The sequence below is a fragment of the Elephas maximus genome, chromosome 4, assembly GCF_024166365.1.
Source record: "Elephas maximus indicus isolate mEleMax1 chromosome 4, mEleMax1 primary haplotype, whole genome shotgun sequence".
Taxonomy (NCBI): Eukaryota; Metazoa; Chordata; class Mammalia; order Proboscidea; family Elephantidae; genus Elephas; species Elephas maximus.
This window is the reverse complement of record NC_064822.1, coordinates 33,825,184-34,978,616: the sequence shown is the minus strand read 5'-3', so window position 1 is coordinate 34,978,616 and position 1,153,433 is coordinate 33,825,184. Positions and strand designations below refer to the sequence as shown.

At 38.9% G+C, this 1,153,433-nt stretch overlaps 5 protein-coding genes, 1 non-coding gene and 1 pseudogene across 23 annotated transcripts in view; 3 read left to right on the top strand and 4 right to left on the bottom strand.

Annotated features, from left to right (window-relative positions):
- The window catches only part of NEBL (nebulette), a 430,048-nt gene extending 293,738 nt beyond the window's left edge, over positions 1–136,310 (bottom strand). For both annotated transcript variants that reach the window (XM_049881883.1, XM_049881880.1), the window contains exons 1-2: positions 136,146–136,310; positions 134,565–134,659 (exon numbers count right to left, since the gene is read on the bottom strand). In XM_049881883.1, the coding sequence (XP_049737840.1) occupies positions 134,565–134,659; positions 136,146–136,214 (164 nt within the window). In that variant the 5' untranslated portion in view covers positions 136,215–136,310. The remainder of the gene's footprint in view (positions 1–134,564; positions 134,660–136,145) is intronic.
- Positions 136,311–136,361: 51 nt separating this feature from the next.
- LOC126074840 (uncharacterized) lies at positions 136,362–137,304 on the top strand. The gene is made up of 3 exons (XM_049881628.1): positions 136,362–136,658; positions 136,706–136,789; positions 136,898–137,304. Exons 1-3 carry the CDS (start codon positions 136,362–136,364, stop codon positions 137,207–137,209), a joined length of 693 nt encoding a protein of 230 aa, XP_049737585.1. The 3' UTR covers positions 137,210–137,304.
- Positions 137,305–397,992: 260,688 nt separating this feature from the next.
- On the top strand, positions 397,993–398,183 carry LOC126076612 (U2 spliceosomal RNA). Its single transcript, XR_007517540.1, has one exon. It is a non-coding gene; the product is annotated as a U2 spliceosomal RNA (small nuclear RNA).
- A 25,208-nt stretch (positions 398,184–423,391) lies between these two features.
- On the bottom strand, positions 423,392–427,298 carry SKIDA1 (SKI/DACH domain containing 1). Of its 2 annotated transcripts, none has more exons than XM_049885224.1 (2): positions 427,217–427,298; positions 423,392–426,333 (listed from the first exon to the last, which is right to left on the bottom strand). In XM_049885224.1, the coding sequence occupies exon 2, from the start codon at positions 426,218–426,220 to the stop codon at positions 423,500–423,502; it is 2,721 nt and encodes a 906-aa protein (XP_049741181.1). In that variant the 5' UTR covers positions 426,221–426,333; positions 427,217–427,298; the 3' UTR covers positions 423,392–423,499. The 2 variants fall into 2 exon arrangements, with proteins under 2 accessions (XP_049741181.1, XP_049741182.1); XM_049885225.1 differs by lacking the exon at positions 427,217–427,298 and adding an exon at positions 426,431–426,445 and having other exon boundaries at positions 423,392–426,330.
- Positions 427,299–442,308: 15,010 nt separating this feature from the next.
- Positions 442,309–743,348, top strand: MLLT10 (MLLT10 histone lysine methyltransferase DOT1L cofactor). Of its 14 annotated transcripts, none has more exons than XM_049881865.1 (23): positions 442,309–442,407; positions 442,910–443,069; positions 445,639–445,718; positions 505,827–505,881; positions 583,060–583,169; positions 600,872–600,975; positions 602,186–602,279; positions 604,335–604,430; positions 642,281–642,376; positions 657,523–657,778; positions 660,894–661,463; positions 667,965–668,009; positions 668,855–668,887; positions 709,329–709,507; positions 719,649–719,766; positions 721,157–721,229; positions 724,328–724,482; positions 726,390–726,578; positions 726,979–727,067; positions 727,201–727,562; positions 728,801–728,897; positions 738,456–738,665; positions 741,040–743,348. In XM_049881865.1, the coding sequence occupies exons 2-23, from the start codon at positions 442,910–442,912 to the stop codon at positions 741,082–741,084; spliced, it is 3,216 nt and encodes a 1,071-aa protein (XP_049737822.1). In that variant the 5' UTR covers positions 442,309–442,407; the 3' UTR covers positions 741,085–743,348. The 14 variants fall into 14 exon arrangements, with proteins under 14 accessions (XP_049737822.1, XP_049737823.1, XP_049737824.1 ...); XM_049881866.1 differs by lacking the exon at positions 442,309–442,407 and adding an exon at positions 442,436–442,589; XM_049881867.1 differs by lacking the exon at positions 442,309–442,407 and adding an exon at positions 442,436–442,652 and having other exon boundaries at positions 738,456–738,659.
- LOC126074788 (protein FAM217A-like) lies at positions 464,569–465,917 on the bottom strand (annotated as a pseudogene).
- A 14,182-nt stretch (positions 743,349–757,530) lies between the features above and the next one.
- DNAJC1 (DnaJ heat shock protein family (Hsp40) member C1) lies at positions 757,531–1,080,960 on the bottom strand. Of its 3 annotated transcripts, none has more exons than XM_049881878.1 (12): positions 1,080,442–1,080,960; positions 982,652–982,753; positions 982,327–982,373; positions 975,419–975,584; positions 974,393–974,490; positions 973,264–973,357; positions 946,565–946,655; positions 918,773–918,936; positions 822,263–822,382; positions 765,056–765,104; positions 760,431–760,891; positions 757,531–757,744 (listed from the first exon to the last, which is right to left on the bottom strand). In XM_049881878.1, the coding sequence occupies exons 1-12, from the start codon at positions 1,080,652–1,080,654 to the stop codon at positions 757,676–757,678; spliced, it is 1,674 nt and encodes a 557-aa protein (XP_049737835.1). In that variant the 5' UTR covers positions 1,080,655–1,080,960; the 3' UTR covers positions 757,531–757,675. The 3 variants fall into 3 exon arrangements, with proteins under 3 accessions (XP_049737835.1, XP_049737836.1, XP_049737834.1); XM_049881879.1 differs by adding an exon at positions 1,006,067–1,006,170 and having other exon boundaries at positions 757,531–760,891; positions 1,080,442–1,080,460; XM_049881877.1 differs by having other exon boundaries at positions 757,531–760,891.
- Between the last annotated feature and the right edge of the window lie 72,473 nt (positions 1,080,961–1,153,433).

The window sequence follows — 1,153,433 nt, the reverse complement described above, 5'->3', positions numbered from 1 at the left end:
TTGGTGGATTCGAACTGCCAACCTTTTGATTGGCAGCCTGAGCTTTTAACTACTTCGCCACCAGGGCTCCAATTGCTACTACTACTTTCTCCTTGCTCTCCTACAAAGTGACAGCTTCTGTGTCTCATTACCCTTATCTAGATAACCTGTTGCCACATAGCTGACTGACTCATGATGACCCCATGTGTGTCATGGTAGAACTACGCTCCATACGGTTTTCGGCAAGTGATTTTTTTTGGAAGTAGATCACCAGGCCTTTCACTCAAGGTACCTCTAGGTGGACTCAAACTTCTAGCCCTTCGATTAGCAGCTGAGTGCATCAACTTTTTAGACCACCCAGGAACTCCGTCTATAAAATGGGTCTAAAATAATCCTAGCTCCCTCATCAGGGTACTACTAGAATCACATCAAAGAACTTTAAAAACCGAAAACTACTATATATGTGAGGTACTAGTAACCCACTAAGACACATACAAGGAGCCCTGGTGGCACACTGGTTAAGGGCTCAACTGCTAACCGAAAAGTAGGTGGCTCAAACCCACCAGCTGCTCCACAAGAGAAAAATGTGACAGTCTGCTTCCATAAAGATTACAGCCATGGAAATCCTATGGGGCAACTCTACTCTGTCCTATAGGGTCACTGAGTTGGAATCAACTAAACAGCAATGCATTTTTTTTTTTTTTAAAGACACATAAAGCTAAAATCTTAATGAATTTATTTATTGTAAAGCCTATGTTTTTAATACATTGGTTTCAACTACTGTCGCAGAAGGACATTTGGCAATGTCTGGAGACACTTGTGGTTGTCACAACTGGGAAGGTATGACTGGTGGGTAGAGGCCAGGTATGCTGATAAACATACAGCCTCCAAAAAAAACCAAGTATTATTCAGTCCAAAACATCAACAGTGCTGAGACTGAGAAACCCTATTTAATAAATATAAATCTCTAACATTATATGAGGCCCCTAACTTTAAGACTCTACTACCTGTCGGTCAGTTTGTCATACTGTGGTGGCTTGTGTGTTGCTATGGCATTGGGAAGCTGTCTTAGTTATCTAGTTAGGCTATAACAGAAATACCACAAGTGGATGGCTTTAACAAAGACAAATTTATTTTCTCACAGTCTAGTAGGATAGAAGTCCAAACTCAGGGCTTCACCTCCAGGGGAAATCTTTCTTTCTCTGCCAGCTCTGGAAGAATGTCCTTCTCATCAATCTTTCCCTGGACTAGAAGCTTCTCTGTGCAGGAACCCTGGGTCCAAAGGACACACTTTGCTTCCAGCACTGCTTTCTTGGTGGTATGAGGTCCCCGTGTCTCTCTGCTCACTTCTCTCTTTTATATATCAAAGAGACTGGCTTAGGACACTATCTAAGCTTGTAGATCTCATCGATGTAACTGCTGCTACTCCATCTCATTAACATCATAGTGATAGGATTTACAACACACAGGGAAATCACAACAGATGACAACATGGTAAGCAATCACACAATACTGGGAATCATGACTTAGCCAAATTGATACACATATTTTGGGGGGACACAATTCAATCCATGACAGAAGCTATGCTTCAGGTATTTCAAATACCAGCAGGGTCACCCATGATGGACAGGTTTCAACAGAACTTTCTAACTAAGACAGACTAGGAAGAAAGACTTGGAAATCTACTTCAGAAAATTAGCCAATTAAAACCTTATGGATCACAACAGGACACTGTCTAACTCACTTGCTTTAGACATGTCATCAAGAAAGATCAACTGCTAGAGGAGGACATCATGTGTGGTGAAGGAGAGGGCCAACGAGCAAAGGAGACTATCAGTGAGATGGCTTGTCACAGTAGCCACAACTATAAACTCCAACACTCAAATCCACCAGCCCCTCCTTGAAAGCCCTAAGGGCAGTTCTACTCTGTCCTATAGGGTCACTGCGAGTCAGAAAAAACTTGACAGCAGTGAGTTTGTTTTTTGTTTTTCATTTTTTTGGAGCTCTTTCTAAAGGAGCCCTGGTGGTACAGCGGTTAAGCCCCTGTCTGCTAACAGAAAGGTCAGTGGTTTGAATCCACCAGCCACTCTGCAGGAGAAATATGTGGCAGTCTGCTTCCATAAAGATCACAGCCTTAGGAACCCTATTGGGCAGTTTTACTCTGTCATAGTTTCGCTATGAGTCCAAATCGACTCGACAGCAATGGGTTTGGTTTTCTGATTTAGCTCTTTCTAAAAAAATCTCTAAATCTTTGTTTCCATTCTCATCTCTGGCAAACAGCCCACGTCTCCCCTTAATCTTTCTGTATCGTGGGTCAGTAAGTTCTGAGTGTTCTCCCCCTTGAGTGCCTAAGTCCACCCTCTCAAGCTTCCTGTTTACCTGGCCACCGTTACAGTTACATTCAAATGATAGGATCTAATTTAAAAAAAACTCAGGTGTGAAAAAAATGTGTTATTGTATCTTGATTTCCTTATGGGCCCCTTTGTGCCTAACAACATATCGCTACTGATTTAGGTGTATTAAGATTTTTAAATCTGTTATCTACTTTTTAAGAAAATGCCACTTTATGTCATGAACACTTGAGGCAAAAGTTCTGATTTCAAGTTATTACTCTTTGATTTCGGTCCCGCCTTTCTGATTAGATGAGGCCCCAATGACTTTGCTTTGCATCATCCTTTCACACTTTGGTTTTAAGCAACGAAGACATTTTATCCAGGGGCCAAGATCACAAATGCTTATGGACATTCACTTTAACTGTATTGGATGGTGGGGAGACAAAAACTTGAAACATAATTTTAAATATTTTTCTCAAATCTGAACAAACCCATATTGTAGCAATACTGATTGTTTCATATCCTTAAAAATTTTCTTTAAAGGAGAAATAAAGAAGTAAACCACTAAGACATGTAAAGCTAAAATCTTTATAAATTTATCTATTGTAAATCCTATGTTTTTAATATGGTGGTTTCAACCACTGTCCCAAAAACACTTGGCAATTTCTGGAGACACTTGGAGTTATCAAAACTGGGAACGTGCACATCAAGAAGAAGGAAAATGGGCCCAGGAGGACAAGCTAAAATGCAAAAAGGAATGGCAAGGAAATAAAACAGTAAAAACACACACAGAGAAAAATGTAACAGGAAAGGGAAAAACTGGTATAGCCATCAACATAGTAGGAGATTTCAACACCCCTCTCTCAATTACTGTTAGATCAAACACGCACAAAATGATATAAAAAATGTGAAATATGGAATTTTTGATGAGGATATCAGCAACATCTCCAAGTAGTGGTAATATTCAAACTACTCAGCAACCAGCACATCATGGGTACTCACCAATCAGAAAGGGTGTCTGAGCAATCAGAACAGGCCTGGCCACCAACCACTAGTAGGACTCAATAGTATGTACCCATGACCATCAGCCTGCTGCCAAGAGCTCCCATGTGGAGTAGAAAGCAAGAAGCCAATGTGTGCCACACATGGAAAGAGGGCGGAATAAGAAAAAGAAAGAAAAATTCTCTCTGTTGTAGTACTGACTCTTTATTCCTGGACTCCTAGTCCATCTGAGGTCTCATCACCAAGGGAGCTAAGATGTCTGCATTTAAGTCCCATGTAGCGAGGAAACCAAAAAACCAAACCCGCTGCTGTCAAGTCAATTCCAACTCATAGTGACCCTATAGACAGAGCAGAACTGCCCCCATAGGGTTTCCGAGGAAAGGCTGGTGGATTCAAACTACCAATCTTTTGGGTAGCAGCCGAGTTCTTAACCACTGCGCCACCAGGGCTCCGTAGTGAGGAAAGGAAATATAAAAAAAAAAAAAAAAAACAGCAGGAAACTGAGGTGAGAGCGGGGGGAAAGGAGATAGAGGGGGGAAAAACAATAAAGCAGGCTGGACTCAACTATCACGTGCCAAACATAATAAGCAACTCTGCTAACACTACAACTAATCAGGAATAAAAACGGTTGAGTTGGGGGGGGCCCCAAGGACCCTCACTCTCTGCACAGACAGGTTTCTAATGGCCAAAGGAGCAACAGGCACAAACACTGCATGCAAGGAAAGCACCGGCCAGGCGTAGCTATGGAGGCTGGACCAAAGCCATATCTACTCATGAAGGGTTGGCGGGCGAAAGGAACAGGTGATGCCGAGCAACTTCAGCACAGAAATGTGAAATGGCAATTTATATCTATGTTGCACGATGTTCTCCAAAAAACTAAAATGTTAACAGATTTGCTTAAGGAAAACTTCCTCCAATGCCTGGAAAATCTGAACGGAAGTCAGCTCCAAGCTGCCACTGCAAGAATGGAAAACATCTGTGCACTTTTCCTTTGTAAAGGCATTTACTGCCTGAGCACAATTAGAGAGGACCAGACACATTAGATAGCTTCTAAGATTTTCTCTCATCCGGCCTTCTGAAGCTGAAACAGCAGAGGGCCTGAACACCCAAAAGCCAAGCCCCAAACTGTCTTCACTTGGTTCTTCAAAGGCAGAGCATGTGCGTGCTCACAGTCCTTTTCTTTGTTTATGCTTCATTCCGCAAAATATTTTTAAATTCACATTCATCATATTTGAAAGACTTTGTTAGTTTAAGAGCTGTAGAAGAAAAAAGGCAGGTTATATGAGAGAATAAGAGAAACTGGAAGTTTTTTCCCCTTGAATAAAAGTTCTTAGGAAGTTTTATAGGCATTAATCATTTGTGAGAATCCTATTTGGGTTATCTTTTCAGGTGTGTAAAATTGAGTAAGTATGAAAACTCTCATATAAAATGTTTTAAGACTCAGCTGATAATATGAGTAAATCGACAATTCTACACATTTTCATTGTCATTCCGCTTTGAGTGCTGCCAGAGAAATCACCATGTAATAGGTGGAGACATTTTAAGATATTACCTTCTTTCACGTGTTAGGGTCAATCTGGGTATTCTCTATTCAAGAGAACCACTTAAGTAAAAATTTGTTAGTATGGCATTAACACTATTCAGCATCAGCCAAAGACATATGATCATTCTAATCCTGACGTTCTTCCAGGATTTTTGGGTAAACATGCTTCTTTCGCATATCTTGTTATGTCATTGATGTGATGTCTATTCGTGGATTTTCTTCCACAGCCATCTTGTTCTTAATTCTACACCTAATCTTCCCTGTATCACCTCCATAAACAACTCACATATAATGCCGCTGGTTGCCAAACATCAATTTTATGATTTAAAAAAAAAAAAAAAGATGGTGAATTAGAGCAAGTAAATGGGGAATTTCCTTCAGACAGGAGGCTTATAAGAGCTGCTGATAGATCACATAAAAGCGAAAAATGGATTATGATAATGTAGACATCTCAGACATGAAATACAAGCCCCAGCTGAAAGGAGTTACAGAATCCAAACCCCTGGCTCTCTAAAGGGCAGTCAATAACCTGTCTAACAATTTACCAAATTCTCTTTCTGGCTGTAAGGGTCAAACAACTTGCCACCTATTGATTTACTTCCTCAGCAGGGCTCCATTGTAACTTCTATCGTGTATTTATAAAAGAGGGCATTATCAAAGGGATTACAGGCTAAACCTGACCGACCACACTATGAAACACTTATTAGCTATTGGAACATGTCACTTAGATTATGAATTCCAGTGTAAAAGGCTAGAAATTAATACACACACACACTTTCACACACACATACAAATACATCTAGATGCTGTTTAAGAAAGATGTGAGCTGGTGGAGGAGAGTCTGTTCTCCGTGCGGCAGCTGATATTGATGACGTGAATGTACAAACAGGGAACCGTGTGACACTGAGCAGCTCTGTGACTTGTGACCAGGAATGCCAAACGGCACAGTTGATCACAGCCAAGAGGAGAACAGGCAGATTGGGAGACAAGCGTCTAAGACATTACTATAGTCTGAAAGATATTAAAATAAAGTTTATAAGTCAACAGCATCAGAAAGACAGAAAGGATCATAAAATATATATATATTTCCTAAAAATAACAATAAATATTGTAACTACAGTAAACCCTTGGTATCATTAAAGATAATTACTTAAAGCCTCAAGAGTGGGAGGAGTCCTGGTGGCGTAGTGGTTAAGAGTGACTGTTGCTAACCAAAAGGCTGGTGGTTCAAATCCACCAGCTGCTCCTTGGAAACCCTATGGGGCAGTTCTACTCTGTCTGATAGGGTTGACCATGAGTCAGAATCGACTTGCCGGCAACAGAAAGAGAGGGAAATGCATAAAGTAAATCTTTTTGAAGAAACAACATATGCAAAACTAAAATGTTGTATTATATTCAACTACATATTTTCCCTAAAAATTTTACAGTCACACAGATAAATTTATAGCCAAAAAAGCAAGTCAAATTAATTGTAGGAAACTAATAATTGATAATAATCATTAAAAAAAAAAAAAAAGACCCCTGGAGTAACGGTCTATACTTAGTCACGTGCCACCTCCTGTGCTCAAGGCAGACATCACTAATCACTCCACTCTTTCAGCAGGGTCCAGAAAAAAGCCCAACATTCTTCTCAACACAATCCTGCAGGCAACCACCACCATGCCATTCAGGCGCACAGGATAAATCTTCTTGCTATTCGCAGACTCGATTCTTTGACAACTTGCAAATTAAGTTTTTCCTCATTTTCAGGCTATAATAGCAATTTCCACAAACTAAAATCTATTTCACCATTTACTTCCATGATGGAATAAGAGAACTATTTTCAGAGGAGGGGGAATTCTCCAACACACTTTGATTTGTTAAGTTCCAAATTTTGTACATTAAATTCACTTAACATGGCTTTTCTGGATTGGCAGATGGAGAAAACAAAGGAACTTATTATACCACACCAGTATGTGTTAATGAAAATGAACTAAGTATCATGTACATCACCACCAACTAGTGCCATTCTGCCTGCTTGCCTTGCCTTCTTCCAAGCAACTCAGTTGACACATGGCTTTCTATGAACCTCAGAAGAGAGTCCAATCACAAGATATATCGACTCTTTTTTAAATGTACTCTTTTTTTCCAGTTATTGATTATGTAATTAAGCTAAAAACTCAATAGACCATCATATTTGCACTGTTCAGTGCCTTGAACCAGAAGAAAGATGTCTTTCCTATCACATGTTAACAGTGTAGGAAGAAATGGAGGACTTTGTGAAAGGTCTGTGGCTAGGTGTCATATTTTGAAAGTAAAATACTTATTAATTTCAAAATTTTATGTATTAGCTTCCAATTCAAAATGGCAAACCAAGCACCTCCCACCCAAAGCCCAACTGAAATATTTCAAATACATATATGAAAATGTATATATATACACATATAAAATACATATACCAAAAACTCAAACCTGTTGCCATCAAGTTAATTCCAACACATAGCAGCCCTAAAGGACGGAACAGAACTGCCCCATAGGGTTTCCAAGGAATGGCTGGTGGATTTGAACTGCCGACCTTTTGGTTAGCAGCCGAGCTCTTAGCCACTAAGCCACCAGGGCTCCCATAATACATATATACACACATACATAGAAAGGGAGAGAGACTGTTTAAAAGAATAAAAGGATCAAAGGTAGAGAGAAAAGACTGAAGACACCTTACTTGATATTCAGCACATAGGATCAAACTGACAGAAAAACAGAAAAGCCAAAAACACCAGATATAAAGGGGCTCTGGAAACGTCACCAAGGCCACAATCATCGAAGTATTTAAAGAGCTGCACTCAGACCAACTGGCTACCGAGGCCCCTTCAACCTCTCCATTTACCTCTGATACAGAGCATACTCCACTGGCAGGAGAGGCATTACCCCAGTTATATACCTAGGCCTGTCTCTAAAGAAAGTGAACAGAACAGTCTGCCTGCAGACAAACCTGTCTGGAGACCTGAGATGAGGAGGGCAGGCCTTGTACTAAGGGACTTAAAGGAAAAGACAGCATTGAGTCTACTCCAACTAATGGAGACCATGTCAAGTCTACTCCAACTACTCTGACCATGTGTGTCAGAGTAGAACTGTACTCCACAAGTTTGCAATGGCTGATTTTTCAAAAGTAGATCTCCAGGCCTTTCTTCCAAGGTGTCTGTGGGTGGACTCAAACCTCCAACCTTTTGGTTATTAGCCAAGTGCATTAATTGTTCGCACTGTGCCGGCAGTACTCCTCAAGAGTAAACTACTAATAATGCATTCCCCAGGCTAAACACAGCCCTCCTTGTTTCTGTTTGTTTGCTTTTATTTTGTTTGTTTGTTCCTGGAACTTGAGAGGTTCCCACCTTGGCTGGTTCCCTGCCATGTACTCTAGGAAAGCTGGTCTGTCAACACCCCTACCCACTTACAGCACTGGTGGAAGCCCACTGTCTGCATTCCCATTCAAAGGTTATACCTGTCAGGCAACTGGACCTTCACAATTCAGAGGAAACCTATTGCAGCTAGCTATATCAATAAGCTACATCAATAGGGGAAACCCTGGTGGCGTAGTGGTTAAGTGCTACAGCTGCTAACCAAGAGGTCGGCAGTTCAAATCCACCAGGCGCTCCTTGGAAATTCTATCAGGGCAGTTCTACTCTGTCCTGTAGGGTCGCTATGTGTTGGAATCGACTTGACAGCAGTGGGTTTGTATCAGTCTCCTCTTTGTTCATAAAATGAACAGACATCCAATGATCCCTGGTCATTTGAGAAAATCCAACAGCAAGAATGAGGACAAAAATGCAAAGAGAATACAGAGACAGAGAGAACACACAGCTAACTCTAGAAGACACGCTTCATACATGGAAATTTTGAAAAACATTCAAGAGAATATCACATCATATTATACTGAATATTACAACAAAACCAAGCTACATGAACAACGTAAACACAGATTGCTAAGGAAAAAGGTGTTGGAAAAAGGGGTAATCAAAAACACCAAGGAGCTGCTAGAAAATAAGAAATATGGTTGTTGAAATCAGCAGATGACAAGAGGAACAGGTTGACTGCAAAGGGGCAACAGGTGGGAACGTGGTGGGCGTGGTAACTATTCTGTAACTCAGTTATGGTGGTAGTTACTTGACTGTACTCATTTGTCAAAACTCATACAACTATACTACAAAAGAGTGAATTTTACTCTGTATATGGTTGTTGAAATAAAACAGTGAATGGATAGAGAGAATAATGGAATGAAAGACCAAACTAATTATCTTTAAGATAAACTGGAGAGAAGACAGCTCCCAGTATGAAAATCAAAAAAGACAACATGGCAGAAAAGTTTAAAAATCTATAGACAAAGCCATTTAATAGGAGGGTCAGAAACAAGAATGAAAGTAAATAATCAAAAACCACTTGCATCTTCAGTTCTAAGGGACAAACTAAGTGCCCAGCAAAATTTATATATATATATCTCACAGGCATACCCTAGTAAGGTTTCAGAATTCTAAAAACAAGGAAAATTTACAGAAAGCTTCCAGGGAGATAGAATAGAAAAAGTCTGCCTACAAAGTTATGTTATCATCAGTCCTCTCTCTCATCAGTAAAATTTTGTCTCTGAATTTTTGAGAGAAAGTAGTTTTATACCCTACCAAATTATGACAACAAAATCATGACAGTCAGGGACTCAAGGTTATAATCCATGTTCTCTGTAATTTTTAAAAAAATAATACAGGATGTTTTCCATAATAAGAAACTTCATAAGTGAACTAAATGATATATCAAATTCAGAGGAAGTTGAGAACGACTTAAAATTTTGTTTTTAAAACTTCTGACAACAGCCCACAGTAAGAAATGCATTTTACACCACAGTCCAGCACACACACAGATACACATAAAAAAAAGTTTCAAAATGATACCGAGACCTATTTTGTGTGATATCTAGTATTTTCTAACTTATTCTGTTCTCTCTCTCTCTCTCTTTTCCAATGCTGGCCTTGACCCAACAAATCAATGTCCTGACCTGGTCTGAAAACACTGACTTAAAAGAAAAAACAAGCATAAATAATGACACGAGGCCCCACGGGACACGTGGGGTACTCTTTTGACGGGCAAAGGTTTAATAAGATAGCGTTACATACTATTTTTGGAATGCCAACTGATTTTTCCCTCCCAGTATTTCCCCCTGGCCATCTTCCTAACCTAGCACTCAAGCAGACACTCCAGTCAGAGTTCACAGTCTCAGCGGAGAGATGAGAGGGCAGAAAGCAGAAATAGCCTGCTGGTCGCTGCTTTTGTATTTCTAAAAGCCTAAAACCACTAAGGAGATTATGCTGGGTGTCTCTGAGGCAAAACCATCATGGAAAGAGAGAGGGCCTCAAAAGAAAACCATTCTGATTAAGAGGGGAAGGGATTTCCCCTTGAAAGAACAAAAAAAGGAGTCCCCCTTTGTTCAGGGAACCAGGAATAAAGAGAATAGATGGGGGGACTGTGCACCCCAAGGCCTGGCTCAGTGCCCCAGGTTCACGCAAACAGCTCCACAGGCAGCCCAGAGTTACAGCAGATCAAGGAGCCCAGGAACCACAGGCTGTACAATGAGTGCCCTTGTGTGTACCTGAAGGCAGGCGACGGAACCACCAGACCCAGAAAGGCCACGGACACAGGAACAAGGGATGCCTCAGTGGGGACCCGTGTGGACCCGAGACTGAGAGCCAGACTACATACTCAAGATGGGGCCTCCGCCCCTGTTGTGGCACCATGCAAACCCCCGATCATTCCACTGTAATCCCAGGGACAGGAGATGGAGCCCACATTTATTTATATTTAAGTGTTTGTCACCTCACCAAGATGAGGTGTGAAATAGAAATTCAGCTGTTACAAAAAAATAAAGTTACATTTCTGGTACTCCTTAGTTCAGGAATGAGAATCAGAGTCACAATTTTTAAATGTCCTGCTTAGTAGGCCAAACCACAGGTCTGATTAGGCAATGAAGGTTATTTCTATAACCTATAAAACAAAAAATTTTTATTTTTTTTATACCTTCAATGGTGTTTTTATGAGATTTAATTTTGTAAGATCAATCTATAGACAAAGCACAGAAAACTGTAATTACCACATAAATGGAAAATAAACCATTTTCTAAAATGGTAAATTGCATTCATACACAAAAGTTTTCCAAAGTTTTTAATAATTAAGAGCTTAAGGAATCCTGGGACCAAAAGCACTGAAAACCACACATTTAAACCACTGTTAGTAAAAATTTCTGTTACTTTGTCTTAAACATTGCTAACCAACAAAATGATTTTCTAGACTGAAGAAAAAGTTATACTTAAAGAACAGTGGTTTTAGGCTAGATTTTGCTTACTCGTGAGACCCTGAAAGTTCAGACAAGGAAAACTGGAATGTTTTGCTCAATTAAAAGATTTTTAATGGCTTTTTGTCTGAATTAATATTCTAAGTTAGTAAGTTTCAACCCAATGAGGCAGTACTTTATTATTTGAAAAAACATTAATGTTTAATATTAAATAATTTGGATTTTAATCACCTTAGCGTACACTTAATTGCCAAGTAACTGAAACCCCCATCTCAGCCCTTATAGTCAAGTATCTTTTTCTGGACCCTGAATAACATGCCAGCTTTATTCTAGCGCTACAGATGCTCCTGTCAAAAGCTTACGGAGCTACTTCTGCACTGATACTGCAACAGCACTACAAGACTGAATAAAGACAATGCCGTCATTGCCAATAAAAACTCAGGGCAGATTCAGGTTGCATGGAAAAAAAAAAAAGGAATACAAGGAGAAATTTGACCTGAAAGAAATTGCTTCTCTCAAAACAAAAAATAAGATAAAAAAGGTTATGCTAATTTAGTTTACGGTCCCTACTTCCAACTTTCTGCCCATTCTTAAATTCACTTAAGGTTTAAAATAACTGGAGGGATATTTACACATGGAGCCCTGCTGCATTCTCTCTACTATTAACAAGCTAACACAACACATTAAAACCTGCGAAAGCTGGAACCTGTGCAAGGCAGAAGCCTATAAGAAAAGGAAAACTCAAATTTTTCCATTAAAACAAGCCATGGAAAAGCAGCAAGACTGTACCCCGTCAAAGGCGGAAAACTTGTGAGATCTGGAGAAAAAAGGCAGTCCTGTCGACTTCTGGCTCTCACAGGTTTTATTGTAATAGTTAACACTTATTGAGCACCCACTACGTGCCAGGCACTACTCTAAGGACCTGGTATTCAATATCTCATTTAATCCTTCCACCAATCTTATCAGGAAGATAATTTTATTACCTCGTGTTATGACAGAAGATATTGTTCCCTACTGACCACACAGCTAGTAAGTGTTGGATCCAGAAATTTAATATGGTTCTGTCCCATCAGTGGTGTGCTACAGCCAGCTCATAGTGACTTGTAAGATTATTAAATTTTCGGGAATTCTGTGAGCAACTTGCTAAGTACAGCCATTAAACCAAACCAAACGCATTGCCATCCAGTCGATTCTGACTCATAGCGACCCCAAAGGGTTTCCAAGGAGCAACTGGTGGATTCCAACTGCAGACCTTTTGGTTAGCAGTCAAGCGCTTAACCACTGAGCCACCAGGACTCCAAGTACAGCCATTATTGAAAATTAAATTATATAAGCTTATAATTAAATAAATTATAATACAAGCAAATGTGATAAACACTCAAATCTCATGTTTGAATAATTACACTACATTGTACTGTTATGTGGTGGTGGAAAGTCCAGTCCACCCAGATGTATACTGAAAGGCAGGTCTGCAGATCTACTTCCGAAAAATAACCCATTGAAAACTCTGTGGATCACAACTCTACTTTGACACACGTGGGTGGCCATGAGTCAGAGTCATCTCAATGGCAACTGTTTTTTGGTTTGTACTATTATCTATGCTCTCGGGCTAATTCACATCCATTGTTCTGGAAGGGATAATATTGTATAATGGTACGCTACCACACATCTCCTCCCAACTTCACATTCTGTAATGTCAGGTTGGTGGCTGGAATTGACTATGGTAGTAATATTTTCACCACAGAAAACTGCAAACTCTACAAATGCTCCCTCACCTCACCCCCAGAGAACGGGTTTTTTAACATTTACCGATAGAGTACACCCCTGATTCTTCCTGCAGATCACAAGCTCTTAAGGCTACACCTTTCTCTTTCACCTGATAAGAATTATACATTAATTTTGATTAACAAAAACAAATGACTTTCATAGAGGGTACTTGCTATTACTTAGAGTATTAAACCATAAGAAAACTAAAAATAGTTAACTCCATTGAACCATTTAATTGAGCTTTCAGAGGAAGACTTTCCCCTTCTAGTTTAAAAATAACATTCCCCCAGAAATAAAGGAGAAAAAAACAATAACTGCTCTGTAAACAAACAAGAACACTTAATTGTGCTCATGAGGAAACTTTACATAGATTAAGAGGCAGTTGTTCGGACAGAACAAGGGGATACTGAGTGGTTTAAAGTCAGGAAAGGTGTGTGTCAGGGTTGTACCCTTTCACCATACCTATTCAATCTGTATGCTGAGCAAATAATCCAAGAAGCTGGACTATACGAAGAAGAAAGGGGCATAAGGATTGGAGGGAGACTCATTAACACCCTGCATTATGTAGATGACACAACCTTGACTGCGAAAGTGAAAAGGACTTGAAGCACTTACTAATGAAGATCAAAGACCACAGCCTTCAGTATGGATCGCACTGTGACATAAAGAAAACAAAAATCCTCACAAATGGACCAATTAGCAACATCATGATAAACGGAGAAAAGATTGAAATTGTCAAGGATTTCATTTCACTTAGATCCACAACCAATACCCATGGAAGCAGCAGTTAAGAAATCAAACGACACATTGCATTGGGCAAATCTGCAACAAAGAACGTCTTTAAAGTACTGAAAAGTAAAGATGTCACCCTGAAGACTAAGGTGCGCCTGATCCAAGCCATGGTATTTTCAATCGCATTATATGCATGTGAAAGCTGGACAGTGAATAAGGAAGACTGAAGAATTGACGCCTTTGAATTGTGGTGTTGGCAAAGAATATTGAATATACGATGGACTGCCAAAAGAATGAACAAATCTGTCTTGGAAGAAGTACAACCAGAATGCTCCTTAGAAGCAAGGATGGCAAGACTGCATCTTACATATTTTGGACATGTTGTCAGGAAGGATCAGTCCCTGGAGAGGGACATCATGCTTGGCAAATTACAGGGTCAGCGGAAAAGAGGAAGACCCTCAACTAGGTGGATTGACACTGGCTGCAACAATGAGCTCAAGCATAACAATGATTGTGAGGATGGCACAGGACCGGGCAGTGTTTCGTTCCGTTGTGCACAGGAACTGGCTCGACGGCACCTAACAACAGCAGCAACAAAGAAGAAAGGAATATTTTTCCACCAGTACTTTCCTATAACCTACTTATCCAACTTGTACTGAATATTTAAATCTTTCCCTGATATAGTAGACTTTATACCTTAAAAAGAGTCTGAACTTATACCCCAGCAATACCCTTTCCTTACTACATACATCATCCTTCCCTGCAATACTTCACGTCCAACAGATGGTGGAGCCATTTTTGATGCTTTTCTTCTTTCGATAAAATGGAGCAACACCAACCAGTTGTCAACCTACAAGATGACAGCACTCAACATTGACTAATTTAGAAGCAGCCTTGTCAGAATTTTGAAAGCCTGCAATCTTATAAAAATCCAAGATCTTCAAGTCTGCTTTCTATGCACAGTGAACAAGGCAATTAGCTCCTTTCCTTGAATACGTCACTTTCCCGTTTAAGAGAGACAACTGCTCCATAGCATTCTTCAAAACTCAATATTCTCTTTAACAAAATAAGGTGTTGTGTGACTCACAGAAACACACATACATGATTAATGAAATTATCTTATGAATTTATTTATAAATTGAATTTTCTCTTTACGCAAGAAGAATTATAAATGGAAATATTCCCACACCATCACTTTTCCTAGTGAGAGGATTGCATGTATTCTAACAGTCACTCCCCAAAATATCTGCCAGACCAGAACTCTGAGACTCTCAAAGCTTCATCCTTTCTTTCAACAAGTAATTAGTAAGTACTCAATAATATTATTATATTTATTTAACATAGATACATCAGACTATTTAATCATGCATATCATCATGTATTTGTTTTATATCATCACCAATCAAATATTATAAAGTAAAAATAGCTGACAAAGTTAAAGGTGGGAGGAGGGAATGATAAAGCACGTTCTATACACGCTGCTCCACTAGTCAATATCCACAACGTGCCTATCGCTACCTAAGCTTATTTCTACCTATTTGTCTTGAAACAAGGTAGCACATTTCCTCATACAGAAAGTTGAGGCTGGATAATACGATTTCATACGAATGTTCCCTAAAACCCACAGATTTCGCCAGATGTTAGAAACCTGTTGCTTTAAAAAAAAAAAAAATTTTTTTTTAAACCTGTGCCATCATATATACCTGGGCAACGATGGATCAATAAAGGTGAACAGGATTTTTTCTGCAGGTCTTCTCAGATTTTGACCATTTTACCAGGAACATCTTACACCAATGGTGTTCCTGAGAAATGCTGATTTATGCAGCACGTTAGCCTAAATGTTTACATTGGAAAGGACAGTTCAAAAGAATAGACAATAAATTCATGTGACTGTTCACAGACCATTTCTTGCACTGAGATTTCCAACCCCATACTTTTCCTTTTGCTTTTTCTTGAATGTTTTTGTCCTGTGATCAATGCCTAACCACCCTTTAAATCCTATTCAAGTGCCTATGTTCCATGAGCCCTCCCTGGATCCCCCAACTACACACTCATGGCAGCATTTCTGCAACTTATTCATGACAATCCATTATATATGTACATACCCGTTGCCCCTAAGTGCCTGTATGCTCACTCACCAAGAAGACATCCAAACCTGTGTCTTTAAAAAAAAAGGTGGCTTGCAGTGACTTGCAAAAAAATTGAATAAATGAATGCCTAAAAGACAAATTAACTGAAAGAATGCTACAATAAACAGCTAATTAATCAGTAACCAGTTACCATCCAGGCAAATTCTGACTCATGGCGACCCCGTGTGTATCAGAGTAGAACTCACAGTTCTCCTAAGCTCATTCCATAATTTATCTCTTTGTATTTAATACCTTATTAAATAAAGCTTTAAAAAAAAAAAAAAAAGGTTTTTTTTGTGTTTTTGTTTTTAAGATAAACCATTTCGTCCCCCAAATAAAGGCAGAGACAAAGTTGTATAAAACAAATACTGGCTTAGTACATAGTAAGGGCTAAACAATGTGTCAAAGTTTTAGGAAAATCTAGCGCCTAAAGTAACCTAAACAACTATCATACGAATCAGAAGGGATGAATCCTAGTCCTTGTCCTACCACCAACCAGCTCTGTGACCTTGACCAAGTCACGTCATCTCAAGAAGCTATGTTTCCTCACACTGTAAAGAGAGATTATAATACCTTTTCCAAGTGCCTGAGTGATGTTGTCAAAGGCAGTCAGCTGAAATAAATCACGACGGGAGATAAAAATTTCAAGTATTATTCATTTTACCAAGAAGGCCACTTTCACTCCCACAACAATGTTGCCATATAGCTCACAAGCTTCCCTTCTTTGCAGGGCACACAAGCATCATAGGATATTTACACAACTGATAAACCCCAGAATTTCCTCGACAAAGGACTTGTGCATGTCACAATATCAACATATTTCAATGCAAAGTAAGCAGCTTTCCAAGACAAAAATTTCCGCTGTGGCAGCTTCACCAAGAGGAACAATCTGTGCTGAATTCTTACAGCATCCCTTGTCATTTGCATGGGCAATTTCGATCTTGTTGTTTTCTCCTCACACACTGTTCTGAAAGAGTTGGTATCCCATCAGTCATTGTGACAGCCCCACATTACAGATCAATGTAATTTGTTTATTGACTTCTGAATACCAAATTCCTCCAAGGAGCGGCACAGATCCACAATACGTTAGAAAAACATGGCCGAAAAACATGTAAATACAGATGCGTGCCCTGTCAGCTCTTGATGGCTGTCACTCAGAAAATCTCCCACAGTGCACTTCGGCATTCAAGAGCCATACTACTCTTAACATGATACATTTCCTTAAAAAAAAAAAAAAAAAACTAGATAGCAGAAGAGGGACAACGAATTTAGTGCTATGTGAGTTTTAAATACACAAAAGTAATAAAGATGTAAATTGTTGCTTCATTTTTCATTACAGGGGTAGAAGCTACTTCCTGGCATACTCACCTCACTCAGGATGTCAGTTCCTCCGCTAAGCATTTTCAGAGAAGACATTTTACCAGTTCATTGGGGGTTTGGGTTGGAACTTAGTAAAATTATTTATTCTAACTAAACTCATAAGAATATTGACTACAAATCAGAAACAAATACTACACCTTGTAGGATACCACACCACTCTATTGCCTGGAATGTCACCTGTGTGATCTTCACAGCTTTGCTTCGGCTACCCCTCTCCCTCCCATCTATCTACTGATATCTTTCTCATCCTTTAGGGCTCAAGTCAAATGCCACATCCTTTGAAGACCTTCCCCAGTCTACAAAGTAGGATTAAACTAGCCTCTCACTCTGCCTCTGTTCTAGCTCTTACACTTCATTCTACTTTCCTGTGTGGTAACCGTTCTCATTTCTCTCCCTACTGGAGGGGTATCATCTGGTGTTTTGCAGGGAAGGGCTGTGTCTACACATCTCTGTTCCCTAAAATAAAAGTGGGGAGAGTGAGACTGCTAGAGGCAAGATGAGCTATGTTATTATTTTATGTGAATTATATATAAATATATATATATAATTGGAAACCCTGATGGCATAATGGTTAAGTGCTACAGCTGCTAATCACAAGGTCCGCAGTTCGAGGTAACCAGGAGCTCCTTGGAAACTCTATGTAGCAGCTCTACTCTGTCCTATAGGGCTGCTATGAGTTGGAATCAACTCAACAGCAATGGGTTCTTCTAATATGTATAATTATGAATTTTATATATATATATATATAGTTTGGTTTTTTGTTTGTTTGTTTAAGTATTAGTGTCTATCAGTATAAAATCTCAACTGGCTAGAAAAACTGCCTCCCTAGAATGCCTCATCCCTGAAGAGTTAGGGCTTTAGCATTCCCAAGAAACCAAATAATAAGCACAGGAGTCAGAGGATCTTGAAAGATCAAGTGAATGGGTGGGACTAATTAATATCTAGGGCCCCCCCCTTTTTTTTTTCCTGCAACTCTAAGTTCTAAATAATTCAATCTAATAAATTCCTATCTCATAATAGAGTCTCTTTCTCCTTATAATCAATATTTGGGCTCAATGGAGTCTCTCTTTTCCATGGACATCACCACTAATAATTTCTTACCTTTCAGTTTTATTTTTTCGACATTCCCACTGGGACTACCTGCCTTCTGTTGGCAATTTTTTACACCTTTCCTCAACTCAGTAATCTTCCATAACATCACTGTCATAACAGTCACATTTAAAACTCATTAAGGTCAGTCCTCACAACCAACATGCAAGATGTCTGTATTATTTCCCTCCTTTTTACAGATGAGAACACTCAAAGATATTAAATATTCTGCCCAAAGTCATAAAGGTATCTGACTTTAGGCCCTGTGCTTTCTCAAGTACACAACATTGCGTCTCATGTTAATGCTTCAGAATTCCTCAGGTCTGCATCCCATTTTTCCTTGACTTCATTTGAGGTTGCCTGCTTCCTGATAACACGAGAAAAACATTTTAAACCTCTCTCCTTCTCCTTGCCTCTAAATCACATGCGAAAACTGGTTCTTAGAAGAGCTTTCCCGGTAGGGTAACCAGCTGTCTCCATCTTGCCCAGGATTGAAGGGTTTCCTAAGAAGCAGGACTTTCAATGCTGAAACCAGAACAGCCTCAGGCAGACCAGGGTGTGTGGTCACCCTATTTCCTTAGAACTCTGATTCCAGCTAAAACACAGGTTCCTGTTAGTTTTGGTCACATGGCATTCCAGGTCCCTAACCTTGATGACTCGTTTGTTTGCCTATTGACTTTGCCTCCATCTACTGTGGGGACTCCAGCCAACCCTGTATGGGATACAATGAGTTATCCTTCTTGTTTAGAAGAAATTACATACTCCAAAAACTGAACCTAGATTAAAAAGAAAAAGGGAAGAAAGCACCAACCCTAGTATCTGGAGACAGAAAAGTCAGCCTCAACCTGACCGTAATCCATCATTCTCTTTACAGGAGGAAAGCCCTTCAGAGCAAGGCAAGAGCTGGATTTGTTAAGACAGTTGAAAGTACAGGCAGAAATGAAGCACTGGGAAGTTAAAAATTCAAATGACCATGGAATGCAAAAGTCATACCTCCTATATGACCTACAAAACAAACTTGAATTTGAATAAGAAAGATAAGTAACCCTAAAGATCTAAAAGATCAAATATGACTATCAAAGATACTAAGAAGCAGGATACATTTTGCAAAAGCTTTAAAAGACACTATAAAAACACTGTCCCATTTATTTAAAAATTTTTTAAAGATTAGAGAATCATTTAAAGATTGATTTGAAGAATGACTCTATGCCTTTAGAGATCTGATCCAAAGATAACATATTTCCTTTAAATAGTTAATTGAAAAACTTCACGTATCAAGTGACAGCAAAAATGGCACCAAGAGTGCCATCAGAAAAGCGGTGTTTGACTTGTGTTTTGTTTTTTTTCAGAGAAGGAAATGTCGAGTTGCAGTGTCCTGTCATTATCTACAAGGAGCAGTCCTGAAGGTTTTCAGACTGTGGCTGGGGCCACTACATGAGCTAACGCAGAAGAAAGAGCAAATGAACTTAAAACGCTCACAGAAAACTATGCGACAGGTCAAGTCTACATTTTGCTAAAAGAAACCTAAGCTTTCCACCTCATTCTCCAACTACTTCCCAATCTTTTTGTAGTAAGAATAATGGTACCTAAAAATAAAGTAAAACCCAAGAGAATCTGGCAACAAAAAGGCACACGAAGGCCAAGTCAGTCTTGCTCAGGATCCACAAAGCTTTTAATAATTCAGGGTAAGTGGAAAAGAGGGCTCAACGCTTCACTACATGTTGACACTCAGTCACCAACTATTGGTCACTTGTATATAGAACTTCTTTGTACGTGAGACAAAGTCCATAGAAACACTAAAACCAAAATTAAGTTGCGCTGTCTTGAAAGACCATGGGTGATCCAATGAAATCACCAACATTAGGAAGAGCAATTTCACTCCAGGCCTCAGAGTGGGGTTTTACAGAATGGGTCCTCTCTAGCTGCCTGTCTGTGGAAATTCCCCTACCTTGAGACCTGTGAGGGCTGGAGCAATGGTAAACCTGGCAACACCTGCATTAACTGCAGAAAGTGCTCAGAACCCATCCAGTGCCCCTGATGATCCCACTAAAGGACCTGGATCAGCCTAAAGAATTCACTGACAGTGTTCTTCTCCCCCAACCACCTTAGCCATGTATGACACAAGATTTGTAGTTCGGTGATTTTTTTTTTTTTTTTGAGGAGAGAGGGGAAGATGGGGCTTTAAGCTGACTTCTTGGTTATCATCTCATTTCCCTTTTTTTTTTAATTGTAGGCATCCTTCTAGATGTTTTCCATGTTTTCATTTTCTCTCACACACATTCACAAAAGTCAGGAAGAAGATACACAAAAAATATTAACAATGATTGTTTCTGGATGACAGGAATTTCAGGGTTTTTTCTTCTTCCTTTGCTATACTTTTATGTTTTTTAAAAAATTTTGTAATGAGTACTTATAGTTAGGGAAAGTAAAACAGTAAAGCTGTTTTCATTTTTAGAACATAAAAACAAACTAATTCCTTAGAGTCTTCAAAATCTTATCCAATGGTCCCTCATTTTAATTCCCAATGAAGTACAAAAATCTAACATGTAGCATTTCATCTTTGAGGTTGATGTCTAGGACACAAAACCAAACACCAAACCCATTGCCATGAGTTGACTCTGACTCACAGTGACCCTACAGGAGCGAGTAAAACTGCCCCACAGCGTTTCCAAGGTTGTACTCTTTACAGAAGCAGACTACCACATCTTTCTCCCGCGGAGCTGCTGACGAGTTTGAACCAGCAACCTTTCGGTTAACAGCCAAGCACTTAACCCACTGCGCCACCAGGGCTCCTCTGAGGTCTAGGACTTGAGCTAAACAATCTGAAGAATTGTTTGTGAGCAACTGTTTGTGCGAATTGTTATTTCTTAACAAATATGCCTAAGCATTCAGGATATTAACACAAAATGGGCAAAACAGGAAAAAAAAAAAGGAAATTTTTGCTAAAGTATTTTTTTCAAACAAGCTTCCAACCAATTTTTGATAATACAGTGCTGTGACTGATGAGCTAGAAATAGTGTAAGAGTGGTTTGGGGTCCATTGTTACTTCTCTTGTTTATTCTACATTTTTTGTTTTTATTATTATCATCATTAACCAAAAAAAAAGTGCAAGTTAGGGCAGAGCTAGGTCGGGTATGTTTAATGACTATTTTCCAGGTTGGTTTAATGGTGTATGGATGATTTTTTGGCATTGTCCTGAATACGAGTCAACTACTTGCCTCAAGCATCACACAGGGCTGCTCTGCACGGCCCTGAAGCAGCTGCACTCTCTCTAGGGCAGTGGTCAGTGGCCAGGGCATTGTGACTTCCCTGGCTCAAGAACAAGCCTTTTCTGTTTCCTTTGAAATGCAAAAGAATCAAAAGAAGATATTTTTTGAAGTCCTTTTCCATTCGCATTTTATATTTAAATTATCTTGGATATAGATTAAAGGGAGGGAAAGTAACAAATGTATTTTTCCAAACATTCTAGGAATTTTGAAACACTAGGACTAGGCCAGGGTCTGCCTGAGATCCTTATTAATGTCATTCAAAGAAATTGTATTTTATTGAAACTTGGGATTAAAGGAAATGTATAGCTTGCACCATTTGGCATTTACTTCAAGGCATACATACAGTACAAAAATGATGTCCTAAAATTCCCAAATATTTCAGTCATGAAACTTGAAAGTTAATTGCCCAGACATTGCAAGATAAGTGCTATATAAACACAAAGATGTAGATGTTTTAGTGTTATGAAACAAAGTTGCTTTTAAACTCCTCCTTACTTCTGTGCTGAAAATACAAACTAGTGAAATTTTGTTCCTTTTGAGGAGATGAACTTCTTTGCTGAGGCGAAATATGTATCCTGTTAAGAATTTCAAAATCAACATTGTTCATTATATCTAGAGGAACCACTGGTACTGAGAATTTTTTTAAGCTTCTGTTACAAAGAGTTTTAAAAGCATATGCTTTCTTAATTGTAGCAAAAGCATTGTAACAAGTTATAATCCTGAGCGAAAACTAAGAAACTGGAAAAGAGCCCAGGCCAATCTTTGAAAATCCATAATCTCAGAAAAAATATTTATAACTGAGTAGCTTTATTTTGAGTACTGGCAAGAATTCTCTGAGACCTCAAGAGCCATTACAAAGAGGCAATATTCAGCTAGCAAAAATTTTTTAAATCAGTTCATTCCTGAACCAAAAGGAAGTGGGCCTAGGGATGGGGTGTCAACTTTGGTGTCAGAGTTACGGCTTTTTTAACTTCAGTGCCAAGGCTGTATCGACACACTGTGGTTAAGGCACAAAATGCCCATGTGACATATACGAAAATCCACAATCCTGCTTCACTAGTTTAAGGTAATGGTTATGCGTCTAACCGCATCCCAGCTCTACCACTTACTAGCTCTGTCAGCCTGGGCATGTTCCTTGGTGTCTCTGTGCCTCAGTTTCCTCATGGCTAAAAAGGCAATACTCACAGTACAGACCTCATGGGGTTGTTATGAGGATGATATGAACTCATATTTCTCAAGTGCTTTGAACAGGGTTGGTCATACCATAAGTCATCTGTGTTAAATAAACTGCAATTTATACAAGGGCTTCTGCCACAGGCCTCCACGACAAACCCGTAGTTCAGGAGATCTACTCATATTAACATCAAATGAAGCACTCTTCACAATAGCTGAAAGGTGGATCTTCTGTCCATCAGCTAATGAATGAATATGCAAAACGTGGTACATGCATCGATGGAATATTACTAAGCCATTCTGATAAATGCTACAACATGAATAAACCTTGAACACATTATGCTGAGCGAAATACGTCTGCCACAGAAGAGCAAATATCTGATCACACTTACATGAAATATCTAGAAGAGGCAAGTGTGTAGAAACCAATGTTTATTAGTGGTTACTGGTGCGGGGGGTTGGGGTGGGGTAAAGTGGTTAGAGAAAGGAGGAAAGGAGGACTCAATGCTTAGGAAACGTTGAGCTTCTGTTAAGGATGATGGAAAATACGGGAACAAACAAGGGTGATGGCTGAGCAACATGATAAACATAAGTTAATGTCACTGAACTACATGTGTGAAGAACGCTGAAATGGCAAATATATATTTACCACAATTAAAAAGAAAAGAGTTCAAAGGCACTATCAGAGAGTTTAGGGGCTCCTTTTTGTGAGAATGAAAAGAAAGTACCCAAAATGACTTGAAGTAGATGCACCAGGGGAAGCACAAATTAAAATCAGCCAGAGTACCTTGGCTATAGGCTGCCCTGGGGCTACACAGACAAATGCTTTGTTTGTCCCCAGGCTTAGTTGTCTCTGAGCTATTTGTCACAATGCTGACCAATAAACAATGTTCAAATCATCCTGCATTAAAACTAGAGCTGACTTAGAAGGGAAGCATGGTTGTCAGGTGCCATGGAGTCAGATCCAACTCATAGCAACCCTATGTACAACAGAACAAAACACTGCCTGGTTGTGCACCATCCTCACAATCGTTGCTATAATTAAGTCCATTGTTGCTGCCACTGTGTCAGTCATCACACTGAGGGTCTTCCTCTCTTTCGCTGACCCTCTACTTTACCAAGCGTGACGTCCTTCTCCAGGGACTGATTCCTCCCATTAACATGTCCAACGTATGTTAGACAAAGTCTTGCCATCCTCTCTTCTAAGGAGCATTCTGGCCATACTTCTTCCAAGACAGACTTATTCATTCTTCTGGCAGTCCAAGGGAAGCATGTTGTAGCATCTATCAGGACTTCATATGTACACCAAAAACCAAACAAAAGCTGGTGCCATCAACTCGATTCTGACTTAGAGTGACCCTATAGGACAGAGTAGAACTGTCCCCCACAGGGTTTCCAAGCAGCGGCTAGTGGATTCGAACTGCCGATCTCTTGGTTAGTCACCAAGTTCTTAACCACTCAGCCAGCAGGGCTCCAAAAAAAAAGAAACACAAATGGTTATATGGGGCTTCAGGGGAAAGAGAGATGACACCTGGTAGGGAGGATTATTTCCTGAAAAGTGTTGGTATTTGACTTTGTCGTAAGGCCGGGTAATGCATTTGAACAAGTAGCAAATGGGGAAACCAGGCATCTCAGGTAAAAAAAGCAATACCTGCAAAGAAGGCAGCGATGGAATACTGGGCACACTGAAGGAATATCAAGTGGTCCGATCTGGATTCTTGTCTTAACTCTATGTAGCCAGAGATAATGGTTACTGTGTCTTGTGAACCAGTTCCCAAATCTGAGATTGTTTAAGAGTCTGGATGACTTCAATAGCCTATAATGTCTCTAAGCCTGATGTAAGACTCTGAGAGTAGGATCTGTACTGTTAATTTATTCATAACTTAGCATGACATGAAAAGAATGTTTTAAAACCAGACTTATTTTGCATCTCTAAATTTCTTCAGTAAATCATATTGTCTTGAAATCAGCTGACTCCACCAAAGGGGAAAGTCCTAACTTTAAATTTATTGCTACTGGAAGATACATCAATTAACTGGAAGCAGGACAAACTTCAGGTTGTTTTTGCAGTCAACTGCAATAAGCTTTGAGTGCTTTCTCAGAAATATTGCTAAGAACAGCTACTATCAAAATGACTAACATTCACAGGGAGGTTATCGGACCTGGCTACCAGTGCCACAATCCATTAGCTCTATTTTGGTCAAGAGCCAGGATGAGTGCACACAAGTTAGACTTTTCTTTTCTCATTCTGCTTAGTCTCCTCTCGTTCAGCCTGTGACCTTGCTAGAACATTCTCCCTGTCCTGGCAGAGTGCACATATGATCCATTCTTGCTCTTTTGGGCTTTTGAAAGGTGTGTTAAGCTAAGCTTTGCATTAAACTATTAAAGTTTCACTGCAAGTTTCAAAGTAATCAAAATTCATCTCGAACACATACACAAAAAAAGCTTCAATTGCTTATTAACTGTGGGGTTTGGAAATGGAGGAGAGGTGGAAAAAAGTTGTCCATCATAAAATTCCATGCTTGAAAATTTACATGTCAACAACTTCTACTTTGGAAACAATGACAGTGTAGATAAAGTTTTATAGCACATATTAAAAATAACTTCTACGAGAGCCAATGTCATTTTATAGTACTCTTATCAAGTGCAACATTAAACACAAAATTATCTCAGTCATCAACCTCAAGCTAAACTTCCTTAAAACTTCACAAAGCTATTACAATATCAGAGTTGCATCAAAAGGTTTACAATTTCAAAGAAACTGAAAGATGAATTCATACATCCTGTCAGTGGTTGCAGAAGTGTGAGTTGTTCTAGATTTGGTGTATTTCAGAACCAAAGAGTTCCTTAACTGCAGATACAAGACATTTGGATCAGGACTCTGACACTCCAGGTTTTAAGCTTTGCTCCTATACTTGCTAATTGTGTGAAACTGGGCAGGTCAAACGTTCTAAGTCTTGGTTTCCTCTCTGGATCTGCTTACATATATATGGTGCTTATGAGGATAAAATATATGGATATAAAAGTAATTAAATACAACAACATGAGGTATTCTAATATAAAGTATTTAAAGGACCATATATTAGAAAAGGAGTCGTTGGGTGGTGACACAAACAGTTAACATGCTCACCTGGCTAGCTGAAAGGTTGGCAGTTCCCAGTCTACACAGAGGTGACTTGGAAGAAAGGCCTAACAACCTATTTCCAAAAAATCAGCCATTGAAAACCCTATGGAGCGCAGTTCTGCTCTGACACACATGGGGTCACCAGGAGTCGAAACTGACTCAATGGCAACTGGTTTATACTAGAAAAGCTCCACTGTCACTTCCCCCATTTACCTTGCTTACCACTGACCCCTCCGCAATCCTCTCATCTGTGCAGCCAGAGCACTCCATGCCTGCATCTGTCCTTGCTCTGAGCATACTGAGTTATAATGCTGTTTGCTGGACTGCAGACCCCTGAGACCAAGTGCTCCTCATGCTCTGTATCACCTGTGCCCAGCACTTCATCTGCGGGATGCTGAATGAACGCTCCAGCACAAAAATGTCAACATATGATACTAGCACAAGCAGAAGTAACAAAGCTCCAGCAAACTAAAAGGCAAGTCTCTTTCTAAGTTTCCTTAGACACATTCGGAGAAAATATGAACATAACTTTCTAGCTCCAAAAGGCAATTAAAATCCTTTCTGGCTCCTCTGAAAGGGGGGTAGTCTTTATAAATGGAAACCTCGGAGAGTGTGAGATACACAGCCTTAATAATGTCATATTTTCTGCCAAATAATGTGCAATCAATATTCTCAAATTAATTTTAACAGCTAGTAAAGCATAAGGCTCTCCTAGCCAAACATCTGTTCACACCAAGCTATTTTACTAAAACTGAAGTCAACTGCTTTGATGAAAACTCTTTCAGTGGTCTCAACTTTTTTTGATCCTCTAAGATGAGGAAAATTAAAGAACTTAAATTGACTTGAGAAAGTATGGTTAGTTCATCAGTAACTGTGTATTACAGAATAAAAAGGGGTCAAATGGACAATCACATTAAGGTGATAACACCAACCTATAGACACAACCTATAGTGAACAAAATAGAGTCGTACAACAGTCAGACAATCCAAATGGGGATTTTTCTTTGGAAGGGTTTCAGGGGAAATACTCGGCCATATTTCAAGTAAACTCACCACACAAAAATTAGGTGTAATAACATTTGACTATTAGGACATTAATTTGCTATCCAGCATTTGAATCTTGCCAAGTACAAATATTTCAAGTCCCCATGACACTCTCTTCATATTCTGCTGGGGTCTGATGCCGGGTCATCTAAAAATAGCAGTTGGAGATGTAGCCAGATCTCCCAGGCAATGCCAAGAGGCTCTTCTAGATGGCAGAAATTATAGTTTAAAGAGACACTGCAATGTATTAAACCTCTCAAAGTAATCAGTAATGGTTGAGCCACATAAATAAAGTGACTCTTCTGCATTGGTTTCTTCCGTGCAGTGGTTGGGGAAGAAACTGATGGCTCTTCATGGCTCTCAGCTCTGTGTACTCACAGCTACAGCACTGCTCTAGAAACGAAAATCTGTAAATTGTTGCACTTTGCATTAACATAAGCTATAAATGCAATCACGTGGCCATATAATTCAAATCTTTGCTTCTGCTGGGGTAGAATTAACATCCTGAAATTTATTTTCCTATTTCCAACATGCAAAATGCAAGACAGATGAAAAGAGCAAAGATGTAAAACTGGAATATCAAAGCAGTCGGCGATGAAAAGTCTACTACTACGTACAATATACACAGCAGCTGCATAGTTTGTGAAGTTTAATTTTACCAGGCTGACTTATATTTCCCGTGCCAAGTTTTCTCCTCTAGAATTGCAGCAGGTGCAATGTGACAAATCAATAAAGCAAATTTTTACCCACTGAGCTAAGAAAACTCCCAATCACAACTCGTCAGGGTGAGAGACAGAAGTGGGGGAAGGGGAAAGAAGGAAAAAGCAATAAGGAGAAATACAGGCGATTTTAAAAGCAACCTGCCATGCATGCCTAAGAGTGCCGCTAGAAATTCTGTGTCCTTTGCCATATCTGAAGGATTTAGGATGAGGCCAATCCCTCAAGTTCCTCCTGGTTTATCACTACTACAACACAACAGAATTGCTGCTTGAAATGGGGACTCTGGAAGGTAATGGTGCTGTGATGTTAGTAATTAAAAACTTATTAAACACTTCAGTCTGGAGAAGAGTGCCCCTTGAAAGGAACAGAAATGGAAAAGGGTGGCCACGCCGTGGGCAAGGAGATGAATCTGCAACCGTGGTGCGGCTGTAGCAGAGACTTAGAGGCAGAGCTTAAATATACAAAAGGTGAAGCAACAGAAATAAAGACGGTATAAGAAGGCCAGAGTGATGTCAGCCTGGAGAAGCATTACCATATATGCTCAATTGTTCTTGTTGTTGTTAGTTGCTGCCAAGTCAGCTCTGATTCATGACAACCTCATGTAAAACAGAACAAAACCTTACTCAGTCCTATATCATCTTCACAATCGTTGGTATGTTTAAGCCCATTGTTGTGAACACTGTGTATTTTGAGTACCTTCCAACCTAAGGGGCTCATATTCCAGCACTGTATCGGACAATGTTTTGTTGTGATCCATAGGGTTTTCTTTGGTTAATTTTCAGATGTACGTTTCCAGGCCTTTCATCCTAGTCTGTCTTAGTCTGGAAGTTGCACTGAAACCTATCCACCATGGGTGACCTGGTTGGTATTTAAAACACAGGTGGCGTATCTTCCAGCATCACAGCAACAGGTATGCCACCACAGTGCAGCAAACTAACAGACAGGTGGTCTGTCTGAAAGAAGACACAGCAAAACCCCTGGTATTTAAACAGGACTCTCAATCACATGCACACACACACACAATTATAATCTTGCTGCCCCGTTACTTTCAGCCTTACTTCGGACCTCCACAGATGCCCGTGAGCACACAGGCCATATTCTGGCAGTGCTCACAGATCAGTCCATACGTGTGCTCTGCATGATACCTAATGCTCTTAGGTCGCAATTAATATTAAATCACTAATAGTCATTCAAACCCAACCCCAAACTCACTGCCACTGAGTTGGTTCCAACTCATGGCGACCCTCTAAGACAGAGTAGAATGGCCCCACAGGGTTTCCAAGACTACGAATCTTCATGGAAGCAGGTCATCATATCGTTCACCTGCGGGGCGGCTGGTGAGTCTGAACCACTGATCCTCCACTTAGCAGCAGAGCACGTAACTACTGTGCCACCACGGCTCCCTTAGCAGTCATTAGATATCTAGTATTTCAGACTAACATTAGAATAGCAAACTGAATTAACTTTAATAAGCAAGTAATAATGAGTAATGTGGAGCTGAAAGGCCTCTTCAATGAAATTCCTGGAAACAAAACTGAGATCATCAAAGTTTTCTACTCAAAATAAGCAAATCAGTGTTATCCATACTTTACTTCTGATTCTCAGTGCAGGAACCAAAATGCTTTTAGGTCTCTCTGGAGTCTGGCTTAAGGTTTTGTTTCATTATGTTTGTTGTTTAAAAATTACAGCAACAATGGAGGCTTAAAACAGAAAACCGGAGTATACTTAAATATATAAAAACCAAACCCGTTGCCGTCGAGTTGATTCCGACTCATAGCAACCCTAAAGGACAGAGTAGAACTGGCCCATAGAGTTTCCAAGAAGCAGCTGGTGGATTTGAACTGAAGACCTCTCGGTTAAAAGTCAATTTGAATTCAAATGAATTTTCTAAAAATATACATATTTCCTTTCTGTGTTCACTCCTTAAAAACTTGTGTAATACTATTTTGGGATTTTACTGCGAAGCCAAGATAAGCACTGATTTTTATCTGGGAGGGTGTTTCCTTCTCAGAAAAACAATCCAGGTCAACAAACACAATAATAGTAAATACAATGGCCAAGGATATAGAAAAATGAAGTTCATGATTTCACATTCCGTATGTAGAGTTCTAATTCAACCTTAAGAAAAAACTAACAATACATGCGTTTCCCTTTGGAAGTCTAGCTTTATTAACCATTTAAAGCAACTAAAAGTTTTTATTAACTCTTCCTAATTAAACGTATTCTGCTTCTTTATTAAGCGTTAGATTTTTTTTTTAAGTAATGATTTTAGGAGATGCATTTCTAATTACTATTTCTAAATATATTGCAAGCCATGTTTTTACCATATCAAAATTAAGCAATTACCTATAAATGCCCATGATTGGAAATGCAATATAAATTCTGTCCTAACAAACCCACTTGTTGTGTTTTAAAGCTGGATAATTAGCACAGATACTATTAAACTGGGTGCTATGGTGATAGGTGCCAAAGCGATGTAAAGACAGATAATAAAAAGCAATCTGAAAAAGGAAATGAAGTGGTTTGTGCAAGTAGGAAAAAAAAAACTTTGAGAATGAGATAGGCAAAAGGAAGAAAGAAATAAGGGGGAGAGGGGAGCCCTTTAACTCTGGGATTAAACAGATTTAACTCTGTGTTGGAATAAAGGAGCCCTGGTGGCACAGTGAGTCTTGGTGGCGCAATGGTTAAGAGCTCAGCTGCTAACCAAAAGGTAGGCAGTTTGAATCTACCAGCTGCAATGTGGAAACCCTATGGGGCAGTTCTACTCTGTCCTATAGGGTCGCTATCAGTCAGAATTGACTCAACGGCAACGGGTTTGGTTATTATATGTGTTGTTGTTAGTTGCCATTGAGTCCCGTCTGACTCATGGCAATCTTACGTACAACAGAGCCTAATGCTACCCAGTCCTGCATCATCTTCATGACCATTGGTATACCTGATTCCATTGTAGTGACTACTGTGTCACAACGCGGGAGGCTTATCTCCCAACGCCGTATCAGACAATATTCTGTTGTAATTCATAAGGTATTCATTGGCTAATTATCAGAAGTAGACCACCAAGTCTTTCTTCCTAGTCTTAGTCTGGAAGCTCCACTGAAACCAGTCCACCATGAGTGACACTGCTGGTATTTGACACACGAGTGGCATAGCTCCCAGCATCACAGCAATACACAAGCTACCACAGTTCAACAAACTGAAAGACAGGCACTGGGCTACACAGGTCTCCCTGAGTATCTGAATCTGCCCAATCATGAGTCTTCAGGACTTTCTACGGAATTAAAAAAAAAATTTTTTTTTTTTTCCTTGATGACACCAGACAAAGATCTTTCCTAAGTACGGAAGTGGGTGTAAAAGAAACAGGGTGAGAACTCCCTTTGAGTGAAGAGAAAAGTCTGCCCCAGGGCACATGCTTTAGTTACAGAGGAGTACAGAATTCTTTCATTTGTTTTGTATTTAAATTGTGAGTTTGATTACAAACTTCTATATAATACACTTACAAATGAATAAAAGTGTAGTTTTGTTTTCTTCAAACCTTGCAATAACTTGGGGGGATTTGAGATGATTAAAGAAAGTATTAACCCAGAAGGCAAAAATTAGGTAAATGGCCTCAACTTCATAAAGAACAGGGAATATATGATTGTTTTCACACCCGCCGTGCCTAAAACAAATTGAACAGTTAGCAGGAAGTTAATATTTAAGAAGAAAGGTGAAAGGAAGCTGTCTGCTTCTGAAATATAGGTAGATGTGGTTGTAAAACATGTTGATGCCTTAATTCATGTGTCTTATTGCAGATCTGGCCCCATTCACCACTAGTGTCTTCACTCGAATCCAATGGCATTTACTGAGCACCTACTACATATGACGAGCTGTGATTGCCCTTTTGTGTCTGTCACCCTGGATTAGTCTTTAATCCTGCTGCTAAAAAGCCCCCGAGGCTGTGAGCAGGTAAGACTAGTAATAGCGTATCACCCCACCTAGTAACACTTCCACTCCACCTGACACATTATTCCTGGAACAGTCTCTGGAAAAGAAATTGCACCAGGTAAGGACATTGGCAAAGGCAGGGTGATGGGTCCCCACCAAAACTGCATATGACAAGTAGCCCTTCTAGTCTTACCATCAGCAGCTGCACCCCTATCGTACCTGCTTATATGTCACTTCTCTACTGTTTATCCTTCCACCTCCTCATCCGCAATTCACTGTCCTCTTAGACTAATAGCTCTGCTGGCTCGGGCTCCATCAGTCCTCCCACATTAGCGTTACGCTGTATGGAAGACAGGAGGGAGAGCGGAGCAGGGTCCTCCTAAGTCCTGGGTCCCTTCCCTCCATTTTCACAGGCTTGGATAACTGATTTAAATGTCCACTCGGCTTCTCCTTCCTATGGAGTAAGAAGTATATGCTTCTTAAAGATGTCATATTTCCCTTTCCAATTACTTCTACAGACTGGACATATTACGTGAATATTGGGGTTGTTTAAAAATGCTAATTGTTAGTGAACTTTTCATGAATACAGTAACTGCCACCTAAATGAGTGAATAAATTTGCTAATACCTCTTAAAAAGATGATAGTAATCCATCATTGAATATAAAATTTTATTCACACTAACGATTATAAGGAAACCCTGGTGGCATACTGGTTAAGAGTTCAGCTGCTAACCAAAAGGTCAGCAGTTCGAATCCACCAGGTGCTCCTTGGAAACTCTATGGGACAGTTCTATTCTGTCCTGTGTGATCGTTCTGAGTCAGAATCGACTTGACAGCAATGGGTTTTAATGATTATAAACTAAAAATTAAGAATTGTAACAAAATATAAAGGGCAAGACAGATCTGGTTTAAAATGGGAAAATCAGGGTACAGAACAATGCACCCCTTCTCTAAGAAAAATATGTCTAAGATTATCTTAACTAAGGGAAAATGATGCTAATTCAGATGTGTAAATGGTCAAACAAAGCAAACAAAGCAAAGAGTTATTAATAAAGCAGTTTTATTTTAAATCCCTGGACTGCCTTTAAAAAGCCAAGATTTTAATAGTCTTTGCACGGACTTACGTTGTTAAAAACACAACAACACAAAAGAGAACAATAAGAAGTCTTTTCCTAATAGTTCCTTTACTAGGTCAAACATGCACGAGAATCTTAATTCTCATCTACAAAATCATTGTTCTCTTAAGTTTCTTCTATTTATCTGAGTGTTTATGTTCTTGGACTATTTAAGGACACTTCAGAACCTGTCTTAGTTACCTAGTACTGTTACAACAGAAATGCCATAAGTAGATGGCTTTAACAAAGAGAAATGTATTCTCTCATAGTCTAGGAGGCTAGAAGTCCAAATTCAGGACGCCAGGTCCAGGTGAAGGCTCTCTCTCTGTTGGCTCTAGGGGAAGGTCCTCATCATCAATCTTTCCCTGCTCTACGAGTTTCTCAGCACAGGGACCCTGGGTTCAAAGGACTTGCGCTCCTGGCTCTATCTTGTTGATCTTATAAGGTTCCCCTGTCTCTCTGCTCACTTCTCTTTTTTCTATCTCTAAAGAGATGGGCTTAGGATACAACGTAATCTTGTAGATTGAGTCCTGCCTCATTAACATAACTGTCTCTAATCACACCTCATTAACATCACAGAGACAGGATTCAAAACACACTGGAAAACCACATCAGATGACAAAATGGTGGACAATCACGCAACACTGGGAATCATGGCTGAGTCAAGTTGACACATATTTTGGGGGGGACACGATTCAATCCATGACACAATCATTATCAGCATGCCCCATTTGCTTCATCTTATATAATATTTAGAACACACACAAAAAATATTTAAAGACCTTATGTTTTCTTATAATAATTTGACTTTACTTTTAAAATGGAATAGATAAATGTGTGAGTGGACGATTTTAAAAATTCAGTTTCAGGATAAAATTTTTATCTTAAGCCCCAAACTGCAATTCATTAAGAAACATGAGAAAAAAAATTTTTAATGAGCTACATTTCCAACAACTGAAATTGCAAAGATAGAATCTCTCTGTTAATGGGCACCTATAAGCTTTCTTTACATTGTAGAAAAGGAGAAGGAGGAAAGAGAAAGAGAATAAGAGAAATAGGCATGTGTAGCCAAGAGACAAAATGGACTTCGAAAGAGCTGAAGGATTATGGCTTGGAAAGATTACATTTATCCATATAAGTCCAGACGGCAAAAAAAGGGGCTGTCAGAACACAGTCGGGGCCGGGGGGGGAGATTTCAACTTAATATAAGAAGAACTTCCTATTAAAATGGAATATGCTGCCTTATGAAGTAATAAACACAATATCCCTAGAGGAATTCAAGGAGAAGCTGAAATACTACTTAGCAGGGACACTGAAATTGTGAATTTCAATGAGAAACAGGACTAGGGGCCAGCTCCATGAGACTATATTTTACATAGGTATAGTCAAACGATGGAGACCTGGTGGTGCAGTGGTTAAAGCACTTGGCTACTAACCATAAAGGTCAGCTGTTCAAACCCACCCACTGCTCTGCAGGAGAAAGATTTGGCAGTCTGCTTCCGTAAGGATTTTTCAGCCTTGGAAACCCTTTGGGGCAGTTCTACCCTGTCCCATTGGGTCACTATGAGTCAGAATCAATTCGACAGCTCTGGGTTTTGGATATGATCAAACATGTTAAATCCTTTTATAAAGTAAAAAACGTTCAGGTCAGTACTTTTAAATAAATTTTTATTGTTGTTAGTTGCTGTCCAGTGATTCTGACTCATGGTGACCCCCTGTGTACAGAGCAGAACTGCTCCATTGGGTTTTCAAGGCTGTGATTTTTTGGAAGCAGATGGCCAGGCCTGTTTTCCGAGGTGCCTCTAACCTTTTTGCGAGTACTCAAGCATTTAACCATTTGCACCACCCAAGGACTCCATTTTAAATAAACAGAATATCATTTATATGTCAGTTTCCAGCATCCAGGCTCCTCTTCCTGGTAGCATCAACTTGAGTTCCCCTTGGGGATCTATCCAGCCACTTCATGTGTGGCTGACCCAATCCCTTCCCCTTCAATTTGTGTCATCCTGCTGACCACAGACATGAGCATGCAACTAAAATCAGCCTCAGCTAAATAATCGTAGGGCTTTCATTCAAACTACTGGGGAAGAGAAGTTCTTTCTGCTAAGATGGCTAGGAGACTAGGATGCAAGCTGAAAGTCATCTCACCCCCACAAGGAAAGGGGCCAAGGCCTGATGATAATCCCTGAACCCATCAACACCGGTCTTTTCAGCTATGTGAGCCAGTACACCCCCTTTTTCGACTTTAGCTAGTTTGTGCTAGTTTCTGTCACTTGCCACTAAAAAGTCCTAATACAAAAGACCGCCACCTGTCTGTCAGCTTATCCTACTGTAGTGGCTTGAGTGTTATTGTGATGCTGGAAGCTATGCCACCAGTACCTCAAATACCCAGCAGGGTCACCCATGGTGGACAGGTTTCAGTGGAGCTTCCAGACTACGACAGACTAGGAAGAAAGGCCTGGAAATCCACTTCCAAAAATTAGCCAGGGAAAACCTTCTGGATCATAGCATAACACTGTCCAATCTGCTTGCTTTGGACACATCATCAGGAGGGAGCAATCACTAGAGGAAGACATTATGTTTGGTGACACAGGGGGCCGGCCACAACAAAGGCAACATTTCATTCTGTTGTACCTAAGGGTTGCCATAAGTAGGAGTCGACTCGATGGCAGCTATCCATCTATCTAATGTAAAAGGAAGACACAATGACAAGGGGAGCTTGAATATTTGCATACAAGCTGGTCATCTAGTGTACTGTTAAGTCTGAACCTTTAAAGCCAGAGATATTTACAGAATCCCCCAGAACTCTGTAACTTTTCTTCTAATCAACATGAGTATTTTCCAATTTGTACTGAATCCACTTTTCTACCATGGTTTCCCCTAATCTTCCAAGAAAGAAATGAAATGGGGCGCTTCCAGGCAGAATCAGCAGTCCTGTTCACGAAAAACAGGCAATTCTTCCTTGTGGCATCACACACACATGCACCATGTCACGTAGGCCACAGCTAGCAGATCAGCTGGAAATTTCCCCTCTCTAAGTGAACAGACTGTTTCAAAAAACAGGGATTCCAGAAATAGTTTGTCAAGCTGTCCAGGTTAGCTGTTATGAAACCACTGCCCAGGCCAAAACGAATGAATCCCTTCGCTCCCTGAATCGGGGTTTTTTCATTAAGCCTCAGGCCCATTCACCAGGGCATCCTAAATTTCCTCTCCCTCTACACTCCAGAGTTCAGCATTTTTGAGCGTTGTATATTTTTATTTACGTTTTCCCAATAAACGGAAAAAAAATAGTTCATTTTACAAGTTTTAATACAACCTGTCACAGAAATCTCCCTGGTAATCGCAATTGGTTCTAACCTTCTATACAACAAAATAAGGTACAAATATGTACATGTTTACATTCATATCTGATCATCTACATTTATCAAATTAATCACAACAGCGCTTTTTTATAAAAGATGAAAACAAGTTTTCCAAAAGAATAAATCTTCTGCAATTTCCTCCAACAGTGTAAGTCACGTAAATATCCCTTTATATGTACTTACGGAGGCTTAGAAGACCGCACCCCTGGAGGAAAACGCAGCCACTCATAATAGAAATGAAGCATCTGATTTGCTGCACACGGTGCCACCTCCACACAAAGCCTCCCACTTTGGGACAGGGAAGGAAGAACAATACTGTATCCATGGGCAGCTGCAGGGGGACTTTTCGGGAGGCAGAGTGGCATTACTTGAGTTGGAATTTGGCCAGGACACTGGGGCTAAATACTCGGACTCTTAGGAAAAGTGCCCTGGGATTGTTAATGCCCTTGAGTTGTCAGGACCTCAGTTTTGTGTCTTCTATGAAAAGAAAAGCTGATTAGATCATTTGAGTAAATCTCTCGGTGGGCTTCTTTAGGTTCTGATTATCTAGAAACATTTTAATCACCATCAGATTGCCCTGGTTAAAATTAATGATAGATTCACGTAAGACACTCCAAGATATCAAAGAACCAAAATACACACCTCAGTGATATCTCACGTATATATTTTTTCATTTGTTCCCCAGGGGATTAATTTACAGCCCCCATAATTCCTACTCGGACTAAATCATGCTGTTTTAAAGAGTACATAATATCCCAATTATCCTGTTGCCCTTATCTTTATGGGTCTCTCAAGGAGGGATAACATAAGAGAGGAGATTAGATTTAATACCACATCCCTGAGAGGAAGGTCCTGTTTCAATACTTTTTTTTTTTTTAACAATTACTCTGAACATTAAATCTTCTGTATTATTTACTAAAATACTTACTCATAATAAGACTTTAAACACAATCTTCTCCTTTGCCATACAGAAATTTAGGCTCTGTTCAGACTTCTTAAGGGAATAAGGAAACTGAAAATCTTTAGTGAACTGATAACAAAAATCATACTTAAAATTGGCAAACACGTCTAAAAGAAAAGAAAATGCATGAACAGTATTTGTCTCTTTGGAAAGCTGAGTGGGGCGGGAAGGGCGTCACTGAGAAACAGCAGCAGGGAAGTTCTTCCTCTCTCTCTTAGTCACTATCAGCCCACAAAGCTCAAAAATCAAACAAGTGAATGAGTTTGCCTTTTTGTTTTTTTCTAAAATGTTTAATTTAGAAACACTACTTTGTCCTCCCTGAGTTAAGTCATTTTTTCCCTTCCCAGGCCTCATAAAAGTAGTTTTAAATTTTTTTTTTGGACCACAAGGCAACTTTTCTGAGCCTTGGACATCTATAAAATGAGACAGTTGGACAAGATCTTGGTTCCGAACCTTGGTGGTTGGTTTAAAATCACCTAGGATGCTTTTAAAATACTAATACTTTGACCCAAACCCCAGAGGTTCTAGCTCAACTGCTCTGGGGTGGGGAGACGCCCTGAATCTATCCTTTTTCAAAGCATTCCCGGTGCTTCTAATGTACAGCCAGGGCTGAAAATAACTGAACTGGGTATCTCCAGGATTCTTCAGTCCTAAAGCTCTACACATTCGTGTATTCATTTCACAACCATCTACCTAACATGTCCAGCGAATGAGGTGTATTATATTAGCTTCCTGGGACTGCTGTAACAAATCACCATAACCTTGGTGGCTTAAAACAGAAATTTATTCTCTCACAGTGCTAGAGGCCAGAAGTCTGAAATCAAGATTTCAGCAGGGCTGGTTCCTTCTGGAGGCTCCAAGCGAGGATTGTTCCATGTTTCTTTTCTAGCTCCTGGTGGCTGCCAGCAATTCTTGGCATTCTTTGGCTTATAGAGGAGTCGATCAAATCTCTGCCTCCATCTTTACATCACCTTCTTCTCTATGTGGGTCTCTGTCTTCTCTTCAGTCTTTGGATTTAGGGCCTACCATTTCCTTTTACTTGGATCCACAGTCAATACCCACGGAAGGAGCAGTGAAGAAATCAAAGGACGAATTGCATTCAGCAACTCTGCTGTAAAAAACCTCTTTAAAGTGTTAAAAAGCAAAGATGTAACCTTAAGGACTAAGGTGCACCTGACCCAAGCCATGGTATTTTCAATCACCTCACATGCATTCAAAAGCTGGACAATGAATAAGGAAGACAGAAGAAGAATTGATGCATTTGAATTACAGTGTCAACAAAGAATATTAAGTATACCATGGACTCCAAAAGAATAAACAAATTTCTTGGAAGAAGTACAGCCATAATGTCCCTTAGAAGGGAGGATAGCAAGACTTGGTCTTATGTACTTTGGACATGTTAATCAGGAGGGACTAGTCCCTGGAGAAGGACATCATGCTTGGTAAAGTAGAGGGTCAGGGAGAAAGAGGAAGACCCTTAACCAGATGGACTGACACAGTGACTGCAACAATGGGCTCAAACATAGCAACGATTGTGAGGATGGTGCAAGACTGGACAGTTTCATTCTGTTGTGCATGGGGTCACTATGAGTTGGAACCAATTTGAAAGTACCTAACAACAACTAATCCAGGGTGACCTCATCTTGAGATCCTTACCTTAATTACATTTGCAAAGTCCTTTATTCAAAACAAGGTTGCATTCTGAGGTTCTGTGGACACATTTTGGGGAGGGCCACTACTTAACCCACTACAGTGGAGGTATCACTTTTATCAGAAGCCAGTAACAAAATCATCTGGGACAGGAGAGAGGACAACTAAAAGGCATGTGGCACAGAGGCAATGCAGGCCATGGAGCTGCTGGTTGCCGGAACAGGGAGGACAAGGACAGAAGGAAAGCACATGAAGGACATGCCAAGACGGCCCCAGGCTAACTGCCACAGGCAGCTCAGGGCTCAGCTGTCAGATCAACTCTATTAGTCAGATCAGACTGAGTCAAGACAGAAGCAACTACTACGATGCACAGCTACACCAAAACCTACTACATGCTAGAGGTTGGAATAAAGAAGTGTGTATTGTGCAGCCTCCATTAAGTCTGAAAAGGCCTACTATGGCCTCTCAAGAAGTAATGCATTCCCCAACCCTGGCAAAAGTTCTTCATTCATGATGTGCAATATTCTTACCACTTTTCCCCCCTAACACTCTCCAAAGGAAAACCCTCACATTTAATGGATTTCCATGAATCCTGTTAAGATGTACAACAAGGAGGAATGAGACAATAACACTATAAAATCATTGCTGCAGCTGTAATTTTGTTTTTATCCAAACCATGTTACTCCCATCTTAAAAATTCTGTTCAAAATCCCCTTCCTTTCATAATTCGTCCCCACCCCTAGGCCTAAGCACCATCCCAGTCCACATGCATTAGCATACACATTTGTGATTTTTAGCTGCACCTACTTGTACTTACTATGTTTACCCCCCACAGCCCTAAGTCTTTGTAGACCTAGGCCCAGTGAGACTGAAAGCTCATCACAGATAGAAATCCTGCCACTGGCTTCTATAGGCCTCCTCCTAGAAACTAATATTGTCCTCTTCACTGAGGATGTTGTTAACTAAGAAAAGGTTATATCAGTAAATCTCTAGTAAAACACTCTTTCTCATTTATTCCTTTAACTTGCTTTAGAACATAACAAAACAAAAAAACAGGATGAAAGAAATTTTTCTCTATTTTTAAATAAGAATGGCACACCCATTGCTGAAATACAATGATAACAGTTTGTATTACAAATCCACTTGCTAATTAATACTTATGTAAATGCTAAAAGAAAAAAAAGAAAAGAAAACTCTCAGACATCCACCAGTTTCGTCATTGCTTTAAAATGAAGACTGACTGGGATATGTTGCTTGCTGGTAACAGGAGAAGGTGTAAATGGAGGGTTATTTGCCCTGAAGTAACAAGGCCTAAAAAAAAAAAAAAAAAAAAACAGCTCCACCATTATTTGATAACTTGGATCTTACACAGTTACATTTGAGATCCATGATGCTACACCCAAGGGCAATGATTTCACACAGCCAATCCGTCACACTGAGAGTAAAGGGGGAACAGAACATGATTGACCCCAGCACACCCAATCCTTTCAGGAGCAGGATGTAGTTGCCCAAAAGTGAAAGATTCCACCCCTGCTCTTATCCTCATTTTCCTCAAGCCCTAGCTTCAGCAGCCATCTACCAAGTCACATGGCAGGTTGTTAGGTTTTCTCAGCCTAGGGATCATCTACTTAAATCGTCAATCTACTTAAACATAGCTACCAAAGTCCAAAAATCATCTACATTATAATATCAATTTCAAAACTCACTGCCATTGAGTCAATTCCAATTCATACCGACCCTATAGGACAGAGTAGAATTGCCCCATAGAGTTTCCAAGGAGCATCTGGTGGATTCGAACTGCTGACCTTTTGGTTAGCAGCTGAGTGCTTAACCATCATGCCACCAGAACTCCATTAATTCAAAAAATATTCAAAGCTAAGGTAAATTGTTGGGGATCTAGCTTGCTTCTTGCTATGAATGACGCAGACAAATCTAACAGAAAAAAATTACGCTTAATCCACCCTTCTTAAAAAGAAAAAAAGAACTAAAAGCTCTTCCTCTCACTCATCCTTCTCAAATTTGCTGCATATTAAGGTAAGTTTTATACAGCTTTCGATATTCAAACGAAAACCATTGCCATTTTTAGAAATAGAATTCAGTGGATGTTCTGCTGGTTCCCACGCACCTTTTTCCTCCTTCCTCATTTTCTTTGTCTCACTTCCATCTCATTCATAAATCCCCTAGGACTAGTCCCTCCCACCCCCACACCCAGAAAGTGGGAGGAAATCTCTCTCCTCTGGGGTGAGCACCTCTTAGGCATAAACAGAATTGATAGACCTTTCAGCAGTCCAACCTACAGGTCTCCCAACACCATTAATGACCACAATAAAGTGCTTTAGCTCTTAGAAAAGCCATACTACAAACAGCCAAAGTATCATTAAAACGTAAAATGGATACTGCAGAGTCAGGTTCCTAACAGGGGGGGCACAGATACCAGTTCTAGAGCATTGGTTCACAACATGGGAACTGTTCTAAAAACTAGGCTGTGGGGTGGGGTGGGAGAGGATCTGGGAAGGAGGAAGTGCATCCTATTAGAGAGAAAAAAAAGAAAAGCAATGGGGAAAGCAGCAAGCAAAGCTGGAAACTCACCTCACATTCTACATATAAAATTAGACCTAAAAATGATCACAGCGTAAGTGCAAAATATACCCCGTTCTTAACAATAAATGAACGGGCAAGGATGAAGTAGATTTTTGTGTATCCTAAATATCTTAATATTTTGCATTATTTATAAAGTGTTTAATAGCAAGTAAAATACATTGTTTTTAAAGTAATAAATATTCCAAATTTATTACAAAGCACACTTTTCTGATCAGAAAAACAAATGCTCTAAATAAAAAATTAAAAGATCACAGACTGTAATAATATAAATGTTTTCTTTCCCTAGTATGCTACTTACCATTGTCCATGGTATTTGCCACTCTGGATCTTCACACCTGGTCAGCGAACACCTTGAAATATATCTCGCTTGAGTCTCAACACACAGCCTTCATACTCCTGTTTTTATAAGGGACTCATATACACAAACGCAGTGTCATCTACTTCTACTGCATGCTTAGTTGGGCAGGCCTTCAAGGGTTTTGATTGTTTAATAAAGAAGAATTATCTATCCCAACCTTACAACATACCATAAGAAGTTCATTTCCAAGATCATTCTCTTTATATCTATCCAAAGAAAATATACTTGATCTTGTTTTTAGAGAGAGAAAGAGACAGTTGGACATCGCACAGGAAGAAGTTGCAGTCTTCTTGTTCCAACTTCTTTATTAGCTTGACACCACACGGTGGCACTGTTGATTCCAGTTTGCTCCCTGATCCAGGGGACGGGTAGATCAACTGGTCCAAACACTAAGCACGTGTGACTCTTGTTCCATGAGGAATCTCATAAGCATTGACAGCCTTTACAGAAACATCAGAGCATCTATATTCCTATCACCTCCAAATCTAAATGATAAATTCTATACTAACCTCCTTTTAGAGCCTCCCCTTGCTTTTTCTACAAATACAGATATCCGACTTTTCCTTCAAGGTCCCTACCTTGGCCTGCCTCTGTGAAACTTTCTCTATTAACTCTAGCGAGAGCCTCCAATAAGGCATTGCAATCTGGGGTATCATCTTGGGTGCCACCCTGGTAGAGGGAAAACTGGTCAGGGACTCGGAAAGAAAACAGATCGGTGAAAAGGAAGTAGTGTCACCATCTTAAGGAGCCCTGGTGGTGCAGTAGTTAAAGTGCTCAGCTCCTAACCCATCAGCCACCCTACAGGAGAAAGGTGTGGCAGTCTGTATCCCTAAAGATTTATAGCCTTGGAAACCTTGTGGGGCAGTTCAACCCTGTCCTATACGGTCCCTAGGAGTCAGATTTAATTCAGCGGTGATGGATTTACCACCATCTTGAGATTTTAAAAAATACAATATGAACCCCAGGGAAAATCATATTTTGATAAACTCTTTTATGTGACTTATTTGGTAGGGGCTTTCATTTAAACCTTCCAATGTACCTGTGTTAGTATCTTGTTTTGGAGCTGAGGACACTAAGGTTTATACCCAAAACCAAACGCATTGCTGTCGAGTCAATTCCGACTCTCAACAACCCTAAAGAACAGAGGAGAACTACCCCATAGTGCTTCCAAGTCTGTAAATCTTTATGGACACAGACTGTCACATCTTTCTCCTGCAGAGCGGCTGGAGGGTTCAAACTACTGACCATTTGGTTAGCAGATGAGTGTTTAACCACTGCACCACCAGGGCTCCTCTAAGGCTCACAGGGGTTAGATAACTTGATCAAGTTAGGAATTTGTGGGTACAGGACTGGAACTCAGTCTTCTTTTCCAATTCCCCATGCCGACATGACACCTCATTGTAAATACTACACACAGAGGTTCATCAACATAAACCCAAATATAAGGAATGAAGTAGGGCAGGCTACCTCATAAAAACGTCTAGGGTTCTTGTTCTCACCCCACTCCCACCTGCCCTGCCCCCTCACATAAACACATATTGGGATGCATCGTCCTTTATTTGTTCAATATGTTTTTCACCTTTGAGAATGCCAAATCTGACAATTTTTCAAAAATTTCAATTATGTAAAAATTTGGAGGAAGCGACACACATTGACACATGATAATCACTTTGTTTTCTGCACCCTGGAGGACAAAGCTGCCTCTGTTCTACACTGATCTCTCGTTGTAAGTATTGCTGTCATCTAGTTTATCTCACGTAAACTTCTTATTCTTTAATTATCTATATTTCATAATGAGTGACATGTCAAAAGCCTTGGACAATGACCAATATAGAATAATCAGAGGGAAGCAAAGTATGGATATTTTATAACAGTAATCATTGTTATTGCCTTGAACAACATGTATTATGATTCTTTAGTGGTGAGAATAGCATATAATATCTCAGTTAACTCAAAACATAAATTTTCAGTGAAGTATAAAACAAAGGGAGATTTTTTCTTTTTACAAATCAAGTCAGTCTCTCAGACAAAAATTTATATACACCTTGCTACATACTCCTAGTTGCTCTCCCCCCAATGAGACAGCACACTCCTTCTCTCCATCCTGTATTCCCAGTGTCCATTCAGCCAGCTTCTGTTCCCCTCTGCCTTCTCATTTCCCCTCTAGACAGGAGATGCCCATATAGTCTCATGTGTCTATGTGAGCCAAGAAGCTCACTCCTCACCAGTATCATTTTCTATCTTATAGTCCAGTCCAATCCCTCTCTGAAGAGTTGGCATTGGGAATGGTTCCAGTCTTAGGCTAACAGAAGGTCTGGGGACCATGACCCCCAGAGTCTTTCTAGTCTCAGTCAGACCATTAAGTCTAGTCTCTTTATGAGAATTTGAGGTTTGCATCCCACTGCTTTCCTACTTCATCAGGGATTCTCTGTTGTGTTCCCTGTCAGGGCAGTCAAGGGTTGTAGCCAGGCACCATCTAGTTCTTCTGGTCCCAGGCTGATGCAGTCTCTGGTTTTTGTGGCCCTTTCTGTCTCTTGGGCTCATAATTACCTTATGCCTTTGGTGTTCTTCATCTTCCTTTGCTCCAGGTGGGTTGATACCAACTGATGCATCTTAGATAGCCACTTGCTAGCATTTAAGACCCCAGATACCACTCACCAAAGTGGGGTGCAGAATGTTTTCTTAATAGATTTTTTATTAGGCCAACTGACCTAGATGTCCCCTGAAACCATGGTCCCCAGACCCCCACCCCTGTTACTCTGGCCTTTGAAGCATTCAGTTTACTCAGGAAACTTCCTTGCTTTTGGTTTAGTGCAGTTGTGCTGACCAAAGGGAGATATTTCTGGTGGCTATGATATTATCATCAGCATTTAGTTTGGGATGCTTATAAAATATGGCTGTAAAGTAATGACACTTGGTCTAACAAATGCCCAGAACTCATTTATACAACAAAAGAATGTCATCACCTTCTAAATAAACACTCTGAAATATTGTACATATTTCTGTGATCTTAAGAATGCTCAGAACGCTGTGAAAAATCCCTCTTCTGACATTGCGTTCAACGCCCGAGACATACTTTTGACTCTCCTCAATTGTGGTAAATATTCACACTTTGAGGGTGGATTTCATTTTTGGAAATGGCTGAGTCATTTAGAACTAAATTCTAGTATATAGTAAGCTGGAGAAAACTGAATCAAAAACAAAATTCATTCATTGAATTGTCCAACAAATACTGTATTGGACGCAATATGAAGTCAGCCACTGCCTTAAATGACCTCACAATCTACAGAGGAAAGACTAGCATGTAAATGAATAATTACAATAAAAACAATACAATTTTTTCCAAAGAGATTTAAGCAGCTCTGTTTGCTTTTAAATAGGGCTGTGATGAGAGAGTAACAAGGCTGGATTTCTTGACTGGCTTGTATATTGGTAATAAATGCAATTCCAAAAGGAGATGTCCAAAACTTCAATGGAATGAATATGCAACCTCTAATGGAGGATACTTGTTCAAATATTTGCATTCTCATATATGTAAATTTTGAACCACTATTTTTTTTTTTTTTTATACTTTTTTTTTACCTATGCCAACAGAAATGTGATCATGGGTTATGATACTGAATGATATGAAATCTTTCCACTTTGTTTCCTAAGCTAGCCTAAAATCTATGTGACCACCATTAAAGGTGAGAAGGGCTGCAGTGGCCTGGACAAGAAGTCACAGCTTCCACACAGAGGACAGTCAGCATCATGAGGGGAGATTTGTTACATACAGAATGATTGATCAAATAAAATACTGAAGAGAAGAGGAGCCAGGTTTCTCACTGTCAGAGAAAGGAGTTACAAACATGGAAAGGGAGAAAAGAGGAACTGCAGATACTGGTGTGAATTTTTATTTTCAATATACGTGTATACTTTGTTGTTAGGTGCCACAGAGTCAATTTAGATTCATAGCGACCCCACGTGACAAAGTGGAACTGCCCCATAGGGTTTTCTAGGCTGTGATCTTTATGAGAGCAGATAGCCAGGCCTTTCTCCCATGGAGCAGCTGGTGGGTTTGAATCTCTAACCTTTCAGTTAGCAGCTACATGCTTAACTGTTGCATCACCAGGGCTCCTTATACATAGATATAAAAATTAATACAGTTGTGGATGTGTGTATATCTATATGTGTGCACATTCTTCACTCAAAGGAATCAGGGATCCTTGGAGAAATGGTTAGCTCCAGGCATGGGACAGGGAAAGCCTAAGATAAGCCTAGAACATCTTATTGTGCCAGAAAGTCAATATGTGCCCACAGAATGAAGGGGTCATGTCAAAAAGGCATGGAAACTTGTTCCCACTGGATGAAAGTAGGACAATTTAAGCATCAAAATAATGACAGTGATGGGTTGTATAGCTCACTGAATAAAAAAGGAAACCTTAAGTCCATACTTATAAAAATAAATAAATGAACAAAGAGAAAGTTTGATGAGGAACAGGATACATATATAGTCTCAAAGTATTCCCAAAAAAATCCTTATTAATTACAAAGGGGAAGAAAACTAATTTCACAGAGGAGAAGCCTGGCAGACATGAGCATAATCAAGATCAAAGTTAATATCACCAGCAATGGCACAAATCAAAATTGCATGTCACCTGATAGGACGCAATGAGAAGAACATGGCATCACTTCCCTGAAATTCCTGCCAAAATGCATAACCCAAATCTAATCAGGAAGAAACATCAGACAAACACAAATTGAGTAATTTTATATCTGGCCTTCAAAAGTGTCATAAAAGTCAAAGAACAAGGAATTCTTCCCAGTTGGAGGAAGCTAAAGAAACATGACAATTAATAGCAGCACTTGACTCTAGACTGGATACTTTTGCTAGAAAGAATATCATTAGGCCAACTGGCAAAACTTGAATGGGGTCTGATTATTAAATGATAGTGATAAATCCATATTAGTGTCCTAATTTTGATGGTTGTATGCAGTTATGTAGGAGAATGCCCTTGTTTGTAAGAAATACACGTGAAAATATTGGTGGCGACGAGGCGTCATCCTGGCGACGTACTCTCGGGGGCTTGGGGAAAAACGTTCCTTATACTATATTTGAAATTTTTTCTGAGTTTTACATTTTTCAAAACACAAATTTTTTTTTCAAAACTGCATGTATAGAAAGAATGGAATAAATGCTTTGACTGCAACAGGCTATTTCCTAAACCCACTCCACTGCCCAGTTTGATCCTGTACCAATGAACTACCACAAGGAAGGAAGAAATTCTGCAACTATCACAAAGGATTCGAAAATACATTTATTTAAAAAGAAAAAAATTACAGGATATGTAGGGGAGATGTGTCCTTTTCTTGTTGATTGCTGCACGGTGCTGAAAAAGAACATTAACACTTAAAGAGGCAATCAGAGCCCCTTTGGGTACAAAATCTTTGAATATTCTTTAAGGCATAGGAATGCAAAGGGCGTTAGGAAGGCCTAGCAGAAAACACAAGGCAGTGCAGCACTGCCCCAGGGCCAACCCCTGCACCAACCAGCCAGACCAGTTGCCCCTGAGTTGTTTCCAACTCATGGTGATCCCACGTGTGTCAGAGTAGAACTGCGCTCCATAGGGTTTTCAGTGGCAGATTTTTCAGAAGAAGATCGCCAGACCCTTCTTCCAAGGTGCTTCTGGGTAGACTTGAACCACCAATCTTTTGCACCACCCAGGGACTCCTCATCAAGCAAGTCTATTTAAATGAGTCTCACAAATGGGCCACAGAAAGGAACTGTCGTAGCTACTGTGTTTGACTGTGCCACAAGTTTTCCCCTCCCCTTCTTCTGGGGATAGATCCTGCTCATCCCCAATCATAGAGCCCCATCTACCTGGTGGCAGGGATCTAAGGGTACACCGTGACTCCAAAGAGCCCATCTGAGCTCTTCCCTGAAATATATATAAGGTGCTAGAAGAAAGATGCTCTCTCTGTGCACTGTGTTACTTAGCTAAGGTCACCAGCAGATGTGTTCCTTTCTCTTCAGAGAAGGCCTGTGTGTAGTACAGAAAAGAAGGCCAAAGTGCAAAGGGAAGCAGAGACAAGCAAGGAAGACAGAATCCACTGATGCTGATTCCTACAGCTCTTCCCATGATTCCAACAGACACTCTGCTATCCTTCCGGAGCCAGAGTTCCCTTTTTCACTTCAGCTATGTGGACTGGAGAAGCATGGGTGGCACGAGCGGTTTGCAATCAGCAGCTAACCTAAAAGCTGGTGGTTCAAACCCACCCAGCGGCACCGTGGAACAAAGCCTTGGCCAACTGCTTCCATAAAGATCACAGCCAAGAAAACCCTATGGAGCGGTTCTACTCTATAACAGATGTGGTCACCATAAATTGGAATCAACGCAACAGGAACAGGCTTGGTTTTCTTGGTTTATATGGGCTGGGTTTCTCTCATTTGGCCCAAAGAGTCAAGACTAATACAACTGCCATCTTGGAAAAAGTTAATCCCCAGTGTAATTATTAACCTGATTTTCTGGCACCAGTTCTTATGTGTTTGGGTTGTTGTTGTTGTTGTTGTTAGGTGCCATTGAGTCGGTTCAACTCATAGTGACCCTATGCACAACAGAACGAAACACTGTCCAGTCCTGTGCCACCCTCACAATTGTTGCTATGCTTGAGCCCATTGTTGCAGCCACTGTGTCAACTCACCTCACCAAGGGTCTTCCTCTTTTTCGCTGACCCTCTACTTTACCAAACATGATGTCCTTCTCCAGGGACTGATCCTTCCTGACAACATGTCCAAATTATGTGAGACGCAGTCTCACCGTCTTTGCTCCTAAGGAGCATTTTGGTTGTACTTCTTCCAAGACAGGTCTGTTCATTCTTTGGGTGATGGTGGTGTCATTCTTTGGGTAGTCCATGGTATATTCAATACTCTTCACAAACACCACAATTCGAAGGCATCGATTCTTCCCTGGTCTTCCTTATTCATTGTCCAGCTTTCGCATGCATATGAGGTGATTGAAAACACCATGGCTTGGGTCAGGCGCACCTTAGTCCTCAAGGTGACCTCTTTGCTTTTCAACACTTTAAAGAGGTGTTTGGGTAGCATAAACTAATTTCCCAAGGACCTAACCACCTGCCAGATAAACTAACAGTGAGGTTCCAGATTGGTGGAGCTAGAAGATTAAAACCTGGAGTCCAGAGGTACTGGAGTCACCTTGAAAGTTCAAATTTTCTCTGCCCCCTTAATTTACCTATAAATGTTCAATTCTGCACAGTTTATCCATTTATGGTTTGGGTGTCGAATGCAGTTATGTGCATTGTTGCCTGGTTCATGAACTGCTTTATGCTTTGTCTGCCTTGTCTCCTCAGTTACACTATAACTGTTCTACCGGCGAGAACTTATACTTCCGTTTCTCTCATTACAAATAGCGGAGTAGACACTCAGTAAACAGGACTGAATGATTATAGCAAATAAAAAAAGCTAACTATTATGGATTGATTTGTGTCCCCAAAAAAATACGTGTTGTAAATCCTAACCTTTATGCCTGTGGTTATAATCCCATTTGGGAATGGGTTGTCTGTGTTATGTTAATGAGACTGGATTATTATAGGGTGTGTCTTAAATCAACCTCTTTTGAGATATAAAAGAGATCAAGCAAGCAAGCCAGGAAGCAGAGACAGGGGAAGAGAGATGCCAACCCACACAAATATTGCCTAGGAGCAGAAGCTAAGAGACAAGAACCTTTGTCCAGAACTGACAGAGAGAGAAAGCCTTCCCCTAGAGCTGGTACTCTGAATTTGGACTTCAAGCCTCCTAAAGTATGAGAAGATGAATTTGTTAAAGCCACCCTCTTGTGGTATTTCAGCACTAGATAACTAAGATACTAATGTTAAATGTTAAAGCTCAAGACTCTGAGTGAAAAATGAGACTAAAGACAACTGAAGAGTTTCACTAGCAATTCATAGCACCTTATTCAGGATAGACATTCAAGAAATACTGAATGAATGAATGAATGAAATAGTGTTGCCTTCTCCCTCCTGTTAAATCGCCAGCAATATTCAAGCCAAAACACAGGGGTCACACACACTAGCATGGAGCGAGCCTGCTTGCTGCCAAGAATTTGACATGACTTTACCACCTGGTCTGGTCATGGTTCTTGGTCAACTCATTAGGAAGCCTGGTGGGGAGTTTATGCATGGCTAGTCCTGTTGCACATGAATGCTTTTTAGAAAAGAGAACAGTGGGTTAGTGCAGAAAAATGTGAAAGGGTTATGCCAATCTGGTCCCCTCTATTCTATGGCAGTGTCACTGTGCTTGTCACACACCCTCAGTGCCTGAACTGCTTCTTCCTAGCTGCAGACCAATACCACTGGGAAGACAAACTGTCACAAATTTTGAAAGCATCACCTTCTAAAACTGTTTGATTTTAATGTTAGGACCCATTTATTCCTCATATGTATATGCTACTCTCAAAAAGCTATATTTCTTTCAAAAGTATAATGTATTTCAGATATTTTATTAAGGTGAGGTCAGCTTTCTTCTCATTGTTTGAGAGATGTTGAATCTTTATAACCGCGCATTTTCAGTTAATATATTTTAAAGCAATAAACCTATAAAGGCTCATTTAATGAATACATTAAAACCATTTGTCTCCATGAACATTAAAAAAGTTTACATTTCTTAAAGCAAAATTTTATCCTAATATGAATACACAATTATGAAATATATGTGTATATGTGTGTGTGTATATATATATATATACACATACATATATGTGTGTGTGTATATACATATACATACATATAGAGAGAGAGAGAGAGAGAACCTCCTGGTAACTAGGCAACGGGACAAAATAAAGCAAAAAGAGTTATTCTCATTTGCATCTTCCTCTGTAGCATAGACAAGTCACTCAATGTCATGAATAAACCCAAAAATATTTAAGGTATTTCGAGAGGATTTTTTTTTAATGGAAATCAGAATTTCCTTATTTTGGATTTTATTATTATAGGCTATGCCTTGACTTCACAATATTCCTTTAATAAAATGTATTTTTTTAATTCATAACTGTTTTAAACCGGCAGAATTTAGTATTCTAGTTGCCTACTGATACAGAGAAGAAGCAAAACAGACTCAAGCAGTATTGTTTGTTATACATAAACATAAGTTTTACAGAAAATTAAGGGTTCAGGTCTGTACCATTTAGCATTATGGCCAACATAAAATAGACCTGCTTTGTGTTTAGAAATATCCCATAATACTTACTAATTTATGCAAAACTGAACAATTTTTAAGCAAAAAATCAATAATATGATAGGTTTCTAATTTTCTATCAAACGCACCATGACCTGTAACTCAAAGAGGATGATGTTATTTCTATATGGTTATAAATGCTCCTTATCTATTTCTCCTCAAACATAAAAAAGTTATTCATGGCCGGGAGAATTTTGCATCTGAAGTTGTAAATTAGTAATCAGACGTCTGATGAAACTGAAAACTAAGGATAGACAGGAGTTTGCTAAAGAGGCCAGTCACACCTGACAAGCCAGGCCTCACCAGCCAGCCTCATCTCCCTCCACGCCCCATGTGCCCTCCTCACCACAGACACTCCCCATGCTTTCTCACACCATGACACTCACTCTTTTCTCTAGCCCCCAGCTTCAGCCATCTTGTTTTCCAGCTAAACTATCTATCTAGACTCAGCTGAACCATTACTCTTCTGAGGGATCTTTCTTAACACTCCCCTCTGCCCCAGCTTGTCTTTCTCTTTTCTGGTATCCCATCACACCTTGCATATAAAAAATAAAAAATAAATTTTTGTTTTCTTTTGCATATACCACCAGTAAAACACATGACACCATCACATTCATTTATTTTTCTATCTCTGTGAACTCCTGGAAGACAGAAGTTGCTACAACCCAAAAAGGTACCCCCATTGCAGGGCCTCATGAATTCTTGAACCCACTTTTTAAGTTTGTCTCTCCTGCTCTCAGGCTTTCTCTTACTTCTCCCAGTTTCCAGTAAAACTGTCTCCATCAGTATCTATAATCTACTTTCTAATCTGCCGCCTTGAATCTGTTAAGGGCAGAGGAATGTGATAACTAAGCTTACTAAATCTGTGCAACTAAAACCCAATAGTCTTTAAGTTGGTGCTTATAAAGTAATAATGTCTTGGGGCTCTGCTGTTTAGATTTTGTGACAATTATGCTTCAGACTGTTTGACATCTTAGAAATTACCTCGTGTCCTCCATCTGAGTTTGTAGTCCTGAAGCTACCAGACATCTGACCTCCACATAACTGAGATTTTATACTTATGAAGACCCTCAACAAGATGCATTGACACAGTGGCTTCAACAATGGGTTCAAGCATAACAACAATCGTGAGGATGGCATAAGACTGGACAGTGTTTCATTCTGTTGTACATAGATAGGTGGCTATGAGTCAGAACCAACTCAACAGCACCTAACAACGATGTGCCTTAGTCATGATTTATCATAATGCATTCATATAAGAAAAAGGTTCACATGAAACAAACAGAAACTGAACGTTTAAAATGAATTAAATGGCTCTTGATACATTCTGAAGTAGGTTAATCAATTTCTGCACCAAATCTGCCCATGCGCAAAACAGAAATACCTCCAAACTACTGTACCTATCAGTCAGGATAGGCTTGATCACGCTTTTGGAACAAACAACCCAAAATATCAGCTGCTTCCACAAACAGAGGTTTATTTCCCACTCATGCCACATGTCCATCATGTGCCACCTACAGCTCTACATCCTCGCCCTGGGACGCAATTCTCAGAGCAACACTATCAAGACTCCTGGCAGGGGAAAGAGATGTAGTGCACCACACACTGGCTCACACAACTTCTGCTCAAAGGTGACGCCCAGAGACCTCTACCCTCATTTCATTAATGAAATTAAGTCAAATGGCCACTCATGAGCTCAGCAAGGCAGAAATGTATAATCCTCCTGCAGGGAAGGAAACTGGAATATTTGGTCATCAGAAATGCAATCTACTACAGTAACTATAAAAGAAGGAACACAGATATCAGTCGTGTGTATTATCAACAAAGAATAACGGCAGCACTCATTACAAGAGTGAACCTGACCGCAGAATCCTTCTCACCTCAACATTCCCGACAGCCACTACCAACTGACTGAGGTTGGGAAGTCAGATAAAAAGCATTTGCCAATCTTTGCAGAACCAGTCAAATAATCCAAAGTTCAAAGTTAAAGGAAGACTATCTAGAAGAAGCCATATCTGAGGTGAGGACTGAAGGATGGGTAGAAATGAACCAAGTGAAGAAGGGGAAGGTTACTCGAAGCAGAAGTAAAAGCACATACAATGCTCTAGAGCTGAGATGGCGCAGCACAAAAGGAGGGTGATAGTACTCCCAATAAGGAAAGAGGGTGCCCCAAGCTAGTGCGGCAGCAGAGAGGAGTGATAAAAGGAGGCACAAGAGATGTTAAGGAGGTTAAACTGATTTGACTGGATCATGTAGGGGTTAAGGGAAAAGCTCTGGCTGGAGCAGATTCTGCATGAAGCTGCCATTCAGGAAAGTCATAAGGATGGAGAAACAGGCTGTGGGGGGCTATGAAGTCAGCCCTAGACATGTGAAGCTTCAGCTGCATGTGGGACCTGTAAGTGGTGTGTCCTGGGTGCAGGTGAAGGACAGACCTGGAGCCTGAGGTGAGAGATGAACTCCAAACACATATATGAGCATCATCAGCTTAGAGATCGTAATTGAAGTCGTGGGACCAATGAGACTGCTTGGGGAACAATTAGCCTGAGAAGTACAGAAGACTTGGGTCAGAGCCCAAAGGAGAACCGCTGATGAAAGGAAATGAGGATGGGAAACCAGAGAGCTGGGAAGCAATGCTGGCACACTTGTAAGAGGAATGGTGAGGCCACAAAGACCAAGAAAGAGAGAACTGCAGAGGATCCACCAAATTTACCCAAATAGTGGGGAGCTGGTGACTGTGAAGAGTAGGGTCTGTGTGAGAGTCCAGAGAGAACTAGGGCCTGCTGAGAGTTGATGAGAAGAGTGAACAGGTGCTAAGAAGGCAGACACGGCTCTTAACTGACCCGTGTTTCTCACTGAGGGCATATTCTTCCTCTCCCATTCTCCTTTCCCCACCCAGATACAAACCAAAAACTCCTCAAGATAAAAGTCCTCATTAGAATTAAAATAAGACAATGAAAGCAGATGTGTTTTTCTAAAAATTATTTTTATGGTTCTAATACTCACAATTAATCTTCTAAAGTGTTGCACTTTTTTATTTTTTTCTTATTGTACTTTAGGTGAAAGTTTACAGAACTAGTTTTTCATCAAAGAGTTAGTACACACATTGTTCTATGATACTGGTTAATAATCCCACGACACGTCAACACTCTCCCTTCTCAACCTGAGTTCTCTATTACCAGCTTTCCCATTCCCTCTGCCTTCCAGTCCCTGTCCCAGGGCTGGTGCAACCCTTTAGTCTTTTGTTCCATGAGCCTGTTCAACCTCTGGCTGAAGGCTGAACCTCAGGAGTGACCTCATTACTGAGCTGAAAGGGTGTCCAGGGGCCATACTCTCAAGGTTTCTACAGTCTCTGTCAGGCCAGCAAGTCTGGTCTTTCTTTTTGAGTTAGAATTTTGTTCTATATTTTTCTCCAGCTCTGTCCAGGACCCTCTACTGTGATCCCTGTCAGAGCAGTCAGTGGTGGTACCCAGGCTCCATCTTGTTGTACTGGACTCAGCCTGGTGAAGGCAGTGGTAGACGTGGTCCATTAGTCCTTTAGACTCATCTTTCCCTCTTATCTTTAGTTTTCTCCGTTCCTTGCTCCCAAAGGGGTGAGATTAGTGGAGTATCCTTAGATGGCCGCTCACAGGCTTTGAAGACCCCAGGTGCTACTCACCAAAGTAGAATGTAGAACATATTCTTTATAAATTACATTATGCCAATTGAGCTAGATAGTCCCCAAGATCATGGTCCCCACAGCCCTCAGCCCAGCAATTTGGTCCCTCGGGGAGTTTGGACATGTCTATAGAGCTACCATGAACTTGCCTTGTACATGTTGTGCTGGCTTTCCCAGTATCGTGTACTATCTTACCCTTCACCAAAGTTACCACTAATCTATTGTCTATTAAGTGTTTTGCCATCCCCACTCCTCCCCTCCCCTGTAACCATCAAAGACTTTCTTTTTTATGGAAACCTTTTCATGAGTATTTACAGCAGTGGTCTCATACAATATTTGTTCTTTTGTGATGGACTTATTTCACTCAGCATAATGCCCTCCAGATATATCCATGTTATAGATGCTTGACAGATTCCTCGTTGTTCTTTATCACTGCATAGTACTCCATTGTGTGTATGTACCACAGTTTGTTTACCCATTCATCTGTTGATGAGCATCTAGGTAGTTTCCATCTTTCTGCTATTGTGAACAATGCTGCAATGAACATGGGTGTGCATATGTCTATTGTTGTGATGGCTCTTATTTTTCTAGGATATATTCCTAGGAGTGGGATTGCTGGATCATATGGTATTTCTATTTCTGGCTTACTAAGGAATCACCATATCATTTTAGAAAATGGCTGTATCATTTTGCATTCCCACCAGTAGTACATAAGACTTTCGATCTCCCTGCAGCCTCTCCAACATTTATTTCCTGTTTTATTGATTCATGCCAGTAATGCCAAGGTGAGATGGTACCTCACTATGATTTTCATTTGCATTTCTCTAATGGCTAGAGATCATGAGCATTTATTTCCTCATGTGTCTGTTGGCTGCTTGAATGTCTTCTTTGGAGAAGTGTCTTGTTCATTTCCTTTGCCCATTTTTTAATTGGATTATTTGTCCTTTTGTTGTAGAGGTGTTGGGTTTTCTTATAGATTTTAGAGATTAGGCCTTTGTCTAATTTGTAACAGCCAAAAAATTTTTCCCAGTCTATAGGTTCTCTTTTTACTCTTGGTGAAGTCTTTTGATGACCATTAAGTGTTAATTTTTAGAAGATCCCAGTTATTTAGCTCAACCTCTGGAGATTATGTGTTGTTGGTTATGGTTTGTATCCCGTTAACACCGTGTATTAGGGCCTCTAGCATTGATCCCTATTTTTTATTCTATGAATTTCATAGGTTTTGGCTTTATAATTAGGTTGTACTTTCTTTTAAACTTGGACTTCATCAACTTTACAGTGTGAACACATCAACTTTATAGAGTGGTAAATATATAAAGCATACAAACGGCCTCTAGGTTGATGACTCCCAAATCCATATTCCCAATGATCTCTGCTCCAAGAGCCTGCTGTCCCATTGTATGTCCCACTCAAAACTCAAACCTAACATGGCCAAGGCTGATCTCCTCATCTTCTCTCAGGTGGACTTTGGACCCAGTCACACCAATATGGTGCTTAGGTTGTTCCAGTGCCACAGAGTCTCAGCAGTGAATTGCTTACAAAACAGTATTTATCACCACAAGAATCTCTGCCTAGTAAAACTGCAAACTCAGACTCTTGCTGTGAACAAAGATGTGTATCTTGTAAATTATAAGTACTTAAGTATCCTCCTCCTTTGTTTTCCCCCTTATTTACAAGAATATCTTTTTATAATCAACAAATTAGTCGCAACTAACATTTTTATTTTAATACTTACTGAACTCATTAACCTTTGTTCCACAAAGTCACCCGGGGCCAAAGGCCAGCTTTTTGGAATCAGGAAGGTGAACAGCCTCCTGGCCTCCTGCACCACTCAGTATCATTAGCCATTTCCTACCCTGGCTCAGAACTCACACACAGCTCACAGTTGCTGACCCCACTTCCTGCTGTTAAGTATAAATAAATTTTTTAATTTCTTTTTTGTTTTTATTGTGCTTTAAGTGAAGTTTACAAATCAAGTCAGTCTCTCATACAAAAATTTATACACACTTTGCTATATATTCCTAGTTTCTCTCCCCACAATGAGACAACACCCTCCTTCTCTCCATCCTGTATTCCCGTGTCCATTCATCCAGCTTCTGTCCCCCTCTGCTTCTCATCTCACCCCCAGACAGGAGATGCCAACATGGTCTCATGTGTCTACCTCAGCCAAGAAGCTTACTCCTCACCAGTATTATTTTCTATCTCGTAGGGCTGGGTTAGTCTAGACCAATCCCTGTCTGAAGAGTTGGCTTTGGGAATGGTTCCAGTCTTGGGCTAACAGAAGGTCTGGGGACCATGACCCCCAGAGTCCTTCCAGTCTCAGTCAGACCATTAAGTCTGGTCGTCTTATGAGAATTTGAGATCTGCATCCCACTGCTCTCCTGCTCCATCAGGGATTCTCTGTTGTGTTCCCTGTCAGAGCAGTCATCAGTTGTAGCCAGGCATCATCTAGTTCTTCTGGTCTCAGGCTGATGTAGTTTCTGGTTTATGTGGCCCTTTCTGTCTTTTGGGCTCATAATTACCTTGTGTCTTTGGTGTTAAGTATAAATAAGTTTATCTACTAAACTTTAGATGTACAGATCCAGCTGGCCAGTGGACATCTCCACTTGCATGTCCTGCAAAAACCTCACACTCAATGTGAACAAAGCCAAGTTTCATCATTTCCCCCCAAAAAATTATTTCCTCTTATTTTCTCTACACAGTCCCTTTCTCAGGTAGGGGCACCCACCATCCACTCTGTCGTCCCAATCAGAACCTAGACTTAATTTGGATGCCTCCCCCTCCTCTACACTACCTCCTGAATCTCTCTCAAATTTACCATGTATTTCCCCACCTATCACCACTGCCTGGTTTCAAGCCTCCATGTAGCTTTCCCTGATTACTAAAATAGATCCTAGCTGGAAGTAAGGAAACAAGTTAGTACTGTACAATTAGTTAAAGAGTCTCTAAATGTGTACAAGTGTAATTCTATTGTTGTTGAGTTTTTTTTTGTTTTTGTTTTTGAACTCCTTATTATGTCTCAGTTCTACCCTGTAACACATGGGATTGCCATGAGTACGAATCAACTTGACAGCAACAGGTAATGAGTATGTCTCAGCTATAAAATTTTCCTGCTTAATGCATTTGACCTTAGATTCTTATCTTCTTTCAAAAATCTTAAGATGACTGTAATATTGCAATAAATAACTGAAAAGGATCAAGGATCCTAGCTAGATTTTATGTTCTTTCTACCACAATGAAACAGAGTATGAGATTAATGGACAGCCTACAACATGTAAAGTGTTAATACAAGACAAAAACACTTCATCTCTTTAATTAGCACTCAGATATCTTAAAATGTTCCTCTGAAATTTCACCCAAATTCAATCATTATTCTCCATTTCTCCAGATGAAATTCTCATTACCTCATGCTTAGACTGCTACTAAGGATAGTTTTTCCTCATCTTATATTTGCTTCTGATATTTCTGTCCATAATTAATCCTATAGGATGTCACTTTTCCAATTTAAGGTCAACTTAAATTCTTTTATATTTTACAGCGTATCTGCAACTCTATGAAATCTGAAAATTTGGTGAGTTACATTCTTCAGTTCTAAATCAAGTTTCCCACAGGTATATTAAGCAGAACTGGTCTCTATGTGCTATCACTACTCATTTAAAAAAAAATAAAAATTGCCATCTCTTCAACAAATGGTGCTGACGAACTTGAAGGAAATTGAAACAGGACCCATACCTCACACCACACACAAAAACTAACTCAAAATGGATCATGGACCTAAATGTTGAAGCTAAAATCATAAGGTTCTTGGAAGAAGACATACAAGCAAAACTATGGGACCTAGCTTTGTAATGATAGATTATCAAACAAAACTACAAATGCAAGCACAGCAGAAAACAAAATAGATAACGAACCTCAAAAAAATTAAATATTTATGCTCATCGAAAGACTTTATCAAAAGAGTAAAAAGACAACCTATAGACTTGGAAAAAGTCTTCAGGAACAACACATCCAATAAGGGTCTAATCTCTAAAATATACTACAGAAAACTCCAACAACCCAACAATAAAAAGACAACCCAGTTAAAAAATAGGCAAAGGACATGAACAGACACCTCACCAAAGAGGACATTCAAGAGGCCAACAAACATGTGAAAAGATGCTTGCAATCATCTCACCGCTGCTAAATTGGCACTGATCGAAAAAACAGAAAATAACAAATGCTGGCAAGGATGTAGGGAGACTGGAACCCTTGTCTACTGCTGGTGGTGGCACTATGGAAAACAGTATGGCACTTCCTCAAAAAACTAGAAATAAAACTACCTTATTTTTTTTTATGATCCAGTGATCCCACTTTTGGTATATATCCTAGAGATCTAACAGTAAATTCACAAACAGACATATGACACCTATGTTCACTGCGGCACTATTCACAATAGCAAAAAGATGGAAACAACCTAAATGCCCATCAACGGATAAATGAATAAACAAAATGTGGTACATACATACACAGAACACTACGCAGCCATAAAAAAGTGATGATTTCTCAAAACATAACGTGGATGAATCTGGAGGACATTATGCTGAGTGAAATAAGTCAATCACAAAAGGACAAAAACTGTATGATCTCACTTTTATATGAAGACAAGAATAGATACACAGAGATCAATGATCATTAGTCATTACCAGTGTGGGTGAGGGAGAAGAAGAGGAATCACTCTCTAGACAGCAGATACCTGTTTTTGTTTTTGTGCTCCCACCAAATGTGGGTGAGGAGTACACAACTTGACCAAGGTAAATGATGTCGCTAAGAAGTACACAAGAGAAAAGGGCTATTTGTTTTATTGTACTTTAGATGAAGGTTTACAGAACTAATTTCTCATTAAACAGTACACATACTGTTTAATGACATTGGTTAACAAACCCATGACTTGTCAACACTCTCCCTTCTCGACCTTGGGTTCCCGATCACCAGCTTTCCTGTCCCCTCCTGCCTTGTAGTCCTTGCCACTGGGCCAGTGTGCCCCTTTAGTCTCATTTTGTTTTATGGGACTGTCTAATCTTTGGCTCAAGGGTAAACCTCAGGAGTGACCTCATTACTGAGCTCAATAGGTGCCCGGGGCCATACTCTCAGGGTGTCTTCAGTCTCTGTCAGGCCAGTAAGTCTGGTCTTTTTTTGTGAGTTATAATTTTCTTCTACATTTTTCTCTAGCTCTGTCCTGGACCCTCTGTTGTGATTCCTGTCACAGTAGTCAGTGGTGGTAGCCAGGCACCATCTAGTTGTAATCGACTGGGTCTGGTAGAGGCCATAGTAGTTGTGGTCCATTAGTCCTTTGGACTAATCTTTCCCTTGTATCTTCAGTTTTCATCATTCTCTCTTGCTCCCGAAGGGGTGAGACCAGTGGAATATCTTAGATGGCCGCTCACAGGCTTTTAAGAGCCCAGGCGCTACTCATCAAAGTAGAATGTAGAACATTTTCTTTATAAACTATGTTATGCCAGTTGAGCTGCATGTTCCTCGAGACCATGGTACCCACAGTGAAAAGGGTATTTTTGATAAATATCTTCGCTGAAAGCAAAGAAGACTTAAAGCACTTACTGATGAAGATCAAAGACCACAGCCTTCAGTATGGATTGCACCTCAACATGAAGAAAACAAAAATCTTCACAACTGGACCAATAAGCAACATCATGGTAAACAGAGAAAAGATTGAAGATGTCCAGGATTTCATTTTATTTGGATTCACAATCAACACCCAGGGAAGCAGAACAAGAAATCAAATGACATATTGCATTGTGCAAATTTGCTGCAAAAAAAAACTCTTCAAAGTGTTAAAAAGATGTTGCTTTGAGGACTAAGGTGTGCCTGACCCAAGCCATGATGTTTTCAATCACCTCATATGCATGAGAAAGCTGGACAATAAATAAGGAAGACCAAAAAAGAACTGACACCTTTGAAATATGGTGTTAGCGAAGAATATTGAGTATTCCATGGACTGCCAGAAGAAAGAACAAATCTGTCTTGAAGAAGTACAACCAGAATGCTCCTTAGAAGCAACGACGATGACAGCTCATCTCACATACTTTGGATAAGTTACCAGGAGGATCCAGTCCCTGGAGAAAGACATCATGCTTGGTAGAGAGAGACAGAGACTATTGCTGTCGAGTCAATTCCAACTCACAGCAACCCTACAGGACAGAGTAGAACTGCCCCATAGGGTTTGCGAGGAGCACCTGGTGGATTTGAACTGCCGACCTTTTGGTCAGCAGCCATAGCACTTAACCACTACGCCACCGGAGCTTCCAAGAGGGTCACGAAAAAGAGGAAGACCCTCAATGAAATGGACTGACACAGTGGCTGCAACATAGCAATGATTGTGAAGATGGCGTAGGACCAGGCAATGTTTCATTCTGTTGTACACAGGGTCCCTGTGAACCAGAATCAACTCGACAGCACCTAACAACAATAACATGACATATATAATGTTGCAATAATACCAACAATGAAAAAATGTGTGCTGTTATATACGTATGAAGATATGCACATATTATTACAAGTATGTATACGTGTGTGTACACGTGTGCTCATATAGACATCTATATGTAAGTGTATATACATGTATATGTGTACATGCAGAAAACTGTGGTGGTATAGTGGTTAAGTGCTAGGGCTGCTAACCAAAAGGTTGGCAGTTCAGATCCACCAGGCTGTCCTTGGAAACTATGGGACAGTTCTACTCTGTCCTATAGGGTCACTATGAGTCAGAATTGAATCGATGGCAATGGGTATGTGTACATGCATGTATATCTATATATATAATAAACCACATAGGGGGCCCAGTTCTTAGACATAACCAAATACTTCATGAGACTGGTTTTCTGGATTTGAAGGCTTAGGACCATCTGGGATCTTAAAAGCTTGCAAGCGGCCATCTAAGATACAACTATTGATCTCTACTCATCCTGAGTAAAAGAGAAAGTAGGAAACCAAAGACTCAGAAAAGAAACTAGTCTACAGGACTTACAGTCTACAAGAACCATGGCTTCATCTTCCCTGAGACCAGAACTAGATGGTGCCTGGCTACCACTAACTACTGTTCTGATTAGGGCCACGACAGAGGGATCCTGACAGAGTAGGAGAAAAATGTAGAGCAGAACCTCATAGTCTTAAAAAGTCTGGACTTTCTGGACTGGTTGAGATTAGAGGACTCCCTGAGACTATCACCCTGACATAGTCTTTACACCTTGAGCTGAAACTATCCCTTGAAGTCACCTTTTAGCTAAATAACAGACTGGTTCATAAAATAAAGAATATCAACTGTAAGTACTGCACACCTTTAAAAAAAATCATCTGTACGAGACCAAAAGGTCAACAATTACCCTAAAGCAAAGACAGAAGGGTAAGAGGACAGGGAAACTAGGTTACTAGAAACAGACCACCCAGGATGAAATTAATGAGAATGTTGACACATTGTGAAAAATGTCACTGGACAACTTGTGTAGTAATCGTTAAATGGGAACCCAATTTGCTGTGTAAACATTCACCAAAAACACAATTTTTTTTTTTTTTAATTCCATTGAGTTGATTCTGACTCACGGCAACCCTATGCATGTCAGAGTAGAATTGTGCCCCACAGGGTTTTCAACGGCTGATTTTTTTTAAGCTGATCACCAGGACTTTCTTCCAAGGTGCCTCTGGGTATACTGAAACTTCCAACTTTTGGTTAGCAACCAAGCACATTAATCATTTCCACCACCCATGGACTCATACCACTCCTTACACAGGTTTCACTGACTGGGGGAACAATGATAAATGTTCTATGGATATGACATTCATTTATTCAAATGCCATTACTACAATCAATGGAAAGCACCAGCTTACCAAAGTTAAGATGAACACATCCATTATTGTCCCATTGTCTACCTGCCCTTTTCTTCTAGATATAGAAGGCAGTTAAATTGGTCTAATGCCATTTAGTTTATGCAAAACCAGTTCATTACTATGCTCCTCTAGAGAAGAGTAAATTATTTGATGATTTGTTCTGATATCAACTCATGTATTTGATGTAAGTCTGATTTGTCTATGATTTTCATGGTCAATCAGTTTTGCTGTATATTTTTTAAGCTAGTCACAATACTATGTTTTAGTTCTCAAGGACTTCTCTTTATCTCCTTAATTAAAAATTAATAATAATGGCTTGCCACCACAGTAGCACCTGCCAGTTCCTTCAGTACTCAGAGTGCCTTACTAATGCAAATAGGTCCAGTTCTTCAAAGCACTTTTTAACTTTTTCTATTTTGACCCTTTTTACTTTCATCAAAACTGGGAACTGTTCCAGGCCCCTTCACATCTGATATCTCTTATGAAGAGTGAATTGAATAAGACATTAAAAGTCTCTGCCTTTTCACCAGCTTCTGTTATCAGTTTTCCCCGCCTGTCCATCAGGGATCCATGCCAAGCAACTGGTGAAATTATATTACAACAAAGTCTTTCTGAAACTTACATTAACTAGCCCATATGGACAGGGTCCAAAGTGGACTCACAGTATATGCTCTCTGATGTGGGGAACGCGTGTGACAAGAGAATAAGAGAAAACATAGACTGCTTCTTCCAATTTATTTTATTTTACTTTTGCTCTTGGTTTCTTGTGCACCTTCCAATAGGAAGGAAAATGAGGGGAAAATTTCTATTATTTAGGATCAAGTCAGTCTGGTTTTCCATTTAAGACAGGCAAGTGGATATTCCTCACAATTTGGTCTCTTCTACCTGGATGTTTATCTGCCTTGGTGACTCAGAGGATAAGTATTTGGCAAATAAATTCACAATGGTGCCAAGGTCTACTGGCGTTTTACCAGAAGATAAGTTGGACAAAATTTTATAGGTGGAATGGAAATAAACAGGCAGGGAAAAGTGGCTCCTAGTCTCTCTTAGCTTGCTTCTGTATCCTCCCTCCCTAAGGTACCTGGTGCCCAAAGCCAAGTTCATCAACCCCTCTACTCTATCACCACTGAAAAAAATTCCCTTGGAGTTTATGCAGTCTGCTAAGCCCATGTAAACCGAATATCCTTTCCAAATTGCCACTCTTGCCCACAAGCTGAAACAGGACAAAGAACGTACAGCTATATGTGATTTAAATGTCTGAAGTATTCTCAAAATTAAAGAGAGTTGGTAGAATAGACAAAAGGAAAAAAGATACTTATGAAGGCCTCTTCGGCTCCTGTATCCGTAAATCTATCTTGATCAAATATATCTAAGTTCACCCACTAAAAAGAGGAGAAAAGTATTTTTTCCTGAAAAATCTACTGCTTCATATACAAATCAACACACTTCTTATGAAGATCTTTTGTACAGAAAAAGAAAAATATCCTAGACTGGTTCCCTAGGCCTCAATCAACAGGTTACTCATGCTCCATGAATCACACCAAAGTTCTCACTGACCTTCTTTTGTAAAGAGATTTTTTTTTTCTTGGAACCAGGAAACATTTTGTCATTTTGTGAAAGACTATTTTCCATTCCAAGCTTTCCAGAGAAAATTATGTTTATCTGTGGTTTGACACTTTAAGCATCATTACTCAATTTAATTTGTCCTTATGAGATCTTAAAAGAGTCTAAAGGCCTGCAGTCAGCCATTGTTTAAAACCTGCTCCTTCTCAAATGTCACTCTTCGGTGGTAGCATGTGTTTTACAGATGCCTATTAACATCAAATGACAAAGCAAGGTCATATCTTGGCTTCCAATCCTTACATCGTTGAAGTAAATTTCACTGAACCGGATTAATCAATTGGAAGAATGACAATATTGTACAAAAGACTAGAATTCTTCCCCATCAATGTTTCCCAAGTAATGGTGAAGAAAAACCTAGGGCCACATAGACATATTCAGTGGCAAGGACCACCTGCATCAAAATCAATAGGAGTGTTTGTTTAAAACACACATCCTGATATCAAACCAACTGTATCTGAACCTAAGAGTACCCAAGTATCAGCTCCTTAGACCATTCTTAGACCCACTAAAGCTTCAGAACCCTTGCCCTGAAAGATGAGCCTCACAAATGTTCTATCCAGTAGAGTCATCCGAAAAAAAAAAAAAAAAAAACCCATTGCCATCAAGTCAATTCCGACTCATAGCACCCCTATAAGACACAGCAGAACTGCCCCATAGGGTTTCCAAGAGGCAACTGGTGGATTCGAACTGCTGACCTTTTGGTTAGTAGTCAAGGTTTTAATCACTGGGCCACCAGGGCTCTGTGATGTTGGTCATCTAATGGTAAAATCTCCGCATGGTCTAAGGTATTGAGTTGGGAAAAATCTAGCAAAGAAAAGCAGGTACAAGGAGAAAGAAGGGAAGCAAGGTTAGTCAGAGCGATATAAACTGATGAGGAAGGATGGCCAAAACCAACTCTAAATTCCCTTGAATGTAGGGAAAAAAAAGTTAATTCTAAGTCAATAAACTTTTAGAAAACACTGAATTAAGGATGTCAAACTATAATGTTAGCATAAATCTACCTTTTAAAGTCAAACCTCTAAACTGGTAATCAAACTGTTAAGCTTAAGGATTTTAAAGCCAATCAGATTATTTACGATGTGAATTTAAAGTAAGGTCCAAATAAGAATGGCAACTTTCTTTTAAATCTTGAACACTTTCTACATTAATTCACTTCGAATTGGAATGTGGAGCACTCCGAGCTCAAAGACAGAAGGATACTTCAAGGGTGTTCATCTAAGGGTGTTCATTTTCTAGTCACTAGTTAGCTTCATTCTGTCTCTGCCAAAAGTAGTCTATTCCTCTCAGCTTTTTGAGGAGATGACAAGACTTGGGTTTACCTTTCTCATGCCTCCTTCCCCCACCAGCCCTCACAGTACTATACAAAGGAGCACAGAACTAGAATGTAGAAAAACCTGGTTTTCAACTTCTACTAATCCACTCACTAGATTGAATAAGTCACTTAACCTTGCTAGGTTACAGCATCCTCAACAGGGAAAGAAAGAAGTTAGAACCCATTATCTTCAGGTTCAAACATTCTCAATGTCATGTTATACACAGCAGTGGTGCTGTGCTTTTGTTGTAAATAGGATAGAACCCAAAGGCATTCAATTTATTTTTCCTCAAGAGAAATGTAATATGTCAAAATGATCCTGTTGTTAATACTGTGACCTAGCTTGGGAAAACAAAAAAAGATTCTGTCTAAAAGGAAAGAATAAAATATACTTTGGGTTTCAGATACCACTGAAATTCTAAAATTCCTCCCTTCCTTTCCCTCCTCCCACCTTCCTTGACCTCTCTCCCCCCACCATCCTCATCTTCAATCAACTAATTCCTTTAGTTAGAGCTGGGTATTACATGAATTGCATACGAAACTTATTCCTAAATTAAAAAAAAAAAAAAAATTGCTGCAGGTAGTATCTTAGATTAGCCTGAAAATGTTGTTTAGAAATCCTTTTCTTCAAGCATCTGTAAAGACAAAATATTCACACAAGGTTTTAGAGCTGCTTGATTTTGAGTGTGTATTCTTTTTTTTTTATTCTTTTAACAGAGATATAAATTGGCTTCTTCACATCATTCGATCTTTCCTTATCCTTACTTTTCACCTTAGAATTGACTCAATAGCACCGAGTTTGGTTTTGTTTTTGGCTGAGACCAAGCACCCCACAGATTCCTCTACCCTCCTCAATCACAAAGAGGCTCAGTATAAATAAAATGGAAGGTGGCTTTCAAAAAAAGTAGTATCTCTCATTTATATTTACATTTAGGAAGCCCTGGTAGTACAGTGGTTAAACTCCTGACTGTTAACCAAAAGGCTGGTGGTTGGAACCCACCAGTTGCTCCATGGGAAAAAGATGAGGCAGTCTGCTTAGGTAAAGATTACAGCCCTTCAACTGGCATAACATAGTTTATAAAGAAAATGTTCAACATCCCACTTCTGTGAGTAGCATCTGTGGTCTTAAAAGCTTGCAAGTGGACATCTAAGATACATCTATTGGTTCCATCCTACCTGGAGCAAAAGAGGATGAGGAAAACCAAGGACACAAGGAATATACTAGCCCAAAGGACTGAAGGACCATATGAAGCAGAGATTCCACCAGCCTGACACCAGAAGACCTAGACAGTGCCTGGCTACCACCAATGACCACCCTGACAGGGAACACAATAGAGAGTCCTGGACAGAGCAGGAGAAAAATGTAGAACAAAATTCATATTCACATAATAAGAACAGTCTTAATGGTCTGACAGTCTGGAGGAAACCCCAAAATTATGGCCCCTGAATACTCTGCTAATCCAGAACTGAAACCATTCCTGAAGTCCACTTTTCAAACAAAGATTAGACAGGCCAATAAAACAAAAAATTAATACACGTGAGGGATGTGCTTCTTAGCTCCATCAAATACACAAGACCAAGTGGGCAGCTTCTATCCAAAAGCAAGACAAGAAGGCAGGAAGGGACAGGAACTGGATGAATGGACACAGGGAACCCCGGGTGGAAAGGGAGAGCATGCAGTCACATTGTGGGGATTTCAAACAATGTCAGAAAACAATATGTATATAAATTTTTGAATAAGAAATTAACTTGAGCTGTAAACTTTCACCTAAAGCACAATTAAAAAAAAAAAAATCTGTAAAAAAACAAAAGATTACTGCCTTGGAAACCCTATGGGGCAGTTCTACTCTGTCCTACAGGGCTGCTATGAGTATCGGAATCAACTCGATAGCAATAGATTGTTTTGTTTTCTTTTGAAATGGACTTGAAAGAGTTTTAAGGAGCCCTGATGATGTTCCTTCAGCGTTCAGCTTAACCAAAAGGTTAGCATTTCAAACCCCCCAGTTGGCTCCACAGGAGAAAGATGTGGCAGTCTGCTTCTGTAAAGATTTCAGCCATAGAAATCCTATGGGGCAGTTCTACTCTATCCTATACGGCGACAGGTTTTTTATTTTGTTTTGGGTTTTTTTGTAACAGTTTTAACATCTCAGATACCACTATTTTGGAAATGTTCGCCCACCCACTCCCATTTCATTGTTTTCAAATAAAATTTATAATAATTATTTGTTGCTTCTTAGCAAATAAAATGATCTCAGTAATACGCTATGTCCCTTCTGTTCCCTATAGCAATAGGCTTGCCTTCATTTCAGCCATGCTTTAAACTAGTCATTTTTATGTTTTGTCAGGCTTTGGGCTCTGCCTGTGCTGCTCCAGTTACATCAGGACCAACAAAAGATTTACAAACAGGTTTCCATGGCAAGCAACAAGAACAAATGAAGAAGTCCAAGAGAAATGTCAACAGAAAAGATAAGGCTAGGTCAATCTCGGTTGAAATGCCAACCCACCCAAAAGCTGCTACTTCAATCACAGCTGCAATTATTGGCATTTCCCTGAAACACGAGAGGAACTATGCAATAAATAAAGATACTGGACTTTTTTATTGACGTAACAGTCACAGCCCCATGCAAAAGAGTCTAATGACATAAGGGCAGTCCCTCCTGTGTACAAATTCTTTTCCTTGTTTAATGTGCTAGTCTTGCCATTTTTATTCACGGCCCTACACAAAATGAACATTTATAATAATCTCCTTGTGAACCTTTCTGTTTTTTGTAACCCTGGTAGCTTGAGAAAGGTGAATCAACAAGATTGGGCTAGCTTAAAAACAGGCAAAGGTGTGGCTGCGTGTGGAATTTCGACAGTGATAGATAGGGCTAAGATCCTTTTCAGGTAAAGAAAATAACCAAACACACCCATGCACAGAGAGCAGATACGAAAGGGGACATTTTCTTTCACTCATGTAAAAGACAGCAGAACTATGACTCTTCCTCTTCGTAGCACTGGCACACAGTAGGCAGTCAATAAATACTCAAGGAATATATAATGCCAAATTCAGAGTTAAGAAACCCATTCATATTTAATGACCACTAAGCAAATAAGACAATATTATTTCACTCAAAAGGTATGTGAATAGATTTTTATATTCATCTTGGCAATGAAAAACCATTCTGGACATCTCAATACTAGAACTGGAGTAATCTTTTATTTTTCTAATTTGTTATCTCTCAGTGACCCTTCCCTCTTCCTATCAATTCATGCAGATAAATTCAGGGCTTTTAGGGTCTACAAGGGTGTCCCTGGATGGTGCAAATGGTTACAGGGCCTGCTGCCAACTGAAAGGTTAAAGGTTCAAGTTCACCCAGAGACACCTTGGAAGAAAGTACTGGCAATCTACTTCCAAAAAGTCAGCTATTGAAAACACCATGGAGCACAGTTCTACTCTGACACACATGGAGTTGCCATGAGTCAGAGTCTACTCAGTGGCAACTGGATTTAAGGGTCTACGAGACTTATAATAGGAAAGCATAAATATTCCTCAATCTGTATTACCACCATTTGAATACACAGAGGTAAAACCAAAACAAAATGCTTAGCTCAGAGGAAAAACGTGCTGAGTCCCTCTCTGGCCCTCTTCTTCCATGGCCTCTCATTGATGATAACTTAGTCATTTTGCCTACAGCCATAGCCTTGCTGAAGAACCCAAAGTGAACCAAATCTACCTTTTTCATAAACGTATTATAAAAATTATCTATTATATGACATGAACCTAGTAAGTAAATTATTAAACTAAAAGAGAAGGGTATGAATTCAATGATTCCAATTTCTTCCTATGCATGGCTACTGCCCTGAGCCTACTTCTCCGTCCTCCTCCTCCTTTTCCCTCCCTTCTTCCCTGTCTGGTGCCAGCCTGCACTCTGTCCCTTCACACCAGCTTGCCACTGCTATTCCTGCCATCTGGAATCGTTTTCAGTATCTCTGTCTCATCAACTCGCCGTCTATTTTAAAATATCTTCTGAAAACATATGTTTCCCCCACCACCACCACCCCTTTCAATTTCCTCTCTGCTTTTATTTATTTCATCCTCTGACTTTCTTTAGCTCTGAAAAACTCATCTGATTCACTTCAGAAAACTGCTCTACAAAGAGCTGCAACTGCATTTGATATGAAAGATTATAATCTCTCAGATGTGAAACATCTCCTGTGAGTGGTCAGCACCTGCTCCTCCATTTTATCTCCGTGAAATGATGGAAAGAGCAAGAAAGGATATGAACCACGAAATGGGGGCATTTCTAGCATTAAAACAGCCTCGAAAGCTGCAGATTGCTTCCCAGTGTCAGGTGCCATACACCTTGACTGCGCAAGAACTGCAGATAAGCCAACCCAAGCTGACATAATTACACAAGTTTTGAAAGTCAGCTGTCTTGAACATCTTTGTAAAACACGTATTATTCAAGCTGTTTAACACATTTTTAAGATTGCAAAAAAGAGAGTTGGGGGGAAGGGGAAGTCTCCTTCAATCCCTTCTATTTCCCTTCCAAAAACTTGCTCAATGATCCCAGAGTAAAAGAGGAAAAAAAGAAAGAAAGAAAAACACAGTGAGGGTGAGTGTGCTCTGGACACCCAGTCACTCAGAAACTTCACTTTCCAGATTGCCCCACCATCTCGTTCTATTGACTCTTTACATTCTCTAATTAACCTCTGCTGCCGTGATTGCCCCCCTTTTAATTCTCTTGGCTAGCATTTATTAATCTTCTGTAGGCTGTGTTGTACTCCACCATTCTCCTTGAGGTCCTTTCTACCATTAGCCAATGCTTTTCTGCAAAGGGCTGTTGATTGCATTTCTTTCATCCCATTTGCCTTTTCTTTCTTTATTCTCCCTCACCACAGTGAAGAAGCTGAAAAGCGAGGATCTCACTCTCAAACTCCACTCCATTGTCAGTTCAGCAGGCTGCAGCAGTTGTTAGAGCTGCAAGAATCAATGTTGCTAAGCAACACTTTTGCACCCTGTGTAAAAGATGAAGAGCACCATCCATGGCTCTGAGGACAAGGCGGTCCAGTTTCCCGTGAACTCTGGGGGAGCCAGCCTCTCTACAAGCAGCAGAAAAATGTATATTCTATTAACACAGAGCTTAGGCAGGAAACATCTTACATTTTTGTTCTTTTCTTTAAATCATTTCTAATTTTCTCCAAAAGAAATATGATCTAACAGACCAAGGAACAGATAGCAAGCCCATAATTTGGGTTTCCAGGATTGACTCTGCCACAAATCTACTCACTGCTTCATCATACCCTTCCATGCCTTGATTTCTTCCTTGGGAAAAAGTGAAAATTAATACCACCTACTTTACAAAATTGTGAGAAATTAATTTTTTAAACAGCATTATGAAGTACTCTGCAACAACTAAACTACTACCTAAATTATTAACTGATTATAACAAATTTCCTACCGGTCTTCCTCAGATGCCCCTCGCTGTAGTTTTTGTTATCGGAGGTTGATTCTCATCTATCCACCTTACATGGGAACATTCCATGGGTTTGGGGAGAAATATTAACCACTAGAATGTAACTTTAGAGAAGGGAGGGTCAGCTCTTTCATTCACAAGCCTGAAGCAGAAGTGGGTGGGCCAGTGATGGGGAGGAGACTGCCTCTGCTCTCCAGTCTCCCCACCCCCCCCACCCACCAGGCTTTCCCTTCTTGGTCACTTCTTAAATTAAGGCAAGAAATGAAGGACTATGTGACATTCCAATATCATGAACCCCCTGAACTTCTGTCATCTGTAAGGCTGAAATTCCTGGGATGCTTAGGCCCTTCCCTGTGGCTGAGACTGCCAGTCACCTCTCTATTCTTACAAAAGACGACTTCGCTTGCTGCTAGGTGTGGCCAAATAACGAGTTCTGGCCAAAATCATCTGTGTATAAGTCATGTGCGAAACTTTCTGGAACCAGTGTCCATTTCTCCTCCTTCCTCTCTTTGTTGGAGGAAAGGTGGACGTGTTGGGGGCTACACTGACCACCTTGAACCATGTGGACTAGGGTAAGACCTAGGGATGGTAAGAAAACAAGAGCGAGTGAGCCTGGGTCCCTAATGGCTTCACAAAGCAGAGTCATGCCTATAGCTCAGAGTTACCAGTGACTGTCCAGTCAACTCTGACTCATAACGAGCCTGTAGGACAGAGTAGAACTACCCCCACAGGGTTTCCAAGGAGCACCTGGTGGATTCAAAGTACTTACCTTTTGGTTAGTAGCCAAGCTCTTCAACCTCTGTGCCACCAGGGCTCCAGGTCAGACTTAAGTGCCAGAAAAATACACTTATACCTTGTTTAAGCCACTATTATATGGCTTCTTTGTCACTTGCAGCCAAACTCATACCCTAAATAATATGCACCTCCATCACTTATGTTCTACCTCAGAGCCTTTCCCAGACCCAAGATGTGCCAAATATGCCAGTAAAACAACTTTAATAACTAAACTAACTTTAATAAGTAGAAACTGTAATAAGATCTACTACTTACTGAGTGCATCTTTCCACTATACCAAGAAAGTGCAGCAGTTCTCATCTATAATTCACTTTAGGAAACTAGCTAGCATATTTACTGAGGACCACTGTGCAGAAAACACTGTTCAAGCAGAATGGAAGCCCCAAACATGGATAGGACATGCTTGTCTCCCCACAACAACATTATGAGGTGGATGCATTGCATTGGGCAAATCTGCTGCAAAAGGCCTCTTTAAAGTGTTAAAAAGCAAAGATGTCACTTTGAGGACTAAGGTCCACCTCACGCAAGCCACAGTGTTTTCAATCGCCTCAAACATATGCAAAAGCTGGACAACGAATAAGGAAGACAGAAGAAGAACTGACGCCTGTGAATTACGGTGTTGGCAAAGGATATCAAATATCCCATGAACTGCCAGAAGAATGAACAAATCTGTCTTGAAGAAGTACAGCCGGAATGCCCCTTAGAAGCAAAGATGGCGAGACATCGTGTCACGAACTTTGGACATGTATCAGGAGGGATCAGTTCCTGGAGAAGGACATCATGTTTGGTAAAGGATCAGCGAAAAAGAGGAAAGACCCTGGATGAGATGGAGTGACACAGAGGCTGAAACAATGAGCTCAAACATAGCAACGACTGGGAGGACGGTGCAGGACTGGGCAGTGTTTCATCCTGCGGTAAATAGGGTCCCCATTAGTCAGAACCAACTTGACAGAACCTAACAACAAGGTCTCATCTCCTCTAAACATTTGGACTTCTATCCACAACTGTTAACATGCTCCCTCACTGTTTTGCCAGTGGCATAATTTAGGATTCTTGCCCAATGCAAGGTTTTAGTCTCAAAATTCTCTGTGTTTTGTTTTTTACAGTTCTAATGAGGTATAATTGCCATACAATGTAACATACATAAGTGTACAGTTTAATGAATTCTGACATATATATTCCCATGAAACATCATCAAATCAAGATAATGAACGTTTTCATCAACAGTTTCCTCATAAACCTTTGTAATCCACTTCTTCACCAACCCAAACCCAGGAAACTGCTAGCTGTTCTGTCACTACAGATTCTTGTATTTTCAAGAATTTTACTGAAATGGAATCGGTGTGTATTCTTTACTGTCTGACTCCTTTCACTCAGTACAATTATTTTGAAATTCATCCATGTGGGTGAGTGTATTTTGTTCATTTTAATTGCTGAGTAGTATTACACTGTATGGATATACCAAAATTTATCCATTTACCTGTTGATGGGCGTTTGGGTTGCTTCCCGTTTGGGTCTATTAGAAATAAAGTTGCTATGAACATTCACCATATGCATGAATCACTTCACATGCATGCAAAACCTGGACAATGAATAAGGAAGGGACCAAAGAAGAATCTATGCCTTTGAGTTATGGTGTTGGTGAAGAATATTGAATATACCATGCCAAAAGAACAAACAAATCTGTCTTGAAGAAGTACACAGCCAGAATGCTCTTTAGAAGCAAAGATGGCATGATTTTGTCTCACATACTCTGGATATGTTATCAGGAGGGATCAGTCCCTAGAGAAGGGGATCATGCTTGGTAAAGCAGAGGGTCAGCGAAAAAGAGGAAGACCCTCAACCAGATGGATTGACACAGTGGCTGCGATAATAGGCTCAAGCACAACAACAATTGTGAGGATGGCACAGGACCATGCAGCATTTCATTCTGTTGTACACGGGGTCGCTGTAAGTCGGAACCGACTCAACGGCACTTAATAACAACGTGAACATTCATGTATATCTCTGTAGGGGCATATGTTTTTATTTCCCTTGGGTAAATAACTCGGAGTGGAATCACTGAGTCATATAGTAGCTAATATTTAAGAAACTACCAAGTTGTTTTATAAAACGTTTGTACCATTTTATACACCCACCCACAGCATATGAGAGTTCCAGTTGCTCCACATCCTTGTCAACACTTGGTACGGTTAGTCTCTGTAATGTTAGGCATACTAACAGTAGTGTAGTGGTATCCTATTACAGTTTTATTTGGAATCTCCCTAATAACATTGAACACATTTTAATGTGTTTACTTCTCATCTGTATATCTTCTTTGGTGAAGTATTTGTTCAAATCTTTTGCCCGTTTTTAATTAAGTTTGTCATCTTCTAACTACTGAGTTATAAGAATTCTTTATATATTCTAAATTCAAGTCCTTCATGTGATATATATTTTGCAAATACTTTCTCCCAGTCTATGGCTTCCCTTTTTACTTTCTTATCAATATCTTCGAAAAGAAAGAGGTTTTAATTTTAGTGCAGTACAATTAATCCATTTGTTCATTTTATAGTCTGTGTTTTGCATGTTCTTTTTAAAATATCTTTGCCTAACTCATGGTCATTAAGATTTTCTTCTAGATGTTTAATAGCTTTAAGGCCTATGGTCCATTTCAAGTTAATTTTTGTATATGCTACGAAGTAAGGGCTGAGATTCTTTTTTGCCCACCTGCATATGGCTTCCAACTGCTCCAGTACCATTTGTTGCTTCCCAATTGGCATCTTTGTGGAAAATCAATTGGCCATACATATGTGGGTCTATTTTTGAACTCTCTTTTTTTATTGACTTAAATGTCCTTACCTTTATGCTACTACCATGTTGTCTTCATTGCTGTAGCTTTATAATAAGTCACTGTCTTAGTTATCTAGCGCTGCTATAACAGAAACACCACAAGCGGATGGCTTTAACAAAAAGAAATTTAGGTTCTCACTGTCTAGTAGCTAGAAGTCCAAATTCAGGGTGTCGGCTCCAGGTAAAGGCTTTCTTTCTCTGTCAGCTCTGGAGGAAGTTCCTTATCCTTAATCTTCCCCTGGTTGAGGAGCTTTGCAGGTGCAGGGACCCCGGGTCCATAGAACACACTCTGCTCCAGGCGCTGCTTTCTTGGTAGTATGAGGTCCACAACTCTCTGCTTCCTTCCCTTTCATTTTATCTCTTGAGAGATAAAAGGTGGTGCAGGTCACATGTCAGGGAAACTCCCTTTATATTTGATCAGGGAGGTAACCTGAGTAAGGGTGGTGTTACAATCCCACCCTAATCTCTTAACATAAAATTACAATCACAAAATGGAGGACAACCACAGAATACTGGGAATCATGGCCTAACCAAGTTGATACACACATTTTTGGGGGGACATAATTCACGACAGTCAGGTAGTGTAAACGGTCCAACTTTGATCTTCTCTTTCAAAATTGTTTTAAAATCAGCTAGTAAAGTTCTTCAAAAAAAAGAAAAAGCCTGCTGGGATTTCAATTGAGATAACATGGAATACACAAATCAACTCGGGAAGAACTGATTATTAAGTCTTCCAACCCATAAGTACGGTGTGTCTCCCCATTTACCTAGGTCATATTTTTTTCAGCAATGTTTTGTAGTTTTCAATGTAGAGGTCTTGCACATTTCCTGTTAAATTTATCCCTCAGAACTTCGTATTTTCTTATGCTATTGTAAACAGTACTGTTTTCCATTTTGAGTTCCAATTGCTCATTCCTAGTATGATTTTTGTACATTAATTTTATATCCTACGACCTTGCTAAACTCACTAGGTACAATAGCTTTTTTGTAGATTTCTTAGGATTATCTAAATAAAGAATCATGTTGCTTGTGAATGACAGTTTTACTCTTTTTCCCATTTAAGTGGTTTTTACTTCTTCTTCTTGTCTTATTGCACTGACAAAAACCTCCAGCACTATGTTGAGTAGAAATGATAAAAGTAGACAACCTTGCCTTATTACTCATCTTAGAGAAAGGCTCTGGTCTCTTCACCATTAAGAAAGAGGTTATATTTACATTTTTTCATCAATGCCCTGTATCAAGTTGAAGAAGTTCCCTTCTATTCCTAGTTTGCTGAGAGTTTTTAACAGGAATAAATGTTGGGTGTGACCAAATGCTTTTTCTGCATCTGTTGTTACTGTTGTTAGGTGCCACTGAGTCGGTTCCAACTCATAGCAACCCCATGTACAACAAAATGAAACACTGTCTGGTCTTGCGCCATCCTCACAATCTTTGCTGTGTTTGAGGTCACTGCTGCAGCCACTGTGTCAAGTCACCTTGTAGAGGTTCTTCCTCTTTTTCACTAATCTTCTACTTTAGCAAGCACCATGTCCTTCTCCAGGGACTGATCCCTCCTGATAACACATCCAAAGTATGTGAGACGAAGTCTCGCCATTCTCACTTCTAAGGTGCATTCTAGCTGTACTTCTTCAAGACAGATGTGTTCTTTCTACTGCAAGTCCATGGTATATTCTATATTCTCTGCCAACACCATAATTCAAAGGGGTCAATTCTTCTTCGGTCTTTCTTATTCATTGTCCAGCTTTCGCATGCATATGAGGCAAATGAAAAGACCATGGTTGTGGTCAGGCACACCTTAGACCTCAAAGTGACACCCTTGATTTTCAACACTGTCAAGAGGACTTCTGCAGCACATTTTCCAATGCAGTACATTGTCTGATTTCCTGATTGCTGCTTCCATGGGCCATGATTATGGATCCAAGTAAAATGAAATCCTTGACAACTTCAATCTTTTCTCCCTTTATCATGATCTTGCTTACTGGTCCAGCTGTGAGGATTTTGGTTTTCTTTACGTTGAAGTATAATCCATACTGAAGGATGCAGTCTTTGATCTTCCTCAGTAAGTGCTTCAAGTCCTCTTCATTTTCAGCAAGCAAGGCTGTGTCATCTGCACGTCACAGGTTGTTAACGCATCTTCCTTCAATCCTGATGTCCCAGCTTCTCAGATTTGCTAAGCATACAGATTGAATAAGTATGGGGAAAGGATACAACCCTGACACACACCTTTTCTGACTTTAAACCATGCAGTATCTCCTTGTTATGTTTGAACAACTGCCTCTTGGTCTATGTACAGGTCCCTCCTGAGCATAATTAAGTGTTCTGGAATTCTCATTCTTCACAATCTTATCCGTAACTTGTTAGTATCCACAAACTTGAATGTCTTTGCATAGCCAATAAAACACAGGTAAACATCTTTCTGGTATTCTCTGATTTCAGCCAAGATCCATCTGACATCAGCAATGATATCCCTCATTCCAAGTTCTCTTCTGAATCTAGCTCAAACTTCTGGCAGTTCCCTGTCAATGTACAACTGCAACCGCTTTTGAATTATCTTCAGAAAAAATTTACTTGTGTGCAATATTAATGATAATGTTCAATAATTTCCACGTTCTGTTGGATCACCTTTCTTTGGAATGACACAAATACGGATGTCTTCCAGTTGGTTGGCCAGGTAGCTGTCTTCCAAATTTCTTGGCATAGATGAGTGAGCACCTCAAGTGCTGCATCCGTTTACTGAAACATCTGAGTTGTATTCTATCAATTCCTGGAGGCTTCCTTTTCGCCATTCCCTTCAGTGGAGCTTGGACTTCTTCCTTCAGTACCGTTGGTTCTTGATCATATGCTACCTAACGAAATAGTTGGATGTCAGCCAATTCTTTTTGCTATAGTGACTCTGTGTATTCATTCCATATTCTTTTGATGCTTGCTGCTTCATTCAATACTATCCCCATAGAATCCTTGAATATTGCTACTCGAGGCTTGAATTTTTCCTTCAGTTCTTTCAGCTTGAGAAATGCCGAGCATGTTCTTTTCTTTTGGTTTTCTAACTCCAGGTCTTTGCACTTGTCATTATAATATTTCACTTTGTCTTCTTGAGCAGCCCTTTGAAATCTTCTGTTCAGTTCTTTTACTTCATCATTTCTTCCATTTGCATTATCTACTCTACATTCAAGAACAAGCTTCAGAGTCTCTTCTGACATCCATTTCAGTTTTCTCTTTCTATACTCTCTTCTTAATGACCTTTTGCTTTCTTCATGTATGATGTCCTTGATGTCATTCCACAACTCGTCTGGTCTTTAGTCATTAGTGTTCAATGCGGCGAATCTGTTCTTGAGATAGTCTCTAAATTCAGGTGTGATATACTCAGGATCGTACTTTGGCTCTCGTGGACTTGTTTTAATTTTCTTCAGCTTCAACTTTAACGTGCATATGAGTAAGTGATTGTCTGTTCCACAGTCAGCTCTGGCCTTGTTCTGACTGATGATACTGAGCTTCTCCATCATCTCTTTCCACAGATGTAATCAATTTGATTCCTATATAGTCCGTCTGGCAAGGTTCATGTCTGTCTTAGTTATCTAGTGCTGGTACAACAGAAATACCACAAGTGGATGGCTTTAACAAATTTATTCTCTCACAGTCTAGGAGGCTAGAAGTCTAAATTCAGGATGCCAGTTACAGGGGAAGGCTTTCTCTCTCCGTAGCTTTGAGGGAAGGTCCTTGCCATCAATCTTCCCCTGGCCTAGGAGTTTCTCAATTCAGGGACCCTAGGCCCAAAAGACAGGCTCCTGGCTCTGCTTTCTGAGTGGTAAGAGGTCCCCCTATCTCTCTGCTGGATTCTCTCTTTGATATCTCAAAAGAGATTGATTTAAAACACAACCAAATCTTGTAGATTGAGTCCTGCCTCATTAACATAACTGCCTCTAATCCTGCCTCGTTAACGTCTTAGAGGTCAGATATACAACACATAGGAAAATCACATCAAATTACAAAATGGTGGACAATCACACAATACTGGTAATCATGGCCTAGTCATTTTGGAGGGATACAATTCAATCCACAACAACATGTACAGTTGTCATTTATGTTGTTGAAAAAAAGTATTTGCAACGAAGAAGTCGTTGGTCTTGCAAAATTCTATCATGCAATCTCCAGCGTCGTTTCTATCACCAAGGCCATATTTTCCAACTACCTATCCTTATCGTTTCTAACTTTCACATTTCAATCACAGTTATCAATGCATCTTCACTGCACATTTCATCAATTTCAGGCTGCAGAAGTTGGTAAAAATCTTCAATTTCTTCATCTTTGGCCTTAGTGGTTGGTACGTAAACTTGAATAACAGTTGTATTAACTGGTCTTCCTTTAGGCGTATGAATATTATCCTATCACTGACAGCACTGTTCTTCAGGATAGATGTTGAAATGTTCTTTTTGGTGATGAATGGATGCCATTCCTCTTCAATTTGTCATTCTCAGCATAGTAGACCATATGATTTCCAATTCAAAATGGCCAATACGAGTCCATTTCAGCTCACTAAAGGCTAGGATTGATCTTTATATAGTACATTTCATTTTTGACAACTTCCAGTTTTCCTCGACTCATACTTTGTACATTCCCTGTTCCAATTATTAATGGATGTTTGCAGCTTTTTTTTTTTTTTTTTTTTTTTGACTCGTGCCACCTCAGCAAGCGAAGGTCCCAAAGGCTTGACTCCATCCACATCATTAAGGTTGACTCTACTTTGAGGAGGCAGCTCTTCCTCAATTGTATTTTGAGTGCCTTCCAACCTGAGGGGCTCATCTTCTGGCACCATACCAATGTTCTACTGCTATTCACAAGGTTTTCACTGGCCCATATTTTCAGAAGTAGACCAGCAGATCCTTCTTCTTAGGCTGTTTTAGTCTGGAAGCGCCATTGAGACCTGTCCACCATGGGTGACCCTGCTGGTATTTGAAACCCCAGTGGCATAGCTTCTAGCATCACAGCAACACAAAAGCCTCTGCATTACAACAAACCGACAGACACATGAGGTTTCTGCATCTATTGAGATAATAATATGATTTTTCTTTTTTAGTTTTTTGATGCAGTGAATTACATTGACTTTTTTTTTTTTTTTAAACATTATACCAATACTTCATTCCTGAGATAAAACATACTTGGCCATAATGTATTACCCATTTTATATGTCGGATTTGATTTGCTAATACTCTGTTAAGAAATTCTGCATCTGTGTTCATGAGGGATAATGGCCCATAATTTTCATTGCTCGTAATTTCTTTGTCTCATTTTGGAATTGGGATAATGCTGCCCTAGTGGCCTCTGATCTTTTTTTTTACGAAGTTGTGAAGAATTGCTAATTCTTCCTTAAATGTTTGGTAGTATTCACCAGTAAAGGCAAATGGGCCTGGAATTCTCTTTTTGTGAGTATTTTTAAATACAAATTCAAGTTCTTTTACAGAAATAGGACTATTCAGTTTTAGTTCTTCTGGAGTGAACTTTCATAGAATGTATGACATTCAAAAAATGCCTCCATTTGCTGTACGTTGTCACATTTATTGACATAGAGCTGTTCATAACAGTCCCTTACTATCTTTAAAGCAGTCAGTTAATTATCTGTGAAAGAATTTACAAAATCAGGAAGTTTTTAGTATTTACCATCATATTTACACTTTCTGGTGTTCTTCATTCCTTCAAAACCAAAAAAAACCCAAACCCATTGCCATCGAGTCAATTCCGACTCATAGTGACCCTATAGGACAGAGTTGAACTGCCCCATAGAGTTTCCAAAGAGCACCTGATGGATTCAAACTGCCAACCTTTTGGTTAGCAGCTGTAGCACTTAACCACTATGCCACCAGGGTTTCCCTTCATTCCTTCTGTAGATCCAAATTTCCATCTGATATAATTTTCTTCTGCCTGAAGGACTTCCTTTAATTATTTGTTGTAGTGGTGGTCACTTGCTAAGGATTTTTCTCAGCTCTTGTGCAATTTATTTCATCTTTCTTTTTTTTAAAGATATTTTGCTGGGTATAGAATTCTAAATTGGGATTTTTTTTTTTTTTTTTGTCTGCCGACTTGCATTGTTTCTAATAAGAAATCTGTTCATTCTTACTTTTCCTCTTCTGTACATGAGGTGTATCTTTTTCCTCTGGCTGCCTTTAAGATTTTTTTTTTTTTTCTATGCCACTGGTGTAAAGAAATTTGATTACGGTGTGCCTTGGTGTATTTTCCTTCATTTTTCTTCTAATTGTGGCTTGTTGAGCTTTTGTATCTGTGGAATTACAGTTTCCACTGAACTTGGATGTGTTTTGGGTGTTTTTTCTTAAAAATTTTTTTCTGCACCCAGCCCTCTTTCTGAGACTCCAATGTGACAGTCTACTTGATGTTATTCCACAACTCACTGATACTCTGGTTTTTTTGTCTTTTTTTTCTTGTTTTTTATTCTATGCTATTGCTTATGTCTTCAAGTTTATTGTGTAATCTGGAGTGTCTAATCTGCTGCTAGTCCCACCCAGTTTATTTTTTGTCTCATTGTATTTTTCAACTCTAGAAATTTAATTTGGAAATTAATTCTATATTTTCCATGTCTCTCTACCATACTGATGCTTTCCTCTACCGACTTGAGCATATGGAGTGTGCAGTGTAATGGATCATTTTTGTGTGTGGCCTTTCTAACCACCGTCTTGTAACTCCCACCAAAGAGATGGGGCAGGACTGTGCAGATATGGTAATTGTGGCCCACCAAAGGGACTGGTCAGTTTTGTCATCCTTCTGGGCTTGAAATGAGCCACCCCAGAAGCAGGAAAATGCCCACCACCACCAAGGAAGGAGAGACCCACAGGGCTTCCTGACCCACAAGGCAAGAAAGCTGAGTGCCTTGGCCAGAGGCCTAGGGCCAGAGGGAGGCATGCCTGGGAGCACAGCTGGGAAGAGGCTGTCCGGATGGAAGAACCGTATCCTTGAGTGTTCCTAAGCCTGAATTGTAACCTGTTACTTCTACTTCCCTAATAAACCCCATAATCGTGAGTATGGTCTGTGAGTTGTATGTGGCCTTTGCAGTGAATTACAGAACCCAGCAGATAAGTAGAGAGTGCTGTGAAAGGGACAGCTGGTGTCAGAGCTGGTAAAGATGGTGGAGAGAGGAGGCATGTCTGACCCCTGCCTCATAGGAATCAGCCTTAGGCTGCTGATCTTGATTCTTTTTCCCCCTTGTGAAGTTAGAGGAGGTCAGACATTGCCTCCACACCATTTTTACTGAGTGCATTTATGATAGCTGTTTTAATGTCCTTGTCTACTAGATCTATCCTCTGTGTCATCTCTGGGTCTGATGTTTTTCCTCATTATGGGTCACATTTTTCTGCTTCTCTGGATGTCTCGTAATTTTTTATTGGATACCATAAACCATACATTATGAATTTTATTTCGTTGAGAGCTGAAGTTTTCTGTATTCTTTTAAATATTTTTGGGCTTTGTGCTAAATGCAATTAAGTTACTTGGAAACAATATAATCCTTTCACAGCTTGCTCTTAAACCTTATTAATCCAGACCAGAATAGGGCTCATCTGGCCCCACAACTGAGGTGTCTTAGTTTCTTAGTGCTGCTTTAGTAGAAATACCACAAGTAGGTGGCCTTAATGAAGCGAAATTTATTTTGTCACAGTTTAGGAGGCTAGAAGTCCGAATTCAGGGTGCCGGCTCTAGAGGAAGGTGCTCTCTGCCCTAGAGGAAAATCCTTCTCTCCTTCAGCTTCTCTTCCTCAGTTCTTCCGTGATCTCCAAGTGACATCAAGCTTTTCCCCATTTGTGCTTGCTTGCTTCTGTGCCTAATTTGTTCTTTTTGTATCTTAAAGCGATTGGCTTAAAACACACCACACACTGATAAGAGCTCATCAACATAACAAAGAAAACCCTATTCCCAAATAGGATTACATCTACAAGTATAAAAATCAGTTGCCATCAAGTCAATTTCGACTCATAGCAATCCTATAGGACAGTGCAGAACTGCCCCACGGGGTTTCTAAGGAGCAGGGAGTGGCTGGTGGATTTGAACTGCTGACCTTTTGGTTAGCAGCCAAGTTCTTAACCACTGCGCCACCAGGGCTCCTTCAGATATATAAGGTTAAGATTTACAAGACATATTTGGTGGGGGACATAATTCAGTCCCTAACATGAGGCAATGGCCTTCTGAGAACTCCAATTCATAACCCATTTGTTACGGGGTCTTTCCACTCTGGACAGTGAGAAAAAGAACTACTAAATGAACTATTGAGCTGCAGGGATGACTGACCTGATTCTTTCTTGTGTTCTTTTCCTGACCTGGGTAGTTTCCTCCAAGCATGCACAGAATATTCAAAGAGAATCTTCTGAAGAGCTCCGGAGCTGTCTCTTGATGCAGCACTCTTCTACCAGGGACCTGGCCCTGTGAATTCTAGCTGCCTCAGCTTCTTCAAACTCTGAACTCTGTCTCCTCAACTTATGGTGACTGCCGGGCTCTGTTTGGGTTCCCCTTCCTCTGATGCAGCCTAGAACTCTTTCCAGGCAGTAAATAAACTAAAGCAATCTCATTTGTTTCCCTTCTCTGGAAGATCATTACCTTGAGCTACTTGCCTAATGTCTGAAAATATATCATTTGCCTAGTTTTTTTGTTGTTGTTGTTGTTGTTCTTTTAGTGGAGAGGGTACTTCCAGTCCCTTTTACTCAATCATGGCTAAAAACTGAAATCTTTCTATCTTCTTAGTCTATTCTCTAAAATATCAACTATAGAGATTTAGTTGAGTATAGCACAGTGGTTTTAAAATGGGCTCTGGAGTCTGACAGCCTGGGCTTAAGTAGCAGCTTTGTCACCATTATCTATGTGTGACCTTATACAAGTTATTTAACCTCCCTAAGTCCACATTCCTTACCTGTAAAATATGAATACTAGGGCCACGTATCTACTTCTTAGAGATGTGGTGAGGTTTAACTGAAATATAACAAACAGAAAGCATTTAACGTCGTGGCACACAGCAATTAAAACGAAACCCACTGCTGTCACACCGATCCCAACTCATAGCAATCCTATAGGACAGAGTAGAACTGCCCCACAGGGTTTCCAAGGCTGTAAATCTTTACCAAAGCAGACTGCCAAATCTTTCTCCCTCGGAGCAGCTGTAGGTTTGAACCATCAACCTTTTGGTTAGCAGCTGAGCACTTTAACCACATAACAATTACCCAATGATTGTTGCTAAACATATTCATCATCATAATTTCCTCAACTGACAAAGACACCAATCCAGTGTCACTCCAGCTAATAAGCATCCCCACAGCTATCATTAATAAAGCCTATGCCCACCACCAACGACATCCAAGTTGTCTACACTAGCTGAAGAACCTTTTCAAGCTTAATAACTGGCAGCAATGTCCCCTCTAGATAATGGGTTATGGTTGATCTTCTCTGACTCCTTTTTCATCATTCTTTCTATATGGTTTGCTTCCAATCAAGATCAAAATGTTACCACTTTATAGATATTCTGGCCTGCCTCCTTCAGCAGGGGCAAAATATTCATTGCTCATACTCATTCCAAGTACTCCACATACATTGACTTGATCTTATATTTAGTATAACAATAAAATTCTGAAAGCATACTTAGAAACCTAAATTGAAATTATAAGAGATAACAGCACAGCAAGCAACCCTGAGCTTTTCTCTACTTAATGTTCTATTGACTCATATTAAAGCTCTTGTTTGTTCTTTTCCCAACCTCTGGGGAAAGATATTCCATAAGTGCAACTGGTTAAAGTAACATAAAAGTAAGTGAAGTTTTCTTTCATTACTGAATAAGTTTACATTTGTTATCTGTATTGAGACACTGTTCTAGGTATGCCATAAGGCTTAAGAACTATTAATCTCATCTAAACGAATCCAGCTTTATTTTTCCAAATTACACATGAATGTGCGTGTCCTAATAAAGCCAATGAGTCAGCTCGTCTTCCTATGAATGCATATTTTGTATGCTGATAAAATACAACACTGGGTGTTATAATTCAGCACTAGTTACACCTGACCACAAAGAGGCTGGCAGGTTTATTTTCACAGCTTACAAAGCACTTTCACATACATTATCTCATTAATTCTTACAACAATCCCATGAGCTAAACGCTCACAATAGGAGAGAGTTAATATTGTGGAAACAAAAGACAAGAAAGACTAAGGTCTCCAAACCCAATCCTAGTTTCTATCCTCTAAAAAGACTTAATTCTAGACTACCTGAATCAATCTCTCTTAAGTTTGTTTTGAATACTTATTTTTAATGAGCTGTGGCATCTCACTTTTTTCATTCATACAGTAATAAAATGTCATTTTCTCATAAACATGAGTTCAAAAGCTCAACATTTTTATTCACTAATCCATCTCTAACACAAAGATTATTTTTTCCCACCTTTTTACTTTGAAAAATTTCATACCTTCAGAAAAGTTTCAAAAATAGTGCACTGAACACCCAAATGTTCTCTATCTAGACTCACCAATTGTGAACATTTTCCCATATTTGCTTTATACATACCCATACAAATGTATGCATGTATAAAGCAAATATACATATGTATTCAATATATTTAAACTAGTAAGTATATATTTGTATTTATTACACATAAATTACATATAAATAAATGTCATATATAACATATTGATACATAGTTCTCGTGTGTGTGCGTATGTGAGTAAATATATATATAGTTGGACCATTTGAGTTAGTAGCAAACCTCTTAACAATTGAGGCATAAATACTTCAATATGTTTCTCCTAAGAACAAAGAGATTCTCTTACATAAGCACAAATACTGCACTCAGGAAACTTGACATTGATACAATACTATTATCTAATATATAGTCCATTTCAAATTTCCCCAAATGACCCAATAAATGTCCTTTACAGCTGTTCCCCTGGTACAGGATGCAATCAGGGATCACAAATTGCATTTAGTCTCCTTTAATCTAAAAACCATTCCCCAGCTTTTTGGTCCATAATGACTGTCCTATTTTTAAGAGTACAAGTCAGCTGTTTTGTTGAATGTCTGTCATATTTTGATTTTTCTGATTGTTTCCTCATGATTAGATTCAGGTTAAATATTTCAAGCAGGCATACCTCCCAAGTGATGGGCCGGGAACAAACCGTTGCGTACCTGGTGTCAATTTGTCCCTTTATTGATGATGTTAAATCATTTACATTTGGTCACATGTCTAAGGTATTCTCCACTGTAAAGGTGCCTTCTTCCCTTTGTAATTAAGTAATCCAAGGGGTGACACTTTGAAAATATTCTGTTCCCTGACAATCTTCCACTCACTGATTTTAGCGTTCATTGACCATTCTTGCCTGAGTCACTCAGTAATTATTGTAAACCCAAAAACCAAACCTGTTGCCATCGAGTTGCTTCCAACTCATGGCATCCTCATGGGTTACAGAGTAGAAGTGAGCTTCAAGAATTTATTGGCTGTAATTTTTACAGGAACAGATTGCAAGGCCTTTCTTTCACGGTGCCACAGGGTGGGTTTGAACTACCAACCTTTCAGTTAATAGCTGAGGGCAAACTATTTGCATCATCACCCAGCAACCTCATTAATTACTATGGTTGTTGTAAAACGGTGATTTTCTTTCTACCATTCCTTTAACTGGCACTCTTCAAAAGTATCTCATGATAGCAAAAAAAAAAAAAAAAAAAAAACACCCAGGACCACCCAAGAGGGTGAGAGCAGGAATAAAGGTGGTCCCTGGACAGAACTAAGCTCTCTGGAGGAAGGACACACATGGAGCGAAGTCTGGTGTGAGTGCGAGATACACAGGGCTCTGCACTCACTGCTAGGAAGAACTTTTCTCTATGGTTCCTTTGTTCAAAGGAATTCTTCTATTGAGTAAGCTGGGGATGTTTACCATGTTCTTTGTTTCAAAATGATGATGGAATACTGGCAATGGATCTAAAGGAACTACATTTTTCAAGCTTCATACAATAACCTCTAACTTCCTGAAGTAGTTGGAGAACCTCTGAAAGCATCAGACCGAGAAAATTGAACACGGCTGAAAAGCCCGGGAGATCATTTCCAAAGTATGCTTGGCTCTGAAACTTTTTTTTTTACCCTATAGATCAAGCACCCTGAAATGATATCTTTTAATCCCTAGTCTCCCATGGTTTAGTTCAAAGAAGAAAGAGGAATTTCTTTCTATCCCTTTCTACCTCTCTTATGCCCTAAGCTATTATAATCATAAACTTTGTAAGGCCGATGGTCTGGGGGTCACCATGATAAAAAATAAAAAAATAAAAAAAAAAACAGTGCTTCCAAGGCCCAGCCTCTATCACTGAGCTCCATCCTACCAAAAATTCTGGCAAACAAAGTCAACAGAATATTTTACTTTAATTCAGCTATCACAGTATAATCCATGAGCACTTTGCCCATAGCACAACCCTCGAATGTCATTTTTAAGTGCACTGCTTTATGCCTTCCAAGACATCATAAAGCCAAAATTCATGCATGCACATTGTCACCATACTGCATAATAAAAGAAATTACTAAATAGCCCTCTTATGAATATCATAAAAGTATAGAATCTTAATCTTAGAAAGTATCATAGGCTATCCAATGTCATGCTCATGTTCTCAGTACCAGAAATAGTAATGTTAACATAGGTAACACAAACATGTGTTTGAATACCATCTGTGAAAGACAGCCTATGACACATGACAGTTCATCCCACCACTCAACAGCTACACATTAGACAGCCAAAAGATCATGAAGCTAGAAATCAGTATGTTTTGCTTATTGCTAATACTGAATTTTACTGGAATCCTGTGAGATACTGGAAAACAGCGATGATTAAAGAAATCCCCCTACTCTGGGGTTCAGGAGAACTGCTTACTGCAAATAATCATACCTTCCATATGACTTAGATAACACTCAAGGATGTCCCTCTCGTTTACCTATGACAAGGCCAGACACAGACCCTCCAAATTCTCCTTCCTTGCCTCATAAATGAGTAACTGAATTGCTAGTCTGCCACTGATCAATCAGAAACAAAACGTTTGTCAAACGAAGTTTGGTTAAGCTCCTCTCCTTCCCCCAGGTTCTTGAACTTTGGCCCACCTTCAGCCTGAGCCAACACACAACCCCTCTTCAAGGTCTCCTCCCGGGGAATAGGCTGACCTCAGCTTAAAACTTTCAGATTTACTATCAAATGACATCACCCTTTCATCCCACTTCCTCACACCTGGGTTTTTTATAGCCTGTTTACTCTCAGCCTCTATAAAAGAAAAGCTTTTTCCCTAACTTTCTGAGACGCTTGCAGAGCTTATGGTCGGAATAGTCTCCGTATTGTAGAAGCCCCCCACCCCCACCCCAACTGCTATGATAGTCCCTTCCCTCTCCCCCTTCTTTCTGAATAAAGCTTCTCACTATCTAAGTCGAGGAACCCTCGTGGCACAGTGGTTAAAGCACTCGGCTGCTAACCAAAAGATCAGTCAATGAATATAGTATAAACCCATCAGGATACCAGAAAAATACAGTAATAGAAAAATGTGAATTTAAAAGGCTTCCTTTAAATATGAACACTGAAAACCAAACCCACTGCCATCAAGTCGATTAGCAAACCTATAGGACAGAGTAGAACTGCCCCATAGGGTTGCCAAGGAGGGACTGGTGGATTGGAACTGCCAACCTGTTGGTTGGCAACAGAACACTTATAAAAACAAAGCTGTCCCCACCAGATTTCGGACCAGGGACCTTTCCCGTGTGAGTCGATCATGATAACCACTACAAAATATTTAAAGCAAAATCCTATTTATCAAAATTTAATGTATCAATAATAAAGTACATTAACAGTTAACAATTGTAAAAATATGTTCTCAGGCCACAGACTGTGGGATTTCTCTCGCTGTATTTCTTGCTCTAAAGGAGACCTACCTCAGAACCGTTAAGTCCAAACTCTAGCCGTTGTGTTTCCATCAAAGCATCCCAAGAGAATCACTTTATTTCTTTGTTTCCATCTCCCCATCACGCTTGTTCTGCACATCTGGGCTCACCTGGTTAAAAATCTATTCCCTTGATCTATTCACAATCCAGAACAGAATGGCAAGACAATCGATACATATAAAGAAACATGGATATACAGAAACAGTCGATTATTTTTGCCCGCCTGATTAGGGCAACAGTGCGGTAATGGACAGAAAAACGAAAAGGGACGTAATCTGGTTGAGATGGAGAGAGTCTGGATTTGGAAATCTTAACTATGAAATGATGGAAAAGCACTCAGTGTCTAGGTATGGAATCCAGAACAGATATCAATCTGAGTCATCAATAGAGATAGCAGTTGAAAACATGACACAAGATCACCTTCTTAAGAAAAAGCAAAATGCCCGGAGATCATGGTCCCCAGACCTTCTGTTAGCCCAAGACAGGAACCATTCGCAAAGTCAACTCTTCAGACAGGTATTGGACTGGACTATGGGATAGAAAATGATACCGGTGAAGAGTGAGCTCCTTGGATCAAGTAGACACATGAGACTATGTGGGCAGCTCCTGTCTGGAGGGGAGATAAGAGGGGAGAAGGGGTCAGAAGCTGGCCGAATGGACATGAAAATAGAGAGTAGAGGCAAGGAGTGTGCTGTCTCATTGAGGGGAGAGCAACTAGGAGTATATAGCAAGGTGCATATAAATTTTTGTATGAGAGACTGACTTGATTTGTAAACTTTCACTTAAAGCATAATAAAAATTTTAAATGAGAAAAAAGATCAGCAGTGAAGGTATTCACTTATATATACTTCCCTCAAGTATTTCTGCCTTGTATATTGTTTGTTTTTGTTTTTAATTTTCCCTAGTGAGTACTCTTTTATCTTTCTCATATAACACAGGTTCTTTAAGGAGCCCTGGTGGTACAATGGTTAGGCACTCAGCTGCTAACTAAAAGGAGTAAAGACCTGGTTATCAGCTTCCATAAAGATTAAAGCCTCAGAAACCCTAAAGGTAGTCCTACTCTATCACACAGGGTCACTATGAGTTGGAATCGACTCAATGGCACACAACAACAATAGGTTCCTCAGTGCCGAGAATCAAATCTCACCCATGTCTTCTCCTTGGTTACTGAGGTCACAGAAGGTTCTCGATAAAATAATTTCAACTGGTTCTAATAACCATCCAAAAATATAAATGAAACACCTAGTTCTAGTGAGGCTATACCAACGCTTAATATACTTCTTGGTAAATACTACCTTCTAAGGGTTCAGGGTACTCTAGAACATCATTGATAATACCACTATGTGCAATGCACTGTACTAAGAAGTTTTGGGAGACACAAAGCTAAATAAGATCCTCCCTCTTCTTGATCTGACAGTATCTAAAATTCTTAAGCTCCGGTGGCATGGTGGTTAAGAGCTCAGATTTTAACCAAAAGGTCAGCAGTTCTACTCTGTCCTACAGGGTCACTATGAGTCAGAATTGACTCAATGGTAATGCATTTGGCTTTTTTTTTTTTTTTTTTTGCAAAGCCAAGAAAAATTTATGTTTTGTATCATTTCTATTTGCTAATGCAAGTGCTTATAATCTTATAATTTTCTTTCAACTTTGGCAAACAATCTAAACTACTTAAACTAGCAATAATATGGTTCGAGGATAAGGGCATTTATTTCATGTTTGTTGGTAAATCTGTGTATTCTTCAAGTTCTTTATGATCAACTTTATTCATATGCTGAAACTACTAGTTTAAACTACTAGTTTAAACTACTAGTTTAAAACTACTAGTTTAAAACTACTAGTTTAAAACTACTAGTTTAAAACTACTAGTTTAAAACTACTAGTTTAAACTACTAGTTTAAACTACTAGTTTAAAACTACTAGTTTAAACTACTAGTTTAAACTACTAGTTTAAACTACTAGTTTAAACTACTAGTTTAAAACTACTAGTTTAAACTACTAGTTTAAACTACTAGTTTAAACTACTAGTTTAAAACTACTAGTTTAAACTACTAGTTTAAAACTACTAGTTTAAAACTACTAGTTTAAAACTACTAGTTTAAAACTACTAGTTTAAACTACTAGTTTAAAACTACTAGTTTAAACTACTAGTTTAAAACTACTAGTTTAAACTACTAGTTTAAAACTACTAGTTTAAACTACTAGTTTAAAACTACTAGTTTAAAAATCACTAAATCGTTTATGTCACATAAGCCCTGTGCTCAAGCCATCCTAGCCCTTTCCATTAACCCAAAAACCCATTGCCATTGAGTCAATTCCAACTCATAGTGACCCTACAGGACACAGTAGAACTGCCCCATAGGATTTCCAAGGAGCACCTGCTGGATTCCAACTGCCGACCTTTTGGTTAGCAGCCGAGCTCTTAACCACTGCACCACTGGCCCTTCCAGTGGCCCATAAATCCTCACCACTTATTCCCTCTCTGTGGACTTGCCAGTGCCATTTCCCATACCTGGAATTCCTCTACCCACCTCACACCTACCCAAGTTATACAAAGTTTTCCCTCCTTTTTATGTTGGCGTTTCCATCTCATCTAGTATACAGTCCTCATTCTCTGAATCATGATGGTATACAGCCAGCCTCAGTCAATTTAACATTTAGGTTTAAGTTTCCTTATGTTAATGTTTCATTTAAGTCCTTCCCCCCACCCCCACCCCTTTCTCTCTCTCTTTCTTTCTACTAAAACATACTAGTAAGCTCTCTGAAGAAATTTTCCTGGGGGGGGCGGGGTGTGCTCTAGCATCATTCTCTACAATCTGTACAATTTTATGCATATAGGTGGTAGACAGTATCTGCCAATGACTGAAATACTTCTTGATACTTAAAGAATTTCATATAATAACTCATGAAATGCTTTTAGATAATAATATTGAATACTAGCTAGGCCAGTAAAAATGCATTCGACCTAACCCTTCAGGGAAAGTTCTATTTTAATAGAGAACTACGGGTGGGGGAGTAAAGTTTTGCACATATTGATAGAATTGTTACTATTACTGTCCTTTATAATTTAAGGCAGTATCACTAACAAGATTAGGGAAAAGACCAATAAGTTATGAGTTATTAATGCAGGGATAAGAAAACTCTAATACCAAAGATATTGAAGCTAATAATCCTTTATCCTTCATTTGCTGACCTGGAATCATCACACTGGGCCTTCTTCTCCTAGCTGGGGTGATAAATTCACACTGAGTGGCAGTTTCTCCCTAGGCAGTCAAAAGACCCTAAAGGCAATAAAACCAACCATTTTAGGCTCATTAAAATGACTCTTGAACAACTTAACTGAGCCATCACCCAACCATATCAGGACTCAAGATTTCAAACAAGATAGGGAATACAGAGTTTGGAAAACAGTAATAAAACTGATGAGAAATCGGCAGAAAGAAATAAAAGCCCAAGTCAGTCCCCACTGAAGTGTGGGTGTGGAGAAGTGGCTGGGGGAAAGCCAGAGCAAAGACTGCCACAAAGGCCTTAATAACTGCATGGAAACTCACCATGAAAACATGACATAAGCAACAGCCTTATGCCAGTAAAGGACACACTGAGTCACTGAAAGCAACCTTTATGTCTCCAACTTCTATGATGAATGGAGTTCCAGGGTTTCTGGAAGTCTACACACACAGCCACTGTGCACTTGCATTCAGTTGGAGCTATACTCTCTCATCACCAAGGAGTCTCATCATATTGCAACAGAACTAGGAGCTCCTTTTTAACATCATAAGACTCCCATTAAGAGGGTGCTTCATGTTTTAAAGTCTCATAAGCAAGTGTTTTAAATTCTGAATACATTTATTACAAAAAAGAAAATAGGTGGTAGGGTCAGGGGTGGATTACTGAACTTGAACTCATTCAGTATCACCCTTGCCTCTTTTTCCTGCAAAACAAAGCATCAAAACAGGGAAACATACAGGTTGAAGAAGTGGAAACGGTCACTGTAGAAAGACAAAGGTCTACCTGCTAAATGCATGTGAATTTAGAGGGAACGTAAAGTTTGTCTCCTGGCCATCAAAAACAGTTTGGTGGATTTGTGCCAAGATTAGAAATAAAAGCATGCTCTTTCCTCCCGGCACCCTACAGAGATGCCTTTGAAGTCAACATGTGCTCCACAGGGCACAGACAAAAGCAAAACTCAGGCCCTTTTTAAAATTTATTATATATGTTTTGGTATAAGATGATGTCCTTCAAGAGTCTACAAAAAGTCATTTTCAGCTGCTCCTTCTTAGACACTCTGAGCTTTTGTCTTGTGCCCCAGGATTTAAATGCATGCTTCCCTCTAGTTGTACCTTCTGGTCTCAGAGAGCACCCCAGGGACTTGGCCCAACTGCCTGGATGGGATTCAAGCACTGCCTGGATGGACAGGATCCAGCTCCCTGCTTGCAGGAACTGAAGCAGGCCTCTCCGCAGCCACCTGGCAAGCCCTGGCCAGCTATGCGGCCTTCTGGGCTCCCCGACCAGCTCACTGGGACGCCTCAGACCCTCCTTAACCCACCATTCTGCCTTCCAGGCCTAAGTATAAAAGACCGCTGCCTGTTCTTCCTGCCTGGTACCCCACACAGAGGGTAAGAAAAATACCACATTTGGAATAATAACTACACAGCTGAGCTGAGTATATCTGAAAACCAATCTGTCTTCAAAATGAGGGATTTCCTTGGTAAATCTCTTTACAGCCTTAAGTATGGAAATGCTTGTATCGCTTCTGCTTTGTTTTTTTGTTTGTTTGTTTGTTTGTTTGTTTCTACCTAGAGACTGAGCTCAGAGTATGGAGCCGTCCTCAACCAGCGTCACATAACCAGAAGCTAAAAGATCATCCCAGAGGGAGAAACAAAAATATTCCATAGTTTCAAATGTATTAATTTTCCCACTATTTGTGCCTTAAAGAAAAAAAGTCAAAATAGTAGTTTCTAGTGTAAGAGATTTAATTGCAGAATAGTAGAATATTCTAATCATATTCCATTAGAATATAATCAGAGAAAAGGAAGGGAAGCTAAAACTAGAAGGAATCTGAAAGACCATATAACCCAATTACTTAAAGAGAAGGAAACTGTTACCCAGAAGCTAATGGCTCAGACTAATGGGGGTACAGAGCCCTGGTGGTTTATAGTTAAGAGCCTGGCTGCTAACCAAAAGCTGACAGTTCGAATCCCCCATCCACTCCTTGGAAACTGTATGGGACAGTTCTACTCTGTCCTATAGGGTCTCTATGAGTCAGAACCGACTTGATGGCACCTAACAACAACAACAGGGGTAAAGTCAAAAAGACACAGAAGCCAATTAGAAGGCACCTGCACTGGCCTAGGATGGGACAATCTGAATATCAGAAAGAATAAAGACTGTTACTGATTCAAACCCATATATAACCAAAAAAACCAAACCCAGTGGGGTCGAGTCGATTCCGACTCATAGGGATCCTATAGGACAGAGTAGAACTGCCCCATAGAGTTTCCAAGGAGCGCCTGGCGGATTTGAACTGCCGACCCTTTGGTCAGCAGCCGTAGCACTTAACCACTACGCCACCAGGGTTTCCAAACCCATATATAAAAAGTAATTTTTATATATTAATAATAAATTTGTAACTAGCTCCTAAGCTGTCCCCTCCACCCCACCCAAGCCCCCAAAACGTACAGAACAACCCACTGGTCAACCACCAATTCATTATTCTGAAAACTGCTAAATACTAAAGAATGTATCTATTTTTCCTATTCAAACTATATTTCAGGAAAACCAAAAGCTGATAGATAATTAGTTCATATAAAGGAACCCCAATTAATAAACGCAGAAACGAAGCCACCATTCACCACTTGCAAAATGGAATTAGAAAATGTCCATTTTGCAAGTTCATCAATGACTGCTAAAAGCATGAAGCGAAAGGCTGAGGGGAAGCTTTATGAGGAAGGATCAGGCTCTGCACTCAACCTTCTTTCAGTCTTAGCATCACTGACGCCAGGGCAACCAGACATCATGTCCCTCTCAGTGTGATGCAACAGGAAGTACAGGGCACCACCTAGGAAGCGTTTTTCTCAGAAAAGGAAAAGCGTAACCAGAATTTAACCAGGCCTCGTGAGAAATCAGGCTTTTTCCGTTTACAGGAAACATGAAGCTAGAGGCACAAGTCAAATGATATCGTGAGGAAGCAATCAGCCAATGTGGGACAGTCTATAGTGCAAACCATCTGGTTTCTCAAATAAATAAAGAGAATCACCAAATGGGGTGAGAAGAAAGGGGAATAGTATAGATTTTAAAATACTTAAGAGACAAAACAACTAAGTCAATGACTGTATCTTATTTACCTCCTAATTTGATCGACAATTTTAAAAAAAGAAAAAAAAAGCCTTATTTGAGATAAACAATGAAATGGGATTAGGGGCTGTATGTTAGATGATATTAAGGGATTATGATTAATTTTTGACATTTATGTTGTGGTCATATATACATAAAAGCACTTATTTATTAGCAATGCATACTAAAATATTTTGGGGTGAAATTGTCTTAAAAAGGATGTTAATGGCTCAGCACATTTAAGGAAATTCAAAGGAAAAATGGTAAACTTTTGTTTTTAAAAAGCCCTTGAAACAAGAAAAACATCAATCATCATTTCGGTCTTCTCTTCCCTCCACTAATCAGGGTCAATGTTTGTCTGAAGACCACAGAGAGGCCACACTTTCTCTCTGGAAGCAAGGAACCAAATATGTAAACAGGATTTCACAGTGATCTTGCAGGTGACAGTACTTACTTCGGGGTCCTGGGCATTAGGTTAGTTCACCTAACTGTGACATAAAGAGACTGAAGCTCCCTAGATCAAAGAGACCTCCTCCCCAACAGTGCTTTAAATTCCTATGCACACTTGTCATTTGGAAAGAAGAATGCACTGAGCCACGCACAACTTGATTACACCTTGATTACTTTAAACCAAGTCCTGGGGAGATGGAACACAGGGCAGCTAAGAATCAATGAAAGGCGGGGGGGAGGGGGGCACAGTAATTAATTAGTAAAGTTATAAAAGGAATGGGCATCTTGAAAAGAAAGTTCCGATTGGAAAGGGGGGAGCAAATACTCTGGGGAGGAGAATAGGGGGCAGAGCAAAAGAACACCATCAACACCTTTTCCAATTCTCAACTTTTAGGCCAGGACTGGGGAGGGGTTGAGGGGGAACGGTGTGACAAACGTGAGAATGTATACAAAGCACGAAAATGTAACATTTAAAGGAAAGAAAAGATTGGTCCTTGAACTCCCACCCATTTGTTCATATATATGGTTTGAACAAACTGAAAGGAGGGCAAGCTGGAATTAAGGTTGATGGTGGGCTAAAGAGCTGAATATCAGATGAGACACATGCATATTAACTAGAAGCAACAAAGTTTCAGAAGCAATGACTGCAATATCCTCCCTGGTTAGGTCTCAGTGGCTCCCACTTGGCTAACTGTGAGGATTTTCTCTGTCTAAATAAATAAGCAGAAGTAACAAAACCAAACAAAAAAATAACCTAGCCAGAAAAAGGCAAAGCACAGCATAAAACTAATAAAGTCTGTGTGGTGAGGGACATATTATTACCAAATGTTGTTATTTTGTAATACATTTGGAACCTCTGGTGTATCTGACAGGTCATGACACAGAAGACTGACCTCAAGATTGAAACGGAAGCACAATCTTTCTTTTCTCCCCACTAAACTAGTCATTTCTTTCAACCACAAGACTTGAGAAAAAAAAAAAAAATGAAGAGGAAACTCACTTGGTAAGGAGCTATGATCTAGATCCCCTTGGCTCCCGGACTCAAAATCAAGTTGGTAGAATTTCCTGCTGTTGTGAATATTTTTTCAGTGGTGAATGGTGGCTTCGTTTCCTGCTTTCCCAGGAGAGCAAACAAAGCTTTCTTTTTATCAAGTATTAATTATCTATTTATTTATTAAGATACAATTCTTATACCATAAAATGCACTCTTTTATAGAATATAATTCAGAAGTTTTTTAATATATTCACAAAGTTGTGCAACCATCATCGCTGTATAATTTCAGAACATTTTCATCACCCCAAAAAGAAACCCTGTAACCTATCGATAGTCACTCCCCATCCCCACTTCCCCTCAGACCATGATAACCACTAATCTACTTTCTGTCCCTGTGGATTTGTTTATTCTGGACATTTCAAAAATGAAATCATACAATACGTCGTCTTCTGTACCTGGCTTCTTTCACGTAGCGTAATATTTTCTAAGTTCACAATGTTGTAGCATGCATCAGTATTTCATTCCTTTTTGTGGCTAAATAATATTCCCCTATACATATATACCACTTTTGTTTATCCATCCATCAACTGATAGGCATTTGGGTTGTTTCCACTTTTTACATACCTAGCAGTAGAACTGCTGGGTCATACAGTAATTGGTTAGCTTTTTGAGGAATTCCCAAGCTGTTTTCCAAAGCAGATGCACCATTTTATATTCCTACCAGCAATGTATGAGGATTCCAATTTCTCCATATCCTTGCCAAGACTTCTTATTGTCCATCTTTTTTATTATATACATTCTACCCATATACCCATTGCCAGCGGGTCAACTCTGACTCATTAGCTACCCTATAAGACAGACTAGAACTGCCCCACAGGGTTTTCAAGGCTGCTTTTTTTTAATCTTTACACAGGAGACCTGCTGGCAAAGTGCTTAAGTGCTCGTCTGCTAACCAAAATGTCAGCGGTTAGAACCAAACAGCTGCTCCAAAGGAGAAAGATGTGGCTTTGACTTGCATTTCCCTAATGACAAATGACAAACAATATTGAGCATCTTTCTTTTCATGTGCTTATTAGCCATTTGTATATCTTCTTTAGAGAAAAGTCTATTCAAATCATTTGTCCCTTTTTAATTTTGTTGTCTTTTAGCTGTTGAGTTGTAAGAGTTCTTATATATTCTGGATACAAATTCCTTATCAGATACATGTTTTGCAAATATTTTCTCAAATTCTGTGGGTTATCTTTTTACTTTCTTGGCAGTGTCCTTTGAAGCACAGGAGTTTTTAATTTTGGTGAAGTCCAATTTATTTTTTCTTTTGTTGCTTGTGCTTTAGGTATCATATCTAAAACCGTTGCCTAATCCAAGGTCACAAAGATTTACACCTACATTTTCTTCTTAGCATTTTATACTTTTTCTCTCTTACAGGTCTAAATCAATTTTGACCCTATGATCCACTTTGGGGAAACCCTAGTGGCATAGTGGTTAAAAGATATGGCTGCTAACCAAAAGGCTGGCAGTTCGAATCTACCAGGCGCTCCTTGGAAACTCTACGGGACAGTTCTACTCTGTCCTATAGGGTCCCTATGAGTCAGTTTTTTGCCTTGATCCACTTAATTTCTGTATATAGTGTGAGATAGGAATTCAGCTTTAATCCTTTGCCAGCTGTCTTTCTGTGATGTTTTCAATCTGGTTCTGTGAGTGTATACCCCTCACATCATTTATCTCAGTACAAGTCACAGTTTCATGATAAAGGCAAGTACTATTTTTAACAAAATGAAATTACTAGTTAAATCATGGTGGGAAGAAAGTACTATACTTTGGGAGGCCAGACTGTGGGGGGGACTTACTTACAATGAGTGAAATGTAACCGGTTATAATTTCTCTACGATCCCCTATCAATGGGGAGTCAGTATGCAGGGTGGTGGCAAAGGGCATGAGTTCAGGAACTAGACTCTATTTCAGCTCTACTACTTACCTACTCTGTGACTTTGAGCCAAGTTATTCACTTCTCTGTGCATGAGACCCTCATCTTAAAATGAGGAGAGAAATATAGAGCCTCATCAGAGTGCTAATACGGGAAAAGCACTCAGAACAGTGCATGGTACGCTGGGAACACCAAATACATGTTAGCTATTATTATCAATAAAGATTCCATCATACCAATCCTAGGGGTATAGTTTCCAAAGAAATATATGTCTCAAAACAATACCAGAGTAGAGCTTGGATGGGTGATGTGGCTGTCAATGACAGTCATCTCCAGGTGGTGTCTTCACATTCAATAGAATCCTTTGGAAGACCCAGTTGGGCACCCCCTGAGACTGACAGTCATCTTTGTCTTGTGTGCAAGTCACTCTTTCTTTTATTTTCTACAGATCTGCAATTTCACCTAATACAAATTCTAAACAGCTGCCAAATTTTCCATATCAAAAAAAATACAGAGACTTAAATTTAATCAAGTAATGCTCCACTCTACCAGACTCAATGCTGCCTTTTTTAAGGGCAAAATATTCTTTCTGTACAGATATCTGTTTCCTGGTCATTTTAGTGAGTGTCACAAGTACTTTGCAACACTAAAGTCAGAAAGCTGGACTAATTTCTTAGTCTCGATTTTTTTTCTTCCAGAAATTTCCTATACAAGTTTCCTAAGTGTTAGGAGACACTACTGGATCCATTCAAATGAACAGCATAAGAAACTTTAAGTCTTTCTTCCAGTATGAAAAATAAAGGCTATCTTTCAAAAAAAAAAATTTTTTTTTTTTTTTTTATACTGTAGGAGCCCTGGCAGAAGAGCGGTTAAGAGTTCAGCTGCGAACCAAAAGGTCGGCAGTCTGAATTAACCAACTGCTCCTTGGAAACCCTATGAGGCAGTTCTACTCTGTCCTATAGGGTCACTATGAGGCAATAGGTTTGGTTTCTTGGTTTTATACTGTAAAGGAGTCCTAGGGGCACACTGGCTAACCATTAGGCTGCTAACCCAAAGGATGGCAGTTTGAACCCATCAGCCATTCCACAGAAGAAAGACGTGGCAGTCTGCTTCCATAAAGATTTACACAGCCTTGGAAACCCTATGGGGCAGTGCCACCTGTCCTATAAGGTTGCTATGAGTCAGAATCGACTTGACGGCAGTGGGTACCAGTTTATACTGCAGATCCCTGATTATCCACGTTTGGACAAATTTCCATTCAAAGGTGATTTCCTGCCATTCAGGAAGCTTCTATAACATTTTCCTTCCAACCTTTATAATATCCCATCAATTACTGCATGCTTAGCAAAAATACTATTAATATTAGCATATGCAAAATATAATTAGATGGGTAAATTTGCTGGGATCAAATCATGTACTGGGTAATTACTAACTCCTGACACTGTTTAAACAAATATCAACATTCTTTCATCCAAAAAAACACTGTTCCCTTTTCACCCAAAATGTATGCTACTCTTATTCTACGGTGCTGCTGTGGCTTAACACAGTCTTGAGAACTCCTCTTAAGAAAGCCTTTTGGACCCTGTTTATTCTCTACATACACACACATCTCACGTACTTTGGTATTTTTAACAACCAAAAATGGGATTACTCAGCTTGATCATTTGCCCAGTCAGTCCTTAACTGAGGACAACACTTGTCCTTGTTCAGGTTTGGTACACTCACTTCATTTCCTTCTTGGCCACCCCTTGGAAGTCATTTTAGTTCAAAGAGAGCTTTGTCTATAGGCCTATTTCATCCCAGATCCCAGGCTGAGAGTAAAGCAGCCTCAACTCTACCCTAGAGACATTCCTCACTGAAGAAAACACATTTTCCTCTTCCAAATATACTAGGGTCTCTCTAACCTAATAAGATAGTAAAACCAGGGGGTGAGGTGAGACTACTGGGCCTCTATCAACTGGACAGCCCTTCCCCCTTAACCGCTTTCCCTGATGCTTCCCAGTCCTCTTTCTCCCAAGGGGCTGTCTTAGTAGCTAAGCTCTCCAGTCTCAGTAAACCCACATCCCAGCTATATCCTCAGTGGAGATTTTAAAATAAATAAACAAACAGCTGATAATGATTCTTAGCATCATAATATCTGATCAAAAAAAGGTGCTGAGGAGTTACTTTTCAGACCAGGTGAGGCCACCTGCTTTCAGCCTCCTACAGCTGAAGGAAATGAGCCTGAAGAGCCAAAGGAACTAAACCACAAACAACTTTTCCACTAAAAAGAAAAGGAACAGTTCCACATGACATACTTGTTGAGCTATTCACCAAGCCTAAGGTTCCATTTGTGAGAATGGTGCAAGAGTGGGCAATGTTTCATTCTGCTGTACACAGGGTCGCTATGAGTCAGAACCGACTCAACCTGGCACCTAACAACAAGACGCCATGGCACACCTCTTCTGTATGCTGAGTAGAGTTAGCGCTCAGTCCACACAAAGAAGGCTTATGTGCTTATGTGTAAGAAGGGGGGCCAACCATCCTGGTTAGCCCACAACTGTCCTGGTTTTATCATTTAAAGTTCAGCATCCCAAGAAATGCAGTGGCCACCCTACGTGTAAGTCACCACTACTGGCTGTCTACAACTGGCCAGGAAACAGAGGAGGCCAGAAGCTGGTAACAGAAAAGAGGGCAGCCTACCCCTGAGACAGAACTTTCTGGGCCTTAAAGAGTTTAGTTGATTAGATTAAGCCTAGTTAAAAAAGAAAATCTCTTCTTTTATTCAAGCGCCTTCAACCAGGGAGTCCATGTCCTCACAGAAGCCAGCAGGCCATATTGTAGGATAGGTAGTAGACCTGCCTACTGGTCCAGTGGAAAAGAATCTAACACAAAGTTTCCAAAACTTTGTTCCTCAGGTTGTCTAAAATCTAATATAGATCTCATGGTGAGACTGACAAAAACCTAGGTTCTTAGGCCTGTCCTAGACCTACTAGATCAGGTTCTCTAGTAGTGGAACCCAGAAATCTCCATGTCTAAGGAAGCCCCAAATGCTTTGGGTGAATACTGAAGTCTGAGAACCACTGTCCCGGTTGCTGCTTCCCTCAAGCCCTCACCCTCAGTCACACACTGGGGCTTAATGGGGGTTCCGCCATCAGGAATCCTGAGGTTAACCAAAAGTAGGGGAGAGGTAGCCTTGTCTTTTGAGGCTTTATCTTTGTACATTAGGCATTAAAGTGTACAGACTGCTTAAGAATCTCACACCTTTGAGAACTTGCTAGATGATAACTGATTTTAGACTTGTGATTGAATTAAAGATAAAAAATGAGTGCTTTCAAACAGTATTGGAGAGTTTAGGTGAATGAGGAATCCACTGTATTTTCAAGTTCAATTTTTTTAATTTACAAGAATTATTTAAGTACTTAGAAAAGTATTCTTTGCTAAGGTTTAGGTTTGCTTTATCCCACACTGAAAGTGCTAGAAAGAAGACTGTATTAAATTACAAATGCATGCAACTTTAACTGTTTAAGTGATTGTGATTAAGTTAGAAATTAAATGGATTAGTGGGGATTTGGTCTAACTTGAATTTATTGACCACTATTTACAGCTGAGGCACCTCAAAAGAAAGGCCTGGCAACCTACTTCCAAAAAATCAGCTACTGAAAACCCTGTGGAGCACAGTTCTACTCGGACACACATGGGGTCGCCATGAGTCAGAATAGACTCAATAGCAACTGATAACTGGTTATTTACAGCAAGTCCTCCCCCCACCAAAAAAAATTAGCTGTTCTTATTTTGTGCGTTAATTACTAGATTTACATATGCAATAACAAGATATTTAAGGTAAATGAAGGTATAAATATAAAAATAAATCTAGTTTTCAACTTTAATAAATATTAATTTTAAATACTCACTTAAAACAATAATTTTAGTCCTGCCAAAAATTCATAACCTGAATCTATTCATGAGGAAACATCAAACAAATACAAAATAAAGGGCATTCTACAAAATAACTGGAGTCCTCAAAATATACTCCTCCAAAATGTCACTGTCACAAAAGAAAAGAATGAACTACTCCAGATTAAAGAAGACATGGCAACTCAGTATGTGTGGTCCAGAATTTTCTTTTGCTAAAAATGACATTACTGCTTTAGCTTGAGGCCTCTGCTGGGGTGGGTGGACCTTGTGGAGCTCTGGACACCTGTGGAGGGGCCAGCTGTGGACACTGGGCAGATGCAGCCCCAGGATGACTTGAAAATAGAGAAGCACTCCTGAAGACAGGGAACAGTGGCAGGCAGACAGGCTGCATGGTAGTTTTCAGGTGCCTTGACCTGAGGGGGAAACCTAGCAGTGCAGTGGTTAAGAGTTCGTCTGCTAATCAAAAAGGTTGGCAGTTCGAATCCACCAGGCGCTCCTTGAAAACCCTATAGGGCAGTTCTACTCTCTCCTATAGGGTTGCTATGACTCGATGGCAATGAGTTGACCTGAGTGAGAAACCTGCCTCCATCAGGACCTCAAATGTCTTGACAGCTGTGTGTGACACCAAGGTAAGTGTGGAAAACAGAGAAGGAGAGCAATGCACATGGGGAAGAGACTGTGTGAGGAGCCTTCTACAAGCCAAGGAATGCTGGGGGCTACTGACAAAGAAGGACTCCGCCCCTAGAGCTGATGCCCTGATCTGAATTCCAACAGCCAAAACTGAGACAAATTTGTTTTATAAAGCCAAAAAAAAAAAAAAGAAGACATTATTATTTCAATTAATGAAATCTGAATGAGGTCTATAGATTAGATAGTATTAAGGTATCAATGTTAATTTCCCATTTTGAAAACTTTATTTGTGTAAGAGAATTCCTTTGTTTTTAGGAAATGCACAATAAAGTATTTATGGGTAAAGGGACATCATATCAGCGCTTATCTCATCGGTACAGAAAAAATACATAGAGAAAGGAATAAGACAAATACATTAAAATGTCATCATTGGGGGAATCTCAGTGAGAGGTAAACAGATACTCTTTGTAATATTTGTGCAATTTTTCTATATGTCTAGTATTATCTTAAAATAAAAAATTAAAAGAAAACAACCGATATTTAAAGTAACAGTCAAAAATGAAAAAAGCTACTTGGACATCAAAAATCATGCATATATATAGATCATTGAAGCACAAAAAGATGATTAAAAGCAAACCTACAGGACAGAGCAGAACTGCCCCATAGGGTTTCCAAGGCTGTGATCTTTACTCAAGCAGACTGCCACATCTTTCTCCCAAGGAGTTGCTGAAGGGTTCAGACCACCAACCTTTGGTTAGCAGCTGAGCACTTAACCACTGTGACACCAGGGTTCATTCAGATTCCTAATGGAAGTCTGAGAATAAGAGAAAGAATTATTTAAAGCGTGTTAAGCTTTCCTCTACCTTCAACTCAAAGTCAATTTCATCCGTTTAGGTGAGGGCTCTAATAGCGAGTACTTGGGATGTCCACAGCTACCTGCCCCAAGGTTTAACCCAACAGGTACCTGAAACTCAGGATTATTATCCCACTCACCCCAGCACAACCATGAGAACCTTGTTCTGGAAAGTCTCCCTCTTGACCTAATATCAAAGGCTCCTAGGTAGAAGGCAAGCCCCACCCTGGTATCTACATTTCGGTCCTAGCCAGGCCAGGCCTAAGGGGCTTTGAATCACTCTTTGTAACAGAACAAAAGACCTTATTCAGTGAGGAAACTTGCAGGAAGGAAAATTCTCTTAGCATTCCCCTTGGTAATATAATCCATCATTCCTAAGCATTCCCTATTAGTGGTCTTCCCAATAAATAGATATCTAACTTCAAATGTGTCTGGCCCTTCTCTGAAGCCATGACCAGAAAGACCAACCAAATAGCCTAGAAATATTTACTGCTTCACCCAGAGTTGCACCACCCCCAGCTATTAGCACAACCTGAGCTAACCTCTGTTCTGTAGCCAAGCAGATTCTGACCTGACTTACTCTGACTGGGCTCTGTGTAACTACCAATGGCTGATTTTTCAGACGTAGATTGCCAGGCCTTTCTTCTGAGGACTCAAACCTTCAGTTAACAGATGAGCACCTTAACCATTTGTACCACCCAGGGACTCCACCTTACCCCATTGTAAAACTACCTGGCCATGGAGCAAAACAAAGAAGGACTGCTAGTTGGAAAACATGGCCTTGGTGACAGAAACAATGCCAGAGATTGAATGACAGAATTTTGCAAGACCAACGACTTCTTCATTTCAAATACCTTCTTTCACCAACATAATCGGCGACTATACACATGGACCTCGCCAGGTAGAATACACAGGAATCAAATTGACTACATCTGTGAAAAGAGACAGTGGAAAAGCTCAATATCATCAGTGAGAACAAGGCCAGGGGCCAACTGTGGAACAGACCATCAATTGCTCTATGCAAATTCAAGGTGAAACTGAAGAAAATCAGAGTAAGTCCACAAGAGCCAAAATATGACCTTGAGTATATCCCACCTGAACTTAGAGACCATCTGCAGAATAGATTTGATGCATTGAACCCTAGTGACTGAAGACCAGATGAGTTGTGGAATGACGTCAAGGACGTCATACATGAAGAAAGCAAGAGGTCACTGAAAAGACAAGAAAGAAAGAAAACACCAAGATGAATGTCAGAAGAGACTCTGAAACTTGCTCATGAACATCGAACAGCTAAAACAGAAGAAAGAAATGATGAAGTAAAACAACTGAACAGAAGATTTCAAAGGGTGGCTCGAGAAGACAAAGTAAAGTATTATAACAACATGTGCAAAGAGCTGGAGATAGAAAACCAGAGGGAAAGAACACGCTCCATTTTTCTCAAGCTGAAAGAACTGAAGAAAAAATTCAAGCCTCGAGTTGCAATAGGGAAGGATTCTATAGGGAAAATATTAAATGACACAGGAAGCATCAAAAGAAGATGGAAGGAATACACAGAGTCATTATACCAAAAAGGATTAGTCGATGTTCAACCATTTCAAGAGGCAGCATATGATCAGGAACCGATGGTACTGAAGGAAGAATTCCAAGCTGCTCTGAAGGCACTGGCAAAAAACAAGGCTCCAGGAATTGACAGAATATCAATTGAGATGTTTCAACAAACGGATGCAGCACTGGAGGTGCTCACTCTTCTATGCCAAGAAATATGGAAGACAGCTTCCTGGCCAACTGACTGGAAAAGATTCATATTTATGCCTATTCCCAAGAAAGGTGATCCAACCCAATGTGGAAATGATAGAACAATACCATTAGTATCACACGCAAGCAAAATTTTGCTGAAGATCATTCAAAAACAGCTACAGCAGTATATTGACAGGGAACTGGCAGAAATTCAGGCCGGTTTCAGAAGAGGACATGGAACCAGAGATATCATTGCTGATGTCAGATGGATCTTGGCTGAAAGCAGAGAATACCAGAAGGATGTTTACCTGTGTTTTACTGACTACGCAAAGGCATTCGACTGTGTGGACCATAACAAATTATGGATAAAATTGCGAAGAATGGGAATTCCAGAACACTTAATTATGCTCATGAGGAACCTTTACATACATCAAGAGGCAGTTGTTCAGACAGAACAAGGGGATACTGATTGGTTTAAAGTCAGGAAAGGTGTGCGTCAAGGTTGTATCTTTTCACCATATCTATTCAATCTGTATGCTGAGCAAATAATCCAAGAAGCTGAACTATATGCAGAAGAATGGGACATCAGCATTGGAGGAAGATTCATTAACAACCTGCGTTATACAGATGACACAACCTTGCTTGCTGAAAGTGAAAAGGACTTGAACCACTTACTAATGAAGATCAAAGACCACAGCCTTCAGTACGGCTTGCACCTCAACGTAAAGAAAACAAAAATCCTCACAAATGGAACAATGAGCAACATCATGATAAACAGAGAAAAGGCTGACGTTGTCAAGGATTTCATTTTACTTGGATCCACAATCAACAGCCATGGAAGCAGCAGTCAAGAAATCAGATGACGCATTGCACTGGGTAAATCTGCTGCAAAGGACCTCTTCAAAGTGTTGAAAAGCAAAGATGTCACCTTGAAGACTAAGATGTGCCTGACCCAAGCCATGGTATTTTCGATTGCATCATATGCATGTGAAAGCTGGACAATGAATAAGGAAGACTGAAGAAGAACTGATGCCTTTGAATTGTGATATTAGCAAAGAGTATTGAATACACCATGGACTGCCAAAAGAACAAACAAGTCTGTCACGGAAGAAGTACAACCAGAATGCTCCTTAGAAGCAAGGATGGCGAGACTGCATCTTACATACTTTGGACATGTTGTCAGGAGGGACCAGTCCCTGGAGAAGGACATCATGCTTGGCAGAGCATAGGGTCGGCAGAAAAGAGGAAGACCCTCAACGAGGTGGACTGACACAGCGGCTTCAACAAGAAGCTCAAGCATAACAATGATTTTAAGGATAGGGCTGGGCAGCGTTTTGTTCTGTTATGCATAGGGTTGCTATGAGTCGGAACCGACTCGACGGCACCTAACACGACGGCACCTAACAACAATGGAGCATAACAGAGAGCTCAGGGCAGAACAAGAAAAAACAGGCATCTACAGCAGCCTATGAAATACACAGTAAAGCAGACAAAGAAATTTTCTAACAGGATCAGTTATAAAAAACCAAAATGAACTTCTAAGGGAAGTTGTGGTATCTCCTTCTCTAAATTCTTCAAAATAATGAGACCATTTTATTTACTCTGAAAATTTCTAATATTGCCATGTCTGAAAACAGGAGACATGCTATTATAACCGTGAAGCAGTTATACAGCGGTAAATTTGATACTAATGTTGTGTGTATGCATGTGATTAAAACACAGACATGCATAACAATTAAAAGGAAGGCTGTTTTAATATTCAAAAACATGTAGGAATGTAGGTGAAAATTCAAATGTGAAAAATGCCTCTATATATATATATATACACATATAGTTGCTGTTGTTGTTAGATGCCATCAAGTCAACTCCAATTCATAGCAACCCTGTAGGACAGAGTAGAACTGCCCCATAGAGTTTCCAAGGAGTGCCTGGTGGATTCGAACTGCTGACTTTTTGGTGAGCAGCCGTAGCTCTTAAACACTATGCCACCAGGGTTTCATACATATCATTTGTTCATTTGTTCATTTGTTCTCTGTCTCTTGTGATTACCAAGAGTAGTAACATTCTGTAGTCTCTGCAATGCAGAGGCAACCAGAGCATTCCTTGTGCCCTTGGAAGTGGGGAGCTTGGGGCTGTTGCCCCTGCTCTCCTTTGCCTTTGTATTCACCACCTACAGAACATAAGGAACCTGGGTGGTACAAGCGGTTTGCAGTCGCCTGCTAACTAAAGGCTGGCAGTTCAAACCTACCCAGCCTGGCAAACTGGTTATGTAACAATTACAGTTAAGAAAACTCTACAGAGAATTTCTACTCTGTAACACGTGGGGCTGCCATTAGTCAGGGGCCAGCTCCACAGCAGCTAACAACAACAAGAAACATAGCCAGTCCTAGGCCCTCAGTCCTTCAGTGAATATCACTTTTTTCCAGAATTAGGTAACTCCTGCAGGTTGGACAGAAAATGCCCAGGCGCTTGGAGAAGGCTGTGTTCTAAATTACTCCCCTTCTGTGAGCCAGTGCCCTCCCTCATGCTGCTTTCTGACATCCAAATTGTCCCACAGAGGTAAGCCTGCTCAGTCTCCCAAATAACCCTCTCTACTCAAATAAAAAGGTTAGACTAGGAGGAGTCTGCGTCTAATTCGAGTCCCATCACTAACAGGCCATGTGACCTGTAACTAGCTATTTCATATCATGTGCCTCTTACGTCCTCTGTAAAATCATGGATGACATAGGACCTATCATCTCAATAAAAAAGTATGTAAAATCCAATGAAAAAGTATAAAAAATTGTTTTAAATATACATAAAGCCCCTTCAAATCAATAAGAAACGTACATACCTCTCAATACACAAATAAGTAGATTAAAATGCGAACAGAAGAGGTAAAAATGGCCAGAAAAAACATTATGAGATGTTCATTAATAAATCAAGAAAATTAAAAGAACATACAGAAATTAGATACTATTTTTTTTCCAACAGATTGGTAAAATTTAAAAGATTATACAGGCAGTCCCTGGATTATAAATGAGTTACGTTCCTAAATTTGTCTTTACGACGAATTTGTACATAAATCAGAAGTTAGATAAGGTTCACATCTAACGTCAGTCAAATGCTTGTCTTAGCATACAGTATATCATATACCTTTCTAGGTATAAAAGACATTAAAGAAGTGCTTTCAGATATACCAAAACATCTTTAACATAATAATACAGTAATAATAATGTTTTGATACTCGTTGCAAAGTAGCACCTGTTTGTTCTTATGAACCATTGTATGTACCTCAAATTTTTAATATAATACGCTTTACAGGGTGTTGGTCCATAACTACGGGATGTATGTAAGTCAAACGTTTGTCTTCTGGGGACTGCCCGTATTAGCAAGGGTATGGAAAGATGGTTATCCTGATACACTTTTGGTGATAATATAGGTTGCTACTGACTTTATGGAGGAGGGGAGGAATTTGATAATATCTAACAAAATTTTAAACATGCATGCCTTCTGACCTGGCGAAATCTCTTCACTAGTCCTCTAGAGAAATACTCTCACATATGCCAAAGATGTTCAATGCTGTTCTGTATACTTGTAAACAACTTAAATGTCCATTAATAGGGGGATGATTTAATAAGTTATGAAAGCTCATAAAATAAACAATATCACCCAGGAGGACTGTGCTCCTTTTATTTAAAAAAAAAAAAAAAAATCATCCATTTGAGACCAGTCAACATTTACCCTAAAGCAAAGATGAGAAAGATCGGGGCCAGGGTGGGGACGGGGCAGTGTGTAGGGAAGCAAGAATATTGGGAACAATCAGAATAGAAATTATGAGAATGCCGACACGATGAGAATGCTGACGCAATGTGGGAAACATAACCAATGTCACTGAACAATATAGAAATTGTTAATGGGAGCCTAATTTGCTATGAAAATTTTCACCAGAAACTCAATAAATTTTTTTTAATATAATAAAACTTAATTATGAAACATCTATACTATGGAACATTAAACCACCATGTATTTGTTCAGAAACCCTGGTGGCTTAGTGGTTAAGTGCTACAGCTGCTAACCAAAGGGTCGGCAGTTCAAATCTGCCAGGTGCTCCTCGGAAACTGTATGGGGCAGTTCTACTCTGTCCTATAGGGTCGCTATGAGTCGGAATCGACTCGACGACACTAGGGTTGGTTTTTTTTTTGGTTTATGTATTTGTTCTGACATGGACAATATTATCAAGCTAGAAGAGTGCCTGACACACAGGAGCCATTCAGTAAATATTTGTTGAATGAATAAATACATACACACCTTTTCATAATGCTTTGACGTATTCTGCCACTGAATTCTCACAACAGCCTATGATATGCACTGAGCAGATATTATCCCTGCATAAGGATGACAAAATTCAAGGCAGTTATAACTTACTGAAGATGACATACCTAAAGCATGGAGCCAAAACAGAACCAGACCCTCTGGTCAGTGCTCTTTGGTCACTTAAACCCACTCTGTCCGCAATAAGGTCAACCAACCTGCAAGCAAACCCTGTAGATAAGAGCCGAGTTTTTAAAAAGCTGGAAGGTTACTCAGTAATTGCTTGTTGACTTGAACTGACTGAATCCTCTTTCACCAGCAAAGCCCTCCATTAGGTGCAGCTCCACTCACCCGACCTCTTACAGGAGGTCATTCAACAACGCGTCGTCATGGAAACCCCAAACCCTCTCCCTGCCCCTACAACAAACAGAATGGAACAAGAAGAGACAGAGGAACATTTGTTAAGTGCCTGCTATGTGCCAGGCACAATGAAGAAGAAAAAATTCATCTGAGCCTTCCTTTACAAATCAGCAAAAGAAAAAGAAACTGAATTATCAACACAGTAGAGAACACACCTGCATCACTGCTTAACGTAGGTCGGTCATGACTGCAAAGGAAATTTTCACATGGCGGATACTCCCTCCATCTCTCTGACCACTGCAAGTGTCAGGACAATTCCCATCACGACCTGCTGTCCCATCTTAGCACAGCTGTGTAGCAACCTGCCTCCAACATGTACTCTATCTGCTCATGTCAGGCATATACATTTCAGACGCAGTAGAAAAAAATAACCAGCTGATTTGTAAAACACAAGCCCTGGATAAGCTAGAAGACACTCAACATATTCAGAAAACTCAGACACTGGACTCTCAATAAAATGGAGTCTCTTTTCACTGTTATTCATCCTACTCTCACATTATCAAAAAGTGGTGAAAATGGTACTGTGTTTGGCCATTGTTATCTTGGAATTTTCATCTTAATTACAGAAGCTCTTAGTAACCGTTGCTTAGTAACAAACACATTTGAACTAGATTTGTTGACTTATTATGAGACACTCCAAAAAGACCTGAGAGTGAAGTTCACTGACAGAAAATAGTAATAGTCTAGTAAAGTAAAAGAAAATTAAATTAAAAAGTATTCAGAAACTTAGGACATTACCAGATTCCAAAGATATTACTGAGTTTCTACAGTAATTTCATAACGTTTTACACTATTTTACTTGATGAAAAGGTTACCTAAACTCAGACAGGCCTTAGACTTTTAGTCAAAGCAGAACCCTACACAGAAAAGCGATGGCTTCGCTATTTCTACATGTCCAACATGGCCTTCACATCATAGTTCTGAATGCTTTTACTCAAGATTTCAGAAGAGCGCCTGAGGCTCCTGGGGCGTTTCCGAGTCAGAAAGAAAAAGCAAGGAAGCTTTACCTCAATCTTTCCAAGAATATTTCTTCAGCACCTGTTAATAAAATCTGTGACAAAAGTGGAAATGCAAATACATTTTAGAACTACCTTCTACATACATCCTCCCCGAAACAAAACCCCAGCCCCACACACTCTCCTCATCCAGCAGGAGATCTCTTCCTGCCTCCTGACAAGTTCTCCCCATAAGTGCCCCATTTCCACCTCAAAAACTGAGTTGCTCCACCTAGTCTGCTCTCATTACCTCGGAAGAAAGGATCCTCATTTGCAGAATAAATTCTTCCCTTCTCTTGTATCTTTCTGGTAGTTTCCTCTGACCTTGCCTCTCTTGCAGTCTCTTTTCTTCCTTGTTTTTGAAAAACTGCTGGAAAGAAGAGTCTCCATTCACTGGCTTCCCTTTCTCACATCCTACTCAATCTCCAACCCACTGCAGTCTGACTTCATCACACGATTTCCTCTTTTAGTCACCATTTCTGTTGATTCTAGAAAGACTTAGAGGAAGAGTAGTAACATTTTCTGAAATAGGTCTCTTTTGCATATACATGCTTATCTTCGTATTTGCAAAAATACTGCTGGGTATTAAATTACTGGTTCTACTGCCAACTTCTCTTGGTGCCCTGCTTCTTACAGCTCTGGGGTGGACTATTACTTTGGCCTCATAACCTATCAGTCTCCCAGTCTATTTGAGGACATCCAGCCCACAGTTGCCAAGATTTTCTTCCTAACACTTCATAACTTGATGATCTTTCTCCTCTGTTTAAACACCAACTATGGCACACCCTGTTCTGCTACAACTTTCTTCCTAGTCTTCTCTACCACACAAACCCACCCCACCCTAACTCAGCTGCCTAGAATCCTTGAGATTTTCCATAGTCCAAACCTACACCCCTACGGTGAGAAGAGTTTGCCTCTCCTGAAGGAGGCAAGGTCCCTGGGTGGTACAAATGGTTAACACACTTGGCTGATAACTAAGAGGTTGGAGGTTTGAGTCCACCTAGAGGTGCCTCAAAAGAAAGGCCTCGTAATATACTTCTGAACAATCAGCCACTGCAAACCCTATAGGGCCCAGTGCCACTTTGACACACGTGGGGTTGCCATGAGTCAGAATCAACTCAATGGCAACTGGTTGGAAGGAGGCAAGAGAGTGTTCACTAGATGACCACTTGTCCAGGACACTCTATCTGGCTGCCCCGCACATCTCAGGTTGCTTCACCAGTCTACTTTGGCTGCCTGCCCCTGTCTGCAGGCATATGAATTTGAGGCAGAAGACCTAAATATTTTACCAGCTTTCCTTTAGCCATCCAAACTCAATTCATTCACAAATTCCTTCATTAAACAAATTATTTATCAAGCATAAATATTTATCAAGGTGCCAGGCATTGTTTTTTGGCAGTGAAAATAATAAACCTAAATAATAATAAAACACTTTCTTTTGTGGAACCCATAACACAAAGAATTACTCAAATATGACACTACTGCTAAGAGAAGTGCTAAGAAAAACTATACAAGAAGAATTCTATTTTAAATGGCGAAAACTACCCAAGTCAGGAGAGGCATCCCTGAGAAAGATCAAGTTGAGAGCTAAAGGACAAAAAGTAATGAATGAGACAAAGTTATGGGGTGGGGGACATATCACAGGAAGAGGGTTGACATGCACAAAGGCCTTCTCAAATTCTTGACCCAGTATACTCACAATTAGGAAGCCTCAATACTAACTTATGTTTCTCCTTTAGCATCTCATTATTGAGTTCTAAACTAAATACTCTCATTACAAAATCAGAACAATAATTGTTTTGAAAGATTCGTACTGAAATGTGAAATAACAGAGCCTAGGTTTTAAAACATACTCACAGAAATATTTTTCTATATTTAAATATCCTAGCTTATTTTTACTGGGTTATTTGCAGCCTGCATCTTTTTTAGGATAAGGGGTTTATACCAGAGTATTGTAAGCATTCACTTCCCATCAACCTTCTGACAAATTCTGCTCAGAACAGCTGCTACAATAAAATTTAATTTGCCGCGTCCCAAAAAGTCACTTCGACATAAAATAATTTTGCCTTCCTGCTAATATTTTAAAAACCAATTGAAACTGAAAGGATGGACCACAAGTCTACACAGTTAGCTCCATCCCCAGGCCTGCACAATGCAGTATGTGAAAAAAATAAAATAAAAAGTTAGCAGTGCTGTAAGAGCACACAACATGTATTCAAACATTTGTACTGCCAAGAAAGGAAACTGGTAGGGATGTTTGGCAAAGATAAAAATGAGACGTGAGAACTTCAGAACAATCATCTGTGTAAATCAATTTCCAAGTTTCAGAAGTTCAAATGGCAGAGGCCTTACGTGCTGTTAATTAACCTACGCAGTAACATGTTTGTACACCTTCTGTACAAAAGTCATAACCAAAGTCGAGAGACTGGCAAACAACCACATGGCATTTATTTAGTACTGTAGCCCACAAAATGAAAACTTTCTTCAAATGTTTTCCTAAGTGTCTTAATCATACAAGAAAATTAATAGGAAGTGAAACTGTGCCAACCTCTCAGGGCTGGCTGCAGAACAAGGTTCTGTTGTCAAAACTCATTCACACCAAGGTGGTGCTTTATGTTCAAAAGAGGTGACGGGAGTGTTTCCTCAGCCAAGCCAAGGAAAATTTATGACCACCGCTCAAAGATATATGATCTGTGAGGACAATCCCCTCACCCACGGATCATACTGAAGGGCGGGAAAGGGGAAGATGGGAGGAGTGGAGCGGAAAGGGCAAGGAAAGGAACTGAGGTCGTCTTTCGGGAAATAATCAGGGCTTTGTCATTCTATGGGATTTTTCAAAGTTTCCTATAAAGCAATCTAGGTCTAAGTTGCAGCCAAGAAATAAAAGATATATTTTTACACACAAAAGAAATCCACCCTGAATAAGTCAAAAGTCAAAACTTAGTCACTGATGGTGACTGGAAGCCCCTTTCCTCAATCCCAACGTCCTAGCAACTTCCAGGGGATAAAACTCCCTCAAGGATAGCCTCATGACAACTCTGGAGTTCATTTCTATGAGAAAATTTACTCTTGCTTACACCTGAGGTCGTATCAATACACCAAACACGGGCTGTCCCTTTGGCATACACACACACATAAAAAGCCATTTTTTGGTCAATCAGAACTTCGTTGTCATAGCCGTCAGAGTGATCCTATTAAAAACCTAAATCACACAGCCTGTCATGCCTCTGCTCAACGCCCCCAGCTGCTCCCCCCTCACTCAGAGTTACAGTTCTTGTAATGGCTCAGGATCCCTCACAAGTCAGAATCAACTCGATGACAACAGGAACAGTATAGTATATTGATATATATTATATATTAAAATATATGGTAATACTATATTGATAAGATATATTAATAAAATATATTATCTATTTGTTTTGTGTTTTGATTGCTTCGTCTCACTAAAATGGAAGCTCCACGAGGGAAGGGATTTTCATCTGCTTTGCTCACTGCAGTAGTCCCAGTACTTAGGGCAGTGCCTGATTCACAGTGGGTACTCAATCAATGTTAATTTAGTGAATGAATGAATTCCCTCCATTGAATAAATAAGTGAAGGAGTGACTGAATTCCTACCATGAGAAAAATGGGACAGAGGAGGAGTCCTGCTGGGCTTGACAGGGAAGCAGGCAGAGTCAAGCCGCACCACGGCAGTCAGCTTCCGAGGTGCCTGTGGCTTCAGCAGAGTACAGCCAAGGTGGGTTCTTTCTCAGGCGCATCTATGTGGCCATCCCTCTGACAACAAAACCAAGCTCCTGGTTATGAACTGATCTAACAGTTCGGACCTCACCGGCGGTGTCCAGCGTAATGTTTAAAACCCATCCATCATTTCCAATTCCACGTCATTTCTAATGCCATGACATTTCCCAATGCCATACCAGGCCACTGGGCCACTCTTCATGTTACAGGCTACAAGGACACGAGTAGCCACCATTGACAAATATCCAACATCAATCCAGAGCAAAAAAAAAAAAAAAGGCCAAAAAGAAAAAATGAAGAGCGTATAATTTCAGCCTAATTTTTAACTAGCCTGCTCAACTGTAGATTACGTAACATTATACTTGGTTCCATGCACAAACTCCCTCTGAACTCGGTCCACGACCGCAGAACGTCATCTAGCTAACTGTTTGGAGAGAGGAGGTATAGACGCATCAAGCTCTACTCCAGGAATCCAATGACCACAAATCATCCCCTATTTACTGTTCTAAAGTGAAAAGTAACTTTGGAAAAAATAAACTCTGCATCAATGCCCTTTTTTGTAGTAATATGAATAAATAGAATAAACAAGCAGAAAAGTAACACCACCTTACATACATAGAACCAAAGTCTCAGTCTTAGTCTCAACCTCATTTTCAATTTTTGTGGTTTTTCTCTGGACTAAAATCCCAATCTCCAATCTGCTAGTCCCAAATTGTTTCTTCCATACCATGTTCCTCATAGCTCATAAACGCGCAATGATAATGGTGAAAGCTAATATTTACGGGCCAGGTACCTTACACACATCTTCTCATGTAAAGCTCTCAACAACTCCTACGTGGTAGGTACTACAATTATCCTCACTTTACAGATAAGGAAACTGAGGCTGGAGAGGTGAAGTGACTTTCCAAGTGAGTCCAGAGAACAAATCTAAGTAAGTCAGACTTCAAAGTCTATGCTATTAACAACTACACTATACGGCAAGGTTACAAAAGCTAATGTACTACAAATAGTTTAACTTCTTAAAATAAAAATTACAGGTAAATCTTTACGTCTTAAAAGATGGACTGCATTTACATCTGTTGTTGTTAGCTGCCATCAAGTCAGCTCCCACTCGTGGCGACCTTGTGTGTAACAGAGCGGAACACTGCCTAGTCCTGTGCCATCCTCATGGTAGGTGGTATGTTTGAGTCCACTGTTGTAGCCATTGCATCAATCCATTTCATTGACAGTTTCCCTCATTTCACTGACCCTCTGCTTTACCAAACATGAAATCCTTTTCTAATGTTTAGTCGTTTCTGATGACATGTCCGAAGTAAGTAAGCTGAAGTCTCGCCGTCCTCACTTCTAATGAGCATTCTGGCTGTTATTTCATCTAAGACTGATTGGTTTACTCTTCTGGCAGTCGACAGTATAGTTGATATCCTTTGCCGACACCATAATTCAAAGGCATCAATTCTTCTTCTGTCTTCCTTTGTCATTCTCCAGCTTTAGCATGCATATGAGGCGACTGGAGAGACCAGGGCTTGGGTCAGGTATACTTTAGTCATCAAAGCAACATCTTTGCTTTTTAGCACTTTAAAGATGTCTTTTGCAGCAGACTTGCCCAATGGAATATGTCATTATATTTTTAAATTGTGGAAAATGTACTAAAGCTACATAAACAAAACAGAATAGCTCTAGTTTACAATAAGCATATACATGACATATGTTCTACAGAAATATGTTTCATCTTCAGTGTTTTGAGAGGCTGTTTACCAAAAGTGGACTTAATCATAAAGAGAACAATTTTCCAGTTTAGAACAGAACTCCTTATATTATTAGTACCATACAAAGAATAAATATTCTTTAGACCAAACACAACTCAAATTTAGAAAGTACGCCTTCACAACAGAAACGCTCTATAACATTTAACTTCCCTCCATGCCTTCTGCATGCTGGGTCTTACCAGCAACTGTGTGTTTGGAAACCCACAATATGAAACACTATAAAAGTGGCACAACTTTCTACATCATTCAGAATGTTACAGAGACAATGTATGTGCCTTTTCCTCAATTAACATCACAAAATTAAATCTTCCTTTAATATACTCTCCATGAATCATTTTTTAAAAAAGAAACTGAAGTTTAGCCTTACATACAAAAAAAAAAATAAGTTCCCTCTTAAAACACTTACACAAAGTCTAAATTGATTTGAAAAGGCATTCCGGTTTGAAAAATACTGTTGTTGTTGTTATTAGCTCCAGTCAAGTCTGCCCCAACTCGCGGTGACCCACGCACAACGAAACAAAATGCTGCCCAGTCCTGTGCCATCCCCATGATTGCCTGTGGATCAGACCAATGTGATCCATAAAGCTTTCAGTGGCTGATTTTTGGAAGTAGATCACCAGGCCTTTGTTCCTAGTCTTAGTCTGGAAGCTCCACTGAAACCTATTTAGTATCATGGCGACGCTTCAACCTCCACTAACAAATAGGTGCTGGCTGTGCACGAGGTTACTTTACCAGGAATCGAACCAGGTCTCCTGCATGGAAAGTAAGAATTCTACCACTAAACCATGGATGCCTCCTTGAAAAATATACACAAATATTTTAAAATTCTTGAGTACTGTAACTACAAAAATTTAACACTTCAAATTTAAAATTCACACTTAAAGCCCAGGTAATCACTGCACTGCTAAGGCTCAAAACAACTGCCACATTTGGAAAAAAGTCTGTAACAGCTACAGAGGTGAAACACTGCTCTGTTCTAGAAAGAAGAAAATGGCCTGAAAAAGGGGAACACCTCGGCAGAGCAGATAGTCGGTAATGCTCCCGTTTATTGAGGGCGGTGTCACTTTCTCTATAAACATTCATTTTCTCTTTTCCTCCCCACCATCCCTCTACAGAGAGTAACCCTCACCGCACGATGAAGAGAGAGGCTGTGGGAGGTGGAGTCGGCCAAGGGACTGAAGCCTCAGGCCCCAGCCCACCTTCCTTAACTGCCTCTCAAAAGCCCTATGGGTAACACTGTGCTATAGTCTCAGGCGAGGCCCAGAAATCCTATTTTGGAACAAAAGTTTTCATAAGAATTAAAAATGTCCATCATACCACAAATGCTGTATTTCTGGGCAGTCAAGTCGGGGAAAAAATGGAAAAGACCAGTAAAAACTATAAGGAAAAGAAAGTTTAGAGGTATTCCTTTAGTTCAGGGGAAATGGGAATTACTTTGGTATAATTTGGAAGTGGCACAAATGGTTAAGTATTTGGTTCCTAAACAAAAGGTTGATGGTTCGAATCCACCCAGAGGTACCCTGGAAAAAAGGCTTGGCAATCTACTTCCAAAAAATAATAGCCACTGAAAACTCTATGGAGCACCGCGCTACTCTAAAATATCCAGGGTCGCCACAGTCACAATCGACTCAATGACAATTTGTTTTATTTTGTTGTTGTTATTTGATTTGGGAGTACAGGCAGCCCCTGGGTTACAAAAGCCTGATTTACGGACAGGACAACTCGTACTTGCCCTTTAATGTTATATAAATCGGCACTCACTTTGAAAACGACTGAACCAAACCCTAAACCAAACCCAAACCCATTGCCATGGAGTGATTCTGACTCATAGCAACCCTATGGGACAGAGTTCCACTCACAACAAATTCTTCCTCACAATCACCTTCACTTGCTGCAGGCGCAGCTTTTAAATCATTCAAGAGGCTTCCAGCCTTTTCTTGTGCTAAAGTAAGACTGAGTCAGAACCGTATGCACCTGTCCTGACTGACCTAAAAATTCCGCTTAAAGACTTAAAGGCACCGTTAGGGATGGATCTCATTCGTAACCCGGGGACCACCCGTGGAAGATCTGCCCTTTGTTAAAGACCCGAAGACTTTTCCATCTGGCATTTTCTCGGTGTGTTTGTAAGCACCAAGAAACAGCCACGTGCGGATGCGAAGAATTACCAAAAATTAATTCAAGATAGGCAAGTCAACAGTGTTTACAGGATGCACTGAAAGTTAAAATCTGATTATGAGGAGGAAAAGGGAGGAGTATATTAGGGTTTTGTTTTCAAAATCAGGGGGCAAGGGTGGAGCAGGAATGCTGTTTTTCAAAAATACACAGCAACTCAATTGGTGGATAAGATTTCTATCAGGTAATGAAGCTCGCCTGGGAGACTAGGCTAAACAAGGAGCCTGTCTACTGAAAACAAACCACCACCAACACCGGTCTTATCACAGAATACACTACAAAGCATTCATGTATACATTCCTCTTAGGAGCCCAGTATTTATACAAGATCTGCCAGTGTTACAAAAATACATCTACTTTAACTCTTGAAGCACAGATAAAATTCATAATTACTTAATAAAATAAAAGAAGTTTTAAGAAAGTGAAGGTATCTGGGAAGGTTTCATGATAAAACTGATAATTTTTTAAGTTGAAATACAGATACTCAAGTGTAGGAAAACTATAAATTCTCACACTAGAATATTTAAATTGAACTGGAGCCAAGGGCACCATCAGATTTTTTTCCCCCCTTTGTAAAATAAAGTAGTAAGAACTGTCATTTTCTATGAAATTTTAAACCATATTTCTTCTTGCTTTTTTCATTTGAAACTGAAATTCATTTTCCTATAAATATTTTAATACCATTCTCCTATGATAAGAATCAATCCATCAGAGAACAATGTCATAATTGTTTCAGAAGCTTACAATGAACATAATGTCCAGAGTAAAAATCCTGGGCAGAAGAAAAGAAGGTTATTATACCTTGAAAGCAATCCCTTTCAAGGTGCAAACGGCTAACACGTCTGGCTGATAACCAAAAGGTTGGAGGCTTGAGTCCACCCAGAGGTGCCTCAGAAGACAGACCTGGTGATCTACTTCTAAAAACTGAGCCACTGAAAACCCAATGGAGCACAGTTCTACTCTGACACACATGGGGTTACCATGAATTGGAATCAATTCAATGGCAACTGGTTTACACCTTGAAAATAAGAGTGAAGTCTTGTGAAGACCACAAATGAAGAAACATACACCAGCCAACTTGTAATTCTGAAGCAGACTAAAGCTGTTCATGGGGGGGGCGGGGGGGAAGGAATCACCATAAACATCCATTATAAAACTCGACAGCATTGAACACTTAAAAAAAATTAAGTTTACTTTGTGTATATTTCCCTTCTTCTATACCAGCAAATTACATGGCCCATTTTGCTTTGCTTGATCTTTTCTTTGGACTTATTTTTTAAATCTTCACAAATCTTTTTAATTATCTATAAGAGTTTTGCCAAAAACTAATGTCAAACTAATATCAGTTTGTAATTTCTACAATCTTTCTCCTTTCTAAAACAGAATTTTTCCCATGCCCAAATATCATCAAAGCTCTCTTTGCACATAATTTCTCAAATAGGCAATAATAATTATAGTTAACATGGTGTGCCTATTCTATTTTTCAACTCTTTACATGGATTATTTTATTTCTTACAGTAACCAGAAGAGGTAGTATTATTCATATCATCAACTGAGCCACAGGATTCCCATTTTACAGATGTGGTAACTGATACAACACCACCATTTTACAGATACAGTAACTGAGGCACAGGAAGTAAAATAACTTGCCCAAAGTCTCAAGAGTTAGTAACCGATAGAATCAGGATTTGAACCCAGACAGTTGAGCACCAGAGTCCATTCTCCTAACTCCCCACCCTATCATCTCTCCTGATTAAAGACCATGGTTTCATGTTTTCAGTTCCAGGACCACATCTACAGTCCTGGGTACTGCAAAGGGTTAGCACGCTTGGCTGCTAAGCAAAAGGTTAGTGGTTCAAGTCCACCTAAAGTTGCCTTAGAAGAAAGTCTCCACGAGTCAGAGTCAACTCAATGGTAACTGAGGAAAAAAAAAATACCATTCCTCTGAATCTAGAGATGTGAACTTGTTTTATTTTGATAAAGAGTGGCTCAATGATTTCTGACTATTGGTTCTTTTACTTTAGTCTCTTTTTAGACGTGTTTTAACGATATATTCTTGGCAGAAAACTAAATAGAAATTTAACTCTACTTTTTTCCTTGTTATTCTTTATCATCACACGATATCTTCCCCAAGTGACGGTTCATCTTTTTTCTCTGAACCTAAGTGTTTTCAAAACTCCTTTTCTTTGTCTTTAGGATTTTTCACAAGCTGTGGCTCACTCTGGCCTTTAGCTTTCCTGATGCTATTCTTGCTACTTGTGCCATTTTTTAATTCTCAGTTTTCCATCTTTTAAACTTTGTGTTGTGTTACTCTCAGCTCAGAAAGCTCCCAGGAGAGCTAGGCTGCCTTTTTTTTTTTTAAGATCCATTTCCTCTTTTCTCTCTCACTGGAATGATTAACACTTCATTATTCAGAACTTTATTTTCAAAGTTTTCTGTCTCACTTGAGCCACGTTTCTTTTTATTTCTTTTCTTATTTATCCAGTCAATATTTATTAAAGGCCTACTCTGTGCCAAAGACTGCGCTAGTCACCAGGCCTACTTTGCTATTGTTGCTAGCTGCCATCAAGTCAGCTCCAACTCATGGCGACCCCATGCACAGTGGAACGAAACACTGCCCAGTCCTATGCCACACTCATATGGGCTGGGGATCAACCATTTTGATCCACAGAGTGTTCATCGGCTGAGTTTTGGAAATAAATTGTCAGGCATTTCTTCCTAGTCCATCTTTGTCTGGAAGCTCTGCTGAAACCTGGTTCACATCATAGCAACACAGAAGCCTCCAGTGACAGACAGGTGGTGGCTGCCATGAGGTTCAGTGGCTAGGAATCAATTTCGGGTCGACACCCTGGAAGGTGAGAATTCTACCACCGCTCCCATATCAGGTATACAGAGGAGAATAAAACAGATATGGCTCCTCCCCACATTGAGGTCTTCTTGAATAGGTACCAGCCCCCTTTCTTCTCATACATTATTAATAGGCTTTCCTCAAGTCTGGGGTGTGGCGTGACCAGCATTCCTCCTTTCACTCTCATAAACTTCAAGATAACAGAGACCATTTGTTCCAAAGTCTTTACAACTACTACATCATCAACTAATTCTAACCTATTTTCCAAATTAAATCCAAAGCAACAATTCCCTCTCCCTGCTTTAAAGCTGGGAAACTGTAAATAAAAAGCAAAGTAAAAAAAAAAACTGATAATCCCTTTGAAATTTATAGCAGCTGTCTTGTTAACCTCCCTCTACCATTGTATCTTGCTTCAGTGCCAAAGTGTGAATATGTTGACAAAGCTCCACCTATCTCACCCACCTGCATGAATGACACACAGTGCCCTGCAGCGGTGCCATTTCTGTTTCTTCTTCGTTTCATTCTCCCTCACATGCTCACCATCATTTTTTCCCTTTCAAGTTTCTTTCTATACACGGAACCACCTATCAAATATGTTCCTTTTTTAGCACAGCAAGTCCTTCCACAGCCACAATTTAGTCATTAGCCTAACCCTACCACATGTCGGCAATACTTATGGATCTCATTTATCTCCTTTAGTGTCTCTGCCCTGATACAGGCAGGTGAAGTCGTAAACATTCCCTGGTAGTCTCTTTGGAAAATTACTTGATCCTTCCTCCATTCAGGCACTTCTTTTATGTTACCACCTGTTTTCTCCTTTTAGGGAACTAATTTTTAAATCCTGAGGAGCAATCTCTCCCAACCCATCAGTACCCATCAGAGAAAGATGCCAGGGTTAAGAGACTTGCTCTCAGATAAAGGACTGCTGTGCCCCACTCAGAAGAATGCACTCTTGAAATCAATCAACACATGTTTATTCAGTGTCTGTTATATACCCATCACTGTATAAAGGAAAACCAATATCCATGTCTTTCAACATCTGTCAAATTGCCATTATGCATGACACTTCCTGGGCAGCAGCCCCAGTGCACAAATTATAGGTACTTTTACTGACCACTCAGCCCCTCAAGTACATGACACAAGAGACACACAAATAAACCAGCTTCCTAACTCCCAGCCAATGAAACCTGATGTTACGTAACTACCATTTAAAAAAAAAAAAAAGAGCACAGAGGCAAACCCTTTAAACAGGATTTTCCTTCTTTAGCAGCCTCCAAGGAAGAATTTTAATATGGTGTTTCTATTCTCGACAGGAATAACCCTTAATTATTATGTGCCTTAAGCATCTAGAACTTCTTAAATAGAATTTCACTTAATGTTAAGAAATTCAGAGGACTACGTCACTGGAAACATAAAAGACTTTAAACAAAAACAGAGAGAGAGAGATTCTACCAAGCTGGTTCTGAAGCTCTGAAAATCTAGGAGAAATAACAAAGCACTGAAGAAAGTCACATGAGAAAATGTTTCCACAACAGAATGTAAAGACCTTTCATAATCAGGAACTGACACATTAATCCCCAACTAAACTTAGTTTTGAGAAATAAATACATATTTCTAGGGGAAAAAATATATATGCATATGCAAATGAATGTATATATGCCCTGATGTCTAAAGCATAGGATTCACTTAGAGGACGTTGAAAACCGTAATTGTAACAAAGTGATTTTATGAAGTACCTTTATGAACGACATCATTCTTGTCATCCTTTGTTTAGTTTAATGTCAAGTGACCAGTAATGCAGTTATAAAATTTAATATTTCACCTGAACAGAGGAAGTGTTAGCTATTGTTCATGTGCATTATCAGTCTAAGCCTGGCCAGCTCCAGGTAGGGTCGCCATATGAATCCTTATGGAAAGAAAGGTCTCTCTCCTCCTTCTCATTGAGTCGGCTCTCTTGGCTGGGGACGCCTAGAGTGAGGCTGAGCTGTATCACTCAGAGAGCCAAAGGGGCTCACCACTGCCCACTACAGAGTTAGCTGTACAGTCTGCTCTATCAAGGAGAATATTTACATGGTAGGTACTGGAGTACACAAAGCCAACTAGGACCATTCTTACCCTTGAAAATGTAACTTACTAATAAGAAAAACTTGCTTATTTATAGAAACTCAATCTAGAGAGTTATATCGAGGGTCCTTGCATGAATAGGTCCTCCCACCTACCTCCTGATTGGCAGCAAATTTTTTATATGTCCCACCCAACATCTACTGACAGATTAAACAAAGATGGTGGATTTTAGATCATCATTCTTGTCATAATGGGACAGGAAGGTTCATGATGTGAAAGAGCAACACTGGGGCAACAGTTCAAAACAAGCAACACTGTGTCAACAGTCTAAATAGCACGTTTGGTAAGGACAGAGTGAAGCACAAAAACCCAAAACCAAATCTGACGCCTCAAGCCAATTCTGACTCATGGTGACCCCATGTGTTATAAAGCAGAACTTCCCTATAGGGTTTTCCTGGCTGTAATCTTTAGGGGAGCAGATTTGCAGGCCTTTCTTCCATGGTGCCGCCAATTCCGACTCATAGCAACCCTATAAGACAGAGGAGAACTGCCCCACACAGTTTCCAAGCAACTGCTGGTGGATTCAAACTGCTGACCTTTTGGTTAGCAGCCGAGCTCTTTTAGGTTAGTAGTCAAACATAAATTGTTTGTGCCAACCAAGGATCTTGTAGCATGAAGCACACCGGTCTCAAACACTTGCCAGAAATAATCCCTTTAAGAACCAAAGCTCTTGCAGCTGACTTGACCTCCCCAACTCCTGACCCACCTCCATTCCAGGCTGAGAATTTCTGTGGTCGCATCTCAGCAGCAAACTGCCTCAAATCGATAGACAAACACAATTATAATACAAAGTGGGTTTTTTGGTAAGTGATATCACTGAAGTGTAAAAACTATAATGTGAGCACGAAGAGTCTAGTAACTGACTGAGCGATTCAGAATGGCTTCACAAAGGTGGTTACATCTGTGTGCCTTAAAGATGAAAATCACCTGAAAAGAGGAGGGCAGGTAGGCATAAGAACAGTATGAGTAAATCACTATGGTAAGTTTAACGATGATGAAAAATATAATTGTATATTTTATCAACTCCTTACTATGTGCCTAGCACTGTGATAAGTTCATTATCAGATATTCCAATTAATCCTATGTGGTAGAGCCTATTATTATACCCATTTTACAGTTGAGGATAGAGTAGCTTTGGTTAAAAAACATGCTGAAGGCTTCAGAGAAAGCAGTTCACTGCGGCTGCAGAGTAGGAGGGTTAATGGAAGAGGGCAGTGAAAAGCAGATTGTAAAAGACCCTGAGTATATTATTTTCTACAGTCAATGGGAAACCACCAAAGGTGTTTGTGCCAGGGATTAATATGAACAGATCCATGTTTTAGAAAGATAACTGAGGTGGCAGGAAAAGTATTCAAAAAGAGAGACTGGAACAGGGAGACCATTTGGGAGACAATGGTAAGATCACTGGCCAAATCTTGATAAGAGAGCCTGAGCCAGGGCAAAGGCCACTGAAACCAAACCTGTTGCCTTCAATTCCCACTCACGGTGATTCCATGTGTTACGGAATAGAACTGCTCCACAGGGGAAGGGCAGGAGAATGGATATGTACGGAGGGAGGCAAGGAAGATGACAGAGACATGTGAGGCTCAGGAGCCCGGGCGGATAGCAGAGAGAGTAGCCAGAAGGACATGGTACAGGTTATCCAAACAAACAGATCGTCAAAAACACAACCTTTTATACGTTACATACTTCTGTACTGATGTGTACAATAACCGCAGCATTCTTACTTCTCCTGGCATCGCTTACATTTGGTGGAATTCACGTTCTTGACCAATTAATGGACAATGAAGTCACATTTAAGGACCAAATTCAATACTAGCAGGCAGCCATCTACCTCTCCTCCACCTCCCAAATCTACAGGCCCTCAGCTGGGCACATCCATCCTCTCTCCAAGCTCTCTGTGCTCCACTCACATCTGCCTTGGATGAACACTGTGCACCAGGGGAGCTAATCACGGATTTTTGTCTAAATGGCTTTCTCAGAACTGTTGGGCTGAAAGAGAGGTACAACAGACCACTGGTCTAGTTATTATTGATCTAATGCTATTCAAGAACACACACATCTGACTAGTTTTCTCTTAGCTCCTCCTAGAACTCACTGAGAATGAGTCCACAGAGCTGGTAGGAAAGTAAACACAAGTACCAAGCAACTTCCTCACGGAATCCGGTAAGAAAAATGCACAGCTGACTAGAAATAAAATTAATTCTGGGCTTCCAGTGCTGAAGTAAATAATTGCCACCATTCAAACTTGGCCCTTCTCATAAATTCCTGTTTTCATGGTTCTGTTCATGTACTGTACCTAGGTTCAACCACAGAAGCCTTCAGAGCCGTTTTCTGTTCTGTTTTGTTTCATTAGCAGAACTTTGCTGAATTCAAACAGTCAACCTGAGCACGACAGAATCAATAATAATCCTTTTTTACTAAGTGCATGAAACACATGAAATATTCTGGACACTCAGCTCATAAATATCCCACTGCTCCAAGTAATGCTAACTATAGGAGAACAGAAACACAAAGGAAAAGGAAAGAAATTCAACTTGCCCTTCCCCCAAGAGACTGAGCTTTGAGGGGGCTGGAAGCTCTCATCAAGCACGAAGGTGTCATATGTGGGCAGATCTGTGTATCTCTTAACTTCTGACATTCCCAGGGACCACTCACCCTTTGTAAAGCACTCATCTGGAAATGTTTGAAGAAGACATGCCGAAACATATTCTTACACGGAGACTGGACACATAATCAATACACATTTAAGCACACACATCTATATCTTACATTAACCTTGCATTTCACCATGATTTAGAAGATATTTGCGGGGCTTCACCTCAAAACCTTTTCTAATTTGACATCATCCCATAATATATCATCATAAAGAAACAGAAGCCACATATCCAAGGTACCTTTTGGAAATATTTCCAAGTGTGACAGAATTCTGTGCATGGTTTTTAAAGACGGTGTTCTAAAATGATTTCAAAATATGCTAAAATATATTTTATATTGTTAATGGCTTAATAAGGTGAGAATCAGATCATTTTGCATACACAATGGAATCTTCATGTGGCTCAAGAAAGTGTCTACTTCCCAATCATTCAAATATAACAAAAAGACTATCATTCTCCCCTGTCAGGTCTATGTTAACTTTTCTATGACGTGTGTAACTAAAAAGTTAGGCAAGGCATATTATAATGGATGCTAACTAGAACTCCTACATACCACATTATCCTTCCATGGAAACTAAGTGTCACTTTTTAACAACGTCACTTTTAACAATGTGACATTTTCTCCTGTCTTTAAAAGAGATACATGAGAAAACAACTTTCAACTTATTATTATAAACAAGGGAGGCAGCTAATGTTTAGGCATCTAATTGGCGTCATTTGTTGTAATAAGGCTTACGAACATTTTCCCATTTAATCTCTATAAAATTCCCGTCAGGTAGGAATTATTCTCCCAATTTACAGATTATAATTAAACCCAGAAGGAAACAAACTGGCATCAGTAAGGAATACTTTTAGAAAGATGTCACATTTTGAAACCGAGCCTCTAAACAGGGAAAGTCAACTCCACCACATTCATTTTGCATTGGAAAATGTGAGCCTATCCCATCAGGTGGGATGTCTTACCCCTTGGCATTGGGACTTGGTGAAGCCTGGTCACCAGACCACCATTCGAGCTCCTCAAACGCTAATCCCAACTCAGTTCCTCTAAACTTCCCAGCCTCAGTCTACCTCCCCAGAAGCAGCAGTCCTGGGCCTCATCCCAGTTGGCGGACTACACTGAGATGTCAGCACTATCGTCACAGTCCCTGATACAGCCAATATGTACTGAGTGCCTTCTAAGCACCAGGCTCTAGGGGCAGTGGGTGAGCAAAGCGGACCCCCTCCCTGCCCTCACAGTGCTGCCCCAATCGAGTGGGCGTACCAACAGGTAAGCACGGGGTTACCAGCGCTCTGATTGCTGAGCTGAAGGATGCCTGGGTTGGGTTGGACTGGGGTAAGTGATGGGGTAGGTGATGGGATCTGGTGTGGTCCACACAGACAGAGCAGGGTGAAAGCCATGACAGTTTGAATTCATGAGCTTATTGCACAGTACTGTATTTACAAGCAACTTTCAATATTCTCTGATGTATGGGACATTAAGAAGATAGAGGTAAACCAGGGTTTCTCAAAAATTTTGACCACCACTTCCAGTAAAAAAAAGAATTTTTTTTACATCATGACCCAGTACACACACTTATGCATATGACTAAAAAAAAAAATGTATTGCCAAAATCATATTCTTTTTACTACTCAAATTCACTCTATTTCCTTTCTTTCTGAATTCTAATTACTGCTCTCAAATGGGTGGCAACCCACACTTTGAAAAATAATAGTATCAGCCTTTTAATAGGTGGGACTGCCTGTCATTTATTTGGTACATTTCCTATTCTCCCATCTAGCATTTGCTCCCCTTCACTCCTCGAAACAGTACCACTGAGGAAAGAAGAGCACACAGCATTCATTGAAGGTCGGCTATGAGCCAGGACCTGGGCTAGACCCCTTATGCGCATTATCTCGTTAATCCTCATACAGCCTAGGAGTTAACCATTGCTCTTCCCATTTTATAGCTGCAGTGACAGCAGCTTAGTGATCAAGAGAGATCCTCAGTAGGACATGACGCAGCCAGGATTCAAATTCAGTTCTGTCTCGCTCCAAAACTTCAATTATACCACGCTGCCTTTCATGAAACATTTTTAACTAATTACAGCTAACCTGATACTGAGAATTTCATAAAATTCCCATGAGATAACTCGAATCCTTGGCCTGTTATAGAACCAGACTTGGGAGGCCCAACAAGCGATAAGCGAAATATATGGTGGGAAAAACCTCAGGTTTAACTCTCATTTCCTTCTATGCCTTCTGATCACCCCTCAGTAGACCCTGGGTGGTGCAAACGTATCATGCATTAAGTACTGTTACATGTATTAACCAATTTAATCCTCATACTTACTCTTTGAGGTATGATTATTTTCCAGATGCCAGAGTTGAAGAGGAGTCCCTAGGTAACGTAAACAGTTCACGCACTTGCTGCTAACTAAAAGACTGGAGGCAAGAGTCTACCCAGAGTGCCTTGAAAGAAAAGCCTGGTAATCTACCTCTGAAAAATCAGTCATTGAAAACCCAATGGAGCACAGTCCTACTCTGACAAACATGGGGTTACCATGAGTCAAAATCAACTGGACAGCAACTGGCAGGTTCTGGTAAAGGCACTAACAAGGAGTGAAGTACAGAGAAACAGTAAATGAGAGACTGTGGGGCACTGGCCTAAGGCCCCTGGGTGGCGCAAGCAGTTTTCTATCAGCTATTAACCTAAAGATTGGGGGCTCAAACCTACCCAGTGGCACCACGGAAAAAAGACCTAGTCATCTGTTTCTGTAAAGATTACAGCCAAGAAAACCCTCTACTCCATTACACATAGGGTCACCATGAGTCGGAATCAAAGACAGCAACGGTTTTTTGTTTGGTTTGGTTTGGAGCATTGGCCTAGATAATCACACTCGAGACATGATGGCTGAAATGTGCTGACTGTTCTCGGTGGCTCATAATGAGTTGCCCCTAGCTCAGCATCTTCCAGGCTATAGAGAATCAATAAATATTCACGAAAAGGAAGGCTAACACAGGCAGAACGAAAGTAAACACAATACACAGCTCCTGCTGTGTTATTTTTAATGTCTTCTAAAATTATGTTCAGTGAAATTATTTGGTAGGAGGGAATTTTATTTGGAAGGATAACTAAATATACTTAGCACAAGTATTTGTTTTCTTTTAGCCCATAAGATATATTTGATATAGATACAAGATTTCTTAAATGTGGGCATGTCAGTACAAATTTTCAACCCACAAAAAAAAAAATTCTGCAAAGGTGATGATTTGGGAAAATTGTTGGCAAGGTCACGTTAAACTACTGCATCATTACCTGGTCCCTCCCCAGACCTAAAATAGCTTGACGTATGGTGACAGCGCATTTACTAGCCAGTCACTGGCATTGCTATTTCTCAGTAGTAATGTTGCTCTGAAAATTTAAAGAACTGATGTATTTTTTATAAATATATTATAAATGCAATTTTTACTTTTAAAAAACCATCAAGCCCATTGCCATCGAGTCAATTGCAACTCACAGCGACCCTACAGGACAGGGTAGAACTGCCCCATGAGGTTTCCAAGGCTGTGGGTCGATATTGGGTCACTATGCTAAGAATCCACTCGATAACAATGGGTTTAGTTTTGTTTTGTTTTGTTTTGTTTTGTTTAAATACTTACAGAAGGAGAATGCCACATCTTTCTCCCGCCGGGCAGCTGGTGGGTTCAAACCGCCAACCTTTCCGTTAGCAGCCAAGCACTTAACCACACTGCCACCAGGGCTCCTCAGGCTCCTGACTTTTCCCCACAGTAAATTCAATCATTTATTTGATAAATGGCCTTGGGGTTTATAGTCATTGTGTGGTTTGTTGGGTATCAAAATGTTTATAGTTTAACTTGGCATACAAATTCGCATGTAAGTATGAACTATGTTTTTTGTCTAATCATCTAGTGTTATTTTCTCAGCACCTCTAAGCAATAAAAATATTGCCTAGTCCTCTTTTCTTTGCAAGTTCTATGATGAAAAAAGCCCTGAATATGCTGAAGAACCCGTTGCCTGCTTATGAAAATATGGCACGTATTCAAGGAGACCAGGCTGTTTTTAAATATTTTAATAGTGCACACTGCTGCATTAGGACCTAAATGTGTGTTATGCCCAATTGTACATCTACTGTGTATTGTACTATACTTTGATCATTCTATCAAAAGATCAAAATTTAAATATTATGTAAATTTTATTTTATACATGTTCTCCTTTGCAGGAAATCAAACAGAAATCTTGTTTCTTCTCTAAACACATGAGAATACCAACAGGCAACATTTGTAAACTGAAGAAGCACTCACTACTTAATTCCATTAGAAAAATGCCCTCAGGTATCAATTAAAAATAAGAAGCCTTTATGTTTTCTTAAAATAATTCTAAATGTTTAGGTTCATCCTTTCAAATTTTTAAAGCGTATTCTTAATACTTATTTAAAGGTTCTTGGTTTAATTGTGTATGTTATTTTCACCAGAAATGCTACTTAAATCCTCTTCCTGAAAACAAGGAGGGATTATGTAAATCTACAGAAATGACACCAGAAATTGAAAAACGGATGTCCATCTCCAACAATCACAAAATGTAGTCATTTTCATAACAACTAAATGATAAGTATGAACCTTGATTGGGTCTTGATTTAAAAAAAAAAAAAGCTATAAAAGACATTCTTATGGCAATGGGGGAAATGCGAACACAGGATACTAGATGTTGTTACGAAATGTTTGCTCATTTTCTTGGGTGTGGTAATGGCTCTGTGCCCTTACTCTTAGTGGGTGCATGCTACTGCAGTTTTTAGGGATGAAGTGTCTTGGCGTATGAAAGTGACTTTCGAATGGTCCAAAAATAACAAAAAGATTTACACATAAAGTTAGAGGAAGATATAAAGCAAATATGGCCAATATAAAGCAAATATGGCCAACAGGTAACAACGTCTGAATCTCAGTGGAGGCTATAAAGGTGTTTATTGTATTATTCTTTGAGCCATTTTGTAAGTATGAAAATCTTTGCAATAAAAAGTTGCAGAAGGGAAGAATAATCATTTTCTCTTAAGCATACATGTATATTGACTCCTGTGCCAAACAGGGCACAGATAAAACAGTGCTTTACACAAAAAAAAAAAAAAAAAATTTTTTTTTTTTTTTTTTACATAGACATAGAATATTTCATTTTCCAGCATCAGTACTGTATTATGTTAGAGAATCAGTTTTCCACTACTGACCCAGAGAAATCATGGTAGCCCTTCTGCCAAGATCACAGTGCAGAGCTCAGTGACACGCACACCACCTGAATGAGAGCAGATGCATCAGGGTCCCCAGAGGGCAATCCATGCCGACCCTTGAGTTTATAGGGCAAACTGTGCCCTTAGAAAAATCAGGTTTGAGAACAGGAGGGATCTCCTGAGTCTGGAACCCTCATGGCTGACACAACCTTCAACACTGATGGACTGCACTTTCCGAAGCTAGCATACCTAGCTTATGACATGAACTTAAGGCTAAATGACACAATTTAAAAAAATCAGCTCGCTCTACTCATTAACCCACTAAGGATGGATCCCTGTCTTCCGTTTCCACATTGCTCAATAAAGTGAGCTATCAGGTTCAATATGAAATAAAAAATCTAAGGTGCTGACCCAAAAATTCAACTCAAAACTAATAAATAATAATGATTTATAACGCATAGAGGATCATACAGAAGTTTTTAGAAAAAAAATCTGTAAACACTCAATTGAGAGGTACTTAAAGTATTAAAAACAAGGCCTGGACCTAAGAAACAACACGGCTGGATGTTTCCTAGCTACAAGCAGAATCTTTTTATTTTGGGGTCCAAATGGAATCTCAGGGTTTCTGGGCACTAGTTCACTATTAAGTCAGAGCGCAAATTAGCCCTTCCTGAGTCATCCTCGACTTGCTGCATAATCTGGGAATGAGTTATGACAGGCAGTTCTTTAACTGGACTGAACTTAAACTAAGCAATGAGCAATGAATTTTCAAGTGGCACGATGCAATCAACAACTCCATTTCAGGTGCATCTTTCCCACCTTTTTTTAATCATTTCTTTTTCTCCTTCACTCAATTCTTTCATCTCTTTCCATACATATATACTTCTTTCTAAAGGAGCCCTGGTGACACAGTGGTTAAGTGCTCAGCTGCTAACTGAAAGCTCAGGGGTTCGAAACCACCAGGAGAAAGATGTGGCAGTATGTTTCCATGAAGATTACAGCTTTGGAAACCCTATGGGGCAGTTCTACTCTGTCCTATAGGGTTACTATGAGTCATTATCAACGGAATCAACTCGACAGCAATGGGTTTGGTTTACACTTCTTTCTTCTCTTTCTCTGTCTTTCCTTTTCCCCTCCTGATTCCTCCAGACCTTCCAGGGGCACCCAAAGGCATTGTTATCACTCGGGTGAAACTCCGGGCTGTGGAGCTACAAAGAATCCTACGCGGCCCATAAAGCCTGATCAAATCAGGCCACAGGCTGAAATCGTTACAGGAAGAATGGTTCACTTTCCATTAACCAAAGAACGATTATCCTGTTTATGGGCCATTCCGGCCCTGTCCCTTCTCACTGCTGCCGCCTGCCTTTTGATCTTTAACCAGTCATTTACACCTCTCTTGAAGGAAAGCAAGAAACCATGACACTGACATCTTCTCATTTTTGCTTCATGTTATCCCAGTAAGACATAAGCGGGCTGAAAAATTCAGCAAGTTTGTGAAATACCTGTGGACTTGACTTATCCACGAGAGTCCTAAATTCTGTCCAGCACCCTCATTTTCTGATTTCCTGCAAAGTTTCTGGTCTACCTACAATGCATAAAGCTTGACCTGAAGGAAACACAATGAGGTTTAAAAAACAGGAAAAAAAGTTCTTACCAGAGAGGTATCAGCACATTATATGTATTTGTTTACCAAAAAAAATCTACTGTCTATCATAATTCACTCTCAGTGCATGAAGAAGCATGAATTTAGCCACGGGCCCTCTATCTCCAGATCTGAATGAAACTGCTTCCAAATCTCCAGAGAGAATAAATCTCCAGCAGTATTCCAGCCAAAGGCCTGGGGTCCACGGAGCCCCCTCTGCTGCCTCCAGGCCGCAACAGGACTAAGAAGAAAAAGACCCAAGAATCAGGGCCAAGAGTCCACAGTAGAAAATAGTCTGGGGTGTGGAGACGCTCACAGGAGTGAAGAGACACAAGCCCCAGGGCAGCAATGTAGCCATCTGGAAACACTGGCCAATCTTTAACCGCCATTTGGAAGCACTGGCCAATTTTTAATCACTTGCAGCATCAAGGAGTAACCCCTTCCTGAGGCTTATTCTCTCAATGCCTCAACTTCTTCAGCTCTGTCAAACAGGGATAATAATAAAACCAGTTGCCAATGAGTTGATTCTGACACATGGCGGCCTCACGTGTGCAGAGTAGAACTACTCCATAGGGTTTTCAAGGCTGTGACTTTTCGGAAGCAGATTGCCAGGTCCTTCTTCTGAGGTGCCTCTGGGTGGGTTCGAACCTTTCAGTTTGTAGTAGAGTGCTTAATCGTTTGCATCACTCAGGGACTGAAGATATTGTTGTTGTTAGGTGCCACTGAGTTGATTTCGATTCCTAGCGACCCCATGTGACTGTGTAGCACTGCCCCATAGGGTTTTCTTGGCTGTAATCTTTACAGAAGCAGATCGCAAGGCCTTTCTCCTGCAGGGCTGCTGGGTAGGTTGGAACTGCCAACCTTTTAGTAAGCAACAGAGTGCTTAAATGTTGCACCACCAGAGCTCCCCCAATTCACAGAGTTGTGACAATTAAATGAATCAATACACAAAAAGCACTTAGAACAGGGCCTGGTACCTGGCAAATACTATATAAATGTTAGCTAGTTGCTATTCTCTCAAAAACAGGCTAGACACATGCCTACAAAGAAGGCTGCCAAAGAAAGTTTACCACCTTTAACCCCCATCCACAAGCCTACTACCAACCAGCTGAAATACCCAGGTCTCAGTTCTTTGGTTCCCTGTTTATGCTCCAGGATCTGTGGAGTGATCTCATCTGAGACCAAGTGAGCAACACTCCTTTCCTTAGTAACCAGGCTCAGATATAAAATTGCAGTTTAGCAACATCACACAATTAAATGGAAATTGAATCTACCTGCCATGCATTTCAGAGCCCACATGTTCTCAGTGTATAAGTTCTGCAGCTTCTAACAAATGTCTCTAACTCTGTAACACTAAAAATGAACCTGAAAAAGCAACCTTCTGATTGAAAGACATGCAAATAACCCTATGCATTGGAAAGACAAATGCAATGACCTTCAACAAAGTATAGGGCCCCAGAGTATGTGGCATAAACAAGTAGTTAGTTGGTCACTGCCACACCTGGGTGACACAGTGAATCAATTCTTCAGACCAGGGAGAAGCATTCACTTTTATGCTGATACTGTGCCACACCTGGCATGCCGGCGATGACAATACTTACGCATTACAATAGGGCTTCTTTTCATAGCCTTTGTAATTGTTCATGTTCAGAGCCATCTTGCAGACCTCACAATGGAAACATCCTTTATGCCAATACTGAAAGAAAATAAATATTTAAAATTTTAATACAATGCCAGTTCCTTTCAGGATAGGTACAGAAAGCTGGCATTTTTAGTTTACCACAATCGCAGTATTTGAAAATACTACAACAAAATGATTGTAGGTTAATCGAAACCAAAAAACCCATTGCCTTAGAGTCAATTGCAACTCATAGAGACCCTACAGGACAGAGTAGAACTGGCTCATAGGGTTGCCAAGGAGGGGATGGTGAATTCCAACTGCCCACCTTTTGGCTAGCAGCCAAGTGCTTAACCACTGCACCACCAAGGCTCAATAGGTTAACAGTGGATGTGTTTACCTATTTTTCCACAAGTAAATAAAACAGGCAGCTATTAAAATTGAGTTTAAAATTAATACCCACAACAACGCGCAGACTCACAATGGAAGAACTACCAAGACTCTGCCTTATTGGACTTAATTCCTATAAGCATATAGGAAGGAATATGAGCTCGGTAAATGGAGAACTGGAAACCACAGAGTGTGTTCAAAACAAGAAGGAATCAAGTTCAAAATGCCTAAACGCAGTGTTTGTAAGACTCGATAAATATATGTGTCCACCATAAAGTCAGGCAGCCTACGAAGCAGCAGGAGCTGGACTATGTAAGTACCCTTGGCCTCCCCCCTCCTCCTCCCGCCCAGGCCTGTCCAGCTTTCACTAAATTGCCGGAAACGCTGACTCTGTCCCAGATGATTGTCGGGATAACGGCTTGCTCTAATGAGGCATTTGTATCACCAAACGCAAATTTCAAGAGGAAAGCCTCCAGCTAGTTTCAATTGTCAGTCACTCAGGGTAGCTCCCCGATCTCTCCCAGGCTGCTCAACTCCATCCACGCCTGGGAAGGGCTGTGAGCTGGGCCGGAGGGACTGGACTAAAGCCACTTCCTCTGGAATTCCTCAGTCGGGTGGGTTAGACACCCGTGGGTCAACCTCCGGGCGGGCATTATTCTTAGTAATGCGGCAACGGCCGCCCCATCACATATTAATTACTATTTGCCTCTCCACCGTCATGGGAGGCGCCACAGTCCCGCGCTGGGGTGGGGTGAGGTGGAGATGCGGGGGAGACCAGAGGGATGGGGGGTGCGGGGGCAGGGAGGAGTAGGAGTGGGGGTGGGGCTGGGCGGAGGGTGGTGGAGGCAGGGGGCGCGGCTCGCGAGCGCCTGGCCTCGGCAACCGGGGTCCCAGGGCTCTCCCGGCCCCCTGCTGCGCGCCGCGGTGCGCTCTCCGCAGCAGCTCTGCGGCCGCCAGCGCAGCCCGCACCCTCGCCGCCCCCACCCTGACAAAAGCCTTTCCTGATTTCAACCCTACACTCGCAAGTCGCTGTCTGTGACATCCCGCGGGCATTTTCCTTTGCGTACCTCCCCCTGTACCAAGCCACACACAGGCACACTCATCTCTTTCCAACCCAGAAGCCAAAACTTCTCGGAGCAGGTGCAGCCCGGCGCACGGCAGGCCCCTCGCTCACCTTATCCAGGCAGTTGACTTTCTCCGTGGGATACACGACTTTTCCGCAGCGGGCGCACTGGGGGTTCATTTTCGCGGTTCCCGGGGGCGGAGGCGAGGCGGCGGGGGTGGTGGCTGCTGCGGCGGCTGCGGGGACGACGGCTGCGGCTGGGGGCTCCGAGGAGCCGCTGTGACATCCCCCGGCGGGCCCCGCACCGCCTCCTGGCAGGCGGGAGGGATGCGGGTGGCCGGGCGCTGGGGTCGGGAGCCGGCGCCGGGCCTTGGTCGAGCGGGCAGCGCCGGGCTGGGAGAGCAGGGAGGGCGGCGGGGCCTGGCGCCTGGGGGCTGGCCGCGTTCTCCGGCTCCGGCTCGGGCTCCGCGCCGCTCGCTCTGCGTCGCTCGCACTCCAGGTACCGGTGACTCACGCAGCTCTCGCTCCCGCCCCTCGCGCTCACTTGCTCCCCCGCCTCGCCGCCGCCGCCGCGCAGGCCAAACCCACCGGCGCGCCCCGACCAAAGTTGCAGTGAACGAGCACGTCGGGCACCGGGGAGGGAGGGCGAAGCGGGGGAAGGGGGAGGGTAGAGACCCGGAGAGCGTCGCAACAGCCGCGGGCTACCACTGTGCGGCCTGTGGAGCGAACCTCAAGCCGCAGCCTGGGGCAACCAGGTGGGCGGCCGCAGGCGGGCAACCAAGCGGGGGTATAGGAGGACCGGAGAAAGCGGAGCGTTCGAATCCGCCCACTCCCTGCCCTTCCTCCTTCCTCTTTTTCCCTAGCCGGGTGCACCCCCAACTCCCAGACTGACGTTCCTGGTACCCAAAGGTCACGGAGAGCACGGGGAGGGGTGCGCCAGCCCTCCTCCTCCAGCCGGGGAGATCGCCGGCAGTGGCGCACCTCCGCCTTGCGCAGCGCCCAGTCAGTCCCAGGGCGGAGGCGGTCAGGGCCGCACGCAGCGACTCGCTCTGGCCCTGGCGTCGGGAGACGCACGGGGAACCCGGAGACTCACGTACCCGCTGAGCCGAGGCATGTGCTGCGCCCGCTCCCACTGTCCTCTTCCGAGAGAAAGTGTCCCCAGCATGCCTGCGTGAAGCCCTTCGACCCTGGATGAGAAGAGCCTTCTGTCACTATTTCCCAACCCTTTCACTTTTTAGTATCTGTTCTTGGAGGACGGCTGATCATTTTAGGCTGGAATCAAGCCCTTCTTGGTTAATAAAAGGTCATCGCTTATTTTCAGTGTATATGCGTATGTGCTAACACTATATTGTTTTGCAATTAAACGCCACAGGAGCTGAGGGAAAAGTTCTTGCCTGCTTTTAAGAGAAGCAATTACAAACACTTGGCCCTGATCGGGAGTGCGAGAAAATCAAGCTAAAGGCTGAGAATACCAGGAAACCAAATGGAACACAAATTGTTAGTTTTTAAAAGATTCCTGATTATGGGATTCATTCCATTAAAAAAAAAAAAAAAAATGGGGTTAACAGTACCCAGTTCAAATCCCGACCCTGCCACTTACTAGTCATGTGACCTTGCGCAAATTACTTAACCTCTCAGTTTTCTAATCTTCAAAATAGAGATACTGTTAAGAGCTTCAAAACAGCCCCTACCCTCCTGTTGGGAGAATTAAATGAGTCAACAGTTTTGAAGTGCTTCAGTCTGCCTGGGTAAGACTCACCTAGGGCTTATTATAGGTTGGGTATAACAAATAAGCAAACATTCTGTTGCTAGCACACAGGTTAAGAGTAATGCCATCCAGCAAATCTGTGGTATTATTTCTGTCTTAAAAAAAAAAAAAAGTTCATAGCTTCAGCCTTTCATGAAAAGGGAAAACTATTGATTTCTTAGCTTCTTAGGAAGGCTGCACTGAAGAACACGTCACATAACAATGTTGTGGTGTTTGACTCTTCAGAAGAGATAACTTCCTAAAAAATATTCACCAAATGCAACAGCCTTTAAACCACTCATTACTGTGCTCACAGGTCCACGGAAAAACCAAGAAAACAATAGATAAGCTGACAATAGAGGGACCAATTGTCATTTGAAAATGCTCCAGAGCTCATTAGAAATGCCTGAGGAATAAAAGTATGTGATTATCAGGAAGGATATAATTTTTTTTAGCGTTCAAGTTTTCATAACTATAGATAATAAAATACAGTTTTTAGAAATCTTCTTCTCTTTTTAAGATGGTAAGCATAAGATTCCAAGGAAGAATGGTAACATATGACATTTATAGCTGATTATATCAGATCTTTTAACTGTAAATTGTATAATTTCTTAGCAAACCAACACTTACCACAATGTCTGACACATAGTAGGTACTAATTAAATGTTTATTGATAGAAACTATGAATAAAACAGTGAATAAATTAAAACTGGAATTAAATGTGATGTTTTGTTCTTTCAGGGAAACCCTGGTGCCTTAGTGGTTAAGTGTTACGGCTGCTAACCAAGAGGGCAGCAGTTCAAATCCGCCTGGCACTCCTTGGAGACTCTACGGAGGCAGTTCTAGTCTGTCCTATAGGGTCGCTATGAGTCGGAATCAACTCCACGGCAGTGGGTTTTGGTTTTGGTTTTGGTTTTGTTCTTTCAAGGATAAACAATGGTTGTTCAGTTATTTTTTTCTCTTAGACCGATTTCTCTTAATATTTTCATTTTCTGCATAGAGGCAGCTTTTAAGTTTTTTAATGCCATTTTTTGATGTAAGAAGAATTTTAATACCATCTGTCTTAAAAGGACTTCTTTATTTCCAAATTCAAAGAACTATAAACAGAGAATTGGCAGTAATGTGTCATCTGGTCTAGCCTTCCTCCTTCCAGCAGATAGATGATTTAATTATCCACCAGAGAGAACTTTTGCCCCTTCCTTGTATTTTTTGCTTGATAGGTCAAAAAATTATTCCTTATGGTAACTATACCTCAATATCTCTTATTTAAATTCTTTTCAGTTGGCTTAGACATCCACAGATATTAATAACAACTGACCATCATCATCCTAAGACCATTTATATGTTTATATAATTTAATTTTAGTTAAAATTCCCAAGTCTTTACTTTTTTATGTGGTATCTATTTATATATATATCCTACTGAGGACATTATAGCCACTTTACTACTCAAGCTGTATAAATTGAACTCCAAATAAAAAAGGTTTAAAGAGTAATTAATATTACAAAATGCCACATCACATACAGATTGTGTTGGATTCTATTACTTGTTCACAATTTTTTGTTCTCTCCAGTCCTGCCCATACTTTGCTGTAGGCAGAGTGTACTTCCCTACTACAGTGACTCTGGGCTTGGCCAGGTGACTCCCTTTGTCCAATGAAATGCGAATGGACATGACAGACGCCATATTGGAGCAGACACTTTAAGTGCACTTGCTCAGTCTGCTCCTGTTCCTCCAACCACGTGAGCTTAAACCCTTAGCCATGAGAAGAGTGTACTAGGGTAAAAAAAAAAAAAAAAAAAGTGGCTGCTTATTTGACTTTTGTCCAGGAATGACAGGTCCAGAAGACCTGTCTAACCAGTAGAGCCCAGTAAGTTCAGGAGAGCCCAGCCTTACCTAGCAGAGCCAAAGCAAGCTCACATCCCTCACAAAATGTGAGCAAGAAATAAACTGTTGTTGTAAGCCACTGAGATTTGGAGGTTGTTACTGGGGCAAAAGCTGACTAGTACACTAATGATGAGAATTGAAGAGAAATGCTTTCTCTTTGTTATGGATTGAATTGTGTCCCTGAAAAAGTTACACTGAAGTTCTAACCCCTGTACCTGTGAATATAACCCAGCTTGGGAATAGAGGTTTTATTTCATTATGTTAATTAGGTCATACGATAGGGTGGGTGATAAATCTTAACCCTTCTGAGTGGTGTCTTTTTATAAAAGGGAAAACAGGCATGTAGACACACCCAAACAGGTGGAAGACGCCATAAGAGGATTTGTCTACAAGCCAAGAAATGCCCAGGGCTGCCAAATGCTGAAAGAAACAAGGGATAATCTTTGCCTAAAGCAGACAGCATAGTCCTGCTGACACTCTGAATTCCGACTCCTAACCTCCAAAACTGTGAGACAATAAATTCACTTGTGGTGTTTTTTGTTACTGCAGCACTAGGTAACTAAGACATTGCTTCATCAACAGCAAGGAATTAATAAATTTACATACAAGATAGTTTCTATAAAGCCTGCTATTTAAAGTGTAGTGAGTAGCCTATAAAGCATAGCTCTTATTATTAATTAATTAACTAACTTATTCTCTTATTCTCCAAAGCTTTATTATGTGCCTTCTATTTGTCAGGCATGCTGTAAAATTGGGTTCGTTGTTACTAATTGCCTCAAATTCACAATGGAGGCAGGTTTTCCCAAATAGCAACTTTGACAGTTGGAACTAAAGGACAATGGTAAATTTTAGCTCACAGTTTCATGTGAGAGCTACATATGAGCCTTAGTCTAATGAAGCATTTCTCCAAAGATCTTAAGCACTTTAGAGAAATTATCTCATTTACCGTTATAGTATCCCTGCAAGTCAATGAGAAATATAAAATAAAAACATTAAGGGAAATTCAAGAATCAGAAGCTATTGTAGAAATAGAATTACCTTCATTTGTCTGTTCAAGATATAATTATTGGCAGGCAGGATGTTAGGCACAAGGGGATGCAATGGGGAATTAGGCATGATCTCTGCTTATAATGAAATTTACTGGGACAGATAAGTAAGCAAAGAATTGCAGTGCAACGTGATAAATATTCTGAAGTAAAGCTGTCCAAGATACCACGGAAGAACAGAGGAGGAATTTCTACATCAGCCTGAGAATTCTGGAAAAACTACCTAAAGGAAGTGGTCAATACATTTTTAACAGCCTTCAGGGAGGAGCAGGCACTACCTGGTGTCCTCCAACAATAAAAGGACCCTAACCTAAGGAGTTTAGGGTAATTATCCTAATTTTCCCTGTTTTAGGGATTATTCTGGTTTTATATACATGCTGAAATTTATTTACATTATTTCACTGTCCCCTCCCAACATGGCATAGCATGCATGATACAGCATCGAACTTGAAATAATGATGAAGTATATCTTGACTGATGACACATCTCATCAAAATAAGCCCCACCAAAAGCCCCTGAGTGGTCCAAATAGTTTGTACTCTGCTAGGAACCAAGAGATTGGCTGTTGGAACCCACCCAGCACCTAGGAAGAAGAGGGCTTGGTGCTCTGCTTCCATAAAGATCACAGCTAAGAAAACCCTGTGGAGCAGTTCTACTCTGTAACACATAGGGTCTCTTAAGTCACAAATGAACAACGAAAAACAAAATCAACAGCAAAATAAGCTCCAGCAAACTTCTGATTTACTGAAAGTTTTTGTAGACAATAATTCATAATTACGAGTTTGACTCAAAACCTCTGGGGATTTAAAAGAAGGCAAGGAGAGAAACGCCTTGCTTTGGCCCTTCAGGGACTGAGCCTCACCCTAGGATGAAGAACAAGACAGGCCCTTCCTGGTAAGCAAAAGATGTGTATGTCCTAATCCCCAGAATTTGTACATATGTTACCTTACAAGGCAAAAGTGACTTTGCAGAAGTGATTAAATTAAGGACCTTAAGATGGGGAGTTTATCCTGGATTATTCATGTGGATCCTTATAAGAAGGAAGCTGGAGGGTTGGTGTCAGAAAAGGAAATATGATGACAGAAGCAGAGGTCAGAGAGAGAGAGGGAGAGACAGAGAAAGATCTGAAGATTTTATATGGCTGGTCTTAAAGATGGAGGAAGGGACCACAAACAAGGAATACAGGCAATCTCTAGGAACTGGAAAAGGCAAGAAAGTTGATTTTCCCCTAGAGCTTCCAGAAGTAACACAGTACTGCTAACATCTTAATTTTAGGACTTCCAACATTCAGAACTGTAAGATAACAAATCTGTGTTGTTTTTAGCCATTAAGTTTGTGGTAATTTGTTACGGCAACAATAGAAAATGAATACACTCTCTCTCTGTGAATTCTCTTCTCTCTTTAGGACCACAGTGATTTTCGAGACTTCTGAATGAACCACTTGGAAGGCAACGTGACTGTGAATCTTTATCACTGTCACCTCCAAGGGAGAGACCTTAAAGCAAAGTGGTTAAGAAGGAGGATCCTCCTCTTTAGAGAAACTCAGTGAGTAACATTCACATCTACCTAGCCAGAACCCTAAAAATTGATCCAAACTCCTCCCTCTCTCTCTAACCAACCCTATCCAGTTACTCAATCCTGCCAATTTTATCTCCAAAAGCACTCTCAAATCCATCTTTCACCCTGCTGCTACTACCTTAGTTTAGCTACTTACCATGTCTTCCTTGGATTGTTATGCGGCAACCCTCTATAAGGGGTCCTCTCATCATCATAGAAGACATGGAAAGAGATAGGACCTTACTCTCCCACACAAGACTTAGAGATGTAGTAGACAGAACATCCCTATCTCTAGTCACAGGTCCCCTACACTATATTATTTTAAAAAATAAAAATTAATTTATGTAGGAAAAATTTGGAAGCAGAAAGTGGTGATCATTATACAACATGATGAACATAATGTCACTGAATTATACATATGAAAATGTTTAAATGGCAAATGTTTTATATACATAAAAAACCGAAAGCCAAACCTGTAGCCATCAAGTCAATTCTAACTCATAGCAACCATATAGGACTGCCCCATAGGGTTTCCAAGGAACAGCTGGTAGATTCGAACTGCAGACCTTTTGGCTAGCAGCTGAGCTCTTAACCACTGTTCCATATATATGTGTGTGTATATATATATATATATATATATATATATATATATACACACACATATATATGGAGCCCTGGTAGCACAAACAGTTAAGAACTCAGCTACAAACCAAAAGGTTGGTGGTTGGAACCCATCTAATAGCTCCACAGGAGAAAGACATGGCTATCTGCTTCCATAAAGGTTACAGCCTAGAAAACCCTATGGAGTCCTTCTACTCTGTAATACATATGGTTGCCATGAATTGAAATCGACTCGACAGCACCTAACAACAGTAATACACACACACACACACACACACACACACACACTCTCTGCTCTAACCAAAAGGCGGAGGCTCAAGTCTACCCAGAGGCACCTTGAAGAAAGGCCTAGCGATCTACTTCCAAAAAACAGTCAATGAAACCCCATTGAGAACAGTCCTACTCTGACACACGTGGGGTCACCATGAGTCAGAGTCGGCTTGACAACTGGTTTTTTATATACTTACAATAAAAAAGAATTAATTAATTCACGTAAAGCACTGAACACAGTGCGTAGCACCCAGTAAACCCGTTGTCACCGAGTCAATTCCGACTCAGAACTTAGTAAATATTTGTTTAACATTGAATGACTAGAATAGAATAGTTAAATAAAATTTTAATTATAAGTTTGATTATAAAATTGAACTCCTTGGTACGTTTTAGTACAAATCAGATGGAAGGTGACAAGGATGATGACAGTTATTATTACTCTTTTCATGTATTTCAAGACTGCTTTCTGAGTCATCTTCCAAGCTTGATAAATATCAAGCTATAAAAATAAAACTTCCATTAAAAAACACTTTGCTTAGTACATGCACGTGAGAAAATAAAATTGTATGTTATTCAGATTACATCCTGCCTTTATGATCTCAGCATAAGAATTAGATCAAGGAAAATGTCTTCTTGCCCAATAAAAATAGTGATAGAATTAAAGATAAGCCTTCTTTAATTCTTCGTAGTAAGTTCTTACAATTTTTATATCAAAGCTCTGACTCATTAAGTAACATCAATTTTGAACTTCAAAGGAAAGTCGATATCCAGCCTGCTTGGCAAGAATTGCAATTATATTCATTAACAAAGGGACTGTCCTTCTCTTCCTATACACAAAAGCAAACAGAAATTTAATCATTTTAGAGAGTAATATTAAACTATATGATTTAGGAGCAGTCAATGAAGGGCTGTTTCAGGTAATAAAAAAACTAGGGTTAGAGTAGGTTGATTAAAATTCTGTGCAGAAAGAAAGTGGGTAGGTGGGAGGAGAAAGGGACTGAAATGCACCTAAAACTCAGAAGTTATTTTAAGAGGGAGAAAAACATTAACTTTAAAAAGCATCCAAAATGAAGGGAGTGTTTCCTTTAGATGCTTCAGTTGCAATAAACAGAGCTCACTCAAGCATTTTCAGATAGAAAGAGAGTCATAGTAATGTTCCTTATACAAGGGAACCCAGGAAAGGATGAATAACCTAGCTTCAAAGAAAAAGAAATATTTGTAAAGCCAGGCCACCAAAAAAAATCAGATCCATAATGGAATCAATTCAAGGATCTTCACTTCAATAACCTGTCCTTAGCACAATGCAGCTGATCTCCACGTATCTGCTTCTCTCTGTCTCTACCAACTTGCTTATTCTCACCCTCATCTGCTTATCTTACATGCTTCTTCACAGATACATTTCCCTACTCTCAGACCCTACTTATAATTCTCTCCCAACTTTGTCTGACCATGGCCACCCATGGCCCCTACTACTTCTCTTAGCATCTCTTCGTCTTCACCTCTCACAGATAACGGCCTAATTATTTTTCTATTACAAGTTCAAATTCTAAAGAAAAATATGCTGATTGGCCCAGCTCGTCTTTTCAAATCTCTAGGTCATTAGCCAACTTCTTGGTTATCCTGGAGTCAGGTTTAAGCAGTTCCGGGGGAAGTAAGGAGGGGACCTGGATGGATCTTGTGGGACACAGAGAGCTGCCTTCACAAAGGCTGTGGCCTTGGTAGGCAATCAACAGCCTGACCCATCCAGAATATTAAGGGAAGTTCAAGAATAGAAATGGGGGAAGGGCTAGGCTCACTCAAAAATCTGGATATTATTATAGAACAAGTCTGATCATGGATAAGATATAGCTGCTGGATTGTTTCTTTTTAGTTAATTTTAGGATAAGTTAGTAAAAGTGTATGTATTCTTATCTTTAAGACATGCTAGTCCCACTTCTCAGGACCCAAAGTAGGTAAGAACAAGGAAATCCTGATGGTTTGAAAAGAAAACTCTGAGCACTTAGCAATTGGAAAAAAAACTGCAGGTTCTGAGCAACAAATCCAAAGATCCGCACCTGCGCCATCTAACAGAAATACTGTGAGGGCCACAAAGGGGAGCCAGGTGTGTTATTTTGAATTTTTTAGTAGCCAAGTTTAAAAAAGCAAAAAGAGGTGAAGGGTAAGACAGTACACAATACTGAGGAAGCCAGCACAATTTGACCAAGGCAAAGTTATAGAAGTTTCATAGGTATATCCAAACTCCCATAGGGATCAAGTTACTGGACTGAGGGCTGTGGGGACCATGGTCTTGGGGGACATCTAGCTCAAATGGCATAACATAACTTACAAAGAAAATGTCCTACATCCTACTTTGGTGAGTCATGTCTGAGGTCTTAAAAGCTTGTGAGCAGCCATCAAAGATACGATTACTCGTCCTACCCCATCTAGAGCAAGGGAGAATGAAGAAAATCAAAGACATAAGAGACAGATTAGTCCAAAGGACTAATGAAACACAACTACCACAGCCTCCGCTAGACTGAGTCCGGCACAACTAGATGGTACCCAGCTACCACCACTGACTGCTCTGACAGGGATCACAAAAGAGGGTCCCATACAGAGCTAGAGAAAAATATAGAACAAAATTCAAACTCACCAAAAAGACCAGACCTTAGCCAGAGATGTAAAAGACCCATACAAAGAAAACTACAAGACACTACTGCAAGAAACCAAAAGAGACCTACATAAGTGGAAAAACATACCTTGCTCATGGATAGGAAGACTCGACATTGTAAAAATGTCTATTCTACTCAAAGCGATCTATGGATACAATGCCATCCCAATCTGAATTCCAATGACATTTCTTAATGTGATGGAGAAACAAATCACCAACTTCATATAGAAAGAAAAGAGGCACTGGATAAGTAAAGCATTACTGAAAAAGAACAAAGTGGGAGGCCTCACTCTGCCTGATTTTAGAACCTATTATACCACCACAGTAGTCAAAACAGCCTGGTACTGGTACAGCAACAGATACATAGACCAATGGAACAGAATTGAGAATCTAGACTTAAATCCATCCACCTATGAGCAGCTGATATTTGACAAAGGCCCAAGTCTGTTAAATGGGAAAAAGACAGTCTCTTTAACAAATGGTGCTGGCATAACTGGATATCCATCTGCAAATAAGTGAAACAAGACCCACATCTCACACAATGCACAAAAACTAACTCAAAATGGATTGAAGACCTAAATATAAAATCTAAAATGATAAAGATCATGGAAGAAAAAATAGGGACAATTAGAGCCCTAATACATGGCATAAGTAGTATACAAAACACTACTAACAAAGCACAAACACTGGAAGAGAAACTAGATAACTGTGAACTCCTAAAAATCAAACACTTATGCTCATCCAAAGACTTTACCAAAAGAGTAAAAAGATTATATACAGGCTGGGAGAAAAATTTTGGCTATGAAAAATCTGAGCAGCGTCTGATCTCTAAAATCTACGTGATACTGCAAAAACTCAACTACAAAAGACAAATAACTCAATTAAAAAATGGGCAAAGGATATGAACAAGCTTTTCACCAAAGAAGACATTTGGGCAGCTAAGAGATACATGAGAAAATGCTCACAATCATTAGCCATTAGAGAAATGCAAATCAAAACTACAGTGAGATTCCATCTCACCCCAACAAGGCTGGCATTAATCCAAAAAACACAAAATAATAAATGTTGGAGAGGTTGTAGAGAGACTGGAACACTTACACACTGCTGGTGGGAATGTAAAATGGTACAACCACTTTGGAAATTGATTTGGCGCTTCCTTCAAAAGCTAGAAATAGAACTACCATATGATCCTGCAATCCCACTCCTTGGAATATATCCTAGAGAAGGAAGAGCCCTCACACAAACAGATATATACACACACATGTTCATTGCAGCACAGTTTACAATAGCAAAAAGATGGAAGCAGCCAAGGTGCCCATTAATGGATGAATGGATAAATAAATTATGGTATATCACATAATGGAATGCTACACAATGATTAAGAACAGAGATGAATCTGAAACATCTCACAACATGGAGGAACCTGGAAGGCGTTATGCTGAGTGAAATTAGTCAGTTGCAAAAAGGGAAATATTGTATGAGACCATTATAAGAACTCAAGAAAAAGTTTAAACAGAGAAGAAAATATTCTTTGACGGTTATGGGGTGGGAAGGGAGAGAGAGGGGTATTCACTAATTAGATAGTAGACAAGAACTATTTTAGGTGAAGAGAAAGACAACATACGGCGTGGGTCAGCACAATTAAGCTAAACCAAAAGCTAAGAAGTTTCCTGAATACAGCTAAACACTTCAAAAGCCAGAGTAGCAGGGATGAGGGTCTGGGGACCATGATTTCAGGCGATATCTAAGTCAACTGGCATAACAAAATGTACCAAGAAAATGTTGTGCATCCCACTTTGGTGGGTGGCATCTGGGGTCTTAAACACTAGAAAGCAGCCGTCTAAGATGCATCAATTGGTCTCAGCCCACCTGGAGTAAAGGAGAATGAAGAATGCCAAAGATACAAAGTAAATAAGAGCCCAGGAGACAGAAAGGGCCACATAAACCAGAGACTACATCAGCCTGAGACCAGAAGAACTAGATGGTGCCCAGCTACCACCAATGACTGCCCTGACAGGGAACACGACGGAGAATCCCGGATGGAGCAGGAGAACAGTGGGTTGCAGACCTCACATTCTCGTAAAAAGACCAAACTTAATGGTCTGACTGAGACTGGGGGGCCCTGGAGGTCATGGTCCCCAGACCCTCTGTTAGTCCAAGACTGGAACCATTCCCAAAGCCAACTCTTCAGAGAGGGATTGGACTGGACTATAAGACAGAAAATGATGCTAGTGAGGAGTAAGTTTCTTGGCTCAAGCAGACAAATAAGACTATGTGGGCAGCTCCTGTCTGGAGGTGAGATGAGAAGGCAGAGGGGGACAGGAGCTGGTTGAATGGTCACGGGGAATACAGGATGGAGAGGAAGAATATGCTGTCTCATTAGTGGGGGGAGCAGCTAGGAGTACACAGCAAGGTATGTTTAAGTTTTTATAGGAGAGACTGGGAAACCCTGGTGGCATAGTGGTTAAGTGCTACAGCTGCTAGCCAAAAGGCCGGCAGTTCAAATCCACCAGGCGTTCCTTGGAAGCTCTATGGGGCAGTTCTACTCTGTCCTATAGGGTCGCTATGAGTTGGACCTGACTCGACGGCAACAGGTTTGGTTTTTTTGGCTTTATGAGAGACTAACTTGATTTGTAAACTTTCACTTAAAGCTCAATTAAAAGAACAAAAAAAGACCAGACTTACTGGTCTGACACAGACTGGAGAAACCCCAAGAGTATGGCCCCCAGACACCCTTTAATTCAGTAATGAAGTCATTCCTAACGTTCACCCTTCAGCCAAAGACCAGACAAGCCCATAAAACAAACAATAATACACATAGTTCAACCATGCATATGAGACCAAATGGACACACCAGGCCAGGGGCAAGGACGAGAAGGCAAGAGGGGACAGGAAAGCTGGACCAATGAAAACAGGCAACCCAAGGTCGAGAAGGGAAGAACGTGGGCAAGGTTGGCAACAAATGTCCCAAAATAATATGTGTATTAATTGTTTAACAAAAAACTAATTTACTCTGTAAACCTTCACCTAAAGCATACTAAAAAAAGTTGTAAAAAGAAACAAGTAAAAAAAATTTATTAATATAGCTTATTCAATTTGATTTATCTAAAGATATTATTTCAACATGTGGTCAATATTATAAAAAATTAATGCAATAGTTTACTTTTTTTTCCCCAAATCAAATGTGTATTTACACTCTCAGCACCTCTCAATTTGAATGAGCCACATTTCAACTGCTTAATAGTCACAGGTGGCCCCTTGGACAACAGAGTACTCAATCAGCTGAAGACAGAAAGCTGGTAGCACAGACCGGGTCAAGGTCAAAGAATAAGGCAGGGGTTTAGCTACTATAAGACTCCAGGCAGGAGTGATTACACGGAGGCACCAGCAGGGACAGCACCACCTTCTGCTAAGATCAAAACTGATGATACTCACATCTCCACCACAGCTGTCAGAACATGGGGATTGGGAGGCATGGAAAAGAAAGTAGTGACAAGGGGAGGGGTCGCCACTCAGACTGGGAGGATGGGGCCGCCCAAAGCCAAGGAAACAGAGTTGCCATCCCAGTGGACCTGGAAGGCAGACCTGAAGCTCAGAGCCAAGGGGTCTCTGCCCAGAATTCAGAGAGCATGGACAACACCCAGAGTCTGGAGGGTAGGGCCATTGCCCAGATGGTCCAGCTAATATAATTTGTTCTGCTGGGCTTTTGGGTTCCCATTTATAATGGAAATGTCTACCTTGTCCCTGTTCTACCTGTACTTTGGAAGCAGATAGCTTATATTCTAGATTTCACAGGTTCACAGATAAGAGGAAGTTTGTAGAAGATACAGTTTTGGACTTGGAGTCAATTTAAGACTTTGGGGATGATATGATGGAGTGAATGTGTTTTACATGTGGTAGGGACATGAATTTTGGGGGGCCAAAGGGTGGAATGTTATGGATTGAATTGTGTCCCCAAAAATATGTATCAACTTGGCTAGCCCATGATTCCCAGTATTGAATGGTTGTCCTCCATCTTGTGATCTGATGTAATTATCCTCCATTTTGTGATGTGTTATAAATCCTAGCCTCCATGCCTATGGTTATGGTCCCATTTAAGAGTGAGTTATCCATTATGTTAATGAGGCAGGATTAGGGTAGGATGTACCCTAGTCACCGTTCTTACCACCCTTATTCAAGTCATGCCCTTACTTAAGTCACACCTTTCATCTTAGAAGAGTTAAAGGGAGAGAGAAGCGAGCAGAAACAGGGACCTCCTACCACCAAGAAAGGAGAGCTGGAAGTGGAGTGCATCCTTTGGACCCGTGGTCCCTATGCTGAGAAACTCCTAGACACAGGGGAAGATTGATGACAAGGATCTTTCCCCAGAGCTGACAGAGAAAGCCTTCCCCTGGCGCTGGCTTCCAGGCTCCTAAACTGTGAGAGAATAAATTTCTGTTTGTTAAAGCTATCCACTGTGGTATTCATGTTATAGCAGCACTAGATAACTAAGAATTTGGGAAGAAGAAGATAGAGAAGAAAAAAATGAAGAAGGGAAGGAAAAATAGGTGTGATGTAGAAAGGGATGGAAGAGGCGAGTGTAGCAACAACAGTGGGAGAGTTTAAACAGCACCAAAAGGTCAGAGTGAGGTGTGGGAGGGAGCTGGGGAGCAGGATCCTCCAAGCAGACCCAGCAAGGCAAATGGAGTAAAAAGGGAGGGAGGGGTGCACAAAGCTCAGGGAAGCCTCAGTATGAGCTGAGTCACAGTGCAGCCGAAGTCAGCTAGACCCAGAGATGAGTTTCATAAACACCAAGTGCCTAGAAAAAAACCAACAGAGCAGCATAAAGGACAAATGCCATCGAAGTAGTTAACAGAAATAAAATATGATTTGTTTTGCATTAACAAATTAATTCAGTTTACTAATACACTTGTGGTTAGCAAGCATGTGGTTAAAGTGCTTGGCTGCTAACGGAAAGGTCTGTGGTTCGAATTCACCAGGAGAAAGATGTGGCAGTCTGCTTCCGTAAAGATTTACAGCCTTGGAAACCCTATGGAGCAGTTCTACTCTGTCCTATAGGATCGCTTTGAGTCAGAATCGACTCGGTGGCAGTAGATTTGGTTTTTTGAGTGGGTCAGCTAACCCTACATGTGAGCTCAGTAAAATGAGCTTGTGGTAATGAGGCCCATGTGTGGGTCTTCAAGGTATGGGAGAAATTAGCCTCACATAAGGAGAAAATAATTGCTGGGGAAGTTTTTTACGAGTTAGGAAAGGAAGGCCAGCCCTAATGAAACCTAAGCTAGCAGTTCAAATTACCAACATTTTTTCGTATCTCTTGGATCACAATTTTCATTTTTCATTGGACTGTGTGGGTTCAAGCTTTCAAAAGATGTTTTCCCATTATGTATACTGCCACAGAAATTGCTTTGTGGCAAAGACTAAATCAGAGGCAGCCATGCAAATGTACTGCCTCGTTGCTCAGCAAAGGGGCTGACATCTCGCTGAAAGATCTGGAAGGTGGCTTTCCCCTCATTTACGGTGACTCATCAAACAAGGGAAGTGTGGAGCCTGCTCATTATCAACATTTTACAAACGTGTGCAGCACAAAATGTGCCCATTAGCAGTAGGTATCAGAGCAAGTAAGTGTTCTTCAGCATGAGTAACAGGAATTAAATGAAATGAATGGAACTGACAACATGGGGATGGATGGAGAAAAGGGCCTTTATTACATAGAAAAGAAACCTGAGCCCCTGCTGCTGCTACTGCAGCTTTGCCCAATAAAAAAAATAGGTATTAAAGCTTAAAATAAAATGAAACCGAGACATAATATTGTAACAGAGCACCCTTTAAAAATTAAAGTGAGAAGGTAAAAACATAATGTTAAAGAGCATTTAATGACATGAAAAGATGTTTCTGATATTTTTCTAAGTGAAGAAAGCAGGTTATGAAAACATGCTCGCTGTGATCACATTTTTGTTCATTTGACATAAGTAAATGGGCATGGAAAATGTTGGCACTAAAATGTTCGCAGAGGTTTGTATCTTCCTTTCTATCTATATTTTCTAGATTTTCTACAGTAAGTATTCTTTTAACAAGAAACTCTTCTAAAAAGTCTAAGACTGCCTTGTTTTTAAGGATGTTGACTAACATTATCCCAGCCCCACCTATGTAACTACAAATGGTTCAGCCACCACTAAAGATGGCGTTACTCAGGTGGTCTCTCATTCGCCCCATCAGAGAAAAAGGTGGAACCAAGAGGAAGTGAAGACCAATTCTCTTTAGGGTGTGGGCATTTGTTTTGTTCAAATTAGAAAGCCTGTGGCTGGTAACACCCAAGCTTTTCACCCTACAGCCCTTGTTCCGGCTGCAAATGAGAAACCGAGGGCATGGAGAGGTCACCTTTCCCAGAGACAGTGGCGGCTGCTGTGCAAAGGCTGAGAGAGAAACACAGACCCCACCCATCCTGGGCCTCCTGGCCATCAGAGAATGGAAAAGGTGGAGCTCCTCCAAGCCTGCCTCTCATCAAGCTGGAGTCCCTGAGTGGTTCAAACAACCACCTGGAAGACTGGAGATCCCGGTCCACCCAGAGACACCTTAGAAAAAAGGCCTGGTGATTGAGTTCTGGAAAAAGAAGCCACGAAAAACCCTACGGAGCACAGTTCTATCCCGGCGCCCATGGGTTCACCACGAGTAGGAGTCAACTGTATGGCAACTGGTTGTTTTTTAACCACCAGGCTATAAGTGCACAGAATTTCAACCACTCTTCCTACTCCATTTTCCTAGGACCCAATGACACATACGTGACCTTCATAAAATTCTAGCTGTATATGCAATAGATTTTGCTATTTGGAAAATACTCCTGTCTGACCTTTGTAGACCTGCCATTTTGTCTTTCTTTTACTTTTCAACATTTCTGCTGAAAATGGGAAATTCAATTATATTCCTGCTGCTGCTCGAATTCCCAGAGACACTGACTAAAGACAGCAGAGATTTGTTCTGTGGCGGCTTCGATTCCTGAGCGTACTGGTGTTTTGTTAACTGCCACTTGCATCGAAGTTCCCATCATTTAATAAAACAGTAAAGCAAAAAGTGACTTTTAAATTTTAAAACTTCAGATAAAATTAATACATACTTCTAAAGCTTTTTAGAATATGTCTTTATATATAGAAAGAAAAATGTTAGAGCTATATTGAGTATAAAAGCAGATAAAAACAGTACATGTAAAATGATTCCCTTTGGGGGGAAAAATCAGAGACAGGCATTAAAAGATCTGAAAGGGTGATTATCAAAGTATCAACAGTGGTTATTGCTGAATGGGGGGATCTTATTTTCTCTCTCTCTCTTTCATACACTTGTATTTGCTGTGTTTGCTAGCTTTTCCACATACCCATGTTGTGTAGTTTTTTACTTAATAATAGAAACACAATTCAAATTGTATTTGCACATCACCTATACCATGCCTAACACATAACACATTACTAAAGCAATTTGTAAATATTTTTCTTTTAATTCTGTCAGGAAAATAATAAGTAGCACTTATTGAATGCTTATTATGTGCCCAGCACTGTACTAAAAGTTTTTATATATTTTCTCATTTAAGCCCTACAACGACATTATGAGGTGGATATATTGCAGTAGGCAAATCTGCTGTAAAAGACCTTTCTAAAGTATTAAACAAAAAAGTTGTCACTTTGAGGACTAAGGTATACCTGACTCAACCCATGGTATTTTCATGCGCCTCATATGCATGCAAAAGCTGGACAATGCGTAAGGAAGAACAAAGAAGAGCTGACGCCTTTGAGTTATGGTGTTGGAGAAGAATACTGAATATACCAAGGACTACCAGAAGAATGAACAAACTTGTCTTGGAAGAAGTACAGCCAGAATGCTCCTTAGAAGCAAGGACGATGAGACTACATCTCACTTACTTTGGACATATTATCAGGAGGGACCAGCCCCTGGAGAAGGACATCATGCTTGGTAAAGTAGAGGGTCAGCGAAAAAGAAAAAGACCTTCAGAGAGATAGATTGACACAGTGGCTGCAACAATGGGCTCCAACATAGCATCGATGGTGAGGATGGCTCAGGGCCAGACAGTGTTCTGGTATACATAGGTTCGCTGTGAGTCGAAACTGACTAGATGGCACCTAACAACAACAGGTATTATTCTCCCCTTTTTATTAGGTGAGAAAATTAAGACACAGAGTTTAAGAAACAAGACATCACAAAAGCAGTAAGTGGCAGGACCAGAACCATGCACATGGCAGTCTGATTCCAGTTCTTGCTCTTAACCACCATCCACTAAGGAATTATTTTTATTATAAAATCAAGGAATGCTTTTTCTGGCTTATTGTCTCTTTCGCCATGTCCAGATAGCACGTACATGACCTGTAACTCTAAGAAAATCTCAGTGTCCCAGCATCATGTTCCCAGGTGTGATTTAAAAGTAATTCTCATTTCCAGCTAAGATTTGTCACCATTTGGGAATTTGTATTCCTTACTCCAGACATAAATCTATTTCTTCTCAATGCTGAACTCACATTAATACATGTTTAAAAAAACAAATTTCTGTCTTTCGATTCTAACTCATGGCAACCTCACGTGTAGCAGAATGGAACTGTGAACCACAGGGTTTCCAAAGGTTGATTCTTCAGAAGCGGATTGGCAGACCTTTCTTCTGAGGCACCTCTGGGTGGGTTCAAACCACCAACCTTTACAGTTAGTAGGTGAGGACTCAACTGTGTGTACCACCCAGGGACTCCACATTATATATGTTACATATTATATAAAATATGCTATATATACATGTAAATATAGCATCCACCAAAAAAAACTTTGCCATTGAGTCAATTCTGACTCGTATATATTATATATAGCAATCTATATCAATGTTGATGAAATTAGAACATGCAATTGGTGGAGCTGCAATAAATTTTTATTTATTCATGTTAGTGGAGTGGAGAATTAACAGAGCAGCTCAAAATTACTGTTGTTTTAGGGGTGATACTTTGGCACCTATATTTTAAAAGGGTACATAAGATTTTTCCGGAGAGTTATAACATTGTATAAAAATATTGAAATACACTGCAAAGACAACTCAGAAGTATTTTCTAAATTTCTCATTCTGCCCCCCTGCTCGGAATTCTTCCTTACATCACAGCATCTCTCCGTTAGTTGGTGCAAAGTAACAGCTTAAATCAACTTACTCTTTCAAAATTTTTCAAAATTTCAGACATCATCCAAGAATTGAAGCGTTTTGGATAAAACAGTCTTTGTATGAACTTCAGGGTGAAAAGACAAGCAGTCTCTCATACTAAATATAAACAAAATTATAAACCCTTTGAGTGCCGAGATTAGAAATAACCCATCTTAAGACCACAGCATAAAGCTCAACCCATTACAGGCACTCGATATTTGATTACTGACTGACTGAAAAAAGCAACAAAAGATCCGATATCTGCTACTCTCTTTCTGATTAGTTAATAAGAATTTGGAAGGCAGGATGATCCAAGGCTAATTTGAAGTACAGATAATCCATTTATTATTAGAAGTGAATTGTACAACGTAATTCATCTCTTAATGCAATTTGGTTGTCCTAATCTGCTCATACCAAACATTTAAAGATTAATTAAGAACAAAAGACCCAAACTGTTACTAACGCTAAAATGCACCATAGAACATGGAATGCCTACTGTGATGCTTGTAGAATAAAATAAAACGCTAATTTAATCAGCAAGTAAATCAAGCTATGTCACGGTTGTGTCCTTTCTATTACCCAGCTGTATTTTAGTGTGCCAGGAAAGTGACATCTGAACGCTTCCAAACTACCCTCTCAGAATTCAACTTCCCGTTCTCCCTGAGGACATTTCCAGAAAGGAACTCTGTTAATATTAGTTAATACTAATAAACTGCTGTCTATTGCTAATTGATAATGGCTTTAATTATTTTCTATTCATGGAAGAACCTTAAAAACTACCTGGAATAGAAGGCCTCAGTTTTAAATATGTTTGATGTTTGGTTCAGAAGTATTCACTGGTGTTCCTACCCAATTTGCCAATTTCTGACCCACGGACCTACTGCCAAACGTTCTTAAAACTGGTATAGTATTAGCTAACATTTCTAGGGTGCTTATGATCAGATTAACCAGTAAGCAAGGTATACACGGGCTTAACTGTGTTTACTTACTAATCGGTAGAGCACATTTCCACATGAGTTTCACCATGGTGAAAAACAGGTAAAACTGTGCACTACAGATTAGTGAATAAGCACAAGTAAGCCCGTATGTACCTTGCTTATTGGGTATTCCACACCTGTTCATGATATGCCAGGCACTAATCTAAGCACTGCACATACGTTGACTCACTTATTCTAGACAATAACCCTAGTAGAGGTAGTATTATGATTAAACCCATTTCACAGATGAAAACAATGAGGCACATGGAGGGTAACTGGCAAGATCACACAACTAATACATAGAAAAACCTGGACTTAAATCCAGGGCTTCTGGTTTAGAGTTTTGATGCTTACCCAATGTTCTATGTTGGAAACCCTGGTGGCATAGTGGTTAAGAGCTACCTCTGCTATCCAGAAGGTCAGCAGTTCCGATCCACCAGGCACTCCTTGGAAATTCTCTGGGGCAGTTCTACTCTGCCCTACTGTGAGTCAGAATAAAGTCAATAGCAATGGGTTTGGATGGTTTTGTTCTATACTGGGATGAGTTGAAACTTATTTATAGTACCTGAATACCACAAGGTCAGGAAGTCAGAACCTGGGCTTTTCCCAACAACATTGTGCCCTGTCCTATTGCTAGGGCATCACCTGAGTTTACTGATTGGAGTTTTTTTTTGTTATTGTTGATTTGGCACATGTAGGAGAGGCCTGTTCAGCAAGAAAATTATGAACCTGGCATCTATCATTGGCTTTTGTAATTCCATTATGTTATTATTTGACCATATGCCCAGAGCCTTTGAAGATAGGTACATTTTTTAAAATACTGTTGCTTTTAGCTGAAGGCATTCTACACAGTGAGTCATTCTTATCAAAAACTAAATCCCATGGACTTCAAAATCGTTTTCCCAGCCCCTCCCTTCGTAGGCTCAACATGCTTTCCCACAAAACACTTGATGATAGAAAGCTTGTCCAACTCATAAGACTGGAAGCTGCAAGGAGATCTGGAGGCTGTGGGAGGCCCTGAAAGAACGACAGTAAAAAGTCTTAAAGCCAAGTCTTCAGAATTTCTCTTTTACAAGCTTAAGGAGAGCATTATGGGCAAGAGGGTTATTGATTGCTCTTCTCAAAGGAGCCCCTAGGTTTTTGTTTCTTTAATGATTTACACAGTAGAGGGTGTCTTATGTGTAACTCATCATTCCCATCCTCTCAAGAAATCTTCTGTGGAATGGTTGGGTTCTTCCAGGGAATGCCGTTTCTAGGCATTCCATTCATTCATTCCTCCAATTTGACAAATGTGTATTTTTTTAAATGCCAGGCATCATGCTTAGCACAAGGAATAAAAGTAATAGGACAAAATTCCCGACCACAAGGCGCTCACAGTCTAAAACCAGTGAGACAGATAAAATACACAAGCATCTTCCATGTAAATGGTATGTTACGGAGAGGCCCCTAGAGGGACTGCCTCTGAAGGCACACCTTACTCCAGAGGTAGAAAATCTCCATGATTGACTCAGAGTTGAGTGTTCAGAGGATGAGGAGAAGTTTGTTAGGCAGCCAAGAGGGTAGAGGCTGTTCCAGTCAGAGGGAAGAGGATGTCCAAATGCCCAGCGCTTCCAGGAGGTGGGAGCAGGTCACGGAGATGGGAGATGGGGAGACGAGTTCCTGGGTGGTCTAACTGGTTAAAAGGCTTGGCTACTAACAGAAAGATTGGCAGTTTGACTCCACCCATCGGTGCCTCTGAAGAAAGGCCTGAAGACCTAATTCGAAAAAATCAGCCACTGAAAACCCTATGGAGCACAGTTCCACTCTGACACAAATATGGAAAACGGGATGGCAACCGGTGGTGGAGTGGGAAAAGAGGGAGGGCTGGGAAAGAGGGCCTGGGCCAGAAATATCAGGGGCAGGGGGTGTCAGTCAGCACCTAGAGACCTGGAATCTGAAGCAGTCTAAGGACTCGAGAAGTCAGAGATCTGAGCAAATGTAGCCAGTAGTGGGAACCAGACAGAAAGCTGAAAATACTGATGACTGTAAAGAATTCCAAGAGCCAGAGCCAAAAGTGTGAAATGGTGGTAGACCAGCAGGAGTGCACCAAGAGATGACTTAGGGAGGCTTTAGGACCCATCTCCACCCTAACTCCAATAGCCCTTCCCCTGGGCACCAGAACAACCTCCCAAGCTTAAAGAAAGAAGGGACAGGTTTGCTGTGCAAGCGCAGCTTCGTACCAAGTCCCACAAAGCCCCTTCCAACCAGATTGCTTCTCCAAAGCTCTTCTCAGTGGAAATTCTAGAGCAACCACTGAGAATCAGAAGGACAAAAGCAGAAAAAGAGGTGGATTCTGAACCTAAGACAGAGTACTCATTGATAATTATAGCCACTATTGATTGAGGACTCACTCAACCACAGTAACACGCCTTTTCCCTGCATTATGCCCTTAAATCTTCATAAGATCCTGCGAGGGACTCCATAATAGCCTGCCAATTAATTAATTATACTATAGCGATGTTTATTTGTTGTTGCAGAGATTTCTTCAGTGCAAAAATTAACTGTTGTTAAAATTTAGTGGACTTTACATCCATATTACTGTCAAATGTTACAAATTCAAAGATAAAATGCTAAGTTATTATCATATGTATCCCCACTGAAGAAAAGAATCTCTCAAAATTAAAATGTACTTTAAAATATTTAAATTCTACAAAGTTACAAGAAATACTGTCAAATCCAGCAAACTTTTTTTTAAAATTATGATAAATATACATGTAACAAAACAGTCACCATTTTAACACTCATTAAAAAAAAAAAATTACATGACATTAATTATGTTAATCACATTGTTCAACCGTCACCATTATCCATTTCTACATTTTTTCATCACCCTTAACAGAAGCTCAGAGTCCCTTAAGCAGTGAGTCGCCCTTTTTCCCTCCCTCCTACCAAGCCCTTACCAAAAACCAAACCCATTGCCGTCAGAGTAGATTCCAACTCCTAGAGACCCTATAGGACAAAGTAGAACTGCCCCACAGGGTATTCAAGGAGCCGCTGGTGGATGTAAACTGCCAACCTTTTGGTTAGCAGCCATAATTCTTAACCACTATGCCAACAGAATTTCCTCCCAGCCCCTAGGTAACCACTGATTAACTTTGGTCTCTATTCACTAGCAATCTTTCTTACATATATAAAAAACAAATTATTGAAGTACGAAAGCATCCATACTAAAAGCTAGGCCTGTGGTTATTTCACACCAAATTATTAAATCCTAGAGACTTTAATTTTCTAATTACTAATTTGGAACTAACTACTATTTTTTTTTTTTTATTTCGTGTTCAATAATTTGATTTGTGTAATTTTACACAATGATTTTGTAATCATTGTTCTGATTAGGAAAATAAATCATGTACTAACTTAAATGTTGTTTACTTAAGGGAGGAGCATCCTTTTCTAAGTCTCACAAAGCCGTTAGATGGACCAGCAGCAACCCTGGGAGTGGAACCAAGAATGGAGAGAGAAGTAAGTCCTGTTCCCATCCTTTGAGCCCATGTCAAGGCTCTCCTGAAGCTGGGCCTACCTCTTCACAATTCTGTTGTGTGAAGCAACGAATTCCTTTCTACATATGCTACTTTGGTTCCAATTCTCAATCATTTGCTACCAAAAGAATCCTATTACAGAGCAACATGGTCTGATCTGCACGGTTCACTTCCGGGAACTCAGATAGCAAGCTAATGGCATAGGCCAAGAGAAAGAATGGGGGCAGTCTGCGTAAGGCACCAGCAGTGGGGATGGATTCAAGAGGTGTTCAACAGGTAGACCTGACAGACAAAACCTGGAAATGAATGGAATGTAAGGGAGGAGGGTAAAGGAGTAATCTAAACTGACTCCCATTTCTATGCACCATTTCTAGAATTTCATAAATTATTAACTGATAAAATGAGCAAGTTCCTAGGCCTGGCCCAGTCTCTTTTTTTATTTGATTTGATTTGACAACTCAGATCAAGCCAAACAATCGCCCTGGAGGTATCAGGTAGATGCAGCTATGGTTGTGAAGGGAAGATCTTCAAAATTTCTGGAGGGACATCACTCAGCAAGATTCAACCATAAGGAAGAAAAGCAGACAATAATAAAAGAGAAAATACACCTGGATCAACTTGAGTGACAGCACAAAATTAACCCTACCTAGGATGTTTTCTAAAAACATAAATCTCCAAGTTGTCAGGGCGATGCTGAGCATAAAAAATCAAACATATCCAGCTACGCAACATATTCTAGTAATTAAATCAATTATCTGTCACCAGAAAGGACACTTATCCCCTCTGAATATATTCCTTCCATAAATCTGCCTGGCCACCTCAAACATGAGACAGGTGCTCCCAATGACTAGTTAAATACTGGATGTCAGCCAGTTAATTGCATAACTATAACTCCAAGAGTTGAAAAACAAACTCATCTTCACTGTTTTTATATTATGTAACCACATACCTCCCTCCCACTATCCCTAAAAAAATTTAAAAAAAAAAAATCCCTAGAGTTTAAAATATACAGCTTATTATTCTAATCCAAAACCAAAAACCAAACCCATTGCTGTCAGGTCAATTCTGACTCGTAGCGACTCTACAGGACAGAGTAGAACTGCTCCATAGAGTTTCCAAGGAGTGCCTGGTAGATTCAACTTTCAACGTTTTGGTCTCAGCAGCTGTAGCTCTTAACCACTACGCCACCAGATCTAAATAAATTCAAAGCTACCAAAATATCCTATAATTATATTAAAATTTTGGTGATATTTAATATCAATTATAAGGATTTTACAAAATATTCTTTTTATTTCACAAAGGCTATATCTGGCGGCGTAGTGGTTAAGTGCTAAAGCTGCTAACCGAAAGGTCAGCAGTTCGAATCCGCCAGGTGCTCCTTGGAAACGCTACGGGGCAGTTCTTCTCTGTCCTGTAGGGTCTCTATGGGTCGGAATCAACTTGACGGCAGTGGGTTTGGGTTTTTGGTTTATATCTACACACTACCACCCATCTTTCAGTTTTTCATACTGTGGTGACTTGAGTATTGTTACGATGCTGGTAGCTATGACACCAGTATTTCAAATAGCAACAGGGTCGCTCACAGTGGACAGGTTTCAGCAGAGCTTCCAGACTAAGACTAGGAAGAAAGCCCTAGTGATCTATTTCAGAAAACCAGCCAATGAAAACCCTATGGGTCAAAACAGAATATTGTCTGGTGTAGTTGTAAAGGAGCCCTGTGGCACAGTGGTTGAGCGTTTGACTGCTAACCAAAAGGTCAGCAGTTTAAATCCACCAGCCTCTCTTTGAAACCCAATGGGGCAGTTCTACTCTGTCCTACAGGGTTGCTATGAGATGGAATTTGACTCGACGGCGATGGGTTTGGTTTTTCGTTTTAGAGTTTTGAAAGATGAGCCCTTTAGGTTGGAAGGCACTACACAATAGCCGCAACAATGAACTCAAACATACCAATGATCATGAAGATGGCACAGGATCAGTCAATGTTTTGGACTGTTGTGTGTAAGGTCATCACGAGTCAGAGCCAACTCCGTGGCAGCTAACAACAACGATATCTACACACAGCCAAAATTAATGCAGTCAGTGGAGTTTACACCTGTGTAAGACCCTCCAGAGAGTTTTTCATTTGTTTGTATCATTGATTTTATTTCGACACTGTTGATGTTGGGTCAGCTCCTTGTTTTTGAAGCTCTCTACTTCTTGGACTTCAAGGACACTGCTCAGCCTCTCTGCTGTCTCAGGATTCTTCTTCACAACTGAGTCAGACAGAATTTTTTTAAAACCACTCGTTGATGTCACTTTGACCAGACTGTACCAACATAATTGAGCATTCTTTAAAAAGCTCCAAATCTTGCTCTAAATTTTTCTTTATAATTCTTTCCTTTAATACATGTTCAAGCTTTGCTGCTAAGAAAATGCATTGCAGCATTTTCCTTGAATTTCAATTTTCTGGGATATTCTTTCATTTTTGCACATTTCTAGTTAGCAGTTGTGATGGATCTCATACTTGTAAACTAAAAGCATGATAAGGATACACTGGCATAGATTCCTCTAAAAATAATGACTATATTTAATTTTGATCTTCAACTTGCGAAAAATGGTTACTTCTCTTCTGGTGAATTTTCTCAAATGATTTTCTACAGCCATGGCTCTCAGCCCTGGCTGTGTGTCAGAATCCCCTGTGAGGTTGTCTAAACATACAGATGCCCAAGGCCCTGCTGCCAGAAATTCTGAGTCTGCAGCTAGCATTTGTAGATTTAAAAGCTCCACAGGTAATTTTGATTGGCAGCCAGGGTGGAAAACTGCTGCTCTACAATATGTCTAAAACCTTTTCTTCTTAGGAAATGGAATCCAACAATGAATTAATTCCTAAGCTTTGAAAGCAGTAATTCAATATTGACTCATATTTTTATGTAATAATTCAAATGGAGAATGGCTGGAGTGCGACTATGGAGAACAAGGATCACAACCTTCTTCCACCGTAGGGTCATACATCCGGTGGTTATATAACCACTCACCAGCCTCCCCTAAACACCAGTTACTTCCATGTGTTACACAACTGTCTGCTGCCTGAATGTCCCCAAGTACTTTAGTCAGCTGGTGTCACCTGGTTCTCTGGGCCTAGATAAAATTAAGCCCTATACCATTGACAATGAAAAACTTAGAGACCTTTCGCATATCTTTGGGATTTATTGGGAGGAGAAATAGGAGCGGGGGATCTTTCATTTTTCCTAGACTCTCTGGTTTCCAAGTTCCTGCTTCCACTGTATTTCGCGTCTGTTCTCCTGGGTTTGCACTGGCGCATGCTGCCCCTTTTCTGTACTATGCTGCCCCACAGGACACAGCTGTCGTGTCCTTCTTCCCCAAAGTACCACCACCACAAACATGGATGATAGAAAAGTTGGAGTGAAGGTTTAAGGCAACAGAAGAGGGTTATAGAGAGCATAGCACAGCTAAAAAAAAACAATTTGAATATTAGGAATCTTTGTTCTTAAAAGTCCGTTGAGGTATATACCCCAAAAAATTAAAAACAAAGACTCAGATACTTGTATACCAATGTTCATTACAGTATTATTCACAATAGCCAAAAGGTGGAAACAACCCAAATATCCACCAGCAGATGAACGGATAAGCCAAATGTGATATATCCATATAATGGACTATAACTCAGTCATAAAAAGGAACAAAGTTTTAATACATGATACAACATGGATGAACCCTGAAGACATTATGCTATGTGAAATAAACCAGACACAAAAAGGCAAATACTGTATGTTTCCATTTATATGAGGTATCAAGGAAGGAAACCCTGGTGCCGTAGTGGCTAAGTGCTACAGCTGCTAACCAAGAGGTCGGCAGTTCAAATCGGACAGGCGCTCCTTGGAAACTCTATGGGGCAGTTCTACTCTGTCCTATAGGGTCGCTATGAGTCGGAATCAACTCGATGGCAGTGGGTTAGAAAAGTGAAATTCATACAGACAGAAAGTAGAATAGAGGCTACCAGGGACTGAGAGGAGGGAGGAATGGGAAGTTATTGCTATTAATGGGTGCTGAGTTTCTGTGTGGGGTAATGAAAAGGTTCTGGAAATGGATAGTGGGGTTGCTTGCACAACATTGTAAATGTAAATAATGTTGCTGAATTAAAGATGGTTGAAATGGTAAATTTTATTATGTGTATTTTTCCATTCACTACCAGTCAGTCAGTTTGTCATGCCATGGTGGCTTAGATGTTGATATGATGTCCGAAGCTATGCCACTGATATTTCAAATACCCATGATGGACAGGTTTCAGTGAGTTTCCAGGCAAAAACAGACTTAAAGTAAAGGCCTGGAAATCTACTTCCAACAATTAGCCAATAAAAACCCTATGGTTCACAACAGAACATTGTCCAAGATACTGCTGAAAGAAGAGCCCCATAGGTTGGAGAGCACTCAAAATATAGAGTGGCTGCAACAATGGACTCAAGCATACCAATGATCATGAAGATGGCACAGGACCAGGCAACGTTTTGTTGTGTTGTACATAAGATCACCATGAGTTGGAGCCAAGACAACAGCGACGAACAATAACATATTTTACCGTAATAAAAAAGTCCCTGGGTCATTCTTATCCCAGGAACTCCTCCATCTCTGGCCCTCCATGTAGAGTCCTGCCCATTGCCATATTGCTTACCAGGTCTCATCTACTCCCTTCCAGCTACCAGGCTCAAGCCCCCAGGGCCTGCTACTTTTCTTCACATGCAGAGTAATTTTACTCCTCCTCTGTCCCTCCAGCATGCAGAGTCTGCTCCATGAGGGGCCTTCCTCTATCATTACCAAAAAAAAAACTGTCAAGATATTTTATAATCCAGTGAGTGACCTTTTCTTTCTCTCAAGAACTTTACTGTTAATTATCAAACTTATTTTTTCTGTCCATTAAACTTCTCTGCAAATACTTTATAAAGATGGACCTGAATGGATGACTAAAATTAAAATAAAAATCTATAAGCTTTTTTGAACTCTTGAAAGATATAATAAATAAAAACTGAAGTTACATCACAAATTTCTTGAAAGCTACCCAAGCCTTTACCAACTGCATATTACAGTAAAACCTGTGAAAGCCAGAACCTGTGTAAGGCAGCAACCTGTCAGAGAAGGAAAACTCTAATATTTTCCACTACTACAGAGCAATAGAAAGGTGGGACTGCAGTATGCTAAAGGCAGAAAACTTGGGAGACCCAGAAAAACAAGGCAGGGCCGTCAGGTTCCCGCTCTCACACGTAGAATCTTTTAATCTAATTCCTTCCTATTCATGAAAAGAAGGGTTAAACGCATATGTCAGTCAACTGACCTAAACAAAGATGTTAAACAGTCAAATGTGTGCATATGGACACAGCTTAAGAGGGACTCAGAGAAAAAACTGATGGGACTGATCTGAGAAGGAAGTGAACTGTTGTGAGGTTATGCTTAGGTGGCCACCCAGATGGCCCTTTGGCAATCATTCCCCCAGTTGCTGGGAGTGTTGGCAGCTGCCAATCACAGTTGAGTCCCTCTCCAGAAGTTACCATCGGCCAAAGGAAGCTGCCTCTCCCAAGATTATGCCCCCTGCTTGGTGTACTGGTACATTTTTGACAACTGGCTGGGGGTGGCAAGGGAGAAGCTTTTTTTTTTTTGTCAATACTCCGCACCATGGCAGATTTCAAGCTACAACTTGACATCACTGGACATAAAGCTGGGAAGAGATGTACATAACTGGCTCTGTGAGGAGTGCGCTCCAGCACATGACTACCCACCCACTGCCGTGGAGTCGATTCCGACTCATAGCGACCCTACAGCACATGACCGTGATAGCCTAAATCTGTTGTTGTTAACTGCCGTCAAGTCAGCTCCGACTCATGCCAGCCTATGTATAATAGAACTATATTATACATAAGGTCTTATACAATCTTCAAGTTTATTCGCAGGTTTGAGTCCATTGTTGCGGCTATTGTCTAGTGCCTTCCAGGCCGGGGGCCCGTCTTCCAGCGCCATATCAACAATGTTCTGTCATGATTCATAATGTTTTCATTGGCTAATTTTTGGAAGTAGATCACCAGGATTTTCTTCCTAGTCTGTCTTAGTCTGAAAAAAAGCTCTGCTGAAATGTGTCCACCATGGGTGACATTGTTGGTGTTTGAAATACCGGTGGTGTAGCTTCCGGCATCATAGCAACATGCAAGCCACTGTTGTTGTTGTTAGGTGCTGTCAAGTCGGTTCTGACTTATAGTGATCCTACACACAACAGAACGAAACAGTGCCTGGTCCTATGCCATCCACACCATCATTGCTACGTTTGAGCTCATCGTTGTAGCCACTGTGTCAATCCATCTGGTTGAAGGTCTTCCTCTTTTTTGCTGTTTCTCTACTTTACCAAGCATGATATCCATTTCCAGGAACTGGTCCCTCCTGATAACATGTCCAAAGCACGAGAGATAAAGTCTCGCCATCCTTGCTTCTAAGGACCATTCTGGCTGTACTTCTTCCAAGACAGATTTGTTTGCTCTTTTGGCAGTCCATTCAATATTCTTTATCAACACCATAACTCAAAGGCATCAGTTCTTCCTTATTCATTGTCCAGCTTTCGCATGCATATGAGGCAATTGAAAATCATGGCTTGGATCAAGTCCACCTTAGTCCTCAAGGTGACAGCTTTGCTCTTTAATACTTTCAAGAGGTCTTTCACAGCAGATTTTCCCAATGCAATATGTCATTTGATTTTTTGACTGCTGTTTCCATGGGCACTGATTGTGGATCCAAGTAAAATGAAATTCTGGACAACTTCAACTTTTTCTCCTTTTATAATGATGTTGCTTATTGTGAAGATTTTTGTTTTCTTTATGTTGAGGTGCAATCTATACTACTGTAGTCTTTGATCCTCATCAGTAAGTGCTTCAAGGCCTCTTCACTTTCAGCAAGCAAGGTTGTCTCATCTGCATAACGCAGGTAGTTAATGAGTCTTCCTCCAATCCTGATGCCACATTCTTCTTAACATAGTCCAGCCTTCTTGGATTATTTGTTCGGCATATAGATTGAATAAGTATGGTGAAAGGATACAACCTTGACACACACCTTTCCTGATTTTAAACCACATAGTAGCCCCTTGTTCTATTCAAATAACTGCCTTTTGGTCTGTGTACAGTTTCCTCAATAAGCACAGCTGGAATTCCCGTTCTTCTCAATGTTATCTATGATTTGTTATGATCCACACAGTCAAATGCCTTTGCATAGTCAATAAAACATAGGTAAACATCTTTCTGATATTCTCTGCTTTCAGCCAAGATCCGTCTGACATCACCAATGATATCCCTCCTTTTATGTCCTTCCCTGAATCTGGCTTGAATTTCTGGCAGTTCCCTGTTGGTGTACTGCTGCAACTGTTTTTGAATGATCTTCAACAAATTTTACTTGCCTGTGATATAAATGGGAAACCCTGGTGAGTAGTGGTTAAGTGCTACGGGTCATTATGAGTCAGAATTGACTCGACGGCAACGGGTTTGGTTTTTGGTTTGGTGATACAAATAATATTAAATAATTTCCGCATTCTGTTGGATCACTTTTCTTTGGAATGGGCACAAATATGGACCTCTCCAGCCAGTTGACCAGTTGACTGTCTTCCAAATTTCTTGGCATAGACAAGTGAGCCCTTCCAGGGTTGCATCTATTTGTTAAAACACCTCAATTGGTATTCCGTCCATTCCTGGAGCCTTGTTTTTCACCAGTGTCTTTGATCAAAAACCAATGATATTGAAGGAAAAAGTCCAAGCATCACTGAAGGTATTGACGAAACACAAGGAGGTAGCATATGCAAGCCCACTACTATGCAACAAACTGATAAATGAGTGATGGAGCCCACATCTAATGATTGCTTAAGGCAAGGCAACAAAGGATGGGCCCTCTTTGCCTCAGTCAGAATAACTCTCTAAAGGGCCATTCCGGTGCCAGAACTCTCCTTGGATCAGCTGAGGTCTCTGCTGCAACTTCACTGAACTTTAATTTCTCCCTCTGCCCAGTCCTGGCTCCCTGGTTGCTTTACACGTTCTACTCTAGAAAATACTGCCCAATAAACTTTCTGCTCAAAAACTTAGTCTGTTTCCTAGGAAACCTGACCTAAGACAACTGGTGAAATTTATTGACGGCATTAGTCAAAATCAGTCATATACAGTGGCAGATCCAAGAGTAATTTCATAATGGCTACAACTCCAGAGATTTTTGCAAGACGCTATTCAGAATATTTAACACCTGGCCCTGGTGGCACAGTGGTTAAGTGTTCAGCTGCTAACCGAAAGGTCAGCAGTTTGAATCCACCAGCCGCTCCTTGAAAGCCCTATGGGGCAGTTCTACTCTGTCCTATAGGGTCGCTATGAGTCAGAATCAACTCCACAGCAATGAGTTTGGTTTATGGCATAGGCAAGGTCCCTGGATGGCGTAAATGGTTTGCTGTCATCTATTAACCTAAAGGTTGGTAGGTCAAACCCACTCAGTGGCACAGCAGAAGAAAGGCCTGGTGACCTATAAGGATTACAGCCAAGAAAACCCTATGGAGCAATTCTACTCTAACACATGGGGTCGCCGCGAGTCAGAATCTACAGCCACAGGATTTTGGGTTTTTTCTCTTTTTTTTTTATGCCCTGGGTATCACCTAATCAGAACAGATGCCAGCAGTGGTCAGCCAGCACACCAGGTCAATGTTGGTGTCCTTCTGGATTTTAGTGACCTGAGGCTATGGTTATCAAAATGGTACAGAAAGATTTTTTCACAGCAGGCCAATTTTCTCCTTCTGCAAAATTTTGTTTGCTGTATGAATAAGAACAAATGCTAAGACCAGAATTCCAAGACAGAAGTGATTATGACTGATCATAATAAAAGAATACAACTTCCACTTGCTCATAAAAATGAACCTACTCTCCTTGCATGTGTTGGGCTCTGTCTGTACTAAACACATTGTGAAAAAAAAAAGTAGTTCCGTGACATGGTCACCATATCAACAGAATGTGATCTTTACACTTTCAAAAGTGGAATTCCAAAGACCTCATCTAAAAAGAATCTCCTCTGGCTGTATCAGAATTTATCTTGGGGCATAACTAACACACTTACATTCATGAGTAGATATGAGAGGAAGATTCAGGCTTTGTTGGTCCAGAAGGTTATACAATTTTGAGCACTTCTTTAAGGAAAAGAATACAAAAGTAAGTGTGAATGTGAATATTTTTAATAAGAAAAAATTACAACAAACTACAAATTTCAAAAAATGACAAACATCGCAAAACCTAGAAATTATAATGGCATTTTTATTAATTAACTGTCTGACACACTTCTATGTTATCTTTTCCCTAGAGTGCTTGGTTGCATATTCTTTGCATCAATTTTATAATATTTTTGTAAAGAAACAATACAAAAATAATTCAGTCTTTCCTATAGCACAGTTGATCAAAATTTGTTTTTTTATTATTGATAGGTGAGAGATGTTTCTCTTAACTTCACAAATAGTTGTTGGAAACCTCATATAAATTTTTAGGACAATTGTCAAATATGGGGGAAAAACCCCTATCAGATTTTTTTAAATATAGACTTGAAAGAATATTCTACAGTCTAGTTTACGGCTCCATGTATTTCAAACGTTATTTTTCTTCCTCTGTCTACATCCTTCCAGTACCTAGCACTGGACTCCAGTTTCCTATTGTGATACAACATCTTTATTTCATGACACCAGATGATCAACAAGTCAGCAATAAAAGAAAGACTGTGAAGGTCACATTGAGATGATAAGACCTGCCCTCGGTACAAGACCTGCCCTCGGTACCTCACAAGGTTTTTTCAATGTAAGAATCAAACGTGAAGAGATATGAATAGCACTTTATAGATGGCAGAAGATTTTAAAAATTAGTAGTCATTCTTGTGTTTACATAAGTATCATATAAATGTAAGCTTTTATTATCATTGTTGGTATTTTTGTGGGGTAAAAGGATATCCTGGGAATTCCTGTTGCGTTATCTCTGCTTTCTTCTCAATCCATCAACATTATGTTGTTGGTGTTGGTTTCCTTCGAACCAATCCCAACTCCTGGTGACCTCATGTGTGCAGAGTAGAACTGTTCCATAGGGTTCTCGAGGGGGTGACTTTTCGGAAGCAGATCACCAGGCCTGTCTTCCTAGGTGCCCCTGGGTGGGTTCAAACCACCAACCTTTTGGCTAGTAGTAGAGTGCTACCAGTTTGCAGCACCCAGGAATTCCCATCTAATTTGGAGCCACACATATAACAGGACAATTTGTATAAGCTTGGGCAGGATAGGGTTGATTTACCTTCTAATTTTTCTTTTAATTTTGTAAAGTACGTATTAAAATATTGAAAACATTTTCTTCAGAGAGAAATGGCATCATTGGCAACTGTACACCTGGGGCAATTTTTCTAGCTTCCTGAGAACTTGTCCATAGGCCACAGGCAACTCCCTACAACAGTAGCTGTAGGTATGGCAATGCATTTATATGAAGCATATTTTCATATCCCATTTAAAAAAATAATGCTACAAGATTGGGAATAAAGTCCTTAGGAATAAAGTTCCTATGCTCTTAAACAGAAAAAAAAACAAACCCATTGAGTCAATTCCAACTCATAGCAACCCTATAGGACAGAGTAGAACTGCCCCATAGAGTTTCCAAGGAGCACCTGGTGGATTTGAACTGCCAACTTTTTTGGTTAGCAGCCGTAACACTTAACCACTACACCACCAGGGTTTCCCCTATGCTCTTAGAGGTTCCTATATCAACTCATTACTGTAGATACTCTTTAAAAATCTGCACTGATTAATATGCTGCTTCATCTCTAGTAACAAGGATTCTGATAAGGAAGAAAAATACTCCTGTGCTGTTCCTTTATTCCTCATCCTTCTCTCCCAAGACGTTCTCTATGCAGTCACTGTGTCTATGTGTGTCTAGCCAAGCCCAAATAGCCAGAAGCTCCCAAATCAGAACTTCAGAAATCCTGAGCTAAGGATTTTCCCTAGAGAATTCACAATCATCTATATAAGTTAGTGTAAAAAAGACTGAGAAATCGCCTTTATAAAAACGTTTTTCTACTTGTGGGCTGAAACCTCATGGGTGTTTATTTGGCCAGAGAATTTCTCACTTCATTTCTCTTTTTAGCCTAAGAGTGGTCAGCTGATCATTTTTTATTCTTGTGGAAATGGAGAAAATGCCTTATTACACCCTATGTCATTGAAACAAAGAATGAGACTGAATGATAAAGAAGAAGAATAGGGGAAAATAACACCAGCATTGTATATGCTAAATTGAACAATGGCTTTTACGATAGGTCTGAATGTTACCTGTTTCTGTATTTGAAAAATAGTGTAATGCAGCAAAAATACACAGATGACCCCTTATAGGGAATGTTTATTATTTTTGACTGCCCAGTGAGTGAACGTCTTTCCTGTGTTTGACCACCTCCTCACCTCGCGAGTCTGAAAACTCAGCTGAATATGCCAGTTGGAGCACTGGATTCTCAAGGCTCCCTTGCAAAGACGATGTAAGTAGGTCACACTGCCCACCAGAGCTACTGTCCCAAGTTGGCCCAGAGCTAATGTCACGGGAGGCAGGGACAGTGCAACATTGCTGTTTTCTGATGATGTCAGCAGTGGCTTTGTTTCAGGAATGAGCTCATAAGTCTATCTTAAGTGATTCTCCCGGAAGCAGACCCTGGGATAAGGATTTGAATACAAATAGTTTATTTGTGGGAGTCCCTGGATGGCACAAATGGTTAAGTGCTCAACTACTAGTCAAAAGGTCGGTGGTTTGAACTTACCCAGAGGTACCTCAGAAGACAGGTCTGGCAATCTGCTTCCAAAAGGTCACGTACTTAAAAACCCTATGGAGCAGTTCTACTCTGCACACATGGGGTCACCATGAGTCAGAATTTACTTGGTGGCAACTAACAAGTTTACTTGGGGGAGTCCCTAGATGATGCAAATGGTTAATGTGTTCAGCTGCTAACTGAAGGTGGGTGATTCGAGTCCACCCAGAGGCCCCTCAGAAGAAAGTCTTGGCAGTCTACTTCCAAAGAATCAGCCCCCTAAGACCCTGTGGAACACAGTTCTACTCTGATACACAGGGGATCACCATGAGTCAGAGCTGACTTGACGGCAGTTGGCTACTTTATTTGGGAGGTGATCTTAAAAGGCAGCACTCAGGAAGTTAGGGAACAGAAGAAAGTCAAACAGTGTGCCTTAATGAGAGGCTGCCACTGTAAGCACCTCAGGTTTGGTCCTGCTGAACATGCAGGACCCTCCGGGAGATGGATAGAACCAGCATCAGAGTTATCCCACCTGTGGGGTGAGAAATCTGGAGTATTTTATCCTCCAGCTCTCACTTATTGCCAGACCTACCAGAGGAAGCTGTGTGGAGGAGAATCACAGAAACTTCCAGATACCATGTTCAGGAATAGGACTGTCCCAAGGATTCAAAAGCTACCTTTTTAATCAATAACTTTTCTGCTCAGATCAGTCATTTAGTTTCTGTTGCTTGCAACTAAGCACCTCATTGTATACTCCAAGTTAAATTTAGACATGAAAACAAGAATTGATCAGTGTCATCTACGTCCTGCTATCCAGAATTATGAAAGCAAAGGTGTCTAATTCATGACTGAGACAAGGCAAATTAGGAGATGAGCCAAAACAGATACTGTCTTAGTTATCTAGTGCTTCCATAACAGAAATACCACAAAGTGGAGGGCTTTAACAAAGAGAAATTTATCTTCCCACAGTCTAGTAGGTTACAAGTCCAAATTCAGGGCGCTGGCTCCAGGGGAAGGCTTTCTCTGTCAGCTCTGGAGGAAGGTCCTTGTCCTCAATCTTCACCTGGTTGAGGAGCTTCTCGGCCACAGGGACCCTGTGTCCAAAGGATGTGCTCTGCTCCTGGTGCTGCTTTCTTGGTGGTATGAGGTCCCCAGCTCTCTGCTTGCTTCACTTTCCTTTTATCTTTTGAGAGAGAAAAGGCGGTGCAGGCCACACCCCAGGGAAACTCCCTTTACACTGGATCAGGGATGTGAGCTGGGTAAGGGTGGTGCTACAAACCCTTTTTAACATAAAATTACAATAACAAAATGGAGGACAACCACACAATACTGGGGAATCATGGCCTAACAAAGTTGATACACACATTTGGGGGCAGGGGGGACATAATTCAATCCATGACAGATACTATATTTGCAAAATAAGATTACAATATCTGTTGCAAATATACATACATTCTGTTTACAATGTGGCCCAATAATTCTATTTCTACTTCATTTGTCCTAAGGAAATTACTGGACAAGAGCTCAAGATGAATATGCAATAATTTTTTTTAAAGCACTGTGTATAATAGTAAAAAATTAGAAACAAGCCAGAAGTCCAAAATCAGTATTTTGTTCTTAAATTTAGATATATTTATGACGTTGTATATAAGCAGTGACTGCTTAACAGAATTTTAAATAGTAACACAATACCTGTTCCACCTAACTCACAGGGGTGACGTAGGCTAGGACAGTGTGATTGTCACTAAACAGTTCATAGCACATAGTTAAGGAAAGCTTCCAAGGGAGAAGATGTATGAGGATCTTTGCAACAATTTAACATACAATTTTACAATGCATTACTAGGGCTGCTATGATTAATATCAGCAGGCACAAAAATAAATGCCAAGATTATGCATGAACAATTAGCCTTCAAGTGTGAATCAATAGGAAAATTCATTCAGTATTAAAAGTACAAACCTAAGATTGTTTTCAGCATCAGTTGCCACAAGATGTCCTGGAATAAAACCCATTACAAGAGATCAGAAAGTCCTGGCCAATAAAACAGGCATTGCATTATGTGATAATATTATTAAAGCAGGGGACACTACTGATATTATGACTGCTGTTAGCAGGAACACTTTCAAATCCTAAAGCAACAGAATTAAATCAGTAGCTCTGGCAGAAGAATTCAAGCAAATGTGTAAACTGAGCGCCACTAAATTAAATTCTGTTGTCCTGGCAACTCTAATGCTTTGATAAATAAGTTATTAGAGATCTTACAGAACTTGGAAATTATCATGTTTTAGTGAAAATTCACAAGCCATTCTTACTATGTGCTTGCCATATGGCCAACAGATTTCTACCTCAAAAATAAGCTATAGTGAGGGGACACTGAGCTTCTGTTAAAGGTGATGGAAAAACTCAGGAATGGTAAATGGTGATGGTTGAACGCCGTGATGAACGTAATTAATGACCCTGAACTGTACATGTGAAAATTGTTGAAATGGTAAATGTTTTGTTACCTAGATATTCATCATGATAAAAAACTAAGAAACAATAATACTAGTATATTATAATCATTAATTTAACCCCCAATGCCTGAGATGTAGCCAGCAGGGTAGAAATTGTGAATTACTCCCCACTGTCCATTACCCCCTTCACTGTTCTAACAGAACTCATTTGGTTTTGCTATGGGTTCCTTGAACACACACACACTGTGCTGGCTGTCCCCTCTACATCATCTCTCCTCCTTTCTCCACCCTGCTTTGCCCTGGGAGCCTGACCTGTATGGACTCCATCATGCTCTCTTGACTTGGGCTTCAGGTTGGGTTTGGCCAATTGGGGGCCCCTGGAGCAGATCACATGTAGGGAGAAGTGTAAAGCCAGGGTAGTTATCCCTCCTGGCCTCCTCCTTCTGGCTGCATTCCTCAGCCTAAGATCCCCACAGCCTGTCTCTAGAGCCTAGAAACCACTGGACCACCCTACCTTCAGGCCTAGGTATGCTAATGCTCTGCTGTTACTAGCTACGGGGTAGTGCCCTCCTCTGTGGACTCCCTGCAGCCGGCCCACATTTTTGTAAGGAGTCACCGTGTTAGACTCTCCTCAAAAGTTTGAGTGTGCCATCTCCTTCCTGCTGGGACCCTGACTGATCCAGGGCCCACGTGCTTCAGGAAAAGCCAGCCCTTCTCCCAACTCCACGAATGCATCATGGTTTGTGTAAGCCGCTCTGCACATTCCATTCCATTGATTAAGGGAGCCAACAAGGGTGACTCTCAGGATTCTTGCCTGAAACTCTAAGCCTGAAGCAATCTCCTTTGTAACATACTGTGGACTAGGTGACCTCGTGCAATAGTCACAATAGGCTACCTTCCCTAATGAGTAACTCAAAATCTCCGTGGCCCAACCCAAGAAATTTCTATTTCTTGCTCACATTATAGTACAATGAGGGTCAGCAGGGGCTAGGGAGGGGTCTACTCCATGAAGTAATTCCAGGACCCAAGTTGCTTTCATCCACTATTCCCTTGGGCCCCCTTGCTCTTGCTGAAGACCTGGGGTCAGGAACAGAAATTACATATATTACTTCTACTCACATTCCATCGGCCAGAATTCAGTCAACCAGCCCCACCTAACTGCAGGGGTGGAGGGATTGGGAAATGTAGTCTAGCTGTGTGGTAAGGAAGAAAACAAGACAGTTTGGTGAACAATTAGCCAATCTACATCAATTAGAAATGCATTTGTCAGCATGGGAGCCCTGGTGGAACAACAGTTAAGTGCTTGGCTGCTAACCCAAAGGTTGGCAGTTTGAATCCCCCCAGTGGCTCCACAGGAAAAAGAACTGGCAATCTGCTTCTGTAAGGATGACAGCCTAGGAAACTCTATGGAACAGTTCTACTCTGTCACGTGGGGCCTCTATGAGTTGAAAATTGACTCAACAGCACTTAACAACAGCAGAAACTGAAGTACAGTGACTTAACCAAATAAGGGCTTTATTTGTTTGTTCATACAATTCAGAGCTTCTCAAGGAACCAGGCTTCTACTTCTTCTCTCTTCAATACTTAAAGTGTGATTTATATTCTCCTCACTTTAGATAAAAAAAAAAAAAAATTTTTTTTTACTTTAGATACTATGTCCAAATTTCAGGCAAGAGAAAAAGGAAAGGGCAAAGTGCAGTTGACAAAAGGAACGTGTCTGACGAGCTTTTCTGGAAGCTCCAGCTAGCAGACTGTCTCTCTCATAGGCATGTTATGTTCAGGGAAGCTTAGAGTAGGGTTGTCAGATAAAATAATTACTGGGTTTTCAACTAAATTTGAATTTCAGATAAATTTCAAATAATTTTTTAGTACATGCATGCTGCATGCTGGGCATTCTAGGTGTTAAATCTGGACAGTCTAGCCTAGAGAGATGTATATTTCTTTATTGAATACATTGTCTCTCTGAAAAAAAGTCAAAGTTCTGTTGGTAAGGAAGAAAGAAAATTGAATATCGTGTAGGCAGCTGGAAGTGTGTGCTACAAGAACCATACGACCCAATACTTGCCAATGGCGTGTAAGTAGAGTTTTCTGGGTGTAGCTTCCAGGAAAGTTTTATCTTTCTCCTGATACAGCTAGGCCGACTTGACTTTTCACTGAACCATAAACAAGAGTTCTGGAGGCCCAGCAGCCATCTTTGCACTGTGAGGTGATGAGCAGAAGAACAGAGGCCAACTTCTTAAGTACGGGTACATGACAAACTGCCGTTTCTATAAGCCATTGCTTTGTGGCTTGTTCGCTTTTTCTCACTTTCTTTCTCTTTCTTGCCTTCCTTTTTTTTTTCCCCCCCAAAGAACACATTCCCAACTGATACATATCACTTCCCTTATACTTCCTGATTATAGATGTGCAACCCAGGAGCTGCTGCTTTGCCTCTGTGTTAGGATAAAGGCAGGAGTATGAGAATTAAACCAACGCCCAAACGAGGGTACAGCTGAGGAATTTCTCCCAAAGCAAGGCCAAAACCACCAGCTTAAGCTGACCTTAAAGCCACCCCACCTCTGCTTACATGAGTCAACAAATGTCTTTACTGCTTAGGATAATTTGAGTTGGACTTTCTGTTCCTTGTAGGAAAACCATCCTAATGACTAAGACCAGGTTCTTCAACACAATACACATTCTGCTAATGGATTTGACAACATTTTATCTCATTATACCGAGATATGGGAATAAAATTAACACTAGGCACTGTGTAACATGGCAGGCATTTTTAAGTAGGAACATGGGCATTTCTAAAACCAAAAGTTCTAAGTGAAAACAGTAAAATTAAATGTTTTTGTCAAGTTTTTTTTCCCCTATTATTCAATGTGTTTTGTAAGGGCTGTAAATAGATTTAAAAATTTAGTATTAATTATTCCCACTGTAGTCATGGTTCTGTAGTCACGCTACATTTTAAAGTCTCAATAATTGGACTCCTGAGACTTGGAGAGAGGAAGAACATACGTTAAGATGTCATATTCTATTCTCAACATGTGACTGTCGTTATCTTCCAACTCAATAATGCTTATAAGTGTACACGTTATGTATGAGCTACTGTAAGTCTTTAAAATTCTGTAGCTTGACATTTATAGAAAAAAAAAAATTTTTTTTTTTCTGGTCAGTAGGAGTTAATTTTAGCTGGGTTGCACTTGTTTCAAGCATACCCTCTAGGTTCTTTGGAAACACTATAAAATATTGTAGGGGGAAAAAAAAACCACGATCCATATCCTCATCCAGGAACAGTGTGTCATAGATTCCTTGGGAATAAAGGACACGAGGGGAAAGTGGATAATACACTAAGTTTTAAGTCTACATCTGTAAAAAGTTATTTGATAATCCTTACCAATTCAATGTAGGAAGGAAGGGAAAGTACTGTAATAAAAAAGCAGTCAAAATGGTTATCTCACTACATTGACTAATGTGTGCAGTCAAACCCTTTATCTAGGCTGACCTGCACTGGACATTAGAAGTTCTGCTTTCCAGTGAGGAAATGCAGTACGAAGGATTGCCTTTATATGGCCTTTCTAGCCATGGTCTTGTAATTCCCACCAAATGATTGAGTGTGGCTATGCAATTAAGGTGCTTCTGGCCCACCAAGGGGATTGGACAGCTTACTAATAATGCAAATAAGGTGCATGGCACCCTTGTAGGGGTACGGCCATGCAAATAAGTTCTGTGGAACTCTAACAAGGGGATTGATCAGTTTTGCCATTATACTAGGCTTAAAATGAGCCATCCTAGAGGCAAAAAGCAGGGAGGTCACTATCATCAAGAAGAAGAGATGGGAGCAGAGCACATTCTTTGGACCTGGAGTCTCTGCACTAAGAATCTCCTAGACCCAGAAGACAGAAAGAGAGAGAGCTGTAAAATCAGAGATGGTGCAAGGTGGCAAGAAGCAGTGGCAGAGAAGCGGCAGCAGCAGAACCAGGGGACTGACATGAGACAGCACAGTGGCTTCCCGGCCCATGGAGCAAGGCAGTTACAGTGGGTGTGCTGACCCACCAAGTGAGAGAGCTGAGAGCCTTTGGGTAGGAGGCACCCTGACACAGTGGGATGCCTCCAGGCATTTGTTGGCAGAGCTAGGCTTGGCGATCCATGGAGCTAGAGAGCTTAGTGTCTTTGGGAGAGGCTTACTAACAGAGTAGGGTACCTCTGGGCACTTATCAGTGAAGCTAAAGAGCTTTGTAACACTTGCCCGGGAGGGCAGAGGCCAGGCAGGCCCAGGGGGCCCGAGGAACTGAGAGGGCAGAGGCCAGGCAGGCCCAGGGGGCCCGAGGAACTGAGAGGCCAAAGGCCAGGGAGAGGCCTGCCTGTGGGCACAGCCAAGAACTGCATCCTGAGTAGTTCTGCATCCTGAATTGTAACCTGTTGTTGTTAGGTACCGTCGAGTCGCTTCTGACTCATAGAGACACTATGTACAACAGAATGAAACATTGTCCGGTCCTGCACCATCATCGTGATCGTTATTATGCTTGAGCCCATTGTTGCAGCCACTGTGTCAACTCATCCCAGTGAGGGTCTTCCTCTTTTTCAGCTGACCCTCTGCTTTACCAAGCATGATGTCCTTCTCCAGGGACTGATCCCTCCTGATAACATGTCCAAAGTATGTGAGATAAAGTCTCGTCATCCTCACTTCTAAGGAGCATTCTGGCTGTACTTCTTCCAAGACAAATTTGTTTGTTCTTCTGGTATATTCAATATTCTCTGCCATCACCATAATTCAAAGGTCTCAGTTCTTCTTCAGTCTTCCTTATTCATTGCCCAGTTTTTACATGCATATGAGATGATTGAAAAATTGTAACCTGCTACTTCCCTAATAAATCCCATAATAATGAGTATTGTCTGTGAGTTCTGTGTGGCCATTGCAGTAAATTATTGAACACAACAGAGAAGTAGAGAGTGCCTTGAGGGGAATGGCTGGTGTCAGAACTGGTGAAAAGGTTGGAGGATGCAGGTATGTTTGACATCCACCTCACAGGAATCAGAATTGGGCTGTCTATCTTGATTCTCCCTCCTTCCCCTCATTAAATTAGAGAAGGCCAGACTCATGGCAACCCCATGCACAACGGGATCAGACCATTGTGATCCACAGGGTTTTCATTAGCTGATTTTTTAACATATGACACCAGCTCCTTCTTCCTAGTCTGTGTTAGTCTGGAAGCTCCATTGAAACCTGTTCAGCGTCGTAGCAACATGGCAAGCGTCCACTGACAGACGGGTGGTAGCTAGGCATTGGCTGGAAAGCTAACTTGGGTCTCTACATGGAAAGCGAGAATTCTACTGCCGAACTACGACTAAACCTTTATACATTATACATATATACAGTATTATGTATGCAGTATATATGGTATAATTTTTCTCATATAGATATATATACTGTATATACTAAAAAAGAAAAAAACAAACCCATTGCCATCGATTCAATTCCGACTCATAGCAACCCTATAGGACAGAGCAGAACTGCCCCATGGGGTTTCCAAGGAGCGTCTGGTCAATTTGAACTGCCAACATTTTGGTTAGCAGTCAAACCCTAAACTACCCTGCCACCAGAGCTCCTACTGTATATATTATTTATTATATATTGTATATAATATGTACATGTAACAACTTATAGATTTGTATATGTATAATTTAAAACAATTTTTTTTTAATCTTTAAGAACATTCATTGAAAATTAAATTGAAGAACAAATATTTCCCAATAAGTGCACGCCTTGCCCTAACTTTCCTTGCAAAGATCTCCAAAGTCCAGTACATTTTTGGCACCAAGCTGTGTAGCCTCCTACCCACCTACAGAGTGATCGGAGAAAGAGACTAAAGGCAGGCAGCAGCTGAAAGGACAGAATGAATAAACCACCACCCATCGTTTCTTAAGAGGTTATGAAACTTTCCATTTTCTACCGTGATTCCTTCAGCCTAAATAAGGGAAGCTTTCTTCGGAAAAGGGGTGAAATTGTGTGGGCTTTTAGGTTTGCTGCTTTCCTTGTTGGGTGACTCAGGAACCTCTTCAGGTTTTCATTTCCACATCTGCCTCCTAAGCCACGCCCTTTAGCAAATGCTTTCCAGGGGCGCTATGGCTACTCACAAAGAGCCCTGGTGGTGTAGTAGTTAAGCAATCGCCTGCTATCAGAAAGGTTGGTGGTTCGAACCCACTAGCTGCTCCATAGGAGAAAGATGTGACGGTCTGCTTTCATAAAGATTTAGCCTTGGAAATCATATAGGGCAGTCCTGTTCTGTCCTGTAGGGTCACTGTGAGTCAGAATCAACTCAATAGCAATGGGTTCGTTGGTTGGTTTTTATGGATACTCACAACTTTAACTGGCTTCTCACATTTCTATCCTAGTTTTGTTTTTTAAATACTTGCCATTTTTCATCATACCGAAGAGCTGGCTTGACTACATTTCTCACTCTTTAAGCTGCTGTGTCAATACTTCAAAACAGTCAGTTAACTCAATTCAGTTAAAAATTGTCACAATGTTTAGCATTGTGTTGACACAGCCCATGGCATTGGAGGGAATACAGCTCATTAAGTTTGTAGCAATTCTTTACGGAGCAGAGCTATTCGCTGTAACAGCTAAAAACTAAGCAGACCACCATGACAAAAGGAAAATAAATTAATTACTCTCCAACTGCCTACTATGTGCCACACACTATGTTAAAATTGATCCACATTTTATCTCATATAATTTTACAATATTCCAAGTCCTTAATACTAACCGTCACCTACAGTTGGATTTATTATGAAGTTCCTATGCCCTGGTGGCGTAGTGGTTAAGAGCTCGGCTGCTAACCTAAAGTTTGGCAGTTCGAATCCACCAGGTGTTCCTTGGAAACCCTATGAGGCAGTTCTACTCTGTCCCACAGGGTTGCTATGGGTCAAAATCGACTCGATGGCAGTGGGTTTGGTTTTGAGTTTTTGGTATTTACACAGTGAAAGTCAAAGAACCAAAAAAATAGGTGTCACAGTAAAGTTTCACTTAATGGTTTAATTTCCTTTAAATTGTATCTGGTTTTGCTGCAAACTGACATGGCTTCTTGAGGAAGTCAGGATGCAAAGTGCCCAGCTGCAATACATCATCCACCCAGGAAAGTGGACTTTAGAGAGAACTGGAAACAGATGGGCAGGGGTGCTGGTTCAGGGATGGGAGAGGGAGGAGAGTGGGAATGAGGAGACTGGGCAAAGTCAGGTTCTCCCAACCTAAAGGACGGTATCTGTGACTTGCATGTTTAAAAAACACACTGCCTGAATGCCTACTGTGTGCCAGTTACAATGCTAACCAAGAGATTTTCAGAAAACGGAGGAGATGCTTGCATTGGCAGCGAATAGCCAGGAAGTGTTAATGAGCCATTCAGTGGTGGCGCTGTTATGACCTAGCAGTGAGAATGTCCTGAGGCCCACAGCCAGGGCAGAAGAAGGCCTGGGGCAGCCTGAAGAGCGGAGAGTAAATAAGGAAAACCCGCACAACAGTTTTAGAGCAGCCTTTAACTGTAATATAAAGGGAGTTTATATTTTAAAAGAATTACTCTGTTTTCATTCTAAACATTTCTGTCTTTAAAAGAACAAGTGAATATCCATACATTATATACCTTCTTACCTTCAACGTTCTGTACTCAGAAGTCTAAGCCTGGGCTCCCACCACCCTACCCACCACCACCGCCCATTGCCCCAGAGACGATTTCGACTCAGAGCAACGCTATAGGCCAGAGTAGAACTACTCCATGGGGCTTCCAAGGCTGTAAATCTTTACGTAAGCAGGCTGCCACATCTTTTTCCTGTGGAGTGGCTGATGGGTTCGAACCACGGAACCTTGGGTTAGCAGATGAGCACTTTTACCACTGTGCCACCAGGGCTCTTTGCACCAGCCTAAGACCCACTAATCATTTGGTGCGGTAAAACAACAGTGCTCCTTAGAAGCAACTAAACCACCTACCCTGGACTTTCATAAAAATATCAACCCCTTACTGGTGAGGGAACTGTTGAAGAAGAAACAGATTTCCTCACAATTATAAAACTAGGCTGTTTCATGTCTTGAATGACAATAATACAGACAATAATTAGATCCTAAATTCTGCTTCAGCGTTCTTCAATTCTCAACAACTAATTGGTAATTTACTTATGAATTTCCCCCCTTGCATATATCTCATATCCACAGATGAAAAATTTCAAGTAAAAAAAAAAAAAATTATTTCCTCTCTTATGTGTTTTTCAAATTAAAAATGTATATATATCTTACACACATTTTTAAAAGGTATAAAATGAAGCATTCTTTGAGGTCTCTGTAGACTTAGTAAGACACCGATGAACCTTTATACATTTATTATAAGGAAAAAAGGGAGGAAGGAAGGGAAGAAGAAAAATGATCTCCCTGATATCATAAGGAGCCCTGGTGGCACAGTGGTTAAGTGCTTGGCTGCTAACCAAAAAGTCAGCGGTTTCAACCCATCAGCCACTCCATAGGAGAAAGATGTGGCAGTCTGCTTCCATAAAGATTTACAGCTTTGGAAACCCTATGGGGCAGGTCTACTCTGTCCTATAGGGTCGCTATGAGTTGGAATAGACTTGACAGCAATGCGTGGGCCAACATGATAGCCCTGCCCAACACACACACACACACACACACACACACACGATTGTTGGGGGCAGTGGGGGAAGTGATCAGAAACTGCATCAGCTGGTTCTTTTTTGTTATTATTATTGTTAATGCATGCTATTTGCAAAAAAAAAAAAATCAGAGATTATATATGTGAAAAAAAAAAAAAGGAAAAATCACTTCTAAGTTAACTTCCCAGAATTAGCCATAGTGAATATTTTATGTTTAAGCACTCAGCCACTAAAGGAAAGGTTGGTGGTTTGAGCCCACCCAGCAGCTCCGCAGGAAAAAAGACCTGGAGTTCTGCTCCCAAAAGAAAACCCTATGGGGCAGTTCTATTCCGTCATATAGGGATCGCTATGAGTCAGAATTGACTCCACAGCACCCAACAACAATATTTTCAGGTAGACCCTTAGCACTAGATTCTCTTTGAAGAGAACAGTCCGTGTTCTTAAAAAAGAGAAAAAGAGAATAGGAAATAAATTTAAGGAAAGACTCTGCTGCTTCTCCCTGTCACTTGTCTTAAGTCTTCCTCCTTCTATACTGAGTGGCAACAAAGTATCATACCCACACCCACAGCCCTGTACAGCCTCTCCCTACCAGACCCTGAGACTTTCAGCTCTACTTGGCCTCAGTGTCCTTTTGGCCAGAATCCTAATTCCTAAAACTTGAAGAGAACAGATCTAAATAATTAAGACACAGTTTCAGTTTCTCTGGCCTTACCTAACATAAAATTTGGTCAGGTTTGCATCAAATCAGGAGTGCGTGTTTATGATGGACTGGCTTCATCTAGGCGTCTCATGGTGTTCGTTAAATTCACTTTAGGGGATTCTCTGGAGCAGCTGTCTCTGGAGGAATTGTCACCAAATTTAAGAGACAGGGCTTAATCTTTATGGGAGCTGAAGCTTATGCAATTCGGGGGGGAAGGTTTTTAATGAAAAACAACGCAGTAATGAATGCAAAATATAGCACAGAAGTAAATGTTTATTCAGAATAAGAAAAGAATTCACAAGAAATAACAAAACTTTAAAAGCTGAGAAATACTACAAATATCACAAAATCCATAAATACCATCTGTTTATTAACTGGTTAACATTCCACTATAAATTTTTATGATAGGCTAGCTTCTGGCCCTACTCATTTCCCTTCCACTCCCCTCCTCCTTGCAGTGCCAGCACCATAGGGCAGGTTCATATCACAGTTCAGCCTCAGGCCTGACACTTCCATTTCACACTACCAAGCAAGCTGCCGCAGTGGACAGTAGACTCAGTGCCGTCGAGTCAGATTATGCCCTCGGAAACCCTATGGGACAGTTCTATTCTGTCCTATAGGGTTGCTGTAAGTCGGAATCAACTTGAAGACAATGAGTTTTAACTAAATGTATCCTCAACTCAACTTCCTCTTAGTCAGATCCCAAAATGACAAGGAAAAACAGGACGAGGAGAAGTCGTAAGGGAAAGAACAGTAGTCCTAACCAACTGTGATTAAAATATCTTACTTTTGCTAATTTTGCTAAAACTACCACCATACAAACACAATGCCCCTTGGCAGGAGTCGTACAATGGGGGCCCTGATACTAAGCCTCATTGGCTTCACAGCGAATCCACCTCTGGCAATGCGGTGTACATACAATTATTGAGGAAGACTTGGTGTAGTGCCTCGGAGAAACTGGCACCCCCCAACAAAGCTAACACTGCTGAAGGAACGGTCACCAAATTAGATGAAGTATACAAAATTTATCTGAGAGCTCCTAGAGGGTAGTCTCAAAAGTCCTCCTATATGGCTGAAAATGAGGGGTGAGAGTCTAGCCACAGCCATGGATAGAGAAAACAAACCCAAACATGAGCTCCAAATGAAGAGTCACAGGGGTATGGCATAGGTTTGGAAAGGAGCTGCTTCTCACAAGGGTAACTCTATATGGTTTGCTCTGGAGGGAGGAGCAGCAAGTATTTGTTTATTTAAGGGTGCTAAGCAACCCTCCCAAACATTGCCTGGAAGGCCAGTGAGTTCTAAACACAAACAGTCTTCCAATAATTTGAAACCCCTAAAGTTGATAGCACCCTGCTGTTGAAAAAAAATCCTGATTTTGGGTGTCACACAACTGTAGATTCAAATCCAGGTTCTGATAGTTACTAGATATATGACCCCAGATAAGGTCCTTAGCTGCTCAGAACCTTAGTTTCCTCACCTGTAAGATGGGGATAATAATACCTACTCTATAGGATTGTTGAGGATTCATGATCTTTGTGACAATTCTGCCACAAATGAAACTCTCAGCAAATAGTAGCCATTATTACAAAGCTGGCTTTCCAATTCAGCTTGCCACAAATTAGCAAATTAACATCTGGCACACAAAGAAGGCCCCTAAGTGTTTCGTAACTTTGCCTGTTACACAAGTAAGTAAATGCTCCCTTGTTAAGAGTTTAAAACCCCAACTGAAGTTTAGAAGTGCCTGGCGATGCAGGACACCGACTGGTATTTGCCTCAGCCTCTGATTTCTTTTCAGTGAAAACATCCCTGAGTTGGGTGTGTGCATGTTTGATGGGGGTGGGAGTGGGATGAGAGGAGAAGGTCTTAATTATAAATAATACGCATGTGATTACAGTAATTAAAAATGAATTAATATGTTAAATGTGAAATTTGTATTTTTTTTTTTTTTTATAACCGAGGGCTACATAAATTACAAAGTAGTCAGGACTGATTTAAAGAATTAGAAGACAATTTCATGAAACATGGCCTCGAAAGAGTGTATTTTATTAGAGCTTTCCTTCAGAGATAGGAGCCTTGGTGGCACAGTGCTTAAAGTATTCACCTGCTGACCAAAAGGTCGGCCATTGGAACACACCAGCCGCTCCGTGGGAGAAAGATGTAGCAGTCTGCTTCCATAAAAATTACAGCCTTGGAAATTCTATGAGGCTTTTCTACTCTGTCCTATAGGGTCACTATGAGTCAGAATAGACTCCATGGCAATGGGTCTGGGGTTTTTGTTTTGGGGGGCGGTTTTTTGGTTTTTTACTTCAGAGTTTACATAAGTTCAATTCAAATATTACTCAAAGTAAATACCAAAAACCAAGCCCACTGTCGTTGAGTTGATTTCAACTCATAGTGACCCCATAGAACAGAGTAGAACTGCCCCATAGAGTTTCCAAGGAACGCCAGGTAGATTTGAACTAAGGACCTCTTGATTTCCTCAAAGTAAATAAGAGAATTCAAGTCACTCCTTGATTTTGTATTATCATTCAATAAGCACTTTTCAATTCAGACTTAAAGTTTATGCAGACAAAAACTCAAGTGTCCATCAACAGATGAATGAATAAGCAAAATGTGGTATATGTGTGCAATGGAATATTATTTTACCATAAAAAGGAATAATATTCTAATACATGATGAACCATGAAAATGTTATGCTGAGTGAAATAAGCCAGACACATAAAGGCAAATATCGTATGATCCTATTTATATAAAATTTCTTTAATAAACAAATGTAATGAGACAGAAAGTAGATTAGCGGTTATCATGGGGCGGTCCGGAGAATGTGGAGTTATTTCCTGATGGGTGCAGAGTTTCTGTTTGGAGTAATGGAAAAGTTTTGGAAACCTAGTACAATGGTTGCAACCAGGCTTAACTTTCATTCCCACTGTTCTTAAACCACAGAGAATACAGGCAGTCCTCGGGTTACAAATGAGATCCGTTCCTAAGTGTGTCTTAAGAATTTGTAGGTAAGTCGGAACAAGTGCCTAAGGTTCTTATTTAGCCTTACTTCAGTGACAACAATGGTTTTGTTTTTTTTTTTACCGGCTTCCTGCAAGAAAAGGCTCCGGAGTCTTTTCAATGATTTAAAAGCTGCAGTGCAGCAAGCGAAGGTAATTGTGATGAAGAATTTTTTGGGAGTAGGGACTCCTTCAATAATTTCAAAGTGAGGATAAATTTACCTAACATTAAAGGACAAGTACGGGTTGTCCTTAAGTCAGACACTGGTAACCCAGAGACTTAGGGTAACTCATTCAAATTACAGATTCTGCTGTTTGTCTTGTTTCTTTGTCTTTTACTCTTCAGGTCTCATTTTCTCCTATAAAATCCACAGTTTGTTTTGTTGTTTTTGGTGGTGGTGAAGATTTTTTAAAATATTTGACATTTTAAAATATTCTTTAAAAAGTTTTTTTATGAATACCTTACTGTTGCTAAAGCTAAAATTTCTAAGCCTGCCAAATGACTAGTTTTCGTAAAATATTACCTATGCCCCCCAGATCTCACAGATAAGATTTCACCAAATTGAATCCTCCGTACTACATTTTCCTACAAAATAGCTGAATTTTTAAATCAGTAACAGTTTTTTTTTTTTTTTTTTTGCTATTCATTGAGTGGCCAGATAAAAGGTAAATTTTTGTTGTTGTTGTAAATTTTCTTATCTGGGAACAACTTAGGGAAGGATTTATTGATTTCATTTCCTCTTCCCTCAACTGGTGGCGTAGTGGTTAAGTGCTACGGCTGCTAACCAAAGGGTCGGCAGTTCGAATCCACCAGGTTCTCCTTGGAAACTCTATGGGGCCGTTCTACTCTGTCCTGTAGGGTCGCTATGAATCAGAATCGACTGGACAACACTGGGTTTGGTTTTTTTATTTTTTGGTTTCCCTCTCTCAGAGCAGGAGAGTTCTCCTCAGAGCCTCCTCCCCACCTCCATTCAGCTGATTCTACATTTTAGGGTTAGTGCTCGCCTATTGCAAGAACTCCCAAACTTTTAGATGTTTTAGCATTAGATCATTACTTATTTATATAAAGTAGGTAAAAGGGTCATTTTAGGGGACACATTTCTAATTTAGAGAAGATGAACATTAATTTTGTGTTGAAATTTTTGATACCCTTTGTGATCATCAGATGTGGCCTCCAAAAATGCAGAACAAAATTCAAACTCACAGAAAAAGACCAGACTTACCGGGCTGGCAGAGAATGGAAAAACCCCGAGATCATAGCCCCCAAACACCCTTTTAAGTCAGTACTGAAGTCACTCCTGAGGATGGCCCTTCAGCCACAGATTAGACATCCCCATAAAACAAACAATAATACACGTAGTTCAATCACGTATATGAGACTAAGTGGGCACACCAGCCCAGGGGCAAGGACAAGAGGCAGGAGGGGGCAAGAAAGCTGGAAGAATAGAAATGGGAAACCCAAGGTCGAGAAGGGAAGAGTATTGACACATCGCAGGGTTCACCACCAATGTTGCAAAACAATGTGTGTATTAATTGTTTAAAGAGAAGGTACTTTGTTCTGTAACCCTTCACCTAAAGCACAATTTCAAAAATTGAAAAAAAGAAGTGGTCTCCGTGTGAGTGGGAACTTTTCTCTTGGGGGTGTTTGAAACATTGCTCAGATATTAAGGCTCATCGAAAGCACTTGCTTTGTCAGGAAACTTGAAGAGAGCTGTGGTCAGAAAGCAGCTGATAAGGCTCACAATCTCATGATGGGCACTGATTTTAAAAATAGACATTCAAAATTTTTAAGGTAGTTCTAGAATTTTCAGAGTTTGAGAACTGGAATTAGAAAACCAGAGAATGATAGAGTTCTCATCTGGAGAGGATATTTTGTTTTACTAGGCTTGTCTGAAGTTAGAACTAGCACCTAAGGCTTTAATGGCCCAGATGTTTCTTTGAATCCACCCATTTTGCAGATTGGCAGACTTATCTTCCACGTGAAGGTTGTTGTTAGTAGCCACAGAGTCAGATCTAACTTACGGCAACTCCATGTCAAACAGAAAGATCCGAATCCGGCATCATCCTCACGACTGTTGGTATGCTCAAGTCCATTGTTGCAACCACTGTGTATTTTGAGTGCCTTCCCACCCAGGGGCGTTCATCTTCCAGCACTATGTCAGAAAATATTCTGTTGTGAGCAATAGGGTTTTCACTGGTTAATTTTGAGAAGTAGATTGCCAGGACTTTCTTCCTAGTCTGCCTTAATCTGGAAGCTCTACTGAAACCTATCCACCACATGTGATCCAGCCAGTATTTGAAATACGCATTAGCATAGCTTCCAGGATCACAGCAACACACAAGCCACCACAGTACAAAAAAATGACAGACGGGTAATGGACAGCAGGTACACTTCTCAAAATTAGAATTTTTTAATGAAAATCAAAATAAAAAATAATTTTTAAAAATAAAATCATCATGCAAGTAACCTAAATTTGATCATAAGTCATTTTTTATAAGAGCAATTTCTAAAATATAACCGTACTACTTATTTTTCTGGAGCCCTGGTGGCACAATGGTTAAGTGCTATGGCTGCTAACCAAAAGGTCGGCAGTTCAAATCCACCAGCCGCTCCTTGGAAACCCTATGGAGAAGTTCTACCCACCCTGTCTTATAACAAACTCTGTGGCTACAGGTTTAGTTTGGTGTTTTTGTTTTTGTTTTTAGGTATTTTTATATTCAAGAAACACAGTAATTCTGCTCTCACAATTTCTTTGCATGAGACCTCCAGACTTGTGACAATCACTAATTTTGTTCATGGAGTATTTTTAGCTCTCTATTTTTTATACTTCCTAATGCCCCTGTGTCTGGCTGGACCCATTGGTTGTGAAGTATGTCCTTTCTCACTGAGCATTTAGATTGCTAGTGCGAGACCCTCCAGAGCTCCCAAAATGCATCTGAGTGATGGTGATGATGATGATGGTGATGACGATGTGCCGCAGAGCTCCCCCACCAGCTGATGGAGGACGTATACTGTGAGTAAGAAAAAAAAATCCTGTGTTAGGCCACTGAGAGCTGGGACTGTTTGTTACTACCACATAACCTAACCTATCCTGACTGCTACAAGTATAGATAAGAAGACAGTAAAATTTCACCAATTTGGAATCACGTAAGGAAATAAACCAGTATAAATTAGTACTTTCTCTGAAGTACAGAATTTTCAAGGAAAAAAATGTTATTTCTGTCAACTGTCTACTATAGAATTAAACCTACCTGACTTTACCCTCTACCGGAACTCACTCAGCTCTCATACTATGAGAGAGCAAGTGGTGGCGCTTTAAATGGCAAGTTGCTCTACAAAAGGGATTGTTCGCAGTTGTTTCATTTCTATGCTGTCTTTCTCGAATGGGTAAGTAAACCAGTAAACTCGTGCCATCAAGTCGGTCTTAATTCATGGCAGCCCACGTGTGTCAGAGTAGAACTATGCTCCGTAGAGTTTCAGGGGCTGATTTTTCAGAAGTGGATCACTAGGCCTTTCTTCCAAGGTGCCTCTGGGTGGACTTGAACCTCCAACCTTTTAGTTAGCAGCTGAGCACTTTAACAGTTTGTACCACCCAGGGACTCCTCTCAAGTAGGTTAGTGTTGTTGTTAGGTGCTATCAAGGCAAATTCGACTCATAGCCACCCCATGTGACAGAGTAGAACTGCCCTGTAGGGTTTTCTAGGCTGTAATCTTTAAAGGAGCCGATCGCTAAGTCTTTTTCCCATGGAGCAGCTTTGTGGGTTTGAACTGTCAAACTTTTGGTTAGCAGCCAAATGCTTAACCATTGTGCCACCAGGGCCCTTTCTCAAGTAGGTAAAACCAAACCCACTGCCGTCGAGTCGATTCCAACTCATAGAAACCCTACAAGGCAGAGTAGAACCGCCCCACAGAGTTTCCAAGGAGCGCCTAGTGGATTCGAACAGCCGACCTCTTGGTTAGCAGCTGTAGCACTTAAGCACTATACCACCAGGGTTTCCCTTAAGTAGGTGGGTGGAGGTTTATTCAAATAGATAAAAGTATAGACAGAAGCAGGTGGACCTGGCTTTCAATCACACCCCCAAAGCACACCAGCTGGTAACCACGAACACATCACGCACTTTCCTGTGTAAAAGGGGGATAATATGTGCCAGCACAGAACCTAGCATGTAGTAAACCTAACGGGTCATAGTAAACCTAATAGGGTACCCTGGTATTATCAGAAATAATTCAGAGCAGGACCCCGCCTTTCGCATTTAACCTACAATGCACAACACTGTGCTCTGCCCAGGGTGGATACTCCATAAATATAGTTGGCAGACAATATTTTTCAAAATGAATCAACTCTTATTCTTTCTCCAGTTCATGGTTCATCAAATAATTCCATCTCTTGGGTTAGAGATCCCTGCTGTGGCATTTTTAGATGCAAACATTCAATTTCTTTTTTTAAATTGGAATTTTGATAGCTCATAAAAATAATTCAGATATACATATGAGATTCTCACTCTAGTTTTCCCCATGGGAGGCAGTGTAAGGTGATGTAAAGAATGTGAGCTTTGAAGGGAGTCAGGCCAGGGGTTGCATCCCAGCTCTCCCCTTTACCATGATCTATGGCGAGCACCTAAATCCCATACTTCTCAATTTCCTGATCTCTAAGAAAGGTAATCATATTCATCCTAGGAAGTTGCCATAAAGATAAACTGAGCATGCATGCAAAGGACATTGGCTGGGATACAGTACCTGCTCACTTAAAAAAAAAAAAAAAAAGGAAGAAAATGTTAGTTTTCTTTCCATTCTGTGCTTCTCAGTGTTCAAGATGATTTATTAAAATTTAAATTACTGTGAAAAGAGTGAAGATTTCAAGACTGAAGGTGTCAAAACAGGAGCAGGTAGCAACCTCATTTTCTTAGTGCCCCTCTATTCCCTTTTGTCTTGGGAGAAGTCAGTTCAACACCATTTGAATTTGACATCTGCAAACTGGAATCCAACAGAGTGAGTGTTAAGAAACAAAAGCAACCTCCATGTGAGCTGATTTCTTCTTACTCATTCAAATGAACTGAAAACTACCAAAGTTTTGCTTTATTTCAGGTACAAATAGAGCAGGATCCATTGCACAAAGGAAAATTAGTTGATGTACAGTAACACATTGTTAAAGGCGTAAGGACACAGGCTCATTTATTCAGGCCTTCATTGTTATTGAGTCCTCATGATGTGGCAGGCACTTCTAGGCTTGGCGGGTTCAGCGGTGATTAAGGAACAAATACCTGCATTCATGGAACTCACCTTTTAGTGGAGGAGACGAGTTGTTGTGAGTTGTCAAGTCACCTCTCACTCGTGGCAGCCTCACAAATACCAGTAGGAAACATTGCCAGGTCCTGTGCCATCCTCACAATCTTTGATATCTTTGAGCCTACCGTTGAAGCCTGAGGGGCTGAACTTGCAGCACTATATCATACAATATTCTGTTGTGATTCATAAGGTTAATTTTTGGCTTATTTTTGGAAGTAGGTTGCCAGACTTTTCTTCCTGATCTGTCTTAGTCTGGAAGGTCCTCTGAAACCTGTCTACCATGGGTGACCCAGCTGGTATCTGAAAAACTGGTGGCATAGTTTCAAGCATCACAGTAACACACAGGCCACCACAGTATGACCAACTGACAGACGGAACATATAAATAGTAAAATGGACTATTTACCATAAAGATATTTGCTGTAGAGAAAACTAGAAGAGGATAGGAGATAGATTGATGGAGGAGTGAGAGATTTTAGTGGAGAGTGGTCAGGAAAGAACATCTGAGGAGGAGTCGTGATCTCAGGGATGCAATGAGTCAGCTGGTAAGGCTCTGGAGAACAAGCTTTCATGAAAGAGGGGACAAGGCCCTGAGGCCAGAACAAATCACCATAGGCCTTGAGCCACTGGGCCTCAGTGCTCCTTCCAGCAGTAACAACACTCTTTCTTTCTAACTCAGGTATGACACCATTTCTAAACTTGCTCCAAACTCCTGACACACTTCTCAGAGTCTTGAGAATGTCCTTGGTCCTCTGCCCTTTATTCCATGCAATTTAAGAAGGACTATTCCATCCTAACATGCACCCAGCATAAACATCTCTTCAAGGAAGTTGATCTGGGAAGTACTAATTTTAGAGCTGGAAATACAAAGAAATAGCTACCTGCTGAAAGACAGGTGAGTGGATTTGACTTTCCTACGCCATGTGGATTTGAAGTCAGAGAAATTTGAACTTTCAGTTCAGTATCCCTGTGCTCTTATACCCCTTTTCTCTGCCCCTACCCACCTTGTCTTCCATCTCTAAGACAACAGCTAACGTGGATCATCAATCTAGCTTCCTAAACAGAGACCAAATCAGCTTTAATGAATCCAGAGACGCCAACTGAAACCACAGGTGCCACCTCCAGTGGACCATCACTCAGCAGCACTCTCCCCTGAAGTTTCAGAACACTTGGAAGTCATTGATTTGTCTGGAGGGATGTGACATTGAACAGCTGGCTTTCTCTGGAACAGGCCAAAACAAGACTTAGCTGTAAGATATAACCAGCATCGGAGGCCTTTTTGACAGTGGAGAGGTGAGGTCCTACAGAGATCAAAGAACAAGGATCATGAAGCAAGCAATCACAAAAACACACCCAGAGGAACTGGAAACATGAATGATTTTAGAACTCAACAATTCTCCAAAAACTGAATGTGAAGTGACATAAGCAATTCGGGGCAGCAGATTAACTGCATCTGTGAACTGAGAATGGCAAACAGAAACATTTTAGGCCCATAAAATTCTTGCAAATTGCTAGCTGTTAAAAAAATAGTAATTATATATATATATATATATATATATATATAATATATATACATGTATACCGTATTCTCACCTGTAATTAGGGATCAAGGCTATGCCAAGGCAGAAAAAGTGTTTCACTACATCAAGTATTGATTTATGACACACCTATCTCATCTGAGGTGTGGAGATCATTCATGCTTCCTGAAATATAGGTCATCAGTCAAATCTCCCAGAACATATTACAAAATGGAAAAGAAATGACTTTTTTAAAAATGATATATTACACAGTCTTATAGCCCCTTATGGTCGAGAAGGGTTCAAGGCCACCAGCTTTGACATTCATAGCCCCCATAGTTTTTATTTATATGATAAAATAGGCACTGTTCCTCTTGGAATCGATTTTCCCTTCACCTGTACAAGATTAGCATCCAGGAATTCTTTCTACAGGTGTTTCCCATCAAATCAGTTCACAATGCCTCACAGTCTCCATCATGGAAGGAGAAAGTTAACGTAATTAGCACTTTGGGGCTGTGGCTGAAAATATAGCAAAAAAGATGCCACCAAACAAGAATTTAACAACTGAATCTCATAATGTTGTTTCCTGATGTTTTATAGTTGCTGATACCTACCTATTTTAAAAAAAAAAAAGGAAGATTTCCCCATCGCCTATCAAGCTGAACATAAACTTAAATCTGATATACTTTAGGCCACAAAATGAACCCAAAACTCTTCCCAGTCTCGTAAGCACTACACCTCCTACTAAACTCCAGTAATAATAGTAGTAATAATAGCTGACACTTAAATCACTTACTACAAGTCAGGAACAGTTCCAAGAGTTTCACAAGGGTCTTAAATAATTTAATCCTCACAACTACCCAATGACATGGGTACTATTGTGTGCACCCCGCACCTCACTTTAGAGATAGAGGACTGAGGTTAACAACCTGCCCAAGGTCACACAGTAAGATATGGTAGAGCCGGGATTTAAACCCAGGCAGCCTGGCTCCTGAGTCTAAGCACTTGACCACTTACACTCCTTGAACCTATAGTGCTTGCTTGTTTCACGGGTCCTTCTCTACACTGCATCTTTAATAAAACCAAAACCAAACCCGTTGCCATCGAGTTGATTCCGGCTCATAGTGACCCCGTATGACAGAGTAGGACTACCCCATAGGGTTTCCAAGGAGTGGCTTGTGGATTCGAACTCCCAACCTTTTGGTTAACAGCCATAGCTCTTAACCACTGCGCGACCAGGGTATCTTGAATACTTTCCTGCCAAAAATTCATTGTTAAAATCCTATCAAGGCCCGTTTCAAATAAACCATTTTCCATGAAGCTTTCTTTGCTACTCCCATGTTATTGACGTCTCATTTTCCTTGAAGATTACACACCATTTTACTCATGTCTTCATATCTCCCATATGACCTTTATTTTACTCTACCTCTACTTTACATTCTATGCTTAATTTGGACATGTTATCAAGAGGGATCAACGCCTGGAGAAGGACATCATGCTTAGTAAAGTAAAGGGTCAGCTAAAAAGAGGAAAACCCTCAACAAGATGGATTGACACAGTGGCTATAACAATGGGTTCAAACACAGCAAGGATTATGAGGATGGCACAGAACCGGGCAATGTTTCGTTCTGTTGTACATAAGGTTGCTAAGAGTTGGAGCCGGCCCAAGGGTACCTATCAACAACAATCTTTACTTATTTTAGGGTTTCTTTTCTTAGTCCCCCCAGGAGTCCCTAAACCCTTGAGCACGGGGACTAAGTTATCTTCTCCCTGCACCCCAGGCAGCAGCTAGGGAGTCCCAGGAACATGGAGGGCTCTCAATAAATGTGTTCAGTTAATGAACTCTTTTTGTTTCAGTCTGAATTCTCCTGGAGTACAAAACAAAAATAGAGTCTCAATTTTCAGGTATGCTGTCATGTACCCTGGCCTTGCATTATGACAACCTCAACAACAGCTGGAAGAAGGCCAAGAAAGTGTTCCCACGTTTTCTGAAAAGTAAGTCATTTTGGGGGGGAAAGGGTAATTAACTATAAGAATTGGCAATTGCCGTGTAGCATAGGTGAATATCTGAAAGAGTTGTATTTTCCTAAGAGTTTAGAGACATAATCCAGCTTCAAAACTGCAGGAAAGTGAGTGTGGAGTTTCTCCTTTAAAATGAAGAAGATTAGTCCAGCAATCCCACTCCTACGAATATATCCTAGAGAAATAAGGGCTGTCACCCGAATAGATATATGCACACTCATGTTCGTGACAGCATTGTTCACAATAGCAAAAAGATGGAAACAACCTAGATGCCCATGAATAGATGAATGAGTAAACAATCTGTGCTACATACACACAATGGAGTACTACGCAACAATAAAGAACAATGATGAATCCGCAAAGCATCTCACAACATAGATGAATCTGGAGGGCACTATGCTGAGTGGAATAAGTCAGTCATAAAAGGACAAATATTGTATAAGACCATTACTATAAAAACTCATGAAAAGGTTTACACACAAAAAGAAACAATCTTTGATGGTTATGAGGGAGGGAAAGGGTGGGGATGGAAAAACACTAAGTAGACGATAGAGTATTGGTAACTTTGGTGACAGGTAAGACAGTACACAATACTGGGGAAGCCAGCACAACCATGTACAAGGCAAGGTCATGGAAGCTCCATAGACTCATCCAAACTTTCTAAGGGACCGAATTACTGGGCTGAGGGCTGTGGGGACCATGGTCTCGGGGAACATCTAGTTCAATTGGCATAACACAGTTTATAGCAAATATGTTCTACACTCTACTTTGGTGAGTAGCATCTGGGATCTTAAAAACCTGTGAGCCACCACCTAAGATACTCCACTGATCTCACCCCTTCGGGAGCAAGAGAGAATGAAGAAAATTAAAGACACAAGGGAAAGATTAGTCCGAAAGACTAATGGACAACAGCTATCATGGCCTCCACCAGACTGAGTTCAGTACAACTAGATGGTGCCCGGCTACCACCATTGGCTGCTATGACAGGGATCACAATAGAGGGTCCCGGACAGAGCTAGAGAAAAATGTAGAACAAAATTCTCACTCACAAAAAGAGACCAGACATACTGGCCTGTCAGAGGCTGGAGAAATCCCACGAGTATGACCCCCGGATACTCTTTTACCTCAGTAATGAAGTCACTCCTGAGGTTTACCCTTCGGCCAAAGATTAGACAGACCCATACAACGAAACGAGACTAAAGGGGCACACCAGCGCAGGTGCAAGGACTAGACAGCAGGAGAGGACAGGAAAGCTGGTAATAGGAGACCCAAGGTTGAGAAGGGGGAGTGTTGACATGCCATGGGGCTGGTAACCAAATGTCATAAAACTATATGTATAAAAAAGAAAAAAAAAACTGTTTAATGAGAAGCTAGTTTGTTCTGTAAATCTTCATCTAAAATACAATATTTTTTAAAATGCACAAAAACAGAAAAAGATGTTTAAAAAAAAAATGAAGAAGGCTGGGGTGAGGAGAAAGAGGAGAAACTGGACTTTTCTTTTAGGATACTCAGGCCAAAAAGCTGTATAACACAACAGCAGGTGGCTGACTAGCTAATGCACATGGTGTCTCTGATGCTGGTTTGGAAGGTTCAAGTTACCAAGAAAATGAAGGCTCTGGTTACCTTGACAACACAGAAACTGAGTGCTGCAGCATGTTTGACTCTAAATTTCCTTTCAGTGCCTTAGTAGATTTAGTACCATTTTATCAGAACTACATGCCTAAAACTCTTGTTTCTGTGAGAGATTAAAATCACATTAGAAATGGTTTTTCAGGATAAATATATCTTTTGTTTCATGGATAAAGTTACACAGCTTTAATAATTCTGATAAGCCAAGTCTCCTATCTTGAATTGCCTATGTTGGTTATCGCTATTACCCAAAGTCCCGGAATAATAGTCTCAATTCTGTTCCAATTTGTCCTGGCAAGACAGCAAACACTGTGTATTTTGCATTTTTTGACAAGCACGTTATAATTAGCTTTGGCCTAATGTTCAGATCCTGAATATTTTACTTACTTTCATTAAAAATAAAAATTCCCAGAAATAATCATTTGAAGAGGTCAAATTATTTTTTCAGGGATCCAGTCCGCTGTAGTTGATAGCAAGGGAAACAGGTACCTTTGAAACCTTTGCCCCCATGATGCACTCCCATGTCCCAGCCACGCTCACTCCTGCCTCAGTCTTTTCCAGCTCCTTGCAAGCTCATTGGAAGGACTTATTTGCAAGACCCTCAAACCCAGAATCTCTGCAGTACTACTGTCCTATACTCTTCGGGTGCTACCCTTTGGCCCCTCTAATAACCCGACTCCCAATGGCTCCAACAACCCTTCTCCTTTTGGACTGCTGGTAGAAACGTGACCTTGAGCATCCTAGTCAAAATTCGGAACAGACTTTCCCGTTTAAAAACATTATAACCAGTTTCCGCAGAGTTGATTCCAACTCATGGCGACCCCATGTGTGTCAGAGTAGAACTGTACCCCATAGGGTTTTCATTGGCTAATTTTTCAGCAGTAGATTGCCAAGAGTCTCTTCTGAGGCAACTCTGGGTGGACTCAAACTTCCAACTTTTCTGTTAGCAACTGAGCACATTAACCATTGGCGATACCCAGGGACTCCAGAATATGTTGTAAGTGGGAGTTAATATCTATATTTCTATTGGTACAATAAAATATGAGCTAAGTAGTCCATGCCTCATATCACTCTATCAGGAAAGTTTTCTGAGTTCAAACCAGCTAAGTTACTCCTAAACCAAACCAAAACCAAACTCTTTGCTGTCGAGTCGATTTTCACTCGTAGCCACCCTATAGGACAGAGTAGAACTGCCCCATAGGCTTTCCAAGGAGCGGCTGGTGGAGTCGAGTTGTCGACCTTTTGGTTAGCAGCCAAGCTCTTAACCACTGTGCCACCAAACAAACTCCTAAGACCTGACATAGTCACGAGTCGGTTTCACCTAAATTTATAGTTTTGCAATGCACTTAACACATTAGAAATCCTTTACTAGTTTACCATCATAAAAATTCATTGCATATAAGTGCATATAAATTCATCACCTGAAGAAAAGCAATTACTTGTTTTGTTTTAAAAAAGTCATTATGTTCACTGTATTAAATATAAAAGTAATACTTAATATCATTATAATACACTGGATTTATTCTTAAATGTTCTAAATTTATATTAAATGGAGTTACAAGCTCAAAATTTAAAATATCATCTAGTTTTTGCTGGTTTATGATAAATAAACAAAAACTTAAGGTTAGAAGGAAACATTTATAACAGTTAGATTTCCTGGATTTTGTGTCTTCTATGGTGTCACAAAAATAAAGAGGGCAGGGATACAGAGCAGACCCAGAAAAAGTATCAGAACATTTTCCAAACTGTCTACATCTTTTGGCACATGGAGCATTTTCTATCAAGCCCTTTTTCTGGGTTTTCACTATTCTATTTCCTGCTTTTTCCGTTGCTTTATTTTTATCAACTTCACAGATTTGTGAAAAGAGGAGGTCTTCCCAGATTGAAACATGTTTCTTATCCTTTCACATGTTTACGCCTTGGCGGAAATTCAAGCTGATGTCCCGATTTTAAGCTAGTATTTCTTGAGCCGGGAATGAGCTCCTCCATCACGGAGTTCGGAAGCTAGAAAATCCTGATGCCAGCACAACAGTCAAGAGGAGGCAGAGGCTGGGCGTGCCTGAGCTAGGCCCCCACGCTGCCAGGGGAACGAGCTTGGTCAGCTCCCAGGTTGCATTCCTGGACAGGCGGCACATCTGAAGCTGTTCTGCTTCCCGCAGCGTTTGGAAGCACCTCTCCTACGTGGAGCCGCCTGAGTGATGGATGTTTTGCAAGGCAGTCAACACAGCATTAACACAATCATGGCTGGCTTCTCTGACTTTAGTGCTGGAAAAATGTTCTTCGCGTTTGTGCTTCCAAAATGTATGGTTGTTGCTTAATTGTAGTGCTCACAAGAAGTCATTTGCTAGAGACTGGAAAAGAGAGAACGGCGTGCGAATTTTTCTCCACATCTGAAGAACGAAGTCTTAAGAGGTGAGGAGGCTCCTGTCTCTAGAGGGAAACCAGGCCACAGGGGCATTTGAGTCCAGTGTGGCCAGCAAAGTGGCGACCACCTGCCCAGTACTAAAGAAGAGTTAAAAAAAAACTAAGCCTGTGGTATTTTGTAAAATCAGCCAGTTTTTTATAGACCAGGACCTATCTCAGAACTCTTTAGATGACCCATGTCTCATCTAAGAACCTTTTGTTCTACTGGTTTAGGGGTGCACAACTTGCCTGGGTAAATAAAGGAGAGGGTATGTCGTACTAATAATCCTATAGGTCGTTCGTATTTACAAAGTATTTAGGGCATTCATTTCAACTTATCAAATAGCTAAAGGCACTGATATTTTTTCAGCCAGGACTGGAGAATGAACTAGCTTACCCCAACGCTTTTATCTAAGGGAGTTGTAAACCAAGTCACAGGCAGAGTGACATATGGAATGTTTGCAAGGGCAGGGGGAGGGAAGAACACAAAGAAAAAAGCAGCAATGAAGCCGGAGCATATTGCTGCCTTGGGAAATCAGGCAGGCTCCTTTTTGTGGCAGGGTTTGTGGGGATGTTACATTTCTAGTCTTATGAGGGTCTCAGAATCCTTTGACCCCAGCTCCAGCAGCCTTGCGCACCTGAGGGAATGGATGGTCAGGGGGCCTAATAAGAAGGGGACTGCCACACTCTGGTGGGCCTTCCATTGGAATCTGTTACAGCTGCCCCTGTCCCAAGAGTGGGAAGTGCCAATGAGCAAGATTAAAATCATTGCAGACATCCAATCAAGAGGCCCAGACCTCTGCAGAAATCACTAGTCTGTCAACCTGCAGGACCAAGCATAATCCAGTCCCTTTGTGGGCAGGCTTTCCTGGACAATTTATTATTAATATCAATATTCTTATTTGCTAACAATGTGTGCTGGATCTTTATAACGTGCCAAGCACCTTTAAATACATTATCTACTTGAAACAAGTCTCTTGATCCTTTCACAGATTTATTACCTGGCATAAGTCCAAGCTTATATCCTGACTTTATGTTAAAGTACTTCTCAAACCGGGAATAAAAACAAAATCAAACCCATTGCCATTGAGTTGATTCCGACTCATAATAACCCTTTAGGACAGGGTAGAACTGCCCCATAGGGTTTCCAAGGAGTGGCTCGTGGATTCGAACTGCTGACCTTTTGCTTAGCAGCCATAGCTCTTAACCATTACCCACCAGGGTTTCCACCAAGTGAAGTAAGTCAGACACAAAAGGACAAATGTAGTAAGATCCAGCTTATATGAAATATCTACAGGGTTGCTGTGAGTTGGAATTGACTTGATGGCAATGGATTCGGTTCGTTTGGGTTTTTTTTAATCTTTATGGGAGCAGACTGTGACATCTTTCTCCCACAGAGCTGCTGGTGGATTCAAACGGTCAATCTTTTGGTTAGCAGCCGAGTGCTTAACCACTGTGCCACCTGGGCTCCAGAATTGTGTGTATATATCACCTATTGTTGAACCATTTATCTTCTGATGAACAGTTGTGTTGTTTCCATCTTTTGGCTGTTATGAAAAGTGCTGAAATGCACATTGGTGTACAAGTATCTGTCTGAGTCCCTGCTTCCAATTCTTTCACATACATACCTAGAAGTAGAATTATATTTTTAATTTTTAACTAAAAGATTTATAATGAAAACCAGCAATACTCTTTCCCATCCTTCCCTAACACAAATCTTAAAAGTCACAACGTTCAGCTCCTTAAGCATAATTTAGAGCATTTCAACTTATCGAATAGCTAAAGGCGTTGACTGTTGTTTTTCCAGCCAGAACTAGAGAAAGAACTAGCATGCCCAAACACTTTTATCTGAGGGAGCTGTAAACCAAGTCATAGGCAGAGTGACATATGGAATGTTTGCAAGGGCGGGGTGGGGGTGGGGGAAGAACACAAAGAAAAAGGAACGATGAACCCAGAGCAACTCCTTATGCATTTATGCACATTTTATACTTACTCTGCTGTATATTGATTTATCAAGATTACATGTTTTCTATTGACTTCCTGTTATGGCAAATGAAGATTTAGCTCTCACACACCATCACCTCCACTTTCACATTCCCCTGTACTCCAAGTTAACTATATCATAATTTTTAGTTAAATCAACATTTTACATTTACACTGTTTTGAGTGTGAAAATACTGTTTCACTGCATGGCCAGGTAGTATACTATGGTTAAATTTATCTTCTTGAATAATTAATATTTACTGACTAAGATGATGTTTTCTTCCACCTAGTAGAATACGGCGTGAAGATAACAATAAAGATCAGTTACAGAAAAAGAGAGTTAATTTTTGGCACGCCTATGTTTGTGGTCTTTAATTTTAATACACTCTACCCATTTTAGAGATTAAAATTTTGAAGCTTAGGGAGAATAATTATCTTGCCTAAAGATTTACAGCCTTGGAAACCCTATGGGGCAGTTCTACTGTGTCACTGAGTTGGAATCTATTCCACGGCAGTGGGTTTAGTTTTTTGCTTTGAACTCTATTTTGCAGGATTGGTCTCTTGGCGAATTGTAGCCTGGGTATTGACATTATCTTCGGGGAAAAATAGTAGTTAAGAACATAGGTCCTCAAGGCAACAGACTTAAATTTTAATCCTACCTCTACCACTTAATGGGGCCCACAGTGGTTAAGAGGTTGGCTGCTAACCAAAAGTTGGCAGTTCGAATCTACCAGCCATTCCTTGGAAACCCTATGGGTCAGTTCTACTCTGTCCTATAGGGTCGCTATGAGTCAGAGACTGAGAAAAATCTGTTTCCAACACAGTACTTGAGTCTGAATAGCCGTATTAGCATTACAGAAAGCTATTAATTTCTACCACCCATCTGCCAGTTTGTCGTACCATACTGGCTTTCGTGTTGCTGTGATGCTGGAAGCTCTGCCCATTGGTATCTCAAGAACCAGCAGGGTCACCCATGATAGACAGGTTTCAGCAGAGCTTCCAGACTAAGATGGACTAGGAGGAAAGACCTGACAACCTGTTTCCAAAAATTAGCTAATTAAAACCCTACGGATCATAATAGAATATTGTCTGATCTAGTGCTGAGTGATGAGTCATCTAGGTCGGAAGGCACTCAAAATACACAGTGGCCGCAAAAATGGACTCGAGCATACCAACAATTATGAAAATGGCACAGAGCCAGACAATATTTTGTTCTGTTCTACATGGGATCGCCATGATTGAGTTGGAGCTGAATCGATGCAACTAACAACAAACAATATCTTGAAGAAAACTTTCAGTATAAAACTAGTGGTGAGGAATAAGCCTCCAGAAAGAAATTGAACATACTGCACCTACGGATAGCACGTATTGGAAATGGGCTACAACATAAGAGGTATCGTGCTGGTGACCATCAGTTTACAATAAGCCATCAATGGCCATTGTAAAGCCATCGGTTTACAAAGACCAAAGGAGCCAAGAGAGGAGCTAGCTCAATGTCCCCTCACATAAAGAAATCACTGAATTTAACCCTGTGGTGAGAGGAGGAAGAGGCCTACTGGCACAGTGGTTAAAGCACTCATCTGCTAACTGAAAGGTTGGCCGTTCAAACCCACAAGCAGCTCCATGGTAGAAAGATGTGGCAGTATGCTTACATAAAGATTACAGCCCTGGAAACAACAGTTCCACTCTGTCCTATAGGGTCACTATGAGTTAGAATCAACTCCACAGCAACAGGATTTTTGGTTTTATATCCTGAAAGAAAACATTTGAGAAGAATGAGAGAACATTAAACTCAAGGGAGCAGAAAGCTTAAACAATAGAACTTTGCGTGATGTTGGAAATTGGACTCTGTGCAGGCCAATACAGTAGCCTCTAGCCACATGTGGCTATTGAGCATTTGAAAGGTGGCTAGTGTAACTGAAGGTCTCTATGTCTGGAAATAGTTTGCGCCCCACTGCTAACTTAAAGGCTCATGGTTCAAAACCACCTACTCTACCTTAGAAGAAAAGGCCTGGCGATCTTCTTAAGATTGTTGTTGTTAAATCTACACATCAAAATAAAAAAGAAGAAAAGCCTAAATATTCAGCAAATACCAAATTAACAACAATGAAAAAGAAAAGAGAATACATAAAGAAAAGTGACTCGGCACAGAAAAGTAAGTGGAACAAAGAAACTGTCAACACTACAGTAAAAATACGGCAAAACGACAGCACTAAACTCATAAAAAAATACCTATCCAAAATTACGCAGAATGTAAATGGACTAATTGAACCAATAGAAAGACAGAGAGTGGCAGAACGGTAAAAAAAACATGATCCATTTACATGCTGCCTACAAGAGACACACATTAGATTCAAAGACACAAACTAAAACTCAAAGGATGGAAAAAAATATATCAAACAAGAATCAAAAAAAAAGCAGGAGTGGCAATATTAATCTCTGACAAATTAGACTTTAAACCAAAATCCACTGCAAAGGATAGGGAAGGACACTATATGATTAAGGGGTCTGTACACCAGGAGGACATAACCATAATAAATATTTATGCACCCAATGACCGGGCTCCAAAATACATAAAACAAACTTTGACAGCATTGAAAAGAGAAATAGACAGCTGCACAATAGTAGTAGGAGACTTCAACACGCCACTTTCGGTGTAAGACAGACCATCCAGAAAGAAGTTCAATATAGACACAGAAGATCTAAAGGCCACAATCAACCAACTTGACCTCACAGACATATACAGAACACTCCACCTAACAGCAGCCAAGTATACTTTCTTTTCCAATGCACATGGAACATTCTCCAGAAGGGGTCACATATTAGGTCATAAAGCAAGGCTTAACAGAATCCGAAACTTCAAAACATTACAAAGCATCTTTTCTGACCACAAAGCCATAAAAGTAGAAATCAATAACAGAAAAAGCAAGGAAAAAAATCAAACACATGGAAACTGAACAACACCTTGCATCAAAACTATTGGCTTATAGTTAATTAAGGATGGAATAAAGAAATTTATAGAATCAAACGAGAATGAAAACACATCCTACCAGTACCTTTGGGACACAGCAAAAGCAGGGCTCAGAGGTCAGTTTATAGCAATAAATGCATACATCCAAAAAGAAGAAAGGGCCAAAATCAAAACATTAACCCTACAACTGGAACAAATAGAAAGAGAGCAGCAAAAAGAAGCCCTCAGGCACCAAAAGAAAGGCGATACTAAAGAGTAGAGCAGAACTAAATGAAATAGAGAACAGAAAAACAATTGAAAGAGTCAATAAGACCTTTAAAAGCTGGTTCTTTGAAAAGATCAACAAAATCGATAAACCATTGGCCAAACTGACAAAAGAAAAACACAAGAAGAAAATAATCGGAATGAGAAATGAGATGGGTGATATCACAAAAGACCCAACTGAAATTAAAAGAATCATAACAAAATATTATGAGAAATTGTACTCAAACAAATTTGAAAACCTAGAGGAAATGGACAAATTTCTAGAAACATACTACCTACCTAAGCTAACACAAACTGAGGCAGAAAAACTAAATAAACCTACAGCAAAAGAAAAGATTGAAGAGGTAGTTTTAAAAAAACTCTCTCCCCCCCAAAAAAGCCCTGGCCCTGACAGCTTCACTAGAGAATTCCACCAAACTTTCCAGTACTACTAATGGTATTTCAGAGCATAGAAAAGGAAGGAATACTACCGAACTCATTCTATGAAGCCAGCATAACCCTGATACCAAAACCAGGTGATGACACTACAAAAAAAGAAAATTACAGACCAATATCCCTCATGAATATAGATGCAAAAATCCTCAACAAAATTCTAGCTGATAGAATTCAACAACATATCAAAAAAATAATTTACCATGATCAAGTGGGATGATTCATACCAGGTATGCAGGGATGGTTCAACATTAGAAAAACAATCAATGCATTTGATCACATAAATAAAACAAAAGACAAGAACCACATGATCTTATCAATTGATGCAGAAAAGGCATTTGACAAAGTTCAGCACTCATTCATAATAAAAACTCTCAGCAAAATAGGAATAGAGAGGAAATTCCTCAACATAATAAACAGCGCTTATGCAAAGCCAACAGCCAACATCATCGCAAACTGAGAGAGTCTGAAAGCATTCCATTTGAGAACAAGAATCAGACAAGGATGCGCTTTATCACCACCCTTACTCAATATTGTGCTAGAGGTCCTAGCCAGAGCAATAAGGCAAGAAAAAAAAAATAAAGGGCATCCAAATTGGTAAAGAAGAAGTAAAAGTATCTCTATTTGCAGATGACATGATCCTATACACAGAAAACCCTAAAGAATCCACAAGAAAACTACTGGAACTAATAGAAGAGTTCAGCAAAGTATCAAGGTACGAGATAAACTTACAAAAATCAGTTGGATTCCTCTACACCAACAAAGAGAACTTTGAAGAGGAAATCACCAAATCAATACCATTTACAATAGCCCCAAGAAGATAAAATACTTAGGAATAAATCTAACCAGAGACGTAAAAGACCTATACAAAGAAAACTACAAGACAATACTGCAAGAAACATAAGTGGAAAAATATAGCGTGTGAAAACGTCAATTCTACCCAAAGCAATCTACAAATACAATGCAATCCCTATCCAAACTTCAACAACATTTTTTAATGAGATGGAGAAACAAATCAACTTCGGATGGAAAAGAAAGAGGCCCAGAATAAGTAAAGCATTACTGAAGAACAAAGTGGGAGGCCTCATACTACCTGGTTTTAGAATCTATTATACCGCCACAGTAGTCAAAACAGCTTGGTACTGGTACAACAACAGCTACGTAGACCAATGGAAAAGAATTGAGAATCCAGCCATAAATTCATATACCTATGAGCAGCTGATTTTGACAAAGGCCTCAAGTCTGTTAAATGGGGAAAGGACAGTTTCTTTAACAAATGATGCTGGCATAACTGGATATCCAACTGCAAAAAAATGAAACAAGACCCATACCTCACACCATGCACAAAAACAAACTCAAAATGGATCAAAGACCTAAATATAAAATCTAAAATGATAAAGATCATGGAAGAAAAAATAGGGACAATGCTAGGATCCCTAAAACATGGCATAAACAGAGTATGAACCATAACTAACAATGCACAAACACCAGAAGAAACTAGATAACTGGGAGCTTCTAAAAATCAAACACTTACACTCATTGAAAGATTTCACCAAAAGAGTAAAAAGACTACCTACAGACAGGGAAAAAAATTTTGGCTACAACATATCCGACAAGAGTCTAATCTCTAAAATCTATAAGATACTGCAACACCTCAACAACAAAAATACAAATAACCCAATTAAAAAATGGGCAAAGGATATGAACAGACACTTCATCAAAGAAGACATTCAGGTGACTAACAGATACATGAGGAAATGCTCACTATCATTAGCCATTAGAGAAATGCAAAACAAAACTACAATGAGAAACCATCTCACCCCAACAAGGATGGCACTAATCCAAAAGACAAAATAATAAACATTGGAGAGGTTGTGGAGAGACTGGGACAGTCGTGCACTGCTGGTGGGAATGTAAAATGGTATAATCACTTTGGAAACCAATCTGGTCCTTCCTTAAAAAGCTAGAAATAGAAGTACCGTATGATCCAGCAATCCCACTTTCTGGAATACATTCTGGAGAAATAAGAGCTGTCACACGAATAGACATATGCACACCCATGTTCATTTCAGTACTGTTCACAATAGCAAAAAGATGGTGTCCATTAACAGATGAATGGATAAACAAATTATGGTACGTACATACAATGGAATACTACCCAATAATAAAAAACAAGAATCCTTGAAATATCTCACAATATGGATGAATCTGGAGGGCATTACGCTGAATGAAATTAGTCAGTCGCAAAAGACCACTATTACAAGAATTCAAGAAAAGGTTTAAACACAGAAGAAAACATTCTTTGATGGTTATGAGGGTTGGGAGGGAGGGAGAGAGGAATTCATTAACTACACAGTAGACAAGGATATCTTGGGTGAAGGGAAGGACAACACACAATACAGGGGAAGTCAGCACAACTGGGTTCAGCTAAGAAGTTTCCCGAACACAACCAAACACTTCAAGGGACAGAGTAGCTGGGGCTGGGATCTGGAGACCATGGTTTTGGGGGACATCTAGGTCAACTGACATAATAAGGTTTATTAAAAAAATGTTCTGCATCCCACTTTGGTGAGTAGCATCTGGGGTCTTAAAAGCTTGCAAGCAGCCATCTGAGATACATCAATTGGTCCCAACCCAACTGGAGCAAAGGAGAATGAGGAATACCAAAGACACAAGGAAAAGATAAGCCCAAGAGATAAAAGGGCCACATAAACCAGAGATTCCTTCAGTCTGAGACCAGAAGAACTAGATGGTCCCCTGCTAACACCAATGACGGCCCAGACAGGAAACACAACAGAGTTGCTGACTGAGTGGGAGAAAAGTGTGGAACAGAACTCAAACTCACATAAAAAGACCAGACTTAATGGTCTGAGACTGAAGGAACCTTCAGGGCCATGGCCCCTGGACGCTTTGTCAATCCAGAACTAAAATCATTCCTGAAGACCACTCTTCAGACAAAGATTAGACTGGACTATGAAACATAAAGTAACACTCGTGAAGAGTGTGCTTCTTAGTTCAAGTATATACAGGAGACCAAACGGGCAGTTCCTGTCTGGACGCAGGATGAGAAGGCAGGAATGGACAGGAACTAGTTAGATGGACATAGGAAACCCAGGGTAGCAAGGGGGAGTGTGCTGTCACATTGTAGGGATTGCAGCTAGAGTTGCATGACATATGTATATAAAAATTTTTTATAAGAGATTAACTTGAGCTGTAAACTTTCACCTAAATACAATAAAAAAAAGAAGTACAAATATTAAAAACAAAAACAAGTTCATGGCAAAAAAAAAAAAAAGATCATTTTTCTGTGCCGTCAAGTCAATTCCAACGCATAGCAACGCTTAGGAGAGAGAAGAACTGCCCCACAGAGTTTCCTAGACTGTAATCCTTATGGGAGCAGATCACAAGTCTTTTCTTCCAGAGAGCAGCTGGGTGGGCTTGAACCACCGACCTTTCTGTTGGAAGCCTAGTGCTTAACAATTGCACCACCAGGGTTCCTCCGTTAAGGTTACAGCCAAGAAAATCCTATGAAGCAGTTCAACTCTGTAAATACACGGGGTCGCCATGAGCAAGAATCCACTCAGTGGCAACTAACAACACAACAGTATAACTGAAAAACTGACTTTTTAATTGATTTAAATTTAAATAACCTTATGTGGCTGGTGGCTACCATATTGGACAGCGCGATATCTACATTGTCTAAGTTTTATCCCAGAAAATTATATGTCTGGACTGTATTATTCTAGATTGTTGAACAAAACCCTTTACAGAAACTCAGACTGATGTTGTTAAACCAAAAAACCAAACCCCATGCGGTCGAGTCGATTTCGACTCATAGCGACCCTATAGGACAGAGTAGAGCTGCCCCATAGAGTTTCCAAGGAGCACCAGGTGGATTTGACCTGCCAACCCTTTGGCTAGCAGCTGTAGCACTTAACCACTAAGCCACCAGAGTTCCCGATGTTGTTGTTAGGTGCCATCAAATTGGTTCCGAATCACAGCAACCCGTGTACAACAGAACAAAACACTGCCCGGTCCTGTGCCATCCTCATGATTGTTGTTATGCTTGAGCCCATTGTTGCAGCCACTGTGTCAACATACCTCAAAGAGGGTCTTCCTCTTTTTCACTGACCCTCTACTTTACCAACCATGATTTCCTTCTCCAGGGACTGGTCCCTCCTGATAACATGTTGAAAGTATATGAAATGAACTCTTGCCACCCTTGCTTCTAAGGAGCATTCTGGTTGTACTTCTTCCATGACAGGTTTGTTCATTCTTTTGGCAGTCCACGGTATATTCAGTATTCTTCACCACACCATAATTCAAAGGCATCAATTCTTCTTCAATCTTCCTTATTCATCGTCCAGCTTTTGCACGCACATGAGTCGACTGAAAACACCATGGCTTGGGTCAGGTGCACCTTAGTCCTTAAAGTGACATCTTTGCTTTTTAACACTTTAAAGTGTTAAACTTAAAAAGTGTCAAACTGATACTATATCCTTAATTTAAGGTTTGATACATTAAGGTTATATATAAGAAATCCTCATGAAAAATGTCCTTGAATTTCCTGCAGAATTCCTATTAAAGAGATCACATTTCATGATGGTCTCTGTTCCGTCTATAAACGCCCTTATGACAGAGCCCTCTCCTATTCAGAATTTAAAAACATTGTTGAATCGTTTGACAATATGGTATTGCTTCCTTTTACTAGAGAATAAAGTCCTTATAATCTTTTATCTTTCTATTCTTTTCTAGGCTGCCAAGAAACTCAGGGAAAAGAAGTGGTATTTCTTGATGAATTGTAATATCTCCTATTAAACTCAGTTTTTTAGTATAATCATTTTTTGCTCTTCCTCCCCCATTCTACCCTCCCCCAAACTCTACTACTTTTGCTTCTGATCTTTTACCTTGATTCTATTGATTTGATGTTATCTATTAGGAATACTAGCTAGCCAGATATGCAGTGAAGTGGCAACTTTAACTTTAGTGCTGTTGTTATTGACTGTAATTGAGTCTTCCCCCCCCACCACACCCCCAATTCTTGGTGATCCCACACAAAACACTGCCCGGTCCTGTGCCACCCCCATGACCTGTTGTGGATTGGACATTTGTGATCCATAGGGTTTTTCATTGGCTGATTTTCAGAAGTAGATCGCCAGGCCTTTTTTCCCAGTCTGTCTTAGTCTAGAAGCTCCACTGAAACCTGTTCTGACAAACGGGTGGTAGCTTCACACGAGGTGCATTCAGATACAAATAAACAATGTAACTGTTTATTTTTTATAACAGGTTAATCTTCCTCATGAACTCCCATCCCTCTTGGTGACAGTGGGCAGGTCAGGGGAGGGACATTTAGACTCGCAGTTAATGGTATCTCAGCTTCATCTCCTTGAAATAGTCCACATCAGTTAACTCAGTCTCTTTTTGGCAAATGTTCAGTATTATTATTTCTTCCCTGTTTTTCCCCACGATGACATCTGTGCCTCAGGGTGACAGGGAAAGGAGCATCAGGTGCAAGTGCACTGGTTCGTAGACTGTCTTCTCTGATCTCCACAGCAATGAACATGTCTGCCTGGTCTCTGGACACTCTGCAGGGCTCCACTGCTAGAGTCGGTGACTAGAAAACCAGGGCCTGTTCTCCCAGCCCAGGCAGGGCCTGGTGGACACAGCTTGCTGATTCAACACCCCCTGCCCTCACTATGGAGTCTCTAGATAATGCAAATGGTTAATGCACTTGGCTGCTAACTGAACAAATGGGAGTTCAAGTCCACACAGAGGCACTTTGGAAGAAAGGTCTGGAGATTTACTTCCAAAAACTCAGCCGTTGAAAATACCTATGGAGCACAGCTCTACTCTGACACACATGAGGAGCTAGTGTCACTCACTGGAAAGTAGACCCCTCTAAGTCTCAGCATGTCGTCCATATGACTATGATGGTCCACAGCCTAAGCTGCAGGGCTGCCTCACTTTGCCATGGACACTACCCTCTGGACATCTCCATTCCTTACAGGAGCTGAAGGAGAACTCCAACCGTTTCTTGCTATGCCACACCTGTTCTGGCCAACCCCTTATAAGGCAATCTTCTCCAAGAAACCTCAAAATGGGGAACCGGGCATAAGCCCCCTCAGCTTTCAGCTTTCCTTTCTCCCCATCTATAACTAGCCCTGCTTCCTGGGATGCTAGCCTAAGGACAGAAGATAGGACTCATGTGTCTGGCCACTGGCTTCCCCTTCCTCTGCCTCTCTTCAGTCAACATCCCTGGGACTGGAAAGTAATTGGTTCTCCTACTTCCCATGTATAGCAGAGGTGGCTTATAGAAAAGCCTAACATTCAAGTCCCCCAGCTTTCGATGCATTAAAGGGAATTTAAGAATTGTAGAAAACACTTCCTCTAGTTCAAAGTCTGATTTTCAATAGACTTGCTGTGGACTCAAACATCCTATTTTGGATATCAAATGCTTAACATTGATTCTTTCTCTTTGTATTTCTGTGTGATAATCCTAATCTTCTCCAAGGCAAGCAAATGCCCCTGGCAGAATAGGTGGAAAGTCATATGAGTACTGAAGGCAGACAAGAAAAGCAGATATATGTTTAGAGATAGATAGATAGATTTAAAAAATAGATGATTGATAGATAAATTGAATTTGTATTAGTGTCCTTATAGGAAGGCAGAAAGAAAACAAATTCTACTTCTTAATTCTAGGTGTATTAGTTTTGGATCTTGTGATTATTGTTGAGAGCTTTTAAGGGGCTAAATTATCCTAAGGTAGTAAATCCATAGATGCTGGATTTAAAGGAGACTGGGTGGAACATCTAGTTCAATTGGCATAACATAGTTTATAAAGTTCTACATTCTACTTTGGTGAGTAGCATCTGGGGTCTTAAAAGCTTATAAGTAGCCATCTAAGACACATCTACTGGTCCCACACTACCCAGAGCAAGGGAGAAGGAAGAAAACCAAAGACAAAAGGGAAAGATTAGTCCAAAGGACTAATGGAAAACAACTACCACCGCCTGAGTCCAGCACAACTAGACGGTGCCCGGCTACTACCACTGACCGCTCTGACAGGGATCACAATAGAGGGTCCAGGGCAGAGCTGGAGAAAAATGTCGAACAAAATTCTAACTCACAGAAAAAGACCAGACTTACTGGTCTGACAGAGACTGGAGAAACCCTGAGAGTATAGCCTCTGGGCACCCTTTTAGCTTAGTAATGAAGTCACTCCTGAGGTTCACCCTTCTCCAAAGATGCAACAGGCCCATGAAAGGGGCACCCAGTTCAGGGACAAGGAATAGAAGGCAGGAAGAGATCATCCTTAAAAAGTTTTCATTGACATAACTTGGTGCAAAAAAGTTATGTTCTTGGAAGTAAGTTCAAGTTTCTTACTAAAAAAAAAAATTAAAAAAGATTCCGTTTATTTTACATTTACATAAAATAAATATATTTTGTTGTATAAGTATAAATATTTTATATTTATTATACTTATACAACTTTAATACTTAATATGTACCCTAATAATTTGAACTTTCTTCTCCTTATTATAATTACATAAACTTAAAAAGTAATAATTTTTTTCCATTAAATGCTAAATTAATGGCCCCTTCCCTTAATCTCTTATAGTTTATCCCAATATGCCAAAAAAAAAAAAAAATTTTTCCCTGCGTGCCATGACTTGAAAAAGCTTGGGCAGCAGTGCCATAATTACCTTCCCTCCTTCCTCTCTGCCCCTGTAAGTCCTCCTCAACACGTGCTGCATGCCATACCCCACAGCCGGCAGTGTCTGGTTGTTGCCTTGCTTTTGTAGCAGAGAATGCTACTTGTATGTGCTTTTATGGGGTCTTAGCATGGCTCTCCTGTTCCCTACATCCATATCTTTTCTTTCCAATGAGCTTATACCAAAACCAAACCAAACCCACTGTTGCGCAGTTCATTCCTATGCATAGCAACACTGTAGGGCAGTGTAGAACTGCACTGTTGGGTTTCCAGGGCTATAAATCGTTACGGAGGCAGACTGCTACATCTTTCTCCTGTGGAGTAGCTGGTGGGTTTGAACCGCTGACCTTTTGGTTAGCAGCTGAGCGCTTAACGAGTGTGCTACCAGGCCTTCTTTATTTATTTATTTAAACTGCTGGGTCTTTATTTATTATTGTGCTTTAGATGAAGGTTTACAGAACAAAGTAGCTTCTCATTAAACAATTAGTACATATATTGTTTTGTAACATTGGTTACCAACCCCACGACATGTCAACACTCTCTCATAGAACACAGTGGAGTTTTGGATGTCACTGGAGCTCTCTGCCTAGGGGGCCTCAGGACAGCTTGTCAGACTTTGCTCCACCCAGGCCACCATCTGAAGGGCTCCAAACATCTGAGTATGATGATGAATTGTCCAGGTGTTTCGGCTACACCAAACCCTGCCAGGCCACCCCAAATGTTGAAGGGAGCAATAACTCATGGTCACACCTGTAACCCACATGTGGCACATGATTTAGGACACTCTAATCTGAGGTCAGAGCATCCTAAATCATGTGCCACATGTGGGCTGGGAATTTAAGTAAAAACATCATGTCCAAAAGCATCAATATGAGAGTTGAGTTGAGTATATATGTTAGAGATAGAAAAAAGACCAGTGGAACTGGATAGAGGAACCAAGTTGAGAGTTGTTACACACCTTCAAGTGGCTGATGGGTTCAAACTGCTGACCTTTCAGTTAGCAGTCAAGCACTTAACCACTGCACCACCAGGGCTCCTTCTGGTAAACATACAAAAACCAAACCCGTTGCCATCGAGTTGATTCCGAGCCCATTTCATTCTGTTGTACATAGGGTTGCCACGTTTTTGGAGGCAACGAGGGCAACTAATGACAACACGCTTTTAAAGTTATTTACATCAATTGTATTTCTAAGAGGAAATGCTATATGATGGTGTGCTGCTGCACGTCTCTTCCCAACTTCATGTCCAGTAATGTCACGTTGGTAGATTGATATCAGCCATGGTGGGAGTATGGACGTTACAGAAATTGGCAAGCACTAAAAATAGAGCTTTTTTCCAGAGTGCCAGCTGCTAAACATTTATCAGCATAGCACTGCGTTTTCTCGCAATTTTTTATCCTTCAAGTATTTTATGTTAAAATTATATGATATAGCTCCTGGGATAAAAACTACCAAGCAACAGATAAAGTATCAATTTGGTTACAGCCTACTATCAAGTATTGTTTTAAGTATCTTTATATGCCACTGAGAGTCAGACAAACCCAAATAAATATCCTCACTCTGCCACTTACCAGCTGTGTGTCCTGAGTAAACCTGGTAGGCTTACTAGTTGAGTGTGCTTGGTAAACTTGGTGAACTTAACCTTTCCCTTTCTGAGCTGAGCCAATGCCTCTTCAGAGCAAAATAGGGATAATGATAAGAGCCTCACAAAGCTCTTGTGAGGATTATGAGAAAATATTTGTAAAGTGCCTGGCACATAATAGCTAGTAAGTACACATTGGTCCTCTTTCTCCATTTTTGAAGAATTTAAAAAATACTAAAGAAGTTTAAATCATGGCCCTTTCCAAGAGAGGTAATAATCTGGTTGAAGTAAAAGGAGTAATAGATTAAACCAAAAAATAGTTTAGCTTAATTAGTGAATGTCTGCCTTCAGCATTGTTAAGATAGATAGCTCTTTTAAGAATTATCTATATGGGATCAAACTGACAACGGAAACTTGAAAAATTAGATAGGGAACGGGGGGCAGTGAGTTTATGTTAATGGAGGAGGAACAACTCAGAAAAGGATGGTGAGAATGGTTACACAACTGGAAGACTGTAATCAATGTCACAGAATTGGACCTGTGGGAATTGTTGAATTGGTGTATGTTTTGCTGTGTGTATTCTCAACAAAACCAACAAAAAATAAAATAAATTTTAAAAAAGAGTAATAGTAAGCACTCTGAATATATATGTATACATAATGTGTATAATATCTTTAAATCTAAATTGCTTATTGTCTTAGTTTGGGTTTCCTGAGGTAAGGATTTGTGCTGTAGGTGTTTTATTTGAAGGGTGATTCCAGGAAACAGGGGTGAGGATAAGAGTGAGATAAGAAAGGAGCTATAGATAATGGGTTGATTCCTCCAGAACCTCCCAGAAAAATACAGATTGCCCCACAGAATTGTCCATCTGAAGGATAGGAGACTGGCATGTATCCATCAGCTCCCAGCTCCCATTGTTGAAGGTGGCCCTCAGGTTTTAACGCCCCTAAACCTCCAGGCTGTGCTTACTGGGGCAGAAAACAGAGATGCAGGACATGCACCTGAGGTGGGATGCTGTTACCTTGAGTCAAAACTTGCACAGAGCTTACCTCTGAAGCTGATGTTGAAGTCGGAGGCAGGCCAGGTGTGACACAGGAAGTTCAGAAAAGAAAGGGATTGTTTTGGGCTGGGAAGGCTCATGGGAATAACTAGGCCTGGTCTGGGTCCTGCAAGATGGTAGACTTAAGATAGAAAGAGGAAGTCAGAGAATATTCTTAGTAAAAGGAATAGTGTGATCAAAAGCTACAATGTGGGCAAGAGCATGGCAGATGATAGTGAGGAGCAAGCAGGGCTTTGCCAAAGGGAGATGTGGGAAATAAGATGAACTGGGTAGGTAGGAGCTAGGTGCCAGGCTGCCTTCATGCCAGGCCAATTGGAATAGAGAAACCAAAAGTTGCCTGACTTATCCCACATAGCATTCAAGCTGTGCCAGCCTTACAGTTCAAACACACTTTGAAACTCTGGCCAATTTTAGAGTTTTCCAGACCACTGCTTATCACTCATTCAGTCAGAAAACACATTTTGAACCTCCTATTTGTAGGCACTGTGCTGGGAGTTGAGTATGCAAAGATGAATAAGTCAAAATGGCTGTCTTCATCTAATGCTAGAAATGACAAGGAAACAGATTTTTTACTGGACTAATAATAGCAACACCAGAAGGATGTTTACCTGTGTTTGCAAAGACATTCAGCTGTGTGGATCATAACAAATAATGTTGCGAAGAATGGGAATTCCAGAACACTTAATTGTGCTCATGAGGAACCTGTACATAGATAGATCAAGAGGCAGTCATTAGAACAGAACAAAAGGATACTGTGTGTTTTAAAATCAGGAAAGGTGTGCACCAGGGTTGTATCCTTTCACCATACCTATTCAATCTGTATGCTGAGCAAATCATCCAAGAAGCTGGACTACGTGAAGAACAGGGCATCAGGATTGGAGGAAGTCTTATTAACAAACTGCATTATGCAGATGATACGACCTTGCTTGGTGAAAGTGAAGAGGACTTAAAGCATTTACTGATGAAAATCAAAGACCACAGCCTTCAGTATGGATTACACCTCAACATAAAGAAAACAAAAATCCTCACAAATGGACCAATGAGCAACATCATGATAAACGAAGAAACGATTGAAGTTAAGGTTTTGGATCCACATTCAACCCTCATGGAAGCAGCAGCCAGGAAATAAAAGGACACATTGCATTGGGCAAATGTGCTGCAAAAGATCTCCTTAAAGTGCTGGAAACCAAAGATATCACCTTGAAGACTAAGGTGCGCCCGACCCAAGCCGGGGTGTTTTCAATTGCCTTATATGCATGTGAAAGCTGGACGATGGATAAGGAAGACCAAAGAAGAATTGATGCCTTTGAATTGTGGTGTTGGAGAAGAATATTGAATATACCATGGACTGCCAAAAGAATGAACAAATATGTCTTGGAAGAAGTGGGATAAGAATGCTCCTTGGAAGCAAGAATGGCGAGACTAGGCAACTAATTCAAGCAGGGTCCTAGTTCACCCCCAGCCTTACATTCTGCAGTTCAGGATGTTACACCAGGCCCTGTCCCTCACTCCACTCCTCCCTATAGCCTTTCCCTTTTAGAAGATATATGTTTATTGCTTAACCAGCATCTAACACCCTCTGCTTCCCTCTTGCTAACAGCTCTCAGATTCTCCTTTGAGAGGCAGCCAATCTTCCCTGCCAAAAAGCCCTGTGTTATGGATAAAAATGTGCCCCCAAAAATATGTGTTGTAAATCCTAATCCTTATACCTGTGTTTATAATCCCATTTGGGAACAGGTTTTCTTTGTTATATTAATGTGACAGTATTAGTGTAGGGTGTATATTAAGTCAATCTCTTTTGAGATATAAAAAAGAAAGCAACCAAGCAGAGATGGGGGAAGTTAGATGCCATACCTAGGAACAGAAGCTGAAGAGACAAAGACTTTCCCCTAGAGCCGAGATAGAAAGCCTTCCCCTATGATTAGTGCCCTGAATTCAGACTTCTAGCTTCCTAAACTGAGAAAATAAATTTGTCTGTTAAAGCCACTCATTTGTGGTATTTTTTTATAGCCGCACTAGATAACTAAGCAAGCAAGGTTGTGTCATCTGCATATTGCTGGCGGTTAAGGAGTCTTTCTCGAATCCTGATGCACGTTCTTCTTTATATAGTCTAGCTTCTTGGATTATTTGCTCAGCATATAGATTAAGTATGGTAAAAAGATGCAACCCTGACACACACCTTTTCCAGTTTTAAATCACACAGTATCCCCTGAGGAGCCATATTGGCACAGCGGTTAAGCGTTCAGCTGCTAACTGAAAGGTTGACAGTTTGAACCCACCAGGCACTCTGAAGGAGAAAGATGTGGCAGTCTGCTTCTGTAAAGATTTACAGCCTTGGAAATCCTATGGGGCAGTTCTACTCTGTCCTATAGGGTCACTGTGAGTTGGAATCAACTCAATGGCAACAGGTTTGGTTTGTTTTATGTCTTAGGCTGGATTCTCTAGAGAAGCAAAACCAGTCAAGTGTATAAATATAGAGAGAGAGAAATTTATACTAAGAAAATCACTCATGCAGTTGTAGGGGCTGGAAAGTCTCAAGTCCATGGGTCAGGTCGGAGGCTTCTCCTGATTCACGCAGCAGCAGGGGCTGGCGACCCCAAGATTGGCAAGTCAGACAGCAGGGCTCTGGCTCACAGGCTTTGATGACCTATGAATCCCAAGACTGGCAGGCAAGACGGCAGGTAAGCTGCAAACTGAAGTCCCAAGAACTGGAGGTCAGATGAACAGGAGTCAGCTGCAAGATCCAAAGTGAGCAAAAGCTCGCAAGCCCTGCCAGAAAGTCCACCTATATTGGATGCAGGCCACACCCCTAAGGAAACTCCCATTCAATTGATTGGCTGCTCATAGCAGATTCCATCATGGAGGTGGCTACGTTATATCAAATCTCATCATGGAGACAATCACATCATTATACAACTGCCAAACCACTGAGAATCATGGCCCAGCTGAGCTGACACACAACCTTACTTATCACAGTTTAGTATCCCCTTCTTCTGTTCCAGTGACCACTTCATGGTCTGTGTAGAGGTTCCACATGAGCACAATTAAGTGTTCTAGAATTCCCATTCTTCTCAGGTGTTATCCATGATTTGTTATGATCCACACAGTTGAATGCCTTTGCATAGTCACTAAAACACAGGTAAACATTCTTCTGTTATTCTCTGCTTTCAGCCAAGATCCACCTGGCATCAGCAATGAATCCCTCATCCCACATTTCCTTGTGAATCTGGCTTGAATTTCTGGTAGTTCCCTGTCAATGTATTGCTGCAACCATTTTTTAATTATCTTCAGCAAAATTTTACTTGCATGTGGTATTGATGGTATCATTCAATAATTTCTGTGTTCCATTGGATCATATTTCTTTGGAATGGGCACATATATGGATCTCTTCCAGTCCATTAGCCAAGTAGCTGTCTTCCATATTTCTTGGCATAGTCCAGTGAGTGCTTTCAGGGTTGCACCTTTTTGTTGAAGCATCTCAATCGGTATTTAGTCAATTTCTGGAGCCTTGTGTTTCACCAATGCCTTCAATACAGCTTGAACCTCTTCTTTCAGCACCATTGGTTCTTGATCACATGTTACCTCCTGAAATGGTTGAACGGCAACCAATTCTTTTTGGTACAGTGACTCCATCTTCTTTTGATGCTTCCTGTGTCTAATTTTTTGCACATGGAATTTTTTAATATTGCAACTCCAGGCTTGAAATTTTTCTTTGGTTCTTTCAGCTTGCAAAATGCCAAGCATATTCTTCTCTTTTGGTTTTCTAACTCAAGATCTTTGCACATTGCCTCATAATACTTTATTTTGTCTTCTCAAGCCATCCTTTAAAATTTTCTGCTCAACTCTTTTACTTCATCATTTCTTCCATTCTCTTTAGCTACTCTATGTTCAAGAGCAAGTTTCAGAGTCCCTTCTGATATCCATTTTGGTGTTTTCTTTCTTTCCTGTGTTTTTAATGCTTCAGTATGATTATACCTCAACATAAAGAAAACAAAAATCCTCACGACTGGAACAATAAGCAACATCATAATAAATGGAGAAAATATTGAAGTTGTCAAGGATTTCATCTTACTTGGATCCACAATCAGTGCTTACGGAAGCAGCAGTCAAGAAATCAAATGACATGTTACCTTGGGAAAATCTGCTGCAAAAGACCTCTTCAAAGGTTAAAAAGCAAAGATGTCACTTTGAGGACTAAGATCCACCTGACCCAAGCCAGGGTATTTTCAGTCACCTCAAATGCATTCCAAAACTGGACAATGAATAAGGAAAACCAAGGAAGAATTGATGCCTTTGAATTATGATATTGGTGAAGAATATTGAATATATCATGGACTGCCAAAAGAACAAACAAATCTGTCTTGGAAGAAGTACAACCAGAATGCTCCTTAGAAGTAATGATGGTGTGCTTTGGATACATTATCAGGGGGGACCATTTCCTGAAGAAGGACATCATGCTTGGTAAATTAGAGGGTCAGCAAAAAAGATGGATTGACACAGTGGCTGCAACAATGGGCACAAACATTGTGAAGATGGTGTAGGACCAGGCAATGTTTCATTCTGTTATATACAGGGTGGCTGTGACTCAGAACTGACTCCACCGCACCTAACAACAGCAACAAGATAACTAAGACAAGCTGTGTTTGTGGTTGGATTACCTCCACCCCTAGCTCCAGGGGAGGCCTGGGTTGGCCTAAGCTAGTCAGCGGAATCCCACCCCACTTGCCCCATTGATGTTTTCAAGAATATGTAGAAATCCAGGTCTAAACTAATCAGCCCATGGTCTTTCTCTGGCCACAATGATTGCGAGTGGACACCTGGTAGGGGGCAGAGGTGACCTAAGGTAGACCAGGAAGACACAAGTCTTTAGTTTGATGTTTGAAGGAAGACATATTCTCACTCACATTCTCTGAGCATGGCAAGGAAGCATGTCACCCTGAAAGCAGTTGGCAACCATCTTGCCACCAGGACAGAAGCCAGCCATAGAATAAATCTGATACCACAAAAGGCAGAGCGGGAAGACAGAAAAAAACCGAGTCCTTGGTGATATCACTGAACCACTGGATCAAACCAGCCTAGCCCTGCCTTACGTCTGGATTTTTCTGTTAGGTAAATGAATATATTTCGGTATTGCTTGAACCAGTTTGAATTGGGTTATGTTGAAACAGAAAGATGGCTGAATAATGGAGGTTCCCAGGAAGCCCTAGAACTGAACAACCAACCTAAGAATCCAGTACTGACTTTAGGCCTTTGAGGATGGCTTCAGACCGGTGTGTGTCATCCAACCCGATCTGCTTAAGACCTACTTTCCCAAAGGCCCAGAAGGCTCTGGAAAGAGCCCAGGGCCCACAGTGTGCCAAACCTGCTGACAGAGCCTGCTGACTCCAGGCACAGTCTGATGGGCTGCTTTATTCCATCGTTACGTTTTCCATTTTATTGTTTGCAATTAGAACATTGACTTTTAATTTAGATAATTTCCCTCTTCTTTTGCTTGCCTGTAAAATAGATCCGTGCTGTGGCATTGCTTTACAAACTACCCTTGATTTTTGTGCTCATTTGTTCAAGTACTTGGTGTATCTGCAGCCAAGAAGCCTCAGGCTTTGGATCATTATGTTCCTCTGTTTTCCCTTTTCAAGCATTCAGTTAAAACCCATGATGAAACCAGACAGGCAAGGGCTTTCAGGCATTCTTCTGAAGGTCAAGCCCTTCTTTTCTACGTCCCAGTCAGCTTGTACCCTTCACCTAGCATCTCCTGACAAGGAGAGTGGTGCCCTTCAGTATGCCCTCGCTAAAGCTGAAGCCACACACAAAACAGCAAGTTCATTCAGATCAGGGTAGTTTTCTTTAGAAATTCTTCCAGAAGCTCAGCAGCAACAAACAATAAAATCTTGCAGTATAACTTGCAAGACATAGGAAGAAACAGGCTCTCCTAACGCTTAAAGTGCTCACAAGGTACGGAGAAGCACTGCTGTGGATGCAAGACCCGAGCGTTTCGATTCAAGTCACTGAGACTGGGTGGTTGATGACAACCAGGGCTTTGATCTGCTGATCCTCTTATCGGATTTTTCTTTCGTTTTTCTGCTTGTGCCGATAGTCGTTCTTTTGAATCACTAATACTTTTCGCAGGCCTTGGCTTACACCTATTAGACTAAACCCCCCCTGGGGAATGGTAAAGAACTCCGGTCTGTACACGTACGAAGAGGCATCAGGGCCCTGGGAGTCCTTGAGCCTCCAGGCTTCTTGGCTTAAAGTCACTGACACAGGTTTGCAGAGGACTCTCCAAAAAGAAAGCAAAATTATATCTATTCCAGCCTCCGGTAATGGGGGCTGACCCTGAGATAAGCTTTAAACCTTAAACCAAAAATATCATCTGAAATCTTCTTTAAAACCAAACAATAGCTTAACTAGCAAAAAATGTCTGCCTTGAGCATTATGCTCTTTTAAGAACTATCTACACGGGATCAAATAGACAACAGAAACTCGAAAGATGAGATGGGAACCTTGGGGGGCAGTGAGTTTATGTTAATGGCGGAGGAACAACTCAGAAAAGGAGGGTGAGGATGGTTGCACAACTCGAAGAATGTAATCAGTGTTACTCAGTTGTACAAATAGAAACTGTTGAATTGGTATATGTTTTGCTATGTATATTCTCAACAACAACAAAATTTTTTTTTATATAAAATAAAAGGACGCTGAGCCACGCAATGGAAATAGTTTTCAACCTAATCACTCTACCTTTCAAACAAAGAGGCATGGGTTTCAGATTGAACACACACCCACATGCAGGAGAAAAAAAAAAAAGCAGCAGCAGCAGCCCCGAGTGCCCTGCTCAAAGGCGCACACTCCCAGCTGTTGCCATGGTTCGCTCAGACCAGCGGCCGCCTGGAGACAGTGCGGAAATGTAGTGCCCACTGGTTCAGTCCAAAATACCGCGTGGGATAATGAGCAGCGGCCAGAGGATTTTGAAAGCCAAAAGGCCCTCTCTTTTGTGAGGCTGCCCCCAACTGAAGGCAGACAAAAAAGGGAAGGAGAAAATGAAACAGACTTTGTCTGATTAACCTGGCACACACGCCTGGTGATCAGTGGCTTAGCTGGCAAATTGCAAGGACCTCGATGGGGGATTCAAAACTCAACAAGTGGCTGTCACTATGGAAACGACTCAAAGAACCCCAAGAATGAAGGCCCTAGGCCTGGGGAAAATGTCAGAGGAGGATGGATGGTACTCTGAATATGCCATCATCGAAAGGCTACACTGGGGGAAAGGTTAAAAAGGTTAGGTGGATTGAATAAAGGCCTTTGGGTCCTGAAGTCAACACTAAAGTTTGCCCCTGAGTCACAGGACTCACAAATAAGGGTGTTCTCTGTCCCACTGGCCTGGGGGGACCCAGGCTGCAGGAATCTCTCCAGCTCCAGAGCACTGTTGTCTGTGGGCTGGTTGCCCACGGAGCTCGGAAGTGTGTTGGGCTTTTCGATGTCCATGGTGCCAGGGCTTGAAAGCCGGGGTGAAATGAGGGGAAGAAAAATCCATCTAGGGTAGGAAATTGAACAGGGGCTTTAACTAATTCAAAGTTGTGGGCAATTAAGTATAGGGCTGGATTTTCTCTAAGGAAGTGATCAGATTCAAAGTTGTATTTTTAAAAAGAAATTTCCCCAGAAAAGCCTCATTTGCAAGATAAGGCCAGGTTTGTGTCTGAACACATTGGTGGAGCTCAGGGTCCTGCCCTGAGGCTGGGAGTGAGGGGGCTGAGGGCTAGACTTAATGACATCTGCTGTTTCTTACAGTCCTGTGATTCCGTGATAACTGGCTGGCAAGTCTAGTGATTTTCCAGTTCACCCATGATTACAAGACACTCTTTAAATGCACATTGTAGACTTTCTAAATAGCACGTTCGTAGACAATTACCCAGTAAGGAGATTATACAAATGCAACAACTAATACTCTAGTGAGGGCCTTCTCCAGCATCAGGGCCAAGGGGCAGGACAGGCCGTCTGAAAACAGGGCCCAGGATTCCCCCGGAGGGGTTTTTTAAAGAGATGCAAATGTGTTATCTACTTTGGGTCTTTATCGGATGCACGGGTTTATTTCTGCATGCGATGCTATTATAATAATAGTGAGGGTGGTAATAATAATAATAACAATGCTGATTGAACACTGACTATATTGCAGTCATTATTCTAAGTACTCCTATGTGTATTAACCCATTTAATCCTCATACTTACTCTTTGAGGTATGATTACGCTACAGTTGAAGAGGAGTCCCTGGGTGGTATAATTAACATGCTCGCTGCCAACTGAAAGGTTGGAGGTTCTAGTCTACCCAGAGGCACCTCAGAAGAAAGGCTGGGAGATCCACTTTGGAAAAATCAGCCACTGAAAACCCTCCAGAGAACAGTTCTACCCTGACACACATGAGGTCACCATGAGTTGAAGTCAACCAGAAAAAAAGAAAAAAGCATTTCTGATGGTGTTCGTTGGGGTTCCTACAAAAGCAGATTTTCTTTTTTTTAATTTTTTTTTATTGTACTTTAGTTGAAGGTTTGCAAAGCAAACTAGTTTCTCATTAAACAATTAATACACATATCGTTTTGGGGCATTGGTTGCCACCCCCACGACGTGTCAAAACCGTCTGCTTCTCAACCTAGGGTCCCATATTACAGCTTTCCTGTCTCCTTCTGTCTTCTCGTCCTTGCCCCTGGACTGGTGTGCGCATATAGTCTCCTTTTGTTTTATGGACCTGTCTAGAAGTGTGAGTCTCAGGAGTGACTTCAATACTCAGTTATAAGGGTGTCCAGGGGCCATACTCTCCGGGCTTCTCTAGTCTATGTCAGACCAGTAAATTTGGTCTTTTTTTTTTTAATATAATTTTTATTGTGCTTTAAGTGAAAGTTTACGAATCAAGTCAGTCTCTCACACAAAACCTTATATACACCTTGCTAAATACTCCCAATTACTCTTCCCCTAATGAGACAGCCCGCTCTCTCCCTGTACTCTCTCTTTTCATGTCCATTTCGCCAGCTTCTAGCCCCCTCTACCCTCTCATCTCCCTCCAGGCAGGAGATGCCAACACAGTCTCAAGTGTCCACCTGATCCAAGAAGCTCACTCCTCACCAGCATCCCTCTCCAACCCATTGTCCAGTCCAATCCATGTCTGAAGAGTTGGCTTCAGGAATGGTTCCTGTCCTGGGCTAACAGAGGGTCTGGTGGCCATGACCACCAGAGTCCTTCTAGTCTCAGTCAGACCATTAAGTATGGTCTTTTTATAAGAATTTGGGTCTGCATGCCACTGCTCTCCTGCCCCCTCAGGGGTTCTCTGTTGTGTTCCCTGTCAGGGCAGTCATCAATTGTAGACAGGCACCATCTAGTTCTTCTGGTCTCAGGATGATGTAGTCTCTGGTTCATGTGGCCCTTTCTGTCTCATGGGCTTGTAATTGCCTTGTGTCCTTGGTGTTAATTCATTCTCCTTTGATCCAGGTGGGTTGAGACCAATTGATGCATCCTAGATGGCCGCTTGCTAGCCTTTAAGACCCCAGACGCCACTCTTCAAAGTGGGATGCAGAATGTTTTCTTAATAGATTTTATTATGCCAATTGACTTAGATGTCCCCTGAAACCATGGTCCCCAGACCTCTGCCCCTGCTACGCTGGCCTTCTAAGCATTCAGTTTATTCAGGAAACTTCTTTGCTTTTGGTTTAGTCCAATTGTGCGGACCCCCCTGCACTGTGTGCTGTCTTTCCCTTCACCTGAAATAGTTCTTATGTGTGTTAAAGTAGTTCTTATCTACTATCTAATTAGTGAATACTCCTCTCCCACCCTCCCTCCCTCCCCCCTCTCATAACCACAAAAGAATGTTTTCGTCTCAGTTTAAACTGTTTCTCAAGTTCTTATAATAGTGGTCTTATACAATATTTGTCCTTTTGCAACTGGCTAATTTCAGTTAGAATAATGCCTTCCAGGTTCCTCCATGTTATGAAATGTTTCACAGATTCCTCACTGTTCTTTATCGATGTGTACTATTCCACTGTGTGAATACACCATAATTTATTTTTCCATTCATCCGTTGATGGGCACCTTGGTTGCTTCCATCTTTTTGCTATTGTAAACAGTGCTGCAGTAAACATGGGTGTGCATATATCTATTCGTGTAAAGGCTCTTATTTCTCTAGGATGTATTCCAAGGAGTGGGATTGCTGGATCGTATGGCAGTTCTATTTCTAGCTTTTTAAGGAAGTGCCAAATCGATTTCCAGAGTGGTTGTACCATTTGACATTCCCACCAGCAGTGTATAAGTGTTCCAATCTCTCCACAGCCTCTCCAACATTTATTATTTTGTGTTTTTTGGATTAATCCCAGCCTTGTTGGAGTGAGATGAAATCTCATTGTAGTTTTGATCAGCATTTCTCTAATGGCTAATGATCATGAACATTTCCTCATGTATCTGTTAGCTACCTGAATGTCTTCTTTGGTGAAGTGTCTATTCATATCTTTTGCCCATTTTTTAATTGGGTTATTTGTCTTTTTGTAGTTGAGTTTTTGCAGAATCATGGAGGTTTCAGAGATCAGGTACTGATTGGAAATGTCATAGCTAAAAACTTTTTCCCAGTCTGTAGGTAGTCTTTTTACTCTTTTGGTGAAGTCTTTGGATGAGCATACGTATTTGATTTTTAGGCGCTCATGGTTATCTAGTTTTTCATCTGCATTCTTAATAATGTTGTGTATACTGTTTACGCCATGTATTAGGGCTCCTAACATTGTCCCTATTTTTTCTTCCATGATCTTTATCATTTTAGATTTTATGTTTAGGTCTTTGATCCGTTTTGAGCTTGTTTTTGTGCATGGAGTGAGGTATACGCCTTGTTTCATTTTTTGCAGATGGATATCCAGTTATGCCAGCACCATTTGTTAAAAAGACTGTCTTTTCCTCATTTAACTGTTTTGGGGCCTTTGTCAAACACCAACTGCTCATAGGTGGATGGATTTATGTCTGGATTCTCAATTCTGTTCCATTGGTCTATGTATCTGTTGTTGTACCAGTACCAGGCTGTTTTGACTACTGTGGTGGTATAATAGGTTCTAAAATCAGGTAAAGTAAGCCTTCTCACTTTGTTCTTCTTTTTCATTAATGCCTTATTTATCCGGGGCCTCTTTCCCTTCCATATAAAGTTGGTGATTTGTTTTTCCATCTCATTAAAGAATGTCATTGGAGCCCAAGAGACAGAAAGGGCCACATGAACCAGAGACTTAAATCATCCTGCGACCAGAAGAACTAGATGGTGCCTGGCCACAACCGATGACTGCCCTGACAGGGAGCACAACAGAGAACCCCTGAGGGAGCAGGAGAATAGTGGGATGCAGACCCCAAATTCTCATAAAAAGACCAGACTTAATGGTCTGACTGAGACTAGAGGAATCCTGGCTGTCATGGTCCTCAAACCTTCTGTTGGCCCAGGACAGGAACCATTCCTGAAGACAACTCATCAGACATGGAAGGGACTGGACAATGGGTTGGAGAGAGATGCTGATGAAGAGTGAGCTACTTGTATCAGGTGGACACTTGAGACTGTGTTGGCATCTCTTGTCTGGAGGGGAGATAGGAGGGTAGAGAGGGTTAGAAACTGGCAAAATTGTCATGAAAGGAGAGACTGGAAGGGCTGACTTATTACGGGGAGAGTAAGTGGGAGTATGGAGTAAGGTGTATATAAGCTTATATGTGACAGACTGACTTGATTTGTAAACGTTCACTTAAAGCTCAATAAAAATTATTTAAAAAAAAAAGAATGTCGTTGGGATTTAGATCGGAATTGCATTAAATGCATAGATCACTTTTGGTAGAATAGATATTTTTATAATGTTAAGTCTTCCTATCCATGAGCAAGGAATGTTTTTCCACTTATGTAAGCCTCTTTTGGTTTCTTGCAGTTTTCTGTAGTTTCCTTTGTATAAGTCTTTTACATCTCTGGTAAGATTTATTCCTAAGTATTTTATCTTCTTGGGGGCTACTATATATGGCATTGATTTGGTGATTTCCTCTTCGATGTTCTTTTTGTTGGTGTAGAGGAATCTAACTGATATTTGTATGTCTATCTTGTATCCTGATACTCTGCTGAACTCTTCTATTAGTTTCAGTAGTTTTCTTGAGGATTCCTTAGGGTTTTCTGTGTATAGGATCATGTCATCTGCAAATAGAGATACCTTGACTTCTTCCTTGCCAATCTGGATGCTCTTTATTTCTTTATCTAGCCTAATTGCTCTGGCTTTTTACCTCCAACACAATGTTGAAAAAGAGCAGTGATAAAGGGTATCCTTCTCTGGTTTCCGATCTCAAGGAGAATGCTTTCAGGCTCTCTCCGTTTAGGGTGATGTTGGCTGTTGGCTTTGTATAAATGCCATTTATTATGTTGAGGAGTTTTCCTTCTATCCCTATTTTGCTGAGGGTTTTTATCATGAATGAGTGTTGAACTTTGTCAAATGCCTTTTCTGCATCAATCTATAAAATCACGTGATTCTTGTCTTTTATTTATGTGGTGGATTACATTAATTGTTTTTCTAATGTTGAACCATCCGTGCATACCTGGTATGAATCCCACTTGGTCACGGTGAATGATTTTTTTGATATGTTGTCGCATTCTATTGGATAGAATTTTGTTGAGGATTTTTGCATCTACATTCACGAGTGATATAGGTCTATAATTTTCTTTTCTTGTGGTGTCTGTTTTGGTATCAGGGATATGGTGGCTTCATAGAATGAGTTTGGGAGTATTCCGTCCTTTTCTATGCTCTAAAATACCTTTAGTAGTAGTGGTGTTAACTCTTCTCTGAAAGTTTGGTAGAACTCTGCAGTGAAGCCGTCTGAACCAGGGCTTTTTTTTGTTGGGAGTTTTTTGATTACCTTTTCAATCTCTCCTTTTGTTATGGGTCTATTTAGTTGTTCTACCTCTGTTTGCGTTAGTTTAGTTAGGTAGTGTGTTTCTAGGAATTCATTCATTTCTTCTAGATTTTCAGATTTGTTTGAGTGCAGTTTTTCATAGTAATCTGATATTATTCTTTTAATTTCAGTTGGGTCTGTTGTAATATCGCCCATGTCATTTCTTATTGAGTATTTGCTTCCTCTCCTGTTTTTCTTTTGCCAGTTTGGCCAGTGGTTTATCAATTTTGTTGAGTTTTTCAAAAAAACAGCTTTTGATCTGGTTAATTCTTTCAATTGTTTTCCTGTTTTCTATTTCATTTCGTTCAGCTCTAATTTTTATTATTTGTTTTCTTCTGGTGCCTGTGGGTTTCTTTCGTTGCTGTCTTTCTATCTGTTCAAGTTGTAAGGATAATTCTTTGATTTTGGCCCTTTCTTCTTTTTGGATATGTGCATTTATTGATATAAATTGGCCTCTGAGCACTGCTTTTGCTGTGTCCCAAAGGTTCTGATAGGAAGTGTTTTCATTCTCATTGGATTCTATGAACTTCTTTATTCCATCCTTAATGTCTTCTATAATCCAGTCTTTTTTGAGCAGGGTATTGTTCAGTTTCCAAGTGTTTGATTTCTTTTCCCTGCTTTTCCTGTTATTGATTTCCACTTTTATGGCCTTATGGTCAGAGAAGATGCTTTGTAATATTTCAATGTTTTAGATTCTGCTAAGGCTTGCTTTATGACCTAATGTGTGGTCTATTCTAGAGAATGTTCCATGTGCACTAGATAAGAAAGTATACTTGGTTGCTGTTGGGTGGAGTGTTCTGTATGTGTCTATGAGGTCAATTTGGTTGACTGTGGCATTTAGATCTTCCATGTCTTTTTTTATGTCTTTATTGAGCTTCTTTCTGGGTGTCCTGTCCTTTACCAAAAGTGGTGTGTTGAAATCTCCTACTATTATTGTGGAGCTGTCTAGCTCACTTTTCAATGCTGATAGAGTTTGTTTTATGTATCTTGCAGCCCTGTTATTGGGTGCATAAATATGTAATATGATTGTATCTTCTTGGTGTATTGTCCCTTTAATCATCATATAGTGTCCTTCCTTATCCTTTCTGATGGATTTAACTTTGAAGTCTATTTTGTCAGAAATTAAGACTGCCACTCCTGCTCTTTTTTGATTGCTGTTTGCTTGATACATTTTTTCCATCCTTTGAGTTTTAGTTTGTTTGTGTCTCTAAGTCTAAGGTGTGTCTCTTGTAGGCAGCATATAGATGGATCTTGTTTTTTAAACCATTCTGCCACTCTCTGTCTCTTTATTGGTGCATTTAGTCCATTTACATTCAGGGTAATTATGGATAGGTATGAATTTAGTGCTATCATTTTGATGTGTTTTGTTGACAGTTTCTTTTTCCCACTTAATTTTATGTGCTGAGCAGATTATCTTTATGTATTGTCCTTTCCCCATATTTGTTGTTGTTGATTTTGTTTCTGCTGAGTCTCTATTTTTTTCTTGTATTTTATTTTGATGAGTAGGATAGTTTGTCTCCTTTGTGGTTACCTTGTTATTTACGCCTATTTTTCTAAATTTAAACCTAACTTTTATTTCTTTGTATCACCGTATCTTCCTTTCCATATGGAAAGTATATGATTACATTTCTTAGGCCCTCTTTATTATTTTAATGTCGTCTTCTTTTAGAGCTTTTTTTTTTTTTTTTTTAATAATCTTGCTTTGTGTTTTTGGATTTCCTTGTCTGGGTTGACTTCTGGTTGCTCTGCCCAGTGTTCGAGTCTTGGGTTGATACCTGATATTATTGATTTTCCAACCAAAGAACTCCTTTTAGTATTTCTTGTAGTTTTGGTTTAGTTTTTACAAATTCCCTCAGCTTGTGTTTATCTGGAAATGTCGTAATTTCACCTTCATATTTAAGAGACAGTTTTGCTGCATATATGATTCTTGGCAGGCAATTTTTTCCTTCAGTTTTTTATATATGTCATCCCATTGCCTTCTTGCCTGCATGGTTTCTGCTGAGCAGTTCAAGCTTCTTATTGGCTCTCCTTTGTAGGTAACTTTTCGTTTATCCCTTGTTGCTCTTATAATTCTCTCTTTATCTTTGGTTTTGGCAAGTTTGATTATACTGTGTCTTGGTGACTTTCTTTTAATATCTACCTTATGTGGAGTTCGATGAGCATCTTGGATAGATATCTTCTCATCTTCTACGATATCAGGGAAGTTTTCTGCCAACAATTCTCTCTCTATTTTCTGTTACCCCTCCCTGTTCTTGTACTCCAATCACTCATAGGTTATTTCTCTTGATAGAGTCCCACGTGATTCTTAAGGTTTCTTCATTTTTTTTAATTCTTTTATCTGATTTTTCTTCAAATATATTAGTGCCAAGTGACTTATCTTCAAGTTCAGAAATTCTAACTTCCACTTGCTCAATTCTGCTCCTCTGACGTTCTATTGAGTTGTCCCATTCTGTAATTCTATTATTAATCTTCTGAATTTCTGATTGCTGTCTGTCTACGGATTTTTCCAGCTTACTGAACTTTTCATTATGTTCCTGAATAATCTTTCTAATTTCTTCAGTTGCTTTATCTGTGTTCCTTGGCTTGTTCTGCGTAGTGGCTCATTTCCTTCCTGATGTCTTGAAGGGTTCTGTATATTAAACTTTTGTATTCTGGCTCTGGCAATTCCAGGAAGGCACTTTCACCTAGAAGATCCCTGGATTCTTTGCTTTGAGAGCCTGTTGAGGTGATCATGGTTTGTTTCTTTACATGACTTAATATTGACTGTTGTCTCTGAGCCATCTATTAGTTATCGTGCTAGTTTATGCTTGCTTACTGTGTTGTAGCTTCTTGCTTTGTATTGTTTTGCTATACCCCTATGGGTTTCTTGAGTGAGCTAGCTTGATTATTTTTGCCTTTGGAGCTCTGACGTCCTTTCCCCAAATGGCTAGAGCTGTTATCAGTTATATCAGCCGAGAAGTCCATTCAGTTTTCTTGTATGAATTCAGCTCAGGTTTCCAGGTAGCTGATCATCAAGTGTGTGGTACAGGCTCTGTCCTACAGTCTTAGAGGGGCAGGGATGATTGGCATATATACTAGCATCTGATTGCAGCAGGGGTCATGCTCTGAACAAGGCAGGGGGCTGAGAACCAACCCCCGAGTGTCTCTGAGGAAAGCACATCCCTGTTCCCTGGAGCATGCTGGTGGGTAGGTTCTGCAGACAGACCATGGGCACCCAGAGTTTTTGGTTGTAAGGACTGGGAGTTACCAGTTATCTTTGGACCACTGTCACGGGTGGCTGGATGACCTGAGTGGAGCTACCAGTCCTTAGGTCCCTGATATGGGTAGGTGAGGACCCTGTTTAATAGGCAAAAAAATGTCAAACATCAAACACCCACCTCTGCACCGCACAGCTGAAATGGTTGGAGTTTGCCAACAAGGGCCCATTCTCCCGAAATAGGCCCACACAGGTCCGTGCAGAAAGGAAAGGTGCTCAAAATCCATGGACAGTTTATGTCTGGACAAGAGCCACTTCTGTCCTGAGCCCCTCTGGTTAGTGGAGCTAGCAAATTATCTTTTCCCCCATTTGCAATTTTTTCCTTCCCCAAGGCCAGGAGGATGGCTCTAGGTGCTCAGCAGGGCCTATCTCAGGCTCAGGGAATTCAGCTGCTGAAGCTGGCTTGGGGTGGCGGGGGGGAGGGGAGGGCGTGGTAAAATATATGCAAGTAACTTAGCTTTTGCCGAGAGTGCCGTTCTTCTCAGGTTCTGGAGGTGTGAGTAGGCTGTGTGGCTGGCTGCTTCTCCCTGACAAAACTGCAGCCGAACGCTAGTAGCCGAACGCTAGTACCCGCCCCCCGCCGCCACACGGGGATGGTGCCTGAGGGCTCCCCGCGATTCAGGTCTGGTAACTCCTCTCTGCTTCTCAATGGTCTCCTCCTTCCCCTGCCCCTCAGTTCATTTTCTAAGCTTGCCTTTGAAGCTCAGGGCTCCCAGCTTGTCACAAATATACTCGTTTCACTGGGGGGTCTTTGTTGTAAAGAGGGCTTGCCGGAAGCGTCTGTCTACTCTGCCGTCACATGTCCATTCCTAAACCAATCACTGGCAAGGGGAGCCAGGTCACTAGAATTGGCTTAACTTTAATCCGACTATAACTCAGTCCTGGTGTCAGAAATGCAAGCTTGCCATAGCACATGGCCACAGAAAAGAGCGTAGAAATCTGTACAAAATCAATAGTGTGCAAGCAAGGGGATGGAGTGGAGTTGGGGTTGGCTACAACTCAGACAGTTGTTGTAAGAGTTAGGTAAAATAATACACCTATAACCAGTTGCTGTCAAGCTGATTCCGACTAATGATGACCCCATAGGTGTCAGAGTAGAACTGTGCTCCACAGGGTTTTCAATTCCTGATATTCCTGATGCAGATCGCCAAGCTTTTCTTCCAGCGTGCCTCTGGGTGGACTCAAACTGCCAGTCTTTCAGTTCGCAGCCACATTAACCATTTGTACTACCCAGGGACTGCAATGCATCTATAAACTCATTTTCATCGAGTTGATTCTGACTCATAGAGATGCTGTAGGTCAGAGTAGAACTGCCCCATAGGGTTTCCAAGGAGCAGCTGGTGGATTGAAACTGTCGAACTTTGGTTAGCAGCCGCAGCTCTTAACCACTGCCCCACCAGGGCTCCTCCTAGAACATAGTACTTAATGGTCTCAACTTTCATAATTAGCATTGATTAATAATTTCATCTAAATTGTGTTTTGGCTACTGCCAGTGCTGAGCTTCTCTCAAGAGTGCAAAAAAGCACCATAAGGATTCCCCCACTCCTTCTGGGAACAACAGAGAAAGAGCAGGAACTTGTCACATCTCCTCCTCTGGCTTCCCATGAGGGCCCACCTAGCAGTGTCATAGCCCTCTGGTACCAAGTTCCTTCTGAACTCCCTGAGTGGGGCTGACTATGTGGAACAACAAGAACACACAAAATTCCAAGAACTGGGGGCAGGCAGGTCTGCTACCCACTGAATCAAGTAGGCCCTCCTCTTCCCAAATGAGAATGCAGATGAGCGTGCCTGTCACAGAGCCACCTCCAGAGAGAGAAGGCTCGGTTAATGGTGATGGGATCTCAAAGATAAAACCTTGCAAGAGCTTTGGGCTTCATGGAAAATACCCTCCGTGAACACAATAGACTTGATTGCTTTCATCTTCTTTACCCCCTAAAGACTGGGTGTTTAATATTCCAGAGCAGGCCAGTTTGTCAGATAAAATAATTGTTGTTCATGGTTAGAAACATCGAGCAACACCAGAACATTTTGACTTCAAAGGCTATATTCTCTTTCATTATCAAGTATTACTAAATATCAACACATTAGGATGGAACCCACAGCTCATTAATGCTGACTATAATTGCATCAGGCTGCCCATACTGGCTTTTCCACTGGGCTGAATCTGTTGTTTATCAACATTTGCTAAAGGGAATATATTTGCATATATAGTGAGAGCATATGGGTAATCATGTAAAAAGTTTACCTCCAAGGTGATGGCCCTCCCTCCCAGCCTTGGTCTCCCAGCAGACCTCTTTGCTACCTTCTATTAATCTCAGGGTCTCCTTGACTTGCACGGAGCAAATACTAAAAGGGGCTGAGGCCCAGCTTGGAAAATATATCAACGCACACAATTTACTTAAACCAAATTAGAGTAGTTCCCTGTTTGTTCTCATATTCTTTGTCGCTGATGGGTATGGAATCTGTGTCAAATTCCAGTAAGAAAAATCTTAATGTCTGAAGCAGGTTAAAGGATCTTTCTCGACATTATCTCAAACTTAACTACAGCTGTACTTGCATCCGAAAAGCCCAACTCTTGAGAATTGCACTGAATAGTGGCATCATCTGGTGGACATAAGCGATACTGCAGCTCACCTGCAGGTTTTTGTCATCCATCTGTGAAAAATATTAATTTCTTAATTGTGCTAAATTGCTCTGGAATAGTTGTAAGCTACTGGAATTTCCTCTATTAAACATCTTCAATTAACTTTTACCTCTCCAAATTAGGACAGCATTTATAGATTGTTATATAATCCGATAGAGTCTAAGAATGTTTTCCATCCTTTTCAAGTTGTTAGGAGTATAGATCTTATTTTCCCCAAAAGGTCATGAACCCCATGAGAGCAAGTCTTTTGCCTCTTTTTTATGCCTCATAGTTCCTACTGTCTTGGCAGCTTCTCCATAAGGAGTGTTGAGAACTGAATAATTTACACAACACACAAGTGTCTATACTAAGGAGGACAGAACTGTGTAGTGGAAGTGAATGGAATTTGGAGGCAGAACAGCAGCATCTTGTTCCATCTGATGGCTGTGTGGCATTGGATAATCTCTAAAGGTCAGTTTCTGAGTCTGTAAATTGGGTATATGAAGAGTCCTCTCACAGCATGCTTTTTGAAAAATAAATGAGAGGAGCCCTGTAAACTGTTGTGTCATTGTTAGCTGCTGTTGCTAGATGCCCTTCAGATTCATCCTCCCTGACACTTCAGCATGCTGTTTCACTCTAAGTTATTGTTATCATATCCGTTATGGTCATCCCACCATACAACTGCAAGATAAAGTCTCTCCTTAAGCCCAGGGTGACACTGGCCCCCTCTCTCCTTGGGAATGCAGAATGAACAAGTCTCCTTCTCACAACCCCCAACCAAAGAAAACAAAAACTCAAGTAGAGGAGAGAGAAAGTTTGACTCCACAGCTGCTCACTGAAAACAACTTAGGTTATTCATTTGATTAGAGGTTTCAAATGATGGAATCTGACACAGCCAGAGATACGGAGAGAGCCAGCGGGCTCTTGGGTAAGGTTAATAGAAGGATAGTTTCTGGGAAGGTGGGTGCTCCCTCACCCCTTCCATATCTGCTCTGTACAGACCACCTCCAGGACACACTATCTGCAGCTCAGAGCACCAAGCTTTACGACTTAAATGGGAGGAAGAATAGAAAGAAGCAGGTTTCTCCCGTTGAGGGTTGGTTATGTTAAAGAGGAAATAGACTTTCTCTAAAAGAGAATAAAGACCAAAAGAAGCTTTGGGAAAATAGATTTCAATTACGTGTAAGAATAAACTTCCTAATAGTCCCAGAGGGAGTAGAAGGGTGAGAATTCCCAGTTTTGGGGGTGGGGGGAGGGGGTAGGATGACAAACACTCCTTCCTACTGAGGCTGGGCGGAGAGGGGTTAAGTATCACAAGTAGAACTAGCCAGCCCTCAGTCTAGATCCAACTTGAAATGTTGGAATTCCATATCACAGCTCTATTGTTCAAGAGGAAAAGAACAAACCCTCCCTATGTCCCATAGCCTCTACCAAGTGTCACTCTGCGGGCCAGCAGCAACAGCTCCCCCAAGGAAACACAGAGCAACCATTAGGAGGCAGAAAGCAGAGCCCCCTCAGTATGGGAACTCCAGTCGTGTCCTTGGGGGCTGAGATCCAGGAACTAGGGTGCTGCTCTGTCCAGTCATTAGGTCAAAGACTCCTTGGGTGCTTGGCCTATTTCTCCTCACCCTTCCTCACCAACATCCCACTCTCTTTGCCAGAATTTGTTTATCCCTTAAGCAGATTCTATCAGCCCCTGCTCACATGTCCTCTGTCCACCTGGCTGTGGTAGTCAGCTTCTAAGATGGCTCCCAGTGATTCCCACCTCACGGAATTCACAGCTTGAGTAATCCCCTCCCCTTGAGTAACTTGCTTCTAACCAATTTTATTGTTGTTAGTTGCCATCAAGTCAGCTCTGACTCCTGGCAACCTTATGTAGGACAGACCGAAATGGAGCCCAGTCCTGTACCATCTTCGCTATTATTGGTATGTTTGAGTCCATCATTGTAGCCATTGTGTCATTCCATTTCATTGAGGGTTTTCCTCACCTTCACTGGTGCTCCATTTCACCAAACATGATGTCTTTTGGTAGCAATTTGTCCCTCCTGATGATAAGTCCAAAGTAAGCAAGTTGAAGTCTTGGATCATATTCTATGATACATAGGGTTTTCATTGGCTAATTTTCAGAAGTAGATCACCAGGCCTTTCTTCCTAGTCTGTCTCAGTGTGGAAGCTCTGAAACATGTCCACCATGGGTAATCCTGCTGGTATTTAAAATACCAGTTGCATAGCTTCCAACATCATGGCAACACTGCAGGCCCAACACCTGTTGGGATTGGATAAATTTCCCCAGCTTCCCAACCTTAAGTGGGACAATTCCAAATCTACTGTCTCTCAGAGGGTTCCCAACATGATTGAGCCCCAGTTTTTCAGAGAGGTAACCCACTTATTTGTTGGCTCCAACTCATGGTGACCTTATGTATAACAGAAGAAACATTGCCTGATCTTGTACCATCTTCCTGATGGTTGGTATGTTTGAGTCCATTGTTGCGGCTGTCATGTAGTGTCTTTCTAACTAGAGGGCTCATCTTCCAGCACTATATCGGACAATATTGTGTTGTGATCCATACGGTTTTCATTGGCTAGTTTTCAGAAGTAGATCACGAAGCCTTTCTTCCTAGTCTGTCTTAGTCTGGAAGCTCTACTGAAACCTGTCCAACATGGTGAACATGCTGGTATTTGAAATACCAGCAGCCTAACTTCCAGCACCATAGTAACACACAAGCCACCACAGTACAGTGAACTGACAGACAGGTGGTGGAACCCACTCATTAGTATACCCTTTATTGGCTTTCTTTCCTTCCCTTTCTCACTTCTCCTACTTCTTCATTGTGCTTCTGAGATCATCTCTCAAAAAACTACTTGCACTCAAATGCTTGTCTGCTTTTTAAGAACCTCAACTGACATATACCCATTTCCTTGCCACCTTCCTGGGCTTATGAAAACCTGGAATTGTTTCCCTAAGTGCAGCACTCTGATATTGTGAGGATGATCCACGCCCTTGGCAAAGAAGGTTGAACCGCTGTTACTGACCACAGTTCTCCATCCACTGTCCCCTGATGTGGCCCTGGGGCAGCTTTTCAAGTCCTTGCCACAAGACCATATCACTTCCTATAAATCCTTCACCCCTTCCTCAGGCAAGCCTCTTCTCACCAAACCTGAGCTACAAGGAGAGCTTGACAGTTTGTCGGTCAAATCTTACTGCCAATGGCCTACAGGTAAAAACCAACTCCACAAATGCAACCCTATTAATGGCTTCCATCTGGGGCCAATGCACCTAATATCTCAGACAAATCTTTGTTCAAAACATTCTGTCTGCGATACGCAGAAGAAGCCTTACCTTTTATTCATCTTCCTTCTGTTCTGTCTTCATTCATTCATTTATTAACTCAATTAATCCCCTGCTCCACAAACATTCATGTAGCACCTCAGCTCTGGGCACAAGACAACATCCCTGAGCTCCTTATCTAGGAGAACAAGCTATGGGCAAGTTACCTGAGGACTTCGGGTGGGTCCTTCTTTATATCTCACCATCCACCTATAGGAGGCCGGGGGAGGAGGGGCTTAGGGGGCGGATGCTATTGTCATTGACTGGCATATTTTAAAAAAACATTAAAACATCAGGCCCTGTCAGTTTCCTGGCCTCCTTGCTTATTTCTATAAGAGGGTTCCTGTGTTGAAAAATCAACCTCAGATACCCACTTATTCGGAGTGCTAACAAGTCCCACTGGGGTTTCCTGTGAGCGAGATTCCCAGCTACTCTCTCCCCACTGGGGCTTGTTACTATGATGATCTTTTCCTAGTGGCAAGTGGGAAGGCATTCTGGTTGTTACCAACTGTCTCATTCTCAGTAACCTCCCTCACAATTCAACCTCATTGGACTGGTTGGCACCTTTCTTCTGGAAAACTTAGACCCACCATCTCCACTCTGGGTTTGGTTCTAAAGGACACTCCTCCACCTTTCCATAGACTCTGCAGGGTTTGTGTATGGCCCTAGTTTCTCCAGGAAGGATCTCAAATGCAAATAAGATAGCCTCATGTCCTCTAAATATGCCAGGTAGGTTATCAAGCCCCCAACAGATGAAGCCCTATTACTGACTGGGCAATCAGTGAGGCTAGGAAAGCTCTTCTCCATTCAGTTCCCAGAAGAACCCACCTGAAGCCCCCAAGTAACTTGCTCATAGTGGGTTCCCTTAGACAAGGAACTCATTGATGTTGCCTTGTGCCCAGAGCTGAGGTGCTCCATGAATACTTACAAAATATGTGATTCATTGAATTAATAAATGAATGAATGAAGACCAGAACTAGAAGCAAGGTGAATAAAGGGTGGGGCTTATTCTGTGTACTGTGGACAGAACTGTTTTGAACAAAGGTTTGTCTGAAATATTAGCTGCATTAACCCCAGATGTAGGGAGTTAATGGCAGTGGGTTTGTGGAGTCAGTTTTTATCTATAGATCATAGGCAATAAGATGTGACCAACAAACACATTGCTTTGGTTTATTCTAGAGCTTTCCACCCAGCCAAAACTCAGTGATGAACTATTTGTTCTTGGGTGGGTCAAAATCCTAATGGGAACCTTTCAGCCCCATTCAAAGATGTGCTGCTAGAATTCAGAGATTTGAGGCCTGCCAGTTCCACGTTTCCCGGCAGGGCCAGGAAGTACTTCCCAACATTTCAGTTCCTTTGGCAGAGATATATGCGGTTCCCAACATGCTCATGGGACAACTGGGGAAGTTATCCAAATACTTCAACCTGGCCCTACCTGCGCTCCAGCTGCATCTCGTAGCTGGTTAAGAATATGGCACTGGTCCCCACTTGCCATTTCCTGGCTGGGAAGCCATGCACAAGTTAGCTGAGCTCTCTGAATTTCATTGTCTTCACTGATATAAGAGAAATAATAATGCTTCCCTCACGGGGCTTTTTTTTTTTTTTTTAATTTTTATTGTGCTTTAAGTGAAAGTTTACAAATCAAGTCAGTCTCTCACACAAAAACTTATATACACCTTGCTACATGCTCCCAACTACTCTCCCCCTAATGAGACAGCCCGCTCTCTCCCTCTACTCTCTCTTTTCATGTCCATTTTGCCAACTTCTAACCCCCTCTACCCTCTCATCTGCCCTCCAGGCAGGAGATGCCAACAGACTCTCAAGTGCCCACCTGATCCAAGAAGCTCACTCCTCACCAGCATCCCTCTCCAACCCATTGTCCAGTCCAATCCATGTCTGAAGAGTTGGCTTCAGGAATGGTTCCTGTCCTGGCCAACAGAGGGTCTGGGGGCCATGACCACCGGAGTCCTTCTAGTCTCAGTCAGACCATTAAGTATGGTCTTTTTATAAGAATTTGGGGTCTGCATCCCACTGCTCTCCTGCTCCCTAAGGGGTTCTCTCTTTTGTTCCCTGTCAGGGCAGTCATCGGTTATAGACAGGCACCATCTAGTTCTTCTGGTCTCAGGATGATGTAGTCTCTGGTTCATGTGGCCCTTTCTGTCTCATGGGCTCGTAATTACCTTGTGTCCTTGGTGTTCTTCATTCTCCTTTGATCCAGGTGGGCTGAGACTCATTGATGCATCTTAGATGGCCGCTTGCTAGCATTTAAGACCCCAGACGCCACTCTTCAAAGTGGGATGCAGAATGTTTTCTTAATAGATTTTATTATGCCAATTGACTTAGATGTCCCCTGAAACCATGGTCCCCAAACACCTGCCCCCTCACAGGGCTGTTTTTGAGGGTTAAATAAAATAATGTAAGTTAAGCACAGAATGAGCTCATTTCAATATATAGCTCCCACTAATTGCTCTAGACCTGTGCTGTCCAATATGGAAGCTACTAGTCCTAGGTAGCTATTTACATTTAAATTAATTAAAATTGAAATTCAGTTCCTTGTTTGAACTAGCCACATTTCAATTGCTCAATAGCCACATGGGACTAGTGGCTATAGTATTGGGCAGCACATCACATCAACTTCCATCATCACAGAAAGTTCTACTGGGAAATTTTCAAGATCCCAATGCCCAAGGTGCACCCCAGAGAAATTAAATCAGAATTGCTCAGAGTGGGATCCTCCCTGTCATTCTTTTTTTGTTTGGTTGGTTTGGCTTTTATGTGATTCCAATGTGTAGCCAAGGTTAAAAACCACTGCCCTAGACAAATCCTCTACAACTAAACTGTCTATTCCTGAACACTCCACCTGCACACTAATGTTTTTGACCCCTCCACCCTGGGATGCCTCAGAGATATGCCCCTTCCCTAAATGCTGTATTTGTTTATTGCCTCTAACCCTCATTTGACAACAAACCTCATTAGACACTAAATTTGACCCGTTGCCATTGAGTCAATTCCGACTCATGGTGACCCCTTGTGTGTCAGAGTAGAACTGTGCTCCATAAGATTTTCAGTGGCTGATTTTTTGGAAGTAGACTGCTAGTCCTTTCTTTTAAGGTGCCTCTGGGTGGACTCGAACCTCCAACCTTCTGGTTAGCAGCCAAGCACATTAACTGTTTGCACCACCCAGGGACTCATTGACCGCATAGAAAAAAAAAAAAAAAAACAGGAGCTTTTAACACCAAACCTTACTCCCTCCCTAAATTTATTTTTTGCTGTTGGCTCAATCATAAGCAGTGGTAGGACAGCAACCAGTCCACGCCTCTTCTCTGAACTTCTGGAGCACTGGCTTAAGGACCTGATCACATTCCACATATAGCTACAGTTAAAGAAATAATCTCTCACATCTTCTTCTAGATGTTCAGACTTGGAGAGTAAAACCAGTTGCCATTGAGTTGATCCCAACTCATGGAGGCCCCACGTGTGTCAGGATAGAAATGTGCTACATAAGGTTTCCATGGTTAATTTGTCAGAAAAGATCACCAAGCCTCCAGGAACCACTTTAGAGGTCTGACAGTCCCTTACTGATGAAACCCCCTGTACGGATGAGCACAAGCAGAGTGCAGCTGCCCTGGGATAGGCCCCACCTGGCTGGTTAGGAGGCTGCTAAAAACTTACACTGGCCCTGCCTTTTACAACATTAGCTATCTTGGTGCCAGGGGACTTTTCGGTGTGCCATCTCTGTTAATCCTCCCAGTAATTTTGCAAGGAAAGAATTATTGTTCCTGTTTTGCAGATAACGTAAATGAGGCTTGGCGAGTTTAGATAATGTGTCTAAGAACCCAGTGAGCCAAGAATTTAAAACTGGTCTTTCAAATTAAAAAGCTCTTGTTTTTTCTATGCAGTCAATGAGTCCCTGGGTGGTGCAAACAGTTAACACGCTGGGCTGCTAACCAGAAGGTTGGAGGTTCAAGTTCACCCAGAGGCACTTCAAAAGAAAGGCCTGGCGGTCTACTTCCAAAAAATCAGCCACTGAAAACGCTGTGGAGCACATTTCTACTTAGACACACGAGGGGTCGCCATGAGTAGGAACTGACTCGACAGCAGCTGGTATGCAGTCAATATCTGTCCCAGCACTGGGGCGGGTAATGGAGATAGAAAGGTAAGACATGCAGAGGGAACAATCAGTGAATATGAGGATATTGTAGATACAGGCCCAATAAACAGAGATGCTGCCTGTACCATCAGGACAAGTGAAAGGAGGTAGGCCCCCTGAGCAAAGCAGCCTTGAACTGGGTCTTAAAAAATGAATTCCACAAAATCAGTGGACAAGACGTTAAAGATGTTCCAGGAGGCTATGTGAACCTAGAGAGGGCAGAACCTCATGTGCAGAGGAATTGTTCAGTGGGGCTAGGAGAACAAAGCAAGAGGCAGTGTGTGAAGACTGGTGATAATCAGAGAAGGTAGCGGTTACTGAGCACTGAACAGTGCTAGGATACATGTCTTATCCCACCCATCCTCACAGCAGTATTATTGATTCTATTACTATTCCCACTTACCAATGAGGAAACTGAAGCTTTGAAAGCTTGAGCACCTTGCCCAAGTCACACAGCAAGTGAGTCATAAATAAACCACCATACTGTTGACCGAAAAGTAGCCTAAGGAAACTTAGACAGCCACACTACCACCAAAAGGACGGGCTTGACATCAAACTGCCTGGGTTGTATCCAGCCTCTACACCCTAATAGCAGTGTGTCCTTGCACAAGGCACTCTTTAAGACTCAGTTCTTGATTTTGTTTTTTTATTTGTAAAATGGGAGTGATTATAGCACCTACTTTATTGGGTAAGTGTCTGCATTAAATGAGAAAAGACACGTCAAGGACTTAGCCCAATGTCCGGCAAGTAGCAAGTGTTCAGTACACTTTAGCTGTTGTTATTATTAAGAGCATCTGGGTGTTGCTCAATTCCCTGAGGGGAAGAGCCAGCACTAGAGAAAAACCGGAGACGTGGTATGTGGCCTCAGTACGTGGGACTGTCAGTGGGCCCCAACAAGCTCTGGGACAAGAACCAGTCTAACCCAGCCTACAGGTTTAGGCTGTGCTCAGTGAGGAGAGCCTGGAGCCACAGAACCCTTGACTGGTAGGGCTGGGAAACCAAAAACAAACAAACAAACCCATTGCCATCAAGTTGATTCCGATTCATAACGACCTATAGGACAGAGTAGAACTGGCCCATTGGGTTTCCAAGGAGCAGCTGGTGGATTTGAACAGCTGACTTTTTGATTAGCAGCCGAGTTCTCAACTACTGCACCACCAGGGCTCTAGTAGAGCTGGGAGGAGTTTGCAAATTTTTTCTGTAGAGCCCTCAGGGTCCATTGGGGGAGCCTCGGGCTGGGAACCACTTCTAGCAGAGATGGTCCACTTTCAGCTGTTTAATTAAGGGTCTATGTGAAGAAGGAAAGAAGAAAGTTAGTTAGTTTGAGGATCTTTGAGAGTCCAAACACCTCCTTTTACAGATGTCAAGTCTGGGGCTCGGAGAAGTTAGGTAATCTGCCCCCAGCTGCCCAGCCATGGAGTTCTCAGCAGGGTCAAGACAAGAATCAGGCCTCCTCACTCAGCACAGGGCCTCTTCACCACACAGGGCTGCTTCAAATCCAGGGCCTCCTCCAGAGGCTCTATGCTCATTGTATTTTTTGTGGATGGTACCTTCCTGGGGTTATGCAACTCCAGGGCTCTGGCAATTAGAGATTGCAAAGGCCCAGTTCCATTCAGCGGGATCACAGGTAGAAATGACATGAACTTCTTAAGTATGCATCATGTCTCACTGTTCATATCAGAATTTGGCACACTTTTTCTGTCAAGGGCCAAATATGTTAATATTTAGCTTTGCAGACCATGTGGTCTCTGATGTGCCTACTCAACTTTGCTGTGGTAGCACGAAAGCCAGAGTCACAAGCAGTCATAGACAATAAGTAAACAAACCAGAGTAACTGTGTTGCAATAAAACTTCATTTATGGACACTGAAATTTGAATTTCATATAATTTTCATGTGCTATAAAAATAATCTTTTTATTTTTTTTTCAATTATATAAAAGTGGAAAAACCATTCTTAGCTCACAGGCCATACAAAGACAAGCAGCCGGCAATAATTTGCCTCCCCCTGGTTCATATGATTCACTTAGTTTCTTATCTTTCTGGAGCTTTGCATGAGTTATAAAAAGTTTGTGGGGCAAGTATAAAACCCCCTTCCTACACATATCAATGGACCAGAAGGAAACGAGGAGGTATTGTTTAAGGAGTACTGAGTTTCTGCTAAGGGGGATGAGAAAACTTGGAAACAGATAGTGGCGATGGTTTGCCCGTGGTGAACGTAATTAATGTCACTGAATTATACATGTAAAAATGATTGAAGTGGCAAATTTTGTTGTCTATTTCACCACAATACATTTATATCACATATGCATACATTAATGTGTATAAATATATACACATGCACACATACAGAAACCCTGGTGGTATAGTGGTTAAGAGCTACAACTGCTAACCAACAGGTCAGCAGTTTGAATCCGCTTGGCACTCCTTGGAAACTCTATGGGGCAGTTCTACTCTGTCCTACAGGATCACTATGAGTAGGAATCAACTTGATGGCAATGGCTTGTCTTTTTTTTAATATACGTACATACATACATAAATATAAATTTGTGCATATATATATATACACATATACACATACATACATATATACACAGTAAGTCCCGGGTTGTGAATGACCAACAGACAACTGGTACTTGCCCTTTAATGTTATGTAAATTTGTCCTCACTTTGAAACGATTGTACCAACCCCTACTTGCAATATATTCTTCATCAGTCACATTCACTTGCTGACGTGCAGATTTTAAATCATTGAAAAGGCTTTGAGACTTTTCTCACTCTAAAGTAAAGCTAAATAAAAACCGCATGAACACGTTCCAACTTACCTACAATTTCGACTTAAAGACACACTGAGGAACAGAACTTGTTTCTAACCTGGGGCCTGCCATATATAAATATATATATATACACACGTAAATATATATACACACACACATACATAAATGGACTGAGACTCAGAGAGGTTAATTTCATTTATACTATATTAGCCAACCTCTAAACCTCCTCTCTGGAGAAGCCACAAAGTCCCCTGGAAACAGCCAGTTCTGGAAAAGCGTTCTGTTTGAGGCTACGCAGAGCCAATCCTACAGGTTAGGGTCAGCCAAGTTAGTTTCAGGGTTTATTCCAGGCCAATCACAAGTCCACGCCATACCCCTTCAACCAACTGGAACCAGCCTGGGCTCCGGCCCACAGGGCAGGAGTCACATGACCGCATCTTCCAGGTGTACAGTTTTTGTGTCTACATGTAAATTGATTGCCCACAAACTCCCATTAAGACCAAACCAAAACAATCCAAGAGTTAAATGTTAAGTGTAGAGCACTCTCCTAGGCACTAAACCCATTGCCGTCGAGTCGATTCCAACTCACTGAGACCCTGTGGAGCGGAGTAGAACTGCCCCATAGGGTTTCCAAGGAGCAGCTGGTGGATTCAAACTGCTGACCTTTTGGTTAGCAGCCAAGCTCTTAACCAGTGTGTCACCAGGGTTCCTCCCTTCTAGGCACTACAAGCACAAAATAATCCTAAATCCCTGCAGGAGCTAGGACTCTGTTAGACTTTAAAGATGAGAAGATATGCAATGGAGAGCAAGGAGTAGGAAGGAAGACCCTAGGCACTCCAGCCTGGAGAGATGCACAAGGCAGCTAGGAGCCAGGTGGTTCGTATCGGGACACATACAAACAAAAGGGTAAGAAACACAGTTGGTAAGAAGGGATCAATGGAGAACTGGGGTCACTCAGAGTCAAGGAAGAGCAAAAACTTGATGCAAGAGACCTTGTGAGTTTTTGAAGGAGAGAAGTGACATGACAAAAGCAGGGAAGTGCATTTTATTCTGGCAATATTATATAGTATGATTTGAAAAAGAAGCTGAAACATCCAAATATCTAGGAGTGTGTTACAGTATTCCATGGATAAACTAAAGGGAGCCTGACCCAAAGAGGTGGCTAAACTTATGGCAGAAGGCCAAGCACAAATGCTATTGCAAGGAAAGGGAGGGAAGGCTTGAAATTCACTAGCTCTGAAGACTGAGCAGAGTTGACAGTCACTCCAGTGGGTCCAGCAGGGCGAGAGGATAGAAACTTTGGGATGTTGGTAGAAACAGATCACTTTTTCCTCTCATAAATAATCGATTTGTGTACACTAAGTACAATTAGTATGAATATAATAAGATTCCAATACACAATCCCAAGTACGCAAGCTTAGTACAAATCCTTTTTTTATTAAAAAATAAATTATCTTATTTTTTAAGTAATAAATGCAGGGGTACAACCTCCAAACCAGTTAGCCAGTTGCCATCAGGTCAGTTCTAACTCATGGCAACCACATGTAAGGTTTTCAATGGCTGGTTTTTCAGAGGTAGATCGTCAGACCTCTCTTATTATCATTATTCCTTTTTTTTTCTTTATTTTACAGCAGAACGTACACCCACTCCTCAATTTTTACATGTACAATTCAATAACATTGGTTACATTCTTCACATTGTGGCCCCATTCTCACTATCTCTACCCGTATCGTTTCACCACTTTTGACTTAGACTCACAACCACTTAAAACTTCTCATCTATGCTTTAGAGTTACTGGGTTTTTTTGTTTGCTTCATTTTGTTTTTTGAGTTTTTGGTGAAAGTTAGGTTCCCATTTGACGATTTCTGCACAAATTGTCAGTGGCATCAGCTACATTTATCACAACGTGCCAACATTCTCTTTAATTACGTTCTGTTTGTTCCATTTCCAGTACTCTAGTTTCCCTGTCTCCTTCTCATCTTTGCTTTTGAATAATTATTGGCCTTTTGGTCTCATTCTGGTGGTTTTTAAGGAAAGAGCCAGTCCAAAAGGGAACTCCACACCTTTGCCATCAGATCAAGGAGAATTCAGAAAAACAAAAATCTACAGAATCTGTCAAAAAAGAGACCTTTGTGAGTACACTTTCAGCTGAAGTCCAAGGGGAAAAAAATAGATATTGAATTAATAGGGGATGATTTTTTTTAGAATAGTGAGGCTAAGGAGAAAACATTTTACTACAGGTCATAATCCTTTACCCAAAATCTTTGGAGCCTGATGTACTTCCAAATCCAGACCTTGTTGGGTTTTAGAAAGGAAATACAGTGCATACACAACATTATACTAGATGCAACACACTTAACAGGGCCTGGAATAGCACCCCATCGTCAAACACAGTAATATTTCTGCAGTAAGTCATATGAATATTCACACCAAGTGGGATAAATAAAGACCATAAAGTTTTGGCTCCCTCTTAAGAAAATCTTTTCAAAGAGCAAAAGAAGCTCACAGCCACCAGAAGAAAGAAAATAAAGATCAGAGCAGAAATAAATGAAGTAAAGAATTGAAAAACAATAGAAAGAATCAACAAAACCAAAAGTTGGTTCTCTGAAAGGATCAACAAATTCAACAAACCACTGGCCAAACTGACAAAAGAAAAACAGGAAAGGAAGCAAATAACCCAAATAAGAAATGAGATGGGGGACATTATGACAGATCCCACTGAAATAAAAGGATAACAGAGTACTACGAAAAACAACTATGCTCCAACAAATTTGAAAACCTAGAGAAAATGGAAAATTTTCTGGAAACAGACCACCTACTTAAACTAACACAAATTGAGGTAGAAAGCCTGAACAGACCAATAACAAGAGAAGAGATTGAAAAGGTAATTTAAAGACTCCCAGAAAAGGAAAAAAAAAAAAGCCCTGGCCCACATGGCTTCACTGGAGAATTCTAACAAACATTCAGAGAAGATTTCACACCACTACTATTCAAAATGTTTCAGAACATAGAAAAGGAAGGGATACTTCCAAATTCATTCTATGAAGCTAGCATAACCCTGATACCAAAACCAGGCAAAGACATCACAAAAAAAAGAAAATTACAGACCAATATCTCTCATGAATATAGATGCAAAAATTCTCAACAGAATTCAGCATCATATCAAAAAAATAATACATGACAACCAATTGGGATTCATACCAGGTATGCAAGGATGGTTCAACATTAGAAAATCAGTCATCTTAATTCAGTACATAAATAAAACAAAAGAATAGAATCACAAGAGCATCTCGATAGATGCAGGAAAGGCATTCAATAAAGTCCAACACCCATTCCTGATTTTAAAAAAACTCTCAATAAAATAGGTAAAAAAAAATAGGTATAGAAGGGAAATTCCTCAACATGATAAATGGCATCTATAGAAAATCTACAACCAACATCATTCTCAATTCAAAAAGGCCAAAAACACCTGAGGAAAGGAACAAGACGAGGATGCCCTTTATCACCACTCCTCTTTAACATTGTGCTGTAAGTCCTAGCTACAGCAATAAGGCAAGAAAAAGAAATAAAGGGCATCCAAATTGGTAAGGAAGGGGTAAAACTATCGCTATTTGTGAATGATATGACACTATACATAGAGAACTCAAAAGAACCCACAAGAAAACTACTGGAACTAATAGATTCAGCAGAGTAGCAAGATACAAGATAAACATACAAAAATCAGTTGGATTCCTATACACCAATAAAGAGAACAATGAAAAGGAAAAGTAATAACATTTATAATAGCTCCTAAAAAAATAAAATACTTAAAAATAAATCTAACCAAGGACCTAAAAGACCTATACAAAGAAAACTACAAAACACTACTACAGGAAACCAAAAGAGACCTACATAGATGGGAAAACATACCATGTTCATGGATAAGTAGATTTAATACTGTGAAAATGGCAATTCTACCCAAAGCAATCTACAAATACAATGCAATTCTGACACAAATACCACCAGCATTGTTTAATGAGATGGAAAAACTAGTCATTAACTTTATATGGAAAGGAAAGAAGCCCCGAATACATAAAGTATTATTGAAGAAGAAGAACAAAGTACAAGATCTCACACTACCAGACCTTAGAACCTACTATAAAGCTATGGAAGTCAAAACAGCCTGGTACTGGTACAACGACAGTCACATTGACCAATGGAGCAGAATCGAGAACCCAGATGTAAATTCATCCACCTACTGTCACCTGATGTTTAACAAACACAAATCGGAAAAGACAGTCTTTTTAACAAAAGGTGCTGGCAAAACTGAATGTCCATCTGTAAAAAGATGAAATAGGACCCATACCTTATACCATACACAAAAACTAACTCAAAATGGATCAAAGGCTTACGTATATAAAACCAAAAACTATAAAGATCATGGAAGAAAAAATAGAGTCAATGCTAGGGGCCCTAAGGCATTGCATAAACAAGATACCAACCATAACCAACAATACCTAAACACTAGAAGATAAGCTAGATAACTGGAATCTTCTAAAAACTTAGAAGATTTACTTAGGCTCATCAAAAGACTTTACCAAAAGAGTAAAAAGAGAAACTACAGGCTGGGAAAAATTTTGGCTACGACATATCCAGCAAAGGTCTAATTTCTAAAATCTACAGGAAAATCCAATACCTCTACAATAAAAAGACAAATAATCCAATTTAAAAAAGGATATGAACAGACACTTTGCCAAAGAAGACATTCAGGTGGCTAATAGACATATTAGGAAATGTTCCCAATCAGTAGCCATTAGAGAAACACAAATCAAAACTACAATGAGATACCATCTCACCCTGACATTACTGGCACGAATCAAAAAAACAGAAAATAACAAATTTTGGAGAGACTGCAGAAAGACTGACACTCTTATACACTGTTGGTAGAAATGTAAAATGGTACCACCACTTTGGAAAACGATACAGCACTTCCTTAAAAAGCTAGAAATAGAAATACCATATGATCCAGCAATCCCACTCCTAGGAATATATCCTAGAGAAATAAGAGTCGTCACATGAATAGACATATGCACACCCGTGTTCACTGCAGCATTATCCACAATAACAAAAAGATGGAAACAACCTAAGTGCCCATCAACAGTTGAATGGATAAAAAAATTATGATACATACACACAATGGAATACTATGTAACAATAAAGAACAATGATGAATCCACAAAATATCCCACAACATGGATGAATCTGGAGGGCATTAGCTGAGTCAAATAAGTCAATCACAAAAGGACAAATACTGTGTGAGACCACTATTATAAAAACTCATGAAAAGGTTTACGCACAAAAAGAAACAATCTTCAATGGTTATGGGGGGGGAGGGGTGAGGAAGGAAAAACACTAATTAGACAATAGATAAGTGGTCACTTTGGTGAAGGGTAAGACAGTACACAATACTACGGAAGTCAGCACAACTTGGCCAAGGCAAAGTCATGGAAGCTTCATAGACACATCCTAACTCCCCGAGGGACCAAGTTACTGGGGCTGCGTGCTGTGGGGATCATGGTCTCAGGGAACGTCTAGCTCAATTGGCATAACATAGTTCATTTTAAAAAGTTCTACATTCTACATTGGTGAGTAGTGTCTGGGGTCTTAAAAGCTTGTGATCAGCCATCTAATACACATCTACTGGTCCCACCCCCTCTGGAACAAGAGAGAATGAAGAAAACCAAAGACACAAGGGAAAAATTAGTCCAAAGGACTAATGGACCACATCTACCACAGCCTCCACATGACTGAGTCCAGCAAAACTAGATGGTGCCTGGCTACCACCACAGGCTGCTCTGGCAGGGTTCACAATAGAGGGTCCCAGACAGAGCCGGGGAAAAAATGTAGAACAAAATTCTAACTCACAAAAAAAAAAACAGACTTACTGGTCTGACAGAAACTGGAGAAACCCCCAGAGTATGGCCGCCAGGATACCCTTTTAATTTAGTACTGAAGTCACACCTCAGGTTCACCCTTTAGTCAAAGATTAGATAGGCCCATAAAACAAAGGACTAAAGGGGCACACCAGCCCAGGGGCAAGGATGAGAAGGCAGGAAGAGACGGGAAAGTTGGTAATGGGGAACCCAAGGTCAAGAAGGCGACAGTGTTGACATGTCATTGGGTTGGCAACCAATGTTGCAAAACAATTTCTGCATTGTTTAATGAGAAACTAATTTGCTCTGTAAATCTTCACCTAAAGCAAAATTAAGAAAACAGAAAAATATCCAATGGGTATGAATAGCACATAGTAGAAAGGACTGATGAGCATAAAATAAGGTGGTATAATCTAATAAAAGAAAATTATCCTAAAATGTTCCGAGATAGTACTGTCAGCTTCAAGATATTTGCAGCGAATTCACCACACACACACACACACACACACACACAGAAACTAGAAGGCAAGGTTTAGAAAAGCAGTGTTCTATAGTGAAAAGAGTTAATCATCAAGGTTTTCTTTTGTTTGTAAATGCTAGAATTGACCTACAAGGCCAGACATTGGGCATCTAGGTTTAGTGGTACAAAATGACCAGATAAAACTAGATTAGGAGGACTCATTCAGATGAGGACTGACTGATTGAGAGCTGGCTTTATAGATGATTTGATTGAGAAACAAAGGCACAGCATGCTCTGGTGGAAGGAGGTCTCCTGATCAGGAGCCTTTGTTTTTTTTCGGACAAGCTCAATCAGAGGTACAACTTCGAATGAATCACTTTGTTTCCAGATGTCTGTCCCCCAAAATAAACAAATAAAATTTTACATTATGAAAAAAAGAAAGAACATCTTTTTGGTTTTCAGAGCGTTTTGGATTTCAGAAGAGCAGATAAGGGATCCGAGTTTAACTTCTTAATTTCTTTTCATTGGCTTTAGATACAGCAGCATGGGTTTTCTCTGATGCCTGGAATAAAGTCTTATACTGCTCCAAATAGTGAAGGTCCCTCAAGTCGTTTCACACAGGCTTTCCTCCTTTAAACTGGAATATAAGTGGCTTGAAGACAGGATTCAAGTCTGATTATCTTTGGATCCTCAGCATAGGGCACATACCTGGCATATGGTACGCGCCCACTAATTTTGGCTGCAATGAATTTTCACTGCTTCTGACGATTCCTCTGTACAAGCTGGTCACTGTCCAACTTGCCTCTTTGTAGCCCAACCTCCTAGCCCACGTCAGCCCAAGCTCCAGAATTACTCCTCTATTGATATGCAGCTACCACATCCTATTTCTCTTCTTAAATCCAAACTCAATAGCCATCTGTTTGTTCTGGCATTCTAGCACTAATTGCCATTCCTGATTTTGTTTGATATGTTTGACCTGGTATTTTAGAACTAACTCTTAATTGTGTTTTTATTTAATATGGATAGCACATATAAAGCAAGAGAATAAGGAGTGCTATATAAATGCAAATTTTATTGTATTTCACTCCAGACCTCAGAGATTTGCCAAACATTGCTCTGCTCTGAGGACTTTCCCCCAAAGGGCTTAGGGAGTTTCCTCACTCTCCCAAGCACAGCTCCCTCAGAGCTGATCTAATGGAGACAGAACACCCATCACATACAGGCCAACATTTCACCAACTGGTCCACCAGCACTATGGGCCTCAAAATTCTAGAGTTTTGCATAAAATTAATGAATCTCACACCAGGTTATAACATATTTTTATGCTGCTTTTGTGAATTGATTGAGCATTTTGCATTAAGAAGTGCCATCCAAAGTGGGTCACAATTACATTATTTAAATTTTAAGTTTGTCATGTGAAAAGGACTATTTTAATTTTCTGCTTTTGAAGAATAGAGACACTGTTACAAAAGTGTGCCATTAAGCAGTAGATAATTGGTACAACTTGTAAGGGTCCAGTTAAATTTTTCAAGATGAGCTGTTCCACTTCCAGGAAGTGCCTAAAGTTATTATTTTAATGAGATTTCAGATCCTGCAGAGTTGGAGTAAGGCACCAATCGACACAGCAGAAGAGTAACTCTTGTGCTTGTGAATTATCCTATTCAGGAGCCACTGAGTCACCAGCCATGCTTGGTCCCCATACTCTAAGCCAAACTGCCCCCCCATGCCATGTAAGAGCTTAGTGCTTCCACTGTCCAAAGCCTTAACTCTGAACTTCGTGCCTTGACCCATTCCTCAGGCCACATTCCACACAGCTTGCATGCCTCCTTCTTTTTCCATCGTTGCTCATTCTTCCGTTTCTGATTTCTCCCTTCTTTTAGACTTGGCCCTTAGATCATCTTCCTAGCTATGATCTCGGCTCTCTCTCAGTCTATCTATGACTAGATGAATGAATGGATGTTATTTTCTATTCTCTCTTAGTCACTGATTTCATCCTTTTGTGTTCTTGAAAGAGTCTAATAGGTTATACATGTTTGCAATGCAAACAGCATATTTGGTTTTCATCACCAGGAGCAAAAAATACTTACCATTTCAAGAATATTTATACTGCCAATGGTTTACTCAATAACATTCTTTGTAGTCCAGACCTGGTCATGGAAAACGATGAACATTCTCCATTTGTAGGGTATGGCCAGGCCAATGAAATGCTCCCTATATTATTATAAAGTCTCCATTGATATTATATCTGGAGAAAATTGCCATATTAAGAAAGATATTCTGTTATTACAAATGTTATCTTGCATGTGTCACCATGGGGTAGAGTATGCCTTTACTATTTGCTGGCCTTTAGCAAAACAGATGTATGTAGTAAAACCCGTTGCCATCAAGTACTCATTGCAACCCTATAGGACAGAGTAGAACTGCCCCATAGTTTTTGCAAGGCTGTAAATCTTTACAGGAGCAGACTGCCATATCTCTCTCCCTTGGAGCAGCTGGTGGGTTCAAACCACCGAACTTTCGGTTAGCAGTTGAGCGCTTAACTCACTGTGTCACCAGGACTCCTACAGATGTAGTAGTAGACCACAGCTATAAAGATTTGTAGGGATAAATTGTACATGAATTGAAGATTTTGTCTTTGTTCACACTAGAGTGGAAGTAGCAGCAATGACAAGTGTGACCAAGAAAGGGTGGCAGACATTGAGGACCAGGAGATCACTGGCGGTAAAAACCAGGTAAAGGGTCCAGATTCTAGTAATTAAGCCGAGAACCTGAGCATTATTCAATGCTGAGACACTATAAAGCTGAGTGAAGGTCCCAGAAGCTAAAAAGCCACAACCAGAAGTAACCTATAACACACAAGAGAATGCTTGTGTCCAGGGAATCATGAACAAGACCAGGAAGTCAGCAGAGGCAGGTCAAGGGCAGGAATCTAGGGTGTCATGAGAACTACTTTAAGAGAGACGGTGGCTAAGAGCTTCGGTTAAGAGAGTAGAATATACGTTCATATCCATTTACGACATGGGGGATATTGGGCAAGCTACTAATCTCTGAGTCTCCATTTTCTCATCTGAAAAACAGGAATAATAATAGTAGAATTTATCCCTATAGGGTTATGAGGATTAAATGAAATAATGCATATAGAAAGCTTAGTCAAGTACCTGGCACCTATAAACCATTAATTAAATGTTAATAAGACACCAGTAATCAAAGGGGGTGAAGAAATAACAAGACATGAAAATATCTGCCTTCTGACTTCTTTTTATGAGTTTCATGACAGGGCAGGAATCAGGGCCTAAGACCCTTTGGTTCTAAATCTGGAAGAACGAACAGGACTACAATTGCCCCTGGTTGAATGAGGGCCTTGTAGCTACAGGGGAATCCTGACACCTGCCCAAAGCTGGGTATGAGAAAAACAATGCAGTATTCTCTCACTCCTCAGTACAGGAGTGTCTGGAGGATAAGCATGAGCTCGCAGCTTCTGCTAAATGTTCTCCATTTTACATTGATTCAAGCCGAGACCACCAGCAATAAGACAGAAGTGTTTTATCCCCCCAAATTACTTTTTCTCAACTATGCTTTGGAATCATGCCCTTGGCTCACTTAGAGGGGGGTGCTTAAGAACAGCTATATTAAACTGGCTGTTGAAAATATGATGCTGTCGACTTTGTCCATTATACCATATGATACTCCCTTTATCAAGAGAAGATTATCACAGCCACAATGCCAAAACTCCAGAGCAACTAGTGTGTGTTAATCTCGTAGAAGGAGTGATTATTAAATTTAAGCCATTTTCCTCTTGCTTTGGCCTTTAGGAAACTCATATCTAAATCTGAACCCCTTTTAGCAAGTATATGGGCCCTTCAGTATAAGCAAGGAGTCCTGGTTGCACAGCGGTTAAGCACTTAGCTGCTAACCAAAAGGTCAGTGGTTTCAACCTACCAAGCTGCTCCACGGGAGGAAGATGTGGCAGTATGCTTCTATAAAGATTACAGCCTGGGAAACCCTATGGGGCAGTTGTACTCTGTGCTATAGGGTCACTATGAGTCAAAACTGACTTGATGACAACGGGTTTGGTTTTTTTGGTCAGTATGAAGCCTCTGCCAAGACTTGCCCGCCCTCCACGCCACGCTCCCCCCGCCCCACTCCACCATGGTTCCCCGCCCCCCCTCACAGCCTGCCAAGCCACACAGCTTCTAACTGTGTTTTGGCCAGACCACACTGTGGCCATAACCACCATTTGGATTTGTGCCAGAATCCTGCACGTGCGCAAATCAAGATTTTGGTGCATGCGCGGGACCTGAAGAGCTGTGTCCTCAGTCTGTCCTTGGGCCTAAACGTCACTGACATGATTCAACATCCAGACCTCCAAATGTAGACATGGGAGGGCTAAAGGTGGAGAGTTCTGGGCACCAAACCCAACCCCCAGACATTATTGGAAATAAAAAGCTCCCCAGCTCCCTTAGACAGGGAACACGTGGCCTTTGGTCTCTCGACCCCCTGCATTTCTCCTTGTTTGGCAGACAATAAATTTCCACTTTCTGTTTCCCTTGGAACTGTTGGTGTGGCATCCGTCTTATTTCAATCAGCTAATAGGACAGGACAAGAACCCTCATTCAGTTACAAGTACACAGGTAGTCCCCAACTTAAAACATATTTGAGTTACATTGAACGGGACATACAACCATTTGATTATTGGGTTTTTCTGTACATCTCCTGAAAAAAATAGATTTGATGCATTGAACACTAACGACTATAGACTAGTTGTGGAATGACATCAAGGACGTCATATATGAAGTAAGCAAGAGGTCATTAAAAAGACAGGAGAGAAAGAAAAGACCTAACTGGGTGTCTGAAGAGACTCTTAAACTTGCTCTGAACATCAAGCAGCTAAAGGAAAATGAAAAAATGATGAAGTAAAAGAGCTGAACAGAAGATTTCAAAGGGCAGCCAAGAAGACAAAGTAAAGTATTATGATGACATGGAGATAGAAAGCCAAAAGGGAAAAGCACATTCAGCATTTCTCAAGCTGAAAGAACTAAAGAAAAAATTCAAGCTTCCAGTTACAATACTGAAGAATTCTACAGGGAAAATATTAAACGACGCAGGAAGCATCAAAAGAAGATGGAAGCAATACAAAGAGTCACTAGACCAAAAACAACTTGTTGATGTTCATCCATTTCAGGAGGTAACATATGATCAGGAACTGATGGTACTGAAGGAAGAAGTCCAAGCTGCAATGAAGGCACTGGCGAAAAACAAGGCTCCAGGAATTGATGGAATACCAATTGAGAATGTTTCAACAAACAGATGCAGTGCTCACTCATCTACGCCAAGAAATTTGGAAGACAGCTATCTGGCCAACCAACTGGAAGAGATCCATATTTAAGTCTATTTCCAAGAAAGGTGATCCAAGCCAATGTGGAAATTATCAAACAATATCATTAATATCACATGCAAACAAAATTTTACTGAAGATCATTCAAAAGTGGCTGCAGCAGTATATCGACAGGGAACTGCCAGAAATTCAACCCAGATTTACAAGAGGACATGGAATCAGGGCTATTGTTGCTGATGTCAGACAGATCCTGGCTGAAAGCAAAGAATACCGGAAAGATGTTTACCTGTGTTTTGTTGACTATGCTAAGGCATTCAACCGTGTGGATCATAACAAATTATGGATAACATTGTGGAGAATAGGAATTCCGGAACACTTAATTATGTTCATGAGGAATCAGTATATGGATCAGGGGTATCATTCGAACAGAACAAGGGGATACTGCATGGTTTAAATTTAGGAAAGGTATGCATCAGGGTTGTATCCCTTCACCATATTTATTCAGTCTGTATGCTGAACAAATAATCTGAGAAGCTGGGCTATACGAAGAAGAACAGGGCACCAGGATTGGAGGAAGACTCATTAACAACCTGCATTATGCAGATGACACAACCTTGCTTGCTGTAAATGAAAAGGCCTTGAAGCACTTACTGATGAAGACCAAAGACCATAGCCTTCAGTATGGATTACACTTCAACATAAAGAAAACAAAAATCCTTACAACTGGACCAATAAGCAATATCATGATAAACAGAGAAAAGATTGAAGTTGTCAAGGATTTCATTTTACTTGGATCGACAATCAACACTCATGGAAGCAACAGTCAAGAAATCAAAAGACACATTGCATTGGACAAATCTGCTGCAAAAGACCATTTTAAAGTGTTGCAAAGCAAAGGTATCACCTTGAGGACTAAGGTGCTCCTGACCCAAGCCCTGGTGTTTTCAATCACCTCATATGCATCCAAAAGCTGGACAATGAATAAAGAAGACCAAAGAAGAACTGACATCTTTGAATTGTGGTGTTGGCAAAGAATATTGAATATACCATGGACTGCCAAAAGAATGAACAAATCTGTCTTGGAGGAAGTACAACCAGAATGCTCCTTAACAACCAAGGATGGAGAGACTACGTGCCACATACTTTGGTTACGTTGCCAGGGGAGATCAGTCCCTGGAGAAGGACATCATGCTTGGTAAAGTAGTGGATCAGTGAAAAAGAGGGAGACCTTCAAAAAGATGGATCGACTATGTGATACTGCAAAAACTCAACTACAAAAAGACGAATAACCCAATTTAAAAAAGGGCAAAGGATATGAACAGGCACTTCCCTAAAGAAGACATTCGGGTAACTAACAGATACATGAGGAAATACCATCATTAGACGTTAGAGAAATGCAAATCAAAACTACAATGAGATTCCATCTCACTCCAACAAGGCTGGCATTAATTCAAAAAACACAAAACAATAAATGTTGGAGAGGTTGTGGAGAGATTGGAACACTTCTACACTGCTGCTGGGAATGTAAAATGGTACAGCCACTTCGGAAATCGATTTGGTGCTTCCTTAAAAAGCTAGAAATAGAACTACCATACGATCCACTCCTTGGAATATATCCTAGAGAAAGAAGACCCTTTACACGAACAGATATATGCACGCCCATGTTCATTGCAGCAGTGTTTACAATAGCAAAAAGATGGAAGCAACCAAGGTGCCCATCAATGGATGAATGGATAAATAAATTATGGTATATTCACACCATGGAATACTACACATCGATAAAGAACAGTGAGGAATCCGTGAAACATTTCATTACATGGAAGGCATTAAGCTGAGTGAAATTAGTCAGTTGCAAAAGGACAAATATTGTATGAGACCACTATTATAAGAACTCGAAAAATACTTTAAACAGAGAAGAAAATATTCTTTGATGGTTACGAGAGCAGGGAGGGAGGGAGGAAGGGAGAGGGGTTTTCACTAATTAGATAGTAGATAAGAACCATTTTAGGTGAAGTGAAAGACAATGCATAATACAGGACAGGTCAGCACATCTGGACTAAACCAAAAGCAAAGAAGTTTCCTGAATAAACTTAACACTTCAAAGGCCAGCGTACCAGGGGCGAAGGTTTGGGGACCATGGTTTCAGGGGACATCTAGGTCAATTGGCATAATAAAATCTATTAAGAAATCATTCTGCATTCCACTTTGGAGACTGGAGTCTGGGGTCTTAAACACTAGCAAGTGGCCGTCTAAGATGCATCAATTGGTCTCAACCCACCTGGAGCAAAGGAGAATGAAGAACACCAAAGACGCAAGGTAATTATGAGCTCAAGAAACAGAAAGGGCCACATAAACCAGAGACTACATCAGCCTGAGACCAGAAGAACTAGTTGCTGCCCGTCTACAACCGATGACTGCCCTGACAGGGAACACAACAGAGAACCCCTGAGGGAGCAGGAGAGCAGTGGGACGCAGACCCTAAATTCTTGTAAAAAGACCAGACTTAATGGTCCAACTGAGACAAGAAGGACCCCAGAGGTCATGGTCCCCAGACCTTCTGTTAGCCCAAGACAGGAACCATTCTCAAAGCCAACTCTTCAGACAGGGATTGGACTGGACAATGGGATAGAAAATGATACTGGTGAAGAGTGAGCTCCTTGGATCAAGCAGACACATGAGAGTATGTGGGTAGCTCCTGTCTGGAGAAGAGATGAGAGGGCAGAGGGGGGCAGAAGCTGGCCTAATAGACACGAAAATAGAGAGTGGAGGGAAGGAGTGTGCTGTCTCATTAGAGGGAGAGCAACTAGGAATATATAGCAAGATGTATATAAGTTTTTGTATGAGAAACTGACTTGGTTTGTAAACTTTCACTTAAAGCACAGTAAAAAAAAATTTTCTTTAAGTGTAAAAAGAAAATGGAATGGGATTAAATTTCTCACTGTTAAAGGAAAAAAAAAGAAATGGATTGACACAGTGGCTGTAACAATGGGCTCAAGCATAGCAACAGTTGTGCAGATGGCACAGGACCAGGCAATGTTTCATTCTGTTGTGCATAGGGTCACTATGAGTCAGAACCGACTCAACTGCACCTAACAACTGTTAGCAATATGTACTACATAACAAAAAACCATACCCACTGCCATCGAGTTGATTCTGACACACAGCGACACCATAAGACAGAGGGTTTCCAACAGGGTTTCCAACAAGGTGCTGGTGGATTTGAACTGCCAACCTTTTGGTTAGCCGCCAAGCTCTTAACCACTATGCCACCAAAGCTTCATGTGCTTCATACAATGTTAAACTATATCTGTAAGTTTACACGTAATATTTCTAACCCTAAAGACAAATAAAGATTGGCTTTATAAAGATACTGATAATAAAAAGCAATAATAATAAAAACTAAAAAAAAAAATGAAGCATTCCACTTAACATGAGAACTGACTTAGGACGGAGTTGTCAGAACGGAATCCCGTCATAAAACGTCACTGTAATAGGTTTTCCTTAATTTTAATATTCTGAGTCAGTGAACTACGGCCCATAGGCTAAATCCAGCCTATTGCTAGTTTATTGTTTCAATAAACATACGCACTCTTGACGTATTCTCTGTGGCTGCTTCCTCGTCACAATAGCAGAGTTGACAGTTGGAACAGAAACACTATGTCCAGAAAATCTAAAAATATATTTATTTATTTATATTTTATATATAAAATACTATTTGGCACTTTACAGAAAAAGTTTGTCAACCTCTGCTAGAGACATATTTTCTTCTAAAATTATTCTCTTTATCTCTACCCTGTCAGGTGTATTTTCAGGAGTCCTGGTGGCACAGTATTAAGCACTCAGCTGTTAATCTAAAGGCTGGCAGTTCAAACCCACCAGCTGCTCCATGAGAGAAAGATGATGATCCAGTCGGCCTTCAAGATTTACAGCCTTGGAAACCCTATGGGGCAGTTCTACACTGTCCTGTAGGGTCGCTTTGAGTCAGAATCAACTTGACGGCAATGGGTTTTGGTTTCATGTGTGTTTTGAAAAGTCCTTGGGTGGTGCAAATCGTTAAGTTCCTGGCTTCCAACAAATGGTGGTTCAGATCTGCCCAGAGGGGCCTCAGAAGAAAGGCCTGGAGATCTATTTCTGAACAGTCACAGTCACTGAGAACCCTTTGGAGCACAATTCTACTCTGAAACACATAGGGTCGCCAAGAGTCAGGGTTGACTCCAACTCAACAGCAACTGGTTAAGCACTACTACCCCAAAGGTTGGCAGTTCAAAAGCACTCAGAGGAGCCTCTGAAGACAGGCCTGGAGATCTGCTTTCCAAAGGTCACAGCCTTGAAAACCCTATAAAACAGTTCTACTCTGCACACAAAATTGACTCTACCATGGCAACTAACAACAGACCTCGTTAAAGTTGATCTTCTCTTTAAGAGCTTTACTAAATTCCTCCAAATAATCCGTTTTCAGCAGGTCCCATTAGAAGTTGAAAGTAAAAATATTGGGAAAAGAGAAGAAAAAGGGCACCATGGGAGGCTAGGAAGGCTGGAAGCTGCAGTGATCCTTCCCACTCAGTGCCAAACTTAACATGGAAATTGGATCATGATGATGACAATTATGAAAAATAAAAACCTTTTTTTTTTAGTAATTAAACCCATATGCCGATGATAATTGCTGTTACAAATTTAATGCCCAGACCTGTTCTTCTTCCAAAAAAGCGAAAAATCAGTCAGGGTACAACTTAGTAATGCTCTTAAATCTGAGTTAATAAGGAGCAAAACATCTGATTTTCAAGGTATTTGGTTCTCTCTAGCTAGAAGTGGTTTTATTTTTCTCTCCAAATAGGATATTTCCAGGGAGTCTTTCACCTAAAACAAGTAAGTTAAGGGTTTGTGTTATTTTTTAAATAAAATCCACATATTTTCCAAGATCAAGAATGATATGTGCTGAGTTTTAATTAACAGAGCTTTTTTTATGGTCTTCTCTAGCAAAATCCTGAAAATGCAAGTTGGCCATCAAAGTGAACTAACTGTAAACCACCATATCATTGAAATTGCACGATGATCTTATTCGTCTCTCACACTACCTAGTGTCTACGCAAAAGACTGCATTTAGAAAGAAAACTTACGGTTCCAGTTAAGATAAATAGTAGGTCCCTGAGAAATTTACTGAGAAAGTAACTTTGGGTGCTTTTTTCCTGAAAACTGTTCAAGCCTTAAGCAACTGCAATTATACTTTTATCTTATGATAAATACTAGCTTCATAATTAACAAAAAACGTCCCATGTGTCTATCATTTTTAAAGGGAATTTCCCCCTCTATTTACTTAAAAAGGAAATCAATGTTTTACATTCCCTAATGAAATCATAAGAAAAACTATGAAGGTATCCATCTTGTGAAAGAGCAACTCATCAGCATCCAACATTAAATCTGTATATTGACAGATTATAGGGGATACATTGCTTTGTTTCTTTAGAACATCAGAGAATTTGAATCACTTACATTCTTGGCCGTTTTTTCCACCCACACAGGGAAACCAGGAGGAATGCTCGAATCAAAGAGGCCCACATTCCACTTCGCCACAAAGTGCTCATGCTTGGCAAATGGCAAAGATTTGGGTCATCATTTTTAAATGATTGCCAAGCAGTAAGGTGGAGCTCACGCCAAGAGCAAATAACATAGTCTCCAACTCCCTTCCACCGCTGAAAGTCTCCGATTCTAGATTCTGTGTGGCTTCGACAACAGAGCACATTGCCGGAAAAAGTCCAAATTTCTGTGTCCCAGGGGAGGCATCACTTAGCAGCACCGGCTTTGACATAGTAAGTAGGATGAGAACGTTTGCTCTGGTAGGACTTTGATGTGCCTTTAAATGGTTTCTGCATCTAGTCCAATAGAATGGATGTGGAATTATATTTATTACAACCACAAGGATGTGCAAATTTATTTATAGTATAAACGGTGCTTTCCACAAGTCCCAGCTGTCAACAACTCCTCTCCTTATTTCCCTGGAATGCCTTAGGAGCCAAGAATGTTTTGTTTCTTAAGCTTCCTACCTGGAGAGCTAAAATAACAATCTTGTTAATGAGAAGACAATGGGGCTAACTGTGCTGTTTTGCAGTGTTTCCACAGGCCATACCTTTTAATTGCCTAGTGCTGGCAACTTAACAGACAGTAATGAGTACATTGTTCCTCTTCTTTGCACACAGCTCCTTAAGCGCATTAGAAACTGAGTTTGTTTTGTGTACAGAGCAGAGAAGACTCTTATTAAAAGCTGACGGAAGCATCTGAGAATGAGGAGTTTATTTTGACTGGTAAGGTATGTCTTGATAGCTCGCATTCAGATGCAAGAGGAAAGAGAGATTAAAGTGGATTAGCCTCAATCATCTGGAAGATGACATTTCTGTCCGTGTTTGAAGTATTTTATGAATTAGAGAATGGGACTGATTCTGAAGCCTAAATTAATTTAATCTGCTTGCTTTTGTTTGATGCAGCGGCTGCAGTGACACACCCTACTTCTTTGAAAATCATCAGCGTCAAGGGTCTGGGCTCAGAAGCTAATGAGTGCAACAAAATAGTGGTGCCTTCCTTGGGCAGGGAAGGGAATCGGTTTTCAGTTTCCCCTTGCAGAGGCCTGGCATTCTCCAGCAGAGTTTTGTCTCAAACATCAAGGTAGATACTCTCACGCTGGGCCATCATGCTTTTTATAAAGGAGAGCTTGCCAGCCGAGGTGAACATGAGGAAAAGAAAGGAAATTCTTAACCCAACCCTTTCCCCCTTAGCACATTTTCGGGGGTTGGGGAGTGAGGTGGGGGGACCTCAGGGTAAAGATGAAAGAGGTAGAAAGGTTCGCATTGGTCACAGTCCATTAGTGGTGACTGACACCCAGTTTGCCTCACATTCGGCAGTTCCATAAAACTCCTCAGAGCTCCATATCCCATAGGTTCCCTACTTGTGTTCAGAGTTGGGCATTTCTTTGGTGGTGTAGGTGGGCCAACGCATTTAAAAAACTCAATAATAACCATTAGCACGTCTGCCACCCTCTTCACAACTCCACCTTGGAAGACAAGGACTGTACATTTCAAAGCAGGACAAAAAGACAGTATTTACAGGTCAGTTTTCAAAAACACTAATTAGGTTACTTCCTGGTTCATCTCAGTGTCAGTCACCAAATCAGGCTGACTTCACAGACTGAAGCTCTGATGAGTACTAGACCAGGGAGAGAATGGAGCGATTTGCCTATTGTAAGGCTTTCTTCTTCAGGATCTCAGCTACCGTAATTCACCCTGTGAGTAGGTCTGGAAGGAAAAAAGGCTGGCCTATCTGAGAGAAGGACATATTTATAGAAATCAAGACTACTGTCACTTCAGACTGAGCAGTTTCTGGTTGCAGAACTTTATTAAAAGTCCATATGGATTCATTACTATCAAGACCTTAGAAGCTGTAAAGAAAGAAAAAAAAAACTTGATGTATTTTCTGATAATTCATTTACCTGGGCATTTACCTTGTAAAACAAGTAGCAACAGGCCTGGGTTCTACAATCTCTGCTGACCTGATGGGGGCACGTGCACTGAATGCCCGATTCTCTCTTTCCAACCAGGAGCAGCTGTTACAGAGAGTAATGGCTTTGTCACTTCCAACTGAGCCCAGGGTAAGTCAGTGACTTCAAGTGAGGTTAAAGGTGGGGGCCTTTTCCACAGAGCAATTCAGCTCCTCCAGAGAAGCAGGGCTCTCTGCCCTGAATAATAAAACACACTCCCTCAGCTGCCTCCCTCTTAAAAATTTCACATTGTGGAATATTTTTCAACGCTGGTTTTTTCTTTTTATTAAATCACTACTTTGAAAGAAACTATCATCTTACTAAAAGCAAAGCCAACGTATTACATTTTCACAACAAAGCCAACGTGGTACATTTTCACAAGACCGTCCTCTCCAAGATACACATTCATTCTCTGTTCAGTCCAAATGGCACAGAACTTGGAGACAAAAATAGGTGAGCGAACTTTTCTCCATCAGAAAACTGGTTTGGTCAGAGCCATGGGCACAAACGCCTCCATCAACCAAAGTGATCGACAGTTTTATAATATTTCCAATATCAAATATTTCTATGCAGCGAGAAAGAAGAGTAAAAATAAGGGTGGCAAGAAGAAGGAAGGAGTTGCTGGTGCCGCCCAGGGTACCAGGAAGATAAAAAAAGAACCAGAAAGCCCGAGAAGTCTGGCTGCTGCTGCAGGGGAAGCTTCTGCCAGCGCCTTCCCCTCCCAGCCTTCCCCTTTGTTTCTGACCCTGCGTCCTTTCCCTCCCTCTCTCCCCTCCTCCCTGCACAGGATTGAAATTCTTCCAAGGGACTATTAGCGCAGGTTTTCACTTCAAATGGGAGCTGTGGCAAGTAACCAGTCAGACTGAAAGTCCGCAGTGTCCCCATTGTGCTTTGGACAAAGGTCTTGCCGCGCCATGCCACAATGGCGGCCGCGCGTTCGCAGCGGGCTCAACCCAAACGCCCCGCCAGGCCGGGCTGCGGCGCGGTGAAGCCACCCGCAGGCCCTTCCCGGTCGACCATTCACGGCCGCCGGGCTGGCCGCCGCATAAACACAGGCTTTGAACCCAGCTCCAGAGCTTTCAAGAGCAATTGGTTTTAAAGAGAGATCCCTACAGCTTGCAAGTCAGTTTGCCAAGCTTCTGGTCTGGAGCTGCTGTTTCCATAATGTCGAGCTCAGGATGCGCCTGCCCCTGCGTTCCTTCCCGTTCTAGCAGGTCGGCTCACTGCTCTGTTAAAACGGCGCTTTACTGTCTAAGAAGAAATGGCTTCATGGCCAAACAACTGGACATCGCGTTTCCACGATGAGGATATTCCTGACGTGCATGGTTCCAACCTGTATGTAAAGTATTTTGAATTATGATTTGGAAAGTTGTTCCTGCCACTTTGAGAGAATGAGGCCCCTCTGTCTTTTTGCCCAGGCACCTTGAATCTAGAAAGTTAGAAAACAATTACAGTAATACCTGCAAAAGCCGGAACCTGTGTAAGGCAGAAACCTGGCAAAGAAGGAAACACAAATATTTTCCACTAATAGAGTGATAGAAAAGTGGTAAGACTGGAACCTGTCAAAGGCAGAAAACTTGCCAGACCTGGAAAAACAAGGCAGCCCTGTCAAGTTCCAGCTCTCACAGGTTTCACTGTATAAATAACAGATCTCCTTAAGCCAATCTCCATATGAGACAGCAGAACAATCCCAAATCTACAGAGAGGGCCCTATGAGGTTAATTATCTTCCCCCAGGGAATACAGACAACTCTGAAGGGAGCCAGGGCAGAAAGTCTAGGCTATTCTCTTTCCAGTTTCCCCTTTCCAATTTTTGTTTAAAATCACCCCATCTCGCTAAACCAGTTTCCTCTTGTGTAAAATGGGAATGGTAATTCCTACATCCTGATTATTGTGAAGGTACAAGAGGATATATACATAAAGCATTTAAAACAGAGCTTTACATAGCTGTTACTGTTATTATTACAACCACCAGACTGCATCCACTCCTTAATATGAATTTTGGAATTCATCTTTGAGGTTATGTTTTCCTGTACACTTTAACCAGTATAAAATGAGAAACAATTCTTCTAAGAACTCATCTTCTGCCACCACTGGATTTTAATGTCAACACCACACAATAAAACACTCCTAATTAATACTCATCCAAGATTGAAGCTTTTGTCAAAAGAAATTTTTGTTTTGTGTCTGTGTCTGTGTGTGTGTATTAAGGATATAAAACCATCTCATTTTTTTGAGCGCCTACTCTGTAAAATGTCATACTAAATGTTGAGGAGGACATAGATAAATGTTAGAAAAAGCTATCTCTTAATTCAATCAATTTATGAGGCTACTGTCAAAATAATAGTCCCTGAACTATTCTGTCATTTGCTAGTGACAGAATCTCAACTGAGATTGGCTTAAGAATAATTTATTAGCTGTGTACCCCATGGAGGAGTTCGCTGAAGGAGAAAAGGTATTATCTAGAAAGAAAAGAGATGTCAGTGCTGGCTATTCCAGGCTACTACATCCCCCAAATGATCCACCATCATCATCATCATAAATAATATCAACCACACCAGAGGAAAAATGAAAGCAATTCACACACAAATAAGAAAAATTATTTTAATTGATAGAATGATGATACCTGAATCTTCAGGGAAGTAAGTCAAAGTAGACAAAATATTCATACAAAGTGATCTTCGAAAGGGAACAGTATTTAAATGCCTCCACTCAGCCTGATTCTGGAAACTTGGTAAATTTGAGCAGATGGAGAGGTGAGAGAACAAAGACGAACTCCTGCCCTGCCACAATCCAATGGGGCTGTGCATTGGACAAGGTTCCCCAAGCCCTTGCTCCAGGACAACAATGGCCACCTCCTGGTATTTATGCCACAGCATAGATATCCTCTGCCTACTCTGTTTCTTCCTCCAAACAGTAAGCTCTGTGAAGGGCAGGGACTGTTTGTCCTGTTCACAATTTATTGAGTGCCTACTATGTGCCAGGAAACCCTGGTGGCATAGTGGTTAAGTGCTACGGCTGCTAACCAAAGGGTTGGCAGTTCGAATCCACCAGGCACTCCTTGGAAACTGTATGGGGCAGTTCTACTCTGTCGTATAGGGTCGCCATGAGTCGGAATCGACTAGACGGCACTGGGTTTGGTTTTTGGTACTATGTGCCAAATGGGGACACAAAAGTAAACAAAACAAAGCTTTTCTAGTGGAACTTGCGTTCTAGAGTTCACATAAACAGGTAAATATACATCGGGGTAAAAGGGACTATGAAGAAAAATTAAGTCAATCACATGGAAAGACAAAACCCCAATTTCAAATCATGATGACCTCATCGTGTGTGTCAGAGTAGGACTGTGCTCCATGAGGTTTCAATGGCTGATTTTTTGGAAGTAGATTGCCAGGCCTTTCTTCTAAGGTGTGTGTGGGTTGACTTAAACTGCCAACCTTTTGGTTAGCACTGAGCTCCTTAACCCAGACCCAAAAAACTCACAGACACTGAGTCAATTCTGACTCGCAGCAACCCTAGAGGACAGAGTAGGACTGCCCCATATGATTTCCAAGACTGTAATCTTTACGGATGCAGACTGCCACATCTTTCTCCCTTGGAATGGCTAGTGGGTTTGAATCGTTGACCTTTTGGTTAGCAGCTGAGGACTTAACCACTGTGCCACCTGGACTCCTTTAACCCAGATAGTAATGGAACATTTAGATAGGGCATCATGAAGCAAACCTCAGAAATGGGTGAAGAGTGATCCTAGCAGCAGAGGAAACAGCAACTCCTAATGCCCTGAGGCAGGTGTGCATTTGGATGTTTGAGGAATAGAGAGGGAAGGGCTCAGGCTGGACTCCTGTGTGTGAAGGGGAAAGAGCTTTGGTAAAGATGGAATCCTATGCTGAGTAAGATGTGAAGCCCTTGGAGAGTTGTGAGCACAGTGTTGTTAGGATTAGGATTTGGCCACTGCCTCATTCTCTTTAGAACCATCTCTTTCACCCCAGGCCCATCAATATCCAGGCTAAATATATGAAAACTGGTTGGTTCTCAAAATTTGTGAAATGACACATTAAAGCATATAAACTCCCACCTAAAAACAACAAACATATAATAATAGTTTCATTCCTCAAAAATGTCTTAACTTTGGGACAACGCTAAGAGCCCTAATACATGGCATAAACAGAATACAAACCATAACTAACAATGCATAAACACCAGAAGGGAAACTAGATAACTGGGAGCTGCTTAAAATCAAACACTATGCTCATCAAAAGACTTCACCAAAAGAGTAAAAAGACAACCTACAGACTGGGAAAAAAAATTTGGCTATGATATATCCAATTAGGGTCTAGTCTCTAAAGTCTACAAGATATTGCAAACCTCAACAACAGAAAGACAAATAACCCAACAAAAAATGGGGAAAGGATATGAATAGGCACTTCACCAAAGAAGATATTCAGGTGGCTAACAGACACATGAGGAAATGCTCATGATCATTAGCCATTAAATAAATACAAATCAAAACTACAATGAGATACCATCTCACCCCAACAAGGCTAGCATTAATCCAAAGAAAACACGAAATAAATGTTGGAGAGGTTGCAGAGAGATTGGAACAATTTATACACTGCTGGTGGGAATGTACAATGGTATAACCACTTTGGAACTCAATTTGGCTCTTTCTTAAAAAGCTAGAAATAGAAGTACCATACAATCCAGCAATCCCACTCCCTGGAATATACCCTAGAGATATAAAAGTGGTCATACGAATAGATATATGTACACCCATGTTCATTGCAGCACCGTTCGCAATAGCAAAAAAGGTGGAAACAACCTAGGTGCCCATCAAGAGATGAATGGATAAACAAATTATGGTATATTAACACAATGGAATACTACACAATGATAAAGAACAATGATGAATCCATGAAACATCTCCTAACATGGATGAACTTGGAAGGCATTATGCTGAGTGAAATTAGTCAGTCACAAAAGGACAAATATTGTATAAGACAACTACCCTAAGAACTCAAGAAAAGGTTTAAACATAGAAGAAAACATTCTTTGATAGGAAGGCGAGGAGGGAGGCAGAGAGTAATTCACTAACTAGATAGTAGACAAAATTATCTTAGGTGAAGGGAAAGACAACACACAATACAGAGAAAGTCAGCACAATTGAACTTAACCAAAAGCTAAGAAGTTTCCTGAACACAACCAAACACTTCGAGGGACAGAGTAGCAGGGGCCAGGGTGTGGGGATCATGGTTTCAGGGGACATCTAGGTCAATTGACATAACACAGTTTATTAAGAAATGTGCTGCATCCCACTTTGGTGAGTGGCATCTGGGGCCTTAAAAGCTTGCAAGCAGCCGTCTAAGATGCATCTACTTGTCCCAACCCACATGGAGCAAAGGCGAATGAAGAACACCAAAGACACAAAAAAAAATATGAGCCCAAGAGACAAAAGGGCCACATAAACCAGAGACTCCATCAGCCTGAGACCAGAAGAACTAGATGGTGCCTGGCTACCACCAATGACCACCCTGACAGGGTATACAACAGAAAGCCCCTGATGGAGCAGGAGAAAAGTGGGGTGCAGAACACAAATTCACAAAAAAAAGACCAGACTTAATGGTCTGAGACTAGAGGAACCCCAGACATGATGGCCCCTGGACTCTCTGTTAACCCAGAACTAAAACCATTCCCAAAGCCAACTATTCAGACAAATATTAGACTGAACTATAAAACACAAAAGAATACTCATGAAGAGTGTGTTCTTAGTTCAAGTTGATGCACAAGACTAAATGGGCAGCTCCTGTCCAGAGGCAGAAAAGGATAGGAGCTGGCTGAATGTACACAGGAAATGCGGGGTAGAAAGGAGGAGTGTGCTGTCACCTTATAGGGATTGCAACTAGGGTCACATAACAACATGTGAATATATTTTTGTATGACAAATTAACTTGAGCTGTAAAGTTTCACCTAAAGCACAGTAAAAAAAAAAAAAAAAAAGTCTTAACAAACAGCATAGTTTTTAACACTTCAAATGTTTATTAAGAAGCCTTGTTGTTTTTGTTGTGTGCCGTCAAGTTGATTCGGACTTATAAGTACCCTATATGACAGAGTGGAACTGCCCCCATAGGGTTTTCTAGGCTATAATCTTTATGGGAGCAGATCACCAGGTTTTTTCTGAGGTCTTTTTCCCCCCACGAGCCACTGGTAGATTTGAATTGCCCACCCTTTGGCTAGCAGCCAAGCGCTCAACCTTTGTACCACCAGGGCTTCTTCTTAAGAGGCCTTAGTTCTCACAAATTTCTCTGGTGACCTTCTCAACTAGTCTTATAGATGGAGGCAGTTCTTCAATGTACCCATTGCAGTCAAGTTGATTCCAACCCATAGCAACCCTATAGGACAGAATAGATCTGCCCCATAGGGTTTCCAAGGCTGTAATCTTTACAGAAGCAGATCGCCAGCTCTTTTCTCTGAGGTCTTTTTCCCCCTGCAGAGCTGTTGGTGAGTTTGAAACGATGACCTTTCGCTTAACAACTGAGCACTTAACCACTATGCCAACAGAGCTCCTTTTAATGGATCTACCTGGATTCTAACCTCAGAACTGTTTAATTTTACCCTCTCGGTCTCTTTCTCTTCCCTCAAAGATAGAGGAACCAGATCTTTGCTGGCTATACCTGTGGGGGAAGAGATAGCCCAGAAATAAATGAACCAAGGCCAATGGGTAAGGTTGGAGTGACACCACTGTCAGATTTGGCATGGCCTAACATGGACTTTTCTTACCTCAGAATGAACAGCCACTTCATCCTCCAGCTCTGTATCAGCACATAACTTTTACTGTCACATTCCACATCGGGAATAATACCTGTAATAATACTTGCACTTTCTAAGGAGAGTATTAAACCACTTTTCCAGAGATGTACTTGCATTGTCTCATTTGTGAAAATAGGTGGGTAGAAACTCCAAGAAGTTAAATACTTGACTGAGATAACCAGGGTGTCAGCAGCTGACAGGGAAAGAGATAGATGGCAGTTCTGTGAGCCTGGCTCCCATCAGTTGCAGACATTTAATTTTGGTCTAAGTTATGTTGTATCTGTGTTACTTTGTCAAATTAAACTGCTCACTCTCTTGGTCATAGTCCTTATGCTATTCATTTATCTATTGGGCCCTTTGATGTTGTAATTGTACCTGACTTGCCTAGATTTTAAGCTCAGTGGCCAGAATCCAGGGCCAGGTCTTTCCATGTTCTGAGGTACCCAGTACTACGTGAACATTATGGGGCAAAAAAAAAGATAAATACCAGGAACAAAAAGCCTGAGTTTCCATAACCAACTAATAAATGGATGATTCCTCAGGACATTATGGGAACAAAGAAATATGATCTTTCTCCACTTCCACCCCACCTGCACCCCTTTGCTATCTAAGTCTTATTTCTCATTACCTTAATTAAGTTTCTGACATTGTCCTTGGTACAGGCTTTATATTCAGGCAGCCTTGCAGAAAACAGCCCAGAACTCAACAATGGCAGCAGTAAACCTGAGAACTCAGCCACCCACACAAGCCTCCCTTCTCCTCTGCCGGTGTTAACTTTAGACCATTAAAACATCAATGTTATTAAGTGCAACAATCAGAGAAACAAACCTTTACCGGAGCTGAAGGCATCTGCCTATATCCATGTCTTGCCTTTATGTTCATCCTTTTTTGCCCCATTTATTTGTCCCTCCACCCCATTCAAGGACTGACCTCTCTCAAAACTTGCGCTGCTTCTCTCTTTTTGCAGAAACAGTCTTCAGCTGTCCCTGTTGCCCAATGGCCCAGCCTCAGGGATCACCACCCAGTAAGTGGGGTGCTGAGCTCCACAGAATGGGCTGCTCTAACTGAACCATCCCACACCCTGCCCCCAGACAGTGCAGGGACAGAGGTGATTTCTGGAAGGCCCAGACTTTAAGCACACTCCATTTCGAGACACAACCACTATAGCTGGGGAATCGTGGCATTTTGCATATCTCTAATTTTGGTAAATTGTCATCTATTTCTGGCTCTCGCTTGTAAAAAATAGAGACATTAGCCCAAAGATCTCACAATAGACCCCAATTCTATTAAATGGGAAAAAGACAGTCTCTTTATCAAATGGTGCTGGCATAACTGGATGTCCATCTGTAAAATAATGAAACAGGACCTATAACTCACACCATACACAAAAACTAACTCAAAATGCATCAAAGACCTAAATATAAAATCTAAAACGATAAAAATCATGGAAGAGAAAATAGGGACAACACTAGGGGCCCTAATGCATGGCATAAATAGTATACAAACCATAACTAACAATTTATAAACACCAGAAGAAAAACTAGACAACTGGGAGCTCCTAAAAATCAAGCCCTTACGCTCATCAAAAGACTTCACCAAAAGAGTAAAAAGAGAACCCACAGACTGGAAAAATTTTTTTAGCTACGACATATCTAATAAGGGTATAAGCTCTAAAATCTACAAGATACTGCAATACCTCAAAAACAAAAAGACAAATAATCCAATTAAAAAAATGGGCAAAAGATATGAACAGACGCTTCACCAAAGAAGACATTCAGGTGGCTAACAGACACACGAGGAAATGCTCACGAGATCATTAGTCGTTAGAGAAATGCAAATCAAAACTACATTGAGATGTCATCTCACCCCAACAATGCTGGCACTAATCCAAAAAACACAAAATAACAAATGTTGAAGAAGTTGTGAGGAGATTGGAACTCTTATGTACAGCTGGTAGGAATGTAAAATGGTACAACCACTTTGGAAAATGATCCGGCGCTTCCTTAAAAAAACAGAAATAGAAATACCACACAATCCAGCAATCCCACTCCTAAGAACATACCTGAGAGAAATAAGAACCCTCACACAAATAGATATATGCACATCCATATTTGTTGCCACACTATTCACAATAGCAAAAAGACAGAAACAACCTAAATGCCCATCAACGAATGAATGGATGAACAAATTATGGTACACACACAATGGAATACAATGTGACAATATAGAACAATGATGAATCCACGAAACATCTCACAACATGGACGAATCTGTAGGGCATTATTCTGAGCGAAATTAGTCAGTCACAAAAGGACAAATATTGTACGAGACCACTATTATAAGAACTCAAGAAAAGGTTTATACGCAGAAAAAGCATTCTTCAGTGGTTACAAGGGTGGGAGGAAGGAAGAGGGAAATTCACTAACTAGATAGTAGACAAGTGTCAACTTCGGTGAAGGGAAGGACAACACACAATACAGGCGAAGCCAGCACAATGGGACCAGAGCAAAAGCATAGAAGTTTCTTAGACACATCCAAACACTTTGTAGGACCAAGTAGCTGGGGCTGGGGCCTGGGGACCATAGTCTTGGGGGACATCTAGGTCAACTGGCATAACACAGTTTATGAAGAAAATGTTCTACATCCCACTTTGGTGAATAGCATCTGGGGTCTTAAAAGATTGTGAGCGGCTATCTAAAGTATATCTATTGGTCCCACCCCACCAGGAACAAAGGAAAATGAAGAAAACCAAAGACAAGAAAAATATAAGTCCAAAGGACTAAAGGACCACATAAACCAGAGACTCCAACAGCCTAAGACCAGAGCTAGATGGTGCCCAGCTACCACCAATGACTGTCCTGATGGAGAATATAACAGATAGTCCCAGACAGAGCAGGAGAAAAACACAGAACAGAATTCAAATGCACCTAAAAAGACCAAACTTAATGGTCCGACAGAGTCTGGAGGAGCCCTTGAAGCTACGGCCCCAAGACACTCTGCTAACCCAGAACTGAAACCATTCCCAAGCCCACTTTTTAGACAAAGATTAGACAGACCTATAAAACAAAAAATTAACACATGTGAGGAATGTGCTTCTTGGTTCAATCAAATATACGAGACCAAATGTGCATCTCCTGTTCAAAGGCAGGACAAAAAGGCAGGAAGGGACAGAAACTGGACAAATGTATACAGGGAACCCAGGGTGGAAAGGGGGAGTGTGCTGTCACATTGTAGGAATTTTGACCAATGTCACAAAACAATGTGCATATAAACTTTTGAATGAGTTGTTAACTTGAGCTGTAAACTTTCACCTAAAAGCACAATTAGAAAAACAAAGATCTCACAATACTTTTCCACTCATTCAAGACAATATAGACTGTAACTTTCAATATAATCCATGAGAATATTTTCAAATCAGCTGGAGTTATTCAGTTTTTGAACCTGACCCATAATCGTATCTTGCATTTCATAAGAACAGTATAGTTCATAAAGTGCCTCATGTGCATTTTTCCATCAGGCCTTCAAAGTAGGTGAGACAGCTAGAGATATCCTGGTTTTAACAGGGTTTCTGGCTCCTGGTATAGCTCTCTTCACGCCACAGCACGTTGCTTTAGTATGAGAGTATGTCAAAAATACTCAGAATTTGCTAAATTGTATTCTAACAAAATTACATAAGATAATAGCTACTTCTAAGTACTTATACACTTTGTTCAATGAATATTTATATTTATTATATTTATGTTATAAGCCAGTCTCTGGCTGAGGAAATTTTAGAGAAAAAATAAATAAAGGACAGTCTCCTTAAATGCTAATGGACAAACAACAAACAAAAACACTTTGTTTGTTTGTTTGTAGGCACGCATTAATTTACAATCATGGAAAGTAAATGTGAAGTTGAAACTTCTAAGGATACATTCAGGGAGGCTTCCTTGAGGAAATGGCCCTTGAGCTGAGCTGAGATTTGAAGGACTGGGGCTATCAGGTGAGGAGAAAAGGGAGCAATATTACAAGGAGAGGGGCCCACCATGCAAATGTCCTGTGGTAGGCAGTGCCTGGTTGGTGAAAGGGTCCCTTGAAGGCCAGCAAGGTGTAGCACAGGGCACAGAAAAGCAAGGACTGGAACAGGATGAGACTGGAGAGTGAAGAAGCTATCAATCATTTAGGGAGTTGTATATGATGTGTTAAGAGCTGAGTCCTTAGTCATAGGGGGTAACAGGAAGTCATTGAACGGTATTTTAAAATATCATGCTGAGGTATTGTGAGAGGTAGACAGTCAAAATGGGAAAGGTAAAAGAGTTAAGATGTTATCAAAACAATTTATGTAAGAGATAATGATAGGCAAGGCTAGAGTGGTGATGACAGAGAGGGAGAGAAATGCGAGGATTCCAGAAATAGAAGGTGAACTCAATAGGACTTAATGATGGATTGGATATGGGGACTAAGAAAGAGGAGGGTATCAAGGAGTCACTTTTAAATGACTGTTTTATACTTTAATGATATTTCACTTAAAATAGTTAAACAGACGAATAAAACAGGTGTCTGGTTTCATGACTAACCCCTCCAAAATCACGGAATGTCAGGTCTTTCTGTACACCACAGCTATGTTCTCAGACTCGTAATCTGTGAAGTGCTCCAACAAGTTTTGACAGTTTATAAAAGATTCCTTAACCTCCAACAGCTTGCTTGTCTTGAAGAATAACTATATCACATATGATTGGTTCTTTAATGCTCTGGGCGTTTAAGTAACTGGCCCAAAGTGAAAGTGATGACGGAGCCGTGATTGGTTGTTAAAGACAGAAGTAAAAATTGAGACATCTTGGCTTAGGAAATTAGGGCATTTCTACTTCAAGAATCTGAGAGTATCATATTAGCTTACAGAGAAGTAAAACACCATTCGAACTAAAATTCAATGGCATCACAATGAATCACTGTTGAGGGAGAAAGATAAAGTATATTAGCCATTTCTGCCAGAAATATTTTTAAAGATTCATATTTAAAGCCTGAATGCATAAACTGACCCAACTGCAAGGTGAGGGATAAAAATTCTTCCCTAAGTTCTAGCCAACACCGTGAATTTAATGCTTTTTCTTTATTCATTTGACAACTATTTTTTAACTGAACTAGCTTGGGGAATGTTTCTTAACATTTTGGGTCTTAGCTTTCTCATTAACAAAATGGGGATAATAACAGTACCTGTTTTAAGAGGGTCCAGCACAGAGCTGGAGAAAAATGTAGAACAAAATTCTAGCTCAAAAAGAAAGACCAGACTTGCTGGCCTGACAGAGACTAGAAAACCCCTGAGAATATAGCCCCCAGACACCCTTTCAGCTCAGTAATGAGATCACTCCTAAGGTTCACCCTTCAGCCAAAGATCGAACAGGCCCATGGAACAAAACAATACTAAAGGGGCGTACCAGCCCTAGGCAGGGAATGGAAGGCAGGAGGGAACAAGAAAGCTGATAATAGGGAGCCCAGGCTTGAGAAGGGACAGTGTTGGCATGTCGTGCGGTTGTTAACCCAATGTCATACAACAATGTGTGTACTAACTTTTTGGTGAGAAACTAGTTTGTTCTATAAACCTTCGTGTAAAGCACAAAAAAAAAAAAAAAAAAAAAAGTACCTATTTTATAGGATTCCTGTAAGGATCAAACTGGTTAATTTAGTAAATTAGACTAGCTCTGGCACCTTCCTGCCTCTTCAGCATCATCTTGGGCTTTTCTCCGGGTTAGTGGGTAACTACAATCTATCCACATTCGGCCTTCTTTTCCCTTCCTCAAAACTTTCCCACATGCTTTTTCCTTCATGGAAAATACTCTTCCTGCCTCTGAATGGTTTATATTCATCCTTCACAAGTCAGTGCAAGAACAATAGAAAAATATATAGGTGCCAGAGCTGACCATGTACACACACAAATATATAGTATTTAAATTTGTATGTTTGCGTGTGCATATATACACATGCGTGTATTTACATGTATGTACATAGGTCAGCAGTATGGTGTTTTAGGGGTGGACGCAGTGTCTACATATCAGTATGTTTTCATAGGAGCATGAGACCCAAGCACAGGAAGTAGCTATATTATTTTCCTCTGTATTAACCTGTCTTTATAAAAGTATTTCGCCCTGTTGTGGTCCCCTAAGTATTGTTTTTTTAAATGCAATTGTGAAGGCATTAGGAATATTCCAAAAGAAAAGTCTACCACAATTATTAAAAACATAAAAAAATTGCTCCTGTGAAGAAAGTTATAATGATCGGAAGAAAGAAAAGACTAAGAGATGACCAAATGCTTCCCTCTGGAATTACAAGTAAGATGTCATTTTTAGAGAATGCTCTGTTTCTACAAGACATAGGATAGAACTTCCTAACGCAACAAGAGAGACCAATTTTACAACAAGACAGTGAACTGACAAATGGACCCTTGGTGTCTAAAATATGTAGATTGTCTTTTCTAGGATTTAGAACTTGACAGCCCTGAGTCAGAATCTCGGCTCCAGCACTAGCTAGCTGTGTGGCTTTGGACACGTGACTAACCTTTCTAAGCTTCTACCAAATAGGAATAATAACGCCTACTTCACAGGTTGTTGTGAAGTCTAAATGAGATGATTATTTATTCCTGGCTCCTAGGTACAATTCAACGAAGGTTAATTCCCTTATCCACTACCTACCTTACTCCCCTCAATGTTGGCCAGTCAGTATTAAGAAATTACGATCAAGAAATCTATTTTATTTATGCATAAAAGATATATAAGAATAACCTAGTGCAAAGGACATTATATTCTAAATGGAATTAGTCTGCAAATGATGAATTTGGAAATAAGATGGCATTCATCCCAGAAATAATCATTTTAAACAAAAACAAAAACCTTAAAAGCTAAGAAAGATGTCCTTGATGAATTAAGCAGTAGTTCATTTGCCCACAGAATCAATAAAAATGATTAAGCAGTCAGCAATTTGGCTGATTCACAGAGGTGACTGACTGGGAGAAGACAGGCTGAAGGGTTAAGTTTAGATAAAGAAACAGACTCTTCTTTAGAGAAAACTGAAGTGTGAAGATTGCACCACACATTTTTGAGTGATAGATAGAAAAAGCAAAGATGTATCTTCTGTCCTTATCTTTGATGGAAAGCTGAACAAATGGCACATTCTTGAGGAGTAGAGTAAGTGGTGATGAACCATGGTGTTTCCAAAATGACCTGGAAAACAAGTGTCAAGTGTCACAGTCTACAGTGAAGAGCTCTAAACCCTGGAAGGGTCCATAAAGTCCTCATATCAAATTCACAACCAAAGACAAGTTGATTTGTTTCTGTGACATCAACGGCACTGTTCATGCAGAATTCATTCCTCAAGGTCAAACAGTCAATCAAACTTATGTAGAAATTCCAAAGCATTTGATGGATTCTCAGCATTGTAAAAAGAGGAATTCAGCTTAAGGCTCCAACTCAAACTGTGCTTCCATATAGTACTTTTGATTAAAAAAAAAAAAACAAAAAACTGGTGTTTCTCAGCCAGATTACTCACCTCTTTCCCAATCTTGGTTCTCAATTACTTCTAACTGTTCCTCAAAATCAAATATACCTTTAGAAGATGAATAAAGATATATGAAGGTATATCTGTGCTGGAGGCTTGGAAAATAATAGCAAAAGAAAGGTTGTAGAAAATCTTTGCATTGTTTAAACAAATGATCTAAGATGACTGCTTTTAAGGGAAAAACTATTATTTGATGTTTAGTTTTGTAAAAATAAGATTACTGTACTTCACAGTCATAGTAATTTTACTCATTAGATAAGTCACAGATATATGGCATCTAATTACTTGAACTAACTTGACTGAGAGTCTTAATTTGACTTATCTCCAGTTTGACTCCCTAGCTCCATTTTTGCAGACTCTAAATAAATAAATAAAGCTCTCTTTAAATTCTTTGGTCTCAGGTAAACCAAAACCCTTTCTGCACGTGTTCTCCCATCCTTATCCTCACTTTCAGATCAAACCAACCATGTTCTAAGGAGTCTCCTAATATCCTCACCAGTTGAATCCACTGGTCTCCATTCTCAGACTCCTCCTTAAATTTAGACTAGTCTGTCTGCCCCAGTATCCCTTGAGCTGCTCAGTCCCTGTTCACACCCTCCTTTTTCCAAGCCTTTCCCTACAGCATCCATCAGCAGTTTGCACCAAAGTCTGGTGAATAGATTCCTCAGTTTATGTTTGAGTATCTGTTCCTCTAATGACTCCACATGACTTCACATTTCTCCATCCTCAGTTGCCCACCTGGAACCTCAATCTCACATCTCAATCTCACCCCGAGGCCACCTGACTCCTCTCTCCAGTCACTTCACTTCCACCACCCCACTACCCACCTAACAAGGTCAACTGCACAAGGTATCATTGTTCCTCAAGTCTAACATTAAACTTTTTTGCACTGCTTTTTTTTTCTCCTTCCCTTCTTAGGGATGATATTTCACCCTAAGCAATCAGGGCTTAGATTGCCCACTCTTTCCAAGAGAAGTCCAAATGAGGCAGCATATGGAAAAAAAAATTATTTAGTAGGTCATTAAGAATCTTACAACTGTTTGCATTCAGTTCAGCTGAACCAGGAGCCTCATGCTTTTCAGGGTCAAGTCAGTGAGCTCACAGGTCTCTTAATGGGCCACATACCCCTCAGACACAGACTAGCCCATAGGGAGTCAGGGACTCAGGAGCCACCCAACTAGTGGGAACAGTAAGATTTATGGTAAGGTGAGAGGGCTGCCGGCATTGAGTATACCTCAAGACCCTTCTGCTGTTTTCCTTCAAATATCTTCCAAAGGGGAATATCTTAGATAAATCTGAGAGCATTCAAAGAACAAAGATGTGAAAACTTAAAAAAAAGGGCTGGAAAAGAGGACCCATGAGGATGGAGAAAAGAAGCTATGACTCTTAGTCTGAAGAAGAGAAAGCCTAGAAGCTAGTTAACAATGGCCTGCAAGGTTTAAAGTGATATTCCACAGAGGATGGAGAGCAGCTGTTCGCTGTCTCCAATGAGAACAGAACAAAAGGAAATGAACTTCAGCTTCCACATGAGTGATTTAAGATAGAAAATAATCTCCGCCAATGAGGAATATCAGACCTTGGGATAAGTTGTCAAGGGAGATGGGGGCTCTCCTCCTCTGGAGTTCTTCAGAAAGTTCAGAGCTCCATTTTCCTGGGCTGGTCAGATGTGGTGCTGTCAGCAGGCAGAGGTGAGAAGAAGGCCAAAGAAGTCTCAAATGGTTCCCCAGCTGTATGAGTCTATGATTTTGTTTTACAAATAGCCAGAGCTTTTGTCCTCACAGTGTGTTCAGCAGCGTAGTAGTTTTTTGGACTCTGGCATTTGCAGAATTGAGTCAGGAGAGAGGTGAAAGAGAAGGCATGCAAGGAATCAGAAAAAGGAAGAAAAATTGACTGATTTTTCCATGGGAGAACAAGCGAGAAACTGAAAATAATTAAACTCAGACCCTTAGTAACTGCCAGTTTCTAAAGTAAGAATCTCTCCTGTTTTCATAAGAAAATTAGCTTCCAAGTAAATACACTAATTGGCCATTCTTTTCCTTTCTTTCTGGGCTTCCTGGCATCCCTTTGAGTCTTTTGTACATTCCCTTTACACCTTCAATATTAGCCTGCTTCAGTTTCCTGAACAATAAAAGCCAAAGACAGATTCCTGTTATTATATCCAACACCTTCAAATCCATATAACATTACCCGTCTATTAAACTCAAGCCCTCAGCACCTAATTTCTATATATTTTTCTTATTTTTTAAATTCCTTAAGACCTTTGGGTGTCTTGCCAGGCTTTGGTTTTCCTTATTAAGTCCAATTCTAAGGGCTGACTGCTAAGTTCACAGACTCAGTACCTCTCAAACAGATGGGCGTGCAGGGACAGCCACGCCACCCGAGCCAAAGTGCCCAAGACATGCTCCCTCATCTTCGCTGATGACAGGGCTACTCCAGGAGCAAGCCAGCGGTGGTTGCCTCGCAGCGTGGGGAGAGTGGTGGTGTTTGTCACTGGCATCTACTCCCAAATGGGTTTGGCTTACTCAGAGACAGGCCCTAAGCATGACAGGAAGAAGGAAGGGGATGTTTGTCTTTGAGTGTCTGCCACTGGAGTGGCACAACCTCAGGGCCACCTCCTAAGATAGCTAAAAATGACAAGTACTAGGGCTTTGTCTGTTTTTTTCGCTGTGTGTATCCCTGGTGCCTAGAACAGTGTCTGACACAGAGGGAAAAAAAAGAAAAAAACCTAAACCAATTGCCATCAACTTTGACTCATGGCGACCTCAGGCGTGTCAGAGGAGAATTGTGCTCTACAGTATTTCCCATGAATGATTTTTTGGAAGCAGACCACCAGGCTCTTCTTTCAAGGTGCCTCAGCGTGGACTCGAACCTCTAACCTTTCAGTTAGCAGCTGAGCCTGTTAACTCTTTTTGTACCACCCAGGGACAATAAATATTCATTGAATGAATGAACAAATACCAGAGCAGGAAAGGGTCTTGGAAATCATTCACTCCCACCTCTCATTCAAGAAAGGGAAGTTCAGTGCCAAGTCTTTCCTAGACTCTTTGTAACTCTTGAAGACCTATCTGCACTGTCTTATTTCTCACCGCTGAAAATAAATACCTAATTTGATCAATGAGTCCATGCTAAATGCAATGGGTACTAATAAGTTAATATGTTCTCTCTCTTTCTCCCCTCTCAATCTCTTAACCTTTCAGTATTTTTTATCAGAGCCTGGGTTAATGCCTTATTCCAGATGAAGGGCTCCACAGTAGGAACTGAGGTCACAGGGAGTGTGGGAGGGCTAGGGTAAGTGAGCTCTGGGCCTGAGGCTGACTTTCCCCAGACCCTCTTGTACCAGCCCCTCCCTCTGCTGGGCAATGGGCATTCATTCCCAGATGCAGAGAAGAAAGGAGCCTCCTCCACAACCCGTCTGAATTCTTGAGTTGATGCCAAGACCGAGCCAGCTGGAGCAGAACTGGATGAGATTAGAGTTTTACACATCTGCCAAGGACAGATTCTGCTAGCTGCCCCCAGGAACTCACACTTACTTAACCTTGCACAGTAGAGTGAACACAGACCAAGCCCTGCACGAGACATGCAGATCAAGATAGTTATCCTCAGGGGCCTCAAGGGCCCCTGTCATCACCCCCAACCTGGGACTGCCACTCACTACCAGCAAGTCATACCCCCAGGAGCCAGGATGGACTATCTGAGTCTGTACATGAGGTGAAAGACACAGGGTAAAAGTGGAAGTTCTAGCTTTCAAGTCTTGCTGTGTATGTCACAGAACCACCGGGCAGATTTTTTAAAAGTAGAGTTACACCCACTACGATGGCTATTATCAGAAAATAACAAGTGTTGTTAAGGATATGAAAAAATTGGAACCCTTGTCCATTGCTGATGGGAATGTAAAATGTCACGGTTGCTGTGGAAAACAGTTTGGAGTTTCCTCAAAAATTTAAGCATAGACAAGGCCCCCGCTCTCACCACTTCTATTCAACATTGTTTTAGAAGTCCTAACCAGAGCAATCAGACAAGAAAAAGAAATAAAAGGTATCTAGATTGGAAAAGAAGAAGTAAAATTATTTCCATTCTTGATGATATAATCCTATATACAGAAAATCCCAAAGTTGAATTTAGCAAAATTGCAGGGTACAATGTTAACAAACAAAAATCAGTTGGATTTCTATACACCAGAAAGGAGAAATCTGAAAGGGAAATTAAGGAAATAATTCCATTTCAGTAGCAGCAAAGAGAATAAAATACCTAGGAATAAATCTAACCAGGGATGTGAAGGACTTATAAAATAAAAGCTATAAAACACTGCTGAAAGAGATTAAAGAAGACTTAAATAAATGGAAAGATGTTCCGTATTCATGGATTGGTAGATGTCGATACCACAAAGCAATCCATAGATTTGTCTTAGTTATCTAGTTCTGCTGTTAACAGAAATACCACAAGTAGATGGCTTTAACAAAGAGAAATCTACTCTCTCACAGTCTAGTAGGTTAGGAGTCCGGATTCAGGGCAGCAGCTCCAGGGGAAGGCTTTCTCTCTCTGTTGGCTCGGGTTGAACATCCTTTTCATCAATCTTCTCCTGCTCTAGGAGCTTCTCAGTGCAGGGACCCTGGGTCCAAAGGACGTGCTCCACTCACGGTGCTTCTTTCTTGGCGGTATGAGGTTCCCATGTCTCTTTGTTTGCTCCTCTCTGTTATATCTCAAAAGAGGTTGATTTAAGACACAACCTAATCTTGTAGATTGAGTCCTGCCTCATTAACATAACTGCCACTAATCCCATCTAATTAACATCATAGAGGTAGGATATACAACACATAGGAAAATCACATCAGCTCACAAAAAGGTGGACAATCACAAGCCTGGGAATCATGGCCCAGCCAAGCTGACACACATTTTGGGGGGACATAATTCAATCCATGACAAGATTCAACACAATCCCGATCAAAATTCCAATAGCCTTCTTTACAGAAATAGAAAAGCCAATCCTCAACTTTATACAGAATGGCAAGAGGCCCTGAATAGCTAAAGTAATGTTGAAAGAAAAAAACAAAGTAGGAGGGCTCATACCTCCTGATTTTAAAACATACTATACTGCTTGTTGTTGTTAGGTTCTGTCGAGCCGGCTCCAACTCATAGCGACCCTATGTGAAATAGAACGAAATACTGCCCAGTCTGGTGCCATCCTCACAATCATTGCTCTGCTTGAATCCATTGTTGCATCCACTGTGTCAAATCATCCTCGTTGAGGGTCTTCATCTCTTTCTCTGACATTTTCCAGAATGATGTCCTTCTCCGGGAACTGGTCCCTCCTGATAACATGTCCAAAGTATGTGAGACAAAGTCTCGCCATCCTCGCTTCTAAGGAGCATTTTCCCAGTACTTCTTCCAAGACAGATTTGTTTGTTCTTCTGGAAGTCCATGGTATAGTCAATATTCTTTGCCAACACCATAATTCAAAGGTATCAATTCTTCAGTCTTCCTTATTCATTGTCCAGCTTTTGCATGCATATGAGGCAATTGAAAACATCCTGGCTTGGATCAGGCACACCTTAGTCCTCAAAGTGACATCTTTGTTTTTTAATACTTTAAAGAGGTCTTGTCCAGCAGATTTTCCCAATGCAATATGCCATTTGATTTCTTTACTGCTGCCTCCATGGGTGTTGATTATGGATCCAAATAAAATGAAATCCTTGACAACTTCTATCTTTTCTCCATTTATCATGATACTACTTATTGGTCCAGTTGTGAGGGTCTTTCTTTTCTTTATGTTGAGGTGTAATCTACACTGAAGGCGGCATTCATTGATCTTCATCAGTAAGTACTTCAAGTCCTCTTCACTTACTGCAAACAAGGTTGTGTCATCTACATATCACTTCCGGCATCACAGCAACACACAAGCCACCTCAGTGCAACAACCTCATTGTCAAGTGGTAGACTATACAGCTACAGTAATCAAAATAGACTGGTACTGGTATAACAGTAGACACATAGGCAAACGGATAGAATTGAGAGTCCAGATATAACCCCACACATCTATGGTCAACTGATTTTTGGCAAGAGTGCTAAGTCCATTCGATGGGAAAAGAAGAGTCTCTTCAATAAGTGGTGCTGGGAAAATTGAATTTCCACATGCAGAAAAATGAAACAGGTTCTATGCCTCACACCATACACAAAAACAAATTCAAAATGGATTAAGGACTTAAACGTGCAAACTAAAACCATAAAATTCTTAGAAGAAAAAGCAGGGGCAACGCCGTCAGGTCTAGATTTTAACAAGAGATTATCTAATATAATAACAAAAGCATGAACAGCAAAAGACAAAATAAATAAATGAAACCTCATAAAAATCAAAAACTTGAGCTCATCAAAAGACTTTACCAAAAAACTGAAAAGACAACCTATTGACTGGGAGTATATCTTTGGAAACCATATATTTGACAAGAATCTAATACCGAAAATGTATTTAAAACTTCAGCAACTTAACAACAAAAAGACAAGTAACCAAATCATAAAATGAGCAAAGGACTTGAATAGACATTTCACCAAAGAGGACATTCAAATAGCCACCAAACACATGAAAAGATGTACAGCATCATTAGCCATCAAAGGATGCAAATCAAAACCACAATGAGACACCATTTCACTCCCACTAGGATGGCTGTTATGGATTGAACTGTGTCCCCCCAAAATGTGTACCAATTTGGCTAGGCCATGATTCCCAGTATTGTGTGATTGTCCACATTTTGTCATCTGACGTGATTTTCCTATGTGTTGTAAATCCTAGCTCTATGCTGTTAAAGAAGCAGGATTAGAGCAGTTATGTTAATGAGGCAGGACTCAATCTACAAAATAAGGTTTTGTCTTAAGTCAATCTCTTTTGAGATACAAAAGAGAGAAGCAAGCGGAGAGGGAGGGGAACCTCATACCACCAAGAAAATAGAGCCAGGAGCGTGTGTCCTTTGGACCCAGGATCCCTGGGCTGAGAGACTCCTAGAGCAGGGTGAGGTTGATGACAAGGGCCTTCCCCCACAGCTGACAGAGAAAGCCTTCCCCTGGAGCTGGCACCCTGAATTCAGACTTCCAGCCGCCTAGTCTGTGAGAGAATGAATTTCTCTTTGTTAAAGCCATCTGCTTGTGGTATTTTTATTATAGCAGCACTAGATAACTAAGACAATAGCTAAGATTTAATAAATAAATAACAAATGTTGTTGAGAATGTGGGGAAACTGGAGCTCTTACCCATTGCTACTGGGAATGCAAAATGGTACAGCCATTGTAGAAAACAGTGCCATGATTCCTCAGAAAAATAAAAATAGAACTATAAAAACAAAAGCCAAACCCATTGCCTTCGAGTGGATTCTGACTCATAGTGACCCTATAGAACAGCGTAAAACTGCCCCATGGTGTTTCTAAGGTGCGCCTGGTGGATTTGAGCTGCAGACCTTCTGGTTAGCAGCCAAGCACTTAACCACTATACCACCAGGGATTCCAGAACTACTATATGACCCAGCAATTCCACTTCTAGCTATATACTTAAAAGACTTGAAAGTAGAGACTTAAACAGAGTCTTATACATCAATGTTCATTGTAGCACTATTTGCATTAGCCAAAAAGTTGAAACAACCTAAATGCCCATCAACAGGTGAATAAATAAACAAAATGTGGCACATGCATACAGTGGGATACTACTCAGCCAGTAGCAGAAATGAAGACTTGCATCCTACAACATGGATGGACCTGGAAGACGTGCTGAGTAAAATAAGTCAATCACAAAAAGACAAATATTGTTTGACCTTGCTTATATAAAAAGACAAGACAAGGCAAATGTATAGAGAACAAAGTTTATTGGTGACTACCAGAGTTGGGAGGAAGGGGGAAAAGGGGTACTAGAGGTGATGGAAATATCACATTGATTAAGGGTAGGGTTACATAGCCAATTATTGTAATTGTTGTCAAAGCTGTACATCTGTAAAAAGCTGAATTGGCAAAAGTTGTGTGATAGATATATTTACAACAATGACAAAAAAAAATCGTAGCTGCTGGAGCTGCTTATGTACAACTAAACACCTCATGGAATTTCGTTTCTTGGTTTGGAGGTTTAGGGTCATGGTTTCATGGGATATCCCAGGTAATTGGCCTAAGAACATGTTTAGTACTTCTGTTCTACCTCCTACTTGATGTGTAGTGCCTGGGGTGTTAAAAGCTTACAAGCAGTCATCCAAGGCACTACAATTGGTCTCTATTTGCCTGGAAAAACAGAGAAAGAAGGAGAGTCAGGAATAGGAGGAGGATGTGGAATGCGTGGCTAATTGTCCCCATGAACAATTGTTTCCTTTACTGTGCGACCAGAAGAACTGAATGGTGCCCAGCTACAATTACTGAACATTTTGATCAAAGATTCCATAGAAGAACACTCTTCAAAAGGGGGAAAATATAGAACAGAATTTCACATTCTAATGAACTTCAGACATCTTGGAGCCATGAAGGTTAGATGAACTTCTGAAAATATTGCCCTGAGATAATCTTTAAACCATAAATCAGAAATATCTCCTTAAGTCTTCTTAAAGCCAAACAACAGTTTAGCTTAACTAGTAAAAAATGTCTTCCTTGAGCATTATGCTCTTTTAAGGGCTATCTATATAGAATCAAACTGACAACAGCTACTCAAAAAATTAGATAGAAACCTTAGGGAGTAATGAATTTATGTTAATGGGGAAGAAACAACTTAAAAAAGGAGGGTAAGAATGGTTGGACAACTCCGAATGTAATCAATGTCACTGAATTGTACACATAGAAACTATCGAATTGTATGTTTTGCTGTGTATATTCTCAACAACAAAACAAAACAAAAAAAAAGTTAAGTAATCCTATGTTTAAAATTCTATATAAATTGGGATCCAACAATTTCACTCCTAAGTATATAGCCAAGAGACTTGAAAGCAGGGACTCAGATTTGTACACCAATGTTCACTGCAGCATTATTCACTATAGTCAAAAGGTGGAAACAACCCAAGTGTCCATCAACAGGTGAATGGGCAAACAAAACGTATATACACACAATGGAATATTACTCAGCCATAAAGAGAAACGAAGTTCTGATACATGCTACAACATGGATGAATCTCGAAAGCATGCTGAGTGAATTAAGTCAAACACAAAAGGGTAAATATTACGACTCCACTTGGGTCAAATATCTAGAACAGGCAAATGTGTAGAGATAAAAGTTTATTAGTGGTGACCAAGGGTGGGGGTGGGGAGCCATGAGGACGTATTGCTTAAGGGGTACTGTGTTTCTGTTAAGGGGGATGAAAAACTTTGGAAACGGTGATGGTTACACAACATGATGAATGTAAATAATGTCACTGAATTGTGCATGTCGAAATGGCCGAAATGGCAAATGTTTTGTTAGATAAATTTTACCACAATAAAACTTTAAAAAAAAATTTTTTTTTTTTTTAAAGAAGAATTGCTGTGCCCTGGCCCAGATTTACTACTAGCAGGAGGATCTCGGGGGCAGGTCTCAGAATCTGTTTTTAAAACTCTGGAATTCTAGTGTACAACCCAGTTTGGGAATAACTGCTCCACTGGCTAACTGACCTACATCCCCTCCCCTGTTCTACATTCTTTTTAGGGAATTTGGTTCATGAAGTTACAACAAATGGCTGTCAACGTAACAAGGCATTTTCTTTAGTTTCCAGAATGAGTTTAAGTCTGCACTCCTCTGACTCATACATGTTGATGGAGATCCAGGAGCCCAATCTCTGCTGACATGTTTGACTTCTCCTCTCCTATGAGTCAGAAGATGAAAGGCAAGTGCAAACATTTATCTATTCAGTTCTTCTTGGAGAAGGGTAGCAAAGGTGAGTAAGCCACATTCTTTATTCTCATGATTTCAGTGTCTCAGTGGGAAGCTGGATATGTAAACAGCTATTCAAGAAGAGAATTCTGGTGTAAGCAGCAGTTCCTGAGTGGAAGCAGTCTTTTTCGGGGCTGTGCTCAGAGAAGATTGCGCTCAATCAGAAGCTGAAAATGAAGGCTCCTTATACTACATCAGCAAGCTCTGGTCCCACGTATGTTCTGGGTGAGAGGGGATTTCAGGATTGCTGGGTTTAGCTTTCTTACCTTCACTGCTTGTATGGCCCTGCCCACTACAGTGCCTATTCACCCGGAGCTGGCCTCTTGACTAATAACACGTGATCAGACCTTTGTACTTGAGCTCCATCTAAGGGTCTGGGTCTCCATCTCTTTCTGTGACCAAGACATTATTTGGCACCTACCTTTTGCTCCAGTTCCTTCAGAATTGGAATCTTGGCTTCTCTTGCCCACTCTCCTGTCCCTGGACCGTAATCCCTGTGCTTCACAGGCTCCGAACACACTGCCAGACCTCTATGGCCTGATGCCAATGTCCTCTCACTATCCTCCCCACTTGCTGCAACCCCACCTGTTGCCCTTTGCTGGCTCTCCATGACCCTGGTCACCTGCCCCATGAAATGTAGCTTCCCCTGCCACCACATGTCCTGATACCACACTCTGCCTGCTTGTCTGGATTTCTTCCCATTCTCTACCGTCCCCTTCATCTGTCCTTCTTCATTCTCCTCATATTCAATTTGTAATGTGAGCATTTAATAATATGAATTATAAGTTGAAAAGACACATGTCTTAGTCATTTAGTGCTGCTATAACAGAAATACCACAAGTGGATGGCTTTAAGAAAGAGAAATTTATTTCCTCACAGTAACATAGGCTAAAAGTCCAAATTCAGGGTACCAGCTCCAGGTGAAGGCTTTCTCTCTCTGTTGGCCTTCTCATCAATCTTCCCCCAGACTAGGAGCTTCTCCGCACAGGGACCCTGGGTTCAAAGGACGCGCTCTGCTCCTGGCACTGCTTTCTTGGTGGTAGGAGGTCCCAGTACTCTCTGCTTGCTGTCCTTTCCTTTCATCTCTTGTAAGATAAAAGGTAGTGCAGGCCATACCCCAGGGAAACTCCCTTTACATTGGATCAGGGATGTGACCTTAGTAAGGGTGTTAACAGAAAGTAACCAAACGTATACTTGAACTTGGAATTCAAGTTCTCAGTTCTTTTTATGACCCATATCAAGCTCAAGCCAAGCATGAATCAAGAGAACACCATACCCTAAAACTAATGGTTCTATGAGCCTGCCTCACCAGGAGCAGAAAAGGGGCAGCACACCACAAAGACCCGTGAAAATCTGAGATTTTTTGTTGTTGTTGTTGTGCTTTGGATGAAAGTCTGAAGGGCACATTGGTTTCTCATTGAACAGTTGGTACACAAATTGTTTTGTGACATTAGCTGCCAGGCCAGTGATGTCTTGGCACTCACCCCTTTCTCCACCTCGGGTTCCTGTTTCCAGTCGCCCAGTTTTCCTGTCCCTTCCTGCCTTCTCCTCTTTGCTTCTGAGCTGGTGTACACATTTAGTCTAGTATACATGGAAAATCTGAGATTTTACCTTACTTGCAAGTTAAGAAGTAAGTCACGGAAGTAAGTTAAACAGTTTCATGGAAGGTAGCAGAAGACAGGAGACTTCTGGGTCAGAGTAAGGACTTTATTATTCACAGCAATAGCAGTATCCAGAGTATCAGCATTTTCTTGCAACAGTTTCCCAAGCCCAAATTCCCATAGTGATGCAGAGAGGGCCAGGTGACACTTGTACATGCTGTGGATTTCAATACAGGAAAGGAACCCAGAGCCTAGGGAACCTGAGTCTTCTGTATCGGGCAGCATTATAAAACTTACCTGCCCCCTGATCCAAAGGGAGACATCATCTTTAACATACTAGATGGTATTCATGCCTCCCTTTTCCAACCTCTATCTTCCAAGGCTGCTCTCTATACAAACATTCTTGAAATGATAGTTCAGAAAAAGGCAGTCCCAAGATATGCATAAATGTGAGAGACCATATGCTACCCACGAAAGGTGACAAACCAGGAGGAAAACAGTTAAGAAAAGAGAGGGATGGCTAAATAACCACATGCCAGTTAAAATGTAGGTATAAATGTTAAAAACAGATATATTTGATAGAAAGACCATTCAGAGTCAAAACCAGAAAATTAATGTGAACATAAATTTGAAAAAATAATAGTGCTATATAAAAGTGAGGAATAACTGCTACTAAAAAAAAAAAAGTTTACAGCCTACCAAAGCCTATGGGGCAGTTCTACTCTGTCCTATAGGGCCAATATGAGTTGGAATTGACTCAACGGCACACAACAACCACCATGCCCTATTTGAGCAAGGGGAAAGATTCAAAAGGCTGCTCTACCTGAAAGCAAAACAAACCTGTTGCCGATGAGTCAATACCAACTCATAGCAACGCTATAGGACAGAGCAGAACTTTCCCACAGGGTTTCCAAGAAGAAGCTGGTAGATCCTAGCCATTGAGCTTTTGGTTGGCAACTGAGCTCTTAAGCACTGTGCGACCAGGGCTCCTGCTCTACCCCACCCATTCCCAATTACCAGTAGAAAAAAAAAAAATCCTGTGACAAAGATTGAATAGCAACAAATAAGATAAACACATGATTTTATTTTCTAAAACAACGCTATATATACACTCCAAAGATAACCCAGTAATTTTATGACTTGCTAGTACTTTATAAGCTAATTAAAGAACACTAGTTATTTAAAGAACACAAATTCATAGGTAACATATCACCAGTGATCTGTCTCTGTGGAGGCAAATCTTAGGGGCATTATATAATCATCGGCTTCAGCAACAGGAATATGGATGAATAACATTTAAACTATATCACATCCATACACGGATTAAAGACTAGTTACTAAAAAATAATAGGCCAAAATATTATTTATGAAAATATGCAGCATGTGATATCACCAAACATCACTCAAACTAACGGGAATTTCCTATTTACAAGCATGACTGGCTGCCATTTGAAATCACAACCAAATGTAGACAATTGACCTAGAGCATCCTTTCCCCAGTTTGTAGGAACTCCTCTTGTGCCTATACAGGAGCTGCTTGGTAATGTTACCAAGCCTAGCATGGCAGCCAACATTTTAAAATACTAAAGTTCAGTAAAAAAAAAAAAAAAGTAGTTACCCCTTTTTCACGGGGGATACATTTCAAGATCCCCAGTGGATGCCTGAAATCATGGATCGTACCAACCCTGTATATAAACCCATTGCAGTTGATTGTTTTATATATATACCAACCCTATATATACAATATATAAATTATATATATATCGACTCGATGGCACTGGGTTATATATATATATATATATATATATATATATACACACACACATACATGGAAACCCTGTTGGGTAGTGGTTAAGTGTTAACCAAAAGATCTGTAATTTCAATCCACCAGGCGCTCTTTGGAAACTCTATGGGGCAGTTCTACTCTGTCCTATAGGGTCGTTATGAGTCGGAATCAACTCGATGGCAAAGGGTTTGGTTTGGGTTGTTTATATATACATATATATGTATGTGTGTGTATATATATATGTTTTGTCCTATACACTATGATAAACTTTAATTTATAAATTAGGCACCAAAACCAAAACCCAAACCAAACCCAGTGCCGTCAAGTCGATTCTGACTCATAGCGACCCTATAGGACAAGGTAGAACTGCCCCATAGAGTTTCCAACTAGCGCCTGGCGGATTCGAACTGCCGACCCTTTGGTTAGCAGCCTTAGCACTTAACCACTACGCCACCAGGGTTTCCAAATTAGGCACAGTAAGAGATTAATGACAATAACTAATAACAAAATAGACTGTAATAAAAAAAAAAAGCATAAAAGCTATGTGAATTTGGTCTGTCTCTCTCTCAAAATATCTTATTGTTCTGTACTCATCCTTCTTCTTGCGATGATGTTGAGAACTTTCACATTTTCACTTAAAGGAAGCTCTTTACGGCTTCTTTTTGGCATATTCAAATCGCCAGCATCACTACTCTTTCACCTTGGGGCCATTATTAAGTGAAATAAGGGTTACTTGAACACAAGCACTGCGGTACCTCCACAGTCCATTTGATAACCGAGACCGCTACTAAGTGACTAAGAGACAGGTGGCGTATACAGCATAGATAAGGTGGACAAAGGGATGATTCATGTCCCGGGTTGGACTGATTCGGACAGCGCAAGACTTCATCGCACTGCTCATTTAACATTTTCTGACCCCGGATGACCATGGGTAACTGAAACAGCAGAAAGAGAAACGGTGGATAAGGGGGCACTACTGTAGCATTGGGAGCCCTGGTGACGCAGTGGTTAAGAGCTTGGCAGCTAACCAAAAGTGTTACCGAGGGCTCCTACCTAGGTTGAACGCAACCGGATTCATGTCGCCCCGTAATACTCTTGAGGCAGCCTGGAGTCACATAAGCAAATTTATTTTGCCAGCAGCTAGCAAAAGGAGACAGTAAGGGCTAGAACCTTTAGAAAGACTGTCTCCCCGATTTGCCTAAGAGCCGGTATTTAAGGGTTTCCGCAAGGAGGGATCTGGATGCTTATTCCTGCGGTTCTTGGGGGGAAGGGCGGAGATTTCTGAGAAGGGGCTGGGTTATGTAAATACTAGTGCGCAGCAGGATTTCTTCAAGGTGGAAGTCCTTTGGTTCCCCCTGCCACGACTCATTATGGGATGTGACTCAGGCGCACTGGTTCCCTTCATCACATCACCCCCTTCAGCAGGCCAGGGAAGGTCAAACGAGGGTCGCGCTTACTTCTTTTGATAATGCTCTGCACCTGTGGAGACCTGCAAGCTCTACATCAGCAGTTTATTTGCAACATCCTAGAAAATTTCAGTTCCTCTCACCCCATGCCTGAACATTTTGCCCCACAGAGCCTATGCATCCTGTTATAATCTCCAGGAAGTGGGTTATAGTTGCACCACTGCCAATAGGTCAGGTGGTTTATTCTACTCTGTCCTGTTTGAGCCTTCCCCAGCCCATGAGCCAGGCACCCAACCGGCCCCGCTCCAGCCTAATCCTGTCTCAAAAGTTCTGTGGTTCAATCCACCAGCTGCTCCTTGGAAACCCTATGGGGCAGCCTACCCTGTCCTATAGAGTCGCTATGAGTCTGAATCAACTCCGTGGCAACGGATTTGGTCTTGGTTTGGTGACTGTAGTGTCATCAGTAAATGCTAGTAATGGAACAGATTTAGTTGTTTAATATTAAACGTGTCGTTGTTGTAGAACTGTCACTAAGTCTGCTCCGACTCATGGTGGCCCCATTCACAAAGGAAAGGCTGCCTGGTCCTGTCTCTTGATCGGGTGCAGATCTGACCGCTGTGCTCCACAGGATTTTCATTGGCTGATTTTCGGAAGTAGATCACTGGCCTTTCTTCCTAGTCCATCTCAGTCTAGAAGCTCCACTAAAACCTGTTTGGCATCTAGCTATACACAAGCCTCCACTGACAGAGGACCACTCACTTAGTAGTAGCTCCATCAGCTGAACATAAAAATGAAAGTTATAAAATTTTGCCTCATGTGCTCAGAAGAATGCACTCCAAAATCCCATGTATTTTGGAACCTGTTATGAGCCCATTAAGAGAACACTGGTCAAGGACCGTACTCTGAGATTCCTGGGTTGTTGAGGGATGTAATTTACTGCTTTTTGAGGAAAATGTGTTCCTTTTTTTTTTTTTAATGCACATTCAGGTGCAAATCTGACCTACCTGGTTGCAAATACCCCAGGAAGCAAACATTTTTTATTCTAATGAATGTATTCATTTACTCATCAGGTCATTCAGACAAAAAGTTGTGACTTTGATAACTGAAAAGGTATAATACACACCAATAGAAAAAAAAAAATATATCAACTCTGAATAGGAAGTTTTCCAAAGACAAATTTGGCATAGCATGAATGTCTTATCGAAGTCTTTGAGGGAAATAAACTTTTCAAAAATGACAGTTTCTGCAGATTAGAAAATAAAATTTAAAGTCAGCCTAAAAAATAAAAAGTAGAACCAGTATAAACTCAAATATCAAGATCATACAGGACCAGTGTGATCTGAATATTAAACAACTCAGAGTCTTAGAAAGCCTAGTCTTTGAGCCCCTTTGCAAGTTTGAGGCTTAGCTCAAATGAAAACTTAATTTTTGTTCATTCTCACTCACTTTGTTTCCAGAATTAAAAGAGCTACCAGTTCCTAGAACTTTCGGGGCTTACAACTTGTGCATAGTTTCTTTAATATGCATAAAGTATATCTTATAAATATAACATAAGACACTTTAACTTTGCAAGTTTAAGACTAAATTTCTGTTTGTAAGTTTCTTGAGAGCAGTAAATTCACGTGGTTTTTATCTCTGGACCCTCTGCTACCTAGCACAATACTTTTCATTTTACAGCTCTTACCATAAAAGACTGTTTCAACTGAGTGATGTGCCTTAGTTCTTGTGGAGCAGGGAGGGTCCTAAACCCAATTAACCCCTTCAAAGCGTCGTCTTCTGGAAGTCACAATAAGCGCAACAGCTAGGAAAGGAAGCTTCTGTTTTTCAAGGAGCAATTGCTATCAATTACCAGAGCCCTGCATTTATATTCAGCCACAGTGGTCAAGAGCTTGGCTGCTATTTAAAAGGTTGGCAGTTCGAATCCACCAATCAGTCTTGGAAACCCTATGGCGCAGTTCTACTCTGTCCTATAGAGTCACTATGAGTTGGAATCAACTTGACAGCAATGGGTTTACAACTAAACTCACTGGAAAAAGCAACCCCTCAGGTTTAGGGGATGCAGCCCAGCTGCTGCTTCCCAAAAGGGGCACTGTATGGCAGCAGTAGCACCCAAACGAAAAGAGAACAAACTTCCTTGTGTTTTTCAGGTTCTTGCTCCTTTTATACATCTTACCACTTCCCCTGTATGTCCCCAACTTTACTGATGGTTAAGAATCACTTAAAACATTTGTATAAAAGAAAGCAAAAACTGCTTCCTAGTGCCTGCCAGTGACTGTTCTGATTTCAGAAGCTTGAGGTTGTTGTTAGGTGCCATCGAGTTGATCCCAGCTCATAACAACCCTATAGGACAGAGTAGAGCTGCTCCGTAGGGTTTCTTAGGCTGTAATCTTTATGGGAGCAGACCACCAGGTCTTTTCTCCCTAGGAGCTGCTGGTGGGTTAGAACCACTGACCTTTCAGTTAGCATCCAAGCACTTAACCATTGTGCCACCAGGGCTCCGTAAGCTTGAGGTAGGGCCCTGAAATCACCCTTGGTGATTCTGAAGATCAAGCAAGTTTGGGAAACACTGCCCTGCTCTACAATGTCTGACGTTTGAGTTTTGGTTGTCTCTCTATCCTGAGTCTTCTTTCCTCAGCCTGCTTTTGTAAACAGGCAGGCTGGACTGTTTGGGCAAAGTCACACCTGGACTATAACATAGCTTGTAGCCAGGAACTAGTCTCACTCACGTATAGAGGACTGACCACAGAGTCCCTGCAAAAAGAGACGCGCCAAGACCACTGCCCGCTAGCTAGCAGCCTTCGTGCAACGCCCAAACTTCAGTTTTTCTGGATTAGCTGGTGGAGATGACAGGCTGAATTAGGTCCTCAAGGAGGGGTGACTGACATGGGCTTTGTGTTTCTGGCCAGCCTTAGCAATGTCCACTGCATATTAGTACAGGTGAGTTGCTGGCGAGGCTGCGTATTGTAAATTCACAATATAATAGCCTTTCTCTTAGGGAACAAGAAAGGGAAAATGTAGCGTCAAAGGTTTAGATTGGAAAAGCATCCCTGGAAATGTACAGAACCACAAAAGAGGTGAGAAAATGACATGAAAATTGTGATTCTACAAATGTTAATCTCCAAAACATTCCTTACAAATAAATGCAATATTATCTTAAAACAAAACAAAATCAGGATGGTACCCCTGCCCCCAAGGTATAGCAAGAATGGATTGCCAAGAATAAGCTTAAATCAAGAAATAGCTATGGCAACATTTCTGCAATACAAAGAAGAATCCATTTATTCATCTGCCATTTAAAAAATTTAGAGGATATTCATTCTACCATGAGATCACTTTTCACAGTGATGAATCAAATTGATAAAAATCTCCTCAAGGCCTGCTAGAAGACAGGAACAAAAATTCCTTGTGTCATTAAAAAAAAATTTAAACCTCATGCTTCCTCAGCCAGCATTCTTTGATGGAAAAAATCTACGGGTTTGGTGTTAGACAGAGCTCCCTAGGAGAGAGAAAGGATGAGGGATCGGCAATAGAAAATTTGGCATCAAGCAGGGAATATTCCAGAAAAAATCAGTGTTTGACTTCCTTCTCCATGTACGTACAAACGAATATACACCCATCCATAGTACAGCCATAAGCTTTCAGGATGCGGACCAGTTTAACCTAGCAGACACATAAACACGATTAAAATCTGCACTTGAAAACTCTAAACTCACTCTGAAGAGAATTGGTTCTGCAAATTTTGTACAAAATACAATATAAAAACAGTACATTTACTGCGACGTACACAAAAGCAGCATTGTTTTTGTTGTTTCTTTTATTTCTAAGATGCAGTCACCGTGCATTGTAACTCATAGTTTGGCCAGAAAGACAACTTTCATGGTTTCTCCTCCCTTCTCAAATCACATTATTTTCATAAAAGGCCAAAATAAAGCTTTCAGAATGCTCTGGGCAGGCATTCCATATGGATCATCGTTAGTGACTCAACTTGGTTTCAATCTCACGTGAATTCAAAGTTCTCTGGTTTGAAGAGGCTGTCCGCTGGTTGCCTCAGTCCCACCTGTGATGAATCTGGCGGAGTGCTGGGGCTGCAGCCGAAACTGCAGCCTTTTTCAGTAAAACAAGTGTAACCCCTTGAGTGCCCAGACCCAGTGGGTAATTACGTGGAGAAGTGATTATGGGAGGTTAGGGCCCTCCCAGTGCCGTAAACATGAAAAGCCCAGGAGGACCCAAGAACGCTTGCACTGAAGAAAAAGGAAATGGTCGCTCCTTTCTACGTGGGCATTAGAATTCATTTTGTCTTCATGAAAGCCTGCGTAGTATTTCCTGAGCCCAGATCCTGTTGCAGATTCCCTCCTTCTACCATCAAGATTTTTGTTGGGATAATCTTCCCATAGTATTTTTGTCAGAGCTCTTTGAATAGCACTTTCCTCATGCTCTACGTGGTCACTAATACTTAGTGGTAGGAAAACAAATAAGTAACACTACTGCTTATACTGCTATCTGAAATGCTAGTCATTAGTTTAAGAGCCTATGCCTTGAGTATAAGACTTTGTTAATAAACAATATTGACTGAGGATAAAACCAAAAAAACCAACCCGTTGCCATCACAATAGCGACCCTGTAGGACAGAGTAGAACTGCCCCATAGAGTTTCCAAGGCATGCCTGGTGGATCTGAACCGCCAATCTTTTGGTTACCAGCCATAGCTCTTAACCACTACACCACCAGGATTTCCAACTGAGGATAGGTACCAGACAAAAAGCAGCCTCGTTAAGATTAAGAGGGCACCAGATTCATGACAGTAGTAGTTAGATAAGCTTACTCTCTCAAGAATCTATTTTTTAATAAAACCCTATAGGGTTCTTTAACCTAAAAAATGTAGATAGCAAAAGTGTCCCCAGTACCGAGGATTCCCTAACCACTTGGGTACAAGATGGCCTGCTCTAAAGTCAACTCATAATCAATCACAGAGATAGGAAAGGTCTCCCTAAAGCAATGATTCTCAAACATTTTTTTTGTTACAGTCAACTGGTGTGTTGGTTTAAAATTCAGATTCTTGGGCCCCATCCCCAGAGACACTAGTACTGACCATCAGGAATGAGATCTAGGAATCTGCTTTTTTATCTCCACCCCTACACACACACATACACACACATATTTCTGATGCAAGTGTTCAGAGACTCACCCTCTGAGAAACACTGCCCTAAAGCAATGGGATGATTCCCAGACCCCCTAGCTTGAACTGTAATCTGACAGTCTGTATTAGTAAGCCTATGGTCAGCCACAGCTTCAAAAAAATAGAATGTCAGTGGCAAATACTGTCAGCAGCCCCCCAGCACTGGCCAAGGGAGAGAGAGTCATGATCTAACTAACACCTCACCTGTCTGGGCCTGATGACAGGTATCTTCCAGCTATGGAGATGGAGACACCAGATCGTCTTAGCCTGACCTCATTAAACATTTGAATTATAGAACTAACACCCCTCGTTCCCATTTCTGTGCTCACTAAGCAACTTCCTCTTTTAGAATTTTATTTCCCATGTAGCCTGCCTTCACTTTTGGCCGTAGGCTGCCAATATTCCATTTCCCTTGGCTATTTTAATAATAAATTGGCAGGCACTTTGGTTTATCCATCATTCTCTGAGCTTATTTAATGTGACTCCACCCCTGAGAAACTTTCACTCTCTACTCTTCTGGCTTGATAAATTAGGTTTCTGAGCTCTCAAGGCTAAGAACCACATTCTCCAAGGAAATGACAAATTCTCAAACCTCTTGGGGCACTCCTGAAAACACCAACCTCACCATTGACCATTCACTTCCTGTTGAAATCCTCTTCACAAAGAAATTGCTGAGTATGATTGAATCCACTCTTGGTAAAGTGCCTCTATGTCGTTTACCATAAACTATAATAAAGGGCCCAAAGTGGGTTCTGATATCAGTTTCCTGTTACTCTTCCCCAGAGCCAGTTTAAGGAGTAGGCCAGACAGGTGAGAGAGGGAAAAATGTCAAGCTCTTCCATCATGTTGAAGTGAAGGAGGACAGAGATGAATTTCTCAGGGGTAGAAATAAGATTCCATCCACTTGTCTCTGAGTAGCTCTGCTCCTTGTTCAGGAACAGACGGAACCCCCGAATCAGTGTGGCCAAGGGAAATGAGTGGTTGCTGTCAGGATTCTCCTGCTCCCCTTGTCTTCTGCTGCTTGTGCCCTCAAGGCTGGTTGGAGCCAGGAGGCTCTCCAACTCAGGCCTCTGACTCCTGGTTGTTCATTCTGAAAGTAGCTACATGATACTTCCATTTGGCTACCCTATTTCTGATGACTGTATTTACCTTATGGGATCAGCATCCTGCCACATTCTGAGATAAAGGGGGAGGAGGAGGTAATCCTGCTTAATTGGCAAAACTTCACTACCCCTATCTCCATAGGACCATAACACTCACTGAGTAAGATCATTGAACAATTCCCACTCCACATGTCCAATATTGTGGGGTAACTTGGGAAGTATAAACACGTGTGGAGAAATTAAAGAATATTAGCACTTACTGGAAATACTAATGACTTAGAGGCAAGTGTTGGAGCCCCTTCTCTCCTACATAATGCTTCACATTCCAGCCAGTTTGCCTCAGGACTCACCAGCTGGCACATGCAGGGCCTGGTCTGGCCCCATCTTTGGCACTGCTCCAGCAAGAGACTGAGAAGGAGCTTCCTGTTTGATTTATAACCTTTTGCTTTCTTTTGGCCTACAATCCCCACAGGTGGGAAGGTAGAGAGCATGGGGAGGAGAGGAGGGTGTTATTAGGGTTTCCAGAGAAACAGAAATAGATAGATAGGTAGGTAGAGATAGAGATTAATTGATTTATTTTAAGGAATTGGCTCATAAGATTGTAGAGTTGGCAAGTCCAAAATTCATACATCAACCAGCAGGCTGGCAATTCTGGCAGCTTGAGCCTGAAATCTATATGACAAGAAGTAGGCAGGAAACCCAGGTAGGATTTCTATGTTACAGACTAAGGCAGAATTCCGTCTTCTTCAGGAGACATGAGTTTTATCTTAAGGCCTTAAACTGATTGCACGAGGCCCATCCATATTACAAGGGTAATCGCCTTTACTTGGAGTCAACTGACTGTAAATGTTAATCACTCTACAAAGTACTGTCGCAGCAACATCTACACTAGTGGTTGACCAGATGAGGTTAATACATAAAAATTCACCGTCACAGGCGGTCTTCCCTGATTTCCTGCCAGCTCCCCATAGCTTCTGCCTTTGAGCTTCTTGTTGGCTTAAAGGCCCTCCTAGAGTTTGACCCTTCCCTTCAGTCCCCAATTTTGTTACCTCTCCTAGTCCTACTTTTCCTCCCATTCTCAAATCCACAAATACTTTCAATAATAGTCACAATAGCCAACATCATAATTACTTCTTATGAGTCTGACACGATTTTAAGCGCTTTACATGTATTCATTCATTGAATTCTCACAACAACCCCTTGAGAACACTTACTTTTATTTTCTCCATATTAAAGCACTGGTTTTTTTTTTATATTAAAGCTAAGGAAACTGAAGGACAGATATGTTAAAGATCTTGCCCAAGGTCACAAAACCACTTACTCTCAACAAGACAACAGAAGAGCTTCTTGTTCAAAGAAAACAATGACAGTTATTCATGGAAGTGAAAGCCAGACCTACCTATAACTTGTCATGGTTCTAGTCCGCTAGTCTGGGGTCAGACCCCTATTTGAATCAGTTCCTTTGAATTTTTCTTGGGATGCAGATAAAGTGAGAAGCACACATGGGCTTTGAAGTTAAAAATCACTGTGAAGTCACTTCCTAGCTATGTGACCTTGGGCAAGTTATTTAGCCACTTTGAGCCTCTATGTTCTCATCTGTGAAATGGAGATAATATGACAATACCCAGGTATTGTGACTTAAGAAGATACTGTACAGAAAGCACCTAGGCAATGCCTGGCACATGGAAGGTACTCAATAAATGATAAGGTTTATTTTTCCCTATGTTCCAAAACACGCTTATATAATTGCTTCATCCTTTTAAATAACATAGCACATTGTGGCTCACAAATGGAACTGATCATATACTCATATTTTTTTTAGGTCACTTATACTCCTGATTTATCTGCCCCTTGCCACACTCCCAGAGGGCGGGAAACACATTTATTCATCTCTGATCCTTCAAAGATCCCCAAGATATTTTCTTAAATGAAAAGTACAAACAGCAAGGTTAGAAAAATGTGTGAAGAGAGATACCATTTATTTGTATTCTTACAGATATGCATGTATATGCATTTTAAAAATTTGGAGGGATAACCAAGAGACTATTAGCAGAATTTCCTTCTTGGGAAGGAGAGGAGAGTTTTCTGTTTTGCTCTTTAACATGTTATATATTAATTTTATGATTAATTAAAAAGACACAAAGAGAAAGTTATATACATGATAATGTATAATATGTAAACGTTAAGATGAGTCATCTGAAAATGTATTCAGAAAGAGGAAATATGAGAATCTTCAAATCTATCCAAACTGATCAGGGCACAGGAAACACGACAGGACTGTGACTGTAACCAAGAACGACGTAGCCTAGATTAGTGTAATGAGTCCTATTTGAAGAAAGAATTTTTTATCAGAAGAAGGATACTCAGCACAGAGACCAGAAAAGTAGGAGCGTCAAAGAGCAAGAATTGTCTGTCTAACACTGTCAGAAGAGAGAGTCACTAGCTATGGGAACATAAGCACGCTAGTTTCTGTGAACTCTGTTGTGGGAAAGAAGCAGTTCACCAGATTTACCACTATCTGGATGGAACATTCTTCATGACTAGCTAAACCCCTTTGCCCTCAGTTCCTGTTCACCAAGGATATTATTTAGGGTAAGTTATGCTAGCTGCTATAGTGGATAACCCTAAAATTACATTGGCAGTTCAAATCTGCCAGGCACTCCTTGAAAACTCTATGGGGCAGTTCTACTCTGTCCTATAGGGTCACTATGAGTCGGAATCGACTCGACAGCACTGGGTTTGGGTAAAGTAATAAAAGTTCATATCTCTGTCTTGTCAGGATCCAATGAAGGTTGGGTCAGGGGTAGGCTCTGCTCCACACAGTCATTCAGGGACTCTAACCATTCTAACCACTAAGTGTCAGTCTCTGCCCATGGAAAAGTGTGATTGGGGTTTAGCTGGGCAGGGAAATAATTTTTCACACTTAAATTACTTGTTAGTTATTGACTTAACTACCTAGTGCTGCCATAACAGAAATACTACAAGTGGGTGCTTTAAAGAACAAATATTTATTTTCTCACAGTTCTGGAGGCTAAAAGTCCAAATCGGCGTCTCACCATAATAATTCCTTCCTTATTGGTAGCCCCAGGTGTTCCTTGGTTCCTTGGCGTTCCTTGACTTATAGACGACCCCCACATGGCGTCTGTGTTCTCCTTTTATCTATTCTGGTCTTTTTATAATTAAGAAGTGATTAGATTTAAGAACCATCCTACACTGGTATGACCTCATTAACAGCAAAAGAAAACCCGTATTTCCAAACAAGATCACATTCACAGGCACAAGGGTCAGGAATTCAACTCATATTCTGGGGTATGTAATTCAAACCATAATAGTGATTAAGGGGCAGGTTTTTTTTTAAGGGGTGAGGTCTACACACAGACCAAGTAAAAAGCTTCCTGCCCAGCATTATATCCCATTCAGATAAAAAAAAAAAAGTTTTGTTTTTTTTTTATACGTTCAGATAGGCCCTTAGCAAATGCTGAGTAACTCAGGGTTGCTAGCTTCGATGGTAGTAAGTGGTGGCTGATGCTACGAGGGGTAGATAAGGTTCACAAACTGCCCTGCCAGAACACAGGGCAAACTTCAAATCAGAACTGCTTTTTTAAGATTCTAAGACTTAAGTTATTTTTCAGTCTCTCGAACTTAAAAGGTGGCCCGATGCCAAATCTCAGTGAAGTACATGAAGACCAACCTTAAGTTTCCTTGCTTACTTAGGACCGGAAGATGCTGACAGTAAAGGCCTTGAGGGAACAAGAGAGGGATACCTGCGTCAAGGCCGTACTGAGGAATCGTGGTTTGTAAAGAGAACGGTGGGCTGGGCAGACTCGTGGCAGCAAGGACAGCAGGGCAGCATCAACGGACTGGATGGCAGCCCACAAGTTGAAATGTCAGGGTCTGTCAATGCAAGCCAAGAGATCTCCTGTTACCTACTCAAACATCATATAATCACTCTATGCAATGCGGTGTTCCACACCAGAATGTTCTTCCCCTCCTATCTGGCTGTTATCACACCAACAAGAGTAAAGAAACAGATTCGTACCTGGTACTCACAGTTATTGGAAGTAGTAATGAAGAAGACAAACAGAATAAGCTTAATGTGATGTGACACTTCTAATTGAATTGTATTGCTTTTTTTGCACCCTCCTTTACCATTTAGGTCTACATGCCTTGTTATACACGCAGAGAGGAAAAGAAAGATATTGATCTCTGTGTCCAACGAACTCAAGCGCTCTCTCCTCTGTCACTAAAACGTTTGTATTTTTAAATTCACCTTATCGCCTCCAGCCTAAGTAAACTATTTCTACCCATTCTTGTATAGTCCTGTCTTCCTAAGAACTGTAATGCTTAACTCATTTCATTCTCATGATGTCATAAAGAATCAAACTATTGTCATCTTTGTTTTTCATGAAAAAAAATTAAGACATGCACCAAGAAAAGGAAAATTACAAAGTATAGAGAACTTGAGTGACTTGTTCAAAGTAATATGGTCAATTAACAGAACCAGAACTCATAATTTGTTCTCTAGACTAGACTAAAGTGTATGTTAAAAGATCTAACACAAAAGAATAAGTTAAATGAGACTACAATAAAGAAAGCAGATAAACCCAGAGAGCTTTCTTTAATAGGACAAATGACCTGGTTTGATTAACAAATCAATGAAAGTAAGAAATTGGACGGGGGCGGGGGGGGGTGGCAGGCATTGTTACAGAATAAAAGACACTTAAGAGACGTAAAAATCAAATGTAATGTGTCAACCTTGTTCAGATACTAATTTGAAAAAAACAACTGTAAAGCTACGTTTTAGGAACAATCAGGAAAACCTGAATACAGACTGGCTACTAGATAATATTAAGGAATTCCTAATTTTGTTAGGTGCTACAGTGGTATTGTGGTTATTCAACAAAATGCCCTTTATTTTTGGAACATAATGCTATGATGCCTGGGATTTTCTGTAAAACATGTTCCTTACCTAGAAAGTCTTCAGTGGAAAAGAGTTAGCTAGCCTCAGGGGAAGGGGCAGAGAGCATCTTGCATGCCTACAGGCAGAGGAAAGGAGACAGTCTTTAGCCTGGAAGTGACCACGTCAGATGAACAGTGCGGGGAGCTCATTCAGCTGGCAAACTGAGAGTGGTTTTGAAGAGAAAAGTACCAGGGAAGCTGAGACCAGATAGAAGTCTATATGAAGAATCTAGATGGAAAAAATGAGACAGCCCCAACCTCAGGCAGTGATATTAGAAGGAATTGTATAGAAAAAGGGACTGAAAGGCAAAATATTTGGAAGGAAGAAAAAAAGAAGGGACTCTATGATTGATTAAATGTGTGGGGACTAAGACTTCAGGATGAGTACCAGGAATGGGACTAATTTATATCCCACTAGTTATTGTTTTTTTAGTTATTCAAGGGAGCCCTGGTGGCAAAGAGGTTAAGAACTTGGCTGCTAACCAAAAGGTCAGCAGTTTGAATTTACCAGCTGCTCTTTGGAAACCCTACGGGGCAGTACTTTGTCCTATAGGGTTGCTGTAAGTCAGAATCAACTCATTTGATGTTTTGGTTTTAGTTATGCAAGGAGTTTGGGTTGGAAGTTAACTATTATCATGTTTCTCTTTAGTTCTTATGATCATTTAGGATTCTTCATTAATTGATGCTCAGACAGTTGCTCTGCTACCCAGCCCCTTCATCCCATAATGGGCAGGGTGTAGGCCTTTAACAAAAGGAGGATGATCTCACCTTTGAGCCTGGAGAAAAGTCAGCTGGGTGACCGTGAATGTAAATGTGATTGTAGATGATGAGAATGGAACTCAAATGAAATTCACTCCTTGGTAATCTCAATTTTGTCTCTATGGAAGAGTGTGAGGTTATCTGCTGGGTGGAGGGAAATGGGAAAGCACAAAGGGAAAACTAAGAGGGAAGATAAGTTTGCAGATAGAAGAACGAAGTAACTGAGGTGATTAAAAATACATTCCTTATCATTGTGGTGTGACTCTATCCGCGCAAGCATGTCCATGTGGCCTACCATTGCTCAGGACTTTCTCTCCTGGGTAGCTGTTTAGACAGTGTGTATTAATGTCCCTGGGTGGAGAGGGCACAGGATCACAGTAGGGGTCTGTGTTTTTGTACCTTCTCTGAAGTGCAGCAGGGAGAAACCATTGGAACTTATTTGCACAGATTGCTACTTTTACCACCTTCTCAAAAATAGTTCTCTGGCCACTAGTGGGAGAAAAGTAAAGAAGTAGGGAGCCAGACAAGGCTGCAGGCATTTTCCCCAGTAAAAAAAAGATGAACATAGGTTTACAGAAGGATACCAAAGCCCACACTGGAAGGGCACTACCAAGGGCAAATCGGAGAAGGGAGGAGCATCTCGGCCACCTTTCAAGGCGCTGAAGTTTGCACGATTGTGTGCTACAGTCAGTGTTTTATGTGTTATGCTTTAGCTTCTGTATTAGCTAGATAATGACAGCTGCTGTAACAAAGACACCCAAAAATTCAATGGCTAGGACAAGACAGAAGTTTGTCTTGCTCATCTAACAGTCCAGTTTGGGAATACCAGTTGGTTTTGTCTTCATTCCAGGGGCCTGGTTAGTGGCACTTTCTCAACACATGGCTTCCAAGGATCCCTTGATCATGGCCAAGCCAGACTGCAAGAAAGGAGGAAAGACTTAGGGACCAGAGCCAGGGATTTCCTCTTACGCAAGAGAATTGGAAGTTGATCAAACCTCTGCTTGTGTTCCATTGAAAGCTCGGTCATGTGTCATACCTAGATGCAAAGTGAGAAGAGGGTTGGGAAATGCAGTCCCTGCGCAGAAACATCCCTGCTGCCCTTCTCACGCTGGCGAAGAACAGGAGAAGGGATTTTGGTGGACAGCCAGCAGCCTCCACCACAGTTTTCCTTCACTGGTGAGTGACTTTACCCCAGACTCCTTTTTTTGCTAAAAAGAGTTAGAATGAATGATAGCAGCACTAAAAAACTGAGTGTTTGTCTTAGTTTCTTAGTTCTGCTATAACAGAAATACTACAAGTGGGTGGCTTTAACAAACAGAAATTTATTATCTCACAGTTTAGGAAGCTAGAAGTCTGCATTCAGGGCTTTGGCTCTAGGCGAAGGCTCTCTCACTCTGTTAGCTATGGGGGAAGATGCTTGTTTCAGCTTCTGTAACTTCAGCATTCCTTGATTCCTTGGCAATCTCCATGTGGCTTGTATCTTTCCCTCATTTGTGCTTGCTTCTCTGTGCCTAACTGCTGTTTTTATATCTCAAAAGTGAGTAGGTTTAAGACAAACCCTATACTGATATGGTCTCGTGAGCATAGCAAAGAAAACCCAATCCCCAAATGGGATTATATCCACAGGTATAGGGGTTAGGTTTCCAACACATTCTTTGAGAGGACAGAATTCAATCCATAACAGTGTTTATTCCAAATTATGATCAAGATATAAAAATTGATTGAGCACTTACCCTATGTAATGAAAATTACTATTATCCTGTGAATGTAATCTGTTTTCTGAGTTTATGATACCATGTTAATATTGAAATAAATAGACATTAATAGGCAGTACACGCATTTGATGTACCTTTGTTTTTCCTCTGTTTTAGGATAGTATTCAATTCTTTAATAGGGTTACGTGAGTGTGGGAAACAAAATAATAATAAGCTAATATGATATATGAGAGAGGGGGGAAAGGATTACATTGCATTTACTAGATTCCTGCTATTTTCAGTGGTAGTGTCTGTAAAATAAATTTTTAAGTTACGAAAAACACCTTGATATTGACTCATTTGATTACACTGTAGAATTTTGTCTTAAGCAATTATGGTATTTTTACATTTTCTTATAATAATTCTATTCTTCCCTTCTTCTTGTTTTTTTTTAATGTTTTTCATAATATATTTTAGAACTATTGTCAAATGTAAGATTGCATTGTAAAAATACCTACACATGGTCTGAGATGATCATTATTTTTCCTCCACTACCTTCTCATCAAATAAAGAAAGCCGAGAGCGATGTTACAGCTGCCAAAGAAACAAAAGGCATCCCAGTTATTTCTGTGCTGGGATGGCTCACGGCTTAACGTTGCTGAAAGCAAATAAGGTGTATCCCAGAAATTGTGCTGTTGTTGTTTCATTGGAAGAAAGTTATAGGCACATATAAGGTTCCAGGTGACCTTTGTCTTAGTTATCTAGTGCTGCTATAACAAAAATACCAGAAGCAAATGGTTTTAACAAACAGAAATTTATTCTCGCACATTTTAGGGGGCTAGAAGTTTGAATTCAGGGTGCCAGTTCTAGGGGAAGGCTTTCTTTCTCTGTCAGCTCTGAAGCAAGGTCCTTATCTCTTTCAACATCTGTTCTTGGGCAGTCTTCATGTGGGTTGGCATGTCTTTTCCCCACCTCTGCTTCTTAGCTTGCTTGTTTAATCTCTTTTATATCTCAAAAGAGATTGATTCAAAACACACGCTACACTAATCCTGCCTCGTTCATTTAACAGCCCATTTCCAAATGGAATTATAACCACAGGCATAGAGGCTAGAGTTTACAACACATATTTTGGGGGGACATAATTCCATCCATAACACCTTCAAGGAGAACACAGCATCAGCCGCCTGCCAAGTCACACACAAGGGAATAAAATCTATAATGACAGTTAAAATCTTTCTCCCCCCAGTAATTTGCACCACCCCTGTCAAACAGAAACAATAGTCCAGGAAATATCTGGCCCTCTTGCCACTGGTTAAGAGTTATTGCTGGTTCCCACTTGGTTAATTGCTTGAGTTTCTGAAAAACAAGGCATATTTAAGAACCCTCAATATAAGAATAGATATTTGCAATTTACAGGTAAATGAAGCAATCATTGTACACGCCCAGATGTGACCAGGCCTCTCTTACGTGAATGCAGACGAGTTAAGCAGGCTGTGTCTTATCCCTTGAAGCAGCTAGGAGTGCCGCGGTCCACCGCAATGCTGGGGAGCTCCAGAGCTGACTCCTGGGAAAAGGTCTGTGAACAGAGATGAAGCCTGCTCCCTAACGTCCCGTGTTATCGTTGCAGTCGTTAACTAGAGAAAGTAATACTCTAAACCTAAACTCTCAGTGAACTTATTTCACAGCTTATTGAATTCCCTGACACATTCTGCTAGGTGCCTGGGATACAAGGATGAGCAAGGCACAGTTCAGTGAGTGAGGGAGACAGTTACAGAGAAGAGTAATGACAGTACCTGGCAACACTGCAGAGCCCTGGTGGTGTAGTGATTAAGAGCTTGGCTGCTAACCAAAAGGTCAGCAATCTGCTTGCCTAAAGATTACAGCCTTGGAAACCCTATGGGTCAGTTCTACTCTGTCCTACAGGGTCACTATGAGTTGGAATTGACTCCCTGGAAATGGATTTGGTTTGATTTGGGAACACTGTAGTTCACATTTCAGAGGAGGAGCAAAGATATCTGCCTTAAGATTAGGAACAACTCACAGCTGTATTATGAATTAAATGGTGTCCCCCAAAAAGATACTTTGGCGTCCAAATCCCTGGTACTTGTGAAATAAGGTTTGTGAAACAAGGTTTTTGAAGACGTTTTCAGTTAAGTGAAATCCTCAGGTGGAGCAAATGGTTTGCACATGACTGGAGCCTTGGTGGCACAGTGATTAAGAACTACAGCTGCTAACCAAAAGGTCGGGAGTTTGAATCCACCAGCTGCTCCTTAATGGTGCAGTTTTACTGTCTATAGCGTCACTGTGAATCAGAATGAACTTGGCGGCAATAGGTTAGATTTCAGGATTAGGCCTAACCTAAAGGTGGGTGGTTCGAACCCCCCCATCTGCACTGCAGAAGATAAGCCTAGAGATCTGCTTCCATTAAGATTATAGCCAAGAGAACCCTATATAGAGCAGTTCTACTCTGTAACACCCGGAGTAACCATGAGTCGGAATCAGCTGGACAGCAACTAAGGACAACACCAGTTAAGTTAGCATGAGTTCATACCAGAGCAGCAAGGTGGGCCCTAATCCAAACTGAGTGGTGTTCTTATGAAGGAGATGACACACAGAGACACAGAGGGAAGAGGGCCATGTGTCATTACAGTTATACTGCAGCTGCAAGCCAAGGAATGCTGAGAGAGACAAGAAGGGATCTTCCCCCAGGATCTTCAGGGGGAATGTGGTCCTTCCTGACATGCCCTGAGTTCAGATCCTAGCCTCCAGAACTGTGAGACGATGAACGTCTGTTCTCATAAGTTACTCAGTTTGTGGTATTTAGTTACGGCAGCCCTCGGAACACAACCAATGATGCCAGAGCTGAGGCAGAAGAGGGAGCAAGGGTATTCGTCCAGCTTCTGTTTAACCCGGAAAACAATTAAAAAATTGCACGTGACATTAGGGATAACTTTGATTTTTTTTTTTTTTTTCAGCTTGGAAAAGTTGAATAATAGTTACGATGGCTACCATTTATTGAGCTAGGCACTGTGCCAAGCTATATATATATACACACACACATACACATACACACATACATGTACATAAATATGTATGTAAACAAAAAAGGCTGAAGTATGTTCATCTTCAACAACTGTATAATGGTCCTGCTATTCCATTTTATAAACGAGGAACTGAAGCTCTGAAAAATACTGAAGTACTTCAAAAGGGAATCAACATATTTATTGGTTATAACTACAATTTCAAATATTTAAAAGTTTAGATTTGTAAATGGGACTAAATATTAGTCAAAGGCTACCTCGAAAGTATTGATGTTTTCTAGATTTATAATAACACAATTATTATATTTTTATACTTAGTATAAAATATAAAATTTATTTATTATAAATAATTATTATCTATTATAAATTATTTACTATAATAATATCTCTAAATTGACCTTAAAAGTTTAAGAAATAACTTGATTTTTGAATAAGTAACCTAAATGAGAGATAATTTTCAAAATCAAAGTAAACCCTTGAGTGGCCTTTTCTGTGGCCCAAACCACCCTCAGGAACACCAGAAATCTTGTATTTTAACCCCAGGCCGAGTACTAGGCACAAAGATTACAATGATGAGAGTGGAGTCCCTGCCCCCAAAATTCCTAGGGTCTTGTAGAAAAAAAGCACAATTACAACAAAACAGTGACTATAATGAAGGTATGTACAAAGTACAGTTGCAACACAATGAAAGGGGCATCTAAATTGTGAGTCAATGGAAAGCTTTACAGAGGAAGTAGCTGCTTTGGGAATTGAAGATGAATATGGGTTTGTCCAGCAGATAAATGGGGGAGAGGGTGTAACTCAACCAGAGGCAAAGAAATGTGAGGCAACACTACCAGTGCTTCAGCGTTCCTGAGTCAAAAACAGTAGAAAACGGGTACAGATGAGGTCAGATAAGTAGTCAGGGCCAGATCATGGAGGGACATGTGTCCTGGGTAGAGGCATTTCCGTTTTATCCTGTAGGCAATGGTGAGGCATTGAAGACTTTTTGTCAGATTTGACCCAATTTGCTTATTACAGAGCTCACACCATGAAAAACCAAGTGGAACAAGACTAAAGACAGGAAAATTATTAAAGCCCAGCTAAGAGATTTTGAGAGGCGGGAAGGAAAACAAAGTCAAAAAATAAATAAATAAATAAGACAAAGCTAAGGGCAAACTTAAGATGCCCTGGTGGTGAAATGGTTACGTGCTCAGCTGCTAACTGAAAGGTGGGAGGTTCTAATCCTTTCAGTGGGGAAAAGACCCAGTAGTCTACTCCTATAACGATTACAGCCTAGGAAACCCTGTGGGGCAGTTTTTTTTTTTTTTTTAGAGGGTAGCTATAAGTCAAAGTCTAATCGACGGCACACAACAACAAGAAAAGCAAAATTAGTACCTAAAGCACATTCCTTTGGGTGATGTACACTTGGCTAGTGGTGGTGTTTGTAGTTGTTAGCTGCCGCAAAGCTGGTCTGCGACTCATGGCAATCCCATGCACAACAGAGTAAAATGCTGAGCAAAAGCCTGTTCAGTCTTGCTCCATCCCCATGATCCAATGGGGATCCAAGGGTTTTCATTGGCTGATTTTTGGAAGTAAATCACCAGGCCTTTCTTCCTTGTCTGCCATAGAAGCTCCGCTGAAACCTGTTCAGCATCATAGCAACCCGCAAACCTCCACTGAAAGCTGGGTGGTGGCTGCGATGAGGTACATAGGCCAGGGATCTACCATGGATCTCCAACATGGAAGGCAGGAATTCTACCACTGAACCACCAGTGCCTCACTTGCTAGTGGTAGGTGCATAATTTATCTAACAGGAGTAAGGGAGAAAGGAAGGAAGGAAGGAAGAGAGGAAAGCTGAGTCGGAAGTTAAGGTGAGAGGCTTGGGCTAAAAGCGCGTTTTAGGCATCAGGAACAAGTAGATAACAAGTGAAGGAAGCCATGGATATAAATGAGATTTTCCAAAGAGTGTGTATTGTGGGAAGAGAAGAGGGTTAAAGATAAAATCAGGGAGAAAATCAACATTAAAGGTGCAAGAAGGAGAAAAATAATCAGAACAAAGAGATTGAGAAAGTTCAGCCCAAGAGGTAGGCGGTGTCCCGAGAGTGGGGTGCCATGGTATCAATAAGAAAAGGCTTTAAGAAGGCAAAAGAAAGTAAGCCCAGTTCTACAGACAAGACCCAGCAGACAAAAACTGGTATCGTGAGGATTCGTTCAGCTGGGTGTACGAAGCTCGTCCCACTTTGTGGCATTTTTGATAAGATAATAAAGAGGAAAGGGCTTTGATTCGCCTTCTTTTTTTTTTAGTCAGGAAAGCAATTAACTCCATTCCTTTACCAAAAACTGGTCTCTTGTCAGAGAACTCCTCTATAGCATTTGACCGCCAAGACCACGTCTGCCATTAAGAACCACTTCCCTCCTTTGACTTCTGTGATTCAGGTGCTTTCTTCCTCCTCCCTTCTCCCGCTCCTTTCTGCCTTTTTTTCTCTCTCTCATCCCCTTACTGCAGCATTTCTCAGGGCTCGGTGTTCAGCCCTCAGTAGGTCTCGCTCTACACTCCTGGAATAATTCTGCTGGACTGATTTAATTTCCTTCTTCAGTTATAATTTCTGGCTGGTATTTCCTAGAAGTCACAAAATGTCGCTATGGCAGTTGTTCAATACATCATTCCACAGAAGGAACTGCTAGATGTATATGTCCTACATTCACAATCACAGATACAAAGTGCCGCACACACCTCATCCATTATTCCCCTATTCTCTTTTTCTATTATTATTCTCAAGTAGCTCTAGGCAGCTTGGTGCTTCCCAGCTTCAGGAACCATTGGCAGGAATAATAACGACTTACTCAACTGCAGCAACAAATTCAAACACACAACCACTATTTCTGCAAGTAAGCTGAAGATTATGTATGGTCCTGCCGCCTGCTGGAGCTCACTTCTGAGAATGTACTAGACCTGCCAAATAGGAATACGACCAAGAATCCACATTGTCAGCACCGTCTTCCACACAAGTGGGTATATACAACATTAGCCTCTTATTGCTAAAAAAGTAGTTCTACAGTTTTATCACATTTCATCCAATCTAAGACTATTTTTCACATTTTAACATCTCAGAAATTGAGACACATGTTACAATCAATAACATTCCATAATTATAGACGGTAGCACTTTTCATTCTTACTATAATATAATGGTGTGTCTCACAATCAGTGGTGCCATAGATTTGATGAAATTAGGTATTTGGAGAATAAGAAGCAAAAGTAAATTTGTTTAGTTCTGGGACACAATAAGCACAGTAATTAAGAGGTGGGCTTAGAAGACAGATAGACCTGGGTTTAAATTCTAGCTCTGACACCTACTAACTCTAGTAACTTAGGAAAGTTGCTTAATGCTTCTGAGACTCCATTTTCTAAACTTGAAAAATGGGACTAAGGGACTAGCAATATCTTCCCTGTAGAGCTTAGTAAGGTTTAAATGTTATTGCATAGTGCACTTAAAACAGTGCCTAGCACCTGGTTAATCTCAGTCCATCAGCTAAACCCCAGGCCTCCTGCTTTTCCAAAAGGAAAAGCTGTAAGAAGTATTAGGAACAATACTGGATTCTTGTTTTGACTGAACTAGGCAAACAATTCTCTGAGCACTCTAATCAAAGAGAGAGGAAAAATAAATAGCCTGCAATTCAGAGTTGAATAGAGCCATAAAATAGGCTAAGCAAATTCTCATGCTGGTAAATCACTAAGCAAAGTTTCTAAAGATGATAGATTAATGCTGCTCCTTCTTCCCTACTTCATACCACTAAAAGATAAATGTGCTAAAAGAGCATATTTATTTACGTGTCTATTTACATAGAGAGAGAGAGTACAACATTATTTTAAGGAACTGGTTCACACGATTGCAGGGGCTGGCATGTCCAAAACCCATAGATCAGGCAGGCTGGAAACTCCAGCAAGATATCTATGGTACAGTCTGGAGGTAGAACCCTTCTCGGAAATCTTAGTTTTTACTCTTAAGGTCTTCAACTGATTGGATCAGGCCCACACACGTTACTGAGGCTACTCTCCTTAGAGTCTGCTGATTATAAATGTTAATCACACCAACAAAATACCTTCAGAACAGCATATAGATTTGTTTTTGACCGAACAACTAAGTACCATAAACTAATTGAGTTGACACAGTAAATTAACCATCAGAAATCCCAAAACGATGACTCAAACAATACAAAAATGGTTAAGAGCTATGGCTGCTAACCAAAAGTTCAGCAGTTCAAATCCATCAGCCTTTCTTTGAAAACCCTGTGGGGCAGTTCTACTCTATCCTGCAGGGTTGATATGAGTTGTAATCAACTTGACGGCCAAGGGTTCTTTTGTCATTACCAGATGTAAGTGGATCTATCCAGTTGTTCTAGCATCTGCTGGTGAAACTGGCCCACATCACATCACCTCTATCTCCCATCCAAAGTGAAGGGGAAAGGAGAGGAAGTAGGAGGCAAACAATTTCTCTTCAAAGAAGTCATGTGGAAGTTACCCTCATCACTTCCACTCACAACCCAGTAACAAGAAGTTAATCATTTAGCCCTACTGCAAACGAGGCTGGCACCATAGTCTCTACCTGATAAACCTCCAGGAGAGGGGGTATATAACTAAAAGGGGGAGGATAGCAGCTAGCAGACACACAGCTGCTACTACAAAGAGCAACTTTTTTAATGGCATATTTCTATCTGAAAATTTTACATTTTTTCCTGTCAACCCACTTTCAAAAAATGATTGATAAGTCTTCCAGGTGCACCAGCCAATTAACAGTGACATGATAGTCTGATTCCTTACACGACCTCAACTTTCAAATGTTTCATGAATACTACACCCAAATCGCTTCTGGTTTGGGTTGTGTAACATCCCGAAGGTGACTGCGGTAGGCTGGATAATGGTCCCCAAAGATATCAGGTCCTAATCTCTGTCACCTGAAAATGATAACTTATTTGGAACAGGGCTTTGAAGATGTGATAAAGTCAAAACTCCTCCTGGATTATCTGGATGAGCCTTAAACACCATCATAAGTGTCCCTATCAGAGAGGGGCAGAGGGAGAGCTGACACACACACAGAGGAGAAGGTGATGTGAAGACAAAGGCAGAAAGTGTGTGATGTAACTACAAGGCAAGGAGTGCCTGCAGCCACCAGAAGCTCAAAGAGGAAAGGAACAGATTCTCCCCTAGAGCCTCCGGAGGGAACACAGCCCAGCCAGCACCTTGATTTTGGCCCAGTGATACTGATCTTGGACCTCTGGCCTCCAGAACTGTGAGGGAACACACTTCTGCTGCTTTAAGCCATCCTGCAAACCCATTGCCATCAAGTTGATTCCAACTCATAGCGACCCTATAGGACAGAGTAGAACTGCCCGATAGGGTTTCCAAGGAGCAGCTGGTGGATTCGAACTGCCGACCTTTCGGTTAGCAGTCAAAGGCTTAACCACTTGGCCACCAGAGCTCCTTGAGCCACCCAATTTGTAGTAATTTGTTACAGCAGCCACAGGAAACTAATGCAGTGTCATTGTCTCTTACTTTGTCTCTTAGAAGTTCTTCATATCCATATCCCTTGGCCAAAATGTTCTAATCTGATTCTAAGACTGTATATTGGAGTCAGTGATTCGAATCTAACTGAGCATTCACTTAAGAAAAATAAGTCTCCCTCTAAATCTCTCTAGGCAAAAGAAGCAAGCTGTAATTGATATTCAGAATCTCATAAAAATCCATATCAACAAGGGGGGCCTATTTGGTGAATTTGGAGTTGGAAAGAGGGAAGAAAATTCCCAAAGTTCATTTTCACTCATTAACTCATTCAATAACTATTCATTGGCCACCTGCCACGGGCCAGGCCCCATGCTCGGGACTGGGGATATAACAATGTATGAAACAAAACCCCCAGAGGGGCTTTCAGTCTGGTTCAGCTGAAAGTGAAAGAGAGAGAAAAAGAATGAATAAGGCCCAAGGTGAAATATATGAATTTGAAAAACCCACTTTTTAAAAAGATGCAAAAAAAATGTGAAATATGTTTTATGAAATAACACCTTTCAAAGAAAATTATTACTACATATGAACAAAACAAATGTTTTATGGGAAAAAAAGGAGCTTTCCTGAATGTGGAAATGGAGCCAGGAGGAGGTCAGTACATCACCTGATACCAAACAGGCCCCCAGGGCAGACACAGAAATGAAACTCCTGAACCACCAGATACTACGAGGGGAAAATGAAGACAGAACAGAGGCAGTTACTTTCTAGTACCTCATGGTTCGGAAAAGATCTCAAAATCACATAAAAGACAAAAAACATGTTTGAGTTTCTTAATTTTTGGAGCTAAACTCTATCAACAGAATCAAATGAGTTAAAAACAATTTACCATGTTCATCGATCAGCATGAAACAATTTTCTTATACTTAAGGTCTACAACATAAAAAATAAAAATAAAGTCTACCATAATCCAAATTTCAAATTTTATAGCAATGCTTAAAATGAACACAATTACCTTTGTTATCTTAAAATGATGCACAAGTGTCTTCATATATGAAGGGGACGTAATAATCTATAATAATCTATTGGGCAAACCTGAATTACCCCAGGGGGCTGACTACATAATCAAATCATCCAGTTCAAAGGACAAGCTGTGTAATTCAAGACCATAAAGGAAAAGAAATACCTTCTTTTATTGCTCAATAACAAGTTCCCATTGCTTCATATTTTTGTGTCAAATTGCTTTGGCTCTCTACTCTATTTTGCATTTTTTAGACACAATCAGTGGAAATTTTTTCATTGGGAAGTGGCAAAGTGACAAGCATTCTTGCTAAAGAAATCTAATATCACACATACTGACAAATCTCTTTGGACTTTTCCTCACTTCATTCAAAGATTCAGCTGTGTCTCAAGACTGGTGGGACTGACCAGCAGGGACCTTATTTGCCTGAGGGCCTGAATAGCTTCCTGGGAAATTCTGCCACCCAAGGGAAGCTCTCAAAGGTCAGATACAAGCTTGGCCCAGTAACAATGCCTCCCTGGTCCCAGAGGAAGGGTGATTCTGAGTGCAGCCTTGTCTGTGAATTAGATTTTTCCACCAGCCCAGTCCCTGTGGACTCACGTCAGAATCCTAGATAGGAGCATAAAAAACTAAGAGTAGTTTTTACTAAAATTTGCTGATCAACCATATCAGTAAAAGCCAGATACTATGTGCTTAAGAAGTAAGTGCCTTGCTCCACCCATAAAGTATTCTGGGAAAGTGATAATAATAAGAACTGAGCCAGAAACTAATCAAGCCTCTAACCGGTTACTGTCAAGTTGACTCAACTCATGGCGACCCCATGTGTGTCACAGTAGAACTGCACTTCAAAGTGTTTTCAGTAGCTGTAATCTTTCAGAAGTAGATTGCCAAGCCTTTCTTCCGAAGAGCCCCTGGATTGACTCCAACCTCCAAACTTCGGTTAGCAGCTGAGCATGTTAACCGTTTGCACCACCCAGGGACTCCATCAAGCCATTAGACCTCGTTATTACCAGTTCACAGGGAAGAGAGGGACATTTTGAACTACACCACGATGGCACGATCAGTCAAATCCAGAAAGTGGGAAATTCCACAGGACAAGTGCCCAGGTTCCTTTAGCAAACAGATAATTTTAAAAAAGGGTGGTGGGAATTGCTATAGGTAACAAGAGACTTAGAAGATACGACGAAATACATGTATGGGCCTTGTTTAGATGCTGATTCAAACGAATCATCTATACGAAGATATTTTTGAGATAACTGGAGAAAATTGAACATGGAATGAAAATTTGACTTTTTTTTTTTTTAGGTGTGACGTTACTGGGCCTACATCAACTCTTAAACATAATATCAAAGTACTTAAAGGTGAAATGATAAGATGTCTGGGATTTGCCTTAAAATATTCCAGCAGGGGACCTTGAAGAGGGAAGCTGATGAAGAAGGGTAAGGTGGGTAGATAAATAAGAATGATCAAATATGTATAATTGTTGAATTTAGCTAATGTCTGCTGGCGACTCATTATACTATTCTATATTTAAGTATATTTAAAATTTCCATAATAGAATTTTCAAAAAGTTTGTTGAGCACCAATTTACCTTTCCATCCTAACCTCCCACTACCCTGCAACATAAACTCTGCACCCTAGATACACTTGCCATTTACAAAGCTCTATGCCCACTGCAATACTTTCTTAAAATCTCTCCAAAAACATTTTTCTGAACTGTCCTTCAATGCCCAGCTCAAATCCCTGCCTCCGCCTTAAAGGCTTCCCTGATTTCTCTCCAAATACCATGAGCCCTCTCTCCCTTTTCTGGACAGTCAGTGCATCCCAAGTCAGTTGGGATTTGTCATTGTGTGCTTTATTTTCTTGGTTAACATTTTAGTGTTTTGTTTTCCTGATTGGATTTGAAGCTCTCATAGGGTAGGACGTAAGTTTGTTTGTTATTCTCTTGGCACCACAACTTCATCTCAGAACCTGGCCTAAATATCTTGACTAATTAGTAAATCACTGGGATGTCTCTTGAAAAGCCCTGACCTAAAGGATAACACACTGACGCAGGAATCTGGAGAGCTGAGTTAGTCCTTGCATTAGACAAGTTTGCAAGTGACAGAAAATCAACTCATCCTAGCCGGAGCAGAAATGAGATTTACTGACTCAAATAACTGAGAAGTTGAAGTGTAGATCCAAAGACCTAATGGCATTGTCAGGTCTCTCTCCCCTCCCCTTCTCCCAAACTTCATCTTTGCTATTTATGGCAGACCCAGCTTTTATGAGCCCTGTTTAACAACTATGAAGGAAAGAGAAAGTAATTATTTCTCCCATCATGCATATATAAAAATCCCAGAAGATTCTGATTGGTCCAGATTGCATCACGTGCCCATCCTTAAGCCAATCATTGTGGTTAGGGGACAGGATACTGCGGTTGGCCAGATCTGGATGGTGTGTAATCTCTGTGGCCAGGGGATGGATGGGCAGACCCATGAGAACTGCCTGATTGGGGTAGTGACAGTTCCCCCATAGGAAGGGGAGGTACAGTTACCAAAACCCCCCACAAAAAAGACACAGCACTACTCCGATCTCTCACTTAACAAATGGTCCTGAGCTAAAAAAGCTACTTAGTAATAACATAATTGTCACAACTTGTTGCACTCTTACTATGTATCAAGTACTGTGCCAGTACTTTGTAATGTAATTGCAGTCACTTTTATAAAGTAATATACTATATATAGGTTATCTCAAACCCTCTGAACAATCCAACAAGGTAGATGTTATTAGGCTTGTTTTCAGATGACAAAAACCAGTTGCTGTCCAGTTAACTCCAACTCATGGCAACTCCATGTGTGTCAGGGTTTTCAATGGTTGATTTTTTTGAAAGTAGATCTCCAGGCCTTTCTTCCAAGGCACCTCTGGGTAGACTTGAACATCTAACTTTTCTGTTAGCAGTTGAGCTCTTTAACTATTTGCACTACTCAAGGACTCCACAGATGATAAAACTAAAACTTAAATAGGCCAATGGACATACTCAAGGACAACTGTGCTCTTGATCACAACTGCTTCTTTGTTCTTCCATTTCTTTGTACATAAAGTGAGGGTTCCTCATATCTCTCTACCTTGCTGAACTGTTTTAAACGTGAAAGGAAAAGAAGTATGTCAAGATTTTTGACTCATTCCTCCCAGCATGTCCTGTCCTGCATCTTTCAATGTGTGTAGCAGCCTTCCTAACCTTCAAAATCTCTCCAGAAACTTCCTCCACAGAGCTGGCCCTGATTCCCCCACTGGTATCAGTGATGTCTCCTAGCTGTCCATTCACAGGCACCTCACCCACAGTGCTTACTTGGCACATATCACCTTTTCTTCCATATCACAGGCACGTATCTAGATGTTAGCTCTCCCGCTAGACTGTAACAAAAGTTACTGGCAAATGAGTCCACAGCTAATTCAATTTCATATATGGCATGTGTTTAGCCCATACATGATAGTTTTTAAATAAACATTTGTTTAACTAATTACTATATTTGTTTAATTAAGCAATGTATGGATGAGGATTTCCCTTGTAAAATTCAAGGCCCCAGTATTTGGGCTTCAGATAAAAGCACAGAATGTTAAAATCAGGCAAGCCTTCAAAGGTCACCTAAATCAAGGGCCAGTAACTATCCACTATTGATACACAACAAAATAAGAAACTGAGAATAAATGTTTAGAAACTTCTGTAGCACTTTGGCAGGTTAAATTTATGTCTGTCGAATCTCTGCTTTTTAAATTCCCTTTTCTAATAGTTCATTTTTACTGCATTTTACAAAGTATCGATCCACAATGGATTGGAAAGTAAAATATGAATTTTTTGGCAGAGAGAGTTTCAGAAGCACTGATCTCACCTAAGCTCTCACCGAACACAGGTGCCCTTTCTCTATTTCTGGCCAACCAGACTCTCCTTAGCACTTCCCAGTGGGGCATTCACACCACTCAAGACAGTATGTTTTACTTGCAGATTGGTTCATAACTTAACAATTTCTATTCTGAACTTAGAAGGCTCTCCAACTCTATCAGAGAAGAAAGCAGGCTTCCCTAGCCTAGGGTGGAGTTGGGGGTTGGAGGGCTTCAACAAGGACAGATGGAAATGTCACTGGACTAAGGCAGGAGATTTATTTATTTCACAATTATTCATCAAAACAACACCTAGGTAGGTAATGTTTTTATACCTGTTTTACAGATGAGAAAACTAAGGTGTGGTTAGGTTAAGAAACTTGCCCAAGATACATGGCTAAAACTTAGTTGAGACAAGATTAGAAATGAGAACCCTGCTGCTGTGAACCCAGAGCCTGCAAATCACTGTGATACAAGAGGGGTCGTGAAGAGCATAAACAAACAAAACACAGTGAAGCATGCTGATTCCTCAAATGTAGGTGCTATTTCTTTAACATGTCAAATTCAATTCAGCTGTTTATTTAAAATAATAAAGCAACCTAGTATTCTTTAAGTATTTTTAAATTGAATAAAACTAAAACCTCTTATGCTTACTGTAATCAAACCAAACAATTTAGAAAAACAAAATCATTCCTCTGATATCTCAGTGAATTTTAAATACATATACAAATTAATTCCAGAATAATGGTACTTTTATAACCATTAAAAAAAAAAACTATAAATGAAAACAGGAAGTTTTAAATAAATGAAATGGAATAGGCATACGTAAAAAAAATTGAATGCAAAGCAAAAAAAAATTATTTGTACTTCAAAAATAATAATTATTTATTAAGCCCTATAAGGGAAAAAATGTCATAGCAACAAATGTACTCAAATGATTTCTAAAATATAGGGGAAATAAAAATTGCATAATGTTTGTAAATTAATTACATAAAATATCACAGATAGAACATAAATCAATTATATAAAACATCACCAGTATTACCACACTGAGAATAAATTTTAAATGTCAAAATAATTGATTTTACAAATCACATATAAAGTCATTTTTTAATTCTGAATGAAATGGGAATGTTAATACATTTCTATATATCCACAAACAAATTTGACCACGTGATTTCAGTAATATATTACTTAACATGGTAATTATCTATATACTTGTAATAAGATTCTGAAACCAAAGCTAAATAGGCGTCAGAAGGTATCCTACCAGATCTAAGCAGACTGTCCTAGGTTAAATAAAGACAAGTGTATCAAGTTCTGTGGTATATTAAGTCCTCAGATCGTGCAAATGTGCACCATCTGCTAACTGAAATGTTGGAGGTTTGAGTCCACCCAGATGCACCTTGGGAGAAAAGGCTGGTGATCTGCTTCTGCAAAATCAGCCACTGAAAACCCTATGGGGTACAGTTCTACTCTGACACTGGTGGGATGGCCATGAGTCAGAGTCAACTCGCCAGCAACTAGTATGTGATATATGCATATATGTATTTATTTATAATATGGGAATGTAATCATTATTAACATTTATTGAGTACTTTCCAAAGGCCATGCGTGGTGTTAAGAGCTTCACACAGATTAGCTCATTCCATCTTCACTAGAATGCTATTAGAAAAGTCCTTTCTTTGTTCTGTTTTTAGAGATGAGAAAGTAAGGTATAAAGAAGTTACTAACTTATCCAAAGTCACACAGATGTTAAAGGGGAAGCTGGCATTTGAACCCAGGCAGTATGACTACAGAGCTTACACTTTACCACTGCGTTACATGGAAAATAGTGAACATAAAATTATAGAAAGAGATTAATTATCTCTCCTACATTTTTAAGGGAAAGGGGTACAGAGAAAAAAATACACCCAAAAATTATCAGTGATTTTTTTCTGAGTAGGGAAATCATGAGTTTTGCCTTTCTACTTTCTGAGGTTTTTCAATAATATACGTGTCTATATGTGGCCATTCATTCAATTCAGCCTCCAGTCCTTACTTGTGCATGGTCTTTAGAGTTAAAAAGATCACCATCACCCAATCTGCTCTCCAAGCCCACACTTGGGAGGATTTACTGCATCAGTCATGTTGCAGAGACAAAATTTATAGTGAGACAACATTACAGTTTAGTCCTGGAGGCTGAAGGCTCATCCAGCGTGGCTGGGCATACCATTGCCCTCTCTTCCCGCCTTTCTACCACCCTCTCCATTCTTTCCTCCACATCCCTTTCTCAACTTGTGAATTCCTTTGAGGAAAACCACCTAATTTAGCTCATCTTTCTATCTTTTTTCCAGGCTATATTTCACATGTAGTAGCAATTCTAGAGAAAGAGAGAGACAGGTAGGTAGGAAGGTAGACAGACAGATAGACAGAAAGATACCATCAACCTAACTCTGACTCATGGCAATCTTAAGTACAACAGAATGAAACGTTGCCCAGTCCTGGATCAGCCGCATAATCACTGGCATGTTTGAGCCGATCATTGCATCTATTGTATCAATCTATCTCATTTGAAGATCTCTTTCACCCCCGCTGGCCTTCTCCTTCACCAAACATGAAGTTCTCCTCCAGTGATTGATACCTGTTGATGACATGGCCAAAGCAAGCAATTCAGACAATGTTCCATTGTGATCCATAGAGTTTCCACTGGCTGATTCTCAGTAGTAGGTCATCAGCTCCACTGAAACCTGTCCACCATGTGTGACCCTGCTGGTATTTGAAATACAGGCAGCATGATTTTCAGTATAACAGCATACACAAGCTACCACAGTATGACAGACAGGTGGTGGAGCAGTTCTATAAAAATGTATTAAATAAAATTTTAAAGCCAAGTTGCTGTCATCAGAAGAGAGAATTTCCCAGGACAAAAGAAGTGGAGGGTTTCTCTGACCAGTGGATTAGATTCAGCTCCAGGAAGGCATGTGGATAATGTTTTAGCCCCATGGTGCCTATTGTGGTGCACTGCCCACTTCCCTTGGGATGGTATTGGGGGAAGAAGGTGGAGAAGGCAGGAGAATGCAGGCATCACTCCTCCAGGTGCTGGGAGCATCGGCTGCGAAAGGTCACAGCTGAGATCCTCTCCTACCCCAAAGGGAGCTGCCTCACCCAAGGTCATGCCCCCTCACCAAGGGAACCCCACATCTAATGACTGGTCAATGTCCAGGTACAAAGGTTCAGACCCCATCCCTCAATTTGGGACAACTCTAAAGGGCCATCTGAGCCCCTGAGCTCCCGAGCTCCCTGTAGGATTGGCTGAGGCCTTTGTTGCTGCTGTGCTGCAGCTCAACTTCTCCATCTTCTCAGTCCTGTTTCCTTCGCTCCTCAAAGTTGCCTATACCAACAGCGCTAGCCAATAAAGCTTCTGCATGTAAATCTCCATCTCAGGATTTCTGTTTCCCACGGAGCCTGGCTAATAGAACCTCTGGAAAAGAATAGGTCCCACTGAGGCCTGGTTGCTAATAAGATAGAGATACCAGGAATAAGTTGAGACTAGGAGTTCAGCCCATTGGGGGGATTCCTGAGAACTTTCCAAGTCCTAGAAAGGCAAGGGTCAAGTCCAGGAGGATACCCATTGCCATCGAGTCAATTCCAACTCATAGTGATCCCATAGGACAGAGTAGAACTGCCCCATATGGTTTCCAAAGCTGTAAATCTTTACGGAAGCAGACTGTCACATCTTTCTCCTGCAGAGCCACTAGTGGATTTGAACAGCCAACCTTTCAGTTAGCAGACAAGGGCTTAACCACTGCGTGAGCAGGGTTCCTGGGAAGTAGGGTGGTAGAGTGCAAATACAGGAAGGAATGAGTAAGCACTGGTAAAAAAAAAAAAAAAACAGTTGCCATGGAGTCAAGTCCTACTCATAGCTAACCTATAGGACAGAGTAGAACTGCCCCATAGAGTTTCCAAGGAGCACCTGGTGGATTCAAATTGCCAACCTTTTAGTTACGAGCCATAGCACTTAACCCCTATGCCACCAGGGCTTCCAAAGCAATGGTAAAGGTGTAGGCAAATAGTCTGGTGGGTAAGATTTTGGGGAATTAGGGAACCAACTGAAAATGCCCTGCTAGGCTAGGTTGGTTAACTATGATCCTAAAGTGAAAGCAAATTTTATACTGTCTAGGAATTAGTATAGCAGTTCCATGGATGTAGATTATAGACACAAGGTCAAAGGCTCCAAGATAAATTTTGTCCCTGATTGAGACGAATAGAGTCTCTAAAAATACTTTATAAAGATTCCAGTCACATTTGAGCATTCAACAGAAGATAATGTCTTTCTGTCATTAAATCCTGGTGTTAGCCAGATTCTAGGATAATCCTTGAAATTGCTACTGACATCTACCAGATAAAACCAAACCCACTGCTGTCAAGTCGGTTCTGACTCATAGCAACCCCATAGGATGGAGTAGAACTACAAAGCTGTCATCTTTATGAAAGCAGACTGCCATATCTTTCTCCAGGAGAGTGGCTGGTGGGTTTGAACCACCGACCTTTCGGTTAGCAGCTGAGCATTTTAACCACTGCACCATCAGGGCCTGTCACCTCCCACTAGTGCTTCATAATTTCCCATACCACTCTACCAACATGGATGTGAGTCCCCACCGCTACCACCTCTGTCTGTGTTGTGAAACCATGTCCACGTAGTTAATTGCACCTCTAAAGTTTTCCAAAATGTAGTATCTTAGACACATGAATATTTATATCTTCTGTGGCCCACTCAGGTGTCTCCTCACACTCACAGGCTGGTCCAGTGAATAAACCAGAGTCTACATCACTAAGATTTATTTATCCGGCAGGGGCTATGGCCCTTCAAAGCCTCCAGATACCATTAAGGTAGCCGCAAGTTTCCAAGGCAAAAAAGCAGAACACTGAGGGAATGAGTAAAAGCAGGAAGCACACCAGGTGTGCAGGTAAGGCTACCAGATCCTGTCTATCAATTTGAAATCAGCCAGCCCTATAGCAATCAAAACATTAAAAATATATACCCCTTGACCCAGTCATTCCACTTCCATAAATTTACCATAGTTCATTTTGCACATATGTCCAAGAATATTAAACAAGAATGGTAATTGCTTGTGTCACTAAGATTTCAGACCAAGTCTTCCAGTCTCTTGAGATTCAAGTTAAGATAAGATAAAAGCCCCATAAAGGGCCAAAGCACCCCTACATCCACTCCTCAAGATTTCTTCAAACTCCCAGGAGGTCTCATATTCCTCTGGCCATTTCTAGTTTCAACTTCCTGCCTCTGCATTTTGCTGTTCCTTTATCTCTACTCTGATAACACCATAATATGGGTCACAGCCCCTTGTACTGGTCCTCTCTCCAAAGCAACCACTGGTACAATAAGCAAACTTTTTACTAATAGTTGGTGGGTCATAGAGAAGGATTAAATCATTCATAGCAAACAACTTAAGCTCACATTTTATTCACTCCTGCTCTTGGGTCACCGCATAGCAGGTATCTTAGTCTGGGTTCTCTAGAGGAGCAAAACCAGTGAAGCATATATAGATGTACGGAGAGAAATTTTTACCTCAGGAAAATGGCTCGCACAATTTGAGGAAATGGCTCATGAAATTGTGAGGAACTAGATCATACTTTATAAAGATTCCAGTTACGAAATTGTGGGAGCTAGCCAATTTCCAAATCTGTGGGTCAGCCAACAGGCTGAAGACTTCTGTTGGCTCACGTGGTCACAGGGGCTGACGAACCGAAAATTTGCAGGTCAGGTGGCAAGCCAGAGACTTCTGCAGGCTTACATCCCAAGAACCAGAGGTCAGGCAAAGAGAAGAGTTCAGGGTCAAGAAAGAGACTGAGCTTTGCTAGAACATCCGTTTATAACATATAGGCAGGCCACACCCCCAAGGAAGTGCACTTTTCAACTGATTGACTACTCACATCAGACCGTTAAATGGAGGGTAATTACATAGTGTCTGCCAAACCACTGAGCATCATAACCTAACCACATTGACACATAACATTAACCATCACAGCAAGTTTCTCACTGGCTGCCTCATTCCATGTAACAACCAGCCTTCAACCATGCCCTGCTTCAGTGAATATAACAATAATAGTACTAACAGCTAACATTTACTGAGTCTTTACTATGTGCCAAGAGCTGCACTAATCACTTTACATACATATATTATCTCATTTAATCCTCACAGAAATCTTATGAAGAAGGAAATATTTTTGCAATAAAGAACTGAGGTTTTTTCAGGCGGCTTTTTTTTTTTTTTTTAATAGACACAGGAGGAAATGCTTACGATGGCTAGCCATTAGAGAAATGCAAATCAAAACTACAATGAGATACCATCTCACCCCAACATTACTGGCACTAATCCAAAAAACACAAACTAACAAATGTTGGAAAGATTGTAGGGAAACTGGAACACTTATATACTGCTGGTGGGAATGTAGAATGGTACAACCGCTTTGGAAAATGATATGGTGCTTCCTTAAAAAGCTAGATATAGAAACACCATAAAAAAACCAAGAAACACCATAGGATCCAGCAATTCCACACCTATAAATATACCCTAGAGAAATAAGAGCCATTACACGAATAGACATATGTATACCCATGTTTGTTGCAGCACTATTCACAATAGCAAAAAGATGGAAACAACCTAAATACCCATCAACAAATGAATGGATAAACAAACTATGGTACGTACATACAATGGAATACCATACAACGATAAAGAACAATGAGGAACCCGAAAAACATCTCACGACATGGATGAATTTGAAGGGCATTATGCTGAGTGAAGTAAGTCACAAAAGAATAAATATTGCATGAGACCACTATTACAAGAACTCAAGAAAAGGGTTACACAGAGAAAAAAGTATTCGTTGATGTTTATGAGGGTGGGGAGGGAGGAGAAGGGGAAATCACTAACTAAATAACAGACAAGTTAATTTTGGTAAAGGGAAGGACAATACAAAATATAGGGGAAGTCAACACAACTAAACCAAAACAAAAGCATAGAAGTTTCCTAGATGTATCCAAACACTTTGTGGGACTGACCAAGTAGCTGGGCTGGAGCCTGGGGACCATAGTCTCAGGGGACATTTAGGTCAATTGGCGTAACAGAGTTTATAAAGAAAATGTTTTACATCCTACTTTGATGAGTAACATCTATGTTCTTCAAAGCTTGTGAGCAGCCATTTAAGATACGTCTATTGGTCCCATCCAACCTGGAGCAAAGGAGAATGAAGAAAACCAAAGGCACAAGGAAAATATTAGCCCAAAGGACTAAAGGACCACATGAACCAGAGACTCCACTAGCCTAAAACCAGAAGAACTAGATGGTGCCCAGCTACCACCAATGACCACTCTGACAGGGAACACAACAGAGAGTCCTGGACAGAGAGGGAAAAAAATGTAGAACAAATTCACCAGAAAAGACCAAGCTTACTGGTCTGACAGAGACTGGGGAAACTCCCAAAACTATGGCCCCCAAACATTCTGCTAACCCAGAACTGAAACCTTTCCCAAAGCCTACTCTCCAGACAAAGATTAGACAGGCCTATAAAGCAAAAATTAACACACGTGAGGAACATGCTTCTTAGTTCAATCAAATATATGAGACTATATGGGCAACTCCTGTCCAAAAACGGGATGAGAAAGCAGGAAGGGGCGGAAACTAGACAAATGGACACAGAGAACCCGAGGTGGAAAGGGGGAGCATACTGTCACATTGTGGGGATTGCAACCAATATCACAAAATAATATGTGTATAATTGTTTGAATGAGAAATTAACTTGAGCTATAAACTTCCACCTAAAGCACAAAAAAGAAGAAAGAAACTGAGGCTTAGCAAAATTATATAATGTATCCAACGTCTTACAATTAGTTAAGGGATTAGCTAAACTGGTATGAAAAAAAAAATGGTACGAATGAACATTAAATCCTACATGTAGTAATTTCTCAAGAAATGTGAGCCCAGTGATTAACGGAATAACTTTAATCTTATTTATAAGGCTTTAAACAATTTCTTAAGGACTGTTGTAGCTCAGTGGTAGAATTCTCACCTTCCATGCAGGAAATCTAGATTTCATGTCCAGGCATTGCATCTCATGCACAGCCCCCACTTGTCTGTAAGAGAGGCTTGAGTGTTGCTACGATACTGAACAGATTTCACAGTGGAGTGTCCAGACTACAACAGACTAGGAAGAAAGGCCTGGTGATCTACTTCTGAAAATCAGCCCAAAAAACCCTATGGATAACAACAGTTAATCTGTAAACCAACATGGGGATGGCACAGGACTGGATAGCATTTCGTTCTGTTATGTATGGGGTTACCATGAGTCAGGGGCTGACTCTATGGCAGCTAACAACAAATAGTTCCTTATGAAACCAGATTTTTTTAGGGAAAGCACTGTGCAGTACATACCATATGTCTTGGTCACCTAGTGCTGATATAACAGAAATGCCACAAGGGGATGGCTTTAACATAGAGAAGTTTATTCTCTCACAGTTCAGTAGGCTAGAAGTCCGAATTCAGGGTGCCGGCTCTAGGGGAAGTTGGCTCTGGAAGAAGGTCCTTGTGATGCATCAGCCTTCCTTTGGCCTGGGAGAACCTCAGCACAGGAGCTCAGGTTCAAAGGACACACTCTGCTCCCGGCACTGCTTTCTTGGTGATATGAGGTTCCCCGTGTCTCTCTGCCCGCTTCTCTCTTTTATATTGGCTTTAGACACTATCTAATCTTGTAGCTCTCGTCAACATAACACCGCTAATCCATCTAGGGAAATCACATCAGATGACAAAATGGTAGACAATCATACAACAGCGGGAATCAAGACCTAGCCAAGTTGACAGATATTTTGTGGGGAAACAATCAATTCATGACACCATATTTAGCTATGGTGTTTCTAGAATCTCAAATCTTCTTACACCTTTATGGGTTTTACTACATGCTGTTATTGCGACGTGTTCGCCAGATTTTTCACTCCCTCGTTGTGCATTGTGATTCTTTGAAATAGAGTATGATTAAAAAGTGCAGTTTGAGAACAGAGTTCATGGTAAACATTGCAGACAATTTCCTTTCAATATGATCTTAGAAGCGAGAAACACATTAAGCACATTCAAATAAGAAGTTTTTAAAGAAAAGGACATCAGATTCAACTTTCCAATCCAAAGCAAATGCTACCATATTTCATTAAATCTAAGATGCCACTGATTTTTAGATATAATATCACTAAAAAAAAAAAAGGTGCCAGCTAAGACACAAAGCTTTCATATCACTTAGAATTTTTTATATTTACAAGAAGACTTCTAGACTCATTTAGTCATAGATTTTCATCATATATCACACTGCCCTTTTTCCATACATTCTTGCAAATACGATAACTTTTTGTTTCAATGCCAAATTATATTGAGATCATTTTGAAGACATTTTAAACGCCAATTAAATGCACACAACTCAATTAATGTGACAACAATGTAAATAGCTATGACTGGGTTCCTACAACCACATCACAACTGCAACCTGGCCTATAGTAATTATAAATTGCCACCAACTAGAAAATGTATCTTGATTTCAGAGAAGTTAAATTGTGGGGGTAGGAGGCAGGGAGGATGCAAGCCTTGGAATAATTGAGATATGGGACTCAGCCCAGATTCAGGACCTAAATACCATATTTCATTGATTACTGGTGACTTAGAGTTAAATTTCCAGAAACTGTATCATTAATGAATCCAAAAGTGCTGTATTTCGAAGAATTTAGACAGAAATACAGACCATGTGTTCTGAAAACTGTGGCTGTAATGATGGTTGAAAAAAAACCAGATGGCAAAGATGTATGTAATAGTATGAATTAAAAATTTTCCATCCATATTTCTAATGTATTTTATATAAGACTTTAAATATTACATGCAAACATGAAATTACATTATTAATTAAATATTATGAGTAGACATTTGACCATTTCCTCTATAACCCTTAAAACTTTGTATATTCAAGTTGGTAAAAACAAAGCTTCTCATTGCAAAAAATGGAAATAACATTATATCCAATGGTGTCTTGTATTTGAATATGTGTGATTTTTGTCCTGAATTAAGCTGGATAATTTCCCCAAATTCTTTATTTCACTTGGTCTTGTTAAATGTTCCTGCTCCTTCAAAAAAACTATAGTAAATTCAATTAAAAAATGGGCAAGGGACATGAACAGACACTTCACCAAAGGAGACATTCAGACGGCTAACAGACACAGGACGAAATGCCCATGATCATCAGCCGTTAGAGAAATGCAAATCAAAACTACGATGAGATACCATCTCACCGCACATTACTGGCACTAATCCAAAAAGCACAAAATAACAAATGTTGGAAAGGCTGCAGTGAGACTGAAACTCTTATACACTGCTGGTGGGAGTGTAAAAAAGTACAATCATTTTGGAAAACAATGTGGCACTTCCTTAAAAAGTTAGAAATAGAAATACCATAGGATCCAGGAATCCCACTCCTAGGAATATATCCTAGAGAATTAAAAACCGTCACACGAATAGACATGTGCATACCCATGTTTATTGCTGCATTATTCACAATAGCAAAAAAGACAGAAACAACCTAAGTGCCCATCAACAGATGAGTGGATAAACCAACTACGGTACATACACACAATGGAATATTACGAAACAATAAAGAATGATGATGAAATCTTTGAAACATCTCACAACGTGGATGAATCTGGGGGGCATTATGTTGAAATAAGTCAATCACAAAAGGACAAATATTGTATGGGACCACTATTATAAAAACTCATGAAAAGATTTACGTACAAAAAGAAAAAATCTTTGATGGTTACGAGGGAGGGAAAAACACTAACTAGACAGTAGATAAATGGTAACTTTGATGAAAGGCAAGACAGTACACAATACTGGGGAGTCAGCACAACTTGACCAAGGCAAGGTCATGGAAGCTTCATAGACACATCCAAACTCCCTGAGGGATGGAATTATTGGGCTTAGGACTAGAGGTCGTGGTCTCTGGGAACATCTAGCTCAAATGGCATAGCATAGTTTATAAAGAAAATGTTTTACATTCTGTTTTGGTGAGTAGCATCCTGGGTCTTAAAAGCTTGTGAGCAGCCATCTAAGATACTCCACTGCTCCCACCCCACCTGGAACAAGGGAGAATGAAGAAAACCAAAGACACACAGGAAAGATTAGTCTAAAGGACTAATGGACCACAACTACCGCGACCTCCACCAGACTGGATCCTGTACGACTAAATGGTGCCTAGCTACCACCACCAACTGCTCTGACAGGGGTCACAACAGAGGGTCCCAGGCACAGTTGGAGAAAGATGTAGAACAAAATTCTAACTCACCAAAAAAGACTAGACTTACTGGTCTGACAGAGACTGGAGAAACCCCCAGAGTATGCGCCCTGGGCACCCTTTTAAATCAGTATTGAAGTCACTCCTGAGGTTCACCCTTCAGCCAAAGATTAGACAGGCCCACAAAACAAAACGAGACTAAATCGGCACACCAGCCAAGGGGCAAAGACAAGAAGGCAGGAGGGGACAGGAAAGCTGGTAATGGGGAACCCAAGGTCGAGAAGGGGGAAGTGTTGACATTTTGTGGGGTTGGCAGCCAATGCCACAAAACAATCCATGTATTAATTGTTTAATGAGAAACTAATTTGCTCTGCAAACTCCCTCTAAAGTACAATAAAGAAAAAGAAAAAAGAATTACCCTTTCTTGCTGACAGCATCCAATTCAGAGCAAGGCCCTGATTCCTTGAATCTTCCTCAAAAGTCAGCTAACACGAGCCCAAACCCTGTAAGTTCTAACATCCTCTTACTGAGATATCCCATAATTTCTCATGGTGTGCATAATCCCTTGTTGCAATGAACAATAAACCCAAATTTGCTTAACTATTTTTTAAAAAAAACTATAGTAAAGATTATAAAGACAATGAGCAAGAAATTATTAAACAGAAAAACTTGTAAATAGCTGCAATTAAAGCTACGTCAATATATCATAGCATTCATGAATCTGCCTAGTGGGAAATGCTTTCAAGTATGACTCAGCCTGGAAGTTTCTCTTTCCACCAAAATAAGCATTCGTATAGCTTCTTCCACAGGCCACAGTATGGAAAAAACATTCATTCAACAACCATTGATCAAATGCCCTCTGTGGGCAAGAGGCTGGTCTAGATGCTGCAGATGCAATAGTGAACAGTAGGAACTCGTCTCTGCATGGTAGGGAAAATAAGCATGGGGCGATTAGCATGGGAGACAATAAGTTAGCTGTTAAAAATAAAATTTCTCATCCAAGGCACAACAATTAGCCTCTATTCTCCTGAAACGAAAGAGGAAGAAGGAGAGTTAGGAATAAGAAGAGGAAATGATATGTGTGCTTAATTGTCTCCGTGAACAATCGCCTCCGTTGCCATGAGACCAGAAGAACTGGATGGTGTCTGTCTTAATGGTTTAGTGCTGCTAAAACAGAAATACCATAAGTGGATGGCTGTAACAAAGCAGGAGTTTATTCTCTCACAGTCTAGTAGGCTAGAAGTCAGAATTCAGGGCACCAGCTCTAAGGGAAGGGTTTCTCTCTCTGTCAGCTCTGGAGGAAAGTCCTTGTCATCAATCTTCCCTTGGTCTAGGAGCTTCTCCACCCAGGAACCCCAGGTCCAAAAATGCGCTCTCTTCCTGGCGCTGTTCTCTTGGTGGTATGAGATCCCCATGTCTCTCTCTTCACTTCTATCTTTTATATCTCAAAGGAGATTGGCTTAAGACACAATCTAATATTGTAGATTGAATCCTGCCTCATTCACATAACTGCCACTAATCCCATCCCATTAACATCATAGAGATAAGATTTACAACACGTAGGAAAATCACATCCGATGATAAATTGTGGACAATCACACAATACTGGGAATCATGGCCTAGCCTAATTGATAAACATATTTTCAGGAGACACAATTCAATCCGTGACACTGGGAATCATGGGCTAGCCAAGATGACAGATATTTTGGGGGGACACAGTTCAATCTATAATAGTGCCTGACTACCATTACTAAACATTTTGGTCAAAGATTCTATAGAAGAATCCTGGTCAAAAGGGGGAAAATATAGAACAGGATTTCAAATTCTCATAGACTCCAGACTTTCTGGAGCCACAGAGGCTAAATGAACCTCTGAAACTAAGCCATAAATATCCCCTGAAGTCTTCTTAAAACCAAACACTAGTTTCGGTTAACTAGTAAAGAATGTCTGCCTTGAGCATTATGCTCTCCTAAGAACTATCTGTATGGGATCAAGATGACAACAGCAACTTGAAAGATTAGACAGGAGCCTTAGGGGCAATGAGTTTATGTTAATGGTGGAGGAACAACTCAGAATAAGAGGGTCAGAATGATTGCACAACTCAAAGAATGTAATCAATGTCACTGAATTTTACATATAGAAACTGTTTAATAGGTGTGTGTTTTGCTGTGTATATTCTCAAAAACAACAACAAAATTAATTTAAAAATTTTTTAAAGTGGTAATGCACAGTAAAATATCAAGGAAACGCCTATAAATAATGGAAATATATTACAAATAAATTAGTTCTATTTACCATTTCAAATATTTTAAATTTTTAATCCATTTCTTCAACTCTCTTTACAAAAAGGTTATGTGAATCGTATGGAAGCATCAGCAAAAAAACACAACAAATACTTAATTTCTATGAATAAATAAATAAAACTTTCACAAGATTAAATTTGTGTACAAATGCGTAAGCTTTATTAGCAATGCAAAAATTGAAGGGCATCTGGACAAAGACCAATGAAAATCCAGACTTATATTCATCTGCCTATAAGCAGCTGGGAAACCCTGGCGGCATAGTGATTAAGTGCTACAGGTGCTAATCAAAAGGTTGGCAGTTCGAATCCACCAGGTGCTCCTTGGAAGCTCTATGTGGCAGTTCTGCTCTGTCCTGTAGGGTCACTATGAGTCTGAATCAACTCGACGGCAGTGGGTGTGGTTTGGTTGGTTTTGGATAGGCAGTTGATATTTGACAAAGGCCCAAAGTCCATTAAATGGGGAAAAGACAGTCTATTTAACAAATCATGCTGGCATAAAAGTGGATATATATCTGTGAAAAAATACAACAAGAACCATACCTCACACTATGCACAAAAACTAACTCAGAATGGAACAAAGACTTAACGATGGTTATGAGGGTAGGGAGGCAGAGGCGTATTCACCAACTAGATAGTAGACAAGAATTATCTTAGGTGAAGGGAAGGACAACACACCGTACAGAGGAAGTCAGTACAACTGGACTAAACCAAAAGCTAAGAAGTTTCCTGAATACAACCAAACACTTCGAGGAACAGAGTAGCAGGGGTGGGGTTCTGGGGACCATGGTTTCAGGGGACATCTACATCAATTTGCATAACACAGTTTATTAAGAAAATGTTTGGCGTCCCCCATTGGTGAGTGGCCTCTGGGGTCTTAAAATCTTGTGAGTGGCCCTCTAAGATGCATCAATTGGTCCCAATCTACCTGGAGCAGAGGAGAAGGAAGAACACCAAAGACACAGGAAAAGATTAGCCCAAGAGACAAAAAGGGCCACAGAAATCAGAGGCTCCATCAGCCTGAGACCAGAAGAACTAGACGGTGCCCAGCTATCCCCAGTGACCACCTTGACAGGGAAAGCAACAGAGAGTCCCTGATGGAGCAGGGGAAAAGTGGGGTGCAAAACTCAAATTCTAGTAAAAAGAACAGACTTAAGCTTTTGAGTGAGACTAGAGAAACCCCAGAAGACATGGTCCCCGGACTCTGTTAACCTAGAACTAAAACCATTCCTGAAGCTAACTCTTCAGACAAAGATTAGACTGTATTATAAGACATAAAATGATACTCATGAAGAGTGTGTTTCTTAGTTCAAGGAGATATATGAGACTATATGGGCAAGTCCTATCCAGAGGCAAGATGAGAAGGCGGAAAGGGACAGGAGCTGGTTGAATGGACACCGGAAATCCAGGGTAGAAAGGAGGAGTGTGCTGACACAGTATAGGAATAGCAACTAAGGTCACATAATGATGTGTGTACAAATTTTTGTATGAGACTCTATCTTGAGCTGTAAACTTTCACTTAGAGCACAATAAAAAAAATTGAGGGGCATCTGGTCTGGAAGTCAGACAAGAGGTCCTAAATACAAGTGGAAGACACTAAAGTTATAGGGGCAAAGCAGGGTAAGAACAAGGAAATAACACTGGGCAAAAAGTGATGGATTAATGCTAAGTTACTTTCCTTATATGGCATATTGGGAACTTTTGTCACCAGGTCATAGCTGAGGTGGCAAGCATAAATTGGTTGACTTAAGTTTTGACTACTGGGAAGATCAGGCATTTACAGGAAATAGAAACTAGCTTAGTTTCTATTTGCTGACACGGGGCTTAGTTTAAGTGACTCCATCTTGGGCCTAGGATAGTAAGGTTAATACAACCAACTTCAACTTGCTCTGTAGTTAAATACAGTAAAACCTGCAAAAGCCAGGACCTCTCTCTGTAAGGCAGAAACCTGTCAGAGAAGAAAAACCTAAATATTTTCCACCAAAACGAGCAATAGAAAAATGATAAGACCGCACCCATCAAAGGCGGAAAACTTGTGAGGCCCGGAAAAATAAGGAAGCCCTCTCGAGTTCTGGGTTTCACTGTGGTCACAATTACAACCAACCACTTGTAATTGTAACTATTTAATTACAGAACAGACTGAGATCATGGAACCTTTTGCAGTCCGGGAGCACAGGAGCAACCAGAAAACAAAACGAGGAGCAGATTCAAGGCTGGCAGAGAGGGTTGGAGACTGCTGCTACCTAGAGCTTAGAGCTCTCACCTCATTCTGAAAGTGAAAAGACACAGAGAAAAGCCTCCCCTGACATAAATAGACAATAGGCATTTAGCCACGCACACTGGACCAGGCCTAACAGCCTTTGTTGTTGTTGTTGTTAAGCGCCGTGGAGTCAATTCTGACTCATAGCGACTCTACCAGGACACACTAGAACAGCCCCATAGGGTTTCCAAGGAGCAGCTGATGGATTTGAACTGCCAACATTTTGGTTAGCAGCCAAGCTCTTAACCACTGGGCCACCAGGGCTCCAATCAGTTAATAAGGACTCTGTTATTTCAGCTCTAATCTGAGCACATTCCCAGTATGAGATGGTCAATTAGTAGTAAGAAAAAGAAAAGGCCCCTGATAAGACTAAACAACCATTCCGATGCAAACTGGTACAGGATAAGAGTGGCATGGGACATTCTGAAAAGGTCAGCAGACAAAACACAGAACCTGGCTGACAAAAGAGGAGAATACGCACACAGCGGAGACCCTTCCCTTAGGCACACATGGCTAAAGGTTTCGCCAAGTCCCCAGCAGTGAGGGATTATAAATTAATAGGAGAACCACACTGTAAGGTATTTGTAGCTGTTATATATAAAATGTTTCTTATGCTCAGCACAGAGTAAATTGGGTCTAGGTCTCCTTCCACGGTGTGGCTTTGGGCATTCTTAATTAATGCCTTTATTATCTCTGTAAAGCCACAAGTTAATGAACCCTCCAGGTATTGCTGCAGCCATATTCAGAGGAAAACCCTAACTGACAATGGTAGTCCCAATTCTAGTGCCCCAAAGGGGTGGACGGGGTAAGTCATATCACTTACCCTACAAAATGTTCCCTTAATAAGCTACAATCACTTAGAAATACTTTTCGACTATTACTCTAGAAGTAAAGGAGGTTGGATTAAATCAAAGGACTTCAGTGCTGCCAACTGTTAAGTTGGAATCTGTCATTTTCCGGATCAGAAAAAAAAAAAGGAAATAGTACTTTTACAATTATTTCGGTCTTCTCTTTGTGCTCCCTCTGCTTCTGCTTCACATAGTACTTGTCACACACCCCAGTGGCCTTTAGAGCACATACAAATTTCCCTGACATCACTCAACTCTCCAGTCCCCTATTCTCATGCAAATTCACCCTATAAGTCCTCTTTTTCATTCCATTCCTATTTTGAAACATAAAAAGAACAAAACCCTGGAAGCCCTGTGGTTGCAGCAGAAGGGGTAGAGGCTAGATAACCTTTTGTACCTTCTCCATCCCTAATTCCTGATCTGATCCCCACGCGTTCCCACTAACACTGCTGCCTGAAAGGGTCTACAGCTTGAGTGTTTTTTCACTGTCCGATCCAATGCTCTCAGCAATTCACATTCATGAAAGGTAAGAGTAAATGTTTATAACTGTTGGCCTAGACTCCAGAATTCCATTTCTGGCTCTACTAATGATTTCTTTCCAGGGGCAGATTTTTACCTCAGTAAAGATAGTGATGCCTTCCTAGCTCTCAGGAAGTAATTATTAAGCCAGTCCAGGCCTTTCCAACACAAAATAAATTATCTGGAGAGTTTAGCAAATTCAGGGCAAAGTACAGCAAGAGAATCATTTATTCCTTAAGTGAATGTTGACTCATTACCTACTTTATGACCTGTAGGAAACACACATATAGACAATCCTGCATGAAACTAGGACCTAGTAGAGAAGATAAAACAAAAATATTTTCAAAAATATGAGTGCCTTCAGGGGCCCAGGAGTACAGATGGGGGAAAGAATGAAAAGCTCCTTGTATTTGCTTTCCTAATTCTGTTTTGATTAGCATACACATCTAGGCCTATGCTAACCAACTTCAACCCAAACTAATTCTATAAATAGTCTTGAGGTCATAAAATATGAAAAGTTTGCTGAGAAGGCTACAAACATCAGGAAGAGCAACAGTGGCAAAAGCTAACATTTAATGACCACTCATTTGCTCCATGCCAGATGCTATGCTAAGCACTTTATGTACGTTACCTATTCAAACCCCAGAGCAACCCTGAAATATAGGTAAAGTCACTATGCCCATTTCACAGATGAAATAAAGAAGATTCAGGCACGTTGAGTAATTTGCCCAAACTCTGTGGGGGCCGTTCTACTCTGTCCTATAGGGTCGCTATGAGTCAGAATCGATTCGACGGCACTGGGTAAGTGGCAAGGCAGATATTTAAAAACACTCAGGTCCGTCTGTCCAAATCTTAACCACTTAACCCACTGCCTCCTCTTTCCCCAGAAAGAAAATTATAATCTATTAAAACACAAATAACAGTACACAGAGGATATATTGAGGGCCGTGAAAGTAGTATTAAACTGTGTCGAGGGTTCAGAAAAGAGAGAAATCACTATATTGATGAGGTGATCAGGAACGGCTGAATCAACACACAGAAGTGGGATTGATTTCAGGATATCAGCAGGCAGAAATGGCGAAGAGCATTCTAGTAGGTTGAAATGACATTTTTTCTAAATAGCACGATAAGCACTATCTTGCAAGAGCACGTTACACAATCCAGTTTGGCTGAAAAATAGGGAGTATTTCCAAAATTGCCTGTTATCCTTGCAAAGGGGCTCGGCCCCCCTCTTTGAAGCATTGCTAAAGGATAAGACTGAGCAATAGATATATTATTATTAAATCAAGAACTAGTTTTTGGCAAGACTAGAAATTGTTTTTGACCTTTGAAACAATAAACAGGCCATCCTTTGGTAGTATATAATTCCCTGTTAAATAGTAAAATTTCTACATCATAATAATTAATTGACCCATTTGCACTAGTCAGGAAGAAAAGCCCTCGACTGGAAGGCCCTGCTCCATGTATGTTGGCATTAATGGAGACTGTTACAGATTGTATTGTAAATCCTACCTCTGTCCTGGTGATGTACTGGTTAAGTAAGAGTTCAGCTACTAACTAAAAGGTCAGCAGTTGGAATCCACCAGGCGCTCCTCGGAAACCCTATGGGGCAGTTCAACTCAGTCCTATACAGTCGCTATGAGTTGTAATCAACTAGATGGCAACGGGTTTGGTTTTCTTTTTTTTAATATACTTGTGGAGGAGCTCTGATGGTGCAGTGGTTAAACTGCTCAGCTGCTAACCAAAAGGTCAGTGGTTTGAACCCATCAGCGGCTCCATGGGAGAAAGATGTGGCAGCATGCTTACAGCCTTAGAAATACTATGGGATAGTTCTACTGTGTCCTATAGGATCACTGTGAGTCGGAATCGACTTGACAGCAGTGGGTTTGGGGTTTTTTGGTTTTATACTTGTGGATATAATCCCATTTGGGAATCGGAGTTTCTTTGTTACGTTAATGAGGTCGTATCAGGATAGGGTGCGTGTTAAGCCAGTCACCTCTGAGGTATAAAACAAGCAGATTAGGCACAAAGAAGAAAGCAGAGATGGGGGAAGATAGACACCACACCACATAAAAATCGCTGAGGAACTGAGGGATAGAGGCTGAAAAGAGGCAAGGACCTTCCCCCAGAGCCAACAGAAAGAGAAAGACTTCCCCTAGAGCTGGTGCTCTGCACTTGTACTGCTAGGCTCCTAAACTGTGAGAAAATAAATACCTGTTTATTAAAGCCACCCACTTGTGGCATTTCTGTTATAGCAGCACCAGATAACTAAGAGAGAGGCACAACACAAGGAATGTCGGTTGTTGTTGTTAGGTGCCGTCAAGTCAGTTCCAACTCACAGCAACTCCTTGCACAACAGAATGGAACACTGTCCGGTCCTGCACCATCCCCTCAATTGCTGTTATGCCTGAACCCATTGTTGCAGCCACTGTGTCAAGGCATCTCAGTGAAGGTCTTCCTCTTCTTTGATAACCCTCTACTTTACTAAGCATTATGTCCTTCTCCAGGGACTGATCCCTCCTGATAACATGTCCAAGGTATATGAGACATAGTCTCACTATTCTTGCTTCTAAGGAGCACTCTGGTTGTACTTCTTCCAAGACAGATTTGTTTGCTCTTTTGGTAGCCCACGGTATATTCAATATTCTTCACCAACACCATAATTCAAAGGTGCCAATTCTTCTGCGGTCTTCCTTCTTCATTGTCCAGCTTCCCAAGCATATGAGATGACTGAAAAGAACATGGCTTGGGTCAGGCTCACCTTAGTTGTCAAAGTGATATCCTCACTTTTTAAAACCTTAACAAGGTTTTCTGCAAAAGGTTTGCCTAATGCAATACCTCGTTGGATTTCCTGACTGCTGTTTCCATGGATGTTGATTGTTGATCCAAGTGGAATGAAATCCTTGACAATTTCAATTTCCTTTTCATTTCCTTATCTTGTTGTTGTTTATCGGTCCAGTTGTGAGGATTTTTGCTTTCTTCACATTCAGGTGTAATTCATACTAAAGGCTGTAGTAGTCTTTGACCTTCATCAGTAAGTGCTTGAAGTGGCCTTCATTTTCAGCAAGCAAGGTTGTGTCATATGCATATCACAGATTGTTAAGGAATCTTCCTCTAATCCTGATGGTGCATTCTTCTTCATGTAATGCAGGTTCTCAGATTATTATTCAAAATCTGTATGATGAATTGTTATAATATGTAAGGTGAAAGGATGCAACTCTGCCACATACTTTTTTCAATTCTGAACCATGCTTAAAACCTTATGGATAGCAGTGGTTTTTTGGATAAATAGCAGTGGTTTTTTGGATAGCATGAGAATATTCCTGGCTAAGTAAAAGTGTAGTCGTAACTACTATTGTAAATCACACTGACTTTTCCCGGGTTGTTTAAGACAGGATGGAAAGTCCAGCCAGTTAAAGCACCAGGCTGGCTCTCCATTCCACACCTCGTAAAATAAGCCCAAGGTACCTTTGCAAGAAAGCAGCTTAGATTGTACAATGCCAGAGTCATTGGGGAAGAGGAAAAATGTGAAAAGCAAACTATAGACTTTAGAAAATGCAAATCCAACTTATGTTTGGATTCGACTGTTTTGAAATATGTCATCTCAGCCCACTAGCCACTCCACTTGGAAGGAAACCCTTAATTTATTTCTAAGGAGTAGCAGAATTCATTAGAATCACAGCCTCCTCATCAAGCCTCATGGTTTTAAAAATTGCCTCTGGGAACCTGCCTAAAATAACTTTTCGGGTCTGTACTACAATAAAGAGTCCTTTGCTGAAACTTGGATCAGATGTTCATTTACTACCCTCACCTCTTAATCAATTAAAAAACATATCATAAAAGCACATTCCTTATGAGAGGAAAAACATAGGCGTTATTCTCCTTGCTGTGCTCACAGCACAATTTTTCTAAAATGAAAGGAAACTACACATGTGTACGGAGTGGAGAAAATGTGCCTGCATCATGGGGTAGCTATATGAAATATTATTACATTATCAGAATCAGACGGAAACTGATGGGTAGGAGGTAATAACTTCCCCATGCAAGCATCAGCTCTGAATGGGGATGGGGAGTGGGAGTGCTTTGGGGGTTGGGCAACGGGCTAGGAAATCATGTTTTCATTCCGTTTGTAAAACTGAACATTCTCTAGGTAAAAGGAATCTCTCTTTGTTTAAGAACTGAAGTGATTACAAAGGTGTTGCAGAGATGGCTTATTCATAAATCTGCTCTTCTTGAAAAACCATGTATTTTAAAGACCAAAGACAGGGAGACCCTCACCAACTTTCCATTCTTCTTAGCTCATGCCTGCTGAGGGCCCAGTCAGCTCCCAAACACAATCATTGAGGCATATAATGTCACAGTCTGGATGCTCATACACCCCCCATATTCACACGCCCAGACTCATAAGGGATGGACGCATCTTTTAAAATCACGTACATGTGCGTGTTTTTGTAAGGTTATGTGGCTGCCTTCCCAGAGAGGGAAGAAAAGGAAAATCTGGACTGCAGAGAGAAAAAAAGATCCTATGGCAGAGGGGTTTATTCTCTCTAATCAGAATTTTCTGGTTTTTTTTTTTTTAAAAGCAATGAGCCAGCCACTGAACAATGAAAAGAAACCTCTTGACTACAGCTCAAAATTCTTTTACAAGAGTCTTTTTTTGAAGTATAAAATCTCTGGTCAGTCTCAAACAGCAACATTTGGGCATGTTAGACTTTCCACAACTTTGTCCCCCAGCTGGAACAAGTGATCATTGAGTATGTAACTTTGAGCGATCCCTTTGTGCCTCATGCTATAAGTGGGGTGGAGGACTGGCTGTTGGAGAAGTTAATGTTCCTACCCAGAGGACATCTGTAAGCTAGTTAGGAAGGCATACGTAATACACAAAATAATTAACACACTACACCAGATACTACATAATAAAGTGCCAAGCTGTGTGACAGCCATAGGCATTATGGATTCAACTGGGACATGTGAAGTTTGGTTCCTCAGGAAGCAGACTCTGAGATGGAGATTAGAGTGCAGGACGTTATTAAGGTGTGGTCTCAAGAGCAACACCTGTGGGGAAAGGGAAGGACTCAGGATTGGGCAGTGTTATGGATTGAATTGCCTCCTCCAAAAATACCTGTCAACTTGGCTAGGCCATGATTCTCAGTATTATGTAATTATCCTCCATTTTGTGATCCGAACTAATTATCCTATGTGTTGTAATCCTAACCTCTATGAAGTTAATGAGGCAGGATTAGAGGCAGTTATGTTAATGAAGGCAGGACAAAATCTGCAGGATTAGTCTGTATATTGAGTCAATCTCTTTGAGATATAAAAGAGATTAAAAAAGCAAGCAGAGATCAAGGGACCTCAGGTCCTCCAAGAAAGAAGAGCCAGGAGCAGACCATGTCCTTTGGACTCAGAGTCCCAGTGCTGAGGACCTCCTAGGCCTAGGGGAAGATTGATGCCAAGACACATGGAGATTTCCAAGGGACATCAAGCCCACAGATGTTGAAAGGAAACAAGGACCTTCCTCCAGGGCAAGAAAGGATTGATGGTGGTGTACTACATCCTGGGAGGTATAATCTCCACAAGTAAAATTGTGTAGATTGAGTCAGAGAAAGAATCCAAGTGGTAGTCCATCCTGGGGATTACAGTCCATCCTGGGAATTATAGTCCATCCTGGGGATTATAGTCCACCCTGGGGATTGAGGTCCATCCTGGGAATTGAGGTTCATCCTGGGGGTTGTGGTCTATCCTGGGGGTCATGGTCCATCCTAGGGATTGTGGTCTTTCATGGGGATTGCAGTCCTTCCCAAGGGCTAGAGTTTTTCCTGTGCTCCTTCGGTTCAAAGAATCAGAGGACAAATCAAGGACAATTAAGAAGACATCATACCTGAGTACTATAACAGCCCCACGAGGTGAATGAATTTTTATGAAATGAATAGGAAGCTAAGCACATCAATCTGCCCCCTAGCTGTAGATCTAAGAGGTGGAATGTACAGTGAGTAGAGCTAAAGACAATATTTCATTCTAATAGCTGTCATCAAGTGTGAATAGGCATTTGAAGTTAAAAAGAGAGAAAGAGAAAGGAAAAAAACCTTGAGGTCTGTGAAATCACACTCAGAATAAGGAAAAGGGGGAAATACTCAGAAAGTTCACAGAAAAAGCCTACGACTAAAAATGATCTAATGCACAAAAACCCATTGCCATCAACTCGATTCCAACTCATAGCAGGTCCCAGGAAAAAAAAAAAAATTAGGAAACTGGTCTTCTTAATACAATGAAGGCAAGAAGATGCCTATGGTCAATTTGTGAAAGTAATTAATTCCATAAAGATAAAACGGGTTGAATCGAAAGCAGAAGAGTTTATTACATTCGTAAACATTCTTTATTTGGGAAAAATGTAAAAACTGAAGCAAAAAAATGAAGAAAGGAGGGACTTACTGTGAAAATATGGAGTGATTTAGAGACCCAGAGGCAGGAATAGAGCTGGCCAAGTAAGGACAAGAGCGTAGCTAAAAGGCCTGCCTTCCGTGGGGAAGTGAGACAATGCTCTCAGACCTCTATTTGTTCCACTCCCTCACCAACAAGGGATGGATACTATTAACATCTTTCATTTCTGTCACAGGGATAGGAGAAAAGATACTAGCTCATTTTAATATGTGTTTCTCTGATTATTAGGGAAGTTGAGTGTGTTTTCATGTTTATCGATATTTCCCTTCTGCCTGAACAAGGCTGCAGTGAGGAATGAGATGAGAGAATTGAACATTTTTTAAAAAATAAATGGGGGCTGCTGTGTTACTCTACTTTTGTAAAAAATGAACAGCAGTTTTTATTGAATACATATTTCAAATAAATTTTGAAGTTCATCAGGTTTCTATTAAAGAAGAGCGATGTGTATATGTACAAAGATTATTTTAGGTGATGAAACTGCAACCAGGCAAATAAGCACTTTATGGTTAGATATGATGAAGACACGAAGATCTGTCATTTAGCCCCAAAACAAATCAAAAAGGGTTGGGGGGGGAATAAAAAGTGGTAAACCTCAAACAAATTTCATGCAATAGATTCTTTTCTAGACTGTTTTTGTTTGATTTTTGTGAAACTCTATTTTCTGCAGGGAAAGAATGCACGTGTTCATTTAGCCTTGTGTCATAGGCTCTTATTATAAGGTATTTCCTTCAAGTTCTTAACTCACAAAATCAAAATAACTAATAAGAAATACTTGTGCCTGTTTTGAGGGTTATTTTTCTCACATAGAGGGTTGGCATACAGAAAGGGACAGATGTCTTTTCAGGATCAGTTTCTCAACGGCATGATGAAAAATAAAGCTGAGTTATACTGACTCTTACTCTTACTGTAAAGATGACATACATACTATAAGTATCTTCAAAAAAGATGTTCTGCTAATTGGACGTTGTTTTTAGAGTATTCTTTTACATTTTTCTTAATTGAAATGATTTCTCGGCTATTAACACAACACTACATTGTAAGTCCTGAATGTGACAGAACAAGGAGCCTGGGTGGCATAAGCAGTTTGCAATCAGCAGCTAACCTAAAGGTTGGTGGTTCGAGCCCACCCAGCAGCTTCGTGACAGAAAGGCCTGGAGTTCTGCTTTCATTACAATTACAGCCAAGAAAACCCTGTGGAGCTCAGTTCTACTCTGTAACACGAGGTGGCCATTAGCCTGGGGCCTACTTGATGGCAGATAAACCCAACAACAACAGAAAAGAAAGAGAGATTCTACCCCAACAAAGGACCTCCCAGGGTTCAGAGGGTTCCACCAGCCTCCAGCACCTGGTGCTCTCCTGTTGGGAAAGTGCTCATTCCAACTGTGCAAAAGGATCTATCTTGACTGAGTAAGCCAAAACCATTAGCATTTCCAAATACTCTGCCAAATGGTTAATTATAATCAGAAAGAAATGTTCTTTACCTCTTAACATAGGATTGAGCACCATGCCTCCCACTGAGGGGTCTGTACGTATGCAAACGACCACACAGGAGAACTTCTATAAACCCTAAGGTCTGCCTTTATTTATTTTTATCCAGCTTCAGTTTTTTTTCAGTTTTCTAGCCCTCCACCTCAGAGGTATAAATAAAGCGACTCAACATGGTATTAGACTATTGACATCTAGTTTCTAGCAGACCATTTATTTGGTTCTCTTAAGGCTCTCCAAAACATGTAACAAAACTATGCCGACAAAGATAAGAAAAAAATAAAACTATTTTCCTGACCACAGAAGAAAGGAAAACAGAATATATTAATCTAGTTTCTGAATTTCTTTTCTATAGGAAATTTTTTCTTGCCATCTATAGCGCAATAAAGGAAGTAAAGTAGAACTCCTCTTCTCCCTCTTCGTATCTGGGGAGTTATACCATTGCCACATTAACGATCAGTTTCTGATTTAGAAGGCCCTAGTTTTTTTTTTTTAGTTAGCTCATGAGGCCAAGAATCCAAAAGCAACACTCAACAGCAAACATACCTAGAGTCACTTTCCAATTTCCCCTCAGAGTGTGAATACTTCAGTCATCTGTATAACATTTAAAGAAAAAAAAAAATGCCCATTAATGGGGAGAAGATAAGAATAAGCAAACCATTTTTTATATCTGAAAATCTTCCTGTTATAAAAACTAGGAACAGTTGAAAATTCAACTGGCCAGAAAGATCTGAGTTTACACTCACTTCAAAACAACTCAGCTAACACTGGCATTATTTCCTGAGGGCTCTCTATGCTCCTTCTGTAGCTCCTCTGTCAGAATACGAATCGCTCAGAGATTCCAAGTGCCGGTCTTTCAGACTACTCTTTCTGGATGGACAAAAAGATGGTGCTCCTCTCCTAAACAAGGTTATTTGTCTCCTCCTATGGAAACCTGGAAACCCTGGTGGTGTAGTGGTAAAGTGCTACAGCTGCTGGGTCCCTATGAGTCGGAATCGACTCGACGGCAACGGGTTTGGTTTTATGGAAACTCTGGTGTCCTAGTGGTTAAGAGCTATGGCTCTAACCAAAATGTTGGCAGTTCATATCCACCAGTTACTCCTTGGAAACCCTATGGGGCAGTTCTACTCTGTCCTCTAGGGTAGCTACGAGTCGGAATCGGCTGGAGGGCAACAGATTTGGATTTTTTTTTTTCTGTATACCCCTAATTCTAACACTGACCAGAACTTCCAAACCCATTGGCAACGAGTAGAGTAGATTCCAACTCAGCAACCCTAGAGGACAGAGTAGAACAGCCCCATGAGGTTTCCCAGGCTGTAAATCTTTAAGGAAGCAGACTGCCACATTTTTCTCCCTTGGAGCAGCTGGTGAGTTCAAACACCAGTCTATCAGTTAGCAGCGAAGCACTTAACCACTGCACCACCAGGGCTCTTTGACCACACCTTACAACATGATTGTTTGCTTATATCTGTTTGTTCCTCAAGGGAGAGACAGGTCCTGGATATCTTTTCTCCTTTGTCCATTCCCAGCACCTAGCATAATACTGGCACATGTTGTTAGGTGCTGTCCAATTGGTTCCAACTCATAGAGACCCCATGTACACAGAATGAAACACTGCCCAGGCCTGAGCCATCCTCACAATTGTTGTTATGCTTGAGCCCATTGTTGCAGGCACTGTGTCAATGCATCTTATTGAGGGCCTTCCTCTTTTTCATTGGTGCTCTACTTTACCAAGCTTGATGTCCTTCTCCTGGGACTGGTACCTCCTGAAAACACGTCCAAAATATGTGAGACATAGTCTCATTACCCTTGCTTCTAAGGAGCATTCTGGTTGTACTTCCTCCAAGACAGATTTGTTTATTCTTTTGGCAGTTCAGTATTCTTTGCCGACACCACAATTCAAAGGCATCAATTCTTCTTTAGTCTTCCTTATTCATCATCCAGCTTTCACATGCATACAAGGCAATTGAAAACATCGTGGCTTAGGTCAGGCACACCTTAGTCTTCAAGGTGACATCTTTGCTTTTCAACACTTTAAAGAGGTCTTTTGCAGCAGATTTGCCCAATGCAATGCATCTTTTGATCTCTTGACTGCTGCTTCCATGGGTGTTGATTGTGGATCCAAGTAAAATGAAATTCTTGAAAATTTCAGTCTTTTCTCTGTTTATCATGAGGTTGCTTATTGGTCAGTTGTGAGTATATTTTTTTTTCTTTATTTTGAGATGTAATCCATACTGAAGGCTGTGGTCTTTGATCTTCATCAGTAAGTGCTTCAAGTCCTCTTCATTTTCAGCAAGCAAGGTTGTGTCATCTGCGTTTCGTAGGTTATAAATGAGTCTCCCTACAATCCTGGCACTCTGTTCCTCTTCATATAGTCTAGCTTCTCAGATTATATGCTCAACATAAAGATTGAATAAGTATGGTGAAATCACGCAGTGTCCCCTTTTCTGTTTTAACGAGAGCCTCTTGATCTATGTACAGGTTCCTCATGAGCACAATTAAGTGTTCTGGGATTCCCATTCTTCACAATGTTATCCATAATTTGTTATGATTCACACAGTCAAATGCCTTTGCACAGTCAATAAAACACAGGTAAACATCTTTCTGGTATTCTCTGCTTTCAGCCAGGATCCACCTGACATCAGCAATGATATCCCTGGTTCCACGTTCTCTTCTGAATATAGTCCTCACCTGGCACATAGCCCTCACTCAAAAAATGCATTAGTTGAATGATGAGCAAATAAATGAATGTGTGAATGAGTGAAGGAACAAAGGAACTAATGAAGACACACATGAACCTTGAGCCTACCCCACTATCAGAGGGCTGTGGTAAAGAACACAGATGAAATGGCAGCCCTTAGGTTCTCCCTTCCTGCTATGGACTAATGCAGAATTGTTATCTTCTGTACAAATCTCACTGCCTCAACTCCCAATAGTAAGGAGATGAGAACCACAGTATGAGGGAGAGGTATCTGAGCTGACAACCTTGAGTGGTGAGAAGAAGAAAAGGGAAGGGGAGAAAGTGCAGCCAAGTAGACACCACCCAGAGGTTAATAAAAACCACCAGAAAGGTGGTGTGCTTCTGCACATTTATGTGTGTGTACGTGCGTGCGTGCATGTGTGTGTGTGCAGTTACAAATGCAAGTGCAGGGTTTGATGACTTGAGAGGAGGACCAAATATGTGTCTCAGGCATCAACCAGAGAAGCGGTGCCAATAAAGAAAGAAAACAATCTCAAAATAGGGGGTTGTCATGGATTGAATTATGTCCTCCCCAAAATATGTATCAACTTGGTTAGGCCTTGATTCCCAGTATTGTGTGCTTGTCCTCCATTTTTGTGATTGTAATTTTATGCTAAAGAGGATTAGGGCGGGACTGTAACACCACCTCCCTCATCCAATGTAAAGGGAGTTTCCCTGGGGTGGGGCCTGCACCACCTTTTATCTCTCAAGAGATAAAAGGAAAGGGAAGCAAGCAGAGGGTTGGAGACCTCATACCACCAAGAAAGCAGCATCAGGAGCAGAGCTCATCGTTTGAGCCTGGTGTCCCAGCACCTGAGAAGCTCCTCGACCAGGCGAAGATTGAGGACAAGGACCTTCCTCCAGAGCCCACAGGGAGAGAAAGCCTTCCCCTGGAACTGGTGCCCTGAGTTTGGACTTATAACCTACCAGACTGTGAGAATATAAATTTCTTTTTGTTACAGCCATCCACTTGTGGTATTTCTGTTATGGCAGCACTAGTTGACTAAGGCAGGGGTGCATTGTGAAAAGTAAATTATTGTTATTATATTGTTTGTCTTGTTTTTATATATGTAAGATGTCAACATCTCTGCAGGGTTGTGGTTAGTCGCCATTGAGTCAGCTTCACTTTATGGCAACTCCATGTACAACAGAACGAAACATTGCCTAGACCTGCACCATCTTCATGATCGTTGGTATGTTTGAGTCCATTATTGTGGCCACCGTGTATTTTGAATGTCTTCCAAACTAGGTGGCTCATCTTCCAGCACTGTATCAGACAATATTCTATTGTAATCCATAATTTTCACTGGCTAATTTTCAGAAGTAAGTGGCCTGGCCTTTCTTCCCAGTCTTAGTCTGAAAGCTCCACTGAAACTTGGCCACTATGGGTGAGTCTGCTGGTATTTGAAATACCAATGCCATAGCTGCCAGCATCATAGCAGCACAAAAGCCGTCACAGTAGGACAAACTGACGGACAGGTGGTCGGTGCAAGGTTAAAACCCATTGCCATAGAGTCAATTCCAACTCATAGCGACCCTATAGGACAGAGAAAACTGCCCCATAGGGTTTCTAAGGCTGTGATCTTTACAGAAACAAACTGCCACATCCCTTGGAGAGAGTAGTGGGTTCAAACCACTGACCTTTCAGTTTGCAGCCAAGTGCCTAACCACTGTGCCACCAGGGCTTCTTGGGTGCAAGTTTGTCAGGCCCAAGCCTGTAGTCATCGAGTCGATTTTGACTCATAGTAACCCTATAGGACAGAATAGAACTGCCCCATAGGGTTTCCAAGGAGCACCTGGTGGATTCAAACTGCTGACCTTTTGGTTTAACGCACCCTACTATTGTATTCCTTTGCAGATTCCCCTGGGAATCTCACTGAGGAGCATGCAGAGGTGCACTGAGATGTGACTATAAAGTAAAGGAAAGCGCTTTTATGAGCAGTTTATGAAAGCTGTCCAATGATTTCATCGTGGCACTCTAGTTGTTTGTGAGTAGTGTGATTAAAGGCCCGAGCCGAGTCCTCGGGTAATTAGCTCTGGGTGCATACATGACCATGTAAACGTTTGTAGAACCATGTGTACACAAGACGTGGGTAAGTAAAGGATCCAAAATGGGATCCTAATCTCAAAAATTTTGGCTCAGAAGTGAGACAGATTGAAACAATCTAAAAAAAGAATAAGAAACAAAGGAAATTGAGTCAGAAGAGGGAAAAGGCCAACATCTTATTGAAGAGGCACAAATGCTATAAATTGAAAATAGATGTGTATCACCAGTTATAACTGTTCACCAGACTGCTGCGATGTTTTAAAACATTACCAACCTTATAACAGGGAAACACTGTTTACCAGCCTTGGTTTAGGCATTCATCTTTCACATGTGAAGGACGTTTAAGTCAGGCTCGAGAATAAACTGACTGAAGAACATAAAGAGTTTCGAGTTCATAGGCATCATCTGTGATCTTTTAACGAACCCGAACTATTATAAAATAATATATTACATTACAGAAAGAAGCAAAATCTCAGAGAAATGATTACCAATTTATCATTTCTTGTTAATAAGAAATTCATTCTACTTCCTGAAGAGAAGTACCGAAAGCCTTTCATTTTGATTGACTTTGCAAATGTAAAAATGAGGAAATATAATGTGGTGTTTTAAATCTAATAGACAGGTTTAGTATAAAACATTATAGCAAACTGGAGGAAGTACGAAGGTCTTAGTAGATCTCCTCCTAGAAACTGTTTTTCCAAAGGTTTAGGTATTTTGCAAATCTCCTGCATTTTTCGAAGGGCTTTTACATTTCTGATCCTCATCGATCACCGTAATAACCTTGCACAGTGTTTGTGTATTAAATGTGAGGAAAGAGGTGGCATGGCTTATTGGAGGTATCACAGTTAGTGACTGTCTTAGTTATTTAGTGCTGCTATAATAGAAATACCACAAGAGGATGGTTTTAACAAAGAGAAATTTATTCTTGCGCAGTCTAGTAGGCTACAAGTCCAAATTCAGGGCATAAGCTCCAGGGGAAGGCTTTCTCTCTGTTGGCTCTGGAAGAAGGTCCTTGTCCTCAATCTTCCCCTGGTCAAGGAGCTTCTCAGGTGCAGGGACCTCAGGTCCAAAGGAAGTGCTCTGCTTCTGGTGCTGCTTTCTTAGTGTTATGAGGTCCCCATGTCTCTCTGCTCACTTCTTTCTTTTATATCTCAAAAGAGATTGGCTTAAGACACTATCTAGTCTTATAGACCTCATCAATACAACTGCTGCTAACCTATCTCATTAACACCATAGTGATAAGATTTACAACACACAGGGAAATCACATCAGATGACAAAATGGTAGACAATCATACAGCACTGGGAATCATGACCTAGCCAAGTTGACAGATATTTTGGGGGGACACAATTCAATCCATGACAGTGACAGACCCACAAGTAATTCTCATTCTCCTTCCACTAGTCATTAATATCCAAAAATCAAAATCCACTGCCACTGAGTCTATTCCAACTCATAGCAGCCCTACAGGACAGGGTAGAACTGCCTCATAGGATTTCCAAGGGTGTAAATCTTTAAGGAAGCAGATTGTCACATCTTTCTCCCGCAGAGCAGCTGGTGGGGTCAAACCGGCAACCTTTGGGTAGCAGCTAGGTGGTTTAACCACTGTACTACCAGGGCTCCTTAGTCATTAACACCTCCCTAAAATAATACAAGGAGTCCCGGGGTAGCACAAACAGTTAAGTGCTTGACTACTACCTGAAAGTTTGGTGGCTCGAACCCACCCAGAGGTGCCTGAGAATACGGGCCTGGTGATTTGCTACTGAAAGGTCATGCCTTAAAAACCCTAGGGAGCGGCTCGACTCTGCATACATGAGGTCACCATGAATCAGACTTGACAGTAACTAACAACAACAAAACAATACAGTGTTCCCACACCCCTTTTGAAGAACTATGGAAACATCCATATTATTTTGTTAAAAAGAGATACGTGCAGGGCCATTTTCTGCCAGTGCAGACATCTTGGTTGTTTGCGTTCATTCTGATTGGTTGGTGTTTGCTATGATAAATATGTGTTTGTTTGTTTGTTTGTTTTTTAATTGTGATAAATACATATGTAACAAGTTATTTGACATTCCAACACTCTTCGCTTAAACAGTTCAGTGACGTTAATTATGTTCATGTTGTTCAACCATCGCCCTCATTCATTCCCAAATTGTACCATCACCTTATCAGAGGCTCAGTGTCCCCTAAGCATCAAGACCTCCTTTTCCCCTCCCTCCCTTCTACCCTTGGTAACCACTGATAAAATTTTCTGTCTATATACTTGCCTATTCTACATATTTCATATAAGTGGGATTGTCTAATATTTGTCCTTTTGTGACCAATTCATTTTACTCAACATAATGTTTTCAAGGTTGAATATCATCCATGAGTACATGTGTAGAGAACATGAACCTGGAAAGGGCTGAGGAGAGTTGAGTTCTAGTCCTAGTTTTATTATTAAGATGAAGCGGTCATCATCACTATCATAGCTGACACTTACTGGGTGCTTACTCTGCATGAGGCATCTAATGAAGTCTGCCACATGGAGAATCTCATTTAACTTTCACAGCCACCCTATGCAGTAGAAAGCTTTTGTTTTTGGCCTTAGTCGCCATCCGGTCAATTCTGACCACGGCAACCGCATGTGTGCAGAGTAGAATTGCTCCATTGAGTTTTCAAGGCTACGGCCTTTTGGATGCAGATTACCAGGCCTGTCTTCCTAGGCACCTCTGAGAAATGAAATAAGCTGCCTAAGTACACACAGCTAATGGGGTGAGAAGCTAGGACTTGAACTTGGCAGTCAGACGCTAGAATCTGTGCTCTAACCATTGTATTAGCCTGCCATTCACTGGTTGAGAGATTTAGGTACTTTCTTAGTTTCTCTGTGTTCAGTTTCCATGATTATTTAGTAAGAAGGGTTTTATTCTGCCCCCTTCGATACTTTTTTTTTTTTGTAAATAAGAATTAGAGAAGAAATAGAGCTAAAGAACAATTTTCTTTTGTTAATCAGCATGTGAAAGGTACTCTGAACCCAAGACGAAAGCAAAGAGCTTCAGATGCCCACCAATCCCACATGTCTCCTCCATTTTAAACCTATAGGGTCACCATGAGTTGGAATCGACAGCAGCGGGTTTGGTTTTTTGTATCGCTAATTAGTTTATTTTACTCTACACTTTAGATATGTTCTCAGTATGTTACAGAGAAATCGAATTTCAAAATCTAAATGCTCTGTTAAAAACTACTGGATGATTAACTCTTCAAAAAAATTCTCCTGTGAATCATTTATAAAATGAAGAACTGTCCATTTAAAGTTACTTTTGGAAAACTCAGATTTCATTATGAAGTCTGTTTAATTAGAAGTGCTCCCATAATTCAGCAGGTCATTTCCATGGCTTTGTGCTTTTGTTCCACGATCCTAAAAACCACTCCAAAAAAGTAGTTCAATCTGATATTACAACAACCCCCTTTTTTCTTCTCAAATAAACTCTTCATTTGCCTAAATCTTTGGAGGAGAGGCTTCTGGCCTATCTGATGGTTTTCATTAATGCATCAGCAATTATTTTACTTCAGTGACATATTTTGTGGTGATAGTTCATCAAAAGATTAAGGAAACACTGCAATCTAACACATTACAGTAAATAATCAGGACAAGATTAATGGTTAAGTTTAATGAAAACCATCTGTTTGTTAAAGCAGCTTGCTTGCTTTCTTTATTTCATTTTAGACCCAATAAATTGTGAATGTCTTGAAGCATACATGAGCCAGGCTGAGTATAAGTAACTCTTTGGGAAAACATTCACCTCTTTCAGAACACTAACCAATACTCACGTGATCTATAGTTGGAAGGGAGCCCTGGTGGTGAAGTGGTTAAGAGCTCGGCTGCTAACCAAAAAGTAGACAGTTCAAATCCACCAGCTGCTTCTTAGAAACCCTATGGGGCAGTTCTGCTCTGTCCTATAGGGTTGCTATGAGTTGGAATCCACTCGACAGCAATGGGTTTTGTAGCTGGAAGAGGTAAAATGCAGTCAACTGACAGGCTATTTTCTTGACTTAATGGCATTCAACAGATCTGTCTTTTTATGCCTCCACTGGCTTAGATGAATTGACAAGTATTTTCTTGGTGTCCAGGCCCCATCACAGAGTGTTAGAGCTCAGACAGCTAAATTCGTTGGTCTTACGGATCATATTTTACTCTCTCCCTCAAAGCACAATGAATCAACCTGCCTTGGCGACCTTTTAACCAAATAATTGGAATAAAATATGAGTTGGAGGGTGGAAAAAGAATGCACTCCATCTTTCAAGGACCTTCTTTATAAGTAAGTGTGTGTACCTAAAAAATCTAGAAGGACATATAAAAAACCATTTACAACGGCCATCTCTTATTTTCTCCTGGGCTCATGGCCTGGGGAACATACGTTAATTCTAATAAGCTTTGTTTTACTGGCTTCCCAATCTACAATAGATTAAAAAGAGCAAGTAGAAGGGAAGCAAAAGGACTCCTGGTTCTTAGTAGTCTGACAAAAGCAAAAATGACTGGAGAAAGCCTAACAAAAAGGAGTGAGAAAAGCTATAAAAAGCAAACTCAATAATGGAACAAAACGTAACAGCCTGGGAGGACAGACTATCCTTGCGTCATATCCCGACTATATTTACAATAAGAATTCAGATCCCTAGAGACTGTTAATCACTTTTGGCGTGTTCAAGTACAGAAGACAGAAGACCATATAAAATAAAAACTTACAACAAAGCAAAATTGTGAATTTGTACATAACTGGTAACTGGCTCCTGTCCGGAGCCCTGGTGGCGAAGTGGTTAAGAACTATAGTGAGGTACGGCTGCTAACCATAAAGGTGGGCAGTATGAATCCACCAACCACTCCTTGGAAACCCTACGAGGGCAGTTCTACTCTGTCCTATAAGGTCACTATGAGTTGGAATACACTCAAGGGCAACAGGTTTGGTTTTTTGTTTGTTTGTTTGGTTTGGTTTGGCTCCTGTTATGAACTGAATTGTGTCCCTCAAAAATATATGTTGTAAATCTTCAAACCACTGCTGTTCTTGACTTCGTTGTTTCCAGCATCACTGAGGGCAACCTGTAGAAACCTATCCTGTTTGGAAGACTGAGATAAGACATTTGTATTACTGTACACATATACTCATGATTTATTTCAAGGATTTTTATTGCTACTTCTTAAATGAACAAACTGAGATAAAGATAATTTGCAGTGGTTGGCTTAAGGTGATGGACTGAATAAGTATCCAAAGTAAGAATAGAACCTGAGCCACCTAACTTGTGTTTCTTCCACTGCTTTAAACTAAAAAAAAGAGAAAGGTGGCTGTACTAGTTATGTATTCCTTTGACAAACATATATAAAACTTCTACAGTCAGCCACAGTGCCAGAGCATTTACAGATGTATATGGCGTGCTACCTGACCTCAAGAAGCTTACAGTTGAATTACGCTCAAATAAATATAAATGAGCTTACAATAGGTGCCATAAAAGGACAAAAATAAAATGCTGTGTGATGACAAGGAAAGGAAAGATTCTTGCCAGCTATGGGATCAGTTAAGAATTCAAGAAAACAATAACACCTGTGGGGAATGTGCTCCTTTAAACAATCAACTATATGAGACCAAATGGTCAACATTTACACAAAAGCAAAGACAAGAAGGCAAGGAGAGGCAGAGAAACTGGATGGATAGAAATGGAGCAGGCAGAGTGGAAACGGTGAGAATGCTGTCACACTAAGAGAATTATAACCAATGTCACGGAACAATGTGTGCATAAATTGTTGAGTGGGAATATAATTTGCTGTGTAAACTTTCACCTAAAACAATGAAATAGTAATAAAAAAAAAAAAGAAGAAGAAACAAAAAACTTCAAAGAGATAGGACCTTTGAGTTGGGCTTTGAATAAGATTTGCAAATGCAGAAATGGGAAGGAGAGAAAGACTATCCTAAGTAGAGGAAAATTTATAACTTGAGGCATAGTTGTAAGTATCCTAACTAACTGCTGGTAGATAGAAAAGAAAGGTAGACCCCAGGAATTGAAACAAGACTTGCCTATTTGAGTAGGAACACATTTGAGGGACAAAAAGCTTCAGGGGATAAACAGAACTTGATATTCCAAGCACTTATCAATACAGAGGATATAGTGGTCTTGGCAAGTAGCCAGCATTAGAAAGGTCTGACATGGGATCATGGGGAGACCCAACGGACAAGCCAAACATGGGGACCTAGAATCCAGGTCTAGGCACTGTAAAAGACCATAGAGGGTAGAGGAATCTAGACCTGGTCACCATGTAAGGGTTCAGTGTGGGATTCTAGGCTCTAGGAAGAGACTGGCAAGAGCAACAGACCGTTCTAGTCCCTGAAGCCCTAGGGTCTAAGCAAGTGACAAAGGCAGGAACTTGGGCACAAGAAGCAAAATATCTATGTAGTAGAGCTGGTCACTAAAACAAAGCCTGACTTTACTTACCAGAACAGGGGCACAGGGACTGTGTGCCTGGTGCTTAGACCCAGTTTGTTGGGCCAGCTTCCTTATATTCACTGGCTAAGACCAAAATTAAAGGGCTCTGGTTGCACAATTGTTAGGCTGCTAGTTGAAATGTTGGTGGTTCAAACCCAACCAGTAGTTCTGTGAGAGAAAGACCTGATGATCTACTTCCATATAGAAGACAGCCTAGAAAACCCTATGGGGAAGTTCTACTCTATCACATGGGGTCACTGTGAGTCAGAATTGACTAGACTACATGGCAAACAACAAGAAGACCAAAATTAAAGAGTTTTGTCCACAACGGGCATAATGGGAAAGGGTCAATTACATCATCTGTCAGAAGAGGAGGGATTCAGAACCTGGGAAACCAGAAACATCCTAATAGGAGCAGTGTGAACAAAGGCTCAAAGTGTCTTTTTATGTTTAAGTTTAAGTATATCAAACTCATAACATCCTACACAAGTGTGTTCAAATGACACAGTTACCAGAAATGTGGCTCCTAGGTATGTTTGTTCATACTCTACAAATCACGAGGTGCCGAGAAGCCGGACTTTACGGAAACGATGGCATGGTTCATGCCAAATTCCAAAGCAATCTCCCTGTTAAGGCCATTAGACACAGAATCCATGTGATGCTGTATCCCTCAAGAATTTAAACTTATTAAAATTAAATAAATAAATTTGTGGATTTGTTTAAAAAAAAAGAGAATCTGGGCTTACAAGTCATACAGACCAGGGCTTCTTCACGTACCAACTTTGTGACCTTGGACAAGTTACTTAACCCCTCTGAGACTCAAATTCTTTTTCTATTAAGTGAGCATGGTAATACTATAGTGGCCATCTGTCATTTTTATCTGGTTGGCATTCATTCCTTTGGGAATGCCCCAAATCATGTATAGGCTCATAGCAGTCACTCAGTAAGTGATGACATTTATTGATTATTATATGGCCCTCCGAGTTTATGCTGAACTACTAAAGGTTGGCTGCTGAAGAAAGCCCTGGCAATCTGCTTCCGTAAAGATAAAACAAACCAAACCCATTGCCACTGAGTCGATTTTAACTCATAGCCACCCTATAAAACAGAGTAGAACTCCCCCATAGGCAGTGGCTATGGGGGGTGCAGACCACACCGGGTGACACTGTCAGAGGGGGTGACACCAAAATGACTGTTCATAAAATTTTTGTGCAGTGTTTCAGCAGAAATTGATTATGTTTTTAAAAAATATCCCTGTAGTTAGTTACAACAACGAAAGCATTTTTCATAAGCCCAGTTTACATGTGTCAACATACCTGCAAGGCTAAAACTCTATGCTAATTTACTTTTTGAATCTTCTAATGTGCTCCAATCAGAGCTGTCATTGTTACCCAATTACAATAATGCTTAGAATCCCGTGGTTTCTTCTGCACACACTACAAGCACATGGTATTATTTTCGTTGCTGCTGGTGTTTTTATAGTCGCTGATTTTGTCAAATTTTCTAGTGTTTTAGCTCCAATATTGTGGTAATTAGTATTTGTGAGCCTATATCAATAACTTTTTTGAGAAAGAAGTAGTAATTAAAGGAGAAGAAGGCATGATGTATGAGAATTATGATTTACGAGTAACATAAGTCCAAAAAACCTTACTAAGCTTCTGTATGGTATGGTATTGGAGGGGGTCCATGTGGGGGGGTGTCATCATGAGTCACCACACTGGGTGACACCAACCAAAGTGACGCCACTACCCATAGGGTTTCCAAGGCTGCAATCTTTGCAGAAGCGGACTGCCACATCTTTCTCCCACGGAGCAGCTGGTGGGTTCAAACCACCAACCTTTTGGTTAGCAGTCGAGCTCTTTAACCACTGCGCCACCAGGGCTCTTTTCCATATTGACAACAGCCAAGAAAACCTTATGCATCGGTTGGACTCTGTAGGATATGGGGTCCCCTTGAGTCAGAATCAACTTGAAGGCAACAAGTATTGATTATTATTACACCCGTAGCTGTACAAGCAGTACCGAAGCCTTTGCAAAAGAAAGAAGCCTACAATATCATGGTAAATACAGTCACTGATGTGTATTCTCATAAAATGCTCTCTCCAACATATATCACATAGATCCTGGCCTGGAGGGGCTGTAGAAGGCAAGATTTCCAGACAGGCTTCAGGAAACACCCCTTACATGGTGTGACCAGAGGCCGGCAGCAAACCAATTCTAATTTTCCTTTCTGTGCATCAAGGTGTTCTTTTTGTCCTTTGTTTTCATCACGCATTTCAGGAACCATCTTGGAGCTCTCTCTAACTAGTAGCCCCTGTTGTGAGAGTGATCGTATCACACATAATGGCATGTCTGGCTTGGGAGATTAGGGGGATAGTGTGGGTGGTGGTCACAGTTTAGCCAAAGTCTATATAAATTTCAATTACTACCTGCAGCTATACCCTGTACATGCCTCTGTCTTGAGCTAGATTCCACTGCTTTCCTTTGCCATAAACTACATAGGCATAACCTATAATCTTCCTCCATCTTTCTCATTCCTTGTTTTTATTTTTATTCTTCTCTTTCTACAATTGCAATATTCACAATTCAAATGCTGGCTAGTGAAGACTATGACATTACTCATCTGTGAGGACATCTTTTGTCTTATACCAACAAGATAGGTTCTTAGTTTTTGTGTTTCATGCAAAAAAAAAAAAAAATGCAAGCACAGGATGCATAGCTGAGGCATTTTTAAGCCATTTACAGTGATGATTCCGATATATTAAGAAATCACTACTATTTCTACTTTTTGTCAAAACATCAATTGCTGCTTTTCTGAGTGAGAAAACCTTTGTTAACTATGGGCGCACCCATGGGCAGGAGGACAGAAAACTTCAGGATGACAGAAAACTCCTCTACAGGTTGCTTCTACCTTCCCAAATACATTTTACTTTCCAACAGCCTCGGTTGTCTTACCGTTGTTGCTATTGTTGTTGTTAGCTGCCATTGAGTCAGTCCCCTACTCATGGCAAACCATAACAACAAAACACTACCTGGTCCCACACCATCCTCATGAGTAATGGGTTGCTGATCAGATCCTTGTGATCCATAGGGTTTTCACTGGTTGATTTTCAGAAGTAGATCACCAGGCATTTCTCCCTAGTCCATTTTAGTCTGAAGGCTTCCCTGAAACCTGCTCAGCATCATACCAATATACAAGCTTCTACTAAGGACCTTGGGCAAGCTACTTAAATAGTACCTTGGTTTCCTGACATGTAAAGTGATGATATTAAACACAGCCTAGCTCAAAAGCTTGTTGGGATGATAAAAGTGAGATAAATCTAATGCCTAATATATCATACCAGTATCACTAAGACTTATTTATTATTTAAAAAAAAAAAACATAGTCTTCAAATCAATTCCAACTCATAGCGACCCTGTAGGACAGAGTAGGACTGCCTCATAGGGTTTCCAAGAAAAGGCTGATGGATTCAAACTGCCAATCTTTTGGTGAGGAGCCAAGCTCTTAACCACTGCACCATCAGGATTGTAAGTGCTAACTATTATTATTATCATTAATATTATTGTTCTCATTTTATTTCTACAAAATGTTAATGTGTTCGCCAGAGTTCCCTTCTCAAAATGAAATCAAACATCTGCGATTTTGTTTGCTATTTTGTCCAAAAATTCATATCCTTTTTTTATGCTTCTGAGTTTTCATTTATTGCACACACAATCAGATTTTTTCAGTAGTAGCAGCCATATTTAATTTGAAGAACTCCAAATATCATTTTAAACTTTTTATTAAGAAAGCTTGCGAATAGAGCATAATGTAACGAAACCAGTGTACTCCTAATATTTTCAAGTAAATCCTGTAGCTCATGGCTCTATGCACCTCTAAAAAAATGAAGATATTTTTGTATCTAACCACAATATCATTAGCTCTACTAATAAAGTTAGTATCATCTAATACCCAGTCCAAATTTAAATTTCCCTATTGGTTCAAAAATGGTTCGAACCGTTTGTTTAAACCAGTCTCCAAACAAGTTGCACACATTATTCTACTTAACTGTTACATTTTTTAAGACATAAAATGTATCTTAAGAGACATGATGTTGTCTTTCCAATCAGCAATATCACGTAATACAAGACCTTAAGTCTCCTTAAAGACCTCTTTAAAGTTTAAAATCAGGTGAGTTTTTCCTTTTTATGATTAAGCACAAAGAATGAATTTTTAATGGGTTATGCTCCTCAGCTACAAAAGAGAGAGAGAAATTTTCCTCTCTGTTTCTTAATAACTAGACAGCCAGCATTTTTCCCACTTGGCATATGAGTATATTTTCCTTTTACTGAGAAGACTTCAAAATACAAACACGTGAAGATAGAGTTTCTTACTACTCTTTCCCGCATGAGAGAGAGATAATATTACCTAAAGAGACAAAGACTTTCTCACTTCCTCATTGTTTTCTGCTTGTAGCTTTTCATTCTTCTACCCAAAAAAAAAACCATTTCCATCAAGTTGATTCCAACTCCTAACAACACTTTAGGACAGAGTAGAACTGCCCCATAAAGGAGTAGCTAGTGGATTAGAGCTACCAACTTTTTGGTTAGCAGCCAAGCTCTTAACCACTGTGCCACCAGGTTTCCCATTCTTCAGCAGGTACCTTCTATTAATTCTTCTTCCATCTTGTATACTGTTTCCTTCCCATTTACCAGGTTTAAACTATGAGTGGTCAAGTAGCATAAAATCAGGTTATCAAGAATAAAATTAAAAACACTACTACCCACTTAACTAAAAAAACAAAGAATTATTTTAGTAGACTACGTTTATTTCCTTTCCTGAGAAGTAAGTCAACAACATTATTATCTATCCTCAATCTTCACATTGCCACCTTAGATTATAGTGGGGGCAGTAAAGATACTGACTTCTGGGTAAAAAACGGAAATCCACATTTTGTATTTACTTCTACTCCCTCCTAAAATCATACTAAAACACCAGTAAAGGGTTTTTAATCGAGTAAAAGCAGTATTTTATTGGTATAAATTGGTGAACTAAAAAATAGTGTTTAAAATCTATTTTAAAATGAAATTCTAGCCAAACATATGCAGAACCCCAGCATCTCTATGGACCATGCTTTGAAAACCACAGGCTGAGCTCTGTGATAGGGCTTGCCTTCTTGTTTCCAGGAAGACAGGAGATATAGTAGCAAGAATGGTAACCTAGGAATCACAAGCTCCGGGCTCCCATCCCAGCTCGGTCCCTACGGAGCTGCTGTGTGATACTGAGCGGATCTTTCCCTCCTTAGGCCTCAACTTCACTGTGTGGGAAAGGCGGAGGCCGGACCATATATATATGATCTATCATATGCCTTCCAGTTTTCAGAGTATTTAGTTCTGATCCCAGTCCTAAAAATCTCCTGCAGAATCAAGTGAAATCCTGAACCCAGCCCATGCTGACGCCAAGAGAAGCTACACAGTCCATCCAAAGGGTTTCAATAAACAAACAAACAAATAAATAAATTCACCCATCAGGACAGGGCGAATGGGAAAGGAAACAAAGCACCAAAATTTGGAAAGTTAGAAAATAGATTATCATTGTTGTGTGCCCTCAAGTCGATTCACAGCAACCCTGCATGATAGGGTAGAACTCCCCCACAGGGTTTCCTAGGCTGTAATGTTTAAGGGAACACATTGCCAGGTCTTTGCTCCCAAGGTTGGTGGGAAGGTGGGTGATAATTGATTTAGCACCCTGAAAAAACTGAATCCTAAACCGGCAGTGAAGAAAGCCAAGAACCGATTAGGGTTACACCTGAAAACCTCCAAAAGGCACAGTAATTGTTGGCATCAGATACCTTTGGAAGTGCCATGGAAGTCAGGGTGGAGTATGGTAGTGGGGAATGAGGAAGGGGAATAAAAGACTAAAAGAAGAGCAATTGTTTAGAAGTCTGTTTAAGAAGTAATTAGGTTCTCATTTCCTTTCCCAGTCACACACAGACAAGCTACTGCCTCTTTTCCACAAAGGATTTCATTTCTGGAGAGTGGAACACAGAAGGTTTTGGGATTGAAGACACCAAGGAACAATTTACAAGGGACCCATACTGAAAAAAAAAATTTTTTTTTTTTCCAGGGGGATTAATCAACATATGCATATGCTTGTGAAACATTGACAACCAGTCCACCCCATTAAGCAGGGTTTGACGAAGTCTTTTCTACAAAATTTGACCAGCCCAAGAGCAAAGACCTACTTACTTAGAGGCTCCCCTCTAAACAGTCATCCCGCTGTGAAGGGCACAGTCAACAGCACCACACGCTTTTTTTTTTTTTATTATTAACTTTTATTGAGCTTCAAGTGAACTTTTACAAATCAAGTCAGACTGTCACATATAAGTTTATATACATCTTACTCCATACTCCCACTTGCTCTCCCCCTAATGAGTCAGCCCTTCCAGTCTCTCCTTGCGTGACAATTTTGCCAGCTTCCAACTATCTCTATCCTCCCATCCCCCCTCCAGACAGGAGATGCCAATACAGTCTCAAGTGTCCACCTGATATAATTAGCTCACTCTTCATCAGCATCTCTCTCCTACCCACTGTCCAGTCCCTTTCATGTCTGATGAGTTGTCTTCGGGGATGGTTCCTGTCCTGTGCCAACAGAAGGTTTGGGGACCATGACCGCCGGGATTCCTCTAGTCTCAGTCAGACCATTAAGTCCGGTCTTTTTATGAGAATTTGGGGTCTGCATCCCACTGATCTCCTGCTCCCTCAGGGGTTCTCTGATGTGCTCCCTGCCAGGGCAGTCATTGATTGTGGCCGGGCACCATCTAGTTCTTCTAGTCTTAGGATGATGTAGGTCTCTGGTTCATGTGGCCCTTTCTGTCTCTTGGGCTCTTAGTTGTCGTGTGACCTTGGTGTTCTTCATTCTCCTTTGATCCAGGTGGATTGAGACCAATTGATGCATCTTGGATGGCTGCTTGTTAGCATTTAAGACCCCTGACCCCACATTTCAAAGTGGGATGCAGAATGTTTTACCACACACTTTTTAATCCCCATGCCTAAATGGGAGCTGACACCCCAGGATCAATTGATACCTAAGGAAAGTCTCTAATATGAAAGGTAAACACCAAAACAACAACAACAAAATCTTTGAGGAAACAAACTATGCAGGGAGAAGAAAGCTTATGAAAAAAAAAATTTATGATAAGATATTGCATCACAAAACAAGTATAGAATATTACAAAAAGATGAAATCTCAAAAAAAAAAGTATTTTTTTGAAATTATAAATGTGTTACAAGACACTAAAAACTCAACAGAAGAACTGAAAAAATAACATTGAGGCAATTTCTCAGAAAGAAGAGTAAAACACAGAGAGGGGCAACAGAAGGGAAAGGGCCAATTCTCAAACAACTATCCAAGTCCTGAAAAGTATATTAAAGAAAATGTTACAATAAACATTTCCTTGAACATTTTAAAGTGGAAAAGAGGAAGAAGAAACTTAAGAGAACTAATGGAACCCACAAAGAGAAAAACAAACAAATGGGGGGAAAATCTAACTGTAAAGAATTGGCTAAATTGTGGAATATTATGTGACAATTAAAAATATGATATTGACAAATATTTAAAGACATGAAAATACATGATTTTTTTAAAACTTGGATTATAATACACTTAATATGATCCTACTGTTGTAAAATACATTTTATTTATGGCTGTGTACATTCAGCCATTTTTTTTTTAAAGACTGAAAGGATCCACAACAAAAAACTAACAACAGTGTTCATCTTCAGGTGGTAAGATAGAAAGCGATTTTTATTTTTCTCTTGTTTTCCAGTATTTTCCAAATTTCCTACAACAAACCTGTTGCTTTTGTAAATAGGACAGGAAAGTTTTCATTTAAAAGAGATAGTATGTGATGACTGCCCTGACAGGGAACGCAACAAAGAGTCCCTGATGGAGCAGGACAGCAGTGGGATTCAGACCTCAAATTCTCGTAAAAAGACCAGACTTAACGGTCTGACTGAGGCTGGAAGGACCACGGAGATCATGTCCCGGGACCCTCTGTTAGCCCAAGACTGGAATCATTCCCAAAGCCAACTCTTCGGACAGGGATTGGACTAGAGTATAAAATAGAAAATGATACTGGTGAGGAGTGAGCTTCTTGGCTCAAGCAAACACATGAGACTATGTGGGTAGCTCCTGCCTGGAGGAGAGATGGGAGGGCAGGGGGGTAAAGGGGCTGGCTGAATGGACACGGGAAATACAGGGTAGAGAGAGGGAGTGTGCTGTCTCGTTGAAGGGAGATCAGTTAGGAGTATATAGCAAGGTACGTATAAATTTTTGTATGAGAGACTGATTTGATTTGTAAACTTTCACTTAAAGCACAATAAAAATTTTTAAAAATTAAAAAAAAAAAGAGAGAGATGGTATGTGGGAGAGCTAGTTCCCTTCCTCTCCTCTCCTGGTATCTCCCAGAGCAAATGATCTGCCTTCTAGTTTTCAACCTCACTGCATCGCAGCTTTTCTATCCACCCTTCTTATACCTCCTAACTTCACCTCCTGTCAGTCTTTATCTCATCTCCTTCCACATCTGCTTTTCCTTCTTTAAGCCCACATATAAACAAAACAAAAAAATCTCACACATAAAGTATACAGTACAAGAAAAAGAAAACACAATACAAGTACGCAATGTGTGCTGTCTGGCTGAGGAACTTGTTAACAGAAGATTTTGACACATTCTCTCTTTTACCTATCAAGTTCTAAGCAGCCAATTCTTATTTATAGAACGTGTAATGTATAACACCACCACCCGTCTGTCAGTTGTACTGTGGTATCTTGTGTGTTGCTGTGATACTGGAGGCTATGCCACCAGTTTTTCAAATACCAGCAGGGTCAGCATGGTGGATGGGTTTCAGAGGAGCTTCCAGACTAAGACGGACTAGGAAGAAAGGACTGGCGATCTACTTCTGAAAATTAGTCAATGAAAACCTTATGGATCACAACAGAACATTGTCCACCTCACTTGGTTTGGACATGTCTTCAGGCAGGATCAATCACTAGAAGGAGACATTGCTTGGTAAATCAGAGAGACTGTGAGGGTGAGGGAGACCCTCAGTGAGATGGATTGGCACAATAGCCAAAATGATGGACTCAAATATGCCAACAATAGTGAGGATGGTGCAAAACGGGTAACATTTCATTTGTTGCACATAAGGTTGCCATGAGTCAGAGTCAACTGGACAGCAGCTATCTATCTAGTGCGCGTGAGTCAGAACCGACTCAACAGCACCTAACAACAGCAATCTTTACAGAAGCGGATTGCTGCATCTTTCTCCCATGGATCAGCTGGTGGGTTCAAACCACCGACCTTTCGATTAGAAGCTGAGTGCTTAACCAATGCACCACCGTGGCTTCTTTTTAAACCTTTCTTTTTACCTTCTACTTACTTTGTCCAAAATAAAGCCAGTTACTGTCAACTCTGATTCATGGCGACCCCATGTGTGTCAGAGTAAAACAGTGCTCCATAGTGTTTTGAATGGCTGATTTTTTTCAGTAGATGTCAGGTATTTCTTCTGAGGTGCCTCTGGATGGACTTAAACCTCCAACCTTTTGGTTAACAGCCGAACACATTAACCATTTCTACCACCCAAACCAAAAAACCCACTGCCGTCCAGTTGACTCTGACTCATGGCGACCCTATAGGACAGAACAGAATTGCCCCCACAGGCTTTCCAAGGCTGTAAATCTTTACTGCCACATCTTTCCCCTGCAGAGTGGCTGGCGGGTTTGAACCACCAACCTTTTGGTTAGCAGCCAAGCACTTAACCACTGCACCACTAGGGTTCACTTTCTAACACCCAAAATCTCTAAAATACATCTAGTTAATTTTTTTTTATACCACTTTACTACAAAACCTCATGTTTTCAAAAGACTTAATATTCTCTTCCAAAATAATATTTTCCTTCCTTTATTTTATTTTTATTTTCCTTAAAAACAAAAAAATATATATTTTATTTTATATTTTTATTTTCCTTAAGTGCAAGTCCATGTAACAGTCCCCAAGAAAGCCTCTTCTCTTCCAAGTTATTGGTAAACCTGTAATAAGTATAAATATATAGAGGGAAGGAAGGATACCAAACTTTCAGAAGACAAAAAAACTGTAAGGGATATATATGTAGATAAAAAAATTGAAACTAGTCCTGGACAGAACAAAATGCCAAGCACAAACTGAATTGAAATAAAAGTAAAATAATACTTTACTTTTTTTTTTTTTTAATCATTGGTACAACAATAAGATGCAGAACACTTAACAAGGCAGCACAGTTCATGTCACAAAGATGTAGAATTTAGGGGGGTTGTTGTTGTTTATATAATCCACATGAAATGAGAATGCCTTCTGTTTCCACTGAAATTAACAGCTCCCTGTAAAGGGGTCCTGACAAATTCCTTTTGTACCCACTCAATGCTTCACAAATAATAGGCACCAAATAAACACTTGTTGAAGATAGATATAAGTATGTACTCGAGAAAAGGGAGATGTAATAGTGGGATGGCTGAGAAGTATAGAAAGGCTTCATGGAAGTGGTGAGACCTGAGCTGGGCCCTGAAGGATCGCTAAAATTTGGTGGCTTAAAGGGAGAGCATCTAGGGATGCCAGGTAGAGGCAAGAGCATGAGAGAAGAGGAGGACCTAGCCACTAGACTGAGGACATAGCATACACTAGCCTGGTTAGAATGCAAGTTGAGGGTTGGAAAATGATTAAGAATAAGTAAGTTTGCGGAAGTTGAGGTTAAAAAGTGGGAATGGCAAGCTGAGTCTATAATTTATGGCCGTGGTTCTTAAACTTTGGCAGAAGGTTTGTTAAAACAGAGTTTACAGGGCCCCAGTCCCAAAGTTTCTGATTCAGTAGATCTAGGGTGGGAAGTTAGAATTTGCAGTTCTAACACATTCCCAGTGGTTAAGTGGTTAAGAGCTTGGGTGCTAACCAAAAGACCAGCAGTTCAAATCCACCAGCCACTCCTTGGGAACCCTATTGGGCAGTTCTACTCTGTCCTATAGGGTTGCCATGAGTCCAAATCAATTCAACGGCAATGGGTAAATACGTTCCTACATGATGCTGGTTGTACATTAAACCCGTTGCCCTCAAGTTGATTCTGACTCATAGTGACCCCGTAGGTCAGAGTAGACTCAAGGGCAGCTGGTGAATAGATTACTACAAGATGCTGTTTGTACATTAAACACACTGCCCTTGAGGGGATCCTGACTCAGTCATAGCGACCCTGTAGGTCAGAGTAGAACTGCCTCTTAGGGTTTCCAAGGCTATAATCTCTACAGAAGCTGGCTGCCACATCTTTCTCCCACGAAGCAGCTGGTGGGTTTGAGCTGCTGACCTTTCAGTTAGCAGCCGAGCACTTAACCACTACTCTACCAGGGCTCCTGCCTTACTTATGTTATTATTGTTAGGTGCCATCGAGTCAGTTCCAACTCATTGCAACCCTATGCGCCATAGAACAAAATACTGCCCAGTCCTGTGCCATCCTCACAATTGTTATGTTTGAGCCCACTGTTTTAGCTACTGTGTCAATCCACCTTGTTGAGGGTCTTCCTTTTTTTCTCTGACCCTCTCCTTTACCAAACATGGTGTCCTTCCCCAAGGAATGGTCCCTCCTGGTAGCATGTCTGAAGTACATGAGATGAATCTTACACCCTCGCTTTTAAGGGGTATTCTGGCTGTACTTCTTCCAAGGCAGATTTGTTTGTTTCTCTGGCAGTCCATAGTATGTATGCACATTACAATCACCTAAAAAGCTTTTCCAAAAAAAACCAAAGCCAAGGCCCCATCCCTCAGAGATTCTGACTTAATGGTCTGATGTAGGACCTGAGCACTGGTATGTATTTTTTTTTAACGATTCCAATTACTGGTTTAAGTGACAAGGAATCCTTGATGGTTTTTGAAGAAGAAAGAGATGTTAACATAGTATTTGTTAATTGCACAAATAACAAATCATCATGGTCAAAAAATGAGAAATTGCCAAGAAATAATCTAAATTACCTAAACTCCCACTGCTCAGAACAACTACTGTTAATGCTTTAGAGTAAAACCTTCAGATCTTTCCCCATACGAACATATACATAAAAATACATATTTACAAAAATGGGATCATAGTTTACCAATTACATTTTTCATTTGACAACACATTATATACAACCTTCCATGACAACAAGCATAAATGTAAATCATAACCTAATAATATTGCTACATAGTACTCCATGGTAAGGACATGCTATGGTTTATTTACCCAATCTGTAGCAAATATTTTAAGATTGTTGATGGTGGGCAAGTTCATATGGATCAGAGACACAGCATAAGGCTTTGATCCTATTCTTGGCTTTGCCACTTGCTTGAGTGAGCTTAGACAAATTAAAACTCACACATAAAGTTAAAAGGTCCTCAAGTAGAATATTCTCAGTAAGAAATTCAGTTGGCATGTAGAATTCGTAGGACTTGTTAACTGATTAAATACGGGCATTAAAGAAAAATATTTTGAAGGTATAAATTCATAGTAGACAAAGAAACAACTTTTTTTTTTTTTTGAAAGTTCAAAACAGGAATTAACATACAGTACTTTCAAAAGCAGAGAGGACCAAGATAGCAACGGCTATTCTCTTCCTCTCTAAATCATAATAATCCTTCCTTGAAGCTCTAGCTCAAGTTTTACCTAATCCATGAAGCCTGCTTTGATTTTTACCCTCCTGTTTTCGTCCTTACAGTCTCTAACACATGGCTTAGCCCTTAATCATAGAGTCTTCTATCCTTCTCCAATTATTGGTCTTGGCTTCCCAACTAGGTTGTACAGTCTTTGAGTACAGAGCTGGCCTCCTCCACCCCCACTTCCCATACTTACTTTACGTGGGCCACAGCTAACATAGTGCAGGATATATAGATATTTGTGGGTTTGCAATTTTGTAATTCAGTAACCTGGCCAGCCGACTACTCTATTACCATAGTTACTGATGTACGTTTTGTATCCCCCAAAACAAATCTCTAGGAACCCTTAAACTTAACAAATATGTCACAGAAAGCCACTTCAATTTAGACAGTCCCTAAATAATCTACCATTTGAGGTTTTCCCTCTTCCAACTAAGCTCCCCAAAGCCTCTTTTTTCCTGTTTTTCACCAAATGACAGCTGCAATGACTTCCAGAGTTCAAGTCAGTCCACAAATCATACTACCATGGAAATCTGCAGTTCAATGTATTTGGCTAGCTCATTACACAATAAAACTTGAGGTCAGAGATTAAATTCTGTTTCCCAGCAAACAAAAATTGGTTTGACAATATGCAACCAACAGCCTGTTCAGTACAATACTTACACATGGCAAATTTTGTTTCTGTAGTAGTCAAAACATTTTCATTTTATTAACGTTTGGTTATAATAGCAAGGAAAATAATAATTCTATTTTTCCCTAAAAATGGTAGAGAGAAGCAGCAAATGGTTTTGCTTTCTTAGTTGATATTAACTTGGAACTCCTAAATATCCTCTCAACTTGTCCAGACCATCTAAAATTCTCAATACTGAGAATTTTTCCAATATAATTCTTTATAGAGAGAAAAAAAGGAAGCCAATTTCAATCTTTCTTTCTTCCTTTCCTTCTCTCTCTTTATTTCTCTCTTTTAATAAATAGTTAGTATCTACTATGGTACAGTGGTTAGAACTAACAGAAAGGTTAATGGTTTGAAACTACCAGTGGCTTCTTGGGAGAAAGATGTGGCAGTCTACTTCAATAAAGATTTGGAAACCCTGTGGGGTTGCTAGGAGTCAGAATCAACTAGACAGCAATGGATATGTGTTCTTACTGTACCAGGCACTACACATACAATAGTGAACATAATGATGTCTAGTTATGGAGAGAAATATAAACCAGAAATAGTAACCTGGCAGCTTTCAGGACTATTGTTTGACCCACACAGTGTCTTTTTTTAATTGAATTATTACCCAGCATTTTAAAACCAGAACATTTCACATAAAAAGTCAGAGATATGGGTTAGCTTGAAAATCTAGAAAATCTAATAGCCCCTCGCTCTCTCAAAAAAATCATAACTGGAACTTCTGAGAAGGAACTATACTGTTTAGAAACATTTAGTTCTTCAAAGTCTTCATGCAACCTCTCTCACTTAGCACTGAGTTTGTAACTGCAGCGCTAAACAGTCACAGAAGTAAATAAATGCATGGTTACCAATAGCAATGAATGCTATAAAGGGAAAATACAAGCATTGTTAGAGAATATAAGAGGGGAACCTAATATAGATTTAGGATTAGGCAAGATCTCTTCGAGGACATGACATTTTAAACTTTGATGAAAATTGTCACTCACCTCTTGTGAGAGTTTATTGGTGCCTTACCTTATAAAAAAAAATAGATAAACCTGTTGCCTTCGAGTCAATTCCCACTCATAGCAACCCTATAGGACAAAGTAGAACTGACCCATAGGGCTTCCAAAGCTGTAATCTTCAAGAAAGCAGACTGCCACACCTTTCTCTCAAAGAGGAGGGTGGTAGGTTAGAACCACACCTTTCAGTTAGCAACCAGAGTGCTTAACCACTGCACTACCAAGAATTCTTCCTTGCTTATGTTGTTGGTGTCATTAGGTGCTGCTGAATTGCTTCTGACTCATAGCGACCCTATGCGCACCAGAAAAAAACACTGCCCAGTACTGTGCCAACCTCACAATCATTGCTATGTTTGAGCTCACTGTTGCAGCCACTGTGTCAATCCATCTTGTTGAGGGTCTTCTTCTTTTCTGCTGACCCTCTGCTTTATTTACCAAGCATGGTGTCCTTCTCCAGGATCTGGTCTCTCCTGATAACACGTCCAAAGTATGTGAGACTAAGTCTTGCCATCCTTGCTGTTAAGGAGCACTCTGGCTGTACTTCTTCCAAGAGAGGTTTGTTCGTTCTTCTGGCAGTCCATGGTATATTCAATATTCTTTGCCAACACCGTAATTCAGTAATTCGAATGCATCAGTTCTTCTTCAATCTTCCTTATTCATTGTCCAGCTTTCGCATGCATATGAAGCAATTAAAAATACACCTTAGTCCTCAAAGTGACATCTTTGCTTTTTAACACTTTAAAGAAGAAATTTGCAGCAGATTTGCCCAACACAATAGGTCGTTTGATTTCTTTCTTAACTGCTGCTTCCGTGGGTGTTGTTTGTGGACCCAAGTAAAATGAAATCCTTGACAACTTCAACATTTTCTCCGTTTATCATGCTGTTGTTTATTGGTCCAGTTGTGAGTATCTTTGCTTTCTTTATGTTGAGGCGTAATCCACACTGAAGGCTATGCTCTTTGATCTTCATCAGTAAGTGCTTCAAGTCCTCTTCATTTTCAGCAAGCAAGATTGTGTTATCTGCATATCAGAGATTATTAATGAGTCTTCCTCCAATCCTGATACCCTGTTCTTCTTAATACAGTCCAGCGTTTTGGATTCTTTGTTGACCATACAGATTGAATAAAGATGGTGAAAGGATACAGCTCTGACGCACATCTTTCCTGTCTTTAAATCACACAATATCCCCTTATTCTGTTCTAACCACTGCTTCTTGATCTATGTACAGGTTCCTCACGACCACAATTAAGTCTTCTGGAATTCCCATTCTTCAAAATGTTACCCATAATTTGTTATGATTCACACAATTGAATAACTTTGCAAAGTCAGTAAAACACAGGTAAACATCCCATGATTTCTAAGGCAGCAACTGTTTATCGAAAGAGACTTTTGCAGCTAATAAAAACCAAAGTAATGAAATTCTTCTTTAAAGTTGAATGTATGAGGCAGGGTAATGTTCGTAGGGACAGAGATTTTATTTTTTGATTTGTAATTTTCTGTACTGTTTAAAACTTTTACAAAGAACCTGTAAGACTTTTGATAATATAATTCAAATTTAACTTGAATTTAGTCCTAAAATACTAAACTAGTGAGTTTCAAATACTAAATTACTCTGTCCTAAAGTTGGAAGCCCTGATGGCATAGTGGCTAACAGCTCATCTGCTAACCAAAGGTCGGCAGTTGGAATCTACCAGCCGCTCCTTGGAAACCCCATAGGGCAGGTCTACTCTGTCCAAGAGGGTCATTATGAGCCTGAATCAACTCAGGGGTAACGGGTTTGGCTTTTGGTTAGTGATAAAATTTAGGGCATAACCTCTACATATAATAAAAGGTGTTTTGTGTTTGTAGTCTTATTTTTTTGTTTTGTCAAACACCTTGGTTGTTTTGAGGTTTTATAGCTAGGTTGCCCTTGGACTAGTCTAATGCCATTGGAGTCATTTGCAACTCAAAAGAAATACTCTGTAATCTCACTTTAGCCCTTTTGCCCTAAGATAAAATGATGACACAAGACTACCCTTCAGCAGCTCCACCTGGGGGAATGTTTAAATATGTTACAAAGAAAGGATGTTATGCAATGCAGAATGCTTTTTTTTTTTTTTTTTTAACTAAAGTAATGCTGGAATATTGTATAAGTCAGATTGTAAAAAAGAGCTCACGATGAAAACACAGGAATCCCCTGCCTCACTACTCTCCTCCCCAGGTCCCTATCCTCCTGTGCTGAATCTTTTACATTTTTGGTTAACAGCCAATCGTGTTAATCATTTGTCTCACCCAGGGACTCCAGCCTTAGTATGCTGTTGTTGTTGTTGTGTGCTGTTGAGTCAATTCCGACTCCTAGCAACCATATATAACAGAGTAGAACTGCGCCATAGGGTTTCCTAAGCTGTTCACAGGAGCGGATCACTAAGTCTTTTCTACCGCGGAGCTGTTGGGTGAATTTGAACAGCCAATCTTTCATTTAGCAGCCAAGCACTTAAGTGTTTCACTATGAGGGCCCTTTAGCCTTATACTATATTAGGTCGAGAAGGTCTTATCCCACAGTCTTCCAGAACCGATTGTTGCTCATGAGCAATCTTATGCCAATCTGATTTCCATTTCTTTAAGATGATCTATATTTTTCTCTCAAGAAGCTTTTAAACTACCTTTATCATTGGTGTTCTAAAATTTCACAAGGATATGTTTAGGTAAAGACTCTTTTTTTTTTTTTTTTAATAATTTTTATTGTGCTTTAAGTGAAAGTTTACAAATCGAGTCAGTCTCTCACATATAAACTTATATACACCTTACTACATACTCCCATTTACTCTCCCCCTAATGAGTCAGCCTGCTCCCTCTTTCTAGTCTCTCCTTTTGTGACTGTTTTGCCAGTTTCTAACCCTCTCTACCCTCCCATCTTCCCTCCAGACAGGAGATGTCAATACAGTCTCAAGTGTCCACCTGATACAAGTAGCTCACTCTTCGTCATCATCTCTCAACCTACCCATTGTCCAGTCCATTCCCTGTCTGATGAGTTGTCTTCAGGAATGGTTCCTATCCTGGGCCAACAGAAGGTTTGGGGACCCTGACCGCCGGGATTCTTCTAGTCTCAGTCAGACCATTAAGTCTGGTCTTTTTATGAGAATTTGGGGTCTGCATCCCACTGTTCTCCTGCTCCCTCACGGGTTCTCTGTTGTGTTCCCTGTCAGGGCAGTCATCGGTTGTGGCCGGGCACCATCTAGTTCTTCTGGTCTCAGGATGATGTAGTCTCTGGTTCTGTGGCCCTTTCTGTCTCTTGGGCTCATAATTATCTTGTGACCTTGGTGTTCTTCATTCTTCTTTGATCCAGGTGGGTTGAGACCAATTGATGAATCTTAGATGGCCACTTGTTAGCATTTAAGACCCCAGATGCCACCCTTCAAAGTGGGATGCAGAATGTTTTCTTAATAGAATTTATTTTGCCAATTTACTTAGATGTCCCCTTAAGCCATAGCCTCCAAGCCCCCGTCCCTGCTCAGCTGACCTTCAAAAAAAGCATTCAGTTTATCCAGGAAATTTCTTTGCTTTTGGTCCAGTCCAGTTGAGCTGACCTTCCCTGTATTGAGTATTGTCCTTCCCTTCACCTAAAGTAGTTCTTATCTACTACCTAATCAGTAAATAACCCTCTCCCACCCTCCCTCCCTCCCCCCCTCGTAACCACAAAAGAATGTGTTCTCCTCAGTTTAAACTATTTCTCAAGATCTCATAATAGTGGTCTTTTTATATATATATACAATATTTGTCCTTTCGCATCTGACTAATTTCACTCAGCATAATGCCTTCCAGGTTCCTCCATGTTATGAAATGTTTCACCGATTCATCACTGTTCTTTATTGATGCGTAGTATTCCATTGTGTGAATATACCATAATTTATTTATCCATTCATCCATTGATGGACACCTTGGTTGCTTCCAGCTTTTTGCTATTGTAAACAGTGCTGCAATGAACATGGGTGTGCATATATCTGTTCATGTAAGGGCTCTTATTTCTCTAGGATATATTCGGAGGAGTGGGATTTCTGGGTTGTATGGTAGTTCTATTTCTAACTTTTTAAGGAAACGCCAGTAGATTTCCAAAGTGACTGTGCCATTTTACATTCCCACCAGCAGTGTATAAGGGTTCCAATCTCTCCGCAGCCTCTCCAACATTTATTATTTTGTGTTTTTTGGATTAATTCCAGCCTTGTTGGAGCGAGATGGAATCTCATTGTAGTTTTAATTTGCATTTTCTCTAATGGCTGGTGATCGAGAGCATTTTCTCATGTATCTCTTAGCCGCCTGAATATCTTCTTTAGTGAAGCGCATGTTCATATCCTTTGCCCTATTTTTATTTGGGTTGTGTGTTTTTTTGTGTTTGAGTTTTAACAGAATCATATAGATTTTAGAGATCAGGGGTTGGTCGGAGATGTCGTAGCTGAAAATTTTTTCCCAAACTGTAGGCGGTCTTTTTACTCTTTCGGTGAAGTCTTTAGATGAGCATAGGTGTTTGATTTTTAGGAGCTCCCAGTTATCTGGTTTCTCTTCATCATTTTTAGTAATGTTTTGTATTCTGTTTATGCCTTGTATTAGGGCTCCTAACGTTGCCCCAATTTTTTCTTCCATGATCTTTATCATTTTAGTTAAAAACCCTTTTTTAGTCATCCTGCTGGGCACTTACTAGGCCCTTCCAACCAGACGACTAACATCGCTAGCTCTGTGTAATATTTTTTTCATTTTTTTTTTATTATTTCCTCCCAATGTCCTCTCTGGTCTCATTATCTGGAATTCTCATTATCAGATGCCGAGCTTCTTGGCTTAATCCTTCACATTTCTGACCCTTATTTGTGTTTGTTCAGGGGAAGTGGGATGCAGAAGTGTGGTTCCTACAGCTTCAAGAGTAAGACTGGAGGATTTATTAATTCTTTATTGGTCTTTCTTAATTACTGGGAGAATTTCGTTATTTCACTGAGTAGCCAAAAAGTGTCATGAGCTATGGAACATACTAATTTATATTCCCTCATATTAAGGAATATATTTTGTGAGGAAAGACAAGTAAAGAATTCTATACCCTCACTTATACTGACTAAGGTTTCATGTACAGATATCTTGACTCTCCATATGGATTGTAGATTCCTTAAGAGCAGGAATCTTGTGCTCACTTTGTTTTCCCATTCCTCAGATCACCTAATATAATTTTTATAACATAGCATTTGCTCACTAAACACTTGCTGCTTTACTATTTTAAATAATTATAGACAAGTTTTTTTATCAATAACCTATCACATTCTTAAAACAATTGGAAAAACAAATGTATCTAAAATAAAGTTCAAAAATATGGCAAAAGGAAGGAAATAGGGATCAAGAGAAAAGAAAGAAGAAAATGTGTTTCTAGGTACTGCGAATAGCATTTGGTTCTAAGCACCCTAGTAGCCAAGGCAAAGGTGGAAAACTGGAAGTTTATTGTTTACATTGTCACAAAAGAAAAAACAGACTACTCCTTAATGGAAAAATGTTTTATCTTTACTTATCAATTAAGTTGAGTCTCTTGGGGACAATGATATTTAAGTAATGAGAGAAAGGCAGTTTAATAGTGAATAGAATGAGATAAAAGAGATACTGTAAAGTTAAAAGAATGTGATAAAGCTCTTCAAGGTTCATGAAAAGTAAAACAAAATCTGATGTATTGTTTGATTTTTAAAGAAATTTTGAGAAGCATAAGAATTTTTTTGTGGTAGTTTAGTCATTTTATTCCCACTTACAGCTTATTACAGAAACTGTAGACTTCAAGACCAAATATATTTTTAAGGATAAATAACACCACTATTTGATAAATTCAATTTAAACATGGAAAAAAGACTTGAATAGATATTTTACCAAAGAATATATATAAATGTCCAATAAGTACATGAAAAGATGCTTAATATCATTAGTCTTTAGAGAAACGCAAATCAAAACCACAATGACATATCACTTCACACCCACTGGTATGGCTTTCATCAGAAAAATGGAAAACAACATGCATTGGCAAGGCTGTGTAGAAATCAGAACACTCATCCGTTGTTGGTGGGATTGTAAAATGATACAGCCTCTGTGGAAAACAGTTTGGCAGTTCCTCAAAAAGTTAAAGATAGAATTACCGTATGATCCAGCAATTCCACTCCTAGGTATATATTCAAAAGAATTCAAAGCAGGGACTCAGACAGATACTTGTAAACCAATGTTCATTGCAATATTATTCACAAAAGCCAAAAGGTGGAAACAACTCAACTGCCCATCAACTGATTAACAGACAAACAAAATGTGGGATATACATTTATAAAGAGAAACGTAGTGTGATACATGCTAAAACGACATGGATGAACCTGAAAAACATTATGCTGCGTGGAATAAGTCAGACATAAAAGGTCAAACATTGTATGATCCCACTTAACACAATATATCTAGAATAGGCAATGCATAGAAACCAAAGTTTAGTAGTAGTTACCGGGGCAGATGGGAGGGGGAAAAGGGAATGGATTGCTTACAGGGTAATGAGTTTCTGTTAAGAGTGATGACAAAATCTGGGAATGGATAGTGGTGATAGTTGCCCAGCATGGTAAACGTAATTAATGTCACTGAACTGAACATGTAAAAATGGTTGAAGTGGCAAATGTTTTGTTATATGTATTTCACTACAGTTAAAAAAAAAAAAAAACAGTTCTCCTATGATCACTTCGTAAGAAGAAAATGCCTATTTACTGAAGGAGATCTATCCAAGAATACCTTTCACTTCAATGACAAGAAAACAAAAATTAAGTTATATGCATGTGAATTTCAGGGAAAGCCTGTAGAAAATGAGACACCATTAATCAGCCTTAATAGTTTTCTTAAGTTACTTCCTACAGCTGGTTTGGATGCTAAGCTCTTCAGGAGGCGTATTGACTGCTGGGGGCCACAAGAATGGCTCAAATGCATTGTTACCACAATGAATCAATGAATAAATGGCACCTTTACGACCAGAAAGAGTTATTATAACTTCCCCTCCCCAAAAAAATATTTATTACTAAGGAAATCTTTGGAATATGATTTGACCCTGAAAAGAAAAGAGCCCATTTGTTCCCAAGATCTTTTACCCATAAAGCCCAGCAAAGACCCCCCTCTTCTTTCTGTCTTACCCCCACACCTACCTAACCTAAAAACCATATTTTGTAAACCAAATTTTCAAATTATAAGACTGGTTTTTCTCATGAGCCAAAGAAGAAACCTCTGTGATTAATGCTTTAGCTAAAAGCATAGAATGGAAAGATTATTTATGGTTCTTCTCTTTAGGAGCTAATAGAGTCAGATGCTAGCCTAAAAGGTTAGAAATCCTACAGTGGGATTTTTTTTTTTTTTCAACAGACAAAAGTGGCTTCTGGAAAGTAGTATAAATACAGTCTGAAGTAAGCCATAAGCACTAATAATTTTGCTATAAGTGGTCAGCCAAAGGGAGATGAACATGGGAAATGTTATTTTGAAATGGACAGCATACTATCTTGAAAGCCACAGTGAAATACTAACTTAATGACAAGTATTGCTTTCGGTGATATATTTTAAGATGGACAGTGGTTGGAGGGATTTACCAAGCTACTCTTCCGTATAGTCAAATCACTTTCAGTAGCTCAAAATGTAATATGGATTGAATTTTCAATTTCTAGTTTTATTTTCCACGAGGCTGTTAAATTTCTTTTTTCCTAAACTGTCCATTCTTCTTAGGTTAATTCTGTTTGAAAGACCTGCTTTGCTGATCATCCAAGATAGGCAAGTACATATGAAACTTGATGTCACTGTTCTTGACATTTTAAAAAGTTAACTTCGCAGAGAAAGGGTTTTTAAAAACAGGGCATTTCCAATTAAAAGCTTTTTGGATTTTTGTTCCCTGTTAAAAAACCAGGAACACCAAAAGTTTCCTCTTCTTTAGGTGGCATTCCAAAAAAATAAAAGATTTAATGAACTACTGGGAACAAGTAAAGAAATAGCAATTTGGAAATAAAAAGTCCTGAAATAAAATACTAAGACAAACATATTGCCCCTTTCTAATATGAGATTTCCACAGAACAGATGTGTTGGTTGTAAGTATGCCAACAATTGGTTACTAGTCTAATCTGGGGAGTGACTAAAGCATTCATATGCACAGAAACAACACTGTTCCAGAGCTATTCCATGGGTGACTTCGGTCAAAGTGACCAGTGAATCACAGCATCCTGGTGGGACAGACAGCTCTAAAGGAGTCCTACTTCCATGTGGGCAGAAATAGTGTAGGTGTGAGCTGGTGTTCAAAAAGTACTCCAGGTCAGATTTTTTAAATATATTTAGAGTGTTGTGCAAGAATATCTGCTGACTTGAAGTTCACGAATCTACAGTGATCAGTTTCTTAAGAGAAAAAAAATAATAATTCGAAGCAAGTAAGGTATAGATACTGCAGCTGTTAAGGGCTTGGCTGCCAACCAAAAGGTTGGTGGTTGGAACCCATAGCCACTTGAGGGGAGAAAGATGTGACAGTCTGCTCCCATAAAGATTACAGCCTTGGTGTGGGATGCAGACCCTAACTTCTCATAAAAAGATCAGACTTAATGGTCTGATTGAGACTAGAAGGATCCCTGTGGTCATGGCCCCCAGACCTTCTGTTGGCCCAGGACAGGAACCATTCCCAAAGCCAACTCTTCAGACAGGGATTAGACTGGACAACGGGTTGGAGAGGGATGCTGGTGAGGAGTGAGCTTCTTGGATCAGGTGGACGCTTTAGACTATGTTGGCGTCTCCTCCCTGGAGGGGAAATGAGAGGGTAGAAGGGGTTAGAAGCTGGCAAAATGGACATGAAAAGAGAGAGTGGAAGGAGGGAATGGGCTGTCTCATTAGAGGGAGAGCAATTGGGAGCATGTAGCAAGATGTATATAAGTTTTTGTGTGAGAGACTGACTTGATTTGTGAACTTTCACTTAAAGCACAATAAAAAAAATTTTTTTTTTAAGTCTCTAAAGAAAAAAAAAAAAAAGATTACAGCCCTGGAAGCCCTATGGGGCAGTTCTACTCTGTCCTACAGGGTGACTAGGAGTGGGAAAGACTCAAAGTCAGTGGGTTTGGGTTTTTCGGTTTTAGAATGATATACATCAGTCCAGTTACCACAGGAAAGAGATGTCACACACAAACTAATCAAATTTTGTTAAATGAAGGGATATTCAAAAGGCGTGGACAAGGTTTAGGGAGTCCTGGTGACGCAATGATTAAGTACTCAGCTGCTAATCAAAAGGTCGGCAGTTTGAACCCTCCAGCCGCTCTGGGAAAAAGATGTGACAGTCTGCTTCCACAGAGATTAAAAAGATGTGGCAGTCTGCTTCCATAGAGATTACAGCCTTGGAAACCATATGGGGCAGTTCTACTCTGTCCTTTAGGGTCGCTATGCATTGGAATCGACTGACGACATGGGTTTTGTTTCTTTTTTTTTTTTGGTGGGCAGGTTTTAGGGAAACCAGAAAGGGATAGTGCAGTAACCTAGGGCTAATCACGGCAGAGAACTATTTCCGCCCTAAGCCTGAAGAGGTTACCAGAACCCAAAGAAAGAGGAGACTAGCTGTGTGGGGACAGCTGCCAAATAGGAAGTATGGCTTTCAGTGAAAGATTCAGCCAGCAAGCTGCAACCCAGGAGGAATGGAGCTGGGGGTGAAAAAAAAAATACCCTGACCTCACTCGTCTCTCACCTGCTGGTTTCTCCCATGGGCCAAACCAACTGGAAACCAGAGTTCAAGGTGGTGAGAAGATTCAGGTTATACTACCAGCCTCCTGGGACACTCAGCAATGTGGAGAAGGATGAAGTGTGACTCTGGAGTGATAAGCAGAAGATATCCAGCTAGTGCATATGCAAGTGTTCATTATATTTTTCTCTGTATCTATAGATTTAAGATAATTTGCAGTAAAATTTTTTAAAAGAGACTTATAAATATTGTTCTGTTAAAGAAAAACCCAAACCAAAACCAAACTCATTGCTGTCGAGTTGATTCTGACTCATAGCAAACTCAAAGGACAGAGTAAAACTGTCCCATAGGGTTTCCAAGGAGCACCTGGTGGATTTGAACTGCCGACCTTTTTGTTAACAGCCAAGCTCTTAACCACTGTGCCTCCAGGGTTCCATGTTAAAGAAAGCGTATAGTATAATCATTACACATGTTCTGAACGATATACGAAAAAAAAGTAACAATGGTTATCTTCTGATTTGGCACTTGGGGGAGTTTTTATTTTATTATTTTGGTATTAAAAAGCTTTTTTACAGGGATGGAGACTACCAGGAAAATGACAATGCCAGCCAGCTGCATGGGATATAATAAGAATGAGCAGCATCTATTTGAGTAGGTAGAGAAGAGTTCTGGGAGAGGTTTAGAGTATAGGATGGTTTACTTACGATGGGAGAGATTCCAGGGATCAGAGTACAACAGTTGGAAGATGAATGGGAAGAAGGGAATGTAGAAGAACAATATGGAATTTAAACCATGGGAGAATATGATGGGAAGGGCTTGCATTTTGGGGGGTAGCCAAGCATTCAGGGGGTTGTGAAGCATTGAAGAATTAACTACCTTCACTGTTCTAAACAGAACTCTGATGAAAGTTATTTTTAAACCTCCGATGTCAGAAGCCTGACCACACTAGTAATCAGCAGTCTCTGCTTAGGGCTCTAACCAGAATGTAGGAGAAAATCTTTTATGGAGCCCTCCAAAATATCCTTTCCCAAGGGGTGCCAGAGCACTTGGGCCTCTTCGATGGAACCTGAACAGAGCTGAGATCATGTCTTTGGAGTTACCATCTTAGTATTTTCTATATGACTTCTGCATTGTTGTAGTAGGATCTTTGTTTTTACATTGCTTAACATATGTAAAGTTTTAACTTCAATGTAAAGGTTACGGCATAAATTCCATATGCCTGTGTAAGTTCTATGACACGGTAAATAAAGTAAAAAGCCAGCATCTACGTACACGCTATAAAAGTCTCGTATCAATTCTCATCAGCAAGCTATGAGTTATGTACTGAGCATGCGCAAACATGTAATATTAGAGCTTTCCAACTCAGAAAATACTAAGCTTTTTCTCAAACTAACAATGATTGTATTCCTTAGAGGGCTATGAATATGTAAAGTTTGAAGTTTTTATGTCCAACTATTCTTGAAGTTATTTGAGGGTAAAAAAAGGTCACCAGAATTTTTTTTTTTAAATCATTTTATACAAAAACAGCTGAACTGATTTACTTTAACATCCCCCAGCTATGAAAAGGAAAGAAACCTGCCTCACTTAAACCTGAACAGTATGACATTTCAGAAAGAGAGCAAGAATGTTTTTGCATTGGAATGCTTTCTCAGATTTGATCATTGACTTATTTATTAAAGCTGTTGTCACTCCGTAGAATGTGACTTCTAATGACAAGTAAAACTAATTAAGTAACTAATTAAGATAATTTTTTCCCTGAAATTTGTGTTATACCAGGTACGACAGAAACAGAAACTTAAAACATATCATGATTTAATTATTACACTTTTCCTATCAGCCTATATGTATATACATAAACTAGGAGGAAAATTTAAAGAAAGAAGCTAAAAGGCTATTTTCAAAACCCAATGAGATTTCAAACTATTCTCACACATTTAAAAATTAATCTTTCATTCCTCACCACAATAGTTATCTTGGCTCTGAGTTGTGTTCTCCTAAAATGCTCAAGCCTTTATAAAGCATTTTTGTGCATTGTCATAACAGCCTCATAAACGAAATGGTTCTGAAGCGTGGTATATGTGTTGCTTCTAAGTATTAAGCCTCTTGGAAAATTTGCTGATTTCCCCTGATTATAGGGAAAATCTATATATTGATATAGATAGATATTCAATGTATTACTGAACGCTTTAAGGGTTTGAGGGGAAACGTTAGAAGCTGTCCTTGAATTATCTGGCAATAAAATTCAAGAGGGAAAATACCAGAAAAGTACTAGAAAGACCTTCACATACATTGAAAGAGTTCTAGTACTGTCTTGAATAAATAATGAGATTGCATTGAGCTCTTTGATTATGGTATGACAGCTCTATACATCTCATGCTCAGCAGGACGGCAAACCTGAAGTGGACCGTCCATGTAAGAAAAGAAATCAGGCCACCCTCAGATTTCATATAATGAAGTGTAATTATAGTCACTTAAAAAGTGAAAGTAATAATCCTTAATCTTTAATTTCAAGAGTTGAGACATAGTTATCAACCTAGAATTATGAAATTTTAAGGCAGGAAGGGGTCGTTTTTAAAAATAAAGAACACTAAGCCCAGGTAAGAATAAGAGATTCGCCCCAAATTACACTGCTACTCTAGGCTGTGGGTCTCAAGCATTGATTCAACAAATTTGTATTGAGTGCCTAATACATGCCAGGCACTGTGTGAGTTATTGGGGCTGTAATGTCATGGAACTGCATGTCAACCAGGGTAACAGACCTAGTCAGATGGCTGCAATATAGCAAGATGAGTGCAATAATACAAGTGTGTACACACTATACTGGCGGTGCAGAGAGTAATTATCCCTGTCTCAAGGGTTCTCTGTGAGAAAGAGTAGAAAAGATGTCATAAAAGAGGTTACCCTTTAACCAAATCTTCATTACATAGGTGAACAAGGAAGGAGAAAGGAATTGTCAAGCAATAAGAAGTTCAGGACAGCTGAGCAGGAAGGAGGGGAAGTGGGAGTGGGGTGAGAAAGAAGAATGGCAAAAACATGCAGCTGGGAGGGAAGGCAGGATTCCAGATGTCTAGAGACCTTGTGCTAAATCTCTTAGATTTTGTTTTGGAGGCCACAAATGCAAGACATTAAAGCTGGGAGATACCAAAAAAACCAAACCCATTGCCATCGAGTTGATTCCAACTCATAGAGACTCTATAAGATAGAGTAGAACTGCCTCATAGAGTTTCCAAGGCTACTATAATCTTTACGGAAGCAGAGTGCCACATCTTTCTCCTGCTGAGCAGCTGGTGGTTTCGAATTGCCAACTTTTTGGTTTGCAGCACACCACTTAACCACTGTGCCGCCAGGACTCCTTAAAGTGGGGTAGGACTTGTGTTTTAGAAAGATAACACTCATGCACAGTGATTTGGAGGATGGGTTATAAAGAAAGAAACTAGGGTCTGGGAGGCCCATTACAAAGCTATGGCAATGGTCCAGTCATTTATTTTCTTTTTCCAGCTAAGGGCTTTGATATTATGATTTTTCACAGTTTAATACAAAACTTAAGATATCACACTGTGGCAACTACTGCTGTTGTTCAATCTTGGTCAGTTACTGACATCTGAAGTTTATACCACCACCCCATCCTCATGCTCTGATTACTTTCCCTCAAATACATCAAGATGTACTCGTCTATCTCCATCCTGGGCTTCCCTACAGTGGAGAAATGGAATTTTCTTTCCCATTTGTATGGGAAATGTGTCATTCCCATTTGTATACTTTCCAATAATATACCAGTGGGAACAAAGAGGATATGGGCCTGCAACTGAAGATATAGATCTGGAAGGCATCTGTGAAGCATGAAGCCATAAGAAAAAATCAAATCACACAGGAAACATACAAAAGCAAGAAGAAAAAAGACTTAAGGAGTGGAAAGAGGATATGGAACCAGCAAAAGAAACTAATAAAGAGCATTCTAAGATATCCAATACCCATTTGATCTGACTCACAAAGGTAGCCACAGCTGGGAAAGGTAGCCAAAGTTATACCAAACAGGCAGGCTATCTGTATGTGACCCAAAATTCAGCTCCCTGACTGACCCTAAGTCCTTTGGTCATCAAGGGTCAACCTATCTTTTAAGATTAAAATTAGCCCGTGGAAGTGCAAATTGGTTCAACCTGTATTTGACAATACCTGTTAAAATTTTAAGCATGTGCACATTTTGACCTAGCAATTTTACTCTTAGAATTTTATAAACATATTAGCACATCTGCAAAATTGTATAAGTATATGGATATTTATCACAGCTTTATTTATAATGGCAAAAAAAAATAGAACCCAAATATTCTGTAAACATTAAATTATCAGCAATATTTGGTTAATAGCGTGAGAGTCCTAGTGAGGATGTAGCCCTGGCTCCATGCTAGGGTAATGACTAAGTCCAAAGTGGATTTTTACTTAAGGGAACAACCGATAGGCAAACTGTAATTATTTAAATTTGGGTTCTTGGCACATTCTCTCAAACATAGGAGAGCCTATCACTTCAAGGAAAGCTATTGACAATATCGGTTGCTAGTGAGAAAATCTGAGACTTCAAGGTGAAGCTTGTGTCCGCCACTGTGAGCTTCACAACCTCCCAGTACTTAAAGACTTTCTGATGAGAGCAATGGTAATAATAGCAAAGGTGATTCTTCTAATATTGTATAATGAAAGGTGTCAACATTCGGAAGATCTGGATAATTAGATGAACCAATATCTTCCAAGTGAACAATGCATGATGATACAAAATTACATATAGGTAAAAGGGATTCATTCAGTGTGTAAAATAGATCAGTGGATTTTAATAGACAACACAAAGTTCATTGGTATGATTTCAGATTCTACATTGCAACTAAATTTTAAGAAACTGCCAATTGTGAAGTCTGGTGTGGTATGAAAGAGTAGTATCTATAATTACCCAGAAATGTTACTAAAATACTCTTCCATTTTCCAGCTACATGTCTATATGACACTGGATCTTCTTCAAGTACTTCAACCAAAACAACATATCACAACAGATTGAATGTAGAAGCAGATATGAGAATCCGGTGTCTTCTATTAGGTCAGATATTAAAGAGGTTTGCAAGAATGTAAAACACTACCACTCTTCTCACTAAATCCTTTTTGTTTTGGAGAACTTAGCTATTTTCATAAAATATTTGCTATTTGTGTTAACACGTATATGGCTTATTGTTATTTTTAAATGAATTAATAAATGTATTTTTAAAGTTTCTCAGTATTAAATTCTAACACAGTAAATATAGATATATAGTCAATAGAGATAAAACCCATTTTTAAGAGTGAAAAGGGATAATGAGACCAAAAAGTTTAAGAAATACTGGTCTAAATGAACAGAGTCACCTTAGAATGCATCTTCTTTCTGTTCAGAAAGAATCAATGAGTGCCCTTTCTTAGTTATGTAAATATATGGTGAACAGGCACCTGCTGCTCAGAGAAAAAGGGTAAGAGGATCTTTTGTGACCTGACAAAAGCTGTCCCTCAAAGCTTGGTATACAGAACTGGGTAATTGTGCATGGGAACCAAGAAGCATCCTGGAAGGAAAGGGATCAAACCCTGACCCCACCCCCACCCCCACCCTTTGAGATTCAGTGTCCTTGCAACCTCTCTGAAGACTTGAGAACTAACTAGTGGAAACAAAGGACATCAAAGGCTTCAAAGGGGACTCACCATGAGGCAGAATTCTGGACAGGTGACCCAGGCTCAGTACCAGGGCCTAGGTGGCTATAGAGGAGGAATAGCTCCTATGGAGTGTGTGAAATTGAGGATGGCAAACCTCTCTGGGACCAGCTACCTCGTCCCAGTGGCTAGGCCTTGGGAATAAGGACTGGACATGGGCGTAAATTAAAAGAGCTATTTCTTGGGAGACCAGTGTGGACCTCTGCAGGAATCTAAGCTAGCAGAGACCTCATTCCAGAAATGGGGCCAGAACTGGGCTGAACCACTCTTCAGCAATGGTACCATCTGGAAACTATATAAGCAATGGCAGCCCCAAACCAGAGCCACCTATGAACTGATTCAATGCTCTAATTCAATATCAGCTCGATGTTTGTGAACAAAACATAGCGCTTTGGATTGAATAAGCCCTGTTACTCTTGGATAACTGGGGAGAGACAGGCAGCTTCAAAAGAGAGAATCTAAACTTTCTGCAAATGTGAGGCCTCAGGTGGTTCAGTGTTGTTGGTGTTATGTGCCCTCAAGTCGATTCTGATTCACAGTGACCCTAAAGGTGATTCTTTTAATATAGGACACAGTAGAACTGCCCCATAGGGTTACCAAGGAGCTGCCAGTGGATTTGAACTGCAGCTAAGCTCTTAATCACTGTGCCACCAGGACTCCAAGCTGGCTCATAGAAAGGATAAAAAATTAGCATAGCAACTTGACAAACCAGTCTGTGCTGGGCAGCAATGACAAGATGCAATCCCTGGCCTCAAGGAGCTTACAGCTGCCAGAAAGACAAACAAGAAAATAGGCATTTATGTTATGTAGAGGTAAATCCTATGCCAGGAATAAGTACAGGGTACTAAGAAAACAGAGGGGTATCCAACCTAGTCTCCAAAGAGATATAAGTACAGATTCCCAAATTGCACTAATCAGGACATTTATCACTAACTGGTAAGACAAACAACCCCCAAACATCAGTGGTTTAACACAACGATCTTTGTTGTTTTTCTTGTTCAGTTCAGGCAGATTTCTTAGTAAACCAGCTAGTTGCCATCAAGTCGGTTCTGATTCATGGTGACCCCATGTCTTTCAGAGTAGAGCTGTGCACCATGAGGTTTTCAATGGCTAATTTTTCAGAAGTAATCACCAGGCATTGCTTCCAAGGCACCTCTGGGAGGACTGGAATTTCCAATCTTTCTGTTAGCAGCCTAGTGTATTAACCATTTGCACCACCCTCTCCTCCAAAGGTGACTCAAGGACCAAGGCTGCTTCCGCCCTATGACCATACCAGCTTAAAGCTTGACTGGTACCCTAGCATCATCCAGCTGGCATATAGAGCAGGGGTGAGGCAGGCTGGGAATGGTGAAGCACAAGGGAAAGGCACAACAGATAGTTAATAACTTGGGCCCAGAAGTAACACACATAACTTTCATTTACATTCCATTAGCCAAAGGTAGTCCCATCTAGGTGCAAAAGAGTAGTGTAGGTTTCCAGAGACCCAAAAAGAAAATAAAATGATTTGGCGAGTACAGTTTCTTGGCCACACAGAAGTAGAGATTTCTAAGTTAAAAGATGAGTAGGGTGAATGGACAGGGTGAGGGTGGATAGGTGGAGCATGTCAGATAGAGAGCACCGCACAATAAAAATCCCAGCAGTGAGCGATCTTGGTGTGAAGCAGTTGGTGTGAAAAATGCAAGGGGACATTATGATGAGCCATGAGTCTGTGTTAAGGACTGAATTGTGTTCCCCAAAATTGTGTGTCAACTTGGCTAGTCCATGATTCCCAGTATTGTGTGATTGTCCACCATTTTCTCATCTGATATAATTTTCCTATGTATTGTAAATCCTACCTCTATGATGTTAATGAGGTGGGATTATCGGCAGTTATGTTAATGAGGCAAGACTCAATCTACAACACTAAGTCATGCCTTAAACCAAACTCTTTTGAGATATAAAAGAGAGAAATGAGTAGAGAAACATGGGGAACTTATACCACCAAGAAACAAGAGCCAGGAGAATAGCGGGTCCTTTGGACCTGGAGTATCTGTGTCAAGAAGCTCCTTGACTGGAGAAGATTGATGACAAGGGCCTTTCCCCAGAGCTGATGGAGAAAGAAATCCTTCCCCTGCAGCTGGAACCCTGAATTTGGACTTCTAGCCTCCTAGACCGTGAGAGAATAAATTTCTCTTTGTTAAAGTCATCCACTTGTGGTATTTCTGTTACAGCGGCCCTAGATAATTAAGACAGGCAGGAAAGGTAAGCAAGGGCCCTATCATAAAGAGTCTTGTGCATCGTGTAAGTTATACTGGACTTTATCCCGAGAGCAATGGAGAGCCACTGAATGGTTTTCAACAAAGGAGTGACATGATCATATTTGTGCTTCTGAAAAATCATTCTGGCTGCAGCCTAGAGAACAGACTGGAAGGAGGTAAGATTGAAAGCAGAGAAGTGAGTTAGGAAGCTGTTGCAGTAATCTAGAAGAAAAAGTCTGATCCAGGGTTGTTGCAACGGGTAAGGGGAATAATAAGTATATTTTAGAAAGAATTGGAATAATAATTGAACATATCGAATGATTGCTTGAGGGAGAGGTAAAAGAGGAGAGAATGGTGCCACTCACCAAGACAGAATTCAAAAAAGAAGAGCAGCTTTACGGGGAAATATGTTATGTTTGTGGAACAGCCTAGTGAGGCCAGAAGGTATTTGCAAAACTAGGCCTAAAGAGCGATCTTAACTGGAGATGAAAGATGTGATAGTCACAGAGATGTTGCTTGAAATTCTAACTGTGGATTACCCAGGCAGAGAGTGAAGAGCAAGAACAGAAGCAGTGATATGTTGTTAAGTGTGTAACAATCATCTCTTTTGCTAAAAAAAAAAGCCCTCATTTGTAGCATTTGCTGCTTTCTGTGGTGTAAATACTCCCACTGTGGTCCATTTCAAACCACTAGCTTGTCATCACTGAACATGAAGTTGTGAAAAGATGTACCGGATGGGTTCTTGTGAGCTGGTACGGGCCAGCTCCAGCGCATCACTTAATAGAAGAGAACTTCACATGTAACTCTAACACCAGTATTTAAGAGATGGACAGAGCAAAAGAATCCCCAAAGAAGGAATTATGCAAAGAAAGGACATGAAGGAGGAAACGGTCGATTGTGTGAAATGCTTCCCCTCGCCCAAATAAAATAAAAACTGAAAAGAGTCCATTGGATTTAGCATCAAAGAAGTGATCAGTATCCTTGATAAGATCAGTTTTAATGGAGTATCAAGAATATAAAACAGATGACAGTGGTCCTGGAACTATATGTGAAATCAAGCGTTGAACACCACAAATTTAGATAATTCTTGGACACCAAGAATAGTTGGGCTGGATTCTATATTCCAGTAGAAAATAGAATTGGACCAATCATCCAAAACAATAATGGTATCATCCCTCACTTCCCTCCATTTCTAACCAACCACCTCCCACCCCCCACACACACACACAAAAATGTCTAGATTTCCATACTTTTCTGCATCTCACAATGGACCTCAGACACAGTGGCACCATTTCCCTAGGGGGCATGGAAAAATGTACAGGGGTGTGTGCTGGATTGCACTATTGTTAACTCGGTTAATTACAACTCCTAGAATCCCCTTCCGTATGTGTTCTGACTTAGAGTTGGCCAAAAGAGGAAAAAAAAAAAGAGGAAGGGGAGTCAAATTTCGAAAGCAGAAATGAAGCAGTAGCCATTAATTACCCTCAGGAAGTCTGCAGTCAGACATGGTGATAGACAGACTCAGAGGTGCTTGTCATCATTCTTCTTCGCTGTGTATCCAGCTCACCTTCCCAACTGTTGCCCCTAAAACCAACAGCAACCCCAGGTGAGGCACCAAATGTGTGAATGCAGATTCACAGAGGTAACCACTTCCTATAGACCTGTCCGTAAACTCGCCCTGTGGTCCCACTTCAGGGCCTGAATGTGCTTGCTTTTCAAATTTCTCTGCAGCTCCACCTTGTCTACCCACTCCAGGGCTTCAAGCACACTGAACAAGGACTCTTCTTTTGATCCTTAACTCCCCTATCAGGCTTTCACTTTCCCAGTTTCTCTCACACTTGTGTTATGTCTCTAATTCCTAAAATAGATCCTTTATTCCCATAATACTCCTGATGGCTCTGCTTCCCTGGCTGCACCCTGATTGGTACAATTACTGGTACTAGGATTAAAGTGAAGCCAGAAGAAAAACCTAAAAATATGTGGCTTTGGCTTTGGGAGTGGGCAATGGGTATAGGCTGGAAAAGCAACAAGGAAAGTATTAGCAAAGGCTGGAAAAATAGCAAACAAATCATTAGTAGAGGTTGAAAAGTGGTAAAAACCTGTTATTGCAGGCTGGAAATGGTGATTTGCATTATATAATAGTGAAACAATTGGCAAAACTATCACCCTTGTTAATTTGGAAAATAGAAGATGTACGTAATTAACTTTTGGATCTAGCTACTGTGATTTCCAGGCAGAATATTAAAAGCACCAGTTGGTAAGTCCTAGCTGCATATGATAAAGTACTGCAACAGAGAGGGTGACTAAAGCGGGGACTGTAGTTTACAAGCAGATTTTAGAGGAAACAGAAAATCCAGGACTTGCTTATGTTGGAAAACAAAACTGTTTCGTATCTCAAGCTGATCCAGCCAGCAAAAGAATCTCAAAGTAATAAACGCCCTCAAGGTAAAGACCAAATCAAGGGATTGGCTGCAAGATCTTTTTCTAAGACTTAAGAAACATAAAAGTTGGTGCCTCGTACACTCTCTCAGTCAGTCAAAAGAGCTTCAAGGAATCTTGAGGACATAGTCCCAAAGAGGCCTAATTTCAAAATAGCTATAAATAAATCTAAGGAGTGGGCCTGTGGATGTGACTTTCATCTAATGGAACAGAGTATAAATCTGATGCATAGGAAGCCCACAGAGTTGTTTTATTTTGTTTTTGTTTTTATGTTTTTTACTGTGCTTTAAGTGAAAGTTTACAAATCAAGTTAGTCTCTCATATAAAAACTTATACACACCTTGCTATGTACTCCTACCTGCTCTCTCCTAATGAGACAGCACAGTCCTCCTCTCCACCCTGTATTCCCCATGAATATTTAATCAGCTCCTGTCCCCATCTGCCTTCTCATTTCACCTCCAGATAGGAACTGCCTACATAGTCTCATGTGTCTACTTGAGGCAATAAACGCACTCCTCACCAGTATCATTTACTGTCTAACAGTCCAGTCCAATCCCTGTTTGAAGAGTTGGCTTCAGGAATGGTTCCAGTCTAGGGCTAACAGATGGGTCTGGGAACCATGACCTCTGGGAATCTTCAGTCTCAGTCAGACCATTAAGTCTGGTCTTTTAATGAGAATTTGAGGTCTGCATTCCACAGTTTTCCTGCTCCATCAAGGGTTCTCTCTTGTGCTCCCTGTCAGGGCAGTCATCGGTAGTAGCTGGGCACCATCTAGTTCTTCTGGTCTCAGGCTGATGTAGTCTCCCCACAGAGTTTTTGAAGGGACTTGTATCTGATTGGTCCAAGAGACTGAGATTGTTCAAACTGCAAGTAGAACTCTGGGTCCCCAAGTTTCTAAGGGTAGGAAGCAAGCTGAGGAAACTGCTCAGCTACAAACACAGGCCATTTCTTGTGGAAAAGAAAGAATATCTCAGAGAGTAGAGCCAAGAAATCCATGGGTAGAGCTGAGAGCCTCAAAGAACAATGGACTAGGGAGTCATTCCCATGGTGAAGAACCAGACCCTAGTCAAGAAACATTTTCTGCTCAGAGAGTAAAGGGATCTGCCAACGTATGTTCAGTCGAATTTCAAAATTGTTATGAACCAATGATTGCTGTGTACCTCTTATTTTTCCCCCTTTTTGAACAAGTGTCCGTTGTATGTTGGGTGGGCAGGGAGTAGACAACATGTCTTTTTAGTTGACAGATATTTGAATTAAGAATAGCCATACCCACACTGGATACTGGTTGATGGTTGCACAACATGATTAATGTAATTTTGGTGTCACTGAATTGCACATGTACAAAATGTTGAATTTGCAAATGCTGTGTTATATATATTGTTTACAAGAGCAACAACAAAAAGAGTAGCCATATCCAAAGACCTTAGCTACATTCAGATCTGATGCAAGTTAAAAGACAATGGACTTCAAGTCTGATGCAATAATTGGGATAAGAGGTTTGGAGGTCTTGGGATGTGGGTAAGCGTATTTTGCATATGGGAGGAATGTGAATAATTCGAAGCTATAGGGTAGACTGTGATAGGCTGCAAAAAAATGCCCTCAAGTTCTTCTCATTGCTGTATATATGCTCTTTTGCTATGTGACTCTCAGCTCTTCCCATCAAGAGTCAGAGTCCATTTTCCTTTCCCTTGAATCTGAGTTTGGCCATGTGACTTGCTTTGACCAACACGATGTTTGCACAGAAGATGTAAGCAAAGCACTGGCTTAAAAAATGCTGGTGCACTGGGGCCTCCCTCTCTTGCTGCTGGGAACCCTGCAACTACTACGTAAAGAAGCCCAGGTTAGCCTCCTAGAAGATGAGAGACCCCCATAGAGAGAGACCTAGCCATTCCAGCTGTCTCAGCTGAGGCTCCAGACATGTGAGAGGTCGTCCTAGAACATTCAACCCCAGTCATTCTGGCTCACACTAGACCCACAGCCCAATCCAGAGATCATGGGAAATAATAAATGGTTTTTGTTTTAAGCCACTAAGTTTTGGATATTTGTTACTCAATAAAAGCTGCCATAGGGTGGATTGTACAGTCGTCAAGTGACTGGAAATGCTACTAGAATTTAGTTAGTCGAGGGAAGGTTTGTCAAATGTTCAGCAATGCACACAGGCAGTCCTGCACACTGAAGAATTGTCCCAACCAATAGTGTCCCTGTTGAAAAACACTGGAAGCATGCTTGAGCTTGGAGTACCTTTTGGAAGACAGAAGAGCTAAATGGAATTAATATTTATTGAGTGCCTTATCTGTATCAGACATTTTAGGTATTCTACTTTAATGATTCCACACAACAACCTACTATGATTAGCCCCACTTACCAGATAAGAAAACTGAGACTCAAAGCAATGTGGTTGTCTCATGTCACATAGATAATAAAAAGCGGTAGCAACTTGAACCCATGTCTGCCAAACATCATCTCAGAGCGGCCTTCCCTGGCCACTTAATCTAAGGTGCGCTCCACACCCACTGCCATCACCCTTTATTAATGTTACTCTTTTATTTTCTTCATAGCACTTATCTCTATTTGAAATAGGCATGTTTGTTTGCTTGTCAGAAGCCCCCTACCAAAATGCAAATTCCATAGGAGCAGAGACTTTGTGGGGTTTATTCACTACTACATCTTCAATGCCTAAACAGTGGCTGGCACATAAAAAATAGTAAATTATTGTTGAATGAATGAATGGCTTTCCATTACACCCAGATGCGTGGTCCTCATGCAGGCTGGTCTCTCCTAGCTTCTGTTCCCTTGGTCTCAGCTCCCTCCTCTCTCCTACCAGCTCTGATTAATGTGGCACACAGCCTGAGACCCCTGACTTAGAACCAAGGAACTTCAGAAATCCTCTCATTCTCCAAGTAAGAAAGTTGAAACTCATTCACATCTTCTCGAGGATATCCCTTCTCATTGTTCTCAGTGTTGGTCTCAATACTTCTGTTGCTTTCCTAAATCTTTTTATTCCTCTTTAAAATGGGAATAACGACTCTGCCTGCTTGTTAAACTGTGGTGGCTTGTGTATTGCTGTGATACTGGAAGCTTTGCCACCAGTATTTCCAACACCAGCAGGGTCACCCTTGGTGAACAGGTTTCAGCAGAGCTTCCAGACTAAGAAAGACTAGAACAAAGGACCTGGCAGTCTACTTCCGAAAAAATTGGCCAGTGAAAACCTTATGAATAGCAGCAGAACATTGCCTGATATAGTGCCAGAAGATGAGCCCCTCAGGTTGGAAGGAGCTCAAAATATAACTGGGGAAGAGCTGCCTGCTCAAATTAGAGTCAACTTAATGACGTGGATGGAGTCAAGCTTTTGGGACCTTCTGAAGGGTGAACCTCAGGAGTGACTTCAGTACTAAGTTAAAAGGGTGCCCAGGGCCCATACTCTGGGGGTTTTGCCAGTCTCTGTCAGACCAGTAAGACTGGTCTTTTTTTGTAAGTTAGAATTTTGTCCTACATTTTTCTCCAGCTCTGTCCGGGACCCTCTATTGCAATCCCTGTCAGAGCAGTTGGTGGTGGTAGCTGGGCACTACCTTGTTGTCCTGGACTCAGTCATGTGGAGGCTGTGGTAGTTGTGTTCCATTAGTCATTTGGACTAATCTTTCCTGTGTGTCTTTGGTTTTCTTCATTCTTCCTTGCTCCAGACAGGGTGGGCATTGTTTGAATTCTTGACTGCTTCTTCCATGGGCATTGATTGTGGATTCAAACAAAATGAAATCCTTAACAACTTCAATATTTTCTCTGTTTATTGTGATGTTTATTGGTCCAGTTGTGAGGATTTTTGTTTTCTTTATGTTGAAGTGTAATCCATACTGAAGGCTGTAGTCTTTGATCCTCATCAGTAAGTGCTTCAAGTCCTCTTCACTTTCAGCAAGCACTGTTGTGTTACCTGCATAGCTCAGGTTGTTAATGAGTCTTCCTCAAATTCTGATGCCATGTTCTTCTTCATATAGTCCAACTTCTACAGGCCCATAAAACAAAACAAGACTAAATGGGCACACCAGCCCAGGGGCAAGGACGAGAAGGCAGTCAGGGACAGGAAAGCTGGAAATGGGAAACCCGAGGTCAAAAAGGGGAAAGTGTTAACAATCAGAACATGGAATGTGTGAAATATGAATCTAGGAAAATTGAAAGTTGTCAAAAATGAAATGGAACACATAAACATCAATATCCTAAACCTAACCAAACCAAACCCAGTGCCATCAAGTTGATTCCAACTCATAGCGACCCTATAGGACAGAGTAGAACTGCCCCATAGAGTTTCCAAGGAGCACCTGGTGGATTTGAACTGCCGACCCTTTGGTTAGCAGCTGTAGTGCTTAACCACTACACCACCAGGGTTTTCATCAATATCCTAGGCATTAGTAAACTGAAATGTCCTGGTATTGCCCATTTTGAATCAGACAATCATATGGTCTATTATGCCCGAAATGACAACTTGAAGAGCAATGGGGTTGCATTTATCGTCAAAAGAACACTTCAAGATCTACCCTGAAGTACAACACTGTCAGTGATGGGATAATATCCATAAGCCTACACGGAAAATCAGTTAATATGACTATTATTCAAATTTACCCACAACAACTAAGGCCAAAGATCAAGAAAGTGTTGACACGTCGTTGGGTTGGCAATCAATGTCGCAAAACAACGTGTGTATTGTTTAATGAGACACTAATTTGCTCTGTAAACCTTCATCTAAAGTACAATAAAATATACATCTATTAATATCATCACACTACCCTCAGTCATATTCTAGCCAGGGAAAAGAACTCATTACAGATATTATTTCAGTAGCCTGCTGCTTGATTCTAAGTAACTTAGGAAATAAAGTTCACCTAAACTAGTGGTTAAGAGCTCAGCTGCTAAAAAAACAAAAAAGAAAAGAAAATGTTTGGCCAACCAAAAAAAAGTTTATAATAAAAAAAATTCACAAACAATAAGGAAAAATTATTAACTGAAATATACAAAGCATGGCTGTAATTAAATATTATGTCCTTCACACCAGGAAATCCTGGTGGCGTAGTGGCTAAGTGCTATGGCTGCTAACCAAAGGGTCAGCAGTTCGAATCTGCCAGGCACTCCTTGGAAACTCTATGGGGCAGTTCTACTCTGTCCCATGGGGTCGCTATGAGTCAGAACTGATTTGACGGCAATGGGTTTTTGTCCTTCACACCCTCAAAAAAAAAAAAAAAAAGGAAGAAATCAACACATAGCACTGGGCAAATCTGTTGCAAAAGACTCCTTTAAAGTGTTAAAAAGCAAAGGTGTCACTTCGAGGACTAAAGTAGGCCTGTTCCAAGCCATAGTATTTTCAGTCGCCCATATGCATGTGAAAGCTGGACAATGAATAAGGAAGATAGAAATATTGAAGCCTTTGAATTACTGTGTTGGCAGAAAATATTGAATATACCACGGACTGCCAGAAGAAGGAGCAAATCTGTCTCGGAAGAAGTACAGCCAGAATGCTCCTTAGAAGCAAAGATGGCAAGACACTTCATCTCACGTACCTTGGACATGTTATCAGAAGGGACCTATCCCTGGAGAAGGACATCATGCTTGGTAAATAAAATAGAGGGTGAGAGGAAAAGAGGAAGACCCTCAATGAAATAGATTGACATCGTGGCTCCAACAATGGGCTGAAGCGTGACAACATTTGTGAGGGTGGTGCAAGGCTGGGCAGTGTTTCATCTGGTTGTACTTGGGGTCGCTATGAGTCAGAGCTCACTTGACTCACCTAACAACAACAGCTGAAGATTCTAAAAACTGAGAGTTTTTTAAATTTGATCATAATTCAGAGACTTGTTATATCAATAAATTCTCCTTTAACTTTAATAGTTGTGGATAACAAGACAAGTAAATGGTTACTGTTTCAGTTATCTACTGCTGTATAACCAGGGGCAGATTATCCAATAAGCAAGATAAGCATGATGCTACTTGTGCTTACTTACTAATCTGTAGTGAACAATTTCACATGAGTTTCATCACATCTTAGTAAGTAAGCCTGTGCTTACCTTGCTTATTGGATAACAAACCTGTGGGTAACAAACCTCCCCAAAACTAAGTGGCTTAGAACAACGATTTACTATTTTTCTTGATTCTGTTGGTTGTGTGTGTTCCACTGATTTTAGCTGTCCTCATTCATGTAGCTGCAATCAGCCAGAGGGTCTGCTGCGGGCTGGGCTCAGTGGAAACAGCTGAGATGGCTGGGCCTCTGTCTCCTCATGATCTTTCATCCCAGCCTTCTTCACGGCACAGCATTCCAAGAGGACAAAGGTGGAAGCTGTACAGCTTCTTGAGGCCTAAACTCCTGAACTTGTACAACATTTCTTTCACTACATTCAGTGAGTTAAAGACAGTCACAAGGTCAGCCCAGATTCAAGAGGATAGAGAAGAGACTCCACTCCTGGATGGCAGGAGTAGCAACGTCACATGGCGAAGGACGTGCATGGTGGAATGGGAGGAATTTGTGGCCATTAAAACAACCAACAACAATTGTGATTGCACATTATATTGTTTTTATAGTTCCAACAAATGTTAAGTACTACTAATGGTATAATTCTAATTTCTAAAGCACGAAGGAAAGCAACATTCACAGACTGATAAAAATCTACGAATGTTTATTCTTTTTCCTAAAAACACACACATACATACCAGGAGTCCTTCTCCCTCAGCAGTGGCCACTGATTTTCCAGTTCTTTTTGATGTTGAAACTTCCTTTCTGCTTTCTAGTTAGGTATAGCAATACTTCGATAAGTATTGTAGCTTGGCAGTTTTTCTTTCCTACTTATTTTGGCCAATTGCCACCTAGAATATTATTTCCCCTGAAACATGCTGTCAAAGGCAACACTCTTGGAACTGCCTGTTGCATTTTTTCCACGCTCGCTGGGGAGAGCAAGACTCCCACAGGGGAAAGCAATGTCCTTTGCATCTGGAAGGGAAAAAAAAATGAGATGAGCTAGACACTGACATGCAGCTTCTGGTAAAATCTAGAGAACTACTGTTAAATATCTGGGTGGACATTAATTTTTTAAAGGGACTTTTTTGTTGCTCAATGATTTTTAGAGCTAACTGGTACAAGAACTAAAAAATACCTAAATTTATTCTGAGGAATATTCCTCAAATATTTGTAATCAGCAAAAAGAAACACAAATGACTTCCTTTACCTACGTTTAACAATTTTTTAAAGAAAGCTGGATATTAGACAGACTCGGTTTAAGTCCTGAATTACAAAAATTGCTGAAGATGAAATTTGTTTTTACATGTCATAAAAATATCATTGTAGACAAAATGAGTTGACATCTAGTGACAGGAAAATGAATCCAGAATAAGAAAATAATTAACTAAAATAAGTAGGCTTTCTGAGTTATCCATAAATGTTTTTAAATTTGAATTACTCTCCATGCCAAAACATTACCTCTGAGATTTTATGAATAGTGTATGTGGTACTTTTGCCTTAGCCAACTACCTTTGTTCACAATAAAACAAAACATACATATGGAGAAGTTGGTGGCAAGATAAGGTTAGTAAATTTCCTACCCAAAAGGAAAAAAAAAACAAAACAGATTTCTATGTTAAATTTAGGAGGAATTAAATGTAATTTTTCTGTTGAGTCTAGTATTCTATTTCTCATTAGTAATTTTTTAATTTTTATAATGACCAATGAACTTTTTAATGAAAGCTATCAGATATTTTCATTGAAGGAATATACCAGGGTTTCCAATCAATTTATTTTATTTAATATATGAAAGATCATTATCTTCACGTACATAAATCCACATGTGTATTATGAATCAGATTTATTTCAAACCCTCCTTGGTCTTTTGGCTAAGATCAAGTGCAATATCTGTTCATATCAGTGTAATATCTCATAAATCTTGTATCTGAGGACAATATATTAAATGGATTTTTGGAGCATGGAAATGGAAAAGGGGCTTGCTTCATCCACTCGATGCATCGATCTGGTATTGCAGTACCTCCACGAATGGTGCACCCCCTTGGGGAATAATCTAGTTTTCAAGAGTAGAAATATTCCATTTTCTCTGGGCCCTGGTTGTTTATTTGCAGTCTCATTCACATGCTTCACCTAGCAATTGCCTTCCATTTTTTGCTTCCGGACCCTGCTTTGCTGGCCTTATAAGAAGTGCACCTTCCTTCTGAAGCTAAGGAAAACTCTGACTCCTTCACCATCAGACTTGAAGAACTAGATGATGCCCTACTATTGGTACTGAACATTTTGATCAAATGATTCTATAGAAGAATTCTGATCCAAAGGAGAAAGCACAGAATGGAATTTCAAATTCTCATGGAATCCAAACCTTCTCTAGCCATGGAAACTGATGAACCTCCAAACCTCTTACCCTGAGATCATCTTTAAGCCTTAAACCAAAAATATCTCCTGAAGTCTTTAAACCAGAGTTTCACTTAACTAGTAAAGAATGTCTGCCTTGAGCACTATCCTCCTTTTAAGAACTATCTATATGGGATCAAATGCACAACAACAACTAGAAACATTAGATAGTAAATTTAGGGGGCAGCGTGTTTATGTTAATGGAGGAGGAACAATTCATAAGAGGGTGAAAATGGTTGCACAATTTAAAGAGTGTAATCAATGCCACTGAATTATACATGTAGAAATTATCAAATGGGTGTATATTCTCAACAACAAAGAAAGTTAAATAATTTTCTTTAAAAAAAAAAAAAGAAGCTAGGAGAGGGTGAAATGGTTCCTATTCATTTACTAGAGGCACTGGGCTCAGGAAACAGCAGATTGGTGTGCATCCACACCTGATTTTCCGTGACACTGAACAGTCCTGTCTTCTACAAGGGCACTCAGGGAATAATGTCTTCTCTACTTGAGAAAATTAAGGGCCATAAGATATGGTCTGTATGCTGAGCAAATAACCTGAGAAGCTGGACTATATGAAGAGGAACATGGCATCAGGATGGGAGGAAGACACATTAACAACCTGTGATGTGCAAATGACACAACTTTGCTTGCTGAAAGCAAAGAGAATTTAAAGCACTTACTTTTTTTTACTGAAGAAGATCAAAGGCTGCAGCCTTCGGTATGGATTACACCTCAACATAAAGAAAACAGAAATCTTCACAACTGGACCAATGAGCAACATCATGATAAATGGAGAAAAGATTGAAGTTGTCAAGGATTTCATTTGACTTGGATGCACAATCAATGCCCATGGAAGCAGCAGTCAAGAAATCAAACGACATGGTGCACTGGGCAAATCTGCTGCAAAAGACTTCCTTAAAGGGTTAAAAAGCAAAGATGTCATTTTGAAGACTAAGGTGTGCCTGCCCCAAGCCATGGTATTTACAATCGCCTCATATGCATGCGAAACCTGGACAATGATTAAGGAAGACTAAAGAGAGAATTGATGCCTTTGAATTATGGTGTTGGCAAAGAATATTGAATATACCATGGACTTCCAGAAGAACAAACAAATCTGTCTCAGAAGAAGTACAGCCAGAATGCTCCTTAGAAGCAAGGAGGTAGAGACTTCATCTCACGTACATTAGATATGTTATCAGAAGGAACCAATCCCTGGAGAAGGACATCATGCTAGGTTGAGGGTAAGTGAAAAATAGGAAGACCCTCAATGAGGTGGATTCACACAGCGGCAAGCAACAATGGGCTCAAACATGGTAACAATTGTTAGGATGGCGCAGTTTTTCCTTCTGTTGCACATAAAAAAAGGGTCGCTATAAGTCGGAACCGACTTAACCACACCTAACAACAGTACCACATTCAATAAATTATGAACTTTTGGATGACATGTGTATTTTGTCCCATTCCTCTTATTATGTTAAGCATAGTTGTTCACCTAAGTTCGTTTTCTTTTTGTTGTTGTTAATTTTTATTTATGTAGCCAGACACTAACTTTTAAATAACTTTAGTATATTTGTCTAATATATCACTTCTTCCAGGGGTTTCTATAAATCTGCAGTGAGGAGGTATGGACAAGTAAAAAAAAAAAGTCCATGAAAAATCCTTTCTAAAGATTGCACACAATTGAATATTTCACATTTAAGTTTTTACTATGTTATCTCCAAAGGAGCATGCATTAATTAGGCTTTCACTCGCCCTGATGACCTTAATTAGACTTGTTTCAGATTTATGAGGACTGTAAAATTAGGGAACTTTCATTAAAAAAATAATAATACTAAAACCTCCCAGATGGCTTTCCAAAGCACACCCAGCATTATTTAAGATTATATTATTTCAGCTCGTTGGATGTATCGTATCTACAGCTGTAGCCAGGTCAGTAAGAGTTCTGTGACTGACGCCTAATAGAACCAATTTTCACTCTGGCAGAACAAATTCAACTTCTAACACTAACTTGAATTCCAGCTTCCATTGGATGCCAGAAATCAGATACTTTAAGAAGAAATTGTATCAGAACATCTGCCTACTAAACTATATTCCATTAATTTCTTCCAAATAGCTAGCAGGAACAATTCTTGACTGAAGTCAAATCTAAAATAGAAAACATTTTTTTTTTAATTACTAAATTTCTTTTTCTTTTTTTCTTTTAGCCTTCTTTCCTTTTTCTCCTCCATGGCTTCAATTTTCTACAAACTTCACCTATCTTGACTGTGGGCCACCAACCTTCCTTAAGCAGGAACAAATGCATCAGAGCAGACACTGACCTACAGTAACCATCATATTACACTCACAGTCCATTGGCTCTCATTCACATTTTTATTACTCTGCATCTGATGAATATGAATGCATATGGCCATCTTCCTCTGCATTAGAAAGTAAAATAATAATTTAGATAGAATTCTAAAAGTGTGTTTTGTTACTAGTGTCATTGTTCCTTATGTGCATTCATCACATCTCACCTGCTACTGAAATCTTTCCTTACTTTCTAACATTATTGAAGTTAAACATTATCGAAGTTAGTCATTATCAAAGTCATCTCAAAAAGAGCTATCTCTGCAACTTCTAAGATGTCAACTAGGAATCATATTTTCAATACTTCAAATTATATTGTATTTTCAAGCTTCTGAAACAAATATAACATTCTTGCATATTTCCTAAAATGGACTTTCATGTAGACAATGATGCAATAGGAAAGATGATGCTTATCTAATGATTTTGGAATTGTCCCTTGATAATTGTGATACGCTGAGAAAAGCAGCAACGGTTTTCCTACTATCAGAACAAGTTAAAGTGCATGTTCTGGAGTCCTACATGTCTTACATTTGAGAAATAAAAATTACTGAAAAAAAAACCTTGACAATAGTGATATTTGTATTCATCTAATTTCATCAAAATATCTTTTGGGTACACACTTTTTAAATAACAATTACATATGTTATGAGACCACTTAAGGCTAGAGATTTCTGTGTTGTTTTAGTTTTGTTTTTTACAAGAAAAACAGCTTTAATTAAAGCTTCATGAACAGACCAAAAACACACAGCTTATTCTATAGTTCCTAATTTTCCAATCCGTCCTTCAGTAGGCATTACTTAAATCATTTGAACCACATAGTTTAAGCTGTTGGTGATAAAGCTCAGTGAATACACTTCTCTATATGGAATGCATGCCCTGTTTTAGTCATTTCCAATTAAGATGAAAGTGTTCCCAAAATACGACTGCAAATGGAACGCCATAACTCTGAACATTCGCAGCAAATGTTCATTTTTCATCATTTGTTGATATTTTGACACAAAATACTATTAAACAGTTCATTGATGTTATTTCCCATTGGGTCACAAAGAAATAAATTCAGAGGAAAGATGATCATTTTTATTGGGTTTACCAAAGTTCCCTGATGAAGTGCACACACCATGAACAACAAAAGTTAAGTCCTCGATAGTAGTTGTCAACTCCAAGAAATTTAACACATGGCCATGGATTTACAGGCTATATATTACAGGCTGATTAGGGGAAAGTCTGTGCCTGACGTGCGTGCTGTGTATGTTCATGTGTGGGAAACAAAGCTGGAGAGAGAGAAGCCACAATCCCATAATGAGAGTTATCTCTCTAGATTTATTAACGGGGAGTGCACACAAAGACAACTTCGGACTCTCTGGTGAGGGTACAATACTAGAAGAAGAAAAAAAAAGCCATCATATATAATTAACTCTAGAATCTCTCGTCTCAGAAACAGACTAGAGGGAATACAAACCCTGTTGTATGTGTGTCCACGTACAAGTGCCTACACACACTTTCTCTTCTGAATTTTTTACCTCAAATTTGCTTTAAATCAAAATGAGTTTAGCTTTAAACAGGGACTGGGTGAGAAAAAACCTTCTAAAGACTTTGCTCAACCCAGCAAATGCTTGAAAAATGAAGCAAAGAGCAGTAGCTCTCAATTGCATAAACTTGATCGAAGAATGAGTGACTATTTTGGTTTTTAGGAAACAAAAGTACTTCGGCTTTTTAAGAACAAAGAAGGAAAGCCTTTTCTGTCCTTCCTTCCCTCCCTCTCTACAATTCCATAGAGCAATTTTTCTAATTTTCTTTTTTAGTGAAGGCTTCTTTCTCCCTTTTTTTTCTTGTGGTTTCCTTTTTCTCTATCCAAACAACCTCAAGTTTGACTAAAAAAATTTCTACGTGTAGACCGTTAATACTTCAACGTGGGAACCTGGGATCCTGCGATTCAGTCCACAACCCGGGCGGTACCCCAGCCCGCTCCTCTTTCCGCTTCTCTGGGGGTTCTTCGAGGGGCTGGGCAACCCCGGCAGGGACGCGCAGTTGAGAGTTTGCTCCAGTGGTGCATCTAGTAACTTCTGCTTTTCCCTAGAGAAAACTGAGACTAGAAACGCGTTTGCCAGTGCAGCTCCTGATCGGCCAGGAAGACTCCTAAACTCTGATCTAGCGTCCCAAATTCCTACCCTTCCCGCCCGGGATCCCAGGAAAGCTGGATCTGCCGCCAACCCAGTGTGCTCGCAGCCTCAGAACCCAAGCGTCCGTATCTGTTCCTAAACCGGAGCGAGAAAGCGCAGATGGTGCTTGTAAGGAGCGTGCGGCTCGGGGTGCGGGGTGGAGAAGCCAGACGCCGGTGGAGACGGACGCAGAGAGAAGCCCGCGGAAGAGCGTGGTGGAAGGGGCACAGTCGGGGCCGTCCCCCGCTCCCGGGGCGCAGCTGGGCCTCCTGCATGCCCCAGTCCCGGCTCCGAAGCCTTCCAGCGAGCAAACAAGCGCGGATCCTTTGGCCTCTTAAGCAGAGAGTGGGCTTTTTGTTGAGAACAAAAAAAAAAGTCAGCTCGCGCGTTTGTTTTGGTTTTTTGTCTGTTTGCCTCTCAATTAAAAAGTGGCCGGCTCGGCGACAGCCCTGCGGTTTTCACAGTGTAAAATGGATTAGAGAAAAAGCTCCAGCCACTCTCGACTTTCGCTTGTGGTTTGCAACCCCCGGGGCGGGTCTAACCCTACGGCACCTGCCCAGGCGAGCTTCCCCAGCTGCGGCCAGACCCCGCGACTCGGATTCCCCGGGGCGGGGCCCTCGCCAGGCCGCTCTGCTCAGGGCGCGCGGGGCGGAGCCGACGCCGCGCACCCGGGGGAGGGGGGTGGGGGAGGGGCGGGGAGGGGAGGGGTGGGGGAGGGGCGGGGAGGGAAGGGGCGGGGGAGGGGAGGTGGGGGAGGGGCGTGGGAGGGGGGAGGGGAGAGGGGGCGGGGGAGGAAGGTTCCCACGGTGCAGGTGAGCCGCGCCCCCCAGCCAGGCCTTCCTCCCCCTCGCCTCCCCGCGCCCTGGCGTCCGGGTCGGCGCTCTCCTCCACGGCCGCGGTCCTGCATGTGCACGGGCCCTGGGTCAGCGCCGAAGAACCCCCTCTCCAGCGCGCGGAGGTGGAAAGAGCAAAGGAAAAGAAATTACTGCGGCTGACACCGGAACCTAGGTTGGCTTTTTCGTTTCCTGCTCAGTGCTCGTAGGTTTTTCCCAAGAATCTTGAGTTCGCTGAGAAGCACATGTATTTCCAAGAGACGATGAGTTCACGCGAAAACACTATTGAGTTAAAGAAATAATTGAAAATTAAAAGAAACAACTGCTCCTCGGTCTTCCCGATGTCCTCGGTCTTCCCGATGTCCTCGATTCTCACCAAATAAAACATCCGGGTGAGAGTGGGCTGAAGCCGGGGACGCCGGTGCGCCGGGGGCGAACAAGGCGAAGTAACCCAGCGGGCCCGCCGCTTTTCCCCGGCGTCTTGCACCCGCATCTGCCCACGAGTTTGCAGAATGTGAGGACTGAACGAGATTCCCGGGCCCGGCCAGTCTCAGTCTTAATCCTCAGACCCGAAACACCCATGGAAATATCCGCCCTCGGCGACCCTTTCCTTGCAGGCTTTCTTTTAATAAACTTAAAAAAAAAAAAAAAAGTTTGCTTTCAGCTTAAAGAAACGTCGGTTTGGTCCTTCTGCCCTGACGCGTGACTTACACAACCTCTCATACACCAGCCCAGCGGGGAAGTACCAATTCTGATCGTCGAAATCGATGTCGAGCTATGTCCGCGGACCCGGTCCTGCTAGTAGTGAGACCAAGGGATCAAGGAAATAGCAACAGAGACCAACACACTCCGACTGTGCTGGTCAGGCCACCTTGGCAAGACAGAGTGGCAGCGAGTAGAACGAGAGCTGTGGGCTGAGAGCCTGGAAAGCCGAACGGCCGGTGGGGAACGAAGCCGGTTCCACCTTAAGAGTCAGGTCCACGCGGCGCTGCGGAGGCGCCCGGCACCTGCAGGGGGCGCTGCTGCCCTGTTGTTCCGTCCGCGCTGGTTCGCGGGCCTCGGCCCCTAGAGGGGGTGGGGACTTTGGGAGAGGAAGGGAGTCAGTGCGGCCGTTAAGTAAGGAACCGGAGCCCTCCCGGATTTTGAAGCGGCCTCAGTGAGGCGTTTGCTGGAGGGAGCTGACCGTCTTTCGGCTGCGAGAGGAAATGTGGGGAGGCGCCCTTCCCTGCCCCCGCCGCCTGCCTTCCTGCCTTCCTGCCTGCCTCCACCTCCGCTCCCCGACACGAACCGCGCTTCCCAGACCCTTTGTTCCTGTGGTTGGGAGCAGCCGGGTGGGGGTTCCCTGGGAAAGCGGTCTCCATTCGGAGGGGAAGGCACTCTCGCCTCCCCGCCACTGCCCCAGCGTCCCTAGCGTAGTTTTCCCCCTCGCCCCACGGTCCCTGCCTTCACTTGCTCGTGCTTCGCTTCCGACCCTGACTCCCCTAGCTCCGGATCTTCCACTCCCAAGCTTTTAAGGTCTGAATACCCGCCTCCCTTCCCGCTTCTCCGTCACCTCCGAGGTCTCAGGGAGGGTGGGGGGGAGAGGCAGATGTGAAGGGGAGGAGAAACCCCATTGCTTCCCCGGCGCGGAAACCCCCCAGGGACGTTTTAGGCCCCGACCCCAGGGACCTGCCGCAGAGGAAGGGGTTTCCCTGCGCCGCTGTAGTTGGGAGGGCCCGCGCCACCACCCGGTCGCCGCGGAGCCCATGGGAGCCTCGCGCAGCGCGGCCTCTCACCGTCGGAACTCGGGACCCCCAGCTGGAGAGAAGTGGACACCGTAGTTCGCGTCCTGGGGAAGCTAATTGCCAACGAGCGTCCCCACCTTCCGCCCCCACCCTCTGCGGCGCCACCCGCATCGCCTCTCGGCCGCGCGCGACCCCGAGGGCTCCAGCGATTGTGTCTTCTTGAGTGCAGTTACAATTGTGTTCAGCTTAATTTCTTACTCGGGTGAAGGCGTCGCGGGGTGAAGAGAGGAGACTGGGATGCGGAGGCGGGGGGATGGGCGGGAAAGTGAGCCCAGAGGCAGGGAGGACGTGGCCGAAGCGGCGGGACCGTGAAGGGCTGCACGAGTCCGGAGTCAGAGTTAACCAAGCAGGACGGCTCGGTCAGGCCCGCGCCCCAGCCCGGCAACTCCAGCCCGGCGGCGGAGCCCTCCACGTCCTCAGCGCTGTGGACGCGCCTCCGCAGTGTGCCATCCACGCACCCTGCATCCAGGCATGCTTGCCCGGGTGAAGGGGGCTCCGCACAGCCGGGTCACAGCGTATGTTCCCCCCTAGGAGAGGCGGACGCAGCCCGGGGCTGTCAGCTCGAGGCAGCTGCCCAGGAGCCCCCTCGGCCTCTCGGAGTGACCCAGGTCCTCACTGGCTCCTCGGGAGCCGTGCCCGAGGTTCTCTCGGCAGCGGATTCCCCGGGACACACCCCGTCCCCACCCCCGAGAGCTGGCGGCCAGCTCGGGATGCCAGGCGGCCAGGCGGGCGCCCTGCCAAATTCCGCGTTCCTCTCTAGGAGACGAGTTACGTCCCAGGCTCGGGAAAGCCCGCAGTTCGGGTGTGGGACTCTCTTGCAAAGCCCCCCGAGGCGCCAGGGACGCCTCTGCAGGTTGAATTCCTGCTCAGTATCACTTTAATTTTAATTAATCTTTTAAAACACCGCTGTCACGTCGCTTGCAGAAAATTAATCAAACCTGAATCCTTGTTGCATAGCAAGAATTTCGATCCGAGTCTTTTAAAAAGGACTTGACTTTGCAAAGTCACGTCTTTTACGGTTCTCTCATTCCCCCTTTAGCAAAGGAAATATTGCAAAAGTCAAGACATGTTTGTTTGGTGCTTTCTGTCTTCAAAATGAAACTTTGCTTATTTCTGATCCAGCCTGTCTTTGAACAAAAAATAACGAGATGAATCGCCTACCTCTGTTAATTCAAAATATAATTACTTTGAATGATCTTTGTTTAAGAGCCCAGATAAACTAAGATAATCTTAATTTTAATGTGACACGACCCCTATTTTTCCTTGTGAATAATGAGAATAAAGCAGTCATTAATTAATACTGAGATATCGCCATAGAAGATGGTATCTGGTTGAGCTGAGACACTGAAGCATCAGTTGTATTAGTAATTGATACTGTATAATTGAACATGAAGATAGTCGTCTATTTTTAACCTCAAAGCTCAGAGTTTATTTGGTGATTACTGAGCTCCTAATAATTAATTTTGTTCCTTCTTGCTGCATAAATAATTCCTATGGCTTCCAGTTCCCATGCAACACTGAGGGTTCTTATTAAAAGCCACCCCTCAAATATATGAGATTATGAAGCTGTATTGTGCAGGAACTCTATTTTGCTATTTATAACATATTTGGTCTATTTTTGTATCTTCCTGTTACATTCCGCCTTTGCCCCAATTTACCTACTAACAGTATGAGAATAAACTATAATATCTTTTACCACAGCTTTGTCTTTCTGTGGTCTATTGGTTGAGTTTAATACATAATACTTAAGACTGCCAATTTTTCATATTTCTAAGATTTGAATATAAATTCCTTTGAAAAAAATTCTCTAGAATGAATTGCCATAAACTATACTCCCACCTAACACACAGTCCACATTATCTCCCTTTTGTTAAAAATAGTTTGTTCAAACACATTCCATTTTGTCAATGTGAATAAATTGAAGATCAGCTCTCACAATTTCCTGCGTTATATTTACATTTTAACACAACTTTTGACATTTAAAAAAATCGCCTTCCTGAGAAATACAGAAGTCTTCCAACTAATAATGAAAATTTAGACCCTAGGTTTAAGGTATCTATTTCTCAGCATCCAATGCAAGGGCATTGTGATATTTTTCTTATACATGCAAAAAAAAAAAAAAAGAAAAGAAACTTCCTACATATTTCTCCAGTAATGTGTCTCCCCAAATACCTATGAACTGTGTTTATACCACACAAATATCCCTAGTACCTACCCTACCAAACCTATACATTTTATTTAATTGTCAGTGCTATTTCTAAAGTGATAAAAAGTATATCGGCTTTCCACTTTTATTTTTCCCCTTAGTACAATTAAAACTTTAGGTCAATATATGAAGCAGTAATTCTCTCCTCCTGAATTTTATATTTTCCCACTATAATTTAGACTGAAATGAGATTAAAACAGGATCTAGAGTTCTAATCTTGGTTGATGTTTTGGTGTATTCACGGTAATGAGTCCTATTCCCTGGGGTCATGAAGCTCCCAAATGTCAATCAAGCAAACTGATTCAGAAATGCCATTGTTCTACTCCCACGTCACTCGCCTTCCTCTCATTTTATTTAACAATACCGGAGTTCTCTGATCAGTCATTCGGAATATGAGGCATTATCTGGGGAAAATTCACGAAGTGTCTTGATCTTTCTTTGGGTGATACTGTTAAGGGGTTTCCGCAAAGCAAAAAGTGCTTGTTTATATTTCTGCCTTTGGACCGCACGACGTATCTAAAGAACCAATGAATACCGCTTGAAAGAAAATTGTACCGTAAATCCATCAAAAATTAACTCGTCCAGTTGAACGTTACATTTCTGTTTTCGTGTTGGAAGCATCCTGATTTGTCACCGCAGAAGTATGACAAAGTCTGGGTACAATTCACATGTCCCCACTTTCAACCCCCATCTGTTTTACCTCATTTAATACTAATGTGTTTAATCTACACCCGTTAACTAAGAATTTATCTGGAGGCGAGGAAGAGCCAAGCTTTGTCCTGGGAGCGCTAAAAAGCCTATTCCAACACATCCGGGAGTCTCCGCACCTCGCGTTTCCCACTCGCAGCCCTGGGTCATCTAAGATTGAGTTCCAGCTCCGGGGCGATTCTCAAAGCCTGGTGTGTTACTCACTCCGAACAGACCAAATTAATAATCAACTCGTGAGGGCTTTAAGCCTTCGTCTTGAATTCCCTGAAGACTATTTCCCAGTGTGGAGCCCGGCTCCTGCGAGGACTTCCTTGGAGGCAGGCAGGCGTGCAGGGACGGGTTTCCTGGGAAAAGCTGTCGCTTGCGCCTTTCACCTATAGGGGTGTGGAGAAGAATGCACAAACCAACCCTTCCATTACGGGCTCTCAACATCAGGATTCATCCAAAATCACGACAGCCACTCAAGCGCTAGCTAGCTCAGCGGGCATGACACGCATACACACACAAATGCCCGTGTTTACAGCACACATATCTCCAAGCGCAGGAACCCTTGCGCCCCGCGCCTTTTCCGCGCACACTTGTAACCGAGGTGACAGAGAAGGCGACGGGGGGTGTGGACAGGGGAGAGAGCTGCTTTCTGGTTGGAACATGATCGATCACTTTAAAGGTTCAAAAGTTCCAATCTCCCCTTTGGAGGGAAAAGGAAGAGCTTCCCGAGGCCTGCTTCTCTCAGCAGCCCCTGGGTTCCCAGCAGCCGCGTCACGCCGATTGCAGGAGCCATCTCCCCGGAACACCCTCTCCCGCCGGCTCAGCCGGACAAGGTTTACCGAAGTGCCAGCAGCAGTTTGGCTCGCTGGGAAGGAATCGTCTCTTCTTCGGCACAAACACGCCCCGAGCCCGCAAGGCCCGCCGCAGGCCGCGAGGGCGTACGTTTTTCCCTTTCTCAGCAAGCGGGAAAGGCCCGCACGGGAGGCCCGCGGAGCAACGGCGGCCCAGAGTCACCGGGCCTCGGTCGAAACCCGAGCTCCCTGCGACCTGCTCTGCAAGAAGAGGCGTGGAAGAGCACCAGTAAGCTGCCCCGGAGGCGGACAATGCAGATTCCTGAGGAAAATCCCTTTGGAAAATACTAAAACCTTCCAAAAGACCTAGCTCAGGGTCCTCCACAAGGAATTTAAGACTATCCCCATCCTGTGGCCTTTTTCTTCAGCCCGGGAGACCCCCTCTGCACCACCCCAGCCTACCCCTCACCTGCGACCTTGCAAAGGGTCTCTCCACCTTCTATTCTCACCCCCACCTCCCACCCCTCTGCTTTTTAAGCTCCATCCCGTTCCTGGCCTTTTTGGGACCTGGGCTGGGGTAGCCAGGGTGCTGCAGAGGAAATAAAATTGTTCTGGAGATTACAGTGGGGCTTTTGGCCAGAACAGGGTTTCTTTTTTTCCCCCTTTTTCTCATGCTTCCATGTTAAGTGCAAACTTGTATTTCTCTTCACAAGAATAGACAAATTTTCTCGCTTATTTGCCATTTTGCAAAGTTCTACACACAGATCAGTGAACCTTAAGTGCCCTTGTTCAGACCCACATTGTGGAAGTTTGTCAGGGTCCCTGGGCAGTGAGCGTAATGACAGGTGAATCCAGCAGCCCCAGGGAGAACCAGGCCTAACCTCCAGGACTTACAATAGGGAGGTCTTTCCAAGTAGCTTCAAGCAACAGGTACTCTATACCAGGGCAGGCTTTCAGGATCCAGAGATCAGGCCCTGGACTCAGAACCTGTTCCTCATGACCTGTGACCCCACCAGCATCTCTCCCCCTTTCCCCTAAGAGGTTCCTTCTCTCCAAATTACCCCTCAGACACACATGAACAGAAATCTCTGCACTCTGTACCTCCTGCCCGGATACAACCAGGCCTTATTTGACCTTCAGCAGGCCCTCATAGTAAAAGACTATCAGTGCTTTCAACCTGCTTATTCTTCCTGACATTATTTAAAATAATAATAAAAATAAAGGCAGGGAGATGCAAAATTTTTAAAAGGGGATCAAAGCAAAACAGAACAATTCCTTTCTTAGCCAAATTTCTCCTAACTCAGTCTTTTCAACACTCAAGAGAAATAACCTGTTTCAATAACTCTAGTGTCTCAAATAAATTTTTTGAGTAATATTTTGCTCCTGGGTCTGACTGGACCCAGCCTACCTCTCTTCCCAAGCTGAAGTTTTAAGTAGTTTTAAGGAGATAAACAGCTTTATGGGGCATAATAGCCTCCCTGTAGCCAGTCATCATTCCGTGAAAGCTTGGGAGTTTCAGGCTGCTGGAACATAAGTGCTCTACTGCACAACCAAGATCAGTCTCAAGCCAGCCATGGCCAGCCCAAATTAGATTTGAAAGAAATGAGGAGGTTCAGGGTTCCTTGCAGAGGTGTAAGGAAGGTATGGCAGGTAGGGCGCCTCTCCTGGGCACCGCTTGAGGGGGGGTGCTAATGAGGAGTTTCTATTGGCCATTCCAGTTTCCATCACCAGCTGTTAGAGATCATTCAGTAATTTAAGACTAATGGCCAGAGGCACTGTTTTCTGTAGAGAGGCCCCTGTTCTCCTGCCTTGACCATTCCCTGGTAAGGGGCTCCTCATACAGAAATATGACTAGTCCCTAGGACCAATCTCCAGGTGGGAGCTGGATAACTAGGGAAAGCTAGAGATGCAAGAAGACTGATGGTAGAGGAGGAAGGAGGGTGCTGAGGCAGGGATGTGTCGATAGGCGGATAGGGAGTGTTTACTTTTGCCTGACTTTTCAATTCCAGGCTGATTCAGACCTTCCGAATCCATTCTCATTCAGCCACCAGGGCAAAATAGGAATCAGCTGCTGGATTATCAGAGGGAATAGTCAGGGGTGCCCCTTCCAACCCCGGGCTAGTATATAAGGAAGGATACGATGCATAGGAAAAGATCTGGTAGCGGGTGAGAGAGGTCTGAGCAGTAGTCACAACCCACAGTCACTCTGAGGAACTCATCCTCATTAAAGAAATCCTTTGTATGATGCTGCATTTCTTTCCCAGATTTGTAGTGGCCACACCAAAGGAGATAGCTGGTGGTACTGCTGCTGCATGCCAGCATCCTGCAGTGTGTCCCTAGCAGCAGATTTGGTGTCCCCAGTGTGAAGAGCCCAGGCTTTGCCCATCAGCTGTAACTGAAAATACCTCCCCACTCCAGGCGGCCTCCACAGTGACTACCTCAAATCCCTAAGCAGATTCCTGTACTGAGAAAAACACAGTTCATAGCATGAATGCCTAAGAGCTAGATTTAGTAGGAAAAAAGAACAGAAAATCCCACCCAATTCTGAAATCACCATCAAAATTATGTGTGGTAGTGGGTATTTGTGTCTGTATATATGACAGTTTGATACTTTTGGCCCCAGAATGACATTTCAAAAATACTTCTCCCCTACATAGCACTAAAGGCTAGGCTGTTTTTATGTCCTGCTATTGTGAATCAACCTTCTGTAAACCATATTGTGCGTTCCTGGATTTTAATGAAAGAAGAATTGTGCAAAAGCGACTGCTTTGTCCCAGAGCTGAAACAAAGACTAACACACAGAAAAAGAACAGTGTCTCCAAAATGTACTCTTCTCTGATTTGGAAGAAGAACTCCTAGAGTGACCAGCCCATAATTGTGGTTGATATTTAATCCTCCTTGGTACAAAGGCCCATCTTTTCACTGTGCAGAAGCACCATTGAGATATGACTAACCTTTAGGGTTACATCTCAAACTTGGAGTCCAGGGCTTAGATGTGGATTGTCTATGCCTCTTCTAACCCAAACAGAAAGGATCTGAAGAAAATCACATTTTTTTCCTCGCAACAAAGCATCCCTAATCACTTCAGCTTGTTGGTGAATTTTTATTCCCGTGTCCACTTGGGGTATTGAAATCGATCGCTGCAATATTTAATATATTACACTCTCAGGGTCATTGCTCTCCTAAGACCGAATCCTCTCTCCCCCATGCCCTCAACTCAGCCTGGCTTCTACCCTCCCACTCCCATCTGTCTGGGCCCTCTGTTTATCTGTCCTTATAACGCCTTTAATTCTTAGCCGGGCAACTTCACATTTATTCTGTTTTCTTCTAGGATGGAAAATACTGAAAGCTCTAGGCAGTCCTACACTTAAAAGGGAAAATGAGGAGCTCAGTAGATTGGAGAAAATTAACCTGCCACAAACAACCTCATTAAAGAACTGCCTACCAAGAGTTAAGAATTAATAGCAAAATGGATGGGAAAAAAACCCTTGAGTGAAGAGACCTTAAACCTCATTCCCTGAAAGGTGCATAATTTACAAGGCAAGCCCAACATTCAGTTTTATATCCCTTTCCTAGTGACCTGTCCCATAACCTTGTAATCCACTGTGGGGGTGTTTTCTCTTTGGTCCCTTTCTTCTTTTTACACACCCAGAGGTTCGCAAGTCCAAATGCTTTCTGATATTTTCGGCTCAAAAATGCACTTAAATTGTTTGGGGCCTTTTAATTTAGAAAGATACTTTAAGAGACTCCTAGAATACCCTTTGGGAATTGTTAGATGATTTGAAGAGTGCCTTTAAAAGAATTGTGTTTGGATAGGTGGGGGGTGGGGGATCATGCAGAAAGAAGCATGAAAAACCAGAGTAAGGACATGTGGTAGATTTAGTGTTCTGATGGTGCTGTGGTTTATTTTGCACATGAAGTTCAAATTTAAATAAAGCCCATGTGTACAGGCTATAAGTTGGTTTTCTAATGTTTTATCGGGCATTGTATTCTATATTGGCATTTTATATGCATAATCTCATTTCAGTGCAGAGCTGCATACTAAATCCTGGAGCAAGCAGATGAGAATGCAGTATGTGTATTACACTCAGTTTCATTGGCTTCAATGAGACTTTGCACATCAAGATTTCCATTGTAATGGCTTATCTTTGCCTAGAATTTTACACGTTGACGTGCTATGCCTTTGGCCAAGATCTTGAATGAAGAAACCCTGTCAATGGAACAGCCCTAATGATTCCATTCAGTTAATACAGGTAACAAGGACCAATGATCTTAACAGTCTTTATTTTAAAATTCCCTGCTTTTCTTTTTCTTAATAATCATTTTTGCCTTGTTTTCTTGAAGGAGATCACATTTAAAATCGACCTTGGAGTATACACTAAAGCATTGGTTCAGAACAGGAAGAGCTAGGAAATTCACAGTCAGGATGCTTCCAATTCATCTAGAAATCCTTCTGTTATGTCAGGATATTATGTGTATCCCACGTGTTAGGTAGGACTGGATCCTATTCAGATGAACCAGCTAGAAATTGATACAAAGCGAAGATTTTAGAAGCTCTGGCAACCTCCTTAAGTCTACAAAATAAGTTATATTTCCCTCCCATCTAAATTCTACGAAATAAGTTTTGTTTTCCTCCCATTTAATAGTAACCTTAAATTACAAACCAGACTGAAATATATAAGATAATAGAAATGCTGATATTTTAGACAAAGTAGGTGTTTCAGGGGTAATTTTTCTAAAGATGTCAGAAGTGTATAGTTAATTTTCTGATTTATTTTTAAATTTAATGTACATAAAAATGTAAAAGGATTTTTAAAAATCTACAAAGATTAAAATTTTATCATTTTCTTAAAATTAGATGGATAGCAAAACAATTGAGCAATTCAAATTTTAATCGAACTCTTCTCCTTAAAAATTTTCCTTATTTAGGAAAAAAAAATACCACCTCTCTAAATTCAAATATGTAACACTCTGTTAGTAATCTACACCCTTTTAATTCTCCATCTTATATGCTAGAGATTGTTTTAAAAAAGTATTATTAACAGAAAAAATCAAAATTGGCTTTCTGAAGACCAATTTGCCTCATGATGTATAACACTTGGAGCAAAATTAAAAGCATCTCTTTGCATTTACATCTGTCAATGTACTCCATATTGGAACCATAGCCATGTGTTTATGGAGTTGAACTCTTCTGGTCTTGAGATACACTCTGTTTTTTATAGCCTGAAATAGCACAGCACATTGGGTACAAGAGGCTGGGAAGCCCTGGCCCCTCACCCCAGCAAGGAAGCTCAGGGTCACTGAAGGCTCCCAGGCTGCCTCTATCAGCATTGGTTTAAATCCAGATCTCACCCTCTTCCCACCTCTGGGTAAAGTATTACTAAATAATATTGGTGTTTCCCCACAAAGCCTTCACTTGGGTGCAAAGGTTAGACAGGGGAAGGGGAAAAAGGGGGAAGGCCGAGAAGGCGTGAGAAGAGATGATAAAAGAATAAAAAGGAGAAAGATAAATAAACATGTTCATGGCAATTCCTACTACATCCAGCAGGTTTTACTTTGAATGGATATACACATATAACTAGACATCTGAAAGCCGAACCATCTACTGGTCTGCATATTCTCTTGTATCCATAGGGGAAGAAAGCTAATCTTCATCTCAGAGATTTGCACCACTGACAATCAGGGCATTCATTTGAAAGGGAGGGGAAAAGAAAAAGAGAGAGACAGGAGGGAAAATGATTGTAAAATGTGCCTTTATTCTTAGGAAATCCAAGAACTGTAGGCCCTTGCCAGTCATTTCAGAGACTGAAACCCCTACCTTACTGACCAAGTTGTAGTCTTAACATCTCTTCCCTACTTGTGTCATATCTAACTTTCAGAGGAAAGGAGAGGTAGACTGCTGCCTAAACTTAATGAAATCTCTCTTCCACACTGTTTTTCCTCTCTGCTGCTCATCACTTATCACGAATATTGTGTTTTTCCTAGAGCTAAGTTAAACTGCTCTTAAAGAGGGCAAACACCAACAATGGAAATTTTACCCCAACGTTCCGGTGCCCTATGTGTGTTTCTCCAAAAGCCCAGTTTCCAGGAGAATTCTGAGTTTGTTTATTTGTTTGTTTTCTTGGTGACTTGGGGAAGAGGACAGGCAGCCACTCAGACGGTTTCCTTTCTGCTTCCCTTCCTTCCTTCCTGGCATCAGGACTGGGGAAGGCCTCTGCAGACCTGTGAGCTGTTGCTTTCCCCTAGACTGGTGGTAATATTTTAGGGTCTTTAATGTCTTGAAGTCTATCGACTGCTAAGCGTGTTTCACCCAAAAAGGGTCAACCACAAACATGTTGATGGCAGTGATAACATGAGCAACTGGATCTTACTGAAGGGGCTCTAGGGTGCCTGACACTATCTCTCTCCACCTCTTCCCATCTTGCTCCAGTCTTCTAACCTGAAGGAAGAAAGACCCAGGAAGCAGGAGCTAATAAATCAGGGATATCCTAGCATCCCAGGTACTTGGGCTGTCATTCTCCTCAAATACACATATGTTGGCAGCAGGCTCTCCAAATTCTCTTTCGGAGACCCTCCCCACCATGCCACTCTGCCTTAAACGTCTCTTGCAAGGGGACAACCAATGCCCTTCCCCCAGTAAGGCATCAGTTGGCCCTGCAGCCATGGCCACAGCCACTTAAGAATAGAGAGCTTGCTGTGCTGCAACCCAGGCAGCCCAGCTCTGGGCAAAAAAAAAAAAAAGGGGGGGGGTCATGGAAGCCTAGTACTAGTCACGAAAGGGCTACTTCCTGACCAACAAAACATTAATACAATTCTGCAAACGTTTTCCCAGCACCCACTATGGCACTTTGAGGTGCTGCTGTTAGGTCCTAAGAAAATAAAGGGGAACGGTAGTCAGAATGCAAGAGAAGAGATCCGCATGGAAGCCATTGACAGGGGTTTAACTCCACACGTTTTGGGGTCGTGTTTTTCCAAGCAGACTGGAGTGATCTTTAGGGAAAACCAAATACACATGATGAAAACATCCTGTTTTGAGAGGCAGAAACAGTGGAAGCACAATTATCGCCTGCGAGTGCGTTCATCAGTCAGGAAAGGAGCCTGGGAGCCGAAGGCTTGAATTTGGTGAATTCGTGCAATTTGGAGCATTTCGACTTAGTATTGATCCCTAAACTCAATTTTGAAAACAGCCTCCATCGCAGAAGTGTGGGTTGTGTTATCCCAGTATTTGCACTCATCGATTGGGCAAAAATAAAACGTATCATACTCTCGGTAAAGAAGGAAGAGGCAGGGATAGTCACAGGCGGAACAGTGGAAAGTGCATAGTTAATATGGGTACGCGAATCCTCGAAACAAGTGCTTTAAACCCAGGGGGATTTCACGTAATAGCTAATTTGGTGAGAGAGCAAGAGTGCGCAAGCAGAGGGCCATCTTGGAAGGAAGGGCGATAGCTGAATACAGGTTTTTCTGATTGGAATTATCATTGTCATTTGCATTTGCTAATGTCCAGTCCCTCACACACCGTTCACCTCACCCAGGTTTTCTTCCACCTATGCAGGCTCAAGAAGAAATTCTGTTGTCTTTTAGCTGGGCTGCCAGAGCTCAGAGGCTGCCGAGAAGCCGCTGCTGCTTTTCCCCGACTCACCGGTTCCTAGGTCCGGGTAAAGGCCGCGGGTCTGAGCCCAGGGAGGCGCTCTCCCCCTGTCCTCTCTCGGCCTGCAGGACCTGGCGAGGTCCTTTCCTCAAAGTTAATCAAATGAACCCAGCGCCTGCCTGGTTTTGCCCATACTCTTCCCAGGTCCTAAGTGGCTGAAAAGAGAAGAACTGAAGGAAATGGGAAAAGGAGATAGGAATACTAAAGGAGACCAAAGAAGAAATTATTTTCCTAGTTAAAACAAACAAAATCTTTTCTCCTCTTATTTCTCCTGTTTTCCGAGTCCATTTCAGGTTTCTAATGGAGTGTGAGAGTGTGATAAAGAGAGTGCAAGAGAGAGAGAGATGAAAAGCTTTAAACAAAAGACAAGGAGGCGCAGGCGGGGGTCTGGAGCTCTGCTTCGCAGCTTGCTTTGCCTGCAGCCCCCTCCGGTCCCCCGGCCTGGCATTTTTGAGTGTTCCGCAGGCTTGGTCGAACTGCCCTGAACACGCACTCCACGCGGCTGGAAAACTGCAGACAAAGCCCAAGAACCAATTCCACGCTAGCGCGGCTCGAGCTGGCATCCGGGGCTGGCCGGACTGCGGTCGAGGCGCGACCCCCTGCGGACTGTGATCCGCTAGCTGATCCCGGGCCCACTCGCCTCTCCCGCGGCCTCGCCGCCAGGTTCCTCCCGGCCTGCCCGCCGCGTTCCACCAGCTGCTCTCAGCAAGCCGTTTTTGGGGCCCGCGAGTTCAAAACCTGCCTTCTCATTAATTAAAACCGGGAAACCCTCGCGACTTTTTCCCAAGCTGAGGCCGCATCTCCAGAGGTCAACGCGGCACTCTCGGCCGGCGCCGGCTTCCGCGCTGGGCCTCGGAGACCCAGTGGCCATTTACTGCCCTCTGATTACGCCGAGGACCAGGTTAGCTCATAAAGCCTTTCACACTCAACAATGGGGATTTTCTCAACAATTAACAAGAAACAACATAATAAAGCCATTTACAAAGACCTTCCTATTTACTATAAATTAGGCAGTCTTTAAGAGACCAGTGCGTAATTTCACACACTTTACAACTGGGGCTGCATGTTAAACACCCGGGAAAACAAGCTTGTTGCACTTTCCTGTGACCTATCTGCAGTGCACCTCTGTTTCCCCCTCTTCCTCAAGTAGCAGCTTTGTTTGCAGTGCTGCACTCCAATCCCCCTACCAAGGATGGTTTTCCAGGTCACTGTCTCACGTTTCCCATTTCCAGGTCACCATTTGCAATTTCAGATGCACTGAGAGTTTCCAGGAGACGGGAACCATGGCGCCACAGAAAGCGAGCCGTGCAACATCGCATTGCTCCCACTTTGGGAGTTTCCCCAGCCCTCGCCTGCACTCCCACGCCCTCCCTGGACTCCACGCCTCTGGTCTTGGGCCAATTCCCAGAAGGCGTTCAGGACCGTGGTTGACCAACATGAAGCCCCATCTCTTTGCCACTGGGGTTCCACACATGCATTTTGGAGGCCTTGGCCGGCTCTCCGCCATTGCAAAAAACTGGGCCCATTTGCCTGGGGAAAAAGAGTAGATGAGGCCTGAGCTAGAAGGTGAGAAACGGCGAGGTGGTGTGAGCATGTGCGCGGGTGAGAGATTTCTTCAGAACACACAAAAGGAGCACAGAATGAGGGCAGACGTTCCAGTCACCGAGGGCTGGCCCGGGGTAGAGGGCCGAGGCCGGCCGCGCGCCCCGGCGCCCCCTCCTCCCGGCGGGCCTGGCCACGAGGGCGCTTTGATGTGAGGCTGCGCGAGACGAGCTGGGGGCCGCGCGCCGAGGGGTGCGAGCTCTTCCGCCCGGGGGAGCGAGTTCCTCACAAATTCACAGGAAAGCAAGAACTGGGCGGGAGGAGAAAGTCACAAAGAAATGTTTGCCACCATGCAAAATGGCGGCATTTAAACATCTCTCTGATGGTGGGGGTGGCCCAGGACAGAGAGCCAAGAGCTGTCCTGGGTCAGCGCGGCCCCCCAAAGCTCTGCAGCCGAGAGGGAAAGTGACTCTGAAACCCACAAGGTCCCTGGGCCGGCCCATCGCCCTCAACCCTTCGCTCGCTCGGCAGTCCCCAGCCTTCCCTCCGAGTCCGCCAGGCCCAAAGCGCCAACAGCCCCTGGACACTGACCCCTGTTTACAAACACAGCCTGGGGGCGGGGTGGAGCTGGCCAGGGCCCTGGCTGGCGGGGTTGGGGGAGGCTGCTCGCGCCGCACAACGCCACCAGCAGAGAGGAACCAGGAGTTGGTGCGAGAGAGCTGGCCCGGCAGCTGGAAAGGACTGAACGCCCTGTTTTTGAAACTGTCAATTCCCTCAACCCCTATTGTGAGGGCTTCATGCAAAACATCTCAGGCCTTTTAAAGTAGGAGCTTGTGAGGCCGCCACAGTTTGAAAAGGAGCGAGAGAGGAGCGGGGCCTAGGGCATGGGCAAAGAATGATAGTTGAGTCCCCTTCTTTTCTTTTTTTTTTTTTAAGCAAAAGAGGGCAATCAAACAGGTAAAATGCAGCCCTCCCCCACTTCCTAGATCTTCCCTACTTCCCCACCCTCTAGGCTAGTTTGCAAAATGCCCTTTGGCCCAGGGAGCAAACCAAAACCAAAGCTAGCATTAAAAATAGACCTTCCTTACAGAGAAGGGGAAAATCCTCAGGATAACTTGGGTGACCGGGTGGACTCCCTAAGGTGGACTCCCTATTCCTCCTTGCCAATTTCCTGAGGTTAGTTGATGAAGAGCCTTTTTTTTTTTCCCCCTCTAGTTTGGAGGTAGTGCCTTCTTGGCTCTGGGAACTCCCTCTTTTCACATCATTTTCAGCAGGAAGTTATTTTCAAAGTGAAGTAAAACTCACCACATTTTCTGTCTTTTATAGATGCTAATGCTTTATTAAAATAAATATATATTTTTCTTTTTACCATGGAGGAATTTTGTTTCTGTTTTCTTTGAAAGAAAAAAAAAATGCTTTTGAGGAATTAGTTTCTACAGCCCTTCCTGCATGCAAACAAAACTATCACTCTCATCTGCAGAAACTTCCAATTCTTGTTGACTAGAACTTTGAGGGATTTCTAGACCATTGAATGTCACCCACACAAGAATAAGATAAAAATCGACACACCAGCCCATCTAGTTTGTGTTATTGCTGTTTAGTGGTGGCTCCTTGTTGATTTTAAAATAAACAACCATTATTGAGATTACTCCACTGTAATCAAGCTAGCCAGTAGAAAAGAACACCCACTTTTAAAAGTAAAAAGAACAAACTACATTTTCTATGAAGACAGATAACCTGACTTTGGAAGAAAGAGTACAAACATCTCTTTAAAAAAAAAATTATATCTTCATTTCACATTGTTATCAGGAAATTTATTTTACAGGAGACCCAAAATTATGTTTGTTTCCCCCAAAAGTCAGAGAAAAAGCCCTTTCCTATATTTCCTTCATGTCTGTGAATGTTGAGCTTTAGACACAGGAGTCAGAGACCCTGGAGCTGTATAGTACAGAGTTTCTTAAAAACTCTATGCCCTGAAAATTTTTAGGTACAAAAATGCAATCTAGTAAAGGAGGTAACTTTTCTTTTTCCTTCAATAAGGCTTAACTTTTTGAACAAATGGGACTTGTATAGCAGCTAAGGAAAGCTACATATTGTCATTAATCATAAAACAACGAAAATAAAATAAACTATACTGAGAATAATTCTAACAGCAGAATGAGAAAACAGCAAAAGGGCTAACAGGAATTGAAAGAATACCTTGTATTTGCAAGTTACTGCATACTATTTGGTACACTTTCCTAACAGGAGCCCCAACTCAGGTTTTGCTGTGGTTGGCTGGCTTGTAGTAGTACTGTGGGGTGAAATTTGTGTTGACTATTTAATTTCTTTCCTTTTGATGGTATCACTCTGGAATGCCTCAGCCTCCATGCTGCTCATTCTCCAGCTCCTATAAACTGAAACTATTGATTCTCTGAGGGCTGGAGACCAAGTGTCAAAGCTGGAGGCCCATATTTTATGTCAGAAATTCCATAGGGTATATTTGTTTTAAATTGTGCTTATTCCCTCTCTCGGTCCTCCCACACCCATGATCTGTAGACTTCAAAAATATTCTCAATTTATAATTTAGGAACAATAATTCCATAGCCAACAAGTACTACTCTAAATGTAGTAGTAACTGTACTTTGAACTTTCTTGACTTAGCAGTAATTAAAGAGTAGAAATTACAGTCTTGCAGTGTGTATATGTCACACTTTTTACAGATTGATTTTTCAGGACAATGCACTGCAACCCAAATTCTATATTGTCTTCCAAATAAGAAAGAATTCAGACTGAGAAGCCAACTGTTCAGTTTTCTGTGGCTTTAACTGTAACATGTACTGGTCTTTGGAATTATATTATAAACATGAATTCAAGGATAACATCCCCAAATTTTTGCTGTGACTATACCTACCAATCCAATAAAAAAGGATTCAGTGAACCTACATCTGGCAACATTCAAGAAGGAAAGGAAGGGAGGTAGTTCAAAGCATCTGTTTACTCCATCCAAATGTATTTGGATGCAGGTATTCTCAGCCTCTGTCCTTTACAATAAGAGGAAAACCACAGAGCATATACAGCAATTAGGGCTGAGACCATCCAGATCTATCTGAAACATTTATAGACAAAAGAAAGTTTCAAAGGGAGTAGGAATTAAAAGGTTAAGGGGAGAAAAAAAAAAAAAAACAGACTGAATTTCTATGAGAAACAGTGACTTAAATTCACATAGTAAACATTTCATTGGTGTTTTGTTTTGTTTTGTGATTTATGATCTATAGATGCAACTTCTTAGGTTTAAGATGGCAAGGATCTGAGATGCATAATTTGTCAGACTAGGGAGGATGGAACAACAATTATTAGATTCAAGTTTCATTAAAATAACACTGATCTCTGCTTGAATTTCTTAAACCTGAAACTTTTTTGCCCTGATTCGTAACCAGTTTGTAAAGTTTTGTTGCTGTTGTTGTTGTTTAGGAAGAAATCCACCAGTGTTTTGCACAGAACCTGACTGACCTCATCACATAGTATTACAACAAAACACTACATCCCATAAATGCATTTCTTTCAAGCAAAAACATTACAAGTGAAAATGTCAACAAAACCATTCATTCCTGTTAGCCGTTCTTCAATCTGGAATAAGTAGAAATGTATGGAACCAGAAATTTTAAACAGTGTTTTTAATTGAAAATAAAGCTAAAGCATGCTTTTCAACAGTGCACATTTCCATAATTTTGATTTACTGCTCCCATCAACACGACATAGTACACCAGCATGGCCCTTACCAAGGGCTAGACCCTAGCCATCTGCATGTTGAACTAGTTTGATTTTAAGTGCAAATATAGATAGTCACCTCTGATTGTCACTTGCAGTAGAAACTCTCCTGCTCTGTACACAGGATGGTCTGAAAACAGAAGTTTAGAGAGATGCAGAAAAAGTAAAAGATAATAAAGTCCAAATGCCTGAGGTCTGGTACCAAAAAGCCCAGAAATAACGGTTATTTTTCATTTGGGGTATTCTTACTACTTTGACCTCTCATTTTATTTTTCTTGGTTGTATTTACTGCTTTGCCAGTGTGAAGAGTTAAATCATAAAATATTCTGCTATTAAGAGAAATATTTTAATTGTTTTTGCAAGATTGAGGAGTCATGTTCAGACCACAAGGTAAGCAGGACAATAGTGAATAAGAGTTACCTTATTTAAAGCCTTTGGGTGAGAACACAAAAAGGACTTTTCCAATTGCAAGGGGTGGCTGTAAAAGTAAAATGACTTTACAAAAAAAAAAAAAAAGCAATTCCATATTTTTTTACTCAGTATATATGAGGCAGCTTTTACCAGCATTCAAGGACTCACACCCCAATCTTTCGGCTCAAAAAAAAAAATCCCAAAAGTTAAGTGCAACTACTCTTGGAGAGAGGATAAGGGGAATAAAAAGGAAAAGATACCCCACAAACAAGAGCTCCAGAAAAGAAGATTTTGGGCTCAAGGAAACTTCTTGCTACTTCAGTGTGTAACCATGAAACTTAACAAACTTTCACTGAATTAACAGTTACACTTTCAGGTCTGAAATCTAGTGCATAAACTTAATGGCTCATTGTAATATTTATTATTCAACCTTTTGACATTTATTTGTAGCAGTTGAATTGAGGTACCCGGTGCATTATTAGCACTGAAACAGTAAAGTGTTCCAGCTCTACCGTAATAACTGAGTTTTACTTGAGTCTTTAGCCTGAAGTAGTCTGTGGAATGTAAACCAACCCTTCTCCCACCCCACCCCCACTCTACTAAAAAAAAAAAAAAAAAAAGAAAGAAAAAAAAACTCAATGGAAAAAAAAATTAATCCGATTTCTGTCTTCAAAATGTGATAAACCAGGACTCCAAAAGGGGTGTAACACATTAATGGGCTTGTACAAACCATCCTGTGCAGTTTACAACAAAAGGAAGGTAATATGGTTCAAGAAAATATCTTCCAAAACATTTTTATGAATTAAATTTCCTGAACTTGTGACTAGGTGGAAGAGGTATTGCAGAACCGCCCAGCTGCCATTTCCATATAGGATGGGCCTTGTGAGGAGGTTGGGAATCCTTAGTGGTGTTTAAGGAATACGCCGGCCACAAATCCCCATCCTTCCCAATAATGAGTGATGGTGGACAAGGAAAATTTGCCATGAAATTAAATGGCCTTTTCACTGCTGATGCTACATTGCTGGCTACCTTTTTGCGTCTGTTTATAACTGTAAAATCATCCAGTGTTCCTTCATGTGTCTCAGTTTTACCTGTAGGACGAGGGCTTCTAGCTGATTTCAAATTTGGTTTGACTGGAGGTGTCTGAAGTACAGGTCGCTTTCCCAGTACTAGTGTCCGGTAATTTTTTCTTACCCTGGCACCAAATTTATATTCCCCATCCTCAGGTTTTGGAGAACCTAAAGTGCATGAAAGGCCCTGACTCTGAGCCAGTTGATTTAAGGAAGGAGTTTCTTTTTCAGGGCATGCAAAACCTTCCTTGGCTGTGGTTAACAAGGTGTCCTCCTCTTTACTTTCAGTCACACTGTAAAACTCACCCTTTGTATCATTGCACTCGCACTTTAGCTTATTTGTGATAAGGTCAGGTTCATATTCTTCATTAGCACTACTATCTTCTACTTTGATTTTAATATTGTGCAGAAATGGCAATGTCTTGTCGTCTGTGTCAGTGCACAGATTCTCGGCTTTAGTTGCTGCTGCATCCACCTCCGGATCAGTTTGCAAAGAGGGCAAATCCGCAGCAAATTCAGCACAATGAGGGATTTTGGAATCTTTTTCTGAGTTTGCTGCTGCTCCTGAAGAATCATTATTTAAGAACCTAGCAGCTATTGTGTTGTTATCTGCACAGGGTGTAGTAGGAGTTGCTCGTAGGCATTTCCTAGCCTCTCCGAGTATTCTTTGTTGTGGAAATGCATTGTTTGTCTTTGGGCTAGGTGAAGAGGCTCCCTCCGTCAGGCAGTTAATTGTCAGGTCAGTTCTCTTTACAGTACTGGAAATTTCAGAGTGTGGGAATGTAATCTCAGATACCCTATCGTTCCTTATCTCTGCGAAACAACTCCCCATGCTGGCCGGGCAGTACACCGGAGACGCTTTGGAGGCCCAGCTCTGCATATTCCACTCCTCCGGCGACTCCGCTTTGACACTACTCTTGAGGTCGGGAGGTCTGCCTGCATCCTCGAAAGCAGCGGGTTTGGTTGCAGCGGCGGCAGAGGCCAGATGGTACAAGAAGTTGGCCTGCGCCTGCATGCTGGGAGGCTTGCAGAAGCTGGTGCGCCTGAAACGGATGCTCTGCACTGACACTTGGCTGGAGCCGGAGCTGGAGTCCGACTCCGAGGACGAGTCCTCCTCCTCCGAGCTGACTTCACTGGAGTCCGAGGCCCCACTGCCCCCCTCTTCCTCTTCCTCCTCCTCTTCCTCCTCCTCTTCCTCCTCCTCCTCTTCCTCTTCCTCCGAGGACACAGAGTTGCTAGAACTGGACAAACTGGAGCCAAAATCCGAGTCGTTGGCGGCATGGTCCGAGTAGGAGCTGGACTCAGAGTCGCTGCTACAGCTCTCGGGAAAGCTGCCCAGATGAGGCTGTGGCCGGTGGTGGTGAGGGGGGTGGTGATTCTGCTGCGACTGCTGGGCCCGATGGTGGTGGTGGTGGTGGTGGTGATGGTGGTGGTGGTGGTGATGGTGGGGAGGCGGGCAAAAGCCGTTGACCAGATGAAACCTCTCCAGGCAAGTGGCCCCGGCGGCCGCCGCCGCCGCCGCAGCAGCAGCCGCCTTGGCTTTGTAGGACCTGGGCAGCAGCAGCAGGCGCCGAGCGCCGGCGTGGGGCGCAAGCAGGCAGTCCTTGGCGCCCGCGCGCTTGCGCTTGCACGGGTAGGTCAGGCTCCCCGGCCCTCCAGCGCCCGCTGCGGTCTTGGGCTGGGGCCCGGCCGCAGACGCCTGGTAGTAGGCGGCTGCTGCTGCAGCGGCGGCGGCAGCGGCAGCTGCGGCTGCAGCGGCTGCGGCGGCGGCCGGGTGCTTGCTGCACAGCAGGCTCCGAAAGTACGCTGGCTCCGGGTGGAAAGCGACGTAGTTTCCCTGGAGCGGGGCAGTTTCATAGTTTAGAGGGGGTTTGCAAGGCGAGCGCACGATTTCCGGGTAGTGCGACCCCGGGTATTTGCTAAAAATCTGAGGTAGATGAGCGGCGGGGCGCGCGGCGGCGGCGCCGGGGCGCGGGGACTGCGCGCTGATTGGCAGGGGTCGCGCGGCTCCACTCAGGCCCCGCCAAAGTTGGTGCTTGTCCTTCCAAAAACTCGGGCGGGGGCTGGCGGCGGCGGCGGCGGCGCGCTCTGGCGGCGGCGCCTGTGTGGCCAGGGCCCGGCCGACCCTCCTGCGCTTGGTCTTGAGCACGCGCTCGGTTTTGCAGGAGGTGTAGAGCGCTTCCACGTCTTCCCGAGAGATGAGCGTGCATTTGGCGGCGTGGAAGGCGATGCTGTTGATCGCCTTCAGTTTCCTCAACTCCTCCAGATCGCAGTGGTGCTTTTTCACTTTCAGATGATCCATGCGCTTGTGCACGGTTGTCCTCGGGATGTTTTTCAGCAGATCCGTGAAGACTTGGGAGAGGGCAAACATTTGCTTTCCTTTAATGATGAGGTAGCCGAGCCTCACGCCATCCACCTCTTCAAAACCTGACTTCAGGTCTCCCATCTCGGGCACTAAATGATCCCCACCATGTGCAGTAAATATATACGTGACGCATACATACACATATATGTATGTTAATCCTCCGCCAGATGCTGCGTGTGTCTCAAGGCATCCTGCTAATAAAATAACAAAGACTGTTATTCCGGGAGAAGGGAGTGCCAAACTCTCGGCAAAATTATTGGGGGGGAAAAAAACCCATGAAATTACACTGACTTGATTCTTGCTTTTTTTTTGGTTTTCGTTTTTTTAAAAAAGAGGGAAAAAACCATCCGGCTTCTGATCTGCCAGTGTGTTGGTCTAAGTCCCCGATGCAGATCAGTACCTGGGCCCTTCTATTCCTTCCTTCTCCATTGGAGCACTATGATAATGGAATGTGAAAGGAGAAAGAGAAAAGAAATGCAGCTGCTATTCCCGCCGCTGCTTTAGCTACAAATAAAATGACAGAGTGAAGTGAGCTCGTCCGGAGACACCTTCATCAATTAATTCCCCTAAAGCCAGCGCTGATTGGACACTCCTGACAGGTGATGCAATAAAAATTGATATTCCACCCCTTCCCCCCAAAATCTCCCACTAATTAGCATACCCTTATACTGCCACCTCCCCTCCCAAAGTAAATAATACAGTCGGTATATAAATCTTTCCATTAAACTATCGGAGCTCAGAAGCAGCTTGACTCACAGACTTCATCAGAAGCAGTGTGTGTACGCTTAAAAAAAAAAACACGTATATTCGCCTTTAAAGGAATATTGCCTATTTTTTTTGCTTTATTTGCATTTTACCGACACAGCTATTATCATTTCAAAGGAAAGAGATTTTTAAAACATTTTCAAGCCTAAAAGATATACCCCACCCCCTTTTTCTTTGGAAAATGGAGCTTAAGCGAAAATGTGCAGAACAGCTAAATGTGCAGAAGAGCTTGGTATTTCCCTTATGGGAGTGGGGGAGACCGGCTGGGAGCTCCAAAGTTAAACCCGCGCGTTGAACCACCCCAACACTTACGTTTTGAATTTCTCTCGATTTTCCTTTTTTTCTCAAATGCCTTTTTACAATCAGACACAAAGTTATTTGGCCAAGGAAGCAGTTCAGGGCTCCAGCTCCGAAACACTGTACAATTCAACTGGATTTCGGTTCTCTGCTATGGGGGGAGGAGGTAGTTTCACGTCAGACTCATAACAAAGCATAGATAAGCCAGAAATGTGTACACTTTTCACAATTAACCGGGCTGGGTTGTAGGCAGAATCCTCCTAGAGTCCCCAGCACAGCCTTTGCCAGGGTCCTGTTCTAGACAGGTCAGAATTCCAGGCAGCAGATTGCTTCTGCAGGCAGCAAAGAAAAGAAAATGTAAAACACCCTAGGTGCTTCCAGAGGTTTTACGTAATAATGATGGAAAAAAAAAAGTGCTGATGTACGGTGCAGGCTATTTCAGTGGTCCATGATGCTTTTGGTTGGTAGTTTAAATGAATCTTCCACAACTCCCCCCCCCCCTTTTTTTTTCCATGAAAGCCAAGCATCTGCTTTAAAAAATCACTTGGGATGAATAGCAATACGGTTTAACCTCTTTTTAGTCAAATCAAGGCACATTTTGGTGTCATTTCCAGGGATATCCAGAATATTGCCAAATGAGAGCAAGGGTCTTCCCAGTCGCATTACCACGATCCCAAGGCGGTTTGTTGGCTGCTTTGCAAAATTCGGCAAAATCTTCTTAACTGTCCGACGTTTGCAACTACAGCATAAATGCAACCCAGGCATTTATATATTTCCTTGTTCCTCCAAAAATAGACACATCCGTGTGGCTAAAAGAATAAACGGATATTTCTGAGGCTGCAAGAAAAAAAATTGTACAATATTTTTTTTCCTTCTAATTCAAAAGTTCCAGCTTCTCCTGCTCTGGTCTGGCTAGCATGAGCAGGTATGGCTCAAAAAAAAAAAAAAAAAAAAAAAAAAAAGGCAAAAACTGAGGAATTAGACATACAGAAAGGTAGTTTGCTTGATAAGACGAAATCTCGGCCATAGTTCCCCACCCCCACCCCCTGCCTCTTGCATTTTCCCAGGAATTCTGAAGAGAATTGGGAATTTCAAGAAGTGCATCCGGAAATTAAGGAAGTCTATTTAAGAGTCTGTAACTCAGGAGGCTGGGATTTGAAGAGTCAGCCCTGGACTACTGTTGCACTCAGCACAGATGTAATCGCCGCTCTTCAACTTAATCAATGTGTGTACAAACCGCGATGTCTAGTTCTTGCCTTTGAAATCTAAGGCTAGCATTTCCATCCAAGAAATCAGAGCTACAGCAAATTACATTTTTGTCCCTTGAATGAGAGAAGGATCATTGAATGGATCTCGTGATATTTCAGGCTTTAAACGTAACCGAGAGGCAGCAATGAACAATGCCTCGTCACAGCTAATACCATCCACCGAGTTGGCTTTCTTTTGCATCTGGATCTATCACACCGCGTTTTTCTCTTTCACTTTCACAGGAGGCAAAATGCAAAACCTTTAAGCAGAAAGCAAAGTTTCGAGGAAAAGCAGATGCTGGTGTTTGTTTTTTAAAGTAGAATGACCAGAGTCTTTCTATTGCCAGCGACAATAATGTTTTAAAATTCCTCCTGATGCACTTATATACTGCCAGCCCTCCTTCCTCCCACCCTCACCCCCGCCCAGTTCCCCTCCCCCAGCTTTAAGATTTAGACCAAAGAGTCAAAGAGCCCAGAAACTGTAAACTCAGAAAAAGCCTTTGAGAAGACATTGCAAAAGGTTGGGTAGACCGTCCTTTTTTGCCAGGTAGTTTCAGTTGTCCTTGATTCCTATTTAGATTTACAGACACACACAAACTCACTCCCCTGCTCCCCCTGCACATGGCACCGTGATTTAGTAACCATTTCAAAATTACCTTCTTTTCCCCTCCCTTCCTCGTTCAACCGTTAAAATACCCAGAATATTGGTAGTTTTAAAAACTAGTAGAATATTATATTCTTTTTTTTTTAAAAAAAATTAAGATACAATCTGGTGGGTCAAGTAAAGAAAAATAAAGACCAGGAGACTTGGGAAATACGTCTACAAAACTACATATGTGAGTATCTCTGAACATGTACTCAGACACCTTTACACATAAACATTTTTAATACTCCTATTACTCATCTTTCTTCTTGTCTAATACGTTCTTTTGTTCCTTTAACTTCCTATGGGTGTGTGTGTGTGTGTGTGTGTGTGTGTGTGAGGGAGAGAGAGAAGGCGCGTTCTTGTGTGCGCGCGCGCACACACACATAACATGACAGACAGCTTTCTTGTAGCCATCAGCACACATTTCGTATCCGGGGTCTTCTCTAGGCACATTGGGGGTCGATCCCGATAAAAAGAGCTAGCAGAGGCCCCTGAGCGCTCACACATGAAAGGCAGGGGACTTTAAAGATGGATTTGCATGCACACAGGGGATTTCGATCAATAGCTACCAACATTTATGGCTTAGATTATTAATGTGAAAGCTAGCCAAAAGAATGGGGATGAAAAATTAAAGGTGTCTGTTATCAATTATGCTTAAAGTTATGCAATAATTTACTTACTCTCCCTGGATGGGCAGGTCCAGATGTATAAAATACTATTTCTCAAAAGCCAGGGGGTTTCTTTGAAAATTTTCTTGACCATGTCAGCCACCTCTACAACCAAAGATAAACGCAATTCAGATGATGGGCTCTATTCAAATTCTTTTTTAAGGAAAAAAATCTATTAACAGCTATATTTCTTAAATATGCATACCTATGTGAATGGATGTGCTCAAATCAACATTTGTGTGTATATCCATCTCTGTGGGTCCAGGAAATCACTTATTGTGAATTTAGGCAGATATATATGCACTGAGTTTGTTAATTAAATGTGATTATTTACTCAGTGAGGACTGCATAATCTACATGCTATAGTAAAAAGTATTTGAGCTTCGAAAACAAAGCTGCTTGCTAAAGGAAAATCCTTTCTAGCAAATACAGATAGAAATATATTCTTAATGTCCGCTCACTTCTCCATTTATTGTAAAAATTCAGCACTTTCAGTTTTTAAAGGGATGGGCTGTGAAGATATGAACATATTTGTCTTGACTTATCCCATATGAATAGGCTAAATTTACCTTTAGATGTTCTGTTTTGATTTATTTTCACTGTGTTTTATTTTTAAATACCATTCCAATTCAGTCTGACCTCTTTCCTCTGGAGCGAAGTAATGCACACGGCATTTACAGTCTTTTAAATGGTTAGCTGGGAAATGCAATAGCAATTTGCAGGAGTAGTTTACTAATGGGGGAAGTTCTTTTGAAAACCTGAAGGAAAACCTAAGAGTACTTTTGCATTTCTACACTACAACTGTCATATAATTAAAGTATTGAAGAGCATTAAAATAATCCTTTTCCTTCCAAGCTTTCAGCCATACATACATAATTTAACTGAGAATCAATCCCCACCATCACTACCTCCACCTAACTCTTCACCATATACATTTGTTTAGTGATCGCTCCGCACATTTCGTTCAAAGTGATTCCAAACAGAAAAGAGTAAGAAACATCACAAAGGCCTCAACAATGTAAGTATACTAGTAGGAAGAATAAAAGAAGCCCCTTGCACTGCTAACCAAAAGTAGCTATAATGCTTGTAACATAACAAAAATCTAAAATAATAATATAATTTAAAATGTCTTGTATGGCTAAATCCTTCTTGTATCCTGACTTGAGGATATTAGACTATAGAATCTTGTGTGACAGTCAAAAGTTCCTTAGCTAAAATTATCTAGTGTTACACTTTCTCTGCTTTTTAGAGGGGGAAATGGGAATGAAGGAGGAAGAGATGGCTAAATTAAGGAATAACTTAAATTATAATTTAGTATATTGTCCTTAATTTTTTTCTTTTTGTCTCGTCCAAACAAGTCAGGGTGAGTCTCCAAATGGGCCCATCCTTCTGTTCTTAGGCTTTGAAAAATCCTGTTTTTAACAGAAGTTGGAGACACAGAGTATATGCCATGTTGTTTACTGACCCATAATCAAAATGTGGTGACCTCCTACCCTTTTTTTGCCCCCTGACCCATCTAGAATTCAATGCAGCCTTTATAAATTTGCAAATCCTTGGAGGTAAAGGGGTTTTTGTAAGGCTTTGTTCTGAGAAAGTCCTAAGAGTGTGTTTTCTAAAGTAGACAAAGGTAAAGCAACAAACCTTAGTAGACAAGATTTTATACAGGTGAGCAATAGACAGCTCTTTAGATAGCACATATTGCAAGCTAAAAAGCACTTATAAATATAGGAGAAAAGAAGGTTATGGATTATATCAAATTAGAGTGTGGTACAAATCACTTTCATGATGTAAGAAACGGTTAGGTCACAATCCTCCTGCTTTCTTCATTTCCAGGGGCTGTGGGGGACCCTAGTGAGCAAGTAAGGAGAGGGGGTGGAAAAGACAGAGAGGAAGGAGGGAGGAAGGGAAAGAGAGAAAGAAGGGGATGAGACCTGATCTGAATCTACAGGCGCATTCTCTTATCTTTCCTGATATCAGCGAGTTTAAAGGACACCATAATTATGATGCTGATAAAACAATGCCTGCTTATGTGTGCTGAATAAATAATGTTTACAGCTCAAGAATCTTTTAATTCCAATTAAACGCTATCAAAGAAAAGCCACTTTTCCTACTGCAACCGCCTTTCCCCCCAATTATCTTGTTTTATTGAAGTATTTGCCTATGAGACACAAGGACCTTTCACAACTGATCCTGAACGTAAAAAATCTGAGAAAGTAGGGTTCAAAGTTGATATATTAAATAATACACAAATACCAAGAAACACAATTTATTTGGATTGCCTAAGTTTTTGTTTATTTTACACAAGGGCCAAATGTGTAGAAACTGAAGTGATGACACTAAGTGTTGAGGCCTACCTATGGGCTGCTGAAGCCATACTGAAACTCTGAGCACCCATGAGGGGAGAAAGAAAAGACAAAACATGAAGGGCCTGGCAGTCCCTGGAAAGGGAATCCTCTGGTTCTGTTCCCCTGGCCTCAGCCCAAATCCTTCTAGGAGCACTGGAGCCAATCGCTGTCTTCCAATGCTGCAGCTACTGGGAGCACACAAAAAAGCCGGGGATCAAAAAAATCCCAAGTTCGCCTTTATGGATACACAGTATCATTTCATATTCATGACTTCAGCAAATCACATCATAATCAGATTTAAACAAGCTTTGGGCAGTAATGCCCATCAGGCTGGGCACTAAACACTGACGGTATAACACACTAATCAGAAAATTCACTTTTTTATTTTTGATCCATAGTGTGAAAATTAAATCTTTTAACTTTGAAAAGCTCATTTTCCCTTCTGAGGCCAAATTTTACACTAGTAAATTTCAAATGAATGCCCCTCTTTACGTCGTTCCACAACATTATAATTCAAACTCTATTTCCTGCCTGTCTCTGTCCTGGTAGTGTTTTGTTCTTGTTTTTTAAAAAACACATGGCACAACAAACGCATGTAAAACGCGCTCATTCCGTTAAATGCCGATACAAACCTACCTTTCACTCCATCTGGCTAAGTAGCGCGTTGCTAAGTATAAACTTAAAAAAAATACTTTCTTGGAAGAAATATTTAATATTTCTTGGCAAATTTCATTCGGTGATGTGGTGCAAAAATACAGTGGTAAAATATTTCATGGTATTTGTTAAGTTTTCTGGATAGTTGTAGGCCCCTTTGCTTTTGAAAGTTTAGAGCTCCAATACCCTCAATTCTACTGGCAGAATTAGGATGGACTTAGAGGGTCCTAAACGTGACCGATTCACTAAGGCGGGGGGCTACAGCTTGCAGCAACGTGCTCGGCAACTTAATCCTACGCTAAAAGAGGGCAGAAAGCGAAAAAGAATGGAATACAAACTCTCCCGACATTCGTAGTTACTTTCAAGGTGGATTGTGTATTTTAAGGCTGATGGGAACGTCTGGTTTTTGGAGCAAAAAGAAGAGAAGGTAAGTGTTTGTCCTTCTATCCGCCAGTTCGTAGAGAAACAATGAAAGAACAAAGGGAACCACTTCTCCATCTGAACATTTTCTGACTCTCCCTCCGTTTCAAGCCAAAAAGATTGCGAGAGGATTCGCTTTACTTTACCTTGAGTAGTTGTCGCTAGGGTCGTTGAACTAAGAATGAGAAAAAAGTTCAGCGGCAGTGTAAATATGGACTAAATAATAATAAAAGCTTGCTGTGGCGAATCTCCACAGCGCCAACCGCAGCAACTTACAGCCGAAGTTGCTAAATGCATGAAGGCAAAGCCCAAGAAATAAGCTTTACATACCAGATTTCTAACTTAGTTATTTACATAGCCTTTCTTGCTGTTTGAAGGGGGTTTTTACTCGCACAACGTATAGGTAGTGTTTATAGGAAGAGAGGAGTGTACAATTTAGGTCGCAAAACGATCTCTATTGCTGCTTGGAAAATAATTTAAAAAAGGGAAAGGGGATTCAAGGATTGACGCTACCGTTTGCTAATAGAAGAAATGGCAGCTGTGGCTGCGAAAGGAGAGGAATTCGTATTTAAATGTATTCGCTTTCGGGTACGCTGGTTACCGGCAAAGTCTGCCTTTGTGGGTCTGTGTGGCTGAATGAGTGACTGAGTGCCGTCGGCATTTTATAAATGGATCCAGTGTGGGGGGGAGCCCCCCAAACCGTCGAGCACAGGAAACATGAGTTTTTACTGCCCCCCCCAGCAGCAACCAAGCCCTCCTCGACCCCACCCCAAAATCCGTATATTACCTGCCCTGTTACAGTGACACATGTTTATGTTTATAGTCCCGGTTTGTAGTAGTGTCAAGAGCCGCAGCAAAAGGAGGGGGAGGAGAGAGGAGAGAGGAGAGAGGAGAGGGAGGAGTAAATGCAACCACCCCCACTTGTTGTTAAAGCAAATTTACTGCGTTATTGCAAGCCGTGTAAGGGGGGCTGGGAGGAGAGTTGAGAGGAAGGGTAGAATTGGGATGAGTGTTGGTAATGGAAGGGGGTGGGGTTAGGAGATCCGAGATGGAACTACCCTCGCCAGCAGCTCGGGAAAGCAGCTCGGTCAATAGGGGACCGCGCTGGCTCGGTGGAAGAAAAAAGGTTCCTCCCGCTCTTTGCGTTCACATAGGGGGCTCGGCACGCCGGGCTCCAAAGCCCTGACCTCTGACCCCGGCTCCTCTCCGCGCTCTCCCGGTGCAGCGCGGCCACTTTTTACCCAGGATCCCTCGCGCGGGCCGCGCTCGTGCCGAGCTCGAGTCTTTCCTAATCCTCCATTCCCCGATTTCTATCCTCTCCTCCCCCACCGCCAGCCCCAGGGGAGGATTCTCCGGCAGGGAACCCCCGCCCCACCCCCACCCCGGGAGCGGGGCTGAGTGGCCCGAGTGAGGCCGGGTGGGGCGGGGAGTGCAGAGCAGGGCCTCCCCTGCCGTGCCGGGCCTTCGGGGGGAGCGAAGGGGAGCAGAAGGGAGGGGGCCCAGCTGCCCGGCCCCGCTGCCCAGCCCGAGGCCTGGACCTGTTGACTGCTATTGGTCCACTTCGTCCCGCGCCCTCTCCTCTCCCTGCCCACTACAGCCCCAGCTCTTTTGAGGAAACTTGGGGAAGAAATAAGGATGGCTCCTTTCTTCCGCCTTCCTCCAATTTAATTTTTTTTTTCCTTGGGGGATGAAAAAGCAAACTGATTTCATCCGTTCTCCCGTCTTTTTTAAAAAAAAAGTATCGTAATGCGCGTACCCACTGCCTTTCCAGTCCCGATTATTAAAAACCTTCTCGTTCAAATTTCCTCAGACCAGTTCCCCCTGCCCATAGCCTGAGGGCCCTCACTGCCCCCGCTCCGCCTCCCCCCGCCTGGCCCGCTTCGTCTCCAGCGAATTGTGTTGCTTTTCTTTCCTAGTAGCTCCCTCGTCCACGTTCCACTTCTTTTTTTTTTTTTTTCGTCTCGGGAGGCGTAAGATAAAACCTCTGATTTGCTGCGTGCTGCCGGACACATTTTGTGCCCCCTCGTCAATATGCTGTTGATGGAGAGTTTTAAAATAACAGGATTTAAAGGAGGAAGTAAAAAGAGAGGAGATAGTTTTCTCGGTTTTAGACGACATACATAGGTTGTAAAATCTTAAAATACTAGACCTATTTAGGGTTAAAGGTTTTTATTGAATTTCCTTCTAGATTTCGGGTTTCCTGGGGAATATCTTCCTGAAGGAAATAAATCAACTTAAAATGGAAGTGAGACTTCTCAGCCACTTAAAAAATTTAAAAATAGGTTAGCAAAATAGCGGGAAGGCTGCCACAGCGAAAGCTGGAGGAAGCGCCTCGCTGTCGCAGTCAAAGGAAGCGCGCGGGCGAGCGGCGGAGCAAGCGCTGCGCCAGGGCCGCGCCGCTCCGGAAGAAGGCGGGCGGCGGCCAGTGCGAGCGCGAAAACGCCGACGGGGAGGGCCACGGATGGGCGGGGGCTGGGCGCGCAGCCGGCTCAGCGGAGGAAGCTGGAGCAGGGCTCCGCTCGCCCAGTCGCCCCCATTGTTCGGGTCTCACGCTGCTGTTAGCCCAGCGCGTCCTTCCCGAGGGAGGGGTCCTCGGCCCAAATCGACCCCCGCCCCCATCTCCCCGAACTCAAAGGCTCGGGCCGGGTCGGCGCGGCAAGTTTTATTATCTGACTTGGCCAGCTAGAGGTTCCCAACCTTGCAGAACGGAGGCTTTAAAACGTGCTGCTAAATTGAAGGAAGCTGGGCACACATTAAAAGAAAAGGGAACGCGATATAAAGTTTTTTTAAAGTGATAACTATGTAGAGACAAATTGAACTTTTTTTTTCCGGATCCAGGGAAGTTAGGGTGTATTATATAATATTTTAAGTATCTTTAAATGTATGGAATCCAAAATGAATATCCGGGTTCAAAGGAGTTCGGAAAAGCACGTTTCGCTGTCCTACTCAGCTGTTGTATACAAGAAGTCTAAAAAAGAAGGGCTGAGCTAGCCCTAACAAAAACAGGCTTGATTTCTTAATAACAAATGCATTTTCAAAATTTTCAGAAGGGAAAAGCGTTTAATTTTCTTTTAAACCACATTTTGAAAACAAATAATTACAACCCACCTAACGAAACTCTGCTAGTTTTCCTTTGTGAGGCTTGTAGAAAAAACATTCTGCCAAACAGTTTTTAAAAATTAAGATTTCCAACAAGTGCTCGCGAGTCTTGTGCACAAGACCAAAGTCATCGTGCGTGAAAGTTCACGAAGAAATAATTTTAATCGTGTGGCCCAAAGCTTTCTAGGGCTAGAGAGTAATTTCGACTTGGATTTATAATTCAGTTTGTGGAAATTCTTCCTGAAATACCCATTTTAGTCTGTGTACTGTAATATGCAGCACTGTTTCCCAGGGTGGATTTTTAAAAACCGATTAGAATTGATCTCTAATGGAATATAATATTTACACGTCATCATGAAAACATCATTTGACAAGAGTTTTGAATTACAAGAAAGAGGTTAACAGATGATGTTCATAAATACCATTTCTTTGAAAAGACCCCTAAAGAGTCAGTTTAAGGTAGTGGTGCTTGTGATTTTACATTTGAAATGCTGTAGAAGTTGTCTGCATTTGTAACAACACTTTGATTTTGCCGGTCACCTTTTGAAACTTGCCTTTCCTCATAGAAATCATTCAGTTATTTCGAAGTAAAGGAGAAATTCTTATACAAGAAATCATTTGAGGCATAACTATGGATAGGTTTGAACAGAAAAAAAAATGGGCTTTGAAAATTAAGTATTCTCAATCTGTTCTTTTCCTTTCCACACTCATCCTCCTATAGTTCCCCTCCCCCAAAAAACTACTTGAATTCAATTTACATTTATTTATAAGCCTTTTAGTATTTCCAATAGCTTTACGAATTTATCTGCTATGTAGTTGATAGTAGAATGTGAGTCTTTTTACATCTTTTACTGTTTCAGGCTTCTTTTTTCATTTAAAGAAAAAAAAACATATTACAAATCATGATACACTGTGAGAAAAACAACAAGGGGGTGGTAAAGAGGGTATGAATGGGGGTGGAGACTGAGAGGGACATGTAGCATTCCTAGTCAGTCTTTACTACACCTTTTTTAATTTTTATGTCATTATATTTTCCACTTTTACTTGCACCAAGGAGCACTGCTTTTTTTAATTGGGGTGAAGTGCCACTATATTAAAATTACCTACATCCTCACTCCTAAGTGCCACAGTGAAGTAAAACTGACAAAAAATGATCTGGAGCTTGTGTGTTTAATTCGTCAGGAATGTTAAGCTTCATAAGATTCACCCTATGGGGTCATGTTGGTCCTTGGTATTGTTACTGTACAATTTCAAGGGGTAAATATACACATTATAAATTTTTAAAATCTCAGATGTACTAGACAGTTTATTAATGGAAGGAATTAAAAAACTGAATTTGTCAGTCTCATTCTGGGACACAATGCAGTTAATTAACATATTCTTGGGCTTGTTTCTGGATTTGCTAAGCAGTGGCCCCTTTCAGAAAGGAAAATATTTAAATTTAAAAAAATGACCTTTTTTGGTCAAAGTAGTCTTTAGCAACTACTTTAATTCCTTTTTTCCCCCCCTTAGTCCAAGATATGTTTCATTTCTTTCATGGTTCTCTTCCATTTCAAAACTTGATTTTCCTCTTTTCCATATCCAGAATCTTTTCCCTTAGATAGCCTTATTGTATCGATAAAGACACAGAAATATATCACTTTAATCACACTTTAAGAGAAATGCAAATCTTAAGTGTCAGTAGAAAACTGGGAACCTGGACTTCACAATCCCACTCTTCCATTATATGGATGGTTTCCTGAAAAGTCAAAGTGTAACACCTTTAAGTATTGTTACATCATGGAAAAAAAATAGCCCAACTCTGGAATGTTCCTGGGATTTATGTAACACCCAAAAGATCTGAAGGCAGCTTTTATATATTATTTTTCTATTGGTAATTACATGGTGTTTTACCCAAAAATGTAAATACAACCAAAAGATATCAATTTAATTGCAAAAGGAATGGCTCCGAAGACAAACACAAGATTAACCAAACCAAACCTCTAAAGTAAATATTAGGCCTTTATTCTTAAAAAGATTTATTTAGATTATATACAATTTAAATTTTAGAATTACCTAACTAAACTTTCCAAAAATTAACTGTATCTAACAATATTAATTATGATTGATTGTAAGTTACAGTCTGTTCTGTAATAAAATTATTACTTTTGCATGAAAGGTGGTTAACATTTGAGGACTATTTAAATACAGACAATTCTAAACTACCTGGTAAACAAAAAGTCTTTACATATATTAACTTCAACTACTGAAAATCTTTAAATTTATCTGAAAATTTGTTAATCATTACTTAGAAAATTTAATTCAATTATACATGCAAAGTAAAGTTTTGCTTTATTCTGAAGAATAAAGCTCAAACTGCAATTAGCTTGTAAACACTACTACTGCACATTAAATAAACATTTATTGAGGGCCTACTATGTGCAAGACACTTGCTAAGGGTTATGGTAAGTAAAAAAATCACCCAGTAAGGTTAACTCTGCATGAAATGAAAATTTCTAAAAACTATTAATAGTATCTCGATTTAAAACAAAATTAAAAACAAATACCTTTTTAGAAAATTTGTAATGTAGTACTCCATGATATAGGTGCCATGCGTGTGTTTGTATCTATAAAGATACAGTACTCATTTATGGTGAGATAAATAACAAAACTAGATGCAGAAATAGCTCAGTATTTTAATCATAGTAACTTAAATACATGGCTTATGATAAACTTTTCAGGTAAAAGATAAGAACCCTTGGCCACCAGATAAACAAATTTTTAACTAGAGATTCCTTTATGTAAAAGATGACAGATATGAAAGTTTGTACAGATCATAAAGAACGTGCCTTTTTGAGTTTTCCAATTAATTTATTTAGAAACAAGATTATTGTTTCAATAAGATTTAGTGGACACATTGATCCTAATAATTGCTTTTTGTTTAAAAAACTTAGGATCAGAGGCAAAATAGAATTTTAAACACTTTGTAGAAGTCAAGAAACTGAGTGAAGGAAAGTGTATCTGTTCTTTGCATTATACAAATTTACCTCAACAATGGGTATAACAGACTAAATATAATATGCATAAACAAAAGGGAAAGAAAACATTAAAAAAAGAAGATAAATATGAACAATACTAACTTATGAACCAAATGTAGTTGTAAGTATTTCTTTTAGGGTATCTACTTACGTAAATGATTATGAAAAAGCAAATACAAGTATTTGGTGCCTAGGTTAAGGAAAAAAGAAAATTATTAAAAGACATATTGCTTATAGTTTCCCACTAAGAGTTAGAGGTTACATCGTAAAATACTTGAGTTTTTTGTGATTTCCCTCAGAGAAATAGATGAGCTAGTACTGAGTTAGCTGCTGTTATGTGAAGAATATTAGATACAATGGACTTTTATTTTGTTCTACAGGTACTAGATGTACTTTTTAGAAGGATATTTTGAGATTGTGGAATCAGATTTAAAGGGAACATTATTTTATAAGATTGAAACAGTCTTTTTTTATGAAGTTACATGACAAATTCCATGGTAATTTCTTTTTACCTTATTATATATTTTAAAAAGGAATGTAAACTCTTAACAATTCTGGAAATTCAATAATAAGTTTTATCCATTTTGAGGTCTGAGAATTAGTATGTTACAGAAAAAATTGACCAATTGTGCGTGTACACATACACATGCATACATTTGTATATGCATATATACACATGTATAAATATAAGTTGCTTTCTTACAAATATAAGTTGCTCACTGCTTTTCCTGCATCCAAAACACACCCCAGCACACAGTAAATGGTCAATAAATATTTATCGAATGAATATATAAATAACAGATATCTGAACTATTTTATGTGTTATTGTCCGTTTTCACTGTATTTATAGAAATACACTAAATATTATACTTCTGTTACATAACTTAAAAGAAAAAGCTAAAATGAAAATGACTTATTTATACCTATTGTTTTTTCGTATAATTTTCATAACATATTTCAACATGTTAAAATCCATTTAAAATAATGAAAAATTTGACTATTGTTATCAACATTTATACGTACATCTTTAACCAAATTCCTGCCTGATTCCATTATTTATATACAGACTTGATATGAAATAGGATATTTTCTTTTTTTAACTTCAAAACTCTTACAGGTTGTGATTTTTCTAAAATAAGCGTTACAGAATAGGGTAAAGTACCCACCCTTCCTTACGTATAAATCAATTCCATCATAAGAACTAAGTTCTAATACATGAAAAATAAAACAAATGTATTTTTTAAATAATCTAGTGCATTAAGGCTTAACCAGAGTTTTTGGAAAGGAAAGTTTCACATTGATTTTAATTCAAAATTATTCTACCTTAGGAGTCTGAGCAGGAATTGGATGTTGAACTGGTTGGTAGTCTTTATATAAGCATAAAGATAAAATACACAGTTAAGATACACAAAACAGTATAGTTTTGCTTGAAGACAATTTTTAGTTTTGTCAAGTATCAATTACATCTTAAAAACATAATTATATGTTCACAAATTTATTAATTGTTGCCATCTCCTAAAGAAAGAATCTACATTTTATAAGTATAAACCTTTTTCTAAATGCGCTAATACAGCTAGAAGACTCATTTTTGTGTCTCTTTAATGTATATTGTCATCTTATGCTTTAGATTTCCATTATTGTAGATCTCTCATTTAGCTTTTAATACATTTGAATATATTTGCTTATATATACTTGCATTGTATTATATCTGTTATAATTCTTAAATAGATTTCTAGCAAATTATTTGGAATAGAAAAAAACAGCCATGCACCCATTTTTTAATCTTTATGAGAATATTTGGAATGTTTTTAAAAGCTTAAACCAATATATTATCTTTTGGTTACTGACTAGAACTTGGGTTCCTTCCTCCATCATCGTCATATAACTGCATTTTCCAAATCATCATGTTATATATTGCTAATTCCTGATAAACTTTCATTTTTATCTGCAAAATATTAACCAGAGCCATGGAGTCACCTTGTAATCATGCTGGTCATTTAAACAATCTACCCATACATTCCTATTTCATGCTAAACTTTTATAACTAGACACTGTTTTTGATTAAAATCAATATTGGGCTTACATGGATACATATGGGATTGGGGGAGGGGGAAGAAGATCTTACAACAGCTTGCTTAGTAGCCAGGTGTGCTAGTTAATGTATTCAGATAGGCCTAATCCATTTTGTATCTGAGGGACCTCTTTTTCTACTTCCTGCCACTAAATGACCTCAAATTTTCAACAGTAAATTTGGAGAACATAGCCAGATCTGAGAAATCCTCAATCAAAACTGACTCCAGCATCTCATGGTGTTTACATTTTCGTGACTGCCTAGGATAAATTGGATTCCTTCATCTTTTAGCGTCGCATAAGTGCATTTTCCAGATCTTCATATTATGGATTCCACGGCAACTGGTGGTTTTGTTTTTTTTTTTTAAATTCCTGATAAACAACTCTGTGTACTCCTACACACCAAGCTCAGGGTAGTCTTGATGTTATTAGTCCTCTCCCGGTATAACCCTAACACAGGCTTTTGACCTTCAGTCTGTGATGCACTTTCATTTGTCACTGGAGCCAATGTGGTGTGTAAATGGGCAGTGGATTTGGTGGCACTTACATTTGGTGAACTTTGGGTAGAGTCCAGGATGTGAATTTAATGGGTGGAGAGGCTGCGGCAGTACTGGGAAGTTAGCATGGCCAACTGCAGGAAGCCATGCTTCATTACACCGCTCATGGAAGGCTGGCATTCATGCCCAACCCGTTACTCACGGGCCAGTTCTTGAGGAATATGCCGTGAGGTAGGTTCCTGGTGCAGGAGGTTGGTCCCCCTCGCCCTCTTGAGAGTGCCCTTCAGCTACTCTAACAAAACCCACAACCGGCCCCTAGCATCATCCTTCCCCCTTCCCTTCCATCTAAAGCCTCTCCGCGGCGTGCACACGCAGCCCGCGCGACCGGCGCTGCAGGAGGCGGCCCCAACGTCCCCGCCCCCGCGTGCGCGTCCCCGTTGGCCCGTTCAGGCCTCGGCGTGCTGCTGGCTCCACTCGCTCCCACCCTCTGCAGCACACCTCCGCCGCTGGGACCGGCGCGGGGGAGGGAGAGGGGCCCGGGAGGTAGGCTGGAGCTGCAGGCCGGACGCGGCGGCGCGCACGCAGGCCCCGCCTCTCCTCGGCCTCCTTCCTCACGCCCGCCTCAGGGCTGGCGCGCACGCCGAGTGACGCTCGGAGGAGGAAGCGCAGCCCTGTTTCCCCTCCCTCGCTGCCCCGGGCCCAGCGGGAGCCCCCCCAGTGCGCCTGTGCGGAGGCCTACTTGATTATGTGTGCCCTCTCCAGGCTTCAGCGTTAGCGGCCGGGTGGAGGTGGGGAGGGAAGAAGACGAGGAGGAGGAGGCGGTGGAGGCGGTGGAGGGGAGGTGGGGGGAGTCAGCAAGGACATGGCTCCTGACTCCTGTGCGGAACGTGAGTGACTGAGCGGCAAAGCCCGAGTGAGCGAGCGGCCGAGCGGCGGGCGGGGGCCGGGACGCTGGGGAGGGAGCGGGGCCCTGGGTGGCTGTGCGGGGGGAAGCACTAATTGGTTTGCATGTGTTTTTTAATGGTCCTCCCCAACTCCCTCTTAGATGGTCTCTAGCGACCGGCCCGTGTCATTGGAGGACGAGGTCTCCCATAGTATGAAGGAGATGATTGGAGGCTGTTGCGTTTGCTCAGACGAGAGAGGCTGGGCCGAGAACCCGCTGGTTTATTGCGACGGGCACGGCTGCAGCGTCGCGGTGCATCAAGGTAAACACCCAACCGCCCGCCGGGCCGAACCCGGCCTGCTCCCAACCGTCACCGCTTCCCCCACCTTGGCATCAACTGCCGGTTCCCCTTCCGCCCCTCCCCCCACCCCACCCCCGCCTTATTCTGCGGTCCAGGATTTACTCGGAGGGTCTGCAAAGGGGTAGAGGGGGTGTGGGCTGTGCATGTGGGAGAAAGTGCGTGTGGCCTGGACTGTCATGTGATTCTGCTCTCACTCTCTCAAGTGTCATTTGGCCGCCGCCTGCGCCCGGAGCCGTGGGTCTGGAGACTTTCCGAGGCGGTGGTTGGAGGAGGGGGCGGTACGGGGCTGCGCCCTGCGCCCTGGGCTAGTGAAGGGGGGCGCTGAGCGTGCGCCCCTCCCTCCTGTCACCATGGTTGTGGGTTTGGGTTTGGGAACGTTGAGACCCCTCCCCCTTCACTGCCTTCTCCTGTTTGCCGCAGTGTGTCTGGAGACTTCCTGTGGTATGGAGACTGGCTCCGGAACGCGACTCCCTGCGATGGGGAGGGTGAGGGGAGAAGGGGGATTGCCTTGCCCCCTTAGTGAGGGAAGGCGGTTACTGCTGCACCCCAAGCTTTCTGGCGGAGGCACTGCTGCTGTGGACTGGGAGCTCCTGCGGAGAAGACGGCGAGAGGCCGCCACCCCCCACTCCTGCTGATGCTGGAGAGTCTTGGCTGAGCTGCCCTGGGCTGGTGGATAAGGCTGTTTTAAGTGGTTGCATCAGGCCTCTTCTTCGGTTTCTGTTACTGAAGACAAGAGGAGGTGGTGGTGTCACCAGTGACTTGGGAAACATCTTAGTTTATTTTTGGGTGTTTCCATTTGGTGAGTTTTTTGGATATTCAGAAAACCCGAGGAAACTAGTAGGATATTTTTTGGTCATTGAAGTTGTCACTGAAACAAGCTAGGTAATTTTTTGGTGGCTCTTAACCCTCTCCATGTTTATTCAGCATCCTGTGCCTTTTCCTATTTCTGAATCTGGCGTTGAGTGATGCACATGTTGTTTAGTAGTGTGTTGGAAAAGACTCCCAAATGAGGGGAAGGAAAATCTGAACGTAAGGTGCTAAAGTGCATTCTTAATAGAATGGAATGTGGGAACTGTGAAGGAGACTTACATGCAGTGGTGATGATTCTGAGACGGTGAATAAACGTCAGAATGCAGTTATTACCAGTTTCTTAAGGACAAGCAAAGTTGCACACTCTTTTTTAAGATGGCGTGTCAAACCTAGGTATTTTAAGGTCTTAGGGCTGATGCATAGTATTTCTATTAACAGTCTTCATTGGCACGTGTTTATGGGGTTATTTCTTACAAATTGGATGATAAATTAATCAAGTTTTGATGAGTAATTTCATCTCTCAATATAGAAAATGTTCATTTAAATCTTAAATTTTCCTTTCTAGAATTGTTTCCAAGATAAGATTTAACCATTTTTTGTAGGTAAGAAGAGAGAAGCAAAATTAGACTCTTGAGAGCAAAGTTTTTGAACACTACTGCTGTGTTTCTTGTCTTATAGAACACTTTTAACCTTGACATATTTACAGATGTTTTAAAGGGATTAGAAAATTAGCTTTTGGAGTTTTAGAAATTTCTGTCGATTTTATATTTTTTGTATTTAAGTTCCAACATTTGTTTTCAAATTTCTGTTGAGCAGGCTCATGTGAGAACTTTGGTTGGGTGTTAGTGTTTTTGGAAATATTTCCATTTTTCACTAATTATATATTACTATTAAACAAATTGTTAAGACCAGGCTGTCATTTAGGTACAGGATATATATTGAGATGAATTGTTGGGTCCATCACGTTATATACTTAGCAGTAGACATACATTTCACTTTTTTAAATAATAGCTTTATTGAGATATAATTCACATACCATACAATTTACTCGTTTAAGTGTACAGTTCAGTGATTTTTTAGTATATTCACAGCGTTGTGCAGCCATCACCACAATCTATTTTAGAACATTTTCATCACTTTAACAAGAAGTCTCATACCCATTAGCAGTCACTCCGCATATCACCCCAGCTTCTGCAGCCCTGGACAACCACTATGGATTTGTGTATTCCAGACTTTCCATATAAGTGGAAGCATTTCACTTTTAACTTTACATTTTGTTTTCTGCAGTATCAGTTGCTTTTTTGAAAGATGCTTTTGAAATATTTTCATTAATTTAACTATAAAATATAGGAATGACTGAATGAATTTCTAAGTTATTCCATGCAAAATATCTGTTAGATTTTACCTAATCTTGAAAAAATAAAAAAAGAAATTTTTTTGTAGAAGAAGAAATAATAAAAAATTGTAGCGTATTTTGAAACTTACTTGAATGAAGTAACAGAAGATTTGTATTTAAACTTTTCATTAAAATGTCATACAATATTACTTTTTAATTGTATGAGGTATGTATAAGTAGAGTATAAAATGTTTTAATTCTTTATGAAGCAGGTAGTTTACTTGAACATTTTGAGAGGTAGTTCAATAGCACTTTGAAAGGGTATCTGATTTTCCATGATTCTTTAAATCTTAACATATTTTCAAACGTTTTATTTTCCAACAGCTTGCTATGGCATTGTTCAAGTACCCACTGGACCATGGTTTTGCAGGAAATGTGAATCTCAGGAGAGAGCAGCCAGAGTGGTAAGGATTGTCAAAAATATTGAAATACTTTGAGTAGCTTAGGATGCTACACTTGTTGCTATTTGAGGAGATGTCAGTCTTTTGTTCAAATATTGTAATTTAAGAGAGAATTTGGGCCAAGTATTGACTTAAAGTTTTAAACAGATTTTGTAAAATCTGAAAAACAGATTGAACCAAATAAACATGTCGATGGATACTTTGAAAAGATAAAAATATAGAGTCAGGTTTGGACTTTACTAGCTGCTCCTACAGAATCAAGAAAGCCTTAAGTGGATGTGAATTGACTAATCATAGTTTATAATGGCAGTAGAGCATAAAGAAGTTATACTACTAATTCTACTAGTTTCTGTTTTAGTTTCTATTGTGTTCTTTTTTACTACATCTGTGCATGTGTAATTTAAAAATAACTTTGAACACCCAATATTTTCAGACATTTAGCCTCTTGAGCAAGTCTTTCTTTTTCACTTGGTTGGCTACCTTTTTTTGGGGGCTGTCTTTTTTTGAACACTTTTGTAAACTTGTTGTAGGAGTGAGGGAGGTATGTTTTTTCTTTTGTGGCCAAAAACAGTTTACCCGATTGAACTTCTGGGAATATCAGGGAGAAATAGGTTTAATCTTCATTACTGCTATGAAAGTTTTATCACTTGCAATGTGATATTTTCTTCCTTTCTATAGAAGGTAGGAAACATTTCAACTTCTTTATCTAGGTGTGTAGCAAAAGCAGAAGCTTTTATTTTTGATTGGGCAGTTTTTGATCAGCAGGAACAATGGATGTGTAACCTGTCTAGGATTGTGAGTCCCAAAGCAGTATTTTTGTAGTTCTGTTGATATGTTTTGTAAGTGAGAGTGCACTGTAGTGGAATTATAGCTATCGTTCTAGCATTCAAATAATGGGAATTAGCAAAGGTAGGAGGGAATCATAGATTTTAAGCCTTGATGAAGTATATGTAGGTCTACTCTTTGATATTCCCCCCTTTGTAGCATGTTATAATTATGGGTAGATGGATCACCAAGCAGAGGAAGTCATGCTTTCGTTTGTCAGTAAACACCAACAGTGAGGTGAACTGTTTCAGGGAGTATCATCAATAGATTGAAGGCCAGAAAGAAAAAATAAGATAGAGTGAGTATCAAGAGAGGGAAGATAAAGAGACCCTGAATGGGGAGTGGTAGTACGTCAGCATTATTTGACTCAAATGCCACTTGTTGCCTCGTTTTATTCCTATATCTATGGGTGTGGTCAAGATGTCAAGATAAATACTATAGTTATCTTAAAATGTATATTGGGGTACTCATTTCAGCTTTTGTCTGGTGGATATGGAGACCATTAAAGGTTTTCAAGACGATGCACAGCCTCCTCTAAATTCCTATACTGTACAATTATAAAAGGTAGGGCTTTCCTATGAAAGAAAAATTGACTACAAGCTTATGTAAGCAAAGAAAGGACATTTTACTTTCAGGATCTAGGAGCCAAGAACTCTGGAATAGAAATTTATCCGTGACTCAAAAAAGGAATTGAATTAGTCTTATTTCTGCTTTTCTCTGTATGCCTGCATCATTCTTTTTCTCTGCTACTCTTGTAATCAGTAGCTAACTTTTGTGAGAGCTTACTGTATGCCAGATAACTGTGCTAAGTGCTTTATGCCAGTTATCTCATTTAATCTTCCCATCAAACCTATGAGTAGATAGTCTATTCTCATTTTATGGATAAGATTATCATAGTTCTAAGAGAGATACTTGTCTACCTGGAGTCTGGGGTATCATTAAAAACCAGGTTTGCCTTGAATGCAGAGCCCAGGTTCTCAACTACCATGTTATATACTGCCTTCTGTGGTGAAAGATGCCCATAGCTCACCTGATATTTCCTGTTTCCTGTGTTTAGAGACTACCCTAGATTGAGGGCTGAAATTTAAGTATGAATATCATTTTCCTTTGGGGCGGGGGCGGAACTCTGGCTTGGCTTGAGTGAGGTGTCCCCCCCCTAGACCAGTTAACCATAGCCAGGCAATAGTGTTGAGTTGTTCAGATGCAGTTAGGGAGATACCTGTGGATTGAGGATAGGTCATTTCTCAGGGAAGGGGCAATCATGAGCTGATAGTACCTTAAAAGATAATGAACTGTAAAGATCCAAAACAATAGTATTTTCATAAAATTAGTTTGATAGTATATGGAATAGATTTGAAAGGGTAGGTTAGAAACTGAAAACTTATGATTCTCTTACTGTAAAGATGTGGGAGTGAAAAAGGAAGAATGAAAATAAAGAATGATTGTTGGGTAAAGGAAATGGAATAATTGAAGATGATTTTGAGATATCAAGATTGATCACTGTGAAATGGTGATGCCACTAATAGTAATAGAGGAAGGAAAGTATATATTGGAATACCAAAGAAAGATCTATTTGGGGCATATCAGATTCGATGTAGCTGGCATTTTTCACTTGGAAATTTAAGATTAAAGTTACGGAGTGAGGTTAGGGTTGGAGCTGCATAGAGATGGAAAACTGGAAATCAAATGACATTTTTAGAGAAAAAAGAAAACTGAAGACAAAGCTATGGTGAATATCCACATTTGGGAGAGTAAGAGAACAGGTTGCCAAGGACATAATGAACTATCAGGAAATAACCTTCACAGTATAGTAGCAACACAGACAATTGAGTTTTCAGGATAGAATGGTTGATGGTGATGCTGCCAAGGATGTGAAGGACCGAGAAAACTTCTTGATACAGCAGTTAGTTCACTGGTTTGCATAGAAGCCTGGTTATAGGGGATTGAAGAGAGTGGTGGAGGTTTTAGGGTTCGATTGTATATTGAAAAAATAAAAGGAAAGAGGAAAATGAAAGTAGGTAAATTCAGTTGAGGGACAGTTGGTTTCTAAGTGAAGCTCGTTATACATAGGTGTTCATTCAAAAAAAAAACAAACAGTACTGAACTAAAGTGAATTTGTATTGCTGCAATTTTTGATGTATAGTGATTAGGATTTAAAACTCTTATTGGTGAATACTTTTGTATTTAATGCGTATATTCTTAACTGCCACAGACTGAAGTGATTTACAGGCATACCTTGGAGATATTGTGGATTCAGTTCCAGACCACTGCAGTAAAGCGAATATCACAATAAAGCGAGTCACACAAATTTTTTGGTTTCTCAGTGCATATAAATGTTACGCTTACACTATACTGTAGTCTATTAAGTGTGCAGTAGCATTATGTCTTAAAAAAGTGTACATACCTTAACTAAAAAATGCTGCTAAAAAATGCTAACCGTCATCTGATCCTTCAGCAAGTGGTAATCTTTTTGCTGGTGGAGGGTTTTGCCTCAGTGTTGATGGCTGCTGACTGATTAGGGTGGTGGTTGCTGAAGGTTGGGGTGACTTGGCAGTATCTTAAAACAAGACAACAGTGAAGTCAGCTGCATCGATTACTCTTCCTTTCACAAAACATTTCTGTGTAGCATGCAATGCTATTTGATAGCATTTTACCTACAGTAGAACTTATTTTCAAAATTGGAGGCAATTCTCCCAAACCATCTTCCGCTTTATCAACTCAGTTTATAAAATACTCTAAATCCTAAGTTGTCATTTTAACAAATGTTCACAGCATCTTTACTAGGAGTAGATTCCATCTCAAGAAACCACTTTCTCTGCTCATGCATAAGAAGCAACTCCTCATCTGTTAAAGTTTTATCATGAGATTGCAGCAATTTAGTCACATCTTCAGGCTCTACTTCTAGTTCTCTTGCTTTTTCTAGCACATCTAAAGTTGCTTCCTTCACTGAAATCTTGAACCCTTCAAAGTCATCCCTGAGGGTTGGAATCAACTTCTTCCAAACGCCTGTTAATGTTGATATTTTGACCTCCCCCGAATCAGGAATGTTGTTAGTGGCATCTAGAATGGTGAATCCTTTCCAGAAGGTTTTCAATTTACTTTGCCCAGATCCGTCAGAGGAATCATTTTCTATGGCAGCTATTAAAAAAACAAAACCCAACCCTCTGCCATTGAGTTGATTCTGACTCGTAGCAACCCTATAGGGCAGAGTAGAACTGCCACATAGAATTTCCAAGGAGCCCCTGGTGGATTCCAACTGCTGACCTGTTGGTTAGCAGCCTAGCACTTAGTCACTGTGCCACAAGGGTTTCCATGGCAGCTATACCCTTACAAAATGTATTGAATAATAAGACTTGAAAGTCAAAATTACTCCTTGATCCTTGGGGTGCGGAATAGATGTTGTGTTTTTTAGGCATGAAAATGATGTTAATCTCCTTGTACATCTCCATCGGAGCTCTTGGGTGACCAGGTGCATTGTCAATGAGCAGTAATATTTTGAAAGGAATCTTTTTTCCTGAGTAGTAGGTCTCAACATTGGGCTTACAATATTTAGTAATAAACCATGTTGTAAACAGATGTGCTGTCATCCAGACTTTGTTGTTCCATTTCTAAAGCACAGGCAGAGTAGATTTAGCATATTTCTTAAGGGCCCTGGGATTTTCAGAATGGTAGATGAGCATTGGCTTCAACTTAAATGCAACAGCTGCGTTAGCCCCTAACAAGAGAGTCAGCCTGTTCTTTGAAGCTTTGAATTCAGGCCCTGACTTCTTTCTATCTATGAAAATCCTAGATGGTATCTACTTCCAATGTAAGGCTATTTTGTCTACGTGGAAAATCTGTGGTTGAGTGCAGCCACCTTCATCAGTTGTCTCAGCTGGGTCTTCGGCATAACTTGCTGCCGCTTCAACATCAGCAGTTGCCGCTTCACCTCGCACTTTTGGATTATGGAGATGGCTTCTTAAACCTCATGAACCAGTCTCTGCTCGCTTCAAACTTTTCTTCTGCAGCTTTTTCACCTCTCAACTCCCTCAGAATTGAAGAGAATTAGATCCTTGCTCTGGATTAGGTTTTGGCTTAAGGGAATGTTGTGGCTGGTTTGATCTTCTGTCCAGACTACTACAACTTTCTCCATATCAGCAATAAGGCTCTTCCGCCTTATCATTTGTGTGTTCACTGGAGTAACACTTTTAATTTTCTTCAAGAACTTTTCGTGTGCATTCACAACTTGGCTAACTGTTTGGCACAAGAGACTAGCTTTCGGCATGTCTTAGCTTTCGACGTGCCTTCCTCACTAAGCTTAATTTCTAGCTTTTGATTTAAAGTGAGAGACACGCAAGTCCATTTTACTGGAACACTTAGTGGCCATTATAGGGTTATTAATTGGCCTAATTTCAATATTGTTGCATTTTAGGGACTAGGGAGGCCCCAGGAGAGAGAGAGAGGTGGGGGAACGGCCGCTCGGTGGAGCAGTCAGAACACACATAGCGCTTACTGATTCTCTGTCTTGTATGGGTGATGTTTATGGTTCCCCCATACAATTACAGTAGTAACATCGAAGATGACTGATCACAGATCACCATAACAGCTGTAATGATAATGAAAAATCTTGAAATATTTTGAGAATTACCAAAATGTGACACAGAGGCACAAAGTGAGCACATGGTGTTGGAAAAATGATGCCAATAGAATTGCTTGACACAGGGTTGCCACACACCTTCAATTTGTAAAAAACATAATATCTGCAGTAAGGTGAAACACAATAAAATGAGGTATGCCTGTGTTAGAAATTTTATATACTTGTAAAATTTTGGAGCCATGGTGGCACAGTGGTTAAGAGCTTGTCTGCTAAGCAAAATGTCAGCAGTTTGAATCCACCAGCTACTCCTTGGAAACCATATGGGGCTGTTCTGTTCTGTTCTGTCCTGTAGTGTCTGTGGGTTCGAATCAACTTCATAGCAGTGGGTTTGGTATTTTCTATAGTTTTAGACAGATACAGAGAGGATATGTTAAGATTTTAAATATTGTACTTTGAAACCATGTTGAGAGTGGGTTCTGCAAAAATTAAATGGTCAGAAATCCCTTGAGAATTTGCATTATTAAGGCATTACTATTTTAGCTCAAAATGAAAGACTAATTCTTTCCTTCAGGAGGTAAGCTGCGACTTTTGCGTGTTGCTCAACCTTTTTTTTTTTTTTTTGTGAGTATGTGGGAGTTTTTTTAAGTCTACTCCTGTTATATTTATAAAATTTCACAATTTTAAGTATTTAAAGTAATCTAAGTAAAGTTCTTGTTTAAAAAAATGCCTGCCCTACTACTAGCACATTTTAGACAATCCTAGAACATGAGAATCCAAGCCCACTTCATTGGACAGCTTTGCAGTGACTTCCCCACATTTCTCCTCTTTACTTTCTACGTCACCCCCACCTTCACCCCCTAAATCACTACAACCGAGGGGTTTGAGCCCAGGTCTCCTAAACTTCAGAGCAGCGTACCTTCTTGTTATCTGGGCTGACAGCTTGTCCTAGGGTTGGCCACACGGCTGCTCCAGGTTTCTGTTGAGTCAGCTAGGTGGGTGGCCTGAGCTTCTGGTGCAGGGTCCATAAGGAGTCCTGGCTGGCTCCTGTAGGTCTGTGCTCCCAGGGTAGGCGCCAAGCACCTGGCAGTTGTCACCTTCCATCCCCACCTCCCACCTGGCTGTTTCCTGGTCACTCCCAGAAGTAGGCAGAGAGGGGCAGGTAGGGAACAACTGTTGGGTGGAATCAAAACCAAGGTTTTAGAAATTGATCTTGTTGTTTGGTGCCATCGAGAGTGTTCTGACTCATAGTGACCCTATGTATAACAGAACAAAATGCCTGGTGGTGCGCTATCCTCATGATTGTTGCTGTTGGAGTCAGTCGTTGTAGCCACCGTATCAAATCCATCTCACTGATGGTCTTTCTCTTTTGCGCTGACCCTCTACCAAGCATGATGTCTTTCTGCAGGAACTGGTCCCTTCTGTTAACGTGTCCAAAGTAAGTGAGATGGTCTTGCCATCCTTGCTTCTGAGGAGCATTCTGGTTGTACTTGTTCCAAGACAGATTTGTTCGTTCTTCTGGTAGTCTGTGGTATAGTCAGTATCCTTTGCCAACACCATAATTTGAAGGCATCAATTCTTCTTTGATTTTCCTTATTCGTTGTCCAGCTTTCGCATGCCTGTGAGGCAGTTGGAGATACCACGGTCTGATCTAGGGTTGCACGATTTTATTTTTGTTACCTTACCGAAGATACACACATATACGTGTATCATTCTAAATTTGTGAAATCATATTAACTACATGCTTAGTAATATTAATTATATATTTATATTTACATATTAATTATTATAAATATTTCTGAACAATATAGGACATATAATGAACACGTATGTTATTTCCCACCTAGAATGAACAAATGTTAATTCACATTTGCTTCACATATTCCTTTCTACTTAAAAAAGAATAATACATTTAAAAAATTCAGTTTAATTTGTTTTTGTACTCTGTCCAGTCTGAATCAACTGTTACCATTTTAGTGTCTGCTCCGCCCATCTGTGTTTTAATATTTACGCTACATGTATGTATCCATAAACACCATACAGTATTGTATTGTTTTACAGAAAAGGTATCATATTGTATGTGCGCTGTCTGAACTTGAGATCTAGCAACATCAGTCCCTAAAAATCTACTTCATTTGATTTGTTTTTTAGAATTCTGTCACGTGAATATACTACAATTTATTCAGTTCCCTTACTGATTATCATTTAGGTTGTTTTCAGTTTTTCACAGTTCCAAATTGCATGGTAACAAATATTCCTGTAAATATAATAAAGCTTGATTTTTTTTTAGTAAGTCTGAGAATCTGTCTTCATAGGCAAATTACTTTGCATTTATAGTAATGACTGAAACATTTAAAGTTTTTATTTTTATTCAAAAAAAATTTTTATTGTACGTTAAGTGAAAGTTTACAAATCAAATCAGTCTTTCATACAAAACCTTATATACACCTTACAATTACTCCTAGCTGCTCTCCCCCTAATGAGACTGCACACTCCTTCTCTCCACCCTGCATTTCCGTGTCCATTCAGCCAGCTTCTGTCCCCCTCGGCCTTCACATCTGCCCTCCAGACAGGAGCTGCATATGTAGTCTCAAGTGTCTGCTTGATCCAAGAAGCTCACTCCTCACCGGTATCATTTTCAGTCTTATAGTCCAGTCCAATCCCTGTCTGAAGGGTTGGCTTTCGGGATGGTTCTGAAGTAATTTTTAAAAGTCTTATCTTGTGTTATCTATTTACCATGCCTGTATGTACTTCTTCCTTTTTCTTTCTCCCTCCCTTTTTTCCTTCTGTTGTTGTGATTGAGGTTTTTTTTTTTCTATATTTTTTTATTGTGCTTTAGGTGGAAGTTTATGGAGCAGATTAGTTTCACATTAAACAATACACAGATTGTTTTGTAATGTTGGTTGCCAACCCCGCGATGTGTGAACACTCTCTCCCCTTCTCCACCCTGGGTTCCCTGTTGCGTTCCTCTAGTTTTCCTGTCCCTTCCTACCTTCCTGTCCCTTCCTTGCTTTTGGGCTGGCCATTTAGTCTTGTATGCATGATTGAACTACGAGGTATGTTCCTCACATGTGTTAATTGTTCTTTTTTAATTATCTGCTGATATGGAGGTTATATGTTGTATTTTTTTTCCTTCTAGTGATTGTCCTTAAATTTTTAATGTGCATGCTTTATATTTTTCTGCGCATCTAATACCTGCACTAAGTTCTGAACCAAGCCATGGACCTCAAGATGCCTTGTATTCCCCCTAAACTCTTTCTCTTGCAAAATCTCTGTTTATTATCTGTATTTTAGTTCCACTTTATTTTTAACCTCCCAAATTAGTTGTTGTGGTATCTTCTTTTTATAGTCATTTTTAGTTTAGACTTAAACATTACTGATGTTTTTGCTCACTGCCATTGTTTTTTGCCATTGCTGCTTTGTTGGTTCATTTTTCCTTCTTTTTGTGGTATAGTGGTTTTTTCCAGGATCTGTGAGTAGTGAACTGTATTATTCTTTTTATGTTTAAGAATGTTACTATTTTGTCCTCTTGTATGATATTTGGGCATAGAATTCTAATAGTTGTTTCCTGTAACTAAAGATTTTGTTTTAGCTTGTCTTCTGATAACTATTTTTGCTAATAGGAAGCGTTGGCCCCCTGTTTATCCTGCTTCAGGCTTGGACTGCTTTTTCATTCTGAGGGTTCTGTCTTCTATTTTTGAAAAATTTTTGTTCTGTGTCTTTAAGTATTGTCACTTACTGTGTTTCCTTCTCCTGGAACAGTTAACTAAGTATATGTTTTGGGGTTTACATTTTGTTTTTCATGTCTTTTAATTTCTCTTTCATGTTTTCTCTTTATCTTTGCATTATGGGTAATCTCTATAGCTCTGTCTTCAAATTTATGCTTATTGTTAGTATACTGGGTGAACTTTTAAGAGTGAACTACTTCTAGAATTTCTGTTTTTATTTTTCAATTTGCTTTAAAAAAAAGAAAAAAATTATAATGTCTTGCTGGAGCCCTAGTGGCTAAGTAGCTAAGAGCTCTGCTGCTAACCAAAAGGTTGGCAGTTTGAATCCACCAGCTGCTCCTTGGAAACCCTATGGGTCAGTTCTACTCTGTCCTGTCGGGTTGTTATGAGTCAGAATCGACTCTGCGGCAGCAGATCTTGCTGTTACTGCCTTAAGGATTATATTCTCTTTTTATCTATTTGAACATTTAGAACACACCTATTTTAAAGCAGATTTTGGAATTCTGTCATTTGCTTTTTGACTCTGGTAATAGATATCTTCATATGTTTTGTAAATTTTGACCATGATTTAATCTTCAGGAGGAGTTGTCTTCCTTGAGATTCCTGTTTCTCCATGTGAGTTGTGAAGACATTACTGTGAGGAGTTTTTGCATTTGCTCTGTGCCTGTTAAGAATTGAGTTTGGCTGTTTGTAACACAAACTGGGATATAGTGGCTTCTACAGATTAGGAGGTTATCTTTAGCTTAAAATGAGTTCAGAGAAGCATTTTAGAGCTTTTGTGACAACTCTGTGAAGTAATTAGGGATCATGTTTTTTCTGTCTTCTTTCTATATCATCCTTAACGTGTGGTTTCATTTTTAAGGTTGTCCCATGGTCACAGCACGATAGCTGGAACTGTAGTTATTTTAAGTTCCAGGTAGAAGGAAGGGGAAGGTTTAAAGGTGGTTCATCTTCCAGCTGAATTGTCCCCCTAAATGAGATCTCCTGGAAGGCCAACTCAACAACTTACGCTTAATTTTACTGGCTCTCAATTGTTAGGAAGAGTGCAAAATGTGACCTTAAAGTAGGGTCCTGATGAACTGAATAAAGCTGGAGTTCTAATTTTAGTAGGGAAGAAGGGGAAAATGGATTTGGGGTTGGCAACCAGCAGACTATGTTATAGTTTACTTAATAGAGTTCATTGCTCTTGACCGGTTTTTAAGTTTGTTTCTTGACTTGGATTCCTGCATCTTTTTGATAATGTATTTTGGGCCATGTACTCTCTCAGCACATGCTTGAGTTTCCTATTTTTTTTAGGGTAACTCTTTATTAATGCCTAAAGCTGGTATCTCACTTCTGTGCAGCTTCTCTAGTCTTAGTGGGCTGGGCCATGTTTTTCTAGATTCTTGCTCAGTAGGATGGAATAGGCCCTTGCCAGCTCCTGGCCTTACGTAGGGAACACAGGTAGAACTCTTCTGTATACTTAGGTGTATACTGGTGTCATAGTCAACCCCAGCCTGTAGAGTATATAGCTGATCTGATATCTTCATTGACTGCCTCAGCTTCAACTAATGCTCATTCTTCAAGCTTTTAGGTTCTTTTTTATTTCTGCCTCGTAGAGACTTACCTTTACCTACATAATTCAAAATTGTTTTAATATTTATTTTATCTTTGATTTTTTAAGTGCATGAAGCCAGGGTGAGGTATCTCAGGTCATGCTGTTTTGTCTTTTTTTTTTTTTTTTAGTGTGAGTGTATAACTTTTTCCTTTTATTTCTGTACAAGCATTTTTTTTTGTCTGCACACTTTAAGTAGAATGCATTCAAAGTTAAAACTTTGCTAACATTTTTTTCTGTTAGTGCTGATTCATCCCGAAACCAAAATCCACTGCTATCAAGGTGATTCCAACTCATAGTGACCCTGTAGGACAGTAGAACTGCTCCATATGGTTTCCAAGGAGCTCCTGGTGGATTTGAACAGCTGACCTTTTGGCTAGTAGTCGTAGCTCTTAACTACTACAGCACCAGAGTTTCCCTGCTGATTCATAACACCAAATACTCAATTATAAATTCAGTATAGGCATTAGCATCATAAGTTCCTATAGCTTTTAAAGAGGCGGTTTTCAAAAGTTAATAGATTTGGTGCTTGCCGCTATAGACAGGCAGCAAATAGCTAGCTTCCTTTGGTACTGGCCTTGAATTCCTTTTTGTTTTAATGGGAGAAAAAGCCTAACTTAGGGCAGACATGAAGTAGGTACTTTATACTTGTTTGTGTCCTTTTCCTTTTTTCATGGAAACCCTGGTGGCGTAGTGATTTAAGTGCTGGGGCTGCTAACCAAGAGGTCAGTTTCCAGGCACTACTTGGAAGCTCTCTGGGGCAGCTGTACTCTGTCCTGTAGGGTTGCCATGAGTCGGAATCGACTCGACGGCACTGGGTGGGTATCCTTTTCTGTGGAGTCTTTGGGTGGTGCAGAATGGCTGCTAACCTAAAGGTCGGAGGTTTGCGTCTACCCAGAGGCTCCTCAAAAGAAAGTCCTGGTGATTTACTTCTGAAAAATCAGTCATTGAAAACTCTATGGAGCTCGGTTCTACCCTGACCCACGTAGGGTCACCACGGGTTGGAATTAAGGCAGTGGCAACTGTTTATCCTTTTTTAACCTGCCTATAATTTTTTATACAACTAGTAAGAGAAATGAAAATGGAGATACACTGATATATTGCCCAGCATATACCAAAAACCAAACAAAACAAAACCAGACTCTTGACATGGAGTTGATTCAGACTCATAGCGACCCTATAGGACAGAGTAGAACTGCCCCATAGAGTTTCCAAGGAGTGGCTGGGGGATTCAAATTGCCGAACTTTTGGTTAGCAGCTGAGCTTTTTTTTAAATTGTACTTAGATGAAGGTTTACAGGGAAAATTAATTTCTCATTAAACAGTTAATACACATGTTGTTTTGTGACATTGGTTGGCAACCCTACGACATGTCAACGCTCTCCCCTTCTCGATCTTGGGTTCCCCGTTACCAGCTTTCCTGTCCCCTCCTGCCTTCTCGTCCGTGCCCTTAGGCTGGTGTGCCCATTTAATCTCTTTTTGTTTTATAGGCCTGTCTAATCTTTGGCTGAAGAATAACCTTCAGTGACTTCAGTACTGAGTTAAAAGGTTGTCTGGGGGCCATACTCTCGGGGTTTCTCCAGTCTCTGTCAGACCAGTAAAACAAAACAAAACAAAACCCAAAAAACCAAGCCCGCTGCTGTCGACTTGATTACAACTCATAGTGACCCTATACAACAGAGTAGAACTGACCCCCAGGGTTTCCAAGGAGCGCCTGGTGGATTTGAACTGCCGGCCTTTTGGTTAGCAGCCGTAGCTCTTAACCACTACCCACCAGGGTTTGTCAGACCAGTAAGTCTGGTCTTCTTTTGTGAGTTAAAATTTTGTTCTGCATTTTTCTCCAGCTCTGTCTGGGACCCTCTATTGTGATCCCTGTCAGAGCAGTTGGTGGTGGTAGCCGTAGCTCTTAACCACCGCACCACCAGAGCTCCCATGTAGTGTCTGTTTATTTTATTTTTAATTTTTATGTTTATCAAAGTGATAGATGCATATAATCAAAGTCAAATAGTATCAAAACTTTATCTCTTTCACACACGCAATGTAATACTTTGCTGTATGATTCCTGAACCGTCATGCCATTCTCAGAGGCAACCACTGTCAACTCTTTTGGCTGTTCCTTTTGGTATTAAGTATTTCCAAAAGAAAAGTATAAGCGACTACTCTTGATACATCAGTTTTAGATATTACCTATTGATTTTCTTCCCCTCTTCTCATCATTTGAGTATATCCCAGGTTTTAGTAAAGTCGGAGCCCTGGTGGTGCAGTGGTTAAGAGCTTGACAGCTCATCAGAAGGACTAACTAAAAGGTCAGCAGTTTGAATCTACCAACCACTTCTTGGAAACCCTATGGGGCAGTTCTGCTCCGTCCTGTTGGCTCGCTGTGAGTTGGAATCGACTTGATGGCAATGGGTTTTGGGTTAGTAAAATCAGTAGTATTAAACAGTAATATTTACATTATTGTCGAGATTTAAATCTTGCTCATTTCTGAGCCAAAAGTATGGATTGTTTTTCTTATGTTAATTTTTGTTTTTTTCTTGGCATTAATAATTGCCTTGTATTTTTGTTTTCCTCCTGTTTTTTAACTAAGGATAAACCTTTATATACCCTATAGACACTTCCTCATAAATAATTTTCCATGTGGTAAACCTATCAGGTAGTCTGTAGATGCACTTTTCCTCACCTTCTCATTTCCTCCCCTTCTCTTCTCTTTCCCTCCCTCCCCCCCTTTTCCTCCTCTGTGTCTGCTCTCCCCTTCCCTCCTCTTTGCCTCTTCCTCCTCTCTCCCCTTTTTCCTCTCTCCTCTTCTTAATTTTCCCCTCCTCTTCCTCCTCTCTTCCCTCCCTCTCCCTCCCCTCCTCCTCTGTCTCTTCCTCCTTCCCTTTATAAACTAGGAGACCTTCCTCTAGGTTACCATCTGCCTGCCTGCATCTGGGCTGATTGCTCTTTAGGCCTGTATTATAGGCCTGAATCTTCCCTTCACCAGTGTCTTGGGAGTGTCTTCTTGCTTTTGTTGGATTCCCTGTTTTCTACTCCTCTTCTCAACTTCTTCATCTTTAATGGTGTACAGGTAGTCCTCAACTTACGATGTATTCGAGTTATGATGAAATGCACTTAGGCCAGTGTTTTTTTTTTGGTACATCTTAATACATACTACATATAATGTTGAAATATATCTGTAGGTTTCTATGTATTGTTTCAAACCTCCAAAGACAAAGATATGATTTATAAAGGTACTGATAATAAAAGGCAACAATAATGAAAACTAAAAAACAAAAAAAATGAGGTATTTGACCTGTATCAGAATCAACTTAGGACTGAGTTATCTGAATGGAACTGTGTTGTGAGTCTAGGACTACCTGTGTTTTCTTGTTTTGCTGGGCAGATCTGCCAGCAATGTTACAGAAGAAAGTGTGTGAGAAGTAGATTTTCTGAGATTTTTGCATGTTTGATAAAATTGGTGGTTTTACCTTCTTACCTGGTTGATAGTTTGGCGCATATAGAATTTGTGGTTGGAAATCATCTTCCTTCAGAATTTTAAAAATATTTCTTGACTCTCTTCCAGCTCTCGGTGTTACTGTGAAGACAGTGCAGTTCTGATTTCTAATCCATTGTATGTGATTACTCTCTCTGGAAGCTTTTAGTTTTTTTTTCTTTAAACTATTTTTGCATTCTTTTTATGATGGTATGCTCAGTCATTGTACTGGGAACACAATGGTCCTTTTGATTTGGTTACTTGTGCTTTTCAGTTAGGGAAATTTTTTTTGAATCATTTTGATAATTTTCTCAGCTTTTTCATTGTTCACTTTTTTTGTGTCATTTTTATCTGGATGTTGGGCTTCTGAACCGATGGTGTAATTTTTTTATATTTTGTGTTTAAATTACATGTTTTTCTCTTTTTGTTCTACTTTCTGAGGTATTCTACTTTCTTTTTTTAAACCTTCACTTCATTTTTAAAATTTATACTTTCACCTTCTAAGGATTCTTATGCTCTCTGCATGCTCCTTGTCTTTTATTTTCTGTTCTTGATTCTTGGATGTTATCTCCTCTCTCTCTTTTTCTTTTTTAGTGTACAGTTTAATGAAGTTTGTAAGAATGTAAACACCACCACAGTAAAGGATTAGAACATTTCCATCTTCTGATAAAGTTTCCTTATACTGCTTGTAGTCAGTTCTCTCTTTGACCCTCAGCCCTAGGTAACCACTGACCTGTTTTCTGTCACTAAGGTTTTGCCTTATATAGATAGAATGTTTAGTTATACAGTATGTAGTCCTTTGTAGATAGTTTGATTTCTTTAACTTAACATTCTTTTTAGATTCATTCAAGTCGTTGCCTGTATTAATATTCCATACCTTTTTATTGCCGATTTGTATTCCATAGTATGGATGTACCATACTTTGTCCTTTTACCAGTTGATGAATATTTAGACTATTTCCAGTTTTTGGTTATTACAAATAAAGCTACTATGAACATTTTCATTCAAGTCTTTGCATGGACGTATATTTTTATTCATTTGAGTGAATAGCTAGCTAAGAATGGAATTGTGAGTATGTATAAATTGTATGCTTAACTTTGTAAGAAGAACTGTTTGCCAAAGTGGCTGTACCGTTTTGTATTTCTACTACTAATGTATGAAATTCTAGTTGACCTACATCCACCAACACTTGCTAGGTAATGTCAGTCTTTAATTTTACCCATTCTAGTGGGTGTGTAATGGTATTTTACTATGGTATTAATTTACAACTCTCTGACAAGTAGTGATGTTGAGCATCTTTTCATGTGCTTATTGGTCATTCCTATATATTCTCTGATAAAGTGTTTCTTCAGGTGTTTTGCCCATTTTGAAAGTTGTGTTGCTTGTTTCCTTTTTATTGAATTGAAAGAGTACTTTATATATTCTGGATATGAACTCTATATCAGATAGGTGTTTTACAGATATTTTCTTTCTGTCTGTAGCTTGCCTTTTCTTTTGAGTTAGAGATGGACGGTTTACTCTCTGGCAATTTTTTCTCTTAACCTTCTGAGGATACTAATGAGAAGTTTGTTTTTGTTTGGGTTTTCTGATGTTTTCTTCTGCTTTTGGGACCCTTTTCCTGAGAGTTCCTTTTTACTGTTTTGGCCTGCCTTTCTTGTTAGAGACTTTGCTTAAATATCTGGTGACTCTTAGCCATCTATTCAAATTTAAGAGATTCTGCTAGTGAGCTGATTGGAACTGTGTGGGGGCATGGTTTCTTGACTGATTGGCTTTATAATAGGTAATCTAGTTGGACTCTTTTATTTGTGGACCCACCAGCTTCTCAGTTGTATTTAGAGAGGAAATCCTCCAGTCATTTGTTAGGGATTGACAGACCTAATCACCAGTATTTTTTGCATCAAGTGGGGGCTAGAATTTCGCTATTTAGAATGAGACTTTTATATAATTCATCTTTTTCAGTATGGAGCCCCTTCAGTTGTGCCTCATGTCCCTGAGTCTAGATTTCCTCTGGTTTACCGTCTCTAGAAAATTAACCTCTGTACTTTTTTAGGGTGGGGTAGGGATGCCTGGTAGTGTGTGGTGGTGGTTGTTGTTAGGTGCTGCAGAGTAGGCTCTGATGGGATGAAACACTGCCCAGTCCTGTGTCATCCTTACAGTTGCGGCTGTGTTTGAGCCCATTATCGCAGCCACTGTGTCAGTCCGTCTTATTGAGGGCTGTCCTCTTTTTGCTGACCTTTTACCAAACATGATGTCCTTCTCCAGGGGCTGGTCCCTTATGATAACATATCCAAAGTACATAAGACGAAGTCTCACCATCCTCCATTCTAAGGAGTATTCTGGCTGTTCTACTTCCAAGTCAGATTTATTTGTTCTTTTGGCAGAAAAAATATAAAACCAAACCAAATCCGTTGCTGTCAAGTTGATTCTAACTCATAGTGACCCTATAGGACAGAGTAGAACTGTCCCGTAGGGTTTCCAAGGAACGGCTGGTGGATTTGAACTCTCGACCTTTCGGTTAGCAGTTGAGCGTTTAACACCAACATTCTTTGCCAGCACCGTAATTCAGATGCATCAGTTCTTTGATCTTCCTTACTCATTGTCCAGCTTCCACACGCAACTTGCAATTCAATTTCACAGGAAATTGAAGATACCATGGCTTTGGTCATGTGCACCTTAGTCCTTAAGGTGACATCTTTGCTTTTTAACACTTTTAAGAAGTCTTTTGCAGCAGATTTGCCCAATGCAATACATCTTTTGATTTCTTGACTGCTGTTTCCATGAGCTTTGATTGTGGATCCAAGTAAAATGAAATTCTTGACAACTTAAGTCTTTTTCCGTTTATCGTGATGTTGCTCAATAGTTCAATTATGAGGATTTTTGTTTTCTTTATGTTGAGGTGTAATCCATACTGAAGGCTGTGGTCTTTGATATTCCTCAGTAAGTGCTTCATGTATTCTTCGCTTTCAAGAAGTAAGGTTGTGTCATCAGCATATTGAAGGTTGTTAATTAGTTTTCTTCTAGTCCTGATGCCCTGCTGTTCTTCATATAGTCCAGCTTCTCATATTATTTGCTCAGCATACAGATTCAATAAATATGGTAAAAGGATACAACCCTGAAGCACACCTTTCTTGATTTTAAACAATGCAGTATCTCCTCGTGTTTGAACAACTGACTATTGGTCTATGCACAGGTTCTGCGTGAACACAATTAAGTCTTCTGGAATTCCCATACTTCTCAATGTTACCCATAATTTGTTACGATCCACACAGTCACATGCCTTTGCATAGTCCATAAAGCACAGGTAAACATCTCTCTGGTAGTCTCTGCTGTCAGCCAAGATCTACCTGACATCAGCAATGATATCCTTTGTTCTACATCCTCTTCTAAATCTGGCTTGAGTTTCTGATACATCCTTGTCAATATAGTGCTGCAACCGTTTTTGAATTATCTTCAGTAAGATTTTACTTGCGTATGATATTGTTCAATAATTTCTGCATTCTGTAGGATCACTTTTCTTTGGAATGTGCACAAATATGAATCTTTTCAGTCTTTCAGATTTCTTGGCATAGATAAGTGAGTGCTTCCAGTGTTGCATCCATTTGTTGAAGCATCTCAGTTGGTATTCCATCAACTCCTGGAGCCTTGTTTTTGTCCAGTGCCTTCAGTGCAGCTTGGGCTTCTTTCAGTACTATTGGTTCTTAATTATATGCTACGTCCTGAAATGGTTGAATGTCAACCAATTCTTTCTGGTACAGTGACTAAAGATGTATTCCTTCCATCTTCTTTTGATGCTTTCTGCATTGCTTAATGTTTACCCATAGAATCCTTCAATACTGCAACTTGAGGCACAGTTAAGTGTTCTGGAATTCTCATTCTTTGCAGTGTTAGTGGAGCAGGAGAATTGGTGGGGAGGAGTCTGATGGCTTCTCACATTTTGTCGAGTTCCTCCTGCTTTCAGCCTCACTTGAACCCACCTCTTCCAAATAATATATGCCTATGCCTCCCCCCCCGACCCCTGCACATATACATTAGTTATAGTTCCTCCAGTTTCCAGTTTGTGGTGCTACATAGTAAAAGATGCATTGCTTTTGTGCTTGTCTTACTGCAGAAGCATTCAAACATTCTCTGGTCTGTTAAGCCCTTTACAGCTTTTCTGTCTCCTTTGTAGCTTCCAAAATTTTATAGTTGTTGTCTTCCTTTATGTTCTTTTTTTTAAGTCAGTTATACTGTTTATTGATGATGGAACTATACCTCAGAAACAATCATAACAAAAGAACAAATGTTTTGAATAGAATGGTTTAGTTTTCTAAGTGAAACATTTGTTTGAAACATAACATACAAAAGATTGTCTAGTATGTCTTTACAGAAGCCATTGGAGTTATATATAATGACATCTCAGCAGTAATTTTCACAAGTTCCATTCCATATCATATCAAGCCGTTGTTTTCTTTTTTTTAAATTTAATACTTGTGATCCAGAAAAGTGAACCATATTTTAGTTGGACTTCTTGGAATAGGTTTGCTCACATGGAGATATATGGGAAAAAAGTTGTTTCTGGTCAATGGGTGAGCACTTATCCTTAGATATAAATGAAGGTGATAAATAGTAATATGTTTTTGGGTGAAGTTTCTTTTTTTGCCCTTGGTGGGCTAATTTCTTGCCTCAGATTCTTTGAAAAGACAAAAGTGTAGGTGAAACTGTTATGGTAGACCTTGTTGGCAGACATCTTATCAGACTGTGTTAAGCAGTGATTGAGTTGTTTGGGTGGTACTAGGCTTGTTTGACAGTTCTTGGCATGGATTTAAAATGGAGCTTTTGGTATTCCTGAAGTCATCATAAGTTGCAATTAGTTGTTTTGTGGTGGGTGAACTTTAATTTTGAGATGTTGGTCTAGAGTTCCATTTATATTTGCTAACATTGGTCCAATTTCATTTTGAAGCATTTTGTTCAAGCTCGCATGAACCAGAATTATTTTTTTTTCTTGACTTTTATCTACCCATGATGCCTGGGGACTCAATCAAAGTTTTGGCTGTCTGTCTTTGGGTGTAACTTTGGAGAAGAGGATCAGTTTGTTCAGTAACTGCTGAAGTATATAAATTAATTTACGATCTTGTTCTCTCTGTTTGTGTAGTCACATGTTGTATTCTTTGGATTTTCAGTAAAGGAGTTATCAAGTGTTCAGTAGAGTTTTCTGGTAGCTCCACTGTTGCTTTCTAATTTTTTACATTTTGAGATAGCTAATTTATGTAAGCCAAGAGTATTGAAGGGTGGAGGGAGAAAATCAGGATATGGAAATACTTCACTTGGTTTCTCTTTGAGATTCTTCAAAGTTTTCTCTTGTTTCCGGCTTTAAGTTCAAGACCACCATGTTTTTAAAATAACTGAGCAAAGTATCATTTGCTTTTTTGTTTTCTGGTAAATCACTTTGGTCTGTTAAATTTTCTTTCACCTTTGTGTTTCCATATTCCAAATTCAATTTGGCGCAGGTAAAGTTTGACTACTGTTGTTTCCTATAGCTGAACATAAATTAATTTCTATCCTTAAAAAGTCTCCGTCAGCATAGTGTCAGCAGAGACCTTAATGGCACGTGTTGTTGCAGTCCAGTGTAAGAACCAACTTTCTTATCAGTTGCAGCACTTGCTAGTGAGTGACTCAGAGTGAAGAGCTTTATGAGATTGTTGATTAACTAAAGCTACTTTTCATTGAAGATATTTTGAAATACCTGTTCTCCACGGTACTTCCTTCATTAACCATATAACCATAACTGAACTGTACCTTGTTTACTATTCTGTATTCTTTTGTGAGTATGCCCTGACAAATTAAGTTAAAGCCTCATTTGCTGTACTGGAATTTCCAAATGCTTCACTTGCTGCACTGTCCCTTCCAGGTCGGAGGTTTTTATTTTTAGGAACAGGTACATCTGAATTCAAATTTCAGTTAGATAAGTTCTTCTGAGAGATGTTTGGTATATGTAGGTTGGTGCCACAGTTCCCGCCATTTCTTCTACCCATTTTGTTGTAGCTGCTGCTCTGTTTCCTTAAAATCGCTGAGAGGAAGCACACCCACGTGTCCTCTCCTCCATCCTCTCTGAGGGTGCTGTCTTCTAGGCCTGGGCCCCTCAGCAAGCAGGGTGAACAGTTTGAGGGTTGCTGCCTCTGACTTGGCCTTCCTGAAGCAGGAGGAGAAGGGGAGCAGCAGGCAGCGGCCAGCCAAGTGCGCATGCCTCTTGGCTGTGGTGCTGGCTGGAGGAGGGCCAGGCCCAGAGCTCACACTGGGCCCAGTCAGGTCATTCTGCGGTGGGCAGGTGCTGCATGACTCCCTTTATGGTTTTTTTTTTTTTTTTGTATCTGTGGCTGAATCTCCCCTTTACATTCTTTTTGTATTTGAGGTTTTATGCCATTTTGTCTACCTACTGTTTAGTGGAGTTTCAGGAAGAAGAGGTAGAGACATGTGGTTCATCCCTTTTAGTTTTAAAGGGAAATAGTTAACTACCTGGAAACCCTGGTGGCGTAGTGGTTAAATGCTACGGCTGCTAACCAAGAGGTCGGCAGTTCGAATCCGCCAGGTGCTCCTTGGAAACTCTATTGGGCAGTTCTACTCTGTCCTGTAGGGTCGCTATGAGTCAGAATTGACTTGACGGCAGTGGGTTTTTTTTTTTTTTTTTGGTGTAGTTAACTACCTGTGCTCTTGATGTGGTTTTTTCCCATTTTTGCCCGAAGCTTGTTTTATCAGTTACCGGTAATCTCCTATCTTCCGTCTGTCCTTTTTACTTGATTTTTCCCACTCAGCTCACAAAAAATTTTTGAATCTTCCCATAGACTATACTTTTCCTTTCTGTGTTTTCATCTTTTTTCCTTTTTCTTTTTACTAACAAACTTCTTGGAAGAATAAAACCAGAGTTGATATTTCTGCTTCTTCAACTACCTATTGTAGTTTAGCCTCTTAGTTGTCCTTAATAATTGGGTTATAACTTAGTTGCTGGTATAAGCAATAGCCGTATGAAATCTGCATTTGCTATAAAACCGTCGTCATGGATAGTGTCCTTTTTGTCTTTCAGCTACACTTACACAGAGATCCATGAATGAGAAATACTTCTAATAATTTAGCATCAGGAAACTTTTCTCCCTTGAGGATCTGTTATAAATCCTTCTTTTTGATAGATCTGTGAAACACATTCCATTTTTCTTTTTGTCCTGGCTACCAGGAATTCCAGAACCAGATCTGGTCCTTAGTTACATCAACTATCTTAATCTCGTTACTTGTATATTTGTTTCTTCCTCCTCATTTGGGGTTTAGGACTTCACCTCATATCTCTGTTTCTCTGCGTGTTGATTTCATTCTCTCATACTACGGACTGTCTGCTTCAAGAGACTGGAACCATGACTGCTGGCTTTCATCTTCCCAGCCCCTTCTACCAGAAGAAGGGGCTTTCTTGAAGAATCCTGGGGAAGGACTCTGATTGGCCTGTCTTGGATTATGTGCCTATACCTGTGACTGGAGAATGGGGAGGGTACTGTGAATGGCAGCCCTCACTAGAACTGCACAGTTGGAGTCAGGGGTAAGAGCAGCTTCCCTAATGTCAGAGGGGGTGGCTGCTGTTTGCAGAAGGAGTAGGCTTATGAAGCAGACAAAAATAGATGTCTGCCATACTGGCTTTTAATGTTCATTTTTCAATTTTTTATTGTTATAATACCCAACCAAACCCGATGCCATCAAGTCGATTCCGACTCATAGCGACCCTATAGGACAGAGTAGGCCCTATAGGACAGAGTAGAACCCTATAGGACATAGCGGTCCTATAGGACAGACCCCACAGTTTCCAAGGAGTACCTGGTGGATTCAAACTGCCAGCCTTTTGGTTAGCAGCTGTAGCACTTAACAGCTACACCATCAGGGTTTCCACTGGTGTAATAAAGACCCTTTATCGTAGGCCGTCTCAGAACCTTTCCTGGCAAACTTTTAGGTATAGATAAATACATAAAATATAAGGCTCCTATTCATTTACCCTTGAAACCATTACATTTGTCTCTTGAATCTACAGCCTATGATTTTGCTGTTAACTTCAAATTGCCAAACCCCAAATTTTCTACAGTTTTCATTCTACTTGACCCACTTTCAGCATTTAAAACCGATTGCTCCATCTTTCTTACAATTCTTTCTTCTCATGATTTCTTAGACGCTTTCTTCTATCTCTTTCAACATTGCCTTTTTGGCATTTCTTTCTTACTCTTTTAAAATTTAAATTACACGATTGCTTTTCTAGCCTGTTTAGCTGATTACCTCACCCACCTTAGGTGAACTTTTGTGTGCTTTGGATACCTCTGGGCATTGATATCAGCTGAAGAATTTTTTCAGCTTTTAGATCCATAGCTGGTTTTTGGTTTTGCCTTCTGTATATTTCTACTTAGGTATCCTAGGCATCTTTTTTTAATTTTTTTAAATTTTTATAGTCGCTGTCCTAATCTAAGCCCCATTATTGCTGCAGCTAAAGTTATTTAAGTTTTATAAGGTGATATATTGACATGGTTAAAAAAAATATAAAAAGATGTACAGTGAAAATTCTCTCTCCTGACCTGTCTCTCAGTTACCCAGTTTTGCCTCCCAACTCCTCATTGTTATTAGTTTTTCATACATTTTTCTATAAGCTATGTATGTACCTGCTTACATAGACTTTTGTTTTTCTTCCCTTTCTACAAAAGGTAGCATATTATACATACTTCTAATGAATTTCTCTCTTGCCATCTTTTTACTACTTTCCTTTTCAGTACAGCTCTCCTCTGTTTCAAGATTGTCTCCTACAAACAAATGTGATCTTTTCATTTGTTTCCCAGTTTCCTATAGTGTTTCTCAACCTTTGCTGCAGAGAAAAAATTTTTTCTCGACTACAGTATTTTCACTAGAAGTATTGTTTTTCAAACTTAAACATTTAGTTTCTGTACCAGCTATGGCTGGGTTAAAAAAAAAAAAAGTACATACAACAATAAAAACTAGCTCTATAGCTATACAGTAGGTTCCAAAATTTATGGTGATATTGCCCTAGAACCAAATTGCAACTGCCCTATGAGGATGTGGAGCAACAGAAATGCTTAATTCATTGCTGGTGGGAGTGCAAATTGGTACAGACACTTTGGAAAATAGTCTGGCAGTTTCTTGCAAAGCAAAATACAAAAACCAAAAACCAAACCCATTGCTGTCGAGTTGATTCCAACTCATAGCGACTCTGTAGGACAGAGTAGAACTGCCCCATAGAGTTTCCAAGAGGCGCCTGGTGGATTCGAACTGCTGACCTTTTGGTTAGCAGCTGTAGCTCTTAACCACTGTGCCACCAGGGCTTCCAAGCAAAATATAGGCTACCGTTTTGATCTAGCCATCACACTCCTAGGTATTTACCCAAGTGAGATAAAAACATATGTTCACATAAAAACCTGTACACGAATATTCATAGCATCTTTATTCATAATTGCCCCAAATTGGAAGCAACCAAGATGTCCCTGAATAGATGAATGAGTAAACAAACTGTGGTACAGTCATACAATAGAGTATTACTAAGTGATAGAAAGGAATGAACTGTCAGCCCACAAAAAGACATGAAGAAACCTTAAATAGATACTGCTAAGTGAAAAAAGGCAATGTGAAAATGCTACATACCATATGATTGAAACCGTATGAAATTCTGGAAAAGGCAGAGTTACAGAGACAGTGAAAAAAGATCAGTGGTTTGCCAGGGATCAGGGGGAGGGAGAAGGAACGATGGTGGAGTACAGAGCATTTTTAGGGCATTGACACTATTCTGTGTGATACTGTAATGGTGAACACACGACATTAAGCATCTGTCAAAACACATAGACCTGTACAATACAAGGAGTGAACCCTAATGTGAACTGCGGACTTCGTTGTTGTTAATTGCCGTTGAGTTGCTTCTGAGTTACAGTGATCCCATGTGTGCAGAGTGGAACTGCTCCATAGGGTTTTTAAGGCTGTGACCCTTCAGAAGTAGATCACCAGGCTTGTTGGAGGCAGCTCTGAGTGTGTTCAAACTGCAAACGTTTACAACTAGTAGTCAGGCACTTAATCATTTGAGCCACTATGGACTTTAGTAAAAAGTAACGCGTCAATATTGGTTCATCAGTTGTAACAAATGGCCCATAGGAATCCAAGATGTTAATAGAAACAATATGTAGAGGGAAGGGATAAATGGAAACTGTCTACTTTCTGTACATTTTCTCTCTAAACCTAAAATTGCTAAAAAAAAAAAAAAAAGTCTGTTAAAAAAATTACAATTGTTCTATCACCATGTAAATTCTTTTTCCATCTATCTTATCACTACTTTCCTATTCTCACTTTCCCCAGTTCATATTTCACATAGCTACTAGTAGACAAACAAGCCTGAGAGATTACTTTCTCCATGTTATTTTCAAAAATCACCAGTGGTTTTTCTGTTCTCTAAGCCAAGTCCCAAAGTCTCAGGTTAAAATTTATTGTCTCCTATCTTAAAGTTTGTTGTGATTTCAATAGTAGTACATACATGCTCATTTTTGAAAATTGGGGGAAAGAAAGATAAGTAGAAAGGAAAAAAAATTTTTTTTCATAATCTCATCCAGTGATATCCAGGCAGTATAATTTAGTGTTAAGGTCATGGGTTTTAGAGTCAGATGAACTACCATAGATACATTATTGGGCAAGTTTCTTCTAAGCCTCAGTTTCCTCACTTAAAAAATGGCACGGAGCTCTTATTTTCCTAGGTACTGTCAGGTGCTTTACATGGAGGATTGTATTATTTTATCCTCTAACAATGAGATGATAATTATTTTCATTGTTGAGAATATACACAGTGGAACAATTTCTACACGTACAGTTAAGTGACATTCATTACATTCTTTGAGTTGTACAACCATTCTCACCTTTTCTGATTTGTTCCTCCCCATTAACATAAATTCACTGCCCTGTAAGTTTCCTATGTAATCTTGTGAGTTGCTGTTGTCAATTTGATCGCATATAGCTAGATCTTAAAAGAGCACAATGCTCAAGACAGACATTCTTTACTGAACTATTGTTTGGTTTTAAGAAGTCTTCAAGGGGTATTTCTGGTTTAAGGTTTAAAAATTAGGCCAGGGCAATACTTTCAGGAGTTTGTTCAGCCTCCATGGCTCCAGAAAGTCTGGAGTCCATGAGATTTGAAATTCTGTTCTGTATTTTCTCCCCTTTGACCATGATTATTCTGTAGCATCTTTGATTAAAATGCTTGTAGTGGTAGCCAGGTACCATCCAATTCTTCTGCTCTCATGGCAAAGAGAGTGTTGTTCACAGAGGCAATTAGCCATATATTCCATTTCCTCCTCCTATTCCTGATTCTCCTTCCTCTTTTGCTCCAGGTGAATAGAGACCATTTGTTGTACTTTGAATGGTAGCTTGTAAGCTTTTAAGACCCAGGCACTCTGCAAAGAACTAGGAGGTAGAGCAGAAGCACTAATTAACTGGGATGTCCTATGAAACCATGACTCTAAACCTCCAAATCAGGTACTTTTTTAACGATGAAGAAATTTGAGACATAGGTTTAGTCATTTAATTTGTACAGCATCACATTATTAGCACGTGGGCAAGCCAGGTTTTGAACTCTGGTATTCTGGAGTTGGTTCTGTTAAGTGCTATACTGTACTTCAGATTATAGTTAAGCAGATAACTTAAAGTGTTATCACATGTGTATATGTGAGTATCTTCATCTTGGTGTTATTTTAGAATAGGAGAGAATTGAAATAGCATAAATATGGTGAGGTTAGGAACCATATCATCAGTTATAAGAATACTGTTCCTCCATGGTTGACTCTTCGCTGAAGTTTATTAATTTCTGCCATTGTACGTATATGTTTTAACCCCCTCGTTCCTGATTTATTCCCTTTGCCCTAAAAGTTAGGATGATGAAATTTACATGAGCTGCTTTTTTTGTTTATGAAAGTTTTTTTTATCTATTTATACTTTCAGAAGTTATTTAATCATTTCTTTGGCAACAGATCATTAATACTTACGAACGTTTGACTGCTTTTAGTCACTGTTATTTCAGGAAATGTTGGGTTTTCTCCATGGGTTGCCATGAATCAGAGTTGCTTCAACAGCACCTGGATAACTGGATGAGTTTTCTCACATAAACACATTTCATCTCTGGTTCTCTTTGATCTGTGTATAACGTATATCAAAGTATGTTTCTTTTGTCATTTGTACAAATAGCCATATATCATAAGCTATAAAAGGATTTATATTTTGCTATTATTCAAAGACTAACTTTTATCTTTATTTTTTTTTATTGTGCTTTAGGTGAAGGTTTGCAGAGCAAATAAGTTTCTCATTAAAGAATTAATACACTTAGTGTTTTGTGACATTGGTTGTCATCCTCATGGTAGTCGACACTCTCCCCTTCTCTACCTTGGATTCCCCATTTCCATTTGTCCAGCTTTCCTGTCCCCTCCTGCCTTCTCATCCTTGGCCCTGGGCTGGTGTATGCATTTAGTCTCATAAACATGGTTGAGCTACATGTGTTCTTGTTTGTTTTATGGGCATGTCTAATCTTTAGCTGAGGGGGAATCCTCAGGAGTGACTTCAGTGCTGAGTTAAAAGAGTACCCCGGGGGCCATACTCTTGGGGTTTCTCCAGCCTTTGTCATACCAGTAAGTCTGGTCTTTTTTTGTGGCATTCAATTTTGTTCTACATTTTTCTGCAGCTCTGTCTGGGACCCTCTATTGTGATAGCTCTCAGAGCAGTCAGTGGTGCTCTGCTAGTTGTGCTGAACTCAGTCTGGTGGAGACTGTGGTAGTTGTGGTCCATTAGTCCTTTGGACTAATCTTTCCCTTGTGTTTTTGGTTTTCTTCATTCTCCCTTGCCCCAGATGGTGTGGGACCAGTGGATATCTTAGATGGCTGCTTACAAGCTTTTAAGATACCAGACACTACTCATCACAGTAGGATGTAGAACATTTTCTTTATGAACTGTAAAGTTTATTGAGTTAGGTGTTTTCTGAGACCATGGTCCCCAGCCCTCAGCCTAGTAATGTGGTCTCTCAGGAGTTTTGATGTGTCTGTGAAGCTTCTATGAGTGACTTTGCCTTGGTCCAGTTGTGCTGACTTCCCCAGTATTGTGTACGGTCTTACTCTTCACCAAAGTTACCACTTATCTATTGTCTTGTGTTTTTCCTTCCCCACCCCTCCCCTCCTTTGTAATCATCAAAGTTGGTTTCTGTGTGTAAACCTTTTCATGATAACTTTTATTTTTAGACTAACCCTATGGCTTTTAATTTACACATATTTGTATGTGTATATGAGTAGGTTTTTCTTAATTTATTTTTAATCATGAGATATAGAATTTAAACAAAGGGTATATACACTGTATACGGACATGAAAACAAAGTAATAATAAGAATATCCACATGTCTACCAACCAAGCTGAAGAAATAGAGCATTACCCATAGCTTTGAATCCCACATGTGCCTCTCTGATTGCATACCCCTCTTGCCCTGAAGCCTGAAGTAAGCACTACCTTGAATTATGTATTAATCATACTTGTTTCTCTTCAGTGTAAAACATTGTATTATTTAGTCATGGCTGTTTCCAGCTTTACGTAAATAAAATAAATAGTACTGTATTGATTTTATTTTTTGTTTCACAATATGTTTTTGAGATTTATTTATTTGATGCATGTGGCTATGGTTTATTCATTTTTATTATATATTTTAGCATGTAAATTATACCAGAGTTTGTTTATCCATTCTGCTCTTTGTGGACATTTAGGTTTCTGCCACTGTTTTGTAATTATGAACAGCTATTGCTGTTAATATTCTTGTCCCTATGCAGGAAGTTCTCTAGGTCACTACTCTTCAAATTGTTGGGCATGCACCAAAAAGGATCACACAATCAATTTAATCAGGAGAGGCCAGCATTAAAAAATGAAATAGGACTGAAAAAATTTCAGAGTGCGTTTTTAGTATCCTGTATGTGTGAACTGAGTTGCAGTATAAAACATATTTCTTATTTTGGCTCATGGTCAAAAAAATTTGACAAACACTGCTCTAGGATATATACTTAGAAGTGGAGTTGCTGGTTTGTTGGGAATGCCAGTCCATTTTTAAAAGTAGTTATTTCACTTTACTCTCCTACCAATATTATATGAATAGTCTCTTTGTACTACATCTTTACTCACTGTTTAATCTTGTCAGTCTTTTCAATTTTCTGGTCGAAAATTCTGGTAGGTATGTGGTGATACATCATTGTAGTTTTACTTGCAATTCCTGCTTATTAATGATGCTGAGCACCTTTCTTAGGCCGTTTGAGTTATTTTACTTGGGACTTGAAGATGCCTTCTCCCTGTAAGTGGTTTGTCTTTTCATTTCTTATAATGCTGTCTTTTGATGAAGAGAAGTTCTTAATGTCAATTTAGTCAAAATTTTCAGTTTTTTTCTTTTGTGGTTAGTGTTTTTTGTGACTTACTTACGACATATTTTTCTAGCCTGAGGTCATAAAATTATTTTTCTCTATCATATTAGAAGAGGATTTATTGTTTTGCCTTTTAGATCTATAATCTACCTGTATTTGGAGGAGAAAATTTGATTTTTTTTTTAATAAATAGTATATCCATTTTTTCTAACAACATCCTGACCTACTGTTCTACATTGCCACAGTGTCATAAATCAGCTGTTCGTGTACGTTTGGATCTGTTTTTAGAGTTTCTGTTCTGCTGTTTTGATGCATTTGTCTTCATGCCAGTACCACAGTTTTAAAATTACTATAGCCATTTAATAAGTCTGGAAATCAGATATCAGATAGGTACCATCTTGTCTTTTTCTTTTTTAATTCTTATTGTACTTTAAGTGAAAGTTTACAAATCAAGTCAGTCTCTCATACAAAAATGTATATACACCTTGCTATATACTCCTAGTTGCTCTCCCTCTAATGAGACAGCCCACTCCTTCTCTCCACTCTCTCTTTTCGTGTCCAATCTGCCAGCTTCTGACCCCCTCTGCCTTCTCATCTCCCTTCCAGATAGGAGATGCCAACATAGTCTCAAGTGTCTACTTGATCCAAGAAGCTCATTCTTCACCAGCATCTTTTTCTATCCCATTGTCCAGTCCAATCCCTGTCTGAAGAATTGGCTTTGGGAATGGTTCCTATCCTGGGCCAACAGAAGGTCTGGGGACCATGGCCTCCGGGGTCCTTCTAGTCTCAGACCATTAAGTCTGGTCTTTTTACAAGAATTTGGGGTCTGCATTACACTGCTCTCTTGCTCTCTTGGGGAGTTCTCTCTTGTGTTCCCTGTCAGGGCAATCATCCATTGTAGCCTCCGCACTCTAATAACCATCAAAAAATATTTTCTTCTCTTTTTAAAGTATTTTTCGAGTTCTTATACTAATGGTCTTATACAATATTTGTCCTTTTGCAACTGACTAATTTTGCTCAGCATAATGCTTCCAGATTCCTCCATGTTATAAAATGTCTCACGGATTCATCAGTTTTTATTGATGCGTGCGTAGTATTCCATTGTATGAATATACCATAATTTATTTATCCATTCATCCACTGATGGGCACCTTGGTTGCTTCTTTTTGCTGTTGTAAACAGTGCTGCGGTGAACATGGGTATATATATATCTGTTCGTGTAAAGGCTCTTATTTCTCTAGGATATATTCCAAGGAGTGGGATTGCTGGATCATGGTAGTTCTAGTTCTTTAGAAGTGCCAAATCGATTTCCAAAGTGGTTGTACCATTTTATATTCCCACCAGCAGTGTATAAAGTGTTTCAGTTTCTCCACAACTCTCCAACATTTATTATTTTGTGTTTTTTGGATTAATGCCAGCCTTGTTGGCATGAGATAAAATCTCATTGTAGTTTTGATTTGAATTTCTTTAATGGCTGGCTAATGATCCTGAGCATTTCCTCATGTATCTGTTAGCTACCTGAATGTCTTCTTTAGTGAAGTACCTGTTCATATCCTTTGCCCATTTTTTAATTGGGTTATTTGTCTTTTTGTACTTGAGGTTTTTACGGTATCATGCAGATTTTAGATCAGATGCTGATCGGATATGTCACAGCTAAAAACTTTTTCCCAATCTGTAGGTAAACTTTTTATTTTTACTCTTTTGGTGAAGTCTTTGGATGAGCATAGATGTTTGATTTTTAGGAGCTCCCAGTTTTCTAGTTTTTCTGTATCGTTAGTAATGTTTTGTATACTGTTTATGCCATGTATTAGGGCTCCTAACATTGTCCGTATTTTTTCTTCCATGATCTTTATCATTTTAGATTTTATATTTAGGTCTTTGATCCATTTTGAGTTTGTTTTTGTGTGTGGTGTGAGGTATGGGTCTTGTTTCATTTTTTTGCAGATGAAATTCCAGTTATGCCAGCACTATTTATTAAAAAGACTGTCTTTTCCCCATTTAACTGACTTTGGGCCTTTGTCAAATATCAGCTGCTCATATGTGGATGATTTTATGTCAGGATTCTAAACTCTGTTCCGTTGGTCTATGTATCTGTTGTTGTACCAGTACCAGGCTGTTTTGACTACTGTGGCGGTGTAATAGGTTCTAAAATCAGGTAGAGTGAGGCCTCCCACTATGTGCTTCCTTTTCAGTAATGCTTTACTTACCGGAGACCTCTTTCCCTTTCATGTGAAGTTGGTGATTTGTTTCTCCATCTCATTAAAAAAAGGTCATTGGAGTTTGGATCGGAATTGCATTGTATCTATAGATGGCTTTTGGTAGAATAGACATTTTTACAATGTTGAGTCTTCCTATCCATGAGCAAGGTATGTTCGTCCACTTACCTCGGTCTCTTTTCGGTTTCTTGCAGTAGTGTTGTGTAGCTTTCTTTGTATAGGTCTTTTATGTCTCTGGTAAGATTTAATCCTAAGTATTTGATCTCCTTGGGGACTACTGTAAATGGCATTGATTTGGTGATTTCCTCTTCGATGTTCTTTTTGTTGGTGTGAAAGAATCCGACTAATTTCTGTATGTTTATCTTGTATCCTGATACTCTGCTGAACTCTTCTATTAGTTTCAGTAGTTTTCTTGAGGGTTTTCTGTGTATAAGATCGTGTCATCTGCAAATAGAGATACTTTGACTTCTTCCTTGCCTATCTGGATGCCCTTTATTTCCTTATCTAGCCTAATTACTCTGGTTAGGACCTCCAGCACAATGTTGAATAAGAGTGATGATAAAGGGCATCCTTCTCTGCTTCCTGATTTCATGGGGAATGCTTTCAGACTCTCTCCATTTGGGATGATGTTGGCTGTTGGCTTTGTGTAAATGCCCTTTATTATGTTGAGGAATTTTCCTTCTATTCCTATTTTGCTGAGAGTTTTTTTTTATCATGAATAGGTGTTGAACTTTGTCAAATGCCTTTTCTGCATCAATTGATAAAATCATGTGATTCTTTTGTTTTATTTATATGATGGATTACATTAATTGATTTTCTCATGTTGAACCATCCCTGCATACCTGGTAGGATTCCCACTTGGTCATGGTGAATTGTTTTTTTGATATGTTGTTGAATTCTATTGGCTGGAATTTTGCTGAGGATTTTTGCATCTAAGTTCATGAGAGATACAGGTCTGTAAGTTTTTTTTATTTATTTTTTTTGTGGTGTCCTTACCTGGTTTTGGTATCAGGGATATGCTGGCTTTATAGAATAAGTTTGGGAGTATTCCTTTCTTTTCTATGCTCTGAAATACCTTTAGTAGTAGTGGTGTTAACTCGTCTCTGAAAGTTTAGTAGAACTCTGCAATGAAGCTGCCTGGGCCAGGGCTTTTTTGGTTGGGAGTTTTTTGATTACCTTTTCGATGTCTTCTTTTGTTATGGGTTTATTAGTTGTTCTACCTCTCTGTTAGTTTAGGTAGGTAGTGTGTTTCTAGGAATTCATCCATTTCTTCTAGGTTTACAAATTTGTTAGAGTACAATTTTTCGTAGTAATCTGATAAGACTTTTAATTTCAGTTGAGTCTGTTGTAACATCGCCCATCTCATTTCTTATTTGGGATATTTGCTTCTTCTCCAGTTTTTCTTTTGTCAGTTTGGCCAGTGGATTATCAATGTTGTTAATTTTTCCAAGGAACCAGCTTTTAGTCTTGTTAACTTTTTCAGTTGTTTTTCTGTTTTCTATTTCATTGAATTCTGCTCTAATTTTTATTATTTGCCTTCTTCTGGTACCTGAGGGTTTCTTCTGTTGATCTCTTCCTGTTTGTCCAGGTTGTAGGGATGATGCTTTGATTTTGGCCCTTTCTTCTTTTTTTATGTGTGCATTTATTGATATAAACTGATCTCTGAGCACTGCTTTCGTTGTGTCCGAAAGGTTCTGATAGGAAGTGTTTTCATTCTCATTGGATTCTATGAATTTGTTTATTCCATCCTTGATGTCTTCTAACCCAGTCTTTTTTGAGCAGGTTATTAGTCACTGTTTGATTTCTTTTCCCTGCTTTTTCTGTGATTGATTTCTACTTTTATGGTCTTAAGTGGTCAGAGAAGATGTTTTGTAATATTTCAGTGTTTTGGATTCTGCTAAGGCTTGCTTTATGACCTAATACATGGTCTATTCTGGAGAATGTTCCATGTGCAGTAGAAAAGAAAGTATACTTGACTGCTGTTGGGTGGAGTGTTCTCTATATGTCTGTGGGGTCAGGTTGGTTGATTGTAGCATTTAGATGTTCCGTGTCTTTATTGAGCTTCTTTATGGATGTTCTGTCCTTTACCGAAAGTGGTGTGTTGAAGTCTCATAGTATAATTGTGGAGCTGTCTATCTTACTTTTCATCGCCGTTAGAGTTTGTTTTATGTATCTTGCAGCCCTGTCATTGAGTGGGTAAATATTTAGTATATCTTCCTGGTATATCGTCCCTTTAATCGTTATATAGTGTCCTTCCTTATCTTTTGTGGTGGATTTAACTTTAAAGTCTATTTTGTCAGCAATTAATATTGCCACTCCTGCTCTTTTTTGATTGTCGTTTGCTTGATATATTTTTTTTTCCATCCTTTGAGTTTTAGTTTGCTTGTGTCTCTAAGTCTAAGGTGGGCCTCTTGAAGGCAGCATATAGACGGATCGTGTTTTTTTAATCCATTCTGCCACTCTCTGTCTCTTTATTGGTGCATTTAGTCCCTGTACATTCAGCGTAATTGTGGATAGGTATGAGTTTTTATGAGTTTAGTGCTGTCATTTTGACGGCTTTTTTTTGTGTGTGTGTTATTGACAGTTTCTTTTTCCTACTTAATTTTTTGTGCTGAGTAGTTTATATGTTGTCTTTTCCTCTTATTCGTTGTTGTTTATTTTGTTTCTCCTGAGTCTCTATTTTTTTTTTTTGTATTTTATTTTGATGAGTAGGACTGTTAGTCTCCCTTGTGTTTACCTTAATATTTACCCCTATTTTTCTAAGTTTAAACCTAACTTTTATTTCTTAATATCGCCTTGTCTTTCTCTCCATATGAAAGATCTATGACTACATTTCTTAAAAAAAAAAAAAAAAAATTTTTTTTTTTTTTAGTCCCTCTTTATTGTTTTAATGTTGTCTTCTTTTATATAACAACATTGCTGTTTCCCTGTTTTGGGCTTTTTTTAAATCTTGATTTATTTTTGTGATTTCCGTAGCTGGGTTGATAGCTGATTGTTCTGTCCAGTGTTCTAGTCTTGGGTTGATATCTTATGTTACTGATTTTCTAACTGACGAACTCCCTTTAGTATTTCTTTTAGTTTTTTTTTTTTTTAAGTATCTTGCCTGTTCTTGGCTCTTTGCATGTGATATACATTTACAGTCATTTTGTTCCATAGGAAGTCCTGTTACTGTTGTGTTTGGCTGTGTATTGATTCTGTAAATCAGTTTGGGAAAAATTGGCATGTTTACAGGTTTGATTCTTCAGATCCATAAATAAGGTAATCTCTCTATTTATGTGTGCTTTAATTTCTCTCATTTTTTCCTAAATTTTATTTATTTTGTTGTTGTTATTGAGATATACACAGCAAAACATACACCAATTCAACAGTTGTACATTTACAATTTAGTAACATTGATTACATTCTTCAAATTGTGCAACCATTCTCACCCTCCTTTTCTGAGTTGTTCCTCGGCCATTAACATAAACTTACTCCCTTCTAAGGTTTGTATCTAATCTTTTGAGTTGCTGTTGCCAATTTCATCTGTCTATCAGTCTATCTAGTCTGTCTGTCTATCTATCTAATCTAATCTAAAGTCTACCTGTTTCTTAAAAGAGCTTGATGTTCAAGGCAGACTTTTTTTTTTTTTACTAGTTAAGCTAATGTTTTGTTTAGTTTTAAGATGACTTTAGGAAATGTTTTTGTTTTAAGGTTTAAAGATTGCCTTAGGGGAACAGTTTCAGAAGTTCATCCAGCCACCATGGCTCCAGAAATTCTGGAGTCTGTGAGAATTTGAAATTCCGTTCCGCAATAGAATTTTGATCAAAATGGTAAGTAATAGTAACCAGGTCTCATGGCATGGGAGGCAGTTTTCATGGATGCAGTTAGCCACACATTCCATTTTCTCCCCCTATTCCTGACTTTCCTCCTTGCTCCAGGTGAGTAGAGACCAATCATTGTGCCTGGGATGGCCACTTGCAAGCTCTTAAGACCCGAGGCACTATGCAACAAAGTAGGAGGTAGAACAGAAGCTCTACCGTGTTATTAGGCCAATTAACTCGGATGTCCCATGAAACCATGACCTAAAACCTGCAAATGAAGGAACCAAATCCCATGAGCTAGTCTTTTTTTTGTTGTTGTTGTAAATGTATCTATCACAGAACTTTTGCCGATTCTTTTTTTACAGGTGTATGATTTATTGACGGCAGTTAACAATAATTGGCTGTGCAACCCTACCTTTAATCAATATGCTTCTTCCATCACTGTTAATCCTCCTTTTCTCCCTTCCTCCTGCCCCTGGTAACCAGTATTAAACTTTGTTGTCTGTACATTTGCCTTTCTTTGTCATTTGATATGATGCCATAAAATATTTGTCCTTTCGTAATGGCTTATTATGCTCAACATAATATCTTCAGACTCTGTCCGTACTGTAGCATGTATCAAGACTTCATTTCTCCTACTGGTTGAGTGGTATTCCATTGTGTGTATGAGCAGCATTTGTTTATCATTCATCTTTCAATGGACATTAAAGTTGTTTCCACCTTTTAACTATTGTGAACAGTGCTGCAGTGAACATTGGCGTACACGTCTCTTTTTGAGTCTCTGCTTTCTAGTCTTTTGGGTATATACCTAGGAGTGGAATTGCTGGGTCATATGGTAGTTTCTCGTATTAACCCTGTAGGACAGAGTAGAACTGCCTCATAAGGTTTCTAAAGAGGGACTGGTAGATTTGCACTGCTGACCTTTTGGTTAGCAGCCGAGCTCTTAAGCAGTGTGCCACCAGGGCTCCTATGTGTAGGAATTGACTCAGTGGCAACGGGTTTAGTTTTGGTTTGATGGTAATTCTATTTTTAGTTTTTTGAGGAACCGCCACACTGTTTTCCACAATGGCTGTACCATTTTGCATTCCCACCAGCAATGGATAAGTGTTCCAGTTTCCCCACATTCTTTCCAACGTTTGTTATTTTTATTTTTTTTTTAATCTTAGCTATTCTTGTGGGAGTGAAATGGTATCTCATTGTGGTTTTGATTTGCATCTCTCTGATGGCTAATGATGCTAACCATCTTTTATATGTTTTGTGGTCATTTGAATATCCTCTGGTGAAATGTTTATTTAAGTCCTTAATGATTGGTTAATTGTCTTTTTGTTGTTAAGTTGTCGAAATTTTGTTTATATTTTGGTTATTATAATCTTGTCTGACATATGGTTTCTGAAGATACTCTACCAGTTGGTAGCCTGTCTTTTCATTTTTTGTGTAAAGTCTTTTGATGAACAAAAGTCTTTAATTTTTATGAGGTGCCATTTATGTATTTTGTCATTTGCTGTTTGTGCTTTTGTTATCATACAGTCATGCATTGTTTAAGGTCCACGATACATTCTGTGAAATAGGATGTTATGCGATTTGGACGTTGTGTGAACACCTGAGTCCGTGGGACACGGGTCTCATGGGTGCACCAGCCTGGGGCTGTTGTTTGGCGCATGACCTGTGTAGCTCCTGCTGCAGATACCTTAAGTGAGTGCTTTGCCAAGTCCTGCCTGGCCTACGGTCCTGCAGCCCTGTGAAGGTCAGGCAGGGAGGCCTTGGGCGGGTGACGGGGCATCAAGCGAGTGGTCTCGGCATCCCCTGCGCCCCCACTCCAGCCAGGCCCCGTGATGCCTGCTGACCTTGGGTGCTCTGGAACAGGATCAGATGCCTACAGCTCTCAGCAGCAAGGTCAGCTATTTGTGTGGGTAGGGGGTGACAGGGTGGGCTTGTTGTGGAGTCAGGCTGTCGGTATTCTCTGGAGTGTGTGCGCCAGACCATGGGTGTATATGGTGTATACGCGGTTTGATGTTGCCCAAATGGATGTTATACGGCACATGACTATATTAGATGATCCATTGTTGAAAGCTAGGACTGACAGCATTGCCCCTGCTTTTTCTTCTAAGAATTTTATGGTTTTAGTTTGCACATTTAGGTCCTCAGTCCATTTTGAATTTGTTTTTGTGTATGGTGTGAGACATGGATCCTGTTTCATTTTTCTGTGTGTGGAAATCCAGTTTTCCCAGCACCATTTATTTAGGAGACTCTTCTTTCCCTATCGTATGGACTTATTAGCACTCTTGTAAAAAATTAGTTGAGCATAGATTTGTGGGTTTATATTTGGAGTCTCAATTCTGTTCCATCGGTTTATGTGTCTTCTATACCAGTACAAGGTTGTTTTGATTACTGTAGCTGTATATGGGTGTACCTTGCTTTATTGAGCCTTGGTTTATTGTGCTTCGCAGATACTGCGTTTAAAAATTTTTTTTTTTACAAATTGAGGTTCGTGGCAACTCTGCATTGAGCAGATCTATCAGCGTCATTTTTCCTACAGCATGTGCTCAGTTTGTATCTCTGGTCACATTTTGGTAATTCTCACAATATTTCAAACTTTTCCATTATTATGTCTGTTACGGCCATCTGCATCAGTAATCTTTGATGTTACTATTGTAATTGTTTTGGAGCATCACCGACAGCACCCTTATAAGAGGACAAACTTACTCGATAAATGTTGTGTGTGTTCTGACTGCCCCATCAACCAGCTGTTCCTCTATCTCTCTCCCTCTCCTCAGGCCTCCCTATTCCCTGAGACATGACAGTATTGAAATTCGGCCAGTTAATAAGCCTACAGTGACCTCTAAGTGTTCAAGTGAAAGGAAGAGCCGCATTTCTCTCACTTTAAATCAAAAGCTAGAAATGATTAAGCATAGCGAGGAAGGCACTTGGAAAGCCACAATGGGGTGAAAGCTAGGCCTTTTATGCCAAACACTTAGCCAGGTTGTGAATGCAAAGGAAAAATTCTTGAAGGAAATTTATAGTGCTATTCCAGTGAACACACAAATGATAAGAAAGTGAAACGGCCTTTTTGCTGATATGGAGAAAGTTGTAGTGGCCTGGACAGAAGATCCAGGCAGTCACAACATTCCCTTAAACCAAAGCCTAATACAGAGCAAGGACCTAACTCTTCAATTCTGAGAGTTGAGAGAGGTAAGGCAGCTGCAGAAGTTTGAAACTAGCAGAGGTTGGTTCATGAGGCTTGAGGAAAAAACCATTTCCGTAACCTAGAAGTGCAAGGTGAAGCAGCAGGTGTGATATAGAAACTGCAGCAAGTTATCCAGAAGATCTAACTAAGATAATCGATGAAAGTGGCTACTAAATGATGGATTTTCAGTGTAGACAGAACAGCCTTATACTGGAAGAAGATACCATCTAGGACTTTCTTAGCTAGAGAGGAGAAGTCAGTGCCTGGCTTTCAAGTTTCAGAGGACAGGCAGACTCTTGTTAGGGGCTAATGCAGCTAGTGACTTTAAGTTGAAGACCATGTTCATTTACCGTTCTGAAAATCTTATAGGTCTTAAGAATTATGGTAAATCTTACTCTGCCTGTGCTCTATAAATGGAACAACAAGGTCTGGATGACAGCACATCCGTTTACAACGTCGTTTACTGAGTGTTTTAAGTCCAATGTTGAGACCTACTCAGAATAAAAGATTCCTTTCAAAATATTACTGCTCATTGACAATGCACCTGGTCACCCAAGAGTTCTGATGGACATGTACAAGGAGTTTAATGTTGTTTTCATGCCTGATAACACAATATCCATTCTTCAGCCCATGGATCAAGGAGTAATTTTGACTTTGAAGTCTCATTATTTAAGAAATACATTTCGTGAGAGTATAGGTTTCATAGATGGTGATTCGTCTGATGGATTTGGGCAAAGTAAATTGAAAACCTTCTGGAAAGGATTCACCATTCTAGATGCCATTAGGAATATTCTTGATTCATGGGAGGAGGTCAAAATATCAACATTAATAGGAGTTTGGAAGAAATTGATTCCAACCCTCCCGAATGACTTTGAAGGGTTCAAGACTTCAGTAGTGGAAGTAACTGCAGATGTGGTAGAAATAGGAAGAGAAACTAGAATTAGAAGTGGAGCCTGAGGATGTGATAGAATTGCTGCAGTCTTCATGATAAAACATTAATGGATGAGAAATTGCTTCTTAGGGATGAGCAGAGAAAGTGGTATCTTGAGAGAGAATCTATTCCTGGTGAAGATGCTATGAACATTGTTGAAAAGACAACAGAGCATTTAGAATATTACATAAACTTAGTTGATAAAGCTGCAGAAGGATTTGAGAGGATTGACTCCAATTTTGAAAATAAGTTCTGCTGTGGGTAAGATGCTACCAAACAGCATGACATGCTACAGAGAAATCTCTCGTGAAAGAGAGAGTCAGTCGATGCGGCAGCCTTCATTGTTTCTTATTTTAAGAAATGACCTAGCCACCCTAACCTTCAGCAGCCATTGAGGCAAGACCTTCCACCAGCAAAAAGATTATGACTCGCTGAAGGCTTAGAAGATGATTAGTATTTTTGAGCAATATTTTTTAATTAAGGTACATACTAAGGTATTTACATGAGTTTTTATATATAATGCTGTTGCACACAATAGGTGGTGTAAACGTAACTGCTATTTGTACTTGGAAACCAAAAAATTCGTTTGACTCATTTTATTGCGATATTTGCTTTGTTGAGGTGGTCTGGAACCGCGCCACCAGTATCTCCAAGGTATTCCTGTAGTATAAAGTCAGGAAGCTGAGTCCTCCAACTTTGTTCTTCTCTGTGAACATCGTTTTAGCTATTTAGAGCCTCTTGCCATCCTGTATAATGTTAAGGATTGGTTTTTCTATTTCTATAAGGAAGGCTGTTGGAATTTTGATCAGGATTGTGTTGAATCTGTAGATCACTTTGGGTAGTGTTGACATGTTAACATTAAGTCTTCTAATCTATGACTGTGGAACATCTTTCCATTTATTTAAGCCTTCTTTAATTTCTTTCAGCAGTGTTACATAGTTTTCGTTGTATAAGTCCTTCACATTCCTGGTAAGATTTATTCCTAGTTATTTCATTTTGTCAGATGCTATTGTAAATAAAATTGTTTCCCTAGTTTCTCTTTCAGATTTCTCATCACTGGTGCACAGAAACCCACCTGGTTTTGTTTGTTGATCTTGGGCCCTGCAACTGTGTTAAATTCCTCTGTTAGCTTTAGAAGTTTTCTCGTGGACTCTTTGGGATTTTCTATGTTAGAGATAATTTTAATTCTTCTATTCCAATGTGGATACCTTTTTCTTTTCTTATTGGTCTGGCTAGGAGTTCTAATACAATATTGAAGATAAGTGGCGAGAACAGGCACCCTTGTCTTGTTCTCGATTTCAAGGGGGAAAGGTCTGTCTCCGTTAAGTATAACGTTGGCTTTTGGCTTTTCATATATGCCCTGGATCATACTGAGGAATTTTCCTTTTATTCTACTCTCTTTTAGTGTTTTCATCAAGAAAGATTGTTGGATTTTATCAAATGTTTTTTCTGCATCCTTGATCATGTGGTTCTTTTCTTTTATTCTGTTGATGTGGTGTATTATGCTGATTGATTTTCTGATGTTGAACCATCCCTGCATTAGTGGAATAAATCCCACTTGCTCATGGTGTATGACTCTTAATAAGGTGTTGGATTCCATTTGCTTGTATTTTGTTGAGAATTTTTGCATCCATATTCATAAAATATATTGGCCTGTCGTTTTCTTGTGGTGTGTTTGTCTGGTTTGGGTATCAGGGTTATGTTTACTGCATAGAATGAACAAGGGATTATGCCTGCCTTCTCTGTTGGAAGAGTTTAAATAGTGTTTGTGCCAGTTCTTCTCTGAATGTTTGGTAGAATGACCCAGTGAAGCCATTTTGACAAGGACTTTTTGTTGGGAGGTTTTTGATCACTGATTTGAGCTCTAGTAATGTTTTATCTTGGTGAGAGATTCTGCGATTTATTTTTCTTATTTTAATTCTTAGAACTTTGATTTTTTTAGGTAATGATTTTGTATGTTTTATTTTTAAATAATTTCAGACTTAGTGAAATGTTGCAAAAGAGAACTATTTAATACAACCATCATATTCATCAGTTTTTAACATTTTTGCCTCACATGCTTTATCATTTATTATTCTGCATATATGAACATGTTCCGCTGCTGTTCATAAGGTTTTCACTGGCTAATGCTTTTCAGAAGTAGGCTGCCGGGTCCTTCTTCCTAGTCTTAGTCTGGAAGCTCAGCTGAAACCTGTCCTCCATGGGTAACCCTGCTGGTATCTGAATACCGGTGGCATAGCTTCCAGCATTGCAGCAACACGCAAGCCCCCACAGTGCAATAGACTGACAGACACGTCGGGGATCAGTCCCTGGAGAAGGACATCATGCTTGACAGAGTACAGGGTCAGCAGAAAGAGGAAGACCCTCAACGAGGTGGATTGACACAGTGGCTGCAACAATGGCTAAAGCATAACAACGATTGTAAGGATGGCTCAGGACCAGGCAGTGTTTCATTCTGTTGTGCATAGAGTCGCTATGAGTCGGAACCGACTCGATGGCACCTAACAACAATAACAACAACAACATATGTGAACATGTTATTTCTTCTGAACCATTTGAGGATATGCTGGAGACATCCTGCTGCTTGGTCCTTAAGTACTTCAGAGTGTATTTCCTCATAGGGACACTCTCTTACATGATCAAAGTAAAGTAGTAAAATCAGAAACTTTAACACTGATACAATACTGTTGACTAATCTTACGCCCATATTCTGTTCTTCCCTATTGTCTCAAAAAAGCTCTTTATAGCATTTTTTTTTTTTTTTTTAACCAGTCTAGGATCCAGTCTAGCAGATCACATTGTGTTTATTTATCATATATTTCTAGGCTCCTTTACTTTGGAACATTTCCTTATTTCACTGACAATTTTCAGAACTAGAGGCCAGATATAGAATGTTCTTTATTTGAGGTTGTTGCATCCTCGTGACTAGATTAAAAAAAAAAAAAAAGATAATAGTTATGCCTTTTTTGGCGGATATATCAGTGTATCACATTAGGTGACGCATGATATCCATTTGTCCCATTATTGATAATGTAAACCTTGAGCACTCAGTTACGGTGGTGCCCTCTAGGCTACTCAGTTGTAAGGTTACTGTTTTTCCTGTTTGTTAAAATGGCTTGGCTGCATTGGTGTCTGCCCTGCTCTAACTTCACGGGGGTGTGTGTGGGGCGGGGAGGAGAATCAAGACCAACAGTCCTAGGCTCATTCCTGTGAGGCAGAGGTCAGTCATGCCTCTACCCTTCAACCCTTTTTTTTACCAGTTCTGGCACACTGTCCGTTTTACAGGGCTTTCTGCTTCACTGCTGGGTTCTATAATTTGTCGCAGTGGCCACAAAGAACTCATAGATACTCGCTATTACGGGGTTTATTAGGAAAGTAACAGGTTTCAAATTAGTTTCAGGAACACTCAGAATACAGTTCTTGGAGCAGGACAGTGGCTTCCCAGCCATGCCCACAGGCACACCTCTCTCTGTCCCTCTTGGCCTCTGCCTACTTGGGCAAGTGTTACAGAGCTCTTTCGTCTTTACAGGTAAGTGCCCTCAGGCACCTCACCTCAACAGTAAGCCTCAGGCTGAAGTCTCTCAGCTGTCTTCGTTTGTGGGATGGTGAGCCTAGTGATGGATAACAAATCCTACTTCATACGCCAGCTTCATCCTATAGAAATCTCAGCTTCCCTTCTCTATTCACTTCAGACCCCAGCTACCCATGTCAGCCTTTCTCTTTCTCCTAGCCACCTGGGGCTGGGTGAGCGGGTACTGGCTGCAAACTTGGGGTCCATGTGACTTTCTCCACTTGAGATCATGTCCCATAGAGTGACATACTACCATCTCCTGTGCATGATCATCAGCCAGAAAGCTCCCTGAACCTCCATCTTCCAAAGTTTTTTTTGGTCTCACCATGTGGCCATGATAGATTACATCACGTCTCGTGAGACATAGTCAGTATCAGGCTCCAAGCTGGTTCCTCTTTGGCTAGTCAGCCACCTACTCGTTAGCTTTAGGTGTCAGTCTGGCTCTCAGGAATCAAGACAAAAGGCCAAATGGCTTTCTGCAAGGTGAATCCACACCTTGTACTTTTTTCATCCTTTTTATTTCTTTTTCTTACTTGTTGAGAGGACCTTTTGTACAAAATTAAATATAAGTTAAAATAATGAAAGAAAATGATTTCAAATGTGTATAAAATGCAAAGAGCCAAGAATAGGCAAAGTAACCTGCTCTAATGATATCTCATTGTGGTTTTAATGAAGTATTTATTAAGTCCAGTAAAAATAAAATGCTAGACAACAAAGGAAATATAATCACAGTATATTCTTTAGCTATGCTGTGAAGCTTGTTCCTAATGTAAACATTTGAGAATTGACTTAATCAAAACTAATAGGATAATAGTACAGTAGAATGGGAACAGGAGTTACTGGCAAAGAGTGTGAGATCATAAATTGAAAATTATTTGAAAAAATCTGAAGTTTATACATTAGGAATTACTTAGGTAATAGAATAAACAGTTAAAATCCTAATTTTCTTTAAATGTCATAAGATTTTACTTGTTTTTTCATCATGATTAAGATAAAATCTATACTCTGATTTGTTGAACATCTTTTTACATTTCCTTTAATCTGTGATTTGTACTTCTCTCTCTGCAGTTTATTTGTTGGAGGAATCAGATTGTTCTGTAAAGTTTGCTTGGTTTTATCCATGTGGTGTAATTTAGCATATATGATCCTCTGTTCTTTTTATCGCTTGTAAATTGGTGGTTTGGAGAGCCTTTATCAAGTTGAAATTTTGTTTTTGGCAAGTCTGTTCCACAGGTGATTGTCTCTTTCTTATGTTATTAGTCATTACTTAATGTTTAGATCTATTATTTATTAACTGGAATGTTTCTATAAAAATAAAAGACCTACCATGTATCTATGCAGTGGTTCAGTCTTACAGAAAAGGTAGGAGTTAGTTTACTTGATGTTCCAATGGCGACAAATTCATTTTTTTTTAAATTATGAAAATTTTCTTTCATAAAGTTTAAAGAACTTTACAGCAAATACCTGTATTACCCACATCTTAGATCCTATAACATTTTACTGTGTGTTTGTTTATGTATCCATTCCTGTCTCCATGTATAAATTCGTCATACTTTTCTTGGCCAGCTTCAGAATAAAGTGTTGACATTTGTGTATTTCCCACTAAATACATAAATATGCATATTATTAATTGTTGTTCATGTTAGCTGCCATTGAGTTGGCTCCAATTCATGGCAACCCTATGTATAACAGAACAAAATGTTGCCTGGTCCTGCAATAGTGCAAAGAGTACTATTTGTGCTCTTTCTCTCTGCCGCCATTCCCTCACATAGTCACCTTTGTTATTAACATCTTGCATTGATACATTTGTCAATAAATCAATATTGAAACATTATTATTCACTGAAGTCCATGGTTTACCGTTAGGGTTCACTCTTTGTGTTGCGCAGCTCTGTGGCTTATGACAAATGCATAATGTCATGTATCAACCCTTGCAGCATCATACTGAGTAGTTTCACTGCACTCAAAGCCCTCTGTGCTTCACTTATTGATTTCTTCCTCCTACACGCAACCTGGTGTAACCAGTGACCTTTTTTTTTACTATCTCTAGTTTTTTTTTTTTTAATTGTTGTAAAAATAAAGATAACACAACATTTGCCATCTCAACATTTTTCACATGTACAATTCATTGAGGCCAATTACATCAGTAAATCATTTTGTGTCTGCCTCTCTAGTTTTGCCTTTTCCAGAATATCACATAATTGGCACATATAGTGTGTAGCCTTTTTGTACTTTTTTTTTTTTTTCCCTTAGCAATATGCTTTTAAGGTTTCTCCATGGCTTTTTGTGGCTTGATAGCTCATTCCTTATTATTGCTAAATAATATTCCATTGTTTGGAATATTTTGTCTACCTGTTAATCTATTAAAGGATATATTGGTTGCTTAGTTTCCTGCTATTTGTGTGTAGGATTTATGTCAACATAGTTTTCAACTCAATTGGGTAAATACCTCGGAGTGTGATTGTTAGATTGTATTTGTACAGGCAGTCATCGATTATAAATGAGTTCCGTTCCTAAGTGTGTGTCTTAAATTGAATTTGTATGTAAGTCAAACAGTTAGGAGTGGTGGATATCTAATGTCAGTTAATGAAACGTTTGTCTTAGTGTTTAGTGTGCCTTTCTATGCATTAAAAAAATTAAACAATTCCAGATACACTAAAACATCTTTTACCTAATAAGACAGTAATAACGTTTTGATGGGTGTTGCAAGGTAGCGCCTGTTTGTTATTACAAACCACTGTGTGTACCTCAGTTTTTTAATATAATAGGCTTTACACGGGTTCGTTTATAACTACTGGTTGTACTTAAGTCGGAAGTTTGTAACCCAGGAACTGCCTGTATTTTCTAGGGTAGGGCTGCTGAGACAGTATTCAGAAACAGAGAGGCTTCATAAGAACAGAAATTTATTGTCTCATAATTCTGGAGGTTGGGCGTCCAGGATCAGCGTGTTGGCCTTGTTGATTACTTCTGAGGCTTTGAGAAAGAGACTGTCCCATACCTCTATCCCATCTTCTGGTAGCTCTAGGAGTTCCTTAGCATGTAGCTGCAGTGTCACATTGCGTCTCTCCTATGTCTCTCTCTCTCTCTCTCTCATGACAATACTCTGATTACAACCCGCTGTACTCTGGTATGACCTCATGTTAAATCGAATGATCATGTTCATAGTTAGAGGGGTTATAAGGACTTGAATATGTCACTTTGGGGAACACAATTCAATCCATAACATATGGTAAGACTATGTTTAACTTTTAAGAGACTGCCAGACTGTCTTTCAAAGTGGCTGTACCATTTTACATTGATTCCAGCAATGAAGGAGCATTCCTGTTGCTCCTCGTAGTCCTCAACATCTTTGTTGAAGTATCTTCAGATCTTTTGCCTATTTTTAAATTGACTTTTTTGTTTTCATATTGTTGAGTTTAAAAACATTTTTGTGTGTTTTGGATACCAAGTCCTTTATCAGATTTGTGTTTTGAAAACATTTTTCTCGGTGTGTGACTTATCATTCTCTTGACAGTGTCTTACGTAGTGCAGAAGTTTTTAATTTTAATAAAGTCCAACTTACCAGTTGTTTTTTAAATTTATATTACGTGACTTAAATGTTTGGTGTTACACCTGAGAAGTCATTGTCAAACCCAAGGTTACCTAGATTTTCCGTTATGTCACCTTCTAGAAGTTGTAATTTTGCATTTTACATTTAGGCCTGTGATCCATTTTGAGCTAATATTTGTGAAGACTGTATGCTTTCTGTCTAGGTTCTTTTTTTTCTTTTTGCATATGATGTCATTGTTCATATATCATTTTTGGAAAGGACTGTCTTTTCTCCTGTACATTATCCTTGCTCCATTATTAAACATGAGTTGGCGGACTACATTTGTTTAGGCTCATTTCTGGGCTGTCTCTTGATTTAGTTTTCCTTTGTTACTCCAATATCACACTGTCCTGGTTATTGTGACTTTATAGTAAATTGTGAAATTGGGTGCTGTCCTCCAACTTTCTTATGTTCTTCAGTAGTGTGTTGGTTATTCTGGTATTTTTCCTTTCCATATAAACTTCAGAATCAAGTTCATCAATATCCACAAAATAAATTGCTGGAATTTTAATTGGGATTGAGCTGAATCTGTAGGTCAAGTTGAGAAGAACTGGCATCTTAACAATATTAAATCTTCCTATATATGAACATGGATTTTCTTTGTGCTTATTTATATCTTTGGTTTCTTTCATCAGAGTTTGTCATTTTCCTCATATAGATTCTATACATATTTTTTAGATTTATACCTAAGTTTTTTTTTTGGTGTTAATGTAAATGGGATTTAAATTCTGGTTGGTGATTGCCTGTATATAGAAAACTAGCAGACTTTTTTCTCTAATTAACCTTATGTCCTGCATCCTTGCTATAATTGGTTATTAGTTCCAGGATTTTTTATTTTTTTTTGATTCTTTGGAATTTTCTACATAGACGATTATGTCATCTGTAAAGACAGTTCTTATTTTTTCTTCCTAATCTGTATACCTTTTCTTTTCTTGTCTAATTGCTTTAGCTAGGACTAGTATTGACTAGATGTGGTGGGAGGGAGTATATAGACCTTGTTTTTGATCTCAGTGGGGAAACATCTAGTTTTGCACCATTAAGTTTGAAGTTGTAGCTGCACTTTTTTGGTAGATGTTCTTTTTATCAAATTGAGCAAGTTCCCCTCTAAATTTGCTGTATTTATCATGTATCGGTTTTGGATTTTGTCAAATGCTTTTTCTGCATCAGTTGATATGATAAGATTTTTCTTCTTTAGCCTTTTAATGCAGTAAACTAATTATTTTGAATGTTGAACTGGCCTAGCATTCCTGTGGTAAATCCCACTTGGTCGTGGTGTATAGTTCCTTTTATACATTGTTGGATTTGATTTGCTTGTAGTTTGCTGAAGAGTTTTGCATTTATATTCATGGGTGACGTTGGTGTCTGTAGTTTTCCTTTCTTACACTGTCTTTACCTCTGTGAGGGCAGTGGTGGTTCAGTGGTAGAAATCTTGGCTTCCATGTGAAGACCTGGGTTTGACTCCTGGCCAGCGTACCTCATTTGCAGACTCCACCCATCTATTAGTGGAGTGTTGCATGTTGCTATGATGCTAAAAGGCTTCAGTAGAGCTTCCAGACTAAGACAGATTAGGAAGAAAGGCATCCAGTTTTGGTTTTAGGGTAATGCTGACCTTAGGATGAGTTAGGAAGTGTTCCTTCTGCTTCTTTTTTTTCTGGAGATGATGAGAATTGGTGTCATTTCTACCCTGAAGTGTTAGAAAACACGGATGAAACCATCTGGCGTGTGTTCTGTTTTGGAAGGTATTAGTTGATGATTCAGTTACTTTAATAGCTGTGGATTGGTTATTTTTCTCCATGTGTGGGTGTTTGATAGTTTGTGTCTTTCAAATAATTGTCCATTTCATCTAAGTTATCAAATTTGTGGGCATAGTATTGTTTATAATATTCCTTTAATGTCCTCTCAATGTCTATGGGATACTGTTAAAAAAAATTATTCAACAGACTGAACTTTTATTTTTAAATTGATTATATTCAGACAATTGTGCCGCAGAGTTCAAAGCCCCAGCAACCTGAAATTCATAGATAATTCTCTACACTACAGGATCTATGTGGTTTGGGCATGTTTTAATTCACCTTGACTTCATTTGTAAATTTATTTATTTAATAATATTTTTGGAGAAAGTTTACCCAGCAAATTAGGTTACCTTTTAACAGTTTCTATACATATTGTTCAATGACATTGGTTAAATTTCTCACAATATGTCAGCATTCTCATTTCCATTTTAATTGTGTCTGTTTCCATTAATCTAGTGTCCCTGACCCTTTTTACCTGCTCATTTTTGCTTTAGGTTAACTGGTAACCGGTTGGTCTCACGGGGATGATTTCTTAAAGGAGCACAGCACTCACGGGTGGTACTGTTTATTTCATGAGCCAGTCGTTACTTAGCTGAAAGGTGACCTTTGGAGGAGTAGTTTTCAGTTCAGAGTTTAAGGGGCATCTCAGGGCAATAGTCTTGTGGGTTCCTCTAGTCTCAACTGCTCCGGTAAGCGCCTTTTTTAAGATTTTGAGTTTTGTTTTATATTTTTCTTCTATCTGGTACCATCTTTCATATCCCTGGTCAGAATAGTCGGTAGTGGTAGGCAGGGCCACCGTAGACTATTAGTCCTGTAGACTAGTTTCTTCTTTGAGCATTTGGCTTTCTTTCTGTTTTGCTCTGGACAAGTAGTCACCAATAGTTGTAATTTTAGATGGTCACTTGCAAGCTTTTAAGACCCCAGATGCTACTTACCAAGCTAGGATGTAGAACATAAAATTTTATGAACTATATTATGTGCACTGACTGAATTGCTCAACAAGTGTATGGTCCTAAGCCTTTGAACCCAGTAAACCAATCTCACAAGGTGTTTGGTTATGTCTAGGAAGTATCTGTAACTGTGCCTCCATGTTCTTTATTATATTTATGAATATGTATGCAGTGCACATTTACATGGATATACATAGGCCTACAGGTATACGCGTACACCTACTCTTACAAACTGTCTCATTATCTGACATTTCACATTTACAACAATAGTTAAATATCTACGATCTGACTATTTTGTGCATTAATGAGGGGGTCTCCAGGTGGCCTCTGGGTAGCTGGGCCTGGCTGCCCTGTGTTCTGTACTCCCTCTGTAGCTCAAAATTGCTGTGGGGTGGGAAGGGAGGAGAGAAGAAGTATGGGAGAGAGTGTTTGCAAGAAATGCATGCTGGTTTAATGACATCCCAAAGTGGGGTGAACTGGGCCTGAAACTAGTGCCTCAGGGGGCCGAGTGAACAGCCAGACTCCCAGCACCCTTGCAGGAAGCCCTGAGCCTTGGTGACTTCCCAGGCCTTGAGGGCAGAGCAGGCTCCAGAATCATGAATGCAGGACTTGCAGGGGTGGGAATGGAGCCCTGGAGGCAGCCTTTGAGGGAAGCTGTGACCTAGCACAAAAACCCTCAATTTTTGCATAATGTCAACTTTTGCATAAAGATTTGGTCTTTGTATCCCAACCATGTCAATAAGTGAGGAGTGGGTGTACATGCACATGTGTATACAAACATATACCTTCCTATACACATGTGCATGCATATTTACCTATGTAATCATGTACATATTTTTAGTTGTTTTTGCAAAATTGTAGGTTATAACCCATTGGCATCGAGTTAATTCTGATTCATAGTGACCCTATAGGACAGAGTAGAACTGCCCCACAGGGTTTCCAGGAAGTGGCTGATAGATTTGAACTGTGGGTTAGCAGCTGAGCTTTTAACCGCTGTGCCACCAGGGCTGTTACAGCATTTATCAAAAACGTATGGCATTATTTCTGATACCAGTAATTTACACCCTGTCATTTCAATTTTATTATTTCTATTCTAATTTTTATTATTCCTTTTCTTTGCTTGTATAGATTTTTATTGCTGCTCATTTTGGAGTTTCCTAAGGTAGAAACTTAAATTACTGATTTTAAATCTTTCTTTTTTGTGTGATAAGTCAGTGCTATAAATTTTCCTCCAAGCACTGTGTTGGCTACATTCCACAAATTTTGATAAGTTGTATAGTAATTTTCAGTTCTCTGGAGATATTTTCTTTCACCCATGTGTTATTTAGAAGTGTGTTATCTTTTGTGCTCAACTCTTAACCTAAATTAATAGGTTCAAACCCACCCAATAATACTGCAGAAGAAAGACTTGGTGATCTGCTTCTGTTAAGATTACAGCCAAGAAAAACCCATAGAGCAGTCCTGCTCTGTAACAGATGGAGTCACTGTGAGTCAGAATTGTCAGGACTGTTCCTTCTTCTCTTCCCTTTCTGGTATACCCATTGCATCTATGTTACAGCTTTCGTAATTGTCCCGCAGTTCTTCAAAATCCTGATTGGTTTTTCTTCTGGCTTTATCTCTCTACATTTTAGTCTGGAAAGTTTCTATTGACACTTCTTCAAGTTCTCTGATTTTTTTCCCTTGGCTGTGTCTGTTTGTTGACTAGTCTGTCAAAGGTATTTTTCATTTATATTGCAGTGTTTTTGATTTTTAGCATTTTTTTCTTTTTTTATTCTTGGAGTTTGCATCTCTGTGCTTCTATTATTCATCTGGTCTTGCATGCTATCTACTTTTCCACTAGAGCCCTTGACATATTTATCATATCAAAAAACCCCAAAAAACAACCACCCATTGCTGTCAAGTTGATTCTGACTCATAGTGACCCTATAGGGCATAGTAGAACTGCCCCATGGGGTTTCTAAGGAATGGCTGGTGGATTTGAACTGCCTACTTTTTGGTTAGCAGTTGAACTCTCAATCAGTGCACCACCTAGGCTCCCTCATAGTGATTTTATAATTCTTTATATGATAGTTCTCACACCTGTGTCAGAGCTGAGTCTTATGATGCTTGCTGTCTCCCTTCAGAATTTTTTTCCCTTTCGGCCATGTTTTGTAATTTTGTGTTGGAAACTAGACATGATGTAGCTTGTAATAGAAAGGGGGGCAGTAAGGCTTTTGGTGTGAGGTTTTATGTTAATTTGTGTAGTTGTAGAGCTTGAAGCATTTATTGATGAAGATGAAAGACTATAGTCTTCAGTATGGATAATACCTTAACATAAAGAAAACAAATCCTCACAGCCGAAATGATAAGCAACATCATGGTAAATGGAGAAAAGATTGATGTTGTCAAGGATTTCATTTTACTTGGATCCACAATCAGTGCCCATGGAAGCAGCAGTCAGGAAATCAAGACATATCACATTGGGCAAATCAGCTGCAAAAGACCTTTTTAAAGCATTAAAAAGCAAAAATGTCAGTTTCAGAACTAAGGTGTGCCTGACCCAAGCCATGGTATTTTCAGTTGCCTCAAATATATGCAAAAGGTGGACAGTGAATAAGGAAGACAAAGAAGAATTGATCTGTTTGAACTATTGTGTTGGTGAAGAATATTGACTATACCGTGGACTGCCAGAGGAATGAACAGATTTGTCTTGGAAGAGTACAGCCAGAGTGCTCCTTGTAAGCAAGGATGGCGAGACATCATCTCATGTACTTTGGACATGTTATCAGGAGGGACCAGTCCCTGGAGAAGGACATCATGGTTGGCAAGGTAGAGGGTCAGTGAAAAAGGGGAATATCCTCAACAAGATGGAGTGACAGACAGTGGCTGCAGCAGTGAGCTTAAACGTAGCAATGGCTATGAGGATGGTATGGGACTGGGCAGTGTTTCATTTTGTTGTAAATAGGATTGCTGTGTATTTGAACGAATTTGACAGTACCTAACAAAAAAAAAAAATTTTTTTTTATTTTTTCTTTTAACAACAATAAGAACATATTCCCAGGAATTAATGAAAGTGAATTGTAAAAAGCAAAACCTTTCTAAGTATCTTAAAGATAGATATTTTGTGAAATGTGTTTCATTTAAGGAAAAGGGAGGCATAGGACAAGCCTAAAGAAGAAAAAAATGGTTAGCCAAGAATTGATGGGTTTATTTACAGAGCTGCTGAAGAGCTTTGGTATTTACTGGGCAGATAAAAAATTGTGATAAATAAAAGACCAAAGTGCTTATCAAGAGAATAGTAAAAGGGAAAGAATGTGATTACGTTTTGTCTTTCAAAATACTTAGGCCAACTTAAACATATGTAAATGAATTGGAATGACTGATTCTTAGTCTTTGGGATGACTGATTCTTAGTCTTTGACCCCGAGACACAAGATAGCCAGGAAGGGGCAGGATCAGGCCTTCTTAACCCCAGCCTCTGAGACCATGCATCTGCAGAGAGACTTTTGAGGGACCCCTCCTAATTAGATAAGGACCTGTTAAGACAAAAGAAGATAAGAAAAATGCCTGTACTATAGCATCAGAAATTAGGTGGATCCCCATCATAAAAGAAAGACGATCTCTCTATTATGGAAGAGTTCTAGGAAGCTAAAAGGTGGAAATCATGATGGACACACTTAAAATGGGCCGGGGAAATGTTTTCACCCCATCTAGACACTTAAGGTTGTTATCTATATCAGTGAATTAGGCTCAGCAGAGACTTTGTGACTTCCTAAACTGGTTGATAAAATCTTAAAGGACTAAAAGTTAGATTGTGGAAAATATGGGAAATGGTAAAAGTTTGAATGAAAACAAGCTTTATTTCAACAGTAATTATGTTTTATGGTATATAGGCTTAAAATAATTTATAAGATCTTTAGGATATTAAATTGAGTTTGTAGATACTCATTGTCATTTAAAGTTTATATGTTTTTGCTTTTTATGCCAGAGAGAAAGGTTATATATATATGTATATATTCGGACCTGCTAATGAGTACGTTCATTTTTGCTTTTGAAGGGCTATACTATACAAGATACACCACAAAGGCAGTGTTTGAAAAGGAATTTATTTGACATGGTCAGAGTTTCATCTGGCTGGCTAAAGTGTGATGGGTTAATTTATGAGATTTTTAGGAGCGTTAATGTTAAATAGAATATAAAACAAAGAATAGGGTTTCTTGCTGTTAAAATAACAAAATTTTCTTTGATTGCTGGATTGAAAAGTTAATTTATTCTTTGTGTAATCTGCCTTGAATGCAAAGATTCTATGTCTCATTAGAATAAACTCCCATTGATAATCAAGCCTCATGGCTTTGAAAAACCTAAGGATTTTGCCTTTCAGATCTTTGGTAAAATAACTCAAGTATTATTTCTCGGTGGCCTGTGATAAACTGACAACTTTGAAACTTTGTAGAAAGCCACAAAGAATTTGTACCATGTTATAAAAGAAACAATGCTAAAAGAAAAAAGTTTATTTAATGTGTTATGGGTTACATGAAACCTGTTGTCAAATCAGAAGTGCCAGTTTTTTTTGGGGGGGGGGTTAAAAATTCATGTGTTCGTGTTTCTTGTGTTCTTTTGCCTGATTAAACAACAGGTGCATACTATTATGTCATAATTTTATTATTTTTTTAATTGCTAACTTGGTTGCAACTTTGTTTCTTTTTGAATCTGGCATCATCAAAGTCAATAGTTCTAACTAGGGAATTCACATCATTTACTCATGGAGTTTTTTTTTATTACTGTTCAGATGTTTAGAGACTTGATAATCTTAGTATATTCTTGATACATCCTGACTATATGGTGTTAATGTCTTAAGATTATTATGTATCTGAAGCTCTTTGAAAATAAGGTTAACCATTAGGTTTAGAAATATTTTTGTCTAAAGTTTCTTTTTAAATTGACTTTATTTGGCTTTGCATGACTTGTGTAGTTAATTTCCACCAGGTCTTTCATTTTTAAGAAATATTTTTATTATTATAAGTTAATCATGTCTGTATCAAGTTTTGTTGTCTGTAGATAAGTTTAATGATTCACTGACCAAAATATTTCAACAGAAATGGACAATTTCACACTCATGAACAGGATTCTACTGATCCAGAATTGCATGTAACCAAATTAACTACATAGGACTGCGTAAACTAAAAGTATCCTTGTAAGGTTTATGTTAGAATATTGCATATGTTCAGTGTTCTGTATTCTTGATCTAAGAAACTACTTTTTATTTTTCTTTTTTGATGTAAAAGTCAGCTATTTTAGTAACTAATAACACTATACTGACTATAGAATATCCCATGAGTTGTTTTCACAGGTTAAAGGAGCCTTTAATGACCAAAAGTTGGATTCCTAAAATCCAAGTTAGAAAGAGTCAAACCTTGGATTCATTTGTCACAGCTAAAAGGGGCCAAGATACCTCTGTGGACTAGTTAGTTCTGTGGAGATTTAAAAATCACTTTCAACTGCCCAAGTGGCCAGAAGCAGATGACATCTGAGGTAGACAGCTGATTCCGAGATCATGGAATAAGATTCCACATATCTTGCTGAATTTTGTGGACTTTGCTTCATTAGTATAGCTACTGTTATTAACTGTGCTTGTATGGCCTAAAATGTTTGTTTAATACTTCTGATAACATACGAGTTAGACTATGGCTTCCCCCTGGATTGCTGGCCTAGCCTAAGATACCACGTTCTAATCTAACCCTAATCAGAACAGAGAAACTGCCTGTGACCCTTTTGATCCCAATTGCCAAATTGATTTCCTAGTCTTTTGCCTGAAACCCCCTTGGTTTTGGACAAATGCTCACTTAGCCAAGATAACTAATTGCCAAAGTATATTTAGAAGCATCTCTTATGTTAACCCCTGGAGCCTGGGTGGGGCTGGTCCTTTCTTCAAGCATTTGTTCCTATTTATGGTAGACTATAATTAGAAAAACCTATTCACAGTCTATCTGCCACAATGGCTTAGATTGCTGATAATATTGCTGATGGGATGGCAGCTCAACAAAGTTCTTTAGAATCTGGTCTTTTTATTAGCCCTACAAGGAAAGGTTTGCACTGTTGCCAATATGTCTTGCTGCTCGTGGACTAATACATCTGGGGAAGTAGTCCTCTTGCTAGTTATGTAACGGTGTTGGTTCTTAGCTGTGTTTTATATTACAAACTAGACTGATTATTTTAATTGTTGGTGTAATCATTATATGTCCTGTTCAGTGTATTCAAAGAATTAGAAGAAACCAAATTTATAAGAGAAATATAGCAATTGATTTCACACCTGGAGTTAGCATTTTTGAATGCCAAGTTATTCTCTCAAATCCAGCACTGTTGGCAACACTGACCCTGACAGTAGTCAACTCACCCTGAAGCTGAAGCCTATTAATACGACAAGGTGAAGAAGAACATTAGCCCAATGACCTTAAGGTCTAGTACTTTTGATACTTGGGCCTGTGACATACCCAAGAAGTCATTGCAGAAGAAAGATAACTCCATTATGGGTGTTCAGTGCTTCCTACAGGAGGCTTGAACAAAGTGGGGGGGGGATATGTTAATGAACCTCTAAAACTGAGTCAGTTGGCATAATAAAATGAATGAAATGAGGTCTGAGTCACAACTCCATTTTGTTACAAGGTTTTGCTTCTGCATTTCTGAGAACATAACCCTGGCTTCTTCCTATTCATATGCACATGGCCTTGTGCTGCTGGCTGGGTGGGACTAGAAGACTCTGGCCTCCTATTAATCATCTTGTGTAACTGGCCTGACTCTTGCCCCAAGCCGAACAAACAAACAAAAAAAAACTAAACCTGTTACCCTCCAGCTGATTCCTCCTCATAGCACCCTATATCCGCTCTTATGTAAATAAGGGTAGGGGTCAGGAATGCAGTTTAGCAGCTCTTAATATGAAAGGGTAGGGGTCAGAAATGTGATTGTAGGAGATCAAGTTTACTCAAGATGTTCCAGGAAGAAGGTAGTTGAAAGTAGAGTCTTTACTATAAAAGCATGCTTCTCCCTCCATGCTTTAGAGAACTTGGTACATTTCCTCGCTGTCCTCTTTTTCCCCAATTTGTAAGTTGTATTACCATCACTAAGTCTCTTTGCTTTTACTTTAGCAGAAGTGAGTGTTCTTATTCTTAGGTATGTAGAGATACAAATATGTATATTTTTTATAGGTATATAGATTTTATTTTTTTTGATGAAAGTACAGCAGAACAAATCATTTCAATTTCAACATGTACAGTTACATTGATTACATTCTTGAAGTTGTGCAATCATTCTCACAATCTTTTTCCAAATATTCCACCACTGTTAGAGATACAAATATTTTTAATAAAACTTTTAATTTTGAGAAACATTTAGGTTCATACACAGATGTAAGAAATAATGCAGAGAGATAATTGTGTACCCTTTGCCCAGCTTCCCCCAGTGCTGACATCTTGCAGAAGTATAGTATAATATCACACCAAGATATTGATGTTGATACAGTCAAGATAAGAATAATTCATTTACCACATGGATCCCTCGTGTTGCCCTTTATAGCTACACCCACTTCCCTACTTCCCCCACCCTCTCTTCATCCCATGTTGTTGTTCATTAGCATCAAGGCTCCTGATTCATGATGACCCCATGCACAAGGAACAAAATGCTGCTGAGTCCTTTCCAATCCCCATGATAGTTGTGGATAGGGTAGTTGTGATCCATATGGTTTTCAATGGCTGTTTCTCAGAAGCAGGTTGTTAGGCCTTTCTTCCTAGTTCATCTTATTCTGGAAGTTCTGGTGATACTTGTTCAGCATTATACCAATACGCAAGCCTCCACTGACAGATGAGCAGTAGCTGCTCCTGACTTGTGTTGGCTGGGAAACAAACTTGGGTCTCTCACATGCAAGATGAGAAGTCTACACTGAACCACCATGCCTCATTTTTAGCCCTTGGCAACCACTAATATGTTTACCATTTCTATAATTTTGTCATTTGAAGATGTTATATAGGGATTTTTTTTTTTTTATGCTGTAGGTGAAGGTTTACAGAGCAAATTAGTTTCCCATTCAATAGTTTATACGTAGATTGTTCTGTGACATTGGTTGCGATCCCCACAATGTGCCAGCACCCTCCCCATTACCACCTGAGTTCCCCATTTCCATGCCTCCAGTTTTCCTGCCACTTCCTGCCTTGTCATCTTTGCTGTTGGGCAGACGTTGTCGTTTTGGTCTCATATAGGTGATTGTTCTAAGGATTACTTTCCTCATGAGTGTTAAATTGTTTATAAGCCTGTGTATTATTTGGCTGAAAGGTGTTCTCCAGGAATGGCTTTAGTTCCAAGTTAGAAGGGTGTCTAAGGGTCATAGTTCTGGGGGTTCCTCCAGTCTTGAACCAGTAAATCTGGTCTTTTTAATGAATTTTATTCTACATTTTTTCCCCCACTCTAACTGGGACCTTCTGTTGTGATCCTGGTCAGAGCAGTTGGTAGTAGTAGCTGGACGCCATCAAATTCTTCTAGTCTCAGGCTAGTGGAGGCTGTGGTTCCTGTGGTCCATTAGTCTCTTGGACTAATTGTTCCCTTGAGTCATTGGTTTTCTTCCTTCTCCTTTGCTCCACATGTGACAGGAGCAATAGGTGTATTTTAGATGGCCACTCGCAAGGTTTTGAGACCCCCAGACACTATTCACCAAAATAGGATGTAGAACATTGTCTTTATGAACAGACGATGTTATGCCAGTTGACCTAGGTGTCCCCTGAGACTATGATCCCTAGCCCTCAAGCCCAGTACCTCAGTTGCTCCAGCAGTTTGGTTATGTCTAGGATGTTTCCATGACTGTGCCCCCTGTGAAGGATTATTTTTAAAGAAAAACTCTACTAACTTAATGAGCAAAAGTGCCTATTTCTTTGTGATTTTTGTATTCATATTTGAATACAAGTAAGGCTAAATGCTTTCTTGTATATTTGTTGCATCTACTCTTGTTTTTTTAAATTAAAAAAGACTTTAAATATCTGCTTATTAATCCATTGTCTAGTCTAGTGTTTTCCTTTTATTGAAGTCTTTAATTCATTAAGTTTGACTATATTTGCCTTTAGTTCTTAGATTGAAATTGTTTTTCAAACATTTTGAAGTTGTATCATTGATTAGTTAAATTTAATTTTTTCTTCCCCAGTTGTCAGTTATTTTTACACCTAATCATCCCCAGGGAGAAATCTGTCTTTGGTCCTAGTCTTGATATTAGACTTAGTTATGCTTTTATGAGCACCTGTTTTCTGCCCACAAAATAAATCGTATAGGTAATAGTGTTTCCCTTTGTAGGGGAGGCTGTTGTATAACTTAGAAGCAAACTATTGCCTGCCTTTAACAAGTGTGCTTGTGTTCTCATTCCTTCCATTCATCCACTTACATTTTTTTTGTGTGGCTGTATCAGGAGACTTTCTATAGCCATGAGATAGAGCTTCTGTAGGGTAGCAGAGGTGATCAACATACCTGTGGAAGTAATTAATTGTGATTGTGATAAATGCCAAGAAAGAAAGTATAGGTAATTCATTATATGGCACCTAACCTCATTTCAGGATTTAGAGAACCCTTCATTGAGTAACTAAGTGACTTTAAGGAAAAACCTGAGGGCCGATAGAAGTAGGTCAGCTGAAAGAAGGGTGGGGTGAAGGACATTATTACAGTTAGACTATAAACAGCACATGTAAAGCCTGGGAAGCAGGAATGGGCTCTGGAGTGTTCAGGAACTGAAAGAAGAAAAGTCAGTATGGCTCAGAGAGATGGAGAAAGGAGAAGGTTTTAATGGTACATAGATTATGTAGGGAACGCATTGAAGGGTTTTAAATGGGCAGTGATATGTTGGGATGTGCATTTTTGAAATTCACTCTGTTGTGGAAAGTAGATTGGTTGTGGTTGGTTAAAAGTACATATAGAGAGACTATCTAGGAGAACATGGAAATGGTCCTGATTAAAGATGATGTTAGCTTGCACTAGGCTAATAGTGGAGATACAGAGAAGTAGACAAGTCTCAGCACTGTTTAGGAGGAAGAGTGGGCAATACATATTGACTGATTAAAATGAGGTGTAGGGTGAAGCTGTCACAGATTATGTCTGGGTGTTTTGTATTAGGAAATATGATTGTGAATGCCATTACTAAGACAGGTAAAACTGAAAGAAGAACAAATGTTATCATAAATTTTGGACAGAGTGTAAAATCTGTTTAATATAGGAAGTTTTATATCTGGGTCTGAAATTCTAAGCTAGCTCTAAATATGAGGTGAAATTTGTGAATCATTGACACATCCTTATAATTTAATTGGTAATGGGAAGTTTGGAATTGAATGAGATTGTCTGGCGTTTAACGTGAAAATAGAAGGCATCCTAGGCCAGAGCCCTGAGAAAGTACAGTATTTAAAGGTCAGGTAAGGTATTTGGAGTTCCTGGGAGGTACAAACAGTTAAAAGTGCTTGGCTGCCAAATGAAAGGTTGGAGGTTCAAGTCCACCCAGATATAAGGTGCTGTACCTTGAAAGAAAACCTAGAGATGTTCTTCTGAAAAATCAGACAATAAAAATCCTGTGAAGCACAATTCTACTTTGACACGTGTGGAGTTGCTGTGAGTCAGAATCTACTTGACTAGCAGCTGGTTTTTAAGGTGATTGGCAAGTGCTGCCAAAGAGGTAACACCAAAACCTAGAGAGTGAAATCCTGAAAGAAGAGAAATACAGGATCTCATGGCTTATATTTTATGTACTTATTTACTATTTCATCTTCCTTTGGATTTTTTTTATGTTACTGTATTTTTTGCTATAAAAATACCTATGGGAATGAGGTAGGTTATAAATAATAAATATTCAGATGTGACCTCCTGGAACATATTTTTTTATAGTTAAGACAATGCCATTGAATCTTACTTTATTACTTACATAATTATATATGCCCTTTTTTCCAGTAGCGAAAAGAAATGGCAGTACTTGATGCTATGTTTATTTCTAGTTTTAAATTGTGAGAGTGGTGGGGAGATTGGCTACAATAACTTTTGAGTGCCATTGTGTGTTAATGATGAGAGTAAGGTATTTAGATCAGTTCCTTAAGATCACGGTGCCTATCCATGTCAATCCAATTCTAAATGATTGATTTTGGCTTATTATTTTAGGAGAAACCAGGCCTAACTGACTGCAGTAATTCTGGCTGATCCTAGATAAAGGCAAATGTTGACTCTTAACGGTTTTTGTTAATATAACATTAAAAAGAAAAAGATTTCCAGTAAAATTTACCTTTTTAAAGTTGCTATCTGATGCTCTGAAAAGATCCCATGTCAAGGATAAGAATTACTTTGTGAGGAATATTTTAAAATATTTTTGGTGGCAACTAGTACGGATATTGCCCCATATTTTTAATGCTTTTGAAGTTGCAAGGGAAGAAGATGTTATATTTGTGGTAATCTGAAAAATCTCTTCATTTTCTGTTTCTGTTTTTTAATAGAGATGTGAACTATGTCCCCATAAAGATGGAGCTTTAAAAAGAACAGACAATGGGGGTAAGTGCAGTAACTTTTGAAAGTTTTTTTTTTATTGAAAATAGGTAGGGTAGTGAGTATTTAAAAATATCTGATAGTTCATATTATTTTACCAAATTAAATTGTGTTTACTACTGAAATATTTTTAACAGTAGTGGTATAATTTATGAAATCCTTTTGATATTGAAACATAATTTTTCTACCTTCTGGGCATATGTATGCATTGATTATTTTGTAAAGAATGATCTACGTACTTCTAATTAAATAATATGGATTTTTTTTTTTTTATGGACACAATTTGTTGCTAATACTAGAAATTATTTTTGGAAAAATAAGCCACTATTTTGTTAGAGCTAAAATCCGTTGTTTAGATTCTTTTTTCTTTTCCTGTGTATCTGTGGTGAGCCTTGGTGGTACAGTGGTTAAGGGCTTGGTTGTTAACAAGAAGGTTGGCAGTTAGATCTACCAGCAGCTCCTTGGAAGCTGTATGGAGCAGTTCTGCCCTGTCCTATGGGATTGCTATAAGTTGGAATCGACAGCAATGGGGTTTTTGGTTTTTTGTTTTGGGTTTATATATGTCTAAAGAGGTGAGGTGTCTAGTGACTGTTAATTTTAACATCCCGAGGACCTTGGTTGTTTGAATATAAGGAAATGCTGACTTCTGTCTCTAAATTTCATTGTGCTTACCTGAAGACCTTTGTGTGTTTCTCAGTTGCATCTCTGCTTTTACTTCCGTTAGTCAAAGAAGTTATATTTCTTTGCAACTCAGTAATATAGTTAAATATGTAGACACGAATTTCTGAAACTGCTGTGGTATACCATAATAATTAGGTTACTGGTGAGGAAACTAAAAGAGGTAAGGGTAAAACTGCTATTAGATTACTTTTTTCCATTTTGGGCAGCTAACTCTATAAAGTATTTCTGGCATAGAATAGAGTAATTGCATAAGTAAATAAATGGGAAAAATGCATTGTCTTTGGTTAGCTTTATATGTATTTTAAAATTTAATGTTTAGATTATGATGTACAGTTACATTGTCCGAATTAAAAACTAACTAAATTAAAACCCTCCCTCCCACTCCTGTTCCCCATTTGCTTAGTTTTTTGAAGACTTAATTGCCACCGTGGTAATTGCTGTTAATACTTTTCTTGTATAGCCTTGTGGATTTCTTTTGTACATACAGACAATATATCAGTGCACAAATACGTATTTTTCTCCCCAATTTTAAACAAATGGGTAAATATTAGACATTCTCTTCTGAATCTTAATGTTTTTCACTGAACAGTTTATCTTTCCTTTATCAGTATAGAGCTTTCTTTTTTACCATGTTAGTCATATGTTGCTGGATTTTAGTGTTGTTTGTAATCTTTTCTTTTATGACTCATACTTCAGTGGTTATAGTAAATAACCTTGTATATATATGTCATTTTGCTTGTTTTTTAGTATATCTGTAGAATTATTATCCTAAAAAGTGGAACTTTTGGGATAAAGGGATTGCTTAACTGTAATTTTGATAGATATTCCCAGATTATTCTCCCCAGTCGACTCGACAGCACTGGATTTTGGTTTGGGTCTCCCCAGTGGTTGTGCCTGTTTATGTTCACAGCAGCTGTAAACCAAAAAGCTATTTCTTCATAGTCTTGATAATCCAATAGGTGAAAATTGGTAACTTAGAACAGCTATTTTGCGTTTCCCTTATTGTGAGTGAAGTTGAGCATCTCTTCATATTTTTAAGAGGTATTTGTATTTTCTTTCTGTAAACTGTTCATATGCTTTTCTTTTTGGTTGCTGATCTTTTTCTTTTTGATTTGTCAGAGCCTTCCTAGGAGCCCCTCATATATTAGACTTTTGTGACGTGAGTTGTACTGTTTTTTGCTCAGTTGTTAGCCTTTGCTTATGGTGCTTTTTACCATGTAGAAGTTTTTGATTTTTATTTAGTTGAATTTATTAGTCTTATTTTTCATGGCGTTTGAATCACAGTTAAAAAGGCCTTCCCTACTCTAAAGTCATAAAGGAATGCTCTCACATTTTCCTCTAGTATTTTTATGGTTTCTTTTTCTTTTCTTTTCTTTTTTTTTTACAGTTTAATCTTTGATATATTTGGAATGTATCCAGGTAATACAGTGTGAGGTATGGACCCAACTTTATTTTCTTTTAGGTGCTAAAATGCTAGCTGCCATTTGTTTCATCACCATTTATTGACTAGTTCATATTTTCCTCACTGATTTGAAATGCTACCTTTGTTATATTCTAAATCTAATGTATATTTAAAAAAATTGTAGTTAAATTGTGTTCTAAACTGGATTTGTAAAGTTCTCTTGAAACCTAGAAGGCATTTTCCTGTGGAATTGCTAATTAACACGTCTAGGCTAGTTAACAAATCCCATGGTGTTCTTGATCTATAATATTGATAATATCATTCATTAATGCCTACATTTATCATGCTGGAAAATATGTTGTAAGTATTAGTTTAGGGCGTTTTTCTTTTTCTGGCGGTGAGAATTAGGAGATTCTGTTCAACTTTTTATTTCTGTTAATCTCATCTGTTTAATAGGCCTCAGTCTTTAAAGGTAAATAATTGTTTTGAAATAGCTTGGTTTGTGAAAAGTATGGTGTTACAGGCAAAAAAAAAAAAAAAGAGAGAAGCAAATGATAAAGACATGGGTATCTTAGGAATATAAAAATTATCTGGAATTAGACTCTAAAGTTTGAGACTAAGGCCCTGTGAGAGGTGAGGCTGACAACATAGGCATGTTTTCCTGCCCGCTTCTCCCCTCCTCTCTCCTTCTCTTTTGATCATACTAAGAACTTGATCCTGTTGATTGTAGGGAGCCCTTGAAGCTGGGAATAGCATGATATTTCTATTTTAGAAAAATCACTTTGACAATGTTGTGATAGATGGATTGGAAGGGCCTGAGATGAATGGAGCTGGATCACAGGTGTATTCAGTATACTTGAAATCAGCTATATAGTCTGGAAATAAGTGGGGGCAGAGAGAGTAGAGAAAGAATTTAAATTATAGAGATAATTCAGCCTGCCATTTTACTCACTGATCATACACTTTAGGCAAACCTATATAGAAATCCCTTGTGAATGATTTTAAGGATTTCTTGATTATCATTGACAAAGAAGGGAAAGGCATTATTGATGTGGCCAGTATAGTGAAGGAAAAAAAAAGTGTAGTGATAACCTTACTTATATTTGTGAATAAGAAATTTAAAAATGAATTCAGAAAAAACACATATTTGATAAAGGCCTTGTGTCTAAGATACACAAAGAACTTTTAAAATTCAACAATGAGAAAACAATTTAAGAAGATGCAAAAGATCTGAACAGACACCTCAACAAAGAAGACATACAGATGACAAGTAAACATGAAAAGTTGTTCATGTACAACACAGATAAACGTTGCTGGGTCCTGTGCCATCCTCACAGTCAATGGTGTGCTTGGAGTCCATGTTGTGGCCACTGTGTATTTGAGTGTCTTCTAACCTAGGAGGCTCATCTTCTGGCACTATGTTGTTGTTGTTGTTGGGTGCCTTTGAGTTGGTTCTGACTCATAGCAGCCTCATGTAACAGGGTTTTCTTGGCTGTAATCTTGGGAGCATATCGCCAGGCCTTTTCTTTGGCTAAACCACTGGGTGAGTTTGAACTGCTAACCTTTTGGTTAGCAGCCAAGCGCCTCACCATTGCACCACCAGGGGCTACTTTCTAGCAGTGTGTCAGGCAGTATTCTGTTGTGTTGCATAGAGTTTTCATTGCCTAATTTTCAGAAGTAGATTGCTACAGCTTTCTTTCTAGCCTGTCTTAGTCTGGAAGCTCTGCTGAAAACTATCCACCATGGGTACCCTTGCTGGTGTTAGAAATTTCTGTGGCATAGCTTCCAGCATCAGAGCAACATGCAAGCCACCACAGCACAACAAACTGATAGGTGGTGACACACCTTGTAAAATTAAAAATATAAAAATAAAACTTTTTTTTTTTTTTACAAATTAAAACATAAATGAGATGTCATTATGTGCCTATTAAAACTTGAACCAAATTAGACCTGTTGCTGTCAAGTTGATTCTGACTCAAAGCGACCCTATAGGATAGAGTAGAACTGTAGAACTGCCCCATAGGGTTTCTGAGGAGTGGCTGGTGGATTCAAACTGCCAAACTTTTGGTTACAGCCGAGCTCTTAACTGCTGTGCCACCAGGGCTCCACATACCAACTAGAATGGCTAAGATCCCAAACAGTGACACCACCAAATGCTGATGAGGATGTGGAGCAACAGGAACTCTCATTCATTGCTGGTGGAAATGCAAAGTAGAACAGCCACTTTGGAAGACAATCTGGCAGTTGCTTGCAAAGGTGAACATAGTCTTACTGTACAATCCAGCAATAGTGCTCCTAGATATTTACGTAAATAAATTGAAAACCTCTGTTCACACAAAAACCTGCACATGAATGTTTTCAACAGCTCTAGTCATAAATTGCCAAAAATTGGAAGGAACCAAGATGCCTTTCAACAGGTGAACGGATAAACAAACTATGGTACATTCGTACAGTTGAGTATTATTCAACAATAAAACAAAATACCAAGCTATAAAAAGATGTGAAGGAACCTTAAATGCCTGTTGTTAATTGAAAGAAGCTAGTCCAAAAAGACTCTATACTTCATGATTCCAACCATACGACAGTCTTGAAAATGGCAAAACTATAGAGATAGTGAAAAGATCAGTGGTCGCCACTGGTTCAGAGGGAGCGGGGGAGGGATGAACAGATGATGCACAGGTCATTTTTAGGGAAGTTAAACTATTCTATATGATGCTGTAATGGTGAGTCCGTGACATTACACATTTGTCAAAACCTACGACACAAAGAATGAACCCTGTTGTAAACTGTGGAGTTTAGTGAATAATAACCTATCAGCATTAGTCCACCACCTGTAACAGATGGAACCTCAGTAATGCAAAGATGTTAATAATAGTACAGCAGGGAGAGAGGGCAGTATATGGCAATTTTCTATACTTCCTGTGCAATTTTTCTATAAACATAGAAGTGTTCTAAAAATAAAGTATATTAAAGTTAAAGAAAATGATATGAGAGCCTTTCATAACACTTTCTGACAAAAAGGATAGAACTGATCTGATCCAACAGACTTGTATATTCAAAACCATGTGTGGCACAATATACTTTATCAGAATTTAAGGGCTTTTTCAAGGATAGTTTTGATTATACTCATCGTTAGGGATTGAATTGTGTTCCCAAAAATCTGTGTCAACGATCATTAGCCTTTAGAGAAATGCAAATCAAAACTACCATGAGATTCCATCTTACTTCATCAAGGCTGGCATCAATCCAAAAAACACAAAATACTAAATGTTGGAGAGGTTGTGGAGAGACTGGAACACTTTTACACTGCTGATGGGAATGTAAAATGGTAAACCACTTTGGAAATTGATTTGGTGCTTCCTTAAAAAAACAGAAATAGAACTACCATACGATCCTGCAACCCCACTCCTTGGAATATATCCTAGAGAAGTAAGAGCCGTCACACGAACAGATATATACACACCCATGTTCATTGCAGCAGTGTTTACAATAGCAAAAAGATGGAAGCAACGAGGGTGCCACTGAATGGATGAATGGATAAAGAAATTATGGTATATTCATACAATGGAATATTATGCATTGGTAAAGAACAATGATGAATCCCTGAAACATTTCATAACATGGAGGAATCTGGAAAGCATTATGCTGAATGAAATTAGTTGCAAAAGGACAAAGGTTGTATAAGATCGCTATTGTAAAAACTGGAGAAATAGTTTAAACAGAGAAGAAGATATTCTTTGATGGTTATGGGAGTGGGGAGGGAGGAAGGGAGAGGGTATTCACTAATTAGATAGTAGAGAAGAACTATTTTAGGTGAAGGGAAAGACAGCACGTAATACAGGAGAGGTCAGCACAACTGGACTAAACCAAAAGCAAAGCAGTTTCCCGAATAAACTGAACACTTCAAAGGCAAGCATAGCAGGGGCAGGGGTTTGGGGACCATGGTTTCAGGGAACATCTAAGTCAACTGGCATAATACAATCTATTAAGAAAACATTCTGCATCCCACTTTGAAGAGTGGCGTCTGGGGTTTTAAACACTAGCAAGCGCCCATCTAAGATGCATCAGTTGGTCTCAACCCACCTGGAGCAAAGGAGAATGAAGAACAGCAAAGTTAACAAGGTAATTATGAGGCCAAGAGACAGAAGGGGCCATATAAACCAGAGACTACATCAGCCTGAGACCAGAACTAGATGGTGCCTGGCTACAACCGATGACTGTCCTGACAGGGAACAGAACAGAGAATCCCTGAGGGAGCAGGAAGGCAGTGGGATGCAGGCCTCAAATTCTTGTGTAAAGAGACCAGACTTAATGGTCTGAGATTAGAAGGACCCCGGAGGTCATGGTCCCCAGACCTTCTGTTAGCCCAAGGCAGGAACCATTCTCAAAGCAAACTCTTTAGATAGGGATTGGACTGGAGTATGGGATAGAAAATGACACTGGTGAGAAGTGAGCTTCTTGGATCAAGAAGACACATGAGACTGTGGGCAGCTCCTCTCTGACGGGAGCTGAGAGGGCAGCGGGGGTCAAAAGCTGGTCAAAGGAACACAAACAGAGAGAGTGGAAAGGAGTGTGCTGTCTTATAAGGTGGAGAGCAACTAGGAGTATATAGCAGGATGTATATAAACTTTTGTATGAGAGAATGACTTGATTTGTAAACTTTCACTTAAAGCACAATAAAAATTAAAGAAAAAAAAGTGTCAACTTGGCTAGGGCATAGTTCCTAGTATTGTGATTGTCCACTCTTGTTGTCTGTTGTGATTTTCCTGTGTGTTATAAATCCTACCTCTGTGATGTTAGTGCGTCAGTTATGTTGAGGCAGGACTCAATTTACAAGATTAGGTTCTATCTTGAGTCAGTCTTTTTTGAGATATAAAAGAGAGAAGTGAGCAGAGAGGCAGAGAGATCTCCTACACCAAGAAAGAAGAGCTGGGAGCACGTCCATTAGACCCGGGTGTCCCTGCGTTGAGAAGCTACTAGACCAGGGGTTGATAGATGTCAAGGACCTTCCTCCAGAGGCGACAGAGAGAGAAGCCTTCTTCTGGAGGTGGCATCCTGAATTTGGACTTCTAGCCTCCTAGGCTATGAGAGAATAAACTTCTGTGTGTTAAAGCTATCCACTTGTGGTATTTCCGTTATAGCAGCACTAGATAACTAAGACACACTCATTTTTTCTTTTGTGCTTTAACTGTAGAACTTAAACCACACAAAGATGAGACTTCTTTATTGCTCTAAGTCCCATGCCGTGAAGATGTGGGACTGGACTAAGAAGCAAGGGGATGAAAAATGAAGGAATGGGTATCAGAGATACGAAGGTTGTACATTTTTACAGGTTGTTACTTTTTTAAGAAACATTTGCCAATTCAGCAGTTTTTACAACTCATTGACATTATATTCACCATGTTGTATATAGTAGTTGTTATGTGCTGTAGATTGTGACTCATAGCAACCTTATATGACGGAGTAAAACTGTGTCATAGGATTTGCTAGGCTGTAATCTTTATTATTATTTTTTTTTAATCTTTATGGGGGAGCTCTGGTGGCGCAGTGGTTAAGCATTTGGCTGCTAACCAAAAGGCTGGCAAATCAAATCCACCAGCCGCTTCTTGGAAACCCTGTGGGGCAGTGCCAGCTGTCCTGTAGGCTCACTATGAGTCAGAATGAGCTTGATGGCAATGAGTTTGGTTTGGTTTTAGTGTTAATCTTTACAGGAAAAGATTGCCAGGTCTTTTCTCCTGCGGAGTGGCTGGCAGCTTCAAACCTGGTGAAAAATGGTTAACTGTCGTGCTGCTAGGTTTCCTGTGCAGTTGTTACCACTATCCTTTTCCAAATTCTTACACCACCATTAATAGAAACTCAGGGCCCCTAAGGAATGAACCCCCCTTTATCCTTCCCCCCTCCTATTCTTGGGGACCACCAATAAACTGTGGTCTCGATACATTTGCTTATCTCCTATCAGTGGATTCATATAATATTTGTCCATTTGTATTTGACTTATTTCGCTCACCCTAATATTTTCAAGCTTCATCCATATTATAGCATGTATCAGGACTTCATTTCTCTTTATGGCTAATAATTCAGTTGTATATGTGTACCACATTTTGTTTATCTCTTCTTCTGTTGATGGACATGGTGATTCTCTGTTTAACTTTTTGAGGAAGTACAAACTGTTTTCCACAGTGGCTGCACCATTTACATTCTATGCAGAAATGTACAGGGGTTTCAGTTTCCCTATATCTTTGTCAGTATTTGTTATTTACTGTTTATTTTTTGGTTTTGTATTGTTTCTTAAAAGTAATTATTATCCCAGTGCATATGAAGTGGTAGCTTATTGTGGTATTGATTTGCATTTCCCTAATGACTACTGATGTTGGACATCTTTTCTTATGTTTCTTGGCCATTTGTATATCCTCTGTGGAGAAATGTCTATTCAAATCGTTCATCCATTTTTTAATTGGGCTGTTTGGTTTGTCTTTTTTTTTGGTTCTTTATATGTTCTGGATAGTAGACCCTTATCAGATACATGATTTGCAAATATTTTCTCCCATTTCCTGAGTTGTCTTTTCACATTCTTGATAATGCCTGTTAGTACACAGTTTTTAATTTGATGAAGTCCGATTTGTTTTATTTTTTATTGCTCTCGCTTTTGGTGTCATGTCTAAATAACTCATTGCCAAATCCAACGTCATGAAGATTTACTTCTGTCCTTTCTGCCACTTTTTTTTTTTTTGTGGCTACAGTAGGGTTTTGTGTATATCAAGCTCATGCTATCTGTGAGTAGAGAGAGTTGTATTTTGTCCTTTCCAGTTTGGATGCCTTTTATTTCTTTTTCTTTACTGATTGTTTTAGCTAGAATTTCTAGTATATGTTGAAAAGAATTGTTGAAAGTGGGCATCCTTGCCTTGTTACTGCTTTTGGAAGATTTTCAGTCTTTCATCATTGAGGAAAATGTTAGCTGCGATTTTTCGTAAATGCTGTTTATTATGTTGAGAAAGTTCTCCTCTATTTCTCGTCTTTTAAATGTTCTTCATCATTAAATGATGTTGAGTTTTTTTGTGCTTTTAAGTGAAAGTTTACAGTTCAGGTTAGTTTCTCATACAAAAATGTATGCACACATTGTTATGTCACCATAGTTACTCTCCCTATAATGTGACAGCACACTCCTCCATTCCACCCTGTATTTCCCATGTCCATTCAGCCAGCTCCTGTCCCTTTCTGCTATCTCATCTCTGGACAGGGGCTGCCCATTTAGTCTTATGTATCCACTTGAGCTAAGAAGCACACTCTTCACAAGTATCATTTTGTATCTTATAGTCCAGTCTATTCTTTGTCTGAAGAGTTGGCTTCAGGAATGGTTTTAGTTCAGGGCTAACAGAGAGTCCAGGGGCTATGTCTTCCCAGGTCCACTGCAGTATCAGTCAGACCATTTAGTCTGGTCTTTTCACTAGAATTTGAGTTCTGCACCCCGCTTTTCTGTCAAGGACTCTCTGTTGTGTTCCCTGTCAGCGCGGTCATTGGGGGTAGCTGGGCACCATTTAGTTCTTCTGGTCTCAGGCTGATGGAGTCTCTGGTTTATGTGGCCCTTTTTGTCTCTTGGGCTCATATTTTCCTTGTGTCTTTGTGTTCTTCATTCTCCTTTGCTCCAGGCGGGTTGAGACCAATTGATGGATCTTAGATGGCCGCTTGCTAGCTTTTAACCCAGACGCCAGTCAACCAAAGTGGGATGGAGAACATTTTCTTAATACACTTTGTTAATGCCGGTTGACCTAGATGTCCCCTGAAACTATGGTTCCCAGGCCCCTACCCCTGCTACTCTGTCCCTTGAAGAGTTTGGTTGTATTCAGGGAACTTCTTAGCTTTCGGTTTAGCCCCTGTATTCCCTGTATTGTGTGTTGTCCTTTCCTTCACCTAAGATAATTCTTGTCTACTATCTAGTTAGTGAATACCCCTCTCTCTCACTCCCCACCCTCACAACCATCAAAGAATGTTTTCTTCTGTGTTTAAACCTTTTCTTGAGTTCTTAGAATAGTGGTCTCATACAACATTTGTCCTTTTGCAACTGACTAACTTCACTCAGCGTAACATCTTCCAGATTCACCTGTGTTATGAGATGTTTTGCAGATTTCGTCATTGTTCTTTATTGTTTCATAGTATTCCATTGTGTGAATATACCATAATTTATCCATTCATCCGTTGATGGGCAGCTAGGTTGTTTCCATCTCTCTGCTTTTGTGAACAGTGCTGCAGTGAACGTGGGTGTGCATATATCTATTTGTGTGAGGGCTCCTATTTCTCTAGTATATATTCCAAGGTGTGTTATTGCTGGATCATATGGTAGTTCTATTTCTACCTTTTTTTTTTTTTAATTGTGCTTTAAGTGAAAGGTTACAAATCAAGTCAGTCTCTGATATAAAAATTTATATACACCTTGCTATATACTCCTCGTTGCTCTCCCTCTAATGACACAGCACACTCCTGTCTGTTTTTGTGTCTACTTGGCCAGCCTCTGACCCCCTCTGCCCTATCATCTCCTCTCCAGACAGGAGCTGCCCACATAGTCTCATGTGTCTACTTGATCCAAGAAGCTCATTCTTCACCAGTATGATTTTCTGTCCCATAGTCCAGTCCAATCCCTGTCTGAAGAGTCAACTTTGGGAATGATTCCTGTCTTGAGCTAACAGAAGGTCTGGGGACCATGGCCTCAGGGGTCCTTCTAGTCTCAGTTAGACCATTAAGTCTGGTCTTTTTACAAGAATTTGAGGTCTGCATTCCTTATTTCTAGCTTTTTAAGGAAGCGCCAAGTTGATTACCAAAGTGGTTATGCCATTTTATATTCCCACCAGCAGTGTGTAAGTGTTGCAGTCTCTCCACAACCTCTCCAACATTTATTATTTTGTGTTTTTTGGATTAATGCTAGCTTTGTTGGGAGGGTGTTGGATTTTGTGAGATTTTTTTCTGCATCAGTTGAAATGATCATGTGGGTTTTTTCCATCTGTTCAATTACTGTGGTTATTATTATTTTGCTGTTGTAAATGTTATTTATTATAAATGAGGTTTTCCATTATATTTGTATGTGTGTGTGCATATGAGGAGCCCTGGTGCTGGAGTGGTTAAGAGCTCGGCTCTTAATCGAAAGGTTGGCAGTTTGAATCCACCTTGGAAACATTATGTGGCAGTTCTACTCTGTCTGTAGGGTTGCTATGAGTCAGAATCGACTTGATGACAATGGGTTATTGCTATGGTGTAGTACGTTCGTTGATTTTTGTATATTGAACAACCCTTTAATTCTGGGATAAATCCTGCTTGGTCAAGGAGTATTATAATCCTTTTGATATGCTGCTGTATTTGGTTTGTTCATTGTAGTGGGTTGAATGGCGTCCATAGTGATATGGCCACCTGGAGCCTTGGAATGTATTTGTAGTAAGAGCCTTTGCAGATGTAATTAAGGTAAGGATCATAGCGGATTAGGGTGCGTCTTAAACCTAATGATGAGTGAGCGTCCTTGTAAGAGACAGAAAAGGAGAAAAGGTAAAGACACAGGGCCATGTGATGATAGTGATGATCCATATGAAGTTGTATTCAGAGATTTGAGTTATGTACTGGCAGTCTCTGGGTCAAGAACGAGATCTGTTCCTAAGTGTGCTTCTAAGTCAAGTTTGTAGGTAAGTCAGAACAGGTACATACGGTTCTTATTCAGTGCAAGAAAAGGCTCGAAGCCATTTCAATGATTTAAAAACTGTATGTGCAGCAAGTGGAGGTGAGGAAGAATCGTGAGGATTTTTGTTTTCTTTATGTTCAGATGTAATCCATACAAGAAGCTGAAGTCTTTGGTCTTCATCAGTAAGTGCTTCAAGTCCTCTTCACTTTGAGCAAGCAAGGTTGTGTCATCTGCATAATACAGGTTGTTAATGAGTCTTCCACTAATCCTGATGCCCTGTTCTTCATATACTCCAGCTTCTCGGATTATTTGCTCAGCATGATCGAATAAGTGTGGTGAAAGGATACAAGCCTGACACATTTTTCTTGCCTGTAAGCCACACAGTATCCCTTTGTTCTGTTCGAATGACTGCCTCTTGGTTTATGTACAGGTTCCTTGTGAGCACAGTTAAGTGTTTTGGAATTCTCATTCTTCATGATGTTTTCCATAATTTCTTAGGATCCACAGAGTCAAATGCCTTTGCATAGTCTGTAAAATACAGATAAACATCCTTCTGGTGTTCTTTGCTTTCAGCTAAGGGCCATTTTGTATCAGCAATAATATCTGTTGTTCCACATCCTCTTCTGAATCTGGCATGCCTTTCTGGCAGTTCCTCATTGGTGTACTGCTGCATATGTTTTTGAATTATCTTCAGCAGAATTTTGCTTGCTTGATATATTAATGGTACTGTTCGACAATTTCCACATTCTGTTGAATCACCTTTCTTTGGATGGGTGCAAATATGAATCTCTCCTTGTCGATTGGCCAGGTACCTGGCCAAATGTCTTGGCGTAGATGAGCGAGCACCTCCAGTGCTTTGTGTGTTGAAACATCTCAACTGGAGTTCCATCAATTCCTGGAGCCTCGTTTTTTGCAAGTGACTTCAGTGAAGCTTGGACCTTCTTCAGTACCGTCAGTTCCTTATCGTATGCTACCTCCTGAAATGTTTGAACGTTGACGAGTTTATTTTGGTACAGTGACCCTGTATTTCTCCCACCCGTTTTTTATGCTTCCTGCATCATTCAATATTTTGCCCATAGAATCCTTCAAAATTGCAATTCGAGGCTTGAATTTTTCCTTCAGTTCTTTCAGCTTGAGAAATACCGACTGTGTTCTTCCCTGTTGTTTTTCTAATTCCTGGTCTTTACACATTTCATTATAACACCTTGTCTTTTTGAGCTGCTCATTGCTATCCTTTGTTCCCCTCTTTTGCTTCATCGTTTCTCCTTTTGCTTTAGCTACTCTGTGTTCAAGAGCAAGTTTCAGAGTCTTTTCTGACATCCATTTTTGCCTTTTCTGTCTTTTATTCATTTTGTTTTCTTTCCTGCCTTTTAAATGACCTGTTGCTTTCTTCATGTATGATGTCCTTAATGTCATTCCACAACTCCTCTGGTCTTCGGTCATTAGTGTTGAATATGTCAAATCTATTCTTACATGGTCTCTGAATTCAGATGGGCTATACTCAAGGTTGTACTTTGGTGGACTTGTTTTACTTTTCTTAAGCTTCAACTTGAACTTGCATACAAGCAATTGATGACCTTTTCCCCAGTTGTCCCCTGCCCTTGTTGTGACTGATGATATTGAGCTTCTCCATCGTCTCTTTCCACAGGTGTAGTAGATTGATTCCTGTGTATTCCATTGGTGAGGTTCACATATATAGTTGCTGTTTAGGTTGTTTTAAAAGATATTTGCAATGAATAAGTCATTGATCTTGAAGAATTCTATCATGCAGTCTCCGGCATCATTTCTGTCACTAAGGCTATATTTTCCAACTATCGATCTTTGTTTCCAACTTTTGTATTCAAATCACCAGTGATTATCAATGCATCTTGATTGCATGTTAGATCAATTTCACACTGCTGAAGCTGGTAAAAATCTTCAGTTTCCTTGTCTTTGGCGTTATTGGTTGGTACATAAATTTGACTAATAGTTGAATTAACTGGTCTTCCTTGTAGGTGTGTGGATATTATCCTGTCACTGACAGCATTGTACTTCAGGACGGATCTTGAAATGTTCTTTTTGACGATGAATGTGACGCCATTCTTCTTCAATGTGTCATTCCCAGCATAGTAGACTGTATGACTGCCTGATTCAAAATGGCCAATTCCAGGCCATTTCAGCTCACTTTAGGATATCAATGTTTATACATTTCATTTTTGATGACTTCCAATTTTCCAGGATTCATACCTTATACTTTCCACATTGTGATTATGAATGGATGTTTGCAGCTATTTCTTCTCATTTTGAGTCATGCCACATCAGTAAATGAAGGTCCCAAAAGCTTTTCTCCGTCCATGTCATTAAGGTCACTTCCACTTTGAGGAGGCAGCTCTTCCCCAGTTGTATCTTGAGTGTCTTCCAACCTGAAGGACTCATCTCCCTTGCTTTATCAGACAGTTTTCTGCTGCTATTCACAAGGCTTTCACTGGCCAATTTTTTCAAAAGTAGACCGCCAAGTCCTTCCTAGTTTGTCTTAGTCTGAAAGGTCCACTGAAACCTGTTTACCATAGGTAACCCTGCTGTTATTTGGAACACCAGTGGCATAGCTTCCAGAATTATAGCAGTATGCAAGCCGGCACAGCAAGACAAAGTGACTGATGTGTGGTGACTAGTTCTACCTTCAATTTCCTTGAATTACTGCTTTGTATATTTTGTTGCTCTTTTTTAGATATGTTTGTAATTGTTGTATCTTCTTGCTTGACTGATCTTTTTTTATCCGTACATAAATCCTGGTGGCGTAGTGGTTAAAGAGCTATGGCTGCTAACCAAAAGATTGGCAGTTCGAATCCATGAGGCATTCCTTGGAAACTCTGTAGGGCAGTTCTACTCTGTCCTGTAGGGTCGCTATGAGTTGGAATCGACTCGACGGCAGTGGTTTTTTGTTTTTTAATATATAAGTATATAATGACTTTGTCTTTTTAAAAAAGTTTTTTGTTCTTAAAGCTTATTTTGTCTGGTATCAGTGTAGCTACCCAGGTGTCTTTTTGTTTAGTGTTTGCATGGAATATGTTTCTCCATCCTTTTTCTTTAAACATATTGTATGTTTAGTCTAAAGTAAGTCGTTTTAGACAGCAAGTAATTAGATTATTTATTTATTTATTTTTTTAAATGCATATGTCATGGATTGAATTGTGTCCTCCCAAAATACCTGTCAACTTGGGTAGGTCGTGATTCACGGTATTGTGTGATTGTCCACCATTTTGTCATCTGATGTGATTTTCCTAGGTGTTGTAAATTCTGTCTCTATGATGTGATGAAATGGGATTAGCAGCAGTTTCATTAATGAGGCAGGACTTGATTTACAAGACTAGATTCTGTCTTGTGCCAGTCTCTTTTGAGATATAAATGAGAGAAGAGAGCTAGGAGACACGGGCACCTCATATAGCCAAGAAAGCACTGGGGGCAGAGTGTGTCCTTTGGACCCGGGGTCCCTTTGCCTGAAAAGCTTCTTGACTAGGGGACTATTGATGACAAGGACTTTCTTCCAGAGCTGACACAGAGAAAACCTTCTCCTGGAGCCAGTCCCCTGAATTTGGACTTGTAGCCTACTAGACTGTGAGAGAATAAATTTCTCTTTGTTAAAGCCCTCCACTTGTGGTGTTTCTGTTATAGCAGCACTAGGTAACTAATACAACATCCTGCTAATCTCTTTTAAATGAATGGTTTAATCCATTTCCATTTAAAATAATTACTGGAAAATAAATAGCCGCTTTGATATTTGTTTTGTATACATCGTATTTTTTTCTTAATTTTTCCATTACTGCATTCTTTTCTGTTTAATTGATTTTTTTGTAGTGTATCATTTTAATTTTTTTTTTATTTCTGTATGTTTTTTATCTTATTTCCTTAATGGTTACCCTTTGGATTAAAATTTACTTCTTATTGTAGCACTGTGTTTGTATGAAGAGAACCTTACTTTCGGTAGTATATAAAACTGTGGTCCTATATAGCTCCACCCCTGTTCGTTTATGATGTTTTAGTCACAAATTAAATCTTTATACATTGTGTGCCCATTAACACAGATCTGTAATTTTTGTTTTAAATGATAGTTTTGCTGGCTATAGACGTTCTTCGTTGGCAGTTTCTTTTCTTTCATCCTGGTGCTTTTGGTCTTCAAAGTTTCTGTGTAGAAATCTGCTCATATCCTTATTTAAAAACAAAACAAACCAAACCCACTGCTGTCAAGTTGATTCTGACTCATAGTGACCCTATAGGACAGAGTAGAATTGCCCCATAGAGTTTCCAAGGAGCTACTGGTAGATTTGAACTGCTGACTTTTTGGTTAGCAACCATAGGTCTTAAATCACTGCACCACCAGGGCTCCCTCATATCTGTATTTAGGATGCCTTATCAATGAGGAAACATTTCTCTCTTACTGCTTTCAATATTCTGTCCTTGAATTTGGCTTGTATTTGATTGTTTGATTAGAATGTGTTTTGGTATTTATCTCTTTGCTTTGTTTCTTCTGTTGAGAATTTGTTTAGCTCTTAAATGTGGAAATTCATGTCTTTTTTCTCATTTGGGAAATTTCCAGTCGTTATTTCTTTAAATATTCTATCTGACCCTTTTTCTCCTAGTATATATTTGGTGGTGTCCATAACAATATCCCATGGGTTTCTTAGGCTCTGTTCATTTTTTTTTCTTTTTGGTCCTTAAAAAACAAAAAAAAAGTCCTTAGGCTTTATAATTTCAGTTGATTAATTGATCTTTCTTCTGCCTGCTCAGATATGCTATTGATCTCCTATAGTAAAATTTTCATTTCAGCTATTTTAACTTTTCTGTACCTTTTAGAGTTTTTGATTCTTTTTTTTTATATTCTGTATTTGTTGAGACATTGTCCTCCTGGTTTTCTTTAGCTCTTTGAGTGTATTTAAGACAGTTGATTTAATGTCTTTGTATAATAATTCCAATGTCTATGCTTCTTCAGAGACAATTTCTTTTAATTTCTTCTGTGAACTCCTGGTAATTTTTTTTGAAACCTGGACATTTTGAATATTGTAACGTGGAATTCTTGAAATCATATTCTTACTCCTCATTAGGGGTTGTTTTTATCACCTGCTGTGGTTAATAGTAGTTTTTTTAAGTGATTTTTCTAAGCTATTTTTATAGAGTCTGTGTTCTTTGTTATGTACAGTCTAAGGAGTTTCTGGTTTTTAGCTTGAGTTCAGCTATTGTTTTCAGATTTTCTTGAATACTTTTAGCCAAAAGAAAGGGAAAAAAGGTCTTTTATTGTTTGTAGATTGGCTCTTTGTGGGGACAGCCCTTCAGCACTTAGCCAGGTCATTTATAAGCCTACCTTAACCTTTAGTTCCTTCTTGTACTGAACCTAAACATCAGTGAGACCTTAGATCTTACGGTTTTTTCAGGTGTTTTCTGAGCATGCATCCTGCCATGGGCGTTGATGTAGCTTTCTAATTTCCTTTTGTACGTGGTAGCTTTTCAAAAGTGCTTTAATTCTCCAAAGAATCTCCCCAGCTTTTCTTCCTAGGCATTTGGCATGTCTCTGTTTAACCTCAACAGTTATTTTTGTCCTAGGCCAGAGCGAATAATTCATTTCATTTACCTTTCAATGTTCTTGAGGACTGCCACCTACTTACCTGCTTTTTTTGTTCTCTGATAGTTCCCAAGTAGGTGAAAGAAAGGCAAAGTGCCTTCTGTCATTACTGTAGGCAGCCCACAGGCAGGTCAAAACAGATGACGTTCTTTAAGAACAAGGCCTGTACTGCTCTTTCTGGAACCAGGGACCAGGATCCCATACTGCAGCGTTAGCTGCCATCTTTAAGACCGCTCCTGAGAGTTTATGACTGTTAAGCTGTATGCCTGTAATAAGTTAAATTGGCAAATGTATGATATATATTTCCACAACGATAACAGAAAGAAGAATAGTTGCTGATTTTAGTTATATACAACTAAACACCTCATGGGATTTGTTTTCTTGGTTTGGCAGTTTAAGGTCATGGTTTCATGGAACATCCTAGTTGATCTGCCAAGTATCATTTCTGGGGCTTGTCTTCTACCTCCTAGTTTGCTGCATAGTGCCTGGTGTCTTAAAAGTTGGCAAGGAGCCATTCAAGTTACAACAATTGGTCTCTACTTGACTGATGCAGAAGAGCAAGAAGGAGGGTCAGGAATGGGAAGAAGAAGAGGAAATGGGATGTGTGGCTAATTGCCTCCACGAGCAGCTGCCTCCTTTGCCATGAGCCTTGGAGAAATGATGGTGCTTGGCTACCATTAATGAATGTTTTGATTAAAGATTTTCTTACAGAATCCTGATCGAAAGGGGGAAAATTATGGAACAGAATTTCAAATTCTTGTGGAATCTTGACTTTCTGGAGCCATACAGGGTGGACGAACCCCTGAAACTATTGCCCTTAGGTAATCTTTAAACCTTAAACCTTCCTAGATTCATTCTTCATACATTCCAGGTTCTGATTATTAATGGGCGTTTGGAGTTGTTTCTTCTCATTTTGAGTCGTGCCGTAGAAAAATACCTCCTGAAGTCTTTAAACCAAATGGTAGTTTAACATAATAAAGAATGTCTGCCTCAGACATTGTGCTCTTTTAAAGAACTATCTATATGGGATCTAACTGGTAATAGCAACTCCAAATGTTTTATAGGAATCTTTTTGTTGTTGTTAGGTGCTGTTGAGTCGGTTCTGACTCATAGTGACCCTATGCACAACAGAAAAACACTGCCCAATCCTGACCCATCCTTACAATCGTTGTTATGCTTAAGCCCACTGTCTCAGCCACTGTGTCAATCCACCTCGCTGAGGGTCTTCCTCTTTTCCGCTGACCCTGTACTCTGCCAAGCATGATGTCCTTCTCCAGGGACTGATCCCTCCTGACAACATGTCCAAAGTATGTAAGACGCAGTCTCGCCATCCTTGCCTCTCAGGAGCATTCTGGCTGTACTACTTCTAAGACAGATTTGTTCGTTCTTTTGGCAGTCCATGGTATATTCAATATTATTTGCCATCGCCACAATTCAAAAGCGTCAACTCTACTTCGGTCTTCCTTATTCATTGTCCAGCTTTCACATGCGTATGATGCGATTGAAAATACCGTGGCTTAGGTCAGGCGCGTCTTAGTCTTCAAGGTGACATCTTTGCTCTTCAACACTTTGAAGAGGTCCTTTGCAGCAGATTTACCCAGTGCAGTGCGTGTTTTGATTTCTTGACTGCTGCTTCCATGGCTGTTGATTGTGGGTCCAGGTAAAATGAAATCCTTGACAACTTCAATCTTTCCTCCGTTTATCATGATGTTGCTTATTCGTCCAGTTATCAGGACTTTTGTTTTCTTTATGTTGAAGTGCAATCCATACTGAAAGCTGTGGTCTTTGATCTTCTTTAGTAAGTGCTTCAAGTCCTCCTCACTTTCAGCAAGCAAGGTTGTGTCATCTGCATAACTCAGGTTGTTAATCAGTCTTCCTCCAGTCATGATGCCTCCTTCTTCATATAGTCCAGCTTCTCGTATTATTTGCTCAGCATACAGATTAAATAGGTATGGTGAAAGAATACAACCCTGACCCACACCTTTCCTGACTTTAAACCAACCAGTATCCCCTTGTTCTGTCTGAACAACTGCCTCTTGATCTATGTAAAGGTTCCCATGAGCACAATTAAGTGTTCTGGAATTCCCATTCTTCGCAATGTTACCCGTAATTAGTTATGATCCACACAGTTGAATGCCTTTGCATAGTCAATAAAACACAGGTAAACATCCTTCTGGTATTCTCTGCGTTCAGCGAGGATCCATCTGACATCAGCAATAATATCCCTGGTTCCATGCCCTCTTCTGAAACCAGCCTGAATTTCTGGCAGTTCCCTGTTGATACACTGCTGCAGCCGTTTTTGAATGATCTTCAGCAAAATTTTGCTTGTGTGTGATACTAATGACATTGTTCTATAATTTCCACATGGGGTTGGATCACCTTTCTTGGGAATAGGCATAAATATGGATCTTTTCCAGTCAGTTGTCCAGGAAGCTGTCTTTCATATTTCTTGGCATAGATGAGTGAGCACCTCCAGCGCTGCATCTGTTTGTTGAAACATCTCAATTGATAGTCCATCAATTCCTGGAGCCTTGTTTCATCCCGTGCCTTCAGAGCAGCTTGGACTTCTTCCTTCACTACCATCGGTTCCTGATCATATGCCACCTCTTGAAATGGTTGAACATTGACTAATTCTTTTTGGTATAATGACTCTGTGTATTCCTTCCATTTTCTTCTATGCTTCCTGTGTTGTTTTAATATATTCCCTATAGAATCCTTCACTATTGCAACTGGGGGCTTGAATTTTTTCTTCAGTTCTTTCAGCTTGAGAAATGCCAAGCATGTTCTTCCCTTTTGGTTTTCCATCTCCAGCTCTTTGCACATGTCTTTATAATACTTTGTGTTTTCGGGATGCCCTTTGAAATCTTCTGTTCAGTTCTTTTACTTCATCAGTTCTTCCTTTCGCTTTAGCTGCTCAATGTTCGACAGCAAGTTTCACAGTCTCCTGCGACATCCATCTTGGTCTTTTCTTTCTTTCCTATCTTTTCAGTGACCTCTTGCTTTCTTCATGTATGATGTCCTTGATGTCCACAACTCGTCTGGTCTTCAGTCACTAGTGTTCAGTGCTTCAGATCTATTCTTCAGATGGTCTCTAAATTCAGGTGGGATATACTCGAGGTCATATTTTGGCTCTTGTGGACTTGCTCTGATTTTCTTTGGTTTCACTTTGAACTTGCATATGAGCAATTGATGGTCTGTTCCACAGTCAGGCTCTGGCCTTGTTCTGACTGATGATACTTAGTTTTTCCATTGCCTCTTTCCACAGATGTAGTCAATTTGATTTCCGTGCGTTCCATCTGGCGAGGTCCATGTGTATAGTTGCCGTTTATGTTGGTGAAAGAAGGTATTTGCAATGAAGAAGTCATTGGTCTTGCAAAATTCTATCATTTGATCTCCGGCATTGTTTCTGTCACCAAGGTCATATTTTCCAACTACTGATCCTTCTTCTTTGTTTCCAACTTTCGCATTCCAATTGCCAGTAATTATCAGTGCCTCTTGATTGCATGTTCAATCAATTTCAGACTGCAGCAGCTGGTAAAAATTTTCTATTTCTTCCTCTTTGGCCCTAGTGGTTGGTGTGTAAATGTGAATAATAGTCGTATTAACTGGTCTTCCTTGTAGGCATATGGATGTTATCCTATCACTGACATCATTGTACTTCAGGATAGATCTTGAAATGTTCTTTTTGACGATGAATGCAACACCATTCCTCTTCAAGTTGTCTTTCCCAGCATGGTAGACTATATGATTGTCCAACTCAAAATGGCCAGTACCAGTCCATTTCAGCTCACTAATGTGTAGGATATTGATGTTTATGTGTTCCATTTCTTTTTTGACGATTTCCAATTTTCCTAGATTCATTCTTCATACATTCCAGGTTCTGATTATTAATGGGCCTTTGGAGTTGTTTCTTCTCATTTTGAGTCGTGCCGTATCAGCAAGGGAAGGTCCGAAAGCTTTACTCCATCCATGTCATTAAGGTTGATGCTGCTTTGAGGAGGCAGCTCTTCCCCAGTCATCTTTTGAGTGCCTTCCAACCCGGGAGGCTCATCTTCCAGCACTATATCAGACAATGTTCCGCTGCTATTCATAAGGTTTTCACTGGCTAATGCTTTTCAGAAGTGGACTGCCGGGTCCTTTTTCCTAGTCTGTCTCAGTCTGGAAGGTCAGGTGAAACCTGTCCTCCATGGGTGACCCTGCTGGTATCTGAAATTAGTGGTGTAGATTCCAGCATCACAGCAACACGCAAGCCCCCACAGTACGACAAACTGACAGACACGTGAAGGATAGGAATCTTAGGGGCAGTGAATTTATGTTAGGGAGGAGCAGTCTGGAAAAGGAGATTGAGAATGGTTACACAACTTGAAGAATCAATGTCACTGAACTGTACCTGTAGAAATTGTTGTGTTGGTGCATGTTTTTCTGTATATATTTTCAACAACAATAAAAAAAAAGAAAGTTGCTGAGCTGAGGGATTTGGGGGGCAAAGGCAAAATAAAAATGTGTCTAAGATTTCTTACTGTTTTGTAAGTTGCCTCTTCCTTGGTTCAGGTTTATGTCTTTGCTGTAAGCCTTTGACTATTTTCCAGAGTTCTGACAAAGTTGACTCTGACAGTTTTGGTCTTTTCTTGGTGTTCAAGAGCCTTTGGGGCTACCTCTACTCCTGTTTTTACTGACATGACTCTAAAGGTTTTTTTCTTAACTTTTTTTTTTTTTTTTACGAGTTTTAAAAATACAGTTATACGGTTTAGTTGACAGTAACAGAAATAGATTCTGTGTGACTTTAAGTAAAAGGGAATATATGCGAATATTTGGCATAACTCATAGAATTTAAAGAAAATGTGAACAGCTAACACTTTTGAGTGAATGGACACTAGTAATCTCTTCACAGCTGGTGTTACAATGAGAAGACAGAATAATAAATGCTGGGCATATTAAAATTGCGGACTACAATAGGAATATATGACTTACTGGGTGTGGCCTGAGAGGAGGGAGTAGAGTTGCTCAGATTTCTGTCTGGACAGTCGAATGTGGGTGATCTTAACTGAATTAGAGAATATTGGAGGGATAGTAGTTTTGGGGTAAAAAACATTGAGATAAGCTTTAATGTGTTGAGTTTAGGATGCTGCTGTGATATCTGTATGTATTACTTAATTATCTGGGCTTCAGTGCTATAAATTTACCTGTAAGTGCTGTTTTTATCACATATCACATTTTGAAAAGTTGTGTTTTCATTTTAATTTAATTCACAATATGTTTTAGTTTCCCTTGAGATTTCTTTTTTGACTCAAGTGTTATTTAGAAGTTTGTTTTTTAATTTTCAAGTACTTGGGGATTTTCCGTTATCTCTCTGTTACTGACTTCTAGTTTATTTCCCATTGTAGTTGGAGGGCATAGTTTGTATGATTTCTATCCATTTAAATTTGATAAGATTTGTCTTATGGCTCAGCATGTGGGCTATCTTGGTGAATGTTCATATTGCCTTGAGAAGAGCATGTATCCTGCTGCTGTTTGATGAACTATTAATATCAATTACATTCAGTCAGTTGATGGTGCTTTAGCTCCAGTATACTATTGCTGTTATGCTTCCTGCTGACCTGTCAATTACTAATCCAAACCCACTACCGTAGAGTGGATTCTGACTCATAGCGACTCTATAGGACAGAGTAGAACTGCCCCATAGGGTTTCCAAGGCTGTAAATCCTTGTGAAGGAGACTGCTGTATCTTTCTCCTGCCAAATGGCTGGTGGATTTGAACCTCTGACCTCTCGTTTTGCAGCCGAGTACTTGAACCACTGTGCCACCAGGGGTCCTCAATTATTGATAGAGTGGTGTTAAAATCTCCAACTATAACAGTGGATTTCTCCTTGCAGTTTTATCAGTTTTTTAATTTTTTTTTCATGTCTTTTGACTCTCTGTTGTTATTTTATGTGTACGCGTTCAGGATTGTTATGACTTCTTGGAGAATTAACCCCTTTATCTTGTATTGACCCTCCTTATCCCTGATAATTTTTTTGTGCTCTGAAATCTGCTTTGTCTGAAATTAGTATGACTATTGTTAGGTTTTTCTTTTGATTAGTATTCACATAGTATATCTTTCTCCATCCCTTTACTTTTAATGCATCAGTTCTCCTTTGATCTTCCTTTTTCATTGTCCAGGTTTCCCATGCATATGAGATGTTTGAAAAGACCATGGCTTGGGTCAGGTGCACCTTAGTTACCTTTGCTTTTTAAAACTGTAACAAGGTCTTTTGCAGCCGATTTTTGCCAACGCAATCGGTCAGTTGATTTTTTGACTGCTTCTTCCATGGGCATTGGTTTGTTGGCCCAAGAAAAATGAAATCCTTGACAACTTTAATTTCTTTGCCATTTATCGTGATGTTGTTTATTGGTCCAGCTGTGAAGATTTTCATTTTCTTCGTGTTCAAGTGTAATCCATATTGAAGGGTGTAGTCTTCTGCTATTGTTGTTTTAAGCAAACTGTCATTTGTTAGATCAGTTAAGAAAAAGAAAAAAAGAATAAGAAAAAGTATTTTTAGCTTCATTAATTTTTTCCTCTGACTCTTTTCCTTTCTTTATGTAAATTCAGATTTCTGACCACAAGACTAAAATTTTTCATAAAACTGGTACTGACTTGGTAATGCTTGTTTTAGCAATTTAATGACTTCTTTGGTTGTACAGACTTTTAACCCAGGCTGCACAGGATTTTCTCAGATACAGCATCATTAAAAATGAGTACATGCATCAGGATTACAAAATACATAATTGAGAGTTGGCATGATTAGAGCCATAGGAACTGTAGATAATACAACTACTAGATACAATTACAGTTAAATAGGATTACTTCTTAAATCTTTTTCAGGTGGCTGAAAGCATAAAAAGAAATAGAAATTTCATCAGAGAAAAGAAAAAGACACTGTTACGTGTGACTAGGTGGTATCAAAAGGTGCCCACATAGAACATGTGTAAGGAAAAATAGTTATTTAAACTTAAAAAGTCAATAGGTTAAATATAGCAGCTCAGACAACAGAAGAATTAGTGAACCAGAAGATAGTTCTACAGAGACTACCCAGGATGTATAAATTAAGATATATAGGAGAATGAGAAAGTTCAACAAAAGTCTACTAAAGCTTCTAAAAGAAAGATTACAGATTTGGACAGGGGTTAGCGGGGGTAGGGCTTATATTTTAAATGTCAGGTGTCCAGAGTTGAGAAAAAGAATGAATCCTTAGATTCAGGAGACATAATATGTCCTAAACGGCAAAATAAAAACAAATCCACACCTTGAGTCAGTTCCGACTCATAGTGAGCCTATAGGACACGGTAGAACTGCCCTTTAGGGTTTCTAAGGCTGTAATCTTTGCGGTTGCTATGAGTTGGAATCGATTCGACGGCAGTGGGTAATCCTTGCCAAAGCACACTGCCATGTCTTTCTCCTGCAGAGTGGCTGGTAGATTCGAACCACCGACGTTTGGGTTAGCAGCTGAGCACCTAACCACTGTGCCACCAGAGCTCCTTTTGTAGCACTATATAGGGAACACCAGAGATCCCAAAAGCAGGCACATAGAGGGGAAAAACTGATGATGTACCAAGAAAGAGTTAAATGAACAAGCAGGTTTCTTGTCACGGAAACCTGAAGACAGTATGATAATTAACAGTGTAATACAGTAATATAAGGTAATGATCTTCAGAGTAATGAGAGAAAATAGCAGTCAACCTAGAATTGTTAGCCCAGGTGAACTATCTTGTAAGAGTGGAGGGATTCTAGACATTTTCATACAAGCAAAATCTTGAAAAATTTGAAGTTTAATACACTGGTACCATAAGAATGACTAAAAGATTAATTTTAGGGAGAAGGAATTTGAAACCAGAAAGAGAGATGCGAGAAGAACTAGTAAAAAGTGAAATTATCAAACATTTAGGTAAATAGAAATTTTGTATAAAATAATAATGGTGACTGACCTGGTTAAATGCAAAAATAACATAGAGGATGATGGGAGTGATTGGAATTAAAGCATTCTGAGATATACATATGCACACATATATACATATATATGCACCCAGACACCTACATACGTACATACATATATACGCACACACACATACACATACAAACGTGCATACATGCCTAATTTGTAAGTCTGTACAGGAACAGTGTTATGATATGTATTAACTATGGAATTTAAGTGTTGAAAATATGAGCAACTTAATGTATGTCTACACTAAAACAAGAGTGTGTAATTTCCAAATTAGTAAGTGTGGTAGAGTATGTATTTAGAGTATTACAGGAAACATCAGGAAAGGAGAAAAAGGCAGACTGTATTAGAATGTGGTACTTTTTATTGTGTATTTAGATAGTGTAATATTTTCTTTCTTTTTTTTTTTTCCCCTGACTACTTCATCTGCTAGATTCTGAAAGAGGTACATTAGGGTTTTCAGAAATACTCTGTGGTTTTACAAGTTTTTGTTTTATTTTAGAAAATCAGTGTTGTTAGTTATTATAATGAGGCACATAAGGAATCACCTGAATTCATGAGGGATAAGAATTGGGATCAGCACAAATTTGGTTCCTATAAGTTGGAGGTCAGACCTACCTCCACTCTCCAACTCCTTCACCATTTCTGACAACAGATGTTCCCTTTACAGCACCCTCTACTTCTCTGCTGGCTTTGATAAATTTGTTGCAGCGGTCACAGAACTCACAGATCGTACTCCACAGCATCTGTGCTTTTAATTTTTTTCAGTTATATACCCAGGAGTAAAATTGCTGGACCATGTGTTAATTTTATGTTTACTTTTTTTAGGAACTGCCAAACTCTTCTCCACATCAACTGTTCTGATTTGCATTTCTCTAATGGCTAATGATCATGAGCATTTCCTCGTGTATCTGTTAGCTGCCTGAATGTCGTCTTTGGCGAAGTGCCTGTTCATATCCTTTACCCATTTTTTAATTGGGTTATTTGTCTTTTTTTTTTGTTGAGTTTTGCAGTAACATGTAGATTTTAGGGATCACACGCTGATTGGATTTGTCATAGCCAAAAACTTTTTCCCAGTCTGTAGGTAGTCTTTCTATTCTTTTGGTGAAGTCTTTGGATGCGCTAAGTGTTTATTTTTTAGTTGCTGCCAGTTATCTAGTTTCTCTTCTGGTGTTTGTGCATTATTAGTAATGTTTTGTATACTGTAAATTTTATCAAGCAGTTTCTTTTATTTCTTTTGTAATGCTTTTCATTTTGAATCCCATTTTTTCTGTAACCCATACTTAAAATTTTATTGCAGTTGTGTGTGTATATATGTGTGTGTGTGTATATATATATATAAATAAGCTTGTTATTTTAAGTATTTTCAAGTGTGCAATTTGGTGGCAGTAATTACACTCACCATATTGTGTTCCCGTCACCACCATACATTTGCAAAATTTTTTTATCATCCTAAACAAACTCAGTATCCCTTCAGTGATAACTCCCATTTCCTCCTCCCTCTTGACACTGGTAACCACTAATAAATAAATATTCTTGCTTAATCTACATATTTTACATAATAAACCAAAAAACGCAGTGCTGTCGAATCGATTCCGACTCATAGTGACCCTATCGGACAGCATGGAAATGCCCCATAGAGTTTCCAAGGAGTGCCTGGTGGATTCAAACTGCCGACCCTTTGGTTAGCAGCTGTAGCACTTAACCATTACGCCACCAGGGTTTCCATTTTACATAATGCATTTGCTTAAATGGGATCATGCAATATTTGTTCTGTGGTTTCTGAGATAGTTCACTTAGCATAGCGTATTCAAGGTTTGTCACCTTTGCTTCTAAGGAATGTCCTGGCTGTACTTGTTATATATAAGTAACCCGTTGCTGTCTATATAAGTAGCATCATACAATATTTGTTCTTTTGTGACTGACTTATTTTACTCAGCATAATGCTTTCATCCACGTTGTAGCATATATCAGGACTTTGTTTTACATATGCACCACATTTTGTGTATTAATTCATCTGTTAATGGATATTTAGGCTGTTTCCACCTTTTGGCTGTTGTGAATAGTGCTGAAGTGAACATTGGTGTACAGATATCTGTGTTCCTGTTTTCAGTTCTTTCTTGTATATACCTAGGAGTGGCATTGCTGGATCATATGATAATTCTATGTTTAATTTTTTACGGAACTGCCAAACTGCCTTTCCCAGTGGCTGTTCCATTTTACAGTGCACCAGCAGTGGATAAGGATTCCAGTTTCTCCACATCCTTGACAATACCTATTGCTTTCTGTTTTCTTAATCACAGCCATCCTAGGGGATGTGAAGTGCTATCTTATTGTGGTTTTGATTTGCATTTTCCTAGTTACTAATGATGTTGAACATGTTTTCATGTGTTTGTTGGCCATTTGTATTTCTTCTGTGGTGAAATGTCTGTTCAGGTCTTTTTTTTCTTTGCCGCCTCCCCCCCCCCCCAATTGGATTGTTTGTCTTTGTGTTGTTTATGTATTCCAGATATTAAACCCTTATAGAATATATGGTATACTGTTTATGCCATGTATTAGGGCTCCTAGTGTTGTTCCCCTGGTTTTTCTTCTATGCTCTTTATCGTTTTAGATTTTATATTTAGGTCTTTGATCCATTTTCAATAAGTTTTTGTGCGTGGTGTGAGGTATGGGTCTCGTTTCTTTTTTTTTGCAGACAGATATCCACTTATGCCAGCACAATTTATTAAAGAGGCTGCTTTTTCCCCATTTAATGGACTTTGGGCCTTTGTCAAATATCACTGGCTCATGGGTGGATGAATTTATGTCTGGATTCTCAATTCTGTTCCATTAATATATGTAACTGTTGTTGTACCAGTAGCAGGCTGTTTTGACTACTGTGGTGGTATAATAGGTTCTAAAATCAGGTGGTGTGAGGCCTCCCGCTTTATTCTTCTTTTTCAGTTATGTTTTACTTATGTGAGACCTCTTCCCTTTCCATATGAAGTTGGTGATTTGTTTCTTCATCTCATTAAAATTGTTACTGGAATTTGGATCAGGATTGCATTTGTTTATCTGTAGATTGCATTTGGTAGAATAGACATTTTCACAATGTTGAGTCTTCCTATCCATGATCAAGGTATGCTTTCCCCTTATGTTGGTCTCTTTTGGTTTCTTACGGTAGCGTCTTGTAGTTTTCTTTGTCTAGGTCTTTTATATCTCTGGTTAGATTTATTTCTAAGTATTTTTATCTTTTGGGGGGTTATCGTAAATGGTATTGATTTGGTGATTTCTTCTTCAACGTTGTCTTTGTTGATATAGAGGAATCCAACTGATTTTTGTATGTTTATCTTGTATCTTGTACTTTACTGAAATCTTGTATCTTGCACTTTACTCAAATCTTCTATTAATTCCAGTAGTTTTCTTGTGGATTCGTTGGGGTTTTCTGCCTATAAGATCATATCATCTGCAAATAGAGACCTTTTACTCCTTCCTTGCCAATTCGGATGCCCTTTATTTCTTTTTCTAGCCTGATTACTCTGGCTAGGACCTCCAGCACAATATTGAATAAGAGTGGTGATAAAGGGCATCCTTGTCTGGTTCCCATTCTCAAGGAGAATGCTTTCAGACTCTCTCCATTTAGGATGATATTGGCTGTTGATTTTGTATAAATGCCTTATAGTATCTTGAGGAATTTTGCTTCTATTCATATTATATTGAGAGTTTTTTTAATCATGAATGGGTGTTAGACTTTGTCAAATGCCTTTTCTGCATCAGTTGATAAGATCATGTGATTCTTGTCTTTTGTTTCGTTTATGTGGTGGATTACATTGATTGTCTTTCTAATGTTGAACCATCCCTGCATACCTGGTATGAATCCCACTTGGTCATGGTGAATCATTTTTTTAATACGTTGTTGAATTCTATCGGCTAGAATTTTATTGAGGATTTTTGCTTCTAAGTTCATAAGGGATATTGGTCTGTAATTTTCTTTTTTATGTGATGCCTTTATCTGGTTTTGGTGCCAGGGTTATGCTGGCTTCCTAGAATGAGTTTGGGAGTATTCCATCCTTTTCTATGCTCTAAAACATCTTTAGTAGTGTTGGTGTTAACTCTTCTCTGAAAGTTCGGTGGAACTCTCCAGTGAAGCTGTCAGGGCTAGGGCTTTTTTTTGTTGGAGGTTTTCTAATTACCTTTTCAATCTTTTCTTTTGTTACAGGTTTATTTAGTTGTTCTACCTCTGTGTTAGTTTAGGTAGGTAGTCTGTTTTTAGAAATTTGTCCATTTCTTTTAGGTTTCCCAATTTGTTAAGAGTATATTTTTCCATAGTATTCTGTTATGATTCTTGTAATTTCAGTTGGGTCTGTTGTGATCTCACCCATCTCATTTTTTATTTGAGTTACTTGCTTCCTCTCCTGTTTTTCTTTTGTCAGTGTGGCCAATGGTTTGTCAATTTTATCGATCTTTTCAAAGAACCAGCTTTTGGTCTTGTCAACTGTTTCTGTTGTTTTTTTATTCTCTATTTCATTTAATTCTGCTTTGATTTTTATTATTTACTTTCTTCTGGTGCCCAAAGGTTTCTTTTGCTTTTTTCTCTTTCTATTTGTTTGAGTTGTAGGATTCATTCTTTGGTTTTGACCCTTCTTTTTTGGATATATGCATTTATTGCTATAAGTTGACCTCTGAGCACTGCTTTTGTGGTATCCCAAAGGTTCTGGTAGGATATGTTTTCATCTTATTTGATTCTATGAATTCCTGTATTCTGTCCTTAATTTCTTCTATAGCCCAGTAGTTTTTGAGCAAGGTGTTGTTCAGTTTCCATGTGTTTGATTTTTTTTTTTCCCCTTGCCTTTTCTGTTATTAATGTCTACCTCTATGGCTTTATGGTCAGAAGAGATGCTTTGTAATATTTTGACATTTTGGATTCTATTAAGGCTTCCTTTATGGTGTGATTATGTGGTCTGTTCTGGACAATGTTTCACGTGCGTTGGAAAAGAAAGTATACTTGGCTGCTGTTGGGTGGAGTGTTCTGTATATGTCTTTGAGGTCAAATTGGTTGATTGTGTCATTTAGATCTCCTCTGTCGTTATTGAGTTTCTTTGTGGATGTTCTGTCCTTCATTGAACGTGGTGTGTCGAAGTCTCCTGCTATTATTGTGGAGCTGTCCGTGTCTCTTTTTAATGCTGCTAGAGTTTGTTTTACGTATGTTGGAGCCCTGTTACTGGGTGCATAGATATTTATTATGGTTATGTCCTGCATTGGCTCTTTAATCATTATATATTTTCCTTCCTTGTCCTTTGTGGTGGATTTAACATTAAAGTCTATTTTGTCAGAAATTAACATTTCCACTCCTCCTCTTCTTTGATTGTTGTTTGCTTGATATATTTTTTCCATCCTTTGAATTTGAGTTTGTGTCTTTAAGTCTAAGGTGTGTTTGTTGTAGGCAGCATATAGATGGATCGTGTTTTTTTTTTAATCCATTCTGCAACTCTCTGTGTCTTTATTGGTGCATGTAGACCACTTACATTCAGTGTAATTATTGATAGGTATGAGTTTAGTGCTGTCATTTTGATTTTTGTTTTTTGCATTGTTGACAGTTTCATTTTTCCGCTGAAGTTTCTGTGCTGGGTCATTTTTCTTTATGTATTTTCATCTTTTTCACTGTTGTTGATTTTGTATTTGCTGAGTCTTATTATGTTTTTCTTGTTTTTTTATTTTGCTATGTAGGATTGTTAGTTCCTTTGTGGTTACCTTAATATTTACTCCTGTTTTTCTAAGTTTAAACGAATCTTTTATTTCTTTATATTGCCTTGACTTCGTCTCCAAATGAAAGATCTATGACTACATTTTTTAGTCCCTCTTTTTTGTTTTAATGTTGCCATCTTTCATATAATGACATCTCTATTTCCTTGTTTTGGGCGTTTTAGCTTTGGTTTATTTTTGTGATTTCCCTACGTGGGTTGATGTCTCGTTGCTCTGTCCTGTGTCCTAGTTTTGGGTTGTTATCTGATGTTATTGACTTTCTAACCGGAGGACTCCCTGTAGTATTTCTTGAAATTTTGGTTTAGTTTTTTGCAGATCTCCTGTAATTTTGTTTATCTGGAAATACCCTAATTTTGCCATTATATTTGAGAGGCACTTTTGCTGAATATGTAATTCTTGGCTGGCAGTTTTTTTCCTCCAGGGTCATCCCGTTGCCTTCTTGTCTGCATGGTTCTGTTGAGTAGTCCGAGCTTAGTCTTACAGATTCTATTTTGTAGATGGCTTTTCATTTATTCCTAGTGTGCTCTTAAAATTCTCTCTTTACCTTTGGTTTTGGGAAGTTTGATTATGTCTTGGTGACTTTCTTTTGGGATCTACCTTGTGTGGGGTTCGATGAGCATCTCGGATAGATATCTTCTCATCTTTCATGATATCAGGGACGTTTTCTGCCAACAAATCTTGAAAAATTCTCTCCCCCCCCCCCCCCCGTTTTGATACTCCGGTCACTTGTAGGTTATTTCTCTTGTTAGAGTCCCACATAATTCTTTGGGTTTCTTCATTTTTTAAAGTTATTTTAAGTGATTTTTCCTCAAATATGTTGTTGCCAAGTGCTTTATCTTCAATCTCACTAATTCTGCTCTTATGACTTTCTGTTGAATTGTCTGTTTCTGAAATTTTGTCATTAATCTTCTGAATTTCTGTTTGCTGTGTCTCTATGGATTCTTACAGCCTGTTAAATTTGTCATTATGCTTTTGTCTATTCTGCTTATGTTCCTTTAATGCTTTTTCTGGGTGTTTCTTGGCTTGTTTTGCCTTTTGTCTAATCTCCTTCCTGATCTCTTGAAGAGTTCTGTATGTTAATCTATTGTATTCTGCTTCCATTAATTCCAGGAAGTTCTCTTCATGCAGAAGATGTCTTGATTCTTTGTTTTGGGAGCTTGCTGAAGCTATCGTGGTCTGTCTCTTTATGTGATTCGATAGTGACTGTTGTCTCCCAGGCATTAATAAGTTACTGTATTTATTTTATGTTTGCTTACTATGTCCTATCTTCTTGTTTTGTTTTGATATGCCCAAATAGGCTGTTTGAGTGAGCCAGTTTGATTATGGGACTCCTTTGATGCTCTAACATCCTGTCACCACGTGGTTAGAGCTGTTACTAGATATGTGAGCCCAGGAGTCCCTTCAATTTTCTTATGTGGATTCAGCTCAGGTGTTCAGGTAGCCAGTCACCAAGTGTGTGGTGCTGGCTCTTACCTATATTCCTGGATGAACATGGAAGTGATTGGTGTAAGCACAGGTATCTGACAGCAGTAGGGAGTCACACACTGAGCAAGGCAGGGAGGCTGACAACTGCCCCTGAGTGTCTGTGAGGAAAGTGTGTCCCTGTTCCTTAGAGTGCGTAGGTGGGTGAGTTTTGCAGCTGGAATGTGGGTACTGAAAGCTGTTGTCTGCAAGGACTGGCAGGCACAATTATTTTTGGACCACTGTTGTGGGTGGAGCCACAGTCTTAAGGCCCATGATATGGGTAGTCGAGGACTCTGCTTAATAGGCAGAGTGGTGTCAAATGTCACGAACCTACCTCTCCACCATGTAGCTGAGAAAGTTGAACTTAGACCTCAGGTGTATACCCTGTTGTACTGTGCAGATGAGGGCCTCTGCTGTTGAAAAGGGCCCACACAGGCCTATGCAGGGGTGAAAGGCATTGAAAGTCTGTAGATCCCTTATGCCTGTGCCTAGCTAGGCAAAGGAACTGTTTCTGCCCTGAGTTCCCAGCTTAGGGGAGCAAGCAGATTATTTTTTCCATATTTGTTGTCACTCTCCAAGGCTGGGAGAATGGTTCAAGGTGAGTGCAGGGTCCTTCTACAGGCCCAGGGAATGTGGCTGGCTGGGACACTACAGAGCAGGAAGGGAACAGGTAGGTGGGAGAGAGGATTTTCCCGAAGAGGTGTTTTTAGATCTGTGAGATAGGTTAAGTGCAGGTACTTATCTTTTGCCAACTGCGGGCTGCTTCTTGCTTGTTCTGGAGGGTTGAGTAGATTCTCTGCCGATCATTCTCTCCTGATGTAGAAAACGCATCCTGAATGCCACTGCTTGTGTCATTGCGCTTGTGCCAGCGTAGTCGGCCTGCGGGGTGCCGGTTCCCACTGGGTCAGGTCTGGCAACTCTTCGCTGCTTTTGAACCATTTCTCGTCTCCCTGCTGCTCAGTCCGATTCCTTAAACTTTCCCGTTGGTGTTCAAGGCTTGTAGCTTGTCACATATAATCGATTTACTTGTTTTTTTGAGTCTTTGTTGTAAGAGGGACTACAGGAAGTGTCTGACTACTCCGCCATCTTGGTCCCACCTGATCAAAATTTTAAATTTTGATGAAGTCCAGTTTATTTTGTCTTTTGTTGCTTGTGCTTTTGATGTTCTATTTAAGAATCAGGTTCTGAAACGTTATCCATGTGCCTTATTTTAGAGTTTCATGGTTTCAGTTCTTCTCTTTAGGCCTTTGATGCATTTTGAGTTATTTTTCATGTATGATGTGAGGTATAGTACCAGGCTCATTATTTTGTTAATGAAAATCCATTTTCCCAGTACTATTTTTTAGAGACTGTTCTTTCCCCATTGGATGGTCTTAGTACCCTTGTCAAAAATCAGTTGATCATAGATGTATGGGTTTATCTGGACTCTGAATTCTATTTCGTTATCTGTATGTCTGTTTTTAAACTAGTACCCGATTGTTTTGATTACTGTAGGTTTATATGCTTTGAAGAAGTGTGGATCCTCCTACTGTGTTCTTTTTCAGGACTGCTTTGGCCATTTGGGGCCCCTTGCAGTTCACATAAATTTAAGGATTGTCTTTTTCATTTCTGCCAAGAGGCTATGGGAATTTTGATAGAGGTTGCTTTAGGTAATATTGACATCTTAACAATATTAAGCCTTTTGGACCGTAAGCATGAAATCTCTTTCCATTTATTTAGTTCTTTAATTACTTTCAGTAATGTTTTATTGTTTGTACACATCTTTCACTTCCTAGGTCAAGTTTATCATGGATACATAGGAAGCCAATAAAGCCAATAAAGGTGGGATTCAGTGAGATTCTTCTTTGGAGACAGTGAACACCTGCATGGGAGGGTATCCTGTCCTCTTTGGGACATGGAAGCTCTGCACTTGGACTCCTCATGGACCTCACCCTATGTGTTTCTTCACTTGTATTCTTTTTTGTTAATTATTAAAGCTGTTATTGTAGGTGTGGTATCTCCAAGGAGCAGGGGGAGCTGGCCAGCCTGACGTGGAGGTAGTCATGTGGAATTCCAGGCTTGCTGTTGGTACTGGTGGTGGCAGAGGAAAACCTCAAATTTAGGGCTGGCTGGTCTCAAGTGGTGGAAGTTATGTGGACCCCTGGGCTTGTGGCTGGTACCTGTTGACTTACCCTGAGTTATAGGGTATTAGAGAGAGAGAAGGGCTATGTGGAGCACCTGGAGTCCAAACTAAATGGGGAAGGGAAACAGATACTCAAATGGTGCAACTGGTGTGTGGAGTGAGATTTGTTATCCATCACACAATTTCATATCAGACGTGGGCAATCTTAGTTTTCCTGGACTGTTACTTAAAGTGGTGCTGTGAGCAAGGTTACCTAGAGAAAGGACCGTGACAGCTTACCTTCCAGCTTGCCACTTTGCTGAATTTATTTATTATCTCCAGTAGTTTCTTGTGGGTTCTTTGGGTTGTTCTATAAAGAAGATGCCTTTTACTTCTTTTTCTTGCCTAATTGCTCAGGGTAGAACTTCCAGTGCAATATTGAATAGCAGTGGTGAAAGCGAGCATCCTTGTCTTGTTCCTCATCTTAAGTGGAAATCTCTCAGTCTCTCTCCGTTGAGTATGTATATTAGCTGTGGGTTTTTCCTAAATGCCCTTTATTGTATTGAGGAATTTCCCTGTTGTCGTTCTTTTTTTAAATTAATTTATTATCGTACTTTAGATGAAGGTTTACAGAACAAACTAGCTTCTCATTAAACAATTAGTATACATTGCTTTGTGACATTGGCTGACAGCCCCATCACATGTCAACACTCCCTTCTCGACCTTGGGTTCCCTATTAACCAGGTTTCCTGTCCCCTCCTGCCTTCTGTTCCTTGCCCCTGGGTTAGTGTGCCCCCTTAGCTTCATTTTGTATTATGGGCTTGTCTAATCTTTGGCTGAAGGGTGAACCTTGGGAGTGACTTCATTACTGAGCTAAAAGGGTGCCTGGGGCCATACTCTCGGAGTTTCTTTAGTCTCTGTCAGGCCGGTAAGCCTGGTATTTTTTTGTGAATTAGAATTTTGTTCTGCATTTTTCTCCAACTCAGTAAGTGGTGGTAGCTGGGCACCATCTAATTGTGTTGGACTCACTCTGGTGGAAGCTGTGGTAGTTGTGGTCTTTTAGTCCTTTGGACTAATGTTTCCCTTTTATCTTTAGTTTTCTTCATTCTTCCTTGCTCCCGAAGGGGTGAGACCAGTGGAGTATCCTAGATGGCCGCTCACAGGCTTTTAAGACCCTAGACGCTACTCACCAAAGTAGAATGTAGAACATTTTCTTTATAAACTGTGTTATGCCAATTGAGCTAGATGTACCTTGAGACCAGATCCCCACAGTCCTCAGCCCAGTAATTCTGTCCTTCAGGGAGTTTGGATGCTTCTATGAAGCTTACATGACGTTGCCTTGGACAAGTTATGCTGGCTTCCACTGTCTTACCCCTCACCAAAGTTACCACTTATCTATTGTCTATTTAGTGTTTTTCCACCCCCACTCCTCCCTCCTCCTCTCTCTTAACCGTCAAAGATTGTTTCTTTTTGTGTCAGTCTTCTAATGATTTTTTTTAGTAGTGGTCTCATACAATATTTGTCCTTTCGTGATTGACTGATTTCACTCAGCGTAACGCCCTCCAGATCCATCCATGTTGTGAGATGCTTCACAGATTCATCATTGTTCTTAATCGTTGTGTAGTACTTCATTGTGTGTATGTACCATGGTTTGTTTACCCTTTCATCTGTTGATGGGCATCTAGGTTGTTTCCATTTTTTTGCTATTGTGAACAGTGCGGCAGCGAACATGGGTGTGCATACATCTGTTCATGTGATGGCTCTTATTTCTCTATGATGTATCCCTAGGAGTGGGATTGCTGGATCATATCATATTTCTATTTTTAGGGAGGCACCCTATCGTTTTCCAAAATGGTTGTTCCATTTTGCATTCCAACCAGCAGTTCATAAGGGCTTCAGTCTTCCCACAGCCTCTCCAATATTTGTTATTTTATGTTTTTTTGATTCTTGTTAGTATTGCTGGGGTGAGATGGTATCTTATTGTGGTTATTCTTAGCTTTTTGAGTTTTTTTTTCCCCTTCCTGTGAAAAGGCATTGAATTTTGTCAGGTACCTTCTGTGCATTGATTGAGATAGTCATGTGTTTACTTTTTTTTGCTTGTTTCATCAATGTGGTATATTACATTGATTTTTAAATGTTGAACCACGCTGGCTTTCATGGGATCAATCCCATTTGATCATGGTGTGTAATCTCTTTAATATGCTGTTTAGGTAATGTTTCCTAGTAATTTGTTGAGGGCTTTTTCATCTTTTTTTTTTTTTCATAAGGTATATTGATCTGTAGTTTTATTTTCTTATTAAGTCTTTGGCTTTGGTATCAGAGTAATATTAGCCTCATAGAATGAGTGAGGAACTGTTCCCTCTTTTTCTGTTTTTTTTTTTTTTTTTTTAAGATTAAGAAGGCTTAGGGTTGCTTCGATAAATGTTTGACAGAATTCCCCAATGAAGTCATCTGGTCTAGGACTTTCTGGGGGAGTAGGGAGGACGTTTTTGATTACTGATTCAGTCTCTTTACTTGTTTTGGGTGTGTCGAGATTTTGTATTTCTTTTTGTGTCAATGTGGGAAGATTATGTATTTCCCAAAATTTGTTCCTTTCATCCAGGTTGTCTAATTTGCTGATGTACAAGTTTCATAGAATTCTCTTATAGTTGTTTTATTTCTGTAGGGTCAGTTGTAATGCCCTCATTTTTGTTTCTGATTTTATACATTTGCATCTTCTTTATTTTTGTCTTTGTCACACTAGTTAACGGTTCGTTGATTTAAGGGAAAAAAAGTTGTGGTTTCATGTGCGTTGGGAAAGAAAGTATACTCGGCTGCTTTTGGGTAGAGTGTTCTATATATATCTATGGACTCAGATTGTTTGTAGCATTTAGATCTTTCATGTCTTTATTGAGTTTCTTTGTGGATGTTCTGTTCTTCACTGAAAGGGGTGTGTTGAAGTCTCGTACTATTATTGTGGAACTGTCTGTGTCTCTTTTCAATGTGCTTAGAGTTTTATGTATTTTGGAGCTCTGTCATTGGGTGAGTAAATATCTATTATGGTTATGTCCTCCTGGTGTATTGACCCTTTAATCATTGTGTAGCATCCTTCCTGATGCTTTGTGATAGATTTTGCTTTAAAGTCTATTTTGTTAGAGATTAATATTGCCACTCCTGCTCTTTTTGATTGTTGCTTGCTTGATATAATTTTCTCCATCCTTTGAGTTTGTTTGTGTCTTTGAATCTAAGATGTGTCTCTTGTAGGCAGCATATGAACGAGTCGTGGTTTGTTATCCATTCAGCCACTCTCTGTCTCATTATGGGTAGATGTAGGCCATTTACATTCAGCATAATTATTGATAGGTATGAGTTTAGTGCTTTCATTTTAATTTTTTTTTGCGTTGTTGACAGTCTCTTTGTTCTACTTAAGTTTCTGTTATGAGCTGTTTTTCTTTATGTATTTTCTTTTCACCTTTTTCACTGTTGTTGATTTTGTATTTGCTGAGTCTTATTTTTATTTTTTTTTATTTTGATGTCTAAGATTATTAGTTTTCTTTGTGGTTACCTTAATATTTACCTCTCTTTTCCTAAGTTGAAACCAGCCTTTTCTTTCTTTATCACTTTGTCTTCCTCTCAATATCAGAGTTCTATGACTACATTATTAGGTCCTCTTTTTTGTTTTAATGTTGCCATCTTTTACATATGGACGTCTGTTACCCTATTTTCAGTGTTTTAGGTTTGATTTATTTTTGCGACTACCGTATTTTTTTGATACCTGGTTGTTCTGTCCTGTGTTCCAGCCTTGGGATGTAATCTTATGTTACTGATTTTCTAACTGGAGGACTCCCCGTAGTATTTCTTGTAGTTTTGGTTTGGTTTTTTGCAAATTCCCTAAACTTCTGTTTGTCTGGAAATGCTGTAATTTTGCCGTTATATTTGAGAGAAAGTTTTGCTGGATATGTAACTCTTGGTTGGCAGTTTCTTTTCCTTCAAGGCTTTACGTATGTCATCTCATTGCCTTCTTGCCTGTGTGGTTTCTGCTGAGTAGTCAGAGCTTAGTATTATTAACTCTCCTTAGAGGACTTTTCGTTTATCTCTAGCCCCTTTTAAAATTCTCTCCTTATTGTTGGTTTTGGTAAATTTAATTATAACGTGTCTTGGTGACTTTATTTTGGTATCTTCCCTGGGTTGAGGTCTTGGGTAGATACCGTCTTGCTTTTCACAATATCAGGAAAGTTTTCTGCCAATAAATAATCTTCAATGAGTCTTTCTGTACTTTCTGCCCCCCCGTACTGTAATCACTGTTGATAGAGTCACACATAATTCCTATAGTTTTTTTCATTTTTAAAATTCTTTTATCTGATTTTTCCTGAAATAAGTTTGTGTCAAATGGTTTATCTTTAGACTCAGTAATTCTGTCTTCCATTTCCTCAGTTCTGCTCCTCTGGTTTTCTAATTGTGAAATTTTATTGTTAATCATTTGGATTTCTGTTTGCTGTCTGTGGATTTTTGCAGTTAAATTTGTCATTATGCTCCTTCATAACCTTGTTAAGTTCCTTTGTTGCTCTCTCTTTGTGTTCTTTGGCTTGATCTGTGTTTTGCCTGATGTCTTTCCTAGGAAAGCTCTGTGTATTAATCTTTTGAATTCTACCTCTGGCAATTTCAATAATTTCTCTTCTTTCGGGAGGTTTCTTCTTTATTTTTGTCATTTTCTGAAGCCATCATGGTCTGCCTCTTTATGTGATTTGATATTGACCGTTGTCTCCAAGCCATCAGTAGGTTATTACATTTATTTATTTTTTGTTTGCTTACTGTGTCCTTGAAGATCAAAGACCACAGCCTTCAGTATGGATTATACCTCAACATAAAGAAAACAAAAATCCTCACAACTGGACCAATGAGCAACATCATGATAAACGGAGAAAAGATTGAAGTTGTCAAGGATTTCATTTTACTTGGATCCACAATCAACAGCCGCGGAAGCAGCAGTCAAGAAATCAAAAGACGCGTTGCATTGGGCAAATATGCTGCAAAGGACCTCTTCAAAGTGTTGAAGAGCAAAGATGTCACCCTGAAGACTAAGGTGTGCCTGACCCAAGCCATGGTATTTTCAGTCACATCATATGCATGTGAAAGCTGGACAATGAATAAGGAAGACCGAAGAAGAGTTGACGCCTTGAATTGCATTGGTGAAGAATATTGAATATACCATGGACTGCCAAAAGAATGAACAAATCTGTCTTGAAAGAAGTGTGACCAGAATGCTCCTTAGAGGCAAGAATGGTGAGGCAGCGTCTTACACACTCGGACATGTTGTCAGGAGGGATCAGTCCCTGGAGAAGGACATCATGCTTGGCAGAGTACAGGGTCAGTGGAAAAGGATTGTGTCAGTGGATTGACACAGTGGCTGCAACAGTGAGCTCAAGCATAACAACGATTGTGAGGATGGCGCGGGACTGGGCAGTGTTTCGTTCTGTTGTGCGTAGAGTCGCTATGAGCTGGAACTGACTTGATGGCACCTAACAACAACAACAACAACAGCAATGTGTCCTAGCTTCTTGTTTTGATATGCTCAAATAGGCTGGTCATGTGTTCTACTTTGATTATTGGCGGCTTTGAAGGTTTCATGTCCTGTTACCAGGTAGCTAGAGCTCTTACTAGGTGTGTGAGCCCAGTAGCCCATTCACTTTTCTTGTATGAATTCAGCTCAGGTGTCTAGGTTGTCGGTCACTAAGTGTGTGGTACAGGCTCTCAGCTATAGTCCTAGATGGGCAGGGCTACACGGGGGTGATAGGAGTAGGCCCACATATCTGGCATCAGTAGGGGATTATGTGATGAACCAAGGTAGGGGGCTGATGGCTGTCCCTGAGTGCCTGGGTGGAAGGTGTGTCCCTTTTCCCTAGAGCGTGTAGGTGGGTGGGTTTTGCAGCCGGACTTTGGGCACCCTATACCGTTGGCTGTACAGACTGAGAGTTGCCACTTACTCTCGGATCCTGTCATGGGTGAAGCTACCAGTCCTCAGGCCCCTGATGTGGGTAGGTGAGGACCCTGCTTAATGGGCACAGCAGTTTTAAAGGTCAGGAATCTGCCACTCACCTTTAACTATTGCAGTTGAAAATATGCGTTAGGTGTATACCCTGTTTTACTGTGCTAATAAGGGCCCAAGCTGTTGAAATTGGCCCATACAGGTGTAGGTAGGGGTGAAAGGCATTCAAAGTCTGTGGACCTCTTATGCCTGTGCCTAGGCAAAGGCTTGTGCCTGCCCTGAGTTCCTGGCTTAGGGGAGTTGGCAGGTTTTTTCTTCCTGTTTGTTAATTTGTTCCTGGAGGTGTGCAGTGGGTCAAGCTTCCGGCCCAGGGGGCTTGACAGTAGCAGAAGCTGTACCAGGACTGAAGCAAAGCGGGGAGGGTGTGGGTAGATGGGAGAGAGGTACTTCCTGGGGGGGGGGGAGGGTTTTTTTTTGGTCCTGCGCGGTCTGTTAGACGCTTGTACTTAACTTCCGCAGATTCAGCGCCGCTTTCCCCTGGGTCCTCAGGCCTGCGCAGACTCTCCACCGCTGGGTCTCTCCTGGTGTAGAAAATGCATCCCGAGTGCTACTGTTTGCCCCAGCCTGTGCACGCCAGCTGATCGAGCCTGCAGGGCACCGGCCAGGTCAGGTTTGGCAAATCGTCACTGCTTCTGAACTGTCTTTCCCTCCCCATGCTGCTCAGTCCATCTCCTCAAGTTTGTTTTTGATGTTCGGAGTTCTTAGATTGTCATATATGATCTATCTATTCACTTGTGTTTTCGGGTTCTTGTTGTAAGAGGGACCAAAGAAAGCATCTGACTACTCTGCCATCTTGGCCCTGCCTCCTCTTCTTTTTTAATGTAAGCATTTACAGCTATAAAATTTACCTCTGAGAAGTGTTGGTATGTTGCGTTTGGATTTTCACTCAGTTTAAGTGGTTTATGATTTTTATGTTGATTTCTCTCTTGGCCTATATGTTGTTTAATAGTGTGTCATTTAATTTGCATATGTTTGTATTTTTTAGTTTTCTTTCTCTAATTAATTTCCACCTTCATTCCATTGTGGTTGGAGAAAATACATTTTATGATATCATTCTCTTTGAATGTATTGAAACTTGTGTTGTAACATGTGGTCTGTCTTGGAGAATAGTCCATGTGCCTTGGAGAAGGATGTATACAGTACTTCCCCCTTATCCCTGAGGGATACTTTTCAAGACGCCCCATGGATGCCTGAAATCACAGGTAGTACCGAGCCCCATATACATTATGTTTTGTCTTAATGCGTGCATATCTATGATAAAGATTAATTTATAAATTAGCCACAGTAAGAGATTAACAATAATAATAATAAAATAGAACAATTATAACAATGTACTGTAAAAAAAGTTACGTGAATGTGGTCCCCAGGTGGTATGGGGTGGGATGGTATGAGATTTCATCATGCTACTCATTTTAATATTTTCGGACCACGGTTATTCAAGGGTAACTGAAACCATGGGAAGCGAAACCACGGATAAGGGGAGACAACTGCATGGAGCTGTTGGTGAAGTGTTCTGGTAGGTCTAGTTGGTTTGTAGCATCTTTCAGGTCATCTGTTCCCTTATTGATCTTCCTTCTGAATAATGTGTCTGTTATTGAAAAGGGTGTTTTACAGTCTTTAACTGTTGTTGTAGAGCTGTGTATTTCTCCTTTCAATTCTGTTAACGTTTCCTTTATGTGTTTTGGGGATCTGATGTTAAGTGCATCCAAAAAAACCAAAACCAAACCCGTTGCCCTCGAGTCGATTCTGATTCATAGGGACCCTATAGGACAGAGTGAAACTGCCCTATAGAGTTCCCAAGGAGTGCCTGGTGGATTCAAACTGCCGACCTTCTGGTTAGCAGCCATAACACTTAACCACTATACCACCAGGGTTTCCGTTAGATGCGTATATGTTTATAATTGTTACAGCTGCTTGATAAAATTACCCTTTTGGCATTATATAGTGTCTTCTCTTTGTTTATTGTAACAGACCTTGACTTAAAGTCTGTTTTCTCTGCTATTAGAGTTCTCACTCCAGCTCTCTTTTGCTTAGTTCGATGGAATTTTTTTTGTCATCATTCTTATACTTCTAACGTGTACGTGTCCTTGGTTCTAAGATGTGTCTCCTATAGACAGCGTGTATTTGGATCTTTTTTTTTTTTTTAAATCTATTCTGGCACTGTTTTCCTTTTGATTTGACAATTTAGTCCATTTATGTTCTCTCTATTTTTTTTTTTTTTATACAGTTGTCCCTTGGTATCTGCGGCATTATAGGGCCCATGTGGATGCCAAAATCCATAGATGCTCAAGTCTCTTATATAAAACGGTGTTTTTGTTTATAAAGTTAGAGCTAGAGGTGGGGACTGTTAGGTGACCACTGTGCATGTGTGCCAGTTCTGGCAGGTTCTCATTTCCACCTGGGTGGGAAGGGTGAGGACAGTAGAGGGCTTGGTTTTTCCTGGCTACCCCCTTAAAGTGCAAGGAAGTGTTGGGACCCTGTGGGCACCCCAGCAGGCATGCTGCTCACCTAGGGACACCTGGGCCTGAAGGGGAGAGGCTGAGCTGCAGAGCAGAGTTTGCATTTCCAGGTGGTACCTGGGCTGCCCCTCCTTTAGGGCCCTCCCTTTGGGACTCAGACGAATGCCGTGGGCACTTGGGTCACCTGTCTTGGCACAAGAAGTCGGACAAGTCCTAATTTCAAGAGAAGATGATCTTTTAACAGTTTTGAGTAATCTAAAACTTTTGCACCTGAAGACATCGATAAAGATGAAGAATTTGTAGAAGAATTCAGTAGATTGCAAACTTTGCTAATTTTCCGAGTAACTTTCTGTAATTAATTCTTCCCTGCAATATTTTCGATTTGTGGTTGGTTGAATCCATGGATGTGCAACCCTTGGATATGGAGGGCAGACTGTTTACTGATAAGTAAGGGATTTTTTTCTGTATTTTTTTTTTTTTAATGTGTCTCAAACCTTCTATATTCCTTATATCCTCTAATACTGCCAATTATTGTTTTTTTTGTTGATTTTTCTCTCATGAACCATTTTGGTTTTCTTTCCTTTTGTGTGTAGTTTTAAGGTATTTTCTTCATAGTTAACCATGTTTATTACACTTAATGTTTTATCATTTATAACAGCTTGGATTCAGTTTATAACAATTTAACTTTAGTAACAGACTGAGTTATCTATTGCTGCAATAATAGAAATACCACAAGTGGATGGCTTTAACAAAGAGAAATTTATTCTCTCACAGTCTTTGGGGCTAGAAGTCCGAATTCAGGGTGCCAGCTCCAGGGGAAGACTTTCTTTCTCTGGCAGCTTTCATGGGAAGGTCCTTGTCATCAGTCTTCCCCTGTTCTAGGAGCTTCTCAACACAGGGACCCTGGGTCCAAAGAACGCATGCTCCTGGTTCCACTTTCTTGGTAGCATGAAGTCCCTGTGTCTCTGTTCACTGAGAGATTGACTTAAGACACAACCTAATGTTGTAGATTGAGTTTGACTCATTAACATGACTGCCTCTAATCCCACCTCATTAACATCGTAGAGGTAGGATTTGTAACACATAGGAAAATCACAACAGATGACAAAATGGTGGACAATCACACAATACTGGGAATCATGGACTATGCAAGTTGACACATGTATTTTTGGGGGACACAATTCATTCTATAACACATACAAAAACTGTACTTGTACTGTTCCTCATCCCACTTGTTTATGTTGTTGTTTTCATCAGTTATATCTTTACAAATCTTGTGCCCTCTATCATACATTTATACTTTTTTAGAATTGTATAACAGGCAATAAATGCAGAAAATACTGAAGTTGTCAAGGATTTCATTTTACTTGAATCCAAAATCAACGTCTGTGGAAGCAGCAGTCAAGATATCAGAAGACATATTGCTTTGGGCAAATTTGCTGCAAAAAACCTCTTTAAAGTGTTAAAAAAGCAAAGGTGTCACTTTGAGGACTAAGGTGTGCCTGACCCAAGCTATTGTATTTTCAGTCGCCTCATACATATGCAGAAACTGGGCAATGACTGAAGAAGAATTGACATCTTTGAATTATGGTTTTGGCAAAGAATGTTGAATATACTATGGACTGCCAGAAGAATGAAAAAATCTGTCTTGGAAGAAGTACAGCCAGAATGCTCCATAGAAGTGAGGATGGCAAGACTTCTTCTCACATACTTTGAACATGTTATCAAGAGGGACAGGGCTCTGGAGCAGGACATAATGCTTGGTAAAGTAGAAGGTCATTGAAAAGGAGGAAGACCCTCAACGAAATGGACTGACGTCACGGTTGCAACAGTGGACTCAAGCATAGTGATGATTGTGAGGATGGCGTGGGATTGGGCAGTTTTTTGTTCTGTTGTACACGGGGTCGTTATGAATTGGAATAGACTCAATGGCAACTAACAACACAACAGTGTTACTCTTAATTTTTATGAATTTGTCATAGTAAAGCATGAAGAATATAACCATTAGGGTTATCAAACAAAATTACCTTAAAACTTACTCCAACAGTTGCCTCTAATTATTTTTAATGAAGATCCTCCCTTTTTTTAATCTCTCCTTACTGCTTTGAGTCATAGTCTAGTGTTCTTTATTTGCTATTTGGAGAACCCCTTCAGCATTTCTTGTAAGGCAGATCTAGTGACTACCAACTCTCTGAGTTTTTGTTTATCTGGGAATGTCTTAATTTTTCGTTTATTCTTGAAGGATAGTTTTGGCAGATGTATTATTTTGAGTTGTCAATTCTTTCTTTTCAGTATGCCGTTCAATTGTCTTTTGGGCCTCCCAAGTTTCTGAGGAGAAGTTGGCATTTAATCTTACTGGGAATCTTTTGTTCTCAACACTTTGCTTTTCTCTTGCTGCTTTCGGGAATCTCTGTCTTTAGTTTTACAAGATTTGATTATAAAGATCCTTGGTGTGGATGTCTTTGGGTTTATTCCACTTGGAGTTTGTTGAGCTTTTTGGATTTGTAGATTTCATTTTGTTTATCAGATTTGGTAAGTTTTGTACCAGTATGTCTTCAAACATTCTTGTTGTTGTTCGTTGCCATTGAGCTGGTTCTGACTCACAGTGACTCTGTGTACAGCAGAATGAAACACTGCCCTGTCCAGTGCCATCCTCACAATCGTTACGCTTGAGCCCATTTTTGCAGCCACTGTGTCAGTCCATCTCGTTCAGGGTCTTCTTCTTTTTCCCAGATCTTCTACTTTACCAAGCATGATGTCCTTTGCCAGGGACTGATCTCTCCTGATAACATGTCCAAAGTAAGTGAGACAAAGTCTCACCATCCTCACTTCTAAGCAGCATTCTGGCTGTACTTCTTCCAAGGCAGATTTGTTCGTTCTTTTGGCGGTTCGTGGTATATTCATCATTCTTCGCCAACACCATAATTCAAAGGCGTCAATTTTTCTTTCATCTTCCTTATTCATTGTCCAGGTCTTGTATGCATATGAGGCGATTGAAAACACTGTGGCTTGAGTCAGGGGCACTTTAGTCCTTAAAGTGACATCTTTGGTTTTTAATACTTTAGAGATCTTTCTCAGCAGATTTGCTCAACGCGATGCGTCGTTTGATTTCTTGACTGCTGCTTCCATGAGCGTTGACTGTGGATCCAAGTAATATGAAATCCTTGACAACTTCAGTCCTTTCTCTGTTTATCATGATATTGCTTATTGGTCCAGTTGTGAGAATTTTTGTTTTCTTTATGTTGACATGTAATCCAGACTGAGGGCTATGGTCTTTGATCTTCATCAGTAACTGCTTCAAGTTCTGCTTGCTTTGAGCAAGCAAGGTTGTATCATCTGCATAATAAAAATAGAGGTTGTTAATGAGTCTTCCTCCAGTCGTAAGGCCCTGTTCTTTTTCATGTAGTCTTGTTTTTCTGATTATTTGTTCAACATGCAGATTGAATAAGTATGGTGAAAGGATACGACCCTGATGCACATTTTTCTTGCATTTAAATCACTCAGTATCCCCTTGTTCTGTTTGAATGACTGCTTCCTGATCTTTATACAGGTTCCTTATGAGCACAATTAATTCTTATGAGCACAGATATTCTTACTTACCCTTTTTCTTCTTCTCTTTTTTCTGGGATTCCCATGATGCATATGTTTGTTTGCTTGATGTTTGTTTGTTTTCATAATTCCATTATTCTGTGTTCTGTGTCGCCTTCTCCCTTGTTGCTCTTTAACATTCATTATTTCAGTTGCCTTATCCTTTGGTTCACTGATTCTTTCGTCTCTCTGGTCAAATCTGTTGTTAAATCCTTCCAGTGGATTTCTCATTACAGTTATTGTGTCTTTCAGCCCTATAATTTTTTTTCTAAATAGTGTCTGTCACTCTATTTAAAATCTTGTTTTGTTCATGCTTTGTTTTCTTGATTTCCTTTAGTTTTTTGTGTGTGTTTTCCTGTAGTTCTGTGAGCTCGTTTAATATTATTGTATTGTATTCTTCCAAGCTGTCAATTATTCAGGATCCCTGAAATGTTATTTCTCTTCCTTCATCTTCTTCATTTGGATGGGCCATCATTTCTCGTTTGTGTGTTTTATATTTGTTGTTGTTGAAGTTAGGACGTTGGAATTTTACAGGCTGTATAGCTTTTTCAATTCTGCCAAGTGGTCTCTTTTCAAAAGTGCTGCTTTCTTTAAGAAACTCTTAGGTGGCAGATTTTCCCTATTGCTTCCTTTCTGTGATAACTCTATTTCAATCCAGGTAAGATTTCTGACTGTCAGTGGCTCCCAGACAGAACAGAGGCCACATTATAATCAGCCTGTCCTCCAGGGGGCACAGCCTTCAGTCTTCGTTCATTACTTTCTTCCTTGCTCTTTGAGAGCTACATTTTAGTCCAGATCCGGTTTTCAGTTCTGTTTTCTTTTTCCCAAACTGTTCAGAATGCTGACACTGAATGAACTGTCCTCTGGTCACCACTCCCTCTCCTGCTCTGTGAGGGTCTATTTATTTCAGAACTGGAGATTGGGGCCCTCCTCCTCGCTCAGGAAGGTGTGGGTTGACTGAGGCTGCAGTAGTCATTTCTTCAGCACTTCAGTGGGAGGGGCGAGGAGTGGGTACACCAGGAGATCTGTCCTATTTATATTGGAGCCTGAGCTCAGGGCCCTTTCTTGTGAATAGCCAAGTTGTGCGTTGGCTGTGGGAGTGGGCTCAGCTGGAGCCATAAGTCTTCATGCTGCTGCAGCCGTCAGTGGCAGCCAAGTGTTCACTGCACCAGGAGGGGTAGGGGCAGTGGAGTAAGAGGTTCATTGTTGACTTTGTTCTGTCTGCAGCTCTTTGTAGCTATCTTCTGCCCACCTATTTAGAATCCCTTGGGGCTTAGTAGAATTTTTCTTGTTGTGTTTCTTGGTGTACAAGTTGGGAGGGTTGAGAACTTAGACCTGCTCATACCACCATTTTTCCAGATATCTCAGAACTCTGTTTTCCTGCGTCTTGTTTCTGTTTTCCTTTTTATGCCTGTTACCTTTATAAATTTAGTTTTTATTTATGTCGTGTAATACATAATTTTAAAAGTCAAATTGTTCTGTAACATTTTTAATGAGAATTGCTAATCTCTTTTTTCTGCCCTTTCCATCCTTGATTCATATACCCTATAAGCCACTACCTTCATTCTATTAGCCACTACTTCTGGTAGTATTGTCATATTTCTAAAGACTGTGTATTTTTTATGTATATATGTTTTATCTTTTTTTTAAATCTCATATTATTCATGAACTTTCTTCTGTCTAGAGTGGCTCTAACTTTCCATTCCTAGACTTCAATACACATGTGCTTGCACGCGTGCGCACGCACACAACACTCCTCTTCTTCCCGGTCTTATAACCCTTCCTCACCTAGTATGCCATGATTATATTTCTTCTGTTTTGCAACTTTTTTTCTGCAGTTAATAATTACCCCATTTTCTCCTTTGCTTAATTTTCTATGACTATATTATTGAATAATTCTTACTAAAATGCTGTAAAATTGTCAGTACATTAAAATGTATCAGATAAACTTGAGTTGCATTTTGCACTTATTAACATGCTTCTCAAGCCCTCCATCCTCCTCCAATTGGAGTGACTCTAGTCCGACTACATAGCTGTCATATGGAGATCTCCTTTCCTTAACAGCTTGTAAATTCCTTTTCTGTTCTAGGTGCCTTATTTCTTGGATTTTATGTCTTTTTTTGGTGAATAGGAGAAATTTTCTGAAAAAAATTTCTTGTATTTTCCTTTGATATTTCCTCCCTTCTTATTTCTAGTTCTCTTTCTAAACCTTTCATTAGTCAGACGTTGGACTCTCAAGGAGATCTTTCATTTATCTTAATTTTGTCATTTCCCCCTCATCATTTTGGTCTTTATGTTTTACGTTATGTGAGATTTCTTCAATTTTATCTCCTATCTATTCTGTTGAATTTATTTCTGCTGTCGTAGTTTTGGAAACCCTGGTGGCGTAGTGGTTAAGTGCTATGGCTGCTAGCCAAAAGGTCAGCGGTTTGAATCCACCAAGCACTCCTTGGAAACTCTGTGGGGTAGTTCTACCCTGTCCTGTAGGGTTGCTGTGAGTTGAATCGACTCTACGGCAATGAGTTTGGTTTTTTTTGGGTTTATCATAGTTTTAATTTGCAGCAGCTTTTGGAAGTAAAGACTCCTTTGTTTATAGCCTCCTGTTCTTATTTCAGAGCCCTGGTGGTGCAGTGGTTAAGAGCTCGGCTCCTAACCAAAAGGTCAGCTGTTATAATCTACCAGCCACTCCTTGGAAACCTTGTAGGGCAGTTCTGCTCTGTCCTATAGGGTCCCTGTGAGTCAGAATCAACTTGATGGCAATAGGTTTGGTTTGGTTTGGGTTCTTATTTCATGAATACAGTTATCTTATCTCTCAGGGTATTAATTACATGTTTTTTCCTTTGCTTTTTATTTTTTAAGCTAAAGTTTTCTCTTTCCCTTGAATTACTTTTTTTTTTTTTGTTTGTCTATAATGGTTCTTTCGTTTATGTAGACTGCCGATATTTAAAAGTAAATATTGCTGCCTGTATTTAAGAGTGAAATACTAAAAAGCTCATTAGAAACACCTTGTAAATGGATAGGGGTGATAGAACGTTGAGATTCACTGAGACATTTCTAGGTGTTTTTTTCTTTGGCTTATCATCTTGCCTAGACAGATATTCTCCAAGCTGCTGCTGAGGGGTTTATTAACTTGGTTGGTAGTGTTCTCAGAGCCAGGTTATCCTTGCAATTCAGCATGTAGATTTTTATTTAAACTCCTTGTTATATGAGTATTACATTTCTTTCAAGGCTGTTCCCATTGTCCCCGTCCATTGGATTCAGAAGGTTCAAAAGTGGTACGTGGTAATACATCTCTCTGACACTCCTGCCTCCCTGCCATGTAGTTTCTTTTCTGGGAGGCCACTACATTCTTGGTGTCTACTTTTCACATACATAAACAATTTTACACAAATGGGGAATATTGTGTTTTCTACCTTGCTTCTTCATTTAATAGTACTTCTTAGAGAGCGTTGCACATAAGTAATAAAGTGCTCATGTGTACTCTCTTCTCGCTCTCGTACACCTGCATGATTTTTAATGTATAAATGAACCGTAATTTATTTAACCTGATTCTTATTTTAGGACAGTGAGTTTATTAGCAGTCCCTTTTATCTTTATTTTTTTAGCAGAGTGCTGCAATTAATAACTTTGTACAATGTAATCATCAATATGTCAGTGATTACCCACAGACAAATTCCTAGAAGTGAAATTGCTGGGTTAGAGAGTCTGTGCATCTGTAATTTTGGTAGATTTCTCTCTGTTGAGGTTGTACTAATTTATACTTCCATCAAAACATATGAGAGGCTGTTTTCATCACCCTTTCTCCTGTAGTTTCATAACTACTGGAGTGGGTTTCAGTTTGGGGTTATTGATTAAACTCGCAAGACACAATTGACTTATCCAACATTAAATACTCTTAAGAAGGAAAAGCATACACAGCCTACACAGCTGCAGTACTAAGGAGGCTTCGGACACTCAGCTTTAGCTTCCATGTTTCCAGTTGTTGTACACCAGAAATGTTTGTTTTGGTTGTTAAGGTTGACAAGAAGCTAATGTGTGTGCGGGTCACATTAGCACGGGGAAGCCATCCAGCTTGGGGTCCCTCAGCTTTAAAATGCCTGCTAGCCATATAACCTCTGTATTCGTTAAGTGACTAGGTCCTATTTTTTAGTGTAGCTGTAGTCCGTAATTTATATGTCAAGCAGTGTGCAATCCTGACAGTCCAGTACAACAGGCTAAGGAGCATTCTTGGATAAGTTATTAGTACATGGCAGACCCTACAGGACCCTCATCTATCTTCAGGGTTGATGTTGCAAGAAGTTAAACTATCAGATAATTTTCCTCCAGAACCTGAAGGAGGGATTCAGAGACTAGCTCTTAACCCTGTCCTTCCTTTGTCTCTGGTATGAATTGCAGGATTTTTTCTTCCCAGATGGATTTTTATTTTGCCTTTGGCCATACAAAAGTTAATTTTTATGTAGTCATTTCCAGCATTCTTTTATTTCTTCTTGGATTTTATAGCATACTTAGACTATTTCTACTCCAGTATTATATTAAAATTCTTGTAAGATTTCTTCTAGAAGGTGGCTTTATTTTGATTGATCTGGAAGTTATTTTAGTGTAAGGTATGAAGTGTGAAACTTTTTTTTTTTTTTGATGATTTTCCATTAATTGTAAATACCTATTTTGAATAACCCATTTTCCCCTGATGATTTCAGATGGCAATTTTATTGTATAGTGAATATCCAGGAGACTTGGCCGTGTTTCTGGACTTTCTTTTTTATTCAGCGATACATCTTTTCATCGGCCAGTACTGTACCACACTGTTATAATTATTTTAATTTTATGGTATGTTGTAATATCTGGTAAGGATAGTCCTTTCTCATTATTCTGATGTTTTTCCTTCTTCTTCTGTCTTCTTTTCCTACTCCTTTCCTCCTCTCTGTTTTAAAAAAGTTAATAATAGTGTTCTCGGTTCTACTTGTTTAAATTTTATTTAAGAAACGTTAAAATCAGGTGGTTTAATTTGTTTTAATAAACATGTTTTGGAATAATTTCAGATTTACAGAAAAATGCAAGGAGAGTACAGAGAATCTGTTCCTATATATCCTTAACCCAGGTTCCTGCATTAACTTCTTACATTACTGTGCTACATTTGTTAAAACTAAGAAACTGATATTAATACATTACTGTTAACTAAATTCCAGACTTTTTTTGGGGGAAGGATTAGCCATTTTTTTCTTAAATGCCTTCTTTTTTTCCAGGATCCTGTCTAGGGTGTCCCACACTGCATTTAGTGGTTGTGTCTCTCCAGTCTTCTCTGATCGGTGACAATTTCTTGGTCTTTCCTTGTTTTTTATAACCTTGACAGTCTTGAGGAATATAGGCCAGGGATCTTGCAGAATGTCGCCTAATCTGGGCTTGTCTGATGTTATTCTCATGATTAGACTGGGTGAAGTCCACTTCTTGTTATATCAAGAGAGTACAGGAAATTCATATGAAGTCACTGATGATATCAGGCAGTGTAATTTGAAAAAATTTCTTTAATATTTCTATGTGATTATCTTAAATTTACAGATTAATTTAAGGGAAATTGATATTCTTTCAGTATATATTTATTGCATGCCTCCTACATGCAGGGAATGTTTTAGATATATTGCTAGTTCCTGTCAAGTTGATTCCAACTCATGGTGATCCCATATTTGCAGAGTAGAACTGCTCCATAGGGTTTTCCAGGCTGTGACCTTTCAGAAGCAGATGGCCAGGCCTGTTTTCCGAGGTGCCTCTGATTGGGCTCAAACTGCCAACCTTCCGGCTAGTACTTGAGTGCTTAACCATTTGCGCCACCCAGGGACTCCGTGTTCTAGATAATTAAAAAAAAAAAACAAAAACGCAAACCCACTGCCATTGACTCGATTTCAACTTATAGTGACCCTATAGGCTAGAGTAGAACTGCCGCATAGGGTTTCCAAGGCTGTAAATCTTTAAGGAAGCACACTGCCACATCTTTCTCCCGCACAGCAGCTGGTGGGTTTGAACCTCTGACCTTTTGATTAGCAGCCAAGTGCTTTAACCACTGCACCACCAAAGCTCTATATGTTCTAGATACAGCAGTGAAAAAACAGACCAAAAATCTCAGCTCTCATTGGGTTTAAATTGTATTGGAAACAGATGAACAGTAAATGAGAAGTTAGTAAAATATGTGATATGTCATGTATTAGGGAGGAGGAAATTTATAGGGAGCGTTGAGTAGTGTGAAATTTTAAGTAGAATGATTGGGGAAGAGTTCAGTGAAGATGTGACATTTGAAAAGAGACCTGAGGTTGGTCATTTGGGGTTGGGGTAGACACAGATCCTGTAGGGCTTGAGAAATCATTGTGGTAACCTTGACTTTTATGTAGGATGAGCTGTGAAACCATTGGGAGATTTTTGAGTATGGGGTGACATGATGACACTTAGGATTTAACATGATCACTGTGACTGTTGTGTTCAAAATCAACTTTAAAATAAGCCTTGAAGATTGGGAGGGTAAGATCTTCTTTGTTATCCTTCAGACACTATTTGACTTTTCTTGGGACATCGTTCTTCTATATAAATTTTAGAATTAACTTTTTCTGTGCTTCAGTTTCTTCATCTGTAAAATGGGTTTAGTAATAATATATACCACCTTTGATAAAATTTTTATTTTTGCTTTCAAATACACAACCAAACATGCATCCATTCATATTTCTACATGAACAGTTCAGTGATTTTGGTTACATACTTCACATTGTGTCACTTCTCACCGTCTCAACTCATATCATTTCATCACTGTTAATTTATGCTCTCTGCCCCTTAAAGTTCTCATCTATGCTTTGGATTAACTCTTATCATTGAAACGCATATAGATAATTCTTTTTATAAGAGTGCAGTGCTCAAGGTGAACATTATTAATTGGGCAAAACTGTTGTTTAATGATGACTTCATGGGATAGTTTTGGTTCATAGTTTAAAGACTATTTTCAGGCATTAGATTTGGGGAATCCTCTAGTCTCAATGAATCCGGTAAGTCTGGTTTCTATATGAATTTGAAGTTCTGTTCCATGCTTTTCCTCCTTTTGATCAGGATCCATCTGTTGGGTCCTTGATCAAAAAGTTCAGTAATGCTAGCCGAGCTCCATCTATTTCTTCTGGTCTCAGTAATGGAGGTAGTACTTTATGGAGGCAATTAAACCTGCTGTCCATTTCCTTCGCTGATTCCTGGGTCATCTTCTTCCTCTGTTCCAGGACCACATTAGGTATTTTGTAAGTTAAGTGAGTTAATATTTGTAAAGTATGTGGGCGAAGGCCTGTTGTTGTGTACTGTTGAATTGAATCAGACTCACAGTGACCCTATTTGATGGAACAGAACTGCACTATAGGATTTCCTAGGCTGTAATCTTTTTTTTTTTTTTTCCTTTCATTTCTTAAAAATTGTACTTTAGATGAAGGCTTATAGGACAAACTAGTTTCTCATTAAACAGTTACTACATATATTATTTTATGACATTGGTTAACAATCCCATGACATGTCAACACTCTCCCTTTTCAACCTTGGGTTCCATATTACCAGCTTTCCTATTCCCTCCTGCCTACTAGTCCCTGCCCCTGGGCTGGTGTGCCCCTCTAGTCTCATTTTGTTTTATGGGCTTGTCCAATCTTTGACTGAAGGGTGAACCTCAGGAGTGATTTCATTACTGAGCTGAAAGGGTGTCCGGGGGCCATACTTCCAGGGTTTCTCCAGTCTCTATCAGGCCAGCAAGTCTGGTTTTTCTTTGTGAGTTAGAATTTTGTTCTACATTTTTCTCCAGCTCTGTCCAGGACCCTCCGTCGTGATCCCTAGCAGAGCAGTCATTGGTGGTAGCCAGACAGCATCTATTTGTACTTGACTCAGTCTGGTGGAGGCCGTGGTAGATGTGGTCCATTAGTCTTTTGGACTAATCTTGCCCTTGTATCTTTAGTTTTCTTCATTCTTAGCTCCCAAAGGGATGAGACCAGTAGAGTATCCTAGATGGCCGCTCACAGTCTTTTAAGACCCCAGATCTAGGCTGTAATCTTTATGGGAGCAGATTGCCGGGTCTCTTCTTCTGTGTACCTGCTGAGGGTTCAAACCACCAATCTTTTGGTCAGCAGCCAAGTGCTTAACCATTGTGCCACCAGGCTCCTTACTTACATAGGTGAGTGCTATGAAAGCGTTAGTTAAAAAAACAAAAACAACTAACAATCGATCTTACTCTGTGGAAACCCTGTTAAAATTGGAATTGCATTAAATCCATGGACCAATTTGGGGATAATTGACTTTTTGTTTTTAACAATATTGAGCCATCCTATCTATGACCTATACCTGCATCAAGAAGCAGTCGTTTGAACAGAACAAGGGGATGCTGTGTGGTTCAAAATTGGAAAAGACATTTGTCAGGATTGTAGCCTTTAAATTTTCTTATTCAGTCTGTATGCTGAACAATAATCTGAGAAGCCAGATGAAGAAGAATATGGCATCAGGATTGGAAGCAGACTCATTAACAACCTGTGATGTGTAGATGATACAACTTTACCTGCCAAAAATGAAGATGACTTGAAGCACTTACTGATGAAGGTTGAAGACTATAGCCTTCTTTGTGGACTCCACCTGAATGTGAAGAAAATGAAAATGCCCACAATAGAACTGATAAACAATATCATGATAAATAGTGAAGAAATTGAAGTTGTCAGTGACTTTGTTTTACTTGAATCAACTGTGGATCAACCAAGGTCCATGGAAGCAGCAGTAAAGAAATCAAATGATGGGTGGTAGCGCATTGGGCAAAAATGTCACTTTGATGACTAAGGGGTGCCTGACCCAAGCAGCCAAGGTCTTTTCAATTGCCTCATATGCACGGGAAAGGTGAATAATGAAAAAGGAAGTCAGAAAAAGAATTGACACATTTGAACTCTGGTGTTGGTGAGGAATGTTGAATATATCGTGGACTGCCAGAAGAATGAACAAATTAGCCTTAGAATAAATACAACCAGAATGTTCTTTAGAAGCGAGGATGTCAAGACTTCAACTTTCTTCCTTAAGACATGTCATCAGGAAAGATCAAACTCAAGAAAAGGACATCGTGTTCGGTAAAGTATAGGATCACCGAAAATGAGGGAAACCCTCAGTGAGATGAATTGATACAATAGCCACGACAATGGACCCATGCATACCAAAGATCATGAAGATTGTGCAGGACCAGGCAGTGTTCTGTTGTTACACATAAGGTTGCAATGAATTGGAGCCAACTCAATGGCACTAACAATAATCAGTGACCATGGGGTATTTCTCCACTTATTCATGTTCTTTGGTGGCTTTGAGGAAAGTTTTCTAATTAACTACATGGAGAGCTTAGGCTTTGAACACTTCTTTTCAGGATGAGTTTATTCAGTATCATGGTTTTAAATAAATTTATGGTATATATTGATGTATCCCGAATATATATCTGCTCTCTGCAGAATTCCAGACTCATTTATATCCAGTTGTATATGCAGCATCACTTTGATTGGTACCTTGAATTGAACATGGACAACTGAACTCCACTTTCTCATCTCACTATCCTTACCCTGCCCATTTGAGTCAGTGGTATCTCCATCTTTCCACTTGTCTACAAATCTATGTGAACTTCCCTCCTGCTAACACTTAATTAATCTTTTAACATTTTCCACCTTTCAGTACAATTTGCTTTAGCCTCTGCTATTCCTTGAGTGTGACAAACATTCTTTAGCATTAGAGCCTTAAGACTTAGTATTCCATTTTCCTAACACAAATTCTTCTAAATATTCCCATGGCTCACATCCTTCAAGTCTCTTCTGAAATAGTACCTTACTAGAGGGGCCTTTCCGGACCAGTCTGTACCATTAGCAGCTTTATCCTATCCCATCTGTAGTACTTCCATTTTTATCATGCTTTATTTTTTTCATGGCACTCTAATAAGTACCTTATGTTTCTGTGTTTGTTCATTGTCTTGTCCTCCCTACATTTCCATTAGAGAACAAGGAATTTGATTTGTTTGTTGCTCTGTTCTCAGCCCCTAGAACCAAACCCAGAAAACCAAACCCACTGCCGTGGAGTCGATTCTGACTCATAGCGACACTATAGGACAGAGTAGAACTGCACCATAGAGTTTCCAAGGAGCTCCTGGCGGATTCAAACTGCTGACCTTTTGGTTAGCAGCTGTAGCACTTAACCACTATGCCACCAGGGTTTCCGTACCTAGAACAGTGACTGGGAAATAGGCACTTATGCAGTACATGCTCATGCCAGTGAAGACATATCAATAATTATACTTTTATGTCTTCTATTCCAGGCCTTACATTTTTCTTCCATTGTTTCTTGACTATGTTTCAATGACACTTTCTTCTACTTCACTCCACTGAAATAAGTTTTTATTAAAATTACCAGTGACTTGCATTTTGGCCATTTTGATGAGGCAGAAACCTAAATGTCATAATACACCCACTTTTGTGTATAAGAAACCTGTATGTGTGCAAATCCCATAGTGAACGCATCTGGGCCAAGAATGAAACATTTCTTAAATTTGAAAAATTATACAATTTTAGGACACAGATGAAAAAGTCAGAATATGTTAACGTAACCAGTACTGATGTCAAGAAATAAGACGCGTCAATACACACGTCTCCTATCTTTTCACTGCAAAGGTAACCACTATGCTGACTTAAAAAAAAAAAAAACTCCTTTTATTGTGATCACTTCCCTACTTTTGTTTATATACTTAACACCTTACTTATCTACTATCTTGTTATCTGTAATTTTACATTTATGCAATAGTAAACAGTCTACTCTCTGTTCTGCACATTAACAATGTCTAATAGTAACAAATGCCAGAGTGCAAGAAGAGAGTAACGCTAACTGTGATGGTTAAGGTTATGTATCAACTTGGCTAGGCCATGATTCTCAGTGGTTTGGCAGTTATGTAATGATGTAATTTGGCAGCTATGTAACGATGCAGTTCGGAAGTTATATAATGATGTGGTCATCCTCCGCTTTGTGATCCATTTTTGCATGATGCCGATTTTCACATAGTGTCCTGGTCTTTGGAACATAGTCGTGTTGATAAGTAAGGATTGGGTGTAGATTTATCATCTATGCATACATCCCTGAAATAATATTTTGGCTTTTTGATCTGTTTCATATTTTTTGTATAGATGAAATAATACACTAATTATTCTTTCATGTCTGGATTTTTTCATTCAGTAGTATTTGCAAAAGAGTCACTTGTGATATGTAAATTCCATTTTATAAAAATATTACAAATTTTCAGTTCTCCTCTTGATGGACATTTAAATTGTTCTTAGGTTTTGATTTTACAAACAATAATGTTGTGGACATTATTGTGCAGGTCTCTTCCCGTGTGCACACACTTGTGTTGCTTATGTACTAAAGAGTAGCATTGCTGGGTCATAGGGAATGTGTATCATCAACTTAAGTAGATAATACCAGACTGTTTTCCAAAGTTGTTGTACAATTTTATATCCATACCAGTAATGGAAGAGATTTTCCATTGCTCTGCATCCTTCCCAACACTTGATATTTTCAGTCTTTTTAATTTTGGGCATTTTGATTGGTTTGTTGGGAGAGCTCATTTTGGTTTTACTTTGCTTTTCCCTGAATATTAATGAGTTTTAATCCCCTTTCTTACACTTATTAACCATTTGGCTATCCTCTCTTTTGAAGGACACTTCTTACTGGATTTTTTTTTTTTATTGATTTGTAAATATTCTTTGTATACTCTGGAAGTAAGCCTTTTTGTCTTTTGCTGCGGTTTATCATTCCACTCAATGATGTATTTTGATGAGCACAGAAGTTTCAAATTTTAAGGCATTCCAAGTATTTTACTTTATGCATAATGTTTTCAAAACTTTTAAAGAAATCTTTTCCTACCCTCAGAGGTCATGAGCCTTTTTTGTTATTATTGGTAACTTCTACTTTGACACTTTGGTAATTTAGAACTTTATTTTTTAATTTTCAAATATTTGGAGGTTTTTATCTTTAAATTATTGACTACTAGGTTAATGTCATTGTGGTTTAGGGGCTAAAATATGGCCAGTTTCTAAAAAAAAGCTTTATATGTGCTTGGAAAAAAATCAATAGCCGTTGAATGTGATGTTCTTCTTTCAGGTAAAATTTGATAATTGCATTGTTAAAATCTTTTGCGTCCTTGCTAATTTGTTGATTGCTTATTGTGTCACTGAGAAACCTATGTTAAAATTTCACACTGTGATTGTATAGTTATCATTTTCTGCTTTGTATGTTTTGATATGTTATTAGGTACATGCACATTTAGAATTATTGTATGTCTTCCTATTGAATAGTTTATCATTATGGAGTTAACCCTTTTTCTCTGGTACTACTTTTTGTTGCAGAGTCTACTTTTGACTGATACTAACACAGCTACTCCAGTTTTATTTTGATTCTTGTTTTCAAATGGTATATCTTTTTTTTTTTCTTTTAGTTTTAGACTTTGTGTATTGTCTTGTTTTAGTTTTGACTGTTACATCAAATAGTTATTTTTTACCCAGGCTGACAGTTTTTGTCTTTTAATTGAAGTATTTATGCCATTGACATTTAGCATATGTATATGTCTGTCTGTCTCTGTATTTTGATCGCTGTCTGTTTTTCCTTCCTGTTCTACATCTTTTTTTCTCTTCATTCTTGTTATCTCTTGGTTTACTTTCTTATCAATCCATTTTGCCCCCTCTGTTAGCTTAACAGAGTTTAATGTTAATATGTCCTTTTATCATCTTTCTGAAACATATGAAACTCTTGGGATATTTTTAATTTATTTGTCTATTTCTGACATATACCTTATTGTTGTCATGTATTTTAGTAGTCTATTAAAAAAATTGTAATGTCTTAGCCAGGATTTGGTGTGAAGGTTATGCTGGTTCATTTTTTAAATTTTTATTGTGCTTTAAGTGAAAGTTTACAAATCAAGTCAGACTCTTATAAAAAATTTATAAATACCTTGCTATATACTCCTAATTGCTCTCCCGCACTGAGACAGCACACTCCTTCCCTCTACTCTCCCTTGTCCATTCAGCCAGCTTCTGACCCCTTTACCCTCTCATCTCCCCTTCAGATAGGGGATGCCAACATAGACTCATGTGTCTACTTGATCCAGAAAGTTTATTCTTCACCAGTATCATTGTCTATCCCATAGTCCAATCCGATCCCTGTCTGAAGAGCTGGCATTGAGAATGGTTCTTGTCTTGGGCTAACAGAATGTCTGGGGACCATGACATCCAGGGTTATTGTAGTCTTAGACCTTTAAATCTGGTCTTTTTATGAGGATTTGGGGTCTGCATCCCACTGCTCTTCTCCCATAGGGGTTCTTTGTTGTGTTCCCTGTCAGGACAGTCATCAGTTGTAGCCGGGCACCATCTAGTTCTTCTGGTTTCAGGCTGACGTTGTCTTTGGTTTATGTGGCCGTTTCTGCCTCTTGGACTCATAATTAGCTTGTGTCTTTGGTGTTCTTCATTCTCCTTTGCTCCAGGTGGGTTGAGACCAATTGATGCCTCTTAGATGGCTGCTTCCTAGTGTTTAAGACCTCAGATGCCACTCTCCAAAGTGGGATGCAGAATGTTTTCTTAATAGATTTTATTATGCCAGTGGACTTAGATGTCCCCTGAAACCATAGTCCCCAAACCCCTGCCCATGCTACACTTCCCTTCGGAGCATTCAGTTTATTCAGGAACCTTCTTTGCTTTTGGTTTAGTCCAGTTGTGCTGACCTCTGCTGTATTGTGTGTTGTCTTTCCCTAAAATAGTTCTTATCTACTATCTAATTAGTGAAAACGCTTCTCCCTCCCTCTCTCCCCCCTCCCCACCTTGTAACCATTAAAGAATATTTCCTTCTCTGTTTAAACTATTTCTCGAGTTCTTATAATAGTAGTGGTCTTATACAATATTTGTCCTTTTGCAGCTAATTTCACTCAGCATAATGCCTTCCAGACTCCTCCATGTAATGAAATGTTTCATAGATTCATCATGGTTCTTTATTGATGCATAATATTCCATTGTGTGAATATACCATAATTTATTCATTCATCTGTTGATGGGCACCTTGGTTGCTTCCATTGTGCTGCAGTGAGCGTGGGTGTGTATTTATCTGTTCGTGTAAAAGCTCTTATTTCTCTAGGATATATTCCAAGGAGTGGGATTGCAGGATCAGATGGTAGTTCTACTTCCAGTTTTTTAAGGAAGCTCCAAATCGATTTCCAAAGTGGTTGTACCATTTGATGTTCCCACCAGCAGTGTATAAGTGTTCCAGTCTCTCCACAACCTCTCCAGCATTTATTATTTTGTGTTTCTTGGGTTAATGCCAGCCTTGGTGAAGTGAGATGGAATCTCATTGTAGTTTGGATTTGCATTTCTATAATGGCTAATGGTGAGCATTTCCTCCTGTATCTGTTAGCTACCTGAATGTCTTCTTCAGTGAAGTGTCTGTTTGTATCCTTTGCCCAGTTTTTAATTGGGTTATTTGTCTTTTTGCAGTTGAGTTTTTGCAGTATCATGTAGATTTTAGAGATCAGGTGCTGATCGGAAATGTCATAGCTAAAAACTTTTTCCCAGTCTGTAGGTAATCTTTTTACTGTTTTGGTGAAGTCTTTGGATGAGCATAGATGTTCAATTTTTAGGAGCTCCCAAGTACCTGGTTTCTCTTCTGCATTGTTAGTAATGTTTTGTATACTGTTTATGTCATGTATTAGGGCTCCTAGCATTGTCCCAATTTTTCTTCCATGATCTTTATCGTTTTAGATTTTATATTTAGGTCTTTGATCCATTTTGAGTTAGTTTTTGTGCATGGAGTGAGGTATGGGTATTGTTTCATTTTTTTGCAGATGGATATCCAGTTATGTCAGCACCATTTGTTAAAGAGACTGACTTTTCCCCATTTAACTGACTTTGGGCCTTTGTCAAATATCAGCTGCTTATAGGTGGATGGATTTATATCTGGATTCTCAATTCTGTTCCATTGGTCTATGTATCTGTTATACCAGTACCAGGCTGTTTTGAGTACTGTGGCAGTATAATAGTTTCTAAAATCAGGTAGAGTGAGGCATCCTACTTTGTTCTTCTTTTTCAGTAATGCTTTACTTATCCGAGGCCTCTTTCCCTTACATATGAGGTTGATGTATGCTGGTTCTTTAAAGTGAAAACTGTGTAAAATTGGTGTTATTTTTACCCCTGAATGTTGGATAGAATTTACTAGTGAAACCCTCTGGTGTTAGTGTGAACCCTTTTTGGGAAGGTGTTTGATAACAGATTTATCTCTTGAAAACTAGATGTAGAATTACTCATATTATCTTCTGTTTCAATTTTGGTGAGCTCTGTTTTTCAAGAAATTTGACCATTTCATCTAGTTGTTGAATTTGTTGGAATAAAGTTGTCCATGGTGGCGATAACCCCATTTTTATTCTTGGTATTGGTGATTTGTGTTCTAACCTTTTTCGCCTCCCTTCAGTAGTCTACCTAGAAGTTTGTCATTTTGACCTGTTCAAAGAATTAGATTCTGGCTTTGTTAATTTATATCTTCCTGTTTTCAGTCTTGTTGATTTTTCCTCTTCATTATTTCGTTCATTCTACTTACTTTGTGTTCATTTTGTTCTTCTCTAGCTTCTTAAGGTGGAATCTTAGGCCTTTGATTTAGATACTCTTTTTTAGTAAAAGAATATAAAGGTGTGAGTTTGCTCTGAGCGCTGCTTTAGCAGCATCCCCAAAATTTTTGCATATTAGTTGTCATTCAGTTCAAAGTATTTTCTGATTGTCTTTGTGGTTTACCCTTTGACCCATAAATTGTTTAAAAGTGTAGTATTATCTGTATGTGTGAGGTTTTCCCAGATGTCTATTTGTGATTGGTTACTAACTTAAATCCATTGTGGTCAGTGAATACTCTGTGGATGGTTTTCATCTTCTTAAGTTTATTGAGACTTATTTTAGGGCCCAGTTTATCATTAGTTTTGGTGAATGCAACATATGCATTTGAAAAGTAGTATGTATTCTGCAGTTGGATGTAGTGTTCTTTAAATGTCAGTTAGATAAAAGGGGTTGATATTGGGGGCGGAGCCAAGATGTCGGAATAGACCGATGCTTCTCACGAGCCCTCTTTACAACAAAGACCTGAAAAAACAAGCGAAACGAGTATATTTGTGACAAGCTGGGAGCCCTGAGCTTCAACGGAAGCTTAGAAAACGAACTGAGAGGCAGGGGAAGGAAGAGACGGTTCAGAAGTGGAAAGAAGTTACCAGACCTGAATCACGGGGAGCCCCCAGGCACCATTCCCGGAGCCGCGGCAACAGGCTGGTACTAGCATTCGGCCACAGTTTCCTGAGGGAGAAGAGCCAGCCACACAGCCTGCTCACACCTCTGGAACCTGAGGAGAACGGCGCTCTCGACAAAAGCTAAGTACTTGCGTGTATTTTACTGCGCCCCCCCACCCCCAAGCCAGCTTACGCGGCTGAATCCCTGGGCCTGAGATACGCCCTGTTGAGCATCTAGAGCCATCCTCCTGGCCTTGGGGAAGGAAAAAATTTGCAACTGGGGGGGAAAAGATAATTTGCTAGCTCCATTAACCAGGGGAGCTCAGGACAGAAGCGGCTCCTGACCAGGCATAAACCGTCCATGGACCTTGAGCACCTTTCCCTTCTGCATAGACCCATGTGGGCCTATTTCGGGAGAATAGGCCCTTGTTGGCAAACTCCAACCATTTCAGCTGTGCGGTGGAGAGGTGGGTGTTTGACATTTGCCATTGCTTTGCCTATTAAACAAGGTCCTCACCTGCCCACATAGGGACCTACGGACTGGTTGCTCCATTCAGGTCATCCAGCCACCCACGACAGGGGTCCAAAGATAACTGGTACATCCCAGTCCTTACAACCAAAAACTTTGGGTGCCCATGGTCCGTCTGCAGAACCCACCCACCAGCACGCTCTAGGGAACAGGGAGATGCTTTCCTCAGAGACACCTTGGGGACGGTTTTCAGCTCCCTGCCTTGTTCAGAGCATGACCCCCTGCTGCAATCAGATACTGGTACATACGCCAATCACCCCTGCCCCTCTGAGACTGTACGACAGAGCCTGCACCACGCACTTGATGATCAGCTACCTGGAAACCTGAGCTGAATTCATACAAGAAAACTGAATGGACTCCTAGACTGATATGCCTGATAACAGCTCTAGGCATCTGGGGACAGGACATCAGAGCTCCAAAGGCGAAAATAATCATGCTAGCTCACTCAAGCAACCCATAGGGGTATACCAAAACAAAACAAAGCAAGCAGCTATGACACAGTAAGGAACCATAAACTAATACAATAACTTATAGATGGCATGGAGACAACAGTCAATATCAAGTCACATAAAGAAACAGACCATGATCACCTCAACAGGCTCTCAAAACAGAGGTTCCAGGGATCTTCTAGATGAAAGTGCCTTCCTGGAATTACCAGATGCAGAATACAAAAGTTTAATATACAGAACTCTTCAAGACATCAGGAAGGAAATGAGGCAATACGCAGAACAAGCCAAGGAACACACAGATAAAGCAACTGAAGAAATCAGAAAGATTATTCAGGAACATAATGAAAAGTTTAATAAGCTGGAAAAATCCATAGACAGGCAGCAATCTGAAATTCAGAAGATAAACAATAAAATTATAGAATTAGACAACTCAATAGAAAGTTAGAGGAGCAGAATTGAGCAACTAGAAGCTAGAATTCCTGAACTCGAAGATAAATCACTTGGCACTAATATATTTGAAGAAAAATCAGGTAAAAGAATTAAAAAAAAATGAAGAAACCTTAAGAATCATATGGGACTCTATCAACAGAAATAACCTACGAGCGATCGGAGTACCAGAACAGGGAAGGATAACAGAAAATACAGAGAGAATTGTTGAAGATTTGTTGGCAGAAAACTTCCCTGATATTGTGAAAGATGAGAAGATATCTATCCAGGGTGCTCATCGAACTCCACATAAGGTAGATCTTAAAAGAAAGTCACCAAAACATAATCAAACTTGCCAAAACCAAAGATAAAGAGAGACTCATGAGAGAGCGAGGCATAAATGAAAAGTCACCTACAAAGGAGATCCAGTAAGAATAAGCTCAGACTACTCGGCAGAAACCATGCAGGCAAGAAGGCAATGAGATGACATATTTAAAGAACTGCAGGAAAAAAATTGCCTACCAGGAATCATATATCCATCAGAACTATCTCTTAAATATGAAGGTGAAATTAAGACATTTCCAGACAAACGCAAGTTGAGGGAATTTGTAAAAACCAAACCAAAACTACAGCAAATATTAAAGGGAGTTCTTTGTTTAGAAAATCAATAATATCAGGTATCAACCCAAGACTAGAACACTGGGCAGAGCAACCAGAAGGCAACCCAGACAGGGGGAAACAAAACAAAACAAAACAAAAAACAAAAAGCTCAAAACAGGGTAACAGCGATGTTATTAAATAAAAGAAGACAACATTAAAATAATAAAGCGGGCCTAAGAAATGTAATCGTACACCTTCCATACGGAGAGGAAGATAAAGCGATACAAAGAAATAAAACTTAGTTTTAAGTTTAGAAAAATAGGGGTAAATAATAAGGTAACCACAAAAGAGACAAACTATCCTACTCATCAAAATAAAATACGAGAAAAAAATAGAGACTCAGCAGAAAACAAATCAACAACAACAAATATGGGGAAAGGACAATATATAATCTACTCAGCACATAAAATTAAGTGGGAAAAAGAAACTGTCAACAACACCCAAAAAAGACATCAGAACGATAGCACTAAATTCATACCTATTCATAATTACGCTGAATGTAAATGGACTAAATGCACCAATAAAGAGACAGAGAGTGGCAGAATGGTTTAAAAAACAAGATCTGTCTATATGCTGCCTACAAGAGACACACCTTAGACTTAGAGACAGAAACAAACTAAAACAAAAGTGGTTGATGTCGTTGTTGAGCTCTTATATAACTTTACTGACTTTTGTCTAGATGATGAATAAGTTGCTGAGAATGATGTGTTGGTTGGAGCACTGTTATTTCTTCCTTCAATTCTGTAAATTTTTGCTTTATGTCTTATTTGGTGTGGTCACATTTCTAATTGTCATGCCTTTCTGTTGAATTGTCCCCCTTTGTGGCAGTGAAATGTCCCCTTTTTTCCATGGTGCTATTCTGTCGTGTAACATATATCTGATGTCAAAATAACCATTCCACCTTATTATCTTTGCGTAATACATCTTTTTCCATCCATTTGCCTTCAGGCTATCTGTGTCTTCATATTTACCTAAGAATGTCTCTTATAGGCAGCATATAGTAGGATTTTTGTTTTATTAAATCTACTCTGTCCATCTCAATTTCTGCCCTTTAATTTGGGTGTATAAACCATTAACATTTAATATAATTAAAGATATGGTTGGCTTGAAATCTGTTATTTTTAAAATTTGTGTTCTGTTCTCTTTTAAAAAATTTAAAACAACTTTATTGAAATTTGATTGACATACAGTAAGCTGCACATATATAAATTGTACAGTTTGATATATGTGTATACAGATGAAACTATCATCACAAGATTATGAACATAATAATCACACCAAAAACTTTACTCGTAACTTTTGGAGCTTTATCCTTAGCACCCTTTGCAGTCCCCCTCCCTGTTTCAGGCACCCATTGATCTGCTTTCTGTCCCTATAGATGAGTGTGCTTTTTTTCAAGTTTTATGTAAATGAAATCTTGCAGCATATATTATTTTTGTCTGGCTTATTGCATTCGGAAAGCATATATGTATATACATATACACACATGTATATATTTTTTATTGTACTTTAGGTTGAAGGTTTACAGAACAAACTAGTTTCTCATTAAACAGTTAATACACATATTGTTTTATGACATTGGTTAACAATCCTATGATACGTCAACGTTCTCCCTTCTGGACCTTGGTTCCCTATTACCAGCTTTCCTGTGCCCTCTTCACTTCTAATCCTTGCTTCTGGGCTCTTGTGCCTCTTTAGTTGTATTTGGTTTTATGGACCTGTCTAATCTTTGGTTGAGGGGTCAGAAAACATATTTTGAGATTCATCCTTTTTGTTGCATGTGTCAATAGTTCATTGTTTTTATAATTGCTGACTAGTATTCTAGTAAACCAGAATGCTCCTTAGAAGCAAGGATGGTGAGACTACGTCTTACATACTTTGGATATGTTGTCAGGAGGGATCAGTCCCTGGAGAAGGGCATCGTGCTTGGTAAAGTACAGGGTCAGCAGAAAAGAGGAAGACCCTCAATGAAACGGATTGACGTATAGTGGCTGCAGCAATGGGCTCTCAGGTATAACAGTGATCGTAAGGATGGTGCAGGACCGGGCAGTGTTTCGTTCTGTTGTGCATAGGGTCGCTGTGAGTTGGAACCTACTCGATGGCACCTAACGACAAAAACAACAGTATTCCTTTAGAGCCCTGGTGGAGCAGTGGTTAAGAGCTATGGCTGTTAACCAGAAGGTCAGCAGTTCGAATCCACCCGCTATCCCATGGAAATCATAAGTGGCAGTTCTGCTTTGTCCTATAGGGTCGCTATGGATCAGAATTGACCAAATAGCAGTGAGTTTGGTTTTTTGTTTTGGTTAGTATTCCTTTGTTTGGTTATAACACAGTTTATCTGTTTACCTGTTGATTGTCAATTGCATTGTTTCAAATTTTTGATTTTCATAAATATAGCTACTGTTAACATTTGAATACATGTCTTTTATAACCACAGGCTTTAAATTCTCCTGGGTAATGCCTGGGAATGCAATGGGTAGGTAATGTGCCGACTGTATGTTTAGTTTTTTAATAACCTGCCAAACTATTTTCTAAAGTGATTGTAACATTTTTGGATCCTACAAGCAGCATACGAGAGTTCCACTTGTTCTATATCTTCTTCAACACTTGGTGTGATCAGTCTTTTTTGTTTTAGCCATTCTAATAGGTGTATAAGGAGCCCTGGTGGCTCAGTGGGTAAAGCAATTGACTGCTAACTGAAAGGTCAGCAGTTCGAAACCCAGCAGTTCCACTGGAGAAAGATGTGGCAGTCTGCACCTGTAGAGATTTACAGCCTTGGAAACCCTATGGGGTTGTTATGAGTCGAAATCAACTCCATGGCAGTAGGTTTGAGTTTGGTTAATAGGTGTATAGTGCCATCTCACTGTGGTTTTAATTTGCATTTCCTCAGTGACTAATGATTTTGAACATCTTTTCATGTATTATTTGCCACCCATGTATCTTCTTTGGTGAAGTATCTGTTCAAGTCTTTTGCCTATTTTAAGAACTAGGATTGTTTGTTTTCTTCTTGTTGAACCTTTAAATAACAGCTTTACTGATATACCATAAACTGACCTATTTAAGGCATAAAATTCAGTGGTTTTTAGCATGCAGAGTTGTGCAACCATCACAACAGTTAATTTTAGAACATTTTCATCACATCAGAAAGAAACTCTGTATTCATTAGCGGTCACTCCCCATCCCTTCTCAACTTTTCCAACACCATGGATGCACTAATCTATTCTGTTTTTATTGATTTGCCTATTCTGGACATTTCATGTAAATGGAATCATACAATATGTGATCTTTTGAGACTGACTTCTTTCACTAAGTGTACTGTTTTCAGGGTGCCTTCATGTCGTAGCATGTGTTGGTACGACATGTGCCGCTTAACGTCTGCAATACATTCTGTGAAATAGGACATTATGCAGTTTGGATGTTGCGTGAATGCTATATTATATATAGGCAGTCCCCAGTTATGACCTCAGTGCTGCTGGCTGTTCTACCCAGCTGAGGAGTAGGAGCAGCCCTGCTCAGGAGCTCCTGCCACCTGCCTGCCCACTGGACAAAGCCCTAGAGCTGTATCCACTAGATACAGCAGATCAGCTTTGCCGAGTGTGTGGCTGCAGGCCTGGCAGGGGCTGCACTGGCAGCTGGAATGGGATTTTGTGCACATTGGGCACAGGGTGGGGAGTGCATGGTGGGCATAGAGAGGTGGCTGTGGAAACTGGCAGGGAGCAGGTTTGCAGGTGCTGGGAGCGTAGCTGGCGGTGGCAACCCTGGCTGCTTCCCCTTGTTAGTGCGACTGCTTCTTGATCATGTACAGCCGCCACACTGCCCAGAGCTGGGAGCCCATGACCACCCCAGGCCCGTCTGGCGCCCCCATCAGCGAAGCCATGGCAGGTGGTGCCCTGTGCCAAGAGTGAACAGCTGCAGGGCTGCTGGGCAGGTGAATGAAGCCAGCAGGAGGGGAGGGAAGGGAAGGTGCTGTGAGGACTGAGATGCACCCTGGAGCCCTGCTGCTGTTAACTCTGGGGGTTGGGATCTTTAAAACCATTAGGGGGAAATAATAAACAAAAGGAGAGCTGCTTTCCCTTAAAAAAGAAAAAAACTGGTGGAACCACAGATACGTGCGGTTGGACGTTGCAGGAGTGGACATTGTGTAGCGCATTCCTACTTATTTATTTATGTTTTTTATTGCTGAACAGTATTCAATTGTATGGATATACTTTTTGTTTTTTTTAAATACAATATTTATCATTGAGGTCGATTTGCTTTTTGGTTATTATGAATAATTCTGCTGTGAACATTTGTATACCAGTTTTTGTGTGGGAATGTTTTTATTTCTCTTGATTTTATACTAGGAGTAGAGTTCCTAGGCCACTTGGTAACTCTCTCTTAACTTTTTGAGAAACTACCAGACTGTTTTTCAATGTGGTTGCACTTTGTATTTACATCGACAGGGTATAAAGGTTTCACACGTGTAGTTAAAAATCCTTACAGTAGTATACTTCCATTTCTCTTTTTGTGGTCTTTATGGCAATAGTTGTTATGCATTTATCTTTTATGTATGTTATAAACCCCACAATGAATTGTCATTATGTTTTGTAAACACTTGTTTAAATATTACCTGATAATGTGGGCATTTTTATATCTTCCATGTCTTAGAACTTTTGAACGTATGGAATGCAGCTATCATAACTGTTTTAATATCTTTCTTGGCTAATTCTAATATTTATACCAGTTTTGGGTTGCTTTTGATTGATTATTCTTATAATGGGTTGTGTTTTGTTGGCTCTTTTCATACATGTAATCTTTGATTGGATTTCAGGCATTGTGAATTTTGCCATTTTGGGTGCTAGAGATGTGTGTGTATAGATACATTTTTCAAAAATTTTGTACAAAATCGAGATGAAATTTACATAACATAAAAGTAACCATTTTTAAGTGAACAATTCAGTGTTATATAAAACATTTACAGTTTTGTTCAACTATCACCTCTGTTTAGTTCTAAAACATTTTCATCATCCATGAAGTAAACCTCATGCTCATTTAAATGATTGCTCCTCATTTGCCATACCCTCAGTCCCTGGTGCCATCTATTTGAGTTCTGTCTTTATGTATTTACCTGTTATTCTTTGTAAATAAAATCATACACATATGTTGAGGTGTAATCCATACTGAAGCCTGTATAGTCTTTGATATTCATCAGTCAATATATCAAGTCCTCTTCACTTTCAAGAAGCAAGGTTGTGTCATCTGCATATCAAAGGTTGTTAATGATTTTTCCTCCAATCCTGACGTCCTGTGCTGCTTCATATAGTCCATCTTCTTGGATTATTTGCTTAGCATACAGATGGTATGGTAAAAGGATACAACTCTAGCACATACCAGTCCTGATTTTAAACCACACAGTATTCCCTTGCTTTGTTTGAACGACTGTCTCTTAGTTTCGCTTGAGGACAATTAAGTGTTCTGGAATTCCCATCCTTCGCAATGCTGTCCTTAATTCGCTGTGATCCACACAGTCAAATGCTTTTGCATAGTCATTAAAATACAGGGTAACATCTTTCTGATATTCTCTGCTTTCAGCCAGGATCCATCTGATATCAGCAATGATATCCCTTGTTCCACTTCCTCTTCTGAATCTGGCTTGAATTTCTGGCAGTTACCTGTCGATGGAGGGCTGCAGTCACTTTTGAATTAATCTTCAGCATAATTTCACTTGCGTGTGATATTAATGATATTGTTCAATAATTTTTGCATTCCATTGGATCACCTTTCTTTGGAATAGACGTATGTATGAATCTCTTCCAGTCATTTGGCCAGGTAGCTATTGTCCAAGTTTCTTGGCATAGATGAGTGAATGTTTCCTGTGTTGCATCCGTTTATTGAAACATCTCAGTTGCTATTCCATCGGTTTCTGGAGCCTTGTTTTTTGCCAGTGCCTTCAGTACATCTTGGACTTCTCCAGTACCATCGGTTCTTGATCATATATATGCTACCTCCTGAAATGGTTGAACGTTGACCAGTTCTTTTTGGTACAGTTACTCTGTTTTCCTTCCATCTTCTTGTGATGTTTCCTGCATTGTTAAATATTTTGCCCATAGAATCCATCAATATTGCAACTTGAAGCTTGACTTTTTTCTTGAGTTCTTTCAGCTTAAGAAATGTCGAGCATGTTCTTCCCTTTTGGTTTTTTAACTCCAGGTCTTCGCACATTTCATTATAATACTTTACTTTGCCTTCTGGAGCCACCCTTTGAAATTTTCTATTCAGCTCTTTTACTTTTATCATTTCTTCCATTCGCTTTAGCTACTCTATGTTCAGGAGCAAGTTTCAGAGTCTTTTTTGACATCCATTTTGGTCTTTTTTTTTTTTTTTTTCTTTCTTTCTGTCTTTTGCTTCATGTATGATGTCCTTGATGTCATCTTACAACTTGTCTGGTCTTGGATTATTAGTGTTGAATGTGTCAAATCTGTTCTTGAGATGGTCTCTAAATTCAGGTGGGATATTCTCAAGATTGTGATTTGGTCTTGTGGAGTTTTAATTTTCTTCAGTTTCAACTTGAAGTTGCATATGAGCAATTGATGGTCTGTTCTGCAGTCGGCCCCCTGGCCTTGCTCTGAATGATGATATTAGCTTCTCCATCATCACTCTCCATAGATGTAGTTGATTTGATTCCTGTGTATTCCATCAGGTGAGGTCCACGTGTATAGTCACCATGTATGTTGTTGAAAAAAGGTATTTGCAATGAATATGTTGTTGGTCTTGCAAAATTCTGTCATGTGATCTCCTGCGCTGTATTTTCTAACTACTGAAGCGTTCACATTCCAATCACCAGTAATTATCAGTGCATCTTGGTTGCATATTTGATCAATTTCAGACTGCAGAAGTTGGAAAAAATCTTCAATTTTTTCTTCTTTGGTGCTAGTGGTTGGTGTGTAAATTGAATAATAGTCTTATTAAGTGGTCTTCCTTGTAGGTGCATGGATATTGCCCTATCACTGACAATGTTGTACTTGAGAATAAATCTTGAAATGTTCTTTTTGATGATGAATGCAACATCCATTCCTTTTCAGTTTGTCATTCCTGGCATAGCAGACCATATGATGCCTGATTGTCAAAATGGCCAGTAATGCTGTATATCGGTTCGGTAATGCCTAGGAGATCGACCTTCATGCATTCCATTTAATTTTTTTATCTGACTTTTTTTTTGTGCTTTAGTTGTATGTTTACAGAGCAAGTTTCTTATTAAACAATTAATACACATATTGTTTTGTGACATTAGTTGCCAACCCCACGACGTATCAGCATTCTCGCCTTCTCAACCTTGGGTTCCCCATAACCAGCTTTCCTGTCCCCTTCTGCCTTCTCATCTTTGCCCCTGGGCTGGTGTGCCCATTTATCCTTGTTTGTTTTATGGGCCTGTCTAATCTTTGGCTGAAGGGTAACCCTCAGGAGTTGACTTCAGTATTGAGTAAAAAGGGTGTCTGGGGGCCATATTCTTGGGGTTTCCCCAGTCTTTGTCAGACTAGTAAGTCTGGTCTTTTTTTTCTGAGTTAAAATTTTGCTCTGTATTTTTCTCCAGCTCTGTCTGGGACCCTCTAATTTGATCCCTATCAGAACAGTTGGTGGTAATATCCAGGCATCATCTAGTTGTGCTGAATTCAGCCTGGTAGAGGCTGTGGTACTTATGGTCCGTTAGTCCTTTGGACTAATCTTGCCCTTGTGTATTTAGTTTTCTTCATTCCCCCTTGCTCCAGATGTGGTGGAACCAGTGAAATAGATGGCCACTCACAAGCTTTTAAGACTCCAGACGCTACTCACCAAAGTAAAATTTAGAACATTTTCTTTATAAACTGTGTTATGCCAGTTGAGCTAGATGTCCCCTGAGACCATGGACCCCAGCCCTCAGCCCAATAAGTAATTCAGTCCCTCTGGAGTTTGGATGTGCGTATGAAACTCCCATGACCTTGGCTTGGTCATATTCTGCTAACATCCCCAGTATTGTATACTGTCTTATTCTTAAATTTATAATTCCCAGCGTGGTAGACCATATATATGGTTGTCTAATTCAAAATGGCCAATACTAGGATATCGATCTTTATGCATTCTGTATCATTTTTGACGACTTCCAATTTTCTTAGATTGATATTTTGTACATTCCACTTTCCGATTATTAATGAATATTTTCAGCTTTGCAGGCTTTCTTATTTTGAATTTTGCCATTTCAGCAAATGAAAGTCCTGAAACCTTTACTCCATCCATGTCATTGAGGTCGTCGATTCTACTTCATGAAGGCAGCTCTTCGCCATTCGTATTCTGAGTGCCTTCTAACCTTAGGGGCTCATCTTCTAGCACTATATCAGTGTTCTGCTGCTATTCATAAGGTTTGCACTGGCTAATTCTTAGAAGTAGATGGCTAGGTACTTTTTTCTAGTCTCTCTTAGTCTTGAAGCTTTGTGAAACCTGTCCACCATGGGTGACCTTGCTGGTATTTGAAATACTGTTGGCGTAGCTGCCAGCATCACAGCAAGACACAAGGCACCCCAGTACAACAAACTGATTTATAAATAGTGGAGTCCTGGGTGCGCAGTGATGAAATGCTCAGCTGCTAACTGAAAGTTTGGTGGTTCGAACCTACCAACTGCTCCCAGGGAGAAAGATGTGGCAGCCTGCGTCTGTAAAGATTACAGCCTCCGAAACCCATGGGCAAGTTCTACCCTGTCCGGTAGGGTCAGTAGGAGAATCTACTGGATGGCGAAAGGCAGTAAACATTATATATATCTCTATTCTGCACATCTCTGTCTTCTGATTGAAGAGTTTAATCTATTCACATTGAATGGAATTATTGATAAAGAAGTATTCACTTCTGCTACGTTAGTATTTGTTTTCTGTATTTTTTTGTTTATTGAGGATGTTAATTTTTGTTTATTTTTTCCTCCACTTCTTTCGAGTTTGATTTTTTTTGTAGAGTGCTGTCTTGATTCCCTTCTCATTTTCTTTCGTGTATATATTTAAGTATTTTCTTTGGGGTTTTAAGAATGATGTGGCGGTGGTTTCTGACCTCATCTAACTTCATAAGGTGGAAGGAGAATCACAATCAGCAGCCCAAGGCTGATTCTTATGAGGCAAAGGTCAGACTTGCCTTCTCTATCTGCCTTTTTTAGCAATTCTGATACCAGTCATCCCTCCCATGGCACTATGTACTCCTCTGCCGGGTTTGATAGTTCATTGCAGTGGTCACACAGAACTCACAGACAATACTCACATTTATGGGGTTTATTAGGGACGTTACAGGTTACAGTTCACGTTCAGGAACTCTGAGGATACGGTTCTTCCCTCAGGACAGCTTCTTCTCAGCTGTGCCCGCAGGCACACCACTCTGGCCCTCAGCTTCTACCCTGCTCGAGCAAGTGTTACAAACCTCTTTTAGCTCTGCGGGTAAGTGCCCAAAGGCACTCTGCTCCCTGTCTTCAGTGTTACAGTGCTCTTTCTCTCTTGGTCTCCTTGTTTCAGGAGTTTCTCAGCGCAGGGATCCCGGGTCCAAAGGACGTGCTCTGCTCTTGGCTTCTCTTCCTTGGTGGTGGTGAGATCATCTTCCCGCTTGTGGGATGACTCATTTTAAGCCTACTGGATGGCAAAACTGACTAAGCCCCTCGGTGAGCTACAATTTATTTATTTGCGCAGTCCCACCCTATCACTTGTGGGGAGTTACAAGACCATGGCAAGAAAAGCCACACAAAAGCTATCCATCGCACCATGATGATTTCCCTGGTGATGGTATTAACATCCTAAATTTATAACAGCCTACTATGAATGGATACCAACTAAGCTTCAATATTGGTAATATGGATACCAACTAAGCTTCAATATTATACAAAAAACTGTACTACTATACTGCTGTACCCCTGGATGGACTTGTTTACACCTTTTGGGTATTGTGAATAATACTGCTATGAACATTCACTTGTATGTCTTCTTGTGTCCTTGTTTTAATTTTTTTTTTTGTATAAACCTTGGGGTGGAATTGTGGGGTTAAATTGAACAGATATTGGCTGTATAAAAAGTTAAATTCCCTATTTAACTTTGATTTTATATAGCCAATATCTGTTACACACAATTATTGTTTTTCATTTTTTTTCTTCATCTTTGGTTTTATTCCTGGGATAATTTTTTTTTTTACCTGAGGGACATACTTTCGTGTACTCTTTAATAGGAACCTCATTAAGGATATTTCTTTCTTTTGTTTGCCCAGTTGTTCCTAGAGCTTGCCTTTGGATTATTTTAAAGATCTTAATCTATTTCCTTAGCTTTGTGTAGTCTACTAACATGTCTAGGTGTGGATTTATGTTTATTTCTCCTGGTGTTTATAGTATTTCTTTATTCTTCATTTTTTTGTCTTTCATCAGTTCTGGAAAGTTTTTAGGTATTATTAGTTCAAATATTTGTTTTGTGCCGTTTTCTCTCTCATATTCCTCTGGGACTCCAATTACGTGCATGTTAGACCTATTTACTGTATTCTTCATGTGTCCTGTCTCTTTTTTTAATTTTTCATTTCTTTGTCTTTTGTTTTACAGTCTGGGTATATTCTTCTGACCTGTTTTGCAGCTTGTTAGTTACCTTTTAGTTCATGCTAACCCATTGCTAATCTCACTCATTGATTTCTTAATTTCATTTTCTCAGTTCTGGAATTTTTGTTTGACTTATTAGTATAGTTTCCAGTTCTTTGCAGAAAATTTCAATTTTCTGTGTATTTGAATATAATTAGCATAGTAATTTTACTGTCTATATTTGTTATCTTCAAGGAATCCTGGTGGCTCAGTGGTTAAGCACTCAGTTGCTAACCAAAAGGTTGGTAGTTCAAACTCACTCAGTTGTTGTGCAGGAGAAAGACCCTAATCATCTCTGTTCCCATAAAGATTACAGCCTAGAAAACCCTATAGGGCAGTTCTACTGTGTCACATGGGGTTGCTATGAGTCAGAATCAACTTGATGGCATCCAGCAACATTTGATAACTCCAACATAGCAATATACAGAACTGTTTTGGTTTTCTTATTTTTGCTGGTTTTCATTCATGTTGTCTTGTTCCTCGTGTGCTTGATATTTTTTATTGTGCTGAAAGTTATTTCAAATTGTAGAAATGATTTGTAGCTCAAGGTAGTACTGTTACTCTCCAGAGAGGATGTGTATTTGCTTCTGACCGTTGCCTAAGGACACTTGTAGTTTAGGATCCCCTTAGTCACCTTTCAGATGAAACAGTCAAAGCCCAGGTGCCATCTCTTTTGAAACTGATGAGGGCCTGTGTATGTTTTTAGTTTACTCTGAATCTTAATCTTACAGCCTTTTGGTGTTACAGTTTAAAGGGGGCGGGAGAGGTGGATTGGATAGGGAGATGAGTTTTCCTTCTTCTTTGATTGCTTATGGATTCCCATATCTGTACCACTAGCCTTCTGAGGCTGTCAGAAGCACCTTTCACCCTCATAGCTGCATCCTCTAGAATGGGCAGATGTCCACTGTACAAAAGGGGCTGAAAACTGTACCTGCTTACCTGGACTTCCATCCTTTTCCAGTTTGGGCCCGGTAGTTCTTCATTACCACGTCCCCTCTTTGATACCTTCAGTCACATTTTACAAATTAAAAGAAGTAATAAAATTAATTTTAATTCTTAAATGATTTTAAGTAAAAAAATTCAAATTGTAATATAATATTAAAACTTGTTTAAAATGTTAACATAAAAGTAAAAATTAGAAATTTGGTATTGACTTTTAAGTGTGTTAAGAGTAAAGTATTCAAACCTAAGTATTAAACTATATTTTATAGGTTCTCAGAAGTAGTTGGTTTGAATTATTTAGTCTGGTATTAAATAAGAACAGTGAGTCCTGGCATTTGAATTTAAAAGTATTTCCCTTTATCTATGCTACTGTGTGTAATAATTGGAGAGATTATGAAGAAGTCTTTATCAGTAGTGGTTTGACTCTTCTGATGCAGTAGAAGTAAAAGTCAGTTATGGGAATTTGATACTTCCTTTGTTGTGCATTTACTTAAATAGGCATTTAAAGGATCTCCTGAGAAGGTTAATGATTGTATTTTTCTTTGAAAAAGCTTTATTGAAAAGTAAATGATATTATTCTTATTTATTTATTTTTAGGTTGGGCTCATGTGGTTTGTGCCCTGTATATTCCAGAGGTACAATTTGCCAATGTTTCTACAATGGAACCAATTGTTTTACAGTCTGTTCCACATGATCGTTATAATAAGGTAGAGTGAATATTATTTTATTACTGTTTGAATATACTTTTTTTTAAAACTGAGAAGTTCAAGGGAATTTTTAAAAAAATTATAGTCTACCATTGAATAATGAATTGAGATATTTGCAAAGCAATATTATTACTGTGGTAAACTACATTTATTAAAATGTTTTGATGAAGGTCACATGACTACAAAACAAAGAGTAAAACAGACGGACCTCTGTGATCTTTCATACCAATCCAAGAATTCAGTATTCTAACATTTACAGGATATTTTGATTCTTACTGGATTTATCCTTTAAGTATTCAGACCTTCTGTGCTCTTTTAAGGATCAAGGTTTTATTAAATTTTAATTATTATTTAGTATAGGGTTTGGCTTTTTGGTTTATAGTAGTTAAGATACTATACATTATTTCTTGAAAAATAACATACCAGAATGTTATTTACAAAAGAAATGTTATTTTCAACCCTAAGACATGATTTTTGTTGCCATTCTTTAAATTCATAGTTAATATTTGAGCTTTTTCCTTTCTATGTCTTTATTTAGTAAATTTATATTATGGTTTTATTTTCTTCAGCATATTACAATATTTTTGTATTATCCAGTGCGCTTTTTAGTATAAGCCGTTGCCATTGAGTCGATTCCGACTCACAGTGACCCAATAGGACAGAGTAGAGCTGCCCCATAGAGTTTCCAAGGAATGGCTGGTGGATTCGAACTGCTGAGCTTTTGGTTAGCAGCTGTAGCTTGCTGTAGCTCGTAACCACTGTACCACCAGGGCTCCCCTTTTTAATATAGTGTCACCATTTCATTTGAAGGTAACTTTTGATTTATTCCATGTGCAGAAGAAAGTGTTGTTGCAGCCAATTTTAAGGCTTCAGATATATTTGTGTTTAAAAAAAAAAAACTTTTTAGTATGTAGTTATTTATTTTTAAAAAGTTAAAAATATAGAAAAGTACATGACAAAAATCATCTTAAACCTTATCATTTAGCCTGTTTCAGATTTTTTCTGTGAATTTTTGCATATAGGTACATTTAAAAATAACACTGTGCCACCATGGCTCCATAATTTAATCAAGCAACCCCTTATTGTAGAAATGCTTAGCTTGGTATGCAGCATGTAGCACAAGCTGGTAAAATTTCTGTGCAAAAACTGAAGAACATTTTGAAAGCTCCAATGATACATTGAGTGAGATTGCTCATTAGCTTATGTCTCTTAAGTGAACTGTGTATTACTATTTAAAAAAATCCTTGATATTTTAGTGAAAAAATAGTAGTATCTGGTAAGGTTAAATATATTTGTTTTTTTCTCCCCTGAAGATTTTTTTTGACCTTGCATATCTTTTTGTTAATTTTAATATTGTAATGGTTTTTTCTTTTTCTTTTCTTTTTTTTAATATTATGGATATTATTGTTTTGTCCTGTATGTACTTGTTGTATATGTTTTTGCTCCATAATTTAACATTTGGTTTTTAAGTTTCATTGTGTCTCTGTGTTTTTTTTTGTTGGTATTCTGGCAGGTTAATTTTTTCTAGTGTAGAAGTTAAAAATTTTCTATGTAATTCACATGATTTTATCTTTATTGTTTCAGCCTTTGATGTCATGTATAAAAATTCTTTCTCTATCCTAATGTGTATACACTTCCTTAGTACTTTCAAAGTTCATTTTTGAAAAAATGCTTGTTTTTACTTTGAATTTTGAGACAATTACAAATTTACAGAAAGGTTTCAGAAATAGTACAAAGAGCTCTTCTGCCACTAAACCATTTGAGAGTAATTTGCCAATGTAACATCTTGTTACCTGTGAATGTTATAGGACATTCTCCTGTGTAATAACCAGACAGACACCAAAATCAGGAAATTAACATAAATAAATTATTTCCGTTTAATGTACAGACTTCATTTATGTTTCCCCAGTTTTCCCAGTAATGTCTTTCATAGCAGAAATATCACAAATTTCATTGCCTCTTTTAATCTCAAATGTTACTCTTCCCTTGATTTTTATATCTTTAATACTCGTGAAGATGATAGGTCATCTGTTTTGTAAAATGTCCCTCAGTTTTGATTTGTCTGATGTTTCCTCATGATTAAATTATATGTTTTTGGCAGGAATATCACGTAAGTGATGCTGTGTTCTTCTCACTGCATCCTAATAGCTGGTACATGATTTCAGTTTTTACCATTATTGGTGATGTTACCTACCTTGATCACTTGGTTTGGGTGGTGTCTGTCACGTTTCTTCACTGAGGTTAATCTTTTTCCCCTTTACAGTCTAATAAGCGTTTTTTGGGGAGGTACTTTGTATGTGAATATCCTGTCCCTCATTAGACTTTTATCCACTAATTTTAGTATCCATTGATGTTTCTTAGCTGAATTAATAGATCACCAAGTAATTTATTACTATGGTTGATGACAAGTGGTGCTTTTCTAATTCCATCATTTCTTTTTTATTCATCAGTTGACAGTCCACTGTGAGGAAAAGCTTTTTCTACTCTCCAGTTATTATATGTTAGTATGGACGTATGAATACTGTTATTTTAATGGATTGTACTCCATTACTGTCGTTTATTCTGATGCTGCAATTGTCTCATGTTGGGCTGGTAGAACTCCTTCAAACTGACTTCCGTGACTTTGACACGTTTCTATCATTCTGTGGGCACCCCTTGTTTCTGACACAACAGTATGTTTCAGGCTCATATTGTACCTTTCCTCCTCTAGCCCTGGAATCACCATTTCTCCAAAGATCCCTGGTTCCTTTTAGTGGAAAATGGTATTATCAGTTACTGCTACTCCCAGGCCCTCTGTGTGGGCATAGCTAGGTAAATATATATGTGTATATACATGCAGAGATACAAATGTATACACATTCACATCTATATTTTTTTCTATACTTCTGTATATAGTAAGCTGTGAGAAAACAATGATACCTGATTGGATGTACGTAGATACATATGCCCGCTGCCATTGAGTTGACTCCGACTCATAGCAACTCTAGAACAGAGTAGAATGGCCCCACAGGGTTTTGAAGGAGTGGCTGGTGGATCTAAACTGCCCACCTTTTGTTTAGCAGCCAAGCTTTTAACCACTGTGCCACCAGGGCTCCTACTATAGGTACGTATACACACATATTTATTTCTGTAGCTACTTGCATATTGAAAACCAGAAGTTCCTTATGATTTCTCTAAATCTATTCCAACAGCGCAAGGTTCGTTCTCATTTTTTCTTTTCTGTATTTATGACTCATTTCAGACAATGAGAAACCTGACTCCCATTATCCTCAATATATTTACTTCCTTGATCAATCCCTCCCGTATATAACAAATCTACTGCTATAAACCTCCCCCCCCACTCCCGCCCCATGCAGAGGTCATCCTTACCTCATTCAGATTCCACACCCCACTCTGTTACCGGTACTTTTTTGCGTGGGTGCCCTGTTGACCCTTCTAAGGATTTGACACTCAACTTCAGTCCACCACTACTCTTTCACACCTCAGTGGTTGATCTGCTTACCTTACTCTGACCCCACCCTTACCCACAACCTTTTCATGGGAGACAGGTCTACTTGGACTCTGACACTTGTATTGGACTCCCCCCGCCATCCCATCCCAGCATGAACTCTTACCTTGCTTGGCCCCACCTAATAGCTTTAAGACTAAAGTATTCAAAAAAGTAGGAAATGAGAGCAGGTGGAATGAAGAATGAATAAATTAGATACGAATCTTTTAAACCAAACCAAACCCGTTGCCATCGAGTTGATTCCAACTCATAGCAACCCTATAGGACAGAGTAGAACTGCCCCATAGGGTTTCCAAGGCTGTAATCTTTATGGAAGCAGATTGCCACATCTTTCTCCCATGGAGTGGCTGGTGGGTTCAAACTGTCCACCTTTCTTTTCGGTTAGCAGCTGAGTGCTTAACCATCACACCACATGGCTCCTTATAAATCTTTTGCCCATCTAGAATTAATTTTAGAATATGTAATATATAATGGCCTTTTCCTCTCCCACATGGTTAGTGAAATTTTTCAACACTACTACTGAATGATCTTTTTTTCTAGAATGACTTGAAATACTGTTTGAATCATTGCTAGATTCTTGGGTATATTTGAGTATGTTTTTGGATTTTTTCCTGCTTCTCTGATATGTTTGTTCTTTTAATAGTACCACACTATTTTAAATTAATATAGCTCTGGCACTTTTTAGTACATGGCAGAACAAACATCGTCATGTATTTATTTTTGCAGATGAACATTAGGACTAACAAAAATGGAATTTTGATTAGACTGGAGTTATAACTAAATGTTATTTTGGGGACAAATCGATCTTTTTACAATATTGAATCTTCCCCTTACAGAAACATGGTGTATCCTTCCATCAAGTTTTTTTTCTGTCCTTTTTGTCATTTCTTTCCTTTTTGCAGTTTGTCTTTTACATGGTTGCTGTATATGACTCCTGGATTTTTTTGGGTTATGATTTGTCATAGTTAACTTTAAAAAGTTAATGGTAATATTCTGTTCATTTACATTCAGTATGGCTAATACGGGCACTGTAACTGTAACAGTGGAATCGAACGTACCAACGATCGTGAAGATGGCGCAGGACTGAGCAACATTTCATTCTGTTATGCATTTGTCACCGTGTATCGGAGTAACTTGATAGCAACTAGCAACAGCAATAATATGGGCATGCATATCTGAAACAATTGGAACAACTGGAAAAGAAATTGTTGAGTTTTGGAAGATACCAATCTTTAATGGATGATAGTAAAGAATAATTCGAGAACATACTAATTTACTGGGCACTTCATGAAGGCCTAGTTTGTATCATGCATTGTGCTAAACCAAAACCAAACCAAACCCAGTGCCGTCGAATCAATTCTGACTCATAGTGACCCTGTAGGACAGAGTAGAACTGCCCCATAGAGCTTCCAAGGAGTGTCTGGTGGATTTGAGCTGCTGACCCTTTGGTTAGCAGCCGTAGCACTTAACCATAACCACTATGCTACCGGAGTTTCCTGCACTATGCTAGATAACAGGAATTAAAAGATGCATGAAATAAAGGGTTTCTTTCCATGTGAGACTGATTTTAATTAGAAAGATAGTTAAGCAAATAAATAATGGAAAAGTTGCAGGAAAAGACTAACTGTACTATGTAGACTTCATGGCAACTGGTTACTGATTAGTAATAATTCTGAATGGAGTGTTAAGAGAACATAATGGAAGGAGTGATTATTTTTGCCTAAGGAGTTTAGTAGGACATCACAAGGAGTTGATAAGTCTTTGCAAAATAAGTAGGAATAAAAGAACATTGTTTCATTCAATTGTAAAAGCTTTAAAGCTAGAGGAAATCTTAGAAATGGCTAGCCTAACCTCCCCTTATTTTTCTTTTCAAAAGGAATAGTGGTGGATAGCTATCAAGAAAATTTTATCTATTTTAGTATCTAGTTGAAAAAATGCTTAACCCATTAAATATTCTCTATGATGCTTAGAAATCCTGTTGCTGTCGTATGCTATCCAGTCTATTCTGACTTATAGTGACACTTTAGGACAGAGTAAAACTGCCCCATAGGGTTTTCTAGGCCATAACCTTTATGGGACTAGATCGCCAGATCTTTCTCCCATGGAACTGTGGGTGTTTTTTTTTTTAATAATTTTTATTGAGCTTTAAGTGAACGTTTACAAATCAAGTCAGACTGTCACATATAAGCTTATATACACCTTACTCCATATTTCCACTTACTCTCCCCCCTGATGAGTCAGCCCTTCCACTCTCTCCTTTCATGACGATTTTGCCAGTTTCTAACCCTCTCTACCCTCCCATCTCCCCTCCAGACAGGAGATGCCAACACAGTCTCAAGTGTCCACCTGATACAAGTAGCTCACTCTTCATCAGCATCTCTCTCCAACCCATTGTCCAGTCCCTTCCATGTCTGATGAGTTGTCTTCGGGAATGGTTCCTATCCTGGGCCAACAGAAGGTTTGGGGACCATGACCACCGAGATTCCTCTAGTCTCAGTCCGACCATTCAGTCTGGTCTCTTTATGAGAATTTGGGGTCTGCATCCCACTGATCTCCTGCTCCCTCAGGGGTTCTCTGTTGTGCTCCCTGTCAGGGCAGTCATCGGTTGTGGCCGGGCACCATCTAGTTCTTCTGGTCTCAGGATGATGTAAGTCTCTGGTTCCTCTGGCCCTTTCTGTCTCTTGGGCTCATAGTTATTGTGTGACCTTGGTGTTCTTCATTCTCCTTTGATCCAGGTGGGTTGGGACCAATTGATGCATCTTAGATGGCCGCTTGTTAGCATTTAAGACCCCAGACGCCACATATCAGAGTGGGATGCAGAATGTTTTCATGATAGAATTATTTTGCCAATTGACTTAGAAGTCCCCTTAAGCCATAGTCCCCAAACCCCCGCCCTTGCTCCGCTGACCTTTGAAGCATTCAGTTTATCCCAGAAACTTCTTTGCTTTTGGTCCAGTCCAGTTGAGCTGACCTTCCGTGTATTGAGTATTGTCCTTCCCTTCACCTAAAGCAGTTCTTATCTACTAACTAATCAGTAAATAACCCTCTCCCACCCTCCCTCCCTCCCTTGTAACCACAAAAGTATGTGTTCTTCTCAGTTTATACTATTTCTCAAGATCTTATAATAGTGGTCTTATACAATATTTGTCCTTTTGCCTCTGACTAATTTTGCTCAGCATAATGCCTTCCAGGTTCCTCCATGTTATGAAATGTTTCACAGATTCGTCACTGTTCTTTATTGATGCGTAGTATTCCATTGTGTGAATATACCACAATTTATTTAACCACTCATCCGTTGATGGACACCTTGGTTGCTTCCAGCTTTTTGCTGGTGTAAACAGAGCTGCAATAAACATGGGTGTGCATATATCCGTTCGTGTGAAGGCTCTTATTTCTCTAGGGTATATTCCGAGGAGTGGGATTTCTGGGTTGTATGGTAGTTCTATTTCTAACTTTTTAAGAAAACACCAGATAGATTTCCAGAGTGGTTGTACCATTTTACATTCCCACCAGCAGTGTATAAGAGTTCCAGTCTTTCCGCAGCCTCTCCAACATTTATTAGTTTGTGTTTTTTGGATTAATGCCAGCCTTGTTGGAGTGAGGTGGAATCTCATCATAGTTTTAATTTGCATTTGTCTAATGGCTAATGATCGAGAGCATTTTCTCATGTATCTGTTAGCTGCCTGAATATCTTCTTTAGTGAAGTGTGTGTTCATATCCTTTGCCCACTTCTTGATTGGGTTGTGTGTGTTTTTGTGGTTGAGTTTTGACAGAATCATATAGATTTTAGAGATCAGGTGCTGGTCGAAGATGTCATAGCTGAAAATTTTTTCCCAATCTGTAGGTGGCCTTTTTACTCTTTTGGTGAAGTCTTTAGATGAGCATAGGTGTTTGATTTTTAGGAGCTCCCAGTTATCTGGTTTCTCTTCGTCATTTTTTGTAATGTTTTGTATTCTGTTTATGCCTTGTACTAGGGCTCCTAACGTTGTCCCTATTTTTTCTTCCATGATCTTTATCGTTTTAGTCTTTATGTTTAGGTCTTTGATCCACTTGGAGTTAGTTTTTGTGCATGGTGTGAGGTATGGGTCCTGTTTCATTTTTTTGCAAATGGATATCCAGTTATGCCAGCACCATTTGTTAAAAAGACTATCTTTTCCCCAATAAACTGACACTGGGCCTTTGTCAAATATCAGCTGCTCATATATGGATGGATTTATATCTGGATTCTCAATTCTGTTCCATTGGTCTATGTGCCTCTTGTTGTAGCAGTACCAGGCTGTTTTGACTACTGTTGCTGTATAATAGGTTCTAAAATCAGGTAGAGTGAGGCCTCCCACTTTCTTCTTCTTTTTCAGTAATGCTTTACTTATCCGGGGCTTCTTTCCCTTCCGTATGAAGTTGGTGATTTGTTTCTCCATCACATTAAAAAATGTCATTGGAATTTGGATCAGAAGTGCATTGTATGTATAGATGGCTTTTGGTAGAATAGACATTTTTACTATGTTAAGTCTTCCTATCCATGAGCAAGGTATGTTTTTCCACTTAAGTAGGTCCTTTTTAGTTTTTTGTAGTAGTACTTTGTAGTTTTCTTTATATAGGCCTTTTACATCTGGAACTGTGGGTGTTTTTAAACCACTTACCATTCGTTTGGCGTCAAAGCGATCAAATGTTGTATTACCAGGGACTCTTAGAACTCCTGTTACTAAAAAAAAAAAAAAAAAAAAATTTTTTTTTTTTTTTTAGTAACAGGAGTTCTAAGAGTCCCTGGTACCATTTAAAAATGAGGTTCAGATAGATGGTGGAGCTAAACGTCTCACTCATTTATCCATCCATTCATCTAGTCAACATTTATGGAATGCCCTGTTATATGTACCAAGAACTAGTGAAAGCATTAGGAATATAGATCCCCCCAAAAAAAAAAATTTTTTTTTTTTTTATTACAAATCAGTGATTGTTGAACAGTGTCATATGTGCAAGTCTTCTAGAAGTACAGAGAAAATTCACTTAACCTAGTCTAATAGGGTTGAGGAAGAAGAGGAAAGGTGTCTTAGAAAAGGTTGCAGCCTTTCTGTATCTTAAAGAGTCAGAGGCCTCCAGGTGTTGGCTGCGATGGAGGAGAAGCAAGGGAGCACATGAGTGCTATTAATGTTACAGTCTCACAGAGCAAAAGCTTTGAAGTGGGAAAAAGCAGGTATGATGAGAGGAAGAGAAAGGAGGGATGGTGGTGAGGGAGAAGGAGAGTATTGCTAGGACCTTGAATGTGATATGTGGAATGCTGAGAGAGGTTGTCAAGGACCAGATTTTCTAGGGCCTCATATATCATGTTAAGGAGCTTGAACTTTATCCCTGTAGAAGGGCTTTTATACTTGGGAGGAATATGCTCAGATCCATCATTCTAATGGGTGGGTAGAAGGAAGATTGGGAGAGGGAGACAGAACAGACATAAATAGGTACGTAGACACTATTTAGGAGGTTGCCATGTTCCAAGAGATAATAACAAGGGTTTGAAGTAGTAGAGTATTACGAAGAAGAGGGGACAGAGACATTCAAGTAATATGTAAGAAGTTCCAGTGACAGGGCCTGGTGATACAGTTTTGTGTGGCAGAGAAGGTGAGGGAGGAAGAAAAGTCAGAGCGACTTTTTAGTTTCAAGAAGTACTAGGCACATCATCACCACCTGAGAGAGAGAGAGTGAGTGTGTGTGTGTGGTGAGTTATTTGAAGCATCTTTTAGAACAAAGACACTAAGTTTATAAATTCTTGGCTTATGTTGGTGGGACTTGTTAGTACCCTGTTTGTAAAAAAGTTTTCTGTCCACCAGTTGTTTGTTGGTGTGTATTAACAAAATGATAATGAGGACTCAAGATGTAATTCACTTTCCTACTGAAGCATTGGATATTTGCTTTCGTAGATACCTAATACATGTTTGGTTTTGCTTGGCGCTTGATACTAGTGCTAAGATGAGCACTTAAGTGCTTTTTTCTGGAGAATAGAGTCATTTGGAAAAGCAAAACCTATATATGTATATATATGGAAAGAAAAAATCAATGACCAGGATTTTTGAGCAAAAGTGTAAAAAAACCTGTCAGTATCAGTGTGCCAGACCAATTATGGTATAATATCGTGTAGCATCTAATAGTTGGTAGTTTGAAACAGTTTTACAGTTATCCCTGTAGAAAAAATCCCTTTATACTTTTGGTACCTCAGCTGAGTTTTATTTCCAGTTTCCCTATTTGGTGTCTGTTTTTGTCTTTGCCTATTTGTCCCTTCCCCCGCCCCCAACACATACACTCACACCTCTGTATTGTTTCTCAGGAAATAGTAACTTATTTTTCCTATGTGTGTTTTGTCCCTCTGTGTTCATCTTTACTTCTGGTTGCCGTCTTTCTCTCCACAGTTTCAAGGATTAGAAGCCTATGGTCTGTGGAAGATTGGCAATACAATTTCCCTCAAAGTGCCATGTCTTTGCTTCTTTTAGTTCCAAAGGCAGCAAGTATTCCAATCTAAATTTCTGAAAATGGAAATACGAAATAGTTAGCTTAAAATTGTTTGTGGGATTAAACTCTCTAATCTCTCTTAAAATTTACTAATTACATCAGTTTTTTTCTTGTTTTTTTGGTTTCTTGGGTACTCTTAGATTGATAGGTGTTTATATAATATAATCAGCTAAGTATAATTGGTCAGGAGATAAGACTTTATTAAAAACTCTTACTTAAAAAGGAAATTATGTTACTGGGAACATGATATCAAAACAAGACAAATTGAACAAATTTGGTTTCTTTATAGAAACAATATTGTAATAGGGTGTTGAATTTAAGGGTAAAGACGTTGTCTAGGCAGAAATGAAATTTACTAAAAGTAGCTAAAGTATAAATGGGGTTGACTGAAAGGCTACAAATAGGGAGGCTCACAACTATGTGGGGAGTTGGACTTCGGAGTAAAAAGTCAGAATCTTGATACTGTGAACCCATCTTTGATGAGGATTTTGGAGTCTGTTCTGTCTATAGTCTGTTTCTGCTCACTCATCTACCTACATGTAATCTCTAATTCTACTTGCCATTTTAGCTGCATTCCCCATAGGTCATTGACAAAGTTGTCCCAGTTCTAAATTTTCAAAATAGCAAACCTGGTCTAATCATCTGGCTTCAGAAGCCATGTTCACCTAGATAAACTGTTCATACCATCAAGAGGTTAATTTCTAGGAAGGGAGGGGAGGTATGGGTTGTCTAGGAACTTTAAAATGTGTAATCTTTAGTTTCATGTTCCATAAATGTAATATTTAAACAAATATAAAAAAGCCTATAAATTGTAAAGCTTTTTGATGTACATATGCCAAGTCACATACGCTGATTCAGATTGCCAGGGTGAGATACTCCGAAGACATGTCAGATTTTTCTGAACTAATAGTTTTTAACCTTTTTTGGGTCTTCAGGAGTCTGATAAAACATAAAGAATCTATCCCCAGAATAATACACACCCCGAATATCATATAACATGCAGCATTCTGCATATACTCTCTGGGGGATCATAGAATACACTCCCATAGACTCTCAAACTGTTTGACAGTAATGACGAGGATTACCAAATTTTGGATTGCATCAGTAAGTGATAAATTTAATTATACATTTAATAAAAAATGTAGTATAAAAACATGTTTAATATGTTGGTATGTTTTCTTCTAAACTTTTTTTGTCTGTTAATGGGAAAAGAGTTATATGTACAGGTTTAATCTCTGGCTCTGAATTTGGAATGACTGAAATTCTCTCTCATGTTTATGTTGTAGTTTGCTTAACCATTCCCGTATTATTGGATATTGGATATTGAAGATCAGTCAGCTATTTTATTTCATAACTAAAAGAGTGATAAAAATCTTGCCTTTTCTGTGTTTTGGAATATTTCTTTTGGCCAGAAATCTAGAATTAAAATTGTTGTGTCATAGCCTGTATTTATAAAGTTCTGATAATACTGCTTCATTGTTTGTCAGTTTTATATAACTGTCTGATAATATATGAAAATGATACTTTTATCACACCATTGGCTACACTGAGTTTTTCATCATTTTTAATGTTTACTGTTTAGATAATCAAACTATTTTTATTTTTATTTCTCAGGTAATCAGAGTAGTATTCTTGTGAATTGTCTGTGTGTTTAAACTGTTAAATTTTCTACGTTTATTAGCTCTTTAGATAGTAATACTAATGATGGCAAGGGGTTAACGGGTTTAATCATGAGGATGATGCACCCTCCCACTGTGTGTTGGGGTCACCATGAGTTGGGAGCTGACTCCCTGGCGGCGAACAACAGCAGCGTACCAGCGTGTTTTTCACTTTGCGTTTCACCTTTGCTTGTTTAAAGAAAACACATAGTACTCATAGACACACATTTTTGAGTTGATTCTGACTCATAGTGACCCTGTGTAAGGCCAGCTGGTACAAAGCTATGTGTTCGTAGTGCAGGAGCAGTCATAGACAATAAATAAACAAATTTCCGAATAACATCTTATTTACAAAGTCAGGTACTGAGATTGTGAGGCTATAGTTTCTCTGTCCCTGATCTAGAGGATTTCCAATTTAGCTTTCTCTTGCTGCTTCTTTGTTTTTGGTTTTCGCAACGCTGTTACGTAGATGGTGGTATGTACTTTGATCAGGAAGCATATGCTGTTTGATTATCCCTCTTTTTGTGATGTTAACTGTTTACTCAATGCCTGGTCCATTATTTCTTTAGGAGTTGGAAAATGCTATTTTACCATTCCCTCCTCATTTATTAGCCAAATACTTCTATATAGAGAATCTTTTTCTGATCTTCCATTCAGTTACCCAGTGGTACTGTTCTACAAGAAAGGCAGGATGCATGCTTGATTTTCTTCATTACCAGTTTTCAAAACAATAAGTTTACTAGGTCCTTCAGTGAAGACCAATTAGCTGATTTTAAAATACTGTTATGAACTCATGGGTTTAAACGTATTTGATGTGTTTCATTCTATGGAAATTATTCTCCTTATTGATGCTTAAATTGCCGACCTTTAGCCAGTGGCTACCTCTTCAAGTTGACCTGAGTTCTTTTACGTGTATGTTTCATCATTTGATATTTTCATGCTGTGTTTTTTTTTTTTTTTTTTTAGTTTTTGTGTTTTTTGGGGGGGGAGGGGTGTAACTTTTGTTGCCCTTTTTTTTTTTTTTAAATAATTGTGTTGGGAATATACACAGCAGAACATACAATAATTTAACAGTTTCTACATGTACAATTCAGTGATTACATTCTTCAAGTTGTGCACCCATTCTCACCTTCCTTTTCTGAGTTGTTCTTCTCTATTAACGTAAACTCATTGCCCTGTAAATTTCCTGTCTAATCCTTTGAGTTGCTGTTGTTAGTTAGATCCCAGATAGATAAACCTTAAAAGAGCACAGTGCTGAAGGCAGACATCTTTACTAGTTAAATCTATGGTTTTAAGAAGACTTCAGGGGATATTTTTGGTTAAGGTTTAAAGATTATCTCAGGGCAGTAGCTTTAGAGGTTCATCCAGCTTTCCAAAGCTCTAGAAATTCTGAATTCCATGAGAGTTTCTAATTCTTTTCAGCCTGTTTCCCCTTTTGATCAGGATTCTTCTATAGAATCTTTGATCAGAATGTTCAGTAATGGTAGCTGGGCACCATCCAGTTTTTCTGGTCTCGTGGCAAAACAGGCAGTTATTCATGGAGGCAATTAGCCACATGTTCCATTTCTTCCTCCTACTCTTGATTCTCTTTCTCCTGTAGTTCCAGGTGCATAGAGACCAATTGTGCCTTGGATGGCTGCTTGCAGGCTTTTAAAACCCCAGGCACTATGCGGTGAACTAGGAGGTGGAACGAAAGCATTAAGTAGGATATTAGGGCAGTTAACTAGGATGTCCCATGAAACCGTGAACCTAAATCTCCAGACCAAGGAATCGAATCCCATGAGATGCTTGGTTGTACATGAGCAGACTTAGCAGCTACTCTTGTTTTCGCTTTTGTAAATACATCTATCACAGAACTTTGGCCAAATCAACTTTTTACAGGTGTACAACTTATTGACAGCACTTAACATTAATTGGCTGTGCAACCCTATCTTTAATCCATGTAATTTTTCCATCACTGGAAATCAAAACTCAGTACTCTGTAAGCGATAACTCCCCCTTTTCCTCTTCTGTCCTCCCCTCGTAAGCTCAAGAAACCTTGGTCTCTATACATTTGCCTGTTTATGTAAGAAAAAAAATTTATATAAGTGAGGTCATAAAATATTTGGCCTTTTCTGATGGACTTATTTCACTCAGCATGTCTTCTAGCTCCATCCATATTGTAGCATGTATCAAGACTTCATTTCTCTTACTGGCTGAGTAGTATTCCATTGTATAAAAACCAAAAACCAAACCCAGTGCCGTTGAGTTGATGCCGACTCATAGCGACCCTGTAGGACAGAGTAGAACTGCCCCGTAGAGTTTCCAAGGAGCGTCTGGCAGATTCGAACTGCCAACCCTTTGGTTAGCAGCTGTAGCACTTAACCACTACGCCACCAGGGTTTCCATTCCATTATATATCTGTACCATATTTTGTTTATCCATTCAGCCATTGTCTGTTGACCTATATTTAAGTTTACGTATTCTTTCTTCTGCTATGTCAAAGTCTATTAATGAGCTAACAGAGAATTTTCTTATCTCTGATAATGTTTTTAGCATTTCTATTCAACTTTTTTTTTTTTTTTTTATCATTTCTTACTTTTTGCTGAAATTCCTGTCTGTTCATTCATGATATCTACGTTTTGCATTGGACCCTCTAACATATTAATCTTATTATTTTAAATTAAAGTAACTGTTTGATAGTTCCAACACGCGAATCTTTTCTGGGTCAGACTCTGACAAAGGAATTTTTTTTAGGGTGTACCTCCCGTATGTTTTGATTGAATGTCAGACATCTTAATGTAGAACAGGTGAGGCGAAGTAGGGTGACCAACCGTCCTGATTTGCCTTGGACTGAGGGATTTCCTAGAGCATGGACTTTTTAGTTTCAAAATCAGGACAGTCCTGGGATAACCAGGATGGTTGCTCACCCTACACTGAAGCACATAGTATTTATTCCTGGAAATGGCCATACCTCTTTCAGGCAGTTAAGTGTGGGGGAGTGAGTCAATCTAGTCAGGAGTTGAGCTGGCTTTGGGTTTTGTTGTTGTGCTGGATTGGCATAACAGGCACCTAGGAAGACAGGCCTGGTAGACTACTTCTGAAGGGTCACAGCCTTGAAAACCCTATGGAACAGTTCTACTGTGTGCACATGGGGTCGCCATGAGTTGAAATCAACTCTGTGGCAACTAACAACATGTACTGTTCTTACGTTAGGGGCTAGAGTGTTTGAGGGTCTTTCATAATGTTTGTGTTTAACCTCGGCTTTCAGTTATCCCTGTTCAACTTTTGCCCCTCCTCTAGTGTTAGGGTGTTATTGTTATCTGATTGTGGGGGCGTGGAAGTTTCTCTGTAATTTTGGTCCAGCCTCAGTAGTTGGTAGGCCCTGTGTTATATCTGTGGAAGATCTTGAGAAACAGAGGTTAGTGCCCCTCCCCCAGTGCTGGAATACCTTTTATAGTGTTACAAATCTTGGGCCATGAATTTTTCTTGCCCCGCCCCTCACACAGCACTCTCTCAGTTTCTCTCTTGGGTTCAGTAATTCATTGTAGTGGCCACACAGAACTAGAAGACCTTACTCACGATTATGGCGTTTATTATAAGGGAAGTAACTGTTAAAATTCAGACTCAGGAACACGCAGGTTACAGTTCTTTCTTCAGGACAGCCTCTTCCCAACCTTGCTCATACTCACAGGCATGCCACTTCCTGGCCCTAGGCCTCTCCCCAGAGGCACTCAGCTTTCTCTCTGTGTGGTCTCGGCTGGGAATCCTACCAGGCAGTCTCTTGTTGCCAGCACTCTCCTGCTACCACTTCACTGTCTTAAGGGTTTCAGCTTGCCTTCTCTCTCTCTTTCTCTGTCTTTATTTTGATCTTCTGCTTCTAGGAGCTTCTCAGCTCAGGGATCTCGGGTCCAAAGGACATACTTTCTACTCCTGGCTGTTCTTCCTTGGTAATGCTGGGATTCTCCACTCTGCTCTGGCATCGGCTCTCTTTTAAGGCAAAACTGACCAATCCTCTTGCTAGGCCACAGCCACCTTATTACACAGTCCCACCCAATCACCTGAGTAGGAGCCACAGACCATGGCTAGAAAGGCCACACAAATGTAATCAATCATACTACATGCCCCTTCCTCAAGACTGAAAAATTTTTTTCCTTGTCCTTCCCCAAACCACAGTGGATTTTTACCTATGCCTTGGATGTGTTTTTTTTTTTTTTTGGATGTGACAGGGTTTGCTGGCAATTCCTCAGAGTCTCAAGGCCTTTGAGAGAAAGGTCTTGGCATGTCTTTACCTCAGTGGTACATGATCCCCTCCTTCATGCCTGCACCATCAAGGGAAATTCTTTCTGGTTTGTCTCCACGCCTTCAATTTTCCCCATGAACCCCTTGTGAAAATCCACAGAAAAGAACTCCTGAGTAAAGGTTCCCAGTGGTTCTATATTATCACAGTAACCCACAACCAGACTTTAGCAATTAGTTAAAAATTTAGCTCATTTCTTCTTAATTGCTTACATGGGAGCCCTAGCTTCCTCTCACGCTCTGCCATTGGTGGATAGTCTGAGTTCTGAGTGGTGGATAGTCACTCCTTGGTGGAGGGGAGTGTGTCTCCCCTTGAGTTCAGTTACTTTAGAATGTTTTCCTGATTTTTGCTATGTAAAATGTTATTGTTTCAATCTGCTTTGTCTTTTTTTTTTTTTTAATTTACTTGATCATTTGTGGGCTAAAAGATGTATGTTAAGTTCTTCCATTATAATTTTTTTTATCCTTTCTTCTTTTAATTTGAACGTAGGTGTTCCTGTTCTGTGTATACGGGTTGGTTTTGTTGTAACTTGGGCTTGTGCTTTTTTGAAGGTATAAAATGATTTTTGTAATTTAATTCAGTTGGAGAGTCCCTGTTTTTCAACAAGGGAGCTGGAATCATTTACTCAACCAGATATTAAGCTTTTTAGAACCCAACTATACGCTTGTAAAATATTGCAAAATGGTGTTACCTGGTACCTCAGTGCAGAGTGCAATAAAATCTCTTAAGAATGCATGTAGTCCCATTGAAGTTGGCTTGGTTATACTATTTTGAAGTTGGTTTCTGCTTAGGAAGTTATCACCTGATTGTGTGCAGTCTAATAATTCATTTTTGTATATCCAACTTGCAGTCAACTGGTAATTTTTTTGTAGTGGTGAAAATATACGCAAGAAAACATTTGCTATTTTAAAATTTTCTAATGTGTAATTCAGTGATATTGCTTACATTCTTCATGTTGTGCAACTGATAAAATTATCAGCTGATAATTTTATTCATTTTACACTGATACTCATGGATGCCATTTATGTAACTCGGTCTTTTATCACATGAACAGCCATAGTTTTGAGTTATTAAAAGGTGGCACTGTCTATCAGCTATTTTCAGCTGGAAAATGAACCAGATCTCAATCGAAGCTGCTGGGAGTGTTCATTGATCTGTACCTCTTAGGGCACTCCTGACCTGTTTATTAGCTAAAATGTCTTCCTTTCTGGCCCAGCATGTCAGGTTGGCAGAGCTGAATGACAGCCCTTGTGGAATTCCTTGGGAATTTTTTGTAGATAGAGTGGCCTAAATCTTCCTTACTCATAAAGGGGTGCCCTTTGTTTCTTAGGGGCCAACTTCCTATATCAAATGCCCTTATATTCACTTATTCCAACAGAGAGGGAAGATAAACCTCTTTTTGACACCCTTGTTACAGGGATCAGTTCAGTATCGATGAGGAAGTTTTAAAGAATGAGATACGGTAGATCATGTATTGGCTCCCGGCCTCAGTGCCTGTGAACATTCTCCTTTTTTGAGTCTAAGTAAGACAGTGCCGTCGTGAATTGTTACTAGTACTGTGACCTGTATGTTTGTTGTTTATGTTTTCATGTTTATATTGTTTGCAAAAATTAGATTATTGTCAGAGAAAAGGAATTCATTGAAGCAAAGTAGGTTAAATAGTAAATCTGATCTTGACTTCTGAAGATAATTGTAAAATTCAGATTCATATTAAGCACTTGTATAGTTTTTATTTATTTATTTTTTGTTTCTCTACTGTAAGACTTGCTACATTTGTGATGAACAAGGAAGAGAAAGCAAAGCGGCTACTGGTGCTTGCATGACATGTAACAAACATGGATGTCGACAGGCTTTCCATGTAACATGGTAAGTACATTCCAGCATTATACAGAACTGAAATTGGAAAATACCTTACATAAAAGCATAAGATAAAGACTTAATTAGATACTCAAATATTATTTACAGTAAATTTTATTGGGAAAATTTTTATGTTCAGATTTACTTATTTGTAATAAAAACGGTTCTAATAATTGAGTGTTTATTTACCAGAGTGAATTTGCAATCTGTGTGCCCTAGTTCTAATTTCTTATTCTCTCTAAGCTTCAGTTTCATATCATGTGAAATACCGACATGGGTTACCTACCCTTTGTTTTGTTATTAGGATTAAATGAGCTGATGTGGGTAAACTTAGTGTATTGTAATTCTTTTTTTGGGTATGGGATATATACTATGTACTTTTGAAATGTTAAAAGTGAAAGGTCAAGCTCATAAGATGATGATTTTAAACTTTAGTGCTTTTTTTCTTTCAATATCAATATCATAACATTAGATTTCAGTTCTGTTTCTTCCAGTGTTTTTCACTGAAAAGCACAGCTTAAACATTTATCTTGCCTACTGTATTCTGACTTGAAGCATTTAGAGTTGGAAAATCAGTCCTGGGTGAATGAATTTTTCCTTTCACCGCTATGTAATCTGCATCCATAAGCTAAATATCATCATGTTGTATTATCTCTTTAGAGTCATGGCCTTTCTATCTTACCTGCGATGTAGATTGCAAAAGTAAAATTGTTAATTGTGGCGGGGGGAAGAATTTACCTTAAGCCATTGCCCGCCCAGTCAATTCTGACTCATAGTGACCCTGTAGGACAGAGTAGAACCTGGCCCATAGGGTTTCCAAGGCTGTAATCATTTTGGAAGCAGATCGCCACATCTTTCTTCCGCAGAGGGCTGGTGGATTTGAATTGCTGACCTTTTGGTTGGCAGCTGAGTGCTTAACCACTGCGCCAGCAGGGCTCCTCATCTAAAAGAAACTTAAGTCTTTTGGTGGCACAAAAGCATAGTAATTATTTATCCTTGATAAAAGAGGTTAAAGAGCTCTTTTAAACCATAAATATAACTTTAAAAAGTAACAGGTTGTAGGTTGGGGTGAAATGTATTTGATTAAAGCTTTTTATATTTCCTTTATGTCCTAGGAGATAAATTTTATTACGTATCTGACATGCTTGGGAGTAAATTTTATTTGTTTATATATACTGGGTTTTGAATTTTTATTGATATACTGGGCTTTTATTTTCAGTGCTCAGTTTGCTGGACTACTTTGTGAAGAAGAAGGTAATGGTGCAGATAACGTCCAGTACTGTGGCTATTGTAAATACCATTTTAGTAAACTGGTAAGAATTTGTCTTGAATTTAACATGAAAATAATAATAATTAATTTTGACAGTAGAGTGACCTTATTTTATAAAAATGGCAAAGTAGCAGTTCCTTTTCCCTTGATATATGCTTGAGATTAAGTTTGCTTAGTGAGCTCTTTATTAGAAATTAAAGGATCTAGTAACTTAAAAAGATGTTTTTTCCTTGGGTTCATTTGTAAACATGAATATTCTAATTTAAAATACATACTTAACAGTTTACAGTAAATAGTGTATATTGGGAAACCCTGGTGGCGTAGTGGCCAAGTGCTACGGCTGCTACCCAAGAGATCAACAGTTCGAATCCGCCAGGTGCTCCTTGGAAACTCTATGGGGCAGTTCTACTCCGTCCTATAGGGTCGCTATGAGTCGGAATCAACTTGAAGGCAGTGGGTTTTTGGGGGTGTGTATGGGTATACTTTTACTGAAAGAAAATGGATTTGGAAGAATTCTTTATACTTTAACGTATTTTCAGTTAATTTGATTTTTGACATCTGATTATACATTTTGTGATTGTTACTTGTTTATCTTAATTTTTTGCTTCATTATTATACATTTATTCTCGTTTTTATTTACTGTGAAATAGTGAAACAAGGGTGTTTTGTAACTTGGTTAAAGACATTGAGAAAAACATTTAAAAATTAACTTTGGGAATTTTTTTTTTCAATTTGGTCAATCTTTGCAGTCATACAGTACCATGAATGATTGAGTTAGTAACATTTGATTGACTGTTACATATTTGTGTCCCTGTTACTTTGAAGGAAGAATATTTTGATGTCCCAAGTGTCCGTTTCTCGGTCTTTAACCTTACGGTTTAAGACGTGTTTTTTTTTTTTTTTTGAAGGTCTTATTTTTTTTTAATTGTTACCTTTTTCTTATAAATGGGCCTGCCCGCCTGTCTCCCTCCCTCCCTCCTTTCCTCTCTCCCTTTTTTTTTTTTTGAGTAAATAATATCATTAGAGGCCCTTTTCTCATGAAATGAGCAGCTCATGCCTCCAACGTTCTGGTTCCTGCCTATGAAATACTTAAGAGTATGTGTTTTTGCTGAAGGCCTTGACTTACTTTAATGACTGACAAAGAATATGGAAGTGTTTTCAGAGAAGCTTTGAGATTTTAAAACTGAACATTTTGCTGCTTGGATGTTAAGAGCACACCGGAATGTTCATTTTATATATGAGAAGTAATGTAGATAAAATAGAGAATTATAAAAAGGATTTGCAAGTTTGTGCAGATAGAGCTTTCTCATTGCTAGTTATTGATGTGCTGTTCCCATTTGCTGGTTTGGGCAAAAAAATCTGATAATAGTATTGTATTAATTCTACATTTGCATGGTAATTTGAGCATCTTTTATAGTAATTTTTGTCTAGTTTAAATCAATTAGGTAGGTACCACCAAATTTTAAGCACTCCAAGTACTCTCATCTTCATACTTTTATTATTCAGTAATGTAAGGATTTTAAACACAAACGTGTAATGCTTTTAGTATGCTTTGTAAAATGCATGGGTCTATTACTGACACTTCCTTTAATTTTTTTCTTAATAAACTACATAGAGACCAGTTTTTAGAAAACTGTGTGCGTTTAATACTAAAAGTAAAAGATTAAAGGCTTCTTGCTTTTCTTAGTGGCATGAAGTAACTCTTCAAATATTTTTCTGTTCTTCTAGTCTTGGCATCCTTCTTCATGATGGCATTCTCTTTTGGTTGAAACTTACTATTATCTTTTTTAATTTAAAGCAGACGTTGAAACTATATAGTTGATTACTTGAAAATAGAAGATCTATTTTCACAAATGTACAAAAATGTGGCATTAATGTTAAATTTAGGCTTAGATTTTCCTTTATAATTGAATGCCTTAGATAAAAATATTTGAATGTTATCTAAACTAGATTATATAGATTGAAATAGTGAGACTTTTTTCCTTTAGTAAACATTTTTTAAATACTTCACACTTAAATTGGTTTAAGCCTAACAAAAAGATTCTTCAAAAAAATTTTATATACATATACACATATGTATATATATTTTCTTTTTTAGAAAAAGAGCAAACGGGGATCTAATAGGTCATATGATCAAAGTTTAAGTGATTCTTCCTCTCACTCTCAGGATAAACATCATGAGAAAGAGAAAAAAGTAAGTGGATTTGTTGTTGGTGAATATGTAGCTCATCTACTTAATAGATTTTTTTTTTTCTTTTTTTAGTGAAAATTTAGTTCTTGGTAGGTGAACGGAGACATTGAAATATAGAAAAAATTTACCTTTATATATATCATAAGAGTAATAAGTCAAGGAGTAGGTTTTTAAAAATGCCATATTTGTGAATATGGTTCTGTCCATTTCAACTGAAAATTTGAAATAACAGTTGGCTTGAAAGCATGAGAGAGATTTCTTGCATGTGTTACTATGGTCATCTTGGGAAATTTTAGGCGACTTTAGCAATAATAGTTTGTTGCTATATATCGTTAACCAGTTATTTCACATGTAAGTAAATATCAGTTTTTTTCCTTTATAATAGAACAGCTTTGAAGTTCTATTTATTCTTCATGGTTTTTTTCAGTGGTGCCAATGGTTAATTATTTTTATCTAATGGGAAAATGTTATTAGACCATTTGTTGAGAATATTTTGTCTTTTAATTAAAACATTAAAAGCTTGCCTATATACTAATCTGTCTTCTTCTGACTTAACCTGTTTTCTGCTTACATTTTTACTTACTTTAAGGAATATGATTAATTTTTAGTAAGCTAAAAATAAGTACTATTGACTCATTCATAGTTTATCATTCTTTAACAACGTATTGCCAGTGTAGGAGAAAGGATACTACTGTGAAGTGTTTTTGAAGAAGCGAGAATACAAAGAATATCTTCAAGTAAAGAAGAATGTTAAAACAGTTGTTATAAACTAGTTTGGAAAATATTTCTGCATATTGGATTAAAAAATGAGATCACCTAACATTTTTACTTTTGTGAATACTTGGGATTTGAAGTACAGTTTTTTTTTTTTTGCTGAAGTACAGTTATTCTAAGATACTTTCATTTTTAATGTATGTTTGTGCCTTTTTGTCAAGGTAAACATTTTAGAAACTTAGTTTTGAGAGTAAATGTCTGATTATGAGTAAAATAATAATTATAACTGTTCCACTTTAGGGCTCTTGTTAGGTTAATTTTATTTTTAACAGATCTTAGGCAGCAAGTATACATATTTGTCTTGATTTCTTTAATGAAGTGGTTCTGTGATAAAGCACCAATAGTAGAGTTATGTCTTGCTGTCTATTCTGTTTGTATTTATGGATGGAAAAATGGCAGATTAGCAAAAAGCACCGTGAGATTTAAACTTTTTGAACCATGAAGTAGAGATTCTTAGGACTCATAAATTGTAAAGAGGGAAGTCTAACCATTGATATTCTTCTGTTCTGCCATTTCATGAGCTTTATCTTTTTTAAAGAGGTGTGCACTGAATGATGATATTTATTTTTGATAACTTCTCTGGCATGTTATTTGAAGGCAAATTATTAAATGTAAGTACAGTTAGGTAAATATAGTGCTTATGACTCTATGAATAAAAACATATTTTTTGCCCTAGAAATGAATTAGGTTTTGTATTTTAAGAGTTTTTCTGGTTGTTAAATACTAAATTTAAAAATATTTACTTTGTCAAACTTGTTTAGCTTCAAATTTTAGAAGTTGATATTTTCATTAAGGTGTAAATAGTATTTAAATTTTACTTTTAGCATACATAAGTTTAGTAACTTTTTTTTTGTTGTCAAGCTTTAAATCCACTTGTGCATTTTATTTTTTAATAACTGAGATTTACTGATTATAAAGGATGTGAGGTAAACATCTATAAATTTATTATTTTGTTAGACTTGTTTGGTTGCTTTGGGAAGGGATGTTCTTATTATGGTATGATATTCAGTGATAATATAGCTGAAAAGAGTGGATGTTATAAGCCATCTTTCTCTTTTCTGCCTTTTTATTTCTCTTAAGATTTTAGCGTCCATAACTGTTGTCTTGAAAAATATGCTTAGCATGCTTATAAAATGTTGCATTTAAAGGAAGCATTCATAATCATGCAGACTTTAGTATTTTAAAATACTGTATATTATGAGCTGAATTTTGGTGATATCATTCATAAGAGATAGTTTAAACCACTCTTCTTTCTAAATTATCTGCCTTCGTTCTTTTTTATATATTTTTCACAAGTTAAAAAATATCATTTATTAAATTACAAATAAGTAATGCTTATATAAAGCATATTAAAGGCTAAAAACTGTGATGTCTAAATTATGTATTTAAAAATGAAATATACAATGTATAAGTTACCATTTTTTATACAACTGTAAAAAAAATTAAAAATATATAGTCTTTGCTTTTCACAGAATTTCTTTTTGTCCAAGGTGTGTTAACACTGGTTAAATGTTAAACGGGGCAGTTTTTCCAGAAAAATGAAAATTTGGGACCTATTCTAAGGAGGAATGACAGTATATATTTGAAATAAATTATAGCTATGTGTATGAATGTTTAATCCAGTCACTAAATGGTTTGGATTTTGTGAATTCTTGTTTAAGAAGAATTTCTTTTAAGTCTGTTAAATGTTGATTAATGTTCATTCTAAAGTAGAATTTTCTTGAAGTCACAAGTGTCATGTAGAATTACTTATTTGACTGTAGTTGAAATAACTGGGGATTAATTTATTGTGGTGGTTAATAAGGCAGTCATCTCTGTCTTTAAGAGTCTCTATTCATTTTTTTCTAATTCTTTTCATACCTGTTAAGAAGTTTTGAAAGCACAAGCTTTTCTACCCCACTACTATTTGAAGGCATCTATTTATTTATTTATTTTTAAAGAACCCTCTAAGGATTGTGAAGCTGTCTTTTCATAGAATGGTTGAATAACTTCTCCAAGGTTAATAGCTTACAGTAACTGCTAGTGAATTACATAAAAATAGAGTCATTTTGACTTTTAAGTCTCTAGTGTTCTTATGCTTAAGGAGCCCTGGTGGTGCAGTGGCTGAGCATTCAACTGCTAACCAAAAGGCCAGCAGTTCAAACCTACCAGTCCTTCTGCGGGAGAAAGATGTGGCAGCCTGCCTCCTTAAAGGTTACAGCCTTGTAATCCCTATGAGGGCAGCTCTACTCTATCCTACAGGGTCACTCTAAGTTGGAATCGACTTGAGTACAACAGATTTGGTTTGGCTTTTTGATTCTTACGTTTACAAATGCACTGCCACTCAGTGAGGTGTGTGGAAAGGTTAGGAAGTGAAGAAGCACATCAGACATAGCAACATGTGGGTGTATTGGGAGGCTCCTAGCTTCAGAAAGATTTTTTTTCTAAAGGCTAAATTGTAGGTCATTATTTGGAAAATAACAGACCCTCAATAAGACCCTTAACGAGATATATTGACACAATGACTACAACAGTGTGCTCAAACATACCTACTATTGTGAGGATGGCACAACACCAGGCAATGTTTAGTTCTGTTATATATGTAGGGTTAGTATAAATTGGAGCCCACTCAGTGGAACATAACAACAACAACAGATATTTATTCTGTTGGGATAATCTTGTACCAATTCATTTGAACCTCAGACCCTTCCCTTTCCCACTCATCAATGCTAACTAATCCATAATGGACCAGAAACACAGTATTAAGATTTATTACAACCAGGTCACCTTTGGTGACAGTGTATTACAGGTAGTCCTCCACTTAAGATGGGCTTCTGTTCTGATGACTCACTTATAAGTTCTGATGTAAGTTGAATACCTGTGTTTTTTTTTCTTTTGGTGCTCTTTTAAGTTTTCATTATTATTGCCTTTTATTATCAGGATCTTTATAAATCCAATTTTTCTCTTTGGGGGTTGGAAACTTTATGTATAAACTTTGATATATTTTGGAAACCCTGGTGGTGTAGTGGTTAAGTGCTACAGCTGCTAACCAAGGGTTGGCAGTTCGAATCTGCCAGGCGCTCCTTGGCAACTCTGCGGGGCACTTCTACTTTGTCCTGTAGGGTCACTATGAGTCGGAATCGACTTGACGACACTGGCTTTTGATATATTTTAATACATACATAAATAAAAAAATACACAAATCAAAAAATTTACTCAGACTATGAAGAAGAATTAGATGACATTGGCATTTTGTCAGTTGTGGAAATAACTCCACTTGTGGAAGGTTCTGGATCATTGAATCATCCCTGGGAATGGGGATGGAGTTTCTAGTCAGAAAATTAGTAAGAGTTGTTGGTATGATCCTTTTCTTTTTTTCTTCATATATTTTGTGGTAACTTCTTACTGCTTCTCAGATGTGCCTGTCAGCTTTAGCAAAGTGATCGTGATCAGCATTTGGGTCCGCGTTTTCAAGCAACTGAAGCCCCTGATTTAGTTTAAAAAAACTCCAGTTAAACTTTTCAGTGTAAAATTTTTTGACTTCTGTCCTTCCTTTTCCTCATTATTTCTTTCTTCTTCAGCATTTCTTTCCTATTCAAAAGCCATCGAGTCCTGATCTGTCAATTCCCCTGCATGATCTATGAGCTTTTCCACGTCAGCAAGATCAAGTTCTAATGTCAGCGCTGTTGCCATATGGACAGTTTTTCCACTGACCTCTTCCATCATCTTATCCTGAACAAATGCTTGAAGCGTGCCCACATAACTTAGCAATTTTTTCCATATCCCCTGCATGCATTTTCCTGTAACTTCCTCCAAGGAAGATGCAATTTTTCAGGTACACCGATGGTTGAAGTGCAGTTTGTCATAACTCGAATACATTGTAAGTCAGTAACACACTCTGTTCCAAGTAGGTATGCCAGAAATCTATCTGTCCCCTACTACAGTGAGATAGGGATTTACCCTCACCCTTACTTGCCTTTGGCGCCTTGGTGGCACAGTGGTTAAGAGCTCAGTTGCTAATCGAAAGATCAGCAGTTGAATCCACCAGCTGCTGCTTGGAAGAAACCCTATGAGATATCTCTACTCTGTCTTATAGGGGTTGCTATGAGTTGGAATCGACTTGACGGCAGTGGGGTGGTTTTTGGTTACTTTAAGGAGCCCTGGGGTGCAGTGGTTAAGCACTTGGCTGCTAACCAAAAGGCCAGCAGCTGTTCAAACCCACCACCTTCTCCATGGAAGAAAGCTATGCTTTTCTGCTTTTGTAAAGATTGCACATACGAAATGCAACGGTACAGTTCTTCACTGTCCTTTAAGATCACTATAAGTTGGAACTGACTCAATGGCGGTGGGTTTTTTTTTTTTTTTTGGATACTTGTGCTTGGTTTTTAATAGCTTACAACAGATACAGTAGCTATTGCCAGTATAGACACTGTTAGGGTAGGGTGTGGGTTTTTTGGAGACAGACTTTTTGGCTTGCATTTTGTGACCCCAGGGATTGACTGGACTTCCCTTTTGTTTAGGTCTACTCATTTTTTTCAATTGGATTGGACTACATTTTTCTGTGGAATGCGTAGGAATAAAACATTCAATCAAAGATTTGTCATTGCTTTCCTTTTGGAAATCTTTGTCTGAAGTTGAAGCTTTAAGCTTCTACATGTGCAAAGATTTAAGAGAGGATAGGGTTTTTAGGAGCAGCAGTTTAGAGTGGCTTTTGTGTGTTTGGTGGGGCTGAAGAGTGACATAAGATGAGACTATTTAATTAAGAAGCGGCCAGTTCATAAAGGGTCTTGTAAGCAATTCCAGTTTCTTACTTCGTTCTAGGGCAGTGGGCAGCCAGAAAGATTTTTTTTTTAAACTTTTGATTTTCTGATAATTTCAGACTTTAAGAAAGAATGGTAAATATAGGAATAAATCCTCTACACCGTTCACCCGAATTCTGAAAATACTAACATTTTACCACATTAGCTTTATCATGCCCCTCTTACTCTCTTCTTCCCTGTCTGTCCGTCCGTCTGTCCATCCATCCAGATTATTTTTCAGAACATGAGAGTGAATTGCAAACATAACGCCCCTTTAGCCTAAATAGTTTAAAACCTTTGTGCGTAGTTTTATTTATTTACTTATTTTTTGCCCTTTTTTTTTTGTACTTTAAGTGAAAGTTGATGGTTCTAGTTAGTTTCTCGTACAAAAATTATACACACGTTGTTATGTGACCCTAGTTTCTCTCGCTAGAATGTGACAGCACACTCCTCCTTTCCACCCGGGTTTCCCATTTCCATTTAACCAGCTCCTGTCCCTTTCTACCTTCCCATCTCGGCTTCGGACAGGAACTGCCCATTTAGTCTCACATATCTACTTGAGCTAAGAAGCACACTCTGCACGAGTATTGTTTTATGTCTTATAGTCCAGTCTATTCTTTGTCTGAAGAGTTGGCTTCAGGAATGGCTTTAATTCTGGGCTAACAGAAAGTCCAGGTGCCGTGTCTCCAGGGTCCTTCCAGTCTCAGTCAGACTACTAAGTCTGGTCTTTTTACTAGAATTTGAGTTCTGCTCCCCAATATTCTTCTATTCCATCAGGGACTCTCTGTTGTGTTCCCTGTCAGGGCGGTCATTGGTGGTAGCCGGGCACGCTCTTGTTCTCCCGGTCTCTGGATGATGGTGTCTCTGGTTTATATGGCCTTTTCTGTCTCTCGGGCTCATATTTTTCCCTGTGTCTTTGGTGTTCTTAATATTCCTTTGCTCCAGATGGGTTGGGACCAAATGATACATCTAAGATGGCCACTTGCTGGTATTTGAGACCCCAAACGCTGCTCACCAAAGTGGGATGAAGAACATTTTCTTAATAAACTCTGTTATACCAATTGACGGAGATGTCCCCTGAAACCATGGTCCTCAGATCCTGGCCCCTGGTTCTCTGTCCCTCAAAGTGTTTGTGTATTTAGGAAACTTGTTAGCTTTTGGTTTGGTCCACTTGTGCTGACTTTGCCTGAATTATGTGTTGTCCTTCCCTTCACCTAAGATAATTCTTGTCTACTATGTAGTTAGTGAATACGGCTCTCCCTCCCTCCCCATCCTTGTAACCATCAAAGACAGTTTTCTCCTGTGTTTAAACTTTCTCTTGAGTTCTTATGGTAGTGGTCTCACATTTGTCCTTTTGTGACTGACTAATTTCACTCAGCATAATGCCTCCCAGATTCATCCATGTTATGAGATGTTTTGTGGATTCATCATTCTTCATTGTTGCATAGTATTCCACTATGTGAATATACCATAATTTGTTTATCCATTCATCTGTCTTTTTTGCTACTGTGAATGGTGCTGCAACAAACATGGGTGTGCATATATCTATTTATGTGAGGGTTCTTATTTCTCTAGGATGTATTCCAAGGAGTGGGATTGTTGCATCGTGATCATGAGCATTTCCTCATGTGTCTGTTAGCTACCTGAAGGTCTTCTCTGGTGAAGTACCTGTTCATATCCTTAGCCCATTTTCTTAATTGGGTTATTTGTCTCTTTGTTGTTGAGGTTTTGCAGTATTTGTAGATTGTATAGATTAGACTCAGATTGGATTTGTCATAGCCAATTTTTTTTCCCCGGTCTGTAGGTTGTCTTTTTACTTTTTTGGTAAAGTGTTTTGATGAGCATGGTGTTTGATTTTTAGGATCTCCCAGTTACCAAGTTTCTCTTCTGGCATTTGTGCATTGTTAGTTATGGTTTGTATTCTGTTTATACCATGTATTAGGGCTCCTAGCATAGTCCCTATTCTTTCTTCCATGATCTTTATCATTTTAGATTTTCTGTTTGGGTCTTTGATCCGTTTTGATTTAGTTTTTGTGCATGGTGCGAGGGACAGGTCTTGTTTCATTTTTTTGCAGATGGATATTCAGTTATGCCAGCACCATTTGTTTAAGGAGACCATCTTTTCCCCATTTAACTGACTTTGGGACTTTGTCAAATATCAGCTGCTCGTATGTGGATGGATTTACGTCTGGATTCTCAATTCTGTTCCATTGGTCTGTGTATCTGTTGTAACAGTACCAGGGTGTTTTGACTACTGTGGAGGTATGTTATAAAATCAGGTAGTGTGAGGCCTCCCACTTTGCTCTGTTTCACTAATGCTTTACTTATCTGGAGCCTCTTCCCTTTCCATATAAAGTTGGTGATTTGTTTCTCCATCTCAGTAAAAAATGTTGTTGGAATTTGGATCAAGGTTGCCTTGTATCTATAGATCACTTTGGGTAGAATTGACATTTTCACAACGTTGACTCTTCCTATCTGTGAGCAAGGTATGTTTTTCCACGTATGCAGGTCTCTTTTGGTTTCTTGCAGCAGTGTCTTGTAGTTTACTATGTATAGGTCTTTTACATCTCCGGTTAGAGTTATTCCTAAGTATTTTATCTTCTTGGGGGCTATCGTAAATGGTATTGATTGGGTGATTTCCTCTTTGCGGTTCTCTGTGTTGGTGTAGGGGAATCCAACTGATTTTTGTATGTTTATCTTGTATCCTAATACTTTGCTGAAATCTTCTATTAGTTCCAGTAGTTTTCTTGTGGATTCTTGTGGATTTTCTGTGTATAAGATCATATCCTCTGCAAATAGACATACTTTTACTGCTTCCTTACCAATTCGGATGCCTTTTATTTCTTTTTCTAGCCTAATTGTTCTGGCTAGGAACTCCAGCACAATGTTGAATAAGAGTGGTGATAAAGGGAACACAACAGAGAACCCCTGAGGGAGCAGGAGAGCAGTGGGATGTAGACCCCAAATTCTCGTAAAAAGACCAGATTTAATGGTCAGACTGGGACTAGAAGGACCCCAGAGAGCATTGTCCCCAGACCTTCTGTTAGCCCAAGACAGGAACCATTCCCAAAGGCAACTCTTCAGACAGGGATTGGACTGGAATATGGGATAGACAGTGATACTGGTGAAGAACGAGCTTCTTGGGTCAAGTAGACACATGAGACTATGTGGGCATCTTCTGTATGGAGGGGAGATGAGAGGGCAGAGGGGGCCAGTAGCTACCTGAATGGACACGGGGAGAGAAAGTAGAGGGAAGAACTGTGCTATCTCATTAGAGGGAGAGCAATTAGGAGTGTACAGCAAGGTGTATGTAAATTTTTGTATGAGAGACTGGCTGATTTGTAAACTTTCACTTAAAGCACAATAAAAATTAATTAAAACAAACACAAAAGTGATAGAGGTCATTCTTGTCTGGTTCCCATTCTCAAGGGGAATATTTCAGATTCTCTCCATTTGGAGTGATGTTGGCTGTTGGCTTTGTATAAATGCCCTTTATTGAGGAATTTCCCTTCTGTTCGTATTTTGCTGAGGGTTTTTTTTTTTATCACGAAAGGGTGTTGGACTTTGTCAAATGCCTTTTTTGCATCAATTGCTAAGATCATGTGGTTCTTCTCTTTTGTTTTATTTATGTGATGAATTACATTGATGGATTTTCTCATGTTGCGCTGTCTCTGCATACATGGTATGAATCCAACTTGGTCACGGTGAAATTTTTTTAATATGTTGTTGAATTCTATTGCTTAGATTTTGTTGAGGATTTTTACGTCTAGGTTCATGAGGAATATTGATCTGTAATTTTCTTTTTTTGTGGTGTCTTCACATGGTTTTGGTATCAGGGTTATGTAGGCTTTATAGAATGAGTTTGGAAGTATTCCTTTTTTATGCTCTGAAATACCTTTAGTAGTAGCGGTGTTAACTCTTCTGTGAAAGTTTGGTAGAATTTTCCTGTGAAACCATCAGGGCAAGGTTTTTTGTTGTTGTTGGGCATTTTTAAATTACCCTTTCAATCTCTTATAGGTTTATATAGTTTTTCTACCTGTGTTTTAGTTTAGGTAGGTAGTGTGTTTCAAGAGATTTGTCTATTTCCTCTGGGTTTTCAAATTTGTTAGCGTACAATTTTCATGTTACTCTCTTATGATTCTTTTAATTTCAGTTGGGTCTGTTGTGGTATCACCCATTTCATTTCTTATTCGGGTTATTTGCTTCCTCTCCTGTTTTTCTTTTCTCAGTTTGGCCAGTGGTTTATCAGTTTTATGGATCTTTTCAGAGAACCAGCTTTCGGTCTTGTAAACTCTTTGAATTGTTTTTCTGTTCTCTAATTCATTTAATTCTGCTCTAATTTTTATTCTTTTTTTTCTTCTGGTGCCGGGGTTTTTTTTTGCTGTTCTCTTTCTACTTGCTCGAGTTGTAAGGTTAATGTTTTCAATTTGGCCCTTCTTTTTGGATGTGTGCATTTGTTGCTAGAAGTTGACCTCTGAGCATTGCTTTTGCTGTATTCCAAAGGTTCTGGTAGGGTGTGTTTTCATTCTCATTTGATTCCATGAATTTCTTTATTCTGATCTTAATTTCTTCTATAACCCAGTAGTTTTTGAGAAACTTGTTATTCAGTTTCTAAGTGTTTTATTTTTTTCCTTGCTTTTTTTTCCTAGCTTTATGGTCAGAAAAGATGCTTTGTAGTATTTCAATGTTTTGGATTCTGTTAAGGCTTGCTTTAGGCCCTGATATGTGATCTATCATGGAGAATGTTCCGTGCGGATTGGAAAAGAAAGTACACTTGCTTGCTTTTGGGTGGAATGTTCTGTATATGTCTGTGAGGTCATGTTGGTTGATTGTGGCATTTAGATCTTTGGAGTCTTCATTGAGCTTCTTTGTGGATGTTCTGTCCTTCGTTGAAAGTGATATGTTGAAGTGTCCTAGTATTGTTGTGGAACTATCTCTCTGTCTTTTCAGTGCTGTTAGAGTTTGGTTTATGTATTTTGGATCCCCGTTGTTGGGTGCTCAAATATTTATTGTGGTTATGTCCTCCTGGTGTACTGATACTTTAATCATTAAATGGTACCCTTTCTAATCCTTGTGGTGGACTTTAAAGTCTGTTTTGTCAGAGATTAATATTGCCAAGCCTGCTCTTTTTTAATAATTTTTATTGTGCTTTAAGTGAAAGTTTACAAATCAAGTCAGTCTCTCACACAAAAACCCATATACACCTTGCTACACACTCCCAAAGTTTAATAGACAGCCCGCTGTCTCCCTCCACTCTCTATTTTCATGTCCATTTCACCAGCTTCTAACCCTCTCATCTCCCCTCCAGGCAGGAGATGCCAACAGAGACTCAAGTGTCCACCTGATCCAAGAAGTTCACTCCTCACCATCATCCCTTTCCAACCCATTGTCCAGTCCAATCCATGTCTGGAGAGTTGGCTTTAGGAATGGTTCCTGTCCTGGGCCAACAGAGGTCTGGAGGCCATGAGCACCGGGGTCCTTCCAGTCTAAGTCAGACCATTAAGTCTGGTCTTATGAGAATTTGGGGTCTGCATCCCACTGCTCTCCTGGTCCCTTAGGGGCTCTCTGTTGTGTTCCCTGTCAGGGCAGTCATCGGTTGTAGGCGGGCACCATCTAGTTCTTCTGGTCTCAGGTTGATGTAGTCGCTGGTTCGTGTGGCCCTTTCTGTCTCTTGGGCTCATAATCGCCTTGTGTCCTTGGTGTTCTTCATTCTCCTTTGATCCAGGTGGGTTGAGACCAATTGATGCATCTTAGATGGCTGCCTGCTAGCATTTTAAGACAGCAGACGCCACTCCTCAAAGTGGGTTGCAGGATGTTTTGTTAATAGATTTTATTATGCCAGTTGACTTAGATGTCCCCTGAAATCATGGTCCCCAGACCCCTGCCCCTGCTGCGCTGGCCTTCGAAGCATTCGTTTTATTCAGGAAACTTTCTTGCTTTTGGTTTAGTCCAATTGTGCTGACCTCCCCTGTATTGTGTGGTGTCTTTCCCTTCACCTAAAGTAGTTCTTATCTACTATCTAATTAGTGAATACCCTTCTCCCACCTACCCTCCCTCCCCACTCTTGTAACCACAAAAGAATATTTTCTTCTCAGTTTAAACTGTTTCTCAAGTTCTTATAATAGTGGTCTTACACAATATTTGTCCCTTTGCAACTGGCTAATTTCACTCAGCATAATGCCTTCCAGGTTCCTCCGTGTTATGAAATGTTTCACAGATTCCTCACTGCTCTTCATTGATGCGTAGTATTCCATTGTGTGAATATACCGTAATTTATTTATCCATTCATCCGTTGATGGGCACCTTGGCTGCTTCCATCTTTTTGCTATTGTAAACAGTGCTGCAGTAAACATGGGTGCGCATATATCTGTTTGTGTAAAGGCTCTTATTTCTCTAGGATATATTGCAAGGAGTGGGATTGCTGGATCGTATGGCAGTTCTATTTCTAGCTTTTTAAGGAAGCACCAAATCGATTTCCTAAGTGGTTGTATCATTTGACATTCCCACCAGCAGTGTAGAAGTGTTCCAGTCTCTCCACAGCCTCTCCAACATTTATTATTTTGTGTTTTTTGGATTAATGCCAGCCTTGTTGGAGTGAGATAAATCTCGTTGTAGTTTTGATCTGCATTTCTCTAATGGCTAATGATCGTGAGCATTTCCTCATATATCTGTTAGGTACCTGACTGTCTTATTTAGTGAAGTGTCTATTCATATCTTTTGCCCATTTTTTAATTGGGTTATTTGTCTTTTTGCAGTTGAGTTTTTGCAGTATCATGTAGATTTTAGAGATCAGGTGCTGATCAGAAATGTCATAGCTAAAAACTTTTTCCCAGTCTGCAGGTAGTCTTTTTACTCTTTTGGTGAAGTCTTTGGTTGAGCGTAAGTGTTTGATTTTTAGGAGCTCCCAGTTATGTAGTTTTTCTTCTACATTCTTTATAATGTTTTGTATACTTTTATGCCATGTGTTAGGGCTCCTAACGTTGTCCCTATTTTTCCTTCCATGATCTTTATCGTTTCATATTTTATATTTAGGTCTTTGATCCATTTTGAGTTAGTTTTTGTGCATGGAGTGAGGTATGGATCTTGTTTCATTTTTTTGCAGGTGGATATCCAGTTGTGCCAGCACCATTTGTTAAAAAGACTGTCTTTTCCCTATTTAAATCTGTTTTGGGGCCTTTGTCAAATACCAACTGTGCACATATATGGATGGATTTATTTCTGGATTCTCAGTTCTGTTCCATAGGTCCATGTATCTGTTGTTGTACCAGTACCAGGCTGTTATGACTACTGTGGTGGTATAAGAGGTTCTAAAATCAGGTAAAGTAAGGCCTCCCACTTTGTTCTTCATTTTCAGTAATGCCTTTTTTATCCGGGGCTTCTTTCCCTTCCATATGAAGTTGGTGATTTGTTTCTCCATCTCATTAAAGAATGTCGTTGGGATTTGGTTTGGAATTGGATTAAATGTATAGATCACTTTTGGTAGAATAGACATTTTTATAATGTTAAGTCTTCCTGTCCATGAGCAAGGTATGTTCTTCTACTTACGTAAGTCTCTCTTGGTTTCTTGCAGAAGTGTACTGTAGTTTTGTATAAGTCTTTTACATCTCGGGTAAGATTTATTCCTAAGGATTTTATCTTCTTGGGGGCTACTGTAAATGGCCTTGATTTGGTGATTTCCTCTTTGATGTTCTTTTTGTTGGTGTAGAGGAACCCACCTGATTTTTTGCATGTTTATCTTGTATCCCAATACTCTGCTGATCTCTTCTATTAGCTTCAGTAGTTTTCTTGAGGATTCCTTAGGGTTTTCTGTGTATAAGATCATGTCATCTGCAAATAGAGATACTTTGACTTCTTCTTTTCCAATCTGGATGCCCTTTATTTCTTTCTCTAGCCCAATTGTTCTGGCTAGGACTTCCAGCACAGTGTTGAATAAGAGTGGTGATAAAGGGCATCCTTGTCTGGTTCCCGATCTCAAGGGGAATGCTTTCAGGCTCTCTCCATTTAGGGTGATGTTGGCTGTTGGCTTTGTATAAATGGCCTTTATTATGCTGAGGAATTTTTCTTCTGTTCTTATTTTGCTGAGAGTTTTTATCATGAATGGGTGCTGAACTTTGTCAAATGCCTTTTCTGCATCAATTGATAAAATCATATGATTCTTGTCTTTTGTTGTATTTATGTGGTGGATTACATTAATTGTTTTTCTAATGTTGAAGCATCCCTGCATACCTGGTATGAATCCCACTTGGTCAGGGCGAATTATTTTTTTGACATGTTGGTGAATTCTATTGGCTAGAATTTTGTTGAGGATTTTTGCATCTACATTCATGAGGGATATAGGTCTATAATTTTCTTGTGATGTCTTTACCTGGTTTTGGTATCCGCGGTATGGTGGCTTCATAGAATGAGTTTGGTAGTATTTCATCCTTTTCTATGCTCTGAAATACCTTTAGTAGTAGTGGCGTTAACTCTTCTCTGAAAGTTTGGCAGAACTCTGTAGCGAAGCCGTCTGGACCAGGGCTTTTTTTTTGTTGAAGTTGTTTGATTACCTTTTCAATCTCTTCTTTTTTTATGGGTCTTTTCAGTTGTTCTACCTCTGTTTGTGTTTGTTTAGGTAGGTAGTGTTTTTCCAGGAATTCATCCATTTTTTCTAAGTTTTCAAATTTGTTTGAGTATAGTTTTTCATAGTAGTCTGATATGATTCTTTTAATTTCAGTTGAGTCTGTTGTGATATCACCCATTTCATTTCTTATTCGGGTTATTTGCTTCCTCTCCTGTTTTTCTTTTGTCATTTTGGCCAGTGGTTTATCAATTTTGTTGATTTTTTAAAAAAACCAGCTTTTGGTCTTGTTAATTCTTTCAGTTGTTTTTCTGTTTTCTATTTCATTTAGTTCAGATCTAATTTTTATTTTCTTCTGGTGCCTGAGGGTTTCTTTTGTTGCTCTGTTTCTGTTTGTTCAAGTTGTAGGGGTAATTCTTTGATTTTGGCCCATCTTTTTGGATGTGTGCATTTAGTGATATAAATTGTTGTCTGAGCACCGTTTTTATTGTGTCCCAAAGGTTCTGATAGGAAGTGTTTTCATTCTCATTGGATTCTCTGAATTTCTCTGTCTTCTATAGTCCAGTCTTTTTTGAGCAGGGTATTGTTCAGTTTCCAAGTGTTTGATTTCTTTTCCCTGCTTTTTCTGTTACTGATTTCCACTTTTATGGTCAGAGGAGATACTTTGTAATATTTCAATGTTTTGGATACTGCTAAGGCTTGCTTTATGACCTAATATGTGGTCTATTCTAGAGAATGTTCCATGTGCACTAGAAAAGGAAGTATAGTTGGTTGCTGTTGGGTGGAGTGTTCTGTATATGTCTACGAGGTCAAGTTGGTTGATTGTGGCATTTAGATGTTCCGTGTCTTTATTGAGCTTCTTTCTGGATGTCCTGTCCTTCACCGAAAGTGGTGTGTTGAAGTCTCCTAGTATTATTGTGGAGCCATCTATCTCACTTTTCAATGCTGATAGAGTTTGTTGCATGTATCTCGCTGCCCTGTCATTGGGTGCATAAGTATTTAATATGGTTGTATCTTCTTGGTGTATTGTACATTTAATCATTATATAGTGTCCTTCCTTATCCTTTCTGATGGATTTAACTTTAAAGTCTATTTTGTTAGAAATTAATATTGGCACTGCTGCTCTTTTTTGATTGCTGTTTGCTTGATATATTTTTTTCCATCCTTTGAGTTTTAGTTTGTTTGTGTCTCTAAGTCTAAGGTGTGTCTCTTGTAGGCAGCATATAGACGGATCTTGTTTTTTAATCCATTCTGCCACTCTCTGTCTCTTTATTGGTGCATTTAGTCCATTTTCATTCAGGGTAATTATGAATAGGTATGAATTTAGTGCTGTCATTTGATGTCTTTTTTTATGTGTTGACAGTTTCTTTTTCCTATTTGATTTTATGTGCTGCGTAGATTTTCTTTATATATTGGCCTTTCCTCCTGTTTGTTGTTGTTGATTTTGTTTCTGCTGAGTCTGTATTTTTCCCTTGTATTTTATTTTGATGAGTAGGATAGTTTGTCTCCTTTTGGTTACCTTATTATTTACGCCTATTTTTCTAAATTTAAAACTAACTTTTATTTCTTTATATCACCGTATCTTCCTCTCCATATGGGAGGTGTATGATTACATTTCTTAGTCCCTCTTTGTTATTTTAATGTTGTCTTCTTTTATATAATAACATCGCTGTTACCCTGTGTTGGGCGTTTTTTTTTCTTTAAATCTTGCTTTGTTGTTTTGGATTTCCCTGTCTGGGTTGCCTTCTGGTTGCTCTGCCCAGTGTTCTAGTCTTGGGTTGATACCTGATATTATTGATTTTCTGAACAAAGAACTTCCTTTAGTATTTCTTGTAGTTTTGGTTTGGTTTTTACGAATTCCCTCAACTTGTGTTTATCTGGAAATGTCTTAATTTCACCTTCAAATTTAAGAGACAGTTTTGATGGATACATGATTCTTGGCAGGCAGGTTTTTTCCTTCAGTTTTTCAAATATGTCTTCCCATTGCCTTCTTGCCTGCATGGTTTCTGCCGAGTAGTCCGAGCTTATTCTTATTGGCTCTCCTTTTTAGGTGACTTTTCTTTTATGCCTCGCTGCTCTTATAATTGTCTGTTTATCTTTGGTTTTGGCAAGCTTGATTATAATATGTCTTGGTGACTTTTTTTTTTAAGATCTACCTTATGTGGAGTTCGATGAGCATCCTGGATAGATATCTTCTCATCTTTCACAATATCAGGGAAGTTTTCTGCCAACAAATCTTCAACAATTTTCTCTGTATTTTCTGTTATCCTTCCCTGTCTTGGTACTCCAATCACTCGTAGGTTATTTCTGTTGATAGAGTCCCATATGATTCTTAAGGTTTCTTCATTTTTTTAAATTCTTTTATCTGATTTTTCTTCAAGTATATTAGTGCCAAGTGATTTATCTTCGAGTTCAGAAATTCTAGCTTCTAGTTGCTCAATTCTGCTCCTCTGACTTTGTATTGAGTTATCTAATTCTGCAATTTTATTGTTAATCTTCTGAATTTCTGATTGCTGTCTATGAATTTTTCCAGCTTATTAAACTTTTCATTATGTTCCTGAATAATCTTTCTAATTTCTTCAGTTGCTTTATCTGTGTGTTCCTTGGCTTGTTCTGCGTATTGCCTCATTTCCTTCCTGATGTCTTGAAGAGTTCTGTATATTAAACTTTTGTATTCTGCATCTGGTAATTCCAGGAAGGCACTTTCATCTAGAAGATCCCTGGATTCTTTGTTTTGAGAGCCTGTTGAGGTGATCTTGGTCTGTTTCTTTATGACTTGATATTGACTGTGGTCTCTGAGCCATCTGTAAGTTATTGTATTAGTTTATGGTTCCTTACTGTGTCATAGCTGCTTGCTTTGTATTGTTTTGGTATACCCCTATGGGTTTCTTGAGTGAGCTAGCTTGATTATTTTTGCCTTTGGAGCTCTGACGTCCTTTCCCCAGCTGGCTAGAGCTGTTATCAGTTATATCAGCCGAGAAGTCCATTCAGTTTTCTTGTATGAATTCAGCTCAGGTTTCCAGGTAGCTGATCTTGAAGTCTGTGGTGAAGGCTCTGTCCTACAGTCTTAGGGAGCAGGGGTGATTGACATAGATGCTGGTACCTGATTGTATCAGGGGGTCACGCTCTGAACAAAGCAGGGTGCTGAGAACCGACCCCCAGGTTTCTCTGAGGAAAACGCATCCCTGTTCCTTAGGGCATGTTGGTGGGTGGGTTCTGCAGAGGGACCATGGGCACCCAAAGGTTTTGGTTGTAAGGACTGGGAGGTACTAATTATGTTTGGACCCCTTTCATGGGTGGCTGGGTAACCTGAGTGGAGCTACCAGTCCTTAGGTCCCTGTTGTGGGTAGGTGAGGACCTTGTTTAATAGGCAAAGCAATGTCAAACGTGAAACACCCACCTCTCCACTGCACAGCTGAAATGGTTGGAGTTTGCCAACAAGGGCCTATTCTCCCGAAATAGGCCCACACAGGTCCATGCAGAAGGGAAATGTGCCCAAGGTCTACGGACGGTTTATGCCTGGTCAGGAGCAGCTTTTGTCTTGAGCTTCCCCCGTTAATCAAGCTAGCAAATTATCTTTTCCCTCCAGTAGCAAATTTTTTCCTTCCCGAAGGCGGGGTAGGATGGCTCAAGGTGTTCACCAGTGTCTGTCTCAGGCCCAGGGATTCAGTCGCTGAAGCCGGCTTGGGGGCAGGGGGAGGGGGCGTGGTAAAATATATGCAAGTACTTAGCTTTTGCCGAGAATGCCGTTCTCCTCAGGTTCTGGAGGTGTGAGTGGCTTGTGAGGCTGGCTGCTTCTCCCTGAGGAAACTATGTCTGAACGCTAGTACCAGCCCACTGTTGCTGCTGCCACCCAGGAATGGTGCCTGAGGGCTCCCTGTGTTTCAGGTCTGGTAACTCCTCTCCACTTCTGAATGGCCTCTTTCTCTCCCTGCCCCTCAGTTCGTTTCCTAAGCTTGCCTTTGATGCTCAGGGCTCCCAGCTTGTCATAAATATACTCGTTTCACTCGTTTTTTCGGGTGTTTGTTGTAAGGAGGGCTCAAAGGAAGCGTCTATTTTGCCATCTTGGCTCCGCCTCCTCCTGCTCTTTTTTGATTGCAATTTTCTTGATATATTTATTTCTGTCCTTTGAGTTTTAGTTTGTTTGTGTCTTTAAGGTGTGTCTCATAGGCAGCATATAGATGAATCATGTTTTTCTATCCATTCTGCCACTTTCTGTCTGCTTATTGGTTCATTTAGGCCATTTACTTTCATCGTAATTATTGAAAGGTATGAGTTTAGTGCTGTCATTTTGATCTTTTTTTGTGTTGCTGATAGTTTCTTTGTTTTGGTCAATTTTCTGTGCTGAGTTGTTTTTCTTTAAGTATTTTATTTTCCTCTTTTTCATTTTTATCTATTTTGTTTCTGCTCAGTGTTTATGTTTTTTATTTTGAAGTGTAGGATTGTTGGTTTCCCTTGTGGTTACCTTAATATTTACCTCTGTTTTTCTAAGTGTAAGCCAATCTTTTATTTCTGTAAATTACCCTGACTTCATCTCCATATGAAAGAGCTATGACTGCATATTTTACCCCTCTTTTTTGTTTTAATGTTGTCACCTTTTACATATTGATGCCTCCTTCCCTATTTTCAGCGTTTTAGCTTTGATTTATTTTTGTTACTTACCTATCTCGGCTGATATCTGGTTGCACTGATCAGTGTTCTAGCCTTAGGTTGTTATCTGATGTTATTGATTCTTTACCCAGAGGACTCCCTTTAGTATTTCTTGGAATTTTGGTTTAGTTTTCGCAGGTTCCCTGAACTTGTGTTTTTCTGGAAATGCCCTTATTTCGCCATCATATTTGAGAAACAGTTTTGCTGGGTATATAATTCTTGGCTGGTAGTTTTTTTCCTTCAAGGCTTTATGTATGTCATCCCATTGCCTTCTTGCCTGCATGGCTTCTGCTGAGTACTCTGAGCTTAGTCTTATTGATTCTCCTGTAGATGACTATTTGTTTATCCCTAGCTGTTCTTCAATTTCTCTCTTTATCTTTGGCTTTGGCAGGTTTGATTATACTACATCTTAGTGCCTTTCTTTTGGAATCTACCTTGTGTGGGGTTTGATGAACGTTTTGGATAGCTATCTTTCCGTCTTTCACGATATCATGGTAGTTTTCTGTGATGAATTGTCCAACAATTTTCTGTGTATTTTTTTGTTATCCGTCTCCTCCCTCCCCAACCCAGTGCTGGTATTCCAGTCACTCATGTGTTATTCCTCTTGATAGAATCCCACATAATTCTTCGCTTTTCTTCTTTTTTAAAAATTCTTTTATCTGATTTTTCCTCAAGTAAGTTGCTCTCAAGTGCTGTATCTTCCGTTTCACTAATTCTGACTTCTATTGTCTCAATTCTGCTTCTCTGACTTTCTATTTGTCTAGTTCTTATATTTTATTGTTAATCTTCTGGATTTCTGTTTGCAATCTCTCTTTGGATTCTTGCAGCCTGTTAAATTTGTAATTATCATCTATGTAACCTTCTTACGTTACTCTTTTGCTTTGTCTGTGTGTTCCTTGGCTTGTTCTGCGATTTTCCTGATCTCCCAAAGAGAGTCGGAATCATGTCGATGGCAATGGTGTTTAAGTAGCACTGGTGGTGCAGTGGTTACACAGGCGGCCGCTAACTGAAAGTTTGGCGGTTGGGCCTCACCAACCACTCTGCTGGTGAATAGACTTGGTAATCTCCTCCCATAAAAACTTCAGCCTAGGAAACCCTACAGGGCAGTTTTACTCTGTCCTGTAGGGTTGCTTTGAGTTGATGCACAACAACAACAACCAGAGCATCCCACTAATGCCTTCCTTATCAAAAGAAAAAAAAATTGTTTTCTGGTCCAGGATTGAATCTAGGATTGCAGATCATAGTGAGTTGTCATGTATTTGTTATTTTCCCCAGACTGAAATAGTTTTCTGAGGTCTTAACAATAGGTTTTACAATCACATCTTTAGTGACTTAGATTTTACCTTTTTTTTTGCCTGGGAACCATTTCTTCATTTTAGCTTTGTTTGCTGTCTAGAGAGGCTGGGAATTTTCAAGAACAGCAACTCTTGGTTCTTCTTTGTCAGTAGTCCTTCTTTTAACTTATTCCCTATATTGTAGTTTTGCACAAATAATATGTGCCTTTTATGTTTGTTTGCCATACCCCCCTCCCACTTCTGTAGGCTTGGTATGGTAATTTTTTTTACAGGAATATGTGGAAGAGGATGTGAGGGGTAGGGCACGGCCAGGAAACAAATGTAGAAGGCCGCGTTATTTGCGTCAAAACACGGTACTTCTGTATAATTGGCAAGACAAAATCAAGCTGCTCCTTCAGCATGCTTTCTGGAAATCTCCTTTGTGAAATCATATGATTCATTAGACAAAGTGTCTATTTTCCATGTTGCTATAGGCAACAGTGTTGGTAAGCTTTCAGTTACCACATAATGACCCCATTTCCTCCAGTCTCTAATTACATTTTCCTTACTTTCCTTTTAGCTCTCAATAGTAGCCTCCTAAAGGCCATAAGATTTTCACTAACGATCTCCTGAATGTCCTTCCAGCTTCTGCCCACTTTCTGATTCAAAGCAGCTTCTGCATTTTTAGTTTTTTTTTTTATTATAGTAGCATCTCATTTCTGGTAATAAAATCGATATTTGCTATCTATTGTAGTGTAGGAGCCCTGGTGGTATAGTAGTTAAAAGCTCGGCTGCTAACCAAAAGGTTGGCAGTTGAAACCCACCAGTTGCTCCTTGGAAACCTATGGGTAGTTCCACTCTGTCCTGTAGTGTCACTATGAGTCAGAATTGACTCGATGCCAACAGATCATAGTTTCTGTAGGTCAGGAATTTAGACTTCGCTGAGTATTCCTTGCTTATTGTTCCTCATCAAATTGTAGTTAAGATGTTGGCTGGGCCTGCAGTCATTTCACAGCTTGAATAAGGCTGGGAGATCTGTTTCCCAATGACTTACTCACATGGCTGGTAAGTTGGTGCTGGCTATTGACAGGACCCTCAGTTTCTTGCTGCACTGATCTTCCTGTAGGGCTGGCTAAGTGTCCTTATGACTTGGCACCTACCTCTTCGCAGGTGGAGTGAGCTAAGAGAGATCGAGGTGGAAGCTGTGGTATTTTTTTTTTTTTTTTAATGAATTTGCCTCAGAAGTCACACATGGTCAATTTTTTAATATTCTGTGGATTACCTAGGTCAGCCCTATTCATTGTGGGTGAGAACTACATAGGTGCAAAGATCATTGCTAGCCCTCTTGGAGGCTGGCCATCATACCCTGAGAATTGAGCAAGTATCTTGTTTCTCATCAAATTTTCATCCACTATTGTTAGCATCCATTGATGATTCTGGCCTGAAGTAAAGAGTGGTTGAAAAATGGTGGTTTTCTAGTTTCATCATTCCTTCTATATCCCTTAGTTGGTATTCTACTGTAAATAAAACCCTCCTTCCCTCCTTCTGTCTGTCTTTCTGTTTCTAATTCCCTCTCTCCTCTGTTTTCCCCAGTAGTGGGGAACAGAGGGGTGTACGAAAGAAATCAAGAAGTATGTATAAATACCGGAGGGGAACTAGGAGAGATTGTTATTTTGGAAGCTAGGAAAAGTAAATATTTCAAGAAGGAGGGGCAGTGCTCAGCAGTGTTACATGCTTATGAAAGGCCAAGTAATAATAAGGATAAAAGATAAATATGTGTCCTTTGGATTTATGTCTCCATGGGGAAAAGGAGCTTCAGTGTAGTGGTGGCAGCAAAAAGCAATTGAAGTGGGTAGGTGAATAAATGTGTATGAAGAAGTGTAGGTAGTGGGAATACTTTTTCAGGAACCTCAGTTATGGAGAGAAGGAGAGAAATAGGGCAATAGTTGGTAGAAAATTACTATTAAGGTCTAGTAATGGACAAGAGAAAGAATACTTGTCTTCTGTTTTGGTGCAGAAGGTTGAAAAAAAAGTATGTAGGTGAATAACTAGGTCATCTAAGTAATGAAGCAGAGAATGTAGGCTTGGGTAGAAGCCTATGGAATACATTGCTGTGCAGATTGGGTATAAGGATAAGGAGGCAAATAAATTGTTTTTAAAAGTGTTTAATGGAAATGGGATTTAGGTTGGATAATAATTGTAGTGAAACTAAGGAGAGGGGCATATAGATTTGGAGGAAATGTAGGAACAAGGTCAGGCAAGACTTAGTGAGGTTCACAAACCAGTATAGTAAGAGTATGAATGAACTGTAAGGTTAGGGAGAAAGTGTAGATTATTGGGAAAAAAAAAAAAAGTCATAGTACATAGAATAGTACTGTCCCATAGAGTTTCCAAGGAGTGCCTGGTAGATTTGAACTGCCGACCTCTTGGTTAGCAGCCGTAGCACTTAACCGCTGTGCCACCAGGGTTTCCCTGTATATTATAGTGGTTTAATATTTCATTTGAGTGTTTTGGGTGATGACAATATCCAGGTGTTCGAAGACAGTTCTCTCACTTTTATGCACATCTTATGAGCAGCAGTCCTGGCCATAATTTTTCCAGACTACAGTCAAGGCAAGGGGCAGGTTTGCTTACAGGTAGGGACAATACAGAAATAATATCTCCTTCTTTTGGCAGGCGGAGCCCTGGTGGTGCAGTGGTTAAATGCTTGGCTGCTAATCGAAAGCTTGGTGGTTTGAACCAACCAGCTACTCTGCTGGACAAAGATGTGGCAGTCTCGTTCCATAAAGATTATAGCCTTGGAAACCCTATGGGACAATTCTGCTGTGTCCTGTAGGGTCGATATGAGTTGGAATTGACTCAAAGAGAACGGGTTTGGTTTTAGTTTTTCTTGACAGACATGCAGGCTTACTGTCCAGACATGAGTTTCCTAAGCGCAAGGTTCTTCTTTTATATAATTGTGTGTGTGTGTGTGTGTGTGTGTGTGTGTGTGTGAATGAGAGAGAGAGAGAGAGAGCGATCTGGCCCACTTTAGTCACCCTGTCTGAATTGGTACTCAGGGAGCTGGTGCAAATGCTGACATTCTAGCTACTGCTATACCAAAACAAACCTATTGCTGTCAAGTCAATTCTGACTCATAGTGACCCTATAGGACAGAGTAGAACTGCCCTGTAGGGTTTCTAAGGAGCAGTTGGTAGATTCAAACTGCTGATCTTTTGGTTAGCAACCAAGCTTTTAACCACTGTGCTACTGCTATGAAAAAACCAAAACCAAACCCACTGCCGTTGAGCCGATTCCGACTCATAGCGACCCTAACCTAAAGGTTGGCAGTTCAGATCCGCCAGGTGCTCCTTGGAAACTCTATGGGGCAGTTCTACTCTGTCCTATTGGGTTGAAATCGACTCGACGGCAATGGAATGGCTACTGCTATAGCTGTGAGTAATAAAAGCCCTGTGTTTCTTACGTTTTCTAGCATTCATGAAACTGGTGAATCCACTGCTGAAAACGAAGTCTGAAAATTTACACTTAAGTTTTCTTCTAAGAGTTTTATGGTTTTAGCTTTTCTATTTAGCTTGTTGATCCATTTTGAGTTAGCTTTCATCTATGGTGTGAACAATGGGTCTAACTTCATTGTTTTGCATGTGGAAATTCAGTTGTCCGATCTCCATTTATTGAAGAGACTGTTCTTTCCCCATTGAATGGATTTGGCATCCTTGTTGAAAATCAGTTGACCATAGATTTATGGTTTTATTTCTGGACTCTCAATTCTTTTTCCGTGGTCTGTATGTCTATCCATATTGCAGTAGCACTGTTTTGATTACCAAAGCTTTGTAGTAAATATTGAAATCAGGAGGTGTGAATTCTCCAACTTTGTTCTTTTATTTTTTCAGTATTATAAAGATCCCTTACAACTATGTATGAATTTGAGAATGGACTTTTTCATTTCTGCAAAAAAAAAGTCTTTAGGATTTTGATAGGGATTGCACTGAATCTGTAGATCACTTTGGTTAGTATTGAAATCATAATAATATTGTTATAATTCATGAACATGAAATGCTTTTCCCTTTGTTTAGGTTTTTAAAAATTTCTTTCAGCAATGTTTTACAGTTTTCAGTATATGAGTTTTTATAGTACTTGCTTAAATTTATTCTGGATATTTTATTCTTTTGGATGCTATCGTAAACGGAATATTTTCATAATTTCTTTTTCAGATTGTTTACTGTTGGTATATAGAAACACAACTGTTTTCTCTGTGTTGATTTTGTATTGTACAATTTTATTGAGTTAGTTATTAACTCTAGTAGTTTATGTGTGTGTGTATTCTATGAGGTTTCTTATATAGGAACATGTCCGCTGTAAATGGGGATAGTTTTACTTCTTCCTTTCCAACTTGGATACCCTTTATTTATTTTTTTCTTGCCCAGTTTCTTTGGCTAGAACTTCTAGTACAAGGAATAGCAGTGTTTTTTTAAAAAAAGGATTCCTTGTCTTGCCCTGATTTTAAGGGGAAAGTTTTTAGCCTTTCTGCGTTGAGTATGATGTTAATTTGTGTGATTCCTTTTTCATGTTGAGGAAGCTCTTTTCTGTTCTTAGTTTTCTGAGTGCTTTTATCAAGAAAGGGTGTTGGATTTTGTCACGTGGTTTTTTTGAGTCAATTAAGCTGATCACATGTTGTGTGGCCCCCCCCCCATCTGTTTTCTTGTGTTGAACCACCTTTGCATTCCTAAGATAAATCCTGTTTAGGATAATGTATTATCCTTGTAACATACGGTTGGGTATGGTTTGCTAGTATTTCACTGATTATTTTTGTATCCATATTCATAAAGGATATTGGTCTGTACTTTCTTGACATGGCCTTTTCTGACTTTGGATAATGTTGGCCTTATGGAATGTGTTAGAAAGTATTCTCTCTTATTTTTTGAAAGAGTTGGAGAAGGATTTGTATTAACGCTTCTTTAAATGTTTGGTAGAATTCACTGGTGCAGTGATCTGGTCCTGGGTTTTTCTGTTTTGGGAAGGTTTTTTTTTTTTTTTTTAATTGTACTTTAGATGAAGATTTACAGAACAAACTAGCTTCTCATTAAACAATTAGTACACATTGTTCTGTGACATTGTTTACAACATGTCAGCACTCTCCCTTCTCAACCTTGGGTTCCCAATTGCCAGCTTTCCTGTCCCCTTCTGCCTTCTCATCCTTGCCCCTGGGCTGGTGGGCCCCTTAAGTCTCCTTTTGTTTTGTGGGCCGATCTAATCTTTGGATGAAGGGTGAACTTCAGGAATGACTTCATTACTGAGCTGAAAGGGTGTCTGGGGGCCATACTCCCAGGGTTTCTCCAGTCTCTGTCAGGCCAATAAGTCTGGGTTTTTTTTTGTGTGTGTGAGTTAGAATTTTGTTCTACATTTTTCTCCAGGTCTGTTTGGGACCCTCTATTATGATCCCTGTCAGAGCAGTCAGTGGTGGTACCATCTAGTTGTGCTGGACTCAGTCTGGTAGAGGCTGTGGTAGTTGTGGTTCTTTGGAGAAGTTTTGGATTACTGATTCAATCTCTTTTAATAGGTCTGTTGAGATTTTCTGTTTCTTCTTTCCTTCTTAATTAAGTCTATTTCTTAAGTGATTTTTTGTTTTTAGGAATTTGTTCATTTCAGCTCAGTTACCTAGCATTTTCTTACCATCTCTTTTATTTTTGTAAGACCAATAATAATGTCTCCACTTTCTTTTCTGAATTTAGTTATTTTTGTCTTCTCTCTTATTTTATCAGTCTAACTCAAAGGTTTGCCAATTTTATTCTTAGTTCAAAGAACCAACTTTTTGTTTCTTGTACTCTCTCTTGTTTCTTGTACTTCCTCTTGTAGTGGTTAAGTGCTACAGCTGCTAACCAAAGGGTCGGTAGTTCGAATCTACCAGGCGCTTCTTGGAAACTCTATGGGGCAGTTCTACTCTGTCCTGTAGGATTGCTATGAGTCGGAATCGACTCGATGGCACTGGGTTTATTTTATCTCTGCTCTAATCTTTATTATTTCCTTCCCTCTTACAGGTTTGGGCTTAGTTTGCCCTTCTTTTTCTAGTCCTTAAGGTGTAAAATTAGGTTATTAATTTGAGATCTTTTCTCTTTTTTAATGTAGGTGTTTACAGCTATAAATTTCTGTCTGAGAACTGCTTTTGCTTCATTCTGTAAGTTTTATTTTTGTTTTGTTGTCATTCATCTCAGGTAATTTCTAATTTCTGTTGTGATTTGTTCTTTGACCCATTGATTAAGAGCATGTTGTTTAATTTCCAACTATATGTGAATTTTCCAGTTTTCCTTCTGTAAATGCTCCTAACTTCATTCCATTATAGTCAGAGAACATATTTTGTATGATTTTAATCTTTTAAAATTTATTGAAAATTGTTTTGTGGCCTAACATATGACCTATCCTGGAGAATGTTCCATGTGCACTTGTGAAGAATGTGTATTCTGCTGTTGTTGGGTGAAGTGTTCTATATATGACTTTTAGGCCTGATTGATTTATTGTGTTATTCAAGTCCTCTATTTCCTTATTGATCTCCAGTCTCAATGTCCTGTCTATTATTGAAAGTGTGGGGGTATTGAAGTCTCCAGGTATTATTATAGAAGTGTCTGTTTCTCCCTTCACTTTTGTCAATGTTTGCTTTATATATTCTGTGGCTCTGTTGTTAGACGCATATATATTTTTGTTATATCTTCTTGATGAATTAATCTTTTTATCGTTATATAATGGCCTTTTTTAATCTCTTGTAATAGTTTTTGGATTAAAGTCTTATTTTGTCATATTAAGATAATAACCTTAGCTCTCTTTTGGTTAGTATTTCCAAAAAAATATTTTTTCCATCCTTTCATTTCCTATTTGTTTCTTTGGATCTGAAGTGAGTCTATTGTAGACAGCATATGGGCATTTAGGTTGTTTCCATCTTTTATCTATTATGAACAGTGCTGCAATGAATATTGGTGCACAAGTTTCTGTTTGAGTCCCTGCTTTTAATTCTTTTGGGTATATACCTAGGATTGGATTACTGGGTCCTTTAGTAGTTCTGTGTTTAACTTTCGAAGGAACTGTTAGTGTTTTCCACAGTGGCTGTACCGTTTTGCATTTTCACCAGCGATGGATGAGGTTTCCAGTTTCACCACATCCTCACCAACATCTGTTATTTTCCTTTTATTGATCATAGCCATTCTCATTGGAGTGGGGTGGTATCTCAAAGTTTTGATTTATATCTCCCTTCTGACTAATGTCCCTGGGTGATGCAGACAGTTAATATGCTCAGTTGCCAACTGAAAGGTTGGTGGTTCAGGTCTATCCAGAGGTGCTTCTGAAGAAGGACCTGATGATCTATTTCAGAAAAATCAGCCGTTGAAAACCCTGTAGAACACAGTTCTACTCTGACACACGTGGGGTCCCCATGAGTCAAAAACAGCTCAGCAACTCTTTCTTTTTTTTTTTTTAAATGACTAATGATGTCAAGCATATTTTTATGTGCCTGTTGGCTGTTTTGTATTCCCTCTTTGGTGAAATACCTAGTTGGGCACCCACTTTTGTTGTCAAGTTGTAGGAGTTACGATTTTTAGTAAAACTAAATATTTTAGGCTTAGCTTGTCTTTTTGTTGCCCCAGTTCTGGAATCAGCTAATTCTCCAAGGAACCAGTGTATCCTTGTGGTTGTGCTGCGACAGTTCACTGGAAGATTAGTCTGAGAGGTCACATCAGTCCTTCTAACTGGGGGTCCCTTGCACTTACCAGCATCGGAGAGTGCAAAACCCCTTCTGGTTTCAATTCCTGTTCTCAGTGTGGTCCTTAGTGCTTTCCAGTGGATTTTTTTTTGGCTATTTTGTGGTTTTCCTGTTACTTCTTCTTTCCTCACCGATGCTGTTGTCATGCAGATCTTGTAGCTCTTTGTCCCCACCTGCTTATGTTCGAGGTTAATGGCAATATTATGACACTTGGTTTTGGTGTAGAAGATTTTTGGTGTTGGTATCTAGTTGCTTTGTCTGTTTTTGTATGGAGATTCAGGAAGATTGAGAAACTATGCTGCTTCTGCCACCATCTTTCCTTTGTTATTTTAATTTCTTGCTATTTTTCAATGGGGTTTTCTCTTCCATTATATATTCTCTTGTTGTCTGTATATAAGCACTATTGATTTTATATGTTAATTTTATATTATACTATCTTTATTGCTTGTGGTGGTTTTATCACTGATTCATTTAAAATTTTAAAGGACAAATTTAACCTGAAATAATAATTTGAGACAGAGGAAGTACACACCACTTTTGTAAGTCTTTACTGTTTTACTGAATCCTTTCTCTACCCCTGAAATATCACAGCCTTTGAAAACCACATGGAGTGCAGTTGTACTATGAAACAGATGGGTTGCCATGAGTTGGAATCAACTCAGTGGCAACTGGTTTGGGTTTTTCTGTGTGTGTCTTTAAAATATTTTAAAAGCAAGTGATCTTTTGTTTTGTTTTTCACTTCAGTAATAAGTGATAGCAGAAATAAACCAACCTCAAACTTTCAGTTGTGGCTTCTGAATTAAGTGGGGGAATGGAAGAAGAAAAATAAACTTTTGTGTACTGATTATTGTCTGATAAGTACATTTGGGGGAAAATGAAAGAAGTGTATTCAAATGGAAATTTTTATTGATTTAATACTAAAGTTCTAGACAGTGCTGTCCAGTAAAACTTTCTGCGATGATTGAAATTTTCTGTATCTGCACTGTTCAATACTATAGCTTTGGGTATATTTTACACTATTTTCTTAAATTTTTATTTCACTTATTTACTACTAATTTTCATGGTGTGTGTCATTGTCATGCTTATATACTACTACTTTTCTACTATGTGTTGTTATTATTTCATGCTATTTTGTGTCTTGAAGGTGATCCCTGTCTTTTATGCTTTACTGATATTCTTTACTGATGTTATTTCACGAACATAGTAGAATCATGTGAAGTACTTACTTTTTACAATCCCACGTTCCAAGTGTGGAGGTGATGGAATAAAGGTAGTATTGTTGATGCTTTATGAGGGACTAAGAAGAACTGGTTTTGGGGAAAATTCTAATTTTAGGTGCATTGAATGTATTGTAATGGTTTCATATACATTTATAGACAAGTGGAAGTATGTAACTGGAGTGTGAGATTATTAATGGAGCAAGAGATATTTGCTGAAGTCATTAGAAGGTATAATCTCTGATGAAGCACTGAGGAGGGAGGGAAGCACTTTTATTGCAAGGAAGAAGAGAAAGCTTTGGTATTGAATCTTAAAAATGGACATACTTATTAATTGGGCAGAAAGAAATTAAAATGAACATTAAATCAATTATTACACACACACAAAAAGGTTATTTGTGTTTCTATAGGTTGTTGCCTTGATTTTTCCAGCTTCTACAGGCCAGCAATATTCCTTGGTTTGTGGCCCCCTTCCTCCATCTTCAAGGCCAGCAACATTGTATCTGTGGCCATTCTTGTATAGTCATATTTCCTGCTAAGTCTCTTCTGCCTCCTGCTTTCGCTTTTAAGGACCCTTGTAACTCTGATGGGCCCACTTGGCTAATCCCAGGGTAGGCTTCCCATCTCAAAGTCCTTAAGTCCCTTTTCCATGTAAGGTAATGTATTTATAAGTTCTGGAGATTAGGACATGGACATTTTTGGGGGTCACTATTTTGCCTGGAAACCCTGGTGGCATAGTGGTTAAGAGCTACAGCTGCTAACCAAAAGGTCAGCAGTTTGAATCTATCAGGCACTCCTTGGAAACCCTATGGGGTAGTTCTACTCTGTCCTATAGGGTCGCTATAAGTTGGAATCTACTCGACTACAGCGGGTTTGGTTTTTTGGTTTTGGTTTATTCCGCCTACCACAGAAGTATTGTCTGATGCCGTGAGAATGGTCTGAGTTCTGTCTACTAGTGGACACCATCAGGTTTTATATGAACTAAAAAAAAAAAAAAAAATTTTTTTTTTCAGTGAAATAAGCCCAGCATTTAGAGGAAGTGCTGTGAACAGAAGTCCACATTTGAGCCGGCAACTTTGCTTCAGGTGGTGGGGTGAGGATAGCTGCCATTTTTTTTTTTTTTAAACGTAAAGTTGAGATGCTGCAGGGACCAGGCTAGTTGTGTTCTTGAATATATCATTTTCATTTGACAAATGGGACTTCTGGGCCCCTTCTCACATTGTTAGTCATTAGCATGACTTAATAATATTAGATATCTTTGGCTGGAGAGTCACAAGGCCCCCTGGGTCAGGTGTTCAGTTTGTAAAGAGCCCAGTAACAAAGTAATAGCTGCTTTTCAAAGTGGATGTAACATGTCAAAAGTGACATGCTAGCCATTTCTGTGAGGCAACGAGTCTAAAACCTCAGTGGGTACCTTTGGATGGAAGCTCCCTGTTTTTGCCAGAGGCTCCAATTGACAAAATCATCACAGAAACTTGAACTCAAAAGAGTTATGAGGATTTGGGGCCACTATTTAGAGAGTGTTACAGCTTGCTGCACGCTTTCCAGCACAACCTGTTGTTTGGGCTACTCTTGAAGAATGTTTATTTGCAGGATAGTTGATACAAGGGCCAAGCAGAAAGTTGAGTGAGACACATAGAGTCTCCAATACTTAAGGAGTTCAAAATGGTGCCGAGCCTCTTTTTGATGGTGGGGGATCTGAAGAGTCTGTGATTTTTCCTCGATTGCCACAGGGATTGAGCATTGCAAATCCACCCACTTAGTTCCAAGAAACTTTAATGTTTCAGGAGAAGCAGGTGGTATTGGAGGAAGAAGTTCAAGCTGCACTGAAGGCACTGGCAAAAAATAAGGCTGTAGGAATTGACAGAATACTGACTGAGATGTTTCAACAAATGGATAAAGTGCTAGAGGTGCTCACTTGTGTATTGCAAGAAATTTGGAAGCTACCTGGCCAAATAAATGGAAGAGATCCATATTTGTGCCCACTCTAAAGAAAGGTGATCCAACAGAATGCAGAAATTATTGAATAGTTATCATTAATATCCCATGCAAGTAAAATTTTGCTGAAGATCATTAAAAAATAGGGGCAGTGTTACATTGACAAGGAACTGCCAGAAATTCCAGCTGGATTCAGAAGAGGATGTGAAATGAGGGATATCATTGCTGATGTCAGATGGATCTTGGCTGAAAGCAGATCATATCAGAAAGATGTTTACCTGTGCTGTATTGACTATGCAAAGGCATTATAATAATGGCAGTAGACCAGAGTGTCAGCATTTTTGCACCGTTTCCCAACATACAGTTCTCATAAGGCAGTGTGAAGGCCAGATGGCATGTTTTCTTGCAGTTAGTTGTATTACAGCCCTGAGCTTAGGGGCACCTGAATTTTTTGTAATGGACAGCAAGCATAGCTGCCCTTTGCCCCTCAAGTAGACACTCTCTTATTTCAAGTTCAAAACAATGGGTGGTGATTGTCTCACTTGCAAGACAACTGGCAACAGGAGAAATCCATGTAGAATTGTCTCCCAACACATAACCATTCTCAAATTATGAGTGGCTTAATACAGTGTTTCTTTTCCATTCACAGTAAGTCAAAAACAGATGTTCTTGATAGACAGACAACTCTTTTCCCAGCAGTGAATCGGGGGTTTAGGTTCATATTGTGACTCTGCCTTCTTTAAAATGTTGCTTCAATGGCTGCCTTTCTCGTCTGCATTAATCTCTGGAAAGGAAGGAACATGGAGGCTAAATAGTTGAGGCTTTTAAGGAGCAGGCCTACAGGTGACACACATCATTTTCATTCATTGGCTAGAACTCAGTTCAATGGCCACATCTAACTGCAAAAGAAAGCCAGGAAATGTCTAGATATATTCTTAGGAAGAAGAAGTGTGTTTGCTGAATAATTAGTTGTCTCTATGAAGTCCATTCTCCTTGTTAAACCATCTGTAATTATAGAAAATTTAAACATGGCATTAAAGAAAAAACCCACTTCAGTTCCCACCATCCAGAAATAGCCATCATAACTGTTAAGTAAACATTGTTTTCTATGCATCTGTGTAGATAAAAAGGATAGTTAGATTAAAATTATTTTCATAACATGATCTCATACTACTTATGTTTTTTAAAATTAAAGTCAAATTTACTTGAATATACAGAATAAAAAGAAACTGAAGTAAAATAGATATTGAATTTAAAATAAAAATTTCTCACCACAAGAGACATTATTTCCTTAAAAATACCTTTAAGTTTAGTAATAGAGAGTATAAAAACACTCAAAAAAAACATTAAGAAGTAAGGACTGTCTTTTTAGTTTGGATGCTTTTAACTTACAAGTAACAGAATAACAAATCAGAGTGGCTAAAAGTAATAGGAAGTTTATTATTTTGCCTAAGAAGTTCAGAGACTAGACTTTTCTAAGATTGGTTATTTTAGGAATTAAGCAGTTGTAGAGTATTGTTTTCTTCTTTTGATTCCCTTGTCTTTCCAGTCCTGGTGGCCAGGTTACAGAACTAGCTCCAGTGGTTGTGGCCCCGCAGTTGAACAACTAAATGTGTGAAGGAAGTACCTTTTTTTTTTTTTTTTTTAGTAGTTCTCCTGTAAATTTTCTCCTTCTCTCTTACTATCCTGACCTAAGCATATCTTGGGACATTTGTGGTTCAGTGATAGAATTCTTGCCTAGCATGAGGGAGACCCGGGTTTGATTCTGGCCACTGCCCTTCGTGCCCAACCACTTCCCATCTGTCACTGGAGGCTTGTGTGTTGCTGTGATGTTGAACAGGCTTCAGTGCATCTTCCAGAATGATGACTGGGAAGAAAGCCTGGCAATCTGTTTCCACAAATCAGAAAGTGAAAATCCTTTGGATCACAACAGTCGGATCCACAGATCGTCATGGGGATGGCACAGGACGACCAGGCAGCGTTTTGTTCCATTGTGCATGGGGTCGCCATAACTGGATGGCAGCTAACAACAATAACAAGAAACCTATGCCAGACCTATGGCAATCAATGGCTAAGGAAAATGGATTTGTCTTGATTGGCTTAGAGTCATCTATATTCATTTATATAGCCTAGGTGGTTTACTTACAAAGAGTCAGTACCTTCTCAGCGTGCTCCATTATTTCTCTTTCTCACTTGAAACCATTACTACTCTTAGAAAAAATTAAGTATCCAGGAAAACAAAAAGATGAGATTCTGTCCGGATTTGGGGGTTTTGGTGATACTCTCAGAATTGTAGGAAATCTTATTTTTTACTTACTGGCTGTCGTTTTATGTAATGCATTGTGATCTGATCTCCCCATCTTTAAATAACAATAAAAAAAAATCTTTTTTTTTAAATGGTTTTAGTTAAAAAAAAATTTTTTTTAGTTTAAAATTTTTAGAGGGTCCACTTTGTGCTTTTTTTAAGCCACACTTTTCTGTTTTGTAAAAATGTAAATAGAATTTTCCCCACTAGATTGTTTTAAAGGTTAAATGAGATAATATATGTGAATCTGCTTTGTAAACTACAAAAAAGTGCTACAATTCTGATTACTTTTATTGTTAATTATAAAAGCTAATGCAGTTGAGAGTGAGGTAGGTTGTTTTGACCCAGGTCTTTACATAATAATATCCAGTACTGGTTATTTCCCTTTCCTTGCATAGAATTTTTGAACAAAACTCTCATATTAATCCTTTTTCTGAGTATCTACTTCTTATTTAAGAACATGCATATTTTAATGGCTTTTAATATTCTATCATATGGCTGTATAAAATTTTTTTTAGCCATCTTCCTGTTGTTGGACATTCAGGTTGTTTTCATTTTTTTCCCATTGCAAATGGTAGTATAATGTACTTAAATGCTCTTAAAAATGACCCTTCATATATTTACATTCCCTCTAGTTGTATATATAAATACTCATCTCCCTATTACCTGGGCAACACTCTGTCCTATTGATCACTAGGTAAGAGGCAAATACTACTTTGCTTCAGTTCTTTAATAGTTGGGTTGCGTGTTTTTTTGTTGTCATTTAGTGAGTCTGTTTCTTTCGTGAATTTCCTAGTCATGCCCTTTTATGTTATTCTTATTTATTTAAAAAATACTCATAGTATTAAAATACATAGCATATTAACCTTGTTTCCTAGTTTGTGTTTTGCTTTTCATTTTTTTTTTTAAAGTTTGTTTTTTTAATTGATGTAGAGGTGCATTACCTTTGGATAGCTATATCTGCCTTTTTCCTTTCTGATGCTTTACTTTGCTTTTGTGCTTAGAAAAGTCTTTTTTTTTTTAAGTCAGATAAAGACTTTTTTATGTATTTTCTTCCAGCCTTTTAGATTAATATTTGTATAACACTTTGAAATAATCTTTCTGGATTTTGTTTTATTTTGTCTGAGATAGAGTGTCCCACTTTTCCCCAAATTATTAATCCATTGTTCTGGTACCATTATTAAATAATTTTAGTCTTTACCAGCTGATTTGGAATTCCTTCCTTAACCAGTTACTGTCAAGCTGATTCTCAATCATGGTGACCCCATGTATATCAGAGCAGAATTGTGCTCCGTGCAGTTTTCAGTGGCTGATTTTTCAGAAGTAAATCGCCAGGCGTTTCTTCTGAGCTGTGTCTGGTGGACTTGACTCACCAACCTTTTAGCTAACAGCTGAGTGAGTGAACCCTTAGCAAAACCCAGTGACTGACTCCAAATATTCATATATAATTCTTTTCCTGAACTTTCCTTTTGTTCTATTAATCTAGTAAAATACCATTCCTTTTGTGTTTGTTTTCTTGCTCTACCTCCTCTGCCGCCCCGAGAGGCACCCTCACAAGCTCTACTTGTTGCTGTAAAAACAAAAAAAAAAATAAACTAGCATAGACTGCTTATGAAAATAATCTCTCTGAGGGAGGGTTCTGCTGGCAAACAAATGTAGAAGGCACATGGTATTTGCATAAAATGCAGCAAACCCATTTCTTTAAATAGTGAAAGTCATTAGATTGCTTTAGTTCACATTTTGCAGGTCTTTTTTTTTTCTTCACCATTTTTACAAAATAACCTGTGTTACAGTGAACATTAAATCCTAACTCAGGATACCCCCCCTTTTTTTTAATTGTGGTAAATATATATATATAACAAAACATGTGCCTTATTCGGCATTTTTTACATGTACAATTCAATGACATTAAACATGTTCCTCATATTGTGCAACCATCACAATTTGTTTCCACATTTTTTCCTCACCCTTAAGAGAGGTGGATACATTTCTTAATGTATGGTATAGAACCAGCATTCTGCATTATTCTGTCATTTGCGTGTGTGATTTTCATATATCTCTATACACGTTTTCATACATGTAAATGTGCATACTCTGCCTTTTACTCTCATGTGCTTTCTAAGTTATAAGAGTTTGCTTATATTTTTGTTATTTGGACTCACTATAAATTATCCTAGATCTTGTACCCTAGAAAAATATAGTAGGGGAAACAGAACATAGATAGTAAAGAAGGATAAAAAGGCTCCTTTATCTTTATTGGAAGAAAAATATTGATATCATATGTATAAAAAAGGCCAGGATTATTTGAAACCCATATTTATAAATTAGATTGTGTAATTTGTTTGGTGCATACAAAAGAAATCCGATGTGTATTACACTTCAGTTTGTACTTTGTTTTGTGTGTATAAAATAACATCCCATGACCCAGTTGTGTATTCTAATATAGTTTGTATCTACGGAAACCCTGGTGGTGTGGTTAAGAGCTACGGGTGCTAACCAAAAGGTCGGCAGTTTGGATCTACCAGGCACTCCTTGGAAACCCTATGGGGCAGTTCTACTCTCCTACAGGGTCTCTGTGAGTCAAAATTGACTCAGTGGCAATGGGGTTTTTTTTTTTTCCCTTGTTATCTACTGTTGCATGATAAACCACCCCATCACCCACAACACAGTGGCTTGTAACATGCTCAGTAGGGACAATTCATCCTTGTTCCACGTGATACCAGTGGGGTTTACTCATGAAGCTACTACATTCAGCTGGTGGTTGGGCTGGGTGATCCAAGATGATCTTATTCACATGTCTGTATCTAGGTGCTGCTGGCTGTCCGCTGGGACATCTTCAGTTCTACTTCCTATGTCCTCATGCTGCGGGAAATGAGGGCTCTCTATTAGGAAAACCAAAAAAAAAAAGCAAATCTGTTGCCATCAAGTCGATTCTGACTCATAGCGACCTTAATAGGACAGGGTAAAACTGCCACATAGGGTTTTCAAGGAGCTGCTGGTGGATTTGAACTGGCGAAATTCTGGTTGTCAGCCATAGCACGCCGTAGCTCTTAACCACTGTGCCACCAGGGCCCCTCTATCAGGAATGTGTGGACTAATTCTTTACATGTTGGCTGAGATGTAAGAGGGCAAAATTAGAAGCGTACAACAGTTCTTAAATCTCTAGGTTCCTGAACTTGAACACCATTACTGAACTTGCACACCATTACTTCTGCTACTTGTTGTTGGTCAAAACAAGTCATAAGGCTAACCAAGATTCAGGGGAATGGAGAACAGGACTTCATCTTATGATGGAAGAAGCAGTGACATCCTATTGCAAAGAGTGATGAATATACCAAGGCTTGATTCCTAAGAGGTCATTGTTGTTATTATGATCTTCCACCATTAAAGTAACTTTAGGATAGGAAAGTTTCTTGAAAGGTCTAAATAAAAACCATATGTTCATTTTCTGTTGCTGAAGTGTTAACATTGCTGTCAGAAAATGCCTTATATACTTAGATTGGGAATTAAAGTGGCAGTACTGGGGTATTACAGTAAAACATCCATCTTTAATTTTTATGTACCTGTTGTTATGTAATCAGTTTCTTTTAAGGCAGGTGCAGTGATATTAATCTTTGTGTCTCTCAAGTCCCTTCTCTCATGCCCTGAGCAGATAAGTGCTCTGAATGGTTAAATTTAAGTACCATGAGAAATAAGTAAGTTGGACTCTTTAAATATTACTAACCCCCCCGCCCAACACTGATTGTTAAGCTATTGAGTCAAACAATTGAGAACATTTTGGATAAACTTTTTTGTTATTAAATAAAGTTGAGGTCCTTAATATGATTTCTTATTTAATCGAAAATTCCATTTTATATTCAGCTTATCAGTATTAGCACTTCATAGCATAGCAGCACACTTTGACTTTGGTTAAATTTTTTTGTTAGAGATAACCAATTCATTCATTTTCTGAGTAAACCTAGGATTTTGAGCCTGAGTTTCTTCTGTTCACCGGTCTCTAGTTTCTGTACTGCAGAAATTTTGCATGATGATGGAAGGAAGATATGCTGTTATTCAAATGTGATAATGCTGAAATGTGCATGGAAAGTTTAAGTGCTGTTTTAAAAATGTACACAAAATTTTTTGGTGTTTTCAACAAGAACATGTATGTATTTTGTTAAATATAAACATAGCAAATAATGCACAGGCTTCAGATGTTCATTGGTATCTTTTGGATTGATATAGGATAAAGGAGCTGAAATTATTTTAAAAGCATTTTTTGTAGCCCTGGTGGCACAGTGGTTAAGTGCTCAGGCTGCTATCCAAAAAGTCAGCAGTTCAAATCCACCAGCCGCTCCTTGGAAACCCTGTGGGTCAGCTCTACTCTGTCCTATGGGGTTGCTATGTATCAGAATCGGCTTGATGGCAACAGGTTTGGCTTTTGGTTTTGCACTGGTATTACTTGTTTGTGTATAAAATAACTTCATGATCAGAGGGAGTTACTTTATACTTAAGTTTTTCACAAATATTCTGTAATGTTTTAAATTACTGGACAGAGTTATAAAAGAATCTCATCTTTATTGCATAATATAGTGAGATTTAAATGTAAATTGGATTTTGCTTCTATTCATTTTTAGAAATATAAAGAAAAAGACAAACATAAACAAAAACACAAGAAGCAACCCGAGCCATCACCTGCATTAGTTCCATCCTTGACTGTTACTACAGAAAAAGTAAGTTTTAACTGTTGTATTTTGCTATATATAATAACTAGTTATATGCTGATTGCTATATTTTGACTCTAAGAAGTATTTTCATTCCTAGTGTCCTGATTCCTTGTAACTTTTCCCACTTCTCCAACTCTACATTGAGCACTTAGGATTCCCACTTCTTAGTCCCTTATCCTACCTTCAGCTTATTCTACACTCATCTCTAAAGATTCTTAAATAAGGATAAGAGGGGGCAGTGTCATTGAGATTAAGAACTTTGGCTGTGGAATGGGCTTTATCCACCTATGATTTTGAATTTTGGCTTCAGTACTTACTGACCAAGTTCTTAGGTTAATTAACCTGTCTGTAACTAAATCTAATTAATTGTAAAGTGAGGAAAATAATTACTGGAATCGAGTGAGATAAGATGTGTAAAGCAATTAGAATTGTATCTGTTTCATAGTATGACTTGAGTTCTGGATTATAATGCAGTAAATTGAAAATGAATAGTGGTGCAGGGGTAGTTTAGAAATGATAGTCTCAGGTAGCAGTAAAAAAATTTTAATTTGAAAATAATAAATTACTTGGTCTTTACAGTCAAATTATATAGAAAAACAAATTTTGCAGTGCAGATATACTTTGACAACGTGGATCAGTACCCAACCCATTAGAACCAAATCCATTACCGTCAAGTTGATTCTAAGTCATAGTGACCACATAGGACAAGATAAAACTGTCCCATAGGATTTCCAAGTCTGTAATTTTTATGGAAGCAGATTGCTACATCTTTCTCCTGAGGAGTGCCTGGTGGGTTCCAACTACTAACCTTTCAGTTACCAGCCCAGTGCTTAACCAGTACACAACTAGGGGTTCTTATCACATACCCAATTGGACTTAAAAGAAAATTCTAGTTAAGAGTAATTCTATAGAAATTTAGACAAGTTTAATATCACCTGTCTGTCAGTATGTTGTACTGTGGTGGCTTATGTACGTCCAGTTGTTTTATACTGGCAGCTATGTCACTGGTATTTCAAATATCAGTGGCATACCACCCATGGTGGACAGCTTTCAGCAGGGTTTCCAGACTGAGACGGACTACAACTAAGGCCTGGTGATCTACTTCTGAAAAGTAGCCAGTGAAAACCCCATGGATCACAACAGATTATTGTCCGACATAATGCTGGAAGATGAGCCATTTAGGTTGGAAGACACTCAAAATACACATTGGCACAACAGTGGACTCAAGTATATCGACGATTGTGGAGATGGTGCAGGACCAGGCAATATTTTTGTTGTTTTGTACATGGGCTTTCCATGAGCCAGAGCTGACTTGATGGCAGCTAACAACATTATTATAGAGGTTTTATGTTTGGAAAATCACATTAAAGTCGTCTTCATTCTTGCATTTGTTTAGCAAATATATTTTTAAGTGGCTATTATATGCACTACAGTCAGAGTTCTAATACTGATATATTAGGGGATGAAACAGTAATTTCTGCCCTTGAGAGTCACTTCTGCTTGAGAGTGCCATATAAAAAAACATAATAAGTAAATTATATAACGTATCAGATAGCAGAAAGTGCTATAGAAAAAATGAGTAGAACAGAGTAAGGGGGATCCAAGGTGCCAGAGTGGCAGTGACAAGTGATTTGTAATTTTCAATAGGGCGATGAGAGTTAGCCTGACCAAGAAGGTGATTTTTAAGGGGCCCAAGTGGGGTGGGAGGAGGATTACTTATAAGATTATGTGGTTAAATAGCTTTTCAAGCATAAGCAATAGCTTGTGCAGTGGACCTAAGGTTGGAAGAATGCCTAGTGTGTTCTAGTAACAGCAAGGAGGCCAGAGTGGCTGGGATAGAGTTAGCGGAGGGGGAGTGCTAATGTATAAGCAGGTGTAAGAACTTTGTTTTTTAGCTTCTGTGAAATGTGAGCTATTAGAGTGTTCTGAACTGAGATGTAACATGATCTGACTTGGATTTTGAAAGGACTTCTGGCTACTTCCTTGTGAATAGATTTAAAGAATAAAGGGTGGAAGCAGGGAGGTCATTAGGAAGTTACTGCAATAATCCAGAGAGAGATGAGGGCAACAGTTGAGGTGATGAGAGGTGATCAGATTTTGAGCCCACATGATTTTCTTATACATAAAATGAGAGGTGGAAAGACAGGATCCAAAAATGATTCCAGGGTTTTTAGTCTAGATAACTGAAAGGAATGGAGTTGCTGTTATGAAGATGGCAAAGACTATGGATGTATAGTTTGAAGGGGAAGATCAGGAATGTAGTTTTTGATATTCTATTAGTTCCTGTTGCTGCCAGAACAAATTACCACTAATTTAGCAGTCTAAAACAACACACTTTTATTATCTCACCATTCTGTAAGCCGGAACTGTGGCTGGGCTTAGCTGGTTCCTCTGCTCCAGGTGTCTCAGGGTTGTTACAAAAAATTTTCTAGGTCTGTAGATAAAATCTTTAAGAAGTAAAAAAAAAAAAAAAAAGTAGTAGGGAGTTATTCCTCATAATTTTTTAATTAGGGATAGAGTGTTTGGGGTGATGAAAATTTTTGGAAATAGCGGTAATGGTTGCACAACATTGTGAATATAATTAATGCCCCTAAATTGTACTCTTAAAAATGGTTAAAATAGCAAATTTTTTGTTATATGTATTTTACCATCAAAAGAAAAAATCTCTAAGAAGATGGGAGTAGTGTTGGAGAGTAACAGTAACTTTAGTAACCTAAGGCCCTAAGGCAATGGTCAGCAAGCTTTTTTCCTCAGGGGTCAGATAGTAAATATTTTAGGCTTTGTGGGCTATACTGACTCTTCTTAGTATTTAGCTCTGCTGTTGTAGCACAGATTCGACTTGTCAGCAGTGGGTTTTTTTTTTTTTTTTTTTTTTTTGGTTGTAGCACAGAAATAGCCATAGACAATATATAAACAAATAGGTGAGGCTGTGTTCCCATAAAACTATTTATGAACACAGAAACTTGAATTTCATATAATTTTCATGTGTCATGAAATATTCTTCTTTTGATTTTTTTTATCCATCTAAAAATATAAAAATCATTCTTACCTCTGGGTCTGTACAAAAATAGGCAGATAGACTGAGGGCTTATACTTTGGCAAATTCTGCTATAAAGGGTTGTAAGTACTGTAACAGTGAAAATTATTTTCGTGTTGTTAGGTGCCCTCGGGTTGATTCTCACTCATTTAGGGACCATGTGTACAGTAGAACGAAACACTGCCTGGTCCTGTGTCATCCTCACAATCCTTGCGATGTTTGAGCCCATTGTTGGAGCCACTGTATCAGTCCATCTTGTTGAGGGTCTTCCCCTTTTTCCCTGACGGTCTACTGTACCAGGCATGATGTCTTTCTCCAGGGACCGGTTCCTACCTGCCTCCCCACAATAACATGTCCAAGGTATGTGAGATGAAGTCTTGCCATCCTCACTTCTTCCAAGAGAGGTTTGTTCGTTCTGGCAGTCCGTGGCGTATATTCAGTACTTTTTGCCAATACCATAATTCAGATGCATCGTTTCTTCTTTGATCTTCCTTATTCATTGTCTAGTTTTCATATGCATATGAAGTGATTGAAAATCGGACCAGTCGCACCTTAGTCCTCAAAGTGACATCTTTGCTTTTTAAGACTTTAGAGAGGTCTTTTGCAGCAGATTTGCCCAGTGCAATATGTCATTTGATGTTTTGAGTGCTACTTCCATGGGTGTTGATTGTGGATCCAAGTAAAATGAAATCCTTGACAACTTAAATATTTTCATCATTTATCATGATGTTGCTTATTGGTTCAGTTGTGAGTGTTCTTGTTTTCTTTATGTTGAGGTATAATCCATACTGAAGGCTATAGTCTTTGTTCTTCATCGGTAAGTGCTTCAAGTCCTCTTCACTTTCAGCAAGTAAGGTTCTGTCATTGGCATAATGCAGGGTGTTAATGAGTCTTCTTCCAATCCTGATCCTGCATTCTTCTTACAGTCCAGCTTCTCGGATTATTTGCTCTGCATACAGATTGAATAGGAGGCCTGGTGGCGCAGTAGCTAAGCGTTTGCCTGCTAACCAGATGGTCAGTGGTTCGAATCCATTAGCTGCTCTTTGGAAACCCTATGGGGCAGCTCTACTCTGTCCTATAGGGCTGTTGTGAGTCAGAATCGACTCTACAGCCATGGATTTTATACACGTGGAATAAGTATGGTGAAACAATCAACAATAAACCTTAGTAGGTGATAAGGTCTGGAGACATGATATTCATACCTGGAGGGTTTCAGAGAGCGAGTGGTCTGAAATCAGGATTAAGGAGCAAGGAAACCTATCTCACCTTCACACCCAGTGGTACAAGACTTGTGGGAGTAAACCCATTGCCTTTGAGTCAATTCCGAATCATAGCAACCCTATAGGACAGAGTAGAAGTGCTGCTTAGGGTTTCCAAGGCTGTAATCTTTACGGAAACAGACATTAGTGGCTGATGGGTTCAAACCTCTGACCTTTCAGTTAGCAACCTAGTGCTTAACCACTGTGCCACGAAGGCTCCTTGTGGGAGTAAAGTAGCCATCATTTACTTGAGACAGCTACAGGGCAACCAGTATCTTCAGGGTGATCTGGGTTTTGGTTACAGCAAGAATATGAAGGGAATGTTCAGATAAACGGTTGTGCGTATTGCGGCTTATCCTGATGATCCTGAGTTCCAAAGGAAGCAATGGAAGGGTTTCAGCTGTTGGAGAGAGGAGGGAGTATGGACACCATAGGAGATGTTCATAGCTGAGTGAGGTTGAGATAGGTGAGGACTGACCTGGTAGTCTAGGGTTTCTTCCGGTGGCTAACATAAACGTAATCGGATTAACCCTGATGGAGTTAAGGGAAATAGTGGTGGTGAGGCTGAGGCCATGAGTGTTTGAAGAGATGGGATGATAGTATGGGCTTCTGCTCAGTCTGTGGAGGGTAGAAGACCTGAGTCACTGAAACAATGGAACAGCTTGTTTTTTATTCCTTTTAGGAGGAAGGTGTTATTTTACTGTTGGATCACCATGTTCTTTCTCACCTTGAAGCTACTCTTTCTCATTTTGTCTTTTAAGGACTGTGTAGTTGTTTCCATGATTTCCTCAGTTTACATTCTTTCTGAGTACTTTTTATGTTTCCCTCTTTCCATAGTACTCATAGAAGAGGGTATTGCCAAAAAAAGATAAGGGAGGAAACAAATTGAACCTGATAAGCTTATTAGGAGCCACATTTTATTTAAAGCATTACTTTTCATTGTTATTAGAAGATTTAGTAGTTGTTTCTGATCGTCATTGCAAATACTCACAATTTGTAGTCTTGTTAATACGGGGTTGATTTAACCCTAAAGTATAATTTATTTTTCAGAAGTTTTTCTGTGCTGCAAAGATATTTGATCAGGTTTTCTTCTGTCTTTTGTTCTTACTTTATTATTTATAGAAGCGGTTAAAGAAGAGGACCTAATTTTAAGCATATCTTTTGAATTAACTGTTAAATTTTAAACTGACTTTATAAGACTTTTTAAATGTATGAATATTTTTCCTGTAAATTAATGGATGTTTCTATTAATGTTTAATTTTAAAATATATTTCTATAAAGATGAGTTTAAAAAAAAAATATTGACAAGTTTTAGTTGTGATGAAGTCCAGGTGTATGTTTTTCCACTCTGATTAGAAATCAGTCTCTCTCATTGTTACCTCCCTGTATTATTCAGCAGCAGTTAACTTATTTTACTCAGAGTAAAACTTCAGTTTGAAGGAAACTCTCCGTTTCTTGTCTCACCCACAATTAAGTTATCTTGTGAAATTAAGGGTATTTAAAAGTTGATTGTGTCATAAATACTTGTGACCTTTTTTCAGATTTTATGAAGATATAAATGACATACAATAAATTGTGTATACTTAAACTGGACCATTTAATAAGTTTTGACAAAGGTACACGCTGGTGAAACCATTACCACAGCAGAAGTTTCCTTGTGATGTATTATAATCCCCGATTCCTTGTCCCACACCACCCTTACCCAGGTGACTCCTGATTTGCTGTCACTCTAAATTAGTTTAAATTTTCTATAATGTTAAAAAATGGAAACATAACATATGCTTTTCCTGACTTTTTTCACTCAGCATAATTATTTGAAGATTTTTCCATGTTGTGTGTATCAATAATTCATTCCTTTTTATATTGACTAGTATTCTCTTGGAAATCCTTGTGGCATAGTGGTTAAGAGCTACAGTGGCCAACCATATGCTGGCAGTTGGAGCCCGCCACGCGCACCTTGGAAACCCTGTGGGGCGGTTCTGCTCTTTCCTATAGGGTCACTGAGTCAGAATCAACTTGATGGCAATGGGTTTTTTTTTGGTTTAGTATTCCGTTATATGACTATACCATAATTTGTTTATCCATTCAACAATTGATGGATATTTGGTGGTTTTCAGTTTTTTTGTTTTTACATATAAAGCTACTCATTCCATTTCATGTTGTGGTTTTTATTTGCATTTCTCTAACGTCTAATTAGGAGCCCGGGAGTCGGAATTGACTCAACTGCAACAAATTGGAGTCACAACAGTTAAGCCCTTGGCTGTTAACTGAAAAGTTAGTGGTTTGAATCCATCTAGTGAATCCTTGGGAGAAAGACCTGGTGATCTGCTCCGGTAAAGATTACAGCCTAGAAAACCCTATGGAGCAGTTGTACTCTGTCACATGTGGTCACTATGAATCGAAAATGAACTTGATGGGACCTAACAAAAACAGTGACTAATTATGTAGAACATCTTTCCATGTACTTATTTGTCATTTGTATATTTCTTTGGTAAAGTGTATGGTTACATCTTTTGTCCCCCTGCACTCCCCCTCCCCTCCCGGAACTTTTTTATATTGGCTTGTTTGATTTCTTATTACGAAGTTTTCCAGACTATATATTCTGGACACAAACCTTTGTCAGATATGTTATTTGCAGATATATTCTCTCACTATATAGCTTGTCTTTTAACTCTCTTAATCTTTAAAAGAACAGAAGTTCTTAATTTTGATGTTTTGCTTATCAGTTTTTTCCTGTTTTCTTTTAGAAGTTTTATATTTTTAAATTTTACATTTGTGTCTGTGATCCATTTTGAGTTAATTTTTGCAGGTATTGTATGTTATAGGTTAAATTCCACTTACTTGAGTATAGATACTCAGTTTTTCAGAGCCATTTGTGGAATAGACTTTCCTTTTTCCATCTAAGTGCCTTGATCCTTTGTTGAGAATCAGTTAACTATATATATATTGCATATGTTTATATTTGTATATATATATGTATATTTATAACATTTCTAGACTTTTTAATCTGTTCCATCGATCTATTTGCCTATCTTTACATTAGTACCACATTGTCTTGATTACTATAGATTTATAATAGGTAGGATCAGTTCTCCCAAATTTGATCTTATTTTTCAAAATGGTGTGAGCCATTGTAGATCCTTTGCATTTTTAATATGAATTTTAGAATCAGATTATCACTTTGTAGAAATAAGCCTGTTAGTATTTTGATTGGAATTACGTTGATTCTGTAGATCATTTTGGGGGGGAATTAAGAGCGTAACCATGTTAGGTCTTTGCGACACACGAACATAGTATATTCTGTCTTTTCATTTATTTAGGTCTTTGGAGCCCTGGTGGCACAGTGGTTAAGAGCATGGCTGCTGTCCAAAAGGTTGGCAATTCGAATCCAGCACCTGCTCCTTGGAAACCCTATGGGGCAGTTTGTCCTGTAGGGTCGCTATGAGTCAGAATCAACTTGATGGAAACGGGTTTGCTTTTTTTTGGTTTTATTTAGGTCTGTAATTTATCCCAGCAGTGAGTATACATGTCATGCTCATCTTTTTTTGACTTTGTCTCTACGTGTTTGATGGTTTTTGATGCTGTTGTAGGTAGTATTTTTTGAAATTTCAATTTCTCATTTTCCTTGCTAGCATGTAGAAATACAGTTGATTTCTGTATGTTCATCTTGTATCCTGCAACCTTGGTAAAAACCTCTTGTTCTAATAGCTTATTGATCCCATTGGATTTTCTTCATAGATGATCATGTCATCTGTGAATAAGACAGTTTTACTTTTCTATCCAATCTGGACACTTTTCTTGCCTGATTGTACTGGTGACATAGTGGTTAAGAGCTACTGGCTGCTAACCAAAAGGTCGGCAGTTCGAATCCACCAGCTGCTCCTTGGAAACCCTACAGGGTAGCTCTACTCTGTCCTGTAGGGTCGGTGTGAGTAGGAATCAAGTCAACGGCAATGGGTTTGGTTTCTTTTTCCTTTTTTTTTTTTTAGAACCCCAAGTGCAACATTCAGTAGAAGTGGTGAAAAGGAACTTTTGTTTTTGATCCTATGGAGACAGTTTTCAGACTTTTACTATTAAGTATGATGTTGAGGAAGTTTCTTTTTATTTCTAGCTTGTTGAGAGTTGTATCAGCTATGGATGTTGAATTTTGTCAAATCATCTTTCTGTGTATTTTTAATAGATGTTTTAATGTGATTACGTGTTTGTATGTTTTTGCTTTTTTAGTCTGTTCATATGATGAATTACTGGTTGATTTTCTAATGTTAAACCACCGTTGCAATTTTTTTGGGGAATAAATTCCACTTGATGTATTATTATTTTTATATATTGGTAAAATTAAAAATATGCTGTTTAATTAAAATTAAAGGAATTTTTACATCTGTGTGCATGAGGGATATTGTACTGTAGCTTTCTTATGATACCTTTGTTGGTTTTGGTGTCAGATAATGCCATGCCTCATAGGATGAGTTGGAGGTGTTACTCTTGTTATGTTCTCTGAAAGAATTTATGTGGTTTGGTATTATTTGTTAATATTCAGTAAAATTTACCTCTAAAGTCATCTGGGCTTGAAGTTCTCTTTGTGGGAAACTTTTAAACTATGATTTAATTTCTTTAATAGATACATGGCTATTCAGGTTTTTAATTCTTACGTGAACTTTAGTAGTTTGTCTTTTAAGAAAATTTTCTGTTTCATCTGTGTTCGTGAATTTATTGGTATAAAGTTGTCCATATATTCACTTATCTGTTTAATATCTGTAGAACCTGTATTGATAACCCCCATCTTTCATTTCTCATAATGACAATTTATGTCTCTCTCTCTCTTTTTTTTGTATCAGCCTGTGTCTTAGCTCCTTCTTGTTGTTGTTAGGTGCCGTTGAATCGATTTTCAACGCAGTGACCCCTGTGTGACAGTAGAGCTGCCCATAGGATTTTCTAGGCTATGGTCTTTACTGGAGCAGATTGCCGGGTCTTTCTGCTGTGGAGCCACTGGATGGGCTTGAACCACCAACCTTTTCATTAGCAGCTGAGCTCTTAACCATTGCAGCATCAGGACTTGAGTGGGTGGCTTTAACAGAAATTGATTTTTCCACAGATAGGAGGCTAGAAGTCAAATTTAGGGTGCTGGCACCTAGGGGAAGGCTTTCTCTGTGTGTTGGCTCTGGGGGAAGATCTTTCTTTTCAGCTTCTGTTCCTTGGTGATCTGTGTGTGGCATCATTCTCCTTTCCCCACCGCCATTTGTCTTTACTTGCTTCTGTGCCTAATCTGCTCCTTTTATATCTCAAAATGATTGACTTAAAACACATGCAATACTGATATAGCCTCATTAACCTAACAAAGAGAGCCCTATTCCCAAATATGATTACATCCACATGTATAGGGGTCAGAATTCCAATACATGTTTTTGGGGGACACAAGTCAGTCTGTTAACAGCCTGGCTAGAGGATTATAATTTTTTTTATCTTAAATAATCAGCTTTATTGATTTCTTTTGTGATCTTTGCATTTTTCTTCTGATTATTTTTCCTTTTCTAGTTTCTTAAGGTAGAACGGTGAAATTTGAGACTTTTCGTTTTCTAGTGTAGGCATTTAATGCTATAAGTTTTCCTATATATACTGCTTTAAGTTTTTTGATATGTTGTGTTTTTATTTTTATTTGTTTCAAAAGATAACTCCTGGTTTCCCTTTTGATTTCTTCTTTGATTCATGGATTACTTACCCAGAAAATGGTTACTTAGGAGTACATTATTTAATTTTGAAATATTTAGTGGTTTTCCACATATGTTTTTGTTACTGATTTCTGATTTAGTATCTTTGTATTATATAAATTCTTTTAAATTTATTGAGACTTGTTTTATGGCACCAAATATAGATTTGTTAAATGTTCTGTGTGCTCTTTAAAAGAGTATGTATTCATTCTGCTGTTGTGTGGGGTTTTTTTTTTTTTTTATATAAATGTCAATTACATCAAGTGGATTTATACTTGTTCTGTCAGTTATTAAGAGGGAATACAGGTGTCTCTTACTGTAATTGAGAATTTTCTGTATCTTTTTTCCATTTTTTAGTTTTTACTTCATTTATTTTGAGATCCCTTATTAGGTACAGAAATATTTAAGTTTTTTGTATCTTCCTGATAAAGAGACCCCTTTATCGCTTGGAAATATTCTTTTTCTGAAATCTACTTTGATATTGACATAGCCAATTCAGCTTTCTTTTCATTAGTGTATTTCTTTTTTCATACTTTAATTTCTTTTTCACTTACTCTACTTTGTGTCTTTATATTTAAAGTGAGTTTCTTACAGGCAGTTTATATTTAGAGCTTGCTTTCCTACACCTTCTCAATCTGACAATCTGTGCCTTTTTATTGGGGCATTTAGATAATTAACTTTTAATGTGATTATTGATAGCATTGTGTTTATATTTAATGTTTACCAATCGATTTTTATATGCTTATCATTTCTCTTTCTCTTTTTGGCATTTTTTGGATTGGGTATTTTTAATGATTTGATATTGGTGACAGTAACTGTTATGTTGTTTTATTGGTTGCTCTTGGGCTTATAGTATACATCTTTATTTTGTCAGTCTAACTTCAAATGGTGGTGTAACACTTCATGGATAGTCCAAGAACTTTACAGCAGTATACTTCATTCCTCCCCTTTTAGCTTTTGTGCTGTTTTAATCTTTTTTTACATATGTTACAGACTCACAATTCATATTTTCAATTTTGTTCTAAATCACAACTGCTTTTTTTAAAGAGATTTAAATAATAAAAAAGCCTTTGACAATTTACCCATGAAGTTAACCATTACTGGTGCTTTTCCTTTCTTTATGTAGATCCACACTGCATTTTTTATTCTGTGTAAGGACATCCTTTCACATTTATTGTAGTGCCTTTCTGCGGTGATTAGTTCCTTTAGCTTTTATATCTGAAAAAATCTTTGTCTTTTTTACAAAAATATTTTAGCTAGCTATAGAATTTTAGGTTGACAGTTACTTTCTTTTAGTACTTTAAAGATTTTGCTCTTTTGCTTTCTAGCTTGCATTGTTTCCTAGGAGAAATCTGCTGTCATCTTCATTTTGTGTCATTGCATGTAAGGCATCTTTTTGTCTTCTAGCTGCTTTTAACATTTCTCTTTTCACTGGTTTTTATTAATAAGCAGTTTGATTATATGTGCATTCATGTATTTTTTCTTCCTGTTTCTTGTGCTTTGGGTTAATTGGGCTTATTAGATCTGTGAGTTCATAGTTTTCACCAAATATGTAATTTTTCCTGCTACTATTTCTTCAGAGTTTTTTTTTTTTTTTAAATAAGTATTTATTTTCTCTGTGCTTCGTGTTGGATAGTTTCTGTGCTGTGTTCTCAGAGTTAAAGGTGAGCGAAAAAATCTGTGGCTTTTTTTAGACATTTAACTAGTATATAATTTTATTTTTGAAATAATAACCAGCATTTATCTTTCATCATGGTGGTTGAAGGCACAGTTTTTGACTACTCCTTCTCCCTTTGCTGCCTTCTGCCCAGTGTGGGTGACCAAGCCTTCTCCTCCCTTTGCCTCCTTCTCCCCAGTGTGGGTGACCAAGCCTTATAGAGTAATGTAAGGCAATCAGACCTTTAAAAAATACACATCATTGCTGCTGTTTCTTTGGTTACCTATTATAGAGTCATCATGTAATTCTGAATCTAATTTGAAATTTTTGTTTTTAGTAGCTAATAATTTTTGTTCCCAATTAATGCTATTTAGTTGATGTACTGGAGTTGCATCTTATCTGAGGGTTAATAATTGTAGTTAGCCAGTTAAAAAAAAAATTACACATATTCAGAATCACCCTTTTCAGAAATTCCTTAAGTTGCCTGTAAATCTCAGTATAAACCAAAGTACTTATGTACCACTTTGTTGTTGTTATTGTCAGGTGCCATCGAATAGGTTCCAACCCAGCAACCTTGTGTACAACAGAATGAAACACTGCCTGGTCTTGTGCACCACTTTAGAGACTCTAAATATGTCCAGATATCCAGTTTTATGTTTTGTGGACTAGAAGAAAATACCACATTTTCAACTGAGTACAAATGAAGTACTTGATTTGCTTTTATAGGTCAAGTTACATGAAAAATAAGTAATTTTAAGCACTAGAATTACACTTAGCAGTGAGATGCTTATACTGGGAGAGGCATTTTAGTATGTGAAACAGACTAAGCAAACAACAGATTTTGTGACTTCAGTCTTCGGCTTACTTGTTGTGCCTCTTTTAGCTATCTCCTACCTTCTTCTCCTCTTACTTTTCGCCCGCTCCTTGCTTTTAAGTTTTATGCTTATTATAATGGTATTCCACAGTAGCGTTGGATATATGTTGCTTCAACAGCATATTATGAAACAAATATTCTTAACTTTCAAACAGAGAATTAATGTAGAGTTCTCTCATTTAGTGACACTTATGTGGCCTTTTTTTGGTGTTATGTATAATGTTTTTTGTTTTTTAACATTAGGATCTTAAGCTGAAATTCTTTTTTTCCCTGAGATCCCTCAAACCCAACCAAAACATGTTGCCATCAAGTCATTTCCGACTCATAACTACCCTATAGGCCAGAGTAGATCTGCCCCATAGGGTTTCCAAGACTGTAAATCTTTACGGAAGCAGACTGCCACATCTTTATCCTGTGGAGCTTCTGGTGGGTTCGAGCTGCCTAGCAGCCGAGCAGTTTAACCACTGCCATTAGCAGGGCTTCTTTGAAGGTTAGAAGGTGTGGAAAAATTTATTTAATGTGATTTTTGCCATTGAAATTTGCTGAATTTTCATTCATAGCTTTTTGTAATACCTTATTTTTCTTGCAAATGTCACATTTTTGTTGAACTTGTGTACAGATTTATGTGTTGGGGGCTAAAGCAAAGATATCCTTTTAAATGAATGGGAAAATTGACTAATCCTAATTTAGACTGGCATGTAGAAGTGAGTAGTGTATTTCCACTTGTAGTACTCCGTTTAGTTCTCTCTCCTTCCCTCATTGGATACATGAACAATGTACATGAGTGAAGAATATCATTGTGTTTCTTTAGGTGACATTTAACTTTCACTAGGTCATGGAAAAAACCAAACAAACCCATTGCTGTTGTGTTGATTCAGACTCATAGCGACCCTGTATAGAGTCAGATATAAGTGGAATAGAGAATCTCAGGGTTAAATTGAGCTATGGGTAAAAATATTTGAAAACTGTGGTGGGGTTGTTTCCAAATTGACCTGCCTAGTTTGGAAAAGTTTCATGTTTCTAAAGTATGCCTTGAAGCCTAACTGAAATCTGATTGGTTTGTTATTTAAGATTTTGGGTCTTCCCCCCCCCACAAACTCACTTTGAAACCTTTTGTGCTTGTTTGTAAATTGTAATTTAGCAGATTAGTAATTAGTTTGTTTTTATGAGATAATGTTTCTTGTATTTGGTGATGAAAACCTGGCATTGGTGGTGATATGATAGGGGAGAGTATAGCAGAGAGCAAGTATTTCTTGAAAAATTTAGTCTTCAGAACATTTGGTGTCTTATTCCTCTTTTATGAACATTAATTTTACTGAAAATTTGAACCATTTTGAATCCTGATTTTACCGTGTCACTTTCTCAGTCTTTAAATGTATTGATAGTTTGTTTTGAGTAATGGATATATGTGGGAATTTTTAGTTTTGTGTTTTTTAAGGTTTTTCATTTGTATCACACCAGAGATTTTAGATAGATATTTTAGGAAAACATTCATTTATTCATTCATTTAACATAAATTTTAGTGCTTGCTATGTTCCGGTACTGTCATAGGTGCTTCAGATACTTTAGGGAATTTAACAAGAAATGTCTTTGACCTGTGAATCTTACAAACATTGCATTTTGAAACATGTTGACTAATGTATACCTATATGATATACGTGGAAACACTAGTGGCGTAGTGGTTAAGTGCTGTGGCTGCTAACCAAAAAGTTGGCAGTTTGAATTCACCAGGCACTCCTTGGAAACTCTGTGGGAGGGGGGCAGTTCTACTCTGTCCCATAGGGTTGCTGTGAGTCAGAATCAACTCGACGGCAGTGGGTTTTGGTTTTATATGTTTTCGTAGTCATTTCATTTGCCATTCTTTGGACATGCTTTGTATTAAAAATGATTATTGAACACTGGAAGCTAGTTATTTAAACAAATCTTTATATTGCTTTTTTTTATATCTAAAGTGGGTGATTGAGTCTGTTTTGGGGCATAGTGTTTGATTTTTATAAATCTTAGCTACAGAATTATACTTTTTTCTCAGCTTAGAAGATATGGTTTCAGTTTTAAAGGCTTTAATCTGTCTAGTTTTAAAAAGTAGCTCTCATCTGAATTCCTTAAAAATTCTTGCTCTATCCTAAGCTAACGAGTTGCTGTTGAATAGATTTTTACTCTTATAACTCTTATGTATGGATTTGTAGCACCCTAATTCTCCTAAATTGTCACTTTGCTGTGCTTGAACACTAAAGCTCAGTTTACTTTCATGTCTAGAAAGTAGTGTGTTCTTACTGAAAATGGTGTTATCTGAGAAGTGCACACTTCTAGTATTACTGTTATTCATCTAATAAATATGACTAATATGTACTTTTACTAATTGCTGCAGTTTGATACTCAAATAGCCATACTAAAAACTATTGCCTTCATTTTTCTAAAGAAAAGTAGTTATACTAAGAGTTTAAAATGATTTTCTTAAGTAGACTGGCTTATTTTTAGAATCATACCTTTCATATGGGTATCTTATGATGTCCAGTAATTATTTATTGTTATTAATTTGCCATCTTTTTTTTTTTTTTCAGTAGCCAAAATTTAACTAGTTCTTTTTCCTTTTACTTCCTTTTCTGAATCAAAATGTTAGACTTATACAAGCACTAGCAGCAACTCCATGTCAGGATCATTGAAGCGCTTGGAAGATACCGCAGCACGATTTACAAATGCAAATTTCCAGGAAGTCTCTGCCCATGGCTCTAGTGGAAAAGATGTTTCAGAGGCTAGAGGGTCAGAGGGCAAAGGGAAGAAATCTTCAGCTCACAGCTCAGGTCAAAGGGGAAGAAAGCCTGGTGGTGGAAGAAACCCAGGAACAACTGTGTCAGCAGCTAGTCCTTTTCAGCAAGGTATTAATTATAGCTAAAATACTTGTTCTGATGATGATCAACATTAGTTAAGTTTTGTAAAAGAATTTGTCTTTTATTTATAACTAAGGGATCATTTGTGATTATTGAATGATGAGGAAGATTACTTCAACAGTATATTTTGTTAAAATGCTTCTGGGTTCTTTGTTTTCTTTATTATGTTCTGCTTATGCATCCAAAGTTGAACTGTGCTTTTAATGTTTAAATAGATGTGAATAAAGTTTAAGATTGAGGAGAAAAACAATAAAACCTGAAATTTTCCTTTCTGCTCAATAGAACAGTCATCCTTTTCTATGAGTTATGTTTATTTACCTTTCCAATTAAACATTAATTAAGATAGTTAAGGTTTACATTTTTAGTAGGCAAAGAGTACAACGTAACCTACATAGTACTGAGAGGATCTACATAGATTTCAGTAAATCGTTGTTGATTAATAATGGTTTTATTTTAAAACTTAAAGTAGAATTTTGCTAAGCTTATATATATAATATATTTTAAGGCTGCCAGACTTAGCAGGTAAAATACAGGCTGCCCAATTAAATTTGAATTTCAGATAAGCAATAATCTTTTAGTGTGTCCCAAATATGTCATGGGATATACTTATACTGCAAAAACAATTTGTTGTTTAACTAAAATTCACAATAACTGGGCATGCCATATTTTATACAGCAACCCTATTTTATGGACTAACTCAGGTAAACTTTAGAATACGTTAGTGCTATGTTCTAGGTTTTTACTTTGTGTCATTTTTTAACATGCATATAAATATTTTGAGATACGTAACAGTAAAAACTGCTGGAGAAAAATATGTTAGTAAAATTTATAATAAATGCCTTTTCTTTTTTTTCTTTGACTTCCTTGGAGTAAATATGGGGAGAAAAATTGTTTCTTTAACCCTACTCAAGTGTCTGCCAATAATAAAAATTATACCCAAAATCTAGCAGGTTATAATTTGAATCTGTAGAGAGATTACGTAGTCTGCTGACTTCTTACTTAAAAGTATACTCATAGTTTATACAAGCAGTTATTTTGGGCTTGAATTTTTTCAAGTCCTAGGGGTTTTTTTTGCCTTCCATTACACAAAATTTGACAGGAAATGAAATGCCAAATTTACTGTTGTATTTTACTAAAATTTACATTTATTGTTCTATCAGAATTTTGGAAAATAAAATAAATAATAAAACCTTAATTAATTTTTAATGTAATTCCATTCACATCTTGAATGTGATATTGGGGGAATTTAGTCAATGCTTCCTTTATGATTAAGACACTGTTTTCTACTATGAAAATTGCATTTTTGAGCTTTTAATCTATCTGCGAAGTACTAATTCATTTAGAAGAGAAATCTTTTATTTTCTTGAACTTGGCAACATTGAAAAATCCTTACAGCCTCCGTTAAGTCATAGTAGAGAATGTGTTATGTTTTCATATCTTAGGTTATAGTCTATAAAAATTTTAGAACTTGAAGGTGGGGAATTTTGAGATTTCTTAGTCTTATTTTTTTCATAGCAGGCAGTATGTGAATTATAAAAAAGGTATGTTAAGCATTGCATTTACTAAATATTTTAAAGTATTTGCTACACTGTAGTATGCTTTTAACACCAGCTGTAGAAAAAAAAAGTGTAGAAAAAAAACAGATGGTGACAGATCAGAATGAATGATAAAGAACTTCTTTATAGCTGTTAATTAAGTGGCAAATTGCAGCTATCCTTCAATGATTGATGTAATGTAAATAATAAAATATAAATGGCTTGTTAATATGTATGTTTTTCTATTTAGCCATAGCCTGAAAATGCCAAAAGAAGTAGAAATAATATTTGAATTAAAAAGCACACGTACCCTTAAATGAGTTAAGTTTTGAAACTGCTAATGCTCTTTCAATAAACCCTTTGGGAAGAGGTTAAAATTCAAAAATCAAAACGCTTAGCCTTTAGTTAAAAAAAAAAAAAATTGTGTATGAGGAAAAAATATCTTGTAAATATTTAGATGGCTTTATATATGATTACTTGCGAATGTGTTCTGCAATAAAATTTGCGCTTGGCTAGCTTGAAATTTCCCTCCACTCCAGTAAAACGCTTTATTTTGAGCTTTTATTTCCAAACACATTAGTTAAAATATGATGATATAGTTTAGTGTATGAAGCATAATAAATGTGGTTACAACTGAGTCTAAACACTTCGTACTCATTTTGCAAGCATGAAGAAGGGTTGGCGAAATAGGATGGTGGATCAAACTATTTTTTCATCCTAGCCATGTTAATTTCCTACCAGGTGAATAAGAAACGTGTGGTTTTTAAATCTCATTGACATGGTGGGCTATTAATGTTTTTTAAACTACAGAGTGGAAGAGAATTAGCAGTTTTAAAAAAGATTTGTGAAAGTCGCCTTTCCCATGATTATTTTTCATAAAAGCAATAGCAGAATGCTAGTGGTGGATTTGTTTTCTTTATGCAACTCTGGTGGAAGTGGATTGGGTGATAGGTTTCATTTAATCATTATTTTATCAAATCCATGTTTTGGTGGGATAGATTCATCTAAACAGTAGCACTCACTGATAAGCCTTGAAGTTAAATCTTCTACCCTAAGAAACATCCCTTGGTTCTTTTTGTATGTTGGAAACATTAATAATCATAACTTCAGTACTTGAAAAAGAAGTTGTCTATGCCACGTACAGTCAAATTGTAGTCTTGTATCCTTGCAAGGCTGGCAAAGGAGACCTTGCTGTTCCTCAGTCCTTCGTCAAGTATACACAGGGGGCTTGTGAGAGAATTGAGGAATGGTGCTATGGTGATAGGTAGGTTAGATAAAGCACAACCCGTATTGTAGTAATTATACAAGTATCATTTGCAATTCAGGATTAAATATTTAATCTGATACTTCTAAAATAACTGTTTCTTAAGATGATTTTATAAATAAACTTGTTTTCAGTGATAACCTTTTTCAAATCTAGCTTTGTTACATAGTGGTGTGTCCTAGTTTTTCTAGTTGATAATGTATTTTCAACCTCTTCTTTTGATGATTATATTATGTCTGCTGCTTATGGGAATTTTTGCATCCAATTTTTTCCTTTCCTATCCCCTTTTTCTCTTTCACTACAGGCAGTTTTTCAGGAACTCCAGGCAGTGTAAAATCATCTTCTGGAAGTTCAGTACAGTCTCCCCAGGATTTCTTGAGCTTTACAGACTCAGATCTACGTAATGACACTTACACTCACTCCCAACAGTCATCATCAACCAAAGATGTACATAAAGGAGAGTCTGGAAGCCAGGAAGGGGCGGTAAATAGTTTTAGTTCCTTAATTGGTCTCCCTTCAACCTCAGCTGTTATTTCACAGCCTAAAAGCTTTGAAAATTCACCTGGAGATTTGGGTAATTCCAGCCTTCCTACAGCAGGATATAAACGGGCTCAAACTTCTGGCATCGAAGAAGAAACTGTGAAGGAAAAGAAAAGAAAAGGAAATAAACAAAGTAAGCATGGACCTGGTAGACCCAAAGGAAACAAAAATCAAGAGAATATTTCTCACCTCTCAGTTTCCTCTGCTTCACCAACATCGTCTGTCGCATCAGCTGCAGGGAGTGTAACAAGCTGTAGTCTTCAGAAATCTCCTACATTGCTCAGGAATGGAAGTTTACAAAGTCTTAGTGTTGGCTCATCTCCAGTTGGTTCAGGTAGGGATTTGCCCGTAATTTTTCTCCTTCACTCCTACCATCACCACCACCCTTCCTTTATCCCAAAAAGTAAAGAATTATATATTTGAAACTGTTGTATACTTTGAATTGCTCAGTTACATTAATTATCTGTTAATAAAGAATAAATAAAAATGTCTTAAAGTCTTAGAAAATTTGGTATTTGGAAAAATATGTTTGACACTAACGTTACTTAACTAAATATAGGCTAAACAGTTTATTGGTCATCCATTTCTTATGAAACACCTAGAGTCTATTTCCTATTTTTGTTTTTGTCTCACCTGCACAGTATTCTAAAAACGAACCAATGATTCACTATTAAGGTGTGAGAGTTTTTGTACTATATTTTTGGTTGGTGTTTGTTTTTGAACTCCTTTTCTCTAAGCTTCATTTAGTGTTCATTTTCTAAATAATTCATCACCCAAATACTACTTGAATTACTCTATCTGAAATATTTCTAAATATTTAATTTAAAATAATTTAAATGTATGTAATATTAAAAAAAAAACACATTTTAGGAGATACAATGACTTTTTGTTTTAAAATATTTTTAATAATTTTTATAATTTTCTTTATTAGAGTATGAGTGAGGTTATAGAAGTTGTTATTCACACCACTGGGATGCTTTTTGTATGATCAGTTTTTCAATTCTTGAAGATGTATGTTTTAAGTAGAAACTTAACAGCGTTTATATATATTTTGATACTGCATCTTGAATTTGAGGTGTGTGGTTTTAAATAAGTATTGATTGTAAACTTCACACCTCTCATTTGAGTATAGATTTCTGATTATAGAAATAATATTTTGGCTAAGATAAACTACTATGAATTTTAATCAGCTATGTTAGCTGTTGGGGTTGTATAGATAGGAAATGGTATAAGAAAATAAAAACAGTTTGAAGAAAGTTCATGTATATTTTATAAATGCAGAATCTTAGGATGTTTTAATAGTTGTGCAGATACTAGCTTCAGTAAACAAATTATTTTTTAAAGCCTGTTAGTTTCAAATTTTAAAATTATAAGAAAGACTGTTCTGAGTGAGAAAAGAGCATGTGTAAAGCTCAGATGTGAGAAATAGTAACTGTTAAGTACCATTTCTTATGTGCCAGGCTATGTTGAGTGCTTATATTTATTATCTAGTTTAGGCCTAACAACAACTGTTTGAAGTAATGGCTATTAATGCCTCCATTTTACAGCTGAACAAAACTGAGGCTTAGGTCAAATAGTTGCCCAATGTCACACAGCCAGGGCCGTCTTTCCCGAGCTTTTTGCAGAAAAGAATGGAAGCTTTGAAGGGATTGTTTCATTAGCAGCACTAAGGATGGACCTAGAGTAGAGTATTTCAACCTTAGCATTATTGACATTTTGGACTGAATAATTCTTTGTTGTTCTGTGTTGTCTTGTGCATTGTAGGATATTTAGCAGAATCGCCAGCTCCCTTCCCCCCCAGTCAAAACTGTCTCCAAACATTGTTAAAATGTTACCTTGGAAGCTAAATCACCTCTAGTTGACAACCACTGTTCTAGAGGGAAAAGATAAAATTGCAGTGAGAAAAAGTTCATTGAAGAGATTTAAATAATTGCACACTGGAATTTATACGCTATGTTTCTTTTGAGCCCAGAAGCGCTTAGCAATTAGCCTTAGCCCCTAGTCACAAAAAGTATATTTAGACAGATTTACTCAGAAAAATTGTGAGTTTATTTTTAGCAAGAGCCTAAATTTGCCTTTGTGGAGAGAGCCTCCTGATTTTATATACATGCAAGCGTAGTCTGAAAATTCTTGAATTTCAGAAATTGCGACTGAAATGTTTTTTGAAACACATCTCTTCAAATTAATGGAATTACATATTGACTTATATTCTTGATAGACTTTTCTACCTGTTAAAAGATTTTGGAGATTTTAGCTGTGGGAAATAGTGTCTCTTACTATCAATTCTTGTGGAGGTCAATGCCTGTGGTACATTTAGAGTAGAAAAAATAGGAATTTGTATCCATTTTCCTCACCATTAGGTAAACAGTAATTTGAGAGACATACCCATAGCTGTTGTTGTTTGACAAAAGTAAATAACAAATTTAGGACTTGCCAGAATTTTTTCTTTAAATTTGTGTTTAAAAATCACCCTGAAGGTTGTATATGGCTTGTTAAAGGTATAATTATGGAATAATATTACTCAAAATTATCTGAGATTAATATATTCTTTAATTTTATACATATTGATAAAAGTTTTAAGAGTAGAACGGGACATTCTTTTACTGATAAACTTAATACTAAAGTCTGTCCTTACCCAGAAAAAGCTGGCTTACTGCCATGAATATTTAACAATTATTCCCAAGTACAATAGTAAGAATTGCCAAGTGCTGTTGAACTCTCTGTGTACTACACACTTAATACAAGTTGAATATACGCTTAATATAAACATTAAGTATTATTACTTATATAGAACGGGAAACTGAGACAGTTCACATAGCTCTAAGTGGTGAAGCTGTTCATTTTCCCTAATTCCAGATCTGTGTTAATTATAAAGTCCAAGGGATATTATTGATGAGGGTCTAAAGGCACACTAGTACAATGCAAGTCATGCTTTCTGCAGAGGGATCCGTGAGAGTCTGTTGGACCAATAACTTAACTTTCAGTAATAGTGTTTCCTACTACTAGTATAGGAAAGTTAATGTTTCCTTTGGGCTAATTTTAAATTGAAAAAAAAAAAAAATTTAGTAATTGTAAAAATAGGAAATCACCCCTCACACCAGTATATATGTAGGAGGGAGAAAATGTGGACTGTGTACTACATTATCAAATGTTTTTCATGATGCCCTTTTAAAAAGATTCATTTGCTTTCATGACAGGTTGATAATTTAGTAATGGTGAAGGTGACCTTTGTAAGTACCTGTTGACCATGAAGATAGAACTATAACATCCACTACATATTAGCCCCATGAAGTTAGGAGCTGTGTTTGTCATGTTCACCACTGTATTCTTACTGTCACCTCAGTGCTTTGAATGTAATAAATGCTAAATACATTTTTTGTAAAAATGAATATCATTAGTAATCACTGAGTGAATAGCAAGCACCTGGTTAGTAGTATGTTGTGTGATTTTGTTCTTGCTTTCCAAGTGTTTCGGCCAGGTTGTAAGTGAAATGATTTATTCGTAAAGCTTTTCAATGTAGTGTAACAAGACTGTTCAGGATGGAGACTTATGACTAAGTTGGAAAGGACCATGAAGAAGATGGGATTTGAATTGTGCTTTGGAGTAGGCAGAAAAGAAGGCCAACAGTATTCCCAGAAAGGAAAGATATATTGGGGGGATAAGCTTAATAGAAACAAGAAACTTCTGTTTAATAGTTAGAGGTAATGGTGATTGCATAGGGCAGGATGGGTCAACTTATAGTATTGGCAATATTTTATATTTGAGAGCACTTAACAAATTTTAAAGAACTCTTTCATTTTTATCTCATTTAATCCTTGGAACAGTTTTGTGAAATAGGCAGAGCAGCTGCTGCTGCTGTTATTGTTGTTCTTACTATTATTTCTCCTCTTTTTTTTTTTTTTTTACCATGAGTAGGACATAAAGCAGTAAAATCATATCCCCATGATACGATTCTCTCTTGAAATTGTTAGCATCACTTCTAACAATATCCAAAATTCTCTCATGATATGTTCAAATCAAAAGTGTATGTATGTAGCAAGATAGGAGTCCTAAATCAAATCAATAGAAACCCAGAAAAGACCTGTAAACTTCTAGTTTGATTCAAGGTGTGTATTAAAATTTAAGTTGAAGTAATTCCTGATAAATGGACTACTGTTTTATAGTGACTTATACAAAATGGAAAATTAGTGTGGTGTTTTAAGTGATTGCTAAGGGTTTAGTTTTTTTTTTGCTTATAGATTGTGTTATGTTTTTGATTGAATATTTCCTACATATATTCTTTTGGAATTTTGTTTATCTGAAAGCTAGGCACCCAGTCTTTTGAAACATCAGGAATTAGTATAGCTTTTGGAAGAACTGAAGTGTCTTACTTGTCTTCTTCCTTTTCCCAATTTATTTCAACTACATTATAAGAGTTTATGGTTTACTAAAGTGGAAGTTGACAACATCGTTTTCTTCACAGAAATCAACATCTTGTTATTTTCTCTGCAAAAAGTCTGTAGTCATTGAATAACAAGTAGTTGATGGTTTAGTGGAAACCCTCGTGGCGTAGTGGTTAAGTGCTATGGCTGCTAACCAAAGGGTCGGCAGTTCAAATCTGCCAGGCGCTCCTTGGAAACCCTGTGGGGCAGTTCTACTCTGTTCTATAGGGTCGCTATGAGTTGGAATCCACTCGACGGCACTGGGTTTGGTTTTTTTGGTTTGATGGTTTAGTATTAACTTCTTTTCATCAAATTGCTTTAGAGATTTTGGGTGTACTATGATCTTTCAAAGTACACACTTACATATTTTTAAAAAACCTTAGTCTCCAGTTCTTTAATATAATACCGCCATACCTTTCTAAGATACTTGAAATGTGTTTACGTGATGAAATTATTTAGTGGTGATAAGTGCTACAAATGAGATTCTGGGAAGGTACTCCTTTGGTTATGATTCTATGTTTTTAATCTTAAAAGTTTTAAAGATTCCACAGAGACAAATTGTTAATATGAACAGATCATTTCAAGAAAAGCTTGTTCTGGCCTCTACTAAAATATGTTTATGAAATTGGAACTTGAACCCTTATAATTATTAAAGAATGTTTACTAAAAAATCCCTATTAATGTCATAGTTATTTATGCTGGTAAAATGAAATTGAGAAGTCTTTGCCTGGTAAAATAGAAATAGGGAGTGATTCTATAAACAAATACAGGAATCATAAAGACACAAAGATTAGTCCAATAACCTCTCAACAGTAGAGTTACTAATGAGGTATTATAGACAAAGGAATAGGTGCAGTTATTGATCATAATTAATGATAACATTATTTTATCTGTATTGATTATATTGGCTTGTAAAGGACATTAGACACTGCTGGGACAAAGATATGTCTTGGAATTTGCTTCCATGATTTTGTTTTGGTCTTTGATGATTTGAAGATTTACTGACCTTATGTCATGGCTGCCTTTCTCTAAAAGTGTTTTTAGCTCAAAAGCCAGAATAGCATTATTCCCATTTTTCCCCCCATTGAAAATCCTTCTGCTATTACAAGTGTCCTTTGGTTTTTTTTCAGCATGATTCCAAAAAGGTACCATTTCCTTACAATATACCATGTCAGTCTCTTCAGTAGGGCCCCTCCACCCACCTTTTATAATCTCACTTGTATTAGAGTTGTTAATGAGGCATTAAGGTGGAAAATTCTCTGTTGTGTCTAATTTTTGAGTGTCATCTGGAGAGGACAAAACCTACATTGTTACTAGACAATTCTTCTAAGTCGATACGAATGTTTGATATCTAACAGCATCTAATATAAAATTCTTTTTAAAATTACAGCAATTGAAATTGAATGCTGACTTTTCTACCTTGCTTTGTGTCTCTTGTTAACTCAGGTTACTCCAAGTGGGTCCATGATAAGACGAGGCTTTTGAGGTATATATGTAGGCAGATGTGAGTGACGGTTTCCTTGGAGACTCTGTACATTTGGTTCCTAGGGACCATATTTTTGGTTAAGATAATGTCCAGGTCATTCCTAGCTATCCCCCGCCTCTTAAAATTTTTTTGCCAACAGTGTTATTTGGAAGAGAGTACCAGTTGTTTCCAGGATAAGAAGGCTAGATAGGTCCTTTGAGTCACAGCCTTGGTCCTGGTTTTATCAATTATTTCCTCTCTTGAAATGCAGTGTAGAAACTTATCTCCGATTTTCTAAGCCTTTTTGTCATTTGCAGTATTTTATTGCCTCAGGCCATGCTCTGCTTGTTCCTTCATTTGGGCTGGATAAAAAAGTCATAATAATGTCTTATTTATTCATTACCTTCCTCAAAAATGACAGGTATAAGATAGTGAGCTGGGTATAGTTTAATGAGTTTTATTCTATTATATGTCATAATGGATCTCTGTTCATACATAAACTAAATAATTATACTAAAATTATAATCTCTAATTGACTACGGCATTCAGATGTTTTTACTAAACTGTTTGGGTCTTATGTATCATATAAAGGCACATTAGCTTATCACATTTCCTAACTATAAAAAACTATACTCCCTCTTTATTAGCAGAGCCATTTATTCTTAAACACTTGTTACATGGATTCATCTGAAGACCTAACGTGTTTTCCTCACTCTTTGCGCACACGTGCATATACGCATACATTTCCACACTTTAGATTTCTGAGAATTCCACTACCTTTGGTTCTCCTGCCCCTCAAGTCCCAGTTACTGGCTTATAATTTCTGTTTCTGCCATTCTGTTTGGACTATTCAGGTGAATGTTTTCCTGATTTTCTGGCCTATTTCTTTTTCTTCCCTTAAGACACTGGCAACTTCTTGGCTGATTTCCTTTCTCCTCCCTCCCAACAGAAATTTCCATGCAGTATCGGCATGATGGAGCTTGTCCAACAACTAGTAAGTCGTCGAACTGGGTTGGTAACCCAGGCTTTTTGACTCTTACTGTAGTGCTTTTTCTAATATATTGTGCCACCTCTGAATCTCTGCGTTTAGATTTTTCAAAATGCAGATGGTTCTTAATTGAATAGATTTCTTTTTTGTACAAAGATACTACTTGTCTTGTGTTCAGTATCTGTATTACTGTCAAATTGTGGTCTTATTTTAATTATCATTAGCCTATGGTACTTCTGTTGGCAGAATTGTGGCTTCTATTCCCTGATTTTTTCAGAATTTTGTTCTCCATTAGTCTTAATGTTCATATAATTAAAAAAAAAATCATGTATTAAGTAGCTTTCTTGCTTAGACCTCTACATATGTTGAGACCTTATTATACAGCAGTCTAGGAAATGAGAATGTTTGATAGGGTTAGATGATTTAATGAAATTTTTCTTTGTGATAAACATCGTTGAGTATGACCTAAGGTGAATTTGCCTATGCAGAATTGCATCCTATACAGACTCTTTTTAGTCAAACATTACATAGGTAGACTACTAAAGTTCTTTTTTAAAAGTAATTAAAATACATATATATTTATTTATTACTAAGGAAATTATTGCCATCAGTATGACAATATGTCTAGCATTTCGATCTAAATTTAGATAATGTATTGGCAAATGAAATACAATATTAAGAAATTTATACTGTGTATACACTGAGCCAAACTTGCAGTTTAGGTGATTTAAGCACTGATACGTGATAGACTTAAAGAGATTTTATTATATTGATTCAGTCTATGCCTATGTATTTCTTTTGTGTGTTTGAGAATGATCTTAACCTCAAGTCCTTTTTTCCTTACTTAAAAGCTTTCTCAGAGTTGCTGAATGCAATACACAATGGTAAGTTATATAGAATCTTCTCTGGTGGTTCATTTATCACAAAGGTTGCCTTTTGTAGAGAATCCCAATTGAAAGCCTGCATGTTCTTTTGATTAGATGAAATTTAGCAGTGCAGTGAGTCAGTTGTTCAACAAGTTAGTGAAAATTTTGTAGATTGCCTGCTGGAAGATGATAGGTCAGTAGTCCCTCAGTTTGACTTTTATGTCTGTCTGTAGAAAGGCAGAATGATAATGGTGGTGTTCTAACTTCAAGAAAGTCTTTTCTCTCTATTTTTGCCGATAGTTTTACTAGTTCTTTTGAGCTGTCTCTTGGCGGTGCATTTAATTGGTACCTCTGTCAAAAATATGCTGTTTCTACCATGACTTAAATTGTGAATTTCATTATTAAGCATTTGGTTTATTAATGTATGAATTTACTTATTTTTTACCCCTTTAGAAAATAAATGGAAGCTAACTTTTTAAATTGAGTCTACTTTGGGACCAGGTTTTTACAGTGGAGTTGCATCTTCTGCATGTTTAGGCTCTGAAATCAGCATATAAGACAAATGTTGTCATTTCTCACTTCTGCAGCATAATTACAGTGAAGGTCATTTTTGCAAAAATGTTTGAAGGTTTCTTCAGTTACCCAAAGACCTTCCTTAGTCTTTTGACATTCAAATCTAGTGTCATCTTTGGTTTTCTTTTTCAGTTATCAACTGATCTAACTCTTATTTGCTCAAGACTCTTCAAGTGGTTTCCAACACCTTTTCATTAACTTTAGGAAATCTTGCATATTTTGCCAATGCAATTTAATTTGCAGTCCTTTTCCCTCGTGCTTGGATTGTATCATCAGATGTTTATAATATCAACAGCCAGTGAGAGACTAATGGCATGATGCAGACATCCACACTAGTGTTGATATGAGGGTATGTGTGGTTGGGGTGGGAAAACCATTTTGTAAGTGATCGTTTTATTAATGGATATGTATTTAAAATGATTTATTTATAACTCTTGCTTTCCTGTGCAACATGTAACCACAGAGGCTGAGATAATGAATATTCCAGATATTGAACGTGAGGTATCTAGAGGAAAAAGAGATTGGAAATGTTCTTGAGAATAAACTAAATATGCAACCATTCTGGAAGTATAAAAGTTGAAGTGTTTGTCATCTTTTTCAGTTTGACCCGTTGCCGTTGAGTCAATTTTGACTGATAGCAACCCTATAGGTCGGAGTAGAACTGCCCTACAGGGTTTCCAAGGAACGGTTGGTGGACCTTTTGATTAGCAGCTGAACACTTAACCACTGTGCAACCAGTTCGCTTAGATGAATTTAGACTTGCTCTTTAATTCTTAGAATATTAGAATTTGGAGACTCAAAAGTTTCTGAAAGTATACATGGGATAAAAAGAAAGCAGACATCATGAGGAGCAATTGTGAATGAACTGCCACATAAATCCTTTGATACCATTATTAAGTGACAAAGTACTGGGATGTATTAATTTGGGGGTAATAGTCATGATTCTCTGTAGGTGAATGTTATAGGATTAATAACAAACACAGTTTTTCTTTAAAATTTTGGGTTTTATAAGAGTGTTATGAGAGAGCACTCTCTAATAGTGTAGTCAAATTCTTGGGTTTTCATGATCACATAACATACCTGTTGCCGTCGAGTCAACTCTGAACATAAAGAAATAAGTAGGGGCCTGATTATTTTTAATTATAAGACAAGTGTAGGATTGATACCTAGTGAAGTAGTAATATTGAGACTATGGGGGAGTGAGGGAGACTAGAGAGTTTCTCCTGGTTGTGATTGGAAAAAATCCATATTTTTATGTCTTCCTTTAAATTGTGCAGAAGGTGGAAGTTTACAGAGCAAATTAGATTCCCATTCAGTAGTTTGTGCATAAAGTGTTACATGGCCTTGGTTTCATTCCCCACAGTGTGTCAGCACTCTCCCCATTTTCGCCCTGAGTTCCCTGTTCCCTTTTATCCTGATTTTCTACCCTTTACTGCCTGCATATCTTTGCTTTGGGGCAAATATTGCCCTTTTGATCTTGTATAATTGATCGATCTAAGGACCATGTTCTTTTTGGGTGTTATTGTTTGTTTTACGGGCTTGTCTGTTGTTTGGCTTGAAAGATGGCCTCTGGGAGTGGCATCAATTCCGGGTTAGAAGGGTGTTTAGGGCCACTGCCTTTGGGGCTCCTCCAGTCCGTCAGACCACTAAGTCTGGTCTTTTTTGTGAATTTGATTTTGTGTTCTACATTTTTCTCCTGCTCTGTCCAAGACCCTCCTTTGTGATTCCAGTCAGTGCAGTCGGTAATGGTAGCCAGGCGCCATCTAGTTCTTTTGGTTTCTGGGTCGTATAGGCGGTGGTTCATGTAGTTCATTAGTCCTCTGAACTAATTGCTTCCTTGAGTCTTCAGTTTTCTTCATTCTCCTTTGTTGCAGATGGAATGAGACTAGTAGTTTTATCTTAGATGGCCGCTCGCAAGCATTTAAAACCCCAGACACTACTGATGTCTCCCGAGCTGATAGTCCTTTGCCTTAACCTTGCCAGGTGTTTGGTTATGTCTAAGAGGTTTTCCTGACTGTGGCCCTAGTGCGCTGTATTGTCTATATTAATGTATAAGGAGCACCTACAGTCATGTATGTAGAAATATTCACCACCAAACCTGTATCTGATGGTGAGTGTGCCCTTACACCCTCACACACCTCTTGTCATATCTATCTACCTATATAACCACCCAAAAAGTGCCGACCTATATATCCATTTGTAAACTATTATTTGTTAATATAGTAGTTTCTGTACTTGCTCTTTACTCTTGTGTTTCCCTCACTGCCCTCTCTTGCTTTGGTCATGTTGTGCTGATTTTGAAGCTGGCAGAAGGTTATCTACCATCTGTAATACTTGTTTTTCAGAAAAGCCTACTCTTGATACATTTTTGTTACAGTTTTTACAACACTTCACTATGATTGGTTGATTCACTGGGTTTCATCTCTTCTCCTGGCAGGAGGCTGAGGCGCAGGCACACCAACTCCAAATTTACCTGCTATGTGACCTTCCCGTGGTCGCAGTAGCAAGCCATTGCCATTTTTTTAGGGCTGTGTGCAGTATTTTCAGAGCCGTGCGCAAGAACTCATTCACAAAAGTCATGTGGACTATGCACGCATCGCAGGACTGAAGATCCTCCCTTCACTGTTCTTGAACATGTATGTCACTCCCTATATAATGAGCAGATCTTCCTTAGTTCAGGGAGCTGGCAGCCTTAGTCCCTGAGACCCTGCCTGCCTCCCAGTTTGCAAACTGTGAATAAATCTTTCTGTTCTTCCAACCCCGAGTCTGGCTGACTTCAGTTTGCTAATCTGCTGGGCAAGAACCTATTAGTTCTCAGCTTCAATTTCTCCCATGTTATGTATTGCCTTTCCCTTCACCAATATTAACACATGTCTTCTAGCTATTTGGTAATTTCCCCTCTCTCCCCCTCTCATCCCTGGTAACCATCAAAGGATTTTTTTTTTTCCCATATATACGTGTTGTTTTTTTTTTTTTAATATGTTTTTTTTGTGTGAACCTTTTGTTGTTGGTTTATAATAGTGGTCTCATACAATATCTGTCCTTTTGTGATTGATGTATTTCACTCAGCTTAATGTCCTCCAGATCCATCCATGTCGTGAGTTGGTTCATAATTTTGTCATTATTCTTGAATTTTTTTGTAGTATTCCATTGTGTGTATGTACCACAGTTTGTTAATCCGTTCATCTGTTGATGGGCACTTGGGTTGTTTCCATCTTTTTACTGTTGTGAAGAATGCACCAGTGAACATGGGTGTGCATATGCCTATTTGTGTCATGGCTTATATTTCTTTAGAGTATATACCTAGGAGGGGGAGTGCTGGATCATATGGTATTTCAATTTCTGGCTTTTTGAGGAAACACCATACCATTTTCCGTAGTGGTTGTACCATTTTACATTCCCACCAGCAGTGTATAAGATTTTCAGTCTCCCCACAGCCTTGCCAACAATTGTTACTTTCTGATTGTTTAATTATTAGCTTTAAATTTATCTTTATAATATTGAACATTAGCAATAAAAAAGGGAGGTTGAAACTCATCAGTGGGGAAAGAAAGGAAAAAGAAGAATTTATATTTCTTATTATTTGCTTGGTGCCTTGGTGGCACAGTAGTTAAGAGCTTGGCTGCTAACCAAAAAGTCTGCAGCTAGAATCCACCAGCCGCTCCTTGCAAACCCAGTGGGGGCAGTTCTACTTGAGTCAGAATTGACTTGATGGCAGCGGGTTTGTTTATTATTTGCCTGTATTAGTTTTCTATGGTTGCCATACAAATTACCACAATCTCAGTGGCTTAAAACAATACAAATTTATTATCTTACAATTCTGTAGGTTATGGGTCTCATTATGCTAAGATCAAGGTATCAGTCAGCAGGCTTCTTTTTTTTTTCCCTAATGACTCTAAAGGATAATCCGTTTCCTTGCTTTTTCCAGCTTTTAGTGGCCTCCCTGCTTCCATTGACTTTTGGCCTCTATTAAGTCTTTAAAGCTAGCAATGTCAAGCCCATCCCTTTGCATGCTGCCATCTTCTCTGGTTCTCTGACCACAGCTAGGAAAGTTCAATGTTCAGGAAGACTGATGATTAGATTGAGCCCACCAGAGTAATAGTGAATAATCTTCCCATTTAAAGCCTCTTAACTTAATCGCATCTGTAAAACCCCTTTTGCTGTGTAAGATAACATATTCACAGGTTCCAGCCATTAGGGTGCGGACATCTTTTTTGCGGGAGAGGGGCCTTATTGTGTTTACCACATATCCTTACCATTATTCTAACTGCCTGTTGCAAAGAGAAATTACTTTCAGGTTTAGGTTTTTTTAGACACATATATTGAATAATTTTGGCTTTAGCACCTTATTTGGGTTAACTTTTCTCCCTTATGTTACTAGTGACCTTCTAGTTACCAATTCCAGGAGACAATTAGATTTTTGTCTTAATTGATTTTGGTGTAGAGAAATGATTGGCCACTCTTTTTCATGGCATTTTGCATTTCATTACAATAGTCTCCTATTTTTCTTTTGTGTTAAGTTAGGAAATATTTTAAAGACTAGTATAAATATCATTAATTCATTACAGATTTAACAGTTGTTAATGTTTTAACCATATTTCTTCAGATCTTTTTTGTAATTTTTATTATGAAATATTTGATACATAAAAACCAGTATGAATAAGTTATATATAGACACTAATAAAATGAATGCTTAAAAACCTACCACCAGTTTAGGTAATAGAATATTACAGGCACTGTTGGATTTCATGCATGCTCTTCCCTGGTGCATTCTCCAAAGATTGATTAACTGCTGTCATGAATTTTGTTTATTGTATCTTTGCTTTGTTTTCCATGTTTGTTATGTATAAAACTATACCTCCATATCCCATTTTCGTACTTCCCTTTTCCTTTCCCAGAGATAATGGTTCTCTTTTTATATCTCCATTATCTTTTTTTTTCTTTTGTGCCAGCAATTTATTTGTGATATGAAGAGGGATGGGTACAGAGAAATGAATAAAGCAGGAAGCTTCTCTTAAGACTCAATAGAAGACCTCTGGGCTTGTAACTCGAAGAGCCCAGAGGGAGTTAATGGCTTCTTATTCTATTTCCACTCCAACCACTGTATTTCTCCCTTTTACCTTCTCTGTTTTTCCCTGGGGTCCTGAGTCCTGAGCCATCCTCAGTTTTAATCATCTCTCCTTCACTCTGCCCCTCAATGGGAGGAGCATGGTTTAAGTGCGGGTGCTGGCCCACATTAAAAAAAGCTATATTAATTCAGGAACCTTGATTAGTTCTATACTGACTCCCAATACCAGAGGATGCCTTCCATTGGAAAGAAAAGCCACTATTTTTCAGGTATGCCATCTTGATTGTGTTTTCCTGGGGCGTAGTCCACATATAACGTCTTTTCAAGGTAACACTGTGCCTGCATACACATTTCACTATCCTGTGTAAAACATGGTGTTGAACTAAATAATCTGTCAGTTCCCTTGACACTCTTAACATCATGTACTTAGTGGCAGACCTCCTTTTTCTCCTAGTGCCTCCCAAGCCTAGCCTCTTTCTTTGGATTGGCCAAGCCTGCCTTCTCCTTTCCTATCCATTTACTTTTTTCACTCTGATTTATCCAATGTGTATTTTTAGATTTCTTACTTGAACAAGTCCAACTTCTATTGTATTTCTTTCTTTTTTCGTTATAAATGGGGGTTTATTTATTTTTATTTTTTAGTGTATTGTGCTTTAGGTAAAAGTTTACAGCTCAAGTTAATTTCTCATACAAAAATTTATACACGTATTGTTTTGTGACATTACTTGTAAAGCCTACAACATGACAGCACATTCAACTTTTCCACCCGCGGTTCCCTGTGTCCATTCGACCAGTTCCTGTCCCTTCTTGCCTTCTCATCCTGCTTTTGGACAGGAGCTGCCCATTTAGTCTTATGTATTTAATTGAACTAAGAAGCACATTCTTCACGTGTATTTTTTTTTTTTTTTTTATAATCCTGTCTAATCTTCGTCTAAAGAGTGGGTTTTGGAAATGGTTTCGGCTCTGGGTTAACAGGGCGTTGAGGGGCCGTAGTTTCAAGGGTACCTCCAGCCTCTATAAGACCATTAAGTCTTGTTTTTTGACGTGAATTTGAGTTGTGTTCTACATTTTTCTCTTGCTCTGTCCAGGACTCTGTGTTGTGTTCTCTTTCAAGGTGGTCATTGGTGGTAGCCAGGCACCATTTACTTCTTCTGGTCTCAGGCTGGTGGAGTCTTTTGTTCATGTGGTCCTTTAGTCGTTTAGGCTAATGTTTTCCTTCTGTCTTTGGATTTTTTCATTCGCCTTTGCTCCAAGTAGGATGGAACCAACTGATGTATCTTAGATAGCTGCTCCCAAGTTTTTAAGACCCCAGACACCACTCACCAAAGTGGAATGTAGAACATATTCCTCATAAAGTTTGTTATGCCAGTTGACCTAGATGTCACCAGAAACTCATCCCCAGGCCCCAGCCCCAGCTACTCTGTCCTCAAACTGGATGTGTTCAGAAAACTTCTTAGCTTTTGCTTTGGTCCAGTTGTGCTGACTTCCCCTATATTGTGTGCTGGCCTTCCTCCACCAAAGTTGATCTTTGTTTACTATCTAGTTAGTGATTTCTATTCCCCCTCCCTCCCCACCCTGGCAACCATCAAAGAATGCTTTTTTCTATGTGTAAACCTTTTCTTGAGTTCTTGTAATAATGGTCTCATAAAATATCTGTCCTTTTGTGACTGACTAAGTTCACTCAGCATAATGCCCTCCAGATTTATCCGTGTTGTATGTTTTGCAGATTCATCATTGTTTTCCATCATTGCACAGTATTCCATTGTGTGTCTGTATTGTAATTTGTTTATCCCTTCGTCTGTTGATGGGCATTTCGGTTGTTTCCATCTTTTTTGCCATTGTGAATAGTGCTACAGTGAACATGGGTGTGTATGTCTATTCGTGTGACAGCTCTTATTTCTCTTGGGTATATTCCAAGGAGTGGGATTGCTGGATCATATGGTAGTTCTATTTCTAGCTCCTTAAGGAAGCGCAATATTATTTTCCAAAGTGGTTGTATCATTTTACATTCCCATGAGTGGTACATAAGAGTTCCAGTATCTCAATAACCTCTTCAACATTTGTTATTTTGTGTTTTTTTCAATTATTGCCTTCCTTGTTGGGGTAAGATGGTATCTCATTGTCATTTTGATTTGCATTTCTCTAATGGCTAATGATCGTGAGCATTTTCGCATGTATCTATTAGCCTCCTGAATGTTATCTTTGATGAAGTGTCTGTTCGTGTTTTCGTCCATTTTTAAATTGGGTTGTCTTTTTGTTGTTGATTTTACAGATTAGACGATTTTCAGATATGCTGTAGCAAAAAACTTTTTCCCAGTCTGTAGATTCTCTTTTTGCTCTTTTGGTGAAGTCTTTGGATGAGCATAAGTGTTTGATTTTTAGGAGCTTCCAGTTATCTAGTTTGTCTTCTGGTGCTTTTGCATCGTTAGTTATGGTTTCTGTGCTGTTTATGCCATGTGTTAGCGCCCCTAGTGTCATCTCTATTTTTTCTTCCATGATTTTTATTGTTTTAGATTTTATATTTAGGTCTTTGATCCATTTTGAGTTAGTTTTTGTGTATGCTGTGAAGTATGAGTCCTGTTTCATTTTTTTTTTTTTTTTTACAGATGGATCTGCAGTTATGTCAGCACCATTTGCTAAAGAAACTGTCTTTTACCCACTCAGTGGACTTGGGGCCGTTGTAAAATATCAGCTGCTCATGGGTGAATGGATTTATATCTGGGTTTTCAGTTTTGTTCCATTGGTCTATGTGTCTGCTGTTGTGCCACTACCAGGGTGTTTTGACTACCATGGTGGTATATGAGGTTCTAAAATTAGGTAGTGTGAGGCCTCTTACCTTGTTGTTCTTCAGTAATGTTTCACATATCCAGGGCTTTTTTCCTTTCCATATGAAGTTGATAATTTCTTTTTCTATTTCATTAAAAAATACCATTGGAATTTGGATCAAGATTGCATTGTATCTATAGATCCCTTTCAGTAGAATCGACATTTTCACAATGTTGAGTCTTCCTGTCCATGAGCATGGTCCGTTTCTCTACTTACGTAGGTCTTTTTTGGTTTCTTGCAGTACTGTTTTGTAATTTTCTATGTATAGGTCTTTTACGTCTCTGGTTAGATTTATTCCTAACTACTTTATCTTCTTGGGGGCTGTTGTAAATGGTGTTGATTTGGTGATTTCCTTTTTGAAGTTCTCTATGTTAATGTAGAGGAGTCCAACTGATTTTTGTATGTTTATCTTGTACCCTGATACTTTACTGAAATCTCCTATTAGTTCTAGTAGTTTTCTTGTGGATTTTTTTGGGTTTTCTGTGTGCAAGGTCATATGATCTGAAAATACAGATATTTTACTTCTTTCTTACCATTTTGGATGCTCTTCATTTCCTTTTCTTGCCTTATTGCTCTGGCTAGAATCTCCAGCACAATATTATAAGAGTGGTAATAAAGGTCATCCTTGTCTGATTCCCATTCTCAAGGGGAATGATTTCAGTCTCTCTCCATTTAGAATGATTGTTGGCTGTTGGCTTTGTATAAATGTCCTTAGTTGAGGAATTTCCCTTCTATTCCTATTTTGCTGAGAGTTCTTATCATGAATGGGCATTGGACTTTGTCAGATGCCTTTTCTGCATCCATTGCTAAGATCATGTGGTTCTTTTGTCTTATTTATGTGATGGATTACATCGATTGTTTTTCTAATGTTAAACCATCCCGGCATGCCTGGTATGAATCCCACTTGGTCATGATGAATTATTTTGTTGATAACCCAAACCAAACCAAACCCACTGCTGTCAAGTCTATTCCAACTCATAGTGACCCTATAGGAAGGACAGAGTAGAACTGCCCCATAGAATTTCCAAGGAGCGCTTGGCGGATTTGAACTCTTGGTTAGCTAGCCGTAGTACTTAACCACTGCGCCACCAGGGTTTCCATTTTGTTGATAGGCTGTTGAGTTCTATTGGCTAGAATTTTGCTGAGGATTTCTGTGTCTGTGTTCATGAGGGATATTAGTTGGTAATTTTCTTTTTTTTTTTTTGTGGTGTCTTTACCTGGCTTTGGTATCAGGGTTATTATGCAGGGTTCATAGAGTGAGTTCACGAGTATTCCTTCTTTTATAAGCTCTGAAATACATTTACTATTACTGGTGTTAACTCTTCTCTGAAAGTTTGGTAGAGTTCTACAGTGAAGCCATCCAGGCCAGGGCTTTTTTTTGGCAGGGGGGGAGAAGGGGGGGGGTTTTAGTTACCTCTTCAATCTTTTATTCTGGATTTATTTAGTTTTTCTACCTTGGTTGGTGTTAGTTTAGGTAGGTAGTATGTTTCTAGAAATCTTTCCATTTCCTCTTGGTTTTCAAATATGTTGGAGTATAATTTTTCATAGCATTCTGTTATCATTTTTAGCTCAGTTGGGTCTGTTGTGATATCGCCCATCTCGTTTCTTATTCAGGTTATTTGCTTTATATTCTGTTTTTCTTTTGTCAGTTTGGCCAGTGATTTGTCGATTTTGTTGATCTTTTCAAATAACCAACTTTTGGTCTCGTTGGCTCTTTCAGTTGTTTTTCTCTTCTCTATTCCATTTATTTTCACTCTGGTCTTTATTTTTTTCTTTCTTCTGGTGCCTGAGGCCTTCTTTTGCTGCACTCTATTTGTTCATGTTGTAGGGTTAATGTTTTGACTTTGGCCCTTTCTTCTTTTTGGATGTGTGCATTTATTGCCATAAATTAACCGCTAAGCACTGCTTTTGCTGTATCCCAAAATATTCTAGTGAGATGTGTTTGCATTCTCATTTGATTCTATTGATGTCTTCTCTGACCCAGTAGTTTTTAAGCAAGGTGTTGTTCAGTTTCTAACTATTTGTTTTTTTTCCCTTGCTGTTTCTGTTACTGATTTCTACTTTTATGGCATTATGGTCAGAAAAGATGCTTTGTAATATTTCAGTGTTTTGGATTCTGTTAAGGGTTGTTCTGTATACGTCTATGAGGTCAAGTTGATTGATTGAAGCATTTAGATCTCCCATGTCTTTATTGAGTTTCTTTCAATATGTGCTGTCCCTCACTGAATGTTGAAGTCTTCTACTATTATTGTGGACGTGTCTCATTTTTCTTCTCAGTGCTGTTAGAATTTGTTTTATGTATTTTGGGGCCCTGTCGTTGGGGTGTGTATATATTTATTATGATTATGTCCGCCTGGTATATTGACCCTTTATCAGTTTTGTGTCTTTCCTTATCCTTTGTGGTAGACTTTAAAGTCTATTATGTCAGAGATCCATATTGCCACTCGCACTATTTTTTTGTTTTTGTTTGCTTGATATATATTTTTCCCATCCTTTGCGTTGTAGTTTGTTTCTGTGTTTGAGTCTGAAGTGTGTCTCTTGTAGGTAGCATATAGATGGATTGTGTTTTTTTTTAGTCCATTCTGCCACTCGTCTCCTTATTGGTGCATGTTGTCCATTTCCAGTCAGTGTAATTATTGATAGGTGAGTTTTTTACTGCTGTTATTTTTATGTATTTATTATTATTATTTTTATTGTACTTTAGATGAAGGTTTACATAACAAACTAGTCTCTCATTAAAGAGTTAGTACACATATTGTTTTATGACATTGGTTAGCCAGCCCACGACATTCTCCCTTTTTGACCTTAGGTTCCCTATTACCAGCTTTCCTGTCCCCTTCTGCCTTCTAGTCCTTGCCCTTAGGCTGATGTGCCCCCTTAGTTCTCATTTTGTTTTATGGGCCTGCCTAATCTTTGGCTGAAGGGTTAACCTCAGGCATGACATTATTACTGAGAAAGAAGGGGGTCTGGGGCCATACTGTCGAAGTTTCTCCAGTCTCTGTCAGGCCAGTAAGTCTGGCCTTTTTTGTGAGTTAGAATTTTGTTCTATATTTATCTCCAGCTCTGTCCTGGGCCCTCTATTGTGATACCTGTCAGAGCAGTCAGTGATGGTAGCTGGGCACCATCTAGTTATACTGGACTCAGTCTGGTGGAGGCTGTGGTAGTTGTGGTCCTCTAGTCCTTTGGACTCATCTTTCCCTTGTGTCTTTAGTTTTCTTCATTCTCCTTTGCTCCCAAAGGGGCGAGACCAGTGGAATGTCTTAGATGGCGGATAAAAAGCTTTTAAGACCCCAGACACTACTCACCGAAAGTAGAATGTAGAACATTTTCTTGATAAACTATGTTGTGCCAATTTAGCTAGATGTTCCCCAAGACCATGGTCTCCGCACCCCTCAGGCCAGCAATTTGGTCCCTCAGGGAGTTTGGATGTGTCTGTGGAGCTTACATACCTTGCCTTGTACGAGTTGTGCTGGCTTCTGCAGTATTGTATACCATCTTACCCTTCACCAAAGTTACCACTTATCTATTGCCTATTCAGTGTTTTTCCATCCCCATCCCTCCACTCCACTGTAACTATCAAAGATTGTTTCTTTTTTTTGTGTAAACCTTTTCATGAGTTGTTACAGCAGTGGTCTCATACAATATTTGTCCTTTTTGTTTGACTTACTTCACTCAGCATGATGACCTCCAGATTCATCCATGTTGTGAGATGCTTCACAGAGTCATCACTGTACTTTATCGTTGCGTAGTACTCCATTGTGTGTATGTACTACAGTTTGTTTATCCATTTGTCTGTTGATGGGCATCTGTGTTGTTTCCATCCTTTTGGTATTGTGAACAATGCTGCAGTGAACATGGGTGTGCATATGTCTATTCGTGTGACAGCTCTTATTTCCCTAGGATGTATTCCTAGGAGTGAGATTGCTGGTTCATATGGTATTTCTATTTCTAGGTCTCTAAGGAAACGCCATATCATTTTCGTAAATGATTGTATCATTTTGCATTCCCACCAGCAATGCGTAAGAGTTTCAGCCTTCCCGCAGCCTCTCCAACATTTGTTATTTTCTCTTTTTATGATTCTTGCCAGTAATGCTGGGGTGAGATGGTATCTCATTGTGGTTGTGATTTGCATTTCTCTAATGGCTTTTTTTTTTTTTTAATGGCTAGTGATTGTGAGCATTTCCTCATGTGTGCATTAGCCTCTTGAATGTCTTCTTTGGTGAAGTTCCTCTTCATTTCCTTTGTCCATTTTTTAATTGGATTATTTGTCATTTTGTTGTAGAGGTGTTGAATTTTCCTGTAGATTTTAGAGATTACACCTTTGTCGGATTTGTCATAGCCAAAATTTTTTCCTAAACTGTGCGTTTTCTTTTTCCTCTTTTGGTGAAGTCTTCCGATGAGCATGAGTGTTTAATTTTTAGAAGATCACAGTTATCTATCTTATCCTCTAGAGTTTGCGTGTTGGTAGTTATGGTCTGTATCATGTTAATGCCATGTATTATGACCTCTAGCATTGATCCTATTTTTTCTTGTATGATCTTTATAGTTTTTGGCTTTATATTTAGGTCTTTGGTCCATTTTTAATTAGGTTTGTTTATGGTGTGAGGTATGGGTCCCCTTTCATTCTTTTGTAGATGGACATCCAGTTTTGCCAGCATCATTTGTTAAAAAGACTAACTTTTCCTCAATTTTGGACTTTAGGCCCTTGTCAAAGATCAGGTGACCGTAGGTGAATGGATTTACATCTGAGTTCTCAATTCTGTTCTGTTGGTCAATGTATCTGTTGTTGTACCATTACCAGGCTGTTCTGACTGCTGTAGCTGTATAGTGGATTCTGAGGTCAGGTTGTGCGAATCCTCGTACTTTATTCGTCTTCAATAATGCTTTACTTATCCGGGGCTTCTTTCCTTTCAAATTAAAGTTAATGATTAGTTTTTCCATCTCTTTAAAGAATTTTTTTGGTGTTTGTATCTATATTGCATTGTATTTATAAATTGCTTTGGGTAGAATTGTCATTTTCACGATGTTGAGTCTACTGTCATTAGCATGGTATGTTTTTCCATTTATGCATATCTCTTTTGGTTTCCTGCAATAGTAGGTTTTTTGTTTTTTTAAATGTAGGTCTTTTACATCTCTGGTTAGATCTATTCTTAAGTGTTTTATTGGGGGGGGGGCTCTTTTAAATGGTACTGTTTTTCTGATTTTCTTTTCATTTTTCTGTTTATTGGTATATAGGAATCCAACTGATTTTTGTGTGTTTTTCTCGTATCCTGCCACTCTGCTGAATCTTTCTGTTAGTTCCAGTAGTTTTCTCGTGGAGTCTTTTGGATTTCCCGTGTATAGTATCATATCACCCATAAATAGTGACAGTTTTACTTCTTTATTACCAATTTGGATGCTCTTTATTTCTTTTTCTTGCCTAATTGTTCTAGCTAGGACTTCCAGCACAATGCTAAATAGGAGTGGTGATAAAGGACACTATTGTCTTGTTCCTGTTCCCAAGGGGAATGTTTTCAGCCTCTCTCCATTAATAATGATGTTGGCTGTTGGTTTTGTATAGATGTCCTTTATTATGTTGAGGAATTTCCCTTCTGTACCTATTTTATTGAGAGTTTTTATCAGGGATTGGTGTTGGACTTTGTCAAATGCCTTTTCTCCATTGATTTTTTTTTTTTTTGGTGTGGTGTTGATATTGACATTTTCTTTGTTCCACTTAATTTGCTGTGTTTTGTAGTTTTTCTTTATGTATTTTCTTTTCATCTTTTTTATTGTTGATTTTGTGTTTGCTGAGTCTTTGTTTTTCTTTTGATTGATAGGCTTGTTATCTTCTTTTGTGGTTACCTTAAAATTTACCTATATTTTTCTAAGTTTAAACCTATCTTTTATTTCTTTATATCGCCTTAACTTCCTCTCCATATGAAAGTTCTATGACTACACTGTTTTTTCCCTCTTTTTTGTTTTGACATTGTCATTGTTTGCATATTGACATCTCTGGTTCCCTATTTTCAGTGTTTTCGCTTTGACTTGTTTTCTCAACTTCCCTATCTGGATTGATAACTAGTTGATGTGTCCTGTGTTCTACGCTTGGATTATTGTCTGATGTTATTGGTTTGCTAACTGAAGGACTCCCTTTAATATTTCTTGTGATCTTGGTTTGGTCTTTACAAACTCCATTAACTTTAGTTTATCTGGAAATGACATAGTTTTGTCGTCGTAATTGAAAGATAGTTTTGCTGGATATATAATTCTTGGCTGGCATTTTTTTTTCAAGGCTTTATGTATGTCATCCCATTGCCTTCTTGCCTGCATGGTTTCTGCTGAATAGTCAGACCTAGTCTTGTTGCTTCTCCTTTGTAGGTGACTTTTCATTTATCCCTGCTTGCTCTCACAATTCTATCTTTGTCTTCGGTTTTGGCAAGTTTGATTATGATAGATCTTGGTGAATTTCCTTTGAGATCTGTTCTGTGGTGTTTGTTGAGCTTCTTGGATAGATACCGTCTCATCTTCCATGATATCAGGGAAGTTTTTGGCCAGCAAATCTTCAACAATTCTATTTGTGTTATCCCCTCCTGTTCTGTTAGTCTAGTGACTTGTAGGTTTTTCCTCTTGATAATGTCCCACATAATTCTTAGGATTTCTTCATTTTTTAAATTCTTTTTTCTGATTTTGCCTCAAGTCTGTTGGTGTTAAGGGATTTATTTTCAGTTTCACTAATTCTGACTTCATTGCCTGTGCTCTTGTGACCTTTTATGGACCTGTGTATTTATGAAATTTTATTGTTAATCTCCTGAATTTCTAGTTGCTGTCTCTGTGGAGTCTGTCACCTTGTTAATTTTGTCCTTTTGTTCTTGTAGTGTTTTCGTGAATTTCTATATTGCTTTGTGTGTTCTTTGGCTTTGTGTGAGTTTTGCCTGATCTCCTTACTGATCCCTTGGAGAGCTCTCTGTGTATTAGTCTTTTGAATTCTGTCTCATGTAGTTCTATTACATTATGTTCTGCTGGAAGGTTTTTTTATTTTGGTCGCTTTCTGGAGCCATCTTGACCTGCTTCTTTATGTAATTTGAAATTGACTGTTGTCTCCGAGGTGCCAATAAGTTATTATATTTATTGTATGTTTGTTTACTGTGACCAGCTATTTGTCTTGTTTTGATATGCCCAAGTAGGCTATGCATGTGAGCTACTTTGGTTATTGGTGTCTTTGAAGTTTTCCATCGTTTCTCCAGGTAGTCAGAGCAGCTACACTTTTCTTGAGCGCTTGTGGTACAGATGTCCAGGTTTTTGTCACTGAGTGTGTGGTACAGACTCTCTCCTGCAGTCCTAGATGAGTAGGGCTGCGTGGTTGTTGTTCAGAGCATGCACAGGCATCTAGCTGTGGTAGGGGGCTGTGTGGAGCAAGGCAGGGGGCGACAGCTGCCCCTGGGAGCCTGGGTGGAGGACGTGTCCCTATCCCCTAGAGCGCATAATCGGGGGGGGGGCATTCCAGCTGATCCTTAGGCACCCACTTCTGTTGGCTGGAGGGACTGGGAGGCACTACTTATTCTCAGACCCCAGTCATGGGTGGCTCAATGGAGTGGGTTATACCTCCAGCCCTCAGGCCCCAGGTGTAGGTGGGTAAGGCCCCTGCTTAAGGGGCAGGGCAGTGTTAAATGCCATGAATCTGCATCTCCCCCTTGGCTGGTCCAGTTGAAAATGGGCTTCTGGCGTATGTCCTGCTGTTTTATGCTAATGAAGTCATGTGGTATTGAATCAGCCCACAGGCCTAGGCAGGGGTGATGGGCACTGAAAGTATGTGGACTCTTTATGCCAATGACTGGGCAAAGGGGCAAGGTCTCCTGACCTGCCCTGAGTTCTTGGTTTAGGGGGTGTGACTTTTTTTAAAGCAGGGAGAGTGATGTGGGCATGGATAGCCCCGAGGTCCTGATTTAAGGGGAGTGGCAGTTGTTGAATACTATTGGAGTGGTATCAGAGTGCAGAGCAGGATGGTGGGTGGGTGAGAGAAAGGAAGCACTTCTCCACTGTGAAACTCTGGGGCAGGGGGAGGGGTTATTTTGCAGCCCTCACGGGAGGTTAGACAGTTGCACTTAACGTTTGTAGCTCCAGCACTGCTTCCGCTCTTTTCTGGAGGTGTGTGCAGACTCGCTGCCACCTGGCCTCACCTAAAGTGGTGAAACTCATCTTGAATGCTACTGCTCACCTCAGCCCATGCACGCCAGCCTACCCCAGCCAGCAGGGCACTGGTGACCTGGTGGCTGGCACTTCTCTGCTGCTTTTGAACTGCCTCTCCTCTTCTTGCTGCTCAGTCTGGCTTTTCAGCTTTGTCTTTTATCATTGCAGCCTCTAGATTGTCATATATAATTGATTCACTTGTTTTTTTGGGTCTTCGTTGCTAGAGGGATGACAGGAAGCATCTGACTGTTCAACCATCTTGTCCTGTTTCCTTGAGTGTACTTTAGATGAAGGTTTACAGAACAAATTAGTTTCTCATTAAACAAATAATACATGTATTATTTTGTGACATTGATTGCCAACCCCATGACATGTCAACACTCCCCTTCTTGACCTTGGGTTTTTTTTTTTTTTAGTCAAGAAAATAAGTTCACATCATGTAAATTTAGCCATTTTAATGTGTACAATTCAGTGGTTTTTAATATACTCACAATGTTGTGCAACTGTTACCACTGTCTACTTCTAGAATGTTTTCATTACCCCAAAAAGAATCTGTGTACCTTCTAATTCCTCCCTTTCTCTGTCCCATTGCAGCCACTAATCTGCTTTCTATGTCAATGGATTTACCTGTTCTGGACATTTCATGTAAATGGAACCAAAAAGTTTTCCACAGAGGCCGTACTATTTTACATTCTCACCAGCAGTGGATGAGAGTTCTAGTTCTCCCATATCCTCACCAACATTTATTGCCTGTCCTTTTTTATTATAGCCATCATAAACCAGAACCTGCTGTCATCCAGTCAGTTCTGATTCATGGTGATCCCATGTATTGCAGAATAGAACTTCTCTACAGGGTTTTCTTTGCTGCAGATCGCCAGGCTTTTCTTCTGAGGTGCTGTTGGATGGGTTTGAACTGCCAACTTTAGGTTGGTGATTGAGTGCAAAGCATTTGTGACACTCAGTTACCTACCCCCCCCCCCCCAAAAAAAATAAACCCATTGCCGTCGGAGTTGATTCTGACCCATTTGGCCGTAAAAATAATTAGCACAGTGCACTTACAAAAAAATGCCTTGTGGGGGGAGGGTGCTGTTGGCAATTAAACGTAGAAGGCATCCATTGCTTGTATAAAAATATGTATTTTTTTTCTTCGGTTGCTTGTGCTTTTGGTGTCATAATTAAGAAACCATTACCTAATCAAAGTTCACATGGATTTACACCTGTGTTTTTTTTTAAGACATTTATAGTTTCAGCTCTTACGTATAGGTTTTTGATCCATTTTGAGTTAACTTTTATATATGCGGTGAGTTAGGGCTCTAAATTCGTTCTTTTGCTTGTCCTCTCAAGTTGTCCCAGCACTATTTGTTTAAAAGACTGTTCTTTCTCCACTGAATGGTCTTGGCACCCTTGTTGATAATCAGCTTACCATATATGTATGAGTTTACCTATGTACTCTTAGTTTTATCCCGTTGTGTTGTATGTCTGTCCTTATGCCAGTTCCAAAGTATCTTGATTAAGTTTATAGTGAGTGTTGAAGATGAGAAAGTGTGAGTCCTTCCAACTTCATTTTCTTTTTCAGGACTGTTTTGGCTTTTTAAGATGCCTTGCAATTCCGTGTGAATTTTAGGATCAGCCTGTTTATATCTGGAGGGAAAAAGACAGTTGGAATTTTGATGGGTATTGTATTGAATCTGTAGATCAGTTTATAGTTAGTCTTCCAATCTGTGAGCATGAGATATCTTTCCATTTACTTATATCTTCTTTTATTTCTTTAATCAATGTTTTGTAGCTTCCGTGGTTAAATTCATTCCTAAGTATTGTATTCTTTTGACAGTATTGTAAATGGAATGTTTATTTTTGGATTGTTCATTGCTGTGTATAGAAACAGCTGTGTTTTGTGTGTTGATCTTGTATCCTGCAGCTTTATTGAATTAGTTTATTACCTTTCATAGTTTTTTTGTGTTTGTGAATTCTTTGGCATGTTCTGTATATAGGATCATGTCATATGCAAATAGAAATAGTATTCCATTGCTACTGATTTGATTTCGACTCATAATGACCCTATAGGACAGAGTAGAACTGCCCAGTAGGGTTTCCGAGGCTATAAATCTTTACAGAAGCAGACTGTCACGTCTTTCTCCCGCAGAGTGGCTGGTGGGTTTGACCTGCTGACCTTTCGTTTAGCAGCTGGGCTCTTAACTACTGAGCCACCAGGGTTCCTTAGAAATAGACTTGCTTCTTCCTTTTCAGTTTGAATGGCCTTTATTTTTCTTGCCAAATTGCTCTGGCTAGAAGTTCCAGGGCATGTTGAATAGCAGTAGTGAAAATAGGATTCCTTGTCTTGTTCCTGATCTTAGGTTGAAGGTTTTCAATCTTTCACCATTGAGTATGATGTCAGTTGTGGGTTTCTCATACATGCTTTTTATTAGTTTGAGGAAGTTGCCTTCCATTTCTAGTATGTTGAATGTTTTTACTGTGAAAGGATGTTGGATTTCTGCATCTATTGAGATATTGAAGTAGTGTTTTTTTTACATATTCTACTGGTATATTACATTGATTGATTTTCATATATTCCTGGAATAAAGCCCACTTGGTCATGGTATATAATCCCTCTTGGTATGGTGTCTTTTAATATGCTGCTGGATATGGTTTGCCAGTATTTTGCTTAGGATTTTTGTATCTATATTCATAAAAAATATTGGTCTGTAGTTTTCTTGTGATTTCTTTGTCTGGCTTTGGTATCAGGATAATATAGGACCAATAGAATGATTTTGGAGGTGTTCCTTCTTCTATGTTTTGGAATAGTTGGAGAAGGGTTGGTAGTAATTCTTTAAGTGTTTCGTAGAATTCATCAGTTAGGCCGTCTGGTCCTGGGCTTTTCTTTGTTGGAAGTCTTTTTAAGATTCATTCTCAATATAATCTCGTTATAGGTGTATTCAGATTTTCTGTTTCTTCTTCTGTCAGTTTTGATAGTTTGTGTTTTTTCTAAGAATTTGCCGTTTGTATCTGCATTATCTAATTTGCAGGAATATAATTGTTCCTAGTATTTTCTTGTAATCCTTTTTATTTATGTAAGATTCATAGTAATATTCCCACTTTCATTCCTGATTTTAGTAATTGGAGTCTCTCTTTTTTTTTTTTTAAATGAATCTAGCTAAAGATTCAGCTTTTCTTTTTTAATTGTGGTAAGTATATATATAAATCAAAACATTCTCCATTTCAGTGTTTTTTTACGTATACAATTCAGTGACATAATTAGTTTCACTAGGTGATGTAGCCATCACTAGTATTTGTTCCCAAGACTTTTTGTCACCCTTAACAGAAACTCATTGCCCCCTAAGCAGTGACTCTTGTTTTCCCTCTCTTTCCTACTCCTAGTAACCACTAATGAAGTTTGGTATCTATACATGGGTGTATTCTAGATATTTCATGTAAGCTGGATCATATAATATTTATCCTTTTGTGACTGACTTACATCACTTGGCATCATGCATTCCTTGTTCATCCATGTTGTAGCATGTATAAAGACTTCATTTCTCTTTATAACTGAGTAGTATCCCATTGTATGTATTTACCATATTTTATCATTCCATTTGTTGATGGACATTTAGGTGGTTTCTACCTTTTGACTATGCTGAATAGTGCTGCAGTGGACACTTTTGTTCAAGTGTCTATTTGTGTTCCTTCTTTCAATTTTTTTGGATATGTACCCAGGAGTGGGATTGCTGGATTATATGGTAATTCTGTGTTTTAATTTTTTAAGGTACTACCATGCAGTTTTCCATAATAGTTGTACCATTTGCATTACCACCAGCAATGGATGGAGGTTATAATTTTTCCACATCTTCACCAACACCTGTTGTTTTCTGTTTTTTTTCATCGTAGCCATCTCAGTGGGGGTGAAGTGATACCTCATGGTTGTTTTGATACATATTTCCTGATGTTTTTTTTTTTCCTAATGACTAATGAAGGGAGCCCTGGTGGTGCAATTGGTTAAGAACTTGACTACAAACCAGAAGGTTGGCATTTCAAACCTACCAGTGGCTCCACTGTAGAACAGACTTGGCGATCTACTCCTGTAAAGATTTCAGCCTAGGAAACCCTACATGGCAGTTTTACTCTGTTCTATAGGGTCGCTATAAGTCAGTCGATTCTTCGACTTGACGGCATATAATGACAACTAATGATGAATGTCTTTTCAGGTGACTGTTGGGCATTTGTGTTTCTTTGGTGAAACGTCTATTCAGACTCCCCTAGCCCATTTTTTGATTAGGTTGTTGTAACTTGTTAAGTTTTAGAAGTTCTTTATGTATGATTGATATTAAACCCTTATTGGATACCTGGTTTCCCAGATTTTTCTACCAATCTGTAATTTGTGTGTTTACTTTGTTGATAAAATTTTCGGTGCACAAAAGTTTTTAATTTTGATCATATCCACCTTTTTTTTTTTTTTTAATACTTTTAGATGATGATGATGGTTTACAGAACAAGCTAGCTTCTCATTAAGCAGTCAGTACATATATTGTTTTGTGACATTGGTTACCAGCCACACGACATGTCAACATTCTCCGTTCCCGAACTGGGTTCCCTATTACCAGCTTTCCTGTCCCCTCCTGCCTTCTAGTCCGTGCCCCTGGACTGGTGTGCCCCTTCTTTATTTTATGGGCTTATCTAATCTTTGGCTGAAGGGTGAACCTTGGGAGTGACTTCATTACTGAGCTGAAAGGGTGTCTGCAGGCCATACTCTGAGGGTTTCTCCAGTCTCTTGTCAGGCCAGTAAGTCTGATCTTTTTTTTGTGAGTTAGAATTTTGTTCTACATTTTTCTTCAGCTCTATGTGGGACCCTGTTGTAATGTCTGTCAGAACAGTTGGTGGTGGTGGCCAGACACCGTCTAGTTGTACTGGACTCAGTCTGGTGGAGGCCATGGTAGTTGTGGTCCGTTAGTCCTTTGGACTAATCTTTCCCTTGTGTCTTTAGTTTTCTTCATTCTCCCTTGTTCCCTAAGGGGCGAGACCAGTAGAGTATCTTAGATGGCCACGCACAAGCTTTTAAGACCCCAGATGCTACTCACCAAAGGAGAATGTAGAATATTTTCTTTATAAACTGTGTTATGCTAATTGAGCTAGATGTTCCTGGAGACTATGGTCCCCATTGTCTTACCCTTCATCAAAGTTACCGCTTATCTATTGCCTATTCAGCGTTTTTCCATCCCCACCCCTCCACTCCCTTGTAACTATCAAAGATTGTTTCTTTTTGTGTGTAAACCTTTTCATGAATTATTATAGCAGTGGTCTCATATAATATTTGTCCTTTGGTGATTGATTTATTTTACTCAGCATGGTGCCCCCCAGATTCATCCATTTCGTGATATGCTTTGCCAGTTTCATCATTGTTCTTTATTGTTGCATAGTACCCCATTGTGTGTATGTACCATAGTTTATCCATTTGTCTGTTGATGGGCATCTGTGTTGTTCCCATCTTTTTGGTATTGAGAACAAAGGTGTGCATATGTCCGTTGTGACAGCTCTTTTTTCTCTAGATTATATTCCTTAAAAAAAAAAAAAAAAAAAAATTTTTTTTTTTTTTTTTTAGGAGTGGGATTATTGGATCATGGGTTTGTGTGGCATTTCTATTTCTAGCTTTCTAAGGAAGCAACATATATTTTCCAAAATGGTCATACCATTTTCCATTCCCACCAGCAGTGCATAAGAGTTCCGATCTCCCCACAGCCGCTGCAACATTTGTTGTTTTCTGTTTTTTTAATTCATGCCAGTAATGCTGGGGCGAGGTAGTATCTTGTTGTGGTTGTGATTTGCATTTCTCTAAGGGCTAGTGGTCGCGAGTATTTACTCATGTGTCTGTTAGCTGCTTGAATGTCTTCTCTGGTAAAGTGTTCATTTCCTTTGTCCATTTTTAAATTGGATTAATTGTCTTTTTGTTGTAGAGGTGTTGGATTTTCTTGTCGATTTTATAGATTAGACTGTTCAATTTGTCATTTAGTCCATTGGTCCATTTTAAGTTAATTTTTGTGTATGGTGAGAGTTATGGGTTTGGTTTCATTCTTTTGCATATGGAAATTCAGTTTTTCCAGCATCATTTATTAGAAAGACTATTCAGCATTGGATGGACTTAGCATCCTTGTTCAAGAGCATTTGACTATAGATGTGTAGGTTTATTTCTGGACCCTGAATTCTGTGCCATTGTTCTGTTTGTCTATCTTTATATCTGTACCACACTGTTTTGATTACTATAGCTTTATAGTATGTTTTGAGATTGGGAAGTGTGAATCCTCCTACTTGTTATTTTTCAAGATTGCTTTGGCTGTTCGGGGCCTTTGCAGTTCCATATTATTTTTTGTGTGTGTGTGTGGTAAATAAATAACAAAAGATTTGCCATTTCAGCAGTCTTCAGAGGTACAGTCCAGTAACATTAAATATGTTCATCATGTCATTTAACCATTACCATCCTCACATTTATTTGTTGCCCTTAACAGAAACTCATCCACTAAGCATTATGTTTTCCTTCCATATAAATTTGAGGATTAGCTTTTCCTTTTCTGCAAATGGAAATTTCGTTGTTGGAATTTTAATGGGAATTGCTTCAGTCTCCCAATCTGTGAACACTGAATGCCTTTCCATTTGTTTAGATCTTCTTTAATTAAGGCTTGTCATTTTTGTTAATCTTCTTAAAGAACCAAGTTTGGAGTTAATTTATGTTCCCTATTGTTTTCTTATTGTCTACGTTGCTTATTTTTGCTCCAATTTTTATTACTTCCTACCTTTTGCTTGCGTTGTGTTTAATTTGCTGTGTGTCTTGGTTTGAGAGCTTTCTCCTTTTTTAATGTAGGCATTTATAGTTATAAATTTCTCTCTGAGAGTGTCTTAGTATCTTTTATGAGTTCTTTGACTATTTTCTTAATTACCTTTTCCCCAGATTTTCTCCTTTGCTTTTTTTTTTTAGTTCTTATTGTATGCATACTCCCCTAGAAAATATCTTTTACATGCCCCCCACTTTAACGATCGTATCTACGTGTTAGATTTCCAAATCTATGCCTCACATTTGGACTTGTCTCCTGAGTTCCAGACTTTTACTTCCAACAACCTAATAAACCTGTTCTGAGCGTACTTTTCTTCTTGTTTTCCTTATCACTGTATGGTATTCCACTGCCTAAACCAGAATTAACTGAGGCGTTAACTTAAACTCTCCCCTCTCGTTTTCTGGTCATCATGTTGGTTTTTTTTTTCTTTCAAATATAAGTTTTATCTATTATTTATCACTTAAACTAGTCTTTTCCTTTATATTTTTTCTGCCCCTGCTTGGTTAAGTCCTACATAATTTCTCACCTGAGCTTTTTCAGCAGGCTTCTAGCCTTTATTCCATTATTCAGTCCATTCTCTACATGCTATCAGAAGAAATGATCTGTCTAAAATGCAAATCAGACCATGTAACTTTCTTACGTAAAGCCCTTAAGGATTTTCTGTTACTTACGAGATTTTTTTTTTTTTTTAATGTGATAAAACTCACGGCATATGGAGTTTTGTTTTTATAGTCTGGCATTTACATGACTCTTCAGCCTCATCTCTTCTCTCCGATTTTATTCTTCATAAGTATAAAACATTTGTAGTTTTCTGATATGCTGTTTTTGGCAATATCTGTGATATAGATCTTGATGTCTCTGCTGCTGTGTCCTTCTTTCTTTATCTAGTAAAAATTGTCTTTGAAACTAAGCTATGTTAACCGATGACTGCCTGACGGGGAACACAACAGAGAACCTCTGAGGGGGCAGGAGAGCAGTGGGACGCAGACCCCAAATTCTCATAAAAAGACCATACTTAATGGTCTGACTGAGACTGGAAGGACCCCGGTGGTCATGGCCCCCAGACCCTCTGTTGAGCCAGGACAGGAACTATTCCCAAAGCCAACTCTTCAGATGTGGATTGGACTGGGCAATGGGTTGGAAAGGGATGCTGGTGAGGAGTGAGCATCTTGGATCGGGTGGACACTTGAGACTATGTTGGCATCTCCTGTCTGGAGGGTAGATGAGAGGGTAGAGGGGGTTAGAAGCTGGTGAAATGGACATGAAAAGAGAGAGTGGAGGGAGAGAGCGGGCTGTCTCATTAAAAAGGGGGAGAGTAATTGGGAGTATATTAGCAAGGTGTATATAAGTTTTTATGTGAGAGACTGACTTGATTTGTAAACTTTCACTTAAAACACAGTAAAAAAAACAAAAAACTGAGCAATGTTTTCCTGACCCCTTTGTGCAATTATTAAACCCCCCAACTTTTTTTTTTTTAATACTTCTGGGTTTTTGTACATACTGTTTGTCTAATTCTTTTCGCAGTCAATCTCTACTCTTCCTCCAGACAGTTGTTTTTGTTTCTGTATATCTTAGTCATTCTTGTTTCATGTTTTAAAATATTTTTTAAGTCTCTTCCATTAGGCAGTTGACACTCTTCCAGAGTTAAGGACCGAATTATTTTGATCATTTACTCTGTAGTACCCGATATACCTCAAAATATTTTATTACACAGAGCTTTATAAAATTAAAATGTATTATTTCACTTTGACTTTTTTTGAAAATAGTGTTGAAAGTTTTAAGGTCCATGGGAATGTTGTAAAAGTTGACATAGACATTGAATTTTAAGGATGCATTTTGGATTTGATACTTCTTGGGGAGGAGTTTTGGACTTAATGGTGATTGGCCTTTTGAGGCATGCTTGAAATACTCCATAAACTTTTGATTCTTGGTGTTTCCAGGAAAGGAAATAAGATTATCATCAATATAAAGAAAAATAATTTTAGGAAAACACTTCAAGAAATTAAGCTCAATTGGATGAATTTTATATGGTCATAAGAATTTAGGAAACTTAAAAGTTAAAGAAGTAATATTAATATTATTGTCCTAACAAAGTTAAAAAAAAAAAAAAGGATAAGAATATAACACTGTAAAAAATTGTAGGAAATTTTTATGGCAATTTGGAAAGGCAAAATAGACATCTGAGTATTTTAAAGAACAGTATACTAAAGGTAAACTTTAAATATAGATGTCCATAAAGTACAGTATCTTGTATATTGTAATACCTGATATTTTGGTAGTATCTTGTGAATAGTCAGTTTGAGTAAGAGAATTTAGATTTCATGATCTTACTAGGCTCTAAGTTTAAATTCTGTTTCACTTAATAACCAAACTGAACTGAACTGGTTGCTGTCGAGTCAATTCCAACTCACAGCGACTATAGGACAGAGTAGAACTACTCCATAGGGTTTCCAAGCAGCGCCTGGTGGATTCGAACTGCCAACCTTTTAGTTAACAGTCATAGCTCTTAACCACTACGCCATCAGGGTTTCACTTAGTAGATACACTTAAAATGCAGGTAATGCTGAAACAAGTAATACACAAGTGGAGGTTACAGTTTTTATCTCCGTTTCAGAGATGATTTTGCGCTAGTGCTTACCAGGTTGTTTATTAACCTGTTTATTTACAAATTTATCTCCCTCACTAAAGTATAAACACATTTAGGGGAGGGGCTTGGTTTTGCTCATCTTTTTTTCCTTAGCATTTAACTTATCATCTAATAGGCTCTCCGTAAACATTGAGTGAATGAATTGTTGTCATTTGTTACACAGCCTTTGAATAGGTTTTACATATTTTGGTAATATGTTCATTGTCTTTGAGATGTAAACTTTGCATTATTCTTTAAGAGTAGCAACTTGGTTCTTTGCTGAAGTAGTGGAGTTACTTGATTTGCCTTAGCAATTCTCATTTTTAATATGATTTTGAAATAGTAGATTAAAGTAGCTAAAGAGTTTAGATCTATTTTCATAGCACTATATTGCTGACTGATTTCTGTGCCCCACTTATTGTGCTTTTACATAACTCAGTTAAGACACTTACGATTTGTCATGGCCGTACTCATTAAACAAATCTCATTCAACGGAGGAGGTAAGGTAATGTTAATATAGGTAGATACTACAGGATGAGTATGAATGCTAATTTATTTTACAGGTGAACATTTTCCCGTCAAGAATAGGATCCTTACTCAAGCCTGTCAAACTAGTTTTTTTGGAAGTTGTATCGTTTTCTTCAGGTGTGTGCCCTTTTTATTTTAGGGAATCATTAAGTAGGTAGGAATCCAGGAACAGAGATGAGTAATCTGCAGGCATATAGCAGTTTCACAGTCTGTATAATTTGAAATTCACTGTGTGTAATGAGATATTACTAATGGGAGGAGTTGCTGAGAACTGTGTGGAGAGTGAGAACCACTGATCTAGATACTCCGGATCTAATTTTAATCACAACAGACTTATTTTTCCATTTTACCTGATTAGTTGGTGTGTTCTTTATACTTATACATACTAATTGTCACATCTGAGGATGCAGCATGTGCAACTTTTTACACAGTGTGCATAAAGTATGTTTCCCGTGTATTTTCTGCCATTTTAGCAAGTATAAGAAGTTTGTTCTAATGTGTACAAACTGTGAATCACTTTGTTGTTGTTAGGTGCCGTTGAGCCAGTTCAGACTCATAGTACCCTGTGTACAACAGAACAAAACACTGCTGAGTCCTGCGCCATCCTCACAGTCATTGCTGTGTTTGAGTCCATTGTTCTGGCCATTGTGTCAATCCATCTCGTTGAGGGTCTCCCTCTTTTTTTACTTACCATCTAGTTTATCAAGTATGATGTCCTCTTCCATCGACTGGTCCCTCCTGATAACATGTCCAAAGTACTCTGGTAAGGAATAATTAGGAGAGAAAAAGAGCCCACCAAAAACGGTACTAGACCTTGGGAAGAGTGAAAGGTTGCAAAGCTCATTGGTAGAGGATTGAACCAAAACCCCTGAGGAAAGGCAGCTGAACAAAAGTAAACACAGACCTTGGAATTGCTCTCTTGAATCAGATAGGTATGGAGCTAAGATGGGGGTGTTGAGGAAGACAGAAGATAAACAGTCACGCACAGCAAATTGTTACTTTGTGCAGCATTCTACTGCATATACATATGCCCGTGGTCAGAAATTCTGATTGGAGAATGGATGGAAGCGTACGTAGTGAACACAGTTGCGCTGCCAGGTGTGTGATGGTACAGTACATATATCCTATAACACACATATCTTGATAGTCATAATAAATGCCTGTGTTACTGGCTTATGTATGTTCTGTACTATCTATTGTTATTTTAATGTGAACTCTCCCAATTTAATAAAAAGTTTTCTGCATAACAGTATGTGCTTTGACTCATAGGCAACAGCATCCAATCTCATGTATTACGCATTCCTTGAGTATCGTAGCATTATCTGTCTGTTTTCTTTTGAAAATATTACCATGAAGTGCACCATTTTGCTGGCTCCCAAACGCAGCAAAACCAATGCTAGTGATAGAAAAGCAAGAGTCAAAGGATAAGTATCAATTTGGAAGTGAAACAAAAGGTACTGAAAGAAGAAGTCCAAGCTGCACTGAAGGCATTGGCGAGAACCGTGGCTCCAGGAATTAATGCAATATCAATTGAGATGTTTCAACAAAGGGTGCAGTGCTGGAGATTCTCACTTGTCTATGCCAACAGATGTGAAGGACAGCTACCTGGCCAACCAACTGGAAGAGATCCATATTTGTGCCCATTCCAAAGAAAGGTGATGCAACAGAATGCGGAAATTATCTCGTGATATTATTAATTTTCCATGCAAGTAAAATGCTGCTGAAGATAATTCAGCAGAAACAGTTATAGCAGTACATTGACAAAGAAACTGCCAAAAATTCAAGCTGGATTCGTTAGAGGACATGTAATGAGGTATATCATTGCTGAAGTCAGGTGGATCCTGGCGGAAAGCAGAGAATACCAGAAAGATGTTTACCTGTGTTTTATTGACTATGCAAAGGGATTCGACTGTGTGTATCATAACAAGTTATGGATACCATTGTGAAGAATGGGAATTCCACTTAATTGTGCTCATGTTGAACCTCTTCATAGGCCAAGAGGGAATTGTTCCAATAAAATGAGGGAATACTGCGTGATTTAAAATCAGGCAATGTGTGCACGAAGGTTTTATCCTTTCACTATACGTATTCAGTCTGTGTACTGAGCAAATAACCTGAGAATCTGGACTATGTCAAGAAGAACAGGATTGGTGGAAGAGTCGTTAACAACCTGCAATATGCAGATGACACAACCTGAAGAAGGACATCATGCTTGATAAGTTAGAGGGTCAGTGGAAAAGAGGAAGACCCTTGATGAGATGGATTGACTCAGTGGCTGCAACAGTGGGCTCAAACATAGCAAGGATTGTAAGGATGTCACAGGACTGGGCAGTGTTTTGTTCTGTTTTACAGAGGGTCACTATGTGGCAGAACTGACTTGATGGCACCAAACATCTACAACAACAAATCAGATATATGGTTCCTGTCTCAGTCATCTAGTGCTGCTCTAACAAATACCACAAGTGGATGGCTTTAACAAACAGGAGTTTATTCTCTCAGAGTCTAGTAGGCTAGAAGTCCAAATTCAGGGCATCAGCTCCAGGGGAAGGCTTTCTCTGTTGGCTCTGGAGGAAAGTCCTTCTCTGTGCAGAAACCCTGAGTCCAAAGGACATGTGCTGCTTCTGGTGCTGCTTTCTTGGCGGTATGAGGTCCAGTGTCTCTCTGCTTGCTTCTCTCTTTTATATCTCAAAAGAGAGTCTTGTAGATTGAGTCCTACCTCATTAACATAACTGCTGACTATCCCGCCTGATTAACATCATTAGAGGTAGGATTTACAACACGTAGGAAAATTACATCAGATGACAAAATGGTGGACAGTCACACAATACTGGGAATCATGGCCTAACCAAATCGATACACGTATTTTGGGGGGACACAATTCTCACCCCATAACAGTTCCCAGATATTTTCTCCTATTCCATAGGTTGCCTCTCCACTTTGTTGATAGAGTCCTTTGGTACACAAAAGCTTTGAATTTTGATGAAGTTCAGTATTTCTATTTTGTTGTTCTTGGTTATCAGAACTGATGAAGATCAAAGGCTACAGCCTTAAGGGTCCATTTTGAAAAACAAGGTATTCAAGTTTTACCCCTGTATTTTCTTCTAAGAGTTTTATGGTTTAGCTCTAACATTTAAGTCATTGAGCCATCTTGAGTGTGATGGTGTGAGTTACGTGTCCAGTTTCATTCTTTTGCATTTAGTTATCAGTTGTCCAAGCCCCATTTCTTGAAGAAACTAATCCTTCCCGCATTGACTGGACTTAATACTCTCTTTGAATAGCAATTGACCATAGATATGGGTTTATTTCTGGTTGCTCAGTTGGATTCCATTGGTCTTTGTGTCTGTCTTTATACTAGTACCACACTATTTTGATTACTGTAGCTCCTGGTGCATTTTGAGGTCAGGAAATGTGAGTCCTCCTACTTTGTTCTTCTTTTTCAAGATTGCTTTGGCTAATGGGGTCCCCTTATTGTTTCATATGAATTTGAGGATTGGCTTTTCCATTTCCATAAAGAAGGCTCTTGGAATTTTGATAGGAATTAATGCGAACCTGTGGATTGTTTTGTGTAATACATCATTATAATATTAAGACTTCAGTCCATAAACAAGGAATTTTTTTACATTTATTTAGGTCTTCTTTAATTTCTTCAGTAACATTTTATAGTTTCTTAGATGGTGCACCAGAATGGATTTCAGGTGGATTAAAGTTAAATATAAGGAAGTCAAACTTTCTTAGTTGGAATCGACTTAGTGGCACACGACAACAGCAACAAAGTATGACGAAGTGCAGCAGTTCTGCTTTGTAATACAGGGTTGCTGTTATGGATTGAATTGTGTCCCCCTAAAATGTGTGTCAACTTGACTAGGCCATGATTCTCAGTATTGTGTGGTTCTCTATTTTGTGATCTAGATGTAATTATCCTATGTGTTGTAAATTCTAATCTCTATGATGTTACTGAGGCAGGATTATAGGCAGTTATGTTAATGAGGTGGGATATAATCTATAGGACTAGGGTATATCTTGAGTCTGTCTGTTTTGAAATATAAAAGAGAGAAATGAGCAGAGAGAGAGAGGGAACCTCATTGCCACCAAGCAAGAAGAGCCAGGAATGAAGCATGTCCTTTCAACCCGAGGTCCCTGCGCTGACAAGCCCCTAGACCAGGGAAAAAGGGAAGATTAATGACAAGGACCTTCCCTTGGAGCCTACAAAGAAAGCCTTCCCCTGGAGCTGGCACCATGAATTTGGACTTCTAGCTTCCTAAACTGTGAAAGAATAAATTTTCATTTGTTAAAGCCATCCACTTGTGATATTTCTGTTATAGCAGCACTAGATACTAAGATAGTAACTGTGAGTTGAAATTGACTTGGGGGCACCTAACAATATGTTTTGTCACAGCATATTCTCTGTTTTCACCTTGTGCTACTATTTGTCTGATTGTTTAGTCAAACAAGTCTTTCAGTTTCCTGGTTAAATTTATTCCTAGGTATTTTATTAAATTTATTTCTCGGTATTTTATTATCTTAAATGTTATTATGAATTGTTTTCTTAATTTCCTTCTGAGGTTGTTCATTGCTGGTTTATAGAAACCCAACTGATTTTTGTGTATTGATGTATCCTGTAACTTTGCTGAATTCGTTTATTAGTTCTAGTAGCTTTCTTGTGATTTTTTTTTGGGATTTTCTGTATGTGGAATCATGTCATCTGCAGATAGTTATGCTTCTTCCTTCTCAGTTTGGATACTTTTTATTTCTTTTTCTTCTTTGATTGCTTTCGCTAGGACTTCCAGTAAGATATTGAATAGCAGTGGTGAGAGTGGGCATCCCTGTCTTTTTCCTTATCTTACGGGGAAGGCTCTTGGTTTTTCTCCATTGAATATGTTAGCCGTGAGTTTTCATAAATATTCTTTAGTGTATTGAGGAATTTCTTTTCTATTTCTAGTTTGCTTCGTGTTTTTATCATGAAAGGGTGTTAGATTTTGTCAGGTGCCTTCTCTGCATTGATTGAGATGATCTTGTGGTTCTTTTCCTTTGTTCTACTAACTTGATGTTTTACATAGAACCGCCCTTGCAATGCTAGAATAAATCCCACTTGATCATGGTGTTTAATCGTTTTAATATGTTAGTGGATAAAGGTTGCTAATATTTTGTTGAAGATTTTTGTAATATTCATAAAATAGATTGATCCATAGTTATTTATTTATTTTTCTTGTAGTATCTTTGTCTGGGCTTGGTATCAGGGTAATGCTAGCCTCCAAAGTTATCTTTTAAAAATGTAGTTCTGATCATGCCACTCTTCTTGTTAGAATTCATTAATGACTTTCTGTTAGGATGAAATTACGTAATCGTTTATGGCCTGCAAGGCTCTATGTGAGCTAGCCTTTTGACTGGCCTCTAGCTTCATCTTTGAGTATTTTATTTCTTTGCTTTTTATATATTGACTGTATCACTTAGGGTTCCTCGTATTTAAGCCAGAATGTATTGGATTCTCTCCAATTTAAGAAGAAACAGAACTTATTTGATGTATGCAGTTATTTGAAAGAATTAAATTAAAAAAACCCCAATGTAGACCTCAGGAAGGACAGAAATAAGGATAGTTGCAAGAGGTAGATAAATAGGAATTAATCAATAGTCTCTTAATATTATTACCAACAGACTAACTCAGGAGTTAAGATTTCAGTTCTCTGGGGAGACAGTGTGATTGTCTCAGCTCGGATCATATGTTCATCACTTTACCAAGACTGTATGAAATGGGGAGGAGGGGGAAGATACTTCTTTCATGGAAAGTTAGATTACTATTTGGAAAAGAAATAGGAAAGAACCCTGAGTAGATAAAAGCAACAAATTATCTCTAAGGGCCTTTCTATTAGTTTATCTGTTACTTTCTTATAGACACCCACCCTGTACCACTAAACCTCAATTAAGTTTCCTCTGTATTTTGTCACAGGAGCCATGGTAGTGCTATGGTTAACTGCTCAACTGCTGACCGAAAGGTTGGTGGTTTGGACATACCTAGCCATTCTGTGGGAGAAAGATCTGGCTATCTGCTCTTGTAAAGATTGCAGCCAAGAAAATCCTATGGGGCAGTTCTGCCTTGTCACATAGGGTCATTATGAGTCGGAATTGACTAGACACCCCTAAGAATAACAATATATTTTGTCATAGCACATTACATGTTTTCATCATTGTGCTAATATTTGTGCGATTATTTTTTTAATGTCTGTCTCCTTCACCTTACTTTGTTGTTGTTGTTATGTGCCATTGAGTGGATCCCAACTCACAGCAACCCCATGTGACAGAGTAGAACTGCCCCATAGGGTTTTCTAGGCTGTAATCTTTACGAGAGCAGAACACCAGGTCTTTCTCCCACCAGCAGCTGGGTTGATTCAAACCACCGACCTCTCAGCTGGCAGTGAGTGCCTAACCATTGTGCCATCAGGGCTTCTTTACTATGTGGTAGACAGTTACCAATAATATAAATATATGCTTTACATGTGTTAGTTAATCCTTGCACCAGTCCTACGAAATTGCTGGTACCATCCTCACTTTATAGTGAGGCATGTGAGATTCTAAGAGGTTAAGTTATTTGTCTGAGAGAGCAGGATTTGGACTTTCAACTACTTTTGCACCTTGTTAACCTCTAGAAAAGAATATTCATCTCTTGGGATGTAGGGTAGGGATAATTTTTCAGGCTTAACCATTTACTTAGATATTCCATAAGACTATCCCATCCGTTTACTCTGCTTCGTTGCTGAACAAGCAACTTTATGTATTTGGCCTCCTACACAGTTTGAAACTGGAAAGCAGGACTCTGGTTTGTAAACATTAGTATTTCTGTCGTTGGACTAGTATACTTCTGTTGTACATGTCAATTTTGTATAATTGTATTGGGCACGCTGATAAAAGATTAAGTCTAAACACTGTTTTCTTGGCTCTACTTTAGTTCGTCTTCTGCCCTCGCTGTACTGTGTTTCCCAAAATGACCATCGTGTTCCAGATCCAATGCGCATTTTCAGCGTATGTCTTTCCCACACTTCTCAGCAGCATTTGAAACAGTCGATGCTCCCTGTTTCTGCGAACTGTATTTTCTTGGCTTTTGTAACACTACACTCATAGTTTTCTTCTTACCTCACTGATCACAATTTTCTATACCCATTCCTTCTCCATTAACGATCTTTGAAATGTTGGAGGACCTCAGAACTTTGTCTTAGGCCAATTTTTTCTCTTCACAAGCAAAAATCTCCTCCTGCTCTGGTTTTCATGACCTCAGTAAATGGCACCTGTTAATACCTAGGCATAACCCTGGAACTCACTCATAACTCGTTTCTCTACCCTGCCTACCAAATCTAATTTGTCATCAGGCTTAACTGATCCTGACTTCTAGATGTACTTCAGATCCATCTTTTTCCATGTTCAGTACCACTAACACCTTAGTTCAGAGGGACACATTTTTCGTTTAGTTATGAAAAAGCTTCCCTAAACGATCTTTCTGTTCCCACTGTTCCCTCCTTTTAATCCATTTGTTACTTAGCAGTCAGAGAGATAACCTTTTTTAGAAAGTCATGCTATTTGCCTTTGGTGTCTTTCTGTTACTGATACCAGTTTACAGAAAGGGTCCTTGTCTTTCCCCAGGTAAGAGAATACATGAGGAAGACAGAGTTGGTCATAACTTTGGCAAGTATATTTTACTTGCGACAAGTAAAAGGAGTCAGCGGGGGACTAAACCTTTCCAAAAGACTCACTTGCCACAGTCAGGGAGGTCACAGCTCTTATAGTTTAGGGTAGGATAATCTTGTCATCTTTAGTCCTGGGTTTTCTGGGAATGGGCGTGGTCTTCTAGAAAGGGGCATAGTTTTATTATAATGAAGTACGCGTGTGTATTTCTTTCAAGATGGAGTCAACTCTTGTTCAGCGTAGCGCCTGCCACATCACTTTTGCACGTGCCCAGTTGAGGTCCTTTTTTTAAGGTCATGGTTCAATTTCCTGTGAGGGACTTTTTCTCACTCCTGTCTCTAGTGGAGGGTCATATAGTGGTCATCTCTTTTTTCTGGGCGCCTGGCGGGCACCTGGCGGGCACCTGGCGGGCACCTGGCTGCTCAAGAAAAACAGCCTTGCGGTTAAGTGAGCTAAGCAAGCCCCAATTAATATTGCTGATAATAGCTTCTTTTCCAGGGTATGGTGTTCTGCTGTTTGCTTGAGGCTCATGGTGTCCTCCCATTCCACCCTGGTCTCGTTTCCACTGATCTAGCATAAATTCTAAACACTTCTACATGGCCTGCAAAAGCCTGTGAGATCTGTTCCTTTCTCCCTCCAGCCTTGTTTTCTGCTACTCTCTCTACCGTGCCTTAGCCATATTAACGAGTTTTTCTTCCTTGATTGTGCCAAGGTATTTTGAAAAATCTTTTCTCCCTCACTGTGTGTCCATTTAGCACCTATCTAACTTTTTAGGTCTTGACTTAAATATCATTTCTTCAGTGAGGTCTTTATTGCTTCCTGGTTTTTCACTCTCATGGTACCTTTTCCTCCTACATCATAGCACTTATCACAATTTATATTCATGTGTTTGATTTAATGCTTGCCGCCTTAATTAACTATAAGAACCCATTGCCATTGAGTCGATTCCAACTCATAGCGATCCTGTAGAACAGAATAGAACTGCCGCATAAGGTTTCCAAGGAGCCAACTGGTGGATTCGAATGCCGACCTTTTGGTTAGCAGCTTAGTTCTTAACCACTGTGCCACGAGGACTTCCAGATTAGCTATACTCAAAACCCAATGTCATTGAGTCAGTTCCAACTCATAACAACCCATTTATTGAAACTTTTTTAATGTATGTTAGGCGTTGCTAGAGAGCCTTTACATGCGTATTCTCGTATTCTCAGAAAAGGCATTTCAGGTAGCTGTTATCTTTGTTTTGTACCTAGACTAACACAGAGGCTTAGAAAAGTTAAGTAATTTGATCACGATCACATAGTTGGGAGAGCCAGTATTTGAACCCAATTTTGTCTCATTCCAGAGCTTGTTCTGTTTGCATTTGAACATGCTGCCTCTAAGTAACCCTTGCCTTTTAGGTTTAAAAATTCGATATTCATATGTAGCATGCTTTTCCCCCATCAAAATAACCAGGTAATGAGCATCGTACCTATTAAAGTATTTCTAAAAGTTCAGTTCACGTACTTTTCAATTGGGCTTCTCTTTCCCAACCTCTTCTTCTGAACTTACCGAAAAAAACCAAACCCACTGCCGTCCAGTTGATTCCAACTCATAGCAACCCTATAGGACAGAGTAGAACTGCCCCATAGAGTTCCCAAAGAGCACCTGACAGATTTGAACTGCCGACCTTTTGGTTAGCAGCCTTAGCACTTAACCACTACGCCACCAGGGTTTCTGCTTCTGAACTTAAATGGTCTTTTATTTCATATTCATTTAATTCCTTATGGCACCTAACATTTCTCCCTCATAACGAACCGTTAAAACCTGTTGCTGTCAAGTCGATTCCAACTCATAGTGACCTTATAGCTTCTATACAAAAAACTTATGAATATTTCTTAGCTTTGCTATGAGACTGTAAGCCCTTTGAAGACAAAATTCCTTTCTGTTCTTTGCTGTCTTCAGTGTCCTTTTTGTAATATAAACTCAATAAATACTTGTTTAATAAGCTGTGGAGTAAACAACTTTGAGAAGCATATGTATTTTTTCCTCAGCTACGGAATATAAAGTTTATAAATATTCTCTTCATTAGCATGCTGTCTCTTTTCTGTCCTTCACAGGTTTGCTTCCTAAAAGAGTTATTTGCCAAGATGTATGGTCACTCCTTTTTCTGGCCTTATCTTAAATGACCTGTTAGAATCATTTGGCCTTTTTCTTTGAAATTCCCATACTGATTTCTGATATTCTCTCTTTAGTTTTCTTATTTTGTCCTTTGTGGTCTTGTGCCCACCCTTTTCTGACTTTTGTCCTCTTCTCTTGATCATACTGAGAACTTTTGCCTGAGTGATCTCATTTTCCTCCCTTGAATTTGACAAGCTTTCATTTCAGGAGTCATAAATCAAATACTTCCTGGGCCAAGTAGGTAACATAAATGAGTGAAGAGGTGAATGACACAATAAAGAATAATGGGGACTCTGGTGGATTATAGAATCTATGCCCTGCCTAAAGCTCTCCAGCAGGTTGCTATTTCAGAATACTGAACCCAGTGCTAGTTTTTCAAGAGAAATTAGAAGTGTAGATTTTTTAATGTGAAATTTCTGAATATGAACCACTAGTTAAAATTTTTCAACCATAGTGTAGGCCAAAAAAAAAAAGAAGCCTGTTTGTTACTCTAATTTACTCTGCTTTTGACTCCTGGATTTGTATTTCCAGATATGACTTTTTTACTGAGCTTCAGGCTCATCCCATTATTCTCCAGACTTTATAGTAGAGTTCTTTGACCCACAGCATCTTAAAGTCCATGATGATTAACCTGAATCACAAACTTGGTTGTAGGATCAGACAGCTGTGAGTTTGAATCCTGGTTCTATCACCTACTAGGTCACCAAGGAAGTTGCTTAATTTCTTTAAACTTCAGTTTGCTTAGATGTAATTTGGGAAAAATACCTACCTCATTGGGCTACTATGCTAGCATAATGACCTGCCCAAAGTAATCAGATGTTGGCTATTCTTAGTAGATAATCCTGTTTCAGTGAATGTTATCACCACTCCCACTTATTGGTCCTTAAGGGTCATTCTTGACATGTCCACCTTTTTTAGTCTTCAAATTTAATTAGTCAACCAAGGTCCTATCGGTTTTGTCTTTGTAATGTCCCTTTATTACTATTACCTGAAAATTTTTTTTTTTTTAGTTCACTGCAGTAGCCTCTTAACAGCTTTCCCGGCCTCTATTTAAGTCCTCTTCCCAATCTGTTTTCAGCTGGTTTAAACACCAATCGAATCAACAAGCTTCTGCTTAAAATCTTTCAGTGGCTCCCTATTGTCTTTAAACTTTTAACATGCATTGCTTGCTTTTCTTGATCTAGTCCTTGTTTAATTTTTAGCCTTTTTTTTTTTTTTGCCTCATGCTTATTTGCGTTCTGAGCTTAAGCTATACTGAAGGTTGGGGTGGATTATTCAATAGATAAGGTAAACATGGTGCTTACTTTGCTTGCCAGAACTTCTGTAGTGAACAATTACACATTTTTTTTTTTTTTACCACATCAAAGATTCTGCTTCCTGGTATGGCTGGCACCTGTCTCTCTCCCAACCCCACAGCACCTTCCTCCAGAATCACAGCCTATTTTCAAATTTACAATCCCTGAGAGGAGTGGATGAGACCCAGTAAGCAAGGTAAGCAGAGGCTTACTTGTGCTTACCTACTGATCTTTAGTGAACAGTTTCACTACACAAGATCTGGTAAGCAAGGTAAGCACCATGTTTGCCTTGCCTATTGGGTAACCCACCCCTGCTGGAAAAAAAATTTTTTTCGAAGGTACCTATAAATTCTTAGTATTTACCAGGGCTTGGAACAGGGGTTGTTCTGGTTCAAGCCCTGCTAAGAATTTGCATTTCTAACAAGTTCTCAGGGAGTTATACCAGTGTATCACCTGGAGAGCTTGTTAAAATGTGGATTCTAATTCAGTATGTCTAGGGTGGAAATACAAATTATGAACAGGGAACTTGTTAGAAATGCAAATTCTCATCAGGAGCTTGAACCGGAATGCACAGGTTGGAAGCCCTGGCAGTTACACTGCTGCCTGTTGCTTGTCTTTTCCTCAGGCCACCCTCACCTCTGTTTTGCAGCACCTTTAGAAATTAGCTTTAAAGGCACCACCTCTTCCACTGAGTTTTTTGACTCTCAGCCCAGGTCTAGGTTAGATACCCCTTTTTGTGCACTCATAGTCGCCTGAGGATGTCTCTGTCATAACTACCTACAGCCTTTTGTGTTTGTCTCTTTTTTCCACTAAGCTTCTTGAAGGCAGAGGACAAACATACAAAAAAAAAAAACTTGGCTTCTTGAAGGCAGAGGACACATATCTTAAATTTGTCTTTGTACCCCTGGGGCTTAGGGAATTAATGCATTTGTTAAATGAATAAATTACCTTTTTTTTTTTTCTCCTGGAGAAATTGTAGATATAAAAAGAATGTAGGTGCCACAGTTAGAACTGTAAGAACTTTAAAAATTTCCCAATTCTCATATCCCTCTTGAAGAAGATTATAAGTGCCTTTATTTATTATGAATCAGTAATATTTGTATTGCTTAGAATAAAGTAAATTGCACTGTTGATAAAATTTTTTTTGTACAAATTATTAATTACCGTTGCCCTCTAGGGCTATTGTTTTTCAAAAATTTTTGACTACAGCCCACTTCAGCTCATTTTTTCCTGCTTTCCGTGTATTACAGTGGCAGGCTCTCAGGATAGTATCCCCTTCTACCCTCCCAAGGGCCATGGTTTCATAGTAAGATTTCTCAGCCTCTGCACCATTAACATTATGGGCCAAATAATTTTTGTTATGGGGATTGTCTGGTGCACTGTAATATGTTCAGCAGCATCCCTGGCCTCTACCTACTAGATGCCAGTAGCATCCCTTGCTTGTGAGAAAAAAAAAAAAGTCTCCAGATATTGTCAGATGTCCCTGAGGAAGAAAAATTGCCCCCTGGTTGAGAACCACTGGGTTATAGACATTCCCAACTCTCTCCTTATCCTCAAATGCCTGCTTCTCTGTGGGCTCTTTTTTTCAGCAGAAGCATGGTGTTGCATCTTTAAGAAGTGGCACACAATATCTGCCACCACCCACACCAGTAATTCCTTGTTTACCCTTAATTTTTGCTCATTTTCTGTTTTCCGTTTTCTATCCACACTTCTAGAATGATTGCTTCTACTTTCTCATTTCCCCCCTTTTTTTCATCTTTCTGCATGGTGCCACTGAAAATGCTCTCATCAGCTCTCTCATCCTGTTTTATCTCATGTGTTCCTGGTAGCCCAAGTCTCATTATCTTTTAACGCTCCCTCCTACTTCTACTCCTGCCCCCTCCTGCTATACTTCATTCAGTCTTTTTTTTTTTAATTTTTATTGTGCTTTAAGTGCAAGTTTACAAATCAAGTCAGTCTCTCACCCAAAGACCCGTACATACCTTGCCACATACTCCCATTTGCTCTCCCCCAATGAGACAACCCGCTCCCTCCTTTCACTCTCTCTTTTCGTGTCTATTTCGCCAGCATTCTAAGTCATTCAGTCTTAATGTCCTCTTTATTTTACCTGCTTAATATCTGAGACTCCACCTATATTTTTACAGTCGAGTCCTACCAATGTCATCAGCCTCTTTATTGGTCTCTGTATCTCAAGTCTAATGCTCTTCCACTTTATTTTTGGTCTCTGTATCTCAAGTCTAGTGCTATTCCACTTTATTTTATACATTGTGTCCTGGGTGACCTTTCTAAAACAAGGTCTCTTCCACTTCAGACCTTCCGAAATCATGATTTCTGGGGCCTTGGAATCTGCATTTTGAAAGGTTTACCAGGTGAATTTTATGCCACTCTTAATTGTTTCATTCTCCTGCTTAAGAAACCTTTCATTGCCCTTAGGGACTCCTAAAACTGTTAAAATACAAAGCTCTTCCCAAAGGGATCCCTGTCTATTAACAAAGACATTTTTGCTACATTAAAATGATTTAAGTTCTTTTAGGTTTGTGTATTTTATGGAAAGGTAGTATTTACTCACTTAGGTACTGGTGTATTTTTTACCACCAAACAATGAAATTCACAACTGGGGAGGGGCTAAGGAAGAAATGTGGGTATTCTGATTCATATATTAAAATATTGTATGTCTGTGACATACTTGACTACTAAGTTGTAAAATATTTAAATAAAAATTTTTTTCTTGCAGGTATTTATAACAGCAATGATGTAGCAGTATCATTTCCAAATGTAGTATCTGGCTCAGGATCTAGTACTCCTGTTTCCAGTTCTCATTTACCTCAACAATCTTCTGGTCATTTGCAACAAGTGGGAGCTCTTTCTCCCTTAGCCACATCTTCTGCAACCACTGCTGTTGCTGCAACTCAGGTAAATATAATGTGGTTACGTGAGTAGTTGGACTTTGTCATTTTTATTTTTATTTTTTTTGAATTATTTTTGTGGTTGTTGAGAATATACACAGCGAAATATGTACCAATTCAGGTTTCTACATGCACAGTTCAGTGACATTGATTATGTCATCTTGCTTTTTTAAAATAAGCTTGGTGGAGGAGAAGTAAGTGACATAGCGTTTCCTATAGGAATTTATAAAATATCTCAACTTGTCTTGTTAGTAGGAATAATAGACATTTTTACATGATATTTATGAAAGATGTAGGCACCAAATAAATGAGCATGTGGGCATAACTCATTCTAGGTTTCTAATTTTGTTCTAATGTTGTAAATTGGGAGGGTGGGGGGCTTTTATTCTTTCTTTTAAAAAATAGGACTCACAAAGTTGTGAACCAATTTTGGATTTTCGTGGTTTAAAATTTTCATTTTATAATTTTTTAAATTACACAGATAATACATGAACATTGGCTATCTAGAGTAAGAAAGTAATATAGGAGAGTGTAGTATAAAAAGTGAATGAGGCCTTTAAACACCACATGGTTTTCCTTCTAGTGTGAAAGAACAAATGTTTGTAAATATGATAAATACTTGGTCAATATGTAGATTTTGGAGTTGTTTACCGCTTTCCCTCACTGTAGATTTGTGACTTAATAGGTGACATAGTCTGCAGAAATGCTTTAAAAGCAAGAGTCAAATCAGAAAAATGGTAATCTCCAATTTTATAAACAGGACAGTAAATGTGCAGAGCTACACAGACAGACACAGACACACATACCCTCTTGTATCCCCCATTTCCCCAAAGATAATAATTTCAGATGCCTAAAGTATGTATTTTTAATTTTTTTGGATTTTTTCTATTTTCATTTTCTACAAAACTCTTAGTAGTAAGGCTCTTAAAGTTTCAAAAAAATTATTATAACAGCGACAAATATCTAATTACAGCTAGCTTATGAAGTAGTTATTTGTAAGTTGCTATAAACTTGAGCTTTATCTTTGTGTTCCTGATTTCCATTGGACAGACTATATATATATATATGCACATACATATACGTACATACACACACATATGTGGTGCAGTGGTTGAGAGCTCAGCTATTAACCAAGGAGTTAGCAGTTCGAATCCACCAGCTGCTCCTTGGAAGCCCTATGGGGCAGTTTTACTCTGTCCTCTAGGGTCGCTATGAGTTGAAATCGACTTAACGGCAATGGGTTTACACACACACACACAGACACACACACATGCTGCACACACACACGTCTGTGTTTTTCCCCCTGGTATTTCTGTAAGCTGTATTATCAAAGCACAGCATTAGGTGATTTTTAAATTGTGTGAATGATGCAGTGAAAGTAGTCACCATCATAATTAAGTCAAGTATTAGAATGACCAACGTATAGTTCAACACAGAAAATTAATGTCATAACTAGTTAGTAGTATCTTTAAAAGTGTAAGTTAACTATTTGAAGAAACTCTGAAACTAAGGAGAGCTTGATTATTTAGGAGAGTTTTCCTCAGCTCATTTCCCCAGAAAAGTGAGGTAGCCATAATAACAGGGACTGGAGGTTAGAGAGGGTGAAAGGATAAATGAGAAAATGGCTCTTATAAACCATTTTATCTCTATTAATTAAGTGTAACCATATGCTGTTTTTAGCTTTATATCCTTGGACAAAGTTTCACATTAACATTTTCAATGTGTGTTTTTCTTTCCTTTCTTTATAAAGTCTGTTTTAATTACTCTCTGGTTAATTCCAGGCTGAATTGAGCAAAAATCTCATTTCTTCTCATTCATTATGTTTGTAGGTTTGGGGGTTAGCATTAGGGAGGTGGCTGGGGGAAGTGGTGGTGAAGAGAAATTTATAGCCAGAGGGAAAATTCCACTTAACATGTGACTCAACTGAAGAACAAAGAAATCATGGTTGCAAGTAATCCAGGATTCAGTCCAATTAAAATCTTTACTGTTTATCCCCTTTCCATGTTTCAATAAGATGGGTCTCTTATAAATACGATCATCCAGTTAAACGCAAATGCTACGTGCTGAGACAACTCCATCTACGTTTCTGTCTAGCAGTAAATGCTTTCTGCCTTCAAGCAGAAGCTTATTTAGCCTGGCTTATCTGGTGCTGCTGTAGCAACCATCAGTCTCCAGGCAACTGAGGCAGGTTGACCTCTCTGTTGAACTGAGTGCAGAACTACTTCAATTTAGCTGCCTGAGACAATAGTAATGGTGTTGAATGTGAGAAACGTGAAATTTTCTAGGCAGTGTGCAAGGGAAAGGACACAAAAATATTTAGATGAACTGAATGTTTATATAGGATTCTTAAAATTGACATGTACTTGGTAATAAGTAAATCTTCTCTTCAGAACGGCAAAGTTTATTTCTGGTATAACTTTCATGTTGAGACCCTGTTTGTTTGTTTTTTTAAGACCCTACTTTTAAACCATGCAATTCATTGTGGTTAGATAGTCACATCCTACCCCTTTAGGGTTTCTTTATAGATTGTTTAAAGTGAAGAGAGCAATGCCATAAGATAAATGGGTAAATTAAAATTATCGATATTTAAATGTAATTGTAGAAGTTTTTTCATAGCTATGATGAAAACCCTCAACACTAATAATAAATACTTTTAAAATATTAATCAGAGAATAAGAATGTTACATCTGAATAATGTTTTGTTACCCCCATCCCCACCTTCCCCCCAAAAAGCTTAATGAAAATAGTAATTTTTTAAGTGACTGGCTTAGTGCCAGCAGGATAAAAATCTAGAGGTCATTCTCGTTCTTTTTGGCCCTGGTTTTAAGTAAGATAGACAGGTCTCTTGTTTTGGCGTATTTGCTATCTTAAGAATTATTCCCTGGAAAGTGATTAGAGAGGTAAGATAAAAAAATAGCTAATAGAAATTAATAACTGTGAATTGCTTGATTCGCGCTTTTAATGGAGAAAAAAAAAAGATACTCGTAAAATTGTGTGTGGGGGGGTGGAGGAGCAGAATCTGATGCTCAGCAGACTAAATTTGAGAAGGCCAATAAGAATGTCAGACCTGTTAAAAACCTGTTTGATAACCCAGTTATTTATTCTTCAGTGTTAAATACTTTTGTTACATTTGATATACTTGTTTTTAAGAATAATTGTTCTTTCACAGATATTTAATATATAGGAAACCTATTTTATTCCATATTAGTAGATTGGTAAAACAGTTACAATTATAGTCCCATAGCATTATTGGAAGATAGAGCTACTGTCCATGTGATTTTTAATGATGTGTTCTGCCCTTGTTGTACCATGAGTGGAGGTATAAATTAGTTTCTGTAGGTGTGCCATTAATTTTTCATTTTGCTTGTCAAATCCCACTGTGTTTCCCAGGTCTGCATTCATTCTGCTCTGTCTTAGGGAGGATGCAAGTGCTTTCGTTTGAAGAATGATTTCTTTAATTGAAGAATTTAAGATTGAATGTAATGAAAAATCGTATTCTATTATATCCTACATTTTGGGTTCTTCTTTCGAATGCAGTCTACATGTAGATAATCATAGTTACTTGTCTACTTGTTACTGTTACAAGAAAGGATGTGGTTTTAAGAGTCATTTAAATGAAGGAACTTCCAATATTTATTTATGTGACATTTAGTAAATGCAAGTATGCCAGTATTGTTAAGGTACAATTTAGTGATTGAGTTTTGCAGATTTCTGTGAGACTCGTACCTCAACCAGCTTTGAACATTTTGTTTTCTAAGAGGATACCTTTGGAGTGTGTATGTATTTGGGGGGTTGTTTTCTTAGATGTAGTTGTTGATGTCTTTTCAGGTGATATCCAGTAATGACATTTGTATTCTATTTGAGAAAATAGTTCAGTTTCCTAGGCTGAACATGACTTTGTGGGATATCCGTGTTCAGACTTGATTGGTCCTAATAAAACTTTCATCGATTTTAAGTAGTTTCTTAAGGGTTTATAATTTTAAGGAAGTTAACATCCTGAGCAAAATAAGTTTTTATACGTGATTTGTAATGTCACTTATTATTAGATGGTGACAAGGTAAAGTAACAGCACAAGGTCACATATCTAGTAAGTATTGGAACTAAGTTTGGTATCAAGGCAATCTGACTCCTGAGCCAACTCTCTAGTTTACAAATCATTACCATTATAATGAACCTCCCAATTATGTCCCTTTTCTGTTAAGAGGTATCTCTTTGAAAAACATTGTTAGAAATTTTACTGTATTCATTTGTGTGACACAGTGCAAAACAGCAGAAATTTGAGTCAGAAGACCTGGGTTCCAGGAGCTTTGCTACTCACTGATAGAGTCGCTATGAGTCAGAAACGACTTGATGGCGATTTTATATATTTTTTTATGGGCAGGTCTTTCATTTTTGTGAGTCTTAGTTTTTCCATGTATAAAATGGGAATGCTTTAAATACCTGTCTTACCTAATACAAGTAGGTTATGAAGTTCAAATGAGATTATGCACTTTACAGACGATAAAGTAATTGTTGTTACACTGATGCTGCAGTTATTATAAACCCAAAAAACCCAGTGCCGTCAAGTCGGTTCCGACTCATAGCAACCCTATAAGACAGAGTAGAACTGCCCCATAGAGTTTCCAAGGAGCTCCTGGTGGATTTGAACTGCCGACCCTTTGGTTAGCAGCTGTAGTACTTAACCACTACGCCACCAGGGTTTCCACAGTTATTATAGGATATGACTAATTTCAGCTGTTAGAGAAAAGTCTGATCACCTGTGAGGAAAGAAATTGTACAGACGCACTTCCTGTACTACAGATAGTATTAAAATTTTCAGTTAAATAACCTAATTCAATACTAATGTATATAAATGAGGTTTGCCCATTTTAGGTTCAGCCGTGGACTAAGGTCTTTTCCAGTTCTAAAATTCTTTAGTAGCTTCCTTAGTCCTAGGGACTTAAATTTTTAAAAAAGATGAGAAATACATTGATTAGGTATTAACTGATTAAGAACCTACTTAGAATTGTGTGGTTGTTCTGTACAGTTCTGTTGTCCAATCATGTGTGTTCAGTGGTGGTTTAACTACTCTTTAATCCCTCCCACTACTTTATAGAAACTCAATTGTGGCACATTTCAGCATTAGCCTAAACAATGGTTTTGAATACGTTAAGCTCCTAACAATTAGGGAGCAGTTTGGGGCATTGAATAATGTGGAATGATGCAATTGAACCTGACAGCTTCAACAGTCAGCCTGCTCATGGGACCTGAAAGTTGTTCACACATGGTTTCATCTCTCATCACACGCTGAGTATTAAAGCCTTACTGGTGGTAGCTGACACAGAAATGGAGTCTGTTAACAGAACAGGTTTCATAGGGTAAAGTTTGAATCTGGCTAGAGAATATATGAAACTTTCCATTGTTCTCCAGTCCCTACCTAATGTTCATTCATATTTTTCCTGGAGACTTTTCTGGGCACAGATTATGTTTGCAAATTTAAAATGTCTGTAAATTGTCATTAAAGACATTTGAATCTTAACATTATAGTATTGGCTATATTATTTATTGTAGAATGTTAAGATATTATTGCATGCTGAGAATTTATACCATCTAGTTTTTTAATCTTGGAAATATAGCCGTAGTTATCTCTAATGAATTAATGGAAAAGAGAAACCATAATGGCTTATGAAAATAAGAAATAACAGCTAAAATTTGAATGCATAACCTGTGCCAAACACTCTTCTAAACCTTTACATACATAAAGAGAACTCTTTAATTCTCACAATATTCCCATGAAGTAGATATTATTATCTCCATTTTACAGATGAAAATTGAGGACAGACAGGTTTAGTAACTTGTCCAAGGTGATAAAGCTTGGTTTGTGGCAGATTGTTGTTGTTAGTTGCAGTTGAGTCAGTTCCGACGCATAGCGACCCTGTATACAACGCAACAAAGCACTGCCCAGTCCTGTGCCATGCTCACAATTGTTGTTTGAGCCCGTTGTTGCAGCCACTGTGTCAGGGCATCTTGTTGAGGGTCTTCCTCTTTTTTTGTGGCAGATATGATGAAGTTTTTTCTTCTAAAAATACATGTGAATTAGGATTTTTTAAAGTAAATAGTGAGTCTGACAAGATTTTGGAAGAGCGTATTTTTAAATCATGCGTCAGAATTAGAAGCTTGAAGAAGCTGTACGTTTTAGAGCATTTTGACTGTCATGTTTATTGACAGAGTAATTATGCATATTTTACACATGCTTGCTATAACCTGTTTCTGTATGATTGAAGTATGAAGTTTCAAACTCAACTCTAGATAACATATTGCTAGACTACTTTTCAAAGGTGAAATTTTCGTAGGTACTATTCTTTGAAAACTATTTTTATTCTCTACACTTTGTTCAGCCTTTATCAACATTTAGAGAGAAAAAAAGTTCCAAATCAGCCACTTTTAAGTCTTATATTCAGATAGCTGAGTAATTAAACTTAGCCTGAGTTGTCTGTCTGTGCAGCTAACTTTAGAATGAGCCAAATGCCTGGGAATTCAGTAGAGTTACTTTACAGCTAGAGCTCATTTAAAATATCTTTGTGGTCATGAGCAGACATTTGATATAGATGTACTATAATGGGAAATTTCAAGGTGAAATATGATTTTAATATTGTTAATATCAATATGTCAGTGTATGTAGAAAATACTAAATTTGTTTTGAATTTGTATACTGCTTTTTGTTAGAGTCTTGGATTTCCTCTAGATGTTTAACAAACTGACCTATTCTAAATTTGCTAAGGGATAGTCTTTGGCTCAGACACTTCAATATATTATGTTTAAAAGTGACTTAGATTTACCTCAATAGTAATTCTATATATATATTTTTTTTACTCTATTGGTCTTTGGGTCCATCTTGTAGAGTAATTATACTTCTCTTAATAAGGCTTTTACTAAAGTGTTAGAATAAGTGTAATATAACATCTTGCATGCGTGGAAGTGGTTCCTTTCAATTATTAATACTAAGGGAGGAACCTCTCTGAGATATCAGATACTAAAAATTAAAGCAGAAGTTTCTTTTGATAATTTTAGAAAATAATTTATCTTGATCTCACGTTTAACATTCTGAGTAAATGACTTCAATGGGACACTGATACAGTCAAGCAACCATTTGTTTTGTAATTACATTATTTTTTTCTCTTCTTGATAATCATTTTAGAGAAGTTGCAAAAAGAGTACAGAGAGTTCAGTGTATTGTGAATACCCAGCTTCACGTTAACAATGCTAATCATATTCTTATAATGCTAGCAGATACAAGGAGAATAGCATCCAGGACAGCTTTTTCCTTACCTGGGCAAGATAAATTGGAATGTCGTAAAGTAGGTACTGCCCTCCAGAAGGAATTGCCAGTCTTTCTACCAGAAGCAGACTTATGGTACATTAGTAATTGGCTTTCAAATTTGTACTTTAAAAAATCCATGTCCCAAGTATGCTGTAGAGAAAAAAAGTATGTGTATATTCATGTTTCTTTTTGTGTTTGTTCCAGATTTCTTTTATATAAAATTTTTCAGTGTCCTTTATGCTTCGTAACTATTGTTTCTTTAGGTTAACATGCTATCCCCCTGAATCTTAGTGCTTTCAGTTATTAATAGCAACAAAGATTTTTTGAGTCTACAAAATGCCAGACAAATTACGTGTGTGCTGATTTCAGTTAAGTTGTCATTCTTTCCCCAATTCTCCTCTTATCCATCTTCTTTACTACTAAGTTGTGAAATCTTTTCATGAAATTGTGGGGGTTTCCTAGCCCTGAAATGTTAACAGAAAGGCTTATTAGCAAGTGTTCACAGCACTAACCATTGCAGACAGACTTCAGAAGTATTAAATAGTGGCAGAGGTTGTACAGCCTTTGATAATTCATGTTACCCACTTAAAATAACATTAATGACTTTTCTAGCAGAAATGAATTTAGAGTAGTTTAGACACTCTACACACACACACACACACACACACACACACACGCAACCTATTAGGATTAGTAACTTATTTCTTTCTAAAAAGGAGTATATTGTAAGAATTGGATCTTATGATTCTTATTAAGAGACTAAGGCAGTTCATAAACTGATAATTGGAACTAAAAAAGTACTGTAACTGGTATAGTACCAGTTATAATTCAGCCGATATATAACATAGATGACCGCATGACAAAGAGCCAGGGCTAGAATGTCTCCTTGCTGTGCAGCTGCCAGGGCGTCTAGTTGTGCACGTTCTTTGAAGACCCCCCTGCGTTCTGTGGTAGGCTCTCTTACTCATATTTTCTCTCTCCTCCCTTGCTGTCAGTAGAATGTCTCAATATTACTTTCTCTTTCTAATTTTCCACTTTTAATCTGTTATGTGCTTAGTTGGTCTTTTTATAATTGTATTTAGAGTAAGAGTAATTTAGGTACCTGAGACTTTAAAACATGGGACTGATGTTATCTGGTTTTTCTTTTTTTGCTCGAATTTTCCTTGTTCTAAGTTGTTTTATAAGTAGTTAAGATTTCCAAATAGTTGACTTCTGGAGAGGTAAAATATCTTTTTATATTTTGGTTTATCAATTGTGTGTTTTATTTTTCCTGTACTGGTATGATCTTAGGTTGAAATTATGATTTCCCTCTTACTGAGGGCTAATTGACTGTTAAACAGGACTTTATAGTGTAAACTTAACTGACTTAAGTATACATATCTTTAGTAAGAGGACAAATGAAACCCAGAAATTAACAGATTGAATTTAGGCGTTAAAGTGTAAATCATAAAATATACCCTTTAAAACAATGGAAAGCAAGGGCAGGGTTCTGTATCACCGAGACTATTTCTGTGAATCATGGAAGTCCATTTTTAATGCCTAATAAGTTGGCTAAAAGCCAAAATGTAATGTCAGGGTATGAATCTTTCTAGAAGCGCAGTTTATTCTCTGTAATATTTTGCTTGGTATAACTACTATGTTGTCTTAGTCTCCTGTGTGCAGTTACACATGTCAGAATGTCCCACATGTTTTGTTCTGCTGTTACTCAGCTTCTTTATATTAGAAGTGCTTGAGTTCTTTGAAGTTATTTTCAAGAATCTTGCTCTGAAATAGTTATGCAAGATTTCATTTTCTAAAAGCTCAAGTTTGATTTCACTCATGAAGAAGAGTAAATCTACTTTAAAAATTACAGTTCTGTTAAATCTGAAAAGCATTTTAGGCCACTAAATAGCCTTCTGTGAGTAACAGTATTTTGTGTACAAGTGATGTGCTTACAAAATGCCACATTTTAAGGTTGCAATATTCTTGGAAAGTGAGAGAAAGTATGCACATCAAAGAAGGCATTTTTATTACACTGGATTATGCAAGACTTTGGCCAGCCTCCTTAGCTTCATCTGTTTAAGGGTTCATTTTCGCTTGTTTGGCACAAGTCCCAGTAGAGGCCTTCAGAATTGTGGTTAGCAACATGAATGAATTACAAACTTTGGACGAGCTGTTCAGTTAGTAGAGCTGGCTTCCTGCCAAAAAGGCAGTGCCTTATATGGGGTCAGGGCAAAGCTGTGATTCGTTGAGCCCTGCATTGTATAGAAAACATACTTGCGATGCCTGTTTGCTTTCTTTTAAAATAAAAACAAAACAAAACAGAAAAAGCAGCAGGCTTCCAAGTCTATCAAAATAGGAAGTAACAAAATAGTGTGCAGGTTTTACTAATGACAGAGTTAAGCAACGGAGATATGGCCTGTGTGTAGTTAAAATACTAGAACTACGGGTCGGACCTTTTGGCTCCCTTAGCCAGCCTGTAATGTAAGAGACTGAAGCGTTTGTTAGACATCTGTTGTCTACCTGCCCTTATTTTGTAAATGTTTTAATAAGAATAAATAATTAGTCCTGTGTTCCCATGGTTACCATGCCACTGGGTTTTGGTATTGTCCAGATACTTTTAAATTAAAAGTAGGAAGAGTCAACTTTGTGCCAGTTATTTACTTATCTTTTTTAACTTGGTGTTATGTAACTTTTCTAAAATTGAAATGTTGGAATCATAAAACAACAGTGAAATTTGCTTTTCAAAAAGTCAAGAAGTTTTGCTTTTAGTCTTAGTTTGGGGAGAAGAGCTAATTACTAGGTTTGTTTGGAGGAAAAACAGTAAGATTTTCAAATATAATTCATCTTTGTAATTCTTTCCATTTAGGCAAATACCCTATCTGGATCTTCTCTTAGTCAGGCACCATCTCATATGTATGGCAATAGGTTAAATCCAAATTCATCAATGGCAACTCTTATAGGTCAATCTGAAAACAGTCAAACAGGTAAGTTTTCAAGAATGATTAAAATCTAAAATTCTAGTTTAATTTTTTTTCCCCAGATTGGCTCATTTTATTTGAAAAATCTAGGGGTGTGGTTAATGCAGGATTTTATATATACATGTATATATATAAATATGTATTCTTAACGCCCACCCCCCCCCAAAAAAAAAAAAAAAACCCCAGTTGGAAGTAAGTAGTACACTGTACGGCGAAATAGTGACGTGCTTTTTTACTGTCTGAAATGTCAGTGTTTTAGCAGAGTCATCAGCAGGCAGGCATGCAGTAGTGTCTCCTGTGACTTTGGTGATTGATGTGTTCAGTTTTCAGGTCTGTGCAGTGAAAGTAGCGTAACACCGGGCTTTCCTGTGAATAGCCGGAACCTTTATTTGCATAATTCATGAAATTGCATTACACAAATTTGGTTAAAAAAAACTCTGTGAGAGAATTTCTGCAGTGTTTAGTAATCCTGTGAATTTTTACCAGTTGACGTTTTGTAGCATTTGCCTCTTGTACTGTTTTAATGAGCCACTGGATTGGCTTTGTTTCATTCCATCCTTAAGGATTTGTTGACATGTTCAAGTAGTCATGCCTGTTTGGGGGAAGGGAATGGGTTTAGCAGTTTACCAAGAATGGATCAGTCATGTCTTTACCCTTTGAGGGTCAGAGGTTACCTGACTGAGAATAAGGGGAGGACAACCTTGAAAGGGGCCAGATAGGGTGATTTTAAGAAGAAGTAACTGTAGGGAAAATACAAGTAACTTTTCAAATAGGGATATTCAGTATTGAAGAAATTTTAAAATACGTATTTTTTCTTTTTAAATACAGAATTCTGTATTCCAACCTGTTTGTCAGTTTGGAAATTTAGTATTATAATTTTACTCTTGGTGTGAGGATCTGCATAATATATGTAATTTTAGCCTTGGTGCAAAATATGTAATTTTAGTCTTGGTGTGTAATACATTGTGTATTTTGTGACTTGTCTTGGGATGCAAAGTGTTAAAAAATACAAAGCATCAGGATTTGCTGTGATAAGCATACAGATTAGCTGTCCACAGCTGTGATTCATTACTTTAACCGTAGAAATTAAAAGTGGCTGAGGGGAGGGTAGTGCAAATGCAAACCACGCTTCTGTGCTGTAAAATTGAAAGGAATGAAAGAACAGAACATAATCCATGGCCTCCTACAGCCACAAAAAACGTGTAGGGACAACGCCTTACATGCCACAGTTCAGCAATTCTAAACTAGCAACATATACTAGGTCTTGTACTTTTATAGTAACTGCAGAGATAGTGGTAAAGGTTTAATGTGTGTTTTAGGAAAAATCAGGGCAAGAGCTTAAAACCTCTTATCTAGTGAGAGTCACTTTATCAGCTATGAAATATTTACACTGCAGATCAAGATCTTGGAGACAATAGCCGCAGCCTTGTTGGCCGGGGAAGCTCACCCAGAGGAAGTCTCTCACCACGGTAAGCATTATTTATGCTGCAAAGTATAGGCAAAGGAAACATTCTGAGATTTGGAAACTCCTTTATCTCTTGTCAGTGAAGTGTACATTTGTGAGCTATATATAAAAGCATTCTATGGATAAGAAGAATGTCTGGCAGTCAATAAATATGATTTTAAATTAATTTGAATATTAATTTAAATACATTATTGGATTTGTAAGCTAAAGGAATACTTTTTTTAGGTTTCCAATCTATTTGAACTCTTGTTTTTTATCATTTGTATACATACCTGTTGGCACTATTAATGGGTTGCTTCTGGTAATTATTTTTCATCATAAAATAGTCTTAATATCTCTTAAAGCTACAGAATCCAGCTTTCAACTTTGGGTTCTAGTTTTAGCTCTGTTGTGGGCAATACGCTTAACACTTTTAGTCGCTGGTTCCTCATTTAGTAAATGCAGCTCTCGTGGTAGATCTCTAAAACCCCTCTACGTTTTAAATTGTTGGAATCAGAGTATAAGAAATGTATGACATTGTTTTGTGAATTGATCTTAGGTATTATGTGAAAGAATTCAGGTACCATTCATTATATGTACACTGTGGGGTTATGGAACTGCGCATTCCTGTCAGTAGCATACTTTTAACCGGAGTTATACAAAAGTGTTGAATTTCTTTGAGCACAACCTACGTACTCAAGTCTTCTGTTCTCGGTGGGGAGAATGGTGGTGATTGGGAAATACTGTATCAGTTTATAGAAAAGAACGGAACATTAGGTGATGGCTATTTTTTTATTACATTTATTCCATTCCACTTTTCAACTTCTACATCTTCTTCTAGTTCTCTCTCTGGCCTCTAATTTTATGAACTCTGCTTTAAGCATGGCATTAAAAAAAAGACTAGGTAAAAGGAGCCCTGCTGGCGCAATTGTTAAAGCACTCGGCTGCTAACAGAAAAGTTAGCAGTTCAAACCCACCAGCTGCTCCACAGTAGAAAGTTATGGCAATCTGCTCCCATAAAGGTTAAAAAAAAAAAAAAAAAAAAAACACCCATAAAGGTTACACCCTAGGAAACCCTATGGGGCAGTTCTGCTCTGTCCAGTAGGGTTGCTATGAGTCGGAATTGACTCGATGGCACACAACAACAACAACAAAGATTAGGTAAGTATGGAGAGCAGAAAGGAGGAAAAGGCCCGTTCTAGAGTCTGTTTTTTTCAAGTATAGGAAAAATGGTGTTAAAATTTTTATGTGGTGACAAACAGTAACTATCAGTGTAGCTGTGCTGCTTATCTATTTGGGAAGCATTGATTAAGGAACACCTTATTTACAGACGTTAGACTCATAACTTCTTATTTTCCCACTTTCTGATGGACCATATAGTAGTGCCGTTTCCCCTATAATCCTTGGGTAAAGTAAAAGCAGTGTTGTTTTTTTCTAATTGAACTCTGCAGGAAATGAAATATCCCTTCTTTGGAAACATGAAATCTGAAGTACACAATCGTAGAACTATCAGACTAATCTATGATTTTAATGTTGTGATTAGTTCCATACTATTTTATTCTTTTCAAAGAAGAAAGTTAATTGATTTTCCTCACATGTTTAGTGAAGGAAGCATTGTGTGCTTCCCTTTTAAACCTAAAACATACACATAAGGCTACTCAGAAATTATTTACGATCCCTATTTTCTTAGTGTAGTTATTTTAACTAACTAAGTGGATTTAACACAATGTAGTTGTTGTTGTGTGCCCTCAAGTCAATTACGACGCATAGCGACCCTATAGGACAGAGTAGAACTGCCCCATAGGGCTTCCTAGGCTGCAGTCTTTAAGGACGCACATTGGCACTTATGTCTCCTGCGGAATGGCTGGTGGGTTTGAACTGCCGACCTTTCAGTTAGCAACTGAGCGCTTAACTGTTGTACCACTAGGCCTTCTGTTTGACACAATAAATGGCACTAAATTATTTTTGATATGTATTTCCAACTTCCTAATACCTTTTAAAACCAGCCTGAAATGTAATAGCCTGACTGATTCTGACATAATATACTATTTGAGAGGGATGGCCAACGGTACATAGAACATAATGTTTACGTATGGAATAAAAAGCCCGTTTGTTTAACTTCTTATTTAAATAAATTTTTGTAGAGAAAAGGATATTGAGGCAGTGGCAAGAAGATGAGTAGGTTGTTAGAAGACCCAAGCGGTAGCTCCAGCTCTCTTCTTTACCTGCAGCATGTCTTTGGACAAAGTCACTAAAGCTCCATCTTTGTGTCCTCATATGGAAACAGAGCCAGTAATCCAGGTCTTGACTTCTTATCAGGTTATTATGAAGATTGTATGCAATAATTATGTGGAAACACTGGAGCCCTTTACTAATGTAATTATGGAGGCTGGAGACCAGAAATGGCAAAACTTACTAATTTAAAACAAAAAATGGATATAAGTAGTATTTGTTTTGGAAGGGTTGATTAAGTGACTATCATTTGAAATACAGATCTAAAACTTTTTAGAAATATTTGTATAAAATGCTGCAATAAAAATTGCTTTGGTTTTAATGTTCTTTAATTCTGAAAAATGAGTATTTTTGAATTTATGACAAAATGCTGCCCCCGAATTGGTTAAAAATCTCTTTTTACTTACATTTGATTGAGATTTTGTTGGTTGTAAATTAAAGTGCCTTTCACCTGGCTATAATTGTACAGTGTTATTCTGATATTTTCGATATTAAGGCAGAATGGTGGAACTCTTTTCTGGCTAAATATTTTAAAGTCTTTCTAACCCTGTCTTTCTCCCCTTTCTGTCTTAACAAAGCTCTGCCACGTTCTTTTACAGCCTATTTCAGAGATTACTTACGGTGTGTTTATGTTTTCTAGTGGTTTTTAATTGTCTAGTATGGCCAATTATCTCCTTGATTTTTCAATTTGGAGAGGAAGAATAATAATTACTAAATTTTAGGGTAGATTGTGGTTTTATAAATTTGGAACTTGATACTTCTAGCATAGGCAGCCTTGTGTTAGCAAACTTGTACGGGAAAAAGACGTCAGTATGAGATAAGAAACTTTAATGTACCCTCCTTAAAAGGATTCCCTCCTTCTTTTAACTTGAGAATTAATGTTTTCAACAGATCCCCTGTAAGCAGCTTACAGATTCGCTATGATCAACCAGGCAACAGCAGTTTGGAAAATCTGCCTCCAGTAGCAGCAAGCATAGAACAGCTTTTAGAGAGGCAGTGGAGTGAAGGACAGCAATTTTTACTAGAACAGGGTACCCCTAGTGACAGTAAGTATTCTTTTTTCTTGGTGTTTTAAATAGCGATGGATAAATGGATGGAAAAATGGACGGACAGACGGATGGATGCAGAAGATACTCTTCATTCAGAATAGCAATGAAATTATGATAAAGGTTTTATATAATATGGTGATAAAGTATAATGTAGTACTTTTATAGAACAGATTCTACAGTCCTATTGCCTGAGTGAATTCTGCCTTTACCTTTTATCAAAAGTATGAGCTTAGGAAGATTTCTTAATTCTTATGTACTTTAGTCTTCCATGTGTAGAATAAGAATGATAATGTACCTCTATAGTAGGGTTGTTTTGAGGATTAAATGACATAAAAAAATGTAAAGAACATTTCCTGGCATATGGAAAGTACTTACGTGTGGGCTGGTTATCATTATTGTTTATTATAATATTGGTACTTTGTTTCTCCATTGTACTTTGTTTTTATCAATTTTTAAGTTTTACTAAAATGCATGAGCTATATCTTCTTTTTTTTAGCTTAATTGTTTGAAGAAAACTAACTTGCTCACCTCTGGAGAATATATGTGTGTGTCAGAGAAATAGTACGGCTACCGAGCCCCTTGATTTTTCAGTTTGGAGGAGGAAGAGTAATAATTACTAAATTATGTATATGCACACACACATATATAATTATTATCTATGTTTATTAAATAAAATTATATATTCATACTTAATATCTTTACAGTTTTCAGTATTATGGCTATGGTTGTAAAAATACCAAAAAACACAGTTACTGCAGATGGTGATTAGCTCAATGGCCTCATGTTAAGGATATATTATTTCTGGAAAAAAAATTGGTGATTTTCTTCCTTTTTGGATATAAACTTTTGCTGCTTTATTATTATTGTTTTTTTTTTGCTTATTGTTAGTGAGTTAAGTGCCATAAGTTGGTATTTTCATGAATGGTGCCCTGACAAAAAATGCTAATTGTGAGGAAATACATGCCGGGATAATCCTTTAAACATGATAGCTGGAGGACAGGTTTAGCTTAGTCTTACTGCATCTCATTTGGACACTGAGGGTTTCTTTGTGGGATGTTGAAGAGGAGGCATAAAAGTTAAATCGCTGGGAATGACCGTATGTGCCTGTACCAGTAGAGCTGTGTCTTTTGAAGGCCCTGAGGTCATGTTAAACAAATAAAACTTTTTAATACATAGAATTTTTAAAGTGTCCATCACCATGGCATAACAGCGGCAATCTATGTTGTCAGTCTGGACGTCTGTGTTGTGGAAGGAATTGAGACAATATTTGAGGTGATGGGGCAAGACAGGAACTGAGCCTATTTACAGATGATATGCCTTTATCTGGAAATAGAGAGTAGTGGCTGCAGTGCACACACAGCGCTCCCTGCTGGGGGATAGGTGGATCAACATGTTGAAGCTGCTGGAATCGGAGGCTTCTTACCAGAAGTCTGGTGGTGTAATTAGGTTAAAACAAGCAAGAAACGGAAACTTGTGCTTTTTGTTGTGGCAAAGGATTTTCATTTGTGAGATCCTTTTCCATTTAAGTATGATTTTAATGAAAAGTCATGGCAGCCACTTTGAATTTTTAATTAGACTTTCAATGAAAATAAAACATTCTCATCATTTTCTCTTTGAGAATGGAAATTACTTGGATGAGGTGAGTGGGTTTTTTTGTATGTGGCGTCAAAGTTTCCAGGAGGAACATCTAGAAACACTCTCCCTTTAGGCTTATATATGTATAAATATACTATAATATATTACATATACATATAAATTTAGGAATAAAACCTAATCAGTTAGAAATATTTTACAGAATTTCCACATTTCTATTTTATTTGTAAAATTATTGACAGTTATGTCATTAAAATACTTAGTCCTGTGTGTGGACCTGTCTTTATTAAAAACGTCCAAATGTTTGCTAGTTTTAGGAATGCTGAAGTCATTACACCAACTTCAAGTTGAAAATCGAAGATTAGAGGAACAGATTAAAAATTTGACTGCCAAAAAAGAACGCCTTCAGTTATTGAATGCACAGCTTTCAGTGCCTTTTCCAACAATAGCAACAAATCCTAGTCCATCTCATCAAATACATGCATTTTCAACACAGGCTGGTAAGTATGAAAATATTTGTCATGTATCTAGGGAAAACAGAATGGACTTTTAATGTTTTGTTCATAAGTGAGAAGTAACTGGCCACCAGTTACATGACTATGTAGAAAGGGAATGGTAGGTTATTTTAAATGGGCATAAGGGATCCTGTTAAGTGATCAACTTGAATTTGCTCTAACTTCTTTAGTATATAAGTTAATGGTAACATTTATTAGAATATTTAAAGTTCTTTTTATTCAATATCAATATAGACATAGATTTTTCTATTTAAACTGGTCACAGGAATAGCAAGACTTAATATTTAAGTGTTTTTAATAGGCTTCAGCATACACTCTTAAATAAACATTTGATCTTACACATAATATAACAAGGTAAACAAGTTTTTGTCTTTTATTATTCTAGCTCCTACTACTGATTCCTTAAACAGCAGTAAGAGTCCTCATCTAGGAAACAGCTTTTTACCTGATAATTCTCTTCCTGTGTTAAATCAGGTAATTTTGCTGTACTTATTTTCATCTGTGTGTTTTACCTGTGAACAATAATATAGTACACAAATGCTTTAAAATTATTCAACACTTTTGCTGTGTTCTTTACAAGTTATGTTTCTGTTTTCTCTTACGTTAGGACTTAACCTCCAGTGGACAAAGCACCAGCAGTTCATCAGCTCTTTCTACCCCCCCTCCTGCTGGGCAGAGTCCCGCTCAGCAAGGCTCAGGAGTTAGTGGAGTTCAGCAGGTCAATGGTGTGACAGTGGGGGCGCTAGCTAGTGGAATGCAGACTGTACCATCCACCATTCCTGCAGTGCCTGGAGTGGGTGGAATAATTGGAGCTTTGCCAGGTAGCCAACTGGCAATCAATGGCATTGTAGGAGCTTTAAATGGGGTTATTCAGACCCCTGTCACAATATCTCAGAACCCTGCCCCCCTCACCCACACAACTGTACCACCTAATGCAGCACATCCAATGCCAGCTTCACTGACAAACAGGTAAGCGACTGACTGAAATGTATCTTGGTTGTAGTGTAGCATAGTCTCAGGGTTATTAACGCTTTAGTAAAGCTTCTGCTTTTCCTTTTTTCATTTGGAATTTTTGATGTATTCTAAGCGGGGGAAAAAAAAATCTAAGCATATTATGCCCAGAGCCATTTATTTTTGAAACTTAAATAATTCTGGTTCAAACAAATTAAATCAACTTTAGTAAAATAAAATATTAAACATATTCTGTGCTGAGAATTTCAGTTTTGCTCCGTGACATGTATTTTAAAATGTTACTTTTTCTTATTTCCTTGTATATTGCGTTCATGTATCATAAATTCTGAAGAAAGGTAATAGTGTAATGGTGATCACAACTGAATATTGGTTTCTTAAAATTCAGCTGTGTGCTTTAATCATAACTTTGTAATGGAAGGTTTTGATATAGGATAAAGGTCAAATATCTATCTAGAATTTTTGGAGAATGAGACACTGTTCCATTGTACTGGAATTTCATTTGAATGATTGTTCAAAATAAGGGGACTAATGCCATGTTGTTACTAAATATACTTTTGGGGAATAAATAATTTTAAATAGATTTGCAGTGGATATTATCAGGCGATTTCTTATGGCTTTTTACTGGTGCTTAATTTTACTGACGATTGGGACTGTTAAAAAAGGTTAGGTCTCGTCTGTTGTATATTTGGATCCTTTCTTTGTTTTAAATACGTGTTACTCAGTGTTAGTATGAGTTAAATTATCCTTGAATTTTTAAGAAATAATTATACGTACTTAAAAAAAAAAAAGTACATTTCTTTTCCGTAAAGTGAGCGTCTATTTGGTTTTTAATAAAAAGAAAATCAAAACATTTCTTGACAACGAGAATTCTTATTTAGCTGAGTGTTTAGTGGGGGGAAACCCTGGTGGCGTAGTAGTTAAGTGCTATGGCTGCTAACCTAAAGGTCAGCAGTTCAAATCTGCCAGGCATTCCTTGGAAACTATATGGGGCAGTTCTACTCTGTCCTTATAGGGTTGCTATGAGTTGGAATTGACTCGACGGCAACAGGTTTTGTTTTGGTTTTTTTAGGGGGGAGAGAGATAAGCAATGATTTGTACATCATTGATTTAAAAATGTCATAATTAAAAACTTGACTTGTTAATTTATTAAATCTCAAATTAAAAAGTTTTCTTAAATTTACATTTAAAAAAACCCTTAAAGGTATATATTAGTAAGAATTTTAATCATTTTTCAGTGCCTCAGGACTAGGATTACTTTCTGACCAGCAAAGACAAATACTTCTCCATCAGCAGCAATTTCAGCAGCTGTTAAATTCTCAACAGCTCACACCAGTAAGTTCTTTCTTTTAAAAATAATTGATTTTTATTAGGAGCAAGTGATCTAAGTTATAATAGTCAATATGGATACAGATTATGCCTTTGTGAAATAACATTATTGAGTACATAATCCAAAAATAGTTTTTTATGGCATTCATTATAGTCTGTAGTCCTCACAGAGGCATTACATTCACTCACTGACTCACAGATACTGGACTGTGTACCACAGCGTTGTTGTAAGCTCTGGTGACACAGTCGTGAATAAGACATAATCCTGTATTTTCAAGGAGCATCATTCTGGTGGGAAAGATGGACAATAAGTCAATATGTACATTTTGGTAGTAATAAGTACTGAGAAGAAAAATAAAGCAGGATAAGGGGATAGATAAACAGTGGGGTGTAGGCCGTTTTAGACCAGGTGGCCCAGTGTCTGTGAGGAGGTGACTTTTGAGTATAGACCTGGATAAAAGTTGAAGGAGCATGCCTTTTTGACTTTGGGCAGGAGGGAAGATAAAAGAACATTTGAGACAGAAGGGAATGGCATCTATATAGGATCTGAACTCAGTGAAGGGGAAGCTAGAGCAGAGAAGAGACAATCACAGGGATGGGAATGGTCCAGAACATTATAGACTGCTTTGTTTGTGTATGGCAAGAAGTGTGGATTTTTTTTTATGGTGGAAAACTGTTGGCGATTAAAAAAAATACTTTTTATTGGCATTTTCAAGCATAGTATATTGAAGCCCTGTGTACTTACTGTTCTGTCACCCTAGCTTTATTATTATTCCTATTTTGTTAATCTTATTTCATATATCCCCACTTTTCCCCCAAGGTTATTTTATTTTTTTATTGTACTTTAGATGAAGGTTAGTACACATATTGTTTATGACATTGGTTAACAACCCCACAACATGTCAATACTCTCCCTTCTCAAAGGCCCCAAGATTATTTTCAAGAATTAATTACAGCATTTTGAACAGAATAGTGACATAATAATGATTTACATATATAATAGGTTAGTCTAGCTGCTGTAATAGTCTGTGTGTGTTGAGAGGGAGGTGGGCTCAAAAGTGGAATAGCCCAAGATAGGAGATGTTGGTGTCTTAAATCACATGATCTGTAGTGGTGAAAAACTGTTTGGAATTGAGGTCTATTTTGAAGATAGAATCAACAAGACTTATTTGTTAGACATATGAGAAAAAAGAAGAATCTTGAATAATTGGATATTGCTTTTTACTGAGATTTAGAATAGGGTAAACAACAGGCCTTGAAGAGAAAACAAGAGATCCATTACGGATATACAAAGCTTGAGATATCTGTTTAGATGCTCGAGTGAGTGAAATGTAGTCTAGGCAGTTGTGTAGTAGGAGTCTGGAATCCAAGGGGTAGGATTCAGTTGGAGATAAAAATCTGCTGCATATATGATGTTTAGAGCTATGAGATTAGATGAGATCATCTAGAGAATGAGGACTGAGATCTGAGGACTGATTCCTGGATACTCTGGGAGAGAGAATAATGTAAAGGATACCAGGAAGCAGCAGCCAGTGAGTTAAGAGGCGAACTGAGAGACTGGTGTCTTAGGGGCCAAGAGAAGAAAACATTTCAAGAAAAGGAGGGGTCAGCTGTGTTAAATGCTTCTGGTAGGATAAGTAAGAATTGACCATTGGTTTTGGCGGTCTGGAGGTCTTTGACAAAGGCAGCTCTGGTATGACAGGAGTAGAAGCCTCATTAAGCGGCTTAAAAAATGTAGGGAGTTGCCAGTTTCCCTGGAAATGTGTATAATGTGGATATGTGGCTAATGAATTTCATGACTGCCCCATTTTAGGAGTCATCGGCATTATAGCAACTACAAATAAGGTTTTGTGCATCCCAGAGGGAGCATGGACCAGAACCTAGGTAGAAGCCTGCCTGAAATCACTAACTCAGGTAGTAACTTCAGCTAACGGGATGTCATTGCCTCCCAAGGGAGACAAATCACTTAACCCTAGGAAGCCTGATAGGTAGAAAAATGCTTAAGTGAATCAAAACTGTATTTTAATATTTTTGCATTGAGGAATCGGTAAAAATTTGATATTGTATGTACTTGCAGAGTTTAAGGGATTTTGACCTTTGGAGCAGCAACTTCCTAATTCCGATTTAAAATGTGTATTTGAATAATTGATTTAAGACCTGTGATCTTTACATTGTGTGAGGTTGGAACATTTACAAAACTTTATAGTCATTTGATAAGTTTAATTTCATAGGTTTATAAAAAATTATTTGAGGACCTTGAGAAGGTTTTGTTTATTAAGTCAGGAAATTGAAGTACTTAAGAGAAATGAAATACATTACATTTATGAAAAATGAAAATGGGAGGAGGGGAAGTGAAGATGGAGGATGGGCAACTCAGAGTTTTGCTGTAAAAAGCAGAGAAATGAGCAGATAAAGGATGACATGGTATAAGAGGCTAGCTTTTATTCATTTTAAATATGACAGCATTATATGCATGTTGGTGGGAAAATTTCTGGTGCAGGAAAAAGGAAGAATAGCAGAACAGCAAAGTTCTAAAGAAGGAGGAAGAGGTGGGAACAGCCTTCCATTGTAATAAGAGGCAGGCAGAGCAGGTATAGGGGGATTTTATGATAGGAAGTTGTGGAAATTCTTCTCTAATGTTTCTAGTTTTTTTTTATTAGAAGTAAAATCAGCAGCAGAATGGTTTTGTCAGAGGTGGTGATGGTGAGAAGAGAGAATGTGAAATAGGTATCTTTGAGAATGGGAGAAAGAATTGACTGAGGAAAATGTGGATGTGTGTGGCTCCACTAGAAACTCTGGTGGTGTAGTGGTTAAGAGTTATGGCTGCTAACCAAAAGGTCAGCAGTTCGAATCCACCAGGCACTCTTTGGAAACTCTGTGGGGCAGTTCTACTCTGTCCTATAGGGTTGCCATGAGTCAGAATCGACTCGATGACAGTGGATTTTTTTGGGGGGGGGCAGTGGGAGGGGGTGGCTCCACTGCCACGGCAGGACTTGCCCACTGTGGTTATAAATTTAAAGTCAGACCAAGTCAACGTAGTTGTGTGATTTTTCTCCAGCCTCATTTTCGTAGCACACTTAATTGGGTTTGAATTGAAGTTGAAAGGGCTTCAGCCTTTGTTAATGATTTTTCCAAAAACATACTTGTCTACTTTCTTGTTTTAGCCAAAAATATATTGAAAATATTTGTTTTGATCCTGGATCATGACATATTCACTATCACTTTTCTTACAGTGGTATACGATTGTGCATAATTCTTAAATGCTTACACTCAAACGTGATCTTGTTTTCTTACCTCATTTTAATGTGAAATATTACCCAACTCCATTGATTTGAATTTGATTCCGACTCGTAGCAGTCCTGTAGGACAGAGTAGAACTGACTTATAGCATTTCCAAGGCTGTCTTTTTTTTTTTTTTTATTGTGCTTTAGGTGAAAGTTTACAAATCAAGTCAGTCTCTCATACAAAACCGTATATACACCTTGCTACATATTCCTAGATGCTTTCCTCCTAATGAGACAGAACACTCCTCCTCTCCACCCTGTATTTTCGTGTTCATTCAGCCAGCTTCTGTCCCCCTTGGCCTTCACATCTCCCCTCCGGACAGGAACTGCCCACAAAGTCTCATGTGTCTCTTTGATCCAAGAAGCTCACTCCTCACCAGTATCATTTTCTGTCTTACAGTCCAGTCCAATCCCTGTCTGAAGAGTTGACTCTGGGAATGGTTCCAGTCTTGGGCTAACAAAGTCTGGAGACCATGACTACCAGGGACCTTCTAGTCTCATTCAGACCATTAAGTCTGGTCTTTTTACGAGAATTTGAGGTCCACATCCCACTGCTTTCTCAGGGATTCTCTGTTGTGTTCCCTGTATGGCAGCCATTGGTTGTAGCCGGGCACCATCTAGCTCTTCTGGTCTCAGGCTGATGTAGTCTCTGATTTATGTGGCCCATTTTGACTTTTGGGCTCCTACTTACCTTGTGTCTTTGGTGTTCTTCATTCTCCTTTGCTCCAGGTGGGTTGAGACCAATGGATGCATCTTAGATGGCTGCTTGCTAGCGTTTAAGACCCCAGACGCCACTCTCAAAAATGGGATGCAGAATGTTTTCTTAATAGATTTTATTATGCCAGTTGACCTAGATGTCTCCTGAAACCCTGCCCCTGCTATGCTGGCCTTCGAAGTGTTTGTTTTATTCAGGAAACTTCTTTGCTTTTGGTTTAGTTCAGTTGTGCTGACCTCTCCTGTATTTTGTGTTGTCTTTCCCTTCATCTAAATTAGTTCTTGTCCACTATCTAATTAGTGAATCCCCCTGTCCCTCCCCACCTTGTACCCATCAAAGAATATTTTCTTCTCTGTTTAAACTATTTCTTGAGTCCTTATAATAGTGGTCTCATACAATATTTGTCCTTTTGCAACTTCCAGGTTCCTCCATGTTATGAAATGTTTCACGGATTCATCATTGTTCTTTATTGATGCATAGTATTACATTGTGTGAATATACCATAATTTATCCATTCATCCATTGATGCGCATCTTGGTCGCTTCCATGTTTTTGCTATTGTAAACAGTGCTGCAGTGAACATGGGTGTGCATATATCTGTTTGTGTGATGGCTCTTACTTCTCTAGGATATATTCCAAGGAGTGGGATTGCTGGATCATACGGTAGTTCTATTTCTAGCTTTTTAAGGAAGTGCCAAATCGATTTCCAAAGTGGCTGTACCATTTTACATTCCAACCAGCAGTGTATAAGTGTTCCAGTCTCTCCACAACCTCTCCAACATTTATTCTTTTGTGTTTTTTTGGATTAATGCCAGCTTTGTTGGAGTGAGATGAAATCTCACTGTAGTTTTGATTTGCATTTCTCTAATGGCTAATGATCGTGAGCATTTCCTCGTGTATCTGTTAGCTACCTGAATGTCTTTTCTTTTTTTTTTTTAAATAATTTTTATTGTGCTTTAAGTGAAAGTTTATAAGTCAGTCTCTCACACAAAAACCCATACACAACTTGCTACATACTCCCAATTACTTCCCCCGCCCCATGAGACAGCCCGCCCCCTCCTTCCACTCTCTATTTTCGTGACCATTTTGTCAGCTTCTAAGCCCCTCTACCCTCGCATCTCCCCTCCAGGCAGGAGTTGCCAACATTGTCTCAAGTGCCCACCCAAACCAAGTAGCTCACGCGTCACCAGCATCCCTCTCCAACCCATTGTCCAGTCCAATCCATGTCTGATGAACTGGCTTCGGGGATGGTTCCTGTAGTGGGCCAACAGAAGGTCTGGGGGTCATGATCATTGGGGTCCTTCCAGTCTCAGTCAGACCATTAAGTCTGGTCTTTCTATGAGAATTTGGGGTCTGCATCCCACTGTTCTCCTGCTCCCTCAGGGGTTTTCTGTTGTGTTTCCTGTCACGGCAGTCATCGGTTGTGTCCAGGCACCATCTCGTTCTTCTGGTCTCAGGATGATGTAGTCTCTGGTTCATGTAGCCCTTTCTGTCTCTTGGGCTTGTTATTATCTTGTGTTCTAGGTGTTCTTCATTCTCCTTTGATCCAGGTGGGTTGAGACTCATTGATGCATCTTAGATGGCCACGTGCTAGCATTTAAGACCCCAGACGCCACTCTTCAAGGTGGGATGCAGAATGTTTTCTTAATAGATTTTATTATGCCAATTGACTTAGATGTCACCTGAAACCATGGTCCCGAAACCCCTGCCCCTGCTTCGCTGACCTTCAAATTGTTCAGTTTATTCAGGAAACTTCTTTGCTTTGGTTTAGTTCAGTTGTGCTGACCTCCATTGTGTTGAGTGTTGTCCTTCCCTTCACCTGAAGTAGTTCTTGCCTACTATTTAGTAAATACCCTTCTCCCACCCTCCCTCCCTCCCCCTTCTCGTAACCACAAAAGTGTGTCTTCTCTTCAAACTGTTTCTCAAGATCTTTTAATAGTGGTCTTATACAATATTTGTCCTTTTGCAACTGACTAATTTCACTCAGCATAATGCCTTACAGCTTTGTCCATGTTATGAAATGTTTCACAGATTCCTCACTGTTCTTTATCGATGCATAGTATTCCATTGTGTGAATATGCCATAATTTATTTATCCGTTCATCTGTTGATGGGCACCTTGGTTGCTTCTATGTTTTTGCTATTGTAAACAGTGCTGCAGTAAACATGGGTGTGCATATATCTGTTCGTGTAAAGGCTCTTATTTCTCTAGGATATATTCCGAGCAGTGGGATTTCTGGGTCGTATGGTAGTTCTATTTCTAGCTTTTTAAGGAAGTGCCAAATTGATTTCCAAGGTAGTTGTACCATTTTACATTCCCACCAGCAGTGTATAAGTGTTCCAGTCTCTCCACAGCCTCTCCAACATTTATTGTTTTGTGTTTTTTGGATTAATGCCAGCCTTGTTGGAGTGAGATGGAATCTCATTGTAGTTTTGATTTGCATTTCTCTAACGGCAAGTGATTGTGAGCATTTCCTCATGTATCTGTTAGCTTCCTGAATGTCTTCTTTAGTGAAGTGTCTGTTCATATCCTTTGCCTATTTTTTAATTGGGTCGTCTTTTTGCAGTTGAGTTTTTACAGTATCATGTAGATTTTAGAGATCAAAAACCTTTTCCCAATCTGTAGGTGATCTTTGGATGAACATAGGTGTTTGACTTTTAGGAGTCCCAATTATCTAATTTCTCTTCTGGTGTTTGTACAGTTCTAGTAATGTTTTGTATACTGTTTATGTGATGCATTAGGGCTCCTAGTGTTGTCCCTATTTTTTCTTCCATGACCTTTATCGTTTTGGATTTTATATTTAGGTCGTTGATCCACTTTGAGTTGGTTTTCATGCATGGTGTGAGGTATGGGTCTTGTGTCATTTTTTGCAGATGGATATCCAGTTATGCCTGCACCATTTGCTAAAGAGACTGTCTTTTCCCCATTTAACTGGCTTTGGGCTTCTGTGAAATATCAGCTGCTCCTGTGTGGATGGATTTATGTCTGGATTCTCAATTCTGTTTCATTGGTCTATGTATCTGTTGTTGTACCAGTACCAGGCTGTTTTGACTGCCGTGGCGGTATAATAAGTTCTAAAACAAGGCTGTTATCTTTACAGAAACAGACTGCCCCATCTTTCCTCCTGTGGAGTAGTGGCTGGTGGCTTCAAACCACCAACCTTCAGTGAGTAGCCAAGTTCTTAACCACTATGTCACCAGGGCTCCCTGTGTGAAATATTAAACTCATAGTTTATTTGAGGTTCTTCCTGTTATTCCAGATTTTACTCTAATAATAGCACATGTTGGTGTCTCATTTCTAGAACATAGTTGATTAAGAATTTTCAGCTCAGAGTTGCTCAGAGACCATAGATTGTGGGGTAAAGTTTGTTCATTTACAGGCAGAACTTTCCATAGGCAAAAGTTTTATTATAAGATGTACATCTCCCTTCTAAAGAAAAACTCGACCCTGTTTCCTCCAAGTACTACCCTATTGCTATCTCCTTTTAGCTAATTCCAATGATCAGTTCTTTTTCTTCATGTTATTTGACCTGTCAGCAGCATTTGACATAGTTGATCACACCCTTCTTGAAACCCTTTCTTTTCTATACCTTCCTGAATATCACATTCTTTTGGTTTTCCTCCTACCTGATTCCTTTTTAGTCTCTTTTCCTGGTCTCTCCTCTTTTTTTGAGTGCCTTCCAACCTGGGGGGCTCATCTTCCAGTACTGTATCAGACAGTGTTCCGCTGCTACTCATAAGGTTTTCACTGGTCAGTTTTTTCAGACATAGACTGCCATGTAGAGGATCAGCAAAAAAGAAGACGACCCTCGATGAGGTGGATTGACACAGTAGCTGCGAAAGTGGGCTCAAACATAACAACGATTGTGAGGATGGTGCAGGACCAAGAAGTGTTTCATTCTGTTGTACTTAGGGTCACTGTGAGTCAGAACCAACTTGAAAGCACCTAACAACAACCTCTTCTCTATAGTCTCTTAACTTTAGAGTACCCTAGAATTCAGTGATTTCTCCAGTCTCAGGTTTTAAATACCATCTGTATGGTGATATTTACATGTCCAGATTTACATCTTCAGTCCTTTCTCTTCTCTTGAACTTTAAATTCCTATCTCCAGTTGCCTACTTGATATTGGATATCTTAAGAGAGATTTCAAACATAACATGTCTAAAACTGAACTCCTGAACTTCCTCCACAAGCGTGGTCCACCCATAGTTTCCCTCACCTCAGTTAATGGAAGCTCTATCTTTCCAGCTGCTTAAGCCAGAAACCTCATAGTCAGCCTTCATTCCTCTGCTTAAAAATTTCCACTAGCTTCCTATTTTACTTTGAGTAAAGCCAAGGAGCCCTGGTGGCACAGTGGTTAACACTCAGCTGCTAACTGAAAGGTTAGTGGTTCAGACTCACCCATCAGCTCCATGGGAGAAAGATCTGATGGTCTGCGCCTGTAAAGATTACAACCTAGAAGAACCTATGGGGCAGTTCTGCTTTGTCACGTGGGGTTGCTACATCACTTAACAACAACAGCAGCAAAGCCAGGGTGTTCATGGGCTCCCAATGTGAGTTACCACATTCTTCTCTGACCTCCTACTTGCTCACTCCGCTCCAGCGCCACTGGTCTCCTTGCTGTTCCTTGCACTTTGCCTTGGTACTGGCTGTTCCATCTGCCTAGAAATACATCGCCCCCACACGGCTCATTCCCTCACCTCCTGTAAATCCGTATACCTTCTCAGTGAGAATTCCCTTGACCAGTTTATTTAAAATTATAATCTGACTACCCCATCCTTGCCATACTCTCTTACACACTGCTGTTCCTCCTTTTATCACCTAACATTTTTTTTCCCTCCCTTGTGATGTTATCTCAAGCACCTGGAACAGTGCCTGGCACATAGTATGCACTCAGGAAGTATATGTTGAAAGAGATGAATGTTTGTTTTAAAGAACAGTCTCATACCTGAAACAAGAAAGCACCCTTAATATTAGGCATGAATGAGAACTTTAAAGTTATCTTAAGTCTGAACAGAGTTATGGGAAGGATTTGACCCATAAGGTAAATTCTGAGTCAAATATAGATAACTTCTGACTTAATCTAAGTTGGTATTCTCCTTGATTATCATGAATCAAGACAAATACCGGTCGCCTGTATTTGGTTGGAAGGAACCCTGGTGGTACGGTGGTTAAGTGCTCGGCTACAAAGCGGAAGGTCGGCGGTTTGAACCCACCAGCTCCTCTGCAGGAGAAAGATGTGGCAGTCTGTTTCTTTAAAAATTACAGCCTTGAAAACCCTATGGGTCAGTTCTGCTCTGTCCTATGGGATCACTATGAGTTGGAATTGACTTGACAGCAGTGGATTTTTTGTTTTTTAATATTTGTTTGACCTATTTTTAAAATAATATCACTGATGATGTTTTGTAGTAGATAGCTGTTATCTAGTGCAGCATATTTTTCCAGATACCTGTTTTCTTTCTCAGCATGTGTATGACTAACATTTAAAGATACAACATTAAAAAAGAAGAAAGGCAGGCCTGAGTCTGTGATTGGGAACTCATTTTTCCCCCCGTTTTTCCTAAGGAGCAACATCAAGCCCTTCTGTATCAGTTGATGCAGCACCATCACCACCAGCAGCACCACCAGCCCGACCTGCAGCAGATCCAGGTCCCCGGCCCGACACAGATACCCGTGAACAACCTCCTTGCGGGCGCTCAGGCAGCGCCACTTCACACAGCTGCCGCCAACCCGTTCCTCACAGTCCACAGTGAGAATACAAGTCAGAAGGTAACAGTAAGTATGCTTTCTTTTTTGTATCTAATGAAATAATAAAAAGGATTTTAAGGATTAATCAGAGATGATCATCTCCCAGCCTTTTCTTTCTTAAATCAGTATATTACTTCCCTGATAATTCCTTCTTAAAACTAGTTGTTTCAGCAGCTGGATATTGTAAACACAAAGGACCTAAGACAATTTATATGTCTCTTAAGTCTATCAGTTTGAATTTGCACATAATGTTTGAAGGCTGTTTCATAATTCAGCAGTTTTCAAAATAAAAACAGCAAGTTGTATGGGACAGTCCAATCAAAAGACGATAGTTGGTGCTTTTTGTAAAGCTTTGTTTAATTGTAGACCCAGTTCATATAGGAATATTTTTGTTATTTTGTTCCAAAGTACTTTATAAAAGGCAATCCAGTTATTCTACAGGATTACTTTTTTAAAAGAAAGAAAGTGTAATCTTATTTGTAATGGAAGTTAAAATTTAAATTCTTTATTAATTTCATGTAAGTGGTAGCATCGTACACATTCACTGTAAAAGTTAAGATAATCAAAATTGGGTGCAGGAATAGTATACTATACATATAGTAATACGCATTTTAAGGCTATTTCTTTCTATTAATTCTCCCCTTCAATGAGGTCTACTTTACTGGAGTATAGATGTTTCCCTTAAATTCCAGTTGAGGGCAGAATCCTGTTAGAGGAAGGATATTGGGATCTAGAATGGACTGGACATCAGGAAAAGGAAGAAGGGAATGAGGTGGGACTTGGCAAATAAAGGTGTTAAAAAGTCAGAGTGTTTGCTATTTCGCATGACTTTGAAAGCTTTCTGTTCAGCGTACTTTTAGTCTTCAGAAACTTTAGTTTGTACTTGGTAGCAAGACTTGATTCAAGATACAGGATTATTGTTTATCATTAACTCTTTAATGCTTTTTGTTTGCCCCATTGTTTCTCTGACTCACTGTTGTGAATACTGTCATTGTCACAAACCTAGTTACGTTTCCAATGTTTTGCTGACATGGGAAATTCCAGTGATTCTGTATTAACTTAGAATTTTTTTGTACTGCCTTTCCCCAGTTTCTCACGTTTTTTCTTGTGTTGTACAGTGAATTAATTATAAACTAACTTCCTGACTTCTGCAATATGAAATGTATTTTTAATTGAAAAACCACAATAATATTTAAAAAGAGAGTGTTAATTAGCTAATGTAGGAAAAGCACACCTGGGAAGTAATATTTACCGAGCCCCCTGCTGTGTGCCAAACGTCTTTGCTGCTTAGAACCAGTTAGCAGTAGCCGCTGAGTCACCCCGACTCATGGTGCCCTGTGTGTCTAGAGGGGAAGTACACTCCATACACTCCATGGGGTTTTCAACGCTGTGACCTTTCAGAAGCAGCTGTCCAGGCATTTCTTCCAAGGCCTCTCTAGGTGGGTTTGAACTGTCAACCTTCTGGTTAGTAGACAAGTGCTTAACTTTTTGTACCACCCAGGGCTCCTTTTTAGATACAAAGACATACGTTTCAGTAGCAAAGATTCCAGTCTTTAAAATAATAGGTTATGTCCTCTATTTTTTTATACATTGGTAAATGGAGACTCAAAGAGGTTAAAGTTAAAACCGAATGCCAAACCCATTGCCATCGAGTCGATTCTGACTCATAGCAACCCTATAGGACAGAGTAGAACTCTGCCCCATAGAGTTTCCAAAGAGCACCTCACCTGGTGGATTGGAACTGCTGACCTTTTGGTTAGCAGCTGTAACACTTAACCACTACACCACCAGGGTTTCCAGAGATCAAAGGACAATTAATAAATAGCAAAGAAGGGATCAGAACTCATGACTTCTTGTTCTGCAGACAGTTCATTTTCCACAATATCATGTTATGACCATCCTGGAAAAGTCAACTTTGGAGAATGACTTGTACTTATTCCTTATAAATTCTGTCCCTCATTTGGGCACACTATCTCTTATGTCTCTATGCTGTTAAATTTAGTGTCTTTAAAGCATTTACCAGTAAATTCATGTCTTTATATTATGCTGAAAAATAGCCATGTTTACTTGTAGAACAAAAAGGAGTTACCATATATACTTCATTTTATCTCAGTTACAATTTCAATTACCCAGAAAAAAAAAACCAAACCCAGCGCTGTCGAGTCAATTCCGACTCATAGGAAACCCTGGTGGTGTAGAGGTTAAGTGCTACGGCTGCTAACCAAAGGGTCAGCAGTTCGAATCTTCCAGGCGCTCCTTGGAAACTCTACGGAGCAGTTCTACTCTGTCCTCTAGGGTCGCTATGAGTATGATTTCAATTAAGAGGATATAATGTCTAGTGTTGGCCAGAAATTGATTTAGCTTATACATCTGATTTTTTGTTTGTTTGTTTGAACCACAGAGACTTAGTGATAAAACTGGGCCTGTAGCTCAAGAGAAAAGTTGACACTTGAGAAACATCTAGAAATTGCTTATCCTGCTGTTCCAGCACTTCCTCTGGCTGCTGTTGCAGTCCTCTTTCTACACCTGTGAAGAAACGCGACAAGAAACGAACTGCACAACAAAGGGTTCATTGCCACAAGGACGTTCTTGTAAGCTTTGACTCATTTCCTTGTTGCTTTGTTGCACTGAAGTTAAATTTCCCTATCCCCCACTCCTCAGCTAGATTTTTTAAATTTTGAAAGAAAATTCGATAACTAATTTTTGTCAGTGAAACAATTTACATGCAATGAGTTTACCAACCTGAGAGAAATTATATAGTTGATGCGCACTAGTTTTGTTATAAATTGGAGATATGAATAGCAAAACTGAAGACTTATTCCATTTACAAACTACTTGATTTTATTGTACAAATTGGAAAATGAAGTAAGATCTTTTGTTTCGGTTATTACATGCTTGCTCTATGAGTTAGATCTTAAATTTCAAAGAACTGCCCAACTTCTTTCCTTTTACTGAAGTTTTACTGATTAAATATTTCAAATAAAATAGGTCATCAACTGGGACTTGGCAGTCTTTGTTCTAAAAATTTCCTTTCTAATGGGATTTGACCAATTTCTGGTAATCAAGTTAGGATGGTAATGTCTGCTTTTGCTAAAGGTAATTTTCTGTTACTAAACGTAATTTTCTATCACTAAATGCTTTTTCTTTTGTTTTAAGACCTACTCTTTTTTTTAAAGAAACCTTGAGTTAACTGAGTTCTAAAGCTGCTGGGGGAACCAGATCAATTCAAAGTCAAAGACTTCTTTCAAAAAAAGGGGCCACTCTGAGAACTACTGGTAGGGTTTGGCCTTAATCAAGTGCCTGTTAGTACCTCCATTGTGTTGAAATGGCTCTAGACACCTGAGCTTGCACTATAGTCGGTCCTTGTGAGTAGTAGGAATATTCAGTGTTGCACCAGCAGCCTTCCCCATTGTTCTGCCTTTATGAGAAACTTTCTATGCCACTGTAGATAGCTCAGGCAAAACTATTACCTGGGTGTTTATCCACTAATGAGTCACAAGAAAAGTGAGTGGGTTTCGTAAGAATATATACGATTTTCATTTAAACATCTTCCCATTACTGCCAGTGATTAAAAAACAAACAAACAAAAACAAAACACCACCACTACCACAGTTATTAAAGCGGGTAAAACCTGTATTACAGCCCTTCTGCTTCAGGAAGCCAAGCTCCTGGTGTGACAGTCTGGCAGAGTATAAATTACACAATCGGGGATGTAATCGTTGAGCTGTTCTGAAGTGTGTGAATTATTAGTGGAAAAGACCCAGCGGCAGTTAGACCTCCACTGTGTACTTAGCTGGCAGAACATGGTAATTCTGCAATATGTCTCTTGGTTAAACATTGCACAGTTCTTACCTCATTTCTGTAAATAAAGTTTTGTGAATCTGTTTTGTATTGTGAAAAATTCATAAGATAACATTGATATTTTGATTTGTAATATTTCTAATTGGTACATTTAATTGAAAGTAAAATTAATTTATTTTTATATGTTTGGGGGAATTTTAAAGAAAGTCAAATCTTTTGTAGATAATTAAAAAAAAAATTCAGTGTGGTTTATTTTACAACCCACTGGTGGTTATTCTGTAACAATCTGTATAAATGGTAAATTTTGAATGTGTTGTTATTTTACCTAGGTGTAAAATTCCACATGTATTAAAGAGACTGTACAAAGTTCTGTTAATAAAATTTAATAATGTTTATAACTCTGTGCTATGCTTGTTGGGTGAGGATGACGCTCCAGGAGACCGCCGGAGCCTCTCCTGTGTGGTTTGTTTCAGTACTTTTGGTTGTGCCTTGTGTTTCGGAGCACCAGGGTAGTACCCGTCTGGCATTAACTAAACTTGGCTCACGAGTAGTCACTGTACAGTGTGCAAAGCAGTGGTGCAGAGCAGCAGACCTTGTGTTCAGAGATCTTAGACAATGACTACATGCAAGGGAAGAGCAGATTCAGAACTGCTGTGATGCAGAGAAGAGGGAAATAATCACAGTGGCAATGTAAGGAACATAAATTCCAGGTGAGGAGATAATCAATTATAGCACATTAATAAAGTAGTATTCATACCTGATAGAGATTAAATTCCTGTTGTTAGCTTTTCCCAGAAGCATTAAATGAAAGAAAAATCCAAATCTGTCACCTGGTTTTTGGGTCTTGGTATGCATCGGAATCATCTGTGGTGCTTTTCAAAAATAAAAATGCTTAGATTTTATCCTAGACTTAAATGAGTCACAGTATACTGGTCTGTATAATTTGCTCCTAGTAATTAAGAGTTAGCACTGGTGGCACACTGGTTAAGTGCTCAGCTGCTAACTGAAAGGTTGGAGGTTCAAACCCACCAGCTGTTCCATGGGAGAAAGATGTGGCAGTCTGCTTCTGTGAAGTCCTGTGGCCAGTTTAACTCTGTCCTATAGGTTGCTGAGAGTTGGAATTGACTCGACAGCAACTCATAAGAGCTGAATGAACAAGGAAAACTAGTTCTAAGCTTTTAACTTTATTAAGGAGTGAATTTTCGGTTCCTAGAAAGTCTGTCTTTTTTATACACAAATGAAGAATGATTCTGGAAAGGGTTCTCCCTCTAAAGCTAGGAATATCATTCCTGGAAAATGATATCCATTAACTCCTTCCTCTATTTTTAGTTTTTCCAAGTAATCTACTTTTAACAAAATGTTAACTTGCTTTTGCAGTTTTTATTTATTAAAAATGTATCATTTATCTGGGCTACTTATCTGCATTAGTAGCTATGTGTAATTACACATGATTTCGTAGCTTTCTGACTTACTTGAGGCCCTATATTGTTTCAGATACTCCAATGTGAGTTAGACCTAGTTTTCCTGGGTCGCTGGTCTGTGGTCGCCCTGACCATTCTTGCTGATTCCTGGGTGCCTTTTGCTCTGGGGTGTTTGTGAGGAGCTGCCGCCCACTGACTGGCATTGACACTTGACAAGGGTGCTCTGCACGTGGAAGTGCTTAGATTGACTAGTTTCTGTCCGAATCAGTTAGGAAAGGGGAGAAACCATGGTGGAACTTGGAATTAAACGAATTTGAAGAATTCAGGTGAGACTATGTGGAGAGACTTAAGGAAGAACGGCAAGTTTGGGTGCCTTGGAATGTAAAACAGGATTTTCAACCAACTGGAGGCGTTTAGTGGAAGGCAGTTCACATATTATGTCCCTGAGTCTGGGCTGGACAATCTGTATGCATTGTCTTGTTTCTCAACTCTGCTTGAGAGACTTAGAACCTCTTGTTTACTGGTGAGTGGACCCAGAGAGAGGCAGTTTCCAAGCCTGTGCCCTGGCTACAGTACATCAGGGAAGCACGGTTGTGCCTTGGGCAGAGTGTGACAGAGTCTGCTAGCACTTTAGGGCTGGGGGCTCTAGAAGCAGACTGGTAGGGGGGCAGTTGAAGTCACTGTTCGGGGAGAAGGTAAGTGAGGTGAAGAGTGCAGGCAAGGGAGGAGGAGAGGGAAGCGCCTGCAAAGGGGTCTGAGGAGCAGCCAGAAATCTATGTTAGTTTATTTATATCCCACTTCATTCCAAAAAGAATTTGAGGCTACAGAAAGTTGAAAGAAGACACACACTAGTCCTCAGGGACATGAACAGGAGCAGCTCCAAGGGCACAGGAACGGCAGAGGTCAGCTGACAAGGGACTAAAGAATCAATGCAAAGGAACCAAGGGGACAGAATGTGGCCAGTGGTTCCCAGTTTATGCCCTTAAGTACTTGATTGTACAATGAAGTTGTATGAAGCCAGTAATAAAAAAAAAAAAAAAAATATATCTCATGGTTTGCAGCAGTAAACTCACAACATTTTGATTTTTGTATAGTGGCTCTTAAGTTTGAAATTAAAGCAAAAAATTCACTTTTTTGCTGATTGAGTTTATTTGGTTTCCCTCAAATTCTGATTGATGCATCTGGTGTTTTTCACTTGGCTCACTTAACAAGCAGACGGCTTCATTAGGAGAGTTTACATTTTTGGCACCACTGCTAATCCTTCGCAACATTCTGGTTCTCCTGGTCTCCTCCCAGAGCATGCACAGACAGGTGTTTTCTATTGCTGAACTGTTCACATACATGGGATTCTTTGAACAAAATAAAGTGCACATTTTCTTTGCAAACTCTTGATCTCATGCCGTGATTCTCATTCTCGGATCCATTAGATCCTGGAGATTAAAATTCTGCTGCTGTTTGGTGCCGTTGAGTTGGTTCTGACTCAGCAACCCTGTGTGCAACAGAAAGAAACAATGCCTGGTCCTGTGCCGTCCTCACAACCCTTGATAACCTTGAGCCCGTTACTGTAGCCGCCGTGTCAGTTCATCTCGTTGAGGGTCTTCCTCTTTTTTGCTGACCTTTTACTTTACCAAGCATGATGTCCTTCTCCAGGGACTGATCCGTCCTTATAACATGTCCAATGTACGTGAGATGAAGTCTCACCATCCTTGCTTCTGAGGAGATTCTGGCTGCACTTCTTCCAAAACAGATTTGTTCGTTCTTCTGGCAGTCCATGGTATATTCAATATTTTTTGACAACAGTACAGTTCAAAGGCATCCATTCCCCTTTGGTCTTCTTTACTGTCCAGCTTTTGAATACGTGTGAGGTGACTGAAAACACCATGGCTTGGGTCAGGCACACCTTAGTCCTTTGGAAGTGACATCTTTGCTTTTTAACACTTTAAAGAGGCTTTAAAAAAAAAAAAAAAACCACTTTAAGGCTATATGTAGCCAGCACCAATAAGATCAGAATCTCTGGGACGTGTGTACATCCCCACTCTTCACGTGCTCTCCTCCCCTGCAGGCTGTTCCTGTTGGTAACAGCCTCCAGTCACATTCCTCTGGTACATTTGTTACAACTGATGAACTGATGCTGATACATTATTATTCAGTGAAGTCCTTAGTTTACATTAGGGTTCACTCTCGGTTCTACAGTCCTGTGGGTTTTGACAGATGCATGTTATGTGTCCACCATTACATTATCATACAGAATAGTTTCACCACCCTAAAAATGGCCCTGTGCTCTACCTATTCATCCCTTCCCGCTCCCCCTCTTAAGCCCGTGGAAACCACGGATCTTTTCACTTTCTCTATAGTTTTGCCTTTTTCCAGAATGTCATATAGTTGGAACTGTACACTATGTTGTTGTTGTTAGGTGCCGTCAAGTCAGTTCCAACTCACAGCGACCCTATAAAACACCACCTGGTCCTGCGCCATTTGAGCTCGTTGCAGCCACAGTGTCCATGTATCTTATCAAGGGTCTTCCTCTTTTTTTTCACTGACACTCTACTTCACCAATTGTGATGTCCTCTCCAGGAACTAGTTCCTTCTGGTAACCTGTCCAAAGCACATAAGACCAAGTCTTGCTATCCTTGCATCCAAGGAGCAATTTGGCTGTTTTTCTTCCAAGACAGATTTGTTCACTCTTCTGGTGGTCCATGGTATGTGGCTTAGAGCTCGTTTCTTTTTAGTGCTGAATAATACTCCATCGTATCGATGTGCCACAGCTTATCTATTGAAGGACATCTTGGTTTCTTCCAATTTTTGGCAAGTATGAATGAAGCTGCTGTATATATTCGTGTGAAGGTTTTTATGTGGACATAGTTTTCATCCCATTTGGACAAATAGGACTGCAATTGGTGGACAGAATGGTAAGCATATGTTTAGCTTTGTAAGAAACTGCCAGACTGTCTTCCGAAGTGGCTGTACTATTTTTGCACCCTCACCAGCAATGAATGAGAGTTCCTTTTGCTCCACATCCTCACCAGTATTTGGGGTTGTCAGTGTTTTGTATTTTAGTCATTCCAATAGGTGAGTAGTGGGGTGTCGTTTTAATTTGCAGTTCTCTAATGACATGTGATGTTGAGCCTGGTTAAGAGCCCGGCCGCTAACCAAAGGGTCAGCAGTTGGAATCCACCAGCCATTCCTTGGAAACCCTATGGGGCAGTTCTAATCTACGGGGTTGCTATGAGTCAAAATCAACTCAATGGCAGTGGGTTTAATGACATGTGGTGTTGATACTCTTCAGTTTCCTGTGTAAGGTAGGAAGGGGGGTCTTGCACTCCCTCTCACAGCCCTGACTCCTCAGACCTTCAAAATTGGGGGCGGGGGGGGGGTAGTTAACAACACTGGGAACAGTTTCCCAGCTTTCTTAAAGACATTGCTATTTCAGACACTAGTAGTATCTTTCTGCCTGAGAAGCAGTTTGCTTAAGTCGTTTCTCTTTTTCTATTTTACACAGAGCCATTTCTTCTTTTTTCCTCCAAACCAGAGAACAGTTGTAGCCTCTTAGGTTTAAAAAATGATAATAATAACCATTGCCATTGAGTTGATCCTGACTACGGCACCCCTATATGACAGAGTAGAACTGCCCCACAGGGTTTCCAAGGCTGTAAATCTTCCCAGAAGTAGACTGCCACATCTTTCTCCCCTTGAGTGGCCAGTGGGTTCTAACTGTGAGCCTTCCAGTTATCACACAAGTGCTCAACCACTGCACCACCACAAAGGTGATGATTTAGCGCCCCAGAGAATAAAGTCTGAGGCTGAAGGCCAAGTAATTTATTCAGGCAGGAGACTGAAATTATTGCCAAAGCAAGGAGCGGAGTTGGTGTCCAGTCCAAGCACATGTGGCTCCTGAGCTACAGGTGAGTTAGAGATGGGCTTGGTTCAGTCGGGAGAAGAACTGCATCACACTTCTACACAGGACTGAAAAAGAACAGCAATTCCCAGTGTTTAGATTTCAGACCAGTGCCTCCGACACCTTTACAGTTTGCAGAAGGCTTTGCTGTGCTGCTTTTGATGCCTGCAAACAACCCTGTAGAGGCTGTGGGACTCGGAGCTGATTGCCTCACTCCCTTGGGCTTGGCCTGTGACACAGACACCTTGTGACCAACTCCTGCCTGGGCGTGACACCGCCCGTCTCTGCGTGTTCACAGATGAGTCATAAAGGGTGACTCCAGAGCTGAGAAAATGCCAGCTGTTTTTCAGCCAATTATTTGGAAAGTTGGCTTTGTTTTAGGTTCGTTAATTGTGGGGAAGGGGAGGACTTTAAAACTTAGGATAAAATATCAAAATCTAATGACTAAACTTGATCAGTCTTAGCCACTGCAGTCACAGAGGTCTCACTCTGAAGCTTTACCTCAACCCCCAGACACAAGTCACAGGTCTTGAAATGGCTGAGACCACCCAGATAGCCTGACTGGGGTCACACAGGCCTGCCTAGTACAGGTGGTGAGAAGAGCCTGGTTGCAGGAGATCCTTGTCAGGATCCGTGTCCTCCAAGTCTCAGCCTTCCCTTGAGTGAGTTGGTGCCTCAGGAGGAGCTGGGGGTCAGGATCGAGAAAACAACTCCACCCTTGGGGCTTTTCTAAGCCAAAAACAAACAAAATGAATGGCAAAATCTCTCAGCCATCTACTTGGGAGAATTCAGGATCCTTCAAGGGTCTGTGGGCTTTGGTATTGGCTATCTTTTAGCAACAGGGTGACTATATAATGTCCAAACAGGATGTACTCGGGTATAAACTGGGACCGTTCTGGGCAACTTGGGACCTATGGTCATCCTATTTGTATACCAAACCTGAAACCTGTTGACATCAAGTTGACCCAACTCACAGTGACCCTATAGGACAGAGTAGAACTGCCCCATAGAGTTTCCAAGGAGCGCCTGGTGGATCCGAACTGCTGACGTTTTGGTTAGCAGCCATAGAATAGCACTTAACCACTAAGCCACCAGGGTTTCCAGTTTGTATAGAACCTCACAATTTAAATTGTGCCATTTAAATTTTAGAAAAAAACCTAACTGCTAAAACAACAATAACATCTACAATAAATACACCAAAGACACAAGTACCAAAAAAACAAAACCAGTTGCTATCAAGTTGATTCTGACTCAGGGTGACACTATGTGTTGCAGAATAGACCTGCACTCCACAGGGTTTTCAATGCTGTTACCTTATGGAAGCAGACAGCCAGGCCTTTCTTCTGAGGTACCTGTGGGTGGGTTCGAACCATCAGCCTTTTAGTTAGTAGTGGAGCACGTCACTCTTTGCAACACCCAGAGACTCGTAAAACATAAATAAGGATGGAATATTTGGTATTTTAAAGAGCTTTTAGTTCTCTACTTTCAAAGGTTATCACTTGGTTCAGGGGATGGGATCGGCATATACCAAGAGAAAGTCCTGCAGCAAGAGACATTTTTCAAGGTATCCAAAAATATTTACAGTAGAAAGCTTATAATTTTGTTCCAAAATTGAAACCGGGATTTGAAAATACACCAGTGTTGTGAATTGAATTGTGTCCCCCCAAAACATCTGTCAACTTGGCTAGGTCATGATTCTCAGTATTGTGTGGTTGTCCTCCATTTTGTGATTGATTTTCCTGTATGTTGTAAATCCTAATCTCTGCCTGTGGTTAATGAGGCAAGATTGGATTATGTTGAAGAGGATTAGGGTGATATGTAACACCTTTGCTCCAGTCACATCCCTGATCCAACCTACAGTGTCCCTGGGGTGTGCCCTGTACCATCTTTTATCTTACAAGAGATAAAAGGAGAGGGAAGGGAGTAAAGTTGAGGACCTCATACCACCAAGAAAGCAGCACTGGAAGCAGAGCAGTCCTGTGGACCCAGGGTTTCTGTGTGGAGAAGCTCCTAGTCCAGGGGAAGATGAATGAGAAGGACCTTCCTCCAGAGCCAACAGAGAGCGAGACTTCCCCTGGAGCTGACACCCTGAATTGGGACTTCTAGCCTACTATAAGAAAATAAATTTCTCTTTGTTAAAGCCATCCACGTATGGTATTTCTGTTACAGCTGCACTAGGTGACTAAGACAACCAGTAAAAGAGTAAACCCATTGGCTACAATATTCCAGATGAAATAAATTACTGTCTAGTGGGGTTGGGTCTCACAGTGCCCCTATATGACAGAGTAGAACTACCCCCATAGAGTTTCCAAGGCTGTAATCTTCAAGGAAGCTGACTGCCACATCTTCCTTCTGCAGAGTGCCTGGTGGGTTCAAACCACCAACCTTTCTGTTAGCAGCCGAGTACTTAATCACTGCGCCACCAGGGCTTCTTATAGGGTCACTATGAGTTGGAATCGACGGCAACAGGTTCGGTTTTTTTGGGCGTCGGGATGTTTGTCAAGTCGAAGAGAGAAAAGAGTGCAAGACTTCTAGGTAGTTCCCAAAATCGCAAAATTCTAAGAAGAATCAGGTTTTTTGTGAAAATCTAAGCTATGTGGTCTACAGATGAGAAATCCCCTCCTCCAGCCAATTTTTAATAACAAAGCATTCTGAAAGCAGTAGACACAAAGCTCCTTCACAGGTGGAAAGGACCACAACTCAGACTGCACTTCCCAGCACCTTCCTGATCCTTGTGGAAGCTGGTGGCTGGCTGGTAACGCCTGCCATAATGCGGGAGGGGAGAGGGCTACTCCCTCAGATTCTGCTCAACCACTCAGGGAAGTTGTGAGGACATGATGAGATAACATGTGACTGGGCTTTAAAAACTGCTGCTCTAAACGTTTTAGACAAACAGTGGCTGAAGATTTTGCCCAGTGGGGAAAGTAAATTAAAATCCCTAAGGGAACCCTGGTGGTGCAGTGGTTAAAAGCTTGGCTGCTAACTAAAAGGTCAGCAGTTCGAGTCCACCAGCTGCTCCTTGGAAACTCTATGAGGCAGTTCTACTCTGTCCTATGAGTCGGAATCTACTTGAGGGCAATGGGTGTGGTTTTTTGGTTTAAAGGACACAAGGCTGGATCACCAGAAGGATGAGAGTGAAGACTCCCAAACCTCGGTTCTCTTAAAGACCTACGGTGGCCTGGCAGGGAGGAGGCTGATCCGAGCAGTCCGAGCCCGGCCAGCCAGCAGGCCCCGCGGTGGCAGAGGTGGAGGCCACCAGCATCGCGCGGTGCTCTCCACATCTAGCAGGATCGGGCACCTACTGGTACCCGATCTGTGCTGAGGTCGGAGGGGTGAGGATTTAGGGGAATCTAAAGGTCTCAGGCTTCGCCTCTATTTCCTCACCCGCACAGCCCCCTCCGACCCCACCCTCCTTACACACGAATGCCAGGCAATCAAATCATTTTGCTTATCTCTGTCCCTACTCCTTCCTCACTGGACCTGATCTAGGATTCAGGTGTGGGCTTTTTAACTCTAAAACTCTACCCTTTCCTTAAACCATATGGTTGAGGAAGAAAAGCTGGAGACCAGGCCGGATGTCAGCCTAGAGGAAGATAGACCCATGATCACTTGGAAAGAGGAGGAGCACATGGGTGGGAGAAAAGGAGAAAGTCGACCGCACGTCCGCAGTGCCCGGTGGGCCCGCCACTGTGGCGGGCTTCTACTGAGGAGGCTCAGTACTCTTAAGACATTAAAAAACCCCAAAACCAACCCCGTTGCGGTGGGTTCCGACTCAGAGCAACCCTATAGGACTGAATAGAACCGCCCCATAGAGTTTCCAAGGCTGTAGTCTTTAGGAAGCAGATTGCCGCATCTTTCTCCTGCGAAGCTGCTGGTGAGTTCAAACCGCCGACCTTTTGGTTCGCAGCCAAGCACTTAACCACTGCACCACCAGGGCTCCTTCTCTCAGACATTAGGGTCTGTGGAACCTGGTCCTCCTTTTGCCTGAGGCCAAGTCTAAGGACCTTCTGTCGTAACACACTGGCCCTCCGTGTGCTAATGCAGAATAAGTATTACAGCAGAGACTTGTTACTAGCCTTTCTGACTGAGAGATACTTGGGGACTTAATGAAAGATGTGGACCCTAGCTCCAGAAAACTGCACACCTGAAACAGAAGATTTTGTGTACTCTTTGCAGAGTTCCCAGGCCCAGGTAAGTCCACCCAGAGGCCTAGGTCCCCCCAGGCCCTGAGGCTAGGAATTCCAGCATTCCAAGGAATGTGTCTGCCGTGGAAGCTAAAACAGCCACAGTGCGAGAAAGAGGCAACACGGCCCAGGGGTGTCACACCTGGAGGTCTGACTCCAAATGTGCCCTGGGGAACTGTCCTCAGCAGCAATGCGGCCTTGCACGTAGTGGTTCCTAGAAAGGATGAGCGCCAACCCGCTCTGCGCCTAATTCAAGCTCCGCCCCCTGGAGGCGGAGCCCAGGGCTGCTCTTGTTCCAGGGATGCTGCCCATCCTCAGCACGTACTGTGGCTATTTCCTGTATCAAATTTATCCTCACAAGACAAAGTTAACACCCCTTGTTGAGAATATTCACAAGAACGTACTACAGGCCCTAAATGATGTTGTTGTTAAAAAAAAAATTGTTGCTGTTAGGTGCCCTCAAATCGGTTCGGACTCATAGCAGCCCTATGTACCACAGAAGGAAACACTGCTGGGTCCTAGGCCATCCTTACAATCCTTGTTATGCTTGAGCCCATTGTTGCTGCCGCTGTGCCAATCCATCCCATCGAGGGTCTTCCTCTTTTTCACCGACCCTCTACTCTACCACGCGTGATGTCCTTTTCCAGGGACTAATCCCTCCTTGACAACATGTCCAAAGTATATAAGACGCAGCCTCACCATCCTTGCTTCTAAGCAGCATTCTGGTTGTACTTCTTCTAAGACAGATTTGTTCTTCTTTTTGAAGTCCATGGTATATTCAATATTCTACGCTAACACCACAATTCAAAGGCATCAATTCTTCGGTCTTCCTTATTCACGGTCCAGCTTTCACATGCATATGATGTGATTGAAAATACCATGGCTTGGGTCAGGCGCACCTTAGTCTTCAGGGTGACATCTCTGCTTTTCAACACTTTAAAGAGGTCCTTTGCAGTAGAATTGCCCAACGCAATGCATATTTTAATTTCTTCACTGCTGCTTCCATGGGTATTGATTGTAGGTCCAAGTAAAATGAAATCCTTGACAACGTCAGTCTTTTCTCTGTTTATCACGGTGTGGTTTATTGGTCCAATTGTGAGGATTTTTGTTTATGTTGAGGTGCAATCCATACTGAAGGCTGTGGTCTTTGATCTTCATCAGTAAGTGCTTCAAGTCCTCTTCACTTTCAGCAAGCAAGGTTGTATCATCTGCGTAATGCAGGTTGTTAATGAGTCTTCCTCCAGTCCTGATGCCCCATTCTTCTTCATATAGTCCAGCTTCTCGGATTATTTGCTCAGCATACAGATTGAATAGGTATGGTAAAAGGATACAACCCTGACGCACACCTTTCCTGACTTTAAACCACTCAGTATCCCCTTGTTCTGCCCAAACAACTGCCTCTTGATCTACGTACAGTTTCCTCAGGAGCACAATTAGGTGTCCTGGAATTCCCATTCTTCACAAAGTTATCTATAATTAGTTATGATCCACATAGTCGAATGCCTTTGCATAGTCAATAAAACACAGATAAACATCCTTCTGGTATTCTCTGCTTTCAGCCAGGATCCATCCGACATCAGCAATGACATCCCTGGTTCCACGGCTTCTTCTGAATCCGGCCTGAATTTCTGGCAGTTCCCTGTCGATATACTGCCGCAGCCGCTTTTGAATGATCTTCAGCAAAATTTTGCTTGCGTGTGATATTAATGATATTGTTCAATAATTTCTGCCTTCGGTTGGATCACCTTTCTCGGGTATAGGCATAAATATGGATCTCTTCCAGGTGGTTGACCAGGTAGCTGTCTTCCAAATTTCTTGGCATAGACGAGTGAGCACTTCCAGTGCTGCATCTGTTTGTTGAAACATCTCAGTTGATATTCTGTCATTTCCTGGAGCTTTGTTTTTTGCCAGTGCCTTTTTTCAGGGCAGCTTGAACTTCATCCTTCAGTACCATTGGTTCCTGATCGTATGTTACCTCTTGAAATGGTTGAAAGCCGCCTAATTCTTTTTGGTATAATGACTGTGTGTATTCCTTCCATCTTCTTTTGATACTTCCTGTGTCATTTAATATTTTCCCCATAGAATCCTTCACTGCTGCAACTTGAGACTTGAATTATTCCTTCAGTTCTTTCGGCTTGAGAAATGCGGGGGATGGTCTTCCCTTTTGGTTTTCCATCTCTAGCTCTTTGCATGTGTCTTTACAGTGCTTTTGTCTTTTCGAGCCGCCCTTTGAAACCTTCTGTTCAGTTCTTTTACTTCATCTTTTCTTCCTTTTGCTTTAGCTGCTTGACGTTCGAGAACAAGTTTCAGAGTCTCCTCTGACATCCATCTTGGTCTTTTCTTTCTTTCCTGTCTTTTCAGTGACCTCTTGCTTTCTTCATGTATGATGTCCTCGATACAGGCCCTAAATATAATTCCCAAAAAGAAGTTCCAAATCTATCTAGGAAATTGCAGCGCTGGGCGTGGGGGTTTAGTTCTGGTCTCACTACGGAGGAGTGTGTCCCCAGCGCTTTTGCGAGTCAGGCGCTGGAGCCCAGAGCCCAGGGCCTCTGCCATTCAAGACCAGGGTCTTGGGAAAGTCCCTTCCCGTCGTAATATTCCATGTTCATATTTAGCCAGGCCTCGTGCTACAAAGATTAAAAAGAAGTTGATATGGCAGTGTGTGTCCACAGCCAACTTCTCTCTTTTCCTCAAAAACATTCTGGAGTGAAGAGGGAGGGAAAAGAACACTGGCTGATCCTCATGAGAAAAGGTGAGAACAGAAACCCAGTGAAGGCTCCTTGTGGAGGTGGGTGAAGAGCACACCGTGGGGGGATGTCTCCCAAGTGAGGGCAGAGAGGGAAGAGGAAGGATCCTGGCCAGAGAAGGTTCCTGGGAAGACATGGAGTTTTCTTGGGTTTGGGGAGTGCATCTGTGGTGCATTTGGACCTGGAGAACAGGACACGGGATTTCAGTGAGCACTGCTCTGGGGGATGTGCTTTCTCCCTGCTGAATAGGAATTCCTTCTGGAGGCTGGCTTGTTTTCTTGACCACGGCCCCACTCACACTGAGCGCCATGGGTCTGCTTCCTGCGGGGTTACACTCATGCATCTGAACCAGGGCTGTGCAATCGGGAGTTTGGGTACAATCAAGTCTGCTCCCAACCTCGGCCCATTGTTCCTATTTCAACAAAATCTTCAGCTGCCAGTCTGTGTCCCCAGAAAAGGGGATGCTATGGAGAAAAGATTCCTTTATGACTTCTTTTTAAAAGAGCTAGTGGCAGAGCCAGTCATCAGTAGAAAACCATGACTAGAGCCTTACTTCCTTAAGGTTGCCAGGAGTCTAGAAAAGACTGGTAGGCAGATTAAGGGACTGTATGATAAAGTGTATTTCATAAAGCATTTTTTGGATCCCTGGGGGACTTTCCCCATGGGAAGGACTCAGAAAACTTGCAAAGGATTTTTTCTTTTCGGGGCGGGGGGCGGGGGGGGGGAAGCATCAGGAAGGGACAGAAACCCAATTAAAAGTACCCTAAATAAAAAAAGGGGTACTTAATGGAAGGATGCGCACAGAAGGTCACAAGCTGGACAACCAGCTGCATGAGAGGCCTGAAGCTGGGCTCAGGGGCCAGAGGGAGCCAGGTTTTGGAATGCAGCCAGAATAATTCATTGCTCTCCTTTGTTCTGCATTTATGAGTTTTAGTCTCTGAAATGTCTCCATATAAACGGGGAGATAGGCTGGGGCAGCGAATGCAGAGTAACCACTCACAGCTCTGCCAGCCCCGGGGTGAAAGTCCTGGGGAAGAACCTGTGTGCCTGGTGCAGTGTCAGTGACCAAGGACGGCGCTGTGATGGACTCAGCTTTGGCTCGTTATTGGGAGGGGGGTGGGGCGGGCATCGCTGGAAGGGGACACCACCACCAAAGAACGGAATCCATACACCCTCTACCTTCCTGTTCCCTTTAGGAAAACCTGTGCTCCTTACAGAGCAGCCCTGGTGGCGCAGTAGTTAAGCGCTCTGCTGCTAACTGAAAGGTTGGCAGTTTGAACTCACCAGCTGCTCCTGGGACAAGGATGCGGTGATCTGCTTCCAGGAAGATTTACAGCCTTGGAAACTCTGAGGCAGTTCTACCCTGTCCTACAGGGTCACTATGAGTAGGAATCAACTTGACGGCAATGGATTATGCTCCTTTGAAGCAAGGATGGCGAGACTTCAGCCCACTTACTTTGGACACCGTCATCAGGAGCAACTGATTCTTAGAAAAGGACATGTTTTGTGAAGTACAGGGTCATGAAAATGAGAGGAACCCTCAGTGAGAGGGACTGACACCACAGCCACAACAACGTACTGAAACATACCAACAATCATGTCAGATGGTGGAGGCCTGGGCAATGTTTCATTCATTCTGAGTCGAAGCTAACTCTACAGCAACCAACCACAGTTCCCGAACTTGGTGAAGAGATTTTCCCACGAAGGCGCCACCTTCTTCGGCAGCCTCCTCCTCCACGACTGAGATGAGCTGTTGTCGGATGATTCAGTGAGTTCAGTGAAGACGGAATGACAATCTAGCCACTTCGTTTGTAATCTGCTGTTTTTTACATTTCGACTGCTCCTTTTGGAATTGGGGACTATGGTCCTAGAGGCCTCCGAGGTGGTGAGTTCACTGCAATGTCTCACCCAGGGAGCTGTGTCAGAAGTCACAGGTGTGTCCCTAACATGGCACCCGCCTGAGGCCCGGGGGCCTCCTCTGCTGTCCGAATCGCCTGGTCCACTGTCCCCCTTTACAGATGAGAAGATTACAGAGCTAAATGGTGTCCTCTGCCACCCAAACTTTTCCCCAGGAAACTATCATCTCATTTCAATCCTTAGAGAAAAATGACATCTGTATAGATATTTCGTCAAATCATTTCCACTAAATGTGTTTTGGTTATCTTAATGTTTTTCAAGTTTAGGCAATCTGCACTTACAAAAAAATTGCTAAGCTCTGAACAAATGACAGAAGAGTTAAAAAGGGATGCTCAGGTGACAATGACAGCTCAAACACAAATACATAGTTCAACAGAAATTAACAGTTCAACATAGTGATTTTAACTTAGGTATTAAAATATAAGACCCAATTTAATTAGTTCCTAAAAACCTTCCTGCATGTTTCCTGGAAATTCTATCAGCTGGGGACACATTTCTACCAAGCACCTTACGTCCTTGTTAATGTAGACTTATTTTTTCTAGGTATATATAAGTAATTCAGATAACCTCACACTGTTCTTAGCCAGCTAGCTGGATACCAATCTTTTTTTTTTTTTTTTCTCCCCAAGTAACTTCATCCTGCTTCTCAACCCCCAACGGAGACATTAACTGATGTGTTTTCTGGTCATGGTTTCTTTAAAACACATTAAGTTCTAATTCTTGAAGTGAGTGAATTATGAGTGAACTAATTCTTACACATTAGTTCACTCATAATTCACTCACTTCAAAAACATACATTTGCCTGATCATTAGGAAGCACTATTCAGTTTGTTCCCCAAGAAAGTAAGTTTTGCAGTGATGAGAAAAAATAATCTGCAAAATACCCAAATCCTTTGTTTCTCTTCAACACAGTATTGGGTTCAACAATAGAGCAAACACTTATTATTTATTTATTTATTTTACTAAGGCACATGACGTATAGAAATACTGAGGTACAAAATGCAAATTTCTGCATAAGATCTTTGAACTATTCATTTTGGAAAATGAAAGTGAACATCATCTTCCGAAATATTCAGCTTTTAGCTTGTTTTTTCTTTTGGACCAGTTCAACCAGCAACTTGTATCTAGCGATACAGTCTTCCTGCAGGAAGAAAAAGAGAGAGGTGAAAACAGGGACCCCACAGTCGGCATAAGTTTCTGTGGGGTTCTTCTTGCGATAAGCCTACTTCGTGGCCAGCTTCTTGGCCGGGGCCCAGGCTAGTGAAGAGGTCTCCTGTGTATTCACTCTGCACACTGGCTCTGTCCCAAACCTACCTGGCCAGGTGAGTCCAGCTGGTCACATGACTGAGCTGGCTAGACAGGTGCAAGGAGGCCTGTCTGTGTCCACTGCTGAACCTCCAGCCTGAAGTGTAGGTGCTAACCATGGGGATAAGGGAGCCAGGGGCAGCTGTCTGTGAGGCACGTCACATTATGATCACGAATGTCAACTTGCTAACTACAAGTATAATTTTAAAATTTCACTAAGTCATTTCAGAAAAACCAAAAATCTTGAGGCCAGGCATCCATGGTAGCATCTTTCCCATTCTGGGTTTGCCTTTCCCTAAGGAGCTTCTGAGGCCTTCCTGTGGGGCCACACCAGCCCAGCCCCCAAGACACTGGCATGGAGTGTGCTGGGACTCTGTCCTACTCTCTCAGTCCTCCCACATCATGCCATGGGGCTCTCTTCCACCTTGTTAGGGCTACAGATCCTGGCTGCCTGTAGCTGTCACCCTTGGGGTGGGGACTCATGACGAGGGCAGAGATAGGATGACAGTGGGGAGGGGCTTGGCCTCACTACTTTCATGGTTTATCACAAGGTATTTTCCAAAATCCATCCTGCTTTTATTAAAAAAATAGTAGTCCCAATGGTACTGCAAGCCTTCACTAATTTAAGATCTAGTGCAAACTGATTTCTGAGCTATGGCAGACGATATACCTTCTCTTCCCAGGATTTTAGCTTAGTAGTACTATGACCAAAACCCAAAACCAAACCCATCACCGTTGGGTAGATTCTGACTCACAGCGACCCTATAGAGGAGAGTAGATCTGCCCCATAGGGTTTCCAAGGAGCACCTGGTAGATTCGAACTGCCAACCTTTTGGTTAGTAGCTGAACTGTTAACAACTGTGCCACCAAGGTTTCTCCTAATAGGTGCCTTTTCTGTATGGGCACTAATTTAAAAAAATATAAATATAAACCCAGGCCTTTCCTTTATGGCTGTGCCATCCCTAACAGCACAGCACACAAAGCAGAACATAGCCCCCCACCTGCACTCAACACTGGAAGGACACCGTGTTTGCTGAGCTCTCAATAGCGGGCCTGCAAGGGAATTCAGGCAAAGACCCGCCTTCAGCCCAGGGTCCCCACTGTCAGAACCCCACAGCCAGGCCACAGAGCAGGTGAGGCAAAGTTTATGGGAACATCTGCAGGGTACTACAAGCCTTTCTCATTTCTGGCTGAAAACAGAAAGGTTCCCAGACTCCAAGGTAATGAGTTTCTGGGTGTTCCATCCTTGGGAATCTACAGTTCCAGTTCCTTCATTCTAAGCCACTGTTGATTTTCACACACGTCTGACAGATGCTAGAGAAAATTCAGGGGAAATGATGACTTTGGGCACACCAGTTGGAGAGGCTGAGAGAACCTGTATCTCAAGTAGATCAACTGCTAGTGGTTTACTTTTCTGCCCAGGAACTCTCAACTTCATCATTTTTTAAAGTAGGTGACAGATAACTAGACCCGCACACTCAGGTACGTGCATGACCACGAGCTGGATTTTCCAACAGAGAATTTCAATTAAAATAAAAGAAAAAGAATGTAAATGAACATCAATGTACCCAGAGGATAGAGTGACGGGCAGAGCCGAGAGGACAGACTGGTTCTTTTGATTTTTCAGAGCGTCCCTTGGTGCCTTGGACTAAGAGCATGGCTACGAGGAAAGAGGCCCCATGAGGCTGTGTGTCAAGAAAGGTCTGAGTTGAAAAGATCACCCCCTGAAGCTCTACAGCTCCAAAATATCAGATCACAAGGCAGAGAACACCAAAGGCCAGTGTGGGGGGCTGGCTTTCCATAGGGTGCACCCCATCTTTCCTCCTTTTGGAGTTTTTATTTGAGAACTATCTGAAGATATGTTTTAGCAGGTACTAAGAGCTGTAAACATGGAGAAAAGCCAATTATAAACAGCCAAGGTTACAAAGGGTGACCCCACACCAAAAAATACTGCTCTAGAGCCTTTGATCAACTAAGTGTTCCTAATGAGCGAAAATCAACTTACATCATGATAACATTGCCCACCACACACAGCCGCTTGGTTAAAGACTGGTTACTAAGCTACAGGGACTTATAATTTTATGAAAAATCTCCCCACTTTGGGTAACGGGAGCCTCCCTATGTGGTAGAGATCCTGCTGACCTACAGGTGCTCCACACTACCTTTCAGGGTAATCATGATGCTGCTGAGCCAGGCCCCGCCCGGCCCATACAGTCAATGCTCAGAAAGCTGTCTGGGTGGTTGTGTGAAGTCTGAGCTCTACAACCGGAAGTTTCTCTGAGGAAAGTTAACTGGCCCGTACAATGACTGATTGCAAACATTTACACACACTGATCTACTGAGCGCAGAGATTCACATGCTACAGGAGAAATACGCTGGAAGGGAACTGGTAAATAAGATATCACGCAGATAGCTGTAGATAGATACTTTCAAAAAGATGAGAGAAAAACTAAGTAGCACTGCTCCGGCCACTTCCGTGGTATCCTAAAACCAGCGCAGAGGCCTCTTCCCTCCTCACCCACCTTACTCTTAGACGGCACACACTTGGCTATTTTGTCCCAGCGGTCAGAGGATCCCTTTGGATACTGCTGTAATGCCAATTCCAGAAGATTCTGTTGATTCTGAGTCCATGGCTCCTCTGCAGCACGAGTTCGCTCTTTTTTCTGGCTCTCCTCATCACTGGATTCATTTTGTTCTGATATTTCAAAGTCCTTCTGCCTCTTTGCTCTGAACTTCTCCTCTGGCTCCACCCTTGTTACTGTCTCAAGCAGTCTGGCTGGCTTCCGCCTCCGAGCCCGGGTTTCGGCAATCCCAGCCTCATTCTGCTCTCCTGCACCCTCCTCCAGCTCTTCCTGCTCCTCCTCCTCTGCTCTCCCCTCTGCATCTTCTCGCTGGGTGATGATGTCATCTGGCAAGGCCGTGGGGGTCTTCGGGGGTCTGGAATTCTGAGCTGTTGACTTGAGTTCGGCAAGTCTAACCATTCCTATGGGAAAGGTCATGTCACACAGATGGTCAATTCAGGTGACAACAACAGCTGCCTACCACACATCAGACCTTGTGCTAGGCAGTTTGCATAACTGATTTAACTTTCACACTATTCTAGAGACAGGTAACATTATCTCATAACTTTTTTTTGCAGGTAAGGAAAGTAAGTCTCAGAATGCAGCAGAGGCGGAGTTTGTACCGAGCTCTGTCTGATTTCCAGGCTTTGTCTTTTTCACTCCTGTGAGGAATAATGGGTATATATAGAATCGGGTCGTGAGCTGTTTGAGAAGCAATAACCTGCTACTTACTAGGTAAGGAGAGATGTTCTTCCGAATCCAGAGCTTTTAAACCCCTTTAACGTAACTAAAATGAGTCTGGCAGCGCGAACTTACTATACTGCCTCTGGCAAGCAAGTATGCAAGTAAATCACCAGAATTTTTAAATGTGAAACGAAAAATTTTGTTCAAATCTTTAAACCTTTTAATAGGACAGAAGCTTTTGACAGACCAACATTATTATCAGTAATATAAAAGGACAAAGAACACAAACAGACAACTCACAAGGGAAGAAATACGAAGAGCTAAAAAATATTAGAAAAATGCAAATTACAACAAAGGATTATCATTTTTTGACTGTTAAATACCCAGTAATAACTGGCCAAAAGATGCAGAGGACAGGTACATGCGTACATTGGTGATGGGGGCAGACACTGGTCTAGCCCGGGGCTGTCCAATAAAACGTTCTGTAGTGCTATTAGGAACTGAAATCTTAACTTATTTAAATCTAATTACTTTAAAATTAAAACTGAATTTAAATAGCTACATGTGGCTAGTGGCTACTGTATTATACAGCGCAGGTCTAGCTGTTCTGGAGGACAGTTTGTCAAATGTAGGCAAAGCCTTAAATATCTATTTACCTGTGACTCTAGAATTCTACTTATAGGAGGCTGTTATGGGTTGAATTGTGTCCCCCCCAAAATATGTACTGGAATCCTGACTGCTATACCTGTAGATGTAATCCTTTTTAGAAATAGCGCTCTCTTTTTTTTGCCATGTTAGTGAGGTCATACCAATGTAGGGTACGTCCTAACCCTAATCACATTTGATTTATAAAAAGATATAGAATCTAAACCTGGGGGCAGGGGGTACCAGACAGATGCCATGTCAGGGTTGCCAGGGAACGTTCGGGGCCACCGACAGAGCTGAGATCCTGATTTGGACCTTTAACCTCCAGAATTGCAAAAATAAACTTCTGTTATTTAATGCAACCACTTGTGGTATTTATGTTACAGCAGGTAACTAAGACAGAGGTTGTCCCGAGAAAATAATAATAGATATATGCTAAGATTTAGCTACCAAGATGTAGTATTTTACTTCAGTTTTTGAAGTGATGTCTCTTCCTTTTTTACTAGATTTTTAAAAGTAAAAAATAAATCCTGCACACAATAAAAAATTCAGAGTATAGAAGGGGACATAATGAAAAAGAAGTCTCTCTTAGGCGGGGTTCCCAGTGCCCTGGCCAGGGGCAATAATGAATTGGAGTGTGTGTATATACTTCTAGAATATAATTAGTCAAGCACATATTATTATTTTGCCTTTTCCTCCCCCTTTGTACATTAACGGGAGCACACTACCTGGACATGACTCCGCAGCAGCACACGCAGGTTCGCACTCTCTTCAGTGGCTGCGTGGTAATCCACTGAGTGGGCGTGGTGTCACTTACTTAACTAGTCCCTTGCTGCTGGTTATTTAGGTTGCTCCTAGGCTTTTGTTTTTACAAACAAGCAGCATTTTTTATAAGCATGATCTCTGTATACTTTGGGTTTTGCATCCCATCTATAAAACATTTTTGGAAAAAAAATTTTTTTTGAATATACACTATATTTACTTATTTATGAATTATAACCATGTACCACTCTACTAATATATTAATTATAAAACATATAAAAAAGGTATTCAAAATCAATTAAAAGATAAAGATGAAAAACAATATTCTAAAAATAATTGTATTTATTAAATGAAACAACACATTGTTGTTTCATAGAAATATCAATACTGGTAATATTAAAAATAAAATTGAAAATACTTCAGTATTGCCTAATACTGGGTGAAACACTGAATTAAAGCGCCGGTTCAAAATTCAGTTTTGGCACTTGATTTTTAATGGCCATGAGAGCTGAAAAAGCTAACTCACAAAGATAGGTATATCCAAATGTAGCACACTGCTCCCTGTGCTCACTAGACTTTGATCTTCAATTTGCAATCCTAATTAATAAACTGGTTTTCATAGAAATCTTCCCCAACCCAATCAGTTGTTCTTGCAAACTAAATGGAAGGTGTTAACAATTTTAACAAATGAGTTTATTTTGTTTGAAAGACGTTTAAACAGATTAAAATTCTATTTTCAAAATTTTTAAATCCTCAGAAATAATAGTATTTATAAGTGCCACATTTACATTGTTGCCGCAAAATAATACATAATAGAAATACTTCCAAAAATCTCTTTTTGAAATATTTTCCTATTGCACATTTTTTTAAAACAGTTAGTTCACACTCATTATTAAAATGTCACCTTTATTTTGAAGAAACTGATTTTATTTTAAAATCTGCTAGCAAATTTAGAACTTTTTTGGGGGGAGGTTACAGCCTAGGGCACCCTATGGGGTAGTTCTACTCTGTCCTATAGGCTCGCTGTAAGTCAGAATTGACTGGGCGGCACATGACAGCAACAGCAACACAGAACCATATTATGAGATATGTGAATATATATGGAGTAAAAACATTACAAAACAATATTGTGGTATGGTTCCATTTTAGAAAAAACATTATATATGCATCAAAAAAAAAATCTGAAGAACTATATCTCTCAAAATAGTAACAGTAGATTTTTATTTTGTTCTTTTTTTAAAAAAAATCTGTATTTCCTTGAATTTCTATTAATGAACATTTCTTTCCTTGCTCACTATGTGACTCTCATAAGAAAGGACCGAATACTTGAATCTGACTGTGTCCCTCATCTGTATCGGAAGGCCATTTTCACCTTGCGTGTTAGCCAGTTAAACCAGCTTTATTTCCCCCAAATTTTCTATTTGAAAAGTCTTTGATACGTATCTACAATCTTAGAAAAAAAATTTAGAATTTCTAATATTCCAGAAGGATGGTTTTATGGCTTTAAGGAGTCATAACACTTTATTATATAGTGAACAAAATCAAAAGAAACATTTTTATTTCAAAATACTTCAAATCTTTAAGGGCTATTAAAAAAAGAAAACAGAATTCAATGTGACATAGGCCTAGTATAGGAGAGAGCTGCAGACTGTTTGGATGAGGCCAAATATCAGTCCCGTTTTGCTTTTTTCTCATCATCTGTAAATGAGCCACCAACACTGTGGGGTTTGCTCTCTGCTTGAAGCTGCTTCCACTACACTGTGACGCCACATTTCACAGTAAAGGGCAAAGTCACAAGTGTCACCTCAGAGATTTTCTTAAATGTTCAACTACATATTTCCTATTCTCTTTACACTTTTACCACCCCCACCAATGCTTTAATAAGATTAATGTCTGCTCATTACTCTAAATCTTTTCAAGAATGCATTTTTGGAGGGTATCTTGAAGATAGGCTTTCCCACAACATCTCATTGCCTATCTCTGCCTCCATGCCCAGACAAACAAGCTTATTAGTAGAAAAGGAATCTGGGAATGCTCTACTTTCTATAGCTGGAGAACTCCAAGTAGAATTCTTTCCACAGATGGCTTTTTTGAGATCTCAGGGTTTGGTGATCCCTGGCTTGTTCATCTGCATTACGCTCCCTGGGACGAGTATTTGAGTTAGGTTGGAAGGTTTGGGGGGCATTCCTTACTTCCTGAGTGCAAGCTAAGAGTAAGAAGACTCCAATAAAATTCCAGTTATTCCTGGAGGGACTAGAATAGCAAGGTTTGTCATAGTTCTTTAAGCCCCTCAGATACATCTCCTTGGCACCTCCTGCATGTACAGGGCTGGACTGGCTTAGTTGTTGCCTGTAACTCAACCCCTTCAGGGATATGACCAATACAATTCACTGGGAAAAATTACTACACCATTGTATTTAGAGAAGTTATTGTAAAAAAGTATTTATTTTTAAGAAACCACCTTAGATTCATAAAATAAAGTGGTGCTAACTCACCTGGGGAGCAGGTAACTGAGTCCTTCAGTTGCTTAGCTTTAGTTGTCACCTGTTTCAAACCACAAAAAAAAAAAAAAAAAAAATCTTACTTTAAGTTACTGAGCTTAAACTCAATTTTAAAATTCAGACTTTTTCAGATGGTCTTTCCACCTATTTTTTTTTTTTTTTTTACGGTGGGTTGAGTGATCAATTTCACTTAAGATCCATGTGAATTAACAGGGTTCTTAAATCTTAAGCCTGGAGGGACCCTCAGTCATCAGTCCATTTATTTAGCCAACAAGGAAACTGAGGCCCACAGAAATTGCATGACTTGCTCCAGATTACCCATCTGATCAGTGGCAGAGTCAGAACAAACGTCAGATCTCCTGAGTACTTCCAGCTCAGTAAGAGTTCTGTTATCCTAGGCTGCCTCTTAAAACATACCAGTTTCAAAATCACTATACAAACAGGTCAGATTTTGGTTTTTGTAGAATTCACAGAAAGTGAATACCATTCTTCACTTGTGAATATCATCATCAGTGGGGAAAATGACATTTATGCTAATGATGTTGTGATATAAATGTGTTTCTTTTCTTTAAACCTAGAAAGAAACCTAAGAGTATATAAGACAGACACAACGCAGTAGGGCCTAGGACCGGGGGACCATGGTGCATTTACATACAAGGTCTTGGAGATTCACATATGGATTTCTCCCTTTTTTTTACTAATATTTACATATGATAGAATATACAGATTTTGGATATACAATTCTCTAAGTTTTAACAAATAAACGGACCCATGTAATCAACATTCTGATAAACTATAGAACATTACCATTATTTCAGAAAGTTCCCCTGTGTTTCTAAGTCAAGCCCTGCCCCAAGCCAGAAAACCACTGTTCTGGCCCATAAAACAAAACAAGACTAAAGGGCACAGTAGCCCAGGGGCAAGGACTAGAAGGCAGGAAGGGACAGGAAAGCTAGTAATAGGGAGCCCAAGGTTGAGAAGGGAGAGTATTGACATGTCATGGAGTTGTTAACCAATGTCATAAAACACTATGTGTACTGTTTAATGAGAAGCTAGTTTGTTCTGTAAACCTTCACCTAAAGTACATAAAAAAACAAAAACTATAAGAAAGAAAACTACTGCTCCGATTTCTATTATGTATATTTTAAAATATGGGGTCAAAATTAATTTTTTTCACATGAATAGTTAATTGCTCCAATACATTTATCTAACAATCCATCCTTTCTCCATTTATTTAAAATGTTAATTTCATTAAAATTAAACTGCACTGTAAATAAGGACTGTTTTTCTATACTTTATGTTCTGTCCCATTAATTCAAGTATATTCCTGAAGCGATATTTCAGTGATTTAATAAAATTTCAAAATGAAATGTCAGAAAGCGTGATCATTAAGAGCTTAGAGTTAGATCTGGTTTTCAATCTTGGTTCCTTGTTAGCTAAGTAACTAAGTGATTTTCTATCCCTTCTCTGTTCATGTGTTACTCTCTGTAAAATGTGGGTAATACTACTAATACCACTTGTCTCTTAGGGATGTGTTATGTTTGAAACAAGCTTTTAGCATGATACCTGACAGACAGTAAAACCTCAGTAAATATTACTTATTATTATTGAAACAGATAATTTGTTTTTCATTTATACAAAGGGTAGAATTAGAGAAAATATTTAAAGCTCTTTAGGAACATACTTCAGTTCTGATCTCTACCTTCCTTTCCCTTTATAGATGACCTTGCTTCCTATTTCTGTAAAACTTTGAAGGCATCCAACATGAGCTTCCTTAATTTCTAAATTTCTCAATTCAGAATTCGATTGCATCACCACATATCAGTCCCTTCTTTTATCCCAATTCAAAGGAAGAAATTATCTTCCTTCCTCTTGAGGCTAATATGCTACTTGAATCAACAAAACTATGCTCCGTCAATTAATTTCCTTTGCTTTTATCTTCAACTTCTCTCTATCCATCAGATACTTCCCATAAACCTTCAAACTTAGCTCAAGTGGTCTCTGTTATAAGAGACTATCATTCCTTGATCTTGTCTTTTCTATTACACTTGGCTTTCATGAGTGTATCTCCTTTTCTTTCTCTGAATGTTCTTTTGTCGGCCCCTCCTATATGCTCCTGCCTCTTGCTCCCTAATAGTTTTCCTCAACATTTGTTCCTTGTCATTCCTATGTTCTCTTCATTTTCTCCTTCAATATCTCATCCCATCTACTCAAGAATACCTTAGAAAATAAATCATTAGCTTACATCCCTGGCCCTGATCTCTGCCATGGAATGCCAGTCTCATAGAAATTGACCATGTTAACAGTAGATCAACAGGTCTGAAAGGGATTTCATCTATATAATAATAAGCACTGTTCTAAATAATATTTATATGAAGATTTACATGTGTGTATATACATTTTCCTCACAGCAACCACATTAGGTAATATGTAATTATTATCCCCATTTTATAAAAGCTGAGGCCCAGAGAGAATAAATAACATGGCCAAGGTTAAAAGGCTAGTCAGTAGCAGAACCCAGGAAAGTCTGGCTCTAAAATCTTTACTCTCAATCACTATAATATACCACTTTTCTAATTCAAATCTCTCATTTTGCAAAGGAAGAGACTGACCAAGAGAAGTTAAGCTAGTTTTTGGGAGAGCCCGGAATGGCTTCCTGATGGCTTGGCCCAGTGCTCTTTTTGCCTTTCCTCTCTACCAACCACTGTATCTCTTATTCAGAGCTTCTCTAAGTAAAGGAGCTTCCAGATTCTCAAACTAAACCAACCCCAAACTACACTCGTTAACTTTCTTCCCAAAACAACTTCTCTAGTTTTCTTTCTTTTTCTCCTTGTTTTTTCTTTTCTTAATAGTACTACTATCATCCCAGTCACTTAGGCTCAAAACCTAAGAGTTGACTTTTAGACTTTTCTCTCTCTCCAACCAGCTCCCAAGTTCCTCACAATATCAAAAAATCATTACCATCTGTTCCCTCCTCACTCAGACCTCCGCCACCTATATTAGTTCTTCGTTCCCACCTGGCTGAATTAACATAACAGTCTCCAATTTACTTATTAATAGTTATTACAGAATACGATCCATAAGGCAGTGCTCTGATGAAATACCTTTGATGGCTTTTTTAGTGACTATATAATAATGTGTTTAATTCTTAACCTGTCAGGCAAGGAAATCCACAATCAGCCTCTTTTTCCTGTACAGGCATACCTCGTTTTATTGTGCTTCGCAGATAATACATATTTTTACAAATTGAAGGTTTGTGGCAACCTTGCACTGAGCAAGTCTATTAGTGCTATTTCTTCCAAAAGACTGTACTCCGTGTCTCTGTGTCACATTTTGGTAATTCTCACAATATTTCAAACTCTTTCTTTATTACGTCTGTTATGGTGATCTGTGATCAGTGATCTCTGATGTTACTATTGTCAATGATCTGGGGCGCCACCAACTGCTCCTATATAACACGGCGAACTTAACCAATAAATGTGTGTGTTCTGACTGCTCCACTGCCTGGCCATTCTCCCGTCTCTCTTCCTAGCCTTGGGCCTCCCTGTTCCCTGAGACATGACAATATTGAAATTAGACCAATTAATAACCCTTCAATGGCCTCTAAGTGTTCTGGCGAACGGAAGTCACATGCTTCTCACTTCAAATCAAAAGCCAGAAATGATTAAGCTTAGTGAGAACGGCATGTTGAAAACTGAGATAGGCCAAAAAACTAGGCCTCTTGCACCAGGTAGCTAAGTTGGGAATGCAAAGGAAACGCTCTTGAAGGAAATGAAAAGTGCTGCTCCAGTGAGCATATGAATGATCAGACAGTGAAACAGCCTATTGCTGATAGGGAGAAAGTTTTAGTGGTCTGGACAGAAGATCACACCAGCCACAACTTTCCCTTAAGTCAAAGCCTAATACAGAGCAAGGCCCTAGCTCTCTTCAATTCTCTGAAGGCTGAGAGAAGTGAGGAAGCTGCAGGAGAGAAGTCTGAAGCTAGCAGAGGCTGGTTCGTGAGGTTTAAAGAAAGGAGCCGTCTCCATAACCTAAAAATGCGAAGTGAAGCGGCAAGTGCTGATATAGACGCTGCACAAGCTATCCAGAAGATCCAGCTAAGACAACCAATGAAGGTGGCTACACCAAACCACAGGTTTTCAAGGTAGACGAGACGGCCTTCTGTTGGAAGACGCCATCCAGGGCTTTCACAGCAAGAGAGAAGCAGTCAGTACCCGGCTTCAAGGCTTCAAAGGGCAGGCTGACTCTCTTACGGGGGGCTGATGCAGCTGGTGAGATGTGAAGCCAATGCTCATTTACCAGTCCGAAACTCCTAAGGCCCTTCAGAATTATGCTAAATCTGCTCTGCCTGTGCTGTATAAATGAACGATAAAGCCTCAATGACCACATCTGTTTACAACATGGTTTACTGAATATTTTAAGCCCACTGTTGAGACCTACTGCTCAAAAAAAACAGATTCCTTTCAAAATATTGCTGCTCATTGGCAATGTACCTGTTTACCCAAGAGCTCTGATTGTGATGTACAAGGAGATTGATGTTGTTTTCATGCCTGCTAACACAGCATCCATTCTGTAGCCCATCGATCAAGGAGCAATTTTGACTTTCAAGTCTTATTATTTAAGAAATATATTTTGTAAGGCTATAGATGCCATACATAGTGATTCCTATGATGGATCTGGGCGAAGTAAACTGAAAACATTCGTAATTTGTGGGATGAGGCCTAAACATCAACATTAACAGGAGTTTGGAAGAAGCTGATTCCAACTCTCATGGATGGCTTTGAAGGGCTCAAGGCTTCAGCGGAGGAAGTAATTGCAGATATAGTGGAAAAAAGCAAGAGAACTAGAATTACAAGTGGAGCCTGAAGATGTGACTGAATTGCTGCAATCTCATGATAAAACTTCAACGGATAGGAGTAGCTTCTTATGAATGAGCAAAGAAAGTGGTTTCTTGAGGTAGAATCTACTCCTGGTGAAGATGCTATGAACATTGTTGAAATGACAACAAAGGATTTAGAATATTACATAAAACTTAATTGATAAAGCAGTAGCAGGGTTTGAGAGGGCTGACTCCAATTTTGAAAGAAGTTCTGTTGTGGGTAAAATGCTATCAAACAGCATCACATGCTCCAGAGAAATCCTTCCTGAAAGGAAGAGGCAATCTATGCAGCAAACTTCATTGTTGTCTTATTTTAAGAAGTTGCCACAGCCACCCCAACCTTCAGCAACCACCACCCTGATCAGTCAGCAAGGATCAACTTTGAGGCAAGACCCTCCAGCAGCAAAAAGATTACGAGTTGCTGAAGGCTCAAATGATGGTTAGCACTTTTTAGCAATAAAGTATTTTTTAATTAAGGTATGTACATTTTTTTAAGACATAACGCTTTGCACACTTAACAGACTACAGTATAGTGTAAACATAACTTTCACATGCACTGGGAAACCAAAAAATTCATGTGACTCAGCTTTATTGTGATATTAACTTTATTGTGGTGGTCTGGAACTGAACCTGCAATATCTCCAGGGTATGCCTGTATGCATATTTTAGTTCAGCAGAACTAAACAGCAAATGCACCCCTATCTAGTCAGAAATTCCCTACCCTGTACTTTTGCCCAGTATTAACATTGGCTGAAATTACTTTCTTTTCTTCATCAAACCTTTCCTTAAATATCTGTCTGTCCAGAGTCAAACCATTCTTCAAAGTACTCTCAAGGGTGACTTTCTCCCTGAAGACTTCCCAGACGTCCATCACCAGTACTACCAACGCTGGTCACAATTAATCCCCTTTCTCTTTAAATTTCTATTGTATTTTTTAAAAATTCACTTTCTTACATTATCATACTATGAAAAGTACTCCCTTTCTCTTTTGATGTACGGTTCTATGAATTTTTAATATATTCTATAACCACCACCACCATAATCAAGATGCAGAAAAACTATTTTTTCCTGCATTTTTTTTTTATTTAACAAAATATTTTGAAGAGTATTCCAGAGTAACACCCGAAACTGTGATGTAATTCACATACCATACAATTCAGCCATTTAAGGTATACAATTCAGGGATTTTAGGTATATTCACAGATATGTGCAACTACCACCACCAATTTCAGAACATTTCATCCCCTCAGAAGAAAACCCTTACACCCCACACCCAGTCCTAAGCAACCACTAATCTACCTTCTGTCTCCCCAGATTTCCTTATTCTAGACTTTCATATGAATAAACCCATTGCCATCAAGTCAATTCCGACTAATAGCAACCCTATAGGACAGAGTAGAACTGTTCCATAGGTTTTCCAGGGAACGGCTTGTGGATTTGAACTGCCAACCTTTTGGTTACAGCTGAGCTTTTAACCACTGCACCACCAGAGAATGGAATTGTATGATATGAGGACTTTTGTGATTGGCTTCTTTTATTTAGCATAATGTTTTCAAGGTTCATCCAAGTTGTTACATGTATCAGTACTTCATTCCTTTTTATGGCTGAATAATATTCCATTGTATGGATATACCACATTTTGTTTATCCATTTGTCCACTGATGGATATTTGGGTTGTTCCTACCTTTTGACTATTACAAATAATGCTGCTATAAACATTAGAGTACAAGTTTTTCTTTTAATTTTTAAAAACTGTGATAAAAAAGCAAGGTCATGGAAGCTCCATAGGCATATCCAAACTCCCTGAGGGACTGAATTACTGGGCTGAGGGCTATGGAGACCATGGTCATGGGGAACATCTAGCTCAACTGGAATAACATAGTTTATAAAGAAAATGTTCTACATTCTACTTTGGGGTCTTAAAAGCCTGCGAGTGGCCAGCTAAGATACTCCACTGGTCTCACCCCTTTGGGAGCAAGGGAGAATGAAGAAAACTAGAGATACAAGGTAAAGATTAGTCCAAAGGACTAAATGGACCACGACTACCATGACCTCCACCAGACTGAGTCCAGTACAATTAGCTCATGCCTGGCTACCACCACTGACTGCTCTGACAGGGATCCAAACAGAGGGTCCCAGACAGAGCTAGAGAAAAATGTAGAATAAAATTCTAACTCAAAAAAAGAACAGACTTACTAGCCTGACAGAGACTGGAGAAGCCCCAAGGGTATGGATTTTGGACACCCTTTTAGCTCAGTAATGAAGTCACTCCCAAGGTTCACCCTTCAGCCAAAGATTAGACAGACCCATAAAACAAAACGAGACTGAAGGGGCACGCCAGCCTGCGGGAAAAGACTAGAAGGCAGGAGAGGATAGGAAAGCTGGTAATAGGGAACCCAAGGTTGAGAAGGGAGAGTGTTGATATGTTGTGGGGTTGTTAACCAATGTCATAAAATAGTATGTGTACTATCTGTTTAATGAGAAACTAGCTTCTCCTGTAAACCTTCATCTAAAGTACAATAAAAAAGGATATTAAAAAAAATTGTGATAAAATGTATAACATAAATTGCCATTTTAATCATTTTAAAGTGTACAATTCAGTAACATTAATTACATCCACAATGTGTGCAACTATTACCACTCTTTCCAAAATGTTGCATCATCCCAAACAGAAATTCTGTACTCATTAAGCAATAAATCCCCATTCTCCTGTCTCACCGGCCCCTGGTGACATCTAATCTATTTTCTATCTCTATGAATTTGCCTATTCTAGATATTTCATATAAAAACCAAAACCAAATCCAGTGCCGTCGAGTCGATTCCTATAGCTGGAATCAAATAATATTTGTCCTTTTCATGTACAGGTTTTTATTTGACGTATGTTTTCACTTCTCTTGGGTATATACCTAGGAATGGAATTGTTGGGTCATATGGTAGCTCGAGGAGCCCTGGTGGCACAGTGATTAAATGCTCTGCTGTTAACCAAAAGGTTGGTTGTTCGAACCCACCAGGTGCTCTGTGGGAGAATGATGTGGCAGTCTGCTCCCATTAAGATTACAGCCTTGTAAAGCCTATGGGGCAGTTCTACTCTGTCCTATAGGGCTGTTATGAGTTAGAATCGACTCAATGGCAATGGGTTTGATGTTTTGGCTATGGTAACTACTGTTTGAGGAATTGCCAGACTATTTTCTAAAGCAGCTGCACCATTTTACATTCCCACCAGCAGTGTAAAAGGGTTCTGATTTCTCCACATCCTTGCCAATACTTGTTATTATCTGACCTCATCCTAGTGGGTGTGAAGTGGTATTTTATTGTGGTTTTGATTTGCATTGCTCTGATGACTAATGATGTGGAGTATATTTTCATGTGCTTATTGGCCATTTGCATATTTTCCCTGGAAAAATGTCTATTCAGATTATTTTCCCATTTACTGTTAATTAGGTTATTTGTCTTTTCATTGTTGAATTGTAAGCATTCTTTATATATTCTGGATACAAGTTCCTTATCAGATATACTATTTGCAATTATGTCCCATTTTGTGAAGTGACTTTTCCCTTTCTTTTGAAGCACAAAAATTTTAACTTTGATGAGGTCCAATTTATTTTTTCTTTTGTTGCTCATGCTTTTGGTGTCATATGTAAGAATCCATTGTCAAACCCAAGGTCATAAAGATTTACCCCTATGTTTTCTCTAAGAGTTTTACAGTTGTAGCTCTCACATTTAAGTCTCTGATCCACTTTGAGTTAAATTTTGTGTATAGTGTTAGGTAAGGGTCCAACTTCATTCTTTCCCATGTAGCTATCCAGTTGTTCCAGCATGATTTGTTTAAAAGCCTATTGTTTCCCCAGTGAATGGTCTTGGCACCCTTGTCAAAAATTGGTTGACCATAGATGTTGGGTTTATTACTGAACTCTCAATTGTATTCCCATGATCCGTATGTCGATCCTTGTGCCAGTACCCGACTACCACTATTTTGTAGTAAATTTTGAAATTGGGAAGTGATTCCACCTAATTTTTTTCTTCTTTTTCATGATCATTTTGGCTATTTGGGGGTCTCTTGTAATTCCATATGAATTTCAGTATCGGCCTGTCAATTTCTACAAAAAAGTCAGCTGGGATTCTGATAGGAATTGCATTGAATGTGTAGATCAGTTTGGGGAGTATTGCCATCTTAATAATGTAAGTCTTTTGATCCAAAATGAATATCTTTTCATTAATTTTGTTCTCCCTTAAATTTCTTTCAACAAGGCTTTGTAGTAATTTGAGTCTTCTGTCTGTTTTTCTTGGTCAGTCTAACTAAATGCTTGTCAATTTTGTTGATCTTTTCAAAGAGTCTGCTTTTGGTTTCATTAATTTTCTTTACCACTTTTCTATTCTCTACTTCATTAATTTCTGCTCTAATTTTTTTCCTTCCTTCTGCTTGCTTTATATTTTGTTTGCTCTTCTTTTTCAGTGCCTGAAAATGGAAGGTTAAGTTACTGGTTTGAGAGCTTTCTTCTTACTATAGTCACTTATAGCTATGAATTTCCCTCTAAACACTGCTTTAGCTGCATCTCACAAGTTTTTGTATGTTGTATTTTCATTTCTAAGAATTTTCCAGTTTTCCTTTTGATTTCCTCAATACATTGGCTATTTAGAAATGTGTTGTTTAATTTCTACCTATTTGTGAGTTTCTCAAAAATTTTCCTGGTATTGATTTCTAATTTCATTCCATTGTATTCATAAAATATACTTTGCATTATTTCTTTCCTATTACATTTGTTGATGGCCCAGCATGTGGTCTATCCTGAAAATGTTTCATGTGAACCTGAAAAGAATGTATATTTTTTTGTTGATATCAGTCAGGTCTACTGTCTAGTTGGTTTATAATGTTGCTCAAGTTTTCCATTTCCTTGTTGATTTTCTGTGCAGTTGTCCTATCCATTATTTAAAGTGGGGTATTGAAGTCTTCAACTGTTATTTTTGAAATGCCTATTTCTCCTTTCATTTCGGTCAGATATTCCTTCATGTATTCTGATGCTCTGTTCTTAGGTGCATATAGGTTTATATTTATTTTATCCTCATGATGGATTGACATTTTTATTGTTATAAAATGTCCCTCTTTATCTCTAGTAGCTTTTCTTGTTTTAAAATTTTCTCTGGTATTAGTACAGCCATTCTAGCTTATGGTTGCTATTTACATAATATATCTTTTTCCATCCTTTTAAGTTCAATCTATTTGTGTCTTTGAAATTAAACTGTGTCTTCTGTAGACAGAATATAGTTGGATTTATGCCTGCCATTCTACTTTTTGTTCTCTATATGTCTCATATCTTTTTTGTTCATCTCTTCTCTCTTTCTTGCTTTCTTTTTCATTAAGCAAAATTTGCCAATGTAGCATTTTAATTTAATGACTTTCTCAGTATACTTTTTGAATTCTTTTTTTTTGTGGTTGCTCTAGGATTTACCATATACATCCTATCAAAATAAGTTTTAGATTTATACTAGCTTAATTCCAGTGGCATATAGAAATGTTACCCCTTTATAAGTTTATTTTCTTTCACCCCTTTTGTGGCATTATTGCTAATACATACTACATCTATTAATGTTATAAAACCAACAATACATTTTTAAATCTTTTATTGCGCTTAAGGTGAGGGTCTACACAGCAAATTAGGTTCCTGTTTAACAATTTCTACATAAATTATTCTGTGATATTGGTGACATTTTTCACAATGTGTCAACATTCTCATTTATTCCATTCTGGTTGTATCAGTACTCTAGTTTCTTCTTACCGTCTCATTTTTGCTTTAGAGTAATTTTTGACCATTTGGTCCCCTATAGGTATTTTTTTTAAACCAAAACCCAAACCAAACCTGGTGCCGTCAAGTTGACTCTGACTCAAAGTGACTCTACAGGGCAGAGTAGAACTGCCCCATAGGGTTTGCAAAAAGTGACTGGTGGATTTGAACTGCCGACATTTTGGTTAGCAGCCGTAGCTCTTAACCACTACACCATCAGGGCTCCCAGTTTTCTAAAGGAGCTCATTAATTACAGATATAGTCTTTATTTTATGAGCCAATCTGTTATTTAGCTAAAAGGTAACCTTAAAGAATAATTTTGGTTTAAGGTTTAAAGTGTATCTCAAGTGGGATCGTCTCAGGGAGTCCTCTAGTCTCAACCAGTTCGGTAAGTCTGGACTTTTTTAAGAATTTGAGTTCTGTTCCAAATTTTTCTCCCATTCTATATGGATCCATCTACTGTAGCCCTGAACAGAATGGTCAGTAGTGATAGCCAGGCACCATCTGGTTCTTCTGGTCTCATGGTAGATGAGGCCATGGTTCATGTAGACTATTAGTAACCAACAGTACATTATTATAATTATCATTTTACTGTCTACATCATTTCCTTAGCCCAATACAGCTTTGCTTCTGCTCACCTCCCTTGTGCTGCTATTAGAAAATACATTACACATATATTACATTTCTGAGCCCTGGCAGCTCAGTGGTTAAAGTGCTTGGCTGCTAACTGAAGCGTTGGCAGTTCATACCACCAGATATTCTGCAGGAGAAACATGTGACAGTCTACTTCAGTAATGATTTACAGCCTTGAAAACCATACGGGGCAGTTCAATTCTGTCATATAGGATTGCTATGAGCTGGAATCGACTCAACAGCAGTGGGTGAGTATGTTACTTTTCTATACGTTACGTTGTTGTAAGGTGCTGTCAAGTCGGTTCCAACTTATAGTGACCCTATGCACAACAGAACGAAACATTGCTCGGTCCTGTGCCATCCTTACAATCGTTCTTATGCTTGAGCTCATTGTTGCAGCCACTGTGTCTATCCACCTCATTGAAGGTCTTCCTCTTTTCCACTGACCCTGTACTCTGCCAAGCATGATGTCCTTCTCCACAGACTGATCCCTCCTGACAACATGTCCAAAGTATGTAAGATGCAGTCTCGCCATCCTTGCCTCTAAGGAGCATTCTGGTTGTACTTCTTCTAAGACAGATTTGTTCGTTCTTTTGGCAGCCCATGGTATATTTAATATTCTTCACCAACACTGCAATTCAAAGGCGTCAACTCTTCTTCGGTGTTCCTTATTCATTGTCCAGCTTTCACATGCATATGATGCGATTGAAAATACCATGGCTTGGGTCAGGAGCACCTTAGTCTTCAGGGTGACATCTTTGCTCTTCAACACTTTGAAGAGGTCCTTTGCAGCAGATTTGCCCAATGCAACGAGTCTTTTGATTTCTTGACTGCTGCTTCCATGGCTGTTGATTGTGGATGCAAGTAAAATGAAATCCTTCACAACTTCAGTCTTTTGTCCATTTATCGTGATGTTGCTCATTGGTCCAGTTGTGAGGATTTTTGTTTTCTTTATGTTGAGGTGTAATCCATACTGAAGGCTGTGGTCTTTGATCTTCATTAGTAAGTGCTTCAAGTCCTCTTCACTTTCAGCAAGCAAGGTTGTGTCATCTGCATAACGCAGGTTGTTCATGAGTCTTCCTCCAATCTGGATGCCCCGTTCTTCTTTATATAGTCCAGCTTCTTGGATTATTTGCTCAGCATACAGATTAAATAGGTATGGTGAAAGAATACAACCCTGACGCACACCTTTCCTGACTTTAAACCAATCAGTATCCCCTTGTTCTGTCTGAACAACTTCCTCTTGATCTATGTAAAGGTTCCTCGTGAGCACAATTAAGTGTTCTGGAATTCCCATTCTTCGCACTGTTATCCATAGTTTGTTATGATCCACACAGTCAAATGCCTTTGCATAGTCAATAAAACACAGGTAAACCTCCTTCTGGTATTCTCTGCTTTTAGCCAGGATCCATCTGACGTCAGCAATGATACCCGTGGTTCCATGTCCTCTTCTGAAACCGGCCTGAATTCCTGGCAGTTCCCTGTCGATATACCGCTGCAGCCATTTTTTAATGATCTGCAGCAAAATTTTGCTTGCGTGTGATATTAATGATATTGTTCTATAATTTCCACATTCGGTTGGATCACCTTTCTTGGGAATAGGCATAAATACGGATCTCTTCCAATTAGTTGGCCAGGAAGCTGTCTTCCATATTTCTTGGCATAGATGAGTGAGCACCTCCAGTGCTGCATCTGTTTGTTGAAACATCTCAATTGATATTCCATCAATTCCTGAAGCCTTGTTCTTCGCCAGTGCCTTCAGAGCAGCTTGGACTTCTTCCTTCAGTACCATCGGTTCCTGATCATATGCCACCTCTTGAAATGGTTGAATATTGACTAATTCTTTTCGGTATAATGACTCTGTGTATTCTTTCCATCTTCTTTTGATGCTTCCTGCATCATTTAATATTTTCCCCATGGAATCCTTCAGTATTGCAACTTGAGGGTTGAATTTTTTCTTCAGTTCTTTCAGCTTGAGAAACGCTGAAAAGCCAACCACTTGGGGCACTTTTGTTATAGCAGCATTAGGTAATTAATACAATACCTGTAATTTTATACAAATGCTTTTTAAATCAGTTAAGAAAGAAGAAAAATAGGCATTTATATTCTCTTTTACAATTACATAGCTACCATTACTGGTGCTGTTTGTTTTTTCACGTAGATTCAAGTTACCATCAGGGGCCACTTGCTTTCATTCTGAAGAATTTCCTTTACTCTTTCTTGAAAGTCAAATCTGCTAGCAGCAAATTCTCTCAGTTCATGTTTATCTGGAAAAGTCTTTATTTTGAAAGTTTTGCTGGATATAGGATTCTTATTTATCAACAACAACAGATTTTCCTGAGTACTGTGAATATGTTATTTTGCCACTTCTGACTTCCATTTTTTTTAAGAAGTCAACTGTAACCTAATTGGGGTTCCCTTATAAGTGACAAGGGAAACCCTGGTGGTATAATGGTTAAGTGCTATGGCTGCTAACCAAAAGGTCAGCAGTTTGAATCCACCAGGTGCTCCTTGGAAACTCTATGGGACAGTTCTACTCTGTCCTATAGGATTGCTATGAGTCAGAATCGACTTGACGGCAGCAGTTTTTGGTTTGGTTATAAGTGACAGGTCATTTTTCTCTTGCTGCTTTCCAGATTTTCTCTTTATCTCTGACCTTCAGTATTTTTACTATGATGTGTTTGCTTATGGATACCTTTGCATTTATCCTAGTTGGATTTTGTTGAGCTTCCTGGATATTCAGGTTATTATTTTTCAATAAAATTGGGAAATTTTTAGCCATTATTTCTTTGAATATTTTTTCTACTCCTTTCTCTCCTCTCTTTCAGATACTCTCATTACACATTCTCTTAGGCTCTGTTCATTTTTCTTCATTCTTTTTTCTCTCTCTTCTTAAGTTTCCATAATCCCTACTGATCTATCTTCAGGTTTGCTAATTCAGTCTTCTACCAGTTCAAATCAACTGCTGACCCCCTCTAGTGAATTTTTAAATTTCAGTTATTGTCATTTTCAACTCCAGAATTTGGATTTGGTTGATTGGTTGGTTTGTTCATTCATTTATTTTATATTATAGTGTTGAGGCAGCATTTTTTTCTCCAGGAAACCTCAATTTTTGCTCTTAAGACCTTAGAATGATTGATGAGAAGCACCCACATTACCAAGCGTAATCTCCTTTACTTAAAATTAACTGTAGATGTTAGCCACATCTACAAAATATCATAACAGCAACAACTAAATTACTGTTTGATTAAATAACTGGGTACTATAGCTTACCCAAGCTGACATGTAAAAATAACTATCACAAGTATTATGGTAGGTTTCTTACATAATAACATCATTTAATTCTTATAATAGCTCTGTGAAATAGAAATTATTATCCTTTTTTAAAAATTAAAGAATCTGAGGCAGAATGAATTTATAAAATATAATCAACATCACCATACTAATAAGTACGAAATTCAAAAACTGAACCCATATCTGTCTGTCTTCTTTGTACTTTCCATTAAACAAAATATCTTGTCTATTTAAAGGCTCCACTTCTGAATGGTAAAAAAAAAAAAATTAATAAGACAATTCCTGTCTACAAGAAGCTTGCTTTTTGGTAAAGCGGATATGTACATTAATAACTATTTCTACAAAGGGTAGAAAAGGTCATGAAATAACTGAAGGAATAAAAGTTTAATATTTGGTTGAAGAAATCAAGAAAGGCTTCAAAGAAGAAGTTATATTCGAAAGATAAGTAAGATTGAAAACAGTAAAGATGAGAAACAGAAGATATGCTAGAAGAAGGGATCTGCTTGAGCAGAAGCATAGGACTGGAAAGTATGAGTCATAAAGGATAGATGATAGTGAGTAGTTTCGTCAAAGTGGGATATCAAGAGAAGAACAATATGAATCAATGGTTGAAATAATTTGTGGACAAACTTGAAAAGAAGTCTGTCTTTTATTTAATAGGCCATGCGGAATCATTACAAGTGCCTGGGGTTGGAAGTGATAATATGGAAGCTATGCTTTTAGAAGATTAATTTTGACAAAATGTTTAGAACAGACTAGAAAAATTAGAGTTTTAAAATGAGAACTCTTGTTAGGAGGCCATTATAATAGTCCAAACTACAGGTAATAAGTGCCTGAACTAGTGTGTGGGAAGACGTGGATAACGTTAAGCTTTTGGGACCTTCATTTGTTGATGTGGCACAACTCAAACTGAGAAGAAATATCTGCAAACATCCATTAATAATCAGAACATGGAATGTACAAAGTATGAATCTAGGAAAACTGGAAATCATAAAAAATGGAATAGAGTGGATAAACATCGATATCCCAGGTATTAGTGAGCTGAACTACACTGGTATTGGCCATTTTGAATCTGACAATCATATGGTCTACTATGCCAGGAATGACAACTTAGAGAGGAATGGCGTTGCATTCATCATCAAAAAGAACATTTCAAGATCTATCCTGAATTGCAGTGCTATCAGTGATAGGATAATATCCATACACCTATAGGGAAGACCAGTTAATATGACTATTATTCAAATTTATTCACCAACCACTAAGGCCAAAGATGAAGAAATTGAAGATTTTTTTTATCAACTTCTGAAATCGATTGAACGTGCAATCAGGATGCATTGGTAATTACTGGTGATTGGAACGCAAAAGTTGGAAACAAAGAAGGATTGGCAGTTGGAAAATATGGCCTTGGTGACAGGAACGATGCCAGAGATCACATGATAGAATTTTGCAAGACCAACAACTTCTTCATTGCAAACACTTTTTTTTTACCAACATAAATGGCGACTACACGTACACATGGACCTCGCTAGATGGAATACGCAGGAATCAAACTGACTACATCTGTTGAAACAGGTGATGGAAGAGCCAGAGGCTGACTGTGGAACAGACCATCAATTGCTCATATGCAAGTTCAAGCCGCAACTGAAGAAAATTAGAGCAAGTGCACGAGAGCCAAAGTATGACCTTGAGTATATCCCACTGAATATTAATAGGAGTAAATATAAATAGGAGTGATCATATGAAGTGGAATTTGTACAACAATTCATAAGTTAGCAAATTATTACCATGTGTTATCTAATCTGTAAAATGGACTTTGTACATGGGTTTGTTCACCCACACTGAAAGCAAATCCAGAATGAAAATCTGAATCCAAAGAAGATGTATCCAAAGGTGACTGAGCACAATGAAGAATTTTCATTTTCCAACAGTAATAATTCTTTCTGTCTTAAAAGTACCTAACACAATTCTCCTTTTCATAGGTGATTATCTGCATTTTGCAGAAATAAACTAAGTAATTCTATTGTGTGGTCCTGGTTGCCCTTTTTGATACCACAATGAAAAATAAAACAAACAACCATGCAGAAGGACTTGTTTGCAGTGAACTTATTTTTGCTTCCAGTGCTCACTCTTTACTAAGAGCTCAGGAATGATATTTAAAATTTTTATTCTAGAATTTTTTAGGGATCAACAGCAAATACCCTGATTTACCACTTCCAGAGTACAGCCTAATGATTCCTTGAAAAATATGACATTTTTTCTTCCTAGCCTTCTTACAATTCTCACGATTTTTTTTTTTTTTTCAAATTACCAAAGATGGTCTGTGATTTCATCTGTCAGATCTTTTAAGTCTCATATTCAAAGTCCAGGAAATTTCTTAGTATTTCACCAATTCTGGATTTTGATTCACTCCCTTGAATTTTCAATTTGAAGATCATTCTTCTTGAAAGTTATTAAATCTATACGAACTAATAAGCTTATCACTTCCTTATTCTTCTTAATCTAAATATGGCAAAATAAAGCCTCTGGTGGTCCTTAAAATTTTCCTTTTTTGAAAACATTACTAATATCTAGTCTTCTGGTTTTCTGAATTTAAAGACCATCTCAAGAATAGATTTGACACGTTGAACGCTAATGACTGAAGACCAGACAAGTTGTGGAATGACATCAAGGACATCACACATGAAAAAAGTAAGAGATCATTAAAAAGACAGGAAAGAAAGAAAAGACCAGAATGGATGTCAGAAGACACTCTGAAACTTGCTCTTGAATGTTGAGTAGCTAAAGCAAAAGGAAGAAATGATGACATGGAGGAGTCGAACAAAAGATTTCAAAGGGCGGCTCTGGAAGACAAAGTAAAGTATTATAATGACATGTGCAAAGACCTGGAGATAGAAAACCAAAAGGGAAGAATACGCTCAGCATTTCTTAAGCTGAAAGAAATGAAAAAAAATTTAAGCCTTGAGTTGCAATACTGAAAGATTCTATGGAAAAAATATTAAATGATACAGGAAGCATCAAAAGAAGATGGAAGGAATATACAGAGCCACTATACCAAGAAGAATTGGTTGATGTTGAACCATTTCAGGAGGTAGCACATGATCAGGAACTGATGATTCTGAAAGAAAAAGTCCAAGCCTCACTGAAGGTGCTGGTGAAAAACAAGGCTCCAGGAACTGACAGAATACCAATGTTCCAAATACCGGATGCAGCACTGGAAGTGCTCACTCGTCTGTGCCAAGCAATCTGGAAGACAGCTACCTGGCCAACCAACTGGACGAGATCCATATTTATCCCTATTCCCAAGAGAGGTGATCCAACCATATGTGAAAATTATCAAACGATATCATTAATGTCACACACAAGTAAAATTTTGCTGAAGATCATTCAAAAGCAGCTGCAGCAAGTACATCAACAGACAACTACCAGAAATTCAAGCTGGATTCAGAAGAGGACGTGGAACCAGGGATATCGTTGCTGTTATCAGACGGATCCTGGCTGAAAGCAAAGAATACCAAAAAGGATATTTACCTGTGTTTTATTGACTATGCAAAGGCATTCGACTGTGTGGATCATAACAAATTATGAATAACGTTGCAGAGAATGGGAATTCCAGAATACTTAATTGTGCTCATGAGGAACCTGTACATAGATCAAGAGGCAGTCATTCGAAAAGAACAATGAGATACTGCACAGTTTAAAGTCAGGAAAGGTGTGAGTCAGGGTTGTATTCTTTTACCGTACCTATTCAATCTGCATGCTCAGCGAATAAACCAAGAAGCTAGACTATATGAGGAAGAACGGGGCATCAAGATTGGAGAAAGATTCATTAACAACCTGCGTTACGCAGATGACACAACCTTGCTTACTGAAAATGAAGAGGACTGGAACACTTAATGATGAAGATCAAAGACCACAGCCTTCAGTATGGATTACACTTCAACATAAAGAAAACAAAAATCCTCATAACTGGACCAATAAGCAACATCATAATATACGGAGAAAAGGCTGAAGTTGTCAAGGATTTAATTTTACTTGGATCCACCATCAACACTCATGGAAGCAGCAGTCAAGAAATGATAAGATGCATTACATTGGGCAAATCGGCTGTAAAAGACTTCTTTAAAATGTTAAAAAAGCAAAAAAAACGTTAAAAAAGCAAAGTCGTCACCTTGAAGACTAAGGTGCACCTAACCTAAGCCATAGTGTTTTCAATAGCCTTATATGCATGTGAAAGCTGGACAATTAATAAGGAAGACAGAAGAAGAACTGACGCCTTTGAATTGTGGTATATTAATGAGGAATATTGAATATACCATGGACTGCCAAAAGAACCAGCAAATCTATCTTGGAAGAAGTACCACCAGAATTCTCCTTAGAAGCATGGATGATGTGACTACATCTCACATACTTTGGACATGTTATCAGAAGGGATCAATTCCTGGAGAAGGACATGCTTGGTAAAGTAGAGGGTCAGCAAAAAAGAGGAAGACCCTCAACGAGATAAGATTGACACAGTGGCCGCAACAATGGGCTCAAGCTAAACAATGATTGTGAGAATGGCACAGGACCAGCAGTGTTTCATTCTGTTGTACACGGGGTTGCTAGGAGTTGGAACTGCCTCGATGGCACCTAACAATAACAAGAAGTGTGTGAGAATAGAAAGAAGAAAACAAATGTAAGAGACATATTACCAATATAGTCTACTGAATGCAAACTAGCTTTCCTACATAACCAATCAACCTGCTGAGACAATGCAAATTTCAGATTTATGTAAGTCAGTTTGAACTATTAAGATTCTCTTGGATGTATTTCTAAGAAGTTATATAACTTCAGAGAAAGAGAGTAAGGAAATTTGTATAAAGAGAAATATACAAAGCTAAATAAGAAAAATAAAAGACATACAAAGATATAGAATGTATTACATTTTACCTCAACAATAAAGCAAGCAAAAACAAATAAAAAACAATAAACAGGCACAATCCTAAGAAAAGTTTATGGCCTATGTCTTAGAATTTTTTCTCTGCTTCCTGGCTGGATCCATAAGCTATATATGGTCACATGAGGAATTCTGATGAACTTTTTATTTGAGGTCAATTGACACAGCTTAGAATCCCATAACCTAAGGCACATATAACTCTCTGACCTCCCAAAGTCATGATATAGGCTTTTATAAGTCTTTGTTTTCCTCTTTTTTATATGAAAGGCTGTGAGGCATTAATACATTTCTTATAATCAAACTGACTCCTAATCTCAGAATCCTGTCTAATAAACAAATTCCAGTGACATGGAGGGATGAAGCACCTTAGAGAATCATTCAGTATTGACATAGAACATAGGTTGTGAGAACCCAAAAGATCTCCTGGACATTGTCAAGAACAATTTTCCTGGCTGCGTACTGTCACTGAGTTGGTTTGAGAATACCTGGTTACAGACTCCTTGTACTGACAGAGAACTCCGAATATAGTATATATCACAATCTGGCCTGTCCACCACACACAACAAACAGCTGCTATAATCTGAGTCCTTCAGATCATCAATGTCAAACAATGAAACTGATCGGATGTCACTACTGTGACAAAGTTATCTTGGAGCCATACCTTTTTCTCCCACTTAAAAGACAACTTGAACCTTACATCTATCATACAGAAGTAAAGCACAACTTGTCAACTTTCCAATTCTATGTGGTCCGACTATTACATTAATATTCTAGCGTCTTTGCCAAGTCTGATGTCTCCTGGTACCATAGATGGTTGTATAACAATGATAGCTTCAAGCAATGCTTTTTTCTTTAGAATTTCTCTTATTAATTTTCATCTCAGGATGAGGTATGTACATGCAAAATATTTCTGGTTTTGGGGAAAATTTGGCAGCCTCAGCTGATCGTTTATGACTCTAGGCAGGTTAAGATATTCCAAAATAAGTGATGGTCTAATATAAAGCTCAGTACCCAGGGTATCTCTGAGAATGATTCGGTGAGTAGGTCATTACCAAATCTATTTCTCTCCTCTAGATCTGGATGCCAATTTATTCTTGAAATGTTTGGTGTTATTTTCTCACATGATCCACGTTTAATTTTTTAGCTACTCATCCTGCTTTTATGTCATTGCAACTGCAGAAGACATAAAAGGGTCTCTGATTTAATTTAGGCTTGTGAAAAGGTATATTTAGGACCTCTTTTCTAGCTTCATCTTGGGAGAGCGGTCTCACACAGATGAGCCTGCTCTTCTTCTTCAATATCTGAGCAACTAATATAAAGGGGTACTTGGTTAGATAGGCTTTCGGTAACACTGTATCCACATGTATATTACCAGTCATGTGAATCATAGAATTGTAGGGGAATTTGTTTCACCGTGTTCCGACTCTAAGCAGAAAACACTTACAGGCTATACCCTATTCTTAGTATAGTTATGCCTAACTTTATCTTAAAATTTCTCAGGAAATAGAGACCCTTTAATCTAATCTGGAACACATAGGTTAGGGCGGAATGAATTAAAAAAAATCTATAATAGATTTTGTTCATTCTGGTGAAAATGCTGATAAAAGTATAGAAAATTAAATTAGCAAAACAAAAATCATATTGCATACAGTAGAACTAGGACCAGTGGGTAGTTACATGGTGGCAAATTTCTGATCAATATAAAAAGAAGAATTTTCCAATTTTCTGAAATATATAAAGTGTATGCTCATATTCTTGACATTCTCAGATAATTCAGAAAATAAATGTTGACTACTAGTAATAACTTCAAGCCATATTTTTCAAATTCTGGCTGATTCGATGGTATTTTAAGTATTACTGTAACAACAAAAATTATGTAATTGTGAAGTTCATTCACTTGTATTTTCTTCTGGTCCACTTTCCACTTCAATTTAGCACTCCTTACAACCAAGAACTAATGTAGCTTTCAAATACAAAGTGCACTCTGTTACCTGAACATTTAAATAAACCACTTTAAAAATGTTTCCAACTGGTAGAAAGCAGTGCTGTTCATTCTTATTAGTTCTCCAATGTCTTTAAAATTTTCTCTTGATTCTCTGGATAGAAAAACACAGGAGATAATAGCGTTCATCTTGACCATCAAAAGAGGGTCTACCATTAACTGCCCGATTAACACTGTACCTGTAACTAACGTAGATTAGCCATTTACGTGGAGAAAATATTTCTGCTAACACACAACATCATAGTTTTGCAAATATTGTTGGTCTTGTAAGTTACTCTAACAGCCTAGCATCTGCCTCTCTTTTCAATGGTTTCTAAAAGTTTTTTGGCTAAAGTTCCAATTCTCTTGAGATCTGGCCTTGGCTTACTTTTCCATCCTCATCTGTGGTGTTTCCCCTCTAGAGCTCTGCACTCTACCCAAACTGAAACAATTGCAGTTCTCCAAACTTATCAGGCTTTCTTCATTTTCTAGTCCTTTGCATTTACTGTTCCCTCAGCCTGAAGTACTCTTTCCTTTCCCTATCTCCCTAATCCTATCTCCCCATCGAACTCCAACTTATTCTTTACATCTTAGCTTAGATGTCATTTCCTCCAGAAAGTCTAGTAGCTTATGCACAAGTGGAAGACTCCCCTGACCATACAGGACTGATGTTCTGTACTTCTGCTCTAAAGAACTTATCGCAGAGTATCTGTTTCCTTGTTGGTATTTTTCAGTATCCTACAGAAGAAACTTTGAGTTGGAATCATGTCAACAACAATAGGTTTGGTTTTTGGTTTATAGAAGAAAAGATAGTGTCTTATTCATGGTTGTATTCTCAGCACCTGGTATATAGTAATTGTTCAATAAATATGTCTGAAATAAATATATGAACGCTTACTCAACAGTCAATATATTTAAAAATACAAAACAAAATTTTGGAGGATAAAGTATCTTTCTTCATGGCTCATTCATTCAATAATTATAATAAGTGCTTACTCTGAACTAGGCACTGTGTTGGGTAGTATGGCTACAAAAGACAAAGAAGTCATGCTCTTGTATGTCTGACCTCAAGGGACCACAGTTAAGGGGAGAGAAAAGACAACAAAGAAATAAAGAATCAGAACAGTGTGAAGGGATATTTTGATGGGAGCTTGAATAGGGTACAGTGGGATACAGAGGACCAAGCAATTCATTTTATCTGTGGATTAGTAGCAGACTGAATGGTCACCACCTTGAAAACCCCATGGAGCAGTTCTACTCTGCACACATGGGGTCACTGTGAGTTGGAACTGGTTCGACAGCAATGAACAACAACAGTAGCAGTTAAGAACGAACTTATCTAAGAAGTAACGCTTGGGCTGCTTTTAAAGTACTCGCTAACTTTTCTATATTCCTTGTATAATTTTTTTTTTGGGGGAGGGTTTCTGGTTCTGAGATCATATGCAAAACTACATGGCTTTTTTTTTTTATAACACAAGTTACAAAACCCATTTTTTTCCTACTTACAGTGACTGGTACAGAATGAGAGGATAAGATGTAAAAGAATCAAAGTAAAGCAAAGGGAAAGTAGTACTTTTGTTCTTCAATATCAACCACAATAATAAAGTAATAATCTTGCCAATATTAAGTGTCTGCATAGACTTTTCCTATCACAAGCAACAAACTGTGCCTTCTTAAGGGAAAGATTCCTTCAGAACCTTCATTTATTGCTAGTTTGGGGCAACAGCACAAGGAAGTTATTTTAAATGGCATTAACAAGTATTAGCATCTGTTCAAGGTCGACCAGTCTATTGACTTGTGAAATCTTTAAGCCATATGTAACTAAAGGAGTTCGGCAAATAATTCAAGGAAGTAAAATAAATCCCCACCATAAAGTATGATGATATTATCAACCACCAATTATACCATGAGTTAAACCAGTTCTTTTATGAGTAAGATCACCCATAGTATTCAAAGTGCATGTGATTGTAGCGAGTAAATCAGATCTAGCCTTTAAAGTAGTAGATACTATCCTTCTGGTAAGATATGTGGTTTTAAGGAGTGGGTATGAATTACAAACTCAGTATAGGCCCCTGGTTACATTCAACTTACAGATAAAGGACAACTCTTACTTACCCTTTAATCTTATGTAAATTTGCCCTAATTTTCAAACAACTGAACCAACCACAACTTGCAACAAATTCTTCATCACAATCACCTTCACCTGCAGCTTTTAAATAACTGAAAAGGCTTCAAGCCTTTTATTGCACTAAAACAAAAAAACAAAAAAAAAAAACATTGCCATTGAGTGGATTTTGACTCATAGCAACCCTAAAAGACAACATAGAACTGCCCCATAGGGTTTCCAAAGAATGCCTGGTGGATTCCAACGGCCAGCCTTTTGGTTAGCAGCTGTAGCTCTTAACCACTATGCCACCAGGGTTTCCTTCTTGCACTAAAGAAAGGTTCTGACTTACCTAAAAATTCACCTTAAAGAAACAGGAATGGAACTTGTTCACAACCCAGGGACTGCCAATTGAGATGTTTCAACAAACGGATGCAACACTGGAAGTGCTCACCTGTCTACACTAAGAAATTTGGAAGACAGCTACCTGGCCAACCAACTGGAAGAGATCCATATTTGTGCCCATTCCAAAGGAAGGTGATCCAATGGAATGTGGAAATTATCGAACAAAATCATTACTATCACACAACAGGTAAAATTCTGCTGAAAATAATTATAAAATGATTGCAGCAGTACACTGAAAAGGAACTGCCAGAAATACAAGCTGGATTCAGAAGAGATGTGGAACAAAGGGTATCCCTGCTGATGTAAGATGGATCTTGGCTGAAAGCAGAGAATACCAGAAAGATGTTTACCTGCTTTTTTTTTTTTTTTAAATGTGTTTTAAATGAAAATTTACAATTCAAGTCAGCCTCTCATACAAAAACTTATATACACCTTGCTATGTAACCCTAGCTGCTCTCCCCTTTGTGACAGCATACTTCTCCTCTCCACCCTGTATTCCCTGTGTCCCTTCAATCAGCTCGTGTCCCCCCTCTCTGCCTTCTCATCTCTCCTCCAGGCAGGACCTGCCCACATAGTCTATGTGTCTACTTGAGCCAAGAAGCTTACTCCTCACCAGCATCATTTTCTGTCTTATAGTCCAGTCCAATCCCTGCCTGAAGAGTAGGCTTCAGGAATGGTTCCAGTCTGGGGCTAACAGAGGGCCCGGGGGCCATGACCTCTGGGGTCCCTCCAGTCTCAGTCAGACCATTAAGTCTGGTCTTTTTACGAGAATTGGAGGCCTGCATCCCACTGTTCTCCTGCTCCATCAGAGATTCTGTGCTGTATTCCCTGTCAGGGCAGTCACCAGTGATACCAGGGCACCATCTAGTTCTTCCAGTCTCAGGCTGATGAAGTCTCTGGTTTATTTGGCCCTTTCTGCCTCTTGGGCTCATATTTACCTTGTATCTTTGGTGTTCTTCATTCTCCTTTGCTGCAGGTGGGTTGAGACCAATTGATGCATCTTAGATGACCACTTGCTAGCTTTTAAGACCCAGGATGCCACTCACCAAAGTGGGATGCAAAACATTTTCTTAATACATTTTGTTATGCCAATTGACCTAGATGTCCCCTGAAACCATGGTCCCCAGACCCCCATCCCTGCTACTCTGGCCTTTGAAGCATTTGGTTGTATTCAGGAAACTTCTTAGCTTTTGGTTTGGTCCAGTTGTGCTGACCTTCCCTGTATTGTGTGTTGTCTTTCCCTTCACCTAAAATATTTTTTGTCTACTATTTTTATTTAATTAGTGACTACTCCCACTTCCTTCCTCCCCATCTTCATAACCATCAAAGAATATTTTCTTCTGTGTTTAAACTTTTTCTTGAGTTCTTATAATAGTGGTCTAATACAATATTTGTTTTCACTCAGCATACTGCCTTCCAGATTCCTCCATGTTATGAGATGTTTTTTGGATTCATTGTTGTTCTTAATTGTTGTGTAGTATTCTATTACCTGAATATACAATAATTTATTTATCCATTCATCCATTGATGGGTACCTTAGTTGCGTCCATCTTTTTGCTATCATAAGCAGTGCTGCAATGAACATGGATGTGCATATATCTGTTACTGTAAGGGCTCTTATTTCTCAAGGATATATTCCAAGGACTGGGATTACTGGATCATATGGTAGTTCTATTTCTAGGTTTTAAAGAAGCGGTAGACCAATTTCCAATGTGGTTGTAACATTTTACATTCCCACCAGCAGTGTATAAGCGTTCCAGTCTCTCCACAACCTCTCCAACATCTATTATTTTGTGTTTTTTTGGATTAATGTCAGCCTTGTTGGGGTGACATGGTATCTCCTTGTAGTTTTTTTTTCCAAGGTTATTGTGCTTTAGGTGAAAGTTTACAAATCAAGTCAGTCTCTCATATAAGAAGCCATACACGCCTGCTGTGCAGTCCCAGCTGCTCTCCCTTAATGAGACAGTACATTCATTGTAGTTTTGATTCGCATTTCTCTGATGGCTAATGATCATAAGCATTTCCTCATGTACCTGTTAGCCGCCTGAATGTCTTCTTTGGTGACATGTCTGTTCATATTTTTGCCCTTTTTTTATTTGGGTTATTTGTCTTCTTGTTGTTGAGTTTTTGCAGTATCATGTAGATTTTAGAGATCAGACGCTGATTAGAATTGTAGCCAAAAACTTTTTTCCCAGTCTGTAGGTTGTCTTTTTACTCTTTTGATGAAGTCTTTGGATGAGCACAGATGTTTGATTTTTTAGGAGCTCCCAGTTATCTAGTTTCTCTTCTGGTGTTCATGCATTGTTAGTACTGTTTTATATACTGTTTATGCATGTATTAGGGCTCCTAGCGATCGCTATCATTTTAGATTTTATATTTAGGTCTTTGATCCATTTTGAGTTAGTTTTTGTGCATGGTGTGAGGTATGAGTCTGGTTTCATTTTTTTGCAGAGGGATATCCAGTTATGCCAGCAGCATTTGTTAAAGAGACTGTCTTTTCCCCATTTAACAGGCTTTGGGCCTTTGTCAAGTATCAGCTGCTCATATGTGGATGGATTTATGTCTGGATTCTCAATTCTGTTCCATTGACCTCTGTATCTGTTGTTGTACCAGTACCAGGCTGTTTTGACTACCATGGTGGTGTAGGTTCTAAAGTCTGGTAATGTGAGGCCACCCACTTCATTCTTCTTTTTCAATAATGCTTTACTTATCTGGAGCCTCTTCCCCTTCCATATGAAGTTGGTGATTTGTTTCTCCATCTCATTAAAAAAAGTCATTGGAATTTGGATCAGGATTGCATTCTACCTATAGGTTGTTTTGGGTAGAATAGACATTTTCACAGTGTTGAATCTTCCTATCCATGAGCAGGGTATGTTTTTCCACTTACTTAGGTCTCTTTCAGTTTCTTGCAGTAATGTCTTGTAGTTTTCTTTTTATAGGTCTTTTACATCTCTGGTTAGATTTACTCCTAAGTATTTTATCTTCCTTGGGGTTATTGTGGAGACCCTGGTGGCGTAGTGGTTAACTGCTATGGCTGCTAACCAAAAGCTCAGCCCTTTGAATCCACCAAGCACTCCTTGGAAACCTCTGGGGCAGTTCTACTCTGCCCTATAGGGTCGCCATGAGTCAGAATCGACTTGATGGTGATGGGTGTGTTTAGTTTTGGTTTGGGGTGTATTGTAAATGGTTTTGATTTGGTGATTTCTTCTTCGACATTCTATTTGTTGCTGTAGAGGGATCCAACTGATTTCTGTATGTTTATCTTGTATCCTGAGCTCTTCTATTAGTTTCAGTAGTTTTCTTGAGGATTCCTTAGGGTACTCCGTGTATAAGATCATGTCATCTGCAAATAGAGATACTTTTACTTCTTCCTTACCAACCTGGATGCCCTTTATTTTTTTATCAAGCCTAAGTGCTCTGGCTAGGACCTGCATCATGATGTTGAATACGAGTGATGATAAAGGGCATCCCTGTCTGGTTCCCATTCTCAAGGGGAATGCATTTGGACCCTCTCCATTTAGGATGATGTTGGGTATTGGTTTTGCATAAAATGCCCTTTATTATGTTGAGGAATTTCCCTTCTATTCCCATTTTGTTGACAGTTTTGATCATGAATGGGTGTTGGACTTTGTCAAATGCCTTTTCTGCATCATTTGATAAGATCATGCAGTTCTTTTTGTTTTATTTATGTGATGGATTACATTGGTTGTTTTTCTAATGTTAAATCAACCCTGCATACCTGGGATGAATCCCACTTGGTCATGGTGAATTATTTTTTTGATATGTAGTTGAGTTCTATTGGCTAGAATTTTGTTTAGGATTTTTGCATCTACTTTCATGAGGGATATTGGTTTGTAATTTTCTTTTTTTGTCCTGTCTTTACCTGGTTTTGGTATCAGGGTTACGCTGGCTTCATAGAATGAGTTTGGGAGTATTCCATCCTTTTCCGTACTCTGAAATACCTTTAGTAGTATTGGTGTTAACTCTTCTCTGAAAGTTTGCTAGAGTTCTCCAGTGAAGCCATCAGGGCCAGGGCTTTTTTTTTGTTGGAAGTTTTTAAATTACTTTTTCAATCTCTTGTTATGGGCTTATTTAGTTGTTCTACCTCTGTGTATATTAGTTTAGGTGGGTAGTGTGTTTCCAGAAATTTGTCCATTTCCTCTAGATTTTCAAATTTGTTAGAATACAGTTTTTCATAGTAATCTGATGTGATTCTTTTAATTTCAGTTGGGTCTGTTGTGATATCACCCATCTCATTTCTTATTTGGGTGACTTGCTTCCTCTCCTGTTTGTCTTTTGTCAGTTTGGTCAATGGTTTATCAATTTTATTGATCTTTTCAAAGAACCAGCTTTTGGTCTTGTTAACTCTTTCAATTGTTTTTCTGCTGTTTCATTTAATTCTGCTCTAATTTTTATTTACTTTCTTCTGGTGCCTGAAGGTTTCTTTTGATGCTCTCTTTCTGTTTGTCTAAGTTGTAGGGATGATTCTTTGATTTTAGCCCTTTCTTCTTTTTGGGTGTGTGCCTGTATTGCTATAAATTGACCTCTGAGCACTGCTTTAGCTGTGTCCCAAAGGTTCTAGTAGGAAGTGTTTTCATTTTCATTGGATTCTATGAATTTCTTTATTCTGTCCATAATTTCTTCTATAATCCAGTAGTTTTTGAGCAACTGTTGTTCAGTTTCCATGTGTTTGATTTCTTTTCCTTGCTTTTTCTGTTACTGATTTCTACTTTTATGGCTTTATGGTCAGAGAAGATGCTTTGTAACACTTTGATGTTTTGGATTCTGTTAAGGCTTGCTTTATGACATAATATGTGCTCTATCCTGGACAATGTTCTATGTGCATTGGAAAAGAAAGTATACTTGGCTGCTGTTGGGTGGAGGTTCTGTATATGTCTATGAGGTCAAGTTGGTTGACTGAGGCATTTAGATCTTCCATGTCTTTGTTGAGCTTCTTTCTGGATGTTCTGTCCTTCACTGAACATCACTGAACATTCTGTCCTGCACTGAAACAATAGCAGGAGACATGAGGTCTCCTACCATTACTGGGGAGCTATCTTGCTTTTCAGTGCCGTCAGAGTTTGTTTCAGGTATCTTGAAGGCCTAATTTTGGGTGCATAAATACCTATTATGATTATATCCATCTAGTACATTGACCCCTTAATCATTATATAGTATCCTTCCTTATCTTTTGAGGCAGTTTTAACTTTAATGTCTATTTTATCAGAAATTAACATTGCCACTCCTGCTCTTTTTTGATTGTTGTTTTCTTTATATATTTTTTCCATCCTTTGAGTTTTAGTTTGTATGTGTCTTTAAGTCTAAGGTGTGTCTCTTGTAGGCAGCATATAGATGGATTGTGTTTTTTTTATCCATTCTGCCACTCTCTCTTTATTGGTGTATTTAGTCTATTTACATTCAGGGTAATTATGGATAGGTGTGAGTTTAGTGCTGTTATTTTGATGTCTTTTTTTTTGTGTGTTGTTGACAGTTTCTTTGTTCCACTTAATTTTTTGTGCTGAGTTGTTTTTATTTATGTATTTTCCTCTTTTTCATTGTTGATTTTGTATTTGTTGAATCTTTATGTTTTTCTTGTTTTGTATTTTGATGTGTAGGATTGTTAGTTTCCTTTGTGGTTACCTCAATATTTATCCCTATTTTTCTAAGTTAAAACCAATCTTTTATTTCTTTATATCACCTTGACATCCTCTCCATATGAAAGATATATGACTACATTTTTTAGTCTCTCTTTTTAGATTTAATGTTATCTTTCACGTAATGAAGTCTCTGCTTCCCTATTCTGAGTGTTTTAGCTTTGATTTATTTTCTGATTTCCCTGTCTGAGTTGATAACTGGTTGCTCTGTCCTGTGTTCCAGTCTTGGGTTGTTGACTGATGTTATCGGTTTTCTAATCGGAGAACTCCCTTTAGTATTTCTTGGTTTGGTTTTTGCAAATTCCCTTAACCTCTGTTTATCTGGAGATGTCCTAATTTCATCTTCATATTTGAGAGATCGTTTTGCTGGATATATGATTCTTGGCTGGCAATTTTTTTCCCCCTTCAAGGCTTTATATATGTCATCCCATTGCCTTCTTGCTTGCATGGTTTCTGCTGAGTAGTCCGACCTTATTCTCATTGACTCTCCTTTGTAGGTGACTTTTTGCTTATCCATAGCTGCTCTTAAAATTCTCTCTTAATCTTTGGTTTTGAAGAGTTTGATTATAATATGTCTTCATGACTTTCTTTTGGGATCTACGTTGTGTGGGGTTCAATGAGCATCTTTGATAGAGCTCATCTTTCATGGTATCAGGGAAGTTTTCTGCCAACAATTCTCTCTATATTTTCTGCTCTCCCTCCTTGTTCTGGTACTCCAATCACTCGTAAGTTACTTCTCTTGATACAGTCCCACATGATTCTTAGGGTTTCTTCATTTTTTAAAAACACTTTTATCTGATTTTTCATAGAATTTATTGGTGCCAAGTGTTTTATCTTCAATCTCAGTAATTCTCACTTCCATATCCTCAGTTCTGCTCCTTTGACTTTCTATTGAGTTGTCTAATTCTGATATTTTATTGTTAATCTGAATTTCTGTTTGATGTCTCTCTATGGATGCTTGTAGCCTATTATATTTGTCATTATGCTTTTAAATAATCTTCTTAATTCCCTCCACTGCTTTATCTGTGTGTCCTTGGCTTGTTCTGTCTTTTGCCTGATCTCCTTCCTGATCTATTGAAGAGTTCTGTGTATTAATCGTTTGTATTCTACCTCTGGTAATTCCCGGAATATCTCTTTGTCTGGAAGATTCCTTGATTCTTTGTTTTGCGAGCTTGTTGAAGTGATCATGGTCTGTTTCTTTATATGATTTGATATTGTCTGTTGTCTCCGAATCATTTAGTCATTGTATTAATTTATTTTGTTTGCTTACTGTGTTCTAGCTTCTTACTTTGTTTTGTTTTGATAAGCCCAAATAGGCTGCTTGAGTGAGCTACTTTGATTATTGGTGCCTTTGAAGCTCTAACATCCTGTCACCAGATGGCCAGAGCTGTTACCAGATATATGAGCCCAGGAGTCCATTCACTTTTCTTGAATGGATTCAGCTCAAGTGTCCAGGTAGTCGGTCACCAAGGGTGTGGTGCAGGCACAGATATCTAGTTGCAGCAGGAGGTCATGCTCTGAGGAAGGCAGAGGGCTGATAACTGTCCCCTGAGTGTCTGTGAGGAAAGCATGTCCCTGTTTCCTAAAGGGCACAGGTGGGTGGGCCCTGCAGCTGGACCATGGGCACCCAATTCTTTTGGATGTAAGGACTGGGAGGCACCACTTATCTTTGGACCCCTTTCATGGGTGACTAGGTGGTGTGGGTTGAGCCACCAGTCCTCAAGCCCCTGATGTGGGTAGGTGAGGACCCTACATAATAAGCAGAGTGGTGTACAATGTCAATAAAGCTGCCTTTCTACCATACAGCCGAAACAGTTGATGTCAGACCTCAGGCACATATACTGCTACACTGTGCCAAGGAGTGCGTAAGCTGCTGAAATGGGCCCACACAGGTCCATGCAGGGTTGAAAGCCCTTCAAAGTCTGTGGACTGCTTGTGCTTGTGCCAGGCAAAGGAGCTACTTCTGCCCTGATTTCCCAGAATAGCAGAGCTTGCAGATTATTTTTTCCCCATTGGTTTATTTGTTCCTTTTCCAAGGCTGGGAGAATGGCTCAGAGTGCTCAGCAGGACCTATCTCAGGCCCAGGAAAAGTGCCCACTACCAAAGCCAGCTTGGGGTTGGAGCTCAGGAAGGAGGGATCACATAAATGGCAGAGAGTTCTTTTGAAAGGGGTGCTTTTTGGTCCACATGGTAAATTAGACACAAGTACTTACCTTTTGCCAAAAGCGCTGTTCTTCGCTGATTCTGGAGACGAGTAGACTCTGCACTACTCGCTCTTACCCACTGTGGAAAACACGTCCTGAATGCTACCGCCAGCCCCATTGGAGTCGTGCCAGGGGATTGGGCCTGGGGGGCGCTGGTTTCTGCCAAGTCAGGTCTGATAACTCCTCCCTCCACCTTCCGCTCAGTCCGATTTCTTAACTTTGCCTTCAACGAACAGGACTCTTAGCTTGTCATATACATATAATTGATTCACTTGTATTTTTTGGGTCTTTGTTGTAAGAGGGACCACTGGAAGCATCTGACTACTCCATCGTCTTGGCCTTGCCGCCTTTACCTGTGTTTTTTTTGATTATGCAAAAACATTTGACTGTGCGCATTGTAACAAATTATGAATAACACTATAAAGAATAAGAATTCCAGAACACTTAATAGTGTTCAAGCGGAACCTGTGCACAAAACCAGAGGCAGTCATTTGAACAGAACAAGGGGATACTGCATAGTTTAAAATCAGGGAAGGTGTGCATCAGGGCTGTATCCTTTCACCATACTTATTCAATCTGTATGCTGAGCAAATAATTCAAGAAGCTGGACTATATGAAGAAGAATGTGGCAGCAGGATTACAGGAAGACTAATTAACAACTTGGGGTATGCAGATGGCACATTGCTTGCTGAAGGTGAAGAGGACTTGAAGCACTTAGTAATGAAGATCAAAGAACCTTCTGTATGGATTACACCTCAACATAAAGAAAACAAAAAATTTCACAACTGGACCAATAAACAACATCATGATAAACAAAGAAAATATTGAAGTTGTCAAGAATTTCATTTTACTTGGATCCACAATCAGTGCCCATTGAAGCAACAGTCAAAAAATCAAACACCAGGAAGGCGGATCCAAGGTGGTAGAATAGATAGATGCTTCCAGCAACCCCTCTTTACAAAAAAGACCCCCAAAACAAGTGAAATGAGTATATTTATGACAAGCTAGGAGTACTGAGCATCAAAGGCAAGCTTATAAAATGAACACAGGGGCATGGGGAGGAAGAGACAGTTCAGAAGAGGAGAGGAGTTACCAGGCCTGAATCGCAGGGAGCCCTCAGGCACCATTCCCGGAGCCGCAGAGGAGGGTTGGTACTAGTATTCGGCTGCAGTTTCCTAAGGGACAAGCAGCCAGCCACACAGCCTACTCACACCTCCAGAACCAGAGAAGAACGGCACTCTCGGTAAAAGCTAAGTACTTGAGTATGTTTTAATGGGCCCCCACCCCCAAGCCAGCTTCAGCAGCTGAATTCCCTGGGCCTGAGATAGGCACTCTTAAGTGCCTAGAGACATCCTTCCAGCCTTAGAGAGGGAAAAAATTTGCATTTGGGGAAAAAGATAATTTGCCTGCTCCACTAACCGGGGGAGCCCAGGGAAGAAGTAGCTCCTGTCCAGGCATAAACGGTCTGTGGACCTTGAGCACCTTTCCCCACTGCATGGACCTGTGTGGGCCTATTTCAGGAGAATAGATCCGTTGGCAGACTCCAACCATTTCAGGTGTGTGGTGGAGAGGTGGGTGTTTGATGCTTGACATTGCTCTGCCTATTAAACAGGGTCCTCACCTACCCACATCAGGGGCCTAAGGACTGGTACCTCCACTCAGGTCACCCAGCCACCCGCGACAGGGGCCTAAGATAACTGGTACCTCCCAGTCCTTACAACCAAGAACATTCGGTGCCCATGGTCTGCAGAACCCACCCACCTGCATGGTCAAGGGAACAGGGACACACTTTCCTCAGAGACACTCAGGGGTCAGTTCTCAACCCCCTGCCTTGTTCAGAGCGTGACCCCCTGCTACAACCAGATACTGGTACCTATACCAATCACCCCTGCCCCTCTAAGACTGTAGGACAGAGCCTGTACCACATACTTGATGATCAGCTACCAGGACACCTTAGCTGAATTCATACAAGAAAAGTGAATGGACTCCTAAACTGATACACCTGATAACAGCTCTAGCCATTTGGTGACAGGACGTCAGAGCTCCAAAGATGAAAATAATCAAGCTAGCTCACTCAAGCAACCCATTTGGGCATATCAAAACAAAACAAAGCAAGAAGCTACGACACACTAAGCAAACATAAACTAATACAATAACTTATAGATGGAATGGAGACAACAGTCAATATCAAGTCACATAAAGAAACAGACCATGATCACCTCAACAAGCTCTCAAAACAAAGAATCCAGGGATCTTCTAGATGAAAGTGCATTCCTGGAATTACCAGAGCCAGAATACAGAAGTTTAATATACAGAACCCTTGAAGACATCAGGAAGTAAATGAGGCAATACGCAGAACAAGCCAAGGAACACACAGATAAAGCAACTGAAGAAATTACAAAGATTATTCAGGAACATAATGAAAAATTTAATAAGCTGGAAAAATCCAAAGACAGCAATCAGATATTTAGAAGATTAACAATAAAATTATGGAATTAGACAACTCAATAGAAAGTCAGAGGAGCAGAACTAAGCAAGTAGAAGCTAGACTTTCTGAACTCGAAGATAAATCACTTGGCACTAATATATTTGAAGAAAAATCACATAAAAGAATTTAAAAAAATGAAGAAAGCTTGAGAATCATGTGGGACTCTATCAAGAGAAATAACCTACAAGTGATTGGAGTACCAGAACAGGGAGGGATACCAGAAAATAGAGAGAGAATTGTTGAAGATTTGTTGGCAAAAAACCTCCCTGATATCGTGAACGATGAGAAGATATCTATCCAAGATGCTCACCGAACTCCACAGAAGGTAGATGTTAAAAGAAAGTCACCAGGACATATTATAATCAAACTTGCCAAAACCAAAGATAGAGAGAATGTTAAGAGCAGCTAGAAATAAATGAAAAGTCACCTACAAAGGAGAGCCAATAAGAATAATCTTGGACTACTCAGCAGAAACCATGCAGGCAAGAAGGCAATGGAATGACATATTTAAAAAATTGAAGGAAAAAGATTGCCAGCCAAGAATCATATATCCAGCAAAAACTGCCTCCTAAATGTGAAGGTGAAATTAGGACATCTCCAGATAAACAGAAATTTAGGGAATTTGTAAAAACCAAATCAAAACTACAAGAAATACTAAAGGGAGTTCTTTGGTTAGAAATGAATAACATCAGGTATCAAACCAACACTAGAACATTGGGCAGAGTGATCAGAAGTCAGCCCAGACAAGGAAAACAAAAAAACAAAGCAAGATTTAAAAAAAAAAAAACTCAAAACAGGATAACAGCTGTGACATTATATAAAAGAAGACAACATTAAAACAATAAAGAGGGACTAAGAAATGTAATCATAGACCTTCAATATGGAGAGGAAGATACGGCGATACAAAGAAAAAAAGTTAGGTTTAAATTTAGAAATATAGGGGTAAATAATAAGGTAACCACAATGGGGACAAACTATCCTAATCATCAAAATAAAATACAAGAAAAAAATTGAGACTCAGCAGAAACAAAATCAACAACGAATATAAGGAAAGTACAATATATAATCTGCTCAGCACATAAAATTAAGGGGGAAAAAGAAAATGTCAACAAAACACAAAAAAGACATTAAAATGATTGCACTAAATTCATACCTACCCATAATTACGCTGAATGTAAATGGACTAAATGCACCAATAAAGAGACAGAGAGTGGCAGAATGGATTAAAAAACACGATCCGTCTATATGCTGCCTACAAGAGACACACCTTAGACTTAGAGACACAAACAAACTAAAACTCAAAGGATGGAAAAAAATATATCAAGCAAAGAACAATCAAAAAAGAGCAGGAGTGGCAATATTAATCTCTGACAAAATAGACTTTAAAGTTAAATCCATCATAAAGGGTAAGGAAGGACACTATATAATGATTAAAGGGACAATATGCCAAGAAGATATAACCATATTAAATATTTATGTACCCAATGACAGGGCTGCAAGACACATGAAACAAACTCTATCAGCATTGAAAAGTGAGATAGACAGCTCCACAATAATAGTAGGAGACTTCAACACATCACTTTTGGTGAAGGACAGGACATCCAGAAAGAGGCTCAATAAAGACATGGAAGATCTAAATGCCACACTCAACCAACTTGACCTCATAGACATATATAGAACACTCCACTCAACAGCAACAAAGTATACTTTTGTTCCTAGTGCACACGGAACATTCTCTAGAATAGACCACATATTAGGTCATAAAGCAAGCCTTAGCAGAATCCAAAACACTGAAGTATTACAAAGCATCTTCTCTGACCATAAGCCCATAAAAGTGGAAATCAATAACAGAAAAATCAGGGAAAAGAAATCAAACACTTAGAAACTGAACGATACCCTACGCAAAAAAGACTGGATTATAGAAGACATTAAGGATGGAATAAAGAAATTCATAGAATCTAATAAGAATAAAAACACTTCCTACCAGAACCTTTGGGACACAGCGAAAGCAGTGCTCAGAGGTCAATTTATATCAATAAATGCACACATCCAAAAAGAAGAAAGGGCCAAAATCAACAAATTATCCCTACAACTTGAACAAATAGAAAGAGAGCAACAAAAGAAACCCACAGGTACGAGAAGAAAACAAATAATAAAAATTAGAGCAGAACGAAATGAAATAGAAAACAGAAAAACAACTGAAAGAATCAACAAGACCAAAAGCTGGTTCTTTTAAAAAAAAAATCAATAAAAGTGATAAACCATTGGCCAAACTGACAAAAGAAAAACAGGAGAGGAAGCAAATAACCCAAATAAGAAATGAGATGGGCAATATTAAAACAGACCCAACTGAAATTAAAAGAATCATATCAGATTACTATGAGAAATTGTACTCTAACAAATCTGAAAACCTAGAAGAAATGGATGATTTCCTAGAAACACACTACCTACCTAAACTAATGCAAACAGAGGTAGAACAACTAAATAGACCCATAACAAAAGAAGACATCGAAAAGGTAATCAAACAACTCCCAACAAAAAAAAATCCCTGGCCCGGACGGCTTTACTGCAGAGTTCTACCAAACTTTCAGAGAACAGTTAACACCACTACTACTAAAGGTATTTCAGAGCATAGAAAAGGATGGAATACTCCCAAACTCATTCTGTGAAGCCAGCATATCCCTGATACCAAAACGAGGTAAAGACACTACAAAAAAAGAAAATTACAGACCTATATCCCTCATGAACTTAGATGCAAAAATCCTCAACAAAATTCTATCCAATAGAATTCAACAACATATCAAAAAAATAATTCACCATGACCAAGTGGGATTCATACCAGGTATGCAGGGATGGTTCAACATTAGAAAAACAGTTAATGTAATCCATCACATAAATAAAACAAAAGACAAGAATCAAATGATTTTGTCAATTGATGCAGAAAAGGCATTTGACAAAGTTCAACACCTATTCATGATAAAAACTCTCAGCAAAATAGGAATAGAAGGAAAATTCCTCAACATAATAAAGGGCATTTATACAAAGCCAACAGCCAACATCACTCTAAATGGAGAGAGCCTAAAAGCATTCCCCTTGAGAACGGGAACCAGACAAGGATGCCCTTTATCACCGCTCTTATTCAACATTGTGCTGGAGGTCCTAGCCAGAGCAATTAGGCTAGACAAAGAAATAAAGGGCATCCAGATTGGAAAGAAAGAAGTAAAAGTATCTCTATTTGCAGATGACATGATCTTATACACAGAAAACCCTAAGGAATCCTCAAGAAAACTACTGAAAGAGAAGAGATCAGCAGAGTATCGGGATGCAAGATAAACATACAAAAACCAGTTGGATTCCTCTACACCAACAAAAAGAACATTGAAGAGGAAATCACCAAATCAATACCATTTACAGTAGCCTCCAAGAAGATAAAATACTTAGGAAAAAACCTTACCAGAGATGTAAAAGACTTATACAGAGAAAACTATAATATACTTCTGCGAGAAACCAAAAGAAACCTACATAACTGGAAAAACACAGCTTGCTCATGCATAGGAAGACTTAACATTATTAAAATGTCTATTCTACCAAAAGCAATCTATACATTTAATGCAATTCTGATCCAAATTCCAACGAGATGGAATTCTTTAATGAGATGGGGAAACAAATCACCAACATCATATGGAAGGGGAAGAGGCCCCAGATAAGTAAAGCATTACTGAAAAAGAAGAACAAAGTGGGAGGCCTCACTCTACCTGATTTTAGAACCTATTATACCGCCACAGTAGTCAAAACAGCCTGGTACTGGTACAACAACAGATACAGAGACCATTGGAACAGAATTGAGAATCCAGACATAAATCCATTCACGTGTGAGCAGCTGATATTTTTCAAAGGCCCCAAAACAGTTATATGGGGAAAAGACAGTCTTTTTAACAAATGGTGCTGGCATAAATGGATATCCACCTGCAAAAAATGAAACAAGACCCATACCTCACTCCATGCACAAAAACGAACTCAAACAACTGGACTAAACGAAAAGCAAAGAAGTTTCCAGAATAAACTGAATGCTTCGAAGGTCAGCATAGCAGGGGCGGGGGTTTGGGGACCATGGTTTCAGGGGACATCTAAGTCAATTGGCATAATAAAATCTATTAAGAAAACATTCTGCATCCCACCTTGGAGAGAGCATCTGGGGTCTTAAATGCTAGCAAGCCGTCATGTAAGGTACATCAATTGGTCTCAACCCACCTGGATTAAAGGAGGATAAAGAACACTGAGGACACAAGGTAATTATGAGCCTAAGAGATAGAAAGGGCCACATAAACCAGAGACTACATCAGCCTGAGACCAGAAGAGCTAGATGGTACCCCGCTACAGCCGATGACTGCCCTGACAGGGAATGCAACAGAGAACCTTTGAGGGAACAGGAGAGCAGTGGGATGCAGACCCCAAATTCTTGTAAAAAGACCAAACTTAATGGTCTGACTGAGACTAGAAGGACCCTGGTGGTCATGGCTCCCAGACCTCCTGTTGGCCCAGGACAGGAACCATTCCCAAAGCCAATCCTTCAGACAGGGATTGGACTGGACAATGGGTTGGAGAGGGATGCTGGTGAGTAGCAAGCTTCTTGGATCAGGTGGACACTTGAGACTATGCTGGCATCTCCTTCCTGGAGGGGAGATGAGAGGGTAGAGGGGGTTAGAAGCTGGCAAAATGGACATGAAAAGAGAGAGTGGAGGGAGGGAATGGGTTGTCTCATTAGGAGGAGAGTAATTGGGAGTATGTAGCAAGGTGTATATAAGTTTTTGTGTGAGAGACTGACTTGATTTGTAAACTTTCACTTAAAGCACAATAAAAATTAAAGAAAAAAGAAAAAAAAATCAAACATCTATTGCATTGGGAAATCTGCTGCAAAAGACTTCTTTACAAGCAAAGTGTTTACAAGCAAAGATGTCACCTTGAGCACTAAGGTATTCCTGAGCCGTGGTATTTTAATTGCCTCATATGTATGTGAAAGCTGGACAATGAATGAGAAGACAGAGGAAGAACTGATACATTTGAGTTACAGTGCTTGTTGAAGAATACTGAATATACCATGGACTGCTAGAAGAACAAACAAATCTGTCTTGGAAGAGGTACAGCCAGAATATTTCTTAGAAGGATGTCAAGACTTTGTCTCAAGTACCTTGGACATATTATCAGGAGGGGCCAGTCCCTAGAGAAAGACATCATGCTTGGTAAAGTAGAGGGTCAGCGAAAAAGAGGAAGATCCTCAATGAAATGGATTGACACAGTGGCTGCAACAATCATGAGGATGGCACAGGACTGAGCAGTGTTTCGTTCTGTTGCACATAGGGTCACTATGAGCCAGAACTAACTTGACGGCATCTAACAACAATGATATAGAACACTTAATTACGATCATCTTAAATGGAACATATATAAATAAAAGGTTTCATGTAATTTGCAAGTATCGGTTGCTTTAATGAGTCATTGAAGATGAATAAGTGTTTTATTACAACTTAATCATATCCTGAATATTTATGTGGTTCAAATATTCAAAGGGGCATTTGTGAGAGCAATTTAGGAGCGCAGCCATGTTAATTACCCAGTCTCTTGAGACATTAAAGACCATGCCCTCAAATATATTCCGTTTTGGCCCAGCACCTCAGGAATGCAAGAGATATCACTTGGAAGATAATATTTGATCAAGACAGGACAAAGAGCAGAACAGTACTGCCAAATATGCGGTGTTCAAAATCAAGGTTTTGCTCCCAAGAGGGCAGTGCAGCCTAAAAAAGAGTCAGATGATCTGGGTTCTAGACCCAGGTTTCCATTAACTAGCTCTGTGGCCTTAGACAACCTAGACAACCTTTTAATCCCTTCTAGAACTCGTATCTTCAACAAAAACAATTATAACAGTGATTTATAATTGTGTAACAGTTTAGATTAGCAGTATTTTCACAGTGCTATCTCATTTTATCCTGCAACTTCACTGTGAAATTGGTGTCACAGATGAAGAAATTGAACCTCAGAGTGATTTGGGGACTTACCCAAGGTCACAGAGCTCATAACTGGTAAAGTTAGGACATCAAAACTATGTTTCCTTTGAAATCCTATTCTCCTTCCACTTTACTTCTTTGTCCAAAAAACGAAAGGACTGTATCAATGATTTCTTTTTAGTTCAAATACTCCTTGGTTCACTGGATGTGACATTATTATCTTCCAATTCAATTACCAAATGTTTATTAAGTTTTTACATAGTACATGCAATGGATTGAATTGTGTCCTTCCAAAACATGTGTCAACTTGGTTAGGCCATGTGTAGTTGTCCTCCATTTTGTGATTTTCCTATGTGTTATAAATCATAATCTCTGCCTGTAGCTAAAAGGATTACTCAGGTCACCTTCCTGATCCAAAAGGGAGTTTTCCTGGGGTGTGGCCTGCACCATTTTTTATCTCTCAAGAGATGAAAGGAAAGGGAAGCAAGCAGAGAGTTGGGGACTTCATACCACCAAGAATGCAGCACCAGGAGCGGAGCGTGTCCTTTGGACATAGGGTCCCTGTGCTTGAGAAGCTCCTTGACCAGGGGAAGATTGAGGACAAGGATCTTTCTCCAGAGCCAACAGAGAGAGAAAGCCGTCCCCTGGAGACGATGCAGTGAATTTGGACTTGTAACCTACTAGGCTGTGAGAAAATAAATTTCTCTTTGTTAAAGCCATCCACTTGTGGTATGTCTGTTACGGCAGCACTAGATGACTAAGACAGTGCATTACTGTACTGAGAACAGTGGTGTATATATAAGATATAGTCCTGTGTGCCCTCCATACTCAAGAAGGTTACAGTCTGGTTATTTCCTTATATACTCATACAAGAGATTTCAAGTTAATTAGGATGGTGTTTATGAGAAAGAAAATCATTGTCTATTACTCAAAAAAAAATCTTTTACTTATAAGTCAAAATTGGCTAAACAAAGGAAATAACAATACAAAACAGGTTTGAGTATTGGCAGTTTGGGGATTTAACCTCATCTCTCAAAAAGAAGGCTAATTCTATACCAATCTAGCTGAATTATTACCAATTGCCCATACTGTGACTTTAGTAAAAACTCAAGCCCTTTGTACTTGAATTTCTCCAATGTGTGTCAGATATTTGTGGCTGTAATATTTGTCACCCTATTGATTGGAAAGGTTAAAAGAATACAGCAGACTAGGTGGGTATCTTGTTTCCCTCTCTCTGTTATTCTGTTTGCTCCTTCTTAAGCTGTGTCATTTGTGGAAGAAGACAACTGAACCAGACAAAAGGAGAACATTCTTGGGTTAAGGGCCTGGAAGTAACTGTACGCCTTTGCTAGATATTCAAGTTAGCTCTCAAGGTCCTTTTATAGGAGAATGTAGGCAGGCAAAAATATTAATAGATGGCTCTAGAATTCCTCTAAGAAATAAAGCTGTGTTTGTTGAAGGAATAGTCTCTCGTGTTTCAAGAAGAAACACTCGCACTACTTGGTATAGGTGTCAGCTGCCACCTAGACTTCAGAGGAAAGAGCAAACTACTTTGTAGAGAGGAGGAAAGAATTTGGAGCAGGGGTTGAAGGTTAATCTGAAAGAGAGGATGTGAGGGAAGGCAGAAGGTAAAGGAGGAGGAAAAAAGCCAGGAAAGAGATAAAAGAGAGTAAAGCAACTGTTGGTGGCATGACCAAGAAGGGCACGGGATAACAGCAATGTCTTGTATGAATTTTTAAGCTGCTTGTTACAGGGTGTGCCTCTATTTCCTCTACAAAATCATTAGGAATGTCGATCATTGTGCAAGCTTCAGGTCCAATTTAACCGAGATTCACACCTGCTCAGTAATACTTTTTGTGAGTAGATTCTTCTTGAAGAACTCAATATAGTGCAGTACAAAAAGGGCACACTAGGATGCAGGTACATGAAGGACAAAGAGTACAAGTAACACAGATACTGGAATGATTTTCAGGTTCTTTCAGGCTGTGAAATGATTGGCTGTCTTAACCAATCACTCCTAGATCACTGAAAAGCAAGAAAGGGCTCATCTGACATCTGGATTACAACAGCATGACAAAGATAAGAAAATGTAATAATTCCAGATTGTATGTTGAGCTGTTCACTGTGTAAATTCAGGCTTATCATCTAAAATTTGTGTGTCTCCAGATTTCTCACCCATAAGAGTCTGCTGAAAATTAACTTCAGATCTAATGATAAAGTTTTGATTTTAAGATGGGAATTTCATCTATCAAGTTACCTTCTATCTCTACCCAAATCTCATTTAAATGACCAAATAGAGAAAAATGAAAGAGAAAGAAAAAAAAAATTATCTGTATTAGTGCTAAAGGAATCCCGAGAAGCAGGGTTGCAGATGAGATTGGATTGAGGGGAGTGCAGATTATGCCTCTCCACTCACAATTTAATGTAAGAAAGTGGAAGCTTGCCTGAAAGGGGGTGAATTTTCCTAAAAGCACCCTGGAAAATCTTTAATCTCAAGGCAATAACTCAAAGCAACAGAGTCTGGGATCGAAGTGGGTGGGTGGTGGGGCCACTGGTAGAGGTAACAACGGAAGGTCTTTGAGCACTCCAGTAGTGCCCTGCACACAGAATGACAGGCTGCAGGTCTTGTCCCTGGTCTTCTCTTGGATGTGCACCAATACAAGTAGAAGCAAAGGTATAGACGCAGTCAGATTAGAAAACAAAGGGACAAAGTGCCCTAACAATCTTTGGACAATCACAAAAATCAAGTAGAAAACAACCCCTAAAACTAATTTCACACATCAGATAATTTATAGAATTCTTACTAACAGAAACCAAACTAAATCCATTGCCATCGAGTTGATTTCAACTCACAGTGACCCTATACCAAAAACCAAACCCGTTGCCATCGAGTTAATTCTGACTCACAGCAACCCTATAAGACAAGGTAGAGCTAGCTGCCTCATAGAGTTTCCAAGAAGCACCTGGTGGATTTGAACTGCCCATATTTTGGTTAGCAGCCATAGCTCTTAACCACTATGCCACCAGTGACCCTATAGGACAGAGTAAAACTGCTCCATAGGGTTTCCAAGGAGCAGCTGGTAGATTTCAACTGCTGACCTTTTGGTTAGCAGCTGTAGCTCTTAAGCCACTGTGCCACCAGGCTCCTTGGTAATTCTTTGCCCATCCTCTACTGTCTATTGCATCTCTGACCTGACATGGGCACAGCTAAAATCACAAAAGCAGAGGATAGAAGAGGGGTAGGAGCCCTGGTGGTGCAATGGTTAAGCACTTGGCTGGGAACCAAAAGATCAGTGGTTCGAACCCACAAGTGGCTCTGCAGGAGAAAAGACCTGGTGATTTGCTCTAGGAAACCCTATGGGGCAGATCTACCTGTCATACAGGGTCACTATGAGTCAGAATCAACTCGAAGACACATGACAGCAACAACAAAGTTACAGAACAGTTGGTAAGGAGCAAATCTTAACCTAACATGTTGGTGAAAATAGTGCTTTTTGGTTTCTGTACTCAGAGGCTAAAATAGGAAACTTCTTAGCAAAGTAGTAATTCTCCCTGCCTTCTTAGTAAACTCAGCCAATTGGAAATCAAGTCAGAGAAAAAAACCAAGTCAGGAAATCTAGCAAAATCTAGTCAGAGAAAAATACTTTTTTTTTTTTTTTTTTGCTGTTTTCTGGGACTAAACGTTGCATGCAAACCCAAACAATCTCTGAGAAAATCCATTTAAAGTCCCTGACACTGTCCTCTCTCTGTAAACAGAAATTTTGTGTCGGACAAATGAAAAGATCAATCTAAAAGAAAAGTATGGAAAAAGGAAAACCAGAAAATGAGATAGTCTTATCCTGTAGTATAGGAAAAAACTTTAAAAAGGTTGTGGGTGGGGTAAAAGAATATTCATACAGGTACTAAAGTATAACCTCATCAATTATTGACAACAGAGATCTGACAACCACCTCCTGAACCAACTAATCAAAGTTAGCACCAATAATAGAAAGACAATGGGACTTTACATGCTGCTGAATGTGACACAGTATCTCTCAAAGGCTAGTCTGGACAGGTGATTCAATTACTCTTCAGATCCAAGAAAGTAGAGACAAATAAAGGAACCTGCCAATGGTTGGTCCTTAAGCATCAGAGAAAGCCTATAATTGGCTAATTTTTCAACCTTGGTGATATCATAAGTGAGAACAATAAAAAGGAATTATAGGAATGGATATGACGATAAATCCTGGTCCACTAAAAAAAAAAAAAAGTTTTTTTTTTTTTTTTTTTGGAAATATCAAAGACAATCACTGGAATTAATTAACCATCACATGTCACATTACATCACATATGTGACATTTCCTATGGAGTATTCTTACCAAAAGTGTTTAATTTGAATCAAGCTTCTAGAGCTATCTTTCAGTTTACAGGAAATACAAGAGATAGAGAAGTAACTTAAATGATACCTTCAGGAAACACTCAGAAAAATCTGGGTTATGAAATATTCTGTAAGAAATCCAGCCTGTCTTACAATGTGGATGAGCCTGGAGAACATTATGTTGAGCGAAATCACAAAAAGACAAACATTGAGTGTTCTCACTTTTATGAAATGACATGAATAGGTAACTATATAGAAACTAATGTTCATTAGTGGTTACCAGGGGTAGGGGGAGGGCAGAGAGAGAAGTATTCCCTAAGTAGCAATCACTTTGTTTATAGTAGTGGGAAAGGTGGCATTGAATGTGGGTGAAGTTTTCACAGCTCGAATGATGTAATTATGTCAATAAGTTATTGTTGTTAGGTGCCATTGAGTCAGGTCCAAATCAAAGCAACCCTATGCACAACAGAATGAAACACTGCCTGGTCCTGCGCCATCCTTACAACTGTTATGCTTGAGCCCATTGTTGCAGCCACTGTGTCAATCCATCTCATTGAGGGTCTTCCTCTTTTCCGTTGACCGTGTGTACTTTACCAAGCATGATGTCCTTCTCCAGGGACTGATCCCTCCTGACAACATGTGCAAAATATGCAAGACGCAGTCTCATCCTTGCTTCCAAGGAGCATTCTGGTTGTACTTCTTCCAAGACAGATTTGTTCATTCTTTTGGCAGTCCACGGTATATTCAATGGAAACCCTGGTGGCATACTGGTTAAGTGCTATGGCTGCTAACCAAAAGGTCGGCAGTTTGAATCCACCAGGCTCTCCTTGGAAACTCCATGGGGCACTTCTACTCTGTCCTATAGGGTCGCTATGAGTCAGAATCGAATCGACGGCACTGGGTTTCGTTTTTTTGTTTGTTTGTTTGTTTGGTATATTCAGTATTCTTTGCTAAGACCACAATTCAAAGGCGTCAATTCTTCGGTCTTCCTTATTCATTGTCCCAGCTTTCACATGCATGTGATACAACTGAAAATACCATGGCTTTGGTCAGGTGAACCTTAGTCTTCAAGGTAACATCTATGCTTGTCCACACTTTAAAAAGGTCCTTTGCAGCAGATTCGCCCAGTGCAATGTGTCTTTTAATTTCTTGACTGGGGCCTCCATGGCTGTTGATGGTGGATCCAAGTAAAAGAAATCTGTGACAACTTCAGTCTTTTCTCCATTTATCATGATGTTGCTCATTGGTCCAGTTGTGAGGATTTTTGTTTTCTTTATGTTGAGGTGTAATCCATACCGATGGCTGCAGTCTTTGATCATTAGTAAATGCTTCCAGTCCTCTTCACTTTCAGCAAGCAAGGTTGTGTCATCTGCATAACGCAGGTTGTTAATGAATCTTCCTCCAATCCTGATGCCCTGTTCTTCTTCATATAGTCCAGCTTCTCGGATTATTTGCTCAGCATACAGATTAAATAGGTATGGTGAAAGGATACAACTCTGACACACACCTTTCCTGACTTTAAACCAATCAGTATCCCCTTGTTCTGTCTGAACAACTGCCTCTTGATCTATGTACAGGTTCCTCATGAGCACAATTAAGTGTTCTGGAATTCCCATTCTTCGCAATGTTATCCATAATTTGTTATGTTCCACACAGTCGAATGCCTTTGCATAGTCAATAAAACATAGGTAAACATCCTCCTGGTATTTTCTGCTTTTAGCCAGAATCCATCTGACATCAGCAATGATATCCCTGGTCCCAAGTCCTCTTCTAAATCTGGCTTGAATTTCTGGCCGTTCCTTGTTGATATACTGCTGCAGCCACTTTTGAATGATCTTCAGCAAAATTTTGCTTGCGTGTGATATTAATGATACTGTTTGATAATTTCCACATTTGGTTGGATCATCTTTCTTGGGAATAGGCATAAATATGGATCTCTTCCAGTCAGTTGGCCAGGAAGCTGTCCTCCATATTTCTTGGCATAGAAGAGTTAGCATTTCCAGCGCTGCATCTGTTTGTTGAAACATCTCAGTTGATATTCTGTCAATTCCTGGAGCCTTGCTTTTTGCCAGTGTTTTTTTTTTCAGTGCTGCTTGGACTTCTTCCTTCAGTACCATTGGTTCCTGACCACATGCTACCTCTTAAAATGGTTGAACGTCAACCAATTCTTTTTGGTATTATGACTCTGTCTATTCCTTCCATCTTCTTTTGATGCTTCCTGTGTTGTTCAGTATTTTCCCCCTAGAATCCTTTACTGCAACTTGAGGCTTGAATATTTTCTTCAGTTCTTTCAGCTTGAGAAATGCTGAGCGTCTTCTTCCCTTTTGTTTTTCTGTCTCCAGCTGTTTGCACATGTCATCATAGTACTTTGTCTTCTCAAGCCGTCCTCTGAAATCTTCGCTTCAGCAATTTAACTTTATCATTTTTTCGTCTTGCTTAAGCTACTTGATGTTCAAAAACAAGTTTCAGAGTCTCTTCTGACATCCATTTTGGTCTTTTTTTTTTTTCTGTCCTGTCTTTTAAATGACCTCTTGCTTTCTTTATGTATGATGTCCTTAATGTCATTCCACAACTCATTTGGTCCTCGGTCATTAGTGCTCAATGCGTGAAATCCATTCTTGAGATGCTCTGTAAATTCAGGTGGGATATACTCAAGGTCATACTTTGGCTCTCGTGTACTTGTTCTAATTGTCTTCAGTTTCAACTTGAACTTGCATACAAGTAATTGATGGTCTGATCTGCAGTTGGCCCTTGGGTTTGTTCTGATATTGAGCTTTTCCATCTCTTTCCACAGATGTAGTTGATTTGATTCCTATGTATTCCATGTGGCTAGGTCCATGTGTATAGTTGCCATTTATATTGTTGAAAAAAGGTATTTGCAATGAAGAAGCTGTTAGTCTTGCAAAATTCAATCATTTGACCTGCGACATGGTTTATTACCAAGGCCGTATTTTTCAACTACCGATCCTTCTTCGTTTCCAACTTGTGCATTCCAATCAGCAGTAATTATCCGTTCATCCTGATTGCATGTTCGATCAATTTCAGACTGCGGAAGTTGGTAAAAATCTTCAATTTCTTCATCTTTGGTCTTAGTGGTTGGTATGTAAATTTTAATAATAGTTATACTAACTGGTCTTCCTTGCAGGGGTATGGATATTATCCTATCACTGATATCACTGTAATTCAGGATAGATCTTGAAATGTTCTTTCTGATGGTGAATGCAATGCCATTCCTCTTCAAGTTGTCATTCCTGGCATAGTAGACCATATGACTGTCCAATTGAAAATGGCCGATACCAGTCCATTTCGGCTCACTAATGTCTATGATATCAATGTTTATGCGTTCCATTTCATTTTTGAAAATTTCCAACTTCCTTTCCCTACTTCGTACATTCCAGGTTCTGATTTTTAATGGATGTTTGCAGCTGTTTCTTCTCATTTTGAGTTGTGCCACATCAGCAAATGAAGGTCCCGAAAGTTTGACTCTATCCACGTCATTAAGGTTAACTCTACTTCCCCAGTCACATTTTGAGTGCCTTCCAACTTGAGAGGCTCATCTTCTGACACCGTGTCAGACAATGTTCCACTGCTATTCATAAGGTTTTCATTGGCTAATTCTTTTCAGAAATAGACAGCTGGGTCCTTCTTCCTAGTCTGTCTTAGTCTGGAAGCTTAGCTGAAACCTGTCTGTCATGAGTGACCCTGCTGGTATTTGAATACTAGTGGCATAGCTTCTGGCATCACAGCAACACACAAGCCCCCACAGTACAACAAACTGACAGATGTATAAAATTAAGCCTATTTTATGGATGAATAAACTGAGGTACAAAATTATCCTAGTGATTTATTATGCTAGTGAGTGCCAGAGCTGAACTGTCCAACTCTGAGGCTTTATTTAACTCGATTTCTGAAGTTAAAAAAGACTTAAAGATTCAGTTTGAGACCACAGAATACAAATAAATCAGAATGTATCAAAAGGGACCTACAGTTAGACATATCCCAGTGAATTTTCCAGGATGGACGGGAGGAAGTAAAGCTGTTTTTATTCACAGCACTATTAAACTATTAATGTTAAGACGTCCCCAGGCTACAAGTTGAATATACAAAAACCCACTGTATTTCAACAGACTAGCAATGAACAATCTGAAAGTGTAATTAAGAAAACAATTCTATTCTTTTATCAATTCCTATAAAATAATTGATAAGAAATTTCCTAAAGTTTATATGGACATGCAAAGTACTTAGAATAGTAAAAATAATTTTGAAAAGGAACAAAGTTAGAGGACTTACACTATCCAATTTCAAAATTAGTACACAAGACAGTGTGGTATTGTCATCAGGATAGGCATATAGATCAATGCAATAGAAAGAGAATGTATAAATAAACCCTTACATTTATGGCCAGGTGTTTTTTGACTAAGATACTAAGTCAATTCAATAGGGGAACATCTGTCCACAAATGGTGCTGGGGCAATTGGATATACATATACAAAAAAAAAAATACTTGACCTTTACTTTACACCAAACACAAAAATCTACTAAAAAATGGATCACAGACAGAAAGGGCCACATAAACCAGAGACTACATCAGCCTGAGGCCAGAAGAACTAGATGGTACCTGGCTACAACCGATGACTGTCCTGACAGGGAACACAACAGAGAACCCCTGAGGGAGCAGGAGAGCAGTGGGATGCAGATCCCAAATTCTCATAAAAAGACCAGACTTAATGGTCTGACTGAGACTAGAATGACCCCAGATGTCATGGTCGCCAGGCCTTCTGTTAGCCCAAGAAAAGAGCCATTCCTAAAGCTAACTCTTCAGACAGGGATTGAACCAGACTATGGGATAGACAATGATACTGGTGAAGAATGACCTTCTTGGATCAAGTAGACACATGGGACTATGTTGGCATCTCCTGTCTGAAGGGGAGATAAGAGGGCAGAGAGGGTCAGAAGCTGGCCAAATGGACATGAAAAGAAATAGAGGAGGGAAGGAGTGTGCTGTCTCATTAGGGGGAGAACAATTAGGAGTATATAGCAAGGTGTTTATAAATTTTTGTATGAGAATCTGACTTGATTTGTAAACTTTCAGTTAAAGGACAATTTAAAAAAAAAATGGGTCATAGACCTAAATGTAAGCTCTAAATTATAAAACTTCTAAGAGAAAATCTTTGTGACTTTGGGTTACGCAATAGTATTTAGATACAATGCTGAAAGCATAATCCATAAGAGAAAAAAAATTAATAAAACAGACTTCATTGAAAGTAAAATTTTCGTGCCTCATAAGACACCATTAAGAAAATGAAGAAACAAGTCACAGCCTGGAAGAGTATATTTGCAAATCATACATTTGATAAAGGACTTCAGTCCATAATATATAAAGAGCTCTTACAATTCAATAATTAGAAGACAAGCAACCAAACTAAAATATGGGCAAAAGATATAAACAGACATTTTACCAAATAAGGCATAAACCAAGAAAACAAAAAAAGTTGCCGCTGAGTCAATTCCGACTCATACCAAGCCTATAGGAAAAAGTAGAACTGCTCTGCAGGGTTTCTAAGGAGCAGCTGATCGATTTGAACTGATTTCTTAACTGCTGCGCCACTGGGGCTCTGAAAATAAGTCACTGGTGTTGTTGTTAGGTGCCACTGAGTCAGTTCCAACCCAGAGTGGTCCTACGTACAACAGAATGAAACACTGCCTGCTCCTGCGCCATCCTCGGAATCGTTACGCTTGAGCCCACTGTTGCAGCCACTATGTCAATCCATCTCACTGAGGGTCTTCCTCTTTTCTGTTGACACTCTACCAAGCATGATGTCCTTCTCTAGGGACTGATCCCTTCTGATAACATGTCCAAAGTATGTGAGACGAAGCCTCACCATCCTTGCTCCTAAGGCTGTACTTCTTCTAAGACAGATTTGTTTGCTCTTGAGTAAGGAATGGGGATGGCTAATAAGCACATGAATAGATGCTCAATACCATCAGTTATTAGTGCAAATTAGCACTATGAGATACCACTGCACTCCTACTAAAATGGCTATAATTAGAAAAAAAAAAAAGATGAACAAACAACAAGAAAAAAAAAACAAGTGTTGGTGAAACTATGGAGAGACTGGAAACCTCACGTATTATTGGTAAGAATGTAAAATGTACAGCCACTTTAGAAAACAATTTGCAGTTTCTTAAAAAGTTAAACATAAGCTTAAGTATAAACCTAGCAATTCCACTGGTTTTTCAGAAATCTACCCAAGAGAAACGAAAACATATGTTCATACAAGGACTCGTATGTGAATATTCATGGCAACATTTATAATAGCCAAAAAGTAGAAACAATCCAAATGCCTAACAGCTGGAAAAAGGATAAACAAAATATATCATTACAATGCAACGCTATTCAACAATATACAGACACGAACTATTGATACATGTTACAACATGGATGAACTTCAAATATCTTTTGCTAAGTGAAAGAGGCCAAATGCAAAAGACCTATGTTTTGCATATGTTGTGCAACCATCACTACTATTTCCAGAACTTTTTCTTTATCTTAAACAGATTCTATAAACGTCGAGCAAAAAAAAAAAAAAAAAAAAGATTCTGATTCTCTGCTCTCCTCAAGCCTTGGTAGCTTCTAATCTACTGTTTGTCTTCATGAATTTGCCAATTCTAGATACTTCAGAGACATGCTGTATTTGTCCTTTTGTGTTGAATATTTCACTTAGCATAATGTTTTCAAGGTTCATCCATGTCATGCCACGTATTAGAACTTCATTTCTTTTTTATGGATGAATAACATTCCATCGTATGAATATACCACATTTTGTTTATCCATTCGCCTGTTGATGACCACTCGGGTTGTCTCTGCCTTTTGGCTACTGTGAATAACGCCGCTGTGAACATTGGTGTAAAGGCATCTGTCTGAGTCACCACTTTCAATTCTTTTGGGTGTATACCTGGGAGTGGAATTGCTAGGTCATATGATAATTCAATGTTTACCCTTTTTTTGAGGAACCACCAAACTGTCTTCCACAGCAAGTACAACACTTCACATTCTTACTAGCAATGCATGAGGGTTTAAATGTCTCCATATCCTTGCCAACACTTTTTACTTTCCATTTCATTTGTTTGTGTTTTTACAGCCATTCTAGTGGGTGTGAAGTAGTATTTCATTATGTTTTTTAAATACTTTACCATGTTTTTTGGAGAAAACTTACATAGCAAATTAGGTCCTCATTTTAAAAATTTCTATACACATTATCCACTTTTCACACTGTGAATAACGTGTATAGAAATAATGTGTATAGAAATGGTTACACTTTTCACAATGTATCAGCATTTTCATCATTTTCATTCTGGTTGTTCTGTTTCCATTAATCTAGCTTCTTTGTCCCCCCTTACCTTCTCATCTTTGGTCTAGAGTAAACATTGACCTTTAGGTCTCATGTAGGTGATTATTTAGGGCAGCACAATACTCACAGGTGATATTATTTATTTTATGAGCCATTCTGTTTCTTGGCTGATAGGTGACCACTTGGAGTGGTTTGAGTTCCAAGATTAAAAGGTATATCAGGGCAATAGTTTCAGAGGTTCCCTTAGTACATACAAATCCAGTAAGTCTAGCCTTTATTAGGAATTTTAGTTATGCTCTACATTTTTCTCCAGGATCATCTATTATGGCCCTGGTTGGAACAGTCAGGAGTGGTAGCTGGGTACCATCTAGTTCTCCTGGTATCACTGTGGTTATGATTTGCATTTTCCTGATAACTAATGATGTGGAGATCTTTTCATGTGCTTATTAGTCATTTCTATATCTTACCTGGAAAAATGTCTAGTTTCCTTGCCCAGTTTTTAATGAGGTTGTTTGTCTTTTTTGTTGTTGGGTCGTAGAAGTTTATTTATATATTCTGGATATTAAACCCTTATCACATATATTATATGATTTGCAAAAATTTTCTCCTATTCTATAGGTTGTCTTTCTGATTTCTGTAATGTTTCATGAATTCTATTCCCATGTAGTAAATATATAGATCCTGATCATGTCCTAACTGTGATTTTGCTCAATGTTAAGATAGAAATGGTGGCATGGAATGCAAATATGTAATCCTTGGCCCAGAAATCATATAATATATAGCAAAACTCCAACTAGGCCAATGAACAGATTAAGCAATTAATTATGTAGTTTTATCTGACGGACACTGAAGGTCCTAGTACCTCAAAACAACCCTATGCCTCCTTTGTCCTTTAAATAGGCAATCAAGTTGCTTGAAATTATTATACCAATCATTCATGTCCTTGGGATAAGAACTTTGAAGGCCTTTATTAAAATACAAGCACGTATGTATATAGGTATGTTATCTGGTAACATGTTAATTATAATCTATTAACATACTGAAAACTCGTTGTTAAATTAGCTAGTGACTCAGCTAGAAAGAAAATGGGAAAGGACCCATTCATTTCAAAATTTTAAATAACCTTAAGAGCTGTGAGGTAGGACAGAGTAAAGGAAGAAGAGAGGGAGAGAAGTGTGAGATTAGGCTCACATCAAGAGAATTGCTACGAAAACAAAAAACGAAAAAACAACCAATCCTTGTCATCTTTACATCTTTGTGTAGGGCTAGTCTGACTCTAAAAGTATGAGCAATAGTATTGTTGCCAAAAATAAATACTATATATTTATCACTGATAAACCATAAAACGTATTTTCAATTGAACAATCCGCTTAAGCATTTTTGAAACAATATAGGAATCCCCCATAATAGCTCCTCTATTCCCTCTCTAGTTAGCTATGTAAAATAAAATTGGGAATTTTAATTATCGTCTCCTCTTTTCTCATCTATAGGGACTCTAATCTAACTCCACATCTCTTTCCTCACACTGGGGCACTAAGCTAATTATAAAAGTCTGCTTAAATCTCTCCACCTGTCTTTTGTTTTGCTGCCTACCTGAACCTTTTTCAAGCAGGCAGAAAATCTCCCATCAGTCTGTTATCACAACCAGAATGCAAGAGATTAGTGACCACAGAAAGAAGCAGAATCAGTTTACATCCTTTTAGGCAAGACAGTGATACGACTTCACGAGCAAGAAATCTGAGTGCTCCCTGACCCTGATGTAGAAAACCTGCAGCTAATAATCACATTAAAGTTGCTTTTACAGGCCAGACAGTTTTTGTTTCCTCTGTTGTTTTTACAATTTGAGTGTCCTTTGTGGTTACCAAAATTATTTGCTGAAAGGCATATGTTAACATTGAAAACATTTCATCCATAATAATATAGGTCTTATAGGTATATCTTAGTTAAAATATACTTCTCATTGATTTAAAAAAAAATTAGTAACATTGCTTGGTTTATCTAGAGTAGAATTCAGCAATCTAATGGTGTTAATTATGACAATTAATATACTTACAACTCATTTCTTAATTGAGGTCTAAAATAGACTTTTCACTAAATCAGTCAACCCAAATAAAGAATTTGTAGATCCTGCCACTGTATCTTCCCACTCCTCTCAAAAAAAGGCCAATTGTTTCTCTAAGGAAAGAGAACTAGGCCTGCAGCTACAAATTCAGCAAGGAAAACGGGTCAAAGAACAGATGTGCAAAGACAGAAATGGTACAGGTGATCAGGCAGAGGTTCTGATTACAGCAAACTGAACTGGGTTTCTTTTTCGTAATCAAATACTTAACGAAAACAAATCTAATTAGCACCATCAACCAAAAAGGAGTATAAGTAATCTTCTAAAGTGTGGTTAACTTTCACTTACTAGATGAACCGTACTAGCCAGAGCTTTGAAGCGGTTTGGTCCAGTTTGAAACCCTGCAGAGAATTTGCATTTCCACCCCAGATATACTGAATCAGAATCTGCATTTCAACAGGATTGAATCTTGTTAAAATGTAGATTCTTGGCAGGGGTTTGAACTGGAATGAACTGGTTTGAAGTCCGGGTAATAGCTGAACCCCTTTCAGCTGCTTCAATGTGATTCATAAGTCATCCCTGTGTTTAAACATTAGTTATCTCAGTGTTCAGAAACCTGTCCCTTTTAAAGAGTGATTTAAAGTTTTTTTGTGTGTGTGTAGTTACTGGATGAAATGCATAATTCAGCTATGAAAATGATGCTCACAGAATGAAAATATATTGAGTCCATATAAATACAGCTGACATAGAAGGAAAAGAATAAAAATTACAATGGCATTTTTTGGTGCCACAAAAGTTTAGGTTTATCGAATGTTTATTTCCAAGGTGCTTTTGGTATTATGAAAACAGAATACTTGGCAAATCAAAACAAAGAAAACCTTCAAAAAGTCATGTTTGCCACTTTCATGATAAAATAAAAGTTATTACAGACATGGAACCAGTTGTCGTTGGTTAATTTTATAGTTCTAAGGAGAAAAAAAATTGAAACAATACTTTTGCCTGTACAAAGACTACTCTTACAAATTACGTATAAATTTTCTATGATACTAACTGGAAAACCCTGGTGGCATAGTGTTTAAGAGCTACGGCTGCTAACCAAAAAGGTCAGCAGTTTGCATCCGCTAGGCGCTCCCTGGAAACCCTATGGAGCAGATCTGCGCTGACCTATAGGGTCTCTATGAGTTGGAATTGACTTGACGATAACAGGTTTTTGTTTTTTTTTTTAATGATACTAACTAGCCACCTCAAGGATCTATTGACTTTATCATGTATATTCTAAGCATTTTTTTAAACTTTCATCTCTCTCCTCATAAAAACACTGATAAAAATTTAACCAGATTTTAACGACAACAAATTAATTTAAAATATCGCTCTACTCGATGTCTTATCTGCCTCTGGCATTATTAACTGTAAGGGCCCAGAAAACTAGTATTTAAAAGTGAAAGATGATGTTATCTTCCATGGAGACAATAAATTTAGAGAACTATTTTTTTTTCAGTAAGCAGTTGAACTAAAAGTTCTGTTTCATGGATTCCTAAAAATTCCAGGAATAATTTTTGTCCATCACCATATTGATAGTAGCTATGTAGTCAGAGGGTCATGGTACTTAAATTAAAACACATGAATGACCATAGAATGTCTTTAATTTGGTCAGATATTTACTGATAAGTCATTATTAACTTATCTTTTACAAACAATCTTAAAACAAGATAATACAATGCACATCCCAATAACATTCTCAGCAAAAGAAGAGGTATCTTTACAGTTTTGCTACTCACCTAAGATAATAGGTCTCTTCACGAAACATACCCAAAATTTTTTTGTTATAAGCTACAATAGCTGTTTTTCCATATAATCAGATTTAATCGCTGAAGCCAAAATAATGCAAAAATTTTATGCAAATTCAAATAGTACTCTCTCTTAATTGTGGTTTTAAAAAGGTCTGGCAGTAAAAATGTTCACATATGTAATTTAAAATTTCCAAAGCAGCTCCTACACATACACACACACCAAAAAGAAAAAGCTTGACAGTAACAGTTTTTGTAAGTTTGCTTCTAAATAAAAAAGTGAAAGATTATCACGGAAGAGAACTTCTAGCCTTTCTGTAACAAGCTGCTCTTTTTTGTAGCTGTGATTATTAATCATTTTGCAGGTTTCTTTTATTGTTCATTATCAAAAAAGACCCAAAGGTGTACTAAAAGAACTGAAGGGAGTATCTGAATCTTCACTTTCAGGTAACCCCTTAAAATTTTTAGATCTGTAGGACTTATTTAAATTTAGTAAAGAATTTATTTATTTAGTAAAGAATATTTACTATTCTTTATGAACTATACCTTACAATCATATGGATGAAAATAAAAGTTTCTCCCAATTTCAATTAAACATTTGCTAAGTATTTAATACATGTTAGGCACTGTGCTACGTGCTTTTTATAAGATCCTCTGTCTTAAGTTTCCTGAATAAAAGTACCCAAAATGTTGAGCCAAAAACATTCCAAGTAAATACTTTCTTTTAAATGTTAGGTATGGTCATTCATCTTTATATATATTTTTTGTTTCTCCTGGTTAAACAACTTGTCAAAATGGATGGTGGGTATCAACCTTGAAATAAAAATCCAAACATTCCATCTGCATTATAGGAACACTACTCATGTAATCAATGCAAACCACCTGTCTAAATACCAACAGCAATCTGTATTGCAGTGTTAAAAAGATGCAGCTGAAATACAACTTCTCTAACTCTGATCAGTCTGAGAACTATTTTTTCCCAGTTAAAGGGATCACTATAAACACAAAAACTGGCATTGTTTTTCTGTGATTAGGTTACAGTAGCTTAAGTCTCTAAGCACTGGAATCCCCCACACACTGATCAGTTACAGCTGGTAATTGTGGAGCAGGGGACTAACTGACATCTGCTTCTTGCTTATTTCGTTAATGGTTCACTTCCAGGTCCTACAAGGATTGCAGCCTTTCTCCAAAGATAATTTCAGAGCCACCTATGTCTGCCTTCTACATAGTCTGCTTGTTCTGGTTTGTCACTCTCTATACAATGCAAAGCTGAATGAACTCACATCTGTCACCGATCGACCCAATTCATGGGCAATCTTTTCCCATCGACCTGGGGTCCCTCCTGGGAACTTAACCATACTTCTTGTCAGCTGGCTGAGGTCCTCTTCTGTCCATTCAGGTGCCTGCAAAACATTTAAAAAAAAGAGAAAAAGATAATTGGGAGAATGTTTGCTAAAACATTTAACAAGTCTATGAACCCAATTATTGGCAATACGGTTTCTGCGAAAGTCAACAAATAATATTAAAATGCATCTAGTGTTCATATAATGGTTTGTGTTTCACGTTTAACATTAGGACGCAAAGCTCCAGCAGCTTTTTTTATTTTCCTATGTATAAGAAACAAGAAAGCAGAAATGTTGTGAAACCAGGCTTTTGAAGATACTAAAAAAAAAAAAAAAGGGGGGGGGCAATTCAGTTTTGCTTTAAAGTGAGGAACCATTCTCAAAGCCCATGAACTAATTGTGTCATTGCTGCTTATAAATGCCTTTTATAATAATGCTAATATAAGAGGTCTTTAAGTTTTAAGAAAAATTATATTTTAAAGAAAGCAGAAAACTCTAAAGTATGAATGAAAATGTGAACAAGTAAATGCAGTAAATTAAAATCAGAAACGAAACAAAGATACGTCCTCATTCACTCTGTGTAACAATATTCAATTTTAAAAGCATGTATTTTCAAGAAGTTTAGCTTGGTAGCTGACAGTGAAATGCCAGCATTTGATAAAACTTGGGAATAGAATTAAAATTAGAAACTGCTGCAATCAAGGCTTATACCACAAAGTACATGCAAAACATTTCATTTTTGAGATGATAAATATCTCCTAAAAGTTGGCCAAATTATAAAGCTGAATAATGAAATACCTTAAGGATTATAAAATTTCAAAAGTAAAAAGCCTAATAGCAAGCATATTCTGTATGTGTTACTTAGCACTGGTCAAAATCAAAACTGAGCAAAGCAAATAATAACTATTATCAAATAACAAATGACCATGTTACAAATATTTCACATTACATTTTACCACTAAACTATATCACTCACCAGAGGCAGTAGCCACTCTGGTATTAAACAACACTCTAGTAGTCAGCAGAGAGAAAGAGGATTCCTACCTTATTTTCTTTTAATTAAAAAGAAAGAAAGGAACCTTTGAGACAAATACCTTTTCTAATCACCATTTCCGATAATGAACAGGCATACATCAGGCAGTTTGCATTACAGAACCATCAGCACAGAACAACAGTCAGAGGTGAGTGACCCCAGGGACTATCTCCACAGCTACAGCAAAGCTTCTCCCTGACACTAATCCTCCCTGTCATTCTCCCACTGTGCTCTAACCACACTGACATCCGCCTGCCTCACTGCAAGCTTAACAGGGCCCTTCCTGACTTTTTACTGTCTCCCCCAATCAATGGTTCAAGCGTGCTCTTTTCACCATGTCCAAATGGCAGCTTCACTCATAATCAAAGTGCACTGCCCCTGTTAAAGGGCTTTCCGAAAGGCTCTCCCATTTGCATTCATTTGCAAAGCAAACTACTTTTATTCACTTTGTTCTGCTATCAAGAATGTTCCCTGAAGCAGATAAATTGGCATAAATACAACCTGCCACTTAAGAGTCAGTAAATAATAGCCAATAGTAGGGAGGATTTTATCAATCATTCTACTTTGTATCCACTAAAAGCTGAAAGACTCAAACATATTCATCTGTACAGTCTGCAGGATACATGCATAAATTCACTTATATAAAAAGGTAGCCTGCATTGGGTACAGCGGGAATTTCTTTGATATTTAATGAATATCAGAAATCTAATTCTCCATGTTAGATGATTTAAAAATTTACACCGAGGTTTCTTTCTTTTTGTTTTTTACTTTATTTAGTGAGAAGATAGTATTCTTTATTCATATATTATTTAGAGGAACAACCAAAAGATGTTAGTGATAGGAATGTAATTTGATTCTTAAGGAAATCATATTTTTATCACTAAAAAGCTGAAGCTTTAATGAATATACCAGTTGGTTTTAGAAATGCAAGAGTTAAATTTTAAACAGAATTTAAATATAAGCTTGCAGTACAAAATCATACCATGAATAGCAAGAAGCTGAAACTGCACATACATTGTACTGAATTATTGATATAGTATCCAAACCGTATTACATTATCAATGTAATTTCACAGAAAATCAAATCATCTTATTTCTGCATCGATTATAACAAACATTTTTGGAACAAACAGCATTGTCTAAAATGTCAAAAATATAAAAGACTATTTCACATAGTAAACTAATTATCTAACATAATTTCTATTTTAAATAAATTGGGTTTCTGAATATGCTGCATATATGAATAATGAGCATTAAAAACCAATTTCTGGTTTTAATTTCTTGTTAATATGAGTTGAAAAGGACAGTGCCCCCTTTTCTGGAAAGGAAACAATTTATATCAAATATCTGGACTGATACCTGAAAAATCACCTACTGCTACAGCTATCTTTCCTTTTATTTCATAGTTACTTTATGGTCATGATTTTTATTATTAATATTTTAAAAACTAGGTTGATAACAAGAATCATAATCTGAAATCTCTGAAAAAATCCTTTTAGCAAGTCATTATTCTCTGTCCTACAGCTGTAAGGCACTTTCCTGAATGTGTAATTCCTCAGCAATAGTTAGTTGTGTCTTTAGAAGCAACAGAGCCTACTGTGATCCAGCTCCTACAGCAGCCATGAGGGTGGCCGTGGTGTGAATGTATTCTCCCTGTTCTAATCTGGAGCCAACTGTAGCTGTGAAAGTCAAATGAATGCATAAGCATACTGCTTTGCCACTTAAAACCATGTGTGTCCAATATTACTGCAACACTGGGCCAAAAATTCATCTCTATAGTAAAGTAATGGAAGATACCACATGGTGTGTGGACAGCTGTTGTGACTACACAAGCATTCCAATTTTGCATCAGAAAAGCTCCGCTCTGGGAATAAATTTCCATACTGAATACAAAATAAAAAGTAAGCAGTTTTCAAGTTATTCAATATAACCCCCCCAAAATCTACTAAAGTAAGATCTGATGAAAAAATTTAAATAGCCTCATCAAATAATGTCCTTTTGAGATGGATTTCTGTCATAAAACCACCTATGTTCAAATGTTTGGCACCTTTGAAAATCCATAAAATTCTTGGGGGATATGGGTAGAAGATGAAGGGGAAAGCACATTATGTTTTTAAAGTAACCTATATGCATTTTTCCTCTCACAACTTTAGACGATAAAACATTAATTACAAAGTATCACACAATTTATTTGGTACTGAAAACTTAAGTCCCAATTAACCGAAAATTTATTAATCATTATTGTATTTTCATACTTTAATATCAAAAGGTTCACCTCTATTTAATAAATAGAGGGAAATATACTGAAACTCTCTAATAAACAATATTTTTACTGGAATGCTCTACTAATGATCATTATTTACAAAATTACAAAGTTACAGTTTTGTATTCAACTATTTTTAATAGATCTAGCTCAACCAGCTAAAATATCAGATGTATATATAATAAACAATATAGACGGTATATCTAATAGTATAGGGTCACTGGGTGGTGCAGTTTGTGCTCATCTACTAAAGACTGCAGTTCGAACCCACCCAGTGGTGCCATGGAAGAAAGGCATGGCACTCTGTCTCCATAAAGATTACTGCCAAGAAAACCCTATGAAACATTTCTACTCTGTAAGACATAGGGTCAACATGAGTAGGATTCGCCTTGTTGGAAATGGTTTTTTTGGGTTTATATCAAATAATATAATAATCTGCTACTTTTTAATTCTATGTTCTGTATAGAAGTTGTTTTACAACTGCATTCAGCTTTCAGCTATATAATTTTCCTTTCCAATTTAAAAATTGAGGAGTTAAGTGTCCTTGACAAATACATATGTAAATAAATGGTATGTAAAACAGCAACAACTACAGCAAAATTTATAACAAATCACCTCAAATGTCTTTTCACTCTTAGGAAAAAAAACTCTTCTTTGAAGAAAAGCTTGTAACTCATCCCAGACTATTATTCTAATGTATTCTATAAATGTGCCCAGAAAGGTCTCTCCACCTATGATTCAGCTACCTTGCTTAAAGAGCAGACTTCTTTGGATCAATGATGATAAAGTATAGTGTATAGACTGGCGCCGACCTAAAAATGGTTACCATCTGTGATAAGACAATCATAAAATTTTAGGGTAAGGATGAGAAACTTATAGCAATTAAAAAATTTAAAAGATCTGGTCCTTCCTACAGATAGTTTGAGAAACATTGTTCGAAACAATGAGAATAGTGCAAATTTCCTCTTACCTCCTTTTTGGGGGCTACAGTAAATAAAGCCCCCTTGAAAAATGGGCACAAAGATGTTTGATCTGTTCCTTTTAAAAATATTTTACACCGCTAAGTGTTTTGGTGATTCGTTACACAGCAACGGATAACTAATACAAGATTACTGTAAGCACAGGGAATAGCAAATTGCAAAGGGCTTAAGGTGGGAGGGAGCCCTGGTGGCACAAGGGTTAAGAGCTTGGCTGCTAAGCAAAGGGTCTTCAGTATGAATTCACTAGCTGCTCCTTGGAAACCCTATGGGGCAGTTCTACTCTGTCTATAGGGTCACTAAGAGTTGGAATAAACTTGACAGTAATGGGTTTGGTTTTTGTTTTTTGAGGTGGGAGAATGTCTAGTATGTCTGAGGTAGAGGAAGAAGACCAGTGTGGCCAGAGAAAAGTAAGCATAGGGGAGAGGTGTATGAGATAAGGCTAGGCAGGTAAAGGGGTTATGGAACAAATCATATAAGGTCTTATAGGCCACTGTAAAGACTTTTGGCTCATTTACTCTGCATGACATAGAAAGCTACTGAAGTTTCTTTTTCAGTTAGCTGTGTATCTATTTCCTGAAGAGGGTTTATTTACAAAGGTGCAGGTAGAGAACCACAAGAGAGTGTAGTAGCAGTACTAACAGATGCTTGTGCTCATTAAAACATCTAAGATGAAATCATTAGGAAAGACCTTGTAAATAGTGAAAACTGGTTGAGGGACACAGCTGGCTCAAGATAACCATATCCAGAGCCATAACTGGGATTGGCATCAATTTCTAATTAAATTAGTGATAATCTACTACACCAAACAACTGGTGAGTGAGAGGGGGTAAAATGGGGATGTGACAGGAATCTCTCAAGTTTAAGAAAAGACATCAAGGGCATCATACATGAAGAAAGTAAAAAGGTCACTAAAAAGACAGTGAAAGAAAAGACCAAAATGGATGTCAGAAGGGACTCTGAAACTTGCTTTTAAGTGAAGAATAGCTAAAGAAAACAGAAAAAAAAAAAAAAATGATTAAGTAAAAGAGCTGAACAGAAGATTTCAAAGGGTAGGTTGAGAAGACAAGGTTAAGTTTTGATGAAACGTGCCAAGCCCTGGAGTTAGAAAACCAAAAGGGAAGAACATGACTGGTGCTTCTCAAGCTGAAAGAACTGAAGAGAAAATTTTATGGCCAAAAAAATTAAATGATGCAGGAAGCATCAAAGATGATGAAAGGAATACACACGATCACTTTACCAAAAAGAACTGGTTGACGTTCAACCATTTTAGGAGGTAGTATAATCAAAAAGAACTGCTGGTACTGAAGGAAAAAGTTCAAGCTGCACTGAAGGCATCAGCAAAAAACAAGACTGCAGGAATGGACGGAATACCGATTGAGTGCTTCAACAAGCGAATTCAATGCTGGAGGCACTTACCCATCTATGTAAAGAAATCTAGAAAGCAGCTACTAGAAGAGATCCATATATGCCCATTCCAAAGAAAAGTGATTAAACAGAATGTGGAAATTATGAAACAATATTATTAATATAACATGCTAGCAAAATTCTGCCGAACATAATTCAGAAACAACTGTAGCCATATATCAACAGTATGTGTAATTCCTCAGCACTAGTTAGTTGTGTCTTTAGAAGAAAATGTAGCTGGATTCAGAAGAGGACATGGAACGAGTGATATCACTACTGTCGTCAGATAGATCTTGGCTGAAAGCAGAGAATACCAGAAAGAGTCTTATCAACTACTCAAAGGCATTTGACTGTGTGGATCATAACAAATTATGGATAACGTTACAAAGAATAGGAATTCCAGAACTCTTAATTGTGCTTATGCGGAATCTGTACATGATCAAGAGGCAGGCTTTCGAACGGAACAAAGGGATGTTACATGGCTTAAAATTAGAAAATGTGTGCAGCAGGGTAGTATCCTTTCATTCTATTTATTCAATCTGTGTGCTGAAAAAATAATCCGTAAAGCTGGACTATATGAAGAAGAACACGGCATCAATATTGGAGAAAGACTCATTAACAACTTATCATATGCAGATGACACAACCTTGCTTGCCGTAAATGAAGAGGACCGGAAGCACTTACTGATGAGGGTCAAAGACTACAGCCTTTAGTATGGATTATGCCTGAATGTAAAGAAAATGAGAATCCTCACAATTGGACCAAAGATAAATGGAGAAAAAAAAAAATTGAAGTTGTCAACAGTTTCATTCCACTTCGATCAACAAACAATGTCCACGGAAGCAGCAGTCAAGAAACCATAGGACTGTACTGCATTGGAAAATCTGTTGTAAAAGACTTCTTTAAAGTGTTAAAAAGCAAAGATGTCACTTTGACGACTAAGATGCACCTGACCCAAGTCAGGGTCTTTTCAGTTGCCTTATATGTATCAGAAAGCTGGACAATGAAAAAGGAAGACAAAAGAAGAATTGATGCATTTGAACTGTCATGTGGCAACAAATATTTATTATACGGTAGACTACCAGTAGAACAAACAAATCAGTCTTAGAAGAAATACAATGCTCCTTAGAAGTGAGGATGGAAATCTTCAGCTTACTCACTCTGGATACTTCATTAGGAAAGACCAATTCCTAGAAAAGGACGTGATGTTTGGTAAAGCAGAGGGTCAGTGAAAACAAGAGAAATCCTCAATGAGATCGACTGACATGATAGCCACAGCAATGTACTCAAACATACCAACGATGATGAAGCTGGCACAAGACCGGGCAATGTTTCATCCTGTTGTATGTTAATCAGAGCCAACCTGAAGACAGCAACAACAACAAAATTTCCATAGTTTTCTTTGCAAACCAGTATTGATTTTGCTTTATTATTTGGGGTTTCTCTCTGAACTACAGAAAACTATTTGAGTGATTATTTTCTCAATTCTCCCAAGGGCAGTACGTAACTATCACAGGAGAGAAGTTAATTCTTTATGTACGGTGGCTATGTTTAGGCATTAGGTCACAATCTCCTGTAAAACCCTGTTTGAGGGAGGTTGCATGAGAGAAGGGTTCCAGGAGTTTAGCATAATTGAAATCTTAGTTTGGTGTTCTTCGGGCTATCTTTGAATATAGCTTTCTGCCTATTTTTACTGGTTCCCTTAGAACATTATTAAATAATTCCTGGGTAGGTTGGGGAAAAGATCTGAAGGGAGGTATCTAACTACTCCCTGTACAGTCTTTCATCCAAACCCCCATCCCTGCCCACACCTTTAATTCCTGAGCTTTTCTGGGCTTCTGTGATATGAGCTGGCTTACTTCTTATTGGCTCCTCCCTCTGCAAAGACTTTAACAGAGTGGAGAAACCTAAGACCAGGTAGTTAGTAATTATCTACTAGTTTCCATCTTCTAAAATTAACACTCCCTGTCTGCTACAACTGTGTCCTTCATTCTCTTTGTTTTGGGATTTATGCCTTTTTTATTCTTTCACTCTCATTTGGAGGTGGTTCAGGAAGGACTAATGATAAGTGTGATCTAAGTTCTATATTTACGCAGAAGAATATGACTTTATGTGGAAAAATTTATAAAGTCTCATTTCTTTAAAACCATGATACATTCATACATTATTCAAATTCTAATCTAAATAATATGCACTTGAGTCATCTATTCATGATAATACTATAATAAACAGTCTAACTCCATTTTTTGATACCACCTTTTAAGCTTCGCCCTACCATTCTTCCCTCTCCCCCGCACTTGGGTTGGCTTTTAAGAAATCCTAGGTGCTCTGTTTTGGAGCCAGCAGGAGATTCAAAATACACAAGTCCCTCCCTGTGCACAGAAATCTTCACTCTAGCTCCACCCCTAATTGCAATGAAACCCACAAGCTTGTCTCTTTTCCTTGCTCGCTCAAGCCATTTTTGGACTAGCATGGGAGGCCTGCCCCGCTCTTCCTAGAGAGCCTTCTTATGTAAGTAATAACCCTTTTGTAGTCTGTTAGTGGGTGTGTAGCATCATCAGTCTTGACATCCAAACCAAATTTTGGGTGGGTGCCCATCCTGTCCCTACAAGATACTATGCTGTGAGCAGGATATCTGGTAGATGACTACTGCCACCAGGGGTCTCTCTTTTCCCGCTATGGTTTGCTAACTGGCTCTGCTGCTTTGTGCTGCATTTGCTGAGTTCTACAGAGCCTCTTATTACAGATTTAACCAACCTAAGTTGGTAGTTTCAATAACCAAAGGGACGGGAGTATGGAATTGGGTCCTTCTTACAAGTGGCCCTGGGATATGTGTCTTGGCCCAGATCTCTGTGTCTTAGATTGAATTGTGTCTCGATCCACCATATGCCATGACTGACACTAGACTCATGGAAAGGCTCTTACCCAGTGGCTGACTGGGTGGCACTGAGACAACCAGACCTTGGTCTGCATTCTATAGCAAGCTCAGGGAAAAAAGACTTATATCCTATGTGGGCCCATCAGGTGGTCATTAATGTGGAGGAAGAGCAGTCACTATATGAAAACCAGTCATTATTTGAAGATGTGCATTACTGAGTCCCAAAGTTCTAAAGGCAGATGGCTTATTAGGATCCTACAAAAAGCCTTTGCTGCTGCTGCTGCTGCTGCTTATGCCTCTGTTGCAAAAAAGATCTTGATTCTCAGGGCTACAGGGAAATGTAGCCTTGTGGCACGCCCAAGAGGTTAATTCAACCACTGCCATGACAAAGCCTCTGAAACCTGTTGATGCTGGTTCAAGGCTCTCTGGTGGAAGAACTTCATAAAGATGAACAGGGTAGAGAGGACCTCCCTTAAGTATACCCAGAAAAAGAAAAACCAAAATCTGCATACATGGAGAGAAAACAAACAAACCAAAAACTGAAATAGAAGTCCACAGTTTGGCCCATTTGGAAATCTGAAATTTACTAAAAGAATTTATATAAACAAAAGATAAAAGGGCACTGATTGGCTTTTGTGCCTCTATAATGTTGTTGTTAGGTGACATCAAGTTGATTCTGACTCATAGTGACCCTATGTACAACAGAATGAAACACTGCCCAGTCCTGTAACATCCTCACAATTGTTGCTATGCTTGAACCCATTGTTGCAGACGCTGTGTCAATTTATCTCATTGAGGGTCCTCCTCTTTTTCGCTGACCCTCTGGTTTTGCTTCTCCCAAGACAGATTTGTTTGTTCTTCTGGGAGTCCATGGTATATTCAATATTCTTTGCCGATGCCATAGTTCAAAGGCATCAATTCTTCTTTGACCTTCTTTGTTCACTCTCCAGCTTTTGCAAGCATATGAGGCAACTGAAAACACCATGGCTTGGGTCAGGCACACCTTAGTCCTTAAAGTCACATCTTTGGCCCCAAACATAAGTGGGAGTGGACTGAGGAGGAAGTACTTGCTAGGCTGGTCTTGCTACCAGCAATTTGGACTGGCACAGCTGCTAAACCTGATGTCTCTTCCCAAGGTAGAAAGACTTGGGTAAAAATAAATGACAAATGGAAGGAAGGAGAAACAATACCTGAAGGTAAAGGAATAAATAAATGGGTTATGCAGCGAGGGAAATCTATCATTATGCTGATACCTTCAGAAAGACTCAGAGCAAGGGAATAATCTTCTCTTAAGTTTTATCAGAGGCCAGAGAAAGTGAAGTCAAGATAACTTTTGGAGAACCTGACCAGATCAGATGGATACCTGCTGTAGACCTGAATGACTGGTACATGAGTAACCTCACCCTGATGACTGCCCTACTGAAGGATTAATTGTTAATGACCATTTGGGGCTGGTAAATGATTGGGAGGGGGAAATTAATCCTTTAACTATGAAAGAGCCAATGGCTAGAAGAGTCAGAGGGTGGCCTGCAGTGCAGTGAATTACTTAATATAGCCCTTCTAACCAAAGTCTTTGTGACTCCCACACAACAATTGGGTGTTGTTGTTGTTGTTAGGTACCGTTGAGTCGGTTCCAACTGATAGCGACCCTATGTTCAACAGAATGAAACACTGTCTAGTCCTGTGCCATGCTCACAATCATTGTTATGCTTGAGCCCACTGTTGCAGCCACTGTGTCAATCCATCTCGTTGAGGGTCTTCATCTTTTCTGCTGATGCTGGACAATTGGGTGGGACTATGCAAATAAGGTGCTTATGGTCCACCAAGAGGATTGGACCGCTTGCTGCTAATGTAAATATGGTACCTGGAACCCTAACGAGGGGATTGGTCAGTTTTGCTATCCTGCTAGGCTTAAAGGGAGACAAGGAGAAAGATAGGGAGGACCTATAACACGGCAGACAGAGAGAGATGGTGGTGCAGCAGTAGCAAGGGCAATAATGGTGCTAGACAGCAAGAACCAGGAGACCGGTAAGAGATGACTGAGGTGGTGCTTGCTGACCCACGGAGCTAGGAGCTTTGTAACACTTGCCCATGCAGGGCAGAGGTGAGGCCGAGTGGCTGAAAGACCGAGAGACCGAGGGCCAGAGAAAGGCCTGCTTGTGAGCACTGCTGACAAGAAGCTGTCCTGATCTGAGAACTGTATCCTGAGTTATTTCTGATCCTGAGTTGTACCCTGTTACTTCCCTAGTAAACCACTTAACTGTAAGTTCTGTTTGTGAGTTCTGTGAGATGTTGCAGTGAATTATGGAACCCAAAGACTGAAGTGAGAGTGCTGAGGGGTGGGGAGTAGTTGATATTAGAGATGATGGAGTGCTACAGCAGTATGGAAAAGTTGGACATTTGGGACATGGGTTTATAAAAGAAATTATTCATTTAGAGGAGTTATTGAACATGACAACAAAAAGGTATGCTTCACTTCAACCACAGGAACTGCTGTCTTGCCAAAATTCCCCATGGTCCTAGCACCCATTGTCCTAAATTATCCCATAGTGGGCATGGACTCTGACACAATGAATAATAAATTAAGTTTTTGGCACTTACAAATTGGCTTGACAAAATGAGACCAAATGAACGTCCTCCCATCCCAGCTAAAATAGTTAATACTACCCAGGATAAATTAAAACACGGTCTTTAAGGGTTGAAACCCATTACACAAGATCTATTTAGAGACATGGTGATTATCTTCACTGCTTTTCCATTTAACATTCCAATTTGGCCTACTCTTAAATTTGGAAAGAATGAATGGCACCTCAGAGTGGATTACCACCATCTCAATGCTGTGGGCCCCATTAAGGTCCTTATACCCAATTATGATGGATTGAATTGTATCCCCCCAAAATATCTGCCAACTTGGCTAAGCCATGATTCCCAGAATTGTGTGACTGTCCACCATTCTTAAAATTTTTTTTTATTGTGCTTTAAGTGAAAGTTTACAAATCCAGTCAGTCTCTCATACAAAAACTTACATACACCTTGCTATATACTCCTAGTTGCTCTCCCTGTAATGAGACAACACACTCCTTCTCTCCACCCTGTATTTCCATGTCCATTTAGCCAGTTTCTGTCCCCCTTGGCCTTCACATCTCCCCTCCAGACAGGAGCTGACCACATAGTCTCACGTGTCTACTGGATCCAAGAGGCTTACTCCTCGCCGATATCATTTTTATCTTATGTGACTGTCTACCATTTTGTCATCTGATGTGATTTTCCTATGTGTTGTAAATACTATCTCTATGATGTTAATGAGGCAGGATTAGTGGCAGTTATGTTAGTGGGGCAGGACTCAATCTGTAAGATTAAGTTGCATCTCAAATCCATCTCTTTTGAGATATAAAAGACAGAAGTGAGCAGAGAGACACAGGAACCTTATACCTTATGCCACCAAGAAAGTAGTGCCAGGAGAAGAGTGCACCTTTTGGACCAGGAGTCCCTGCACTGAGAAGCTCCTAGTCCAGGGGAAGATTGACGAAAAGGACCTTCCTCCAGAGCTGCCCTGGAGCTGACGTGCTGAATTTGGGCTTCTAGCCTACTAGATTGTGAGAGAATAAAGTTCTGTTTGTTGAAGCCATCCACTTGTGGCATTTCTGTTATAGCAGCACTAGATAACTAAGGTACCAATAATACTGAAATTACTGACTTTATCCAGTCAGCAACTGGTAAATATTTTGCTACTATAGGTTTGGCTAATATGTTCTGTTCAGTGCCTATTTTAACAGTCTCTTGACTGTAGTTTTCTTTCACCTTTAAAGGGACAAGATAAACTTTTACTGAGCTACCCACAGCGTGCCTTAACAGCCTTGCCATTGCACAGTCTGTGCAGGAAAACCCTTAAACTCATCCTACTTTCTCCAGGAGCATGACACTACATTGATTACTCATCCTTTAAGGGGATTCATTTGATAAATTCATTCAGGACATGCAAATAAAAAGGAGCTCACGAAAAGGGGATAAGCCACTGTCTTACCCATAGTGCAAGGCCTTGCCACCTTTATTAAATTCCTCAAAACTATTTGTTTAACTAAAGGACACTCCATCCCTGACACTTTCAAAAAATAGCTATTGAGCTTTTCAACAGCCACAACCTCTTTTAGATATTTTGGGTTCTTACAAATGTTTCTCATTTAGAAATTGTACTTAAAGCTCATTTATGTGAACTGGCTCACCTTGCATAGGGCCCCCTACCCAAAAGACTCTAGAATCTATTCAAATTGTAAAAGAACAAGTACTTCCATTAGTGACTCCCAGAAACTCCTTCCCTCCAGAGGCTTTAGCAACTTCCTCTCAGCGTTAGAACACCAGTTGTTTATAAGTACCGGCTTAAAAATGGTAAAACCACCAATACTTGGATTCCACCAAAATTAAACTTATAGTCTCTTAAAGACACTGTTTTAAAAATGAAAAGGAAAGCCACACAGTGGGAACAAACATTCACAACACATATCTGAAAAAAGACGTATTTCACAGTTTGTTTATTCTTTCTCCTGCTGATAGCCATTTAGGTTGTTGTCAGCTTTTGGTTATTACATACTATGAATACAGCTGCTATGGATACTCGTGTATAACCCCCTTAGTAGTCACATGTTTTAGTTTCTTTTGGATAAATACCAAAAAGAATTGGTAGGTCAAGGGGTTCATAGGGATGGAGTCCCTGGTTGCCATCAAGTCGATTCCAACTCATGGTAACCCCCATGTGTACAGAGTAGAACTGTGTTCCAGAGGGTTTTCAAGGCTGTGACCTTTTGGAAGCAGATTGCGAGGACCGTCTTTTAAGGCACCTCTGGGTGGGTTCAAACTGTCAACCTTTTGACTAGTAGTCAAGCACTTAACCAACAATAATAACAGGGAAAGTGTACATTTAACTTTATAAGAAACTGCATAAATATTTTCCTAAAGTAGTTGTATTGTTTTACACTGTAACCAGCAATGTATGAGAGTTCTCAATGCTCCATAGTCTCGACATTTGATATTGCCAGTTGTTTTAATTTTGATCACTCTGATGGGTCTGAAGTGTATCTTATTTTGGTAATAATTTGCATTTCCCTGATGACTAATGATCTTGGTATCTTTACATGTGCTTGCTAGCCAATTGAATGCCTATTTTTGTAAAATGTATGTTCACATCTTTCGCTTTTTGTTAACTGGGTTTTCTTATTATTCAGTTGTAAGAGTTCTCTATATTTTGTGGACACAAGATCTTTGTCAGATACATGCATTGTGAATGTTTTCTTCTAGTCTGTGACTTATCTTTTCATTTAAAATTCTTTCTCATTTTTAAAATAGCTTTCAACTTATAGAAAAGTTGTAAAAATAAGTGTTCCCTTATGCTCTTCACCCAGGTTCTTATGATATTAACATCTTACATAACCATTGTGGTAATAATCCTCAAAGACGACCCCCAATAATTCTCACCTCCTGGTATTATTAACACCCTTGAGTAGTCCCCTCCAACAGTAGATAGACCTGTGTAACCAATAGATACTGTGGAAATGATGAAGTGTGCCTTTCAAGGCTAGGCTATAAAAAACATTGTAGCATCTGCCTTTCTGTGGTGCAATAGATTGCTTTTATACAGCCTTTCTCATCATGGTCTTATTACTCCCGCCCAAGTGATTAGGTAGGACTATGCAAATAAAGTAATTGTGGCTCACCAAGGGGACTGGACAGCTTGCTACTAATGCAAATAGTGTACATGACACCTGTGTGTAGGAGGGACCATGCAAATAAGGTGTTTAGAACCCTAACAGGGGGACTGGTCAACTTTGCCATTCCACCAGGCTTAAAATGAGCCATCACAGAGGTGGAAAGAGAGGATCTCACCACCACCAAGAAAGAAGAGCCAGGAGTGGGGTATGTCCTTTGGACTCAGGATCCCTGTGCAAAGAAGCTCCTAGAACCAGAAGACCAAGAGAAAAAGAGTTGTAACACTGAAGACAGCAAGAAACATCAGCAGACAAATGGCAATAGAAGAAGCAGGAGACCAGCAGGAAACAATGCAATGGGCTTCCTGGCCCATGGAGTGAGAAAGCTGAGTGCCTTTGGGTAGGAGACTTCTGGAGGAGTAGGGTGCCTCCAGGCACTTGGTAGAGCTAGGCTTGTCGACCCAGGGAGCTAGAGCTGAGCACCTTCAGGCTGAGGCTTACTGGCAGAGTGGGGTGCCTCAGGGCACTTATCAACAAAGCTAAAAGAGCTTTGTAACACTTGCCTGAGCAGGGCAGAGGCTGAAGGGCCAGAGAGAGGCATGCCTGTGGGCACAGCTGAGAAGAGGCTGTCCTAATTTGAGAACTGTGTCCTGAGGATTCCTGAACCTAAACTGCAACCTGTTACTGCCCTAAAAAACCCCATAATTGTTGAGTATTGTCTTTGAGTTCTGCGTGGCCATTGCAACAAATTATCAAATGCAGTAGAAAAGTAGAGAGTCTGTGGTATGGACAGTAAGGGTCAGAACTGGTAAAAAGTTTAGAGGATACAGGCATATCTGACCTCTATCTCACAGGAATCTGCCTTGACCTGTTCTTCTTGATTTTCCTCCCCTCTTGTGAAGTTGGAGAAGGTCAAACTCTGCCCCTACCATGCCATTTTTACACTTGCTCTTACTTAGATGGAAACCCTGGTGGCATAGTGGCTAAGTGCTATGGCTGCTAATCAAAGGGTCGGCAGTTCAAATCCATCAGGCACTCTTTGGAAACTATGGGGCAGTTCTACTCTGTCCTATAGCGTTGCTGTGAGCCAGAATCAACTTGATGGCAACAAGTTTGGGTTTTTTGTTTTTTTGTTTTTCTTACTTAGATCACTTGCTCTGAGGGAAGCCAACTGCCAAATTGTAAGGGCATTCAAGCAGCCCAATGGCTAACAGTGATAGGTAGGGATGCTATCTCCTTCAAAATCAAAGGATATAGTGGAGGAAGATGGAAGTATAAACAGCTGCATGCCAGAAATTGGTGGAATCAACAGTCTCGGAACTCTGGAAACCAATCAAATGGTTACAGTACCTAGGTGCAAGCTGAATCAAGAAAAAGGCAAAATATGAACAGTAGAAAAGTGTTAGTTCTGTACCTGTCTGCACCCAACCCCTGCCCTGGCTCAGTGTGGACATCTTAGGACAACTGCAGCAGCTGGCATTCCCAGACAAGAAGCCTGGTCTTGGAGGAGACAGCTGGTGCTCCCATACAGGGACCCTGGTGTAGAAGCAGTGATGGTTGGTGTCACTGGATGGGGAGCCTGATATTAGAGCAGCAACAGCAGGCACTCCCAGATGTGAAGCCTGGTCTTAAAGCAGAAATAGCTGGTGCTCCCAGACAGAGAACCTGGTGTTGGAGTGGTGACAGTTGGCACTCCCAGACAGGGAGCCTGGCTGTCAAAGAGGATGACTAGAGCCTTCAGAAAAAAAAAAAAAAAAAGAGCAAACCCTAAGGGAAAGGGAGGAATCTGATTTCCAGAGTTATCACATTACAATAGTTAAATATCCCAGTTTCAACAAACAAATTACAAGGCAAACAAAGAAACAGAAAAGGATGTTAAATGAGAAACAACAAATTAAAGAGACAGATAATGGACTTACTAGATAAAGACTTTAAAAGAACAGTACTAAATATGCTTAAAGAGCTAAAGGAAAACATGGACAAAGATCTAAAGGAAACCTGGAAAACAAAACAGGAACAAAATGAGAATTTCAAGAAAGAGATAAAAATTTAAAAACAAAACAGAGATACTAGAGCTGAAGACTATAATAATGGCAATGAAAATTCGCAGGAGGGGTTCAAAAGCAGATTTAAGTTGTAAGTAGAAAAAAAAGTCAATGAACTTGAAGATAGGACAATTGAAATTCTGGAGTTTGAGGAGCAAAAGGAATAAAGAAAAGTGAACGGAGCCTAAGGGACAGTACAGCACCATCAAAAGGACCAATCTATGCATTACGGGAACCCCAAAAGAGAAGAGAGGAAGGGGCATAAAGAATATTTGTAGAAATAATGGCTGAAAATGTCCCAAATTTGATGAAAGACATGAGTGTACACATTCAAAAAGCTCAACAAATTCCAAATAGAATAAACCCAAAGAGATCTACAGTGAGACACTTTATAATCAAACTTTCAAAAACCAAAGATAAAGAGAATCCTGTGGCAGCAAGAGGGAAGTGAAATGTCACATACAAGTGATCCTCAATAAAATTAAGTGCCAATTTCTTCTCATAAGTCTTGGTGGCCAGAAGGCAATGGAATAACATATTTAAAGTGCTAAAAGAAAAGAAATGTCAACCAAAAATTCTATATCTGGCCAAAATGTCTTTTAAGAATTAGGGCAAAACACATTAACAGTTAAACAAAAGCTGAGGCAATTCATGACAACTAGACGTACACTACAAAAAATGCTAAAGGGAGTTCTTCAGATAAAACTTAAAGGACACAACAATAACTCAGAAATGTATTAGAACAAAAGATCTCTGAATAAAGGTAATCTCATGGGTAAATATAAGGGCCAGTTTTATATTTTTGTTTTGAAACTTTAGCAGTTATTTCTAACATGATTCCAAGAAACAAATACATAAAATATGATTATAACTAAATGTTATTGGGCACATAATAGATAAAAATGTAACTTATGATAACAACTACATAAGGTGGATAAAGTGGTATGGGAACAGGGTTTTTGTATATTACTAAAGTTAAGTTGGTATTGATTTAAGCTGCTATAAACTTAGGATGTTAAATATAATCCTCATAGCAACCACAACAACAAAAAAATGGGAAGGGAAAGGTAATCAAAACGGTTCAATTAAAAAATCAACTAAACACAAATGATGGCAGTATTGAAGGAAATGAGGGACAGAGAAGGTCTAAGACATAAAAAAATAAACAGCAAAATAGCAAAAGTAAGTACTTCCTTATCAATAATTACCTTAAATGTAAATGGATTAAACTCTCCAATCAAAAGACAAAGAATGGCAGAATAGTTAATAAAAGAAAAAGAAAAAAGAATCATCTATACAATGTCTGAAAAGAAACACATCTTAGACCAAAAGACACAATAAGTTGAAAATGAAAAGATGGGAAAAAATATTCCAAGCAAACAGTAACCAAAAGAGAGCTCAGCTGGCTATAAGGATGTCAGACTTTAAGATAAAATCTTTACAAGAGACAGGGATGGGCATTATATAATGATAAAAGGGTCAATTCATCAAGAAGATAGAACAATTACATAAACTTTTATATGGACCCAACAACAGATCCCCAAAATATATGCAGCAAACACTAACAGAATTGAAAAGCGAAATAAGACAGTTCTACAATAATATTTGGAGACTTCAACATACCACTTTCAGCAATGGACAAAACATCTAGAAAGAAGACCAGTAAGGAAATAGAGGATCTGAACAAAACTATAAACCATCTAGACCTAACAGATATAAAACACTCTACTTAACGACAGCAGAATACACCTTATCCTCCGATATACATGAATCATTCTCCATAAGAGTCCATATGTTAGGTCTCAAAATGAGTCTCAATAAATTTAAAAAGACTGAAATCATACAAAGTATGATATATCTGACCACAATGAAATCAAACTAGAAATCAAAAACAAAAGGAAAACTGGAAAGTTCACAAACGTGTGGATATTAAACAACACAATATTAAGTAACTAGTGGGTTAAAAAAAAATCACAGGGAATTTAGCAAATACGTACAAATGAATGAAAATGAAAGTATAACATACCAAAATCTATAGGATACAGTGAAGGCAGTGTTCAGAGGGAACTGCTAACTGAAAGGTTGGTTGGTGGTTTAAACCCACTCAGCCACTCTGAGGGAGAAAGACCTGGTGATCTCATTTCATAAAGATCACAGTCTAGAAAACCCTATGTGGGCAGTTCTACTCTGTTATATGGGGCCACTATGCATCAAAAATTGATTCAACGGTAACTAACAACAAAAATAAACTCCTACATTAAAAAAGAACAATCTTAAACCAATAACCTGACTTTACACTATAAGTAACATGAAAAAAAAAAAAGAGCAAAGACCAAAGCTACCAGATGAAATGAAATACTAAAGACTAGAGCAGAGACAAATAAAATGGAGAATAGAAAAATGATAGACTCAATGAAACCAAATGTTCGTTTTTTGAAAAGGCCAATAAAATCAACAAATCTTTAGCTAAACTGGCAAGGGAAAAAAGAAAGAGGATGCAAATGACTGAAATCAGAAATGGAAAAGGGATACTAGTACCAATCTCATAGAAATAGGAATAATTGTAAGACATCAATGAACAACTGTATACCAACAAATTAAGTAATCTAGATGAAATGGAAAAATTTCTGGAAACACACAAACTACTTAATTGACTCAAAAAGAAATAGAAAATCTCAAAAGACCTACAACAAGTGAAGAAATTGAATCAGTAATCAAGTCTCCCAATGAAGAAAATCCAGAACCAGATGGTGTCACTGGTGAATTCTACCAAGCATTTAAAGAAGAATTAACACCAATCCTGTGCAAACTCTTCCAAAAAAATAGAAAAGGAAGCACTTCCTATCTCCTTCTATAAGCTCAGCATTGCCTTAATACTAACGCCAGATAAGTCTACCTTAAAGGAAGAAAACTACAATACAATATCATTTATGAATATAATGTAAAACTCAACAGAATACTAGCAAACCTACCCCAACTGCATATTACAAGCATATTATACCATGACCAAGTGGGATTTATCTCAGGAATACAAAGGTGGTTGACCATGAGAAAATCAATCAGTGAAATACATGACATTAATAGAACAAAGGAAAAGAACTACATGATCATCTCAATTGATGAAGAAAGGACATGTAACAAAATCCAGCACCCTTGGGCCCAAAGTGCATCAAGTGGGGGAAAAGACAGTGTTTTTAACAAAGGGTGCTGGCAAAACCGGACGTCCATCTGCAAAAAATGACACAGGACCCATACCTTACACCATACACAAAAACTAGTTCAAAATGGATCAAAGACCTAAATATAAAACCAAAAAGTATAAAGAATCAATACTAGAGGTCCTAATACAAGGTATTAACAGGATACAAACCATAACTAACAACACACAAACTCCAGAAGATAAGCTAGATAACTGGGATCTTCTAAAAATTAAACGCTTATGCTCATCGAAAGACTTCACCAAAAGAGTTAAAAAAGAACCTACAGGCTCGGAAAAAAAATTTGGCTATTACAAATCCGACAAAGGTCTAATCTCTAAAATCTACAGGAAAATCCAACACCTCTACCACAAAAGACAAATAATCCAATTAGAAAATGAACAAAGGAAATGAACAGACTTCCCCAAAGAAGGCATTCAAGTGGCTAACAGACACATGAGGAAATGCTCGCGATCACTGGACATTAAAAAAAAAAAGACATTAGAGAACTGCAAATCAAAACCACACTGAGGTACCAGCTCATGCTTGCATCATTGGCACAAATCAAAAAAACAGAAAGTTACAATGTTGGAGAGGCTGTGGGGAGACTGAAACTCTTATGCACAGGTGGCGGGAATGCAAAATGATACAACCATTTTAAAAATGATACGGTGCTTCCTTAGAAAGCTAAAAATGGAAATACCATATGATCCAACAATCTCACTCCTAGGAATATATATCCTAGAGAAATAAGACTTGTCACACAAATATGCACACAAAATATGCACACAAAATGCACACTCATGTACATTGCAGCATTGTTCACAATAGCAAAAAGATGGAAACAACTCAGATGCCCACCAACTGATGAATGGATAAATAAACTTTGGTACATACACACCATGGAGTATTACGCAATGATAAAGAACAATGATGAATCTGTGAAGCATCTCGTAACATGGATGAATCTGGAGGGCATTATGCTGAGTGAAATAAGTCCATCACAAAAGGAAAAATATTATATGAGACCACTACTGTAAAAGACTCATGAAAAAGGTTTACACACAGAAAGAAACAATCTTTAATGTTTATCAGGGAGGGAGGTGTGGGGATGGAAAAACACTAAATAGACAATAGATAAGTGGTAACTTTGGTGAAGGGTAAGACAGTATACAATATAGGGGAGGCCAGCACAACTTGTACAAGGCAAGGTCATGGAAGCTCCATAGACACATCCAAACTCCCTGAGGGACCGAATTGCTGGGCTAAGGGCAGTGGGGACCATGGTCTTGGGAAACATCTAGTTCAACTGGTATAACATAGTTTATAAAGAAAATGTTCTACATTTTACTTTGGTGAGTAGCATCTGGGGTCTTAAAAGCCTGTGAGCAGCCATCTAGGATACTCCACTGGTCTCACCCCTTCAGGAGCAAGGAAGAATGAAAAAAACTAAAGACACAAGGGAAAGATTAGTCCAAAGGACTAACGGACCACAACTACCACGGCCTCCACCAGGTACAAGCAGATGGTGCCTGGCTACCACCACTGACTACTCTGACAGGGATCACAATAAAGGGTCCTGGACAGAGCTGGAGAAAAATGTAGAACAAAATTCTAACTCACAAAAAGGAGGCCAGACTTGCTGATCTGACAGAGACTGGAGGAACCCTGAGAGTATGACCCCCACACACCCTTTTAGCTCAGTAATGAAGTCACTCCTGAGGTTCACCCTTCAGGCAAAGATTAGACAGGCCCATAAAACAAAACGAGATTAAAGGGGCACCCAGCCCAGGGGCAAGGACTAGAAGGCAGGAGGGAACAGAAAGCTGGTAATAGGGAACCCATGGTCTAGAAGAGAGCGTGCTGACATGTCATGGTGTTGTTAACCAATGTCATAAAACAATATGTGTACTAACTCTTTATTGAGAAAGAAGCTAGTTTTGTAAACCTTCATCTAAAGTACAATTAAAAAAAAAAAAATCCAGCACCCTTTCATATTAAAAACACTCAGCAACCTAGGAATACAAGAGAAATTCCTAAACAAGATAAAAGGCATTTATGAAAAACTCACAGCTAACATCATTCTTGTTATCATACTCAATGGTAGAAGACTGAAAGGTTTTCCCCTAAGATAGGTACAAGACCACTTTCTCTACTGCTATTCACCATCGTACTGGAAGTTCTAGCCTGTACAATTAGACAAGAGAAAGAAAGGCATCCATATTGGAAAGGAAAAAGTAAAACTATATTTGCAGATGACATGATCCCATATATAGAAAATCTCAAATAATCCACAAGGAAGCTACTAGAGCTAATAAGTGAACTCAGCGAAGGTGCAGGCTACAAGATCAACAATAATCAGATGTGTTTTTATACACCAGCAATCAATAATCTGAAAGGAAATCGAGAAAACAATCCCATTTACAATAGAATCCAAAAGAATAAAATACCTAGGAACAAACTTAATCAGGGAGGTGAAAGACTTGTACACTAAAAACAATAAAACATTGCTGGGAGAAATTAAGGAAGACTCAAATAAATGGGAAGATATTCCGTGCTCATGAATAGGAAGACTTAATATTGTTAATATTAAAAAAGCCAGTTCTCAAATTCTTATGGAATTGTAAGTGGTCCCAAATAGCCAAAACAATCTTGAAAAAGAACAAAGTAGGAGAACTTACACTTCTTGATTTCAAAAGGTACTATAAAGCTAATCTAAACAATGTGGTACTGGTATAAGGCTAGACATACAGACCAAATAAACAATTGAGGGTTCAGAAATAAATCGATACATCTATGGCCAATGTAACAGCTTTATTGAGATATAATTCACCTACCATACAATTCACGGCCTTTAAGACATACAGTTCAGTGGTTTTTATTATATTCACAAAATTGTACAAACATCACCCAAGTAAATTTTAGAACTTTTTCATCATCCTCTCATTTGTTTTATACCTCACCCATTAACAGTCACTCTCCATTTCCCCCAAGGCCTAGGCAACCACTGATCTACTTTCTGTCTCGGTAGATTCTGAGTACTTCATATATTTGGAATTATACAGTATGTGACCTTTTGTGTATGGTTTCTTTCACTTAGCATAATGCTTTCAAGGTTCATCCACGTTGTAGTATGTATCAGTACTTTATTCTTTTTTTATGGCCAAGCAGTATTCTGCTGGAGTCCCTAGGTGGTACAAATGGTTAATGTGCTTTCACTGCTAACCGAAAGGTTAGAGGTTTTGAGTCCACACAGGCTGCTTGGAAGAAAGACCAGGTGATCTAATTCCAAAAAATCAGCCACTGAAAATCCTACTCTGACATATGTGGGATCACTATGAGGCAGAGTTGATTCAGTGTCAACTGGTTTTTAATATTCTACTGGATGGTTATATTGCATTTTATTTATCCATTCATCAGTTGATGCATATTTGGTTGTTTCCACTTTTTTTGTTATTATGAATATGCTGCTATAAACATTTGTAGGTCATATGGTAATGTGGGACAGAGATGTGGCAGTCTGCTTTTGTAAAGACTTACAGCCTTGGAAACCCTGTGGGGCAGTTCTACTCTGTCCTACAGGGTTGCTATGAGTCGGACTCGACTCAATGGCAATGGGTATGGTAACTCCATGTTTTACCTTTAGAAAAATTGTCATTTTACATTCCCACCATAAGTGTTGTTATCATCTGTCTTTTTGATTACAGCCATCCTAGTGAATGTGATGGTCTGATCTGCAGTTGGCCCCAGGCCTTGTTCTAACTGATGATATTGAGTTTTTCCATCGTCTCTTTCCACAGATGTAGTTGATTTCATTCCTGTGTATTCTATCTGGTGAGGCCCATGTGTATAGTCACCGTTCATGTTGGAGAAAAAAGGTATTTGAAATGAAGAAGTCGTTGGTCTTGCAAAATTCAATCATTCGGTCTCCGGCATCTTTTCTGTCACTGAGGCCATATTTTCAAACTACTGATCCTTCTTTGTTTCCAACTTTCACATTCCAGTCACCAGTAATTATCAGTGCATCCTGATTGCATGTTCGATGAATTTCAGGCTGCAGAAGTTGGTAAAAATCTTCAATTTCTTCATCTTTGGCCTTAGTGGTTGGTGTATAAGTTTGAATAATAGTTGTATTAACTGGTCTTCCTTGTAAGTGTATGGATATTATCCTACCACTGACAGTGTTGTACTTCAAGATAGGTCTTAAAATGTTCTTTGGACGATGAATGCAACTCCATTCCTTTTCAAGTTGTCATTTTCTCAGTAGTAGACTACAGAACTGTTTCAAAATGACCAATACCAGTCCATTTCAGCTCACGACTGCCTAGGATATTGATCTTTATGCATTCCAATCCATTTTTAATGATTTCCAGTTTTCCTAGATTCATACTTTGTACATTCCAGGTTCCCATTATTAATGGATGTCTGCAGCTGTTTCTTCTCATTTTGAGCTGTGCCACATCAGCAAATGTAGTTCCTGAAAGCTTGACTCCATCCACATCATTAAAGTCGACTCTACTTTGAGGAGGCAGCTCTTCTCCAGTTGTTTTTTGAGTGCCTTCCAACCTGAGGGGCTCATCTTCCAGCACTATATCAGACAGTGTTCTGCTTCTATTCATAAGGTTTTCACTGGCTAATTCTTTTCAGAAGTAGACTGCTGGGTCCTTCTTCCTAGTTCAAGTTGAAACTGAAGAAAATTAGAACAAGTTCACGAGAGCCAAAGTATGACTTTGAGTATATTCCACCTGAGTTTAGAGACTATCTCAATAGACTCAACATATTAAATACTATTGACCAAAGACCAGACAAGTTGTGGAATGACATCATACATGAAGAAAGCAAGAGGTCATTAAAAAGGCAGGAGAGAAAGAAAAGGCCTAAATGGATGTCAGAAGAGGCTCTGAGACTTGCTCTTGAACGTTGAGTAGCTAAGGCAAAAGGAAAAAATGATGACGTCAAAGAGCTGAACAGAAGATTTCAAAGAGAGGCTCGAGAAGACAAAGTAAAGTATTATGATGACATGTGCAAAGACCTGGAGATAGAAAACCAAAAGTGAAGACCCTGCTAAGCATTTCTCAAGCTGAAAGAACTGAAGAAACAATCCAAGCCTCAAGTTGCAATACCAAAGAATTCTATGGGGAAAATATTAAACGACTCAGGAAGCACCGAAAAAAGGTGGAAGGAACACATGGATTCACTATACCAAAAAAATTGGTCAACAACCATTTCAGGAGGTACAACATGATCAGGAACTGATGGTACCGAAGGAAGAAGTCCAAGCTGCAATGACAGCACTGGCAAAAAGCAAGACTCTGGAAATTGACAGAATGCCAACTGAGATGTTTAAACAATTGGAGGCAGTGCTGGAAGTGTTCACTTGTCTATGCCAAGAAATGTGGAAGACAGTTACCTGGCTGACTGGAAGAGATCCATATTTATGCCTATTCCCAAGAAAGATGATCCCATTGAATGTAGAAATTACTGAACAATATCATTAATATCAGCGTGCAAGCAAAATTTTACTGAAGATCATTCAAAAGCAGCTGTAGCGGTATATCAACATGGAACTGCCAAAAATTCAAGCCGGATTTAGAAGAGGACGTGGAACCAGGGATATTACTGCTGATTTCAGATGGATCCTGGCAGAAAGCAGAGAATAACAGAAAGATGTTTACCTTTTACTGACTATGCAAAGGCATTCGACTGTGTGGATCATAACAAATTATGGATAATGTTGTGAGTAACAGGAATTCCCGAACACCTAATTGTGCTCATGAGGAATCTGTACATGGATCAAGAGGCAATCATTTGAAGAGAACAAGGGTATACCGCATGGTTTAAAGTCAAGAAAGGTGTGCATCAGGGTTGTATTGTTTCACCGTATCTATTCAATCTGTATGCAGAACAAATAATCCAAGAAGATTGACTACATGAAGAACTGGGCATCAGGATTGGAGGAAGATTCATTAACAACCTGCTAAGTTATGCAGGTGACACAACCTTGCTTGCTGAAAGTGAAGAGGACTTGAAGCACTTACTGATGAAGATCAAAGACCACAGCCATCAGTATGGATTACACTTCAACATAAAGAAAACAGACGTCCTCACAACTGGACCAATAAGTAACATCATGATAACAGAGAAAAGATTGAGATTGTCAAGGATTTCATTTTACTTGGATTCATAATCAATACCCATGGAAGCAGCAGTCAAGAAATTAAAAAATGCTTTTCACTGGGCAACTTGACTACAAAAGACCTTTTTAAAGTGTTAAAAAGCAAAGACTTTACCTTGAGGATTAAGGTATGCCTGACCCAAGCCATGGTGTTTTCAATAGCCTCATATACATGTGAAAGCTGGGCAATGAATAAGGAAGAATAAAGAAATGACGCCTTTGAATTGTGGTACTGGTGAAGAATACTGAATATACCATGGACTGCCAAAAGAACGAACAAATTTGTCTTGGAAGAAGGACAACCAGAATGCTCCTTAGAGGGAAGGATGGCAAGACTACATCTCACATACTTTGGACATGTTATTAGAAAGGAACAGTCCCTGGAGAAGGGCATCATGCTTGGTAAAGCAGAAGGTCGGCGAAAAAGAGGACAGCCGTCAATGAGATGGACTGACACAGTGGATGCAACGATGGGCACAGCAACAAGTGTGAGGATGGCACAGGGCCAGGCAGTGTTTCGTTCTGTTGTGCATGGGGTGGTTATGAGTCAAAACCAACTCTATGGCACCTGACAACACAACAATAGTGAATATGAAATGGTATCTCATTGTGGTTTTGATCTGCATTTCCCTGATGATTAGTGATGTTCATGTACTTATTGGCCACTTGTATATCTTCTTTGGAGAAAGGTCAGTTCAGCTCATTTTCTCATTTTTTAAAATGATATTTTATTGTGATTTTGGAGAAGATTTACATACCAAATTAGGTTCTCATTTAACAATTCCTATACACATTATTCAGTTACATTGGTTACACTTTTCACAATGTTTCAGCATCCTCATTATTTCCATTCTGGGTATTCTCTTTCCATTAATCTAGCTTCCTTTTCTCCCTTTACCATCTCATTTTTTGTCCAGGATAAATGTTGAGTGTGTTAGGTCTCATTTAGATGATTTTCGAGGAGGACAGTACTCATGGGTGATATTATTTATTTGATGATCCACTCTGTCTTTTGGCTGATAGATGACCTCAGGGAGTGGTTTCAGTTCCAAGTTTAAAGTGTATCCCAGGGGGTTCCTCTACTCTCTACTGGTCCAGTGAGTGTGGCCTGTTTTAGGTATTTGAGTTTTTTTTTTTTTTCCATTCTATTCAGGACGATCTATTTTGTCCCTTGTCAGAACAGTCGGTAGTGGTAGCTGGGCACCATCCAGTTTTTTAGAAAATTTTTATTGTGCTTTAGGTGAAAGTTTACAGAGCAATTTAGTTTCCCATTTGATAGTTTGTACATAGTGTTCCATGACATTGGTTGTGTTCCCCACAATGTATGTGTCTGCACTCTCCCCATTTCTACCTTGGCTTCCCTGTTTCCTTTTGTCCAGATTTTCTACCCTTTCCTGCCTTCTCACCTTTGCTTTTGGGAAAATGTTGTCCTTTTGATCTCACATAATTGATTGTTCTAAGGAACACGTTCCTCTAGGACATTATTGTTTACTTTACGGGCCTGTCTATTGTTTGGCTGAGAGGTGGTCCCTGGGAATGGCTTCAGTGCCAGGTCAGAAGCGTGTCTTAGGGCCATAGTCTCAGGGCTTCCTCCACTTCTGTCAAACCAGAAGTCTTGTCTTTTTTTTGCGAATTTGATGTTTTATTTTACTTTTTTCTCCCGCTCTGTCTGGGACCCTCTGTTGTGATCCCAGTGAGAGCAGTCACACTGGTAGCCAGGCATCATCTAATTCTCCTGGTCTGGGGGTTGTATAGGCTGTGGTTCATGCGGTTCTTTAGTCCTTTGGACTAACTGCTCCCTTGAGTCTCTGATTTTCTTCACTCTCCTTTGCTCCGGAAGGGAAGAGACCAATAGTTGTATTTTAGATCGTGGCTTGCAAACTTTTAAGACCCCAGATGCTTCTCACCAAACGAGGATGGAGAACTTTATCTTTGTGAACTATGTTGCCCCCAAAGAAAAATGGTCCTACGTACTCAAACCCAGTAACCCAATCTTGCAAGGTATTTGGTTATGTCTAGGAAGTATCTACAACTGTGCCCCCTATGTGCTTTATTTTATATATGAATATATACGCAGCTCACACAAACATGTATATACATTTGCCTATGAAAACACCTATACATGTGTACCCGTATATTCATATGTGCTTACCTATCTTGGCTGCTAACCAAAAGGTCAGCAGTTCAAATCCACCAACCGTTCTTTGGAAACCCCATGGGGCAGTTCTACTCTGTCCTATAGGGTTGCTATGAGTGAGAACCAACTCGACAGCACCTAACAACAAAAACATAGATGGACGGATTTATTCCTGGGTCCTCAATTCTATTCCATTGGTCTGTGTGTCTGTTATTGAACCAGTACCAGCCTGTTTTGACAGTATGCTCTGAGATGACTGGGGAGTGTGAGGCCTCCTACTTTGTTCTTCAGTATTGCTTTGGCTTTTCGGGGTCTCTTTTTCCTTTCCGTATAAAGTTGGTGATACATTTTTCCATTTTGGTAAAGAATGTTGTTGGAATTTATATTGGGATTGCATTATATCTACAGATGGCTTTGGGGAGTATTGACATTTTCACAATGTTAAATCTCCCAATCCATGAGCATGTAATGCTTTTCCATTTATAAAGGTCACTTTTAGTTTATTGCAGTAGTGTTTTATAGTTTTCATTGTATAGATCTTTTACAACCCTGGTTAGGTTTATTTCTAGGTGTTTTATCCTTTTGGGGGCTATTGTAAATGATATTGTTTTCTTTTTGGAGTTCTCCTTGTTAGTGTAAAGGAGACCTTTACTGAGTCCTATTAGATCCAGTAGCTTTGCTGAGTCCTTCTATTAGATCCAGTAGCTTTCTTGTGGAATCTCTGGGATATTCTTAGCCAAATGATTTTGACAGGTGTGCCAAGTCCATTCAATGGGGAAAAAAAGAGTTTCTTCAATAAATGGCACTGGGATTACTGGATCTCCACATGCAAAAGAAAGAAGTTGGACCCATATCTCATCATATATGAAAGTTAATTCAAAACGGATCAGTGACCATAAGAACTAAAACCATAAAACTCTTGGAACAATTAAGGACCTTGTTTTTGAAAATGAATTCTTAGATATGACAAGCAAAACGAAAGAAAAACAGATAAATTGGACTTCATGAAATTTAAATTTTTTGCATCAAAAGACTTTATCAACAATGTACAGAATGGGAGAAAATATTTGGGAACCATATATGCGATAAAATTTTAATATCCAGAATATATAAAGAATTGCTATGACTCAACAACAAAAAGACAACCAAAGTAAAAAAGGGCAAAGGATTCACACAGACATTTTCCAAACAAGATCAACAAATGGACAATAACCACAAGAAAAAATGTTGTTAGTCATTAGGGAAATGCAAATCAAAACCACAATGAGATACCACCTCACAACCACTAGGATGGTTATTATTACTGAGAATGTGGAGAAACTGGAACCCTTGTGATAATGCAGAATAGTGAGCCACTACGGAAAATAGTTTGGTGGTTCCTCCAAAGAGTTAAAACATAGAATTACCATATGACCCAGCAATTCCATTCCTAGGTATATAACCAAGAGACTTGAAAGCAGGGACTTCAACAGATATGTGTACATCAATATTCACAGCAGCATTATTTACAGTAGACAAAAGGTAAAAACAAGTGTCCATCAACATTATCAACGGATACACAAAATATAGTATGTACATACATACATACATACCCCTGTGAGGTATTTTCATAATCATGCTAGGTTAATTTTTTTTTTTTTTACAGTAACATGTAAATACCTTATGAAAATACCTCACAGGGAGAGGGCACGGTTGGCAAATGAAGGTGGAGAGCATGCGTTATTTGGGTAAAATGCAGTTCATCTTTATATCTACTTATAAAATAATTCTGTACTCTGTGGTCACACAGGCAAAGAACCTAAATCATAACTGGCAATCTTTGTTGTTTGTTTTTTCTTTCCCATTTTATTTTTCAACTACATCTTTCATATGCTGTACAAAAGTTATCTCCTGTCTTGCTCTTTCAGAATAATACTATCATCACCTTTAATGTAAACCCAGTGCCATCGAGTCGATTCCAACTCATAGTGACCCTATAGGACAGAGTAGAACTGCCCCACAGAGTTTCCAAGGAGCGCCTGGTGGATTTGAACTGCCGACCCTTTGGTTAGCAGCCGTAGCACTTAACCACTACACCACCAGGGTTTCCATTAAGGAAATTGGTAAAAAGAGGTTTAACTATTTTCCTAAGGCCTCCTAGGGAGTCTATATAACACCAATTTAGAATTACAATCTCTTAAGGAAAAGAAAAATGGAAAGTGTTCTGTACAAAGATATAAGTACAAATTATTAAGATCCAAGTTTACTACATTATTCAAAGAGGAAGATTCTCCTTGAAAACAAGCATTAGTAAATTTATGTTAGAAAATCTTTGTGCAGATATTATTACTTATTTTCTGCTGTTTTTTAAAGGCTGAGAGGTAGGAAAAAGTCTTACAAAGGATTATATTACTACACACTGCCTAAAACCTTGTTATTTTTAGAAAAATGCAGAAGAGTAAATTGTAGAAAATGAAAGTTATATTCATCAGTATTACATTACTTAGGGTAAAGTCAAGTCGTATTTAAAGACTAAGACAGTGTCAATAGAAAGATTTTAGAATATGACACAGGCATTGATTTAAGACCTCATGAAAAGCAATAAAAATCAGTTTTAAAAACAAAGTTTTGGAGAACATGCATTAGTACAGCAGCTTCTCAGTCATGCTTCAAAATTCAAGTTTTAAAAATGTATTGATTTACCATGGGCATAATTTAAACTTACAGAAGCTTAGAATCATGGTTCACGGGAGGTAGCCTTTAAAAATTACATGGTTTGATCCCTTAATTTAGAATATGGCCACACTTAATGCACTCACTATTGATTGTTTTTTAAATTTTTCTTTTGAGATCTAATTCCTATATCACAAAATCACCTATCTAAGGTATACAATTCAATGTTTTCAAATATATTCACAGAATTGTGCAACCATTACCACAATCAATTTTAGAACATTTTCATTATTGCCTCCTTAAAACCATACTTTTTAACAGTCACCTCACATTTTGCCCAATCACTGGGCAACCAGTAATCTACATTGTCTCTATAGATTTGCCTATTCTGGCTATTTCATATAAATGGAATCATATAATATGTTGTACATTTTGACTGGCTTGTTTCATACAGCATGTTTTTAAGGTCCATGTTGTAGCATGTTATCAGTACTTCCTCCCTTTTTATTGTTGAATAATATTCCACTGTATGAATACAGCATATTTTGTTTATTCATTCATCAGTTGATGGGCATTTGGGCTGTTTCTACTTTTTGGCTATTATGAAAATGCTGCTATGAACATTCATGTACAAGCTGTTATGTGGCCATATGTTTTATTTATCCTGGGTATATGCCTAGGAGTGGAAGTACTAAGTCATCTGGAATTCTATGTTTAATTTTTGAAAGAATTGTCAGACTGTTTATTAAAGCAGCTGCACCATTTTATACCCCCACCGGCAGTATATGAGGATTCTAATTTCTCTGCAATCTTGCCAACAAAGGTTATTATCTGTCTTATTATATACCCATCCTAGTAGGTGTGAAGTGGTATCTCATTATGGTTTCGATTTGCATTTCCTTGATGCAGAATATATATTCTGGATATATATCTGAAAAAGGTCTAGTATGCACAGCATATAAAGAATTCTTACTACTAAAGAATAAACAAACAACCCCATTAAAAATGGGCAAAGAATCTGAAAAGACTATTGCTGCAACGAAGACATACAAATGGCCAATAAGCACGTCATCGGAGAAATGAAATCAAAACCATAATGAATATGAATCTTGAGGCCACTCAGGGTAAGTAAGATTTTGAGAAATAAGGCCCAAGAGATGCAGATATTAGATGATATCAGGCTTTATAGGCCTTCTTATAGACACTGAATGTGTGTCTAGCACTGTTCTAAGTGTGTTACATGTATTAACTCACTTAATCCTCACAACAATCCATGATACACATTGTCCATTATCCAAGAGCTCACACATTTGATCACAAATTATTCCATTATTAAAATTCTCCGTTCCCCATTTCCCATAGGAAAAAAAAAATCCAAGTTCCTATACATGGCATCCAAACACTGGGCACTATCTATCTCTTCCATTTTATTTTATCTTAATCCCTGCCTCATTGCCTGTGCTTCAGATATCCAAACTATTGGCTGAACTTCCAGGCTGTGTCACATCTGAATACTTTCTGTCTGCCTGGAATGCACTACTGTGCAACGTCCACCTAATAACGAATGCTCTATTAAGAATAAATTACTCTGTGAGGTCTTTTTAATTCCCTGGGATACTCAAGAACTCCATCTGCAGTTCTCTCTGCATACCTTTACATGCTTTTATAAAAATTATTGCACTATGATGGTCTCTTTATACAACTGTTTCTCTGTATAGACTATAATTTTCTAAAGGTTTGGCACTATACCTTCCATTTATATATCATCAATGCCTGGGGCACATAATAAAGTAAATAAATGTTGAATGAATATTTTGGAGAAAAGGAGAAGAAACTATAGCAGAAATAGGTGGGGAGCCAACAGGCCCTTTTGGAGATACAAAAATAAATTCTAGATGTCTTAACAGAGGTGAGTAACTCACACAAAAGTGGAAAATGAAATAATTACATATTTCTCCTAGGATAAGTGATGCTGGAAATGTAGCTCTCTCTCAGTAGAGTTACAAGTCTACCAAAGAAATATTTTCATGCCTCAAGGGACATTTTTATTCATAGATTTATAACTCTTAAGGGTTAAATATGACCTCAAAGGAACAACTATTCTATCTTCATGCATAACATTTTTTATATTATCTTATTTTGGAGGGAAAAAAAAAAAAAAGCCAGAAACCAAAAGAAATTAAACGGCTTTTTTTTGAATCAGGACGTATGATTATCCAGTCAGAACCACTTGCTCACTAAACCATTGTCTTCTCCCTCCTCCATGTTCTGCCTTGGGATGCATAAATAGTATCATAGTATATATTTTTTTTTCTTTTGAAATTAAGCTTTAAAGATTTATCCATATTGATATACATAGCTCTAGTTCATTCATTCTGATATATAGTATTCCACTGTATGACTACATTGTAATTTATTCGTCCATTCACTCTGCTTACTAACGAACATTTAAGAGTATTTCCAGTTTTTCTCTATTAGAATGGGCAATGAACACCTTGTAAGTGACTCTTTGCCTTTGAATATGTGAGTTCTTCCAGTGTGTTACATATTTGGAAGTGGAATTCCTGGTTGACAGGATGTGGGTATTTTCTACTTTACAATTAAAAAAAAAAAAAAAAACTCGTTACCATTGAGTCGATTCTGACTCATAGCGACCCTATAGGACAGAGTAGAACTGCCCCATAGGGTTTCCAAGGAGTGCCTGCTGGATTTGAACTGCCAACTTTTTGGTTAGCAGCCATAACACCACCAGAGTTTCCAACTTTACAATTAGATATCGCCAAATTCTCCTACAAAGTAACTATATTAATTTACTTTCCCATCAACAGCAACTGTGAGTTCCTGTTTTCCCCCCACGTACTTGCCAACATCTAAATTTTGACTTTGCCAGGTGTATTACTTTGTCATTTTTAGAAAACAATCACAAATCTGCATATAAAACAACAAGCATCTATTTAATAGGTGGCTATACCCCTTGTTGCCCAGTATTTGATCTCTCCTACTTCCTCAGTCACAGAATTCTCAACTTTTAACGCCTGTCTGCCTAGGAATCTATTCCTAACCTCTCTCACTTGGAATGGCTATGTAACCAAGTTCTGATCGACGGGATGTAAGCACAAGTAGCATGTACAACATATTGGAACATGAGGTGAAAGCTATGTATCAAGGAGGAGACAGCAGAAGGTATAGAAATCTGGGCTCCTGATTACTTTCTACCATCAGACTACTTTTATACAGGACATAAATATACTTTTCTCTCTTTAAAGTCACTATTATTTTGAAATTTTTAGCCATTACCAGTCAAATCTAATTCTGATAGAGAGCCTTGTCAACTGTAGTAATTCATTATTACCCATTATTATTTTTTAAAATATAAAAATGCAAAACAAATGTTTCAAAACTCCAGTTGAAAAAATTAATTTCAAGGTCTATGAAGTTATGCTATAGCTAAATGCTAAGACTTGCTGATGAGTCAAAACAATCAAATTACTGTTACAATTAGTATTTTAGTTTAACTGCTCACATTGAGGAAACTCTGGCGGCGTAGTGGTTAAGTGCTACGGCTATTAACCAAAAGGTCAGCAGTTCGAATCCATCAGGTGCTCCTTGGAAACTCTACGGGGCAGCTCCATTCTGTCCTATAGGGTCACTATGAGTCAGAATTGACTCGACAGCAGTGGGGTTTTTTTTGGGGGGGGGTTCACATCGAAGACTATTTCATTCTAGTTACATTCATAAAATTATAAGATGATCTAGTTAAGATCTATTTATAGATTTTAGGAAACCCTGGTGGTGTCGTGGTTAAGCGCTATGGCTGCTAACCAAAGGGTCAGCAGTTCAAATCCACCAGGTGCTCCTTGGAAACTCTATGGGGCAGTTCTACTCTGTCCTATAGGGTCGCTGTGAGTTGGAATCAACTCCGTGGCACTGGGTTTTTTTTTTATTTATAGATTTTACTTTGAAGATTTCAGGGGACATTGAGATTTAAACAAATTTCCTAGACTGCTATAACATATATTAGTAGCATTTTTTTGTGAGTCCCTGATTTTACTTATTATCATTTGTATTCCACCAACTGTGTTTATATGAATAGCATTTTAAGAACTATGTTGCTGTTGTTAGGTGCTGTGGAGTCCATTCCAACTCATAGTAATCCCATGCACAACTGAACAAAACACTGCCCGGTCCTGTGCCATCCTCACAATTGTTGCTATGCTCAAGCTCACTGTTACAGTCATTGTGTCAATCCATCTCATTGAGGGTCTTTATCTTTTTCTCTGACCCTCTGCTTTACCAAGCATGATGTCCTTCTCCCTCCTGATATGTCCAAAATACGTGAGACGTAGTCTTGCCATCCTTGCTTCCAAGGAGCATTCTGGTTGTACTTCTTCCAAGACACACTTGTTCGTTCTTTTGGCAGTCCGTGGTATATTCAATATTCTTCACCACCACCACAATTCAACGGCATCAATTCTTCTTTGGTCTTCCTTATTCATCATCCAGCTTTCCCATGCATATGAGGCAACTAAAAACACCATGGCTTGGGTCAGGCACACCTTAGTCCTCAAGGCGACATTTTGCTTTGCAACACTCTAAAGAAGTCTTTTGAAGCTGATTTGCCCAATGCAATGCATCTTTTGATTTCTTGACTGCTGCTTCCATGGGTGTTGATTGTGGATCCAAGTAAAATGAAATCCTTGACAGTCTCAATCTTTTCTCCATTTATTATGATGTTGCTTATTGGTTTAGTTGTGAGGATTTTTTTTTTCTTTATGTTGAGGTGTAATCCATACTGAACGCTGTGGTCCTTGATCTTCAAAAAAAAAAAAAAAAGTGCTCCAAGTCTGCTTCACTTTCAGCAAGGAAGGCTGTGTCATCTGCATAATGCAGGTTGTTAATGAGTCTTCCAATCCTGATTCCCCAGTCTTCTTCATATAGTCCAGCTTTTCGGATTATTTGCTCAGCATACAGATTGAATAAGTATGGTGAAAGGATATGACACTGACACACACCTTTCCTGACTTTTAACCATGCGTTATCCCCTTGTTCTGTTCGAACGACTGCCTCTTAATCCATGTGTAGATTCCTCATGAGCACAATTAAGTGTTCTGGAATTCCCATTCTCCGCAATGTTATCTATAATTTGTTATGATCCACACAGTCAAATACCTTTACATAGTCAATAAAACACAGGTAAACATCTTTCTGGTATTCTCTGCTTTTCAGCCAGGATTCATCTGACATCAGCAATGATAGCCCTCGTTTAATGTTCTCTTCTAAATTTAGCTTGAATTTCTGGCAGTTCCCAGTCAATATTACTGCTGTAACCACTTTTGAATGATTTTCAGTAAAATTTTGCTTGCATGTGATTTTAATGATATTGTTCCATAACTGCCACATTTGGTGGGATCACCTTTCTTGGGAATAGGCATAAATATGGATCTCTTCCAGTCAGTTGGCCAGGTAGCTGTCTTCCAAATTTCTTGGCATAGAGGAGTGAGCACTTCCAGCGCTGCATCTGATTGTTGAAACATCTCAATGGGTATTCTGCCAATTCCCAGAGTCTTGTTTTTTGTCAATGCCTTCAGTGCCACTTGGACTTCTTCCTTCAGTACCATCAGTTCCTTGATCATATGTTACCTCCTGAAATGGTTGAATGTAGACAAATTCTTTTTGGTATAGTGACTCTGTGTGTGTTCCTTTCATCTTCTTTTGATGCTTTCTGCATCACTTAATATTTTCCCTGTAGAATCCTTCAGTATTGCAACTCAAGGCTTGAATTTTTTCTTCAGTTCTTTCAGCTTCAGAAATGCTGAGTGTGTTCTTCTTCCCTTTTGGTTTTCTATTTCCAGGTCTTCGCACATGTCATCATAATACTTTATTTCGTCTTCTCGTGCCGCCCTTTGGAATCTTCTGTTCAGCTCTTGGACTTCATCATTTTTTTCTTTTGCTTTAGCTAGTCAACTTTCAAGAGCAAGTTTCAGAGTCTTTTCTGACATCCATTTATGTCTGTTTTTTCTCTCCTGTCTTTTTAATGACCTCTTGCTTTCTTCATATATGATGCTCTTGATGTCATTCCACAACTCGTCTAGTCTTCAGTCCTTACTGTTCAACGCACCAAATTTATTGTTGAGATGGTCTCTAAATTCAGGTGCGATATACTCAAGGTCATACTTTGGCTCTTGTGGACTTGTTCTAATTTTCTTCAGTTTCAACTTGAACTTGCATATGACTAATTGATGGTCTGATCCACAGTCAGCCCCTGGCCTTGTTCTGACTGATGATATTGAGCTTTTCCATCATCTCTTTCCACAGATGTAGTCAATTTGATTCCTAAGTATTCCATCTGGCGAGATCCATGTGTATAGTTGCCGTTTATGTTGGTGAATAAAGGTATTTGCAATGAAGAAGCCGTTGGTCTTCAAAATTCTGTCATGTGATCTCTGGCATGGCTTCTATCACCAAGGCCATATTTTCCAACTACCGATCCTTCTTTGTTTCCAACTTTCACAATCCAATCACCAGTAATTATCACTGCATCCTGATTGAATGTTTGATCAATTTCAGGCTGCAGAAGTTGGTAAAAATCTTCAGTTTCTTCATCTTTGGCTTTAGTGGTTGGTGGGTAAATTTGAATACTAGTCATATTAACTGGTCTTCCTTGTAGGTGTATGGATATTACCCTATTATTGACAGTGTTGTTTTTCAGGATAGATCTTGAAATGCTTTTGACAATGAATGCAACACCATTCCTCTTCAAATTGTCATTCATGGCATAGTAGACCATATGACTGCCCAATTCAAAATGACCAATACCAGTCCATTTCAGCTCACTAACCTCTAAGATATTGATGCTTATGAGTTCCATTTCGTTTCTGATGATTTCTAATTTTCCTAGATTCATACTTTGTACATTGCAAGTTCCAATTATTAACGGATATTTGCAGCTGTTTCTTCTCATTTTGAGTCGTGCCACATCAGCAGGGAAGGTCCTGAAAGCTTGACTCCATCCATGTCATCAAGGTCGACTCTTCTTTGAGGAGGCAGCTCTTCCCCAGTCATCTTTTGAGTGCCTTCTAACCTGAGGGGCTCATCTTCCAGCACTATATCAGACAATGTTCTGCTGCTATTCATAAGGTTTTCCCTGGCTAATGCTTTTCAGAAGTAGACTGCTGGGCCCTTCTTCCTAGTCTGTCTTAGTCTGGAAGCTCAGCTGAAACCTTTCCTCCATGGGTGACCCTGCTGGTATCTGAATACTGGTGGCATAGCTTCCGTCATCACAGCAACACACAAGCCCCCATAGTTCGACAAACTGACAGACATGTGGGGCTTAGTGTACCATAAGTATTCTAGACTTCAATTTAAAATACCATGACAAGAAAACATATTTTAAGGCTTATTTTACTTTTTAATAAATGTAACTGAAACCCCTGAGCTTTTCCAGAAATAATCTGCATCTCTCAAGAAACAAATTATTTCTATGACATTAAAATGTAGCCCAAATGAGAAAAGATAAACAAATAAATCCCTACAATGAGCTCCCAGTATTTATTTCTTTTTTCCTTAGTAAAAGCTTCTTTTTTTCATACAAAGCTTATTGATAGCCATTTACTACCAACTATTGCGTCTCCTACCTTTGATAGAATGATGCCAATTAAAAAATTTTTTTTTATTGTATTTTAGGTGAAAGTTTACATAACAAATTAGGTTCCCATTTAACAATTTTTATACAACTTGTTCTGTGCCATTGGTTACAATTTTTGCAATGTGCCTGCATTCTCATTATTTTCCCTGTTTGTTCTGTTCCTGTTTATCTAGCTTCCCTGACCTTCTTTGCCTTCTCATTTTTGCTTTTGGGTAAACATTGACCGCTTGGTCTTGTACAGTTGATTGTTTAAGGGAGCATATTCCTCCCAGGTGATGGGGGTTCCTCTAGTGTCCATCAGTCCAGTAAGTCTGATCTTTTTTAGGAATTTGAATTTTGTTCTACATTTTGCTCTCATTCTACCTGGGATCTTCTATTGTGTGCCTGGATACCAATTATTTTTCTTCAAATAGAGAATCTCTTTAAAGGAGCTGAATGCTTTGGTGAACACAGGACTGTTACATGTGAGAAGCCAGCCAACCATATTTTTCTCTCCTCTTCACTGACAGATGATAGAATCAACTTCCTGAGGACAACAGACCACCAGCCAGATGACTGTTGGGTACAACAGTTATCTTGGGGAAGGAGGGATACATAGGTAATGGATTTCCGTCTCTGGAAAGTTTATTTAGTGACCTACTTCTAAGAATCAGTCTAACCCTAATATGGTCCCTAGAAGAATTAATACATACATGAAAATGTCAGTTTAGGCTGTCTGATTAGGACTTGAAACAATGTGCTATTACCACCTCCAAAGAAAACACAGCTTTCATTGAGGTCAGATGCTGTGACTGTCTTGTGGATAAATAATATATTTGGGTTTCTGGTGAGTCTCATTTTATTAATCTTCTTTATCAGGTGGCATGAAAAAAACAAGGTAATTTGAGCTAAGAGATTTGCATCTGAATGCTAGGCTCTACAATATGACCTAAAAAAGTCACTTAACCTCTTTGGGTCTCATCTCATTCAGTTGCAAAATGAGAATAAATTACTTCAGAGGTAAGAATTAAATGAGATAACAATGAGTACTATTTGTTATTCTTCTTTCTCCTAAAACTGTAGATATTTTTAAAGGGTCTGCTCTTTTATCTTTTCCCTCTATATATTTTTGCATTTCACAAACTCCAAAGTGATGTGTAAATATTGATACTGTCATCCAACAGATTCATGCTACAGCAAACAAAGCACACATCCAAGAACAAGATGAACTGGGATTTTGAGTTCACAGAAAGGCAGAGATCTCTCCAAGTCCTCCTACAAATTGGCTAAATGACCTTGGGTCACCACTTCCACCTTCCTGGGCTTAAATTTTCCATTTGTAAAAGAAAGTATCTTCCATTCCAGTTTTTTTTTTTTTTAACATATAGGAATATATAATTTTAAGTAGCTTCCAAATACCCAAAGAAAAACAAACAAACAAAAAGTAGGAGAGGAAGGTTTTTAGTTTTTTTTCATTCTTGAAGTGCTTGCAGTTTAGTTGTGAAACACACAAAAGAACTACCTCCAGTAAATTTCTTGAAGGAGAATTTAAACTTGCTGCTTTCACTTCCATACCATCCATCTACTCATTAATCCCTGAATATCTGACCCGTATTCTTACTGCTCGATCAGCAGTGACCTCCTAGGCCTTTTCTTAGTCTTCCTATTTCATCCCTCTGCAACATTCCACTTTCTCATTTTCGTATTTTAGTCTACTGTAATCCTCTGGTTCTCTTTACTTTGGGAATATTCCTCTTCTAGTTCTGGAAGCTATATCATACCTCATCTAACTTCAAGAAGAGGGATGAGAATCACCATCAGCACAGAGCTGATTCCTGTAAGGTGGAAGTCAGGCATACCTCCACTCTCCAACTATTTCACTATTTCTGACATCAGCCAGCCACCCCCACAGCACTCTCTGCCTCTCTACTGGGTTCAGTAATTGGTTGCAATGGCCACACAGAACTCAAAGACCATACTCACGATTAGGGAACAGACTACCACTTGGGATCAGAATCAACTTGAATAAATAGGATACAACTCAGGAGACAGGATACAGTTCTTTAATCAGGATAGCTTCCAACCAAGATAGCTCTCCGCTTCTTCTCGGCTGTGCCTGCAGGCAGGCCTTCTCTTGGCCGTGCCCACTGCCAGGCCTTCCCTTGGCCATGCTCACCACCGGGCCTTCTCTTGGCTGTGCCTGCTGCTCTCAGCCACTACCCTGTTTGGGCAAGTTTTATAGCTCTTTAGCTCTGCCGACAAGCGTCCAGAAGCACCCTATTCCGACAGCAAACTTCTTGCCCAAAGGTGCTCAGCTCTTTCTTGCTCTGCTCTGTTCCGTAGGTTGGCAAACCCACTTCAGGTGCCTTGTGCTGGTCTCCTGGTTCCCACTGCTACTACTGGGCCATGCTGTGGTTGTCGCCATTTCTCACAGTCTTGCGCTGTCTCCAATTACAGCTCTCTCTCCTGTGTCTGAGAGGTTCTCAGTGCAGGGACCCAGGGTCCAAAGAATACGCTCCACATTAGGCTCTTTTTGATGATAGTGGGGTCTCCCTAAACCTCTGCACACTTGTCCCTTATGTACAGCTACTTCTTGTCAATTTCAAATCATGGCCTTTCCACCAGACCACAAACCGACCAATCCCCTTGGTAGGCCACAGTTACTTAATTTGCATAAAGATTGACTAATTCCCACAAGGTTACTTAACCCTACTGGGTAGTTTTACACACCCTATTTGCATAGTAGACTAACCAGTCCCTTGTAGGACTCTGCCCAGTCAACCATTTTTGGAACTTACAAACCCAAGGACAGAAAAAGGCCATATATAAAGGAAACCCACTACACTGCAAGTTCCTGTTCCTCCATCTGTCTCCCAGATGTTTTCCCTCTACATGTTTCCTTAATTTTAACTATCAATTCTACGCCAACATATCCAAAAGTTACATCTCTAATTCTGATCTGTTAAATTCTACATTACCAATAGTCTACTGAATGTTTCCTTCTATATGTCCCACTGACATCATTAATTCGACATGTCCCAAACTGAACACATCATCTGTTCTCCCAAATTAGTACCTTCTAACTGTATTCTCTATTTTTGTTAATGGTACCTGCCTCTTCCATTTTTGCTTTTTAACCCTACCCTTGTCATCTTGTATATGCAATCACTTGACAAATCCAGAGGATTTGACCTTCATAAAATCTGTCCTCTGGCCTCTACTTACCTGCCAGCTACCTAATTCAGGGCTCTGTTATCTATTACTCTGACTATTTTAATTCTTATTGGTCCTTCTAATTGATCTTTCTCCTCTCATCAACCTTATACACCATTGCAGCCAAACATTTCTAAAATACAGACTTAATAATATCACTCCACTGCCTACAAAACACGGTTTAACACCTTAATCTCCCATTCAAGATCTTCTATGATTTGGTGACAACCTACTTTTACAAAGTTATTTTTCATTTATTACGACAAGTATCCTTGATTGAGCTAAACGAAATTACTTACTATTCCTTGTAGTATGCTCTCAACATTCCTGTTTCAAAAGTGCAAGTTTCTCTGGAATGTTTCTCTTCACTCCACTTCCAAATCATTCATAAAGACATTTTTTTCCTAAGTGGAAGTAATCTTGCCATCAGCTGAACTGCAGCAGTACTTTATCCAAACCTCTCAAAAAGTTCTTACAGTATACCTCGAATTATGTTTATTTAGGTCTAAGTCTTACCTTTTCAACTAGATGATTTAGTGGCAGTGGGTTCTGAAGCTAGTGACATGGGTTTGAATCATGGCTATGCCATTTATTACCTAAATAATTTGAGGCAAGTAATTTTGCTTCTCTGTACCTCAGTTTTCTCATGTGTAAAATGAGAATAATAATAGAACGTGCCACATGGCATTGCTGTGAAGATTAAATGAGTTAATATATATAAAGTACATAATACAGTGCCAGGAGCATAGGCAGCCACTTAATAAATGTTAGCTAATATTATTAAGGACAAAATTGGGTATGTCTTACTTATCTCTGTATCACCCAAACACAGTATTTTCAAAAAAACAGGCAGTCAGCAACTTTTTTTTTAAACAGAAAAAAAATACAATTGACAAAATACTAGATTAACAATTTAAGGCACTATATAACCAAATATGAGATTAAATGGTAAAGAAACAGTGCTGTAAGAATTCAGAAGAGGGAAAGATCATTGTGGGATGAGCTTGTAAGGAAATACTTTATGAAAAAGGGGCTCCCCAACGAAATAGTGTTTTTAAAAGGCCTGATCTGCAAAAAGCAAACAGGATGAATGGATGAGATAATAGTCAGGAAAGGCCTCTTTTTGAACCTACCAAAACCAAAAAATCCTTTGTTGTCCAGTAGATTCTGACTGATAGCGACCCTATAGGAGACAGCAGAACTGCCCCATAGGGTTTCCAAGGAGCGGCTGGTGGATTGGAACTGCCGACCTTTTGGTTAACAGCCGAGCTCTTAACCATTGCGCCACCAGGACTCCTTTTGAACCTAAGTTCCACTAAATATTGACTGTATAAATTTGACAAAAACAAAGATATTTTAAGCTTCAGTTAACTCATCAGTAAAAAGGAGATAATGCTAATAGTACAGTCATACGCTGCATAACTCCTGTTCAGGCAACATCTCTTGCATATACATGGTCCGGTATCTGCCCTCTGGGGGATGCCCAGAGTGCGGCTTGGCAGCGAACCTGCCCCGCTGCCCCCACACCCGTGGAACAGGCGCCCCTACCGCTGGGGGAAGTGAGTGCCCTATTTTGCTCCTGATCGCCCAATGGTGGCAGGCACTGCAGACCCCAGTCAGGGCAGGGTCACCCGGTCGCAGAGACTGCTCTCCTGCTGGCCCTGCTCACGCCCAAAGCCTCCCTGCAGTGAAAGTCACAGGGCTTTGGGGCCATGCACGAGGCAGGATTCAGCCCAGCATTCACCTGAGGTCTCTGCAGTGGGAGCTGCCTGGCAGGGATGCGTAGCAGCTCCCAGGCCTGTGTGCCCAGGAGCCCTATGCCCCTACAGACCGAGATGCTTGCACAATGTCCAAATCACATAACATCCTGTTTCACAGAACTTATTGTGGACATTGCGGAAACCCTGGTGGTATACTAGTTAAGTGCTACAGCTGCTGACCAAAAGGTCGGCAGTTCAAATCCATCAGCCGCTCCTTGGAAACCATATGGGGCAGTATCTACTCTGTCCTAGAGGGTCACTATGACTTAGAATTGACTCAACAGCAATGGGTTATTGTGGACATTAAGTGACTCATGTTTGTCCTTCAAAGAGTTGGTGTGAGGCTTACGGTGGAATTATGACAGGTACAGTGCCTACCATAATAAGTGATCAACAAATGTTAGCTATTATCATCATCATATCATTGTGAGGGGAGCTAACTGTTGCTTTTTTGGAACTGCTTTAATTGTTTGACACTTTTAGAATACAATTTTGGGCTCTGGAAAAAATAATTTAGTAATGACAAATGGACTTCAAAGCTTTTAAAGTTTCCCCAGCATGGCTGACTAGGTATGTGTATTATCCCTGTGGTTGAAAACAACTTGCAATTACATAAAAATAAAAAAATATGTATGTATAAACTCTCTGAGAACTTGCAGGATTATAAGGATTTATCAATCTAAAATCTAAGTAAAGGCAAAACCCCAAAGATATAGGTAGAAGCACTGCTGCTGTATTTGTCCTGAGGACATATTGTGAACCTTACAAAGTAAACTTAAGTGTTCAGGGTCTCACAGGGCCTAAAGTTTCAGGAAACAGAAGATAAACTCCAGAGCCTACACAAGGTGGGGCATCTAATAGATTCTCCCTCTTCTCCCAATAAAACTGGGATTCCTATTAAGGGGTACCCCACAGTTTAAGCTGTTATTATCGGCTATCGTTTTGTTGTTAATACCTTTTTTATTGCTTTATAATCAGTGTGGCATAGATGATTTCTGGGTATTAGACTATGTTGAGATTCTAACTCTTTGTGGCATAATGCTTCATTGATTTTTGGTAAATATTCTGAAGTTATTTTTAAAACTATTTATATTCTATTTTAATTGAGTTTATTGCTCCATTGTGTCTCTTAATATCACAGTCATTAACTATTCCTTCTTAACAACCTACCTCTAAATGTTGAACTGCCCCCAGAGTTTCATCTTTAGAGTCCTCTTTTCTATCTACAAGGAGCCCTGATGGCACAGTGGTTAAAGACTTGGCTGCTAACTGAAAGGTCAGCAGTTCAAACCCACCAGCTGCTCTGTGGGAGAAAGATGCGCCAGTCTGCTTCCATAAAGATTTACAGTCTTAGAAACCTCTTGGGGCAGTTCTACTCTGTCTCACAGGGTTGCTGTGAGTTGGAATCTAATTGACAGCAATGGGATTTTTGGTTTTACGATTTTCTATGTTCTTTCTTTCTTTTTGTTTCCCAGATTTTCTACTGGGGATCATTTTCATCTTCCTGAGGTTCATCCTTTAGACTTTGCTTTAGTGTGGGGAACTATTGGTGCAAAATCTATTTTTTGTTTGTGTGATTATGGCTTTCCTTTCCTCTGATACATAAATGATATTTTTGTTGAATTCTGGGTTGGCAATGATCTTCTCCCAGCATACTGATGATATAATTTCACTGCCGTTTGACATTAAAAAAAATTTTTTTTTATTGTGTCTTAGGTGAAAGTTTACAGTGTAGTTTCTCATTAAAAAATTTAAACACAAATTGTTTTATGACATTGGTTGCACATTGTCTCTGCAATGTGTCAGCACTCTCTCTCTTTCCCTTTACACCAGGGATTCCCCCTGTCCATTCGTCCAGTTTTCCTGTCCCTTCCTGCCTTCTCATCTTTGCTTTTGGATAGGTGTTGCCCATTTGGTCTTATATACTAAGAAGCATATAACTTACACGTGTTACTGTTAGTTCTGTAGGCCTGTCTATCTTTGGCTAAAAGGTGGACTTCAGGAGTGGCTTCAGTTCTGAGTTAGCAGGGTACCTGGGGGCCATAGTCTTTGAGGTTCCTCTAGTCTCTGTCAGACTAGTAATCTTGTCTTTTTTTCTGAATTTCTATTTTATTCTACATTTTTCTCCCACTCTGTCCAGGACCTTCTAAGTGATCCCTGTCAGAGTGGTTGGTTGACTTCTGGTTTTACTGTCAGCTGTCAGTTTAATTGTTGTTCTTTTGAAGATAATCTTTTCTCCTCCTCTAGCTTATCAAAAGAACTTCTCTTTGTCTTTGGTGTTCTCCATTTTTACCATTACATGTCTGGGTGTGAATATCTGTTTATTTACCCTTCTTGGGATTTGCTGGGCTTCTAGAGTAGTGATTGGTGCTTTTTTTCATTTCTAGGAAACCTCAGTTATCATCTCTTTATATAATTACCTTGCCCCATTCTCACCGCATTCTGAGACTCTGATTAGATATTTGTTAGACCTTCTCACTCTATAGCCCATCCTCATAACCACTCTTTCATATTTTCTATACTTTTGTCTCCTTGGGGCTCATTCTGGATGTTTTTTCTTTGCTATCTTCCAGTTCACTGATTATCTTTTCAGCTATGTCTAAGAAGCTGTTAAATTCATCCAATGAGTTTTATATTTCAATATTCAAATATTTAATTGGTAGAATATTACTTGGTTCTTTAGCAAATCTTTCTGCCAATCTTTTTTTTTTTTTTCCACTGAAACCCTCATAGGAATTTCCTTTTTTTTTTTTTAATATTTATTTGTTTTGGTTTTTGGGATTGTGCTTTAAGTGAAAGTTTACAAATCAAGTCAGTCTCTCATACAAAAATTTATATACGCCTTGCTATATACTCCTAATTGTTCTCTCCCAATGAAAAAAAGCACACTCCTTCCTTCCACTCTCTATTTTCGTGTCCATTCAGCCAGCTTCTAAACCCCTCTGCCCTCTCATCTCCCCTCCAGATAGGAGATGCCAACATAGTCTCAACTGTCTACTTGATCCAAGAAGCTCATTCTTCACCAGCATCTTTTTCTATCCCACTGTCCAGTCCAATCCCTGTCTGAAGAGTTGGCTTTGGGAATGGTTCCTGTCTTGGGCTAATGGAATGTCTGGGGACCATGACCACCGGGATACTCCCAGTCTCAGTCAGACCATAAAGTCTGGTATTTTTACGAGAATTTGGGGTCTGCATTCCACTGCTCTCCTGCTTCCTCAGGGGTTCTCTGTTGTGTACACTGTCGGGCAGTCATCGGTTGTAGCCGGGCACCGTCTAGTTCTTCTGGTCTCAGGCTCATGCAGTCTCTGGTTTATGTGGCCCTTTCTGTCTCTTGGGCTCATAATTACCTTGTGTCCTTGGTGGTCTTCATTCTCCTTTGCTCCAGGTGAGTTGAGACCAATTGATGCATCTTAGATGGCCACTTGCTAGCATTTAAGACCCCAGATGCTCTCCAAAGTGGGACTCTGCCAATTATTTATAGTGTTCTAATTCTTCTGGGTATTTTCTCACTTGTCCTTTATTTCTTTACACATAGCATAATTTCTTTATAATTTGTGTATGACAATTCTAATATATAATGTTGTTTTTCTTTTTTTTTTTGAGGGCAAACATTATTTTATTGCGCTAACCTGTTGTTTAGTTCAAAGATGACTTCATGGGATGATTACGATTCCAGTTTCAAAAGCTGTTCCCAGGGAACGATTCAGGGGTTCCTCCGCTATCAATGTATCCAGCAAGTCTGGTCTCTTATAAGAATTTGAAGTTTTGCTCCACAATCTTCCTTTTGATCAACATCTATCTATTGAGTCCCTAATCATAATGTTCAGCAACGGTAGCTGGGCACCACCCACCTCCTCTGGTCTCTAATATACAGGTGTTGTTTCTACTAATTTTTACTCATGTGACCTATTTCTTTATGTGCTTAATTGCTTTTTTCATTATTATTATTGGAAACTGATTTTTCCTTAGAACATTATTGATGTATTTGAGGCCTTAGATAAAGTATTTTCTTCCATACATCTGATGACCTTACCAGCATAAAACCACTTTTAACTAAATTCAATGCTTGGGCTTTTCTAGGTGCCCAAGTAATATAAATCTGGCCTGTAAATTCTGATGTGGGCAGCTCATGGTTACAACTTCCCAGGAATTTGTTTTTAGCTCTTTGAGGTGTTCAACATCAAGAAAACAACTTCCTTATGTAATCCTGTTTGGGTCGGAGATAGGTTGTATATTTTCTTTTTAATCTTAAACTGTAAGGTCATTGTCAAGCTGAATTCCTTGTTTATTGTCTTGAGAACTCCTAAGGTGTGTTTAGAGGTTAGTATTAAAGCTACTGAAGTAAAAGAACCAAATGAAAGATTTCAAAAGGCAGCTCAAGAAGACAAAGTATCATAATGAAATGTGCAAAGACCTGGAGTGAGAAACCCAAAAGGGAAGAACACGCTTTGCATTTTTCAAACTGAAAGAACTGAAGAAAAAATTAATCCTCAAGTTGCAATGACGCAGGAAACATCAAAAGAAGATGGAAGGAATACACAGAGTCACTATACTAAAAAGAATTAGTTGACATTCAACCATTTCAGGAAGTAACATATGATTGAGAACTGATGGTTCTGAAGGAAGAAATCCAAGCTGAGCTCTAGGCATTGGCGAAAAATAAGGTTCTAAGAATTGACAGAATATCATTTGAGACATTTTAACAAATGTATGCAACACTGGAAGTGCTCACTTGTCTATGCCAAGAAGTATGGAAGACAGCTACCTGGCCAACAGATTGGAAGAAATACATACTTGTGCCCATTCCAAAGAAAGGTGATCCAACCGAATAGGTAAATTATGGAACAGTATCAATACCACATGCAAGTAAAATTTTGCTGGAGATCATTCAAAACAGCTGCAGCAGTACACTGACAGGAAACTGCCAGAAATTCAAGCCTGATTCAGAAGAGGATGTAGAATACTGAATATCTTTGGTGACGTCAGATGAATCTTGCCTGAAAGCAGAGAATACCAGAAAGATGTTTACCTGTGTTTTATTGACTATGGAAAGGCATTCGACTGTGTGGATCATAACAAATTATGGATATCATTGCAAAGAATGAGAATTAGAGAACACTTAAATGTATTCATGTGGAACCTGTATGTAAACCAAGAGGCAGTTGTTCAAAGAGAACAAGGGAATAGTGCACCGTTTAAATCAGGAAAGGTGTGTGTCATGTGTGTCATGGTTGTATCCTTGCATCATATTTATTCAATCTGTATGCTGAGCAAATAATCTGAGAATCTGGACTATACTAAGCAGAATGTGGCAATAGGATCATAGGAAGACTAACGACCTGCAATACTCAGATGACATAACCTTGTTTGCTAAAAGCGAAGAGGACTTGAAGCACTTATTGATGAAGATCAAAGACAACAGCCTTCAGTACGGATTACATCTCAACATAAAGAAAACAAAAGTCCTCACAACTGGACCAATAAGCAACATCATGATAAATGGAGAAAAGACTGAAGTTGTCAAGGATTTCACTTTCTTGGATCCACAGTCAATGCCCATGGAACAGCAGTCAAGATACCAAGTGACATACTGAATCTGGCAAACCTGCTGCAAAAGACCTCTTTAAAGTGTTAAAAAGCAAAGCTGTCACTTTCAGGACTACGGTGCACCTGACCCAAGTCATGATATTTTCAATCGCCTCACATGCATGCGAAAGCTGGACAATGCATGAAGAATATCAAGGGAAGAGTTGATGCATTTGAATTATGGTGTTGGTGAAGAATATGGAATATACCATGAACTACCAGAAGAAGGAAACCCTGGTGGCATACTGGTTAAGTGCTACAGCTGCTAACCAAAAGGTCGGCAGTTCGAATCCGCCAGGCGCTCCTTGGAAACTCTACAGGGCAGTTCTACTCTGTCCTATAGGGTTGCTATGAGTCAGAATCGACTCAACAGCAGTGGGTTTGGTTTTTTTTTTGTTTGTTTGTTTACCAGAAGAATGAACAAATCTGTCTTGGAAGAAGTACAGCTAGAGTGGTCCTTAGAAGTGAGGATGGTGAGACTTTGATTCACATATTTGGACATGTTATCCGAAGGGACCAGTCCCTGGAAGACATCATGCTTCGTAAAATAGAGGGTCAGAGAAAAAGAGGAAGACCTTTAAGGAGATGGACTGACACAGTGGCTGCAACAATGGGCTCAACATAGCAATAATTGTGAGGATGGCACAGGATTGTACAGTGTTTTGTTCTATTGTATGTGGGGTTGCTATGAGTTGGAACTGACTCGATGGCACCTAACACCAACAACACCGTTAAACTATATATAAACAGTGTAATAATCATAATTACGATAGTTAATACTCAAGCAGTGTTTATTACATGACAAGTATCAAAGTGCTTTACATATTAACTTATTTAGTCCTAACAAAAACCCTACTATTATCCCTGTGTACAACAAGAAAATGATAAAACTACTGTAACACACATTTTTATTTCAAAAATGAAAGCTTTCATATTCTATATAATAAGCAACTGGATGATTTTTTTTTTTCTAACTGTATTTTGAGTACCAGTTTGTCTAGGACAGCACACCTGAAAGTGTAAGAACAAACAAATACAAGGCTTCTTTGATAAAAAGATACAATTATTTGGCTTAATGAAATTGCTAGAAATATATATGTCCTACTCCCAGAACCCTTTTATTAATTGCTTGATCAACGTCTCATCCTTAAAGCTCAACTCAAGAGTCATAACCTCTTCCCTTAGGTGTCCCTCTGCATAAGAGTATTATTCTATTTCTATATTATTTTATAAGTATTATCACTTCTAAACTGTAAACTTGCAGGGCAGGACTAATAAGGTAGTCATAAAAAAAATCATGGAGTTAGAATGCGGTAATTTTTTAATAAAATAAAACCTTTAAAGAAAGATTATGGTACTTCATTCCACTCTTTTCACCTAAAATCTCATCTGAATCATCCCTTTGCCTATACTTTATCTTCAGTACTTTGAAAACTAATGTCTTTTGTCCAGTGATTTTGATCTTATCTCCTACTGTTTTCTTAAGGCCTTGGCTCACTCAGTCATCCTCCTACAATTCTTTCGGTTTGTACGTCTCCTCTGGCCACTTCACCTTGGCATTAAAAGCAATGTTCAAAAATTCCCAGGGAGTAACATCAGCAAAAATGACAGAGTAGGTTATTCCAGGAGATGCCCCTCCACATAAACATTGAAAATCAAGCAGAAAATGTCAGAATTGGCTTTGTCAGAAATCTGGAAAACAAAGGTCTAGCACCCAAAGAAACATTAAATCAAGAAAAAGACAACTTTAAAATAGTAGAAATCTTTATGGCATTCTTACTTGCCCTTGCCATACCCTCTCTGGCTCAGAGCAGCTTGAAGACGACAGCTTGAATTCCTAGTATGGAACCCTGGTCCACTTATGTGAGGTGCTTTTTTTTTTTTTTTGCCTAACTCAGAGCAGAAAAGTGATAGATATTCCTCAAAACAGCTGTAAGATGAACAAACAACCCATAGCTACCTGGAGCAAAAGATTACAGTTGAGGCATACAATACAGTAAAAAAAACCTAGAAGAAAAAGCAGAGGAGAGCACTTTTTTTTGGAACCTCAAGTATTCAAAATTGTCCATATATACTAAGGAATTAAGAAAACTTCACAACCAAGGTGCCCATCAATGGATGAATGGATAAATAAATTATGGTATATTCACACAATGGAATACTACGCATCGATAAAGAATAATGATGAATCTGTGAAACATTTCATAACATGGAAGAATCTGGAAGGCATCATGCTGAGTGAAATTAATCAGCTGCAAAAGGACAAATACTGTATAAGACCACTATTAAAATAACTTGAAAAACAGTTTAAGCAGAGAAGAAAATATTCTTTGATGGTTAGGTTACGAGAGTGGGGAGGGAGAGGGGTTTTCATTAATTAGATAGTACATAAGAACTATTTTAGGTGAAGTGAAAGACAACACACAATACAGGAAAGGTCAGCACAACTGGACTAAACCAAAAGTGAAGAAGTTTCCTGAATAAACTGAATGTTTCGAAGGCCAGCGTAGCAGGGGCGGGGGGCTGGGGACCATGGTTTCAGGGGACATTTAAATCAATTGGCATAATAAAATCTATTAAGAAAACATTCTGCATCTCACTTTGGATAGTGGCGCCTGGGGTCTTAAACGCTAGCAAGCAGCCACCTAAGATGCATCAATTGGTCTCAACTCACCTGGAGCAAAGGAAAATGAAGACCACCAAAGACACAAGGTAATTATGAGCCCAAGAGACAGAAAGGACCACATAAACCAGAGACTACATGAGTCTGAGACCAGAAGAACTAGATGGTGCCAAGCTATAACTGATGACTGCTCTGACAGGGAACACAACAGAGAACCCCTGAGGAAGCAGGAGAGCAGTGGCATGCAGAGTTCAAATTCTCGTAATAAGACCAGACTTAATGGTCTGACCGAGACTGGGAGTACCCCGGTGGTCATGGTCCCCAGACCTTCCATTAGCCCCAGACAGGAACCATTCCCAAAGCCAACTCTTCAGACAGGGATTGGATTGGGCTATGGGATAGAAAATAATATTGGTGAAGAGTGAGCTTCTTGGATCAAGAAGACACATGAGACTTTGTGGGCGGCTCCTGTCTGGAGAGGAGATGAGACGGCAGAGGGGGTCAGAAGCTGGCTGAATGCACACGAAAATAGAGAGTGGAGGGAAAGAGTGTGCCGTCTCATTAGAGGGAGAGCAACTAGGAGTATATAGAAAGGCGTACATAAATTTTTGTACGAGAGACTGACTTGATTTGTAAGCTTTCACTTAATGTACAATTAAAAAAAAAAAATAAAGAAAATTTCACACATTCCCAGGGCAGGAAGCATGCTCACAAAAGGACTGAGAAGACCCTAAGTTTTCACCTCTGACTAACCTCTAGGCTCAGTGCAAACAGGAAGAGATCTAAAAGGCCTAAGTGTTGAAGGAGTGCCCTGGTACAGAGACAATATGCAAAGACTGGAAGAAATGTTTGTTTTTTCTTCACCTTTTTTTTCTTTCTTCTTTCCTCTGTCCTTCTCCTCTCTCTCTTGGCTCCAGGGATTCAAGTAACTCTTCGTCAAAACACTAGCTGAACACAAGCTAAAAGAATGGAGACTTCGGGGACCACATATAAAAAAGGACACACACTTTACAAAAATAGTTTTAAAAAAGTACTAAACAAACAAACAAACAGCTACAGCCTATAGCAAGGAAAAACAAAGAAACAAAAAGCAAACAAACCCTGAGGTATGGAAGAATTTGCTTTCCAAAGTTACCACAGTATAATATTCAAAATGTCCAATTTTCAACAAAAAATTACGAAGCATGTAAAGAAAGTATGGCCTATTCAGAGAAGAACTTAACAGAAACTGTCCCTGAGGAGGCACATAACTTTGGACTTAATAAATAGAGACTTTAAATCAACTGTCATAATATGCTCAAAGAACCAAAGAAAACCACGGACAAAGAGCTAAAGGAAACCAGGAAAATGATGTATGAACAAATAGAGAGTATCAATAAAAGGACAGAAATTAGAAAAGGAAATTGTGGAGTTGAAAAGTATAAAAACTGAAATGAAAACCCCACTAAAGGGTCTCAAGAGTGGACTTGAGCAGACAGGTTAAACGGAAGATAGATCAATTGAAATTACCAAGTCTGAGGAGCAGAAAGGAAAAAGAATGAAGAAAAATGAACTGACCCTAAGAGACCTATGGCACAACGCCAAAAAAACAAATAAAAACATCCAAATTGAAAAGGAAGAAGTAAAACTATCTCTGTTCACAGATGATATGATCCTATATATGTAGGAAAGTCCAAGGAATCCACAAAAAAACTACTAGAGCTAATAAGGCAATTCAACAAAGTTGCAGTATACAAGATGTGAAGATGAATGTTGTGTGACAATTTGGTTGAGCCATGATTCTATGTGGTTTGGCAATTATGTAATGATGTGTGTGGCAGTTATGGAATGAAGCAGTCATCCTTCATGATGTGATGTGATCTGAGGTGATCAGCCAATCAGCTGTAAGGAGGGCTTCCTCAGGGGTGTGGCCTGCATCCAACATATATATGGACATTCTGGCGAAGCTCAATCGCTTGCTCTATGTCTTGCACCTGGTTCGTCCTTATCTGACCTCCAGTTCTTGGGACTTGAGCCAGCAGCCTGCTGTATTGCCTGCTGATCTTGGGATTTGTCAGCCTTCACAGCCTGTGAGCCAGCGGTCTGCTATCTGACTTGCTGATCTTGGATTCCTCAGCCCCTGCAGCTACATGAGTTAGGAGAAAACTCCAGCCTGATGCCTGACCCACAGACTTGGGCCTTGCCAGCCTCTACAACCGCATGAGCCATTTCCTTGAGATACATCTCCCTACATGTATATTCATACATATATACACTTCACTAGTTTTGCTTCTCTAGAGAACCCAGCCTAGGACATTTTGTACCAAGAGGGGTTCCAGAGAAACAAAATCATAAGGATAAATTTTCTAAATTGGTTCTCAAGTCTGACAGGTCTTTTTGTGGTTGTTTGTTTAAATCGAGAGATTTTTATTAAGCCAAGACAAAGACAATCATTGCAATGAGGGACCAGCTAGTGTGCTCCAGGCTCAAGGGACTAGCAGAATCCACTGAATCACAATCAGAGAGTTTATAATATACTGTTACAAAAGGAAGTAAGGATACATCATTGTCAAAGGTGGGATAACAAAGTGGGACCTTAATAATGATTGGTTACAGAGCTTTTGTTGACTAGTTACCTACTTAGTGACATTACATTGATTGGTGGCATAAAGTTTTATCTTAAGCCTCCTGGGAACAAACCTTAGAGATGAGCTGTTTGTGTTAAGGCTCCTTTGGAAACAAGCTAAGAAAATTCTGATAGGTGCTCAATGAGGTAAGATAGCTACTACTTAGTGACATGGGTGCTTGGGTGGTTAGTTACCACTTAACAACCATAAGGTTACCCAAAATGGTCACAGGACCATCTTCTCTGCAAATGAAGAAGTAGTATAAAACCTCCTTGGCTTTGTTACAAGGAAAAACCACATTCTCTTAGATATCAAACAACACATAGAACTGCCCTAACAAGTTTAGTTTTCTGGTTCTACAAGTTTTCTACATAGGGTGAATTCCAAGCCTAGGCCACACTTTAGATTCTCTTGCTCAGACTAGATATCTCATAATACTTTTTTTAGGGTCTCCATACCAGATTCTAGAGTTATATTATTTATGGTGAGATGGCAATAAAGATAACATTGTTAGAGGCAAGTGGGGTGGTAATAAATACTGACAGGTTGCAGCATCACAATGACTAATTACCTGTGATGGGCTGGTTTAGGATTCAGGTGTAAATTCTTGCAGGGGTTTATGCATGTCTTCAGCATTTGAGAGATATTGTGATTTTAAGCACTGTGGAGTTGGTAAGTTGTTGTTAGGTGCCATTAAGGAAGAGCAAGAGTGAATTGGAACCAGCCACCGTCACCCTATCTTCCACCACCTCTAACCAAGTCCTGGTAGCACAGTGGTTAAGAGCTACGGTGAGCTATGGCTGCTAACCAAAAAGGCTGGCAGTTCAAATCCACTGGTTGCTCCTTAGAAAGTCTATGGGGCAGTTCTACTCTGTCCTATAGGGTCGCTAGGAATTGGAATCGACTCAATGGCAACAGATTTTTTTGGTTTGGATTTGACCTGTGCAAACAACAGATGGATCTTGGAGAATGACAGCAGGTTATCATAAACTTAACCAGGTGATGACTTCAATTGCAGCTGCTGTTCCAGATGTGCTTTCATTGCTTGAGCAAATGAATATATTTTCTGGTACCTGGTATGCAGCCATTGATCTGGCCAATGCCTTTTTCTTGATTCCAGGCAGTGTTGAAGAACCACCAAAGCAGTCTTCCTTCAGCTGGCAAGGTCAGTAATACACCTTCACTGTCCTACCTCAGGCCTATATAAACTCTCCAGAGGGGATTTTAACAATTAGGTGGATAGGATAATGCGTTCTATGGAAACCAGTCATCCCCTTTCCCCAGCCACTTCTGTCATTGCCAGTGGGCTCATGAACAAAGTGGCCATGGTGGCAGGGGTGGAGGTTATGCATGTGCTCAGCAACATGGGCTTCCACTCACCAAGGTCGACTTGGCCACAGCCAATGCTGAATGCCCAATCTGCCAGCAGCAGAGACCAACACTGAGTTCCTGACACAGCCCCATTCCTCGAAGCAATCAGTCAGCAACCTAGTGGCACGTTGATTGTGTTGGACTGCCTCCATCATGGAAAGGACAGCATTTCAGTCTTACTTGGGTAGATATTCACTCTGGATATGGGTTTGCCTTCCCTCCACACAACACCTCTGCCAAAACTACCATCCATGGGTTCACAGAATGCCTTATCCACTGTCATATAACCCTGCACAGAATCACCTTGGATCAAGGGATTAACTTCACAGCAAATGAAATGTGGCAATGGGCCCATTCTCATGGAATTCACTGATCTTACCATGTACTCCATCATCCTGATGCAGCCAGCTTGATAAATGATGGAATAGCCTTCTAAAGATATAATTATGGTACCAGTTAGGTGGAACACTTTGCAGGGCTGGGGCAATGTTCTCCAGAAGGCTGTATATGCACTAAACCAACATGCAATATATGGTGCTGTTTATTCCATAGTAAAGATTCACAAGTCTAGGAATCAAGAGGTGACCCACTTGTAAAATTTTTGCTTCCTGTCCCCACTACCCTATGTTCTGTGGGTCTAGAGGTCTTAGTTCCAAAGGGAGGAATGCTCCCACCTGGAGACACATCACTGATTCCACTGAACTGGAAGTTAAGAATGCTGCTCAGTCCTTTTGGCTCCTCATGCATCTGGATCAACAGACAAATAAGAGAGTTACCGTATTGGATGGTGTGACTGACTCTGACTATCAAGGAGAGATTGGATTGATGTTGCATAATGGAGGTAAGAAAGAGTATGTCTGGAATACAGGAGATCCCTTAGGGCATCTCTTAGTACTACCATGTCCTGTGATTAAAGTCAATGGAAAACTACAGCAACCAAAGTCTGATATGACTACTAATGGCCCAAACCCTTCAGCAATGAAAGCATGGGTCTCCCCAACAGGCAAAGAATCATGGCCAGCTGAGGTGCTTGTTGGGGATAAAGGGAATACAGAATGGGTAGTGGAAGAAGATAGTTCTAAATACGTTATAATCACATGACCAGTGGCAGAAACAAGGGCTGTAACTGTTGTATTTCTTCCTCATTTTATTATATGTGAGTACATATATGTGTGTGTGTGTGTGTATATATATGTACACACACATATTTATAGCAATTATTTTTCCCTTCATCCCTCCCTTATAAAATATAAGACGTAAATGGTACTAGTGCGTTTTCGATATTACCCATGTTTGTTGTATAATGTTAGGCACAAGTATGATTTTGTAATTGTCTTTATTTAGAGACTGTATATGGTTTCAGGAGATGTGTACAGGTGCCAAGGTGACAACACGTGGACTGTGAGAGTTAAGGTTGCACGTCACCTTGGCTGGGCCGTGATTATCAGTGGTTTGGCAGCTACATAATGATGTAGTTTGGCGGTTATATAACGATGCGGTCATCCACCATGATGTGATGTGATGTGATCAGCCAAACGGTTATAAGTGGAGTTTCCTTGGGGGTGTTGCCTGCATCTAATATACATATGGATGTTCTGGGAAAGCTTGATCACTTGCTCTGGATCCTGCATCTAGCTTGCCATCATCTGACCTCTGGTTCTTGGGATTTGAGCCAGTGGCCTACTGCACTGCCTGCCAATCTTGGAATTCATCAGTCTCCACAGCCTGGGAGCCAGCAGCCTGCCATCTGACCTGGTGATCTTGGATTTGTCAACCTCCACAGCCTGTGAGCCAGCAGTCTTCCGTTTGACTTGCTGATCTTGGGTTCATCAGCCCTTGTAGCTAGGTGAAGCAGGAGAAGGCTCCAGCCTGATACCTGACCCACGGACATGGGACTTGCCAGTCTCTACAACTGTGTGAGCCATTTCCTTGAGATAAATCTCTCTGTATATAAAACAAACAAACCAAAAACAAAAAAAAACCCCAAAACCCAAACCTGTTGCAGATGAGTCAATTTCGACTCATAGTGAGCCTACAGGACAGAAAAGAACTGCCCCAAAGTGTTTCCAAGGAGCAGCTGATGGATTCAAACTGCTGACCTTTTCGTTAGCAGCCTGAGCTCTTAACCACTTCGCTACCAGGGCTCCATACATATACATGCCTCACTGGTTTTGCTTCTCTAGAGAATCCAGCCTAACACACAAGATACATATACACAAATAGTTGTGTTTCTACACATCTGCAATGAACAATCCAAAAAGAAGATTAAGAAAACAACTCCATTTTCAGTAGCATCCAGTAGAATAACATACCTAGGAATAAATTTAACCAAGGAGGATAAATACTTGTATATGGAAAAGTATAAAACATTTCTGAGACAAATTAAAAAAAAATCTCAACAGGGCGGGACCAAGATGGCTAACTAGGTAGAAGCTTCTGCTTATCCCTCTTGCAACAAAGACTTGAAAAAACAAGTGAATCGATTACATACAGGACAATCCACGAACCCTGACCATCAAACACAGAACTAAGGAGTTGACCTGAGTGACAGGGGAGCGAAAAGCCACACGCTGAAGCAGCGACTGCTTGCAGAGCCAGTGTGCCACACCGCAGCCTTGAGCCCTTGCGGTTCCCTGGTGCCAGAGTGGTGGGGCTGACTGTGGCTTACTGAAATAAGGCAAGCATGGACGCAGGCCTAACCCTCAGGACCAACCCTGGAGGGAACCCAGCGAGCGCACGCAGGCTGCACACCAACGTGGCTGACAGGCAAACGAAAAACCACGGGGAAGCAGTGACTGGTTTTGGAGCCTGGAGCACAGCGTCCCAGACAGGAAACCTTGGCACTGGGCTTTGGACTAAGCATGGAGGAGCTGACTGAGGCTTCCTGAGACAGCGCAAGCACAGGACGCAGCCTTAACCCTCTGGGTCAGTCTCAGCGGGGATACAGCCAGCGCACACAAGCTACACACCCCTCTGGAATCTCAGAAAAAACAGTCCTCGCCAAGAAAGATAAGTAACTTTGTCTATCTTGCCGTGCTACTCTCTATTATCTATCTGATCCCTCCCCTCCCTGCCCCAGCCAGCTTCATTAACATTGGAATTCCCTGGGCCAGAGAGTGAAGTGCACTGTTGGTTTTTTTTTTTTTCTTCTACTTTCTTTTCTAACCCATTCTCCTGGCCTGAGAAAAGCAGCATTTAACAATCAAAGGAAAAATCCTTCCCTGACTTCCCCAAACTGGAATAACAATACAGAACCAGCTCCATCCAGGCATAAGAGACCCACAGTCTTTGGCTTTCATCCCTACAGGTAATCAGGTGGCTATTATAATGCAAAGGCAATTCTGATAGAGATCTGATTGTAATTGTTTTAGCTGACAGCGGAAAGGCAAGTTTTGGAGGTCAGATACCTCTCTACCTATTAAACAGAGCCCTCACCGATCCACACCAGGGACTGAGGGCTGAGGCTCCACACACACCACCTAGACACCTGCTAAAGGGGTCTGAGGATACAAGCACGGGTGCCTAAGGTACAGCTGCAGAGCCCACCCGCCAGACTGCTCCAGAGAATACAGCCACTCCTACCTCACTGACACTTGGAGGAAGGCTGTCAGCATCCTGCCCTCCTTGGAGTGTGAACCCCTGCCGCTACTAGAAACTGGCACATACTACCATCACCACTACTCCTCTAAGTTAATAGGTGAGAGCCTATACCACACACTAGGTGATCCACTGTCAGGATACCTGAGCGGATTCTATTCAATAATAGTGAATGGATTCATAGGCTTATTTGCCTGGTAACAGCTCAGACCAGCTGGTAACAGGACATAAGTGATTCAAAAGCTACAGCAATCAAGATAGTACAATCTAGTATCCCATCTGGGTGTATTGTAACAAAACAAAACAAGAAGATAAGACTCAGTGAGCAAATATAAAAGAAAACATTACAATATCTTATAGATGGCTCAGAGACAGCAGTCGATATCAAATCACATAAAGAAGGAGACCATGATTGCTTCTACAAACCCCCAAATCAAAGAATCAAAATCATTCCCAGATGTAGACACACTCCTGGAATTGCCAGATGTAGAATATAAAAATCTAATATACAGAATGCTTCAAGACATCAGGGATGACCTCAGAAATGAAATAAGGCAATCTACAGAAAAAGCCAAAGAACACACCGATAAAGCAGTTGAAGAAATCATAGTGAAAATATTAATAAGCTGCAAGAATCCATAGAGAGACAGCATTCAGGAATCCTAAAGATTAACAATAAAATTACAGAATTAGACAATAGGAAGTCAGAGGAGCAGAATCAAGGAATGAGAATGCAGAGTGAGGGAGCTAGAGGATAAGGCAATTAACACCAATGTAGTTGAAGAAAAATTAGATAAAAGAATTAAAAAAAAAAAATGAAGAAACCCTAAGAATCATGTGGGACTCTATCAAGAAGAATAACTTGCTCATGACTGGAGTTCCAGAACAGGGAGGGATAACAAAATACAGACAGAAGAGTTGAAGATCTCTTGGCAGAAAACTTCCCTGGCATCATGAATGATGAAAAGATATCTATCCAAGATGCTCATCGAACACCATACAAGATAGATCCCAAAAGAAAATCACCAAGACATATTATCATCAAACTTACCAAAACCAAAGATAAACAAAAAAATTTAAAAGCAGCCAAGGATAAACGAAAAGTCACCTAGAAAGGAGAATCACTAAGAATAAGTTCAGACTACTCAGCAGAAACCATGCAGGCAAGAAGGCAGTGGGATGACATATACAGAGCACTGAAAGAGAAAAACCGCCAGCCAAGAATCATATATCCAGCAAAACTCTCTCTCAAATATGAAGGTGAAATTAAGACATTTACAGATAAACGCAAGCTTAGAGAATTTGCGAAAACCAAACCAAAACTGCAAGAATTACTAAAGAAAATTCTTTGGTTAGAAAATCAATAATATCAGATACCAACACAACACAAGGTCACAGAACAAAACATCCTGATATCAACCCAGATAGGGAAATCACAAAAACAAAATAAGATTAATTAAAAAAAAAAAAATTGCTCAAAACAGGGAATCATTGATGTCATTATGTAAAAGATTACAATAGTCAAAAAAGAGGGACTAATTATAGGAGGCATAGGTCCTACACATGGAGAGGAAACCAAAGCGATACAGGACAATACAAGTTAGGTTTTTACTTAGTCAAATAGGGGTAAATACTAAGGTAACCACAAAGAGGTCTAACAATTCCATACTTCAAAATAAAAACCAAGATAAACGTAACGACTTAGCAAAAATAAATTCAACTACTATGAAAAGGAGGACACACATTCTACAAAGAAAAACTTCTCAGCACAAAAAAGTAAGTGGAAAAATGAAATTGTCAACAACACACACAAAAAGGCACCAAAATTACAGCACTAAACTCATACTTATCTATAATTACACTGAATGTAAATGGACTAAATGCACCAATAAAGAGACAGAGAGGTGCAGACTGGATAAAAAACCATGATCCGTCTATATGCTGCCTACAAGAGACGCACCTTAGACTTAGAGACACAAATAAACTAAAACTCAAAGGATGGAAAAAAAAATATATCAAGCAAATAACAATTAAAAAAGAGCAGGAGTGGCAATATTAATTTCTGACAAAATGGACTTTAAAGTTAAATCCACCACAAAGGATAAAGAAGGACACTACATAATGATTAAAAGGGCAGTTTACCAGGAAGATATAACCATATTAAATATTTAAGCATCCAATGACACGGCTGCAAGATTCATAAAACAAACTTTAACAGAATTGAAAAGTGAGATAGACACCTCCACAATTATAGTAAGAGACTTCAACACACCACTTTCGATGAAGGATAGCACATCCAGTAAGAAGCTCAACAGAGACAACGGAAGAGCTAATTGCTAAAATCAACCAACTTGACCTCATAGACTTATACAGAACACTCCACCCAACAGCTGCAAAGTATACTTTCTTTTCTAGTGCACATGGAACATTCTCTAGAATAGATCACATATTAGGTCATAAAACAAGCCTTTGCAGAATCCAAAACACTGAAATACTACAAAGCATCTTCTCAGACCACAAGGCCATAAAAGTAGAAATCAGTAACAGTAAAACTAGGGAAAAGAAATCAAATACTTGGAAAATGAACAATGCAAAGCTGCTCAAAAAAGACTGGATTATAGAAGACATTAAGGAGGGAATAAAGACATTCATAGAATTCAATAAGACTGAAAACACTTCCTATCAAAACTTTTGGGACACAGCAAAAGCAGTGCTCAGGGGTCGATTTATATCAATAAATGCACACATACATAAAGGACAAAGAGCCAAAATCAAAGACCTGTCCCTACAACTTGAACAAATAGAAAGAGAGCAACAAAAGAAACCGTCAGGCACCAGAAGAAAACAAATAATAAAAATTAGAGCAGAATTAAATGAATTAGAGAACAGAAAAACAACTGAAAGAGTTAACAAGGCCGAAAGCTGGTTCTTTGAAAAAATTAACAAAATTGATAAACCATTGGCAAGACTGACTAAAGAAATACAGGAAAAGAAACAAATAACCTGAATAAGAAATGAGATGGGCCATATCACAACAGATCCAACTGAAATTAAAAGAATCATATCAGATTACTACAAAAAATTGTACTCTAACAAATCTGAAAACCTAGAAGAAATGGATGAATTCCTAGAAACACACTACCTACCTAAACTAACACAAACAGAAGTAGAACAGCTGAAAAGAACCATAACAAAAAAAAGAGATTGAAAAGGTAAAAAGACCTCAACGATGGCAGTCACTGGGTTACGAATGTCTGACTTACGTACAACCTGTAGTTAAAAACCAACCTCTGTAAAGCCCATTATATTAAAAACTCGAGGTACATACAATGGCTCATAAAAACATACAGGTGCTACTTTGCTACACACATCAAAACACTATTATTATTACTGTATTATTATAAGATCTTTTAGTATGTTTGGAAGTGTTTCTTTAATGTTTTTTAATGCATAGAAAAGTACACTATGTACTATGTACTAAGACAAACATTTGACTAACTCACAGTTGATATGAACTGTACACCTAATTGTTCTGACTTACATACAAATCAGCTTTAAGACAGATGCAGGAATGGAGCTTGTTCACAATCCAGGGACTGCTATAAGTGGAAAGATACCCTATGTTTATGGATTGGAAGACTTAATATTGTTAAAATGGTAATACTATTCAAAATGATCGACAGATTCAATGCAATCCCCATCAGAATTCTAAAGGTATTTTTTGCAGAAATAGAAAAGCTGATCCTCAAATTCATACAGTGCTGCAAGAGACCCCAAATTGCCAAAACAATATTAAAAAGTAAAGAACAAAGTTGGAGGACTCGCACTTCTCGATTTCAACACCTATTATAAAGCTTAAGAAATCAAAAATGGTGTGATACTGACGTAGAGACAGACGTTTAGGCCAATGAAAAAGAATTGAGAGTTCACAAATAAACCCAAACATTTATGGACTATTCATTTTCAACAAGAGGGCCAAGACGATTCAATGGGGTAAGAATAGTCTCTTCAACAAATTATGTGGGTGCAACTGGATATGCAAAAGAATAAATTTTGACCTGTAGTTCATACCATATACAAAAATTGACTCAAAATGCATAAACAACTAAATATAATAACTAAACCCATAAAACTCTTTTAAAAAGTATAAGGGTTAAAACTTCATGACCTTGGATTTGGCAATGAATTTCTAGTTATGACCACAAAAGTGTGAGCAAAAAAAGATAAACTGGAGTTTATTACAACTAAGAACTTCTGGACATCAAAGGCATTATCAACAAAGTGAAAACAGAGCCTATAAAATGGAAAAAATATCTGAAAAGGGTCTAGTACCCAGAATGTATAAAGAAATCTTACAACTCAATAAAACTCCAAACAACTCAATTAATAAATGGGCAAAGGATATAAATAGACATTTCTGCAAAGATGATATATAAATGCTAACAACCGCATGAAATGATGCTGAACATCATCAGTCATTATGGAAATGCAAATGAAAACCACAATGAAGTACTCCTTCAAACCCACTGTTGTTAGGTGCCGTTGAGTTGGTTCTGACTCATTGTGACCCTATGTACAACAGCATAAAACACTGCCCGGGCCTGTGCCATCCTTACAATCATTAGTATGTTTGAACCCATTGCGGCAGCTACTGTCAATTCATCTCATCGAGGGTCTTCCTCTTTTTTGCTGACCCTCTATCAAGCATGATGTCTTTCTCCAGGGACTGATCCCTCCTGATAACATGTCCAAAGAATGTAAGATGAAGTCTCACCATCTTTGCCTCTAAGAAACATTCTGGCTGTACTTCTTCCAAGGCAGATGTGTTCATTCTTCTGGTAAAAAAAACCTGTTGCCGTGGGGTTGATTCCGACATATAGTGACCCCATAGGACAGAGTAGAACTGCCCCATGGTGTTTTCAAGGAGTGCCTGGTGGATTAAAACCGCTGACCTTTTAGTTAGCAGCTGAACACAACCACTACGCTATCAGGGTTTCCATTCTTCTGGTAGATCACAGTATATTCAATATTCTTTGTCAACACCGTAATTCAAAGGCATCAATTCTTCTTTGGTCTTCCTTATTCATTGTCCAGCTTTCACATGCATATAAGGCAATTAAAAATTCCCTGGCTTGGGTTAGGCTCACCTTGGTCCTCAAAGTGATATCATTGATTTTTACACTTTAAAGAGGTCTTTTGCAGCAGATTTGCCCAATGTAATACATCGTTTGATTTGACTACTGGTTCTATGGGGTTTGATTGTGGATCCAAGAAAATGAAATCCTTGAAAACTTCAATATTTTCTCCATTATGATATTGCTTATTGGTCCATTTGTGAGGGTTTCTGTTTTTTTATGTTTAGCTGTAATCCATACCGAGGGCTGTAGTCTTTGATTTTCATCAGTTTCAATTTTTCTTCACTGTCAGTTTCTTTTTAATAATTGTTATTTACATTATTAATAAGATTGGGTATGGGATAAACAATACAAAACACAAAAACTAAATCCCACACTACAGAATACAGAGAAAAAACCTTATAATTGAAAGATCAGATGCAAATATGGATTTTTTTTTTTTGCTATATTTATTTATTTAAATATTTTATTGTGCTTTAGGTGAAAGTTTACATAGCAAATTGACTTTCCAGTCAATGACTCTTACATGAATTGTTTCATGACACTGGTTGCAAAACCTGCAATGGGTCAGGACTCCCTGTCCCTCCTATCTTCTCATCTTTGATTTTGGGCAAATATTGTCCTTATGGAAACCCTGGTGGTGTAGTGGTTAAGTGCTATGGCTGCTAACCAAGAGGTCAGTAGTTTGAATCCACCAGACACTCCTTGGCAACTCTATGGGGTATCTCTACTCTGTCTATAGGGTCGCTATGAGTCGGAATTCACTCAACGGCAGTGGGTGGATGGGTCTCATATAGTCGATTTTTCTAAGGAGCACATTCTTCACAGATGTTATTGTTTATTTTGTCGCCCCATGTATTAGTTGGCTGGAAGGTGGCCTCCAGAGTGTCTATAGTTTCAAGTTAGAAGGTTGTCTTAGGGCAGTAGTCTTGGGGTTTCCTTTTTTTTTAAAACGCAGGTATAACTAGTTATATTTTAAATATTATCAAAATTTTACTTTTGGAAAACAGTATATTATGCTTTGTCTTTTCTATGCTGCCTCTCCCTGGGTGGGGGAAACTAGTTTATTTAAGTATCTGCTTTATACAATATCATAATCCTCCTATGACAGAAGTGGTTCATTTAGAGATATAGGAAAAAAAACATGATACAGTACTCACCTAATCAGTAATACGATGTCTGACTAGAAGAAGGAGCATATTAGTTGTTACGAAGTGGAAAGTATTCTCAAATTTAAAGCAACATAGATGCGGTAAGATTCAAGGCAGAAGAGAGCAGGTGGCAATGTAGCAGTCATTAATTATAAGACACAGAGGCTTAATAAAAGACCCACTGGAACCGACTCAACAGCAATGTTTTTTTTTTTTTTTAAAATAGATTTAATTACCAATATTATCTTGGCAGTCCTAAAAGTGACTTTAAACAGTTTACATTGTAGAAAGTTTCTAAGGACAAAATAAACTCATCATCACAAAGTTGAAGTCAAGCAATCATTACAAGAAGAAATGATGGTAAAACTGTGAAATACAGTCTTTGACATTATCAAACTAAAGGTTCAAAGGTATCAGTTAGTGGGATAAAACATGCTGATAAATAACATCTTAGCCATAAATCCATTAATTTTTTAAGAAAATTATCTCATTAAGATTAAAGTGATATTTATGGAAGGGCTACTATGCGTCTACCACTTTTACATACATATTTCATTTAATTCTCATAGTATGCATTGTCATCTAATCCAAGTTCCTCGAATATATGTATGAATATTACGTACACACATTGGCATATAAGTTGTGTCCATATTTTAGTCTATGAGCAGGAGGACAAGCAAACGAGAGTCACTTCAGAAAGAATTAGAGGGCATTCTCAGATAATCAGCAAGAGGAACCCCAGGGTAAGTGATATCTTTTTGGAATGACATTGGGAAACAGACTTTGTCCCAAAGAATGACAGACAATGAACTTGCCACAGACCCTTGGTGGTTAAAGACTTCAAGTCTGAAATTTGTTTGAAAAAACTGAGATTTGACAGTTTTTGTAGTACTCTAGTTAGTGTTATCAAACGAGTTATACCTCTAAGAGGCTCTTTCAGGACATAGGTATTTACATAATATTTGTAGAAGGTAATTTTAATAGACTTAAAAATAAGATTTTAATAGAGCAGAAGTACCAAACACACAAACAGTAAACAAATATCTCAGTTTTTTTTAAGTTCTCAAATCACTGCTCCTTTTATCTCATAATGATCAAAAAGAATCCTGAAGTATATTTTTAATAGTTTCATTTAATAATTTATTCATTAGGGTATCTTCTATCCATTCTACAATAGTAAGAGAAACTTTTCTTCTTGAAGCTTTCCTTATGTGATAAACATCTTTAACGTAAAAGGCCACCTAATCAAAATATATCATTTTCTAGTAGGCAGGTAAAATTTACCTTTACGGAACTGGTAGATATTCTAGATCTAATATTGCCAAAGACAAATTACTTGGAAAACAAAAATGTTTTTAAAAATTTATGTCAAAAAATTAATTTTAGCAAAGGGTAAACTAGTGAATGATCAAAATATTCAGTGGCAAGCTAATATTATCAATGATGAATGCAAATAGTTGATTGCTAAGGTAACAGATAAAGACCTCTCTCTGAAGACTTTAGCTGTTAAAAACTTTTATAATGAAAGTCTTGTTCTTAACAAGAAAACAAATCAATCTAGGCAGTTTTAGGTAGTCGAAGATCTAGAAAGAAAACTGTCTTCCCAATACAACAGTGCACTCAGGGCTACTTTCTTTTTGTTCTATTGTTAAGACCTGGGAAAGACTCATTTTGATAGGTCTAAGTCATCTTGTATGGAAACCCTGGTGGTGTAGTGGTTAAGTGCTACAGCTGCTAACCAAAGGGTCGGCAGTTCAAATCTGCCAGGCACTCCTTGGAAACTCTGTGGGGCAGTTCTACTCTGTCCTATAGGGTTGCTATGAGTCGGAATCGACTCGACAGCCCTGGGTTGTGGGTTTTAAGTCATCTTGTTAGGCAAGTAACAGGAAGGTAAGAGCTTAAATAACTACAGAGTCATATAATAATATACAAAAAATAAAACTGATAAAAGAAGCAGGAAACAGGCTGGTATTTACATCCTCTAACAGCTCTTGAATACTAGCAGCAAAATCTATGTAACTATTCACAGTGAATCTTGGAGACAGTACAGAGACTGAGGGGTGGTTGAATCAGAGTTACAATAGAAATTTCACATATTTTCCTCAAGGCAGAGATTATTTAAAGCTTTAAAAAAGGTAAATAGACCAAATTTTACCTAGGAGCAGTGGTGTGCTAGAGTCCACTCACACGCACTGAGAGCCAGTTGTTAAAGCTGCAAGTCAGTTGTTAAACATATCACTAAAAATTAAATTATATAAACTTTCAATTAATGAAATTATAGGAAAACTAAAAAACATTCCATAAACCACTTCAGAGCTATTTTACTATTATGTATGCTCTTGAAGATATTTACATCTATTGTATTTGCATAGTGGAAATACTATACAGTAGTGAGCTACTACTGTGCATCTCTTCCCAACTCTACTTTCAGTGACTTCAAGTTGATAGTCTGAAATTAGCCATGGTAGGAGTAATTACACCACTGAAATTGGCAGCTGCTACAAATCAGGGCTTTTTCTCTCCACAGAACCCACTGTGAAACATTTACCAGCACACCACTATCAAGGGGTATTCTAAAATTTTGATAAGGAAGGCTGGTTTAAAATGGGTAGCACTGTAGGAAAACTATTCCCTGAAAAATTATTGTTGACATTTAGGGAACTATTATCTTAAAATGATACTAAATTACAAACTAGATAAATTATAGACTATTCCATATTATAAGTAAATCGTTCTTGTTTGATAAAGAAGGATATGCCTTCCATCTTTAACTGATTGCTATGACTTTGGGGTTTAATTTTGGTTTGTGGTCATTCTAACCAGAAATGAAGAGGATTTGGCAGAAGAGTAGAGTAAAAAAACACTAAGGCTCATTGTTGAATACTTTTGAGGTCCATACTCATAGCTCTACGTATCACCACTGATGCTTTTCAAACAGGGAACAACATCCCAGTTGCTTTCCTGCTGACAACATGTATTCTTTTCTATCAATTTACTCTCTTTTATATTCACACACCTTTTATCTCTCATTGAGTACCTATTTTCTCACAATCACCTGATTTTGTTTGTTTTTGTCATTCACTTTTATTTACTCATCAGAACTCTTTCAAGAAGACTAAAATTTTGTGTCTATAAATGAGTGTGGAATTAAGGAAGGTAGATATGTTCCTTCAAACTTTAGAGTTTTTCTAAGGTGCCTTACCTCATGGAGTGAGAAGGCTGAATGGCTGGTACTCTAGCCTCCTTCATTTTGACATTAACCAGAGAAGCTCATCTTTTGTATCTCTTATACAAAATTATACAATATTGAAGTTCTGTGTAAAATGTCATTAGAAAAAAGAGTTCCTTTGTTCAGAAAAGAAAGAAACAACAAAAAAACAGTGTGTTAGAGAATGTAGGGGTGTGTGTGCATGCATATTGCATCTGTACCATCAGTAAGGCAGTCCCCGGGTTACGAATGAGATCCGTTTCTCTGTCTTTAAGTTGAATTTTCAGGTAAGTTGGAACAGGTGCGTATGGTTCTTATTTAGCCTTACTTTAGTGCAAGAAAAGGCTGAAGCCTTTTCAATTATTTAAAAGCTAAACACACAGCAAGTGAAGGTGATTGTAATGAAGAATTTGTTGTGAGTACGGGTTGGTTCGATCTTTTCAAAGTGAAGGCAAATTTACATTAACATTAAACAGCACGTACAAGTTGTCCCTAAATTGGATGTTTATTACCCAGGGACTGCCCATACTTATAAAAGAGATGTGTGCGTGTGTTTTGGGAGGAACAGTTTCAGGTAGACTAGGTTTATTGATGGTTAAAACAGTGCATTTTCTTATATAATCCTATGTGCTGTGTATTTGAAATATGAAACATATATGTATATTACCCATATATCTAATTAGTTAAAACACTTGTTATTTAAAAATTTTAAATTAGAATTTAAAATTATAGAGTGTATAGATAATCTAGGTTTTAAAGGGAACAAGTCAACAATTCTGAGTTTCAAATCTTCACACAGTTACAGTATGTGGTTGTTGAGTTGCTGTCAAGTAGGCTCCGGCTCATGGTGACCTTATGTATAACAGAACAAAACAATGCCCAGTCCTGTGCCTTCCTCACAATTGTTCATATGTATGAGCCTACTGTTGTAGCCACTGTATCAATCCACTTCATGGACTGTTTCCCTCATTTTCAACAATTTCATGTGTTGTATTTTATCATTTGTAAAACAAAAGCAACTCTATTAAAACAAAGAGAAACAGAGAAAAGATACTTTATAGAAATAAATGAAATGTGCCTGAGAAAGTAAATTTCTAGACAATAAAGAACATTGCTAGTTGGATGGAATACTGTCTCCTCAAGAATATAACCAAACATCTTTCAAATTTGAAAAAGGAAAATAAATAAATGCATTTATTTAAATTAGTAGAAATACAGCTATTTTTAAAGACTTTCATTTTTCCTAGAGCAAGGAAATCAATCAAATAGTAAAGAGAAAAGTGCAGTAATAACTGTAAGACAAGGTTTCATGGAAGATGAAATACTGGCTGCATAGAAGATGTGTGTTCCACAGATTTTGTTTTCTTTGAGGTCTTCCATCCCAATACTAACCAGGCCCATCTAGCTTAGCTTATGAAATCTGACAAGGGTACAGCCCATGGCAATAAGGATAGTGATTTTATTTCTTATTTTATTCATTGCAGCCCCAGGGAGAGAGATAACGAGAACAGGAATGAAATCCAGGTCTCCTACATAAAACACTGCAGAACATTACTACCAAATCACCAGGGGGAAAAAAGAAGGAAAGATCTTATTTTGAAAGAGTTTATTTGTTATACTATTTATGGTGGAAAATTATTTGCTTTGGCTTACCCAATGACTCATTAAAGCCTTAACCTTATTAATCATAACTTTGAAACTTTTTAAAAAATTTTTTTCATAAAAAGTTTGACATTTGCCTATTAGATTTAAAACATTTAACTACATTGTTTCATAAATTAAAAAAAAAATAAAAACTATTACCAGCTTAACTTATAAAACTGTCAGGCAATTATGAAATAATCAGAAACAATTTTTTAAATTTTACTTTTCATTTAATATTGCTGATATTTAGATATTTGTCATCTTTCTCTTTTTGCTACAAAGTGCTGGAGGTACTGTCACTGATGAAAGTCCTGGTAAATTCTGGGAGAAATTCCTTGGTTTTGACAGAATAAAGAAGTCCCATGGATGGATTAATGCCTAATTTACTTCTATTGGCTGAGCCATGTGAAATTTCTGATATTTGAATGTTTTTTTTTTTTCTCTTGAAAATAACAATTAAATATATCACACTGGCCCCAATATTCAAATATCCTCTATAAAATGGAGAAAATACTACTACTACACAGGGTTCTTGTGAGGGTTAAACAAACTACTCTTTGTATAGCATATTAGACAATATCTGGCACTAAAGATATTATCAATGAAGATGATAATAAAATTTTCTATTTCCTTTATTTGACATGAAATTATCAGTAAATTAACAGTTTTCTACTATGGTGTTTACCTTATGCAATTTGTTTAAATAAGTTACATATAGGTACACTGGCCTCTGTCTATGATCATTCATTGCCAGGTGATACACCCAGGGCACCCTTCCCTAGAAGCTTACCTCTGGACTACATCAACACTATGATAGCTTACATGTATGGTATTTAAGACCTTCTTAAATATATACTGGATAAAACAAAGACTAGTAAGGGAGAATACTAGAGAAGCTCTTGGAGAAAGAATCACTTTCCTAGTACAAATATCAGAGAGGTCAACTGGCACGTATATTTATTTTCATTTGGTTTCTAATGAAAAGAACAAAAGGAAAATTGAAATGAAAGTGAAAACTTTGAAAAACGATAGTAGGATTCCAAAGAAAAGAAGATTAGAATAAGAGGAAAACTTTGTTTCAGGGTTTGTTTATAAAATGTTTTAACATATTCTCTCATCTATAAGACAGATGGGCAGATAATTTAAACACTTTGTAAGGTGTTAAATAATAAGGAAAGTGATACTTAGATCATGTAGGCAATAAACAGTGATGGTAAAACTAGAATTCAGGACTTCAGACCCTAAGAATCCTGTGTTTTGTCTCCCCTTCCTCGGCCATTATGATCTCTTAGTAGAAGCCACCATGAAGAATTACGCTGGGCCCCAAAAATACAAGTTCTAATTAGAAAAGAATACAGGACTCTGAAAGAATCCAGGAAAGCATCTAGTGTTTAAACACACAGCTCTGCAGACAAAAACTGAACTAGATCAGGATGTAGGAAGAACAGAAAAGGCAAGAGAATGACAAGCAAATTTATAATGTTTTGAATGCATCATCTCACCTTATATACCATATATTCCTGAAGGGTTGAATATAAATCGAATTTTGAAAATCAAACTACATTTTAAAGGGGAGGAAGTCTACTACTCAGAATATCCTATGGTGGGACTTTTGTAAAACAAAGAATTATTTATAAAGCAAATAACTGCCTCTTAATTTATCTGGAAATCTACCAATCTCGTTTCACACACATTAAGTAAAGATACATGTTCGCACATCTGGTGAAGTACAGCAGGAATAACTGTTGGCAGACAGCATTCACAAGTGCTGTCTTCAATCCTCTGCTGAAAGCTAACCCATTTAGAGAGAATAGTAATGCTCTTATTATCGACAAGAAATATTTACTCTGTATGAACACTCTGAAAGAGCAACTTCTCATGCTTTATTCACTCTAATGTATTCAGTTAAAACCAGGAGTAATAGTACAGTCAACATGGCTGTTTAATATCAATCATGGAGTCATGAGAATTCTCAAAGAAATACTGGTAGCATGTTTTAATATTTGCATGTTTTAGATCAATGGCAGGAGCTTTTTCATCTAGTCGACTAACTTCTAGTCCAGTTTTTGTAAAATAAATCAGTATTTACATCTTCCATATTAGCCAAGATATACTGCACCTTGTAGTATATGTTAGAAATATCCGAGCATAATTTTTCATATGAGTGGGTCATTGCTGAAAAATACATCTTTTTTTCAGGGATATCTATAATCCACAAAACACGGTTAAGTGTACAGAGAATTAAAAAGTAATAAGTAAAGTCACAAGAAGTAAAAAGCAGGCTTGATATTCAGAGATGAAATTGAGATAAGTAGACTGGTTAACCCCAAAATCCATTGCCATCACATCGATTCCGACTCATTGAGCCTACAGGACAGAGCAGAACTGCCCCCTAGGGTTTCCAAGGCTGAAATCTTTTGGAAGCAGACTGCCACATCTTTCTCCCATGGAGTGGCCAGTGGGATTGAACCACTGACCTTTTGGCTAGCAGCCAAGCACTTAACCAACCACTGAGCTACCAGGGCTCCTTAGGATGGATATGGAGATATTATAATCGTAGGCAGAAAGCTGACTACAAAGGGCTCTGGATGCTAGATTATAGACTAGTGATAGAGAAAATATAACTATATAGGGTAATTCTGAGGAGTCCCTGGGTGGCGCAAATGGTTAAGCACTGGGTTACTAACCAAAAAAGGTTGGTAGTTCAAACCTACCCAGGATGCCTTGTAAGAAAGGCCTGCTGATCTGCTTCTGAAAGGTCACAACCATGAAAACCCTGTGGAGTGTAAATCTACTCTGCAACACATGGGGTCACCACGAGTTGGAACTGACTCAGGAGCAACTGGTTTGCTTTTTTGGTTTAGGGTATTTCTGTAAGTTTGAAATTATTTAAGAATAAAAAGTTTAATGCTAAATATATTTTCTGTAAACCTGTTCAAATACATTCAACATTTAACTTTTTACTTTGGAATAATTTCAAGCCTACAGAGGAGTTGCACAAATAACACAAGAACTCCTGTATACTCTTTACCCTAATTCACCAATTTTTACCATTCTGCCACATTTGGTTTATGATTTTCTCTCCCTTTCTCCATACACACACCCACACACCACTACTATTTTTTTCTAAAACATTTGAAAATAGGTGCATCTCCCATACCTCTTAATAATTCTGTGTGATTTTCAATATGTAAGGCTATTCTTTTATGTAACCAAATGTATGGTTATCAAATTCATAAAATTTAACATTGATACTATAATTTACAGTCCATATTTCATACTTGTTAATTGTTTCAACAACATCCTTTACAATATTTTTTTCTCCTGTAGTTCAGGATCACGTATTATATATTTAGTTGTTATGTCTCTTTAGTGTCCTCAAACCTGGAATAGTTTCTTAGCCTCTTTTTCATGACATTAATAGCTTTAAAGACTACATATCATTTCTTTGGAGGATGTTCCTCAATTTGGGTTTGTTTGATTAGATGCATGTTATGTATTGCAGCTGTAATACTGGTGATCTTGTGCCCTTCTCAGTGAATCTCAATATCCATCTACTCCTCAATGATACTTTTAATTCTGAACATCCAGACTAAATGTTAACTGGTTTTGCCACTGTATAATTACCATTTTCCCTCTTGCAACCAACAAACAATCTGTGAAGAGGTGTACTTTGACACCCTGCAAATATTCTGCTTTTCATCAAACTCTGCCTGATGGTTCCACTGATGGTTCTTGCCTGAATCAATCTTTACTAAGATCGGTATTAAATGATGATTTGCACATTTGTCACTCCCTTCACATTTATCAAGGAAGAGTCCTCTCTTCTCCCTCATCCGCCTATTCATCAATTTATTCTCATTTTGGATTCATAGATTCCTATTCTAGTTAACAAATTTATTTATTTGGATGCACAAAATGTCTAAGAATTGGCCAGTGGGAACTTGCACGTGTGTCCATTTGAAATACCCCCATCTATTTATTTAAAATTTTTTTTAGCACTTCCTTACTTTCTGGAATAACAAGATGTTCATCTTTTTTTCCCCTACCCTAGCCCTGGAATCACTTATTTACTCAAGAGCCCTGGCTCCTTATACGGGGGAATGATATTTTTTTAAAAAAATTCTGGTTGGGGTATGTTCATTGGTACTGAAGCGTCATCGCTTCTAGGACCTTTCAGTAAAAACAACTATATTAGAATGCATGAGTTCATGCTGATACTTCTAACACAACCCACAAAGTTCTACTTTGCCTTGCCCCAATTCCAATTTGTATCTCCCTCCTTCCAAAGTCAGAGTCTTAGTTCCCAACAGCATTAAAACATTTGTTCATTTACTCAATATTATAATACACATAACTAGTGTCAGACTAACTACACCCATATTACTATGAAAAACAAACCTATGGAACTAAGAAAGATCAAAGCAGGAATAAATAAAAGTGAAAACAAAAACAGGAGACAGAATAAAATTAGAAGTTGATTCTTTGAAAAGATCAATAAAACTAGCAAACATTTAGCTAGACTGACAAAGAAAAAAAGAGAAAAGATGCAAATAACCAAAATAAGAAATGAAAGATGAGACATAATAATTGACCGAATACAAATAAAGAGAATTATGACAGAATCTTATGAACAACTGTATGGCGACAGACTGCATAACCTAGATGAAATGGGTAAATTCTTAGAAGCACACAACCCACCCAAATTGACTCAAGAGGAAATAGAAAATCTCAACACACCCATAACAATGAAGAAATTTAATCAGTAATCAAAAATCTCCCAACAGAGGCAGGGCCAAGATGGCTGACTAAGTAGAAGCTACCTCGGATCCCTCTTGCAACAAAGACTCGGAAAAACAAGTGAATCGATCACATACATGACACTCTACGAACGCTGACCATCAAACACAGATCTAAAGAGTTGACCTCAGTGACAGGTGAGCGAAAAGCTGCGTCCTGAAGCAGCAACTGCCTCTGGAGCCGGCATCCGGCAGAACAGCCTTGAGCCCTCGCGGTCCCCTGGTGCCAAGTGGTGGGGTTGATTGCAGCTTGCTGAGGTGGGGCAGGCACGGGACACAGCCCTAACCCCTAGCCCCCTGGGGTAACCTCCGTAGACACTCAGCCAGTGCAAGCAGGCTGCACACTGATGCGCCTAATGAGAGAACGAGCAACCACAGGGAAGCAGTGACTGTTTTTGGAGCCTAGAGTCAGCTTCCCAGTCACAAAACCTTGGTGCTGGGCTTTGGACTGGGTGCGAGGGACCTGAGCACGGCATTCTGAGGTGGCGCAAACATGGGACGCAGCCCTAGCCCCCTGAAGTGACCTAAGGGGAAACCCAGCCAGTGCATGCTGGCAGTGCAGCAACGCGGCTGAAAGGAGGAGAAGTCACTGGGAGGCAGCGACTGGTTTTGGAGCCTGGAGTGCGGCGTCCCAGCTGGAAAACCTTGGCACTGGGCTTTGGACTGGGAGCGGAGGAACTGACAACGGCTTCTGAGACAGCACAAGCACAGGACACGGGCCTGACCCTAGGAGCCAGTGTCGACCTGGCCAGTGCACACAGGCTACACGTCCCTTGGGAATCTCAGATAAAACAGTCATCACCAAGCAAGATAAGTAACTTTGTCTATGTTCCTGGGTGCTACTCTCTCCTATCTATCTGATCCCTCCCCTCCCTTCCAAGGCTGCTTCATTAGCATTGGAAATTCCTGGGCTAGAGAGTGAAGTGCTCTGCGGTTTGTTTATGTTTTTGTTTTTTGTCGTTTCCTAACCCATTCTCCTGGCCTGAGAGAAGCAGCTAAAAAAACCCAGGGACCAAAAATCCTTCCCTGACTTCCCGAAATTGGACTAAAAATACAGAACCAGCTCCAGCCAAGCATATGAGATCCACAGTCTTGGGCTTTCATCCCTACAGGGAACAAGGTGGCTATTATAATGAAAAGGCAATTCTGATAGTGATCTGACTGTAATTGTTTTAGCGGATTACTGGAAAGACAAGTTTTCCAGGTCTGATATCTCTACCTATCAAACAGAGCCCTCACTGACCCACAACGGGGAACTGAGGGCTGAAGCTCCACCCAAACCACCTAGTCTCCTGCCATAGGGGTCTGAGGATAGTGACACCTACCAATCTGTAGAGGTACATGCATTGGGTGCCTAATGTACAGCTGCAGAGCACACCCACCAAAGTACTTTAGGCACAGAGACACACCTAACTCACTGGCACTTGGGGGAAGCCTGTCAGCATCCTTCCCCCCCTGGAGTGTGACCCCCTCTGCTACTAGAATCTGGTGCACACAACAATCACCACTGCTCCTCTAAGTGAATAGGTGACAGTCTACACCACAAACGTGGTGACAAAAATCAGACTCTACTCAAGAATAGCGAATGGACTCTTAGACTTATATATCTGCTAACAGCCCAAACCAGCTGATAATAGGACATAAGTGATTCAAAGGCTACAACAATCAAGACAGCGCAATCTAGTAGCCCATCTACGTATATTGAAAGAAAACAAAACAAGATAAGACTCAGTGAGCAAATATAAAATAAATCATTACAATATCTTACAGGTGGCTCGGAGACAGCAGTCGATATGAAACCACATAAAGAAGCAGACCATGATTGCTTCTACAACTCCCAAATTAAAAAATCAAAATCTTTCCCAAAGGAAGATACAATCCTGGAATTGCCAGATGCAGAATATAAAAAACTAATCTACAGACTGCTTCAAGACATCAGGGATGACCTCAGAAATGAAATAAGGCAATCTACAGAAAAAGCCAAGGAACACACTGATAAAGCAATTGAAAAAATCAAAAAGATTATTGAAAAACGTAGTGGAAAAATTAATAACCTGCAAGAATCCATAGAGAGACAGCGTTCAGAAATCCAAAAGACTAACAGTAAAATTACAGAATTAGACAACTCAATAGGAAGTCAGAGGGGTGGAATCAAGTAATTGGAATGCAGAGTGGGGGAGTTGGAGGATAAGGCAATTGACAGCAATGGAGTCAAAGAAAAATCAGATAAAAGAATTAAAAAAAAATGAAGAAACCCTAAGAATCATGTGGGACTCTATCAAGAAGAATAACTTGCTCATGATTGAAGTTCCAGAACAGGTAGGGATAACAGAAAATACAGAGAGAAGAGTTGAAGATCTGCTGGCAGAAAACTTCCCTGACATCATGAAAGACGAAAGGATATCTATCCAAGATGCTCATCAAACCCCCTATAAGATTGATCCAAAAAGAAAATCACCAAGACATATTATCATCAAACTTGCCAAAACCAAAGATAAAGAGAAAATTTTAAAAGCAGCCAGGGATAAAAGAAAGGTATCCTACAAAGGAGAATCAATAAGAATAAGTTCAGACTACTCAGCAGAAACCATGCAGTCAAGGCAATGGGATGACATATATACAGCACTGAAGGAGAAAAACAGCCAGCCAAGGATCAAATATCCAGCAAAACTCTCAAATATGAAGGTGAAATTAAAACATTTACAGATAAACACAAGGTTAGAGAATTTGCAAAAACCAAACCAAAGCTGCAAGAAATACTTAAGGAAATTGTTTAGTCAGAAAATCAATAATATCAGATACCAACACAACACAAGGTCACAGAACAAAACATCCTGATATCAACTCAAATAGGGAAATCACAAAACAAATTAAGATTAATTTTAAAAAGAAAAAAATGCACAAAACAGGGAATCATTGAAGTCAATATGTAAAAGATCACAATAATCAAAAAGAGGGACTAAATACAGGAGGCATAGAACTGCCATATGGAGAGGAAAACAAGGTGACATAGGACAATACAAGTTAGGTTTCAGAAAAATAGGGGTAAATATTAAGGTAACCACAAAGAGCTGCAACAATTCCATAACTCAAAATAAAAACCAAGAAAAACATAATGACTCAGGAAACATAAATTCAACTATGATGAAAAGGAGGAACACACAATTTACAAAGAAAAATGTCTCAGCACAAAAAAGTGGAAAAACGATTGTCAACAACACACACAAAAAGGCATCAAGATGACAGCACTAAACACATACTTATCTATAATTACACTGAATGTAAATGGACTAAATGCACCAATAAAGAGACAGAGAGGTGCGCACTGGATAAAAAACCATGATTCGTCTATATGCTGCCTACAAGAGACACACCTTAGACTTAGAGACACAAACAAACTAAAACTCAAAGGATGGAAAAAAATATATCAAGCAAACAACAAGCGAAAAAGAGCAGGAGTAGCAATATTAATTTCTGACAAAATAGACTTTAAAGGTAAATCCACCACAACGGATAAAGAAGGACACCACATAATGATTAAAAGGGCAGTTTACCAGGAAGATATAACCATATTAAATATTTATGCACCCAATGACAAGGCTGCAAGATACATAAAAGAAACTTTAACAGAACTGAAAAGTGAGACAGACACCTCTACAATTGTAGTGGGAGACTTCAATACACCACTTTCGGAGAAGGAAAGGACTTCCAGTAAGAAGCTCAACAGAGGCACGGAAGAGCTAATTGCTACAATCAACCAACTTGACCTCATAGACTTATACAGAACACTCCACTCAACAGCTGCAAAGTATACTTTTTTTTCTAGTGCACTCGGAACATTCTCTAGAGTAGATCGCATATTAGGTCATAAAACAATCCTTTGCAGAATCCAAAACATCAAAATCACAAAGCATCTTCTCAGAACACAAGGCCATAAAAGTGGAAATCAATAACAGAAAAATCAGGCAAAAGAAATCAAATACTTGGAAAATGAACAATACAAAACTGCTCAAAAAAGACTGGGTTATAGAAGACTTTAAGGAGGGAATAAAGACATTCATAAAATTCAATGAGAATGAAAACACTTCTTATCAAAACCTCTGGGACACAGCAAAAGCAGTGCTCAGAGGTCAATTTATATCGATAAATGCACACATACATAAAGAAGAAAGAGCCAAAATCAGAGAATTGTCCCTACAACTTGAACAAATAGAGCAACAAAAGAATCCATCCGGCACCAGAAGAAAACAAATAATAAAAATTAGAGCTGAACTAAAAGAATTAGAGAACAGAAAAACAATTGAAAGAATTAACAAAGCCAAAAGATGGTTCTTTGAAAAAATTAACAAAATTGATAAACCATTGGCCAGACTAACTAAAGAAATACAGGAAAGGAAACAAATAACCTGAATAAGAAACGAGATGGGTCATATCACAACAGACCCAACCAAAATTAAAAGAATATCAGATTATTATGAAAAATTATACTCTAACAAATTTGCAAACCTAGAAGAAATGGATGAATTCCTAGAAAAACACTACCTACCTAAACAACACAATCAGAAATAGTACAACTAAATAGACCCATAACAAAAAAAAGAGAATTGAAAAGGTAGTTAAAAAACTCCCAACAAAAAAAAGCCCTGGCCCGGACGGCTTCACTGCAGAGTTCTACCAAACTTTCAGAGAAGAGTTAACACCACTACTACTAAAGGTATTTCAGAGCATAGAAAATGATGGAATACTACCTAACTCATTCTATGAAGTCATCATATCCCTGATACCAAAACCAGATAAAGACACCACAATAAAAGAAAATTACAGACCTATATCTCTCATAGACATAGATGCAAAAATCCTCAACAAAATTCTAGCCAATAGAATTCAACATATCAAAAAAATAATTCACCATGACCAAGTGGGATTTATACCAGGTATGCAAGGTTGGTTTAATATTAGAAAAATCATTAATGTAATCCACCATATAAATAAAAGACAAAAACCACATGATCTTATCAATTGATGCAGAAAAGGCATTTGACAAAGTCCAACACCCATTCATGATAAAAACTCTCAGCAAAATAGGAATTGAAGGAAAATTCCTCAACATAATAAAGGGCACCTATACAAAGCCAAGAGCTAAAATCATCCTAAATGGAGAGAGCCTGAAAGCATTTCCCTTGGGAACGGGAACCAGACAAGGATGCCCTTTATCATCGCTCTTATTCAACATTGTGCTAGAGGTCCTAGCCAGAGCAATTAGGCTAGATAAAGAAATAAAGGGCATCCGGATTGGCAAGGTATCTCTATTTGCAGATGACATGATCTTATACACAGAAAACCTTAAGGAATTCTCCAGAAAACTACAGAAACTGATAGAAGAGCTCGGCAGAGTCTCAGGTTTCAATATAAACATACAAAAATCACTTGGATTCCTCTACAACAACAAAAAGAATATCGAAGAGGAAATCACCAAATCAATACCATTCACAGTAGCCCCCAAGAAGATAAAATACTTAGGAATAAATCTTACCAAAGATCTAAAAGAGCTATACAATGAAAACTACAAAGTACTAGTGCAAGAAACTAAAAGGAACCTACATAAGTGGAAAAACATACCTTGCTCATGGATAGGAAGACTTAACATAGTAAAAATGTCTATTCTACCAAAAGCCATCTATACATACAATGCACTTCTGATCCAAATTCCAATGACATTTTTTAATCTGTTGGAGAAACAAATCATCAACTTCAAATGGAAGGGAAAGAAGCCCCGGATAAGTAAAGTACTACTGAAAAAGAAGAAGAAAGTGGGAGGTCTCACTCTACCTGATTTTAGAACCTATTATACAGCCACAGTAGTCGAAACAGCCTGGTACTGGTACAACAACAGGCACATAGACCAATGGAACAGAATTGAGAACCCAGATATAAATGCATCCACATATGAGCAGTTGATATTTGACAAAGGCCTAGTGTCTGTTAATTGGGGAAAAGATAGTCTTTTTAACAAATGGTGCTGGCATAACTGGATATCCATTTGCAAAAAAATGAAACAGGACCCATACCTCACACCATGCACAAAAACTAACTCCGAGTGGATCAAAGACGTAAACATAAAGACTAAAACGATAAAGATCATGGAAGGAAAAATAGGGACAACGTTAGGAGCCCTAATACAAGGCATAAACAGAATACAAAACATTACCAAAAATGACAAAGAGAAACCAGATAACTGGGAGCTCCTAAAAGTCAAACACCTATGCTCATCTAAAGACTTCGCCAAAAGAGTAAAAAGACCACTTACAGATTGGGAAAAAATTTTCAGCTATGACATCTCCGACCAGCACCTGATCTCTAAAATCTATATGATTCTGTTAAAACTCAACCACAAAAAGACAACCAATCCAATCAAAAAGTGGGCAAAGGATATGAACACACACTTCACTAAAGCAGATATTCAGGCAGCTAACAGATACATGAGAAAATGCTCTCGATCATTAGCCATTAGAGAAATGCAAATTAAAACTACGATGAGATTCCATCTCACTCCAACAAGGCTGGCATTAATCCAAAAAACACAAAATAATAAATGCTGGAGAGGCTGCAGAGAGATTGGAACTCTTATACACTGCTGGTGGGAATGTAAAATGGTACAACCACTTTGGAAATCTATCTGGCGTTTCCTTAAAAAGTTAGAAATAGAACTACCATACAACCCAGAAATCCCACTTCTCGGAATAAACCCTAGAGAAATAAGAGCCTTTACACAAACAGATATATGCATACCCATGTTTACTGCAGCACTGTTTACAATAGGAAAAAGCTGGAAGCAACCAAGGTGTCCATCAACGGATGAATGGTTAAATAAATTATGGTATATTCACACAATGGAATACTACGCATCGATAAAGAACAATGAGGAATCTGTGAAACATTTCACAACATGGAGGAATCTGGAAGGCATTAGGCTGAGGGAAATTAGTCAGATGCAAAAGGACAAATACTGTATAAGACCACTATTATAAGATCTTGAGAAATAGTATAAACTGAGAAGAACACATACTTTTGTGGTTATGAGAGGGGGCAGGGAGAGAGGGTGGGAGAGGGTTATTTACTGATTAGACAGTAGATAAGAACTACTTTAGGTGACGGGAAGGACAATACTCAATACAGGGAAGGTCAGCTCAACTGGACTGGACCAAAACCAAAGAAGTTTCTGGGATAAACTGAATACTTCAAAGGTCAGCGGAGCAAGGGCGGGGTTTGGGGACTATGGCTTAAGGGAACTTCTAAGTCAACTGGCAAAATAAATTCTATTAAGAAAACATTCTGCATCCCACTTTGAAGTGTGGCATCTGGGGTCTTAAATGCTAACAAGCGGCCATCTAAGATGCATCAATTGGTTTCAACCCACCTGGATCAAAGGAGAATGAAGAACACCAAGGTCACATGATAACTATGAGCCCAAGAGACAGAAAGGGCCACATGAACTAGAGACTTACATCATCCTGAGACCAGAAGAACTAGATGGTGCCCAGCCACAACCAATGACTGCCCTGACAGGGAACACAACAGAGAACCCCTGAGGGAGCAGGAGAACAGTGGGATGCAGACCCCAAATTCTCATAAAAAGACCAGACTTAATGGTCTGACTGAGATTAGAAGAATCCCAGCGGTCATGGTCCCCAAACCTTCTGTTGGCCCAGGACAGGAACCATTCCCGAAGACAACTCATCAGACATGGAAGGGACTGGACAATGGGTTGGAGAGAGATGCTGATGAAGAGTGAGCTACTTGTATTAGGTGGACGCTTGAGACTGTGTTGGCATCTCCTGTCTGGAGGGGAGATGGGAGGGTGGAGAGGGTTAGAAACTGGCAAAACGGTCAGAAAAGGAGGGACTGGAAGGAGGGAGTGGGCTGACTCACTAGGGGGAGAGTAAATGGGAGTATGTAGGAAGGTGTACATAAGTTTATATGTGAGAGACTGACTTGATTTGTAAACGTTCACTTAAAGCACAATAAAAATTATTTAAAAAAAAAAAGGAAAAAACCCTAAAAAAAAAAAAAAAATCTCCCAACAACAACAAAAAGTCCTGGACTAGAAGGCTTCGCTGGGAAATTTTACCAAACATGTAGAGAAGATTTGACACCATTCCTGTCTAAACTCTTCCAAAACAAAAAGAAGGAAGGAATACTCCCTAATTTATTCAGTGAAGAGATATAACCTGATACCAAAAACCATAAGAAAAGAAAACTACAGGCCAATATCTCTTATGAATATAGGCACAAAAATTGTGAACAAAATACTAGCGAATAGAATCCAGCAACATATTAAAAGAGTCATACATCATGACCAAGTGGAATTTATTCCAGGAATTCAGGGATGACTCAAAAATTAGAAAATCAAAGTAATACACCACATCAACAGAAGGAAAGGAGCCACATGATCATCTCTATGGATGCAGAAGCATTTGATAAAATCAAACACATATTCTTGATGAAAAATATCAACAAGATTGGAACAGAAGGGAAGTTCCTCAATATGATTCAGGGCTTATATGAAATGGCAACAGTCAGCATTATACTAAATGGAGAAAGACTGAGAGCTTTCCCCTTGAAATCAGAAACAAGACAAGGGTGCCCACTTTCACCACTTCTATTCAATATTGTATTAGAAGTCCTAGCCAGGGCAATAGGAAAAGAAAAACAAATAAAAGGTTGGAAAAGAAGAAGTAAAATTATGTCTATTCACAGATGAAATTATCCTATATATAGAAAAACCCAAAGAGTCTACAAGAAAACTTCTAGAGATAATAGAGAAATTTAGCAAAGCCGTAGGGTACAAGGTTAACAAACAAAAATCAGCTGGGTTTCTATACATTAGCAATGAGAAACCTGAAAGGGAAATCAGGAAAACGATTCCATTTACAAAAGGATCTAAGAGAATAAAATATCTAACATAAATCTACCCAAGAATGTGAAGGACTTATACAATGAAAATTATAAAACACTAATGAAAGAGATTAAAGAAGGGTTAAATAAAGGGAAAAATGTCCTATGTTCATGGATTGTAAGACATAATATTGTTAAGATGTCAATATTACCCAAAGCAATTTAGATTCAACACAATTCCAATCAAAATTCCAACAGCCTTCTTTACAAAAATGGAAAAACCAATCGTCAACTTTCTATGGAATGGCAAGAGGCCCCAAATAGCTAGAACAATGTTGAAAGAGAAGAACAAAGTAGGAGGGCTCGAGTATTTTAAGATAATAATATATTAAATAATTTTAAAGCATATAATACATATTATATTTTAAATCGCTCAGCTACAGTAATCAAATCAGCATGATACTAGTATAACAACAGAAACATAGACCAATGGAATAGAGTTGAGAGTCCAGAAATAAACCCACACCTCCAGGGAAAACTGATTTTTGACATTGGTGTAAGTCCATTCAATGGAAAAAGAAGAGTCTTTTCAATGAATGGTGCTGGGAAAATGGAATTTTCACATATAGAAAAATAAAATAGGATACGTACCTCACACCATACTTCAATACATTTTAAATTAAAAAAAAAATTTTCAAAATGTCTTAAAGACCTAAATATGAAAACTGAAAACCATAAAAAGTCTTAGAAGAAAATGCAGGGAAACACTGTCAGGCCTTTTAACAACGGGTTATCTAATATAATAACAAAAGCACATACACCAAAAGACAAAATAAATAAATAGGACCTCATGAAAATTAAAAATGTTCATCAAAAAACTTTACCTAAAAAGTAAAAAGACAAAGCTATGAAGTGGAAAAATACCTTCGAAAACAATATATTTGCTAAGAATAGAATAAAACATAGATAAAACTTTGGGAAATTAACAACTAAAAGGCAAATAACCCAATCATAAAATGGACAAAGGACTTGAACAGACATTTTACCAAAAAGGACATTCAAATGGTCACCAAACACATGAAAAGTTGCTCAATGTAATTAGCCATCAGAGAGATACAAATCAAAAACACAATGAGATACCATTTTACTCCCACTAGGATGGCTAAGATTAAAGACGAAAACAAACAAACAAGAATAGCAAAAAAAAAAAAAAAAAGAAAAGAACTAATGTTGGCAAGGATGGAGAAATTGGAACCCTTACCCATTGCTGGTGGGAAGGCAAAACAGTGCAACCCTTGTGGAAAACAGTGTGGTAGTTTCTCAAAAACTAAAAATAGAACACCATATGACTCAGCAATGCCACTCCTAGGTATTTACCCAAAACACTTGAAAGCAGAGACTCAAACAGAGACTTGTACGGCAGTGTTCATTGCAGAAGTAATCAAAATAGCCAAAAGGTAGAAATAAATGCTCATCAACAGATGAATGTATAAACAAAATACGGTATGTACATACAATGGAATACTACCTAGCCAGTAAGAGAAACAAAGTCTTGATGCATTCTACAATATCATGGACCTTGAAGACATTATGCAGAGCGAAGTAAGTCATAGATCTATATATATTAAAAAAAAAAAAAAAAACCTTTGTTCTATAGTAAATTTTATTTATTTATTAGCACTTTTTATGTACAAAAGTCTAAAAGGTATGTATAGAGAAAGACGGAGCCCTGGTGGCACAGTCGTTAAGAGCTCAGCTGCTTACCAAAAGGTCGGCAGTTCAAATCCACCAGCCACTCCTTGGAAACTCTATGGAGCAGTTCTATTCTGTCCTATAAGGTCGCTATGAGTCAGAATCAACTTGACAGCAATAGATGTGGTTTATTTATTTAATAAAGACAAATTACATTTAAAGAAGCAATAAATGGAAATCAGCTGCTCCTCAACAAGCACAATGGAAGCTAGAAGTAAAAAAATATATATTTTCAAAGTGTTGAGAGAAAATAATTGCCAAACTAGTATTCTGCTTTCATTAATAATATCCTACAAATATTAAAGTGAAGTAAGGGAGACAAACAAAAACTATAACAATTCATCACAAGTAGAACTAAAAAGAAATACTAAAGGGAGTTCATTAGAAATAAGAAAATCAACCCTAGATAGAAGTATGGAGATGCAGAAGTTATGAAGAGCAAGAGAGATTAAATAGGCAGAAAAATCTGAATAAATATTGATTATATTAAACATTGAAAATAATAGCTGTGGGGATTAACATGTAAGTAATTTAATTAAAATACATATCAATAAACAAAAGGCAGGAAGAGAAGAGATGAAGTAAAGGGTCTAAGGTCATTGCATTGTCTAAGAAATAGTAAAAGAAATCCATACAAGAGTGTAATATATGAAAATACATTTTGTATTGTGTAGCTTATTTATTAAAAGAAGAATAAAAGAGTGTATAACTACACCAAGGTAATGGCAGGGGCGGGGGCCGGGGCAGGAGTGAAGTATTACAAATTAATCAATTCAAAAGAGGGCAAAAGGAAAAATGAACAAATCTTTCTTGGAGGAAGTACAGCCAGAATGCTCCTTAGAAGTGAGGATGGTGAGACTTCGTCTCACATACTTTGGACTTTTATCAGGAGGGACCAGTCCCTGGAGAAGGTCATCATGCTTGGTAAAGTAGAAGGTCAGCGAGAAAAAGGAAGACCCTCAACGAGATGGACTGACACAGTGGCTGCAACAATGGGCTCAAACATAACAACGACTGTGAGGATGGCACAGGACCAGGCAGTGTTTCGTTCTGTTGTACATAGAGTCTCTATGAACTGGAACTGATTTGATGGCACCTAACAACAAGTTCTGCCTTAAGAAACTTGAAAAAAAAAGCAAATTAAACCCCAAATAAGTAGAAGACAGGAAATAATTAACAGAGCAGAAATCAATGAAATAGGAAACAGAAAAAGAATAGAGAAAAACCAATGAAACCAAAAGCTGATTTTTTTTTTTTTTTAATCAGTAAAATTGATGTATCCCTAAAGAGTCTGACCAGGACAAAAACAGAGAAGACACAAATCACCAATATCAGAAATGAAAGTGGAGCCATCACTAATCGATTCTATAGACATTAAAATTATAATAAGGGAATATTATAAACAACTTATGCCAGTACGACTTAGATGAAATGGTCAAATCCCTTCAAAAATATAAACTACCAAAGCTCACTTAGGAAGAAAAAGATAGAATTCTACATAAATGCTTCTAGAAAATAGAAGCAGAATACCACATCTCTCTCCTATGGAGCAGCTGGTGGGTTCAAACCACTGATACTACAGTTAGCAGCCGAGCCCTTTAACCACTGAGCCACAAGGACTCCTAGTGAAAACAGAAGAGGAGGGAACATTTCCCAACACATTCTATGAGACCGGCTTTACATGATAGGAAAAGCAGAAAAATGTTAAAATTACAACAAAATTATAGACCAATATCCCTCATGAACACAGACATAACTTTTTTTAAGTTAACAAACCAGATCTACAACACACAAAAATGATAATACATAATGACTAAGTGGGGTTTGTTCTAGGAATGCAAGACTGGTTTAACATTTTAAATCAATCAATAGCATTAAATATATTAATAGATAAAAGAGAAAGATCATATAATCATTCCAATATACGTAAAAACCAAATGAACATTTGACAATATCTAACATCCATTCAAAGGAGCCCTGGTAGCACAATGGTTAAAGTGCTTGGCTGCTAACCAAAGGGCTGGTGGTTCAAATCCACTCTATGGCTCTGTGGGAAAGACCTGGCAATCTGCCTCTGTGAAGATTACAGCCAAGAAAACCCAATGGGACAGTTCTGCTGTGTCACATGAAGTCAATATGAGTCAAAATTGACTCAGTGGCACCCAATGACAACATTCATTCATGATAAAAACTATTAGCAAACTAGAAATAGAAAAAACTTTCCTTTTCTTGATGAAGAGGATCTCTGAAAAGCCTAGAGCTACCATCATACTTAGTGGTGAAAGACCACATACTTTTCATGATCAAAAATGAGAAACAATGTCTTCTCTCAACACTTCAAAAAACATTCTGTTGGAGGTCCTATCCAATGAATAAGGCAACAGAAAGATGTACAACGCATATAGATTGGGAAAAAAAAAAAAAGGAAGAAGTAAAACTGTCTCCATTTGCAAAAAACATAATTATCTACGTAGAAAATCCAAAGGAATATTAAAACAGTTATCAATCAATCCTGAAGAAGTCAAGAAGGAAGAGAAAAAAAGAACACAGACAAAGAGGGACTAATAAAAAACAAACAGTAAGATGGTACATTTAAATTCCAAAAGGTTAGTAATTTAAAAAAATTAAAAATAGAATAAATGCTTCAAATAAAATTCAAATACTGTTAGACTAAATATTAAAAATTGTATAATAACAGAAGGTACATCTAATGTATAACAAAATGGACAGCGTAACAGGATGGAAAAACATATAGTGTGCAAACATCAGAGCACTGGTAGTCCTGTGGTTAAAGAAATCAGCTGCTAACCAAAAGGTCAGCAGTTTGAATCCACCAGCCACTCCTTGGAAAAGCTATGGGCCAGTTCTACTCTGTCCTACATGGTCACTATGAATTGGAATCAACTTGATGGCAATGGGTGTGTTTTGTTTTTATGCAAACATAAACTAAAAGAAAACTGGTACACATATGCTAATATTAGACAAAGAAAATTTAAAAGTAAAATAAAAATTACTAGAGATAAATAGAAATATTTCATGTGGTAAAAGGTTTAATTCACCATAAAGTTATAAATATTCAAAATTCAAGTGAACCAATAGCCTCAATATCTACAAAGCAAAAATTGACAGATATTAGAAAAATTTTGACAAATTCATAATCTTGCCCAAAGATTTTAATATGTCTATTCCTGGAAGTAGAAACCCTGGTGGCATAGTGGTTAAGTGCTACGGCTGCTAACCAAGAGATCAGCAGTTCAAATCCACCAGGCGCTCCTTGGAAACTCTACAGGGCAGTTCTACTCTGTCCTATAGGGTCACTATGAGTCGGAATCGACTCGACGGCGGTGGGTTTGGTTTTTGGTTTTATTCCTGTAAGTGGATAAAAAACTAAATCAAAATCTTATAATAAAAATAATATAAGACAACTGAAAGACATAATTAACAAATTTTATTTAACTGACGTAGAGAAAACTGCACCAAGAGCAACACAGTTGTTTCAAGAGTACATCAAATATTTAAATAACTGACCACGGGGTGGGCTATAAAGCAAGTCTCAACTCATTACCAAGGACAGAAATCAGAGTGAGTTCTCTGACCACAAGACAATTAGGATAGATATTAATAACAAAAAAGATGACTAGAGCATTTCTATGTGTTCATAAATTGAGAAATATGCTTCTAAGGAGTCAATGGGTCAACAAAGAAATCACAATGAAAATTAGAAATATTTTTAACTAAATAGTAAATGAAAACACAACATATCAAAACTTGTGGCTTTATTACTAAAGACATTCCTAAATCAAAAAAACTAAAAGAAAAACCACCAAACCCTTTGCTATACAGTCAGTTTTGATTCATGGTGACCCCATGTGTTACAGAGTAGAGCTGCTCCATAGGGTTTTCTTGGCTGTAATCCTTACCGAAGCAAACCATCAGGTCTTTCTACTGGGTGGGTTTGAACCACCAACCTCTAGGTTGGTAAATGAATACAAAGTATTTGTGCCACCTAGGAACTTAAAGACATTCCTAGAGAGACACTTATAATCTTTAATGGATATATTACAAAAAGACTGAAAATCAATATAATAACTCCATTTTTAGAGGCTAGATAAGAATTATAAATTAAACTCAAATAAAATAATAAAAGAATAAAAATTAGTAATATAGGAAAAAAGCATTTGACATACTCGACTAAGTCAAAAGATAGCTCTTTAAGAACACTAACAATTTGAAAAACTCCTGAAATACTAATGAATGAGAGAAAAAGAGAGAACAAGAACACAAATATTCAGTAACAGAAATAAAAAAAAGAACATCATTATAGACCCTATGGACATATGCTGTCTAATATGGTAGCCACTAGTGACATGTGGCTACTGAAAATAAAATTTAAATTACTTACAATGAAATAAAATTTAAAAATTCAGTACTTCAGTCATACTAGTCAAATATCTACTGCTCAATAGCCACATGTGCCTCTTCACTACCATCAAAAACCAGACCAAACCCAGTGCCATGGAGTCAGTTCTGACTCACAGCAACCGTATAGCACAGAGTGGAACTTCCCCATAGAGTTTCCAGGGAGTGCCTGGCGGATTCGAACTGCCAACCCTTTGGTTAGCAGCCGTAGCACTTAACCACTACGCTACCAGGGTTTCCTTGACTACCATAGTGGACAGCAAAACTATAGAACATTTCCATCTTTACAGAAAGTTCTACTGCTATAGATATTAAATAATTAAATGAAAATAAGATATTATAAACAATTCTAAACTGACAAATTTCAGATTTTAAATAAATTGACAAATTCCTGGGTAAAAAACAAATTACCTAAACTGATACAAGAAGAAATATAAAATCTGTATGATCCTATAAGTATTAAAGAAATTTAATCTCGAGTACAAATCATCACTCCAAGAAAAACCAGATCGCTTCACCAGTGATTTCTTCTAAATACTTACGAAAAAATAACTGCATTTACACAGCTCTTACAGAAAATAAAAATAAAGAAAAAAGGATAGCCTTTCAAATGGTGCTGAAATAATTGGATTATTCACAAACCAAAAAAAAAAAAAAAAAGAACTTTGACCTAAAACTCACATCTTATTCAAAAATTAATTCAAAGTAGATCATATATCTAAATATAAAACTATAAAGCTTCTAAAGGAAAATGTAGGATAAACTGTTTGGGCCTTATGGATTTGTAAAAGCATTCTTATGCAGGACCCAAAAGAACAGCCTATAAGAGAAAAAACAAAACAAAATCCAATAAACTACTTAACAGAATTAAAAAATTTTTCCTCTGTCAAAGACTGTCAGACAACCTACAGTCTGGGAGAAAATGTTAACAAACAACAAATCTGATAAAGGGCTAATATCTAGGATATATAAAGAACTCACAACACTCAACAGTAAAAAAACAAAAAACAATCCAACTAGAAAACAGGCAAAAGACATGAAGAAAGATTTTAACCAAGATGACCAATAAGTACATAAAAAGACGTTCAACATCACTAGGTCTAAATGCAAATTAATTCCACAAAGAGATATCACTGCATGTCTACTAGAACAGCTAAAATTAAAAAAAAAAAAAAAAAGAGACAATAAAAATAAAAGAATGAGGACAAGTGAACAGAACCTCAAAGATCTGTGGAACACCATCAGCAGTACTAACACAGAGAAATGAAAGTCCCAGAAGAAGGAAAGAGAGAGAATAAGAGTGAGAGAGAGAGAACATTTGAAGAAATAATGGCTGAAAACTTCCCATATTTGAAGCTCTACAAACTCCAAATAGGATAAACTCAAAGAGATCTATGCCTAGATAAATGATCATCCAACTGTGGAAAGCTAAAGACAAAGAGAGAATCTTGAAAACAGCAAAACAGAAGTAACCACTGTGTACAAGGGATCCTGAATAAGAATAATAGCAGATTTCTAATTTGAAGGCAGGGAAGCCAGAAAGCAGTGAAATGACATATTCAAATCGCTAAAAGAAAAAGCTGTCAATAAAGAATTCAATATTCAGCAAAACTGTTCTTCCGAAATAAAGGAAAAATTAAGACATTCACAGATAAACAAAGACAGTTTGTTGCTAGTATACCTGCCTTAAAACAAATGCTAAATAAAGAAAGTCCTTCAGATGAAATGAAAGGATCAGACAGTAACTCAACTCCACATGAAGAAACAAAGAACATCCGGAGAGGTAATTTTATAGGAAAATATAAAAGACAGTATAAATGTGTTTTTTGTTTGTAATTCCTTTTCATTATTTGATTTAAAAGACAATTGCACAAAGCAGTAATCATAAATTAAGGCTGATGGACACACAATGCATAAAGATGTAAACTGTAACAGTAACAACATAAAGATGGTTAAGTGGAGACAGCTATACAGGAGCAAAGTTTTTGAAAGCTATTGAAATTAAGTTGCTATTAATCCAAACTAAATTGTTATAAATTAAGGCGTTAACCGTAATTCCCAGGGGGGAACACTAAGAAAATAAAAAGGTATAATTAAAAAAAGAATAATTTAAAAGGGAATTAAAATATCTATTTAATAAAAAATAAGGCAGTAATGGAGGAATTAAGGAACAAAAAAAAGACAGATGTATACAAAACAAATTGCAAAATAGCAGAAGTAACTCCTTCCTTATTTATATCAAATATACAAGGAGTAAATTCTCCAACTAAAAAGAAGAAATTGGTAGAATGGATTTAAAAATCAAGATCCAAGTATATGTTGTCTACCAGAGACTCACTTTAGATTCAAGAAAACAAATAGGTTGAAAGTGAAAGAACAGAAAACAATATTCCATGCACGCAGTTCTCAAAACAGAGCTGGAGTGGCTATAGAAATGTCCAGCAAAATAGACTGTAAGACAAAAATTTTTCCTAGAGATAAAAAGGACAGTATAAGAAAATAAAAGGGTTAAGCCATCAAGAAGATATAGGAATTATAAACACATATGCACCTAACAACAGAATCCCAAAATACATGAAGCAAAAACAAACAGAACTTAAAATAAACAATTTAACCATAATAGCTTGAGACTTCAACACCTCGCTTTCAATAATGGATAGAACAACTAGACAAAAAATAAGCAAGGAAATAGAAGACTTTAACAATACTATATACCAATTAGATCTAACAAACATTTATAGAACACCTTACTCAACAACAACAGAAAACACATTCTTCTCGAGATCACATGGAACAATCTCCAAAATATACCATCTGTTAGGCCATACAACAAGTCTCAATATGTTTTAAGAAAGTGAAATCACATAAAGTATATTGTCTAACAATAATGGAGTGAAATTAGAATAATAAAAGGAAATTTGGAAGATTTACAAATACATAAAAATTAAGCAATACTTCTAAATAACCAAAGAGTCAAAGAAGAAATCACAAGGGAAATTAGAAAATAGTTTGAAGAGAATGAAATAAAAACACAATATATAAAAACTTACACCTGTTGCTGTTGAGTCGATTTTGACTGATAGTAACCTGGTAAGACAGAGTAGAACTGCCCCACAGGGTTTCCAAGGAGCGGCCGGTGAATTCGAACTGTTGACCTTTTGGTTAGCAGCTGAGCTTGTAACAAAAACTTAAAGGATCAAACAAAAGCAGTGCTCAAAGAGAAATTTATACCTGTAAATGTTTACCTTAACCTTTCACCTTAAGAAATTAGAAAAAGAGCAAACTAAACCCAAAGCAAGCAGAAGAAAAGAGATAATAAGGATCAGAGAGAAAATAAAAAAAAAAAACAATAGAGATCAACAAAACAAAAAGTTGTCTCTTTGAAAAGATAAAAATATATTGAGAAACCTTTAGCTAGACTGACCAAAAAAAAAAAAAAAAGGAGAGAGAAAGAGACTCAAATTATGAACTCTAACCCTAACCTACCAGGATAGCATAATAATAATAATAACAATAATAATAAAGGAAAAAAAAGCATGGATGTAATGAAATTAAAACTATCATACACTGCTGGTGGGAATGTAAACTAGTGCAGCTGCTACTGGAAAATAATTTGGCAGTTTCTCAAAAACTTAAACATAGAATTACCATTAAAAAAAACCCTACGGAATTACCATATGACACTGGAATTCTACTCCTAGTTATGTACCAAAGAGATGTTAAGAAAACAAAACAAAACAAAAAAACCTGTACACCAATATTCACAGCAGCACTGTCCAAATAGCCAAAAATAGAGACAATCCAAATGTCCGTTAACTAACAAACGAATACAAAATGTGATGTATCCATACAATGGAATATTACTCAGTCATAAAAAGAAATGAAGAACTTTTATATGCTACGACACAGATGAACTTTGCAAACATTATGCTAAGTTAAAAAGAAGACATGAAAGGTCACATATTGTATGATTCCAATCATATGAAATGTTCAGAATGCATAAATCCATAGAAATAGAAAGTAGGTTAGTTGTTTCCAGGGGTTGTGGGGAGGGTGGGAGTGGAATTACAGTTGATTCTCATTATCTGAAGTAGTTCTATACTATAAAGTCCCCAGGAACACTGAATTAGTGAGTACTGAACCAGCCTGTTCAGCCTCAGCCGGGCCTGTGCACATCAGGCAACTCAAATATTGCATCATTCTGCACATGAAAATGTCCGTGAATGACCACAAAAGCGACATGAGTATGGATTTGGGGGTTACGATTAAACGTGAACAAGTAAGTTAATTTGAAAATACAGAATCCACAAATAATGAAGATTAACTCTATGTTTAATAGGTACAGGGTTTCTTTTTGGAGTGATGAAAATGTTCTTGAACCAGTGGTGATGGCTGCACAACATAATGAATATACTAAAAACCACTGAAGCGTACACTTAAAAATGGTGAATTTTATGTTATGTGAAGTGTATCTCAATAAAAATGTTATTAAAGAACTACTGGGTAAAAAAAAAATGTTTAATAGTAAAATGATAAAAGCTTAACAAATAATTTCAATGATGAAAGTTTTCTTTAAGATTGTGAATGAAACAAGGGTATGTTTTATCACCTCTGCTATTCTACACCTCACTGGAGATCCTAATTAGCACAAAGACAGAAAATGTGTAATATACAGATAAACTAAAGAATTAATAAAGAGATTTAGGAAGGTTGCTAGATACAACATAGTTATACAAAAATCAATTGTATTACTGCATACCAAATACAAATTAAAAATGGAAATTTAAGAAACAATACCAGTTATTTAAAAACACCAAACACCCAGGTATAAATCTCAGGAAAAAAATGTGCAATATGTACTCACAAAAAGCTGCAACACATTACTAAAAGAAATATTAAAAGATCTAAATGAATGGATCTATTCATGGCTTAGAGACTCAATACCATCAAGATGTCAATACTTCTAAAATTGATCTATGTATTCGATGTAATCCCAATCAAAAGACTCAGCTGAATAATCTGTGGAAAATGACAAGCTGCTTTTAAAGTTTATATGGAAATGTAAAGTGGTAAAAATAGCTAAAACATAAAACAATCTTAAAGAAGGAAAAAAAAGCTGGAGAATTATTATGCTAGATACGTATTAGAAAGCTACAATAATTAAAACTGTGTGATATCGGCAAAGAATGGAGAAGTAGATGAATGGAACAAAGTAGAAAGTCTAGAAGCAGATCCACATAGTTACGGACACTTGTTTTATGACAAAGGTGGCATTAGTAAAACTGTAGGAAGCAGTCTTCTCATTAATTTATACTGGGCCAACTGGTTTGGAAAACTCTACGGAAAAAAAAAATACAACTTGATCACTACTTAACATCAAACAACAAAATGATTTACAGGAGGATTATACGTATGTAAATGTGAAAAGCAGAGCATTAAAGCTTCTAGAATATAGGATATGGAAATATCTTTATGACTTCAAAGTAGGAAAAGATTCTTAAACTGTACACAAAAATCACCAAATAAAAAAAAAGGTACACATGTGTACACTTTTGTGATGTTCATACACAAAAGACAACAAAAGATTTATGATTAAAGTTACATTAAAATTAATAACTTCTGACCATCAAAAGACACTATTAAAGAGAGTGAAAGGCAAGCCAGAGTGGGAGAAAGTATGTGCAAAAGACTCATTCCTGAAATATATAAAGAATCGTTCATAAACCAGTAAGATAAAAGTCAGGCAACCCAATTAAAAAAAAAGACTTGAAGAGACACTTCACAAAGGAGAAAATCAATGTCAAATAAACATAAGAAAAGGTGCTCAATTATATTATTCATAAGAGCTATGCAAATTAAACCATAATTAACTACCACTACAAACCTACCAGAATGGTTAAAATATAAAAAACTTAAGTATTGGCAAGGATACAAGGTAACTGTAATTTTTATACCCTGCTAGTGAAGTAAAGATTGATACAAACATTCTGGGAAACTGAACATTTTATTTATGCAGTAGTATTTATTAAAGTTGAACTATACATACCCCATGACCTTGCAACTTAACTCCAAAAATATAAATTTATACATATGCATACTACTCGACAGCACTGGGTTTTTATACTAGAATATACGAAAAAGAACATTCATAGGAAAATTATTCACTGTAGCCCCAAACCAGAAACAACACAAATGTATGACATAAATGGTGGTATATTTATAATTTGACTAACATACAGCAATGAAAATGAACAAATTATTGCTAAATGTAATAATAATGGATAAATCTCACAAATAAGATACTGAGTAGAGGAAGTCAGACACAAAAGAATACACAATGGGATGATTCTATTTAGCTAAACTTCAAAAAGCAGGCAAAACTAATAGTGTTAGACATCAGGACAATTGTTACCTTTGTGAAGGAAGAGGAAGGTGGTACTGAAAGAAAGTATGAGAGGCTTCCGGACACTGGAAGTGTTCTATTTCTTGATCTTAGAGAATGTTAACTTGGTTCACTTTGTGATTGTTCATTAAGCTGAATATATGCATTTTATGCACTTTTCTGTATGTATTTTACTCAATTACAAGCTGTAAAAATTCTTTACCTGTTTTTTCTGTGTTCTGTTCCTGCTTTCCAGCCAATCATCCATTTGCTCTTCAATTTCTTCTATAGAAGTTCCATGATCATAAGATTCGATGTATGTACTTTCTAAAGGCATGTATACAGGAAATTCAGGTTTTGGTTTTTTTACTTTAACTTTCTTCTGTTCTAAAAAACATTTAAAAGAACCAATTATTAAGATTTATATAAAAATAATTCTAACATTTGATTCATAGAGCAAATCTTGAAAGAACACATGAATACTGTTCTTTCATCAAAATAAAAGTGCTTTGCTATAAATAACTGGGCCTAAGTTTTATTGTACATTAACCATTACATTCGAAATAAAACTCAGAGATACTGAGGATGAGATGATGGTCATGAAATAACCATATCAATTTGTATACATTTTTAGTTTTCAAAGTACTTTTCATCAAATATTTCATTTTGAAACGATGAAAGAGCCTGATCTTGAGTGTTTTAATCCTACCTTTATAATTTAATAGTTACATAATCACAGGAAAGTAACTTTGTTATCATTAAAAGTTTAATAAAACCTACTGCTGATGGTATAAGGGGTGTCTCTACATTGCTGATGGATATGCGAATTATTATATTACAACCTTTCTGGAAGAACATCTCTTAAAACATATAACCTCTTCCCTAGCAATATCCCCAGAAATAAAAGCATTAGAATGTAATTGTATGAGTGCAGGTACATGGTTATGTATGTGTATATGTGTTTGACTATTTACTATTTCTTCACAGAGATATAAAACTGCTAACACAGTATTTATTAATAGGAGAACTGACTATTGATAATACATCTCTACTAAGGACTATTAAATTTTCATTAAAAGATACTGAAATAGAGCTATACTGGTTAGACTCACAGAGATTTCCACGAGTTAGAGTAAAAAAAAAAGCAGGATACAGGAAAGTATGCAAGATTCCATACTTACAAAACAAAATAATGACTCTACAAATCCCCACATATGCTTATGTATATATAAGCATATAAATGTTTGAAACTTATATGCAAACATGAAAAATACATGGAAGAGCACCTACCAGGTATGTGGGGAGAGAGATGAAAGAGAGAGGGAGCACAGAGAGAAGGAATAAAGGAAAAGAGAAGGAACACTATAGTTAAATATATATATATAAATGTATATTTAAATATTTGCATTAAATTATAGGTATAAATATAAAATAAAAATTTTAGGAGAGGTTTTTTGGGTATATGATATAAACCAACATGAAAAATTGAGATTTCTAAAGCCAATAAACTAATAACTTATTAAATATTCACTAAATTCTGTGCTACCTTAATAATACAGGGCTAAGGCTAAAGCATCTAATATTATATACATATATAAAAAACATATTTTTCCAAAACTAATGCCTCTGAGAAAACACACATAAGTGAATAAAAGACTTCAATTCCCTAACCAATCACATCTTTCCTCCAATTTTCTAGTTTCAATAAAATATATATAATTAGCATGGGCCCAGTTATCATGAATTTTGGGCGTCATGAACACATTTTTATACCTCATTCAAGAAAAACAAATCTGATTTTTTTTAGCATCATGATGAATTTTATGGAAAAAAATTTTGAGTTAACTAAAAAATAGAGTATTCTCACTGCTACAGGTGAGTCTTACTAACATTTAATAACTCATAGACCAAGTCATAGACCAAGTCTTACTAACATTTAATAGCTCATAGACCCAGTTTAGATTGATTCCTAATGGCAATTAGGCTTGATGAAAGTGAAGAATAAAAAACTAACCAACCAACCAAGCCAAAACAAACAAAAAGCAAGCAAACAAAAAACCAAAAATAAAACCCAAGAGCAAAAGTAAAACCCATATTTCATTAAGTATCTAGTGAATGAAGAAACATGGTTTCCTCTCAAAAGAAAAAATTATTCAGTAGGACTATCAAAGGAATGAGAAATGAGCCAAATATCACGTTAAGGGAGTCCTTCAGTTTAATGCCCTTTCTAAACAAAAAAGCAAGATTTTGGGCCCAGAAAACAAACATTCTGGCACAAGTAGTCTATATTCTCACACAGTTAGAAGATTACACTAAACAGTTTAACCTTAAGCCAGCTACTTTGGTAAAAAAAATTGTCTCATAGTGCAAAAATGTTTATATTATGCCAAGCCACATTCGCCAAATACTAATTTAGCTCTTTAGCCATAAAAGACAGGCTATTCTTTAGGTATGGAAGAACAGTATGTTGTTGTGTGCCATTGAGTTGATTTTCAACTTAAAGTGACCCCATGTCACAGAGTACATTGCCAGGTCTTTTCTCCCATGGAGTCACTTTGTGGGTTCAAACTACCAGCCTTTCTAGTTAGCAACCAAGTGCCTAACCACTGCACCTCCAGGACAATGTATGATGGAGTTTAAATTGAGCAAAATCACATCAACTTAAACATATTACCTTGTTTTTCTAGTAGGCATAGAGAATTTGTCTTTGGAAAATGTTGAGACATTAGGACAGCAAACAGTAAAACAAATTGGAAGAGGAAAAGGAAGCAAATTTTAATCAGTTTTGAGCACTATACTTTACATACAGAACTGAATTATGTCAGAAAAGTTATCAGGATAATAAGAAGGCTTGAAATCACACTGTGACATGATAATAGTAAAAAAGAGAAAATAAGGATGAGTAAGGAGGTGGGGCCGAGATGGCTGAGTAGTCAGATGCTTCCTGTGGTCTCTCTTACAACAAAGACCTGAAAAAACAAGTGAATCGATTATATATGACAATCTAGGAGCCCAGAAAACAAAGCACAAAGTTGAGGAATTGGACTGAGCAGCAGGTGGAGTAAGAGACGGCTCAGAAGCAGTGAGGAGTTGCCAGACCTGACCTGGCAGGAAACAGCACCCTGCAGGCCGGATCGGCTGGCGCGAGTGGTGAGGCAAGCAGTGGCACTCGAGACGCGTTTTGCACATGAGCAGAGATCGAGCAGCGAAGAGTCTACTCAAGTCTACAGAACCAGTGAAAAGTGGCGCTCAATCAGCAAAAGATAAGTATATGCATGTAACCTACCGTGTAGATCAAAAAATGCCCCTTTGGGAAAAACCTCTCTCCTGTTCGCCTGCCCCCTCCCCGCTCTCCACCAGGTGCCGGGACCAGCTCCAGAGATTGCTGCACCCCCAGTGCCAGAATTAGGGCCTGTCACGCATCCTGAGCCATTCTCCCAGCTTTGGGGAGGGAACAAATTAACAAACAGGAAAAAATAATCTGCCAGTTCCCCTAAGCTGGGAACTCAGGGCTGGTACAGCTCCTTTGCCTAGGCACAGGCATAAGGGGTCCATGGATTTTGAATGCCTCTTACCCATGCATAGACCTGTGTGGGCCCTTTTCAACAGTGTAGGCCCTCATTAGCACAGTACAACAGGGTACATACCTGAAGCAGGGTCCTCACCTAAACACATCAGTGGCTAGGGGCTCCACCAACGCCACCTAGCCACCCACGACAAGGGTCCAAGAAAAAGTGGTGCCTCCCAGTCCTTACAGTCAACAGCACTGGGTGCCCATAGTCCAGCTGCAAAACCCACCCACCTATGCACTCTAGGGAACAGGGATACACTTTCCTCACAGACACTCAGGGGCAGCTGTCAGCCCTCTGCTTTACTCAGCGTGTAGCTCACTACTGCAGCCAGATACCTGTGCCTACACCAATCACCCCTGCCCATCTAGGACTGTAGGTAAGAGCCTGCACCACAAACTTAGTGTCCGACTACCTGGACACACGAGCTGAGCCCATACAAGAGAAGTAAATGGACTCTTGGGCTCACATACCTAGCAACAGATCTAACCACCTGGTGACAGGACATTAGAACTTCAAAGGCATCAATAATCAAACTAGCTCACATGAGCAGCCAATTTGGGCATATCAAAACAACAAAAAACAAGAACCTAGGACACCGTAAGGAAACATAAAATAAATAAGTACAACAACTTATTGATGGCTCACAGACAACAGTCAATATGAAATCACATAAAGAGGCAGACCATGATGGCTTCGGCAAGCTTTAAAACAAAGATTCAAGAAATCTTCCACAGGAAGTGAACTTCCTGGAACTACCAGAAGTAGAATATAAAAGATTAATATACAGAACTCTTCAAGAGATCAGGCAAAATGCAGAACAAGCCAAGGAACGCACAGACAAAGCAACAGAGGAACTTAAGATTACAGAAGATCATAATGACAAATTTGAAAGACGGCAAGAATCCATAGATAGACAGTAGACAGAAATCCAGAAGATTAACAATTAAAATTTCAGAATTAGACAACTCAGTAGAAAGTTACAGGAGCAGAATTGAGGCAATGGAAGTCAGAAATAGTGAGACTGAAGATAAAGCACTTGACACCAACTTATTTGAGGAAAAATCAGAAAAAAGGATTGTAAAAAAAAATGAAGAAACCTTAAGGATTATGTGGGACTCGATCAAGAGCAATAACTTATGAGTGATTGGAATGTCAGAGCAGGGGGTAGAATACAAAATACAGGGAGAATTGTTGAAGATTTGTTGGCAGAAAACATCCCTGATATTGTGAAACATGAAAAGATATCTATGCAAGATGCTCATCGAAAGCACACAAGGTACATCCCAAAAGAAAGTCATCAAGACATATTATAATCAAACTTGCCAAAACCTAAGGAGAATTTTAAGAGTGGCTAGGGATAAATGAAAAGTCATCTACAAAGGTGAGTCAATAAGACTAAGCTTGGAATACTCAGAAGAAACCATGCAGGCAAAAACGCAATGGTATGACATAAATAAAGCCTTGAAGGAAAAAAATTGCCAGCCAAGAATTATATATCCAGTAAAACCTTCTCTCCAATATTATGGTGCAATTCGGGCATTTCCAGATAAACAGAAGTTTAGGGAATCTGCAAAAATCAAACCAAAATTACAAGAAATACTAAAGGGAATACTCCAGTTAGAAAATCAATAACATCAGATAATAACCCAAGACCAGAACACGGGACAGAGCAACCATATATCAACCCAGATAGGGAAATCACAAAAATAAATCAAAGCTAAAACACTAAAAACAGGGAAACAGAAATGTCAGTAAGTAAAAGATGACAACATTAAAACAAAAAATACGGCTAAAAAATGTAGTCAGAGATCTTTCATATGGGGAGGAAGTTAGAGCGATATAAAGAAATAAAAGATTGATTTAAACTCAGAAAAATTGGGGTAAATATTAAGGTAAACACAATGAAAACTAACAATCCTACACATCAAAATAAAAAATAAGAAAAACATAAAGACCCAGAAAATACAAAATCAACAACAGTGAAAAAGATGAAAAGAAAATAAAGAAAAACGACTCAGCTCAGAAAATTAAGTGGAACAAAGAAACTATCAACAGCACAAAGACATCAAAATGACTGCATTAAACTCTCACTTATCAATAACTATGCTGAATGTAAATGGGCTAAATGCACCAATAAAGAGACAGAGAGTGGCAGAATGAATTTAAAAAACACGATCCTTCCATATGCTGCCTAACAAGATACACACCTGAGACTTAAAGACACAAACAAACTAAAACTCAAAGGATGGAAAAATATATCAAGCAAACAACAATCAAAAAAGAGCAGGAATGGCAATATTAATCTCTGACAAGATAAACTTTAAAGTAAAATCCACCACAAAGGATAAGGAAGGGCACTATATAATGATTAAAGGGTCAATACACCAGGAGGACATAACCATAATGTTTATGCACCCAATGACATGGCTCCAAAATACCTAAAACAAACTCGAACAGCACTGAGAAGAGAGATAGACAGCTCCACAATCAATACACCACATTCCGTGAAGGACAGAAAATCCAGGAAGAAGCTTAATAAAGACTTGTAAGATCTAAAATGCCACAAATAAACAACTTGACCTCATAGACATATACAGAACAGTCCACCCAACAGCAGCCAAGTATACTTTCTTTTCCAATGCACATGGAACATTCTCCAGAATAGACCACATATTGGGCCAAAAGCAACCCTTACCAGAATCCAAAACATCAAAATATTAGAGAAAGCATCTTTTCTGACCATAAAGCCACAAAAGTAGAAATCAAACTAACACAAATAGAGGTAGAACAAATAAAAACAACTTAAAAAAAAAGAAGTGATTGAAAAGGTAACTACAAAATTCCCAACAGAAAAAAGTACTGGCTCTGAGGGGTTCACTGGAGAATTCTAGTAAACATTCAGAGAAGAGTTAACACCACTACCACTAAAGGTATTTCAGAGCATAGAACAGGATGGAATACTCTCAAACTCATTCTATGACGCCAGCATAATAACCCTGATACCAAAACCAGGTAAAAATACCACAAAAAAGAAAACTACAGACCAACATCCCCCATGAACACAGACATAAAAATCCTCAGCAAAATCCAAGCCAACTGAATTCAACAACATATCAAAAAAATAATTCATCGTGCCCAAGTGGGATTCATACCAGGTATGCAGGGGTGGTTCAACATTAGAAAAACAATCCGTGTAATCCATCACATAAAACAAATGACAAGAACCACAGGATCTTATCAATTGATGTGAAAAAGGCATTTGACAAAGTCCAACACCCAATCATGATAAAAACTCTCAGCAAAATGGGAACATAAGTGAAATTCCTGAACATAATAAAGGGCATTTACACAAAGCCAACAGCCAGCATCATCCTAAATGGAGAGAATCTGAAAGCATTCCCCTTGAGAACGGGACCCAGGCAAGAATGCCTCTTATCACCACTCTTATTGAGCATTATGCTGGAGGTTCTAACCAGAGCAATTAGGCTAGATAAAGAAAGAAAGGGCAACTAAATTGGTAAGGAAGAAGTAAAAGTATCCTGATGTCTTAGCTAGCGCTGCCGTAACAGAAATACCACAAGTGCGTGGTTTTAACAAAGAGAAATTTATTTTCTCACAATCTGGTAGGCTTTAAGTCCAAATTCAAGGCATCAGCTCCAGGGGAAATCTTTCTCTGTTGGCTCTGGAAGAAGGTCCTTGTTCTCAATCTTCTCCTGGTCAGGGAGCTTCTCAGGTGCAGGGACCCCATGTCCAAAGGATGCACTCTACTCTTGGTGCTCCTTTCTTGGTGGTATGAGGTCCCCAACGCTCTGCTTGCTTCTGTTTCCTTTTTATCTCTTGAGAGAAAAAAGGTGGTACAGACCATACCCAGGGAAGCTCCCTTTTCCCTTGCATTAGGGAGGTGACCTGAGTAAGGGTGGTGTTACAATCCTACTCTAATCTTCTCAACATAAAGCTACAATCACAAAATGGAGGACAAACACACAACACTGGGAATCATGGCCTAACCCACTGAACACATATTTGGGGGGTGGGGGGGGACACAATTCAATCCATTATACCCTATTTGCAGATGAGATGATCTTATACACAGAAAACCCGCAAAGAATCTACAAGAAAACTACTGGAACTAATAGAAGATATCAGCAAAATATCAGGATACAATGAAACATATAAAAATCAGTTGGATTCCTCTACACCAACAAACAGAACATCCAAGAAGAAATCACCAAATCAATACCATTTACAATAGCCCCCAAGAAGATAAATACGTAGGAATAAATCTAACCAGAGACGTAAAAGACCTATACAAAGAAAACTACAAGACACTACTGCAAGAAACCAAAAGAGGCCTACATAAGTGGGAAAACATACCTTGCTCATGGATAGGACGACTCAAGATTGTGAAAATGTCAATTCTACCCAAGGCAATCTACAGATACAATGCAATCCTGATTCAAATTCCAATGGCATTTTTTAATGAGATGGAAAACAGATCACCAAATTCATATGGAAAAGGGAAAGGCCCCAGATCAGTAAAGCATTACTGAAGAAGAACAAAGTGGGAAGTCTCACACTACCTGATTTTAGAACCTATTATACCGCCACAGTAGGCAAAACAGCCTGGTACTGGTACAACAACAGCTATATAGACCAATGGAAAAGAATTGAGAATCCAGCCATAAATTCATCTACCTATGAGCAGCTGATTTTGACAAAGGCCTAAAGTCTGTTAAATGGGGAAAAGACAGTCTCTTTAACAAACTGTGCTGGCAGATAGCCACCTGCAAAAAAATGAAACAAGATCCATACCTCACAGCACACACAAAACTAACTCAAAATGGATCAAAGACCTAAATATATAATCTAAAATGATAAAGATCATAGAAGAAAAAATAGGATCAGTGCTAGGAGCCCTAAAACATGGCATATATAGCATACAAAACATTACTAACAATGCACAAACAGCAGAAAAGAAACTAGATAACTGGGAGCTCCTAGAAATCAAATACTATGCTCATCAAAAGAGTGAAAAGAAAACCTACAGACTGGGAAAAAAACTTTGTGCTATGACAAATCTGATCAGCACCTAATCTCTAAAATCTGCAAGATGCTACAAAACCTCAACAACAAAAAGACAAATAACACAATTAAAAAATGGGCAAAGGACATGAACAGACACTTCACCAAAGAAGACATTCAGGTGGCTGACAGGTACATGAGGAAATGCTCACCATCATTAGCCATTAGAGAAATGGAAATCAAAACTACAATGAGATACCATCTCGTCTTAACAAGGCTAGCATTATTCCAAAAAACACAAAATAATAAATGTTGGAGAGGTTGTGGAGCGACTGGAACACTTATACACTGCTGGCGGGAAGGTAAAATGGTTTCCACTTTGGAAATCGATCTGGCTCTTCCTTAAAAAGCTAGAAATAGAAATACCATATGATCCAGCAATCACACACCTTGGAACATATCCTAGAGAAATAAGAGCTATCACACAAACAGATATATGCACACCCATGTTCACTGTAGCACTGTTTACAATAGCAATTAGATGGAACAACCTAGGTGCCCATCCACGGATGAATGGATAAACAAACTATGGTATATTCACACAATGGAATACTATGCAACCATAAAGACCAACAATGAATCTGTGAAACATCGTGTAATATGGGTGAATCTGGAAGGCATTATGCTGTGTGAAATTAGTCAGTCACAAAAGGACAAATATTGTATGACACCACTATTGTAAGAACTCAAGAAAAGGTTTAAACACAGAAGAAAACATTCTTTTATGGTTACAAGTATGGGAAGGGAGGGAAAGGGGTAGAAAAGAATTATTTTAGGTGAAAGGAAGGACAACACACAATACAGGAGAAGTCAGCACAACTGCACTAAACCAAAAGCTAAGAAGTTTCCTGAATATAACCGAACACCTCGATGGACAGAGTAGAGGGGTGGGGGTCTGGCAACCATGATTATGGGGGACACCTAGATCAACTGGCATAACAAAGTTTATTAAGAAAATGTTCTGCATCCCACTTTGGTGAGTGGTGTCTGGGGTCTTAAAAGCTAGCAAGTGGAGATCTAAGATGTGTCAATTGGTCCAACCCACCTGGAGCAAAGGTGAATGAAGAATACCAGAGACACATAGAAAATATGAACCCAAGAGATAGAAAGAGCCACATGAATCAGAGACTCCATCAGCCTGAGACTCGAACAACTAGATGGTGCCCGGCTACCACCAATGACCGCTCTGACAGGGAACAAAACAGAGAGTCCCTGATGGAGCGGAAGAAAAGTGGGGTGCAGAACTCAAATTCTAGTAAAAAGACTAGACTTATGGACTGACTGAGACTGGACGGGCTCCAGAAGACATGGTCCCTGGGCTCTCTGTTAGCCCAAAACTAAAACCATTCCTGAAGCCAACTCTTCAGACAAAGATTAGACTGGATTACAAGAAATAAAATAATATTTGGGAAGTGCGTGCTTCTTAGCTGATGTAGATACATGAGACTAAATTGGTAGCTCCTGTTTGGAGGTGGGATGAGAAGGCAGAAAGAGACAGGATCTGGTTGAATGGACACGGAAAAAACAAGGCAGAAAGGAGGAATGTGCGATCACATTATAGGGAGAGCAGCTGTGGTCACATAACAATGTGTGCATAAAGTTTTGTATGAGAAACTAACTTAACCGTGACCTTTCACTTACTGTACAATAAAAAAAAAATGAGTAAAAACTAGGTTCCATTTCTTTATATGCCATTTACCAATACATTAGCCTCCTTTACGTCACTTATCTCACTTACCTCCACCTATAGAACAATGTCCTACATATCTCACAGCATAGTTGTAGGGACTAAACACTGAGTTGTATGTGAAGGTGTTTTAAATCTTAAGGAGGGATAGAGCTAAAGGCCATACTCAGCTCCTGATAAAACCTTCATTCCCACTTGCTTCTTTCAATGTCTTCTGCATTCCTTTTAAATACGGAAGTATAAAACCTTGAAGTCAATTGCTCCTTCGCTCTACCATCCTATATGAAATCCACTATGAAATCTTGTCTCCACCTTCAAAATATATTCAGAATCCCATTACTTCTCCCTACATCCACTTTTACCACATTGATCCAAGTCATCACCATTTCTTGCCTGCATTACTGCAACAGTTCCCAACTGGTCTCCTTGATTCAAGTTCTTAACATTGCAGACTTCTTAGAACCTGTGTCAAATCATGTTGGCTCTTGTTACGGATTGAACTGTGTCCCCCCTAAAAGAGTGTTGAAATCCTAACCCCTTTACTTGTAAATATGGCCTTGTTTGGAAAGAGTTTTCCTTTTGTCATGTTAATGACAGCATACCAGTATAGGGTGAATTCTAAACCCAATCACTTCTGAGGTATAAAAAGACCAGAACAGACACAGAGACACACACAAGAGGAAAAGGAAGACATCTACAATAGGAATGCCCAGGATTACCTGGCAGCTATTAGAAGCTGAAATAGACCAGGAAAGACCTCCCCATAAAGACACACCTAAATTCAAGCTTCCGTCTCCTGAACTGTGATAAAATAAATTTCTGTTCTTTAAAGCCACCCACCTGAAATATTTTTCTTTACAGCAGTACTAGGTTACTAAGACACCTTTCTACTAAACTTTCTTATGGTTTCTATTTCACTAAAAGTAAAATCCAAGTTCTTAGAGTGGTCTATGAAGCTCTACATGATTTATGCCGCCCGTCCTCACCCCATTATCCCTCTCTGACCTCATTTTGTTCTACTTGTTTATTTAAGCTCCAGCCTCCTTGCTATTCCTCATACATACTAAGGCATCAGTCAGCTGCTCCCTGTCTCAGACCTACTCCCTTCACTTGCCTGGCTCACTCCCTAACCTCATTCAGGTCTTTGCTCAAAGATCTCCTTATTGAAGTCTTCCTTGCCCACCTTATCTAAATTGCAGCAAGCATACTATACACACATACATGTATTCCCTTATTCCCCTTCCTTGATATTTCTCACTTTAGCATTTATCACTACTCATCTTGCTTGTGATTTTCATTTCACCACTAGAATGTTAGTTCCACATATGCAAGGGCTTTTGTCTATTTTGTTCACCGTTGAATTCCTAGGTCCTCAATAAAAAAATGAATGAATGAAAAAGCTCTCCCTATGGGCAGATCTGGGATTAAAAACCTGTTTCTGCAGAGAACCCCTGAGGGAGCAGGAGAGCAGTGGGATGCAGACCCCAAATTCTTGTAAAAAGACCAGACTTAATGGTCTGACTGAGACTAGAAGGACCCCAGTGGTCATGGCCCCCAGACCTTCTGTTGGCCCAGGACAGGAACCATTCCTGAAGCCAACTCTTCAGACATGGATTGGACTGGACAGTGCGTTGGAGAGGGATGCTGGTGAGTAGTGAGCTTCTTGGATCAGGTGGACACTTGAGACTATGTTGGCATATCCTGCCTGGAGGGGAGATGAGAGCGTGGAGGGGGTTAGAAGCTGGCAAAATGGACACGAAAAGAGAGTGGAGGGAGAGAGTGGGCTGTCTCAATGGGGGAGAGTAATTGGGAGTGTGTAGCAAGGTGTATATGGGTTTTTGTGTGAGAGACTGACTTGATTTGTAAACTTTCACTTAAAGCACAATAAAATTTTTTTAAAAAAAACCAAAAAACAAAAACCTGGTCTGCAATTTACTAGCTCTTTTGCCCCAAACTTCTTTGCCATTCTGTAAAATGAGTATACAGGCAGTCCCCGGGCTACATCCAATTTACGGACAACTTGTACTTGCCCTTTAATGTTATGTAAACTTGCCCTCACTTTGAAACAACTGAACAAACCCCTACTCCAAACAAATTCTTCATCACCTTTACTTGCTACATGTGCAGTTTTTAAATCACTGAAAAGGCTTCAAACCTTCTTGCACTAAAGTAAGGCTAAATAAGAACTGTATGCAGCTGTTACCAACTTAAAATTCAACTTAAAGGCACAGTTAGGAATGGCTCTTGTTCATAACCTGGGGACTGCCTATACTGTTAACACCACATCTCATGGGTTGTGAAGAACAAATGAGATTAAAACATAAAATGATTAGCACTGTACATAGAAAATATTAAACACTCAATAAATTTTAGCTATTTTACTATAAAAGATTTGTGTAAAAGCACAGTATTCTTATGTTTTAAAAACTACTATCCTAATAGACAAGAGCTACAGCAATGGACAGCGCTGGATGGAGAAGGAAGTCCTAAAATGCATGTGTGGGCCAGGTGAAACAACCGATGGAAAAGAGCAAAGCAGCCCAGGAAGCACAAACTAATACATGATTTTCTAAGAATTTCATTTCACCTTGTAATAAAAATGACTGTCAGGAGAAGAGAAAACTTCGAAGGGAGAAATAGCATCATTTATTCATTCATTTAAGTTTCGTTCAGTTTTGTGAACTTAGTATATGTTAGGAATAATGTACATTTAAGAATACAGCACAGGAGGAAAATTTCTAGTTAAAAAAGATAAATCCTTAACTAGAAATTATATAGTATCTATTATTATATTTGGAAACCCTGGTGGCGTAGTGGTTAAGTGCTACGGCTGCTAACCAAAGGGTCGGCAGTTCGAATCCGCCAGGCACTCCTTGGAAACTCTATGATGCAGTTCTACTCTGTCCTATAGGGTAGCTATGAGTTGGAATCGACTCGACGGCACTGGGTTTGGTTTTTGTTTTTATTATTAAATTTTACCTTATGTTGCTTAAATAACTTTATACTTCCAGGCCAACTGACACAGATGCCCCCCAAGTCTATGGTCCTTTGTCTTCTACCCCAGGCACTTCATCCCGCAAGGTGTTTGGTTATGTCTAAGAGGCTTCCCTGACATTACCCCTTGTGTGCTCTATAAGCACTGCACCTACAATCATGTGTGTAGAGATATCCACCACCAAAACTATATTTGCAGGTGGGTGTGTTCCCTTGCATCCTCCCACATCCCTTGGTTTATCTATTTGTCCATTTATAAATTATTGTTTGTTAATACTATTGCTCCAGGATTGTCTAAGCTATAGTACTTACTGTAGTTACCCTTTATTCTTACATATTTCTCAGTGTCCTCTCTTAGCTTGGTCATGCTGTACTTTATTATGTATTGCCTTTCTCTTCACCAATGTTAACTCGTGTCTTCTATCTAATTGGTAACCATCAAAGAATTTTTTTTTTTCCTGTGTGTAAACCTTTTGTTGTTACTTTATAGTAGGACTATATTTGTCCAAATACAATATTTGTCCTTTTGTGATTGACTTATTTCACTTAGCATAATGTCCTCCAAATTCATTCATGTTGTGAGCTATTTCACAGATTCATCATTATTCTTTATCGTTGCGTAGTATTCCATTGTGTGTATGTACCATAGTTTGTTAATACTTTCATCTGTTGATGGGCACTTGGATTGTTTCTACCTTCTTGCTATTGTGAATAATGCTGCAATGAACATCGGCGTACATATGTCTATTTATGCGATGGCTCTTATTTCTTTAGGGTATATACCTAGGAGTAGGATTGCTGGATCATATAGTATTTCCACTTCTGGCTTTTTGATGAAGTTCCATATCGTTTTACATCCCCATCAACAGCATATAAGAGTTCCAATCTCCCCACAACCTTGCCAACATTTGTTATTTCCTGTTTTTTTTTTTTTTATTAGTGCCAGTGATGTTGGGGTGAGATGGTATCTCACAGTAGTTTCGATTTGCATCTAACAGCTAATGATCATGGGCATTTCTTCATATGTTTGTTAATTGCCTGAATATTTTCTTTGGTGAAGTGTCTGTTCACATCTCTTGCCCATTTTCTAATTGGATTGTTTGTCTTTTTATTGTTGAGATGTTGAAGTTTACTATAAATTTTAGAGATTAGACCCTTGTTAGATATGTTGTAGCCAAAAATTTTTTTCCAATCCGTAGGTTCTCTTTTGAGTCTTTTGAAGAAGCCTTTTGTTTAGCATAAGTGTTTAATTTTTAGGAGGTCTCATTTATCTAGTTCACTTGTGCTATGTGTGCAATTTTGTTTGGTATTCTATTTATGTCATATATTAGGGCCCGACTCGACAGCACTGGGTACTGGGTTAATATAGTGTCACTATGAGTTGAAATCTACTCAGTGGCAACAGGTTTGGTTTGGTGTTTTTTTTTTTTTTTTTTTTTTTAGGGACCCCAGGTTGCCTCTATCTTTTCCTCCATGATCTTTCTAGTTTTAGGTTTCATATTTAGGTCTTTGATCCAATTTGAATTAGTTTTTGTGTATGGTGTGAGGTATGGGTCCTGATTCATTTTTTTACAGATGGTCATCAGTTCTACCAGCACCATTTATTAAAGAGACTCTCTCTTCCCAATTTAATGGTCTTTGGCCCTTTGTCGAAGATCGGTTGACCATAGGTGGATGGATTTATGTCTGGTTTCTCAATTCTGTTCCACTGGTCTATGTATCTGTCACTGTACCAGCGCCAGGCTGTTTGATTATCATGTCAGTATAGTATGTTCTGAGATCAGGTAATGTGAGGCCTTCTACTTTGTTTTTCTTCAATACTGCTTTACTTATCCAGAAAAAATCACTCAGGAAAATTGTAATTTGAGAAAAGATAACAGATATGAACAACAGGATGAAGGATATAATAAAATTATTTGACTAGAATTTTAAAGCAGCCATGTAAAAATTGTTCAACAAGCAATAATGAACATTCTAGAATCAAATGAAGAAATAAGAAGGCTCAGCAAAGAAAAAGAAGATATACAGAACAACCAAATTGAAATGTCAAAACTGAAAAATATAGTAACTGAAATTTTTAAAAATGGATAGGCTCAACAGCAAATATAGGCATCTCCTATTAGAATCCAAGGCTGGTTCAACATTCAAAATTTGATCGATGTAATCCACCATATTATTAGTCCCAAAAAGAAAAATCAAATGATCATATCAATTGATGTAGAAAAAGGATTTAATGAAATCCAACACCCATTCATGATAAAAATTCTCCTTAAAACTGAAATAGACAGGAACTTCCTCCATTTCATATAAAGAATCAACAAAAAAAACCTACAGCTAACACCATAGTTGTTGGTGAAAAATTAAATTCTTTCCTCCCTAAGGTAGGGAAAACAGCAAGGGTGTCCACTCTATCACTCTTATTCAACATAGTACAGAAAGTTCTACCCAGCAGTTAAGACATAAAAAGAAAATGCACATGGATTAGAAAGAAAAACAAAAAAAACTGTCCCTACTTGCAGATGACATGATTTCTACAAAGGAAATTCTAAGGAATCTATATAATAACTCCTAGAACTAAAAGCTAAGTTCAGAAACGTTTCATAATATAAGACCAATGTATAAAATCAACTGAATTTCTATATACTAGCAACTGACATGTGGAAATTGAAATTCAAAGCACAATATCATTTAAAATCACTCAATATAAAATAAAAATGACTTAGGTATAAATCTAAAAACACATATACAAGACTTGTATACTTAAAAACTACAAAACACTGAAGAAAGAACCCAATGAAGATATAAATAAATGGAGAGATACAGGTTAGAAGACTCAACATAGTAAATACGTAAATTCTCCCCAAATTGAAATAGAGGATTAACGCAATTTATATCTAAATTCTACTAGGAATTTTTGTAGATATACTCAGAATTTTTCTAATATTTAGATGGAAAGGCAAAGGGACTAAAATAGATAAAACAATTTTGAAAATGAATAAAATCGGAAAATCACTTTACCCGATTTTAAGACTTACTGGTGTTGTTAGGTGCCATCGAGTCAGTTCCAACTCATAGTGACCCTATGTACAACAGAACAGAAACACTGCCTGGTCCTGTGCCATCATCACAATTGTTATGCTTGAGCCCACTGTTGCAGTCACTGTAGGTCAATCCATTTCATTGAAGGACTTATTGTATAGCCAAAATAATCAAGACTGTTCTATTGCCAAAATGAAAATAGGACATAAACAGCAACTATACACCTGGACCTCACCATATGGAATACAAAAGAACCAAATTGACTATATCTGTGGAAAGAGATGATGGAGAAGCTCAATATTATCAGTCAGAAAAAGGCCAGGGGCTGAGTGCAGAAGAGACCATCAAATTTCTCTTATGCAAGTTCAAGTTGAAGCTGAAGAAAATTAAAACAAGTCCACAAGAACCAAAATACAGCCTTGTGTATATCCCACCTGACTTTAGAGACCATCCTAAGAATAGACTTGATGGATTGAACACTAATGACAGGACACTGGATGAGTTGTAGGATGACATTAAGGACATCACACATGAAGAGAGCAAAGGGTCATTAAAAAGACAGGAAAGAAAGAAAAGACCAAAACGGATGTCAGAAGAGACTCTGAAACTTGCTCTTGAAAGCAGAGTAGCTAAAGCAAATGGAAGAAATGATGACATAAAAGAGCTAAACAGAAGATTTCAAAGGGTGGCTCGAGAAGACAAAGTAAAGTATTATAGCAATGTGCAAAGACGTAGAGATAGAAAACCAAAAGGGAAGAAAATGCTCGATATTTCTCAAGCTGAAAGAAGTGAAGAGAAAATTCAGGCATCCCAGTTGCAATACTGAAGGATTCTATGGACAAAATATTGAAAGATGCAAGAAGCATCAAAAGAAGATGGAAGAAATACACACAGTCACTGTATTGAAGGATTGTTCAACATTCAACCATTTCAAGAGGTAGCATATGATCAAGAACTGATGGTATTGGAGGAAGAAGTCCACACTGCACTAAAGGCACTGGCAAAAAACAAGGCTCCAGGAACTGATGGAATGTCAATTGAGATGTTTCAACAAACGGAGGCAATGCTGGAAGTGTTCACTCATCTATGCCAAGGAATTTGGAAGGTAGCTACCTGGGCAATTGACTGGAAGAGATCCATATTTGTGCCCATTCCAAAGAAAAGTGATCCAACAGAATGCAGAAACTATTGACAATATCATGAATATCATACACAAGTAAATTATGTGGAAGATAATTCAAAACCAATGGCAGCATTACATCGACAAGGAACTGCCGGAAATTCAAACCAGGTTTGGAAGAGGATGTGGAATGTAGGATACCATTGCCGGTGTTACATGGATCTTGACTGAAAGCAGTGAATACCAGAAAAACATTTACTCGTGTTTTATTGACTATGCAAAGGCGTTTGACTGTGTGGATCGTAACAAATTACGGATAACATTGAGAAGAATGGGAATTCCAGAACACTTAATTGTGCTCATGAGCAACCTGTATATAGATCAAGAGACAGTCATTGGTACACAACAAGGAGATACTGGGTAGTTTAAAATCAGGAAAAGGTTGCATCCTTTCACCATACTAATTCAATCTGTATGCTGAAAAAATAATCCAAGAAGCTGGACGATATGAAGAACATGGCATCACAGCTGGAGGAAGGCTCGTTAACAACCTGCGATAAGCAGATGACACAACTCTGCTTACTGAAAACGAAGAGGACTCGAAGCACTTACTGATGAAAATAAAAAACTACAGCCTTCAGTATGGATTACATCTCAACATAAAGAAAACAAAAATCTCACAACTGGACCAATAAGAACATCATGATAGACAGGAAAAATACTGAAGTTGTCAAAGATTTCATTTTACCTGGATCCAAAATCAATGCCCATGGAAACCGCAGTCAAGAAAACAAACAATGATGGTTATAAGGGAGGGGAAGGATGAGGAGGGAAAAATACTAACTAGGCAATTGATAAATGGTAACTTTGGTGAAGGGTAAGACAGTACACAACACTGGAGAAGTCAGCACAGCTTGACCAAGGCAAAGTCATAGAAGCTTCACAGATACATACAAACTCCCTGAGGGACCAAGTTAATGGGCTGAAGGCTGAAGACCATGGTCTTGTGGGATACCTAGCTCAATTAGCATAACAGTTTATAAAGAAAACATTCTACATCCTACTTTGGTGAGTAATGTCTAGGGTCTTAAAAGTTTCTGAGCAGCTGTCACGGATTGAATTGTGTCCCCCAAAATATACGTGTCAACTTGGTTAGGCTATGATTCCCAGTATTCTGTGGTTGTCCTTCATTTTGTGATTGTAATTTTATGTTGAGAGGATTAGAGTAGGATTGTAACACCGCCCTTACTCAGATCCAATGTAAAAGGAGTTTCCCTGGGGTGTGGCCTGCACTACCTTTTATCTCTCAAGAGATGAAAGGGAAGCAAGCAGAGAGTTGGGGACCTCATACCACCAAGAAAGTTGCACCAGAAGCAGAGTGCATCCTTTGGACACGGGGTCCCTGTGCCTGAGAAGCTCCTCGACCAGGGGAAGATGGATGACAAGGATCTTCCTTCAGAGCCAAGAGAGAAAGCCCTGAGGACAAGCACCTTCCTCCAGGTCCAACAGAGAGAGAGAGAGAAAGCCTTCCCCTGGAGCTGGCTCCCTAAATTTGGACTTGTAACCTACTAGACTGTGAGAGAATAAATTTCTCTTTGTTAAAGCCATCCACTTGTGGTATTTCTGTTACAGCAGCACTAGATGACTAAGACAATAGCTAACTAAGATACGTTTACTGGTCGCACCCCGTCTGGAGCAAGGGAGAATGAAGAAAGCCAAAAACACAAGGGAAGGATTAGTTCAAAGGACTAATGGAACACAACTATCATAGCCTCCACCAGACTGAGTTCAGCACAACTAGATGCTGCCCAGCTACCACCACTGACTGCTCTGACAGGGATCACAACAGAGGGTCCCTGACAGAGCTGGAGAAAAATGTGGAACAAAATTCAAACTCACAAAAAAATATCAGACTTACTGGTCTGACAGTGACTGGAGAAACCCCAAGACCATGGCCTCCTGTTACCCTTTTAACTCAGTACTGAAGTCACTCCTGAGGTTCACCCTTCATTCAAAGATTAGACAGGCATATAAAACAAACAATAACACACGTAGTTATATCATATATACGAACCAAAACAGGCACACTGGCCCATGTACAAGGACGAGAAGGCAGGAACGGTCAGGAAAGCTGGACAAACGGAAATGGGCAACCCAGGATGGAGAAGGGGAAAGTGTTGACACATCGCGGGGTTGGCAACCAATGTCATAAAACAATATGTCTATTGTTTAATGAGAAGCTAATTTGCTTTGCAAACTTTTACCTAAAGCACAATAAATAAAAAGGAGAAAGAAATCAAACAACATATTGCATTGTCAAATCTGCTACGAAAGACCTCTTTCAAGTGTTAAAAAGCAAAGATGTCATTTTAAGGACTGTCTTAGTCATACAGGGCTGCTATAACAGAAATACCACAAGTAGATGCCTTTAACAAACAGAAATTTATTCTTTCACACTTTTGGCAGCTAGAAGTCCAAATCCAGGGCCCCAGCTACACGGGATGGCTTTCTCTCTCTATTGGCTCTGGAGGAAAGTCCTTGTCATCAATCTTCTCCTGGTCAAGGAGCTTCTCAGTGCAGGGACCTTGGGGTCCAAAAGACACTCTCTGATCCCAGCGTTGCTTTCTTGGTGTTATGAGGTCCCCATGTCTCTCTGCTTGCTTCTCTCATTTATATCTCAAAAGAAATTGATTTAAAACACAACCTAATCTTGAAGACTGAGTCCTGCCTTATTAACATAACTGCCCCTAATCCCACTTCATTAACATCACAGAGGTAGGATTTACCACACATAGGAAATCACATCAGATGACAAAATGGTGGGCAATCACACAATACAGGGAATCATGGACTAGCCAAGGTAACACACTTTTTAGGGGAACACAATTCAATGCATAACAAGGACTAAGTTGCACTTCACCCGAGCCATGATAGTTTCAATCATCCCATATTCATGAAAAAGGTGGATAATAAATAAGAAGGACCAAAGAAAAATAGATGCCTTTGAATTATGGTGTTGGCAAAGAATATGGACTGTCAGAAGAACAAAAAAATCTGTCTTGGAAGAAGTACAGCCAGAATTCTCCTTAAAAGCGATGATGGCAAAACTTGGTCTTGCGCACTTTGGACAAGTTATCAGGAAGGACCAATCCCTGGAGAAGGATATCATGCTTGTAGATGTCAGTAGAGGGTCACCAAAAAAAGAGGAAGACCCTCTATGAGAAGGATTGACACAGTGGCTGCAACAACCGGCTCAAACATAGCAATGATTGTGAAGATGGTACAGGATTGTGCAGTGTTTCATTCTGTTGTATGCTATGAGTTGGAACCAACTCAAATGCACCTAACAACAACAACCTAAACCTTATACCTTATAGAAAATTTAATTCAAAATGGATCACAAAATTTTTAGAAGAAAACACAGTAAACATCATATTTAATGGAGAAAGTCTTTAAGTTTTCCCCTTAATGTCAAGGACAAGACAAGGAAGACCACTCTCACCAGTGCTGTACTGGAAGCTGTAGCCAGAGCAATTAGGCAACAAGAAGAAGTAAAAGACATCCAAACCAGGAAAGAAGAAGTAAAACTCCCTTTTAGCAGATGACACAATCCCATATATAGAATACCCCAAAGATTTCATAAGGAAGGTATTACAGCTAATTAATGAATTCGGCAAAGTGGCAGGATACAAGGTCCACACACAAAACATAAGTCGGGTTTCTATGCATCAGTAATGAGCAAGCTGAAAAATTAAGAAAAAAAATCCATTTACAATATCATTTAAAAGAATAAAGTACTAGGAATAAATTTAACCAGGAAGGTGAAACACTTGTACACTGAAAACTATAAAACATTGCTAAAAGAAATTAAGGAAAACCTAAATAAACGGAAGGATAGTCTATGGTAATAGGCTAGAAGGATTAACATAGTAAAGATGTCAATACTACCCAAAACAATCTATAAATGCAATGCAATTCCTATAAAAATCCCAACAACCTTCTTTGCAGAAATGGAAAAGCCAATCCTCAAATTTATATGGATTAGAAGGGGACCAAATAACCAAAGCAATCTTGAAAAGGAAGAATAAAGTAGGAGGACTCACACTTCCTGATTTCAAAACATATTATAAAGCTACAGTTTTTTGTAATCAAAACAGATAAAACCAAAATGACATTAAAAAAAAAAAAAAAAAACTCCACTGCTACCAAGTCGATTCCAACTAATAACAACCTTATAGTACAAAGCAGAACTTCCCCATGGGGTTTCCGAGGCTGTAATCTTTACAGAAGCAGACTGCTCCTTCTTTCTCCTGCAAAGCTGCTGTGGGTAAAAACTGCCAACCTTTTGGTTAGCAGCTGAGTGCTTAACCACTGTGCCACAAGGGCTTATGATAGACATAAGACCAAGGATATAGAATTGAGAGTCCAGAAATAATCCCATACATCTATGGTCAAATGATTTTCAACAAATGTGCAAAGTCCATTCAATGTGGAGAGAAGAGTATCTTTAATAAAGAGCAGTGGGAAAACTGGATCTCCACAAGCAAAATAATGAACTTGGATACATACGTCATACCATGTATGAAAATTAATTCAAAATGGATCAAGCACATAAATTTAAGAACTAAAACCATAAAACTCTTAGGAAAAAACATAGGGGTATTCCTTCAGGACCTAGTTTTTAACTAAGGCCTGATACATACTATAACATGGATGAATCTTGAAAACATTATGTTGAATGAAATAAGTCAGTCACAAAAGGACAGACCTTGTATGATCCTACTTGTATGAAGAGACCAATGCTTATTAGTAGTTACCAGAAGTGGGAGATAGGGGGAAGACAGAATCACTGCTAAGGGCACACTGAGTTTCTTTTAATTTGGCAGAAGAATTTGGAAAAGAATAGTGGTCATGGTTTTACAACATGATGAACATAATAAAAGTCACTGAATTGTATGCATAAAAATTATTGAATTGTTAAATATTATGTTATACAGTAAAACCTATGAAAGCCAGAACCTGTATAAGGTGGGAACCTACCAGAGAAGGAAAATTCAAATATTTTTGACTAAAACAAGTGATAGAAAAGTGGTAAGACTGCACCTTGTCAAAGGCAAAAAAGCTTGCAAATCAGGAAAAACAAGGCAGTCCCATAGAGTTCTGGCTCTCCCATGTTTCACTGTTTCTATTTTCACAATTAAAAAAAAGAGAGAGAGAGAACATAGTAGAAAACCTTTGGAACCTAGGGCTTGGTGAAGAGTTCTTAGGTGTGACATCAAAAGCGTGACCCATTTAAAAAAAAAATCAATAAATTGGACTTAATCAGAATTAAAAATTTTGCTCTGTCAAAGACCCTATTAAAAAGATAAAAAGACAACCTATAGACCGGGAGAAATTATTAACAAACCATATATCTGATAAAAGAACTCATGTCTAGAATATAAAAAGAACACCCAACGTTCAATATCAGGAAGAAAAAAAAAACCAATTAGAAAATAGGCAAATGCCATGAAGAAAGCTTTCACTAAAGAGGATATGCAGATAGCAAATAAGCACATGAGAAAAATGTTCAATATCATCAGCCATTAGGAAAATGCAGATTGAGACCATGATGAAATATCAGTATACACCTAACAGAACAGCTAAAATAATGACAATGACAAATTGTATAGATGCAGAGAAGCTTGATCTCTCATACACTGTTGGTAGACATGTAATAAAATGGTACAACCACTCTGGAAAACAGGTGTCATTCTTTTAAAACTCATGCACTTATCATAAGATCCAGCAAATGGAATACTGGCCCTTTATCCCAGATAAATGAAAACTTATATTCACACAAAACATGCACGATTGTTCATTAACAGCTTTATTGATAATAATTCAAATGTAAGCAACTAAAATTGTCCTACAGCTGGTAAATGGTTAAACAAACCAGGGTACATCCATACCGTGGAATACTACTCATCAATACAAACGAATGAACTATTGACACATGGAACAAACTTAGACGGATCTCAAGGACATTATGTAGAGTGAAAAAAGCCAATCTCAAAAGGTCACACATACTGTATGATTCTCAAAATCACATTCTCAAAATTAGAAAGCACAGAGATGCCAAATAGATAAGTGGCTGCCAGATATTAGAGATGATGGGGTGTGGGGGTGGGTGTGACTATAAAGGGGAAGTAGTTGATTGGGGTGGCGGTTACATGAATGTGTGAAAATGATAAAATGGCATAAAACTATACACACACTTTACACCAATGTCTATTTCCTGGTTTTGATATTATACTGTAGTTATGGAAGATGTAGGCAGTGAGGGAAAACTGCAATTATTTCAATGTAAAAAGTTAAATATAAAAGCAATTCAGTGATTTTATTGTACCAATTACAACAAAAGGAAAAAAAAAATCCTAGTATTAGCTGAATAGGTACACCTGTGGCTTGGGATAAAGTTTCTAGTGACAGCATCAAAAATGATTTCAAAAGTACGTTATGTCATTATACTGACAGTCCTCTACTTACAACATATTTGAGTTAGACAAAGCACACTCACAACCATACATTTTTGTACATCTCATCGTTAACAATATGTACTACATACAATGTTGCAGCACATAATTTGTTGATTTTCTCATTATCAGATGTTCACTTACAGATGTTCAATTTTATGACTAACTATTCAAAACACAGCCATATAGATTTAGTTTCCTAAATTAAATCAGGGGCTTCGACTGCTTGAAAGCATGGACCCTAGTGCTGATCACTTTGCTAAAGTCAATAGGCAGACTCAGGAAGCAGTGAGATGTTACTGCAAAATATATGAAGAAAAAAACAAAAGGACCATACAGACAAATCTAATTTTCTGACTAGAAATGCCATCCCCATTCCCAGGAATAATCCAGGTGATACAGAACCTTCCACAAGTGGAGTTATTACTGCAACAGACAAAATGCCAATGTCGTCCAACTCTTCTTCATCATTGGAGTAAAATTTTGTGATCTGTGTATTTTTTATGCATTTATTAAAATATATCTGTAAGTTTATATGTAATGTTTCCAACTCCCAAAGACAAATATCAGATTTACAAAGATACTGATAATAAAAGGCAATAATAAAGAAAAATTTTTTAAAAATGAGGCATCTCCCGAAGACAAATCATCAGACATGAAAGGGACTGGACAGTGGGTAGGAGAGAGATGCTGAAGAAGAGTGAGCTAATTATATCAGGTGGACACTTGAGACTGTGTTGGCATCTCCTGTCTGGAGGGGGGATGGAAGGATAGAGAGAGTTGGAAGCTGGCAAAATTGTCACGAAAGGAGAGACTGGAAGGGCTGACTCATTGGGGGAGAGCAAGTGGGAGTAAGGAGTAAGATGTATATAAACTTATATGTGACAGACTGACTTGATTTGTAAACGTTCACTTGAAGCTCAATAAAAGTTAAAAAAAAAAAAAAAATGAGGCATCTGACTTATGTCAGAACCAATTTACGATGCGGTCATCGAAATGGAGCCCCGTCGTTAACTCAGCGACTGTCTACACGTGGAAATAAAGATGATATAGTCTAGATAACTGTGTTACATCACTCAAAAAGTAGTTTCAGTGATGACAAAGACACTCTAGTCAAAAATTTTGCTGAAGGGTTTTAATAGCATTGCTAAAAAAGTATGAGAGAAGACAAGAGCAATACAGTATTTTGAAATTCATTAATTCATTTAAAAATATTTACTAAGCCCCTATCATATTCCTGACACTGGAATTACAACTGTAAACAAGACAAATAAAAACACATATCTGCATGGAGCTTATAAACGGATATGTTATTTTATTTAATGTATAATTTTAAGAAAGTACTCATATCCAAATCAATAAGTAAAACTTCAGTTGAAATTTGACTAACCTATAACCATATAATAACCATATATTCAATTTGCTAAAAAACTATTTTGAATCATTTCAGTGAGAAAACTAAGATTCTATTACATTTGGACAAACACAGTATTATGATTTGAAATATTAATGGGATTGCACATTTATATCTAAGCTGTATGATTTTAAAAATTCACATTTCCATTATTATTAGAGCAAAGTACCTAGGATAAGATATTATTCTTTAGACAGCTTTTGCCTACATATATATAAACTCTTTGGGGACTAGGGCTCCCACTAAGTTTTATTACATAATAAGGTTCACAAGTTAAGACATGGAATTTCTACTTAGTCTTGTTTTCAATCATACTGGAGCTTGTGACTTGGTTACATGTCTTTTTGGTAAGTTACTGCAGATAGTGTTCTCCCATCCATGAATACTCTGTATCATCACAGGCAAAAAGTTCTAACCTAAACTGGCACTATCCCTCCCCTAACTTCATTTTCCTCTATTCACCAGTTCCTGGGTCAGCTCACAAATCAGCACCAGCATCTCCTTTCTTCATGAACCTGGGTTTTCTAGAAAACCAGTCTTCCTTTACCTTAAAAAAGGTAAACGTTTTCCTGTCCTGGCACAACAGAAAAGTATGTTCTCTCCCCACTTTTTAACTATGTGCTACATCTCACTGTGACTCCTTGACACTTCTACTTATGTCCAGGGACTATAAACAAAAAGAAAAAAAAACAAACTAACATTTGGAAGTATTATCATTTCTGTAGATAAAAAGAAATACATGGCAGTAGGGTTTTGATTATTTGAGTTTTTTTTTTTTTAATCATTTTTCAAAAGTATGTAGGCTGTAAGGTCAGAGAATTGGGTAAGGGAACTATTAAGTTTTACTTCTATACTTCTCCCCTCTTTTGACTGTTCGAACTGTGACCTTTACATCCAATTCCTTCATAAAATAAATTTTCTTCCATTCTTGATAAGGGCTATTTCATTGTAAGTATTAGAATTCTATTGATCTAGAATAAACTCTTGTAATTAGACAAAGTATAAAAAAATCAATGCTCAGTCTTATATTTATAAATATTCAACTTATTTAAACATATCCTTTTAATAAGACCACCATGCCCTGTTCAGAGTAGTTCCAGCATAGCCCTCAGAGGATACTGCACAATCTCAGCAGGAAAGCTGATAGACATGAGGGCAGAGTAGCAGTTAGGTCATGAAAAACAGGCAGCATAAAATAGCTATTGCTAATCTGCATGAGATGCATTTACTCAATTAAGTAGATGGAAATGTTATTATGAACTCAGTATTCCAATGATGGTCTTTAAAATTAAGAAGGATAGGGGCAAATAAAATGCACACTGGGGGATTTGGGGCCTTTATATATTAATTCTAAAGTATACAATGCAGAACATTGTAATGAAGTTAACAAAATTAATTAAAAGATTCTCTGCACGTAACGATTAGAACTACATTAAAAAATACATGACAGTTTCTGACATTATTAACAGTGAATGTGACTGTTCTTTAACATTTTTAATGTTGATACCAACACCTTTTCTAAATACACTATTGATCTTAAAAACAAAAGCAACAGAAGTCTTATTATTCAGAGCCTTGTATGAGTGTTGTTTTTAAAATGCTTTCTAGTACTTATTCCATCTGGGTTTCAACAACGGGTTGTCCTCCATTTTGTGACTATAATTTTAGGTTAAAGAGGATTAGAGTGGGATTCTAACACCACCCTTACCCAGGTCACATTCCTGCTCCAAAGGAAAGAGAGTTTCCCTGGGGTGTGGCCCAGATATAAGGAAAGGGAAGCAAGCAGAGAATTGGGGATCTCAAACCACGAAGAAAGCAGCACCGGGAGCAGAGTATGTCCTTTGAACCCGGGGTCCCTGTGCATGATAGCTTCTCAACCGGGGGAAGATTGAGGACAAAGACTTTCCTCCAGAGACAACAGAGAGAGAAAGCCTTCCCCTGGAGCTGATGCCCTGAATTTGGACTTCTAGCCTACTAGACTGTGAGAAAATAAATCTCTCTTGTTAAAGCCATCCACTTGTGGTATTTCTGTTATGGCAGCACTAGATGGCTAACATAAATAATATGTTCAACTTTTTCTATAATTAGCAAGAACTGTCTTTATTGTTCAATAAAAGACTTCATTGCAACATACTCTTAATTTATTCAAGGTTTTCCTATTATATAACAATATTGCAAATGAAAGATGGCATTTGAAACAAAAATCATTGATATCTTTAGATTTTTCATTTTTACTATTACAATATATAGCAAGTTGGGTGATCAATTGGTTAGGTTTGGCAGTAAATATCAATTATAGTTACAATTCTGCAGTAGTTTAGACTTTAGCAGATTTTGGATGCCTATTAGACTGAAGGACCTATACGAGCCATCTGATTGTACTTCTCTTTCTGATATGGAACTGTGGTGGTCCAGTAATTAATAATAAAGTATTTTCCACTTACAACAAATTCAGTACAAATTATTCTATTTAGGGAGTGGCAAAGAAGGTATAGGAAATTTAATTACTGCTAACTTTAAGGGAAAATCTAAATTTAAAAAATTAGTTTTATATGATATTGTTAACACAGTAAGAAAATGTTTAAAACTCACTTTGAAGTGTTTCAAGTTCAGCTCTAGTCAGCGCATCTTCCTTTTCCTTCAATTTTGTTTCTTTATATCTAGCATAAAACTGCCCAGCATCCTTAAAAAAGAAGTTACAAATAAATTAACAAAAAATCACCAGTTTGCTTTCACAGTATTTTCCACATAACTTCATTTTAAACCGGCATATTCATTTTACAAGCACGCTTTCTTTGTGTTTACACTTCCTATTTTTTTGACAAACAGAACAAATTTAAACACTTCTTTATAATTTTTCAATCTATCTCAGGTTGCTGATTATGGCCTGAAATTACAGGAGCATAAATTTAAGTAAATCCTTTTTTCCGAGATATGAAAGGGATGTATCCTCTTGTAGTTTTCTTCTTCTGTATGATGTTTTTATCAATATCATAAGTGCTACTGCATGACCAAAATACAGAAAAACACATTGCTGAACTGAATTATTTGGTGTAACCCCAAAACAAAACCCACTGCTGTTGAGTCGATTCCAACTCATAGCGACCCTATAGGACAGAGTAGAACTGCCTCATAGGGTTTCCAAGGCTGTAATCTTTACAGACTACTCGACAGCACTGGGTTTTTTAATATTTATGGAAGCAGACGGCCACATCTTTCTTCCACAGAGTGGCTGGTGGGTTGAAACCGCTGATCGTTTGGTTTGCAGGCAGGCACTTTAACCAATGCGCTACTAGGGCTAAAAAAAAAACCAAACCTGTTGCCATCAAGTTGATTCTGACTCATAGCTACCCTACAGGACAGAGTAGAACTGCCCCATAGAATTTTCAAAGAGCATCTGGGGGATTTGAACTGCTGACCTTTTGGTAGGCAGCTGGAGCACTTAACCACTATGCCACAAGGGTTTCCTTGAATTATTTGTTATAGTAAATTATATTATTGTGGCAAAAAAACACTATCACTATTTTTATATTAGTCACATAACTCCAACAAATTTTCAAAATTATTATACGTAAATAATACTACCTTCAGGAACACATATTTTTAAGAAAGTTAGAGCATAAAGTATCAACTACTTTAAATTTAAATTTAATGACAAAAGTTCAACTTAGATATAATTCTCAGGCACTTAACAAGAAATGTGTTGTTACAGAAAACAACTTTGGGTCAAAAAGAGGATGTATCTACAGGGCACAAATAGACTACAAACCATAACTAATAATGCACAAACACTAGAAGAGAAACTACATAACTGGGAGCTCTTAAAAATTTAACACTTCCACTTATCAAAAGACTTCACCAGAAGAGTAAAAAGAGAACCTACAGACTGGGGATTTTTTTTTTTAATCTATGACATATCTAACAACGGTCTAATCTCTAAAATCTATAGAATACTTCAACACCTCAATAACAAAAAGACAAATAACCCAATTAAAAAATAGACAAAGGATATGAACAGACACTTCACCAAAGAAGACATTCAGGCAGCTAACAGACACATGAGGAAATGTTTACAATCACTACCCATTACAGAAATGCAAATCGAAACTACAATGAGATACCATCTCACCCCAACATTACTGGCACCAATCAAAAAAAGAGAAAATAACAATTGTTGGAGAGGCTGCAGGGAGACTGGCACTCTTAAGCATTGCTGATGGGTATGTCAAATGGTAAAACCGCTATGGAAAATGAGATGGTGTCACCTTAAAAAGCTAGAAATAGAAATACCATATTATCCAGCACCTCCACTCCTAGGAATACATCCTAGAGAAATAAGAGCCATCACAGGAATAGACATATGCACACCAATGTTCACTGCAGCATTATTCACAATAGCAAAAAGACGGAAAAAAAAACCTAAGGGGCTATCAACAGATTAATGTAATACTATGCAATGATAGGAAACCCTGGTGGCATAGTGGTTACATGCTATGGCTGCTAACCAAAAGATTAGCAGTTTGAATCCACCAGGCAGTTGTATTCTCTCCTGTAGGGTTGCTATGAGCCAAAATCAACTCGACGGCAGCAGGTTTGGGTTTTTTTTGATGCAATGATAAAGAGCAATGAAGAATTTGTGAAACATCTCACAACATGGATGAACCTGGAGGGTATTATGCTGAGTGAAATAAGTCAATCACGAAAGGACAAATATTGTATGAGATTACAAGAAAAGGTTTCCACACAGAAAAAGCAAACCCTGATGGTTATGAGGGAGAGGAGGAAAAATCGCTAACTAAACAGCAGACAGGTGTTAACTTTGGTGAAGGGAAAGACAACATAAAATATAGGGGAAAGCAGCACAACTTGACCAAGGCAACGCCATACAAGCTTCCTAGACACATCCAAAGACCCTGAGGGACAGAGTTACTGGGGTTGAGAGCTGAGGACCATGGTCTCGGAGGACATCTAGGTCAGTTGGCATAACATAGTTCATAAAGAAAATGTTCTACATCCTACTTTGGTGAGTAGTGTCTGGGGTCTTAAAAGCTTCCAAGCGGCTATCTAAAATGCGCCTATTGGTCCCATCACATTTGGAGCAAAGGAGAATGAAGAAAACCAAAGACACAAGGAAAATATTAGTCCAAAGGACTAATGGACCACATGAAGCACAGCCTCCACCAGCCTGATCCCAGAAGAACTAAATGGTGCCCGGCTACCACCACTTACCACTCTGACAGGGATCACAATAAAGGGTTCCAGACAGAGCAGGAGAAAAATGTAGAAAAAAATTCAAATTCACACATACACACACAAAAAAGATCAGACTTACTGGTCTGACAGACTGGAGGAACTCCTGAAACTATGGCCCCCAGACACCAAGCTAACCCAAAACTGAAGCCACCCGGAGTTCACCCTTCAGCCAAAGATGAGACAGGCCTACAAAACAAACTGGAGCCCTGGTGGCTCGGTGGTTAAAAGCTCGGCTGCTAACCAAAAAGTCAGCAGTTTGAATCCATCAGCCACTCCTTAAAAACTCAATGGGGCGGGTGGGGGGGGGGGTCCAAGATGGTGGAATAGCCAGATGCTTCTGGCAAGCTCTCTTACAACAAAGACCTGAAAAAGCAAGTGAAACAATTATATTTATGACAAGCTAGAAGCCCTGAACATCAAAGGCAAAGTCAGAAAATGGATTGATTGGCACAGGGATGGAGAGATGGTTCAGAAGCAGAGAGAAGTTGCTGGGCCCAAATCACTGGGAACCCTCATGCTGCGATGGGCTGGTGTTGGTGTACAGCCACACCTTCCTCAAGGAGAAACAGCCAGCCACACAGCCTACTCACACCGCCAGAACCAGAGAAGAATGGCGCTTTCGGCAAAAGCTAAGTACTTGTGTATATTTTACCGTGTCCCCAGGCCCCAAACAGGCTTCAGTGTCTATCAATTTTGCTGGGCCTGAGATAGGTCCTATTGTGCACCCTGAGCCATTCTCCTGACATTAGAAAAAAATAAATAAATAAATTCACAATTGGGGAAAAGATAATCTGCCAGCTCCACTAACCTGGGGAGCTCAGGACAGAAGCGGATCCTGTCCAGGCATAAACAATCTGTGGACTCTGAATACCTTTCCCCCCTGCACGGACCTGTGTGGGGCCTATTTCAGGAGAACAGGCTGTTGTTGCCAGACTGCAACTGTTTTGGCTGTGTGGTAGGGAGGTGAGTGTGTGATGTTTAACACTATATTGCCTATTTAATAGGTCCTCACCTACCCACATCAGGGGCCTAAGAGCTTGTGGTTCCACTCAGATCACCCAGTCACCCATAACAGGGCTCCAAGGATAACTGGTAACTCCTAGTCCTTACAACCAAAAGCACTGGGTACTTGATGACCGACTACCTGGACACATGAGCTGAATCCATACAAGAAAAGAGAATGGACTCCTAGGCTCATATACCTACCTGGTAATATCTCTACCCATTAGGGGGCAGGATGTTACAGCCTCAAAGGAGAAAACAATCAAGACAGCTCACTCAAGCAACCTATTTGGACATACAAAACAAAACAAAGCAAGAAGCTAGGATATAGTAAGGAAACACAAAATAAACTAATACAAGAACTTATAGCTGGCATGGAGAAAACAGTCAATATCAAATCACATAAAGAAGCAGACCATGATCGCCTCAACAAGCTCTCAAAACAAAAAATCAAGGGATCTTCTGAATGAAGGTGCATTCCTGGAATTACCGGATGCAGAATACAAAATATTAATATACAGAACTGTTCAAGACATCAGGAAGGAGATCAGGCAGTACGCAGAACAAGCCAAGGAACACACAGATAAAACAGTTAAAGAAATTAAAAAGGTTATTCAAGAACATAATGAAAAATTTAATAAGCTGCAAGAATCCATAGAGAGACAGCAATCAGGAATTCAGAAGATTAACAACAACATTACAGAATTAGACAGCTCAATAGAAAGTCAGAGGAGCAGAATTCAGCAAGTGGAAGACAGAATTGGTAAGACTGGAGATAAAGCAGTTGGCACCAATATATTTGAGGAAAAATTGGATAACAGAATTTAAAAAACAAAGAAACCCTAAGAATCATGTGGACTATATCAAGAGAAATAACCTATGAGTGATTGGAGTACCAAAACAGGGAGGGATAACTGAAAATACAGAGAGAATTGTTTAAGATTTGTTAGCAGAAAACTTCCCTGATATCATGAAAGATGAGAAGATACCTCTCCAAGATGCTCATTGAATTCCACATAAGGTAGATATTAAAAGAAAGTCACCAAGACATATTAAAATCAAATTTGCCAAAACCAACGATGAAGAGAGAATTTTAAGAGCACCTAGGGATAAACGAAGTCACCTACAAAGGCGTCAATAAGAATAAGCTTGGACTACTCGGCAGAAATCATGTAGGCAAGAAGGCAGTGGGATGACTTATAAAGCACTGAAGAGAAAAAATTGCCAGCCAAGAATCATACATCCAGCAAAACCGTCTCTTAAGTATGACGGTGAAATTAGGACATTTCCAGATAAACAGAAGTTCAGGGAACTTGTAATAACCAAACCAAAACTACAAGAAATACTAAAGGGAGTTCTCTGGTTATAAAATCATTTATATCAGATATCAACCCAAGACTAGAACACTGGACAGAGCAATCAGATGTCAACCCAGATAGGGAAATCACGAAAATAAATAAAGATTTTAAAAAATGCTCAAAACAGGGAAACAGTGATGTCATTATGTAAAAGAAGACAACATTAAAACAATAAAGAGGGACTAAGAATGTAGTCATAGATCTTTCAAATGGAGAGGAAGACAAGGCAATATAAAGAAATAAAAGTTAGGTTTAAACTTGGAAAAATGGGGTAAATATTAAGGTAACTACAAAGGAGACTAACAATCCTACTCATCAAAATAAAATAGAAGAAAAAATAGAGACTCAGCAGAAACAAAATCAACTACAGTGAACAGGAGGAAAAGGCAATATATAAAGATAAACTACTCAGCACAAAACATTAAGTGGGAAAAAGAAACTGTCAACAACACACAAAAAAAGACATCAAAATGATAGCACTAAACTCATAAACCTACCCATAATTATGCTGAATGTAAATGGACTAAATAAACCAATAAAGAGAGAGTGGCAGAATGTATTTAAAAAACACGATCTGCCTATATGCTGCCCATAAGAGACACACCTTAGACTAGAGACACAAACTAAAACTCAAAGGGTGGAAAAAATATATCAAGCAAACAACAATAAAAAAAAAAGGGCAGGAGTGTCAATACTAATTATGACAAAATAGGCTTTAAACTTAAATCCACCACAAAGGATAAGGAAGGACACTATATAATAATTAAAGGGACAATATACCAGGAGGATATAACCATATTAAATACTTATGCACCCAATGACAGGGGTGCAAGATACATAAAACAAATTCTAACGGCACTGAAAAGGGAGATAGCGCCACAATTATACTAGCAGACTTCAACATACCACTTTTGCTGAAGGATAGAACATCAAGAAAGAAGCTCAGTAAAGACATGGAATATCTAAATGCAACAATCAAACAACTTCACCTTATAGACATATACAGAATACTCCACCCAACAGCAGCCAACGCACATGGAACACTTCTCTAGAATAGACCACATATTAGGTCATAAAGCAAGCCTTAGCAAAATCCAAAATGTGGAAATATTACAAAGCATCTTCTCTGACCATAAGGCTATAGAATTAGAAATCAGTAACAGAAAAAGCATAGAAGAGAATTCAAACACTTGGAAACTGAACAATATCCTGCTCAAAAATGACTGGGTTATAGAAAACATCAAGGATGGGATAATGAAATTCATAGAATCCAAAAAGAAAGAAAACACTTCCTATCAGAACCTTTGGGATGCAGTAAAAGCAGTGCTCAGAGATCAATTTATATCAATAAATGCACATATACAAAAAGGAGAAAAGGCCAAAATCAAACAATTATACCTACAACTTGAACAAATAGAGAGCAACAAAAGAAATCCTCGGGCACGAGAAGAAAGCAAATAATAAAAGTTACAGAAGAATTCAATGAAATAGAACACAGAAAAACAACTGAAAGAGTTAAGAAGGTCAAAAGCTGGTTTTTTTTTTTTTTTTTATTGTGCTTTAAGTGAAAGTTTATAAATCAAGTCAGTCTCTCAAACAAAACCTTATATAACACCTTGCTACATACTCCCAGTTGCTCTCCCCTTAATGAGACAGCTCGCTCCCTCCCTCCACTCTTTCTTTCCGTGTCCATTTCGTCAGCTTCTAGCCCCCTCTACCCTCTCATCTTCCCTCCAGGGAGGAGACGCCAACATAGTCTCAAGTGTCCACTTGATCCAAGAAGCTCACTCACCAACATCCCTCTCCATCCCATTATCCAGTCCAATCCCTGTCTGAAGAGTTGGCTTCGGCAATGGTTTCTGTCCTGGGCCAAAAGACGGTCTGGGGGCCATAACCACTGGGGTCCTTCTAGTCTCAGTCAGACCATTAAGTCTGGTCTTTTTACAAGAATTTGGGGTCTGCATCCCACTGCTCTCCTGCTCCCTCAGCAGTTCTCTGTTGTGTTCCCTGTCAGGGCAGTTATCAGTTGTAGCTGGGCACCAGCTAGCTTTTCTGGTCTCAGGCTGATGTAGTCTCTGGTTTATGTGGCCCTTTCTGTCTCTTGGGCTTGTAATTACCTTGTGTCCTTGGTGTTCTTCATTCCCCTTTGATGCGGGTGGGCTGACACCAATTGATGCATCTTAGATGGCTGTTTGCTAGCGTTTAAGACCTCAGACGCCACTCTTCAAAGTGGGATGCAGAATGTTTTCCTAATAGATTTTATTATGGCAATTAACTTAGATGTCCCCTGAAACCATGGTTCCCAAACCGCAACGCCTGCTACACTGGCCTTTGAAGCATTCTGTTCATTCAGAAAACTTTTTTGGTTTAGTTCAGTTGTGCTAACCTCCCCTGTATTGTGTGTTGTCTTTCCTGCCACCTAAAGTAGTTCTTATCTACTATTTAATTAGTGAAAACCCCTCTCCCACCCTCCTTTCCTCTCCTTTTCTCGTAACCATCAAAGAATATTTTCTTCTCTGTTTAAACCATTTCTCAAGTTCTTATAATAGTGGTCTTATACAATATTTGTCCTTTTGCAACTGACTAATTTCACTCAGCATAATGCCTTCCAGATTCCTCCGTGTTATGACATGTTTCAAAGATCCATCACTGTTCTTTATAGATGCATAGTATTCCATTGTGTGAATATACCATAATTTATTTATCCATTCACCCATCGATGGGCACCTTGGTTGCTTCCATCTTCTTGCTATTGTAAACAGTGCTGCAACGAACATGGGTGTACATATGTCTGTTCATGTAAAGGCTCTTATCTCTCTAGGACACATTCCACGGAGTGGGACTGCTGGATCGTATGGTAGTTCCAAAAGCTGGTTCTTTGAAAAAATTAACAAAATCGAAAAACCGTTGGCCAAACTGACAAAAGAAAAACAGGAGAGGAAGCAAATAACCTGAATAAGAAATGAGATGGGTGATATTACAATAGACCCAACTGAAATTAAAAGAATCATATCAGATTACTACAAAAAATTGTACTCTAACAAATTTGAAAACCTAGAGGAAATGCATGGATTCCTAGAAACACACTACCTACCTAAACCAATACAAACAGAGGTAGAACAACTAAATAAACCCATAACAAAAGAAGAGACTGAAAAGGTAATCAAAAAACTCCCAACAACAAAAAAAAAACTCTGGCCTGGACGGCTTCACTACAGAGTTCTACTAAACTTTCAGAGAAGAGTTAACACCACTACCATTAAAGGTATTTCAGAGCATAGAAAAGGACAGAATGCTCTGAAACTCATTCTATGAAGCCAGCATATCCCTGATTCCAGAACCAGGTAAAGACACCACAAAAAAAGAAAATTACCGACAAATATCCCCCATGAACTTAGATGCAAAAATCCTCAACAAAATTCTAGCCAATAGAATTCAACAACATATCAAAAAAATAATTCACCATGACCAAGTGGGATTTATACCAGGTATGCAGGGATGGTTCAACACTAGAAAAACAATTAATGTAATCCATCATATAAATAAAACAAAAGACAAGAACCACATGATCTTATCAATTCATGCAGAAAAGGCATTTGACAAAGTTCAACACCCATTCATGATAAACACTCTCAGCAAAATAGGAATAGAAGAAAAGTCCTCAATATAACAAAGAGCATTTATACAAAGCCAAAAGCCAACATCATCTGAAATGGAGAAAGTCTAAAAACATTCCCCTTGAGATCGGGAACCAGCCAAGGATGCCCTTTATCATTGCTCTTATTCAACATTGTGCTGGAGGTCCTAGCCAGAGCAATTAGGGTAGATAAAGAAATAAAGGGCATTCAGATTGGCAAGGAAGAAGTAAAAGCATCTCTATTTGCAGAGACATGATCTTATACACAGAAAACCCTAAAGAGTCCTCAAGAAAACTACTGAAACTAATAGAAGAGTTCAGCAGAGTAACAGCATAGAAGATAAACATACAAAAACCAGTTGGATTCCTCTGCACCAACAAAAAGAACATCGAAGAGGAAATCACCAAGTCAATACCATTTACAGTAGCCCCGATGAAGATAAAATACTTAGGAATAAATCTTATCAGAGACATAAAAGACCTATACAAAGAAAACTACAAGACACCACTGCAAGAAAACAAAAGAGACCTACATAAGTGGAAAAACATACCTTGCTCGTGGATAGGAAGACTTAACATTGCAAAAATGTCTATTCTACCAAAAGCCATCTATTAATACAACTCAATTCCTATCCAAATTCCATGACACTTTTTAATGAGATGGAGAAACAAATCGCCAATTTCAAATGGAAGAGAAAGAGTCCTCGGATAAGTAAAGCATTACTGAAAAGGAAGAACAAAGTGGGAGGCCTCACTCTACCTGATTTTAGGACCTATTACAGTGCTATAGTAGTCAAAACAGCCTAGTACTGGTACAACAACAGATACATAGACAACAACAGATACTGAACTGAGAATCCAGACATAAATCCATCCACCTATGTGCAGATGATATTTGACAAAGGCCCAAAATCAGTTAATGGGCAAAAGACAGTCTCTTTAACAAACAGTACTGGCACGACTGGATATCCATCGGCAAAATAATGAAACAAGACGCATACCTCACACCATGCACAAAAACAAACTCAAAATGGATCAAAGACCTAAATATAAACTCTAAAATGAAAAAAAATCATGGAAGAAAAAATAGGGACAACACTAGGAGCCCTAATACATGGCATAAACAGTATAGAAAACATTACTAACAAAGCAGAAGAGAAACTAGATAGCTGGGAGCTCCTAAAAATCAAACACCTATGCTCATCCAAAGACTTCACCAGAAGAGTAAAAAGATTACCTACAGACTGGGAAAAAGTTTTTAGCTATGATATTTCCAATCGGGGTCTGATCTCTAAAACCTACATGATACTGCAAAAACTCAACAACAAAAAGACAAATCACCCAATTAATAAATGGGCAAAGGATATGAACAGGCACTTCACTGAAGAAGACATTCAGGTAGCTAACAGATACATGAGGAAATGCTCATGATCATTAACCATTAGAGAAACGCAAATCAAAACTACAAGTGAGATTCCATCTCACTCCAACAAGGCTGGCGTTAATCCAAAAAACAAAATAATAAATGTTGCAGAGGTTGTGGAGAGACTGGAACACTTATACAGTGCTGGTGGGAATGTAAAATGGTACAACCACTTTGGAAATCAATTCGGCACTTAGAAAGGTAGAAATAGAACTACCACATGATCCAGTAATCCCACTCCTTGGAATATATCCTAGAGAAGTAAGAGCCATCACACGAACAGATATCTACATGCCCATGTTCATTGCAGCACTGTTCACAACAGCAAAAACATGGAAGCAACCAAGGTGCCCATCAGCAGATGAATGGAGAAATAAATTATGGTATATTCACACAATGGAATACTACGCATTGATAAAGAACAATGATTAACCCATGAAACATTTCATAACATGGAGGAATCTGGAAGGCATTATGCTTAGTCAAATCAGTGAGTAGCAAAACGACAAGTATTATATGAGACCACTATTATAAGAACTCAAGAAATAGTTTATTAAACAGAGAAGGAAATATTCTTTGATGGTTACAAGAGTGGGAAAAGAGGGAGGGAGAGGGGTATTCACTAATTAGATAGTAGATAAGAACTACTTTAGGTAAAGGGAAAGACAATACACAGTACAGGAGAGGTCAGCACAACTGGATTAAACCAAAAAAATAAACCAAAAGCAAAGAAATTTCCTGAATAAACTGAAAGCTTCGAAGGCCAGCTTAGCAGGGGCAGGGGTTTGGGAACCATGGTTTCAGGGGACATCTAAGTCAATCGCCATAATAAAATCTATTAAGAAAACATTCTGCATCCTACTTTGGAGAGTGGTGTCTAAGGTCATAAATGCTAGCAAGTGGCCATCTAAGATGCGTCAATTGGTCTCGACCCACCTGGAGCAAAGGAGAATGAAGAACACCAAAGACACAAGGTAATTATGAGCCCAAGAGACAGAAAGGGTCACATAAACCAGAGACTACATGAGCCTGAGACTGGAAGAACTAGATGGTGCTCAGCTACAACCAATGACCTCCCTGACAGGGAACAAAACAGAGAATCCCTGACGGAGCACGTGAGCAGTGAGATGCAGACCCCTAATTCTTGTAAAAAGACCAGACTTAATGGTCTGAGACTAGAAGGATCCCAGAGGTCATGGTGCCAGACCTGTTTGCCCAAGACAGGAACCATTCCCAAAGCCAACTCTTCAGACATGGATTGGACTGGTCTATGGGATAGGAAATGATACTGGTGAAGAGTGTGGTTCTCGGATCAAGTAGACACATGAGACTATGTGGGCAGCTCCTGTATGGACAAGAGATGAGAGGGCAGAGGGGGTCAGAACCTGGCCGAATGGACATGAAAATAGAAAGTGGAGGGAAGGAGTGTGCTGTCTCATTAGAGGGAGAGCAACTAGGAGTATATAGCAAGGTGCATGTAAGTTTTTGTATGTGAGGCTGACTTGGTTTGTAAACCTTCACTTAAAGCACAATTAAAAAAAAAAAAACTCTATGGGGCAGTTCTCCTCTGTCCCATAAGGTTGCTACGAGTCAGAATCAACTTGATGCCAATGGGTTTGGTTTGTTTGTATAAAAAAAAAAAAATGGAAAAAATACTGACATCATCAAGGATTTTATTTTACTTGGACTCAAAATGAATGCCCGTGGAAGCAGCAGTCAAGAAATCAAACGACTTGTTGCATTGGCAAATCTGTTGCAAAAGACCTCTTTAAAGTACTGTAAAGCAAAGATGTTACTTTGAGGACTAAGGTATGCCTGACCCAAGGCATTATATCTTCAATCTCCTCATATGCATGCAAAACTGGACAATGAATAAGGAAGCCCAAAGAAGAATTGATGTCTTTGAATTATGGTGTTGGTAAAGAATACTGAGTATACCATGGACTTCCAGAAGAATGAACAAGTCTGTCTTGAAAAAAGTACAGCCAGAGTGCTCCCTGGGAGCGAGGATGGTGAGACTTTGTCTTATGTACTTTGGACATGTTATTAGGAATGATCAGTCCCTGGAGAAGGACATCATGCTTGGAAAGGTAGAGGGTTGGAGAAAAAGGGGAAGACCCCTGATGAGATGGACTGACACAGTGGCTGAAACCATGGGTTCAAATATAGCAATGATTATGAGATGTAGGACTGGGCAGTGTTTAGTTATGTTGTACATAGGGTCAACAATATAACACAAACAATATCACATGTGAGGAACATGTCTCTTAGTTCAATCAAGTATAGGAAGCCAAATGGGGAGCATCTTCCCAAAAGATGAGATGATAGGAAAGGACAAGAAAACTGGATGATTGGATACACAGAACTGGAGGTAGAAAAGGCAAGGTGGAGAGTGCTGACATATTGTGGGGATTGCAACAATGTCACAATTTGTATACAAATTTTTGAATGAGACACTTATTTGCACTGTAAACTTTCACCTAAAACACTATTAAAAAAAAAAAAAGTTTTAGTCTTGGAAACCTTATGGGGCAGCTCTACGCTGTCCTATAGGGTAACTATGATTAGAAATCATCTGGACGCCAGTGGCTTTTTTAGGTTTGTATATTTGAAAGGATAGTAAAAATCACACTCTATGATGAGAAATTCACTCATTTAAAGGAACTTTTGTATTTTAAGCAGCAGGAACCCTTAGGCATAGACTTTTTTACATGGATCTATATCTTGGAAATCCATTTCAATAAACACTGAATAATTACTATATGTCTTGCACTGTTCTAAGCTCATATAACACTGTATATATAAGGCTTATATGGCTATAAGACATATTGCTGACTCAAATCTTAGGAAAAGAATGCCTGTGCAAACAAAAAAATATGTGTGGACAAAGTGTGTATGTGTTTGTTGGGGTAGAGCTGAGATGGAGGGAGAAGCACAAACTAAAGTTCTCAATTAAAACTCATTCTCTTCTGTAATTTTTCCAACTTCAATAAAATATTTGTCTTTTGTCATTAATTCAATAATTCTATCTATTTGTACAAACTGGGGACTTATCTTCACTGATGCAGTCTTTTCAGGAAGAGTCATAGCCAACAGAAGGAGCTTCTCATTACAAGGAAAAGCAATGGAGAAAAAAAATAAAGAGCTAGGAGCTGCTGCTAGGTTATAAGTTCCTCAAGGGCATGAATTTTGAACTAAGCTTTCATAGTATCCCCAGCATCTATGCAGGCACAAGCTAGGTATTCAGCATACATTTGTGAAACTGAATTAAATTCCTTGGAAGGTTACTCTGAAGATTCACAAATCTGATTATGAAATATATATGACCAACTTCTTCCACAGCTCTCAGAAACCAGTATAAAACAATTCCCAGCATAACTAAAAAAACCAAACCTGATGCCGTCAAGTCAATTTTGACTCATAGCGACCCTATAGGAAAAAGAGAACTACCCCATAGGGTTTCCAAGGAGTACCTGGTGGATTTGAACTGCTGACGTTTTGGTTAGCAGCCACATCCCTTAATCGCTATGCCACAGGGGTTTCCAAACCTGTTGCTGTTGAGTCGATTCCGACTCATAGCTATGCTGTAGGACAGAGTAGAATTGCCCCACAGAGTTTCCAAGAAGCAGCTGGTGGATTCGAACTGTGGACCTTTTGGTTAGTGGCCAAGCTTTTAACCACTTCGCCACCAGGGCTCCAACTGAAGATTGAAGACACGCAAACAATTACCTAGCCATCAAGATACAGTGACTAAATTCTAAATGAGTGGAAGTAGAGAATAAGGCCAAGTAAATGAGGAAGTAAGACTTTAGGAAGGTACTAAAGAAAGACCAGGCCTTAGATAATCATAGACATGGAAATAAATAAGTTGATGCTCTAGGCATATGAAAATCCTGGCAATGAAACAGATTGTTTCCCACCATCTCTTGACTCAAACTTCATATATTTTATAGTAATACCACTAATAGTTGCCAGACCACACGTGCTATGCTTCCATGTCTTTGCATATGTTTGCCCTCTAGCTAAATAGGCTACTGTCATTATTCTGATGAACTTCGATTCATCCTTGAAGACCCTATTCAAGTATCACCTCCTTTGCAAGTTTTTTCTGACCTTCCCTGGCAAAGTAATTTTCTCCTGTATTAAAAAAAAAAAAATTTTTTTTTTTTTAATACTACTTCTGTACCTAAGCATACTTTTAGGATTGCTTGTATCATGCCGTAGTTGCTCTTAGGAAACGAGAAATTTGAGATATGGAGACATGAATGCTCAGAGTGCGGTATCTGACGGAAAGCAGACACTCAGTAAGTGTTCATTGAATTGAACTAGATTGATATATATGAGAAACCTTTTAAAGAAAGAAATGAAAGAGCTTAATGATTGATTGACGTAGCATAAGAAACAGAGATATTAAGGATAACTCTAAGGTAACATTCCCAGACAGTAAGATTCCTAGAGCAGATAAATCACAGATCTATCTGAAAAAGTTTTATCTCTGCTAGGTAATAAAAGAGCAAAATCAATTCTTGGTTCCACCTTGATTCAGATGTAAATGCGTGAACACCTAAGACTCTCAAATGGAATTATTTCTTTTCATCTATGAATGTCCAAGTTAAATAACTGAATCTTTCTCCTGGCGTAATATCACACTCTTCCACCTGATAATGAATTAGGAAAATAAAAGATATTACTAAAATGACTGAATCGGTATTTAACACAGATGGATCTCTTGTTCTTTTCATTCTCACTTTTATGTTCCCACTTCATTTCTACTATGATTCTCCCAAGCCCTGGGCCACCTAAATAAAGAATCTGAAGGACCCATAAGGTCATGCCCCTAACTTACTCATCTTCCCATGCCATATATACTTTGAATTTCACCAGGGCTTTGCGTTAAGGGTTTTATGGCCTTAACATTGTTCTCCTCTGACCCCGGCAAAACAAAACAAAACAAAACCCAACCCTGGCAGAATATTATTTTATATTAAGCCACATCAGTCATTTGTATCTTGGTGTAAATTAATGAATGAATGAGTTTATGATCTTCTTTCAATAGAGTAGGTTTGAGTAGTAGGGAAGAAGAAAAGGTCAGGAAGGCATTGGCTCCTTGAAAGGAGCAAGAAAGGTAGCATCATGCAAGAAAAGAAGGGCACAGGCTAGTATTTATGAGAGGTGACAGAAGGTAGGTTGAAGTCACACATCATAGCATAGTATAGTGACATGTTATACAGTAACTAAGAGGGCAGGTTTTAGAGTCGGACTATCTGGATTAACATCTCAGCACTGCCATCTCACTAGCCATGTGACATTCTGCAAATTACTTCATTTCTCTATGGGTGAGTTTTCTCGTCCATAAAATGGGGACAATAAAAATAACTATCTCATAGGGCTGTTGTGAAGACTAAATGTGTTTGGGAAATGAAATGTATTTGGGAAACGGAATAATACTTGCACATGTTAAGCCTTATATGTGTTAGGTATTTTTATTATTACTTCATCATTTTGCCAAGGATCTTGCCCTATAAAACAAAGTAAGAGTTAGTTTTTATGCTTTGTATTTCACCAAAATTCCTCCTGCCAAATTCCATATCTTCTTGCTTACATGACTTCCCTTTACCTATACCTTCTTCACCTCAATGCTAAATAAAACCTTTCGCTGGGTAATAGCAGCCTCTTCCTTGGCTAATGTTTGTTCTTCCTGCTATGGCCAGAGTAGAACTATCCCATAGGGTTTTCAAGGAGTGACTGGTGGATTTGAACTGCTGACTTTTTGGTTAGGAGGCAAACTTTTAACCACTACACCACCAGGGCTCCCACCTTAACCTATTCCTTCTAATTCCAAGAGTTTTAATATATTTCCTGGTCTCACCCACTGTTTGTATTCCTTCCTTATGTTATTCCTTTTCTTCACATCTTAGTTATACTTTCAAGTTATAATTACAGCATGCCCCATTCCAGAATGCATTACTTCCTTAATAAATCTACAATCTCGAATAACTGCATTGAACTCAGAAAACTGTATATTGCTCCAGCCATCCTCGTGTTCAGTTGGTACTATACTTCAAGATGGGCACTGACGAGCTGGAAAACTTTAATAGGAAAGCGATCAAATGGTGAGGAAACTTGAAACGATAAGCAACTGGAGATGAGACAATTAGGATAACCTGATAATTATCATAGAATATCTTAAGAGTCATCACAGGAAAGAATGATGTGAATTACCATATATGGTCCCAGAAATATAAGCTTTGATTTTGGATAAATATAAGGAAGAGCTTTCTAATATTAAAATTGCCTGAAAATAAAGTAAGCTGATTTTTGAGGTAGTGTTCAAGAACAGGAAGTCTCTGGGTGGTGTAAATGGTTAAAGAATTCGACTACTAACCGTAAGGTTGAAGGTTTGAGTCCATCCAGAGGCACCTGAGAAGAAAGGCTTGGCAACCTATTTTTGAAAAAACAGCCACTGAAAACTTTGTGTGGCACAGTCTTCTCTAACACATTTGGGGGTCGCCATGAGTCAGAGAGGACCTGAAAGCAACTAGTTTTTTAATTCAAGGAGAGGTCAGGTGGCTATTCTTTAAGGTATATTCTAGAGGGGATTCATTCATCCAAAGGGATTGAACAAGGAAGTCAGTTGTTCTCAAGCTTTTTTTTTCCTCCCATTCTTCACGAGGGGCTAATTCATGTGAATACAATTGTTTTTGAGAGAAACACAAAATATCATTTTGAATCCAGAATAAGCCCCCAGTTTACCTACACAGGAAGTTACAGCAATCTTGTAGATATATACTTCTTATTTATCTTTGTAGCCCTAGTACACTGCCTGGTGTGTAATGGAGGCTTAGTAACTATTCAATGAATGAATGAATGTTTATTTGAATCAATGAAGGTTTTGGATTGCTTAAGTTTAGCTCCATAATACTATATTAAAATTATGACATTTACATTGTTCCGAACAGAAAGAGTTCCTATCCTTGAGAAGCTTATAATTCTTACGGATGGAACCATAGGAAAAAGTTTTTACTCTAGAAGCAACTCTCTTTAATATTTAATTTTAACAAAATTTCTTGAAAAGCACACAGCTTGCCTGCACAGACGTCAAGCAGGGGACTGATTTTACAGTGTAGAACCATGCCTAACTTAAAGGATGTATATATTATCTGTGTTCTTTGAAGAATGCCTGTTGCAGAACACTGGCTTCTGCACAAGAAGCCACAGTTTGTACTTATTTGTTGAACCACTATTATATGTGCTTTATTAAGATATATAACAAAGGATAAATAACATACAGCAGTTGTCCTTCAAGGGATCATACTCTAGCTGTGAAGTTCAAGCATATGTAAAAATAACTATGAATTATTAATCAAAATATGGACTGTAGAATGTAAATTCCATGAGGACAAGGATTTTTGTCTTTTTTTTTTTTTAATATTTGCATTCCCAGGGCCTAGAAGAGTACCTGGTACATATTATGCATTCAGTAAATTTTTTGAATGAATTTTTTCCTCTTTTTTTTTTTTTTAATGTGCTTCAGGTGAAAGTTTACAGTTCATGTTAATTTCTCAGACACAAACTTATACACATATTGTTTTGTGACATTAGTTGCAATCCCCACAATGTGACAACGCAGTCCCTCTTTCTACCCCAGTTTCCCTGTGTTCATTCAACCAGTTCTTGTCCCTTCCTACCTTCTCATTCTGCCTCCGGACAGGAGCTGCCCCTTTGGTCTCATGTATCTGACTGAACTAAGAAGCACACTTCTCCCTTGTACTATTTTTTGTTTTGTCTAATCTTTGTCTGAAGAGTGCGCTTCAGGAGTGGTTTCAGTTCTGGGTTAACACAGCGTCTAGGGGCCATGTTTTCAGAGGTTCCTCCAGTCTCTGTCAGACCATTAAGTCTGGTCTTTCTACATGAATTTGAATTCTGCTTCACACTTATCTCCTGCTCTGCCTTGGACTCTTTATTGTATTCCCTGTCAGGATGGTCATTTTGCTAGCCGGGCATCATCTAGTTCTTCTGGTCTCAGTCTCATGAATTCTCTGGTTTATGTGGTCTCTTTGGCTAATATTTTCCTTGTGCCTTTGGTTTTCTCCATTCTCCTCTGCTCCACTTGGAAGCTTTTAAGACCCCAGGTGCCACTCACCAAAGTGGGATGCAGAACATTTTCTTAATAAACTTTGTTATACCGATTGACCTAGATGTCCTCCGAAACTATGGTGAATGAATTATTAGAAAAGAGAGTAGTGTCCACCCAATATCCTATCGTTTACTCACATTTTCTTGCCCTCTTGAGATTATATGAGGTCATTAAACTAGTTCTGGCCAATGAGCTGAGGATGGAAATATGAGATACCACTTCCAAACAATAGTACAGAAAAGCTTATGTAATTCTCCAACTCTCTACTCTTGCCGTAGTGACAAAGAAGACTGTATGTTCGAGATGGGTAGAGCTACAAGATGGTGAAGCCTTCATTGTTCTGAGTTTCTGAACGGTTAGGTAGAGTAGAACATCCCCTCTCCCACCGGCTAGTGATGAACACGTGGCATAAACTAGGAAAATTTTCTAAGCCGTTGGAATTTCAGGATAATCTGTACCTTACTGTAGTTTATTAGTCTATCTGGATTAATATAATTAGTAAGTGATATAAAGTTAGTATAGAGAATACACATTCGGAGTTTTCAGTTGGCCTGATCAGGAAAGGCTTCATAATAACGATAACAATTTAGCTTAGCCTTCGAGATATAATATTTTCAAAGTCAGTGAGCTATGAGATGGAGGAGATCCTCTACGAAAAATGGGAATTCCAGAACACTCAATTGTGCTCATAAGGAACCTGTACATAGACCCAGAGGCTATAGTTCAAACAGAACAAGGGGATACTGTGTGGTTTAAAGTCAGGAAAAGTGTGAGTCAGGGTTGTATCCTTTCACCATACTTATTCAATCTATATGCTGAGCAAATAATCCGAGAAGCTAGACTATATGAAGAACCGGGCATCCGGACTGGAGGAAGAATCATTAACAACTTGAAATATGCAGATGACACAACCTTGTTTGCTGAAAGTGAAGACAACTTGAAGCACTTAGTGATGAAGATCAAAGACCACAGCCTTCAGTATGGATTATACCTCAACATAAAGAAAACAAAAATCCTCCCAGCTGAACCAAAAAGCAACATCATGATAAATGGAGAAAAGACTGAAGTCGTCAAGTATTTCATTTTACTTGGATCCACAATCTACACCCATGGAAGCGGCACTCAAGAAATCAAATGACGCGTTGCATTGGGCAAATCTGCTGCAAAAGACCTCTTTAGAGTGTTAAAAAGCAAAGATATCATTTTGAGGACTAAAGTGCACCTGACCTAAGCCATGGTATTTCCAATCGTTTCATATTCACGTGAAAGCTGGACAATGAATAAGGAAGACCAAAGAAGAATAGATGCCTTTGAATTATGGTGTTGATGAAGAATATTGAATATATATCATGGACTGCCAGAAGAATGAACAAATTTGTCTTGGAAGTCAGCCAGATTGCTCTTTAGAAGCGAGGATGGCGAGACTTCGTCTCACAGACTTCGGACATGTTATCAGGAGGGAGCAGGCCCTGGAGAAGGATACCATGCTTTGCAAGTGCAAAAGAGGAAGATCTTCAACAAGATGGATTGACATAGTTGCTGCAACAATGGGCTCAAGGATAACAACGATTGTGAGGATTGTACAGGACCGGGCAGTGTTTCTTTCTGTTGTACAAAGAGTTGCTGTAAGTTGGAACTGACTCAACGGCACCTAACAAACAAGTATTAAAGTAAAAATAAAAGGGAAATCAGAAGCTGTACTCTCAACTACCTGAATCAGTGGTATTCAAGGAAATACAAAGTCTAAAAGCTACTTATTCTATTTAGGCTAAGAGATAGAAGAAACCTTAAAAGTCATTTTATTCAATAAAGCATCCTTCTATAATTTTAACAATAATTAGGCAATGAGCCTGAGTACTCTGATAAACCCAAAAAACAACCAAACCCATTGCCATTGAGTCGATTCCAACTCTTAGTGACCCTATAGGACAGAATAGAACTGCCCCATTCCAAGGAGCAGCTGGTGGATTTGAATTGCCAACCTTTTGGTTAGCAGCCGAATGCTTAAACACTGTACCACCAGGGCTCTGAATAATCTGATAATAAAAAAAAAAAAAAATTGATAATAGGGAGTATTAATACAGCTTTAGCTACCCAGTTGTTGGGACAGTTTATTCTTTTTCAGCTTTTATATGTCTTATATTTTAATAAATCTTTTAATCTGTTTTAAATTTCCTTTCTAACATTAACTGGCTATGTCAACTCTGGGCAAATTGCATCACCAATCTGGGTCTTAAGTATTACCCCACTCTAACATTTTGTGGTTTCTTATCTTTTGTACACCTAATAATAACCTACGAAACTCTATATTCTATCTTCAGACATCCTATTGCTTGCATCCCATGCCCTCCTTTCAGAGAACTGAGGAATGGAATCTTCGTCTCATGTTGTGAGGTGTTCTAGTTTTCCTGTATCCCTTCATTCTTCAGTAGCAGTAGAATTTCAGCCTTATAAAAATTCACAAGTTTCTCCAATCTTTTTCATTTGTTTACATATTTCCTATATAAAGTATTTTTGTCTCCAAAGCTTTTTAAAGAGTTATTAAAGTAGTAAAAGTAAGCTTCCTCATCCCTTGGAAAATCTGTGTTTAAGTCTAAGTAGAAGAGCAGGCAACTCAGCTTGCTACAAATGTCTCCTAGCTTTTTAGGAGCTTTTTTTCCCCCTGCTAATTAGCTGTGAATGTTCTATTTGTTTGGTTTCTGACAGAGTCCCAGCAAGCAGAAGCAAAGGACCTAGAAAGAAAGGGCCTTGATTGTAAGGGAGGGTGACCTCCAGGCTTGTCACCAGCTGTAGTCTCCACAGGAGAAGCTTCGTGGGAGGGAGCAAGCTTCCATTTATATATAGGTCTATTAAGTAGTACAGCACTCCCTTTACTCTCTTAGGCAACTTTTTTTTTTCTTTTTAAGGTAAAAGCCACAGCAATACAGAGAAGATTACTCTATTGTCTGAGCCGCTGCTCCCAGGCAACCTACAATTCCAGATGAGGATGGGGATGGGGACATGCATTCTAGAGACTTCCTACCATAATTTTTAGTTTAACTGTATTCATCTAAGTTCAGCTTGGTAGTGAGAAAAGATAGGACTGAGAATGAACAGTGTGAAAAAATTACAACTTTAGGCAATGTATACCTAAGTCAGTTTTATGTTTTATAAATTATAGAACATACCAGGTAGAGAGAAACTTGAATGGTGAATTCCCAGAAAATCAAGCACAAACTACCAAGCAAATAAATTCTGAACACTTAAGAATTCATCTCAAAAGATGTAGAGAACTATGAACTAACTATGACTCAGACCGGTAATAATCTGGGAAATTGGACATTTACTGATTTTATATGAGAAACTGATAGTCTTAACAATTTAAATTATTATGGGCTCAAATATGTGAGGCTCCAACACAAATAAATAGGGACAAAAATAAACAATGTTATAACAGTTACACTGAAAATATGCTTATAGCAATGATTATATTTCATGAATTGTTTGCTACTCTTATGGTTACAGAACAAATGATGAATTTAAAAATATCCAGGAAAGGCATTTTGAAGGTTAAAAAAATTTCCCAGGGTTAATAAGATGACTATAACCGATACAGATGACTGGTTGAGTTAGAATCCAAGAGAATATGTATTGTCTTCAAAATTACCAAGAGAAGAGAAAACAGGCTGGTAAAATGTAAGAGTGTCACTGGGGCCATAGTTTCAATGTTACAATTAAATGCTACCCAGTGCCGTTGAGTCGATTCCGACTCATAGCGACCCTGTAGGACAGAGTAGAACTGCCCCATAGAGTTTCTGAACTGCCGACCCTTTGGTTAGCAGCCGTAGCACTTAACCACTACGCCACCAGGGTTTCCAATTAAATGCTAGCCTGAAGCATTAGCCTTTCTCTTTATATAATCCAAGGTCCTTCTTATATTCTAATTCATATTCCATGTGTCCTGCTAATGATCCCACTCACTTTCTGAGCTACCTAACACCTTTTCTCAAGTTCCCCCAGTTTCTATGCATATAGTCACACATTTTACTCTCTCCAATGTTTTCTCCTCTATGTATACACTAAGCCTTCCAGCTACGCATCAATTCACAAACACTCTCCGTATTCTTTTTCTTTAGTTTCTCCTTTTGACTTTTTACTGCCCATGTGGGTATGTGAATGACAGGGAGCATACATTTTTATAAATATGGCAATATTCATGGATCTTCATCCTAGGATACTTTCCCATCCAGGAAATATCTGATATTCATTTAACATTATCAAATACTTAAAATGTCAAGTACAAGAGCTTTTAGTTCTTTGTCTTCATTTTTTCAAATGTACCAATTCTTGTAATTGTCCCAATATCTTTCTCAAAGCAATCCCAAAACCCCAAAATGTTACGGAGGTAATAAGGACCTTCTCAAAATTCAAAAGAAGCTATCATAATGATACTTTAACCTCTACCTTACCTGATAATAGAACTACTTTGGGTATTTTCTGCCCATTTAATAGTCATTATGTATTTTAACTCTCCCACTACTCACAACATAGACATATCCTTGAAAAAGTGTGTGATGAAAATACTTTGTTATATTATTAATTAACTCTATGTTTGTCTAAATGTCCTTTATGTGCTTGTCATATCAGACTTATCTGGTAGAATACAAATTTATAAATGGATATATGCAGAGTTTGGAGACCTGGGATATAATATCAGATGACAGTAATGGATTATGTGATATTCTCTTAAAAAAAAAGAAAAAAGCAGTTGTACAATGTGATCCTCAGATCTTTTTCAGCCTTAACACAGTATGCTTATACAGAAAATACTGTATCTACAAAATTATCTTTGCAAACTACTAGGACACAAAAGGGACACTTAACAGTTAATGTTAAGTATCTATTCATTTTTCAAGACTCAGTTCAAGTGGCTCCTCTTGTTAGTCTTCCTTGGTCATCCTAAATAGAGACAATCTTACTTTTCTGGGTATCTTCAGAAGTCATTTTTTATGCTTCATATGTGAGGCTCATAAACCATAGTGTACCACGATTATTTTAATTCATATGTTATAACTTCTACCTGACTATGAGGTTCTAGAAAGCATAGTCACCTCTATAGACCCTATACTGCCTTGTAATGGTCACGTGTTTAATAAACTTTTATTGAACTGACTGAACTATTTTTCTAAATGTATGACCAGAAGAACCTTTATACATCAAATATTGATATAACTATTCTCATCTGTAATTTAACGGAGAGAACAGAAAAGAATTTAGACAGGCTAAACAGGCAATAAGAGTTTTCTCGGGGATCTTAGTTGCTAAGCAATAAATGGTGAACTAGGGAGCTTAAGCCAAACCAGAACTGCCACTTTTCCCAACCAACCATAAATGTGTATGAAGTTGAGTAAAGGAATCAGTATTTATAGGAAAAATAGAAAGGGAAGAAGGTGGGGAGTAAGGAGCTACTGGCATGAGAAGGACAAGATTTGGGTACAGATGCTGCCAGTGTGAAGGCCACTTGCTGGAAATCTCTGATCCTCCCACTTTTAGTTTGAACCCTGTTTCTTATCCAATAGCTGTATACTTTGAAAAAATATTTGCAGCTCAGCTTCAGATTCCCATGACATTCAGGGGGTTCATACACAGAAGTGAACCCCTCTTAACTGATATCTGCTTAACCAACTTATTGTAGGCTTATTAAGAGCCAGTCATGTTAGCTCTTAAACCTGTTTATGTCAGCGATATTTGTTATTTTAATTACATGAATCAATTTAATATTATGTAAAAAAAAAATGAAATGTGAATAGAAAATGAGAGTTGTTTCTATGGAAACCAAGTTGAATGCTTTGGAAAGCTCAATAAAAGTTGATAAAAATGGTGTTAACTAGATGTGAGTAAGTTAATTATCAAAGACTGGGGAAAAATCACAAAAAAACTATTACAGATTATACAATTATATTGCTTCCAAGAATCAAGTTTGATTTCTTCTTTAAAGAAAGCAAGAATACAAATATGTCTTTAAAGAAGCCAAGACAGCTAACTCTAATCAATGGACTCCTATTTTAAAACAAAACTTTAGGCCTATATCACAAAAGTGGTAAATAAGTATAAAGTAAAAAAAAAAAATAATAAAGTAGCTGCTTTAAATGCTTAAGGTTGTATCGTTTCTCATACTTAGAGCTTTAGTAGGGCTGTTTTTTGACCACTGTACAAATTACCAATCCAGATTGCTTCAGGTTAAGAAGGTTTCTTCTATTATTTCATAAATCTCTTATTTAAGAAGATTTTGTAGAACTCTCACATAAAAACATTAGTGTTTTAAGTAAGGTGTATATATATATAAAAAAATTTTTTTTTTTATATAGGAGTATATATACTCATATCATACAATTTTATGGATGATGAATTAGTACAAAAGTCACTGCAGACTTAAGAAAAAGCAGACAAAAATCTAATCCTAACAGCAACTATTCAGCATTGTTTTGCTGATGTCTTTGAAAAGCTATATGTTTACTGATCAAAAATACTTTCACTATTACCATATGTGTCAGAAAAAGTCCTTTACTATCCATCACAATATTTTGTTAGTGAACACCAGAAAAATTAATTTTATGTCCCTAAAGCAAGATTAAAATATCAAGCGTTAGCTTTATAAAAGGAAAAGCATTTTATTTTTCTTCTATGAATACATTTATCAAAAAAAAATTAAATTAAAATTAAAAAATTAGATTTATAAGGATTTATAAAATTTGACTTATAAAGCCTAGTGCCTAGCATCTCAAAACTGAAAGGCAACAGGTACCCTCAAGTAAGTAAAAACTTTGAAAAGTAAACTGCTCAAACAGTTTAAGAAAATATAGTTTCTAAAGAGACTAAAAAGAGTTTTTAATAAAATTCCTTTTTTTAAATATTTTCCACAAATATACGATGCAACAAAACAATCACTTAATCTGTTGGGTCTAAATATCACAGGGACATAATTTAGAAAAATAAATTATAAATCTAAACCATCATAAAATATTTGTTCTGTTTTCACATATTAGCCTTCAGCACTAACCAAGAAAAATGTTAATTTTACCAAATAAACTTTCTTTCAAAGTACTTACATTAAAATTATAAAAAAGCATTTAACATTGACATTTTATGTGATATTCTATTTATACTGCCTCATGACTACATTTTTTAAATCATCTATGCCCTGCTTTACCTATTACACAGATTCTAAAGCTGGTGAGAAATAGCCAGACTTAAACATAACAAAATCTGCCCTAAAAATATTTTTCTATCATATCTCATAAACATGTGAGTATGATAATGATAAATATACTTTCCTTCTTGCTTACTAAGTCTTACCGACATAGCACACAGCATTGTGGGGTTTTATTCAAATAACTATGCTAAATGACTCAAAAACAAAAGCTTTTAAATTACCCAAACACTTTAATCTTTCTCTATTAACTGCAAAGAATATACAAGACTCTGTAAGCAATAGCTATTGTGGTTAACTATTTTGATGGAAGAATAGGTGAATAATTTCTCAAAGGTCAAAAAGAAGCACACTCCTGACATTTAGTTCATTTTTCCTTGAAATAAAATTTTCATTACGAGAAGAAAAAAGGAGAATAACATGCAGAAGTTGAAGTCATTCACTTCCTTAAATGATTAGGAAAAACAACTCTAACATATGAATATAAAAGTGGGTAGAACTGAGTAAAAATTATCTGGTCCTCTAACTTACAAACATTTAGTTTCTGAAATGAAGCATTTCCCCAAAAACGTTACGATTTCAAAGAAACTAAAATTTTGTACATCAAAAAGTGTTATATATACTTTCAAATATGTTTATGAGTTGGGAATTTTCTAACCAGATACAATAATTAAAATGATCAAAGTTATAATTTAATAAAATACACTTTAATGTGCTAACTGTAAAAAAATAAGAAAAACTGCAGTATTTAGTTGTTTGATCATCAAGACTAAGTAGAAACAGAAACTTTGATTACCAGTATGACACAAAAATATACTTTGTCACTTAAATTTACAACTAAAATGGAAAGCAACATATATTTCTGAATAAATGAACACATACTCATGTAAAGTTTTTTACACTATGTATTTAAATGCTATTAAAATAATGGGAGACAAGCTATTTAAGTACTGTTCATTTTACTAGACATACCTTAAATGGTAACAGCAGATTAAATTTTTATTGCTTTTTTGTCTGTCCTAAAGATAGTATTGTGTATTTCCTTTTTCAGTGTCTTGGAATTTTAAGGTATTCTATATGCAGTATAAGAGAAAGTCATGGGTATAGATACTGAAATAATTTTAGAACTACTCTAAATTAGGTTTACACTTATGAAGATACTATTCAATTCAATCAACATTTTGAAGCATCCACTGTATATCAGTATTCAGACAGCAGACACTAGGCATAAATTATTTCATGAATAATTAAAATGAAAGCATCTAATATTATATGAAAGAAGTAAATTTTACCTGGATTAAATGAGGCAATGCTTTCAGTGTAAGGCAGAACCAAATTCCCAGCTTGCACGGAAGCAAATCATGCCATTGTGGTTTTGTCAGTAATCTAAAGGAAAAAAGTAGAAAAAATAGCAAAATATATAAAGTTGGGAGATAAATTGTCTTTATAGTGATCATGAATTCTTTTTTCTAATTCCTATTTCAACAAAAAATGAAACTGATAAAAATAATACTTATGACAGTTATCACTTCATCAGTTATTCTGTATCATAAAATATAGTAGTTAAAAAATACAATATATTCAGCAAGTAAGAGAATATAGGCTAAGGTTTTAGGGAAAGAGGCCCCTAGACAAATTATAAACATGAAAAAACAGAAGTCCTCTTTCTAACCCGGACTTTTCATCACTTCTGCAAAAATGAATTTCTTAAAACCTTATGATTATTTCAGCTATGAAAGACTAACCATCATCAGAGTGTTCTCAATTGCTGACAACCAGATATAAGGGTTGCAGCATAAACAAACCAATACATAAAAATTAATGTCATTTGCACTTCACTGAAGCATTATTCACTGATGTCATCAGAAAAGTCTCTGATCTCAATCCCACATTGATCCAGTTCATTCCCTGCTGTGTGAACTATTTAAACCTTTTATTTCTTTCTATGAATCAACAGGAGAAATGGTGGTATCTTTTGGAGTATACATACTGCGTATTACTGCCTCTCTATGTAATGTATGTATGTATATGTATGTATGTATATGTATATGTATGTATGTATTCGACTGCACTGAGTTTTTTTTGTTCATTTATTGTCACTTCTGAGCTAAACATGTTCAAAGTTACAGATTCTTCTATTAATATTTTGTTTTTAAAGTTCATTATAAAAATTTCAAACTCCAAGAATTTGGGGTTTATATTATTTAAATATATATTAAGACTTTACAAGGGGATAAATGTGTAACTTCTGCTTAAGATTAGTTCATTTCATAAACTATAGCATATTATAAGTCTTTTACAAACCCTACTACAGATGTAAATGTTAGCATATCCAAAATTAATATACATATGATGTTAAATCACAGCAAAAATATATTTTGAAACAGTTCCAAATTATAAAATATTTTTATATACTCCCACCTTTCATTTTTCTCTGAAGCACCGAGTTTTAATGCATCCACACTCTTGCCACCTGTCTTTTTTTTCTTTTCTCTCTTTTTTCTACTAAGCAGCTCATCCTTAATGCAGAAAGAATTACGGTTACAGGTTATCATTAACATGTACTCTTCAAATGTTATCAAGATTCTTCTGTGAAGGGTAAACATTATAGAGGAACATTTATGCAAATGTATGTAGGGTCCAACATGATTAAATAAAATCATCAATCTTTAACAATAACTGTTGCCATGGTATCCAGTCCTTAAACACACATGAAGTTCAGCACTGTCAGTCATGTGTATCTCCATAGCAATCGAAGTTTTCTAAGCAGAGAAAGCATTCGACTTACTTTTCCTCATTCATCCAACTTTAATGTTACTTCAAAAAGAAAGAGTAAACAGATGCTAATTCATGAATACTGATAAATGTTTGATTATCTTTAATATATAAATAAAAATCCATAGCATAATAAACTGAAGAGTACTATATTAGACTAAGGAAAGTATTAAAAGTTTTCAACCAACTGATCTTGGTTAAAATAATAAACTAAAGAGTAGTACATTAGACTAAGGAAAGTATTAAAAGTTTTTAACCAACTGAGTATTATAAAATAATACTCATTTCAAATCATATTTTTAAACATTCATTATATAAGGACCTGTGACACAAAAATTTCTAAAATCATTCTTACATCAAAAGTCTTTTTCTATTTGGGAGGTGAAAATTAAGAAAACATGGCTCCTATCTTCTAATTTTCAGCCATATATTTGGGCTTCCACAAAGTGTTGTAACAGACTCAAATGCCACATTTTTAAAAAGAAGGTTATTTTCTTCTTACTTCATGGGTTCCTCTTTACTTAGAAATATATCAAAGACTAAATATTGAATGCAAAATTATTAGAAAGAGGAGTTCATATAGAAATACTGAAAAATTTATAGGTTGAAAAAGAAATGCCTGAAATTCCATATAAAATTAAAGATAGTAGATCATTTATTACCAATACTTACCAGTTGTTTTTCCAGGTAGATTGACCAAACCACAGCATAATGACCCACTGTGAGAATAATGAACAAGAGTAACGCCAGCTCAGCATTGCTCATTTTTCTCACCCGCCTATAGTAGAATACAGGCTGTCGCCAGTCTGGAAGTCCATTGATCAGAATATCATCATACCTACAGTAGCAAATATAACAGTTTTTCATAGGGAATTTAAAATAAAAACCAAAAAACTTATTTGTGCTTTATTTAAAAAGAAGAAACTGAAAAGAATTTCTCCCAAACATTTATACAGATTACCTGCATTACAATGTCCAGTGAATTCAGAACACTGTATATAGATCCAGTGACTGATAATCTTCAAAGGTACACAGTGATACACCATGAGTACCAGATCTTGTGTTTTTATAGAATTCCCATGAGGTGACTCCTAGAATGACATCTGAACTACAGGAGTCATATATTGCATCTATCACAGTGCGTAGTAAAGACCCCATCATAAAAGTCAGCACCAAAAGGAAGGATCTCAATGGGAAAAAAATCAAGATAAGAGTTCCACTTGTTACCACGAATTACATATTAATTGAATCAGAAATGCAGGATAAATTTTCTAGTCAGTGCTTTCATTTCTGTCCCCATAAAATGGGTTCAAGGTTGAAATATTTATATATATTATTTTATAAAAGCTTTTTAATGAGGTAAAAGCCTACAAAATGAGCACCTTTTCATTTTGCATTACTCATATTCCTTTAGAAAACAACATAGTTACCAAATTAGAAAGAGAGGTGGAGACAACAAATGTTCACGCCAAATATCTCAATAAAACTGTTTGCTTGTAAACATTTAAATGGAAATTTCCTCAGTTTTGGCTTTTTCTGGAAGAGGAGAACATAACAAGTATACCCTTTCCTAGTAATGCATTTTAAATCAGCTTTCTTGCTACTACTAGGCTAAAAAAAGTTATTTTAAAATAAAATTTCAACTGAATTAAAAATTTACCTTCCAGACAGTTATTGAGACAAACACTTCTGAAGTTAAAAATAAGGAGAAACATTTATGAGGTAAAATTCAAAATGGTCACACACAAATACTGTACGTTCAGCACACACAACCTGTTAATCTTAATTGAACGCAACTCATTAAATATTCTAATCACACTGTTTCCAGAATTAAATCTGCACTGAAAGGCCTAATTTGGTGCAACACATTGACCAAAATATTTTAATTAAAAATATTCTGAGTTAGCTGCAGGCCTAATTACAGGAATAGAAATAGGGCCTATATTGTCAGGCAGGTCAGTAGAACTCAGTAGTAGGTTTTTCTCAAGTAAATTGACCGATCTAGGAATAATAGCACAGCTGCTAAACTGCCAGTCTTGACATGTAAATCAATTTAAATGCAACAACTGCAGTAGCTACTTTGATAGTTATTAAATTGATACCTTGGAGATATGCTAAAAAAAAATAAAGCAGGGGGTTTATCACAGGTAAATTTTTTTATTCTATAGAAAAACATTGGTTATAAATGTAAAATATATTTTATTAACAAATTTAGAAAACCTGACTTGTAGGTCAACTTAAGTTATTAGTATCAGGTCATAATAATCAATATTCAAAGCAAAGGGTATTAATTTGTACTAGAGTTGTAAAAATGCAAATTGTGTAATGTACAAGAGTCTACAAATTAAAATATGGTTATGTAGCAGATGGACCTGCATATACCTGATGTTAAATATTTTCTCTTTCTGATATTTATGGCAATTCTTAAATATTAATATCAAGATATAATAATATGGTTTTATCAAAAGCTATCATTCCTATCCTCAAAAATTTATGTTTAAATCTATCTTGTAAAAATGGACTCATTTTAAATTAGAAATGGATTGGTAAAAAGATTTCAAGTAGTGTAACACAATATTAAAACACCAGAACGAAGTCCAATGAACATTAAGTCCTGAATTTATGCTAAATTCATAATCTACTCAAATTTGTTGATTAAAAAAAAAAGGCAAATACAAAAACATTATTTACAGCAAATCTCTCCAATGTAATAACTTCATGTAAAAGGTATGGTTATTAATAAAGAACATTTAAGAAAGAGGCAACAATTCCCTAATAGCATTACTAAGCATTCAATTTCCATTAGATCTCAATTGATTGGAAGAAAATAGTGCTGAACTCATTCATAGCTAAGAATCTCAGATCAAATAATTTATCATCATTCCTGAAAATGCTGTATGCCTATTAATAGCTACTATTTTCGACCTCATATACAAATTGTACTTAGTGTGTAACCAGATTTAAGATAGCAAAACCTCATGCACTGAACACATTAAACAGAACTAGATATTTACTAGGATATGCCACTCTAAACAACAGTCTCCAAGGATTAAGCTTAGAATCAATGACGTATTGATTTTACTATCAATGAACATTATGGCTCACAGTACTGGCCATTTTAAGGGAAGATAGCTTCTATTACAGCTCACTTTTTAGAATGTATGCTGTTAAAAGACAAATTACTGCTTTCCTGAAAAAATAAAGAAATTTCTTAAAATATACACAGATACTATTTTCATAAGTTACTTAAGGGAAAAAAAAAGTTGTACTGACAATACATAAAATTTAAAACATCAGTGACAGCACTGGGTTTTTGGGATATTACACTTTTTCTATATTTAAACACCAAAAAACCCATTGCTGTCGAGTTGATTCTGACTCATAGCGACCACTACAGGACAGAGTAGAACTGCCCCATATGGTTCCCAAGGAGTGGCAGGTGGATTCAAACTGCCAATCTTTTGGTTAGCAGCTGAGCCCTGAACTGCTGTGCCACCAAGGCTCCATATTTAAACATATAACACTGTTAAAATGTCATAACTGAGTCATACAAACTGCTCTTAACTACTTACTAAAACCAGATTAAGAATGTATGTGTGTATGAATGTGTCACAAAAATACACGTAAGTAAATCTCTATGATAAAAAACATCACTAGTGTAAAAAATCATGGGCTTATAATATCTCCGAAATTAAAACAATTGATTAATTTCACACATTTAACATATGGTATGCTTATTTCACTTGATTTTCTTCAAATATACAGGATGACCATAAAATAACAGTCTCATAATCATTAGTGAGTTCCATACTGTAATCTATAACTCACCAAATATATCTAGTCTAATAAAAACTGGAAAACAAATAAAAGAATATTCGATCTATCAGCAGAAAAAAATACTATGGAAACTTAAAACAGCATATTTTGAAATATAAAATAGTAATTATATAACTAAAATAGAAAATTTGTATCTTATGAAAACGAGTATTGAAATAATTCTAGCATTTACTTAAATTACAAATTTCCCATCCTACAAAGCTTGAATTTTTAGTTAAAACAACAAGAACAATACAACTTTCATTTAGGTTACATTTTGAACTTCAGTGTAAAAAATTAAATGCACAATGACCATAAGCAAGAAACAAGCCTAAATTAATGGATCTGTCTCTGCCGAAAGTTGTGGTAGAGGGCACTTTACACATTATATATGATAGATGTGTTATATCTTCTAATTAGGGAAGAAAAGGTGCTAAAATAGATTTATTTTTAGATTAATGCTTATTTTGATTCAAAACATCTGTAATCAAATTTAAACAACCAGGTGGTGAATTTGTAAAAGTCTAACAGATAAAAGCTGAGATAATATTTGTAAATAAAACATGATTTTATCTAGTAAACTGAAATATACATTCATCTTTTACAAATATAGTAACATAAAATAGGTTAAATTTAAAGTTGCAGAGCAAAAGAAAACTGCTTAAAATTTATAACTGATAGATTTTAAATAAAAGCAAATATGTTCTTATCAACAAACCACCATGTAGTGTATATCTGTAATGATTAATACCTACTCAGCGCTTTACTGTGGCTAATACTCAGGTACCTGTATAGAAATCTATGTAAGAACACAGATGGGGTGTTGTTCCTCAAAATAAGCAAGTTAAGTAACGAGGTTAGAAAAGGTTGGTATGCTAGGCTTCCTTATACTAACCAGGAAAATCTGTATATTTTTATGCTATAGCCTAAGCCTTTGCTGGGGGAGGGGAAGGTTTAAAAGTTTATTCACAGTTGCACTCCTAGGATCTACCCACATGAAATGGAAACAAGTCCACACAAAGAATTGTATGTGAATGTTCACAGCAACATTATTCACCATAGCCAAAAAGTAAAAACAACTGTCCATCAACTGGTGAATGGACAAAGAAAAAGTGGTGTATTCATACAATGGAGTATTAGTCAGCAATAAAAAAGAACAAAATATTGGTATGTGCTACAACATGGATGAACCTCAAAAACATAATGCAAAGAGAAAGAAGACAGATGTAAAGGACTACATGCTTATGATCCCTTTATGTGAAATGTCCAGATAAGAAATTTACAGAGACAGAAAACAAATCAACAATTCCCTGAGGCTGGGGGTACAAGTGGGGACGAATTGCCTACAAATGGGCTCAAGGACATTTTTAAGATGATAAAAATATTCTTAAACTGGATTGAGATGATGGTTGCATAACACTGTAGTTTATTAAAAACCATTGAATTGTATACTTAAAACAGGTGACTTTCACAGTATGTAAATTATACCTAAAGAAATCTGTTAAAAAGTTACCTGGTTATTTTTTTTTAATCTATTTTATTGCTATTTCTTTCTCAACCAAAATTTAAAGAACATATCTGATTTCAGTGAAAACACAGTTATATATAAGGAAATAAATACGAAAACATGTCTATGATAATTTCCCAAAATGTAAATTACTGAAGGTTACACATTTAAAAGCATTTCTTTTATGAATATTTATAAAATTAAATAACTGTGACACTAGGGAGCATTTTTTTAACACCAGTATGAGATGATCTTTTTTTAGAAGATAAAACTGATCATATGCTCTTTCTTTTCCTTAAAGGAATTACAAATAATAGGTAATTGTCTGCAGAAGTGAGTCTTCCTATATGTTTAAATACTCACAGGTCACCCGGCCTCAGGCACATGCTTTGAAGAAGTGATTCTCAGCTTGATTAGTTAAGACTTTTGCCTCAAGGAAAACCAGTTACCAACGAGTTACCCGTGCCTCAAGGGGTATAAATACTACAGCTGTTTGCTTAACTGTCAGAACCATTTTTTTCTACCAAGCGTCTAAAATAAATTCCAAGGGAACTAATCCTAAAATATGTTAGATAAGTCTCTGCTAATGAAGAAACATTTTATATACATATAAAAGAAATGATCTTAGTAATAAAAAACTAATGAAAGAAATTGTTACAAAGTTTACTGACTTTTAAAATAAACAAATAAGCATACACACAAAAAAGGAGTAAATTTGATGCCAAAGATGGTGGGAGACTAAATAAAGTTATCTTTATAGACATAGTCTTGATTTGTGAAACAAAACTAGGGGCTTACTGAGAGAAACCAATTAGGAAATATGCACAAAATGACCAACACTTCTTTCAACGCATTACTAGGACTCTTTCAACACTATGGATTATCTCAAACCTGAGGAATGTCTGCTATGGTATCTGGACTAACGCCAGCCCTTATTATAAAGAAAAGAACACTTCAAGAGAATATCTTGAATCCTTGTTTTGCAATCTGACAAACTGAGGTATTCAAATTAAAGAGTTAAAAGGAGACCCAAGTGTAGTAACTAATGTTTTAGGATATAGAATAATTCCAGATAATACTTTTGAAGAAAGATTCAGAACGTCACATAGCATCATTTTGGGGAGTTTGTCTTTAAGATGTATTAGCCCCCACAGAGAGATACCCATTTTTAGTCTGGCTTTAGCCTAAAATCTCAAATTTCTAATTTTTTTTAAACGTGCTCTTTTACTGTACAGCGACATTTTTCAAACTGCAGATTATGGCCCTCTAGTGTCTCATGAAATCATTTTAGTGGATCATGACCAGCACTGTTAAAAAAAAAAAAGACTAGTCTAGACTAGCTTAGAATAGAAAATATTAATCAACTTCACTTACAGTAAGTGTTTTGTAAAACTTTTGTTTCAGTTTTGTGTGTGTGTGTGTGTGTGTATCCTGAGACATGATGCAAAAGGTACTTCTTACGGTGGGTCTGAGTTGAAAAATCTCTGAAGCCCTCTGCAATAGGGTCTACATTCCACACATCAGTACAGGTAAAGGAAAAGGGCCTCTCTGTGATCTCTGCTTAAGTCGCTGGCACTATAAAGCACTATATCAATATATTACCACTCTTCTGAAAGGGACACAGAGAAGTCTCTGTGAGAGGGCTGCCCCTACTCTAAAGTTTAACTCTATAGGTGCACATTCACTGGAGGAGAGTAAGGAAAGGGGGGGAGACAAAAGAAATAGGAGAAAGAAGCAAATATATTTCTTCCACTCCTATCTTCTACAAATTTATACAAGTCTGTTCTCTCACCCTCAAACTGGTTTATTATTTTGAGAGTGAGGAAACAGCAAGAAAAGGCACTAACCTGAATATCACTAACTACTAATCACAAAACATTGAAGGAATAGGAAAAGCAACAACAAAACAACCCACCAAACCCAAGGAGGAGCTTTCACTGCTATGTTGAAAATGAATGGGCATTTGAAGTTGTATTTCACAAGGTATAGACCCTCAGGTTAAAAATCTTACCTAATGAAGCTAGCTTTGCTCTTGCTAGCTTTGACTCATGATCATGAAGCCTCTAAGTATTGAATCAATGGTGTGAATATTTTCCATAGAAATTAACTCTGCTCTAAACACAGGTTTTAAAACATGACACTTCTTGGAAGTAACAAAAATACTAACTTATAATAAATACAATGTTTAATTCTTTCCTTTAAAAATTGATGCATGAAACTATAACATTTTAATTCAAAAGCAGAAATGAACACTCACCTCTGCCTCCGTTCATCATCTTTTAAAACTTCATAAATGGCCACCAACTAAAATAGAAGCATTACTTTAAAATAAAAATACTCTCAAATATAAGAAATTACTTAGGAGTAGAGTGAAGACACTAAGATGTACATGCACAAAACCCTATATAATACTATAACTTAAAAAATGCTGGTGAATATTTAGTAGGAAATTAAATAAAAATACATACATTATGTTTTAAAACTATTATCTCATTTTCAAATGGAAATATTCTACATATTTCTACCATAAACACATTTACTTATGCATTTGTCACAAAACATTAACAGCATATTTCACTTACTTGTCTAAATTGAGTTTCTGCATTTTCATCTCTATTCTTATCTGGATGTAAAGTTAGCGAAAGCTTACGATATGCTTTTCTGATGTCTGCAGATGAAGCATCCTGGAAGTGGTGGGGGGAGGGGAAAAAGACAAAGCAAACTTTGTCAGAAAAAGAAATTCCCAGAACCTTGTTAAGGTCTGAGAAGACAGCCAACCAAGTGCAGGACCCGAGGCAATGTAATTTGAGCAATCAGTCTAACAACCAGGCTATGCAACTAGCCTGACCCACATGACTGAACAATTATTCAATCTAATTTGGCTCTCCTCTTAACTTTTCATTACCGTACAGTCATTTAAAGAAGATAGCATTTGCCAAAACTTTTCAAACACTTGCCTTCCTAAAATTAACCAATAAATCTTTTTCGGTAATTAAGAGATCAAAAAGAAACAAATTAAAAATTAATATATCTGGGTGTCTTCAAAGAAGGTCTTTATTTATGTGAGAATCTTAAAGCGAATTTCTGAATCCCAGGCTTACCATATGTGGTTTCTTCAAACTACAGAACCTCAGTTTCACATGTCAAAAGCATGCCTACTTGAAGACAGTGAAGTTTGAATTTATCCAAAATAACTATAATCAGATAGTTATATATATTTTACTTGACATGTTTTCAGTCTGTTACAGGGTGTTTTCAATTTTGTCCAGTTTCCCTAGTCTAGTTTGCAGAAATAAATTTGCCTACTATTTATTATTGTTGTTGTTAGTTGTTCTTGAGTCCATTTCGACTCCAATATAGTTTAAATGTATTTAAAAGGTCCACTCGACAGCACTGGGTTGTTTTTACAGCTCATTAAGAGTACTTTAGATTAAGTGGATGTTAAAATTACATTTTACGTAATCTTGTGTGTACAGCTAACAGCAGAGAACGTCGTCCTACGTGGTCAGTAGATAATAACGGACAATAACAAAGAACACGCTGTTAAGCTGGGGTTTAAAACTTACTCCCTACTAAGTCTAAAAGATAATACAATAACTTTTTCATGTTGGGGAAAAATGATAGTAAAGTTGCTTATTAAATTTTATCTCTTGTTTTATAGCTGAATATTTGTACAACTAACTCCCTGAAACTATTAAAAGGTTCCAATGACTAACAACAAAACAAAAATAAAAACTGTGTACCTGGGACTAAAGAGCTGTTAAAGAAAAAGAGTTGGGAGACAAAGTGACACTATAATTAGTCTGTCGAGCTTTCCTTTTAAACTATTATTTTCATTACCAGTTTTCTGGGGCTTGTTGCTCTAGGCTATTGTTCTAATTAAGTGTGAATATTTTTATGACTTGTGGAGAGCTGAAGAGCTATAAAATTATCAGTGTAATTATGCAGGGTATGTGGTTAAGTTTCTCACTTTAATTTGATAAAATTAATGTTCTCTAAAAATTGTATATAAAATATATTTTTATACATTAAGCTATATGTAACATGATAGAAAAGGATGATTATTTAATGGGCAAAGAAGTCAAGTATCAAATGAATAACCATTTCTAATTGTGCATTTAATTTTAGATTTTATTAATTGGGACTATATCATAGAGAAAAGTATTCCAAAAGTAGATTTCTTAAGAAATAAGAGTCTATGTATTTTTTTTTTTAATGTATTATCTTCTGTGACAAAATTAATATATGCTTGTATGCAGGATTGATGACCTACTGATAAATAAAAATAATAGTTCCCTAAAGTTTTTGGGTTAACATGTTTCCCTGCTTTCAATCTTGCCATCCTGGCCCCAACCTTCCATTTTTTCTGTGAGAGTATTTACCCTCAATGTAAATGTAACCGGATGGCTCTCCTGCTTAAACCCTTCAGTAGCTCTCATTTGCCTTCATCATTTCGCCTTTTCAATCTTTTTAGTCTAATTTCCCCATCTTGCCCCATCCTCTCTCCAGCATTCACCCAACCTCCCTTTCCCCAGTTCCCCAGATCATTGTGCTTCAGGATGCAGCTCCCCAATCTCATATTATTTTTCTCCCAGCTGCAGATACAGACAGCTCTCTCCTGACTAAGGAATTGGTCTCTGAGGCTACACACAAACAATGCCTGACTATTTTCCTCTAGAGAATCCTCCCAGTAGGGGTATTTCACCAATAAGTTCTACCTAGAGTGGACAGAGGAGTCCCTGGGTAGAGCAAATGGTTAATGCATTCAGCTGTTAACAGAAAGATTAGAGGTTTGAGTCTACTCAAAGACACCTCAGAAGAAAGGTCTGGTGATCTACTTCCAAAAATTAAGCCACTGAAAATCCTACGGAGCACAGAGATCTACTGTGACACACATAAGGTCATCATGAGTCTCAATCAACTTGATGGCAACTGGCTGGTTGGTCTTGTATAAAACAATAATTATGCATCTATGTCTATGGGCATACAATTTATAAAGATATAATCTGTCATAGCAACAGCATAAAAGGTGAAAGGGATAGAGAGCTATATATTAGCAAGCTTTTTATATACTATTGAAACTAAGTACTAATCCAAACTAGATTGTTATAAATTAAGATATTAATTATAATCCACAGGGCAACCACTACGAAAATAACTAAAATTTATAAGGTAAAAGAAACAAAAGGAAATCAAAGTAGTACTGTGAAAATAATATATCTAAAAATAAAAGAAAGCAGTAATGGAGAAATTAAAGAACAACAAAAAAAGACCTGACATACAGCAAACAGCCAAATGGCAGAAGTCCTCCAAGTAATTAACTTTAAATGTAAATGGATTAACCTCTCCAATTAAAAGGCAGAGATCAACAAAATGGATTAAAAAAACATGACTCAGCTACAAGCTGTCTACATGAAACTCACTTTAGATCCAAAGACACAAATAGATTGAAAGTGGACGGATAAAAAAAGACATTCCGTGGAAACAGTACTTAGAAGAGAACTGGAGTGGCAATACTACTATCAGATAAAATAGACTTTAACACAAAAGTTGTTACTATACATAAAAAGAACAGTATACAATGATAAAAAGGTCAATTCATCAAGATATAACAACTGTAATAAACACGTATGCACTTAACAGCAGAGCCCCAAAATATATGAAGCAAAACCTGACAGAATTTAAGGGAGAAACAGAGTTCAACAACAATAGTTGGAAACTTCAACACTCCACTTTCAGTAATGGATAGACCATTGGAAAAGCAGCAACCAAAGAAAAAAAAAGACAACACTCTAAACCAATTAAAAAAAAAAAATTTTTTTTTTTTTTTTAATTGTAACAGATATTTACAGAACCCTCCAGCCAACAGCAAATTACACATTCTTCTCACGTACATATGGAACATTCACAAAGATGGACCATATGTTAGGTTACAAGTCAAGTCTTATGAAACAAAATTAGGAATTAATAAGAGAAGTCAATTTGAAAAAATTCACAAATATATAGACATTAAGCAACACATTCTTAAGCAGCCAGCAAGTCTAAAGAAGAAATCATAAGGGCAATTAGAAAATAGTTTAATATGACTAAAACCTGCCAGTGTGGTGTCTACCTTTGAGTTAGCTGTGTACCTATTAGATGGCCATACTGAGTAACAGGCCAGAAAATTGTGCTCTAGTAGAATAAAACTGAAAAACTCTATAGAGAGTTTTTTTCTCCATTATATGTAGAATGCCTGAGATCAAAACAGAAAAGGTAATAAAATATCTGGCTCATATCACCCATTGGACATTTTCTTTTGAATTCATGCTTTCTGGAAGATTTTAATGCATTAACGTCAGAAGTTAATTATAACATTTCTTTTTAACTTAAGAGGATTCAGAATTAGACAACAGCTAAATTAACTCATGGCATTTAGTTTTTAAAAGTCAAGAAGAAATCGGAAGAGAAATTAGAAAATAATATGCATGAAAACAAAAACACAACATATCAAAACTTATGGGATACAGCAAAGGAGTGCTCGGAGGGAAATTTATAGCTGTAAATGACTAAAGAGAGAAGAAAGACATAAAATCAGTAACGTAACTTTTCACCTTAAGGAACTAGAAAAAGAGGAGTAAACTCAGCCCAAAGCAAGTAACAGAAAGAAAATAATGTATATTAGAGCAGAGAAAAATGAAATACAGAATGGAAAAAACGATGGAATCAATTAGTTTGTTTTTTGAAAAGATAAAAAAAAAATGAACAAAACCTATAGCTATAGGGTTGCTATGAGTCAGAATCAACTCGATGGCAATGGTTTTTGGTTTTATAGCTACAGTGACCATGAAAAAGAAGAATCAAATTATTAAAACAAAAAACGAAAGTGGGGACATTCATACTGACTTTACAAAAATGAGAATTGTAAGACTTTACTATTAACAAGTGTATGCTCAAAATTAGATAACCTAAATGAAATGGACAAATACCAGAAACACACAAACTACCAAAACTGACTCAAAGAAATAGAAAATTTGAGTAGACCTATAACAAGGGATTGAATCAGTTATCAAAAAACTTCCAACAAAGAAAAGCTCAGGCTTCACTGGTGAATTCTATCAAATAATTCAAGAAAAATTAATATATACCCTTCTCAAACCCTTAAAAACATAGAGGAGGAGGGAATGCTTTCTAACTCATTCTATGAGGCCATACTACCAAAGCCAGACAAAGACATCACAAAAAATGAAAACAACAGACCAACATCCCTTTTGAATGTAGATGGAAAAATTCTCAACAAATTTCTAGTAAGCCAAATGCATCAGCATGTAAGAAGGATATTATGCACCTTCACCAAATAGGATTTATCCCCAAATACAAGGATAATGCACCATATCAATGTAATATACCATTTATTATAAAATGAAGGATAAAAACCACATGATCATCTCAGTGATGCAGAAAAAAAGCATTGGACAAAATCCAACACTCTTTCCTAATAAAAACATTCCAAAAACTAGAAATAGAAGAGTACTTCCTTAATGTGATTAAAAAAAAAAAAAAGTACCTATAAAAATCCAGGTGCCCTGGTGGCATAGCGTTTAAGCACTTGGCTGCTAACAGAAAGGGCAGCAGTTCAAACCCACCAGCCACTCTGCAAGAGAAAGATGTGGCAGGCTGCTTCTGTAAAGATTATAGTCTTGAAAACCCTGTGGGGCAATTCTACTCTGTCCTATAGGGTTATTATGAGTCAGAACTGACAAGATGCAACTTTTTTTTTTTTTTAATGAAAAGTCCACAGCTAATGTCATACTTAATGGTAAAAGGCTGAAAATTTTCCCCCTAATATCAGTAACAAGATAAGGACGTCTGGTTCCACAACTTCTGTACTGGAAGTTCAAACCTGAGCAACTAGGCAAAATAATAAATAAATAAAAGAATTCCAAATTAGAAAGGAAAAAGCAAAGCTTTCTCTATTTGCAGATGACACAATGTAGAAAATTCAAAAGAATACAGAGAATTACTATTAAAGCTAATAAATGAATTCAGCAAAGTTATAGAATACAAGATCAACATTCAAAAATCAGTTCTATTTCTATACACTAGTAATGAAAAATCTGAAAATGAAATTAAAAAATTACACTTACAATAGCATCAAAAAGAACAAAATATATATGAATAAATTTAACAAAATATATGTAATACTTTGTACACTAAAAACTACAAAACATCACTGAAAGGAAAGAAAATATACATAAATGGAAAGACATTCTGTATTTATAGACTGGAAGACTTAATACTGTTAAGAGGGCAACACTTCCCCAACTGATCTACAGATTCAATGGGATTCCTATGAAAATGCCACCTGGCATTTTGCAGGAACTGACGTGCTGATCTTAAAATTCACATGGAAATAGAGGGACCCAAAATAGCCAAAACAATATTGAAAAAGAAGACAAAGTAGGAGGGCTCACATGTCACAATTTCAAAACGTACTACAAAGCAACAGAGAAGGAATGGTCTCTTCAAAAATGATGTTGAGACAACTCGATTTCCACATGAAAAAGAATAAAGTTGGACTTTACCTCATATTGCATATAAAAATTAACTTGAAATGGATGAAAGGCCTAAATTTAAGAACTAAAACTACAAAATTCGTAGAAGAAAACATAAGAGTAAATTTACATGACTTTAGATTTCAAATGGATTCTTAGGTATAACACCAAAGCACATGCAACAACAACAACAAAAAGCAGACATACTAGACTTCATAAAAATTCAGAACTTTTTTGCATCAAAGAATGTTATCAACAATATGAAAAGACAACATTCAAAACTGGAGAATACGTTTGGAAATCATGTAAGTATTTACAGTATCCAGAATACATAAAGAACTCTTGAAACCCAACAATAAAAAGACAAACAACCCATTTAGAAAGTGACAAAGGACTCAAACAGGCATTTCCCCAAGGAAGATATGCAAATGGTCAATAAGCATGTGAAAAGCTGTTTAACATCATTAGTCATCAGGGAAATGCAAACCAAAACCACTTCATACCCACTAACTAACCAGTTGCTACTGAGTTGATTCCGACTCATTGTGACCCTGTAGGACAGCACAGAACTGCCCCAGAGGGTTTCCAAGGAGCGGCTGGTGGATTCAATCTAAGACCAGGGTGGAACAGCAGGGATTTTCGTGAGGGAACATCATCAGTCTCAAGCAAACAGAACACCACACCCTGGCAAAGAATTGAATCAGCAGTATTGACCACGGCTTGCTTAGCTCACTTAACAGCAAGGCTGTTTTTCTTGAACAGTCAAGTGCTGAGCATGTGCCGTGAAGAACATAATCGCTACAGGACCCTCCACTAGAGACGGGAGTGAGCAAAAGTCCCTCACAGGGAATTGAACTATGATCTTAACAAAAGGACCTCAACTGGGCATGCGCAAAAGTGATGTGGCAGGTGCTACACTGAACAAGAGCGACTCCATCTTGAAAGAAATATGCACGTGCATCTCATGATGATGAAATACACCCCTTCCTGGAAGACCAGGCCTATTCCCAGAAAACCGATGAATAAAGATGACATGATTATCCTACCCTAAACTATAATAGCTGTGACCTCCCTGACCCTGGCAAGTCAGTCTTTTTGGAGAGGCTTAGTCCCCCACTGACTCCTTTCACCTGTCACAAGTAAAATAAACTTGCCAAAGTTATGACTAAGTCTATCTCCTTCCTGTATTCTTACTCGGGGAAAGTCAAGGACCCTTTGTGTCAATTGGATTTCGGTAACAAAGCTGCTGACCTTTCAGTTAGCAGCCAAATGCTTAACCACTGTGCCACCAGGGCTTCCAATAGCAGGACCAAATGATCTCATCAGAAACATCAGCATAGATAGGTTCTAGATATGAGACAGGAAACATTTAAAATCTGTCAGCAGCTTTGCATTTACTCCCTTTCAGAGACAGATCAGTCCCTAATCCCAGAGCTTCAGTTCTCATTATGGGGCTTTTTTCTGCTGTGGTTCCTGCCAGACTATCTTGTTCTTGACAGTCCCCTTCCCAAAGACAGGAGCCCTGTCCCTGAATGTCAGCCCAGAGGATAAGACTCAAAGGTCCCCAGCTGGACCTCTTAGATGACAATCAACTGACTGCCTAATGCTAAACTGCTTGGTATTAGGCCAATTTCCCACTTGTTTCTACTCTGCCATAGTCAAGAAAGTGAGAAAGGTGGCTACAGTCACCATAAGTTTTGATTTCAAATCCATGCCTCACCAATGAAAAATGGATTGGCTCCCCAATGCCTGTAAAGACAAAAAGCAAAAGCAGCAGAAGCATGGCCTCTATCTAATTTTCACCTTCCCAAACTTACAAAAAGTACATCTTATTGATCAAAGATAAATTACAATCAAAATACCTGTTGCAAGTGATTCTAGGAAGCATAGTTATTAGCTTTTACACCTGGGAGTATAGGGAAGCACACCAGAAAGAAGGAATGAATGCTGAAACCAACACACTGCATTTACCACATGTTGTTACTGTTAGCTGTCATTGAGTGGGCACTCAACCCATGACAACCCCATGCACAATGGAACAATACGCTGCCTAGTCCTGCACCATCCCCATGGTTGGCTGCAGATCAGACCATTGTGAACAATTGGCTGATTTTCAAAAGTAGATCACCAGGCCTTTCTTCCTAGTCTATCTTAGTCTGGAAGCGCCACTGAAACGTGTCCAGCATCACAGCAATAAGCAAGCCTTCACTGACAGATGGATGGTGGTGCATGCAGTGCACTGGTCAGGAATTGAACCTGGATCTCCTATATGGAAGGTAAGAATTCTAACACTGAACCACAAATGTCCCCATTTTTTAAATTACCTTCCAATTTTAATAAACAAATTCTCATAGCATTCTAAAAAAATGATAAATTTGCCAGATGAAAGTGTACATCAGAAAGTGCAATGAAATGACATTGGAGTCTTTTCTTTAGCTCTCTGAAATTAACTCACTTTTTTAGGGTGAAATTTTCATCTCCATATATATTGACACATGATATTCTATGAGACTTTTCCTTTCTCTTCAAAAATTGTCAAGGTGACTTTCTAAATTATTCACAGTACAGATTACAAATCCCTTGAAGACAGAGATCAATTCTTTCAATTTATGCTTTTTAAAGTTCCCACTGGACAGCATCAATAACCCTGTTCCCCTACCCTTTTAGGTAAAGGGCAACACTTAATAGCCTAGGCCAAAAATCTAGCCATCAACCTCAATTATTTTCTTTCCTTCAGCCTCCTTATATAATTCACCAACAGTCCAAACACTCCCACAGTCCTAGTCTGAGCCACTTATTCTTGGCCCTCTATGAGACTCAGTTCTCTAAAGTATACCCTGCTTCAAATATCATGGCTTCTATGGTAGATGAGGTGTTTAATTCAGCACTGTTCAATAGGCAATGATGGAAATGTTATGGATCTGCACTGTCCACTATGGTAGTCACTAGCCACACGCAACTACTGAGCACTTGAGTTATGGTCAGTATGATTGAGGAACTGAATTTTTAAATTTATGTAATTTAAATAGCCACCTGTGGCTACTGGCTACCATATTAGTGCATTTCTTCAGTGTCTTCTCATATTATAGAGGCCAGAAAGCAAAAAAAAAAAAAAAAGTGATTTAAGTTTGGTCAATTAGGTGCACTTCAATATAGAATGCAGAAATGAAGCAAAGGCCACTTTTGCTGGTAAGCAAGGTTATTATAGGGTTTTCTGTGACTGTGTTAGCAGAGGTCCTGATATCTAAACACTGCTTCATGGTGTTGGGCACTCCTTTAAGTGAAGTGGGTGTGGTTCCTGAGTTGGTAGCAGTTGCAGCAGCTTACTGATCATGGTAGTTTCCTGATCATGGTGGCTTCCTAACTGTAGAAATCATAGTATGTTACAGGGAAGAGATATTGGGTATGTGTATCCCAGGGAAACACAATTACAGTACTACAGGAGAGAGCGATGATAGGTTTGTCTAGGGTAATTTGTAGAAGAGACAGAATCAAGAGTCTTTAAGAATTATTATCAGGGGGCTTATGTTGATGAATTAGTTTGGGTGGGGTATGTAAGTGATAGATGACTTGTACGTGTAGACTTGTATGAGTAAGGATATTGGGACCATTTACAGGAATGGGGAACGCTAGAAGATTAGAAGGGTAAAGAAGATCATTTGCCAAGTAGGAGGTGTCTAGGACACATTCAAGAGCAAATGTCAATTAAACATTAGATACACAGATCTGAAGCTCAAAGAAGTAGCTTCTGCTAGACATATAAATTTAGAAACTACCAGTATACAAAGAAAAATCAAACCATAGACATGAGTCAGATTGCTTAAAGAAAAAAGTATACAGTGGTAAGATACGAAGACCTAAGTGAACTTTGAAGAGAATGGTAATATTTAGTGGTAGAGAATAGTTAAATTGGCACAGAAGACTGAGAAGACAAAACCAGAAAAGTAGGAAGAAAAATCAGAGAAGTATGGTTTTATTCTAAGAAGAAAGAAATGCTCAGCAGTATCAATGCTGCTAAAGGAGCCCTGGTGGTATAGCGGTTAAGGCGCTCAGCTGTTAACCAAAAGAAGATTTGCAATAATTACTCTTCTCATTTGTAGGGCAGGTCTAATTTTTACAATTTCAGAAGCAAATCAGCAAGTAATAAAAGAAAACCAGTTTCAGGACAAGATCCAGATTCACTATTCTTTTATAAAGTAAAAGTCAGAATAAATTCAGTAGGAAAATTGGGTCTGTGATGCAGATCCAGTGCATCATATCGAAAAGCTTCTGGAAAGTATACATATAAAGTCAACATTGAGAACATTTGTAGCTGACAACACTTATTTAAAGGAAAAATGAATGTAAAGCCAGTTCTAAACATTGGTCATCATGCAAAATAGCATATAAATACACAACCAAAGTAAAAATCAGTCTCTCTCTCTATGCACACATACACATGTACAAAAACGTATATTGCTATATATATACGTATTCCATAAAACTCCATTTCTCTTTAAGTCTCCCCATTACCAAGATAACCCCAAAGGTTTAGAGGACTGATGTAGTTTGGCATCAGAAAGCAATCATTTACTGAAACACAGGTACTTCAAAATAGAATAGGATATAACCCTTTTAAATCTGGAAATGATTTAAAGTCAGTTAAAAGCAGAGAATAAAAAAAGGAACCACATTTAAATATATCTAGAATTTTAACAATTAATTCCTGGTTCTAATACAGGGGTAACATGAAGGAAAAATTTGAACCTTTAAACTGGTTAGGGTTATTTCACTTCATTTCCTCAAATCTTACTTCTTTCTTTCAGTTTATTTGTATGTTTTTCTTTGTTTTCTTTCGTTCTAACCAAAAGATGGAAAAGATTTAACCTAAGTCTGCATCCAAATCTAAAAACAAGGTAAGCAAAAGGTTTAAAAATGTATTGTCTCCAAGGTAACATAACTGATGAGGTCTGACCTCCCACTGGGACAGATACAATTTCTTTGAGCTACTCTTCTGAATTAATTAAATGTGTTTTAGTAACATTGCTTTCCTAGAAAGTCTAAAATTTGGAGGGTGTGGAGAATGAAGCTGAGATAAATGATGGATGTCTTACAGAAGATGTGCTCTTGTCTTTTCTTTTACTTGAACTTTGACTGGATTCCTAATGTATACTACATACAGGTCATGAAACACAATCTGCCTGTAATAAAAACTTTTTGCCATGCTGATTTTATCAGTACTAACTGGAGATTATTATGATGTTACATGTAAATGCTTCTTAGATTCAATCTTTTGCCATTTATTTTGTTCCTAGAATTATTTTGTGTAATGGTTTCTGACATCCTTGAAGAGTAGTATATATGCAGAACTTCAAGTATTCAGTTGACAGATACTTAACCATTAAAGATGGCAAATTGGTATGGAAATAAGTACTGGTTAGTATTTATATTTTATTACATCTTATTTCTCTGAATCATAACTTTAGACATAGCTGAGAAACCGAATTACTCTTCAAAAGTTAAACACACTTCTATCCCAATCCAGGAGAGACCTATTCTTAAATGTGTGCTTCAAATTAAAATAACATGAAACAAACCTTTGGCTATAATTATTGATTAAAATCACAATGATCTGGAAAACAATTTAACTTAATTGGTAAGCTAATAAAACTTTCAGTAGATTCCACAATAAATTACATTCCTTACTGGAATAATTTAGGCTTATTTCGTTAACATAAACATATATTGTTTTAGAAGTTTACATGGATTCTAAGGGAGTGCTACCAAGACAATTTGATTAAAAAAATTTTAAGTCAAGCCAAATTAAATTTTAAAAGTTAAATTAGAACTTACATTGGTAACAAGAACACTCTCCTTAAAAAACTTCAAGGTATTACACCACCACGGTAGTCAAAACTGCCAGGTACTGGTACAACAACAGATACATAGACCAGTGGAACAGAATTGAGAATCCAGACATGAATCCATCCACATATGAGCAGTTGATATTTGACAAAGGCCCCAAAACAGTTAAATGGGGAAAAGACACTCTTTTTAACAAATGGTGCTGGCATAACTGGATATCCATCTGCGAAAAAATGAAACAAGACCCATACCTCACTCCGTGCACAAAAATGAGCTCAAAACAGATCAAAGACCTAAATATAAAATCTAAAACAATAAATATCATGGAAGAAAAAATAGAGACAATGTTAGGAGCCCTAATACATGGCTTATACAGTACACAAAACACTGTTAACAATGCAGAAGAAAAACTAGATAACTGGGAGCTCCTAAAAATCAAACACCTATGCTCATCCAAAGACTTCACCAAAAGAGTAAAAAGCTTACCTACAGACTGGGAAAAAGTTTTTAGCTATGACATTTCTGATCGGCGCCTGATCTCTAAAATCTACATGATACTGCAAAAACTCAACTGCAAAAAGACAAATAACCCAATTAAAAAATGGGCAAAGATATGAACAGGCACTTCACTAAAGAAGACATTCTGGCAGCTAAAGGATACATGAGGAAATGCTCACGATCATCAGCCATTACAGAAGTGCAAATCAAAACTACAATGAGATTTCATCTCACTCCAACAAGGCCAACATTAATCCAAAAAACACAAAATACTAAAAGTTGGAGAGGTTGTGGAGAGATTGGAACACTTACGCACTGCTGGTGGGAATGTCAAATGGTACAACCACTTTGGAAATCGATTTGGCGCTTCCTTAAAAAGCTAGAAATAGAACTACCATACGATCCAGCAATCCCACTCCTTGGAATATATCCTAGAGAAATAAGAGCCTGTACACGAACAGATTTTGCACACCCACATTCACTGCAGTACTGTTTACAATAGCAAAAAGAAGGAAGCAACCAAGGTGCCCATCAACAGATGAATGGATAAATAAATTATGGTATATTCACACAATGGAATACTATGCATCAATAAAGAACAGTGATGAATCTGTGGAACATTTCATTACATGGAGGAATCTGGAAGCCAGTATGCTGAGTGAAATTAGTCAGTTGCAAAAGGACAAATACTGTATAAGACCACTATTATAAGAACTCTAAAATAGTTTAAACAGAGAAGAAAATATTCTTTGATGGTTACAAGAGGGGGGAGGGAGGGAAGGTAGGAGAGGGGTATTCACTAATTAGATAGTAAAGAACTACTTTAGGTGGCAGGAAAGACAACACACAGTACAGGCGAGGTCAGCACAACTGAACTAAACCAAAAGCAAAGAAGTTGCCTGAATAAACTGAATGCTTCAAGGCCAGTGCAGCAGGGGCAGAGGTATGGGGACCATGGTTTCAGGGGACTTCTAAGTCAATTGGCATAATAAAATCTGTTAAGAAAACATTCTGCATCCCACTTTGGAGGGTGGCATCTGGGGTCTTAAATGCTAGCAAGTGGCCATCTAAGATGCATGAATTGGTCTCCAGCCACCTGGATCAAAGAAGAACGAAGAACACCAAGGACACAAGGTAAGTATGAGCCCAAGAGACAGAAAGGTCCACATAAACCAGAGACTACATTAGCCTGAGACCAGAAGAACTCGATGGTGCCCGGCTCCAACCGATGACTTCCCTGACACGGAACACAACAGAGAACCCCTGAAGAAGCAGAAGTGCAGTAGGATGCAGACCCCAAATTTTCATAAAAAGGCCAGACTTAATGGTCTGAGACTACAAGGACCTTGATGGTCATGGCCCCCAGACCTTCTGTTGGCCCAGGACAGGAATCATTCCCAAAACCAACTCTTCAGACAGGGATTGGACTGGGCAGTGAGTTGGAGAGGGATGCCGTGAGGAGTGAGCTTCTTCGATCAGGTGGACACCTGAGACTATGTTGCCATCTCCTGCATGGAGGGGAGATGAGAGGGTAGAGGGGGTTAGAAACTGGCTAAATGGACACAAAAAGAGAGAGTGGAGGGAGGGAGCAGGCTGTCTCATCAGGGGGAGAGCAATTGGGAGTATGTAGCAAGGTGTATATAAATTTATGTGAGAGACTGACTTGTAATCTATCACTTAAAGCACAATAAAAATTTTTAAAAACTTCAAGATAGTGTTATATAATCATTTGTATATAATAAATCAGAAAGAGTGACTAGCATATACAAAGAAAAGTATGAAACCAAGAAATCAGGAGTTTAGTCCAGAAAATTTCCTTAATCCTCTATTCTGAAAGCCTTTTTTAATAATTATGACTATTGTACATGCAAAGCAGCATACCAGGCATGATTCCTAGCTTTCTAAAATAAATATTAATTTCAATAATAAACATGGCTACTAGATCTATATTAAATGTTAGGATATCTAAACTTAAACGTTCCCTCTGACAACTCTTAAGATGATGAACAAAGCTTTAGGGTAATAATACATAGACAAAGTACCCCAAATTCTTAGATTTACTGATCAATTTTAGTTTCATTGTTTATTACTCTAAGCCATATCATTTTTTGGGTTTTTATGAAGTAGTCAAATAATTATAACCAATTAATTACTTAAATGTTGTTATAATTTATAAACTGTAACATATTAAGCTTTTTAGTATAAAAAGGTTTATTTAAACTACGGCTTTTCATACCAAAACCTCAAACCCCTTAGGATAAAATTTATTCATTTTTAAATGCAGTATTTATTTTAGCCTATAAGAAAATAAACTTTATGAATTAACCCCAAATGTTATTTCATTGTTCTTGTTAGGTGCCATTGAGTCGGTTCCAACTCATAGCAACCCTATGCACAACAGAACGAAACACTGCCAGGTCCTGAGCCATCCTTACAATCGCTGCTATGCTTGAGCTCATTGTTGTAGCCACTGTGTCATCCACCTCGGTGAGGGCCTTCCTCTTTTCTGCTGACCCTGTACTCTGCCAAGCATGGTGTCCTCCACAGACTCATCCCTCCTGACAACATGTCCAAAGTATGTAAGACGTAGTCCCTCCATCCTTGCCTCTAAGGAGCATTCTGGCTGTACTTCTAAGATAGATTTGTTCATTCTTTTGGCAGTCCGTGGTATATTCAATATTCTTCGCCAGCACCACAATTCTTCTTTGGTCTTCCTTATTCATTGTCCAGCTTTCACATGCACATGATGCAATCGAAAATACCATGGCTTGGGTCAGGCGCACCTTAGTCTTCAAGGTGACATCTTTGCTCTTCAACACTTTGAAGAGGTCCTTTGCAGCAGATTTACCCAATGCAATGCGTCTTTTGATTTCTTGACTGCTGCTTCCATGGCTGTTGATTGTGGATCCAAGTCAAATAAAATCCTTGACATCTTCAATCTTTTCTCCGTTTATCATGATGTTGCTCATTGGTCCAGTTGTGAGGATTTTTGTTTTCTTTATGTTGAGGTGCAATCCGTACTGAAGGCTGTGGTCTTCGATCTTCATTAGTAAGTGCTTCAAGTCCTCTTCACTTTCAGCAAGCAAGGTTGTGTCATCTGCATAACGCAGGTTGTTAATGAATCTTCCTCCAATCCTGAAGCCCCGTTCTTCATATAGTCCAGCTTCTCGGATTATTTGCTAAGCATACAGATTGAATAGGTATGGTAAAAGAATACAGCCCTGACACACACCTTTCCTGACTTTAAACCACACAGTATCCCCTTGTTCTGTCCAAACAACCGCCTCTTGATCTACATAAAGGTTCCTCATGAGCACAATTAAGTGTTCTGGAATTCCAATTCTTTGCAATGATATCCATAGTTTGTTATGATCCACACAGATGAATGCCTTTGCATAGTCAATAAAACACAGGCAAACATCCTTCTGGTATTCTCTGCTTTCAGCCAGAATCCATCTGACATCAACAATGATATCCCTGGTTCCACGTCCTCTTCTGAAACAGGCCTGAATTTCTGGCAGTTCCCTGTCGATATACTGCTGCAGCTGTTTTTGAATAATCTTCAGCAAAATTTTGCTTGCGTGTGATATTAATGATATTGTTGTTTAATTTCCACATTTGGTTGGATCACCTTTCTTGGGAATAAGCATAAATATGGACCTCTTCCAGTCAGTTGGTCAGGAAGCTGTCTTCCATATTTCTTGGCATAGACATGTGAGCACCTCCAGTGCTGCATCTGTTTGTTGAAGCACCTCAGTTGATATTCCATTGGTTCCTGGGGCCTTGTTTTTCACTAGTTCCTTCAGAGCAGCTTGGACCTGTTCATTCAGTACCATCGGTTCCTGATCATATGCCGCCTCTTGAAATGGTTGAACATCGACTAATTCTTTTTGGTATAATGCCTCTGTGTATTCCTTCCATCTTCTTTTGATGCTTCCTGCATCATTTAATGTTTTTCCCGTGGAATCGTTCATTATAGCAACTCAAGGCTTGAATTTTCTCTTTAATTCTTTCAGCTTGAGAAACACCGAGTGTGTTCCTCCCTTTTGGTTTTCCATCTCCAGCTCTCTGCACGTCATTATAATACTTTGTCTTGTCGAAATGCCCTTTGAAATCTTCTGTTCAGTTCTTTTACTTCATCAATTCTTCCTTTTGCTTTAGCTGCTCGATGTTTGAGAGCAAGTTTCACAGTCTCCTCTGACATCCATCTTGGTCTTTTCTTTCTTTCCTGTCTTTTCAATGACCTCTTGCTTTCTTCATGTATGATGTCCTTGATGCCATTCCACAACTTGTCTCGTCTTCGGTCACTAGTGTTCAATGCTTCAAATCTTTTCTTCAGATGGTCTCTAAATTCACTCAAGGTCATATTTTGGCTCTCGTGGACTTGCTCTGATTTTCTTCAGTTTCAGCTTGAACTTGCATATGAGCAATTGATGGTCTGTTCCACAATCGGCCCCTGACTTTGTTCTGACTGATGATATTGAGTTTTTTCCATCATCTCTTTCCACAGATGTAGTCAATTTGGTTTCTGTGTGTTCCATTTGGTGAGGTCCACGTGTATAGTCACTGTTTATGTTGGTAGAAGAAGGTATTTGCAGTGAAGAAGTCATTGGTCTTGCAAAATTCTATCATTCGATCTCCAGCATTGTTTCTATCATCAAGGCCATATTTTCCAACTACTGATCCTTCTTCTTTGTTTCCAGCTTTCACATTCCAATCACCAGTAATTATCAATGCATCTTGATTGCATGTTCAGTCAATTTCAGACTGCAGCAGCTGATAAAAACCTTCTATTTCTTCAACTTTGGCCCTAGTGGTTGGTGTGTAAATTTGAATAATAGTCGTATTAACTGGCCTTCCTTGTAGGCATATGGATATTATCCTATCACTGACAGCATTGTACTTCAGGATAGATCTTGAAACGTTCTTTTTGACGATGAATGCAACGCCATTCCCCTTCGAGTTGTCATTCCCAGCATAGTAGACTATACGATTGTCCGATTCAAAATGGCCAATACCAGGCCATTTCAGTGCACTAATCCCTAGGATATTAATGTTTGTGCGTTTCTTTTCATTTTTGACGATTTCCAATTTTCCTAGATTCATACTTCGTACATTCTAGGTTCTGATTATTAATGGATGTTTGCAGCTGTTTCTTCTCAATTTGAGTCCTGCCACATCAGCAAATGAAGGTCCCAAAAGCTTTAGTCCATCCACGTCATTAAGGCCGACTCTACTTTGAGGAAGCAGCTCTTCCCTAGTCATCTTTTGAGTGCCTTCCAACCTGGGGGGCTCATCTGCCAGCACTGTATCAGACAACATTCTGCTGCTATTCATAAGGTTTTCACTGGCTAATGCTTTTCAGAAGTAGACTGCCAAGTCCTTCTTCCTAGTCTGTCTTAGTCTGGAAGCTCAGCTGAAACCTGTCCTCCATGGTTGACCCTGCTAGTATCTGAATGCCAGTGGCATAGCTTCCATAATCACAGCAACATGCAAGCCCCCACAGTACGACAAACTGACAGACACGTGGGGGGTTATTTCATTAGCTTCTTTATATACACATAATACATGTCCATTCGACATATAAAACATTTACTCTTCTTCATTAATTACAATTTCAGAATTGGGAAAATATTCTAAACAAATATGACAAGTCTATGACAGTTTTAAAAACAGACATGCTTTTTGATTCTAGAATGTTGTTGTTGTTAGGTGCTGTCAAGTCGGTTCTGACTCACAGCAACCCTATGTACAACAGAACGAAATAAACTTCATTTTTAACAAGCTGAATAACTAAAAACAAAAGGATTAAATAAGACACACGTAAATCTACTCTCAATTCAAATACCTAACAGATAAAATCTAAGATGAATGCTAAAAGCAAAAACTAAATATTTCAATTTCAACATTTTGAAACTAGTGTACGTATCAGGTCTGGGATCAAAGTTTTAAACCATAACATATAAAAATAACCTAAATCAGTGGATTTAATTCAAATACATGCATTTTGATAATGTAGTTTAACACATATATACCACTATATATAGAAAATTTCTGAATGATTATATTCAGTTGCATGAATTTACTTAACTATTAATTAATATCTTTAGTAATTAGTAATTTTGCAAGCAGACTAAGTCAACACAGATTTCTTTAAGGTATTACCAAACTATTAAAAAATAAAAAGATATATTATTTTGCTGACATTTATAGACTAGATGAATATAAAAGTTAAACATTTTCAATACAGTTCCTAATGTTTACATTACTATTTTTCATATTCATAATACAACTAATGATTTAATTATCCTCAATGTGTCTCAAAATATATATATAAAAGAAATATAAATTGAAATTATATTCATATATAGTTCACTCTACATACTTTATACAAACTTTGCTTCATATGACATAACTTTATTTTTTACCTAACCTTCATTAATAAGCTACTAATTCACATTGGGGAACACTGGTGGTGTAGTGGTTAAGTGCTATGGCCGCTAATTAAAAGTTGGCAGTTTGAATCCGCCAGGCACTCCTTGGAAACTCTATGGGGCAGTTCTACTCTGTCCTATAGGGTAGCTATGAGTCAGAATTAACTTGATGGCAACGAGTTTTTTTAAATTCGTATTGAAGTTTCTTTTTTTTAGACATCACCTAACTTTTTAAGTATCGATGAATTTGAGAATATACACACAACCACAATTTTTGCAGAATACCATGCCTGTATTTGGATCTAAATAGATATGTTTTATAAATCAGGGACATTTCACTTAAGACTGTTAACATAAAATTTATATTAAAAACTAAGTAAAATAATAGTTTGATTATAAAAATTAAACATATATTAATTATTTACAAAGGCTTGGCCTTTCATTTAATGTTATTTACCTTCCATATAGTGCTTTATTAAGCACTATAGCTGCTGGTGGCACAGTGGTTAAGAGCTTGGCTGCTAACCCAAGGGTTGGCAGTTCAAATTCACCAGCCCTCATTGAAAGCCCTGTGGGGCAGTTCTTCCCCGTCCTGTAGGGTTGCTGTGAATCTGAATCAACTCAACGTTAACAGGTTTGGTTTTTGGCTTTTATAATAACTACTACAGATTTCCGTATGCTTATCATTATACTTTTAACACACAAGTTAATAAAAATCTGTTAACTACACTACATTGGGCAAATCTGCCGCAAAAGACCTCTTTAAAGTGATAAAAAGCAAAGATGTCACTTTGAAGACTAAGGTGTGCCTGACCCAAGCCATGGTATTTTCAATCACCTCAGATGCACGTAAAAGCAGAACAGTGAAAAAGGAAGACTGAAGAGGAACTGATTCCTTTGAATTATGGTGTTAGCAAAGAATATTGAATGGACTGCCAGATGGAGGAACACATCTGTCTTGAAAGAAGTAGAGCCAGAATGCTCCCTGGAAGTGAGGATGGTGAGACTTCATCTCACAATACTTTGGACATGTTATCAGGAGAGACCAGTCCCTGGAGAAGAACATCATACTTGGTAACGTAAAGGGCGAGTGAAAAAGAGGAGGATCCCCAATGAGATGGATTGACACAGTGGCTACAACAATGGACTCAAACTTAGCAAGGATTGTGAGGATGGTGCAGGATCTGGCAGTATTTCATTCTGCTGTACGGAGGGCCGCTATGAGTTGGAATCGACTCTACAGCACCTAATAACAACAACAAACTACACTTCAGGAAAAATTATTTTAAAACTAGTTTAGAAAAAGAAATACATGAGAAGTTCGATAGTCTTTTTCAACTGGTTAATTTATTTTTGTCTTATCGACACAAAGTTTACTGTTAATGTTTATAGCACTAACACTAAAAGCACATCTAATGCTCTATAACAAGAAGAAGTTAGTCAATAACAATGTGTCATTGCAGGTTTTGGCACTACTTCAGGGAAGATTAAAAAAAGTAAACTAAACAAACTTTAAATAATAGACATGACATTATATAATGAGAGTATACCAAACAAACCCAGTGCCGTCAAGTCGATTCCGACTCATAGTGACCCTACAGGACAGAGTAGAACTGCCCCATAGAGTTTCCAAGGAGTGCCTGGCGGATTCGAACAGCCATTCTTTTAGTTAACAGCTGTAGCACTGAACCACCTCGCCACCAGGGTTTCCAGTGAGAGTACAGCTGGCTAAAAAAGGAGAAAATGCACCCGCACCCCTAACAACCTAAATGACTATAAAATAAAGGTGTTTTCCTCCACCAAATTAAAGACAGTTTTAAACTTATGTGATTTTAACAAATGACAAACACAGGCTTTATTCTTTCTCTTAAAACAAAAAAAAAGTTTAACTATGTAAAACTAACTTGTAACAAGTTGAAATGTAACTGTAATTCCTTTAAATTATTTCATTAGTAACTACTATTACAAGGTTAACACTTACAGACTTGGTAGTAGCACAAGTTTCTTGATTTGGGGTTTTCCTACCCTTGAAAAACAATGGTCATATTTTTTCAAGTTAATTTCATTACACAACTGAAAGCTAATTTAGTGCAATTATATTTGTTTAGAAGGTATTAACAAAAAAAGGTGACTATAAAAATTTATGAGATGTTTCTGAAACATGTTCCCTTCTTGCTAGAGTCTAAAAACTTAATCAGATAAAGAGCAAATAAAGCAACACACAGCTTTCTGGGAGATTGTTACTACTAAGATGATTAACAAGCAAATTATGTGTATGGTGCAAGTTCAGTTCATTTTATACACATCATGAAATGAATTTGCTTAGCCAAAAAGAAAACTAATGGCTGCTAACACTATTATTAAAAGTTATAATAAAAACTTACTGTCAACTACTCCATTTCAGTGACCTATTTGTCTTGATAGAGAATAAGTAAGAACTGTATTCAAGAAACTGAAAAAAATTAAAACTACCCCAAACCATTTTGCATGCTTCTCATATGATTTTCCAGTAATACATTCTCTTTTAACATAAAACACTTACCTAATATCAAATCTAAACCAAAATCACCCAAGGTTTTCCTTTAATGTTTTGAACCCTAAAAGATCAATTGTAAACCAATAGCACATACTTGTTAAAATGCTTTATGAGGCAGCAGGATTAATCCATGTAATGATACAGTAGTAGAAAGGTAAGAAAAATTACTATTCATGCTTCAAATTTTCTTGTTACTCCAAAAGGAATAGCCACTAAAATCAACAGTGTGCTGAGAACAATCACATCTGTTTTTCTTCTAATGAAAATGACCTCATTTTAATATACAGTGATAATGGATTCTTCATTTGACTATAAAAGGAAAACATCTCGGAGAGAGTAAGAATATTCACTATTTAAAGACTATTCACTACTTAAAGTATGTTCTTAAAAAAGAATACATAAAAATTCCTAAAGCTTTTAGTTAAATTTTTTTAATTGGGGAATTAAAATGGAATAATATTTATGCTCTCTTAAGAACACAAATGTTGATTGATAACAAGCGTAACAATTAAGGTGCGATATCGATTTTATGCACCTGATTTCTTATTAATAAAATGTATTTTACTAGCTTGTTAGACATGCAAGCTCTTCTAATACAAGACAGAGCATTTTGAATGTATTCAATAATCCACCTGTTTTTCATTCTAAATGCTGCAGAACAAGACAATAGAGTAACAGCTCTCATTTAACGAAGAGCTAATTTGCTAGATATTTACATAAATCTTAAAACCCAGAAGTCTCTTATGTGCAAAGAAATATCTACTAAAAACTTCAGAAAATAACACTAATTTTGATAAAAACCATCGATACGTAGATGTCCCAAACCTACATCATAATATACACATGATATAAATGTGAAAAATACCACATTTTTTATGTGAGCAATAATTACAAGTAATCCATTATAGTTAAGACTACCAATTCTGAAACTCAAAGCTTCTCTCAACTAGTTTAACAGTAAAACGTTTTTCCCTCTGCCAGCCGCATTACTGATAAAGCACTAACTAAAGGACTTGATTTATATAAATTTGTCACTTTTAATCAGAAACCAGTTCAAAAACATAAATGCATATACATACATACTATCTACAGTTCAACCACCTAAAATTGGGAAAAATACTTATGCTTTCTTAAAAATGCCAATGTGCAACTATCATAGGCATAACGACTAACAATACAGATGGTTTTGTTTAATTATAGGGCAATACTGATTTTAAGCATTTGATTTCTTATTAATAAACTGTCTTTTATTTACTTGTTAGATATGCAAGCTCATTCTAATACTAGATAGATACACTCTAAGACTTCAAACATACTTTATACAGACATTAATAATGAAATAGAAATTTAAGATACTTAAATAGCCACTTTTCAAATAATTACTGGACATAGTGAATTAATTTCCCTAATTATAACTGACATATATTCATCCTAAATATTTTCTAGTCCATCCATCCTGGATTAAATATATTATGTAAAACAATATAGAGCATGCATCTGGAAAGGTAGAGCAAATATTCTCCCTTAGAAAGTACTGAAGCTCCATCTAGAGGCTTTTCCCCCTATTACTGTCCCTTGCAATATAAGTAATATCACCTAGAAATGTGAATAATATTAAAATGTCAGAAATTTCCTTTGTATCTACCCTTTTGTTATTCATAATGATTCTTGCCCTAACCTTCTTAGGGTAGCTCTAGCTCCATCACTGCCATCAAGTGGTAAAAAACTAAAACTGAACTTTAAAAAAAAAAAAAAAACAAATGTATGTATTTTATACCACTCACAAGCACCCCATTTTTTCAGTTTCAGAAATAAGCATGCGCTTTTCTCCTGCACCATTTATTATCTTTTTTAAATTATGGAGAAAATAAAGTTGCCATCTCTTTCTAGAAAATAGCACTATACAATGTCTCTAAATCTGACATTTTTCTTGGTATTTGCAAGGTACATAAAAATACTTTGAATTAAATCTTCATTTAGTTTAATGATATGTTTTACTATAAGTACAGTTCATAAATTACTGGTAGGGATAGCAATGAGAAACACACACAGAATTATTTCAGTTAATGAGTTTTATAGTACCTTACAGCAGGCATTAAAAGAAAGACGAGATAAAACAATGATAGGACTAAAATTAGTGTTTCCTATTACCTTTAAAAATAATCTGCATTTTGAGAAATTGAACACTTTCATTGTGTACCCTCAGGATGCTGTCATAACAGTGCTTTCCAAAAATGTCTTCAACAGCCCAAATTCTGAATAGACAAAGACCAGAATAAGGATTTAAGACTGATTTATTAACAAAAGATAAAATAATTTAACACTGAGGAAACCGAAGTCAGGAATTCAAATAAAAACTACTAAAAATATTTCTTTTTTCTTTTCTTTTCTTTTTTTTTTTAATCAATGGAGACTTCCTGAATTACGTTACTAGAGTTAGGACTGTCAAAGAAACAAAGACTACAACTGCAGAGCCCAGGGGAAAAAGACCAAGGAAATAATGTCTCAGTTGAAGGGACACTGCTCTGCATCATGCATCATTACTCGTAACTTTTTTAAATATTAAAAAAAAAATTGTGTACGAAATAGTATGTAGGAATGTAGAGCCACCTTAGCTTCAAAATTGCATTTCATAACTCCTCCAAAATCGCTGAGATGCATATTAATGGGTCATTTTTTTCTTTTATTTTGGGATACTCTGATTTTAGTCTTTTGATTATATTTTAAAATATTAGGAATTACTTTTTACTGAGAAACTATAGAGAAATTGAAAATTTTGTGGCTTTGTTTATAGATATGAATTTGCGTGTTAAATTAACAACTAAACAATAGTAGCTAACATTTACCGAATTCCTACTATGTGCTAGGTATTGCTCTTTTCATGTGCATTAAATGTATTAAGTACCCTCTCAACGGCTCTATACGATAGGTACTATTATTGTTACACAGACAAGGAAACTGAGGCACAGAGAGGTTAAAACTGACTATAGTCACACAGTGGAAGCCCTGGTGGCGTAGTGGTTAAATGCTACGACTGATAACCAAGAGGTCGGCAGTTCAAATCCGCCAGGCGCTCCTTGGAACCTCTATGGGGCAGTTCTACTCTGTCCTATAGGGTCACTATGAGTTGGAATCGACTTGACAGCAGTGGGGTGGGGTGGGTAGTCACACAGTAAGTGGTGAGGCTGGATACAAACCCAAGCAGTCTGCCTAGGTAATCCTCACTCTTAACTACTTTCATAAAAAGCAGGTTTTCTCAACCTCGGCACTACTGACATTTTGGGCTAGACAATTCTTTGTTGTGGGGGGCTGTTCTGCGCATTGTAGGATGTTTAACAGCATCCCCAGCCTCTACCGCCCCCACATTGTAACCACCAAAAATGTCCCCCAGTTGAGAATCACTGATTAAAATAATAATTTACATCTGTTATAACATTCCAGAAACAGCTTACCTGAAATGTTTTCTCCAATTTTAAATTACTTACCACAATACAGAATTTTTTAGCCTACAGATAGTTTAGAACAGTAACATGCTTCGAGTCTTAGTATTTAGAGGATGACATGTTATATAATTTAAAAAGCATAATGAGAGGTAAACTTTTAGTAAGAAACAAGAAAATAACAGATATATATCAAAATCAAAAATTTTGAAGGTAGTTACCTCTGGGAAATGTGACTCGGACAAAGTTTGGGAGTATCACCTTTTACTTTATTTATTTTGTACTGTATGAAATTTTTTAAAACAATGTGTTTTTCCACTGAGATTTTTAAAAAACTTGATTGTGCTTCCGGTGAAGGTTTACAGCGAGAGTTAGCTTCTCATTCAAAAATTTATATACAATTTGTTTTGTGACATTGGTTGCAGTCCCTGCATTGTGTCAGCACTCTCCCCATTTCCCTTTTCGCCCTCAGTTCTCGTGTCCATTTGTCAGTTTTCTTGTCCCTTCCTGCCTTCTTGGCTTTGCTTTTGGGCAGGTGTTGCCCATTTAGTCTCTCATACTTGATCGAACTAAGAAGCAGTTCCTCATGTGTGTTACCGTTTGTTTTATAGGCCTGTCTAAACTTTGGCTGAAAGGAAGACTTCAGGAGTGGTTTCAGTTCTGAGTTACCATGGTTCAGGAGCCATAGTCTCGGGGGTTCCTCCAATCTCTGTCAGCCCAGGAAGTCTGGGCTTTTTGTGTGTGTGTGAATATGAATTTTGTTCTAAATTTTTCTCCCACTCTGTCTGGGACCCTCTATTGTGATCACTGTCAGAGGAGTCAGTGGTAATAGCTGGGCACCATCAAGTTCATCTGGGCTTAGGCTGGCGGAGGCTGTGGTTCATGTGGTCCAGTAGTCCTCTGGACTAATATTTTTCTTGTCTTTGGTTTTCTTCATTCTCCTTTGCTCCAAACGTGATGGGACCAATAGACGTACCTTAGATGGCCACTTGCAAGCTCTTAATACCCTAGACATTACTCCCACTAAGTCCTACTCTTTCCAACAAAATTAACTATGGTTATCAGTTTGGCACATATACTTCTAGAACTTTTTTCAATGTAGTTACTTTCATCTATGTGTACCACCATCAAATATAGCCCTTTTGTTGTACCGTAAAAGAATGCATAACTAATGTCTGCTTCTGTCCATTTATGTATTTCTTTGCAGGGCTTTATTGTAATATTCATTTCCACACAAGATATGCTACTTAACACTAATTTTACCAAGCCCTGGACCTAAAACTATAATGGAATTTAAAAGTTTAACCAAAAAATTCTCCATATAAGTATTTATAAATTAATCAGGATGACAGAGCAATGAGTTTTTTGTTTTGCTTTGCTTTCTTCTTCCTTTCTGATGCATTTTTAAAAAATAGCTTTATTGAGTTATAATTTACACACCATGAAAGTCATCTGTTTTAAGTGTACAAAAACCAAAAAACCATCAAGTCGATTCTGACTAGTTCAATGATTTTTAAAGTAAATTTATAGAATTGTGAGACCATCACCACGATCTAGTTTTACAATATTTCTATCACCCCCAAAAGATTCCTCATGCCCATTTGCAGCTAATGCTCATTTCAACTCCTCAGCCCCAAGGAGCTACCAACCTGCTTTCTGTCATGCGGAGTTGCCTTTTCTGAACATTTCATATATATAAATGGAAGAAACTAGGTTTTTCTGATATATTTAACTATTGGATTTAAAATTATTTTATTTTTCAGATTTAGCTGCTGAAATTCTTTCTAAAAGTTTATCTACCTGTGGTGGTCTAAAAATAATTAACTTCCTTCTTTCATTTTGATAATATGTACTGTTGTAGTACTTAATGATCATCACACTCAAAAGACTACAATTTTTTCAGGATAGTCCATAGGGAAGGTATGAGGAATGAACCTTTCTAGATCAACTCCATTGCATATCCTGACAGTTTAATGGTAAAAACAAAAACAGACATCGAAGATATGAATGTATGATATCTTTGAGATGTTTTAGTTTCTCCTAAAAGTGGAATACATTAAAAAATACTGATGAGGAGTCCATTTAATACAGGTCTCTTAAAATTTGGAATTCCATCTCCATATGGAATTTCACCTTCAAGAAACATTTAGTGTCGCCCTTGACTCCTCTTTGCTCACAGTCTACACCCAGTTCATTTGCAAATCCTGCAGAGCAACCACAGTAATGCTTTAAAACATGAAACAGATTCTGTCAAAAAACCTCTAACAGTTTTCCATTTCATTTAGGTCAAAAGCCAAAGTCCTTACACATCTCATCCAAACCTCCAAAATCCTTAGAATGGCCTTCGAGGTTTCCAGGATCTGGTCTCATTATGTATGATTTCACCTTTGACCACTTTTCCTCTGGCTTTCTCAACACTTCTGTCTGTCTCCTTGATGCTCCTAGAACACATTAGACACACGCCTGCTCACAGCCTTTACATTTGCTTATCCCTCCACTTGGAATGGTTTTCCTCATATCTCCATGGGTCACTTCCTCCCTACTTTGGGTCTTTGCTCAAATATCATCCTCTGTGAGGACCTCCCTGATTACCCTTCTAAAACTGCAAATCCCTCCCCTGACACAGCCTATGCCCTTCTCTGCTTTATTTTTCACCATAGCATTTTAAAGATCTGATACGATAAATGTTTCACTCATTGTCTGTCACCTCCACTAGAATGTAAACACCTTAAAGGCAGAAATTTTGTCTGTTTTGTTCAATGCTGTACCTCCAATGCTGTACTAGGCAGATAGTAAGCAGCCTGTAAGTACTTGTTGAAGGAATAGTAAAACTATTCCTTCACTGTAAACACTAATATAAGAATACCAATCAATTATTAAGACTTGCCATTTCTTAAACATTCTTCAAAGATGGACAGAGCTCTGATTTCACCCTAAAGTATATTTTATCCATCTAGGATGCAACTGAAGCCTACTACTTCTTATACTACTTTATTATGGTGTTGGTGAAGAATATTGAAGGTACCATGGGCTATGAGAAGAACCAACAAATCTGTCTTGGAAGAAGTACAGCCAGCACGCTCCTTATTAGCAAGGATGGCAAGTCTTCATCTCATGTACTCTGGACATGTTATCAGAGGGACCAGTTCCTGGAGAGGAACGGACATCATGCTTGGCAAAGTAGAGGGTCAGCGAAAAAGAAGATTCTCAATGAGATAGTCTGACATAGTAGCTGCAACAATGGGTTCAAACACAGCAACGATTGTGAGGATGGTACAGGACCAGGAAGTGTTTCGTTCTACTGAACATAAGGCCACTGTGAGTCAGAACAGACTCGATGGCACTAACAGTAACAACTTTATTACTAGGAGTCCCTGGGTGGTGTAAATGGTTAACGCACTTGGCCCCAAGGCTGGAGGTTTGAGTTTACCCAGAGGCATATCGCAATAAAGCCCTGATAATTTACTTCCAAAATATCAGCCACTGAAAACCCTATGGACCACAGTTCTACTCTGACACACATGGGGTAACCGTGAGTCAAAATCAACTTGAAGACAACTGTTTTGTTCTATTTATCACTGACTTTTTTTTTTTTTGCTATGTTCAATTTAGCATTGAAAATAATTCCTATTATTCCACCATCTTTTAAAATTATTCAGTTTCCTTATTCATTTTAATAGATGAGAAAAGTAAGATATCAAAAATAGATCATAAGACAATTGAATGGTAAATGAGGCTTCTAATTTCTAACACAATTTTCTCTCCAGTTAAAATTTGATTTTCCTTAGTTTTCTTGTTTTAAAATAATATGGTTTTAAATTCATGCAAGAATCAGAGTAAGTGGTTCCCTGATTTAATCCTGCTTTTCATGAAGACCAACCAATCAGTTGAAGACATATCAGTTTTGTTCAAGTGGCCAAACTACATCCTACTAACTACAGCTATTAAAGAAAACTGTTATCTAAAAATCTGCTTCATATAATTGTGAACACTGTTATGTATAATAGCAAACGCTACTGAGTAGCACATATCTTAGTTTTGTCATTTTTAAAAAATTAATTCAGAAAAATTTTGCCTTTAACTGGGTAGTTTATCCTTTTACATTTAATGCATTTAAATATATTTGAATTTATTTCTACCTATTTTCTATGTTCTGGTCTTTCCTTTTCTTCCTCTCCCTTCTTTCCATTTTTTGAAATGAGTGTTTTTAACTTCTTCTCCGTACATTCTTCCCCACCCCAGTTCCTCTTATTGTTAAGTCACATGCTCTGTCTATTCGTTTAGTGGCTACTCTAGTTAATCTGGAGCCCTGAGGGTGCAGTGATTTGAGAGCTACACCTGCTAACCAAAAGGTGGGGAGTTAAATCCACCAGCCGCTCCTTGGAAGCCCTATGGGGGAGTTCTACTCTGTTTTATAGGGTCACTAAAAGTTGGAATCGACTTAATGGCAACAGGTTTGATTCAGTTTTCTAGTAAATTTTAAATGTATATTAAATTTAACAATCACTACAGTTACTTGATATCTTTATCTGCCTCCATAAAAATAAAACAACCTTAGAGCATTTGAACTGTGATTACTTCCTTCAAATTTACATACTGTTGTTTCCCAATATTTCAATTCTAGCCTATTTACTCTCTCCACAAATTAGTTGTCTTTCTATATAGTCAGTGTTTGTTTAGGGTTTACCTACATATTTATCAATATGTTTGCTTAGTATTCCATCTTGCATAGCAAATATTCCATCTGATAGTCATCTTCCTTCTCTCTAAAATATACCCTTTAGTATTTGCTTCAGAGAGTCTATTTTTGTTATTTATCAAGAAATGTCTTTATTTTGCCCTTTTTCTTGAAAGTTTCACTGAGTATAGAATTCTAGAATTCTAGTTTTAAGGTTATTTTTTCTCAGTGCCCTGAAAAGAATTCACTCTTTTCTCTACTGCTGCTACTGAGCAGTCTTCAATCTGTCTGTCATTCCTTTGTAGATAGATAATCTGTCTTTTCCCTCTGGTTGCTTTATAAATTTCTCTCTCATTCTCCTGCACTTTTATTACGATATTTCTACTGATTATTTACTGAGTTTCTTAGAAGTACTGGTACTTTGCAACAATTCCGGGAAAAAAAAATCTCAGCCATTATCTTTCTAAATATTGTCTCCTCATTTTCTCCGTTAAAACCTTCTGGGACTCCAATTATATACGTCCCCTATCTCTCACATTTTCCATGTTTCAACCTATCAAATTTCCATCTCTTTGTCTTTCTGAGCACAATTCATTTTCCTCTGATCTCTCTTCCAGTTCATTAATTCTTTCTTCAGCTGAGTCTAATCTGCTGCTTTTCTGCCATTTGGACTATTTTTTAACTTTTTACTTTGAAATAATTGTACACTTACAGAAAAGTTTCCAAAAATAGTACAGTCTACATATACTCTTGCTTCAGTTGTCCCTAAAGTTAGCATCTTATATAACCATAGCACAATTATTGAAAGCAGAAAATTCACACTGATACAATACTATTATTTTCAGATTTATTCAAATTTTGCCAACTGTCCCAAAATACCATAATTTTCCTAGTCTGGGGTCACACATTGCATTTAGTTTTCATGTCTCTGTAGATACTTCCAATTTGTGGGCAGTTCCTCAGTCTTTCTTGATTTTGACATTCTTAAAGAGTACTAGTAAGTTATTTTGTAGAATGTTCCTCAATTTTAGTTTGTCTGATGCTTTCTCATAATTAAATCGAAGTTACTCATCTGTTGGCAAGAATACCACATAAGTAATACTGTGTATTTCTCCATGCATCATATTAGTGGGTAAATGATGTTAATATGTCTTTTTACTCATAATGCTAACAGTGATCATTTGGTTGAAGTGGTATTTGCCAGGTTTGCCCACTATAAAGTTACTATTTTTCCTATTAATATCTTCTGGGAAGATACTTTCTCAGCACATTTTTGCCAACTAATTTTAGAATCCACTGATAATTTTTGCTTTTAATAATTATTACTGTGGCAATTGTCTGGTCGTGATTTTCTATTTTTGTCATTCCTTCTACATTTGTTAATTGGGATTCTACTGTAAAGAAGAGCTATGCCTTATCCCCTATTTATTTATTCAGTTATAGTCAATTCTCATTATTATAAAGTTGCCATGAACACTCAATTAGCAAATACTGAACCACTGCTTCTAGGGGAAAGATAGGGTTAGGTTTCTGCATGTCTCTGGTCACATTTTTGTCAGCCAATCAATACATAACCTTGTTTTGTATGTGTTTCTGTTTAAAAAAAAAAAAAAAGAACTTATTTAATAGATATTGTCAATTCATCAACATTGAACTCATGGCCAACAGCACTATAATTCTGTAACACACCAGGCATTCCTTCTTCAGGCAAAACACAGAAATGTCACACCGGACTTCTGTTCAAAAGCCATTGGCCAAAACCACATCACAGGCAAAACCACCCTTCAAGAAAGTTGGTAACTGTTGTTTCCAGCTTGGCAGCCATGTATCCACCATTATTTAGGAATTTTTTTTAATTAAAAAATGACACACTATATATGCCATTCTTTAATTACAAATGCATGATATTTGAATAGTTTTACATTACACTAATAATTAAAGTTCAAACAGAAAAAATTTTCAAAATTTTTACCCAGCCATTTGCTACCGTAATTTAGCAATACCTTTTCCTCTGTACAAGTTACTATTTCCTTCAAATGTAGAGAAAGTAATAAAAAAAAAAAATTTTTTTTATACATAAAAAGCTCGATAAAAGTTCCCCATGAAACTAAGTAATAGCTAACATGCATTAAGTTGTATATATTACATACATCATATCATTGAAACCTTATAACCAAGTTATAAGATCAGGGCTGCTTACAACGAACACCAGAAGAGAAACTAGATAACTGGGAGCTCCTAAAAATCAAATACCTATGCTCATCCAAAGGCTTCACCAAAAGAGTAAAAAGATTACCTACAGACTGAGAAAAAGTTTTTAGCTATAACATTTCCCATCAGCGTCTGATCTCTAAAATCTACATGATTCTGCAAAAACTCAACAACAAAAAGACAAATAACCCAATTAAAAAATGGGCAAAAGATATGAACAGGCACTTCACTAAAGAAGACATTCAGGTAGCTAACAGATACATGAGAAAATGCTCACAATCATTAGCCATTAGACAAATGCAAATCAAAACTACAATGAACTGACTGAGACTAGAGGAATCCCAGCGGCCATGCTCCCCAGACCTTCTGTTGGCACAGGATGGGAACCATCCCTGAAGACAACTCATCAGACATGAAAGGGACTGGTCAGCGGGTGGGAGAGAGATGCTGATGAAGAGTGAGCTAATTATAACAGGTGGTCACTTGAGAGTGTGTTGGCAACTCTTGTCTGGAGGGGGGATGGGAGGATAGAGAGAGAGGGAAGCTGGCAAAATTGTCACGAAAGAGAGACTGAAAGGGTTCACTCAATAGGGGGAGAGCAAGTGGGAGTACGGAGTAAGATGTATGTAAACTTATATGTGACAGACTGATTGGATTTGTAAATGTTCACTTGAAGCTTAATAAAAGTTTAAAAAAAAAAAAAACTACAATGAAATTCCATCTCCTTCCAACAAGCCTGACATTAATCCAAAAAACACAAAAGAATAAATGTTGGAGAGGTTGTAAAGAGACTGGAACACTTATACACTGCTGTTGGGAATGTAAAATGGTATAATCTCTTTGGAAATCAATTTGGTGCTTCCTTAAAAAGCTAGAAATAGAACTACCTACCATATGATCCAGAAATCCCACTCCTTAGAATATATCCATGAACAGATATATGCACACCCATGTTCATTGCAGCAGTGTTTACAATAGAAAAAGATGGACAGAACCAAGGTGCCCATCAATGGATGAATGGATAAATACATTATGGTATATTTACACAATGGAATACTACGCATTGATAAAGAACAATGATGAATCCGTGAAACATTTCATAACATGGAGGAACCTGGAAGGCATTACGCTGAGTGAAATTAGTCAGTTGCAAAAGGACAAATACTGTATGAGACCACTATTATAAGAACTCAAGAAATAGTTTAAATAGAAAAGAAAATATTCTTTGATGGTTATGAGAGTGGGGAGAGAGGAAGGCAGAGGAGTATTCACTAATTAGACAGTAGACAAGAACTATTTTAGGTGAAGGGAAAGACAACACACAATACAGAAGATGTCAACACAACTGGACTAAAGCAAAAGCAAAGAACTTTCCTGAATAAACCAAATGCTTCAAAGGCCAGTGTACGAGGGGCAGAGGTTTGGGGACCATGGTTTCAGGGGACATGTAGGTCATTTGGCATAATAAAATCTATTAAGAAAACATTCTGCATCTCACTTTGGAGAGTGGCATCTGGGCTCTTAAATGCTAGCAAGTGCCCATCTAAGATGGATCAATTGATCTCAACCCACCTGGAGCAAAGGAGAATGAAAAAACACCAAAGACACAAGGTAATTATGAGGCCAAGAGACAGAAAGGGCCTTGTAAACCAGAGACTACATGAGCCTGAGACCAGAAGAACTACATGGTGCTCGGCTACAACTGACAACTGTCCTGACAGGGAACACAGCAGAGAATCCCTGAGGGAGCAGGAGAGCAGTGGGATGCAGACCTCCAATTCTCATAAAAAGACCAGCCTTAATGGTCTGACTGAGACTAGAAGGTCCCCGGAGGTCATGGTCCCCAGACCTTCTGTTAGCCCAAGACAGGAACCATTCCCAAAGCCAACTCTTCAGACAGGGATTGGACTGGACTATAGGATTTTTTATAGAAAATTATACTGGTGAGGAGTGAGCTTCTTGGATCAAGTAGACACATGTGACTACGTGGGCAGCTCCTGTCTGGAGGGGAGATGAGAAGGCAAAGGGGGACAGAACCTGGCTGAATGGACATGGAAATACAGAGTGGAGAGAAGGAGTATGCTGTCTCATCAGGGGGAGAGCAACTAGGAGGATATAGCAAAGTGTATATAAATATTTGTATGAGAGACTGACTTGGTTTGTAAGCTTTCACTTAAAGCACAATAAAAAAAAAAAAAGATCAGGGCTACTTATCTCATAGATAGGAAAACTAAGGCTTAGATGGCATCAATGACTTATCCAAGATCATACAATTAGCAAACAGTAAAGCAACCCAGCTCTGAGCTCTTAGTCACTATGGTTTAAAATACACATGTGCCCCATATTTTAAACTCTCTAAATTCAGGATGCATCTTAACATTTTTGGAATTTTACAACTGCTGCTGTAGCAATATTAAGTTGTAATAATGAGGTAGTTGCCATTCCTTATGCATGCACAAACCTTCAAGGTTCCAGCACCAAAAGTTACAGAACTTGAGTTGAAAGAAAATCCAAGAGACAGTACTAAGAACACTTTATTAATTCCTAAACTCAACAATTGTAAAAAGAGGGGGAGAGTGGGAGAAATCAGATGTATTTGGCAACATTTCCAAAGTAGGCTAGTTCTACATAATTGTAATATTGGCTTAAGAATTGGGCACCAAGAGTTCTAGATTCTTGTTAGAAATACTACGCACAGAAGAACTCCATGTGGAAAAATTGAGCATCCATGACTGACTCAAAAACTGATTTGAAGAATTGGATTCTGAATGCAAAGAACTTCTGCAATACTTTAACCAATTTATTTCACATATATTTTCATTTTTAGGTATGTGTAAGAGTTATAAATAATAAAATTTATTTATAACTCTTACACATACCTAAAAATGAAAATATACTCTTTTGGTATATGTATAAAAATTTTAATTGGTAAAAGTTTTGACGGCCCATTTTCCATTTATGCAGTGTCACGGATTGAATTGTGCCCCTCCAAAATATGTGTCAACTTGGTTAGGCCATGATTCCCAGTAGTCTGTGGTTGTCCTCCATTTTATGATGGTAATTTTATGTTAAAGAGGATTAGGGTAGGTTTGTAATACCACCCTTACCAAGGTCACATCCCTGATCCAATGTAAAGGGAATTTCCCTGGGGTATGGCCTGCATCACCTTTTATCTCTCAAGAGATAAAAGTAAAGGGAAGTGAACAGAGATGGGGGACTTCATACCACCAAGAAAGCAGTGCTGGAGCAAAGCACATCCTTTGGACCCAGGGTCCCTGCATAGAGAAGCTCCTAGTCTGGAGGAAGACTGATGAGAAGGCTGAAAGAGAAAGAAAGCCTTGCCCTGGAGCTGACACCCCAAATTTGAACTTTTAGCCTACTTTACTGTGAGAAAATAAGCTTCTTTTTGTTAAAGCCATTCACTTGTGGTATTTCTGTTATAGCAGCACTAGATAACTAAGACATGCAGTATACAATAGCATCACATGCTATGATAGCAAAAACTGTTTACTATATAATTCACTATAAGACACCCTATTATTGAGCTTCAGATATAGCATTAATGAAATCATTCTCCCATGCCCCATTGCCAAAACCCATCCTCTGACCAGAAAATTATGTATTATATAAGGCAAAATTTTGATGATTAACTCCTGTCATAGCATTGGCTCTTTCCCAGTTTTTTTCAGATTCATAAAAAAAAGTATAATGTTTTTTCTGCTACAGAATTTCCAGTTTACTCAGTTCCTGATTTTCCTTATGCCTGAACCTATATAAAATTTTTAAGACTGGAAGAAACAATTAAAAATATTTTAGGCATTAAAGTTACTTTCTTAAATTGTTGCTGTTACCATGAAGATTTTTAAAATTTCACTGACTTCTATTTGCATTTCTTGCTATTCAGCATTATAGTATATCTAAGTTTTCTTAACTGGGCAGCTTTATTACAAATGAAAGTGAAAAAAATAATGTAATTCAAAATTATATCAATTTAATTTTGTACTATCACATCAATCACTTGCTGAAAGTGAACAAGACTTGAAGCACTTACTGATGAAGATCAAAGACCACAGTCTTCAGTATGGATTACAACTCAACATAAAGAAAACAAAAATCCTCACACCCAGACCAATAAGCAACATCATGAAAAAAGGAGAAAAGATTGAAGCTCTCAAGGATTTCATTTTACTTAAACCCACAATCAATGCCCACAGAAGCAACAGTCAAGAAATCAAACGATGCATTGCATTGGGCAAATCTGCTGCAAAAGACCTCTTTAAAACATTAAAAAGCAAAGATGTTACCTTGAAGACTAAGGTGTGCCTGACCCAAGCCATGGTGTTTTCCATTCCCTCATACGCATGCAAAAGCTGGCAATGAATAAGGAAGACGAAGAACTGATGCCACTGAATTACGGTGTTTGCAAAGAACATTGAATATACCATGAACTGGCAGAAGAATGAACAAATCTGTCTTGGAAGAAGTACTGCCAGAATGCTCATTAGAAATGAGGGTGGCAAGATCTCATCTCACATACTTTGGACCTGTTATCAGGAGGACCAGCCCTTGGAGAAGGATATCATGCTTGGTAGAGTAGAGGGTCAGCGAAAAAGAGGATGACCCTCAATGAGATGGACTGATACAGTGGCTACAACAATGGGCTCAAGCATACCAATGATTGTGAGGATGGCACAGGACTGGACAGTGTTTCGTTCTGTTGTACGTAGGGTCGCTACGAGTCAGAACTGATTTGATGGCACCTAACAACATCAAATCAAAATGAAATAAAGACCATGAGTTAGTTAAATTCTCTCTTTGTGGCTCTCCAAATTTTATTATTCTGAAAGCTAAATTATCTAACAAATTAATATCTTCAAATGAAGAAAACTAAAGATACAAGGGCAAGATTAGTCCAAAGGACTAATGGACCACATCTACCACAGCCTCCACCAGACTGAGTCCAGTACAACTAGATGGTGGCCGGCTACCACCACTGACTGCTCTGACAGGGATCACAAGAGATGGTCCCGGAGAGAGGTAGAGAAAAATGTAGAAGAAAATTCTAGCTCAAAAGACAAGACTTGCTGGCCTGACAGAGACTAGAGAAACTCTGAGAGTATGGCCCCCAGACACCCTTTCAGCTCAGTAATGAAGTCACTCCTGAGGTTCACACTTCAGCCAAAGATTGGACAGGCCCATAAAACAAAACGAGACTAAAGGGGCACACTAGCCCAGGGACAAGGACTAAAAGGCAGAAGGGAACAGGAAAGCTGGTAATAGGGAGCCCAAAGTTGAGAAGGGAAAGTGTTGACATGTTGTGGAGTTGTTAACCAATGTCATAAAACAATTATGTGTACTAACTTTTGAATGAGAAACTAGTTTGTTCTGTAAACCTTCATCTCAAGTACATTAAAAAAAAAAAAAACCTCAAAAAAACAACCAAATATTGAGTCCAGCATAAAAAAAAAAAAAATTAGTGTCTTCATTCTCCTCTTATACTAAGTTGTTTAAAGGAGGTCAGTGGAAGAAAACAAACCATCACCACCACAACAACAAAAAACATTTTTCAATAGACATTAAAATAGAAAGATTTTTAATAAGAAAATTTGCAAAAATAGCACCGGAACCAGAAAGCAAATAGAAACAAGAAATTCTCAGTTACAAGGCAGGCTAATAAACATTTTTAAATAAAAGGATTTTAATTTTTTCAAGAGGGGAGAAAGTACTTGCAATCCTATTCAAATATTTGTTCCTATCTTTCCATAATGTCTTCCTCTGCAGATCTTTACTCCCAGGTCAGCATCTCTATCTTTAGTTGACAGACCAAAGATTTATTTTCCAACATGGACCACAACAGAGTATGGAGCTGATTTGATTTCTGCTGTGCTACTTCCACAAAAATACTCCTTAAATTACTTCCTCAAGCATAGTCAGTACATTCACTGATTATGACTAGAAAAAAAAAAGAGAGACAAAAATTATCAGCCAGAGTTCAGAATCTTATCCTAAATATTTTTAGAGATTTTTTTGAATCATATCCTAATTTTCCTATACCCCTAATCTCACGCATACATTTTTATATCACATTAAAGATTTTAAATATAGCTTCTAAACTTTCTTTATTCCATATGACTCAGGTTAAGAATATCGGCTTAACCTAATATGATTCTGGCCATAGACGTATATGTATTATCTGTTTAAATATATGTGTGGCATAATAACTTTTAATTGTATAATTTATTTAGAGATACTAAGAAAACCAATGACTACCAGTGAATGTTTCCCCCATTGCGTACTAGATTTGGCTCATCAGCTGTTTAATAATAAGTAAGAGTGAAAGAAATCATTTGTTTGGATATCTTTTATTTATGTCAAACAAAGAACTGTTTATCTTAACAGCAATGTATTTCAGGTTTAGAAGCTAAAATAATTTTCCTGTTCTTTTCTTTGCTATGTATTTATAAATGATCAACTTACTTAAGTTTTTAAGCCCTATAAGAAAAAAAAAGGACATCTGGAAACAGAATTTGAAAAATCTTTTAAATAATACTTGCCTGGAAAAACTGACACATGAAAAATATAGGAGACTTTTTAATTCCCTTTCATTAAGAAACATAAGATATATTGTACATTTTTTTAAAAAATAATTTGTTATAACTGATTTCTACCCATGTCAGAAACTCTTCTAAAAAATGGTACAAATATAAATACCTGATGTAAAAGATATCTCGATCATTTACCAAACTTTAGAATTTTAGAGCACCTGGGTGGTATTAAAACTGAAGAGAATAACTATAGGGCATTAAATAAGAGAAAACATGTAAATAGGGGATTTCAAATATAAAAAAAATTTGCCGTTCTCAAAAAAACTTTCAGGAATTGGACTCTACAATTTAAGCTTATCCTCTTTCCACTTTTCCTTTATCTTCTTTTTGTATGTACATCTGCATAAAATTAAGGCTCAACTTTGCTATAGATGTTTATTAATATGCGCTGTGATCAAGTCTTTTCTTGCTTTCAGGAAACTTTGTGATTTAGTTTCAGAAATGGTTCCACTGTTTTCTTCCCATTTCAAAAGAATACTTCAATGCAGTAATTAAAAAAAATTTTTTAATTCTTTTTCTCTATAGCATACCTATGCCCAAAGTATTAAGTGCTTTTCAAAGCTGAACCAACTGCTTAATAATTCATTTTCCAATATAAGAATTCTTTTTTTTAAATCACCAGAATTATCCATTACAAAGTACATACATTTTTTAAAGAATATCTAACGGACCCCAGAAACACATAATTATCTCCAATTTTCTATTAAGAAATGAATATACTGAATTAGTTTCAGACTCTCAGGTACAGGAAAATATCCAGCTTTTTAAGAATAAAAATACAGGATGATCTATGGAAGTTTTACAATTTTGTCTTCCTAAAGGTATTTACGAAGGAGCCCTGGTGATGCTGAGATTAAAGCATTTGGCTGCTAACTGAAAGATTAGTAGTTCAAACCCACCAGCCACTCCGCGGAAGAAAGATGTGGCAGTCTACTTCCGTAAAGATTTACAGCCTAGGTAACCCTATGGGGCAGTTCTTCTCTGTCCTATACGGACACTATGAGTTGGAATCAACTCCATGGCAATGGGTTTGGTTTTTGGAAAGGTATCAGGTACCAAAATTTACTAGTGAAAATACTTTATAAATAGTTCTACAATTTTCGTGAATAAATAAAAGCCTTAAAAATCATTTTTACTAATTTTCATTGAAGATAAAATCCTTGTCCATTTACAGTGAAAGATCAAGGTTTTTTTTTTTAATTACCAATTCATCAAGAACTGATAAAATATAATACAGATAAATTACCAGAAAATGAAATAAAAAAATCACAAAGACATATAAAATGTAACTTCTATGTTTATTAGATTCAGAAGCATAAAATTATCCTGTCAAACTCGTATAAAAAAATTCTAAATGCTTACTCTCAATTTCTGTATTTATTTCATTGTAAACCAGTAACCAACAATGCAAACCAGCACAAGTCCACAGGCCACACCTTGAGTAGCATTACATTAGATACAGTCCAAGAAACAGTCTGCAAATTGGCTATTTAAGAGTATGTATATTTACATGTAAAATAAATGCATTATAATACAATCTTCTTAAAAATAAGAGCTTTATCATATGTGAAGGTCAGTGCAGAGTCTGAACAATGTTTGAGCCTTGAGAATAAAAGAAACTTTATAACTTAAATTAATCCAACCTGTTTTTCCTCAAGATTAACATTGATTGTTAAATCAGCCCTATAAATAATTCCTACTTCTCCAGTATAAAACACTAGTTGCTCTAGGTGAGTGGTCAGAAGGCTACTACATGATCAGCATAAAACAGACAGATGATCACCCACTGATTTTAATCTAGAACTTTTTCTGCCCAGTCTCCACTACTGGGGAATAGTTTCTGATACATTTCATGTTCTGCATCAAGAAACTAGAAATTTCAGGTTGAAAACAGAAAACAGAGCAACTAAATATAATGATATAATCAGTAAAAAGTCATTGCTTCAAAAAATAAATAGAAAGCTGAAAGGTCCTACAAAATATGATGCCATTTTTGAAATCAGCTCCCAACTCTGTTTACAATGTTATAAACTATATTGTTAACTAAAGTAACATTAAACGTTGGCAATTTATGGGATGAATCTTAAGGAAGTAACAAATTCAGAAATGACGTTAGTATACACATATGTGTACATTATCTAAAAACATCACTACCTGTTTTTATTTGTGTGTTCTGGTTTCTCAATTCTGTAAAAATAAAAATTCCCACAACAGAGAAGTCATCTTGTTGCTTTCACTATTTGATCTGAGGCAAATGTAGCACCAGTGAATGAAAACCACAGGTAACAGGTTAACTTTTAACAACCAGCACTAACAATGAGAAAGGCTGTAACTATATCTCTGTTACAGAGAAAACCAAGCATAGGCTAGATAGCCAAAATACAAAATGACTTCTAATGTCCTGTTCAATACTAAGATCCTATCCATAGTGCTACTAACAAAGGGACAAAATATCTCCCAGCACTTAGCAGGAGCCCAGCTTGTCTTCTACAACAGAAGAAACGGGCATGATATATGAAATTTTGCTGAAACCAATTTACTTCCACATACTGAGGGATATCAGCATTTCTCAAATATACTATTGTATCTCAGGTTACTCACATTGGGTGAAAGAATTATGCTTCAAAACAAGTTTCAGACAAACCTGAATATAACAATGTGGCAAGGCTAACAAAATTATGTTTAGTAGTTATTTACTAAGGCCGCAAAAGTTTTAAACTCACTACTTTAAAAAAAGGAAATTGTTAGAAAAGATTGTAGAGTTGAACGTTTTAGTCTGAGATGATTTCAAAAACAGCAACCTACCCACAGATCTTAACACTTCTTTTTAGCAATAAGGAAGTTATACACAACCTCACCAAAAACCAAAAAAAAAAAAAAAAAAAACCAAACCCATTGCCATCGAGTCGATTCCAACTCATAGTGACTCTATAGGACAGAGTAGAACTGCCACATAGGGTTTCCATGGAGCGGCTGGTGGATTCAAACTACCAACCTTTTGATTAGCAGCCAAACTCTTAACCACTACACCACCAGGGTTTCCACAACTTCACCAATTAATCAATATTTGATATTCTAGTCAGACTTTTACATCATCTATATTCTTAAGGATGAAAAAGTTCATCTTACTTAATTTTCAATTTACAACCTTACCAGTTACCAGTAAATTGAAAATTAAGTAAGATGAAAATTTTCACCCTTAATAATATAGACAATGTAAAAGTCTGACTAGAAAATCAAATATTGATTAGGGTGTTGGGAATGTAAATTAGTGTAGCCACTTTGAAAAGTTATTTGGCAATATCTAGCAAGGTTCACAATGTTACGTAGTCTAGGATCCAGATCAAGCTAACCCACTTGTGGGTACATGCCCCAGAGCAGGCTAAGATACACAGTAGGAAATGTATTTAATATCACAATCTTTTTGATTGAGACCCACAGTAGAAAATATACCTTATATCACAACTTAGAACACAATTACATACACAAGTACATTGTTCTGTGCAATGTACTTTGACACTTTCTATTACATTCCATTTTTTAAATGCAAGTTCCAACCTACTAAATTGATTCTACTACATGCTGTTTGGAAAACACTGCCCTAAAAAACTATAGCAATGTGAACAAGAAAATATCTATAAGGTTGTTTAAAAACCCCAAACCCAGTGCTTTACTACAGTAGTATTTACAACAGAGAAAAATTAGATATAACTTAAATGTCCATGAATAGGTAGATAATTAAAATGTAAAATACAATGTAATAGTATGAAAAATAAAGATTTGAATTAGGTCTCTCTATGTAATATAAAATTTTTTTTTTTTTTTTTTTTTTTTTATGTAATATGGACAAGAAGCCCTGCTGGTACAATGGTTAAACAATCAGCTACCAATTGAAAGGCTGGTGGTTCAAACCCATCCAGCAGCTCCTTAAGAGAAAGATGTGGCAATTTGCTTCGGTAAGGATTATAGCCTTGGAAACCCTATGGGGCAGTTATTTCTACTCTGTCCTATAGGGTCTGCTATGAGTAGGAATTGACTCAATGGCAATGGGTTTTGGTATGTAATATGAGCAAATTTTTAAATAGCATAGAGTGAAAAAAAAGCAGAAATATATTTCCAGAATATCATTTATGTAGATTTATAAGAAGACCATATAGTGTTTATGAATATACATACATGCATACATAAAACAATAAATTATATATGTTAATGTATTAACTCACAGTGGGATACAGGGTGAGGGTACTCAGATTGAAAAGTCGAACAAAGCTTTCAGCTATAAATGTAATGTTTTAATTTTTTAAGAATATTTAAATGTTATTTGAAAGGATTGCAATAAGTTTTGAGGTCTGAATTGGTAAAATGGGAGTAGAGGTGATAAGGAATGAGGTATAAATGAGTAAAAACTAGAAAAGGGAAATCATATATATATACTCACACTCTTGAATCAATGGATAAGAGAAAAAAGAAGCTGCAAAAAAGACCAAAATCGTAAGGACTAAAGAAAGATTAGGAAGGTATGGAGCAAAAGCTGGAAAAAAAAAAAGAAAAGCATGAAGTTGGCCAAAAGGCAGGAAGAAAACGCCTAACAACTGGTAAACTGATCCATTCCTTATTGGTGGTTCAACTGTATAAATAAAAAGGTAGCGGGTTGGTGGGAAAGTACTTAGCAACTGTGTTTACACAGACAACAGAAAGTGCCACTAGAGTGGCAAATTGAACCGTGCAAGGCCAATTAACCCTTTCACCTTACTGTTTTATACTAGCTATCTTACTTACTGTGCCTCTGTTAGATCTACACTGATATGTGTTAGGACCAAATGCAATTATAAATCATTGTTAGTTGTATTGATGAATTCTGCAAATTCCATGAGGCGCATACCTTTTATTTAGTGTTCTGAATACCTTCCTTGCTACTCTCATCTGGTTTTAATTAAGGAACACTTTCAAAGTAAGAGGGGTTATCCAGAAACTCAAATTACACATGTCCTTTATTAAACTATGAATTGATTACTACTCAAGTTTTCTGGACTAAAAGATTTTCCAAAAAGTTAGATTTACCTCATATTTTTTCTAGATAAATTAGGAAAAATCAAGGAAAGAGGAACATATTTAGACAAGCAAAAACATAATAAGGAAATCTTAGTGTGCACTAAAGAGGTCTGCAAATGAACCAGCTGCTACATGAGCAGTTATGTCTACAATTATAATTTACTATTTATAAGGGAAACTTTGCCTCTTGAAGGGCTGCATAATAAGATTATTTTAAAGACTGTAATAGGTTTACTGCTGGTAATTGTATTCATCTTCCTGATTCCACGAGATAGTCTTGTGTCTTCTTTAAATTATCTTTGAGAGCAAGGATTATGTCATATGTATTCTATAACACCTAGAAAAGCATTATATACTAAGTAGGCATGCAAATATTTGATAATGACCACGTTGTGAAATGTTGGCATACCTGAATGGACTTGCTTCTATGAGGTCAGGCTAAGGATAAAAATATGTAATTGTTCAATAGTAAATTAAAGGCAATCCACATAAACTTTTATTCACTAATCCTAACACTCTCTTTTCTCTACTAAGGCACTCACATCATTCTACTATCAGCTGAAATTCCATGTAAGATCTTCTCCTGGCCATGTTATTTATCATTGAATCTTAGTAATAATTTTTAAAATGCTAGTCAAATAATGGGAAAATGCCAACAGACTTTTTTGAGGTGGAGTTTAAAGAAATACACACTGTATATCCTAATCCAACAAAAATCAATACCAGTCTGAAAAGGTTAGACCTGCATCTTAGGAATAAGGGACACTTCCCTTTTCTGCCTTTTATAAGCTCTTCCCAAAGAGTAACAAAAGGCAAAAAGCTGGAGAATTTTGCTTTCATCATGCTACAGAGGCTGTTTATTGACTTCTATGGCTATGTTAAAATCTGTGGAGGAAGAGACAGGCACAGCAGCTTCTGCCTTTCTCTAGGTCTTTTCTTGAATTCAGGCCACCCACCAGGTTCCCCTATTTCTCTTGTCTTCCACAACAACACTAGCAGGATCACTGCAAAAGCAACCAATCAAAACAAGCAGCATCGTGAATGGGGAAATGAGGCCAATGGTAAGCAACAGAAGAAAGGAGCAATGATAGTCCCAGGTCTCCTCTCAGAAATGAACCAGAACCTACTGATGCTTCTTTGCAGATCTGAAGATAATGCGGTGGATACTCACAAAGCTGGCCTCCTGCTCTCCTAACATATTCTCACAAGCACAAAAACAGGCTCCTGGTATTTAGTACTGAAATACCAGACAAAATAACTCCATCTTAGGGATTTTTTTAAAAAAGAAAATTACCAAATTTAAAAAAAGGAAAAATAAAACGATAGACTACTATGCCAAGTAAACTCGCATTATTTAGCTAAAAGTTGATATTTAGATAGTCTAATTAATAAATTTACAATGTTTCGTTATTGTAACGCAACTATTTCCAGGTTTCCTTCAGGAATTCACTTCCTTGTTTTATAGGTATCCAGATGAACTACAATATGAATAACAATCAATGACCTGAAAGAGAAATCATTTCTATAAGTAGTAATTATTAATTTAACCCAAGTAAGGAGTTATGGGGCTTGAAGAAGTACAACTATGTCTTTCTATTTCTCCCATGATCATTCTAATCCCTGGAACCAATTCGGATTTGAGATTAGAATTGATCTCCAATGTGGGGGACCACAAAAATGAAAAAAAAAAAAATTTAAACACACACACACACATACACAACCCAAGAGTCAGTAGTCCCTCTCCCTCTCTCTGTCTCACTCTCTGTCTCTCTGTCTCTGTCTCTCTCTCGGAAAGCTGCTATGATTATCTAGTATAAAAGTTCTTTGAAAAGTCTACAGAAAGATAATAAATTAATGGAGGAGTTTCTTTTCCAAGTGACATGCTGGAAAAAAATCTATCCCTAGGCTATTTTTCTACATTCTGTATATCAAATCAACATTTAGATGTTATTTAACTGATTTTTTTTATTTAAATGAGTGTGTCTACTTTCTATACAGGAACATTTGGCTTATTTTGTAATTTAGATAAGCTTCAACAGTTTTCTTTCTAAAATTCTTCTACTGTTCAAAAGTCCTTCCATCTTTCTCTTTCCCCATCAACCAATATATGGATAGATTTTTCTTTTTAGCAGGTAATACAATATTCAGGAAGTATTAAAGAATACAAAATAGAAAAGTTTCAAAGCCACCAGCTATCCAGAAGCACATCTCCATCAAGAGAGGAAAATTTTAACAAAGAGAGAAAACATGAAAACTCTACAGGAATTTCTGATATTTCTTGAAGCAAGATTTTGTATTACGGAATATATTGACAAAGTAATTTACAGAAGTCAGTAAGCTTCTCCATTCAGCGAAATGATTAAGTCAATTAGCAAGTGAAAAGACTGGCTCTGAACCTAGTAAGCAACACTTCAAGCTTGAACTGCTTTCAGCAGGACTCTGCAAAACCAGAAGACAGCGCAGAAGAGGCCTTGTACTGAAGGACAACACCTATGAATCTAGCAATTGATTATTATTCTGTCTTGCAAAGCTCCCAAAGGATTTCTTGTCTGTAAACGGCAGGAATCATAACATTATACTTCAAAGATTCCATAAACTGAGCAATACGTAAAAACCTTTGAAAAAGAGTTTTAAAATCTTCAGAAGTGCCTTGTTTTAAATAAGTGTTGTTTCCCATCAAGCTGAATCCAACTCATAGCAACCCTATAGGACAGAGAACAATTGCCCCATAGGGTTTCCTAGGTTGTAATCTCTTAACAGGAGCAGATCACCAGGTCTTTTCTCCTGTGGAGCGGCTGGTGGTTCAAACTGCTGACCCTTTGGTTAGCAGCAGACCACTGAACCATTGTGCCTTTTTAAAAAAATAAGTAGTAAGCTGGTAGAGTGGCTTCAAGAACCTCTATGGTTTTCACTATGTAAAGCTAAGGTTTGCTATGAGTCAGAATCAACTCGAGGGCAACAGGTGTAACGCACACGATGAGTGCAGCTGAAGAAGTTGCAAAGACATTTCTTCCATTTTTAAGCTTATGGATTAGTGAAAAGAGCTCTGTTCTAGATCATATTTTGAATTTTTATTCAAATAAACTCAAAGACCTGTATCTCAAATAAGGAAGTATGAGCCCAAGAATTTAAAGGCTTTTAAGAATTGACTATGATGCTACCTAAAAATGCTGGTGCATAATTAGTTCATTTAAAGTATAGTGTTGTTTTTGTTTGTGTTCTAATTACGAAACTCCACGGATTTTGAGGGCTTTACCCCAATCCTATAATTCGAATTAAAAAAAAACAAAACAAAAACTGCTGCCATCAAATTGATTTCAACTCATGACAACCACGTGTGTGTCAGAGTAGAAATGTGCTCCACAGGATGTTCAACGGCTGATATTTTGGAAGTAGATCACCAAGTTTCTCCTCTGGGGCACTCTGGGTGAACTCGAACCTCCAATCTTTTGTTTAACAGCTGCATGCTTAACTGTTTGCGCACCCAGGGACTCTATTTTCAAGCTATGATCTTACACAACACAAGGGTTTCCAGGAAGCCATGTATGGTGTTATAGCAGAAATGCCTGTATTTGGATCTGGTCTACCTGCGTAAAGCAGAAAACGATGAAGAGCAAATTAAGGACAGAATGCTGGAAAGGGAGCAATTCTCATTTGCTTTTTAATTTTTTCAACAGGGCAGTGAGCTGGAATTCATCTGCATTCATCATGCAAGTCATTCAACCTTGCACAACTTTCAAACTAAGGTATAATTGATAAAAGGACCATTGATCATCTACTTCATACTTACTCTCATCTAAGTTTGTTCTCAGCCTTCAATTCTTCATTGTTTTTGATAATCAAAACTTTCTTCACCCACAGATTATGCATTAATATCAATGTAAAACTTACCTCATAGAAGGAGTTGGGAAGTATTCCCTCCACTTCTATTTTCTGGAAGAGTTTGTAGAAGATCGTAATTATTTCTCTTTAAATATTTGACAGAATTCACCAATGAAGTCATCTGGACCTGGTCTTTTCTACATGGGAAAATTTTAAGTACTAATTCAATTTTCTAACTTGTTATAGACCTATTCAGATTTTCTATCTCTTGATGCATTTTTTGGTAAATGGACTTTACCCAAGTCTCAGTCTGGGTTCTCTAGAGATGTAAAACCAGTGAGGTGTGTGTGTGCATGTGTGTGTGCGTGTGTGTGTGCGTGCGTGTGTGTGTGTATAGAGAGAGAGAGAAAGAGAGAAATTTACTTCAAGGAAATGACTCATGCAATTGTGGGGGCTGACAAGTCCCAAATCCATAGATCTGCTGGCTCACAGGACTGTGGGGGCTGGCGAATCCAAAATCTGCAGGTCAGGTGGCAGGCTGGAGATTTTTGCAGGCTTACATCATTTTTTTTTTTTTTTCTATCCCAGTGTGACCAGTGCAGGGTCAAGAGAGAGTGAGCTTTGTCAGGACATCCATTCATAAACTGGAAGCAGGCCATACCCCCAAGGAAACTCCCATTTCAAGTAATTGGCTGATCACATCAGATCACATCATGAAAGGCAATTGCTGTTTTTGTTGTTAGGTGTCAAGTCAGTTCCAACTCATACTGACCCTACGTACAACAGAATGAAATGCTGTCCAGTCCTGCATCATCCTCATAATCGTTGCTATGTTTGAACCCATTACTGCAACCACTGTGTAAATCCATCTCACTGAGGGTCTTCCTTTTTTGTGCCGACCTTCTACGTTACCAACCATCATGTTCTTCTCTAGGGACTGGCTCCTCCTGATGACATGACCAAAGTAAGTGAAATGAAGTCTCACCATCCTAACTTCTAAGGAGCATTCTGGCTGTACTTCTTCTGAGACAGATTTGTTCGTTTTTCAGGCAGTCCATGGTACATCCAATATTCTTTGTCAACACCATAATTTAGATGCATCGATTCTTCAGCCTTCCTTTATTGTCCAGCTTTCACATGCATATGAAGCAACTGAAAATATCATGGCCTGGAGTAGGCACACTTTAGTCCTCAAAGTGACATGCTTGCTTTTTAACACTTTAAAAAGGTCTTTTGAAGGAGATCTGCCCAATGCAATACGTTGTTTGATTTCTTGATTGCTGTTTCCATGGGTGTTGATTGTGGATCCAACTAAAATGCATCCTTGACAACTTCAATATTTTCTCCATTTAACATGATGTTGCTTACTGGTCCAGTTGTGAGGATTTTTATTTTATGTTATGCACTATAGCTGCTAACCAAAAGGTCAGCAGTTCGAATCCACCAGGCGTTCCTTGGAAATTCTATGGGGCAGTTCTACTCTGTCCTATAGGGTCACTATAAGTCAGAATCAACTTGAGGGCAACAGGTTTGGTTTTTTGGTTTTTTTATGTCGAGGTGTAATCCATACTGAAGGCTGTATGTAGCCTTTGGTCTCCATCAGTAAGTGCTTCAAGTTCTCTTCACTTTCAGCAAGCAAGGTTATGTCATCTGCATATCACAGGTTGTTAGTCTTCCTCCAATCCTGATGCCAAGTTCTTCCTCATATAGTACAGCTTCTCAAAGTATTTGCTCAGTATACAGACTGAATAAGTATGGTAAAAGGACACACCCCGGCACAAACCCTCTCTGATATTCAACTACACAGTATCCCCTTGTTCTGTTCAAATGACTGCCTCTTGATCTACGTACAGTTTCCTCCTGAGCACAATTAAATGTTCAGGAATTCCCATTCTTCACAATGTTATCTGTAATTTGTTATGATCCACAGAGTTGAATGCCTTTGCACAGTCAGTAAAACACAGTTAAACATCTTTCTGGTATTCTCTGCTTTCAGCCAAGATCCATCTAATATCAGCAATTATATCCCTCATTCTATGGCTTCTTCTTAATCCAGCTTGAAATTCTGGCAGTTCTCTGGCAATGTACTGCTGCAACCATTTTTTAATTATCTTCAGCAAAATTTTACTTGCATATGATAACAATGATATTGTTCAATAATTTCTGCACTCTGTTGAATCACCTTTCTTTGGAATGGGCACATATAGGAATTTCTTCCTGTCAGTTGACCAAGCATAGACAATTTCTTGGCATAGACAAGTGAGCACTTCCAGCGTTAGTCAACTGGTATTCTGTCAATTCCTAGAGCCTTGTTTTTCGCCAATGCCTTCTGCACCTGAAGCTTGGACTTCCTTCAGTGTCATCAGTTCTTGATCAAATACTCTCTCCTGAAATGGCTGGTACAGTGACTTTGTGTATTCCTTCCATCTTCTAGAACCTCCAAACAAGCTCTCAAGGACAGTGATTACATTCATTATATTATATTAAGGATGAGTATCCACTTCAGTATTTGCCAAACCACTGAGAATCATAGCCTAGCCAAGCTGACATAAAAATTAACCATCACAGTCCATTTCGTCTAAGTTGTTTAATTTGTTGGGAATGTTTTTCATAGTATTCTCTTCTATCCTTTTAATTTCATTCTGAAGTTGTGTGGAGTTTAGACATATCCAACATGGATCTTGCCCGAGGAGGAATCTGGCAGTGAACCAGCGTAGCTGACCAGGCAACAACCCCATCCCATAGTTACACAGAGACATTAAACAGCTGCCCATATACCCAGATTAACTGCCTTCAAGTATAAATGCAACCATTATTCAGTAAACACTCCCTAGAACCATTTCCCAAACAGTTTCAAGGCGTACTGTTTCCCCCCACCCCCAGCAGAGTCACAATCCTTTCCCTTTTGTAACGCACTCACTCTTAAGAGTGTATAAGCTTTTAGAACAAAGATTGCCAGAGCATGAACATTATAACCCACGTAATTATCAGCGCCTCACAGGTCTGTGGTGGAATTCAGTGCTGCCTTCTGTACATAAATTTCTCCTTATTAAACACTTGGCTTAATCAACCCAGCTTGTAAAATCTGTTTTTTTTTGGGGGGGGGGGGGCGGAATCCCAATCAAACCTTTCCAAGGGCAATTTGGGGCTGTTTCATCGCCTGTGATCCTGGCCAGCACATCTGGTATTGCTCCAGCCACTGGCTTGGTGGGACTCTATCATATTGGTAATTTATGTTGTCTCTCTTTTCTTCCTGGTCAACCCAGGCAATAGTTTATCGATTTTGTTCACCTTTTCAAAGAAAAAAAATTTTGTCTTATTCATTTTCCTATTTTATATTTCACTGATTTTTGCTCTAATCTTTATTATTTCCTTCCTTTTGGTTGCTTTAAGTTTAGTTTGCTTTTTTTCCTCTAAGTGTCTTAAAGCAGAAGCTTAGGTTACATATTTGAAATCTTTCTTTTCTAGTCTAGGTATAGGTATTTAAAACTAGAAATTTCCATCTAAGTACTGCTTTACCTGGATCCCACAAATGTTCATATGTTGTTTTCATTTTCATTCAGTTCAAAATACGTTTTACTTTCCTTTTTTCTTCTTTGACCCATAGCCAATTTAGAAATATGCTGTTTACGTTACAAATATTTGGGGCTATACCAAATTTGTCTTAGAAGAAGTACAACCAGAATGCTCCTTAGAAGCAAGGATGGAGAGACTGCGTCTTACATACTTTGGACATGTTGTCAGGACAGATCAGTCCCTGGAGAAGGACATCATGCTTGGCAGAGTACAGGGTCAGCGGAAAAGAGGAAGACCCTCAACGAGGTGGACTGACACAGTGGCTCCAACAACAAGCTCAAGCATAACAACAATTGTGAGGATGGCGCAGGACCAGGCAGTGTTTCATTCTGTTGTGCATAGGGTCGCTATGAGTCGGAATCGACTCAACGGCACCTAACAACAACAACATACCAAATTTATTTATTTCTAATTTAATTCCATTGTGGTTTAAAAACACACTTTGTATGACTGCAACCATTTTAAATGTATTGAAGTTTGTTGTATGGTCTAGCATATGGACTATCCTGAGAATGTTCTATGTGAGCTTATAAAAAATGTGTAGACAGTCTGCTGTTGTTAGGTGGAGTGTTCTGCAGATGTCAGACAGGTCAGCGTGGTTGCTAATATTGTTCTATATCCTTGACAATCTTCTGCATAGGTATTCTGTCAATTATTCAGAGAAGGGTATAAAATTATTGTTGATTTTCTATTTTTCCTTTTGAAATTTGTCATTTTTGCTTCATGTATCTTAGATCTCTGTTATTAGGTGTGTATATGTTTGTAATTGTTATATATTCCTGATGAATTCAGCTTCTTGAATGTGTAGAATAATTTTTTTAGTCAAATTTGGGAAGTTTTCAGCCATTATTTCTTCAAATACTTTTTCTGCCTCTTTCTTTTTCTTTCCTCTTCTTCAGGGCTTCTCACTGCACATAGGCTGTTATACCTGATTGTTTCCCACAGGTCTTTGAGTATATGTATTTTTCATTCTCTTCTTCTTTCTGTTTTACATTTCGAATAATCTCTACTGATGTATCTTCAAGCTTACTGATGCTTTCTTCTATCATCTCAAATCTGCTATTGATACCATCTAGTGAATTTTTCATTTCAAACTCCAGAATTTCCATTTGGTTCTTCTTTTTTTTTTTTTTTTAAATAATTTCTATCTCTTTATTGATATTGTCTCTTTGCTAAATCACTGTCATCATAGTTTTCTTTATACTTGAAACATAGCCTTTTGCCTTTGAACATATTTATAATAACGGCTTTGAAGCTTTTGCCTGCTGAGTACATTTGTGCCCATATAATGACATTTTCTACTGACTACTCTTTTTCTGTCACATTGTCGTTTCTTTACATGTTTCATAATTTTTGTTGAGAGCCTGACATTTTGATATTAATCTAGTAGCTCTAGATTCTGATTCTTCTCCACCCCCTTGGAGATTGTTGTTGCTATTTTTGTTTGTTTGTTTAGTGACTTGCCTAAGTATATGGAGTCTGTCTTTCCTGCAGTATACAGTCACTGAAATCTCTGCTCAGTTTTTGTTTGTTTGTTTTTTTGTTTTTATTTTTAAGCCTGGCTTTCTAGATATTGCCCCTTTAGCAGCATGTCATAGTGATGAGCCAATCATTGGTCTGAGATTGTGCTCAAACATCTTGGGCCAGTAAGTCTTCCACCTTTTGACAACTGATCTGTGTCAACTGGGTAATGTATTGAAAGCTTAGGCATTTTGCAAGTCTTCCTAGACTTTTACTTTCCACTGGACCCTCTTGCATTTTGTTTACATGTGCACAAGGCCTCATGTTCAGCCAGGAATGTGTGAATAGCTAGGGCACTCTCTGGCACACTTCCTCAGTGTGCATGCAGGCTTGTGCATATGCATAGCCTTACAGAGCATCACAGATATATCTAATCTTATCAAGGCCCATCATGACTGTCTCATTCCCTGGATCTGTTGATTTGCTTTCTAGTCTACTCTCTTACTGCTGCCCCAAACAAGATCACAATCTCAGAAAGGCTGCAATCTCAGCCTTCCCTATGTGTTTGTCACTGAGATAGCTACTATTCCTAACTACACCCAGGATATGAGATTTTTCCACACTTTACTCCAAATCAAGCCACCCCCCTCCAGCAGTGAAGCTGCTGGATTTAAGAGTTTGATTCTCCCTGGTAGACCTACCTCACAGACGGACTTGAGAAGGATGGGAGTAGCCTGAGGCTAAAATGCCATGGACAGCCACTGATCTTACCTGAAGTTCACTATATATATAAAAAAATATATATATATACACACAAACATATATATATGTATTTAATAAATGTTTCTAAATTTATTGTAATGCTTTTAGTTGATTTTCAGAGTCGTGAAATGGTTGTTTTTGGTCATTTTTTTTTTTTAGCTTTATTATGTTTTGGGGGGGAGATTTGCAGAGCTCCTCATTGTTATTCTAAAAGTTCTGCCTCCAATCCCTTATTTTTTTACAGCATCCTCTAAACTGTGGCCTCCAAATACTTTTGATCATATGCCTCATCAAGAAAAAAAAATTTTTAAGTTGTAATATTTGCATTGAAATTTTATCTATTTATTTATATGCAGTCTATTATGCACTAATATATGCTATATTAAAAAACATATCAAAATATAAAATCTTAAAGGATAAGATAAAAATAAAGTAAACAGAAATTTTAATATTTTCTTCCTGAACCCAACAATTATCTTTGGCACCCCTGGGCAATATAAGCATCTGTTCCCTCCTTGGAACCCAATGCCCTAAATCAGGAGTCTCAGCTAGGGGTCGGTTGTAGTTTGTTGACCCCTGCTCTAAAGTGCTGTCCAATAGAAATATAATGTGGGCTACACGTGTAATTAAAAATTTTCTAACAGCCATATTAAAAAAAGGTAAAAAGAAACAGGTGAAATTAATTTTAATAATACCGTATTTAATGCAAATAACGTGCGCCTTCTGTTGTTTGTTTGTGATGGTGCCCTACCCCCATGAGGTATTTTTGTAAGCACGCCATGCTAATTTTCTTATAGCAACATGTGCAAGACGACTGTCCTGGCAGTGTTTGTGAGGGTGCCTCGCAGGAGGAGGGCGTGGATGGCAAATAAACACAGAAGGCATGCATTATTTGTGCAAAAATATGGTATTAAAAAAAAAAAAAAAAACCAGTGCCGTCAAGTCAACTCCGACTCATAGCGACCCTATAGGACAGAGTAGAACTATCCCATAGAGTTTCCAAGGAGCGCCTGGTGGATTCGAACTGCAGACCCTTTGGTTAGCAGCCATAGCACTTATCCACTACGCCACCAGGGTTTCCAAAATATGGTATATTTTATTTAAACTAATATACCCAAAATACTATCTTTTCAACCAATAATCAATATTAAAAATTATTAAGGAAATATTTTACTTTTTTATACTAAGTCTTCAAAATGCAATGTATATTTTACACTTATAGCACATCTCGATAAGCTAAGCTTTTTTATCAATAAGCTATATTTTTGATGGTTAAAGTGAAACAGCAATAAACTTGCATTAAATGGAAAAATATTTTGCACTTCTTCCTTTTTTGTATGTGATAAAATATATGTAACATTACACTGTTTCTGTTTGTAAACTTAATTTTAAAATTAAATAAAATTTTAAACTCACACTCTTAGTCAAAGTGGAAACCCTGGTTAGGCAAAATGGCCACATTTCAAGTGCTCAACAGCCATACATGGCTAATGGCTACAATACTGGATAGCACAATTCTAAACTACAAGCACTGTGAGAATTTCAGGGCCATAAATAGCCTATAAAAAATCTGGTTGTTCAGTAATATCTACAATATTGAATTGAAGAGATATATATAAAAGCATTCAGAGAGATAACACAAAGATTAGAGACACCAAACTGTGGTCTCAACCTCAAGACCTCATTAGTTGGCTTTATTGACTGGGATGCTATGGTGTTTGTTTACGAGAATGTAGAACTTATAGCTTGTAAAAAGTATATTTACAACCACTTTTATTCATTACAGACCATAAATTTACTTCATTTAACCCAGGCTATTAATTTTTCAAATGACTACAGAATGAAATTATGATGATGTAGTTTCTTGTTCCTTGAAATAATCATTAGAAATTAGTTGGTGAAATTTTTTAAATAACAAAATGAACACATATTTCTATATTATGAGTTCATCTAAAGGTAAAAAATTTTAGTACAAAGTTGTTTGCTTTATGTACTTTCTCCCTTATAATTTCAAATAAGTTATAGGTTAAAGGAAACTGAAAATATCAATAAATTTATCTCATAAATATGAGGATATCTGTCATTAATTTAGTTAATCTAATCATGATTTAATTATATAACACACTTCTTTTCAACATGATAGAATTTATATGAATATTAGAAACATAAACAGAACTCTAAGGAGTCCTGGTGATGCAATGGTTAAGTGCTCGGCTGCTAACCAAAAGGTTGGCAGTTTGAACCCAACAGCCACTTAGCAGGAGAAAAGAACTGGCAATCTGCTCCTGTAAAGATTACAGGCTAGGAAACCCTACAGGTAGTTCTATTCTGTCCTATAGCGACACTATGAGTTGGAATTGACTTGAATGGGACACAACAATGGAACCCTAAATGAAATACACACTCCTAAATAAAATGTTTCCACCAATCCCACAATTCAAACTGTTTTCATCAGTCCATGTTTCTGTCTAGCTTTTGTACATATATATACCAGTCACCATTGATTCTGACTCATGGCAGCTCCATTTGTGTCAGAGTAGAAGTGCGCTCCATAGGATTTTCATGACTGGAATCTTTTGGAAGCAGGTCATCTGGCCTTTCTTCTGAGGCATTTCTGGGTGGGTATGAACTGCCAAACTTTTGGATAGTAGCTTAGTACTTAGCCATCTGCACCATCCAGAGACTCATGCACATATGTAATTCTTACAAAGTTGCAATCAAATGTGATTAAATGTGAATACACATAAACAAATGCGAATGCAAATTAATAACTGGCTTTTTTCCCACCTGCATTATAAGTATTTTTTCACGTTTTAAGTACTTATCCATGTTACTAAGCAGTTTTCGCATATATTATTATAATTGCGTATCACACGAAGAATGTACCATAATTTAAATATTCTCCTATTAAAAATTGACTGTTTCTAATTCTTTACTGCTATCAGTAATGCTGTAAAAAGAACTAATAAATTAACATACATGAAAAACAGCCTTTGTTATCAGGATTTCATAACATAGTTTAGATAACTGTGTATATTCTATTCTGTCACAAAAAGTTGAGAAACATTACTTCAGAAGATTGCTGCAAAGACCAAGTATTATTATCCTTGTTAGAAAGGCAACAATGATTATCTGTCAGTAAAAATGTCTTTTGAAAGATCGTTACACCATTGTTCTCTTCCACATTATTAGCTTTGAAGATTCCTTAAATTAGCAACTCAATATTAAAGGTATATAATAATTTAAAAACGTGTTTCTCAAATTGCATGTAAACTGATTATATTTTAAAGCCTATGAATCCAAATGAAAGAACCCTTTATCTTATCTTGTAAATGTGAATTATACACTTATTTCCCTAAAATAAAGTACATTGCAAATGTGTATTATATAAACTGCTTAAAGCTTCAATTAAGAATTACTCTTAACTCTATGAAGCTTTCGTTAAAATTCTATGATTTTAGCATTTTCCATCAAGTTGATTATTAAAACCGTTTTCAGCAAAGCTAACCCTCACTGTCCTGTTTTGTTCTGTGAATCTTTGAAGACTGAATATAAGAAAACAAAGTGTTATTTATGCCTGGAAAGGGTTTCTTTAAGAGGTTATATTTAAAAGGAGTCAATATGAAATTACCAGCATACAATTTAACTTTGGGACTATTAATTTTGTACAGCCTATGGTTTTTCTGACACCTCCTTGAGTTATAATATATACCTCGCTATCTAGCATACTTTTCTAACTAGTTTCAAAACAGTCCAAGGACTCTCCCCTGGGCATTCCCAATAACACAGGCCATACATGTCACCGCAAGTCACACAGCTCAGCTAATGGACCTACTTATTGCCATATTCAAAGCTCTGTGGGAACAGGTTGTTTCAGAAACTTTACTTGCCTGCTTTACCACCTAGCAGACTACTGCCATGTTAAACTGGATAAAGTCTGGGAATAACCAAAAACCAAAACCAAACCCACTGCCATCGAGTCGATTCCGACTCTTAGTGACCCTATAGGACAGAGTAGAACTGCCCCATAGAGTTTCCAAGGAGCACCTGCCAGATTCAAACTGCCAACTTCTTGGTTAGCAGCAGTAGCACTTAACCACTACGCCACCAGGGTTTCCTAGTGGTCAGAAAAGGACACAGACCTAAAGGTATATTAGCCCTTTTAAAGCCTAAGTAACAGCCTCTTATATTGCTGTGAATAATAGACCTGACTATACTTCTGGATGATAAGTAATTAAGGTTCAGGAAAGCTAGCATTAAAAAATAATAATAATTACCAAAGAAATACAGCTTTAAAAGGTCTTACAGAGTCAAAACAGCACTGCGAATATTTTAGGGACTTCGTCCCACACCCGATTCCAAATATGTACCAATGATAAAATTTAAAGAGAAAATTATAACCATATTTAAAAACAAATGAACAACTAGTTAAGTATCTCTGCAGACAAAAAGAGTAGAAACTTATAGCCAAAAAACAGGGCTTAAGCTATAGACCTACTGGGCTCTGGGCCTAGAAACAAGCAGAAGAGACCAAGAGTTTGACTCCCACTGAGTCATGAGAACTAAAAGTACTCTACAAGACACCTGGGATCAGAGCCAGGCTCAATGCTTGAAACCAGGTATTGCAGTGGGACTCCACCACCTGTGAAAAAAAGGTAAGAAGGTCACTGCCTGAGGCTACAACTTATAAACTATTATGTATCTGAGATATTAAGAGGTGGCAGTTTCAGCCCAGCAGCCAAGATGAGGCCAAGGGACCTGCTGGCTTGCCATCTCGATCTGCAATGGCCCCAATATAACCTCAGGAGGGAGCCCTAAGCTGCCTATATAAGACCTAGTTCATGTATAGAAGTAAAAGTAATTGTAAGGCCACTAAAGAGGGATGAAACAAGGAGAAACTCTCACTTAAGATGAGCCTAGAAATTAAACTCCACCTACAGAAATAAAATATTTTAACTACAAGAAAAGAGTATTTACAGTTTAATTGCCTCTGTGCAATTCTTCATTATAATCCCAAAGTCTAAAACATTTTAATATCACAAAGATAGACTTCAACCAGACACATAACCTGTACAACTGTACACAAGGGCCCTGCTTTAAGATCCTATAGCATGTCACTGAACAAACTGTATACCAACTGACAAATTGGAACTGAATTTCTGTGTAAATTTTCACTGAAAACACAATAAAATATTTTTTAAAAACTTCTGGGCACAATTATGATAAATTAATCTTGTGGTCCACATTATCAAAGTTGGCATATCCTAAATCACCTTATTTTTCCAACTTTCAGAAATTCTGTGTTTCTGACTTTGAAGGAGCCAAGGAAATTACTTATAGTAACCTTAAACCATGCTCAATGTACTTGCAGTAACTGTAAACCAAGACAACTATAACTATGGCAGCTTGGGTCTACTCTAGGGTGGACCTGATGTATACATAAAGACCATGAAATCAAATAGGCCCTTCAATTTGCCTTTTAACCTTCAACCCAAAATAATAATCTTTGTCAAGTTCTTTGGGGGCAAGCAGAGCTCCATACTCTAGGAGCTGCTTGATATATTCAAATCCATAAATAAGAATTACACGTCACTGATATTTTGGAGCAGAAAAAAAGTATCAAGGACTTGTATACTAGAATTTCCTGAGTTGGGTGATCATAAAAGCCAAATTTCTAAAAACCTGTGTTTTTTGTTTAAATAATCCCACTACTGTGGGGGAAATCAACAAATAATTATTTCCCTTACGTATTTTATTTGAAGGCATTTCAGAAAAATACTTTAGAGAGAGTAAATATTCAGGGGTTCTCCAGAAGCAAGACTGTTAATAAAAGCTGAAAGCAGGTATAAGAATTATAATTTCAGGTTTCCATAAGAATAAAACTTTTACTGACTATTATTTAAAAACTTAAAAGAAGCTGTTTCATAATTCCCAATGTTAGACATGATCAAACAGGCTGGATGACCATCTATGGGAGTGGTACAAAAGACATTCCTATATGAGGCGATAGGTTAAATATTGGTAAAGTCTCTTCCAACTATAGAATTCTATTGTCAATTCTTTAATTTTTGTCTTTGTTGTTTTTCTCTCAGCATAAAATTTTTAACACCTCTGACCTCAATGTATTATCTTTCTTATACCAGATTTATTTAAAACGATAGCCAAAAGCAAGAACAGTCAATATAAAGATCTACCTCTTTTCCTCAGCTACTTATGAAATTACAAAAGAAGTCAAAGGCAAAAAGATTCGTAATTATTCAGTCCAAAGGAAAGTAATGCTTATTAAGAGCTATGCAGAAGTAGCAGAAGTGACTAGGAAAAAAGGATGACTTTGGAATCCCTGATTGGCATTTTAAGGAGCCTACAGACTGGCACACAAATAGAACTGCATCTGGCGATCTCTTTTTTAAATAATTTAGTTAAAGATATTATAACAATCAAAATAGATGACAGCAGAGGATAATGACTTTCATAGCTGGCAATATATTTGATGGATGAGTTTCAGAATAAACAGGGAGAACAGGCAAGCTCAAGTCATAATTACAAAGTAGGAACGCTGTGGTGATTTCTTGGTTGAAACATCATCAAAGACCTCACAGAGTAGATTAATAAATAGCATTGACAGAATTATAAAATGTAAATCAGCAAAAGTAAGTAATCAATTTAAATTAAATTGATTACCTGAAAATAATCTTATTGGACAGGCTTATTCATGGAGACTTGGACACTGTTGTCCCTAGAAGAGCAACATGCACTTTACACTAACAGCTCTGATAAGCCAAAGAAAATAAGGACAAAATATTCAGATAACCAAGGACATAACATCTAGCACAATTGAAACAACCTAAAAAACAAAACAACAGCAACAACAAAACACACACTTGAAAAAAAATTGAAAACTGCCAAATATGTCCCTGACAAAACAGAAACAGCAATCAGTGCCTTTATCCCAAAATATTTAGATATATCTACACAACACAGAACTGTCTCTAAGGGTGGGCCATATTTGAGTATTTAAAATGTGCTGGTGCACTTAATAAATTAAATTAAATTAAGAAACTAAATTTTTATTTTACTTAACTTTAATTCATTTACATTTAGAGTTTAAAAACTGATAATTCTGTTACTGGAAAATATTTAAGTAAGTCTGGAACAATTTGGGTACATCAATCTACTTCTTAACTGTAAACTTTTATGAAATCTAAAAACAGATCAAGTATTTTCAATGAAAATTTAGTATGTAAATTGAGATGTGCTAGAAGTATAACTGCAAAAAGCACAAAAGATTTTGAAGACTTAGTAGAAAAAGTGGACACTCTAGTGGCGTAATGGTTAGATGCTACAGCTGCTAACCAAAAAGGCTGGCAGTTTGAATCCACCATGTGCTCCTTGGAAACCCTATGGGGCAGTTCTACTTTGTCCTGTAGGGTCGCTATGAGTCAGAACTGACTTGATGGCAATGGGTTTGGTTTTTTGGTTTAGTACAAAAAGATAGAATGTGAAATATCTCAGAAATTTTTTAAAATTTGATTACACGTTGAAATTATAATGTTTTTATATATTTTGTTCCCCACGCGCCTGTCAGTTTGTTGTACTTTGGTGGCTTACATGTTGCCATGAAACTGGGAAGCCCATGCCACCAGTATTTCAAATACCAGCAAGTTCACCCATGATGAAGAGGTTTCAGCTGAGCTTTCAGCTGAGCTTTCAGACTAAGATTAGAAAGAAGGACGTGGCAGTCTACTTCTGAAAAAACCTTATGGATCGCAGCGGAACACTGTCTGATACAGGGCTGGAAGATGAGCCAATCAAGTTGGAAGGCATTCAAAATATGACTGGGGAAGAGCTGCCTCCTCAAAGTAGAGTCAAGTTTAATGACATGGATGGAGTCAAGCTTTCAGGACCTTCATTTGCTGATATGGCACAATTCAAAAGAAGAAGAAACAGCTGCAAACATCCATAATAATTGGAGCGTGGAATATACGAAATACGAATCTATGAAAATTGAAAGTCATCAAAAATGAAATGGAATACATAAAGATCACTATCCTAGGCATTAGTGAGCTGAAATGAACAAGTATTGGTCATTCTGAATCAGACAATCATGTGGTCTACTATGCTGGGAAAGACAAATTGTAGAGGAATGGCATCACATTCATCAACAAAAAGAACATTTCAAGATTTATCCTGAAGTACAACGCTGTGACAGGTTAACATCTATACGCCTACATGCAAGACCAGTTAATGCAACTACTATTCAAATTTATGCATCAACCACTAATGCCAAGATAAGGAAGTTGAAGATTTTATTAAATCCTGCAGTCTGAAATTGATCAAACACGCAATCGAGATGCATTGATAATTACTTGATGATTGGAATGCAAAAGTTAGAAACAAAGAAGGATTGGAAGTTGGAAAATATGGCCCTGGTGAAAAAAACAATGCCAGAGATCACATGATAGAATTTTACAAGATCAACGACTTCTTCATTGCAAATACCTTTTTTCAACAACATAAACAGCAATCATACAAGTGGACCTTACCAAATGGAATACAAATGAATCAACTTGACTACACCTGTGAAAAAAAATGACAGACAAACTCAATATCATCAGTCAGAACAAGGCTAGGGGCCAATTGCAGAACAGACCATCAATTGCTCATATGAAAGTTCAAGTTGAAACTGAAGAAAATTAAACTAAGTCCACAAGAACCAGAACAGGTTGAATATATCCCACCTGAATTTGGAGACCATCTCAAGAATAGATTTGACACATCGAACAATGATGGCAGAAGACCAGATGAGTTGTGGCATGACATCAAAGATATCATACGAAGAAAGTAAAAGGTCATTAAAGACAGGAAAGAAGGAACAGGCCAAACGGATCCCAGAAGAGACTCTGAAACTTGCTTTTGAGCATCGCATGGCTAAAGCAAACGGAGGAAATGATGCAGTAAAAGAGGTGAACAGAAGATTTCAAAGGACCGCACAGAAGACAAAGTAAAGCATTATAATGACATGTGCAAAGACCTGGAGTTAGAAAACCAAAAGAAAAGAACACGCTTAGCATTTCTCAAGCTGAAAGAACTGAAGAAAAAATTGAAGCCTCAAGTTGCAATATTGAAGGATTATATGGGCAGAATATTGAACAATGCAGGAAACATCAAAAGAAGATGGAAAGAATATACAGTCACTATACCAAAAAGAACTGGTCAGTGTTCAACCATTTCACTGGTCAACGTTCAACCATTTCAGGAGGTAGCATATGATCAAGAACTGATGGTACTGCACTCCAACAAGGCTGGCATTAATCCAAAAAACACAAAATAATAAATGTTGGAGAGGCTGCAGAGAGATTGGAACTCTTATACACTGCTGGTGGGAATGTAAAATGGTACAACCACTTTGGAAATCCATCTGGCGTTATCTTAAACAGTTAGAAATAGAACTACCATACAACCCAAAAATCCCACTCCTCGGAATATACCCTAGAAATACAAGAGCCTTCACACAAACAGATATATGCACACCCATGTTTATTGCAGCTCTGTTTACAATAGCAAAAAGCTGGAAGCAACCAGGGTGTCCGTCAACGGATGAATGGTTAAATAAAGAACAGTGACGAGGCTGGCGGGGCCAAGATGGCGGACTAGGTGGACGCTACCGCGGATCCCTCTTGCAACAAAGACTCGGAAAAACAAGTGAATCGATCACATACATAACAATCTACGAACTCTGAACAACAAACACAGACTTAGAGACGGAAAATGAACAAATACGGGCAGACAGTGACAGTTTTCAGAACTAGGAGCCAGCGCACCAGGCAGGTGACCTTCGGAGCCCAATTTGGGGCAGAGCCCAGAGGGGCAGATGGCACAGACACGGGGCCCAGCCCTACCCCCCCCGAACCCATCCCGGGAGGGAGTCTAGCTGGTTGGCGTGGGCGGTGCAGCGGCGCACCCGGAGGGAGAAGCACCCGGGAGGCAGTGACTGATCTTGGAGCGGGGAGAGCAGCGTCCCAGCCGGGGAGCCTTCCCGCCGGGAGTTTGGCAGGGAGCGGGCATGGCGCGAGCGGGGGGATCAGCTATATTTCCCTAAAGTGACCCCGGGGCGGGGCCCACACATTCGTGCGGGAGACGCCCACCCAGTTCGCGCATGCGGCGTGGCGCACTGGAGGGAGAAGTCCCCAGGAGGAAGTGACAGGTCTTGGAGCGGGGAGAGCAGCATCCCAGCCGGGGAGACGTCCCACTGGGATTTGGGCGCACGCGGGCGGGGCGTGAGGGCGGGGTCCAATTATATTCCCCTGAATAGACTCCGGGGGCGGGCCCACCCGTTCGTGCGGGAGACGCCCACCCACTTCGCGCGAGCGGTGTAGCGCACCGGAGGGAGAAGTCCCCGGGAGGAAGTGACTGGACTCGGAGCGGGGAAAGCAGAGTCCCAGCCGGGGAGCTGTCCCGCTGGGATCTGGGTGCGCGCGGGCGGGGCGTGAGCGCAGGGTCCAATTATATTCCCCTGAATAGACCCCAGGGGCGGGCCCACCCGTTCGTGCGGGAGACGCCCACCCAGTTCGTGCGAGCGGTGCGGCGCACTGGAGGGAGAAGTCCCCAGGAGGAAGTGACTGGTCTTAGAGCGGGGAGAGTAGCGTCCCAGCCGGGGAGCCGTCCCGCCGGGATTTTGGCAGACGGGGGTGGACCGTGAACGCGGGGATCAGCTCTATATTCTGTGGTACTACACTCCTAGCTCTCTGATCCCTCCCCCACCCTCCCCAGGCGGCTCCATTAACATCCGAATACTCTGAGCCAGAGGGAGAATTCATATAGGGATCTGACTGCATTTTTTTATAGCTGATCACCTGGAAAATCTAGTTTCCCAGTGATGGCTCAGAGACAGCAGTCCATATCAAACCACATAAAGAAACAGACCATGACAGCTTCTCCAACCCCCCAAACAAAAGAATCAAAATCTTTCCCAAATGAAGCTACAATCCTAGAATTATCAGATACAGAATATAAAAAACTAATTTACAGAATGCTTAAAGATATCACAAATGAAATTAGGATAACTGCAGAAAAAGCCAAGGAACACACTGATAAAACTGTTGAAGAACTCAAAAAGATTATTCAAGAACATAGTGGGAAAATTAATAAGTTGCAAGAATCCATAGAGAGACAGCATGTAGAAATCCAAAAGATTAACAATAAAATTACAGAATTAGACAATGCAATAGAAAGTCAGAGGAGCAGACTCGAGCAATTAGAATGTAGACTGGGACATCTGGAGGACCAGGGAATCAACACCAACATAGCTGAAAAAAAATCAGATAAAAGAATTTAAAAAAATGAAGAAACCCTAAGAATCATGTGGGACTCTATCAAGAAGGATAACTTGCGAGTGATTGGAGTCCCAGAACAGGGAGGGGGGCAGAAAACACAGAGAAAATAGTTGAAGAACTCCTGACACAAAACTTCCCTGACATCATGAAAGACAAAAGGATATCTGTCCAAGATGCTCATCGAACCCCATTTAAGACTGATCCAAAATGAAAAACACCAAGCCATATTATCATCAAACTTGCCAAAACCAAAGACAAACAGAAAATTTTAAAAGCAGCCAGGGAGAAAAGAAAGGTTTCCTTCAAGGGAGAATCAATAAGAATAAGTTCAGACTACTCAGCAGAAACCATGCAGGCAAGAAGGGAATGGGACAATGTATACAGAGCACTGAAGGAGAAAAACTGCCAACCAAGGATCATATATCCAGCAAAACTCTCTCTGAAATATGAAGGAGAAATTAAGATATTTACAGATAAACACAAGTTTAGAGAATTTGCAAAAACTAAACCAAGACTGCAAGAAATGCTAAAGGAGATTGTTTGGCCTGATGACCAATAATATCAGGTACCAGCACAATACAAGGTCACAAAACAGAACGTCCTGATAGCAACACAACTCAAATAGGGAAAGCACAAAAACAAACAAATTAAGATTAATTCTAAAAAATAAATAAATAAACAAAATAATACACATAATAGGAAATCATGGAAATCAATAGATAAACGATCACAATAATCAAAAAGAGGGACTAAATATAGGAGGCATTGAACAGCCAGATGGAGAGTGACACAAGGCGATATAGAACGATACAAGTTAGGTTTTTACTTAGAAAAATAGGCGTAAATAATACGGTAACCACAAAAAGGAATATCAATTCCATAACTCAAGAAAAAGCCAAGAAAAACGTAACAACTCAACAAACATAAAGTTAATAACCATTATGAAAATGAGGATCTCACAAGCTTCTAAGAAAAACGTCTCAGCACAAAAAAGCATGTGGAAAAATGAAATGGCCAACAACACACATGAAAAGGCATCAAAATGACAGCACTAAAAACTTATTTATCTATAATTACGCTGAATGTAAATGGACTAAATGCACCAATAAAGAGACAGAGAGTCGCGGACTGGATAAGGAAACACGAGCCATCTATATGCTGCCTACAAGAGACACACCTTAGACTTAGAGACACAAACAAACTAAAACTCAAAGGATGGAAAAAAATATATCAAGCAAATAATAAGCAAAAAAGAAGAGGAGTAGCAATATTAATTTCTGACAAAATAGACTTTAGACTTAAATCCACCACAAAGGATAAAGAAGGATACTATATAATGATAAAAGGGACAATTGATCAGGAAGACATAACCATATTAAATATTTACGCACCCAATGACAGGGCTGCAAGATACATAAATCAAATTTTAACAGAATTGAAAAGTGAGATAGACACCTCCACATTTATAGTAGGAGACTTCAACACACCACTTTCGGAGAAGGACAGGACATCCAGTAAGAAGCTCAATAGAGACACGGAAGACCTACTTACAACAATCAACCAACTTGACCTCATTGACTTATACAGAACTCTCCACACAACTGCTGCAAAATATACTTTCTTTTCTAGTGCACATGGAACATTCTCTAGAATAGACCACATATTAGGTCATAAAAGAAACCTTTGCAGAATCCAAAACATCGAAATATTACAAAGCATCTTCTCAGACCACAAGGCATTGAAACTAGAAATCAATAAAAGAAAAACTAGGGAAAAGAAATCAAATACTTGGAAAATGAACAATACCCTCCTGAAAAAAGACTGGATTATAGAAGACATCAAGGAGGGAATAAGGAAATTCTTAGAAAGCAACGAGAATGAAAATACTTCCTATCAAAACCTCTGGGACACAGCAAAAGCAGTGCTCAGAGGTCAATTTATATCGATAAATGCACACATACAAAAAGAAGAAAGAGCCAAAATCAGAGAACTGTCCCTACAACTTGAACAAATAGAAAGTGAGCAACAAAAGAACCCATCAGGCACCAGAAGAAAACAAATAATAAAAATTAGAGCTGAACTAAATGAATTAGAGAACAGAAAAACAATTGAAAGAATTAACAAAGCCAAAAGCTGGTTCTTTGAAAAAAATAACAAAATTGATAAACCATTGGCTAGACTGACTAAAGAAAAACAGGAAAGGAAACAAATAACCCGAATAAGAAACGAGAAGGACCACATCACAACAGAACCAAATGAAATTAAAAGAATCATTTCAGATTACTACATAGAATTGTACTCTAACAAATTTGAAAACCTAGAAGAAATGGATAAATTCTTGGAAAAATACTACCTACCTAAACTAACACATTCAGAAGTCGAACAACTAAATAGACCCATAACAAAAAAAGAGATTGAAACGGTAATCAAAAAACTTCCAACAAAAAAAAGTCCTGGCCCAGACGGCTTCACTGCAGAGTTCTACCAAACCTTCAGAGAAGACTTAACACCACTACTACTGAAGGTATTTCAAAGCATAGAACAAGACGGAATACTACCCAACTCATTCTATGAAGCTACCATCTCCCTGATACCAAAACGAGGTAAAGACATTACAAAAAAAGAAAATTTTAGACCTATATCCCTCATGAACATAGATGCAAAAATCCTCAACAAAATTCTAGCCAATAGAATCCAACAACACATCAAAAAAATAATTCACCCTGATCAAGTGGGATTTATACCAGGTATGCAAGGCTGGTTTAATATCAGAAAAACCATTAATGTAATCCATCACATAAATAAAACAAAAGATAAAAACCACATGATCTTATCAATAGATGCAGAAAAGGCATTTGACAAAGTTCAACACACATTTATGATAAAAACTCTTACCAAAATAGGAATTGAAGGAAAATTCCTCAACATAATAAAGGGCATCTATGCAAAGCCAACAGCCAATATCACTCTAAATGGAGAGAACCTGAAAGCATTTCCCTTGAGAACGGGAACCAGACAAGGATGCCCTTTATCACTGCTCTTATTCAACATCGTACTTGAAGTCCTAGCCAGGGCAATTAGGCTAGACAAAGAAATAAAGGGTATCCAGATTGGCAAGGAGGAAGTAAAGCTATCACTATTTGCAGATGACATGATCGTATACATGGAAAACCCTAAGGAATCCTCCAGAAAACTACTGAAACTAATAGAAGAGTTTGGAAGAGTCTCAGGTTATAAAATAAACATACAAAAATCACTTGGATTCCTCTACATCAACAAAAAGAACACCGAAGAGGAAATAACCAAATCAATACCATTCACAGTAGCCCCCAAGAACATAAAATACTTAGGAATAAATCTTACCAAGGATGTAAAAGACCTATACAAAGAAAACTATAAAACTCTGCTACAAGAAATTCAAAAGGACATACTTAAGTGGAAAAACATACCCTGCTCATGGATAGGAAGACTTAACATAGTAAAAACGTCTATTCTACCAAAAGCCATCTATACATATAACGCACTTCCAATCCAAACACCAATGTCATATTTTAAGGAGATAGAGAAACAAATCACTAATTTCATATGGAAGTGAAAGAACCCCCGGATAAGCAAAACATTACTGAAAAAGAAGAAGAAAGTGGGAGGCCTCACTCTACCTGACTTCAGAACCTATTATACAGCTACAGTAGTCAAAACAGCCTGGTACTGGTACAACAACAGGCACATAGACCAATGGAACAGAATTAAGAACCCAGATATAAATCCATCCACGTATGAGCAGCTGATATTTGACAAAGGACCAGTGTCAGTCATTGGGGAAATGATAGTCTTTTTAACAAACGGTGCTGGCATAACTGGATATCCATTTGCAAAAAAATGAAACAGGACCCATACCTCACACCATGCACAAAAACTAACTCCAAGTGGATCAAAGACCTAAACATAAAGACTAAAACAATAAAGATCATGGAAGAAAAAATAGGGACAACCCTAGGAGCCCTAATACAGGGCATAAACAGAATACAAAACATTACCAAAAATCATGAAGAGAAACCAGATAACTGGGAGCTCCTAAAAATCAAACACCTATGCTCATCTAAAGACTTCACCAAAAGAGTAAAAAGACCACCTACAGACTGGGAAAGAATATTCAGCTATGACATCTCACACCAGCGCCTGATCTCTAAAATCTACATGATTCTGTCAAAACTCAACCACAAAAAGACAAACAACCCAATCAAGAAGTGGGCAAAGGATATGAACACACATTTCACTAAAGAAGATATTCAGGCAGCCAACACATACATGAGAAAATGCTCCCGATCACTAGCCATTAGAGAAATGCAAATTAAAACTACGATGAGATTCCATCTCACACCAGCAAGGCTGGCATTAATCCAAAAAACACAAAATAATAAATGTTGGAGAGGCTGCGGAGAAATTGGAACTCTCATACACTGCTGGTGGGAATGTAAAATGGTACAACCACTTTGGAAATCTATCTGGCATTATCTTAAATAAATTGTGGTATATTCACACAATGGAATACTATGCATCGATAAAGAACAGTGACGAATCTCTGAAACATTTCATAACATGGAGGAATCTGGAAGGCATTATGCTGAGCGAAATGAGTCAGAGGCAAAAGGACAAATATTGTATAAGACCACTATTATAAGATCTTGAGAAATAGAAAAAACAGAGAAGAACACATACTTTTGTGGTTACAAAGGGGGGAGGGAGGGACGGAGGGAGAGGGCTTTTTATTGATCAATCAGTAGATAAGAACTGCTTTGGGTGAAGGGAAAGACAACACTCAATACAAGGAAGGTCAGCCTAATTGGACTGGACTAAAAGCAAAGAGGTTTCTGGGATAAAATGAAAGCTTCAAAGGTCAGCGGAGCAGGGGCTGTGGTCTGGGAAACTTGGTTTGAGGGGACTTCTAAGTCAATGGGTAAAATAATTCTATTATGAAAACATTCTGCATTCCACTTTGAATTGTGGTGCCTGGGGTCCTAAATGCCAACAAGCGGCCATCTAAGATACATCAATTGGTCTCAACCCACCTGGAGCAAAGGCAAAGGAAGAACACCAAGGTCACACGACAACTAAGAACCCAAGAGACAGAAAGGGCCACATGAACCAGAGACCTACATTATCCTGAGACCAGAAGAACTAGTTGGTGCCCAGCCACAATCGATGTCTGCCCTGTCAGGGAACACAACAGACAACTCCTGAGGGAGCAGGAGACCAATGGGATACAGACCCCAAATTCTCATAAAAAGACCATACCTAATGGTATGACTGCGACTAGAGGAATCCCAGAGACAATGCTCCCCAGAACTTCTGATGGCACAGGACAGGAACCATCCCCGAAGACAACTCATCAGGCATGAAAAGGACTGGTCAGTGGCGGGGAGAGAGATGCTGATGAAGAGTGAGCTAATTAAATCAGGTGGACACTGGAGAGTGTGTTGGCAACTCTTGACTGGAGGGGGGATGGGAAGATAGAGAGAGAGGGAAGATGGCAAAATTGACACGAAATGAGAGACTGAAAGGGCTGACTCAATAGGGCGAGAGCAAGTGGGAGAAGGGAGTAAGATGTATGTAAACCTACATGTGACAGACTGATTGGAATGGTAAATGTTCACTTGAAGCTTAATAAAAATTAATTAATTTAAAAAAAAAAGAACAGTGACGAATCTTTGAAACATTTCATAACATGGAGGAACCTGGAAGGCATTATGCTGAGCGAAATTAGTCAGAGGCAAAAGGACAAATATTGTATAAGACCACTATCCTAAGATCTTGAGAAATAGTATAAACTGAGAAGAACACATACTTTTGTGGTTACGAGGTGGGGAGGGAGGGAGGGTGGGGGAGGGTTTTTTACTGATTAATTAGTAGATAAGAACTGCTTTAGGTGAAGGGAAGGACAATACTCAATACGTGGAAGGTCAGCTCAACTGGACTGGACTGGACCAAAAGCAAAGAAGTTTCCGGGATAAACTGAATACTTCACAGGTCAGTGGAGTAAAGGCGGGGGTTTGGGGACTATGGCTTAAGGGGACTTCTAAGTCAACTGGCAAAATAATACTATTATGAAAACATTCTGCATCCCACTTTGAAATATGGCGTCTGGGGTCTTAAATGCTAACAAGCGGCCATCTAAGATGCATCAATTGGTCTCAACCCACCTGGGTCAAAGGAGAATGAACAACACCAAGGTCACACGACAACTAAGAGCCCAAGAGACAGAAAGGGCCACATGAACTAGAGACTTACATCATCTTGAGACCAGAAGAACTAGATGGTGCTCGGCTACAACCGATGACTGCCCTGACAGGGAGCACATCAGAGAACCCCTGAGGGAGCAGGAGATCAGTGGGATGCAGACCCCAAATTCTCACAAAAAGACCATACTTAATGGTCTGACTGAGACTAGAGGAATCCCGGCAGTCATGGTCCCCAAACCTTCTGTTGGCACAGGACAGGAACCATTCCCAAAGACAACTCAGCAGTCATGAAAGGGACTGGACAGTGGGTAGGAGAGAGATGCTGATGAAGAGTGAGCTAATGATATCAGGTGGACACTTGAGACTGTGTTGGCATCTCCTGTCTGGAGGGGGGATGGGAGGATAGAGAGAGTTGGAAGCTGGCAAAATTGTCACGCAAGGAGAGACTGGAAGGGCTGACTCATTAGGGGGAGAGCAAGTGGGAGAACGGAGTAAGGTGTATATAAACTTGTATGTGACAGTCTGACTTGATTTGTAAACGTTCACTTGAAGCTCAATAAAAGTTAATTAAAAAAAAAAACTGATGGTACTGAAGGAAGAAGTCCAAGCTGCACTGAAGGCACTGCGAAAAACAAGGCTCCAGGAATTGATGCCAAATGAGATGTTTTAGTAAATAGATGCTGTGCTGGAGGTGCTCACTCGTCTATGACAAGAAATTTGGAAGACAGCTACCTGGCCAACTGACTGAAAGAGATTCTTATTTGTGCCCATTCCAAAGAATGGTGATCCAACGGGTTGTGGATATTATTGAACAATATTACACAGAAGTAAAGCTTTCCTGAAGATAATTCAAAAATAGTTGCAGCAGATAACTGACAAGGAATTACCAGAAATTCAAGCCACACTGAGAAGAGGCTGTGAAACAAGGGATATCACTGCTGATGTCAGATGGATCTTGGCTGAAAGCAGCGAATACCAGAAAGATGTTTACTTGTGTTTTATTGACTATGCAAAGGCATTAGGCTGTGTGCATCATGACAAATAATGGATAACATTGCAAAGAATGGGAATTCCAGAACACTTAATTGTTCTTAGGAGCCCTGGTGGCACAGTGGTTAAGAGCTCAACTACTAACCAAAAGGTCAGCAGTTCAAACCCACCAGCTGCTCCTTGGAAACCCTATGGGGCGGTTCTATCCTATAGGGTCACTATGACTCAGAATTGACTCAACAGCAACAGGTTTGGTCAATTGTGCTCATGTAGAACCTGTATATAGACCAAGAGGCAATCATTCGAACAGAACAAGGGGATACTGTGCTGTTTAAAATCAGGAATGGTGTGCTCAGAGCTGTGTCCTTTCACCATACTTATTCAATCTGTATGCTGAGCAATAATCCAAGAAGCTAGACTATATGAAGTATCATGCCCGCTAGAAGCAAAGATGGCAAGACTTCATCTCATGTATTTTGGACACATTATTAGGAGGGACCAGTCCCTGGAGAATGATATTATGCTTAGCAAAGTAGAGGGTCAGTGAAAAAGGGGAAGACTCTCAACAAGACAGACTGACACAGTGGCTGCAGCAATGGGCTCAAATAGTGTCATGGATTGAATTGTGTCATGTGTCACCTTGGTTAGGCCATGATTCCCAGTATTGTGTTGTTGTCCTCTACTTAGTGATTTTCTTATGTGTTATAAATCATAATCTCTGCCTGTACTTAAAGAGGATTAGGGTGGAATGTAACACCCTTGCTCAGGTCACATCCCTGATCCAATGTAAAGGGAGTTTCCATGGAGTGTGGCCTGCACCACCTTTTATCTTACAAGAGATAAAAGGAAAGGGAAGCAAGCAGAGAGTGGGGACCTCATACTACCAAGAAAGCAGCTCTGGGAGCACAGTACGTCCTCTGGACCCAGAGTTCCTGCATGGAAAAGCTCCTAATCCAGGGGAAGATTGATGACAAGGACCTTCATCCAGAGCCGATAGAGAAAGCCTTCCTCTGGAGTTGATGCCCTGAATTTGGACTTTTATCCTACTTTAATGTGAGAGAATGAATTTCTCTTTGTTAAAGCCATCCACTTGTGGTATTTCTGTTGCAGCATCACTAGATGAGTAAGACAGAATTTGGTACCAAGAGAGCGGGGCGCTGCTCTAACAGATACCTAAAATGTGGAAGCAGTTCTGAAACTGTGAATGGATAGAAGACTCAGAAGGAAGTGAGGAGAACTGTTAATAGAGAAGGTGCAGATGGTGAGAAGCAGCAGCAGAGGAACGGCAGCAGCAGAACCAGTGCCAGACAGTGCTGGAGCCAACCCACGGAGCAAGAGTTGAGTGCCTGTGTGCAGGAGGCTTCCTGGCAGAGTGCGGTACATCCAGGCACTTACTGGTGGAGCTACAGCACTTTGGAACAATTGCCTCAGCAGAGCAGATGCAGGCGTGAGGCCCAAGGGGCCGAGAGGCCAAGGAACAAGGAAGAAGTTGAAAAGACGAGGAACATAGGAAGCTGAGCTGCCTCAGTCTCAAAAGGTATGGCCACAACCTCTGGGGTTTCAAAGGGTAGAACCATGGCCTCTGGTGTTTCTAAGGGTGAAGTTGCCACTCAAACTGACTAGGAGAACAGTGCACCTAAAGCCAAGGGAGCAGAGCTGTGATCCCAGTGGGCCCAGAAGGCGGAGCTGAAGCCCAGGGCTGAGGGGGTTCCACTCAGAATCCGGACAGTGTGGCCAATACTTAGAGTCTGGAGGGCAGGACGATTGCGCAAATTGTCTCAGAGAACAGTGAATTATTTTCAAATCTTGAGGGCTAAAATAATGTGTTCTGCTGACTTGCTTGGTGCCTGTTATGGCTTCTTTCCCTACAATTTCTCCCGTTGTAATGGAAATGTCTAGCTTGTGCCTACCTGTTGCACAATTGTTCCTTTGGAAGCAGATAACTTGTATTCTAGATTACACAGATGAAGAGGAATTTTTGGATTTGGGACTCGGAGTTGATTTAAGACTTTTGCCATGATACGGTCGGGTGAATGTGTGTTACACGTAGCAAGGACATGAGATTTGGGGGGCCAAAGTGTGGAACATCATGGATTGACTAGATGACTAAGACACATAGCAATGACTGTGAGAATGGCACAGGACCGGAAAGTGTTTCATTCTGATGTATATAGGGTTGCTACGAGTCAGAACCAACTCGACGGCACCTAATAACAACATATATTTCGTTAAATAAAATGCTATTAAAATGAATTTCATCTGTTAATTCTTTTTAAAATGTGCCTTCTAGAAGATTTAATAATATGTGGCTTGCAATATATATCTATTGCACAGTGCTGCTCTAAGGGATCGATGGCCTAAAAAAGTCTGTCATCTGTCAAAAATCTGAAGTATGTGTCAGTCAGGATTTATAAGTTAAATATTATCCTCTCATCTAGTGTCCCAAAGTATTACTTTAGGCTACTGAGAATTTATATATTTCAAAGTTATTTATATCCTCTTCCTGCAAAGGATCCTTGTTGTTTGTTCTTAGATGCCATCAAGTCGGTCTCTGATCTTCATCAGTAAGTGCTTCAAATCCTGTTCACTTTCAGCAAGCAAGGTTGTCTCATCTGTATATTGCAAGTTGTTAAGGAGTCTTACTCTAATCCTTATGCAGCATTCTCCTTCATATAGTCCAGCTTCTCAGAGTAATTTGCGCGGTGTACAGACTGAATAAGTATGGTGAAAGAATACAAACCTGACGCACACCTTTCCTGATTTTAAACCACACAGTACCCCCTTGTTCTGTTTGAACGACTACCTCTTGGTCTATGTAATGGTTCCACATGAGCACAATTAAGTGTTCTGGAATACCCATCCTTTGCAATGTTATCCATGATTTGTTATGATCCACATGGTCCAATACCTCTTCATAGTGTGATGGTTAAGATTGTGTGTCAACTTGGCTGGGCAATGATTCTCAGTCTTTTGGCAGTCATACAGTGTTGGGATCACTTCCCTGTTGAGATCTGATATGTGATCACCCCCAGGATGGGATCTGCTGAGTAGCCAATCAGTTGAAGGGGAGTTTCCTTGGGCATGTGCCCTGCATCAAGTGTGGGCAAACGTTTAGGCAGGGCTTCGGGGCTTTTGCCCATTCTGGATCCTACAGATGGCTCCTGTTCATCTGCCCTCCAGTTCTTGGGACTTGAGCTAGCAGCTTGCCTGTAGTCTTGCCTGCCAATCTTGGGATTCGTAGATTTTCACAGCCTGTGAGCAACAGCCCTGCTCTCTGGTCTGCTGATCTTGGATTCGCCAGCCCCTGCAGCTACGTCAGTCAGGAGAAGCCTCTTTCCTGACCCAAGGACTTGGGGTGTTACAACCTTTACAACCACATGACCCATTTCCTTGACATAAATCTCTCTCTCTCTATATATATATATTTATATGCTTTACTGGCTTTGCTTCTCTAGAGAACCCAGCCTAAGACACACAGTCGAGAAAAGATAGGTAAACATCTTTCTGGCATTCTTTGCTTTCAGCCAAGATCCATCTAACATCAGCAACGATATCCTTCATTCCATGACTTCTTTTGAATTCTGGCAATTTCTGGCAGTTCTCTGTCAATGTACTGGTGCAATGACTCTTGTACTATCTTCAGCAAAGTTTCATTTGCATGTGATATTAATGATACTGTTCAGTAATTTCTGCATTCCATTGGATCACCTTTCTTTGGAATGGGCACAAATATGGATCTCTTCCAGTCAGTTGTCTAGGAAGCTGTCTTCTAAATTTCTTAGCATAGTGTTTCATCTGTTTGTTGAGAAATCTCAGTTGGCATTCCATCAATTCCTGAAGCCTTGTTTTTCCCCAATGCCTTCAGTGAAGCTTGGACTTCTTCCTTCAGTATCTTCAGTTCTTGATCATATGCTACCTCCTGAAATGGCTGAACATCAACTAATTCTTTTTGGTACAGCGACTCTGGGTATTCCTTCTTTTTTTTTTTTTTTTAATTGTGTTTTAGCTAAAAATATACAACCTGAGTTAATTTCTCATTCAAAAATTTATACACATATTGTTTTGTGACACTGGCTACAATCTTCCGTCTTCTTCTGATGTATTGTTCAACATTTTGCCCATAGAATCCTTCAATATTGCAACTTGAGCCTTGAATTTTTCTTCAGTTCTTTCAGTTTGAAAAATGCCACTCATGCCCTTTCCTTTTGGTTTCCTAACTCCAGGCCTTTGCACATTTCATCATAATACTTCACACTGTCTTGTCAAGTTACCCTTTGAAATATTCTCTTCAGCTCTTTCACTTCATCATTTCTTCCACTCACTTTAGCTGCTCTAGGTTCAAGAGGAAGTTTCAGAGTCTGTTTTGACATTCATTTCAGTCTTTTCTTTCCTCCCCATCTCTTTTCTCTTTCTTTACATATGATGTCCTTGATGTTATCCCACAACTTGTGTGGTCTTTGGTCATTAATGTCCACTGCATCAAGTCTTTTCTTCAGATGGTCTCTAAATTCAGGTGGGATATACTTAAAGTATGATTGTCTGATTCAAAGCAACCTTACAGCTCATTCAAATACTCTTCTGAGTTAGTGCGAATGGTGGCAAAGTTAAACGGTCATTCCACCATCCACAGAATAAGAAATCAAGTAACTGAAAGACAAATTTATCAACGACTTCTTGATTCCTTCTGTATCCACATCCTCGTCAATATGTCAAATAATATTTTTGTGTCTATGAGAGCTAAGAATCTTTAGTATAGAAAAGATTTTGATAAGACTATTTTTATAGAATAATTTTACATATACAAATATGTGTGTATATATATATACTCATAAATTTTCCACTAGAAGAAAAACAGAATTGCATGCCTTAGTAGTGCTTTTCCATCCTCTTTCCTATCAAAAAATTTTACAGAAAATTGTATTTGTAAAACCCCAAACCAAAAAACCCATTGGCGTCGAGTTGGTTCCAACTCTGTGACCCTATAGGACTGAGGTTTCCAAAGCTGTAAACCTTTACAGAAGCTGATTGCCACATCTTTCTCCTGCAGAGCAGCTAGTAGGTTCAAACCACCAACGTTTCAGTTAGCAGCTGAGCACTTAACCCCCATGCCACCAGAGTTTCATTTGTAAAACACACTATAGTAAACTGTTAAGGCTGCTCAAGGGAGAACATCATTATCTTAACACGCTTGCAGCACACCAATTGGGATGTTTGGATGCTCAGTCTTAAAGATCCCTGCATAACATTGTGAGAAATCTCTGGTCTATATTTTATTTTCACCCGGCCCATATTTTATTCTTATTTATGCCTACAGTTGTGAAAACACAACCCTTCAACATCTTTAATGGCAATACCCAAAGAAGGCCACAAGATGGGGATATTACTCCATTCCCATTTATATTTCTATTTATGCATTTTTCTGTGTGCGTTTTCCTCTCCCTGTGTATTTTCTACTTACTCCCTCAGTAGTATATCCTAACATTTATTCTGGTTAGTCTGCCACTCCACTTTAACTAGACTTACTGAAGAAATATTACACAATGAATACTATTATCCCTGCTTTTAATATTAACTACAAAAAATTGGATTATTTTCTTCTGACTCAATATTTCCCACCTCTCTAAAATTAAGATAATTTTTATTTACATGATTTTTCTACTACACTCAAAAAACCTTTAATAAAAAATTTCCTACCCAAAAGGTAATAAGTACTCCAGAAGTCTTTTATCTGAATACATTTTGTTATAAGGCTGTAAATTTACTTCATGCTGATATCACTTAAAACAGCTCTGGAATTCTTCTTTGGGAACAGTCTTCACAGCCAGTTTATGAACGTTATATGAAAATTTATATTCAGATCTCTTTATCAATGCAAAGTGTATTTTATTGCAGGTTGTTAACTCAATTTGGTCACCAAATTTAGACCACAAAGCTATTAACAATAGCCGAAAATCAAATCCATCTTAAAAGGTTTGCTCTCAATGAGAATAAAGAATACGCCACAGGTTTAGAAGGCAATTCAAAACAAGAAGTTTCAATGATGTTTTCAGTGATGTCAGTATTGTTGACAAAGCTTTCCAGGATAACTATTTTCAAGATGGACCTAAATTAAACCTTATGTACTTCCAAAGGTGTGATGTAAAATGTCACACATTCATTCTTTATAGCTGCTATAGAACTACACAGCATGGCAGTCCTTTGAACATTATCAAATATCTAAACTAAAATGTTGTTGCTGTTAGTTGCCATCAAGTTGACTCTAATTTATGGTGACCCTATGGTATAACAGAACAAAATGCTGCCCAGTCCTGTGCCATCTTCATGATCATTGAAATGTCTGAGTCCACTGTTGTGGTTATTGTGTAGTAACTTCAAACCTAGGAGGCTCATCTTCCAATACTTTATCGGACAATATTTGTTATGACCTGTAAAATTTTCATTGGCTAATTTTCAGAAACAGATTGCCAGGCCTTTCTTTCCAGCCTGTCTTAGTCTGAAAGCTCTGCTGAAATTTCTCCACAACGAGTAGCCTTGCCAGTATTTGAAATACCGGTGGTATTTCTTCCAGCATCACAGCAACACACACACCACCCCAGTATGACAAACTGACAGACTAGTGGTGGCTAATCTAAAATTAAAAAAAAAAAAAAAACCTCATGCTTTATTTAAACACCAGGCACTCCTTGGAAGCTCTGTGGGGCAGTTCTACTCTGTCCTATGGGTAGGAATCAACCCAATGGCAACAGGTTTTTATTTAAACATAGGAAATTTATTTTCTACTTTAGATATAAGAGCCATACAAAATACTATAAGATGTGGTAAAATCAAATACAAGTAAAATCAGCTTCCAGTCATCCTACATTTTATACATATATATATTATCTTTTACAAATCAAATTTAATCACTAGCTACTCATTCAAAATACCACTTAAAGTCAGAAAATAAACTAAATGTCGTATTTTTACGCAAACAATGTGTGTCTTTTACACTTGTTTGCCAGCGCTGCCCTTTCCCTGCAAGGTATTTTTGTAAATGTGCTACGCTAATTTTTTTACAGCAACATGTAAAAAAAAAATTGGCGTAGAGGCTTATGAAAACACCTTGTGCGGGAGGGTGCCGTTGGAGAACAAACCTAGAAGGCATACTTTATTTGCATAAAATACAGTACTTTTTATGTGCTGTTATCTGTTAACTAAAAGTGTGGTAATTTAAATTAACTGCTAATAAGATTTGCCTGTTTTTTTTTTCTTTCTTTAATTACACAAAGTCAGAGGCTACTTGGTAATATATAAATTCAGTTGGCCATGGAATAGTTTCCTTAACCTGCCCCATTTTAATGGCATAAATGCAGTCCTTAAGAACTAGCTAGAAATAAGAAGTCTCTACCTTTCTTAGCAGGCATGTATATGGACCCTAAGATTTCTCTATAGTCTATTCAAACCTTCCCAGTAATTGACAATGATTTTCTTCTTTCCCATCTTAACTCATTTTGACTACTGTTCACTACACATGCCATAGTGGGGTCTCATACTGCTTTTTGAAAGCTGTGTACAGTCTATAACCAGGAGCTATATGTATTCCAGAATCTGTTTAACTAAGGAAATTACTCCATCAAAAAATTTCAGTGTTTGCTCTCAGAAGCATTTTAGTGCTGTTGCTTTTCCATTTTAATACTGCAGCTTTTATTATAACATGTCCTTCATTTAATTCTTCATCTTAGATTCTTAGCTTTAATATTTAACAACTCAAATTCTAATAGCTGGTGGGTAGTTGAATAGAGCTTTATGCCTACTGCCTCACTGGCAATAAAACAGGCGTCCATCTAATGATGAAATATAGTTTTATACATATTCTCTCTAGCCAGAAATGTGGACTGTGTCATGCCTTGCTTTTGCAAAATATCTAAGTCCATATGAGATTTCAGGTACTGGATGATGATACTCAGAAACACTTACTGAATTAGTGAGCGAATCCTAACCTAAAATTTCATTTAGCATTAAGGACAATGGGGGAATGAGATATACTCTAGAATACATTTCTAATCAAGTCTTAATGATATTCAGACAAAACTTTATTTCAGTAAATATAAGTAACATTTCAAAACCCCACATATTTAGTTCTTAAAATGGAATACTATGAGGTTATTTATAACACAGTAATCATCTTGGTACACTCATTAGTATAGGACCCATCTTTCACAAATAAGTGTTTTGATGAAAACAAAGGAGGCTTAACAAATAAATATACATACGTACACATACACATGTATATATACGGAAACCCTGGTGGTATAGTGGTCAAGGGCTACGGCTGCTAACCAAAAAGTTGGCAGTTCAAATCCACCAGGTGTTCCTTGGAAACCCTATGGGGCAGTTCTACTCTGTCCTATAGGGTCACTATGAGTCAGAATCAACTCGATGGCAACAGGATATATATGTGTGTGTGTGTGTGTGTGTGTGTGTGTGTGTATACATATATAGCTATAGCTTCATTAGACAATGGTCTAGGGTTCCACTTCCCCCAAACAGAAGTTTCTCTTTTCACTGTAGCTCCTTTCCTTCCATCTCTGTATAACTCTAAATACAAAAGGCTTTGGGGTTGTTTTTAATTACAGGTGGAATTACTTGGTGTCATTACTGCCCAGTAGACCAAATAATGCCCAACTTAGAAAAAGGTTCCCAAGACCATATAGTGACAGTTTATGGAATAAATAGTTCACTGACAGAAAAACATAACAAAGCTGAGAATAGGCTTAATATAGATACTAGGCATTTTATCAAATTACTTGTATTGGTATTACTTATAGTTCCATAAGTTCTCCTCTTAGCAATTATCAAGTCAAATTTATCTACCCCACATCCATCCTAAACTCTCTTTCATTCCTGACACTGAATAAAACATATGATTTTGAAATCCACCACATTATACCAATCACTGGGTAATATGGTGACATTTTAGAATAATTGTAATAACAAAAGCCAATTCCACTTTCCAGTTCAACTTAGCCTATATCGATGAGTAATAAAAGACAATATATTCTAAGAGTGCTCTTGTGATCAATATAAAGAAAAGCCTCAAAAACTATAAAAGGAGAAAAAAAGCTGACAACTAAGAGGATTTCTGTACCATCAGCTCTAAATACATGGCAAAATTTTCACAATACATTTGCTTTTTCCCATAAAATATGCTCAGGCAGCCTCCACAAAACAGTGTGTACATATGAAAGTAAACTGATTTTAGGATAACCCAACCTGATGCAAGATATACACAATTAAACAAGTATTTATTCAGCCCTAACCCTATGATGACATGCCTACATTAGAAATATAAACAACTGGGAGGCTATCTACGAATTCCAGATTCTGCTGACATTAACAAAATACGAATAATTTTGGACACAACAATGAAAATGGTGGAATGGTGGTTAGGTAAACCCACTGCCGTCAAGTCAACAGCAACTCATAGCGACACTATAGGGCAGAGTAGAACTGCCCCAAAAGGTTTCCAAGGCTGTTAATCTTTACTGAAGTAGGCTACCATATCTTTCGTCCACAGCTGGTGGGTTCACTGCTAATTGAAAGGTTGGCGATTTGAAGCCACCAGCTGCTTAGTGGGAGAAAAGACCTGGCAATCTGCTCCCATAAAGATTACAGCCTAGGCATGGATAGGTAGATGCAATGTTGTGAAAATGACAATTCTACCCAAAGAAATCTATAATACAATACAATCCTGATCGAAATACCAACAGCATCCTTTAAAGAGATGGAAAAACTGATGGTTAAATATATTGAAAGGGGAGAAGCCCCAGATAAGTAAAACACTACTGAAGAAGAATAAAGTAGGAGGACTCGCGCTACGTGACCTCAGCACCTACTATATACCTATGGTAGTCAAAACAGCCCGGTACTGATAAAACAATAGATACACTGACCAGTGGAAACAGAATTGAGAACCCAGATGTAAATCCATCCACCTACATTCACCTGATCTTTGACAAGGGGCCAAAGTCTATTAAATGGGGAAAAGAAAGTCTTTTTAATTAGTGGTGCTGGCAAAACTGGATGTCCATCTGCAAAAAAATGAAACAGGACCCATGCCTCACACCATACACAAAAACTAATTCAAAATGGATCAAAGACCTGAATATAAAGCCAAAAACTATAAAGATCATAGACGAAAAAATAGGATCAACGCTAGAGGCCCTAATACATGGCATTAACAGTATACAAACCATAATAACAACACACAAACTCCAGAAGACAAGCTAGATAACTGGGATCTTCTAAAAATTAAACACACTCATCAAAAGACCTCAACAAAAGAGTAAAAAGAGAACCTAGAGATTGGGAAAAGATTTTTGGCTATGACAAATCCAACAAAAGGTATAATCTCCAGTATCTACAGGAAAACCCAACACCTCTACAACAAGAACACAAATAATCCAATTAAAAAATAAGCATAGGTAGACTTCCAGCCGACATGGCGCTATAGATGGAACCACCACGCCAATCCTCCACAACAAAGACCTGGAAAACTAAGCAAAACAGGGGAAAACATCAACCCTGGAACCCTAAGCATCAAATGAAGAGATAAGGAACTCAGCCAAGTACCAAATGGAATATGAAATTGACAGAAAACAGAGAGCAAGGAGAGATATGTGTGGAGGTCCCCTATCAGCTAACGCACCATGGATTCACCATCTTGGACTCCTGTTTCAGATCTGCGAACAGGGAGCACGGGAAACCAGGTTCATGGAGCTCCCAGCAGGAGATGGAACACCCAGTAACCAGCGATATAAGCTTTCCCATTCCCCACCCTTCTCCCCCTGCTCAACCCCACTCTGCTTCATAGATGGTTGTGGTCGCTCAGCAGGCCAGGAAGTGCTGGGTCTGTGCCACTTGGATTTGCCCTGCTCACATCAGAAATCGGCGGACAGAGAGTACAGGAAAGCAGGTTCAAGGAACTCCCACCAGGAGACAGAGCACGTGGTAACCAGCAATATACGCTTTCCAACCCCCCATCCTTCTCCCCTCTGCCGTTCAGTCTCCTCTGCTTCCGCTGGGTGCAGTCTTGTGGATGGGAAGCACTGGCTTCAGCCCTGGCTACTTGGATTTGCCCCACCCACACTGGCCAGCTCCTGGAGTGCCATTTGTTTGTTGCTGCTGTTACTTTTTTCCACTTCTTTTGGTTTCTTCTGTGCCTCTCACCACCTCCCCCTCCTTTCTCTGGAACACCTGGCTCCGTGCACCATCTTCGCTTCTTCCTGAAACACTACAAAGCACCACTTGACTGGAGAACTGATTCTCCAGCCCGTGCGGCCATGCTGGTGGGATCCCTGGGGTGTTTTTTTTTTTTTTTTTTTTCTTTGCTTTGTTTTGTTCTGTTCTGTTTGTTTTTCTTTTTCTTTTAGCAGCTTGGGAGCCCCTTCTAGCCAGGCTGTACTGCGTGGCTTGGGAGCCACTTTCCCAGTCTGTGCAGCTGTGCCACTGGGATCCCTGGGGGAATTTCCTTTTTCTTTTTTTCCTTTTTGTCTCTCTTCACTTCTCAGTTTCTCGTCTCTCTACAGTCTCCTGAATACCTGGCACTGTGTGACAGCTCTTCCCCTTCTAGCCAGGCTGTACTGTGTGGCCTGGAAGCCACTTCCCTGGTCTTTGTAGCCACACAGGTGGGATCCCTGGGAGCTTCTCTTTTCTTTTTTTTTTTTCCTCTAATTTTTTTTCTTTCCCCGCTCCCCCTTTTTGTTTTTCTCCATTTCTCAGTTTCTCATCTCTCCGCTCCAAGGGCAAGCTCCCTTAGCATTTTGTTTGTTTGTTTGTTTGTTTTTGGCTCTGGTTTCTCTCTCCTCTCTCTCCTTTTTCCCATACCCATCTTAGCTCCACACATCACAACCTCCCCCTTCCTTCTTGCCTACCTGGGCTGTGTGCAGAACATTATACCCCTGAGAAGCACAGGCATGGCCTACTGGAACCTGCCCTGTACTGATTTCCAACCTGCCCTGTCAGCCCTAATACGTGCCACAAACAACCTATTCCAGCCCCTCCCCTTTGGCTGGACCTGTCCTGCTGCAACATAGCTGAGCAACTGGTCCTGCCCATTGGACAAGGAGGTGAAAAGTATTGTGCCCACAGGAGCGCAAACAACAAAGAATGCACAGCCCGCCTGTTCAGACACAACCAAATAAAACAGAAAAGCAGGACAAAACAAACAAATCTACAATCAATAAATGAAGAAAATAATTACTAAATGTACCAAAGACAGCAGACAACATCAAAACATATTTTAAAAAAGAAATAGAACAGAATGATTCCAGTAGGCATCCAAAATAAAATACCAGATGACTTTCCAGTAGAAGAAAAGGCACTAGAACTACCCGCTAGGGAATTCGAATCTCTAATATTCAGAGCTATCCAAGAATTGAAACAAAAAGCAGACAAAAATAAGGAAAAAATAGACAAATGCATAGAAAATAGAGGAAAAAAACTGGAAGAGCTCAGGAAATTAATACAGGAACAAAATGCCAAAATAAATTCACAACTAAAAATCACACAAAAACAACAGTTAGAAATCCAAAAGATAAACAATAAGATTTCAAAAACGGACAGTGTCACAAAAGGGCTGAGGAGCAGGTTTGAAACAATGGAAGACAGGAGGAACTAAATTGAAGAAAAAGATTTGGACACAACTCTGAGAAAAAAAAGGGAAAAATGAAGAAACCCTGAGAATTATGTGGGATACAATCAAAACCAAAAATTTGCGAGTGATTGGAGTTCTAGAACAGGGAGAGAAAACGGAAAACAGAGAGAGGATCACTGAAGAACTGCTGACAGAAAACTCCCTTAATACCATGAAAGATGAAAAGCCGACCATCCAAGAAGCTCAACGAACCCCATGTAGGACAGACCACAAAAGAAAATCACCAAGGTATATCATAATCACACTCGATAAAACCAAACACAAAGAAAGAATCCTGAGAGCAGCTTGAGAAAAACGAAGTCACATACTGAGGAGAAACAATAAGACAAAGCTCTGATTATTGAGCAGAAACCATGCAGGCAAGAAGGCAATGGGATGACATATATAAAACCTTGAAAGAAAAATATTGTCAACCAAGAAAGGTATACCTGTAATACTCTCATTCAAGTACAATGGTGAAATTAGGACATTTCCAGATAAGCAGAAATTAAGGGACTATGTAAAAACCAAACTTACAAGAATTATTAAAGGGAGCCCTTTGGTCTGAGAACAAACAACATCCGACCACAGACTGAATCTAAGACACAAGACTGTACCAGCCAGATATCAACCTAGGAAATGAACTCTCAAGGGCTATCCAAAACCAAAAGAATTACAACAGGGAACCAGAGAGGTTAATCTGTAAATGACAACAATATCAGACCAATAAAAGAGGGAATAAATAGCACAGGTATAGAACTCTCTAATGGAGAGGATGACAAGGCGATACCAAGTAATATTAGACTGGTTCAAATCTAGGAAGATAAGGGTAAATTTCAAGGTAACCACAAAGAAAGTTAAAAAACCTACTCATCGAAATACAGAAGGAAAACATAAAGTCTCAATAAAGACAAAAGAAATGAGAAAAAAAATCCACAAACAAAATGAATTCAGCACAGGGGAATAAGTGGAACAAAGAAAATGTCAGCACCACAAAAAAAAAATTAAAAACTACAAAATGATAGCAATAAGCTCACACCTATCAATAATTACACTGAATGTAAATGGCCTACATACATCCATAAAGAGACAGAGTGAGAGAGTGGATTAAAAAAAAAAAAAAACACAGGATCCATCAATATGTTGTCTACAAGAAACACACCTTAGAAACAAAGACATAAAATTTATTATAAATCAAATGATGGAAAAAATATATCAAGCAAACAGCTACCAAAAAAGAGCAGGAGTGGCAATACTAATCTCAAATAAAATAGACTTTAAAACAAAATTTACCATAAAAGACAAAGAAGGGCATTATATAACCATTAAAGGGACGATCTATCATGAAGACATGACCATAACAAACATCTATGCACCCAATCACAGGACTCCAAAATACATAAAACAAACTCTTAACAGCACTGAAAAGAGAAACTTCCAGTTCCAGAATAATAGTAGGAGACTTTAATATACCACTCTCGGTAAAAGACAGAACATCAAGAAACTCACAAAGATACAGAAGAGCTAAAGGGCACAATCAGCCAACTTGACCTCATAGACATATAGAACACTCCACCCAACAGCTGCAAAGTACACATTCTTTTCCAACACACATGGAACATTCTCCACAATAGATCACATCTTATGTCACAGAGCAACTCTCAACAAAATCTAAAACACTGAGATAATACAAAGTATCTTCTCAGACCACAGTGGAATCAGGGTAGTAATTAACAACAGGAAGAGTAAGGAAAAAAAAAAATCCATTACACGGAAACTGAATAATACCCTGCTTAAAAACCACTGGGTAATAGTAGAAATCAGAGATGGAATCAAAAAATTCCTAGAACCAAATGAAAATGAAAACACATCATACCACATCATACCAAAACCTCTGGGACACAGGAAAGGCCGCGCTCAGAGGTCAATTTATACCAATAGATGCACATATCAAAAAAGAAGGAACAAAATCAAAACATCAGCTACACAACTCAAACAAATACAAAGAGAACAGCAAAAAAAAGCTCACAGCCACCAGAAGAAAGGAAATAATAAAGATCACAGCAGAAATAAACAAAATACAGAATAGAAAAATAGAAAGAATCAACAAAACCAAAAGTTGGTTCTTTGAAAAGATCAACAAAATCGACAAACCACTGGCTTAATTGACAAAAGAAAAACCAGAGAGGATGCAAATAACCCAAATAAGAAATAAAATGGGGGACATTACAACATACCCAACTGAAATAAAAAGGATCGTAACACAGTTTTATGAAAAACTACACTCCAACAAATTTGAAAACCTAGAAGAAATGGACAAATTTCTAGAAACACACTACCTACCCAAACTAACACAAAATGATGCTGAAAATCTGAACAGCCCTGTAACAAGAGATTGAAAAGGTAATAATAATTAAAATAAATAAATAAATAAACCTCCCAACAACAACAAAAAAGCCCTGGCTCAGATGGCTTCACTGGAGAATTCTACAAAGCATTCAGAGAAGAGCTTATTCCAGAACTACTCAAACTATTTCAGAAGAAAAGGAAGCAATACTTCCAAATTCATTCCATGAAGCCAGTATAACCCTGATGCCAAAATCAGGCAAAGATACCAGAAAAAAAAGAAAATTACAGACCGTTATCTCTGGAATATAGATGCAAAATTTCTCAATAAAATTCTAGTTAATAGAATTTGGCATCATATCAAAAAAATAATACCCAACGACCAAGTAGGATTCATACCAGGTATGCAAAGATGGTTCAACATTAGAAAATCAATCAACATAATCCGCCACATAAATAAAAGGAAAGAAAAGAATCACATGATCATCTCGATGGATGCAGAAAAGGCATTTGACAAAGTCCAACACACATTCCTGACAAAAATTCTCAATAAAATAGGCATAGAAGGAAAATTTCTCAACATAATAAAGGGCATCTACACAAAACCAACAGCCAACATCATTCTTAATGGAGAGAGGCTGAAAACATGCCCTTTGAGAACAGGAACAATACAAGGATGCCCTTTATCACCACTCCTATTTAACATTGTGCTGGAAGTCCTAGCTAGAGCAATAAAACAAGAAAAAGAAAGAAACGGCATCCAAATTGGTAATGAAGAAGTTAAACTGTCCCTATTTGTGGATGATCTTTTTTTTTTTTTTTTTTTATGATACTATACAAAGAACACCCAAAAGACTTCACGAGACAACTTCTGAAACAAACAAAGATTCAGCAGATTAGCAGGATACAAGATAAACATACAAAAATCAGTTGGATTCCTATACATCAATAAAGAGAATGATGAAAAGCAAATCAGGAAAACAATACCATTTATAATAGCCCCTAAAAAAATAAAATACTTAGGAATAAATCTAACCAGGAATGTAAAGGACCTATACAAAGAAAACTACAAAACACTACTGCAAAAAACCAAAGGAGTTCTACATAAATGGAGAAACATACCATGCTCATGGATTGGTACACTCAACTTTGTGAAAATGACAATTCTACCCAAAGCAATTTACAAATACAATGCAATTCTGATCTGAATACCAACAACATTCTTTAAAGAGGTGGAAAAACTAATCATTAACTTTATATGGAAAGTGAAGAAGCCCCAGATAAGTAAAGTACTACTGAAGAAGAATAATAAAGTAGGAGGACTCACACTACCTGACCTCAGAACCCACTATACAGCTACGGTAGTAGAAACAGCCTGGTACAGGTGCAATGACAGATACATTGACCAATGGAACAGAACTGAGAACCCAGATGTAAATCCATCCACCTACATTCACCTGATTTTTGACAAGGGCCCAAGGTCCATCAAATGGGGAAAAGAAAGTCTTTTTAATTAATGGTGCTGACAAAACTGGATGTTCATCTGCAAAAAAAGTGAAATGGGACCCCATACTTCACACCATACACAAAAACTAATTCAAAATGGATCAAAGATCTAAATATAAAGCCAAAAGCTATAAAGAACACAGAAGAAAAAATAGGATCAACACTAGAGGCCCTAATGCACGGCATTAACAGTACACAAACCATTACCAACAACACACAAACTCCAGAAGATAAGCTAGATAACTGAGATCTTCTAAAAATTAAACACGTATGCTCAGGTGGGCTCATCAAAAGACTTCGCCAAAAGAGTAAAAAGAGAACGTACAGACTGGGAAAAAACTTTAGGGTATTACAAATAAGACAAAAGTCTAATTTCTAAAATCTACAAGAAATCCAACACCTCTACAACAAAAAGACAAATAATCCACTTAAAAAATGGGCAAAGGAAATGAATACACGCTTCATCAAAGAAGACATTCAAGTAGCTAACAGACACGTGAGGAAATGCTTGGTATCACTAGCCATTAACCCAACCCATTGCTGTCAAGTTGATTCCAAATCACAGCGACCCTATAGGACAGAGTAGAACTGCCCCATAGAGTCTCCAAGGAGCACCCGGTGGATTCAAACTGCCAACCTTTTGGTTAGCAGCCATAACACTTAACCACTACACCACCAGGGTTTCCTTACTCTCCATTACAAACAAACAAACAAATCAGCTGCCGTTCAGTCAATTCTGACTCATAGCGACCCTATAGGACAGAGTAGAACTGTCCCATAGAGTTTCCAAGGAGTGCCTGGCAGATTCAAAGTGTCAACCCTTTGGTTAGCAGCCATAGCACTTAACCACTACGCCACCAGGGCTTCCCACTAGCCATTAGAGAAATGCAAATCAAAACCACAATAAGATATTATCTTACCCTGGCATTACTGGCATGAATCAAAAAAAAAACATGCAATAAATGTTGTAGAGGCTATAAGGAGATCGGAACTCTTATGCACTGATGGTGGGAATGCAAAATGGTATAACCATTCTGGAAAATGATATGGTGCTTCCTTAGAAAGCTAGAAATAGAAATACTATATGATCCAGCGATCCCACTCCTAGGACTATAAAAAAAGAAGGACTATATCCTAGAGTAATAAGAGTCATCACAGGAATAGACATATGCATACCCATGTTCACTGCAGCACTGTTCACAACAGCAAAAAGATGGAAACAACCTAGATGCCCATCAACAGATGAATGGATAAACAAACTATGGTACATATACACAATGGAGTACTATGCAATGATAAAGAACAATGATGAATCTGTGAAGCATCTCACAACATGGATGAATCTGAAGGGGATTATGCTAAGTGAAATAAGTCAATCACACAAGGACAAATACTGTATGAGGCCACTACTATAAAAACTCGTGAAAAGGTCTACACACAAACAGAAACAATCTTTGATGGTTAAGAGGGAGGAGAGGTGTGGGGATGGAAAAACAGCCAATAGATAAGTGGTAACTTTGGTGAAGGGTAAGACAGTACGCAATACTGGGGAATCCAGCACAACTTGTACAAGGCAAGGTCATGGAAGGTCCATAGACACATCTAAACTCCCTGAGGGACCAAACTACTGGACTGAGGGCTGTGGGGACATCTCAGGGAACATCTAGCTCAACTATCATAACATAGTTTATTAAGAAAATGTTCTACATTTTACTTTGGTGAGTAGCAGCTGCGGTCTTAACAGCCTGTGAGTGGCCATCTAAGATACTCCACTGGTCTCACCCCTTTGGAAGCAAGGGAGAATAAAGAAAAGTAAAGACACAAGGGAAAGATTAGTTCAAAGGACTAATGGACCACAACTACCAAAGCCTCCACCACACTGAGTCCATCACAACTAGGTGGTGCCTGGCTACCACCATTGACTGCTCTGACAGGGATCACAATAGAGGGTCCTAGATAGAGGTGGAGAAAAATGTAGAACAAAACTGTAACTCACAAAAAAAGACCAGACTTCCTGGCCTGGGAAAGACTGGAGAAACCTCAAGAGTATGGCCCCCAGACACCGGTTTAGCTTAGTAATGAAGTCACTCCTGAGGCTCAACCTTTAGCTGAAGATTAGACAGGCCCATAAAACAAAATGAGGCTAAAAGGGCATACCAGACCAAGGGCAAGGACTAGAAGGCAGGGGGGACAGGAAAGCTGGTAACAGGGAACCTAAGGTCGAGAAGGGAGACTGTTGACCTTGTTAACCAATGTCATAAAACAATACGTGTACTAACTGTTTAATGAGAAGCTAGTTTGTTCAGTAAACCTTCATCTAAAGTAGAATTAAAAAAAAAAAAAGAATACAGCCTACGAAACCCTATGGGGCAGATCTACTCTGTCCTATAGAGTCTCAATGAGTTGGAATCGACTCAACGGCACACAACGGCAGCAATGATAAAAATGGGGAAGCTATTATTACATGGCACATATTTACAATTTATACATTTCTCAATAGAGAAAGACTGTACTATACTTGACTAAGACAAGCTCAGTGGAATCTACCACAAGAATCATTGGAAGTAACTGGCAATCAGGGTACTGACTCACCACTTATCTGTAAAAGAGATCATCATCCTTATCTCTAAATAGGGTTATAATGGGTTTGAGAAGCCCTTATTAATACCTTTTTGCCTTTTCCCATTCTCCAAAATTGAGAGAACACTGGAGACAGACAGATGGAGATCAAATACCACCTTTATTACTGATACGGCTATTGGAAACTATAGGATAGATGTGAGGGCCAGAGAGGCTTGCTAGCAATCTTTGCTCTCTCCCTCTCCAGGCTAAACTTTGAGACAGCATACTGACGAGAAGTGTTTTTTTAGGGAAGTCCACTTTCCTAAAGAGGCTGCTATTCTGTACATTTGCACATTTTGTACCCTATTTAAGAATGAGGGAGCTTAAAATGTTTATTGATTCTGACCAAAAATTAAAATCCAAATATTCTATAAGCATATGCTAGTTAATAATAACTTCTTTTCTTGTGTTAACCGAGTTTCAGCATTTATTTGAATATAAGGATGAAGTTACAAGCAAACTGTCAGAAAGAGAAAGAACCACATTTTCTAGCCATATGAATAGGAGTCTGGCACCATGAAAATAACTCTGATTTCATCACACAGTCGACACTGTAAAATTTAAGATAGCTTAGCCTGTCACAATTTTAATTCAAAGATTTTTAAGTGAATGTAAAGTATTTATTATTGGCTAGAATACTTTTTTTTTTTTTTTTTAGAATACTACACAAAGTATAAGGAAAGTCATGGCCCCAAAAGGCTATAAAAAAACCAAAATACAGATTTGCCATTGACCCCACAAGGAATGTAAGAGTCCAAGGAGTTGTTAGACAAAATACAAACATTGTGTGGGGACCTACTAATGAAAGATATTTCAATGAAATCTTTTTTCCTACATCTACCAACCTATCTCCTCTAAAAAGATGTAATGTACAAATTAGAATTCTATTTTTTTATTCAATAAATACTGAAGTGTCTACTAGGTGCCTAAATAAGAAGTAAATAAATAAGAAAGATGCCATCTTTCCTAAAAATAAGCCAACAATAATTTGCCCAAGGTCATAACGCCAGGAAGTGGCCTGATCAAGTTTTAAAATTCATCGATTATTCCAATTATAGAGTTTAGTGCGTAATGGAGCTAACTATCTTAGAGCTGGCAGATAAAAAGATTAAAAAGGTACCTGGCTTCTAGTTAACACACAATCTTCTATATTAGTTGTTGCTAATTCTTACCCTTTGCTCTCTCCTTAACTCAGTCTAACCAGACTGTTGATCACGTAACACCACTGAAACAGCTCTTGCTGAGGTAGCCAACTGACATCCATACTAGTAAACCCAACAGTCAATTCTCAGATCTCATCTTATTTGGATTATTAACAGTACTTAACCCCACTTTCTCCTCTTTGAAATATGTTCTGCACTTAACTTGAAGGAGACTACCCTTTCTTGCTTTGCCTCCTACCTTACTGGCTGCTCCTTCTCCATCTCCTTTGCTGGTTCCTCCTCATCCCAAGGCTTAGTCCCCAGATCTCTTTCTTCTCTTTTTACATTCACTGCCTTGGTGAGCTCATCCAGTTTTGTGGCTTCAAATTCTGCCAAAATTCAAAATTTGCCAAGGACTTCCAAATTTAGTTCTACAGCCCAAACCTTTCTACCTTCTCCTTGTAATTCCAGACTTGTATAAATAATTGCCTATACTAGCTCCACTTGAACGTTTAACAGATACTCGAAATGTTTTGCAAGACCAAAATCTAATTCCTGATTTCCCCCCTACCAAGCCCGCTCCTATTCTAGGCTCCCATATCTAATTAAGTTGCAACTGCACTCTTCCAGTTATTGAGGCTAAAATCTTTAAATTAGCTCAATTCCTCTTTGTCTTTCACATCCCACATTCAAATCACCAGTAAAATTTTGTCATCTTTCTGTTTAAATTAAATTCAGAATCTCACCTCTTTTATACTACCTCCATGGCTACCACCCAGATCCAAACCACAATTACCTCACTCCCTAATGACTTAGACCATCCTTAATACAACCAAGTGAACATTTTGAAATTTATATCAAATCATGTCCCTCTTCAGACTGAATAACTGCCCAGAGTCCTATGGGAACCATGGTCTCAGGAAACATCTAGCTCAACTGACATAACAGTTTATAAAGAAAATGTTCTACATTCTACTTTGGTGGGTAGTGTCTAGGAACTTAAAAGCTTGTGAGCAACCATCTAAGATGCTCCACTGGTCTTACCCCATCTGGAGCAAGGGAGAGTGAAGAAAACCAAAGACACAAGGGAAATATTAGTTCCAATGACTAACAGACCACAAATACTACAGCCTCCACCAGACTAAGTTTAGCACAACTAGATGTTGCCCGGCTACCACCACTGACTGCTCTGGCAGGAATCACAACACAGGGTCCTGGACAGAGCTGGAGAAAAATGTAGAACAAAACTGTAACTCACCAAAAAAAAAAAAAAAAAACAGACTTAGTGGCCTGACAGAGACTGGAGAAACCTCAAGAGTATGGCCCCCAGACACCCTTTTAGCTCAGTAATGAAGTCACTCCTGAGGTTCACCCTTCAGGCAAAGATTAGTCAGGCCCATAAAACAAAAGGAGACTAAAGGGGCACAACAGCCCAGGGGCAAGAATAAGAAGGCAGGAGGGGACAGGAAAGATGGTAACAGGGTACCCAAGGTCGAGAAGGGGAGAGTGTTGACATGTTGTAGGGTTGGCAACCAATGTTATAAACCAATATGTATACTGTTTAATGAGAAGCTAGTTTGTTCTGTAAACCCCCATCAAAAGCACAGTTAAAAAAAGAAAAAAGACACAGGTTCAATTAAAATAAAAAAAAAAAAGTCATGTCTCTCTTCTGTTCAAACACCAGCACACCCCAGACCTCCAGTTTACTTGTAAGTAAAAGACAAAGTCTTTGCAATAGCCTACAAAGCCCCACATTATCTGCCCCTGGCCCCCTTAGAACTCTGATCACATTTCCTACCACTGTCCTCACTCACTCTGCTCCAGCCATACTGAGCGCCTTGCTATTCCTTAAACGCTAATGAAGGTGCTATCTTAGGGCCTTTGCACTTATTGCCTGCTCTTCTTTGATTGCTCCTCCACCAGTTATCCACATGGCTCAATCCCTTACTTAGTTCCTTCAGAGGCCTTCTCTAATCATCTGACTTTTATCTTTACTTGTTTGTTTGCTTACTGTTTCCCTCTACTAGAATGTAAGCTTTATGAGGCTAAGAGTTTTGTTTTATATAGTGGTCAATTCTCAGTGCTTAAAATCTAGGACACACCAAATAAATCTCTGCTGAATGAACAAATCAAAATTAACTAGTGCACAGAACCAGGTCACCACTCTGCGTAGCCTACCTCCTTTGTCCTGGACCCTCATGGACCCAGTTAGTCACCAAGAGACTGCTTGGCTCTGGCTTGAAAAGTATACAGTAAGAATCTAGCCTGCATGGCTTAAAGAGGTTGCTCAAGGCCACATAACTAAGTAACATCGCATTTGTGCAGTTCTGACTGCGAACGCTATTGTGTGGATTGGTTCCAAGTGACTTACACAGTTGCCCTGAATCCAGCACCACATTATGACTGTCATGGGCCCTAGGCACTTTCGCCTTCCTGGGCCCCTTCATCCATAAAACAAATATTAAAAAGTATATTTTACAACTGCATTAGTATAAGGACTAATGTGATGCAAACAGTTAACGCACTCGGCTGCCAACCAAAAGACTGGAGAATAGAGTCCACACAGAAGCAACTCAGAAGAAAGGCCTAGAGATCTTCTGAAAAGTTAGCCACTGAAAACCCTCTGGAGCACATTTCTATTCTGACACATATGGGGTTGCCATGAGTCAAGGTCAACTGCATGGCAATTTTTTTTTTTTTTGGTTTAGGCACTTTTGCTTTCCTGGACCCCTTCATCCACAAAGTAAATATTAAAAAGGGTATTTTATGACTGCACTGGTATAAAAAAAAAAGTAATCCAGACTGAATTATTCATTATTATTAATTTTTATTTTAAAATAAATTAAAACATTTTAACGGGTCCCTAAAGTACTGCAGCCCTGGACATTATGTCCACTGTGCCCAATGGAGAAGTCACACCTGCCTGGATGCAGATGAAAGTGTGGATGCCAACAGGGAGGAGAACAGGTGTCATCTAGGGACAGGAGGAGTAGTTGAAGTCAGTTTTTTGATGAGAAGAGATGCTACTTCTCTTGCACTTTTCCAAATTGCAGAGCATTATGGATTGAATTATGTCCCTCCCAAAATATGTGTCCAACTTGGCTATGCCATGATTTCCAATATTATGTGGTTGTCCTCCATTTTGTGATCTGATGTAATTTCCCCATGAGTTCCCTGTGGTTAATGGGGCAAGATTAGGTTGTTATGTTAAAGGGAATTAGGGTGGGATGCATCACCCTTACTGAGGTCACAGCCCTGATCCAAGGTAAGGGGAATTTCCCTGGGGTATGGCCTGCATCACTTTTTATCTTACAAGAGATAAAAGAAGAAGCAGAGAGAAGGGACTTTATACCACCAAGAAAGAAGTGCAGGAGCAGAGTGCTTCCTTTGAACCTATGGTCCCTGTGCTGAGAAGCTCCTAAATCAGGGGAAGATTGACGGCAAGGACCTTGGACCTTTCCCCAGAACCAACAGAGACAGAAAGCCTTCCCTGGAAGCTGGCACCCTGAATTCCGACTTCTAGCCTCCTAGACTGTGAGAGAATAAATTACTGTTTGTTAAAGCCAAAAAAAAAAAAAAAAATCTAGCCTCCATGAACTACCACCTTTGCCAGGAGACCACGAGAACTGGGTGGTGCACGGCTACCATTACTGAGCATTTTGATCAAAGATTCTATAGACGAATCATGATCAAAAGGGGGAAAATTCAGAGCAGAATTTCAAATTATCATGGACTCCAGACTTCTAGAGCCATGGAGGCTGGATAAACCCCTGAAACTATTGCCCTAAAATAATCTTTAGACCTTAAAGCAAAAATATCCCCTGAAGTCTTCAAACCAAACAACAGTTTAGCTTAACTAATAAAAAATGTCTGCCTTGAGCATTACAGGAACAACGACTCAAAAGATTAGATAGGAACTTCAGGGGGCAGTGAGTTTATGTTAATGGGGGAGGAACAACTCAGAAAAGGAGGTTGAGAATGGTGGGACTGACTTGAAGAATGTAATCAATGTCACTGAATCATACATGTAGAAACAGCTGAACTGGTGTATGTTTTGCTGTGTGTAATCTCAACAACAACAAATAAATAAATAAATAAGAATCTAAGACGGCTGCAGTTGTCTGTATGTGTCAGAATTAACTCAACGGCAACAGGGTTTGTGGTTAAAAGTTTTCCTAGCAAGTTAAGATTCAACGTAAAGAGCTTGTTACAATCAGTGATTCTGCTTAGACAGAAAAAGATTTCTTCTGGCATTCTTTTCAATTTCAACACAGTTGGGTAAATACATACAGATTAAAACATTTTTTCTGGATCTTTCTCTTTCTCTTCAAATTCTGCCTCAATATTGATTCTTCTCAATTATCTACACTTCAGTATTTTCCATTCATTGCCCATACAGTTGTGTTCTGGTTTGCCACACTGCCTAATTAACTCTGTAAATTAAGTTCCATGAAATTATAAATGAAAATTCTGTGAGAGTTCACATGCAAAAACAGATTACGTAATCTAAATTTTAAACTACTGCAGGCCCATTTACTTAGATGATTTCACTTTCTATATTCTCTTAAAGGGGCTTAATTTTCCATGAATAGCTGGAAGGCATCTTCAAGATCTTCCCGTAGGTTATGTATAAAACTAGCTAGCTACAGAATTCAATCAATGATAATTGTAAACGATTATTCTCAATACTAAAGGCATTCTTGAAAGTTAGTCTTTACAGTCACAGTTTCACAAATTATTTTTATGCATATTACATGATCACTTACTTTGAAAATGAGGTATATTTTTTCTTTATGAGCAGGAAATGGCATCGGGTGACAGATCACAAACACACTTTCATTACATAATTGTATGAACGTGAAAATTTTAAATGTGAAATGCTTGTATTTTATAACTCTTACAAAAATCAAAATTGTTAAATTCATTGTGTTATAGCAACATAGCAATTTTATAGTCAAATAATGGAATGAAAATAGAATGTTTGGAGATTAAATTTCCATTTAGTGCAAGTTCACACAAATATATAATAACCTATGGAGGGGAATGTATATTTCATATCGAGGCATGTGGACTGTGCCTTTACTGACAATTGCTAATAACCTTAGTGTTTTTTTTCTTTTTACCCCCATAACTGTCCAAAGCATTCTATGAAGAGCTCGATCAGATCATGTGAAATACTAAACCTTTCACTCCATAATCCTAAAGTCAGTGAAATGTCATCTTTTGCTTGGCATTTGGCTTCTGATAGAGACTATCTACCTCCACTCCCCACTCCGAACAATAAAAGTAAAAACCCAAGGAAAGAGAAAGAAAAGAATGATCCTGCCCCTGCTGGTTGGGCTTTTCTTCCTAAAGCACCACCAAGTACCTCTACTGCCCCGAAAACTTAACTGCTCCTTTGAGTTCCAGGACCAACCTGGGAGAAGCTTCAAGCGTCTCCAGATTTCCAAACCATGTTACGAATCCCTATTCAACAGGCTAGAAACATTACAAACTATAGCCCAAGAAAAGCTGCAACACAGATGCCGGCCAAAATGTATTCCTATCTTCCCGGAAGGGGAGAAACAAGTAAGCAGTTAAAATAAGAACATGCATAGGTGTCAATAGGAAGATGAAATTACGTTGGGGCACGGCTACCTTTCCCATATTCAGGGGGGTAGGAAAGGGTAGGTGTGAAGGCTCTACCCACACCACTCTTCCTTCTTCCTTCAGCGGGGCTGGGTGAAAAGGCATTTCTAAGAATGCCAGAGGAAAGAGAAGATACCAGCACCCCGGGCTGGTGGCACCATTCAGCTTGTCACTGAAACCGGAACTTGAAAGAGGGGAGGGTGGTCAGGGACTGGGGAAGGGCGGGCAATTCCTTTCGACGCTGGGGTTACGAGGAGTTCCTGGCGGCGGGCAGAGGAAGGCAGAGGGAGCCAAGAATGAGAAAGTCCTGACAAGCGTAGCTTCCAGGGGAGAAAGGGGGTCAAAGCCCGCCCCACCCTCTCCTTGCCGCCTGGACCCGCAGGTTTCGTCCTGGAGGCGCCAAGGCGCAGCCCCCGGGCGGTCCGGCAGGCCCCGCTTACCTGCTGCACCCCGAGAAACTGGTAGAAGTTGAGCTGCACCTCCTCCACCAAGTCAAACAACTCCAGGTCTCCGCTTTCCCAGCCTCGCGCCGGACGCCCAGCGGCCAGCAGTAGCAGCAGCAACAGCAGCGGCGGCTGTGGCAGCGGGAACCTCACGAGCCGGAACCGGCGGTGCTGAGGACGCCGGGCAAGCCGGGAGCAGAGAGCCGTCATCGCTCCGGGATCGGAAAGGTCACCCGCACCGCAGTGCCGTCGGCAGAGACCGGGGACGTGGCGGGCAGCGCGAGCTGTGGGGAACTGTGCCTGTCAGTCAGAAACCCAGCCGCACCGAAGCCGTCCTCCAGGAAGCCTGTCCCAGAGGGGACGGCAGGGTCGGCGGGAGCGGATGGACGAACGGACAGGCAGGAGGCAGCCGCCTCTGCCTTCCGCGGACCCTCACCTCCTGGCCTACGAACAGCTGGAGAGTCGGCGCCGGCGCCGAGGTTGCGGGGGGGGCGAGGCTTCCCTTCGCCTCAACCTATCCCAGTCTTCGCTTCCGGTGACATCACGTCTCCTAGCAACCGGGGAAGAGAGGACGGGACCGGAAGTAGAGAAGACCCAGCTCCCCAGATCTGGGCCTCAGGGAAGTGCCTCTTAGCTGCTCCAGCGCGTGCAGATGCTGAGCGAGCACACGTTTTCATAGAGATGTGGACAGTTACAGACATCACGCATCTACCTGGAACATCCCACGTATAGACTTAGTCTGAAATAGCTACCTTCTTACCCTGCTTCAGATATGTAAAGCTAAAGGCATATTTGAAAACTGATTTATTGATTATGGCCTCTGTTCCATACGTTTCATTCTTTTATCAGCAAAGATCTAGGAGGAGTCGAACCCAGGGCCTAAAAGGGGCAAATCTAGTGAGTAGTCTAGGGTATCCTTTTGAGAGTGGTGAAGCAGAAATGGAATGTGAACCAAGGCAAAAAGTATACTTCTAATTATGAATTAAGATTTACAGGCATAAGGATAAAATAGGCAGTCTGGTAGAATTAATAATGGCGACTCGATCAGTCTTAAGGAGCCCTGCTGGCACACTGGTTAAGAACTAGGATGCTAACTGATGTGTCAGAGGTCAAACCCACCAGTGGCTCTGCAGGAGAGAAAAGACCTGGCAATCTACTCCTGTAAAGATTAAACCAAAAAAGCAAACCCAGTGCCAACTAGTCTATTAGGACTCCCAGCAACCGTATAGCACAGAATAGAACTGCCCCATAGGATTTCCAAGAAGCAGCTGGTGGATTCCAACTGTTGACTTTTTGGTTTGAAGCCCAGCTCTTCACCACTGCGCCACCAGGGTTCCCCTGTAAAGATGACAACCTAGAAAACCCTATGGGGCAGTTCTAGTCTGTCCTATAGGGTTGCTATGAGTCGGAATCAACTCCATGGCACAAAATAACTAACAATCACAGTGTTACAAGAAGTATAGTTTATCCACCTTCTTCTTGTTAGTTGCCATAGGGTGATTTGGAGTCACGTAGACCCCATATGTGCACAGTAGAATTGCTCCATAGGGTTTTCTAAGCTGTAATCTTCATGGAAGGAAACAGATAACCAGGTCTTTCTCCCGCCTTGCCACTGCATGGGTCCAACACCGCCAGCCTTTCAGTTAGCAGTCATGTACTTAAACATTGTGCCAGCAGGACTCCTTTTTATCCACCTTAAGCCACCCCCAACTGGAGTTTCTTTCCTTTCCTAATTCAGGTCTCTTTTTTTAAAATTGTTTTATTGTGGTAAAAATATAGATAGCAACATTATGCTGAGTGAAATCAGCCATAAAAGGACAAATATTGTTATGATCCCACTTATATAAAATATCTAGAATGTATTTACAGAGATTAAAGTTTATTAACGGTTACCAGGGAAATGGCAAAGGAAAACCCAACACTTAGTGGACACTGAGCCTTTAAGAGTGATGGGAAATTTTGGAATAGTTAATGGTGATGGTTGAACAACATGACGACCATAGTTAATGTCACTGAACTATATGTATGAATTTGTTGAAATGACAAATGTTTTGATACCTATATATTTCCCACAATATAAAATATAGTGGAAAAATATATATAGCAAAATATTTGCCAGTTCTACATATTTCACATGTATGATTTAGTGACACTGGTTACATTCATCATATTGTGTAGCCATCACCACTATCCATCAACAGAAACTCATTGCCCCTAAGTAAGACTCCCTCTTTGCCTCTCCCTCCCCACCCCTGGTAATCACTAATAAGCTCTGGTCTCTGTACATTTGCCTATGTCATATAAATGGGATTATATAATGTTTGTCCTTTTGGGATGGGCTTATTTCACTCAGCATAATGTTTTCAAGATTCATCCACGTTGTAACATGTTTCAGAATTTTGCCCCTTTTTGTGGTTGAGTAATATTCCATGGTATGTATGTACCACATATTGTTTATCCATTCGTCTATTGATGGACATTTAGGTTTCTATCTTTTGGCTGTTGTGAACATTGCTGCAATAAACATTGGTGTACAAGTTTTCTGTTTGTGTTCTTGCTTTCAATTTTTTGGTTATATACCTAGGTCTGAGATTGCATGGGGTCTGTTTTTAAAGACATGTAAGCTAAAAACATCCTCTTTCTTTCCCACTAACATCTCATCTCTTAGTTTTACATTGCTTCTGCTCAGTCTCTTTTTAATTTTTTTTTCCTTCATTATTATTGCTTTCTCCTATGTAAATAGTGTCCTTTCTGGTTCCCTGCTGTTGAGATAGTCGTTGTTAGTTGCTCTCAAGTTGATTCCAACTCATGGCAACCCCAGCTGTGCAGAGTACAGCTGCTCCATAGGATTTTCAAGGCTGTGACCTTTTGGAAGCAGATTGCCAGGCCTGTTTTCCAAGTTGCCTCTGGGTGGGTTCAAACCATCAACTTTTTGGCTAGTAGTTGAAAACTTAACCGTTTGTGCCACATAAAATTCATAAGAGAATGCGAATATATCTTGCTTTAAAATAACATATATACTTGAGTTAGTCATGTTTTAAATTCATCATGAGGCTTACCTTTCAAAGCTACAAGAGCCTTTTTGTGTATCTGAAATCATGAACTCACTGGAGAGTAGTGGCCTGGGGTCTTAAAAGCTTGCAAGCAGCCATCTAAGATACAACAATTGGTCTCTGTTCACCTGGAGCAACAGAAGAACAAGAAGACCCACAAATTGGAAAAGGAAATGGTCTGCAGGTCTAATTGCCTCCATGAACTACAATCCTTCCCCAGAGAACAGAAGAAATGGATGATGCCCAACTACCATTACTGAACATTTTGATCAGGAACCCAATCCTGATCAAAAGGAGTAAAATTGTGGAACAGAGCTTTAAATTTCTATTGGAAATCAGACTTATTTGATACATTGAGACTGGAGGAACCCCTGACATCTATTGCCTAGAATGAACTTTTAAACCTTGAACTGAAACTACCCCATGGAGTTATCTTTAAACTAAACAACAATTTAGCTCAATAAAGAATGTTTTCCTTGAGCATTGCATCCTTTTAAAGAATTACCTATATGCAATCAAAATGACAATGGTAATTCTAAGGCACTGATGAGAACTTTAAGGAACCAAGAAAGTCTACGCTAACAGTGGTGAAATAACGTGGGCAAAGATAGCAATAATGGTCACACAACGTGAAGTATGTAACCATGGTCAATGAACTGTATCTGTAAAAATTGCTGAATGGGTATATGTTTTGTTGTGCATATCTCACCAAAAAAAAGAAGAAGAAGAAGAACTGAATGATTTTAACAGCAGAGTGGACACAGCAAAAAAGAGTGTTAGTGAATTTGAGGACAGATCAAGAAAAAATATTCCAACCAAAGTACATGGAGAAAAAAGAAGGGAAGAACAGAACAGAGGTTAAAAGGCATGAAAAATCTAGCATGTGTATATTTGGAGTCTGAGAAAATAAGAAGAGAGTGAGGCAGAAGCAATATTTGAAGAGATAATAGCGAAGAATTTTACAAAACTAATGAAAGACATAAAACCACAGATGCAAAAAATTAACTCAAAATGGATCATAGGCCTAAATGTAAGAGATAAAACTATAAAAATTCTCATAAGAAAAAAATAGGAGTAAACTTTGTGACCTTGGATTAGTCAATGATTCCTTTGATACAACACCAGAAAGCATCAAAGGAAAAAGTACATAAACTGGACTGTATCAAAATTTAAGACCTTTGTGCTGCAAACAATACAATCAAGAAAGTGAAACTGACAGAATGTGAGAAAATACTTGCAAATCATATATCTGATCAGGGACTTGTATCCGGAATATGTAAAGAACTTTTACAACTCAACAACAAAAAGACAAATTATCCCGTTTTTAAAAATAGGCAGAGGATTTGAATAGATATTTCTCAAAAAAAAAAAAAATATATATACAAATGGGCAATAAGCACATGAAAAGATGCATGACATCATTAGCCGTTAGGAAAACGCAGATCAAAGCTACAATGAGATACCATCTCACCCCTATTAGAATGGCAATGATCAAAAACATGGTAAACGACAGGTGTTGGCAAGGTTTGTGGAGAAACTGGGACCCTTGCCCATTGCTAGTGGGAAAGTAAAATCGTACAACTACTGTGGAAAAGAGTTTGGCGTTTCCTCAAAAAGTTGAACATAGAACTACCATACAGCCCAACAATTTCACTCCTAAGTATATACACAAGAGAAATACTACAAAAACAGAATGTATATCCATAGAATGTAAAATTATTAGGTAATAAAAAGAAGCGAAGTACTGATACACGTCACAACATGGATAAACCTTGAAAAGACTATGCTAAGTAAAAGAAGCCAGATCAAAAACAAAAACAAAAAAACACGGATCGTATGATTCCATTTATAGGAAATGTCCAGAACAGGCAAATTTACAGAGGCAGAAAGTAGATTACTGGTAACTTGGGGCTAGGGGTGGTAGAGGCTGAGGACCGACTGCTAACTGGTATGAAGGTAAATGTTCAACATAAAACCAGAAAAACCAAATCCGTTGCTGTTGAGTCGATTCCAACTCATAGCAACTCTATAGGACAGAGCAGAACTGCCCCATAGAGTTTCCAAGAAGCGCCTGGTGTATTCGAACTGCCGACCTTTTAGTTAGCAGCCATAGCACTTAACCACTACACCACCAGGGTTTCCATGTTCAACGTAAGGAGTTACATAAATAACAACAGAATAAACCCAGAGTAAAGTTCTTAATGAGGACACATAATTGTTTTTGACATGACACTTAAGTAAGTGAGCTGCAAGCAAATCAGCTTAATAGTTAAAGGGCTTTGTATATATCTATATTTTTCCCATCGGTTTGCAGGTTCTGGTGTTGGCAAGGTTCAGTGTATAACCATGATAGTGTGTGGCTAAGACGCATTGAAAGAATGCAGCATTGGCGATGAGACGATGGCTAATCCAGGGTGTTGAATAGATCATCCATGTAAAAGTTGATGGGAGGAGCTTTAATCTTGTTATACAGGAACTTGAACATATGATGATCACTACTTCCCAGGAGAGGAATGTGAAAGGGCACTGATAATTTCATAAACCAGTAGGATGCAAAGAGGATTAAATAAGGCATCTGGTAGTCTATTTCTTACTTTTGAGTAAGGTCAAATTTAACTGTATCAAACAGAACTGAATACAATACCTGTTATAGTTAAAATCCAAATCTCTCTTTAAAATTAGCATTAGTGGCCTATCTAGATCATGATTTAGAAATGCCTAAAAAATAAAACAAAACAAACCAGTTGCCATGGAGTCAATTCCAACGCATGGCGACCCCATGTGTGCAGGGTAGAACTGCACTCCATAGGGTTTTCCAGGCTGTGACCATTCAGAAGCAAATCTCCAGATCATCCTTTCCTCCAAGTCAACCTTTTGGTTCGTAATTGAGCGCTTAACTGTGTGTGCCACCCAAGGACTCCTTAGAAATATTTAGCTGTCATTCAGTCTTCAAATTTTCTTTTTGGTCCTTTATGGATGTTTCTCCAATATATGGACCTGAACTTCAAAGATATCAATGTCCTTTAATGGAACATAACTTCACTCAGCAATTTACTTGTCCAAATACCTATTCAACAAACTTCTATTGAGTTGACAAAGGTTAGAAAAATACTGGGTTTTGGGAAGCACCTCTTTGGAAAATAATCTCTTTTGTATTTGCATTACCGATTTTTTTTTTTATCATTTTGAAATTCCTCATAAATACAGATATTCTTCACGTCATAAATAATAAATAACTCAGCTTCATGTTATTTCTAACTCACTGGCACTAGAATTTTCACTTTTTTGCAAAACGTACTACTGTATCTACTTAAATCATCTCACAGTGGATGTGAGCACAGATTCTAGAGCCAGGTTGATTAGGTTTGAATCCTGGCTCTACTCCTTACTCTCTGGGGGAGCTTTGTGTCTGTTTCCTCATCTAAAAAATTGGTTTAATAATGCTATCAAAGTTATAAGGTTGTTGTGGGGATTAAGTGAGGTAATTGGGGCCTAGTATATATATATATATATATATATAGTAATCACTATTGAAATGTTATTTATTGTCATCTTGTGGGAAGTTTTCATCTACCTTGTACTAATAGTTCTGTAAATAAATCTTACTTATTTTTAAATGTTTTGATGTTGTCTTTAAAGACATTTGTTATTAAACTTGGGCTGTGGTTCCCAGCTTCACCAGAAATTTATCCAGTCACTTACTTGCCCAGAATGGTGGGAGGCAAGACTGTCTTCACGAAATAATGACCGCTTCTGAAAGCTAGCTGGTTTAATTTTTTTTTTTTTAATGATATTTTACTGTGTTTTTGGTGAAGGTTTACACAACAGTTTAGGTTCCCATTCAACAACTTTTACACAACTTGTTCAGTGACATTGGTTACATTCTTCACAATGCGTCAACGTTCATTCTCGTTATTACCATTCTGGTTGCTCCATTCCCATTAATCTACTTTCCCTGCCCCCTTGCATTCTCATCTTTGTTTTAAAGTAATTGTTGGTGGGATGGTCTCATATAGGTGATTAAAAGGAGCACAGTACTTACGGGTGACATTCATTATCTTTTTTAGCCAGTTTATTTAGCCAATATTTTCTTTAGTGACCTCAAGGGTTAATTTTGGTCTGGTTTAATTTTTTTTTTGTTCCAACTCTATAAAAACATACTACTCATGGTTTTCCTGCTAAATTCAGCTCACGGTTAAACCACAGATACTTAATTAAGAGCATGCACCCTGATTGAACAAAAGGAAGGGGAAATATTCAACTATTAAAATCACTAAAGACTTGCTGACCATTGTTGTCTTACTCTGGAGTAGTTCTGTGTTTTCTGCTAATGATGTTTTCTGCTTTGCAAAGACTTTAATACATCACAATAAAACCCATAAAATTTCTTTTTTCTAATGTCTTCCACAGTTCCAGGATTATCACTAATTTTTCAAAGCTTTCCAGTAACTCACTTGAATCACTTTTTTAAATTTGAAAATTAGTTCTCCTTTTTCCTTTAACCAATTTGGGTGTTCTCTCCTACAGACTCCTCAATTCAGCCTGAGCACAGCAACCTTTGTATTTTGCTCATATACAAAGGCTCTAATTAGTCTGCAAAAGAAAAATTTAACAGACCTCTTCATCATCTATTCTTTGAGGCTGAACAGCTGGTTTTGGCATTCTGCCTTTGAGCTCTAATCTTGTTTGTGATGCCAAACCAGAACACAAAGAAAAACAGTATAAAGTTGCTGTTCACCTCAATCAACATATCCCTCCTAAGGCATTAGTTTATATATAGAAATTTCAGCCCTCATAAACGCCTACTATTAAAGCTACTAAAAGGAGGCAGCATTTTTTAGAATACTAAATTAGCAATAAGACCAACATGGAAACGAATAGAGCTAGGTTAAGGAAAACTTAGTTCCAAGTGGTAAAATATGAGAAATTTAAATTTATTGTCCTAAATGTAACTGCTGTATCACACCGATTTTATGGAGCCACGTGGTCCAACTTGCCCTCTTTCCACTTCCAACATGCAATGCTTGATTATTTTTGTTTACCACAGAAGGGCTCTTAGTGCCAAGACTCCATAATTAAAGTCTTTTAACCTTAAAAAAAAATTAAATAATAATAATTTCACCACCAGGGGGCAAAGAACATTTTTACAAGCAAAGGATATTTTTAACTTTCTAAAGGAATTATCTCGTATTATTTTTTTTTTAATATAGCCTTTTTTTTTTAGAATTTCAGTAGCTTCAAAGTGAGAGATACTGATTTTAACCTAAGCCTTTAAATTTAAGGAAGACTCATGTTTATACAAGAAAAATCGTACAAGATACCGTTAACCAGATGCCCTTCCATTTACTACTCTTTGTAGATGCTTAAAACCAACCCACTGCCGTCGAGTAGATGCTTACAAGGAACTTTCCCCCTTCTCCCTTTTCTTTCATGTATTTGCACATGAGAAAAAAAAAAAAAACAACATAGAATTGAACTTTTGAGATGCTAATCTAGTCTTTGTCTGTGTGGACACAAATTGCTTTTAGTACAGGATATCTTTTGACCAGTGGTTTCCTAAGCATGTATTTCAGCTCTGCTTTTTGATAACTCAGTGTGATTAACTCATATACTCTAGTCTTTTCCTTCTTCTAAAATTGGGCGCACTGATTTTTGTTTCCAGTAATGCCTTGCGATTTGTTAATTTTATAACTTTGAAATGATATTCGTAACTGATATCAAATCACAAGTTATCTCTTTTGAGACCTTGATATCACTGAACTCTGCGCCAGAGCTGTAAATAATTAATAGACAATAAACAAAACCAAACAAACAAAAACATTGGCGCCCTGACGGCGCAGTGGTTAAGAGCTCGGCTGCTAAGCAAAAGGTCCTCAGTTTCAATTCACCAGCAGCTCCTTGGAAAGCCTGTGGGGCAGTTCAACTCTGTCCTACAGGGTCGCTTTGAGTCGGAATCAACTCCACGGCGAAGGGTAAAAGTATACTAAATTACCGGTAAGAGGCAAGTCCCACATGCATATATCCTGTATTCTGAAGCCTCAGGATATTTGATTATTTCGGATTTGTAACTTGGAAAAAAAAATTCTGGTAGTGGAAACAAAGCAGAGTTTCTAAAATCAATCTGTCTGTGGAATAGGGGGAAAAAAAAAAAAACACACTTTATTCCTCTTCCTGCTTCTATGTGCCTGCTGAGACCACATTTCACTAAATCGATTATAATGGTAGGGACATTACCACCTAGGGCTGGAGGAGAATGAAGTCGCGACGGTGGTCTGGCAAGATCTGCTGCTTGCCCTTTTCCTTTACTGCTCGTCCTCCGGTCGCCAGGACCACTGCCAGCTCCTAGCACCGGGGCTGTCGCTAGGGGGTGCAGAAATTGGGCCATATACCACTATGTGTTCATCTAAAGAATGTTCTTATCCAGGTGGAATCATATTAAAATAACTATTGAGGGCAAACTTAAGGAAAAAAAGAAGTTGTAAAAGGGCAGTATTAAGTTTTTTTTTTTTAGAGTTACACAGTAAAGAACATTCTGTGACCCATTCTTTTACATTAGTGATAGAGAGAAATTCACAGATAAGTATTTCTCGATTGTCAATTTGCTTTTTATAAAAATTTGTTTTAGTGTCAATTGACATAATCAGCCCATTCTTTCTCCCAGAAATGTGTCCTTAAGCCACTGCTCAACTACCAACAGCTCAAAATCTAAGTCTTGGTGCATCCCTTCAAACCCTCTCCACCTCACACTTACACTAGCCTCAGCCAAGCATTCACCTCCACACCGGCTTCAGCCAGCCTCCCTCAGGTGCATTCGGATAGCACCTCGCATTGGCCCCGCTCCACATTCGAGAAGCTTCTCACGCCTGGGACACGCCTGCCTGTGCTAACACACTGGGCGCTCAAGCATGCACACTAGGTGAACTGACTCAGGATGAATGAATACTCCACCCTTCCCTTGGGCATATGGCCCTGAGACCAGTTTCATAAGGTTTGGGGATGGCCCATAGAGTGGAGCTCCCAAACAGCCGTCATGGTAACCAATTCCATAACATATCCTTGAATGAGTTCTTCCTCCGTTCTTTATTCCATTTCCCCATACCTTATTCCTGCCCATTAGACTCTCCCAACTAATCCACTCCACAGAAACCTTTGTTTCAAGCTCTGCTTTTAAGGAAGGGAACACAAGCTAAGGCGTAATTTAAGGATGTCTGGAATCCCTGGGTGGTGCAAATGGCTAAACTCTCGGCTGCTAACCTACAGGTTGGCAGTTCCAACCCACCCATAGGTGCCTTGGAAGAAATGCCTGGTGATCTACTTCCCAAAAATCAGCCATTGAAAACTCTACGGAGCACAGTTCTACTCTGAGGCACATGGGGTTGCCATGAGTCAGAATCTACTTGAGAACAACTGGCTTTCCTGCTAAATTCAGCTTAAGATTAAACAATAGATACTTCCACTGATCCTAGGAGAAAAAAATGGAGTTTAAAGTAGGAAAAAAAAAAGTTCACTTCACAATCAGATCACTGATATGATAGTAAATATTTAACAACTTGTTAGTTTCCAACGAGTCGATTCCAATTCATGGCTCTCCAAAATTAAACGCCCTAGTTTGTAGCGTTAGGTACTTTCCACGATGTGAATATTCCCACCATAACTCATTTCAAGCTACGAGCATGACATCACATTGGGAAGCTGGGAAGAGATACACAGTAGCAACTGTTACATAGCATTTTCACCATACAGATACAATAGGTGTAAATATCCTCAAGATTATAGATAATAGATAAAATAGATTATCATAAAAATTCAGTAAAATAATTAGAAAGTAACAAATTTTCTGTATTTATTACCTTTGTTTTAAATATAATTTAATTTAAAGTGTATATAATTTAATTTTTAATGATGGATGTGTTTAACAGCCAGCTCACAACCTTCTTGGAAATGTAGCCATCAGCTTTTACAAATCAATATGGGCCAATTTCAGCACGCAACTAAATCAGGTGTAACTGGGTTTGAATCTGGTTCTACCTGTAACTGCACCTTAGGCAAGACCCTCAATCTTTCAAAACCTAAATAGGGACAATAATATTAGTAATGATTAGGTAAAGAGGAGATTAAAAGTTGAGCAGACAGAGGAAAGACCTCCAAACCCAAACCCACTGCTAGCTAGTTGATTCTCACTCATAATGACCCTATAGGTCAGAGTAGAACTACCCTCATAGGGTTTCCAAGGCTGTAATCATTACGAAAGCAGACTGCTACATCTTTCTCCCATGGAGTGGCTGGTAGGTGTCAACCGTCAACATTTTGGTTAGCAGCCAAGTGCTTTAAACACTGTACCACCAGTCTTAAGGAAAGACTTAAAACCAAACCAAACCCACTGCCGTCGCGTTGATTTCGACTCCTAGCGACCAGTGGCTGGCAAATCTGGAGATGTCTTTATAACATAGCCTTGGATGCGATGAAGAAACTCAGGCTATGAGGGAGGAGGAAAGTAAATATTGGGAAATGAGGTGGATAGAACCAGGCTGGGGAGTAGTTCTGCCAGGTTCTGCTGTGCTCTGAAATGGAGATATTCTGAGTGGAGCTAAAGCTTTATAAATCTAAGTAAGGAAAGAGGGATTAGACTAAGAATTACACCTGGGCTCCCAGGAGTTTTCCCTTTAACTACTTGGGGAGACATGTGCTAGTGTTTGTAAAATGAGCATAGTAATAAATATAACCCAGAGGTTGTGCTAGGGAGGGCATTCAAGTGACTCTGAGCCTACTTGCCACACAGAGTTGGTTAAGAATTAAGCCTGTGGATAAAGAGTAACTGTCACATTCCAGGTCACAATGGTAAAGCAGACCTTCAAAGTTATTTCTTCTCCATCTCAAAATTCAGCTGAAATGACAGAATTGAAAAAACAAAACATACAATGGAGAGAAAGACACTATGTTTTTACTGGACTAGCTATTTTAAGAAATCTCTGAAGGTAGTAAGGAAATGGCATCAGATTGATAGAGAAAGCAGATTGTAGAAACGCTGGTAGAGAAAGCAGGAGTAACAATATTAACATTAGACATTAAAGAATTCAAGATGCAGTGTATTAAAAAGGACAAAAGGCATATTATACACTGATAACGATACAACCCACCAAGAAAATGAAACAAACAGAACCTCTACCTGCCAAACAATAAACATCAAAATAGGTAACAAAACCAAAATCATAGCTAAAGACTCTCGCACACCTCACTCAGAAATTGACAGAACAAATAGACAAAAACTTGAGTAAGGATACAGAGAATTTGAACAAAATAATTAGCAAAGTTGAATTAATAATTGTATATAAGACTTTCTTCTCAACAGAGAACACACACTCCTACAAAAACCACCCAGACTTCAATTTCTGGTAATTTGGCAAGCTAAATAACCAGAACCCTACTACTACAAATACTTAAAGAGTTGCTTTATAAAGTTTAACTATAAATGCATAGCTGAGATCAAAGTGCTGAAAGACATTTCCAGGGACCAAAAATGAAGAGGGAACTAAAAGCTTGAGCATCAAGTGTGAGTTGTTTCTGGAGTTACCCTGATGGGTTGGCAGTAGGGATAGGGAATACCAATTTTGGGAACCAAGGGGCTTGGTTTTTAACAGGGTAAGTTATTAGGTTTTGAACTCATTTGTGGTAGTGTTATGAGATCCTCAAAAACACAAATCATGATAAAAAAAAAAAAAAAAACCCGTTGCTGTCAAGTCAACTCCAACTTGCAGCAACCCTATAGGACAGAGTAGAACTGTCCCATAGAGTTTACAAGGAGCACCTGGTGGATCTGAACTGCTGACCTTTTGGTTAACAGCCATAGCTCTTAACCACCACACCACCAGGGTTCCCACAAAGCATGGTAGTCTCAGTGAAATGACAAGTGAAAGAAAAAGTCACCTACCAACATGAAAATCTGTCTAGGAAGTTTGTTTGGCTTGGCCTGGGCTCCCATTAGAGTTTATACCTACACAAATATAGTGGTCCCTTTCTAAGTATTTACATAAATTTATTTAATCCTCAAGACAGGATTTTAACATTATTAGCCACAGAAGAATTTAGTATTATTAGCCACATTATAAAAATAAGAAACTGGAAAGAATTTGAATAACCGCAGCAGAGTCAGGCAACTAATATTGGGCAGAAGCTGGGACTCAAACCCAGGCTGTCCAGTTTCTGAGTCTGTGTTCTTAACTACTAGGCAATACTGTAATATCTTAAAGTTTTCAAAGAAAATTCTTAGTCTACAAATCTATAAATCCAATTAAATTCTAACCAAAATTTCAAGTTTTAAGTGCACATATGTGTTCGAGTCAGAGTCGACTAGATGGCAACAGGTTCGTTCATATGTGTATAACTTCACAAAGCCAGTGCCAAAAAAAAAAAAATATGTATATATATATATATATATATATATACACAAGACATCCATGAAGAAGAACAAGATGGGAAGACTTGCTCTAGCAGATATTAAGACATTTTAAAGCTATAGACATTAAAACAGAGTGGTATTTGTGCAGGGATAAACTAACGGGACAGAACAGAGAGTATAAAAGTGGGGTTACGTTCATACAAGGAAGCAATAAGTGACTGAGTTGTCATGCATTCACCAGAGAAATGAGGAACTCTTCAATAAATGCCACTGGGACCATAGGTTATTCATATACAAACACAAGAGCAACAACAATAAGAACAAAGACTACCTTATACCAGAACCAAAAATAAATCCCAGGTGGATTAAAGTTCTAAATGTGAAAGAGCAAAATTTCAAAACTTTTGGAAGAAATTATAGGAGAATATTTTTTAAACCTTGTGATAGGTAAGGATTCCTTAAATTAGACCCACAAGCATAAATTTAGCTTTAAAAAATGTAAAACACCTATACATCAAAAAATTGCATTAAAAAATGAAAATATACAGTTATAACTTGGGAGATGATATCTGCAATACACTGTATATAAGGCTACCAAAAGATTGGTAGCCAGAAGATATGAAGAACTCTTACAACGAACAAGAAAAAGACAAACAACCATATAGAAAAACAGACAAATAATATGAACAGACAAGCAGCAGCTACCAAAATGATCAATAAACAAATAAAAGTCCCCAACTTCACTTACGACTAGGGAACAACAACAACAACAAAACCCGGTGCCGTCAAGTTGATTCTGACTCACAGTGACCCTACAGGACAAAGTAGAACTGCCCCATTCGTTTTCCAAGGAGCACCTGGTGGATTCAAACTGATGACCTTTTTGATTAGCAGTTGTAGCTGTTAACCACTACACCACCAAGGTTTCCATAACTAGGGAAGTGACATTAAATCACGTTATATCATTTGGAGTCCCTGGGTGGCAAACAGTTAACACACTCGACTACTAACTGAAAGGTTGGAGGTTCAAGCCCATCCAGAGGTGCCTCGGAAGAAAGGCCTAGAGAGCTATTTCCGAAATGTCAGCCATCGTAAACCCTGTGGAGCACAGTTCTACTCTGACACACATGGGTGTACCGTGAGTCAGAACTGACTTGATGGCAACGGAGATTGGTGTACCATTTATGCCTATCAAATTGGCGAAAAGATTAAAGTCTGGCAGTATGAAGTACCGGCAAGGATGTGGAACAACAACAGTTACTGGAGTATTATTCGGTACAACTACTGTGAAGAGCAGTTTTTCAATGTGCCTGGTAGGGTTGATGATGAACAAACTCCAGCAATTCCACTCCTAGGCATATCCAGAGGGACTTTTATATCTGTACACAAAGAAATATATACAAGGATGTTCACTGTAGCATTGTTTACAATGGTAAAAAATTGTAAAACTGTAAAAATATCTGTTAACAACAAAAGAAAATTAATAAGTAAATTGTAGTTTAATCATACAACACAGAAGTTAAAATGACAAAAATGTTATTTGTATTACAATTAATAAGTCTCAAAATCAGAATGTGCAAAACAAAACAAACTATTAGAAGGCTATATACAACAATATCATTTATAGAAGTTAGAAAACATGTAAAACAATATTTATATTGCTTAGGTAAACACACTTAAATCTCAAATATAAAGAAACAAATACAAAGAGTCTTGAATAATCCAGGCTCTTTCCAGCCTCACGATCTTTGCGTATGCTGTTCCCTATGCCCAGGACACCCCGTAACTGAGACCTCTCACCCATCAGGTCTTAGTGTACACATTAAGCCCTAGAGAGGACTTTATGACCACTGTCTCTTTAACAACATTCTTTATTTTCCCGTCTTCAAAGCACTTCACATTTTGCAATTGTATTTTTTAGCTATCTGTTTACTGCCTATAATAATTAAAACAGCTAACATTTATTGAGTGCTTTATATGTGTCAAGAAATTTGCTAAATGCTTCTTAAGCCTCTCACAATCTTAGGAAGTAGGTATTATTATTTTCCACATTTAGTAGATCAGGAAATTGAGGCTTGTAGAGATAAGTATCTTGTTCAAAGTCATACAGCAAATTAGCGGTGAAACTGGAATTCAAACATTTCTGCTCTAGCGTGGCCACTTAACACACTAAAAAAAATATATAAAAGTTTTTTGTTTTTTTTTTTACTATAATCTGTTGTTAAGCTGGACTCTTTTTATATATCTAAATCCAGATTCATCTTCTTTCTGCTCTAAACCATTCCCCGATATTTAATTTATGATTTCTGCCACATTCTCCAAGGAGCCCTGGTGGCACAGTGGTTAAGCATTTGGCTGCTAACTGAAAGGTCAGTTGCTCCACAGAAGAAAGATGGGGCAGTCTACTTCCATAAAGATTTACAACCTTGGAAACCGTATGGGGCGGTTCTACTCTGTCCTCTAGGTTTCTATGAGTCGATATCGACTTGAGGGCAATGGGTTTGTTGTATGTGTGTGTTGCTTTTGTTTTGGGTCACATCCTCCCAGTCACCTGTGTTTAATACCTTGCCCTTACCTTTGATTCTTCCTTTCTCTGCTGCTCTCTTACATGCAAATAGTCACCGACTCATTTCGGATTGTTTTTCTTCCACAGTGTTTCTGATCTTTGACACTTTCTTTAGTCTCCTTCTAACCCAACGTGATTGAGTGTTTCTGTCTACAATGTGTTGTTGTTAGTTGCCATCAGGTCAGCTCAGACTCATGGCAACCTTATGTGTAACTGAATGAAACATCGCCAGTTCTGCACCATCTTCGTGGCCGCTGGTATGTTTGAGCCCATTGTTAGGCTATTGTATGGCGCCTTCGAATCTAGGGGGCTCATTTTCCAGCACTGTATCGGACAATATTCTGTTGTAATCTATAGGATTTTTGTTGGCAAGTTTCAGAATTAGATTGTCAGTCCTCTCTTCCTAGTCTGTCTTTGTCTAGAAACTGCTAAAACCTGTCTACCATGGATGACCCTGCTGATATTTGAAATACCAGTGGCATAGTTTCCAGCATCATAGCAACATGCAAGCCACAACAGTACAAATAATTTGTTTTCAAAAGTAGTCCTTTTATTTCATCCTCCCCTTCAAACCTTTAGGAGCTCCATATAACAGAAGTCCCAATCTACCTCGCCATCGTCTCTGAGGCAGGACTGATAGTTAAAAGCTTAGACTCTGAGGTCAGGAGGATCAGGGGTGAAAGTGGATATGCTACTTACTAGCTGTATGACCTTAGACACTTGATTTAGGCACTCTCAGCCTCATTTTTTTTCATCTGGAAACTGGCGATAATATCTGCCTCATAGGATTTCTGGGAGGCTTAAGCCGGACGATGACTGTAAAGCATTTAGGCAAACATTTTTCTTCTCCTTCTCCCTTTGAGGTCTTTAACTTGGCTGTTTCTCCAAACACACAGATGGAACTGATCTCCTGACTCCTCTTGCCTATATCACTCCTTTGGCGCTCACTATTTACTGTCTTGTACCCTTTGTTATCTTTTCATGTGTATTCACGTTATCTTCCATACCAAATTATAAATTCTTCAAGGGCTGAGATCTTTTTTTTCCTTCTTTGTTTTCCTGGCATATTGTAATACAATGCCTTATATATGGCAAACGGTTAGTCAACATTTGCTTTTTAATTGTTTGGCATAATGATATCCTTCACTCTCTGATGTCCAGCGTCTTGAGAACAGATGTTTCATTTATTTTGTCTGGTTTTTTAGTTGTTTCAGACCTCTAGTATTCCATTTGGTCAGAAGCAGTTTTCTACTTTGATTTTAAAATACCTGACAGCATTTAAAAATAACTAATAAAAGAGTAATGAAGACATCACTCCTTAGCATACCATCTGAGTGTATTCCAACCTACATCTCCAAAAAAAGCAGGAAAAACAAAGGCAGGCCAGGATTGCCAGATAAAATACCCAGTTAAATTTGAATGCCAGATAAATAATTTTTTAGTATAAGTGTGTCACATGCAATATTTGTTGTTTATCTGAGGTGCAAATTTAATTAGGTGCCCTGTATTTTTATTTGCTAAATCTGGCAACTCTACCATGAAAGTTTTAAGTTTCAGTAAAACTAGGAGCAAGCATGTTTTTCTGTTGAAGTGAGACTATTCCCATGTGCTTAAAAGAAAGTGTTTCCATGTCAGAAGAAGACAGCTTGAGACATCATTATGAAACAAACTTTAACCACAACTATGACCTCACATCAAAAAGCTATGAGATGAAAAAGCTAATGAAGGGTAACACTGACTGAAATTTCAACAAAGTTTGCTTTATAAATGGAAAAAAAAAAAGGTGTTTCTGTGAAACACAAGCCTGTACTATATGAAAGATTGGTTGGGCTTCAAAATGTTTTCTACTGAGTGTATGAGTGTATAATATTATCACCACATTTGCATATCTAAGTCTTCTTCTTTGTGTTGAAGACATGGCTTCCAATTTACAAGACAAATTTTGAGAAAAATACTAATTATCTGCAGCATTTTCCATTATAACTGAGAACACAAATATAAATCATACGTCTCAGCTATATTTGTTCAGGATGTCAATGATAATTTTTAAGAGACTGAAGAAGTGTTGCACATAGTATTCTTTATGGCACCACATTAGAATCTTACTTATTTTTAAAAAAATATTTTATTGTATTTTAGGTGCAAGTTTACACAGTGTCTTAGGCTGGGTTCTCTAAAGAAGCAAAACCAGTAAAATGTATAAATATATATGGAGAGAGAGAGATTTGTATCAACGAAATGGCTCACACGGTTGTAGAGATTGTAACATCCCAAGTCAGTGGGTCACGATAGAGGCTTCTCCTGATTCACAGCCACAGGGGCTGGCAAACCCAAGATTGTCAGGTTGGACAGCAGGGCTCTTGCTTACAGGCTGTGAAGATCTACGAATCCCAAGCATGGCAGGCAAGACTATAGGTAAGCTGCTAGCTCAAGTTCCAAGAACCAGAGGTCAGACAAACAGGTACCAGCTGCAGGATCCAGAATAAGCAAAAGCCCCAGAGCCCTGCCAGAATGTCTACCCACACTCGATGCAGGCCACATGCTCAAGGAAACACCCCTTCAACTGACTGGCTGCTCACAGCCAGTCCCATCATGGGGGTGATTAGATATCACATCTCAACAAGGAAGTGACCACAACATCACATGACTGTCAAAACACAGGATCATGGCCCAGCCAAGGTGACACACAATCTTAACCATCACACACAGCAAATTGGATTCCCACTTAACAGTTTTTATACAAATTGTTTCATGGCATTGGTTACAATTTCACAATGTGTCAGCATTCTCATTATTTCCATTCTGTTTTTTCTGTTTCCACTGATCGAGCTCCCGTTACCCTCCTTGTCGTTTCATCTTTGCTTTTGGGTAAAAGTTGACCGTTTGGTCTCATATAGTTGTTTAAGTGAGCACATTACTCACGGGTGATATTGTTTGTTTTATAAGCAAATCTATTATTTGGCTGAAAGGTGACCTCCAGGAGTAGCTTCAGTTACAAGTTCAAAGGGTATCTTAGGGTGGTAATCTTGGGGGTTCTTCTAGTCTCTGTTGATCCAGTGAGTCTGGCCTTTTTTAGGAATCTGGATTTTGTTCTACAATTTTTTCCCATTCTACCCAGGACAATCTATTACGTCCCTGGTCAGAATGGTCAGTAGTGGTAATCAGGCACCATCTAGTTCTTCTGGTCTCAGGTTAGAAGAGACTGTGGTTCATGTGGGCTGTTAGTCCTATAGACTAGTTTCTTCTTTGAGTCTTAGATTTCCTTCATTATCTTTTGCTCCAGATGAGTAGAGATCAATTGTTGTAACTTAGATGGCTGCTCACAAGCTTTTAAGACTCCAGATACTACTCATCAAACTAGGATATAGAGCATTATCTTTATGTACTATGTTATGCCAGTTAACTGAGTTGTTCTATAAGACTATGGCCCTAAGCCTTTTAACCCAGTAAACCAATCCAGCGAGTAGTTTCGATATGTCTAGGAAGTCTCTGTAACTGTGCTCCCCATATACTTTATTATATATATGGGTAAATAGTGCAAAAAAAAAAATAGTGCAGCACACACAAATAAGTATATACATATGCTGTGATGGTTAAGATTGTGTATCAGCTTGGCTGGGTCATGATCCTCAGTGGTTTGGCAGTTATGATGTAGTTTGGCAGCTTTTAAACAATGTAATCGCCTCCATAATGGGATCTGATATAATGTGATCACCTTCCTAATGAGATCTGTTGTAAGCAGCCAAAGGGAGTTTCCTTGGGAGCGTGGCCTGCATCCAATATAGGTGGACTTTCTGGCAAAGTTTACTGGCTTTTGCTCACTCTGGATCCTGCAGCTGGCTTCTGTTCATCTGACCTCTGGTACTTGGGACTTGAGCTAGCAGCTTACCTGCTGTCTTACCTGATGATCTTGGGACTTATTGACCTCCATAGCCTGTAACCCAGAGGCCCCCTATCTGACTTTCCAATCTTAGATTCACCAGCGCCTGCAGGTACATGAGTCAGAAGAAGTCTCCAGCCTGACCCATGAACTTGGGACTTTTCAGCCACTATAATCATGTGAGCCATTTCCTTTACATAAATATCTCTCTGTATATATATTTACACCCTACACTGGTTTTGCTTCTCTAGAGAACTCAGCCTAAGACATATGTCTACAGATACACTTATACATGTAGGTGCGTGTACTCGCATATGCCCTTCTATGCACATATGTATCTATCTATGTAACCACACACATATTTTTGACTGTTATTACTGTTGTTGAAGAATTGTATATGTTACAGCATTTATTGAAATTGTCCCTTTTTCTTGTGCACTTCTTAATGTCTTCATTTACCTCTGTCGAATTATGTAGACTTCACCCATATTTGGTATTGCCTTTCTCATCACCAAAAATATCAAGTGTCTACTATCTAGAAGGTGATTCCTCCTCCCTCTCTCTCCCATCTGTGGCAAGCATCAAAGAATGTTGCCTTCTGTGTATATATGTATTCTTGATTTTTTATAATAGTGAGACCATACAACATTTGTCTTTTTGTGATTGACTTATTTCACTCAGCATAATGTCCTCCAGATTCATCCATGTCGTAAGATGTTTTGCAAACTCCTCATTATTCTTTACAGTTGAGTAATATTTCATTATATGTATGTACTTACTGTAATTTGTTTACCCATTCACCCATTGATGGCCATAAATCTTAATTATTTTAAAAAGTCATAAATAGTTTAATATATACTGATCGGAATGAGGAACTAAAAATGGCATTCATGTGGAGTGTTACTCTTAGACTTATTACGCAACCCAATAATACAACCAATGATTTGTATGAATACAGCAGTTAGGTCAGTTCATCACATCCTCACATGAATCACTAGGTTCTACAAGATGAAACGTGGAACACATCATGGAAGTAGTAGCTTACCTTGAGAGCTGGATATTTTACTATGGCTTGAACATAAGACAATTCTCCAGTTTACTTGACTCTTTTGTCTTATGAACTTGATACAGGAGGCTATTACTCTCAGAGAGGCAAAGCGGCTTTTATTCTCTTATTCACCAAAATTTATTGAAAGCCTAATATGGGCTAGGCACTATTTAAAGGTATGAACAAGACAAAGTTCTTACTCTCATAGAGCTTGTATTCTAGTGAATGGAGCCAGACAAAAAAACCAATGATGGATAAGTAAAGACAAATAAACAACTAAGAGTGGTAAGTGGTATGCAACTGAATAGATTAGTGATATGAAAGAGAGTGACTGGGTGCCCTTTTAGATTAGGTGATTAAGATAAGCCTATCCAAGGTGCTGGAATTTAAGGACAGACCTGAATGACTGGAAGAAGCCTGCCATGCAAAGATTTGAAAGAAGAGCATTTTTCTGGATGCAGATCAGTAGCAGAGGGAGTGCAAAACCCCAAAGATAGTGTAAAAATTGTGTAGCAGATGGTGTCTGACCTCTTCTAACTTCACAAGTGGGAAGGAGAATCAAGATCAACAGTCCAAGGTTGATTCCTATGAGGCAGACATCAGATGTACTTCTACCAGTACAACCTTTTTACCAATTCTGATACCAGTTGTCCCTCCCACGGCACTCTCTACTTCTCTGCTGGGTTCAATAATTTGTTGCAATGGACACACAGAGCTCACAGACAATACTTAACGATTATGGGGCTTATTAGGGAAGTAACAGGTTACAACTCAGGATCAGAAATGAGTCAGGATACTCTTTGAATAGAACAACTTCTTTTCAGCCACGCCCACAGGCAGTCCTTTCTCTGACCCTCAGCCTCTCAGCCCCTTGGTCTCTTGGCCTCACCCCTGCCCTGCTTAGGCAAGTGTTACAATGCTCTTCAGCTCTACCCATAAGTGCCTGGAAGCACCCCACTCCACCAGCAAGTCTCAGTCCAAAGGTACTCAGATCTCTAGGTCCATGGGTCAGCAAGCCTAGCTCTGCTGACAAGTGCCTAGGGGGACCGCATGCTGACACCAAGCCTCCTGCCCAAAGGCAGTCAGCTTTCTTGCTGTGTGGGCTAGGAAGCCCACCGTGCCATCTCCTGCTGTTCAGTTCCTTCTGCTGCCTCTGCTGCTGCCATTTCTCTGCTGCTGCTTCTCTCTATCTCGAGTGTTACAGCTCTGTCTCTCTGTCTCCTGAGTCTAGGAGGTTCTCAGCACAGGGGCCGTGGGTCCAAGGGACATGCTCCACTACTAGCTCTTCTTTTTTCGTGGTAGTAAGGTCTCCCTCTGCTCTGGGATTGGCTGTCTTTTAAGCTTAGCAGGATGGAAAAACTGACTAACCCTGTGTTCGGGTTCCATATACCTTATTTGCATGGTCCCACCCCCCACAGGGTTTCATACACCTTATTTGCATTGTTAGCAAGCTGTCTAATCCCCTTGGTGGGCCACAAGCACCTTATTTGCATAGTCCTGTCCAATCATTTGGTGGAAGTTTTAAGACCATGGCAAGAAAGGCCATAAGAAAGTGACCCATTGCACTGCAGATGGGATGATCTTGGCATGTGCTGAAGGAAGAACAGCGTGGGAGAATGGGATGAGATAAAGCTGCAGAGTTGGACAGAAGCCAGATTGTGTACAACTTTAAAGAACAGGAAAGAATGAAGTAGAAATGCTTGGTAACAGGATAACAGAGATGAAAATTACCTTTGAGAGATTCATCACAGACTCAATTGAATAAGCAGTGAACTTGAAGGTAGGTCAGTAAGAATTATCCAACCAAAACAAACGGAAGAAAAAAGAAAGAATAGAGAATCCAAGAGTGGTGGAACAAAATCTAGCATAAATATAATTAGAATCTCAGAAAAAGAAGAAAGATAGAAAAGAGCAGAACTGTTTGAAGAGATAATGGTTAAGAATTTTCCAAAGTTAATGAAACACCAAATCAGAGATGCAAAAAGCATAGTAGGTGCCAAGCAATACAAATAAAAAACAAAAATCACAATCACACATATCCTATTCAAATATTTCTGAAAACCAAGTATAAAAAGAAAATCTTGAAGACAGCTAGAGATAAAAACCCACATTACGTACAAAAGAATAAAACTAAGAATTATAGCAGCGTTCTTGTCAGAAATTATACATGCAAGAAGACAATGAATTGACATTGTTAAAATGCTAAAAGAAAAAGAAAACTGTCAACCTAGAACTCTATATTCAGTGAAAACATCTTTCAAAAATGAAGAATAAATACAGACTTTTTCAGACAAACCAAAACTGAGAGAATTCATCATTTCATCATCAGTAGACCTGCTCTACAAGAATATTAAAAGAATTTCTTCAGGCAGAAGGAATAAATCAGACAGAAACTTAAATCTACACAAAGAAATAAAGGGCATTGGAAATGGAATAAAGGTAGATATAACATTTTATTATTTTTAATTACTCTTAAAAATGACTGACTAAGGCAAAAATAATAAAAATGTGTTCTGTTAATAGTATATGTATAACAAAAACAACAAAAAACGCAGAGGATGGGACAGATGATTACGAGTATATGCTCATAAGATCTTCACACTACATATGAGCAGTATGATATTATTTGATGACAGAATGCAATTAATTAAAGATCTGTATTGTAAATTTAGAACAACCACTAAAAGTTTTTATTGTGCTTTAAGTGAAAGTTTACAAATCAAGTCAGTCGCTCATACAAAAATTTATATACACCTTTTTTTATGTACTCCTAGTTGCTCTCCCTGTAATGAGGCAGCACACTCCTTCTCTCCACCCTGTATTCCCTGTGTCCATTTAGCCAGCTTCTCTCCCCCTGTGCCTTCTCATCTCCCCTCCAGACAGGAGCTACCCACATAGTCTCATGTGTCTACTTGAACCAAGAAGCTCACACCTCACCAGTATCATTTTCTATCTTATAGTCCAGTGCAATCCCTGTCTGAAGAGTTGGCTTTGGGAATGGTTCCAGTCTTGGGCTAACAGAAGGTCTGGGGACCGTGACCTCTGGGGTCATTCCAGTCTCAGTCAGACTATTAAGTCTGTTCTAAAAGTTTTTTTAAGGCATAAATAATAAGCCAATAGTGGATAAAATGGGGGAAAAAAGTTATTCAATTAATCCAAAAAGGAGAAAAATAGAAAATAAGAAACAGGACAGATGGAACAAATAGAAAGCAGCTAGCAACATGGTAGATTTTAATCTAACCATAACAGTAATTACATTACACAGAAATAATTAAAACACATCAGTTCAAAAAGAGAAAAAAGGTCAAAATTTGATTAATTAAAAAAAAACAAGACCTAACTATGATGTCTACAAGACTTTGACTTGCTTACTTTGAATACATCATCAGGAAAGCCCAATCGCTAGAAAAGAACATCATGTTTGGAAAAGTAGAGGGTCAGTGAAAATGAGGAAAACCCTCAGTGAGATGTACTGACTCAACAGCCACAACAATGGACTCAAATATACCAACAATCATGAAGATGGCGCAGGACAGGGCAACGTTTCATTCTGTTACACAAAAGGTTGCTGTGAGTTGGAGCTACTTGTTGACAACTAACAAGAACAACAACAAATGCAGAAACATGCTTTTATAAGTTAAAATAAAAGGATAGGAAAATATACACCACATAAAATTTAATCAAAAGAAAGCTGGAGTCACTAAATTAATATCAGAAAAAGTAAACTTCAGAACAAGGAATATTACCTGAGATAAAGGGAACTTTGCATAATGATAAAGGGACATTTCTACAAGAAAATATAAAAGTCCTAATAAGAATTTTCCAAAATTAGTGAAAGACCAAATCAGAGCTCCAAAAAGCATAGTAGATGCCAAACCAAAATCCATTACCATCAAATTGATTCTGACTCACAGCGACCCTATAGGACAGAATAGAACTGCCCTATAGGGTTTCCAAGGAGCACCTGGTGAATTCGAACTGCCGACCTCTTGGTTAGCAGCAGTAGCACTTAACCACTAGGGTTTCCAAGTAGATGCCAAGCGGTATAAATGACAAAACAAAAATCCCAATCACAGATATCTTGTTCAAATAAATGAAAACCATACAAATCCAGCAACTAGAAATGCAAAAGATAAACAACAAAGTTTCGTAAATGGATGACTAAATAGAAAATTTTAGGAACAAATTTGAAACAATGGAAGACAGAATGAGCCAGGTTGAACACAAATATATGGATGCCATTTTGTTTGAGGAAAAAAATGAAGAACACCTATGAATTATGTGGAACACAATCAAGAGCAAAAATTTACACGATTGTAGTTCCAGAGCAGGGATAGAAAATGGAAAACACAGAGAAGACTGTTGAAGATTTGCTGGCCAAAAACTTCCCAAATATCATAAAAGACAAAAAGCTGACCATCCAATCTCAATGAACCCCATGTAAGACAGACCCCAAAAGAAAGTTACCAAGACATATCATAATAACACTTGCCAAAACCAAAGACAAAGAATCCTGAGAGCAGCTCGAAGGAAACAAAGTCACTTACAAAGGGGAAACAATAAGACTAAACTCTAAATTACTCTGCAAAAACTATGCAGGCAAGAAGGCAATAGGAAGACATATATAAAACCTTCAAAGAAAAAACCTGCAACCAAGAATAACATATCCTGCAAAACTCTCTCTCAAACACAATGGCAAGCTTAGGACATTTCCGGATAAGCAGAAATTAAGGGAATTTGTAAAAACCAAATGAAACTTACAAGAAATGTTAAAGGGAGTTCTTTGATAAGAGAACCAACTATATCAGCCAAAATGTGGAGTCTAGGACACAGGCCAGCATCAGTCAGATACCAACCTAGGTTAAAAAAAAAGGTAAAGAGACCTCAAAAGGAAGGTGTCTCTACATGGCATAAATAGAATAAAATTATAAGTAACGAAAAACAAACACCAGAAAGTAAACTAGATAACTGGGAGCTACTAAAAATTAAAACTTTTGCTCATCAAAAGACTTCACCAAAAGAGTAAAAAGAGAACCTACAGACTGGGAAAAAATTTTGGCTACAGCATATCTGACAAGGTATCTATAGAATACTTCAACATCTCAATAGGAAAAAGACAAATAATACATTTAAAGAATGAGCAAAGGATATGAACAGACACTTCACCAAATAAGACGTTCAGGCAACTAGTAGACACACGAGGAAATGCTCATGATCATTAGCTATTAAAGAAATGCAAATTGAAACTACAATGAGATACTCTCTCACCTCAACATTACTGGCACTAATCTAAAACACACAAAATTACAAATACTGGAGAGGTTATGGAGAGATTGGAACTCTTACGCACTGCTGGTGGGAATGTAAAATGGTACAAGCACTATGGAAAACAATATGGAGCCTCCTTAAAAAGCTAGAAATAGAAATACCATATGATCCACCACTCCTACTCCTAGGAATGTATCCTAGAGAAATAAGAGTTGTCACACGATAGACATATGCACACCCATGTTCACTGCAGCATTGTTCACAATAGCATAAAGATGGAAACAACCTAGGTGCCCATCAATAGATGAATGGATAAACAAACTATGGTACATACACGCAATGGAATATCATGCAGTGATAAAGAACAATGACGAATCTGTGAACATCTCACAACATGGATGAATCTGGGGGGCATTATGCTGAGTGAAATGAGCCAATCACAAAAGGACAAATATTGTATAAGACTATTATTATAAAAACCCGAGAAAAGGTTTATACACGGAAAGAAACCATCTTTGATGATTATGAGGGAGGGGAGATTTGGGCAGGGGAAATCACTAACTAAATAGTACACAAGTCAACTTTGGTGAGGGGAAAGACAACACAAAATATAGGGAAAGGCAGCACAACTTGACCAAGGCAAAGTCATTGAAGCTTCCTAGACACACCCAAACACCCTGAGGGACCAAAGTCTCAGGGGACATCTGGGTCAATTGGCATAACGTAGCTCATAAAGAAATAGCTCTACAACCTACTTTGGTAAGTAGCGTCTGGGGTCTTAAAAGCTTGCGAGTGGCCATTTAAGTTACATCTACTGGTCCCATCACATTCAGAGTAAAAGAGAATGAAGAAAGCCAAAGACACAAGGGAAATATTAGTCCAAAGGACTAATGGACCATATGAACCACAGCCTCCAGCAGCCCGAGACCAGAAAAACTAAATGATGCCTGGCTACAACCACTGACAACCCAGACAGGCATCACAATAGAGAGTCCTGGATACAAAAGGAGAAAAATGTAGAACGAAATTCAAATTCACAAAAAAACACCAATCTTACTGGTTTGACAGAGACTGGAGGAATCCCTGATACTATGGCTCCTGGACACCTTGCTAACTCAGAACCAAAGCCACTCCCGAAGTCTAACTTTCAGCCAGAGATTAACCAAAAACCAAACCCCTTGCCATAGAGTCGATTCCGACTCATAGCGACCCAGTAGGACAGAGTAGAACTGCCCCATAGGGTTTCCAAGGAGCACCTGGTGGATTCAAACTGCTGACCTTTTGGTTAAGCTGCTGTAGCACTTAACCACTACACCACTAGTGTTCCCACTGCACAGCCAAAGATTAGACAACAACACAAGTGAGGGTTGTACTTCTTAGTTCAATCAAGTATACGAGACCAAGGGAGCAACACTTGCCCAAAAGCAAAGATAAGAAGGCAGGAAAGGACAGGAAAACTGGACGAATGGACATGGAGAATCCGGGGTGGAAAGGAAGAGGGGGAGAGTGCTAACATGTTGCCGGGATTGCAACCAATGTGACAAAACAATTTGTGTATAAATTTTTGAAACAAAAACTAATTTGCACTGTAAATTTTCACCTAAAACATATACAAAGTATTTTGGAAATTTAAATACTCACTTCTAAATAAACCATAAGGAGCTCTGGTGGTATAGCGGTTAAGTATTTGGCTGCTAATTGAAAGATCGGAGGTTCAAATCTACCAGCCATTCTGCAGGAGAAAGATGTGGCAGTTTGTTTCTGTAAAGATTACAGCCTTGGAAATTCTATGGGGGCATTTCTACTCTGTCCTGTAGGATTGCTGAGTTGGAAGCAACTTGATGGCAGTGATGACTTTAAATAAACCCTGTGTCAAAAAGGAACTCTCAAGGGAAGTAAGAACATATTTGGAGCAGAATGAAAATGAAGTATGACATCCAAATTTGTGGGATGCAGCCAAAGCAGTGATTAGTGGGAAATTTGCTTAAAAAAAGAAGGGCCTCGAATTAATGATTGAAGCTACCACCTTGAGAAACTTGCCAATTAAACCCAAAGCAAGCAGAAGGAAGGAAATTATAAGGACAAGGGCAGAAATCAGCAAAATTGAGGACAGAAAAACAAAAGAGAAAAATCAGTGAACCCAAAAACTTGTTCTTTTATGAAAAATTAATAATATTTATAAATCCCTAGTCAGACCAAGAAATAAAAAGAGAAATTACCAATATTAGAAATGAAAGAGGGGATAGCCCTACAGATAATGCAGACATTAAGAAGATAATAAGGGAATACTACAAACGACTGTATGCTCATAACTTTGGCAACACACATCAAATGAGAGAATTTCTTAAAAGACACAACTACTAAAACTCATTCAAGAAGAAATAGATCACCTGAATAGTCCTTCACCTATTAAAGGCATTAAATTTGGAGTTAAAAACTGCCAACAAAGAAACTCTACATCCAGGTGGTTTCACAGGCTAATTCTACCAAAATTAAAAAATAATAATAATAGTACCAGATTCTACAAAACACTTTCAGTATTAAAAGAGAAGCGAGTACTCTAACTCATTTTTTGAGACCAGCCAAAAATTTGAAAAACACTTCACCAAAGATGCTATAATAGATGACAAATAAGGACATGAAAAGATCCTCAGCATCATTAGCAATTTGAGAAATGCAAATTAAAAGTACAATGAAATTCTACTATCCACTTATTGGAATGGCTTAAAACAACAACAACAACAACAAAAAAAAAACCGTGATAATACCAAGCATGCTGGCACGAATGCAGGGAACCTGGAAATTTCATATGTTGCTGATGGGAACGCTAAGAACACAGCCACTTTAGAAAAAAAGTTTGGCAATGTTTTACATACATCGACCTTACAATCCAGCTCTTTTACTCCTAGGTATTTCTTTTTCTTTTTTTTTTTTTATTTACCAAATAAAATGAAAATTTACTTTCATTAAAAAACTTGGACATATGATTTTATAGTGACTTTTTTCACAATTGCCAAAAACCGAAATCTTCCCAGTGTCTCTCAGCTCGGTAGTGGATAAACAAATTTTGGTACTAGTAGGAAACCCTGGTGACGTAGTGGTTAAATGCTACGGCTGTTAACCAAGAGGACGGCAGTTTGAATCCTCCAGGCGCCTCTTGGAAACTCTATGGGGCAGTTCTACTCTGTCCTGTAGGGTCACTACGAGTCAGAATCGACTCGACGGCAGTGGGTTTGGTATATACTACTGTGCTATTCAGCAATAAAAAGAAATGAACTACTGATATACCAAACAACATGGAGGAATTGCAAAAGCATTAAGCTAAGAGAAACTGTCCAATTCCATTCATCCTATTTATATGGTATTCTTGAGGAGGCAAAATAAAGGGACAAAAAACAGAGCAATTGTTCTCAGACCTTGGGGATGTTCTCAGACCTTGGGGATGTAGGGGTTGACTACAAAGTAAAAAAAAAAAAAAGTAGCACAGGGAAATTTGGGGAGTGCATGGAACTGTTCTATATATTTTGATTGTGGTGGATGTTAGATGACTATATGCATTCCTCAAAATTGACAAAACTGTATGTGAAAATGGGTGAATTTTACTATATGTAAATTATACCTTCATACAAAAAAGTAGGTTGATACGGGGCCTGAGTGCCCACGTTTATAGCAAGCACCCAGGTGAAGCCGAGGTGATCGAGTAATAGCATTAGCTATTTTTCAAGTCAGATTAGTGTCTGTAACATCACCTCGGTGGCTCATCACTTGATTAGATTCAAGTAATTGCTACTTTATTCTATTTCTAAATAATTTCATATTTGCTTTATCTGTTAAAACCACATAATTCTTAAGGATTTTAAAATGACATTCCTATTATCTGCCATGGCCTCATCTGAGTGTATAGTCACAGCTTCAAACTCATATCCTGTTATGACATAAAAGTCAGAGAATGCCTTCTCTAACTGCAAATTCAGATTAAGAAAAATTAGGTTAACATTTAATATTTATTAATTTCCTTCATTGATACAGTAAATGAGCCAATAATTCCAATGTGTTAATAGTGTAAAGTAACATGTTACGACAGTAATATATTCCCATAGTAATCACCTCCTGTTTTGTAGTTAGAGTTAACTTTTTTGGAATTTTCCTATAAAACCGAATTCAAATATGATCATTTTTGATATTCCAATTATTTTATTGTAGACCATGTGAAACTCTTTAAGCTGGCTCTTGGTTCCTTTTGATTCAACCCTGTAATTTGAAAGTTTTCTTTCTTAATGACTTAATTAGGTGCCCCAGACTCACCTTGTACTTTCTCTGCCCCAGACACAGAATCAGTCATTTTCCCTGAGGATCGCTGATTCTTTGAATGGAAAGTGGTATTAGGGACAAAATTCTGGACCCTAAGGGAACATACCAGGTTTGTGCTAACGGGGTTACATTGCTCCTAGGCCATTTCAGAGCTAGCATATATCTATAGCTTTACCTATTTTAAAGTTTTTATTTGGAAAAAAGTTACACTTCAAGAAAAGTTGCAAAAATTGTTAACTGACCACCTACATACTGTTTTTCTAAAGTCACCATTGTTAATGTTTGGCCACATTTGCTTTATATGTTTACATACATTTATTAAAATTAATATTATTATTATAAGGTTGAACCATACAAGATTAAGTCACAGAAATCATGAACATTCACCCCTAAATACTTCATTCCCTAACACTATCGCAGTGCAACATTCTCCAACGTTGTTGTTGTTGTTATGTGCCACCGAGTCGATTCCGACTAATAGCGACCCTATAGGACAGAGCAGAACCACCCCATAGGGTTTCCAAGGAGTGGTTGGTGGATTCGAACTGCTGACCTTTTGGTTAGCAGCCTAGCTCACAATACAATTATGAAATTCAGGAAATTTAACACTGACACAATACTTTGGTCTAGTATAGAGCCAATGTTCAATTTTTTCAAATTGTCTTATTATTATTTTTTTTTTCTGATCCTGAATCCAGATCAGAATGATGTATTTCATTTTGCGGTCATGTACTTTCTTCTCCTTTAATCTGAACAATTCTAAAGACTTTCTTTGTTTTTCATAGCTATGGCATTTTTGAGTAATACGAACCAGCTGTTTTGTACCATGTGCCTCAATTTGGATCTGCCTGATTGTTTTCTCATGATTAGATTCAAGATTATGTTTTTGTGGCAGGAATTTTATATTAATGATGATGTGTGACCTTTTATTATACCACATCATTTTCCCACTGTTGGTGATTCTAAGTTGAGTCAAGTTCAGTTAAGGTGACCACCAGGTTTGTTCACTGTAGTTGCATTACCTTTTGTAATTAATAAATAATCTCTCAGGAGATACTTTGAGACTATGTAAAAATTCTATTTCACATTAAATGTTGTTGTTGTTAGTTGCTGTCAAGTCGATTCCAACTCGTGGTGACTCCATGTGAGCAGTATAGAACTGCTCCATAGAGTTTTCAAGGCTCTGACCTTTTGGAAGCAGATCGCTAGGCCTGTCTTCTGAGGTGCTTTTGGGGGGGAATGAACTGCCAACCTTTCAGCTAGTAGTTGAGCACTTAACTGTTTGCGCCACCCAAGGGATTCCTCCCATTAAATATCAACCAATAATTTTAACTTTTGTTGATTTTTTTCCTCTTAAATCAATTATACTATGATGGTTGCAAAACAGTAATTTTTCTGAGCAAATAATCCGAGAAGGTAGGCTACATGAATAGGAATGGGGCATCAGCCTTGGAAGAAGACTCATTAATGACCTGCAATTTACAAATAATACAACCTTGCCTACCGAAAGTGAAGAGGGCTTGAAGCATTTACGGATGAAGATCAACGACTACAGCCTTCAGTATGGATTATACCTTAACAGAAAGAAAATAAAAATCTTCACAACTGGAACAATAAGCAACATTATGATAAATGGAGAAAAGATTGAAGTTGTCAAGCATTTCTTTTTACTTGGACCCCTAATCAATGCCCATGGAAGCAGCGGTCAAGAAATCAAATGACATACTGCATTAGGTAAATCTGCTAAAAAAGACCTCTTTAAAGTGTCATAATGCAAAGATGTCACTTTGAGGACTAAAGTGCACCTGACTCAAGCCATGGTGTTTTCAATCACCTCATATGCATTCAAAATCTGGACAATGAATAAGACCGAAGAAGAATTGATGCCTTGGAATTATGGTGTTGATGAAGAGTACCGAATATATACCATGGACTGCCAGAAGAAAGAACAAATCTGTCTTGGAAGAAATACAGCCAGAATGCTCTTTAGAAGCAAGGATGGTGAGAAGGACATCATGCTTGGTGGAGAGTCAGCGAAAAAGTGGAAGATGCTCAATAAGATGGATTGACACAGTGGCTGCAACAACTTGCTCAAACATAAAAACGGTTGTGAGGGTGGCACAGGACTGGGAAGTGTTTCGTTCGTTCTCTTGAACATAGGGTCGTTATGAGTCAGAACCAACTCAATGGCACCTAACAACAACTACAATTATTAATTGACGTTTCACTGCAAAGAGCTTTCATTTCATTTAGTCTCTCTCTGTCTATATCTCTCTTTCGGTTTTCTTTCTCAGAATGGACTCAAGAAAATGACAAATTCTCCCAACAGGCCTTAGCCCGAGTTAATTTCTCTGGGACCCTGCGACAGCTCAGGCGTCACTGAAAACATCAGGCCTTATGACTGTCAGAGATTCTGTATGAATATTCCCAGAATTGGTAGCTACATGTATCTAATTTTTTCTTTTCTGGGGTGTTAAGGAGTGGGAAATAGCTTAACCCCCGATATTCAATATTCAGGGAATAAACTTATAAGGCTAACAGTTTAGAGAGAAGGCCACACATATTTGGAAATCTTTTTTTTTAAATAAACAATTAGCATGTTAAACAATTGCATTGCTCACTATAAGGCTGTTTCCATTCAAAAGAATGAGGATTTTATTCTATTTTCATAGCTTTTTCTTTTAGATGATTTTGAAAGATTCTTTACCCTGGATTTGGTTGATGCTGTTAACTCTTCAGTAGACATTAGTTTGTAACCTAAAATATGAGTTTAAGAAAATCTGGATATATTTTGATTTAAGCACATAGTGGATGCAGCGGTGAATGACTCAGGCACCGTTTCTACCCCTCACCTCCACTCTTACCTCCTACCCCTCACTTTTCAGTTAAGTTCCTCTGATGGTTAGTTTTATGTGTCAGTTTGTCTTGGCTATAGTTCTCAGTGCTTTGGCCAAATACTAGACTACTTGCTGTTCCATAAAGTAATGTAATTACTTTCCATAGTGTAATCTAATGTAATGTAATCAATCAGTTGAAAAGAAAGTTTCCTTAGGGTGTGTCCTGCCTCTAGACTTTAATGAGATATTTTGGCAGAACTTGCTCTCTCTCCACTCTGTACTCTTTCTGTTGCTTGACATACAGATCTTGAGACACAAACCTGTAGATTTCCAGCCTGCCACCTGGACTACGGATTTTGGAGTTGCCAGCCCTCCACAATTGCATGAGTCAATCTCTTGAAGTAAATCTCTCTATATATTTGTGTGTTTATCTCACTGGTTCTGTTTTTCCAGAGAACCCTAATTAAGACAGTCCCCCCCGGGAACTGCTCTCAGCTAAAGGGAGCCACTCTTAATTTCCTCCCTGGGAACAATCTGCAGGTCAGTGACTGGACAATATGGAGATGTACTGATCAGTTCCCTTGTCTCAAGGTGTGACAATTCTGAAGTGCTTTCCTAGCTCCATAGCTCCCTATGGGACTGGCTGAAACATTTGCTCCAATTGTACCACATTTTAGTTCCTCTCTCTGCTCAATCTTATTTCCTACACTTCCTCCACAGGTGTTCATCTCAAGGGCATGCCCCAACAAATTACTGCAAACAAATCTCCATCTCAAAGTCTGTTTCCCAGGGAAAGTGACCTACCTTTGAAAGATCAGATCTGGAGAGCGGTTCTACTAATATTTTAACATGCTTTTGTATATCACTCAGAAGACTATTTTATTTACAGGACAGCAGGAACAGATAATTTTTGGTTGCTTCTTTATTGTTTTATTTTGTTTCACATAACAATGGAGAATTATTTTTGGAAAATGTGAAAGTAAATAAAGCTCAGAACTCATAGTTTTAAAAAGTTGTAGCTAGCGTAATCTTATATCTAAAAAATGAATGGTGTTATTTCTGTATTTTTTCCTCTCTATTTTACTTCTGAAAACAAAGCAATAAACTTTAAAGAAACCATTTGTAAAAAAAGAAAAAAAGACAGAATTGAAAATAAAGTAGTAGAATTGATGGTAGTTATCTAAGCTTTACCACTTCTCAGTTCAATTATGGAAAATACTTTAAACAAACTATATATTTATATATTTTAAATTATAAGACTGTAAGACTCTACAGTTTAACCAAAAAGTAGAAAACCAAACCTTTGCTGTCAAGTCTGTTCCAACTCGCAGTGACCCTATAGGACAGAGTAGACCTGCCCGTAGGGTTTCCAAGGAGTGGCTGGTGGATTCAAACTGCTGACCTGTTGCTTAGCATCCGAATGCTTAACCAGTGCACCACCAGGGCCCCCCAAAGTGGAAAAGTAACTAATAAAATACTGCATACCTATTAAAGGCCTCCCACTCTACACAAATATATTTAGTTTTACAACTGCATTATGAGGTAAGCATTATTACTAAATTTAAATTTCAAATTTATTGAAGTTCAGGGAAGTTAAGTAATTCTTTTAGATCGTGGAAACAATAAGTGGTGGAGTCAGAATTCAAGTTAGACATGCCTGATTTTAGAGTTCATGTGCATGATAAACACCACACTGTGTGTGATTTCTGGTTTCTAAATAAAAGACTGGGCTAAGCCTGGCTAGAGAGTCTGGTTTTGGAATGACAATAGGCAAGAATTGTAAACATTGATATCCTAGGCATTAGTGAGCTGAAATGGACTGATACTGGCCATTTTGAATTGGACAATCATGTGGTCTACTATGCTGGGAATAACAAAATGAAGAGGCAAGGCATCACATTCATCATCAAAAGGAATATTTCAAGATCTATCCTGAAGTACTGTGCTGTCAGTGATAGGATAATACCCACACAACTACAAAGAAGACCAGTTAATATGACTGTTATTCTCAAATTTATGCACAAAACACTAAGGCCAAAGATGAAGAAATTGAAGATTTTTGCCAATATGTGCAGGCTGAAATTGATCAAATATGCAATCATAATTTATATTATAATTATAGGTTATATATTATTATTATGCATTTATAATTACTAGAATTATAAATTTACTTGAATGTGAAAGTTGGAAACAAAGAAGAAGGATCAGTAGTTGGAAAATATGGCCTTGGTGAAAGAAACGATGCCTAAGATTGCATGGCAGAATTTTGCAAGACCAATGACTTCATTGCAAACATCTTTTCAACAACATAAATATCAACTATATGTGTGGACCTCACCAGATGAAATACACAGGAATCAAATCGACTACATTTGTGGAAAGAGATGATAGAGGAACTGAATATCAAAAATCAGAACAAAGCCCGGGGCCAACTGTGGAACAGACCATCAATTGCTCTTATGCAAATTCAAGCTGAAGCTGAACAAAGTTAAAACAAGCCCAAGAGAGCCACAGTATGACCTTGAGTATATCTCACCTGAATTTAGAGACCATCTCAAGAATAGATTTGACGCACTGAACACTAATGACTGAAGACCAGACGAGTTATGGGATGACATCAAGGACATTATACAGGAAGAAAGCAAAAAATCGTTAAAAAGACAGGAAAGAAAGAAAACACTAAAATGGATTTCAGAAGAGACTCCAAAACTTGTTCTTGAATGGAGAGTAACTAAAGCAAATGGAACACATGAAGAAGTAAAAAAGCTGAACAGAAGATTTCCACGGGTGGCTTGAGAATTCAAAGAAAAATATTATAATGGAATGTGCAAAGACCTGAAGTTAGAAAGCTGAAAGAGAAGAACATGCTCTCATTTCTCAACTGAAAGAACTGAAGAAAAATTCAGGCCTCGAGTTGCAATATTGAAGGATTCTATGGGGGAAAATATTGAATGATGCAGGAAGCATCAAAAGAAGATGAAAGAAATACACAGAGTCACTGTACCAAAATGATTTGGTCAAGGTTGAACAGTTTCAGGACATAACATATGATCAAGAACCCGTGATATCGAAGGAAGAAGTCCAAGCTACACTGAAAGCATTGGTGAAAAACAATGCTCCAGAAACTGCCAGAATACCAATTGAGATGTTTCAACAGATGGATGAAAGTGCTCACTTATCTGTGCCAAGAAATTTGAAAGACTGCTACCTGGCCAACCTATTGGAAGAGATCCATATTTGTGTCCATCCCAATGAAAGGTGATCCAACAGAATGCAGAAATTATCGATCAATATCATTAATAGCACATGCAAGTAAAATTTTGCTGAAGATCATTCAAAAATGGTTGCTGTAGTGCGTAGATAGGGAACTGCCAGAAATTCATGCCAGATTCAGAAGAGGACGTAGAACTAGGGATATCATTGCCAATGTCAGATGGATGTTGGCTGAAAGCACAGAATACCAGAAAGATGCTTACCTATGTTTTATTGATTATGCAAAGGCATTCGACTATGTAAATTTGTAACAAACTATGGATAATATTGTGAGCAATGAGAATTCGAGAACACTTAATTGTGCTTATGAGGAAACTGTACATAGATCAAAAGGCAGTTGTTTGAACAGAACAAGGGAATACTGCATACTTTAAAATCAGGAAAGGTGTATGTCAGTGTTGTATCATTTCACCATACTTATTCAATATGTATGCTGGGCAAATAATCTGAGAAGCTAGACTGTATGAAGAAGAATCTATCATCAGGATTGGAGGAAGAGTCATTAACAACCTGCAATACGTAGATGACACTACCTTGTTTTCTGAAAGTGAAGAGGACTTGAAGCACTTACTAATGAAGATCAAAGACCACAGCCTTCAGTATGGATTACACCTCAACATAAAGAAAACAAAAATCCTCACAACTGGACCAATAAGCAACATCATGATAAATGGAGAAAAGATTGAAGTTGTCAAGGATTTCCTTTTACATGGATCCACAATCAATGCCCATGGAAGCAACGGTCAAGAAATCAAAGGATGCATTGCACTGGGCAAATCTGTGGTTAAGAACTTGGCTGCTAACCAGAAGGTTGGCTCCTAACCAGCTAGTCCTTGGAAACCCTATGAGGCAGCTCTACTCTGTCCTATAGTGTCACTATGAGTTGGAATCAACTCGATGGCAATGGGTTTTTTTTTTTTTTTTTTTACCCCCACAAGGGTGCCATGAGCCTTATTTGTTATTAGCAAGCTGTCCAGTCCCCTTGGTGGGCCACACCCAATCATTTGGTGGGAGTTACAAGACCATGGTGATAAAGGCCATATAAAAGCAATCCGTGGCACTGCAGTGATAAATTAATGTAAGTTTAAAAGTTTTAAAAATCTGGGCATAATAACACCAGAAGACTCAGCTCCAGAAAAAATTGTAGATAATTTTAGATATTTTGATCTAGAGCTTAGTCAAAATGGAGTGGAAAGCTGAAGCACATGAGAATACAAAGAAAGTGGTGATATCTTTGTATTCATACATAGTTGTAGCCTACATCATACCTTTGGAGACAGTAAAGTAAAAAATTACAGCAATTTGTATTACAGGCTGTCTTAGTCATCTAGTGCTGCTGTAACAGAAATACCACAAGTAGATGGCTTCAACAAAGAGAAATTTATTCTCTCACTGTCTGGAAGGCTATAAGTCCAAATTCAGGGCATTAGCTACAGGAGAAGGCTTTCTCTCTGTCGGCTCTGGAGGAAGATCCTTGCCATCAGTCTTCCCTTGGTCTGGGAGCATCTCAGCACAGGAACCTCAGATCCGAAGGACACTTTCTGTTCCCAGTGCTGATTCCTTGGTGGTTTGAGGTCCCCAGTCTCTGCTAGCTTCCCTTTCCTTTTATCTCTTGAGAGACAAAAGGTGGTACAGGCCACATCCCAGGGAAACTCCCTTTACATTGGATCAGGGAGGTGACTTGAGTAAGGGTGGTGTTACAATCCCACCCTAGTCTTCTTGACATAAAATTACAATCACAAAATGGAGGACAACCACACAATACTGGGAATCATGGCCTAACCAAGTTAATACACTCATTTTGGGGGGGACATAATTCAATCCACGACACAGGCATACCTCGTTTTATTGCAGTTTGCTTTATTTTGCTTCACAGATACTGTGTTTTTTGCACTTTGAAGGTTTGTGGCAACCCTGTGTTGAGCAAGTTTATCCATGCAATTTTTCCAACAGCATGTGCTCACTTTATGTCTCTTGTCACATTTTGGTAATTCTGTCAATATTTAAAACTTTTTCATTATTATTATATCCGTTATGATGATCTGTGATCAGTGATCTTTGATGTGACTATTTAATTGTTTTGGAGCACCACGAACTGTGTCCATATAAGATAGCAAATTTAATGGATAAAAGTTGTATGTGTTCCTCAAGGTAATTATGAGCCCAAGAGACAGAAAGGACCACATAAACCAGAGACTACATCAGCTTAAGACCAGAAGAACTAGATGGTGCCTGGCTATAACCAATGACTGCCCTGACAGGGAAAAAAACAGAGAACCCCTGAGGGAGCAGGAGAGCAATGGCCTGTAGACCTCAAATTCTCGTAAAAAGACCAGACTTAATAGTCTGATTGAGACTAGAAGAACCCCAGAGGTCATGGTCCCCAAACCATCTGTTAGCGCAAGACAGGAACCATTCTCAAAGCCAACTCTTCCAACAGGGATTGGACCGGACTATGGGATAGAAAATGATACTGGTGAAGAGTGAGCTTCTTGGATCAAGCAGACACATGAGACTATGTGGGCAGCTCCCGCCAAGAGAGGAGATGAGAGTACAGAGGGGAGCAGAAGCTGGCCGAATGGACACGAAAATAGAGAGCAGAGGAGAGGAGTGTGCTGTCTCATTAGAGGGAGAACAACTAGGAGTATATAGCAAGGTATATATAAATTTTTATATGAGAGACTGACCTGGTTTGTAAACTTTCACTTAAAGCACACACACAAAAAAAGTTGTTTGTGTTCTTGATGTCAGCAACCATCACCATCACGTGCTACAGAGAAATCTTTCATGAAAAGAAAAGTCAATTGATGTGGCAAACTTCGCTGTTACTGATTTGAAGAAATTGCCAAAGCCACCCTAGCCTTCAGCAACCACCACTCTGATCAGTCAGCAGCCATCAATATCCAGGGAAGACCCTCCACCAGCAAAAAGATTATGACTCGCTGAAGGCTCAGATGATGGTTAGCATTTTTTAGCAATAAAGTGTTTTTTAAATTAAGGTATGTGCATTGTTTTTTGTACATACTGTACATTACGTACATAATGCTATTGCACACTTAATAGACTACAGTATAGTGTAAACATAACTTTTATGTGCACTGGGAAACCAAAAAATCCACACGACTTGGTTTTATTTCAATATTTGCTTTATTGCAGTGGTCTGGAACTGAACCCGCAATATCTTGAAGGTATACCTGTACAGTATGCTATCATTTCTGAAAAAAGAAAAAGGGAAAGAAATACATGTACCATATTTGTTTGTACATGCAAGAACTAGCTGTATAAAGATCTGGAAAGATATGAAAGGAACTGGTACATCTTCTGTTCTATGTGGGGTAATTCCTGCCTACGTGACTGGGGTATACACTTTTTATCTTTTGATTTTTGAACTATGTGACTGTATTACCTATTCATTTTTGAAAGGAAGGAAGGGAAGAAAATACACCAAAATGCTAAAGTAATTTGTCTTTTGGTGATTAGCAAAAGACATTCTCTTTTTATGTTCTTCACTATTTTCCTAACTCTCTACATGGTATGCATTACTTTTATTATTATGAAAAACTTTTTTTTTTTTTCTAAAATCACAGGATTTCCTCTTACTATGGTTTAAACCTAAATTCTTTTGAGGAATAGGAAAAAAGTGGGCTTCAAGGATTTATATTCTTCTATTAAAAAAAAATTTTTTTTAATCCTTCTTAATGCATTAAGAACAGAATATTAACTTTGTTTTCTCTTCTAGCTAAATATGTATATACTGTTATGCTTCTTGTTTTTTTTTTTTTTTGCTTAACAATAGATCTTGGAGATCTTTCCTATCAATACACAAAGAGCTTCCTTATTATTATTTTTCTTACAGATGCACATTATCTAATTGTATGGATATACCATAATTTATCTGAGCAGTCTCCTCTTCATGGGCATTTATATTTTCTAGTCTTTTACAATTATAAACGATGCTGCAATAAATAACCCTAATCTTATGCCATTTTATACCTGTGAGTATAAATAATTTCCTATTGTGAAATTACTAAGTTAGAGGGTATGTGCATATTTTATTTGGTAGATATTGCCAAATTACCCTCTAAGAAAGCCTCTGGCCTTTTTTGACCCATGTTTTCTTGTAGAGTCGATTAAAATAAAAAATGTGTATATATATATTTTACTTTACTTCCAGAGGGAAGTAGCAGGATCACAGAACCTCCCTCCCACTAAAGTATTAACAAATTAACAAGACATAGAAACAGCAAGCACACACACACACAGACACACACACACATGCTGTTATCAAACTAGATGGGGGCAAACCTTTTTTACTATGTACTTTGGAAAGTGTTACTCAGAGACAAGATTGTGGGAGTCAATAAGCAGTTCCCCAGCTGCTTACTCACAAGCTGTGTTCGTCATTGCTCGAGTCATCCATTCAGCAAAGATTTGAGTGCCTGCTATGTACTAGAATACTAGGCTTGTGATAGATTTTGCAGATGTGGAAGTGAGAAGGGAAAAAAAAAAACAAGAGGGGAGTGTTGAGACAAAAAGTCCTAGTCGATGACTAACACACCCATTGTGGAGTTGAGCGGAACTGATAGTGATGAGCGTGCGTGCGGGTAGGTAGTCCAGAAGTTGCTCTAGGGTGGAAATCCTGCTCCGCACCAATTATTCATAGGTAAATGGTGACTCAGTGAAGGCCAGTCACAATCATAATGCCAATCACACTGATTTATTTTTCTCTTGCTGGGAGGAAGGTAGGGGAGGAATGAGGGTTGTAATAAGGAAAAACAATCTCCAAATAGGAAAAAAAAAAAAGTCTTGACAAAATGGAAAGAAAACAAGAAAATAAATTAAAAATTGCTGAAGATGTAGGCGGTACACGGAAAGGCCTACATGAAACCATCTCCTATGCTGAAGACAAATAGCACCTTAGCCAGAGATGGAAGAAACCCTATGATCTGTGCTTTTCCCTTTCCCTTATTTGATCTGGAGAAAAACTGGGGATGTGGCTAGTGAATAAATAGTGGGGCAAGGGAATACTCTCTCAGGGCCAACAGTTTGACAGTGTCAAAGCTTGGCATAACCTGAATTAGATGAATAACCAAGAAACAGAAGCTTCCCCTTCCCCCAGCATCCATACCCCAACTATGAAAACAGATAGAAGAACACCTAACCAAGGGTAATGAATGCTGGTGAAGGTCTTTAAACAAAACCATAGTCATGAACATAAAGACGAAAGTCTACAAAATCCACCAACTGATACTGTGCGCAGGCCTGGGAACTCACAATTCAGGCAGCAGAAAGGCAGAGCATAGAATATAAAAGTACAAAAGCCCAGCCTTTAATCCGGTTAAGCGTAAATAAAACCATCTATCTCTTTGTTAAACAAGAAACCCAGCACAATTGATAGATTTTTTTTTTTTTTAATCATAAGGTGAGAAAAGAAAAAAATCTAAGTAATCTTTTGCTGATTTGATAGAGCAATTTTAGAAGAAATTATGTTTAGGAATACGGAAATGTCAAACACGACGTTAAGAGAGCACCAAATTATTGAGTAAGACAACCTCTTAAAATGAAAGGACTCTTAGTTTATATTACACTTCTGAACTGTTGCCTCAAAATTAGAAACAACAATAAGACTGCTGGGATGAGAGCTCTACTATCCTATCCAGTTGAGTCAAATGTACAAGACACTTAAACAGTGTTGGCAATTGAGAGCCATTATTATTATTTAAACAGTAAACAAGAACAGATTTGAGGTGAACTGGTTTCCTCCACCCCTATGAGCACCCCACTTAGCTTTGTAGGGGAGAAATCCACTTATCTCTAAAAGCGGATTCCGCTCACCCTTCTCAAATTACCCTTGTTCATTCCTGTGTCACTGGGCTGTGGACCAGGTGTCAGCAGTTTTCTCTATCGCTAAGCATTTGTGTCATCAGGTCAGGTTGGGTGTGGAGTGGCTGTGTTTGGCTCTCTCTCTCTCCACAACTTTTCTTGGCTGGGTCTGGGCCCTATACTTGCTGGTCCAGCTCTCAATCAGCAGCTTCAGGATAACCCTGGTCCAATACCAGGGTTAGGCTAGCATTAAGACAACTGTTGAGGTGAAACTTTTACTGGCAACCCGTGTATGGGGCATGCCCAAGCCTTCGACGACCTATAGTACAGTTCTTCTAAGAGGTTCTCTGTGTAGGGCCCCATGTCTAAAGGATGCACTCCCCTCCTGGCTCTCAAAGATCAGGAAGCCCCAAAAACCTCTGTGAGATTGGCCACTTACATAGTACTCCTTGTCAGCTTTAAGGCATGGTTTTCATAAACTGACCAATCCCTTAGGCAGATAGTAAACCAACCAATTCTATTGGGTGAATTTGCAAGATTCTTATGTGGATAATAAACCATCCAATCCCCTCTAAGCCACTTAGGCAAATAGTAGACTGAACAATCCCTTGCAAGTTTGCTGCTCAACCAGTCACTTTGGGACAACTACAAACACAGGTCCAGAAAGGCTGCCTAAAAGAAAACCCGTTGCACCACAACTTCCAAGGATGAACTGATACTAATAAAGAGCAGAATGAATTAGTATAGTTACAAATATTACACAAGTCTCAAAACCACATCAAATCAAATTCTTTTACCAAGTTTTATGATGCAAAAAATGTTGCTGTTTTATAGCTGCGGGAAAGAGTACATCTCCATCTGCCTCTCAGAATTCTTTTGTTAAGTATGAAGACTTGCATTTTTAAGAGCAGACTCTGGAATTTTATGAGTTGCTTAAAGTGAAAAAAAAAAGTCAGTCTTATGGGTCTCAATTTTATTTGCACAAATGGAGAAAAATGGAATATGATTTTACCAAACAACAGTGAAATAATCTGAAAAATAAGGTGGAGAATCCACCTGAAATATAATTGGGCAACTAGAAGGCCCAGAGAAAGAAGGCCCATCAAAGATGAATAAGCTGAAAATCTGGAAAAAAAAGAAAAGGTAAACAAGCAAATATAACAAAAGATGTATAAAGATTCCATTCTTGAGGAAAACATATCCTAGAAATCGGAGGAAAATCTTTCTGGGAAAAAAATGCATTCTCTTCTCAAAAAAATTAGAGAATGTGACACCTGTGAAAGAAAAAAGTCAAAGATGAAACAAGACAAGCAAATAATATGGAAAAAGAAGGTGCAGAGAATGTCAGTGGGGATGCTATAAATAAGAAAAGAGGAGTGTTACGGATTGAATTATGTCTCTCAAAAATATGTGTGGTAGATCTTAACCTCTGTGCCTGTGGTTATACCATTTGGGAATGGATTGTCTTTGTTGTACTAACAAGGCAGGATTAGCATAAAGTGTATCTTGAGTCAATCTTTTTTGAGATATAAAAGATTAAACAAGGGAGCAGAGGAGAGCTGGTGTCTTAGGCTGTGTTTTCTAGAGGAACAAAACCAGTGAAGCATATAAACATATATAAAAACATATATACAGTGATTTATTCCAAGTTTACACAGCAAATTATGTTCCCATTTAACAGTTTTTTATTTATTTTGTTATTGAGAATATACACAGCAAAACATACATCAATTCAAAAGTTTTCTACATGTACAATTTAGTGACATTGATTACATTCTTTAAGTTGTACAACTATTCTCATCCTCCTTCTCTGAGTTGTTCCTCCCCCATTAACATAAGTTCACTGCCCTCTAAGGTTTCTGGCTAATCTTTTGAGTTTCTGTTACCAATTTGATACCATATAGATAGTTCTTAAAAAGCATAAACGCTTACAGCGGATTTTTTTTTTTTTTACTAGTTAAGCTAAAAATATTGTTTGGTTTTAAGAACACTTCAGGGGATGTTTTTAGTTTAAGGTTTAAAGATTACCTCAGGGCAATAGTTTCAGGGGGTTATCCAACCTTCAAGTCTCCAGGAAGTCCAGAGTCCGTGAGAATTTAAAATTCTGTTCTGCAATTTTCCCCCTTTTAATTAGGATTCTTCTATAGAATCTTTGATCAAAATGTTCAGTAATGGTAGCTGGGCACCATCCAGTTCTTTTGGTCTCATGACAATGCAGGCAGTTGTGCATGGGAGCAATTAGCCACACATTTCATTTCCTCCTGCTATTCCTAACTCTCCTTCTTCCTCTATTGCTGCAGGCTAGTAGAGACCTACTGTTGTGCCTTGAATGGCCACTTGCAAGCCTTAAGACTCCAGGCACATGCAATGAATTAGGAGGTAGAACAGAAGCACTAAACATGTTATTAGGGCAGTTAAGTGGGATGTTCCACAAAACCATGAGCCTAAACCTCCAAATTAAGGAACCAAAACCCATGAGGTTTTGGATGTACATAAGCAGGCTCAGCAGCTACTCTTTTTTTTTTTTTGTCCTTGTTGTAAAGACATCTATCACACAACTTTTAAAAATTCAACCTTTTACAGGTGTACAACTTATTAACAGCAATTACAATAATTGGCTGTGTAACCCTACCCTGAATCAGTGAGATATATCCATCATGTTAACCCTCCCTTTACCCCTTCCTCCCACTCCTGGTAACCACTAATAAACTGTTCTCTATACATTTGCCTTTTCTTGTCTTTTTATGTAAGTGAGGTTATACAATATTTGCCCTTGAGTGATTGACTTATTTTACTCAGCATAATGTCTTCCAACTCTATCCGTATTGTAGCAATGTATCAAGACTTCATTTCTCCTACTGGCTGAGTAGTATTCGATTGTATGTATGTACCACATTTTTGTTTATCCATTCATCTGTTGATGGGCATTTAGGTTGTTTCCACCTTTTGGTTATTATGAATAGTGCTGTAATGAACATAGGTGTACAAGTTTCTGTTTGAGTCTCTGCTTTCAAGTCTTTTGGGTATATACCTAGAAGTAGAATTGCTGGATCATACGGTAATTCTGTTTTTATTTTTTTGAAGAACCGTCACACTGTTTTCCACAATGGCTGTAGTACAGCCACAGTATAATTTTGCATTTCTACCAGCAACAGGTAAGGGTTCCTATTTCTCTATATCCTAGCCAACATTTGTTAACTTCTGTTTTTGTTTTGTTTTGTTTTGTTTTTTAATCTTAGCCATCCTAGTAAGAGTGAAATAGAATCTCATTCTGGTTTTGATTTGCATCCCTTTGATGGCTAATGACTATTTAACAATTTTCATACAATTTTTTCCATGACATTGGTTATAATTTTCATGATGTGTCAGCATTCTCATTATTTCCATTCCATTTGTTCTATTTCCATTAACCTAGCTTCCCTTCACTTCCTTGCTTTCTCATCTTTGCTTTTGGGTAAATGTTGACTGTCTGATCTCATACAGTTGATTGTTTAAGGAATCACATTACTCATGGGTGTTATAAGCCAATCTGTTATTTGGCTAAAAGGTGGCCTCCAGAAACAGCTTCAGTACCAAGTTCAAAAGGGATCTTAGGGCAATAGTCTCAGGGGTTCCTGTAGTCTCTACTGGTCCAGTGGATCTGGTCTTTTTTGAGAATTTGACTTTTGTTCTACATTTTTCTCTCTAACCGAGACCTTCTATTGTGTCCATGGTCAGAATGGCCAGTAGCAGTAGCCAGGCACCATCTAGTTCTTCTGGTATCAGGTTAGAAGAGGCTGTGATTCATATGGACTAGTTTCCCTTTTGAGTCTTTGACTTCCTTCATCCTGCTTTGCATTGGATGAGTAGAGACCAACAGTTGTATCTTGAATGGCTGCTCTCAAACTTTTAAGATCCTAGATGCTACTCACTGAAGTAGGATGTAGAACATTATTTTTATGCACTATGTTTTGCCAGTTGACTAAGTTGTTCCACGAGACTATGGTTCTAAGCCTTTTAACCCAGCAAACCAATCCCACGAGTTGTTCGTTTGCATCTAGGAAGTCTCTGTAACTCTTCCCCTTCTGTGCTTTATTATATATAGCTATATATGCAGCACATACAAACATGTATGTTCATATGCCTACAGATACACCTATACATGCACGTGCATTTACTTGCATATGCCTTCCTATACACATATATGCATGCATATCTACCTATCCTATGGCCTTTTTTGATGAGTTTAATTGTATCACAGCAAAATCCCTGACACAGTGGACTATTCTGTGGTAGACCTCAGGGTATCATTTCATACCTTGGGGAATATATGTAGGATCTTGGTCATGTATGGAAAACTCCAAATTAATCAGATTTTAATCTATCACATTTGTCTTGGCCCTGATCCATATATATATATGTTCAAAATTCCCAAATATGCATCAATATTCATAGATATAAACCAAAAAAACCAAACCCGCTGCTGTCGAGTCGACTCCAACTCACAGTGACCCTATAGGACAGAGTAGAACTGCCCCATAAAGTTTCCAAAGAGAGCCTGGTGGATTCGAACTGCATACCTTTTGGTTAGCAGCTGTAGCTCTTAGCCACTATGCCACAAGGGTTTCTGTTCATGGATATACATGTCAGGAAAGGCTGGAAGGTGGGTGTCATGGACTGAATTATGTCCCCTCAAGAATGTGTGTATCAACTTGGCTAGGCCATGATTCTCAGTATTGTGTGGTTGCCCTCCATTTTGTGACTGTAATTTTATGTTGAGGGGATTAGGGTGGGATTGTAACACCACCCTTACTCAGGCCACCTCCCTGATCCAATGTAAAGGGAGTTTCCCTGGGATGTGACCTGCACCACCTCTTACCTCTCAAGAGATGAAAAGAAAGGGAAGTGAGTAGAGCAGAGAGTTGGGGAATATCATACCACCAAGAAAGCAGTGCGGGGAGCAGAGCACGTCCTTTGCACCTGAAGTCCCTGCACTGAGATGCCCCCAGACCAAGGGAAGGCTGATGACAAGGACCTTCCTCCAGAGCTGACAGAGAAAGAAAGCCTTCTCCTGGAGCTGACACCTGAATTCGGAGTTCTAGCCTACCGGACTGTGAGAGAATGAACTCTTTGTTAAAGCCGTCCACTTGTGGTATTTCTGTTATAGCAGCATTAGAAGACTAAGACAGAATTTGGTACCAAAAGAGCGGGGTGCTGCTCTAAAAGATACCTAAAACGTGGAAGTGGTTTTGAAACTGTGAATGGATAGAAGGCTCAGAAGGAATTGAGGAGAACTGTTAACACTGGAGAAGGCGCAGATGGTGAGAAACAGCAGCAGTGAACTGGCAATAGCAGAACCAGGAGACCAGCGCCGGAACCGACCCACATAGTAAGAGAGCTGAGTGCCTGTGTGCAGGAGGCTTACTGGCAGAGTGGGGTACCTCCAGGCTTATCAGTAGAGCTAGGCTTATTGACCTACAGACCAAGAGAACTGAGTGTGTGCAGGAGGCTTCCTGGTAGAGTGGAGTGTCTCCAGGCACTTGTCAGTGGAGCTACGGAGCTTTGGAATACTTGCTTCAGCACGGCAGATGTAGGCCTGAGGCCTGAGGAGCTGAGAGGCCAAGAAACTGGGAAACGGAAGCTAAAGAGACAAGGAACATAAGAAGCTGAGCTGCCTCAGTCTCAAAAGGTATGGTCATGACCTCAGAGGTTTCAAAGAGTGGAGCCATTGCCTCTGGTGTTTCTAAGGGTGGAGTTGCCACTCAGATGGACTAGGAAAATGGTGCACCTAAAGCCAAGGGAACAGAGTTGCTGTCCCAGTGGGCCTGAAAGGTGGAGCTGAAGCCCAGGGTCTAAGGGTCTCCACTCAGAATCTGGGGAGTGTGGCCCAAACCTTGAGTCTGGAGGGCAGGGCTATTGTGTAAATGGTCTCAGAAAACAGAAAATGATTTTCAGAGCCCTGAGGGCTGATGTAATGTGTTCTGCTGACTTGCTTGGTGCCTGTTACAGCTTCTTTCCCTCCAATTTCTGATATTTGTAATGGAAACGTCTAACTTGTGCTTCTTCTGCCATTGTATTTTGGAAGCAGATAACTTGTGTTCTAGATTTTGCAGATGAAGAGGAATTTTTGGATTTTGGACTTGGAGTTAAGACTTTTGCTATGATATGATAGGGTGACTATGTTTTGCATGTTGCAAGTATGTGATTTTTTTGGGAGCCAAAGGGTGGAATGTCATGGATTGAATTATGTCTCCCCAAAAATGTGTGTATCAACTTGGTTAAGCCATGATTCCCAGTATAGTGTGGTTGTCCTCCATTTTGTGATTGTAATTTTATGTCAAGAAGACTAGGGTGGGGTCATAACACCACCCTTACTCAGGTCACCTCCCTGATCCAATGTAAAAGGAGTTTCCCTGGGGTGTGACCTGCACCACCTTTTATCTCTCAAGAGATAAAGGGAAAGTGAAGTAAGCAGAGAGCTGGGGAACGTCATACCACCAAGGAAGCAGTGCGGGGAGCAGAGCATGTCCTTTGGACTTGAGGTTCCTGCACTGAGATGTCCCCAGATCAAGGGAAGATTGATGACAAGGATCTTCCTCCAGAGCCGACAGAGAAGAAAGCCTTCTCCTGGAGCTGACACCTGAATTTGGACTTCTAGCCTACTGGACTGTGAGAGAATAAACACTTTGTTAAGGCCACCTGCTTGTGGCATTTCTGTTATAGCAGCATTAGATGACTTAGACAGTGGGCTTAACTGGAACTAAAGATGCACAAATGCCATAGACTGTGAAATAGTGGCAGCCTCAGACAATGGTGAAGGGCTGCATAAAAGTTTAAAATTGTGGAAGGTGTTGGATTTGAAAAAATTAAACATTTTTTGTAAACAAATACATAAGTTAAAAGCTTGTAAGTTATAGTCAAGGAAATAGACCTTTACTATATCAGCTAAGCATTTTATCTTTAGAGCTATTAATTTATTCTAATACAAAGGGAAAAATGAAGGAAGGATAGCTGGGTTTTGTAGCAGACACCATTTAGTTATCTTACCTAAATCTCAAGGGAAAGAAAAAGACTTCTTGAATTTAGAAATTTAATATAATGTATGAAGAGCAAATAATAATAAAAAGTCATGTTAGGAAAAGGGCAGGAATAGTTTTGCACAAACTACTATGAATATGGAGAATATTAATGAACTGTTCAGCATTTCTTTAGCACTGGTTTCTCAGCTACCAGTTATAGTGGTAAAAAAGCAGAAAAGACTATAAGGAGAACATATCATCGGAATAAGCTGAAATAGTGACATTGTCGCTCTTTACATAAATTTAACATAATTTCACTTACAGTTAAGCCCTCCAAAAACCCTGTGAGGTGAGTATTGTTATTAACCCTATTTAACAGATGGAGAAACTGAGGCACAGAGCAGTTAGATCCTGCCAAGGTAAGATAGATGTTAAGCTGCGGAGCCAGGATTTACATCCAGGAAATCTGGCTACAGAACTTGCTCTTGATGCCCAGATTATACAACCCCTCTTAGGGTGTGACAGAACTTTGTTGTTGTTAATTACCCTCGCGTTGGCTCCCACTCAGGGCGACCTTACATATAACAGAAAAAAGCATTGCCAGGTCCTAGGCCACCTCTAAGATCTTTGATATGTTTGAGCCCATCGTTGAAGCTATTTGTATAAATCCACCTCATGTTTTCCCCATTTTCGCTGACCCTCTACTTTACCAAAGGTGATGTCCTTCTCTAGTGATTGGTGATTAAGTGTGCTTGACCCAAGCCAGTGGTCTTTTCAGTTGCCTCATATGCATGTGAAAGCTGGTGTTGGCAAAGACAGAACACAGAGGTACCATGAAAGCTGAGAAAGTGAAGAATGGCTTGAACTGAGGGCCGGTTTGCCTTGTGTCAAATAAGAATGAAGTTTAGTGGTGACCCTAGAGAGGCTGAAGTGCCAGCCTCCTGATTAGGTCTGCCTTTAATAATTCATGGAAGAAAAGTAATTTGGCACAAAAGAAGCAGTGACAAAATAAGGGTGAGTATCTGAGAAAGGTAAAAATTGAGGAAACATTACTATTACCAGACCAACACCTCCAAATGGAAGGACTGTGGTGTCACAGCAGAATTACAAGGTGTTTTAGAGAATTTGTATTAGTGCCTGTGGGAGTGTGTGTTTAATGAAATACTAGTTGCCTGTGAGCTAAGACTATGAGAGGACTGGAAGAATCAATATTAAGAAAGAAAAATTTTTTTTTTCCTCAGAATAACTCCAAATAATCTTGGGTGTGTCTAAGGGAAATGAGAATGTGGTCAGTGATCAGAAATAATAGTGGTCCAAATTTGGATGTGGAAGAAGACCATTGTTCCGAATTGGATTGTGTCCCTCCAAAATCCTACCCCCTCAACCTATAGTTATAATCTCATTTAGGAATGGGCTTTCTTTGTTGTGTTAAGTGGCTGTATCCATGTAGGATGTGTTTTAAGTTAACTACCTTTGAAATATAAAAAGAGCAGATTAGGCATAGAGAAGCCCAGAGAGACTGGTAAGATAGACACCATGTCACAAGAAGATCACCAAGAAGCCAAGAAATAGAAGCTGAAGAGACGAGGACCTTCCCTAGAGCCAACAGGGAGAGAAACCCTTCCCCTAGAGCTGGCGCCCTGAGTCTGGACTTCTAGCCTCCTAAACTGTGAGAAAATAAACTTCTGTTTGTTAAAGCCATCCACTTGTTGTATTTGTGCTATGGAAGCACTAGATAGCTAAGACAAGGAGGAACATAATCAATATAGTCAAAAACAAGTCAGCGATACACTTGAAAAAATTAAATGTAATTTAAGGAAAAATTAAAGAAACGAAACTAATTAGAGAGAACATCATGTGTAAAAAGGACAGACAACATAGATCTAACATATGATTAAGTGGCTAGTGTACATAAAAAACAAAAGACAAACAAATGGAACCACAATGTTTTTAAACAAGTTTTCTGATATGAAGGATATAGTGAATTTGTATGTCAAAAAACCAAAAACTTTCTACATTCCAGGAAAAATTAAAATAGGGCCACAAAATTGAAGGATACCTCGGTAAAGTTACTAAATTTCAAGGATTGTAAAAAAAAAAAAAAAAAAGCTCCTTTTGGATCTAGGCGAATAAAGCACATTGCCCATTAGGGGAAAAAAAAAAAAAAAAATTCAGGTTAGTCACCAAGTGGTTACTACATGGAAGCCCTGGTGGTGTAGTGGTTAAGTGTTACAACTGCTAACCACAAGGTCACAGTTCAAATCCACCAGGTGCTCCCTGGAAACCCTATGGGGCAGTTCTACTCTATTCTATAGGGTAGCTATGAGTCAGACTCAACAGCAATGAGTTTGGGTTTGGTTTGGTTACTGTGTCATTCAATGTTAGAACACAGTAGAGCAGTGTTTATACAGTACTTGGAAAAAGAAATGCACCTTAAAATTTTTATACCCAATCAAGAAATTTTTTACGCATAAAAACAAAACAAAGACAGTCTCAAACATGGCTTCATGGGAAAAAAATGCTATTTGATAATGTAATCCAGACACATAAGAAATGAATTTACTGTAAAACTCAGGAATGGGCAAGCCATTAAATCCAATTAACCATGTGAACTAAGCTTAAACAACTTTAGAAATTATGATTATAAAGCAGACTAAAAATGTTATGAACTTGAAAGAAAACAGAGATGATATAAAAATAATGATATAGTAATGCAGAATTATGTTCCAGATAATACCAACAAAAATCAGGAGGTACAGAGTGGGAGAAGAGGGAATCGAAGGAAAGAATTTCTTCAACTTCTATAGCTTTTGAAGAACAACTGAAAGTATTTTATTTTCTAGAGTTATTAAGTACTCGGCTGCTAATTGAAAGGCTGGTGGTTGGAACCCACCAGCTGCTCTGCAGGAGAAAGATGTGGCAGTCTGCTTCTATAAAGATTTACAGTCTTGGAAATCCTATGAGGCAGTTCTACTCTGTTCTATATAGGCTTTGTAAGTTGGAATCAACTAGACAGCAATGGGTTTGGTTTTGGTCTAGAGATATTAAAATAAAAAATTAAAGTTTAAGTATATTATTTAAAGTTACAAATGCAACTTCTTTAGTTTTGAGATGGAGGAGTAAAATTATCCCCCAATTTCTCATTCTTAAATCATCTGAAAACAACACCGTTTTGTGGAGAATATTACATATGAATAAAAGATGCCAAATACAGAAAAATTTTAGCATTTGACAACATGCTAGAGCTGGCCAAGACCAGAGTACTCAAAAGAAGGTGGCTTAGCCTGAGGAGCAACCTAACTCTTGCTTGGTGAAAAAGCAGAGTGAACAGGATGGATACCTCCCTGTACCTTGTTTGATATTAGGGTGGAGTGAGGGCTAAAAAAAAAGATTACTCCATGCCATCTTTGCAATCAAGCTTCAGGACAAAAGAGACATGCTAAGAAGCTCTGCGACTTTTTAACTTGTTAGGTCAAAGGCAATAAGTCTAAACTAGCTAACCCACATACAAACACATAGTTTAATGATGAGCCAAAAAAAAACTTCCGGGAAATAGTAAATCAGACACTGCTAACAAGAATATTAGTGGCCTGGAAGATAATTTCCAAGAAAAAAACCCAGAATGTAACATAGAGAGACAAAGACATGAAAAAATAAACAGAACAAATTTAGGAGACACGGAGGGTACAGTGAGATGGCTAGCATCTGTTTAATTAAAGCTCTAGAAGAAGAGAAAGATGATTTTCTAGACCTGAGAAGCATAGTAATGCACAGATTGAAGAAGCTCAATGAATCCTCAACAAGACAATTAAAAAATATACCCACATTTGGAAATGTCATAATGACATTATAGAACATCTAAAATAAAAAGGAGTCTTAAAAGCAGTCAGAAACAAAACAAAATAAAACCCCCCAAGTAGATTACTTCAAAGAAATGACAACTGGAGTACTAGCTGACTTCTTAGCTGCGGCAATTATCAGCAAGTAACTCTTGATTCAAATCAGGCAACAAAATCAAAATTATAGATTATCTAGACAATTCATATCAAAAGCCATGGAATATATATGAAGCAGCACTTAGAAGACTAGTCTAATATTCAAATATTTATATTAACAAGGAAGAGAAGATGAAAATCAATGAACTGAGCAAAATGAGAACAAAAATATTACATAGCAGCACCTATGGAACACAGCTGAAGAGTACATAAAGAGAATTTCATAGTCCGAAATGGGTGTATTAGAAAAGAAGACAGACTTAAAATAAATGATGATTCAGAAAAGTGTCCGGGGAAGATACACTTTGGAAGCAATAATCATGAAACTTCAAAATTATGTATAATATCTTGTTTCTTAAACTAGTGGTGGGCATATCTTTCTTTGTATCTTTGGTATTTAAAAAAGAAAAATGAAGTAATTAACAAAAGGAAAACCGAGTCCCGTGGAGTCGATTCCGACTCATAGCAACCCTAGAGGACAGAGTAGAACTGCCCCATAGAGTGTGCAAGGAGCACCTGGTGGATTTGAACTGCTGACCCTTTGGTTAGCAGCCGTAGCTCTTAACCACTACACCACCAGGGTTTCCGTAAAGTAATTGAAAAAAATAGTCAAATTTATGATCTTTTGAAAATCAATCAAAGAAAAAGTGAAAGTCATTTTTATTATAACAAAAATATTATATTTATAAATAAAAATCAATAAAAGTTGAAATTAAAAAGATTGAATAAACTGAATATTAGTTAAATCACAAGTAAGTATGAGGACTTCCTTCTGGCCCAGAGCCTCTTTCAGGCATTAAAAACTCCCTGAAAAGAATTTCCCGCTTGTGCAAACGAAATCTGCTTCCATTTTGTCTAAAGCAGGAGACACATAGGCCCACTTATTGCACAGCCATTAAGATTAGCTGAATTAAGAATTAATTTCCAAAAATGCAAGATTTATTTTTTGTACATTAGTCAAGCTTTTAAAGTTAGACTCACATGTACATCATATTAGTCAACAAATATTAAATGCCTGCTCTATGCCAGGCACTCTTTTCAGATGATATGGATAAACTAACAACGGGACACACAAAGTGCTCTTAAATCATTAGCTTGATTTGTTTTAAGAGTACTTTCTTACATCACTGAAATACCTAATTGCTAATGTCTGACTGAGACAAAATATTTCCATTTAAAGAGCCAAGCTGTCAGTGGCAGTATGGTATACACTACGTGGGAGAAAAAAAATTCCTTCAAAGATTGCATAGAAAATTAAGAAATTAATTCCATTTCTGATCAGTGTTGTAATGGAAGTTTTTCTTCCAGATTGTTGACACATGTCTATTTCTCTGAACGCACCAAGGATTACAAATTTAGGATCAAATGTTTCTGACCATGTGAGTTAACTATCCAAATCTTTAACCACATTTAACTTCGTATGAGGCTCAGGCAAGGAAAACTTCACAAACAGTAGTATTTATTGCAATAGAAACAAATTATGAGAAACCTTCTACATACCTTAAAATAGAGCACAATATTCCAGTTTCTTAAATTGTTGCTATTCCTCCTACTAGAGCTACCAATGGTAACATTTTTCATTTTAAGTCACAGTATTTTTTTTTTATATATAAAAGCTATAAACCTAATCAAAGCTAAAATCTGAATTCATTTTAAATTTGCAAAATCATGAGCCAACAAATTTGTTAACTTTGGGGGGCAGAAAGAATACCATAGGAGTTTGAGGTTGATGGCATGAAAATCTGAACATTCAAGGAAAACAACCCTTTCGAATGGTTTGCTATCTTCCAAAAAACAAACGAATAAAAACCTAAATTGAGCTTTGTTATTTTTCCCTCTGAATTGTTAAAATAGTTGAACTCATGGCATAATAATGATTTTGTATGTATACATTTCAATCCCTATCCTTGTTGTTAGGTGCCATTAAGTCAGTTTCAATTCGTAGCGACCTTGTGTACAACAGAATGAAACACTGCCAGGACCTATGTCATCATCAAAATTGTTGCTATTTCTGAGCCCATTGTTGCAGCCACTCTGTCAACCCATCTTTTGACAGTCTTCCACTTTTTTGCTTTACCAAGCATTAAGTTCTTCTGAGGGACTGGTCCCTCCTATTAACACGTCCAAAGCGTGTGAGACAAATTCTTGCCGGACTCGCTTCTAAGGAGCATTCTGGCTATACTTCTTCCAAGACAAGTAGGTTTGTTTTTCTGGCAGTCCACGGAGTAGGAATCAACTCATCGGCAACAATTTGGCTAGGTTTGGTAATGTTCACGGGAGCAGACTTTTTCTTCTGTGGGATAGGTGGTAAGTTCGAACCACAGACCTTTTGGTTAACAGCTGAGCGTTAACCACCAGGCAGAAAGACATTAGTCAAATAATCATCAAGCTACTAAAGTAGAGTGACTATAACAAGTTCTGGGAAGAGAGTCACACAGTGCTAATCAGAGTCCTCATGAAGGGCATTTGCTCTAGTCAGGGAGGGAGGTCAGGGCAGGGTTCTTGGAGGAAGTGGTCTTTGAGTTGAGATCTGAGAGGTGCCTGGAATTACTCAGGTAAAGAGGAGTGGGAAGAGGATTCTGGGCAACGCTCTAAATGCATATGTAGGGCACTGTGATTGGCAATCAGTATAAAGTTCTGGGGAAAAAAAAAAAACCCACTGCCATAGAGTCGATTCTGACTCATAGTGACCCTATAGGACAGAGTAGAACTGCCCTATAGAGTTTCCAAGGAACGCCTGGCAGATTAGAACTGCCAATCTTTTGGTTAGCAGCTATAGCACTTAACCACTATACCACCAGGGCTTCCACAGAGAATGAGCAGAGCTTGTGCAAAATAAGGCTGGGGAAGTAAGGGTGAGACCTCAAGGGCTTTGAAGGCCACAGCAAAGAGCTTCTTCACATGTGTGCATTTGAGAACACTCCTTCAGTCTGCAGTGTGGAGAACAGACTGGAGAGGGACAAGAGTAGGTGAGAGCAGGAGACCAATTAAAAGGCTATGGCAGTCTGGGTGAGAGAGGATAGTAAGGGTCCTGTTAGTGGTAGAAATAGATACTTTGGAGTTAGAATTGACAGGACTTTGTGATAGATTGATAACAAAGAATCTGAATTGGATTTGTGGATTTGTGGTCAAAAAGTTAATAATGAAATATAATTAATTATATAACTAAAACTAACAGCGGAATCATATCAGGTCTAATTACACATAAATCTTAATAGGAATCTCAGTAATTACATTCCCAAAACTTGCTGCTGTCAAGTCGATTCTGACTCATAGTGACCCCATAGGGTTTCCAACGCTGTAAATCTCTATGGAAGGAGGCTGCCATATCTTTTCTCCTGCAGAGCCGCTGGTGGTTTCGAACCACAGACCATTTGGTTAGCAGTCGATCGCTTTAACCACTGTACCACTGGGGCTCACTGTAATTAGTAATTACATTAAAAAAAAATAGATGGCATTATTTCAGTAAAAATGACGTTGGCCCCGTACATAGTTCAAATTCACTTCTAGAGTACATTTACCTGTACCACATTGAGTGAATTACATCTCCCTTCTCTCAACGTTTTCCATTTAGAACTAAAATCAGTGATGAGAAATTTGGCAACAATTATGGGTAATAGTTGCACAATAACATGATTAATATAATTATATACCAGAAAAATGTTGAATTAGCAAATGTTGTGAGATATGTTTACAACAATCAAAAAAAAACCTAGAATCAATATTATTACATTCAGTTTTTCAATTAAATGATAAAAACCCATTGCCGTTGAGTCAATTCGGACTTGTAGTGACCCTATGGGACAGAGTAGAACTGCCCCATAGAGTTTTCAAGAATTGCCTGGTGAATTCAAACTGTCAACCTTTTGGTTAGTGCCAGTAGCTCTTCACCACTACACCACCAGGGTTTTCAATTAAGTGAATACATTTTGAAAATATCATAAACTTCAAGATTATAATTATTCTATTTAGCTTTGTGTGCCTTTTTACCTTTTAAAATATGAACTCCTGGTTTTATAAAAATTTACTACAATCCCAAATTCACTAAATTATATACAAATCACACCAAATAATGGCAAGGGTATTCACTTTGACTTAAATTTATACCCATGTGCATAGAACTAGAGAGACTTCAAAACTGGACTTGTCTTGTAAACCCAAGGAAATTTCAAATGCGTTTGCAATAGCTCCTGTGTCATTCACAACTACAGGCTTTAACATAATGTAATCTATTCTTCCTTTCCTGTTTGGAACCGAGTCAACCTTAATGGAAATTACATGTGCACTAGGGGAGAGCAAGCTAATTTAATATGAAAGCCAGCAATCTCAATGCCAGGGTCTGACAGATTCTATTCTCTGCTAATTTTCATTAACATTGTGTGGCAGGGTAGGCTTTTTGTCTCCCTTCAACCCTTTTCCACTTTTTTAAGTGGAGAAGAGGAACAGAGTAACAACCCTCCACATTTATGCTATAAAGCTGGTCAATATCTGAAAGAGAAAAGAAGAATTGGTCCGATGGAGGTTTTCCCTTCTCCGAAGGACCCAAGGATTTCTAATCCTTTCCCAAAGGAAGGAAGTTGTCCCTTCAGCCTTACTGAGGAGAAAACCAGAGAAAGCAATAGACTGAGATGGGATGGGGGCCGGAGTTAGGGAAAAGGAGGAGAGAGAGATAAAAAGATTGAGGGAACAAAGAAAGAGGAAATTCCCAAACATCTCCCTGATGTGGCTTCTGAGTGCTGATAAGTGACTTGATCTAAAAGCCAACATCTGTTTCATGACTTAATTTGGCCTTTGTGTATTTGTGATCTGATTATGTAATAATACATTTTTCCTTTCTGGAAATGGATAGTAGCCTCACAATCGTCCAGATGTTAAAGGCTTAAACAAGGGTTTATACTTACTATTGATGCTGTAACCTGCCTTTACTTTTCAAAGACTTAGATTTAGAATCTGACGGCCCATGCTCCAATTCTCCAGTCAGGCTAGACTGTGCTGAGATGCTCTCTAGGTCTTTCTGACTTCCCCGTCATCTGAGATAAACCTGGATGCTTCCTTCGTTCTAACCTGGAACGGCCTTGTTCATATAGCAAGGGTGTATAACCTGGAAGGGCCTTGTTCATATAGCAAGGGTGTATGGAAGAGCACAAATCCTTGCCATATGTCCACAGAATCCTAGAATGATAGGACTAAAAAGGACCTAAGAGGTCAAACATTTTTAGCAGTAGAAACCTTACTTCAAATAACGCTTAAGTGAAAACCCATCATAAAAGCAAAATAAAAACAGTACTGCTGTGGTTGAAGGCGGAGTGGGCAGACTGGGACTGTAGCTGCTCCGTGGTACCCTTTTCCCACCCTGGGGGCACTGTTAGTAAAACGTCTTGAAAACTGCAATTCTAGTCCAACCCTGACATTTTACAAGCATGGAAACTGTCACGCATAATGTCAAACGACTTGCCCACATCCCCACAAACTAGTTAGTGTCAGGAAGTAGAGACCAGAAACACCGGCCTAACCCCTTCCACAATATTCTTTACTAGACTCCATCACTTGAACCCACCATAGTGGTTCCATCATGGTAGTGGGTAGGGGATCTTGCAAAGCATTGCCAAGTATTTTTGTTCAGTAAAAGTAAATTGCTTTCTCCAATCATGCTTTTCCTGGCCTAGTCTAATACGAAGAATAGCTTGCCTTCTCTCTTAGCACAGTTCAGGTACTTGTTGGAAGAAGTAACGTAAAGTAAATTGTGCAGTGGAAGAAATTTATCCAGAGATTGCAAATAGTTTTATAAAGTTGATAACCATAGCCAATCACTTGGGAGAAATTTATTGCATGAGATTTTAAAATTTCATAATGCATACCAAGCTTATATATTGTTCCTTTAAATAAACTGGAAACCCTGGTAATGTAGCGGTTAACTGTTATGGCTGCTAACCAAAAGCAGGCCAAATCCACCAGGCACTCCTTGGAAACTCTATGGGGCAGTTCTTACTCTGCCCTATAGGGTGGCTATGCATCCGAATAGACTCGACGGCAATGGGTTTTTTTGTTTTTTTAATAAACTAGGAGGGTACAATTCAGTAGGTGAAACATTCTGTTAGCCTTCTTCATTACTGTTAAGAAAACTTCCAAGTGACTTTTTTTTTCTTTACTTTTTATTGTCCTTTAAGTGAAAGTTTACAAATCAAGTCAGTCTCTCACATAAAAAACTTATATATACCTTGCTACATACTTCCAGTTGCTCTCCCTCAAATGAGACAGCCCGCTCCCTACCTCCACTCTTTCTTTTCGAGTCCATTTTGTCAGCTTCTAAACCCCTCTACCCTCTCATCTACCCTCCAGGCAGGAGATGCCAACACAGTCTCAAGTGTCCACCTGATCCAAGAAGCTCACTCCTCACCAGCATCCCTCTCCAACCCATTGTCCAGTCCAATCCATATCTGAAGAGTTGGCTTCAGGAATGGTTCCTGTCCTGGGCCAACAGAGGGTCTGGGGGCCATGACCACCAGAGTCCTTCTAGTCTCAGTCAGACCATTAAGTCTGGTTTTTTAATGAGAATTTGGGGTCTGCATCCCACTGCTCTCCTGCTCCCTCAGGGGTTCTCTGTCTTGTTGCCTGTCAGGGCAGTCATCGGTTGTAGATGGGCAGCATCTTGTTCTTCTGGTCTCAGGCTGATGTAGTCTCTGGTTTATGTGGCCTTTCCTGTCTCTTGAGCTCATAATTACCTTGTGTCTTTGGTGTTCTTCATTCTCCTTTGGTCCAGGTGGGTTGAGACCAATTGATGCATCTTAGATGGCCACTTGCTAGCATTTAAGACCTCAGACGCCACTCTCCAAAGTGGGAGGCAGAATGTTTTCTTAGTAGATTTTGTTATGCCAATTAACTTAGATGTCCCCTGAAACGATGGTCCCCAAACCCCCACCCCTGCTACGCTGGCTTTTGAAGCATTCAGTTTATTCAGGAAAATTCTTTGCTTTTGATTTAGTCCAGTTGTGCTGACTTCCCCTGTATTGTGTGTTGTCTTTCCCTTCACCTAAAGTATCTACTATCTAATTAGTGAATATCCCTCTCCCACCCTCCATCCCTCCCCCCTCTCATAACCATCAAAGAATATTTTTTTCTCTGTTTAAACTATTTCTTGAGTTCTTATAATAGAGGTCTTATAAAATATTTGTCCTTTTGCCTCTGACTCATTTCGCTCAGCATAATGCCTTCTAGATTCCTCCATATTATGACATGTTTCACAGATTCATCACTGTTCTTTATCGATGTGTAGTATTCCATGGTGTGAATACACCATAATTTATTTATCCATTCATCCATTGATGGGCACCTTGGTTGCTTCCATCTTTTTATGATTGTAAACAGTGCTGCAATGAACATGGGTGTGCATGTATCTGTTCGTGTACAGGCTCTTATTTCTCTAGGGTATATTCCAAGGAGTGGGATTGCTGGATCGTATGGTAGTTCTATTTCTAGCTTTTTAAGGAAGTGCCAAATCGATTTCCAAAGTGGTTGTACCATTTTACATTCCCACCAGCAGTGTATGAGTGTTCCAATCTCTCTACATCCTCTCCAACATTTATTGTTTTGTGTTTTTTGGATTAATGCCAGCCTTGTTGGAGTGAGATGGAATCTCATTGTAGTTTTGATTTGCATTTCTCTAATAGCTAATGATCATGAGCATTTCCTTATGATCTGCTAGCTACCTGAATGTCTTCTTTAGTGAAGTGTCTATTCATACATTTTGCTCATTTTTTAATTGGGTTATTTGTCTTTTTGTAGTTGAGTTTTTGCAGTATCACGTAGATTTTAGACATCAGGTGCTGATCGGAAATGTCATAGCTAAAAACTTTTTCCCAGTCTGTAGGTAATCTTTTTACTCTTTCGGTGAAGTCTTTGGATGAGCATAGGTGTTTGATTTTTAAGAGCTCCGAGTTATCTAGTTTTTCTTCTGCATTGTTAGTAATGTTTTGTGTACTGTTTACGCCATGTGTTAGGGCTCCTAACATTGTCTCTATTTTTTCTTCCATGATCTTTATCTTTAGATGTTATATTTAGGTCTTTGATCCATTTTGAGCTCTTTTTTGTGCATGGAGTGAGGTATGGATCTTGTTTCATTTTGAGGACTTGAAACACTTACTAAAGAAGATCAAAGACCACAGCCTTCACTATGGATTGCACCTCAACATAAAGAAAACAAAGATCCTCACAACTGGAACAATGAGCAACATCATGATAAACGGAGAAAAGATGAAGTTGTCAAGGATTTCATGTTACTTGGATCCACAATTAACAGCCATGGAAGCAGTCAAGAAATCAAAAGACGCATTGCATTGGGCAAATCTGCTGCAAAGGACCTCTTTGAAGTGTTGAAGAGCAAAGATGTCACCTTGAAGACTAAGGTGCGCCTGACCCAAGCCATGGTATTTTCAATCACATCATATGCATGTGAAAGCTGGACAATGAATAAGGAAGACCGAAGAAGAATTGATGCCTTTGAATTGTGGTGTTGGCGAAGAATATTGAATATGCCATGGACTGCCAAAAGAACCAACAAATCTGTCTTGGAAGAAGTACAGCCAGAATGCTCCTTAGAGGCAAGGATGGAGAGACTACGTCTTACATACTTTGGACAAGTTGTTAGGAGGGATCAGTCCCTGGAGAAGGACATCATGCTTGGCAGAGTACAGGGTCAGCAGAAAAGAGGAAGACCCTCGACAAGGTGGATTGACACAGTGGCTGCAACAATGGCTCAAGCATAACAACGAATGTAAGGATGGCTCAGGACCAGGCAGTGTTTCGTTCTGTTGTGCATAGGGTCACTATGAGTTGGAACCGACCCGACGGCACCTAACGACAGTAACTACAACATCCAGTTATGCCAGCACCATTTGTTAAAAAGACTGTCTTTTCCCCACTTTACTGTTTTGGGGCCTTTGTCAAATATCAGCTGCTCATATGTGGATGGATTTATGTCTGGATTCTCAATTCTGTTCCATTGCTCCATGTATCTGTTGTTGTACCAGTACCAGGCTGTTTTGACTACTGTGGTGGTATAATAGGTTCTAAAATCAGGTAAAGTAAGGCTTCCCACTTTGTTTTTCTTTTTCAGTAATGCCTTACTTATCTGGGGCTTCTTTCCCTTCCATATGAAGTTGGTGATTTGTTTCTCCATCTCATTAAAGAATGTCATTGGAATTTGGATCGGAATTGCATTAAATGTATAGATCGCTTGTGGTAGAATAGACATTTTTATAATGTTAAGTCTTCCTATCCACGAGCAAGGTATGTTTTTCCACTTACGTAGGTCTCTTGGTTTTTTGCAGAACTGTATTGTAGTTTTCTTTGTTTAAGTCTTTTACATCTCTGGTAAGATTTATTCCTAAGTATTTTATCTTCTTGGGGGCTACTGTAAATGGAATTGATTTGGTGATTTCCTCTTCAATGTTCTTTTTATTGGTATAGAGGAATCCAACCGATTTTTGTATGTTTATCTTGTATCCCAATACTCTGCTGAACTCTTCTATTAGTTTCAGTAGTTTTCTGGAGGATCCTTTAGGGTTTTCTGTGTATAAGACCATGTCATCACCAAATAGAGATAATTTTATTTCTTCCTTGCCAATCTGGATGTCCTTTATTTCTTTATCTAGCCTAATTGCCCTGGCTAGGACCTCCAACACAATGTTGAATAAGAGCGTTGATAAAGGGCATGCTTGTCAGGTTCCCAATCTCAAGAGGAATGTTTTCAGGCTCTCTCCATTTAGGGTGATGTTGACTGTTGGCTTTGTATAAATGCCCTTTATTATGTTGAGGAATTTTCCTTCTATTCCTATTTTGTTGAGAGTTTTTACCATGAATGAGTGTTGAACATTGTCAAATGCCTTTTCTGCATCAATTGATGAAATCATGTGCTTCTTGTCTTTTGTTTCATTTATGTGATGGATGACATTAATTGTTTTTCTAATGTTGAACCATCCGGTATGAATCCCACTTGGTCATGGTGAATTATGTTTTTGATATGTTGTTGAATTCTGTTGGCTAGAATTTTGTTGAGGATTTTTGCATCTAAGTTCATGAGGGATATAGGTCTATAATTTTCTTTTTTAGTGGTATCTTTACCTGGTTTTGGTATCAGGGATATGGTGGCTTCATAGAATGAGTTTGGGGGTATTCTGTCCTTTTCTATGCTCTGAGATACATTTAGTACTAGTGGTGTTAACTCTTCTCTGAAAGTTTGGTAGAACTCTGCAGTGAAGCCATCCAGGTCAGGGCTTTTTTTCTTGGGAGTTTTTTGATTACCTTTTCAATCTCTTCTTTTGTTAGTTGTTCTACCTCTTTGTGTTAGTTTAGGTAGGTAGTGTGTTTCTAGGAATTCATCCATTTCTTCTAGGTTTTCAAATTTGTTAGAGTATAATTTTTCATAGTAATCTGATATGATTCTTTTAATTCCAGTTGCGTCTGTGTAATATCATCCATCTCATTTCTTATTCAGGTTATTTGCTTCCTCTCCTGTTTTTCTTTTGTCAGTCTGGCCAATGGTTTATCAATTTTGTTGATTTTTTAAAAGAACCACCTTTTGGTTTTGTTGATTCTTTCAATTGTTTTCCTGTTTTCTATTTCATTTAGTTCTCTAATTTTTATTATTTGTTTTCTTCTGCTGCTTGAGGGTTTCTTTTGTTGCTTTCTTTCTATTTGTTCAAGTTGTAGGGATAATTCTTGGATTTTGGCCCTTTTTTTTGTATGTGTGCATTTATTGATAAATTGACCTCTGAGCACTGCTTTTGCTATGTCCCAAAGGTTCTGATAGGAAGTGTTTTCATTCTCATTGGATTCTATGAATTTCCTTATTCCATCCTTAATGTCTTCTATAATCCAGTCTTGTTTGAGCAGGGTATTGTTCAGTTTCCAAATGTTTGATTTCTTTTCCCTGCTTTTTCTGTTATTGATTTCCACTTTTGTGACCTTATGGTTAGATAAGATGCTATCTAATAGTTCGATGTTTTGGATTCTGCTAAGGTTTGCTTTATGACCTAATACGCGATCTATTCTAGAGAAGGTTCCATATGCACTAGAAAAGAAAGTATACTTGGTTGTTGTTGGGTGGAGTGTTTTGTATATGTCTATGAGGTCAAGTTGATTGACTGTGCCATTTAGGTCTTCTGTGTCTTTATTGAGCTTCTTTCTGGATGTCCTGTCCTTCACCGAGAGTGGTGTTTTGAAGTCTCCTATTATTATTGTTATTTTTTGTAGAGCTGTCTATCTCACGTTTCAATGCTGATAGAGTTTGCTTTATGTATCTTGAAGCCCCGTCGTTGGGTACATAAATATTTAATATGGATATATCTTCTTGGTGTATTGTCCCTTTAATCATTATATAGTGTCCTTCCTTATCCTTTCTGATGGATTTAACTTTAAAGACTATTTTGTCAGAAATTAATATTGCCACTCCTGCTCTTTTTTGATTGTTGTTTGCTTGATATATTTTTTTCCATCCTTTGAGTTTTAGTTTGTTTGTGTCTCTAATTCTAAGTTGTGTCTCTTGTAGGCAACATATAGACGGATCTTGTTTTTTAATCCATTCTGCCACTCTCTGTCTCTTTATTGGTGCATTTAGTCCATTTACATTCAGCATAATTATGGATAGGTAAGAATTTAGTGCTATCATTTTGATGTCTTTTTTTGTGTGTTGTTGACAGTTTCTTTTTCCCACATAATTTTATGTGTTGAGTAGAGTATCTTTATATATTGTCCTTTCCTCATATTCGTTGTTGTTGATTTTGCTTCTGCTGAGTCTGTGTTTTTTTCTTGTATTTTATTCTGATGATTAGGATAGTTTGTCTCCTTTGTGGTTACCTTATTATTTACCCCTATTTTTCTAAATTTAAACCTAACTTTTATTTGCTTTTATTGCCTTATCTTCCTCTCCATATGGAAGATCTATGATTACATTTCTTAGTCCCTCTTTACTTTTTTAATGTTGTCTTCATTTACGTAATAACATCACTGTTACCCTGTTTTGAGTATTTTTTAAAATCTTGCTTTTTTATTTTCCTGTCTGGGTTCACTTCCGATTGCTCAGCCCAGTGTTCTAGTCTTGGGTTGATACCTGATATAATTGATTTTCTAACCAAAGAACTCCCTTTAGTATTTCTTGTAATTTTGGTTTGGTTTCTATGAATTCCCTAAACTTCTGTTTATCTGGAAATGTCCTAATTTCACTTTCATACTTAAGAGACACTTTTGCTGGATATATGATTCTTGGCTGGCAATCTTTTTCCTTCAATTTTTTAAGTAAGTCATCCCATTGCTCTCTTGCCTGCATGGTTTCTGCCAAGTAGTCCAAGTTTATTCTTATTGGCTCTCCTTTGTAGGTAACTTTTCGTTTATTCCTAGCTGCTCTTAAAATTCTCTCTTTGTCTCTGGTTTTGGCAAGTTTGACTTTAATATGTCTTGGTGACTTTCTTTTACGATCTACCTTCCTTATATGGAGTTTGATGAGCATCTTGGATAGATATCTTCTCATCTTTCACAATATCAGGGAAGTTTTCTGCCAACAAATCCTCAACAATTCTCTCTGTATTTTCTGTTATCCCTCCCTGTTCTGGTACTCCAATCACTCATAGGTTATTTCTCGTGATAGAGTCCCACATGATTCTTAAGTTTCCTTCATTTTTAAAAAATTTTTTTATCTGATTTTTCTTCAAATATATTAGTGCCACATGATTTATCTTCAAGTTCAGAAATTCTGCCTTCCACTTGCTCAATTCTGCTCCTCTGACTTTCTATTGAATTGTCTAATTCTGTACTTTTATTGTTAACCTTCTGAATTTATGATTGCTATCTGTCTATGGATTTTTCCAGCTTATTAAACTTTTCATTATGTTCCTGAATAATCTTTTTAATTTCTTCAATTGCTTTGTCTGCGTGTTCCTTGGCTTGTTCTGCATATTTCCTCATTTCTTCCTGTTGTCTTAAACTGTTCTGTAGATTAATCTTTTGTATTTTGCCTCTGGTAATTCCAGGAATGCACTTTTATCTAGAAGATCCCTTGATTTTTTGGTTTTGAGAGCTTCTTGAGGCAACCATGTTCTGTTTCTTTATGTGACTTGATATTGACTGTTGCCTCCGAGCCATATATAAGTTATTGTATTAGTTTATTTTATGTTTGCTTACTGTGTCATAGTTCTTGCTTTGTTTTGTTTTGATATGCCCAAATGGGTTGCTCGAGTGAGCTAGCTTGATTATTTTTGCCTTTGGAGCTCTGACGTCCTGTCCCCAGATGGCTAGAGCTGTTATCAGGTCTATCAGTCTAGGAGTTCATTCACTTTTCTTGTATGAATTCAGCTCAGGTGTACAGGTAGCTGATCATCAAGTGTGTGGTACAGGCTCTGTCCCACAGTCTTAGACGGGCAGAGGTAATTGGTGTAGGTACCAGTATCTGGTTGAGGCAGGGGCCACACTCTGAACAAGGCAGGGGGCTGAGAATTGTCCCCCATGTGTCTCTGAAGAAAGCATGTCCCTGATCCTTAGAGGGTACAGGTGGGTGGGTTCTGTGGATGGACCATGGGCACCCAATGTTTTTGGTTGTAAGGACTGGGAGGTAGCAGCTAAACTTAGACCACTGTCGGGGGTGGCTGGGTGACCTGAGTGGAGCTACCAGTCCTTAGGTCCCTGATGTGGGTAGGTGAGGACCCTGTTTAATAGGCAAAGCAATGTCAAGCATCAAACACCCAACTCTCTGCAACACAGCTGAAATGGAGTCTGCCAACAAGGGCCTATTCTCCTGAAATAGGCCCACACAGGCCCATGCAGAGGGGAAAGGTACTCAAAGTCCATGGACCTTTTATTCCTGGACAGGAGCCGCTTCTCTCCTGAGCGTCTCCGGTTAGTAAAAAACCTCAAATGCAAATTTTTTCCTTCTCCAAAGCCAGGAGGATGGCTCCAGGCACTCAACAGGGCATATCTCAGGCCCAGAGAATTCAGCCGCTGAAGCTGGCTTGGGGGCGGGGGGGGTGTGGTTTAATATACGCAAGTACTTAGCTTTTGCCGAGAGCGCCATTCTTCTTTGGTTCCAGAGGTGTAAGTAGGCTGTGTGGCTGGCTGCCTCTCCCTGAGGAAACTACGGCGGAATGCTAGTACCAGCCCTCCACCGCAGTTTGGGAATGGTGCCTGATGGCTCCCTGCAATTCAGGTCTGGCAACTCCTCTCCTCTTCTGAACCGTCTCTTCCTCCCCCTGCCCCTCGGTTCATTTTCTCAGCTTTCCTTTAATGCTCAGGGCTCCTAGCTTCTCATATATATACTCATTTCACTTGATTTTTCAGGTCTTTGTTGTAAGGAGGGGTAGCTGGAAGCGTCTGTCTATTCCCACATCTTGGCTCCACCTCCTCCATGTAGCTTTTTGACAACACAACCTGCAAAACTAACTTCTACCCCCACAAGACTAACTACCTTCAATCAGTTATGTTAATGCTTAGAAACAAAGTGACCTAATTTACAAAATAAGCTTTTTGCTCATAACTTTAAAAATTTAACATGCATATATATAGTTTTTGAAAATATGGTAATATTTCAAAACTATTTCAAAGCATAAGAAAAGGAAATTGATACCAATTAATGTGATCTTCTCCCTGTCATGTCTGCAAACATTTAAGTAATTATCTGGAAATCTATTCCTTTTAAAAATATTTGATCTTAAAAACTATTAACTCATGCAAATTCGCCTCTGTGCAATCACATCTGATTATAACTTGATGCCTAGAGAGTTTCATCCCTACATACTGGAAGAAACTATTGCATTGTGATATATAAACCTAGAATTATTTTTCCGCAAAAACCTGTTTGCTGGAACATGAGTTCTCTGAGGGCGTGCACTCTATCTCTGTCATCCTTTTATCCCCAGAATCTAAAAAAAAAAAGAATCTAAGTGATCAATAAATAGATGAATGTTTGGGTGATCACAAATGGGAATTGCTATGGGCTAAGGAAGAAGCCCTGGTGGTGCGAAGACTGCTAACTGAAAGGTTGGCAGTTCAAACCTATCCAGAGACTCCAAGGGAGAAAGACCCAGGAATCTGTTCCTGTAAGGATTACAGCATCTAAACCCTATGGGGCAGCTTTACTCTGTCACATGGGGTTGCTATGAGTCAAAAATCGAGAACAACAACAACAGGGGCCAATGCAGAGGCAGAGTTAACAAACAGGGTTGGGATGTGATTCCATGGGCAAATCATAGGAAAGAATTTTGAGGAACTTTGTGTCTAAATTATAAACATACAACTTATTTGAAAAGTTAGTCATGGATTATAGTGGAAATTAATGAGTCGTAGTTGATCACAGCACAGTGTACCTAATAGATATCAATATTTTTAAATGAATGAATGAGAAAATATTAGATACAACAAAATCATCTGATTAGTGCCTTGGAAATGTTACAGGAAGTCACTTGGGTGGCCTCTGATTACACTTTTCTTGGTATTGGATATGAATTTTTTTAAGCATATAATTTTAGAAGATATGAATGAAGAAACCCAACTAAGAAAATAATTTTCTGAGCATGTTCAGCCTTCTTAGAACAACATTGAGTGGAGAAACAGGGCTCAGATCTCTTGCCTGTTAAGTGATTTTTTACGGATGGAATTTTTTTATCTCCTCAATTAAGCTTTTCTTGACCTGCCTTCCCCTTGGTTTTCTCCTTGGTGTCCCCACTATGCCCCAAATGGAATTCTATCATCATACCTATAACTCTTTTTCCAAGTGAAAATAGCATATTGATATTTTTATTTTACAAAATCCTCATTTTAAACATGCACTCAATCCAGAATAGGATAAAGAAGAAATTACAAATTCCCTGATACTTCACTGTAAGTCATTATTAACTTATTTGTTTATATGTGTGTCTCTCACAATAAACTGCAGTTTTTTTAGAGCGGTAGCTATTTCTTCTGAACTGTATATCCATAGCGCTTAGTAGATGCCCAGACAGTCAACAGCCCCTGAAACACAGTATGTGTTCAACAAGTGTTTAGGGATAGAATGAATGAATGATCAGTGTTTGCTAAACCCTGGATATGCACAGAATCATTAGGCTCATTTGCTGCCCTTATGGAACTTGCAGTCAGTGGGAGAGAAAACAATGAAATAAGCAATATTGTACCAAAAAGAACTGAATTCTAATGGGTCACCTAAGAATCAGTGATCATTTCTTCCTGATAAGGTAAGAAGGCTGACATTGAAGCTGGTCCTATGTATAATGAATTGCATTTTGCCAAATTAAAAACAAGGGGTGAGCAGATATTTCAGAGAGTGGCTATGAAAAAAGACACAACTGTTTTGAGCACAGCATGATCTTGGAGCATAAGATTCCAGAATCGACTGGACAGCAACAGGTTTGGTTTGGTTTGGGAAGAGGAAATGGAAAGGAAGGAAATTAGCATTTGAGAAGCACCTATTTAAGGGCCAGTTTCCAAATACTTGTCTCCTGAACTCTCCTGAGAGAGTGTTGTGAGGCAGGAAGGAGGTACATGTAAGGCAGTAGGTATGGTATGTATAGATGAGGTGGTGCTAGAAGGCTCAGGCCATTTTGCAAAGGGCCTTGAAGCTCATCCAGTCAGGGTCATATAAATATTTTAGGCAGAAGAATGATATAATCAGAGCAGTGTAATTTTTTTAGTTTATTAAGTACCTTAACGATGTGAACCACTGTTCACATGGCATGCTTTCTTCTTATTGGCATTGGTGACCCAGTTGACCATTCTCCTCCCATAAATCGAGTTATCAGTACCCTATGTCTAAAAATATGGATTAATGTTCTTTCTTCCTTTTTTTTTAATAGACCGAAGATGTCTATGACAGATTTTTGCATATTCATCTGTGTTCTAGACTTTTGGACACCCTGTAGGTTAAGGTTATTTTTAATTTCACTGTTTAAGCACCTTCTTACTTTTTTAGCTCTTCTTTTTCGAGCTTCCTGCATTTTAGTGGGACTTGTTATTTGTGTCTGGATAAAATAGGTCTGAGTCCCTGGTGGTGCAAACATTAAGCCCCCGACCTACTAGCCGAAAGCTTGGCAGTTCAAACCCACTCAGAGGCACCCTGGAAGACAGGCTTGGTGATGTGCTTCAAGGTCACAGCCTTGAAAACCACTCGGCACCAAGCAACAACTACAGAATGGGTCAAAATACTTTTTCTTTACAACTATTTTCTTTCATCATTTATATCCATCTTGCTCAGTGCTTCAACATTCAATCTTTCTCTCTGGAGTGCAACTTTTTAGCTCCATTTTATTGCAACTTTTTAGTTCTATTTTGCTCTACATTTCCGTTGTTCCCTTGTCTCTGCATCCAAAAACCACATTGTGTCATCTATTACAGAATTTATTATGACTATTCTTTAGAAGTTTTGCTTAATTTGAAATGTGTTTGTGAACCCATGTATCATTTTCTCTCATAATTAGAAACTTCTCTGTCTTACTGGTTTTTGTTTTTTTCTTTTCTTTCTTCCTTTTTTTTTTTTTTTACATGTTTTACTCCCAGCTGAAGAAGAACTTCTATTTTGTAAGGCATCTGTCTTTGTGGCTCATTTCTTCAGTTTACTTACAGACTTATTACCTGTTTTAAGAGCAAACCGATTCTAATGGACTCACATTGCTGTTTGTCTCCTTGTAGGTGGCCACTAAGAGGATGTGAGATCAAATATTTCATATGATTATCAAATAAGTAGACAAAGGGATATAAAACATCTGGACTTTTGGATAAGCACTTGGTAGCATATGCATTAGAGAAATGGAAATGAACTCCTTTGGCTATTGATACCATAAAATGGATCTCAGAGGGGACTATAAACAATGCGTAGTTTAAAATGCAGCAGCATGTGGGTGAACTATCTTGGTTTAGATTAGTGGACCTGGTAAGAGTTTAAGGTCAAGCCCAGCTTTATTTAACATCTTCATAAATAATCTCAAAGACTGATTAAAAAACCCTTTAATTACGTGTTTAAGTGGCTTCAAGCTGGGAGGTGTTAAAACATGATATGAGGAAAAAGACTAGAAGAGGTGAATAAATAACAATGATAAATGCTTTTTTTTTTTTTTCACTAATCAGGAAAAGTACAAAATAGTAGCTTAGTGTGAGAACCATTTCAAGTCAAGTTATTAAAAGAAAAAAAAAATGAACAAAGGAAGAATAATGTTGAAGGAAGCCATTGGAAGCAATTTGTAACGTAGTATAGAAGCTCAAATGGACATTATTATATAAAGTTTTCTTAAAATGACTATAATTTTTATCATGGGTGGCATATAACTTACCATGCTAAGTGCCAATATGAAACAGAATCATCAAGATTTTTCTGCAAATCATAAAATTATATGCACAAATTTGTGCATTTCTGTACTTAATTTTTATTTACCTAACTTTTAAATTAACATATAGGAACATTGACTTTTGGTGGGTGTACAGTTGTATAAATTTTAATACATGTATAATTCATGTAACCGCCACCACAATCTCTTGACAAAAGTTTCATCGTTCCTAAAAACTCCTTTTTCCTCTTCCTCTGTAGTCACATATACCTCTCCTGCCTAATCTCTAGCAACCACTGCTATGTTCTGTTACTATAGCTTTGCCTTTTTGAGGGTGTCATTTAAACAGAATTTATACATTATATAACTTTTTGAGACTGGCTCTTTCATTCAACATAATGCCTTTGAGATACATCTTAGTTGTTTTGTATCAATAATTTGTTCCTTTTTTTTTTTTTGCTAACTAGTATTCTATTTTATGTATGTACCAAAACTGGTTTACCCACTCACCTATTGAAGAACAGAAACCCTGGTGGCGTAGTTGTTAGGTGCTACAACTGCTAACCAAAGTGTCGGCAGTTTGTATCTGCCAGGTGCTTCTTGGAAACTCGATGGGGCAGTTCTACTCTGTCCTCTAGGGTTGCTATGAGTTGGAATTGACTCGACGGCACTGGGTTTGGTTTTTTGGGTTACTGAAGAACATCTGGATTTTCCCATTTTTGGCAATTATGAACAGAGCTGCTGTAAACATTCAAATAAAGGTTTTTGTGTGAACACGTTTTCGTTTCTCTAAGGTGCATATGTAGGAGTAGGATTGCTTATTCATATGGTAAGTGTGTATTTAGCTTTATTAGAAATTGGAAAACTGTTTTCGAGAGTGGCTGTACCATTTTGCACACCCAACAACAGTTGCTCCACACACTTGCCAGCACTCTGTGTTATCAGTAGTTTTTCTTTTAGACATAAGGTGTGTGCTGTTATCATACCTGTTAGAATCTCACAGAGGTTTTAATTTGTATTTTCCTAATGGCTAACATGTTGACATTTTTTTTTTCAAGTGCATATATGCCATCCATATATCCTCTTTCGATCCCTGGGTGGTGCAAGCGGTTTGCAATCAGCTGCTCACTGGAAGGTTGACAGTTTGAACCCACCCAGCAACACCACAGAAGAAAGGCCTGGCAATCTGCTTCCATAAAAATGACAGTCAAGAAGATCCTGTGGAGCAGTTCTACTCTGTAACGC

Bases quoted from the DNA above. Each gene is read 5' to 3' on its own strand.
- LOC126074840 (XM_049881628.1), top strand. From the start codon at position 136,362: ATGCGGGTGGCCGGGCGCTGGGGTCGGGAGCCGGCGCCGGGCCTTGGT. The intron at 136,659-136,705 runs GTCGGGCACCGG...GGGGGAGGGTAG, and splicing joins AAGTTGCAGTGAACGAGCAC to AGACCCGGAGAGCGTCGCAA. The intron at 136,790-136,897 runs GTGGGCGGCCGC...CTTTTTCCCTAG, and splicing joins CCGCAGCCTGGGGCAACCAG to CCGGGTGCACCCCCAACTCC.
- SKIDA1 (XM_049885224.1), bottom strand. From the start codon at position 426,220: ATGGGAGACCTGAAGTCAGGTTTTGAAGAGGTGGATGGCGTGAGGCTC.
- MLLT10 (XM_049881865.1), top strand. From the start codon at position 442,910: ATGGTCTCTAGCGACCGGCCCGTGTCATTGGAGGACGAGGTCTCCCAT. The intron at 602,280-604,334 runs GTAAGAATTTGT...TTTCTTTTTTAG, and splicing joins AATACCATTTTAGTAAACTG to AAAAAGAGCAAACGGGGATC. The intron at 642,377-657,522 runs GTAAGTTTTAAC...TCAAAATGTTAG, and splicing joins TGACTGTTACTACAGAAAAA to ACTTATACAAGCACTAGCAG.
- DNAJC1 (XM_049881877.1), bottom strand. From the start codon at position 1,080,654: ATGACGGCTCTCTGCTCCCGGCTTGCCCGGCGTCCTCAGCACCGCCGG. The intron at 973,358-974,392 runs GTGGGAGTATAT...TTTTTCCTTTAG, and splicing joins GCTTCAGAGAAAAATGAAAG to ATTACTGACAAAACCACAAT. The intron at 918,937-946,564 runs GTGAGTTTTAAA...AATGTTTTTTAG, and splicing joins TGAACTTGAAACACTTCAAA to AACAGAAGAAAGTTAAAGTA.